Below are 1,153,433 nucleotides of genomic sequence, written 5' to 3'. Positions count from 1 at the left end.
TCACAGAATAAGTATTATGTCTTAGACATGGGAACTCAATAATATTTTATTGAATAAAAAGATGAGCAAGTGAAAGTGGCCACCATCAGCTTAATTGTCCTTGACAGCCCGTTCTGCCTTTTCTGATGACTTTTACTTTTAACCTATTCCCCACACTAGCCTTTCTGTTGAATTCAGGTTCTGCCTCAGCTCTCCAAATTGATGGTACCTACTGTGACACAGCTGAGTTAAAAGAGCAGGTGCTTATTGAATGCCATTACTGGAAGGGCACCGAGAGGGTATAACGGAAGATGCAGATGCTGATTTTAAAACAATTTCATTATTAGTGTCTAATTGAAACTAAAATAGATAAAAGTTATTATGCTAAAATGCTAAATTAACAGTTTCAGACAAAAGTACTTGTTCCAAGTAGGCACATGACTAAGCAACAAGAGGGCAAACCGTAATTTTGGGGAAGAGGGCAAGGTAAGTTCAGGCAAGAACTGAACTGGGACTTCCCTGGTGGTCCAGTGGTTAAGAATCTACCTGCCAATACAGGCCTCATGAGTTCGATCCCTGGGCCGGGAAGATTTCACACGCCATGGGGCAACTAAGCACTTACATGCACCACGACTGCTGAGCCTGTGCTCTAGAGCCTGCAAGCCGCAACTACTGAAGCTCACATACGCTAGAGCCTGTGCTCGTCAACAAGAGAAGACACCGCAACGAGAAGCCTGTGCAGCACAACTAGAGAATGGCGCCTGCTGGCAGAACTAGAGACAAGCCTGCTTGCAGCAAGGAAGACCCAGTGCAGCCCAAAGTTATAAACCAATAAATACATTTTAAAACAGGGTGGCTGAACAAAGGATTTAAGAAGAATGTACAACTTTTAAATTTTTATTTATTGATTTAAATTTTATTTATATATAGTTATTTTACCATATTGTGTTAATTTTTGCTGTACAGCAAAGTGACTCAGTTATTAAATATTTATTTTTTAATTGTGGTTTAAAAACTCATAAAATTTGCCATCTCAACTATCTTTAAGTGTTCAGTGAGTGACATTAAGCATATTCACATGACTGAGCAGCAGCTCTTGGGGACTATTTTGTCTTGCCCAACAGAAACTCTAACCCTATTAAAGGACAGCACTCCTCCCCCTTCCCCTCCTCTAGGCCTCTGGCAACCACCTTTCTACTTTCTGTTTCTGTGAACTTGACTATTTTAGGCCCCTTAAAGAAATGGGGTTATACAGTATTTGTCTTTTAAAGAAGAATGTTGATTTTGAGCTATGTAATTAAAGATGGGAGGGCTAAATAGACAGAGATAAAAGGGGTTATGTTCTGCTCCAGTGCCTACCATCTTGCTGGGGTTTCTCTGCCCCTGGATGTGGGATATCCCCTCAAAGTCGCTCCAGCACCACTCCAGAGCCTCTTGATGAAAGTGAAAAAGAACAGTAAAAAAGTTGGCTTAAAACTCAACATCCAAAAAACTAAGATCATGACATCTGGTCCCAGGACTTCATGGCAAATTGATGGGGAAACAATGGAAACAGTGACAGACTTTATTTTTTTGGGCTCCCAAATCACTGCAGATGGTGACTGCAGCCATGAAATGAAAAGACACTTGCTTCTTGGAAGAAAAGCTATGACCAACCTAGACAGCATATTAAAAAGCAGAGGCATTTCTTTGCCAACAAAGGTCCATCTAGTCAAGGCTATGGTTTTTCCAGTGGTCATGTATGGATGTGAGAGTTGGACTATAAAGAAATCTGAGTGCTGAAGAATTGATGTTTTTGAACTGTGGTATTGGAGAAGACTCTTGAGAGTCCCTTGGACTGCAAGGAGATCCAACCAGTCCATTCTGAAGGAGATCAGTCCTGGGTGTTCTTTGGAAGGACTGATGCTAAAAGCTGAAACTCCAATACTTTGACCACTTCATGCAAAGAGTTGACTCATTGGAAAAGACCCTGATGCTGGGAAAGATTGAAGGTGGGAGGAGAAGGGGATGACAGAGGATGAGATGATTGAATGGCATCACCGATTCAATGGACATGAGTTAGAGCAAGCTCCAGGAGTTGGTGATGGAATGGGAGGCTTGGCATGCTGCAGTTCATGGGGTTGCAAAGAATTGGACATGACCGAGCAACTGAACTGACTGATCTGGGCCAATGCTCTCAGGTTATGGGTGTTTTGGGTGCTGTTCGCTGTGATTGTCTCCATATGACTTTAGCTGCAGTTCCCAACTCAGGGCAGCATCACTTGTATAAGACTCATCAGTGTAAATCATGGTCCAGAAGACAAAGAAGCTCTTGCCTAGAGTCCAGAAGCATGGACACTGGGTTCATTTGTCTTTGCTTGAACTGTGACGGAATGGGGTATTTTGATTTGGCTTGTAAACAGAGGTCTTTGTTGTTTTCTTTTTCTTTGAAGAAACAAACATTACAATGGAAATTTTATATATGGGTTTATGTAATAATGAATATAGGCACAAATATAGCATATTTCAACATGCTGTATTACTTTTAATCAACAATTCCATGTTATTAAGAAATGGTAACCATTTCACACCAGTCAGAATGGCTGCGATCCAAAAGTCTACAAGTAATAAATGCTGGAGAGGGTGTGGAGAAAAGGGAACCCTCTTGCACTGTTGGTGGGAATGCAAACTTGTACAGCCACTATGGAGAACAGTGTGGAGATTCCTTAAAAAACTGGAAATAGACATGCCTTATGATCCAGCAATCCCACTGCTGGGCATACACACTGAGAAAACCAGAAGGGAAAGAGACACGAGTACCCCAATGTTCATCGCAGCACTGTTTATAATAGCCAGGACATGGAAGCAACCTAGATGTCCATCAGCAGATGAATGGATAAGAAAGCTGTGGTACATATACACAATGGAGTATTATTCAGCCATTAAAAAGAATACATTTGAATCAGTTCTAATGAGATGGATGAAACTGGAGCCTATTATACAGAGTGAAGTAAGCCAGAAAGAAAAACACCAATACAGTATACTAACGCATATATATGGAATTTAGAAAGATGGTAACAATAACCCTGTGTACGAGACAGCAAAAGAGACACTGATGTATAGAACAGTCTTATGGACTCTGTGGGAGAGGGAGAGGGTGGGAAGATTTGGGAGAATGGCATTGAAACATGTAAAATATCATGTATGAAATGAGTTGCCAGTCCAGGTTCGATGCACGATACTGGATGCTTGGGGCTGGTGCACTGGGACGACCCAGAGGGATGGAATGGGGAGGGAGGAGGGAGGAGGGTTCAGGATGGGGAACACATGTATACCTGTGGCGGATTCATTTTGATATTTGGCAAAACTAATACAGTTATGTAAAGTTTAAAAATAAAATTAAAAAAAAAAAAAAAAAAAGAAATGGTAAATGTTTTTTTATCTATGACTTGCAAAGAGACAAGGCTCTACAGCTCTGGTTCTTTCAGGCACAGTCTCTTCTTTAGTTTTGTGCTTAATCTTACTGGACAGGATGCACAACTCTCCTTCACATTTGGGCAGAACAGATCTCAAATGAGGAATCACCACAAGCCTATATGCCACCTTAGTGTGGATTAGGAAAAGTGGCTTCTCTCTGAAGCCTGAACTTCTGAAGACTGAACACATAGCTTCTCTCTGACAGAATATTGTCTTGATAGAGCAAAATGCTTTGCTGTCATCTGCTAGAACATTATAATAATAACTCGGGCAACTATATGAACAATGGCTTCTAGGGTTATGCATACACATGAGTATGCAGTACACACCCTGTACAACTGTATGCAGAAGTCCTTCAAAAGAATAAAGACAGTGAATGGAAATGGAGCAGCCCACCTGGGTCTCTGTGTATAAAGACACAGGTGTTAACAGTAATAGATTTGTGTCCTACAGGACACAAATGTATCAGAGGGCAAAACCAAAATGGAAACCCACAACTTGGGTTGCAGTATTATGAGATAGGCAGAAAAGAAATATCAACAACCTCAGATATGCAGATGATACCACTCTAATGGCAGAACAGGAAGAGGAACTAAAGAGCCTCTTGATGAGGGAGAAAGAGGAGTGTGAAAAAGTTGGGTTAAAAGTCAACATTCAAAAAACCAAGATCATGGCATCTGATCCCATCACATCATGGCAAATAGATGGGGGAAAAGTGGGAACAGTGGCAAATTTTATTTGGGGGGGGGCTCCAAAATCACTGTGGGTGGTGACTGCAGCCACAAAATGAAAAGATGCTTGTTCCTTGAAAGAAAAGCCATGACCTACCTAGACAGCACATTAAAAAGCAGAAACATCACTTTGCAGACAAAGGTCCTTCTAGTCAAAGATTTAGTTTTTCCTGTATTTTCCCAAATACAGACTCCATTCCCAGCCAGGATACTGAACAGGAGAAAGTGATGTTGGCCACTTGCAGGCCTGGCCCATAACGCAATGCTCTTCTCCCTCTCTCTTACTGTGTTCGTGTCAATATCCCTAACAGCTCTAGAAACCACATGTTGCAAATAAGAAAGCCTCCCTCAACTTGCTTGAGTGTTTGAATATCTACACTGGAAAGAGTCCTTCTTCTTCCAAGAGATTAACTTCTATTGAGTTAATTGAGCAAAAAATAAGCTCCTATTAAGTTAAGACCCTGAGTTCTGGGGTTCTTTCTATTTCTTACAACAGCTAGTATTGCCCTAATAATGTACTCTCTTTACATTATTTACATTTAGCCTCTACTGTGTAAGTATTTCTCTCTTGGTTGCTTATCCCTGGCTGAAATTATTTAGGGGAGGTGCCCACCTTTTCCTTCAGACTGCTTTTATACACTTAATTCCACTTTCTCTCTGCTCCCTCTGGTTCTTTGAAGCACATGGAATTAGGCACACCACTTTGCCCTGCCCCCCACCTTTTACAGCAATCTACTTTCTTCTGCATTACTTCCCCCCATGCACTAACGATTTTAGTCGTTAGTTTACTAAATTTCTCACATCACTATTGTGTCTATTTTTTGACCACCTCTTCTTATCTCTCCAGTTCATCTACTCTAGTGTAAATGAGTGAGCAGAAAATGATTCTGCTCCAGTAATTCTTGGGCACATTTAGGAACTCCAGTCCATTGACATTGTTGTCCCAGTGGCAAACGTCCATCTATACCTAGTTAAGATTTATTGGTCTTTTGTTAAGTGGTTTTCATGTACACTGATTCAGCTCCCTTGCCCCACCTCTTCTGTTTTTGCCTGGCAAAATTCCAACCCTCAGTAAAGTCAACTTTCTTTTTATTTCACCTCTGTATCAACACAACTGAATATATCTGGAAAAATGCAGCAATGCTTACTGCTCTAACCTTAGATTTAGACCCACAAACCTCAATAGGATTTGAAGGGCTGATGCTGAAGCTGACGCTCCAATACTTTGGCACTTGATGTGAAGAACTCACTCACTGGAAAAGACCCTGATGCTGGGAAAGATTGAAGGCAGGACGAGAAGCGGATGACAGAGGATGAAATGGTTGGATGGCATCACCAACTCGATGGACATGAGTTTGAGCAAGCTCTGGGAGCTGGTGATGGACAGGGAAGCCTGGTGGGCTGCAGTCCATGGGTTTGCAAAGAGTCAGACACAACTGAGCAACTGAACTGAACCGAACTGAACTACTTTCTACACATATCTTTTCCCCCTAGTGCTCCACTTAGTTCTGTGTCTTTAAATATATGTGATTGACTAACACGGATATATACCCTTGGTCTGTTACTACAATTTACCTCTGCTCTAATAGCGTGAAAGCAGTCACAGACAATGCATAAATGAACAGACATAGCTATGTCCCCATAAAACTTTATTTACAAGAAGGGATGGTAGGTCACACTTGACTGAACAGGCACAGACTGCCAACTGCCGATACAACAATATTGTTGTATTGCTTGGATTAAATGAATGGATAAATGAATGAGTGACAACCTCTTTGACAGCAGCCAACCATCTCCTGATTTGGTCCCCTCAGTTTGCTCCAATATTCATGGGACTGTGAAAGAATCACATCCCTGCATGGGGGGACAACGCCACCATCACTCTTTAGGGCTGAGTGAGGAGCACATGGGGACAAGCCTTACACGTGTTGTGTTTTGCTACCAAATGGGTCAGGTGAGCAATGTTCTGAGCTCTCTGAAACTCTACTTGGATGACTAAGAGTAGATCCTAAACTGTCTGTTTAGGGAAACTGTTCTCTCCACGATGGAGTCCTAACATTTCTCACCAGGACCTTTACCATTTGTCCTGCTTTTCATTGTCCAATGTCATTATTTTCTCCTCCATTCCCCCTCACATAACACAGAAGAGCTTGCAGGTTTGGGGACATGTAGGCTTTCTCTCACTTCTAGGTCCATATACATCCTGTCCTTTCTGCCTGGAAAACTCCTAATTACCTCCCTTCAATGACCAGGCTCACCATAACTTGTTCTTTAGGAGTCTGTCTGGTTGCTGTTTTTCTTCTGTAAATTATTTGAAGCACTCCACGACCAGTGGTAGTCCTTGCTCTGTGTCCAGTAAGCTCTTGCTTGTTCCAGTACTAGCTTTTATCACTTTGCATAGGAATCATTCTTTTGATAGTCTTTCCACATAATACTGGGCTTCCCTGGTGGCTCAGACGGTAACGAACCTGCCTGCAACGCAAGAGATGCAGGTTCAATCCCTGGGTTGGGAAGATCCCCTGAAGAAGGAAATGGCAACCCACTCCAGCATTCTTACCTGGGAAATCTCATGAACAGAGACACCTGGCGGGCTACAGTCTATGGGGTTGCAAAGAGTCAGACACAACTGAGTGACTAATCCTTTGACTTTCTCCCTAATACTGTGAGTGTTTCAAAGGTGGGTGCTATCTTGTACTTGCCAAGTTTAGCCTGTTATACACTGACTGGCATGGACCAGTCCCTCAGCAAATGTTTGTTGAATGAATGAATGACTGTGTGATGAGCAGTAGATTTTTCATAAAAGTGGCTGATGTTCCATAAACCTTATACCTAGCATCTTGATATCTCAGGTGGAGGAGGGTTGTCCTCTTGTCCCAGCCAGCAGACTAGGTAAGTGACTGTGTCTGCTTCTAGCTGGGAAGCCAGAGGTATAGCACTTTTGACTATAATACTAGTTAATACTCGAGTATTAACCACCCAGAAAAGCAATATTTCTTGGAAATAAGGTTGGGTGACTGGCTGTAGTCATATATATATATATATATATATATATATATATATATATATATATAAAATCAGTGGCTATGTGTGTGTAGGCAAAGCTTGACCATGGGATCAGACTAATTTATGTTCATGTATGATATTTTCCCACTTTTTAAGTTCTCTGAGGTTCAATTTCCTGATTTGTAAAACAAGGATCAGTACGTATGTCCTGTAAGATTTCAGCCGTATGGGAAAAGGGTCAGAGATAATGTGCTTAGTACAGTGTCATCTGGTAGGGGCTAATCACAAGCGGTAGCTCCAGGCATAGCTCCAGTCTTATCAGTAGGGAACCCCGGTGTCAGTATTGCTTACAGAAGACAAAGAGGCTGTGCTGAGTCAATTTCACAATAACACCAACTTACATTTAATAGCGGCAGCTTCAGATGGAGATTGTCTGCACTTTTGGGTTTTCCAGCCCTGGTAAGGTTGAGGCAAATGTACAAGGCTCTAAAATTCCCATAAATATATTTTACTATGTGGGTCTGAAACTCCAATACTTTGGCCACCTGATGCAAAGAACTGACTCATTTGAAAAGACCCTGATGCTGGGAAAGATTGAAGGTGGGAGGAGAAGGGGATGACAGAGGTTGAGATGGTTGGATGGCATCACCGACTCAGTGGACATGAGTTTGAGTAAACTCCAGGAGTTGGTGATGGACAGGAAGGCCTGGCGTGCTGTGGTTCATGGGGTCACAAAGAGCCAGACACGACTGAGCGATTGAACTGAACTGAACTGATGTGGGTCTTAGCTTCTTGGGAACAAGGCATGTGAACTCAGGCATGTGCTCGTATGCATGCACATACACACACGTATACACATGCATACACCAGAGAATTTCTCCATTTAATTTGCATTTACTCAATTTGCCACTGACATTTGACACAACTGAAGCAACTGAGCATGAACACATGCAAGAAATGCATGATAGACTGATTACTAAGTCATAAACATTTTTCTTCAGCGCAACAGCACTGAGATAAGTGCTGGTGTTACTTCCAGCTTCTTCTCGATATTAAAATTTACCCAGAAGGTAAAGGTCTGTGGAAGAGCTCACCACTTGCAAGGAGAGTGTTGGAGGGAGGGTGTTCCTTTTCTGCTAGATAGTCATGATGCTGGGGAGGAAATCATGTCAGGCATTTTCCATGTCTGCCAGTTCCCCTAGTGTCTTGGGTGCCACAAACTTATTTTCCTTTGCCAGCACGTTTAGTTTACAAGATGATTGTCTCACAAAACACAGCAGTTACATTTATGAGAAAATATGCAAAATTAAACCACTGACCCAGGAGTCAAATGAAATTTCCCATAAATGATTGAGCTTGTTCTTTGCTTTTATTAAAGCAAACAAGCCCTTTGTCCCTTAATTTTACAAATAAGTGCTATTGCAACAAATAGGAGCTTTACAGTTCCAAAAAGGACTACAAGCAACAGAAGTGTGACTTGCCCAAGAGATCAAAGATTTCCCTCTGCTTATGGGACACAGGTTAGGGCGCTTGTCTTTTATTTTATTAACACAGGCCTGGCATCTGTGGTGGCTCCTTGGGATATTCCTTGGTAAATCAGAACTGTAGATAAATTGGACATAAGGTCTCACAATGACTTGGACTTCACCCAGGCAGGCCTCAGGTAGGACCTGCTCCATATGCTGACTTATGTTAAGCAGATAAAAAGGCTTGTTTGGCACCAACAGGAGCCTCCATGTTTCTTCATGGGCAGTGTAAATGAAGAAGGCATATGTCAGCCTAACTGCTATCATCTACAATACTGTAGGGAAGAGAGGATGGGAATAGAAAATGCACAGAATGTATTTAATAGGACAACCTGTCAACCAGTTGCACTTTTTGCAGAACTTCTAACACATGGAAACATTTTGAGATTTTACCATGCTGGGCATCTTTGGAGACTTTCTGTGCTTGTTATCATCATTGTTATTATCAATCATCAAATGAGCTAGCTGCAGGGCACTGTGGTGGGAGCTATGGAGGGTACCAAGAAAGAAGTGTGAGACATAATCCATGCTGGGGGTGACATGCTAGTGGTCAGAACTGGCTGGGGAAGGCCTTCAGGGAGGCGAGAGTGAGACAGGGAGCTCACTGGCCCCTGGGACTCAGATAACTTGGGACTTTTAAATATACCTCCAAAAGCCCTTTTTTTCTGTAGGACATATGACACTTTTGGAGGTTTTAGCCTGGTAGGTCAGGGGCCCAAGCCCTTGATTATCTCTAGGGCTGGTGAATGAAAACCAAAGTGAAAAACTAGCTACAGTTTAAGGCAGTATATCACGTGTTTATAGTGATGCCCGAGTGCAACACCCAGTAGGAACTTAGAGTCTTCTATTTGCTGTCGGCTTCTGAAAGTTTAAGGAATGGCTTATTGCAGACCATGCTTTGATCATGAGTCCTTGTCAAGTTTTCCCAGGCCTTCTTTTCATGCATTTAATTTTCTTCAACATTTCCTACAGCTCTCACAAGAAGATGGAGCATTTAGATGCCTTTTACAACAGGGAACTGATGTGCTCAGGTATGATGGAAATGGTTTTCCAGCTTTTCTCACCTAGATCTAACTCTGAACTGACAGCTTCCTCATCTGTGTGTGTGTGTGTGTGTGTGTGTGTGTGTGTGTGTGTTTAATATTTATATTTATCTATTTACTTGGTTGGGTCTTAGTTGCTGCACACAGGATCTTTGATCTTCGTTGCAGCCTGTAGGGTCTAGTTCCTCCACCAGGGATGGAAGCCAGCCCCCTGCATTGGGAATGCAGAGTCTTAGCCACTGGACCACCAAAAAGTCCCCCTTATTGATATTTTCATTCTTTCTCTCAGCACTTAGTGTAATATTTTGTTGCCCTTATGAGCTTAAACTTCTGTTTACTAGATTAGAAGCTTCTTGAGGACAGGAATCACATCTTTTCACATCTGCATACTCAATGCCTAGTACAGGGAACTACCCACCACCCCACCATCCCACCCCGGCATTCAATATCTATGAATGAGGATTTAGGAAGCCTTCCAAGATGATGCGAAAGGACTCATCTGAACCTCACCCTCCCTGATTATTCTTGATAAGTGATTATTTCTATTATGACATGTAATTCAATATCAACATAAACTGAGGGAACAAGGAATGCAGTGACTCTAAAATCATTATTATATGATCTCAGAGTACATTGGTGGGATCACTGCTTACTTGCACAGGAAGCTAGATTATTACTGATTAATGTGTGTCTCCAGAAAGCATTTCAATTAATGGAAGGAGAAGCAACTCTCAGGTGTGTTGGATGAGAGGCTAATGACTGCTGTTAACATTTCAACTGGAGAGTTTACATGTGGTTGAAAATCTATACTATGGATGCCTTAATAGAATACATGTTATTTTCAGTATTTATTGACTGCCTACTGTGTGCCAAATCTTCACTTGGCAGGCTATTTCCTGAATGAGCTCATTACTTACTCCAGGGATTTGGCTATGGAAGTAATTTAATGTGATTGGACAGAAAAATGACTCCATTCATCAAAGTGATATATTTACAAATTAAAATATATGAATCAGGATTTATGCTCCTATAGTTCATTTATTATAATAAATATTAGAAATCTAGTGCTCACTTCAGCAGTACATATACTAAAATTGGAATATATATTACATTGAAGAGTAGCATGGCCTTGTGCAAAGATGACATGCAAATTTGTGAGGCATTCCATATTTTTTAAAAATCCATTACAACTCTACATCTAGGCTACATCAAATTAATGAATATTTTAATAAAGAAAATGTCATTAAAAAAATTCACTTTCAAGTCATTTAGCTTAAAAGATTTGTCCCAAATCTACCCATAATTTGAGAACATATGTATAGGCTGTGTTTTCTTTGGAATTTGACTGTTGTGTGAAATGATTATGTGGTAATTGAAACAGTGTAGAATTTTCTTTACTTTGAAGTGCATGTATGTTTGGTCACATTTCTGCTGAGGTAGTACAGTGTGATCATTTTCATTGCTTTTCTTCTATTAATACTGCAGAAACTTTTTCAATAAGAGAAGCTGGTTGCAATTTCAACTTTAAAATAGGCAAAGAACTTTCCATGCAAAACAAAATTCTCTTCTATTTAGTTGACCAGAAGGAGGCTCTCTTCTACCTCACTGTATGAAGTTAGACTAAAAACTTGTGAATTTACTTCTTCTAGGTGGTTCTAAAGTGTCCCAAGCTATCTCTGTCATTGGTGGTAGAAGGGGCAGCACCCTGAAATTTTCCCTGGAGGAACAGAATTTAAATTTGCAATCATGGATAAGAAGTGAGTGTTAAGTGTTCTTTCCTTCCAGCTCAGTCATATATTTCTCTTCTAGTTGAATAACAATTAATAAAAATGTTAGGATAAAACACTCCCCACTAACTTGGGCTATTTCAACATTCCTTAGCTTAATTTTTATGGCTTTGTTTTTCAAGACTGTCCTTAAATCGCCAATGATTTTAAAGAGTATTTTGAAATGAATCAGTAAGGCATTTGGGTTTTTTAAAAGTATAGTTATGCTTCTACCTACTTATCCCTCTTTGTATATATGTATAAGTAAGATATAGCCTATGTATCTAAAAGTAAGAGACATTTCTCATGTGTATAACATAGGATAACCTCACTCATCCCAGATGCTCTAATTACATTGCTTTTTATCAATAAAGAAGCCACCTAGTGGCGGGTATGTGTCCCAAGGGTATTAGACAGAGCTTTTAAAAATGAATAAATCTTGTCATAGGTTGAACTGTGTCTTTCAAAAAGATAGGCTGAAGTCTTAAGCCCAGGGATCTGTGAATGTGACCTTGTTTGGAAATAGATTCTTACAGTTGTAGCCAAACTAAAATAAGGTCACCAGGGTGGGCCCTTAATCTAATATGACTGGAGTCCACGTAAGAAGAGGGAGACGCCGTGTGAAGGCACAGAGACAGAGAGACGCGCAGGAAAGAGGGCTGTGTGACAAGAGAGGGAGAGACTGGAGTGAAGCCGCTGCAGACCTGGGGGCACCAAGGGTTGTGGGCCCCCACCGGGAGACAGTGAGAGCGCCCCACCGGGAGACAGTGAGAGCGCCCCACCGGGAGACAGTGAGAGCGCCCCCACCGGGAGACAGTGAGAGCGCCCCACCAGGAGACAGTGAGAGCGCCCCACCGGGAGACAGAGCGCCCTGGCACCAGGATACAGTGAGAGCGCCCCCACCGGGAGACAGTGAGAGCGCCCCCACAAGGAGACAGTGAGAGCGCCCCACCGGGAGACAGTGAGAGCACCCCCACAAGGAGACAGTGAGAGCACCCCACCGGGAGACAGTGAGAGCGCCCCACCGGGAGACAGAGCGCCCTGGCACCAGGATACAGTGAGAGCGCCCCCACCGGGAGACAGTGAGAGCGCCCCCACAAGGAGACAGTGAGAGCGCCCCACCGGGAGACAGTGAGAGCACCCCCACAAGGAGACAGTGAGAGCACCCCACCGGGAGACAGTGAGAGCGCCCCACCGGGAGACAGTGAGAGCGCCCCACCGGGAGACAGTGAGAGCGCCCCCACCGGGAGACAGTGAGAGCGCCCCACCGGGAGACAGTGAGAGCGCCCCCACAAAGAGACAGTGAGAGCGCCCCACCGGGAGACAGTGAGAGCGCCCCACCGAGAGACAGTGAGAGCGCCCCCACAAGGAGACAGTGAGAGCGCCCCACCGGGAGACAGTGAGAGCGCCCCCACCGGGAGACAGTGAGAGCGCCCCCACAAGGAGACAGTGAGAGCGCCCCCACAAGGAGACAGTGAGAGCACCCCACTGGGAGACAGTGAGAGCGCCCCACGGGGAGACAGTGAGAGCGCCCCACCGGGAGACAGTGAGAGCGCCCCACCGGGAGACAGTGAGAGCGCCCCCACCGGGAGACAGTGAGAGCACCCCACTGGGAGACAGTGAGAGTGCCCCACCGGGAGACAGTGAGAGGCAAGGAGCGACTCTGCCTCTTCGGACCTCTTAGCAGGCTCCTTCTGATACCTTGATTTCAGAACTTTTGGCCTCTAGAACTGTAAGAGAATAATTTTCTGTTGTTTAAAGTAAAGAAAAAAAAAAAAAAAAGAAGCCACTAGTAGATTCAGAATACTGAACAGAAAGTCCAAATCCTTGAGAGTAAAGAGGGGTGTGAAGATGCAACCGTCACTGTAGGTACACAGTCTGCCGTATGATGTCGTGAGATCATCTTGAACCAATGGATTTTTGAGTGGTCATCCCTCTTCATTGTCTTGGAGGGCAGTTTCTGTGGTTGTTGCAGAAAACAGCATTGTTGCTCTTTTGAGAAGCCTTTCCCTTTAACGATGGAGCAGAGCTAGTTATGAAATACCCAACTGTGACTAATTTTGGAGGAGTAACGTCTCACATAAATTGTCTCCTGGAGATGCTGTTGGAGCCAGTGAACAGCAGAATGATGATGAGTTTATCTGTGCTAATTGTGCCTTTGAGGGATTTTTTTCTGGACAGAGCACAAAGCAGATCAATGCTGCACTTCTCACCTCTCTTTGGCATGAAGATTCTGATTGCTGATAACTGTGGTAGGCAGAATAATGACCCTGAACATCTCCATGCCCTAATCTCTGGAACCTGTGAATATGCTGTTTCATGGTAAAAAAAAAAGAGCTTTGCAGAGGTAATTCAGGTTATAGATGTTAAGATGAGGAGATGATTATAGTGGGCCCAGTCTAATCACATGATCCCTTAAAAGCAGAGAACTTTCTCCAGCTGGAGGAAGATGTAGCAGAAGGAAAAGCCAGAAAATTCCAAGTGTGAGAAGGAGTCTATGCACTATTGGTCATTCTAAGATGTCAGGGGTCACATGTGAGGGCTGAAAAGAAGCTTATAGAGCTAGGGCCATGCCTCATTGACAGCCTGTAGGGAAATGGGGACCTTAGTCTTACAACCCCAAGGAAGTGAACTCAGCCAACAACACGAATGAGCTTCAAACTTGATTCTTCCCCAGACCTCTGGGTAAGGAGTGCAGCCTTGCCCTCATCTTGATTTTAGCTTGGTGAACCACATAGCAGGCTTATGCCCTACAGAAACTAAGATAATGAATTTGTGCTGTTGCCAAGTCACTAAGTTTGTGGAAGTTTGTCACAGTATCAGTGGAAAACTAAATCAGAAAACATTTGGAAGAAAATGGTGTTTGTGTTGGATTGTGACTTTGGTAGTGGACTGTTACAATGAATCATGCCTCCATGAATTTAGTCCAGTGACTTTGGGCTTTAGCCACTGGATATTAACAAATGTAATAACAACAGAGACATGACAAATGTATTTGTTTCCTATTGACTTTTAAACAAATTACACAAATTTACTGGCTTGAAACAAAACAGACATAATTTCGTAGATCAGAAGTCTCACTGGACCAAAAGTCAAGATCTCAGCAGGACTGCATTCCTTCTAGAGGCTCTAGGCGAGCATCTATCTCTTTGCCTTGTCCAGCTCTGAAGGTCCCTGCATTCCTTGGCTTATGGCCCCTTCCTGCCCCTTCAAAGACATCAATATAACATTATCAATTTTCCCTTACTCTTTCTTCCTTCTTATAGAGACTCTTGTGATTACATTAGGACCATTAGGATAATAAGCCAGGCCAATTCTCCCACCTCACTGTAACTTAATCACATATGCACCATCTCTTTTGCAATGTAAGATAACATATTCACAGGTTTGGAGGATTGGAGCAAGGGTATCTTTATAGGGAGCATTATACTACCTACCCCTAAAGTGTTGCTTGTGTGTTTATATTCTTGGAATGCTCACTCTGAATTCCCCCTCTTGAAACACGATTTCTGTACTGTAGGAAAATCCAAGCAACCATGTAGGGAGGCCTCCACATAGAGGAATCAAGGCCTCAGGCCAACACTCCTATCTGACCTCCCAGCTGGCAGCCAACACCAGCTCCCTTCCCTGTAAGCATGGCCATTGTAGACCTTTCAACTAGCCCTGTACCCTACCCATCACCACAGAGGTGGAACTGCCTGCTCAATGCAGAGAATCATGAAAGATAATTAATGGTGGTTGCTCTTTTAAGCTCCCAAAGTTTGAGAGTGCTGTGTTATGTGGCAATGGACAATTGAAAAATGTTGTAGTCCCTTTTATAACTACCTGCTGCTGCTATGTTGCTTCAGTCATGTCCGACTCTGTATGACCCCATAGACGGCAGCCCACCAGGGTTCCCCGTCCCTGGGATTCTCCAGGCAAGAACACTGGAGTGGGTTGCCATTTCCTTCTCCAATGAATGAAAGTGAAAAGTGAAAGTGAAGTTGCTCAGTTGTGTCTGACTCCTAGTGACCCCATGGACTGCAGCCTACCAGGCTCCTGCATCCATGGTATTTTCCAGGCAAGAGTACTGGAGTGGGGTGCCATTGCCTTCTCCATTATAACTACCTAACTACTTGAAATAGATGAATTCTGATCTGAGGAAGATGGGTTCTTCTTTCAGGTATTCAGGTGAGATAGATGACACAGGTCAAAATAACATACAGTCAAGAGTGCAGTGCCTGGCACATGGTTAAGTTTAGTCACTCAGTCGTGTCTGACTCTGTGACCCCATGGACTCTAGGCTTCCCTGTCCATCACCAACTCCTGGAGCTTGCTCAAACTCATGTCCATTGAGTTGGTGATACCATCCAACCATCTCAACCTCTGTTGTCCTCTTCTCCTCCTGCCCTCGATCTTTCCCAGCATCAGGGTCTTTCCCAATGCGTCAGTTTTCGCATCAGGTGGCCAAAGTATTGGAGCTCAGCATCAGCACATAGTAGGTATTGTAAAATTATAATTGGCTTTTCCCAAGCAGTCTTTCTGCTGCAGACATTTCCACATGCCTCCTTATTGAAAGAGATTTCTCTCTTTTCGAGATGTATTTGATTTGGCATATAATGAAGTATAATGTATTACTTGATAATTTTGCTTGGTGGCCCATAATTTAAAGTCATAAAGTCTTAACCTGAAAAATATCTATATTTGTTTCAAAATATCATTTCTCAGAAAATACATCATAACTAAAATTTTGAATATGAAGTAGAGTCTTATAGTTCATATTGTTTAATTGTACTGTCACACAAGAATCTCTTTTCCTTAGTTTGTTCAATTGCTGTAAGTGACTTATGAAAGTAATATAATTATAACTTGTAATCATAAATGCATTCATAGATTTCATGGAGCAAGCTGAATATGAAACTGTTCATTTGGAGCCAAATTGATTACCATTTGAAAACAGTAAATGGAGTAGCTGATTAGAATACATTGAAAAGAGTCATGATTTAATTTTTTATCACTTAGAAAACTCTGATGCTATGTGTGTTAATGGCAGTTTTGAGGGGCATAAGGATTGACATGTTTTCCTGAGCTAAGTGATATGGCTGTGCTGACTCAGCAAAAAATGCACATTTCAAAAATACTTGAAGTAAGTGATACAATGCAACGTCATGTGATCAAAATCACCACCTGAGTATTAAAAATGTGAGCGAAATTTATAAGTAAGGTTTATTAAGCTCACTTAAAGCAACACACTGTGAGATATGGGCAGAAATCCAGCTTTGTGGAGGTTTTCAAGTTTTCATAGCAGTACTTGAATGGGTTAAGTTCACGTTGTGTTCAACCTGCTTTTCTTTCTCCCCACCTTGGAATCTCCACATTGAAGCTAGAGATATTTTTGAAAAACTCACAAGTCTGTCAATCCCCTGCTTAAAGCTCTTTAGTGGTTCCCTGTTGCTTCCACATAAAGCCTTTGCTCAGCATATAGGGCTCTGCTTGATCTGCTACGGCTGATCCTGCTGTCTTATCTCTTAGCAGTTTTTCTTACCTTCTATGGCTCCAGACCTGGAGAAGAACTTATAATTCCCTAACCTCTTTTCTCTAGGCACGCAGCCTGGCTATTTCCAGCACATCTGTAAAACCTTGTTTAAGTGTCACATCATCTGAAAAGATTTTCTTGACCCTCTTCACCAGGGAGCCTAAGAGAAATACCCTATCCACCTGAAGTACCTGTTTTACTCATTTGCTAGCATTGATCAAGCTATATCACAGTTGTTTCTTTTTTTTTTTTTTTTTGGTTTCTTTTTTTTTTTTATTATTATTTTTTACAGTTGTTTCTTTATTTCTTTTTTTTTTTTACAATTGTTTCTTTAATTGTCAACTTCCCTCAATTGAGCACAAGTGCCTGTTGGGCATATTGTCAGGTTCACAATGGAATCAGATGCCATGTACAGTGCCTGGCACACAGAGGGACCCAAAACAAATTCACTGAATGAAAAATGGATATATTTGTTCAAAGGGAACTGGGTATAAAACAGCCACTATCAGTGCCTGGCATTTAGTAGAGAGTGGGTATATGTTCACTCATTCATCCCTCATCACGGATCAACACCACAGGATTCGTCGTTAGTCGTCTGCCATTTCCCACTGGTTTACCATGTGTTATTTACAAAGCAGTGAGCTGTTTGACTGTATGGTAACACCTTATAGAGCAATTTTCTTGGAATAAAATAGGCTGGATCTTTGAAACTGTAGCTTCTCATTTCTAGACCTTGGCATCTTATGACTTTTAATGTGCTTCCTTTTGCGTCTGGCTGGCTCCTTTCAGTTTAGTTCTTAGTCCAAATGGTTTCTTCTTAGAGAGCCTTTCTTGACCACTTACTTCAAATTCCTCCCCTCTCTCCTGTTTCCAGCTGATTTCAGCTATTACATCAAGTGGATTTAGTGCTTTCCATACTTATCACTCGGAGAAGGCAATGGCACTCCACTCCAGTACTCTTGCCTGGAAAATCCCATGGATGCAGGAGCCTGGTAGGCTGCAGTCCATGGGGTCGCTAAGAGTCGGACACGACTGAGCGACTTCACTTTCACTCTTCACTTTCATGCATTGGAGAAGGAAATGGCAACCCACTCCCGTGTTCTTGCCTGGAGAATCCCAGGGACGGGGGAGCCTGGTAAGCTGCCGTCTGTGGGGTCGCACAGAGTCAGACACGACTGAAGTGACTTAGCAGCAGCAGCATACATATCACTACATAAACTTATCTTGCTTATGTATTTCTTTTGCTTATTGACTATTACCACCTTACAGAATGAAAGTCTATGAGGAGACTTACCTGGTGACGTGTCCAGTGGTTAAGACTTTATGCTTCCACTGCATGGGGTACGGACTCAGTCCCTGGTTGAGGAACTAAGATCCCACATGCTATAAGACATGGCCAAAAAATAAATAAAAATAAAAATTGATGCAAAAAAATCCATGATGAACAAAGAATAATTAAAAAAAAAAATGTCTATAAGATCAGGGCCCAGCCTGTTGCCTCAGTGCTTTGAACACTAGCTGGCATGTGGTGGGTGAATCCATGCATGAAGGAACCTTGAAAGAAAGCTTCCTCCAGTGTTACCCCATGGGCCAGTATCCCTCAGAATCATCTCAGCTGCCATTATACAAACAAGGGTTCCCATCCGACAAATATTCAAATGCACATGTGAAGTGATATACTTGATACAATTTGTACATCCTGTGATGATTTTCTATCAAGTCAATAGAACAGATGGCCAATAATTGTTAGTGACTTTCACTGGGGAAGAGAGAAAATGGCCAGATGATCTTGTGTAATCTATTAATCTTGGAAAGTACTGTGGCAAAATAATAGACTTTCTTTTATTTAAACAACATGAGCAGGGGCTTCCCTGGTGGTCCAGTGGTTGGCATTCTGTGCTTACAATGCAGAGGGCATGAGTTCGATCCCTGGTGGCGGAAATAAGATCCCACCTGCTATGCAGTCAGCCAAGAAAACATAAAAACGTGAGTAATATGAAAGCTAAATAAATTTTCTAATAAAAATATGCTAATAAAATTAGCTTTGGGGGGAATACCTAGTCATCTTTTCTTTGATTCTCTTGAGTGGCTTGTGCCCTAAACCCTGAAAGGAGGGCAGTACTGAAGGGGAAAACCTCTGTCTATGGCTGATTTCTTTCTAATTGACATATTGGTTGGTGAGATAGGATTAGAAAGCCATTCACTGGCTTGTAGTAATCAGTGGGTGAAGTCACCATGCACCCCGGTCTCTGGTGTGTCACAGAGGGTATTATAGTCCGTTTTGCTCCACACGGGTGTTTGGCTAAGATAGCTCTGTAGCTTCAGCCTTTCCCAAGGTAGACCCCAAGGTCGAAACATGGGGAAAGAGTGGGACAAGTATTAGGGAACTTTACTAGTACTATAATGTAGCCAGTGCTCAGTTCAGTTCAGTTCAGTCTCTCAGTCGTGTCTGACTCTTTGCAACCCCATGAATCACAGCATGCCAGGCCTCCCTGTCCATCACCAACTCCCAGAGTTCACTCAGACTCACGTCCATCGAGTCAGTGATGCCATCCAGCCATCTCATCCTCTGTCGTCCTTCTCTTCCTGCCCCCAATCCCTCCCAGCATCAGAGTCTTTTCCAATGAGTCAGCTCTTTGCGTGAGGTGGCCAAAGTACTGGAGTTTCAGCTTTAGCATCATTCCTTCCAAAGAAATCCTAGGGCTGAGTGCTAGAGAGTGCTAAATCCATTCAGCAATTTTTTTGACCCCCATCTAGTCTCCTTTATTTGTTCTTCAAGTTTATCAGAACCCATAGGGGAAAAGATGAGAGAGTAGGTTTTCTAGACCCTCCAACACCAATAAATTCATTTCCTTCATGAACGGGAATGTTTCTTTGGTTTCTTAGCAGAAGAAAACTTTAGGGAATATGAGAATTACATGTTACTGACTTCAAAAAATATTGGAATGTAATTTCTCTAAGTAAATTAAATGTGTGTAATTTAGAAATGACTTTTTATTTAGAACCTGAAGTTGTGACCTTTAAATGATACCTATATTCTATAGTATTCATACCATGTAAAATCTGGAGCTAGGCTCAGTGGAAGGCTATATTTGACAAAAGTCAGCAAAGCGTTCATAAGCAAACATTTCTGGCTGTCAGCTATTAAGTAGTATACTGTTTCTCTTTATTTTCGCTAATTCTGTACACTTCTGCAATGTGATGATGGAAAGTGCTTACAATAATTGTTGGGCTTCTGTATTTGTGTTAGGAAATTTGCACCTCAAAAACATCAAAGTGCTGTTTCATAGGTAGTGTTTCCATAAGTCTAGAAATTTAATACTTATCACTATCATCACTTGACTATAGAAAAACAGGAAGTATAACAAGGTTGTCTCATTATTTTCACTGTAATTTGACCCCACTGTAAACTCCTGCTTCCCTGGTGGCTCAGACCAGTAAAGAATCTGCCTGAAATGTGGGAGATCTGGGTTCGATCCCCGGTTTGGGAAGATCCCCTGGAGAAGGAAATGGCAACCCACTCCAGTATTCCTGCCTGGAGAATCCCATGGACAGAGGAGCCTGGTGGGCTACAATCCATGGGGTTGCAAAGAGTTGGACACGATTGAGGGACTAACACATACACACTGAACTTCTAGGGCTTTTGCAATCTCATTTGACTGTAATTCAAATTTAAACAAAAGGCCAAAATACTTTGATATCTAAGAATATAATGTAAAAACCTGTTGTAAGCTGACATTAAACTCTTTTTCTGTATGAAGATATAGACAGTTTTCCCTGAAAGTGTCACTTAACCAATGAAGGGCTACTCCCAGTAGGAGATGACAAAGGGATAGAATGTGACAAATGCTACCTTGTTTTAGCAAAAATCTCATCTTTTAAATTTAAAAAATAGGATATACCAAAAGTTATCTAAAATTTTGGAACGTGAAAGCTTTTTAACCCAAATCATAGTATTGATTATTTTAGCTAGGCCTAGGGCATTTCTTATGTAGCCTTCAGTTCTTCCCATCTTCTGGCTATAATATGCAAGAACACAGATGAATAAAGGTACAGATCTTTGTTTTTCATTTTCCTAGGCTTACCGGATCAGAAGTTAAACCTGCCTATTTCGCGATCTAATCAATTTTCTTTGGTTTAACACCAAGACTAATGCCTCCCCTTTTTAGGTTCTTCCAGCTTATTTGAACTTAGCATTTTAGTCGTTCACATAAAGCCTTTCATGCCAGTTTTATATTTGAAAATGGGTCCCAGCTGCTCTGGCTTTCTTAATCCCTTCCAGAAAGGCGTATGTGACAGCATCTCCCCTAGGGGGGTGGCAGCTCCAAAGCTCTCTCTCTAGGTAGCAAAAGCGCTAAGCCATGCACTGTTACCTGCCTAGTTCCTGGCTGGCCAAGTAGATCAATACATGTTTTATATTTTTTATGAACAGACACAGGAACATAAGAGCAGTGTGTCTCTATATATTTTATGATTATGGAAAATGTCATTCAATTGGTATTTTTAAAACTTCTGCTGGGTCCTAGTATGTAGTAAGGATTCAATAAACATTGAATGAATGAATGTGTGAAGAGATAAAAGTATCGAGCAGTCAACGTATGTAATTCTCTGAAAAAGTTTATGTACTTCACCATATTTTACTTTTAAAATAAGGCTGAAAGCTCTTAAATATTTGACATATAGTTTATTAATCCAACCAACGACCTAAACAGTGATGGCTTTGTTTTTTATCTTCTTTTAATTTTATAACCCTGGCTTTGAACCTGCTTCTTAAGAATATATTATTAAATCACTCAATTTCATGTTTAGAAATTTCTAAACCAAAGAATTCATAGGAAAATTTTTGATTTGAATACTTGTCTATACATGCCATATAATAATTTGCTTCAGAATAAAGTTATAATAATGGACTCCATCACTGTATTCTAGATTACATCAGTAATATATATTTCATACTCAGAGTAGATACTTACATTCTTCAAATAAATGTAGAAAAGATTAATCAATTTGGAATAATGGGATTCCAACTCTATTTTTGAAGCTTAAAAACAATGCAGAACCAGGTCAAAATTGTAGAAACTATGACTGTGAAAGGAATTTATCAAAATGTAGATAAAGTAAGCATCTTGAAACTTTAACTCCATGTCTGAGACAGCAAGTAGGCACTTCGCCAGTGCTAATTTGTCTTTTCTATTGATTCAAGCTTTATTGGATATTTTGTTGTCTCTTCAAGGGAGGGTGCAAGGAGAATACAGAATAATGAAGCCTCATTCCCGATAATGTTTTGCCCATGAATCAATCACATCGCATCCTAGCTGCAGTGCTTAGACAATGCAGAAGCTCAAGCCTCTTTCCCAGGTATCTTAGGAAAAGGTATCTCTCCTTATATATGGAAGTTGAGACTTGTTTTATGTAATTGCTCTTTGGTATAATTACATTTGAAAACTTTAGAATGCACTCTCTATTTTAAATACCTTCCTTCATAGCTGAAAAGAATTTTCAAGTCAACATAATCGTAAAACTTAGACATCTTTTCTTTAACATTTTAAATGAATAAAAGATCATTCTGTCTATCGCTACTTATTGCTGCTTGTCTACCCTAATTGCACACTCTGTTTAAGCACATTGTTGAGTGAGGATAAAAAACAGTGCATAGTATTTGTGAAGTAAATGCATCAGGATATTGTATGTTCAAGCGAGCAAAAGAAATTTTTGAAGATAAATGGAGTGGTGATCTCATTTTCCTCCTTATTATAGGCTAGCCTTAACAGTCATGGTGTTTCCATGACCATCTGAGCAGCTGATTTACATTTCTCCTTCTCTACTTTTTTTTTGCCTTGCTTGACATAAATGACATAAAGGGTATTTGTCTAACTCACTGTTCACAGGGGTTGGCTTCCTATTTTCTCTGTTATTAGAAACACCAGCTCTTCCTTTTATTCATCAGTATCATCTACTAGGTGTCAATACAAAGCCTTTAAATATAGTGCTTTGCAGAAGAGGCTTTTAGATACGTGGTTACCAGAGTTAAGAGGGTGGCCCCAGGTACCCCTGTACAAAAATGTACAATTGTTGCTTAATACAGCTATTGACCATGGCTTCATTTTATTTTAGTAAGCCTTAGATGAGAAGGGAAAATAAGCTGAAATCCTGATGTCTCACCTCACTGTGTGTCTTTCAAATGGATTCAATGAGGGTGGGACTGTTAGTGCACCAGAGTGAATAGAACAGCAGGGTGGTATAAAAGATGGAAAATGCATCCTTAGGGTATCTCGAGGGGACTGAAAATAGGTAATAATACTCCTTCATCAAAAAAGGAAAGGAGTCATATATAAAGTTCATAGTATCCAGTTGAGCTATCTATTATTAATCGAATAATAAATATTATTACATTTATCTTGACTTATAAGTAACTTTTGAATGGATCAACACACATAAAAACTGTTTTCAAGCTATTTCTCTATCTTTCTGTAGTAAGATGGAGGGTGAGTCTGTTTATGTTCTTGCTGGTTGAGTCATTTCAGCATTGCTTGGTTTTTACCTGGTTTATTAGATTTTCACCTTACTAATGGAAGGTACTCTCTTGTGGTAAACAGGAGAAAATGTAGTTTCATTTTTAATCAAACCATGTGGCAGCTGAATAGAACAACTCTGACTGTTCTGTTTTCATCAGGTATTACATGTAGGTTAAAACCAGGGACAGACAGTATTACGGCTGAATACTCAGGAGTGACGGACAGAAGGGAAAAAGCAATCGGAAATATCACTAATTTACTGTGTTGTTATAACAACAGGCTTTTATTTATTTTTTAAAAACTTGCAATTTTATATTGGAATACAGCTAATTAACAAGCTTCCCAAGTGGCTCAGTGGGTAAAGAATCTACCTGCAATGCAGGAGACACAGGAGATGCAGGTTCGATCCCTGGGTCAGGAAGATCCCCTGAAAAAGGGTAAGGCAACCCACTCCAGTATTCTTGCCTGGAGAATCCCGTGCACAGAGGAGCCTGGCGGGCTATAGTCCACAGGGCTGCAAAGAGTCAGACACAAGTGAAGCGACTGAGCGTACAGCATACAGTCCGTTAACAATGTTGTGATAGCTTCAGGTGGACAGCAAAGGGACTCAGCCATACGTGTACCTGTATCCACTCTCCCCCAAACTCCCCTCCCATCCAGGCTGCCACACAACATTGAGCAGAGTTCCCTGTACCCTACAGCGAGTCCCTGTTGGTTATCCATTTTAAATATAGGAGTGCGTACATGTCCATCCCAAACTCCCCTCCATTCTTCCTCCACTGGCCACCATAAGTTCATCCTCTAAGTTTATGAATCTGTTTCTGTTTCATAAATAAATTCATTTGTATCATTTCTTTTTAGATTGTGTATATAAGGGATGTCATAGGATATTTCTCCTTCTCTGTCTGACTTATTTCACTCAGCGTGATAATCTCTAGGTCCATCCATGTTGCTGCAGAAGGTATTATTTAATTATTTTTAATGGCTGAGTAATATTCCACTTTATGTATGCACCACACCTTCTTTATCCATTCCTCTGTTGATAAAAACAGGCTTTCAGATGCACATAATGTTAGAACAAGATCACTTTGTTCAACCCGTTGATTGTACAGAGATTAAGTAAGGGGAACTCACTCAAGTGTGAGTGAGGTTGGCTATTGGAGACAGGGGAGGGAGGGCATTGCCCTTTACTCAACTCTAGTTCTTTGATGGGCAAAAAGATGGGACCACTGCTATCAGATCATCAACTGAAGCAACCATCCAGATTTTAAGGTGAAATCTCCCACTATTTAAATATTGATGACTGTATAATTCAAACTTTTTGAAACATTAAGCCACACAATGACATACCTGTGGGTTTCCAATTTGCAATATTTGGGTTAAGACACATGATACAGTCCACAAAATTACCCTTTATGTATAACAACTATAAAATGAAACAGATGTTTTGAGCAATTTTAGTTCAATGAGCACTTGTTTAGTACCTGCTGAGTGCCTTGCATTTTATTTGGTGGTATGGTGGATATGGATTAAATAATTTCATCAGATTGTGATTTAGTATGGGAGAAGCAACCAAGCATCCATGCAACAATCAGAACACATAAATAAATCTATGGCCTCAAGACTTTGAGATGAGTGATTGTCTTGCCTGTACTGTAGGAAGAGGCCAGAACAATTCATCAAAATGCTTAGTGATCTTCGGTATGCCATCTTTAATGGTGTAAACTGTGAAGATCTGGTTCACAATATGTATATTGATATACTCATTACACATATCCTGCCACTGTTGATTCTAAGGATAGGTCCAGTCTTGCTTTTGTACTCCAAACCCACATACTCAACAATCTGGTTTCATGTCACTCTATCATAAAATGGGACTCAATTTTTTTTGACTCCAAAACCTGTTTCCTTCTTCTATTGTTTAGGGTGTATCTTACTCAAGTAACAAAAAAAATCCAGCTCAAGCTGACTTAAACTGTAAGGAGACTGTTATCTAACATCATGATTGGGGTTGGGGAACTGAGATTATTTGACTCAGCAGCTCAGTGAAGTTGCCAAGGTCCTATTTCTTTTCACTATTTTGTTCTTTCATCCTCATTAGCCCTACTCTCAGATTGGTCTGCCTCTTGTTCCTAAGATGTCTGCAGAAGGTCCAGATATCACATCTAAATAGTGTTTAGAGGGAAAACACTGTTCAGAGGGAAAAGGGGGCCCTTTCTTCCTTTGTCTGTCTCTAGCGAGAAAGGAGGAACCTTTCATGGAAGGTCTCTAGCGCATTTCTCCTTAGGTAAAACAGGGTCTCAGGTCTACCCCTAATCCAGTTATTAGTGTGTGGAATGAGGTTGTCCTAAGAGGCCTCGGCCTTGGTTTCTCTACAGGGTGTACAGGTACTTCAGGCAAGACAGACAATTCACATTTTGTTTTGTTAACTTGTCTTATGCATCTCAGGATGTTTACCATTCTGGAACACTGAATGAAAAATAGCAGTAACATTTCTCAGTCACTAGGAAAGCTCCAAACTTCCCCCATCTCACATTTTTCTAAGACACCTGCCTCCACTACCCTGGGGCAGTGGGGAGTGAGAGGTAGAGGAGGGGCACATGCCCTACTGAGGGCTACTGGCTTGGATTTATCAATCATTTTGAAAGAAGGAATTGGGGGGATTAACCGTGACGAATATGACACTCTCCCTTTCACGTTCTTTTGATATTTCTTTGAAATTCTTTGATATTCAAGTCAGAAACACAAGTGGCATTCTTCAAACATGCCTCATCTCCACCCACAATGTCTAATAACGACCAGCCAAATCCACCAACATGCACCTTACCTCTGTCTACTGTGCTTCACCATCTCTGTCATCATCATGGCACAGGCCATCATTGCCTCTCACTCAGGCAATTGCTATAACTTCTAACTGATTACATTCCTGCCCCTTGTTCTCCCAACAGCAGCAAACGTCATCTTAAAATATACCCAGTATATGGATACTATATATGGATAAAGAAATTGTGATACACACACACACACACACACACTCACAGGAATATTATTCAGTCATAAAAAAGCTAGATAATGCTACCATTTATGACAACATGGATGAATCTTGAAAATATGCTAAGTGAAATAAGTCATACAGAGAAAGGCAAATAGTATATGACCTTACTTATATGTGGAACTAAAAACAACAAAACTCAGAAAAAGAGAACAAAAAAGTGGTTACTAAGGTGGAGGGGAGGGAGAGGGGAATTAGAGCAGGTGGTCAAACTTCCAGTTATAAGATAAATAAATGACTAGGGAGGTAACATACAGCACAATAGCTATAGCTAACACTGCTGTATGACATGGGCTTCCCTGATAGCTCAGTTGGTAAAGAATCCGCCTGCAATGCAGGAGACCCCGGTTCAATTCCTGGGCTGGGAAGATCCCCTGGAGAAGGGATAGGCTACCCCCTCCAGTATTCTTGGGCTTCCCTTGTGGCTCAGCTGGTAAAGAAACTGCCTGCAGTGTGGGAGACCTGGGTTCAATTCCTGGGTTGGGAAGATCCCCTGAGAAGGGAAAGGCTACCCACTCCAGTATCCTGGCCTGGAGAATTCCATGAGTGTATAGTCCATGGGGGTCACAAAGAGTTGGAGCAAGTTGTTAAGAAAGTAGTTAAGTCCTAAGAATTCTCCTCAAAAGAAGGCATTTTTGCCTTTTCACCATATCCATATAAGATGAATTTTAGTTGAACTTACTGTCATACATCATGTATGTAAATTAAACCATCATATTTTATGCCTTAAACTTATGCAGTGATGTATGCCAACATTTTTTAATTAAAACTGGAAAAATTGTTATCCTATTGATTATATAGATTCCTTTGGAAAATGGGATTCTAAGACTCTCTGCCGGAGAGTGCAATGACACCCCATTCCAGTACTTTTGCCTGGAAAATCCCATGGATGGAGGAGCCTGGTAGGCTGCAGTCCATGGGGTCACTAGAGTCGGACACAAATGAGCGACTTCACTTTGACTTTTCACTTTTATGCATTGGAGAAGGAAATGGCAACCCACTCCAGTGTTCTTGCCTGGAGAATCCCAGGGATGGGGAAGCCTGGTGGGCTGCTGTATATGGGGTCACACAGAGTCGAACACGACTGAAGTGACTTAGCAGCAGCAGCAGCAGCAAGACTCTCTGCAATGAAAGTTCATGTACATTTTATGTCTGTAATTCCAGTGTTAATCAAATACAGGGTATAGTTTCATTAGGGCTGTGTGGAAGTCTGTGAATTTGGTTGTTCTGCATAAAAGTGAATTTATTCCATCCTGGAGTCCCACCATTCAGCATGCCATTTTCTCAGCACAAATGTGTACCCCTTTGCTGCCTTTTGTAGACACCTCTGTCCTTTGACTTTAAAGATGATGGAAGGGAGACAGAGCATACGTTCAATTCACAAACGTCTCCCTAAGGATGTACTAAGTGAAAACTCTGTGTCCACATCTGGGCAGGGTGGTCTCTGGGAAGTAATGGGAAATGCTGGCTCTGCCTTCAGAGGGCTTACATTTTGAACACCACCAGACGGTTCACTTGTAAGACAAAACAGTCTTTTGTTCACTCGGGAGTAGCTTTTTAATTTGTCTAATTTTTATCACTCTAGCGCTGATGACTTTGTTTACCAGGGCCCACTGTGCTGATGGCTGTCTTGCAGACAGCATCAAGGGGATTTCCCTATTTAATGTTCTGTTAGTTACAGATGGGTTCCCTGCTTCAGTGAGGCTACTGGGAGCTTTCTTCAAATGGCTCCATTCAGGCATACTGATTTTCTAATTGAAAGATCACGGGAAACTTAGCCCAGAGGAAAGAAGACAGAGAGGGCATGATAGCTGCTGCAAGTATTTTAAACCCTTTCATCTGGAAGAAGGATTGAATATGAAACGGGGAGACCACACTGAATGTAAGTTGTGGTTGACATAGGATTCAGTGCTGCCTGGAATGACCTGGAGGACTTTATGGAGGGTCGGGGAGGGAGTAGTACTTCCCAGTGTCCATTTGTAAGAGGATAATCATGGTTTTCATTCCCCTCTACCCTTGGTTTGGAGTTCATCAATGTCCTGAGTCTGGCCCTAAGTCCTGGACGTTCTCGCCTTGTGATAAGTGGAGCAGCAGCTCTGCTGTGCGCCCCCTCTCTTCCTGTTCACTGTCCAGGAGTGGTGCTGGGGAGCAGCATATTCTCCAGGGCTGCAGATGATGACGGGGTACCCCAGAGCAGCATGAGCAGAGAATCAGTGTGAGACCAGAGCAGATGCCTGAATGGGTAAGCAGCCTCTTCTAAACTAGGGTGCTGGGTTGGGTCCTCTGGGCTGGCTTGAGCTGGCATCACTGCAGCATCATCTTGCTCATGGCAGTCCTCCCCACGTCCCTCTTATACCTTAAATGGATCCCATTACTGGGCTCAATTGTCTGCTGTCTCCCAGACCCAGAGCATCACCCCATTTCCTTCTTTCTGTCTTCTTCCCTGGGTACCACTATGCCACTCTTAATCTGTTTTTAACTCATAAGCAGTACTCCTCATATTTCTCTTTCCTAACAATTCTCCGGTTTATTAGAAAAAATACTAGTGACAGAAACCACAGGGAGTAAAAGCTTGTTTATTCTCCCCTTGTAGGAGGGATACTTTTATGTGTTTTTCTATAGTTACAAGAGTTTTCTGACACTTCAAAAAAAATGCAAGCCTTTATCTGGAACCCCTGCTCTCACTGCATGAGGACTTCAGGTGCTTTGGAGGAAAGAACTCATTCCCAAAGAATATAATTGAGTTTCTAACGAATTGTTAAGGGCAGGAGGACATGACTGTGGAGAATTACATGGGAGGTTAACAAAAGGAATTCTAAGGTCCATAATTTAATGAATTAGGCCAGATTCTGTCCCATGGATTGTTCCGTGTCTCAGCCTTTACAAATTCATATTTAAGTCCTTGAGGATGCCAACCACCATCATAAAAAGAAAGCTTAATCAAAGATGTCTAGAGTTGCCCCGTCATCAGCTCTGTAGTCCATATACGGCTGGCTCGGGAGTCTGAGTTGATCTAGGAGCGCTGAGGATCTAGGCTTAGCTACTCACAGCTGACCTGGCTCATGGGGACCTTGACCACATCCCCCCACCCCCAGTCCCCGAGATCAGACGATTGCAGAGTCTATTGAGGCCTAGGTGGGTCAGAACTGTTACAGTGTGATTTCTGACACATTCTATTGGTCAGTACAAGCCCAAAGGTCAGTCCTGCTTCTAGGGATGGGAAAATGTACTTCTTGATGGGAAAAGATGCAAATACACATAGCAAAGAGTAAATCGCTACAAGGAAGGAAAAAACTGTGAACACTTTTATAATTTGCTTCAGTGTGTTAGTATCAAGTGCTTTTGCTTGTATTCTCTTTAGTCATCTTCCCAAATAATTCAGCGAGGTGAGTACTACGGGTATTACAATTCGTTTTTTACTGAAGAGCAGACTAAGAACAGTGAGACTGAGATTCTCAATGGATCACAAATGCTGGAAGTGAGAACTCAAATGTATTTAAAAAGCATATAAATAGAGATGTTACTGTGATCAAAGGAAGGTTTTCAACACTTTGACCCAGGCAGACTCGTTGAGCCTTATTAGTTATCTTTTGTGAATTCGGACAATGGAAGGTTGAATGTTTTTCTAAATGTTGTCTAACTTTAAATGGTAACATAAGGGTGTCAATTCAAGTGCAGAAGCTTCTTGGAGTCCAGTTAGTGTGGGGATATTGTAAATTCTTTCAAGATCTTTGACCGATCCGCTTTATTTCTAACTGCAATAGAGTTTTTCTTTTTCTTTTTTGCAATCTTCTCTCTTGAGCTGTGTGAACAAAACACTTGAAAACACCCACTCAATATGCTGTTCCTAAGCTGTATCATTCTGTTAAACACTGGGAAGGAGGTTTCAACAGAGCAGAAGGGAAGAAAGTCTCCATATCTTTTATTTCTCTTAGGTGCAGGTGAATTCTATCCACAGATACTTATTCTTTGGGTTTGCTTTCATATATAATAATTATACTCTTTGGACAGCTCTCAATAATTCCATGACACATGATTTTACAAAAGTGAAAATTTCTAATGAGATGAATTCTAAATTCTCATTTCTAGATTCTTGACATCTTCTTAATTATCAAGAGGACACAGAAATGTCATAAACTGGCCCAAGTTTTAGGACTTACTCCCAAATTGAAGTTCTACCTTTAGAAAATGCATTCGTTTTTGAGTAATTAAATGAAACTATTTAATTTATATGAAATCCTTTAATACACTTATTGATACACATCAAAACTCTAGTTGAAAGGCAAATGTACCAAAGTTAATATTTCAAAACATTTTCAGTTGACACATTTTTTCATTAATCACCGTATTTGAGGTATGATACTGGGATATCACTCAATTTTCACAAATACTTCTTTGAGGGGAATATTATCTTAATTTTATAAAACAGAAAAGTAGACTCAGAAAAAATACATATATGTTAGGGTAAGCTAGGAAATGATCAAGTCTTGGACTGAAATTCTCATTTCCTTGAATCCCAGAATCCTGCTCTTCCTCTGTACCACAGTCTACAACTAAGAGAAGGCAAGGTCCTCTGAGAATGAAATACAAGTTGAATGTTTAGGGAAGTAAAGGCAGGAAAAAGATATTGAAACTGATATTGAAGAGTCAAAGTCACATGCATTTTTTTTTAAATTTAGAGAATACTTTATTAGTTTCTGTAATCAAACCTAACTAGATAAGACCTTACATATTTAACACAGTGACGTTTCTAGACCAATATGGTTGTTAAGTTTTGTACAATGCCAACACAACACAATACAACTGGGATACTTTTTCCAAAGTTGAGAACACAGCTAAAGTTTCCAAAAATTCAAATTATATATATCACTCTGTATTTTGTCTAATTTTAAAAAGGCATAATCTGAGTTTTAGCAGCATATTTCCTTTGCCCCAACACGCCTGCTATAGGAAAGAAAAATTCTGTCTTGAAATGCTCCTAATATAATATTTATGTCTACAATTCCCATCTGCTTCTTTCCTATGTGATTATCCAGATCCAAAGGCAGCTAGCTAAACAAGGGATGAAGAAAATCATTACATGTTTGGAATTTAGCTGGTAAAACACCACAAGTAAGGGAATGATACTATCTGAACAGATTCAGGTGAGATGTGGTTCAGTTAAGCCCAGAGAGCAATGCCCTCAGGACCCCGCAGAGCCTGGATACCACGGGAAATGCCACACAATGGGCTTCTGGCTCACTTGTAGCAAGCACAGTACCAACTCAAGCTGGTCTCGCCAATTTCTTTCCTGCTCCAAAAAAAAGTGCAGGTGAGTATAGATAGTGTGTAACTGTGATAATAATTTAGCTCTCCTATTCATCTAATCTGCTTAGGAGAATATAATACAATCAGAGTAATTCAGGGTTTTGAGACAAACAAGTCTGAGTAGCTTTATTGGTCTGGCAAGTATTGTATTGATCCTATGACCCCAGAATTTAACTCCCAAAGACTGAATCCTACCAAGTTGCTTTTTGGTACTCACTGGCAAGAGCAGACAAAATGTAAGTTAGATCACTGTGACATTAATTTTTTAATTTGCTATATCTTAAAAAGAAATACTAAGTCTTATCAGATTTTAACACAATACCCATTTCAAAAACAATTTCCTAAATAGTCCCTGGGATTTATCAAGTGGAATGTGACCTGGACTGTATTTAATGCCAACTAAGCACTCATACCGGAGAAGGCGATGGTACCCCACTCCAGTACTCTTGTCTGGAAAATCCCATGGACGGAGGGGCCTGGTGGGCTGCAGTCCATGGGGTCGCTGGGAGTCGGACACGACTGAGTGACTTCACTTTTCCTTTTCACTTTCATGCATTGGAGAAGGAAATGGCAACACACTCCAGTGTTCTTGCCTAGAGAATCCCAGGGACGGGGGAGCCTGGTGGGCTGCTGTCTGTGGGTTTGCACAGAGTTGGACACGACTGAAGAGACTTAGCAGCAGTAGCAGCAGCAAGCATTCATACTCATGATTTCACAGCAGCTTTCCTTGCAGAGAAGACTGTGGATTATGTGTCTGTTCTAGTCAAGTAGGAATCAGTGGAATGCTTTTCTTTTGATTGTAGTCCTGGACTGAAACCTCAAGCTGGGATGTCAGCTTCAGCAAGTTCTTTAGAAGAGTCCACATTTAGCAAGTTGGAGGGAGAGAGAACACAGGTGACAGGAACGTAATTCTTTTGCTCTTTTCCTTTCTTACAAACTTCCTGCTCAGAATCTAAAAGGCAGGTCCACCATCAGGATGTTGAGAAGAGCAGAGTATCGTAGGTAGCCTTCTGAGAGTTTGTCCTATGCAAGACCATTCCCAGGTTGGCAACTAAAAACTCTAGAAAGTGTGAGAAGGGACAAGGTTGCAGAAAAGGAAGAACCTCTGCCTTAATGAAGTGGACAGGTTCAGCATTTATTTGTAACCACTTCAAAGAGAGATTTCACATGCCGTGCACAATCCAGAGTGAATCTCTGACAGCCTCTTTCCTGTATGTACTCCGTTCTGAAAGATCACTAATACTTACAAGAGAATGAGAACATGTACCTACATTACTCTGAAAATCTGGGACTGTGCAGTGGCCAGAAATATGAGTTGGCAGAGTTAGAGGGCCAGTAACACAGGAAAAAATATTAAAATGTACAGCAATATTAGTTATCTCTTAATATGCCTCATCAAGGGTTCACAAAATACATCTAACCAAAATCTTCCTTTCTCAAAAAATATAATCTTTTCACAAAATATGTAAGCAGCTACTAGTTAGGGGGGCTGCATTTTAAAATATATGTGCACTTATGCATACTAAGTTGCTAGAGCTGAAATGCTTTCAGATACAAGTCAGATAATGTCCCTAAACATTTACTATCTAATTAGTGCTCCTTTTAAAATATATCTTTTAAGCAATCTTATGCATTAGGTGAGACTTGCCCTTTGCAAGAGATAAAGAAGCATATATTTTTCAAAACAGCAGTTCTTTTCATCTCTATAACTTGGTTCTGATCACATACTATAATCAACTGTGATTTCTGGACACATCAGGAGGCACTTGGAGGATTTATGGGGGCAAGAATTTCCATCACCAAAAGGAGGCTAGAACATCTAATTTTTTCTACAGTTATGACAAAGCACTGGAATAGTGATATTTGATTTTGCAGCAAAGACCTTCAGCCCTTTGTCAACCAACATTGCTATTTTTATTTCTGACCAAAATATTATAATAGCCTGGCAGACTAATTTCAAACTACCTAGGTGCTAGGATTAGCACCTAGGTAGTTTGAAGAGAGGAGAAGGCAATGGACCCCCACTCCAGTACTCTTGCCTGGAAAATCCCATGGATGCAGGAGCCTGGTGGGCTGCAGTCCATGGGGTTGCTAAGAGTCGGACATGACTGAGCGACTTCACTTTCAATTTTTGTTTTCATGCATTGGAGAAGGAAATGGCAACACACTCCAGTGTTCTTGCCTGGAGAATCCCAGGGACGGGGGAGCCTGGTGGGCTGCTGTCTATGGGGTCGCACAGAGTCGGACACGACTGAAGCGACTTAGCAGCAGCAGCAGCAGTTTGAAGAGAAGCAGGTTTGAGCAATCCTGACATGGACTACAAACCAGGGCAGATCCAATATTTTCTCTCCGATGGTGCCACCCGCTTATCAGTCATTCAGGAAGCACACCCGGAACAGGCGACGGATCCTCTGGGTAAAGTGAGACAACTGCAGGTAATTCTGAAAATAAGAAAAAACCCACCACAGTCCTGATTTGGTTTAAAGCAATCATGTAATCCCATTAGACCCAAGTCTTCCCCAAACGCCTTTTCCTTGACAAGCAAAGTTACTGATAATGTCTGTGGCTTCTGTCACAATGATGCATTAGGTTAGAAGCTGTGTGCTGAGTACCAGCGAGGACTCCGAAATGCATCTTCTCTCTCTTCCAGTTGTCTTTGCTCAGGTTCTGCCTTTGATGCCAACTGTGATCTCAGGCCTAAGAATGAAAGGACTGTATTGATCTTAGATTCAAAAAAACTGTCATAATCTCCATAGTATTGTTCATCATTAAACATCGAGGTGGCAGAGGGTTGCCCTGAGCAGGTTTCTTCTCTGGGGGGATGTTCTTACACACCCACTGCCTCTGCTCTTCTGCCATTGGGATGTCCACCTCTTCAGCCTCTATCTTGTGGCTTCTAGAAATCTAACCACATCCTGCTGTTTCTTCTTTATCGCCACGAAGCCCGAGGAGGAGGAGATGAACACACGGATGACCATCCTCTCGCCGGGTAGGGACTGACCTTCTGCCTTCGCGGGCTCCGGGCTGGCGGGGATGTGAAGGCAAAACTCCGCGGCCGCCACCGCTGCCCTGCAGAGCGCTCGGGTCTGGGGAGATGGCAGTGATCCAGAGCCCTCCTGCCCGCTCTGCCAAAGCCACAGTTTTTGAGGGTCAACCTCATGAGGGACATGAAGGATCCACTTTACACTGGAAGAACCTATAGTAAATGATACTACATGGACGTGGTAAATAGGAAATCAGTATGATTTTCTGTTTCTCCCCTGCAATAGAATTGCCTCTCACATTTTTCTGTATATGCCAACTACTCAGTCCTTTTAAGAATCTCTTAAATAAGGGATTGTAAGTCCTTTTTAAAATCATATTTTCTCTGCCTACATATGTATTGTTTCTTACCTTTTTTTTTTAATCCAATTTTTCTTTTATTGCTTGTTTTATTTCCTACAATGATTTGGATTCCTATCCAAATTCCTTCCTGATTATTGTTAATTTAAGTTGGTATTATAAACCTAGACTTTTGGTTTCTGGGTTAGATTTTTTTTCTGGAAGAATATTTGGGTGGTTGGTGTATTTTCTGAGGCCTTCCATACCTGAGGTTGTATTTTAATTGACTTCAGACATTAATGACAACTTTGCCAAATACTGAATTCTGGCACCATTACCCTTTAATTTGTAATGATAAAGATACTCTTACATAGTGTTCTATGATTGTCACTGAAAGAAATCTGTATGCAACTTGGTTTTACTCCATTTTGAGCCATCTGACTCAGTTGTACCAAGTGTGATTTTGTTGATCAGGTTTTCTTAGAACATGAAGCACATTGTGAATTTTCAGACTCAGGTCTTTCTTCCATTTATAACTTTTTATTTTTATGATGCAAAATTTACATACAGTGAAATGCAAAATTCTGTAGCTAAACATTTGGATTGTTATCAGTTTGGGCTATTATAAACTAAACTTCTATGACCATTCTTATGCAAGTTGTCTATGGACATACGTTTTTATTTCTCTGGGAAAAATATATAGGCAGTAGAGTAGGTGAATTTTTTAACCCTGTAAAAAACTGCCAAACTATTTTCTGAAATAGTTGTACCATTTTACACCCCTGTCAGAAATGTATGAGGATTCTAGTTGTCTCACATCCTCTATTTGGTATTGTCAGTATTATTTTATCCATTATGATATGTGGTATGTACCTGTTTGATTTTATTTTGCATTTCCCTAATGTTTGATGGTATTGCACAAAATTCTCTTACTTATTGCCATCTGTGTATCTCATTTGTGAGTTGTCTAAGTCTTTTGCTCAATTTTGTTGTAACAGAAGCAGAAAATATTAAGAAGAGGTGGCAAGAATACACTGAAGAACTGTACAAAAAAGATCTTCACGACCCAGATAATCACGATGGTGTGATGACTCACCTAGAGCCAAACATCCTGGAATGTGAAGTCAAGTGGGCCTTAGGAAGCATCACTACGAACAAAGCTAGTGGAGATGATGGAATTCCAATTGAGCTATTTCAAATCCTAAAAGATGATGCTGTGAAAGTGCTACACTCAATATGCCAGCACATTTGGAAAACTCAGCAGTGGCCACAGGACTGGAAAAGGTCAGTTTTCATTCCAATCCCAAAGAAAGGCAATGCCAAAGAATGCCCGAAGTACCGCACAACTGCACTCATCTCACACACTATCAAAGTAATGCTCAAAATTCTCCAAGCCAGGCTTCAACAGTACATGAACTGTGAAGATGTTCAAGCTGGTTTTAGAAAAGGCAGAGGAACCAGAGATCAAATTGCCAACATCCGCTGGATCATGGAAAAAGCAAGAGAGTTCCAGAAAAACATCTATTTCTGCTTTATTGACTATGCCAAAGCCTTTGACTGTGTGGATCACAATAAACTGTGGAAAATTCTGAAAGAGTTGGGACTACCAGACCACCTGACCTGCCTCTTGAGAAACCTATATGCAGGTCAGGAAGCAACAGTTAGAACTGGACATGGAACAATGGACTGGTTCCAAATAGGAAAAGGAGTACGTCAAGGCTGTATATTGTCACCCTGCTTCTTTAACTTATATGCAGAGTACATCATGAGAAACGCTGGGCTGAAAGAAGCACAAGCTGGAATCGAGATTTCTGGGAGAAATATCAAGAACCTCAGATATGCAGATGACACCACCCTTATGGCAGAAAGTGAAGAGGAACTAAAAAGCCTCTTGATGAAAGTGAAAGAGGAGAGTGAAAAAGTTGGCTTAAAGCTCAACATTCAGAAAACAAAGATCATGGCATCTGGTCCCATCACTTCATGGGAAATAGTTGGGGAAACAGTGGAAACAGTGTCAGACTTTATTTTTTTGGGCTCCAAAATCACTGCAGATGGTGACTGAAGCTATGAAATTAAAAGAGGCTTACTCCTTGGAAGGAAAGTTATGACCAACCTAGATAGCATATTCAAAAGCAGAGACATTACTTTGCCAACAAAGGTCCGTCTAGTCAAGGCTATTATTTTTCCAGTGGTCGTGTATGGATGTGAGAGTTAGACTGTGAAGAAAGCTGAGCACTGAAGAATTGATGCTTTTGAACTGTGGTGTTGGAGAAGACTCTTGAGAGTCCCTTGGACTGCAAGGAGATCCAACCAGTCCATTCTAAAGGAGACCAGTCCTGGGTGTTCATTGGAAGGACTGATGCTGAGGCTGAAACTCCAATACTTTGGCCATCTCATGTGAAGAATTGACTCATTGGAAAAGACTTTGATGCTGGGAGGGATTGGGGGCAGGAGGAGAAGGGGATGACCGAGGATGAGATGGCTGGATGGCATCACCGGCTTGATCCTCATGGGTTTGAATGAGCTCTGGGAGCTGGTGATGGACAGGGAGGCCTGGCGTGCTGCGATTCATGGGGTCGCAAAGAGTCAAACATGGCTGAGCGACTGAACTGAACTAAACTGAACTGATTGTATCATGTGTGTTTTTATTTTGAATTGTAGGAATTTCTTATATATTCTGTATACACAAACTTTGTTATATGTTAGTTATTGTTCAGTCGCTAAGTTGTGTCTGACTCTTTGTGACCCTGTGGATGGAAGCACACCGGCCTCTTCTGTCCTCCACTGTCTTCTGAAGTTCACTCAAATTCATGTCCATTGAGTTGGTGATACTATCTAACCACCTCATCCTCTGAGAATATCTCCCAGTCTATGTCTTGCCTCTCCAGTACTCTTGCCTGGAAAAGCCCATGGATGGAGGAACCTGGTAGGCTGCAGTCCATGGGGTCGCTAAGAGTCGGACACGACTGAGCGACTTCACTTTTCACTTTCATGCATTGGAGAAGGAAATGGCAACCCACTCCAGTGTTCTTGCCTGGAGAATCCCAGGGACGGGGGAACCTGGTGGGCTGCCGTCTATGGGGTCGCACAGAGTCGGACACGACTGAAGCGACTTAGCAGCAGCAGTATGGCTTGCCTATTCATTTACTTAATGAGGTCTTTGATGAACAATGGTTCTACATTTTGATAAGATCTAATTTTTCAATTTTTTCTTTTCTGGTTATTGCTTAAAAAAATTATATGCTTATTTCAACTATTCTTGTGAGAATATTCTGTGTTTTCTTTTAGAAGCCTTATAATTTTAACTTATAAATTTGGGCTCATAATCTATTCTGAATTAATTTTTTGTATGGTATGGCACACAAAGATCAAGATTCTTTATATGAATATCCAATTATTTATTCACATTTTTAGGAAGAGACTTTCCTTCCCCCTACTGAAGTGATTTTTTTGCCTTTGTCAGAAGTCTTTTGAACATATAGGAGTGAGTCCATTCTGTACTCCTCAGTGTGTCCCAAAACACTTTCTGTCTTTACTCCAATACAATATTATCATAAATACTCTTGCTTTATAGGAAGTCTTGTGATCAGATAGGGTTAATCCTCAATTTGGTTCTTTTTCAGCAGGTTTTTTTTTTTTTTTTTTAGAGGCTTAGATTGTTCATATATGAATATTAGAAATAGTTTGTCAATTTCACAAAGTAGGTCTTTCTTATATGAGCAAAGTTTTCTGCTATTATTACTTTATTTTGTCTCTTTCTTTCTGGAATTCTGGAATTCCAATGAACCAAAGGTTTAAACACTGGAATCTCTCTCTCTCTCACTTATTTTCTCTCATAATTTAAATTTTTTAAGGCTTTCTTGGGAGTTCTGAGTGTATTTCTCACTTTTATCTAACAGTGACTTGATTTTCTGTTCTTAACTGCCTCCCTTTGGCTTTACTTTAGTGACTCTGCTTTCATTTTCAGTGAGTTTTTTAGTCTTAGGTTTGTCCCTCTCACTACACTATCAATTCAGTGGTCCCTTGAATCTTACTATACATGGGTTAGACATTTTCTAAAGGCTTATTTGATAGACTCACCAGGTAAAGCATCTGCCTGCAATGCAGGAGACACAGGAGACACAGGTTCAATTCCTGGGTTGGGAGGATCCCCTGGAGAGGGCATGACAACCCACTCCAGTATTCTTGCCTGGAGAATCTCATGGACAGAGGAGCCTGGTGGGCTATAGTCCATATGGTCACAAAGATTTGGACATGACTGAGCTCCTAGGCACGAAGTCTTATTCAATTCCAGTAGTAAGTTAGTAAGTCAATATACAAGGTAGCCAACTACTTCCTCAAAAGAAGGAAGATGTCTTTACTGTTTCGTTTCCTTTTTTCACCTGGCACATTGTATGCTCAAAAAATACCTGTTGAGTCAATGGCTGTGCCATTTTTCTAAGTGCTCCCTTCACTTACATGCTCTTAACATTTTCAGATCTCATGATATTTTCAGTTTTCTTTTACTCCCAGAAGGTTGCCTGTGCTTGCCAATCTTTGTAGGAGTTGAGTGGGTACTACTGGCAATTGGTGTGCTTCCTGTTCTCCCCAAATGTTTCACAGAGTTCCTTCAAACCTACACAGAAGGAAGTAGGGAAGAAATAAGCCACCAAATCAACAAAAACACCACAGACCATTCAGGTATGACCTAATCAAATCCCTTACGGTTATACAGTGGAAGTGAGAAATAGATTCAAGGGATTAGATCTGATAGACTGCATGATGAACTATGGACGGAGGTTCCTGACACTGTACAGGAGACAGGGATCAAAAGCATCCCCAAGAAAAACAAATGCAAAAATCAAAAATGGCTGTCTGAGGAGGCCTTACAAATAGCTGTGAAAAAAGAGAAGTGAAAAGCAAAGAGAAAAGGAAAGATGTACACATTTGAATGCAGAGTTTCAAAGAATAGCAAGGAGAGATAAGAAAGCCTCCCTCAGTGATCAGTGCCAAGAAATAGAGGAAAACAATAGAATGGGAAAGACTAGAGATCTCTTCAAGAAAATTAGAGATACCAAGGGAACATTTCACGCAAAGATGGGCTCAATAAAGGACAGAAATGGTATGGACCTAACAGAAGCAGAAGATATTAAGAAGAGGTGGCAAGAATACACAGAAAAACTACAAAAAAGATCTTCATGACCCAGATAATCACAACGGTGTGATCACTCACGTAGAGCCAGACATCCTGGAATGTGAAGTCAAGTGGGCCTTAGGAAGCATCACTATGAACATAGCTAGTGGAGGTGATAGAATTCCAGTTGTGCTATTTTAAATCCTGAAAGATGATGCTGTGAAAGTGCTGCACTCAATATGCCAGCACATTTGGAAAACTCAGCAGTGGCCACAGGACTGGAAAAGGTCAGTTTTCACTCCAATCCCAAAGAAAGGCAATGCCAAAGAATGCTCAAACTACCACACAATGGCACTCATCTCACACGCTAGTAAAGTAATGCTCAAAATTCTCCATGCCAGGCTTCAGCAATATGTGAACTGTAAACTTCCAGATGTTCAAGCTGGTTTTAGAAAAGACAGAGGAACCAGAGATGAAATTGCCAACATCCGTTGCATCATCAAAAAAGCAAAAGAGTTCCAGAAAAACATCTATTTCTGCTTTATTGACTATGCCAAAGCCTTTGACTGTGTGGATCACAACAAATTGTGGAAAATTCTTAAAGAGATGGGAATACCAGACCACCTGACCTGCCTCTTTAGACATCTGTATGCAGGTCAGGAAGCAACAGTTAGAACTGGACATGGAACAACAGACTGGTTCCAAATCGGGAAAGGATTTGGAACGTACGTCAAGGCTGTATATTGTCACCCTGCTTATTTAACTTCCATGCAGTGTACATCATGAGAAATGCTGGGCTGGATGAAGCACAAGCTGGAATCAAGATTGCTGGGAGAAATATCAATAACCTCAGATATGCAGATGACACCACCCTTATGGAAGAAACTGAAGAAGAACTAAAGAGCCTCCTGATGAAAGTGAAAGAGGAGAGTGAAAATGCTGGCTTAAAGCTCAACATTCAGAAAACAAAGATCATGGCATCTGGTCCCATCAGTTCATGGCAAATAGATGGGGAAACAGTGAAAACAGTGTCAGACTTTATTTTTTTGGGCTCCAAAATCACTGCAGATGGTGACTGCAGCCATGAAATTAAAAGATGCTTACTCCTTGGAAGAAAAGTTATGACCAACCTAGATAGCATATTGAAAAGCAGAGACATTACTTTGCCAACAAAGGTCCATCTAGTCAGGGCTATGGTTTTTCCAGTAGTCATGCATGGATGTGAGATTTGGACTATAAAAGAAAGCTGAATGCCGAAGAATTGATGCTTTTCAACTGTGGTGTTGGAGAAGATTTTTGAGAGTCCCTTGGACTGCAAGGAGATCCAACCAGTCCATCCTAAAGGAGATCATTCCTGGGTGTTCATTGGAAGGACTGATGTTGAACTGAAACTCCAATACTTTGGCCACCTGATGCGAAGAGCTGACCTTTTCGAAAAGACCCTGATTCTGGGAAGGATTAAAGGCAGGAGGAGAAGGGGACAACAGAGGATGAGATGGTTGGATGCATCAGGTACTCAATGGACATGAGTTTAGTAAACTCTGGGGGTTGGTGATGGACAGAGAGGCCTGGCATGCTGCAGTCCATGGGGTTGCAAAGAGTCGGACACAGCTGAGCAACTAAACTGAATTGAACTGAACTGAACTGATCAATATGAGAAAGTCTAAGAGGGAAATGGTGCTGGGGGACATCATGGCACAGGACTATGTCTCTGTGCTATATTCCAAATTAGTTGTTTCCCATATTCCATATGTCTACTTCCATGCCTGCTTTGGTTCTACCTGTGTTAGGAGCAAACCATGGAGCCTTTTGGTGTTGGCCGTGGGTCTAAAACAACAGACAGAAGAAATCTACCCATGGTTATATTTTTTTTGCCCTTGTCTCTGGCTGTTTTCTCTAGTTTATAAGGGTGATTGAAGTATCCTCTTATTACCCAATATATTTTAAAAAATATTTATTTATTTCTATCTATCTACTCACTTGGCTGCGTTGGGTCTTAGCTGTGGTACACGGGATTCTCATTGCTGTGTTTGGCCTTCTCTGTAGTTGTGGTGCTTAGGCTTAGTTACCCCATGGCATGTGGGAACCTACTTCCGCAACCAGGGATCAAACATGTATCTCTTGCATTGGAAGGCAGATTCTTGACCACTGGACCAACAGGAAAGTCCTTATATTACCCAATGTTTTGATTGAATGGAAGCTTTCCATCCTTTTTTTTTTATTTCTGGAATGGAGTGATGGAGATCTCTTCTAGCATATGGTGCTCAGGCAGTATTTCCATTTGAATATTCCATGGGTCACTTCAGTGGGATTCTGGAAGGAGAGCTAGATTCATGTGTTTATATAATCTTTCCCAGAAGTCACATAGACTTTAAATGCCCTAGTCTAGCACAGCAGCTTATTTTATGGTTTGAAGTAAGAAAGCAATTCTGCACTTTCTTTGGGAGCACAGGTATGCCAGAATGACTGGGAGAAGGGTTTTCTTCTGCCCCAGACCTAAAAATACCATTCACCGAATGACAGGGGCCATGTTTTTAACAAAGTATTGTCCTGAATTCACAGCGTAAATGTCCCTATTACTTTTTTTCTTCCGGAAAATATTATTTTACTTCTGAAAACACAGATATAGATGAATCAGTGACCTTTGCCACAGAAATGTGCATTTAGTGACACTTTTCTGATGTACTGGGTCTGGAAATAGCATCCTTTGCTGAGTTGCTTTAGTCAAGAAAGATTGAATGTCACAACACTTGAATTCTAGAGGTTTTTCTGACTTTTTAGTTCTCTTACTGCATCTGTGCCTGAGGCAGAAGGAGCAGAAGCAACAAAATATTATACAATGACTATGTTTTGCACAGAAAGAAAATATCCCTGTACTGATTCATCCTAGAGAACAATAGATTGGTCACTGTGTAAATGTTTCTTACTGAAAAAGATCTTGTTTTTATACTGCTAGACAACTTCTCTGCCCATCAGGGGGGTTCCTGAGCGCAGATTAACTTTATTATCCATTTTCAACACAGCAAATGTAAACAATTAGGACTTAAGCTTGCAATTTAGTCACCCGACAGCTAAAAATGATTGCATATTACACCGAGACCAATACATCTATTTTATGTGGCAAATGAACGATCTTACCATGATTCATTTACCTGCTGTTTTGTGCGAACATTCTTTTGTAAAATGTTTGGGAGACAGTACTGAAGAGAAATTCCTGTTTTATCACAATATTCAGCAGCAGTGTTTCTGCTTCATATATATATAATTTCATGAAGGTAAAAGAAAGACCAGTCAATAAATATTTATTGAGCCTCTTCCTTTATGTTTAGTGCCTTGCTGGACTCAGTGGAAGGTAAAGAAATGTATAAAACACAGTACTTTCAGGAAATTTAGGAAACCTTACAGTTTGTGTAGCTTTATCTGTTCTAACACATGTTAAAAAGTTAAGTTCAAGTCTAGGTTAGAAATCTCTTTATCTAGGCCTTTAAAAAAAACTCGTAGTTTTTCTCTCTGGCCAGACTATTTTTTGAAAATGAGGAGAACTGGACATGTGTGTTTAACAAGTAAATGGAACTAATTTCATTCATGGGCTAGATTTTCTTGTTTGACTAGTGAATTGAACATGCCAGGCATGGGAGTAGATAAGCCATCCCTGCACTGAAATGCATTCTATTTTAGTGAGTGAAATAACAAGTGTACCAATAATTTCAGTATGATAAGTGGTTTAGTAGAGGTCTGTAGGCATTTTTCTATGGGTATATCACTTCACTCAGATTATCAGCAAGATTGTTCCTGAGAAGTAAGGGTAGTTTTTCTGTTACTTGTAAATTGAGACGGCTGTGATCAGGATTCCAACATTTACCACCCATTCCTGGATTTCATGGGCTCCCCAGGAGGCATTAGTGATAAAGAACCCACCTGCCAATGCAAGTTAGACTTAAGAGATGTGGGTTTGATCCCTGGGTCGAAAAGATTCCCTGTTGGAGGGCGTGGCAACCCACTCCAGTATTCTTGCCTGAAGAGTCCCATAGACAGTGGAGCCTGGCGGGCAGCAGTCCATAGGGTAGCATAGAGTTGGACACGACTGAAGCAACTTAGTGCGCACACATGGATCTCAGGCATTTGAACATACTCTAGTCTCTTTTGTCTTAGTCTCTAAAAAAGTCTTCCTGGGGTCGTCTAAGACCTTTCAGCTATTCCCCAGCAGGCTTCTGCCCGTCACAGCCAGACCTCCTCATCTCCCCGAGGGTCTTCATTTGAGCACCATTTCCTTCCACTCTCACACCATTTCATTGATTGGTTCTTGTCGAAACTGCCAAGGACCTAAGGACTTCAAAGGACAATATTCAATTCCCACCTTCCTTGACCTCTTTTTAGTTTTTGGCATGTTTTTTACCAACTTCTTCCTGATAAACCTGTTTTTCACCTGATTCCTATAACACCCTCTGACTTTCTTAGCACCTTTGGCTACTTATTTTCATTTGAAGATTTCACCTTCTCTTCCTAATCTTCAAATGCTGAAGCTCCTCATGGCTGTATCCTAGACCCCTCTTCTCTTGACTCTCTGGAGATTTTGTTTTACTTTAAAGATCATGGCTCATAATTATGAAGATTTACTCTAACTAGGGTATGTTCTAAGTGATTTAAATATATTACTAATTTACTCTTCACCACAGTCCTTTAAGGCACATACAATTATTATTCCCATTTTACAGATCAGGAAATTGAGGCATCAAGAATTCAAGTAACGTATAAGTAAAAACAAATAAATATAAGTACACAGTGGAGTTAGGTTTTGAACCCAGACACTTTTGCTACATGTCTGTGTGCTGATAGCTGGACTTTTTACACATTGAAGTGATCTATTTCAGAGTCTGTAGCCAGCACAAGCCTGTAAGAATATAGAGTTTGGATTATTGTTTTTCTTCAATCACTAAGTTGTGTCCTACTCTCTGTGAACCCATGGACGGCAGCAGGCCAGGCTTCCCTGTTCTTCACCATCTTCTAAAGTTTTCTCAAACTCCTGTCCATTGAGTCAATGATGCCATCCAACCATCTCATCCTCTGTCGTCCCCTTCTCTTCCTGCCTTCTATCTTTCCCAGCATCAGGGTCTTTTCAAATGAGTCAGCTCATTGCATCAGGTGGCCAAAGTATTGGAGCTTTGGCATCAGTCCTTCCAATGAATACTCAGGGTTGATTTCCTTTAGGATTGACTGATTTGATCTTGCAGTCTAAGGGATTCTCAAGAGTTTTCTCCAGCATGACAGTTTGAAAGCATCAGTTCTTTAGCACTCAGCCTTCTTTAAGGTCCAGTTCTCACATGACTACTGGAAAAACCATAGCTTTGACTATTTGGACCTTTGTTGATCCTTCCCAGCATCTGGGTCTTTTCAAATGGGTCAGTTCTTCACATCAGGTGGCCTAAGTATTGGAGTTTCAGCTTCAGCATCAGTCCTTCCAATGAACACCCAGGACTGATTTCCTTTAGGATGGACCAGTGGATCTCCTTGCAGTCCAAGGGACTCTCAAGAGTCTTCTCCAACACCACAGTTCAAAAGCATCAATTCTTCAGTGCTCTGTTTTCTTTATAGTCCAACTCTCACATCCATACATGACTACTGGAAAAACCATAGCTTTGACTAGATGGACCTTTGTTGGCAAAGTTATGTCTCTGCTTTTTAATATGCTATCTAGGTTGGTCATAACTTTCCTTCCAAGGAGGAAGCATCTTTTAATTTCATAGCTGCAGTCACCATTTGCAGTGATTTTGGAGCCCCCCAAAATAAAGTCTGACACTGTTTCCAGTTTCCCCATCTATTTCCCATGAAGTGATGGGACCAGATGCCATGATCTTAGTTTTCTGAATGTTGAGCCTTAAGCCAACTTTTTCACTCTCCTCTTTCACTTTCATCAAGAGGCTTTTTAGTTCCTCTTCACTTTCTGCCATAAGGGTGGTGTCATCTGCATATCTGAAGTTATTGATATTTCTCCCGGCAATCTTGATTCAAGCTTGTGCTTCATCCAGCCCAGCATTTCTCATGATGTACTCGGCATATAAGTTCAATAAGCAGGGTGACAATATACAGCCTTGACGTACTCCTTTTCCTATTTGGAACCAGTCTGTGTTCATGTCCAGTTCGAACTGTTGCTTCGTGACCTGCATACAGATGTCACAAGAGGCAGGTCAATTGGTCGGGTATTCCCATCTCTTTCAGAATTTTCCACAGTTTATTGTGATCCACACAGTCAAAGGCTTTGGCATAGTCAATAAAGCAGAAATAGATGTTTTTCTGGAACTCTCTTGCTTTTTCCATGATCCAGCGGATGTTGGCAATTTGATCTCTGGTTCCTCTGCCTTTTCTAAAAACAGCTTGAACATCTGGAAGTTCACAGTTCACATGCTGCTGAAGCCTGGCTTGGAGAATTTTGAACGTTACTAGCGTGTGAGACGAGTGCAATTGTGTGGTAGTTTGAGCATTCTTTGGCATTGCCTTTCTTTGGGATTGGAGTGAAAACTGACCTTTTCCAGTCCTGTGGCCACTGCTGAGTTTTCCAAATGTGCTGGCATATTGAGTGCAGCACTTTCACAGCATCATCTTTTAGGATTTGAAATAGCTCAACTGGAATTCCATCATCTCCACTAGCTTTGTTTGTAGTGATGCTTCCTAAGGCCCACTTGACTTCACATTCCAGGATGTCTGGCTCTAGGTGAGTCATCACACCATCGTGATTATCTCGGTCGTGAAGATCTTTTTTTGTACAGTTCTTCTGTGTATTCTTGCCACCTCTTCTTAATATCTTCTGCTTCTGTTAGGTCCATACCATTTCTGTCCTTTATTGAGCCCATCTTTGCATGAAATGTTCCCTTGATATCTCTAATTATTTTGAAGAGGTCTCCAGTCTTTCCCATTCTATTGTTTTCCTCTATTTCTTTGCACTGATCACTGAGGAAGGTTTTCTTATCTCTCCTTGCTATTCTTTAGAACTCTGCCTTCAAATGGGTATATGTTTCCTTTTCTCCTTTGCTTTTCACTTCTCTTCTTTTCACAGCTATTTGTAAGACCTCCCCAGACAGCCATTTTGCTTTTTTGCATTTAAGTAAGATGGTAGGCACTGAGAGCGTGCATCAGAGGGCAGACAGACTGATACCACAGTCACAGACATCTAGCCAATCTGATCACACGGACCACAGGCTTGTCTAACTCAGTGAAACTAAGCCATGTCATGTGGAGCCACCCAAGATGGACAGGTCATGGTGGAGAGGTCTGACAGAATGTGGTCCACTGGAGAGGGGAATGGCAAACCACTTCAGTATTCTTGCCTTGAGAACCCCATGAACAGTATAAATAAGCAAGAAGATAGGATTCTGAAAGAGGAACTCCACAGATCGGTAGGTGCCCAATACGCTACTGGAGATCAGTGGAGAAATAACTCCAGAAAGAATGAAGGAATGGAGCCAAAGCGAAAACAATACCCAGTTGTGGATGTTACTGGTGATAGAAGCAAGGTCTGATGCTGTAAAGAGCAATATTGCATAGGAACCTGGAATGTTAGGTCCATGAATCAAGGCAAATTGGAAGTGGTCAAACAGGAAATGGCAAAAGTGAGTGTCGACATTCTAGGAATCAGTAAACTAAAATGGACTGAAATTGGTGAATTTAACTCACATGACCATTGTATCTACTATTGTGGGCAGGAATCCCTTAGAAGAAATGCAGTAGCCATCATAGTCAGCAAAAGAGTCCAAAATGCAGTACTTGGATGCAATCTTCATTTCCAAGGCAAACCATTCAATATCATGGTAATCCAAGTCTATGCCCCAACCAGTAACACTGAAGAAGCTGAAGTTAAATGGTTCTATGAAGACCTACCAGATCTTTTAGAAGTAACCCTCAAAAAAGATGTCCTTTTCATTATAGGGGACTGGAATACAAAAGTAGGAAGTCAAGAAACACCTGGAGTAACAGGCAAATTTGGCCTTGGAATACGGAATGAAGCAGGGCAAAGGCTAATAGAATTTTGCCAAGAGAATGCACCGGTCATAGCAAACACCCTCTTCCAACAACACAGGAGAAGACTCTACACATGGACATCACAAGATGGTCAACAACGAAATCAGATTGATTATAGTCTTTGGAGCCAAAGATGGAGAAGCTCTGTAAAGTCAGAAAAAACAAGACCAGGAGCTGACTGTGGCTCACATCATGAACTCCTTATTGCCAAATCCAGACTTAAATAGAAGAAAGTAGGGAAAACCACTAGACCATTCAGGTATGACCTAAATCAAATCCCTTATGGTTATACAGTGGAAGTGAGAAACAGATTTAAGGGACTAGATCTGATAGACAGAGTGCCTGATGAACTATGGATGGAGGTTCGTGACACTGTACAGGAGACAGGAATCAAGACCATTCCCAAGAAAAAGAAATGCAAAAAAAAAAAAAAAAAAGCAAAGTTTGTCAGAGCTGTGTCTAATTCACTGCTACATCCTTATCACCTACCCTAATGCCTGGCATATGGAGAATATTATTAAATATTTGGTGAAGTAAACTGAATCAGTTGCCATCTTGACTTTGTATAGACAGGATTTCATTTTTCCTCTTGGCTTAGAGCTCAGTGGGTATTTTGTTGTAGAAAACTTCATAGCCATTGTGGAATGCGTGTGGTAAAATAAACACCAGCATCCAAAGATTACATGTTCTTTGTGAAACATTATCCATTTGGCTGTGGTTTGCTTACCCATCTTCAAAGGTCTGTGATTAATCTCCTTGTTCATCTAGTGGGCTGTCTTAGACTGATATTACAAGGACTTTAAAGCAGTCATCTTTGGCAGCTGAGCTCTTAGCTGGTCCTCTTCATGATATTAAGTGATACTTGTCCAGATAAGTATCAGAACAGAGGGAAGAAGTTATTGAATCTCTTGGATTTCTAATATCTGTAGAAGGAAGTTGATAATGATTGAAGAAGATAATTTTTGATATGTCATGTATGTGCGTCTTTTTAAATGACAATTTCAGCAGTACTTAAAAATGTTCTTGTATTTCAGATGGATAAAGAAAACTTCTGGGCCACCAGGGAAATCCAAAGAAAATTAATAGTGATAGTAATTTTAGTGCTTATAATTACTAATGACTTGATCTGACTTCCTAGGAGCAGTAAACTTTTATATTTTTGCAACACCAACAGCACAGAAATAGGATTTCTTTTTATTCCCCCTAGCTATAGAACCGGAGAAGGCAATGGCACCCCACTCCAGTACTCTTGCCTGGAAAATCCATGGACGGAGGAGCCTGGTAGGCTGCAGTCCATGGGGTCGCTAAGAGTCGGACACGACTGAGCGACTTCACTTTCACTTTTCACTTTCATGCATTGGAGAAGGAAATGGCAACCCACTCTAGTATTCTTGCCTGGAGAATCCCAGGGATGGGGGAGCCTGGTGGGCTGCCGTCTATGGGGTCACACAGAGTCGGACATGACTGAAGTGACTTAGCAGCAGCAGCAGCTATAGAACATGAACCACAGATAGGAAAAGATGCAGTTTTTTTTTTAAACTGAAAGAAAGTAGAGGTTTAGACACAGTAAAACACCCATTATGAAGCATTTTGGGTCAAATCAAGGCTCTAACGTGCCCAGTAATTTATTACAATAGGCAGGTTTCATTTGTGTTTGAACTTTTTGGCAGTCCCATAGCATCAGTGCTGAAATGGTTTTTCCACATACCAAAATGTTTAGGAAAGCTACTTGTTTCCCTACTCTCTTATCTTATGCGTGTGGGAATGGTCAAACTGTAAGCTTAGAAAAGAAAGGATGATCTTCATAACTGCTTTGCATTTGACTTTTAAAATTTTAATTTATGGCATAGAGATTATGTTAAATTGGAAAAAGAGAGACTTACTTTTGGAACCTTTCTTTAGTGTGATTAATTAAAAGAAAACCTCAACTGCAATTCTGTCAATGGCAAACATGAGTATCATAAACCACAACACAGCTGTTTTCTTTTATCTGTTCTATGTAGGTAGTGTGCCATGAACCTCGGGATGAAAACCAATACTGCAACATTATTTAAGAACTGCTAACAGGCCTCATATCACTTTTCAAGAAGCATGTAAAACTAACGGCTGACCTTTCCATGCTCATTAGAATTTGCTACGTCTTCATGCTACACTGGGGTTTCTGTTTCTGCCACTGTGGCAGAAGTAGTCACTGTCGTGTCTTCTCACTTCTGTTACTGCTGAAAAGTTAACCAAGTAAATGAATTTCAAGTTCAAGTGGGAGGCACATGAAGCAGTGTTCCTCTTCTTGTGACAAAGCTTCAGCAGAACCAAGGTAGAGGATAACTGGCAAGAAGTTATAGAATATCGCTGAAAATGCCAAGGGACTTCCCTGGCAGTCCAGTGGTTAAGATTCTGTGCTTATCCTGCAGGGGCACGGGTCCAATTCCTGGTCATGGAAATAAGATCCCACATGCTGAATGATGTGGCCAAAAGGGGCTATGGAGATTTTTTTAAAAAGAAAATGCTAATGGTCACATTAGTTTGGTTCTTCAACAAAGTCCAAAATAGCAACGACCTATAAAAAGATAGAAGTTCGTTTATTTTATGGGTAACAATTCAAGGGTAAGCAGACCAGGGTGAAGGCTGCACTCATCCATGACCCACTCTCCTTCTGCACTGTTGCTCTGTCTTTTCAACCTGTGGTTTCCACCTTAAGGTCTGAAATAGCTGCTTCAGCTTTCACCGTCATGTCTGCCTTCTAGTAAGCTGTGAGCAAAAAAGGAGAAGTGGAGACAATGCTTCTTTCTTTTACTGTCATGATGCAGAAAGTCATTCCACTCATTTTCACTCATATCCCACGTCAGAACTTAGTCATGAACCAATGTAGCTGCAAGGAAATTTGGGAAATGTAGATTTTGGTTGGGTGGCCACCTGTCTAGCTAAAAATCAAAGGCTTTACAATTGAAGGGAAAAGTGAAGGATGGATTTTGAGACAGAATGGATAATACTATAAATAACTTCAGGTAAAACTGAGGGAGTAGAGAAATAACATGGTACAGGGGTAAACAGATGATTATCCTTTAGCTCTGGCAACCTGTAAGTACATAAGATACAGAGACCAATTACAGTTAATTAAGGTTGAAAAGATACTGACTGGCTAGACATCATATACATTGTTGAAAAATTTTGAAAGATGATGAAACTGATGAAAAATTTGGAGAATAAGGCACAGAACTAGGCTTAAGACAGTGTAGCCACAGGTACTTGCAAATCACACCAAGGAATGATCTTCTGATAATAGTGCCACGGGTGACTTAGATTAGAGTCTTAGATTAGACTGTAAGACTCTGGATTTTGTCATGAATATCAACACTGGAAACTGAAATATCATCCCTGGATGCTGCCAAAGCTAGAAATGAATTTTAAACTCTCTCTTTTTCCTTCAATCTTTGTGCCAGATTCAAAATCCTATGTTAGGAGGCCAGAATGTTGAATTTAGCACGTGGGTCTGAATCTGAGCTGCCAGGGGTCTGAGAGCTCGAGTGTCTGGCCCTCTAGGTGCTGGCAATGGAAGATAGAGCTGCCTCCTGCAGAGACTGATTTGTACAATGTTGGACCCAAAGCATGGACAGGGGGTTCATTTTCTGATCAGCCATTTAAAAATGTCAAAAATGTGCACTATAATGACCAACATATTTTTCAGATTGAGCAAAAATAGCATAAGTACTTAAGTGCCTGTTTTCAGAGTTAGAGAATACAGAATTCTAGTCTTTGCTCTGTAAATGTATTCATAATGTCTACCTCCTAGGGTTTTGTGGGCAACATTTGTAACGTAGAGGTTTCAAAAATAGACATAAAAGAGGTAGATTTAGGTATTAACTTCTAAATATAGTTTGAAGATTTTAAAACATTTTTTCCTTTCTAAGTGGTCTTAATATTATCTATCCACCTTTATCATTAACTGGTTAGCCATTATTTCAATTCAGCTAGCCAATAATATATGCTAAATATATTCTAAAATTAATCTGTAATCCTATAATAAGCAAGGCTGATGATTGGGCCAATTTTGTGCTCACTCTGAACTTTCTCAGATTTATCAGTTAGGGGGAGAAAATATTGTGCAGTGCTTTTTATAATGAACTAAAGGCAGTGAAAGTGAAAGTGAAAAGTGAAAGTGAAGTCGCTCAGTCATGTCTGACTCTTTGCAACCCCGTGGACTGTAGCCCACCAGGCTCCTCTGTCCATGGGATTCTCCAGGTAAGAATACTGGAGTGGGTTGCCATTTGCTTCTCCAGGGGATCTTCCTGACCCAGGGATCGAACCCAGGTCTCCCATATCGCAGGCAGACACTTGAACCTCTAAGCCACCAGGGAAGCCCACAAAGGCAGTAAACTCAGTCTAAAAGTATGAAGAATAACATCAAACATATATTCTGATAGTAGTTCTCTGTAGTTATTAAGTGAACAGCTTTGTTTTCTTCTCTCAGAAGTGAATTCTCCTTGACAGTACTTATGTGTTGATAAATATAAGCATGTAAAACTCAATTGTTTCTGGTAACCACTTCAAACTTTCTCCTCTAAAAAACATCTTAAGCAGCATTAGGAAGAAAGACAGAGGCAAGCTTAAGTACCTCTGCAGGCTGCCAGAAATACAGGTTGGATGGTGAACAGCACCTGGGGAATTCATTAAGACCATATGGACTGTCAAAAGTTCAGTGTGCTAGTGAATAAAACTCCCCCAGTGATAGCATGTGAATAAAATAATCATTGGAAACAATGGCTCTAGGGGATTACTATGATCATTTAAAAAGTTGCAAGTTCTACTCTGAACAGAGAAATTACAAACTAAATGAATTCAATTGTTGAACAGACAACCAGGCAACGAGACAGAATTTATATCAGTGTCTTCTTTTTTTCTCTAAAATATTTTTTATTTTTTTTTTAATTTATTTATTTTAACTGGAGGCTAATTACTTTACAATATTGTAGTGTTTTTTGCCATACATTGACATGAATCAGCCATGGGTGTACATGTGTTTCCCATCCTGAACCCCTCCAACCTCCCTTTCCATCCCATCCCTCTGGGTCATCCCAGTGTACCAGCCCCAAGCACCCTGTATCATGCATTGTACCTGGACTGGTGATCTATTTCACATATGATAATATACATGTTTCAATGCTGTTCTCTCAAATCATCCCACCCTCGCCTTAAGATATTTTTAAAATTTTATCTATTTGACTATGCTGGGTCTTAGTTGCAGCATGTGGGATCTAATTTCCTGACCAAGGGATTGAACCTAGGCCCCCTGTGTTAGGAGCTTGGAGTCTTAGCCATTGGACCACCAGGGAAGCCCTAATGTCTTTTCATTCGGCCTCAATTCTTAGGGTTCTCATATATACGTAAATAAAATGTTGAAGTCAATGTCAGATCAGATCAGATCAGATCAGTCGCTCAGTCATGTCCGACTCTTTGCGACCCCATGAATCACAGCACGCCAGGCCTCCCTGTCCATCACCAACTCCCGGAGTTCACTCAGACTCATGTCCATCGAGTCAGTGATGCCATCCAGCCATCTCATCCTCTGTCGTCCCCTTCTCCTCATGCCCCCAATCCCTCCCAGAATCAGAGTCTTTTCCAATGAGTCAACTCTTCTCATGAGGTGGCCAAAGTACTGGAGTTTCACTTTAGCATCATTCCTTCCAAAGAAATCCCAGGGCTGATCTCCTTCACAATGGACTGGTTGGATCTCCTTGCAGTCTAAGGGACTCTCAAGAGTCTTCTCCAACACTACAGTTCAAAAGCATCAATTCTTCAGTGCTCAGCCTTCTTCACAGTCCAACTCTCACATCCATACATGACCACAGGAAAAACCATAGCCTTGACTAGACGAACCTTTGTTGGCAAAGTAATGTCTCTGCTTTTGAATATGCTATCTAGGTTGGTAGTGAAATAAAATTCAGCTCATTTTTGTTTGTTTGATTTCTGTTATTGTTTAAAAGACAGATCATGCATTCGTGCTAAGTCGCTTCAGTAGTGTCCTGTCTTTGCGACCCCATGGACTATAGCCCACCAGGCTCCTCTGTCCAATGGGATTCTCCTGGCAAGAATATTGGAGTGGGTGTCCGTACCCTTGTCCAGGGGATCTTATTGACCCAGGGATTGAACCTGCATCTCTTATGTCTCCTGCATTGGCAGGTAGGTTCTTTACCACTAGCATTGCATGGGAAGCCCTTGATTAGTAAAATTAGCACAAAATAGGAATGAACTAAAATTATGATAGTATTTTAAGGTATCACAGATACTGCTTTTAAAATTAGGATTTATGTGCTAGCATTTGAATAATCATTTCTGAGCTTCACAGAAATAAAAGAGTAAGCTCTATGAATATCCCTTTTATATATTTCCAAGATAAAATTAATTTTATTCCCTTTTCTTTAGGTTCATTAGCTGAAACTTGCTGACTGATATAAGAGTCACTTATATCAGTACTTATATCAATGCACCTACCTACTTTTTATCTTTGTCTCATCCCAAATTCTGCCTGGTGTTATTTAAAGATTGGAAACACATCTGCTTTTGTAATTTCTGAGGCTATAAACATATTATAATACTGTATTTTGGCAAAATAAACCTAGCATATTAATTGTAATATTTCTTTGCCATCAAAGAGTAAGCTGAGAAAAAGTGTTTAGAAATTTATAAAAGGAAAGAAAAGAGGCAAAAGTTTTAAAATGAGAAGGGGCAACATATATAATTTGTTAAAGGGGAGGTTAGAAAATATTTGATTTGTGATTGTCCCACAGAGAAACTCTGATTTTTAAAGAAGCTATTGTGTGTGTCTATGTTTCTCTGTCTGCACATGTTGTTAAAATGCTAGATGTTCTATTTCTTTCAGTGAAATGACCAGCATCTTTCCTTTATTCTTACCACAAGGAGTAATAGGAGCTTCGCAGAAACCTCAATAATCTTACAGAGATCCAGTATGGGATCCTGTTACCGATAAGAAGCTCAGCCTCATACAGTAAGGAGTGAGAGTATTTTTTCAATTACATAGTTTATTTTTCCAAGTATGAAGTGGTATATTATAACTGCTGAAAACTTGTAAAACACAAAAAATAAAGATGAAAATAAATGTCACAGTAAGTTTGCCACTCAAAGTTAATCACTGTCAACAATTTGGTTCACTTTATTCCCATCTTTTTTTTTTCCCCGCTCTCAATATGCATATAATGAAGTAGAGCACCCATTAAAATGATGTTTGTGAAAAAATCTGGTAGCTGTGGAAATTCTAGGAAAGCTTGGAAAAAATATCTAGAGCTATATGAACAGAATTAGAATGATATGAACAATTTAGAACTTTACGAACAAGTTTGTTCTAGAGTATATTGTTTAGTGAAAAACAGCATTAGAATGATATGAACAATTTAGAACTTTACGAACAAGTTGTTCTAGAGTATATTGTTTAGTGAAAAACAGCAGCAGTTCTTTACACAGAATCAGCAGGGTCCTTTTACTAGGCATTCACATTTTAACAAAACCAATTACTTCTTGTAGTTGAGCTCCTGCGTTGCCTTCAGTTCTATGATGAGTGAACTATACAATAATCATGGGACAGAACACTTGTCACTTTGGGGACTCAAAGTTGCAACTTATGACTCCAGCATAGGACAGATTAAGTATTAAAATGTGGTATAGCTTATGTGTGGGATAGGAGTTTACCAAAGTGAAGACTCATTGTAAACCTTAGTATTTGAGGGAGAGCTTTATGGTTGATATTGAGACTGAGCTGCACCTTGAAGAAAGGCAAATTTGGAAAAGACAGAAGACCAAAGAAAATGTTACTGGACAGATAAGCAGATCAGGATGTGATCAGTTATGGAATCTTAATTTCTAAAGGAATTTGGGCTTAATGTTGTAGCTCTAGGATGTTAAGCCTTAAATAGGTTTCAGATGGTGTGACAACTTTGTTTGATTGTTAATGGCTGTCAGGTGATGGCTGTATTGAGAAGGATTCTAAGCCTAGTCAAAGGATAAAGGACCAAGATGCTGTGTTTAACGATGTCTGCCATGGTCACGGCAGGGAAAGTTTTATCATACCTGGTACACAGTGGTCTACGATGCAGTAGGCAACACAACCGTGGATTTTTTAAGAGGCAAGTCACCTTCAATATGAGTTTGAAAATGTCCATTCATCAAGCATTTTGTTACTATGCTGCTGCTACTGCTGCTAAGTCACTTCAGTCGTGTCCGACTCTGTGCGAATCCATAGACGGCGGCCCACCAGACTCCCCCGTCCCTGGGATTCTCCAGGCAAGAACACTGGAGTGGGTTGCCATTTCCTCCTCCAATGCGTGAGAGTGAAGTCGATCAGTCGTGTCCAACTCTTAGCGACCCCATGGACTGCAGCCTACCAGGCTCCTCCATCCATGGGATTTTCCAGGCAAGAGTACTGGAGTGGGTTGCCATTGCCTTCTAAATGTATAAAATGAAGATAAGAACATCATGAATACAGATACTGTTGAACATGAGACAGTAAAGATGAAAATACACTTTATATTTCATTAGCTGATATAAGAAATTGAATTTGAAACAAAATTTTTTTTTTTCAGAAAGTTTGCTTAATAAGCTAAAATAACACAAATAATCTATAATTCACCATGAGGGGAGAAAGTAATCTTTCCCAAACTTTAACACTAAGATTTTTTTTTGTCTATATATTTAAAATATTAAGTATTATTCTAGCTTCTTACTTTAATTAGTAGAGCTATCAGTTGGGAAAAGACATTGTTTGTTTTCCCAGATTACTTATTTATTGTAATTTCCTATTGTTCAGTTCAGTTCAGTTGCTCAGTCATGTCCGACTCTTTGTGACCCCATGAATCGCAGCACGCCAGGCCTCCCTGTCCATCACCAACTCCCGGAGTTCACCCAAACTCATGTCCATCAAGTCAGTGATGCCATCCAGCCATCTCATCCTCTGTCGTCCCCTTCTCCTCATGCCCCCAATCCCTCCCAGCATCAGAGTCTTTTCCAATGAGTCAACTCTTCGCATGAGGTGGCCAAAGTACTGGAGTTTCAGCTTTAGCATCATTCCTTCCAAAGAAATCCCAGGGCTGATCTCCTTTAGGATGGACTGGTTGGATCTCCTTGCAGTCCAAGGGACTCTCAAGAGTCTTCTCCAACACCACAGTTCAAAAGCATCAATTCTTCGGTGCTCAGCCTTCTTCACAGTCCAACTCTCGCATCCATACATGACCACAGGGAAAACCATAGCCTTGACTAGACTGACCTTTGTTGGCAAAGTAATGTCTCTGCTTTTGAATATGCTATCTAGGTTGGTCATAACTTTCCTTCCAAGGAGTAAGCATCTTAATTTCATGGCTGCAGTCACCATCTGCAGTGATTTTGGAGCCCAGAAAAATAAAGTCTGACACTGTTTCCACTGTTTCCCCATCTATTTCCCATGAAGTGATGGGACCAGATGCCATGATCTTCATTTTCTGAATGTTGAGCTTTAAGCCAACTTTTTCATTCCTCTTTCACTTTCATCAAGAGGCTCTTTAGTTCTTCTTCACTTTCTGCCATAAGGGTGGTGTCATCTGCATATCTGAGGTTATTGATATTTCTCCTGGCAATCTTGATTCCAGCTTGTGCTTCTTCCAGCCCAGTGTTTCTCATGATGTACTCTACATAGACGTTAAATAAGCAGGGTGACAATATACAGCCTTGACATACTCCTTTTCCTATTTAGAACCAGTCTGTTTTTCCATGTCCAGTCCTAACTGTTGCTTCCTGACCTGCATATAGGTTTCTCAAGAGGCAAGTCAGGTGGTCTGGTATTCCCATCTCTTTCAGAATTTTCCACAGTTTATTGTGATCCACACAGTCAAAGGCTTTGGCATAGTCAATAAAGCAGAAATAGATGTTTTTCTGGAACTCTCTTGCTTTTTCCATGATCCAGCAGATATTGGCAAGTTGTTCATTGGTACTATATAGAAATCCAATAAATTTTGTATATTGAATTTGTATCCTGTGTTCTTGCTAAGCTCATTTACTAGTTCTAGTAGAATGAGTGTGTGTGTGTGTATGTGTAGACAGATCCCTTGGAATATTCTACATAGACAATTATGTTTCCTTCAAATAGAGACAGTTTTATTTCTTTTTTTCTAGTCTATATGTTTTATCTTGTATTATTGCATTGCCTGGGACCTCCAGTATTATGTTGAATAGGAGTAGTGTAAGTGGACATACTTGTCTTTTTCCCAGACTTAGGGAAAAAGCATTCAGTCTTTCACTATTTAGTATGATGTTAGCAACTTCATGTTTACTGCTGAACTACTAGTAGTTACTACAAAGCTATTCATTTATGCTCACTAATTCTGTTAATCACTAAGAGAGAACTGAAGTTTTTAAGTGTAACTGTAAATTTGTTTATTTCTCTGTAAAGTTAAACATTTTTTTTTTTGAGATTATTTTTTAGAGCAGTTTAAGTTTCACAGCTAAATTGAGGGGAATGTACAGAGATTTTCCATATACTACCTACCCACCCCCCACCTACATATAAAGGCTCCCTTGAACTGTGGTGTTAGAGAAGACTCTTGAGAGTCCCTTGGACTGCAAGGAGATCCAAACAGTCCATCCTAAAGGAGATCAGCCCTGGGTGTTCTTTAGAAGGAATGATGCTAAAGCTGAAACTCCAGTACTTTGGCCACCTCATGCGAAGAGTTGACTCATTGGAAAAGACTCTGATGCTGGGAGAGATTGGGGGCAGGAGGAGAAGGGGACGACAGAGGATGAGATGGCTGGATGGCAACACCAACTCGATGCAAGTGAGTTTGAGTGAACTCCGGGAGTTGGTGATGGACAGGGAGGCCTGGCGTGCTGCGATTCATTTGGCCTCAAAGAGTCAGACACAACTGAACTGAACTGAACTCATTATGAATATCCCCCACCAGAGAGTACATTGTTATAATTGCTGAACTGGCATTGACATATCATAATCACCCAGAGTCCACAGTTTATTTGTTCTGCCTCTTTCTCTCTCTTGTCTCCTAGGACTCCAATTACATAAATGTTAGACTGTTAAATATTGCACAACTCAGAATTGCTGTTCTGTTCTTTCCCTTTTTCTTAAACATTTTTTCTCTTTGTAGGTTTTTTTTTGTAATTTCTATTGTTCAGTCACCCAGTTGCGTCTGACTCTCCACAACCACATGGAGTACAGAATGCCAGGGCTCCCTGTCACTCATCACCTTCTGGAGCTTGCCCAAGTTCATGTTCATTGCATCGGTGATGCCATCCAGCCACCTATCTTCTCCTTTTGCCCTTGATCTTTCCCAGCATCAGGGACTTTCCCAATGAGTCATCTGTTCACATCAGATGACCAAAATATTGGTGCTTCAGCATCAGCACCAGTCCTTCCAGTGAATATTCAAGGTTGATCTCCCTTAAGATTGATTGGTTTGATCTCATTGCTGTCCAAGGGACTTTCAGGAGTCTTCTCCAGCACCACAGTTCAAAGGCATCAATTCTTTGGCAATCTGCCTTATTCAAGGTCCAGCTCTCACAATCGTTCATGACCGACCACTGGGGAGACCATAGCCTTGACTTTACAGACCTTTGTCAGCAGAGTTGTCTCTGTTTTTCAACACACTGTCTAGGTTTGTCATCAGTTTCCTGCCAGGAAATAGTTGTTTTCCCATTTCACGGCTGCAGTTACCATCTGCAGTGATTTTAGAGCCCAAGAAGAGGAAATCGGTTACTATTTCCATCTTTTCTACTTCTATTAGCCATGCAGTAATGGGGCCGGATGCCGTGATCTTAGCTTTTTTAAATATTTAGTCTTAAGCTGGCTCTTTCACTCTCCTCCTTCATCCTCTTCAAGAAGCTCTTTATTTCCTCTTCAGTTTCTGCCATTAGAGTGGTATCATCCACATATCTGAGGTTGTTGATATTTCTCCCGCCTGTCTTGATTCCAGCTTGTAACTCATCCAGCCTGGCATTTCTCATGATGTGCTCAGCGTATAGGCTAAACAAACAGGGTGACAGCAGACAGCCCTGTCCTACTCCTTTCTCCATCTTGAACCAATCAGCTGTTCCATACAGGCTTCTAAATGTTGCTTCTTGACCTACATACATGTTTCTCAGCATACATGTAAGATGGTCAGGTATTCCCACCTCTCTAAGAGCTTTTCACTCTTTAATTTCACTGATTTTTTTCTCGGCTGCTTCAAATATGCTCATTAGCCCATGAAAGGCATACTTCATCTCTGTTACCTTTTTTTTTTTTTTCATTTCTAGCATTTACATTTTATTTTGGTGCTATATTTTCCATCTTTCTACTGAAATTCCTGAATTGTTTATGCATATTGTCCATTTTTTTTTTCTGCTAGAGCCTTTAACATATCATATTTTACATTCTTTGATACCTTCAAATCTGGATTATATTTGAGTCTGGTTCTGTTGATTTTGCTTTGTCTTTTGCCAGAGTGTTACTTTTCCTTGCTTCTTGGTGTGTTGTATATTTTATTTGAATGTTGGGCATTTGATGTACAATAGTAAAGACAAATTAATATTATGTGTGTTTGGCAATGTCCATCTTTTTTGGCTTGGTTTTGGAGAGAGGGGAAATATCAAGTTAATCTCATCAGGGGTTGACCTGGGTATGCTTTTATTGCTCTTGTGACCCTTGGCATGCTGCAGGTGTTAACGTCCTTGTCCTTAGGGCGGTCCTTGACTTCCCTGGTGGCTCAGATGATAAAGCGTCTGCCTATGGTGTGGGAGACCCGGGTTCAATCCCTGGGTCAGGAAGATCTCCTGGAGAAGGGAATGGCAACTCACTCCAGTACTCTTGCCTGGAAAATCCCATGGATGGAGGAGACTGATAGGCTACAGTTCATGGGGTCGCAAAGAGTCGGACATGACTGAGCGGCTTCACGGTAATTAGTTTTTTGGAGAATGTTTCTCAATATCTGCTCCGTCTTCAGCTTTAGGTCTTCTCTTTGTGCCTGTGTCTCAGACAGGGTCTCTTTCCCATCTCTTGCCCCTCTCCCAGCGATGGACTGCTCTTGCCTTTTACTCAGTGTTTGCCGGCTGGGCTGTTCAAGCTAGTTATCAGGGTAAGTACTGTGTCCCTGAGCCCTGGGGGTAGGACTGTCAAATGATTCTTCCGTTCTGTTTGTAATCACTGAGCCCAGATGACTTCCTGCCCTTCCTGGAGGGACAGAAGAATATTTGCTTTCTCCACGTAAAATAGAGGACTTTCCTGGTGGCTCAGACAGTAAAGTGTCTGCCTGTAGTGCGGGAGACCTGGGTTCAATCCCTGGGTTGGGAAGATCTCCTGGAGAAGGAAAGGGCACCCCACTCCAGTATTCTTGTCTAGAAAATCCCATGGGCAGAGGAGCCTGGTAGGCTACAGTCCATGGGGTCACAAAGAGTCGGACAGGACTCAGCGACTTCACTGTCACATTCTAGGTGCAATAGGCCTTGACATTTTGCCCAAGTGACAGAGTTGCCAGTGACAGAGTTTCCTGTATTTCTTCTCAGTGGCTTAAGGCTTTTGTTGCCTAAAGAAAAAGTGGAGCAGAATCCCTTGCTCTAATGGAAGATATTTCCCTTTCTCGGGTCTTCTCTACAAGGAAGGTTTTCTCCTAACTCTTCACCTATCCCAAATCTTTCTTGTATTTGGTGAGGTCCCTGGAAAAGAGCCTGAGTAGGTGCAAATCTCTTTGTGTTTGTGGTTCTCTGGGTTTCTGTTCTCTCATACATTGCACTTGACTTTCAGTGATTTGCTAAAAATTTGGTTGCTTTCTTCTTATCATCTTACATGTTTTCCAGTGTCTTTCCTAGGTAAGCAAGGGCTCGCTCTCCTTATCACCTATCTTTCTTTAGATTTGGGGGTTCATTTGTTGCCCTAAGACCTCAAGTGTCTTACTCCATATCTTTTAGGTGAGGTAAGGTGAAGCCAAGAGAGGTGATAAATTACCCAATCTAGAAAGTGACGGAACCAGAATTCAAAGACTGAGACCTAGGCAGTGTCTCTCTAGAAACCACATCATTAGCCACTGCGTATGTTGCATATATAAACCACCTCTCCTATGCGGGGGTGGATGACAGATACCCTGTTGCACATGTAAACCTCTAGGACTTTGAATAATTCATAGGGAGACTGGGAGCTCCATGAGGGAGATTTCTTACTTTTTTAAATCACATGGGATGTGACTATACTAACAATGATATTGTATTATTGAAGTTTCTAGATAATTTTCTACATATACTTTATTTTCCCAACTAGATATTAACTTTCTTGGAGAAATGAGCTGCTGATGATTTGATTTGTACCTTGTCCCTCTATACTTTGTAACTCTCTGAAAAGTATCCTCCTTATAGGAAGTAATTGGCAAGGATTCTGTGACAGAAAAATAAGATGGGGCTTAAAACAATTGATTTAGGGAAGTAAAACTTGAAGGAAAACTTTGAAAGTCGTGATTTATTTAGGCTTCTGGTGATTGAAGACTTCATTTTCACTAGTGGTAGGAAATCATTTTAAAAGGAAATTCTTGAACTCTAGTTTACAAATTAACCTTCATGAGGACAGATTTAAGTGAATAGTTTGGATAGCACACATTCAGTCTCTTTCCGTTGGTAGATATGACCAAACGGAAGACAGTGACTATTTGTCAACATGAGTCTGTTAGAAGAGAGGCTACAGGTAAAAGGTTGGAACATTAATTTCTATGTTCCTTGAGCTCTTCTGTCTCTTGGGAACATGTCCGATGACATAGATCTTGACACCAAGGCCACCTGAAATAGTTCCTTGTAAAATGACAGGGAAAAAAGTCTTTTATCCCTGTTCTTTCTGTGTGCTGAAAGATAATGCCCTTGACTAACAACATACCCAGAGGAATACATGTTCTGAAAAGAATGACCAAGTTCAGTGGCAGACCAAAGAATCAAAGCATAATCATTTTTTTTAAAGAAATGACAAAAATTATAAATGGGTACTTTTATTTCCAAAATAAAGGAAAAGTGAAAAAAGAATGATAATGTCTTACTACAGACCCTTAGTGAAAAGGGTAAATATCACTGTAAAAAGAAATTTACTTGAACTTTATAGTATCTCCTTATTTTCTCATTATAAAAATTATACTCTATTATTTTTCATGTTTGCATGGAAGTGAAAAAATGAAACTACTTGTAATCTTCCTATGCATCAGTGACCACTGTCAATATGTATTTCCAGATTTTTTTCTCTCTTCATCTAGACCTTCAACATTTCCTACTGCATTGAGATCTCTCTATAGATCATAGAAGTGACTTTATACTGTATATATTTCTTAATGTGTTTTCTTTCACATGAAGCTGTATAATGAAATGTTTCCCTGTTGTGGCAGAAAAGGCCAGTTGAGTTCTGAAGATTTGAGCTTCCCTTCTGTAGCTGGAAAGCCGCTTCTCAGCCAGGTACTGCTTTCTCAGTCCTTTTGCAGCCATGTGGTATCCCCTCATGGTTTGGTAAAGTGGAATAGGAACTGAAGGGATGTGCCACACTGCGCCAGGGAGATTAGGTGTCTGTGTTGCCATCCTTCCATTCACTTTCAAGGTGCCATTGGAGGCCATGCTTATCTTCCATTGCCATGAGCAGAACATAACCTCTGGATGGCCTTCTGGTCCCAGAAGGAGAATAACAGACACATGACAGGAACCAGCCCAGCTTCCCCATAACGCGAATCTACATGCCAGAGAGAGCTGCCCCAAATGATCTGCAAACTTGTGATTGAGAAACAGCTAGTGTTGCATTATGTTAAGTGTGCTATACAGAAGCTCATGTGCCTGCAGTACTTATAACTGAGTCTAGAAGGAGGGATGTGTTTCAAAAAGAATGGTGAATGTGGTTTTTGGGAAATGGCTTTGTTTAGAACCAAAGATATGGAAATACCCCCAAAGTCTTTGAGCATATTATGTTGGACTAACCTCAGCTGGACTAAAAAAGATTAAGACCCTATGAATTATAAAAATGATATCTTAACTTTCCATGGCAGGAAGCAGGCTGAGAAATCTCAGAATTCTAGGATGATATATTTTCCAAACTCCTTGTTGGAAGGCCGAGGAAAAGAATGTAAAATGAAGGATCTCCACCTCACTCATGGAGGGCTTTGTCAATAGTTCTGGAGAATCAGATTAAGCAGAAACTTTCAGGGACCAGAACTTGGACCAAATCAAGGAACATTTTCCTCCCTGAGAAGAAATGGCAATACATTTATAGTGGTCTCTCAGAATTGCAGTGGACCATGGATTGCCAGGTGCCTCTCATTCTTCCCTTTTTCAAATGGGATTGTTTATTGTGGTCATCCTGTCTTCATTCCATTACTGTGTTTTGGATGAGATAAGGGAGATGGTCTGTTTATTTATATCAAGAGTCTCTGAAAAACAGGAGGTACATCTAGACTTGATTCTGGACTTTGAGTCTGTTGTTATCTAATAGATGAAATTTGGGCAGGGATGACTTGAGGTGGGAGTGAGTATACTTTGCATATGAAAGGAATATGACTATTTATGAAAAATAGAGAGGTCTATGATAGATTAGACTGTTGTTTAAAGTATTCACTTTATTCTCTCACCTCTACTTTTTCATATGAAAGCATGAAAAAGTTCCGTTCTGTCTCTCCACTTTGACCTTAACTTGGCCATATGGATTGTTTTGGCAAATGGTATAGTGCCAAAAATGCTTGGCATGGTACAAGCAAACGCTTCAAAATTGCTTGAGTTGTGGCTCTTGCCTTTTTGTGCTCCTGCCACTGTTATGGAAAGCAAAAGCCTCTGATTGTCTCCTGGTCTCAGGAAAAGGATAAGAGACATGCAGAAGAGAACCAGTGATTGCCATCTGACACTAAGCTACTCCAAGTCACAAATGAAGCTGAGCAAGAAATAAATGCTTTGTTAAATTTTCCATGTTAGAGGTTGTTCTATGAGATATATGTATGGATTTGTCTCTTATCCCTTTCAAAGTTTGGCTAAGAATGTCACATTCTTAGTGACTGACTCACCCTAATTAAAAATGATAGTCCTCATTCTAGTCCAACAGTGAGAGATTTTATTTTGGGGGGCTCCAAAATCACTGCAGATGGTACTGCAGCCATGAAATTAATAGACACTTGCTCCTTGAAAGAAAAGCTTTGACAAACCTAGACAGCATATTAAAAAGCAGAGACATTACTTTGCCAACAAAGGTCTGTCTAGTCAAAGCTATGGTTTTTCCAGTAGTCATGTATGGATGTGAGAGTTGGACTATAAAGAAAGCTGAGCACTGAAGAATTGATGCTTTTGAACTGTGGTGTTGGAGAAGACTCTTGAGAGTCCCTTGGACTGCAAGGAGATCCACCCAGTCCATCGTAAAGGAAATCAGTCCTGAATATTCATTGGAAGCTGAAGTTGAAACTCCAATACTTTGGCCACCTGATGTGAAGAACTGATTCATTTGAAAAGACCCCGATGCTGGGAAAGATTAAAGGCAGGAGGAGAAGGGGATGACAGAGGATGAGATGGTTGGATGGCATAACTGATGTGATGGACATGAGTTTGAGTAAACTCCGGGAGTTGGTGATGGACAGGGAAGCCTGGCGTGCTGCAGTCCATGGGGTTGCAAACAGTCTGACACGACTGAGCAACTGAACTGAACTGAATACCTGATCCCTCTTCCTCACTGTATTTTTCTCCACAGCACTTTCCATCTTCTAATATACCATATAACTGACTCATTTGGGAGGGTTATCATCTGTCTTCCTTAATTAGAATATAAACTCCTTTAGGAAAAAGTTTTTGCCTGTTAACTGCTATATCCTCAACACTTAAACACTGCCTGGCACATACTAATTACTCTGTTTTTGTAAGATGAGTGAATTCATCTATATATATATTTCAATAAATATGAAAAAGAAGTCCAGAAAATATGAATAGTGTGTCTCCACTTTCTGTGAATATGAGTGATGGTTTTCTTTATATTTTCTGTTTTCTAAATTATTCACAATAAATTATATGATGTATTTAATGAAAACAAATGACTTTTAAAATTGTTTTGACTACACACAGAAATTTCAGGGTTCTTTTCCTTATTATTTTAATATTGTTGAAGTTGTCTATTTACCAGTAAGCGTAATTTTTGCTCTGGCTTATATTGTGGCAAAAAGATCTGTGGGTAGAATGAGGCTCAAAACAGAAGGCAAGTGGGTCAAGGAGAGAAAGCTGAGAAGCTGAGAGCTGAGAGAACTAAGTAAAAGAATCACATCCCAGAAATCTGTTCCATGAGTCTCTGTAGGAATCTGGGCAATCTTCTTTCTTTTTTCAGCCTCCAGAGTGTTGCCAAGTTTTCCTATTTCTAATTATTCCTTATGGCAGAAAGTGAAGAGGAACTCAAGAGCCTCTTGATGAAGGTGAAAAAGGAGAGTGAAAAAGCTGGCTTAAAACTCAACATTCAAAAAACTAAGATCATGGCATATGGTCCCATACCTTCATGGCAAGTAGATGGGGAAACAATAGAAACAGTGACAGACTTTATTTTCTTGGTCTCCAAAACCACTGCACATGGTGACTGCAGCCATGAAATTAAAAGATGCTTGCTCTTTGGAAGAAAAGCTATGACAAACCTAGATAACATATTTAAAAGCAGAGACATCATGTCTGTTTAGCCAAAGCTGTGGTTTCTCCAGTAGTCATGTACAAATTTGAGAGGTGGACCATGAAGAAGGCTGAGCGCCAAAGAATTGATGCTTTTGAACTGTGGTGTTGGAGAAGACTCTGGAGAGTCCCTTGGATTGCAAGGAGATCAAACCAGTCAATCCTAAAGGAAATCCACCTTTAGGATATTCATTGGAAGGACTGATGCTGAAGCTGAAGCTCCAATACTTTGGTTACCCGATGCAAAGAGCTGAATCATTGGAAAAGACCATGTTGTTGGGAAAGATTGAGGGCAGGAGGAGAAGGGGACAACAGAGGATAAGATGGTTATATGGCATCACTGACTCAATGGACATGAGTTTGAGCAAGCTCCGGGAGAATGGTGAAAGACAGGGAAGCCTGGCACGCTGCAGTCCATGGGGTTGCAAAGAGTCGGACATGACTGAGCAACTGAACAACAACAATTATTCCTGAACTTTAAGACAAGTTCAAGTTATGTACTTTTGCATTTATAATAAAGAGAATAGAAAAATAAAAGACATTTGGAACATTAAATAACATAATAAATAGCTCCCTGGTTAAGAAATGTCATTTTTTATTCTGTAGGGTATCAGTCACAGATATAACCATAACAGGAACAAGACCAGTGGGATGGTTTTGTATTTGGCAGATTACTAAGCTCCACTTAGAGAAGCTGGACTAATTGCATGAAGCTGCTTCTCCTAGGTTGAATGTTAGTTACATGACTGAAATGGCCAAGCAAAGACAAGATGCCAGCTATGCACGATGAGAGGAGTTGGATGACATGTTTTCTCCATTCATCTACCTCTTTTTCCCCATCCTTGCCTCCACTGGGAGACTGGAGAGGCTGAGCTGTTATTTCTGAGTCTCAGTGCCAGGTAGATTTTTCAAAGAAATAAGTGACTTATCTTGCCTGATGTAAGTTTCTTGTGGTTGAAGTTGTATAGCATAGGGGTTAAGAACATGAGGCTTTGGAGAAAGATGCAATTTGATCTAAATTTCAGCTCCACCATTTACTAGCAGTATGGCCTTGTCAAGTAAATGACTTTCCTGAACCTCACTTTTATCATCTGTAAATGGGAGAAACAAGGATTAAATGAGATGCCATTTGTAAAGTGTTCAGTGTTGTATATTATCACTATCAAGCATTTAACAAATTCTGGCTCCTTTTATGACTACTGTGATAATTTTCTTAATTGATACCTGCTTAGTTCTCTAGTAGTCAGGCCGACAAGCTGGTCTTCTGGAGAAGGAAGAGAGAGAGAACTTGAAAAAAAAAAAAAAAGATTAAAAAGTAATACCCCTAAGGTCTCTGCTTTGTACAAGTGGTGACTCTTGATTGCTTTGTTGTTTTGAGGTTTAACAGCAGAGCATTACTGTGTAATCACCACAGTGTCATAAAACTTGGTACATCTTGACCTTGAATGATGATATACTAGCTAAACTGTTCTTTGAGTGTTTTAGCAATCAATACCTGTCCTGAATCCCAGCCATGGTCATCAAATTTGTTATATATATATATATATATATAAGAACCTAGAGCAATTCCAGGATGGAAGATTGCAGAAATTTCTCTTAGTAAGTCTGTGAAACATAAAACTAAGTAGATGGATCACAGAGAGTTGTAAGACACTGAAACAAAATCGGGGAGAAGCTAAGTCATTCAGATTACACATTTGCTTTTTTATCATGATACCCTCTAATTAAGGGTAAGTTGATGAGTACTATACACATCTACATGATACTAAAGGAGCTGCTAGCATCCTTAAGGAGTCAGGACCACTCCCGACACAGTGGGCCTTTGCTGCCCTACTGCTCTTTTTGTTTTTAAATCTAGCCTCATTACATTAATGGCTGGAAACCTTCTCAGGCATGTTAAAAATAGATTGCATGAGAATTGAATGCAGTGTTTCCCTCCTCCCTCCCACTCCTTTTCTCAACTGCAGTATAATGGCACCACTCAGAAACAGTCCACGGAAATCAGGGTTTTCTCAGAGGCTTGTGTGGGAAGTGCAGACTATTGTGAGCAAGTGTTGCAGCCCACTGCTTGGCAGGAAGTCGTTTTTGGAAAAGTTAACCGAACAAACACCTTCCATTGTCTACAGAGGTTGAAAGCCCAACGAAGTCTCTTTATTTCTATCTGTAAACCAACTTGTGACTGTTAATACATTTAACCCTTTTGATTCTAGAGTCTCAGATTTATTGAAGGCTTTTTCCCTCAGGGATTCTTAACCTTTTTGAATTCTTGGACCTTTTTGAGAATCCAGTGGACGATAAATTCATGTGTTCATTTTTCAGAAGATCTATGATTCTTCCCCTCCTCCCACCCTCCATGTTGAGTTGTTCTGTAGTTGGTCTGAATAATTAATGATCAAGGGAAAAACAGCAAAGGAGGGAAGGTGAGAATCTCTCTGCTCCCTTGCTACTCTACTGCATATTTCTCATTTCTTTCTTTGCAAATTTACTAAAAAAAAAAAAAAGGCCAAGCTCTGCTGAGGATTTTAAAAGCTGTTAACCACATTCATAGTCTTATTTATTAAAGTAATTATACATAGGCTTAATTGTTTCCTAATGTAATAAAGCTGAGAAGTTTGCCATTATAAATGAGTATACACACACGTATGTATAGCTGAGTCCCTTTCCTGTCCACCTGAAACTATCACAGCATTGTTAATCAGCTATACTCCTATATAAAAATAAAACATTTCAGAAAATATAAATGAGTATACAAAGGATTTAGACCAGAAGGAATAGATTATGTTTAACTAGGCATGACTCTTATTGTACTCAAAATATTGCAAGGACATTTTTGGGGATCAATGTCACAATCTGTCACAATCACAGAATCATCAAAGGAAGCCTGTTTTTTGAAAACATGTTTTGGTTAAACCTCAGGCCCTGAGATTTAATGTTCAACAATGGAATTGGCTGACTTAGAAGACAACGAGTTTATATTCAAGAGAAGGATGCTACATTATCTGTCAAGAGTAATTTAGAAGGCATTTTTGCTCTCTGTGGCAGGACTTTTGTGCTAGGAATTCTGCAAGTACACAAAAATTTTAGTTGATCCACAAGAAGAAAACTTCTGAGATGTCTTTTGTTTTCTCCCCTGTGCCTGTGCCCAGGAGAGTGGCTTTAATTTGTGCTGAGATGGAGCTTCCACTCTCCAACGTCACTTGGCTCGGTGTGTGGCCTTAGATACCTATGATGCCATTACTTGAGAATTGCAACCTCTTTCCCCATATCTGAAAGTGCCCCATTATCCACTGGGAATTGACCGCTGTCATTTGGGAAGACAGAGCTACAGTCTGACCTTCACAGAAAGAAGGTATCTGAATTAAGTGTCTTACCAAGTACTTTCTTTTTCTTCCCTCAAGCATTTTCATTTTCTATTTGAGAGTTCATATATTAAAGTATTCTTTTTCTTAAGACCATATTATCTGTTGTTATCCATGTTGAATTTATAAGGTATGAATTTTCAGGTTGAGAAAACGTGATGGCATTTAGCATCCAGGATTATATTCCAAATGGATCCCTCAGAACAAAAGCTGTGCACAGCCTGATATCCTTTACTCTGAAGTTTTCCCACGGCGCTGACTTTGGTGTATGTTTTAGTTAACTTGGGCTGCCATGACAAAATACCATAGATTGGGTTGTAAATAGCAGAAATTTATTCTGTCACAGTTCTGGAGGCTGAAAGACTGAGATCAGGGTGCTGGTACAGTCAGGTTCTGGCAAGAGTCCTCTCCCTGGCTTGCAGAGGTCCACCTTCTCACTGTGCCCTCTCATGGCCTTTCCTTGGTGTGTGTGTTTGTGTGTGCGTGTGTGTGTGTCTGTGTGTGGAGAGAGAGAAAAAGAGAGAGAAAAAGATCTTTTTCTTCTTATGTCTTCAGTCCTGTCCGATTAAGACCTCATCCTTATGGCCGCATTTAACCTCATTTACCTCCTGAAAGCTCCATCTCCAAATAAGTCACATTAGAGCTTAGGTCTTCAAGATATGAATTTTGGAGAGACACAGTTCAGTCCATAGCAATGTGGCAAATGTCTATTATAAACCTTGTGCAGCATCTTGGACATCTCTCAGTGGAAGAACGGGGAAAAAATTCATTGTGACATCATTTTCCTTGTCATCTGCTCTTGTGGCATGGATTACAAAGACATCAAATATTCGATATAGTTAAGAGAGCTTAAGATGTGTTTGTAAGTGAGAGAGAGAGAATGGAAGGAGGGAGAGGGAGAAAAGAGCGATGGAAACAGAAGATAATTAAATCAATAAGCATTTAAAAACTAATTGCTGAGTACAGTGTACAGCCAGGAGTGACAAAAGATACATCTTCCCTGCCCTATAATAAATAAACAAAAACCAGAAAGGTATAGATTTTGCTCTAAGGAGTTTGGGATTTATTTGAGGAGCTAAGAAGTGCAATGGCAACCCACTCCAGTACTCTTGCCTGGAAAATCCCATGGACGGAGGAGCCTGGTAGGCTGCAGTCCATGGGGTCGCTGAGTCGGACACGACTGAGCGACTTCACTTTCACTTTTCACTTTCATGCATTGGAGAAGGAAATGGCAACCCACTCCAGTATTCTTGCCTGGAGAATCCCAGGGACAGAGGAGCCTATTGGGCTGCTGTCTATGGGGTCACACAGAGTCGGACACTACTGACGTGACTTAGCAGCAGCAGCAGCAAGAAGTGAAAACAATTCAAACAAAAAGTACATTAAAAAGAAAGGACCATTTGTGTTAAGCATTGAGTAACTGGGTTAGCAAGGGTGTGAAATTAATGCTCAGAGGATCACTCTGCAGTGAGAGGATCAGGGAGATTCTGATCCTGAAGAATGTAGATGGTGGGATGAGCTGGGGCAGGATGGAAGTTAAGGATTTGAGGGGATCAGAGAAGTCTTCTTAGGAGAGGTGATGGCCACACAGTTAGTGCAAAGAAAATGGGGGAAGGACATGCACACATCAAACAGAGAAGATAAGAAAGAGCATGCACAGTATGTGGGGGAGGCCACCAGCAGTTCCTGTAGCTGGAGGTGGAGGGCTAGGCAGAGTGGAATGAGAAGAAGGGGAAGAACCTATCAGAAGTCACAAGACTGAGGGCTCCGTGAGCCATGTGTTACCCTGAAGATCAGAGGTTTTCAAACTGCAGAAACGTTTCTTCAAATGAAAAGCTTATTTTATATGCCAGGGATGGCAAGTCTGCTCTAGGTATAGCCAGAGTGGGGCTCAGGTCCTGCCTCCTCACCTCTGCCTCTGCTGTTGTCATCCCTGTTCCACCCTCCTGGTACAGACTGGCCTCCCCTGCACCTGGATCATAGCAACAGCCTCCTTTTCTATCTTGTCCCCTTGCTCATCCACCCTCCAACTGCACAGGTTTCTAACAGGTGAGTCTGATGTTGTCCTTCTTCTGTTTAAGTCCCCTGCAATCGTTCCCAACTGCCTACGTGAACAAACCCATGCTCCCGAGGCCCTGCCTCCTGAGTGACTTTCCTCTCTTGCCAAATTCTCACCATAATGTTAACTCAGCTTTATGTTCTAGCTAAGCTGAAATGCTTGCAACTGTGTCTTGTCCAGCCCTTGACTATGTTACCACCCCTGCTAGAATGGCCTCAATATCTACCTCCTTTTATGTCCCAGTCAAAAGGTCCCTCTCTCCATGAGGATATGACTAACCTCCTTTGAACCCAGACTGACTTGGCCATCCTGTTTTTTTTTTTTTTTATGCCTAACTGTACCCATAGGTAGGACTTCGTTGGTGGTTCAAACGGTAAAGAATCTGCCTGCCAATGCAGGAGACACAGGTTCAATATGTGTCAGGAAGATCCCCTGGAGAAGGGAATGGCTACCCACTCCAGTATGCTTGCCTGAAGAATTCTATGGACAGAGCAGCCTGGTGGGCTACAGTCCATGGGGGTCACAGAATCGGACATGACTGAGTGACTAATACACTAACTCATAGGTACAGATTCTATTATTGTAGCCTTGTATGTGGACAGATATGAGAGATGTTAAGAGTCAAGCCAACACGTTTCAGTCAGGGAATGGCTGTGGGTGGGAGGAAGGATTTGGAGAAGTGTCAGATGACACCCCAGTTTCTATCAAGATTGACATGTAAGAGGGCTGTCCCAAGATGGCGGAGGAATAGGATGGGGAGACCACTTCTCCCCTACAAATTCATCAAAAGATCATCTGAATGCTGAGCAACTTCCACAAAACAACTTCTGAACACTGGCAGAGGACACCAGGCACCCAGAAAGGCAGCCCATTCTCTTTGAAAGGAGGTAGGACAAAATATAAAGACAAAAAGAGAAAAAAAAGAGTTAGGGATGGAGAGCCATCCTGGGGAGGGAGTCATGAAGTAGGAAAAATTTCCACACAGTAAGAAACCCTCTCACAGCTGGGTCTGTGGGGAGTTTTGGGATCTCAGAGGGCAACATAACTGGGAGAAAAAAAACAACAACAACAACAAACCTACAGAATATGCACTTAACCAAAACTGCCAGTGGAGAAGTAGCCCAGACACTTGAGTCTGCCACCAGCAAGCAGGGCTGGGCAGAGAGACGCGAGTGGCATCATCGGTGCTTAGGGTAAGGGCCGGGCCTGAATGCCCTGAGGACAATCTGAGGGAGTAATGTGAGATAGCAACCCAAACTGTGGGAGAGCCACAGAGAAAGAGAGAGAGGAAAAAAAAGGGGGAGAACTTCCCTGAGAAAGGCTCTAACCTAACGCACAGCCTGGCCCATTCACAGAACAAAGGATTGGGCAAATACCAAAGGAGAGCTAGCCAGCTGTATACAGATCCTTCCCCCCACCTCAGAGGCAGAGAGGCCAGAGCTGGAAGGCAAGGGGCTGCTGTAATCTCGGTCCCAGAGATGGCATCTTCCACCAAACTGAGCAGGCTCCCAGTTGCTAACTACATCTTCCTGAGATCCTGGATCATTGACATCCGCCAGGAGGGTCACAGCCTGAGATCAGCTCCCCAGAGGAGACACATGGCACACCTGAGACAGTGCTCTCACGGTGAATCTGGGAAACTGAGCGGCCAGATGCAGGAGGTGATTAAGACATACCACGCACCTCGGACAGTGCGTTTGCCAAGAACCTGGTCACCTGAGCTGCTCAGACCTGGGAAGGGCACAAAATGTACACCCAGCCTGGTCTGTGCCCTTGCGGAGTACCCGAGACCTGAACAGCTTAGACCTGGGAAGTGCAGGAAATGCAGGGTCCGCTTCAGGCAGTGCCCTTGCAGAGCACCCTGGAGCCTGAGCAGTGTAGACCCAGGAAGCACATACCGCCTTGAGCTGTGGCAAACCTGCTGTGGTCCATGCACTGTGAGCACTCCACACACACACCAGTGATATTTGTTTGCAGTATTCCTCCCTCCCCACAACACAACTGAACAAGTGAGCCTAAATAAGTAACCACTTTTGCCCCCTTGTGTCAGGGCAGAAATTAGACACTGAAGAGACTTGCAAACAGAGGAAAGTGAAGTCGCTCATCATGTCCGACTCTTTGCGACCCTATGGACTGTAGCCTACAATGCTCCTCTGTCCATGAGATTTTCCAGGCAAGAGTACTGGAGTGGGTTGCCATTTCCTTCTCCAGAGGATCTTCCCAACCCAGGGATCGAACCTGGGTCTCCCGCATTGTAGGCAGATGCTTTGCCATCTGAGCCACCAGGGAAGAAGCCAAAATAAACAAAGGAAAAGCAAACAAAGGAAGCCAAAATAAACAAAGAAGAGGGAACCTCTCTGGAAGTGACAGATGCAACAGATTAAAACCCTGTGGTTAATGTTGACTATGCATTGGAAAGGGCCTATAGACCTTAAGAACAAGTACAAGCTGAAACAAGGAACTATCTGAAACTGAACTGACCCCACACTGCCCAAAACAGCTCCAGAGAAATTCATAGCTATATCTTTAATATTATCACTTTTTAATTAAAAAAATTTTAAATTCTTTATTACTCCTTTAATTTTCATTTTTATAATCTATTACCTTGTTAAAAAAAAAGACCCTATTTTTAAAGCAAATTTCATGTATATATATATATATATATTTTAACTTTGTGATTGATTTTATTTGTATTTTTGAGAGTCTAACCTCTATTCTAGATTTTTAATTTTTGCTTTTTGGTATTTGTTATCAATTTTGTACCTTTAAGAATCTAATCTTCAGTATCCATATTCACTCAAGTGTATGATTACTGCCTTGCTTGCTCTCTCCCCCTTTGACTCTCCCTTTTCTCCCACAGGTCACTTCTATCTCCTTCCTCCCTCTTCTCTTCTCTACTTAACTCTGTGAATCTCTCTGGGTGTTCTGGACTGCGGAGAGCACTTAGGGAACTGTTTACTGGCTAGACTGCTCTCTCCCGTTTTGACTCCCCCTCTTCTCCTCCTGGTCACCTCTATCTCTTTCCTCCCTCTCCTCTTCTCTATGCAACTCCGTGAATCTCTCTGGGTGTCCCTCACTGTGGAGAATTGTTTCACCATAAACCTAGATGTTTCATCATCTGTGCTGTATGGATGGAGAAGTCTTGAGGCTACTGTAAGAGAAGGATTGAAAGCCAGAGGCAGGAGGCTTAACTACAAAACTTGAGAACATCAGAGAACTCCTGATTTCAGGGAACATTAATAGACAAGAGCTCACCCAAAAGTCTCCACACCTACACTGAAACAAAGCTCCACCCAAGTTCCACTGAAACCAAGAGCCAACAAGTTCCAATGCGAGACATCCGACACTAATTCTCCAGCAAAGCAGGAACATAGCCCTGAGCATTAAAAGACAGGTTGCCCAAGCCATGCCAAAAACATAGACACCCCAAAACGCACTACTGGACACTTTATTGCACTAGAGAGAAGAGATCAAACTCCATCCACCAGAACACAGATGTAAGCTCCCCCAACCAGGAAACCTTGACAAGCCACTAGTCCAACCCCACCCACAAGGAGCAATCTTCACAATAAAGAAGAACCATGAACTTCCAGCCTACATAAAGGGCACCCCGACACAGCAATATAAACAAAATGAAAAGGCATAGAAATATTCAGCAGGTAAAGGAACATGATAAATACTCACCAAACCAAACAAAAGAGGAGGAGATAGGGAGTCTACCTGAAAAAGAATTCAGAATAATGATAGTAAAGATGATCCAAAATCTTGAAAACAAAATGGATAAATAGACTGAAGATAAATAGACTGGAGACAAGGATTGAGAAAATGCAAGAAATGTTTAACAAGGACCTAGAAGAAATAAAAAACAGTCCATCAATAATGAATAATGCAATAACAGAGATCAAAAGTGCTCTGAAAGGAACCAACAGGAGAATAACTGAAGCATAAGGGAGGATAAGTGAGGTGGAAGATAGAATGGTGGAAATAAATGAAGCAGAGAGGGAAAAAGAATGAAAAGAATGAGGACAATCTCAGAGACCCCCTGGGACAATGTTAAACACCCCAACATTTGAATCATAGTTATCCCAGAAGAAGAAGACAAAAAGAAAGGGCATGAGAAAATACTTGAGGAGATAATAGCTGAAAACTTCCCTAAAATGGGGAAGGAAATAGCTGCCCAAGTCCAAGACACCCAGAGTGTCTCATACAGGATAAATTCAAGGTGAAACACCCCAAGACACATATTAATCAAACTAATGAAGATCAAACACAAAGAGCAAATATTAAAATCAGCAAAGGAAAAGCAACAAATATGACACAAGGAGATCCCCATAACAGCTGATCTTTCAGTAGAAACTCTTCAGGCCAGAACAGAATGCCAGGAGATACTTAAAGTGATGAAAGAGAAAAGCCTACAACCCAGATTACTATTCCCAGCAAGGATCTCATTCAAATACGAAGCAGAAATCAAAAGCTTTACAGACAAGCAAAAATTTAGCACTACTAAACCAGCTCTTCAACAAATGCTAAAGGATCTCTAGACAGGAAACAGAAAAGGTTTATAAACTCGAACCTGAAACAACAAAGTAAATGGCAGTGGGATCATACTTATCAATAATAACCTTAAATGTGAATGGCTTGAATGTCCCAACCAAAAGACAAAGACTGGATTAATGGATACAAAAACTAGACCCCTATATATGCTGTCTACAAGAAACCCACCTCAAACCAAGGGACACATACCGACTGAAAATGAAGGGCTGGAAAAGGATATTTCATGCAAATTCAGATCAAAAGAAAGCAGGAGTAGCCATACTCATAACAGATAAAATAGACTTTGCAATACAGACCATGAAAAGAGACAAAGATGGACACTATGTAATGATCAAAGGAGCAATCCAAGAAGATATAACAATTGTAAATATATATATGCACCCAACATAGGAGCACTGCAATATGTAAGGCAAATGCTAACAAGTATGAAAGGGGAAATTAACAGTAACACAATAATAGTGGGAGACTTTAATACCCCACTCACACCTGTGGATAGATCAACCAAACAGAAAATTAATAAGGAAAAACACAAGCTTTAAATGATGCAATGGACCAGTTAAACCTAGTTGATATCTATAGGACATTTCACCCCAAAACAATGAATTTCAACTTTTTCTCCAGTGCACACAGAAAGTTCTTCAGGATAGATCACATCCTGGGCCATAAATCTAGCCTTGGTAAATTAAAAAAAAAATTGAAATCATTTCAAGCATCTTTTCTGATCACAATGCTGTAAGATTAGATGTCAACTACAAGCAAAGAACTATTAAAAATACAAACATATGAAGGCTAAATGACACGCTTTGAATAACCTACAGATCACAGAAAGTCAAAAAGGAAATAAAAATGTACACGGAAAAAATGAAAACAAAAACACTACAACCCAAAACCTGTGGGATTCAGTAAAAGCAGTGCTAAGAGGAAGGTTCAAAGCAGTACAAGCTCACTTCAAGAAACAAGAGAAAAATCAAATAAATAACTTAACTTTACACCTAAAACAACTAGAAAAAGAAGAAATGAAGAACTCTCAAGTTACTAAAAGGAAAGAAATCATAAAAATCATAACAAAATAAATGAAAAAGAAACAAAGGAGATTATAGCAAAAATCAAAAAACTAAAAGCTGATTCTTTGAGAAGATAGATAATAGGGACAAACCATTAGCCAGACTCATCAAGAAAAATAGGGACAACAATCAAATCAACAAAATTAGAAGTGAAAACGGAGAAATCACAACAGACAACACAGAAATACAAAGGATCGTAAGAGACTACTATCAGCAACTGTATGCCAATAAAATGGACAACTTGGAAGAAATGGATGAATTCTTAAAAATGCACAACCTTCCAAAACTGAACCAGGAAGAAATAGAAAATCTGAACAGACCCATCACTAGCACAGAAATCGAAACTATAATTAAAAAAAGTCTTCCAACAAACAAAAGCCCAGGCTTCACAGTTGAATTATACCAAAAATTTAGAGACGAACTAATGCCTATCCTACTTAAACTCTTTCAGAAAATTGCAGAGGAAGGTAAACTGCCAAACTCATTCTATGAGGCCACCATCACCCTAATACCCAAACCAGACAAAAATGCCACAAAAAAAGAAAATTACAGGCCAATATCACTGATGAACATAGATGCAAAAATCCTCAACAAAATTCTAGCAAACAGAATCCAACAGCATATTAAAAAGATCATACAGCATGACCAAGTGGGCTTTACCCCAGGGATGCAAGGATTCCTCAATATTCGCAAATCAATCAATGTGATATACCACATTAACAAATTGAAAGAAAAAAACCATATAACTAACTCAATATATGCAGAGAAAGCCTTTGACAAATTCAACACCCATTTATGATAAAAACTCTCCAGAAAGCAGGCATGGAAGGAACATACCTCAACATAATAAAAGCCATACATGATTAACCACAGCAAACAATATCCTCAATAGTGAAAAATTGAAAGCATTTCCCCTAAAGTCAGGAACAAGACAAGGGTGCCCACTCTCACCACTACTATTCAACATAGTTTTGGAAGTTTTAGCCACAGCAATCAGAGAAGAAGGAAAAAAAAACAAAAAAAACAAAAAAAAGGAATCCAGATTGGAAAAGAAGTAAAACTTTCACTGTTTGCAGATGACATGATCCTTTATATAGAAAACCCTAAAGATACCACTAGAAAATTACTACAGCTAATCAATGAATATAGTAAAATTGCAGGATATAAAATTAATAGAGATATCCCTTGCATTCCTATACACTAACAATGAGAAGACAGAAAGAGAAATTAAGGAAAAAATCCCATTCACCATTGGGAAAAAAAGAATAAAATACTTAGGACTATATCTACCTAAAGAAACAAAAGACCTATATATAGAAAACTATAAAACACTGATGAAATAGAACTGCCATATGACCCAACAATCCCACTGCTGGGCATACACACTGAGGAAACCAGAATTGAAAGAGACACATGTACACCAATGTTCATCACAGCACTGTTTACAATAGCCAGGACATGGAAGCAACCTAGATGTCCATCAGCAGATGAATGGATAAGAAGGCTGTGGTACATATACATAATGGAATATTCAGTTCAGTTCAGTTCAGTCGCTCAGTCATGTCTGATTCTTTGCGACCCCATGAATTGCAGCATGCCAGGCCTCCCTGTCCATCATCAACTCCTGGAGTTCACCCAAACTCATGTGCATCAAGTCAGTGATGCCATCCAGCCATCTCATCCTCTATCGTCCCCTTCTCCTCCTGCCCACAATCCCTCCCAGCAGCCGAGTATTTTCCAATGAGTTAACTCTTCACATGAGGTGGCCAAAGTATTGGAGTTTCATCTTTAGCATCAGTCCTTCCAATGAACACCCAGGGCTGATATCCTTCAGAATGGACTGGTTGGATCTCCTTGCAGTCCAAGGGACTCTCAAGAGTCTTCTCCAACACCACAGTTCAAAGGCATCAATTCTTTGGTGCTCAGCTTTCTTCACAGTCCAACTCTCACATCCATACATGACTACTGGAAAAACCATAGCCTTCACTAGACGGACCTTTTTTGGCAAAGTAAAGTCTCTGCATTTGAATATGGTACCTAGGTTGGTCATAACTTTCCTTCCAAGGAGGAAGCGTCTTATAATTTCATGGCTGCAGTCACCATCTGCAGTGATTCTGGAGCCCCCCAAAATAAAGTCTGACACTGTTTCTACTGTTTCCCCTTCTATTTCCCATGAAGTAATGGGACCAGATACCATGATCTTTGTTTTCTGAATGTTGAGTTTTAAGCCAACTTTTTCACTCTCCTCTTTCACTTTCATTAAGAGGCTCTTTAGTTCCTCTTCACTTTCTGCCATAAGGGTGGTGTCATCTGCATATCTGAGGTGATTGATATTTCTCCTGGAAAACTTGATTCCAGCTTGTGCTTCTTCCAACCTGGTGTTTCTCATGATGTACTCGGCATATAAGTTAAATAAGCAGGGTGACAATATACAGCCTTGACGAACTCTTTTTCCTATTTGGAACCAGTCTGTTGTTCCATGTCCAGTTCTAACTGTTGCTTCCTGACCTGCATACAGATTTCTCAAGAGGCAGGTCAGTTGGTCTGATATTCCCATCTCTTTCAGAATTTTCCACAGTCTATTGTGATCCACACAGTCAAAGGCTTTGGCATAGTCAATAAAGCAGAAATAGATGTTTTTCTGGAACTCCCTTGCTTTTTCCATGATCCAGCGGATGCTGGCAATTTGGTCTCTGGTTCCTCTGCCTTTTCTAAAACCAGCTTGAACATCAGGAAGTTCATGGTTCACATATTGCTGAAGCCTGGCTTGGAGAATTTTGAGCATTACTTTACTAGCATGTGAGATGAGTGTAACTGTACAGTAGTTTGAGCATTCTTTGGCATTGCCTTTCTTTGGGCTTGGAATGAAAACTGAACTTTTCCAGTCCTGTGGCCACTGCTGAGTTTTCCAAATGTGCTGGCATATTGAGTGCAGCACTTTCACAGCATCATCTTTCAGGATTTGGAATAGCTCAACTGGAATTCTATCACCTCCGCTAGCTTTGTTCATAGCGATGCTTTCTAAGGCCCACTTGACTTCACATTCCAGGATGTCTGGCTCTACGTCAGTGATCACACCATCGTGATTATCTGGGTGGTGAAGATCTTTTTTGTACAGTTCTTCTGTGTATTCTTGCTACCTCTTCTTAATATCTTCTGCTTCTGTTAGGTCCATACCATTTCTGTCCTTTATCGAGCCCATCTCTGCATGAAATGTTCCCTTGGTATCTCTAATTTTCTTAAAGAGATCTCTAGTCTTTCCCATTCTATTGTTTTCCTCTATTTCTTTGCATTGATCGCTGGGGAAAGCTTTCTTACCTCTCCTTGCTATTCTTTGGAACTCTGCATTCAGATGCTTATATCTTTCCTTTTCTCCTTTGCTTTCACTTCTCTTCTTTTCACACCTATTTGTAAGGCCTCCTCAGACAGCCATTTTGATTTTTTGCATTTCTTTTCCATGGGGATGGTCTTGATTCCTGTCTCCTGTACAATGTTACGAACCTCTGTCCATATTTCATCAGGCGCTCTATCAGATCTAGTCCCTTAAATCTATTTCTCACTTCTACTGTATAATCATAAGGGATTTTATTTAGGTCATACCTGAATGGTTTAGTGGTTTTCCCTACTTTCTTCAATTTAAGTCTGAATTTGGCAATAAGGAGTTCATGATCTGAGCCACAGTCAGCTCCCAGTCTTGTTTTTGCTGACTGTATAGAGCTTCTCCATCTTTGGCTGCAAAGAATATAATCAATCTGATTTCGGGGTTGACCATCTGGTGATGTCCATGTGTAGAGTCTTCTCTTGTGTTGTTGGAAGAGGGTGTTTGCTATGACCAGTGCATTCTCTTGGCAAAACTCGATTAGCCTTTGTCCTGCTTCATTCTGTACTCCAAGGCCAAATTTGCCTGTTACCCCACTCAGCCATTAAAAAGAATGCATTAGAATCAGTTCTAATGAAATGGATGAAACTGGAGCCTATTATACAGAGTGAAGTAAGTCAGAAAGAAAAACACCAATACAGTGTACTAATGCATATATATGGAATTTATAGAATTGATAGCGATGACATTATATGTGAGACAGCAAAAGAGACCACAGATATATAGAATAGTCTTTTGGACTCTGTGGGAGAAGGCGAGGGGGGATGATTTGAGAGAATAGCATTGAAACATGTATATTATCTTATGTGAAACAGATCGCCAGTCCAGGTTTAATGCATGAGACAGGTTTCTCAGGGCTGGTGCACTGGGATGACCCTGAGGGACGGGATGGGTAGGGAGGTGGGAGAGGGGTTCAGGATGGGGAACACATGTACACCCATGGCTGATTCATGTCAATGTATGGCAAAAACCACCACAATATTGTAAAGTAATTAGCCTCCAATTAAAATAAATAAATTAATTTAAAAAAACACTGATGAAAGAAATCAAAGATGACACAAATAAATGGAGAAATATGCCATGTTCATGGATCGGGAGAATCAATATAGTGAAAATGAGTATACTATCCAAAGCAATATATAGATTTACTACAATCCCTGTCAGGCTACCAATGGTATTTTTCACAGAACTAGAACAAATAATTTCATAATTTGTATGGAAAAAAAAATCTCAAATAGCCAAAGCAATCTTAAGAAAGAAGAATGGAACTGGAGGAATCAACCTGCTTGACTTCAGACTATACTACAAAGCTACAGGCATCAAAACAGTATGGTACTGGCACAAAGACAGAATTATAGATCAATGGAGCAAAATAGAAAGCCAAGAAATAAATCCACACACCTATGGACACCTTATCTTTGATAAAGGAGGCAAAAATATACAATGGAGAAAAGACAATCTCTTTAACAAGTGGTCCTGGGAAAACTGGTTAGCCATCTGTAAAAGAATGAAACGTGAACACTTTCTAACACCATACACAAAAATAAATTCTAAATGGATTAAAGCTCTAAATGCAAGACCAGAAACTATAAAACTCCTAGAGGAAAACACAGGCAAAACACTCTCTGACATAAATCACAGTAAGATCCTCTATGACCCACCTCCCAGAGTAATGGAAATAAAAGCAAAAATAAACAAATGGAATCTAATTAAACTTAAAAGCTTTTGCACAATGAAGGAAACTATAAGCAAGGTGAAAAGACAGCCTTTAGAATTGGAGAAAATAATAGCAAATGGTAACTGACAAAGAATTAATGTCAAAAATATACAAGCAGCTCAGGTGGCTCAATTCCAGAAAAATAAACGACCCAATCAAAAGATGGGCCAAAGAACTAAACAGACATTTTTCCAAAGAAGACATACAGGTGGCTAACAAACACATGAAAAGATGCTCAGCATCACTCATTATCAGAGAAATGCAAATCAAAACCACAATGAGGTACCATCTCACACCAGTCAGAATGGCTGCTATTAAAAAGTCTACAAACAAGTGCTGGAGAGGGTGTGGAGAAAAGGGAACCCTCTTACACTGTTGGTGGGAATGCAAACTAATATAGCTGTTATGGAGAACAGAGTGGAGATTCCTTTAAAAACTGGAAATCAAACTGACATATGAAAGCCATCCCACTGCTGGGTATACACACTGAGGAAACCAGAATTGAAAGAGACACATGTACCCCAATGTTCATCACAGCACTGTTTACACTAGCCAGGACATGGAAGCCACCTAGATGTCCATCAGCAGACGAATGGATAAGAAAGCTGTGGTACATGCCATATAGCTGTGGGATGGGGAGGGAGGTGGGATGGGGGTTTGAGACTGGAGGACACACGTACACCCATGACTGATTCATGTAAATGTATGGCAAAAACCACAACAATATTGTAAAATAATTAGCCTCCAATTAAAATAATAAATTAATTTAAGAGAAAAGATTAACATGTACTGCCATAGGGAATACAGGAGCATAAGGGCTTGAAAAGGGAAGGACAAGTTCCATTTTGGTGAAGCTGTATGTTGTCTGTGGAGATCCAGGTTGAGATGAACAGCAGGCAGTCAGGAAAAAGAACTGAAGATACACATTTGGGAATCCTTAGGTAGGTAGTAGGTAAATCTTTAGGAATGAATGAGATTATTCAAGGTGAGATTATAGTGTGAGTGGGGAAGTGAGATGTAGACTAGGTGATTAAGGAAGAAGGTGGGATGGGAAGAGATTCCCTACATAATCCCAGTTGCATTTTCCCCAACATTTTGGTCCCTGGGACCACAAAGATCATGGCACAACTTGATAAAAACTTTATAAACAGAAAAGCTGTGTTTGCAGGGTCTTAGGCCACTCCAAGGTCCAATGAAATGGTGAATCTTATAAACAGCCAGGTGACCCATGCTCACAATTACAACAGGGAATGTTCTCTAACCTCATCATATGTGATTGCATTTAATACTCAGTTCAGTTCATTTCACTTGCTCAGTCATGTCTGACTCTTTGTGACCACATGGACTGCAGCACACCAGGCCTCCCTGTCCATCACCAACTCCTGGAGCTTACTCAAACTCATGTCCATTGAGTCGGTGATGCCATCCAACCATCTCATCCTCTGTCATCCCCTTTTCCTCCAGCCTTCAATCTTTCCCAGCATCAGGGTCTTTTCCAGTGAGTCAGTTCTTTGCATCAGGTGGCCAAAGTATTGGAGTTTCAGCTTCAACATTAGTCCTTTGAATAAACACCCAGGACTGATCTCCTTCAGAATAGACTGGTTGGATCCCCTTGCAGTCCAAAGGACTCTCAAGAGTCTTCTCCAGCACCACAGTTCAAAAGCATCAATTCTTCAGCACTCAGCTTTCTTTATAGTCCAACTCTCATGTCCTTACATGACTGCTGAAAAAACCATAGCTTTTACTTGATGGACCTTTGTTGGCAAAGTAATGTCTCTGCTTTTTAATATGCTGTCTAGATTGGTCATAACTTTTCTTCCAAGGAGCAAGCGTCTTTTAATTTCATGGCTGAAATCACCATCTGCAGTGATTTTGGAGCCCCCCAAAATGAAGTTTTTCACTGTTTCCATTGTTTTCCCATCTATTTGCCATGAAGTGATGGGACCAGATGCTATGATCTTAGTTTTCTGAATGTTGAGTTTTAAGCCAATCTTTTCACTCTCCTCTTTCACTTTCATCAAGAGGCTCTTTAGTTCTTCTTCACTTTCTGCCGTAAGGGTGGTGTCATCTGCATATCTGAGGTTATTGATATTTCTCCTGGAAATCTTGATTCCAGCTTGTGTTTCATCCAGCCCAGCATTTATCATGATGTATTCTGCATACAATTTAAATAAGCATGGTGACAATATACAGCCTTGATGTACCCCTTTTCCTATTTGGAACCAGTCTGTTGTTCCACGTCCAGTTCTAACTGTTGCTTCCCTACCTGCATAGAGATTTCCCAAGAGGCAGGTCAGGTGGTCTGGTATTTCCGTCTCTTTCAGAATTTTCTACAGTTTATTGTGATCCACACAGTCAAAGGCTTTGGCATAGTCAATAAAGCAGAAATAGATGTTTTTCTGGAACTCTCTTGCTTTTTTGATGATCCAATGGATGTTGGCAATTTGATCTCTGGTTCCTCTGCTTTTTCTAAATCCAGCTTGAACATTTGGAATTTCACGGTTCACATACTATTGAAGCATATAATATTAGTACAGTTATAATTCGGGCTTCCCTGATAGCTCAGTTGGTAAAGAATCTGCCTGCAATGCAGGAGACCTCGGTTCAATTCCTGGGTTGGGAAGATCCCCTGGAGAAGGGATAGGCTACCCTCTCCAGTAATCTTTGGCTTACCTTGTGGCTCAGATGGTAAAGAATCTGCTTGCAAGGCAGGAGACCTGGGTTCCATCCCTGGGTTGGGAATATCTCTTGGATAAGAAAATGGCTATCCACTCCAGTACTCTAGCCTGGACTATATATAGTCCATGGGGTCAGACACATCTGAGTGACTTTCAGCACTTTCAGTTATAATTCAGTTTTTAGAAAAGAGAAAAGTTAGTAATATTAAAACAAGACTTTGAGATTTAGCATATTTCTTGTTATCAAAGACTCCTTAAATAATTTAGAAAAACATTTGCAGCAGGAGTATCTCCAAATGTTGTTTAGGTATAGCAATACTTGCCCATCAGAAATTTTTTTCCAAATTCATATGTAAACAAACCCATCATACATTTTACAGCAAGAGAGAAGTAAGTGTGGACATATTATTCAAAAGATTTTCTGTTTGCTTTACCTAGAAGAAAGAAATATCTTCTTAGTCACATGAAGAGAGAGAATGGTGAATGCAAGATTACAATGTGTAGATGAATTGACATCATCTCGTGATACATGAAGGTGAGTCAAGAATCCCACAAGTCAAGTGTGTGGTAACATGAATCTTGCATGCTCTTTGTGATGGTTGACATGTGATTCCCTGCAGGCACTGAGAATTTTTCATGCTCTTGCAGACTTTTTCAAACACTGCAGAAGAATTTCCTTACCAGAACAAAAGGACCTTTTAGCTTTCTGGAGTACTATATTTCACTTGGTGTTGATCAATAGAAATGGTACCATTTTCCACCTCTGGGATGTGAAGGCTGGTTTCAGTGGTCTAGGGTGCTGGATAGGAGCCTACATTTTTCCACGATGGGTCAATGAACAGGCGGGAGAGAGAGAGAGAGAGAAGCCAGCTGCCTCTTAGCTAGAGCAGTTAAATCAGCCTTGGCAAATTGAGTAACATGCCTCAACCAGGCTGCTCTTATCTTTATGTAGTCAATTAGAGGAAGATCTTGTGAGAAAAGAAAAGCAAAAAAAAAAAAAAAAAAAAAGAATGATGTCATTTCTTTTATAGCCTCGTTGGTATGATTCATATGAATATTTGTAATTACACATAGGATGTGTTGACCAGTCAATTCTAAAGGAAATCAGTCCTGAATGTTCATTGGAAGGACTGATGTTGAAGCTAAAACTCCAATACTTTGGCCTGCTGATGTGAACAGCTGACTTATTTGAAAAGACCCTGATGCTGGGAAAGATTGAAGGTGGGAGGAGAAGGGGATGACAGAGGATGAGATGGTTGGGTGGCATCACTGACGTGATAGACGAGTTTGAGTAGGCTCCAGGTGTTGGTGATGAAATGGGAAGCCTGGCGTGCTGCAATCCATGGGGTTGCAAAGAGTCAGACATGACTGAGCAACTGAACTGAACTGAACAGGATGTATATGTATTATCAGACTGTGTTTCAATGTAGAGGCACCTTTGTGAAGAAAGAATAATTAAATATGAACTATGTATTTGTCCTAAGGAGGTATGACGTATTCAGAGCTCATATAAATTTGGAACATAGGCATATGCCAAATTGTTTTCAAATGTGTTATTTTCTGCTATATACCCATAATTGTTTAATTTTGGCAGTAACTATTTTTGTCTTAAAGAGAAAATATGCTTTCAATTCAAGCAAAAAATTATATGCAGTAACTTCCAGTTAATTTTATAAGAAATAAGCATTAGCATTAGGTAATTTTAGAAGTAATTTTCTTAATTTTTTTAACTTGAACTCTGTAAAAATTGGAGACTTATTTTTTCATCTTTATTACACTGTATACTTGTTAATTTTTGTAAAAAAAAAAAAAAAAGATTTTCCATGTCACATTTTCAGATGTCCTAGGAAAAGAAATGCTTAAAAAGTATTTTAAAGCTTTGATAAATATATAGCAAGTTATATTTTACATCTTTTTAAAAGATCTATTTTGCTGATGAATAAATTGAAAGGAGAAATTTAGATGACATTTCAAGGTCAAACTAGAACTAAGAAGAAAACTGGGACTTGATTTTGAGTTCTCTTTAGCCCTGACCTTTCATACTCTTGGCCTGTACGTGAGCTCCTCTTAAATGCCTGACATCTCTATTGTTCAGTTGCTAGTGAAGTCGCTCAGTCGTGTCCGATTCTTTGCGACCCCATAGACTGTAGCCCACCAGGCTCCTCAGTCCATGGGATTCTCCAGGCAAGAATAATGGAGTTGGTTGCCATTTTGCTAAGCCGTGTCCAGCTCTTTGTGACCGTGTGGACTGCAGCATGCCAGGCTTCCCTGTTCTTCACCATCTCCCAGAGCTTGCTCAAACTCATATCCATTGAGTCGGTGATGCCATCCAACCATCTCATCCTCTGTCATCTCCTCCTCCAGTCTTTGCTAGCATCACGATCTTTTCTGATGGGTCAGTTCTTCACATCAGGTGGCCAAAATATTGGAGCTTCAGCTTCAGCATCAGTCCTTCCAATGAATATTCAGGATTGATTTCCTTTAGGATTGACTGATCTATATCAATATGTTATAAGGAGAGCCCATCATTATTTTCTCCCACACCTGCTCATTCTCAACTCTTCTCTGGCTTAGACTGCAGCATCAACAGCCATGCATGCAACTGCTTTAGCCAAAACTTGGGTTCATCTTTTATTCTTCTTTCCTTGATCTATCCTTCAGCAAATCTTGCTGGTTGTACCTCTAAATATTATATGTATATGCTATGCTATGCTATGTTAACTCGCTTCAGTCGTGTCTGACTCTGTGCCACCCCATAGACGGCAGCCCACCACGCTCCGCCATCTCTGGGATCCTCCAGGCAAGAATACTGGAGTGGGTTTCCATTTCCTTCTCCAATGTATGAAAGTGAAAAGTGAAAGGGAATTCGCTCAGTCGTGTCCGACTCCTAGCGACCCCATGGACTGCAGCCTACCAGGCTCCTCTGTCCATGGGATTTTCCAGGCAAGAGTGCTGGAGTGGGGTGCCATAAGCATCACTATTCCATTATATCCAACCTGGTCTGAGGTACCAACGTCTCTCACTGGGATTCATAGTAGTAACCTCCAAGTGTCTGGTGCATGGTATGTAAAATCACTTAGGTTATCTCAGTGTTATTTTTGCCCTTCTGCAATCTATTTTCTACTTGATGGCCAAGTAATATTTACTGAAACAAATCAACACAAAGTCAGTCACTGACCTGTTTAAAAATCTCTGCTTTGAGAAGAAAATGTAAGCTTCTTGACCTGGTCCCTACAACCTGCATGATCTGTCCTCTGTTTTTCCTCTCTGGCCCCACCTCCTCCCTCTCATCCTTTCTATGGTGCAAGTACTTTCTGACTTGTTCATCACTTTATCTACAACAGAATCCTGAGCACAAGAGTAGGCCCTCAATACTTTAGTCAAATGCACAAACAAATATTGTTATATATTTTCCTGAGCCTGAAAAGAAGTCCTCCTTTGGCTTTGGTGCTGAGCAAAATGAAAGTTGAGAGCAGTCAAGACCTGCTTTGCAACCTGTACTGGGTCTCTTCCTTGACCACTTCTGCAGGATTAGCTCTGCCTGAGCTCTGAGGCCCATTCTGAGTTAAGACAGGAGTGATTCAAAAGCATCTGTTTCACCAGTAGGTGATTCCATTTGACAGTTTCTTAATGCCAGTCCAACTAGGATTTTATGAATTTCTGCCTTATTTCTGGGCTCAACTTCATACCTTGATCCTCGTTTCAGCAATTAAATTTCTGCCTATTTCTTTCTTTCTTTCTTTCTTTCTTTTTTTAATATAACAATGACAAGGGATTCCATGGTGGCTCAAATGGTAAAGAGTCTGTCTGCAATGTGGGAGACTTCGGTTTGATCCCTGGGTCAAGAAGATCCCCTGGAGAAGGAAATGGCAACCCACTCCAGTGTTCTTGCATGTTAAATCCCATGGATGGAGGAACCTGGCAGGCTACAGTCCATGGGGTCACAAAGAGTTGGACACTACTGAGAAACTTAATTTTCACTTTCATAACAACGACAAAGCCTTTTTAAATTTTTTTAAGAATTAATTAATATATTTTTGGCTGTACTGGAGCCTCTTCATTGCAGCCTGTGGCTTTCTCTAGTTGTGGTGCAAGGGTTTCCTGTTGTGGTGTATGGGCTTCTCTTGTTACGGAGCACAGGCTCTAGAGCCCATGGGCTTTGTAGCTGCAGTGCTCGAGCTTTGTTACCCCACAGCATGTGGGATCTTAGTTCCTAGACCAGAGATCAAACGTCCCCTGCATTGGAAGGCAGATTATTAACTGTTGGACCACCAGGGAAGTCCCTGCCTATTTATCTTCTGCCTCAGCATTTACACTTTAATCCTTTCTTCCTGGTGTAGGAACCACCTGTATGCTCACATTCCTTCAGTTGCCTTATATCTAGTGTTTTACTATGGTGGACATTACCGTAGCTCTGTTCTCAAACTAGTTTAGCATCTTAGTTGAGACCCGAGAGTACCAAAGCCAACCATAAGAGGATGAATGAACTGCCATAATGTTGGAAGTAAGCTTTTAGAAAACACCCAAAGCTATTTATGCATGAGTTTTGTGGAATTTCTCACAAGCAATTAAAAAACAATTACAACAAAATTCCCATGGTGCTCAGTATTCCCATAGATCCAAAAATACTTCTAGCTCCTTTAAAAAAGGAAAACCGGAGGCAAGAAAGATTTTAGAGGGGTTTTTAATGTTCTGGAAGGCCAATCCTAGTTACTGGCCAAGAGGGCAATGCTAAGGGTAGTGCCCTTGGAATGTGCAAGGAAAAGAGTCTGGTCCAATGTGGGTGCTCCAAAAATTAAGAGGGGTGAATGAATGAAATGCAGACTAAAAGCTGGCCCTGAAGACCCCTCTAAGTGGACTGAGAATGGAGACTGACTAAAGAGTATACTTTAGGGGGAAATAGCTAGACTTTGACTTTGCTCTGGAGCAGAGCAATGAAATATAAATATAGGTACTCAGACATAGTTATTTCTTAAAATAGCATATCCAATTAAAATGACTGAAATATTTCAAGTGAGGTCTTTTACTGCTGCAGACTGAGCTGAAAATTTCCAGCATTTTTTTTTTTTTTTTAGTAAGGCCTTGCCCAGTTGCTTATGTGGTGGAATTTTCTGATAAAGGTAGAAATCTGGTAGCAACACTTGAAAAGGAATCTGGATATAGTTTGTGAAATCACCTCTGATACTTAGAGTGAGTCATTTTACAAGATCGTTTGAGTATCAGTTTCCTTAAATATGCGATTTTAAAGATGATTGCATCATTCTTTTTTTTAACTTTTTATTTTATATCGAAGTATAGCCAATTAACAATGTTGTGATAGGATTGCATCATTCTAAAGAGTGAGTTTGCTTAGAATCTACTTGAAGTCCCATTTTTTTTTTTAATCTTTACTATTATAACATCAATCAGATGGAGCTGAGATGATCTCAGGCAGTAATCTATAAACTTTCAAATATTAGAACTGAAGTTGTCTTTATCAGGCAATCCAGGTCCCATTTTTTCTAAAAGGATATTTATATGTTTAGGGAAAGACTACTATTGGAGATATAATTTATGCCTTTTAAAGGGAATAAGCATTGCACTTACTTTGTTGGGAGTTATTGTTAAACTTTAATGTATAAACAAACCAAAACAGTAATTACATTAGTGTTTTAAAATAGAAATAATACTTTTGAGCATACAAGTAAATGTTATGGTAACTTGGAAAACACAAAGACAGTCAATTACAATGCTATTATTGGGCATACATATTATTGTTAGGAGGAAATATAAGAAAACACAAATTAAAGTACGAGTGGAGCTTCCCTGATAGCTCAGTTGGAAAGTAAGAGTAAATTTTATGAAAAACTTTCATTTCATCTGTTAAGTGTTACATCCCACAACTGATGACATCCTCTCAGCTGAGAACCCCTGGTCTAAGAACTAAGTTAGTGTTATAATTGTATCAAGTCCCCTTAAGAGATGTTGAGATCCTAGCCTGCAGTACCTATAAAATGGGACCTTATATAGAAATAGGGTTTTTGCAGATTAGCAAAATAGTAAGAGACTGTTAAGGTGGGCCTTAATCCAGTAGGACTCGTGTCCTTTAAAAGGGGGAAATGTTGACACAGAGACTGATACATACATAGGGAGAATACCCTCTGAAGACAGAGGCAGAAATCAGGGTGATACAGGCCAAGGAACACCAGATACTGACAGCAAACCAGCAGAAGCTGGGAGAGAGGCATGGGACAGACTCCCCTTCACAGTGTTCAGATGAAAACAACACTACTCACATGTGGGTACTGGATTTCTAACCTCCAGAACCAGGAGACAATAAATCTCTATTGCTGAAGCCACCCAGTCTTTGGTACTTTGTAATAACAGCCCTAGCAAATTAATGTAGCTAGTCATACGGTTACCTAGATGAATAATCTATCTACATCTTTCTATCTATTAATTTACTATTTAACAGCAGTAGAACTATTCCTTCCCCAAGAACTTTTCCTTCCCCCAATTTCTACCTGAAAGCAATGCTGATTATCATCTATCCACTGCTCCTTATCCTTTTATTACACCTTTCCTCTCTGTTCTGTGCTCCAGGAGGTAACTCTATGAACAAAATCAATGGGTTGCTTTGCCTTTTGGCTTTCACTTGCTGCTGCTGCTACTGCTGCTAAGTTGCGTCAGTCGTGTCCAACTCTGTGCGACCCTATAGATGGCAGCCCAACGGGCTCCTCTGTCCCTGGGATTCTCCAGGCAAGAATATTAGAGTGAGTTGCCATTTCCTTCTCCAATGCATGAAAGTGAAAAGTGAAAGTGAAGTCGCTCAGTCTTGTCTGACTCTTAGGGACCCCATGGACTGTAGCCTACCAGGCTCCTCTGTCCATGGGATTCTCCAGGCAAGACTACTGCAGTGGGTTGCCATTGCCTTCTCCCAGGCTTTCACTTGGGTTCAGCTAATGACAAGACAAGCAGCAACAAGAGGTCCACAGGCAGAGAGGCAAGTGTTCTTTTCTCTGGTTCCTCCTCTGCCTTTGGCTGAGTCCCCTTTTTGAAGGTCACTGTTCCTACCAGATGTGACCTCACAGGTCACAACATGGCTCTCTCTGGGGCCACTTCCTCCCTCTGTCCCCCTTAGGAACTGAGTACTGCCCTAAAGCCCATGGTTCTCCCACATCCTGTCCACATATGATTAAACCCTACTCAAATCATTCCACCTTCAGGGAGCCTTTATTTCCTGCCAAAGCCGATTGGTTTAAAGTAAGGAATATGACCTGGATCCTAGTTTCCTAAATGCTCAAAACAAATGCCCTGAGGCTCTATGGCCATCTGGTGTTCTAGAACTTTTAATCCTAGAGTCACAAACTACATGCCCAGGAGGGCCAGTAAGGCCATGAGAACGAGTGGTGTGCATTGCCATGGAAGAACCTTGGGGACTTGGAGAACAAGATTATAGCTTACAGGGAGAGCAGCTTCTTCACTCTAGCTGAATTTTCTCCAGTTGGGAATGGAGATCCAGTGTTGCCAAAATGAACTTTTACAGAAAAGAGAAATCAGAAATCAAGATTTTTTATGTGGACATTCTTCATGTTTCAATCTTGGCAACTAGTTCAAAAAATGTTCAAACACAGCAGGCCAAGCAAAATACGTCCTCCGTCTAGACTTGTGACCTCTGTCTCAGCTCCATCTCAGATCCAGCAACTTCCTGGATCACCATAAACTACCTGGACCATATTACCTTGGACCTTCCAGAGGAATTACAATGCAATCATGTGCCTAAGTTTTTTTTATTATTATTAATAAAGGGCAAGATAAGAGAAAGTATCTCTATCCTTTGTGTTATCTACTTTTGAAGACTTTATTTTTTTTTACTAGATTATTTATTGTCCTTTCCTTAAAGATACATGAAATAAATTTTTCTCAAGAATTTAGCTCCAAGGACATCCCTGGTGGTCCAACGGCTAAGACTCCATGCTTCCAATGCAGGCGGCCCTGGGTTCAATCCCTGGTCAGGGAACTAGATCCCACAACTAAGACATGGCACAGCCACAAAAATATGTTTTTAAAAAAGAATTTAGCTCCAGAAAAAAGTCCATATTGCTCTTGAAAAGCACAAATATCTTATATTACTGGTTAAAGGAGTAAGTAAAAGTGGCTTCTATGTCAGGCATCATACTTGGTATTTTATTTATTAACAGAACAGGCTAGGCTCATGCTGTGGTCATAGACAGCTCCAAAATTTCAGTGGCTTAACACAGAAAATTTATATCTCACTCATATAAAGTCAGAGAGTAGCTTTGACTCTCCGGAGGAGAGAGTTGCTCCTTCAGAGAGTAGCCGTTTTCCTCTGATCCAAGCTGCCTGGTTCTGGTGGCCCCTCTCAGTCAACGCATGTGCTGCATGGAGGAGGTGCAGGGCCTTGCATTGCCTCGCTCTGGAAGAGACATATGTTATTTCTGCTCATAATTCATCGGTCAAAACCAGTCTCATGCCCCTGCCAACTGTAAAGGGATTAAGAGGTATAATTTTCCACATTCTTAGGAAGGAGTGGAGATCAGGAACAGTGAGTACTAGCAGTATCCTCCTCTGTTGGCATCTTCCATATTATCTGAATGCCATGAAAGCTGTTACAGTTCTCTTTTGCCTGTGACTACAGAAACTCAGAGCAGCTAATTGTAGACTAAATATTTCCTAGATATCCTTCAGATATATTTCCTTTTTCCTTTTATTAGGTCATGTTCTTTCTTATTTTAGTAGGGCCCTATTGTTTGTATATTTTTTTATTGTAAGTTGCCCCTTAATCATTTGGGGGAAATGAGGAAGAAGAATAGTAAATGAGCTGGTTAATGGGAATAAACAGGAAAAGTTAAGTATACAGATAGGTGCTTTACAGCAACATCTGATGCTGACTGACCCCAGCCACTTCAGACTAAGGAGACAAAGGTCATCAAGAAGTGTATGAATAGTTAACAAGGTTAACCGTGGGAACAACCTGGTCCCACACCCTTCCATTACCTTCCCTCCATGCCCTTCGCTTCTCTTGGTGTAGCCCCGAATGGGTCATGTGTGCTCATGATGGCAGATTTGTCTCCTTGTGGGTCCCACTGGGTACAGCTGGGAAGTAAATGTCTAAGAGTGTGTTATTGCCTCCCTACTTTCTTGCTTACCAATCCAAGGAGTAGGTGTGCAAGACAGTCCTTTCTCTGAAACTCCAGCTATATAGCAGTATCTTTAATATTATATAAAGATAATAATGAATGATATTCCACTCTGACCTATGTTTTGGTATGTGTGTGTGTTAGTCATTCAGTCATGTCCAACTTATTTGTGACCCCATGAATGGTAGCTCACCAGGCTCCTCTGTCCATGGAATTCTCCAGGCAAGAATACTGGAGTTGGTAACCATTCCCTTCTCCAGGGAATCTTCTCAACCCAGGGACTGAACCCAGGTCTCCTTTATTGCAGGCAGGCATATTTGTCAATAAATCAAATTCCTCAAGCTCTCCAAAGTAAGGGGATTAAAGAGAACCTGATTCTAATGAAAAGATAATATTTACAAAAAGTTGATGGAGGAAACAAACTTATCTTTCAGAGATAATCCTTTTAAGCATGAAGGAAAACCCACCTCAAATTTCTCAGTTGGAACCTTCTGTAGGGCTCCTAAGCTCTTAGGGATAAAACAAGGTGTTCTCTTTCTGATACTGCAGCAAGATTTTCATCTTGATGGGGTCTGCAAAGCACTCTCAGGCTCAGCAGGAAAATATTGAAGTGGCGTTTTTCTATTCCTTCTGAGTTTTATCAGATTTTCATGCCACAGAGAACAGTGAACATGCTGGAGAGTCAGGGATAAATGAATTGTCCCCTTTGGTGAAGGAAAAGAGCGATCACCACCAGTACTGGTTTCTTTGTTTTATTTTTTCCTTGCCTTTTCTGCTGATAACAAAAATAAATGGTTTGGTAACTGCTAAGTATTGTGATGTAAGAGAAACATGCTGTTTGACTTGGATAAACAAATCTCTTTTTATCACCCATTGAGTTTATTGTTTAACCTTATCATTTTAAGTTTTCATTTCTCTTAAGGAAAGAGTAGAAGCTACAAGAAACAACACTTTGGTGTTTGTATTAGTCTGCTTGGACTGTCAAAACAAAATGCTATAGATTGGGTGGCTTAAACAACAAGAATGTATTTCTCACAACTCTGGAGACTGCAGGTCCAAGATCAAGATGCCAACAGGGTTAGTGTCTGGTTAGTGAGAGCTAGCTCCTTGGGTTACAGATAGCTGCCTTCTTGATGTGTCCTCACATGGCCTTTTCTTGGTGAGTGGATGTGAAGAGAGGGAGAGAGAGAGAAAGAGCTGTCTGGTGTCTCTACTTATAAGGGCACTAATCCTATCACAAGGACCCCACCCTCATCATTTCATCTAAACCTAGTTACCTTCAAAAGGCCCATCTCCAAATACCATCACACGGGGGCTTAGGGCTTCAAGATATGAATTTGGGGAGGAACACAATTGTCCATTGCACTCTACCTCTGCACTCTCTTCCCAAAATTCATGTTCTTCTCACGTGTAAAATGCACACATTCCATATCAACAGCCCTTAAAGTCCTAATTTATTTCAACATCAACTCTAAAGTCTAAAATCTCATCTAAATATCATTTAAATCAGATATGAGTGAGTCTTGAGGTATGATTCATCCAAAGACAAAATTCCTCTTTAGTTGTGAACCTGTGAAACTAAACAAGTTATGTGCTTCTAAAATATAGCTGTGAGACAGGCATAGGATAGACATTCTCACTTCAAAAGGGAGAAATAAGAGAGAAGGAAAGGATGACAGGTCCCGAGTCATCCAAAACCTAGCAAGACAAATTCTATTAGATCTTAAGGCCTGAGAATACCTCTCTTTGGTTCAGGGTCCTGCCTTCCACTCCCACAAGATTGGCACTGCCACCCTCGGGGCTCTGCAGGGTAGCCCTGCTTCTTACACGTCCTCATTTTCAATAACATATTCCTCGCTTCCACCTGAGACTTCACTGGCCTTACCATCCATATTCCTCGCATGTACCTTAAAAGTCTCCCAACTACTATTCATTACCTAATTCCAAAATCGCTTTCACATATTTAGAATTTGTTAAAGCAGTACTCTTTTACGTATAATAATTTCATTGGAACTTCCAAATAATGACCCCTGGGAATTATAGTAATCAAGATCACTTTAGAAATCTCATTATTTTTTGTTCCCAGAACCTAGTGAACATTGCAAAAATAAAATTATTTCCAACCTGAAAAAATTATACAGAAATAAAGTATTTCTCTTCAAATAATAGGTTCTGTGCTTTTAGAATGGTATAAAATTAGGTCACTAATTCTTTTGTTTGATTTCCCTGTTGATTAGTATTTAAAAATCAAATTTATATGTGCACATAGTTGAACTAGTCTATCTGTCCTATAAAATTTATTAAGATAAAGGAAAGACTTCAGTTCTTCACTTAATTTGGGGGAAGCTGGTTACATTAATCGATGATAACAGTTGAAAAAAAGAAGCCAGAGTGAATTACCTTCTGTTTTGCTTCTATTTTTTCTAACAGAGAGGCATTACAACAGAAAAGCATTTATAAAGCAACATAAAGAATATTTATTATAGGTTAAGATGTAAAGAGAACACAACAACCTCCTTGTCCTGTGCTGTGCTTAGCTGCTCTGTTGTGTCCAACTCTTTGCAACCCCATGGACTGCAGCCAGCCAGGCTCCTCTGTCCATGGGGATTCTCCAGGCAAGAACACTGGAGTGGGTTGCCATGCCCTCCTCCAGGGAATGTTCCCAACCCAGGGATCCTGCATTGTAGGCAGATTCTTTACTGACTGAGCCAGCAGGGAAGCCCAAGAATCCTGGAGTGGGTAGCATATCCCTTCTCCAGGAGATCTTCCCAATCTAGGAATTGAACCAGGGTCTCCTGCATTGCAGGCAGATTCTTTACCAGCTGAACTACCAGGGAAGCCCAACAAACTCCTTAGATAAACTCAGATATTTAGACCTTAGCACTTATATCTAAGGATGCTGAAGAAAGTTTTGGGGTTCATTTTAGAACTCTGAAATTCCAAGCAACCACTGAAAACGTGAGAGTGAGAGAAAGAGAAATTGTGTGTGATGGTCAAATGCCCTACTTTCTTTTTGAAGAAGGAGATGTCTGGTTAAATTCTAAAGAGGATTCTCCAGAATGTAATTCATGAGCACTTAGAAACAAATGGAGTGGTCACTAAAAGCCCATCTGAATTCCCTCTCAGTGAGTTTCCAGATTATCCAATGTAGAGGGGAACACAGTAGGTAGACTTGCTTCCTTCCCTTGACTCAAAACCCCTAGATGCCAATAAACTTTCTGTTTCATTTAAGGACTTCTCAAAGATTCTCTTCTCAGTAAGTTTGTGATGGACATGCTAAGTTGCTTCAGTCATGTCTGACTCTGTGCAACGCTATGGACTGTGGACCCCCAGGCTCCTCTGTCCATGGGATTCTCCAGGCAAGAATACTGGAGTGGGTTGCTATGCCCTCCTGCAGGGAATCTTCCCGACCCAGGGATTGAACCCGCATCTCTTATGTCTCCTGCAGTGGCAGGTGTGTTCTTTAACAGTAGTGCCACCTGGGAAGCTCCTCGATAAGTTTGGGAACATACTGTAGCAAAGATAAGGCTAGGTTTCATGAAACCATTTGAAAACATCAGAATATCTTTGGGAGTAATATGGAGAAATGTAGGCTGGATGATATTATGGTGCAGTGATGTTGTTGCTTGATCAGCCATATGTCCTTCCTCCCCACCCCCCACCCCCCCGCCAAAAAAATAGTTTACAACAGGAAGATGCCAACCATTAGTATAACCAAGGGAATCACAACTGTTGGGATTTTAGGCTTTGGGGCAACTAAAGAGACTTTTTTTGCAAGGATATTTTTTGGCATCTCCTGAAATAATATCAGGTTGGCAATTTCTTGGTTATGGTTCCTGAGGAGAGTATCTCTTGAGTAAATATTTTTAAAGTCACAAAATGAGCTTTGCAAAGAATGAGAAAAGCAAAACAAAGGACTGTTTTAAATTTAAGATTTAAATCTCTGTTCTTGGATGTGTGCCTAGTTCTATCAAAACAGTGATAGCCATCCAACAAATCCTGCACGAACTATCCTGTGATGAATCTCTACAGAAATGCTCATTTTCCAATTGAATTATTAGGAAATAATTGAAAAACTATTCTATTTCTTTAAAAAAAAAACAAAACCCTTTTAAGAGTTAACTGTGCTTTATAACTTCAGAAACAACTCGGAAAACTTCTCATTTCCACCATAGGATAAATAGGAAGATGGTTTTGTTTTATTTTAATATTTTTATAAGTGGCAAATAAAATCCTGTAAAATGCATGAGTTTACCAAGATGATTGAATGAAAATACTGGTATAAGTTCAAATTTTCTCCTTTTCTTTTGTGATTCTCATTGACTTTTTTTTTTTAATGGCTATTTTCCTTAGAAAATTGCACATCTGTGGGACACTAGTTTACAAAAATGTTTTTCATTGTGATATTTTGTTAGATTTACGGAAATCTTGCATCTAGGCTCTGACCATTTGAAAGCAAAGGAAAAGGCAGTCTGATTCAGTGTTTAGGGTATCACTGTTTGCTTGTGCAGACTTAATAAATTCTACCGTGTTGTGGGTTCAGCTTTATTTAGTTTTGTGCTCACCCATACTCTTGAGAATAGACCAAATCACTTTCGTTCTCTAGTGTTGCATTCGTTCTGTGCCTTGAATGGAAATTAAATGCAAATGTTTTCATTGCACTATCCCCTTGTTAATTTATCACATGTTTAAACACAGCAACATATTGGAAAACCTTGTTATTTCGTAATCTTCAGATTCTTTGCACAATGATATTAAGAACAGAATAATGAGTAAAGATAAGCCGATGGGAAGCACATGTCTACAGGGCCACTGGCAGCAGTCCCACAGCCATTAGTCCATGGTATCTGGTGGAACTGCTGGAGTCAGCTTGCACTCCCACTGCGTGACAGAGCAAAAAGAAGGAAGAAAAATGTCTCCAGAGGCGACCAAAGCACCATGTTCAAACCTTAGTTATATTCCCAAATAATTTGTTCTCACCTTTAAAAATGTCCGTTCTGATAAAACTTGCTCTATAGCAGACTTTTAGTGAAAATTAATGATAATGATGGTGATTGATAGTAATAAAACAAAAATACAGAGTACCAACTTCCAGGAAAGGATAGAGTGTTTTGCAGAACATAGTACCAGAAGGTACCCAGTAAATATTTATGGATGTGATTGATGGTGAGTGAGGGCAATTAAGGGAATTAAGTTACTCCATTTTTGTTTTGATATACCGAGGGCAGAGGAGCTAAATATAGCCAAATGCTACGGGGTTAAATTCATAGGCAGGGATACGCACTCAGTGATGATTATATGCACGTGAAGAGAGAGATAAGAAAAGGGTGTCAGAGATTCTCCTTTGCCTTTCCTCTTTCTCAGCTTTTATCCATCAGATTTGGTTTTAAAACCTGCCTTAAAATAAGTAAACACCACCCCACAAGCATTTAGGCATTTTGCAAATGGCTGCACCCTTAACGTACTTTACTTAATATTTCCCATTGTTCTGAACTTTACTTAGTGTCTATATCTCAACAAACATATTTCAAAAATATCTAGCATTGTTTTCAGTAGACTTTCTTTACTTTAGCAGAGTATTGATGAGCTTGACTGCACATTAAGTCATGAGATATTTTAAATGGACTTTGCTGACCCTATCATTCATCTTTTAAAAGTGTTGGTTCGCTTGTGATCCCTGCCTCTCAAGCTTAAAATTTAGTTTAAAATCTGGATCAATAAATAGAGCATAAACAATTCCCAAAGGTGTTTTTTGGAAGTGTTTGGTCCATAAAAACTCTTTAAAACTTTTTAGTTCTGCTTCTATACTTCCCAATACTATCAACACATTATACTCTTATTCAGTTCAGTTCAGTCGCTCGGTTGTGTCCGACTCTTTGTGACCCCATGACTCTCAGCACTCCAGGCCTCCCTGTCCATCACCAGCTCCTGGAGTTCACTCAGACTCACGTCCATCGAGTCAGTGATGCCATCCTATTAGCTGGTTGTTTTCCAAACCTCACTGCTTTAGGTCCTTTCTCTCTCCTCCCTTCCTTTCTCCCTTTCCTCCTGCTTTCTTTTTTCCCTTTCTTCCAATCTGGTGGATGTGGTACATTCCCGAGATGGGCAAACACAAAGAGTAGGCTTTGGGTCAAGTCTGAAATGTGTACAAACCTCCAAGTGAAGATGTCAAGATGTTGTGTATATGAGATAAGCAGTCCAGAGGAGGAGGTTGACCTGTAGATATAAATTTGAAAGTCAGTAGTGAGTGAATTGGAGGCTTCCCAGATGGCACCAGTGGTAAAGAATCCACCTGTCAGTTCAGGAGGCACAAGCAATGTGGGTTTGATCCCTGGGTTGAGAAGATCCCCTAAAGTAGAAAATGGCACCCTATACCAGTATCCTTGCCTGGAAAATTTCATGGACAGAGCAGCCTTTCAGGCTATTGTTCATGGGGTCGCAAAGAGTCAGACACAACTGAGCACACACACATACACACACACACACACGGTGCATTAATATGCTTAAAGACACAACATTCAGTGAAATCACTTGGAATGAGTGCAGTTAAAGAAGAGAAACGGCTAAGAACCAAACCCAGAGCATTCTAACATTTAAAGGTCAGGAAGAGAAAAAGGGGAAATAATATTTAAATGTATTAATACAATTTTATTTCAAGGAGTCTACCATCCATAATGACCTGTTGATCCCTATTTTTATTTATTAAGGAGACATCATGCAACATGGTTTCTCTTCTCAGAACTTTAAGACATTGGCTGTCTAAAGCCTAAGGAGTTTCTGATTCAAGCTGTTAGGTCCGGTCTTGTGAAGCTGATCCGCACTGGTGGCAGTTGTGAGACCAGTGCTTAGATGATGGGGCGCCCCAAGGCTGAGCCAAGTAAGGTACATTATCAAATACCAGAACTACAAAGGTGTCAGTGCCTGTCAGGCGGAAGAGGTAAGATGCAATTTAGGACAGTGACAGGAGTGTCTAGAGCTGAGAGTCTCACAAAAGTGGAAAGGGAAAATAGACAGGAAGTGAGATGAGCAAAGGTAATAACGGTAGGGTCAGAGCAGGTTGTCTGTCGTGAGTCTGGTAGATTGTACTCAATCTCCTGCAGTGATTTCTGGCATCTGCCTTTTAAGCTGTGCTTCAAACCGCCAAACCACATCAGACGGAACCTTCCATCTGCCTCTTTTGGCATTTCTAATTTTAAAGTGCATAGTCATCGTCTCCCAAATGTTCTCACTTTCCATTCTGATGGTTAGAATCATGTCAACTGCTTCTTTCTAAGAGTAAGATTCAGATTCAGCTTTCATTAACACAGCGGAGGGTCAGCTGCCTGCCAGGCACTGGCACTGGGCTGGTCACTTGTACATATATCAGCTCTTTTAGGGATTTAATTGTCATCTTGGCTGAAGCAGAATTCTTATAAATAGTTTATACTGCAGCAGTTTAAAAGCCATGTGTAAATTTCCTAAATCCTCTTTGTGCAATATTTGTTTAATAGTTGGTCTCATCTGGAATATTTGAAAATTGAGTCTTGTATGATTTAGATGTGGTGTCACGGCTAAGTCTTCAGAGCTTATTTGCTTCTTCTATGCAGAGAGGGACACATCTGACATAATGTACCAAGTTTCATTGCCAGGATAAGAATAGATAACAAACTATAAACAAACAAATAAGAAGCCAAGTCATCAAATGAAAGAACACTGGAAATCTGGTCAAACACTCACGGTGGAGGGACCTGAATTTAGGCATTAAATTAGGTAAATGAGTCTTTGGTTATGCTAGGCAGGTAGTTACCTCCTCTGAGGCCAGGTATTCCTTCCTGGGTTAGCTGTATTCTTAAGGCTCTTAAATGACTTACCAGCATCAGAGAATTATTTTCAAAAGTTTTGAGAACCAGAAGAACATCCTGCACTTATTTATCTGGGACAAAGCTTTGTATCTTTGCCCTTCACTGCTTCCTTTTTAAACTGCACCGTGTCATTTCTGACTGCCTGTCTGCCCCTAGAACTTCATTATGCCTACTCATATCAGTTCTGCATCACCTTTCCAGTGGAACACTGGTCATTTTATCATGAATGAATACTATGTCTTCAAATCAGAAGACATGAGTAAGTCAATGGTTGCTCACTACATGATGTGGGCTCCCTGTCATATTCCCCAGCTGGCATGAGCTTGGTCCTCTGGAGAGATGAGATAGGCAGGGAGAGTGCCCAAGCTTTCCCCAATGGCATTCCCATGCCTGGGTGCCAAGAGAGTGAGCATCCACTGCTTGCCACTGCAGGGTTCTCCAGCTCCCTTCCTAGAGGTGATGCTGTTGTGTGCGTCACTTGAATCCTTGTAATGGGCTACTGCTTGATTTATTACTTAACCAGGACCAGTAAGAGAAACAAAGTTTCCATGGGACTCAGAAACACAAGCTTAAGTTAACATAAGAAACATAAGCATAAGCTTAAATTAACTTCTTTATATACAAGTGATATTCTTCCCCTTCAGGACAACATTCTTTGTCTCTGGTACAAACCTCAGGAAACTCCTGATCAAAATGATGGTACATGAAGAAAATGCATATAAGACTTAGATGGTAATCAGAGGTAGGATTCCTCTTGACCATGTTAGTTTGGATGTGGGAGAAGCACTACGGCAGTGTTCAAGTTGGCTGCACATTGGAATTACCTGGGAGCTTTAAAAACATTGACTTTTTAAAGTTTGCCAGGTGATGCTAATGAGCATCCAAAACAGAAAACTTGAACACTTCTGCTTCGTAAGACTCTTTCTGTGCTCTTGGCTACTCTGACTCTTGAGGTTAAAAAAATGCAAACCACTCCACGTTTCTGCCAGTTTGCTCTTCTTGTTTTGTTCTTCTCTCTCCACAAGGTCTGGCTCTCTCTCTAGAGATTCTGACTGATCTATGAAATTTCTCCAGAATTTGCTTAATGCTTTGAAGCCTTTCCCACTTCTTAAATACTTGACTTCTCACCCTGGTCAATGTTTGATTCTCAATAATAGATAATATTTTACAAATCCAGTCTGATGGAGAAAGAGAATAAGAAACTTTAGGTGGTGAAGGGGTTGGAGATGCAGAAAATGTCTGCACTTTGGTCAGTGGTGGAAGCTGATGGAGATTGTTGGCATCAGATGGTGAGAGTTGCAGGTAGCTTGGTGCTTGGGCTTGGTGCTCAGGATCGCAGAGACGGCTTCTGGGCTCAAGTATCTACTCGGACATTTGTATCTGTGCCTAACCAGGACCTTTACTAGGATCAGCCTCAAAAGCAACAGAGCAGACCTCTCTGCCTGAGAGGGATTGGCCTGGTCTGACCTTGATGATTTCAAATTAGGCGAATTATTGCTGGCTTCACAAGGCCTCCACCTCTATTTGAGACCTCAACTAATGTTTGTACTCAAGACATTTATGCCAGAATTCTCTTGAAAAACCAGAGTTGGCTCACCCCTTATGCCCTAGATTTGTTCATTTCTGCAGTTATCTCCTGCCTGGTATCAATCTATGCTTCTCATTGTGAGAGAGGACCAAAACTCCATTGCTGCCTATTGAAACTTCATTCCATCAGAAACCAGCTCTCCTACATCCTCGCTTTCTTTACAGAATGCTCTTGCTACTTCTTTACCAGAATAAAATATAGCTTTCTTATGAGTGTGTCTTTTCTAGGGCATCTCCTCAAATGCAGGGAGCCACAGAGTTGAAGGATGGTGTCAGTTTTCTGCTTTCTCTATAAAATTGCATGTCTAGTTCCATCATTCTTCCACCTTAATGAAAAAAGATTCTGTCCCTCTGGAAATTCTGCCACCTGGAATGACGTCTCTGCCTTCCTTATCCCCATCACCTACTTTCTGATTCGTTAGTCCCTCATGTTAATTTAAAACGTGGGCATTCTTTTACTATCATCCTCTCCAACATAGAGTCTATCATTATACTCGCTGTATTTGTAAGGACATTTTGTTTGCAAGCACAGAAGGGTAAAATTTATTCACTATATTTAACATGTACCAAAAATAGAATGTTTTTAAAAAACTTTTTTATAATTGATTTCATCTTACACTCTAACCTCCATTGCCCTCATAGTGGAAAAAATAAAACCAGCAAACAAAACCCTCCAAATCTTAAGTGTATCCTTTCTAAGTATGAAGTTGTTTCAAACTTTAAAATTTATTTTTTTGTGTTGTTCTCGAGTCATCATTTGGATAAATGGTCATTCAACTCAAAGTTATACTCCTTGTTGGGACAGCATCTCCCCTTTCCTAAGAGTTCTTTGGTGTTGCTGCCAGACCCCTGACTTGGAGGCAGGGGCTGCTGGTCTGAGCTTCCCTGGGCCACTTCTAGCTTAAATGCTTGTGACTAAGCTGGACACCGGTGTTGCCTGGAGTACTGCTGATCATGCCTGGCTCTCTGAGAAAGCTTTCCTGTGTTCATGCAAACCAGTGGCACCCACCAGATCCCATTCCTGTGGGACTTGCATTTTGTGGCCTTCTTAACCCTACCCCAAGCCCCCTCCTGGTTTGCTGGCTCTCAGCACCTCTGTGTATCCTCAGCCACTTACTCTATGCAGTGATGGAGTGTGTACTGCTGCACTACCAGTTACCTCCCTCAGCCCTTACTAATCCTTGTCACAGGTCTCCATGCAGACTTCCAGCCAGAAGGCAAAGACAAGCCTGCTTCTGCTTTTAATGTCCCCTTCAAAGTCTTTGATTTCTGGGGGTGTCTGTTGCATCTTCTTTGCTTCCCATCTGTACTTCTCAAAAGAGTGGCTTCTGCTCCCACCATGTTACTGAGTCAACTCCTCATAAGGCCATGAGTAATTTCTAACTGCCCCCAAATGTCTTAGCATTTTCAGTTTTTTTTCTTTAAACTTTGAATCACTTTTGATTTATATTTTACAAAAAGCAGATCATTTGAAAATTTGGTATTTCTTTTTTTGGCTGCACCATGGGTCATACTGGATCTTAGTTCCCCGATCAAAGATTGAAACTGTGCCCCCTGCAGTGGGAGCATTCATCTGACACCTTGATTCCTTAATTTTCCAAGCACTGTGCTTTCTTGGTTCCACTCAGAGATTTTTGCCAATTTCCTATGTTGTTTTCCCCTTCAATGCGAGTGTATAAGGATTCTGCTCTTGGATGGTTTCTACTCTGATTATGGTTAAGTCCATGAAGTGGGGAGTTCTCCCTGGATGATTGCTTTCATTCTCATGTTAAACTTCATTCTTTATACTGCAGCTTAAAAAAAATCCATACATCCATTCAGAACATTTCTCCAAGCTTTAGAGTTGTATTTTTAACTGAAGGTGAAAGTCTCTCAGTTGTGCCCAACTCTTTGGGACCCCATGGACAGTCCATGGAATTCGCCAGGCCAGAATACTGGAGTGGGTAGCCTTTCCCTTCTCCAGGGGATCTTCCCAAGCCAGGGATTGAACCCAGGGCTACCGCATTGCAGGCGGATTCTTTACTAGCTGAGCCACAAGGGAAGCCCAAGAATACTGGAGTGGGTAGCCTTTGCCTTCTCCAGCAGATCTTCCCGACCTAGGAATGCAACCAGGGTCTCCTGCATTGGAGGATTCCTTACCAACTGATCTATAAGGGAAGCCCTACCTACTGGGTATTTCCAGGCCTTTCAAACTCAACATGTACAAACAGAATTTATTATCCTCCCCAGCTTCTCAGGATGCATTTTCAGTCTGAATTGACACCACCTTGTCTCCAGTCACCAGAGCTAAAAACTTGGGAATTGGTTTTGATTCTTTTTAATTTTTTTTAATCTCCCACATTCCCACAATGAGTCACAAAGCCTGGCAAGTTTCTTCCTGTTCAGTACCGATTTGTCTTTGATCTCTTAGTCATCGTTGTATCTATTTACCTATCATCATCTGTCAATCCTCCACCATTATTTGTCTGCAATGAAAATTTGTCCCCCAGAGTTTAAAAGAAAGAGGAAGTGTTAGTTGCTCAGTTGTGTCCAACCCTTTGCAACCCCATGGAATGTAGCCTGCCAGGCTCCTCTGTCCTGAATAGGAATAAGATAAATGTACAGTTTCTAGAAGGGAAAAAAGGAATAAGGACATTGCCTGTAAAGATCCATATTGTTAATTACTGTTGCTATAATTAAGCCTCAAACTTGGCACCAAAATTTTGGGTAGCTGCAGTGAAAATGAGACTAGGTTGATTACCTAATGATTTTTCTCAGAGAAAACAGAGGTATTTTCATAATTTAAGTTATAAATTATGATTAGCTGAAGCTTTGTATTGATAAAACTTTGCTTAGCTTTCCCTCTAATTTCTAGATCACCCTAAATTGGCCCTTTGAACCAATTCTTCAGTTCTTAAGGCAAATATCTTGTGAGCATTTAAGCATTTTAAGACCTCTCTTGCTAAAAGGCAGATCCTTCTCAGTTTTTCCCAGTCTGTCCCAAGCTGAGGACCTGTGTTCTCCATTTATGGTAGCCCCCAGTCCTGTTTGTCCTGTAAGTCATATTTAATAAACTTGTCTCCCTTTCTTAAAGCTCAAATTTCTTTGCAGCTCAGTATTTGAAAACCATCCAACTAGATTTTGAGCAGATTTGTATGTGATAGTGATTTTAGTTTGGGTCTAAGTTGTGTTCTCTTTTAGACTCACACATGCCTGGACAAGTTCATGGGCCCACTGGGGCTGGCTCCCCAGGCCTTACTTCATAAGATGATGGGGGAGTCTTTGAAGAGGAACTGTGCTTGCATTATTGTCAGCGATGGATATGAAAGTGCCACTTAGAGTCATTATTTGTGAATGAAGCAAACATAATAACCTTTATGGGTGAAGATTTCTAGCCTACACCTAGATATGGAAGAGAGGGTAGTGGTGACCGAAAAGGGAAGGAAATCCAAAAAAGAGGGGATATATGTATACACATAGCTGATTCACTTTGCTGTACAGTGGAAACTAACATTGTAAGACAAATATACTCCAATAAAATTAATAATAAAAAAAGAGAAGACAGTGTCTTCTGACATTAAAGCAGGGAAGTCGTGTTCACAGTGTTCACAGGAGCTGTGCCAGTCCCGCCCCTGGGAGCAAAGTTGGCTGTGGTTTATCTTCACAGGGGTTCTATGTATGGTTCAGTGGTAGGGAGGCAGGCTGGGGTGCCAGACAGACTGATGGGAATCCTGGCTTTGCTCCTTCCTTATGCGGAGCCTTGGGCAACTTCCCTAACCTCTCTGAGCCTGCTCTGAGGATTGAAAATAAGGCACATAAAGTCAATACTCCATAAATGGGAATCGTTATTTCTAATAATATTATCAGATATCACCGGGGCAATGAGCAGCAAGGGAGGAAGACACTGATGAGAGTGGGAGATGAAAGGATGGCTCTGGGAGCTCAGGGGAGACACACCTTAGGGGCACTGTAAACAGTGTCTGAGCGAAGGAAGTTTGAAGAGGGCTGGGATTCTTACATTAGATGATGCACGGAGGACGGGAGAGATCTGCGTGGTCTCACTTCCTATCCACAGGATTTGTGGCCAGGCTCAGGGGTATGGTAGTTTCTTCATAAACATTAAGTTGAAAAAAACATTTCCAAGGGTCTTGTCTACTTTGGGTACATTCTCATAATCTAGAGGGTCTGAAAGTTTTTGTTTTTAGGTTTAGAAATGAGTTTCTGAGATTGGTTTTTGTCCTATAAATATTTTATCCTATGAAAATTGTCCAATAATACTTGACCTTTCTGTCATACTTTGCAGAGTTGCCACTCCTTTCCTGAAATGTCTCCTCATTGGACTTTTATAAATCTAGCTTTTTTCTGGAGTGTCCTTCTAACACTCAGGGCTTTCCTTCTTGGTCTTCTTGCTTGGAAGCTAAGTTTTCCTCCATTATTTTCTCCCTCTGAAGCTCTTGAAAAGTGAGAGTGAAGTCGTTCAGTCGTGTCCGACTCTTTGTGACCCGGTGGACTGTAGCCCACCAAGCTCCTCCGTCCATGGGATTCTCCAGGCAAGAATACTGGAGTGGGTTGCCATTTCCTTCTCCAGGGGATCTTCCTGACCCAGGGATCAAACCCAGGTCTCCCGCATTGCAGGCAGACGCTTTAAACATCTGAGCCACCAGGGAAGCTGAAGCTCTTAACTATGGATATTTCCCAGGACTCTGTTAGCTGTTTGGTCTTCTCACTTTTTAATAATCTCTGGTACCAAAACCCATGGTTTAAGCACCATGTCTGTTTCTAGAGCCCAGGCCCTTCTCCTAATCTACTGGATCCACATACGGAAGCACAGCAATTTCAGCAGAGTTGTTGGGCCTGAGTGAAACAAATTAGGAAATTTCCATTCACACAAGTGGCCACTTGGCCCCTGACATGTTTCAGCCCCAGGTCTAGGGATAGGCATCTTGGTGTGAACTGACCTGACAACTAGGTCAAATGATTTCTACCATTTGTCAGTTCTCTCTCTTGGGCTTCCCAGGTGGCGCTAGTGGTAAAGAATCCACTTGCCAACGCAGGAGATCTAAGAAATACTTAACTCCAGAGAGCTTTTATTTAGTCATCTTTAAGATAGGGAGTATGTATACATTTTTAATTTCTTGCCTCTTAGCTCAGTGGATGTTTCCAGGATCCACATATGTTCTTTTGTTATTAGGTTTTATAAATTTTTTTCTTGGAGTATTTTATTTTAAAAAGGAGTGGGCTATATATGCAATGAAACCATGTCGAGTAGTATCTTTCCTCAGCACTATTTCATTTTAAATTACTTCTTCCCTGTTGGTTTAATCCAGTTTTCTAGAGCATCTATTGTGTTGTTACCTGGGAAACTCAGCCTTCACAACCATTGGTTAGAATGCCCCAAGGTTGTTCATTATATTCCATCACCCTCAAGAAAGTGAATATCCAACATATATTAGAATTAGCTTATAACCTTTAGCAATCTGTTACTTACATTTAAGATTTTGACATGATTTTTTATTCCTAAATTGTTTTATAGACTTTTGGGGGGGCATAGAAGCAGAATTTTTTCCTACAGTGTTGTTATGAATGATAATCTTTGTGGTCTCTAGTTTTTTTAAGCAAGAAGTCTATTTTCTGTTGATAAGAGAAATAATCCAAGCGTTTCCTTCTTTTCAGCATGCTTGCTTCAGCAATTCAAAGTGGGTGGGGAGACTGTCCCTCTAGAGTTTCTACTATGTGCAAACAATAAAATAGGTTGAAAAGAAAGAGTTTTGACCTGCCATCTCCAACTGATACAAGCCAGTTCTTCCTTTCCTTACTATTCTGCCTTCTTAGGGAGTTTGGATTCCCTGACCTCATGAAAGATGATGATAGCCTTTCAAACCCTCAAGATTAGCTTTCCTGGTGCTCATTCATGGTGGAATCTGTTTCTTCTGACCCTAAGGTCTATAAATGTATTTGGTCTACTGGTGCACACAAGGTCTACCTCACTGCCCTTGAGAAAATCACTGTCTTCAATTCTTAATTATTGACCTAGAAGTAGATATTTATAAGCACAATAAAACATCAAATTAAAAATCATGTTCAACTGGGATATGCCATTGAATCCTGTTAAAATTACAAATGTGTCTCTTCCCATTTCCTTATAAATGTAGCCTACTCGGTGATTTTATCTAGCAATATTTTCTTTTTACAAATGATCATATAGGTTAGTCTACATATAGAAGTTTGCACATATGTGCTTTTGTCTTTATTTCTAAGTTACCTTTGTTGTTCAGTCACTCCGTCTTGTCTGACTCTTTGCAACCCCATGGACTGAAGCATGCCAGGCTTCCCTGTCCTTCACTATATCCTGGAGTTTGCTCATACTCGTGTCTATTGAGTTGATGATGCCATTTATACCTTAAACAGATATAAATTTGAGGCATGAAAATGCTACCTGGATGCAGGACTTCCCTGGTGGTCCAGTGGTTAAGAATCTGCTTCCAATGCAGGGGGTGAGGGTTCGATCCCTGGTTGCAAAGTTAAGATCCCACAAGCTTCATGGCCAAAAAACCCAGAACATAACAGAAGCAATATTGTACCAAATTCAATAAAGACTTTAAACATGGTCCACATAAAAAAATACTACCTAGATGGATTAAGTAATTGTGATACTTAAAATGTTCTAAGTTAGATTCTCTTTTGAAAAAGTAAGTTATAAAGGAAATGAATTATAAGACGTCCATATCCCTATTGTACTTGATTTTGAAGACCTCTGTGTTACCCTGTTCTGTAGTCTAGAAAGTCAGTGTGGTGCCAGAGATAGAGCATCGCTCTGTGAGCTGCCATGTGTACCTGGTCTCAGCTGGGTCATGCACCAGTTATGGGACTTTGACTCATCTCAATCACCTTTGTGGGCCTCAATTTCCTTATTTATGGAATACACACAGGCCAATAACATTTTTTATTTATTGAATGGGTTTATTATGAAGATTTGATGTAAAACACTGCAAAAGTACTTTAAACTCAAAACACATATGGAAAGAAATGCTGAGTATGAGACAGATCACCTAGCAAAGAGTTTAACAAGTCCAGGGGAGAATTATCATATTACTCTTACCATTCAAATTTTCTTACTGGTCAAAGAGAAATTGAATGTGTATTGGATCTAGCATACATGTCTTTCAGCATTTCAGATTTTATCAAACCATAAGGCACTTTCTCACATATTTATGAAAAACAAGATTGTTTTCTGCATGCTTTTTAAAAAGTAGGTTGTCCTGTCATTTGGGAGGCCAATTGCCCTTTTCAGTTCTGCTTGTTTTCACCTTTAGTCATCTTTAGTCTTCCTTGTTGTTGATTCACCCTTTCCTTCTCCCTATATGTGGATCCATACTTGAAAGGCAGAATTTGTGAACAGAGCATTGAGCTGGTAGAGATCCAGAAAGTAGGTTTTAAACACAGTTCTAGCAGTCACTAGAATCAATAGCATTCACCACCATTTAATCTATCTATGCCTTATATTTGTTGAGTTGTATAATCTCCAAGTTTGAAAATTAAAGAAGAACAACAAAACCAATAGATAATTGATTTCCCTGTCCCAGGGAAAAACCTGCTTACATTTTTTACACAACATTTCCAGTGAAAGAAAGTATAATATTATAGACTTAGGAGTCAGAGTCAAATCTAAATCTCTGCTTAGCTGCATACAGCCTGTGTGACCTTTGGGAAGTTTTTTATGTCCTTCATGACCCAGGTTGCAGCCATGAAATTAAAAGACGCTTACTCCTTGGAAGGAAAGTTATGACCAACCTAGATAGCATATTGGAAAGCAGAGATATTACATTGCCAACAAAGGTCCGTCTAGTCAAGGCTATGGTTTTTCCAGTGGTCACATATGGATGTGAGAGTTGGACTATGAAGAAAGCTGAGTGCTGAAGAATTGATGCTTTTGAACTGTGGTGTTGGAGAAGATTCTTGAGAGTCCCTTGGACTGCAGGGAGATCCAACCAGTCCATTCTGAAGGAGATCAGCCCTGGGATTTCTTTGGAAGGAATGATGCTAAAGCTGAAACTCCAGTTCTTTGGCCACCTCATGCGAAGAGCTGACTCATTGGAAAAGACTCTGATGCTGGGAGGGATTGAGGGCAGGAGAAGAAGGGGACGACAGAGGATGAGATGGCTGGATGGCATCACCGACTCAATGGACGTGAGTTTGAGTGAACTCCGGGAGTTGGTGATGGACAGGGAGGCCTGGTGTGCTGCAATTCATGGGGTCACAAAGAGTCAGACATGACTGAGCGACTGAACTAAACTGAACTGAACTGAATATACAACATAGAGTTATGGTTGTATATACGGAAGATTTCCTGAGATGACACATGTATAGCCCTTAACATGGAGCCTGGCACATGATGAGGATCTCAACAAAGGGTTCTACTGTTTCCTCCTCCTGCTTCCCTACCTCTTTCCCTCCTTCTTCTCCATCTGAACATTACCAGTGATGGAAAACTATTATGCTCTAAGATATACCACTCCAATTTTGTAAAGTTATCCTAGTTAGAAAGTATTCCTCCTAATCAACCAAAATTGCTCACTTTAGCTCTGCACATACTTTTTGTCCAAGTACTGACTTCTAGGGTCTTGACTGTCCTTTAAATACTTGAAAATGACTATCATGCCTGTTATGTCACCCTAGTGTCCTCTTAACTTTATTTTTACTTTTTCATCATTTTCTTCCTAATATGGTCCATCAAGCTTTACACGCCAACTTCCAACTAACTCTTGACCTTTTGCCATTAACTTGTTTGTTGATCAGCCGCTCAGTTGTGTCTGACTCTTTGTGACCCCATGTACTGCAGCACGCCAGGCTTCCCTGTCCTTCATCATCTCCCTGAGTGATACTAACCCTTTCAATAAAAATTTATAGAGTAAGATGTAATAATCTTATTTCTCAGACCTGTAGTGATTCTTCAGGAAGACTGGAAAGGAACAAGAGGTCACTCAGAGCATGGGTCTGTATTCATTTGCACTACCAGTTCTACCCATTTTGATTCTGTACCTGAGACAAACCCTTTCTCATTTAAGGGTTTTTTCCTTTATAGAGTTTATAAAGAATATAAGGTGACATTTTCAACCCTATGATGATTTTTATACAAAGAACTGTGTGGAAGTTCTCAAAACATTTTTATATACTCTAAAGAGTTAGATTGACTAATCAAATTTCACTTTTATAGTGTCTTCTAAAAGTTGATCCTTTAAAATATCAGACGATCCATCTGAGATCCATTCTGAGGCACAGCATAAGCCTCTAAAACAGATTGGAAACATTATTTCCCTCAATTTTACAGAGATCTGAAACCAGAGGTTTCCCAGGAGCCATGACCCAATGGCCTTTACAGACATCTGGCCAATGAGTGGGTTTATATATGTTGTGATAGACTGGGCAATTTTGAAAACATATTTTCTCCTTTTCCACAGGATTGTCCTTTATATAGTTGAAGACAGAATTTTGCATCCCACTTCGACACTTATTCTTTTGGCTTGTTTATTGTAGTTACCTTTTCAATCTATCAGACCATAAGCTCTTGGTGGGCAGGGAATTTTATTCTCTTTTGTATGTCTTATTCTGCCTAATATAGCACTCAACTTCAAAATTTCAGTACATCTTATTGAACTGAATCGCAACAAGGACTATAAGAGCTGAGTGACCAGGTGACTTTAATTCTGAAGGAGACAGAAGGTACAAATATCCATAAGGTGACATTATATTCTCTAGAGTAAAAAAAAAAAAAAATGAAATCAGGTTGCTAATTTATATTCTTAATTTTTATAAGTTGACTTACAGCATACATAGATCAACTTTGATCATACATAATGTTGAAATAATTCTCCAAATTGTTAGAATTAAACATTTATTATTATAAAAAATAAAATACAATAATTATAATCTCATTTTCTACTTCTGCTTTCTCTGCCCATTATTAATGATTATTCTAGCATTGTTTAGGAATAAGAGATGCCCAGTAGGGATTCTGATTGACAAAATTTCTTTCAACTGTTTGCTTCAACTTTTGTAGAAATAGTAATAGGAAAAGGAACATGAAAATAGTGCTTACTAATGATTAGAATCAGTTTCCATGAAAAAATAGATATCTTTTATTTAGTGGCACAACTGGTCACAAAACTAGGAAAGTTTTCTTTATTTAAAATTGTTCTTACATAAAAGTTTATATTCCAGAATATATTTGAGTAATTGTCCAGCAAATAATAGAAGGATACCATAGAAATGATGAAGGGTTCATAATCTTCCTTAAATGCTAGGTCCACAAGAGCTTGCTGTAAAGTGTCTTCATTTTCCCAGTGATAACTCTTTGTTCCATCAAACAGAAAGAAAAGATTATTTTTGGAAAGGCCCTAAAGAAAATACGCTGTAATGGCCAAATTGAATCCCAATAGTGAATGATTTATCAACTCTTCAGGGTTAATTGTACTATGATCTTTTTAAATATTTGTGATATTGCAATAATCTATGGAAAAAACAACACTAAGAGTCTGTTCTGCCAAAGGCAGGTAATAAAAGTAAAATTTTGATATACAGCTAAAGAGAAAGAGAGAGAAATGGACAGATATTTTTGCCTTGACCCTCATCTTTTCCAGGTTTCCCTTTAATCCACATCTTACTTTGGACTTTTCTGCCTTAGGGATTGGTTGGGCGTAGCCCTAGACTGAGGCTCCAGAAGGGGATTTATTCTGAACCTTAACCATCTCTCAGATAATCTGGCCCAGGACCACCCTTCATCAGGACCTCTGGGAGATGGGGGTATCCCACTCAGTCAATAGATATGAAGCACCTACCAGCTGCCAGCACTGTGGAATCTTAGAAAATACCTTTATGTAAAAGCAGAAAGGGAGCCCTGTGTAATGTATCTTTATAACTTTGGGAGGCTTGGCATTCCTTCATAGCTTTCCACAGCATCATAATCTTATTTTTGGGAATCATCTCTCTTCTGTGTGTATGTTTTTTCAGGGTAGGAAAATTCAGGTTCATATCTTTTACTCTGGAGCTCGATGGAACTAGAGGCTCTCTCCTCATTCTCTTTGCCCACGAGAAGGCATGTGACCTCTGTTTAGCCCATCAGAAGGACTTTACTGGCCCCTTGAATCATAACTAATTGAATCAAATAAAAGAATGGTCTTTGATGCTCACTCGTGCTGACCTGGATGTCCCTAAGATGAGGCTACTGCCGAGATTTATCTTTCTTAGTCCCCTAAACTCTTTTTCCTGTCCAGGACAGAGCTTTATTCCTCTGTTCTTCTGTCAGTTCTGGGAATATATCAATTCCACCCTTATATTCTTCCAATAGATCTTTTTATGTTCAAGTTGGGCAGAATTTTTTTAGCCAAGGGTCTTCATTGATGAACCTCCATCTATAGTTAGTGACAGTCTTCAAAGCTTCAAGGACAAAGAATCACTTGAGATTGGGTCAGATGATTGAAGATCACCCTGGTTTGTATTCATAGCTGAGCATACCCTGGTGGGTGAGAGCTCAGGGTTTCATTAACACCATATGACCATTGGCAAATGTAGGTAAGGAAGTTGTTTGGTGAAGGAGATAAAAGAGAAAAGCAGGCTCTGCGTTATAAACAACCACCAGCAGAGGGAAGGAGGCAGAGGCAAGGACATACCTCCTAGGCCTGTGTAAGAGGAAGGGGCAGCAAGACTCAGCCCAGGAATAACAGAGGAAGTGAACACAGACATGGCAATATTTTCCAAATAAGAAAAAGAAAAAGGGAAAATGGAATTCCCACAAGTCTTCAGAGGGTTGTGTGGGAACATAAGAGAGATAACTGCCATAATCAGACAGTGACATGCCCAAGGCCTTGTCCCAGGGGAACCTGGGAGCCTGTTAGCAGCCATGCTTTCTTGGGAACACTCAAAAAGGCGCCTCTTAACTGCCCACACACAGACACTACAGGCTTTCTTTGTTCTAGACCAGATCCTATAGGAATTGCAGAACAGGGTCCTTCCATTGGCCTCTCTTGTATGTGTTCATGTTTGTGTGAGAGAGAGACAGACAGATAGATAGACACAGACAAACACAGAGACAGAGATACAGAGAAATAGCGAGCGAGAGAGAGAAGAATGTGAGCCAGAGACAGAAAGAGATGGAGAGAGGACTAAATTATAGCTTCTCAGGGCTTTATTCTCACCCTTAGAGAGGAAACCCTTTCTCATGTTTTTGACCCAGTCTCCCTAAATCATCCCTCTTCTCCTGCCCCCACACTTACTGCCTACCTGTTGACTCTCCTGCTCCTCCAAACCCAACGCACTTGCCTCTTCCTTTCCTCTTCTTTTTGCTCCCTTCTCCAACCTTTCCTTTACCCTTTTTGGGGGACTTAGACATGCTCAATTCTTGCTTATTTCTTCTGCCGACTAATTGTCCTAATATTTTATTAAGTGAGAAAGCTATTCTGGAAATCAAATTTTCCTACCAAGAATTGCAAAACTGATTTGGAAGCTTTAAACATCTGTAATCTCAGGAAAACTTTAGGTATTTAAAAACTTGAATGTATAAAATTTTCGAAACCATAAAGTTTCCAAAGTGAACGTCTTCTCATTGGAGGTATTTTTATCTCTCCTGTACAGTTTCACAGATTTTCCTTACTAATCTTTTCAAAGTACTTCTTTGCAGTTAGTACTTTTTAGCCTCAGTGTCTTTTCAAAGTTACTTTTCTGGGGACTGTTGATTTCAGGCCATTTCAACTGCATGAGTTATGCAAGCATGAAAATTTTTTTGTTCTAAAAAAAGATGCTCCAACCTACTTTTCATACTCATAATAAGGCAAAAGGATAAAGACCAAAGTTCAGCATTGGTGGAGTCTTTTCTAGGAAAGGAAGCGCTAAGAAAAGTTATACTATCCCATATTGATAACAGAGTCAAAGTGAGAATGAAGGCCTGATGAAACAGCTTCAAGTTATGCAGAGAACTGCATTTTAATTTTATTTATATTGATATTTTATTAGCATCACCCTTTTTTTCCTTCCTCAGATATTAAAGGAAACACAAAACATTATACTGACTATAAGTATAAGAAGTTATGTAAAGACCTAGGTAATACAATGTGTCTGCAGTATAAAGCGAATTGTTTAGTCATTAAGTCTTGTCTAACTCTTTGAGACCCCATGGACTATAGCATACCAGGCCTTCCTGTCCCTCAGTGTCTCTTGGAGTTTTCTCAAGTTCATGTCCACTGAGTCGGTGATGTTATCCAACATTCTCATCTGCTGCTGCTCTCTTCTTTTACCTTCAATCTTTCCCATCATCAGAGTCTTTTCCAATGAGTCAGCTTTTCGCATCAGGTGGCCAAGTTATTGGGACTTCAGCTTTAGCATCAGTCCTTGTAGTGAGTATTCAGGACTGATGTCCTTTAGAATTGACTGGTTTCATCTCCTTTCAGTCCAAGGGATTCTCAAGAGTCTTTTCCAACACCACAGCTGAAAAGCATCAATTCTTTGGTGCTCAGCCTTCTTTATGGTCCAACTCTCACATCCATACAAGACTTCCGGAAAAAACATAGCTTTGACTAGATGGACCTTCGTCAGCAAAGTGACATCTTTGTTTTTTAATATGCTGCCTAGGTTTGTCATAGCATGAAATGAATATTTATCTGATTTTGGAAGTTTCCTTTTTGTCAATTAGTACAAGTTCTCCATTAAGTGCATTAAACTGTGGACACTCACTGCCTTTGACAAATTTAGAATCTAAGGAGAATTAAATCTTTAAATACAATCTGTCTTTGTGTATCTCAGCATGTTTCTGTGTGTCTACACACATATATTTAAATGAAACCATGAAACATATGTGAGGCTCAAAACATATGAACCATCATTTAGGAAATCTTTAGGCATTACTGAATTCCCCGATGTCTCTTAGAAACAAATGTCTGTTTCTCATAAACTTATTGATAGAAATGCCAAATGAAATGAAATATCACAGGCATGATACAGAACTGATTGAAGAATTTGCTGACTATTTTACCAGCAATTTTTCTATCTCTGGGATTGCTTCTGCTAATGAACAGCATATGCCCTCTCACAATTGATTGTGGAAAACTTCATTATCAGAAGTGGAAATCAAAAAGATGGACCCCTGAACATGACTCCCTGTCCTCTGTTTATTAGTGAAACTTTATATCTTGGTCTGCACTCTCTTCTCCATGGTGGCCCTTGCAAAGTTCGTGGTGACTCTCTAGCCATAGAATCGTAGAATCTTCTTACTGTTACAGTCTTTATGTTCCTATCAATTAGCGTCACTCAGCTGCAAGCTACACCATTCTCAACTGTGACTCAAAAATGAAGGCCTTTAATTTTCCTACAGAGTGAGAACTCAGGGAGTAGGTGGCTCTAGATTTGGTAAAGAAATCCAAAGTTCACATCAAGGAACTAGTTTTCAATCTTTCTTCTCTGCCATCCTCAGCTTGTGGATGTTTTGGTCCTTAAGCTGCTGCTGCTGCTGCTGAGTCGCTTCAGTCGTGTCTGATTCTGTGCGACCCCACAGACGGCAGCCCACCCGGCTCCCCCATCCCTGGGATTCTCCAGGCAAGAGCACTGGAGTGGGTTGCCATTTCCTTCTCCAATGCATGAAAGTGAAAAGTGAAAGTGAAGTCCTTAAGCTACAAGACAGCTACTGAGGAAGCATGATCTCACAACTTCATGTTTGCTTTAGAGAATGGGCTGGAGGAAAATGGCTTTTCTTGTGTCAGGAAGACCAGTCTCTCCCAGACTTTTTATTAGACTTTCCTTTGTAACTTATTGGGAGAATCGGATCACATTGTCCCCCATTTCTGCCCAAAAGATGCACAGAATATCAGCCTGACGATTAACTAGCAAAGGAGGCTATGATTGCTAGCATTGTATTAAATAAGCCAGAGGCATCTCCTGGGGCTGAGCTTGTAGACACACTGTCCTCTCCCAACACGATGATTGATTCCTTATGGCAGAGAAGAAGGGGGAAAGGCTGTTGAGTAAGTTTTGCTGGTTTCCCAAGCTGTGGCTTCCATGACGTCTCTCTCCATCTCATATGACTCAGCAGTGGGAATATTCTGAATGTTCACCTGGGTTTTAAGTCTTCCAATCAGAAAACCTCCTCATTATGGATTTGGAGAGAAAGGCAGTTTTAACTCACCATTCCATAGCTTGCCACATACAATTCACAGCTTCCCATTTATATGCTTTCTCAGCTCATTTTTGTTAAACTCAAGAGATTCTACCTTCAAATTATGCTTTTATCTTTTTAAAAAACATTTTTCTCCCTATGGCTGCTTCTATCTGGATGCAAAATAAAGAGGAGGAAAACTCTGTTTATCTGGCAACTTTTGGTTATCTTCTCTAAATTCAGGACCCATTAGCCTCTCCCAGAATATAGTTTATCATGTAGGACATTAATGCTCTCTTGTTTCTACTTTTAAACACTCTGTAGGCTGCTCCACCTTGCCCATGAATGTTGAACTATATGTATAATGATCCTGCCAGAATTGATTTTTCATTATAGAAGTCATTTTCCAAAGAGGTTTGTCACTATTTTAAAAATCACATTTTAGCATGTTGATATAAAAAACAGTTCTAACCTCAATTTTGTGTAGCAGTTTTTTTCACAGATAGAAGGGATTTTTTTTTTTTAGGCATTTAACATTATTCATATGATATTGATAAGTTGAAAGTATTGAAAAGTCTAAAGTATCCATTTAGACTTTATTTTTGTTTAGAAAATTGATTTCTAAACAATTGAAAATGCAGACAAACGTAAGTTAGGCATGTTCAAGGGTGCTATGTGATGTTTACAAATCAGTAATTTTCCACCAACATAATATATTATATCTAGCTAACAGTCCCAGGTATTCCTACCATCCTGGATCAAGAAAAATGAGCTGTAAGTGAAAATTAATGTTTTTTTAAATGGGTGCTTCTTTTATCTTTTGTATGAGAGGTCTTGCCCTTCTAGATTTTAATTGTCCTTTCATCTCCCACCACTTGTTCATTTTCGGTTTAACTCTCATTTCTGAGTGAATAACATTTTCATATTACATTGTCCCATTGTCTCGATCACCTGAAATCAGGTACAAGTGGTCTAGCCAGTTCTCAGTGGGGAAGTTCAGGGAGGGCTGGAGCTAAAGAGAGATGACTAGAGAGGATGATCCTAGACTGCCCTCTGTGATAATTTAATATTAAAAAAATGAAAGCTCTTTCCTTCACACAAAAAAATATTCACAAGGGCTTCCAGAAAGAGATGAAGGATAGTGGTTATGTTTCCTTGGGCCCTAAATCTTTTCTGCAGATCATAATAGAATGAAGGAGGGAAAGAACATGTCATTATTTCTTGCCTCCATGTTCTTGAGAGCCATATATCCTAAGATATCATAGAACTTAGCAAAATAGCTTGGATGCTGATTGAAAGGCAGACTCAGAGTCTAGAAATGCAAAATAACAGCCCATATGCCAAACCACATGCATCGTAAGCCTCGATACTTCTGAAGGAAGATTTAAAAGGCGACAAAGAATTCCAAATTTGGAACCCACAGAGACATCTGGTATCTTAGAACTTTCCATTTTATCTTGGCAGATATTTCAGCTAATTTTCCCACCTTGGTCAGAGTATATAATGCTTTCTTAGCTTATTCTAATTTTAACATATTCTCTGTATTCTACTGTTACTGTGAAATGGCCCTACTCTCAGGACCAACCATTTAATTTTAACACTTAGATAATTTAGCAATTTCTTAGAACAAAAATAAGGGAGTAGAATTTAATTAACATAATGGGTATACCATCAACCTTTTTTTCGGTGACATTTTTGTATATATCCAATACTTGGTCTTCAAACAGATGCATGTGAAAAAAATTACAGTTGAATCAAAATGTAGAAGAAGCATTGCATTCCAAACGGTGATTTTCCTCATCAGCAGGCATGTAGTGGCTCTTCAGTATCAAATAGATAGTACCAACAGCTATCCTGGGTATCTTCATGATGCTGATTGCTTCTTACCAACAAGTTGCTAGGAGCTGGTCTGTGTCTACTTGAAGATTTCATTAGTCTGGGTCCACATCTGCCCAGTGTGATGGTAGAATAGCATGAGGGCTTGAGGAGACTGATGAGGCTTTGAGATAATTACTCTAAATAATGTACTAAGTTGTGCGAACATTACTGAGTATCAAGCGGGGTCAGTTGAAATTGAATACTATGAATACTTAGTAATGTTAACCACCCCTAGTTAATACACTTATCAACAGTGTCATAAATTATGCTCATTTTAGAGATGAAAGGGACCATCTTATTAAACTTTAAGATTAGGAAACTGAGATACAAATAAGCTAAAGGAGTTGCCCAAGTCTACACTGCAAATGGTAGAACAGTTCTCACTTGTAGACTACATATAAGTACAGTATTTATAGGGAGGTCAAAGTATGACTAATATTTTTCAGTAGTAAACCCCAATGTTTATTCAGGGTACCAAATACCATATTTTCAGCTTCTCTTATAGCTATGGTGACCATGTGACCAAGATCTTTCTAATGAGAAATAAACAAAAGTTGTTGGGTGAGACATCCAGGAAGAATCCTTAAAAGGGGAACTGTTGGTCAAGACCAAATCTTTCGCCTTAATTCTGCTCCTTCCTGAAACACAGAGATGATGGTGCTTCAGCAGCTATATATTATATATCAAGACTACGAGTTACCTTGTGGTCTCTCTAGGAACTCTCGCTTCTTTTGAAACAGCAGACGTCCCAAGGTCCAGGAATTTCCTTTGGTTGTGGAGAGTCTCCCAGTGAGGTGGGAGGTGGCTGGGACTCACCACAGGGGCACAGACCCTGGCTGTAGCCATTCTTGGGAGCTCCTGTTGCCACGTGAACACTGGCGGTGGTGGGTGCCATTGTCTGTGACTGACTTCTTTTTACTGAGTATAATAGACTTACAAAATTACAGTAGAGTCAGGTATACAACAATGATCAAATTTCTATACATTTCAGAATGATCACCACAGTAAATCTAGTTGCCATCTGTCACTATACAAAGTTATTGCAGCATTACTAATTATATCCCCTATAATGTACATTGTATCTCTGTGACTGGAAGTTTGTAGCTCTTCACTTCACACACCTTTTCCATTCTCTGGCAACCACCAGTTTGTTCTCCGTATCTGTGAACCTGTTTCTGGTTTGCTGTATTTGATTGCTTTTTTAGATTCCACATAAAAATGAAATCATATCGTATTTATCTGTCTTTGACATTTCACTTAGCATAACATCTTCTAGGCCTATTCATGTCGTCACAAAAATAAAACTTTCATTCTTTTTATGGCTGAATAATATTCCACAGTGGTGTGTGTGTGTACATGTGTGCGTACATGCCATATCTTCTTTAGTCAACTATTTATGGATACTTAGGTTGGTTTCATATCTTGGCTATTGTTAATAGTGCTGAAACGAACGCAGGGCTGCATATAACTTCTTAAATTAGTGTCTTTAGTTTTCTATGGAAAAGCCCAGAAGTGGAATTACTGGATCATGTTGTTGTTCAGTCACTAAATCGTGTCCAATTTTTTGGGAACCCATGGACTGCAGCACGCTAGACTTCCCTGTCCTCCACTATCTCCCAGAGTTTGCTCAAATTCTTGTCCATTGAGTCAGGGATGCTATCTAACCATCTCATCCTCTGCTGTCCTCTTCCACTTTTGTCTTCAATATTTCCCAGCATCAGGGTCTTTTCCAATGAATAAGCTCTTTGCATCAGGTGGCCAGAGTATTGGAGTTTCAGCTTTAGCATCAATCCTTCCAATGAATATCCAGGACTGATTTCCTTTAGCATTGACTGGTTTGATCTCTTTGTCGTTCAAGGGACTCTCAAGACTCTTCTCCAGCATCAGTTCTTCAGTGCTCAGCCTTCTGTATGGGCCAAGTCTCACATCCATACACGACTACTGGAAAAACCATAGCTTTGACTATAGGTACCTTTGTCGGCAAAGAGATGTCTCTGCTTTTGAATACGCTGTCTAGGTTTGCCATTGCTTTCTTTCCAAGGAGCAAGTGCCTTTTAATTTCATGGATGCAGTGACCATCCACAGTAATTTTGGAGCGCAAGGGAAGAAAATCTGTAACTGCTTCTATTTTTCCCTTTCTATTTGCCATGAAGTGATGGGACCTGATGCCATGATCTCAGAGATTTTAATGTTGAGTTTTTAGCCGGCTTTTTCACTCTCTTCTTTCACCCTCATCAAGAGGCTTTTTAGTTCCTCTTTGCTTTCTGCCATTAGAGTAGTATCATCTGCCTATCTGAGTGAGCTGATATTTCTCCTGGAAATCTTGATTCCAGCTTGTGACTCATACAGCTTGTGATCCATACTGAATCATGTGGTGCTTCTATTTTTTGAAGAACCTCCACTATTTTCCATAGTGGCTGTACCAATTTACATTCCTAACAATAGTGCAGAGGGTTCCCTTTTCTTCACATCCTTGCCAACACTTGTTATTTGGCTTTTTTTTTTTTTTTTTTTTAATGATAGTCATTCTGATAGGTATGAGGCCATATCTCGTTGTGGTTTTAATTTGCATTTTGCTGATGATTAGTGATACTGAGCATCTTTTCAGGTGTCTGTTAGTCATCTGTATGTCTTATTTGGAAAAGTGTCTACGCAGGTCCTCTTCTCATTTTTGTTTCTCTTCTCATTTTTTAATCAGGTTGCTTATTTTTCTGATGTTGAGCTGTATGATTTCTCTGTATATTTAAGATATTGAAAGTGTGAATGTTAATTGCTCAGTTGTGTCCAACTCTTTGTGACCTCACGGACTGTAGCTAACAGACTCCTCTGTCCATGGAATTCTCCAGACAAGAATACTGTAGTGGGTTGTCATTCCCTTCTCCAGGGGATCTTCCTGACACAGGGATCAAACCTGGGTCTCCTGCACTGCAGGCAGATTCTCGACTGTCTGAGTCACTAGGGAAGCCCCATTTTAGATATTACCCCTTTATCACTACTCTTGCCTGGAAAATCCCATGGACAGAGGAGCCTGGTGGGCTGCAGTCCATGGGGTCGCTAGGAGTCGGACACAACTGAACGACTTCACTTTCCCTTTTCACTTTCATGCATTGGAGAAGGAAATGGCAACCCACTCCAGTGTCTTGCCTGGAGAATCCCAGGGACAGGGGAGCCTGGTGGGCTGCCGTCTATGGGGTCGCACAGAGTCGGACACGACTGATGCGACTTAGCAGCAGCAGCAGCTTTATCAAATATATTGTTTGAAAATATTTTCACTCACTCACTAGTCTGCCTTATCACTTTATTGACAGTTTTTTCTCTGTACAAAATCTTTTTAGTTTCGTGTACTCTCACTTTTCTGTATACAGCATTATGTCATCTGCAAATAGTGGCAGCTTTACTTCTTTTCCAATTTGGATCCCTTTTATCTCTTTTTCTAGTCTAATTGCTGTTGTTAGGACTTCCACTATTATGCTGAATAAAACTGGTAAGAGTGGTCATTTGTGTTGTTTTCATGATCACAGGAAATACATTCAGGTTTTCACCAGTAAGTATGACCTTGGCTAAGGGTTTTTAATATATGGCTTTATGTTGAGGTATGTTTTGTCTATACCACTTTGTTAAGAGTTTTTATCATAAATGAATGTTGAATTTTGTCAAATACTTTTTCTACATCTATTAAGGAAATTGTATGATTTTTATTCCTCATTATGTTAGTGTGGTATTTCACATTTATTAAATTGGAGATATTGAAGTGTCCTCTCATCTCTGGGATAAATCGCACTTGATCATGGTTTATGATCCATTTAATGTATTATAAAATTCAATTTGATAATGTTTTGTTGAGAAATTTTATATCAATGTTCATCAGTGATATTGGCCTGTAATTTTCTTCATTTTTTGTCTTCATATGTTTTTTCTATCAGGGTGATGCTGGCCTCATAGTTTGAGAAGGATAGGTGTTGCTCTTCTTTAAATGTTTGGCAGAGTTCACCTGTGATGCTGTCCAATCCTGAAATTTTATTTTTGATGAGTACTTTGATTACTGGGAATGAGTCTGTTTATATTTTCTACTTCTTCTAATTCAGTCTGAGGAGATTGTACATTTAAAAAAAAATTATCTCTTCTAGGATGCCCGTTTGATGGGCATATACTTGTTTGTAGTAATGTTATGTGATCCTTTGCATTTCTATGGTGTTGATGTGATTTCTCTTTTTTAAATTTCTATTTGGGCTCTCTTTTTTCTCTTGATAGGTCTGATTAAAGATTTATCAATTTTGTTTATCTTTTCTAAGAACTAGCTCTCAGTTTCATTGATCTTTTCTATTGTGTTTTAATCTCTATTTTATTTATTTCTGCTCTGAACTTTATATTTTACTAGTTTCTATTAATCTTGGATTTTGTGTTTTCTCCTTTTTTAGCTTTTTTTTTTTAAAATCAGTTTTATGCTCTTTTTTTCTCGTTTTCTTCAGGTGTAACATTATGTTGTTTATGTGAGATTTTTCTTATTTTCTGAGGTAGGCTTGTATTGCTTATGAACTTCCCTTTAAAACTGCTTTTGCTGTGTTCCATATATTTTGGATTATTGTGCTTCTATTTTCATTTGAATCCACATATTTTTTGATTTCCAATTTGATTCTTCTGTGACCCGTTTGGTTGTTTTGTAACATGTTGTTTAGCCTCCATGTGTTACGTTTTTTGAAGTTTTTTTTTTTCCTTGTAGTTGATTTCTAGTTTCATGACATTGTGGTCAGAAAAGATGCTTGATATGATTTCAGTCTTAAATTTATTAAGACGTATTTCGTGACCTAGATATGCTCTGTGCTGGAGAGTGTTTCATGTGCACTTGAAAAGAAGATGTGTTCTGCTGCCTTTGGATGGAATGTGTTGTATGTTATATACATATACAGTTGGTGATGGACGGGAAAGCCTGGCATGCTGCAGTTCATGGGGTTGCAAAAAGGAGACACGACTGAGAGACTGAACTGATATATACATCCATCTGGTCTAATATGTCATTTAAGGCCAATTTTCCTATTCATTTTCTGTCTGGATGATCTATTCATTGATGGGTTGGGGTGTTAAAGTCTCCCACTATTATTGTGTTTCTGTTGATTTCTTTTTTATTAATTATATGCATTTATGTGCTGTGCTCCTAAGTAAATTTCCTGATCTTGGAGAAGTAGCCTTACTCAAGTCATGTCCTACTGGACCGAGAAGCATATTCGCCTGGTCACGAAAGCTGTATATTTACTCCTAGAGGACCCTTCTCTTGTGGTGGGACTTTGTACTGTGGGTGCGCTGGCAGGTAAAAGTGGACACCAGGCTGGTTGGCTGCCAGGTCCTGTCTTGCATGGTGGGTGCCAACCCTACTGGTGGGCAGGGATGAGTCCCAGTGTGGCTTGCTGAACAGTCTGGTGGATCCTGGGGCTGATGCTTATCCACTGGTAGGGGCAGCCAGCTGCAGGGGATTGGGGTCCTAGAGCTGATGCATGGAACTGGGTGCTGGCACTGATGCCAGCCTGCTGGTGGGCTTGTAAGCTGCCAGTTCTGATAGGCTAGGGAGAGAGCTCCAAAATGATGCTTGCCAGCACAATTGTCCTCATGGTAGAATGAGCTCCCCAAATGACTGCCACCAGCATCTGTGTCCTCAGGGAAATCCCCATTGCCTCCTGCCTCTTTGAGAGGCTTTCCAAGATCAGCAAATAGGTCTGATCCAGGATCCTTTCAAATTATGGCCTCTGTGCTGGGACTGGGAGCATGTGAGGTTTTGTGTGTAACTGTTAAGAGTAGAGTCTCTACAGCTCTCAAGTTCTCCCACATTTACCATAAGTCCTGCTGGCCTTCAAAGCTAGACACTTTGGAGGCTCGTTTTCCTGGTGCAGGACTCCCAGGTTAGGGAGTCTGATGTGGGGCTGGAATTCATCGCTCCTTTGGGAGAGCGTGCTCCATTGTCATTATCCGCCCATTTGTGGGTTGCCTACCCAGGGCCGTGAGTCTTGACTCTATTGTCTCTCCTCCCCTCCCACCCTTCTCGTTGTGCTTCCCGCTTGTGCTAGTTTTCAGACTGTCTCATAGATAATTGTAAATGTTGTAATTGTGGTGTGCCTATGAGAAGAGGTAACTTCAGGGTCTTCCCAGTCTGCTCTCTTGGCCATACCCAAAGTATAACTAGTTTTACAATAATTTGATCTTGAAATTTTCCAAGGATTTTCCTCTCTCTCTCATTCAAAAAGGTCACTCTAGAATTTGATCAAAATAATTTGTTGTATTTGTGATACCTTTTCTTGAACTACTGTGTCGTCTTATCAGAAACAAGAGAAAATGGCAAACAACAAAACGTATGTACCATCAACTCACCTGACTAAAGATTTACAATTAGTAGATGGTCTTTTTTATTTTTAATATATGTATCTTACTTATCTAGCAATTGATAAATTGATAAAATTCCTTTTACCATGTACTAAGTTCAATTAAAAATTTGCCATTTTCCTGAGAATATTTTAAGAAAGGAAATGAAGAGTTAGTAGTGCTAGAATACGTGTTGGACCAGTAATTCCCACCAATGTCACTTAAATAGCTGAAATATCATTGAATGCATGCATTTACCTCATTTAATCCTCATCTTGTGAGAGATGTATTATTTTCCCTATCTAAACAATATGTGCTCAGATGCTCAGTCATGTTTCCCTCTTTCTGACCCTGTGGACTCTAGCCCACCAGGTCCCCCTGTCCATGGGATTATCCTGGCAGAAATACTAGAGTGGTTGCCATTTTCTCCACCACAGGATCTTCCCAACCTAGGGATCAAGCCCGTGTCTTTTACATCTCCTGCATTGGCAGGAAGATTCTTTACCACTAGTACCGCTTGGGAAGCACAAACTCAAAAAGACTAAACATATAATCAGTGGCTAAACCACGTTCTTTCTTGCTGAGTCTACTTTTTTATGTCTGTAGTCTAAATATATATCTGACTAGTAACTTTTAAAGAATAATGTTGATGATGCCTCGGAAATTGAAAAGAGGTCAAGATCAATTTGCTTAAGGAAACTTTCACTGAACAAATTGCAGTCTATGGAAGAGTATTTCATACAGTTGGCCAGAAGTCGCTACTAACTGATGATTTCCCTAGAGACATATTCAGTATGGAGTAGAATTGGCAAATCATTTATTTGACCAAGTTGTTGGGGAAAATGAGTCAACAGAAACACGGTGCAAGATAGGTATCACCTTACCTGGATGTTCCTAGGGGCCCACTTAAACAGTCATTAATGGTTTCTGGCTTAATGTGTAACTAAAATTTTGCTGCATTAGTGGAGTTCTTTCCAATAAAACCAAAATGGACAGATGTAACTTGTGTTAAAATAATGAAACATATTTCAAAGGCATGGTGGCCACATGACATTCCAATATGGTTGAAAAATCTAAGCTTGCAGAACTGTAGAACTCTTTCATCAGAACCTTCTCCATCAGCAAAATTTACAGGCATACTTATGCTTCTTATGCAAAAGGAAGAACAACATAAAGTTACTGGTATTCAGATTCTGTCTCCTTTTATCAGCTGGTGAAGCAAAGGTAGTAATAATTTGCTTCCTAGGAAAGGTAGATAAAAGTATTGTTGGTCTCTTTATCTCTTTATTCTCACACAATTTTTATGGGATAAATACCCAGCTAGTAATGATTACTGGGGTCGCAGATTGGCAGTTTTTGAACAGAAAACTGCTTGGAGACCTGCTTTGTTTGGTTTGGTTTTTTGTCCCTCCTGAAGTTTAGAAAGGCATTATAATTGGTTACGTGTAATTGTTGGTCAAAATACAAGTATTATTGCTTAAAGTCTCTTGTCTTAGATCTGGCCCCCTTCAGATTTTTGTATCATCTCTTGAGCACTGGTGGACATTAGAAATTGTCTAATGCAGGTGATCCTTTGATATGAAACCTAGACCATTTTCTAAAATGGGATATGCTCTGGGATAAATAAAATGTAAATAGTGATAGTAATCAATGCTATATTATGACATGACTTAGGGACTCCACCGTAGTAACACTTCATACTAGGAAGTAAATTTTAAGTGTAAAAATGTGTGTTTGTTTGTTTTTAAATAGCTATCTCATGAAGTAATGTAATTATTATTAAAATTTTAGAAGTTATTAGTTATTATTTCTGGATATTGAAATCACAAACATTTATATATGTAGGTTATACATATATTTTGAAATTTCTGTAGAGAAATGTCACATCTTAAGAAAAGCAATTATTCCTTTCACTAAAAGAATAACCAAGTAATTATAAAAATTAAAGTATAAAAAGGAAATGTTCTTGTTCAAGATAACAAATAATATAAAACATATTTTGCTTTGAGAATTTGGATGTTTTTAAAAGAGTGATGGTGATAAAAAATAATTTCATACTTTTATAATTGGGTTATAGAGAGTGGTGAGAGGAGAGTAAGAAAATGCATGAGCATAAGCTGTTATATACAGAATGGATAAACATCAAGATCTTACTGTGTAGTGCAGGGAGCTATAGTCAGTGTCCTGTGATAAACCACAATGGAAAAGAATATGGAAAAAAGAATGTTTACAGCTGTAGAACTGAATCGTGTTTGTATACAGTAGGAATTAACACAACATTGTAAATCAACTATACTTCAATAAAAATAAATTTTAAAAAAGAAAATACATGAGGAAAAATATACTAGAAATGATTTTAAGTATAATAAGTATTATTATCTATAATGGTACTATTATCTATAATGATGACCTTTTTTTGTAACAAGGAAACTGAGCTGATACTCTACTTTCAACACACTGGAAATGTAGATAACCAAAAAATCAGATGTAAGAATCAAAAGGAGTAATAATACTTTGCATTTATTAAGCATTCACTTGTCTTTGTGATGACTGTATCCTCGCACTGAATAGTTTATACAGAAAGTGTTTTTATAGGTAGTATCTGATTTGATGCTTGTGGTGTTATAAGAACATGACGGGAGTTATTTTTAATACCTATTTAATAATAGAGGAAAATGTTCCAAAAAGGGGGAAATGACATGCTCAGGTAGGAAAGACAGGTTGATATCTTTTTATAACTTGATAGTAAACGCATGTGTTTATTGAATTATATCTTTGTGAATAGATTTGGGGTTTTTTTTGCCCTACCTCATTCTCTTCTTATCAATTGAAATGTTACCCTTATTCATATTTCCAAATTTAACATTATTATTAAAAATTTTTTGATAAGGTAATATTTAAAATATTTAGCAATCAGAATGATGTGGACAGCAACTAATCAAAATGGTTGCTGGAATAGGCACTGATTCAGCAGGATGCCCCTCCCCACAATGGGACAGATGTGTGGGTGTGTTTTCGCTAAGTAACAGCCCTATGCCAGCAAACCCAACTTCTATTTGAAGGAATTCAGAGTAGATTTTTGACACATATGTGGACTGCCCAAAGGTGGACTCTGTTTAGACACAACAGTGTACAAAGGCTCAAATGTTGTCTTTTTTTTTTAATTTTATTTTATTTTTAAACTTTACATAATTGTATTAGTTTTGCCAAATATCAAAATGAATCCGCCACAGGTATACATGTGTTCCCCACCCTGAACCCTCCTCCCTCCTCCCTCCCCATACCATCCCTCTGGGTCATCCCAGTGCACTAGCCCCAAGCATCCAGTATCGTGCATCGAACCTGGACTGGCAACTCGTTTCATACATGATATTTTACATGTTTCAATGCCATTCTCCCAAATCTTCCCACCCTCTCCAGGCAAGAGTACTGGAGTGGGGTGCCATCGCCTTCTCCGAAAATGGAGTTAACAGAGAGGAAAGAAATAAGTGATTTAAAAAAGACTTCTTTGTTGTGTTAAGTCTTTTTTAAATCACTTATTTCTTTCCTCTCTGTTAACTCCATTTTCGGAGAAGGCGATGGCACCCCACTCCAGTACTCTTGCCTGGAAAACCCCATGGACGGAGGAGCCTGGTTGGAGGCAGTCCTTGGGGTCACTAAGAGTCGGACACGACTGAGCGACTTCACGTTCACTTTTCAGTTTCCTGCATTGGAGAAGGAAATGGCAACCCACTCCAGTGTTCTTGTCTAGAGAATCCCAGGGACGGGGGAGCCTGGTGGGCTGCCATCTATGGGGTTGCACAGAGTCAGACACGACTGAAGTGACTTAGCAGCAGCAGCAACTCCATTTTCAGAAGGGCTGTCCCCTTGTAATGCAAGATGACTTATAATAGCTCCAGATTTATATTCTATGCCCTCAGCAAAAACCAGCGTCTCTGTATTGGTTTCCTGAGTAAGAGTCTTAGGACTAGCTTTGAACTGGCTCTGATTAGTGGCCATCCTTGTGGTTAAGGGAAAGCGCTGCAGCAAGCACTCGAGATGGCAGTAGACTCCACCCAGACCATTAGATTCAGAGTGGGAAGGAGAGCTCCTGAAGGAAGACCAAGGCTTCCCCCAAAACAACCAGGAAAAGCCACAGTCACTGACTAACTCCACCCTGTTCTTCTGAGTTCTTATACTATACCTTTATTACCTTAAATATTTTTTTCTAAATTATGAAATGTACTCTCATTTAGGAAACTTGAAAGGTTGAGTTAAATATAAGAATGAATTATAAAATAAAGAAAAATATAAAAATGACATGTTACTAAATTAGAAATGAAGAAAAATTATAATGTCTGTAGCAGCATATGTGTGCTGTGCTAAGCCACTTCAGTCCTGTCCACCTCTTTGCAATCTCATGGACTGTAGCCTGCCAGGCTCCTCTGTCCATGGACTTTTCCAGGCAAGAACACTGGAGCGGGTTGCCATTTCCTTCTCCAGTGGATCTTCCTACCTGGGTCTCCTGCATTGCAGGCAGATTCTTTACCATCTGAAGTCCCAGGGAAGCCCATCAGTTCAGTTCAGTCACTCAGTCGTGTCTGACTCTTTGCGACCCTATGAATCGCAGCATGCCAGACCTCCCTGTCCATCACCAGCTCCCCCATGATGCAGTTCAAATAATCAGGTGTAAAACAGATAATTCATTATGACTTAGAAACAGCCAAATCAATTTTATTCTACCCCATCCTCCAGTACCTTTAATATTTTCCTTTATAAATCTAATTGGAGTCATAGGTTTTATTATGGAATTTTAAAATATCACTGATAACTATAAGTAAAATAATTTTGTTTAATAGTGTTATCAGAACTTAGTGAGAATTCTTAAAATATAATATATATTACCTCCTTTGTATAATGTATATATTGAAAGTAGAAAATGAAAAATAATTTGTATACAAAAGAAAACTGGTTTCTAAAGCCATAGTCATTGGAAATTACATGCTACAATTATACATATATTTGAAAAAACATTTTTACCAGATAAACCTAATATTGCTCCATCTACTAATTCCTTTATCCTGATAACTTAAAATGTTGAAACAGTGGTTTTGTGCTTTTATCTAAATGAGTGAACCTTTTGATGGAATCTTTAGTCAAAAAGAATAGTCATGGATGACCAAGAATTTTATCTTTGAAAATCCAGTACTGTCCAATAGAAACATAATTAAAGCCATAACTGTGAACTAATATATCATTTAAAATTTTCTAGTAACCACATGAAAGGGAAACAAATGAAATTAATTGTGATAATGTATTTCGTTTAACCTAATGTGTCCAAAGTATTATCATTTCAAAATGTAATCAATACAAAACCTTTTAGTGACATACGGCATATTTTTTCACATTAATTCTTAAAATCCAGTGTGGTTTACACTTATAGTATATCTTAATTCTCACAAAGCACATCTCAGGGACTAGACAACACCATGTGGCTAGTGGCTACCTTTTTGCACCACACGGATCTACTAGAATGGGCCAAAGATTTTTAATAAGCCAAGGTTTTTCCTATTATTAATATTAAGGCTTGAATTTCTAATGCATTCTTTGACAATTTCAGTCCTCAGCCTGACTAGCTATAGCTGGACTGATTCTATAAAATTTGACAAGATAATCTGTTGAGATTATATAATCAGGCAACAGGGAATTTGCATATCACTGTAAATTATTTTCATGTACATTACTTATCCTGAATTTATGCATCAACTTATATTTGTGAATTTCAGAGACCAACATGTTTTAGCTCAAGGTTCTTATCCTTAATCCCAAAGCATGATGATCTAATGTGAAGAGAATCATTCATGACACACCCAATAATAGAAAGGGAAAGTCGAAGGTCTAAAAGTGCAGCAGAATACTTCGAAGTGGTTAGTAGGGTATTGTTTTCCTGGTATAAGTGGTTAATAGGGTGTTGTTTTCCTGGTATAATGGCACTTTATAAGTGTTATAATCAATAAGGTACAACTGGGGAAAGGCTTCCACATGTTTGCTTATTTATTAAAAGTCTTCTTTTAATTATTGTTTTACTCAAGTCATAAAGAAAGAATTTTAGTATAAACCAATACCCCAAAGTCTTGCCAAGGAATGAGCTTGTTCTGCATGACAGCAAATCTGGGGAAGTACAGAGATGGTAGGACAGAGATACAACTTGTTTTTCTGTTTTTATTTTTAAATAAATCTAAAGCTATTTAGGAACTGTTTAAAAAAGATCTTAATGAATTGGATTACTACAATGGTGTGGTTAGTCACCCAGAGCCAGATCTTCTGAAGTCAAGTGGGCCTTAAGAAGCACAGCTGTTAATAAAGGTAGTGGAAATGGTGAAATTCCAGCAGAACTATTCAAATCCCTGAAGGAGGATGCCATCAAGATGTTGCATTCATTATGTCAGCAAATCTGGAAGACCCAGCAGAAGCCACAGAACTAGAAGGCAATCCTCATCCCAATTCCCAAGAAAGGTAGTACTAAAGAATGTGCTAACCATTGGACAGTTGCACTCATCTCCCATGCTAGTAAGGCCATGCTTAAAATCTTGCATGCTGGGCTTTAGCATTATGTGAACCAAGAACTTCCAGATGTCCAAGCTGGGTTTAGAAAAGGCTGAGGAACTAGAGATCAAATTGCCAACATTCGCTGGATTATAGAGAAAGCTAGGGAATTTCAGAAAAATATCTATCTCTGCTTCATTGACTATGCTAAAGGCTTTGACTGTGTGGATCATGAGAAACTGTGGAAAGCTCTTAGAGAGATGGGAACACCAGACCATCTTACCCATCGCCTGAGAAATCTGTATGCAGGTCAAGAAGCAACAGTTAGAAGCCTGTATGGAACAACTGATTGGTTCAAGATGGAGAAAGGAATACAACAGGGCTGTCTGCTGTGACCCTGTTTGTTTAACCTATATGCTGAGCACATCACGAGAAATGCCAGGCTGGATGAGTTATAAGCCAGAATCGAGATAGGCAGGAGAAACATCAACCACCTCAGATATGGGGATGGTACCACTCTAATTGCCGAAGGCAAAGAGGAACTAAAGAGCCTCTTGATGAGGGTGAAGGAGGATAGTAAAAGAGCCAGCTTAAGAATAAATATTAAAGGAAAAAAAAACTAAGATCATGGCATCTGGCCCCATTACTTCATGGCAAATAGAAGGGGGAAAGGTGGAAATAGTGACAGATTTCCTCTTCTTGGCTCCAAAATCACTGCAGATGGTGACAGCGGCCATGAAATCAGAAGACGATTGCTTTTTGGCGGGAAAGTGATGACAAACCTAGACAGTGTGCTGAAAAGCAGAGACATTACTCTGCCGACTAAAGTCCATATAGTCCAGGCTGTGGTCTCCCCAGTCAAGACTAAGCTTCATATAGTCAAGACTTATGGTCTCACAACTGTCATGCACAGTTGTGAGAGCTGGACCGCAAGGAAGGCAGAGTGCCACGGAATTGCTGCCTTCAAAATGTGGTGCTAGAGAAGACTCCTGAAAGTCTCTTGGACAGCAAGGAGTTCAAGCCAGTCAATCTTAAGGGAGATCAATCCTGAATATTCACTGGAAGGACTGATGTTGAAGCTGAAACTTCAGTATTTTGGTCATCTGATATGCACAGATGATTCATTGGGAAAGTCCCTCATGCTGGGACAGAACGAAGGCAGAAGGAGAAGAGGGCATCAGCGGATGAGGTAACTGGACCTCATCACCGATGCAACGAGCATGAACTTGGCCAGACAACGGGAAATGGTGAACGACAGGGAGGCCAGGTGTGCTGCAGTCCATGTGGTCACAAAGAGCTGGACACACTGGGTGACTGAACAACAACAACAAAGGCTAGTTAGACGGATCGATTACTTAAGCAAATTCCCTGGGCTGCACTTTAAATATGTTAAATGGAAAGAGTAAGTGGAATAGGCCTATATTTTAATGTAGTGCACAAAATCAGTAGATAGCAGTAATTCTTCAGCTTGAGTATATTTATAATATCTAATTGTCCCACATTTACTTAAATGGTTCCCATTCAAATACTCTTATTCCATTTCTATCTCATTTTTGGCTTAACAACGATATCCCATGTCTAACATATTTCTTTCTTTCTCAACAACAAACAATGCAACTTTAACTTCTGGGAAGATTTCCAAAATTGATGTAGTGGTGATGAAATTTTCCCACATAAGGTAGAATTTGGAACCATGAAAAAGATGATTGTGTTCAACATCATTTTCTCTACAAATAATATCATTCTTGCGTAACAGGATCCAGTGTAGATTTAAATTATTTTTCATTAATTATAAGAAAGTACATAGACATCATTTCTGTAGTGGGAAAGGCATATCACAAGTGTTGCACGAAGTATGTATGTCCATATGTTAAGAATATTTACCAGGCTACCTTGAGAAAAACATTTGTGATAGAAATTAGAAATGCTAAATATTGTTATACTGACTCACCTATCAGCTCAGTTCAGTTGCTCAGTCGTGTCCGACTCTTTGCGACCCCATGGACTGCAACATGAAAAGGCTTTCTTGTACATCACCAACTCCCGGAGCTTGCTCAAACTCATGTCCATTCAAGTCGGTGATGCCATTCAACCATCTCATCCTCTGTCGTCCCCTTCTCCTTCCCTTCAATCTTTCCTAGCATCATGGTCTTTTCAAATGAGTCAGTTCTTCACAAAGTTCTTGACCAAAGTACTGGAGCTTCAGCTTCAGCTTCAACATCAGTCCTTCCAATAAAAATTCAGGACTGGTTTCCTTTAGGACTCACCTATATTAAACCTCAATAGAAATAGAAAAAGTTTGTGGCATTTTCTGAATGTGAGGATGAAAAACAAGAATCCTCATCGATGATGGGGATTTCCTCTTTCCAGTTCTCTTTATTTTCTCCTTCTGAAATTCCACTGAAACATCTTTTCAGTCTTTTCTTCTCCATGACTTTTATATGTGTTGGTGCTGTATTTCGGGATTTCATCAGATCTGTCTTCCAGTCTGCTAATTTTTTTATTTTGTAAATATCAGCTCTGCTTAATCTACTGTGTAATTCATACAGATTAAAACAAAGATCTGTGAAGAGCTCTGTGTGCTGGGTCTTTTGCCTGGCTTCCTATTCTTCTGTTTTATTTTTAACATAAACTTGAGATATACATGCTTACGGGCTTCCCCGGTGGCTCAGTGGTTAAGAATCTGCCTGCAAGGCAGAAGCCACAGGAGCCGCGGGTTTGATCTCTGGGTCAGGACGATCCCTTGGAGGAGGGAATGGCAACCCACTCCAGTATTCTTGCCTGGAGAATCCCTTGGACAGAGGAGCCTGGCAGACTACAGTCTGTATTGTCACAAAGAGTCAGACGTGACGGACGTGACGGAGTACGCACGCACATACATACATATGAGTGTATAACTTACTAATCATAGTAAATGTATTCTTCGGTAAGTTTCTTTTGGATGCTTTTATTTCACTTTTTCTTCTTTTGTGTATACTCCCTATGTTTTGAAATTACATGTCCTCTAGCTAATTATTAACAGACACACACACATACAACATTTAGTTGTGGTAAAAGAAGATAACATTAGATATGTCATTGTGATAATTTTAAAGTGTACATTTCAATGGTATTAACTATTAATACATTTCCAAGCCATTACCACATCACACAAAATGTGCACATGAAACTGTCTAGTTCTGGAAATTTTTTATCTACACAAACAGAAATTTGGTACCTATTAAGCAATCAGTCTCAATTTCCCTGGTAAATCGGGCTTCCCTGGTGGCTCTGACGGTCAAGAATCTGCCTGCAGTGCAGGAGACCTGGGTTTGGTCCCTGGGTTGGGAAGATCGCCTGAAGAGAATGGCAACCCTCTCCAGTATCCTTGCCTGGAAAATCCCATGGACAAAGGAGCCTGGCGGGCTACAGCCCATGGAGTTGCAAAGAGTCGGACACAACTGAGCAACTAACACACACACCGAATTCACCACTCTCCCAACTCCTGGCAAACAATAATCAGCCTCCTGTCTGTATGGATTAGCCAATTCTGGACATTTCATACAAATGTAATCGTACAATATGTGTCCTGACTTCTTTCACTCGGCATGGTTTTAAGGTCCATCCATCTTGTAGCATGTACCAGTGGCATATGCAATAATTCTTTTTTATGGCTGAATAATAGTCTATTCAATGACTATTTTTATTTATTCATTTATCTGTTGATGGACATGTGGGTTGTCTCTACCTTTTGGTTATTGTACATAGAGCTGCTATTAATATTCTTGTACAAGTTTTTGTTTGAAAACCTGTTTCAATCCCTTTTCATATGTACATTGGGTTGGCCAGAAAATTCATTCAGGTTTTTCCCATAAAATGGTATGGAAAAACTCATACAAACTTTTTGGCCAACCCATTACCTAGGAAGGAAATTACTAGGTTATATAGTAATTCCATGTTTAACTTTTTGAGGAAACACCAAATTGTTCTCCAAAGCACTGTACCATTTTACATTTCCACCAGCAATGCACAAGGGTTCCAATTTCTCCACATCTTTCCAAACACTTGTAATTTTCCTTTTTTTTTTAAATGGCCATCCCAGTGGATGTACTGTCTCATATCACATACCCCAAGTGCTGTCTCAGTGTGGTTTTCATCTGCATTTCCTCAATGACTAAAGCCATTTAGCATCTTTTCATGTATTTATTGGCTATTTGGACTTTTTTTTTTTCTTGAGAAATGTCTGTTATGTCTATTATACATCATTTATCCATTTTAAAACTGGATGGTTTGTCTTTTTGTTGCTGAGTTGTGAGTTCTTTATATATTGTGGATACTAGACCCTTCTCAGGTATATGATTAGCAAATATTTTCTCCCAGTTTGGCATAGCCCGCCTGTGAATTGTCCTTTCATTTTCTCGATAGTATCTTTTGATACTGGGAAGTCTTAAATTTTGTTGAAATCAAATTTATCTATTTTATCTTTTGTTGCTTGTACTTTGGATGTCATATTTATGAATCCATTACCAAACAATTGCTAAAATCATGCAGATTCTCCCATTTTCTTCTAAGAGTTTTATAGTAGTGGGCCTTACATTTAGATCTTTGAATCATTATGAATTAATTTTCATGCATAGTGTAAGATAAAGGCCCAACCTCTTTCCTTTACATGTGGATATCTACTTGTCCCAGCACCATTTGTCAAAGAGACTATTCTTTCCCCATTGAATAGTCCTGTTAATCTTGTTGAAAATTGATTATAAAACTCTTATTCTCTAGCCCCCTCCAAAAATAAAATCACACTCTCCAGTTTTTCCTCCCAGGCTTTCTGCAGGTCTCTTTTTGCTCCAACTTTTATTTTTGTTCCCAGGCGGCGGCAGCAACATGTTCATTTGTTTTCATTGTTTTTGAGGACCTCTAGGCCCTGCATTGTGTGACAGAGGTCAGAGTTAGGCTAAACAAGGGGAAGACCCTGGCAGAAGTCTTTTGGGGAAACCCCAGTTATGCCAGAGCAGAGAAACAAAATCCCATGGGAACAAGCTGATTTCTGCTGTCTCTGATGTTAGATACCCACACTGATGAAATGCAGACTGTCATCTTCAAAAATGTCTCCACGCCAGCGAAGAGGTGGAACTAGGCTAAAATACCACAAAGATCTCTTACCCTGTTTCAGTGGCTTTCTCTGGTGACTAGGCTTTTGGTTGCTAAAAGTCTTCATCTATTTTTTCTGAGTTCTAAAAAGTTGATTCCAAAATGTTGCTTTGTTTCACCAAACTTTTAGCGTTTCTTGAGAGGGATGCCTCCTGGAGGTCCCTACCCTCCCGTATTTTCTGATATGCCCCTATCCTATATATTTAACTTGCATATTTAATCTAACAATCTGACAGATTTCACTTCTCTCTCAGAAATGTAAGGATTTTAGAGTGCTTTCACTCTAATCACATCCCAACCAACTTATTATAGTCTGCTGCTGCTGCTGCTGCTAAGTCCCATCAGTCGTGTCCGACTCTGTGCGACCCCATAGACGGCAGCCCACCAGGCTCCCCCGTCCCTGGGATTCTCCAGGCAAGAACAATAGTGTGGCTAATGCCCTTGAAATGTGGTTAGTGAGACTGAGGTGTTAACTTTTTTTTGTTAATTTTAATGAACTTAAATTAGAAAAACAAAATAGTTGTCTATTAAACACAATTTATTGTTTTGATTAGGACTACGTTTTACTTTAAACGTTAGCACTGGTATCTCATTGAGTTGGTACAAAATACACACTAGATCTCAAAGACATGGTGAAAAAAATTGATGTGCGTGATCTCATCAGTTTTTGATGAGATCAAAATATTGATTCCATGTTAAAATGATCCTTTTTAGTAATTTTCTTAAATACACTATTTTTAAAATTATTTCACCTGTTTGTTTTTAATAGTCTTAATGTGGCTACTTGGAACTATGAAATTACATATGTGATTCTCTTGGTAATTTTGCCTGAAACAATATGATTTTTCATCTCTCTGATAAATATATATATATATATACATATATATATAGAATTTAGAATTTCCATTAGTGAAGATTTTTAGGTAATAAACTCTCTTTTGCCTAAAATGCCTTAATTTCATTTATGTTTTTCAAAGGTAGCTTCTGTGGGTATAGAATGCTATATTAACTTTTTTTCAGCACATTGAAGACATCATTCTACTGTCTTTTGGATCCTACCGTTACTTTCAGCAGGTGAACATTCAGCCTAATTGCCATTTCTATATTAGTCATCACTCATTAGCCTCTGAATGATTTTAAGATCTCCTTGATGTTCTCCTGTTTCACTGTTGTGGTCTCTATAGGTATGGAATTTTTTTTTTTTTATCTTGCTTGGAGTAGGTTGGGTTTCTTTGATCTGGATTTTAGTGTCCTTCAGTAATTCTGGAAAATTCAAAGAAATTATCCCTCTAGAGAGATCTCTTCTCCATTCTTCCTATTATCACCTTCCAGAACTCTAATGGTCTAATCAAACCCATTAGACCAGCTCTTTATAAGTTTCATACCTTTTAACTTCTCTTTCATATTTTCTATCTCTTTATCTCTTTTGGCTACATTCTGTCAATCTATTGCTTAATTATCATCAAATATATTTATTCCCACCATTAAACATTGTGATTCCAGAAGTAATGTTAGGTTCTCTTTGGTCATTTTTTGCTCATGTATTCAAGCTTATCTTTGAATTCTTTGAATAAATTAATTATAGAATTTTAAAAATATTCTGACACTATCAATATTTCATGTCCTTGCAGGTTTATTTCTACATCTGTTATTTCTACTTGTTTTCACTCATGATACCTTTTTTTCTTTGAATGTATTTCATGACATTTCTGTGTAGACTGCTCTATTTCAGGAACTTTATCTGTAGGAATTTTTGGGGTTCAAGTTGAATTCCTCAAAGAGGATTTTCATTTGCTTTTTAATTTCATTTGGATTTTTCATTTCTTTTTATTTGGATTTTCATTTTTCATTTGCCAGTCACTTGGCAAAATTAACCCAGAATCACTTTAGTTTTTCTATTTAGGGATTAAAATAAAAACTTTATACAGTGGTATAAATTTGCAACAAAAACCTACATGTTTGTTGGTTTATGGCTAAAAAGTTTTAAGAGAGGATTTTTTCCTTCTCTACCAAATGCAATCTGAATTGGGGGAATTTCCTGGCTTTCCCTTTCTATGTGATGTAGTTATTTCTAATTCGTAGCCCCACTGAGGAAACAGCCTGTGGAGTTCAGTTTACCTCAGATCCCTTATTAGGTTCCTAATTCACTTGGACCCAGGACCCAGGACTCAATCTTCAGTTTCCTGAGAATCCCATGCAGAAATTGAGGCAAGATCCCCAAAGGAGCAGCAGAAACTCTCAGGGCATTAGCCAGTTTTGGTGTTCCTTTCCTCTTAGGACTTCAAATTCCAATGAGTTCTGAGGACCTACAGATTCTTTGCTTTTGAACCAGTTCAGTGATATGCTAAAAATAATATAATATGTATCTGGAATTTTAATTCTTCTAATCAGTGGATCATTCAGGGTATCTTGTCTGTCATAATGTTAGAAAAGAAAATGATCTTTTGTTCCATCCTTCTGTTTTCCATCTTTCACTTCTCAGATATTTTGAATGTAATGATTTTATAGTTTGCATCCAATCCTTCTAATATCTGAAATTCTTGACAGTCTGATTCATTTTTATTTAAAACTCTTTGTAAACTTCTTTTCTTTTTTGGTCTGTGCTGCGTCTTTGCTGCTGCTCACAGGCTTTCTCTAGCTGTGGCGAGCACGAACTACACTCTAGCTTGGTGTGTGGGCTTCTCGTTGCAGCGACTTCTCTTGTCGTGACGCATGGGCTCTAGAGCGTGGGCCTCAGTAGTTGTGGGACATGGGCTTAGTTGCTCCATCATGTGTGAGATCTTCCTAGACCAGAGATCAGACCCAGGTCCGCTGCACTGGCAGGCAGATTCTTACCCACTGGTCCACCCTGACAGTCTAATTCTGTGTGTTGTGCTGCTGCTGTTTCTGTTGCCCCTTGCTCCCAGAGTCTTGTTTTCTCATGTGTTTTGTAAGTTTGGATTGTGAAGTCAGCTTACCAGGGCTTTATATGTAGGAATATTATGAGAGAGACATCCTTCTATGCAAGATGAATGCTTTTCTCTTTTAGTAGTGCAGCCTTTAACCTTATGTAAAATGAGGAACTTAAGCTACTTTTACTTGCTTTCCTTCATTCAATTAAAAAATACTTCATGAATATCTATCATAATTCCTTAGTCACTGTTCAGGTTGTGAAAAATAAGGATAAACATCTCTCCCTTTTTGGAGTTTAAGGGAGACAGGTAATGAACAAATAAACAAGTAAATGACCATTTTTCATTGAGTCAAAGAACATTTTTTTCACAATTTAAAATCTTGGAAATCAGGATGCCTCTTACAATGGGTGATATATCATATTTAATTGGCCATGCTTTGAGGGTAGAATCATTTTAAAATGTGAACCTTTATAATTAATGATATTTTACATTAAATGAAATTTATGTCAAATGTCAAATGGTGGTAAATACTATGGAGAAAAAGAAAGCAGAGAAGGGAGATGGGAATTCCTGGAGAACTGTTGCATTTTTAAGTAGGATGGTCAAAGGATGTGTTCCTGAGAAGGGGACTTTTGAGTGAAAAGCTGAAGGAGATGAGAGAGTGAGTAAGACCACTCAAATACACTGCTTCACTTTCAAGACTGTCGTTCATATGGATTGTGTGAAGATGTTCACAAACATGCTCAGTGCCCACGTGGATGTCGAGGGGAAGAAGCGTCTAGGCAAGAGGGGCGTCCTAGGCAAAGATATTGAGGCTGGAGTGTCCTTGGAATGTTCGAGGCGTGGAGCAAGCATAGGGACGAGGAGCAGATGACACTGCAAGGGCCAACGCTTGCAGGGTCCCATGGGCACTATCGCACTTTGAATTCTACTTTGACTGAGATGGGCAACAATGTGAAGATGTGGAAAAAGCAAGTGCTAAGGGTTTCCCAGGCGGTGCTAGTGGTAAAGAAACCACCTACCAATGCAGGAGCTGTAAGAGACGTGGGTTTGATCCCTGGGTCGGGAAGATCCCCTGGAGGAGGGCATGGCAACCCCCTCCAGTATTCCTGCTTGGAGAATCCTATGGAAAGAAGAGCCCAGCAGGCTACAGACCGTGGGGTTGCAAAGAGTAGAACATAAGTGAAGTGACTTAGCAAGCAAGCAATACCCAACTTACATTAATATTTTCATAAGGATCACACTGACTGCCATGTTGATAAGAAGCTGCAAAAGGGGAGAAAATAAGGACATGGCAAGTTGGGTTAGTGGGCCCTTTGCAGTGATCCAGGTGTGAGTTGGAAGTGCCTTGGTGGAGAGGGTGAGAATGAATCAGGGTCTGGGTGTATCTGCAGGTATGACAGGCCTGTGAGATTTGCTTGGGGAGTAAATACAGTGCATGAGTGAAAGAGCAGAGCCAAGGGTGTGTGTAAGTTTCAGGGGCCTAAGCAATTATCCTCACTCCCCTGTTTGTTTATATCATCTGAGGTTTAAAACCCAAAATACACATTTAAAATTACTGTTTAATAGCCTACATTTTCTTTAAAGTACTCTCGCTTATCTATAGACTCAGTTTAGTAACCAAATTTATTGTGTTCACCTGACATTAAGTTAAACTGGTTTTAGTTCTCATCTGCTTTATTATTATCCCTGGGTTCTTGATTTCAAGCTATCTTTTGGACTGTGTCCAGGCCTGACCTGTGTCCACAACATCCGACACTGTGTTTTAGTATTTACAGCTTCCAGCTGCTTATGGGGTGGACTAACTCATTCTCACTGCCATGGTGTAAGCAGTGAGAACAAGGACAGTGACTCTCTGATTTTTCTCCATCTATCCATATGGTGGGTAGGGAACTGCTTAGTATTCTGCTTGGTATAAACTTTGTGTTTATGAACCAGAGGAAACACAGAGGATGGAGATGTGTCCTCTGTCTGCTCTTTTCTGGTTGTGTCATGGGGCTTGGTCACTGATGTGATCTCTCAGTCTGGCTTCATTGGCCTGAATAATTTTCCCCGAGCCTGGAAGCAGAGTGACTATCAGCACTTGTTTCAGATGTTTCTGTTTCCCGTAGTCGTGTCCCATGCCTTCATATGCCTTCATCATCTAGTGGGATGATGGTGCAGGGAGTGTCAAGGATGGTCTGTTGGGCATTATTGTAAGTGAGAGATCAGAGCCTTTGCATTTGAAACTAATAGAGCACGCTGCCTTAGTTGAAAAGGCACCAGCTGAGAATAACTTAACCTATTAAAAGGACTTTATTTTCATCAGACTCAGCAAGGTTCTGACTTGTAATAATATTTCAAAATTTCACTATTACCTACACATACAATTGTCACGGGGAGTACTTGTAGGGAGTTATGCTTTATATGACATCATATATAACACCCTATTCCTTTGTCCTCAATAGCTTTCTTTTGTGTTTTGTTGATGCAGAATTTAAAAGCAAAGCCATCCCTATACATGCAAAACCACAACATGAAAGCTAACTAAAATATATTGCTTTCATGTAGACTCAGAGAACCAAGAAGCTTACTCAGATATTTAGGGGATAATGTAAACTGTCTGATAATGTGGTCTGCAGGCAATACCTGAGTCTGCCTCAGATGTTTTGCACATTGTCATGTTGAGGTATATTAATATATTTAAGAACTTATGAGCTCCTTACAGATTTTGGTAGAATAGCAAGAGACACTGGCTCTGTGCACTTCCTAAAATAACATCTCTAAGAATACTGCTTTTATAGTATGTACATAGGAACAGTCCATAGCTATATATTTGTGAATGTACTTCTATATTATATACAGGAATGCCTCAGAGATGTTGTGGGTTGGGTTCCAGATTACCACAATAAAGAATATGTCACAGTGAAGCGAGTCACACAAATTTTTTTACATAAAAGTTACATTTATATTCTTCTATAGTTGATTAAGTGTGCAACAGCTTTATTTCTTGAAAAACAATGTACATACCTTAATTTAAAATACTTTATTGCTAAAAATTTTTAACCATTGTCTGAGCCTTCAGACAGTCATAATCATTTTCCTGGTGGAAGGTCTTGTCTCAGGGTTGATGGCCACTGACTGATCAGGTTGGTGGCTGCTGAAGGTTGGGAGGGCTTTGGAAATTTCTTAAAATAAAAGAACAATAAAGTTTGCTACATCAATTGACTTTTCCTTTCACGAATGATTTCTCTGTAGCATGTAATGCTATCCAACAGCATTTTACCCATAGTAGAACCTCTTTTCAAACTAGAGTCAATCCTTGGTAGGTTTAGCTCCAGGAGGGAGAGAAGATGCTTCATGGCTCCTTGTCCATCTAGTTCCACATCTGCCCAGATCAGCAGTACATTTGGCAGGAGATGACAGAACTTACTCTGCAATAACCATGGAATCCCGATGACAGTCCTGAGCTCCCTCCACTCATGTCCTATATCAGGCCTCTCTCTGATGCCTCTTACAAGAAGCTTCACCAACACCCCAATGGTACAATGATCTGCTACAAATCCTTTGCACTCCTCCCAGTGGAGCTCAGTTCATGAGCTCCATAGTGTCTAGTCCAGTGTTCTGCAAATAATGGCTGCACAGTAAATGGTTCTTGCATTAAAACAAACTGGAGTCAAAGCCTGCTGCCAGTTTATTGACTGTTCATGCAATATTTAAAATTTTTATTGTCCTTTCAACAATCTTTACAGCGTTTTCACCAGGCGTAGATTCGATCTGAAGAAACCACTTTCTATGCTCAACCATAGGAAACTAGCTTCAAGCTTCTCTCTGCAGCATCCTCACTTCTCTTAGCCTTCAGAGAACTGAACAGAGTTAGCACCTTGCTCCGGACTAGGCTTTGGCTAAGTGAATATTATGGCTGGTTTGATCTTTGGCTGGTTTGATCTTTTACGCAGACCTCTACAACTTCCTCCATATCAGCACATGGTTGGTTATCTTTCTTATCATTTGTGTGTTCACTGGAATAGTTTCCTTCAAGAATGTTTACTTTGCATTCACAGCTTGTCTATCTGGCTTAAGAGGCCTAGCTTTCAGCCTATCTTGACTTTCAACATGTCTTCCTCACTAAGCTTAATCATTTCTAATTTTTGGTGTAGATTCAGATATAAGCAATTCTTCTCACTTGAACCCTTAGGGGTCATTGTAGGTCACTCATTGGCCTAATTTCCACATTGTTGAGCCTCATGGAATAGGGAAGCCCAAAGAAAGCAAGAGAGAGGGGAATGACAGGTTGGTGGAACAGTTAGAACACATGTAACATTTATTGGTTAAGTTTGCTCTCTTATATTGCTGTGATTTGTGGTGCCTCCAAATCAACGATAATAGTAATATAAAAATCACTATCAGAGATCGCCATAACATAACAATAATGAAAAAGTTTGACATATTCCAATTATTAGCAAAATGTAACAGACACATGTGTGGTTAGTTGCTCAGTCATGTCCAGCTATTTGAGACACCTTGGACTGTAATATACCAGGCTCCTCTGTCCATGGGATTTTTCAGGCAAGAATATTAGAGTGGGTTCCATTTCCTTCTCCAAACAGAGACACAGAGTGAGCAAATTCCATTGAAAAATGGCACCAATAGACTTACTCAAAGCAGGGTTGCCACAAACCTTTTTCAATTTGTAAAAAACACATCAGACTTCCTTGGTGGTCCAGTGGTTACAAATCTACCTTGCAATGCAGGGAACATGGGTTTGATCCCCGGTCCAGAAAGATTCCACACGCTGCTGCAGCAGCTAAGCCGATGTGCCATACTCCCTGCCGATGTGCCATACTCCCTGAGCCACCTGCTCTTAGAGACTGCTCCGCAGTAAGAGAAGCCCCAACTCACCGCAGCTAGAGAAAGCTGACTCTCAGCAATGCAGACTGAGCGTGGCCAAAAATAAAAAGTAAATAAATAGGCAAATAAATACAAAAAAAATTTTAAAAAACAGAGTATCTGTGAAGCTCAATAAAGTGAAGTGTGTTAACAAGGTGTGCCTGCTTAGGAACTGTGAATATTCTGGTGTGAGTCTTTATAGGCAAAATAATATTGTCTCTTTTAAAATGATGGATAAGGCCAGTGCCAGCCCACCAGGAAGGCCTGAAATCCTAGCCATCTGTCATCAGAAAGAAAGAAGTGGTACCAACTGAAAGAAAATTTCTTTGCGTGAAAGGAGTTTTCTTTAGATATTCTAGTTATCCTTTGTGAATTTTGCATCACTGAAAAATATAAGCAAAAGCTGTTTTTTACACTTTGTCCTGCATTAGCTTGGCTTCGTGATCCTGCAATGAAAATTTTCTTTTATGGGTGGTTGTAGGTTGTCAACATTTTACTGAATGATATTTCAATGCAATTTAAACTTAATAGGGTTAGAAAATTTGTAACTATACACCTAACATTGTTATTCCCAACATAACTTTAAGAAAATACTTTAATAGCTGATAGAAATAACAAATAGTCCATGCTAACTTTGCAAACTGCCACTCATCCAAAGGATTAACATTAGAAGTGGAAAACGTGGTAAAGGGTAACGGCAATTTATTTTTATTTCTTTGCTCTTCCCCAAGAAGGGACATGTGGTTAAAAACTGGATGAGTGGTGAAGACTTTAGGCCATTCTGTGAAACTGTTCTCTTCATTAAGCAATATCATTATGAATACAAGTGTTATTTCTAAGCACCTTCTATGTTTACTGCCCTTTTCTAGGTATCTCAAGAAATTAAACAAACAGAAAACAGATCTTAGACTATGAGGGCAATTGTCATGTTCTGTCTAAACCACAGTAGAAAATAACTAGAATCCATTTGTCTTGTCATTCCTGCCTGTGGCTAAAGAGATACATTTATTTTGTGGAGTATGGGGACTAATATTTTATCATCTTTCTGCAGAATATGACTAATTTTCTAAAACAAAAACACCCTCCCAATCTAAATAGTAGTATCTCAAATTTCTCAATCACTTTTATCTTGATTGTGTTCTGAAAGCAATATGGATAACCTTCCGTAAATGTCTTTTGACCTCTGTAACTTTTAGTATACTAAAAAGTTGTTAAATTTCAATATTACATTTCCTATTAAAGCCCAGTGAATAACAATAAACGAGAACCCTGTGTGCCATTGGACACAGCAGAGCTTGCTTTCTTTTGTCAATATTAGTTGAAAGATTGTAGAAAGCAGGTGAATTAGACTAGATTTTTAAAAACAATGTATCAATAATTGTACGAATAAATTGTGTTTACCTTTGGGAAGCATTAAGGTACCAGCTTAGGAAAACAGGCTATTCATTCCTCCTGTTCTTCAGCTCGAGTCTTGGTTGATGATTGTTCCTGCTGTCGTGGCCTGGTAACCTGCTGAGGTCTCAGGTGGAGAAGCCACAGTTGCCCAGCTGTTCTAGATAATCTGCAGAATTCATTATCTATCTGCAGACACTGTAGAGGCTATCAGTATAGCCTTCTTTTAAAAAATTTATACTACAAAGACAGACTTGCAAGGCAATCTTGTGAAAATCATTGTTCACACGTTAGAGGATTTGGGGCAAGGAGAGATTTACAAAGGGAATTACCCTGAGATTCTGGCAAAAATCAATCTTCCTTGTGCAATAAAACCCAAATTAACTGCCACAATTTTTTTGGACAGAATTTTCAGGAGGACTTATTGAGAAAATAAGTAAATTGCATTCTTTCCAGGCATATTTAGAAAGCGAATTTTTATTGTAATTGAAGAGCTCATCAAAATTGTTATTCCTTATAGTTTTCTGTCATTCAGATCTTGGGCAGGAGTTTTAATTCCAGATATTAAATATTTATTGATATGTATTCCTCTCTTGAGTTGCTTTCATAACCACCAAAGGATGGATCTGGGGCCAGGAAACTGTTACAGATTGTTAGTAGAATGATTTACTGGTATATAATTTGAAGAGAAGAAACCTGTAGAATATTAAGTATAGTGTATCAATGGGAGAATTACCTACTCCTATAAGATATTGCTTCCCTGGTGGCTCAGACATTAAAGAGTCCGCCTGCAATGCAGGAGACCTGGGTTAGATCCCTTGGTTGGGAAGCTTCTCTGGAGGAGGGCATGGAAACCCACTCCAGTATTCTTGCCTGGAGAATCCCCATGGACAGAGGGGCCTGACGGGCTACAGTCCACGGGGTTGCGAAGCTTTGGACATGACTGAGTGACTAAGCACAGCACATAAGATATTGCACCCCAAGTTGTAGCTTTTATTATTTGTGTTCATGGGCTCCTGCACGTGCGTGTGTGAGCATGCATGTAGCTGCGTGTACACACACACACACACACACACATGCGCACACAGTTTGTGTAGTTATGACAGTAGGGATAACAATGCTATATTTATTCAGTTTTAAAAAAGAGTAGGGGATTTTCATAAATAAAACTTTAATATTGGTGTCAGTGAGTTATACTCATGGGAATGCGAGGTGTAGAATTGGGTCTTTTAATACTAGTTTCCAGATTGGAACGCTTTCCAAAGCCAGACTGAAACCTCTTCTAAAGCAAAGGAAGATATTTACCTTAAGAAGCTAAGGCATAGGAACTCGATTGGAGACTGTTTGCTGCACAAATAAAGGCTAACGCAGCGGAATGTGATTTGCGTCAGTCTGCTCCTAAATACATCAATTTTCTCTTTTGGTATTCCAAATGCTCAATTAAATTCTTCAATTTATTTTTCCCTAAGGAGAATAACTTGAACACAGAATTAGTTCCAGCTGAAGCAAGACTATGTTAACCTGTTATTTCTGGGCTGCATTTGTGTATTTTGTATACTAGTTTCAAAATGATTCAATAATGAATTTGCAGATCATGACACAAAGTATGCTATTAATGCACTGAACTTCATGGTTAAATGAGCACTGAGTTTTAAGTGTGTATTATCTTTTAATGGTTTATAATTAAGATTTTCCTAACTATATATTTTTATAATACATTTCTTTCTGAACCTATTTTTATATTTGCATATACTTCTAAAAAGAAACCACACTAAAAGAAAAAAGAAGGATTTAACATAAAGACCCAGGAGTAAGGCTCTGCAATTTGGAGATATAAGAAGATACATTAGATCTGGCTCTTTTTTATAAAGCTAATGGTAAAGAGTTAGAATTTTATTTCATAAACTAAAGGGCATTGTTATCATTTGGATAGTACCTAGGAAAATGCTTACTACTCTTAGTGAAACATTCATATTCTACAATATGTTGTATATTGAGTTAACAGATTTATGTGGCAATAAAGGAATAGAAAAATAATATAATGAAGAGTCATTTATCATTGAAATAAATTCTCCTTTTGAGAGCTCATATTGGAAAATTTGAGATAGAGTGATGTAAAAAATATCTATAAACACTGAATTTATTATAGAAATGATGAATTATCATTTTTATGAAATCAAAATCAAAGGCCAAGAAGAGACAGTTTGAAGTGATAAAAATCAAGGCCATTGCCTCTTATGCCCACCCCATTTAGATAGCCAATGAACTTGAGTCCTTTCTTTAGTCTCTGATGAGGAAAATTCACTACTTTATACAGAAATTTGATACTTAATGAAAAAAAGATATATATATATATACAAGCAAAATATCTCTTTATAATTTAGCTATGAAAAGTAAGTTGATAACAGTAATATATAAAATTATATATACATTATTATTTATAGCAAATTTAAGTATTAAAAGAGTCTCCAGAGACCTATTACATATGATATGTAGACATTGCTTGGATCCTGATTCAAATACCAGGTCTAAAAGGACAGTTTTGAGATAACTGGGAAAATTAAACATGAATTAAAATGTAGACAGTATTAAGATTTCAGTAATTTTGTTGAGTTTAATAATAGAACAGTGATTTTGTTTTTTAAAAAATCTCTTTTTTGATGTAAATACTGACATAATTGTAGGAGAAATGATATGATATCTGGACTTTGCTTTAAAATATTCTGGAAAAATTTTGGAAGGAGGTTGATGAAACAAGATGACAAAGTTGGTGGTTGTTGAAGCTGGGCAAAACCATTTAATATCTTCCATAATAAAAAGTTGACAAAAAATAGAGCACTCACATATGCATGTACACAATCAAGTATTATTTTAAAAGTAATCATCTTGAAAGGTCTTGAGCTCATTCTATACTCATTCTAATGGTATTCCTGGTAGTTAAAATAGCTCTGAGACACTTATTTTGAAATTATGTTCATAGCAGTGTAATTCTCAGTGTGGACCACATGGTTCACATCAGAATTTGGGTTTTCAGGCGAGCCAGGTAGAGTACGGAGTTCTTTGTCAGCAAACACACAGCATCCAAAGGCAAAAGAAAATTTTAACTCAGAGTATACTTAGAAAATTAGTAGTTTAAACAGGGGGAAAATCATGGCTAATGCCCAGTTAAAAGAGCCACAAGAGAATCAAGTTCTGGATTCAAGATCTTTAAGTTGGAAGTAGGGTTGAGATTGACATAAGGCTGAAAAATACTGCTGAGCTCAAGCTAAGTTATGTCATATTCCTCAGTAATAATGAACACCAGTAGGTTCATTACAATAGGTGAACTGGGGGGTGGGCAGGAAATGAGCAGAAGAGCCAGCAGGAAAATCAGGATAGTTTACTCCAGAACTGCACCTCCCTTTTAAGCCCAGATTATATCACCCAGTGTGGACATCTACTTGTAATCATTGGACTTGGCTCCGAATGCTTTTTATTTTCACCAATTAGATACACTCTGAAGAGAGAAGTTTTGTCACTATGGACAATATTCAAAAGAATGTCACGGGTTCCAAAGACCATTCTAAAATAAGAGTTGCAAAAAAACCCAAAAACTGGCCAATAGAATCCTTGAAATAAACATATAGCTTCTTTTCTTTACAAGGACAAAACCTGTTTACATAATGTAAAAATTCTGCTCTATTTGTTAAAAAGTCAGTCATGTTATTTTGTAGTTATGCCTCACCATTGTTATTGATTTATAATTTTTCATTTAAAGATGGTAAAATTGAACACCATAACTACATTCTAATAATTCACAGGAAAAGGAGTGTGTATATGTGTGTGTGAGAGAGAAAGAGACAGACAGACTCGCACGCACACGCACGCACACATAGATGCAGAGGCCTTTACTTTTAGCTCTTTGAGCAGCTGGGAAGTTCTACTCCCTTGCTTCCTCCTCTCATGTAATCTATCTTGGTTCTTATAACAATTGATTCTGTCACGGATTCATGTGAGAAGCACGGCCTCCTCTCTTCTAGCTGTCCCCAACCTCTTTCACATCAGGGACCTGTTTTGTGGAAGACAATTTTTCCACAGACAGGGGAGGAAGGATGGTTTGGGGATGATTCAAGCCTATTACATTTATCGTGCACTTTATTTCTATTATTTTTACATCAGCTCCACCTCAGATCATCAGGCATTAGATCCTGGAGGTTTGGGGACCCATGCTGTAAAAGACTGGCTTATTCATTCATTAAATGCCATCAACCTTGCTATATCCCACAGCAGGAGAGCACTGTCCCTGACCATTAGGAACACTAAGAATAAATGCAGTCACTTCCTCTCTTCCCCTTGGGGCTCATGACTACCTAGCCACACAAAGATGAGGATGGAGGTGATAAGCACAAAGCTTCTGTTGAAACACACACCCCCACTCACATGCTACATGGATGAACAAGGTGCCTTATAACTAGAGTCTGAACAGAAATCATTGCAAAGGTGCCCTTGATCCTGCAGGTCCCTTTGTGGTCACCACCTACATAAACTGGAGATTGCTCTACTAGCCATACTACCAGGTGGACAGATGGGAGGAAGACAGGAGCAAACGCTGTTTCTCCTTCTTTGTAGTTCTCACAACCCCACTGTTCGCCTGACATCTGACACAATGAATGCATTATCAAGTCATTAGCCCTCATCAAATATGTGATGCCTGGATCTTCTGTCAGTCAGCCTAGTATAGATTCAGAAGAGTAGTTAAGTGTTAATGGATTTGCTTTAGGCATTTCACAACCTATTGGTCCTAATTAGCCTGAAAACGGGTTGCTATAGACAACCTGGAAATTTAAATAATGCATTTGTTCTCATATATTCTTCCTAAACAAGTCAGCAAGAACCTAAAACAAAAAGAAGACCAGAGTGATGTCTTAAAGCAATATTGAAATTTGCTTTTTCAAAACGTGGGGCCAAAACCACACTGAATTTTTATGTGCAGCTGATAGTTTGACTTGGCAAACCCTAAAATGATATTCTGAATATAACACATGCAGTAAGCTTATACCATGTATTACCTGAACAATGTGGTTGCAAAAGACATTTGAATTGATCACTAGAAATGAAAAGGCCAAACCGTAGAAAAGCACAGATTCTCCAAACAAGGGGTGGGGTCTGAAACCAGCATGGGTCCCGTGATGTTAACTTGGAAAATAAGAGCAGAGGGGTCATTTTGACACGAGATTTAATGAGCTACAAGAAAGCGGTGCCACAGTGGAGATCCTCTGAAGTACCCACAACTCTCAGAAGGCAACGTTTGGAGAGACATACAAACGTTTACAATAGTCAATAGGAACCGTGGCAAAAGCATTCATTAAAGCTACTGCAGTTTCTTGCAATCTAGTGAGGCTGAGTTTTCAGATAATTGTAGTACAGTAAATGCAGTAAAGAAACTAAAGCTATTTGTCTCATATGCAGGCCAATTTTCCATGCACAATCAAATTTTACTTCTTATATTCCCTAACAGCTGCTCTAAACCCACTGAAGATTCGGAAGTCGTGGTACAATATTAGTAAGAAAATTAGAGGGGCAGCAAATTGCAAGTCGTTTTCTGAGCAACACAGTAGGAAGTCAGTTAACAGTAAATATCCACAGCCTGTGTGCACACACTCATGTTTCCTAGGAGAGTCTAAGCTAAATATTGCCTTCAGGTATCCACTCTTCGGAGCTTTTGCATAACAGGAACCAAGATGCTGATAGCAATGAATGAAATTCTGATGCTGAAGAAGGAGCCCCAAGGCTCAGAACAAAGCTCTCTAGGAAAACAGAGGTAAACTTATTTAAAAAGTAAACAGTCTAATTATTCATTCATCATATATTTATCGGGGACCTTTTTTCTGTCACTTTGGTTAGGCTCTGGAGATGTCATAGTGAGAAAATACAGACTTTGTTCCTGACCTCATGAAGTTTAAAACTAGGAGGAGACAAATTCTAATGAAAATAGTCACATAAATAAATGTGCTTTTACAAACAGCGAAATTGCTTTGAAGTAAATGTATCTGGTACTACGAAAGCAAATAATAGAAGGCACTGAGCTTGACTGGAAAGGGTGATGAGGGAATATGAGGGATGACTAGAAATTCTAGAGAAGAGGAATTCAATAAAACTCCTGTTGGAAGGGAAAGTATGTGCAAAGAGCCTGTGGTCTGAAGGAGCATAGGGCTTTAAGAAATGTGAGAGCCAGGACATTTGCTGGACAGAGAGCAAGAAGCAAGATGTGAAAAGAGATGGAGACACATAGGTAGACCCTAGACCATGCAGGCCCCAAGAATTTTTTATTCCAAAAAGCAATGGGAAATTGTTGAAATTTAGGCAGAGGAATGCCATAAGCTTGTTGAAATGGTCACTCTGGATAGACTGGAGAATGGATTGGAAGAAGTTAAGGTTTGCTATAGCCAGTGGTGCCGTAAAGAGAATGGCAGTTTGGACAAGGATAGTAATGAGGTACCTAGAGGGCCATGAACAATTCAGGGGGAGACATTTAGGAGGTACAGTACATAGGAGTTAATACAAGTTTAGATATGGGGGTGGCGTATGAGAGGAAGCTGTTGAGGATGGCTTGAGATTCTGACTTCCGTAATAGGATGGAAAAGGCATGATTTCCTTGGACAAAAACAGTGGAAAAGTAACTGGTTTATTATACATTTGTTTAGGGGCATATATGGAGATTGGAAGTAATTTTGATGCATGCAAGTGGAAGTTTTTGACTCCAATTAGATATTTGATTCTGGATCTAAGACAGGACATATGTAAATTTGTGTGTCATTCATATATAGCTGATAACTGAAGCTAGGGGTGTGCATGAAATCATCAGTAGAAAGAGTAGAAAGTGAAAAGGGTAGATAGCTACAATTGAGCCTGGAGGAACTGTATTTAATACAGGGAAGCCCTATATTTAATACAGTGGCTCCCAAAGCATAACCCCTAGACCAGCAGTATCCAAATCACCTGAGAATCCACTGGAAAAGCAAACAGAGCTACTGGAATCTAAAACTCTGGGAGTGGAGCTCAGCCAGTGGAGCTCATCATGTCCAGATGATTTTGTATGTGCACACTCAAGGAAGGGTTAGGGCTAACCCTGACCATTGATAACAGAAAGGTGGAGGATGCGTCAGTAAAGATGATAGAGACTGAGCTGCTTGCCAGGTGGTGAAAGGAAAAATCAAGCATCATTAGAGTCTTTGGGGAAAGGGATGGAAAAATTCAAGGAGAAGGTCAAGATCAAAAGAGTTAAGTATCGTTGGGAGATCAAGTGAAATGGAGATCACTTTCGGCTTTAGGAAAACTGTTTTATTCTAAAGATGGAGATGGAAATATGCTAGAGAGTACTGAGGAGTGAGTGGGAGGGGAAGAAAAGCGATAAGTACTGACAACTCTTTTTTAAATATTTATTTTTATCCATTTATTTGGCTGCTCCAGGTCTTAGTTGCATCACTCAGGATCTTTGGTTTTCACAGCAGCAAGTGGGATTTTTAGTTGTGGCAGGCAAACTCCTGGTTGTGGCAGGTGGGATCTAGTTCCCTGATCAGGGATTGAACTCCGGCCCCTACATTGGGAGCATGAAGTCTAAACCACTAGACCACAAAGAAAGTCAAGACAACTCTTTTTCAAGGTTCAAATATGCTCTGGATCTGGAGGAGAAATTGGGGGTGTGTTATAAACATGTTTAAATGCTGATAGAAAAGAGAAGATTGAGAGACTACAGAAGAGGTAGTCTAATAAATCAGCTCTGAGCATCTTTGGGAAAGCTGAGGGCTGGGTTCAATAGCCCAGATAGAAATACTGCATCCAGGTCAGTGTCCCTTGTTTAAGGGATGAGTCAAGAACCTGTCTCACACCATTCTCTCCCTTGCTCACTGTGCTCAGGCCATATGAGCTTCTTTTTTGTCATTGTTACTTGAACATGTAATAAACCTGTCTCTTCGGGAACGTGGTTCTGGCTTTCTCTCTTGATCTTTCCATGACTGATTCACTCTAGACATCTGAGTCGTACCTAAAATGCCCCTTCCTCACAGAACACTGTATCTTTTTTAAAATTTATTTTTAAATTGAAGGATAGTTGCTTTACAGAATTTTGTTGTTTTCTGTCAAACAACATGAATCATCCATAGGTATACATATATCTCCTCCCTGTTGAACCTCTCTCCCATCTCCCTCCCATCCCACCCCTCTAGGTTGATACAGAGCCCCTGTTTGAGTTTCCTGAGCCATACAGCAAATTCCTATTGGCTATCTATTTTACATATGTTTCTATTTACATAAGTTTTACATATGTTATCTATTTTACATAAGTTTCCATGTTACTCTTTCCATACATCTCACCCTCTCCTCCCCTCTCCACATGTCCATAAATCTATTCTCTATGTCTGTTTCTCCCTTGCTGCCCTGTATTCTTCAGTACCATTTTTCTAGATTCCATGTATATGCATTAGATTACGATATTTATCTTTCTTTTTCTGGCTTATTTCATTCTGTGTAATAGGTTCTAGGTTCATCCACCTCTTAGAACTCAGTCAAATTTGTTCCATTTTATGGCCAAGTAATATTCCACCGTGTGTATGTACCACCACTTCTTCATCCGTTCACCTGTCAGTGGACCTCTAGGTGGCTCCCATGTTCTAGCTGCTGTAAATAGTGCTGCCGTGCACAATGGGATGCATGTGTCTCTTTCAATTTTGGTTTCCTCGGGGTTTATGCCTAGGAGTGGGATTGCTGGCTCGTATGGTGGTTTTATTCCTAGTTTTTAAAGGAATCTCCATATCATCTTCCATAGTGGCTGTATCAATTTATATTCCCGCCAACAGTACGAGAGGGTTCCCTTTTCCCCACACCCTCTCCAGCATTTATTGTTTGTAGACTTTTTGATGATGGCCATTCTGACTGCTGTGAGGTGATATCTCGTTGTAGTTTTGATTTGCATTTCTCTAATAATGAGTGATGCTGAGCATCTTTTCACGTGTTTGTTAGCCATCTGTATGTCTTCTTTGAAGAAATGTCTTTTTAGGTCTTTCTCCCAATTTTTGATTGGGTTGGTTGTTTTTCTGGTATTGAGTTGTATGAGCTGCTTGTATGTTTTGGAAATTAATCCTTTGTCAGTTGTTTCATTTGCTATTATTTTCTCCCATTCTGAGGGTTGTCTTTTCACCTTGCTTATAGTTTTCTTTGCTGTGCAAAAGCTTTAAGTTAATCAGGTCGCACTTATTTTTGGTTTTATTTCTGTTCCTCTAGGAGGTGGGCCATAGAGGAACTTGCTTTGATTTATGTCACTGAGTGTTCTGCCTATGTTTTCCTCTAAGAGTTTTATAGCTTCTGGTCTTACATTTAGGTCTTTAATCCATTTTGAGTTTATCTTTGTGTATGGTGTTAGGAAGTGTTCTAATTTCATTCTCTTACATTTAGCTGTCCAGTTTTCCCAGCACCATTTATTGAAGAGGCTGTCTTTGCCCCATTGTATATTCTTGCCTCGTTTGTTAAAAATAAGGTACTCATAGGTGTATGGGCTTTCTGTCTTGTTTCTTTCTGTCTTTCTGGGCTTTCTATCTTGTTCCATTTGTTCATATTTCTGTTTTTGTGCCAGTACCATTTTGTCTTGATGATTGTAGCTTTGCAGTATAATCTGAAGTCAGGAGAGTTGATTCCTCCAGCTTCATTCTTCTTTCTCAAGACTGTTTTGGCTATTCAGGATCTTCTGTGTTTCCACAAGATTTGTGAAATTTTTTGCTTTAGTTCTGTGAAAAATGTCATTGGTTATTTGATAGGGATTGCACTGAATCTGTAGACTGTATTTGGTAGTATAGTTGTTTTCACAATATTGATTCTTCCTACCTGGGAACATGGAAAATCTCTCCATCTATTTATATTGTCTTTGATTTCTTTCATCAGTGTCTTATAATTTTCTGTGTACAGTTCTTTTGTCTCCTTGGGTAAGTTTATTCCTAGATATTTTATTCTTTTTGTTGCAATGGTGAATAGGATTGATTACTTAATTTTTCTTTCTGATTTTTCATTGTTAGTATATAGAAATGCAAGTGAGTTCTGTGTATTCATTTTGTATCCTGCAACTTTGCTAAATTCACTGATTAGCTCCAGTAATTTTCTGATACTATCTTTAGGGATTTCTATGTACAGTATCATGTCATCTGCAAACAGTGAGAGGTTTACTTCTTTTTTTCCAATCTGGATTCCTTTTATTTCTTTTTCTTCTCTTATTGCTGTAGCTAGGACTTCCAGAACTATGTTGAATAATAGTGGTGAAAGTGGATACCCTTGTCTATTCCTGATCTTAGGGGGAATGCTTTCAGTTTTTCAGCTTTGAGAATAATGTTTGCTGCAGGCTTATCCAGGGAAGGCAATGGCAACCCACTCCAGTACTCTTGTCTGGAAAATCCCATGGACAGAGGAGCCTGGTAGGCTGCAGTCCACAGGGTCGCTGAGTTGGACACGACTGAGCAACTTCACTTTCACTTTTCACTTTCATGCATTGGAGAAGGAAATGGCAACCCACTCCAGTGCTCTTGCCTGGAGAATCCCAGGGATGGGGGAGCCTGGTGGGCTGCTGTCTATGGGATCACACAGAGTTGGACACAACTGAAGCGACTTAGCAGCAGCAGCAGGCTTATCATATATGGCCTTTACTGTGTTGAGGTAGGTTCCTTCTATGCCCATTTTTTGAAGAGTTTTAATCATAAATGGGTGCTGAATTTTGTCAAAGGCTTTTTCTGCGTCTATTGAGATGGTCATATGGTTTTTATCTTTCAGTTTGTTAATATGGTGTGTCACATTGATTGTTTTGCATATATTGAAGAATCCTGGCATCCCTGGAATAAACCTAACTTGATCATGGTGTATGAGCTTTATGATGTGTTGCTGAATTCTGTTTGCTAAAATTTTGTTGAGGATTTTTGCATCTATGTTCATCAGTGATATTGGTCTGTAGCTTTCTTTTTTTGTGTTGTCTTTGTCTGGTTTTGGTATCAGGGTGATGGTGGCCTTGTAGAATGAGTTTGGAAATGTTCCTTCCTCTGCAATTTTTTGAAGGAGTTTTAGAAGGATAGGCATTAGCTCTTCTCTAAATGTTTGATAGAATTCTCCTGTGAAGCCATCTGGTCCTGGGCTTTTGTTTTTTGGGAGATTTTAGATCATAGCTTCAATGTCCATGCTTGAAATTGGGCTGTTCATAATTTCTATTTCTTTATGGTTCAGTCTTGGAAGATTGAACTTTTTAAGAATCTGTCCATTTCTTCCAGGTGGTCCATTTTATTGTCATAGAGTTGTTCATAAGAGTCTCTTATAATCCTTTGTATTTCTACATTGTCTGTTGTAACCTCTCCTTTTTCTTTAGTAATTTTGTTGATTAGATTCTTCTCTCTCTCTTTTTTTTCCTTGATGAGTCTGGCTAAAGGCTTGCCAATTTTTTTTTTTTTTTTATCTTCTCAAAGAACTTGCTTTTAGTTTTATTAATCTTTACTGTTATTCTTTCTTTAGTTTCTTTTTCATTTATTTCTGCTCTGATCTTTGATTTCTTTAGTTCTAGTAATTTTGGGATTTTTTCGTTCATCTTTTTCCAGTTGTTTTACGTGTAAAGTTAAGTTGTCTCTTCAATGTTTTTCTTGTTTCTTGAGGTAGGATTGTATTGCTGTAAACTTCCCTCTTAGAACTGCTTTTGCTGCATCCCATAGGTTTGAGTTGTCCTGTTTTCATTGTCATTTGTTTCTAGAAATGTTTTGATTTTCCTTTTGATTTCTTTATTAACCTGTTGGTTATTTAGAAATGTATTGTTTAAGCTCCATGTATTTGTGTTTTTTACAGTTTTTTTTTTCTTGTAATTGATATCTAGTCTCATAGCATTGTGGTCAGAGATGTTTGATATGATTTCAATTTTCTTAAATTTACTGAGGTTTGATTTGTGACCCAAGATGTGGACTATCCTGGAGAATGTTCCATGTGCACTTGAGAAGAAGATGTATTCTTCTGCATTTGGATGAAATGTCCTGAAGATATCAATGAGATCCATCTCATCTAATGTATCATTTAAGACTTGTTTCCTTATTAATTTTGTTTTGATGATCTGTCCATTGGTGTGAATGGGGTGTTATGGAAGTCTCACTATTATTGTGTTACTGTCAATTTCTCCTTTTATGTCTGTTAGTGCTTGTCTTATGCGTTGAGGTGCTCTTATGTTGCATGCATAGATATTTACAATTGTTATGTCTTTCTCTTGGATTGATCCCTTAATCATTATGTAGTGTCCTTCCTTATCTTTTGTAATCTTATTTATTTTAAGGTCTATTTTGTCTGATATGAGGATTGCTACTCCAGCTTTCTTTGCTTCCCATTTGCATGGAATATATTTTCCCATCCTGTCACTTTCAGTCTATATGTGTCTTGAGGTTTGAAGTGAGTTTCTTGTAGACAGCATATATATGGGTCTTGTTTTTGTATCCATTCAGCCAGTCTGTGTCTTTTGGTTGGAGCATTTAATCCATTTACATTTAAAGTAATTAATGATATATATGTTCCCATTTCCTGGAGAAGGAAATGGCAACCCACTCCAGTGTTATTGTCTGAAATTGATTTCTCCATCAATTTTTAATGAGATACTTGCCAGGTACAGTAATCTTGGTTGTAGATTTCTCCCTTTCAGTACTTAAAATATATCCTGCCATTCCTTTCTGGCCTGCAGAGTTTCTGCTGAAAGATCAGAAACCCCATAAAGTATGTTACTTGTTGTTTTTCCCTTGCTGCTTTTAATATTCTTTCTTTGTGTTTAGTCTCTGTTAGTTTGATTAGTATGTGTCTTGGTGTGTTTCTCCTGGGGTTTATCCTGTATGGACTCCTTGTGCCTCTTGGAATTGATTGACTATTTTCTTTTCCATGTTGGGGAAATTTTCAACTATAATCTCATCAAAATTTTCTCATACCCTTTCTTTTTCTCTTCTTGTTCAGGGACCCCTATAATTTGAATGTTGGTGCATTTGATATAGTTCCAGAGGTCTCTGAGACTATCCTCAGTTCTTTTCATTCTCTTTTCATTCTTTTTACTTTATTCTGCTCTTCAGAAGTTATTTCCTCTATTTTATCTTTCAGCTCAGTGATTCGTTCTTCTTCAGATATTCTGCTCTTGATTCCTTCTAGAGTATTTTTAATTTCAATAATTGTGTTGTTTGTCTCTGTGTGTTTATTCTTTAATTCATCTAGGTCTTTGTTAATTGAGTCTTGCTTTTTTCCTATTTTGTTTGCAAGGGTTTTTATCATCTTTACTATCATTATTCTGAATTCTTTTTCAGGTAGCTTACCTATTTCTTCTTCATCTATTTGGACTTCTGTGTTTCTAGTTGTTCCTTCATTTGTGTAGTATTTCTTTGCCTTTTCATTATTTTTTTTTTAACTTATTGTGTTTGAGGAGTCCTTTTCCAAGGTTTCAAGTTTGAATTCCTTCTTCCTTTTGGTTTCTGCCCTCCTAAGGTTAGTCCTGTAGTTTATGTAAGCTTCATATAGGGTGAGATTTATGTGAGTTTTTGTTGTTGTTGTTTTTCCTCTGATGGGCAAGTCTGAGGGAGGTGGTAATCCTGTCTGCTAATGATTGGGTTTGTGTTTTTTGTTTGTTTGTTGTTTAGAGGAGGCGTCCTGCACAGGGTGCTAGTGCTGGTTGGGTGATGCCGGGTCTTGTATTCAAGTGGTTTCCTTTGTGTGAGTTCTCACTGTTTTATCCTCCCAAGGGTTGCTGCTGCTGCTAAGTTGCTGCAGTCGTGTCCGACTCTGTGCGACCCCATAGACGGGGCAGCCCACTAGGCTGCCCCGTCCCTGGGATTCTCCAGGCAAGAACACTGGAGTGGCTTGCCATTTCCTTCTCCAATGCATGAAAGTGAAAAGTGAAAGTGAAGTCGCTCAGTCATGTCTGACTCTTAGCGACCCCATGGACTGCAGCCTACCAGACTCCTCTGTCCTTGGGATTTTCCAGGCAAGAGTACTGGAGTGGGGTGCCATTGCCTTCTCCGAGGGTTAGTTCTCTGGTAGTCTAGGGTCTTGGAGTCAGTGCTCCCACTCCAAAGGCTCACGGCTTGATGTCTTCCAAGTATTGGGAAGCAGGTTCCTTGTTCACAAGGCTCCAACCCCCTGGTGCTGCCACTCAGTGTTACTCAGGAGACACTCCCAGTAACCCATTTTGTTGGCTCTTCTCTGACTGAGTATTCCTTCCTAGTGACAAGCTCCATTGCCAAGGGGATGGATGTGATGTCACAATCAGGAACACTCGCCCTGGAAGTGGTCTGGACTCTCTGTACCCACTGCAACCAAGACACAGCCTGGGTGCCATGTCCCAGCCTTTCCTGGAAGGGGAAGGGGAAGATGTGAGAGGGTCAGAACATTGTGTCTTAATGTTGCCTGCTTTGATGGCCATTCCCAGTTGTAGCCTAAGCTAGTATCCTGTCATTCTTCACAACTGCACTTTTCCCTCCCTTCAATTATTTATTTATTCTCTGGTAGGTAATTCAAACTGCTTACCTGGTATCTCAGATGGTAAATAGTCTGCCTGCAGTGCAGGAGACCTGGGTTCAATCCCTGGGTCAGGAAGATCCCCTGGAGAAGAGAATGGCTACCCACTCCAGTATTCTTTCTTGGAGAATCCCATGGACAGAGGAGCCTGGTGGGCTACAGTGACTACATGGGACAGAAGGATTTTTTTTTTCCTGTTTCCAGATTTAGCTCTGGTTTTCAGAACAATATGTGGAGTATGGTAGGCATTTTATAAACATTTGTTGATGGAAAGAATAGCGTGATTGCAGATAAATCTACCTTGTACATTTGATGAAGGGAGGTAGAAGGGTTTCCTTTCACTAGATTTTACTTTTTCTCAAAGGAATAAAAGGGGAGTCATCATCTAAGGACAAAGGTCAGGGGAAACCAGGACTTTTGTTTTACTAAAGAGTGGAGAAGGGGCTTTCCAGTTGGCACTAGTGGTAAAGAACCCACCTGGCAGTGCAAGATAAATAAGAGACATGAGTTCTATCCCTGAGTCAGGAAGACCCCCTGGAGGAGGGCATGGCAACCCATTCCAGTATCCTTGCCTGGAGAATCCCATGGACAGAGTAGCCTGGTGGGCTACAGTCCACGGGGTTGCAGGGTCAGACACAACTGAAGCAACTTAGCATGATTGTAGAAAGTTTCCATCCAGAGTGAATTCCAGGTGGTGCTGAGAGCCATTTGAGGAAGATAACCAATGACCGTGAACTTAGGGTGATGCCGGTAGTTCTGCTGAGTGACTCTATCCAGGGGTGCTCAGCTACATAGAGGAAATCTGGAAAACACAGGCAGTTAGGTACATCAGGGCTGATATTTTTCCCAGTATGATGGACTTCAGGGCCTGACAAGGCTAGAGGGTCATAGCAGAAATATTTGAGTAGGCAACATGAATGTTTGGAAAGCTGTGCCCATGACCAGGATGTCTTTCTTGTTTTGAGTCACAGCTTCCATGATCACAGAAGGCAAAGGCAGAGGTGGAAGAAGTCATTAGAAAAGGTCAGTGAATCGAGTTTTCCTAAAATGTTTTGAGGGCCTGAAATGTCTTATAAACCCATTAGATATTTCAAATCATACTATGAAATACTTCACTAAAACAAAAGCCAGATAAAAATTGCTTTGTAAATCCTAAACCATGAGTGTAATGTATTACCATGAATGTAATCTGTTACTATCACTGCTGCTGCGTTGCTTTAGTCGTGTCCGACTCTGTGCGACCCCATAGATGGCAGCCCACCAGGCTCCCCCATCCCTGGGATTCTCCAGGCAAGAACACTGGAGTGGGTTGCCATTTCCTTCTCCAATAGTAGATGCCATTTTTGTGCAAGCCTGAAAGTTGCATCTCTGAATTGTAAATGATAAAGTGAAACCTCATTACCTCATTCCACTAATGAAGAATTAGTGATAATTTGATTACCAGCTGGGCTAATACTTTGTTTCATTAATGAAAAAGCTATAGACTAAGAAGAAATGGGTTTGTATATTGACTTTGTCACTTTTTCTGTGTGTGTGGTCTGGGACTAGCTTCTTAATGTTACTGAATCTCTGTTTTTTTGCATCTGTATAAAGGAGGGGAAATTAAATGTTTCACAGCTTTGTCCTAGGGATTAAATGAGGATATGTAGGTGAAAGTGTAAACATAAATCCCCCAACAAAAAGGCCTTTTTACAGTCTACAGAAAAGATATCCACTAAGGATATTAACATTCTAATAAGACCTCAATCAAATGCTTATCTTATTACAAATTTTTAATCATCTTAGAAGCACTGTTTACAAATAACATAAAATTATAATTACATAAAGTGGACCAAAAAGAACTGCCCTGTTTTGCCAACTCTACCTGAAATTAATGAAAACACATTTACTCAAAATAGTTTATAAAAATGTCTTATAATCCTGATTTCTCCTGATGTTAGAGGCTATTTTATCAGAGCATAATTTTATTTTACTTTAAAATATTGCAATTCTAGCATAAAAACCGTGGTGTGTGTGTGTATTTGCCCTCATGCATGTATAGTTTGCACATTATACCTGTAACTTCTGTAACATTTTTTCTTGTCAGATCAAAGTTGATACCTATATTTATAATCCTCACCCAGACCGGTTTAATTATGGGAGCACGATTTCCTATATCAATGAAAAGATTGATTGATGAAACTTTATTAACATCTATAGCATGACCAGATCGTTAAAGTCATAATATAAAATACATAACTGAAAATAAGAAGACAGCATTACTACGTAAAATAGACATAAAGTATTTTGCTGTATTTTTATAGCGTTTTTATTATTTTTAGGGAGCTACACATTAACCCAAACCTAGTGTTTGGTGGTGTGAGCAGGAGAGAAATGGAAGAGGTCATTTATTCAGATATTAATATCAAGATGTGAGGACAAACCTCTCATTTTTACAATGTGACCAAGGTTATAAAATATCTCCAAATCTATTTACTGACTTGACAACACCTATATATTGAGTTGGCCAAAAAGTCTGTTCCCATCTTACGGAAAAACCTTAATGAACTTTTTGGCCAACCCAGTACCTCCCCTGCACCAGCTTCAGCTGTTGGCTCAATGGGGGTGTAATTGAAAACAGGCTAGGTGCTTCGTTTTTTGAAAAATTACGTCTGTATCTGCTCTCCAGTGTGTGTTGCCCAGGCACTGTCGAGTGAAGATGCCGTTTGAAAGTTCTATGAACACTTGTTTTGATTGCTTACGTTTAGGTTGTCTCAAGCTATTAAGAGAAGGAAGCTATGTTTCTTTTCACATCAACTCACTGAAGTCTGAGCTTACTTACCATCAAGTGAAAATGGAATTTAATTGGTGGCCGCTGAGAAAGTTCAACAAAAACTCACCAGTATGATTTCCTGAGCTGTGGATGCTTTCTGACTTAAACCTGACAGGATGCTAGTAAATGTGAGCCAATTTTCAGTAAACATTCTGTTATTCTAAAATTTTTGGTAAGGAAATTCTTAATTTATGTTTTTTCCTCCACCTGTTTTGGAAAACATCATTCAGGGACAATACAGATCATTGTACCATAGACCTGAGGAAGGGAAGTAGAATATTCAAATGTTATAATAGAGGAAAAACAGGTCAAACACAATAATGTTTGTAACAATGATGCACATTTTGTTTTCTTCAAGTTGGGTATAGATTAGGAAATGTAATTAGGTAGACTATTACTTTCCTATTCATGCTGCCCCCTGATTGAAAAAGGCAACAATTTGAATTCTTTCATGTTTTTTCCATCTTGTTTTGGAAGAGCCTAGAAGTCAGAGCCCAGCTATGAGCTCATAAAGAAAGCATTCTATCTGTACTCCCTTCTAAGGGAAAAGTCAGAACTGACAGCTCATTAGATGGACACTTGGTTACATATCAACCTGTGTAGCCCTGGCATGGTGTTCTCTAGTGTCAGGGCCAGTTGGGGACAGTGGACTAGGCAATGGGCAGGAATGGATGCTTCAAGCATTCACCAGTCAAATGGATTGGTGGCAAGACAGGGAAAGGGCCAGGAAATGAAATCCCAACTAATATTGGGCCCTCTGCATGCCATCCTTGTCATTGCTTTACTCATCACACCCATGTCTTTGATTTTCAGCCACAAGGAACTTCTTTCACTTACTGAAACAGTGATGTACCTGGAGGGGGTGGGTGAGGGAGGCAGGGGAACACCTGTGGTCCTGAGCACATCTCCAAGAGCAGTGCCTGTTCAGACTATAGTGAGGACGAGAAAGTTGAAGAGTGGCCCGTAACCCCGCGAGTAGACTCTGACTGCACCTCTGATAGGAAGGGGCCGCTTGCTTATGCACACTCCCTCTTCCCAGTCTGCGTGCTACTGCTTTTCCCTGCTCCTCCCTTTTATCTTGAATAAGTCTTATACTCTAGGCCTCTGCTTGGACATCACTTCCAGTTGGAAGCCTTCCCCTATCTCTTCCCACCTAGTCTGGGTCCTTTTCTACGTATCCATTGCCCGATTTACAGTCCAGCATTCATCACAGAGTGCGTGCCAGCCTGTTGATTGGGTCACTCACTAAATTATATGCTCTCTAAGGAAGAAAGTTCAATCTCTAGTATCTCAGGGTCTGACATCCCTACTGGATCATAATAGGCATGTGGTATACATTTGTTAGATGGATGAGCGAATGAATGAACGAATGATGAATGGACCGCAACAGTGTATACATCATCTCAGGTGGATTTGAAATACAGCTTTTTCTTGTTTAAAATCACATCTGTTGTAAATAAAACATCAGAGCTACAATGGCAGAGGAAAATTACATGAGTTTCATTTTGGTCTACTCATTGATTAGGAGGCCTTAAAATGTTAACAGATCGATCTCAGTTGACTTATTAAAAATACCTATGTAATGACTTAGCTATTATTTATAGAATGTACATGCATGATGGTATAAGTTAATATTTATGCAGTTCCAGGTTTTTACAAACAAGTCTTTATAGCAATGAGTATAAATTTTGAAACTGAGAGCAATAGTTCTTTTAAAATCTGAATTAGAGTACCAAGAAAGTTGTCTGAAGATGGCATGGTATCTACTTTGTTGATTGTGTGCGAGGAGGTAAGAAGACATGTTCTGGAAGTCTTGTCACTTGAGAGCAGACAGGAGAAAGTTCTGCTGGGGGTCAAGTTAGAACTTAAATATGATGAAGGAAACAAATATTGGTAAAGCTCAGAGAGGATAATGGTAATGGATTTGGGCTTCTCTGGTAGATCCCTAGTGGAGGTTTGACAGTTATCAGCTTTGAATGGGACAAAGGTTTCTATTTTAATAGTTTGTCATATACATGGAAATTTCAGGAAATGACATATTCCATTATGATCTCAATACTTCTATTGGGATGAATATTCTCTGTTGTGTTAATTTCACTTGTTGTCGTTCAGTCACTAAGTCATGTCCAACTCTTTTGACCCATTGACTGCAGCATGCTAGGCTCCCCTGTCCTTCACTATCTCCTGGAGTTTGTTCAAATACACTTTTATGTTTATTCCTACTGGGGATAATTAATTTGGTTGAGCCCCTTTTATCTCTTACCTAGACCACTGGATAACCTTCTCATTGGCTCTCATTTGATTTCTAGTCTCTTCATTCTTCAGGAAATTTGCTTCAACCATTGAGGTGATCATCTAAAGCAGGCACTGGCAACTCTTTCTGTAAAGGGCTAGACAATAAATGTGATCTCTGTTGTAACTATTCAACCAGACTGGTGTAATGTGAAAGCAGCCATAGACAATACATAAATGAATGAACATGGCTATGTTCCTCTATAACGTTTATATGGGTGTTAAATTTTATGCAATTTCCATGTATCACAAAATATTCTTATTTTTATTTTTTTCAGTCATTTAAAAATATAAAAAACATCTTGCTCATGGGTCATACAGAAACATAAAATGGGATGACATTGGCTTGCAGGCCATCATTTACTGACTCCTTTTTTTTCCCCTCTTTTAAAACTTTTATTGATTTTTTTTATTCATTTATTTTTGGCTGCACAAGGGCTCCCTTGTGGCCCATGGGCTTTCTCTAGTAGCAGCACAAGCTTTGTTGCCCTGTGACATGTAGGATCTTGGTTCCCCAACCAGGGATCGGATTGAACCCACTTCCCCTGAAGGTGGATTCTTAACCACTGGACCATCAGGGAAGTAACTGACTCTTTTCTAAAGCATAAAGTTAATTGTAATATCTGCATTTTCTACTCTGAAGTCCTCTGGTTATAGTTAGGTTATTGATTCCCCTGGCTGTGACAGGTGGTCTCTATATTGGCTTAAACTGGATTAAAGTTGATGTTTATTTTCATGTAAGAGTCTAAGGGTGATTATTTCAGGGCATGTGTGGAAGCTGCAGGGAGCTGGGGACCCAGGCATCTTCAATCTAGTTGCTCCCTACCCTCAGGGTGCTGCTCGCAGCAGCAAGGTCCAGGATGGCTCACCACCACTGTGTTTACACTCTCAGTTTGCAAACCCCTGGAAGAGAGAAGAGGACTGGCCTAGCTTGAATCTAAGACCACCTTGTAGGTAGCATATGGTGGAATATTGATGGTGGTAGTTAGCAGGCAGCAGGGAGGGAGTAAGAGGCAGTTCCCCCAATGAAAGGGATACATTGCCTCACTATAAAAAAAAAAAAAAAGGATGACTATCACAAAGGTTTCCAGTAGCCAGAACATGTTTCTACTTCATTACTGCTCCTCGGAGATGCTGGTGTCACTCTGCTGTGGAGGTAGCGTATTAGCCTTGAAGCTCTGCTCTGTGGTCATGAGCTGGATGCCAGGAGGCAGCAGTGTCTGTTAGAAATCTTAGCTCACAGTGTTGACAGCCTCTGTCCCAGTGAGCCTTGCCAGGAGTAGAAGGGAAGGAGGAAATTCGTAGAAAAATCCCCGAAGACATTCCAAGGAGAGAAGAGAAAAACAGCAAGAAATGCAGAATTTTTAAAAAAGTAGTTCTTCCTGTATCTAATTCTGAATCACTGATTCACCTTTTCAATCAGGTAATGTCTCCCACCAAGGGAATGGAGACTTTGAATGACTTTGTTATTGCTACTTTGTTGCTGTTATGGATGTTCTTTTTCCATAAACCTAAAGCAGAGGGTTTGTTGTAAAATTCGTATTTACCCAAGATACAAAAGAAAAAACTATCATCTCATCAAAATTGCAGAAAATCTATATCATTAAATACCTTGAGCATAAAAGTGGTATCAGGGTTGGGACTGAGAGGGGCCATAAGTGGGAAACTGAAATTCGGAAGATGCAGAAGAGGAAATTTTTTGACAAAAATGTCCCTAGAATTCCTTGAAAAATGACAGAAGACTGGATGTAGGGCTTTGGAGGGGACAGATTATCTGGAGGGAGAATGTGAACAGATTTGTAGAAAGTTGTACCAGATGCAACTGATTTAGCCCAATGAATTAGAGAACAGTTGAATTCACTGAAAAATGACATAAAATGTCATCCAGTTATATCATGGAATTGAATACATGAAATTTTGTGCTCCTAAATTATGAGAAGGGAGGAAGAAGGGTTTTAAGATGGGCCTCCAGGAATGACTTCTGGAAGAGTTCATAATTTGCTTGGAGTTACCACCTGTAACACTATAAATGATGCTATAAGTTCAAGGACACAGCCCATAATTTTGATTGCAAGGATCAGTCATCTTTACTAAAGCAGGTCAGTAGTGACGCTGTTGCTGTGGACCACTTCCTCTCATCACCCAGGAATCTATGGAATGGACCTATAGCTAAGATCCAGAGATCTCAAAGCCAGAAAAAGCTGACCCAATCATTTCTTAACACCCAGACAGCTCTTGAACAGACCCTGAATCATTGCTACAGAAAGCAACTTCCATTTCCATGCATTGCTTGCAAGCACAAAGAACCCAAAAGGAACAGACTGATTCATCTCTCTTTGTCTCACACATTTCATGCAGGTGCATTGAAGAATCTTATTTGTGAGACTTCCCTGGTGGCACAGTGGTTAAGAATCTGCCTTCCAATGCAGGGGACTCGGGTTCGATCCCTGGTCGGGGAACTAAGCTCCTACGTGCTGCAGGGCAGTTAAGCACACTTGCCACAACTGGGGCCCAAATCTGGGTGCCACAAGTAGAGAGGAGCCGTGTGCCCAAGGAAAACTTCCATGTGCCACAGCTGAGACCTGACACAGCCATACAGAAATAAATACTTCATAAAAAAAGAATTGTATTTGCAACGAGAATTTTAGATTCACATTAAGAATTTTATATTCAAGGAAGCCTAGATATTTATTTTTAGGCTTTCCAGCCTGTCTAATTAGAAGATAAAATGGAACTTGAGAAGCTAACCTTCAATACCTGGGTCTTCTCAGGCGGCTCAGGGTCAAGGATCTGTCTGCCAAGCAAGGGACATGGGTTTGGGCCCTGGGTCAGGAAGATCCCCTGGAGAAGGAAGTGGCAACCCACTCCAGTGCTCTTGCCTGGGAAATCCCATGGACGAGGAGCCTGGTGGGCTACAGTTCAGGGGATCTCAAAAGAATCAGATACAACTTAGTGACTAAAAATAGCAACCTTCAATATCCAGCGTATATGTGCAGTGTTTATTTATGTGTGTCATATATATACATATATGTGTATATGTACATATTTTGTGTCATATATATACACATATATATGACACAATACATATGTATGTGTATGTATTGTGTCATATATGTATATATTTATACCATGTAAAGCATAATTCTGCCTTATGTATTTGTGTATAGTACTCAATTAACTTGTAACTGAAATGATAAGGTAGGCTTAAAGCTCTTAAGAAAATCACACCTATAGGAAGGAAATATATATTTGTAGTTAGCTCTACTTGTAGTTGAAGAGGATACAGAGAAACGAGGTGCTCAAAGTTAATTTTTTAGGTGGCTTAATACCTAATGAATTTATATGTAAAACACATGCTATTTTTTTTAAAAAAGCTTTCAAAAGTCAATAACCACTACGTTCAATGGTGCTTTGATTCATTTATTTATGGATTGTCTTTCTTACTTTCTGATTTTCCCCTTACATCACAGGAACTGTGCCTTAACATAAAGCACTTGATATTTGTGCGGTATCAGCTTGCCCTTTTGCTAGTCCTCTGCTTTATGCAGCAAATAAAATGAATATAACCACAGTGAGCTAATTTTTACCTTATTTCCTTCTCCTGGGGAGCAAGACAAGGGAATATAGTTTGACCTCAATAAAACGAAATGGATTTATATTAATTGCATACTAGAGAAAATCCATTAAAGTCATTTCAGATGATAAAAAAAACTGTTAAGATTTTCAGACCATATTAAGGTTTTTAATATAAAATAACTAATTTTCTTATCACTGGAATAAAATTAAAATGCAGCTCTTTTCTCATTTCTCTGACTGGGAAAAAAAAAACTGGGTTTGGGTTAACCATACTACTTAACTGAATATACAATGTATGTGAAGCTTTTCAAGCTATGAGGACAATTCATCCAGGAGACAGATTCATTTGAGGCTATTTATCGGTACATTTTGAGCCTAGGGAAATAGTATATCTGAGAAGGAAGATGCATGCTTGAAGAGTAAAGGTTCCCAGATAAAAATAAACAAACATTACATATTAGTAGTTTTTTAATAAAATGGGGAAATAAAAAGAATTGGGAAGGAATGCTGTGTGGTTCTGCCACTGTGAGGGCGGCGTTTGCTTTTAAATGGGCTGTTCTAGTCAATAGAAGATAAACGCCATATGTAGTTTCCTTTTTCCTAAGAATGTTTCCAGCACCCTTTCCTCACTGCAAGCCAAGAATATGCATCAGGCAGACTCACAGCAGAAGGCTATCAGAGTTAGACAGAGAAAAGCCCTTCTGGGTTAATAAATAATTCATTGCAAGCATTTACAGAGCATGCTGGTTGGAGGAAATATACTTTAGATATAAAAAATGGATACATAATTTTAAGTCCAGTCAACTTTCATTAAGTCTGTACATGGAGATTGAAAATGATATCCTAATACAAAGAAGTGATATCCCAGGACAGGGTGATGTGGGGCCAGAAATGGAGGACATGGAGGGAGAAAGTAGCTAACTAGCTGTTTCAAATTCTCTCCCTTGATATTTTGCTGTTCTAAATTTCCCAGCCCTCTTGTATGTGACCAAGTTACCGCCAATGGCATGTAGATGAAAGGAATGTGTGCCATTTTCAGGCTTGGTTCATATGCCTCCCATAAGAATATGCAGATCCTCTTCAAATGTTGCTTATTAGATGGTCTGCATCTAGAGACTGCAGTACAGGCGCTGAAGTTTAGTCGCTACATAGAGCCTTCAGTTGGAAGGAGCCTGGTCCTTCTGCGATTGATGGAGTGCCCCATCACACTGACTCTGTCTTGATGGCAACCTGAAAAAGAAAGACACCCTTGTTGGTTTCAGCCACTACAATCTGCGAGTTGTTCATTGCAATGATTAGCCACTCTAACTAATAAATCACATAAGAGGAACAGCAGAACTTAAAGAGTGCAAGAAGAAAGGTTCAGACAAAAGTACAGAATAGAATAGAGACTTGCCAACAAGGATGTTCTGGCAGAAATCCCTAGGTGCTATTTACCATTACTAACTATAAAATCTGGTCAAATTTATTCTAAAATTTTCATTTGTTTTTAGGCTTACTTATTCTCTCTTGACTTTTTGTAAAGTTAAAGCACTCTCCAGGTTTTATCAAATTCCCTGAGGTGAGGTTCTGATGCCCCAAGTAGATAATATTATTTGGATATACTCTGTATTTTGAATGCATGCTATGATGCTATCAAAATCCTCTGTTCATTCATTCATTCAGTCACTCAATCAACAAACAAAAAATGAACAACATATGTGCCAGATATAGTGGTTGGGTGGGTAGGAGAGAAGGAATTCTTGCTTCCTTCCACGGGTAGTGGCCCCAGGACTCCAACTGTATTCCACATGCCTTTTTAGGAATCCCCTTCACTTCAATGCAGCATCTTCAATGGTTACTTCTGAGTCAGTTACTATCACTTTGCTCACTTTAAAATACATCTTAGACACTCAGCAGTTTCACACACAAATAAAAGTATATAAAGTCAAGATTTCAGTGAAAAGCCAAGTAAAGTTTGGAACCTCAGTTTTCAACATGATTTTTGGGTTTTTCATGTTATTAGTCTCACTAGATGGAGAAGGCAATGGCACCCCACTCCAGTCCTCTTGCCTGGAAAAATCCCATGGATGGAGGAGCCTGGTAGGCTGCAGTCCATGGAGTCGCTAAGAGTAGGACAGAACTGAACAACTTCACTTTCACTTTTCACTCTCATGCATCGGAGAAGGAAATGGCAACCCACTCCAGTGTTCTTGCCTGGAGAATCCCAGGGATTGCGGAGCCTGGTGGGCTGCTATCTATGGGGTCTCACAGAGTCAGACATGACTGAAGTGACTTAGTAGTCTCACTAGATGATTATACCTACCTGAGTTAAAGAACTCAGCTTAGTTACCTAAATCTTTGAAGTTTAGGCTCTACAAATAGGGTGTTTGTTGGTCCTGAGTAAGAACATATATCAGAGGAAAATATCTTTCTTAAGATATAATTGTATGTATTTATTTATGTTATTTTTGGCTGTGCTGGGTCTTTGTTGATGTCTGAGTTTTTCTCTGGTTGTGGTGAGTGGGGACTACTCTCCAGTAGCAGTGCTCGGCGTCTCATTGCAGTGGATTCCCTTATTGTGGAGCACAGCTCCAGGGCATGTGGGCTTCATTAGTTGCGGCATGTAGGGTCAGTAGATGTGACTCCTGGGCTCTAGAGCACAGGCTCAATAGTCATGGTGCATGGGCTTAGTTGCTCTGTGGCATGTGGGATCTTCCCAGATCAGGAATCGAACCTATATCTCCTGAATTGGCAGGTGGATTCTCTGCCACTGAGCCACCAGAGAAGCCCAGGAAATATCTTTCATACAAAGGTGTATACATTTTTTTGTCTCAAGTCCAAGTGTTGGAACAGTGATTGTGTTGCAGACATTTTTGAATGTGAGATAGTTTTTTCTGCTTAAAGGAAGAATGAGTCATTCTTATACAAACCACCAAACAAAACACCAGGGATTCTGATACAGAATCATCAAATCAATTTTTATAAAAGTCCTTCTCCCCCAATAAAACCACATAGTTTTTCTTCTTTAAAACCATTGTTAATTAGATTTGTGATTTTTCCTAGTGTTTTTCTCCAATGTCTTTACTAAAAAGAAGCATTTTAATATAATTATCCTTGTTTATGGTTTTCTGACTAAAATTTGTTTTATGCTGTTTATGTAGATTATGTTAAAAATTCAGTTTCTTAACTAAATATTGAACACCATACCAGAAATTTACTAATGACTGCAAAAAAGTTATAGTTTTATCTCATGGAATGGGGATGATGATATTCATCTAAGAATCAAACAAATACATTCAAATGATTAGTTTTAAAATTGGTTTTAATTTATTGGAGTACAGTTGATTTACAATGTTGTATTAATTTCAGGTGTACAGCAAATTGGTTCAGTTATGTACATAGTCATTCTTTTTCAGATTCTTTTCTCATATGAGTTATCACAGAATATTGAGGAGGGTTCCCCATGCTGTACAGTAGGTCTTTGCTGGTTATCTGTTATATATAGTAGTGTTGTATGTTAATCCCCAGTTCCTGATTTATCCCTCCCCACCACCTTTCCCCTTTGGTAGCCTTAAGTTTGGTTTTGATATCTTTGAGTCTGTTTCTGTTTTGTAAATAAGTTTATTTGTATAATTTAAAATAAATTAGACTCCACATATGGGTGATATGCTATTTGTCTTTGTCTGACTTACTTCACTTAGTATGATAATCTCTAGGTCTGTCCATGTTGCTGCAAATGGCATTATTTCATCCTTTTTTATGGCTGAGTAGTGTTCCATAGAGGAGAAGGCAATGGCAACCCACTCCAGTACTCTTCCCTGGAGAATCCCATGGATGGAGGAGCCTAGTAGGCTGTGGTCCATGGGGTCATAAAGAGTCGGACACGACTGAGCAACTTCGCTTTCACTTTTCACTTTCATACATTGGAGAAGGAAATGGCAACCCACTCCAGTGTTCTTGCCTGGAGAATCCCAGGGATGGGGGAGCCTGCCGTCTATGGGGTCTCACAGAGTTGGACACGACTGAAGTGACTTAGCAGCAGCAGCAGTGTTCCATATACCACATCTTCTTTATCCATTCCTTTGTCGATGGACATTTAGGGTTCTTCTGTGCAAATGACTACTTTGATAAGTATAATGAGGGAGAAACCCATGAAAAAAGTGAGACCTGGTGATCGAACTGAGTGAGCACTTTCCTGAAGGATATGATCACAGAGCTGAAACCTGAAGGAAGGGATAGTTTCTCTCAGCAGTTTCAAGGTGGGGTACATCTAGGGGTACAGGGTGGAGTGTGTTTGAAGTCCCAGAGGTGGGACGAAGTGAGGACTGTTGGAGAGGTTGGAGAGAGGGGTGTATGGTAGATGGCAGAGAGGGGAGATGGAAGTGCGGGAGTCCCTGGAGAGGAAAAGACTTACACAATAATAAGGTACCATGAGGTAGAGGCACAGGGTTGTTTTTTACCCCAATAATTGTTAGAAGCCATTGACAGAATTATGAATGGAACTGGGGATAGAGGGTCCATTTAAAATGATAGAATTTATCTTTGGCTTATTCTTTTCAGTTCAGGTACTGCTTGTTAGAAAATTATAGTATTTCCTGTTGTTACATACAGTGAAACACACTGAAGTACCCAAATAGGAGCTACCACAGATATAAAAATAGGGTCAATTTCACTCTGCACAGGAGCAAGAGTATTCTGTTTTCAGAAACAACAGGATTCTGAATCAAAGAATGAAGCTATGATTTGTACATACTGAAAACTTCCCCCAAACAGAGATAAATCAGGTTGTTCTATAAGTATTAATTGCTTACAGGAGGGACCTTTGAGGTCTTTGCATTATCAACTTGGGTGTAAAATCATTCAGCTCAAAGGGAGATTGAGTGTTGTGTCTATGAAAACACTTTGAAGATGGTAATATTACATTCCCAGTGGGTTGAAAGCTGCAGTTTCCATTAAATTATGTAAAGTGTATCAGAGAAGCTTAATGTTCATGCTGATCTATCAGTTCAGTTCAGTTTAGTTGCTCAGTCGCATGTGACTTTTTGAGATCCCATGGACTGCAGCATCCTAGGCCTTCCTGTCCATCACCAACTCCCAGAGTTTACTCAAACTCATGTCCATTGAGTTGGTAAGGCCATCCAACCATCTCAACCTGTCGTCCCCTTCTCCTCCTGCCTTTAATCTTTCCCAGCATCAGGGTCTTTTCAAATGAATCAGTTTTTTGCATCAGGTGGACAAAATATTGGAGTTTCAGCTTCAGCATCAATCCTTCCAATGAATATTCAAGACTGATGTCCTTTAGGATGGACTGGTTGGATCTCCTTGCAGTCCAAGGGACTCTCAAGAGTCTTCTTCAACACCACAGTTCAAAAGCATCAATTCTTCGGCGCTCAGCTTTCTTTGTAGTCCAGCTCTCACATCCGTACATGACTACTAGAAAAACCATAGCTTTGACTAGACGGACCTTTGTTGGCAAAGTAATGTCTCTGCTTTTGAATATACCATCTAGGTTGCTCGTAACTTTTCTTCCAAGGAGCTAGCGTCTTTTAATTTCATGCCTGCAGTCATCATCTGCAGTTATTTTGGAGCCCCCAAATATAAAGTCTCTCACTGTTTTCACTGCTTACTCATCTATTTGCCATGAAGTGATGGGACCAGATGCCATGATCTTAGTTTTCTGAATGTTGAGTTTTAAGCCAACTTTTTCACTCTCCTCTTTCACTTTCATCATAGGGTCTTTAGTCCTTTGTTTTCTGACATAAATGTGGTGTCATCTGCATATCTGAGGTTATTGATATTTCACCCTGTAATCTTGACTCCAGCTTGTACTTCATCCAATCCAGCATTTCTCATGATGTACTCTGCATATGTTAAATAAGCAGGTGACAATATACAGCCTTGACGTACTCCTTTCTCAATTTGGAATCAGTCTGTTGTTCCATGTCCAGTTCTAATTGTTGCTTCCTGACCTGGATACAGATTTCTCAGGAGGCAGATCAGGTGGTCTGGTATTCCTATCTCTTTCAGAATTTTCCACAGTTTATTGTGATCCACACAGTCAAAGGTTTGGCATAGTCAATAAAGCAGAAGTAGATGTTTTTTCTGGAACTCTCTTGCTTTTTTGATGATCCAGCAGATGTTGGCAATTTGATCTCTGGTTCCTCTGCCTTTTCTAAAACCAGCTTGAACATCTGGAAGTTCATGGTTCACGTACTGTGAAGCCTGGCTTGGAGAATTTTGAGAATTACTTTGCTAGCATGTGAGATGAATACAATTGTGCAGTAGTTTGAGCATTTTTTTGCATTGCCTTTCTTTGGGATTGGAATGAAAACTGACCTTTTCCAGTCCTGTGGCCACTGTTGAATTTTCCAAATTTGCTGGCATATTGAGTGCAGCACTTTCACAGCCTCATCTTTTAGGATTTGGAGTAGCTCAACTGGAATTCCTCACCTCCACTAGTTTTGTTCATAGTGATGCTTCCTAAAGCCCACTTGGTGATTTATACCCATAGATTAAATTTTGTTGGTCCATGCGCAATGAGGTAAAGAGATTGAATAATGAGTTATTTCTTGATATTTCACAGAAAAAGAAAGGGACTTTTATCAGTTGCCTTAGTGTCTGGACTAAAAATGTAATTATGGATTGGAAGGATAGGATTGATATGACTTCTACTTGGCTGAGTCAATGGAAGGTTTTGTTTCTTTGAGAGTTCCTGCCTTAAAGAAGGACTCTTGGCTGATAACAGGGAGAACTTGGTGAAACTAACGTCTTCAATCTAATGCCTAATCTGTTACAAAGCAGGTGGCTAGTGCTTCAGTGCTTGGGAACACTGCAGCAGTGAGGCTGACAAAGGACCAAAGGGAAGGATGTGACACCATTAGGGGCAGTCTGGAATTTTATGCATGGCCAAGAGATGGTTCGTGCATGCAAACTCAGTTGTATCTGACTCTTTTTGACCTCATCCACTGCAGCCCATGAGGATCCTCTCTTCACGGAATTTTCCAGGCAAGGATACTGGAGTGCATTGCCATTTCCTTCTCCCGAGGATCTTCCTGACCCAGGGATTGAACCTGTGTCTCTTATGTCTCCTGCATTGGCAGGCGGATTCTTTACTGCTGATCCACCTGGGATTCCAAGAGATGATTAGTCTTGTTTTTTGAGCATTGATTTGTATGTTTGGTTCATAGTTTTTTTCTTGTTCTCTATATTTATTGATTATATTTTTTCTAGAATTCTCTTGTCATATATGCAAATAAATGCTTATGTTTGTCATGAAATTGACTTTTCCAGAACGTGTCACCCCACCTGGAGTAGAAATCTGCTATTTGTGCTGTTTGAGAAGGGGCAAACGTTCAATGTCACCTTTGGATGGGCTCTTGGTTTCTGACAGACTCCATCCAGTGGGACATTTTATTCATTGATCACAGTAGGTTCCATTTCTGCATTCAAAGGCTCAGATCTCTCTCTTTGATAATTTTAAGGTACTGTCAGAGAAAAATGCTGGTTTCTTTCTTATAAGGTATGTATTAAGTGCAAACACAAGAAACCCTAGCCTTCCTAGAGGTTATCTCACCTAGCCTCTTGGTTTTAAAAATTTGAAGTAGATAGGCTCTAGTATAAACTGCCTAAAGAATAGACTTCTTAACTTGAAACCAGAAAGACTTGTTTGTGATCCATTCATTCACTGTTACACGTCCATTGTCTCCCTGGCCTTGAGTCTCCAGGATGCTTAGCAATGAGGATGTTCAGGGAAGGCAATAATAATCTCTGTTTTCAAGAAGCCAAAAACTAATGAATAAGAAAGACACGTGAATCTGTAATTTGTATAGATAAATTATATAAACAGAGTCTCTGTTTCCTTATCTTTTAATTGGCAATAACAATAATAATCTCCGGGTTAGATTGGGGCGGAAAGAAAAACAAACAAGGTGAACAGAAGATTCTTTGCAAATGCTCTGGTTTCTAAGACAGGGGAGGGAACTGACGAATATACCTGAGCAGGGGTAATAAGGAAGAGCTGGTGGTTTCTCACCCTCCTTTAGAGTCGGACAAGACTGAAGCGACTTAGCAGCAGCAGCAGCACCCTCTTTTCTGTAGCAAGTATAGAAAAGATGGCTACTCACTTCACATCTCTTCTCCTTGAGCCTCTGGCCTCTGGCTAAAAAGGCTGCTATGTGTTCAAAGTTTGTTTAGAGGAAAGAGCCATCAGTTCTGCTGTAAAAGGAGCAGAGCTGAGTTTGAATCCTGATTGCACACTTATTAGCTATTTGACTTTGGGCAAGCGTTAATATTTCCTGAACTCTTGTTTTTCTCTGCTCTTTTCTTCTTTGGCCACTCCATGCAGCATTGCAGGATTTTAGTTCCCCAACCAGAGATGGAACTTGTGCCCCCTGCAATGGAAGTGTGTGTGTGTGCTAAGTGGCTTCAGTCATGTCTGACTGTTTGTGACCCTATGGGCTGTAGCCTCCCAGGCTCCTTCTCCAGGCAAGGATACTGGGGTGGGTTTTCATGCCCTCCTCCAGAGGATCTTCCTGACCCAGGGATCGAACCCACTTCTCTTAATCTCTTGCATTGGAAGGCGGGTTCTTTACCACTAGCAGCACCTGGGAAGGCCAGATTCTTAACCACTGGACTGCCAGGGAGTTCCTGAACTCTATTTCATCAGTAAAATGAAGTGTTAGAGCATTAGTATGCTTTGGCTAGAATAAAGGTATATAAATTATTTCTTTCAGTATTAATCTTTTACATAAATGAAATTAGTTGAGTGGTGTGATTTGAGAGAAAGCCAAAAATATCACCCAGTATTTCCCAAAATCCCACCAGTTACAGATAATAAAATGATACAAACAATGGAAATTCTTTTCTTATAAATATACAACTCCCTTTTAACTCATATAGACTCCAAAGATGAAGACATATGTCCACACAAAAATTTCTCCTTGAATATTTAGAACTGTTTTATTTATATCAGCCTCAAATTGTAAACAACACAGTCTATCAACAGGTGAATGCATAAACTGTGATATATCCATGCACTGGGATACTACTCCACAATAAAAACAAAAGAATGAACAGCTGAAAGCAATTGCAACAACATGGATAAACTTCAAAAATACTACACAAAGTGGAAGATGCCAGACACCAAAAAAGTATATACTGTATGACTCTTTATATGAACTTGAAAAAGAGCCGAAACTAATCTCTAGTGATAGAACAGTGGTTGTTTATGGGAAGGTTAGAATTGAATGGAAAGTAACATGTGGAAACTTTCTGTTGTGGTCTAAATCTTCACTAGAGTGGTGGTTACATGAGTGCACATAATATCAAATCTCTTCAGATTTTGCTCTTAAGACCTGTGTATTTTACGTAAAGTATGTATGCAAAATTCACCTAAATAAAAATATATCCACCAATTAAAGATCCATTCAACTTGGAGAGTTAGATCAACTTGGTGAGTTAAAGAAGAGTTAAGCAGGAAGCATAGTGATCATTCCCTTCTTGTATTAGTTTATTGTCAGTTGCTTTGTTGACCAAGGGCAAGTTTAGAATTAGAAACATCTCTGTCGAAGATAATCATGCTGAGACTCTCAAAACAAAACTTTCAATTTAAGAAGTGTATACCGCACAATTGCACTCATCTCACATGCTAATAAATTAATGCTCAAAATTCTCCGAGCCAGCCTCCAGCAATACGTGAACTGTGAACTTCCAGATGTTCAAGCTGGTGTTAGAAACGGCAGAGGAACCAGACATTAAATTGCCAATGTCCACTGGATCATCGAAAAAGCAAGAGAGTTTCAGAAAAACATCAATTTCTGCTTCATTTACTATGCCAAAGCCTTTGACTGTGTGGATCACAATAAACTGTGGAAAATTCTGAAAGAGATGGGAATACCAGACCATCTGACCTGCCTCTTGAGAAACCTATATGCAGGTCAGGAAGCAAAAGTTAGAACTGGACATGGAACAACAGGCTGGTTCCAAATTGGAAAAGGAGTACGTCAAGGCTGTATATTGTCACCCTGCTTATTTAACTTATATGCAGAGTACATCATGAGAAATGCTGGATTGGATGAAGTACAAGCTGGAATCAAGATTGCCAGGAGAAATATCAATAACCTCAGATATGCAGATGACACCACCCTTAGGCAGAAAGTGAAGAGGAACTAAAGAGCCTCATGATGAAATTGAAAGAGGAGAGTGAAAAAGTTGGCTTAAAGGTCAACATTCAGAAAACGAAGATCATGGCCTCTGGTCCCATCACTTCATGGGAAATAGATGGGGAAACAGTGGAAACAGTGTCAGACTTTATTTTTGGGGGCTCCAAAATCACTGCAGATGGTGACTGCAGCCATAAAATTGAAAGACGCTTACTCCTTGGAAGGAAAGTTATGACCAACCTAGATAGCATATTCAAAAGCAGAGACATTACTTTGTCAACAAAGGTCCATCTAGTCAAGGCTATGGTTTTTCCTGTGGTCATGTATGGATGTGAGAGTTGGACTGTGAAGAAGGCTGAGTGCTGAAGAATTGATGCTTTTGAACTGTGGTGTTGAAGAAGACTCTTGAGAGTCCCTTGGACTGCAAGGAGATGCAACCAGTCCATCCTAAAGGAGATCAGTCCTGGGAGTTCACTGGAAGGACTGATGTTGAAGCTGAAACTCCAGTACTTTGGCCACCTCATGAGAAGAGTTGACTCATTGGAAAAGACCCTGATGCTGGGAGGGATTGGGGGCAGGAGGAGAAGGGGACGACAGAGGATGAGATGGCTGGATGGCATCACTGACTCGATGGACGTGAGTCTGAGTGAACTCCGGGAGCTGGTGATGGACAGGGAGGCCTGGCGTGCTGCGATTCATGGGGTCGTAAAGAGTAAGACACGACTGAGCGACTGAACTGAACTGAACTGATGGCTCTAAAGGTGTGAAGTGTTAGTCAATAGCATTTGACTCTGCAACCCCATGGACTGTAGCTCACCAGGCTCCTCTGTCTCTGAAATTCTCCAGGCACTAAAGACCAGCCTAAAATATATTTGCAGTGATAGGTCTCCTCTGAGATGGTGTGTGTCCACCAGGAGAATAAGCTCCTCAGATCATCAGTTACAGGGAGCGTAATGAGGAAGGGCCCCAGATGTGGATCTCTGTGGGTCATCCCCAAGTTTGTGCCGAGGCCACGCCGCCCACAGGCTGCTCTCAGCCAATGATTGAGCTCTCCTGGGATACCAAAGTAGGCCTTCCCAGATGGCACTAGTGGTAAAGAATCTGCCTGCCAATGCAGGAGACATAATGCCCATTCCCTCCTTGGGTAGGGAATATCCCCTGGAGAAGGGCACAGCAACCCACTCCAGTATTCTTGCCTGGAGAATCCCTTGGACAGAGGAGCCTGGTGGGCTGCAGTCTAGAGGGTCACACAGAATGGGATACCAGTGAAGTGATTTAGCAGGGATCCCCAGGACGTGTGGGACTCCTCTGACAAGTGACATTGGTTTGAGGTCCTTCCTATTCTCCCCCACCCCTACCTCTCATGGCTCTGCTAAACTTCTCTTAGAAGTTACTGCAGAGTAAGACACGGCATGCAGGCTTTCTCCCTCCCTTCCATCCCCTCTTTCTCCATTCAGGCAGACCTGCCTCAAGGTTTGACTGCCTTCCCCATTTTCTCTTATAGGTGGGTCTCTAGTAAATTTCTTAACTGTGTCATCCTGTCTTGATGTCTACTTCTTGAAAGTTCTGACTGAAAATGTCTGTGTTATGGTGGAGGGCAGATGGAAGGAGTCAGAAAGATGCCCAGCTTCCAACCATACCCACCTTACAGGCCCATCTCTGCTCAACACTCACAACACTCACGGGTTTACAGAATTCTGAGGCTTCAGACACCTTGACAGTATTATAAAACATTCACTAGGCCGTCTCATGCACCTTTTTATAATAAATCTGTAGCAGAAAGCACAGAAAAGCTGTAGCTGTAGTTCTTATGCTGTTTAGGATATTGAATTAGAGCTAAACTTCCACCTGCTTTAAATCTTGCCTAATTTTTTCAAGCCTATGTCAGCTTCTGTAGTTGTAGTGTGTGTGTGTGTGTGTGTGTGTGCGTGTGTGTATGCTATAGCATAAATCTAAATCTGGCTTATGTGTACCTCTAGATTTTTTTCCTTAAAAGATAAGTCCATTAACAACTTCAACACTTAGAAGAAGAATCAAAGTAAATATAAGGGCTTAGTGATCTCTGGGAATATGTAATGGAGAAACCTGGAGATATTTTGTTTTTGAAGCAATAGATTTGTCATTGAAATTTGATTTTAAGAAGATAACATTATTCCCCTCTGAGAATAAAATTTAAAGGGCCCCTCATAGGATGAAGTTTGAAGGACCTGATTATGGCACACATACTATTAAGGGTAGCACTTGCTGAGGATTATTCATTACCAAGATATTTTAATATACACTCTTCTTTTTCCAAGTTGTAAGATGCAGCCTACAGAATCTAAAGACTTGATTTAATCCACTCAGAAGATTTGGGGCAGGTTAGAGTTAATCTTGTCAGAGACTATGGTCTAAAACAAAAATGTGAGAACTCTATCATTAAGAAAGAATCATGTGTGCTTTAGTAGGAAAGGCTCTCTTTAAAAGGAGAATTGAGTATATATAAACTATTTCTGGCAAAATACCAGAACTGATTGCCTAGGAGGACTAGGACAGAGAACTGGGCTTGCTAGAAAATTTACTCTGCATCCTATACCCCCATTTTCTGTGTGTGTGTGTTTTTTTTTTTAATTAAATCTTGTGAATAAATCAAAAATGTTCAAATAAACTGTAGGGCATGCAACAAAGAATATAATAGGGGTATAATTTTGGTGAGTTACAGTTATAAATGGAGGTCAGAAAAAATGAGTAAGTGACTGGACATCTTTGTGCTAATCTTTAGAAGAAAGAGTGTGACTATTGCAAGAGAAACCAAGGGACTTGCATGATATATTTTAAAAAACTTTTAATACAAATCATGGTTGTAATTCTATAACTCAGTCATTTGGTGTCTGTTGGTGATTCATAACTTACTGGATACTCTGGTTAAAATGTCAACATCACTTAGAATGAAAATGCAGAGGTATCAAAGAAAGAAACGCAATGTTTTAGGGAGATCAGCAGACCACCCTGTGACCAAGCTCTGCTAAATAAGCATGATCTCATAGTTGTTTTTTTTTTTTTTTTTTTTTTTGCAGAATCGGTTTCAGTATATGAGAGTGTGATTAATAGCATGCATTATGAAAGCTAATGCTCTGTGTTTCTATTCCTGATTCTATAACCACAGACTTTAAAAAAAATTGACATGAAATATACAGGGATGAATTAAAAGGATGCTTACAGATTGAAAAGTTTTATTCAATGTGGTTCCATGTTTGTTTTCTTTCATCAGGTTCTAGAAATCTTGTTCATTTAAGAAATTTACAGCTAATCTTTTAAAAACCAAGAAAAGGATCTGAAAATTCAGCTGTGTTCTCTTTTGCTTTTCTATTTCCCATCGGAACTAAGCTGCAAATTGTATGATTCATAAAGCAGGATGCAATTCAACTGTTTCTCTCACCATCCTGGGATAGATCCAGTAGGGAAGGCCCTGAAAGTGGATTAGAAGATTATTTTAATAAATCTGTAACTCACTGACTTTAGCATACTTGCCCCTAAGTCTTACCTCTTTCTGTCTCTCCATTTTCTAGAGCATTTCTGAAATTAATGAGATGATAGATTATTGAGAAAGTGTTTTAAGTTCTTAGAGAAAAATATAATCTGTGAAGTGAGTAGAATGGGAACCCCCTGAAAGATACACCTCCCCCCCCCGAACCTTTGAATGAGACCTTACTTGCAAAAGAGGACTTTGCAAATGTAATTGAGTTAAAGATCTTGAGACCATTCTGGATTACCTTGTGGACTCTAAATCCAATGACAGGAGTCCTATAGAAAACAGAAGAGGACAAGACACAGAGAAGACCATGTGAAGATGGAGGCAGAGATTGGAATGGTAGAGCCACGAGCCGGGGCTTCCCTGCTGGCACGGTGGTAAAGAATCTGTCTGCAATGCAGGAGATTCAGTCCCTAGGGCATCAAGCTCCCCTGGAGGAGGGCATGGCAATCCACTCCAGTATTCTTGCCTGGAAAATGCCCATGGACAGAGGAGCCATGGCAGGGTCGCATGGGGTTCATGGGATCACAAAGAGTCAGACACAACTGAGCCACTAAGCACAGCACAGCACAGCCACAAGCCAAGGAACACCTGGAGTCACCAGGAGCCGGGAGAGGCCGAGAAGGATTCTTCTCTACAGCTTTCAAAGAGTATGTGGTTCCACCAAAACCTTTGTTTCTGACTACTGGCCTCCAGAACTCCAGAAAACTCTCTTATTTTAAGCCATCAAGTTTGTGATCATTTGTTATGGCAAACAGGAAAGCAAATACCCTCTGATTCCACGTTATCATTGTTGTCTACCTACGGTAATATTATTAAGCTTGTGAGTATTATTTGAAAACGTATGAAGTTGGCATGGGGTATGACAGGTTTTCACGCGGTGGTGATTTTGCCGGTAAAAGACACTTGGCAACATCTCTGCTCTCATCATGGTGGGAGGGGGTGCTACTTGCTTCTAGTGGGAGGAGCCAGGGATGCTGCAAAACATTCTGCAATATAGAGGACGGCCCTTATCCGCAAAAGGAATTATCCAGCCTACCATGTCAATAGTGCAGAGACTGAGAAAGCCTAACGTATGAGAAAACCTCACATTGTGAGAGTAAAACCTTAGCTCTGCCATGAATTTGTTAGACATTTTACCCCAGGCAATAAACCTCTTGGAGCTAGTTAGTTTTCTCATCTGTAAAACATGATGGCACTAACACCTGCCAGAGCATTATACAATCCCAATGAGATAATGCTGGTCAATGAATTTTATACTTTGCATTCTTTAATAGTAATGGAGAGGCTTCCATTATTATCATCCCGATATTTCTTTAGTGGAAGCAAAGGCAAAGCTTTGACTTTTAATTAATACCGTCAGGAAGTTCACCATGAATGGATGCACTGAGCCACAGGAGACTCCATTTTGTATGTTTAAGATTATTATCTCAAATAGAGTAGTTCTTGGAAATTTCATGGCTATTACTGTTTAGTGATGTTTTTCAGTGGCAAGGATACTCTGGAAGTATTCATAAAGTTTCTCTGGGGAGTGTATGCTTTATGTCAGATGAATAACAAAACTGAAGCCAAATCGAATATTGCACAGAATTTTAATGTGTAATAAAAATGTGTAATAAAATGTGTAATAAATAAATAATATGTGTAATGTGTAATAAAAGCAGAGACAGCGCTATGTAGCCTTTAAAGTGTTTTTGCTATAAGGGAAGCTTTATATTTTTTCTAATTATTATTAAATAGCCCTGTGAAGCTAGTTGGACAAGTGTTGTCTTTCTCGGACTTCTGAGAATACTGAAGACTGGAGGAGCATTGTGCTTCGTCAGCAAATGGCAGCACTATGCTCAGAGCTCAGATTTTTTCATCCTTATTCAGTGACAAAGTGTCTGCAAACACCAGCCCATTAGAATAGAGTGATAATAATGATCACTGAAGAGCAGGGGATCACAGGAGAAGTGGATACAGGTTCACCTTATCTTATTATACTTTGCACGTACTGTATTTTTTAAAAACTGAGGGCTTGGTTGAGCAAGTCTATTGGTGCCATATTTCCAAACAGCATTTGCTTACTTCCTGTCTCTGTGTCGCATTTCAGTAATCTTTGCAACAGTTTAATCTTTCTCACAATTATTATATTTGTTATGGTGATCTGTGATCAGTGATTTTTGATGTCACTATGGTAACTATTTTGACATTTCCTAGCAGCAGCAGCAGCAGCAGCAATAAAGAATCTTTGAAGTATATACTTTTTAAAGATATAATGCTATTACACAACAGACTACAGTACAGTGTACACATGACTTTTATATGCACTTGAAAACCAACATTTGTGTAGCTCACTTTATTGTGATATTTGCTTTATTTCAGTGGTTTGGAACTGAACCTTCAACATCTGTGAGGTATGCCTGTGTTAATATGAGATTAAAAGGCAGGAAATTCTTTGACAGACATTTTAGAAAGAAAGTTTTAGTCACAAGACAGAACATAATTAGAACTGTTTTGGAAGCAGGCTGGGAAAACTTGCATGATGCTCACAGTCCTGGACCTTCATCTTAGAACTTTTGTTGACCACCTTGTGGCTCACACGGTAAAGAATCTGCTTGCAATGCAGGAGACCTCGGTTTGATTCCCAGGTCAAGAAGATCCCCTGGAGAAGGAAGTGGCTACCCATTCCAATATTCTTGCTTGGAGAATTCCATGGACAGAGGAGCCTGGAAGGCTACAGTCCATGGAGTCCCAAAGAGTGACACATGAATGAGCGACTAACGCTTTTACTTTCACTTAAGTGTAATGAAAGGTTTCCTAGACACTGTGGGGAGGGCAGAGAGGAGAAGCAATAGGCATAATCTTTTGTTCAGAAGGGTTGTATACTAAGAAAAAAATAAATTGTTTAAATCAACTTATGCCAAAGGGTAATGTAATGTAGAGAAGGAATACATTTAAGGCAGTATTTTTAAAAAATAAGATTCAGAAAATGCTAGTATCTTGAGACAGTTCTCTAAAAAGTGAGGGTTTCTTCTGTGGTTGAACATGTTTAGAATAATGATGTTTCCATTGATTTTAAGATGAAATGTGTCTGTGTTTTCAATTTTAACATCTCTGAATTCAAGATGTAGCTTACAAATGGTATTGGCCAAGTAGCAGTTGTGGTATAGTTATTCTTGCCTACACGTGGGTGAACTTAATTATTACTCCTGGTAGCAAACTGGAAAATGAAAACCTCTGGACCTTTAAGTCAAAGTGTAAACCATTTGAATCCTTGACTGGTCTCTGAAACTTTCTTTGACATCTAATCCAAAACACACTGACATCAAAACTTCCAAAATAGGTATAAGTGGCTTGGAAGAACATTCTAGAGACAATATTGAAACACACTTAAACACTAGTGCATCTAGCACTGGTCTCGTCAGCGCTTCCAGAAGTCACCGAGGGAGATACTATACGGAAAGATGAGAGTGAAAGTCAGTTGAAAAGTGATTCAGAAGAGTCAGACAGTGTGAAGACATTTTGTTAATGCTGTAATAGATGTTCTTTACTTATATGTTCCTTTTTATATATGTAGGTGGGTGATTAAAGTTAGGTATATCTACAAGAGCTCGGTCCATAAGTATCTAAAAAATTAGGTGATTCACAAAACACTGTGTCATACTAAATTTGTGTCATTATTTCCTCTTTAGTGGTACCTAAATTGATATGTCTTAACATTAGAATGCCATTTTAGATGATGAAATATGACACATTTCCGTTTTGGCCTATATAGGGGGATATATAATATACTGCCTATTGGCATGCAGATGCCAATAATTAGCCTTTTAAAGACTCGAAGAAGTTTTATAGGAGGTGGTTTAATTTTTGCATACAGTTTATGATAACCCTTCCCTTTTCCTATGAAACTTAGTATGTTTAGGATTACTTAATTTTGTATTTTTCATATTGGAGTATAGCTTCCCTAGTGGCTCAGACAGTGAAGAATCCATGTGCAATGTGGGAGACCTGGGTTCGATCCCTGGGTTGGGAAGATCCCTTGGAAGAGGGCATGGCAACCCACTCCAGTATTCTTGCCTGGAGAATCCCATGGGCAGAGGAGCCTGGTGGGCTACGGTTCGCGGGGTCTCAAAGAGTCAGACATGACCAGGTGACTTAGCACGTATATACACACGTAGCAGATTAACAACGTTGTGATACTTTCAGTGGACAGCAGGGCTTATGGCTGTGCAGGTACACATTCTCCCCCACGCTCCTGTCCTGTCCAGGCTGCCACACAACATTGAGCAGAGTTATCCATAACACAGTTTTCAAAATTCTTTATTGAAGGACAATTGCTTTACAATATTGTGCTGGTGTCTGCCATACATCAGTATGAAGCAGCCATAGGTACACATATGTTCCGTCCCCCTGGAGCCTCCCTCCCACCTCCCACCAAATCCCACCCCTCTAGGTTGTCACAGAGCACTGGGCTGAGCTCTCTGTGTAACAGTTTTGAGAAAGACAGGCAATATAGGCCAGTCTTTACTCTTTGAGATAAATGTTGCCTTCTTTAAGGTGGATTATTTTTATTACCTCTAAAGGTAGTTTATACAGTCAACCAACACAACTTGTCTCCACTTATTATGGATCAAGCTCATAATAAGTTAGGAGTTTCAAATAAGTTCTTTGGAATTACTTTAATTAGATTATTAAGATTTGATTGAAATAAAAAAAAAAATGTGTGTTAGAGTAGCAATAGCACTTGAGATGGTTCATTTTATGCGTCAGCTTGACTGGCCTGTGGGGTACTCAGATATTTGGTCAGACGTCGTTCTGGGTGTGTCTGAGAGTGTTTTTGAATGTCTAACTTTTGGGTTGGTAGAATGAGTATAGCAGCTTTCCTTCCCTACCATGCTTGGCCCTACTCCAGCAGGTGAAATCTTGAATAGAATGAAGAGGCTGACCCTCCTGCTGGTAAGAGGGAACTGCTCCTGCCTTTCTGCTTGAGCTGGTACATCAGTCTTTTCCTGATTTGGGACCTGACCTGAACCATTGCCGCCTCTTGGGCCTCAGTATGCAGGCTTTTTGGACTGGCTGGATCTAAACCATTGGTTCTCCTAGGTCTCCAGCTGCTAATTGAAGATCTTGGGCTTCTCAGGCCCTATAATTGAGTGAACCAATTCCTTATAATAAATCAATGTCTCTTCCTCCCTCTCTCATCTGTATATAGGATAACAGGGTTATAATTCTCTGCGGAACGCTAACTAATACAGCACCCAACCTTGATAAGTTTTTTTAGACTTCAAGCATGGCCCTTAACCAGCGGCACTGACATCAGCTGGGAACTTATTAGAAATGCAGAATCTCAGGCCCTCAGGCCTCAGTTCAGACCTACTGAGTCAGAATCTGCATTTTAATAAGATCTCTAGGTGATCAGTATGCACATTAAATCTGAGAAGCACTTCTTTAAAGTATTTTGAAGTCTTTGCCTATAATTTGTGTTGCTGAAGAAGAATACAAAGGAACTTTATAATTATTTGACATTAATACTTCAGAAAAGACATAATAGGGAGATTGTAACAAAGGGTTTTCTCTTTTCAGACATTGTATAACATTTGATGAATAATTATGTAATGATGAGAAGAAAAACTTTTCCTTGGAATTTGTATTCCTAGAAAATTTCTAGATTTATCAGTTTCTAAATAGTAATATACCACAATTGACATCTGCTTATCCTTAAGCATTAAACAGAAGATTTCTGAAATTAATTTTACAGATAAACATTATGGATATCAATGTAACACCTTCAAACATTTTAATATTTATTAGAGTGGATTTCACAACCAATAAATTATGGCTGGTAGTAACAACCAAATACTATCTTGGATTTTTGAATGCTAAGATTAACATTTACATAGCACTTTATAATTTTCTAAGTAGTTTCGTGTTCATCAATAGTTCGTGAGATTGTTTCAATAAGCTTATAAGAAATAGCTATAGGGTATTTCTTCTGAAATACTTTTACAATTATTCGCTTGTAATTTCACCTTTTACAAGTCAGAGAAGTCAGCATGAATTTAAATTTAATGTATATGTATTGACACTGCTCAAATAATTTTATTATTTTCAGTTATTTTTAGTTTTATTGCCCAACCAAGGCTAGATTGGTTTGTGGTTGTTGATGACTGAATTTTGCTCTGCTTTCTCTTTGATGTGGCAGTGAAATCAATAGCAGTTTCTTTTCTTCTGTTCAGCCCACTTACCTCCTTTCATATGTAATAGGGAAATACTCATGTGTGATTCATTGGACAGTATCTGCTTCTTATTTCTGGGAAGTAACTCAGTAATCATCACCCGAAAGTGGCTAGCTGTTCGGCAGGAGATGAAGTTGCTATTCTATCTGCCTGTCTAGGATTTAATTGTAAGAGAAAATGATATCCTATCACACTGAAATTTTAACTTACCCAAGGGACATTTAGGCATGGGAGGTTAACTGAGAGATGTCAAGGGAACAGCTGCTGCATCTGAGACTGCTTCTCAATTCTAGAGAACTGGGTTGCTGGTGCTTAGAGGAGTGATGAAGACTAGAAGGAACATGTCTTTTGGTTTAGATAGACAGTAATACTCTGAACACGGAATAAACTGCCAGTTTAGAATACTGCCTTATAATACTTAGTATTTGGAAAAGTTCAGTAATGCAAAAAATGACGAAATTGCTTTTTGGTAGTTATTCAACTTCATGGATACATTTATATAATTTTTAGAATACATCAATGTCTAATGAGGCAAAATGATTTGAGAGAAGCAGGGATATCATTGCTATGAGATAAAACTTTCAAATTTTTTATTATAATAAGCTATATGAGCAATATCTAGTTGATTTTTATGGAAGGTTTTCAATTCCCTGGTGGATTTTTTTAATATAACTTATAAATATAAGATCAGGTCAAAAATTAGGCTGACTACTCAAAATTTCAAGGGTATAGTGAAATGAATAAGACTTTGTTTTTAAGAATGAAAACCCATAAAAGCAAAGGGCAGGGAGACAAGGAGAGCTGATATAGAAACAGACTCACTCTGTGTATAATTAAGCAAAATGATCTCTTTGATAGGGAATGGAGAAGGAAATGGCAACCCACTCCAGTGTTCTTTCCTGGAGAATCCCAGGGACAGGGGAGCCTGGTGGGCTGCCATCTCTGGGGTCGCACAGAGTCGGACACGACTGAAGTGACTTAGCAGCAGCATAGAATGACTGATTACTGCTAATAATGATAAAACTGCACTTTTTAACATTTACCATTGCAGTCGCTTAGCTTCTATCACAACCCCTTCCAATTTCTCTCCCTATAGGTTTCTCTGTCCCTGCTTGCAAGCAAGTAGAGATGGCAAGAGATTCTAGCTTGAGGCTCCTCATCCCTGGAGTCACCAGTTCTGTTCTGTCCCTGCCACCATTCTCTGTCCCAACATCCAGGGACACAATAAACCTTTTCTTCTTAAACATCTCCTGTAAGTGAAAGCGCCTGGTACATAGCTGGCATGTAAACATTTCTACCTTTTCCTCTGTATAAAGTCCAAGGATTTATTTTTAGGCTCTCTGTGTCCTCTGATCTCTCCGTGACATTTAATACTGTGGACTTCCATCTCATTGAATTTCTCTTTAGGTTTTTCATGTTATCACTCTTTACAAATTTCGGTGTTACCCTGGTATTCATGTCCATTTCCAAGTCAACAACACAGGACTGTCTTTTTGACCATACAGGCATGCCTTATTTCACTGTGATTTGCTTTACTGTGCTTCCCAGATTTTTGTTTCTGACAACTTGAAGGTTTGTGGCAACTGTGCAGCGAGCGATTTTTATTGCCCACTTTGTGTCTCTGGGCCTCGATTAGGTAATTCTTGTGCTGCTTCAAGCTTTTAAAGTATTACTATATTTGTTATGGTCATCTGTGGTCTTTGATGGTCCTACTGCAAAAAGATTACAGATTGTTGAAGGCTAAGGTGATGGTTAGTTTTTTTTTTTTAGCAATAGAGTGTTCTCTAATTGAGAACATATGGGATATCATAATGCATGATATCATGCATTACGTTTTAAAAATAATATTCTTGCACATATAAGAGACTACAGTGTAAACATAACTTTTATATGCACTGGAAAATAGAAATATTCACGTGACTTGCTTTATTGTGATATTTGCTTTACTGTGAAACTGCAGTATCTCTGTGGTGCCTGTATTTTCTTTGATTTCTTTGATGACACATTTTTTTTCACCCCACTCTTTATTTACCCTTAATGAGCTGATACATGAGGTTATAATCCTCTGAGAAGTAAAAGACTCAACTTTGTACACTGACTTCTAATTTTTGGTCATGCTCTATTTTTTAAAATTTCGAATTGTCCATTAATAATCATTTATACTTGAATGTTCTACTCTTAAAAAGCACAAAACCAGTATTTCTCAATGTGAATGAGTCATTTTTATCTTAAAGCAGCTGCTGCTGCTGCTGCTAAGTCGCTTCAGTAGTGCCGACTCTGTGTGACCCCATAGACGGCAGCCCACCAGGCTCCACCGTCCCTGAGATTCTCCAGGCAAGAACACCTGAGTGGGTTGCCATTTCCTTCTCCAATGCAGGAAAGTGAAAAGTGAAAGTGAAGTCGCTCAGTCGTGTCCGCCTCTTAGCGACCCCATGGACTGCAGCCCACCAGGCTCCTCCACCCATGGCATTTTCCAGGCAAGAGTACTGGAGTGGGGTGCCATCGCCTTCTCCAAAAGCAGCTACATTTGCTTAACTTCTACTTCTTCATTGTATCAGTATTATTTTCTTCTTCTTATTTTCATCACTCAGCCTTAAAATTTTGTATCACACTTGACTTTATTTTTTCTTTCCATATTTTATTTTTTGGTCTAATAAAAAGTCCATATCAGTCTCTAGGTTCAATAAAGTGGGATTTTTTTTAGTCAAGTATTCCTTTAAAATTTTTTAATTTATTTTTTACTGAAACATCGATATATGTTACAGGTGTACAGACAGGGATTCACAATGTTTAAAGGCTGTACTCCATTTACAGTTATTATAAAATATTTGCTACATTCTCTATGTTGTATAATATATCCTTTTAGCTTATTTTATACATAATAGTTTGCATCTCTTTTTCCCGTACCCCATGCTGTCCCTCCCTGCTTCCCTCTCCCAGCTGGTAACTTAGTTTGCTCTATGTATCTGTGAGTTTGCTTCTTTATTGTTATAGCCAGTAGCTGTAGTCTTTAGATTCCACATGTGATACCATAAATTGTTTGTCTTTCTCTGTCTGACTTATTTCACGTAGCATAATCCAGTAAAGTTTTTCTTGGGAAATGGCTGTACTTGGTATTCAAACATTTCTATCCCCAACTCCAACGTTAATACCTTTCCCCCCAGGTCTTTGTTAAATCACAATGACACCCACTTGGCAAACAGACACATTCCAATTTTATTAATCTGTTCATAGCAGAATATCCTGTCAGAGTTTACCTTTTTAAAAATGTATTTTGCACTATTTCTTCTTGAAAAATGTGTAGTTTTATTACATAAAAAAAGGAGAAAATAAAAATAGTAATGTTCGCACCGTCTCTCTCTGAAATTTTTAAAGCTTTTTAAAAAAGAGCTTTTCTAGTTCTTTTAAAAATTCTTTTCCAGTTTTACTGAGAAATAATTGGCATGCATCACTGTCTAAGTTTAAGGCATACAGTATAATGGTTTGATTTACATGTATTGTGAGTGATTACCACAACAGCTTCAGCTAACCTTTATCTTCTTGTATAGGTATAACAAAAGGAAAAGAAAGAAAAAGAGAGTAAAAGAAAATAATTTTTCTCCTCATGATAAGAACGCTCAGATTAACTCTCTTAACAACTTTGCAGTATATCACACATCAGCCACAGTCATCATGCTGAACATTGCATCCCTAGGACTTATTTATCTTATAACTTAAAAATAATCTCTCTAAATAGAGGTGCATTAATTTGGTTTTGGAATCATAAGAGGTATCATCCACCTTTATCTTCCTCCAAACGTATAAGAATTCCTCAATAGCAAAGTAAATTATCTTTGATTCACGGAGTATTACCTTCTCAGAAGAGTAACACGTTGTGTTTGCAGACTATAAGACGACAAAGGGGTCCAACACCCTGGAGAGGGAAGCTGACATGGTCTGTGGTTGCCCGACACTGAACCAGTCCATAACCATCTTGTCCACCAAAGCATTCACAGTGAAGACCTGTAAGTGTTGCCAACTCAAGTGAGAGGCACGCTTGCTCTTGTCTATACTGAAGAAGTGGGTTCCTGCTTCCTTGCAGAATGACAGTGGCCTGAGCCTGGATCTGGATTTTTAAGTCCTTATTTCCATGGTGGATTGGCAATGACTCTGGAATTTTGCAGAACACAGCTTCAACAGGGCCAAACACATAGCAGAAAGAAGTGATGCACAGATGACAGCGTTCCTCCTGATGGAATATGTGGGTGGGGCTGTGTGAACACTGGAGGTTTTGGTTGATGGAGGGACAGTTCTAAAGAAGAAGGTACATGCTTGTCTACTAATAAAGAAATTAGGGGTTCAAGATAGTATTTGGGGGAGTGAGATTTCACAGTCTCTCCATCCTGAGTTTTTAGGGCATTTTATACCAAAGACTGCAGGGAGAAGGCAATGGCACCCCACTCGACTGAGCGACTTCACTTTCACTTTTATGCATTGAAGAAGGAAATGGCAACCCACTCCAGTGTTCTTGCCTGGAGAATCCCAGGGACAGGGGAGCCTGGTGGGCTGCCGTCTATGGGGTCGCACAGAGTTGGATACGACTGACGTGACTTAGCAGTAGCAGCAGCAGCATACCAGGACTGCAAGGAGATCCAACCAGTCCATTCTAAAGAAGATCAGCCTTGGGTGTTCTTTGGAAGGAATGATGCTAAAGCTGAAACTCCAGTACTTTGGCCACCTCATGCGAAGAGTTGACTCATTGGAAAAGACTCTGATGCTGGGAGGGATTGGGGGCAGGAGGAAAAGGGGACGACAGGATAAGATGGCTGGATGGCATTACCAACTCGATGGACGTGAGTCTGAGTGAACTCCGGGAGTTGGTGATGGACAGGGAGGCCTGGCGTGCTGGGATTCATGGGGTTGCAAAGAGTCAGACACGACTGAGCAACTGAACCAGTTTCACGTGCAATTACACTGTAATTTATAGGGTAACAGAGGTTGGTTCAGGAGAGTCTTAGTTTACATCTGTTGTTGTGGTGTGGTTTTAAGGAATTTTCTCTTTTTACCTAACTTTTACCTAGGATAAAAGTTATCCTACTTTGAAAAGTATATTGTTAACCTCTCTATAATCTTCCACTTCTGGGGCTTAGGGTTGAGGAGGGCCTTTTACTTTCCTTAAAGAATCTAGATCTTGGGACTTTGGTCCTCAGACAAAAATTTTACATCTTTAGAATCTATTTGCCCCAAAAGAATCTACTTGGTCAACAGATAACTAGTTCACCAACAAGAATCTACTTAACCAACAAGCTTCCTTGTAAGGACCAGGAGGCTGCCTCACCTGCCCATTTTTATGAAAAGCAGAGGAGGACAGGTTTTTAGATTCATTGCCATACCCTACCTTCCCAACCCTCCTGTGGGTGGGATATGCAGACTCTGCTCTGGTATGTTTATTCCACAAGAACAAGAAGTACAAGATAGTTCGCTAGTGAAAGGGCAGCAAGGCCAGTTCATGCTTTTTCTTTTCTTTTTTTTTTTATTAATTATTTAGCTTCATTGAGTCTTAGTTGCAGCATGCAGGCTTCTCGCTGCATCATGAGGGATCTTCCCTTGTGGTACCCAGGCTCTCCAGTTGTTGTGGTTCCTAGGCTTGGTAGTTGTGGTGTGCGAGCTTGCCCTGTGACATGTGGGATGCGGGATCTTAGTTCCCCAACCAGGAATCAAACCTGCATTGCAAGGCAGATTACTGACTACTGGACCACCACGAAAGTCCCCCAATTCATGCTTTCAAGGAACAGAATTTAGAGCCACTAGCAAACACAGATCAATGAATCATAGGCTCTAACTAATTGGATTCACTTCTCTCTCCTTTGGGTGCATGTACAAATGTTACCTTTAGCCCTTTTTCCTTATGGAAGAAAAGAACTTGCATGGACAATTGTCATAATACATGGTATGTCTTCTTCAAGCTATGTTTTCCTAATTGATGTCATGGTTCTCCGTACGTGCATGTGTGCTAAGTCATTTCAGTTGTGTCCGACTCTGTGATCCTATGGACTGTACCCTGCCAGGCTCCTCTGTCCATGGGATTCTCCAGGCAAGAATACTGGAGTAGGTTGCCATGCCCTCCTCCAGGGGATCTTCCTGATCCAGGAATCGAACCCATGTCTCTCTTGTCTCCTGCATTGGCAGTCGAATTCTTTACCACTAGCACTACCTGGGAAGCCTGGTTCTCATTATAGCTGTTTTCTAATACTTTCTATACTTGATCACTGCAAACAGAAAAATGAATTAAGTTGAACTTTTGGGGCCCTTCACTGATTCTGTTTATCCCTATCATCTTAGCTATTTTGTTCTTTCAGTTCAAGGACACATCTTCCATAATAGTCTCAAATTTAAAGGGCATATGGTTGATTTTGAGAAGGAATGGAATGAAAATGAAGATTCTGATTACCAGATCTGAGTTGAGGGCTGAGATTCTGTATCTGTAACCAACTTCCAGCGATGTATTTATCACTGGTCCTTTGGATCACATATTAAGTATTGAAGGCTCTGTAAGGCCTCATTAAAAGTCACTAGCTCAATTTAACCCCATTTCCTCAGACATTCAAATTAAAAAGGGCTGGAAAATTGTCATTGATTGTTCTTAATGACAAATTACTCATTTGAAATGTATATTCTCTTATATTACTGTTTAAATGCTGCATTCTCAAAAGCTGTAATCCCAGGTAGATAGAAAGCTTCTTTAGTACAGGAATGGTTCCTCACAGCTTTTGTATAATCTCTTATAGTGAGGTTACTCTGTCCTATACCTAGTAGGTCTACACTAAATTTGCTGATTAATTATTCTTAAGGGATTGCTACTTAGCATTTTATCATGTGAGAACTCATGAGGTACATTTAAATTTACAATTTGGCAACAAATAAATGTTTTAGGTAAAATTATAAAATACACCAAAGTGAGGAAATCTGAGTATCCTGAATAAAATGCTATGTTTGAATTATTAAATTACAATGCTAAAGTAGGAAGTAAAGGTCTTTGCTATTTTGAAGATAATATAGATCTGAATGAGACTTTATAAACCAGGTTAGGGAAAACATGTATTATTGTTTTATTGCTTTGATTACAATACATGTGTTCTGGAAAACTCACAGTCACAAAATAACAGGTTATAATCCTGACAATTACTTCCAAACTTAGTTTTTAATTGATTTGTTGGATACAGATATTATCAGCTTGTATGGGTAGAACAATCCTTGCAGAGAGTTCCTATTAAAAAGTTTTGAAGGATTTAAAAGTTAGGCAATCTATAGAAATAACATGCTCTAAACTCTCTTCTTTTGTGAACTTTGAAACAGAGTTGGAAAACTCCCACAGACAGCAGGATATAATAGTCTGTACAAATGACGGTGAAAATTTGGGGGAAAAAGTAATAACATGCATAAATCCTGAGTACAGATTTTGGATCTCCACTTTCAAATGATTATATTGATTGAGTCATCTCTTAAAACTCCCAAAGGAAGTCAGATGCTCCTGAGTAAATTTTATGGATATGTGTGTTTCAAAATACAAGCTCTGCTATGGTTTGCACTTGCCTTCAATGGAACAAATCTGTGTCTTCAATCACTTTAACACTTCCTCATGAAAATCTCATCATTTCTTAGAGATCTCAGAGTTCAGGAAATAAATTGGAAGGACCAGATACTTTCTCATCATCTGTGCATGATTCTCTATGAGCTTTTTGTTCAGTTTTGCTTCACTGTTTAAATTAATGAGATAATCTTTGGGCATGTGTTCTTATGACTAGCATTCAGATGATATTTCTCCACTCACACCCTGCTGCTGCTGCTGCTGCTAAGTCGCTTCAGTCGTGTCCGACTCTGTGCAACACCATAGACGGCAGCCCACCAGGCTCCGTCATCCCTGGGATTCTCCAGGCAAGAACACTGGAGTGGGTTGCCATTTCCTTCTCCAATGCATGAAAGTGAAAAGTGAAAGTGAAGTCGCTCAGTCGTGTCCGACTCTTAGCGACCCCATGGACTGCAGCCCACCAGGCTCCTCCATCCATGGGATTTTCCAGGCAAGAGTATTCGAGTGGGGTGCCATTGCCTTCTCCGACTCACACCCTATTTGGCAGTATTAACAAGAAAGGAATGGTTCTTATCTGGGTGTTTTTAAAGATATTAGTGCAATTTTTATGTAAAGGAAATTATCATTTATCTTCACCAGCTGCAGCATCTGTCACTCTAACCGGATACTGTGTATTGCGAAGAGGAGGAGATGTAAATACATTTTGATTCTCAGGTGGATTAATGACAACTGGTATCAATACAGAGCAAACACAGTTGTTGACAGAAGTAGTAGGTGTTGCCCTTTCAGGGAAGGCTCCTGATTAAGCTGGAAATAAAAAAGGCTTCATAACACTCATGACTTCAACAAGTTTATAAATTACCAGGAAAACCTCACTAGTTTGCAAAACATCAAGGAGACAGACATTAGCATTTCATATCTGCTCTCCTGTGACAGTTATTACAGGACGTGAGATACGCCTCCGCATTCCATATCATGTGATTCAGGTCCTATCCATCCTTTCAGCTTCTTGAAATGCAGACTGTGACTAGAATCAAGTGTTTACGCAGAAGAGTTATACAGTGAATAAAATGTGGTTTCAAAATGAAGTATCTTGGTTTGTCATAAACAGTGTTGGGGTTCTTGTTAAGCTAAATAAGACATTCCTTTTAAGAAACAGGAAAGGTTTGAGAACTTTGCTTAAGACTTTTTTGAGAGTAGGAAATCAAAGCCCATGCTTTTGATACTATTTAGGTGCTAATAAGGAAAGGTCTGTCTAGTCAAGGCTATGGTTTTTCCAGTGGTCATGTATGGATGTGAGAGTTGGACTATAAAGAAAGCTGAGTGTGGAAGAATTGATGATTTTGAACTGTGGTGTTGGAGAAGACTCTTGAGAGTCCCTTGGACTGCAAGGAGATCCAACCAGTCCATCCTAAAGGAAATCAGTCCTCAATGTTCATTGGAAGGACTGATGTTGAAGCTGAAACTCCAATACTTTGGTCCCCGATGTGAAGAGCTGACCCACTTGAAAAGACCCTGATGCTGGGAAAGATTGAGGGCAGGAGGAGAAAGGGACGACAGAGGATGAGATGGTTGGATGGCATCACCGATTCAATGGACATGAGTTTGGGTAGAATCCGGCAGTTGGTGATGGACAGGGAGGCACGGCATGCCTCCATGGGGTCGCAAGGAGTCGGACACAACTGAGTGACTGAACTGAAGGAAGCTTTTAAATAGTAGATGTTAATGAAACATAAGTTGGAAATATGCTAGCTCATTTTCATCAAAAATGTAGACTGAACCCTTACATGTAATGTATTAGGAACTCTGAGTTTTAAGTTTTCCATGCAGTAAATCAGATTTACAGTGTAGGTTCAAACACATTTTTATCTATTTATTATATATGCATCTATATATATATTACATAAATGTAATATGTAGCTTGAGTATTTGGGGATTGCATGAAGTGAGAAGTAGCTTTGGATTGCATTAAGTTATAGGGAAAAAGGCTGTCTTCAAGCAATTTTTAAATAGTTATTTTGCCTCAGGCTTATATCTGCTATTCATCCATTATCCACATTATTTGTAATAAGTTAACTTTTCTATGTTGGAATTCCCAACAGCTATGGTTAGGTGGGCATTCTGTGAATGGAATAAGCAAATCAATAAAGTGGTCTATACTGGTGTTTTAGTCTCTAAAGGCAGCTTGCTAAAAACATTAGAAGAAACCAATAATCCATTAATGGAAATTAATGAAATTCCTCCCCAAACTGGCCCTTGTCAGTCCCTTGGTAGGAGAAAACCGTATACTCCTAGCACCGGGCTTGATGTAATATAAATGAGTAAACTTCCACTAATACCTACCCACCTCCAGTTACTGTAAGAGTTCAGGACTGTACTCTTGCTCGCCTGTTCCATATAACTTCCAGTTAGCACTTGGAACTTTGGATGCATAGAAAACACAGGATTTCCCTTAGGGGAGCCAAATTTTACAAAGATCTATTGCTTTGAGGAACAAAATTCTCTCTCCTGTATTTCTGAACTCTTCACATATTCAGTGTAGACTCTCTACAGGGATGAATAACTAAGAGGGGATCCTAGCTTTCTGTTTATGACTTATTTTTACGTTACTGAGTGTTCTGTGGAAGTGTGGTTTTGTGTTTACTGATGAGGACAATTGAATGTTCTCCCTATATATTGAGCTGCTGCTGCTGCTGCTAAGTCGCTTCAGTCGTGTCCGACTCTATGCGACCCCATAGATGGCAGCCCACAAGGCTCCCCCGTCCCTGGGATTCTCCAGGCAAGAACACTGGAGTGGGTTGCCATTTCCTTCTCCAATGTATGAAAGTGAGAAGGGAAAGTGAAGTCGCTTAGTCGTGTTTGACTCTTAGCGACCCCATGGACCGCAGCCCACCAGGCTCCTCTGTCCATGGGATTTTCCAGGCAAGAGTACTGGAGTGGGGTGTCGTTGCCCTCTCCGATATACTGAGCTACTCAAATAGAAATTTCCTTACCTGATTCTTTATTTCTGAAAGAAAAGAACATTCTCCTTGTGTTCTCCTACCAAACACATCTTGAATTTTTATTTGTGTTGTCAGTGTGTGGCCAGAAGTGATTAAGTTTTCCTAACTTTATCTTTTCTCTATATCTTCTGGCATGTAGGAAAACAATCACTCTCTCTTCCATTTTATTTTCACACTAACTTGTCTTCCATTTTTGCCTGTCCCCCCCACCCAAATTAAGGAATCTATGCATCAGGGTGGACCAAATACTGGAAATCAAAATCTTATCTCCTCCTCATCACTTAGAAAATTAGGATTGTTCTAACAGAAACAGGGAAGTTGCTTTGAAGAAACTGAATATACAGGGCTTATTTTGATCCCATTTTAGTTGGTTATTTGTAGGAATATGTGTCTGCTGGGGAACTCTAAGTCATAAAGCTTAAGATGGGTACTGACTTCTTATTTAATGATCTGGGTGTGATTCAGGGTTTGGGATTGCTTTTTTGTAAGAATTTTTAAGGAAACCTTAGCATGGGTCACTGGGGTCAGCATCCATGAAGATTTAGCACATGGAAGGACATTTTTATGGGTTAAAAGTTCATGAAAACAACAGGTAAAGATGATTTAATGATAGGAAAATACGTGAATAATCTGGACATATCATGGTTTCAAGGGTTATGTTCACTCTACATTGAATGCTAAGTTGCTTCAGTTGTGTCCAACTCTTTGAGACCCTGTGGACTATAACCCACCAGGCTCCTTTGTCCATGGAATTTTCCAGGCAAGAAAACTGGAGTGGGTTGCCATTTCCTTCTTCAGGGGATCTTCCTGACCCAGGGATCAAACCCAGGTCTCTTGTGTCTCCTGCACTGGCAAGCAGGTTCTTTACCACTAGTGCCCCTGCGAAGCAAGGTTTAGAATTCTACTCTTAGTTTGGAATACAGAAAAGTATAAATCTACTGGTCCTGGTGTTGTAGTGGGTACCTCTGAGGGTCTCACCCAGCTGCTTGTAGCTCTTAAATCTGACCATACAGAAGGTTCTCGGGGCTGCAGCTCTCCTGACCATCCATAAGTGTTGTCATGAGGCCTCTGGGAGAGAGAGAAATGTGACTGAGTGCTGATGAGCCAGGAAATGCAGGCCTCACAGCTGGTCAGTCTTGCTCATTGTCTTCTAGGTAACCAAGGCTATAAACAAGAAGGAACAGGAATGACTTGGAAATCAATTTGCAGAATATTCAAAGGTCACCATGGTACAGACTAGTGTGCTGATTACTTGCAAGATATGATGTGCTAAAATGTGTTTGCCTCATCTCTAATGACAATATTAGTCCTACGAGAGGGGAACACGTTGCCAATCTCTTAATGGTGTTTAGAAGAGACTAAGAATCTATTTTCAGCATCCTCATTGTAAACTCTTTTTGTATTGTTCCTTTGAGTCACTTACTTTGCAGAAATTTTATTAATCTCTTCTTTTTTAATTACACTTTTTGTTTTGAAAAAGTTGCAAATCTGCAGAGAAGTTATATGTCTATTACAAATTACTTAGATTCACCTACATACACCTTTCATTAATGTTCATCACATTTGTATTCTTTCTCCGGATATAAAACATAAGTCTTAAACTTTTTTAAAGTTGAAGTATTGTTGTAGTTGATTTAAAATATTGTGCTAATTTCAGATGTATGGCATGGTGACTCAGATATATGTATATATGTATATATATATTTCTTTTCAGACTCTTCCCTTGTAGGGTATTATAAAATATTGAGTATAATTCCCTGTGCTATACAGTAGGTCCTTGCTGGTTATCTATTTTATATATAGTAGTATGTATATGTTAATCCCATCCTCCTAAATGATCATATTCTTATTCTTATATAAAGATAAGACATTCATATTCTTATATAAGAATAAGAAACATTTTTATTCTTATATAAGCACTTATTATTATTATTTTTATAGCTGTTTCAGTGTCACGTCAGCTGAAATCTCCTAAGAACAGGGATATTCTCTTATGTAACCTCACAGCTACTTTCAAATTCAGGTAGTAATCTATTTTTAACAGTCCTCTGATTTGAAAATTGAGCTTTTTATTATTTTTCCCAAAGAAATCTACTCCCTAATGAAACATCCCAGCTGTTTCTCTGAAACTGACAGTCTCCCAATGAAGGCTGTCTTGCCATTCACAGCAACTCCCTTCCCAACTATTCTTACATGCCCTTTCTTTTCATCATCTTTTCATCAGTTCCCTTACAGTTCCCTCCCTCCCAAATGATATTTCTAAAGGCCACTTCCTGCTGTTCATCTAGGCAACTTAGTTACATTTCTCAGAGCTGCATTGCTTACTTAAGTATATATGCCTTAAAATAAAGAAATCTAGGTGACATTTTGCTGTGTGGTGGAGACTATTATTTCCTCCAGCCTTGATAGGAGGAGACTTCATTCAAACTTTAAGACCTTTGGAGAGGAAGTGGTTCAGTGGCCGATTTAGTAATTAACAATGTGGCTATTTGAAAGAGCACAGGCAAACACAGGCTGGTAGCTCACTCTTAGAAAGGCTTTTCTCTTGTCAGTAACTCAGCACCCGAGGTTTCGGCAGGCATCTGGGAGCTCTTTCAGGATCTTCTCCCTGGAGCTCTCATCTGTTAAAGCAGAGAAATGCCATTGATCCTAAAGTAGTCTCAGAAAGAAAATGCAGTTTAGCAGTCTATTTCGGAAATTTTCAAAAGCAATTGCCAAGTAGAAGCAGGGTCTCATACTATTAAAAAATAAAAAAATAAAAAGCTTATCCCCGAAAGATCCTCCCTCAAGGATCCAGGTTAGTAGCTTGAAATCAATTCAAGCAGCTAAAAGGATGAAAGGAGATTTCATGGTCCGGGGTGTCTTCTTTTGAGTGCTCTGGTTGGGGGTTTTCTTTGGCTGCCTGACTAGAGGCAAAGATTAGTGACACAGTGCTTGCTTTCAGTGACCTGCACTTCTATGCTTTTCCCTGGAAAGCAGCCCAGGCTGTGGGAATGGGGGTTCTTTTAACGTTGTGGATTAGGATGGACCAAGTTTATACAGCTACATTTACACCAAGGCACTAAGAAGTTTTTTATTTTTTATTTTTTTTGCTTTTTGAGAATGAACAGGTTTTTCTTTCTTCTTCAAGCAATTACAGGAAGAAGAGTAGCCTCTTTGGGAAGGCAAATCGGCTCATATGTGTAGCCAGAGAGGGCAAAATTTTCACCAGCAGTTTTCTTATGCCCTGGATCTGGTGCTTTGGTTTGAGGAGATAGGGACTGTCTTTTCTTTCTTTTCTTTTTCCTGGGGTTTTTCTGCAATCCAATACAGGAACTTTTTCCAATCACATTCATTAACATGGTGCCCATAGCTTTTAGTGCTGAATGCCAAAGGTTTTTTCTGATCTGGTAATTCAAAGTAGGTTAAAAAGTATGTATTACATGACTCCTTACTTTTTTTTATTGATTCTTAGGGAATAAGTACAAGAATAATCATAATAAGCTTGATGGAGCCATACACATTGGTTTTATTTTGGGGCAGGTTCCTTTTGAAAACAAATCTCAGGATTATTAATGCTTAGTTACAGGGCTGGGGACATAATAGGACAGTGGTTCACAAACTGTGATCCCTGATCCTACAACATCAGTATGACCTGGAAACTTGTTAGAACCACCATGGTAGGGATTCAATAGATGCTTACTGAAGGTAACGCTGAGTTCTTAATTCCAAGGGAGAATGATGCCATTTAATACCATGTTGTAAGGCATGTTGGTGCGTGCATGCATGCTCAACTGTCTTTAACTCTTTGTGACCCCCATGGACTCTATCTAGCCTGTCAGGCTCCACTATCCCTGGAATTCTCCAGGCAAGAATACTGGAGTGGGTTGCTTCTCCAGGGGGATCTTCCCAACTCAGGGATCAAACCCACATCTCCTGCATTGGCAGGCGGGTTCTTTACCACTGAGCCAGGAGGGAAGCCCAAGTTGTAAGGCAGTGGTCCCACACTTTAGTGCACATCAGAGTAACCAGGAGGACTTGTGGAAAGACCACATTCTGGATCCCACCAGGAGCATTTCCGACTCGACAGATCTGGGGTGAGAGAGTCTGCATGTCCAGCAGGTTTCCAGGTGATGCCTCTGGTGCTGTTCTGAGGACTCTGTGTTGAGAACCGTTGGTATAAGACCATAATCCTCAAACAGAGCACAACATTAGAATCCCCTGGGGTTGCTTTAGCTGCAGAAAGGACGGGGCCCCAGCTAAACCAAATCAGAATCTCTACAGGTGGGTCTGGGCTTGGTGGCCTTTAATATTTCCCAGGTGATTCTAAGGAGTGGCCATGATTGGAGTCTGCTGCAGATCGTCTCAGACGTGGTCCTCAATCCTGCTTGTCCATTAGAATTACCTGGTGGGCTTCAGCACTCTTAATGCCTGGATACCAATCCTGGAGGTTCTGATACAATTGCTTCCAGGTGCAGCATGGGCATTGAGTTATTTGAATGCTCCAGAAGTGACTCTACTATGCAGCTAACATGTGAACTACTGCCCTAAAGATACCTTCTAGCTGTAAGAATGTCATGATTTTAGCATAATCCTACATAAAGGACACAACATTCATGGAAAATGAACATTCCTATAAAAAGGTACTAATTTATTCTGTCATTGTATGGTTCCCAAATTTACACTCATTTTATGAGCTCTGAGGGTTGGTTTATTTATAACACATTAGCTGAACTTTTCATTGAAGCCTTATCGCAAACGTCTATAAAATCTACTTTTTGAAAAATCTCACTTCTGTTAAATATAAAAGAGGGAGCACAAATAATTTTATCTACCATACCTTTAATATTCACATATTTCCTTGCTAGTTAATGTTTACCTCTATTATAATATAAAATGTAGTATAGTGGAAAGAACGGCAAGTGAAGAACTCTGGCCCTGTTACCATAATGGATGTTTACCTGTCTGGTTTGGTTGGTTGGTTACAAATTTATGTAACATGAAGGATACCACACATAGGTTGAGTACGGCCTCACAGAGATGATATCCAGCAGTCAGAGAAGCCCCTCGCCTTGGTGGACCGCTGAGTCACGGGAGGATCAGTAAAGCCTCTGAGGCCTCAGCCCTTGAGGCAGAGTCCCTTCTAATAGGAAGGGGAGTGAGAGATCAAGCGGCATTCATCAAAGTAACAAAAACCCATGAATATTTAGATATAAATTAAACACATCATACCTGTGGTAAGCTGTCTTTGTGGTGCTGGCAGTGAAGCATAAGCTCCCTCCCTTTGCTCCACAGGAGCCACCAAACAGCTGTGTGATGTTAAGCAAGCGACCTCACTTTTCCTCGCCTGAGCTTTTGGGTAATGTTTATCTTGCAGGGTAGCTTTGAGGAATAGGAGAGGTAAGAGTATCTGCCTGCTCTAACAAGAATATCCAAGGTTGTTTAAATGACAAATGTTCATTTCTCACAGTTCTGGAGGCTGCTGAGTCCAAGATCAAGAAGCCAGATTTGGTGCTGGGTGGGGACAAGCTTCCTGGGTCACAGATGACCATCTTCTCACTGTGTCCGCCTGTGGAGAAAGGGCCGAGGGAACTCTCTGGAATCTCACACAGACACTAACTTCCACTTCTGAGGCACTATCCTCATGACCTAATGCCCTCCCCAAAGTCGTCATCTTCAGATACTGTCACACTGCAGATTAGGTTTCAACATACGAATTTTGGGGAGATACAAACATTGTTTATGATAGCAGACACGCAAAGCATTTATCCCAGCATCTGATACATGCTAGAAGTTCAGAAATATTCTTATTTTTCCCCCCTCTGCCTTTCTTGTGTGCATTAGTCATTCAGTTGTGTCCGACTCTTTGCGACCCCACAGACACCTCTGGTCACCAGACTCCTCTGCCCATGGAATTCTCCAGAATACTGGACTGGGTTGCCATTCCCTTCTCCAGGGGATCTTCCTGACCCAGGGATCAAACCCAGGTCTCTTGCATTGCAGGCAGATTCTTTACCAACTGAGCCACCAGGGAATTACTACTTCCTTTATGTCACTTGGTCTTTTGTCTTTACCATCATCACAATGAAAAATGGTGTCCATCTTCCTCTCCTTATCTCTCCCCATCCGCCTCCACATTTATTGAGCTGCAATATCTTGGCCAGTGTGCTAAGGACTTGGGGATGCGGTAATAAGTAAGCTATCGTCCCTGCCCTTAGCACAGCCAGTCTAGTGAGGAAGCAGACAAACGTGCAGTTGTTATACCTAAGGTGTGAAAAGCGGGCACTGGCAGCACAAGGAGTGGTGTAAACTCAGATGTGGGACCCACGAGTGTTTAGGTGATGGGGGATGTGGGGAAAGCGGGGGAAGGAATTCTGGCAGAAACCAGTGAATGTTTGAGAAAGCATGGCATCTGTAAGTTTGACCGGCTTAGCAAATGCAGGGGAGGTGTAAAGGATGAAGCAGGAGGAGCAGGCAGGGGCTACATCATAAAAGATGGTTTTAAAAGGATGGGTCCCAGATGCACAGCATCAGCTGGGATCTTGTCAGGACTACAGATTCTTTTGCCCCACCCTAGACCCATTAAAGAGGAAAAGTTGAACAGGAATACAGGGCCTAGAAATCTTTGTTTAATAAGCGCTTCTGGTTATCATTTTGATGCATGATAAAGTTTGAGAAGCCCTGTACCATGCCACAGTAAAAAAATTTGGTTATTTCCCTGAAGGAAATGGGGAACTATGGGAGGATTTAGATAAGACTACTGTTTTTTGCAGGCTCACTCTGGAAGCAGGGTAAAAGAGAGCATGATGGATGCATGGAACAGGTGTCAGTACTGGAGGTAAGTCCATAGGGAGAGACAGGGAAGAAACTTAAGACTCTTGAGTTAGAATGTAGCATCCTTGCTGAGTGCTGGGCTTCTGAGAATGTGTAAGGCCTAAGAGAAGGATTCATATCTCCTGCCCACAAGCTGTTGATAATCTAGACTGACTGGATTCAGTCCTTCTGACAATACATTCTTCCAACCCGATAGAGTGCCATCCCTGTTTATGGAGTATCTGCTACTCTTTGCAAGGGTAACTGTGAAATTTGCTTGATTGATTTGGACAAGACCACAGGGAGGGTCTCCTAGTTTTTTATCCCCTTGCTTTTCATTCCCCATTGTACCTTGTGCATTGTACATTGTACATTGTGGAACTGTACCACAGTGGCTGTTTACTATATATAAAGCAGTGAAAGGTAGTGGTTAGAATAGTAAAATAAATGGATCATAATTTCTCTGGTACTCGTACATCCATGGTGGCATTAAACCATGTAATTTATAAACACATTTTGCCTGGGCTGTATGTTGGGAATACCACAAATCTGAGCCTTATTTACAATAGCAGTGTGAGAACTGCCCAATGAAAACTGGTTTTCCGCTAGGCATTGAAGAGGGCCAGCCAGACTAGATGTTTCTTTCTGATAGACACATCCATCGCTGTAGAGAAAAGGTGCCTGCAGGAATGTAATTTGTCGGATAATGCTGGACCAGAGGTTGGATTCTACCTTCATGCGTATTCTTCACGGCTGGGAGGGAAGGGAAAGGGAGGTGCTTCGCTAGTTGAGAGGAGGAGAAAAATTTAAAAAAAAAAAAAAATTTTTTTTTTTCAAGATATTTGACAGCTATATCTTCCCGCCACCACCTTCCTTCCAAACCCATGCGGCTCCGCTTAGAGTCTGACATAAAAGGAGGAGTGACCCCCTCCATTTGTCTCTTGGTGCTTTCATTGAAAAAAGTCGCTGCACAAGGACGGAAACGAGCGCTGCTGAAAATAGGTGCATTACTTGTTGAGCATACAAATCATTTCCCCGCTAGTCTCCCAGGGAGGGGAAAAAAAAATCCCTATCATTCTGCTTGCAGCCTGTGTTCTGCATTCGGGAGAGGAGGCCGGGGCCGGTTTCAGGCGCTCCCCCAGTCGTCCCCGCAGAAAACTTTTCTCGCAGGGCTGGCTCGGGCCGCTGGGCGGGGGCGCAGGCGGCGGGCGCCCGGTGTGCCGCTCTCGCGGGCCGCGGCCCCGACCTCGCGCCGCGCCTGTCTCTTTAAATTCCAGCTGCGCGGCCGGGAGACAGCGCCGCCCGGCGCCCAGGCCGGCAGGCGGCGGCTCGCTCGCGCTCCCGCTCCCGGCTGCGCGCCGCGGAGGGCTCGCTCGGCCCGCGGGCTGCTCGGCGGCGGCGGCGCGGGGCGGGGAGGCGCGGCCCGGCCGAGGAGCGAAGAAAGAGCTAGCCGGGCCGGCAGAGGCGCCGCGCCCGGTCCCGCGTCCGCGCTCGGCGGCCCCGGCGGCTCCCTTCGGGGGTGACGAGGATGTGCCTGGCTGCTGGCTTCCCCCCCCGCCCTCCTCCTTAAGACGATTTCCATAGTAACCTGATCAAGTGGCTCAGGATCGCAAACCTGAGGATCTCCGCGGCCCGCCGGCTTGACCTCAGTCAGGTAACGCTCGGATCTCGTCCTCTCCCCTGGCAAACGGCTGCGCTCCCTCCAAACTTCCTTTTGTGGACAATCGCCCAGCCCCACGCAGCCCGGGGTATTTGCAAGAGCGTGCTCCTTCCCAGGTGTCTTCCACGGGTCTCCTCCCCTGCTGCTCCCCCAGGACCCACGAGCACCTTATTTAAATATATATATTATATATAATTGTATAATATAATATGTATATAATTTTTTCTTGGTCGCCCCCCCCCCCCTTTGATTTTTCCCATCTCTGCGCTCTCGCTGGCTTTTTCCCTGAGACTAGTGATGGGGGCGCGGGGAGAAGTAGGGGCGGGGGTGGGCGGCCAGCGCGGTCCAGGGAGTGGCGGGCTCGGGTGGCTGGGCTCCGGCGGGCTACTTTGGGCATTTGGGCGCTGGGTGCGCCATGCGGGGGTCGCGGGGAGGGCTGTCAGCCCCAGGGCGGAGGTACCGGGGAGCCCCGCGTCTCCAGACGGGCGAGCGAGGGACGCAGGCTTGGGGGGCGATGGAGCGCTCGGCTGGGTGGCTGGCGAGCGTCCATGCATCATAGCTCCCCTTCCTACTCCTCCGCCCCTCTCCGGGTTTCTCTCTTTCTCTCCCCCCCCTTCCCATTTCTTTCTTCCTTTTCTCATCGCTGGCTCCATTATCTTCCCTTCCTTATCTCTTCCCCCCCCTCCACCTCTCGTTTCCCTTTCTCCTTTCCCTCTTAAAAGAAAGGGGAATGGTTTGTAACCTTTGGTTTGCCAACATGGGAAGAGCGGTGAAACCTGCAGCGTGGCCACCTCAACCTGGTCGTTTCCCGACTCGTCTTCATCAACATATTTGTTTCCTGAGTCTATTGATCTCCCTTGATTCTGCAGAAATGCGTTCTGAGCTGGGCGTCTGTATGTCAGAATCAGAGTTCTGCAGCTCGCTTCCGTGCTCGCAGGAGGACGTGTATTGTAAGGACTGCTTATGTTTTAAATCCACATAAGCCATGGGTGTAAAGAAATCTATCGTTCTTTTTTTTTTTTTTTTAACCCCCTAGTTTTCTTTTCGAGGAACTTCCCTCTTAGACTGATAGACTCTTCCCTCTTTGGTATTTAATTTTAGGAGAACCGAAAGACAGGTGTGTTTTCTTCTCCCAGTTGATTAGGAACATGCAACTTCTATTGCCTTAATTATCTCCTCTTTAAACCTCATTCAGTTTTGCGCTTCTTAGTCCCTACAATGAGTCGATAGAGCATAACTAAGGTTCAGAGGCTTGTTTCCAAAACTCCAGGCTGGGTAAGAAAACCAAGTAGGGGGCCAGGACATTGGGACCTGCCAAAGAATAGAAAAGGCGTAGCAACTCTAGTGTAAAATACATAGCTAGATTCAGACTTCAGTACTGAAGACATGAAAATACAATAAAATGAGATTTTTGCTTTTGGTTCTTAGCATGTGTATAACCATACTGGGTAGGTATAAGTTAAAACTTACTTGAAAACAGAACCCCTATGTAGTATAGAACCCATTCAACCTTGTTTATGTTGAAGTGATTTTCACCATGGTTTTATTTTTCTTTGAAACTTAACATGTCTGTATCATGTGAAAACAAAGGGAGAAAAGGATGACTTCAATTTTTACCAGAAATAGGATTTATATGGATTTCCTTTGTTTCTCAAAAGATCTACTTGTTACGCTCTCAAGTTTTCCTGAGGTCAAAATATTTCAGGGGTGAAAACAATGTTCAGCTATGATTTTCCTCCACTGTTCAGCGGTGGTCATAGTTTATACAGAAAAAGGTCTCAGTTTTTAGAGAGCCCCCCTTGCCTCCTTTTCCTTTGTCTGCACATTTGTTTTTAAATTCAACTTTTAATATGGAATAAAAGATCTTGGAGCAGAGAATCAATCAAGAAGAAGAGAAACTACTGGTATAATGGAAACTATACTGAAACCAAGAAAAGATAAATATTGCCACGCCACCTCACAGTGTCTTTGTTTTTAGCCAATTAAGAAGCTGCAGCTGTTTTAAATGGATTTTCCTCTGCTTAAATCTGTACCTAATACTTTTTGGATCTGGGGTCGTATTTATGCAGTTCAGATGAATATTTACAAAAGACTTAAATCTCCTTGCCAGTGATATCTGAAAAGCATGTTTTTCCCTACAACGTTTTCTTCTAGTGAATGCTGATGGTAGTAATGGGCCTACGTGATTGCTTGCACCTGACTTCTGATTTTTGGCATTCTTTGGGTTGGGTGGGTTGCTCCTGACACATTTACAAGATCCTAGCACGCTGCTTGGAACTTGAATGGGTAATTAATTGTATGTATAATAAAATGTTCATTTTTGTTGTTGTTATTCTTTAGTTTAAGAGATGGCTTGCCCTCCTGGACATTTAGTGTTTTGATGTGATTGCATATGTGTGTGTGTGTGTGTGTGTGTGTATGTAAAAGATTTAATATAAAGCCTGTTCTGACTAAGCCAGTGTGATTTGAGGTTAAAAGGTATGTTAGTGACAAGACATAAATTACTCTTATTTATAGTACATTGATCCTAAAACAGTTTTCTCCTTGTGATTGCATGTTTATATGGATCACTTAATGAAAGGTTGGGAATGTTATCTGTTTTATAATAGGAAAAATATCCCTCAAGTTTACTTACCTCAAGTCCACATTTTCATCTCAAGGGATTAATAGATATTTTTGATATTTTAATAGACTGTATTGCTGAGCACTACTAATTACCAGGAATGTATTTTGTTAATTCTGACATTGGTATAAGACATCTCTCAAGTTGTCTGGAGGGCTGCAAGTGACTCATCCTTGTAACCCATGGCAACAGGAAATGGTTTTCCTGGGTGGAAGCTGAAGTGTGGACCCATATCCACACTTTGTCATCATTCAGGGACTTGATAGGAAAAGTGTGCTGCCTCCTTGGTTTGGACTGGCGTTAACTTTTTGACTTTAGTCAGAATAGCAGTTCCCCCCTTTGCAATTCCCCTTAGCTCCTCATTCACTTGAATGTTCTAAAATTCTCAGAAAACAAGTGAGTTATACTTTTAAATTTAAAAGTGTTTATAAAGAAGTGCATCTGACTTTGTGCATAGCTAGGATAATTAGGGTGAGAATAGCACCCAATCAAACATGAGAGGCATTGTCAACTTTAAAATGTTGAGAGTCGGGGAGGTGTGTTTGTAAGTAGGAGCCAAGAGGCCAAGGTTATATCCTCCCTTCTCACTGTATCAGAGTGCTGCTTGGAGTGGCTTCCTTGTTGACAGATGTCACTTAGCTTTGTTTTTCTTCCAGAAGAGAAATGGGTGTAGTGATCTTTTTCCTGTTTTTTTGAATTCTCAAATATATGTGAATATGACATAATCATACATACAACTGTACATGTGTAGACGTGGTGGATGTTAAAACACATATGCACATGCTCAGAGGCAACAGACCAGACTTCTGTCTCAGGAAAGGAAGTGTTTCCTTATACCATTGAGATATGTGTAATGATGCTGAGTATTTCCTTCCATTCAGGAAAAGGCAAATACATTCCTCTCTGTTCTGTGGGTATGGGTAGTCAGTGCTCAGTGGGTAATCATATAATTGAATATGCTGAATTATCCCAGCAGGTATCACCCTTTTAGTTACGTGAATGCAAGTAAAGAATACATTTCTTTTTTTTTTTTAAACCATTTAAGATCTCCTCCTCCCCTCCTCCATTTTGTAACAAAAAAGTAATTTTCTGTTAGGTTAAGTGGACCTCAGGGTATGAAAAAATCCCCTGAGCTTTCTGCTCAGACTTCATTTTTTCCTCTCAAGTCTGACTGTCAACAGTAATATGTGATATGTGCCTCAGGTGGTGGAGTTTCTTCTCTGGCCCAGATGAAGTCTCAGGACAAGTACTTCAGTAACATAGATTCTGAATTCAATGCATTACTCAAGTTGGTTATGTAACTCAATGGTCTTTTTTTATTTTTTTTATTTTTAAGCTTGAGGTCTTTATATCTGTTTACTATTGTATTTTTCCAAACATCATAATTTTTAAAATTAGCTTGGTCCCTCTGAGAATTTAAAAGCGGCTTGTTCATTATACAGTGTTTGTGCAGTGCTCTTTTTTTAAATCTGTGCAGCATTTTTGTGAGAGCCATGGCAGTTGGGACCATTGCTGGTTGTGCTTCTATGATGAACGGGGGCCTGGAGATATCAAGGTCTGGAAACACTACCAGCAACATGGGGCCAGAGTTTTCTAGAGAGAAGACTGGAAGTCAGCGTTTTTGATAAGTGATAGAGAACAGTTCAGATATAGTCAAGAAGATTTGAAAAAAAGTTTCTGTATTTTAAAATATTTCTTTGTAGCTATTTATATGCAGAACTCATATCCAGCTTTCATTATTTTTTCTACTGGAAGCACTGTCGAAATTGCCAGTCTCACTTGGCTTTTGGTAGGTTTGAATTCATAGCGTTGAGGAAGAAATGGTTCCTTTTACGTGCTTGTGTTACAGCTACAAGCATGACCACAAAATCATACCATTAGTTTTTTCCCCCAATCAAAAGAAACATTTATGTTATTGAACTCCTTCTTAGGCCACCTTATTAAGATGGAATCAGACACCATGGCTGCCTGATTATATTGATGCATTTTAAGGCAGTACTGCACAGCACTTAAAGATGTAGCTTCTTGAGTCGACTGCGTTGGGATTTGAATCCCAGCTCTGGCACTTACTATGTAGGTTACTTTTGGTACCTTTCCTAATCTGAGTCTTAGTTTCCTTCTCTGTAAAACAATTGTTGAAGGATTTTTGTAAAGACTAACTGGAAGAGGTTGTTGCTAATGATATTGAGGACTGCTTCTGACATGTACCACGCATTCATTATTATTGTTCCATTTTGACAACAACAGCATTATCAGAAGTCCAGTTCTTTTTCTGTTGAGTTTTTTCCGTCTGAGTCTGAATGTGCTTTATAATATTCGTCCACATAAGAGCTGTGCCCTTTTCTTGCTCCCCCCACCCCGTGCCAACTTCCCACCTTAGCTTTTCCCGACAATTTCAAGGTGAAAATAATGACCAGGTGCCTGGGTGATAAGAATAGATTTATTTGGGAGGGTTTAATTCTCCTTATTTCCAGAAAAGCTTATTTTATATTCAGTATCAACATTATCCATAGAATTTTTTTTAAAATTCACAAATTGAAACTCGAAATCAGGATTAGGTCCAGTAATACTATATTACACCAGCTTAGAAAATGACAAACGTAAAACTTATGCTTCAGTTTTTCAGTGCTGTTTGCTCACAAGCTACACCTGCCTCTTATTACCCTAATGTAATCATAAAGCGACAGACTTTTGCTAAAGAAGGTTGCTGAATAATTTTTTTGTATGAAGTTGCTTGAAGTCTCATTGATGAGAAAATGTTGTTTAAAGGTTTGTTTCATCCTTCTTTTTTTCCTTTGTGAGCTCCAGTATAAAGAGTTGCATTGAATAGGTCAATTTCTTTACATATTGAGAGGTTGTTCTCATCTGCAAAGTGAATGTATTGGGTTAGTATACCTCTTTTTTTTTTCCCAAAACTTTCCATAATGAAAAAAAAAATTAAAAACCAAAGTAGAAAAGTACAGTGGGTTTCCAAGGACCCATCGTTTCACTGCAACAAATTAGGTAACAACCTCTTAAGATCCTTCCTAGTTCTGTGATTCTCTGACCATGGAAATTCTGATTCCCTCTGGTTTTGAGAATCCAGAATATCTGCTTTTAAATAATATTGACACTATTGTCAGGAATATTGATACTAAAGTGAGCCTTATAACACTGAGAATTTAATGGCAGGTGAACAAAATGATACATGAGCAATGTGTTGGGATTAGTTTGGTTCAACAGACATTTACTAAATGTCTCCCTCAAAGAAGTTAGGGCTTCCCACATGGCATGGTGGCAAGAAATCCACCTGCCAATGCAGAAGATGGCAGGAGATGCGGTTCGATCCGTGGGTTGGGAAGATCCCCAGGAGGAGGAAATGGCACCCCACTCCAGTATTCTAGCCTGGAAAATCCCATGGACAGAGGAGTCTGGCAGGCTATAATCCATGGGGTCGCAAAGAGTCATACATTACTGAGCATGCACTCAAAGATGTTATCCAGTAGGATCCCATATTACCATATTTAAGATGAAATTCCCTGGTGGTCCAGTGGATAATTCTCTGCTTTCACTGCCAAGGGCCCATGTTCAGTCTCCCTTCGGGAAACCTAACATCCTACAAGCCATGCAGTGTGGCGAAGGAAAATTAAAAAAAAAAGGGCTATGATAAACTGTTCTAAAACTGTACTGAGCATTGTCTTTCATTTGGAAGCTTATTTTAAGATAGTAAAAGCCAGCTTCCAAGATGGTCCCCAGTGATTCTTGCCTTTTGCTATTCATTCTCTTGTTACTTTCCCACATTACAGGGTGTTTCTCTGTGACCAGTGAAATATGGCGGATGTGATGGTGGGTGACTTGTGTGGCTAAGTTGTAAAAGACATTGCCCCTTGTGCCTTGCTCTCTTGGATGACTCGTTCTGGGAGACGCTGGCTGCCCTGTTGTGAGGATACTCAAGCTGGCCATAGAGATTCCTGTGGCAAGGCAGGGAGGCCTTCTGCTGACCCCCAGCACTGGTTTACCAACCACATGGAGCATCAGCCTTGGAAGAGGGTGTTTTTAGCCCTGGTAAAAATCTTCAGATGACTGCCGTCCTTGGTAACATACTGATTGTATCCTTTTGAGAGACCACAAGCCAGAACCACCTAGCTAGGCCACTTCTGAATTCATAACCCATAGGAACTGCATGAGTTATTAAATGTTTGAAACTGCCAGATTTTGGAGTAATTTGTTATGCAGCAACACTATAAAAACCTTAAACTGCCTCAAGATTGTTAGCGTATAAATAGTTATGATTGTTCTATAGGTAGAAGTGTCAGTTAGTAGAATTCTAGCTGTGAGACTGCTGTTTAAATCTGCATTTAGCACAGTGAATTTCTGGCATCCTAGCTTCCTTTTAAACTTTTAACTCCTCAGAATGAATCTTCTGTGGACATTATCCATAATTAAATGAGGGCAGAAGGCATGGTGTCTCTTCTTTCATTAATTGCTCACCTTGAACCTAATCTCAGCATTTCCATTTGGCAATGGATCTGTTTAAGAGGATGGGGCTGGAGGTTGAGGGCTGGGATGTGCTTTAGCTGATGCTCAGGTAAACTTTGAGCTAATATTGTAGTTTACTTTGAGTGTGTGTGCGCTCAATTGTGTCTGCTCTTTGTGACACCATGGACTATGGCCTGCCAGGCTCCTCTGTCCATGGGATTTTCCTGGCAAGAATACTGGAGTGGGTTGCATTTCCTTCTCCATGGGATCTTTCCAGCCTGGGGATTGAACCCATGTTTCCTGCTCTGGCAGGCAGATTCTGTACCACTGAGCCACCTGAGATCCCCCAGTTTACTTTCGGGTTATCCCCCAGAGAGTTCCCCTGACCCTCAGACACCACAGGAAGACATTTAAAATTTTGGCTTTCATTGCCATAGACGTTTTCTTCTGTTATCTTCTGAACCAGGCAAGATTAAAGTGCCTCAAATAAAATATGCCCCAGTGAGGCCCTGGTGGTGTTACCTAACGTAGCCATTCTTCATGAATTTGTCTGCACTTCTGGTCTTTTGTGAATATTGTTAGACTCAGACAGTAAAGCGTCTGTCTGCTGTGTGGGATACACAGGTTTGATCCCTGGATCAGGAAGATCCCCTGGAGAAGGAAATGGTAACCCACTCCAGTACTTTTGGCTGGAAAACTCCATGAATGGAGGAGCCTGGTGGGCTACAGTCCATGGGGTCGCAAAGAGTCAGATATGACTGAGCAACTTCACTTCCCTCCTTAAGCATAGTTCTGGGTTGTACACATCAAACTTTTTTCTCATAAGTTTAAGGGAATCTAATAGGAATAAAAGATTCTGTATAACTATGACATTTTGGTACATACAAAATGACATGATTTGGAAAACCAAAAAAAGACCATAACCTCACTTTTTACTTCATGGATCTGTTTAATGCTATCTACATAAATTATCATCCCATAAACATTTAAAGGGTGACTGAATCGGAGACCTGGGTCGGGAAGATCCCCTGGAGAATGAATGGCTGCCCACTTCAGTATTCTCGCCTGGAGAATTCCATGGACAGAAGAGCCTGGTGGGCTACAGTCTGTGGGGTCACAAAGAGTCGGACACGACTGAGTGACTCACACACATACAAGTAGATGTTAGGCACTTGAAGAACACTAAGAAGTAAGATTTTCGAGCCTTTATATTGGCGTGAATATTATTTTCATAAATGAGCTATTAGTCTCATTCTTTGGAGCTTAAGGTTTTAGTACATTTGCTTTTTAATTTGTCAGGTAGGGTTACTAATAGGATTCTTTTGCCTCTGAGAATGTTTTCAGATCCAGGTTTATCTCGATATAAAACAGTGATGGTGTTCACTGACCTGTACCAATATCATGCTCCCTGGGAATTGAAATTGATTTTTTTTGGTCCTTGGTATGTGCGTTTGCTATTTGAACAAGCATCACCTGGGATGGCTTAGGAAAACCAGTAAGTAGATGTTCAGAAATTAGTTTTCAAGACATCACAAATTAGTTGCATCACAAGCCTCAGGAGAAAAATAATGAAGTCACTAGCTCTTCTTGATATTTTTATGTTTGAGCACAGTGTGTGATAACAACTACCTTTAGTGCTGAGGATAAGCAACATGTCTGGTTTTTCTGTTCTTTGAAAATGTAGAAATTAAACTACTATTCATTTCCGGTGAAAAGGCTATATGGCAGATGTGTATAGAGTCTGGGAGTGTTTTCATAAATGTCTTCTGCTAAGCAGGTTTTTGTTGGATAATGTGACTCATCTTATGTGTTTGTTTTATGTTCTTTGTGCACTTGATGTGGCTTTAATTTACTCTATAAAGTAAGCATGATTTTTAAGAGAAAGTTTTATGTATATATTAATTACTTTCTGTACTGTGATGAGGATAACAGGGGTACAGAAATGAATAAGACAAGGTCCTTGCCCTAGAGGAAATTGGGATGTACTTAATTAATTTAATTTTTTTTTCAGAGTATTTAGCTGCTTATTTATGGTGGACTTTACAAGTTAGGGTTAGGCTGCACTCAACACAAAATCCAGTTAAATTATGTTACCATAATTGAGAGTTATTCTGAGTTCTACACTGTTAATGAATGCTAATACTCTTTTGAAGGTCTCCTATGTATGGCCTCAATAACCACAAAGGCTTTTCTGCCTACAGCAGATAAACTCTCAATAATGTCACAGGAAGTTGCATTAGAAATTCTGCCATTGCCTATTTTTTAACTGACTAGCTAGTTGTGTCTGTTCAGTGTATTCCCTATAGGGCAAATGTCTGTATCACACTTGGGAGATTTTATATATATATATATATATATATATATATATATATATATATATATATATATAATTGAAATGCATCTTATGAATGTTGAAGTAAATTTTCTGATATTTGTGCTTGCTACTTGCGTGCTTTAAGAATTGAGGTGGGGATTAGATAGTATGTTAGAATCTCAGACATACCTGAATCTGTTCTGTCAATTACCTTTGTCCCTGTTCAGGGCCCCCAGGGAAGATAAATGCAGGCAATAGCAGCCAAATGGTAATCAGAATACCACTTTATTAATTGCTTGAGCTGGGGCCAATTACCCTTGATGCAGGTCTCTTTGGAAAGAAGTGGTTTGGAGCATGTACTCTTGGTTTGAGTCCAAATATATATGTATTTAGTCTTGATATGCTCTGGTCTAGCCATAGTTTGGGAAGGAAGTCAGGAAGAGAAAGAAATGATCATGTCCCAAGAAGGGTCCTAATTTCAACTTAAAAACCACGTAAAACTAGAAAGTAGAAAGAGAGAGGGACTAGATCTTGATTTTGTTGTCTTTAAAGTGTGGTGACCCTGCTCCCTCATAATTAAACTCCAGTCATTGTTTTTGTGTCTGACCTACTAGAAGAGCAATTCCTTCTTTGACAGGGGTGGACAGAGGAGTTCCTGATGAGGAGGGAGAGATCCAACTGGATAGATTCATCATAGTACGGGTCACAGTCACTTATCTGAAAGCCTAGGGACAATAAATATTTCAGAATTTGCACTTTCTCATGTTTTAGAAAGACAGGAGTGTGTGTGTGTATGTATATGTGTATGTATCATGTAACAAACCCAGTGTGACCTGTGACAGCTTCTCTAGACATAACATATGACTATTTCTGTAATAAAATCCTTGAATATTCAGAATAAGTGAGCATAGTGGACAGAATAATGCCCCCTTCCTAAAATGTCCATGTTCTAATCCCCAGAACCTGTGAATACATCACCTTTCATGGCCAAAGAGGACTTGAAATTTGTGATTAAGGTTTAAGGACTGTGAGATAAGGCCATGATGCTGGATGGGCCCCGTGTAATCACAAGGGTCCTTGAGAGCAGGGGACCTTGCCCAGCTGTGGTGGGAGGACGAGGTGTGGAGATGGAAACAGAAGATGCTACCTGGCTGCCTTCGGAAATGGAGGAAGGGGGCTGGGGTGAAGAAATGCAGGTGGCCTCCAGAAGTCAACAAACACAAGGAAACACTGTCACCTCGAGCCTCCAGATAGGAATGCCGTCCTGCTGACACTCTGGTTTTGGCTCAGTGAGCCCACTGTTGCACCTCTGCACTCCAGAACTGTAAGAATACAATTTTTAAGCTACTACTTCAGTGGTAACTTATTACAGCAGTGGTATAAAACTAATACGGGCTTCCCTGGTGCCTGCAATGCAGGAGACCCAGGTTTGATCCCTGGGCTGGGGAAGATCCCCTGGAGAAGGGTATGGCCACCTGCTCCAGTACTCTTGCCTGGAGAATTCCATGGAGAGAGGAGCCTGGCGGGCTACAGTCCATGGGGTCGCAGAGTTGGACGCAGCTGAGCGGCACTAACACGGATGCAGTGAGATAATGACTACAGCCTTATTTTACTTCAGGTCTAGTTATGTGAAACCTTTGGATTTGCAGAGCCTTTTAGATTATGAATTGCACTTAGGAATTGTGAGCCTGTAAAAGAAATGGAAAATCTTGATGTTTTAACTGGATGACCTTACGGTGTTTGAATTAATAATGGGATGAAGAGTTCTTAGGAGGAAAGCCTTTTAGTTGTTACCATCTGAATACTTGAGCCTCTGGTGATTTCTTTGTATGCATGTCCATTGCCTCTACGGACCTTACACTGGTTGATGATGGCTCTGGTCAACTCGCCTCGTGGACCTCGGTTCACCTAGATTTAGATTAAAGTAATATATATGGAGGGACTCAAACTCTGAAGTACTGTGTAAATGTTTGTTGTCCTTGATGATGATATTCATTATTGGGCAGCTGCCTCCTGTCCCTCCTTCCTTGTAGAGGGGCTGGAGGGGAAGACATACCGCAGGATGATTTTGTGAGTGTGGCTGTGGGGTTGCTTCTTCCTTCTGCCTCTGAGAAATCCGTCCCCTACATTACAAGTCTCTAGTGTTGGTGTGGCTCCAAGGGACGTGGCATCTGGGATGAACGTCTCAGCACAGAAAGGCTGCATACCATGGGCTCATCCACGGACCCCCATTCTCAACCATTTAACTGAGTAAGAAATGTCCATCTTCTGCTCCTTCTCATAGCAGAATCCAGGGCAAAGTCTATGTATTTTGAAATTTTCCCAGAAAATAACCTGCAAAGTATAAAGCATACTTTACAATACAAGGCAGCAATTCACGCTCAGGAGGCAATATTTGTTTTATTCTGTTGTGAGGCTGTGTCCTTGTAGTAGATGCCATGATTCTGGAATGACTGTAGTTGTCTGATACACGTTTGAAGGTTATACCTTCGGTGAAATGTTCCAGCATGATGATGCGAGCTCTGATTCAGATTAAAATGCTCACATCTAGCTTGCACCTTACACTGTCCTTGGTCTATAAGGGAAACTTCAGGAACATCATTTCCCTGCTGATTCCTTTGCTCATGTGCTGGGAGAGGGAGTGTTGCTTTGCCTGGTGCCAGGTGGTGTGGGTGTGTGGTTGTGTTACTGTTTTTCTTTTTTCTTCTAGAAAATTGGTAGATTTTAAGCTGTGGTTTATGACCAAATATATGACTTTAAACGTTTTTTCTCACTGAAGACTATATCTCCTCTTTGTCCCCACAAGCACATCACCCTTACCCATAACACAACCCTTTTCTTCCCCAACATCTTCAGTAGGATACATCTGAAATCTCTTCTAAGCTTCTGATGGAAGTTATTGTGAATCAAATACAACCTTACAACGTACCCTAGACAAGAGACTGTGTTGAGACTTCATGTGTGTGTTATCAAGAACAAGATGGCTAGTTGTGCAAAGTTGTGTGCCCAAATGAAGATCTAGACTATTGGGAATTCCGGAGAGAAATTTTATTTGAAATCTGTCTTAAAATTTAGCAGTGATGTATAATCATAAATTGGTTTTCATGCTTATAGACTCTACTGAATTTACTATAAAGTAGTTTCAGAACCTAGGGAATGTGTTATTCTTCACACCACAATGTATTAGGCTTTGGGCTGTGTTCTGGGTTGTAAGTGGCCTGAAAAAGGATCTAGACTTTGCCCTTAAGGGGTTTATGCTCAGCAGGTAAGGTAAGCCTTGTACAAAGGAAGAAGTAGGTGGCTAGTTCTCTGGACGCTTAACATGTGTCCGTGCAGAAGAGCAGATGAAGGAGGGAGGGAGGCTTCCTCCAGATGGGAAAATACAGTGTGCTTGATGGAGGAAGTGTCATTTGAACCATGAAGGTTAGGAAACCATTCATGCAAAATTTAATCTGTACCATCGCATACGGGCCTCCAGGACCTAGCTCTGCCTCTCTTGCCTCTGGCCACCTTCACCTTCCACTCCAGCCACACTGAGCTGTTCATAGGGTCCTACAAGCATCGTGCCCTTCACACTTTGGACCTACGCTAACAGGTCTAGTTGCTGTACAATGAGAGTTCCATGTTGAGTGTATATATATATTTTTTAAAACTCCTCTTAAGACATAGACGTGACTTTCTGTAAATAACATCTTCCTAGTTGTTCAGTCTTGCCATCCACAAGGTCTTGGAATTCCCGAGCTTATATTTAGGTGATGTTGTTCAACTCCAATAATGCCACTTATGCCATCTTTGCTTATTTTTTGAAGCATGTGTACTGCTAAAGGGATGACAGAGAAAATAGTTGTTCTTAAGGATCTCACTGCTGGAGAGACTAACAGTTTTAATGTGAAACTTCCATAGCCATACTAGACGTGTGACGAGGACGCCTGGGAGAACAGGAGTGGGGGTGACCTTTTCTCTTGCTGGCAGGGCCTCAGGGATGAATGCCCAGAGAGAGAAAGTGAGTCACGAAAGATGAGTGGGAACCTGCCAGATGGACACAATGGAGGAGGATGTTTTGGGATGTGACTCTGCAAGTGTGCAAAGCCATAAGGGAACATGAAAAGTTAGAGTACAGTCAGTCCCCACCAGCAAAATATGTGTTGGGATGGGTGCATTGTGATGAAGCTGAAGGGCAGGCAGCTGAGAAAGTGTATACATTCTAGATCAAGGAGTTAGTACTTGATTCTGCAAGTATCAGTTGTGGAAGGATGTTAAACAGGGGAGCCTTATGTCTAATTCCCTTCAAAAGCAGATACCAGGATTATAGTATCTTAATAAAAAAATTGTTCAGTGCAGAAGCAATAAAGGAAAGTGAAGTCACTCAGTCGTGTCTGACTCTTTGTGACCCCCTGGTCTGCAGCCTCCCAGGCTCCTCCGTCCGTTGGATTTTCCAGGCAAGAGTACTGGAGTAGGTTGGCATTTCCTTCTCCAGGCGATCTTCCCAACTCAGGGATTGAACCCAGGTCTCCCGCAATGCAGGTTGGCGCTTTACCCTCTAAGCCACCAGGGAAGCCCTGCCATGTGTCAACTAAGAGTTGAGGCTTCACAATATGCTGACACTTCTTATAGGTTGTGTGAGTGTGGGCAAATTATGTAGATTCTCTGCATCTCAGTTTCTTTATCTGCTTAGTGGACATGATAATACCCCTGATGCAGAATTGATGTGAGAATTTGGTGACTTATTGTTGCTAAAGAACCCAACTATTATACTAAGTACACAGTAATTAAGTGTACATTTACTATGCATTTTGATTTTATTAAGAATAAAGACTAGATGTCCAGCAAGAACTTGATGTGAAAACGGAAAGGGTCCTTAAAAGTCAGTTGCAGCATATATTGTTCTATGTGCTAAGTTGCTTCAGTCGTGTCCCACTCTTTGCGACCCTATGGACTGTGGCCCGCCAGACTCCTCTGTCCATGGGATTCTCCAGGCAAGAATACTGGAGTGGGTTGCCATTTCCTTCTCCAGGGGATCATCTTTCTGACCCAGGGATTGAACCCACCTCTCTTAAGCCTTTTGCGTTGGCAGGCAGGTTCTTTACCACTGCACCACCTGGGAAAGCCATTTCAAGTTTATAATAAAAGCCCAAAGCCATAGGCTGAATGTTACATATGTCTTGAAATCTGAGATGGTCATGTTTATCTGCTTGAAGAAGGGTCCTTAAGAAAATGAGATGTGAAAAAAAAAAAAGAAAATGAGATGTGGTAGGAAGCAAAAATGAGGCAGTCTGTGGCAAATAACATGTGTGGGGTCTTGACTGGGATTAGCCACATTTGGGTGAGGCTTTTGAAATCCCACCCCACAGTCAGCAGCATTGTGTTGGGATATTAGGAAAGGTGGCGTCTTCACGTGATTCAATCAACAGAACACAGGGAATGTTGGAGATTGAAAGAGCTGCCCCTGCTGTGACTCAGTTGGTCCAGAGACATGTGAGCAGAAGCTAGGGCACCAAAATGATGTAAGGGTTTGGCATGGCTTCTGCTGGCCTGGCCGAGCAATTATCAGTGAAATGTGGATAACCACAGAAACGTGTGTTTGAATGGTCACTTGAAAATCTCTCACATATCCTTAGGTATCACAGTTCAGCTGATAGTAACCACTTACACATAATAAATCTTTCTCAGAACAGAATGAGACACAGATTAATGTTTCAACTGGTGAATGTACTGGTGTATGTAGTATTGCTGCTACTGCTTATGATAAGTCGCTTCAGTCCTGTCCGACTCTGTGCCACCCCATAGATGGCAGCCCACTAGGCTGCCCCGTTCCTGGGATTCTCCAGGCAAGAACACTGGAGTGGGTTGCCATTTCCTTCTCCAATGCATGAAAGTGAAAAGCCAAAGTGAAGTTGCTCAGTCCTGTCTGACTCTTAGCGACCCCATGGACTGCAGCCCACCAGGCTCCTCCGTCCATGGGATTTTCCAGGCAAGAGTACTGGAGTGGGGTGTCATTGCCTTCTCCTGTATGTAGTATTAGCACAACGCATTTCACAGACACAAGCATTCTAACACTTGAACTCCTGTATACCAAGACATATTACATATATCATTGGTCTTTCTGTTAGTGAACAAAATCAAATGTTTTTATGAGATGGAAAGGTGGACTGAGACTTCCTAGCATTTTATTAATTGATGATTACATTTTTCTTTGCTGTTTTGAAAAGTGTTTTTGCTTCCCTTTTACTGTAGCAAGATTTTAAGGTAATAACCATGATAATTTTTTTTTTAATGTGGGGTGTGACTTTTTTTTTTTAACTGGAAGGTAGTTGTGTTATAATGTTGTGTTTCTGCTGTACATCCAAGTGAATCAGCTACACGTATACATATATTGCTTCCCTCCCGCTCCTCCCTCTTCTCCCATCCCACCTCTCAAAGTCATCACAGAGCACTGGGCTGAGCTCTGTCTGTTTTACGCATGGTAGTGTATATATTGGAGAAGGCAATGGCACCCCACTCCAGTCCTCTTGCCTGGACAACCCCATGGACGGAGGAGTCTGGTGGGCTGCAGTCCATGGGATCGCAGAGAGTCGGACACGACTGAGTGACTTCACTTGCACTTTTCACTTTCATGCATTAGAGAAGGAAATGGCAATCCACTCCAGTGTTCTTGTCTGGAGAATCCCAGGGACGGGGGAGCCTGGTGGGCTGCTGTCTATGGGGTCACACAGAGTCGGACACAACTGAAGTGACTTAGCAGCAGCAGCAGCAGCAGCAGTGTATATATGTCCGTGCTACTCTCAGTCTGCCTCACCTTCTTCTCCCACTCGATCAAGTTTATTCTCTATGTCTGTGTCCCTATTCCTCTCCTGAAAACAGGCTCATCAGTACCGTTTTTCTAGGATCCATATATATGTACTAATATATGATATTTGTTTTTCTGGGAGTAGTTTTATTTCACTGACTTTACAGGGAAAATTGAGGTGTCCCTAGTTCATCAGGTTAAACAGCAGGACTTTTAAATATTTGTAACTTCTCATAAAATCTGTCACAGGTAATACAAAGATGAAGTCAGGCCTTGGTCCTTCTTGCTGAGCAGTTACTATAGATTGAATGATGAATAATTGTAACTCTGCCAGTCACGTGAATCACGAGTTCCAATGGAAGGCACAGTCTGGAGAAGTCTTTAATGACGAGTTGGTGCCGCTAATGAAGGAAGTGGTTGGTAAATTACAGCTCCAAGCCCTTGAAAATTAACCTCTAGCACATGTTATTAGTTTCATTTTTTGCTTCGAGTTTAATTTTTTGGATAAAGCAGTTTATTGTCCTCTAAAAGATACTTAGAAAAATGGCTTCTTTTGTGGTGCTTACCACTGCCCCCAAACAATTTCCCGGTGTCTATATTATGGCTGCTTTTCTCATTTGCATTCTGAACCCACTATTAGGGCTCTTGTTAGGAACCTGTATGGATTTATTTGTAGAGGAGGACACATTGAATTGGACCTCAGGATTAAATGAATTCCATGAATTAGAAGGATGACCTTGTAGACAGAAAAAGACTTTATTATATGTCTTCCCTGCTTTCTGTGTAATAGATTTTGTTGTATGCGTCATATTCAGTCTGTGTGTGTGTGTGTGTGTGTGTGTTTTATGTTGAAAGAATAGATCGAAATTCAGCACCCTGACAGTGGACAATAAATTGACTGAGTTCTAATTGTGAAGACTGGAGCACTGCATTTTATTTTCCTCCTGTCATGCTCAGCAAATAAATAATCCCGTTTACATTTCAGCCTCCAAACACCCCTGTGTCTTTGGGCATCATGGGAATACCATGTAGGCAAACGGGGTTATGGTTAGAATCCTAGTTATATGGATTTTTATTTCTTGTGTGTGTCGCCAAGTAGTGTAGAGTCTGCTTTTACACAGGTATTAAAGCTTAGCTGGAGCGAGGGAGGAGAAAATAGAGGGGGAGGAAAGCACTGGACTGCCAGGGCCTGTTTCCAGTGGAAACACAGTTCATAGCCGGCTGCTGCAGGGGGAGGCTCTGGAGGCTGCAAAAGGATCAAACCAAATGGTAAAGTTTTAACAATTTACCGCTAATTGATTGACTTTATGTAGAAGGAGATGCAGCTCCATGCTCTTACAGCCTACTGTCTTTTATTTGTTTTGTTGCTCAGTTTATGTGACTTCTAAACCAGATTCATTCGCTGTCTCTTCAGAGTCGTTTTACTCTGTACAAGGCCTGATTGACTTGACCAAGGGCTGAGTCTCCATGGTAGCTAACTGTGGTGATGGGGATAGATTAAAATTGCCTGTGGCCAGGCTCAGACCATCTCCAAGAGGCAAAAGAAGAGTCCCTGAGGCCTGGCGACAGAGCTCAAATTCTGTTTTCTGCTTTGGTTAAAAACTAGTTTAAAATGGTATCATTTAAAGTACATGGGATACAATTAAGTCATTTCCTCTCTACAAGTTGTTTATGGAAATCTCTAGGAAGTCCTTTTGCTTTATTCTGAAGTACTTTAGCATATGATGGTTTTAAATTTGGAAGGCACGTGGTGCATATATTTGCTTCAATGTACAGGTAGCTAAACTGGGGTTTGGAATAAAGTGCAGTGGTTTATTCAAATCCAGAACAATGATTGGTGGTAGAGCAGAATTAGAACCCAGCTCAGCTAGTGTAGAGTTTTGAATTGGCATCTGTAATTAATCAGGAAAGGCATGTAGTTGCTAAGGCAATGGGTAGGGATGCTCTTTCTCATTACTTCTGGGGCATTCTCAACCATAATAGGGCTTTAATTATATCTGCAACATTGGGGGAAGCATGCATATTTTAAAATTAGTAATAAAAATTGAAGGGAAAAAAGCATGATCTGCTTATTAGGGAGGCATGGATGGAAGGAACAAATACATCCTTTTGCAAAACAGTTCTGCCTATGTTTGGGGTCAGTGTCTCATCTTTTGACATAGGCTTCTGCAAAGTCGATAGTGATGATAAATTATAGTTCCATGATGTAGTCTGCTCCTGCTGTACATCACAATGAATCAGATATGGTACTTTTTGTTTCCATTCTCACCGTAAATGATCACTGTGCATAATTTACTCACTTTTTTTCCTCAGGCATGTATGATTTAAAGTATCATCATGGTTTTCTTTTTTTTTTTTCATTCTCGAAAGGGACTAATAAAACCCGCCTCTGAAATGAGTAAGTATATTATCACTGGTGTTGAAATTGTTCAAATAGAAATGCTTATCCCATCCTTGAGTAAAGATATATTATGTTCAACACAAACACTGTTAATAGAAGCGTTTGAATGTGTCCTTCAATCAGCTCAAGATCACTTTGTATAGCTAGGGTTCAATCAAACACCACTTTTAATCATCTAATTACATAAAAGCAGATCAGGTTTTCCTGCCAAACAAATGATTGGGGAGGACTAACTCTGTAAATGTACAGCCCTGAGTAGTTCCCCCCTTCACAAGCAGTCCTTTGAGGAAGCCATGCAGACAAGGTGAAAGTTGTATATGTTTCAGATTTTGAAATGGTTGCTTATTACTTTGGGAGGAATTTGGGCATGGTTGATTGTATTTAGAAAAGAGAATTCTTTTGGCCTTTCTTCCTTCCTCGTGCCTGCTACTGAGTCCCCGAATCTCCACGTTTCCTTTTGTGCAGTAACCTTTTCTCCCCAAGGCTTCAGGCTCCTGAGGCTCGGAAGGCCCAGAGCACATTCAGGCTCCTGAGGCTCAGAAGGCCCAGAGCACATTCAGGCTCCTGAGGCTCGGAAGGCCCAGAGCACATTCAGGCTCATGAGGCTCGGAAGGCCCAGAGCGCACGCTGTCTGTGTGGCGACACCATCCGTCTGTCCTGGCGACGGTTTCCTGGTCCTCAGAAAAGACCGTGCAGCCTTTCTGTGGTCTTTGACAGCTGGGTAGTTGTATATGTCTTTCGATATTGCTGGAAGCCCCCAACTTACATCATTTTGCACAGTTAGTAGGGTAAAGTTCACCTCGCCGGGGCCCAGGGAGGCTAGAGATTTGCACAAGCAGGCAAGTCCTGCAGTGGAGACACGCGTGCAGGTTTGCTTGTGTCCAGATCTTTGCATTTAAACTAGGACATTGGAAGGTGATACAGTTGCCAAGGTGGAATAATCTATTCGTCTTTCTACTTACAGTGCAGTCTCAATTACAGTGGGAAGCCATATCTCACATACAATAAATACCTTTTGAGGCTGCGAGAGTCGAGAGAGCGGCGCTGTTCCTGACCTGGGACTGTTGGAAGCTGTGCTTCAGCTCTTCTCGTTGCTGTTCCAGTGCTTGTTCCCTGCCTCTACTATGTGGTGTTTCCTCTGTCACCAATAAAGCTTCATATGAGCATCGGTCAAGTAGTGGGGGTTGACAGGATTTTCTCACGTAAACAACTTAGCGCCTTGCTTGGGAACGGGGGCATACAGTACTGGGAGTGCATATACTGTGAGGGGCTTGTCATAACCCCTGCTCTTTTCTCTCTGCGTTTGTGTCTCCCTCTGGGTGTGCAGGCAGCATGGCTGTGCTGAGGTATGTCGCTGGGTCAGAGTTGTAGGGCAGGGCATCGTCTCGAGTGAGTGTCAGCACTCTCTCCCCCAGCTAGCAAAAGTTCCTGTTTGGATGTTAATGGCCCGAATGGGACGTGGTCCTAAACGATGAGGGAAGAGGCAATATCTTTTTTTTTTTTCAGGGAGGTACAACATAAGGAAGACTATAAACAGATGCGGTCACGTTCTGAAAAGCAATGATAGAGACCACCACGGTGGGTCAGGGGGGGCGGCTGTAATAGTTATCATGGGGCACTTACAGTAATGTTGATCAGCTTGAAGACGGAAGATAGTGAATACACGCTCTAAGGTTCATGGGGCTGGTCTATGGAAACGAGAGAATCACTCGAAATCTCACATTTCATATGAAAAATGAATGCAGATTTTTCATTCAGCTTCCTAATTTTTATGTTATTTGCATTATTAAATAGAAATAGAAAATCTGGAAATAAGGACCCTGTCTATAGTGGGAATTCCCTCTAGTACACATCTCTGGGTCATTCCCAGATGGTTTTTATACCTCAATTTAAGTCTGGGCCACTGAAAAAAAATCCAGAAGTTTAACATAACTTTGCAGAAGGACAATACAAACAGACTCTATGGTGTTTGATTAATATCTAAGCAAAGAAGCAGTGTAGAATAAAATAAGGAAAATGTTCCAGTGATCATTTATATTTTTTCTATGGGTGCTATTAGGTTATAATGGAATTCTTTCCCCTGTCAGTGAAACACAAACAAAAAGCAAATAAAAACCATTCTTTCTGATAAGAGCTAAGTCTGAGTAGCAGGAATAATCCTAAGAGCCATGATCTGGTACTGGCTGAGGCTAGGCAATAGTCAGTCAGTCATGTCCAACTCTTTGAGACCCTTTGGACTGTAGCCCACCAGGCTCCTCTGTCCATGGGATTTTCCAGGCAAGAATACTGGAGTGAGTTGCCATTTACTTCTCTAGACGATCTTCCTGACCCAGGGATCAAACCTGAGTCTCCTGTGTCTCCTGCATTGTAGAGGGATTCTTTACCTGCTGAGCCAATGGATACAGGCTGAACCCCACAGGAATGTGGGACCGTAGGCAGATCTGTAACTTAACTGCGCTTGGGTGACTACATAATTTATTGTCACATTATGGAGCTGCTATTCAAAATTACAGCAGGTCATCAGGCATCAACCCGACTGTCCTGGGCTGACTTGTTATCCTCTCCAGTTCTCCATGTTTGTTGGTAAAATTAGATGGTTGCATTAAATTAGATGTTATTAAACATCTTTTCTTTTTTCCTTCAAGAGTCCCAAAATATAAAAGGAAAGTTCAGTTTGCAGATAAACTGGGGCTGAGTTCCAGTTCCCCACCCTCCTTTCCACACACACACCCCAGCCAAAGATCCTAGGAGATTCCTGGGGCACAGTTTGAAAACTCTGACATTCCATGAGTGTATTCCACCCATTGCTTGCCCTGGGCTGGAATCCCATGCCACATCTCTGTATCCGGAAGATCATAGGCAAACACATCCTAGCAGGAGAAGGACACAATCTCATCCAGGATGTTCCTTGGGGGCTTCATCTTCTTATTTGTGCCTTAAAAAAAAACAACTCATATTTTGTCTTTCTATCTGGAGTAGGAGCTTGGGATAATTTCATTTCTTCTAACCTTTTTACTGTTTTCTTGTTTGAAAGACCTGAGCCTGCAGATATAAATGTAAGGGTGAAAATATAGATGAAGCTCTTAAAAACAGAAATTCTGTGTGTCTGGAAAAGCGATCAGGTTGTTTCCTAACTCTCTGTGATCATCAAGGAGAACCTCCTAGTGCTAAGAGCCACCCCAGGTCATGTACGGAGCTAATACAATATTGTAAAGTTTAAAAATAAAATAAAATTAAAAAAAAGAAAAATATAAGCTCTTTTTAGGACTGTATATAAAGGCACATAGGGCTTCCCAGGTGGTACAGTGGTAAAGAACCCGCCTGCTAATACAGGAGATACCAGAGACTCAGGTTCCATCCCTGGGTTGGGAAGATCCCCTGGAGTAGGAAATGGCAACTTGCTCCTGTAGTCTTGCCTAGAAGACTCTATGGACAGAGGAGCCTGGTGGGCTGCAGTCCACGGGGTCACAAAGAGTCAGACACGACTGAGGGACTGAGCACATGAAGGTACATACAAAAGTAAAGCCCTGATTACCCATGAGTTTCACAGATGGAAGAATCGGTTAATCCTGTCCTTCTGTCCCCACATTGCTCTGCTGTATTCTTCTCCCTTTCCAGTCTCTTCACTGCAGATGTCCCATCCGTCTTCCCACACATGATTTGGTAGTGTTATTCCTAAGATGGCCCTAATCACTGCGTCTGTCTCCAATACCCAGCGGCAGGAAGCCATACCCCTTGCAGAGGAGGTAGAAGTCAACACGCCCCTCCATGTACCGGCAGACATGCTGCCAAAAGTGATTGCAACCCTCCCTCCACACTGGACATTAAGTGAAACGGGAGAGGAGAAAACTCCTGATTTTGTGTTTTCCCTCATTATTGACTGGGGCAGCAGGCTCTTGCATTTTTGTGTGTCAGCCTTTCTCAGTGATCATCTGGAGGTTCCTTGTTATGGATGCCATCCGATTTATAGGCTCGGTAGTCTTAGACCTGACCTGAGGCGAGTAGACATCCTTTTTGTTATTTCTTTTCAAAGCACTGTGGGTTTTTTTCTCTTTTGAATTACAAGATTGCCTTGGGCTAATGATATTCCTGTCTAGGTTTGCTCATCTTCAAAATTTAGCTGCTGCTTGGTCGACGGTACCTCCCTTTCTGGTTCATTTAGTTATCTGGACTATTTCAGGTGCAATTATCTGAGAATGGATGGGGAGAGCATGATGTCTATCTATAACTTTGATATGTGGCAGGAGGCATACAGGTTGCTACAGGTAACAGACATCAGCTGCAGTGGCAAGCTAGATGACTGAGGTTTCTGAGAAACATTGAGTCCCTCTAGTCACTGGCATCTGTCAGATAGAATTCGACAGCCATCATTTATTCAGAGCCTATTATGTGTGGTGCATTTTGCATAATGCTCACATCTCTGTCTCTGGCTCCTCTGCTTCCCTCTTCCTTGTAAACACCCTTGTGATTACATCAGATGTATCTGGATAATCCAGGCTCACCTCCCCATCTCAAGACTCTTTTGTATAATCACAGGTACAGAGTACCTATTGACATGTAGAGTATGTATCCACAGGTTCTGTAACTGAAAGTGGGGTCTGCCTGCTTACCCCTCTAAAGCCAGTAATGAGACCATGTTAGTGGAAAGGAAAGTTTGCTTTATTCTGGATGTGGGCAACCAGGCGGAGACGGGGGCCAGTGAGGGTGGGGAATTGGGTTCAACGGCTGACTCCCCCCACCACCACCTCTTGCCCCAACCGTGAGTGGGAAAGAGCTTTCACATGTGAGGGGCGGGGGCTGCATGCAGACGTAGTACAGTTAGCGCTGACGGTCATCTTGAAATTGGTCTAACAGTGGTCTGCCCAGCGTCATCCTGATTATTTTAAGTGCCGTGAATCTGCGGTTCCTGAGCCAGTTTGTTGCCATTTCCTTGAGTTCTTGGAACCGCGGTGGCTTTTGTCAGGGCCACAGTCTAGTCGTCATGCAGTTAACTGCTCCCTGTTAGGGGCTTCAGTATCTAGTATATAAGGTAGTTCACAGTAAATGGCTCAGAATATTATCCATAGATCTTAAGACACTAAAGGTTCTAGACTTTGCTTAATGACTAAGTGAATTTCATTTTGTCCCTTTTGACCGCTTCCCTTTGTTTCTATACTTGCTCACTGCTCTGATTGAACTGACTCTGGCTAAAGCTTTACCACAGACAAAAGGCAGGAGGAGGACTTGGTGGGCGGGCCTGGCTCCATCTCAGTCCCAGGGATTAGGATGCGGCCACCTTTAGGGGAGCATTGTACCGCCTACCATAGGTAGTCAGCTCCCGCCACCAGAATGAGGGCAGTGATCTGAACCGTAACATGTGTTCACTTCCTACTGTGTTCTAGTCGGGTCTTATTCAGTGTTCATGGCCACCGTAAGGGGTGCTTAGTCGCTCAATCGTGTCCAATTCTTTGCGGTCCCTAGGACTGTAGCTCACCAGGCTCTCTGTCCATGGAATTCTCCAGGCAAGAATACTGGAGTGGGTTTCCATTTCCTCCTCCAGGGGATCTTCCAGACCCAGGGACTGAACCCACATATCTTGCATCTCCTGCATTGGCATACCAATGGATGCCATATGCCATACCTATGGCATACCATCTGGGAAGCTGTTAGGGGTAGGTAAGGTTATCCTTATTTTACAGTGGAAAGCACTGCGGCTCGGAGAAGTTAAATAACTTGTCTAAAGTCACACAGCTAGTGGGCCACAGACAAAGGATAACAATCCATGCTGTTTGTGGCCATTACGCAGTTCGACAGTCACTGCATTGTTAGTACATAGCGGCTTAGGTGAAAATACGATGCTTTCTCTGGGTCATGTTGGTAGTCAGTAGCTGGGTCAGTATTCAGATCGAATATCTGACTGCAAAGCCTCAGGCTGAAATGCTGTTCTGCCTGTGCTGGTGATCGCGGACCTCTGTTCTGAGATGTTTGTTTTCGGCTGTGGTTACAGTGACCTTTGTTTTGTTGATTTGCTTTGATTCCCTTCATGGTTGGTCTTCATATATTGGTGAAGGCAGGTGGAGAATGTTGTCCCTTAGGTTGGGGTGTCACAGGGCTGAGAGTTAGTGCGTGAAAGCCGTCGGTGCTCGGCAGCTGAGCTCTCCTGGAAGGTGGCTGCTACTCTGCTCCTGTGAGCTTTGTTTTTGGCATGGCTTGCTGAAAGTAAAACTAGCTCAAAAAATGTTTGGAGGCAGAGGGTTCTGCCCACCCTATGAACAATGAATTGGTCCCCTATATACAACTGCCTCGGAGAAGGCAATGGCACCCCACTCCAGTACTCTTGCCTGGAAAATCCCATGAACGGAGGAGCCTGGTAGGCTGCAGTCCATGGGGTCGCTAAGAGTCGGACACAACTGAGTGACTTCACTTTTCGCTTTTCACCTTCATGCATTGGAGAAGGAAATGGCAACCCACTCCAGTGTTCTTGCCTGGAGAATCCCAGGGATGGGGGAGCTGGTGGGCTGCCGTCTATGGGGTCGCACAGAGTCGGACACGACTGAAGCGACTTAGCAGCAGCAGCAGTATTGTTGGTAAAGGTGCCAGGACTGTCTCATATGGAGCGGAGACCCTGCCTCACGGTGGATTGTAAACACGATCCCTGCGATGGAAGGCTAATGTTTGATGGAACCAGCCACAATTTAGTTACCATAACAACTTGGTAATACTCATTCTGTCTTGGCTTACTGCCTCCAAATGTGATGTACAGCCCTCATTCTGGCCAGCTGAAATGGACTCGCACCTTCTTCTTGTCAGGCGTGTTGATAAATGACTCTGTTTCATGACACACGTTTCAAAGTCATCACTTTTTGTATATGTCTGACCTTCCTGTAAGCTGCAGGTTGTAGAAAGAGAAGTGGTTGGAGTAACACACTGCTGTTTTGCTGCTTTTCTGTTCCTGAGCTATTTTATTGTAAAATAGTGTGTGTGTGTTGTGTGTGTGTGGTGTGTATGTGTGCGTAGGGCAGGGGTGGTGAGAGAAATAAGTACATGGTTGAATCCAAGTCTTGGAACAGAATATCATAGTATTGTAGTAGTGTATTTCCGTCATCTGCCCTGACCCCAAAGCTTGAAATAATGTTATTAAATTCAGTCTCATTCTTTATGCAGTAAATTTGACATACTCTGGAAAAGGTGTGTGTAGTACAATCGAAGAGAGTGTTCCTTTCTTTCATTTAAGTGTTAATGCAACGACTATTCATGTCCAGTGTTGCCTTGATGATAAGTAACCTGAGGTAGAATTTGAATTTTTTCATATGGGGAAATAGCTGGGTTGGTGGGAATTTGAGAGAAGGCAGACATCAAGATTTTATTTTCTCTTCTAGTAGGTAGGAGAGTGTTCTTCCCATTCAGGAAGGGTTAATAGGTTTTCCTTAGGGGGAATCAGGGAAGGAAGAGGCTGGGTAATGATGCATTCTTTATTCCTCTCTGGGAGATACAGAATCTATATTCACATTCCAAGGCTCTGAAGAGTCCAGCGGCAGAGAAACCTATTTAATTAACTGTTTCACTCAGCCGTGGGGGCCATGGGAGCCCCCTTTCTAGCAGAGCATCTGTGAATTTCTCATAGAACACTGTTTGGGAAATGGTGCTTTCAAGCAGTAATGATGACGAGGAAACCAAAGTCAGAATTTCGCCTTCTGTTCCTAACCATCTCTGTAGTGATTTGGCTACAGCACAGGTTCAGTATTGTACTTTGATTCTTCTTTGTGAGCAGACACATTTTCTCTGTTTCCCTCCCCAGATGTTAGCATGGCATTTCTTTTGATTTGTGCCATCCGGGGCTCCATCTTGGAATTGACTTTGGGCACTTTGTACAACATTCTATTTAGCTGTTGTCTCTCTAAGTATGTGAGCTTATTGCTATGGAAGATTATGGAATCTCCTTTGAAGAGTTCCAAGGATAAGTAGTGATCATCTATTTTATGGGATGTCTGGAGTTCAGTCTTCTAGGAAACTCATAATGCAGCCACAAAAATCTCTATTTTTATTCTAATCATTTCATGAAAACATGAAAGTCTAGTGCTGAATAATAAATTCTAAGCTCTTTGTATACATTGGAGAAAATCTTAGAATAAGTTAGTTATACCTCTCTTTCTCTAATGATGAAAAAACTCATGTCTAAGAAAACTGGCTCTAGAATTTGGATCTCCCAAATCCATAAAAATGGATTTCTGTGTTTTGTTATTGGTAATCTTAATAAAGTTAGGGAAGCAGAAATACTTATGAAAGGGATATTAAACCCCTCTTGATGGCTGCCCCTTTTTTAAGAGATAAGCTGGAAAGATCCTTGTCCTTGTTGGCTCTCTAAGGCACTGATTGTTTAAGATACTAAGGAATAGAATTTTTAAGATAATTGCCTTCATGCATGCTTATATTATCCAGGGTTATGTGATTTTCTTCCAATCTTAGAGTTGGAAGGAAGCATATTTGTGTAACTTGTTATGTAGGAATAAAGTCATTGACTGCTATTGACTTACCAGATGTTCTCAGATCCAGCCCCAACCCAGCTGGCTTGCTGGATTATTTGACCACAGTCATGGAGAGCTAGTGGTCAGTGTATTGTGTGTGATTTAGCAGAGTCAGTAGCATTTTAAATTCAGAACAGCCTTTGTGTACTGTGTCATCTACTCATGGTTAACATTATCCAAATAACAATGCCATGCCATGGTTTTGAGACAATTGTTAATCTGTCTGATGAAGCTTTCCTGTATCCCATTTGTTAGAATTTAATATGCTTCTCTCTTCCTTTCTTTAAGTTTTTTCCCCCTACAGTAGTATAGTATGACATTTTTATGTAATTGACATTTGCATTCTGGTTAAAAAAAATGGATTTTTCCAGCACTGTCTATATTGTTAGCCAAAGTAATTGTACGGTAGGATAACTTGATAATGGAGCACCCAAATGTATACTTAAAAATTTCAAGTATTTTCTCTTTTGTTGATAGAAATTAGAGCTTAATGGCAATAAGCAGATCATAACCCAAGATGTGTGGAAATATTGTAGAATTGTACACAGCCCAGGGGAAAGAAATAGACACGTGTGTGTATGACTGCTAAAATGCTGACTCTGTTTATTTTCAATAAACATAATAACTGGTTTCATATGAGTATATAATTTCTTGGAAGAAATTAGAAAGAGCTGGAGTAAAGTGGAACATATATAAGGCACATATATTTACCCACTACAGATACATTTCCTGGTATGTAGTCACTCAATTTTTATTTTTAGGAGGGAAAATCAGATGAAGACAATGTGTTAAAAATCCTTCTTGGCTTCAGAAATGTTAGTACTTTGCATATTTTCTTAGGTGCAGTTAACATAGTTACTCATTTCCTGGCATGATATGCTGAAAGTATGTCTTTATGATGATTAAAATGAGAAGGAAAAGGAATATAGGGATCGGGCTTTTGGAAAATTATCTCCCAAGGCAGGATAAAGGAAGAAAGACATCATCTGTGTTGCTTCAGTGAAGCTATAAAAATAAGGCATGCTGTGGGCATGAATAGGATTGGAGCCCAGTGAAAGTCAGATATCATAAAGACAAGAAATGTGTTGACACTGTCATTTCACATGCTCTATTTTTATCTTAATTTTTTTGTTCTGATCAGCCTCTGGGCTGAAGACTTTCTCTTTTATATCATTAAGTCTTTGATTGGTTAGTGAGTGTGGTTTAGTCTTTTCAGTCTGATCAGCATTGTTTGTCACTGATAGAATTGAGTTATAGGAGGACCATCCCCTGAAATTCACTGAGTTCAAAGTATGCCCTTTGAGTGGGCATCCAGGTGCTCCTGTTGAGCACCCCACACTCTGAACAGCCATTCCAGAGAATGGCCCAGGCACTGTGGGAGCCTAGAGATGGGTGTCAGTTGCTGCAAGAGGGAGGGTTTATGTCAAGAGAAGTCTTCAGAGGAGGAGATGATGTTTGAGTTGAGTCTCAGAGGATTTATAAGAGTTTGCAGGAGGTATGGAGGGGTAAATCAGCACAGCATATGTAGGGCTCTGAAAATATACTCTGAGTGCTACATGGCTGCACTCTAGAGAGCATGGTTGGCAGGGGGCGATAGTCAAGTGTCCAAAGGCAGATAGGAATGGTATCACATGGAGCTTTCTGTGCTATGCTGAGGGTTTAGAACACGTGGCACTGGAGAGAGTGATGACCTTGCATCTTCCAAGGATAAATGCTCCAGGGGAGTGGGGGATTGATCGGGAGAGGGCTGAGACTTGAGAGTAGGAATTTAGTAAGAAAATACATTCAGTGGTTTATGTTAAAGGCCTTGCGGACCTAAGATAATGTAGTGGCAGAGGGAATGGAAAAGAGGAATGGGTAGCCGGAAGTGTGATGCCTGGATCCTCAACACTTGGTAATGAACATATTAGAAATGAGGAGCAACAGACTTAGGATTAAATGAGATGCTATATTTTAAGTATTTAACACAATGTGCGGTACCTGGTGCATTGTGAGCACACAGGAAATGAGAACTTGTAGTTCTTTTATTACCCCTGTTGACAATAAGAAACATCTTGGAGATTCCTAGTAACGGTAACTCGGGACTTCACCTCTGTAAAACCCCATCTCCAAATATACACTCTAGCAGGTTTCCTACGTTTGGATTTTACTTATTAGAGCAACTGTGGCCATCTTGTGTTTACTTTACATGGTGGCCTGAGAGTAATATTGAAGTATTTTCAAGTTGTTAACAGTATCTTAATTTTTACACACCCTCATCCAATGACCTGACTCATCTTTTAAATGCAGTTCAGTTGTGGGACCACATCTGTTTACCTTTATGTTCTCATTAGGGAGAAAGCCCCAACCCACCACTCACATTTGACTATTTGTCTAGGGTTTTATTCTGCAAGTATCCTTTTCCTCCGAGTCTTTGGAGGTACCTGAAGATTCTGTTCCCGCTGATGGCCGACTTCCTAGCTTTGTAGACAGCTGCCTTCTCTCAGCGTCCTCACTTGCAGAGAGAGAGAGAGCTGTCTTCCTCTTCTTGTAAAACCACTAATCCCATCATGACGGCCTCACCCTCATGAACCCTCATTGAACCCTAATTACTTACTGAGGGCCCCATTTCAATACCCTGACATTGGGGGTTAAGGCTTCAGCATAGCGTTTTTGGGGGATTCAGTTCTGCCTTACTTCCTGGGATTGAGAAATGTGAATTAAGGTGTTCGCTGCCTTTATGCCCTGCTTTTACATTTTACCATTTCCAGAGCCGTCTTCATGTTCGTCTCAAGCTGGTTGTGCTGGTTGTTTTAGGTATCTTGAAGAGCCATTCACTAACTGACTCATCATACAGCCACAGAGCTAGGATTTAAAAGCCAGTAAGACAATTTGGTGCTTTAAAAGCTTGTGGCGCATAGTTGTACTTTCTTAACTGAGAGGGAGAACAAACACATGCAGATTCTAACAATGGGAGTAATTGTCTCTTAGGGAATGGGAATCTGGAAGGTATAGAATCAGGGTCTGGCAAAAAGGCTACTCTCCAAGATTCCTTTCAAGGCCCATATAACACTTGATGTGCTGCTGAAATTGACATTGCATCATGATGAAATTCTATCCTTTGATTAAGTTAATGATTGAGTTAATCTTCACTATAAACATGGATAATTTCCCTTCAGGTATGGTCCTGTATTTAAAGGAAGGCTGTTAATTTAATGACTTAGTATCATTTTTTCCTGTAATGCTAAAACACACATTTTTCCACATTAAAAAAATCTCTGAGGGCGTCCCTGGTGGCTCAGTGGTAAAGAATCAGCCTGCCAATGCAGGAGACACAGGTTCGATCCCTGATTTGGGAAGATTCCCACATGCCACAGGACAACTAAGCCCATGCACCACAGCTACTGAGCCTGTGCTCTGCAACTAGAGACAGACCCACGGGGCAATGCAGATCCAGCACAGCCATACATAAATATAGAAAATTATAGAAAGAAATCTCCGAAACCAGGATGTATCTTAAAGTCAATGATGCATTATGGTTCCTTGATGGTTTTTTTCTTTTCTTCTCTTTTATTGTATATTTTATATTTTTAATTTTATTCTTGTATACAGCTGATGGCACAGAACATTTAATGAGATACAGTATTAAAAGCTATGATAATATGTACCTACGTGAGCTCTTTCCATACTTTCTCATTTAATGCTCACAGTGATCCTGTTATCATGCTTAATTTACAGAAGGTTTAGTGATGTTAAGTTACTTGCTCAAGGTTGTTTTTTCTTTATTTAATTTCTCCATGAAATAAACACATATTTTTCTTAGAAGGCCAGGGCACACATCTTTTAGTAACTCTCTAAGGCTGCATATTTTAGAGGAAAATGCTGAGGAGTTGTTCTCTTAATTTTGTATGAATTTGAATCACATAGTTGTTGGAGGAAAATTCCATCTTCTTGTATTTGCTGATGTCCCATATGAATTATATAGTAGTTTTATCCTTCAGGGTATTAGATCTTTGAGGACAGCTGAAATGACACATCTGGCTTCCTCCTCCTGCAGTTTTCTGAATTCTTTAGCTGAGACTCCTGAGGTCTTGCTTGCAGGCTTAGTCTCATCCCTGTCTCTAAGGGGAATCTCTTAGTCAGAGGGAATTTCAGAAAGCCAGGCAATTATCTTGATTGGCTAAGCATAAAATTAGCCATGCTTCTTGTCCTGCTCTTTACAGAGTCTGGGTTCCATTCACTGGGTTCTCTTGTGAGCAAGCTTTGAACCTAGTATCAGTAGCTGTGTCTGCATTATCTCAGCATGTCAGAGCCTCTGCCCAGGCCTTCCAGCACCCAGGCAGTGCCTGCCTTCATCCTCTCTGATAAAGGCCTGGATCTGCTATATCTGGACTTGTTCTTTGGTGCCAGACACTTTGGCCCATATGCCTTTCTTTGGGGAAAGTCTATGCACTCTGCTGGCATTCTCTGGCCCTGCCTGTTGCAGAGAGGGGCTGGATCCTGGCCTCAGTTCTTTTTACTCTCCACCCTGGGCTCTGATTCAGACTTCGGAGATGCTACCTTGAACACTGCTCAGCTTAGCCTTAGCCTAGCATTCATGCTCTCCAGAATCTACCTCTAACTTTTCCAACAGTTTTGTACTATCCACTACTATATCAAACTTCCTATATTATGGTATTCTTTTTTGTTACTGTATTATGACTTCTGTATTTGTATATTTGTCTAATCTTGGCTAGTACATTCTAAGTCCCTTGAACATGGGACCGTGTCTTTCATCTTTAGATACTCCCATAATAACTTGTACACAGGAAGCATAATAAATGAAGGGTAGTAGAGCTAATAACTGTTAGGCACCCAATGTGTACCTGATTGAAGGCTCATAATAAACAGAAAAGCATTCACAGGAAGTTGTCCCTGATCATATAATCTATGCCTTACAGGTTCATGTGTTTTGTCTTTGGAATAAAGCTCTTTAGGTTTTGGGGCTTTGGTTATATATCTCTCTAATCCATCTTGTGTATAATCTACTAACTCATTAACCTAGAATTTTGCTGTTTTTCAATTTACGGGTACATATTTTATGCATGATTTATGCATTAGTCTTTCTGTATAAATGAAGGTTTATAATGGTTTGAGTTTTTTGTAGTTCAAGTACTTTAGAACTGTTTGAGTGTGTCACTAGAATATAAGCTCAGGGGGGCAGTGGCTTCTGTCAGTTTATTTCTGTATGCCCAGGTTCTAGAACAGTGTGTAACACGTGGTTCAGTTCAGTTCAGTCACTCAGTCGTGTCCGACTCTTTGCGACCCCATGAATCACAGCACACCAGGCCTCCCTGTCCATCACCAACTCCCGGAGTTCACCCAAACCACATGGTAGATGCTCAATAAATATTGAAAAGTGAAAAAGTCTAACACGCTCAGCTTTTCTTGGGAGAAAAAGACTTCAGATAGGGTGTGTGTGTGTATATATATAAATATATATATATATAAACTTTTATTTTTAATTGAAGGATAATTTTACAATATTGTGTTGATTTCTGCCATACATCGACATGAATCAGCCATAGGTACATGTACGTCCCTTCCCTCTTGAACATCACTCCCACCTCCCGCCCCATCCCACCCCTCTAGGTTGTCACAAACACCAATTTGAGCTCCCTGAGAAAATTGCCACTGGCTATGTATTTTACATCTGGTAGCCTATGTGTTTCTATGCTACTCTCCCCATGTGTACAGCCTCTCCTCCCCACCCCCCTCCATGTCCACGACTCTGTTCTCTGTGTCTGCCTCTCCATTGCTGCCCTGCAAACAGATTCATCAACACCATCTTTCTAGATTCCATATATACATTATGTTGTTTGCAGTTTGATTCAACTTTAATTTCCAAGTTGCATGAGCTTATACACTCTTGTGTTTGGATTGGAACTTAAAGCTATATATAGTCCAGCTTCTCTGCCACAGAAGAGCTAGCACGTACCATACATGCTGCTGCTGCTGCTGCTAAGTCACTTCCATCATGTTCAACTCTGTGCGACCCCATAGACGGCAGCCCACCAGGCTCCCCCATCCCTGGGATTCTCCAGGCAAGAACACTGGAGTGGGTTGCCATTTCCTTCTCCAATGCATGAAAGTGAAAAGTGAAAGTGCAGATGCTCAGAACTTGGACTGGTGATCTATTTTTGCCAATTTTTTAAAATAGGAAGTTTCCTTTATTTTAAGTTGTCATTTGTTTGTTTCAGCTCCTGCGCACTATTATTAGTTCGATGTTGGTGCCCTCAGGAACCTGTCTGACCCCTCTCACATAGGTGGCTCTTCTTGGGTTCAGTCTGCTTCCCCAGCCAAGCCTAGAACTGCTTCTCACACGCCATGAGAAGCTCGCTCCCTTTACTATCCCACTATCGTTATTTCTTTATTTTTAAAATAGTTTTATTAATTTACCTATATTTGGCTGTGCTGGGTCTTCCTTGCTGCATGGGCTTTTTTCTCCAGTTGCGGCAAATGGTTGCTGCTCTCATTGAGGCGCATGGGTTTCTCATTGTGGTCGTGTCTCTTTGCTGCAAAGCATGTGCTCTAGGGCACGCAGGCTTCAGTAGTTCTGGCTCCTGGGCTCTGGACCAGGGGTCGAACCTGTGTCTCTTACATCGGCAGGTAGATTCCTCACCATTGAACCAACAGGGAAACCTCCCGTTTCCTTCCTTTACATTAGATGTGTCTTTCTTGCTATATGCTATTTTAAAACAGATTTTGGACAACAGGAACGTAGAGCAGGTTGTATTCTGGGCTATAATCATAGAGGCTTTCTCTTGAAATAAATGAAGTTTTGTGCATTGTGAAGTGAAAATTTAATCTTAATAAATGAGGCAGGCATCACTTTTTTCCAATTTATAGTTTGTTTGAAAATGGTCACTAGGTCTCTGTGCCTGCTATTATGATCTTTACAACAAGCTCAGTGATAATGGGTTCTTCCTCAAATATGAACAAACACAAACAGAAGGGACATAAACCTGTAATTGCATAGCTGAGACTTAAGGCTAGAAGGATTGTTTAATATGTATTTAGCATACATAAAGGAGATTAGAAATGAGAAGCTCTGTCATCTGCACTTGCTCCAGCCCAATTCTTGTTCATTAAAATGAAAGATGGTTCATTCTCTTTTGGAACATTGCCATTATAAAAATAAATGTCAATATGTTTCATACTTGCAGAATTTTAGCACTTGTCTACAAAATGCCAAAGGATGACTACACCAGTCCTTCTGGGTGTGGGCTGTGTATTCACAGTAGAATGACATCAATTACAAAAATGTAAGCTTGTGCTCTTAAAGGAGTTTCCCAATTGCAATGGTTATTTAATTACACCAAATGCTTTGTTGACTGGCGAATTCTAAGAAGAAATGTAGGAACAGACTAACTGAGAACAGTTTTGGAGGTTTTCTCTCTACCACTTGCTCCCATCTAGTTCCAACTCTTTTTTTTTTTTTTTAATTTTCCGTCTGACTTGTCTAACTCTTTCTCTCTTCAATCATTTTCCCCTTTGCCTTGCACTGAGCAGCATGGACATTACTTTGTCCCAATGGTGGCATAGGGATTTAATAAGATTGCTGACCTCTGGGTCAGAATGACTCTTGCCTGGCTGACAGTGGTTAACTCCTAGTGGGCTATGTAGGTAAGAGAAGTGAAGTGATTGGATTTGCAGGAGCTGCTGAAGCAGGCGTTGAAGACGGGGAACCTCTGTCAGCACCTTTTCCCCCCTTTCTCTTCTAGCCCTGGGTCTGGATGGGCATTGATCTGAGTGGTTCAGAATTAGATAACTAGAAGGGATTGGTAGTTTTGTATTCCATTTCGCTTATAATCACATGTGCTCACTGTAGTCAAGGAGTTAGAGAAGTAGAGGGGAAAGAGAGCTAAAGAGGCGCTGTCAAGACCAGTTGTGTGCTCCTTGTTCTGTTCCTTAGAGCGTGGGTTCTGACCGTGCTTGCGGAGGTGGGGCTGCTGTAGTACTGACGGGTACTGGGACCTGAAAAATGGGTTTGGACGAGGAATTTCTGGGAATGTAGGGGCGATTGCTGTGGTTTCTAGAGAGGAAACCTATAGGAAATGCTAGTTCACTGTTAGCGCAGTGGAGGTCAAGCCAGTTTTGCGAATTATGTATTTGTTTAATTTACTGCTGTTTACAGTAGAACTGCCATGATTTTTGTATTTCTATAAAACTTTACAAGTTTTGGACTTCTTAATGCCAATAAATGGATACAATTTTTTAAAGTAAAGGAATATTTCCTTCTAGATGCTGATACCTTATGACTTCTTAATACCTTATTATATGGTATATAATATGAGAGAATATGGTATAGTCTCTCTCTTATATATATCTGATTTACAGGAAAAAGATATTAGTCCCAAACTGGCCTTATACATGAGGTACCTGTGAATTCCTAGCTTTGGGAACAGACAGGTCAGTTTCATGGTATTCTTGCCTGGAGAGTCCCACAGATACAGGAACCTGGCAGCCTACAGTCAATAGGGTTGCAAAGAGTCAGACACGACTAAAGTGACTTGGCATTCCCACGATTCACACATGCTCGCTTACATGTGACTATTTGCCAGAAAAGAACTGAGAAGGGGGCAGAATGGATGGGTGGAGAGTTTCCTGTAATCTACTGAGCTGTTTTTTTGTTGTTTGTTTTTTTTACCCAGTACAAAATCAAATAGCTAATCCAAGGCAATCAATTTCTGCTTATCCCCCCTGCCCCAAACCCTTAAACTCGGATATAGGATTTGAAATTTGAAAGTAGTTCTTAAAACTCTTCTGTGAATATATGTATCTATTACAGTTATTTGAAATGGAGAGGTCTACTGACTTACTTGATCTTCCTCTCTACTCTTTCTACCAATAAAACAAAATAAGACTTAGTATTAAATAAGTCTTTGGTTAGGTCAGTTTTGATTTATGGGGAACCCAGTAATGTACTGCACAGATAGGAATTGCACAGATTTGATGAATCAACAAAGCAGGAAATGGAAAATACCTTCTCACCTCTGGGTTTTATGAGTCAGAAAGAACTTGTCCCTGGCTACGGTTAAGCTTTCTTATCAGTCATGCAAAAGAAAATGTAAATTAGTTTCCGTTTGTGCTGACCTATTATGCTGTGAAAATACTCTGTGTATTTTCATCTTTAAGAAGGATTTCTGCAAACAGAGCTCTAAGAAAGGAACATAAACGATTGTGGAGATTGTCTAATTTTTCCTAAAAGCAATATCCTTTCTGTCAAAGCAAGGGATTGAGATGGCAGAATCAATAACTTGGTTTCCATGTCAGACTTGCTAATACACAAATTAGTGTATGGTGCTTATGAGCTAGATAAGCTTAAAAGGCTGTATTCTCTCAGTATTTTATTGCCGTGCAGTCAAATGAAAGAACAGACAGAAACAACGTAAGGGAATGAAACGATGTATATCATCATCTTCCTAGGATGTTAATTCACACGCATAGTGGCAACAGCTGACATCTGTGTACTACCTCATTGCATGACAAACTCCTATAACAAATCACTGGTTTTGTGTATGGTATGTTTTCCTAAAGCAAAAATCAGATAGAACCTGTTTTTTTTTTTTTTTTTCTAATAAGAGCTCATCATCCTTTGGCATGTATAACTAGGAAGCATTGGCAAATGGACACCCGGCTGGGAGATTTATTCCCTGAAATGCTCTTTTCAGGTCTCCGTGTGAAAGCGTTAGCTGTGTCAGTTAGTTGAGATGAAGTGACATAATTTATTGACCGGTAGTGATAACTTTCTAAATACATCGAACATTTGGTGCCACATAACTGCATGCCTCACTAATTGCTTAGACGCATGCCTGCTTTTGTAATCAATGTGCTACTTGGGCTAGCCTCCGCAGAATTTATTGCCTCATTTTCTGTTTCAGACTGCTTAACTATTCACTGGGTGGTATCCCTGAAAATGACAGTCCCTAAGGAGAGGAATTCATGTGTCAGGGGCCAGAGGTCTCCCCTTTTCATGGCTTTGGAATCACTCTTTCATATTCTAAGAGCAAGGCAAAGCTGGCAATTTGCATTTAAAGCACTACTCTCCAAGGTTACCTTCTGCTGAGTGTATCTTTCAGATAGTGGACATTTATCATAGTGTAGCTCTCAAATCTGAAATAGCTGCTGAAGGTATAGCCAAGGAGCCATCACAGTCCCGGGGAACAAGGTAATAAATCAGGAGCTGCCACATGATCACTATGGTAACCGTCAGGCCCTGTCTCACTGCAAACATTATTGAAGGGTAGGTACAATGTTCAGTTCATCAAGTGTTTGTGATCATAAACCTGTTGACATTATAGATTTGATATGATCATATTATTGTCTTTGTGGATTGAAAGGGACTGCTCTCAGACTCCATGTTGGAGGAAAATAGTATCATATTTAAGGGCACATTTTATGAATGTAGGCTTGAACTTGTCAATATAGATAGGCATAATAGAGTAGCATGTAGTTTTTCTTTTTAAAGATAAAACCGGTTTTTTCATCTCTGTGAAGATACACATTTTTTTCTAATGAGGCACTTCATACTGAGCTGTACATGTAGACATACGTAATTTCATCCATACTGATTACAGTCACTTTTAGCTATTGAATCACTTAGTATTCAGTACTTATATTTGACACAATTTCTTTATGATTATTATGAATAAAGGATCTTAAGATAATGCTTTCTTCCAACTCTGGTTTTAAATACATGCACATAATTGTATTTTGAAATTTTATAGCATGACATTTAGAGATAGATATAGATAGCATCTTGGTAAAATTGTTGATGAATTTGTTGTGAAGCAATTCGATTTGATTATGATTATGAAAGGTAGTGTTTTTTAATTATAAGAACTAACTGTGAATTCTCACAATTATAGTAACTTTAGGTAAGTATGTTCCCTAAAAGCAAAATTTGTGTATCCAGTATATCTTATATGAATGTCACGAGTAGTGGTATTTCAATTGTATTACTCATAATAGAAGGTGGTTCCCCCAAACACATTTAGTATGTACTCATTTGGCATTTTATTAAGTCACATATATTTAGAACTCCTCAGCCAGGGAGGAAAACTCCACATTTATTATTATTATAAAATTGTTAGTATTTTCATAATTATTTTTGAATTTTAACATCTTTCTTTCAGCTGTCTGGGAGGGCATTACTAAACGTTAATGGCAGTAACTATGGTAATCCCCTTGGAAGCGAGATAAAAACTCATTAAGAGGATAATAGGGCTGTCATGTCTCTATATTCCTCCCAAGGATTTGAATTTTCTTCCTTTCCCTCTCACCCTTTGAAAAGAGGAATCGAACATTAAATTAGTGAGCACACAGCCATCGTTACATCTTCAGAACATCCTGTCCAGTGATAGGCAGGCGTCATGCCCTGGAAGGTTGGCACTGAGCATGGTCCTTGGTTTCCTGAGTGTATTAGCAGGCAGGAAGGAGCGAAGGGCTGTGGGAGGGAAGAAGGGAAGCCATCTAGCATGTCCTCTCTTGTACACTGCATGAGTGTGGAATCAATATAAACGTATTTCGTGAGCTGCACAGGAAGAGGCACAGCACATATTTAGCAGTTTTCAAAAAAAAAAGGGTTTCTCCCTGCCACCACTCTTTTCACTTGAAGGGCAGCCTGTAATAGGGTCCTGATGGTGCTGAAATGTAGTGGAACTCAGAGATAGGGCTGCACAGCTGAGTCTGAGCTGGACGGTGCACGCCGCCTTCTCATGTGGGAGGCTGAGCAGCTGGCACATGGGGAGCTCCTTTGCGCTATTTATGAGCTAGAGTTGAAGTAGCAGGCTGGAGAGGAAAGACTTGGGGCCCACCAGCTAGCTTCTGAGGGCTCTGTCTGAAAGAGTGCTATAGAGGCAGCAGTTAACTGTCACTTCTATCCTGACTCAGTTCACTTTGCTCAGACTCAGTTTCCAGTATGCTTATTGCATTAGATTCCTATTCAGAGTTACTTGCACTAGTGTTTTTGTAAAGAAAAACGCCATGAAGAAGTCCAGGATAATTGTACACTGTCAATCAAGGAAGGATGCTAATACTGCTCACTCACTGCTAGGTACTCTGATAGGTATTTGCATATATACTTTAATCCTGAGAATTCCCACGTTGCTAAGAGGGCTGAGCCTAAGAAAGATTTAAATGCCTAGAAAGTGGCTGAGCTGAATTTTCAGCCCAATTCTGTCTGATACCATGTCTGTACTCTATTTTTTTCTGTACTGTGTGCATGATGCTCAAGAAGGCATAACTTCTTGTTTCTTTTTTGTTTTTTACTCTTGTGGTAAGGAATACTTTACCTGAGACCTACCCTCTTAGCAATGTTTTTAAATTAATTTTTTTATTGAAGGATAATTGCTTTATAGGAATTTTATTGTTTTCTGTCAAACCTCAATATGAATCAGTCAGAGAAATATATATATCCCTTCCCTTTTGAACCTCCCTCTCATGTCCCTCCCCATCCCACCCTCTAGGTTGATATAGAGCCCCTGTTTGAATTTCCTGAGCCATACAGCAAATTCCCTTTGGCTATCTATTTTACATATGGTGATGTAAGTTTCCATGTTACTCTTTCCATACATCTCACCCTCTCCTCCCCTCTCCCCATGGCCATAAGTCTATTCTCTGTCTGTTTCTCCATTGCTGCCCTGTAAATAAATTCTTCAGTACCATTTTTCTAGATTCCGTATATATGCATTAGACTATGGTATTTATCTTTCTCTTTCTGACTCACTTCACTCTGTATAATAGGTTCTGTGTTCATCCACCTCATTAGAACCGACTCAGATGTATTCCTTTCTATGGCTGAGTAATATTCCATGGTGTATATGTACCACAACTTCTTTATCCATTTATCTGTCCATGGACATCTAGGTTGCTTCCATAGCTATTGTAAATAGTGCTGCAGTGAAAAACGGGATACACGTGTCTCTCAATTTTGGTTTCCTCAGGGTATATGCCTAGGAGTGGTATTGCTGGGTCATATGGTGGTTTTATTCCTAGTTTTTTAAGGAATCTCCATACCGTCTTCCATGGTGGCTGTATCAATTTACATTCCCACAAACAGTGCACCACTTAGCAAATTTTAAGTGATGTTAACCAGAGGCATAATGTTATACAGCAGGTCTCTAGAACTTACTTATCTTGTGTAACTGAAATTTCATACCCACTGAATAGCAACTCTCCATTTCCCCACCCCTATCCCATGGCAACCACCACTCTACTTTCTGCTTCTGTGAATTTAACTGTTTAGGATAACTCGTCTAAGTGGAATCATGGAGTATTTGTCCTGGGTCTGCCTCATTTCACTTAGCATATCTTCCAGGTTCATCCATGTTGTTGTGTATGGCAGGATTTCCTTCGTCTTTAAGGCTGAGTAATATTCCTGTGTGTGTGTGTGTGTGTGTGTGTGTGTGTGTGTGTGTGTGTGTGTATCTATCACGTTTTCCTTATCCTTTCATCTGTCATGGGCACTTGGGTTGCTTCTGTGTCTTGGTTATTATGATTGATGTTAAATTTTAACAAGAGAGGGCAGATTTCTCTTTGAGATCCTTATTTTAATTCCTTTGGATAAATACCAAGCAGTGGGATTGCTGGGTCATATGGTAGTTCTGTGTTTAACTTGTTGAGGAAACTCCATATGGTTTTCCATATGGTTGCACCATTTTTAATTTCTACCAGTAGCATACAATAGCATCCTATATCTCTGCATTCTTGCCAACACTTGTTATCTTTTTTTTTTATAATAGCAAAGAGCAAACATGACTTATTGACTAAAGAACCACCAAATTCTAATAGATAGGAGATGATATCTCATTGTGGTTGAAACTTGAATTTTCCTCATGATCGTGATGCTGAACATCTTTTCATATACTTGTTTGTCATTTGTATGTTATCTGTAGAGAAATATTTGTTCAAGTCCTTTGCCCATTTTAAATTGGATTTTTTTTTTTTTTTTGCTATTGAGTTGTAGGAATTCTTTATATATTTTGGATATTAACCCCTTAACAGATACATGATCTGCAACTATTTTCTCCCATTCCACAGATTGTCTTTTCACTGTTTCCTTTGCTATGCAGAAACTTTTAAATCTGATGTAGTTCCATGTATGTCTTTGCTTTTATTGCTTGTGTTTTTGGTGTAATATCCAATAAAGCATTTGACCAATGTCAAAGATTTTCCCCTGTGTTTTTGTCAAATAATTTTACAGTTTCAGATCTTGTGTCTGAATATTTAATCCATTTTTGATTTTTTGGGCATGATACAAGGATCCACTTTTCATTCTTTTTGTGGACATCCAGTTTTCCCAGCACCATTGGGTGAAGAGACGGTCCTTTTCTCACTGTGTGTTTTTGGCACCTTTATCTAAGAGCAGTTGATATACATGCCTGGGTTTATTTCTGGGCTTTCTGTTCTAGTCCGTTAGTCTGTGTGTCTGTTTTTATGCCAGCACCATACTGTTTTAATTACTGTGGCTTTGTAATATAAACCTGACTTTTGAACAGTGCAGGGGTTAAGGATGCTGAACCTCTGTGCAGTCCAAATTCTGGGTGTGATTTATAGTTGACCCTCTGACTACATATAGTTCCACGTCCACAGATTCAACTGACTGCATGTTTTGTAGCACTATAATAATTATTATTGAAAAAAAAATCCTCATATTCGTGGACCTGTACAGTTTAAACCCATGTTGTTCAAGAGTCATTGTAACTGAAATTTGATGTGATGCTTTCAACTTTGTTCTTCTTTCTCAGGATTGTTTTGGCTATTTGGAGTTCTTTGTAAAAGGTTCCATATGAATTTTAAGATTTTTCCCATTTCTGTAAGAACATGCCATTGGGATTTTGATAGAGATTTGTGTTGAATCTGTAGAGCAATTTGGGTAGTATGGACATTTTAACAATATTAAGTATTCCAATTTATGAGCATGGGAGAAATAAAAGGAATCCATATTGCTAAGGAAGAAGTAAAATTATCTGTTTAAAGATCACATGGTCTTGTGTGTTCAAAACCCTAAAGATACAACAAAAAACTATTAGAACTAATTAACAAATTCAGAAAAGATGCAAGATACAAAATCAGCATATTAAAATCAGTTTCTGTTTTCTTTTTAAAATTGAGATATAATTGGCATAACATTGTATTAACTACTTTTCTGTATACTAACAGTGAACTCTTCAAAAAGGAAATTAAGAAAACGATCGCATTTAAAATAACGTCAGAAAGAATAAAATATTAGAGCATAAACTTAACCAAGGAAGTGCAAGGCTCATACACTGAAAACTGTTTAATATTGATGAAAGAAATGAAAGAAGACATGAATAAATGGTAGCGCTTCTCTCAGTTTCTTTGGTGGGTATTTGTATTTCCTTCCACTGTGTGGTCATCATTGCGTGCATGCTCAGTAGTGATGGACTCTTTGCAACCCCATGGACTGTAGTCCGCCAGATTCCTTTATGGAATTTTTCCAGGCAGGAATACTGGAGTGGGTTGCCATTTCATACTCCAGGGATCTTCTCAACCCAGGGACTGAACCTGAGTCTCTTGCATCTCCTGCACGGGCAGGCAGGTTCTTTACCACTGTGCCACCTAGAAAGCCCTGTGCAGTCCATCCCCTCTTAGAATTACATTTTAGACACTGTACCTGGTACTAGAAAAATGTAACCAAGTTCAGACCTCTGGAATTCCATCTGGTGTTACTATAAAGATGACTAAGGAAAAGTAAGCCACTTCTTCGAATGGTATACTTCCACTGATAGAAGGTGATAGGAAAGAGAGGAGCATGCACCCCAGCTCTAATGGAGGCAGATTAGGGTAAGAAATCATGCTTTAGCAATCATACTTGGGTTTGATTTTAGGCCTTATCCTGTATTACTTAACTCTTTAATTTGGGGCTGACAACGTTCCCTTTCTGGACCACTTTCCTCATCTATAGGGGAGAGATGTAATGCTTACCTTGCCGTGCTGTAGTGAGGATTCAGTGAGGCAGTTGATGATGACCTGGTGTGGATTGGGTGCTGCTCCTCTCCATTCTTACTTGCTGACACTTCCAATTATAATATGAAGTTGGGTTACAGTAAGCCAAAAAAGTTAATTAGGTCAGGGTCAGCATTCATTTTCATGCAACTCCATTGTATATAATACACTCACCAGTAGAGTATATGACATTCGTAATAATGATATTGCACTCATATCTTATTAGAGATTTCTTTCTTCACTTATACATTTAACCCTGAACTATTATCTTGACCACTGGAGGCAAATATGGAAGAGAAAAATGAGAGACACTGTTCTCCTCAAGCCTCAATCTGCAGCTGAACCCTGGGGGTCCCGCAGCGTCCACCTGGGGAGCCTGTGCAGAAGAGAATCCTGCGGACTAGAATCTGGAAGGAAATGTTAACGTGCTAACTCCTACCCTTCCTCCAGGAACTGGGTCCTGTCTGCATCTGTTAATTTGCCTTTTTTTTTTTTGTCATCTCATTCTTCAGAGCAACATCTTAGGTTTTATCCTTTTCACCTCTTCTTACATTTTATTATAAACTTTGCCGCCCAAGGGTGGGCAGTTGTTTCATTTCGTCTGGGTTGTTATACTTATGTTGATCTTTAAAAAAAAAATAGGCTTCTGGTTTTGCAGCCCCAATACCTGGAGAAATCCGAGTGTATAAAGGCTCAGTTAACGCCTGGTGTAGAGAGAGGCAAGCCAGTGTGGCTGGCTGGGGTCGTCAGGGTCATAGTTACAACTTACTGTCCTTGCCAGGCTGATTAACATTCTTTTGAAATGATGGTAATTATTTGATTAATTGAAAGATCCTTCTCATAATAAAGGATTAAAAAAAAATTTAAGGTTTCAATTTTGTAATAACTTTGTCAAATGCTGTCAGTTGATGGCGATAGTCTGTGTTTTGAAGTTTTTATGTGTGTCCTTTTTATTTCAAAGGCTGATGGATGTGTGCAGAAAGCAGATAAAATGCTGTAGGTTTTGTTATCTCGTGTAATACTTAGAGTAGAGTGGCCGTGGTGAGGCATGCTTGGATAGAAATTCTGATGGCAGTGACTTTTCCTCTATCATCACTGTTCAATTCTGAGTATCAGGCAGTAGCTTGAAATTCTTTTTCCTATTAGATGAAAACTCACCTTCTTACTGCAGTGTTTTATTTATCTTGGCTTTGCTTTTCCAGTGGTAAACAAATAAGCATTACTGTGTGCAGAGTTGGACTAAGTTTAAACAGGTTTTTATATTTAGGATTCTTGATTCAAGTCATACTATCACATATATTTTAATGCACTGTTTTCTAAGAAGTTGAAATGGAAATACTTATAATTGGCAAACCAGGAAATGCTATGATTGTTGGATGTGTATGTGCACACACAGTTGTCTAGTTCCAGAAGTTCTGCATTTTCTTATAAGATTTGGGAGCTGAATGAAAGGCAGCAAGAGACTTAGTGAATATAGGTAAATTTCAAAAATAACATTTGTGTGTTGAAAAGTTTTCAGCAGTTTTACTCACTTTTTGATGAGTAATTCTGTGAATTATGGCAAGTTGCATGGGATAGTATAACCATCAGCACAGTCAAAGTTCAGATTATTCCTTAGCTTTTATTTCTTTTTATTTATGTATTATTTAGCTGTACCGAGTACTAGTTGCAGCATGCGAAATCTAATTCCCTGACCAGCAATCAAACCCTGGCCCCCTGCATTTCTTAGCTACTGGACCACCAGGGAAGTCCTTGTTCCTTTTCTTTTAAAAATTCCCTCACTCTGCCTCTTTGTAGTTAACAACGCCTCGCGACCCTTGACAACCACTGCTTTGTTCTCCTTCCCTATAATTGGACCTTTTGCAGAATGTGATATAAATGGAATAATATATAGCCTTTTATGTTGGGCTTCTTCCATTCAGTATAGTGCATCTGGGAGCTTCCCAGGTGGCAAGCTGGTAAAGAACCCACCTGCAAATGTAAGAGACTTGGGTTCGATCCCTGGGTTGGGAAGATCCCCCGGAGGAGGGCACAGTAACCCATTTCAGTATTCTTGCCTGGAGAATCCCATGGACAGGGGAGCCTGGAGGGCTAAGATCCAAAGTGTCACAAAGAGTTGAATTTGACTAAAGCAACTTGGCAAGCCCGCATGCATACTGCGTTTGAGATTTCTCTAAGCTGTTTGTGTGTATCAGTTTTTTCCTTTTTATTGAGTAATATTCATTGTGTGGATTTACCATAGTTTGCTTACCCATATTCCAATTGAGACATCTGGGCTGGTTCCAGGTTTTGGCAGTTACGAATAAGGCTGCTCTAAACATTCACATACAAGTTTTTATGTGAATTTTGTGAATTTAAGTATCTTTCTTGGATAAACATCTAGGATTGGGATTGTTGAATTGTATGGTAAGTGTATAATTAACTTTATAAGAAACTGTCAAACTGTTTGTTTTAAAGTGACTAACATTTTGAACTCTCCCCACTAGCAAAGTATGAGTGTCTTTGTTCCTCTCCTTCTTCGTCAGCACTTGATATCTTTTTTTTAAATTTAGCTGTTCTAATAGGTGTGTAATTATCTCATTGTAGTTCTGTTTTGCATTTTTCTAATGACTGATGTTGAGCATCTTTTCATGTGCTTATCTATTTATCTTCCACAGTGAATTCTATGTTCAAACGTTTTACACATTGAAAAAAAAGGGTGTTTTCTTATTCTTAAGTGTTCCTTGTGTACTCTAGATAAAAAGTCCTTTGTCAGTTTTGTGACTTGAAAAAAAATTTTTTTTCCCCACTCTGTGGCTTGTCTTTTAATTCTCTTTTTTAGAAAATATTTATTCAGCTTTTTTGACTGCACAGCATGTGGGTGGGATCTTAGTTCCCAGCTGAGGGATCAAACCCATGGCCCTGAAGTGGAAACATAGATTCTTAACCACTGGACCACTAGGGAAGTCCCTCTTTTAATCCTTTTGACAAAGGCCTTTGCAAAGCAAAATATTTTAAATTTTAAGTCCAGTTTATCCATATTTCTTTTTGGGGTCATACTTTTAATGCTGTACTTAAGAACTATTTTCTTCACTCATGGTTAGGAAAAAAATTTCTTCTTTGTTTTCCCATAAAAGTTTTATGGTTTTTGGCATTACATTTATTAGTTAATTTTTGTATAAGATGTAGAATATATGGCAAGAGTTCTTTTTTTCTTTTTTTTTTGGGAGGGGGCATTATATATGTTCAGCTATGGGCTTCTACGGAGGCTCAGTGGTAAAGAATACACCTGCGATGCAGGAGATGCAGGTTTGATTCCTGGGTCAGGAAGGTCCCCTGGAGAGGGAATGGCAGTCCACTCCAGTATTCTTGCCTGGAAAATTCTGTGGACAGAGGAGCCTGGCAGGCTGCAGTCCATGGGATACAACTTAGTATCCAAAGAGTCGGATACAACTTAGTGACTAAACAACGATGATGACAACATACATGTTCAATTATTCCAGTACCAGTTATTGAAAAAATTCTTCATTTATTCACCTTGACATCCTCGTTCAAATTGACTGTATTTGTGGGCTTTTATTTCTGGTCTGTCCTTTCTGTCCCATTGATACATGTGTCAATTCTTTGATAACACCATACTTTGCTGATTACCATAACTTTATTAAAAAAAAAAAAAGCCTCAGAATCAGGTCCTGGAAATCCCCCAACTTTTTTTATTTTCAAATTTGCTTTGGCTTTCTGGTTCCTTTGCCTTCCCATATGAATTTTAAAATCAGCTTGTTTGATTGCTACAAAAATTCCTCCTAGGCATTTTTAAAGAAGCTGTATTGATTCTATAGTGCAATTTCTGTATATCAATTAGGGGTAATTGACATCTTAATATTGAATCTTTCAATCTATGAACATGATGTATCCCCCCCTTTATTTTCTATTTCTCTTATATCAATGTTTTATAAATTTTCAGCATACAGATACTGGATATTTTTAAAGTATTAATCATCTAAATATTTTAGAGAGTGCTTTTATAAATGGTAGTTTAAAACATTTTTTATATCTTAATTGCTTATTGTTACTTATAGAAATACTAAGTTTTGCATTTCTACTTGTTTCCTATAGTCATAGTAAACTTTATTTACTAGTTTTAGGAACTGCTTATGAGTATGGGCTTCCCTGGAGGCTCAGATGGTAAAGTGTCTGCCTGCAATGGGGGAGACCTGGGTTCAATCCCTGGGTTAGGAAGATGCCCCGGAGAAGGAAATGATAACCCACTCTAGTACTCTTGCCTGGAAAATCCCATGGATGGAGGAGCCTGGCAGACTACAGTCCCATGGGGTCACAGGGATGGACACCACTGAGTGACTTCACTAGGAGTATTTCTTGATTTTTTTTTTTTTAATTCAGGCAATCATCTTGTCTACAGATAAGAACAGTTTTACTGCTTCTCTTCAATCTGTTGCCTTTTCCTTTTTCATCTTATTGTACCTGTTAGAGATGTTAAAAAGAAATGGTGAGAGCAGATAGCTTTATATTTCCCCCCAATTTTAGAGGAAAGCATCCAGTCTGTTATCAAGTTTGATGTTAGCTCTAGGGATACTTTTGGAGAAGGAAATGGCAACCCACTCCAGTGTTCTTGCCTGGAGAATCCCAGGGACGGGGGAGCCTGGTGGGCTGCCGTCTATGGGATTGCACAGAGTCGGACATGACTGAAGCGACTTAGCTAGGGATACTTTTGTAGATATCCTTTACTAGGTTAAGATTCTCTTTCTGCTGTTGACATAACTTTTAAGAAATTATACATGGGTGTCGAATTTTGTTATGTGCTTTTTACTGCGTCTGCTAATATAATCAGATTTTTTCACTAGTCTCTTACTAGGGTGAATTACATTTATTTTTAGAATGTTAAAGTAGACTTGTATTATTGGAATGAACCTCAATTAATTATGAAATAATATATGTTTGTATACGGTACATATGAATTAATATATATTTGCATATGCTATGTGTACGTGGGTGCTCAGTCACTCAGTCGTGTCCGACTCTCTGACTCCATGGACCATAGCCCGCCAGGTTCTTCTGTCCATGGAATTTCCCAGGCATGAACACAGAAGTGGGTTGCTGTTTCCTCCTCCAGGGCATCTTTCCGACCCAGAGATTGAACCTGCATCTCTGGCGTCTCCTGCATTGGCAGGTGGATTCTTTACCACTGTGCCACCTGGAAAGCTATGTTTGTGTATACATACATACATACATACACAGGATATGCTGGTATTTTCTTGAGGATTTTTGAATCTATATTCATGAAGATATTTATACTTTTCATGTATGTCTGTCTGGGTTTAGTCTGTGTAATGCTAGACTCAAAATGAGTTTGGATGTATTTTTTCCTCTTCCATTTTCTGAAAGAGCTACTGTGAAACTGATACAGTGTCCTCCTTGAGTATTTGGTAGAATTTCTAAGTGAAACCATCTGAGCCTGGAGTTGTCTTTGTTGGAAGGATTTTAATTGTAAATTTAATTTAAAAAATTATTTATTTTAATTGGAGGATAATTACTTTATGGTATTAGTTGTAGGCCTATTCAGGTCATCTGTTTCAGTTTGATATTTTGTGTCTTTCAAGGAATTATCTGTTTTATATTTAAGTTGTCAAAAATGCTGTTCATAATGTCCCTTATTATCCTCTTAATGTTTGTAGGGTTTGTAGTGATAGTATCTCATTCCTATTATTGGTAATTGTGTCTTTCTTTCATTCTTTGTAAATCTGCATAGAGATTTACATCTCTATCTGATGAGAAAGATCAAATCTGATAAAAATAAATTTTATTGGTCTTTCCAGAGAGTTGGTTTTTTGTTTCATTGATATTTTTTCCTGCTATTTTTGTGTGTGTGTGTTGTTGTTGTCAGTTTCATTAATTTCTTCTCTTGCCTTTATTGTTTCACTTTTTTCTGCTTGTTTTTGATGTAATGTGCCAGGTTTTGAACCCAGGTCTCCTGCATTGCAGGCAGATTCCTTACTGTCTGAGCCACCAGGGAAGCCCAAGGTGGAAGCTTATATTAATGATTTTGAACTTTCTTATCTAAGCTTTTAATGATACCATTTACTCTCAACAGACTTTGGCAGAATCCAACAGATTTTGATGTATTGTAATTTCATTTTATTTTTATTTATTCAAAATGTATTCTAATTTCCCTGGGGACTTCCTTTTTTGACCTGAGGATTATTTAGAAATGTGTTGTTTAATTTCCAAATATTTGGGCATTTTCCAGTTATCTTTCTGTTATTGTTTTTAGTTTAATCCTGCTGTGGTCAGAAAACATACTTTGTAGCCTTTAATTTCTTTTAAATTTGTTTATTTTGTGGCCCAGGATGAATGTTCCATCTTCACTTGAAAGAATAGGCTATTGCTGGAGTATATTGAAAATGTCAAGTCAAATTGGTTGGTAGTATTATTTACTTCTACTTTTTTATCAATTTTTCCATAAGTTTCTGAAAAGTATTGAAGTCTCCCAGTGTATTTATGGATATATTTATTCCTCTTTTCTGTTCTGTCAGCTTTTGCTCTATGTATTTTGATATTCTGTTGTTAGATGAATAAAATAGGTTTTTTTTTAATGTCTCCTTGTTGAATTGATGCTTTTGTCATCATGAAACATTCCTTTTTAATCCTTATTATTTTTGGTTCTGATACCTTCTTTGCCTAATATTAATATAGCTACTCAAGCTTTCTTTTGATTTGAATTTGCATGATATGTTTTTATTTCTTTTGACTTTTAACTCACCTATATCCTTGTATTTAATGTGAGTTTTTTGTAGACAAAATATAGTTTGGGTCTTTGGTATTATTGTTGCATTTCCTCACGCTTAATCCTTTAGTGTGTGTGTTTAAACCATTTTCGCTTAACATAATTACTGATAATAGTTGGATTTAGGTCTACCATTGTATTATTTTCTGTTTTTATCTTCTGTTTTTTCCCTTCTCTGGTATCTCTTCCTGCCTTTTTTTTTTTGCTATGATTTGAAATGTTAGTATGTTGTTAATTGCTTTTTTGACTCTATTTTATTCATAGGGTTTTAAACCATTACAGTGTACATAACTGACTTTCACAGTCTACTTTGCACGTCTTTATCCTTCTTACCTACAGTGCTAGAGTTTTTGCTTTATGTATCATACATATTTTTAAAAGCTTTGAGAAGAAAAATAATCTATTTACCCTGTTGTTTATTATTTCTCGTGGTCCTTCTTCGTTCCTGGTATTTCCCTTTGACATGAAGGACTTCCCTTAAGCATTTCTTTTATTGTTAGTCTGCTGGCGACAGATTCTATTTGCTTTCTTTTGTCTGAGAATGTCTTAATTTTGATTTCATTCCTAAAGTGTATTTTCACTGAATCTGTAGACATGGGCTGATTAATTCTTTTCCTTTAGTACTTTAATAGTGTTGTTCCACTGTCTTCGGCCCTCCATGGTTTCTCATGAGAAATCCACAGTCATTTGGATCCTTACCTGTGTTAAATGGTCTTTTCTCCCTCTGACTGCTTTCAGCCATTTGATTACAATGTGTCTGGATATGATTTTGAGTTTATCTTTTTTGAGGTTCATTTGGCTTAAAGAATCTGTAAATTAGTGTTCCACCAGGTTTAGGGTTCTGTCTACCATTATTCCTTCATATATTTTTTCTGCACCCTGATCATTCTCCTCCCCTTCCAGGAATCCAGTAATACACATGTGTAACCTTTTGAGTTTTGTCCCACATGTCCTTGAAATTCTGTTCCTTAAAAAAAAAAAAAAAATCTTCTTCAGACTGGTTAATTTCTGTTGATTTATCTTCAGGTCCACTGACACTTTCCCCCTTCATCTCTGTTTTGCTAGTGAGACAACCTGCTGAATTTTTAGATTTCAAAATTTTAGTGTGAGTGCTTTACAAATTTTTAACTTTTTGCACTTGCATCAAAATAAAAATGGGAAAAAAATTTAATACTTACTCTTTTTTATGATTTCTTGATTTCTATGGAGACCTTTCCCTTTCAACTCAAGAGTGTGTTCATGTTTACAACAGTTATAATTGCTTTTAAAAAAATCTTCATTAATTTTAAGATCATCTTAGACTGGTCCCTATTGTTTGTTGTTTTCCTTGTGAATGGGTCAGAATTTCCTAGTGTTTTGTATGTTGAATGAGTTTGGATTGTATCCTGGACTTTTTGAATATTGTTTTCTGAGACTTTGAGTCTTGTTAAAGGCCCCTTGAGAACGCTGGTTGCGTTTCTTCGTTTCGGCAGGCAGTCAGCCCACTTACGTTTGTACCATTTCGGTGGGTGGTTTTCCCAATGTCAGTCCTGTTTTCCAACCCTTTGCTCTGCTGCTTTGGGTCCACTTCATGCATTCCTCACTCTGGGTTTCATTTCAGACGCGGGTGGTGGTTTAGATCATAGCCTAATTCTCAAAGCTTGTGTTGGGTTTCTTTGTGTCTGTGTCACAAAGTGCACAGTTGGAAGGCACTGGTTTATACACAGTATTAGAGGACCTCCTTCTCCAGATCTTTCCTCATTGTATTTCCCCCAGTACTCTCTGACTCACAGGGGTCTGTTTTCCTATTTCTGTTGGGGAAAAAAAAGGCTAGTGTTTCAGTTTAGTTCCCTGTGCTGTTGCATAGTTCTGCCCATTTGGGCTGCCCTAGGGAATAGAGCAAGAGGGGTTGAATGGAGTGGGAGGTTTGGGGGAAGACCAAGACAGAGAGAGAAATGCTGATACCGTCACATTCTTCAGACCACTTGGGTTCATTTGCACAGTTCCTTTGAGTCAAGTGATGGGTTTTCTCTCTAGATCTTAATGCTTGAGTCATAGCTGTGGCAGAACTGCATGGCTGGGACTGCAGCTGGTTTCTGGGCAGGCCAGGGAGAGGAAAAAAGGACGGATGCCCTCCATACCCTCCTGTTGGCAGGAGTACCTTTCCCAAGTCCTCTGTTGTTGTTGTTGTAGCCGTTTGTGCCTCCCATGTAGTTCTGGGAGTCAGGTTCAGCCTTGAGTCAAATCAGGAATGTAAAGAAGGGGGGTAAAATCTAGAAACCACCGTTGAACTGGTTCTTTAGGGTTTTACTTCCCTCCCTAAATCACCTGCTCTTGTTTATTTCTCAGAGTTTTCAAGTGGCTGCATTTTGTGTTTTGTCCAGAGTTTTCAGAAGAGGATGTAAAAGTATTTCTCCATCTTGGGGTGGTATAAAGAAACAAAAATAGTGTTTTTTAAAATTATTATTTGATTTGCCAGTAATAAAATACACATTATAGAAAGTCTGGAAAATACAAAATTAAGGGGAAAACTACCCGTTTTACTGTAACTTAAATTTAAGTACTCCAGGCATTTTTATGTATACCGATTCTCACCTTTTTTTTAAATTTGGCTGTGTGGAGTCTTATCTGCCACACTCAGGATCTCATTGTGTTGTGAAGGGTTTTTTGCTACAGTGCTTTCTAGTTTTGGCCTGGGGGCTCCAGAGCATTGGGGCTCAATAGTTACAGTGTGGACTTGAGTTGCTGCATGGCATGTGGGATTTCGTTTCCCAGACCAGGGACCGAACCTGTATCCCCTGCACTGCAAGGCGGGTTCTTAACCACTGGACCACAATCAGTTCATTTCAGTTCAGTTCAGTTGCTCAGTTGTGTCTGACTCTGTGACCCCATGAATTGCAGCACGCCAGGCCTCCCTGTCCATCACCAACTCCCGGAGTTCACCCAAACTCACGTCCATCGAGTCGGTGATGCCATCCAGCCATCTCATCCTCTGTCGTCCACTTCTCCTCCTGCCCCCAATCCCTCCCAGCAGCAGAGTCTTTTCCGATGAGTCAACTCTTCGCATGAGGTGGCCAAAGTATTGGAGTTTCAGCTTTAGCATCATTCCTTCCAAAGAACACCCAGGACTGATCTTCTTTAGAATGGACTAGTTGGATCTCCTTGCAGTCCAAGGGACTCTCAAGAGTCTTCACCAACACCACAGTTCAAAAGCATCAATTCTTCGGACCACCATGGAAGTCCTCAATTCTCACTTTTTAATATACAGTTTTTAGTGGTGATCACATCAAATACAATTTTGTGTCTAGCTTTTTTTCACTTATTACAAAAGAAACTTGTTTTGTGTTATTAAAATTATACTCACAATGATTTTATGAGTTAATTGAATAAATACACTATCGTTTATTCAGGCATCTCTCTGTTGTTGGATGTTTTTTTTTGCCAAATATTTGCTCCCATAAAATTGCTGTGATTAACATCTCTGTGGATAAACATTTCCCTAATTTTAGATTGTTCTTTCAGCTATCTTTCCAGATACATAATTACTAAGTCAAAGGGTATGACTGTTTTTAAGAAACTTGCTGCATAATTCTAAATTGTAGAACACCATCATCTTAGCAACATGTAGGGTTGATCAAAGAGTTTTTCTGTAAGATGTTACGGGCTCTTTGGCCAACCCAGTACTGTCCCACTAGCAGTGTGTCATGGAGAAGGCAATGACACCCCACTCCAGTTCTCTTGCCTGGAAAATCCCATGGGTAGAGGAGCCTGGTGGGCTGCAGTCCACGGGGTCGCTAAGAGTCAGACACGACTGAGCGACTTCACTTTCACTTTTCACTTTCATGCATTGGAGAAGGAAATGGCAACCCACTCCCAGGGGTTGGGGATCCTAGGGACAGGGGAGCCTGGTGGGCTGCTGTCTATGGGGTCGAACAGAGTCGGACACGACTGAAGCGACTTAGCAGCAGCAGCAGCAGTGTGTCAGAGGGCCCCATTCCTAGCAATGGAGGTTGCTTCATAGTCTTTTAGAAACCCTTATCTTCCATCCCCCTGGACCCCTTGGACATAACCAGGAATCTGCTCACCATAGGAATACATATATGTATATATGTATTCATATATGCTTGTTATAGCTGTATTCAATTTATTTTCCATAGATTCCCCCCTACAGTAGACTATGAACCATGCACACTCAAAGTGTTTATTTTACATCCCCAGAACCCAATACATGCATGCCTGCACTTTAAGAAACACTGGCTAATTGAATTAATGCATATCTGCAGGAATAAATGCATTCCTCTGAAATGCTCTTGCTTCTGCTTGTTTTTAATGTTCCAGTGACTTAGAGGAACATCTTTTTATTGTTTGTTTCCACGTGTGTGTGTCTGTTACTGGTGATGGTGGGCAGTGACGTATGTGGACTGCTCTCTTAGCACTGCTACATTATGAATGACAGTTCTTGATTCACAGGATTAAAATGAATGTAGGTTCACGTGGCTTAAGCAGTTATTTCAGACTCCGATATATGACAGCAAAACGCAAGTCTTTGTGTATGTTATGTTAACTAATGTTGTGTGCTGTGCAGTAAGTAAATGCTTTTTTGTCTTTGTTTTTTTCTTCATTTCTTTCCCTGTCCTTTGAAGGTTCTACATTTTGCGTCTATAAAAACTTGAATATATATGATTGAAATCATTTTGCTATTGGTCAGTTAAAGAACTCTGAGAACCATTTGGCTTCACTCTTAAAAAGTAAAAACAGATTAAAAATGATTAAATACCATAAGTGGTTTTTCGAGGAAGGGCATTTGAGATAATAAAATTTTTCACCTGTAAAAACATTGCCTGAGCTTTCTACTGTTTTCTCTCCCCCAATTCTCTAGGACGTACCCAAACTCGGTTAAATCTGGATTTTAATGATTTCCACATAGGTACTCACTTTAAAGTAAACAGGCCATGAAATAAACTGTAGGAAAATAGGCACAGCAGAATATAAAGTAGAAATAAAGTGAGGCAAAATCTCACTTGATTGTCAGTTATATGTATCCTCTTTGGATCTTAACCCATTAATGTGGACCGACACGTCAGAATTGTCATTCTAACTTGCACCTTTTTTTTACTGGCAGTGTTTTCCATCTTTCCCTATCACTAAGCATCCTTTTATGTCCTTCTACAAGCACCACCAAAGGGCAAACACCCACCTTTTTCTTTTCCCTTTTAATGAAATATTTGTTCTAGTTTCAAATTGCCTTTAGGTGATCCTGAATTCTGACATGCTATCTCTGGCTCTCAAGATGAGTTAGGGTTTAGAATCTGACAGCTGGTTTGGCCTGTATCATTCATTCATTCAAAAAAATGATTGGGTGTCTGTTACGTGCCGGGTGTAGTACAGACATGGAGTATACATGTGATAAGACACAGTGTCTGCGCTAATGGACCTCACGTGGGGACCAAGTCAACAGGCACCTGCCGATCACGGTGCTGTGAAAGGTACCAGGATAAGAGTGAATGCGTGGTTCTTTGAGGGCATCTACAGTAACCTTGGGCTTCCCAGGTGGCTCAGTGGGTAAATAATCTGCCTGCAATGCAGGAATGAAGGCAGATGCAAGTTCGAAGATCCCCTGGAGGAGGGCATGGTGACCCACTCCAGTATTCTTGCCTGGAGAATCCCATGGACAGAGAAGCCTGGTGGACTACAGTTCATAGGGTTGCAAAGAGTCGGACGCGACTGAAGCAACTGAGCACGCACGCATGCACAGTAACCTTGGTGAATCAGGAATCGTTTCTGGGAGGCAGTGAGAACTTCAGCTGTTGATGTTATTGATTTATCATCTGGGATATAAAAAATCCTTCTGTGCTTTTGGATACGGGTGTTTGGCTCTCACCCCTGGGTTTCCAAGTCAGTCCTTATGACTCTATACCTTACTACTCAAGCAATCTGTCCTTTCTCTTTCTGGCATTACATCTTTAACACCAAGAAGCATCCAAAGAAGTCTTCTTGGAATCTGTGATGAAATCCATAAGGCACATTTATTCAGGGCCCCAGGCTTTCTCCCCTCCCTCTCTGGATCCTTGGGCCAACTGGGAACAGTCTTTCCATCCATGTTTCCCAAGAGCCGTTTGCCAGAAAGACTGCTGGAGGAAGCAGGTGGTTAAGGTGAAGTTGTGTGTGGCCTGGCTAACTCTTTGGCTATTGACAAATTGTTATTTAAATTTCTCAGAGGCAAAAGAGGGAACTTTTGTCAGCAATTTCAAACAGAGGAAAAAGTGTTGTCGCTAGAGAAATGATAATTTAAAACATACTGTTTTCCATTTTGGAGCTCGTCCTGGTAGCTGTGTGTATTTTCTCTTCCCAGCTGGGTGAATGACACTCTGTCAACTTCCAGCAAATTGGGGTGAGTCTCTTGGCTCCAGTCCCCAGGTTATGGCTGAGTAACTGCAAGCGCCACGTTGGCTACACATTCTCCTCTTGAAACATACACAACTATAGGAATTCACATTAAAAAAAAAAAACCCACCCATATCTCTTGGTCTTATATATCACTTTACAAATAGATTGAGTGTAATTTTTTTGAGGGGGAATACATTTAAACAGAATATATTTATTGTTTGTTATAGTCAGTGGCGGTGTAGGTTTTAAGGTTTTTTAATTGAAGTATAGTTAATTAACTATGTTGTTAGTTTCAAGAGTATAGCAAAATTATTCAGTTATGATATTTTATATATATATATATATTCAGATTCTTTTCCATTATGGGTTATTACAAGATATTGAATGTAGTTCCATGTGCTGTACAGAAGGTCCTTGCTTACCCATTTTATATATAGACCTGTGTATATGTTGGCCACCTGATGTGAAGAGCTGACTGATTGGAAAAGACCCTGATGCTGGGAAAGATTGAGGGCAGGAGGAGAAGGGGACAACAGAGGATGAGAAGGTTGGATGGCATCACCGACTCAATGGACATGAGTTTGGGCGAATTCAGGGAGATAGTGAAGGACAGGGAAGCCTGGCGTGCTGCAGTTCATGGGTTCACAAAGAGTCAGACATGACTCTGCGACTGAACAGCAGTGTGTATGTTAATCCTAAACTCTTTAGATCTAGATTGTTTGGGTGCAAATCTGGTTCTACGTAACTTTGTTAAGGCACTTAATCCTGTGTCTCGTGTAAAATGGGAACAGTAATAATCACTTTCTGTAAGAATTAAATAAATTTATATTCACGCATGCATGCTTGGGTGTGCTCAGTCATGTCCTCTCTTTGCAACCCCATGAACTACAGCCCACCAGGCTCTTCTGTCCATGGGATTTTTCCAGGTAAGAATACTGGAGTGGGTTGCCATATCCTGTTCCAGGGGATCCTCCCAACCCAGGATTTGAACCATGTCTCTGGAGTCCCCTGCATTGGCAGGTGAATTCTTTACCACTGTGCTACCTGGGAAGGGCCCAGGTTTATATACATAGAGCACTTAAAACAGTACCTGGCATGGGAAGAGTACTAAAGTGCTATTGGAAGTCACTAAAAATGAACAACACTGAATTATATGGCATCAGAGAATAACAGAAGTAGGAATTGATTAGGGTTTTTGTTACAGATCTGCATAGCCGTTGAAGATTGCTCTGTGTGCAATGTATAAATTAAAAGAAATGTGTTGGCAGTTTCTGTATTCACTGCATTGTGACATTTTTCTTCAACTCTGCCCTCCCTGATCCATATCTAAGGGAGAATTTTGGTCCCCTCGGACATATCTCATTCTTTTATCATGGTTAATTATCATATAAGTTAATTTAAATCACCCTTGAGGTTACTAGTCCAATGGTAGCCTCTGGCAGCCTTTTTAAAAGTGTCTCATCTTAAATAAGTTTCATAAATAAAGCTTGTTTATCAGAGTCTGGGGTTTTTTTTTTTTTTCACTCTTTCATGTTATTTATTTACTTGTTATTTCTTCGGAGTGCTTTCTTTTTTTGTTTGAACTTTGTTTTGTGAATGGAGTTTCTCCCTTTGTTTATAACATTGCTTTGAAATGCTTTCTGTCCTGCTTCTTCCTGTTTCATTTCTTACCAATTTGAGGAAATTTTTTCTTTCATTTAGTAATAAAATGAAAGGCTTGAAGTACATTTAATGCAGCTTCCACATTGTCTTATTCCTGTTTGCATTAGAGCAGTGAGTGAATCTCAAGTTCAAGGACAATTGTTGCATAGCCTACATATGTGAAGCTTTAAAAGCAATATAAGGGGTAATTTTCATTTGGTGAAGTTTGACTCTTGTTCTCCTCTCAACAAAAATCCTTTAAAGTCACTAGGATAGGCTCTTCTCTGAGTGCTTTGCTATATATATGGATTCATAATCTGTGATAAAGCTTTATCATCAGTCTGCCTCATTGTAAATGTTGCCTAAACTAAAAGGAACTTTTTTATTATATCTCACTTCAGTCTCTATTCAGGGAAGACCATGACATGTGCCCTTTAATTGGCTTAAACATAGCTCATCTCAAAGTTAATAAACCTTTCCAGAAATGCCCTTCCCATAACATATATGGAAAATTGTACTTAAATGATAAAAGGACGCTTAGGGGAAAACACTCTCTGCTGCTGCTGCTGCTAAGTCACCTCAGTCGTGTCCGTCCATCAACACCATAGACGGCAGCCCACCAGATTCCCCTGTCCCTGGGATTCTCCAGGCAAGAACACTGGAGTGGGTTGCCATTTCCTTCTCCAATGCGTGAAAGTGAAAAGTGAAAGTGAAGTCGCTCAGTCGTGTCCGACTCTGTGCGACCCCACAGACAGCAGCCCACCAGGCTCCTCTGTCCATGGGACTTTCCAGGCAAGAGTACTGGAGTGGGGTGCCATTGCCTTCTCCAAACACTCTCTAGCAGCTGCTATTATGAGATTTTTGGTAAAAGGTCACTAGTATGTGCTAGTCTCATTCTTTCTTAACATATGAAGCTCACAATTTACTTATAAACACATTTCCCCAGTGTTTTCAGATACTTTTCCTCAACATATAAATATAATATTCTTCAGTGTCTCCCTTGTTGTGGACTTTTCCTATTGAGTCCCCTTAATTTTGCACCCTTTTTATTGATCTGGCAGCTTTGAACACACTCAGTTGTTTTGAATGCTCCTTGTTTCCTCTAGTTTTTCTTTCTTTCCTGAGATTCTGTGTAGATATTGTTGAATTATGAGATACCAAGTGGGTTGTAAAAAAAAAAAAAAAAGTGGGTTGTTTTCTTCCATTTACCTCAGCTAACAGTTCTTAGGTGCCTATGCTGTGCCATGTTGAAGATGCCCAAGTGTATACAGTGGATACATGCTTTTGAAATTGAAATCAGTGGTGAAGATATCTGGAAAGGTGTCATTTCTGTACTTCATGCCAAGTGTAATGATAGAAGCATCCATGGAAAGTGCCATGAGAGCTCAGAGAAAGAGCACATAAGTAGGCGGGCTGGCCAGCCATGGAGTATGCTGGAAGAGCTTAATTTTAAGGGAGAGTAGGATTTAATTAGAAAGAGTAAGTGTAAACCTCAGATGCAGGGTGGCACTCCAGCCAATGGGAACAATTTTACACAGTTATGTAAAATATCAAAATCATGTGGTCTTTGCAGGATACAGTCAGGTCTGCTAAAACGTGACATATGCATTGCTAAAAATCACTGTTGCAGAATTGCACAGTGAAAAACCACTTGGCTTATGGGGTAAAGGGGATTGGAGCGAAGCATTCAAAAGCTGTATAATCGTAAGGGATTTGATTTAGGTCATACCTGAATGTTCAAGCTGATTTTAGAAAAGGCAGAGGAACCAGAGATCAAATTGCCTACATCCGCTGGATCATCGAAAAAGCAAGAGCGTTCCAGAAAAACATCTACTTCTGCTTTATGGACTATACCAAAGCCTCTGTGTGGGTCACAACAAACTATGGAAAATTTGGAAAGAGACAGGAATACCACACCACCTGACTTGCCTCTTGAGAAATCTGTATGCAGGTCAGGAAGCAACAGTTAGAACAGGACACGAAACAACACACTGGTTCCAAATAGGAAAAGGAGTCAAGGCTGTATATTGTCACCCTGCTTATTTAACTTACATGCAGAGTATGTCATGAGAAACGCTGGACTGGATGAAGCACAAGCTGGAATCAAGATTGCTGGGAGAAATATTAATAACCTCAGATATGCAGATGACACCACCCTTATGGCAGAAAGTGAGAAAGAACTAAAGAGCCTCTTGATGAAAGTGAAAGAGGAGAGTGAAAAAGTTGGCTTAAAACTCAACATTCAGAAAACTAAGATCATGGCATCTGGTCCCATCACTTCATGGCAAATACATGGGGAAACAGTGCAAACAGTGACAGACTATTTTTGGGGCTCCAAAATCACTGCAGATGGTGATTGCAGCCATGAATTTAAAAGACGCTTTCTCCTTGAAAGAAAAGTTATGACCAACCTAGATAGCATATTCAAAAGCAGAGACATTACTTTGCCAACAGAGGCCTGTCTAGTCAAGGCTATGGTTTTTCCAGTCATGTGTGGATATGAGAGTTGGACTATAAAGAAAGCTGAGCGTGGAAGAATTGATGCTTTTAAGCTGTGGTGTTGGAGAAGACTCTTGAGAGTCCCTTGGACAGTAAGGAGATCCAACAAGTCCATCCTATAGGAAATCAGTCCTGAATATTCATTGTAAGGACTGATGCTAAAACTGAAACTCCAATACTTTGGCCACCTGATGCGAAGAACTGACTCACTTGAAAAGACCCTGATGCTGGGCAAGATTGAGGGCAGGAGGAGAAGGGGATGACAGAAGATGAGATGGTTGGATGGCATCACCAACTCAATGGACATGAGTTTGAATAAACTCCGGGAGTTGGAGATGGACAGGGAGGCCTGGTGTGCTGCAGTCCATGGGGTTGCAAAGAGGGACACACGACTGAGTGACTGAACTGAACTGATTCAAAACTTCCTAAGTGACTCTCAAGGAAAAAGATAGAAACCTAATAAACATGAAATCACAGTTTTACGGTTAGGAAGTACAGAAATACCACAACAAATGTGGCACATTTCCTTGAAAAGAATCTGAGGTTTACCTGTAGAAGCTGCTGTCAGAAGGGTTGTAGCCTGTGAATTATTGCAAAGTGGTGCCCGGAGGGTTATCTGAGATAGGAGTGAAAATTGCAACAGCAGCCTTGGTGGCGAGGCTCATAGTCCAGCAAGGGGAGCTGGTAGATGCTCAAGTATGGGGTCTGCCAGGTTTTGTATAGCTACCTGGCTTGGTTCAGCTGGCTGTGTTCTCTTTGTTCATCTGGTCTTCCCCAAAGATGACTTCACACCTAAGCCAATGCAGGATCTGCTTATGCTTAAATTGCTTTCTGATACAGTGGATCATGTTGGAACCCATTCTTGAGCTGTAGCGGAACGGACTGGCTTGCGCCACTGGAGGGTGATAAGGCACATCTGGTGAGGGAGGGCAGGATAGTGGGGGTTGGGGCCCAGCCTGTGGCTTCCATTTTCATTTCCAGCATTTTTTAACCCTCTTTCATTAAGTAAGGTCATCAAGACTTCTTTAAACCTTTAGCAAGTCTGTTTGATCTTTCCTGACCTTCCTGGTTTTCTTGTCAGTTCTCTTCAGTACTCCACCTTGAATCCCAGAGGAGTTTCCCCTGTGGTCATGCCATCTGTTTCTGACCTGGTTGCTCCTGAGTGGCCTGCTTTCTTGTCAGTAGCCCCAGCTTTTCCTTGGCCCTCCGTCCTCTCCTTTCAGGCCTTTTCTGCATTAGTGTGAGGCCACTGGGACCTCAGGCCTGTGCTCCCAGCTTTACATTGAGTGCCCCCTTGCAGTAGTTTGGTTTCTGTGTGGACTGGTCACTCTTACACCTAAGATGTTGCTGCAGATATGTCTGTATGTCCTGCTTTTGGAAAATTTACCCTCAGGTGCTCACTGTTTATATCTTTGCTTAGCAATTAAAGTGGACCTATGAAGGTGGAAGGACTTCCCTGGTGGCTCAGACAGTAAAGCATCTGTCTACAATGCAGGAGACCCGGGTTCGATCCCTGGGTCGGGAAGATTCTCTGGAGAAGGAAATGGCAATGCACTCCAGTACTATTGCCTGGAAAATCCCATGGACAGAGGAGCCTGGTAGGCTACGGTCCATGGGGCCACAAAGAGTCGGACACGACTGAGCGACTTCACTTACTGACTGACTTACTTATGAAGGTGGGGGCGAGGAGTAGGAGTTCTTTTAAATCATTTACCTATTTGGAAGTTACTAATCCCTTGTATCTCTCTCATTCAATTGTGATAAGTAGCTGCTAACATTTCCTGAATGTGTAGTATAACATTCAGGTTGACTTGGGTTATCTCATTTCATCCCCACAATGGCCATAGGAAGTAGGTACTATTACTGTCTTTGTTTTACATGGAAGCCGACTGAGAGTGAGACAGTTAAGTGGCTTGTCCAAGGTCACCCAGGTACTTGTTCAAGATCACATGGTCTAACGCACATAGGGATCTGGATGGTTTGATCCAGAGCCCGCACTATTAATCACTCCTGCATAATTGAAAACGTTTCCTTCAGACACTGTCATAGACATCTTGAACTTACACTGGAAGAGGGCAAATGTCACTGAAGGATGATGACATTTGGATAGTTTCCAAATCAGATATACTAGTATTCTAAGTCTTTGCCCTTAGCTACATGAGTGTTATCTTCATCACACTGTATGTGTGGCATTCATTTAGAATATTTCAGTGCTGTGTTAATAAATGTCAGCTAACTTTTTAATCCACACTTTATTATTAGTCTTTTGTTCTCCTTAGCTAAACTTGCCTTGTGGTAGCCCAAATGGGGAGAAGAGAAATGTGATCCTTGCCCTGTTTCAGGTTATAGAATCCTTCCTATATACTGGGGTGAGAGAAGGGAGATGTTGTGCGATCTGCCTATGAGAAATGTGCTCAAGTATGAAACCTGAAAAGTTCATGACTATAAATAAATCAGCTTTTTGCTTCTGTTGCTGTAAAGCTTAGTCACTCAGTCATGTTCGACTCTTTGCAACCCCACGGACTGTAGCCCACCACGCTAGGCTCCTCTGCCCGTAGGAATTCTCCAGGCAAGGATACCGGAGTGGGTTGCCATGCCCTCCTCCAGGGCATCTTCCTCACCCAGAGATCGAACCCTTGTCTCCTGCATTGGCAGGCGGATTCTTTACTGTCTAAGCCACCAGGAAAGGCGTGTCTGTAAGCAAAATACCGAAGGTGAAAACGGAAAGCGAGGAAGCTTTAGCGCCATCTCGTGGAAAGACCGCCTCCGTCAGGCTCTGCCGTTTGGGCGACCATGCTTCTGCCGGTGGCACTTGGTGATGCTGGCGCTCGGATGAGGGTGTTGCGACGTGTTTGCAGCTAAGCATTTCTAACCAATGTTTCACCTCTAACAGTTAGGGAAGGATCAAATTGGATACCTGTGTCATAGGTAACATGGACAGTTTACAGTGCCCTTCCGTATGTGTTATTTTATTTATTGCATTTTTGTAAGGTAGACAGGGAAGCTATTCTCATTTAATAGGAGAGGAAATGGGCATTCTGGGAGGGTTAATTTACTTGCCCAGGGTCACAACCAGTAAGTGATAAAGCTGTGCCTTGAAATAACAGCCTTTTGTGTCTTAATCCAGGGGATTTTCTTGCTTTCCCGTGTTCTTCATAATGTATAAGACGGTGTCATGTGCAGGAGGCAGCTGTTTCATCAGACAACTGCTTCTGCAGCTTCTTTTATTATTTTATGGTATTTTGATGCCTCTCGTCATTTTCTTTGTGACTGGCAGTCTGGGATCTGAGGACTTCATATACTTAAGGAAGCCATAAGCCTAGTTTTTTCTAGAGCTGGATGGATAGAAAGTGGCAAGTCCATATGTATATGGGCTTCCCTGGTGGCTCAGGCAGTAAAGAATCTGCCTGCAGTGCGGGAGACCCAGGTTTGATCCCTGAGTTGGGAAGATCCCCTGGAGAAGGGAATGGCTACCCACTCCAGTATTCTTGCCTGAAGAACCCCATGGACAGAGGAGCCTGGTGAGCTACAGTCCTGGAGCCTGGTGAGCTACATTTGTTGGACAAATTATATATACAAATTATATATATGTATATAATTTATGTATGTGTATAATTATTATATACATATTATAATATGTATAAATATATACATGTATGTATTAATATATTAATGCATAATTATATGTGTTAATTATACATATATATAATTATATACACATACATAAATTATATTTATTTTATATTATATAATATACAAATTATGTATATAATATATGTGTATATATACACACATATATGTATATATGTGTGTGTGTGTGTGTGTGTGTGTGTATATATATATATTGTTTGGAATTTGGCATCAAATGGTCTTTGATGGGGAGAAAGAGCTCTATTTGTATGGGAAGCAAAGTTTAATTTTGGGTTTTAAGGGAGGAGAGGCCTCCGTACATGATTAGGCTCTGCTTTGCCCTGGGCCTAGTTAAAGCGAGTCAGAGTTTCTTGAACAAATAGAAAGCTCCTGCTCCTGCTTTGTCCTTACAGACTTTATCATCAAAGACTCCACCTAACCCCCAGAGTTTCATTCTGGAGATTTCTATCCCTGCTGCTGTGTTAGTTGTCTGAGATCAAGGCATCTGTCTGTCCTCTTCATTACAGTATTCTTAGCTCCTAGGAGGCACTCAGATAATTGAGGGATAATGAAGGAATGTTGTTTTTTGCCTCTTTCTTTTGGATCAGTACTCTCATTCATTAGGAAGTTGGTATGGTACAGTGGTTAAGCTAGACTCTGGAGTCAGGAATACCTAGGTTTGATTCCTACATTTTTCTAATTATTACCTTATCTCTCAGAGCGTAAGTTTTCCAAAATGTAAAATAAAGTTTATAATAGCCACACGATATTGTGTCTGTAAAGAATCCGGCATGTATTTGGCATGCAGGGAGTTTTGAACTGATGCTAGTTGCTGTTTTCATCATGATCATTATCTGGATTCATTTAAACTTCCATATGTTTCGTAGGATGAACTGAAAATCCCAAGGGTATAATGTCTACTTTTGTTTCATCTCTAAATACAGATGCAGTGCTTAAGATTTTGGTATCTCTCCAACCCCAAACTCTTCATCTCACTGAATGACTTTGCATATTTGGGTGCCAGCTAGACTCATGCTCATATTCTTTGGTCAGTTGGATAGCAGCTAGACCCTTTCACATTACTATCAACATTTGTGTTAAAGTTTTGTAGAAAACAGTGGCTTGCCTCTGGGCTATGCAGATCAGCACAAGCAAAGTGAAATCTTTCCTGGTGAAAAGACTCGTGTTTAATTGTCCCTGCAATTGTTTTTCATGTTTTACAGGAGTTTAGACCAGGGTTTCTCAACCTCAGCACGAGTGGTGTTCTAGGCTAGGAATGGATAATCCTTTTTTTTTTTTTTTTTAAATTAAAAAAAATTTTAAATTGAAGTATAGTTGATTTACAATATAGAGTTAGTTTCTGGTGTGTAGCAAAGTTATTCAGTTTATATATATGTATATATATAAATTGTTCATTTTGTTTTATATGTGTGTATATGTGGCTTATCTGTTTTATGTATAGTAGTATGTATTTGTTAATCCTAAACTCCTAATTTAACCCTCCGCCTCCCGTTTCCTCTTTGGGGAACATAGGTTTTTTTTTTCTATGTCTGTTTCTGTTTTATAAATCATTTCATTTGTACCATTTGTTAAGATTCTACATATAAGTGATATCATATGAAATTTGTTTTTCTCTGTCTCACTTCTCTCACTCACTGTGATAATCTCCAGGTCAGTCCATGGGCTGAATGGTTCTTTATTGCGGGGGCTGCCCTAGGTATTGTAAGATGTTTAGCATCACCCCTGACCCCATCTGCTAGACGCCGGGGTGTTCTTTCCCTCCCAGATGTGACAACTAAAAATGTCTCCTGGTGGGCCTGGTGCCTTCTGGGGGCCAGGATCACCGCTGGTTGAGAACCCTGCTGCAGGCTTGTGAAGTGCTAGAAACGCCTCCTTTTAACGAATGACTGGCTTTTCTCATGTCTTGCTTTCTCAGTGTCCTTCATTCTCTCAGCTCCCTCCTTTTGTCTCTGAAGATAGCCATGTGCTTCGGTTGAGGGAATACCTAAAGTGCCGTTTCGCTATTTCAAAAGCATCCAATGATTATAAAAGTCTCAAGGGCCACAACAATCTGCAGAATGTAAAAGTGGTGTTCTTGTTCTCATTTATTAAGGAAATTCAACTTTTGAAGGAAGGATAGGGTTTTGTCAACATTCTGAGACAGTGACATTTGTCATGCTTCCTACTTTCTTTTATCTCCATATGTTTCCTTCCCCAAACTTCAAACTTATTCCTTAATTATGCTCTATAATGCAAAACATTTTACTGCCAGTCCTCACTTTATAAGGAGTTGCATAGGTATTGGATCTCAGCTAATTATTAGAGGAGCCAGATGATCCATCTGATTTATGTGAAATTAGAAATACAGTTGACCCTTGACCAGCATAGGTTCGAACTCTGTGGGTCCACTTATATGCAGAGTTTTAAAAAATACATATTGTAGTACTGCATGTGACCAGTTGAATCCACAAATGCAGAACCTGGTTGTAAAATTACATATGGATTTTCAATGATCTGTACCCCTAACCCTTAGGTAGATCAAGGGTCAAGTATAATTCGTGGGAAGCAGTATATTGCTCTTCTTAGCATTTGCATTTTGTTGACAGTAAAGCTTTCTATTAATAACTTAAATAAATTTCATGGATTGTTCTGTTGATACAATGAAATGAAGCATTTTCAGCAGATGGGTGAGATACTTTTAAACAGAGGAGTCTGCCTTGCACTTATTAAGTCATGTCTCCCAGCCAGCTACTTTTTCTATATAGTGACAACCAAAATCCATTTCAAGAATTTTAAAATAGAGGCTGTCTCATTTTTTTGCCATTTTGTAGCTTCTTTGAGTCTTCCCCTATTGAGTATAATCATTTCTTCTAATTAAACTAATTTTGTTGTTATTGGTATTGATGGGACTTCCCGTATTTATGGTCTGCCAGCGGATAAGGACATTGAGCAGCAGGACAGTTGATTGGGCATTGATCCAAGCTGATGGAGGCTGGAAGTGAAATTTCAAAATTGTATGAGTTACCTGCTTTGGAGGGAAGTGGTGTTGTAGATCTGGTTATGGAAAAGAGTTAATTTATTCTGAAGATTTAAATAACTTTAGAAGAGAAGAGGCAACTGGAGAAGAATGTTCTATGTGGCAGAGATGAGGATACTCTAACGAGGAAGATTGGGGGAAGATTAGAGAGACTGTAGGAGAACTTTTGAAAGCTTCCATAGAAGAGCTCTGTGAGGATTTATTTATTGTCTGTAAAATGAGACTATTGGCTTGCTGTCCTCTGAGTCTAATACGCTGTTATTATTAGATGACATTCTTGAGAAGCTGAGAAAGTGGGAATGCTTGCTCTTTATACCAAAAATGCAATAGGAGGACCTTTTTCTCTGTACTTCATTATAGGGAATGTCAGTAACAGGGAAATAACCACAGGCTGTGACGGTTGTTTAGGCAAAACCTTGGGCGTATTTCCTCTCCTTTTATGCTTGAGTGTATTTGTGTTCACAGGCTTAGGACTTACAGGTATCTGAGTTTGATTCAAAATAAATTTGTTACTTAACATATTTTCATGGGAAGGGATAAATTAGGAGGTTGGGATTTATATGTATACCCACTACTGTAATATAAAATAAATAACCAACAAGGACCTATTCTGTGTGTGTATATAACCGAGTTGCTGTGCTGTCCACCTGAAACTTACATGGTACCGTAAATAAACTATATTCTAATAAGAACAAACGAAAAAATAAGATGCTCTCATGGGACTAATTAGCTTTCATACGTCTTGCTTTCTTTCTGGATATTGTGAAGTATCATAGAATAATTTAGTGGAATCACTTTCTTCTTTCATAATTTCCAAAATTTGTCTGGGACGATCTTTAAAAACATGTCATCAGAGCAAGTACAGAGGCAGTCAAAGCAATGCCTCTCAGTAGAACATGACATTAGAAAAGTCATTCTTCAACAAGCCATTCTTAAGTGCCTACAATATGCGAGGCATTGTGTTGTATGCTGGGGCTATTAAAGAGGAAACAAACAAACGCAACAGCAACCATTTTCAAATTGTAGTTTGCCCTTCTCAGTTCACAGAGGCGCGGTGATTAGCAGCGAATCAATACACAATATGGGGACCCACGGGCTCGGAGTACAGATGGCCGGGGCCCTTTGCTCTGGACATCTCTAAACATCTGGGGTCAGCTGCAGAGGAAGTTTCTGAAGGCAGGGGGAGAAGTGGAGAAAGGTACCCCCCTGTGGGAGTGGCTGTGGTTCTTGTGGAGTCATTTTCTGTTGTTCTGGATGGATTCTGGGTACACCCTGCCCCATTTAAGTTTTTCTGAAAGATTGATTCTGGGTTCAGGTTTCAGCTAGAGGCCATACAGTTCTTGGGTCTTTTCCAGGCTATGGGAAAAGGCCAAAAACAGGTTAAAATTCTGGTGCAGGCTCTACTTTCATGGAGGGTCTTCCTACCTACAAGTGGGTCACCTGTGTGCTTTTGTGGGATCTTCAGGCTGAACCTCTGTCTCCTTCAAAGAAGTTCTGGGTTGCTAAGTGGCCCAGATTCGAAAGAGAGAAGCCTCAGATAAGAAGGTTAGAAGTGGGTTGTTAATGACGGTTTAATGTAACCAGCTGTTATCCTTGTGGTAAAATGTCTAACTGGTAAAGAGATTGAATTCCACCTCTGGCTTTCAGCTCCCTTTGTGACTGTCAAGTCATGTTTATTCGTTGGGACTCTGCTTCACATCTGTCACATGAAGAAACTAGACTCCATAATTTCTAAAATTGATCAAAGCAGAAATTGTCTCTAATTGTGTGTCTTCTTGCTATTTCTAGTGTTGTTTTTTGTTTTTTTTTTAAGAATAGGATTTATTCTGAAGCAATTTATCCTAGTTAACAAAATTGTGCTTGTAAAACTCTTCTTTGCATTAAAGAGGGAGCCGTTTTAGGGTGGGAGTAAGCACCCATGCTTCCTCTTCCAAATAAGATGCCCCATTTAGTCCTACTGCCAAGATCAAGATGGGTTCTTTTGGTTGACCTGCGGCATCAGAGGAGAACAGCGATGATGAAATGGGAGAGAATGGATTGGTTGTTGTTGCTGCCTGAGCGGACACAGGCATGGGGCCTCAGGCTTCTGGCTGCTGGTATCATTCTTGCCATATATCTAGAGAAAATGGGCATGGCTTCTGAGTTGGGAGATTCAGGGGGTAACTTACAACAGAGAGTATTTCTGTGTAGAAGGAAAAGGGTGGCAATGGGGGGTGGTAGCCAGCTTCAGAAAACGCAGGACTGGTTTGAGATTAAAACCTCATGATGTCCAGAAAAATGATTATGTATAAATGGTACGTTCTGACTGAATTTATCATCAGCCATAGTGTTTGATTCATACTGACCTCTTTTGTAGGAAAAATAAAATAAAATTAGGTGCACATGGCTGTTAACATCAAAGAAGCAGTCCAGATCTAAAGAAAGAGCTGGACGCTTTCCTCGCATTATCTCCAAAGCTGTCAGTGATGTAAAATGCGATCGTGAGCTTCTGCTATCGTGGCAGTGTTATAAGTAGGAGGGGTCCCAGATCAAATGTGTGTGACTGGCACTTACATCCTTGATTTTGATTTATAAAAACAAGAACAGGATCATGAAGGGAGTGTAAGATTTACCCCACCTAATCTGTCATTTTGTTGGGTTACATCCAATTTTATAACTTCTTTCAGTACAGTTTTCCCACCTTCCCTCTTACTAGAAAAATAAATGCAATGCTATCATTTTTAGAAAGAAAATTCCAGTGTTTATTGTATTTAGAGGGAATCATGAATGATTTATTTATATTAAGTATGAGAGTTTCCAGAACAGTGATTAAAAATTCTAGATTAGAAGTGTGGGAATTTCCTTTTGGGATAATAACCCTTTAGAAAGTTAATATTATAATATAACTCACAGGAACCAATTAAAATCAGGTCATTTGCATTTATTCTCTTCAGAGCAGTGTATACCTGTTGCGATTTTTAATTCTAAAAATTTTTTAACTTGCCATCAAAATTTTGAACATTTATTAATATTTGGAAATCATAGTTCTCCCTGATTTAATGTGATTGAAACCATTCCTGAGACATACACATCTCGTATCCTCTGATTAAACTCAGTTTTACTTCTACTTAGTTGGAAATAGTGGAATGTTTAAACTGCATACAGTAATCACCAGTAATTCTTCTCCAGTATTCTTTGTTGGAAACATCTGGAACATGACTAATGTTTTGGGAAATAGGACCTATGAGTAAAAGTGAACAAGAATTGGAAATTATTTCATATGTAGATAAATATATGGTGATTTAAATACAAGTTGCAAGTTCATGAAGAGGAGTTGGAAGGATAGTAAATGTCATCCCTTCTTCTCAAAACTAAAGAAAATCCTATGAAACAGCTGGAGAAATTTGTGTTGGGAAAGAACTTGAAGATTTGTAGGCATGGTCCAGGGAGATAGCAGATTCTATAATATGTTAGAGAAAGGACAAATAGTTAACTATCTATGAAGTACCAGGATTTTGGAGCCCTGGACATAATTATTTCTGAAGTCTGTTGTAATTTTTTTCACTTATCAGTGGAGTGATAAATATGAACTCATATTCTTGAAGTTCATAACATTTGTATCTGTTTTTCTGCAGAAGTGTGATTTGATCGGATTCTTCTGGAAGCAAACTGATGTCTGTGGAATTGGTTGTTTCAGAAAACAAAGTCCAGGAGATAGAGACTCTGCTGGATTCTGAGTAGATTAGAGGTGCTCTGGTAAGAGACAAACCATGATAAGCTGTGTTTACCTGAAGGAGTCTCTAATGTCCTGAGACATGAAAGAGGGTGACTAGGGATTCATAATTTCTTGGAGAGGAGTTGTGGGCAAAGCGAACACATTGGTTTAAAAATCACTATTGGAAAATGTGCATTTTTTTTGTAGTCAGACTTCCAGTGCTGAAACTATGGCCCAAATGAGGGGCTTCAGTTAAAATGTAGTGAGAGCAATCTGTTAGATCAGATTTTCATATATTTTTGAGAAAGTGCTAAATATGTTGAGGGCATTTCTCGACTCACTGGCATTCCCTTTTCTTTGTTTCTTCTTAGAATGATATTTTATGATGCATTCTTTTAGTCCACAAGCACCTCTTTTCTTCCTCTGTGCTTTTCCCTGGGATTGAAATAAAATAAAAAATGTAGGGCTACCCAGTGCTGTCAAGCCCATAATGAAATCTAGCTTTATTTATGTGTGCTTAGAGGGTTTAGGGCAGTCTAAGCTGCTAACTGTGGTGTTAAACATTGTTTGACACTCCCCTCCCTTAAATCCTTTGAAAGGAGCTGATTTTTTATGTTCATGGAAAGAGCCCTTAGAGGATTGTGAGGGAGGCATGTGATTTGCTCATACATGGGATTATCTTATTAGATATAACCTATGCAGCTGTCAGAAGCAGCAGCAGACTTAACGTAGGACTGAGCTGTTTCCTATAGGGTGATGTCTGATGTCCAAGTGCTTGGAAACTTACAGGAAAACCTTGGGCAATTTAATATTTTCCTGAATATAGATGATGATTATTGGGATGCTTTTTTAAAAAAAAAAAAAAAAAGGATTTCATGACCTAAAATATCTGAGCTGACTTTCCCCATGAATAGCTGCCTAGGTATTGCATAATCATGGCCTTCTGTTTGTATCAGGATATTCTTGATGATTTTGTGAGAAGGGACAGGGTACCTCACATTTAGCAAGAGGAATATGCATACTGGAAGAACAAGTGATAACTAGCAATTAGGAATGGTAAGGTCCAGGAAAGTAAGGGGGATGAAGAGAAATGTGTTATTCAAATTAGCAAGACCTGCAGCCTAGGCGTGACCTGGGAGCCTGCTAGAAATGCAGAATCTGAGTTACTGCCCTGGACCAGCTGATTCCAGATCTACATTTTTCACAAGCCTCTGAGGTGGTTCGTATGAGCTGTAAACTGATTGGTGTGTTCTTAAAATTCATGTGTTGAAACCTAACCCTCAGTGTGATGGTATTTGGAGGTGCAAGCTCTGAGAGATAACTGGATCATGGGGAGAGAGCTTTCATGATTAGGATTAATGCCCTTATAAAAGAGACCCCAGAGAGCTCCCTGCCCCTTCTGCCAGGTGAGGGCACACCTGGGAGACTGCCTTCTAGGAAGCAGGGCCTCGCCAGATGCTGAACCTGCAGCTTCCTGGATTCCGGGCTCCCCAGGCTTCAGAACCGTGAGAAATACATTTCTGTTGTTTATATGCCTTCCAGCCTATGGTATTTGTTTCGGCAGCCTGAACTAAATAGTGTGCATATTCAAGTTGGAGGAAGACTTGATCTACAGAGTCCCCAAAATGGAATGGGCCAGAAATTGAAATGTAATTTAGAATACACAGAGTTGAAGGAGCTGGAGCCTGGGAAGCTCAAGTAAATCAAGGGAATCAGGATCAAAGGGAAATATATGAGTTTGGGTTTGCTTTTTAGTGATGGGGAGGGTAGGAGTCAGGGAAAAGATGGTTGGTATCTTGAGTGTTTTCCACAGTTAAAGCCACAGTTGTAGCTTGGCATTTGGTTTTTTGGAGTGTGCATGGGATGAATTTGTTTACAGTTGAGGACAGAACACACACTGGATGACTGTGGAATTTTGCAGCTTTTAAACATTGGAACAGATCAGAAACTTGGATATCTGGTGAGAGTGGAAGACCCCCACCGAGTCAAGTCTGGGGAAATGAATGTTGTTGGCTGAAGGTGGTTCAGCCTTGTGGAAGTGAAAAGCCAATCAGATCTTGCCCTCAGGAGAAAAGACATTTTATTGGTGGGATGTTTGCTGAGTCTGGCTTAGCTGTGTCTGTCTTCCAGGTCATATGAGTAACTATTGCATGCATGGATTTTCTCCAGATGCCAGTGAGGTGGGTTTTTATGGGCAGGCCCAAAGTTTAGTGAAAAAAAAAAAGGCATGAGGTTTTGCAAAGTTGAGATAAGAGAAGCATTAAGACATACATTGTCTACTGGAAATAACAAGAAGTCACCCATCTCATAATTGGGGACATGTCAATACTTAATTTAAAATTTTAAAAATTCACACATAGTAATATAAAAAGTTAAAAGAGTAAAAATTTAAATCAATTCATATTATACTATACTTCCCTGGTGGCTCAGTGGTATAGAATTCATCTGCCAATTCAGGAGATATGGGTTTGATCCCTGGTTCAGGCAGATCCTCTGGAAAAGGGAATGATAACCCACTCCAGTATTCTTGCCTCAGAAATGCTATGGACAGAAGAGCCTGGAGGGCTACAGTCCATGGAGTCGAAAAAGAGTGGGACACGACTTAGGGACTAAACAACAATTATACTATACTGCAGTACTATTTTTAGGTTGTATCTCTTTATATACACTCCCTCCTAATTTCATTTCTTTTTTCTTTGCTTGGTAACTGTACTATGGCTTGGTTTACACTTCTTATGAGAAGAACTTTACCCTTCTTATGAGAAGAAAAGAATCTTACTGTGATCACATTTGGAATTTTCAGAAGAGAACAAAGCGTATTTCAGTAACAAATTTTCTGAGTAAAAGTTGCATAGGGCTTTTAAAGATTGGAATAAAGACCAAGACAAGATCTTTCTTTGAACTACTAGCACCGTAGGCAGGAAATGAGGGAGATGAGTTGCAGTATATTTGCAGTGTATTTTGGTCTGTGCCAATTATGTAGTTGAGATCAGAGGTATATATAAAATATATTTTTAGTGGTTGTACAGCACTTAAGCTGTGGCGGTCCTTGTCCTGCACTTCTGTGGTTTAGCTTGGCAGCTGCGAGATGAGACATAAGCCACAAAGTGCTACGGGTCTTAAGACATAATGAAGTCATGCATTCATTACGGTAAAGGGTAGGGAGAGGAAAACCAATGGTTTTCAATAGCCAAACTCTGCACATCGAGATGCTTCAGATATGTTTCACTCTTTCTGTATTTATAGCCTATTCAAATTCACTCTTTCTGTATTTATAGCCTATTCAAACTCAGTAAAGATTGCCTTAATTTCTCCACCTATAAATTTAGAGGATGGAGTGACTTGTCTTTGTTCATGTTTGTGGGGCTACTCAGTGCTGTGTAGAGCCCTTGAAAACAATGACCTGGCCCTTCTTGGTGCAGTGAGTGTTATGTGGCCCGTTTTCATTGTTGTTCATAAGTATTAATATTTTGTTGGGTACCCACGGTAGAACTTCTTGACATTGTAGCTGGGGAGGAACGAACTATTGAGGTCCTTCACTTGCCTAGAGTGGTGCATCTGGGTGAGGGGTGAATATGGTGGAGCGAGGAGATGGTGTGGGTGCACTCCGGCCAGATGCAGGAGAATGACACTCCGTTTATGATCGGGTGGCTGATGGCTCACCTCCCTGGCCCTCATGGTCTCAATGACATGAGTGGAGTATGACTGTAGGAGCTCCTGGACTGTGAGTAACTAGGATGGTTAGGAAGCCTTTGGTCTAAGTTAATACTTCAGTTGGAAATTCCCACCAGAGTGTAATCATGCCTGGTAAAGGATGCTTTATCCAAGTACGTTAATGTTGTTTGGGCTCCAGTTATCTGTAAATGATAGTGTGAGAATATATGCTGAAATACAAAGATGAGTGAAATGTTCATCTTTTTGTTGCTTCTGCTGTGTTTTCTATTCAGAATTATGACTATTCCTTCTTTCTGGCATCCACCTGTATTAGAAAAGTTGTTAGTATGAATCCCTTGCAGAAAAATGACTACTTTTAGCCATTTAAAAAAAATGCAAATGCATATTGGTCTTTTTTAAGAGTTGGTTTGTTGGTATAGGCAAGTCCATTCATTTGAAATATTTCCCCTTTGCATGTTTTTGTTATTTTAGCCTCATTCGACTCAGTAATCTGTGCTCTGCATTTATGTACATCCCTTCTGATTTGGGGGCATGTATTCCTAGGCTTAAATCCATTTCACCTGTAGGTGTTTATGATGTGTTCAGAAAAGGGGACTGAAAACTATCCTCAGAGTAATCCTGAGAGTTTTCTGTTGCTTCTTTCTTTTTAAAAGATGCTAAAGCATTTTCTGAATTGTTTCCCCTAAGATTGATTTTGTTTCTGAATGGTCATAGATAATAGAAAAGGAACCCAATAATTATTTAAACAGGGGTTGTTAAAATTCACCTGGAGATGTTTTTCTTGGAGAAAAAGAATGTCAGCTTACAGCTTACAGTTCAAGTAACTATCATTCCACTGCACATCAAGCATAGATGTGTATATTGTGTGTTAAAATTTACAGACTAACTCTGAATAAGTGCATAGTATTTGTACCATTGTTTTCTATTAGTGCCTTGATCATTTTTTTATATTCACGTCAAGTCTCTGTTTGCAAATCAGTTAGTTAAATGTATACTTGTTTTTTTAGAGGCAGAAGATTTTTCAAGGGGAAGAGGCAGCCTTTTGTCTTTCATAAGTGGATTCATGGAGTGCATTTCAGAAATGGATTTTTCTGTGGCAAGACTTGATCCCACATGTTGTTGGAACTTTTATTAGTCAGGCCTTATCAGATTTCCATTTAGCACATTTCCCCCTCCATTTAAACACCAGGACATGAAGAGAATTTTAAATAGCCTAGAAAATTTACACATAACTATTCATGGAATTAAACTACTTCCTTTTACATTTATAATTTTGACATTGAAGATTGTGTCATAAAGGGTGATCGTCATTTGTGAGACAGCATGGGGCAACAGATAAGAAGGTACTGGTGCCCAGTATGAAGAGTAACAATTTTAATGGGAATTTATTTTATTTTTTTTTTGAGGAATAGTATTTAAGGTCTCATTTGTAAAAACCTCCTTGACACTAGCTCTTAATTAAATTTCCATCTAAAAGCCCTCTATGTAATATGCAATGAGCCAGCCAGGTTGGAGGAAACTTCCCTGTGTGTAAGTACAAAGATCTTGTGCCTGTGTGTGTGCTGGATTTGTAAGTGGAGCTGAGGAGCATATGGGTGTGGGTGTGTGGGTGTGTGTGTGTGTGTGTGTTTATGTGTGAGTTGTGGATGAGGGTAGAATCTTTGCTCCTGAAGATGCTGTGTAACTGTCTTTTGTTTTTGTGTACTTTTCTCTCCCTTTGTCTGCAGTCAGCTGGATTCTCCTCTGCACCAGTGCCCTGTGTGACAGCCCCTGGCAGTAATGAGGCTGCGCGCTCCACTGTAATTGAACCCTGTCAGGGCTGCCCATTAAGGCCGCAGTGTGTATGCCAGCTCATTAATCCGAAGCCTCTTTCTTCTCCTCTGTCATCTCCCTTTTTTATCCTGGCACTGTTTCAAGTCCTGATCCCCTCATTGTGCATGTGGAGATTCAGGAATGGAGAGTAATTGGTGTTGTTGCATCCGTCTTGAGGAGTAACCCTTTTAATAAAAGACATGTTCACATCTGCAAACTAAGATCATTGTGTCATGATTGCATATTGTTTGGGTTTCTTGGATAGTCTATTTGCAGTCAGAATTTTTCATCTGGGTTTAGATCTAGCATATCAAATTTGCACAGTTCCATGAGCTAAAGATAGGTCTTTATGATTAAAACACACACATATGTGTATATGTGTATTTCTATATATTTTTTCTTATATAACTGATTATATATTATGAAATCCCAGTTGACTCTAAAACTGCAACTAATTGTTAGTTTTCTCCCATGCGCTGGTGTATAAATAATGGGCTTCTTTATTATTATACTCTTTTAGACAAAATTTCAAAGAAAAATCTTCCCTTCTTTCTTCAGATATTGTTAAGTGTTAAGATATTAACATCAAAATAATAGCCAGCTAATACTAGCAGTCTTTCATCTTCTTTACTGTTTCTCATACAATGCATTCAGATTTCGTAATTGTTTTCATTTTTTGTGCTTTGTACACATGATCCTTTTGCATGTTCAAATTCTGTGATAGTACAGCAGAAATGACTTAATTATCGCTTATATGGCAAAATGTTTCTAACATTATTATGTGAAACTCTGCTTAGAACTCTTCTTTCATCCCATCATGCTAAGTACACCCCCCTTTTTTTTTTACACTTGAAAAACGTAATTAAATTCATTTTTGAATCATTTTGAATCTATAATCTAACTGAGCTTATCTTTTAATGTGCTTTCTAAGTAGGAATTAAACAAAATATACTTTGGGCCTTAGTGTAGAGAAGGCAGTTCAACTCAAGGTATCACCTAATTGAAAAGCAGAAATGAGAAAGTGGTCTGGCCTGTAGATCCTGGATGAGGAGATGGGTGTGGGAAATAAATTGGAGGTACTGACAAAAATGGTTTAAACATTCAGGTGAGTCTCCAGAAATGAACAGCTCTAAATGTGTCAAATTTGTCAACATTACCACTTGCTTCTATTGTAGACAACTTTGAAGTTTATCATAATGAGATTAGGGAACGCTTTTTAAAAAAATCAATAAATGGAAATGCTTGATACTTGGTAATTTATTATCTATTAAGGTATTTTTTTAGGCTAACTTGGGCCTAAGTATTCTAGGATGCACTTTCTATAAAAGTGGAAAAAAAAAAAAAAGGGAAGATGCAAAAATAAAGTTAGCAGGAAAAAAACAAGTAAATTGTGACTTCTTGAGGGCGAACTTGTGTTTTCGTCACTGTTAATGGATTTGCTGTTTAGTTCAATGTCTGAACACACAGTGAGTTTTCAGTCAAGAGTTAGTCAAAGAATGAAAGCTGTGTGTGGACAGAGATTATTTGCCTCTTTTTGTCTGTATTTTCCCTAATTCCCAGAATGGTGCCTGGCATAGAGGATGGTGCTCAATAAATAGTTATTGAATTCATTAATTAATTCATTTTATAATAGAGAGAAAAAGATTGCTGTTGAAATGGGGATTTTCAGTCTAGCATCTAGATTGATGATGGAAAGCAAAGAGGAGTGTGTAGCAGAATAGCCAAAGAAAATAATCCTTTTATTATCTAGAAGAAGTGAAGTAAAGTCACAGTCGTGTCTGACTCTTTGTGACCCCCATGGACTGTAGCCTGCCAGGCTCCTCCATTCATTGTATTTTCCCAGGCAAGAATACTGGAATGGGTTGCCATTTCCTTCTCCAGAGGATCTTCCTGACCCACGGATTGAACCGGGGTCTCCCATGTTACAGGCAGACTCCTTAACGCCTGAGCCCCCAGGGACCTAGAAGAATAGTATGCAATATGAAACTTAGTCTCTAAAGTAAGCCTTGAAACTTTCCTCAACCAGTCATCTTTGTAACTGTTCCTATCCCTGTAACCAGATGTCTAAACTATTAGTTTTAATTTTTACATTTTTCCGATAATTTTTTTCTGTTTCACTAATTGTCAGTTAAAACATATACTATATAAATTCAAAATTTAATCTCTGTTAAAGGCCATGTAACCTATATTTTGATTTGTTCTTTTAGAAAAGAAAGTTCAGAAAAGGCTCTTTAAGGTTATTCAGTTGTTTTGAGCTAAATGAAATTGGCACGTTTTAGATCAGACCTACCAATTTATATCTAATTTCTGGATCATGAGGTCAGAAGATATTTGAGCTTTTGAGGGTTTGTTTGTGCGTGTGTGCGTAAGGGAGTGGAGGTGAAGGAAAATTTGAACACTGAATGTGGAATAGGGAGTGCTGTCATGGATTTCTAAATAAATCAACCCAAAGGCCAGATTGCTTGAAGCCTCTCTTTATCCTAAAAAGAAAATGTTAAGGTGGGGGTGGCAGTCAAGTGGGCCCCCTTTCTAATTTCAGTGCTTGCATTGATTTTGATGTTATTAGCAATTTCACCCTTGATTATAACCACAGGACTGGGAATTTTCACCAAGATGGAGACATGATTCCTTTTTTTTTTTAATAACAGCCCAATTATAGTGAAAGGAAAATAAACATATGCTACAGGTCTTGAAAAATACATGAAGGATTTGACATCATGCAAGTTTTATACACTGTTTAAATGAAAGCTAAGTATTAATTAACCTGTGGTATTGTGAATATTTATGTGAATGAAGACATTAACAGATTATTTTCCTGATTTTTTTTCCCTGATCTTCATTTTCCTCCCCATTTTCCGCCCAGTTTTTGGAATTGGCCACTATTGTACTTCTTACAGATGTCGCATTACACAAGATTCCTCACAAAATTGGGTGTGTGACAGAATGAGCCTCTGGGAGCAATAGACAGCGTGGCAGAGGGGTGCGTATATTTTCTCTCATGCAGGAGGTATGGCTCTTGCAGAAAAGACGATCAGGCTTAAAAATGAAAAAATAAACTTACCTATTCCCTGGTGGCTCAGATGGTAAAGAGTCTGCCTGCAATGTGGCAGACCTGGGTTTGATCCCTGGGTTGGGAAGACCCCTTAGAGAAGGAAATGGCAACCCACTCCAGTGTTCTTGCCTGGAAAATCCTGGGGATGGAGGAGCCTGGCGAGCTACAGTCCATGGGGTTGCAAAGAGTCGGACACAACTGATTGACTTCACTTCCACCCTCCCAACCCTGGCTTTTTTCTGACTTTCATTGAGGTTCAAGCAAACTAATACCTCCAAAGTTTCATTGAATCCCAGTTCCTAAACTTATCACCTTCCTCTTAGACCCTACCTTTAGACCTTGGTGGCCTCCAAATCAGCTAATGGTTGTATTTTCAATAAGGGTAAAGACCTAGTCTGGTCTGGTAGAGAGATCTTATAAGTCAGATAGTCATGGCTCCCCAGTAACTTTGGCTGGGGTCATCCGGTCTGTGGGATGGTTGTGTGTGTGTGTGTGTCGGTGGGGTCAGGTGGGCAGCTAATGCTGACTCTTCTATAAGCTGACTGACGTTAGGTGCTTGGAGACCAATAAGCAAGACTTGCAAATAGATGGGACTCTGCATGTCATGCGCCAAAGAACTGTCGTGTCCATCATCGTGAATCAGTCAATACCTGTTGGATCAATTCATGCCTTAAATTTTTGATGATCTTCTTTTTATTGAACTTTCTTGTGGCTTGGAACCTTTTGTTTACTGTGATAGAATTAAATCATAGGATATAACTATTTTTTTATTTTCCTGTGTTCTAGTTTATAATTTTTTTCTTAGGTTTATCCTCTTGTGTTCTTTGCTAAGAGCTTTACCCATGTCTAGTTACTTGGACCCCTTTGTCTCAGAAAATATGGAACTTTTTGCCTTCTCCCAAACACCTCTGCTTTACCTCCTTGGGATGTACATAGAACTTGACTTCCTTTGAGTGAGATAAATGAGTAATTTTTCACTCATTTATTATCTTAATACTCTCATTGGCACAGAATTACAAAACTTAGATTGTACTTAATAAAACTCATTCTTCGATTCTCTTACTTCTTTCACACTGTGTTATTTCTTCTGCATTCAGCTCTGAGATTTTTGGCTTCTTGTATACCTAGGACAAGTCATTATTTTATAGTATTGTTATATGGTTGGTTTCCTGAAGGAGAGGTTAGATTTTAAAAGTCTCTTGATGTGTGCCATTTGTTGATGGTGGAGTTCTTGAGTCATAGCTTCTGACTCTTAGTTAAAATTCTGAAGATGAGTCTTCTGTTCTGCTTGTTGTGCCGTGAGAAGTTAGTCTTTCTGAAGGATAGTTTGGAGGTGCACGAGGGTGTTACAATGTAAATGTCCTTTCAGGAATATTTCCTAAAGAAACTGTTAGGGAGTGCACAGAGAGTTGACTAAAGGGGAGAATAATAGCTGCTGCTGCTAAGTCGCTTCAGTCGTGTCCAACTCTGTGCGACCCCATAGATGGCAGCCCACCAGGCTCCCCCGTCCATGGGATTTTCCAGGCAAGAGTACTGGAGTGGGGTGCCATTTCCTTCTCCAGAATAATAAGAGAGGAGGAATAATTTAGATCTTCAGTAGTAGAGGCATTTCTTAAATTTCATTTATTCCTAAAATGACTGTGTATGTGGCCTTTCATAATGAAGCCGAGTGTTATACCAATGCCACGAGTGAGGATTAGCATGGAGTATGATTCCTTGTTTGTTGAAAAAATAAGTGTCTTGAAGTATATTTACTAGGGTACAAATGGATGTTAAGTGTAAACTCTGAGGATTATGTTTTGCTTTTGTTTCCAAATTTTTCCTGATCTCTCTACAAATGCATACTAGGTTGGTAATTAACATGTTTTTCCTTCAAGAGCCCTGCATGCTTATTGAAACCTATTTGTTGAATGCTTAGTGAAATAACATGTCATGAAATAATAGCCAGTATTCCTTCAGACATCATGTAACCAAAGTGAACTTGATGCAACTATTAGCAGCCATTCCCTACTGAACAAACAAGAAGTCTGTTACTTTTCTTCGAAAAATGAGCACGAATATTTTACAGAGTTGTGCTTTTCATCACCAAGGGTATTCTCGCTGACAGTGGTGGTTAAAGAAAACTTGTTGAGGACCATCTTTCATAATCAATATTTTTGTAGACTTCAGCCTCATTCCCTTTGTCCTGAATTTCCTTTAGGTGTGAAGGTGAAGTGTGTCAAGAGATTGTACTACATACAGGTTATCTCCTCTAACTTAGGAGCAGTTTATACTTAAGAGTCTCTAATTGCTTACAAAGTAAAAAAAGTGTATTTTTGTAAGAAGAGAACTCAGCCTAATTAGTAACTTTGAATACCAAGTGGAGCAGTGATATTTCACTATGGATTTCATTAGTGGTCAGAGGGAGAGACTCTACAATCACAAACCTGTTATCTAAATTAAATTCCAAATTAGCCTTTTAGGAAAATTGTTAACAGGAATGCTGTAAGACTCTAAAATACTGTGGTATTGTGTCACTGTGTTTTTTTAATTTAAATTATGTTTTGTAGTAATGTATTTAACTGCCAAAACAACCATTCTGCTGTTAATAGACCAAGAAAACATAAATAACTTTTTGCAAATTAAAATGGCTTAAACTGTTCAGGATGGTGGTAATGAAGATACCACAGGTTAATTTTAATTAGTACTTAATCAGTCCTTTTTTCAAATGGTTGCAAAAGCAAGATACCTCAGTTAGATCGTTTAAGAGAATGACTTCATACACTGGTATTCCACACAGTATTATTTCTTGAGATGTGGTAATGATGGTGATAGTATAGAGTGAGGGGTTTTGATAACAAAAATAGTTGGGTAACATTATATGCTGTGTTCTCTTGGAGATACAAAAGAACACAAGCATGTTAAAGGTTACGAGAAATCGGGCAACAAAGAGGCCAGCTCAGCTTTGTTTAAAGTTTTTTAAAAATTTAAAAAATTTAATAGTTGATTTACAGTGTTGTATTAATTTGAGGTGTGTGTGTTAGTTGCTCAGTTCTGTTCGACTGTTTGTGACCCCAGGGACTGTAGCCTGCCGGGCTCCTCTGTCCATGGAATGCTCCAGGCAAGAATACTGAAGTGGGGCCATTCCCTTCTTCAGGGGATCTTCCCGACCCAGGGATCAAACCCAGGTCTTTCTCATTACAGGCAGATTCTTTACTGTTTGATCCACCAGAGAAGCCTGATTTCAGGTGTACAGCAAAATAATTCAGTTATACATATATAACCCAATATTGTCACCTTGCTTATTTAAGCAGAGTATGTCATGCAAAATGCCAAACTGGATGAAGCAGAAGCTGGACTCAAGATTTCTGGGAGAAATATCAATAACTTCAGATATGTAGATGACACCGCCCTTATGGCAGAAAGTGAAGAGGGACTAAAGAGCCTTTTGAGGAAAGTGAAAGAGGAGAATTAAAAAGCTGGCTTAAAAAAAGCCAGAGAATATTCAATATTCCCAAAACTAACATCACAGCATCCATTTCCATCACTTCATGGCAAATAGATGGGGAAACAATGGAAACAGAGAATTTATTTTCCTGGGCTCCAAAATCACTGTAGATGGTGACTGCAGCCATGAAATTAAAAGACACTTGTTCCTTGGAAGAAAAGCTATGACCAACCTAGACCGCATATTAAAAAGCAGTGATATTACTTTACTGACAAAGGTCCGTCTAGTCAAAGCTATGGTTTTTCCAGTAGTCAGGTATGGCTGTGAGAGTTGGACCATAAAGAAAGCTGAGCACTGAAGAATTGATGCTTTTTAACCGTGGTGTTGGAGAAGACTCTTGAGAGTCCCTTGGACTGCAAGGAGATCAAACTAGTCAATCCTAAAAGAAATCAGTCCTGAATATTCATTGGAAGGACTGATGCTGAAGCTGCAACTCCAATACTTTGGCCACCTGATGTGAAGAACTAACTCATTGCAAAAGACCCTGATGCTGGGAAAGACTGAAGGCAGGAGGAGAAGGGGACGACAGAGGATGAGATGGTTGGATGGATCACCGATGCAGTGGACATGTGTTTGAGTTAGGCTCTGGGAGTTGGTGATGGACAGGGAGGCCTGGTGTGCTGCACTCCATGGGGTCGCAGAGTCGGACACAACTGAGTGAATGAACTGAACATATACATATACTCATTCTTTTTCAGATTCTTTTCCCATATAGGTTATTACGGAATACTGAGTAGACTTCTCTAAGCTACAATGTCCTTGTTGATGATCTGGCTTATGTATAGTAGTGTGTGTATGTTAATACAAACTCCTAATTTATCCTCCTTCTCCCTGCACCTTTCCCCTTTGGTGACCATAGGTTTGGGGACTTCCCAGATGACTCAGATGATAAAGAATCTGCCTGCTAATGTAGGAGATGTGGGTTTGATCCTTGGGTTGGGAAGATCCCCTGGAGGAGGAAATGTCAACCCACTCCAGTACTCTTTGCTGGAAAATTCCATGGACAGAGGATCCTGGTGCGCTACAGTCCATGGGGTCACAAAAGAGTCAGACATGACTTAACGACTGAGTGGACATACAACCATGCATTTGTTTTTGAGTTATGTGAGTCTGTTTTGTAGTTCTTTTCTCTCTCTTTTAAACTAAAGTTTTAAAAATTTGCTTAACCAGGAATTTTTTTGCATTTCCTTCCTGATATTCTGTGAACCCTCCTTGGCCTGGATGGTCTAAGCTCTAGAGCAGTGTTTCTGAATCTATTGTAGTAACAAAGCATCTTGACAATTTCTTCTGTCATAATAGGTCGCTAGTGGTGATGAGCACACAAGCTGGTATGTAGCACATGAGTCCGTCCACATTCCAGCTGACCTGTATCCCGTTCAATATGATGAGTCCAGTGACCATGTAGTTGGATTTTTGCAACAACAGTAATAGTTTCTCAAAGCTCATTCTCAGTTTTCCCTTTCTGTTCCTGCCTCCTTTAGACTGATAGATACTTGTGGAACAGCACTGCTCTATATGGCACACTTGGGTAGCACATGTACAGAGCCTTGATTCCCAAAGTGAGGTCTGCAGACCACTTCCGTTGGGATCAGATTCCCTGGGAGTTTGTTAGAACGCAGCATGTTACTCTTCACCCCAGACCAGATGGATCATGAAGCTACATTTTATCAAGATCCCAGGTGAGTTTGATGCACATTGAAAATTGGGAAACATGAATATAGAATCATGCTGTCCAGTAGAAGTAGAATGCAAGCCACATGTGTAACTTCATATTTTTTGATACACTCATAAAAAGTAAGGTGAAATTAACTTTAATAGATCTTGTTTAACTTGTATATCCCAAGCAATGATCATTTCCACATATCTCTATGAAGTGTTTGTAAGATATTCTATATTTTTCTTGTGTTTTTGAAACTTGGTGTGTGTTTACACTTAGAGCCCATCTCAGTTCATACTGGTCACATTGCAAGTGTTCAGTGGCTACTTGTGGCCAGTGGCTATCATATTGGGCAGTGCAGAATGGGCACACAGTAGGTGTTTAGCAAATATTTATGAAATAGAAGTATTATAGTTGGGGGGAAACACTTATTGAAGGCCGAATATGTAGCAGCTACATTGCCAGCTCATAACTTGAAGGGTGGGTAGTTTTCTTGAAACAGCACTTCCTTGGGCTACCATGTTCTTTTTAATTCCTGACTTTTTTTTTTCAATTTCTGGTGATTCTCTTTAAGGAGAATTTTTAAAAATTTAACTCTTAAAGAGCTTACTTTTTCAGTATGTATATGCTTATTTTCAGATTGTTCAGAAAAAAAAAATTAACTGTAAATAGATAAATAATCAAGACTTGAGTTTTTATGGTTTCTTTGTTTCTGTGATACTGTCCTGACCATGTCTCTTTCTCACTTGTTGGAATTTGTAACTTAAAATCCACTTTAAGGAAACTAATCAGATATGTCCTTTATTCCAAAAATTCTTTTTCCAAATTTGCTGAGAAAAGTCTTAGGAAACGGAAAACAGTTTGTCAAATAAACAGATTATAAATCATGATACTTTTCTATGTAATGAGACCAATTTGATTAAAAAAAAAATACTATCGATTCCTGGTATCCAGGAGATGTAGAACCTTGTTGTCCTTGGAGAACAAAACAAAACACTCGTAGGGTGCTGAGGTGATTATGAACGTACAGAGTTTATTGTCATAGGTAGAGCATGTGTGCCCAGTCATGCAGTCATGTTTGACTCTCTGTCACCCCGTGGACTGTAGCCCACCGGGCTCCTCTGTCCCTGGGGTTCTCCAGGCAAGAATACTGGCGTGGGTTTCCATTTCCTCCTCCAGGGGATCTTCCTGACCCAGGGATCAAACCTGTGTCTCCTGCATTGGCAGGTGTTTTTTTTTTTTTTTTTTTAACCACTGAGCCACCTGGGAAACCCAGAGATTGGGAGAGAGTGGTATTGAAAATTTCTCATAGCACAGGATGGTGAAGGGCAAGTACTTCGAAGCCTTTTTCTCCTAAGGGTTGTGGTTAGTGATTTTGATAGGACAAGAAATATTTTCCTCTTCTGTCTTCGTTCTTTCCTCTGACTTCTCCCAGTTTATTTCTTTGGCTGTGCCGGGTCTGTTGTGGAGCACAGGCTGTTCACTGCAGCCCGTAGGCTTTCTGTCCGGTTGAGGCACGGGGTACCTTCACAACTTGCCGTACCACTTTGTCTTGCTGCACAGCACAAGCTCTCAAGTACATCGGCCTAGTAATTGCGTCATTGGTCTTCTCTAGTTGGAGCACGTGTGTCTAGTTGCTCTGTAGCATGTGGAATCTTAGTTCCCTGACCAGGGCTTGAACCCCAGACCCCTGCACTGCAAGGAGGATTTTCAACTACTGGATCACCAGGGAAGTCCCTCTACTCCTATGCGTGAGGCAAATAAAATCAGAATATTGACTCTGCACACCTAAATAGCTATTCTGAGGTTACTGTCGCTTCTCAGTCATCTACTGCTTGCTTTGGTGGGTGAAACTTCTCAAGACAGTTGGTGGGGCAAGTTCCTGAATTTTAGTTATGAGCCCACAGTCTGTTGAATCACATGGGAACTTAGTAGATGGGAAAAAGCTTGTCTCTAGGAACTAGGCAGCCTAGGTTTTAATCTTGATTTTGCCTCAACCCAACTTTTCTGAGTTTCCTCATCTGTTAAAATGAGAATAATACAAAACTTGCAAGATTGTGTTGAGAGGAATAAATGAAACAACATGTTTTAAGATTCTTCCATAAAGTTGGGCCAACAGAACTGAGTTATCCACCCTTTTTTTTTGAGTGAGGGTGTGGAGAAATGGGAGTTTTCACAACTAATAGAGCATTAATAAGGGCAGGCTTTATGGAAGGCAGTTTGACAGTCTCTGTGCATAACTGTACTATCATTCTTGTGTTTTGGCAGCCTAAGTATATCTTCTTAGGATATATGGACTAGGGGGCTCATGATAGCATTGTTTTATAAAATTTAAAACTGCTGACAACTGAACTGCTTATAAGTTAGAAACTGATTAAATTATGGCAAATCCGTGCAGTGAGATCGATAGAGATTACAAAGAATCTCTATCCTAGGTATCCTTGGGAAGATAGCTAAGGCATAGTAAGTGGGAAAAAAAAGTTGCAGGATGCTCTTCTTTGTACAGAAAATGTATCAAAGAATATGCAATAAATTATTAAGTGGTTCGCTCCTGAGTAGAAGAAATGGGGTCTGGAGGAAAAGAGGCCTTTGATTTTTTACCTTCTGTGCTGTCTGAAATTTTTGTTATGAGCAGGCATTACTTTTTCAAAGTATTTCTATCAATATTTGTAATAGGGAGTGTATTGCCTTTTAGCTAACTATTTCAAATTTTGGATGCATAAAACAATTTAGGGGTGGGAGCTCAACTTCTTACAGTGTAGTCATTTTGAAGTTTTGCCAGACTCATACTACAAAATCAATTCAAACGCCTGCGTACTCTGAATTTGATTATTCAGCGTATGAAGTTTGGTCTAGAAGTGATTGTTCCGGTGATTTCATTTTAAACAATCTAGTGTTCTGCATTGGGATTTTGGGAACAACTTAATTCAGTATCTTACAAGGATTCAAATGCTTAATGTAGATAGGAGAAGTGCTGCCTTAAAGTCCTCGATGGCGTTTCTTCTCAATTTTGTATAAACTCATTAGGTCTGACTTAATCTTTCTGGAGGAGGTAAGTTTTTAACTCTTTTTTTTTTTTTTGCACTGCATAAAGATACATGAAAGATGAGATAAATGCAAATTGATTTATTATAGGAGGGGCATATTCTGAATGAGCTTAGCTAAGTAGATATTAAAACAAATGCGGCTTATGAAAAAATGCAATAATGTAAGGATTTTTTCCTAATCCTGATTAGATTTCAAATTGTCCCTTTAGTACTTTGCATAATTATAAGGCACTGCCATAGAATGAGTAACAATAGAAAATAACTCATTAATGTCTGTTTCTCTCTGGCAGTGTTCCAGGGCATGTAGCTCGATGTTTGCTGAGGAGACAGTCTGGAGCGTCTCCCTGTCTGATAGGGAACATCAAAGATTACTAAGATTTCTCTGTGCTCAGACATTCCTGATTTTGTCTGAAGTGGTAATATCCTGAGGAGCCAATAGCAGCATGAAATTCCCAGTGTTTTGGCACTTCCTATTTCTTGTATTATTTTCAAATGTAGTGATATTAGAGAAGTGGATTGAGATTTCTTGGCTTTTAAACAAAGAAAACTGTTACAAATCAGGGTTTTGAGCCCAAGGTTAGAAGGTCATTATCATGCCAGTGACTGAGCTGATTTGGTTTCCAGAGCTAGGTTTTAAACACCCACCACTTTTAAGCCGTCGCTTCATTAGCCTTAGTGCATTTTCAGAGGATTGCTGTGACGAGATACTAGATATGCATCCCTGATTAATAAGTAATGAGATGTTGAATCTGGAGTATTGCAGTTTGTCTTCACTTTATAACAGTTTTGAATATAGACTGTGCCCAGCCATAGTGTATTAGGAAATAGCTATATGCAGCTGATGACTTGCAAATACTTACACAGTAAGAAGTTCCTATCTTAAAATAGTTCAATCATTGACAGCCTCTTTGGGTTTAGACTGATCACGCCTACTTAGAGGAGAACCCTTTGATATACAGACATGAGTCCAAATGTGAAACTTAAATGTGTGTGTTCTTGTGTGTGTGTGTGTGTGTGCATGCACGCATGCGTGTGTGCTCAGTTGCTCAGTCGTGTCCAGCTCTTTGCGACCCTATGGACTTTAGCCTGCCACTCTCCTCTGTCCATGGAATTTTCCAGGCAAGAATACTAGAGTGGGTTGCCATTTCCTCCTCCAGGGGATCTTCCTAACCCAGGGATTGAACCCATGTCTCTTGTGTCTCCTGCATTGGCAGGCATATTCTTTACTACTGTGCCACCTGGGAAGCCCATATATGTGTGTGTGTGTGTGTGTGTGTATTCTCCTTGGAACAGATACTGTGGAACAAATTAAGACACACTCTAGTGGTTTAGTGCAAAGATATAGGATAAATATTAAGACAATCAATTAGTCATTTGACATATAATTCTTTACTGTTGTTTCTTACTAATAAATGCTAAATTTATCAGTTTGAAACACTTAAATAATTATTCCTTAGATCTTTGCTTTTAAAAAAACCTATTACTTGGGTATTTATTAAAATTTTTTTTTTTTTACTACGACCACCAAGTGAAGTTTGAACATTCAACAAGGATTATATAGTTTGTTGTTAGTTTTTTATGAGATATAATATTCATGAGAGTAAGATGTTTATCTGTATATGTTTATATGTCTATATAGTACTTTCACACAATAATATATATAATATGTATTCAGCTCAGTTCAGTTCAGTTGCTCAGTTGTGTCCAACTCTTTGTGACCCCATGAATCGCAGCACGCCAGGCTTCCCTGTCCATCACCAACTCCCGGAGTTCACTCAGACTCACGTCCATCAAGTCAGTGATGCCATCCAGCATCTCATCCTCTGTCGTCCCCTTCTCCTCCTGCCCCCAATCCCTCCCAGCATCAGAGTCTTTTCCAATGAGTCAACTCTTGGCATGAGGTGGCCAAAGTACTGGAGTTTCAGCTTTAGCATCATTCCTTCCAAAGAACACCCAGGGCTGATCTCCTTCAGAATGGACTGGTTGTATTGGCAATGGTAATTTGAAAATGTTAGGATATAGATATTGAAAATTGGTTTTACTGAACTACCTGAAGGAAAAAAATTCATCGTTTAACTTCCGACGGTGAACTTCTGTATAATTTATTCTTGACAGTGTAAGAGAAAATTGCCCTCTGTGTCCCTCAACCTGATAGACACGTGCTTTACCAGATGTGTGGCCTCTGTCTACTTTCTGGCCATCATGTTTATGGTCCTTAAATAGCCCCAACCAGCAGGACCATAGTCACTGATGTCTTTCCTAGGACTGGAGGTCACCACTTCTGAAATAAAACTAGTAAAACATGCTGCCCTTGTTGCCCATACCTGAGTGCGTGGAAAGGAAACCAAACTCAGGTAGCACTTTTTTTATGGACCTCTTTAATTCTGAATTGTAGACCTAGTTTTTCTACTGAATATGTGGATCCATGGATCTATCAGCTACAAGGTACCTTTCGTGGCTCTGAACAACTCTTCCTGTGTTCCTCCTGTGAAGAATTTCATGGTATGCATTAGGAAAGTGAAAAGAGCTCAGTCAACATTAAAGAATATCTCTTTAGATACATAAGGACAGTTTTACTTTCAAATACATAATTGTGTTACTGTTACAACAATACCTGTTTGCTTCAAGCAGGCTGATTGTGACCTAGAATTGAAAAAAAGACAGTTCTACCAGCATTCTGCATAGCTGTATTTTCTGAAATGTCTACTGCAATATCTAGGAAGACATAGTTCTTTTTCTTATTGAAGTATACGTGATTTACACAGTTGTGTTAGTTTCTGCTGTATAGCAAAGTGGTTCAGTTATGCATATATACAGATTTTTTATGCTTTTTTCCATTATGGTATATCACAGGATATTGAATATAGTTCCTTGTGCTATAAAGTAGGACCTTGTTGTTTATCCATTCTGTATATACTAGTTTATGTTTGCTAACCCCAAACTCTCACTCCGTTCCTTTTCCACTCCCTTAGCAACCACCAGTCTGTTCTCTGTTCTCGGTGAGTCTTTTATATAGGTAAGTTCATTTGTGTCATAGTTTGGATTCCACATAGAAGTGATATCATATGGTATTTGTCTTTCTCTTTCTGACTGACTTCACTTGGTGTGATCCAGCCATGTTGCTCAAATGGCATCGTTCCATTTTTATGGCCGCGTAGTACTCCCTTGTGTGTATGAACGTGTGCGCACCACATCTTCTTTATACATTTATCAGTAGATGGACATTTAGGTTGTTTCCAGGTCTTGGCTATTGTGAATAGTGTTGCTATAAACAGGCGGGTATGTGTGTATCTTTTCAAATTATAGTTTTGTCCAGCTATATGCCTAGGAGTGGGATTTCTGAATCATAGGGCAACTCTATTTTTAGTTTTTTGAGGAACCTCCATACTGTTTTTCCTAAAGGCTGTACCAACTTAGCTTCCCACCAAGGGTGTAGGAGGGTTCCCTTTTCTCCACACCCTCTCCAGCATTTGTTATTTGTAGACTTTTTAATGATGGTCATTCTGATCATGTGAGGTGATATCTCATTGTAGTTTTGGTCGGTCTAGTCAAGGCTATGGTTTTTCCAGTGGTCATGTATGGATGTGAGAGTTGGACTGTGAAAAAAGCTGAACGCCGAAGAATTGATGCTTTTGAACTGTGGTGTTGGAGAAGACTCTTGAGAGTCCCTTGCACTGCAAGGAGATCCAACCAGTCCATTCTGAAGGAGATCAGCCCTGGGATTTCTTTGGAAGGAATGATGCTAAAGCTGAAACTCCTGTACTTTGGCCACCTCATGTGAAGAGTTGACTCATTGGAAAAGACTCTGATGCTGGGAGGGATTGGGGGCAGGAGGAAAAGGGGACGTCAGAGGATGAGATGGCTGGATGGCATCACCGACTCGATGGACATGAGTTTGAGTGAACTCCGGGAGTTGGTGATGGACAGGAAGGCCTGGTGTGCTGCGATTCACGGGGTCACAAAGAGTCGGACATGACTGAGCGACTGAACTGAACTGAATAATTAGCGATATTGAGCATCTTTTCATAGGCTTATTGGTCATCTGTATGGAAAGACATAATTCTTGGACATAAATTTTCCAGATGTAGAGTATTATTGAGAATGTTGTGAAATGAGATCCTCTCTGTAGTGTTGTTCTGTTTCAGAGTGATGCTCATATGACATTGATTTATTTTTATTTGATTAATATTTTCTTTTCCCCCCTTCATTTTTCTTGGCTTTTAGATTTTCTCCAATAGATAAGGATTTGCTGAATGAAAAAAAAAATTTAACTTGTAAATACATTATATAGATAAATATATTATGAAAGATGCTGTTAAAGAAAATAGTTTATTACTGACCTACTTCATTATACCAAGTATCTGGGCTTCCCAGCAGGAGACACAGGTTCGATCCCTGGGTTGGGGAGATCCGCTGGAGAAGGCAATGGCAACCCACTCCAGTATTCTTGCCTGGAAAATTCCCTGGACAGAGGAGCCCGTTGGGCTACAGTCTATAGGGTCACAAAAGAGTCAGACATGACTTAGTGACTAAACAACAAAATTACAATAAAGTATCTATAGATGTGCCATCTGTATTAGTTTTCTAGGACTCTGCCATAACCCAGTACCCAAAACTGGATGGTTAAAACAACATAAATTCTGGAGGCTAGAAGTCTGAGAGAAAGTGCTGTAGGGGAAAATCCTTCCTTGCTTCATTTAACTTCTGGTGTCTGCCGCGAGACTCGGTGTTACCTGGCTTTGAGATGTGTCGTTCCAGTCGCGTGTCCGTCTTTTCTGTGGATACTGTCACATTGTCTTCTCTCTGTGCATGTCTTTCTCTTTGTCCAAACATCTCTTTTTCATAAGCACAGCAGTAATGCTGAGTTATGGTGTACACTAGTGATCTCATTTTAACTCGATTTCCTGATAAGGTCACGTCCTTAGGTCCTGGAGGTTAAGACTGAAGCATAACTTCTCCGGAGAAAACCAGTCAACGCGTAATACCATCTCATGCTTGAAATGTGGAGGATGTTTATTCATTCATTTAGAACATGTTTACTGAAGTCATAGGATACAGACAAGCCAGGTAGAGGCAGACAAACCTCTGAATAATCTCTTATCGTTATTCATTATTTATTCAATTACTTAAATAGTTTAAAGAATCTCATGGATTAAAGCAGCAGCACAGTTAGCAGAGTTTGTTTTAGGGACACTGGTGCTTGAGACTGTAATCATGTGAGAAAAAGTTTCTGGGGCTAAAAAACATACAAAATGGTAGGTTAAATAGTTGAAAAAGTTCTTCTTTGCAAGACTTCTCAGAGCCTTGAATATGCTGTTGTGATTTGAGAGCAACCAGCAAGAGGTCACAATATTTTCCAACTTACTCAACCACAGGATTCTTTTTTATAATCATCTCTAAGAATTATGTTCCCTAGGACAACACTGGAAAATAATTTAGCATCAAACCATATGATCTTATTTAAAATGTCATTACAGAGTTACAGTAATCTAATGGTACAAAAATAATTCATGGCCCTTGGGAGTTAGACTAAAGGTTTTTAGAATTTACAAAACTGCCATGTAGATAAAGTCAATCTTTCTCAAGAGTACACATTTCTTTCATGACAGATGCAAGAGAATTATGATTAGAGGACTGAATTCTATGTTTTACCAAACAAATTTGATTTACTTTTGAATTAATAAAAAGCAAGTGACCTGCTCTTGAAACAAAGCAAAGTAAAAAGCTTTACTTTTTACACACACTATTTATTACCATATTTGAGACACAGGAAATATTCTTAACAGCTGATATTGAACTCTGCCTGATATCCCCTGGGGAATTTTTGTATCTCAATATGGGTGTGGTTAGAAAAATGTGATACATAGCTATTATTCTGGACCTTGAAAATATGTATATCCTGTGTACTTTTGAGACAATGCCTCATTGCTTACTGTCTGTGTTAGAATGTGAAGCCATGTACTAAATTAGGAAAAATATTAGTGACTACATTTGTATTAGCAGATTACAGTCGAAACAGTTAATCTAAACCCATCTTCAGTATGAGGGAATCTGGAAAATAAGGTTACTGAGCAGTGGTCTTAACAACATTAAGAACCACAGATCAGCTAAGAGATACTTAAATGAGTAACCTGGCCCCCCTTTTCAATGGGATATGGGATTGAGATGGTTCTAGCTCTTGCAGAGAAGACTAGTTTTATTCTGATTATTTGCCATACCTATTGGAAACCCATTTCCAGTCATGAAGTCATGGCCAATCTGAGGTGTTATGGAGACTTTTAGACGTATTTACTCTCCCCAGATATGGCAATGGTAGTCAGTTTCCTACAAGTTTCCAATGACAGAAGCTACCGATGTTGCTGAACCAAACTTAGGTCCCCTCGCCCATGTGCTTTGTAAAGCCAATCTATTGACACTGGATTGTGGTGAAGGAAAGTGCAACATTGATTGTAAAGCCCCATACAAGTAGTCTTGGACAGTTAGTGTTGAAAACTAGCCCAAACTCCCCATGCGTTTCAGGAAAGCATTTTAAAGCCTAGGGGAGGCATGGTGGGTGCGGGGTCTGTGATAAGCCCCTGAATGGTGCTCTGGTTGGTAGATGGTGAGATAACAGGGTGATGTCACAGAGGTTAACATTTTCAGTCGTTAAGTTCTGGTAGGTCTGGGAGGTATGTGTTCCTGGTCATCAGGTAGTTAACATCTTCTATGTGTTAGGGGTTTTCACATCTGTAAAACAACTGAGGAAATGTGCATCAGATGCTATTTCCTGGGTACTTAAGAGAGGAGTTAAAGCAGAGAATATGGGGTAGAGGTCTGTCTCAAGAAGGTCCCATAGATTCTTTCACAGTTACAGCAAGAATCACTGAACTGTCCTGCACGTGGTTTCTTTTCTTTATTCTACAGCCCATCTCCTAATCTTTTTTATCCTCATTATTCTGTACCTACAGATAGAGCTAGCTTAGCTATCCATCTCAGTGGTTCCACACACACAAAAAAGAGATGGCATACTTTCCTCTAACCACAGGTCAAATAACTGTGCAGAACTAAACATGAATTCTTTGACTTCCAGGTCCCAGACTGATGATTTTCCAAACTTCCAAACTCAAATATCTCATTAAATGTGTCTGTTTTGAGTTTCGTAGATGTTGTTGCTATTAAAAAAAAAGAGGATCGGGTCTCACTGGCGTTGGTTTTGTATTTAACATCTTAGTGTCCAGAAGACTCTGTGTGCCTGGTGCAGCATTTGTTGAATTGCTTGAAAATGTCCCTGATGTATAGATTCATGGGAAAGCTAAGTGGGTACTCTGTACAGCCAGACAGTCGTCAGAAAGGTTACATGTTCTCCAGAAATGGAAAGCCACAGCACTAGACCGTGGCTCCCATTGCCTCTCTGGGGCCTCTGTTGAGTCATCCAGCTTGTGGTATTCTTTAATTGCAGAGTAAATCTGGAGGTCTTGATGATATTCTTTACTGCCTCAAGAATGGCTCACTTTCAGAAATGGATGTTGAAACTTCTGTATTTCTTAAAATTTTTTTCAGTCTTCAGATTAATAGCAAAAGAGAAATGTAACACATGATACTATTCTTCATGGTGATAATCTTCTTTGAGGCTACTCCCTGTAAAGAGAGAAAGCCAAGAACTTTCTATTCATTTAAGCTTATGAGGAGAAAGCAGAGTATTCGACAGCAGAGGAAGCTCTGGGATGGATATAAACTTCTCTTTGCAGTGGCCAACAAACGTTTCCCCTCCATTGAGCTCATACAGCAGATGTTCTTAATATCTGTCTGATAACTGGAAATGCAACTCATCATTTCAGAAATGCACATCAGTGACTGGTGTTCAAGCAATAGTGTCTGGGAGGAATATTTTTACAGATTACAGGCATTTCTCTAATGTTCTGAAGGCAGATTTGAGGGTTGTATTAAATAATACTATTGTGGCATGCATTTAACTCCTGGGAGGAACAACCATGCAGTTTATTCCGTCCTAAGTGTGAATCCACAAGACATAGTTGTTTTTGTTGAGAGCATGTGCAGAAGTTTTTGTTTACTTAAGTTATCCTCATTTAATTGGAGCAGCTGTGGAAATGTACTTGGTTTGCTCATCTAAGCTTAGAGCAAACTTTTCATTAGAAATTCCATTGAGGACTGGAATTGCCCCCTTTCCCTTGCATCGGAACTCCCAATTTTCAGTACCAATACTTAAACTGTTTTCGGAGCATTAGGTCTTCCGTTCTGTATGTTTATCTCATTGTTACCCCAGGCAGGTGTCATCAGCTGACTGCATGTTGTTTCTTTGGACTTCCAATTAAGATCCTTATTGTTGGCAACTTGATACATTTGCTGCCCAGTCCAGACTATCTTGTAGCATTCCAGATTTGCTTTCATGCAGAGGTAGCAATCTAAGTGATAGCAAATAGAGATGTAGCACTTTTGTTTGGCAGGACCGGAACCATTTATGCATATAGAAACTTGTTACCAGAAAAAGCATATATTCTAATGTAATCTATAAATATATTGGGTGGACGGAAAAAAGGAGCTGACTGGCATTGAAATGATTTGTTTTCACCTTTGGGCTGTAAGTTTCTTGAACATGCCTCTTTTTAACTGGTATCACAAAACTTAACCATCACCCGACTCCTGTAGTTCAGCTTGAACAACATTCTCAATAATTTTGAGTGGCTATTTCTATGACCAGTGAAGGGAAATCTTACATCTAATTTATTACAACTTTCAAATCTTTGTTACAGATTTACAGGGTATGAATATAATTTGACTTGATGGCTCTCACAACCCCATGAAGGAGAAAAGGCATTTTTCTCTTCATTTTTCATAAAAGAAAAGAAACAGGAACAAAGAGAGTACATAGTATCCTCAAAGCTGCAACTGGGATTTCTCTGTAAGGAAAAAATCCAGCGTTCTAACTGATACCATATACCTTGTAAAAAAGAATAAACGTTCTAATAGGCTTTAATTGGAATCACCTGTGAGTTATAGGAAGAAATGAATTCTGGTTGGCTTGTGCTAAATCTTTAAATACTAAATCTTGGAAAAGTGGAAAGATTCCAAATTAGAATTAAAAATTAGCTTAATTTTGATTAGTTGACTAACTATATATGGATTTAGACTTCTCTTTATTTTTGCCTGCTTTTACTTCTGAAATATTTGGATGATAGCAGTTCTACTTTAAAGCATGTCAATAGGCTTTATTTTTGGGTAACTGACATAAGATATGTCTCATATTAACTTTTGTGTTTCTCTATATTTAAACTTTATTTTCCAATGGGATAATTAAAAAAAGAAATATATTCATGTAAGGCATTATTATTTTAAAAACTTTTTACAGTATACTATACATACCCTAAAATTCACTCATTTCAGTGTATAATTCAGTAATTATTAATCAGTTTATGGAGTTGTGCCGCAATATAGCACAGTTCAGTGTTGCAGGATTTCTATCAAACCCCAAGTTCCTATGAGCATTTTTGCAGTCACAGTCTAGGTTCACTAATATTTTTTCCCCTAGATTTACACTCTCTGGATATTTCATATAAATGTTACCATAGAATACACAGTTTTTCTGTGTCTGACTTATTTCACTTGGCATAAATATTTGAGGTTTATCCATGTTGTTTCAGTAGTTCATTCCTATTTTATTGCTAAATGGTGGTCAATTGTATGGATATGTTACTCTCATTTATGTATGGATATTTGAATTGTTTCCATTCTTTTGGCTAATATGAATAATAGTACTGTTGTTAGCATTTGTGTACAAGTCTTTGTGTGAACATGTTTTCATCCCTTTAGATTCCCAGGAGTGGAATTGCTGGGTTGTATGATGTGTGTTCTTGCCTGGAGAATCCCAGGGATGGAGGGGCCTGGTGGGCTGCTGTCTATGGCGTCACACAGAGTCCGATACGACTGAAGCAACTTAGCAGCAGCAGCAGCATGGTGTGTTTTATGTTTAATTTTAAAGAAACTGCCAATATCTTTTTCAAACTGTCTGAGCCAGTTCTCTCCAGAAGTGTATAAATGATCCAGTTTCTCTGTGTCCTCACCAATTTGGTCTTATCTTTGATTTCAGGTATCTAATTTTAGATTTAGTTTGCATCCGCTAATGAATAATGGGCTTCCCAGGTGACACAGTAGTAAAGAATCCACCTGCCAACGCAGGAGATGCAAGAGACACAGGTTCGATCCCTGGGTCAGGAAGATCCCCTGGAGTAGGAAATGGAACCCCACTCCAATATTCTTGCCTGGAGAATCCCATGGACAGAGGAGCCTGGCAGTCCATGGGGTCACAAGGAGTCAGACATGACTGATTGTGCACACACCTTTAAAGAATAGTGATGTTGATCATATGCTTACTAGCCATTCTTCTTCTTTGATAAAATGTCTATTGAATTGTTTTGCCAATTTTTAAATTGATTTGTCTACTTATTGTTGAGTCATAAGAGTTCTTTTAGTCGTAAGAGTTCTATAGACAGAGGAGCCTGGTAGGCTACAGTCCATGGGGTCGCAAAGAGTCGGACACGACTGAGCAACTTCACTATATCACTATACTACTTCACTAAGAGTTCTTTATGTATTTCACAGACAAGTCCTGTATCAGATATATGATTTACAGGTAATTTCTGCTAGTCTTTGATTCATCTTAGAAATTTCTTATTGGTGTCTTTTGATGTGGAAAAGTTTTAGCTTTAAGTCCAGTTCATCAATTTTTTAATTTTATGGTTTGTGATTTTGATGTCAAGGTGTTAAGTGGTAGGATTGCTATAGTTTTTGAGTTCAGCATCCCTACTGACTTCTATTTAGACAACTGAAAAATGAAAATAAAATAGAGTGTGAAAGCTGTTGTGGGAAGGATTTTCTTTCTAGGAAATATTAAGGGAAAGGAGCCTGTATAAGAGTTAGGATGTATGCTTGTGAACTCCATGTTGGCACCCGGGATTAGTGGGCACCTGTGAACAGTGGTCAGAGAAGGTAATGGCACCCCACTCCAGTACTCTTGCCTGGAAAATCCCATGGATGGAGGGGCCTGGTGGGCTGCAGTCCATGGGGTCGCTAAGAGTCGGGCACGACTGAGCGACTTCACTTTCACTTTTCACTTTCATGCATTGGAGAAGGAAATGGCAACCCACTCCAGTGTTCTTGCCTGGAGAATCCCAGGGACAGAGGAGCCTTGTGGGCTGCCGTCTATGGGGTTGCACAGAGTCGGGCATGACTGAAGTGACTTAGCAGCAGTGAACAGTGGTGGTGTCCAGGGACCATCCTGACTTCTTGTAATGCCTGGGTCTTTGTATCAACATTGGTTTTGGTGAAGAAAAAAACCATATGCAGTCACTTATCCTCTTAGCGCTCTTATGTTTTAAGTCTTATACATATATGCTTGCTTTTATAAAGAAAAAGTGTTGATTTTAACACCTCAGTAGATTATTCTGGTAAACATGTATTTCCAAGAATTGTGTGTTATAAAAAAAGTCTTTATGCTTTTTATTGTTTATCCAGTTATTTAAGAGATACTAATGATCATTGAGCTCCTTTTTCAAAAGCAGGGTCTCTCATATGATTTAACTTCACTTCTTGATGGCGTCGTGAAGAGTCGGACACAACTGAGCAACTGAATTGAACTGAACTTGAATTTATTACACAAAGTGACCCAATAGTGTAGATTTGTTTTGTTGTTGTTGTCAGCAAGCTCCCTGGTATTAATACCAAGATTGACTGTGCCTGTGAAAGTACAGTTGTTCAGTCGTAGCCAACTCTTTGCGACCCCATGGACTGTAGCCTGCCAGGCTCCTCTGTCCATGGAATTCTCCAGGCAAGAATACTGGAGCAGGTTGCCATTTCCTACTCCAGGGCATCTTCCCGACTCAGGGATTGAACCTGGGTCTCCTGAATTACAGGCAGATTCTTTATGATCTGGGCCACCAGGGAAGCCTCTGACTTATGCCTGTAGCAGTCACCTTAGAGAGGTGTGGTGTTACAGTATGCTGTAGAGAATGCTTTTGTGGGAGAAGAATTAGCATCAGGACAGGTGTTGCCAGGAAGAAAAAATACCTGTCCTCTGTGTCATCATCCCCTTATTCATTTTCATTATACCATATCACAGCCTGGCTGACCCCTTGGTCTTTGGGTGAGAGCTTTTTGCCAACTTTGATTTGATTTCTAGCTCTCCTGGTTACTAGTTGAATGACTGTGGACAGGCCCTTTGACCTTGTAAACCCTGCAGTTCCATTGCCCATAAAATGGAATAGCAATACGTGCCTGTGCTGGGTTGTTTTAAGAGAAAATATACACAAGTCATCTAACATTGTGCTTAGCATATGGTGGATGCTTTACTGGAGATGGTTATTATTGTTAATTGTTTTATCCTCTTGATTGTTTATGATTTAAAGGACTCACATACAGAAATATGAAGAAGGAAAAATTGAAGGTGGAACAAATAACCAGAGTAATATAATGAAACTTCAACTTGAAAAATGTGTAATTGTTCAGATGTGAATTCATGCCTTTCTCTTCTCAATTTTTTTCTTCCTTTTACATTCTCAAAAATAGAACCTCTAAGAAGTTTGTGTGTCTGTGTTAGTCGCTCAGTAGTGTCTGACTGTTTGTGACCCCGTGGACGGTAACCCTCCAGGCTCCTCTGTGCATAGGATTCTCTGGTCAAGAACATTGGAGTGGGTTGCCATTCCATTCTTCAAGGGATATTCCCGACCCAGGGATCGAACCCAGGTCTCCCTCCTTGCAGGCAGATTCTTTACCGTCTGAGCCACAGGGGAAGCCTAAGGAGTTTAGAGACAAAAAGACCCTAGCATGAATATAGTCTGTAGCTTGGAGAAATTTGAGCCTTCTGTAAAAACTGTGGGGTGCTCTGAAATCTATGGGATTCCTATATGTGAATTATTTTTTTTTTCTACCTCACAACCCTCAATACTTTCATGGTTTGAAAAGCTGAGACTCCTGCCTTTGCTTTCTTTGAAGTATCATTTTTGATAATGAGTAATTAACATTTTTAAGCCTAAACATGAAGCAAGCTCTCTCAATTCATTATTAAAAAGTGCAGATATCTTTAACATAAAACCAAGTTAAAATTTTTATATTGTGATAGTCAAAGATCAAACATTGTCAGATACTCTAGACAAGAAGTGAATAGTTTGTCTCTTGATATGTAGCATTCATTATTAATGTGAAGTATATAATTATTTGCAGCTGCTCAAAAGATTTGTTTTCCTGTTTCTTTCAGGTAAATGTTACTAAAAGTATAGAAAAGGAAAAGATAAAATGACTCTCCTCTGTGTGTTCTCATGGTTAAAGTTCTTCATTTCCCTCCAACATATATTTTCCCCTCATAATTATACATCTCAATTTCAGAGCTCAATTACAGATTTATCCATACTAATATTAATAAGAATCTCTCCTTCTGAATATATTGACTTATGAAATATTATAAGGCATTTAATTCTCATATCTACCATTTAAAATGCTGCTGAATATCTTGACCACTAAGCCATATTATGTGTTAAAAATATCCCCAGTTTGTATGAATTTAATCTATGTACAAGTCTGAAGTATTAAAATTAGTTAATGTAGTATGTGACCCATAGAAGCAGGAGCACATGGGTATCTATAAATATGATAGAAGTGTCACTTACCTAGTCTGCATAGAATCCTAATCGTAATTTTCAGTTGGCTTCATCTCAGGTAGCTTTCTTTAACAATATCTAAAAGAGTGATTCTAATACTGAAAAAGGAGTCAACATTTATCAACTGCCTACAATATATAAGAGATGTGCTATGTGTTGTATTCTGTCATATTTTATTCATGAGTGTGTGTGTATGTGTGCATGCTCAGTCATGTCCAACTCTTTGCCACCCTATGGGCAGAGTGGCACCATAGTGTAGATTTGTCTTGTTGTTGTCGACAAGCTCCCTGGTATTAATATCAGGATTGACTGATGCCTGTGAAAGTGAAAGTTGCTCAGTTGTAGCCAACTCTTTGCTACCCCATGGACTGTAGCCTGCCAGGCTCCTCTGTCTGTGAAATTTTCTAGGCAAGAATACTGGAGTGGGTTGCCAATTCACTGTCCACTGATCTCCCCGACCTAGGGATTGAGCCCGTGTCTGTTGCATTCCTGCACTGGTAGGTGGATTCTTAACCACTGTGCCACCTGGTTAGTTCCCATTTTATTCATATACATGGCTAAAATATTTAAGCCCCCATTTGGTATGGAATGGTAAGCAAGCAAGCAAGTGAAGTTGCTCAGTCGTGTCCGACTCTTTGAGACTCCATGGACTGTAGCCTTCCAGGCTCCTCTGTCCATGGGATTTTCCAGGCAATAGTACTGGAGTGGATTGCTATTTCCTTCTCCAGCGGATCTTCCTGACCCAGGGTTCGAACCCTGGTCTCCCGCATTGTAGAGAGACGCTTTACCATCTGAGCCACCAGGGAAGTCCATGGAATGGTAAAGAAGTAGCTAAATAGCTCAAATGTGAAAACATATGCAGAAAATTAAAACAAAAATATTACTCTGATTTTGACATAGTCAACTCCTTCCTCTGCCTAAGTACTGAAGCCCCTTTCCTACTCCTCAGCCTCACTTGGGTTCCTCTCGTCTTGATGCTTTTCTTTCCTTATTTACCTGCTTTGTGTTTCTCAGTCATTCTCTGTGCCATTTTATCCTACATTCTGTGAGAAGGCTTCCTAGACTTGCAATGTCTGACATGCTAGCCCCTAGCCCCCTGTGGCTATTTGAGTTAAAATACAATTAAAAATAATTAAAAAAAAATAAAGGTTCACTTACTGTATTTCAAGTTCAGTAGCCACATGGACAAACTGGATAGAAAAGAATAGAATCTTTCCATCATCACAGAAAGTTGAATTGGACAGCACTGCATTAAGCCAGTTGTGTCTTTATTAGAACTAATAGGCTAATTGCAGAATATCTTTGCTTTCTCTTCCTGAAAGTTCAAACTCTGGTCTTCATTAACTCTCGTTTTATTGTCTTACCTGCTTTTCTACATACTTCACTACTTTACTGCTCTGTGGAATGCTGGAAGTTAGGGTTCTTCATTCTTCTCTATGAAATACAGTCACTGCTCTGTAACTTGCTTTGCTCCTTTAGCAGAACAAGTCTGAAGGATTATTTTTCCATTGAAGGATGCTTTCTTTTTGAAATACACTTTGGTATTTGATCTTTTAAAATGTTTTCAATACTCAGTACTCCAGGAAAAAGAAATAGCGGGTCATGTCATGTATTTCTTCTTGTAATTGAAATAAGACAAAAATGGGCGAGGTGCTTACTACTACAAGTGGGGTGATGGACATAGTTCTTTCTTAGCACTCATCAGCAGCAATTATAATTTAATCAGTGCACTCATCAGTTCAGTTCAGTTCAGGTCAGTCACTCAGTCGTGTCCGATTCTTTGCGACCCCATGAACTGCAGCATGCCAGCCTCCCTGTCCATCACCAACTCCCAGAGTTTACTCAAATTCATGTCCATTGAGTCAGTGATGCCATCCAGCCATCTCATGCTCTGTTGTCCCCTTCTCCTCCCGGCTTCAATCTTTCCAGCATCAGGGTCTTTTCCAGTGAGTCAGTTCTTTGCATCAGGTGGCCAAAATATTGGAGTTTCAGCTTCAACATCAGTCCTTCTAATGAACACCCAGGACTGATCTCATTTAGGATGGACTGATTGGATCTCCTTGAAGTCCAAGGGACTCTTTAAGAGTCTTCTCAAACACCACAGTTCAAAAACATCAATTCTTCAGTGCTTAGCTTTCTTTATAGTCCAACTCGCACATCCATACATGACCACTGGAAAAACCATAGCCTTGACTAGATGGACCTTTGTTGACAAAGTAATGTCTCTGCTTTTTAATATGCTGTCTGCTGCTGCTGCTGCTGTTACCTCAGTCGTGTCCAACTCTGTGTGACCACATAGACGGCAGCCCACCAGGCTCCCCCATCCCTGGGATTCTCCAGGCAAGAACACTGGAGTGGGTTGCCATTTCCTTCTCCAACTATGCTGTCTAGGTCTGTCATAACTTTTCTTCTAAGGAGAAAGCGTCTTTTAATTTCATGGCTGCAGTCACCATCTGCAGTGATTTTGGAGCCCAGAAAAATAAAGTCACCCACTGTTTCCCCAACTATTTGCCATGAAGTGATGGGACCGGATGCCATGATCTTCGTTTTCTGAATGTTGAGCTTTAAGCTAACTTTTTCACTTTCATCAAGAGGCTCTTTGGTTCTTCACTTTTTGCCATAAGGGTGGTGTCATCTGCATATCTGAGGTTATTGATACTTCTCCTGGAAAAGGTCAGTTTTCATTCTAATCTCAAAGAAAGGCAATGCTAAAGAATGCTCAGACTACTGCACAATTGCACTCATCTCACACACTATCAAAGTAATGCTCAAAAAAGTCTCCAAGGCAGGCTTCAGCAGTACATGAAGCGTGAACTCCCAGATGTTCAAGCTGGATTTAGAAAAGGCAGAGGAATCAGAGATCAAATTGCCAGCATCCGTTGGATCATCAAAAAAGCAAGAGAGTTCCAGAAAAATGTCTACTTCTGCTTTATTGACTATGCCAAAGCCTTTGACTGTGTGGATCACCATAAACTGTGGAAAATTCGGAAAGAGATGGGAGTACCAGACCACTTGACCTGCCTCTTGAGAAACCTGTATGCAGGTCAGGAAGCAACAGTTAGAACTGGACATGGAACAACAGACTGGTTCCAAATAGGAAAAGGTACCGGGGTCCAGCCCTGGTGGATCCAGGGAATTTGAAGGGGAGATGGCATCAGCGATCAGGATAGGATAGAATTAAAGATATAAAGAGTGGTTAAATGGGGATAGCTCAGCCAAGAAATTCAGTGAAGAAAAGAGGCTGAATAACTTGGTTTACATGGAAAACCAATAAAATTCCAAGACAAGGAACTTGCGCCACCTATGTAGGCCGCAGGCGTCCTCCTGTTCTCCCGAAGGAGAGGAGACACTAAGGCCTCCCCCGGTCAGATCTTAGAAGCCCAGGCAAAATTAGTAGGCTTGGCGAGCCTCCACGCTCCAGATGGGAATTCAGCCAGAAGGTGAGAGAAAGAACGACATGGGGAGACCAAGCTTTGGTGAGCAAGGCCCGCACTTTGTTTTCCAAAGTAGTTTTTATACCTTAAGTTGTGCATAGAGGATAATGGGGGAAGGGGTAGAGTCATGCAAGGTTAGCAGTCTTGATCCTTATCAAAGCCAGGCTTTCTTCCTGCAAACTTATCATATGCAAAAGTTTAGGTGATGTACATCATCTTCTGGCCAGGAGGCCTATTAACAGTTTATGACCCTTTCTTCAGAAAGCTTATTTTTTTCTAAAGGTGATTATTCTAAAGTCAAGCGCCACCCTCCAAAAGCATTAGATAAAGTTGCATTCCTATAGGGCAAAGGTGTGGTGGGCTATAACAAGAAAAGAATTAACTCAAGGGTCCAAGGTTACAAACATTAAAGCTACTACTTACATTCCTATACACCAATTATATTAATCAGTACACTCCCAGGGACACAGTAGGTAAGGGATATGGAAACTTAGCAGCAAATATTGGCCCAATAAATGAAAACCCTTCACCAATATAATTTCTAATCAACCCACTATACTATATTAATAATCTTCTGACTGCTCAAAGGAATCTGTATTTAGAAAGTTTAGAACATCTCGTGCCTCTCACGGTTGGGAGGCTGTGAACAATCACATGTGGCCAGAAGAACCTGTTCAGGCAGGCTAGAGAACTTCCAAAGGAGTTTGTGAACTAAAACACTCTTGTCACGCCCAGGAACTTTATTAACTGGAGCTCTAAGTTAACTCCTTCTCCAAGAGAGGTGGTGGGGGACAGCCCCCCCGTAAAGTCAGAGGTGTAGGTGAGAGCACAAAGCGGTAAAGTAGGCAGACTCTGGTTTTGGGGGTAGATGCTCGAGAATTTCCAGAGGGACTCCTGAGGCTCCATCCTGCCTTTGTGTATGCTGAGCCTCCTTCCTCATGACCTTTGCCACTGGCAGAGTTCCTCATGCTGGCTCCTGGCAAAAAGGAGTACGTCAAGGCTGTATATTGTCACCCTACTTATTTAACTCATATGCAAAGTATATCATGAGAAATGCTGGGCTGGAAGAAGCACAAGCTGGAATCAAGATTGCTGGGAGAAACATCAGTAACCTCAGATATGCAGTGCACTCATTAATATACTCAAAACAGGAATAGTTTAACGTGTCTAATTTATAAACCTGATATCCACCTGGTGGATATCAATAGACCATCAGTGATTCATTGACCCTATTATGATAATCAGTGCTTTAGAAATTCAGATGCCTTGGAAATAACACAAATAATTTTATTTTGAATTAAAAATATTCTAATGAGCTTTATAACTGCCTGCTATATTTGCAAGTAGAATAACTTTCTGGGGTGTCTAAAGGAAATAGGAGGCCATTTATATTGATTATTTAATGCAGAATTTTGTCTTCATGATATATTAAAACTTTTGGAATATGAGCCCAAGATTTTTGTTTCTTCTGAATGATCTCGTATATTTGTTCCATTTGATCAGTACTGTATCAGTTTCAATTGTCTTAAGTTGACTCCTGGGAAAGTTCCAATGACCTCAGCATTTTAATGTGAAAAGGAAACTGAGAAAACTATGTGTTAAATAACTTTTAAGACGTAGCAAATGGCACGAAGAATGGCTGTAAATGCTTTCTATCTGTTTGTCCCTATGAGCCTGAGATTGAAATATATCAAGCTAGGCTAGAATTGCCATCACTTTAGTCATTAAACTTCACCATGCTGATGCTGCTATGTTAAATGTCCTTTCAGGAGGAGACATCCAAGCAGTTTTCACATTCTCGAGCAATTTTCAGGTACACAGAAGAAAGAGATAACTTGAAGATATTTGTAAGATTAAAGTATTTCATTATGTATGAAATATGTATGAAATTCATTATGTATGAAATATGAAAAAAAGTATGGCCTCTATGGAGCCACCCATAACTCTACAGATTTGGATCCACAAAAAGCTGATATGAGACAGTAAAATAATGTCCTGTATTGAAAACTGTCTCTTGCAAAGCAATTCAAAACATGGTAGACAATTGGTACAGCATTTTGGGGCCTGAAAAAAAGAGTTTTGGGGAGCAAAATTGTATGTAACGTGAAGTGAAAGTGTTGGTCGCTCAGACTTTTTGCAACCCCATGAAGTGTAGCCTGCCAGGCTCCTCTGTCTTTGGAATTCTCCAGGCAGGAATGCTGGAGTGGGTTGCCATTCCTTTCTCCAGGGGATCTTCACAACCCAAATATCGAACCTGGGTCACCTGCATTGCAGGCAGATTCTTTACTGTCCGAGCCATCAGGGAAGCCCCATGTAAAGTGAGGTTCATGTTTAGTGAGCAGTTAGTATTCCTGTTTTGCTTTAGGAAGCAGAGCCATAAAGTACTTAGAATTTATCTAGTATATTAAAATAGATTTTTCTGAATATATCCTCTAAATTTCTTCATTTGGGGAGAAATGTCAGTGTTTTCCTTCAAAGAAAATACCACTTGCACAGGAATGGTACATATTAAGCATAATGTTTGTGAGCTTAAAGAAATCATAATGATGGTCATTCGGTAAGCTTTGTTCTCTAGACTGTGTACAGGAAAAGAAAATAAAAATTCCATTGGCACCTAAAAGGTATTCTTAAGTTCAGTGTACTTCTTCCTCTTTTCCTAAAGGTTCCTATCAGTTCTAGATTTTTGCTGTAAGCAATTACAGGAAACTTAAAGCTCATTATACTTTTCCAAAGAAATAGTGCTTTAAAAGGATGTTGAGTTTCTTAACAAGGACCAAGTAGTTGTAACAAAATAGTAAAAGTAACAAGATTAACAATTTCAGCTAAAATTCACTGTGGTCTCAAATACTTAAAAGATTGTATTTCTGTTAAATATTTAAGGAGTTTTAATACTCTCATAAAATTTGACATAGTTCAAATAAACATGCCAGTTAGAGTTGTTACAATGAATATTTGATTACCGGTAATTTCCTTTACCTGAGAGTTGAGCAGAATGTTTACTTTAGGAAGGATTTGAATTGTTCCTCTGAAATTTCTTTTCAGATTGATTATTCCCACAGAGTTGCATTTATTCACATTATTTGAATTTCCCAACAGCCGAGCAAGAATGTTTTAATCGATTCTGTAGCTCAGTAGACTCAGTCTTGGCGAGTAATTCACTAACAGCACACATGTTTAATCAAAAATTTTATTGCAACTTTCTTTTAAACGTACTCTCAGTCTAACATACGAGATGTTATAATGTAATCTCATACATGTTGAAGACCTGGATATAAGATTCATTTGGACCTGACCTTGTAGACTGGGGGCTGTCTGAAGTCATTTGGTGTAAAGATAAATCTTTCACTTTGACAAAGATGACTGTACTATCACAGGGTGGTAAGTTTGGGTCATTTCCAAATAAAGGGTGTGGGTAGGATATTTTTGTGTCTCAAAATGTTGCTGCTACAGAGCAGGACCCAATTTCGTACTCAGGTCTTCTGATTCCATGTTAAGGCCTGCTTCTAGTGTACATGTGATAAAAGTTAAGTGATTGCTTATTTTAAGTACTTAGAATAATTTAATGAATCCTGTCATTTTAAGTTGTGATTATCCTTTTAAAATAGGAGACTTAAATGTTTGGAGACTTTCATTATTTTAGGTGTGAAAATTTGAGTGATTTGTTTTTTCTTTGACTGTCCCTCTTCCCAGTAAAAAACATTAATACAAACTAGGAAGGGTAAATTAAAAAAAAGAAATCCTAAGGGCAGAGAATGAGTCAGAGAGCCATACTTCTTTGCTACAGTATTCTGGCCTTGGAGCATGTATGTAAGTTGGGGAACACGTGACAGGATTATGGAAAAGATGTATATTTATTAACCTCCAAACTTTAAGCTCTGATGGTACACCTGTATCAGCATATAGTAGGGTATGCTGCACAACAACCCTCAGATCTTAGCACTTTACAAAAAAAAGTTTGTTTCTTACTCGTAAAACATTTCTATTGTGATTCAACTGCAACACTGCTTCACATTTTCTCCAGTCAATTCCATGCCTGTAAGGCAGTAGAATATTTCTGGTCTTGTGGCAGAGAGAGAGTTCACATCCAGTGCACTGATTCTCAAAGCCTGAGGCGGCCTATATCACTTCTGCCTACATTTCATTGGCTGAATTGCAGGGAGAGGCATCATGGAGGTTGCTACAGAATGAATATGGGGTGAGCAGGAATCAGTCCACCAAAACCCCCTTCTAACATCTTCAGTTTTTTCTCAGAATCACCAGAGACAAAGGGACCTTTATTAATCTATTTTGTTATGTTAGTCGAACAGAATATATATGAATATAGACAATGTGTGTGTGTATGCACATGTGTGCATGTATATCCATGTGTGTGTATCCACATATATGAATGCATGTTAATGTAACAGCTACCTTTTATTTATTTTTTTAAAATTATTATTATTATTATTATTATTTTTTTACTTTACAATATTGTATTGGTTTTTCCATACATCAACATGCATCCGCCATGGGTGTACACACGTTCCCCATCCTGAACCCCCCTCCCACCTGCCTCCCCATCCCACCCCTCTGGGTCATCCCAGTGCACCAGCCCCAAGCTTCCTGTATCCTGCATCGAACCTGGACTGGCGATTCGTTTCTTATATGATATTATACATGTTTTAATGCCATTATCCCAAATCATACCCCCCTTCCCTCTCCCACAGAGTCCAAAAGACTGTTCTATACATCTGTGTCTCTTTTGCTGTCTTGCATACCGCTACCTTTTTTAAAAAAATAATTTTTGGCTGTGCTAGGTCTTTTTTGCTGCCTGTGGGCTGCTCTCTAGCCGTGGTGCACAGGCTTCTTATTGAGGTGGCTTCTCTGTGGAACACTGGTTCGAGGCGTGTGGGCTTCAGTCATTGCGGCACTCAGGCCCAGCAGTTTTTGGGCATGGGCCTAGCTGTTCCACAGCATGTGGGATCTTTCTGGATCAAGGATGGACCCCGTGTCTTCTGCACTGGCAGGTGGCTTCTTCATCACTGAGCCACCAGGAAAGCCCACAGTTACCTGTTTTGTTTTGATATTCACATTTCTCATTCTTATTGAGTCTCACTGCCTTTCATCACCGGTATTTCCTGAGCGTTTACAGTGCACTAGGCACAGAAGAACTGCAGTAGAAAAATACATCTGTGCTCTTGAGGAGTGTGCATTCAAAAAAAACAATCTGTATGTACCTCTTTTAAAAATAAGGGAGTTTTAGGTTCAAAGCAACATTGAGGTGAAAGGACATAGTTTTCCTATGTATCTCCTGAGCCCGCACACCCATAGTCTCTCCCATTGCCAGTATTGCCTGCCAGACTGGTAAATTTATTACAGTTGATGAACCTACATTGACACATCATTATCACTTAGTCTGTAGTTTACATTAGGATTCACTCTTGGTGGTGCACATTGTGTGGGTCTGGACAGATTTATAATGACATGTATTCATTGTTATGGTATCACAGAGGGCAGTTTCACTGCCTTGAAAACGTTTTGTGCTTTGCTTCGTCATCCTTCCCTCTGTTCCTCCAGTCCTTTGCAACCACTGATCTTGTTTAGTATCATTTTGCCTTTTCCAGTAAGTCTTATAGTTTAAATCACACAATGTATAGCTTATTCAGACTGGATTCTTTCACTTAGTATTATGATTTTTGTTTCCTCCATGTCTTTTCATGGCTTAATAGTTTATTTCTTTATAGCACTGTCGAATAAGCATTGTCTGGATGTGCCAGAGTTTATCCGTTCACATATTGAAGGACATCTTAGATGCTTTCAGTTTTTGGCAATTATGAGTAAGGCTGATGTAAACATTTGTGTACTGTTCTCTGTGTGGACAGAAATTTTCAACTCGTTTTGGTAAATACTAAAGAGCCTGATTGTTGGATCTTGTGGTTGGGGCGTGTTTAATTTTGTTAAAAACAAAACAAACAAACAAACAAAAAAAACCCCATAAAACTGTCTTCCAAAGAAGCTGTACCATTTTACCTTCCCACCAGTGAGTGAGAGTTTCTGTTACTCCACTACTTCACCAGCGTTCGGTATCGGCAGGGTCTGGATTTTGGCTGCTCTGATAGGTGTGTAATCTTCACTCATGATTGTTTTATTTTGCACTTCCTGGATGACATGTAACGTGGAGCATTTTGTCACGTTTATTTGGTATTTTTATATCTTCTTAAGTGTGATGTCCTTTAAGACCTTTGGTCAGTTTTTAAATTTCAGGTTGTTTCATTGTTGTTGAAATTTAATAGTCTTTTACTAGATATGTTTTTGGGAAATGTTTTCTGCCTGTCTCTGGCTTGTCTTTGCATTTTCTTGACAATGTCTTTTGCTGAAAAATTAAAAAAAAAGTTTTTTCAATGAAGTCTAGCTCATCAGTTCTTTGTTTCATGGATCATGCCTGTTGTATTGTATCTAAAAAGTCGCTTGCCAAGCCCTGAATCATCTAGATCTTCCCTTAGGTTATCCTCTAGGAGTTTCATAGTTCTGTGTTTTACATTTAGGTCTGTGGTCTATTTTCAGTGAATTTCTGTGATGGGTGTAAATTAATATCTAGAGTCCTTCTTTTTTATTTTTGCTTGTGAATGTCCAGTTGTTCCAGAACCATTTTGGGGGAAAAAAGCCCACATTTTCCCATTGACTAACTCTTTAAGTTTTTATATAATCATAAGGGTTATAGTCCACTTACAATCACTACAAAATATTGGCTGTGTTCCTCGTCTTGTGTGGTGCGTTCTTGTGGCCTATCTTACACCCAGTGACTTGTACCTTCACCCCCCACCCCAATATTGCCCCTCCCTGCCTCTCCCCACTAGTAATTGCTGGTTTGTTTTCTGCATTTATGAATGTCTTTCTTGTTTGTTATATTCACTAGTTTGTTGTACGTTTTAGATTCCGCATATAAGTGATATCATGTAGTATTTGTCTTGGATGTATTTCACTTAGCATATTGCCTCCCAAGTCCATCCATGTTGCTGTAAATGGCAGTATTTCATTCTTTCTGATGGCTGGGCAGTATTCCACTGTATACACCGCATCATCTTTATCCATTCATCTGTTGATGGCCTTGTAGGTTGTTTCCTTGTCTTGGCTATTGTAAATAGTGCTGCTGTCAATATCGAGAGGGGCGTGTATTGTTCAAATTAGTCTATCGGCAGTTATTATCAAATGCTGGCTATATTCCAGATATATGCCCAGGAGTGGGATTGCTGGATCATATGGTAGCTAGTTCTGTTTTTAGCTTTTTAAGGACCCTCCATACTGTTCTCCATAGTGGCTGCACCACATTCTCACCAACAGTATAGGAAGATTCCCTTTTCTCCACACCTTCTCTGGCATAACATGGCATTTTTATTTGATGATTTCTTCACAGTACTTAGGAAATATTCTGTATGGTAAGCTTTGCTCACCCCATCCTTTGAGAATAGAGGAGGGAGATTATAAAGATTATTTAATGGCAACTCTATATTAGCCATTATACAACCCAGTTATTTATATTATTTAGACTTAAAACAGACTTTTAATTATGTACTGATATACTTGAACAAGATACGAAATTTCAGGTATAGAGCTTGGATATTGATTTCTACCAGATTCACACAGTGCAGGTAGGAAGTAGCATACACACTAGGGCACCATAGGATCTGGCACAAGTTTCCTGTTCAGTTCAGTTGCTCAGTCACGTCTGACTATTTGCAACCCATGGACTGCAGCATGCCAGGCCTCCCTGTCCATCACCAACTCCCGGAGTTTACTCAAACTCATGTCCATTGAGTCGGTGATGCCATCCAACCATCTCATCCTCTGTTGCCCCCTTCTCCTCCCGCCTTCAATGTTTCCCAGCATCAGGGTCTTTTCCAATGAGTCAGTTCTTTGCATCAGGTGGCCAACGTATTGCAGTTTCAGCTTTAACATCAGTCCTTCCAATGAATGTTCAGGACTGATTTCCTTTAGGATGGACTGGTTGGATCTCCTTGCAGTCCAAGGGACTTTCAAGAGTCTTCTCCAACATCACAGTTCAAAAGCATCAGTTCTTCGGCACTCAGCTTTCTTTATAGTCCAACTCTTACATCCATACATGAGTACTGGAGACGCCATAGCTTTGACTAGATGGACTTTTCTCAGGAAAGTAATGTCTCTGCTTCTTAATATGCTGCCTAGGTTGGTCATAGCTTTTCTCTCAAGGAGCAAGTGTCTTTTAATTTCATGGCTGCAGTCACCATCTGCAGTGATTTTGGAGTCCCCCCAAATAAAGCTTTTCCCCCATCTATTTGCCCATCTGTTTTCCCATCTATTTGCCATGAAGTGATGGAACCAGATGCCATGATCTTAGTTTTCTGAATGTTGAGTTTTAAGCCAACTTTTTCAATCTCCTCTTTCACTTTCATCAGGAGGCTCTTTAGTTCTTCTTCGCTTTCTTTGATAAGGGTGGTGTCATCTGCATATCTGAGGTTGTTGATATTTCTCCCCACAATCTTGATTCCAGATTGTGCTTAGTCAGGCCAGTGTTTCTTATGATGTACTCTGCATATAGGTTAAAAAAGCAGGGTGACAGCCTTGACGTACTCCTTTCCCAATTTGGAACCAGTCTATTGTACCATGTCCAGTTCAAACTGTTGCTTCCTCACCCACATACAGATTTCCCAAGGGGCAGGTCAGGTGGTCTGGTATTCCCATCTCTTGAAGAATTTTCCACAGTTTGTTATGATCCACAAAGTCAAAGGCTTTGGCATAGTCAATAAAGCAGAAGTAGATGTTTTTCTGGAACTCCCTTGCTTTTTTGATGATCCAGTGGATGCTGGCAATTTGATCTCTGGTTCCTCTACCTTTTCTAAATCCAGCTTGAACATCTGGAAGTTCACACTTCGTGTACTGCTGACGCCTGGCTTGGAGAATTTTTTGAGCATTACTCTGGTAGCGTGTGAGATGAGTGCAGTTGTGATGTAGTTTGAGCATTCTTTGGCATTGCCTTTCTTTGGGATTGGAATGAAAACTGACCTTTTCCAGTCCTGTGGCCCCTGTTGAGTTTTCCAAATTTGCTGGCATATGGAGAGCAGTACTTTCACAGCATCATCTTGTAGGTTTTGAAATAGCTCAACTGGAATTCATCACCTCCACTAGCTTTGTTCGTAGTGATGCTTCCTAAGGCCCACTTGACTTCTCATTCCAGGATGTCTGGCTCTAGGTTAGTGATCACACTGTTGTGATTATCTGGGTCCTGAAGATATTTTTGTATAGTTCTTCTGTGTATTCTTGCCATCTCTTCTTAATCTCTTCTGCTTCTGTTAGGTCATACTATTTCTGTGTTTTATTGTGCCCATCTTTGCATGAAATGTTCCCTTGGTATCTCTAATTTTCTTGAAGAGATCTCTAGTCTTTCCCATTTTATTGTTTTCCTCTATTTCTTTGCATTGATCACTGAGGAAGGCTTTCTTATCTCTCCTTGCAATTCTTTGGAACTCTGCATTCAAATGGGTCTATCTTTCCTTTCTCTGTTGCTTTTCGCTTTTCTTCTTTTCACAGCTATTTGTAAGACCTCCTCAGACAACCATTTTCCATTTTTTCATTTCTTTTTCTTGGGGATATTCTTGATCTCTGTCTCCTAAGACAGTGTCACAAACACTCTGTCCATAGTCACAAACCTCTGTCCATAGTTCTTCATACACTGTCTATCAGATCTAATCCCATGAATCTATTTCTCACTTCTGCTGTATAATGATAACAGATTTCATTTAGATCATTCCTGAATGGTCTAGAGGTTTTCCCTACTTTCTTCAATTTAAGTCTGAATTTGGCAGTAAGGAGTTCATGATTTGCCACAGTCAGCTCCCGGTATTGTTTTTGCTGACTGTATAGAGCTTCTCCATCTTTGGCTGCAAAGAATATAATCAATCTCATTTTGGTATTGACCATCTGGTGATGTCCATGTGTAGAGTCTTCTCTTGTGTTGTTGGAAGAGGGTGTTTGCTATGACCAGTGCATTCTCTTGTCACAGCTCTGTTAGTCTTTGCCCTGCTTCATTCTGTATTCCAAGGCCAAATTTGCCTGTTATTCCATGTGTTTCTTGACTTTCTACTTTTGCATTCCCATCCCCTGTAATGAAAAGGACATCTTTTTTGGGTGTTAGTTCTTTTTTTTTTTTTTTCTCTCTCTCTCTCTCTTTTTTTTTTTTTTTAATTTTATTTTATTTTTAAACTTTACAATATATTAGTTTTGCCAAACATCTAAATGAATCCGCCGCAGGTATACATGTGCTCCCCATCCTGAACCCTCCTCCCTCCTGCCTCCCCATACCATCCCTCTGGGTCATCCCAGTGCACCAGCCCCAAGCATCCAGTATCGTGCATCGAACCTGGACTGGCAACTCGTTTCGTACATTATATTATACATGTTTCAGTGCCATTCTCCCAAATCTTCCCACCCTCTCCCTCTACCACAGAGTCCGTAAGACTGTTCTATACATCAGTGTCTCTTTTGCTGTCTCGTACACAGGGTTCTTGTTACCATCTTTCTAAATTCCATATATACGCGTTAGTATACTGTATTGGTGTTTTTCTTTCTGGCTTACTTCACTCTGTATAATAGGCTCCAGTTTCATCCACCTCATTAGAACTGATTCAAATGTATTCTTTTTAATGGCTGAGTAATACTCCATTGTGTATATGTACCACTGCTTTCTTATCCATTCATCTGCTGATGGACATCTAGGTTGCTTCCATGTCCTGGCTATTATAAACACTGCTACGATGAACATTGGGGTACACGTGTCTCTTTCCCTTCTGGTTTCCTCAGTGTGTATGCCCAGCAGTGGGATTGCTGGATCATAAGGCAGTTCTATTTCCAGTTTTTTAAGGAATCTCCACACTGTTCTCCATAGTGGCTGTACTAGTTTGCATTCCCACCAACAGTGTAAGAGGGTTCCCTTTTCTCCACACCCTCTCCAGCATTTATTGCTTGTAGACTTTTGGATCACAGCCATTCTGACTGGCGTGAAATGGTACCTCATAGTGGTTTTGATTTGCATTTCTCTGATAATGAGTGATGTTGAGCAGTATGTCTTCTTTGAAGAAATGTCTATTTAGTTCTTTGGCCCATTTTTTGATTGGGTCATTTATTTTTCTGGAGTTGAGCTGTAGGAGTTGCTTATATATTTTTGAGATTAGTTGTTTGTCAGTTGCTTCATTTGCTATTATTTTCTCCCATTCTGAATGCTGCCTTTTCACCTTGCTAATAGTTTCCTTTGCTGTGCAGAAGCTTTTAAATTTAATTAGGTCCCATTTGTTTATTTTTGCTTTTATTTCCAATATTCTGGGAGGTGGGTCATAGAGGATCCTGCTGTGATGTATGTCAGAGAGTGTTTTGCCTATGTTCTCCTCTAGGAGTTTTATAGTTTCTGGTCTTATGTTTAGATCTTTAATCCATTTTGAGTTTATTTTTGTGTATGGTGTTAGAAAGTGTTCTAGTTTCATTCTTTTACAAGTGGTTGACCAGATTTCCCAGCACCACTTGTTAGAGATTGTCTTTAATCCATTGTATATTCTTGCCTCCTTTGTCAAAGATAAGGTGTCCATATGTGCATGGATTTATCTCTGGGCTTTCTATTTTGTTCTAAAAGGTCTTGTAGGTCTTCATAGAACTGTTCAACTTCAGTTTCTTCAGCTGGTCAGGGCATAGACTTGAATTACTATGATATTGAGTGGTTTCCCTTGGAGACGTTCTGTCGTTTTTGAGATTGCATCCAGGTACTGCATTTCGGACTCTTTTGTTGAGTATGATGGCTACTCCATTGCTTTTAATGGACTCGTGCCCACAGTAGTAGATATAATGGTCATCTGAGTTAAGTTCACCCATTCCAGTCCATTTTAGTTTGCTGATTCCTAAAATGTTGACATTCACTCTTCCCATCTCCTGTTTGACCACTTCCAATTTGCCTTGATTCATGAACCTAACATTCCAGGTTCCTATGCAATATTGCTCTTTACAGCATCGGACTTTACTTCCATCACGTCACATCCACAACTGGGTGTTGTTTTTGCTTTGGCTCCATCTCTTCATTCTTTCTGGAGTTGTTTCTTCGCTGATCTCATGTAGCATATTGGGCAACTACCGACCTGGGGAGTTCATCTTTCAGTGTCCTATCTTTTTATCTTTTCATACTGTTCATGGGGTTCTCAAGGCAAGAATACTGAAGTGGTTTGCCAAACCTTTTCCAGAATTTGTCAGAATTCTCCACCGTTACTCATCCGTCTTGGGTGGCCCTACCCGGCATGGCTCATAGTTTCAGAAAGTTAGACAAGGCTGTGGTCCATGTGATCAAATTGGTTCGTTTTCTGTGACTGTGGTTTCCATTCTGTCTGCCCTCTGATGGAGAAAGATAAGAGGCTTATGGAAGCTTCCTGATGGGAGAGACTGACTGATGGGGAAACTGGGTCTTGTTCTGATGGGTGGAGCCATGCTCAGTAAATCTTTAATCCAATTTTCTGTTGATGGGTGGGGTTGTGTTCCCTCCCTGTTATTCCCTGGGGCTAATCTATGGTGGAGGTAATGAAGATAATGGTGACCTCCTTCAGAAGGTCCCATGCTGGCACTGCTGCACTCAGTGCCCCCAGCCCTGCAGCAGGCCACCGCCAACCCACGCCTCCACTGGAGACTCCTGGACACTCACGGGCAAGTCTGGGTCAGTCTCATGTGGGGTCACTGCTCCTTTCTCCTGGGTCCTGGTGCACACAAGGTTCTGTTTATGCCCTCCAAGAGTCTGTTTCCCAGTCCTGTGTAAATTCTGGCGGCTCTATGGTGGGATTAATGGTGACCTCCTCCAAAAGGGCTTATGCCATACCCAGATCTACTGCACTCAGAGCCCCTGTCCCTGCGGCAGTCCACTGCTGACCTCCTCCACAGGAGACACTCAGACACAGTTCTGGCTCAGTCTCTGTGGGGTCTCTGGGTCCTGGTGCACACAAGGTTTGTTTGAGCCATCTGAGCATCTCTGGCAGGTATGGGGCTTGATTCTAAATGTGAATTTGCCCCTCCTACCGTCTTGCTGGGGCTTTTCCTTTGCCCTTGGGTGTGGGGTATCTCCTCACAGCCACTCCAAGGCCATGCAGCTGCTATTCCAGCACCTCTGTCTTTCTGTGTTGGAATGGAATGTATTAGAATGTAAGCCTTGCCACTTTCTAGCTGTGTGGCCTTTGTCAGGTTATGTATTTCTCTATTGTATTTTCTCCCTTTGTATAATGTGGGTGATAATTACATATACCTAAGAGAACTTTTGTAAGAATTAGTGCATGTGAAGTGTTTCCTGCTAGGACTGGTGTGTAGTGATTGCTCAATAAATGAGATGCTAGCCATCATTTAAACCCAGATACACCCATTCTTTCCATCTGATAGACCATGCTGGTTTTGAGGAGGGAAACAGCTGCAATGATTTAGGCCTGGTTATAATTGACTGTGTGGATCACAATAAACTGTGGAAAATTCTTCAAGAGATGGAAATACCAGACCACCTGACCTGCCTCTTGAGAAACCTATATGCAGATCAGGAAGCAACAGTTAGAACTGGACATGGAACAACAGACTGGTTCCAAATAGGAAAAGGAGTGCGTCACGGCTGTATATTGTGACCCTGCTTATTTAACTTATATGCAGAGTACATCATGAGAAACGTTGGGCTGGAAGAAGCACAAGCTGGAATCAAGATTGCTGGGAGAATCATCAATAACCTCAGATATGCAGATGACACCACCCTTATGGCAGAAAGTGAAGAGGAACTAAAAAGCCTTTTGATGAAAGTGAAAGAAGAGAGTGAAAAAGTTGGCTTAAAGCCCAACATTCAGAAAACTAAGATCATGGCATCTGGTCCCATCACTTCATGGCAAATGGATGGGGAAACAGTGTCAGACTTTATTTTTTGGGGCTCCAAAATCACTGCAGATGGTGATTGCAGCCATGAATTTAAAAGACACTTACTCCTCAGAAGGAAAGTTATGACCAACCTAGATAGCATATTAAAAAGCAGAGATATTACTTTGCCAACAAAGGTCTGTCTAGTCAAGGCTATGGTTTTTCCACTGGTCATGTATGGATGTGAGAGTTGGACTGTGAAGAAAGCTGAGTGCCAAAGAATTGATGCTTTTGAACTGTGGTGTTGGAGAAGACTCTTGAGAGTCCCTTGGACTGCAAGGAGATCCAACCAGTCCATCCTAAAGGAGATCAGTCCTGGGTGTTCATTGGAAGGACTGATGCTGAGGCTGAAATTCCAATACTTTGGTCACTTATGCAAAGAGTTGACTCATTGAAAAAGACTCTGATGCTGGGAGGGATGGGGGCATGAGGAGAAGGGGACGACAGAGGATGAGATGGCTGGATGGCATCAGCAACTCGATGCACATGAGTTTGGGTGCACTCTGGGAGTTGGTGATGGACAGGAAGGCCTGGCGTGCTGCAATTCATGGGGTTGCAAAGAGTTGGACACGACTGAGTGACTAAACTGAATTGAACTGATATGGATACAGAAGTGAAATTTTCGTGAAGCTGCCCGTGTTACATCACAGGAGAATGATACTCAAGGCACTTCCACATGGAAGCATAAAGTAATAAAAATGGTTTAAGATGTAGTATAACACTTTGAAAACATGTTGCCATGATGAAATAATAAAGAAGAAGCAGTGAAAATTGCCAATGGAGAATTAAAGCTGAGGGTCAACAGGAGACACATCTGTCCGATTGCATCAAAACCCTGATTAGCCTAGGTATCATAAATTAAAATGAACTCTTATCACAAGGAATTGTCAGTTGTTAATACACTATTCCACTGAAGCAGTTTGTTTTATAATAAACCAGTAGAAGATGTCTTAATCCAATTTCTTATTAAGGAACTTGTTTTGAAAGAAGATATCAAGGTAGTGTTTTATCTATGGTCAGTCTAGAAACTTTTAGGAATCAGTTGTGTTCAAATGATTTTGTGGATGTCCATCCTTGTGGAAATCACTAGGTGTTGGATTTGAAAGTGTTATTCTCTCAGTTATGTCTGACTCTTTGAACCCCTCTGTCCAGATTACTGGAGTGGCTAGCCATTCGCTTCTCCAGGGGACCTTCCTGACCCAGGGATTGAACCTGGGTCTCCTGCATTGCAGGCAGATTGTTTACTGTCTGAGAAGCTATCTGGGAAGCCCAGGTGTTGGGTGTACCAAGTACTTACATTTAATCCAACTAGCAGTTCTGTGAGGAGGGTGCTGCTATCACTCCCTTCTCCTTTTTACAAATAAAGAAACTGAGATACGTAGACGTTACATAACCAGCTCAAGATTGTCTGACTAGTACGTGATTGTGGCTGAAATGTGATTCATATCAATATTGTTCTGGTCCCAGATCCTGCATTTAACCACTCTCTAATGGACTGTGGGCTTCCCAGGTGGCAGTAGTGGTAAAGAACCTTCCTGCCAGTGCAGGAGACGTAAGAGACGCAGGTTTATTCCCTGGGTTGAGAAGATTCCCTGGAGGAGGGTATGGCGACCCACTCGACTCTTCTTGCCTAGAGAATCCCATGGACAGAGGAGCCTGGCAGGCTACAGTCCATAGGGTCTCACAGAGTTGGACACGAGTGAAGTGACTTAGCATGGAGCATGCACAGTGGAGTCTATAAATTATCTTTAATCTTCCAAAAGCTCTATGAGAAACACCTCAATTATTAGCAGTATTATTGCATAAGCTATTTAAATTGTCCTTTAATTTGGGCTGAAGTTGCCACAGATTCTTTTGAAATACAGGGTCTGAGGGGAAAAGGAATAAATATGAGGTCCTTGGTGGGGAGCTGTGAGATGAGACTAATATTATGAGCAGTAATTAGGAATTGAGGCACACGTGGACTGAACTCAGTCTACAGAGATGTTAGTTTCCGTCAAATGTGGGTTTAAAAAAAAATTCAAGTTTGGATACATTGGATCAAGGTGTGCACAGCCCACCTGTGTTCCTTTCCATCCTCAGATCATCTTCGTCGAGTGTGTGGTTCCAGGTCTGAAGAGAGGTTTTAGGAAAACTAGAGGGGTTTTAGGAAAATAATCTCAGTTGTCCTCGAGAAGGAGCTTGCATTTAGCAAAACCCCAGTTCTTCATGATGAAGTTCGAGTGTCTCCTCAGAGGTCAAGGTTTTTGACTGAGAAAGCATTCCCATCCATTGTGTTCAAGAAGTGCTCACCTATACAGGTCCTCTGAATACAAACTATAGAAATGGATTGAGTCTTATTTTTTTCCTCGCATAACTAGCTTTTGAGAAGTAACATTCAATGGCAAAATATTCTACAGTTGTTTTGGTAAATAAATGAAGAGTGAATGTAAAGGTTCCTACACGGCACACATTCCGAAGGAGGGGTCGGTGCCATCACTAAGAGCTGAGAGTAGGTCTAAAAAGAAAGAGTGAAAACATCATAAAATTTTGTAGGTGTTCACTTTTTATGGTATTCATGGCCTAAAGGTTGCAATAGGCCTGCTACCTCACTCAGTACGTCTGCAGTTGGTGGTTGCATTTTCTTTAAAATTTTGAATTTTTGATGTTAAGATACTGAGAAGGTTTCAAATGAACTCTGCCCTCTGAGGACTGATAGTATTCCTTACACGTTTATGCAACTCCCTGGCTTCCTGTATCCCCGTCTTTGCTCTTGGGCCACAGCAATGCACTGTAGTTTGCTCTGCTTAGGAACTCTAAATTTAACATTGATTTTGGGTGGGAGGAATCCATGGGTCTGCTTTTTTCTGGGCCCAGGAAGACAAGAGATGGGGTGCTGTTAAATAAGATAGAAATAGAGATGGAGTGGGAGTTTTCTGGCTTGTGTATTCAATGAGGAAAGTAAAATGCTTTCAGGCAGAAGATAATTTTTCTCTGGTTCTTCTATAGCAAAAATCTAAGTTGTCTGCATAATGGAAGAAAAAAATAGGAGCTCTATTTTCAACACCTCCTCCAGCTCCTTGTAGACAGACTCCTTATAGAAGCAAGGAGCTCATTAAAACTACACTTATTATCCCTTGCACTGCCCACCTGAACTCTACGGGTGGAGAAGGTGAGAGAAAGCCAAGAAAGCCATGAAAATAACCACTATTAAATTTGCTCAAATCTTGCATTAATACATATTTAAAATAAACTTAGAATGTTCTTTTCCTATTTATTCTTACAGTTGTAATTCTCTTCGATGGACAAATACATGTTCAAGTAGATTTTTTGGTATCTTAGTGCAGCTGTGTGAGAACTTGTTAATTGCAGATAGGTGAAGGGAGACATTGACAGTTTTGAAGTGCTCTCCCAAAGTATACTAGATTTTTTTAAAGGGTGTTTACTGCTTATGCTGCAATTTTTTGCACGTCATTAGCTATGAATTTATTCCTTAATTGTTTCTGGCCTTGTTTCTTCTTGCATGTAGTAAGATATTTGGAATAAACCTTGTTAATGTCCCATGGCGCACATAACATGCCTTTGACTTTGTTTTCATTCCCTACAACCCTATTGGTACTGGGCACTTAGTAGGCATTCACTAAATACTTGAATAATCAGTTATACTTTCCACCCATTCCACAGAAGAATAGGGATAACTATTACCTTAGATTTAGTCCCCGGAGAACGGACTGCTGCCTAAGTCCCCATGAGTTCCCTTCTGCATCTGTTGTTTGTGTGTAAACCTCTTGATGGCTGGTCTTCTCTAGTTTACGAAGGATTAGACCCTGTTCTTTCCTTATGGTTGTATAGTTGCTTGTTTTAGCAGAGGTGTTATCAGTAGTGGCTAAGAGCAGGGGTCAGTCCTGTTTCTTCTGTTTATAAGCCATGTGACCTTGAAGTTGTAATCATACCTACCTGTTGTTGAGAGAGTAAAATAGAAGTAAATTACAAGGTAGAGAAGAACCTGATACATGGTAACAGCCATATTAGTGTTAGCTTTTTAAAGTGACAGTCCTTTATTCCCTGAACTATGACAATACTGGATATTCAAAAAGCTCTGTGGAAATGCAACTGCTTATTTTATTCAGACTAATTCGGGCCTTTTGTATTGGGTTTATTTCCCTTGACCTTGGATTCCTTTCTTCAACAGAAAGCTTTTTCTTTAGAGTTGCCTCCTGGAAAAGACAATGGTCTTTATGTTTAGAGGAGATAGGTTGAATTACAGACAGAATATTCCTTATTTTCACCAGGTTTCCTTGGCATATTGAATACAGGTAGTCTCTAATGGGTTGATGAGACCCTTGATAATACTAGTATATGGCCAATTTAGACTTTAAGATTATATATCTTTGGATGTAAAGGAGTTAGGGGTTTTTTAAAAAATTATTTTCTCCAACAATTTTATATTAAAAGAGTGCAGTAACTTGTTCTTTTCTTTGGTAAGTGCTTTTAGACTATCAGATCGTCTTAATTTTTGACATTGAGGTATTATAAAAGTATTCTTCTGGCTTTAGTAGATATGATACCATTGAAGAAGTAAATAGTACCTTCTTGGAATCCATAGGCCATTAGTTGAATATTTTAAAAACTGATTTCATAGGCTGTATAAGTACCTTCCCTCATTAGATCTACACAGACTTAAATGACTTGGTTCTCATAGCCTGATACTTTTGAAATGTATTTATGCTGATCCATTATGAGGACTGGGGTTTATAAGGGCATCTCTCTTTAACTCCAGGGAAATTGGCCTAACTTTACAATTCATCTAGAATTCCAAGTTATCAATTAGCTGTCAAGTTTGCTGCTTTAGAAATCAAATAGCCTCTAAAATCCAACTCTAAATCTCAGTAGATTTCTTTCTAACCACATCTGAATCATGGTCTACAGTTGTAAAGTGCTGAATAAAATCAACCAGATACTATTTCTGACTCTACTCCTCCCCATCAAAATGAAACTTCTAGTGGATCAATTAGGAAACATATTTAATTTTTTATAAGAGGCTCTTATCCTAGATAGAACTTATAAACCACAAGAGCATCTCTGTATATTTATGTACAGTTTTGATCAGTAACTCAGATGGCTCTCCGTCCTTTGCCAATATGATACTGAAGTACAATTTGCTGTGAATTATGGTCTTTTTTAAAATGGGTCACCAATGAAGATTCATTGTTAAATGCCAGCAGGAAATCAGATCAGATCAGTTGCTCAGTCGTGTCCGACTCTTTGCGACCCCATGAATCGCAGCACGCCAGGCCTCCCTGTCCATCACCAACTCCTGGAGTTCACTGAGACTTAGGTCCATCGAGTCAGTGATGCCATCCAGCCATCTCATCCTCTGTCGTCCCCTTCTCCTCCTGCCCCCAGTCCCTCCCAGCATCAGAGTCTTTTCCAATGAGTCAACTCTTCGCATGAGGTGGGCAAAGTACTGGAGTTTCAGCTTTAGCATCATTCCTTCCAAAGAGATCCCAGGGCTGATCTCCTTCAGAATGGACTAGTTGGATCTCCTTCAGAATGGACTAGTTGGATCTCCTTGCAGTCCAAGGGACTCTCAAGAGTCTTCTCCAATACCACAGTTCAAAAGCATCAATTCTTCAGCACTCAGCCTTCTTCACAGTCCAACTCTCACATCCATACATGACCACAGGAAAAACCATAGCCTTGGCTAGACGAACCTTTGTTGGCAAAGTAATGTCTCTGCTTTTGAATATGCTATATAGGTTGGTCATAACTTTCCTTCCAAGGAGTAAGTGTCTTTTAATTTCATGGCTGCAGTCACCATCTGTAGTGATTTTGGAGCCCATAAAAATAAAGTCTGACACTGTTTCCACTGTTTCCCCATCTATTTCCCATGAAGTGATGGGACCGGATGCCATGATCTTCGTTTTCTGAATGTTGAGCTTTAAGCCAACTTTTTCACTCTCCACTTTCACTTTCATCAAGAGGCTTTTGAGTTCCTCTCACTTTCTGCCATAAGGGTGGTGTCATCTGCATATCTGAGGTTATTGATGATTCTCCCAGCAATCTTGATTCCAGCTTGTGCTTCTTCCAGCCCAATGTTTCTCATGATGTACTCTGTATATAAGTTAAATAAGCAGGGTGACAATATACAGCCTTGACGCACTCCTTTTCCTATTTGGAACCAGTCTGTTGTTCCATATCCAGTTCTAACTGTTGCTTCCTAACCTGCATACAAATTTCTCAAGAGGCAGGTAAGGTGGTCTGGTATTCCCATGTCTTTCAGAATTTTCCACAGTTTATTGTGATCCGCACAGTCAAAGGCTTTGGCATAGTCAATAAAGCAGAAATAGATGTTTTTCTGGAACTCTCTTGCTTTTTCCATGATCCAGCAGATGTTGGCAATTCGATCTCTGGTTCCTCTGTCTTTTCTAAATCCAGCTTGAACATCAGGAAGTTCACGGTTCACATATTGCTGAAGCCTGGCTTGGAGAATTTTGAGCATTACTTTACTAGCGTGTGAGATGAGTATAATTGTGCAGTAGTTTGAGCATTCTTTGGCATTGACTTTCTTTGGGATTGGAATGAAAACTGACCTTTTCCAGTCCTGTGGCCACGGCTGAGTTTTCCAAATTTGCTGGCATATTGCGTGCAGCACTTTCACAGCATCATCTTTCAGGATTTGGAATAGCTCCACTGGAATTCCATCACCTCCACTAGCTTTGTTCGTAGTGATGCTTTCTAAGGCCCACTTGACTTCACATTCCTGGGTGTGTGGCTCTAGGTCAGTGATCACACCATCGTGATTATCTGGGTCATGAAGATCTTTTTTGTACAGTTCTTCTGTGTATTCTTGCCATCTCTTCTTAATATCTTCTGCTTCTGTTAGGTCCATACCATTTCTGTCCTTTATCGAGCCCATCTTTGCATGAAATGTTCCTTTGGTATCTCTGATTTTCTTGAAGAGTTCCCTAGTCTTTCCCATTCTGTTGTTTTCCTCTATTTCTTTGCATTAATCGCTGAAGAAGGCTTTCTTATCTCTTCTTGCTATTCTTTGGAACTCTGCATTCAGATGTTTATATCTTTCCTTTTCTCCTTTGCTTTTCGCTTCTCTTCTTTCCACAGCTATTTGTAAGGCCTCCCCAGACAGCCATTTTGCTTTTATTTTTGTGTTTCATTTTAGAAAAATGCATTTCAACATTAGAGATGCTAAAGATTCAAAAATAAATCTGCCCATTTACAATAATCTGCATTGGTTATTGTCTATTTTGAGTGAATTAACTCATGGAGGTTTAGGTTTTTAATAGTCCAATTTAGGAAAAAAAAGATTCTGTGTTCTGTGATAGTATTTACTAAAAAATCTTTCAAAAGCATTAATAATCATATTTATAAACATTTAAAGTAAAGTATAGCTTATTCAGGATCAAACTTATACATATAATGCAGCATACAATTAGAGTGATTCCATGGCAGCTTATTTCTCTTTCAAAGATTATGCATATAACCTGTTGCTTTTTCCTCTATGAGCTCTAGCTTTATGTAATATGTCTGTTTTTATAATGAACTATTAAAATATACAAAAGTATCCCCTGGGAGGTCAAACAATAAACGTTGCTGTGATCCTAAGTATTTTTGTCACTTCTGTTTTGGAATTACAGAGGTTGAATCATGTAAATTAACTTTATAGCGTTAAGTTTTTCTTCTTAATGTGAAAGTCGCTCAGTACTGGCTGACTCTTAGTGGCTCCATGGACTGTATAGTCCATGTAATTCTCCAGGCCAGAATACTGGAGTGAGTAGCCTTTCCCTTCTCCAGGGTATTTTCCCAACCCAGGGATCAAATCCAGATCTCTCACATTGCAGGTGGATTCTTTACCAATTGAGCTATCAGGGAAGCCCCTCTCTAAGCACAGTGTTGCCCAAAATCACCAACCTCATTCATGAACTTTTGTCTGAATGACTTGGCTATAACCAAAAATTGAAACCCTCTTCAAATAATGAAGATATTCGTGTGACAGTATTGCAGATTCTACAGATAGTTCAGCTTTGGAGTCATTCTTATCGATGACTTTGGGGGTTGTTATTAAATGTAATAGCTTTGCCAAAGGAGGCAAACATTTACAAAAAAGAGTGGAAATTTGCTGTTTGTTGAGTAGGGGAGAAAGGGGAGATTGAATCAGCATTCACTGCCTAACTCCAGTCCTGAATATTTTCCCTTTTCTTCCTTCAAGTATGTATCAATGGTATTTTCTAAATTCTCAGAATGTGTCCCAAGTTTCCTAACAAAATACCAGCTTGTTTTGTTGAAAAGTGGGCCAAAGGGGCATGATGGAGGAGTAGAAACAGTCCTGTGTACTATGTGGAACTGTTTTTCATGTGGAGAATTTGCTCACTGTAGGAAGTTATAGAATCTAAAGATAAATTACCTTTTCTTGAAATAGCCATGATTAAAGAGTTGAACTTATGAAACAGCTTAAACATATTTATTACATGCTACATTGTCCTGATCATTGTTGAAAGCACTCAGTCTGGGAATCTTCTTTGCCTTCATATAGTGAAGACTTGATGGGAATGTGAGGATATAAATCCCATTGTAAGAGCTAAATAACCACTGTGAAAGGAGAGAAAGCAGAAGGCATTTCATGGTAGTATTTTACATGTGTTTTACAATTGTCAAAGTACTCCATGTACCACATCATGTTAGCTTTGCCCAATGACCAGGTCCACAGGCTAGATATTATTATCCTTATTTGTTTTTGTTGTTCAGTTGCTCAGTCGTGTCCGACTCTGCAACCCCATGGACTGCAGCACACAAGGCTTCCCTGTCCTTCACCATCTCCTGGAGCTTGCTCAAGCTCATGTTCATTGAGTCCAACTATCTTGTCCTCTTCTGCTCCTGCCTTCAATTTTTCCCAGAATCAGGGTCTTTTCTAATGAGTCAGTTCCAAAGTATAGAAGCTTCAACATCAGTCCTTCCAATGAATATTCAGGATTGATTTCCTTTAGGGTTGACTGGTTTGATCTCCTTGCAGTCCAAGGGACTCTCAGTAGTCTTCTCCAGCACCACAATTCAAAAACATCAATTCTTCAGTGCTCAGCCTTCTTTATGGTCCAACTCTCACATCCATACATGACCACTGGAAAACCATAGCTTTGACTAGATGGACCTTTGCTGGCAAAGTAATGTCTCTGCTTTTTAATGTGCTGTCTAGGTTTGTCATAGCTTTTCTTCCAAGGAGCAAGCGTCTTTTAATTTCATGGCTGCAGTCACCATCTGATGATTAAGAAACCTTTCAAAAATGAGCATTCCAACTGACACAGCCAGAAAAAAAATTTTGGCAATTGAAAATAAAGGTGGATCTTGAACAAGATACAGATGGCATATTCTGGAAAAATATGAAAATGAGAAAGTCTAACAATTTTCTGAACTAAAACTGAGATTTTGTTTTAGAAACATTCTGTGGGGGCCTCTTGGTTATGAAAACTGCTGGAAATGTGTCTTGTGTTATTTTCACAGTGATTTTTCAATAGGACCTAACAATATTCCAGTGATTTTTCAATAGGACCTGATCCTTGGCCATGTCTGGAGATGGTTTTGGTTGTCACATCTGGGGAGGAATAGCTGGCATCTAGTTGGTAGGGACAGGGATGCTCCCCAAAACTAAAAAATCAACAGGACTGTCCCACATAAATAATCTTCTGGCCTCAAATGTGAGTAGTGCTGAGACGGTGAAATCCTGAAGTAGATTGTGGAAGGTCAAAAATGTCAATTCAAGGAGTTAGAACTTAATCCTATGTACATTAGGGAGCTGTTGAATTCTGTTTTTTCTTTTGGTTTCAGGAGGGAGAGCCTGCACCCAGTGGAAGTAGGTCAGAGATGGTAATCTATAAAATAGATGTGACTTTCCAAGTTCTCTGACAGTAATAAAACTCCAAACTGCTACCTTTTACACACAGGAAATTACAAAATCACTTTCTAATGAGCTTTTTAGGCGCTCCTTGCAGGGAAGAGGGAGGTCTTGAAAGGTACTTAAAACCCTACAGGCAAACCCTTGCTAGGTGTGTGAGATAATGAGAATTCAGCTCACAGAAAGGTAGACTTGAGCAGCCAACACAAATTTCTTTTACTGAAATGAGTCTGGACGTTCCTGTTGCACCCGGCAGAGCTGAAAGGGCACAACACGTCTGCCAATGCCTATAAATCACAGACATGGTTTACAGCAAGGGCGGACTATACTGATGTGATGGGTGTGCTCCAAGCCGTCAGTGGGACATTCCTCAAGATGATGAGATGAGAATGCTGCCAGGGTCATGGGAATCTTGGATTTATCCGCTCTTCTGTACTCTGAGTAGCTTCACCAAGAGAGAATTATCACAGCCCCAACCCCCATTTCTAACCTGCAGGAGATTTCAAATTGGTGAGCTACACATGATGAAATTTAGCGGCTAGCTTCTGCTCCGTTTGAAATCATCTTCCCATTGCTTTCCCCGCTTTTTACTTTTCACTTACATAATGTTAGTTTTCATTGTGTCATTGAGTTCTAGGTGCTAAAAAGCTGGTTCCTTTTTGCTGCTGTTTCATATATCTCTCTGTCAGACATTCTCATGTGAGAAAAACAACCCGCTAACAACGTAAGGTGTCTGTTGCTTTAATAGGCTAGCAAAAAATGGAAGATAAATATCAGGTTATCATTTGATAGTGGGCTCAATGCCAGGATTGATAAGTATGTTGCTGTACCTCTTTGGGCAGACTATCTGGGCAGAATATGATTAATGTGATGCAGCCCTCTCCCAGTGGAAAAACTGGACGTTTTCAGTTACCTGGATAGGCTACTGCTTGCTTTAGGCAAAATCGCATGTTTGCTCCCGCTGTAAACCACCTTGAGGGCCAAGAAAATATCTAACCTTATAGATTGCTTCAAACTGATTCAATCCTGGAAAAAGGTCAGTCTGCAAAAATTTTATTTTGTACTTTTCAAAATCTTCCAGCAGAGAATGTCTGTGTCCTGAGGTATATGCTTTGCCTCCTGGGCTTGGGGACACTTGGTCATCATCTTTTATTCATATTTTCAGTTTTCTGTGGTGCTCTTTCAAGTGTGGCCAGATTCATACTCTGGATCAATGCTTATTTTTAGGGGAATAAAACCCATTTTAGGTTCATTGCATTTAGCCCGTCTTTAAGGGAAAAGAATGTGACTCTTAGGGAGATATTTTAAACCTTTTAGGTTGGAACTTTACTCAAGAAAACCACAAATGCAGCTGGTAAATGACTTAAGCATAGGATGTGGTGGGTGACCATTTTGTTGGTTTATTGCATCAATTCAGAAGAAATATATTGTGAATATCAAACATTAGCATGAGATAATACAGGGCTGAGCCTAAATTTAGCTATTAGAATGAGGTGCTTCCTGAATTTTATCAAGTACACTACTTTCTTACTGAATCCATAGCTGTAGTTACTAAATATCCTTTGAATGTAAATATGTTGTCGGTTGAGTGTTTTTCTTAATAGTTTGGCCATGACATTTCTTTCATATTCTGAATCTATACTAATACATTTTAATACATGCACCCAGCATTTATGGTTAGTCTTAAATTTTATTTTGTTTGCTGTCTATTTTTACCTTCTAAATTTCTAGTTCAATAAATTTAAGTTAATGGGTTAGATAAAAAGCAAATGTAACTAGTTAGAAATTTACAGGCATATACTACTTGGCAAACTCAAGAAGGGCGTTTGTATTTTGCATTGCCAGTTTTGAGAAGACTATTCCTACTTTGAATTTGTTTGAAAAATACTACAGCTTGGGGAATTCCCTGACGACCCAATGGTTAGGACTCTCTGCTTTCACTGCCTTGGCTTGGAGTCAGTCCCTGGTTTGGGGAACTAAGATTCCACAAGCCACATGGTGAAGCCAAAAAAAAAAAAAGATGACTACAGCTTGATTTGGAAAGTGTAGGTTTGCTGTAAGGGAATCTTTAACTAAAAGAACTTAGAACAAGCCTTAGAAAAGTCTTCAGAATTCTCAAGAAGCCTGAAATCACTTTGATGATATTTGTCAAAGTGTTGCTGAAGACTTCTTTTTGAATTTTATGATCCTAGATTTGATGAGAAAACAATAGAACATGGCTTATATAGCACTCAGCTCATGTTAAATAACATGTAACAAAATTGGTTACTGGATTCTTTGACTTCTGTGAAGTTTGGAAATTTTTATGCTATGTTGTACACCAAATGGCTAAATACAATATTTATGCTCATTTCTATAAAAGTTAGGCATTTGAACCTTGAACTTGAATGTAGACTTCAATTATAAAACATTCATCTTGCTTAATGTATGCTTGCGGATCCTTAGTTAGAAAAGCAATTAGCCAAACGCATATGAATTTTTCTTTCTGACTTTGGTTTTGGGTTCTAAGATCTGGAATCACAGGAGAGATTTTTTATTTATATTTATAATAGGCTGGCTGGTATGGTTTACACTATGGTAAGATGGTAAGGTTTACATTATGATAAAATGATCCATAGCTATTAGATAATGAATAAGTATCCACATAGTCCTCTGTGTGTCTTGTAAAGTTCATTAAATGAAGGTATCTGGTTCAAGATGGCAGAGTAGGAAGATCCAGAGCTCCTCTCTCCCTAGAGCAATACCCAAAATACAAGTGCATATTGAATGACTGTCTCCGAGAACAGCCTGAGGACTAGGGGAATAGACAACCACTGACGTGAAAACTGAGATGAGATGAGGAGGAGGGGCTCAGCCCCAGTCCAGTCAGAGCCCTTGGCTCCAGGGTTGCAGCCCACAGGTCCAGTGGGAGCGAGGTTCCCCCCAGAGGAGGGAGGCGTCCGAGCCCCACGCTGGGCTCTCCAGCCCTGGGGACCTGCTCTGGGAAGAGGAGATCCTCATGGCATGAGGCTTCGAAACCAGCAGGGCTTACATCTGAGAGCACTGGAGGGCTATGGGAAGCAAACTCCTTTCTTGAAGGGCCTGTGTACAAACTCATTGGTGTTGAATTCCAGTGCAAGGGGCAGCTTGACAAATACCTGAATTACACAAGGATATTCACTGACAGATTTTAGGTCATGTGTTAGCGGGGTGGGGATCTGGTGGAACTGTATCTGGTGCTGAGTATGCTGGTGGGCACCACTGTTATCTGTGGAACAGAATAGCCCAGAAATAAACTCATGCTCATATGATCAATTAATTTATGAGCCAAGAATCCAACATTATATAGTGGAGAAATGACACTCTCTTCAATAAATGGTGTTGGCAAAACACATCACCTTCTCACATCACAGATAAAAATAAACTCTAAATGGATTAAAGACTTAAATGTAAGACCTGAAACCATAAGAATTGTAGAAGAAAATATAAGCAGTATGCTCTTTGACATTGGTCTTACTATTATTATTATTTTTGGTCTGTATCCTCAGGCAAGGGCAACAAAAGCAAAAATAAGCAAGTGCAACTGTATCAAACTAAAAGCTTTTTGCACAGCGGAACCATTAGGAAGATGGAAAGACAACCTACTGAATGGGAAAAGCTATTTGCAAATGATATGTCTTATAAGAGGTTAATATTCAAAATATATAAATAACTCACACAACTTAATATCGAGAAACCCATCTAATTAAAAAATGTACAAAGGGCCTGAATAGACATTTTTCCAAGGAAGACATACAAATGGCCAACAGGTACATGAAAAGATGCTTATCATCACTAATCATCAGGGGAATGCAAATCAAAACCTTGAGATATTACCACATCTGTCAAAATGGCTAGTATTAAAAAGACAAATAAGTAGTGGTGAGGATATGGAGAAAAGAGAACCCTCCTGCACTGTTGCTGGAAATGCAAATTAGTACAGCCACTATGGCAAACTGTAGAGGTTCCTCAAAAAATTAAAAATAGAATTACCTGTCCAGGAATTCCACTACTGGGCATTTATCAAGTGAAAATGAAGACGCACATTCAGAGTAAAGAACATTTATATACATTGCAATCACCACAATAGGCCTGGTAATCACCTGTCACTATACAAAGTTATTGTAGTATTATTATGACCATATTCCTCTGCAGTACATTGCATCCTCATGGTTTATTTATGTATATAAGGGCTTTCCTGGTGGCTCAATGGGTAAAGAATCTGTCTACAATGCACGAGATGTGGGAGACATGGGTTCAATCCCTGGGTTGGGAAAATCCCCTGAGTAGGAAACGGCACCCCCTCCAGTATTCTTGCCTGGAAAATTCCGTGGGCAGAGGAGCCTGGTGGGCTACAGTCTACGGGGTCACAGAGTCATACACGACTAAGCATGAGTGCAGTGTATGTAAATATTGAATTACTTTTGTACACCTGAAACCAATATTGTATGTCAACTCTAGTTCAATTAAAAGAAGGTACATTAAAAGAAAACAAAAGTTCAGACAATTCATACCTGTTGAGACAAGATAACTTATTTATATATTAAAGTCCAAATTATGTTCAGTGTCTTATTTAAATAACATTCCATCTTCCATAAATAAGCCTTTCATATATAATCGCTTGATACATTGGTTTTTGAATGTTTGCTAAAATTAAGTCAGTTTGAATGAGTCTTTGCCCTTAGACTAGCTTGCTTTATCTGTGATATGTGCTCATTGCTTTTCACTCAGAGATTATTTTCTCCCCATGTATGCAGTTTTAAAAGGCAGTTTGTGTCAAAGATTCTTGGTATTCAAATTCCTATTGATGGTGCTACCGTAAATAATAAAAAAGTAGAACTTTGACCATGAGCAATACAAATAATTGTTTATATAAATTTCAGTGTACTTCCTTTCAGCATGTAGTAGATACTAAATAAAAAATATTTTGGTGTCTTTAAATTTCACTGCAGCCATATTTAGTCTTCCTGGTTGCCTTTTCCTGTTTAACTTCACTAGCCCATACTTGTAACACTTTTCTCCCTCTAGCCAACCACCAACTGGATTTGGCCACCGTCACGTTTTAAAGTGATGGCTGTTTCAGTTTTCTATTGCTACCATAACAAATTATAATAGATTTAGTGGCTTAAAACAATATCTTTTCCTATGCAACTAGAGATGATCATACTAAGTGAAGTAAGAAAGACAAATAGCATGATATCACGTACTCAGGGAATCTAAAATACGGTAGAGATGAACATACCTACAAAAGAGAACAGACCCACAGACATTGAGAACAGACTTGTGGTCGCCAAGGAGAAGTGAGGGGGGAGGGAGAGGAGTAGACTGGGAGTTTGGGGTTGGTAGATCCAAAGTATTATAATAAGCAACAAGGTCTTAATGTATAGCTCAGGAACTGTATTCAATAAACCATAATGGAAAAGAATATAAAAAATGTATATATGTGTATAACAATCATTTTGCTGTATAGCAGAGTTTGGTGCAACATTGTAAATTGACTGTACTTCAGTAAAAAATACGTAAACACACATGCACAATAAACACTATCCTTTTATTATCTCATACATCTGTGGGTCAGAAATCCAGGGTGCAGTGTGACCCAGCTGGGTTCTTTGCTTATAATCTCACAAGGCTGGTATGAGGTTGTTAGGTGAGCTGTGTCTCTTTCTCTGGGGATGGATCCACTTCCAAACTCATTCTGGCTCAGAGCTGAGTTCAGTTTCTTGTAGTCGTGGGACAGAGGCCACCCTTTCCTTGCAGGCTGTTGACCAGGGGCCGGTCCTTGCTGCATTCCTTCACATGCTTTCTGCTTTGCATATGTCTCTTCTTTCCACCCTCAGCAGCAACAGATCATGTCCCTCTTATACTTTAGGTTTCTCTGACACCAGTGAGAGAAATTGCTCTGCCTTTAAGATCTTGTATGATTTGGCTAACCTGGATGGTACTGGCTAATGCCCCTGCTTTAAAGTTTGCAACCTTAATCACATCTCCAAACCACCTTTGCCACGTAACAGATTCACAGGTTCCACAGATTCACAGATTAGGATGTGGACGTCTTTTCAGTGCCATTCTGTGTACTGAAATTGTAATAAAAACAATAAAAACAAACCCCAAAGTTCCCCTAGTCCTCTTTAGTCTCCCCCACTAGCCAGTTTGTGACCTTGATCTTTCTGTTTGCTTGTTGAATATGTTGGATCATGAAATCTTAACAAAAGGCCCATCTGGTTGTTTACACCGTGAGTGTTTAACTCTTTCTAACTTCCTACTTTTTCTATTTAATCTTGTCTCCCTCATTTAAGTTTTGCTCAAAATATTTTAATTGTTTCTATTATATTGTTTTCACTTTTTCTCTTAATGTGTTTGATGACAGCATGATACTCTTAACTCCCCAGAAAGAGTTGTGTAACATACAGAACATCACCACATTACTTTCCTAAAATCTGGATTATTTTGAGTTCTGTATCAATCTGACCTCAGTCATTTGGAAAAGACAGCTTCCTGAGTGGTGCGGTCTTGCATTCCTATGCTAGACCATTTGATTTTAAGGCCTTTTCTATCTTCACGATGCTAGGTGTCAAATATTTGTTGAAAATTAAAATGGATCATACTTAACTGTGATTTGTTTAAAGTACTTTTGAAAATTGCCCACCCATTGTGCTAATAACATGCATCACTTTTGAGAATTGATGTCACAGAGCTTGGCCAGAAAAATACAGTCTCCAAGAATGTGTTGCCAAGACTATTGAGAAGCAAATGTGCATGAACCATGGAGGGAGGAGACCTCTTTCTTTCAGGGATTCATTTGGTTTTCAGTTAACAAAAAATTCTGGGCATTGTTCCAGAATTTAAATTTACAGTGTTGATAGCAACACATGAATTTGAAACTTGGGAGATTATGCTAATTGTGGTGGATTCCCATAAGATGCACTGGACTTCAGCTACGCTGAATACAAATTGTGATGGGAAAATTTACTGTGTGTATCTAGCAACCTTGCTAATTTATTAATTTGTTTAATTTGTGATGCTAAAAATAATTCTTTTCTTGAGCTTTTCCTTTTATTTTGGATATAGCTCCTGTTAACACTTCATCTGGTTAATTTCTTCACTTGATTTTTAGAAGACTAAAGAAATCTTATTCAAAAACAAACCTATGGCTGACTTTTAATTGCTAATTTGCAGAAATGTGGATGCATTTATTTTCTGGTAGTGTTGCTGCTGCTGCTGCTAAGTCACTTCAGTCGTGTCCGACTCTGTGCAACCCCATAGACGGCAGCCCACCAGGCTCTGCCGTCCCTGGGATTCTCCAGGCAAGAACACTGGAGTGGGTTGCCGTTTCCTTCACCAATGCATGAAAGTGAAAAGTGAAAGTGAAGTCGCTCAGTCGTGTCGGACTCTTTGCGACCCCATGGACTGTAGCCTACCAGGCTCCTCTGCCCATGGGATTTTCCAGGCAAGAGTACTGGAGTGGGGTGCCATTACCTTCCATTTAAAGCAAGAATCGCATATATTGGAGCTGTGAATGTGTTGACATAGAGTTAAATATCTCCAGAATAAGGGACTGCTGCTGCTACTGCTGCTAAGTCGCTTCAGTCGCGTCCGACTCTGTGCGACCCCATAGACGGCCTCCTACCAGGCTCCCCCGTCCCTGGGATTCTCCAGGCAAGAACACTGGAGTGGGCTGCCATTTCCTTCTCCAATGCATGAAAGTGAAAAGTGAACATGAAGTCGCTCAGTCGTGTCCGACTCTTAGCGACCTCATGGACTGCAGCCCACCAGGCTCCTCCGTCCATGGGATTTTCCAGACAAGTGTACTGGAGTTGGGGTGCCATTGCCTTCTCCGAGAATAAGGGACAGCCTATATTTAAAAATTTGCTGTCCCCACTCCAACCTTTCTGGAGTTTTACCAAATGAGCTCCAGGTTAATTATTTTAGCAATGAGCCTCAGGCTCTTAAATAAGCGGAGTTATTAGGATCTTGCCCCGATTATGTTGCCTGGATACCCTGAGGTGTATGTTAAGAGGCTGAAAATGAACTATGAACATGTAGCTGTTTTATATTTATGCTTCTCCATGATGGCAATTTTTTGCTTGTGGTAATCCCCAAATATCAAAGGGGTGGTGGTGGTGATTGCTGCTATTGTTGCTATTTTTCATAACTCTCATTGATTGATTTCTGAACTCAAATAAGCTTATTTAGATATCCAACTATTCACTTAAAATATACCTACTGTGGTAAATTATTATTGCTTAAGATATGGCTAATTCATTTGTCATCAAGCTCTACAATAGCATCACAAATAATTTGACATTCTGACTTTCGTTTTCTGGGTTTATTTTTCTTTTTTTAAGTAAACACTAATAGTAGGTAACATGAAGAAGTATTTCTTATTCATCACATCTTCACTTCTTTTGGGTGTGGAGTACTTATGGGAATGGAAATTTTTACTCTATTCTCTTGGTCATTATGAATTTATTACCTGTGAGCATTTCAAAGTCCTTTCAATCAAAATTATTTAATTCCTTTGAAGCTTTTGCCACATTCTACTATTTGTTCAAGTTTATCACCTAATAATGAGAATCATTTCCTTGTTTGTGTCCAAAAAACTTATCTTTTAAGCTTCTAAATGAGTATATGGGATGGGTAGAAATTATAGTTTTGGTTTTCTATAGGAAAATTAAGGTTAGGGTTTGTAGGTTAGGGTTTCTGTAATTTTATTATTTTTAATATTCCCAGATAGTTTAAAATATCAGGTTTTTAATATAACATCTTTGTACTTTGGTCATATTCTTTGTTAGCTTTTGGAAATAAGGAATACTCCCTTTACCAGTGGTTCTTGAAGTTTGTCGTGGGGACCCTTGGAGGCTCCCCCAATTTTCAGGAGTCCACAAGGTGTACCAGCTCTTTTCAACTACAAATCTCTGTGAGTCAGATCGTCTTGACATACTTCAACCAAAACAGTATACTCAATAGAATCCATATTGTTTTTATTTAAGCCAGATAGTAAAGAGCTTAACAAAAAAGTAGATTAATGCCACTCTTCTAACTAATTATTTTTGTTAAAATAGTTATTTTTCACAAAAGATACATATGTATATTTTAACAGGCATTGGGTACAATGTTGTTATTTAAAATGCATTAGGAAATACTGGGTTGGCCAAGAAGTTAAACTTGAATGAACTTCTTGGTCAACCGATTATTTAAACACTTTTCAATTTTAATTCTAAAAGAAAGCTGAGCACTGAAGAATGGATGCTTTTGAACTATGGTGTTGGAGAAGACTCTTGAGAATCCCTCAGACAGCAGGGAGATCCAACAAGTCCATCCTGAAGGAAATCAGTCCTGAATATTCATTGGAAGGACTGATGCTGAAGCTGAAACTCCAATACTTTGACCACCTGATGTGAAGAACTGACTCCTTGGAAAAGACCCTGATGCTGGGAAAGATTGAAGGCAGGAGGAGAAGGGGACGACGGAGGATGAAATGGTTGGATGGCATCACCGACTCAATGGAGATGAGTTTGAGTAAACTCCAGGAGCTGGTGATGAACAGGGAGGCCTGGCATGCTGCAGTTCATGGGGGTCACAAAGAGTTGGACATGACTGAGCAACTGAACTGAACTGAATTTTAATTATAACAGGTAGTTTTTTTTTTAATTTAATTAATTTACTTTTAACTGAAGGATAATTGCTTTACAGAATTTTGTTGTTTTCTACCAATTATCAACATGAATCAGCCATAGGTATACCCATATCCCATCCCTTTTGAACCTTCCTCCCATGTCCCTCCCCATCCCACCCATCTAGGTTGATACAGAGCCCCTGTTTGAGTTTCCTGAGCCATACAGCAAATTCCCATTGGCTATCAATTTTACATATGGTAATGTAAGTTTCCGTGTTACTCTCTCTATACATCTCAACCTCTCCTCCCCTCTCCCCATGGCCATAAGTCTATTCTCTGTCTGTTTCTCCATTGCTACCCTGCAAATAAATTCATCAGTACCATCTTTCTAGATTCTGTATATTGGCATTAGTATACAGTATTTATCTTTTACTTTCTGACTTCACTCTGTATAATAGGTTCTTGGTTCATCCACTTCATTAGAACTGACTCAAATGCATTCCATTTTATGGTTGAGTAATATTCCATTGTGTATATGTACCACAACTTCTTTATCCATTCATCTGTCAGTGGACATCTAGGTTGCTTCCATGTTCTAGCTATTGTAAATAGTGCTGCAATGAACAATGGGATACATGTGTCTCTTTCAATTTTGGTTTCCTCAGGGTATATGCCTAGGAATGGGATTGCTGGGTCATATGGTGGTCTTATCCCTAGTTTTTAAAGGAATCTCCATACTGTCTTCCATAGTGGCTGTATCAATTTACATTCCCACCAACAGTGCAAGAGGGTTCCCTTTTCTCCACACCCTCTCCAGCATTTATTGTTTGTAGACTTTTTGATGGTGGCCATTCTGAGCAGTGTGAGGTGATATTTCATTGTGGTTTTATTTGCATTTCTCTAATAATGAGCAATGTTGAGCATCTTTTCATGTGTGTTTTAGCCATCTATGTGTCTTCTTTGGGGAAATGTCTGTTTAGGTCTTTTTCCCATTTTTTGATTGGGTCATTTGTTTTCCTGGTATTGAGTTGTATGAGCTGCTTGTATACTTTGGAAATTAATCCTTTGTCAGTTGTTTCATTTGCTATTATTTTCTCCCATTCTGAGGGTTGTCTTTTCACCTTGTTTATAGTTTCCTTTGTTGTGCAAAAGCTTTTAAGTTTAATCAAGTCCCACTTGTTTATTTTTGTTTTTATCTCCCTTACTCTGGGAGGTGGGTCATAGAGGATCTTGCTTTGATTTATGTCACTGAGTGTTCTGCCTATGTTTTCCTCTAAGAGTTTTATAGCTTCTGGTCTTACATTTAGGTCTTTAATCCATTTTGAGTTTATCTTTGTGTATGGTGTTAGGAAGTGTTCTAATTTCATTCCTTTGCAGGTAGCTTTCCAGATTTCCCAGCATCACTTATTGAAGATGCTATCTTTGCTCCACTGTATATTCTTGTCTGCTCTGTCAAAGATAAGGTGCCCATAGGTGTATGGGTTTATTTCTGGGCTTTCTATCTTATTCCATTGGTCTGTATTTCTTAACAGGTAAATGTTGATAGATCCGACCCATATAAACAAAAGATTGCTATGGTCCTCAGTAATTTTTAAGGGTTTTCAGGGGTTCTGAAACCTCAGTATTTGACAAGACCTACCTTATATACTTTTCACAAAGCCTTCTAAACTTCTATTTCCTTGAAATCTTTTCTTGTGAGTTTTAGTGCTTGGGTGTAGAGGGTTTATAACTATTTTCCAAAACTTCTCTTTAGTTTTCTGACCTAAAAAACATCAGAAAAGCAATGTTCTGTTTTCCTGTACCTGTCCAGGGATATTTGACTGGTTTAGGGAGTGGTAGTCCAGAGTGGGGAGATTGTAGCAGAATATTGTACCTGAAACTCTTGAAGCCATCAATAAGTAGAGGAGGGAGAATGATGAATAGCTTCGTAGTCACCACTCAGCTTTATCAAAATTCAACATATTGCTATATTTGCTTTGTTTGACCTTCCTACCTGCTTGTTCTTATCAGAACCCTTACTATTACATTGGATCCACTTGGATAATCCCTCACCCCATCTCAAATCTGCGAAATCTCTTTGTCATATAATGTGAACATTAGGTTTCCGGGATTAAAAGTTAGACATCTTTGGTGGTGGTTTAGTCACTAAGTCGTGTCCGACTCTTTCGACCCCATGGACTATATAGCATGATAGGCTCCTCCATCCATGGGATTCTCCAGGCAAGAATACTGAAGTGGGTTGCCATTTCCTTCTCCAGAGGATCGCCCGACCCAGGGATTGAACCAGGATCTCCTGCTTTGCAGGCGGAATCTTTACCGACTGAGCTATGAGGGAAGCCCTCAACATCTCCTAGACAACTTTGGAGAGCCAGTATTCTGCCTTACTATGGGCATATGTGTCTTTACTAGGTATTAACACTTTATTCTCCAGAGCTGTTTACCAAGTTTTTCAAGAATTGGTCAGCTTCCTTATCAACACTCCTTACTATCAGACTTTATTTGCTACTTTAGGCATAAAAGATTTTGTATTTTCATTACTGTTAGTAAGGTTGATCATCTTTTCACTTGTATTTTTCCCTTTTGCATAATCATTTTCTGATTACATTGTAAGTACCATCATACAAAATGGAGAAGGAAATGGCAACCCACTCCAGTACTCTTGCCTGGAGAATCCCATGGACGGAGTAGCCTGGTGGGCTATCGTCTATGGAGTCGCAGAGAGTCAGGCATGACTGAAGTGACTGAGCACACCATCATACAACTATAACTTGGATTATTTTGGCTAGGAATATTTGGTCACATTTCTTCTCACATAGCTTTGTGCAATCTTCTAGAAATGATTCTAGCAATGATTGACATTTTGCTAGTCAGAAGTACTTAGTATCGCCTGTAAATTGAAAGACTTATCAGGTTGTAAATTAAAACCATTCTCATATTTAGATGGATAAAATTCATCCAGAGATTTACCAGAAATCCTCTTGTATGTAATGCTCTTCTTGGTAAATGTATCCTTGGAGATTTAAAATGTATACATACTTGTAGACTTATTACGGTACACATGATTATTGCAAGAATATTGTTGCCTGTTGGTTGTTCTCAATAGAAATTCTGAGCTGCCTGATTTAAGTGCTGTCTGTATTTTTTGTAGCATGGGTACTTCCTATAGTCTCTGACCTGATTTCCCTTCTTAAGTATCATGTACTGTCTGCCCAATCTATATTCAGTCCTTGATCCAGATTCATCTCTCCAATGCATAACCTGAAGAAAATTTCCCTGCAGGTGATCCTAACAGATTTCATAACCATTCTTCATTCATGGACTACTTTTAGAATTTAAAAACAGTTGTAGATCCTTTTCCAATGTGTATTTGCTCACATGCACACACACACACACACACACACACACACACACACACACAAACACATTGTAATTATAGTCTCAGAGTATTCAGTGACCACATTTATTGTCTGTGTCTTCCAAATTAAAACATCTGACTTTCAGGATAAAGATGAAAGTGATTAGCCCACACATAACGTCATGATGCCTTTTTTTATTTGATCCCTATGTACTGCTTCTCCTGATTAATTTCCTACTGCTGTATCCTGCAGAAACATTCTACTACTTGAAATTCTTTGAACATTCTGTCCTCTTACCAGTTGAAACCAAATCTGAAATTCAGCTGAAACCAAATCTGAAATTCTGGCTATAGAATCCTGATATCTAATTCTGGATGTCTGATAACCTTACTGGGGCTTCCCTGGTGGCTCAGATGATAAAGAATCTGCCTGCAATGCAGGAGACCCCAATTTGATTCCTGGGTTGGGGAGATCCCCTGGAGAAGGGAATGGCAACCCACTCCAGTATTCTTGCCTGGAGAATTCCACGGACAGAGGAGCCTAGCGGGCTACAGTCCATGGGGTCGCAAAGAGTTGGACATGACTGAGCAACTAACACTTTCGCTTTCAAACAGGTAGGAGACTGCTCATGCCTTCCTTTGTCAAATGCTCTAGATGGCTTTCAGTGCTTGTGTTTTAGTGTTTTCTCCTTTGCTCTGAGTAGTTGGTTTTCAGTGTTTTAGCTTTGAATCCCTTTCATGCCAGAAGCCCTGGACAAGAGGAGACCCTATTTCTTCCATACCATGTAGAAACTTTGGGATAATTATTTGCTGCTCATTGTCTTAAAAAAAATCTTTCAGTGTTCTTGATTCTGCAGTTTTCTACAAGTAATAGCTGTTCGAGTGTCTGACAATGGGAAAAGTGGGAGCCAGTATGGTGTAGTGGTTATGAAGTTGTGTTTTAAAGCCAGGTGGACTGGATCAGTCAGCAACCTGAGAGTTGCAAGTTTTGGAAAATGCACTGGAAGGTGGCTTGATGAAGGGCATTTTTCTGATTTATGTAAGCAAAGGTCCAGCAATGTGTTCTTCAGCTGTGGTTTGATCTCAGCTCCCGCACCATTTATCTGTGATTATCTTGGTCATGTCAATTCTTTCAGAACTGTCTTTTCTTTAGAATACTGTCTCTCATAGGAGAAGTAACTGCCCTAATTCTAGGCCTTATACCCTATATCAAACCATCCAAAGGTACCAAGTATACTCTTTCTAAACCCTAAAATAGGAGCTTTAGAATTTACTTAACTTGAAAAAACTTGGACCACATGCTGAACCCTGTGGCTAAGGAAATCTCACATACTAATTGATATATAATGGGGCTGCTGCTGCTGCTAAGTCGCTTCAGTCATGTCCAACTCTGTGCGACCCCATAGACGGCAGCCCACCAGGCTCCCCGGTCCCTGGGATTCTCCAGGCAAGAACACTGGAGTGGGTTGCCATTTCCTTCTCCAATGCTAGTGCTTATCAATAAAAATAGTTGTCTTTGAATAAATTAGCACATTAAAAATTAGTGTCTGGAGGACAAGAACATTTAAGGTAAATGCCAGGGGCATGAATTCCTCTTAAATCATGCCTGGACTAATATCATTGAGATATAGCTTGATTGATCTAAAATACTAAGTGGTTTAAGATACCACACTTGGCAGAACTCATCTGAAAAACGTCTGCTTCTGAGATTATGAGTGTTGAGAAATGTGGAGAGTCTGAGATTTTACTCTGTTTGCAAGATAATATATTAGTCTGCTGCAATTCATGTTTGCTGGCAGACACAGCCACAAGACTTCTGATTCAGATACAAAGGATTTTGTTACTCATAGCAATAGCAATAGCTGAAGTATTAGCATTTGCACTAGTTTTCTTAGCCCTGTTTCCATGGACAGTTCAAAGACAGCTTGATAATGCCTGTATGCTGAGAGGGTTACATTAGAGAAAGGGAATGCCAAAAACCAGGCCTGGGGAACTGAATTTTTTACATTGGCCTCTTACATTGACCTTTTACAAAGGTCAGCAAACCTGCCTGACCTTTGCTTTGGACAGAGTCATTGTCTTTATTATACTGGACAGTAAAAATAAACCTGGTCTTTGCTTCAGAGAGAGATACTGTTCCTGTCTTCCAACGCTATTTTCTACACAGACATCCTTGAAAACATAGTCCAGAACAAAGGCTGTTTGCGCTTCTGCTTGTACTGCTACTGCTGCTAAGTCGCTTCAGTCGTGTCCAACTCTGTGCGACCCCATAGACAGCAGCCCACCAGGCTCCCCTGTCCCTGGGATTCTCCAGGCAAGAATGCTGGAATGGTTTGCCATTTCCTTCTCCAATGCAGGAAAGTGAAAAGTGAAAGTGAAGTCGCTCAGTCGTGTCTGACTCTTTGCGACCCCATGGACTGCAGCCCACCAGGCTCCTCTGTCCATGGGATTTTCCAGGCAAGAGTACTGGCGTGGGTAAAATACATGTAAATGCGAGGACCTCATAGAAAATTGTCTCTAATAGTACCCTTCTTTTGTTTCTATTTTGTCTTGACTTCTGAAGAATTTTCCCATGGGTGTGCCTCTCCACTGGCCATGCTAATTTATCTGACCAACAGAAACTGTATCAAATCTGTTTATCTTACATAGTATTTAATTAAGACTCCTATCAACAGGATTCCAAGGAGCATGATGAGGCCAAACTCAACCTCCAGGGTCCCAAACTAGCTAACTGAACAAATCCCATAAAACATCAGGGCCAGTCTTAGGAAACCTGGTGCTTTTCTCCATAAGCTTATATACTGAGCTTTCCACTTGACCTAAGGCATTAATTCAGCCATAGCAGGGAATGTTGGTGACTGTATATACTCTGCCTTGGCCCAAAAATGAGTGGTTCTAGTGCATTTTTATCATCCATAATAGCCTTGGCCAGTGAACTGAGGCTGACCTGAATGCCTTCCAGGGCCTAGGTGGTGTCATTGATCACATCAGCTAAAGTCAGGGATAAATTTCCCACCACCTTTTCTAATTACATGGCTCCTGTTGTAGGGAAAAGTGCCCACAGCGTGTGTGTAAATAACAAATCAGTTATAACTCTGGGAAGCTCACCCAAGTAACCCTCTTTTTTTTTTTTTTATTATGGATTTTTGCCATTTTCTGAGAGCTATATGATCTAGTGGTAGTATTTCTAGAAGCAGTTGTAGTATTCCTTAAACCTTCTATGGCTTCTCATCCTTAGCAGAACCTATAAGCCTGTGTGTCTGATCTGGCCTTTGCCTACCTTTCAACTTTATCCTGTCCTAGCCTCTTGGGCATCCCAGGTGATGCTAGTGGTAAAAGAATCTGCCTGCCAACGTAGGAGAAGAAGGTTCGATCCCTGGGTTGGGAAGATCCCCTGGAGTAGGAAATGGCAACCCACTCCAGTATTCTTGGGTGACAAATTCCATGAAGAGAGCAGCCCGGTGGGCTGTGGTCCACGGGGTCGCAAAAAATAGGACACAACTGAGTGACCAAGCACAGCCTTCCTCTCCCTCTTTGCATTCTTTAATCCCCTTTTGTTTACCATGCTCTCTTGCCACTTAGCCCATGTATAATCTGGGCCCTCAATATAAAGTGCATTTCCTGACAGCCTCTGACTAATTAATTTCCGCTTACCCATTGTTGTCTCTGCCCTTTCCTTTTGCATTTTCATTATATTCATGGGGTTCTCCAGACAAGAATACTGAAGTAGTTTGCCATTCCCTTCTCCAGTGGACCACGTTTTATCAGGCCCTGACTAGCAGGTACATGCCCTTCAGCCACTCCATGTTGCTGGCTCCAGAATCACTGTAGATGGTGACTGCAGCCATGAAATTAAAAGACACTTGCTCCTTGGAATAAAAGCTGTGACAAACTTAACGTATTAAAAAGCAGAGACATCACTTTGCTGACAAAGGTCCATCTAGTCAAAGCTATTGTTTTTCTAGTAGTCATGTATGGATCTGAGAGTTTGGACCATAAAGAAGGCTGAGTGCCAAAGAATCGATGCTTTCAAACTATGGTGCTGGAGAGGTCTCTTGAGAGTCCCTTGGACTGCAAGGAAACCAAATCAGTCAACCCTAAAGGAAATCAACCCTGGATATTCACTGGAAGGACTGATGCTGAAGCTCTAGTACTTTGGCTACGTGATGCAAAGAGCTGACTCATTGGAAAAGACCCTGATGATGGGAAAGATTGAGGGCAAGAGGAGAAGAGGGTGACAGAGGATGAGGTGGTTGGATGGCATCACCGACTCAGTGGACATGAGTTTGAGTAAGCTCTGGGAGGTAACGAAGGACAGGGAAGCCTGGCATGCTGCATTTCATGGGGCTGCAAAGAGTCAGACTTGACTGAGCAACTGAAGAACAACAGTAACACCCTCTCCTAGGCTCGTTATCCTATTATACTATATCTTCTACTTTTTTTTTTTCTTTAAGATATTTTTTGTTGCTCTTGTGGACTATTTTTAAAGTCTTTACTGAATTTGTTACAATATTGCTTTTATTTTATGTTTTGGTTTTCTGGGTGTGAGGCATGTGGGATCTTAGGTCCCCGACCAGGAATGGAACCTGCACCCGTCCACTGGAAGGCAAAGTCTTAACTTACTGGACTGCTCGAAGTCTTATCTTACACCTTGGACGTGTTAGGGATTGCTTCATAGCCCTCATCATACCTGTAGTCTGCATCTACTTGAGTCTCATTCGTGTCTGGTCACTGCTAAGTCATATGTTATCTGATGGCTGGTAATGCATTTGATTTGTTTTTACTTACCTTTGTATCCCTGCACCTGCCTAGCACAATCTATGGGAGGTAGTCAGAGATTCAGTAAATGTTATGAAATGAGGGACTTTTGTAGTGCATTTATAATTAAGAGTTTAGAATATTAGCATCAAGACCTTGGGCAGTCACTTCGCACTCATCAGAGCCCACTCACCGTGGTTGGCTGTAGCTTGATTGACCAGAAATCAGACCAAGTAGTAGGATACCAAGGAAAATAAAGGAGGGTGTAATTAGCAGTCGGTAAGGGAGACTGAAGAGACTTTTGGAGCATTCAGGAAAACAACACCTTGAGGCCAAAGAATGTGACATTGGCTTCCTTGGAATCAGCAGCAGTCCACCTAAGGGGCAGGCAACAATTAATCAAGAGGTGACATAATCTGTAACTAAACCCTGGGCTGCTTAGAAGGCTTAATAGAGCTGTCCTTCTAAGAGCCAGAGTAAAGAAGTGAATGTCAGCTGATTCTGTCCCTTAGCTGCTTCCTCCAGGGATTCAGGGTGAGGAAGGCCTTGGGGTGATGCCCGTGCGTTGTAGATGTTTGTTCAAATGGAACGAACGGGAAACTGCCATTCCAAATTTACTTGGACGTTCTTTTTATTTCGTTTGTGCTTTTATTTATTTTTATTGAAGTGGTTTGTTATTAGCGTGTTTTGTAGGGTAGTGGAAACTCTGTTCGCTTTCAATCATTTCCCCCCTTGACTGTAAAAACTTCTCAAAGTCAGGAGCCCTACATGGTCTGTGTATCCCGGTTACCTGGCTCAGTGCCTGGGAGGTATGAAGTAGTGGCATCCTGAAGATTTGTCCTGAGAGCGCTGCAGAGAGTCTGCTGGATTCAGCTGAGCTCTGCCGCCTCTTGCTGTGTGACCTTGTGTGTTTACTGAGTGTTCCCTAGCTTCAGCTTCCTTCCGGGGATAATAGGCCAATCCATTCTCGTGAGAACTGTGCCATAATGGACAGGTAACACTTAGGAAGTGCCTGGTCTGTATGTAGCCCTCAATGAATATTAGCTTTCGTTTATAGATGTATAACATCACACTCTAGATTTTGATAGAGTTGAGAACCTTAAAGTCAGTTGGAACATGAGCAGCTCTGTTAGTAGAGGTAATAGTGGCAACTGCAAGGTAAAAGGCAGCCCCGGGAGTGCGGACACTAGGATGCAGAACCCTTCTTTCTTGCGGTTCTGTCTGTGCCTAAATCAGGGGTCCCCAGCCTCCGGGGTCTACTGCCTGATGATCTGAGCTGAAAGTGATGTGGTAATAATACAAATAAAGTGCATAGGAAATGTGCTTGAATCATCTGGGCCGCCCCCCTGACCCCATCCATAGAAAAATTGTCTTCCATTAAACTGGTCTCTGCTGCCAAACAGGTTGGAGGCTGCTGCCTAGAACATCCTTGGAATTCTAATTGTAATTTCAGTGGCCAGCATCCCCTCTCCCTACTCACTGACCCGCTGGATTGGGGGGATGGAATTCCCTTCTATCACTGTTCTCTTAGCCAGAAAATGGTCACATAGCCCCACCTAGATTACTAGAGGACTGGACAACATCTTTCTGTGTGCCTAGAAAATATATGAGGACCTCCTTATATTTCTCTTGCCACAGATTTCATTACTAATTGTCAAATATCCATGAGCAGCTTGAAATAGTATCATTTTCAGTGCATTTACTCTAGTTTTATTAATATTGTTATTATTTTCCTTACATTTGTTTTCACAGATTGCCTCGTATGGTCGTGTCCTGCCTGTGGGTAAATTTATTTTGGCAACTGGAAGAACAGTAGGAAGGATGATGAAAACAAGGGATCTGCCTCCAAACAGGCACCATTAAATTGCTGAAGCTGTTTTATGTCTTGAAATATCTCTGAAGTTCTTATAATTTCCATTATGAAATCTGTTGATTTCTCATTAAATTCTAGTTAGGTTTAACTATAGGTTTAAACAGATCCCAGTTTAGGCATTAAACAGCTTCATATTTGAGATTCTAATTAATCTAAAGCTTTTTTTAGTATGGTGCATATGGGTACATCTTGGGCTTCCCAGGTGGCACCAGTGGTAAAGAACCCACTTGCCAAGGCAGGAGATGTAAGAGATGTGGATTAGATCCCTGGGTCGGGGAGATCTCCTAGAGGAGGGCATAACAATCCATGCCTTAGAGTTGGACATGACTAAAGTGACTTAGCATGCACGCATATGGTATGTCTTACTTTCTAGTTGTATGATAAGCTTTTAGCAGTTATTTCTCAAGAGACTCATGTTCCAGAGGTCAGATATTATCTCTATTTCACCAAGTAGAGGTTACTTAATTCTTACACTAAGTCAGTTGACCAAGTTGGTTTGGCATCCATTTGGGTTTTAGTTTCTTGGCACTTAACCTGGCACATTTCACCTGACCTGCCTCTTGAGAAATCTGTATGCAGGTCAGGAAGCAGCAGTTAGAACTGGACATGGAACAACAGACTGGTGCCACATAGGAAAAGGAGTACGTCAAGGTTGTATATTGTCACCCTGCTTATTTAACTTATATGCAGAGTACATCATGAGAAATGCTGGGCTGGATGAAGCACAAGCTGGAATCAAGATTGCCGGGAGAAATATCAATAACCTCAGATATGCAGATGACATCACCCTTATGGCAGAAAGTGAAGAAGAACTAAAGAGCCTCTTGATGAAGGTGAAAGAGCAGAGTGAAAAAGTTAGCTTAAAGGTCAACATTCAGAAAACGAAGATCATGGCATCCAGTCCCATCACTTCAAGGCAAATAGATGGTGAAACAGTGGAAACAGTGAGAGATTTTATTTTTTTGGGCTCCAAAATCACTGCAGATGGTGACTGCAGCCATGAAATAAAAAGACGCTTACTCCTTGGAAGAAAAGTTATGACCAACCTAGATAGCATGTTAAAAAGCAGAGACAGTACTTTGCCAACAAAGGTCCATCTAGTCAAGGCTATGGTTTTTCCAGCGGTCATGTATGGATGTGAGAGTTGGACTATAAAGAAAGCTGAGTGCCAAAGATTTGATGCTTTTGAACTGTGGTGTTGGAGAAGACTCTTGAGAGTTCCTTGGACTGCAAGGAGATCCAACCAGTCCATCCTAAAGGAAATCAGTCCTGAATATTCATTGGAAGGACTGATCCTAAAGCTGAAACTCCAATACTTTGGCCACCTGATACAAAGAGCTGACTCATTGGAAAAGACCCTGATGCTGGGAAAGATTGAAGGCGGGAGGAGAAGGGGACGACAGAGGATGAGATGGTTGGATGGCATCACTGACTCAATGGACATGAGTTTGAGTAAACTCTGGGAGTTGGTGATGAACAGGGAGGCCTGGCATTCTGCAGCCTATGGGGTCGCAAAGAGTCAGACAGGACTGAGCAACTGAACTGAATTGAAGTTCTTGGCATTATTTTTAGTCATTCTTTTTGTTTGTTTGTTTCAATTTTTATTGATTTATCTATGGCTGTGCTGGGTCTTCACCTCTGTGCAGGCTTTTCTCTAGTTGTGGAGAGTAGGAGCTGCTCTCTAGCTACAGTGCAGGGGCTTCTCATTGCTGTGGCCTCTATCTTTGCAGAGCACAGGCTCTAGGGCATGTGGGCTTCAGTAGTTTCCGCCCATAGGCTGTAGAGTGTGGGCTCAGTAGTTGTGGTGCATGGGCTTAGGTGCCCCATGGCATGTGGGATCTTCCTGGACCAGGGATCGAACCTATGTCCCCTGCATTAGCAGGTAGATTCTTAACCACTGCCCCACCAGGGAAGCCCTATTTTTAGTCTTTTTTTATTATCTGTATTTTTAATTCATTTGATGAAGAAGGTTTTGGATTCCCCAAGGTAAGAAGCAAGTGAGACTGAGTGTCCTCCTTATTGCTTTTAAACCTGAGGGATTATCAGATGCATTACAACTCTGTTAGGCTCAAGGCAATTTAATAACTTGCACATTCCAGATCATAAGAACATGTAAAACAACTAGGACAGTAACAGCTTAAGTAGGGCATTTCCTTGCTAACCGCTGAGAGGTAGAAGCATTAGACTGAGCCATAATGGAGCTAAATTCTCCTCCTGTACCTGACCTTTGCAATCAGTTAAGACTCTGAAATTATTTGTAGTGATTGGCTGGATTACCTTTGAGTCTTACCAAGTGCTTATCTTGAATATTATCAAAAGTATATGTGAAGTTTTGATGGTTGGTTATGTGTGTGGAGAAGGAAAAGGCACCCCACTCCAGTATTCTTGCCTGGAGAATCCCATGGAGGGAGGAGCCTGGTAGGCTACAGTCCATGGGGTCGCAAAGAGTTGGACACGGCTGAGCGACTTCACTTTCGATGTGTGTGGAAACAGATATGGGTCATGAGGTTATGTTAATACTACTGCCACTTGGGGACATGTGCTAGTGTTAATACTAGCCCCTATTGTGGCATTTCTGCTCTGGGAGCCAGAGGCACAGGAGTTGGTTGCAGGCCTTAAGTTTTCTCCTTTTCACTTTTGGACAGCTGTAAATCTAGATCAGAAAAACTGCAGTATGCCTGCTGGGTGATCTTGTGTAAGGATTCATGATATTAGGTTTAAAGGCCTGTTTGATTGAATACATTTCCCTGTAAGTCATAGTCTTTCATATTATCTGTGCCAAGAACTTCTGAAAAAGGGCTAGAAGATGAAGTATTGTAACTTCTCTATCCGTGGTTTCCAAGTAGTTCTTTATTCAGCTGTGTTTAATGACCACATCTAGGAGCTGTTTCAACAGACTCTAAGGTTGTCTTACAGGGACTTGTTGATCAGCATGAAGCTTTTACCCCCTGGTAAGATGTCAAGGGCGTATTTTTGTCTGTGGGACCTTTCTGGATGTTGGCTGGAACCCGAGGAGCCAGAGAGAAGGGTGATGCTGTTTTTCTTTGATTTATTTTTTTCCTGACTGTTGTACTTTCATGTTTTATGTGTGCTTAGCAGCTCTGTGCAGTTGTATTGACTTCTAAACTAAGCAAATAGAGCAAACGCTGGTGGTATAAAGCGCTAAGTGAGTGAGCCGCAGGGAGCACATTATAGCAAGGCTCTTGACTCAGGTGGCTCTAGCTGCCAGTTTACTTTCAAATGTGATTCAGGAAACTGGTCTTTGGTCGATCAGGTCCTAAGTAATGTAGGCCTGTTCACCTTAGAAATTAGCTCCTTGTGTTTGTACCATCCCCAAGATTAATCATAACTCATCATTCTCAAGTCACGTGGAGGAAGTTTCTGCAAATATGGCATCTGATGGACTCTTCGTACAACATCGTCCCCCTTGTTTACGATGAGCAGCAGTGTAGACAAGTGGTTAGGAGCTGGACATTTTTGAGAGTGGAGTTCAAAATTCAGTTTTATAATGTAATAGCTGTGGGATGTTGGTTGACATACTACAGCCAGTTAATGATATGAGCAAACGCAGCACAACACAACTATATGTCAGGTACTTTTGTAAATTTTAACAAATATTAATTCTTTCACTTATCATTCCCACCCATGTCCTACAGGTATTATTGTTTTCCCCATTTTGAAGGTGAAGAAACTGAGAAAAAATAGTGAATATTAAAGTCTTCCCACTTAAATGTTAATCTCATTCAAGAAACACCCAGAATAATGTTTGATCAAATACTTGGATACTCTATGGCCCAGTCAAATTGACAAATTGAAATTAACCATCACAATCGTATATCTGATACCATAATTCATATGATAAATATATTTCCCATGAAATATAGTCTTCTTAGGAGAGTCACGTCTGATTTATTTTTGATAGTTCGGCGTTTTAGTTCCACCTGTGTGTGGATGTGTATATGTTTATGGGTGTGTGTATATTTATTGTTTCCTGTCTAAAATTTCCTCCATGCAGACAAGGACATTGCTTTTTTTTTTTTAATGCTTATTTTGGGGAAGGAGCATCTTTCTTAACTCCTAGATTCCTGGGAACTTGGGCATCCGTGAGGGATGCCTAGAGCCGTGACTCCAGTTTGCTCCAGTTGTAGCTGCTATTAGGTGAGGATGTGCCTAAAAGTCTTCCACATGAAGTTTGTTCTAAGGCTGAGACTCAATCGATCACTTTTGTGTCAAATATATATTTGACTACGAGGTAATTTTTTTTAAGTTCACCTTTTATACTTGGAAGAATCTGGTCAAAATCCACATTTTACTACTCTGTCAATTTCAGTTTCTCTATTTTCGTTGTTTAAAAAAAGGAGAGGAAATGATACTTTACGTTTGTGAAGCTCTTCATGTTTTATGCTGCTCTTATCTCCGCAATGGCATCTAGTTACTTCAAGATGTAATTTAACTGGCTTTGTGTACAAACATGCAGCAGCCATTATGAAATCATCCTTTCACCTGGTTCTTTATAGCCACACTGTAACATGTTATCTTTGTATGCAATTGGGATAATTTGAAACAAAATGCCAGTTTATCAGAAGACATCTGATAATTAATCATTTCCTATATCAACGTTTTCTCTCCTAGACTTGTTTGCAAAATCTAAGGCTCCCTAATACTCACTCTATTTAACTCACTGTTTAGTAGGATATTTTCAATGTTGCAGCTGCTCTTTAACTTATGTAATAATTTACACACCTCATGCTGTTTTTGAAACTTCTGAACTATTATAATACTGAGATTGCTGATAGTAAGAGACAGGTCAGAAAAGGGATGAGATATTGAAAACTGGACTCCATACAGCAGGTTGAACCTTTCTATTAAAAAAAAAAAAAAAAAAAGAATTCGGTCAGTGGGGCTGTCATCCTCTTACATTGGGAAAGCCAGGGTAGAAAGACTAGGAAGACAAACAGTAAAATAGCCAGAAGAAAACAAACCCACAGGGCGGTTAAAGGTCTTAAACAGTGGGGTGCTATTTCTGCCATTCTGTCCGTTCCTATCTTAGGCAAAATGAATCTGCTTAATATTCCTTCAAAATCCTTTCAGTAAACTACTATAGGTGGGGAAAAAAACAACAAGAAAACACTGACATTAAGGAAGGTCTTCTCTTAGCGTATATAATGCCCCTTTTCTCTTTGTAAAAGCAATACAGTGCCCTACTGTGACTTTCTCTGTGTTACATAATTTGTGTGTAAGGTTCCCCAGTTGATTCCACATCATAACTGGTTGAGAATATTTCTTTCTTTGAGACTCTGGTGAGATACAGGAGTAAAACCACAGTGCCTGATGACTTTTGAGGTGGTGTATTTAAACGGTTCTACCTGTAGGCAATCACTCTAGAAAAAACGTCTTTCGCGTTTATCAGTGGCTCATCGTGACTCCTTAATGAGGGGGACCTTTTGGTGTTCAGCTCTGTAGTCTTGAGTAAGAACTAATCTCCAAGGTTGAAATGGGCAGAGGGCAAGTAAAAGAGAAGATATGTGTTTTTATTAGTCTTGGTTTGCTTTTTAAAAACAACGTCTAGATAGAAACGAACCTGCAGACAATTTAACAACGTTGACTCCTGCTGTTGACCCCAGAAGTCTTGACAGCCATCTCTCACAGTCAACGTGGAGGAAAACGTACTTGACTCCACCCCATTGTTGGCTTGGAAACAGACCCATTGAGGCAAGAGGGACAAGGCCGGCCCAAGGACAGCCTCCTCACGTGGATAGGCATTAGGCAGAATGCAAAGCCACCTCCTGTGTTACACTTAATGAGGCCAGGACAGGTGGAAAATTGGCATCTGAAACAGAAATTTTATAGCATCTGAGCAGGAAGCTCTGACCATGAAAACCTTGGAGGAGGTGCAATGAAAATGTACAGGTTGCTGATGACTCTGAACAACCTTCCTTCTGCATATAGCGTTCGACTAGTAAGGGAACATTCAAGGGAAAACAGCTCTTAAGAGTGCATGTAGGGTAGCTTCAGGAGACAGATGCACAGCATCAGAAGCTGATGCAACCTGGGGCAGTCCAGGCCACCCCTCAACCTTCCTCCCTTCAATGAATATTCCATTCCTAATCAAAAAGACCTCCACCCATTCAAAGGGCTAAAAGTAAGATAAAAGGGGGGATCAACAATCCTGCAGGGCACCTCTCATTTGGGAGGATGTCCATATTCTTCTTCGAGAGTATAACTTTTGCTGCTGCCCTAAATAAACTGCTTCTTTGTTCTCAGCTCTTGACAAGGTGAGGTTGTTGCAAAGTTGTGAGATGGAATAAATACCGTGGCCCATTTTGTACACTCTACTGAGATAAAGAATGCTTGTGCTAATTTATGGAGATTCTTGACCTAGACTTGTGGCTGTCCACGTAGCAGAGAGAAGCAGAGACTGCTCCCCGAAGGCTCAGGCTGCATGTTAACAAAACAGTTTCTACTGATAGCTACTCTCCTGTTAGGATCATTGTGGAGAGCAACTCTTCCCAGCGCCCCTGAGGCTCCTTTCTGCCTTAGGGCCTCTGAACTTAATATTCTCTTCCCCGAAGCTTGTGACCCAGATCTTCTCAATGCAGGTGCTTTTCTGTTGTTTAGAAATCAGCTCAAATATTTACTTTTCAGAGACTCTTTTCCAGTTCGCAAACTAAAGCATCACTTGCTGTCACTTCAGCTGTTTTAGCAGAACACTGTCACTGTGTCTGTGTATCTATTGTCTATCTTTCTCCATCTCATCACTGGAAGGAGGGAGCTTGCCTTTGAGCTTCTATTAATGTGTATAATAGTATATATCTGTATATACATGTATTCTATATATATATATAGACATAGTGTGTGCATGTATGCTCAGTCGCTAGATCCTGTCTGACTCTGTGACCCCATAGACTGTAGCCTGCCAGGCTGCTCTGTCCATGGGATTATCCAGGCAAGAATGCTGGAGTGGGTTGCCGTTCCCTTCTCCAGGCGATCTTCCCGACCCAGGCATTGAACCCAGGTCGCCCTCATTGTGAGCAGATTCTTAACCGTCTGAGTCACTAGGGAATCCTGAAAGGTTCTTAACACTTGCAAAGCTCACCTAGCTGGTAAGTGGCAAAGCTGGGAGTAAGATGCACGTGATATGAACTCTTAATAGCTAACTGTGTATTTCAGATCCAGAGATGTTTTTCTCTGGATTATGACAGTTTCTGAACTTTGCTTTTATATGAATTAAGAATTATTGATGCTTGGTAGTTTGTGCTATGATAGTTTTGGGATTCCATTCTGAGTGATATTGAATGACAGAGTCTCTGAGGGTAACTCTTTTTTTTCCCCTCATGCACACTTTACATGTTCTTAAGCTTTTGTGGATGGTGCAAATGGTAATTGTTATTGTTCAAGACATATGATGAAGCAAGTGTTTTCTGTATTCTGTCTACTGGCAAAATTTTTCTGTTTACATGTATCAACTATTGATACAAGATGGCTCTTTTTGAGGCTTGTGGTAGTGTCTCATTGGCTAAAAGCTTCTTTTCATTTGTTATAAGTGGCAATTTTAGTTCACTGATGGGCTTTAGGAAGAAGTTAGCTGTGATCTTCACATATATAAACCAAAGGTAATATATTCTGTTAAAAATCCCTCAAATCTCAATTTTGAGACATTTGCTATGTTTGTGCTGTATGAAAGTCTTAGCAGTGTCTGTCATTTCTTTGAGTAATGAGGCAAAATGAAAAATGGTCCTTCATTTGACCTGCAAAATCATCGAATGCCCTCGTCTTTGGTGGAACGAGGATGGCGAGAAGGCTTAGCATACCAAGCATTTGATTTTGACCGACTCTCAGTAGAATATCAAAGTAGGTAGCTAGTCTGAATCACCCTCCATAAATTTAAGTATGCTGAAGATGCTGCACTGCTTCACATTCTGTGACTAACAGAATTCCATTTTGCAGAACCTGCTGGCATGATGGGAAGTCCAAGCTCGTTTAAAATTATATATGCTCTCCTTCCTCCGTGGCTGTGCAGAGGTCCCAGGGATGTGCAACCCAGTAAGGCATGGCATGTCATCAGTGTCGTGGTGGGGACTATAGGGACAGCATCATTCCTATCCCAGGTGTTTCCTTAGGGTCCTCACTCCCTTAACTCCATACTAGAATTGTGGGTCAGGATTCGAAAGTGATGTTGAGAATCCAGGAGCCCTGGAAGCTAGGACCTCTTCTCCCTCTGCGTCCCACACGGTGGTTTCCCTTCCTAGCCTGACTACCTCTCTAAAGCAGAACAAGGTGCCAGCCCTCAGACCTCAGTCCCTCTGCTAGTCCCAGGATATCCTGCCTGCCCCCCTCCTCCCGCCCAGTTCTTCTCAATGGACCAGTCCACATCTCCAAAATAAGAAATTACAAGGGAAGGCAGTTTAGTGTTTCAACAGATTATTTTGTCACAATAAATTTGAATGCTTTTTTGAAAAATGAATCCTACCATGCAGCATGACTTCTATCCATTTACTTCATAGAACAAAATAACCATTTTGGAGTAAGGTCTAGGTCTACATGCAATGTAGGTTGGAGATCATACTAAATGTTAGCCCATAATTCCTTAGAGCAGGGTTCAACATACTGTCTTGAAAAATGCTGTTGTCATCAGGGCCCTATTTCCTGCAAGAACTTATTTTATTGTATATTACTAAACAGGTCTTTTGGAGAAGGTAATGGTAACCCACTCCAGTATTCTTGCCTAGAGAATCCTGTGGGCAGAGGAGCCTGGTGGGCTGCTGTCCATAGGGTCGCACAGAGTTGGACACGACTGAAGCGACTTAGCATGCATGCATACATTAGAGAAGGAAATGGCAACCCACTCCAGTATTCTTGCCTGAACAATCCCAGGGATGGAGGAGCCTGGTGGGCTGCCATCTAAGGGGTCGCACAGAGTTGGACATGACTGACATGATGCAGCAGCAGCAAACAGGTCTTTTACCAGGGAGGCCTTCATAGCTTCCATACTTTCCCACCATATCCTTAAAAAAAAAAAAAATGAATGAACAAACAACTAAAGAATTCAAATTGGTTAGCCTCCTTCACTAATAGGAATCATACAACTCCCTGGTCCACACCATAGAGCAGCTGAGTGGTGAGATAGGAGGAGGGCCCCACAGCACACCTACTGGCCTCCTCTGGAATAGCATCCTTGGAGGAGTTACTTCCATTTGGAGGATTTGGAAAAGGGCAATACTTTGGCCACCTGATGCGAAGAGTTGACTCATTGGAAAAGACTGATGCTGGGAGGGATTGGAGGCAGGAGGAGAAGAGGACGACAGAGGATGAGATGGCTGGATAGCATCACTGTCTCGATGGACATGAGTTTGGGTGAACTCTGGGAGTTGGTGATGGACAGGGAGACCTGGCGTGCTGCGATTCATGGGGTCGCAAAGAGTTGGACATGACCAAGCAACTGATGTGAACTGAACTGAAGGCTTACAAATGTTTGATCATTATAACACCAGAAACACAGATTGGCCATAAACAAATATGAAAGAGACATAGAAAGAGCACTTTCTGTTGGTGTTTGTGCACAGTTGATTAGAGAAATGTTCTTTTTCCCCCTTTTTTATTACCGTAGTTCTAAATGTTCTTAGAGATGTTTGGCCTTTGGATAAGAATAAATGTCATTCACATTGTTTAATTGTAGCAATTCTCTTGACTTTGTTTCAACTGTTATCTAAGTCTTATTTCTAATTTCACTTTGAAAAGTCCATAATAGTGGAATTAATTTTGCTTTGATGTGGGGCCTTCTCTGTTGACTGAATACTATAATTTACCCAGTGCACTGAGTTTGATATGTTTTTCTTCGTTCAGCTTACACAGGTATTGCATGTCATAACTGGTGGTGCTCTAGTAATTCTACTGTTCACTGAATGTCAAATTAAAAATGTATATGAGATAGTTAAGGATCCTATCCCATTAATTATTCTTTTGGGATTTTTGAAACTCTTCATTAATGAGATGAAACATTCTAAAGACCAAATTCCTGGATGTTTTAAAAAGGAGTGAGTGAGGAAGCTGGAAAATGCACACCAGACCTCCCTGTATTTCCCCATCTCTGAGAGTTTGCTCAAACTCATGTCCATTGAGTCAGTGATACCATCCAACCATCTTACCTTCTCTCGCTTCCTTCTCCTCTTGCCTTCAGTTCTTCCCAGCATCAGGGTCTTTTCCAAAGAGTCAGCTCTTCGCATAAGGTGGCCAAAGTATTGGAACTTCAGCTTCAACAACAAGAAAGTTCATTTGAGTTTTTCTGTAAGATGTTACTGAACTTTTTGGCCAACCCAATATTTTTAATTTTGAGTTCTTTGAATAACTTCTGCAGTTTCTTAGCAATGTATTGCCATTCTGATTGAATCGAAGGAGCTTTGTAGAGTGTGTTCTGTGTGTTGATTACTCTTAGTTCATTGAAGGACAATCTGATAAATGCTTTTTCTGTTTTGATATAGTAATGGTTTGTTAGAAAATATAGATCTAACACGCTACACTTATTTGGGCGAGTAAAAAAATAGGCTGGAGGAAGGGGTGTGTCAAAAGAGTTTCAAAGACATTATGGAAAGTTTGAGCTCAGGAATGAATCTTGGTAATGGGATTTTGCGCTAAGCAGCCAGGTGGTCCTATATGGCAGAGTTCAGTTCAGTTCAGTCGCTCAGTGATGCCACCCAGCCATCTCATCCTCTGTCATCCCCTTCTCTTCCTGCCTTCAGTATTTCACAACATCAGGGTCTTTTCCAATGAATCAGCTCTTCGCATCAGGTCATCAGAGTATAGGAGTTTCAGCTTCAACATCAGTCCTTCCAATGAACACTAAGGACTGATCTCCTTTAGGATGGACTGGTTGGATATCCTTGCAGTCCGAGGGACTCTCAAGAGTCTTCTCCAACACCATAGTTCAAAAGCATCAATTCTTTGGCACTCAGCTTTCTTTATAGTCCAAATCTCATATCCATACATGACTACTGGAAAAACCATACCCTTGACTAGACGGACCTTTGTTGACAAAGTACTGTCTCTGCTTTTTAATATGCAGTCTAGGTTGGTCATAACTTTCCTTCCAAGGAGTAAGCCTCTTTTAATTTCATGGCTGCAGTCACCATCTTCAGTGATTTTGGAGCCCCCCAAAATAAAAGCAGCCACTGTTTCCCCATCTATTTGCCATGAAGTGATGGGACCGGATGCCATGCTCATTGTTTTCTGAATGTTGACCTTTAAGCCAACTTTTTCCCTCTCTATTTCACTTTCATCATCATCAAAAGGCTTTTTAGTTCTTCTTCACTTTCTGCCATAAGGGTGATGTCATCTGTATATCTGAGGTTATTATATTTCTCTTAGCAATCTTGATTCCAGCTTGTGCTTCATCCAGCTCAGTGTTTCTCATGATGTACTCTGCATATAAGTTAAATAAGCAGGGTGACAGTATACAGCCTTGGCATACTCCTGTTCCTCTTGGGAACCAATCTGTTGTTCCATGTCCAGTTCTAACTGTTGCTTCCTGACCTGCATACAGATTTCTCAAGAGGTAGGTCAGGTGATCTGGTAATCGCATCTCTTTCAGAATTTTCCACAATTTATTGTGATCCACACAGTCAAAGGCTTTGGCATAGTCAATAAAGCAGAAATAGATATTTTTCTGGAACTCTCTTGCTTCTTCAATGATCCAGCAGATATTGGCAATTTGATCTGCATTTTCTAAATCCATCTTGAACATCTGGAAGTTCGTTGTTCACATACTGTTGAAGCCTGGCATGGAGAATTTTGAGCATTACTTTGTGAGTGTGTGAGATGAGTGCAATGGTGCGGTAGTTTGAGCATTCTTTGGCATTGCCTTACTTTGGGATTGGAATGAAAGCTGACCTTTTCCATTCCTGTGGCCACTGCTGAGTTTTTCAAATTTGCTGGCATACTGAGTGCAGCACTTTCACAGCATCATCTTTTAGGGTTTGAAATAACTCAACTAGAATTCCATCACCTCCACTGGTTTTGTTCATAGTGATGCTTCCTAAGGCCCACTTGACTTCTCATTCCAGGATGTCTGGCTCTAAGTGAGTAATCACAGCATTGTGATTATCTGGGTCATGAAGATATTTTTGTATAGTTCTCCTGTGTATTTTTGCTACCTCTTCTTAATCTTTTCAGCTTCTATTAGGTCCATACCATTTCTGTCCTTTATTGAGCCCATCTTTGCATGAAATGTTTCCTTGGTATCTCTAATTTTCTTGAAGAGATCTCTAGTCTTTTCCATTCTCTTGTTTTCCTCTCTTTCTTTGCACTGATCACTGAGGAAGGCTTTCTTGTCTCTCCTTGCTATTCTTTGGAACTCTGCATTCAAGTGGGTATAGCTTTCTTTTCTCCTTTGCTTTTTGCTTCTCTTCTTTTCAAAATTATTTGTAAGACCTCCTCAGACAGCCATTTTGCTTTTTTGCATTTCTTTTTTTGGGGATGGTCTTGATCTCTGTTTCCTGTAGAATGTCATGAACCCCCCTCCATAGTTCATCAGGCACTCTATCAGATTTAGTCCCTTAAATCTATTTCTCACTTCCATTGTATAATCGTAAGGGATTTGATTTAGGTCATACCTGAATGGTCTAGTGGTTTTCCCTACTTTCTTCAATTTAAGTCTGAATTTGGCAATAAGGAGTTCATGATCTGAGCCACAGTCAGTTCCCAGTCTTGTTTTTGTTGACTGTGTAGAGCTTCTCCGTCTTTGGCTGCAAAGAATATAATCAATCTGATTTTGGTGTTGACCATCTCATGATGTCCATGTGTAGAGTCTTCTCTTGTGTTGTTGGAAGAGGGTGTTTGCTATGACCAGTGTGTTCTCTTGGCAAAGCTCTATTAGCCTTTGTCCTGCTTCATTCTGTACTCCAAGGCCAATTTTGTCTGTTACCTCAGGTGTTTCTTAGCTTCTTACTTTTGCATTCCAGTCCCCTATAATGAAAAGGACATCAATTTTGGGTGTTAATTCTAAATGGTTTTGTAAGTCTTCATAGAACCATTTAACTTCAGCTTCTTCAGCATTACTGGTTAGGGTATAGGCTTGGATTACAATGATATTGAATGGTTTGCCTTGGAAACTAACACAGATCACTCTGTCATTTTTGAGATTGCATCCAAGTACTGCATTTTGGACTCTTTTGTTGACCATGATGGCTACTCCATTTCTTCTAAGGGATTCCTGCCACAGTAGTAGATATAATGGTCATCTGAGTTAAATCCACCCATTCTGGTCCATTTTAGTTCGCTGATTCCTAAAATGTCGATGTTCACTCTTGCAATCTCCTGTTTGATCACTTCCAATTTACCTTGGTTCATGAACCTAACATTCCAGTTTCCTATGCAATATTGCTCTTTACAGCATCGGACCTTGCTTCCATCACCAGTCACATCCACAGCCGGGTATTGTTTTTGCTTTGGCTCCATTTCTTCATTCTTTCTGAAGTTATTTCTCCACTGATCTCCAGTAGCATATTGTGCACCTACTGACCTGGTGAGTTCATATTTCAGTGTCCTATCTTTTTGCCTTTTCATACTCTTCATAGGGTTCTCCAGGCAAGAATACTGAAGTGGTTTGCCATTCCATCTCCAGTGGACCACATTTGGTCAGAACTCTCCACCATTACTCATCCGTCCTGGGTGGCCTTACACGGCATGGCTCACAGTTTCATTAAGTTAGACAAGGCTGTGTTCCATGTGATTAGATTGGTTTTCTGTGGTTGTGGTTTCAGTCTATCTGCCCTCTGATGCCCTTTCTCAACATCTACCCTCTTACTGGGGTTTCTCTGACCTTGGACGTGGGGTATCTCATCTCAGCCTCTTGCCCCTCCAGCACCGCATAGCCGCCGCTCACCACTCAGGACCATTCTAAATGAAAGCTTTAATTTTGAAATTGCAAAGAAGCTTCATTTTTAGGTTTTCATTCATCTTGTCATGGGAGCCACCAAAAGCTTTACTCAGAAATTTTGCCTATGTTTGGCTGGATTTCTACATTCTCGACAATAATGCTATGTAGCTTTATCCTAAGAATAAATATCACGAAGGAGTTACATAATGTAAGACTATATTTACTCTTTCATGGGCAGTGAAGATTTTCATCTCGTTTTTGTGAACTCTGAAAATTGACTAAAAGCAAAACAATGGTAGAAAAGTTACGTGGGCTGTGAGTAATTAGGAGGGGTGTGGGATAAGGGCCAACATAATTTTAGATGTCTGGTTTCTTTTTTTTCCTTTTTATTTATTTATTTTTGGCTGTGCTAGGCCTTCATTGCTGTACAGGGGCTTTCTCTAGTTCCAGGGAGCAGGGGCTACTCGCTAGTTGGGACGTGTGGACTTCTCTTGTTACAGAGCACAGGCTCTTGGCAGGCTGACTTTAATAGCTGCAGCTTGCAGGCTCTAGAGCACTGGCTTAGAAGTTGTGGAGCACAGGGCCATAGCTGTCCTGCTTCATGTGGGGCTTTCCTGGACCAGGAATTGAACCCGTGTCCCCTGCATCTGCAGGCAGATTCTTAACCAGTGGACCACCAGGGAAGCCCATGGTTTCTTTAATGAGTCTTTAAATGAGATATTAAATAATCAGACATTAAAGAAATTTAGTGAAACTGGAAGATACGTTTTGCATAATCTGAATTGTTTGGAAAGAGGAGCTAGCACTTCTTAAAATGTTTTTATGTTTTCAATATGCAAGAGGGAGTCCAGTCTGCAGGTGTTTTAGCGAGGATTGCCTTTCCATGACACTATGCTACAGCTCTAGCTCCCTTTTTACCTCTATGGCGTCCCTACCCTCTGACCTTTAACTCATGCTCAATTTCATATAGCTTGGTACCCTATGTGAACCTTCAACTTAATCCTATGCAGTTTCTTCTCTTCAAGTTTTTTCAAACATGTCTGAAAGTGTTTCCATATTCTTACCTTCCGTTGAAATTGTGTACCAATTAAAGGCAAATTTTCTGTGCAGCTACTGAGGCTTAAACTTCAGGGCCTCTTATTTGTATGAACTCTTTCCTAGACCTCCATAGGGGCCTTCACAATTTTGTATTGTTAATTTTGTCCTTTTAAAGGGGATTCTAAAACTGGTTAAATTTTAAGTCCCCCTAAATCTATATCTGTCCCAGTTTCTGTTGCTGGCCACCTCTGACAGGTTGATACTAATGCTAAAATTATCACTAACTTTAAGTTTTGCCTAAGTAGACTTCTTGTACCTAACTATTAATCTCTTTTCCATGAAAACATCATTCATTTGGTCCTTATTTTTCCTTGTTTCTGTGTGTGTGTTTTTTTAAGTTCCTCCTCATCTCAGATGTAGGTTATTTTTCCATCATCTCCACTGATGCAATCCAGGGCTCTGTTCTTAGGCCTTCCTTCTTATTTTGCTTATCCATTCTATGTGACACACTCATTCTCAAGTCTTCAACTACCCTCAGTGTACAGTGCTGCTGCTGCTGCTAAGTCACTTCAGTCATGTCCGACTCTGTGCGACCCCATAGACGGCAGCCCACCAGGCTCCCCTGTCCCTGGGATTCTCCAGGCAAGAACACTGGAGTGGGTTGCCGTTTCCTTCTCCAGTGCATGAAAGTGGAAAGTGAAAGTGAAGTCACTGAGTCGTGTCTGACTCTTTGCAGCTCCACAGATTGCAGCCCACCAGGCTCCTCCACCCATGGGATTCTCCAGGCAGGAGTACTGGACTGGGATGCCATTGCCTTCTCCAGTGTTCAGTGTGGTAGCCACTAACAGCATATGGCTGCTTAGCTTGGAACAGGGCTAGTGCCACATGCTGAAAAAACATTTTGGATACATTTGTAAAATAAAATATAACTTCGTTTATTCCTTTGTTTTTTAAAAATGGAGCTACTAGAAAATTTTCAACTTCATAGGCCAGTTGCATTATATTTTTGAGAGCACTTTTAAAAGATGCTGATGGTTTCCCAATCTGTCTCCAATTCAGACCAACCTCACTGGAATTTCTAATATGAAATTCCTACTGGATATTCTCCTGAGCATCTTATGAAGTTCTGCACTGAATGAATATGTCACCTCCTTAGCCAATTACTTTTTCTGTTTTCTTTATCTCAGCTGGGGGTACTTACTATTAATTCACCTAAACTATAGACCTGATTTCATACTTGATTTCAAGTTCTTGCTCATGTACAAATGCAATCAATTAGAAGTCCTAGTCAATTTGATCTCAGAATCGTATTTCAGGTATTTCTCTTTTTTGTCCTCACTGCATCTAACCTGGTTTGAACTTTTATAAGTTTTTACCCTAATTATTTTAACTTTCAAGTATTTTCCCCATTTGGTACCCCTCAAACACATTCTCTGGTGACTGATGGTTTATATAGAAGAGGAAATATAGGCAAACTCTTGGGAAACAAAACAAAACAAAACCATGAGGCTTACCAGGAAACATTGCCATAACTTAGAGTGAAGAAGTAACCATTCTAGTATAAAGCAAGTGCCTTAATATATAAGGCACTTATATATATATATATGTGGAGTGAATTACTATATCAGATCATTAATCCCTAGGTACAAACTGCCAACACCATTAGAAGATAGGTTCAGTTCAATTCAGTCGCTCAGTCATGTCTGACTCTTTGTGACTCCATGGACTGGAGCATGCCAGGCCTCCCTCTCCATCACCAACTCCCAGAGCTTACTCAAACTCATGTCCATGAGTCAGTGATGCCATCCAACCATCTCATCCTCTGTCGTCCCCTTCTCCTCCCGCCTCCAATCTTTCCCAGCATCAGCGTCTTTTCACATGAGTCAGTTCTTTGTATCAGGTGGCCGACGTATTGGAGTTTCGGCTTCAACATCAGTCTTTCCAATGAATATTCAGGACTGATTTCCTTTAAGTTGGACTGGTTGGATTTCCTTGCAGTCCAAGAGACTCTCAAGAGTCTTCTCCAACACCTCAGTTCAAGAGCATCAATTGTTTAGCGCTCAGCTTTCTTTATAGTCCAACATCTGTACATGAATACTGGAAAACCATAGCCTTGACTAGATGGACCTTTGTTGGCAAAGTAATGTCTCTGGTTTTTATTATGCTGTCTAGGTTGGTCATAGCTTTTCTTCCAAGGAGTAAGCGTCTTTTTATTTCATGGCTGCAGTGATTTTGGAGCCTCAAAAAATTTAAGTCTGTCACTGTTTCCATTGTTTCCCCATCTATTTGCTATAAAGAGATGGCACCAGATGCCATGATCTTAGGTTTCTGAATGTTGAGTTTTAAGCCAACTTTTTCACTCTCCTCTTTCACTTTCATCAAGAGGCTCTTTAGTTCCTCTTCACTCTCTGCCATAAGGGTGGTGTCATCTGAATATCTGAAGTTACTGATATTTCTCTCAGCAATCTTGATTCCAGATTGTGCTTCTTCCAGCCCAGCATTAGTCAGCATATAAGTTAAATATGCAGGGTGACAATATATAGCTGTGACATACTCCTTTTCCTATTTGGAACCAGTCTGTTGTTCCATGTCCAGTTCTACCTGCTGCTTCCTGACCTGCATACAGATTTCTCAAGGGGCAGCTCAGGTGGTCTGGTATTCCCATCTCTTTCAGAATTTTCCACAGTTTGTTGTGAACCACACAGTCACAGGCTTTGGCTTAGTCAATAAAGCAGAAGTAGATGTTTTTCTGGAACTCTCTTGCTTTTTTGATGATGCAGCAGATGTTGGCAATTTGATCTTTGGTTCCTCTGCCTTTTCTAAAACCAGCTTGAACATCTTCACAGTTCATGTACTGTTGAAGCCTGGCTTGGAGAATTTTGAGCATTACTTTGATAGTGTGTGAGATGAGTGCAGTTGTGCGGTACTTCGGGCATTCTTTGGCATTGCCTTTCTTTGGGATTGGAATGAAAACTGACCTTTTCCAGTCCTGTGGCCACTGCTGAGTTTTTCAAATTTGCTGGCATATTGAGTACAGCACTTTCACAGCATCATCTTTTAGGATTTGAAATAGCTCAAGTGGAATTCCATCACCTCCACTAGCTTTGTTCATAGTGATGCTTCCTAAGGCCCACTTGACTTCACATTCCAGGATGTCTGGCTCTAGGTCAGTGATCACACCATCGTGGTTATCTGGGTCATGAAGATCTTTTTTGTACAGTTCTTCTGTGTATTCTTGCCACCTCTTCTTAATCTCTTCTGCTTATGTTAGGTCCATATCATTTCTGTCCTTTATTGAGCCCATCTTTGCATGAAATGTTCCTTGATATCTCTAATTTTCTTGAAGAGACCTCTAGTCTTTCCCATTCTGTTGTTTTCCTCTGTTTCTTTGCACTGGTCACTGAGGAAGGCTTTCTTATCTCTCCTTGCTATTCTTTGGAACTCTGCATTCAAATGGATATGTCTTTCCTTTTCTCCTTTGCCTTTTGCTTCTCTTCTTTTCTCAGCTATTTGTAAGGCCTCCTCTGACAACCATTTTGCCTTTTTGCTTTTCTTTTTCTTGGGGATGGTCTTGATCTCTGTCTCCTGCACAATGTCATGAACCTCCGTCCATCATTCTTCAGGCACTCTATCAGATCTAGTCCCTTAAATCTATTTCTCACTTCCACTATATAATCATATGGAGAATGTTGGATCCCACCAAAAAAAGATACCCCATGCCCAAGGGCAAAGGAGAAGCCCCAGCAAGACAGTAGGAGGGGTGAAATTGTATTTAGAATTAAACCCCTTACCCACCAGAGACCCTCAGTGGGCTCAAACAAACCTTGTGCATACCAGGACCCAGAGGCCCTGCAGAGAATGAGCCAGAACTGTGTTTGAGTGTCTCCTGTGGAGGTACGGGTCAGTAGTGGCCTGCCCCAGGGACAGGGGCTCTGGGTGCAGTCAACTGGGTATGGCATAAGCCCTCTTGGAGGAGGTTGCCTTTAACCCCACCTAGAGCCGCCAGAACTTACACAGGGCCGGGGAAATAGACTCTTGAAGGGCACAAACAGAACCTTGTGTGCACCAGGACCCAGGAGAAAGGAGCAGTGACCCCACAGGAGACTGACCCAGACTTGCCTGTGAGTGTCCAGAGTCTCCGGTAGAGGGGTGAGTTGACGGTGGCCTGTTGCAGGGTTGGGGGCACTGAGTGTAGCAGTGTCTGGATTGGGACCTTCTGAAGGAGGTCACCATTATCTTCATTACCTCCACTCTAGTTTGGCCTCAGGTCAAGTAACAGGGAGGGAACACAACCCCACTCATCAACAGAAAATTGAATTAAAGATTTACTGAGCATTGCCCCCCCCCATCAGAACAAGACCCAGTTTCCCCCTCAGTCTCTCCCATCAGGAGGCTTCCATAAGCCTCTTATCCTTCTCCATCAGAGGGCAGACTGAAAGAAAACCATAATCACAGAAACTAAGCAATCTGATCACATGGACCACAGCCTCATCTAACTCAGTGAAACTATGAGTCATGCCGTGTAGGGCCACCAAGATGGACAGGTCATGGTGGAGAGTTCTGACAAAATGTGGTCCACTGGCAAAGGGAATGGCAAACCACTTCAGTATTCTTGCCTTGAGAAGCCCATGAATAGAAGATAGGTGGGTTTCTCAAATTCCGTGACCCAGCAAAATGCCTGTGCATTCTCTCTGAGAATTTGGGTGAACCCATATGACATCATAGCATTTTTCTCTTAGAACTTAAAGTTCTTTCCCTGGCTTTACTCTGTGATATGCTCAGGCTAAATAATCAGCTACTGTGTGTGTGACAACTGATGTTTTCATACTCGTCTCTTGCTACTATTCTGTGGTGTCTATTTTGGTTGACTGCTTTAGATTATAGGTGCCTAGAGTATAGGACGGAGGAGCCTGGTAGGCTGCAGTCCATGGGGTCGCTAGGAGTCGGACACGACTGAGTGACTTCACTTTCACTTTTCACTTTCATGCATTGGAGAAGGAAATGGCAACCCACTCCAGTGTTCTTGCCTGGAGAATCCCAGGGATGGGGGAGCCTGGTGGTCTGCTGTCTATGGGGTCGCACAGAGTCGGACAGGACTGAAGCGACTTAGCAGCAGCAGAGTATAGAAAGTAAATTTGCTTAAACAACCTGTGCATGTTGGAAATCAATAAATTTATTTTAATTATGATAATCATGTTCCCATATTAATATTTATTAAAGCAAGTGCTAAGGAAAGTAAATATTAGTCTTCAAATCGTATAAGATTCTTAGTGAGAAAAATTAGATAACAAATTAACCAATTGCCATCTTTTAATTGTTAGTTCTTTTACATTGAAATTCCCCTTTTCTTTGACCATGCATTTAATTTATCAACATCTTCACTAATTTTTCTCTTGAGAGTCTTTACGTTTACCAAATCAGTACCTGGCACCTGGTCATACTGCCTTCTCTTTATCTGACTTGGAGAAGGAGGACTGTTTTATTCATAGAAAGTGGCAAGCCTAGTAAAGACGTAAAAAAAGAAACAGTCATCTCCAGATGCAGAAATGAGTTATCTTGGTTATATGTCATGAATGCAGTAATACATGGTTAGAATCATGTTTTTTCTTTTAAAGGTATAAAGGATCTCTGTTCTCCACTCACAGCCTTCTATTTGGTGTGATCCATTTCAATTTAAAATTTGTATCAAATATGCATTCAATTATTTAGATTTCAGTGCAATTTAATAAGCATTCTTATTAACGTTCTCTATTGTGAACCCTTCAATTTTACTTCTGTGCTGAACTAGGGTTGCGCTGGGATGATTACATTAATAATACATCGCTATCCAAAATTAAAGTGCCGAGTAGAGAACATGCTAATAGGTTTCATTGATTTCAACTTGGAAATGGGTGCAGGCAATCAGAAAGCAGGTGCAAACCTGACTAGCAATGAACTACTGTGAAAATATTGAGCTGGGATCAGTGGCAAGATTCGTAGCTGCGATCTGAGTTAGAAAAATGTTAAACTTAATGAAGTTGGAGCGGTTAAAGCCTTCTGGGAGAAATGTGAATGCTTCATTATGCTTTTCAGATGGTGGCTTTGAGTAATAAGAGTTCTAAACTCTGTCTTAGGGATTTCATTGGTTTTCTTCTACTTCCTGTGGTGTTATCTACACATAGATTGACTCTCATTTTAGTTTTCTAAAAATCAAAGGTGTGGTTAAAAGTGCAGCTCAAAGTATTCAAATATGACACTATCCATGCACTTTTCTTTAAAATTAATTTGGATTTAATTTCAATATATATAAAACTGCTTTGTTATTTTTGCTGGTTCTGTAGTTAAGTGTATATTCCTTTATATTTACTCTTGTCTTTGCCCTTAATTTTTTTTTTTTTTTTTTGGCTGTGCTGGGTCTTCATTGCTACATGAACTTTTCTCTAACTACGGCAAGCACTACTCTAGCTGTCTGAGGGCACCACCAAGTCATCAGAGAAGCCCTGGCCTCAGCAATTTTAAAGGATAGATGGTGATGTACATAAGAAGGGATTTTAGAGTTAATTGAGGGGAAAGATCTCTTAAAATGAAAAGCAAAAGCAGTAGTAATATTTCTACTTTTTCTTTTTTTTTTTTTTTTTTGGTCTGCTTGAAATGTGTACTTTCAGGCACTGTACTTCTTGATGCAGGTAATAATTCAAATGATCATCATCATTGGAAACCTTCAATAACACATAGAAATCGATTTACTCACTAGAAAGGAAGAGGTTGATTTGGTTTCATCATACAGTTTACAGTGGGTGCTGAATTAAAGATCAGTCCTCTGTTCTATGCCGATACCTATAGTACCTAATATCTAAAAATATTGTATATGGTTGAGGGGTTGCTCTTTAGGCATCGTTTTTGAAATTTGGAGCACACACTTAGAATCTAGGTGACCTGAGTTTTAAACCCTTTTCCAACCACTTTGTGTCTCAGTTTTCTCATTTAAGAAGTGGGGCTCATATCGATGTCTGCTGTAGAGGTGTTAAGAAGATTAAGTGAGTTAATTCATTTAAATCTCTTTGGCGTGAGGCCAGGCACGTGGTCAGCACCCTATAAATGTTAACATGAGTAGTAGTTGTTGTGCTGCCCCATGCCTGCTTTCCCGGCAGTGGCCTCACAGCCTGTGTTGCTCCTTAGAGACACAGCTCCTGTTGTCATTCATTCAAGAAAAGTCTCTTTCTTTGGCATTCCTGCTGAAATATCGCGCTACATCTACTTTGTTTTCATTCTTGAGAAGTCTGAAATTGACTTTCTGACCCTTTCTACCAAATCCTTAAGCGTGGGTGTGTATGATGCCAGAGAATGCATTTTATTTATTGTATTGAATGGGAAGAGTGCTCTTGCTTGAATCAGGACCAGATCTACCTCAATGGCTGATTCTTTTTTTTTTTTTAATTTAATTTTATTTTATTTTTAAACCTGAAACACTGTATTAGTTTTGCCAAACATCAAAACGAATCCGCCACAGGTATACATACGCTCCCCATCCTGAACCCTCCTCCCTCCCCACACCATCCCTCTGGGTCGTCCCAGTGCACCAGCCCCAAGCATCCAGTATCATGCATCGAACCTGGACTGGCAACTCGTTTCATACATGATATTACACATGTTTCAATGCCATTCTCCCAAATCTTCCCACCCTCTCCCTCTCCAACAAAGTCCATAAGACTGTTCTATACATCAATGTCTCTTTTGCTGTCTCGTACACTCGTTACCATCTTTCTAAATTCCATATATATGTGTTAGTATACTGTATTGGTGTTTTTCTTTCTGGCTTACTTCACTCTGTATAATAGGCTCCAGTTTCATCCACCTCATTAGAACTGATTCAAATGTATTCTTTTTAATGGCTGAGTAATACTCCATTGTGTATATGTACCACAGCTTTCTTATCCATTCATCTGCTGATGGACATCTAGGTTGCTTCCATGTCCTGGCTATTATAAACAGTGCTGCGATGAACATTGGGGTACACGTGTCTCTTTCCCTTCTGGTTTCCTCAGTGTGTATGCCAGCAATGGGATTGCAGGATCATAAGGCAGTTCTATTTTCAGTTTTTTAAGGAATCTCCACACTGTTCTCCATAGTGGCTGTACTAGTTTGCATTCCCACCAACAGTGTAAGAGGGTTCCTTTTTCTCCACACCCTCTCCAGCGTTTATTGCTTGTAGACTTTTGGATCGCAGCTATTCTGACTGGTGTGAAATGGTACCTCATAGTGGTTTTGATTTGCATTTCTCTGATAATGAGTGATGTTGAGCATCTTTTCATGTGTTTGTTAGCCATCTGTATGTCTTCTTTGAAGAAATGTGTATTTAGTTCTTTGTCCCATTTTTTGATTGGGTCATTTATTTTTCTGGAGTTGAGCTCTAGGAGTTGCTTGTATATTTTTGAGATTAGTTGTTTGTCAGTTGCTTCATTTGTGATTCTTATCCTGGGATTGTTAGAATGATATACAAAGAATAACTTGGTCCCATGCAGGACTCTCCTTCCTGAAGCTCTTTTCCTAAATCTCCTCAGCTACTATTTTATTGGCATAATTTTAGTTTTTAATGGTCTTTCATGCATCTAAAGAAATAGAGGTCTCTTTTTTGCTCACGCCACTTCAGTTGTGTGGTTTTAATCACATTGCTTAATTTCTCTGAGGCTGTTTGCCAATCTATAAATGAGGATGAAAATAGTATCTACTCGATACGGTTGTAGCTAGGATTTACTGATTTAATGAATATGATGTGCCTAGTATACTTTGTGTGAGCTTAATAGAATGTTGCCATTGTTATTACCAGTAAATCTTTTTTATAGTTATATTCCTGGCAAGATCCTGACAAGTCCTTCAGGCCACAGCTCTACTTCTCACTGTGGCATTTGGTGAGGATCTTTGAGCCACATGAAGGAAATTTACTTAAGCCAGCCCCAGGCAGAATTGGGTACCAAGCCCATTCCCCAGGCCACACCTCCTCCTAACCTGCTGCCTCCCTGTAGCTGAGAATGGTCCTGATTCCTTCTGCTTTCTTTACACTAGATTATGAATATTAATTTGTTCATCTCTTCAACTATAAGCATTGGTCTTGGTGAGCTAGAGATCAGTATTTTCTTTCTTCAGAAAAAGAAAATAATATTTAAAATGAAATAACTGAAGCAGGAAAAATGGGAAGAGGACATACATAAAGAGGAAAAAGACAAGTGTGATGCTTGGTACGTGATACATGTCAGTAGTCTTATGTGTTCTACAACAAAATGAAGGAATAGAAAAGCAGACTCTCAGAGATTCATAATCTTCATTAATGTTCAGATAAGGGCTAGAGCCATCACCCTGTGAACTGTTTTACCTGCTGATAAGTAAATTAAAAGTGAAGAAATTGAGGCTGTATAAAATTTTCACTATAGCGAGGATACAACCAGAAATTCAGCCATTGATTCATTATAATCAAATTATTCCCTTGTGCATTTTGTCTTCTATGCTGGAAAGTGCTTAATGCTGTTGGTGAGCTTATTAGGAAGCCCTGTGTCATTGTTTCTTAATTCATTTGATGGTGATGTTCATTAGAGTTTGTGAGGTGTACATGGAAGGTAAAATTAGCTATTGTTAAGCTGCCAATACACATGCCATGGCCTTCAATTATACACTAATTCCTCCAATTATTCATTTTAATTTTCTAAAGCAAGGGTCACAAGAACACATTTTCTTTGAATGAATAAGCACCACGGAAATTATTTGAGGCCATGGTGTTACATAATGTCCACTTTTCTTCTAGCAGCAGAAAATCCCAGAAGCTTTGGGAAATAACTGCCTGATTTTGTTTTGGATATCGAAAGAAAAAAAAGAAGCTTGCAAAGGATTGCTGTGTATTTCCTTAGCTATGTTTGAAAAAGAAATTCAGCTTGGCCGATTTATGGATGTGTATATGCTTCAGAAATATTGCTTCTCTCTTAGCAATTGGATATTTGTAGACATATCCTTAAGTATGTAATATCACAGTGGATTAAGTGAAATTGTGCAGAATACCTCAGTGAGCCATACCTACCATTCAGTTCAGTTCAGTTCAGTCGCTCAGTCGTGTCCGACTCTTTGCGACCCCATGAATCGCAGCACACCAGGCCTCCCTGTCCATCACCATCTCCCGGAGTTCACTCAAACTCACGTCCGTCAAGTCCGTGATGCCATCCAGCCATCTCATCCTCTGTTGTCCCCTTTTCCTTCTGCTCCCAATCCCTCCCAGCATCAGGGTTTTTTCCAATGAGTCAACTCTTCATATGAGGTGGCCAAAGTACTGGAGTTTCAGCTTTCGCATCATTCTTTCCAAAGAACACCCAGGGCTGATCTTTAGAATGGACTGGTTGGATCTCCTTGCAGTCCAAGGGACTCTCAAGAGTCTTCTCCAACACCACAATTCAAAATCATCAGGTGGTCTGGTATTCCCATTTCTTTCAGAATTTTCCACAGTTTATTGTGATCCACACAGTCAAAGGCTTTGGCATAGTCAATAAAGCAGAAATAGATGTTTTTCTGGAACTCTCTTGCATTTTCCATGATCTAGCGGATGTTGGCAATTTGATCTCTGGTTCCTCTGCCTTTTCTAAATCCAGCTTGAACATCTGGAAGTTCACGGTTCACGTATTGCTGAAGCCTGGCTTGGAGAATTTTGAGATTACTAACGTGTGAGATGAGTGCAATTGTGCGGCAGTTGGAGCATTGTTTGGGATTGGAATGAAAACTGACGTTTTCCAGTCCTGTGGCCACTGCTGAGTTTTCCAAATTTGCTGGCAAATTGAGTGCAGCACTTTCACAGCATCATCTTTCATGATTTGAAATAGCTCAACTGGAATTCCATCACCTCCACTAGCTTTGTTCTTAATGATGCTTTCTAAGGCCCACTTGACTTCACATTCTCCTACCATTAGGAGAAAGTTTATTCCATGACCACACACGTATTTATTTCTAATTTGACTCTTCCTATCATAAGTGTGTACAAGTGTGTGCCTTTATGTGTGTGTTTGTCTTAGATTCTGCTTGACCACAGTTCAGTTGAGGGAGTATCTATGTTTCCTATTGATATTTGACTATATCCTTTCCATTTTTGTGACTTCCCGAGGCTGGGGGTGCAGGTTGCAATATATCTTATTGTTTAGTTGCTAAGTCGTGTCTGACTCTCGTGACCCTATGGACTATAGCCTACCAAGCTCCTCTGTCTGTGGGATTTCCAATCAAGAATACTGGAGTGGGGTGCCATTTCCTCCTCCAGGAGATCCTTCTGACCCAGGGATTGAATCCGGTCCTCTTGCACTTCCTACATTGGCAGGTAGATTCTTTACCACTGCAACACCAGGGAAGCAGTATATCTAGAAAGTATCATATGCTAAATTTGTTTTCCTTCCAAATCATTAAAATATAAAACAACAGACCCAAACCTTATTTTCTGGCTAGCTTATTGTTGCAGGAAATAGATGTTATAAAACTGACTTGCTGAATTTTCCACCCTCCCAGGCTCCACCTTGCTTCACACCCATGATCTTCAATTAAGGGGTGTATTGTGGAACTTCTCTGGTAGTCCAGTGGTTAAGACGTCAGCTTCCAGTACAGAGGGGCGTGGTCTCCATCCTTGGTCAGGGAGTTAAGATCCCACATGACTCCTGGACAAAAAAACCAAAACATAAAACAGGAGCAATATTGTAACAATTCAATAAAGACTTGAAGAGTGTGTATTGTGAAATTCAGTTCAGTTGCTCAGTCATGTCACACTCTTTGTGACCCCAAGAACCGCAGCACACAAGGCTTCCCTATCCATCACCAACTCCAAGAAATTACTCAGTCTCTTGTCTATTGAGTCAGTGATGCCATCCAACCATCTCATCCTCGGTCGTCCCCTTCTCCTCCTGCCTTCAATCTTTCCCAGCATCAGGGTCTTTTCAAATGAGTCAGTTCTTCACATCAAGTGGCCAAAGTATCAGAGTTTCAGCTTCAGCATTAGTCCTTCCAATGAATATTCAGGATTGATTTCCTTCAGGATGAACTAGTTGGATCTCCTTGCAGTTCAAGGGACTCTAAAGAGCCTTCAACACCGCAGTACAAAAGCATCAATTCTTTGGCGCTCAGCTTTCTTTATAATCCAACTCTCAACATCCATACATGACCACTGGAAAAACCATAGCCTTGACTAGACAGACCTTTGTTGGCAAAGTACTGTCTCTGCTTTATATTATGCTGTCTAGGTTGGTCATAGCTTTTCTTCCAAGGAGCAAGCGTCTTTTAATTTCATGGCTGCAGTCACCATCTGCAGTGATTTTGGAGTTCCCCCAAAATTGTCTCTCAGTTTCCGTTGTTTCCCCATCTATTTGCCATGAAGTTATGGGACCAGATGCCATGATCTTAGCTTTCTGAATGTTGAGTTTTAAGCCAATTTTTCCCCTCTGCTCTTTCACTTTCTTCAAGAGGCTCTTTAGTTCTTCACCTTCTGCCGTAAGGGTGGTGTCATCTGCATATCTGAGGTTATTGATATTTCTCCCAGCAATCTTGATTCCACTTTGTGCTTCTTCCAGCCCAGCATTTCTCATGATGTACTCTGCATATAAGTTTAATAAGCAGGGTGACAATATACAGCCTTGACGTACTCCTTTCCCAATTTGGGACTGGTCTGTTGTTCCATATACAGTTCCAACTGTTGCTTCTTGACCTGCATACAGATTTCTCAGGAGACAGGTCAAGTGGTCTGGTATTCCCATCTCTTTTAGAATTTTCCACAGTTTGTTGTGATCCACACAGTCAAAGGCTTTTGCATAGTCAATAAAGCAGAAGTAGACATTTTTCTGAAACTCTCTTGTGCTTTGATGATCTGATGGCTGTTAGCAATTTGATCTCTGATTGCTCTGCCTTTTCTAAAACCAGCTTGAACATCTGGAAGTTCACGGTTCATGTACTGTTGAAGCCTGTCTTGGAGAATTTTGAGCATTACTTTTCTAGCATGTTAAATGAGTGCAATTGTGCAGTACTTTGAGCATTCTTTTGCCTTTCTTCTCTTTGGGATTGGAATGAAAACTGATCTTTTTCAGTAATGTGAAATTACTCTACCTCATTTCTGCATCATTATCTGGGGGAAAGGAACCAAAGAGGAGGTACACTGTGTCTATAGAGCTCAATTAATTAGTAGTTTTCAATAAATGCTAATTAATGAAAAATCCAGGATTCTCTACTTAGGTATTAATTTATTGATGCATTCTAAAAACTGTTATTGAATGCCTGTGTTATTTAGGTATCACTGTGTAAAACCATGTTTATGGAGTATGGCTATTGAAAATTCATTGCAACATGTTCATCCTAGAGTTATTTGGCATACAGCACAGTGAACACTAGGAAAGACCCTGATACTGCAAAACATGGAGGGCAGGAGGAGAGGGAGGCAACAGAGGATGAGATGGTTGGATGGCATCATCGACTCAGTGGACATGAGTTTGAGCAAACTCTGGGAGACAGGGAAGCCTGGCATGCTACAGTCCATGGTGTCACAAAGAGTTGGACTCGACTGAGTGACTGAACAACAACTATAGTAAACATAGTTTCAGGTAGTTCCTAATATAGTAAAAAATACAGGAATTAGTATACAGAAGTACAAATATAGAATGCAGTAAATATAGAATCCATGTGTATAGTAACAAGCAACATTTTCTTATTCAACAATTTTCTGATACATATAGAATATCGATGTGATTGCTGTCAAATCTAACATTTATAGATGTCAAAAACTGGAAATAATTTACCCTGTACTTATATTTTCCTCTGTTATGTTTTTATTCCTTTGTCTTGCAGCATTTAGAGTATTTTGTTGTTTCTTTCATTCCAGGTTTTTTTGCATGCATATCTGTCTCTTGAAAACTACTGTTTGACTTCTGAGTACGTAGATACACACCCTGTTCAGACTCTTGTGGATATTTCAGCATGAAAATAGTGAAGATAGCAGTTGATGTGTGAAATGCTGCCACAGTATTGATTTTCCTGCCACACAAACAAGAACAAACTGAATTACTGCCATCATCCAAGCCTTTTAATAATTATGGGAAAAGGCCAAGGTTAAGCTGAAAGGTGAATTGTATTTGGAATGTAATATGACATATGGATTTTTTGGAAAGGATGGAGGTTGAAGATGGAGAGCTTGTGAACTTTGCCCTGTTACATAGTATGCATTTGTTTGACCAAGATTAAAAATCTGCTGTAATAGGCAGACATGTCCCCTTCAGATAATATAGCTATTATTTGAACTGTAGATAAGGTGGTTGAAAAAATTGTTACCTTAAAAAAAAAAAAAAAAACAGTCTCATAGTTAGTGATTGATACATATCACTGACAAAATGATGTAAGTTTACTGATTTTAAGATACCAAACAAAACAGTGAGAAAATAATATTTCATCCTTAGTACTAGGAGCTCTGGCTTGTAGACTTCTAAATTTCAAATTAAAACTGGTTTCCTGCTTTGAAGTTTTCTCAGAATTGTTTTCTTTTAGTTTTCAGAAACCTGCATTCTTCAAATGTAAACATTCCATTTGCTTTCAAGTGATTAAAAAATCTTGAGTTTAATATGTGGGTATATGACATCTGAGATAATATTCAAATCATGGTTTCTGTTAATCATCAAAATGTTGAACTCAATCAAGTATCTTTTGTTTTCCTCTAAATAAACATTTTCCCATGGTTTCACATTTTAGTCACTTGCTTTAAAATGATGTAAAAATATAATCTTGTAAACTCTGTGGTCCTAGTCAGTAATGTTTAAGATAGAAAACTTGTTAGGCAATAATTTCTCCTTTTAAAAAATCTTTATGAGCTGTGGTTATGTTCCATCTCACACATCTCAGCACTTGATTACATTATTCCATTTAATTTTTTTTTTGTTTTATATTGAATGTTTTATCTCATATATAATGGTAAACTTCTTCAAGGCAAACAATGTAGAAAACCCTCAGAATTATCACCTTTTCTGAGGCTACTGTGCCATAGTATAAATGGTGTCATGCTGTGAAAAAATAAGAAATAAAATGAAAGAATTCTAAATCCAGCAATGTTAAAAGTCCACATGGCCCTGATCGTAGAGTTGGTCCAGTCTTCTAGTGCTGGACAGTATTGGCCAGGACCTATGGGAAACATGGCCAGGAGCAGACAGTGATGAAAGAAGAGAAGGGGACAGAGATAAGAGCAGAACAATTATTGGTAGTAATGAGGAACAGGGAGAAGGGCATGAATGATAGTAATTTTTCACATGAATGAGTCAGAAATGCACTACATAAGTCAGGTGTTTAATTATTGCCTCTAGGTGGAAGATTATAACAATCTAATACTCTTGCAGGATTAGGTATATAATGAAATATTGATTTACATTTTCTATACTAGCCCTGTCCAGTAGAAATATAACACAAGCTGCATATACAATTTTAAGTTTTCTAGTCACTGTATCTCAGTATTAAAAAGAAACAGAGGAAATATTGTCATCATAGAGTGCATATGACACCACCCTAATGGCAGAAGGTGAAGAGGAACTAAAAAGCCTCTTGATGAAGAGGAAAGAGGAGAGTGAAAAAAGTTGGCTTAAAACTCAGAAAAAACTAAGATCATGGTGTCCAGTATCATCACTTCATGCAAACAGATGAGGAAACAATGGAAACAGTGAAACACTTTATTTCTTGGGCTCCAAAATCACTGCAGTTGGTGACAGCAACCATGAAATGAAAAGATGTTTGCTCCTTGGAAGAATTGCTAGGACAAACCTAGACAGCATATGAAAAAGCAGACACAAATCACTTTGCTGACAAAGGTGCATATAGTCAAAGCTATGGTGTTTCCAGTAGTCATGTACAGATATGAGAGCTGAACCATAAAGAAGGCTGAGTGGGAGGAGCAAGGTAGCAGAGGAATAGGTTGACGTGGAATACATCTCTCTCCATGGATACAACAGGATTACATGTTCAGACACAGAAGTGCGTGCAGAACACCAGCGAGAGCCGACAGGAATATCTTGCCAGCCAAAAAGAATATATAGACCCATTCAAAACTCAAGATCAAGTCCTCAGCTTTTGAGTGGGAGCACTGACTTTAAGACCCTAGACTACCAGATAACTAACCCTAGGGGGTATCAAATAGTGATAACTCATACAAAGAAAACCACTGTAATACAAGACCTGGCATCACCCAACCACCAGTAGCACCCTTTGCAGGACTCCTCATCTAAACAGTAAACAAAAATGCAAACCCAATCATCAGCAGACAGGATTACCACCTCACTCAGCCTTGCCCATCAGAGGAAAAACAAACAAAGTCTCAGCACAAATCTCACCCTATAAGAAGCTTACACAAACCACTGAGCCAAACTTAGAGGGCAGAAACCAAAAGGAAGAAAGAATTCAACCTTGAAGCCTGGAAAAAGGAGACCTCAAACACAATAAAATTAAAAAAAATAATGAAAAGGCAGATAAATACTACACAAATACTACACAAATGAAGGAACAAACTAGAAATACAGAAGTCCAAATAAATGAAGAGGAAATAGGCAAACTACCTGAAAAAGAATTCAGAATAATGATAGTAAAGATAGTAAAGATGCTTTCAAAAACCTTGAAAGCAAAATGGAGAAGGTGCAAGAATCAATTAACAGAGACCTAGATGAATTAAAGAATAAACTTGCAGAGACAAACAACACAATTACTGAAATTATAAATACTCTAGAAGGAATCAAAAGCAGAATATCTGAAGCAGAAGAACGAATCACTGAGCTGAAAGATAAAATAGAGGAAATAACATCTGAAGAATAAAGCAGAAAGAATGAAAAGAACTGAGGATGGTCTCAGAGACCTCTGGGACAATATCAAGTGCACCAGCATTCGAATTATAGGGGTCCCAGAAGAAGAAGAGAAAAAGAAAGAGTATGAGAAGTTTTTTGAAGAGATTATAGTTGAAAATTTCCCCAACATGGAATGGAAAATAGTCAATCAATTCCAAGAGGCACAAAGAGTTCCTTACAGGATAAACTGAAGGACAAACAGGCCAAGACACATACTAATTAAACTAAGACTAAACACAAAGAAGGAATATTAAAAGCAGCAAGGGAGAAGCAACAAGTAACATACAAAGGAAATCCCATACACTTAATAGCTGATCTTTAAGCAGAAATTCTGCAGGCCAGAAGGGAGTGGTAGGATATATTTAAAATACTGAAAGGAAAAAATCTACAACCAAAATAACTGTACCCATCAAGGATCTCATTCAAAATTGATGGAGAAATCAAAAGCTTTTCAGACAAGCAAAAGTTTACAGAATTCAGTACCACCAAACCAGCTTTGTAGCAGGCAATGGCAACCCACTCCAGTACTCTTGCCTGGAGAATCCCAGGGACAGAGGAGCCTACTGGGCTGCCATTTATGGGGTCGCACAGAGTCGGACACGACTGGAGCGACTTAGCAGCAGCAGCAGCAAACCAGCTTTACAACAAATGTTAAATGGACTTATATAATCAAGAAGTACAAGAGAAGAAAAACGATCTACAAAATCAACCCCACAATTAAGAAAATGGCAATAGGAACATATATTATCAATAATTACTTTAAATGTAAAAGGATTAAATGATCCAGTCAAAAGACACAGACTGGCTGAATGGACACAAAAATAAGACCCATATATGTGCTGCCTACAAGAAACCCACTTCAGACCTCAAGACACATAAAGACTGAAAGTGAGAGGATGGAAAAATATATCCCATGCAAATGTGAAGCAAAATAAAGCCGGAATAGCAATCCTCATATCAGATAAAATAGACCTTAATATAAAGAATATTACAAGCAATAATGATCAAGGGATCAATCCAAGAGGAAGGCATAACAATTGTAAATATTTATGCACTCAACATAGGAGCACCTCAATGCATAAGACAATCACTAACAGACATAAAAGGAGAAATTGACAGTAACACAATAGTAGTAGGAGACTTTAACACCCCACTCACACCAAGGAACAGATCATCAAAACAGAAAATTAATAAGGTAACACAAGTCTTAAATGATACATTAGATGATATGGATCTCATTGATATCTTCAGGACATTCCATCAAAATGCAGAAGAATACACCTTCTTCTCAAGTGCACATGGAACATTCTCCAGGATAGACCACATCTTGGGCCACAAATCAAACCTCAGTAAACTTAAGAAAATTGAAATCGTATGAAGCATCTTCTCTGACCACAATGCTATGAGACTAGACATCGATTACAAGAAAAAAAAAAAACAAAAACTGTAAGAAACACAAACACAAGGAGATTAAACAATAAATTTCTAAATAACCAATAGGTTACTGAAGAAATCAAAAGGGAAATCAAAAATTTTCTAGAAACAAATGATAATGAAAACACAAAACCTATGGGTTGCAGCAAATGCAGTTCTAAGAGGGAAGTTTAGAGCAATACAACCCTACTTCAAGAAATAAGAAAAACATCGAATAGACTGCCTAACTTTACACCTAAAACAACTGGAAAAGGAAGAACCAAAAAACCCCAAAATTAGAAGAAGGAAAGAAGTAATAAAGATCTGAGCAGAAATAAATGAAAAAGAAATAAAAGAAACAATAGTAAAGATTAATAAAACTAAAAGCTGGTTCTTTGAGAAGATAAGCCAAATTGACAATCCTTTAGCCAGACTCATCAAGAAAAAAAGAGAGAAGAATCAAATTAACAAAATTAGAAATGAAAGAGGAGAGGTTTACAACAGACAATGCAGAAATACAAAGGATTATAAGAGACTATTATGAACAACTATATGGCAATAAAATGGACAACCTGGAAGAAATGGATAGATTCTTAGAAAAGTTCAATCTTCCAAGATTGAACCAGGAAGAAATAGAAATTATGAACAACCCAGTTATAAGCACTGAAATTGTAGTTGTGATCAAAAAACTCCCCCAAAAACAAAAGCCCAGGATCAGATGTCTTCACAGGAGAATTTTTTCAAATATTTAGAGAAGAGCTAAGGCCTGTCCTTCTAAAACTCTTTCAAAAAATTGCAGAGGAAGGAACATTTCCAACCTCATTCTGCGAGGCCACCATCACCCTGATACCAAAACCAGACAAAGGCAACACAAAAAAAGAAAACTCCAGGCCAATATCACTGATGAACATAGATGCAAAAATCCTCAAAAAAATTTTAGCAAACAGAATTCAACAATACATCAAAAAGCTCATACACCATGATCAAGTTCCTGGATTTATTCCAGGAATGCAAGGATTCTTCAATACACCATATTAACAAATTGAGAGATAAAAACCATATGATCATCTCAGTAGGTGCAGAAAAAGCCTTTGACAAAATTCACCCATTTATGATGAAAACTCAACAAAAAATGGGCATAGAAGGAACCTACCTCAACATAGTAAAGGCCATATATAATAAGCCTGCAGCAAACATTATTTTCAATGCTGAAAAACTGAAAGCATTCCCCCTAAGATCAGGAATAGACAAGGGTATCCCCTTTCACTACTATTATTCAACATAGTTCTGGAAGTCCTAGGTACAGCAATCAGAGAAGAAGAAAAAAAAAATAAATGGAATCCAGATTGGAGAAGAAGAAGTAAAGCTCTCACTGTTTGCAGATGACATGATCCTGTACAAAGAAAACCCTAAAGATAGTATCAGAAAATAACTAGAGCTAATCAGTGAATTTAGCAAAGTTACAGGATACAAAATAAATACACAGAAATCACTTTCATTTATATATACTAACAATTAAAAATCGTAGAAATTAAGGAATCAATCCCATTTACCATTGCAGCAAAAAGAATTAAATATCTAGGAATAAACTTACCAAAAGAGACAAAAGAACTATACACAGAAAATTATAAGACACTGATGAAATAAATCAAAGAAGACATAAACAGATGGAGAGATATTCCATGTTCTTGGGTAGGAAGAATCAATATTGTGAAAATGACTATACTACCAAACATAATCTACAGATTCAATGCAATCCCTATCAAATTACCTATGGCGTTTTTCACAGAACTAGAACAAAAAATTTCACAAATCATATAGAAACACAAAAGACCCCAAATAGCCAAAGCAGTCATTAGAAAGAAGAATGGAGCTGGAGTAATCAACCTTCCTGACTTCAGATTATACTGCAAAGCTACAGTCATCAAGACAGTATGGTACTGGGACAAAACAGAAATATAGTCCAATGGAATGAGACAGAAAGCCCAAAAATAGACCCATGCACCTATGGGAACCTTATTTTTGACAAAAGAGGCAAGAATATACAATGGGACAAAGACAGCCTCTTCAATAAATGGTGCTGGGAAAACTGGACAGCTACATGTAAAAGAATGAAATTAGAACACTTCCTAATACCACACACAAAGATAAACTCAAAATGGATTAAGGACCTAAATTTAAGACCAGAAACTATAAAACTCTTAGATGAACGCATAGGCAGAACACTCAGTGACATGAATCAAAGCAAGATCCTCTGTGACCCACCTCCTAAAGGAATGGAAATAAAAACAAAAGTAAACAAGTGGGACCTGATTAAACTTAAAAGCTTTTGCACAACAAAGGAAACTATAAGCAAGGTGAAAAGACAACCCTCAGAATGGGAGAAAATCATAGCAAATAAAACAACTGAAAAAGGATTAGTTTCCAAAATATACAAGCAGCTCATACAACTCAATACCACGAAAACAAACAACCCAATCAAAAAGTGGGGAAAAGACCTAAACAGATGTTTCTCCAAAGACACACAGATGGCTAACAAACACGTGAAAAGATGCTCAACATGGCTTATTATTAGAGAAATGCAAATAAAACCACAATGAAATATCACCTCACACTGGTCAGAATGGCCATCATCAAAAAGTCAACAAACAATAAATGCTGGAGAGGGTGTGGAGAAACGGGAACCCTCTTGCACTGTTTGTGGGAAAGTAAGTTGATACAGCCTCTATGGAAGGTAGGATGGAGATTCCTTAAAAAACTAGGAATAAGACCACCATATGACCCAGCCATCCCACTCCTAGGCATATACCTTGAGGAAACCAAAGTTGAAAAAGACACATGCATCCCACTGTTCATTGCAGCACTATTTACAATAGCTAGAACATGGAAGCAACCTAGATGTCCACTGACAGATGAATGGATAAAGAAGTGTTGGTACATATACACTGAAATATGGCTGAAATATTACTCAGCCATAAAAAGGAACACATTTGAGTCAGTTCTGATGAGGTGGATGAATCCAGAACCTATTATACAGAGTGAAGTGAGTCAGAAAGAGAAAGATAAATATCATATTTTAATGCACATATACAGAATCTAGAAAAATGGTTCTGAAGAATTTATTTACAGGGCAGCAAGGGAGAAGCAATCATAGAGACATGGGGAGAGGGGACGAGAGGGTGAGATGTATGGAAAGAGTAACATGGAAACTTACATTGTCATATGTAAAGTAGATAGCCAATGGGAATTTTCTGTATGTCTTAGGAAACTCAAACAGGGGCTCTGTATCAACCTAGAGGGGTGAGATAGGGAGGGAGATGGGAGGGAGGTTCAACAGGGAGGGGATATATGTATACCTATGGCTGATTCATGTTGAGGTTTGACAGAAAATAAAATTCTATAAAGCAATTATTCTTCAAAAAAAATTTAAAAAAGAAGGCTGAGCACTGAAGAATTGATGCTTTCTGAAGAACTGAAGAATTGTGGTGTTGGAGAAGACTCTGGAGAGGCCCTTGAATTGCAAGGACATCAAACCAGTCAATCCTAAAAGAAATCAGTCCTGAATATTCATTGAAAGGACAGATGCTGAAGCTGAAGCTGCAATACTTTGGGCCACTTGATGTGAAGAGCTGGCTCATTGGAAAAGACCTTGATGCTGAGAAAGATTAAGGGAAGGAGGAAGTGGGGATGACAGAGGATGAAATAGTTGGATGGCATCACTGACTCAATGGACAAACTCCGGGAGATAGTGGTCAGGGAATCAGGCATGTTGCAGTCCATGGAGTCCCAAAAGGTTGGACACAACTGAACAACAGTAGAATTGAATTTTATTTCATCCTATGATCAACTGAAAATTTAGTGAGCATCATATACGTGTGTGTGTGTGTGTGTGTGTGTGTGTGTGTGTACAAACACACACATGTGTATGTAGGTACTAAATTTTAGAAATCTGATTTAGACTCATAGTCACATTTCCATTGCTTAGTAGCTGGTAGTGACTGTATAGAGTAGTGAAGTTAGGGATTTTTTAAATAAATAAAAAGTATTATTTCCTGTCTTTTAAAAAGAGAAGCACGCCCAATTTGAGGGCATTTCTTACATCTGTATGTTGCCATTTATCATCTTAGAAGTAGTCTTTCATGTATAGGGTTTAGAAAATTCAGCAAGATATTCCTAGTGTTATTAAAGTTGCACTCTGTCCTTGGGATCTTACTCTGGCTATGAATGATGAGGGAAGCCCAGGAAACCCGAGAATATTGTTAAAATTCTGTGTTTGTGCAGATATATGATATGTAAATGCACATGTTCTCATGTACTTCTCTGGGAGAAGAATCTGTGCCCGTTTTTTTCTTTTTGTGCCACTGTAATTTTTAATTGAAGGATATTTTCTTTACAGAATTTTGTGGTTTTCTGTCATACATTAACAAGAATCAGCCATAGGTACAAGTCTGTGCCTTTTATTTAATTCTCCAAGGGGTCATGACATCAGTACCCCGTCCCCCAAGTAGATTAAAAATGTTGTCAGTGTTTATTTCCTTTATGTGAAGAGCCCCCATATTAAAAAAAAGTTGGTGAAGTGAAAATCAGAAGTGTAGTTAAAATTGCTAGAAAGCCTAATATGTTGGTTCAAATACACATTATAGCAAATGCCTAATTAGGAATCTGTTTTTCGGATGTACAGTATGAATTAAATTATGAGATTCTATAATAATGTATTCATTATCAAAACATGACAAGTCATTGTTTAATCCTTTAGGTTTTTAATGAAGTATTTACAGAACTTGGAAATGACACATTAATTAACATAACTTGTCTGGGGGCTCCACAGTCTTATTCTTCAATGACACATTTCTGGCAAGTTTACCTATTCAAAGAGTGTGGTGAGAATAACTTCGGTTTATCCAGGAAGCTTTATTTCTAGTGTAGCTTAAACTATAGGATTTTTCAATCTCACATTTCCATGGGGGAAAAAAAAAATGGAATTCTCTAGTTCAGTGATCTGTACCCTAAATCTAAGTTATTTTGTTTTCCATGAGATATTTTCCTTGTTTAAAGAGATCAAAATTATATTTCCACTTTGATGTATTTTAGGATGAGAAGAAGTCTGTATTCCATATTTGTTTATAAGAGGTATCAGGTGGTGAAATCTTATTTCCTTTTTCTAAATAATTCTCCATTTAAAAATGCACTTGAAATGCAGAGACTGGAAAACATTTTTTAGCAATTTGTAATTATTAATTGATTACCAGTGTATTATACAAACTCCCTAGTGACTTGGCTGGAGACAACTGTAATATATCCCAGTATTAACATAAATTAATCATGAAAGAAAATAGGAGTTATGTGAAGAGCTGAAAATAAGATTAGAGGTGACATTTCTTCTAGAAAATAACAAAACGAGAACAAAGGCTTTAGGGAGAATAGAATTGGATCATCTCACAGACAAGTAGAGATGAAAAGCAGATCTCAAAGGGTTGATAACATGAGCGGGTGGGTGAGGTGAGGTCCAGGTGTATGTACAGGCAGCACAGGAGATAAGAGGAGAGTGAAAAACTCATTGGTGGATCAGAAGGTGAAAGTCAAATCTAATACAAAGCCATTTGGAAAGGATTAAAATGTAATTAGTAAAGATAATTGTCATGGAGAAGACAGGGGGAAATTATATGGAATGAAAAAGAGAACATCCAAGAAATGGGTACTCAGTGCAGCCTGGCAAAGCTGGTGCTCCTGAAGCCAGGCTCCATCATGACCTTTGGATGGAGTTCTCATCGTGTGGCTTGGGTCTCCCAGTCTTCTCTGAGGGACTGAAGCTGGTGTCTCGGTTGTGATGACAAGAAATGGACTTGAAGGAGTATTTGTGTCTTAGCCTGTTTGGGCTACAGACTGTGGTTTAGAAACCATAGAACTTTATTCCACTTGGTTCTGGAGTCTGGGAAGTCTAAGATCAAGGTTCCAGCAGATTCCGTGGCTGCTTCATGAATCATGCCATCACCCCCTGTGTCCCTGCATGGCAAAAGGCGAGAGAGTGCTCTTGGGTCTCTTTAAAAAAAAGTTTATATATAACTTTATTTGTTTTGGCTATGCTGACCCTTGCTGCGTGGGTGCTCTCAGTTGCCATGAGTGCGGCTGGTCTATAGTTGGCACGTGGGCTCCTCATTGTGGTGGCTTCTTTTGTTGTGGAGCACAGGCTGTAGGTTGGGCCTCAGTAGTTGTGGGCATGTGGGCTCCTTGGCTGGGGCTCCCAAGCTCTAGAGCGCAGGCTCGGTACTTGTGGTGTGCAGGCAGGGGCTTAGTTGCTCTGCCATATGTGGGATCTTCTTGAATCAGGGATCAAACCTGTGTCTCCTGCACTGGCAGAAAGATTCTTCAGCCCTGAGCCACCAGGGAAGCCTGTCTGGTCTCCTTTGTCAGGACACTAGCCCTCTGCAGAGGACTCTTCCTTTAGCACCTAATCACCTCCCAAAGGCGCTACCCTCTAGTATCACATTGGGAATATGGTTTCAACATATGAATTAGTGGGGGACACAAACATTCAGTTTATAGCAATTTGCACCTATAATCCTATTCAAGGGGCTGACTTTGAAAATCACATTGAACACAGGGATACGCTGTTTTGTGCTGGTCTCATCCTATCAGTAACCAGCGTTGAGTTGGACCAGCCCTTGTGGTTCTTACTATGATTGTGAGATGCCCTCCTGATGGTTAGAACACAAAAATATGATAAAAATAGATTTATTGCTTAAAAGACTGATAAAACTACAATGCACAGTTTGGGGAGGGAGCAAGCTGCAGGGCTTGTGGTTCCGCTTTTATTGGGGTGGAGGGTGGGGGCCTAGGATATCTAGGGCTCATTCTTTGTTGGTGAATTTAAAGCATAGAGCAGAAATGTAAAGAGTGGTAAGAGGAAAAAAGCAAATAGTCCAAATCAGTTGTTGAAATCAGCCAAGATGTCTAAAACAAAGGAGCCTGCTATGGGGAGACGGCCTGGCTCTTTATCTAGTCTAGTGGCTGGCAATGTGTTTCTGTAAGATAGCCAGTTTTGGAATGCATGCCTCCTTGAAATGAAAGCCTGGGCAATCAAAGCTTAAGTCAGGCACTTGTATTACAAAAAAGAAAAAAAAAAACAAAAACAACAAGCATCTGTGAGCCCTTATACTACACAGACACACACACACACACACAGGGGAGTATACAAATACTAAGATCTTCTCGGGTTGAATGGATTTGAAGTACGTAACAATGGAGGTACTGCTACGTTGGAATTTGCAGGTTTCAAAGAAGTCCAGGAGCCGATGTGGCAGGGCCTTTCCTGTAGCTCATGTGGATCATTAGTTTGTGGAATGTGGGTTATGGAGAGGAGCTTAGCTTCAAGGTGGGCATAATTATTAAGGGGATGGGGTTAATAAATATGATACCATCACAGTATCTCTCCTGCTGACTCCTCTTTGTATGGTTTATGTGTGTGTGTGTGTGAAGTAAATAATGTCTTGGAAAGGGAAGTGGGGAGCTACATATGAAATAAGGCAATACTTAGATGGACAGTCTGTGTGGGTATCGATACATTAGGAGTTTAGTAGTTGGGACTCTCATTTTTATAGAAAATATTGTAATAGAGTACAGCCAGAAAAGTCTGAATCGAGACAGTTCCTGCAGGAAAGGAAAGTGGTGCTTTTCTCTCTGGGGCAGGCAGAAGGGAAGGCTACTGTCAAAAGCCCTAACAGTATTGCACTTGCCTTCTCCCTGCCCCTCAAACACTCGTTTGCTTCCTTCTGATAAAAGAATCCATCGGGGATCTGGTACTTTCTTCTGAAACTCCGTCCTGAAGGTTCTCAGCAAAACCTTGGTTCACTTGTCCTTCTGCACTGTGAGCATATGTTTCTTCTCTAGCCCTTGACACTTCTGAGACCCCAACAAGAATGTTCTTATGTATAACCTGTGACAGCCCTCTTCAGCATTAATTGACCCAGCTTCTTGTATCCAGAAGTTCCTGGAGTCATTTATACCCACTAATTTTTATGGTGGTACATCATTAACTTTGGGGTTCTTTCATTTTCTTTCTTTCCAGCTTTATTGCAAAATAATTGACATACAACATTGTATAAGTATAAGGTGTACTATGAGATGATTTGATTTGGGTTATTTCTTTGATTTGTTTACACATTGCTTCCAGCTGCAAGTCTCTCTTCGACCAGAGACTCAGCATTTTCTGGGAGACGAAGACTTGTTGAATTGCCTAATAGGACATGAATACATCAGTAATCCTACTCTCTATTTACATATTTGACTGATGATACCCAGCGATGGATGGTAAAGCTGTGTTGTTTTTACTGCTAGTATTTCAAGAAAGAAAATGTGCGCCAATAAAGTCTATAAATTTTAAGAGCTTTAGAACAAAGTGTGTTTCTGTTAATCATAACAAAGGTAAATAAGTTCAGATTTCCTGGTACACAGAAATAACTGCCCTCTGAAAGAGCAGTAGAAAAACTCGTCTTCCCACACTGGTCACAGAGCCTGCTGTCACTGGGTCCTGTGCATAATGTTTAAATGGTGATCGACACCACAAAATGCAGAAACTGTTCGTGCAGTCTGTAATGTCTAAGTCCGTGCGATGAGAATTTCCTTCCTTCCATTTTCCTTGGTAAACAGAACCTGAGTAGAATATAAAGTAGTCTTAATAAATAAGATTAATGAAAGTTGGTAATCAATGTATCTTACTCTGGATAATAAAATTTCCCAGTAGGAAATTTTCTCCCCAGCAGCCTTCTCAAAGTAATATTTATTAATCTTCCTTATACACATGGTTGTGTGCTATGGGAAAAGATTTTTCTGCTCAATACTTGAATAGATTACATATTTTCTACCCAGCATGTGGTATATTTTAAAAGAATATTGGTTTTGCTGTTTTAGTGTATCGTGTGTCTATAAACAATATAATCTTTCAACTTGAGCCAAAATATTTGCATTTGAGAAATAGCTCATTTGCTTTATTTATTGTCTCCTATTTCTTCCTGTCTGTGTCTGGTTCCTCACAAGCTTAAGGAAAAAATTGTAGTGGTGCTAGATTTTGGATGTTGTTGACTCAAACCAGTTGAATTTGTGTCCATTTTGCAGTGCTTTAAGCATATTGTCTTTGTGTGTCCCACTGTAGAAATAGAACTGAAAATATTTAATTTTGAATAGCATCATTTTCCTTCTAATTGAGACAAAAAAAATGTATGATCACTTCATCCTTTTTTTCTTTCACTGAATGAGAAAAAACATATTGATTGTACTCAAGCTCTGAATAACTGTTCATTAGAAAAGGTAATATTACATTTCTCTTTATACATTTTTCCTCACTCTGTAGTATATTAACAGTTGCACCCATTGCTTTAAACTTAGAGACACTTGACCCAAAATGTTTTCTAGGAGTTGATGTAAAATGCACTGAGGATATCAATTTAAAAATGTAACTAACAAACTGTTTTCAAGTAAGCTTTTCCTACGTTTGCAGACTTTTCAGAACTCTGTGTGTGTGTGTCTGTACACATACATACATACACAACTACATTGCTTGACATTACAAAGTTCAAAAGGAGTGTGTGTGTTCCCTAGTCTACAGGCCCCATGACTTTCTGCCATCTAAAAGTGAGATCATGTGCAGTGTTATGCTGGGCAGTGTTTTCTTGGCTCTGCAGACAGTGAAAAAACCTAGACCTGTAGCATTTGATTTTCCACTATGGCCAATTTCAGGTTACCTGGTGAAGTTGTTGAACACAGAATAGGGAAGATGCTCAGACAGCATGGTGTCAGCTTGTCCTAGCCTACTATGATCAGTTTCATTTATCATCACACTTGTATTATTTTTCTTATGGTAAATATGGTAAATATCGAAATCTTTCTCGATTGTCTTCTCTATTAAAATTGGAAACTTAAGACAAAAGACAAAATGCTTAAAAAAAGGTGTTTTTTTGTGGTTCAATATGCTAATAACTGGCATGGTTTACTAGTTCGTGGTACCCGTCGGGACCTTCTATGTATTTGTTTGCTCCCTGTGGTCTGAAGGACTCTGAGGATTCAAGAGGATTCTTAGGGAGCTTTAAGGAAGCTGTGCTGTAGTGGAAAGCATAGCAGAGGAGCTCTTGGGAGTTTCAAGTTTCAAACTTCTGCCTACTTACTGTTCAGTCTTCAACAGATCATTAACCCCACTGTTAATATTTTGAATCACAGACCATTCGATTTGGAAGGCGTGAAAGCAGCTCTGTCGAACCCACTGTTCTAGACCCAGCTGTGTCTCCCCCGTCCTTGGTAACTGGCCTGATGGATGGCCCCACCACCGTTGCCACCACTGCATCTCCCAACAGCTCCTCTTCTGGAGCAAGGTCCAACCATAGGGGTTCACACCCAAGGCCAACCTCCAGGGCCAGACTGACAAGACTCCCTCCGGGAGTCCTCTCACAGCTTCCTGTCTCAGGGGAAGTGTGGTCCCAAGATGCATAGGGTCTGGCTTCTGTCCCTTTAGTGAGATAGAGGGCAGGATAAAGAAAACAGAAAGTATTAGAGGATTATATAACAGGGGGCTGACTCTGACCAATGAGGACGATATGACAGGAAGCAGTGTGTAGATAAAATTCTCTCCTGCTTGTCCCGAGCTGCTGTGGTTCCATGGCCTCTCTGAGGACCTCCTCTCTCTGTACCTGAGCCACTGACTATTTTCTTGTAAGCTTCATAATTACCCCACCCTGTATTTTCTTTCCCTCCTTATCTGCTTTTTCCCCTTCCTCCTCAGCATAGCTGCCTTGGAGTTGCCCCTTTCATTCAAGCCTCAGCCCATAATATTTGCCTCAGACTTGGATTTTTAAATAATCAGTATTAAGATATTAGCCACTTGTCAAAGCAGGGATTCAAATAGATGGCCTTGTGACTATATCTACTTCTGCTTTATTGACTACACCAAAGCCTTTGACTGTGTGGATAACAACAAACCGTGGAAAGTTCTTCACGTCTAGGAATACCAGACCACCTGACCTGTCTCCTGAGAAATGTGTATGCAGGTCAGGAAGCAACAGTTAGAACTGGGCATGGAACAACAGACTGGTTTGAAATTGAGAAAGGAATATGTCAAGGCTGTATATTGTCACTCTGCTTATTTAACTTATATGCAGAATACATCATACAAAATGCTGGGCTGGATAAAGCACAAGCTGGAATCAAGTTTGCTGGGAGAAATACCAATAACATCAAATATGCAGATGACACCACCCTTATGGCAGAAAGCGAAGAAGAACTAAAGAGCCTCTTGATGAAAGTGAAAGAGGAGAGGTAAAAAGTTGGCTTAAAGCTCAGCATTCAGAAAACAAAGATCATGGCATCTGGTCCCATCACTTCATGGCAAATAGATGGGGAAACAATGGAAACAGTGAGAGACTTAATTTTGGGGGGCTCGAAAATAACTGCAGATGGTGACTGCAGCCGTGAAATTAAAAGACTCTTGCTCCTTGGAAGAAAAGCTATGACCAACTTAAGCAGCTTATTAAAAAGCAGAGATAGTACTTTGCAAACAAAGGTCCATCTAGTCCAAGCTAGTCAAAGTTTTTCCAGTAGTCATGTATGGATGTGAGAATTGGAGTTCAAAGAAAGTTGAGTGCCGAAGAATTGATGCTTTTGAACTGTGGTGTTGGAGAAGACCCTTGAGAGTCTCTTGGAGTGCGGGGAGATCCAACCAGTCTATCCTAAAGGAAATCAGTCCTGAATATTCATTGGAAGGACTGATGTTGAAGCTGAAACTCCAGTACTTTGGCCACCTGATGCAAAGAACTGACTCATTGGAAAAGACCCTGATGGTGGGAAAGATTGAAGGCGGGAGGAGAAGGGGACAACAGATGATCAGATGTTTGGATGCCATCACCAACTCAATGGACATGAGTTTGAGTAGTTTTGGGGAGTTGGTGATGGACAGGGAAGCCTGACGTTCTGCAGTTCATGGGGTTGCAAAGAGTTGGCAATGACTGTGACTGAACTGATGTGACTACTATTTGAGTAAATATTTACTGTATTCTAAAGCAATTTTAATGCCAAGCTTTCAAGGGGTATTCAGAATAAATATGATTCCTATTTCACATGCTTTGCAAAAAAAAACTTATACAGTGGTTAATAATTGGGACTGTTTGAGTCAGGGAAATCTGAGGTCAGATCCTGTTTCCAGTACTTTCCCTCACTTGGTATGTGATTGTGGCAAAATGTATAAAAAGTCTCTCGCAGCTTCGGTGTTCTTAAAATATAGGCCTGCGACAATTTAACTCTGTGTCCTGGGCCTTGATGGAAACTGCCATGGCCTTGAGGAACTTAGCCTTTGAATGACAAGGTGGGAGGGGACTGAAGATGGTTGATGAATGTATGGTCCAGCCTGCTACTTTGTGCCAGATATCAGTCACATGGGTTCAGGTGGGGAGGTTATCTGACAACAGCATCTATACTATTGGAAGAGACTGGAAGGAAAAAGAAAATGCAGTCAAAACTAGAAATTGCAGTTGTGCTTGTCAGCTTGTCAGCTGAATAAAAAAATAAATAAGAGGTTAGTAAACAGCACACAGGAATGTAAGATAAGATTAGATGTGACAGCTTTGCCTGGACGTCTTCTTGGGGCTATGGAAAAAGAAGCAGCAGAAAAGCACATTTTGGTTTCTCTCTGTTTCTCTTATCGGCATAGCTTAGGGAAAGTCTCTGTGTTAGAAATATCACTTCCCATACTGTTTTCTGTTTCTCCCAGACAGTTTACTAATCACTGGTTTTCATCTTGATATATTGAATATATCATTTGCAAATATCCAAAATCCTAAGAGGAGGAAAAATGAGAGAGAAAAAAATACTTCAACATAAGTTCTTTTTTCCTGGCTAGCTGACATCAGTTAAAGGAATCTTTTGTTTGTGAGAAGTTACCCATTACTATATTTTTTAAGATTATTAAGTGTCATGAAATTAGAGTTTTGTGACAAAACATTGTGTTTGAAGTTAAAAATGTCTTTCAGAATATGTATTTGATCCACACTATGTAAATTTTTTTGGACTCACTCTCCATTTAGTAGTATTTTCATTTTACAATGAAGAAAATTGAGGCCATGTTGATATTTATTGGTTCACAGTAATAGAATGTGGATGTTATTGAGTTCTTAGATAAACCGCAAAATGCATTTGGCAGGGAGGAGCTAACTACAGGGTATTGGGTGACCCAAAGAACATTTGAGCAGTTAGTACTTGGACTTAGGACTTAATTTTCTGGGACACTGAATCAAGTCAAGCTGCTTAGCTGGCCTGTTGAAGAAGCTGATGCACCCTGCCATTAATGCTAGAAACTTGAACTTGTTGTATTGATGCCTCTTGAACGTCAGGAACTTGACCTTGCCTCCACTGAGGCCTCAGGAAACTGGATGCCTACCAATGCCTACCATCCCCAGTGCCAGCAATATGGAAGCTGCCCGGAGAGCTTGTTTCCACTCGTTGCTCGCCTGTGAATTGATGGCTCAGTGGGTGCAGCTGATGAGTGAAGCACAGGTCCTATGTCTGGGACCTGGCTGCAGTTTAGCATCAACAATGGGGGCATTGGAATACCTCCAAACATGGAAAAGTTTCTAATCTGCCAAATTTAATGCGGTTGGGAGATCCTAGTGCTCACCTGCACGTCTGGTCCCAAGCTGGTGCTCTTCACCATTGTGCTGGGCAGCCTCAGTACTGCCTCTGCTTTATGCCTGCGCTTTGTGAAGGGTAATTCCTGGGCCAGTAGCATCGGGACCCTTTAAAACCTGTAGAAATGCGGATGCCTCCCCAGATCTACAGAATGAGAAATACATGCTGGAACTCAGCCAGGAGATTTTTTTTTTTCAACTTTTTTTTTTTTTTTTTTTGATGGTGGACCATTTTTTAAAAGTCTTTACTGACTTTGTTACAATATTGCTTCCGCAGAATATTGTTTATGTTCTGTTTTTTTTTGGCTATGAGGCACGTGGGATCTTAGCCCCCAGACCAGGGATCAAACTCACCCCCAGCTTTGGAAGGCAAAATCTTAACCACTGGGCAGCCAGGAAAGTCCCCGTCATGTATGTTCAGCCAGTCCTCTGGGTGATTCTGAACTGACTAAAGTTTGAGAAGCACTATATAACCAAAGCTTCATTTTGAGGGACTTGGTACTTTTTGAAAGCTGGGGGAAAAGCAATGGAAAACCGAGTGAATTAGAAACCAGTAACATATTTTTACATAGTTCCTTTGCAATTCTTTTCCATGTATATGTGATGTCTTCATTTATTAGGACTTCATAAACTCATAGTAATTTTCTAGAGTTGAAATATATCAAATAGAAGATTTGTTCAGTTGAGCTTTTAAATGAAGATGATGGGGTGCCAGAGATTTTTAACTCCATGTTACAGACCAGAAGTTCCCTTTATAACTGCACCTTAGAAGCTGAATCTTTTAATTTTTCATAAGCCCTGGAGGAATTCTCAGGCTTGGTCACTCTAAGGAGTTATTGCAAAACAAATGGCGCTTGCCTGCAAGGGTGGGAATGTGCATGAAGTCTAGAGTTAAGCGTGCCTTTCCTCCAGGTCTGTCTGTATGCTTTCGTCTTTCTGAATTTAGAATTGCTGGCTTGTTAAAATTCTTAGCCACATCTGCAATGAATGGGATAGGAGATGATAGAACAGATTGCAAGGTCCTCAATCACTTGTTCACTCGTTCATCCAGCAGTTATTTATCAAGAAAATAGCTTGTTTTATTGTGCTTTTGCTTTATTGGGCTTCACAGATACGCAGATACTGTGTTTTTGAAAAACGGAACGTTTGTGGCAACCTTGAATCAAGCAAGTCTACTGGTCCCGCTTTTGCAACAGCGTTTGCTCACGGTGTGTCTCTGTCATATTTTGGTAATTCTCAAAATATTTCAAAGTTTTAAATGATTTTTATATTTGTTTTGGGGATCTGCGCTCAGTGATCTTCAGTGCACTTACTGTAATTGTTTTGGGGTACCACGGACCACATTTATATGAGACAGCGTACTTAATTGATCGATGTTGTGTGTTCTGACTGCTTTACTGATGGGCCATTCCCCGTCTCTCTACCTCTCCTCAGACTACCTTACTCCCTAAGATACAACAGTATTGAAATTAGACCAGTTAATAACCCTACATTGGCCTTTAACAATCAGTAGGACAAACTTGATTGTTGTCTTAAGACAATAATTTAAGAAATTGCCATAGCCCCCCCAGCCTTTAGCAACCACCACCTTGCTCAGTCAGCAGCGATCAACATTGAGGCAAGATCCTCCAGCAGCAAGAATACCATAGCTTGCCAAAGGCTCAGATGATGGTTAGTTTTTAACAATAAAATATATTTACTTTATTGTTCAGTTATGCACATTGTTTATTTAGACATAATGCTATTGCTTAAGTATAGCATGTGTGTGTGTGTGTGTTAGTTGCTCAGTCATGTCTGAGTCTTTGTGACCCCATGGACTGTAGGCCATGAGGCTCCTGTGTCCATGGAATTTTCCAGGCAAGAATACTGGTGTGGGTTGCCAGTTACTTCTCCAGGAGATCTTTCCAACGTAGGGATCAAACCCAGGTCTCCCGCATTGCAGGCGGATGCTTTATCGTCTGAGCTACTAGGGAAGACCCACATATAGTGTAAACATTGACTTTTCTCTGCACTGGGAAACTGAAAAATTTGTGTGGCTCACTTTCTTGTGATGTTCATTTTATTGCTGTTGGATTCTTTTCCACTGAGCCACCTTGGAATCCCATATAACATACTAACAGTGTTCACAGAGTTAAGCATCAAGTGAAATACTTCAACACAAAAATTAATGGCTTGACACTTACTTTGGGGAGAAGACAAGGTAGGTATGATTTAAGAGCACTGTTAGCTATTGAGAGTCTGCTTTGGGTTGAGCATTTTACTAGTCACTTAGACGTTTAAACTGCAGTCCACGTGCAGTAGGTGTGCTGCACGATGGGTGCTGGTGGCACGAAGCCCATGAAAGAGCCGCTGCCCTGTCCTGCAGGAGTTTGCACTCCAGTGGGAGACAGGCCTGCGTAATTTCAATACAACGTGACCTAAATCCAAGAGCATAGCAATCTCTACCTATAAATACATGAACTGAAACCATCACATGCTACACACACCCAACAGTCAGCCCAGGCCCAGTCAGGGACACCCTGTTCCATCAGAGTGGATGCATGTGGGGCTGATTGAGTTGTCTGGGGTCAGTGGTCTCACTGTGTGTGTGTTCTTCTATTTGGATGCTGGAGAATGAGAAACTGGGCGAAAGATACGGGTATGTTATTTGGCATCTGTAGCAGGGTGCAAGATCTGAGTCAGCCGGATGGGTCTCCCTGTAGCCTTGAAACAGAGGTGATGTTGGGACGCACTCCCAGTACAGTGGGAGTCAGTAAGAGTTATAGTGGCTACCCAACTAATCGATCTTTTTGGGTTTAAAACTAAAGCATAGGCACTCCTGAGACACAGAGATAAAATGACTTGACAAAAATGATATAATCGGTAAGTGGCAGGGCCAGGATTACTCTAGAGTGCCTGCTTTTAGCCATGATATTAGAATGTCCACTTAGTCATCACCACTAGATAGAGCAAAGTGGGGTTTAGAGACGTAAAGGAAGACCCCTTGCTTGGGGTGGTACACCTCTGAAGTGTCAGAGACAACTGGGCCTAATTACCTATCGATTTTGCTCCAAAGTCGTATCATGAAAGTGAAAGTGAAGTAGCTCAGTCGTGTCCGACTCTGTGCGACCCCATGGATTGTAGCCTACCAGGCTCTTCCCTCCATGGGATTCTCTAGGCAAGAATACTGGAGTGAGTTGCCATTTTATACTTAAGCTAATTGTTGTCAGGAAAAAACATTTGTACTTCAACTGTGTCAACTGTTGGGGCTCGTTTTGCACATAAATTGTCCAAATTCACATGGATACGATTAAATAACATTTCTTAGAGGCACAGCTGGGAGGACAATTTGAATATCTCTTTTGGGGCTCATTCATTCTGGCAGGCCCTTCAAGAGGTAGTGGTGTGTGCTAGAGAGTGAGAACAAAAGATATGTACATTTCCCTGGCCCGATGCAACGTTTTTTTGCCTGTTCCCCAATACAGACCTGTGCAGTCTCAGCTTAGTACTGGTCTTATCACTTGAGCAATTCCGACTTTTATTCCTTCATAAGAATGTTAGCTTTTTCTCCCAAGGCATCTCTGCAACCTGTTGAGAGCTGAAATAACCTTTGATCTGGGGGGCATTAGATGACACAGTTTTCACTGTGCAATGTCTGCTCGTCACTTTCCTCTCATGTTTCTGAAGGCTTTCGTTCTCCTTTCAATGGACAGTATTATGTTTGTCCTTCGGGCACTCACTTGAAATGCAATTGTGAATTGACTGCTGGGTAAGTTACTTTAAAATGTACAAGATGCTCACAATATCTTAGGCACGACTGGCTACATAATTTGGGGATGTGTTCGTGCGTGCTCAGTCACTGAGTCGTATCCAACTCTTTGTGACCCCATGGACTGGAGCCCACCAGACTCCTGTGTCTATGGGGTTTCCTAGGCAAGAACACTGGAGTCAGTTGCTATTTCCTTCTCCAGGGGATCTTCCCGACTCAGGGATCGAACCTGTGTCTCCTGCATCTCTTGCATTGGCGGACAGTTTCTTTATCACTGAGCCACTTGGGAAACCCTTGGGGATGCCCAAGGCAAACTAATAACAGTAGGCATTTTGTATTTTTGAGAACCTCAAGGTAATGACCACAGAGCCTTAACCCCCCAGGTGAGAGGCCCTTCTGAGTCCTGGGCCCTGGGAGACTGCAAGGACCACTTACCTGTGAGGCCGACTCTTTTATTTTAGGAAAATTGTCTGAGGGGGTAATTCCCAAATACCTGTGTTCTGATACTATTCTGTGGCAAAGCTTTCACTGTTGGTGGCAAATAGGGAAAAAAAAGAGGACATTAAAAGTATGAGGTGATCTTTAAAAAAATGTATGAGGTGATCTTATACATTTTATAAAATTTACTAAAGGACTAATGCTTTAACTTATATCATTTTGCTGTTTAAAATAGCCTTTCTTTTTGAGGTTATTGCAATGACAGACTTAAAGTTATCTTTATCTGACAAAAATAACACATGGCAACCCCCTGTCCTTGTGTTTGTTTCCTCCCCTGTGCCCTGATTTTACCCGTTAGAAATTCCTAATATCTTGGAACCATGGGTCTAAAGTACCTAATGAGATATATCATTGCTTTCCCCAAATTTTTCATCAGGAGGTACCTTCAGAAAGCAACATATTATTTAAGCTTCATGAAATTATCTGCTATTATGTTCTAAGTGATCATCAAGGATTGTTATATAAGAAATGGCTCTAAGATGATACTTAGGCCATTCTGTATTAAGAAGATGGGGCTCCAGGTGGCACTAGTAATGAGCCCACCGGCAGTGCAGGAGATGTAAGAGAGGTAGGTTTGATCCCTGGGTTGGGAAGATCCCCTGGAGCTGCAGGAAATGCAGGAGGAGGAATCCCCTGGAGGAGGAGATGGCAACCCATTTCAGTATTCTTGCCTGGACAGTCCTATGGACAGAGGAGCCTGGAGGGCTACAGTCCATAGGGTCACAAAGAGTCAGACATGACTGAAGCAGCTGAGCATGCGTGCTTGCATATTAAGAAGATCGTTTGGCTATTCCATATTCAAATGATAGTTTCTGTCATATTTCTAATATCTCTTCTGCCTGTAAGGATCCACAGAATGCATTCTTCCCAGGATTTAATGCCAGCAAAATCTGCCTCTCAAATGAGCTTGCTTGCACAAATAGAACTATAAAATCCATCCCAAAATTTACTTGAGTGCTGAATTCACTCTTCAATTGCAGGACGGTTTTATGTCATTTTTCTAGGATCTCTCTTCCTTTTCTTTAAATGGTTTCTGATCTCTCTTGAGAAATTTGTATGTTAACTGTTCTTACTTGGTTTTAAACATTCTTACTGTAACACTTTTCAGATCTATTCTTTTTTAAAACACTAGGGTGACTACACATTGTAAACAGTCAAAAATATGGGATACTGAGTGACAAGAGCTGTGAGCATAGAGCAACATTTTGATGAGCTTGGAGAACTGATCATCCAGAAGGAGTAATGCTCCAGTCAAAGGGATACACTTTCTTCTCCTGATACTTCCTGTATGTGCCTTATTTGCATTTTTCTCATGTGATCATGCCAACTGGTAGGAAGACAAGGAAGATGAAGATGACTTAGCTTCTTAGTGTATATGTGTCAATTCCAGGTTCTGTGACGTTGACAGTATGTTATTCTTTTTCCTCAGATGGGTAGTCAGTGTGAAGTATAAAGTATTATTTCTTTCTCCTCTAGAATATAAACTGCTTCACTAAATTGCAGTTTTAAACATGAAGCATAATCCCGGGTTCAGTCTGAAAATGCATAGGCAAACGTGGTATGTCTTGAAAATACTGTAGAAGGGAGCCTCTAGCTAGCTGGGTTCTATGTCAGTAAACCTATATCTTAAATGGGGCTTTACAGATGTTTTCTTTCATTTTTAATAAGGGACTTACAGTTCTGTAGAGCCACATTCAGTCAGCAGTGCTCTATATTCTTATACTTATGCATGTTTTAACTTGTATTTTCATGGAGGATTGATGTGTGTTCTTCATGAGGAAATAGTACGGAATGGTGATTACATGTTCCAAAAGAGGGGGAACTGACTTCATTCAGTAACCTAGAGTTACTGCCTGTCAAGAATGCATTCATTGTCCACCCATTATTTTATTTCATTTTCATGGTAATTTCATGAAAATACATTATTTCTGTTTTTTATATATTATGAAAATGAGACTCAGAGAAGAAACTTGCCCAATATGACACAACTAGTAATTTGGGGAACTAGTCTGTGACTATATCTGTCCAGTTCATCTGCTTTCAAAGACTGCACTTTCCCCTTTATGTTGCTGAGCTGGATATTTGAGGTCTTCAGGCAGCTTGTGAGGGGGTCACTTGGGAGTTGATGATATTGGCTGTATTCCTGATTTATCGTCACTCAGCCATACTTGACTGCATGAAGACTTACCTACCAGAGCCAGCCCCATCATCTTGCTAGAACTTTCAGAGCTCCTTTGACACTGCAGTTGTTATCTTTGACAAGAACAAGATCAGGAAGCCTCAGATTTGAGGGAAGCCCTCTCTTTCCCACTCAAGGCCACTCAGTGTAACATCTCATCTATACATTAATTTGACACAAAGCATTTTTTTTTTGACTATGTGTCATGTTAGAATGTCTTAGGAATGTAGTGATGAACAAGCACATGGGCTTATTTCTCAGAGTGCATAGTTTGAGATGCATGCTGCTGCTACTGCTAAGTCGCTTCAGTCGTGTCTGACTTTATATGACCCCATTGACGGCAGCCCACCAGGCTTCCCTGTCCCTGGGATTCTCCAGGCAAGAATACTGTAGTGGGTTGCCATTTCCTTCTCCAATGCATGAAAGTGAAAGTGAAGTCGCTCAGTCGTGTCCAACTCCTAGGGACCCCATGGACTGCAGCCCACCAGGCTCCTCCGTCCATGGGATTTTTCCAGGCAAGAGTACTGGAGTGGGTTGCCATTGCCTTCTCCAATAATCACACAAATAATTCAGTAATTAGAATTCTGAACAATATTGCAACAGAGAAGTACAGGGTGTTATGAGTGTTAGAAAGGAGAACTAATACGTCTGAGATTGAGTAGTGATCAGCTAAATGACACAGGTGGGATGGGCTGAGCATTCCAGGCCTAGCGTGCAGATAGTTTATAGAATCGTCACATGAAAGTAAGCAACGTATGTATTAAGTTGCTGGAGGACAGAATATGAGGATGCGATTACCTGGGGCTGTCAGAGACTTTCAGTTGATACTTATACTAATTCTGAATTCCATCCTCAGCCCAGACAGTTTTGGACACACAGTACAAGCTAGCTCAGTACCTACATATTCATTAGGGCTCATGTGTTTGTCCTGAATTTTCAAATTACCTATTGCTGTGTAATAAACCATTCTCAAACTTACTAACACATTACTGATAGTTTGTTAATGACCTCCTGTAGTTCTGTGAGTTGTCTGCCTCCAGCTAGGTGGTTCCAGAAAGCCCAAATTAAAGCTGTAGGATTCCTGCTCTAGCTTTCTTGGTCTCATGACTTCAGTTTTGCCATATTCTATGAGTCAATAAATATCACTAAGGAAATCCCAGAGTCAAGGGACGGAGGATTTAATTTGACCCTTCCGGGGTGATTTTAGGACTTGAGGAGTGGGTAAGTCCCATTGGAGATGAGCATGTGGGAAGGGAGATATTATTGCCACCATCTTTGAAAAACGCAGTCTGCCACACTGAATAAAGGAGTTGGATGCCAGTCAGGACTGAGATATACTCAGGGGAGCGGGCTTATCTGCTCCTTATGGTCTCGAGTTTCTGATTCGATTTATATTTTAGGAACTGCCAAGATAGATATATCTTCCTTTTAATCAGATCTTACTTGGATTCATTTAATCTTTATGATATGGCTTTGCAAAATAGATTCTTGCCAAGTATTTTTGGTCAACTTCTGTTATTTCTCTAAGTTAAAAAGTCTGGTAAAAATATAGAGTGTAAAAGCTTCCTAATCTGCTTCATCAGGTAGTGACAAGGTTGTCATTGATTCGTTGATTCAGAACCAACAACGACAGTAAACACTTGGGGTGCTTGCTGTAGACTCGAAAGTCTTCCATTATTCTAAGGACTGCATATAAGACCTCGTGTCAGGATAAGGGCCCACTGTATGCGAGGCAGCATGTGCTGCTCTGGGTGTATAAACATAGAGAGAAAGGTACAGTGGTGCCCTCATCGGAGATGGCAATGGCACCCCACTCCAGTACTCTTGCCTGGAAAATCCCATGGATGAAAGAGCCTGGTGGGCTGCAGTCTACGGGGTCGCTCAGAGTTGGACACGACTGAAGCGACTTAGCAGCAGCAGCAGCAGCAGCTGCCCTCATGAGTCTCTAGCATAAAGGAAGGTTAGATTAGTCAAATGTTCACACAAATGTGAATTGGCATCTCATACACAAAAACACTAAATGAGGAGAATAGCAACTTAGCTTAATGAAGATGTACCTATTTCATGCCAGGCCTGGAGCACTTTGCAACAGTAGATGATAATTCCTAGTATGAATGATGTGTAGGAATTATCATCCACTGATGTAAACTGTTCCATGAATGATGTATAAAGGCCATTACTTAGGTGAGTATTCTGGGGTTTGGGGAATTCCTTGAGTAATCATAAGCTTCAGTCTAAGCAGACTTTAGAAAGGAGCTGAAATAGAGATTTGATGATGAAGAAGATCCTTTGAGTGCTGTGGTAGAGTTAGCTCCTTGTGGTATTGATTTGAATGGACAGACATGACTGAAGAGCAATGGGGATTACTTAAAAATAGTGTTTCTTAGCAAATTCAGTCATTTTTATGACATATGTGCCCACTTTTTCCTCCTGGAAAATAAAATAAAAATAAAGTCATTTTTCTGGCCCCATAAGTTAGAAAGAATGATGTTCCCATCCCATAGAAGTAATAAAGAAAGGTACTTCTCTGGCCTTTTTGCTAAAACACTTACAAATACTCTTTAGAAGTCATGGAAGTACAATTTAGAACACCAAAATCTTTACATTTTGAGCCAAGATATGACTCTGTATTTCATCTCTACCTTTTCTAACCAAACATCTTCAGGTGTGTCACTTAGCACTTTTGAGCCTCAATTTCCTCATCTATAAAGTGGGATAATAATGTCTTTATATTATATAGGCAGTAAAACACTATGGAAAGCATTATATTAACACATAATTATTTAATTCTATTTGGCAGCACTTGGGATAGAATATTGTTTCTAGCTTAGACAAAAGCCTTTGTATGTCATATATTCTATTTTAAGATCAATAATTGCTTTTCAAAATAGTATTGGACCTTGATATCAGTTGTTGTTAGGGCTGATGGCTGCTTGGTGGGTAAGATCACATTTTATGTCATCATTTGAATATTTGACTTAATTTGGTCACCTATGGGTTTAGTGACCAGTCAGTTTATTCTGCCCTATAATATTTTATCATAGAGAGTCCTTATTATCTGTTTATAAAGTTGAGTAGGACAAGTAATTGCTATAACATGAAGCGGTTTATTGATATTTACCTCAAAAAGTAGTCTCCATTCAAACATCTCCTGCGCTTAATGAAGCTGTCTTATCCTACACTTGACATCAAATATCACAATGGGTAGTTGCTTGCTGAAATATAATGCAAATAATGTCAATCACTGGAAAATTATCTCTTCTTTTGAGTGAATTAGAAATGAACAGTGTCTTGTAATTTTTTCATGCAATTTTGTCAGAAAAATAGTGCTTCTGAAATTTTATTATAAGATTACAGTATCTTCTTAATTGGCTGCTTCTGGGTACAATTGTCCTCCAAAACAGAACTCTTATTTTATTTTAAATTGGAATCTGACATTCAGTTTAACAAAGTGTGAAAGGAATTTGATAGAGAGCAATAAAATAAGTTTTGAGGGCTAAAGTTATTTTTAGCAATTAAAAAATGGATTCATATTTTCTTTGTATTTATTTAAGCTATATATAAAAAATGCAGCTTCTTAAAAATAATTAATAGTTTAACATGAATTATTGTTAACTTGATTGTTAGTTCAATAATAACCACTATTCTTCTTTGGAGACTTGGGATTAAAAGAAGTAATGATAATTTGAGGATGACCCAGTAAGGAGTGGATAAAATATAACTTACAGTTTTTCTTTTAATTTCTTCTACCTTCCCCTTGTTGCAAATGTTTCTGTTGAAATCACACACTGAATATTATTTGCTCTGATTGATGATTCTCAAAGTGAAAGTGAAAGTTGCTCAGTCATGTCCGACTCTTTGCGACCTCGTGGACTATACAGTCCATGGAATTCTCCAGGCCAGAATACTGGAGTGGGTAGCCTTTCCCTTCTCCAGGGGATCTTCCCAACCCAGGGATTGAACCCCTGGGTCTCCTGCATTGCAGGTGGATCTCAAAAGAGGTGACAAACTCTAGAATCACCTGGAGAACTTTTAAGACACTAACACCCAGGCCCCACCCAATCCAATTAAATGAGGGTAAGGCCCAGCCCTGCCTACTTTTAGGATTTGTCCAGGTGACCCTACAGTACGACCAAGGTTGAGGACCATTGACTTAGATTCTTACCGAGCACTCTCTCAGAAGTCAGTGTAGGATGGCAGTTAGCAACCCCTCCAGCTCCTGGAACCCATTGAGTCAAGAAAGTCTGCAGCTTTAATTTGTTATCTATTCTCAGCTGTCCTCCTATTTCTCCTGCTTAGGAGATCTGAGCATCATCATTTAGAGTGCAACGGACCCAGGATGCCGTTTAAGCAAGGTTCCAGCTTGGCTGCCATCATTGACTGGATTTACTTTCTATAAAACCAAGCCAATTATTCTCTCAAGCAACTTTCAGCTTAATATCATCATAGATTGGCAAGGGATAAACAGCTGCTTAATCTTCTAAACACCCTCCGACCCTGCTGAAGCTTTTTAGCTGCTACATACTGCCCTTGAAATGGCCTGGTACAAAGTCATGGTGGGAATTTCGCTGATTTTCAGTTGAGCAGGTGCCCAGACAACCCTATGAGGTGGAAAGATCCAGCTGCTGAGAAGGATGAGGCTGCCAGGAATAGCTTTGGTGCTGGAGCTGGGAACTTTGTCTCTCTTGCTCACTGCTTGGTCCCTGGCTCTTAGAATGGTATCAACCACAGAGTGTGCACGTGATGAAAGCTTGTTGGCTGAAGGCATAAAGTGTGAAAAGCTGAAGTGCTGAGTGGCTCAGAGAGAAGCCCAACACAACTGAATGATTGTCTGGTAATGGTTATTATTGAGTGCTTATTCCTGCCAGACATCGTACTGAGATTACACACACACTCACACACATATATGGGCACACAGGTATGCACACACAAATTATATTCTTTCTTGTTTAAAACTCATAACAGCCTATTCAATACTCATTATCCTCATGGCATAGTTGGGGGTAGTGAGACTTCAACTGGCTGACCAACATTTCTAAGTAACAACCAAGTAATAGCAGAATTGTCATCAGAGATCAGGTCTCCCGATTCTAAGCCTGTGTGATGGAACCAACTCTGTGATACTGATAAATCTTTCCACCCCCAGCTTCAGATTCCTTCAACATTTTCACAAGCATCACTCCTTGTAGAGCAATTACCACTCTCAGAAGTTAGGTTATTCCTGTGTCTGTCGCCTTGCCTACCTCTGTTAGAAAATCAGTTTCAGAAGAAGGGTATTGTTTTTGCTGTTGTTCACCTTATCACCCCTGGAGAGTGATCAGGTACTCATCTTTAGTCCCTGTTTGAATGACTAGCCCCACCATCCAGTTGCTCAGTCAAGGCAGCTGGGCATTGTCTTTGCCCATTGTTAAGCCTCATTCACTACCCATAATTGGATGCTGTGTTTGCCTCTCCAATGGCACCCAAATCTATTTTTTCCCTCCATCCCCCTCACTACTGCTTTAGTTCATGCTCTTACTCTTTGTAGAGTAGCCTTCTGATCGATCTCCCTGTCTTGAGTTTCACCTTCTGATTCACAAAACTTACAGGGCAGTGATTCTTCCCTGTAGGAAATTTTACTCTCTGCTTCCAGGTGAAATTTGTCAGTGTCTGGAGATATTAATTGGTTGTCACATGTGGGTTGTACTGGCATCTATATGGAAGGGACTAAAGATGCTGCTAAATATTCTGCATTGAGCAAGACAACAAAGAATTACCTGGCCACAATGTCAACAGTGCAGGTGTAGAAAAACTCTTCTAGAGTGACCTTCTTAAAACCTCATTCTAAATTTATGTATAGTCAAACCTTTTCAGTGACCGCCCTCTACCAAGAGGGTAAAACACGAAGTTCGTAGTGTCACATATGGAATATAGTTATGATTTGCTGCTTTCTTGCTACTTCAGCTACATCTTTCATTTTTCTTCCAAGTGTGCATAAAATTCCAGCCACTTTAAAACAGTTTGTATGTTCTCAAAAGCATTCTGCTATTTGCTGTATTTTACCTGTAAAAGTTCCCAGGCAAGATTCTGAGATGTGCTCTTAGACTATCCTAGATACAGTCACTCAGTAAACCTTGAGTGAGCTGTGTGGGTGCCATATTAGGCATGGAAGGCACAGCAGAGAGTAAAATAAATGTGGTTCCTCCCTTGGAGGTTCCTGTCTTCATCTGCTGTGGCTAGCTTAGAGCTGTATAGCACTTGAAGCTGTCACTCCATCATTAGTAGACCACTAAATGCAATGTAGTTATCACTTCAAATAAAATGAGCAATACTTACGGTTATTCTCAATTCATATCAAATTCACATTTACTTGTCTAAAAAATATGTGCGTGTTTTAAGCAGTTGTTTCTTCAAATCAGTTTCTAGACAAGATCTATACCTTGTTTGTGGTTGTGTTCTTTAAGCCTCTTTGAAGTCTCTTGGGTTTTTGGGATCTAAGAAGCAACTTCTTCCATCTTCCCCTCCCTCTCCCCTTCCTCCCTCCTTTTCTCTCCATTCCTCCACCTTTCCTTTCTCCCTTCATGCTTTCTTAATCTTACCCATCCCAGTCTTCCTCTCTTCCTATCTTCTCTATCTCCCATCCAGTTATTTTGTAAAAGCAGTCAGTCAGTTGTCCTGTAGAAAATCCCACGTTTTGGAGTTTAGAGTTTTCTGACTGCTCGTTTGTGCAGGTATTTAGCTCATTCCCCTATTCTACATGTTCCCTGAAGACGGGAAGTTGATAGAAATACTTAGATTTACATGTATTTTTGCAAGAACAATTCATGAGGGCTGCTGTGTATTTTCATGTATCATCATATCAGTTGTAAACAGTGTCCGGTGGTTTCAGTTTTCAGTTCAGTTCAGTCACTCAGTCGTGTCCAACTCTTTGCAACCCCATGAATCGCAGCACCCCAGGCCTCCCTGTCCATCACCAACTCCCGGAGTTCACCCAGACTCATGTCCATCGAGTCAGTGATGCCATCCAGCCATCTCATCCTCTGTTGTCCCCTTCTCCTCCTGCCCCCAATCCCTCCCAGCATCAGAGTCTTTTCCAATGAGTCAACTCTTCGCATGAGGTGGCCAAAGTACTGGAGTTTCAGCTTTAGCATCATTCCTTCCAAAGAAATGCCAGGGCTGATCTCCTTCGGAATGGACTGGTTGGATCTCCTTGCAATCCAAGAGACTCTCAAGAGTCTTCTCCAACACCACAGTTCAAAAGCATCAATTCTTCGGTGCTCAGCTTTCTTCACAGTCCAACTCTCACATTCTCACATCCATACATGACCACAGGAAAAACCATAGCCCTGACTAGACAAACCTTTGTTGGCAAAGTAATGTCTCTGCTTTTGAATATGCTATCTAGGTTGGTCATAACTTTCCTTCCAAGGAGTAAGCGTCTTTTAATTTCATGGCTGCAGTCACCATCTGCAGTGATTTTGGAGCCCAAAAAAATAAAGTCTGACACTGTTTCCACTGTTTCCCCATCTGTTTGAGCAATATTTAAATTGGGTCCAGATGCTGAGAGGTGACAGTCTGAACTTCCCCATCAACTTTGCACTTACTGGTTTTACTCTTCATTAATGGCTACTGATTGCACAAATCAGTTATTTATTAAATATTGGAAAATGGTGGCAGTCTGATTATTTCATTCTGTTTGCACTTATTAGGTAAGATTTCCCTCTATCAACTTGCCTTATATTTACTGTGAAATACAACTTAAATAGGAATAGTAGCATAAATTTTATTTTCTATCTTTATTCATTATTTTTTGGAGAAATACAGTGGTGCCTTAACATGTTTTAGTGGAGTCCAATGAATTTAATTTTGTGTTTCCCTTTATCCCTTCTCTTCCTTTCCCCCTGTTATTATGAGTGCATGGCCCTTTTATCTATTACCTCTTTTAAATGGATGTCTTCCAATATTTAATACAAACCTTTGTCCACAAACAATGAATGTTTATAGTTTTTTCTAATAATCAAAGAAGCAATTTTTATTTTAGAATGTGGAAAAAAGTTCTCTGAGAGAATTAAATAGGGGTGTTACTTAGGACAATAGATCTCACTGTTCTGGATGTCTTGCCTTACTTGTTGAGGACCTACTATGTGTCAAGACATCAGACTAGATCTTTTTATAGCAGATTTACTGTTGGTCATCAGATCTATGAATTATTTATCATTAGAACCAGATACTAGTGGAATATGCAGTTTGCTAGATAATCTAGAGCTGTCTCAAGCCTCCTCTTTGCAGCAGGCTTGGGAGGATTACAGGTCACAGTAGAACCTCTCTGAAGTGTGTGCAGTTCCCTTGTGTAAGCAAGTGTTAGAGGTTCTTGGATAGTGACATTTTCTAGGTGAACTAACTGGTTGGAAAGGACTTCAGCTGCGTTATAACAGGAGCATGAGTTTAAAGGAATTCCTGCAATATTTTAATTTGCAATTGATTTCCTAGACTTTCTTGGTCAGCTCTTTGCATCTCCATTTTTACCTAATTGCTTCACATTTAACAAATGGCATTTATGCCAACCTGCTTACCTTTTAGAGTTGTGGTGTAGTTTAATCAAGGGGCTTCCCTGGTAGCTGAGCTGGTAAAGAGTCAGCCTGAAATGCAGGAGACCTCCATTCGATTCCTGGGTCAGGAAGATCTGCTGGAGAAGGGATAGGCTACCCATTCCAGTATTTTGGGGCTTCCTTTGTGGCTCAGCTGGTAAAGAATCTGCCTGCAATGTGGGAGACCTGGATTCGATCCCTGGGTTGGGAAGATGCCCTGGAGAAGGGAAGGGCTACTCACTCCAGTATTCTGGCCCGGAGGATTCTGTGGACTGTGTAGTCCATGGGGTCACAAAGAGTCTGACACAACAGAGTGACTGTAGTTTAATCAAGGTTATGTAAAGAGCCTAAGTTATAGCTGAGTTTTCAATATCCCATTCCTGTATATGTCTTGATGTCTTATAATTTTACCTGGTTGATGCACACAGACATTCTGTGCTGTCAGTGCACTGTTATAGAGCTGATTTCAGTTATAATTACCTTTCATTGTTGGAAATTGGAACACATAGAACAATCTGGGTTTTTTGCTTGTCATTTGTCAATTTAAAAAAATGATGAATATAGTAGTTACATGACCTGGTGAGTGAAAGTTGCTCAGTTATGTTCGACTCTTTGTGACCCCTTGGACTATAAATCTCTAGAATTCTCCAGGCCAGAATTCTGGAGTGGGGTAGCCTTTCCCTTCTCCAGGGTATCTTCCCAATCCAGGGGTCAAATCCAGGTCTGCTGCATTGCAGGTGGATTTTTTTAATCTCTTGAGCCACCAGGGAAGCCCACATGAACTGGTAATAAAGACTGAATCGTTGAATGATCCTGTTCCTTGTCTGATTGCTTACAGGAGCAACATATTCTAATGTATCCACTCACTTTCTCTTGATTACAATGGACTATATCTTTGGATTTTCTGCTTTAAAACACTTTTAAGACTTATAATTTTAAATAAAAATAGCTTCCATTTGCTGATACTATGTGCTGGGTTCTAGGATATTGTACTCTTTTAATATGCCTTTTATCATTTGATTTTCAAAGCAAGCCATGGATTTTCTGAAGAAAACTGAGTTTTATATAGGTTGAGACATTTTTCCAGTCTATCTGGCAAAATATATAACTGGAAGTAAAAGTTGGATTAGCTGAAATCTGCTTGACTCCAGGCTTTATGCTTTTAACTGTAAACTCCTGTCATCTGTTTAAAAGGTGAATTCCCTTTCCATAGTCTTTTCCCATCATAATAAATACCTGTTTATATAAATTAGCATATATTTGTAAGTATGAATATATTATGTAGTTCTTAATAACCTAGAAGTCCATTTCTTAAGATCCGAGCAGAATGAGATGAAAGAGGCAAAGTTTATAGTCCATAATTATTTAAAATATATTCTTTATTTGCTCTGACCTTTAACAGACATAAAAATAACCTAAATATGTGGCTTGCTATCAGTAGTTTTTTAAATTCCCTTTTGTAACTCACAGCTCTTCTCTCTTCAGATTAATTCTTCAAATTCCCTTTTCACCATCTGTCTTTTATAAATAATATTCCCCTTTCTATCTTTTTCAGTTAATTTAGGAAAGAGTTCTTCCTGTTTAAGTGGTAAGAGATAATCAAATTTGTGGCTTTCAAACTTTCTTGAACATATAAAATGAGTGAAAAGTATCAGAAAATAATGTATTGGACTCTAACATTTCTATTTTATTCTGTTCCATTCTGCTCCACTCCACCCTTCCTCACCCCTCTATTTTCCTCTGTCCTCTATTTAAAACTTCCAGTTACGATTTTATGATTCATTAATGGGTTCTGGGCAGTAATAAGAAACTGAATCACATAATTATCTTTGATTAGAGAAAAAGATAAGTCTATGAACATGGCTAAATTAATAATTTTGCTCCTAACACCCATATAAATGCATGTCACAATTGCTTTGGTAGGAATTACTTTAGTGGGAATTTTTATTTTGAAAAGTCATATTACAGTCATTATTAATGAAAGAAAGAAGGGTAATGATGAGGTCGGGGGAATGAAATAAAACACTTTGAAAATAATAGGATTAAGATGGATTATGCCGTTAGTATATTTTGTATAAAAGTTGTTTCATAGAGTTGTTTGGCAACTTGGTGTTTCCTTGGAAAGGAGATCAGAAGACAACAAACAATTTAATAGGGAGTAAAAGAAACAAGAGACATTATAAGTCTTGAAAATACATGTTTTAAGACAGACAATGACAAGTGTTGGTGAGAATGTGGAAGAAGTGGAAACCTCGTGTATTGCTGAAGGGAATGTGAAATAGTGCAGCCAGTCTGGGAAACAGTTGACTGTTCAAAATGGTGAACATAAAGTTACCACTTGATACAGCAGTTGCACTTCTGGGTGTGCATATGAGAGCAATGAAAACATATGTCCACACAAAAACTTGTATGTGAAGGAATATTCATGGCAGCTCTATTCCTAAAAGCCCCTAATTCGCAATAACCCCCAAATCTGTCAGCTGATAAATGGATCAACAGAACATAGTATACTCACTCAATGGAATATTATTTGGCCATAAAAAAGGAAGGATGTCCTGTTACATATTACAAGATGAATGAATCCTGAGAGCATTATGCTAGTTGGAACCAGTCACAAAGGACCACCTGTTGCATGATTTCATTGATGTGAAATGTCCAAAACAGGCAGATTTATAGAGCTAGAAAGTAGATTAGTGGCTGTCTGGGCTAAGGGTAGGGTGTGGAATGAGGCGGGGCTCTTAATGTGTTTGGAGTTTCTGTTGTAGATGATGAAAACATTCTAAAGTTAGATCATGTTGATGGTTGTATAGCTCTGCTGCTGCTGCTGCTAAGTCACTTCAGTCATGTCCGACTCTGTGCAACCCCATAGACGGCAGCCTACCAGGCTCCCCCGTCCCTGGGATTCTCCAGGCAAGAACACTGGAGTGGGTTGCCATTTCCTTCTCCAATGCATGAAAGTGAAAAGTGAAAGTGAAGTCGTGTTTGACTCCTAGCGACCCCATGGACTGCAGCCTACCTCTGTCTATGGGATTTGCCAGGCAAGAGTACTGGAGTGGGGTGCCATTGCCTTCTCCCTGTATAACTCTAGTAATATAATAAAAGTCACTTTCAAGTACAGTTTAACTGGGTGAATTTTAGAGTATATGAATTATATCTCAATAAGGCTATTTAAAAAAGGAAATATATATTTAAGGTTCATGTGGAAGTATTAAATAAATTCTTGCCTGGTGGGCTACAGTCCACAGTGTCACAAAAGAATTGAACCCAACTTCGTGTCTAAATAACAACAGAATACTCTGATGAACCAAGTGGCAGTCCTCATGTTTGCGGTGTAGTGCACATATGTACTTATCACATTATGGTCGTAGCACTGGGTGCTTTCACATGTTGAAGCACACAACCAGCATAGCAGTTTGCACATCCATAAGAATATAGCCGATTAATATAAAAGGTATTTTCAGAAAGACATCTGAAACTAAGTCCAATAAAGTTGTCAGAATAGTTTAAGAACAGAAGGAAAGCAACATCACTTATTCCTGATGTAACTTTGATCACTTAGCTTAGGTAGTAAAATTCCTATTTTCCCCATGTGTATTCTATTGTTTGGAGGTGAGAGCATAATTTTATATGATAAAACAAGAGCTACATTTTGATTTTTCTGTTTCATCTAGACACAAATACACCTTGTAAGTCTGTGCAGTAGGAAGATTCTTTTTTATCTTTCATTAAAACATTCAAATGATACTGTTATGATTCTTAAGTGAAATTGGTTTTCAGAACACACCAAAGATTCCACTGTAAGTTAGGTGGTGACAGTGAAAGTGTTAATATAAGATGAAAAATTCTCCTATCAAAGGGAACGTATATTTAGGGAAATCTAATTAAAAACTCTTTCATGAGTGTGGGGAAAATACTCTGTGCATTTTGTGTTGTACCTGGGAAGATATGTACATGTACTTTTCATGTGTTTGTCTTTCCATTTATGGAGTTCTATTTATCCTTGGAAATAGTATTTTTTATTTAGTCCATCATACTTTACAAGTTCTACATCAAGAATTATATTTCCACCCTCCCCCGCCCCCGCCAGAGATTAAAATTATCTTTAAGACTTTAAGATTTAAGACTTTTCCTATCCAAGGCTAATTCCTCTTGGTCCAGTTACCTCCTTTCCTTTCCAAGAATTGATTCTTCAATTAGTTCCTCTTTTTGATTTAATTTTCAGCCTCTCCTTTAATATGGGCTTCTTCACTAGAGCTGGAAATAAACTGGCTTAGCTTTAAAATGAACATATGTGCAGGCCCCCATATGTGTGTGTGTGTGTACACACACATGCACACATGTTCTAGCACTTTCAGGCAAACACAGGAAAGTGTCTTGAGGCTTAAGAGCTTAGTCTGTCTGTGTCTCTAAATCTGCCATTCTTCTCCTAAATCTCTTAAAAGAAGAGATTACATTTTCTCTTTAGCATCCTCATTTGCCAATTTTTTTTTAATGTGGGCCATTTTTAAAGTCTTTATTGAATCTGTTACAATATTGATTCTGCTTTATATTTTACTTTTTTTTTTTTTTTTTTTGGCCTTGAGATATGTGGGATCTTATTTCCCTGACCAGGGATCAAACCCGTGCCCCCTGCATTAGAAGGCGAGATCTTAACCACTGGATCACCAGAGAAGTCTTCCAGGGTGTACCAACTCTTAAAAAGACTTGCATTCCCTGTGCTCAAGGTTCAGTCAAGTGGCAAAGACATTCACCATGTTAGGTACCAGGACACAGCATTCATAAACCACAGCTTTGTCTTCAGTAGGAACTGTCTCATTTGCCCATTTTAAACCAGTTTCATTCTGATTTCTACTGATATCTCTCTAATGAAATTGTTTTGTCTTTGTCACCAATCATCTCTAAATTTCAAATTAAATGGACTTTCTCCTCCTAGAGTTTGACAGTTATTGACACAGTGTTTATTTAATAAATATCAATTTATTCAATGTTGCAAGAACTTTGAATACTCAATGAAATTTTGGCATATATAAAAATACCTTTCACAGTGTTGTGAAATTTAAATTTGCTTCCTTTATTATAACTGATGCCTTTTCCCTTCCATGGATGTATGGTTCATATCTGTGAACCTGAATGTAGCAGTAATAGCTGGTACAGTGAGACAATGTAATAGCCTTTGTAATGTTCATATGGATGATTATTGTGCATTTTTACTTAGTTCTATAATTTTAGTAAATGGTTTCGGGCCAGTCCATGACCTTCTTTTACCCAAACACTCTACCCTTTGGATCCCCAAAGGAAAATTTGTACTTGTTCTGGACAAGAGAACATGGGACAAAGAGAAACATTCCTCACCCAGAATGGGTTACATGTTCTCTCTCCTGAGAAGGATCACCTGGTCGTCTGAACTAAAGACACAAATTCTTAAAAACGAAGGAGGAGTCCTATCCTCTGGTCACAGAAACAGGACGAGTACCCGGCCATAGAGGAGAGGGGTTTTTAAGCAACGCTAGAGAGAGTTTCACTGATTAGTCCTTGAGAAATATTTTCCCAGCCTCAAATACAGAACCAGAAGAGGAGACTTCTGCATCCTTATATAAGGCCAAGCTGCTTTTCACAGCGGAGTTTTATCTGTGCTTGTCAGGTCCCAGTGGATCTGCTCAGAGGTTTTCTCGCTTTCTTCTCTCATAAATATACCTTCATTTAAGCTTCCTTTATTTCAAGGCACATTGTAGAGAGTAATGGCATAGATGTTCCTACTAGGGGAAGGTACCTCGGTCTCATCTCAGTATTGTCAGCATTTTGCTGAGTTGGGAGTAATGCTGCTGCTGCTGCTGCTGCTAAGTCGCTTCAGTCGTGTCCGACTCTGTGTGACCCCATAGACGGCAGCCCACCAGGCTCCCCCGTCCCTGGGATTCTCCAGGCAAGAACACTGGAGTGGGTTGCCATTTCCTTCTCCAATGCATGAAAGTGAAAAGTGAAAGTGAAGTCACTCAGTTGTGTCCGACTCTTAGCGACCCCGTGGACTGCAGCCTACCAGGCTCCTCTGTCCATGGGATTTTCCAGGCAAGAGTACTGGAGTGGGGTGCCATTATGAATATTAATAACAGTGACAGTATCCGTTACCATTTATTGAGTACCTGCCATGTACTTACAAAAGGCATCCAGGCATTTTACAAATATTGTGACGTCAGAAACGACATCTCTCTCATTCACTGCTATATCCTCATCCTTGGCAGAGTTACTGTGATGTGGAAGGCAGTTAATAAGTGTTTACACACACACCTCAAGACATTGAGGGTTTGGTTTCCAGCTCCGTGCAGAGAAGGGAACATAAGTTTATGTTTATATTTAGTTTATGTTAGTTTTATTAGTCTATCAGATGTGCATTAGCATTGTCTAAAAATGTGCATACTTAGTTTAGAAATGCTTTGTTATTAAAGAAATCCTGACCATCTCTGAGCCTTCAGCAAGCTGTAATCTTTTTGCTGGTGGCGGGCTTTGCCTAAGTTTGATGGCTACTGACCCATCAGGGTAGTGGTTCACTGTCACCCCAGGTGAAGGAGGGGTGGCTTTAGCAATTTTTTAAAATAAAAAAACCAGTAAAGTTTGCTGCATCGAGAGACTCTTCTGTTCAAGAATGATTTATCTGTAGCATCTGTGCTGTTTGATAACATTTTATGCAGAGTAGAACTTCTTTCAAAATTGAAGTCACTTCTTTCAAACCCTGCTGTTGTTAAAACAGCTAGATTTATGTAATATTTTAAATCCTTTGTCATCCTTTCAACTTAGGGTAGATTTCATCTCTAGAGAACACTTTCTTTGCTTATCCACAAGAAGCAGCTCCTTATCCATTTAGGTTTTATCATGAGATTACAGCAATTCAGTCTTAAGTTTCCACCTCTAGTTCTAATTTTCTTTTTATTTTTACCATGTTGCAGTTATTTCCTCCACTGAAGTCTTGAGCCCCTCAGAGTCATCCATGAGGGTTCAAATCAACTTCTTTTAAACTTTTGTTAATGTTGATATTTTGACCTCTTCCCATGAATCACAAATGCCCTTAATGGCATCTAGAAGGATGCCCACATTCTTCAGAGGAATCACTATCTATGGCAACTATAACCTTTAAATAGCCTTTAAACTATAGCATATTAAATGTCTGTTTTTTTTTTCTTTTCTTTGAAATATTTGATCGTGCCATATGGTTTTGCAGGGCTGACCAGGGCTTGAATGCACACCTGCTAGGGTGGAAGTGCAGAGCCTTAACCACAGGACTGCCAGGGAAGTCCCCCCAACATATGTCTTAAATAATAAGACTGGAAAGTTGTAATGGCCATGGGCTGCATAATGGATGTTGTGCTAGCAGTATGGAAACATCACTCTCATTGTGCATCTCCATTATAGCTCTTGGGTAACCAGGTGCATTTGTTCATGAGTGATGATATTCTGAAAGGAATCTTTTTCTCTGAGCAGTGCATCTCAACATTGAGCTTAAAATATGTAGTAACCACGTTGTTAACAGATGTTTTGTCATGCAGGCATTGTTGTTCTGTGTATAGAGCACAGGCAGAGCAGATTGAGCATAATCCTTAAGGCCCTAGGATGTTTGGAATGGTAAGTGAGTTTTGGCTTCAACTTCAGGGTGCCAGCTGCATTCAGTTCAGTTCAGTTCAGTTGCTCAGTCGTGTCCGACTCTTTGCAACCCCCATGAATGGCAGCACTCCAGGCCTCCCTGTCTATCACCAACTCCTGGAGTTCACTCAGACTCACGTCCATCGAGTCAGTGATGCCATCCAGCCATCTCATCCTCTGTCGTCCCCTTCTCCTCCTGCCCCCAATCCCTCCCAGCATCAGAGTCTTTTCCAATGAGTCAACTCTTCGCATGAGGTGGCCAAAGTACTGGAGTTTCAGCTTTAGCACCATTCCCTCCAAAGAAATCCCAGGGCTGATCTCCTTCATAATGGACTGGTTGGATCTCCTTGCAGTCCAAGGGACTCTCAAGAGTCTTCTCCAACACCACAGTTCAAAAGCATCAATACTTCGGTGCTCAGCCTTCTTCACAGTCCAACTCTCATATCCATACATGACCACAGGAAAAACCATAGCCTTGACCAGATGGACTTTTGTTGGCAAAGTAATGCCTCTGCTTTTGAATATGCTATCTAGGTTGGTCATAACTTTCCTTCCAAGGAGTAAGTGTCTTTTAATTTCATGGCTTGCAGTCACCATCTGCAGTGATTTTGGAGCCCCCAAAAAATAAAGTCTGACACTTAGCCCCTAACAAAAGCGTCAGCCTGTCCTTTGATGCTTTGAACCCAGGCAATGACTTCTCTCCTCTCTAGCTTTGAAAATTCTAGATGGCGTCTTCTTCCGATGGAAAGCTGTTTTGTCTACATTGAAAATCTGCTTCTTGGTGTGACCACCTTCACTAATGAACTTAGCTAGATCTTCTGAATGACTCGCTGCAGCTTTTACATCAGCAGTTGCTGCTTCACTTTGAGCTTTTATGTTACAGAGGTGACTTCTTTTCTTAAATCTCATCAGTAATTTAAAAATGTAATCCAGTTTTTAAAAGTACAATGTGAAGTTGATCTCATCTCAAACTCTGCTAGCTAGAAAAACTTCTGCAGCTTCCTCAATTCTCTCTGCCTTCTTAAAACTGAAGAGAGTTAGGACCTTCTCTGGGAGCCTTTGACTTAGGGCGATGCTCTGGCTGGTTTGATCCTCTATCCAGACTTTATGCCTATCAGCAATAAGGCTGTTACACTTATCATTCATGTGTTCACTGGAGCAGCACTTTAAACTTCTTTCAAGAACCTTTCCTTTGCATCTACAACTTGGCTAACTATTTGGCACAAGAGGCGTAGCTGTCCGCCCGTCTCAGCTTTTGACATTCCTTCCTCACTAAGCTTAATCATTTCTAGCTTTTCTTTGAATGCGAGAGACTTGCAGCTCTTCTTTTTCACTGGAACACTGAAAGGCCAGTGCAGAATTATTAATTGGCCTAATGTCACTATTGTTGTGTAGAAGCCCAGGATGACAGAGAGATGGGTGAAGGGAGGTTGACTGAGCAGTCGGGACACGTGTTTACTGATCAATGTCACAATCTTCAGTGGGTACAATTTGTGACACTCCAAAACAATTGCAATCGTGATGTCAAAGCTCTCTGATCATGGATCACCATGGCAATATAATGAAAAAGTTTGAAATATTGTGAGAATTACCAAAATGGGATACAGAGACACAAAGTGAGCAAATTCTATTAGAAATAGCACCAATAGACTTGCTTGATTCAGGACTGCCACAAACCAACTTATTAAAAAACACAGTTATCTGTGAAATGCAGTAAAATGAAGCACGATAAAATAAGGTATCACTGACTCGATGGACGTGAGTTTGAGTGAACTCCAGGAGTTGGTGATGGACAGGGAGGCGTGGTGTGCTGTGATTCATGGGGTCGCAAAGAGTCGGACACGACTGAGCGACTGAACTGAACTGAACTGATGTTCAATCAAAGATTCATTCTCCTCCTGAGAACAATCCTGAACAGATCTGTTATTACTTCTCTTCTATAGACGGAGAAACTGAAGCTTACAAACAAGTAACTTTTACAAGGTTATTAACTAGTAATCAGTAGTATCATGTTTGAGCTCAAGTATATACAGCTTCAAAGCTGTAAATGTTTCCACTCTGCCATGTGGTTAGTAAGTGGATGGATGACATGATAAAAGAATGAGTTTAGTGAACAAATTGTTGCCCTATTTACTTGTATTTATTACTCAACCATCTGTAGGCTGGAGAAGGTGATGGCACCCCACTCCAGTACTCTTGCCTGGAAAATCCCATGGACGGAGGAGCCTGGTAGGCTGCAGTCCATGGGGTCGCTAAGAGTCGGACATGACTGATCAACTTCACTTTCACTTTTCACTTTCATGCATTGGAGAAGGAAATGGCAACCTACTCCAGTGTTCTTGCCTGGAGACTCCCAGGGACTGGGGAGCCTGGTGGGCTGCCCTCTATGGGATCTCACAGAGTCAAGCATGACTGAAGTGACTTAGCAGCAGCAGCAGCATCCCTAGGCTACTTTGCTCATAAGAATTTGTTCCTTTGGTTAAAATAATAGAATTGTACTTGCTACTGGGGAGAAAGTGACTTTGAACACTGCTCCCTGTTCTCCATCTCCATAGCATCTGTGGAGATCAGAAAAAGCCAATGGGCATCAGGTTTCTAGATGGATCCACACTGTGGAGACTAGCCTGCTTGTATAGCTGTCAGTCTCCAAGTCTTCCCTCTTCATTAAGTCATGAGAGCTTGTCACCAAAGGTTCTCAGGACTCTCTTTGTCACCAAGCTTGGGTCTCTGTGAATGAACGATTCAAATGCCTTGTGAGCTCAGCTTCCAAATGCATTATACTTACGTAATTCTGTTCTGTGCTTTGGCCCAGAACCTGATTTACTGTCAAAACTTGGGGAACTCACAAATCAAAACAGTCAATTTCAGAGAAGAGCAGACTATTTAAATGCAATTCCAGGAAGGTGCTGGAATAGGAGGAGTCTTGAATAGAAGGGGTCTTTAATATGGCAGATCAGAGCAAAAGACTGAAATGGGCAAGGACAGAGGAAAGGCATTCTTTGCAGAGAATAACAGATTCATTATCACACTTGGGCACCTTCAAATTTTGATCCTTTTATATCCCTTTTGTATCTTTTCGCTAGAAATCGCTAAGGGAATTGGCTGGAAAGTGGAGTGAAGATGATAAAAGGCTGTAAATCATTGAAAAGTTGAATAATTCTTGTCTGCATTAGAGAATTTTGAGTTATTGGATATTTAAATAGCATCACATATGGAAAGAAAATTGAAGTAGCCAACAAAACTCCCAAAATACTTTTGAAGGATCTATTTAGCAAAAGACATGCTATTTCAGAATCTTTTCCAAACTTCTAGTGAGAGTTCTAGCACTAACAAGGTGTATCAAATATTACTGCCTGTTTATTAGAGGGCTGTAGTTATTCAGCTGGAAATACAGTATTTTAGTTGCTAGGCAAAATATGCCTGTTATATTCAATGGTGCTTTTACATACATTTATCTGACAGTTTGAAAGAAATGAATTCCCATCCTCATTTGTATCACTAGTGTATGCTTTGACTCTGCTGATTCTAAAACATTGGTTATGACCGTGTTATATTGTTAATTTATGCAGTAGTACACTGTTTATAGACTACAGGCTTCTGGGACTTGAGACATTTTGAGAAAGAACATACTGGCATCCTTCCTATAACCTTTTATTTACAACAGAAAAGTATTTTGAGGTTGTTGAATTAGAATACTTTGAAGATTGTTGCATGCATCCTATTTGTATTAAATCATTGGCTCTTTGTGCTTTTCTTTGCATGTAAAGCAAATACTTGAGGAAAAAAGCATTCTCCAAAATTTTGTTTTACATCACTTTTATATCTCTTCCACTTAACTTCCTCTTTAACTTAACATCTATCTAAACATGAAATAAAGCCATTTCTTTTATGGGCATAATTGAAGACTTCTTTGATAGTTTTGGTACAGTTAAAAGTATGTGCTGCAAATGGACTTTCAGGAGTCATATGCTGACTTCATCGTTTGCTAGCTGCATGGTTTTCAGAGGACGTGATATTTGGCTGTGCCGGGTCTCCGTTTCCGCGAGCTTTCCTCTGGTTGTGGCGAGCCGGCCCTCTCTCTGGTTGTTGTGTGCAGGCTTCTCATTGCGGTGGCTCCTCTTGTGTGGAGCAGAGACTCGATAGTGTCCTCGGACTTCAGCAGTTGTGGCGTGAGGGCTCGGTTGTTGTGGATTCCCCAGACTCCAGAGCACAGGCTCAGTCGTGGTGGCACACGGGCTTAGCTGCTCTGCAGCATGTGGGATCTTCCCAGTTAGGGACTGAACCCATGTCTCCAGTATTGGCAGGGAGATTCTTTACCCCTGAACCATCAGGGAAGCCCTAGCTGTGAGATTTTAAAGCAATGTATAAACTGCTTTGTGCCTTAGGTTTGCCAGCTTTAACTGGGGGTTATAATAGTACCTACTTGCTAGCCTTGTACCAAGGATTAGATGAGATCTTTCTGATAATATGCTTACTTAGAACAGTATCTGGCACATAGGAAACATAATTTATATTATAATTTTTGTCTCTGAGGTTTTATAATCTCTATTTTATTTTGATTGATAATTAAATTTCTAGTGATCTAGTCTACCTGAGTCTTGATCAATCAGGGTTCCATTTACTGCATTTACTGTGGGTTCCTATTTTAGCAATTTGTGAAGACTATTCTTTGAGAGAATCCAAAGATAATGTACAGTGGCAATCAAATCTAAATATATAAGTACATATATAATCATTTTGTATTATTATTTTGTAAATGATAGACTATTTCTACCTAGCTTATCTGTTTTGAAGACAAAGTGCTTTAGTACTTTGAAAAATTCCTGTTAATACTGTATGCTGCACTCTTTTCTTATGCTCCTTAGTAAGCTATGCTTTGTTCTCAAAAGATGAGCACTTCACAGTTATAAAATCACTGAAGTAGAATGATTAAATCTTTTAATTTGGTAATTTGTGTTATGTCCCTTCTTTAGAGAAATAATAGGAAAGTGAAATTTTATAGAGCTTATTTTTATTTTAATAAGGCATGGGATGCAAAGCTCTATGATATGGTAATAACTTGATTTCATAGTATGTTGTCAGGAAAGGATGTATTCTAGATAAATACACTTTTTTCCAGGTGATTTCTCCCTGTGATGTGGTACTCTCTTCCTTGTCTTTTGATGCAGTACTCAATGAAAATAGTATCAGCTTTCTTCATAATACAAGGTCGTCATTAGGCATTTTTTATTATAACTGCTTAGTGATACAATACTGTCCTCAGATGTATGAAAATATGTAGGCCTTCTTGACCATGTGCTAAATGGATCCAGACAGCTGTCCTGTTGTGAATTCTCATGTCTACTGTTATTTCTCACCACTGGCAATGTGCCTACTTTTAGAAAGCTTATCTTTATTTGCTAATTCTGACTGCAAGCTATGCTTGCTGGGATTGTGTCTAAAATAACACCAGAGCTTGTGTGAAGACTTGATATTTTCTCAAGTGCAGTTCATGGAATAAGGGAGATGTTAGTGTTTGTAGATGGGCTGAAGACTGCCTTAGGACTTTGATTTCTGGAACACTATTTTCTAATATTCAATCAAATGACCTATATGTTTAATATTTTTAATGTATGCCTAATGTAAGAACTCGAGCACAAATGCTAACATTATATAGATATTATTTAGCTCAGTTATGCCCTACTATTTGCAACCCCATGGAGCCCACTAGGCTCCTCTGTCCATGGAATTCTCTAGGCAAGAATACTGGAGTGGGTAGCCATTCCCTTCTCCAGGGGATCTTCCAGACCCAGGGATTGAACCCTGGTCTACTGCATTGCAGGTGGATTCTTTACTGTCTGAGCCACCAAGGAAGCCTGATTTACTAAATCTGTGAGGAGGAGTGACAGAATTGTGAATTCATGAATTAGACATCTCAAATATAATGATGGTTAGAGTAGGTGGTGGTTTAGTCGCTAAGTCGTGTCTGACTCTTGCGACCCCATAGACTGTAGCCTGCCAGACTCCTCTGTCCATGGCATTATCCAGGCAAGAATACTGGAATGGGTTACCATTTCCTTCTCCAGGGGATCTTCCCAACCCAGGAATCAAACCCGGGTTTCCTTCCTTTTAGGCAGATTCTTTACCCACTGAGCTACGAGGGAAACCCAAAGGTTGGAATGGGAACAGAATCTAATGTAAGTGGTGGAGAAGTCTCCATCCCTGGAGATATTTCACAGCATCTCTGGAGAGTGGCTCACCCATTTTGGGGAAACCCTTTGGTAGCAGGTGTTTTATGGCCATTTGAAAGTTCTTTGGCATTGCCTCTTCTCTACTTCAGGTATAAACATTGATAGATTGCTTCATTGATTCATTATTTGTGAGCTTATCTTCTAAATTAAAGGTATTATTGGAGGGACTGTGGAGGTGAATGAAATAGATATGGCCCTTTCCTTTCTGAAAGACAGGAGTAAAATAATTTCAAAGAAATAAGTATTTTTCAATTGTCATGTCTTATGAATGAAGATAATTGAATGCTATGAGTTAGGAAAAAGAGATAATTAAATTGGAATTCAAAGACTAGTTGAGCTCAAGTTGAGGTCTGAAGGATGAAGAGAAACTCAAAAAAGAACACTCTTAACAGAGTACACAGCATGGGAACATTCTTAGAAATGGAAAAGACCTTGGCATATTCTGAGAAGTGAAAGAAGGCCGAGGTAACTGGTGTGCAATGAGCAAGGATGGATATGTTAGGTAAAGATGGAGAAATATGTCAGTGCCAGGTCGTGAAGTGCTTTGTAAGGATTTTGAATCCATTCAGAAGTGGAATGACACTGAAAGGTCTTAAGTAGGTGATGGCATAATTACAGATGAGTTAAAAAATATTTTCTACTATTCACTGATTGATGAAATTTGGTGAAGGATTGAAAGTGGAAGTGTAGAGACTGGCTAAGAGGATATTGAAAGGAGAATGGTCAAAATGATGGAAAGAGTCAGGATATACAGACATAACCTTCAGTTTCATTATCTGAAAAATGGGAGTAGTCATGTTTGGTATAGAGTTCACGTAAGTAAATATTACCTACAGTTGTTATTTGTATTACCCAGTAGAATACACTAGTTGGTTAGTTAATTGAAAAGTTGATTAAAGGGAAATATTAAATAATATGTACTCCGATCCTATATTTTATTTTAACTTAAAGAATATAAACACTCATTGCCAGTCTTTTGATATAGCTTGGGACCATTTGTTGAAGGTGAATTTGTGAACTGCAATTCTGACCTGATTTTGTTTGGTTTACTTTTATGTGAACCATACCTATACTTACATCTTCCATGATTTCCAGTTTTGGTTCCCTTATATGAAGCAAGAATTTTAAAGACATCTGTAAATGGCTTTATGAATTAGGGATGAGAATGAGATCACAAAACTTTCTAGTTTCTTCCCGCCCCCACCCCCCCAAATTTTGCCCATTATGGGATTTGAAAACAATTAATACAGAAAATTTTCTTGGAGATTTGCCCAAACATTCTACCTAGTTTTTATGAAGCCAAACTTTTTTAAAATTCAAAATTACCCAGTTTATGTAGTGTTTAATTGAAATATATCATTTCAGTAATGAGTGCATACCGGTATCAGCAAGTTTGGAGAAAAATACAATTGACTTCTGGCACAGATGTCATTTAACTGGAGGGAGTAAAAGTGTAGGGTGATGCTCGAAGTAACCCTTGTGTTGACTGCAAGCATTCAGTGTCCCATGGTCACAAGTCTTTTTATAGAAGAAGTGAAAATATCAGTTACTCTAGCAACCAGGTAACTGGAGAGTAGATAAGAGTGCTTTTACTGGGTCACGTGTACCCCAATGTTCTTCGCAGCACTATTTATAATAGCCAGGACATGGAAGCAACCTAGATGTCCATCAGCAGATGAATGGATAAGAAAGCTGTGGTACATATACACAATGGAGTATTACTCAGCCATTAAAAAGAATACATTTGAATCAGTTCTAATGAGGTGGATGAAACTGGAGCCTATTATACAGAGTGAAGTAAGCCAGAAAGAAAAACACCAGTACAGTATACTAACACATATATATGGAAAAATAAAATTAAAAAACAAAACAAAAAAGAAAGATGGTAACAATAACCCTGTATATGAGACAGCAAAAGAGACATTGATGTATAGAACAGTCTTTTGGACTCTGTGGGAGAGGGAGAGGGAGAGGGTGGGATGATTTGGGAGAATGGCAATGTATAATATCATATATGAAACAAGTTGCCAGTCCAGATTCGATGCACGATACTGGATGCTTGGGGCTGGTGCACTGGGACGACCCAGAAGGATGGTATGGGGAGGGAGGAGGGAGGAGGGTTCAGGATGGGGAACACATGTATACCTGTGGCACATTCATTTTGATATATGGCAAAACCAATACAATATTGTAAAGTTAAATAAAATAAAATAAAATAAAAAAAATAAGACAGGCCCTGGTGTGTGGTGAGGCAAAGGAGAGTCCCAAGAATGTTTCCAGCATTTCTGGTGTAAGCAAGGAGGAACTGATAGATGGGTGGGAAGATGGGAGATAGGGCCCAAATGTGGTTTTCGATTTAAGATACCTGGAAGACGTTCAAGTGCCAGTATTACAAAGGCCATTGACAAGTCATCCCTAAAGTTTAGAAGGGGATCTTGGCTGGCTTTGCTTGAGGAGCTTTAAGGGGAAGTGCTGTGGGGTTCTAAACAAGGATAGAGAGGCCCGTCTGCTAGCCTGGATTATGCCAAATATGGGGTCATGGTGGCTGGAGGACAAGGGGTGAGCGGATCTGAATCCTACCAGAAGCAGAGGGGTGTAGCTGCAGGGGTAGTACTCATTGTCAGGAACCAGGGTCAGGGTAGAGCTCCAAATGCAAAAATGAGTAAGATGCTTAATAAGAACATGACAAGTCTACAGAATTAGGAGTAGGAAATAGTGAAGTATGGCAGGAAACATATTAAGGTAAATGCTTTAATAGTAAGACTGTGAAAAATGCCAAGGTGTTAGAACATTATTTTCGTATAGTACCGACTAAACAGTGTGTGGGCCAGTCTGGGAGCTCCTGATACACAATCACCCAGGCATAAACATTAATTTGATTTTCTGGAAGTGTCAATGAGTTTTTCATAATATAGCCTAAATACGAGGATACCCTTGAAATCAGTTGTGTGTGTTTATGAGCACATTAGCCCATGTTGGGGTGAATGAAAGAAAGCAATTTTGAATTCCCCCCAAAAGGACTAAGCTCTTGAACTTGGCCTTATTCACATTGTTCTGTTACAAAATAAACAAAGTCTGATCCTACCAGTGTATCATCTGCATGCACAACAGTACAGATGTTTGTTATCACCAGATCCCTCAATTCATATTGATGTGAGAATCATTCAGTTGTGTTGGAATTCATGCTGAAAACACAACATGTTCAAAAATTGGTGAAAATTATCATTAGATCTGAAAGTACTCTGTCAATCACAATGAATACTGTGTTGTTTTACCCAGCTGAGTTCAGAGGCAAATTGTGGTCGGGAAGGAAGTGTTTATTTTTAGTCGATGAGTATAGCTAATCTGCCTCTCAGTGTAGGGATGCTGGGCTGTGATATGAGATAATTTGGCTCAATGACCACGTGATGGGTTGTTAAGTAATTCCAAACACCCTGGCATGAACATTCTCATTGATTTCCCATTTTCTGAAAGATAAGATTGCTGAATCTGGGTATCTTTTCTTTCTAAGAGGCAATTTCTTAAAGGATAGTTTCTTTCTTCTGATGGGAATATTTATATACTGAATATTAAAACTGAAAATAGCAACTATTGATTTGGGCGAGGGAGGCTTGATCCCTTTCTGACATAGTGAAAATCATTTCCTAAATGTTTTAATATTTAATGTACAAATATTTGGTGCTTATTAAATTCTTTTCCTTAAGCATCCTTTTTAAAAACACCCCAGAAGGAATATTCCTATATGTGAGAAATCTGTCAATTTCTCATGTGTGTAATTTTTTTTCATTTTATATTTAAAAGGAGCCAAACACTTCATTATGATTTACCATATTCCCCTACCAGCTGTTGTTCTTCTAAATTCCCTTTCACAGACTTTGGTTCTACCATTGAATCTCTTGTATAAGTCAACAACCTGGGCTTCATCCTTGACTCATATTTTTCTCTTTTTGTTTGATTGTTTTTAATTTTAGCTACCAAAAAAAAAAGGATTTAAAATTTTTTAAAATTTATTTGGCTGAACCTGGTCTTAGCTGCAGCCTTTGGTATCCAGTTCCCCAATCAGGGATTGAAGGCGGGCTCCCTGTATTGGGAGGGAAGAGTCTTAGCCGCTGGACCACCAGGAAAGTCCCTCTCTTTCTCTACGTTGAATGAATCCTAGAATCTGGTCAGGATTCCCCATCTCCAGAGCCACCACTTAATTCAGCTCACTATCTCCCGGATGACCATGGTGGCTTTCTGCATTCTCAGTGCGTCCTTTCTGCACTATTCTCAGTGCGTCCTTCCCACGTTAGTCAGTAAGATGTGCTGTCCTGCAGTCTCTGTGCTTAAAGCACCAGTGGTCTTGCCCTTAGGGTCAGAACAAAACTACTTAGAATGTTGTAAAAGTGTTCCAAGGCTTGACCTCCCCTTCCACTTTGTTCAGCTTCAGACTCATTTCTTAACTTCCTCACTTTCTGAAGCTTAATGCATGGTCTCAAATCTTGCATGGCTACATGGCCCCCCTAGACTTCACACATGATCTGCCTTTGGTTTCAAATGCTGCCTTCCTGCTTTCTTGTCCTCAATTTAGGTGGCGCTACATGGAGGAAATCCTCCCTGAGAACCACAGACGAGAAGAGGTGTTCTTGCTAATGTCCCAGTGCGGGCATTCCATCTTTTCATGGCGCTTTTTAGTTCTTCATTGCTGTTGCTTATTTGCTTCTCTACACCTCCCAATAGACTATAAGTGAAAGTGTTAGTTGCTCAGTTGTGTCTGACGCTTTGTGACGCCATGGACTATAGCCTGGCAGGCTCCTCTGTATGTAGAATTCTCCAGGCAAGAATACTGGAATGGGTTGCTGTTTCCTACTCCAGGGGATCTTCCTGACCCAGGGATTGAACCTGCATCTCCTGCATTGCAGGCAGATTCTTTACTGTCCGAGCTGCTGCTGCTGCTGCTGCTAAGTCGCTTCAGTCGTATCCGACTCTGTGCGACCCCATAGATGTCAGCCCACCAGGCTCCTCCGTCCCTGGGACCCTCCAGGCAAGAACACTGGAGTGGGTTAAAAGACTGTAAGGGATGGGATGGAATGGGACCATATCTGTTGTTCTGTGTATCTATTGTTACGTGTTTTAGGTTTGTTACAGTGGTACTCTGCTTACAGGAATCAAAATCTGTTCCTGTTACAATTAAAAAAAATACTCTCAAAGCTTAGTGGTAGAAAACAGTCATCATTTGTATGCTCATGGAATACATAGATCAGAATTTTGAAAAGGACATAATGCAAATGTGGGCATGTTTTTCTCTGCTCCATAGTGTTGGACGTCTTAACTAGAAAGATGAGACATGCAGGGGCTATTTTAATGGCCAGAAGATGGAATCCTCTGAAGGCTTCCTACTTCTTTACTTTTAATAAAGTCCAGTTGATTTTTTTTCCTATTGTCACTGTATTGTTTTAGTACCTTTGGTGTTGAGACGTCATTGTGTAGCTCAAGATCATGGAAATTTAGCTCATCAGTAGTAAATGTGGTAGTTCCCACATGTGCTGTGCTTAGTGGCTCAGTCGTGTCTGATTCTTTGTACCCCCATGGACTCTAGTCCACCCGGCTCCTCTGTCCATGGGATCCTCCAGGCAAGAATACAGGAGTGGGTTGCCATTTCCTTCTCCAGGGGATCTTCCTAACCCAGGGATCAAAGCTGGGTCTTCTGCGTTGCAGGTGAATTCTTTACCATCTGAGCCACTTGGGACTCAATTTGCCTTACACATAGTATAAAAAAGGATAACAAATATACGGTCCTATCTCCTGACCATTCCTCAAAAGAAGCAAAAGACAAAACAATGAAAACAAACAAGCAAAAACAAAACAAAACAAAACAAAACATGACCAAGTAGCAAGGAAAACAATCATAGGGCAGCCCAGTAATGTGAAATAGTATCATATACCAGCTGAGCTGCTAGGGAAGCCCAACAAAACTTAATTTAATCTGCAAGGAAGCAGAAACAAAACAGAAATAAGTTACTCATAAGGCAGAATGTCACATTACGGTTAAACGTCCACGGATCTATCGGTATACACCTGCATTGACATACACAGACAACACTCCCGGGTAGGAAAAGTTTCTTTAGTTTAACTAAAACCTCTTCAAAACAGAATGCAACTTTTCCAAGTTGCCACATGCTGAACCTTTATCCATAATATTTTGGCAGAAAAAAAAAGTCTTAAAACTCACCACTTTTCTTATCTTTAAATTAAAAATATGTGCCGAAATTCTTTTCCTGTTTTTGGTATCTGCCATTCTTTGATAGCTCAGTTGGTGAAGAATCTGCCTGCAATGCAGGAGACCCCGGTTTGATTCCTGGGCTGAAAAGATATTCTGGAGAAGGGATAGGCTACCCACTCCAGTATTCTTGGGTTTCCCTTCTGGCTCAGCTGGTAAAGAATCCACCTGCATTGTGGAGATCTGGGTTCGATCCCTGGGTTGGGAGGATCCCTTGGATCTTCAGGGAATCTTCAGGAAGATTCCCTTCCTGGAGAAGGGAAGGGCTACCCACTCCAATATTGTGGCCTGGGGAATTCCATGGACTGTATAGTCCATGAAGTCACAAAGAGTCAGACACGACTGAGCGACTTTCACTTTCATTCATTAACATTGCCTTGAAAAGTACTCAGAAAGCAGCGTGGCTAACTTAAGTCAGCACCATCTAGGGAATATATACATGCACAAAGCTGTGTGCAAGTTAGTGGGATGGTGTTTCCAAGACAAGTAGACAAGCTATAACATTAAGGATTCCAGAAACCACCTGCTCAAACAAGCTCGTTAAGTCAAGTAATTGTGTAATTTGTGTTGACCCAGCTATTAAACAGACTCTCTGAGAAAGCTTATCAGTTTTTATTCATGGAGAAATCATATTAGAAAATAAGATTACAATCTCTAGTGATATCTTTGAAATTGACTGTATAAGTTAAGGTTCTTTCTTTCAATCAGTGAATTATGATTGTCTTAAACCAATAAATGAATTTATTTGAAGTTCATGGTGTAGTTTCCATTATTGAAAGGAATAATACAAGCCAAGCTTCAGATAGACCGGGACCGGGAATATTAATATGGCTTTTGGGAGTAGAGACACTTTAATCATCTTGCTCTGGCAGCTCCCTGGGATTTGTGAGCTCATGCTTACTCTGTCCTTGCATTACCTTTCTTGAATTTCTCAGAGCTTGTATTTCAGGTTGTTCCCACAGCTTAACCTTATATGGATGGAAAAAGAAAAAGACCCATGATGAGACCTTTCTTGGGAGGGTCTGTAGCGGGAGTGTGTGGCACCTTGACTTACTGCTCCAGCAAGATACCCTGTAGAGAAGGAAAAGTTGTTTCCTGAAATGAAACTGGATGTTGTTAGCAAAGCAGGGGTCTATCAGGCAGCTTGAAGGTAAGAGCTCTCCTCTACACTGGCTGTTTCAGGAAATTTAAGAGCAGTTTGGCTTTGCATAATTATTCCTCTTCTGCTCACAGTTCATCTTTAAAAGAGTGAATAACCATAGCTTAAAACTAAATAAATATGTGTTCTGGAACTTTCTTCACAATGTTGTCCTGAAGACTCACTGTGATACTATACTATGCTTAGCACAATACACCTAGAAAATAGAGTTTAGATATTAAAACAAGTACTGTCTTTGGAATGAAAAAAAAATTGGGTTGCTACCAGTTTAAACAGAATTTGAGGATGGAACTACAAGAAACAGAGAAGGCAATGGCACCCCATTCCAGTAGTCTTGCCTGGAAAATTCCATGGACGGAGGAGCCTAGTGGGCTGCAGTCTATGGAGTTGCTAAGAGTCGGACACGACTGAGCGACTTCACTTTCACTTCTCACTTTCATGCGTTGGAGAAGGAAATGGCAACCCACTCCAGTGTTCTTGCCTGGAGAATCCCAGGGACGGGGGAGCCTGGTGGACTACCATCTATGGGGTCACACAGAGTCGGACACGACTGAAGCGACTTAGCAGCAGTAGTAGCAGCTACAAGAAAATCTTATAAAAATGAACTGCAACCTTTAATTTAATGGGAGAGCAATTAGAAAATTTTGTAACTGTCTAAAAGATAAATATTTGCCTTTAAGAAGCTACAGAGCATTCAACAAGCTTGCCAAGATAATTCAATAGGGAAAGAAGACTCTTCAACAAATAGTGCTGGACTAATTGGATGTGAAAGTGTTAGCTGCTCAGTTATGTCCGCCTCTTTGCAACCTTATGGACTATAGCCTGCCAGGCTCCTCTGTCCATGCAGTTGGACAGAGGCAAGAATACTGGAGTGGGTAGCCATTCCCTTCTCTGAGGGATCTTCCTGACCCAGATAACCACATGTGAAAGAATGAATTTGGTAAACTTCATACCATATAAAAAGTTAACTCAAAGTGGATTACAGACATAAATGTAAGAGCTACAACTATAAAATTGTTTTAAAGAAAATGTAGGAGTAAAATTTTATGATCTTGGATTAGGAAATGGTATGACATCAAAAGTATAAGCAATGAAAGGAAAAATAGATTAGACTTTATTAATATTAAAAACTGTTGTTCTTAAAGGGATACCATTAAGAAAGCGAATCAATAACCCATAGAAAAGGAGAAAGTACTTGAAATTCATTTGTCTGATAAGAAACTACTATCCATACTATGTAAAAACCTCTTACAATTCAGTGGTTAAGACAATTCAGTTAAAAATAGGTAAAATATATATGAGTATGTTTCTCTAAAGAAGGTATCACAATGTTCAGTAAGTGCCTGAAAACATTATTAGTCATCAGAGAAATGCAAGTTAAAACAACATTGCGATACCATTTCATACCCGCTAGAATGGCTAATATCAGAAAGACAATAACAGATGTTGTTCGGATATGGAGACAGTAGAATCTTAAACGTTGTTGCAATTGTAAAATGTGCAGTCACTTTAGCGAGCAGGTTAGCAGTTTCTTCACATGTTAAGGACATAGTTAAGCTATTCTTCTCAAGAACTCCCCACCCAAGGGAAATGAAAACCTATGTCCCATGAAGACTTGTATACATAAGTTTGTAGCAGTATTATTTATAGTAGCCAAAAAATCAGAACAACCCTAATATTGATCAGTTGATTAGTGGGTAAATAAAATGTAATAATTTATGCAATAAAAGATAGTGTGGCAATGAAAATGAATGAAGTAGTGATGTATACTACAATACAGATAAACCTTGAAAACATGCTTAGTGAAAGGAGTCAGTGACTAATGGCCACATATTGTATGATTATTTACATGAAATGTTCAGACTAGGCAAATCCCCAGAAATGGAAGTAGATTCGTGGTTGCCAGAGACTGGAGGGATGAGGAAATGGGGAATGGCTGTTAGTGACTATACAGTTTCTTTTTGAGGTGAAAAGATTTTCTGAAATTATGTCACGTCGATTGTTGTACAATTCCATGATTTTTCTAAAAATCTTTGAACCATATCCTTTAAAAGGATGAATTTACTGTCATGTGAACTAAGGATCAATAAAAAAAAAAAAAACAAACCAAAAGAGTGAAGTCAGGATCAAGACTTGGTACCTGTGTATTTGTAAGAGGAGTGCGTCTTTGGTCTTGACTTTCAAGAGTGATGTGTGCTCCTGGTATGCAGAATGACTTTAACTCTTTACTGGCTGTGGGTGCAGGGTGGAAGATCTGAGCCTTCCTTCTCTTTCTGGAGCTGTGACCAAAAGAAGGGAGTATAAATGATCCTTTAGTAAAAATTTCATTGGTTCAAGTCAGTGAGCATTTATTAGGCACCTAGTGAATGACAACCCGTGTGCTAGACAAATTGGCAAAGATCTCTTGATGAGGTTTTGTTATTCGTGAATTAGAGCATTAGTTTCCACCTCTGCTGACAAAATTGCTAGAGGTCAGAGGAGAGGAGAAAGTCCTGAATTGAAATTGGATGGCATTTCAAAAGAGACAATAAACTGCATAAAGCACAGCCATTAATTTCAATATTAAGAATACATTTATTCACTTAATTTGGTGATTTAATGCTATGCTTTTTAAAGCTCCAATCACTGGTAGCTTGTTTTCTGTTTACAGTAATACAACAAAAATAGTAAAGACCATTTATTGTGTTATATTGTTTTTTGTTCATAATAGAAATTATTTCTAAGTATTTAAATGATATTAAAGGTTAAAATCTGTTTTTAATCTGTATGTTTAAAATAGTTCAAAGATAATTGTATGTTTGGAATAAAATAGTAACATTCTGTTGTGTTTTACTTAAGAGTAATTAATATCATCATGCTTTGTAATTTAATTCAGCTAAAAGAAAATCTATTTTCTTCATGTTTGCTTTTTATTATCTTATTTCCATTTTTTTTGGAAAAAAATACACACATTATTCTCAACACAGAAAAAAGATGAAGAATGAGATGTGAGTAAATTATTTTGACACATGTATTCATTAAATAAAATACAGTTGTCTAGGAAGGGAGTTTAAAGCAAGCAGTGTAAATGAATTAGTGACAAAGTAGGAAGAATGAGTTAAGATAAACGTAGAACAGGTTTGGGGGGCACTCTGGTATGTTTTCATATGCTTAGTTGCTTTCTATCAATATTTCTGCTAGTGGAATTTGGTAGTTTTGAATTTTATGTATCTACTATTCAGTAACTTTTTAGTAAAGGTAAAGAGTATACTTTTTAATATTATAATCGTGGAAGCAACTTCTTGTTTGTATGGTGGTGCTAGCGATAAAGAATCTGCCTGCCAACACTGGAGATGAGGGTTTGAATTCCTGGGTCAGAAGGATTCCCCTGGAGGAGGAAATGGCAACCCACTCCAGTATTCTTGCCTGGAGAATCCCATGGACAGAGGAGCCTGGCAGGCGACAGACCATGGGACTGCAGAGTCAGACACAACCTAGTGACTGAACACACGCACACACACACACACACACACACACACACACACAGTTATTAAGTATAATGGCTAATGTTGAATATAAGCAGTCTTATTTGAGAAAAATATGAACCCTTAATTTCATTGCTTAATATAATCACATGTCTGATTCTGTTGGCAAAATAAAAAGATTTTGCAAACAATCTAGGATGACTAAAATCTATTTTATCTTAGTAATTTCATTGACCAAGAATGTAAATGTACCCAAAGATACAATATTTACCTTTTTTCTGTGGCTATACCAATGATATGTCCTATACTAATATTAGAAAATTGTTATGTTTTCGTCTTTATAATGAGGCATAAGATCCTTTAGAGATTATCTGGTAAGAGTGGTAAAAGGAAGACCTTGGTGTTAGTTCACTATTTCTTCTGTGTGATATTTTGTTATATATGTGGAGTGTCCACAACTCCATAGTTTATAGCAAATGTTATGAAATGCATACATAACAGATTCTCACTTCTAGATTTGGCACTTACCACATTTTTTTACATAGACAAAAGTTTTATCAAGTATACTTTTAATTTTGTTTTTAACATCACGGTTTTAGCCCTTATTAATGAGAATACATGAAAGGTGGGTTTAGCCAATAGCAGAGTCTCCATGCTTGATATTCTGTTCAAGGAGGGTTTGATATATCTGAACATGAACAAGGATGTAGATGTTACTCTAAGTAATTTTAAGTTCAGTTCAGTTCAGTTCAGTTGCTCAGTCGTGTCCGATTCTTTGCAACCCCATGGATCGCAGCACGCCAGGCCTCCCTGTCTGTCACCAACTCCTGGAGTTCACTCAGACTCACGTCCATCGAGTCAGTGATGCCATCCAGCCATCTCATCCTCTGTCGTCCCCTTCTCCTCCTGCCCCCAGTCACTCCCAGCATCAGAGTCTTTTCCAATGAGTCAACTCTTCGCCTGAGGTGGCCAAAGTACTGGAGTTTCAGCTTTAGCATCATTCCTTCCAAAGAAATCCCAGGGCTGATCTCCTTCAGAATGGACTGGTTGGATCTCCTTGCAGTCCAAGGGACTCTCAAGAGTCTTCTCCAACACCACAGTTCAAAGGCATCAATTCTTCGGCACTCAGCCTTCTTCACAGTCCAACTCTCACATCCATACATGACCACAGGAAAAACCATAGCCTTGACTAGATGAACCTTTGTTGGCAAAGTAATGTCTCTGCTTTTGAATATGCTATCTAGGTTGGTCATAACTTTCCTTCCAAGGAGTAAGTGTCTTTTAATTTCATGGCTGCAATCACCATCTGCAGTGATTTTGGAGCCCAGAAAAAGTCTGACACTGTTTCCACTGTTTCCCCATCTATTTCCCATGAAGTGATGGGACCAGATGCCATGATCTCAGTTTTCTGAATGTTGAGCTTTAAGCCAACTTTTTCACTCTCCACTTTCACTTTCATCAAGAGGCTTTTGAGTTCCTCTTCACTTTCTGTCATAAGGGTGGTGTCATCTGCATATCTGAAGTTATTGAGATTTCTCCCGGCAATCTTGATTCCAGCTTTTGTTTCTTCCAGTCCAGCATTTCTCATGATGTACTCTGCGCATATAAGTTAAATAAACAGGGTGACAATATACAGCCTTGACGCACTCCTTTTCTTATTTGGAACCAGTCTGTTGTTCCATGTCCAGTTTGAACTGTTGCTTCCTGACCTGCATACAGATTTCTCAAGAGGCAGATCAGGTGTTCTGGTATTGCCATCTCTTTCAGAATTTTCCACAGTTTATTGTGATCCACACAGTCAAAGGCTTTGGCATAGTCAAGAAAGCAGAAATAGATGTTTTTCTGGAACTGTCTTGCTTTTTCCATGATCCAGCGGATGTTGGCAATTTGATCTCTGGTTTCTCTGCCTTTTCTAAAACCAGCTTGAACATCAGGAACTTCACGGTTCACATATTGCTGAAGCCTGGCTTGGAGAATTTTGAGCATCACTTTACTAGCATGTGAGATGAGTGCAATTGTGCAGTAGTTTGAGCATTCTTTGGCATTGCCTTTCTTTGGGATTGGAATGAAAACTGACCTTTTCCAGTCCTGTGTTGATAATAAATATGTTTCAGAGTTTAATATGTATTTATTGAACATAACACTATAAGTTTTGATATCTTTTTTAAAATTTAACTTTATCTTTCAATTTGCATTCTTTTTCTTTCATTATAGTTAGTTTATAGTATTACATGTTTCAGGTATACAGCATAATGATGCACTATTTTTGAAGGTTATGCTCCATTTATAGTTATTAGAAATATTGATTATATTCCCTGTGTGCAGTATCTCCTTGTAGTGTGTTGAATTTTCACATTGCAGCTTTTATCTCTCACTCCCCTACCCTCTTCCCTCTCCCCACTAGGAACCACTAGTCAGTTCTCTATATCTGTGAGATATATGTCTATATCTTTTTTATTATATTCACTAGTTTGTTTTCCTTCTTGGATTCCATATGATAAGTGTTTTCGTACAATATTTGCCATTTTGTTACTTTGCTAGATTTCATACCTTCCATGTCCATCCATATTGCTGCAAACTGAGTTATTTTATTCTCTACTATGGAAGGGTAGTATTACATTGTGTGGATATGTGTGCGTACCCGTGTGTCTATCACATCTTTATCCATTTATCTGTTGATAGACATTTAGGTTGCTTCCATATTAGCTATTGTAAATAATGCTGCCATAAACATTGGGGTGTATATATCTGTTAAATTCATTTCTTTGGATATATACCCAGGAGTGGAATTTCTGAGTCATGTGATAGTTCTATTTTTAATTTTTTGAGAAAACTCCATACTGTTTTCCACAGTGACTACCCCCATATACATTCCCACCAACAATGTACAAGGGTTCCCCTTTCTCTACACCCTCACCGATATTTATCATTTGTGTTCTTTTTGATGATAGCCATTCTGGCAGGTGTGATGTGATACCTCATTGTAGTTCTGATTTTGCAGTTCTCTAATGAAAAGCAGAGACATTACTTTGCCAACAAAGGTCCATCTAGTCAAGGCTATGGTTTTTCCAGTGGTCATGTATGGATGTGAGAGTTGGACTATAAAGAAAGTTGAGTGCCGAATAATTGATGCTTTTGAACTGTGGTGTTGGAGAAGACTCTTGAGAGTCCCTTGGACTGCAAGGAGATCCAACCAGTCCATCCTAAAGAAGATCAGTCCTGGCTGTTCATTGGAAGGACTGACGTTGAAGCTGAAACTCCAATACTTTGGCCACCTGATGCAAAGAGCTGACTCATTTGAAAAGACCCTGATGCTGGGAAAGATTGAGGGCAGGAGGAGAAGGGGAGGACAAAGGATGAGATGGTTGAATGGCATCACCGACTCAATGTACATGGGTTTGGGTGGACTCTGGGAGTTGGTGATGGACAGGGAGGCCTAGCGTGCTGCAGTCCTTGGGGTTGCAGAGTCAGGACTGAGCAACTGAACTGAACTGAACTGAATGACTAACAAAGTTTGAGCATCTTTTCATGTGTCTGTTGGTCATCTGTATGACTTTCTTGGAAAAATGTCTGTTCTGATCTTTTGCACATTTTTCAGTCGAGTTGTTTGTTGTTTGATGTTCAGTTGTATGTACGAGCTGTTTGAATGTTTTGGATATTACCGCTTATTGAGCATATAATTTTCAAATGTTTTCTCCTATTCAGTAGCTTGTCTTTTAATTTTGTTGATCATTTCCTTTGCTTTTTTTTTTTTTTTTGCTTTCTCCAATAGGAATTTTTCTGTGGTTCATACTTTTAAAGAGACAGATATCCAAAAAGATGTTGTTCTGATTAATGCCAAAGAATATTCTATTTATGTTTTTTTCTGTAAGTTTTATTGTTTCTAGTCTTATATTTAGGTCTTTAATCCATTTTGGGTTTATTTTTTATATGGTGCTAAAAATGTTCTGACTTCATTTTTTACCATGTGTCTCTCTAGTTTTCCCAGCACCACTTATTAAAAAGACTCTTTTCTCTGTTATGCCTTCTTGCATCTTTTTTAATAGATTAATTCACATGTGGGTTTATTTTTGGGCTCTGTTTGATTCCATTTATCTGTGTGTCTGTTTCTGTGCCAGCTTTGTAGTATAGTCTAAAGTCAGGGAATATGCTATTGCAGGCTCTATTGTTTTTAAAGATTGTTTTAGCTATCTAGAGTCTTTGTGTTTCCTTACATATTAAAAAATAATTTTGTTCTAGTTCTTTGAAAAATGCCACTGGTATTTTTTTTTTAATTTTATTTTATTTTTAAACTTTACATAATTGTATTAGTTTTGCCAAATATCAAAATGAATCCGCCACAGGTATACATACGCTCCCCATCCTGAACCCTCCTCCCTTCTCCCTCCCCATACCATCCCTCTGGGTCGTCCCAGTGCACCAGCCCCAAGCATCCAGTATCGTGCATCGAACCTGGACTGGTGCCGCTGGTATTTTTGATAGGGATTGTTTTATCATTTTTCTGATTCATTTTTGCATTGTGATCCTGGTACTATGGGTACTTTTGGTGCAAACTACATTGCTTTGCCTTGTTTTTCAAGTAAAATTTTGACCCTCTCACCTTGTGGCCTCCAGCCGCCATGACTCCACATTTTATAGAATCCAACCTAGTGGATGGACCACTCCATCTTGATCCAGGGTGTCACCGCACTTACAGGTCCTCTAGTGTGGGAAACAAATGTCTAAATGAATAATAATGATTGCAGTCAGTGCTTGGAGAGCTTAGATAGAGATGTGGTGTTGGAGCCTAGTGGACAGAGTGACTGCCAACCAAATGCAGTGAGAGGATGACCTGGGTCAGGGATGAGCTGTCACTTCCGTGGCAAAGGAGGATAAATGCCTTTAGGGATGAGAGGGAGCGCAAGTAAAGCTCTGGGGTTCTGGAGAACATGCCTTGAGGATGAGGAGAAGTGAAGCAGGTCTGAAGTTTGAGTTGCAGAAGTGAGAACATTTGGAGCCAGATTTTAATGCTCTCCAGTGGGAATTTTTATCTGGTTCATACTTTATTCTCAGGTTAATGAGGAGCTGTGCTAAGAGTGATTATAACAACCACCATTTATTGAGGGCTAACCATGGGCTTCCCTGGTGGCTCAGATGGTAAAGTGTCTGCCTACAATGCGGGAGACCCAGGTTCAATCCCTGGGTCGGGAAGATCCCCTGGAGAAGGAAATGACAACCTACTCCAGTACTCTTGCCTGGGAAATTCCATGGACAGATAAGCCTGGTAGGCTATAGTCTACAGGGTCGCAAAGAGTCAGACATGATTGAGCAACCATGGGCAGTGGGTTGCTTAAGTTCCTAGTTGGTAGATAAGGAAACTAAGAGGTTAAGTAACTTAACCAGAGTCACCTAGTAGGTGACCTGCATAGCTGCATTTGGAGCCACACAGGCTCAGATTCCAAAGCTTTTGCTCTTGATGTAGTACTTCACTGCCTTCTGTTAACAGTTTTTAAGGAGAGGAGATAGCGATTGACGCGAGATGTGTTTAAGGATGATATTGTAGAAATAATGTGGAGGAAGCCTCTGGAGGAAAAGGTAGGCTACAGCAGGAGTGCAGGTGAAAAATCCTGAGTCTGAATAAAAACATTGGTGGGAAATTGTTGAGTCTGTTACTGAAGCAGCTTTCTCTCTGCCTGTGATTCCTCTCTTTACTCCTAGAACCCACCCTGCCTCCCCTTGGAATCAGAATGGCTGTCATCCAAAAGAACACAAATAACAAAAGGTAACAAGGATATGGAGAAAAGGGAACCGTAGTACACTATTGATGGGAATGTAAATTGGTTCAGCCCCTGTGAAAAACAGTAAGGAAATTTCTCAAAAAGCTAAAAATAGAACTACCGTATGACCCAGCCATTCCATTCCTGGGTATATATCCAAAGATAATGAAAACACTGATTTGAAAAGATATATGCACCCCAGTGTTCATAACAGCATTGTTTATAGTAGCCATGAGATGAAAGGAAGATAAGCATACACACACAGACACACACACACGCACACACACACACACACACATATTAACACAATGGCATGCTGAAAGTGAAAGTGAAGTTGCTCAGTCATGTCCAGCTCTTTGCGACCCCATGGACTGTAGCCTACCAGGCTCCTCTGTCCATGGGATTTTCCAGACAAAAATACTGGAGTCGGTTGCCATTTCCTTCTCCATGGGATCTTCCCAACCCAGGGATTGGACCAGGGTCTCTGGCATTGCAGGCAGACACTTTACCATCTGAGCCACCAGGGAAGCCCTCAATAGCATGCCACTCAGCCATAAAAAAGAAGAAAATCCTGCCATTTGCAATAGCATGGATGATACTATAAGTGAATAATTCAGACAGAGAAAGACAAAGCTATAGGATACTACTTACATGTAGAACCTAAAAAAAAAATACAACACGCTAGTGAATGTAACAAAAAAGACTCACAGAGAATAGGCTAGTAGTTACCAGGAGAAACAGAAGCAGGGCAGAGGCAGTAAGGGGTGGGGATTAAGAGATTCAGACTGATAAATGTATAGAGTAACTTAAAAGGATTTAGTGTACAACATGGGGAATACAGCCAGTACTGCCTGTATTGCGTGTGTGTCCTCAGTCATGTCTGACTCTTTGTGACCCCATGGACTGTAGTCCACCATCTTCCTCTGTCCATTGGGTTTTCTAGGCAAGAATACTGGAGTAGGTTTCCCTTTCCTTCTCCAGGGGATCTTCCTGACCCAGGGATCAAACCTGTATGTTTTGAGTTTTTTACATTAGCAGGCAGGTTCTTTACCAGCTAAGCCACCAGGGAAGCCACATTTCCAACATTTTATAACAACTGTAAATGGAGCATACCTTTAAAATTGTGAATCACTATTTTGTATAAATTGCAACATATAATATTGAACATCAACTTTACTTCAATTAAATTTTTTTTTTAAAAGAGAGGAAGCTTCTTGTAAGCCAAAAGCTCCCCTGCCACTGTAGTGTGCCTATATAAACACTACAAAGGAGGAGACCTCCAGATCAGAGCTTAGACCAGTTACTCACACAGCATCTCAGAGGCAGTAATCCCCCGTGTTCCAGTTCCTTGTGGGGCCACGCAGTGCGGACTAGACGCATCTGTGCATGCAGAGACTGCGCTGAGGGAGAGGAACCCCTAAATTATGAAACTCAGAGTTTCTATAAGGCAGCAAGCATGTTTTCCCCTCTTTCCCCATGGAGAGATAAGTTCTGTCCGGGGAAGGGAGGGAAAGGTCTAGAGATTTTTATTACCCTTAACATGTAAACAAGTATCTCTGAGGCAGATAAGCCCTTAAATCTCTCTGGAAAATTCTCTATCTCTAACTTCCATTCAGTCATCTTTTAACCCCAGGTTGCTGGTAATTTTTACCCAGAAAGTCCTGAGTATGCAGAAATGTGAACCTATTCACGAAACATAGTCTCCCAGCAGTGGTATGAACAATCTATTGAAATTAGACAGAATTGCTACAGCTTTTATAAGATACTGGAATCAGTCCATCTCTAGGTTTGAATATCTACTACACCAATTGAAGTGGACAGTTTTTGAGACCAAATTATCTGTTTGAAAGGTGTTCCTTAAAGAAATTTCTGGGTTATTCAAGTGATAGGCTTGGTTTGTATGTTTTTACGTTGAGTGCCAATAAATTATGTTTGAAGGGAATCTTATTTATTCTGTGTTCTGCAAGTTTCTCAAGAAATATTGATAAATGTTTAACAGAAGGACCAAGGAATCTTGTTTTTATTCAGAAGCCTTGGAATTTCAGGATTATAGAAATGTATCTTGTGAATATATTCTATGTAATAAAAAGTTGCATGGGGTGTGAAATTAAAAAAATAGTTTATTTTAGTTGATAATATAAATCTTAGTTTAGACTTTAGTTGAATACTTTGTAGGTCTTGCATTTTATTTCTCAAATGTATATATATATTTGTGTATGTATATATATATTGAAATGTATGTATATATATATTGAAATGATGATAGCAATAATAAGTCATGTTGAAATAAGAAATTCCACTATTCTGCCACCACCAATTTACTTTTCTATATTACTTTGTACTTCAGACACACTTAGCAGAATTTTAGTACATATTAGACACTTTCATCTTTCCTATTAGCGTTGTGTTATGTTTATTTATGGAGTTGTGAAAAACACAAAATAGAAAATTAATCACATGAGTCAGATGTAGTGAGTCTTTCTATTTTAAGTTTGCCAGAGTCGCCCTAGGCTAGTGTTAGTCCTGACAGTGACAAGTTAAACTAGCGACAGGGATAAAGCGATCTCTTGTCATAGCTGTTAGCCAAGGTGAGAGTGCCAATTTCACTTTATGTTGATAGCTTTGGAATAGTGATTTTACAAGGCCCTTTTGGGAGCTTGACTGTTGCTTCATCAGAGTTGCTCAGTCTATAATTTCTTTAAAATATCAATTATTTTTGCATGTATATTCATACATCATAATCATTTTAAGAGAAATGCTTTTGCCACATAAGCCAAAAGCTCCTAGATCTGTTAAAAGCACTTGCACATCTGATTATGGATCAAGTGAAGTCTCAAAATTTGTTGTCTGCCTGGAGTATTGCTCTACAGTGGGGGTTCGTACACATCTCCGAAGAATCTGGTTCAGTTGGTCTGATGGGAGGCCTGCTAAACTTGTATTTTTAAACTGTACCCCCAGGTGATTTTGATCCAAGTAGTTATTGGACCGCCTTGAGAAAACTTAAGATTTTGTCTACTTACTTCAACTTAAGATTTTGTCTACTTCAAACACTTATTTATCAGGTGAATACACTGTGGACTAGGGAGAGTGACTATCAGAAAGGCTGCAGCTAACAAAAAACAGCTGCACATTGTGTTAATAAGAAATTTTATTGGCTCCTTCAAGAGGAAATTGAGAGGCAAAGGGTTTCAGGTCTGGCTCAGTTAGGACACAGCTCTGTCTCTTCTTGGCTACTGAGCTCTTTCCTTCCCCTGAGCGACATGTCACTGTGCTCACTTCTGTGGTTGCTGGACGGTCACATTGGCCACGGGAACTGTATGTTCCTTGTTTCTGTTTGGCAGTCATTCCCTGAAACTTCTTAGCTTATTGGCCAGAATTGGATCACAGTTCCATCCATAAAATAATTTTTGACAGAGGAAACAGAATCACTATGATTGATGTAGACTAATTCTCATTTTTGGAGCTGAAATCAAGTTTATGATCTACATTGCCTATTACTGAATGGGCAAAGGTGAAATAAATGTAGTAGAAATTGAAAGCTATAGTGCCTTGTTTAAGAAAACATTTATCTTGAATGCTGTTTTTCATCGAAATTATGCAAAGTGTTATTGCTTCTCTATAAAGCCTTTCTGTTATTTTTCTTTTCTTAACATGCTTAACAGTCTTACAGACTTATCCTCTCTTAGGATAACACTGTAATCTCCAAACTTTAAAGTGTTTTTAATATGTAAAAGTTAAAGTCGCTCAGTCGTGTCTGACTCTTTGCGACCCCATGGCCTATATGGTCCATGGAATTCTCCAGGCCAGAATATTGGAGTGGTAGCCTTTCCCTTCTCCAGGGGATCTTCCCAACCCAGGGATCAAACCCAGGTCTCCCACGATGCAGGTGGATTCTTTACCAGCTGAGCCACCAGGGAAGCCCAAGAATACTGTAGTGGGTAGCCTCTCCCTTCTCCAGTGGCTCTTCCCTGTGCAGGAATTGAACCGGGGTCTCCTGCATTGCAGGCGGATTCTTTAATAGCTGATATCACAAGGAAAGAAAGCACCAAAGAGCAAGTTTTTATATTATTATTATTTAATCGAGGTTCTATTTGGAAATAAAATTAACGTGTCACATTTGTGTCACATCAGCTTGCTTTTGTCAGTAAGTCTCTTAACTATACACTGCCATGTCAGAGACCATGTCAGTGCTGAGAATATGGTGTTGAATCCAGATAGGTAAGTCTCTGTGCCAGTGGATGTGTATGTGGCTGAATACAATATTGTCTCTGTTCAGAGTGCTGTAACTTATCATAGACTGAGTGGCTTAAATAACAAATAATCCTGTTCTGGTGCCTGCAAGTCTGTAAGCAGGTTGCCAGCATGGTCAGGTTCTTGGTGAAAACCCTTTTCTTGATTATGTTGTCACATGGCCTTTCCTTGGTGCTTAGAGAGGGGAGGGGAGAGAAATCTTTGAGTCTGTTAATTTCTTTTCTAATTTTCAGTTTCTTAAATAATATTTATTTTAAATATTTGTTTTCAAATAATATTTGTTTTCAAATAAGTTCAGTTGTGTCCAACTCTTTGGGACCCCATGAACTGCAGCACGCCAGGCCTCCCTATCCATCACCAACTCCCAGAGCTTACTCAAACTCCTGTCCATTGAGTCGGTGATGCCATCCAACCATCTCATCCTTTGTTGTCCCCTTCTCCTCTTGCCTTCAGTCTTTCCCAGCATCAGAGTCTTTTCCAGTGAGTCAGCTCTTCACATCAGGTGGCCAAAGTACTGGAGTTTCAGCTTCAGCATCAGTCCTACCAATGAACACCCAGGACTGATCTCCTTTAGGATGGACTGGTTGGATCTCCTTTCAGTCCAAGGGACTCTCAAGAGTCTTCTCCAACACCACAGTTCAAAAGCATCAATTCTTCGACACTCAGCTTTCTTCATAGTCCAACTCTCACATCCATACATGACCACTGGAAAAACCATAGCCTTGACTAGATGGACCTTTGTTAGCAAACTAATGCCTCTGCTTTTTAATATGCTGTCTAGGTTGGTCATAACTTTCCTTCCAAGGAGTAAGCGTCTTTTAATTTCATGGCTGCAGTCACCATCTACAGTGATTTTGGAGCCCAAAAGAATAAAGTCAGCCACTGTTTCCACTGGTTCCCCATCTATTTGCCATGAAGGGATGGGACCAGATGCTATTTCATTTACTTATTTGACTCTGTCAGGTGTTAGCTGAGGCGTGTAGGATCTAGCTTTCTGATCAGGGATTGAACCTGGGACTCCTGCATTGGGAGCACAGTCTTTGCCACTGGACCACCAAGGAAGTCCCTTGAGTCTTAAAATTTTTAATAAGGGCATTAATCCCACCATGGGGGCTCGACTTTCATGACCTCATGTAAACCTGATTATCTGCCAAATGTCTTACCTCCATCCACACTGGTGATCAGGGCTTCAAAATGTGAATTCGGGGTGTAGGGGACACAAATGTTTAGTCTGTACGCAGTATAGTGTGGTGAGTATGGTGACAGGAAGGCACAACAGGAGCCATGGAAGCCTGGGTTAGGAGAGGATCTAACCAAGATCCAGAGGGCTGTGTCAAGCACCTGGAGGAAGTAATATTTAGGTTTGATCTTTAACAGTAATAAGGTATAAAGGGGTAGCAGATAGAGTTTCCAGAAAGAGAAAGCCAAGGAAGGACAGTTTGGTAGAGTGTCCCCCACGTTCAGCATGTCATTGTGTTTGGAGCAGGGCTGGCTGGTCGGGGGGTGGTGCAGAATACCCAGGGATGTGGGTGGAGAGACTCCCGGCGCCAGATGCTTAAGGACCTTTGTAAGATATACTCTAGAGTTGGGACTTCATCTCGGAGCAAATAGGGAGCCAGTGAATGCCCTGTGGTGGATTCATTTTGATATTTGGCAAAACTAATACAATTATGTAAAGTTTAAAAATAAAATAAAATTAAAAAAAATTAAAAAAAAAGAAGGAATTGCCATTCTTGAATCCATACCTGCAAGGGGTGACTTTTTCCTCTGTGAATAGTGGATTTCAGAAGGTAAGCTAAACAATTTGAAAAGTGTTAGTTGATCGAAATGAGGGAGGCTGAAAGTCAGATTGAAGCAGCAGACGTGTTTCACAGGGTGCATCAGTGGGGCTTTGTGTTTAAGGGACTTCCGTGGGTTAGGATTTAGATCCCCTGGAGAAGGGAATGGCTGCCCACTCCTGTACTCTTGCCTGGAGAATTCCATGGACAGAGGAGCCTGGTGGGCTACAGTCTATGGGGTCACAAAGAGTCAGACGTGACCGAGTAACTAACACTTTCACTTTTTTCAGTGGGTTAGGAAGAGGGGACTTTGGGGATTGATGCATAGTGTCTAACCTAGAAAACTGTGATTTGTAATGCCAGCCACTGTGATGGCCATAAATTGGATGATGCCTCTCCATCCTTTTCAACGCCCGCACTATCTCCAGGACGTGAACATGATGAATACATTTGGGCCTGACAAAGTGATATATATGTATGTGTATATATATATGATGTTATCAGCTCTTTTGTTCTGAAGTTTTACATTTTAAGTTTTATATCAATACCACTAATATCCATAAACATAAAAAATGTATTTAGACATATCTTTTCAACTCTTACTTGAAGTCTTCCTGATTTTGGTCCTTTAAGAATGACTAATTTTCTTTTGGCATTTAAACTTATAATACTGCACAGCTATGTCAGTTTTGAATTATGAAATACCAATAAATGAAATATTTGGGTTAAGAGTTTTTGCACAGTAATTATTTTTTCTCATTACTGCAACACATAGAGCTTTCTGAAATAAAATATAATCAGGTCTGTATGAATAAATCCAAACCAATCAGAGTTGTTTCACAAAAGTGTTTCTTACTGCTCATGGTGAGCTTGAAGTTCCTTGCCAGCTGCCAAAGTATGTTTCTGTATCATCAAAAAAACTACATGAAGAAAATGAAATGTATGATAATTTCTTACATTTTTCTTAGTTGAGCATAAATATTGACAGAACTGACAGTCATACATATACAAGCTCTTACATGCAAAACATGTCTGATTTAATACTCAAACACTCAGAATCTTTCATGTTTTCTTACATTTTGCAGTCAATTTTTTTTTCCCTTAAAGGATCTCCTTTTTGTTGTGGTTCATTATGAAGTACCTGGGATTCCACTGTAGGATCTTTAAAGATTTTTGACAAATAAATAAGAGGAAAGAAACTAAATTCTGCCTTTCTACATATCTTATTTATATATTCATTGTTAGACAGAATTGCATTATGTATATAGGTTGACTTTAAAATTTTGAGCTCCAGGGTCATACTTGGTATCCTTTTTATTTATTTATCTTTCATACTGTATTATTTCAGAGCAAAGTGTCCTGATTTCTTTTTTTTTTTCTTGCATGTGTCCTTACTAAAATGTTTTTTTTAAATCCCATTCGGTCCTATTATTCTGTTGTTTATTCACTTTAAACTGTGTGTGTTGAGTGTTCTCAGCTGATCATCAGGTTATTATTTAGCTTTAATGTTTTAATACGTTGGGTTATTATATTTGTTCTATTTGTCTTAGTCTGTTCCTCCAAAAAATACCTGCTATCCGTGAGTTGAAAATCAGGTATCTAATTTCATTATTAACTCTCTTTGTCAGAGTCAACTTTTGTATTCTTCCTTCCCATGTTTGGAAAGTCTGTTAAATATGATAATTTATGATTTGATTTTTACATTATTATGTAATGTTCTTTTGAATTCCACCATGGCTTTAGAAATGATCTATGATTCTTTATGCAACCCCCTTAGTATATTTTATTCTTAGTATTTGTGCTAAACGGTATGAAATAGTCTACGTTGCAAGAATAAATGCAAATATATTTCTTCTCATGCTGTATAACTTATGGTGATGGTGTGCACTATTCCACATAGGCACTCCGTGATCAAAGCTGATGGAGCCTGACTCTTACCAGCACCACTTGGGACAGGCCACATTATCAGTTACCACACTGTGATTTAATTTTTCTGGCTTACTGGCCAGAAGCAGTCATTAAGCCCCTCTCTTAGCCCACCAAACTTCATGTGCCTAGAGGAAAGAGAGACCCATGTATGAGTGAGGGCTAGAAATCGGTGGTTATCTTTTTAAGATTTATCTTTTTTTTTTTTTTTTTTTTTTTTGCAATTGTGGGTCTTTGTTCCTACACTCAGGCTTTCTCTAGCTGCAGAGAGCAGGGGCTATTCTTTGTTGCGGCACCCAGGTTTGTGATTGTGGTGGCTTGTCTTGTTGTAGAGCATGGATGCTAGGTACACGAGCTTCAGTAGTTGTGGTTCCTGGGCTCTAGAGCACGGATTAAGTGGTTGTGGCACACGGGCTTACCTGCTTCGTGGCATGTGGGATCTTCGGGGACCAGGGATCTTACTGATGTCCCCTTCATTACAAGGCGGATTCCTAACCAATGGAACACCAGGGAAGCCCAGTTATTTTTTAAAGTTGTTTGAGTGTATAGAGCAGATGCTATCTAATTGTTACCTGTGTTTTTGGTGCAAAACTTTCTCAGATGTATGATTGTATTCTTGCTTTGGTTTGGCAGAATCTAGAATGCAAAGCATCAAAATATCATGTTTTACTTGTAGTTAGTGTATCTTAATATACCAATTTATACTGTATGAAATACTTACAGATATCTTAAAACGCTGTTTCAGGTTGAATACTAGCCAGTTGCTCCTGTCTACCACTTATTGGATATTTCTTCTCATTGCTGATTTGAATTGATTCTTTGTGTACTAAATGCTTATGTCTTTTAACCAGCTGGTAGGGAAAAGCATTCCATTTTTTTTCTTAAAATTTTTTTTTGAATCATCTGTATATATTTAACCTTCAAGTGAATTTTAGAGTCATTTTATCCCTCTTAAGATTTCTGAAAAAAAAAGTAAGTGAAGGGGTTTCATCCCATCAATATTATGCATGATTAGTAGAAAGCCTTAGGATTATTTTTTGTGGAGTTGGCTTCCTGGAATCTAATCTCCACTGAGCCACTTTACAGCCATGTGACCTTGGGAAAATCTAGGCTCTCTGTCTCAATTTCCTCATCTGTAAAATGGGGATAATAATATCATCTATCTTATAGGGTTTCTATGAAGATGAGTTGAGTTAGTATTTGTAAGGCTCGTATCACAGTGTCTCGTATGTATAAGGTTTTGTATATGTGGGAGTTTTAAATTTTAACTGAAGTAAATTAAAAGCATAATGCTGGAATACAGTAGAAATGTGTGAGCTTCTTAAGGATATTGTGTTAGAGAAATGTAGTTATTTCCCTGGTAGGAGAGAGACACCATGTGTGAGTGGAGGCAGACAGTATCATTCTTTTGGGTGTTGGTTTTTAGGGCGGATGAACTGTAGATGTACCTGAGAACACCTGAGCTTAAAACGTTTGCTATTCCTAAGGAAAGAGTAAAATTCCTGTCAATGGACCCATACATATTGGGGAAAGGCTAACTGAACCCTACCCTCAAAGCATGGTTTTCATAGTAAAGCTTGCCTTTAGAAGTCTGCATCTTTAGCCAAAACAAACTTGTTGGTTGTGAATTCTTTGAATCAAAGATAGCAATTAAAAAAAAATAATGTGTGCAGACAATCATACATTCTCTGAATCTTCTATGTCTGTTAGTAAGGGTAAGTTGGAAATTTTATGTGCTGATAATGCTTTTTAAAAGTAGGCTTTGTTACATTGGGTATTATATTTGAAGAATTATGAAATCTACAAAGAAGTAATATGATCTGACTAATGTACATTAATATTAAAATATGGAGCTGTATGAACTGAAATATGAGTATACTGTTTGCATGACCACCTGAAGCCACATGAATCAGCTCACTTTAAAATGTTAAGAATCCCTTGCCTTTCCCTGAAAGAGGAAGAAGTATATGAGATGAACTATTATTGCCATACTAGTGGAGAGCAGTATACCTTCTTTATTACAGAATCAGGGAACAATCCTCTGAGATTCTTATTTGAAGTAGAAAGGAATGAATTTTTATTGATTCGTTATTTCATTTAAGACATCATCCTGCCCTCTTGCTCTCTTGTAGTATGTGTGTTCAATAAATAATACATTCTCTTTTCTCCATGTTGCCATCTAAGAATCTGTTTGGCTCAAAATAAGCCAGGTGTTTCCACAACCTACTGTTCCGGCTTCTCTGCGGTTTTGCCTAACAGCTGTCAGGACTGGCCTTCTTAATTGCTTTATGTGAGTGATGTTAATTCGGGTTGTAACATCAAAGGTGGTTGGGGGTCACTAGCTGAATGCCCCTTGCCCAACTGCCATGTTAAGGAAGTGTACGTTTCATACTGACTCTGGTTGATTGCGATGATGGCCGTTGACCCCTGACTGTTGTATGTGCCTGGAGACTGATTGATTGAATCCACCTCGGAATGATCAGGAGCCGGGCTTGTGAGGCCAGCAACAACCAGAAGCAGAATTGCAAGTAAGACCCTCGTTTCATGATCTGCTTCAGCAGGGAGCTTGGTTGTGACACAAGCTACTACATTTCCATAATCAGGAAAACAAATGAGCAGACAGGTCTTTCCAGAGAAGGGTATTTATATATTTCATCAATGATTCCTTTTGGTTTTTGTTGGGAGGACGAGGGTTGTCAGTTTTAGATTGTTTTAGTAGCCCTAAAATAAGAAGGCAAAGGGTATAATTTTATTTTTTTTAATTTATTTGTTTTTAATTGGAGGACAGTTGCTTTACAATATTGTGCTGGTTTCTGCCATACATCAACATGAATCATTCATAAGGATGCATATGTCCCCTCCCTCTTGAACCTCCCTCCCATCTCCCACCTCAGCCCACCCCTCTAGGTTGTCACAGAGCTCTGGGTTTGGTCTCCCTGCATCATACAGCAAATTCCCACTGGCTCTGTATTTTACATATGGTAATGCATATGTTTTAATGCTACTCTCTCAATTCGTTCCACCCTCTCCTTTCCCCACCGTGTCCACAGTCTGTTCTCCGTGTCTGCGTCTCTCTATTGCTGCCCTGCAAATAGGCTCATCGGTACCATCTTTCTAGATTCCATCCATATGTGTCGACATATACTATTTGTTTTTCTCTTTCTGCCTTATTTCACTCTGTATAATAGGCTCTAGGTTTATCCAGAGGATACACTTTTAAAATGGTACCTAGAAGGATTTCTGCGAGTGTTTTAATTGAAGTTTGGATTGAGCTAGAAAGCCTCTTTGGTTGTTTCCAGACATTCATTCCTCTGTGAAACGGCTGTGCTCTTTAGGGGAACTGCATAGATAGAGATCAGTCTCAGTGGGAGGTGTCACAGTTAGAAAGGCTGCATGAACTGGGTATGTGGCTTGCATTACATTAACTACCTCAACTAGAGGTTAGATTTTTACTGTCAGCTAACAACATCCTGGAGAGAGTATGTTCATTTTTATTCTTAGTATCCCACTAGGTCCTTCCCTGTCACTTCTAAGAACTCAGTTTACTATATTCTATGCTTGAACCCTGACATGCCTTGACCCCGGCTGGAAGGACAGGATTAAGTAGAGTGAAGGCATATCTCTTCGACGATATATTTGTAATGAAGCGTCTCTCTGGGAGCCTACTTAATACAAATCACCTTTCATTTTCCAACAAGGTTGCCAATGTTGGAGTCTGGTAGTAGTTTTAAAAGTTCATTTTACTTCCAACTTCAGAGCTCAAATTTAACATGATTTTTAAAGGGCCATGACATAATATCTTTTTAATATGTTTTAGTTTCCAAATATCACTTTAGAATAAAACATATATTTTGAAGGTATACAATGATTTGTGCTTGATTCTCATCAGGTTTTAAAATTATGAATATCCTAGGTTTTTGTCTCATTCAGCATTTGAATAGTTTTGAATTATACAGAGGATGTACACATAGATGTTAAACATGCATTATAACGCAAAGCAGAGATGGCAGAAGGAAAGTGTACATTGAAGTATTGAGGAGGAAATCGGTGTCTTTGCTGTGAGCATTCATCTTAATTTCAAGTTTTGTTTCCCTTCAGTTTAAAGGCCTGTACATCCTCCAAAATTGTGAAAACATTAAGAAGTCAAAGATAATTGAAATAGGAAATGGTAATAAAAGGTCTTCAATGCTAAGTCACTACATATTATGATCCTTTGTATTTCTTATATACCTATTCTTTGTTAATACTAGTTTACAGTATCTATTTAGCACTTAATAGTCTCTTGGTCCTGCCTTGGATTCCATATTTTTATTGAGAAAACATATTGTCTTTTTCTAGTATAAAAGAAATAGTCATATTAAAATATTTAGAAAATATATACAATAAAAATTAATGAAAAGAATTCAGGATTAAATGATACATGATGATATTTGCTTCAAAATAATTTTGGATAGAGAAAGAGGTGAGGGTCTAGATGAAACTGTATTGGCACTGGTAAGTTTGGGGTACGTAGTGGTTCATTGTGCTGTTCACTTTATTTTTGTATCTTTTGATAATTTCTGTAAGTTAAAATAATAAAAGTCTCTAGTCCCATTGCTCAGAGAAAATTATTTCTTCTTCTCTATAAAAACAGATTCACAGAAATACACTTAACACATATTCATATATATATTTTTTAATTTAAGCAAAATTGTACCACCCTAAAATAGAGACTCTGAGCTCAGTAGACTCAGGCTGTTCTCTCAAATGCCTGGGAGCCTCCTGTGTAGGGCCACCATTTGACATCTGTTGACTTGTTGGATGGTCAGGTTTGGTGAGTGAGTAAAGCTACGTGTGAACTCGTTTAGGGGGCTTCAGTTCCAAAACACAGTTAATTGCTGTATTTGTTGTTGTTTAGTTGCTAAGTTATATCCGACTCTGTGACCTGATGGAGTGTAGCTTGCCAGGCTAGCTTTGTCCATGGGATTTCCCAGGGAAGAATATTGGAGTGGGTTGCCAGGTCCTTCTCCAGGGGATCTTCCTGACCCAGGAATTGAACCTGCATCTCCTGCACTGGCAGGCAATTTTTTTTTTTTTAAACTACTGAGCCACCTGAGAGCCCTTGTGTTCAGTCCCTAAGTTGTGTCTGACTCTGTGAACCCCATGGACTGCAGTGCACCAGACTTCCCTGTCCTTCATTATCTCCTGGAGTTTGCTCAGACTCGTGTCCATTGAGTTGCTGATGCCATCCAACCATCTGTCTTCCTCTTTTCCTCTCGCCTTCAATCTTTCCCAGCATCAGGGTCTTTTCCAATGAGTTGGGTCTTCCCATTAGATGGTCAAAGTATTGAAACTTCAGCTTCAGCATCTGTCCTTCCAATGAATATTCCAGATTGACTTCCTTTAGAATTGACTGGTTTGATATCCTTGCTGTCCAAAGGACATAGCTTAAATATTTTCTGTAGGCTGAGATTTGGAAAAAAAATAGAAAAGTAGGGAAGCTACCTCATTCTTTCTTCTCTCCCTTTGTATTGTTACTCTCTCTTCCTCTGAAAGAAGAAATGGAGGGAAAACAGAGCAGAAGCTCAGAAGGGTTTACTTCAGAGTGAGGAATGAGAGTTGGATTGCCATCTGCTTCTACTGGTTCTAGCCCCTCTATGTCAATACCTAAGCCCAAGTGTGTGTCCATTTCATATGTACAAGTTCTTTTTCCATACCCCAAGCAATTAAAAAAAAGGTATAAAAATCGAATTTCCAGGACAGATCCTTAGGTAGCATGAGTCAAAGAGTTGTACAGGTGGCTAATAAGTCTTCTAGAAAGATAGTTTCTTTAAAGAGATTTAATTATAGTTCCTTTATTTACTTTAAAGGTATCTTTTAGCTTAGGCTTTTAGCAGAAGTTCACATGACTTCAACTTGGTGTGAATGGCATTATACCCTAAAAGCATGTGAGAGGCATTCTTGGTGTACTTGGCCCTTATCCACGGTAATTTTCAGAACACTACAGGAAAGTGTTGACCCTGTTATGGAAAATAATCTCATTGATTATGGAAAGTTCAGTTTGATTCATGAAGCAAATGGCTGCCGATCTGTAAAAGACTTTTGTTAATGCAGCACAGGTCTCTTGGACTAGCCTACCTTTGCATGACTAGGCATTCTTGAACAGTTTTTCATGGTGTATGATCCTTTTAATGTGTTGTTGGTTTCTGTTTGCTAGCACTTGGTTGAGGATTTTTGCATCTATGTTCATCAGTGATATTGGCCTGTAATTTTCTTTTTTTTGGTGATATCTTGTCTGGTTTGGATATCTGGGTGATGGTGGTCCCATGGAATGTGCTTGGCAGTATTCCTCCCCCTGCTGTTTTTGGGAAGAGTTTGAGAAGGGATAGGTGTTAGCTCTCTTCTAAATGTTTGACAGAATTTGCCTGTGAAGCTATCTGGCTCTGAGCTTTTGTTGTTGGAAGATTTTTTTTTTTATCACAGTTTGATTTCTGTGCTTGTGATTGGTCTGTTCATATTTTCTGTTTTCTTCCAGGTTCAGTATTGGAAGGTTGTACTTTTCTATGAATTTTCCATTTCTTTCAGGTTGTCCATTTTATTGGACATTGGATTTTCCTTTAACAAGGGAAAAAGTGTTTGTTTCTATATTATGGGTTAGTTTGCAAGCCAGAATGATAAAGGCATAAACCCCTTTATTCCTCCATCTTGGCAAAGGAACTCTATTACTTTCTGATATTTGGATCAATAAAACATTTTTATAGAAAACTGGACACTGTCACTTACTGAGGAATTTACTTGAAGTCACTTCTTTTTAATTTGCTCAGACCAGGTACTGGAAGATGGTTTTTTCTAAGATGTAGAAGGTATACCCCTTGCTTTTTAAAATTGCTTTGAGTTTCTTTGGGAACGTAGGGATTTGTGAGATGTTTGAATTAATCCGTCTTCCGGCTATGATGGCAGAAGTGCACGTTTATTTAACTGTTAACCTATCCTCTTAAGACATCTTCCACTTCTTGTTAGGTTTATTCTCTAGACCTCAAAGCTACAGAGAGCCTTGAACTGAGAGCTCTCATCTCACCCCTTCTCTGTCCTCTCCTCTGTTTCATCACCCTTTCTCCCTTCTTTGCTGTCTTTTCTCTTCTCCCTTTATTTTCCTTCCTCTCTTCTTTCTCTTCCCTCTGTCTCTCCTGCTTTAAGCCCCCCTTTCTCTACCCTCTCTGCCTCCTATCCCCCCGTCCTGGAATGTGCAGTTTCAATGGTGACTAAGTTAAAATGAGAGATCACTAGATGCCATGGCTAAGTGGCAGCCATATACATAAATAAGTATCCAGAAAAGATGTTTCAAACTTGACTTTAATTAAAAGTTAATCTCTCTGAAATAACAGGATTCCTTTATTGCTAAGGAGTAGTTCAATCAAACATTACTTGAAGCAACCTATCAACTTCATTTTGAAAGTGCCCTAGGTCTGTTGACCTTAAGTGTTGGCTTAAAGACAATCTTGCTTTGGTTTGACAATATGTTTCAAAAAATTATTGTTATTTTTACATGGGTCCAGGAATTAGTGGAAATTTTCAACAGAAATTAACTTATTAGAACACAACTGAAAATTCAAAGAACATAAAATTTTTCCTAGTTTCTTAGAGTTTGAGTTGAAGAATTAAAATACAAGTAGACACAACACCTACTATGAAATGATATTTAGAGGAAATATTAATACTTTTACTAAATGTTTAGGTATCGTCTGATATTAGAAAAACACCAGATTACAGCAAAAGTCAATGTAAAATATGATAGAATATAAAGATACTAAAACTAAAAGCTAAAAATCCCTCCTTAGTTGTGCCAGGTACTCCTTAGTTGTAATCAACATGGGTTTTTAAAATAGCCATTAATGGAAAAAATCATGAATCATAAATTATGTTATGTGGCTATATCATTTAGTAGTTCCATCTGCAAAACTAAATCAGTAACTAACTTGAGAGTATAATTCACAATAAATCTGTATTTTAAAATATAGAGCTTTCTAAACCCAGATTAGGGGTGAGATAATTAGATGGCATCACCGACTCAGTGGACATGAATTTGAGCAAACTCCGGGAGATAGTGAAGGACCAGGAAGACTGAGGTGGTCTCAGAGTCAGACACAACTTAGTGACTGAAAAACAACACCATCAAAATATTTATGTCCCAGGTACTACCCTGCTGGTCCAGTGTCTCAGACTCCACTCTCCCAGTGCAAGGGGCCTGGCCTCAATCTCTGGTCAAGGAACTAGATCTCACATGCCACAAATAACAATTTGCATGCTAAGGATCCTGCAGGCTGCAACTAAATGAATAAGTAAAAAGAAGTAAAAAATGCCATGGCATCCTAAGTTGCTGGAAAGATTTTAAAATCAAATGATGGAACTGTAAGTATTAAACAGAAGACTGCCAGGAGTCTTCTCTTAATGTAGTCATCCTCTTCTGTTTGGGTAATTTGAAATGTGTCCTCAGGAAAAAGCTTCCATGGGAGGAGAACTAGGACAAGTATATGGGATCATAAGAACCTAGAAAGTGAGATAAACTGGTTCCTTTGGTGAAGGACGTAAGAGTCTCACAGCCAGACTCAGTCTGGCACATTGCTGAGTGCTTCCAGGCCACAGCCAGCCAGGGTGGTCCAGGGGTGACCCAGTGAGGCAGAGTGTAAGACCCAGTCATGCCAGCAGATTTATAGTCTAAGCGCAGCTGGGAAGGAGGGGTAAGGCTAAACTTTCTAGAAGTGGAACCTGGTAGGAGTAGACAGACCCAGATACTGAATAGAACAGTTGTCCTGTGGAGTTCAGTTCAGTTTAGTCGCTCAATCGTGTCCGAGTCTTTGCGACCCCATGACTGCAGCACACCAGGCCTCCCATTCCATCACCAACTCCCGGAGTTTACCCAAACTCATGTCCATCAGTCAGTGATGCCATCCAACCATCTCATCCTCTGTCATCCCCTTTTCCTCCTGCCCCCAAACCGTCCCAGCATCAGGGTCTTTTCCAATGAGTCAGCTCTTCGTATGAGGTGGCCAAAGTATTGGAGTTTCAGCATCAGCATCAGTCCTTCCAAAAAACACCCAGGACTGATCTCCTTTAGGATGGACTGGTTGGATGATCAGTTAAAGTTGCTATTACAAGTAATTCTCCCTCATAATGTAGCTTAAGTAAGAAAGGTTTTTGGAGCATGTGGCATGTGTGTGCATATGTATGGGGGGATGTGGATGCATGTATATGCTCATATGTGTGTTTTGTTCTTACATGGTGCTCTACAGATAGACCAGGTCTAGTGTGTAACTTTTCACATAGGGACTGAGGCTCATTCAATCTTGTTACTTTCTTCTCAATAGGCAGTTTTCATGTGATGGTTCAAGAAGAGTGTCGGCATCATATGTATGCTTGAGGTCATCAGAAGAGGAAAGGTCAGCTGAGCATATATCCATTCCTTCTAAGGCAATAGCACACTTCAATTCTCTGTAGGCTCCATTAGCTGGGTATTAGTCATGATCATGTTAGATGCAAGAGAGGCTGCAAAATCTCTAGCTAGGCTGTTGTTTACCTATTTAATTCAAAATTTTAAATTTGGCATTTTTGCTATTAAAAGAAGGAGGTGATGCATATTCATGCAAAGCCAGTGATCTCTTCCAGAGGTATTGGGTATGCTAATCCATCAGTGCCTTCTGGTTTAGTGAGTAGGTGAGCCCAAGCTACTGGTTCCAATACTCATTGGGCCTGAAGAATATAATTTATCACCTGCTATACTTGGCAGGAGCCGAAGGACTGCAGTTCTAAAAGTGACTGGGTGTCGTCTGATATTACAGTGGGTGGAAATATTTCCAGTTAGCAAAGAACAAGCTAAATTGTTTTACTAAGAAATGTAGTTTTTGTACCTTTAAATGTACAAAAGGATTTATTTAAATGTACTAAAGGATTTAAATGGACTAAAGGATTTATTTAGTTAATTTTGTTCTTGTGTGTAAATAAATGTTCTGGCATGCTCCAGTGAAAAGCACATAAATAGGGAAGATAATTTATAGAGAAAGTTTAAACATACTCAATTTGCTGTAATTATAGTCAGAGCAGGAAAACATTCCATAATGTATTTGGTACAAGTACTATGCATTTTTGCAGATATGCTATTTATGGCATATCTTTTATAGCCTTTTTTCTGTGACCTGAATAGCAAGTCTTGTCTGTATCAGATTTATTTGGACAATATATTTTGATCTTTTTGCGTATTTCTGTTGCAATAATATTTCGGTCGCAATAATATCCCAGGGTAGATGCTTTCATATACATTATACTGTTTAATCCTTTGGGTATGAAGGGTGTTGTTATTTTCTCCTTTTCACTGTTGAGGTCAGGAAGTCTGTTGTCAGAGGAGGGTGGGGATACAAACCTCGTCTGATCACTGTCTTTTGCTTCTTGCAGTTTACTCTACATCCTTGTATTCTTGGGGCTCCCCCAGTGGTGCAGCAGTAAAGAATCTGCCTGCAATGCAGGAGACCCGGATTTGATACCTGGATCAGGAAGATCCCCTGGAGAAGGAAATAGCAACCCACTCCAGTATTCTTGCCTGGGAAATCCCATGGACAGAGGAGCCTGGAGGGTTATAATCCTTTTGTTCTGATAGCTACCAATTATTACTTTATATTTGTCTATACTTTAACTTATTTACTCAGTTCTGAGTTCTTTGTAGACAAGAACTTAATTATAGAAAACAAAGTATTTGTTTCTCACATGTCAGCTATGAAAGTGAGTAGCATTTGTATATCCAGAACACTGAAAGATGCTCATTTTGATTAGAAAACATCTATGCATGCTGTTTATTTTCCTTTTGTATATGGAGCCTAGGTTGTGTGTGTGCAAAGGATCTGAGGAACTTCCTTGAAATTTCTTCTGTGCTTTCATCTCAGGTGTTTCTGCAAGTCCCAAATCATTTAATGATAACTTCCAAACAAAATAGAAAATATAGGATGAAGTTATTAAAAATTAATCAGTAATTAAAATAGATACTTTTGATTTTCTTTTTTCACAAAAATATTTTTTCTATTTAAAGAAATTAAGAATTTCCTCTTCAGTTGTTTTTTAGTTAATATCACTTAACTAATTTAATTTGTATAAATATGTTTGTGTAAAAAAAAAAATGTTGAGAATTCCCTGGTGCTTCAGTGGCTAAGACTCCATGCAGGAGGCCTGGGTTTGATCCCTGGTCAGGGAACTAAGAATTCCGCATGCTGCAACTGAGATCCCACACGCCACAACTAAGACCCAGCACAGCCAAATAAATAAATATTTTAAAAAATTGTTGTCATACACACACTGAAAGAAAACAAGTGATTTCCTCTTTACCTTGGTATAAGGAAAGACATGTCTACTTATGATTCAAAATCCAGTCAATAAAAGAAAAAAATTGATAATTTGGATATCACACACACACAGCTCATGGGGTAAAACACCATTAGCAAATCAAAGACAACTTACGAACCGGTAGTAAATATTTGCAACATATGCCACAAACATAAAGCTTAATACATCTTTAATGTACAAAGACTTCTGAGAAGCTGAGAAACAAAAGACTAAAACATCAAGAAAATAAATGGGAAAAGTTATGAACTATCAATTCAAACTTGCAAGTAAAGATATAAAAATGGGACTTGAGCACAAGGAAAAAAAAGTTCAAGTTCACCCATAATTAGGTAAATGCTAATAAAAATAGTACTGAGATGCCTTTTCTCAACTATCAAGTTAGTGAAAATTAAATACTGTGGTAACACATCCCACTGATGAAGCCATAAGGAAATAGGCTGGTAGGAATGGACCTACTACAACCTTTCTGAATGGAAATTGGACAATACTTGGCTGTATTACATGTGCTACTCTCTTTTGACCCGCAGCTGCACTTTTAGGAATCTCCCCTGTAAATACAGTACTCTGGAAATACCTAAACAAATTTATGCATTGCAATTTCAATGAGAATTACAGAATAGTGGAAACACCCAAATACCCACATACAAAGGAATGGTTGAATCAGCTATTGTATAGTCATTGAGTGGAATACTATGCAACAGTAAAAAAAAAAAAAGGCAGCATTATTCACAATTGGTAAAACCTGAAACCAATCCAAGTGTCCACTAACACATAAATGGAAATACAAAATGTGATGTATATTATTCAGAATATACAGAATATTATTCAGCCTTTAAAAGAAAGGAAAATCTGCAATATGCTAAAACATGAATGAACCTTGAGGACATTATACTAAGTGAAATAAACCAGTCACAAAAAGGCAAATGCCGTGTGATTCCACTTACATGAAGTACTTGGAGTAATCATATTTAGGGATTAGGTCGTTATTATAAATGTGTGAAGTGACTAGTTTTAAGATAATAGCAAGTGTCCAGACATGTTGGGAATTGAGAATGCATGATAGCAATTAAACAACAGTAAGAAAAAAAATCCAAAACCTCTCTGAAGCCACATGTAACCCCCATGACTAACATATACTCTCTGGTGCTAGATTTCTTGTCAGGTAGGCTGTCCTTTTCTTTCCTTGAGATGCAGCTGAAGATCTGTCATTCTTAATGAACACCTTCCTATGATCCTTTTTCATTTGAAGTCATGCTACAAAAATTTAATATAACAGTTTTACCAAAATTTTACTGAAATAGATAATTGGAATCAGGATTAGTTTGCCATTTTCTAAAGTCTGTTTTTTAGAATATATTTGAGAAGATATCACTTTATTGTACTATTGTAAAGCGAAGTAGAGTTCACGCTTGACATTTAGTAGGTACTTGATGCATAGTAATTGAATGAAGGAATACCTGAATTGCTTTTATGAATAATAAGAGCCATTTGTAACTAACCGATTCATCACTTGTAAACAAATTACATAGAGCTGAAGTGCTTTGAAGCATCTCGTGCTTGTTGAAGTACTATTTGTACTGTTGATTTGCTCTGAAACTCCTTTCAAACTAACATTAAAGAAAAATTAAGTCCAATATAATTCTAACTTCTTAATATAAATTATTAGTGTGATGGGTCACTAGTGATTGAAATATTTTAAAAGATTATATTTCCCATTATTAAACAGTTCTTTTTTTGATACATATCTTTATAATATGTACAGACCCAGAATTTCAGAAAGTCAAATATAGAATAATCCTTTACAAAATACTGCTAAGTCACTTCAGTCGTGTCCGACTCTGTGTGACCCCATAGACGGCAGCCCACCAGGCTCCCCTGTCCCTGGGATTCTCCCGGCAAGAACACTGGAGTGGGTTGCCATTTCCTTCTCCAATGCATGAAAGTGAAAAGTGAAAGTGAAGTCGCTCAGTCATGTCCGACTCTTAGCAACCCCATGGACTGCAGCCCACCAGGCTCCTCTGCCCATGGGATTTTCCAGGCAAGAGTACTGGAGTGGGGTGCCAGTGCCTTCTCCTTACAAAATAATTGAGTAGTAAATTTCTTTGGTTGGCTACTGCATTCTTCCTTCCTTCCTCCCTTTCTTCATTTCTGTTTCCTTTCTTATTTCCGTAATCATTTCTTAAACTCTGTGCTAAGATAAGTTACTCCTGAAGAATAAAAATAAGATAGTCTTAACTGTTTGTAAGTAACATTGTGTTAGAAGGGTACGAGAGTGGCTATATCTTATTTGACTATATTTCCTATTTCTCAGATATTTATAGTCATTGTGATTGTTTAAACATAAAAAAGCGTGTCTTTGCATTTCATTTTTATTTCTTAATGCCTAACATGCATGAGCAGGTTGAATAATTAAGTATTAAAAACTTTTCCATAATGAAATTAAGATTCTAATAAACTCTAGTCCATTTGGAAACCGAACCACTATATAAAGCATACCTTCCTTCTTCCTGAGTACTCTTCTTGAGCACTCCAAGAGTACTCTTGTGCAGTGGCGCGTTGTGTATGTCAGCAGAAATAGAAACAGAAAAAAAAATTAGGGGCATTTTTCTTTATTTCTGCTTCATAGGTTTATCCAAGTTTCGTTGACGAACAAAGGAAAACGGTTTTCAGTGCGTGATAGCAGCATTCCAGTAGAGAAGAAGAAGAACTGTGCAAAGCTGTGTCGGGATAGAAGCCAGTGATCTTGTACGGGTGAGGGAAACTGTGGTATTAAGATATTTCAGATGTCTGTGGATTAATATGGCACAGGTTTATTGCTCAGTTGTATCGCTTCCTGATGTGAGTTGGGCCACTCTTCTGGGTGACACTCCGTCAACAGTAACTCAGGAATTCCAACTGTTTCCCCCTTAGCTACCCAGATGGGAAAGACTCACACTCATTGTATTTAACCATCTAGTTCCAGAAGTAACAGCTCAGTTTGGCTGTTGGTGAGAACTGAGCAACATATTCCCAGGAGTGTGGCTGAGAATTGTGGTCTTGCTTATGCACAGAAGGAGAAAATGCTGTGGTGAGCACACGGCCTGGTTTCTTATACACCTGTGGATAGTAATACATAAAAATAAACTGCTGAAGAAAGAAAAAAAATTATGTCCAAAGCAGTCTTTTTTTACTGGACACAAAAATAGTATAGCCTTTCCCTAAAGGGCTTCTGGTATCCCCATCCTTTAACAAATATTACAAAACAGAATGACCTACACTGAAGACCGGTGTTTCTTTGATCTCTCTTCAAAATGTATTACTAGTCTCTCTAGTAGAAAGTTTCCACAGTTTTATATGCTGGCCAGAATTCTGATTCTCTAATTCACATAGAATTTATGATATTTAATAATATAATTTGCTTCTTTATTTGTGTCATACTGATGTCCAAAAGTTGGATATTAAGAAAAAGTAAACTGTAGACTCATTTGGCTATAAAATGTCAACAAATCACGACTTAGGATAATCTGAAATCACAGAGGGCCACAAACATCTCTTAACAAGGAGAATGTTACTCTACTCAGAGTATCTGTAGGTTGCAGTCCACTGATCAAACTAGTAAAGGGCCTTGGCTAAGAAAGTGGTGGAAATTAGGAGACAGCGTACAAAGTCTTAGAAAATCAAAGTTGTGGGGATCCTTAAAGATAGCATACTTAACCCTTTTGTTTTTGAAGATCAAGTGATTGAGTTGAAACCACATAAAATTTTTTAAAACTTCTAGTTCCAAGTTCGTGAAGTACAATTTGTTTTCTTTAACATAGCATCCCATCTTCTTTCTTTTCAGTATGATATATTAGTTCAATAATGTTGCCTAACCTCTCCCTATTCTCTTCCCCCCAAATACAATAGCTCAGAACAGCAGATATGGAACTTCCCTGGTAGCCCAATGGGTTTTACTCCGTGCTCCCAATGCAGGGGGCCTGGGTTCCAGCCCTGCTCGGGGAACTAGATCCCACATGCTGCAACTAAGAGTTCACAGACACAACAGAAGGGTCTCCCACGCCACAACTAAGACCCAGCACGGCCAGCTAGCTAAATCAATACATATTTTTAAAAAAGTACAGCCCGCATTTATTTTCCCATTGATGGGTAAAGCTGGGCTTGACTGAGTTTGCCATAATGCTGTGGGTTGGATTTAGGTTTTCTCCATGTATTTCCTCTTCCTTCATGAGCCAGTGGTACCCAAGGTTCCCAGGTTCTTTCCGTCTCAATGCCCTGACATTGCCCATAGGATGGTGTCCTCATCACATGGCTGAAGGTTTCTGACCAGCACAACGCTGCTTTCCAACTCATGGGAACTGGGGGAAGGGAGAAAATTGCCACAGAAGCAATGGCCTTTTGAAATTATTTGAAAAGGATTTCTGCTCTTATTCCATTGGCCATAGCATTGTAAAGTGGCAGGACTTTGTGACCAGGTAAACTGGTGGATGTAGCCTTTCATTTTGAGGCCCTGTATTCAGGTAAATAAAACCTTGAGGATCAACAGAGAACAGATATTGACAATCAGCAGTCTGTACATTCAAAAAAGTTTGAACTAATATATATATATATATGTGTGTGTGTGTGTGTGTGTGTGTGTGTGCGTATGAGTGTGGGTATGAGTGGGTGTGTGTGTATTGTGGGGGGATGAGCATGAGTAGAAAAGATGAAAAAAGCCCCCTTCTGCTTAGGAGAAACTGTGTAGATAACAGTCTTTTCATAGCAATAAAATGAGATTTTTGAACTTTTCTTAGCTCATCAGCCTTCAGTATAACTTATATGATTATCTCAATAAAATGATTGTATACTTGCTTTTGCAACAAGAAACAGCCATGTGTTTCAAATCTCCCTTATGGGAGCCTGTATTTTGTAAATAACCAAGTTCATGTACAGATTAAATGTGAGAACTTGATCAAATGAAAAGTTTGATTAAAATGACATAATAAGGCCTTGCATGTTTATAAGCACACATCATAATTTTATTTCACATAATGTGTTCTATATCGTCTGGGTTGTGACCTGAATTATTGGAAATATCATGCATGTATGTGTTTTTCTTCTCTCTTCAGAGCTTAGAAACTCCATTTCAGAACTATTATTGAAGATTGAATTGATGTCAGCCAGGAAACTGTAATTTCCTGTCACTTGGCATTGAATTACTACCTTGAGGTTTTAGACAATGAACAAATTTAGCTAAAAGATGCAAGCTTTTTTTTGACTTATTATTAGTACCTAAGAATATGAATCTTTGATACTGTTTCATCTCCATTACAGATATGGTTATTGGCTCAGAATCATATTCAACCCTCTTTGCATCCTTTTATCTTGAACTAATCAAGTCCAAACTTCCTGCTGGAAACCCATGTATGTTCTTTAAATGTGGACTGCAGAGCCAATTTATCTGATAAAGCAAATAACATACCATTTTCTACAGAAATGGAGCAGAGCAGCCATGTTGCAAGGAACATAATGTTTTCCCCTGCTGTTTTTATTTTTCCTGTGTATCACCAGTGGGAAAGATGGGATTGTATGAGAATGTAGTTTGTAAAGCCTGATGCAGGCAGTATTTTTTAAAAGTAATTTTCCTGAATATGTGGTATACAAGAGGAAGATTTGTTTTGTCTTTGAAAATTGGGTTGCAATTTTCTGAAAACCCACAAAATTTGCATTATATCTTTGTTGACTTTCTGGTTGCCAGGTTCTCTGTGACCCCTAAAAAAAGTATACATTTATGTGTGCAAGGGCCTTTGTGGGACAACCAATAATACCAAGGCTCTATTTCATTGTATACGGCCTAGTTCAGTGGAGCATGAAGGTGTCCTGGGGTTGACTTGATGGAGATCATGTCTTTGCCTGAGAGGATGAGCTGGGAACTCAGCTTATGGGGAAGGGGCAAGACAGAGCCTTAAGCATCTACTTTCTTCCTGGCCCTAGAAAAATCTCTGACACATGGGAGGCTCTAGGAAAAAACAATCTTATATGTATGTATGTATGTATGTATATATATGTATGTGTGTGTGTGTGTGTGTGTGTGTATATATATATATAAATAAAAGGAAGAATCCCAAGGGAGATGCCATCTTCGCAAGGTGAGTATCTTGAATTTATATTGTGATCAAGTCAGACATGTTCCAGGCTGCTTGGTATAGTGACTCTGGAGATGTAGGGACAATTTTTCTTTGTGCTGAATTGTAAAAATGGCATTGCAAGATATTTATCATGTTCCCGCTCCCTCCCAGTAAATACCAGCAGTGTCTCCAGTTCATGGGACAACCAAAAAGAGCCCACTCCTCCTGGTACATTGCAAAATGCCACTTTTAGACAGGTTCTAACTCTGCAGAAAATCACTTGCTATAGTCCCATAGTTGGTTAGTTGGTTGGTTTGAAGTGAAGTGAAGTGAAGTCGTTCAGTTGTGTCAGACTCTTTGAGATCCCATAGACTGTAGCCTACCAGGCTCCTCTGTCCATGGGATTTTCCAGGCAATAGTACTGGAGTGGATTTCCATTTCCTTCTCCAGGGGATCTTCCCAACCCAGGGCTTGAACCCGGATCTCCTGCATTGTAGACAGACACTTCACCATCTGAGCCACCAGGCAAGTCAGAAAGTGAAGTCGCTCAGTCATGTCCGACTCTTTGCAACCCTGTGGACTGTAGCCCACCAGGCTCCTCTGTCCCTGGGATTCTCCAGGCAAGAATACTGGAATGGGTTGCCATTTCCTTCTCCAGGGGATCTTCCCAACCCAGGGATTGAACCTGGGTCTCCTGCATTGCAGGTAGATGCTTTATCCTCTGAGCCACCAGGGAAGCCCTTGGTTGATTGATTGATTTATCTATTACAAATAATTTTACATTCTGTAAATTCCTTTTTTTTTTTTAACATTTCTTATTTTTATTGTGAACTAGTTTAAGTGTCCTTAAAAAACTGGAAATAGACCTCCCTTATGACCCAGCAATCCCACTGCTGGGCATACACACTGAGGAAACCAGAATTGAAAGAGACACATTGTACCCCAATGTTCATCGCAGCACTGTTTTATAATAGCCAGGACATGGAAGCAACCTAGATGTCCATCAGCAGATGAATGGATAAGAAAGCTGTGGTACATATACACAATGGAGTATTACTCAGCCATTAAAAAGAATACATTTGAATCAGTTCTAATAAGGAGGATGAAACTGGAGCCTATTATACAGAGTGAAGTAAGCCAGAAAGAAAAACACCAATACAGTATACTAACGCATATATATGGAATTTAGAAGGATGGTAATGATACCCTGTATGCGAGACAGCAAAAGAGACACAAATGTATAGAACAGTCTTTTGGACTCTGTGGGAGAGGGAGAGGGTGGGATGATTTGGGAGAATGGCATTGAAACATGTATAATATCATATATGAAATGAATCACCAGTCCAGGTTTGATGCAGGATACAGGATGCTAGGGGCTGGTGCACTGGGATGACCCAGAGGGATGGTACGGGGAGGGAGGAGGGAAGGGGGTTCAGGATGGGGAATACATGTACACCCGTGGTGGATTCATGTTGATGTATGGCAAAACCAACACAATATTGTAAAGTAATTAGCCTCCAATTAAAAGAAATAAATTTATATTAAAAAAAGAAAAGCACAGTGAATAAGCATAGAGAATATACAGAATTAACACTTATGTGTACTCAACATCTAGCCTTGCCACATTTTAGCATGTGGCTTTCTAAATTTTTGAAGCCATGGGGTACTGCATCATTATTAAAGCTTTCTTTGCAGTCCTCCTCAGTCTCTTTTCTGTATCCTTACCCCAGGAAAAAAACTGCTGTCTTGATTTCAGATTTTTAGTTTCTTATGTGTTTTTATGGTTTTACCATATTTCTGTGTATTAGTGGCATTTGGTATTTATTTACATATTTTAAAATTTATAAATGATATTACAGCTTATTTTTGTGCATCTTCTTTACTTGATGCATGATTATGTTTTCAAGATTTGTCTATGAGATATGGTCGCTTTAGATTATTCAATTTAAAAAGCTATAAACGAGATAATACAAATACATGCCACAATTTATTTATCTATATTCCTGATACTTATATATTTAGAATATATCTAATTTTTTAGAACTCAGTACCAAGGATGCTATATTGAATGTTCTCATACGTGTCTTTTAGTGGATGCATTTATCCCTAGAAATTTAACTTACGGGTGTGAGGATCTGCTGACATTTAATATACTAAGTTTTGCAAGATTACTCAATAGTGCTTGCCTGTACCAACAAAGCATTTCAGGGCCGACTGAAAGATCATGAAATTTTAGTATTATCCGTTGCAACTACTACTATTGACAACATTAAAAAACGTTAACAATCCTTTGTGTGGGACATTGTTTTTAACACTTTATATTTTCCCAGTTACTACTTTTCATATGTTTATCGGCTATCCATGGTTCCTCTTGTGGGCCTTGCCTGCTCATATGATTTTTTCCATTTTTCTACTGGGTCTTTTGTCTTCTTCGTAGATTTTTTTTTTAGCCAGATTTCTGTTTTTAGTATGTATACACACACATATGTATATGTATACTATAAACAGATTTTCCCAGCCTCTGACTTTTGTATGTTGTATGGTTTTTGTTGTGCAAATGGCTGAGGCCAATTTTTATCAGTTTTTATTAGAGTTAGCAGTTTTCCTGTATTGTGTAAAAAAAAAAAAATCTTTTTATATTACTCTTATTTTCTCTAGGTGGAAAGCCAGTTATCCAAAAATCAGCTTTGAAAATTGTCATACTGCTGACTGAGTAATAAAACCAGATCCAGAAATCATTAAGAAATGACTGGAAGTTTCTTTCGGAATTTAAACCATGGTGCTGCATCCAGTTGGCCCTTGAGCAACATTGGTGTGAACTGTGAATGTCCACTTACTACGGACTTATTTTACTAAATACGCAGTGGTGGTAGTACAGTATCCAAGGTTGGTTGAGTCTGGATGCAGCACGATGGCTATGGAGGGCGGCCTGTGAAGCTATCCTCAGATTTTCTACTGTGCAGAGGCGTGGGATCCCTTAAACCCCCACTTGGTTCAAAGGGCAACCGTATTTAACAATTCATTATCAGAATTCAAAGCATAAACAATGGCCGTTTCACCTCAGATTAATGGTTTAAATTCCGAAAGAAACTTCCAGTCATTTCTTAATGATTTCTGGATCTGGTTTTATTACTCAGTCAGCAGTATGGACACAGGGACTGTTGATTCTTTCTGCATTCTCTTTGCCTTGAATAGAGGTCAAAGAGCCTGGGGGAAATATGTGAAATAAAGTGAGCCTCTTTATTTTCTTCATTTGTAAACACAAGGCATCCGGAAAACCTGTATTAGGATATTGAGTTCTGGATGGTTAAAAATCTCGGATGAATTTAGGCTTTCTTTTGGGCAAGTACATGAATTGGGATGCATAAGCACAGTCCCCCCTCTATAGAGCAAAAGAAAGTAATGAACTACTGCTGCAAAAAAATGATGCAGATGAATGCTGCAGAAAACAAATAGAAGGGAGATACTATGTGATTCCACTTAATGTGAAGTTTTAAGAATAGAGAAAACAAATCTGAGGTTTGTTCTGATAAAGCAGAAGAGTGGTTACCATCCGAGTGAACACAGCTTCACTTTGGGCTTTTCCACGTGGCTTAGTGGTAAAGAATCCACCTGCCAGTGCAAGAGACACAGGAGACTTGGGTTTGATCCCTGGGTCTGGAAGATCCCCTGGAGGAGGAAATGGCAACCCACGCCAGTATTCTTACCTGGAAAACCCCATGGGCAGAGGAGCCTGGCGGGCTGCAGCCCATGGAGTCTCAGAGTAGGACACAGCTGAGCACTTACACATGCACTCTCACTGCTGTGGGAGAGGGGAAAGTAGTAAGTCTCAAGGAGTTTTGGAAACATTTTGTATTTTCATATGGGTAGTGGTTAACTAAGTGAATCATAGGCTATACCTGTAAGATTTTTGTACTTTGTATGTGTGCGATGCCTTAATTAAAAAGAGAATCTGGCTGAAATAAATTCAGAAAGGGCTCAGCTATATGTTTTTGATAAAATACAGTTTTGATATAACCTTTTTAGGTTCGTAGGAAATTACAGTTGACTCTTGAACAACAAAGGTTTGAACTGCACAGGTCCACTTATATGCAATGTTTTTCAACAAGTAGGTACTCCAGTTTTATATGATCTGTGGATGGTTGAATCCATGGATGCAGAGGGCTGACTGTAAAGTGGATTTTCAACTGTGTGATGGGCGGTGATCCTGAAACCTCCTTTGGTCAAGATCAACTATATTGGCTGGAGCATGTATGTATGTAAGCATGCGTGCATTTCACATGCTTGCTTCACAATCATATGAATCCCTTTATGAATGGCTACCAGCCTGAAGGCATTGTGTCAGGCCTTGGGGGAATCTGAGAAAGTATATATGGCTGACAGTCCAGTGGGTGCTGAGTAACTAGATAAGTGTGATGGTATGGGGGAAGTCTATGAATGCCAGTACACTCTTAGGAAAGAAGGGGTCAATGTGCTTGGAGCAGGGTTGGGGGCATAAAGAAAGTAGAGACTTTGGAGAGGAGATGAATTTGAGGAGACATTTTAACGATAAGTAGGAGTTTGTCAAGTAGAAGTGTGGCACTTAGGGGATATGTTAAAGCTCAAGCTGTGGAATGAGGCATTGTACTCAGGAACTCTGTATTTCTTATAAAAATATAAGCTCAGAAGCAGTACTATATGAAGCTGAAAAGTTGAGAAGGGATCATGAATAGGGTAGAATGTTGAATGACATGCTAAGGAATTTTGATTTTGATTTTCCTTTTGGCTTTAGGGGTTAGGGAACTGCTGAAGAATTTTAATTAAGTGTCATGATTATGTTTGCATTTTTCGAGATAATTTTGGCAGTAGAACCTAAGACAATTTTGATCTTCCCTGGAGGTATGCCTTTGGTGCTTTTCTCAATTTATGTAAGTTCTATGAGTTATCTCTTTAGACTGATGACTCTTAAATCCAAATCTCTATTCCAAACGTCTCTCCTTTTTCTTCACACTTCTGAGTAGAATTATTTCTCTGTCCCTGGATAGAAACTTGTCTTATTTCATGTGTTTGTTCACCTTTAAATGATATAATCTTTATGATCACTTAAGTCACAAAACAAGTTTCAATTTAAAATTTAGAATATTTATTTCAATACATTTATAAACACATCATTACTCAAAGCTCTTCCTGTTCCACCAAACCAAGACTGGGTTCCAGTTCCCTTCCTTACCATACTTCAGCCATGTGGAAAGAACCTTCTTTTTTCACCTCCACACCCATTCACTAGGATCTTTGTAAGGGAGGTGAGGAAGAGAGAAGAGGTATAGCAGTAGAACATTTCTTACTGGTTGTTCCTGGCTTAATGGCCAGTATTGACTTGGTGACCTAATGGCCTAATTCTCTGTAGGACTGGGGGATATGAAAACTAACTCTTGGTTATTTATGTGAGATGCTTGAGGACTTCCCTGTTGGGTTCCTCTGATCTCACCTCCCTTGATCTGGAAAATGACCTCTCCTTGAGCATTTCAGATCACCTGGACTTCTCTTTTCTGCAGTCCCTATAGCCGCCTCCTGCAGGAATCCCTTACCCATCCTGGCAAATTGCTTTTTTTGAGCAGCATCCCTTTCCTATTTCATATGGATTCAGGCAAACATTCCTACCACAAATTCCTATTCTTGTTCTAAGACAGATACAGCTTTGATCTACAATCAGAGAAGACTACAATTTATTCCTCAGATGCCTTGCCCTCTCCTGCTGCCACAGACCACCTTACAACACTTAGGTACTGAGCTTCTGGGTTTTCTTACTTGCAGGGGACCTACAAATGCAGGGAAGCTCTCTGATGATCCCCTTAAAATCCCTGAGAGAAGACTAGGTCAGGAAGTGGCACATATCCCAATCACCCAAAAATCCTTTCAGAAATCTCATCGTCTTCATCTTTTTCATCCTGCATTTGTGTGAGGGACTTTTAGATAAGTTTGAGCAAGATCGAAACCTCTTAAGCTATATAAAAATGAAATTATTTATATTTATGCATAAAGTAAATTTCACTCCCAAACCCGACCACTAAGTTATATTGAGTAAGAGAAACAGAGAATTGATATGACATACTTGCAATTACCTCCATAATGAGAGAATAACCTATGAGAATTTTTTCAATATACATAACCTATTCTTTTTGGGCCAGTTAGTTTTATTATAAATGTTTTTTATTCCATGAAAGTAAGCATAAGTTGTGTTAGATTCTTTATGCATTTAAAATGAACTGAGTGTTAGTTACTTAGTTGTGTCCGACCCTTTGAGATCCCATAGACTCTAGCCCGCCAGGCTCCTCTGTCCATGGAATTCTTCAGGCAAGAAAACTGGAGTGGCTTTCCATTCCCTTCTCCAGGGAATATTCCCAACCCAGGGATCTCATCTGGGTCTCCCACATTGCAGGCAGATTCCTTATTGTCTGAATCACCAGGGAATATATTTAATATTCATTTCATTCCATTCACGTGAAATTCCCTTTTATCATTGGTGTAAACTTCTCATAGATATTCTAAGGTTTTGATGTTAGACAAAACTGAAGAGTTTTCTGTTGCTCCTTGGTTTTAGTTAAATCTGACTCCTCACTGGACTGTAAACTCTGTGAAGACAAGGACTAGATTTGAAATTTGACTCCTTTGTCCTGCATGGTGTTGAGTACATATTAAGCACTCAGTGCTGTGTGTTTTAAATGTTTTTTAACACTGTAATGAAAAGTAAATTAGATAACAGTGGTAAATTTAAATAATTTAGAGCATTAATGATACTTTGGAAATTCTATTTTATACTCATATAAATTTGTTCAGTTGCTAAGTTGTGTCTCACTCATTGTGACTACATAGACCGAAGCATGCCAGGCTTTCCCGACTCACCGAGTTTGCTCATATCCATGTCCTTTGAGTCAGTGATGCTATCTAACCATCTCATTCTCTGGTGCCTTCTTCTACTTTTGCCTTCAGTCTTTCCAAGCATCACAGTCTTATTTCCAGTGAGTCAGCTCTTTTTATCAGGTGGCCAAAGTATTGGAGTGTCAGCTTCAGCATCAGTCTTTCCATTGAATATTCAAGGTTGATTTCCTTTAGGATTGACTGGTTGGATCTCCTTGCAGTCCAAGGGACTCTCAAGAGTCTTCTCCAACACCACAGTTCAAAAGCATCAGTTCTTCAGCACTCAGCCATCTTTATGGTCCAACTCTCACATCTGTATGTGACTACTGGAAAAACCATAGCTTTATCTAGATGGGCCTTTGTCAGCAAAGTAATATCTCTGCTTTCTAATATGCTGCTTAGGTTGGTCATAGCTTTTCTTCCACAGAACAAGTGTCTTTTAATTTCGTATCTGCAGTCATTTTGGAGGCCCCCAAATAAAGTCTCTCACTGTTTCCTTTGTTTCCCCATCTATTTGCCATGAAGTGATGGGACCAGATCCCATGATTTTAGTTTTCTGAATGTTGAGTATTAAGCCATCTTTTTCCTTCTCCTCTTTCACTTTCCTCAAGAAGCTCTTTAGTTCCTCTTCACTTTCTGCCATAAGGGTGGTGTCATCTGTGTATCTGAGATTATTGATATTTCTCCCAGAAATCTTGATTCCAGCTTGTGCTTCATCCAGCCTGGTATTTCACATGATGTACTCTGCATATAAGTTAAATAAGCAGGGTGACAAAATACAGCCTTGATGGACTCCTTTCCCAATTTGGAACCAGTCTGTTGTTCCATGTCCAGTTCTAACTGTTGCTTCTTGACCTGCATACAGATTTCTCAGGAGGCAGGTCAGGTGGTCTGGTATTCCCATCTCTTGAAGAATTTTCCAGTTTCTTGTGATCCACACAGTCTAAGACTTGGGCATAGTCACGTAGTTAATTATGACGTAGTCAATTTATGACATAGTCAAAGTCTCATATGAAGCATATTAGACATCAGAAGGACTGTACAGATTGGTTATTGACCATTTGTATATCCTCTTTTTTTTCCTAAAATTAAAAAAAAAATAATTTCAGCTTCGCAGAAGTGGTTGAACCAGTTACCACCTCTTTTTCTCCAGTGGCAACATCTTGCATAACTGTAGCACAATGTCAAAGCCTGAAATTGGCATCAGAGATACCAGAATCAATTCATATTTCACCAGACTTATATGCATTTATGTGTGTGTATATGTATATGTGTTGTTTCATGGAGTTTTTCACCTGTATAGTTTCAAACAACCACCTCTACATTCAAGACTCAACATTAGTTCCTTACTGCAAGACTTCTTTGTATCATGCTTTGGCAATCTGACCTTCTCTCTCCATGTGCAACCCATAGTAACCACTAATCTGTTCTTCATCTCTATTATTATTTTTGGAGTGCTGTTAAAATATTTTTTTATTGTTAGCTGTCTTTGCTCGATTTTTGGATGTTTTTACATGTAATTTTACGTTTAACTACATTTTCCTACTCTATGGGTTGCATTTATATTTTCTTCTTTGTACAATCTGATGATTTTGGTCATCTCATGTGCACAGATGACTCATTGGAAAAGTCCCTGATTCTGGGAAAGGTTGAGAGCAGAAGGAGAAGAGGGTGTCAGAGTATGAGATGGCTAGATGGCCTCACCAATGCAATGAACATGAACTTGGGCATACTCTGGGAGATGGTGAGGGACAGGGAGGGCTGGCGTGTTGTAGTCCATTGGGTCGCAAAGAGTCAGACACAACTGGGCGACTGAACAACAGCAACAACAATCTAATGAATAAAATTCTTGATTTTAGTATAATCTTATTTATATATATATTTTTTATGTAAATCTTTCCCTTCCCTCAGATCATGAAGGTGTTTTCCCATAAGCCTTATTGTTTTGTGTACAGTCCACCTGAAATTGATTACTGGTGTGAAGTTGAGGTCAAGTTTTATTTTTTTCCTTATAAATATCCAATTGACCCAGAACTGTTTATTGAAGGCTTTTTCCCCAGGGCTTTGCAGTTCCACCTTTGTGAACTGCATATGTGTTATGAGTCCTTTGGATTTTTGCATTCCATTGTTGAACTTGTCTACCCTTGTACCAGTGAAATAGTTTTTTATTTACTGTTGGTTGATAATAGGTCGTCACATCTGGTAAAGCAAATAGTTGCAGCTTGTTCTTCATGAGTGTCTTGGATTTTCATGATCTTTTACATTTGCATATATATTTTACAAACATCTTTTAAAGTTATAAAAAGAAAATGGGATTTTGATTAGTAATGCACTGAATCTAGGCATGAGCTGGCATTTCTAGAGTACTGAATCTTAATTTATTAATATGGCATAGGCTTCTTTCATTTAGATATTTATTTTTGATGGTGTTTTATTGCCCTCTCATAACGTTTTTATCATCTTTTATGAGATACATTCCAAGATATTTGTTATTTTTGTGACACCATTAAATAGTATATTTTTAGAGCTTCATTTTCTGAGTATATAAAGGAATGTTATATATTTTTATCCAGGAAAATTGCTAAACACATTAATTCTAGTAATTTATCTCTTGATTTTTTAGTGTTGTCTGCGTGCATCATCATGACATTTGCAGATAATATTTTCTTCTTTTTGATGCTTTACACTGCTCGCCTGCCTCTGTCTCCTTCCTCCCTCTCCTTCCCTCTGTCTCTCTGCCTCTCTCATATTTTCTTTTCTCAATGCATGACTAAGACTTTAGGTACAATATTTAGTAGACATAACATTAGCAGGCATTATGTGCTATTCCTGAGCAAATGGAAAATCTTTAGCTTTTCATCCATAAAGTATGTGTTTGCTATAGACATTTTATGAATATACTTTATCAGATAAAGGATGATTGTGAAAATCCCTATTTGGTCCTCATTTGCCAAGATATTTTTGCTTTTTTTGATCATGAATCAATGTTAACTATGTCAAATTATATTTCTGTACCAATAGAAATGAGCACATCATTTTTCTTCCTTGTTGATATGGTGAATTATACTGATGGATTTTTAAATCTCAAACCAGTCTTTTATTCACAGGGTGATACCAACTTGAAATTGATGTATGATTCATTTTATACTTGACTGGATTCAGCTTGCTCATGTTCCTTTAGGACTTTTGCTTCTATGTCCACCAATGAGATTGGCTTGTCATTTTCTGGATTTCAATAAGCATCTTTGGTTTGCTTTACAAATTATGTGATCTTCCCTGTATCTAAAGTGCTTCTCTTATGGGATTTGCTATCTTAGATAGTGATATCATCATCTATTCTCATGATGATGTTCACACATGGATGATGCTCACGGATGTTCACACATACATTCTCATGTCCAAGCAGTTACCAGTTCTGTCGACTCCACCTGTGCACCGTAGCACTCAGTCTTGTCATCTTTTCCCATCTGTCAGCTCCTGCACTTGTTCAGAGTGCTGTTGTCTCTTTGATTGTTCTAACGATCCCTATAAAGTTTCTCTGCCACAAGTTTTGTTCTTTCCCACCTATTTTCCATACTTTAGTTAGATGGACTTTTAAAATTAAAAAAATATATATTCTTTTTTGTTACATTCTTTATTTAAAAATGTCGTGGCTTCTCATTGAATTTCTTTGAATTCCTCAGATAGGCTATGTTTTCTCCCATGTCCAAGTCTTTGCCTGTGTAGTTTCCTTTGCTGGTAACGTTCACTTAGGACAGAAACTTTGTACATTGTATATAGTAAAAATACCTATGCTGCAGAGCAGTGGAGTTGTAGAACAAGCAAGGGTTGGCCAAAGCATGACTAGTCAGGAAACAGTCCAGGAGCTGACTTTTCAAACATTATCTGTCTACTTTATCATATATTTTATGCTTGGCTTGGCATGTTTAGTGGTACCTGGAGGTGAGTTCTTAAAGGGAACATACCATGTTCGACTCTTGTGCTCATTTCTGGATAGAACAGTTTATGGGTCATGTCAAAAGTAAAGCCTTTTAAGTAAATAACCAGGGCGGTGAGGAACGGTTGCAGGCACAAGGCATAGTTAACCCTGCTAAAGTGATACTTGAAGAACTGTCAGATGAAAAGGGAAATTTAAAAGATTTTGTGTACATTGAGGACTACAAGGATAAGAATAATTACAATGTACAGACACATTCAGGAATGCAGACTTCATTTCCAAATTAGGAAGAACAATCTAAAGCCTGGAACTATCCCAATCTGGAAAGAGCTGCCTCTTGAGACACTAAGTTGCCTCCTGTTCGATGTATTCTTGCAGTGGCTGGTCAATTATGTAAATGGAATTTATATATTAGAGCAGTGATTCCAAGACTCAGGCCATATCTCAGACTAGTTAAATCAGTCTCTGGGGATGAGACACAAGAATCAGTTGTTTCTGAAGCTTCCCAAATAATTCCAAAATGCAGAAAAAAGTTTGGAAAGTGCTCTGCATTAGAGGGAGGTTTCAACTCTTCAGTGGTTTTCTTGCATCAGAAGGGTTTAGAAAAGATGGAAAAACAATGAAAGCCAGAGTGTTTGTGAGCACTCCCCTGTAGCTCCTGAGTTGGCAGGGTGGGGTGGACCCCAAGAATCTATGTGATTAAGATTATTACCAGTTGATTCGCTTTTCTGGCTGGGTTTGGAAACCGCTGGATTATAAGGAGAGTGCCTTGTGTGCTCATCATCTAACAAGGCACTTAGTGAACTCATTTGTGGTTTCCTTGTGGACAATAAAATGCATACTGTGAATTGAGACCACTGTGTCTGGGACAAACAATGGGTTTTGGATTCAAAGGTATCTGAATTGAAATTCTAGTCCTGTTGCACTTATTTAACTAGACTTACAAAATTTACTTACCCTCTCAGTCTCCTCATTGTAAAATGGAATAATAATATCCATTTTATAGATTCATTTGGAAGTTTAAATAAAGTTGTTTGTGAAAAGTGTCAGTCTTGTATAATGTCTATCAGGCTCTTTTCTAAATTGTAGCTCTATGAATGCTGACATTAATGAGTGGGACCGTAGAGCATATACACATTTGGTGAATGTGTGTGTTTTCTTGATTGATTTTTTTTTTTTTTTGCTTCAGTATACTGTCAATCCCTGGTTTTAATATTCTATTTTGGTTCAGACATTATAATTGGTATTTTAAAGGCCCTAGGGTTAAAGAATAATGCCGTTTATTTCCATTCCTATTATGTGAAATATAATCCATGCCTACAGTTTTTTTTCTAAATTTGACATTTCAGATAAAAATTTTTCCTTAATTGTACTATAAATGGTGGGCTAGTAGAATTAACTGTGTGCTTTTTTTTTAATCTTTTATTATAGGCTTACAGGAACTGTAATTATTGGTTAAAATGGAAAACTGTGAAGAAAGAAAAAGATAGCAGTTGCAGTTAATGTTCCTGGATGAATATTTTGCTTTTGAGAAGTCTGCATTTAAAAACGATATGTTGATTTGGAAAGTCCCGGAAGTCAGTTACAAAATCCACTTTTTCCATTCAATCAATGGATTTTTAAATCATTCCTTGGAGCTGATGAAATTCAGAGATGGTGCGTGATGGGAATTGTTTTCCTAGTGATTGCATCTTGGATTAGCTTGCTGCTTTTTTGAAGATACTCTATTGTGAAGGGCAAGAACCTAATGTGATGGATTTATCTTCAGAGATGAGCAGACATGGGAAGAATCCAGTGAGTCACAAGCTAGAAGATCAGAAAAAGGTAATACAGATACATTTCCTTTTGCTTGGTCACTTTTTTTTTTTTGCTTACACAGAAGACTGTAAGTTGAAAATGAATATGCTCTGAGAAATAACATGCTATTTCATGAAAATTAATCCTGCCATGTAGCCAAGTGTTGCTCTGGGCCTGGATTTCATCATCAGTTAGTGGTTTAGTTTCTAAAGGCTTCTGAATTCATCCATCCAGTGGGTTTGTAAAGGATTCTTCTGTGTTTGCTCACCCTTGACTTGATTCTGTTAATAGTAACATGCTGGTCTGACTGCTCGTGAACAGTTTTCTGAGATCCAGATGAAGTGTGAGTCGTGGGGCATCTCTGGAGTAATGGAGCAAGACAGCTGCTGCTGCTGCTGCTAAGTTGCTTCAGTCGTGTCCGACTCTGTGCGACCCCATAGACAGCAGCCCACCAGGCTCCCCCGTCCCTGGGATTCTCCAGGCAAGAACACTGGAGTGGGTTGCCACTTCCTTCTCCAAGGAGCAAGACAGAGTTCTCCTAAAAGAGAAAAACTGCCTTGATGCTATTGCTGCTCGAAGGCTTAGGTGGTATTTGAAATTCCCTGATTTCATGTCCTCGGGGCACATCAACCTCTTAGTTTTCCACCTAGCCGAGAAAGAGAGTCATGAGCCAACTGTGAGCTATGGTTTGCCTCTTCATGTGTGATGTCCAAGCAACTAATGGAAAATATCAAGAAAGAACTGTGCTAATATATATTTTTTTTAAATGGGCTTAGAGACCTTCTGAGAGGGAAGCTGGAAATTGAATACTGAGGGTTGCATTTCAACGTCATTTTTCTACCTTTTGAGAAACTCTTACCTGCTAAACTGTTGTACTATTGTGAGAGCCGTCTAAAGAGCACTTAGAGGAAGGGTCAGGGATGGTCCCTGGGAGAGGAAGCCTACTCTTAATGAAATGTATTCTCTTTTGTGGTGCCTTTCATTGAATCCATTAGTACAGAGAGGCTTGTAGGGACCCAGGGGCTAAGGCACAAAAGCAAGGAATAGTGAGAAAACCGAAAGATTTTTAGTTAGAGCTGGATCTCAGGGACACGATTAAGGTTTGTTTTTACATCTGTCTCGGAAATTATTTACCACTCGCTTTGTACTCCCAGAATACAACTAGCTCTTTCACAGTTTTAGAGGTAAGAAATTTAGAAGAAGCCAAGAAGAGTCAATAGCTTATTAATTTGTTCTGATTTTGTGACCATTGCCACTAGAATGGGGGCTACCGGGATCCTTTTTGCAGCAGTTTGGGCAGAAATGGATGGATTATTTATGCCCAATTTGGGTCCTTCATGGAGTCTACCTTCAGTATAAATAAGTCTTGGAAAACACTAAGTATTGTAAAGTCCAAAATGGCTGGAATCTGTTTTCAATTCATTGTGGATATAAATTTCTGCACAAATAAGTGTGTTACCAAGAATGCTGTTTGTGTTTTAAATGGTCAGCATTTTTTTTTTTTCCTTGCTGTTTAGCAGTAAGGGTGTTAATCTGAAAAAGTTGGCAAGGTAAGTTTCTATCTAAAGCATGCTCTTCAATTTCTTAACTACAAAGGAACCATTTAATCTGTTTCCTCTATCCACATTTCTAAAAATGTTCTTCACGCTGATGATGAAATTTTACCTACTGTATCGGCCCAGTGAGGAATGTGAAGGACAACTACTGCTGCCGTGTCAATAGACAAAGGCTGTTGCAGCTGTCAAACCATCGGCCACTACAGCAAGCCCTGATGGTGTGTACCTGAGGACACCCAGGAGGAAAAAGCGCAGGATACTGGCCCCAGATAGCTGAGGTGCATATCAAAGGAATGATTCCAGTGAGCCAAGACTCTTGCCTCTTCCCATATACAGAAAAGCACTAAATTCCTTAACTTCAGCATTTAGTTTTCTTTAATTAATGATAATTTTCCGATATCTGACTACCTGGTCTTTGTTGCAAAAACCCCTTCATATCCTGACTTCTCCTGTAGCTCTTTGGAGCAGTCACTCAGAGCTATGTGAGAGGGTGTGTCCTGCGCTTAAGTCTTCAGTTTTGTCTGCCTGGATAAAACGAAAGTCTCAACTTTTAGGTTTTGAATTATTTTTCATCTGAGTAGAGGAAAATGAGTTCAGTTCAGTTCAGTCACTCAGTCATGTACAACTCTTTGTGACCCTGTGGACTGCAGCATGCCAGGCTTCCCTGACCATCACCAGCTCCTGGAGCTTGCTCAGACTCATGCTGATTGAGTCAGTGATGCCATCCAACCATCTCATCCTCTGTCGTCCCCTTCTCCTCCCACCTTCAATCTTTCCCAGCATCAAGGTCTTTTTCAGTGAGTCGGTTCTTTGCATGAGGGGGCCAAAGGATTGGAGTTTCAGCTTCAGCATCAGTCCTTCCAATAAATATTCAGCACTGATTTCCTTTAGGATGGACTGGTTGGATCTCCTTGCAGTCCAAGGGACTCTCAAGAGTCTTCTCCAACACCACAGTTCAAAAGCATCAACTCTTCGGTGCTCAGCTTTCTTTACAGTTCAACTTTCACATCCATACATGACTACTGGAAAAACCATAGCTTTGACTAGATGGACATTTGTCGGTAATGTAATGTATCTGCTTTTTAATATGCTGTCTAGGTTGGTCATAGCTATTCTTCCAAGGAGCAAGTGTCTTTTAATTTCATGGCTGCAGTCACCATCTGCAGTGATTTTGGAACCCCCCCAAATAAAGCCTCTCACTGTTTCCTTTGTTTCCCCATCTATTTCCCATGAAGTGATGGGACCAGATCCCAGATCTATCTTAGTTTTCTGAATGTTGAGTATTAAGCCATCTTTTTCCTTCTCTTCTTTCACTTTCCTCAAGAAGCTCTTTAGGTCTTCTTCACTTTCGGCCATAAGGATGGTATCATGTGCATATCTGAGGTTATTGATATTTCTCCCAGCAATGTTGATTCCAGCTTATGCTTCATCCAGCCCAGTATTTCGCGTGATGTACTCTGCATATAAGTTAAATAAGCAGGGTGACAATATACATCCTTGACGTACTCCTTTTCCAATTTGGAAACAATCTGTTGTTCCATGTGCAGTTCAAAATGTTGCTTCTTGACCTGCACACAGATTTCTCAGGAGGCAGGTCAGGGGGTCTGGTATTCCCATCTGTTTTAGAATTTTCCATAGTATGTTGTGAAGCACATAGTGAAAGGCTTTGGCGTAGTCAATAAAGCAAAAGTAGAGGTTTTTCTGGAACTCTCTTGCTTTTTGGATGATCCAGTGGATGTTGGCATTTTGAACTCTGGTGCCTCTGCCTTTTCTAAATCCAGCTTCAACATCTGGAAGTTCACAGCTCATGTACAGCTGAAGCCTGTCTTGGAGAATTTTGAGTATTATTTTGCTAGCATGTGAGATGCGTGCAATTGTGCAGTAGTTTGAACATTCTTTGGCATTGCCTTTCTTTGGGACTGGAATGAAAACTGACCTTTTCCAGTCCTGTGGCCACTGCTGAGTTTTCCAAATTTGCTGGCATATTGAGTGCAGCACTTTCACAGCATCATCTTTCAGGATTTGAAATAGCTCAACTGGAATTCCATCACTTCCACTAGCTTTGTTCGTAGTGATGCTTCCTAAGGCCCACTTGACTTCACATTCCAGGATGTCTGGCTCTAGGGGAGTGATCACACTGTCATGTTTATCTGGGTCATGAAGATCTTTTTTGTACAGTTCTTCTATGTATTCTTGCCACCTCTTCTTAATATCTTCTGCTTTTGTTAGGTCCACACCGTTTCTGTCCTTTAATGTGCTCATCTTTGCATGAAATGTTCCCTTGGTATCTCTAATTTTCTTGAAGAGCTCTCTAGTCTTTCCCATTCTGTTGTTTTCCTCTATTTCTTTCCATTGATGGCTGAGGAAGACTTTCTTATCTCTCCTTGCTCTTCTTTGGAACTCTGCATTCAAATGGGTATACCTTTCCTTTTCTGCCTTGCTTTTCCCTTCTCTTCTTTTCTTATCTATTTGTAAGGCCTTGTCAGACAACCATTTTGCCTTTTTGCATTTCAGTTTCTTGGGGATGGTCTTGATCACTGCCTCCTGTACAATGTCACGAACCTTTGTCTATAGTTCTTCAGACACTCTATCAGATCTAATCCCTTGAGTCTATTTGTCACTTCTACTGTATAATCGTAAGGGATTTGATTTAGGTCATACCTGAATGGTCTAGTGGTTTTCCTTACTTTCTTCAATTTAAGTCTGAATTTGGCAATAAGAAATTCATAATCTGAGTCACAGTCAGCTCCCGGAGTCAGAGAGACAGGCTTGTAACAGCCAGAGCCAGAAGGCAAGGGGCTACTGCAATCCTAGCCCCAGAAACGGCCTCCTCCACAAAACTGAGAGCAGGCTCCCAGTTGCTAAACAAGTCTTCCTGGGATCCTGGACGGTTGACATCCACCAGGAGGGTCATGGCCTGAGATCAGCTCCCCAGTGGAGACAGACAGCCCACCTGAGACAGAGCTCTTGTGGGGCACCCGGGAAACTGGGCAGCTGCAACTGGGGAGGTGATTAAGATGCACAGTCCACCTGGGACACTGAGCTCACCAAGCACCTGGTCACCTGAGCTGTTCAGACGTGGGAACGGCACAAAATTCACACCCAACCTACAGAGACTGAGCCAGAACTGTGTCTGAATGTCCCCTGTGGATGTAGAGGTTAGCAGTGGCCTGCTGCAGGGGCTCTGGGTGCTGCAGACCTGCGTACGGCATAAGCCCTCTTGGAGGAGGTCACCATTAACCCCACCATAGAACCACCCGAACTACACAGGACTGGGGAAACAGACTCTTGGAGGGCACAAACAAAAGCTTGTGGATGCCAGGACCCTAGAGAAAGGAGCAGTGACCCCACAAGAGACTGACCCAGACTTACCCGTGAGTGTCCAGGAGTCTCCGGTGGAGGTGTGGGTCGGCAGTGGCTTGCTTCAGGGTCGGATGTACTGAGTGCAGCAGTGCATGCATGGGACCTTTTGAAGGAGGTCGCCATTATCTTCATTACCTCCACATTATATCTATTCCTGTGGGCAAGACTTCCTTAGAAGAAATGGAGTAGCCATCATAGTCAACAAAAGAGTCCAAACTGCAGTACTTGGTTACAATCTCAAAAACGACAGAATGATCTCTGTTCGTTTCCAAGGCAAACCATTCAGTATTCCACGTAATTGGATATTGACAGTAATCCAAGCCTGTGCCCCGACCAGTAATGCAGAAGAAGCTAAAATTGAACAGTTCTATGAAGACCTACAAGACCTTATAGAATTAACACCCAAAAAAGATGTCCTATTCATTATAGGGGACTGGAAAGTAAAAGTAAGAAGTCAAGAGCGACAGTAACAGACAAATTTGGCCTTGGAGTACAAAACGGAGCAGGTCAAAGGCTAGTAGAGTTTTGCCAAGAGAACACACTGGTCATACCAAACACCCTCTTCCAACAACACAAGAGAAGACTCTACACATGGAAAGTGGGTTCGGTAAGCAATTAATGCTACAGAGTTCTGATTTTTGATAGCAGCCCTGGTTATCTCGCAGGCAAACAAAGTACTGCTGCAAGTGTTAGTCATTTCCTGAATAAAAGAGATTTTTGCAAACACGGAAGGGAGTGCAAACTAAAGAATGGAATGAATGGCAATGGGGGATGTATTTTAAAAGTCATTTGAAAATTTCTTGAGTGGAACTTTAAACAATGGTCTGTAGTGATACTTGGTTGCCCAGGCCAATTCACAGAGGACTGTTTAGCACATAGAGAATAGTACTAGAATTTGGACAAATTATGGGATCCATGATTTTGTGGAAAACAACATAAAAGAACAGCTTGGTGTTGTGTTGCAAGAGAATCCTTATTGCCTTACCTTCTAGTTGGCAGGGAGATGTGGGAGGAATGAACATTTTTATTAAGCAGTATCAAGATGGAAAACAGGGTTCTAAGGATATTGGCTGCCCAATTGGTGCAGGCATTTGTAGTGAATAAGTCAGGAACTCAGGTGTTGATTGATCAGTACATAAGATGGAAATCTGTTACATGTCAGCAGGAATACGTATTCTAACAACAGTTTTGTGAGTCTGTATTAAGGAGAAAAATGAAATGTTGCATCATAAATCTTCATAGATTAAGCTCTGGACACAGCTCTGACACCACACAATTACCAGCAGAGATTATAAGATCATTCATGTAATTACTCTAAGTGTTTGTAGTCCTTTGAGATGAATTCATTAAACAGGAGCAGTGTTTCACAGAAGTGGAATAAAATTCATTAATTCTAACTCACAACTTGAATATCCAGTGGTGAAACTTTTTTTTGGCATTACTGAAAAATTTGTGCTTTTCACAGTTTGACACATGGTAGACATTCAAAGCAAGATGCATTGAACTGGCTTGAGTCTAGGTTCTTATTTTTTTTTTTTTAAACTTTACATAATTGTATTAGTTTTGCCAAATATCAAAATGAATCCGCCACAGGTATACATGTGTTCCCCATCCTGAACCCTCCTCCCTCCTCCCTCCCCAGGTTCTTATTTTGAACTCTGAACAACCAATTTCTTGTTTCATGAATAAATAGCTCACTAGCTTTTGTTCTTACCTTAGATAGCTCACTAACTTTTGTTCTTAACTTAAAATGTGTGGATTTGTACTTATTCTCTGCTTCCAAGTGGAAACTTTTAGAGTACTGAAAGAGAGTTTGTGAGTATGTCTGTTTTATTGCAATGAGTAGGTAAATATCAGAGATCATTTGTGGAGTACTTACTATATACCTGGGACTTCTCTGATAGTTCAGTTGGTAAAGAATCTGTCTGTAATGCAGGAGACCCTGGTTTGATTCCTGGGTTGGGAAAATCCGCTGGAGAAGGGCTAGGCTACCCACTCCAGTATTCTGGCCTAGAGAATTCCATGGACTGTATAGTGTATGGGTTCAAAAAGAGTCGGACACGACTGAGTGACTTTCACTTTCACTTTACTGTATACCTGGCACATGCTTGGTCCTTTCTCATTTATTAAGAATGTACCTTCATCCAAAGATAAAAACTGTTTTTTACATCTTTAAGATGGTTGGTCTTATAAACATAATGCTCATTTCTCAAGTATATATATACATACTTATATATACACATGCATTGGAGAATGCAATGGCAACCCATTACATTACTCTTGCCTGGAAAATCCCATGGATGGAGCAGCCTGGTAGGCTGCAGTCCATGGGGTTGCACAGAGTCAGGCATGACTGAAGCGACTTAGCAGCAGCAGCAGCAAACACATACGTACATACACACACTATTATTCAAAACTAATAGTTCAAAAGTGTGTGTATGTGTGTGTGAATTTTTGGGCTTCTTTTAAATAATACCTCATCATCTCACTAACTCTAAATAGAGGAAAACATACTTGAAAGTTAGAAAGTTATCATGTCTACAAATCCTATACTTAAGTGCTCTTCATTATGGATAAGCCAGAAATGTGGATCTTATAGGAACTGAGAATATATCTAAGAATTTCAAATCACCTTGGATTAGTGTAGGAGTAGGTGGAATTCCATTGTCTTTTTTGATTCCTATGATTATTATCAGTAGAACTTCCAGTTAATATTGGCACATGATCCTCCTCTTGCCATTCGACTTCTGGAATGTCCCAGATGGCAGAATTATGATGGCATTGCAAAACTTCTGGACGCCTCTAATGAGGTCTTTATTTTTGGAAACTTTACCTTCTGACCCTTGTTTCCTCACTGATGCCTGTGAAGTCGGTATATTACTTTCCACTAATTGTATTGCCTTGTGGAATTATTTCTGCAAAAGCTCCCAGAACAGCGTAAGCCCTATAGGTACAAATGTCACTTCTATATAATTACTTGTGACCCTGGACTCAAAAGCACAGCTTGGATGATTTTACTGTCAGTCTAATTGTAGCAGTTTGCTGACCAGACAGCCCTGGGACACTGCATTTTTGCCTTACAAGTATTTTGTGTATTAAACAAAACTGTCATAGTCCGTGATTTACTAGGTACTGCTGAAAAAGGTAGCAGGATACACATTTTGAAATCGTGGCAGTGGCATACAATAAATGTCGAGTGACCTGTTGGAATTACTTTGTTTCTCTGTTCTCTAAAGCAGAAAGGAATGAGCAGTATTGTTGCATTTACGTGGAGGTACTTACTTTTATGGACATTTCCAAGACGGATGCCATCTCGGTTTGTCACTTTTAAAATCATGTCTTTTACACACTCGGCCTTATCTTCACAGTGTGGTGCAAAAAACTCAAGATAAATCCAACACGTCGTGTCTTTCTTTCTGAGTTGACAGTTATTTCAGTAGTGAATGAGTCTGAAATGTGGAAAATCATGGAAAATGAGAGAAATGATTGTATTTATTAATAGAAAAGAATATACTCATTGTTGTTCAGTCACTCAGTCATATCCAGCTCTTTGTGACCACATGGACCACAGCACACCAGGCTTCCCTGTCCATCACCATCTCCCGGAGTTTACTCAAACTCATCGCCATTGATGATGGCGGTGATGTCATCCAACCATCTCATCCTCTGTTGTTCCCTTCTCCTCCTGCTTTCAATCTTTCCCAGCATCAGGATCTTTTCTAATGAGTCGGCTGGAACAAGCCTGTTATTTTAAGGGCAGGCCCTGTAATGCTGTGGAATTAAAATCAAGTTTAAATAGCGGGTTAGAGGAAGCATCATCTGTAAATGACAGTGAGTGCTTCGTCATTGTCTTTGCCCATGGACTAGTTGTGTTCTTTTTTTTTTTCTTTCCTGTTGACATCATGCAGAAGTGTGACCCAGTAGTGTATCTGAATATGACTGTGTTAGGCTGCTCTAATAATTTTACTGAAAAATCTTGCCCACTTATGGTTGCCACTGCTTTATAGAGTAAAACTGCTTTATCAGTTTAAAACTAGCATAATCTTTACTATTGATTTAGTGTGATGAGATTTTAAATTTAGACTACCTTTGTTGCATTTTCTTGTAGTGATGGTAAAACAGCATCATGCAGGAGTACAGAAGTGTGGGATTATTCTCACAGGGGTTGAAGACTACTTGAAATTGTTTATGTTAGAAACTGATTAAAGGTCTGTCTTCTTAAGATAAAGTATGAAGATAAATCACCATAGAAGAGGGGCTTAGGATAGATTCAGCTCTTTATTCTTTGATATTCTTCAAGGTTAGACTCATTTCATGGTGCTTTATTTTTCTAGATCTGCCTGACTTCTTTTATGTTAGTGTGTAAATATATGTTGAAAGGACTGTGCGGGAGGATGAGGTTTCTGAAGCAAAACCACATAATTTGTTAATCATCAAGTTCTGAAGCATGAGTGCTAATTAATGAATGCATTATCAAGGGTTTCAACAAAACTGACCAGTCATCCTGTTATGGGTTACTCAAAATTTTAATTTTTGAAATATTGCTGACCTTTTATTAACACTTGGCTTGAACTGTGTGGGTCTGCTTATATGCAGACTTTTTTCCCCCAGTGAATATGTACTGCAGGACATGGTCCATGGTTGGTTGAATCCAGAGACTCAGAACCTCGGCTAAAAAAGACAAGTAGAAAATTATAGGTGGATTTTTGACTGAAAGAGGATTAATGCCCCTAACCTTTGTATTGTTCAAGGGATAAATGTATATCAAGCAACCATTTTGCACTCAGTTCAGTCAGTTCAGTCACTCAGTGGTGTCCGACTCTTTGCGACCCCATGAATCGCAGCACGCCAGGCTTCCCTGTCCATCACCAACTCCCGGAGTTCACTCAGACTCATGTCCATCGAGTCAGTGATGCCATCCAGCCATCTCATCCTCTGTCGTCCCCTTCTCCTCCTGCCCCCAATCCCTCCCAGCATCAGAGTCTTTTCCAATGAGTCAACTCTTCGCATGAGGTGGCCAAAGTATTGGAGTTTCAGTTTTAGCATCATTCCTTCCAAAGAACACCCAGGACTGATCTCCTTTAGAATGGACTGGTTGGATCTCCTTGCAGTCCAAGGGACTCTGAAGAGTCTTCTCCAACACCACAGTTCAAAAGCATCAATTCTTTGGCACTCAGCTTTCTTCACAGTCCAACTCTCACATCCATACATGACCACAGGAAAAACCATAGCCTTGACTAGACGGACCTTTGTTGGCAAAGTAATGTCTCTGCTTTTGAACATGCTATCTAGGTTGGTGATAACTTTCCTTCCAAGGAGTAAGTGTCTTTTAATTTCATGGCTGCAATCACCATCTGCAGTGATTTTGGAGCCTCAAAAAATAAAGTCTGACACTGTTTCCACTGTTTCCCCATTTATTTGCCATGAAGTGATGGGACCAGATGCCATGATCTTCGTTTTCTGAATGTTGAGCTTTAAGCCAACTTTTTCACTTTCCTGTTTCACCTTCATCAAGAGGCTTTTTCTGCTATTGTATAAATCTGGAATACATGTATAGATACAAATATGAATATCAGGGTCACAAAAAACGAGTACTGGCATTGTGATACATTGCGATGCCAGTTAGGGCTGCCCCTAATTTCTTCTTCTGCCCGACTGTCTTTCATGAAAGGATGCTAAAAACAGCTGTCTCTCAGCCATTTGACCTGGACTTCTCTAAGGATTAATTAGATAAGGTGAGTTATTTTTCTGCTTAGAAGTGATTCTAGAAATGTTTCTTTTCAATCTGAACTTGGATTTGAATTGCACAGAATTTCCTTTAAAACTTCCTTTATCATGTCATTCATGTTCCTCAAGTGGACTTCTGAAAGCTTGTACAGCCACTGGCCTTTTTGCTTCTGGCAACATATATTTGCCCTATAAACAGACTTGGGATAATGGAAAGAGCTGGAAATAGGTAAAAGTAAACACTGTATACCATGCTTCTTGGGACTATTGCTTATTTTCTAAATGAAACCATGCTCTTTTTCCTGATTGCTGAATTTAAAATGTCAGAAGATATAATGACCATATAATCTGCATATAGATAAATAGACCAGTCTGAAATATATGGTACTTGAATTATAAATTAAGAAGTGGTGGCAAGAATACCCAGAAAAACTATACAAAAAAGATCTTCATGACCCAGATAACCATGATGGTGTGATCACTCAGCTAGAGCCAGACATCCTGGAATGCAAAGTCAAGTGGGTCTTATGAAGCATCACTACAAACAAAGCCAGTGGAGGTGATAGAATTCCAGTTGAACTATTTCAAATCCTAAAAGATGCTGTGAATGTACTGCACTCAATATGTCAGCAAACTTGGAAAACTTAGCAGTGGCCACAGGACTGGGAAAGTTCAGTTTTCATTCCAATCCTAAAGAAAGGCAATGCCAAAGAATGCTCAAACTACTACACAATTGCACTCATCTCACACGCTAGCAAAGTAATACTTAAAATTCTCTAAGCCAGGCTTCAACAGTACGTGAAATATGAATTTCCATATGTTCAAGCTGGATTTAGAAAAGGCAGAGGCACCAGAGTTCAAATTGCCAACATCTGCTGGATCATCCAAAAAGCCAGCGAGTTCCAGAAAAACCTCTACTTTTGCTTTATTGACTATGCCAAAGCCTTTGACTGTGTGCATCACAACACACTGTGGAAAATTATGAAAGAGATGGGAATACCAGACCCCCTGACCTGCCGCCTGAGAAATCTATGTGCAGGTCAAGAAGCAACAGTTAGAACTGCACAATGGAACAGTAGACTGGTTGCAAATTCGGAAAAGAATCTATCGAGGCTGTATATTGTCACCCTGCTAATTTAACTTATATGCAGAGTACATCATGTGAAATTCCAGGCTGGATGAAGCTCAGGCTGGTATCAAGATTGCCAGGAGAAATATCAGTAACCTCAGATATGCAGATGACACCACCCTTATGGCAGAAAGCAAGGAAGAACTAAAGAGCCTCTTGATGAAAGTAAAAGAGGAGAAGGAAAATGTTGGCTTAAAACTCAACATTCATAAAACTAAGATCATGACATCTGGTCCCATCACTTTACGGCAAATAGATGGGGAAACAATGGAAACCATGTCAGACTTTATTTTTTTGGGCTGCAAAATCACTGCAGAGGGTGACTTCATCCAGGAAATTAAAAGACACTTGTTCCTTGGAAGAAAAGCTGTGACCAACCTAGACAACATGTTAAAAAGCAGAGACATTACTTTCCTGACAAATGTCCATCTAGTCAAAGCTATGGTTTTTCCAGTAGTCATGTATGGATGAGAGAGTTGGACTATAAAGAATGCTGAGCGCTGAAGAATTGATGCTTTTGAACTGTGGTGTTGGAGAAGACTCATGACAGTCCCTTGGACTGCAAGAAGATCCACCCAATCCATCCTCAAGGAAATCAGTCCTGAATATTCATTGGAAGGACTGATGCTGAAGCTGAAACTCTGATACTTTGGCCACCTGATGTGGAGAACTGACTCATTGGAGAAGACCCTGATGCTGGAAAAGATTGAAGGCAGGAGAAAAGAAGGGGACGACAGAGGATGAGATGGTTGGATGTTATCACCAAAACGATGGACATGAGTTTGAGTAAACTCCAGGAGTTGGTGATGGTCAGGGAAGCCTGGTGTGCTGCAGTCCATGGGGTTGCAAAGAGTCGGACACGACTGAGCGACTGAACTGAACTGATGTGCATATGTTTTGAACATTACTTATTTTTGGCTGCGCTGAGTCTTTGTTGCTGTGTGGACTTTTCTCCAGTTTCGGCGAGCAGGGGCTGCTCTCTAGTTGCAGTGTGCAGGCTTCTCTCTGCGGTGGCTTCTCTTACTGCCGAAAATGAGCTCTAGGTGTGTGGGCTTCAGTAGTTCCTGCACATGGGCTCAGTTGTTGTGGTTCCCAGGCTCTGGAGCACAGGCTCAGTAGTTGTGGGGCATGGGCTTAATGCTCTGCAGCTTGTGGGATCTTCCTGGATCAGGGATCAAACCTGTGTCTTCTGCATTGGCAGGAAGATTCTTTACCACTGAATGACCAGGGAAGCCCTGTTTTGAAGGTAGCATTATATATAAATTGTTTTATGGCTATCAGTCATTAGATGTGTGATAGTGCTTACTTAAATACAAGACTTAGTAAGTTTTAGCTTCTGTGTTTTCATAAATACCTTCCTCTGTCTTGGTATTATCATGGGAGTAATCAAGCTTTTATCATTTCATGAAAGAATGAGACTGAATTTTTCCTTAAAATATCTGGGGAAAAATGTGTGCATATGCAGTGTAGAAAACTTGAAATGCATGAATATATCCTTCTCTTTCATGTTTATATACACATATCATTAGATTTTATATATATATATATATATATATATATATATTTATGTCTAGTGGAGAAAGCAATGGCACCCCACTCCAGTACTCTTACCTGGAAAATCCCATGGATGGAGGAGCCTGGTAGGCTGCTGTCCATGTGATCGCTAAGAGTCGGACACAACTGAGCGACTTCACTTTCACTTTTCACTTTCATGCCTTGGAGAAGGAAATGACAACCCACTCCAGTGTTCTTGCCTGGAGAATCACAGGGGCGGGGAAGCCTGGTGGGCTGCCGTCTATGGGGTCGCACAGAGTCGGACACGACTGAAGTGACTTAGCTTAGCTTAGCTTATGTCTAGTACATATAAATACCTTTGGGGCTTCCCGGGTTGCGCTAGTGGTAAAGGACTGCCTGCCGATGCAGGTTAGATGTAAGACTCTGCAGTCCATCCCTGGGTTGTGGAGATCCCCTAGAGAAGGGTATGGCAATCGACTCCAGTATTCTTGCCTGGAGAATCCCAAGGACAGAGGAACCTGGCGGGGTACAGTTTATAGGTTCACAGTGACTTACCACGGCAATAAGTAAATGCCTAAGTTTTTAAGCAAATGCTAAATATTTTGTGACCTGTCTTCAGTGGTCATTCAGATCATTGTTGGTTTCTGGTTAAGGCTGGGTTTGTAAAGGGACTTGGAAAGACTGACAGTGCAGTGCCTGGGATAAGAGTTGCAGGAGATGAAGCAGATTTAATGATAGGTGATGAAAGTAGTTGGGGGGATAAATTCTGTCAATTTTAGATGCAAATTTTAAAAATTTGAATGAGAATTAAGTATCAGCATCTTTGTTCTTCAAAGTGCTCTGAGGAGCAGCAGCAGCATCTTTCTAGTCTGGAAACATGTAAGGAATGCAAAGTCTCAGATATCAGGCTAAATCTGCAGAATCAGCATGTGCCGGATCCTGAGGGGATTGGAGAAGCCCTGCTCTGGAAATCATGTCTGAGAGGCCCTCAGTGGAATTGAGCTCTGGTTACCTACTGTTGTGATAAGATGCCCTTTATTTTCTGTCTTCTGGTTCTCATCTCCCATTCTGACTTCCCTCCTAGTATTTCCTGGAATCATCAGCCAAATCCAAAACTTGCATTTGAGTCTTTCTTTCTGGTCTGTTCTGGGGAAACTTAAACTAGGACATCGTATAGCGAGAGTTCTGGGCTAGTATTCAGCTCTAAGTTCATGCAAATGCTTGGAATTTAATTTTTTTTTCACAAATTCTTCTATCTTTTTTTATTCAGATGTATTTTATTCTTGGCTATCGCAAGTGTGTGGCTTCCCAGGTGGTGCTAGTGGTAAAGAATCTGCCTGTCAATGCAGGAGACACAAGGGATAGAGGTTTGATCCTGGTTCGGGAAGGTCTCCTGGAGGAGGGAATGGCAACCCACTCCAGTATTCTTGCCTGGGACATCCCATGGACAGAGGAGCCTGGCAGGTTACAGCCCACGAGGTTGCAAAGAGTCAGACATGACTGAACACACATGAACGCACACACACACACACACACACACAACCCAAGTGCACACCCAGTGCACACACAGATATCCTGAGTCCACGCTCAGACAGATGATAAATCAGCACCTGTAGGCTGTGGTTGGCCTGGACATGTATGCTCCCAGCTGACAGGTGACCACTCACAGCACTGCTCTTGCCTCCTCCCACTGTCACCCATTGTTTATGGCCCTTGCGACTGGAATGTTTCAAGCAGTTGCTGAAGTTTCTGCTAGTACCTCTTTCCATCTCCTGCCTTTACCCTATTCACTGAAAAATCACACAGTTAGAAGTCATTTATTCGGAGAAGGCAATGACACCCCACTCCAGCACTCTTGCCTGGAAAATCTCATGGATGGAGGAGCCTGGGAGGCTGCAGTCCATGGGGTCGCTAAGAGTCTGACACGACTGAGCGACTTCACTTTCACTTTCACTTTGATGCATTGGAGAAGGAAATTAACCCACTCCAGTGTTTTCGCCTGGAGAATTCCAGGGACAGGGGAACCTGGTGGGCTGCCTTCTCAGGGGTCGCACAGAGTCAGACACGACTGAAGCGACTTAGCAGCAGCAGCAGCAGCAGAAGTCATTTATTAGGAATTTCCCTGGTTGTCCAGTGGTTAAGACAGGCTGGGCTCAGTCTGCCTGTTTCCTGAAGAGAGAGTGTAGGTGGTGCTCAGGGTATTTCCTGTTTTAAAATATGGATCAGGGTCAACCATGTGTGTCTAGAGCTCAACCCTAGAGGGGGTCAGAAGGAAGGTCTGTAAGTTCAGAGTCTTTATTTCCCTTAGAATAATGAATTTGATAAACCAAAATACTTTCTGGCCATGACGTGGTTTGACAGATACTCACTTGCCCTCTAATACATGGTACATTTTATTTTATTTCATTTTATTCCTTCAAACTTTTATTTTATTTTATATATATTTTTAATTTTATTTTATTTTTAAACTTTACAATATTGTATTGGTTTTGCCAAATATCGAAATGAATCCACCACAGGTATACATGTGTTCCCCATCCTGAACCCCCCTCCCTCCTCCCTCCCCATACCATCCCTCTGGGTCGTCCAAGTGCACCAGCCCCAAGCATCCAGTATTGTGCATCGAACCTGGACTGGCGACTCATTTCATATATGATATTATACACATATTTCAATGCCATTCTCCCAAATCATCCCACCCTCTCCCTCTCCCACAGAGTCCAAAAGACTGTTCTATACATCAGTGTCTCTTTTGCTGTCTCGTATACAGGGTTATTGTTACCATCTTTCTAAATTCCATATATATGCGTTAGTATACTGTACTGGTGTTTTTCTTTCTGGCTTACTTCACTCTGTATAATAGGCTCCAGTTTCATCCACCTCATTAGAACTGATTCAAATGTATTCTTTTTAATGGCTGAGTAATACTCCATTGTGTATATGTACCACAGCTGTGGTACATGGTATATTTTAAATAAAATTTTATTTTCTAAATTCTAAACATTAGTATGGATTTTATTTCAAAGAGAGGCAAAGATTATTGAATATAGGGAAAATTGTCAGTACATCAAGTAATTCATGCTTTATCTCTGTCACTTCCAAAGTGAAGTTGAGAGTGTAAAAATTGTGTGTTACAAAGATGTATGATAAAGGAGACATAGAAAATTGTTAATTGTAGACTCTAGTGTTAGGTGTATAGGTGTTCACTGTAAAATTACTTCAACTTTTTTATGTATCTGAAAATATGCATGAAACAGCATGGGGGAATATGTTAACAAAATGTGATGCTTGCTTTCAGTGTATCGGGTTGGCCAAAAATTTCATTTGGTTTTAAGTAAAATAAAGGACACATATTTCATTTTCACGAAGAACTTTATTGAACAACATATTTCTTAAATGAACAAACTTTTTGGCCAATCCAGTATGTAAAATCTGTTTTTCTGCCTTACTTCCCCAAGCTTGATCCTTCTCTCCAGTGTAACCTGGTGTAATCCAGAGAGCCTGGTGGATTTTAGAGGAGTTAAAGCAGATTGCTATAATTGGTTTTATTAAGCTGAACTAGGCAGCTTTTTTCAGTTCTCCTTGGATCCTCTATAAGTGTTTTTTACATGATATATGTGGGAAATAGACTCACAATTCTTAACGACATTCTTAAAAATCAGTTTTAGGACACCATCACATGTGTCGATTTTTGCCTTGACTTAAAAATAAGTTTTGTATATTTGATCATTTGTATGTTTCGTAAAAGGGCACAATTATTGTGCTCCAGTTTGAATCTGAGTTGTCAGTTCTAAACATTAATGCAATAAAAGAAAAAAAAATCCCTATTGATCATTTTTGGAATCAAAATGTCCTTTGATCAGTTTGTCATATTTGGTAGAATGTGCTCTTTTATAAATGCTCCTTAACACATATTTTACTGGACAGTGCAGTGGTTAAAGTACATTAAAACGTGCAATATTCAATTGCCTTTTTCGAAGCTATTTCTTATGGCTATTTTTGCATAATAGTAAAAGAGTTCTTTAGTGCCCAGTGGATGTGGTTCGTGCCTAAGAATTTTCCACAGTATATTCAGAGGGCTCTGCATATTACTTGCTACCTTCCAATTAGCTAATTAGATTTTGAAAAGTGATTGTTTCAGAAATAGAATTAGTTGATTCAGGCTAGTAGTGCTTCTCTTAGTTGTATTTTATATATATATATATATATATATATATGTATTAGCATAATATTTTGTTTGAAGGTGGAAATTATTTATTTGTGGATTTACACAGATTTAAATGGCACAGTATTTTGGCTGAATTCAATGTGTTTTCGTGTATTTATAGAGTGCCTTCTAGTGCCCTGTGGTAGGTAACAATAATACACTTTATGGTGTTAACTGCATTATTAATGGGTTCATCCATTTATATCCCTCCATCCACTTCCTTTAGAATAACAAACGGGGTTAGGCTTCTAACCAATATTTGAATAGCAGCCTGTGGTTTACAAAGCACTTTTCCTCACATTTGTATCTACCCTTGCATCTCAGTGGAGCTGAAGGTCAGATATTCTTTGGATCCCTTCTTGTGAAGGACTTGGCCAAGGTCAGAGAATTCACGAGGCTGCATCTGTCTTTTGTGCTTAGTGGTCTATGATTTTATTCCAAATTCTTATCTACCTATGTTTAGCATGTTTTCTGCATGCATGAAAATTATGTATCAAATGATTTCTCTTCTTTCTTAAAACCATTTAATTTATTCATGGTTTATTAAAATCTGTTTGAAGGATATACATCTACAGAAGCCTTTCTAGTTTTCTATTCAACTTTTCTGCTATATGAGTCTGAGCGTGATATACATTCTTTGAGCAAATATTTTTCAAAAGCTACTCCCTAAATGAGTTTGAAAATGTGTGAAAAATGAGAAATCAGATTTGGGAAAGTGCAGTTCTTTGTTGGCGTTCAACCTGGTTTGGTCACATTAGACTTGTCACATTTGGGGACCCAGATTCAAGGTTCCCTAGCTTATTAAAGGTGACAGATTTCATTAAATCACATCAGGAAGCTTCATTTAGTTGTTGGAAAATACATTGTAAGGAACACAGGTCACGTTTAAATTTGATGGGCTGCATGGAGAAAAATCATCAGTCCACGCTGGTAGGGCCATGCTCCATCTCAGCGTCTCAGTTTTGCCAGGCTCGTCAGCCACCAGATAACCCACAAACTTGGCTACCAGGCCCCCTGGCTGTGCCAGTGACACATGTGAGCGCATGTAGGTATGAGAGCCGCCTTGCCCTCCTGTCACGAGGCAGCATGTTCTGTTGGACCACGTTCACGTTCAGAATGAATGCTCAGCCTGGTGGAAATGAGTGGGAAGCAGGGCCTGTCCCAGAGGTAATATTGCTGACCATTTCCAGGCACAGCCACGTCATTTTTGAGGGAATATTAAAACATAAAATGGATTTGTGCCTATCTTCGGACCTAATTTGCCGTATGTTTGATTTGTCTGATGCAAAATGAAGATGAGCATAGGGTTCCAGATAAATGGCCCTTTTGATTTTCCACTCTGATAATATTTTTCTTGTTTTCTGGGGTTTTTCTTTTAATTTTTTTTTTTTTTTTAATAATATTTTACAGTGGCACTCTGGGTACAAGCATCACATTTTCCTAATGTCTGTGTTTTCATAAACACTAATAGCTATAGGGTACTAATCTAAGTGTTCCCATTCAAGGCTACCTCTTCTTGCAAAGGTGATAGAAACCACATGAATTTTCCTGGTTGCATTTTGCTGCTGATAGTTAATTTTGTACTTTATATTTTTGATTAGAATTAGATGTTCTCCTTCAAAACCCTGAAAAACTCCCTGAGGAAACATCCATGTTAAGTGCAAGGTAGAAGTCTCACCTCATGTTATCTTGGTAAGAAAGGCCTCTGGCTTTTAGCAGAGAATCCCAGGGACAGAGGAGCCTAGTGGGCTGCTGTCTATGGGGTCACACAGAGTCGGACATGACTGAAGCGACTTAGCAGCAGCAGCAGCAGTATTGGCAAATAGTAATGTTTGCAAATAACAGATAAACAACACCTTTTATATATATGTAATCTCTAACAGTGGGAAAGGGTTTAGGGTTAAACTTTAAAAACAATGTGAATTTTGTAATAAATGTCTTAGTCTTCTTCGTGATGTAAAGTCTTTTTTATCTAATTATGAACTGATGCAGTGATTTCCACATTGCTCTGAGAGAAATGTACAAAATAATGTTAAAAACCAGGCCTTGATATTTCTATAGTGTTGCCACTTATGTCTTTCACAGCCATTATCAAGTACTATATTAGTGGGTTCGGCCTAAGAGATGACACTAAGCATATCCATGGGTATTAACAGTGGGTTTTTTCCCCAATACACTATGCCTCCAGATTTATTCCTTGCCGCTGTAAAGCCTTTTAGTGGCTTTTCAGTGCATTCAGAGTACAATCTGAACTCCTTCACATGGCCCGTGGGGCCGTGCGTGATATGACTTCCATCCTCTCTTCCAGTCTGGTCTCCAGGCCGCAGTGTTCAGTGTTCCGCACTTTGGGGTCTGTACATGTATTCACTTCCCAGATATCAGCTGGCATCAGGGACACTGGATCACGTCTGTTTCCAGGGTCTCACCACTACAGGCATTTACATGTAGATATCAGCCACCGTTTTTTCCCCTGCTGTCAAACACAATATGCTTGATTATACTCTCTTTTTTTGAGTAGTGGGCTTCTAGTAAAACTTCCTTGAACCTTAGACAAAAATCAATTTCAACGACTTTAAGATAATTTCCAGCAACTCTCTTGCTGGGGAAGAGAAAATATAAAAATGAAAAAATAATCATTCCTCTGAGGAGTCATACTACTTTATGAAATATATGATGTCACATTAGGTTTGTTGGTTTCTTTACCTCTGAAATATTACGCATGTCCATCTCAGAAGCTTACTGTAATAATATTTTGTCATTTACATTGACCGCCAGCTCCTTTTACATCAATTCTCTTCTGTAAAGTCTTATGATATTGATTGGCCAAAAGTATTAATATTCTTTCCTGGAAGAAAGACTTTATTGTTGGTACTTAGGAGAGGACTTTCCTAGATAAGAAAATGTAATCAACTCTCTATGGGCTAGTTTGATATGACGAGATTCTTTCCAATATTTAGGGGTCCTTTAGCACATGCTGCTGTTTTATTTTTTTTTCTCAGAGATAATGGACTTCTCATACTCTTGTTTACAAACATAATTAAAAATAGGCTTTTTGTAGAGAGGAACTTGATTCTAATAGAATACTGATTAACTGAAGTGTTATTTAGTTTTTTTTAAAAGTCCTAGAGAGCACCTGACAAAATTTAGGATTATTTTCAAGAGAAAGTAAGACTAGAACAGCTATTGCAAAATAGAAATGAGAGTTTAGAAAAAATTTGAATACTCTATCTGTGCTTCTTGATACTGTATTCACTACTCAATTTAAAATGATTAAATTAATTAAAATTAAATCAGTTCTTCAGATGCTCTAGCTACATTTTAAATGCATAATCATCACATGTGGCTACTGGCTGCCACATTGGACAGGACACATTTACAGCATTTTTATCACTGCAGAAAGCTCTGTTGGACATCGTTGCTGAAATGTCATCCCGGTTAAAATGCACTGGATAATGGGATGGTAGGGAATCCCAGAGTCAGAGTTTGACCAGTGAAAGGAAGGAAAAAGAGCATTCATGAAAGGTATTTTGTAATTTTTTAAGTGCACAAAATTGGAATGGGAGGCCATCATTGTTCCATGATAAAGAGGACACTTACCTCTTTTTCTGCTATAAACTAGTGAATAAAGTGCTTGAAAGAATCTTAAAGATCAGTTAGACCAATTACCAAATTAATATTTGAGCTATTTATATTTCTTATTTTTTGCTTACTTGGAAAAACCCAAGCTCCTTACCTCAAGAAGCAACATACAATGAATGAGATGATCAGCTTTGTGTTACATATAAGGAAAATGTTGAATTATCATAAATGATTATCCATAATAAATTATTTGATCATAAATTTTCACTAGTGCAGTGAAATGAAGGCTTTGCAAAGCAAAATTGCTTTCCATGATCTCACAGGGAACTAAATGCTATTTCGAATCTTACATCATAATACAGTCAGCCAACAAATTAGTATTGGGGCAAAAATATTGAGGTCAAAAAGAATAGTAAAATTCTTACAAAAATACTTGCATAATATTTTCCATCATTTTAGCAAGTAATTTAAAATCATAATTGTGCCCATTTATATTGTAGTTCAACTCATCTGTTTTATATTTATTGTCTTCTTGCCAAATAATAAGATCAACAGAGCCGTATGTTTTCTAAGCTCTTGTTAGAAATATTATTAAAGCTAAAACAAGTAAAATGTTAGCTAGTTAGCAAAGGCATCGTTAGTCAAATTTGTTTTCCAGGCAGCATTGATCCAAAATAGGTATTGTGAAATCCCATTTTCAATGAGGTGATGTCAGACCACTTTAGGTACAAAATATAAAACTGAACAGATCTCAGAAAAGCATGGTAAAGCCATTATATTCATTAAAAATGAAAGATTTGCATGGAATTTATATAGTAATACAAATAAGATATGTGAATACTTAATTTACCAAGAATGTTAAGTCTTAGTAGACTGAAGTATGTGTTTCATGTAATACTTACAGAATTTTAAAACCAAAAAAAGAAAAATTTTAGTGATTACATAGTTCACTTGGAGTGTGAGAAATCTGAGATTGAGGGGCCGTGTAACTCTATAACCAAGGTCATAGCGTCAGATCTGTGATCAAAGACACATATGTACTAACAGCTACAGTTCCATCAAGGAGATTTTTAAACATTAGACCAGCCATTACAATGTTTAACAACTTATAATCATCACATGTTTTTTAAACATGTTTATATACACCAGTCATTCCTAAATTTAATATAGAGAAGCTTGTCTTAATGTTATAAGGCAATACAGGCTTACTGTTACATGTGACCAGTGATAGGATAGGAACAACCCACTAGAGGACTTATACTGAGCGTCTTTCACTGTCTTCTTGGCAGTTTCAGACAGTGGTGTCCACATCCCAACTTGCGCTATAGTTCTTGATGAATACTAATCAGTAGGAGGTGAAGGCGGTCAGTTTTAAGAAAGGACTACGTGTGCTTAATCGCTCAGTCATGTCCAGCTCTTTGTGACCCCATGGACTGTAGCCTGCCAGGCTTCTGTGTCCATGGGGATTCTCCAGGCAAGATACTGGAGTGAGTTGTCATACCCTCCTCCAGGGGATCTTCCCAAACCAGGGATTGAACCCAGGTCTCCGGCAATGCAGGTGGGTTCTTTACTGTTTGAGCCACCAGGGAAACCTAAGTTAGGACTAGGCACAGCAAACTAAAACCTAGGAGGAGCTGAAGAGGTTGTTCAGATGGGTAATATACTAGAGCTTCAAGTAAAGACACAGTAACAGTTCCGGGAAGAGGTGGTGTACCTGTATCTGCATTGGGCACTTTAGGTCGGTGATGAGCAAACATGGACAGCCAGGGGTTGGGGTTGTGAATGTCTCATCAGTGATGGGTTAAGCTCCTGGCCTATCTTTTACTTAAGCCCTCCCTCCACAATTAAGATGAGAAGACTCGATAGCATATTCCTCAGTAGGAGGAATGAAGTTAAGACCCCATCTTGTAGTTTTAATTATTCACATCAATGTACTCATTCGTGGAGATGGGTCATCAAGAGTATATACATAGATGCTTTTGTGGAATTTGTGAATAGACATAGAATTTTATAATGATTAACAGAGAACGTTGTAGAGTCCTACAGATCTGGGTATGAGTGCCAAGATTACTCTTTGTCTTTATGTGATCATAGCTCTTTTAGCTTCAGTTTATTTATCTGAATTATGGGAGTCATAATAATATCCACCTTATTAGGTATTTGTCATAATAAGGGTGATAAGCCATGGAAGTTCCATTGTAAGTGCTCTTTGTGTAAGAATGGCTCAAGGAAAAGAGGAAGAGGAGGAAATGATATCAGATAAGCAGTGGTGACTTATCAAATTGATTTCCCTGAATATTGCTCATAGTCATTTAACTGGAAAATTGAGGGGGGCGGGGGCCTTCTCATATATGTTAGTTATATTTCTAAATTCACTGCTCACCAAAGCCAATATCTTCTTAATCTGTCATTTTGAAACCTTATTTATTAAAAAGAAAGTTGTAATTAATTAAAAAATTATGTTAGTTAAATTCATTTCAAATAAATTGAAAGATATTTGTCTGTTTCATTTACTTTTATGGCTAATTGGATAGATCTTATCCACCAGATTTCTTTTGTAGGTTTTTAGGATTATTTGCTGTAAGAGATTTTATAGCATGGGGGACATGCTGGTGATGTTACCTATTTAATTATTTTGTACAAACTTTGAAGTTGGAGATATTTCTGGAAAATTTAGAAAAGATACAGACATTAATGCCAACTCTATACAGATGGAAGAAGCTGAGGAAGCCCATGCTACTGATTTCTTGAATCAGCCAATAGAGATAAGTTGAATGGTCAGGAAACTTTATACATAATGCTTTGATCAGTCTTATTTAGATGTATCATTTGATTTCAAAACCACTTAAATGTTAAGCAAATATTCTAGATATACCTATCTAAAAATCAGTGTACCAGGAGGTAATCATATTTAAATATAAGATTAATATGCACATATTTATTTATATAAGCTTGGATTTATATATGTGTGTTAAATGTGTTTATATATGTGTTTCTATATAAATATATATATATATCCAAATGTGTACATGTCTGGCTAAGTACAATATCATATTTACTTTATTATTGATCAGAATGTCTATGCGATTTTTAGTAAAATGTAAAGAATATGAATTTCCATGATGATTTATTAACGGTAAAATACACTTTTCTGTTGAAGCAAAGCTTCTGAAGTAGGTTTCAATGGTAGGTTGGTACACTGTTGTTAGAAACTAGAAATTTGGGCTTCTTAATGACTAGATGCTTTGCACAGTGTCTGGCTCCAAAACCAGCTTGGGATCCTGCCTGGCTCACTGGGCTTTCCTCTCAGGTTTCCTGATCAGGAAATTGAGGGCCAGCTGCTGCCTGTCATCAGGAAGCATATTGAAAGTCAACATGGGGTTGGGCGCTGGCTGAGGGCTATTGGGGTGCTGTCCACACTCAGCTAAAGGGTCACTTAGAGCGAGCCTGTGCTGATGCTGCTTGCTGCCCATTGTCTGATGCTCTTGCTCTACAAGCAGCCACCGAGAGGTAATAAATCAGTTCCAGAGTGTTCTATCGTAGATATATGCTGTCTGTCTTTTGTCATTCTTTGAGCTTATGCAAACATTATTATGGGCTTCCCTGGTGGCTCAGTGGTAAGGAATCTGCCTGCAGATGCAGGAGATGTGGGTTTGATCCCTGTGTCAGGAAGATCCCCTGCAGAAAGGAATGGCAACCCACTCCAGTATTGTTGAGAGGAGAATTCCGTGGACGGAGGAGCCTGGAGGGTTACAGTCCATGGGGTCGCAAAGAGTGGGGCACGACTGAGTGACTAAACAACAATTATTATGCTCTAATAAAGATCCCTTTGGTGTTATTCTGAAACTTAAATTTAGCTGCTTGTCCTTTCCCTTTCTGACAGGAGTCTTACCATGCCGACCCAATTTTTTCAGTAGAGTAAACCTCAGGGGGTGAGTTATCTTCTGACCCTCCTTAGTGACGATATCAGATTATGTCCTGTAGCTTAGTTCCTAAGCTGTTCCTAAGTCGGACACACTGAGCGACTTCACTTTCACTTTTCACTTTCATGCATTTCACTTTCATAACTCCATTATGTCCTGTAGCTTGCTTCCTACACTTTGGTCTGATATATTGGTTGGTGCTGCTACATATGTTGTACTTGTTCATATATGCTAAGTTGTAAAACTCTTGTGCCGCTGCTAAGTCACTTCAGTCATGTCCAACTCTGTGCGACCCCATAGACGGCAGCCCATCAGTCTCCCCCATCCCTGGGATTCTCCAGGCAAGAACACTGGAGTGGGTTGCCATTTCCTTCTCCAATGCATGAAAGTGAAAAGTGAAAGTGAAGTCGCTCAGTCGTGTCTGACTCTTAGCGACCCCATGGACTGCAGCCTCCCAGGCTCCTCCATCCATGCGATTTTCCAGGCCAGAGTACTGGAGTGGGGTGCCATTGCCTTCTCTGGTAAAACTCTTCTAAATTCCTCTGAATATTTTGGTTGAATGATCTCCTGTGCCAGTTGATTATCCAGGTTGCCCATATACTAGGTATTCTGAATTCGTCCTTCTTGTAGCAAACCATTTCACACAGAGTCATATTTTTGTTTAGCAAAGTCTACTGAATGAAAAGAAAATGCTGACATTTGAATGGAAAGGCCAGTAGCCTGAGGAAATGCCAGAGGAATTCTACAAATACCCTTTCTCAGTGGCCTAGACAACTGGGATCTAATTCTTCTTAGGCAGCAGATGGAGGTGGTAAAAACTGAGCTTCCAAATGGTATGAGTCTCAGAGTTAAAGGGCTTGGTGCTATGGCATGCAAACAACCCTGCTTTTTGTAGCCTGGAGCAAGGATAGAAGCCAGCTTGCAGAAAAGACTGGGCCTGCCAGAGAAAAGAGAAACCCCAATCACCCTTGGGTGCCTAGAAATGATCATAGTGGAAAAATAATGAATCTGTTGAAAAGGAATGTAACTGTTACACCAACTGTAACACTCATTAACTCTCTGCAGTATGTGTGTGCATGTGTGTATTTTTATCCTTTATATTTTAAATAATACAAAGCTAATTATATATTATTTTAACATATGTAACTTCTCTCTCCCTCTCAATTTCTCCCCGCTTCGCCCTCACCCCTCTTGTCTTCCCCTTTCCCTCTCCCTGGCTGTCTCCTAAATAGCCAAAGTGTCACATTTTTTGTGATTTTTTTTTTGGGGGGGGGAGGATGAGTATTTTGGGTAGATGAAAGTGAAAGCTGATGTTTATAGCGTGTTTCATTGTCAGATGTCTTCATGCTCTTTTCTCAGTATTTCCCCTCTTCTCTAACATTCCGTGGTTCTGCTGCCTTTTTGCAGTCTTGAGTATATGAAACTGCATGTATGCTGGCATGACTTCTATCACATAATATTCACTTACTAATTTTTCAACACATTTCACATAATTTTTATCTCTTCTTTTTTTTTAGCCAGCAGATCTACTTAATGCCAGTGACTAAGAATACCCTAAAAGGAAAATCTTACTAACGCCCTTTGCTGTTGGAACAGCAAAAAAGATTGCTAATAGTTTTTATGTCTTTTAGCGGAGGAATTGTGGGGACTGTCTCACACATTTACAACTACATTTTATGTAATCATTCCTACTGCCCACAGGGGAAGTGGTGATAGGAGGAAGTAGCTAGTGTGCTGTCCTGAAAATACTGTCATGGAGAAGAAAACAGTCACTCAGGATCCAAGCATCTTTTGTAATCATATATCTGTGCTAAGAAAAAAAGAAAAACAAGGGCTTAGCTCTTCTTCCAGTGTTTAAATAAAAGTGCCCATTTATTTTAACTAGTTTCCACTGGCTTGTCAAAGATCCTCGTGTATCATAATGGTCTGCCGGTGGCAAGACTGGACAGAATATTGTGCAGTAATTGATTTTGTTAGTTGAACATCTGGCAGAAGAGCCTGAATATTTACTTGGAAGGAATGTTCCCCAAGCACAGCAAGGTTGCTGTTGGGTTTTAGGGCACTCAAGTGCCGGATCAGGCTTCTTTGGGCATAAAACACATAGTTGACAATAGGCAAGTGAATCATAAAAGAAAATGAGGAAGAGACAGGACGCTTAGACATGGATTGAAGGTTAGAAGACCTTTTCCCAGGCCCTCCTTCCTGGGGTGCAAAATGGAAACCAGGCAATATGCAATAGGATCATTGTTTTTACTTCATATGATTTGTAATCACCTATTATTTTCCTTAAATGTAGTTTTGCTTTAATAAATGCCAGGTGAGGAAAACCCAATTATGAAGAAAAAAGAATTCATAGTCAGTGTAATGCTTGCAGAAGTTTATCTGTGGTGTAAGAGCCTACTGATTGGAATGCAATACTGGTTATGATAAATACAATCATTGGGCTTATTTCATATCTAACATGCATTGCATGTGTATCTATATGTTGAATGGTTTAATTGCTTTTCTCATAAATGCGTGATTTTGACAACAATGAAAAGTACACAGTGGGTTCTTTTCTCACCCTTATTTCTCTAGGTGGGCTATAAGCTACAAAGTGTGCCTGAGGATGTAAAATGTTGTGGATATTTTTGCTGTTTATTTAATTCTAAAGATCTTGTGGTAGCTTATTTTCTTCTGGGACACTAACAAAAAAAAGTTTTCCAAGGAAATGGTCAATTGTGCTAAGCATGAATGGTAGGATATGTTGGCATGACCTCCTTATTTGTGTTCCTCAAATCACAACAGTTAATTCATTGTACCTATAGAGGTAGACTTGCCAAGTGGCTGAGGTTGCCGTGTGGGTAAGACTATATCAGACCAGTTTGTATATTCTATTCAGTTTCTGACTTTTAGTCAATTATTAAGTAAATACTTATCGAAAAAAATCCCTCTATCATTTATATTTATTTTCAGCACATCTTTTATCATGTCAAAAAAGTTTATGGAAGATATAAACCATCCTATACAAATGTGAAGTGTTACTTTGCTATGTATATGTTTAACTTGAATACTTGTCACATTCACATACTTCTAATTAGCTTCATGACAGATACATTTGTCTGGCAGATACATAATAAACAAGAAAGTAATGCACTGAACTGTGAAATTATTTATCTCAAGTAGGAAGAAACTTACCTTAAAAACATTGGAGATTTACTGGATGCATAGGTTTTATTCAACTGTCGGGTCCATTCTGGCCATCTCTGAGCAGCATGTCATTGTTTAGTCATGTAAGTAGTGATCAAAGGTTGAGGGGGGCAGGCAGATCTGAGTAACAATCCCAGGTCCATCACTTTCCAGGATGTCTGACCCTGGACAAATGGGTTGATCTCTCTGAATTTCTTGTACTCAAGGGAAATGTTAATAGTATTCTGGGACGGTTGCAGTGTATTCTAAAACCTTTACGAGTGCAAGATACATGGCAAGAACTCAGAAAATGGTAGTTTTTGATTATTTGAGCATATCAACTTAACAGGTTTTATTTGTACAGGCTCTGGATTTGATCACTGTTTAGCCTTTTTGGGGGCTTCCCCAGTGGCTCAGCAAGTTAAGAATTCTCCTGCAATGCAGGAGACACAGGAGATGCAGGTTTGATCCCTGGGTCAAGAAGATCCTCTGGAGGAGGAAATGGCAACTTGCTCCAGTATTCTTGCCTGGGAAATCCCGTGGACAGAGGAGCCTGGCGGGCTACAGTCCATGGGGTCGTGAAACACATGGCGTGTGTGTGTGTGTGTGTGTGTGTGTATCCTGTTTTATTGAAGTATAATTGATTTACAATGTTTCAGGTATACAGTGAAGTGATTCCATTTTAGAGAGAGAGAGAGATATATATATGTATATGTATATGTTCTTTTTCAGATTCTTTTATGTTATAGGTTATTTACAGTAAAAGAATCTGAAAAAATTTAGACTTTCCTCAAGTCTATTTTAATATTTATTCATTAATACATTGGAACATAAATATTTTACCCTTTTAATACCAGTAAAATAAAAATTTAAATGTAATACTCCCAGTATAATGCTGTTTGTGCTTAGTCACTCAGTAGTCTCTGACTCTTTGAGACCCCATGGACTGTAACCCACCAGGCTCCTTTGTCCATGGGCTCCTCCAGGCAAGAATACTGAAATGGGTTGCCATGCCCTCTTCCAGGCTGAATAGTAGTACTAGTATTTAAATGCAATACTAAAATTTAAATGTGGTACTAATTAAATGTATATAATTGGCAGCTCAGTTTTCTTAGCTATCAAGTAAAATTGAAACAAGTCTGAGAAAAAAAAAAGTATGCAAATAATCACATATTCAGCCAGTTTCCTAGATTTTAGTTAGAGTAAGTCAGAATATTTTAGCATATCTTTATACTTTCAAATTAAAGATTTGTTCAACAGTCTGGTCTTGGAGCAGTCCCCTACAGATGCGCACCAAGTACTGAGAATAGGCAATGTGAATGACAGCGTCTTAGAGACAAAGAATGAAAGAGAGTTTAATAGGTTAGTCAATGAAACCAATACAATATTGTAAAGTAAAAAATAATAAAAAATGAAATGAGAAGCTTGAATAATGTAGAGAGTTAACACAGAGGAAGTAGTGATTAGCTATTAAAGAACTATTAAAATATTTAACTTCTTTAGTGATGGATATTTATTCAAGAATTTTCAAATCTTTGTTTTTTATCATCAAGTGTCATAGTCCACTTTGACAATGAACAAACTCCAAGTATGTTCCTCAGGCTTTCTTATTTCTTTCAACATAATAGTGTTATTAAAAAGAAAATTCACATCAAGTTTCTTTCTCTAATAAAATACTGTGGTTTACATTTGAGAGACTGTTAATTTTTAATCTGGTTAGTTTTTAGTTCATAAGAATCTAAACACAAACTCAAGAAATATAGAGCAGGAAGGCACATTAACGATTATTTAGCTTTTAGTCCAGTCCTCTCACACTATGAATGGAAAGTCAATTTGCAGAAATATTTTGCCATTAGGCCAGTGCAGCAGCTTTTTAATTATTAAAGAAGACTGTCAGCTCTTTGAAAAGCTACACAACATCACAGATTTTCTTCTCCTTTGTAGCTGTACTTGCTGTCAGAATATATTTAGAAACATTAATGCTTAAGCAAATGTGTAATACATGTGGTCAAAGTAATGCAGCATTGAGTGTAAGCTTACTCCAGGGAATGCAAAACTAGAGTTTTGATGTTTGCGCTTAAATATTTAGTACCTAGGCAGAATTGGGAAAGCATTAGTAATACCTTTGGCATTCATGTATTCTTTCATCGTTTTTTCTATATTCTGTATACTGCGTCTGTGTCTGTGATTTGTTACTGACCAGTACATCTTAGCTCTCTTTTTTACTGACATTTACGTGTTCCTATGCCCTCCTGATGGTCTATTCTCTCTAACCCATCTTTCTACCATGAAGTCTTGTCCAGGCTTCATACTCAGTCTCTGAGGTTTCAGTAGGAATCATGCCAGGTCAAGTGGTGATGGATGACCGTTGGATAGGAATAAATGTCCAGTGTAGGACCAGTGCACGAGACAGTGGACTCTGGCTTCCAGTATCTTTGCAGATTTCTCTACAGGTATCTTTTCATGTGCTGGGCCTTAAAGTGGCAGTCTTCTTTCAGGCATCCTGTAACCTTTGAACTTTAATTATTTATACAATAATTAGCCAGTTTTAGAAATGTATCCCTACCTGATAATAATGAGAAAAGATAACAAGGAGTTACCCCTACTGTTCACTGGCATCTCCCAGTACTCTCCTTAGCCTTCCTTGTAACACTTTATTTTGAAATTATAAGAACAGCTAACCTTTCTATAATGCTTAATGTGTGGCAGTTGCTGTTTTAAGTGTTGTGTATGGAAACATTACATATCCAATTCATTTACACTTTTTATATTTTTACAACTCATTACATAATCAAACTTATAACATCCTCAGTTCAGTTCAGTCACTCAGTCAGGTCTGACTCTTTGCGACCCCATGGACTGCAGCACACCAGGCTTCCCTGTCCATCACCAACTCCTGGAGTTTACTCAAACTCATGTCCATTGAGTCGGTGATGCCATCAGCCATCTCATCCTCAGTCGTCCCCTTCTCCTGCTTCAATTTTTCCCAGCATCAGAGTCTTTTCAGATGAGTCAGTTCTTTGCATCAGGTGGCCAAAGTATCAGAGTTTCAGCTTCAGCATCAGTCCTTCCAATGAATATTCAGGAATGATTTCTTTTAGGGTGGACTGGTTGGATCTCCTTGCAGTCCAAGTGACTTTCAAGTGTTTTCTCCAACACCACAGTTCAAAAGCATCAATTCTTTGGTGCTCAGCTTTCTTTATAATCCACCTCTCACATCCATACATGACTACCGGAAAAATCATAGCTTTGATTAAATGGACTTTTGTTGGGAAAGTAATGTCTCTACTTTTTAATGTGCTGCCTAGGAGGCAATGGCACCCCACTCCAGTTCTCTTGCCTGGAAAATCCCGTGGATGGAGGAGCCTGGTGGGCTGCAGTCCATGGGGTCGCTAAGAGTCGGACACAACTGAGCAACTTCACTTTGACTTTTCACTTTCATGCATTGGAGAAGGAAATGGCAAGCCACTCCAGTGTTCTTGCCTGGATAATCCCAGGGACAGGAGAGCCTGGTGAGCTGCTGTCTATGGGGTTGCACAGAGTCGGACACGACTGAAGCGACTTAGCAGCAGTAGCAGCAGGTTGGTCATAGCTTTTCTTCCAAGGGGCAAGCATAATTTAATTTCATGGCTGTAGTCACCATCTGCAGTGATTTTGGAACTCCCCCAAAATAAAGTCTCCCATTGTTTCCATTGTTTCCCCATCTATTTGCCATGAAGTTATAGGACTGGATGCCATGATCTTAGTTTTCTGAATGTTGAGTTTTAAGCCAATTTTTTCACTCTCTTCTTTCACTTTCATCAAGAGGCTCTTTAGTTCTTCACTTTCTGCCATAAGGGTGGTGTCATCTGCATATCTGAGGTTATTGATATTTCACCCGGCAATCTTGATTCCAGCTTGTGCTTCATCCAGTCCAGCATTTCTCATGATGTACTCTGCATATAAGTTATAGTATCCTCACAAACACTGAATGAGGTGAGAATAATTCCTCATTTCAGATGAGAAAACTGAAGCCCGGAGGGTAAGTAGCATGCCTAGGGTTGTACAACTGGTAGGTGACAGAGTTAGGATTTGAAACCAGCCACTGTGACTTCAAGTCTCATGCACTTTACAATTCCTAAGCTACTATGTCAACTAATACTTTTCTTTTTGTAACCAAAAAGAGAGACTTGATGGGGGGGAGACTAAGCTGAATATAAGAGAGAACGGTCACCATTGTATATCTTAATACAGGTAGGATGCTTCCTTACATTCCTTAAATCAATCTTTGTAGATATGCTTAAACTTTTGGAGCTTTTGTGTAGTCATTCAAAAAATATTTACTACCGTTTACATATCAGGGTGATAGAGATACAAAGATAAATAATAAAATGATTTCTATCCTTCAGAAATCTTAGAGTGAGATGTGCAAATAGATACATTAAAGTACGATTTATAACTGTAGTTACAAAAATATGAGCAAAATCATATAAATAGGACACAGATAACAAAACAATGATTTCTAAGGGAAGATTTCTAAGCATCTTTATTGATGATATCACATTTATACTGGGACTTAAGGGTTTTTTCACGTAGGTGTTTTCATGACCAAGGAGAGGAAAGGGGATATTTTAATCAAAGAGACTTCATAAACAAAGGCCTAGGGTCTTAAGAAGGCTGAGGTCATTTCAGAAATAAAGGGAACTTCTGTGTGACAGGAGCAGGTGGTGTATAGTGAGGGTGATAGGAAGCGAGAAAGATTTCAAAGATCTGTGTATACAAAACTAAGAGATTGGGACTATATTTGGTAGATACTGGGAACCTTCAGAAGATTTGATGCTGAAGACTGATAGCAGAGGATTTATTTGATAGAAAGATTGTGCTGTAGGCTGTTGAAGAATAGAAAGAAGCATCAAATATGAGACTTAGAAAATTCTAAGCCAAAGGCTTTGGCAGCTAGAGCTCAAATGGTGTCCCTGCACTTGGGGAAGAGAAATTGGAGATTTTTAGAAACTTTTCTTTTAGATTTTAAAAATTTAAGTATATTTGATGCATAAAATGATATGTTACAGGTGTGCAATGTAGTGTACAATTGTTAAAGTTTATACTCCATTTTAGTTATTATAAAATATTGGCTGTATTCTCCACATTGTACAATATATCCTTGTAGCTTATTTTGCCTCTTATTCTCCTATCCCTATATTGTCCCCTCCCCCTTCTTTCTCCCAGCTGGTTACTACTAGCTAACTCTCTACATCTGTAAGTCTGTTTCTTTTTTGTTATATTCACCGGTTGTATTTTTAGATTCCACCTATAAGTGATATTATGTAGTGTTTGTCTTTTTTGTCTTACTTATTTCATAATGCCCTCCAAGTCCATGCATGTTGCTGAAAATGGAAAAATTTCATTCTTTTTATGGCAGAGTATTATTCCATTTAATATATACTGTGTCCTCTTTATTCATTCAACTGTTGATGGACAATTAGGTTGCTTCTATATCTTGACATTTGTAAATAATGCTGCTATGATCCTTGGGGTAGATGTATTTTTTTTTTTGAATTAGTGTTTTTGGTTCTTTTGGATCCATACCTCCAGGTGGAATCGCTGAGCCCATTTGGTAGTTCTGTTTTTACTTTTTTGAGAAACCTCCATATTGTTTTCCACAATGGCTATACCGATTTACATTCCCACCAACCGTGTACCATGGTTCCTTTTTTCCCACTTCCTCACCAGCACAACACTTTTTACTTGTGTTCATTTTGCTGATAGCCATTTCTCTGAGGTGTAAGGTGATATTTCATTGTTTTGATTTGCATTTCCCTGATGGTAATGATTTTGAGCATCTTCTCATGTGCCGGTTGGTCATCTGCCTTTGCTCACTAAAGTGAAAGTTGCTCAGTCATGTCTGACTCTATACAGTCCATGGAATTCTCCAGGCCAGAATACTGGAGTGGGTAGCCTTTCCCTTCTCCAGGGGATCCTCCCAACCCAGGGATCGAACCCAGGTGTCCCGCATTGCAGGCAGATTCTTTACCAGCTGAGACACCAGGGAAGCCCAGCAAAACTGGAATGGGTAACCTTTCCCTTCTCCAGGGGATCTTCCCAACCCAGGAATTGAACCAGGGTCTCCTGCACTGCAGGCAGATTCTTTACCAACTGAGCTATCAGGGAAGCCCATTTGCTCATTGGAAAATGTCTCTTCAGTCCTTCTGCCCATATTTAAAATTGTGTTGTTTGGGGTTTTTTGATACTGAGTTTTATCCACTGTTTATATATGGTGGATATTAAGCCAATATTGGTCAGTACATTTGCAAATATTTTCTCCCATTCAGTACGTTGTCTTTTGGTTTTGTCAGTGGCTTCCTTTGCGCTGCAATTGCTTTTCTCTTTATTAGGTCCCATTTGTTTATTTTTGCTATTATTTCCTTTGCTTTAGAAGATAGATCCAGGAAGTATTGCTTCAATTTAAGTCAAAGAGTGTTCTCTTTTCCTCTAGAAGTTTTATGGTTTCTGGTCTTACATTTAGGTCTTTTATCCATTTTGAGTTTATTTTTGTATATGCTGTTAGAGAATGTTCTAATCTCATTGTTGTATAAGTAGCTATCCTGTTTTCTCAGCACCATTTATTGAAGATAGTCTTTTCTCCATTGTATGTTCTTGCCTCTTTTGTCATAGCCTAATTGACCATAAGTGTGTGGGTTTATTTCTGTTCCAATGATCTATGTGTTTTTGTGCCAGAGCCATACTATTTTGAACTTGAGATTTTTTTTTATCAGAATAAATAAGATTTGTTAAATGAGTGAAGGTAGGGGATGAGATATATTGATGACACATGCCTATGAAGTTTATAGCTTAAGATACGGTGTGTAGTATTTAGAATCCTGGTTATCCTCTGTACCAAATCCAGTTTAACAACACTTGTTTAAATAGAGCAGAAGTTGATAGGTGAATGGATCAAGAACATGTGATATTTATATATTTACTCACATGGGATATTAGTAAACTTTAAGAAAGAAAGAAATCCTGCCATTTGTGACAACATGGTTTGAACCTAGGAGACATAATGCTAAATGAAATAAGCCAGATGCAGAAAAACAAACACTGTATTATCTCAACTATATCCAGAGTCTAGAATAATCAAACAAATACAGCGAGCAGGTAGAATGGGGGATGTTGGTCAAGGAGTACAAAGTTTCAGTTGTGCAGGATGAATTTATTGCAACAGTGCAGCTATAGTTAACAAGATTTTATGCTTGAGCTTTGTTGAAAGTATAGATCTTAAGTGTTACTACTTTAAAAAAGAAGAAAAAGGTACTTGTGAGGTGATGGCTATGATAATTAGCTTGACTGTAGTGATTATTTCACAATACATACATATATCCAATCATCAAGTGTGTAATTATGTATATGTATATTATGTATAATGAGTATAATTAAAAATTGTCAGTTATTAAAAAATAGCAGAAGTTAATTTCTCTTTTAATGAAATCATCCAAGCATCTCAGTCTAGTGATGGATGATATGGGGATCTGTGGTATTACCAATTCAGGTGTATGTTTTTTTTCTTGTTGCTCTGCCTTCCCTTAGGCTGATACCCTCATTCATATGTTTGAAGAGATCTCTTTCCCAGTCTAGAACACAGAAAGAAGCGTGGTCAGGAAGTCTGCTCACATTTTACTGGCTACCACTTAGTCACATAGCCATTTGTAATAGTAATGAAGGCTGGGGATTATAGTCTTTATTCTGGATGCCCATGTATCCAGCTAAAACTTGGAGGTTCTGTTGTTGAAGGAAAGGAGAGAAAGTGAATTTTGAGGTATAATTAGTAGTTCAGCTCTAGAATGTTTTATGACCACATTAATAGAGATCTGAGATGAAGGAGGTAGGACAAATTTAGGAAGACATGGGGAGATGATGAGTTCTGTTTTGGATATTTAAAATTTTAAGTGTCTGTGAGACTGTCTGATAGGTAGTTTGGAATAAGGATTTTGGTCATGAGAGAGATAAATCTGAGTTATCAGAAATTTGCTGCTGTTTCAGATGGACTGAGGAGGGCATTAATAGTGAAGATTAATAGCAGAATCTAAAGGACAGCAACCTTGGAGGGAATGGATTAGAGAGAACAGAAAGCAGTCAGAAATGTTAATGGAGTGGAGCAGGAGATGGGGAAGATTGACATTTGGGTTCTCTTTTGAAGTTGTGTACCCCAATCCACTGCTCCTGTAGCAGCAGTCTGTAACATCCTTGCATATATCTCCATGCCCTTCAAAGTGATTCCACTTTGCAGCCTCCCATCTATCAGAAAACAGTTTCCAAATTCCTTGAATGCAGTCGCAATGACCATCAAACAAGGCCTCAGTCTTGTTTGAAGACTACTGTTCTTCAGACTCAGTCTACTGTTCAGTCTAAGCACGCAAAGCAAAGACCAGTGCAAGAGGGAACTCTAAGAAATTTTGAAACACTTAGCCCTCAGTTCAGACAATTGAATAATAGTATATCTCTCAATTTCTTGCAACAAACAGCATTTATCTCCTACCTTATTATCCTTAAAGAAAGAGTAGAAACAAAGCTATGGGCATCCTGGACCTTCTGATGCTGAACCGTGTTGGATATTAAGGCAACAGACTTTAGAACTGACTCATAGGATTGTGGCCCTTAGGCTCACCTGTAAGCGTGTCAGTCCATGCTCATTGGTGTGTGGAAGCCACGACAGAGGGCGTATTTAGAAATAGCAAGTGCTGAAGAGAGATCAAGTGAGCTGAGAATGAACATTAATGATATTAACTGACATTCATGAACTCTTTGGTGATTTCAGCAAAAGAATTCCAGGCCAGAATACTGGAGTGGGTAGCCTTTCCCTTCTCCAGGGGCTCTTCCGACCCAGGGATCAAACCCAGGTCTCCTGCATTGCAGGTGGGTTCTTTACCAACTGAGCCACAAGGGAAGCCCAAAAGACATTTTAGTACATTGGTATTAGTAGAAGCTGAAGGGTCATAACTTGCTAAGTAATGCCCACTGGACTGTTCACTAACAAAAATTGAGCAAATAAAGACAGAAAATGTAGACTGTGATGCTTTCAAAAACTTCTTGCTGATGAGCAGAAGCTGGATACATGATTGTGATGAGGGGAAAGGGAAGCAGGATAGAACCTTGAATGGAAGACAGATCTCTAATGAGTTATATTCTTCCTTCTGCCCTCCTTCCTCCTTATTTTCTCCCTCTTCCTTCCTTTTACATGGAAGTTTTAAATGTGTTTATAATCTTGGAAGAAGCAGCCAATATTAAGGAATTTGCTTGAAGCATAGGAGCGAGGAGTCTAGTGTATGGAGGAAATCCTTCATAAGAAAGATAGGAGCAAACGGCATAAGAAAGTATTCTGTATTGGATAACTTTAGAGATTACATTTGAGGAGACACGTTGGTAGAGTCCCTGCTTGATATTTTCTCTATGAATTAGAAAGCTGGTTTTTCAGGACTTCCCTGGTGGTCTAGTGATGAAGACTCTGTGCTCCCAATGCAGGGGGCGTGTTTTGATCCCTGGCTAGGAACTAGATCTCACATGCTGCAACTAAATAGTAAATATTTATAAAAAAAAAAAAGGTGGTTTATCAACTATGTATAATGGCAACCACTCCAGTACTCTTGCTTGGAGAATCCCCGTGGACAGAGGAGCCTGGTAGGCTACAGTCCGTGGGGTCGCAAAGAGTCGGACACGACTGAGCGACTTCACTTTCACTTTCACGATGTCTGCAGTTGCAGACATGACGAGGAGTTCACTGAGGGCAAACGTGATGAGTGTAGAACAGCACCGATTGCCCAGGTGGAGTCGGAAACCACTCATCATGCATAGTGGGTAGGTTTTTATCTAGTACAAAAGGATGGGTGCAAGAGAAGAATAAGAGGAAATGAATCAAGAATGAGAAGAGGATTAGCATTCTCAGAAAGATGAACACTTAGCCAGACATACTGATACCTTAATAAAACTGTGAACAGAGTCGTTGGTAAAGAATCTACAACAATGCCTGCTACAGCGTAGCCCCAGATAAATATTCTCTAAGAACCATACATTTATTCTTAAGTGGCTTTCGAGGGTGGGGACACATTTTGGGAAAAATAGATGGCTAGAATGTAGCCGAGATGCAAAGTGAGGATTGGATTGCGTTGCTTTTTCTTTGATGAGATTTTCTTCCTTTTGAGTGTCTACTAGGCTGTATAGTTTGTGCTGATATAGTCATTGGTTCATTTCTGTGTCTTTTGCCCTTATTTAGTTGGGTTTAAGCTTTGTATATAAGGTATAAACTTTGTTTATAGTTGGTAAAATTCCAAATATCTTGGGGATGTTTAGATAGCTTATTAAGAGGATTTATTCACCATTTCTCACAAAATTGGACTCTTGTATTAACACTTCACTATGTATAGAAATAAACCTTGTTCCTTTAAACTCTAAATAAAGACTTAACTATTTTAGGTGGTGCCCTTAAAAAAAAAAAAAAAAAACAAAGTAAATGGGATACTGTAGAATGATTGTTTGCTGTATGAGTTGATCTTATGTTGCCCTTCTTTATTCAGTATTTGTTAAGAGCCGGATTTTTTAATAAAGCCGAAGAATTGATGCTTTTGAACTGTGGTGTTGGAGAAGACTCTTGAGAGTCCCTTGGACTGCAAGGAGACCCAACCAGTCCATCCTAAAGGAGATCAGTCCTGGGTGTTCATTGGAAGGACTGATGTTGAAGCTGAAACTCCAATACTTTGGCCACTTCATGCTAAGAGTTGACTCATTGGAAAAGACTCTGATGCTGGGAGGGATTGGGGGCAGGAGGAGAAGGGGACGACAGAGGATGAGATGGTTGGATGGCATCACCAACTCGATGGACATGAGTTTGGGTGAACTCCGGGAGTTGGTGATGGACAGGGAGGCCTGGCGTGCTGTGATTCATGGGATCGCAAAGATTCAGACACAACTGAGCGACTGAACTGATGGACTGACTGATAGCTTATATTATGAAAGATGAACTGAGGACTCAATACTTAGGGAACAAGAGAGAAGGGGCTGCATTAATGATGGATCATTTCAAAAGCAGCTCAGTTTCCTATGCTATAGAAATGCCTGTTAGCTTCAGCCACTCTAAAGAAGATGATTATGAGATAAATTGGAATCAAGTTTAACAAAATACCTTACAAGCATTTGTTCAGTCAAGTCATTTAAGCTTTGAGAGTCTCAATTTCCTCTTCTGTAAAATGGGAGTAATTATGCAAACAAGGTAGTTATGAAATAAAATTGATAGCACTTACCCTCAAAGGGAATGGCTGGAGAAGAGCACGGTGGCCCGCTCCAGTGTTCTTGCCTGGAGAATCCTGTGGACAGAGGAGCCTGGTGGGTTATAGTTCGTAGGGTCGCACAGAGTCGGACACGACTGAAGCAAGTGGGCACACACACCCACTCCAGTGTTCTTGCCTGGAGGATTCCACAGACAGGAGAGCCTTGCAGGTTGCAATCCAAGGGATTGAAAAGAGTCAGACACGACTGAGTGACTAACACTTTCACTACTTCATTCGTTTTCTTGCCCACTTTCCTATTACATTAGAAGATTAAATTAATCAGTTGACTCTTACTATATTCCTTCCTCAGTGACGAAAAGTAAAGGAAACAAAACTCCAAACCATGCTGTCTGGTTTTATTTGTACAGATCCCAGTAAGAAGAGTGAAGATATCAGTTCTTTATTTTGGCACAGTGATTTGTATTGGGCCTTCTTTAATATGTTCATTTTTTCCTCTGAGATTAAAGATATCAGAGGTAACTGCATGGCATAATCATACTTCCTGCATCTCTGATTATAGTAACAATGTTCACTCTCAAGAGTGTCAAGAACCAGCATTTGCCTTCAGTTCTTTATACTCTATAACTTGCTTTCATATCTTTTATTGCATATGATTCCACAGGAAACATTTTACTGGTAGAGGAGTATATTTTAACACCCAGCTACTATTTTAACACCCAGCTACTGTTTTACCACTGTGGTTTTTTGAAACTGCCTCACTGAATTTGTTGAATTCAGGTCTTCAGAGATTCCTTCTGAAAAACCCCTCAGGTAAAATAAGTTACTTGATAGTGGTCTAGGAGTTAATACTTTGCATTTTATTCACTGGAATGTCTTTGTCATGCCACACAGTAAATGACAATTTATTTCAGGAATGATTTGGTGATTTCAAGAGGCTCAGTGCTGGGTGAGAGTATTAGTATTTGGCATTTCAACCGCGGGCATTTCATATTGAATGCATAGGGAGTAGCCATTCTGTTAACTGATTGATACTGTTATACTGTATATAAGATAATGATGTAGTTCAGTCTTTATGTTAATTTCTAAGTCATTTTTTTTAAACAGTGCTGGATTAAGTCCCCCTCTTCATAACTTTCTCTTGTTCTCTTTACCTTCCTAATTTATTATCACACTGTATTGTTCTGTTTACCTTCTTAATTCATTATCACACTATATTAGTTTGGTTGTGTTGTTGTTTTATTTTTTTCAATTTTTCTGCTAGAATGTTCGCGACTTCAGGGAACAATTTATGTCTCTGCTGCACTTCTAGAACTTAGCGCATGGCATGTGCTCAATATATATTTGCTCAGTTCATGAGTTATTATGTGTTTGGTTGCAGGTTAAGGGAAAACCTGCTAAAAATGCCTTGAACAATGAAGGAATCTGACTTAATAATTTAGGTCTATTTCAATCAAGACTCTCATTACATCTCTCTGCAGTTTGGCCCTTTCCGTCTCTGGGCCAAAGCATCACCCTTATGCTTCCCTCAGGCTGCAACATGTATCTCCACGGATTTAGGGCAGGGAATAGCATTTGTGTTCCACACTGCTGGAAAGAGTCCTGAGCTCACTCCAAGAAATTGGATTCTTGTAAGTCACATGCCGTTCTTAAACCTGTGACTGTGGTCAGGCATAGAATCTACAGACTGACTTTGCTGGGATTATAGTCTGCCAAGAGAGGATTGGAGTCAGGAGACAAATGAATGCAAGGATGCTAGAAAAAATATTTTCTACGGCTAATGAATGGAATTCCAAGACTTTTGTGGCATTTTATTTAATGAAGTGTGGAGAAGGCGATGGCACCCCACTCCAGTACGCTTGCCTGGAAAATCCCATGGACAGAGGAGCCTGGTAGGCTGCAGTCCATGGGGTCGCTAGGAGTCGGACACAACTGAGCAACTTCACTTTGACTTTTCACTTTCATGCATTGGAGAAGGAAATGGCAACCCACTCCAGTGTTCTTGCCTGGAGAATCCCAGGGACGGGGGAGCCTGGTGGGCTGCCGTCTCTGGGGTCGCACAGAGTCGGACTGAAGCAACTTAGCTGCAGCAACAGCAGCATTTAATGAAGTGTAGTGAACTGAGGACATTGAAAAAGTTTTTTTAAGTCTGAATTATCTCAGTCTATCATAGTTCAAAAACAGTGGCACACACATGTGTAAACATGTGTTTTGAATCTATTAGTAATGATTCCGGCAGCACACAATTAATTAAAACCTAAGACAGTTTAGCAAAAGTTGTAGTGTATACTTGCATTCATGATGCAATTTAGGAGAAATCTTCTACCACCCCCATCTCCACCAACCTACCCTCATAACTCTGAGAGGAGTTTTAGCCTTCAGCAAGGGATGTATTTTCCTTTTGACACTAGGGAAATGACTGAATGACTGGGTAAGGGAAACGCACATCGGAAAGGGAAAAGGGAGGGAAACAAACTTGGCAGATGCATAGTTTTTGCCAAGAACCATCCCAGTGATCTCAGACTTCTTACAAACTTGATTTTGTGTGAGCATTTCCATTTTGAAAGAATATACATCACGAGTGCATAAGATGTCTAAAGGATGGGGGAGGAATAGCCAGGAGGGGAGCCAGGAAGCCAAAACCAATATTGTGGGGTTGGTGCTGCATATAAAACTTAAGTCATCAACTTATAGGATGTGTGTTTATCAAGTATTCACCTCCATGGCAGTTCTCCTTTCTTCTCTTTCAACCCCATACAAATCCTATTATCTAGTCCGTCCTTCTCTTACTCCCCTTACTGCTCTGAAATATCATTTAACTGTTTTCATCCACATATATTATCTCCCTAAATAGAGTGTAAACATTCTGAGAGCAAGAATTTTGTCCTGTCCTTTTCTGGAATTAACATCTGTTTTCTGGAAAAAATATCTGTTTTCTGGGAAAAAATATCTGTTTTCATCCACATATATTGTCTCCCTAAATAGAGCGTAAACATCCTGAGAGCAAGAATTTTGTCCTGTCCTTTTCTGGAATTAACCTCAGCATTTTGAGAGTTGTGTAGTAAATAATTGGTGCTGAGTAAATGCTTGTGAGAACTGGTTCAAATGTTCTATTTCATAGTAATTTGGACACAGGTAATTGGATTACAGCAATGTGAAAGTGTTTGCCTAGCTTTTTTTCCTTGAGAAACTCAGATTAAAATTTAAATATTGCCATGCAAAGAAAAAGATCCAGTAAGAAAGAAGACTGTTAAAAGACTTTCAAAGGGAATAGAACCACTTGAAATTATTTTTCCTGCTTTTCTGATGCCAGGTTTCCAATGACTTTCAAACAACTAGATTATAAAGGAAGAAGTTTTATGGGTGTGTCACTGTATTTATCTTACTTCCATAAAATTCATAAAAATGTCAAGATATGGACATGCTATAGTGTTATTCAAACATTCTTCTTAAACAGATGCAGGGAAATGAGGAGAGATGGTACAGTATCATTATTGTTTCCATATTTGTTGTCATAAGCAGTGAAATCCTTGTCTTTGTGAATTGTCAGTTTCAAACGTTCTGCCAAAAACTTTCTAAAGCAAGTTCTTATTAGAATTAATCACAAGTGTCAGTTGAGACAGTATTATCCTTTCCATGTAATTTAAGCAGACTGTTAGAGCCTATATGCAAAACATTTGCTTTGTTTTAGATGTGGAGTTGGGCCATAACAAGATACTAATAAGATTCAGTTCAGTTCAGTTCAGTCACTCAGTCGTGTCCAACTCTTTGTGACCCCATGAATCTTTTGGCCTGGCTGAGGCTCAGCATGCTATGCAGCCGGGGTCTTAGCCTCTTGTCTCTAGTAAAGCTCTTTTCTATGTCTCTATCTTGATTTATCCAGGCTGGTGGTAGCATTTTCCCAGTCACATTCCAGAGTGAACTGGGAATTCTCCATTTCGTTCTCCTTATCTAAGCATTTGTCATGTCTTATCAGTCTTCTCCTTGAACATTCTGGCTATATTTTCTGTAGCATGCAGTGTGGCGTGGGAGAAATCCCTGTGGACTGGAGACAGTCAAGGACATTGAAAGACTTGTGCTGGTTGTGGAGGGAACTGGTGATGCCTCAGTAGCTTCTGTAGTTGAGATCTCAACCTAAAAATCTTTCTGGAATCGGTCGGACTTCATTTATTGAGATTCAGAAGAAAATTTCAAAGAATGTCTCATTTGTGCTTGGAACTGTAGGGCTTCCTACCTGCAGACAGTACTACAAGAGTCGAGTTCTGTGAAGGACCTGAGAATGGGAACGCGGTCTCTATGGACTCAGACGTAAAGTGCCTCTTTTCTGCCTTCTTATTTAGAAAGTGGGCTATTTTAGGAGCCGAAGCGTATTTGACCCAAGATGTGTGTGATCTGTACACTTTTAGAAGTAAAATAGACAAGAAACTAGACTAAGAGGGAAGTGAAAACGAAACCCCTGAGAATGGAGGATGCCCAGTTTTCAAGTAATTCTGAAAAGTCTTGCTTAAAAAATATTCCCTAGCTCTGCTTAACAGGAATATTCATGTTTGCTAATTTTGACAACTGTAATAATAGTTTTTCATTTTAAATGTTAGTGTGAGAAGAGTTTAGTCTTATACCTAATAACCCACATCAGAGGGTGAAAATAAAAACACTTTAACCAGGGCACCCTGCAGGGCAATGCTTCCCAGTGAAATCTCTCTCCTGACAGGGCAATTTTGTTTTCTAATTTTCCATTTCTTTTAATGTTCCATTTTTGTTTATCTTTTCCTCCTGTCAGAAAGCTTTTTCTTTGAGTTGGAGGATATTAGTGGCAATGCCTAGATTTGTATGCCTCTCTTTTCTAGGGAAAAAAGAATTATAATTTTGGTTGAGTTTGATGAGACTGGGCAAAAGGATGAAATGCTAAATATATATGCTAGCTGTTTATTCTCCTATTAAATATTACACTCTTTGAAAAAGTTGAAACTCAATTTTAAAAGAACTATGTGCACATAGAAAATTGCATAAAATATGTTAAAAGGAAAATTCTTCTTTAAAACTCATTTTATTTATTTATTTGTGGCCGTGCTGGGTCTTTGTCGCCGTGAGGGCTTTTCTCTCGTGCCAGAGGGGCTGCGTTTCTGATTGGGCATGCGGCCGTCTCGTTGCAGTGGTTTCTCATTGCAGAGCATTGTCTCCAAGGTATGGACTCGGTAGTCGTGGCCCTGGGGCTTAGTTGCTCCACGATATGTGGGGTCTTAAAGGATCAGGAATTGAATCCATGTCTCCTGCATTGACAGGAGGATTCTTTACCACTGAGCCACCGGGAAAGCTCCAAATTAAAGTTCTTTAGGATGTTTTCTGTGAATCACCAGTTCTCCTTCCCAGAGGCAGTCACCATTAACAGGTTTTTGTGTATCCTTTCTGTTTGTATAACACACACACACCAGAAATTGAATCATGTTCTCTATAGTTTACAAAGCCTTGATTTTTGTTTCAAAAGTGCAAACTTTAATGAGAAGCAAAAGTGCTATAATAAAAATAGAAGAAATAAATAATCGAGGACAGCTTAGCAAGTGTACCTTTTTTAGAAAAAAAAACCTGAAGCAGATTAACAGTACTCTATCCAAAAGCACATAAGCATCTCTTCATTATTAAATTGTTGATACAGGAAGCTGGTTTTCATTTATATTTGCTTCTACTCATTGCCTTTTTTAATTCTATAAGTACTGTTAATGAGCTAAGGAGATAATGACCCCAGAAACATCCTCTCAGATATTTTGGATGATATTAATGTTGTGATTTTATTGTACATTTCTAGTTTAAATTCTTAATAAACTATTAGCAAAACTAAATTTTAGATTATTTGCCAGAAAAGACTAGACCTTATGAGTTCATAATCCCATAGTAAATAGTGTGAACAGATTTGTAGGACTGTAATTGCTGCAAAAATATTTTGTAATACAATATTATTTGAAATATGTGAATTCGGTGAAAATACAGCCTTTATTTGACCTTGGTTATGGAAGAATCACTCTCAGTCATTCATGTGGAAGCTACCTTCGAATGGTGATCTACACTTGAAGAAAATACATAACTTTGAGTTTTTATAGAGTAAAATTTAAATATCTGATTCACTATTGGATAACTCTGTGATTCCTATAATTTCCCCGTGCCACAGGTGGGAAGCAGCAGAATAGAAAAGATGCTCTGTGGTGGTAGCGTGCGTGTGTGCTAAGTTGCTTCAGTCGTGTCCGACTCTTTGCGACCCCATGGACTGTAGCCCAACAGGCTCCTCTGTCCGTGGGATTCTCCAGGCAAGAGTACTGGAGTGGGGTGCCATTGCCCTCCTCCAGGGCATCTTCCCAGGGATTGAACCCCTATGTTTCAGGTCTCCTGAGTTGGCAGGCAGGCTCTTTACCACTGGTGCCACCTGGGAAGCCATGCATTTATCTGAACCTATCACTGCTTCTTGTGGATTTGGAAGCCACCCTAACAGATTTTGGAGCAAGGAAATATTTTTCTTTAATGTTGCTTTATTATTTTATATAATTAAAGTTTTCATAAAGATTTTTGGTGACGTAAATTCTTTCTTCTCACTTTTAAAATGCCACCCCTTCAACTGGAAAGGAGTCTCCTTTAGCAGCAGTTGCAATCTCCTTGAGTTCTAGATTCACATTGCCTTGGAAGCAGAATAGATTTTATTCGTTTATTGGCCAGCTACTTGCCTACTTTTTTTTCAGAATTCTAAATAGGGCAGTGAGTGGATTTCATGCATGCGTGAGTTCTGTACTGTTTTAAGTTTTTTGTTTACCGAGGAACCCAACAGCATTCATTTCTGTTTACCAGTGTTTTCTCTGTCTAAGGACATTGATTATACTGGTGCCCCATTTGGGAACACTTGGGAACACTGTCGTAAGGAGAAGACTGGGAGGTGGTGTTAGCAACCTTTAGCCTGCAGGACAGGTACACAGCCTTTTTACATTAAAGCGGTGCTCCAGGGACCCAGGCGTCCTCTTGTCCGTGAAGTGTGCAGCCTCATTTCCCGCTGTGCTTGCTTTCACCCTTATTTGGTACTCACTTTTTAGAGAAGAGCAGAGGGACATTCTTGGTATTCAAGGCAGCCCATGTTCTTCCAACACTTGTGCCCGTGTCTTAGAAGAGGACTTTGCTCTCAGTGGTTGCAGGTGAGGCTGGAAGGAGTATGTGGAGAATAAGTGGCCTTTTCACAGCACACGCCCACATATGATGCTGACGTTTGCTTTCTGTGTTTTGCCTGACAGCTCAGTGAGCTTTTGTCACTTCTCTGGGGAGTTGTCTTTCTGTCTGTTCGAGATTTCAGGGTTCTTCTCCAAGAAGCCATTCATATAACTACAAGTCAAGCTGGCCTGGCAGCTGTTTGTTGGTTTGCTACCAGGGGGCCTGCCTGGCCTTCTGGTTGGGCACCCCCATCTAACGTTAAGTTTATGATCATGGAAAAGGGGAGCTTGGGCCTTTAGTCCAGGTACCTATGTGTCAGGGCCTTGCTGCTGCATTGAACCTATGACCCCAGCAAAGCTACTCTGTCTTTTCAGAACACAATCCCTTCTTGAATGAAATTTCTAGGGTGTTGGAATGTTTCTAGATGCCTAGCCCTTGGCCTGAACCAAGTAGGTGTATTTAGTGAGTAATTCTCCTTCCCACCAACCTTTACTTTTATTTTCCTGTTATCTATATATTCCTTTTTTTAAAAAAAAATTATGTTAAATTTCTTATTTAGTATAACTTTTATTGACGTATAGTTAAAGTGTGTTAATTTCTAGTGTACAGCAAAGTAGTTCAGTTACACACACACACACACATACATATTTATAAAACAAGATATTGTGTATAGTTCCCTGTATTATACAGTAGGTCCTTGTTTGTCTGTTTTATGTACTAGTACAGAGTATATGTTAACCCCAACTTCCTAGTTTATCCCTTTCCCCATTTTTACTCTTTCCTTACCAAAAGTTTGTTTTCTCTGTCTGTGGGTCTGTTTGTTTTGCAAGTAAGTTCATTTGTATCTTTTTTTTTTTTTTAGATTGCACATATAAGTGATTTCTCTTTCTGACTGACTTCACTTAATATGATTATCTCTGGATCCATCCATGTTGCTGCAAATGACATTATTTCATTCTTTTTTATGGCTAATATTCCATTATATGTATATATACCATGTCTTTCCTTTTTTTACAATAAGGCAGCAGGGTATTTTATTCTTTTTAAAAATTCATCATTCAGTAAATGTTGTTACACTGTGAAATATTACGTTTTAATCTAATTTTCAATAGAAAGGTTTTCTAAGGAGATGACTTGGAGCCTTCCACATTTATCAGATGGCTTTTCATTATTCTTTTCTGTTTTTGCAATTCTGGATCCAAATTGCCTGGCCTGCTTTGGCAGAAAACCGGAGATCTGTTAGACCAAGTTCCAGGGCTGCAAGGTGCAAAATTCGTTTTTCACCGATTCCACGAGATAAAGTCAAGTTTGCCTTTTCCCAGACTGGTAGGAAATTTAGAAAGGAGACAGTATTTTCATTCAGGAAGGGAAATCTTGCTTCTTTTCCATGATCACCAATAACTCGATCATCACGACCAAGATTTCTAGAAGAAATTTGACCCAGTTCCATTTCAATTTCCTTATTCAGTCTTTCCAACCTGTGTGTCTGGGAGTGGACATGATGATGAGAATAACTTGCAAGCTGCTCCTCTGCACCAACTCAGAAAGAACTGCCTTCCCACGGCTCTGATATGGGTTTACTTCCTCTTGGATCACTAACCAATCAACTCCTCTGGAAGCAAATCAGGCCGTGCAGCCACTGGTATCATCCAGTACTGAAGCCAAGGGCTGAACTACGTGGGATATTCAAGTTCTTCTTAATCTCTGCAATTCTAGAGAAACATTAATTTCAACCAAGTTCCAAATGCGGGAAGGGTTGGCAGCTTGTAGTCCCTTCAGTCCTGCTCTTCCTGTGACGTGGTCTGGTACACTGAATTGTTCACCAGGGTTAGCAGCAGCAGTTCACAGCAGTAACATTTTTGGAGGATTCCCCAGAGGGTATTTCATAATGATTTTTCTGTTTTCTCCCCTTTTTGTTAAAACTAGCTGGTCTGATCTATTCTTTAGTCATGAAAGCCACATTAAGAAGATCAACTGATTCATTGCACGGCAAATACCACACACATTACTATGTAAAATCAAGTTGGGTATTCCTTTATTTTACTCTTCTCTGAGTTTTTTATTCCTTGATAGTCTTTCCTCAGCTCACCCAATATATCCTCCTCTTCTTCAGGTGAGAAGGTTTATTTTTGTTCTTTCAACTTGCTGCTGAGCGCTTCCTTTTGTGGGGTCAGATTGTCAGCAGGGGCCAGCCCAGCATTGTCCTTTGGTCGTGCATCCCAGCTGGGCACCCCGATGGAGTATCACATACACGCAGCCTGCCCGGCACTCCACAGCCCGCAGCCCCGACCATGCCTTGTTTATCCATCCATTCATTTGTGATGAGTGTTTTAAGTGGCTTCCAGGTACTGGCTGGTGTAAATGGTGCTGCTATGAACATTGAGGCGCTTGTATTTTTTCAAATTAGATTTTTCTCTGGATATATGCCCGTGAGTGGGACCACTCTGTTTTTATTTTTTTAAGGAACCAACATGCTGTTTTGCACAGTGGCTTTACCGATTTACATTTCTACCAGCTGTGGAGCAGGGCTCCTTTTCCTCCACACCCTCTCCAGCGTTTATTATTAGAAGACTTTTATTTTTGTCGTGCTGTGAGACATGCAGAAAATCTCAGTTCTCAGACCAGGGATCAACCTGTGCCCCCTGCACAGCCTTTGCTTTTGATGTTCTAGGATTCTTGGACGTCAGTGTTCATCTTCCCAGAAGTCATTATTTTCCAAAGCATTGGCCTCTCTCTCTCGTCCTTTGAAATTGTGGGTTTGTTTTTATTATTTTTTGTTACTACTACTTAGAATATTATTAGGACGTTATGGGATTTGGAGGTTAGTGGAGATTCCTTAAATATTAATCAGCATATTAGAGTTTGGAAGGGAATGTACATTCAAGACTAGCTCTATAGCGCCGCTGACGTTTGAAGCCAGGCCGGGCTTTGCTGTGGGGGGTGGTTTTCCACTGGGTTAGGTTGTTTTGCAGCATCGCTGGCTTCTAACCACTAGATGGCAGTAGCAGTACCCGCTCAGTTGTGACAACCAGAACTGTCTTCAGCCAGTGGCCCTCTCCACCCACCCTCCCCGAGGGCAAAATTCCCCCTGATTGAGAACTGCTGATCTGCAGGGAAAGGACGTCTGCACCGGGATGCCTCTTAAACATATAGCCTTTATAATGCCAGTGCCTACCTTTATTGTGGCTCTGTGTTTGCGTGTTCAGCTGCACACTTTCCAATTCTTTGTGACCTCATGCACTGTAGACCGCCAGACTCCTCTGTCCTTATAATTTTTCAGGCAAGAATACTGCAGTGGGCTGCCATTTCGTACTCCAGGGGACCTTCCTGACACAGGGATCGGACCCGCATCCCTGGTGTGCCCTGCATTGACAGGATGATCCTTTCCCACTCAGCCACTTGGGAAGAATTCTGTATTTTCCAGTAACCTTTTGTCCTCGGTCTGACCATAATAGAATAAACTTTTAATTAATATTTAAAATATTTATCACTATTATATTTTTAAATCACTTATTTATATTTTAAAAACTGAAATCGAGCACCTACATGGACCAGGCACTGTCCTACATAATGAGTATTTTAAAATAAATCAGATGAGGTGGTATTCATTCAGCAGTTAAGAGGCTGTGTCCTAGGGTCAGACTGCCTGAGTTCAAAGACTGGTTCCAGCATTTCTGGCTGTGTGATCTTAACCAGTGAGTACCTCAGTTTCATCATATGTAAAATTATAGTTGTGTTGCTATTCAGTCACTAAGTCGAGTCCGACTCTTTGCGATCCCATGGACTGCAGCACACCAGGCTCTGTCTTCCACTATCTCCCAGAGTTTGCTCAAATTCATGTTCATTGAGTCGGTGATGCTATCTAACCATTTAATTCTTTGTCCCCTTCTCCTTTTGCCTTCAGTCTTTCCCAGCGTCAGGGTCTTTTCTAGTGAGTCAGCTCTTCACGTCGGGTGGCCAAGAACTAGAGTTTCATCTTCAGCATCAGTCCTTCCAATGAATATTCAGGGTTGATTGATTTCCTTTAGGAGTGAATCCGGATCAAAATAATAGTTACAATACTGCCTGTTTTTACACACTTGTTCATAAGGTTAAACAAAACCATGTGTAAAGCACTTAATGCAGTGATTGGTGCATATGCTATGCTATGCTAAGTCACTTCAGTCGTGTCCGACTCTGTGTGACCCCATAGATGGCAGCCACCAGGCTCCCCCGTCCCTGGGATTCTCCAGGCAAGAACACTGGAGTGGGTTGCCATTTCTTTCTCCAGTGCATGAAAGTGAAAAGTGAAAGCAAAGTCGCTCAGTCGTGTCCGACTCTTAGCGACCCCATGGACTGCAGCCCACCAGGCTCCTCCGTCCATGGGATTTTCCAGGCAAGAGTACTGGAGGGGGGTGCCATTGCCTTCTCTGGATTGGTGCATAGTAAGTGCTTAAAGAATGTTAGTTGAAGTGGATGTTACCACTATCCGCATCAACATTATGACTGAGGATGCTGTTCTCGTCAGGAGAGCAATGCCTCATCTTGAGTGGAGGGGTGCTAGTAACCTCAAAAGTCTTTCTCATATAGCTGAGCCCTGTAGGACTAGGTCACCCAAAAGGACGTGTGGTAAAGAAGAGGGTAGGGCATTCCAGCAGAAGTATTACCTTTTAAAAAAATGTATAATCTGTGATACAGAAACAAATGCATTATTTAAATATTTTAATATGTAACATTTACTTTCAACCTGTATTTCTTAGGTCACAACTCTCTATACCTTATAAAAGTGTATTTTGCTATTAGAATTTTCGTGGAATATTTTTATCCATTTTAATGAAGTATTGACTCTCAGTGAAAACCTAATATTTTCCTTGAAGACGATATCATTGCTATATGATAATCTTACCTAATTTTAGAATTCCTTCTTATCACAGACTCAGGAAAGCCTGGCTATTTCCTATTTCCTTTTGCTTCTTTACAAATACTGTCAAAGGGCAAGTATTATTTACCAGATTTTTTTCCTGTCCTTCATTTCCATGTTAGCTATCCTATTTGTGTGAGAATAGGCATCTAATCATCCTTGGGCAATTCTTGATGATGAACGGTCAGCTGCCCTGGTGATACAAATATAATATTCAAAAACAAATCATACCCCTTCCTAACATATGTAAGACCGGGTGCTATTTCTGACACATGTACAGGTCTCTGGAACCCACATAATAAGCAGTGGGGTAGGTAGGACAATTTTCGAGATTGGGAAACTGCTGTCAGAAGTATTGTTGCTTGCCTAAATTGACCCAGTAAATATCAGAACTGGGCAGGGAAGCGAGGTTCTCCTGACTTCAAAGCCTGTTATTTCTAATATAAACACAAACATATATTAAAGTAGACCCTATGCTGTCATGCACCTCCTTTTCAGAGACCTCTTACTACCTGTGAAGGTAGGATGATGTTCTGCAGAAAAGCTCAGCATGTCTTCTTTATTTTTATTTTTTTACATTTTATGATCCTAAGCTTCTGCCAATGGACTTAAATTACTAATTATTTTAACTCTTCACTGGTTGAGTGATTTTTTTTTTTAATAATTCAAGAAGAATGTATTAGAATCCATTTTAGTATTTGCATGATTCTGAATAATCATTTATCTTGCCCATTCTTGTGAGTTTCCTGAGGACACCTTCTATGACTTTATCTTGGATGCAATTCACAGTTTTTCTCATTGAGTATCACACCTACTGGAAATGTTTTGGATGAATGACTGTTGACTCGTCTAGAGTAGATCACACAGTTCTTTATTTTTGACCATTTTACAAGATAGGTGGTTGTAGTAGCCAACTTCCAAATGTTCCCCAGTGATCCTTACTCCCTTGTATTCATGCCCTTGGGTTCCATCCCACTTGTAGTAGGGCTGACTTGTGTAAAAGGATGCTGCTGTCAGAGACTGAGACCCAAGACTAGATCATAAAACCCATTGCAACTTCCATCTTGCTCTTTTGGATCCCTTGTCCTGGGCGAAAGCTAGCGGCCATCTCCTGAAGACATAGCCGTCTTGGCTCAGCTTTGTGGAGACATACATGATGAACCAAGGAGACCCTTCAAGTCTATGTGAGTAAGCCGTCTAGAAGGTGAGCCCTCCAGCCACAGTCAAGCTTTCAGATGACTGCAAACTCTGGCCACTGTATTGACTCAACATCATGAAAGATGGACTGGAGCCACACAACTAAACCGCCGCCAAAGTCATGACCTGCGTAAACCAAAAAATATGTTTATTGTTTTAAGCCACTAGGTTTGGGGATGATTTGTTATACTGAGCAATAATTAACAAATATAGTCTTTATCTGAAATGATTTTAAACCTCTTGATAGTTGGGCACTTTTAAAATGGAAGTGCTCAACATTTTTTTGTGTATTAAAAATGGAAAGTGAAAGTGTTAGTTGTACACTCATGTCTGACTCTTTGCAACCCCATGGACTGTAGCTTGCTTGTGTCCATGAAATTCTCCAAGCAAAAGTATTAGAGTGGGTAGCCGTTCCCTTCTCCAGGGAATCTTCCCCACTGAGAGATTGAACCTGGATCTCCAACATTGCAGACAGGTTTTTTACTATCTGAGCCACCAAGGAAGCCTACAAAATGGAATACACCTTTTATTTGTTCATATACATTCAATATTATATTTAAAAATGATTCTTTTAATTCATTTTACCAGTAGTCATTTAGTCTTTTTAATTTAAGATGGAGGAAATAAATGGAAAACATTCATAAAACTGAAGTGGTAGGCAGTGATAAACTATTGAATTGAATTCACTTCATAACTGTTATAATGTGTTTTAACCTATTTATATGTCATAATATTAATAAAAGAGCTTGAAGAGACTCCCCCTTAATAAAAAAAATAGTTGTAATCCTTGAGTATTACTTTTATCTTAGTATTTGTAAGATTTATTCTTTGATCTAATAATGCCTCAATGAAGGTGAAGTAAGGATGAGAGGAAGAATGATAAGGCAATAAATATTTTTTGGCCTCATCTACAAATCAAGAATTGAAAGCATGCAAAGTCTAAATTGATTGCCAGTAGCCTGGCAGAGTTTGCTCCTGGTATCCAAGGAGCTTATGTTTCTTTTAGTTTCATTGTCAGGATAAGCTTTGTGTTGTGTAACCAAAAAGTGTAGCTTTGAAATCTAAGACTGTAAAGGATGGCTCAAGACATTTGCTCAAAAAATGAGTATCTTGTAATAATCATTGAAAATATATTTTCATAAGTCAGGTTAATAGTGTATCAAATGTTTTTAGTATTCAATTTAGTATTTAGTATATCCTCTTTTGCTTTTAGCACAATATATTTCCTTCATGAAAGAATTTTCCATCTCCATGTTTTGAAGAAGTGGTTTATTCTGTTGGCATAACATAACGATCACTGCCAGCCACGTTCCTCCATGCTTCTGCAGAATATAAAGCTGCTGCTTTATCCCTACTTAAGTTTGTGAATATTGTCAAAAGCCAGAAAGCGTCCTGAAATGTTTAAAAGGAATGTGTATCCATCAATAGTATTTTTTAGATTTCATAAGCTTCTGCTGATTAAGACCATAAACCACATCAGACAGATCCAGAAATCGGGCTGGGTTAAGTCTTTTCTGCTGGTCCTTTGTTCTGACCCAGCCAATTGCCTTTGATGATTTCCTCTTACTTTGACAACTTTCTTTATTAGTAAGGTAAGGAAAATGCGTGTGTTAAGAGTGTAGCTGTGAATCTTAGCACGTTTTCTTGTCTCGAGCGCTGATGGCCGCTGTACTTCGCCTTCTAAGCAGGACTTTCGTGGTCACTGCAGATGGTGTGTCCTGTCAGTCGGACTCACACATGATGTATGGAATTAATTGTGTCTGCACTATTGAAGGAATGAATGCTTTTGCTATCACAGGGAACTTGTGAGAAAGAAAAATGAGTCAGTAGAGTTGCCACGTGTGAATCACTTTTTTAAGTCACCATTTTTCTTCATGCGTATTAAAAAAAAAAAAAAAACACGGGAAGGCACTCCATCCTCAGAATGACTTTGGAGTGGAAGCGTTTTTTAAGACAGACAGATCGCAAATTTGGAAGGTCTGTCTGTTTCTTTTTTTCTCTCTCTGTCTCTCTCATGCACACACATGCAAACCCACCCCAAATTTGGAAATTTTCAAATGTTTATACACCTCTTGGGTAAAGGGTTTATTAAAATGATATGAAAGATGATTCTGAGTTTATTTCCACTGCCCAAATAGACACATTTTGTTCATTGTAAAATTAAGGATGCTTTTAATTTGGATACTACCTTTTAGACCAAATCATAAAAATAAGTGTCATTTCTAGAAAAACTAGTGATGTTGCTAGTCTCATACCTGAAATTCAGCCTTCCCCTCCTCCTGCTACCTATGAAATCCTAGGCAACTAACTTATCTGCCTGAACCTCATCTTTCTAATCTTGGTAATGGGTTTTTTGAAGATAATAGATGATGGAAACTTCTTATGCCATGCTACTTCATATAGAAGTCACCTGGTAAATATGTCAGTTTGGCTACTCATGATGATGTTGGCAGGTGTTGCTGAGGCAAAAATGTAGGCTCCCTAATGGAATCCATTCACACACCACTTACCTGTGCTTGCGCCCAATCTTCAGAATAACATGTCTGATTTTGAACATTTGTTTTATGAAAAAGAGGCCAAATGGCTGCTGAAAGAGTACAGAAAGAAGATATTTTGGCATTTATATGAATGAATTGAATGAACAGTTAAAAGCTTAAAACTTACAAAAATCAAGTCGTAAGACACTTGAATCAAAGACTTGGTAAACTTAGATGACATCATGACAAAAGCTAGAAACTTGCGCTCATGTGGCAGCATGAGTGGTGGAAATTTGGAGAAACTGATGGAGGGGTGAAACAGGTGGCTCAAGTTTTTATTTTTCAGTAAGTTATTCTTGAAGAAGGATTGGATTTTTGATGTGTGTGAGTCCATTCTGAAAGTCTGTGAGATGTACTGAAAGTGATAAGCAAACGATTGTTTGTCATTTACAAGTTTGTCATTTATAAAACTATTCTCCCTGCATTCTATGGGTCAATCACCGTGAAACCGGAGGGGATGGTAGTTAGGAAGCCTTCCTACAACTTTTGGGCCTTATTTGCATAGTGGAACTATAGACATTGGCACACTACCCAACAAAGCGCCCAGCAACCTAGGACACGTGAGGAATGAAATACTGTAGGTTCTGAAACAGATCATCACTTTGAGGCTTCCCTGGTGGCTCCGTGGTGAGGTGCCCTCCTGCCAGTGCAGGAGACTCAGGTTCCATCCCTGGTCCAGGAAGGTTCCTCATGCCATAGAGCAACTAAGGCCCTGGACCAGAGCTGTTGCGCCTGTGCTCCAGAGCCTGGGGACCACAACCAGATAAGCCACCGCAGTGAGAAGCCTTGTACCACAGCCAGAGAGTAGCCCCTGCTTACTGCAACCAGAGAAGAGCCCACGCAGCAAGGAAGACCCAGCACAGTACCCACGCCTCCTGCAAATCAATAAATAAATCTAAAAAATCCATCACTTTGTTTAAACTCTAAGGAAGTAATTAGAAGCTAATACAACCATCATTGAACTCTCCCTTTGAACCACAAAGCTCCATTGCATGCCATCTTTGAGCTCAGAAAGTCTTATCAAAAGAAGATAACCCCCAACCCCAACTGACAATCACACAGTTAACATTTTCCTGCCCATTAATACATCACTCATGTTTTAGAACCTGAGAAATAATATATGAGTGAATACAGTGTATAAGCTTCAGTGATGCTGGGGGGGATTATTGGACATGTTCAAATTTAACATCTTATTCTTTCAACAAGAATATTTTGGCTCCCTTATCTTTCTAGCATAACGCTTGCCCGAGCCATTATTATTATTAACGTATATAAATGAGGAAAAGGAGCAGAGGAAGCAGGAGACTCACAGTGCTGAATTTCAAGTCTTCAGTGTTTTTCCACTGTACCACATTGATCAAGGCCCATTGTGCTCTGCATGATGCTCACCCTTATGAATTTTTCATTGGAAGTTGGAGGAGAAATGATTAGGCAGGCACTGAGAAAACACGATGCATAGGCTGGTTGTACTTGTTCCAAAATATTTAGAAAGTCAATAAAGTCCTCGTGTTTTAGTTCCTGGCCTCAACACGTTGTGTTCTATCAATCACAGTGATTTTGTTCCATTCGCTAAATGAATTTTGATGTGGAGAATTTATGAAACATAAAGTTGAATTAAATATGTATGTGTGTGTATCTATAATGTGTATCTATAATTTATATAGTTTAAAAAATGCATTTGGTATCTGAAATGTACTGAGAGTTAGATGCGGATGTACCGTTTCTTTCATCATCTAGAAAGGTACAAGAATGCGTACGTGTGTGTACCCGGAGAATGTTATATACACATAGTGATTTTCAGTCGATGATATTTGTAATACAGCTTTATGTTGGACAGTCTCACAATGGAAAGTAATGGGTACCAATTTATGTTGACAGGAATGTGCCTTGGCAAATATCAGGGCAGGAAAAGAAATGATTCACCAAAGTGTCTGCTTAGATGTCTCGGTATAGGATGGCTTTGAGGCCAGAACACATTTGTCTTACTATAAGTATGTTCTTTTCCAATTAAAACATAGTATTCTTTTGTTATGTAAAATTGCTTGATTTCTTTATAAGAATATAAAATACTGTAAGACTAAAAATAAAATATTAATTAAAATTAAAGATATTAAAGGCCCTTTTTACCCATTGTCTCTTAGGCATCCAGAGAGCTGTGGGGGGCATCTTGATTGGAGATGGGCTTCAGGAGGTTAGTCTGAGGATAATGTATTCACTGGATTATAAGCCAATAAGGAATTAAGTCAGACTTGGAGGAGAATATTACAGAAGAAGAAGAGTGAAGCTGAAAGGCTTCTAGCCTATCACAGGTTCTTCACTGGAGGTGGGGAATGTTTGGGAACGTTTTTTAGTTGTTATGGTCCCTGGGGATGCCTGTGGTGTTGAGTTGGTGGGAATCTGGAGAGTGAAAGATCCTACACTATGAGAGATCACCTTCACAGCAGAACTTCTGATCCCAAGTGTAGGACAGCCCTTTAGTGAATTGTCTAACACAGTCAGTGGGAGTTTGGGGGGATACTGTCTAAGAGGCAGCATAGTAAGGGATGAGACACTTCAGGGGAGTCTGTCTTACTTCTGCACACCATTATTAAGGCCTAGCATGTCCTCTGAGATGGAGGCATCTTTGTGTTTTTGTTCTTGTCTTAAAGAATGCTCAAATGCCAGGATTTTCCTTGAGTTTTTTCTTGCAGAGAATCAGGAAGATAATTCTTATCAGTAATATAAAGATAAATATTTCAACCTTTAAATTATTAACAGCATTTTACATTAGAAAATTGTAGATAAAAATATCTGTTAGAAACTCAGGGCAAGAGCTTATGATTCATTCTCCATAAAGAAAATAAGATGATGAAGGACCAGATTGAATTTACTGCTGTCCTAGTGAAATGATTGTAAGAAGAAATATTGTATCTAAATTCACCTCTTCTTTCAGCAGATGTTTTTCAGCATCCACTGTGGGTCAGACACTGCTCTAGGAATTAAGCCTACAGCGATGTCTAAAGGGAATTTACATAATAATAATGAAGGTAGAATATCAGTAAGGTCAAGTAGTGCTGGAAGCACTAGGAAGATAGGGTGAGTAGACAGAAAATGACAAAGGGTTATTTTAAAGGGGCTAGCCAAGGAAAGATGGTCTTAAAGAAGTGGCATTGTGAGTAGAAACGGAATAAAGGGTGACGTCAGCATGTGAATATGCGAGATGTAAGAAATTAAGCAGAGATAAGCTCTGAGAATAATGGTCCTGTTGAGCACCTGTAAGGAGACCAGTGAACAGGAGGAAAGTTGTAGAAACCAAGTTGGAGAAGCAGCCAGTTGGCCCAGAGGAATGGCAGCTCCATGTTAGCCTGTGGAACGGCTTTTGTTCTGAGACACCTTAAATGCCCCTGGAAGATCCTGAGTGCAAAAGAGACGAAATCTGACAAGTGTTTCCAGAGGTGCGCTCTGTACTCAGCAGTCTTCTTCAGTAGTCTGACAAGAGTGGACGCAGAGGTTGACCTGAGCCCGGCAAAAAGGCAGAATAGGGAAGTGGCTGCTGAAGGCAGAGCTGGTGGGATATGCTGAGGGATGGCGTGTAGGCTGGGAGAGAAAGATAAGAGCCGAGAATGACTGCAGAGTTTATGACTCCTCTCAATGTTTGGGATGTTCATTTGAGAAATTAACATGTTACTGCAAAGTTAAAATCAACATCATTTATCAGATTTAACCTCCTTAAGTCCTTTCAAATATTGCATTAGTATTAATGGCTGCTGCTGCTGCTGCTGCTAAGTCGCTTCAGTCGTGGCCGACTCTGTGCAACCCCATAGACGGCAGCCCACCAGGCTCCCCTGTCCCTGGGATTCTCCAGGCAAGAACATGGGAGTGGGTTGCCATTTCCTTCTCCAATGCTTGAAAGTGAAAAGTGAAAGTGAAGTCGCTCAGTCATGCCTGACTCTTAGCGACCCCATGGACTGAAGCCTGCCAGGTTCCTCCGTCCGTGGGATTTTCCAGCCAAGAGTACTGGAGTGGGGTGCCATTGCCTTCTCTAGTATTAATGGCAGACATCCTTAATTCTCAGGGATATTTTAGTGGCTTATTGCAGATTGGAGATTTTTCCAACCTTTGGCTTTGATTTTCTGTAGTTTTGTAAATAGTCACTCTAGAGGTTAAAGTTTAAAAATACATATAAGAACAGTCTTATGGACTCTGTTGGAGAGGGAGAGGGTGGGAAGATTTGGGAGAATGGCAATGAAATATGTGTAATATCATGTATGAAACGAGTTGCCAGTCCAGGTTCGATGCACGATACTGGATGCTTGGGGCTGGTGCACTGGGACGACCCTGAGGGATGGTGTGGGGAGGGAGGAGGGAGGGGGGTTCAGGATGGGGAGCGTATGTATACCTGTGGCGGATTCGTTTTGATGTTTGGCAAAACTAATACAGTGTTTCAGGTTTAAAAATAAAATTAAAAAAAAAAAACATATAAGAAATACTTTTGGAGGAATGAAGTATCAATAATAGTGTAGTTGTTAAAAGTGTGAATTCTAAAAGTAGACTGCCTGGGTTTCAATACTGACATCCCCACTCATGAGCTTTGAAACTTCAGGGCAATTAGCTACCCTCTTTTCCCTCATGTGTAAATTAGAAATATGAATGTTGCCTACTTTAGAGGATTATTGTGATGGTTTAGTGGTTTACTGTATGTCACATGTTCTGAGCAATGCTAGCACATAATAAGTTCTTAATAAGCGTTGATTTTTATTGTCTATCAATACCGTTGCTAGTAAGGACAGATATGGAGTGATTTGAATTTAAAAAGAGGCAGGTTCAGAAACAAAAGGCCTGAATATTCCATGAACTGAACAAGCCAAAATGAATAATTGAAAGCGAGTTCTGCATAACATTAATGGAAAGAAATGAAACTCAGTAAATTCATGTATAAGAAGTTAAAAATTACATCAAACTATTCTTGCCTAACAAGATGCTTAAATTTGTAACCTGAGAGAAGAAACAAACAATTTTTAAATTGTTAAAAGAGAAACAATTTTTCAATTATTATGTGTGTCATTAAAGTATAATTATGGTATACATTTGCTGTTTTTTTTTCTGTTTGCAAGTTGCTTTTGAGAAATCCAGACTCTATATGTTTTCTGCATTTTCCAGAATGAAAAATTTTTTAATAGCATTCTCAAGCACATTCAGTTCAGTTCAGTTCAGTTCAGTCGCTCAGTCCTGTCCGACTCTTTGCGACCCCATGAATCGCAGCACGCCGGGCCTCCCTGTCTCAAGCACATTGAGGGTACTGAATTGAATGTACACAGTAAGTAAATCTTAATTGCTCATATAGTTGAAAATAATTTTATCATATTGAAAGAAGTTCTCAAAATTGCCTAAAGGCACAGTTTTATAAGCTGTTGATCAATATCTATACTGTTTAATAACAATTTTTTCCTGGCATAGAAATAATCAAGTTGTAAAAAAAAAAAATGAGGGCTGACTTATTTACAAGCCCATAAATACTGTCTTTCTTCTAGAGTCTAGTAATAGGATTCCAGCTGGCTTGGATGTAAGTATTCAATAAATATTTGCAGCTTGATCAATGTTTAATTATAAATTTCATGTGCTAAGTGAAGTGAAATAGAAATTCTGAGTTTGCTCTATGAGTCAAAATAACTTGACTTTTAAAGTGTAATTGTGATAAGTGGCCTTTAGTTTGACATTTTGAAGCTGACCTGACAGCATGGGATCATCCACAAATATTTATCCAGTGCCCATTATTTAATGTCCATTGTGATTGGAGCTTGGACGTTTCATTTGCAAAGCTGTGGATAAATTTGATTCTTTTCTGGTTCCTTTTATCTCTTGCTTTGGACTACTGCAATACCATTTGCTTTAATTTTCCCCTAGAGTAAAATCCAAAACATTAAATATTCTTTTCACTGTGGTACCAACAAACCTGTCCAAGCTGTTTATGAAGTAATATCCTATTTTGCTATCTTGATGTACTTTATTGGTTAAATATATGTAAGCCATATTAACTTTTGTATATTGAAAACACTCCTATCTTTAAAATGACATTCTGCTTGTTACCTGCTTCTTGGGTGTTCTGGGAATTCCTAGCATGCTGAAAATAGGAGCCAAGTAGGCTTGGGAGAAGATGGGAGGAGCTACCAATCTAACAGATGATTCCTTCCCAGGTTTTAGTAGTCTTAAAATATCCATAATTGCATAATCCAGCAGCCTGTGTTGGGGCCAGCTCATGGCAATACTGGTTACAAAAGTAGTTCTTGGAGAGGGTCCCATAGGTTTAGCACCAGAGATGATGGAAGTAAGGTGAGAGAAACATTTCAGTCAGAAATTGGACAGCAAACTCCAGGATTCAACTAACCAGGGTCAAAGTTGAAAAAGCTGCAGCCAGATTCTCTTTCAAATACTTTGGAACATAGAGATTTGTCTTGAGTAGTTTAGTCATTTTAACAATATTGATTCTCCCAATCCAAAAACATGGTATATTTTTTCCCATCTGTTTGTGTCATCTTTGATTTCTTTCATCAGCATCTTACAATTTTCAGAGTACAGATCTTTTGCCTCCTTAGATATGTTTTTTCCTAAGTATTTTATTATTTTGATGTGATGGTAAATGGGACTGTTTCTTTTATTTCTCTTTCTGATCTTTTGTTGTTAGTGTATAGAAATGCCACAGATGTCTGTGTATTAACTTTGCATCCTGCAACATTACTGAGTTCATTGGCAAGCTCCACTAGTTTTCTGGTAGCATCTTTAGGATTTTCTGTGTATAGTATCATGTCATCTACAAACACTGACAGTTTCACTTCTTCTCTAGTTTGTACACACTGCTGTATTTAAATAGATAACCACAAGGACCTACAGGAAATAAATACCACCAATAGTAGAAGTGGTCACCAGTGGTCGTGTAGGGGGACAGATATTCCAGGACATAGAAGTGTGACGAGCAGGCGATCAACTGCAGACTGCTCTCCGTTGTGGTGTCTCCCGATTCAGTGTCCGTACCATCTTCCTAGTGGAATTCAAGGTTATGTCTGCAGGTGAGCAAGTTATTCCTTCTGGCTGCTATGAGCAACTCAGCGGGCCAGAAGTTTCACCATCCTTCAGGGATACTGGGTAAAATCTGTTTTCATCAGTCTCCTGGGCTAGATTTAACCTGCTTTTCTTCTAGGTTCTTAGTGCTTTCTATAACTCGTTAATGGACCCTAATAGAGTTGGCTTTGTAACAGAGTAAAACCACGTTTCTTTAGACCAGGCCTCCATTCCTCCCTGGTACCTGGTAAGAATTCAATACATACCTTTTTGAGTGTGTTGGGTGTGTGAAATATTTTAATGAAGTGAGGGAAGAATCAGATTTATTTTTTCTTGGCAGCACCTTCCTATTCTCTTAACTGCTTATATTTAAGATTTTAGGCTCCAATAAAGACCCCCCCCCCATTTTTATTAAAGCATATGGGAGAAAGACAAGTCTTTTATATTTATTGCTTTATTTAAATAAATTGGCAGATTCACACCTGAAGATTTAATCATCTATTTTTAGACTTCATTCACCCTCTGCACACTGGGTGAACAACTTGCTGCTCATTAAACAGATTGTACATTAAAAACTATAGAGTACAAAAGCAGAAATATCATACATTTGGTGATAATTAGTAGTGTTCATTTCCTCAATAAGTACTAGGGCATACCACACTGTTTCCATAGCAACCTCTGTTCTGTTCAATTAACTGCCTAATGTGAATATATGAATAAGTTTCTGTATTTAAGGAAAAAAACAAACAATGGGGTGATTTCAGAGTTTACAGTTACAGATGTAAGAATACTGGTTGTACCTTATTTTCTACTTTACTTTTAGAAACACATTTTTGATGTTTTTAGGTACTGGTCATAGCCAGAAAAACCATAAAGAGTGAATAAATTTTAATGAATTTCTAAATGGCCTACTGAACCAGATTCTCCCAGTCCCCAGCCACTCCCTGGTTGTAAATTATGCAAATAAACAAGCTGCCTTAACTCTTTCGGGACACTAGGGTACCATTTGGCAAGTAGCTACTCCAGGGAACTCATCCATCATGGGGGTAAAGAAAGAAAAACAAAGGCCATTTCATAGTGATTAAGTCAGTGTTGCTTTAGTTTATAAAATATCCCTGGAAAGCAGGACTGACATTATGTTTGTTTTTCTGAAGAGAAAAGCTTAGATATTTTCAGCAGAATCTCAGACCCCATGGCCAACAGCATGCCACAGAGGAGAGAGCAATGACTGGATTCAGAGAGCAAATCCTGGAGCCAAAATACGCTAAGGCTGAGGCTAGAAATACCAGCTTGCCCCACCGTGAAAGTGATAGCAGTACTCTTGATACTGAGTCGATTCTTAATCTTACTCTATCACCTTCTTATGTGATTACGTCAAGGCACAGTGAGTAAAGCTTGATTAGTTTTCCTCTTTTCTTTGGTGGAACCTTATTAAATTGTTAGCATTAAGCATTTCTGACACCAAAGAAAGTATAGTTCACTGGGGCCTAGTCCATTTTCCTAAAGCACTAAAATGTGTCATTTGGCTAAATAACCTGTGAAGCCTGACACATGGCAAGCAGCCAGGAATCATTAGTGCCTTTCCCATTTCTAATGATTGGTGGGTAGTGGGTGGAATGTCAACCAGAGCAGTGTTGGCATCAGCCTGGCCCTTGCCTGCATGATATGGACTGTTGACATCAGGTGGGGAATCAAGAAAACAGATTTATGTCCTACTCATTCCACTAAGACGCACGCCTGGTGAGCTTAACTATTATTCCTCTGCTGCTGCTGCTGCTGCTAAGTTGCTTCAGTTGTGTCCGACTCTGTGCGACCCCATAGATGGCAGCCCACCAGACTCCCCCGTCCCTGGGATTCTCCAGGCAAGAATACTGGAGTGGGTTGCCATTTCCTTCTCCAATACATGAAAGTGAAAAGTGAAAGTGAAGTCGCTCAGTCGTGTCCAACTCCTAGCGACCCATGGACTGCAGCCTACCAGGCTCCTCCGCCCATGGGATTTTCCAGGCAAGAGTACTGGAGTGGGGTGCCATTGCCTTCTTCTCTATTATCTAACTAAAATGAGAATGATGATGTTGATGTACTTTTTCCAAAGAGGTTGCAATCTTTTGATGTTCTTTGTAAACAACAACAACAACAAAAAGCTAATAGGTTTATATTACCATACATTTTTATATCACTGCCAAATATTTAATATCACCTCTGTTATCTTTTCTGGCTATTTTAAAGAAAATAAATCTAAAGTCCATAGCATATGCTATGAGGAATGATGAGTCTTTTAAAAGCAATATATCAAGTTTGGGGTTTCCTTTTTTCCTATCCTATAAATATCTATAGATACTCTCTCTATATATAGTAAAAGATATACATACATATATGTTGATTTTTGAATAAAGTACGTACAGGTATTTTTGGATAGCTGTATGTTGAAAATATCTTAGAAAATATACAGATACATATCCCCTAATTTAAAATCTTTACTAATGTTTAGCCTTGTGCCTAGTAAGTACTCAGAAATGCCAGCTGTCATTTCAACTGGTTTCCTTTTATTTTTCATATAGTGATGCTAATTTAAACAAAATTATATTATAGATATTTCCAGTTTTGACTAAGAGGTTCATATTCAGAGAGAAGTAGAAAAACATTTCTGTTAGAATAAATTCATCTGTAAAGTGAATTTTATTGATTTTTTAAAAAATGCTCAGCAGCATGTGAAATGTTATGTGATTATTATTTCGTTGTATGCTCATTATTTCCCTATGAGTTATGTTCCATTGTTGTGCCCCTTAGTATCGTAAGTGTACATCATCACTTTAATACTTTTATGAATCTGTAACTGTTCATTATGTTTTTTTCCATAAGCAGAAGGAAGGGTGCTTAAGATGAGTCATCGTTAGAGTCCTTAGACTTTTAAAAAGTGTTTCTAATACTTATTGTTAAAGTCAATGTATACTTAATATGAGAGAACATTTATTTTGCTGAAGTTATTCTACACCATTCCTTATCACAAATTTTTCACAATGAAGAAGTTAAAATGATAATTAAAATAGTCGTCTTTCAGACTTCTCTGGTGGTGCAGTGGTTAAGAGCCCACATGCCAATGCAGGCAACACAGGTTTGATCCCTGGTCAGAGAAGACCCCACAGGCCAAGGGGCACCTAAGTCCGCGCAGCACAGCTCCTGAGCCTTCACTCCAGAGCGCGTGCCCCTCAACAGGAGTGGCCACTGCAGCGAGACGCCTGAGCACTGCAGCTGGCGAGCAGCCCCCGCTCCCGGCTGCCAGAGAAAGCCCATGCACAGCAATGGAGACCCAGCACAGCCAAACTTTTTTTTTTTATAATAGTCATTTTTCTTCAAAGTTGACAATTCTTATGCGTTCATAAAGATGTTTATCAAAGAAAACTAGATATTATTCTTAGCATTGGCCAGAAAAAAGGCTAAAAGATTCAAGGCATTGAAACATGTGTAATATCATGTATGAAACGAGTTGCCAGTCCAGGTTCGATGCACGATACTGGATGCTTGGGGCTGGTGCACTGGGACGACCCAGAGGGATGGTGTGGGGAGGGAGGAGGGAGGAGGGTTCAGGATGGGGAGCACATGTATACCTGTGGCGGATTCGTTTTGATGTTTGGCAAAACTAATACAGTGTTTGAGGTTTAAAAATAAAATTAAATTAAAAAAAAAATTTAAAGGAGAAGCTAAACCAATATACATTCCCAAGTAACATTTTATGTTAGTAGTGAGGTTAGAATTTGGCTACTATTTTTAAAGTGCTGAGAGGTCTTATAAATGTGAAGTTCATAGTCAGAAAATATTTATACACCATTGTTTCAGTGAAGGGGTTTGCAAGATAAATATTTCCATTTGCCACTTCTTTCTTTTGAGTAAGAATATACTTAGGTAAAATTAAAAATACTCATTTTACTCTGTTTGAAAAACATGATTATTGGAGTGCTGTTTGGAATTGCATCAAATGTATATATTTATCTTGGGACATCTAACATCTTTATGATAAATTTTCCCATGCCAGTCTATAAAATGAGTTTTTAATTGTTCAGATCTTATTCTATATCATTCAAAGATATCGTGATCTTTTCTTCATAAAATCCTGATCTGTTCTGTTACATTCATCTCTAGCTATTTAACAGTTTTGTTTTTAACATAAACAGAATATTTTTTCTGGTTCTATTTCTCACTTTGCTGCTGCTGCTAAGTCGCTTCAGTCGTGTCTGACTCTGTGCGACCCCATAGACGGCAGCCCACCAGGCTCCCGTCCCTGGGATTCTCCAGGCAAGAACACTGGAGTGGGCTGCCATTTCCTTCTCCAGTGCATGAAAGTGAAGCCTCACTTCTTTATGTGTGTTTTAATTTTGTTTCCAGCCACCTTGAAAAATCTTCTCTTTAATTCAGGCTGTTTTTATAAGAATCCTTTGAGGTTTTGAGAGGATTGAAATGAGATGTGTTGTTTTCAAGCTTAAATGATGCCTGACACAGAGCAAATCCTCAGTAAATAGTGGCTATTCTCATTTTCTAAGGGTACACTTTCAGGCTTCATGGTTTTTATCTATAGGACATCCTCTTCAGCGTTGGATTGCATGCACTGCTATTTTGGTGGTTTAATGCATTCACTTTACTTTTGAACAGTCAACAGTGAAAGTCGCTCTGTCGTGTCAGACTCTTTGTGACCCCATAGACAAAACCGTCCATGGGTTTCTCTAGGCCAGGATACTGGAGTGGGTAGCTTTTCCCTTCTCCAGAGGATCTTCCCAACCCAGGGATCGAACCCAGGTCCCCTGCATTGTGGGTGGATTCTTTACCAGCTGAGCCACAAGGGAAGCCCAAGAATACTGGAGTGGGTAGCCTCTCCCTTCTCCAGCGGATCATTTATTGGGTTTCTGCCATCACACGCTTGTTGCATTTACAGAGAATTTTTTTTCATTCTGTGAAACAGCATGAGCAATAATTTCTTTGTTCTAAAGACTGTCATACCATAAACAGTACTACAAGGGACCAACTGCAAGAAAATCTAGCTTTGGGATGACAACTAATGCTAATTAATTAAAGGCATGTTGAAAAGAGATGCTCTTTTCCTTGCAATGCCATCATCTTTAAGAGATGATGACAATATTTTTGCATCCTCAAGCACAAAAATATATATGTTTTAATGTGAAAAATGTGACATTCATAGTGTGAAACTTTGAGGTAGCCATCATGGTTTGTTTGTTTGTTTGTTTGTTTCTATTTTGGAAATTTCCTTAAAATATTCCCTGTGGAAATTATTCCTGGGGAAATTAAAGTTCTGAGAATTGAATAAACTTCCCAAAGTTACAGAATTACTGTAAAGCTGATATAATACTCAAATCTTAAGTACATTCTAAAGTCATCCTCTTATCCTCTAATTCTACTACTCATTATATCATAAATAATGATTTTATTGAAATAAATAATTTTACTTTAAAAATATTCAGCTAGTTTGTAAATATCTGTGGCTGCTAAGTCCTCTGTGAGACCCCATAGACGGCAGCCCACCAGGCTCCCCTGTCCCTGGGATTCTCCAGGCAAGAACACTGGAGTGGGTTGCCATTTCCTTCTCCAATGCATGAAAGTGAAAAGTGAAAGTGAAGTCGCTCAGTCGTGTCAGACTCTTAGCGACCCCATGGACTGCAGCCTCCCAGGCTCCTCCATCCATGGGATTTTCCAGGCAAGAGTACTGGAGTGGGGTGCCATTGCCTTCTCCATTATAAATATCTAGGGATGCATAATGGATTTAATATGTAAAATAAATAAACACTATAAATGTTTGACTAAAGGTGATTACCGATGCTTGTGACAAAAAATTTGCCATAGAATTTGTAATATTTAAACCATCACTGAGATTGAAAATTTACTTATGGCACTTAGAATTGTAAAGTTAAGTATTCATTAGAATTTTAGCGGGGGAAATAGCATCATGATCAGGCAGATTGCAGCCTTTTTACAGTTTTTGTCCTTAAAGGTAAGAGTTGAAGCAATTTCCAATACTGATAAAAAATTTTTACCCTACAGATACATTGTAGCTGCTTTGTTCTAGAGATTGCCCTAAGCATTTTATAAATATTAACTTACTTAATCCTCATATTCATGGGATGTAGGCACATTATTATTCCCATCTTAGAGTAAAGAAAATGAAACATACACACTGGCTTATGTTTACACAGCTAGTAAATGTGGCCATCAGATTTCATCTAGGCTGTCTAATTCCAGAGTTTGTGCTCAGGGCTACCTTTCATCCATATCATCCAAATACTTCAGGTGTTCAGTCAGTGCTTTATTTTAAACGTATTGCCTATATTTCCATGTTCTGTGTTCTACAAAGTAGCTGATGCACGCAGCTGTAATTTCAGAGAATTCCATTATTTTTAAAATTGTGCTGTGATAGGGCAGAGTCATGTTTTTAAATAGCACTTCCTTATTTGACTACTGTCATAGAAATTTTTAAAATCGACGTTTTAATTAATGAGTCAAAGGTTCTCAACAGACACTGTTTGATGGATCGTGAAGCAACCTTTGTGTGTGCTCTGCTGCCATTTGTCATCTCATCTGTGCAGTAGAGCAGAGGACATAATGCTTCTTGTCTATAGGGATTTCTTTTGCAATGGATCATTAATTGAAAAACGTGGCATAACTAAGTCTTAGGAGAGAAATTAATGTCTCGTCCCAATTAAATGCATTAATTAAAAAAATAGGATCTTTGAATGACTTTTATGAATGGCCAAATGTCTTTATACTGCTGTCTTGAGTATAATGGGGGATTTTTTCTGTTGCTTTGTTAGAAAACAAAGGATAAAATCATGGAATTTCTCTTAATGTATCTTCTGATGTGCTTAGTCGCTTAGGCCTGTCTGACTCTTTGAGACCCCATGGACTGTAGCCCACCAGGCTCTTCCGTCCATGGGATACTCCAGGCAAGAGTACTGGGGTGGATTGCCATGCCCTCCTCCAGGGGATCTTCCCAACCCAGGGACCAAACTCAGGTCTCCCACGTTGCAGGTGGAATTTTTAGCATCCGAGCCACCAGGGAAGCCTAAATGGATCTTACCAGCCCCTAGAAAGGATAACTCTTTGCTCTTCTACATCTTCATTCTCTTCAAAGACTAGGATTCCATGTTCTGTACTTCTTGTCAGTGTACGCCACCTCCTGCTCTTTCTATGCTTCGTCCCTTTGCGTTTCTGCCACATCCAGTGTAGGTGTCTGCTTTCTCTGAGAAGTCACGGTCTCTGGTGTGAAGGTAACTGTGTACAGTCTTCCACAGGAATCTATAGGTCATACTGTGTTAGCTGTAGTTCTCTTATTTGATAAGTATCATCTGGATATTCTGAAAGTACTGATTGGAGAATAGAGCAATTTAAGAGAGGATTTTTACACTATTTTTGAACATGTGACATTTTTTTTAAATTTTATTTTATTTTTAAACTTTACATAATTGTATTAGTTTTGCCAAATATCAAAATGAATTGAGCATGTGACATTTTTATGTATGAATAGTTCATCCATAATACTTGAATAGATTAAAACTCTCCAAACAACAATAAAATCCATAATATTCATAGCAACATCACCTCTGTGTCACAGTGGTGCAAATGACAGATATCGTCTGAGTTGTTTATTCTTACCTTGTTACTCTATTTGAGTAGGACTATTACCTTGAACCTGCTCTCTAATGTGCTTAGGTGACAATGTTTAAACGTTCTCTGCTGCTGCTGCTAAGTCGCTTCAGTCATGTCCGACTCTGTGTGACCCCATAGACGGCAGCCCACCAGACTCCCCCGTCCCTGGGATTCTCCAGGCAAGAACACTGGAGTGGGTTGTCATTTCCTTCTCCAATGCATGAAAGTGAAAAGTGAAAGTGAAGTCGCTCAGTCATGTCTGACTCTTAGCGACCCCATGGACTGCAGCCTACCAGGCTCCTCTGCCCATGGGGTTTTCCAGGCAAGAGTACTGGAGTGCGCTGCCATTGCCTTCTCCATTAAATGTTCTCTAGGAAGGATGAATATCTATTTGGACTGATGCTTCACTTGTTTTTTCCCTTCAATATATTCCACATTCTATTTAAAGGACATTGGAGTGACTGTATCTATATTCAGCAAAAGTTTTAAACATTGAAAAATAATTGGTGATAGACACATTGCATCCTGATTTAGAACCACTGAGGTAGGTGTGGGGAAAATGCCCATTGAAATAAAGTTTGAGGTAGCTAGACCATCTCCCTTTGGGTCTAGATTGCTGACAGATCAAGTATCTATAAGCAAGTTTTTACTGACCCTCATCTTCTGTGTATAAAGGACATTTGAGATTCCTTCATTACTTAATTTAGTAAGGTAACAATCTGATCTAGGTGCTAGGCACTTGTCTAGGTATAAATGGCTCAGAAATGAGCAGGATAGACCCGCTGTCCGCTCTTGAGCAATGTATAGTCTTTGGAGGACTGCTGAAGCAGAAACTGAATGGCTCGTTCATTCCCTGATTCAGCACACTTTATCTGTAGCGCTTTTTGTGATTTGCCCCATTATACATTTGTTGGCGGTCTCCCCCAACCAGGATGAAAATGGTCTGAAGGCAAGGGTTTGTCTACTTTGCCCATTGCTGGAGCTCCTCTGCTAGAACACGCGCTGGCTCCTACTGTGAGGTCAGTGTTGAAGGAGAAGAATTAAGTGACACATATTTTGTATTTATCTGCTAAGTAAGAGGGTGCTTACTGCCAGGTATAAAAAGATGAATGGGAACCACAGGGAGTAGGAAAGTCTGTTTGGGAACAGACAGTCCACCGAGAGCTGGCGACATGCAGCTACAGACCGAGAAATCAGGTACTTTGAGAAGCACAGAGCAGGACTAATAGGTGCAGACTTCAGAGGTGAGCAATAGCCTCCTAAAAGACATAATGTCTGACTGCACGGAGCAGTCATCAGCCTTAAAACTCAAGACTCTGGGGTCTTAGTGTTAGTCCCCGCCTCACCTGCATATGCCCCACATCCAGACAGCTGCCCGCACAGAGACGTAACGTGTGCACTGTTGCTCATAGGGCATCCAGGCAGCAGAGAGGGATGTCTGACTGGAGGCCTAGAAGAGACATGACAGGGAGGAAAATGGACCTGAAGTTTCAAAGGGGGTACACTGTTACGGAAAAAAGCTGAGAAGAGGTCCCGTGGCAAAGGTGGTGGTGGTGGTTTAGTCATTACGTCATGTCTGATTCTTTTGCAGCGTCATGGACTGTAGCCTGCCAGGCTCATCTGTGCCTGGGATTTCCCAGGCAAGAGTACTGGAGTGGATTGCTATTTCCTTCTACAGGGATCTTTCTGACCCAGGGATGGAACACATGTCTCCTGCTTTGGCAGGCAAATTCTTTACCACTGAGCCACCTGGAAAGCCACATGGCAAAGGTTCTCATATAGAATCTTCCTGACCATCATCTAATTCTTGGATTCATTTCTTAGAGATTAAGGCTGGTTGATTAGCCTTGTATCATGTACCTTCCCCCTTCTTTAGATATGCTTCTGTTTATTTCCTTTGACTAAGTTTTATGGCATTAGAATGTATCAGGGAAGTAGAAGATTATAATTGCCAAGCAAACTGTACAAAAGAGATGATGAATTTGGAAAACTAATTATAGAGATGCAGAGCAGAGAGAAAGAGACTTGTCTTGCAACACCCTGGAAAAAGCAATTCCTCAGTGGGAGATGAGTCATCATTTTGCAGAAAAGACTGCAGAAAAGCAAAACTTTCTTTAAAATACTCCTGATAAAGAAAATATAAATTGTAAAACCACTTTGGAGAGCAATTTGGTAAAACCTAGTAATCCTGACATGACCTGGCAATTCCACTCCTATTAAGTTGAACTGTCTGAAATTGCTGACACCTACCTGTTTTTGACCTACAAAAACACCATTTTCAGATGGTCTACCTATATATTTCTTACAGACATGTGTCTATGTGTGCAAGAAATACAATTGTAGTAGCAAAAATTGGAAATGAACTAAATAATGCCTTCAAGAAAAGAATGGATAAATCATTGCATATTTATACAATGAAGAGTTAAAAACAAAGCATTTAACTTCATTATAATTAAGAATGACTTGGGGGTGACATTTCTTGGTCAGGGGAGAGCAGCTCCCTTGTATATTAGAAAGGCTTTACGTGTCTTAACTGGCACATCACATTATGCTTGCTTCTGTTTATGCTTGAGCTAAAATCACAGGAAGCTCAAGCCGTTAGTCTCTAAAACAGCTCTGGGTCACAGCCAGCTGCAGACTCGTAGCACATTTTTCTTTGCTGAAACTGAGTAGACATTTTTCTTTCATCTCAGAAATTTGAGAAAGTTTGGGACTTGAGATTTTTTTGCCTCTATTTTACCCTCCTTCCGTCTTTCCAGAAACACTTGGAAAGGCACATGATCAGAATCTATCGCTGCTTGTGATAGATTAGTGCTGTTTCTGATCCTGTTCTTTTTGGTATAAAATGAAGTGATTTATTAACATTTTACAGCCAGTACTGTTGTTACACTGTGCCAACCCTCTCTAAGGCTTGGAATGAAGTAATATAGATGCACTACTCTTTCTAGTGAAATTACTACTGTATTATGTTTTACTACTACAGAAGAATAAAGCCTGCCAGTCAGGAAATTGCTTGCTTTAAAAGCACAGTTCTACCATTCCTATACCATATAAAAGAAAAATGTGGTTTCTGTACCTTAATTTACAGTGTACATCTCAACTTCTCCTAAAACAGATGGAGAAATGCAATAACATGACATTTTGGGCCCTCAAGACCAAGGAGAAACCTGGCAGCTGTCCAAAAATAATGAAATAACAAAGAGAAGAAAACAGATCCTGATGCTTCCCTCTTGTTGGACCCTCTATCATTGCCCAAACAGAGATTTTGCCCTATTTGAAAAATCATACCTATTTAGAAAGACATACAAAGTATAATTGAGTCTTGCAGCATTGTCCGGTAAAAGTAAGTTCTGGTTTCAAAGGAATTTCTTTGGAGGAGTATAAAAGCCATGAAGCTGCTGAGATTTATCATCAAACAAGGTCTGATCCTGAATTATGCTATAATTTAGCTGCAGTTAGAGACCTGATCTTTATTATCTTTCCAGGAGCACATACACACGCACACGTGTACAGCCAGACACCCTTAATTTTACTTAATTAATTGGGCTCTTGGTTGGAGACTTTGTCATGTATGGTGTTTTAAGTCAAAAACATCAAAGATGGTGAACATTGCAGATAATCAGTTTAATAGCAGTATTTATATCTCACAAATTACAGAGTCTTAGAATATATTACCGACTGGTTATTAAATGGTAATAGTTGGATCAGGGCCAAACTGATTATTCAAGTATTTCTGCTTCTTTATTATGAGCTTGGCAGTCAGTGGAAGAGCTCTCTTCTGAATGTTATTGTTCATCCAACTGTGGAGAAAAACTGTGAAGAAATCTGCAAACAGCAAGTCCCCTAATATATGTCATAAAATTTTTGGCACCTGTTTGCTCTAATAATTATCTCAGTTTTGCTTTGTGTATGAAGTGTAGAGCTGATGGAGCTTGCTAAAGTTTCTTTCAACTCTGTATTCTATGAATTTTCCTGAACTTTTTGCTGGCAGATATTATTGGGTAAGGTATCTACTGAGAAGATAAGTCTTTTTTATTTTCCCTTTCAGAGTCCATTGGAAATCCTCTGTTTACACCCCATATTGTTTTTGATGTAACTGATTCTTTCAGCACATCATAAAGTAAGCTATTTGTGAACTAGGAAAGTAGACTAGGGAGGTGGTTTAGATAGAATCAGGCTCAGATGATAAGCTATAATCATACATTATCCCCATAGATGAATTTCCTGGGTTGTTCCTTTCTCAATTTCTTAAATAAATTTCAGGATATAATTTGGATTAGACCTTATTCAAGCCAGTGGTTCTGCAGAGAGACCACTGCAACATAGATATACCTAGACCAGGAATGAAAAATTCATTCCATCTTTCAATCAACATTTATTGAGCACCTCTTATATGGAAGGCAGTTTACTAGGCACTGAGGATAACTTAGTGAATAAAACGCAGGTTGTTAGTGACCTTAGATTTTTCGAAGTCTGATGATATTTGTGTATTTCAAGTTCTATGATGAATATTAGTGACAAGAGATGGAGATAATACATTACATGTAACCCCTGGATAGTAATACACTATGTGCTATATTATTTTTTGTCCTGTTGGCACTCATTTCAAGTTTTAATTTATCTTGTTTAATTAAAAGGCATAAATTAGCACATCATGTGGTTTGCATCAAATTATGCAGCTCACTGCTTGGATTATCTCTGATTCACACAGTGAAGTCAAGACACAAACAAGGGTTGGTAAATCAGAAATACAAAGAAACTTTCCATTTGAATTTTAAAGTACAAGCAGAATTCATGTGCACTGTATCTGTACATCATTGTGACCATTATATTGATTAATCTTCTTTAAAAATGACTTTGTTATAATAGAATCAGTTTGAGCAGTCTTCTGTAACATGGCAAATACAAAATCATTTTGCCATTAAAACTTGCTCTCTGCTATGTTTTATATGATGAAAGATTTTTTTACGTGTGCCTTTGGAAAGGAATAATTTACTAGCTCTTTCTTTTCAAATGACAGTCTTCACTTTTGCTTCTCCTTGCAATAGTTTTATTTTCTTTACCAAGGTCATGTTGAGTTCCTCTTTCACTTTAGTTTAGGTCCTTTCATGAGTCATTTAGTCAGAATACGTTGAAACAGAGATCTTTCTCGTCAGACATGTTGAGCTATGTTGTTTCATTTCAGTGGTGATGCCCTGATGTCCCTCCATCCCCTCTTCTCTTTGTCTGCTAAGCTTGTCTTCTCCACTTTTGGCTTTTGGCTGGCCTTCTGTTTCTCCCTCCTTTTTCAGATAGTTCCCAGGTGCCAGGCGGAGAAGGCAATGGCACCCCACTACAGTGCTCTTGCCTGGAGAACCGCAGGGACAGGGGAGCCTGTTAGGCTGCTGTCTGTTGGGTCACACAGAGTTGGACACGACTGAAGTGACTTAGCAGCAGCAGCAGCAGGTGCCAGGCTCTGTGCTGGCTTCTAAAGATGCAGTTGATGAAGCCGTTAATCACATGTGTCTTCGAGCTAGTAATAAAAAAATATTCCTTAAACAAATAATCACACACAGTGAAATGATTCTGTGTTTTTAATGTCCTGAAAGAGAAAGTATGAGGTATATTGAGAGGTGTATTTGGGGAACTTACCCTAGGCTATGGAGGAGGGGGTGAAATAAGAAAGTCTTCCTGAACTTGACATTTAAGACAAACTTTGAGCACTTCTGGAAAAGGTCAGTTTTCATTCTAATTCCAAAGAAAGGCAATGCCAAAGAATGCTCAAACTACCACACAATTGCTCTCATCTCACATGCTAGTAAAGTAATGCTCAAAATTCTCCAAGCCAGGCTTAAGCAATACGTGAACCATGAACTTCCTGATGTTCAAGCTGGTTTTAGAAAAGGCAGAGGAACCAGAGATCAAGTTGCCAACATCTGCTGGATCATGGAAAAAGCAAGAGAGTTCCAGAAAAACATCTATTTCTGCTTTCTTGACTATGCCAAAGCCTTTGACTGTGTGGATCACAATAAACTGTGGAAAATTCTGGAAGAGATGGAAATACCCGACCACCTGACCTACCTCTTGAGAAATCTGTATGCAGGTTAGGAAGCAACAGTTAGAACTGGACATGGAACAACAGACTGATTCCAAATAGGAAAAGGAGTACGTCAAGGCTGTATATTGTCACCCTGCTTGTTTAACTTCTATGTAGAGTACATCATGAGAAACGCTGGGCTGGAAGAAGCACAAGCTGGAATCAAGATTGCCGGGAGAAATATCAATAACCTCAGATATGCAGATGACACCACCCTTATGGCAGAAAGTGAAGAGGAACTCAAAAGCCTCTTGATGAAAGTGAAAGTGGAGAGTGAAAAAATTGGCTTTAAGCTCAACATTCAGAAAACGAAGATCATGGCATCTGGTCCCATCACTTCATGGGAAATAGATGGGGAAACAGTGGAAACAGTGTCAGACTTTATTTTTTGGAGCTCCAAAACCACTGCAGATGGTGACTGCAGCCATTCAATTAAAAGACACTTACTCCTTGGAAGGAAAGCTATGACCATCCTAGATAGCATATTCAAAAGCAGAGACATTACTTTGCCAACAAAGGTCCAGCTAGTCAAGGCTATGGTTTTTCCTGTGGTCATGTATGGATGTGAGAGTTGGACTGTGAAGAAGGCTGAGCACCGAAGAATGATGCTTTTGAACTGTGGTGTTGGAGAAGACTCCTGAGAGTCCCTTGGACTGCAAGGAGATCCAACCAGTCCATTCTGAAGGAGATCAGCCCTGGGATTTTTTTGGAAGGAATGATGCCAAAGCTGAAACTCCAGTACTTTGGCCACCTGATGCAAAGAATTGACTCATTGGAAAAGACTCTGATGCTGGGAGGGATTGGGGGCAGGAGGAGAAGGGGACGACAGAGGATGAGATGGCTGGATGGCATCACTGACTCAATAGACGTGAGTCTGGGTGAACTCCGGGAGCTGATGATGGACAGGGAGGCCTAGTGTGCTGCGATTCATGGGTCGCAAAGAGTCAGACACGACTGAGCGAGTGAACTGAACTGAACTTGAGCACTTCTTGGTTGGCAGAACAAGGAAGAACTTGAGGAGAAGCAGTTCTAGTCGCCACTTCTCTGTTGTCAGGAGGTATTTCACTTGATGCCGAGTTTCAAATAGATACAGCTGGAAAGGAAGCATTGTTATTACATATGCTGAATTAATCTAATCATGATTTGAAAAGAAAGAATTTGTCTTAAGTGCAAAATCTGATGAAAATAACATTTTGCCATGTACAATGAACCGTTTCATATTTCTGTATTTCTTTGACTTGAGTTATTTTGTGTGGTTTATTATTTCAATTTAAAAATTATATGAATTGTAATTGATTTGTAGAAGGATGCTTTGTTTTACAGGGTCAGTAAATCTTAAAATGTTTTTGGAGCCAGATACCAGTCTTGGGAAAACATTGTTTGCTGGTTAGTCGCTAAGTCACGTCCACCTCTTTGACCATGGACTGTAGCCTGCCAGCTCCTCATCCATGGGATTTCCCAGGCAAAAATACTGGAGTGGGTTGCCCCTTGCTTCTCCAAAACATTAGTTAGTGTTAATGACTTACATTTCCCACTTTTGGTATTATTTAATAACAGGCTAATAAAGATCATAGAGATGGTCTTTATAATACCTATTACTAGGTCAGCAATAAGATTGAGAATCAAACTAAAGGTGCTGCTGCTGATATATGAGGAGCCTGGTGGGCTGCAGTCTACAGGGGGCCAAAGAGTCAGACATGACTCTTTGGCCATATAGATAGATATGGTCATATCACATATAGATAGATATAGGAACGGTTTTCAAACTTCCATGTTTTCAAGGGATTTGATCCTATTGAATGGGTACTGAGAATTGAAAATTCCATTTCTCATTAATTTTTAGCAACTTTCTTAAATCTAGAGTAAATTCATCCCAAGAACTTGATTGTTATTAAAACTATCTTCTTAGCCTTTTAGACTCATCAAAATACAAATAAGTTTTACACTGCTAATAACATTTTAACACAAAATGCCTTGGAAGACAGGGTCCCTTTGATTTAAATTAATCATACAACTTTCCTACTTTTTAGACCAGCTGTAATCATAATTACTTCTTGGCAAACATAATCAATTCCTTAGAAAATTTTGGTCATTTATACTCAAGGGAATTCCCCACCATATTTATACTGACATTAAAAATATTGGAGTAAAATTTCAACTGCTTTTCCTCTGTGACCCCTCAGTCTTTTCAAATGTACACTGAATGATCCATTCTTAGTTTTCTTCATTTTGTTGGTGCCTTAGTCTGTTACTACCAGCATCTTTCCTATGCTTTTTTTTTTTTTAGAAGTTCTTGCTGCTTATATGAATGATGATTGGAGTGGATTACTTAACAGCCACAGGGATTTAGAATACTTTAAAAAAAAAAAACAACCCTCTGAAATTTGATCCATCAGTAGGGCAGACTTCTCTGCACTTAACTTTCTAAGGGCTTCCCTTGTGGCTCAGCTGGTAAAGAATAATCCTCCTGCAACGTGGGAGACCTGGGTTCAATCCCTGGGTTGGGAAGATCCTCTGGAGAAGGGAAAGGCTACCCATTCCAGTATTCTGGCCTGGAGAATTCCATGGACTGTATAGTCCATGGGGTCGCAAAGAATCGGACATGACTGAGCAACTTTCACACACACACACACACACACGTTACACATAAATGTATTACATCCCTTTATTAAAAAAAAAGTTTATCACTCAGTCGTGTCCGACACTTTGCGATCCCACAGACTGTAGCCTGTCCGGCTCCCCTGTCCTTGGAATTCTGCAGGCAAGATACTGGAATGGTTGCCATTTCCTTCTCCAGGGGATCTTCCCGACCCAGGGCTCAAACCCAGGTCTCCTGTACTGCAGGCAGATTCTTTACCAGCTGAGCCACTGGGGATGCCAGTATACAGGTAAGCACTGTGTACACATATGTATATGTCTTTATTTTCACAACTGCAAACACACAGATGTATCTCTGTGGGAAGGGTATTGGGAAAAATTGTAGTTTTCTGAATTAAGAAAGACATTCAGATAGCCCTGAAGTGAGAAATACCAGATAGCCATTTTTCTTTATGGTAATTATATATGTGTACGTAATATATATATGTATGTATAAAAATACATCAGAAATTGCTTATGGTGGATGGAGCAAAATCTAATGATGTTCTTATTCAGCTACCACCATGAGTTTAAATATATGGTTTATTAAGTAGAATAATTTTAGCAAGTAGGTGTTAGTCCCATTTTCCTACTTTAATGGTATTTGTTTTATCACAACATTTAAGTCAAATATTGTGGAATCCTAAGCTAAATTATTAAAGCTGGGAATTTGGGAAAAGTCAGAAAGATTTAGTTCTATGAGCCAATTCTGTGCCTTCAAAGGGATTAGATATTTTTTTCATGTCTATGCCACAAGGTTTCTACATGAATTGTCTAAAGGTATTGCTTTTATTTTTAATAAAAAATTAAAGTAATATGTAAATTGTACTTCATTTTTTAAAGTATAATTTATGTATAATAAAGTTCACCATTGTAAGTTTTCAGTTTGATATATTTGAGCAAATGTGTGTAATCGTATAACCACGGCCTCAGTCCAATTTTAGACCTTCTGTCTTCACCAAAAATTCCTCTGTGGCCCCTGCTGTCTTTTCTTTTCCCATCCCTGGCCAAATATAATCCAACATGGGCACACGGTTTTACATTCCCACCAGAGATTATTGCGAGTTCTGATTAGCCATAACCTCAAGAAACAGATTTTTCAGACTCTATGATTTTAATCATTCTAGTGTAGTGTAAACAGTGGTATTTTATTGTGGTTTTAATTTGCATTTCATAATTGTAGAGAGAAAAACCTTTATTAGTGAGTTGCATGTGTTTTCTCATGGTCTGGAGCTTGTCTTTTTACTTAATGGTGTTTTTTTGAAGAGAAAGGTTACTGATTTTCCTGAAGTTAAATTTAAACGTTTCTTTAATGGATCATGGCTTTGGAGTAACACAAGGAAATTTTACCCAAGTTCAAAGTCAGGGATATTCTCCTGTTTTTCCTATTGTCTTCTCCTGTTTCTTCTGGATAGTTTGTAGTTTTAATTTGTACATTTGAATATTTGTTTCATTTTGTGTTTATTTTTGTAAATGGTGTGAGGCTAGATGTTAAAATTATTTTGTCATATAAATATCCAATCATCCCAATGGTATTTAGTGAAAAGTTTTTCTGTCTTCGTCATGTTGCCTTGGCACATTTATGAAAAACCAGTTGACATAATTAGAAGGTATGTTTCTGGAGTTTTTATTTTATTCCATTGGTATTTATGTCTATGGAAATAATGTACTGTCTTTACTACTGTAGCTTTATATTAACCTCTAAAATCAAATATATCCTTCAACTTTGGCTTTCTTTTCCAAAATTGCTTAACTTTTCTAGGTCTTTTGCTTTTCTATATAAAATTTAAGATTAGCTTATCAATTTCTATAATAATGAGATTTGGAATTTTAATTGAGATTTTGTTGAATTTATAGATCAGCTTGAAGAATTGCTTTCTTAATCATATTCTTCCAATCTATGAATGTGGCATATCTTACCTTTTTTGTGTCTTTTAAAGTTTTTCTCAGCAATGTATTGTAGTTTTTAGTCTGCAGGTCTTGGATTTATGTTAAATTTATTCCTATTTTATTCTTTTAATGCTACTGTTAAAATTTGTTTTAATTGTATTTCAGATATTTTGTTCATATCAGATGCAAATAATTTTTATATTTATCTTGTATCCTATATATATCTTATCCTATATATATCTTGTATCTTGTATCCTATTCTATGTTTATCATGTACACATTTATTAATTCTAGTACACGAACCATTCTTTCATAAAAAGTTTTTAGGATTTTTATTTATTTATTTATTTTTATTATGAACACATTTTATTTTTAAGAGAGTTTTATTTTATTTTTTTAATATGAACTTATTTATTTTAATTGGAGGTTAATTGCTTTACAATATTGTATTGGTTTTGCCATACATCAACATGAATCCGCCACGGGTGTACACGTGCTCCCCATCCTGAACCCCCCGCCCAACTCCCTCCCTGTACCATCCCTCTGGGTCATCCCAGTGCACCAGCCCCAAGCATCCTGTATCCTGCATCGAACCTAGACTGGTGATTCATTTCTTTTATGATATTATACATGTTTGAATGTCATTCTCCCAAATCATCCAACCCTCTCCCTCTCCCACAGAGTCCAAAAGACTGTTCTATACATCTGTGTCTCTTTTGCTGTCTCGCGTACAGGGTTATCGTTACCATCTTTTTAAATTCCATATATATGCGTTAGTATACTGTATTGGTGTTTTTCTTTCTGGCTTACTTCACTCTGATTTTTAAAGGGTATCTCATTCTTGATGTCTCCCAGAAATAGTCTGTATGCTACCTGAGAGTAGATAACCATGCTTAGCACATAATGAATACTTGATACATATTTATTGAATGATGGAATGGATTTTTGCATATATTTCTCCACTATATTATGCTTTTCCTAACTTTAGTTTGCAAGTACTTTAAATTTATAAAAATGAAACTTTAATAGGTTTGATTATATATTTACATTTTGTTACAAATACATTGCAAATGTTTCGTGCTTTAGACTCCATTCCTAGGTCATACAGACAATGTGATAACAAAACCCAAGTTGGCGATAAAATAAGAGTTATTTTATCCAAGAGCATTTTGGTGAGAAAATTCACTTTTTTCTTTTTTCCAAAAGGATGCAAAGTTCAAGGTGAATATGTGATCAATACTAAATGCATTAAGAATGCATTCCTTACAATCAGGTTTTTATTTCATGAAAGAAAAATGCTTATGCCTTATCATGTTTATTTTGTAATTTGCAATTTATAGCAACAGGGCATTTATTTAATTTTCACTTAAATTTTGTAAATTGCATTAAGTATACACTGAGTACAAATCTCTTTTATTCACTTCAGTTTTTTTTTTTTTTTTAACCAGCAATCTGTGTCATTTTAAACATCTCACATTTTACTGGGAAGATCTTTTTTTCCTTAAATAATTTTTGAGTGAGGAATTTTAATTGCATAAAACACAAACACCTGTTTCCCCCACGTATGAATTGATATAATGCCAAACATACATCATTCTGACTACTGTGTGAGTTGTGTCAAAACATAACGTTTCAAGCCAAAGACAGGTTTATGGAGTTTGGAAATTAAGGACCCAGAGAAAAATGTAAACAAACATAAACAGAAAGATGCAACCTACAAAGTTAGCTTTTTCCACTACAAGTAAAGATTATCCTACATGGGAAGCAGTATTTCTTGCAAGTGTGTGGAGTCCAGCCTGCACCACGTGTGCCCGAGTGTATGTCCATTGCACTCAATCGCATGTATGTATTAATATTACATTGAAAGTATACAGTAACCAATAAACGCTCAAGAGGTTTTCACCATCCTGGCACCTCTGCATGTGGCTACCGCTTCCCAAACAACCCGTCTGTCATCACTACCTGTCTTACCTCTTTGTTGCCATTGCTCCCGGAGGCGGCTGTAAGCAAAGGGCAAGAGCCAGGACTCTGCACTGTATTTCCTAGGTTCACATTTTTGGCTTAGTCACTTATTAGCTATGGAATCATGGGCAATTTATTTATGTGAGAATGGCAACCTACTCTAGTGTTCTTGCCAGGGAGAATCCCATGGACGGAGGAGCCTGGAGGGTCACAAAGAGTTGGGCATGACTGAATGACGGAACACACTCACCCAACACACATACATGTGTGTAGTTATGCGTCTTTGTGTTGGAAGTGCTATTCCTATCTGTTATCTCTTTATCTATATATACGTATTTCCATTTTTTAGTATTAACCCTTTAGCTTGGTACAAAGTTTGATGAGTGTAAAATGATAAGAAATAATGTCATTATCAAAAAAATTGACTAACTATGAATTTATTCAGGTTTTGGTATGTGCCAGTGCTAAAGTACATATATGAAGAGTTAATAACATATTTAGTAGTTATTTTAGATTCTGGATCCAAATTACTTCAGAAGTATGAGAACTGAACATTTAAGTATCCATGGTCATCCTACTTAAAACATGTCAGAAAAATGTTCCATCCTGTACCAAATAATTGTCATATTCAATGAAGAATTAAGTTCTATTGAACATATCTTATTTTTCTTTTCCCTAGAGGAGTTGATTTGATATTCAGTAGATGTATGTCCATTGCTTCCTCACAATGCTTGAGGATATTTTAAAATACTTTTTCTTTTTGAGACTTTTAATGTGTACTTATAATTATATTAAATGTGTAATCTGACAGTATTATTATTAATGACAAATATGATCTAGTGAAAATATATTATTTTAATACCTACCTGCTAAAGTCATAGATGATAATCTCCAAGTACTATTATAATTCCTAAGTCACAAATTCCATTGAACTTCAAGAATAAAATACTTATTACTCTATAAATCTTTGTTCAGAATTTCTTGTCTGTTAAGATGTGATATCTTTACTGCTTCTCCACTTATTTAGTTTTATTTAAGTTAAAAACAAGAAAAGAAAAAGCATGCTATAATCTTGTTAATCTATGTAGAGTCTTCTCTGATAACCTGTTTTTTTTTTTTTTTTTCTTGATAGCCTGTTGTTTTTGTACACTAAAAATAAATATTGAGTGACAGGTCCTGTAGACAAGTTTGCAGTGCTCTGCAGTGCATAAGAGTTGTGATGTATGTTGGCACTTTTGGAGCATTTTGTCTTTGGTTTATGGATCCTTTTGAGAATCTATAAAGAACCTGTGAAAGCCCTAGACTTTTCCTCTAGAAAAGCATATAGGCACTTATGCAAATACAATTTTGTATACAGTTTATTTAGGTCACTGGATCTCTTAAAGCTAAATCAAGGAGATATTCATAGTGTAACTCTTAGTACTTTAAGAAACCCAACTCTTATGGTGGTGATCGTGGTTTAGTTTCTAAGCGTATCTGACTCTTGCGACCCCCATGGACTGTAGCCCGCCTGGTTCCTCTGTCCATGAGATTTTCTAGGCAAGGATACTGGAGTGGATTGCCATTTCCTTCTCCAGGGCATCTTCCTGACCCAGGAAACCAACCTGGGTCTCCTGTGTTGCAGGCAGATTCTTTACCAACTGAACTATGAGGGAAGCCGATAACTCTCATCAGTTCAGTTCAGTTCAGTCGCTCAGTCGTGTCCGACTCTTTGCGACCCCATGAATCACAGGATGCCAGGCCTCCCCGTCCATCACCAATTCCCAGAGTTCACTTAAACTCACGTCCACAGAGTTGGTGTTGCCATCCAGCCATCTCATCCTCTGTCGTCCCCTTCTCCTCCTGCCCCCAGTCCCTCCCAGCATCAGCATCTTTTCCAATGAGTCAATTCTTTGCATCAGGTGGCCAAAGTACTGGAGTTTCAGCTTTAGCATCAGTCCTTCCAAAGGACACCCAGGACCAATCTCCTTTAGAATGGACTGGTTGGGTCTCCTTGCAGTCCAAGGGACTCTCAAGAGTCTTCTCCAACACCACAGTTCAAAAGCATCAATTCTTTGGCTCTCAGCTTTCTTCACAGTCCAACTCTCACATCCATACTTGACTACTGGAAAAACCATAGCCTTGACTAGACTGACCTTTGTTGGCAAAGTAATGCCTCTGCTTTTGAATATGCTATCTAGGTTGGTCATAACTTTCCTTCCAAGGAGTAAGTGTCTTTTAATTGAATGGCTGCAATCACCATCTGCAGTGATTTTGGAGCCCCCCAAAATAAAGTCTGACACTGTTTCCACTGTTTCCCCATCGATTTGCCATGAAGTAATGGGACCAGATGCCATGATCTTCGTTTTCTGAATGTTGAGCTGTAAGCCAACTTTTCACTCTCCTCTTTCACTTTCATCAAGAGGCTTTTTAGTTCCTCTTCATTTTCTGCTATAAGGGTGGTGTCATCTGCATATCTGAGGTTATTGATATTTCTCCCGGCAATCTTGATTCCAGCTTGTGCTTCTTCCAGCCCAGCGTTTCTCATGATGTACTCTGCATAGAAGTTAAACAAGCAGGGTGACAATATACAGCCTTGACGTACTCCTTTTCCTATTTGGAACCAGTCTGGTGTTCCATGTCCAGTTCCAACTGTTTCTTCCTGACCTGCATATAGGTTTCTCAAGAGGCAGGAGGCTGGTCTCGTATTCCCATCTCTTTCAGAATTTTCCACAGTTTATTGTGATCCATACAGTCAAAGGCTTTGGCATACTCTCATATTCCTGTGTAAATCAAATGATTAATAATCCATACTTTCTTGTATTTAGTCAGCATCACAGAAATCCTATTGACTTTTTATTTTTCATTTTTAGTTCTAAGGATGAAATTATTATGGGCCTTGTGGCACTATTACATATTATGGTTCCTTTGTAAAGATTACAAATGTTTTAAAAGTTATTACAAAAAAAATGAACATTTTCTCTCCATCATGTTTTTCTTATCATGACGATATTCTTTTCTCTCAGAAAGTTGTGAGGAAGTCTCCATTATTGGTCAAATAGCCCAGTATGTGGGGAAGGCAAAAACAATGTAGAGCTGAAATCGCTTTAAAATATTTTATATTCTGAAATTCAGTTATAAAAATACTGACTGTTAAACATTTGTGACAGGCCAGGCTTTATATTTGGAATGTTAGTGACATCATTTCATTCATCTTCATAAAAAACCTACAAGTTGTATCAGTCTGTTCAGGCTGCTCTAAGAAAAATGTCTAGACTAGGCGGCTTAAGCACAGAAATTGGTTTCTCACATTCTAGAAGCTGGAGACTCCAGGTTCAAGGCCCTGGCAGGTTTTGGTATTTGGTGGAGACAAGCTTCCTGGTTCATACACAGCCATCTTCTTACGGTGTCCTGCATGGAAAGGGGGACAGGGCTCCTGTCCGAAGTCTCTTTTAAAAGGATAGTAGTCCCATTCATGAAGACTCCTCCTTCACGGCCTAACTAATGTGGGGGTTAGGTTTCAGCATATTAATTGGCTGGGGGTGTATGGGTGAGACAGGGGGACATACAAACATTAAATCATTACAACATTAAACATTAAATGTTTAAAATGTTAAAGGGTATACATGGTCATTCCTATTTTATGGTTAAAGTGACTGTGGCTGTGAGTGGGAATAACCTTCTTAGGATCACTCAGTCAGTGGTTCCTGGAGGACAGATGGGGATTCCCTGGTACTTTGTCTGACTTTCAGCCTCTAATTGTAACCATTTCACTGAAAGTGAAAATGGTTTGCCTAGAGTTACAAGGAAATGTTGATTTGATAGTTTCTCAAAAAGGAGATCCAACCAATCCATTCTGAAGGAGATCAACCCTGGGATTACTTTGGAGGGAAGGATGCTGAAGCTGAAACTCCAGTACTTTGGCCACCTCATGCAAAGAGTTGACTCATTGGAAAAGACTCTGATGCTGGGAAGGGATTGGGGGCAGGAGGAGAAGGGGACGACAGAGGATGAGATGGCTGGATGGCAACACCAACTCTGTGGACGTGAGTTTGAGTGAACTCCGGGAATTGGTGATGGACAGGGAGGCCTGGCATGCTGTGATTCATGGGGTCGCAAAGAGTCGGACACGACTGAGTGACTGAACTGAACTGAACAAAGAAAATGGCAACGCACTCCAGTATTCTTGCCTAGAGAATCCCACGGAGCCTGGTGGGCTACAGTCCATAGGGTTGCAAAGAATTGGACACGACAAGTGACTTAGCACACAGCACACAAATTAGAGAGGAAACACATCGTATGACCTCGCAAACTCTTTACACATTTCATTTTAATTAAATTATTCAGTATTTACCTAGTGCTTAGGATTAACTATCCTTACTTTACAAATAAGAAAACTTGAGGAGCCTATACAGTTATGAATATAATTACTTTATTGGCCATTAATCATAATTTAAGTGCAATTTTATTCCTAATCTCCTCTGTTTTTATAAAATTCCGTGTTAAAGTTGTTCAGGTATATTCATGTAGACAAATCCAGCTCCAGGTGTTTCCAGTCAATTGCTTGTTTTGTTTGTTATCCAGAGGCCTCTCTTGAGTCTTTCAAATCTACCATAAACAATTTCTTTTCAAATTACTGGTAGAACAGTCGTCCTTGGTTTTTATTTTAATAACTACTCCTGTTAAACCAGGCACATTATGTATAGCAAAGAGCAAATACCTGTAGAATGAATGTGTGAATGAATGAATTTTATAATGTCTAGACTACAAAAAAATTAGAGTACTTAAAAAAGGGATAGAGTTGTTTAATTGGATATGTGTTAAAATAGAAGCTGAATTCCTGAATGTCTATTAGGAAAAAATACTCTATAAGAAAATGATAGTTTTAATTTCATACATCTTGAGAATGAATTCAAAGATTTTAGAGCAATTGACTTGTGCTAAGTAAGTCTAAATATTCCGCTACAAGTATTAACTTGTAGGAATTTAAGGAGGAATTAAACCCTATTCTTTAAAGGTATGTTGTGCTTCTTTGAAGCTTATTCTATCTGGATTAAGTATTTTTATTTGATTTAAAACTTTGCTTTGATACCCACATCAGATAGGAGGATAAAATTTTTTTGTAAGAAATTCTGGTAAGTTTGATTTGATTTCTTATACTTCCGTTGAACATTTTCTACATGCTGTTTATTATGATGGGTAATAATAGGTTTCTTTCAGAAGCAGAATACTCATTTCTGGGTATTGCATATTTAATTTCTTAAACCAAAAATTTTAAAATCATGGTATCCTATATTGACGTGTTTAATAAGCAAAGATTATATGATCTAAAACAGAGTTTATATTATTATTCAGAAATAATAACTTAAAAATCAATTTTCAGAGTCAAAGGATTTTTTTTTTAATTCATCAGTCCCATGTCAAAGTCCTAAAAATAAATTCCCAATCACAGGGAATGTGAATGGAGAATGCAAGGAATTTTGTGGGAAAGGAACTACTTGCTAGTTTTAGTCAATGTTAAAATGGATCTAATTTTTTTTGACTATTTTGAAGGGTAATAAGAGAAGAGGATAAAAAAGAAAAAACTAATGGCTTCCAAGTAAAAGATGCTTGACCTTTGTTCTTTATTTTTTTCCCCCACTTTGAATAACTCATATATTTGCACATTAATACTTTTGTTGAAATTAGTAGTTATTGTGTTTGCTCATATTTGGTAGTCATCAAGTATAGTTTGCTACATAAATTCAAAAGTTTTCATTAAATCAGGGATATTAACTTATGGGAATAGCAGTTTTTTTATTCATCATTTTGTTGTTGTTGAATGATGTGTCCATCATTTTGATTAAAAACTCCATTGACAATAATTTTTGTTTTCACTGTTCATACATATTTGAATTTAAACTTTAAGTCTTTAATAATCAAACTTCATTGCCAGACCTTCATACTCAGAGTACTGTACGAATGATTAAATGGAGCTTAATAGCTATAATAGTAATGTCTTTTGATTCATTGAAAGGTGTAGGTGCATGCATGCTAAGTCGCTTCAGTCATGTCTGACCCTTTGCGACCACATGGACTGTATAGCCCTCCAGGCTCCCCTGTCCATGGGATTCTCCAGGCAAGAATACTGGAATGAGTAGCCATGCCCTTCTCCAGGGGATCTTCCTGACCCGGGGATCAAACCTGCCTCTCCTGCGGCTCCTGCACTGCAGGCGGATTCTTTACCACTGAGCCACCGGGGAAACATAGTAGTTTTCTTGTTTGGCTGTGTCATACTCCTGTAACCCCATGGACTGTAGCCTACTATTCTCCTCTGTCCATGAGGTTTCCCAGGCAGGACTACTGGTTGGATTGCCATTTTCCTTCTCCAGGGGATCTTCCTGACCCTGTGATTGAACCCAGCCTCCCGCATTGCAGGCGAATTCTTTACTGACTGAGCAGCACTAGTAGATACTAGATGTAACTGTTAAAAAGATTCCCTCTTAGCAGTATATCCAAAACATAACATACATTTTAAAGTTCCTATGTCTGCTTTCAAGCATGAGATCTTCCTTGAACCAGTGAAATTATCTTAGTGAATATGAAAGATGCACTAATTTGTTGAACATGCATCCAAGTAATACTCTGATTCACAAGTGGCATCAAATTCATTTGAAAGTAAATAGTTGTTCCTGAGTTTTTGTACTAAGTGTTTGATTTTAGCCTTTTCTACAATTTCTCCACTTAAAAAGAAATAAGTGAGTAGATAGTTGAGGATCCTTTTCTCATGGGAAAGATTTTCAACATGAAAGATTCATTTCCTAAACTGCAGAATACATAGAATTATAAGGAGGTTCTATTTCATTTCTACTTTTCTGCTAATATGATCAATGTCTAATGTTTAGGTTGTGCCAAAATACCAAGAATTTGGTTTGCCTTTAGAGTATGAACATAGGTTTTTATTAAAAATATTTACAACTCCCTAAATTCTCATTACCCAATTTAAACTTCCAAATTAATATCCCAAGTCATGAGATGAATCATATTTCCAAGGGATTCAAATACTATTAAGAATGTCATAAAATGTGGTGTCATTTAGCTGTCTTGAAGAACCATAAAATCTCCGTTTCTGCATAAATGTAAAATTGGCAAACCAATTTATGAGCTCCTCTTCACACAGCTCTGGCTTGAGCCATTTTTAGCTCATGTGATTTGTATGATATTAACTAAAAAGAACTTCATGATTGCTGTGGTCTGAATGTATCTCCCCCAAATTCATGTTGAAACTTAACCTCCAAGGTGATATTATTGAGAGAGGAGGCTTGGCAGATGATTAGGTCATGAGGGTGCTATCCTCATAATGTGATTGTGAAGCAAAAGTGAAAGTTGCTCAGTTGTGTCTGACTCTTTGCGACACCATGGACTCTATGCTCCATGGGACTATAGAATTCTCTAGTCCAGAATACTGGAGTAGGTAGCCTTCCCTTCTCCAGAGGATCTTCCCAACCCAGGGATCAAACCCAGGTCTCCCACATTGCAGGCAGATTCTTTACCAACTGAGCTATCAGGAAGCTTGTTTAGGATTCAGAATGTGGAATTTAGAGATAAGAAAGGCAGGAGTAATTAGCATTGCCTGTGTACACAGCCCACTGAATTCCACTGTGGGTCACTTTGGGCTGCTACAACAAAATACCACAGACTGGGTAGTTTATAAACAATAGAAATTTATTTCTTATAGTTCTAGAGGCTGAAGACTGAGGAAAGTGTGCCTGGTGGTTAAGCAAGGACCCTCTTCTGGGTTTCAGATTTCTTGGATCCTCACTTGATGGAAGGGTTAAGGGATCTTAATTAGCAATCTTATAAAGGAAGACCCTAGAAAGATTTTGTTGTAGCAGCCCAAACTGACTGACTGTGGTATTCACTGGGCTGTGTACACAGGCAATGCTAATAACTCCTGCTATTTTTACCTCTAAATTCCACATTCTGAATCCTAAACTAGAGTTCCTTGAAAGGTATTGCTGAGGATCAACTATCAAAAGCAGATATTTTCAGATTATATTCCAATGTGAAATGCAGGGTGTTTTAAATGTTACACCCACTTAAGTGCATGCATTCACGCAGTTAATACTTGTTTAGCATGTGCTCTAAGTCCTTGACAGTGTGCATGATAGTGAGGATATATTGCTGGTCAAGTCAAACCTGACTCTATCTTCATAGAGCTTACACTTCAGGGGGAAAACAAATGAATATCAAATAATGAGACATCCGTTTCAATTGTAATCCGTGCTACAAGAGAAGAACAGGTGTCATGAGCATGTTTAATAGCAGACCTGAATTTGACTGGTGGTCAAAGGAAGCAGTCCTCGAGGAAGTGGATTTGTAGATCAAGCTTTGGAAAGAGGATGGGCTTCCCTGATGGCTCAGCTGGTAAAGAATCCGCCTGCAATGCAGAGACCCTGGTTCGATTCATGGGTCAGGAAGATCCGCTGGAGAAGGGATAGGCTACCCACTCCAGCTTACTTCAGCTTCCCTTGTGGCTCAGCTGGTAAAGAATGGCTCATATGGTAAAGAATTGGCCTGCAATGCAGGAGACCTGGGTTCAGTCTTTGAGTCAGGAAGATCCCCTGGAGAAGGGGATGACAACCCACTCCAGTATTCTTGCTTGGAAAATCCCGTGGACAGAGGAGCCTGGTGGGCTACAGTCCATGGGGGTTGCAAAGAGTCAGACATGACTGAGTGACTAACACTTAAGAAGGAAGATAGAGACTAGGAGAAGTGCATTTCAGGCCAAGAGGGGAGTAGGCACGAAATACTCTAGGTATGCTGGTCTGACTTACATATATTAAATTACTCATGCCACAAGCCAAGAAGTGAAGAAAAATGTAATATTTACATATTTCATTATTATTTTGGCTTTATTTGATTATATCAATCCGAGTTCAGCCAGAGAAACAGAAGTAGGAGGAAATATGTATGGAGACATTGTAAGCTATTGGCTCACACAGCTGTGGGGACAAGCTAGACAAGTCCATTGGCATCTGAAGGGCGGGCTAGTACTCTTGCCTGGAGCCGAAGCTGCTGTCTGAGGCAGAATTTCCTTTAGTTTTGTTTTGAAGACCTATCAACTGAAAGGCCCACCCAGAATATCTTGGATAGTCCTTCTTACATAAAGGTTACTGATTACGGATTATAATCATATGAATCATATCCACAAAGTACCTTCACAGCAACACCCAGGTTGGTGTTTGATTGAACAAGTAGGAACTCTAGCCTAGTCAAGATGACACATAAAACTGACCATCACACTGATACAATTTAAATTTGTCCAGTGTGAACATTTAAATGGTCTTTACAGGTTAATGTCAACCTGTCATTTAGACAAAAATGTGCTCTTTGAACTAGTCCCCTTTCAATCTTCTTCCCTCTCTACGATATCATCTAGGTGTATGCGGTTGAGTATTCTGGAAAGTTTGTGCGTCATGAGACCTGGGGTCATGGGAAGAATGTGGGGCTCTCTCCCATGCTGTCCCTTGTGTGTGTGTATGTACACTCACTGCTATTTGTACACTCCAGGTTTCTGTCTTTGATATACTTAATTGATGCATGATCTTCTGTTTGTACTTTGGTCCTGGCTGGTGTTTCTAGACACATCCTCAGTGGCTAGTCATGTAGACATTCAAACCTCTCTTTTATCCTCCTTTTCTTCTGTGGCCTGGGAGTTTTCATAGCCCCTCACTCACCAAGAGGGCTCAATGGTTAACCCACTGGTTCTCAACATGTCATTAACTTTGACATGGGAAAGTGAAAGTCACTCAGTTGTGTGACTCTTTGCGATCCCATAGACTGTATAGATTGAATTTTCCAGGCCAGAATCCTGGAGGGAGTAGACTTTCCCTTCTCCAGTGAATCTTCCCAAGCTAGGGTCTCCTGCATTGCAGGCGGATTCTTTACCAGCTGAGTCACAGCAGCTTTCAAATGCTAGCGCTAAGGTTATCCTCTACCTAACCTCTATGTCTTGACTCCCTGGCTCACAAATAAGAGCTGACAAGATGGCATTCTCCATGGACTCTCTCAGAAAAATGATACTCTGATTCCAGTGCTCTCCCAGCAGAGCCACCAAGGATGTATTACATTAGTTTTTCATTTTTATTTTTTCCTTCCGAACAATCCCCCAGGACTAGAAAGGGGGTGGACTTTCTTTTATTTTTGCAGAACTCTTCTTGTGTGGGATGCAAACCTGACCCTTTAATGTCTTTTGAAAAGCAGAGTTTGAGTACCAAGTATGTTGGCCTTCAGTAAGCACAGGTTGAGGAGAGAGGACTTTTTTTTTTTTTTTTTTGCTTGTGCTGGTAAACTTTTTATTAGGGAAAGTTAAGGGGTGGGATAAGGGTGGTGTGTATTGGGGGTGGGGGTGGGAAAGTAAGGAGTGCATTCTCTAAGCTTTGCTTAGAGCCCCAGAATTTAAATGTCAACTCTAGATAGAAATGATAATTAGATTTTAAAATAAGCTTCTTTACAGTCATAAAAACTCCCAAACCAGCACAAATGGAGCACACAGTGTTTCACCAGTGGTGTGGATGGATTCCTAATGATCCATTTTTCTTTTCTTAACCTATCTCCGCGTTTAACCAGAGGCATTTTCAGCATGAGTTATTGAAGAGAAGGGTTCAGTTTGAGGCCAAGAGATAGGTTTATTTATTCAACAAATACTGTTGAGTGTATCTAGGTACAGCCCATAGTATGAATTCTGAGTCTTAGTTTATAATTGGCTAATTGACCATTACAGATACTTATTCTTTGAAGAATGCAGTTTTGGTGGGTTAAAAAAAGAAAGAATTGCAGACATTTTGTGATACGATGGAGCAGAGGCGGGACAGACTCTTGTTGTGCTGAGAAGTGCCCACGCTTGGCTTAGTGCACTGCTGTGGGCATCTTAACATCCCTAATCATTTTTGAACGACGGTCCTCACATTTTTGTTTTGTCCTGGGCCTAACAATTTGTGTAGCCAGACAGGAACAGATGGTATTTGCCTTCTAATGATTTTACTTACTAGCTCTCAGGCAAGTTACTTAACTACTCTGAACGTCACTGTCTTATCTGTAAAATGGGGCTATACCAGTGTCTGCATAGGCCTGCTGAGTAGATAAATGAGGTGTATGAATGGAGTAATTAGTGGTTTGCTCGGCAGTTACCAAGCACGCTGGAAACCTTGGCACCTGCTGCTGCTGCTGTTACTAATACATAAATGAATGTGCTTTGGAACCAAACTGTTTTCCAGGCCTGAACAATGTACTAAAGTAGCAAATAAATTTCACTATTCTCAAATAATAATGATACAAAATCACTTTTAAAAAAATTCTCGTCTTATTACCTTAACATTGCCAGCCTCTATTCTCTCATCACTGGCTAGTTTCCGCACAGCAAGTAGACTGTTGTTGTTTCCCACAGATTCAAACTTGGAATATTTTGTTTCTTGTAGCTTCAAGATTGCTAAATTACATAATTTTCTAAAGGAGGAGTAGTGGGCTCTGATATTATGCCTTATTAGCACTGATTTGCTGTTAGGCTTTTGACAACATAACTTCTTTAAGGACTTAGTATTTGTTATGGATTTATAAATAAAGTACACATAAACTCTAATAAATAGAAAAGGATGAAGATGGTGGGCAAATGGAAATGGAAGATTAGGAGGAAGCAATAGACATTATACAGCTATGTTGTATTTTAAAAATGTATAATCAGCCTTATTTGAGAAAAGATTGGAAGCAGAATACCTCAACCATTCAGCATGCCAAGGGAAAGGGTAAATGAACTTTACTTATAACTGACATTTAAGCACTTAAATTGGTAATGTTTGCTTTAGCATGTTTTAGTGGAAATTATCATTTCTATGGGAACCTTAAGTATTGCAGGCATTTGATTCAGAAAATAGAGTATACTAAGCAGTTTTTATTAGTAACTCAAGATCATCACTATATGAATATCACACCCTAACTGTTTTCTCTTTAGAGATAATAAATGGACATAGGGATTCTTTATTTCTTCAAGGAAGCTCCCCAACCTTCTGAATGATGCTAGCTGGTATTTGTTTCATTTGTTACCAAAAGCCGTGTTTTATAAATAACCCATTAATGGAAATGTCTGTTCTAGTAACTTTCCCCTTTCTCAGGAAGTTTTAATAATTTGATTCTGTTCAGCCTCTATGTGGTTCGATTAAGAGATCTGTAAAAATGCAGGAGCTGTACCTCAGCCATCTTATGCCATATGGTACCCTAAGAAGGAGAGGAATCTAGTCACAGAGAAATCAGAAGTAAACAGAAGGATAGAGAGGCAAGAGAGGAGGGTTGAAGAGAGTGTGCCCAGATTTCCTGAAGGCTTTCTGGCTTCTGTTTCTAGAGCCTCCTGAGGTCCTGCTTCCTTTGAGATTCTTTAGTGTCTCATTATCTTTTGCTACTGTTGCTGCTGCTAAGTCGTTTCAGTCGTGTCTGACTCTGTGCGACCCCATAAACGGCAGCCCACCAGGCTCCCCCATCCCTGGGATTCTCCAGGCAAGAACACTGGAGTGGGTTGCCATTTCCTTTTCCAGTGCATAAAAGTGAAAAGTGAAAGTGAAGTCGCTCAGTCGTGTCTGACTCTTAGCGGCCCCATGGACTGCAGCCTATACCAGGCTCCGTCCATGGGATTTTCCAGGCAAGAGTACTGGAGTAGGGTGCCATTGCCTTCTCCCATTATCTTTTAAGTAACTCCAAAACTTAAAAAAAAATAAAAAGTTTGCATTTGCATTCCTTTACTTGTGACCAAAGGCATCTTAAATATGATTGTGTCTATATAGAGACTTCTGAGCAGTTACTATTCAATGGTAACTTCGTTTGAATTTGCAGTTCAATAGCTCTAGCTCTTTTTCTTTCTTTTTAATCCCAATTCAGGACTTTATATTTAGCTGTTTTTCACTTAGGTCCTGAGCACAGCATTTGTATGACTGACGTGGTGCTTTTGAATATCCAAACCATCTAAAAAAGAGATGGTAGAGTCCTCTGCTAATGTCAGGGTCCTGATGGAGACTCTGGGGAAACCGTGAAGCATAGGATAATATTAGGAAGAGGCGTGATAGGTCCTGAATGAAGATAATGAGATGGATGAGCAGTTCAGTGTTGAGGAGCACTTGCAAATGCATGGGTAGAGTTTGATGGCATCCACTAAGATAGAGCATGTACAAGTTGGTAAACAGAATGGTACATTTCTTTCAGACCCTGTCATGTTTATAGATGGGAAATAAGTATTTGAGCTGGGAATCAGAAGAGAGACTCAAAGGACATTTTAAAAAAATTTGAGAGTTATCCATTTTTAAGTAATAGCTGAACTCTTCGGTGGTGAGAGAGACCACTGAGCAAAGGGAGACAGTGTGAGAAGAGAAAGCTAGAGATGGGACATGGAGGAGCACCAGCCAGTGGAAGCAGAGGGGGAACCTCTGGGAAAATAGAGACCCACAGCCTGAAAGGTGTGAAGGAAGCCGGAAAAGACACCGTCTGAGAAGACAGCGAGAGGTATGTTTGAGGAGGAAAGGTTGGCAACAGTGTCAGTGGAAAGTCCAGTAGGAGCAGGAGTGATATACGCTCAGTAGCTTTGGTAGCTCAGAGAGAGCTGTTGACTTGAGGCACCAAACTCTCAGTGGATGGATGGGAAGGAAGCCAGATTACAGCGGATGGGGAAGCAGTGGGCAGCGTGAGGGCAAGCATCACGTATCCGTTCCTCAGAAGCTGCGCTGCGGATGCAAGGAGACCAGTTACAGATGCGAGAGGGCACGTGGTGAAGGGAAAGGATTTTAGCAATGGAGACTGCATACTATTCACTGAAGGAGCAAGGAAGCCAGGAGGTATAAGGAGAGCAGAGATTTACTGATAGAGGGAGAGAGAATGAAAGGTACTAGAGCTATCGTATCTGCGTTTGACCCAGGTAAAACTTGAGGACAGTTGTTTTTATGTCATTAGGGAAGGGCACAGCAGGGGTGGAGTGGAAAACAGATGTGCTACTTTCCCCGCCTGTGCTGTGTCCTCCACGGGGAGCGAGTACTTACTGGGGTAACACTGCTTCTTTCCACCTTCTACCCACTACTCCCCTAGGCGAAGAGGGAGACATAATTTACTTAATTTGTGAATTTGACATGCTGGGTGTTTTTGGCCTCCTCTTTCTCTTTCCTTCCTGTTGTGAATTCTCCTCTTTTTTTTTTTTTTTTTATTATTGTTATGACTGGGTTGATAAGACTGCTTGGTTTTGATTTTTGATAATATATAGAAGCTTTATTTAACCCTTACGCTTTAGTCATTGTCTCCAATGTTTACTTCAACAATAAGAAAGATGATATTTTGGACTTAATTGATTTTTGTCTTATTTCTCAATCAGCTCCAAATTCAGCTAAGGAAGAGGTACCTTTACTTCTTGGTGCCCCTTAATTGATTTTCAGGAAACTTTTCTTCTTAAGATAAGTGGAAAGTGGTTGACAATAGAAGATGGAATATCTCCATATGTATCCAAATGAAAAGTTAAGAGCATCTTGACCTTTTACCTTCAGATAGGAGATAATAGTAAATGCTAGGAGAAGGGGTCAGGGTACATAATAAAATCTGATGAATCGAATGTGGACACGCAGGATAAGTACTGACTGGCATTTTTCATCTAGTGGAGACAAGAATTTATTAAAATAGCTTTTCTTTTTAGTTTTTTATCAAGATTGGCCAAGATTATAAGAATTTTTGTCACATTCTTTGTCAGATTTCTGGCAATGGGTTTTTATCTTAAAAAAAAAAAAGTTTTTTTTGAAGTTGTTGTTACATACCTAGATATACATAGTATTTTTTATTGCTATTATTTCCAAGATGGCTTGTTAATTTATCAGGCAAGTACTTTATCCTAATTATCTTTTAATTTTGAAAAGATTTCAGGCCAAAGCAGGGGTTCCCCAACTTACTTTGTCACCCTTTAGAACAATGAAATTGAAAGCCTAGTTAAAATAGCGCCCAAATAATAAAAACACTCTTTGTATGTCTTTTGTTGAAAGACAGGTAGGTAACAGTAATTTATGTTGGTGATGCCAATTCTATCAAACCTTTAGACCTTTAGAAAGTAGGAATTCTGGCCCAGGAAATCTAACATTCCTATTGTTAGGTAGGAATAGGAAATAGGAGTCCAAAATGGCGGTGGCTAAAGGATAAAGAAAGGGAAAAGCCTGCGAAAAGAGAACAAAGGAAAACCGCCCAACCTGAGCGAGAACTTCCTGTGGAACAAACATGCCCCCTTTCGGGCCAGCCCTAAACTGCATAGGGCAGGCTCAGGCGGGAGGAGATGAAGCTTATAGAAAGAGAGACCCAGGAAGGATTCAGGCCTCTCCTTTGAGGTCATAGGCCCTCATGCCTCATGGGTGTTCTGTTCTTTGTTTGCTGAATAAAACTCTGAGCTCTAAACTTTGCTGAATGAAACTCTGAGCTGTAACACTGATCCGCCATTTTAAATCTTTGTTGCTGTGAGACAGAACCCAGGAAATTACACACACTCCCGACACTGTGAGTCCTAGGAAATAGAGCACAAAGCGTTAGGACAGGAGACAGTTGGCATTTTCAGTAAGATAAAGGCGTATTTTCTTACGGAAATGTCTGTTTTAAAATTTTAACTCAAAAAAGAATCTCACCTGTGTTGAAATACCTTCGTGTGAGTGGGATTTGCAGTTGAGAAAAGAGAAGAGCAGTGAACCGTGTTAAATGATCACTTTTTTTGTCAGTAGGTTCTGATGCAAGGTATTCTGTTAAATTGGATATTTTATCCTTTTCTGTTGGCATTAATTTCAAACAGTCACAGTCACAGATCTTATGTGTGTTTTGCAGAGTTTGGATAAGTGTATGCACTCATGTAACCGAAACCTCAATCAGGATACACAGCATTGTCATCTTTCCAGTTTATCCCCCTTTCTCACAGAGGCAACGGCTCCTCTGATTTCTTGCTTCATAGAATGATTTTGTTTGTTTTTGAAGACTGCAGTATTGTGTTATACAATGAGTGAGTGAAAGCCGCTCAACCGTGTCCAACTCTTTGTGACCCCATGGCCTATACAGTCCATGGAATTCTCCAGACCAGAATACTGGAGTGGGTAGCCTTTCCCTTCCCCAGGGGATCTTCCCAAACCCACATTGCAGGCAGATTCTGTAACAGCTGAGCCACAAGGGAAGCCCTTATACAGTAGGTATGTTTTTATGTCTGGATTCTCCTAAGAAGAACGTTTTTGAGATTCATCCCTTTGCCCTGCATCAGAAGTTTACTCTTTATTGCTGCATAATGCTCCATTGTATGAATATGTTACAGTTTTATATTCTTTTTCCTATTGATGGATGACTGGGTTGTTTACAGTTTTAGGGTATTATGAATAAGATTTCCATGAATATTCATGTATAAGTATTTTGGGAGACATGGTTTTATTTATTTTGGGTAAATCCATAGGAACAGAATTAATGGATCATGAGGTAGCTGTATTTATAATTTTATAAGAAACTGCCTCATGATTTTCCACAGATGTAGAGCAAAGTTATATTTCCATGTGCCATTGCTCTGTATTCTCTTCTACATTAAATGCTATCACACTTTAAACTTAGCCCTTCTAATGAGTATGAAGTGATATCTTCATCTCTCTTTCCTTGATGGTTATGCTGAACATTTTTCATGTGTTACGATTCCAATGTACAGTTTTCTGAAGTGTCAAGTCTTTTGCCCTTTTTAAACTGACTTGTTTGATAATCATATTAGTATTTATTTGTAGGCATTGTTTAGATAATCTGAATCCAAGTATATGATTTATGTATTGCCAATATTTTCTCATTTTTTGACTTGATTTCTCATTTTCTTAATGGTGTCTTTCAATGAGTAAACTTTTTAAGTCCAGTGAAATCAAGTTCATTATAATTTTTTATGATTTGTTCTTTTTTTGTTCTACTTAGAAATCCTTTCCTAATTGGTCACAGGGATAATATCACAAATATAATTGCCTATTTTTCCTTCAGTGAACTTTGTAGTATGATTTTTACTTCATAGTATGGCTTTTGCATTTTCTGTAATCTAGACTTGTGTGTGTGTGTGTGCACATGTATACTCTAGCAAAAAAATAAGCAACTTTGCTTTCCCCACTGAATTCCATTGATACCTTTGTCAAAAGTCATTTGGGTCATTTATGGACTCTATTCCATTGATCTTTTAGTCTTTATGTCAGTTCCAGACTATTATGATTACTTTAGCTTTCAAGTAAGTCCTGAAATCAGTTAATGTTAATCCTCCAACATGATTATTATTTTTTAAGATTTCTGAAGCTGGAATTCTTGATTAGTATTACTTTGTACTTATTGAGAGCCTCTATTTTTCCTCTGCTTTAACTGAAAAATGGCTATTTTGTGAATGGGTTATTGAAGAATCCCAACATGTAAATGTTCATGCATCATTCCACTGTGCTTCCTAGATGCCATGTGTGACATGCCATGAAAATGTCAAGTAACTGAGCACTTCTTTAGTTTTTGTGAAACAGTTTTCCTGACAAGTGTGCCATCTGCTGTTTCCAATTGCATTAAAGGTGATAAACTTCCTTTCTTTGTTCATTCAGTGCATTCAGTGACAGGTACTCTAACTCAGTTGTTAACACACTCCTAACACAAGCACAAATATTTGAATTACTGGATTTTAATTGCAAAGGCTATTTTAAGCCTCAGAATTAATGATGGGTCCACACATAGCATCCATGAGTACTGAATACTTCGTATATATAATTTCATTGTATTATTATCCCCATTTATAGATGATGACACTGTGCTTAGATGGCTGAGATAACATATCCCAGATAATAAGTACATGGTGGAGAGAAGCCAGTATTTTAAACAGGTCCATCTCACTTCACAAGCTCTTAATACGCCTTACTGCCTATTTCTCTATTTCAAATACTCTCTTAAAATAGGTGTTCATAAAGGCTCTGATGAATTTTCAAAGCTCAGATCTCTTCTTATTGGAGTTTATGTTGTAATACACAAGCAGAGTTATAGGAGAATTAAAAAGAAACAAAATTAATAGTGTGTACATGTCTAAAAGGCAATACTGCCTCTTAGTGGGGTCTCTTTTCCATAACAACCTTTTCATTTTCACTATCCCATGGGCCATTGGACAGTGTTCTTCTTGTACTGAATCCATAATTTCCTGCATATGCACATAAGTCTGGTTAAAATTTTTCTTTTTCTTTTTTCCGGTTTTATTGAGATATAACTGACATATAACACTGTATAAGTTTAACATATACAGTATGACTTCATATGTGTACAAAATTTGTTTTTTCTTTCATTTTCTGAGTCTTATCTCTGGTCAACCCAGTCTTCTAATTTTATACCTCCAGGCTGGAAGAACATGAGCAATTGATATGCAATGTTCTTTCTCCCTTTTTTTTTTTTTTTCCTTTCTTTCTTTTTTTTTACTATGACAGATGATCAGTTACAAAAGCTGAAAGAAGTGGCCTGGTGCATTTTATTATCTTAGGTCTGCTATTTGATTTTTTTTAGGGATGTTCTTCATTATTTGGACACATTATATGCTCATATATGAGAAAGGATGTGTGTGTGTGCATGCACATATGGAAGAAAGCTCTGTGGAGCCCATATTTATCAACCAGTCATAAAGTGTACACTTTATCCTTCCACTTCTGGGGCCATCCCACACTCATTTCTGAGAATCCAAGATCTAAAAACACCTAAAATGTCTGAATCTGTGGACAATCAAGAGATGGGAAATTGACCCAGGAAATGCCTAGAGATAATGAAAGAGACTTAATTAATCAAGCTTATATCTGCCAGAGCTTTAAATGGACTATTTATTTGCCCAGTCACAGGCCAAGTATGAGCAAAAAAAAAAAAAAAAAAAAAAAAAACAACAGCATATGGAATCATTCTAGCATAATGCTAGGATGATCATGAAAAAAACTGGATTTGTAGGCTCAACCACTGAATGGTAATATGAATTAGGTAGGTTCCATGAACTCTATTAAGAGATGGTAATGCCTTTCTTGATTATAAGCTACTTGTGGATCAGGACAGAATCGATTACCCTATTGCATAGTAACAACTTGTAAAAACATCAATATGTCATTTAGTGTTTTTAACTTGTTGAACTGAGGATTCCCTCAAAATTATTTTTATAAAAAATGTGTGCTAGTCCACATCTTTTTCATTGTATCTTACAAAGATAAAGTTTTCAGTATATCATAACAATTGATTTTACATAAAACTGCTATATCACACTTTTAATTATATCCAGTGAAATATAAGTATCATAGCAAATGAAAACCCACTGATATCCATTTAAATAGTATATTTGTTGCAAGCTCAATTTTAAGTTATTTTTTCTTCTTGAAATTTTTCTTTCCATTCACTTCTCCCACATAATTATTGTTGGTCCACAAAGTTGAGAACAATATTAATGTACTTAAAGTTTTTATAAGTGATAAAACTTTACATGAAACACTTATCAATTAGTCTAAGAGACAGTGCAAATGCTGTTTGATTAAGGACCATTCAGGCTCTTCCTCTAGACCATTCCTGACCCCTGGAATAGGTTAGATTTGGTTACTGTATGTGCTCGCTGTAGTCTCTGCTATTTCTTTCTTAATACTCTGATTACCTTTTTATTGTTTCCTTCCCTGAGGATAAGGACCTTATCTCGTTCACTGTTTCATCTCTAAGGTCTAGTCTAGTGACAGGATAATAATAGATTCATAATGAATATTCAGTTGAATTTTCATTGAAGAGTCAGTAACTGAGGGGGACAGATTGAGAGAGAACAAGAGTGAAGTATTAGAAAAACCAGTGTTCAGATAAAGCACAGTTGTTACAAGAAATGGTTTATTGCAAACACAAGATTTTGGAAAATGAATTTTCAGTAGAAGGAAGTTAATGGACGTTAAATTCTAGAGAATTTAAGGACTGATGGGTAATGAAAAAGGAGAAGCAGTACAAGAAAAGGGAAATTTGGTGAAATTGGGATGTATAGGGGTGGGGGCAAATAAGCAAGAGTTTGGCTGACCACTCTAAACAGTGTGTTCTGCAAGCAATACGGGGTGAATGAAAGGACTTCTCAGACATTATAAGAAGCCAACTAAAATCAGAAAATCTGAATTATCAGTGGGCTGAAGTTCCATAGTTCTGTAACTTTCTCTGGAAGGGCCTAGGATGAAAGCCAGATAATAAGAAGTATAAAAGAGGGGGAGTTCAGGATTTAAGACTGAAACAGCAGTGGGCTTCCCAGGTGACATTGATGGTAAAGAATATCCCGATGCAGGAGACATAAGAGATGCAAGTTCACTCCCTGGATTGGGAAGATGCCCTGAAGGAGGGCATGGCAGCCCACTCAGTATTCTTGCCTGGAGCAGTACATGAGGAGCAATATGCCTGGAGCTCCTCATAAATAGAGGAGCCTGGTGTGCTACAGTCCATAGGACCACAAAGAGTCAGAAAAGACTGAAGCGACTTACCACAGCACAGCAGAAGGATTAAGGAGGAAACAGGGTTGAGAACATTATTAAAGACCTTATCAGTAGAAATATGGAAGATCTTAACACACTGAGCAGGCTATTTCCAAGTATTAACAAGTCTAAAAGAAGATAACATTTCCTGCTGAAATTGATGCTGCTTTTCCAAGCAAAATATGTTATTCTCATGTCTTGAACATTAGCTGCCAGGAAAAAAAAAATCTCAGAAAGCTCAACATTATGTACCAGTGTTCAAGCCAAAGCAGTGCTAAAATTACTGAATGAATCAAGATGAGCTCATTCGAGAACCATTTTAGAACATAGCTCGTCTTCTACTGATGTTTGAAGTGCAATGAAGATTAAAAACCAAAAATATCAACCTCTATTGATGCCACAGATTCTCTAGTCTGAGATGTATAACCAATACACGGGAACCCAAATTTCTCTAGGCAGTGGCTTTTAGGTTGGATGTTTCAGGAAGGTCATTAAGATGTCTGTGAACTCAAACTTTTAAGGGACTAGCAGATGGTGGTTACCTTAGCAACTGTAACAGTGTACTATACTTAGATGTTTTTCTCCGAGAGCCGATTGTAGAAACACTGTCCTCGTGCTTAGATGCAGTAAAGAATGAATAAGAACATAAACTGAGGTAAGGGTTTATCATAAAGGTAACATTTCCAAATTACTATAGTTAAAGGAGAGCTTCATTTTTAGCTGTTTTTATTTAAGGTAATAATTAAAATGTGGAGTCAACATTTTAAGTAATGCATCTATTTTTTACTACCCAAATTTTATGTTGCAGTGAAATATTTTGATATTTTCAGAAATCATAGTAGGACTAATTATTGCCATGTCAGCTGTTAGATTTCAGTTCAGTTCAGTTGCTCAGTCATGTCCGACTCTTTTTGACCCCATGAATCGCAGCACGCCAGGCCTCCCTGTCCATCACCAACTCCTGGAGTTCACCAAACTCATGTGCATCGAGTCAGTGATGCCATCCAGCCATCTCATCCTCTGTCGTCCACTTCTCCTCCTGCCCCCAATCCCTCCCAGCAGCAGAGTCTTTTCCAATGAGTCAATTCGCATGAGGTGGCCAAAGTATTGGAGTTTCAGCCTCAGCATCAGTCCTTCCAATGAACACCCAGGACTGGTCTCCTTTAGGATGGACTGGTTGGATCTCCTTGCAGTCCAAGGGACTCTCAAGAGTCTTCTCCAACACCACAGTTCAAAAGCATCAATTCTTCGGCACTCAGCTTTCTTCACAGTCCAACTCTCACATCCATACATGACCACTGGAAAAACCATAGCCTTGACTAGATGGACCTTTTTTTTTTTTCCACTTGCCATTCTGAAATAAAATTGAATAATCACTAACATTGAGCCATTTTCTCCGCCTCAGATAAGTGGTTCTCATACTTCAGGGTATATTAACATTCAGCTCTATCAGGTTCTTCAGGAGCCACCTATATAAGTAATTTATGGAACTAGGTAAAATGCAGATTTTCAGGTCCCTTTCTCAAGTATTTAGTGGGGCTGAATTGTTTTCAGTTTCACAATGACTCTGATGCAGATGGTGCCTAGACACCACTTGAGAAGCAGACTGTCTCAGTGTGATGCCCCAGGGAGGTCTTGGGTCACTTTGACAAATGAGAGACTCCAAAGGAGGCAGATAGACTTAGTGTGGATCATATGTGGCTGGAGACAATAAAAGCACTGCTCAAATGTCTAGAAAACTACATCCATTCTTGTAAAGGATAAGAAAATCCATTCTTGTAAAGGATAATGTTTAGTTACCATTTCTAACAATGTAATTAAAAACCAGTAAATACTTGGAAGATGTTTTATACTTTGTAAACATCATTCCAATATAAATACATTTTAAATTCCTGAAACTTAACATTTTAAAATTTCTTTCTGTTGTCAAAGGCATGCTTATCTCATTTCTGCTGCATATGGGGCAATATGGTGGAGTGGGAAGAGCCTGGGCTATGCAGCCAGACGGCTGTGCATGCCATTCTCAACTCTGTCATGTAACAGAAGGATATTAGGCAAGTTATCTGCTTTTCTAGAACATTACTATTTGCCTTTGTTAAAGTGGAGGTTATCTTAATTACAATCCTGGATGCTTCTGAATAATAAGTAATAAAATATGTGTGTGATACCTAGAGTAATATTCACTTATAAATTTCCCCCCTTTCCTCCCTTTCTCATTAAAAAAGGAACACTTATTCAGTGTGAATGATATTCTGAGTTTGTTTCAGTAGTTCACATTGCTAAAATTAAAACCAAACTCTTAAACTGAATCTACATCTTAGTAATAAATTATGTTCTAAATTTGTTTTCTTTCATGCAGTTTATCCGTTGTATCCACTATTTTCCTCACATTAATCTCCCAGATGTGAGCCAAACTAATATTATTTTTATATTAGTAATATGATTATTAGAAAAAATATCCTAAATGAAATAATATTGGAAAATTATTATTGAATCTCAATTATATTAAAAAGAAGAAATAGCATTTCAGGAAGCTAAAGTAGAATCAATCCATTACTCTTCGTTTTCCTAACACCTGCAACATTACTTAGTGCATGGAGTGAATAATCAGTCAAGCCTTGATAAGTGAAAAATGAATGAGATTAAATGAGGACCTCAATTTAATAGAGGAGACAGTTAGCTACTGTTGCGCATCTACTAAAAGGAAGCAAGTAATATTATTCTGATAAGAATCACATGAGTGAACATCTTTCTTCTCATGTTTGTTTTAAAATTAAGAGCATTTAAAATAGCACTTAAAAATATGCAGTTACAGTTTTGAAGTAAAAATAAAGCAGGAGCAGAGAAAACCAAATGGTTAAATATCATAAGATGGGGCAGCAGGTGGCAAGTTGGTCAGGAGCGACTTGACCATCCTGGAGCACGTTCTTTTAGAGCCATTAACAACTCAGTTATTGTCAGGAATTATGGCTTTAGAATTCAATTATGGGGTGACATTCCCTTGTAAATGGCATCCTTTATTTCTGCTTGGTTTATCTGAATCTTTAATAGTTTCCTTATCACAGCGGCAACTTAGATGGCAGGGTCTGGCATCACCTCTATAGAAAGTAGTACAGTGTGATTTCCTGAGTGGAAGTCCCCACAAAACATGTAAGATGGAATATTTTGGGTACTATTCTGAAGCTGAAAGTGATTCTTTGAAAAAATAAAAAATTTTTCTCATACTTTTAATTAAAAGTCTTGTGACTTCTGTGTTTTGTTTATTTTAATTTGTTAATATTAATACAACTTCATATGAATGGCTGGGCATTCATGTTAATGACCCTTAATGATAAATGTAGCTTTTCCTTTTTAGAATTTTCATGTAATGCAGTACCTACATTAAGCGGTATCTTACTATTGTTTCCATATTTGAATGACTGATAATAAAAATTAGATATAATCCTATGAGGTTGGTTATTACATTGTCATTTATAGATGAAATCATTGAGGCTTAGAAAGTAACTTGTCCCACATTGTGATTGGAGAATTTGGGATTAGAACTCAGATCGGTCAGAATTAAAAGTACTTAAGGTCTTACCCATATTACTTTATTACATCAAATTTTAATAAACACACACATATATATATTTAACTTATTAAACTCTAAGTTCATTTAATATAGGGACTGTACCTTGTACATCATGGTATCACCATTAGCAACGATGCCAAATGTTCATCTACAGTGCTGACCGTTCCTCTGTATTTGTATTAAGCTCTCTCCAGGGCTTCTAGTACACAACCAGGTTGGGAAGTTTCTTTGCCTAATATTGTGTCTCAAATAAAGATTATATTGGAATATGTAAATGAAAGACAAGAATCAGTTCAGTGCAGTTCAGTCGCTCAGTCGTGTCCGACTCTTTGCGACCCCATGAATTGCAGCACGCCAGGCCTCCCTGTCCATTACCAACTCTCGGAGTTCACTCAGACTCACGTCCATTGAGTCGGTGATGCCATCCAGCCATCTAATCCTCTGTCGTCCCCTTCTCCTCCTGCCCCCAATCCCTCCCAGCATCAGAGTCTTTTCCAATGAGTCAACTCTTCGCATGAGGTGGCCAAAGTACTGGAGTTTCAGCTTTAGCATCATTCCTTCCAAAGAAATCCCAGGGCTGATCTCCTTTAGAATGGACTGGTTGGATCTCCTTGCAGTCCAAGGGACTCTCAAGAGTCTTCTCCAGCACCACAGTTCAAAAGCATCAATTCTTCGGCACTCAGCTTTCATCACGGTTCAACTCTCGCATTCATACATGACCACTGGAAAAACCATAGCCTTGACTAGCCAGACCTTTGTTGGCAAAGTAATGTCTCTGCTTTTCAATATGCTATATAGATTGGTCACAACTTTCCTTCCAAGGAGTAAGCGTCTTTTAATTTCATGGCTGGAGTCACCATCTGCAGTGATTTTGCAGCCCCCCAAAAATAAAGTCGGCCACTGTTTCCACTGTTTCCCCATCTATTTCCCATGAAGTGATGGGACCAGATGCCATGATATTTGTTTTCTGAATGTTAAGCTTTAAGCCAACTTTTTCACTCTCCTCTTTCACTTTCATCAAGAGGCTTTGTAGTTCCTCTTCACTTTCTGCCATAAGGGTGGTGTCATCGGCATATCTGAGGTTATTGATATTTCTCCTAGCAATCTTGATTCCAGCTTGTGTTTCTTCCAGCCCAGCGTTTCTCATGATGTACTCTGCATATAAGTTAAATAAGCAGGGTGACAATATACAGCCTTGACGTACTCCTTTTCCTATTTGGAACCAGTTTGTTGTTTCATGTCCAGTTCTAACTGTTGCTTCTTGACCTGCATACAGATTTCTCAAGAGGCAGGTCAGGTGGTGTGGGATTCCCATCTCTTTCAGAATTTTCCACAGTTTATTGTGATCCACACAGTCAAAGGCTTTGGCAGAGTCAATAAAGCAGAATTGAGAAATGATTCACATAGATTGGATTACTAGCAGTAGTGCCAATCTGGAGTTTATAAGGTATTGTTAACAAAGCTTACACACTTTGAAGCACAAACAAAGGCTACCATATCCCAATGCTATTTGGTCCAGCTGCTCTGATTCCTGTTTGATTTCCTAAATAATATTGGGTACACATTCTCTGGAAATCCCATGATAATCCAACAGTTGTTGCTCTTAAATCCTTTAAAAGAATTCATGTAATTCCATAAAAACTGCCATTTAAATAGCAAGGATTACCAGCTTTTTTTTTTCCAGGGGAAAATGTTCCTGTTAATGAGTCAGTGGATTTTTGTATACTCATTAATAGCTAAGGGTAACAATAGTAAAAAGCCAGCTCTCAATATTTGCTAAAGTAAAGTGAACTGGGCTGCATTGTAACAAACTGGACATTAGTAAACTAGATTGGCTAAAAGTATATTCCAAAAAAAAATCTAAATAACTAAAGAAATTGTGTAAGGGATTTTTTTATTTCCCACGTTGCAAACAGCCTTCTTCAGTCTGTTCTCTGACTTATACTATCAGCTCAAAGACCCTTAGTGTGTCTAGGAATTTCCCACTCATCTGGGAGTTTCTATAATAACACTACTTCTTTCTAGGATATTTGAATTTTAAATCTAGTTTATGTTTTTTTATTTTTATAAGATTTTATGGTACCATTTTAGGGACTTAATAGCATAATGTAAGTCATTTTTAAGGTTCTAGAGACAGTGAAAAGGATCATGAAGAAATCTTATTGTTGCTATAATATTACACTAACTTTATTTCTATGTTAGCTTAAAGGAGACTGTGTATTTATCATGTTTGCATATGTATTAACCAAGATTCTTTCTCTCATGATCGTGAAATAAATGATGTAAACTAGCTCAAACTGGCTTGAAATTCAAAGGGTATTTATTGGCTAACAAAAGTCAGAAATTTAACATTATAAAATGGCTTTAGACCCAGTTCCAAAAATTATATTTTAAAATGTTATCTTTCCTTTTCTTTTTAAAATTAATTTATTTTTAAACTTTTTATTTCATTTTGGAGTGTAGCTGGTTAGCAACGCTGTGACAGTTTCAGGTGAACAGTGAAGGGCCATACATACACAGGTATCCATTCTCCCCCAAACTCCCCTCCCATCCGGGCTGCCACATAACACTGAGCAGCGTTCCTTGCATTGTATAGTAAGTCCTTGTTGGTTATCCATTTTAAATATAGCAATGTGTACATGTCTATCCCAAACTCCCTAACTATCCCTTCCCTTATCCTTCCCCCGCCTGCACAACTGTAAGTTCATTCTCTAATGACATCCTTTATATGTGGAATCTAAAAAGAAAAGATGGACACAGTGGAAACAGTGTCAGACTTTATTTTGGGGGGGCTCCAAAATCACTGCAGATGGTGACTTCAGCCATGAAATTAAAAGATGCTTACTCCATGGAAGGAAAGTTATGACCAACCTAGACAGCATATTGAAAAGCAGAGACATTACTTTGCCAACAAAGGTTCGTCTAGTCAAGGCTATGGTTTTTCCAGTGGTCATGTATGGATGTGAGAGTTGGACTGTGAAGAAAGCTGAGTGCCGAAGAATTGATGCTTTTGAAGTGTGGTGTTGGAGAAGACTCTTGAGAGTCCCTTGGACTGCAAGGAGATCCAACCAGTCCATTCTGAAGGAGATCAGACCTGGGATTTCTTTGGAAGGAATGATGCTGAAGCTGAATCTCCAATCCTTTGACCACTTCAGCAAAGAGTTTACTCATTGGAAAAGACTCTGCTGCTGGGAGGGATTGGGGGCAGGAGGAGAAGGGGACGACAGAGGGTGAGATGGCTGGATGGCATCACTGACTCGATGGACGTGAGTTTGTGTGAACTCCAGCAGTTGGTGGTAGACAGGGAGGCCTGGCGTGCTGCCATTCATGGGGTCTCAAGAGTCGGACACGACTGAGTGACTGAACTGAACTGAAAAAGAAAAGATACAAATGAACTTTACTTACAAAACAGATAGGGACTCACAGGCTTATCTGTCCATTTCTTAGAATTACTTTCCTCTATGTGGTCAACTATGTGGACATAGTTTCATGGGAAAAAAGGATAGTTGGTTTCCTTAGTTGGTTTCACCTAGGTCATTTTTAGCCCTTAAGTTCAGGCATGATTCACTGAAATCATAGGTACTCTTTTAAATGCTGATTGCAGACAGTCCAAGCTTATGCCCTCAAGGAGCTTAATGTCCTGGTCACAGTTTGAGGATGTAGAGCTGTCAGTTATTAATAATGAACATTTTTAATCTCTGTATTACACTTGGTATTTTTTCTTAGTCTTATATGAGTTTTCAGATATTTTATAATACCTATCTTATTTTTTAAGTTACATATTTTCAGTTTACTTCTTTCCTCAATTGGAATAAGCCTTTGATGTGTCTATCCATTTTGATTGTGTTTTCCCATCAAAGCTATTAGAATAGAGGATATTCTTACAGTGTATGATATCTACAGTTGAGACTTTACAATTCCTTTATAAAGACAGGAAAGTTATTATTGAACAACCTTTAACTTTTATGACTCATACTTTATATCAAAGAAGATTACCCTGTTGTGTAGCTAAGAGATATGATTTAATAAAAACTTAATAAAATTTCAGGTGGACTTATCACTGTGCAAACTACTCCAGAAAGCCTGGTTAATCATTTTGGAGAACTCAATTAACATTAACAGATCTCCATTATGAATGGTGAAAAATCACATTAAAACTTTAATGAGTAGATTGAACTTCTAGAAGTGCATACTATATTTCCCAAGAGTTGTTCAAAGACTTTGAGATCATTTTCTCATTTCCACATAAAGAGACTTTCCTCAAGTTTTAGAGACAAACTTGACCTGTTGATCTATGCCCTCCATCCATTCCTGACACCTCTTTGGCACTCGCCTTTTAATGTTCACCCTCTATTACCTGCCAAGTGGTAAGTTATTACGATTATCTTCCCTGGCCCTGATCACTCTTCTCACGCTAGAAATCAAAAGATAGAACAGACCGAGGATTACAACATCTGAGGAAAAAGGTGTGTGTGTGTGGTGTTTTTTTTTTTTTTTTTTTTTTTTTTTTTTGCATGTTGATAGTTTGCAGGTCGGTAAATGTTTTACCAGCTTTTGATTATCTACTAAGTTCCTATTCTGTTTTCAAGGTACTAGCTAGAATCCTACCTTTTTTCTCTTACTACCAAGTAGTTGCAACTTTCTTTTCTTGTACATTTTAATTTGTAATGACTGGTTGCCTACTACGTGTCTGCTCTGCAAGGCATCGTGTTTGTAAACATGCATTACCTTAAAGGGCCATGCAGTAGAGTGGGATGGGAGCAATGTAGGTATAAATTCAGTAAAGTATTTTAGGTACCATATTTGATAGGCATAGCAAGGGAGTATGTCAAACATAGTGTTTTAAAGTATAAAATATTCTTTATATGCAATTTCTTCTTAATTACAACAAAATGATGAGTTAGTTATATCCCTACCTGATCATTTAGAAACTGAGATATTGAGTATTGCCACTGTCAGAGTCTGGCAAAGGACTTTTGAATAGAAGCACTCTTTCTGCTGCATTTGTTTGATACCATCCTGTTAAATCACAACCTTCTCAATGTTGATTTTGTATTTCCAGCAATTAGCATTGTGCCCGACATGGAGTACACACTCAATAAATGTGTGCTTAATTAAAAGGTGTGTGTTTTCCTTCCATATATATTTTCCAGAGATCTTTTAATCTGTCTCTGTTCAACTTGTTAAAGAGTGAGCCAAATTCAGTAGGCCCAGATATACCACATCAACCCAGAAGAACTCTCTGGAATCTTGAGCTCTTCTACTGTGGGCCTCATATGAGCATCAGCAGAGACAAATCTCAGCTCACATTACTTAAAAAAAAAAAAAAATTGGAGTACAGCTGAGTTATAATGTGTTAGTTTCAAGCATACAGCAGAGTGAATCAGTTCTACATATATGCATATCTGTTCTCTTGTTTAGGTCCTTTTCCTGTGCAGGAACATTGAGTCGAGTTCCCGGTGCTACACAGTGGGTTCTCATTGGTTACCTACTTTCATACGTAGTGTGTTTATGGCAATCCCAATCTCCCAAGGTATCCCTTCTCCTGCTTAGCCTCTGGTAACTGTGAGCTGGTTTTCTACATCCATGACTTTACTTCTGTTTTGTGAAGAAGTTCATTGTACCCTTTTTTTTTTTATATTCCACATACAAGCAATATCATATGTTATTTGTCTTTCTGCATCTGACTTATTTCACTCAGTATGAAAATCACTAGGTTCATTCATGTTGCTACAAATGACATTATTTTGTTCCTTTTATGGCTGAGTAATATTCCATCATATGGATGTACCACATCTTATTTACCCATTCCTCTGTTGATGAACATTTAGGTTGCTTCTATATCTTGTATAGTGCTACAATTAACCCTTCTACACTGTTGTTGGAAATATAAATTGGTATAGCCACTATGGAGAATTGTATGCAAATTCCTTTAAAAACTAAAATAGAACTACCATATGACCCAGTAGTCCCTTTCCTGGTCATGTATCTGGAGAAGATCATCATTTGAAAAGATGCATACACCTCAGCAGTACTTTTTTAAAATAATAACTTTTTGTAGTAGTATATGTCTTAGAAAGCTGCATTTTGAAAGCCAATAGTTAGTAAATGGATTCTGCTGCTGCTACTGCTAAGTCGCTTCAGTCATGTCTGACTCTGTGACCCCATAGACAGCAGCCCACCAGGCTCCGCCATCCCTGGGATTCTCCAGGCAAGAACACTAGAGTGGGTTGCCATCTCTTTCTCCAATGCATGAAAGTGAAAAGTGAAAGTGAAGTTGCTCAGTCGTGTCCGACTCTTAGCGACCCCATGGACTGCAGCCTACCAGGCTCCTCTGCCCATGGGATTTTCCAGGCAAGAGTACTGGAGTGGGGTGCCATTGCCTTCTTCTAAATGGATTTTTAACCACACCCCCCCCAAAATCAGCTGATGATTATTCTTGTTAGAGTGTTTACTTTCTTCTTTTAAATATCCTAATGTATTTCAACTATAACATACTTCAAGTCAATAAAGATTCAGCTCTCTCCAGAACACTTAAAATCACTTCAGAAACAAAATGCTTTTGCACAGACTCTCTTGATTATGAAGCAAAAATTTTACATCTAACACAGACTTAATTTGTGATTCTAAAACTTGTTTCTTTCCTGGACTTGATTCTGGGCAGCTGTTACCTGTTTGGAGCTCTTGTCAAATAAATAACATTTTGGATGCCCTACAGCTTACCGACTCTTAAGGATTAAAAGCAGAAGTAGAAGACTGAATTCAAGCTTGAATCTGCCAATGTTCTTTGTGATGTTGAAACTCACTTGTCTTCTTTGTACCAATTTTTACATCTGGTAAATGGATGTTAATGTGATTTATCTTGCTTCCCCCCGCCCCCCATAGGTACCAGTGGAAATTACTTACAAGTGTTTAGAAATATGTCAGTATTACACAACCATAGTTTAATGAACAAATTAATAGAAAAGTTATCAAGAACAAAGTCCTGGTAGAGTGTCTCTGACATGTGCATAGACAAGAACGTGTGTTCTTTGTTCAGGCTCTCTTGAATTTTCGTGGAATTCTGTAACATATTAGAAAGATAGTACTTCACATTACTTGTATTTCTAGACATGATTTGAGCGTTTTCCTTGTTCTAGCTCTTGGCAGTGGATTAAATGAACTAATCTAATATACTTGGCAAAATTTATTTGAGTCAGCTTTTCTTTTTCTGGCAGCTAGCTTTAAACATAGTTTAAAAAGTTGTTTCTAAGAATTTTGAAGTTATTCAGTTTTTGTTGATCAGAACTTTTGTACCATGGTATTTCTTGATTCCATTTCAACCCAATGACCTTATAAAACAACAAACTGAATAAAAATCCTTGTCAAATACTGTGTTACTTTGCATTTCTCAAAGAAATGAAATCACTGGACATTGTGCATTGTGGAAATAATTGCTAATTAAACTGTCTCAGTATGCAACAAAGCTCAAAATGCAAAGCATTTTGAAACATCAAACCCACTTAGAATCCCACTGTCAGCTGCAGACCCTCTGTGACTTTGCATTAGAATTATCAGTGGGAGCCTCAAAGACTCATGTATTCTTCACTCTTGTTAGTGTGACCTAACCCCATGCCTCTGGACTAACATAGAAGATTGTTTTTTGTTAGTTCATTGGTTTTTTTTTTTTTTTTTTGCTTATTTTTTAAATTTATGTTTTATTTATTTATTTATTTTGGCTATGGCCTCTGCCCTGACTTTTGTTGTCTGTACATAACTGGTCTCATGAGAAATTCCCAGTCTTCGCTATTAATGTAACGATGTTAAATTTATCTTTCCCTGACTCTAAGGAAATCAGTGAAAATAGGAAGAGTATTGGGCTATTTTTCTTTTCTCATCATTTTGCTTTTAAAATCTGGGTCAAGGGGCAAGAACTTTGAACTGATCTTGAAATTATAACTTAAAACTGGAAGGAATCCCATCCAGGACCTTATCTCTGCCTGTGGCATGGAGTGTGGTGTCAAGGGAGGCCGGAGGGCAGACACTCCTGACGTCCTGTTAGTCTTGTTTCTTAAGCTGCCTGAAGAAGATTAGCCAGGATGCCAGTGGGACAAGGGATCTCTGAGGGAGGAGGTATCCACAGACTGGAAGCTTTTAGCTGGAACCCCATTGCTGTGAATCTAGTGATAATTTTTTTTATTACCATCCCCTGAGAGCCCAAGAAGGCAGCCATCCTTTTAAGCCCCAGATGCCTGTCTGTTACTTCTCTCTCTCTTTCCCTCCCAGGGGTCTGAAGCTGTCCTGTAAGTCCTGGAACCTTTCTTCTCACAGTGGGAGGAAATTGTAGAGTGGAAGCTATAATTGCTTGTAGTTCATCGGATGTAGTTACTTGGTTATATCCAGTGAGATGCAGGCATGCAATGTTTGACAGTCTGCTTGGGGATGCTACTGTCCTCTTTTTATCAATTCTAGGCTCTCATCTTGAACCCTGGTCATGGACTAAGCTCTTTTCAATCTTTAGGTTTGGGGAACAGATGTCTTCATTTCCGGTCTTAGATAAAAACCACTACCCCAGTGGCCACTAGGTAACCACTAAATCAGCTCTCAGGAACCTTCTGATTAGTCTTCTACTACTCGCCTCTGTGTCACCGAATAGAGCTAAGGTTATTTACCCTCAAGTGTGATCTTGTTTTCTTATTCATTGCCTCCTGTATTTGGTTTTATCCTTTCTCTGGTGGACTACTTGTAGAACTATTTACAGTGAACTCATTCTGCCTCCTCTTTCTCTCTCCCTCCCTCTCCGTCTTTATTTTTTCAAAACCCATAACTCCATTAAAAAGCTTTTAGTTCTTTTGAATTAAGACTCTATGCATCTCTTCTTCAACCTCCAGGTCATTTAAACCACCTGTAATTTGAGCATGGTAAAAGCAAACTCTGGTTTAGATGTCTAATAATATTTTCTAATATTGCATTTTATCATGTCTAGCTTTGGTACACCCTTTAAGCTGCAATCTCCTTTTCAGAGAGAGAGAGAGAGATTTTTGTGAAAATAAGCAGCAGAGACTAAAGGAAAGCCAAGAGAAAAAATGAATGCTGGACTAAGGGAAGATTTAAGCGGATGGAAGATACCATTTTATGTTTATCATATAATGTTTTCCCTTGTGAATTTGTTCCACTTGTAAGAATACTCATTGTTTCTAGAAAGCACCATTCTAAACGTACCCAGGCTCCCTCTAAAGTAAAATACATTGAAAGCCCTATCTTTATATTAGGAAGCAGGAAGATGCTGGCCTCGGATAAGTTCAGGACGAACAAATGCTGAGGTCCAAAAAGCGTTTCCAATGAAAGGCCACTTCTGTTGATAATTAGAATTGAGACTCCAGTAAGATAAGTATTAATCTGATGCCCTAGCCAGAATATATTTACAGTGACCTAAAGGTGCTTAAAATCTTAGTTTTGCCTGTTGGATTCTTAATAACTGATAGTTATAAGTTCCCAACTATGGACATTTCTTTTCAAATGAAGCTTCATTTGTATAAAATGCCAAACAATTAACTTCTTTCCGATAATAGTGAAGTAATGGTGCAGTTGTAAAGAATCCGCCTGCAGGAGACGCAAGAGATGTGGGTTCCATCCTTGGGTTGGAAAGATCCCCTGGAAATGGCAACCTACTCCAGTATTCTTGCCTGAAAAATCCCATGGACAGGGGAGCCTGGAGGGCTACAGCTCATGGGGTCACAAAGAGTTGTTCATGACTGAGCGACTAAACACACACACACACACACAACCACTGTTTCAGAGTTTGCATAGAAATAAAGCAAACTCATCCATGCAAATTACTCATTAAAAAACAGGCAAGCCAGGTGATGGAGATCACTTAACACAATTATTACAGCTAAATTTCATAAATCACGCTCTGGAGCTGTATCTGGTTTTCTCAACAAAGTGGGCATGTGGCTCAGTCCTGTTGGACTGTTTTGTGACGGTTCCAGTGCGCATGGCCACTGCGGCTGTGGGCCCAGATGCCTTCGCGTGAGACACTGCCTGTCCTTCCGCTCCCTGGAGCCGCACCACCATGGAAGCAAGTTCAGGCCTAGTGTTCTTCCGCTGAGGCAGTATGAAGGCCCACAAATGGCCGTTCCATTGGTTACAGTTGACTTAAGCAGCATGTGTATGCATTGCCAGCTCTGTGTGCTCACATATTCACTTAGATAGAAGAAAACAACAAGTCATCAAGTCATCTGAAAGAGGGAGGTTGATGTGTGTATGCATTAGTTTCTGATTTCTTCAGGCATTTGGTTTTCTATCCAGTTATAAAAATATCTTCACAAAAATATGTTGTGTTCAGAAATTATCATGCTATGTATCTGTACCTATCCATTCCTATAGTTTTAAAAGTTGATTTATAATGTATATTCAGTTTTATATACTGTTTAAAACTCACAGAGTAAATTTTGCATCGTAAAATAGTATTCCAAAGCTTGATTTTAGTAATATGCTGCTGCTGCTGCTGCGTCGCTTCAGTCGTGTCCGACTCTGTGCGACCCCATAGACGGCAGCCCACCAGGCTCCCCCGTCCCCTGGATTCTCCAGGCAAGAACACTGGAGTGGGTTGCCATTTCCTTCTCCAATGCATGAAAGTGAAAAGTGGAAGTGAAGTCGCTCAGTCGTGCCCGACTCTCAGCGACCCCTGTTCTTAATTACACATTTAAGTGAAAGTCAGTGAACCGAAAAGTAGAAATGGTGTTTGGTAACATAAAGAGTATATGAAGCTCATAAAATGCTGAGTGAAAGAAACCTTGCTTATTCTATTTTATACTCTTTATCATGCTTTAAAGGTACCTTTAATAATCTTCCTTTCTGATCTTTATTATGTGACTTTTTGATGTCTTTATTTCCTCTGTTGCATCCTTGCTGTTTATCTCTTTCCAGTCTAAGATTAATAATGGAAATGTGCAAGCCAGAAATGGAAATACAACAATGTATATACTATCTCGAGGTGGGTAATAGCATGGATGTTATGGTCTGAAAGTCTGGGTCTGAATCCTAGCTCTAACATTTACCAGTTCAGTGGATACTGTCAGCTAAGTAATTCATTGTTTATTAATATTATTCATTTTCATTATTAATTCAGTGTTCATTTTGTTTTTTTTAATGACTTTTTGATGTGGGCCATTTTTTAAAGTCTCTATTGAATTTGTTATAATATTGCTTTTGTTTTTTGGCCACAGAGAATGTGGGATCTTAGCTTCCTGACCAGGGATGGAACTCATACCCCTGCGCTGGAAGGCAAGGTCTTAACCACTGGTTTGCCAGAGAAGTCCCTAGATGTGTTCTCATCATTTCTAAAAAGTGCCAATAATATTTCCTAGCAAAATTAGGTGCCCCATAAGCCTTAGGTGTTATTTTTGTTACTATTATAAGACTTCTCAGATGGAGCTAGTGATAAAGAACCTGCCTGCCAATGCAGGAGACCCAAGAAATACAGTTTCAGTCCCTGCGGAAGATCCCCTGGAGAAGGAAATGGCAACCCCCTCCAGTATTCTTGACTGGAAAATCTCATGGACAGAGGAGCCTGGTGGGCTACAGTCCATGGGGTTGCAAAGAGTTTGACATGACTAAATCACATTATTAGCATAGCAAAGCATATTATTATTATATATTTGTATAATATAACATTATTACATTGAGGAAATATTTTTTCTGCATGGTAGAAAATATCATACTATTTTATGGAGATCATAAAGATACATATTTTCTGTTTTCTTCTGGGAATATTATTTATTATATGTATAATGCATGGCTTGTGACAGACATTTGGAGAAATTCCAAAGAAGGTTGCTACAGACTCTGCTTCTCAAAATCTAGATTGAGGATATAAGGCATAAAGATGTCAAATCTGTATAACTTAGAAATTTGGGAAATGAAGCTATGAAGAGATATCCAAAATAATACTGCATGAATGGATAGAGAAGAAGATCTAATGCAACTCTACCTTATACTCAAATTTATCCTATGAAATTCATCAACTGAGGCTGTTATTTTATTGTTGTTTTCAGTTTACTAGCTACATCCTGAACTGTAATGAGCCCTGTGCACAATCTCTGATTAATTGATCTAGTTTCTGATCTTCTTGACTTTATTCAGTTTTGTATCCTACAGTCTATCAGATCTTTTTAGAATTGAAGGTGCAGCGCCACCTATCTGTGAGATTTCATTCTTATTTTATTTCTCTCACTCAAGTGTTAATGCCTGGAGAAGGCAGTGGCACCCCACTCCAGTACTCTTGCCTGGGAAGTCCCATGGACGGAGGAGCCTGGTGGGCTGCAGTCCATGGGGTCGCTAAGAGTCAGACACGACTGAGCGCCTTCACTTTCACTTTTCACTTTCATGCATTGAAGGAGGAAACGGCAACCCACTCTAGTGTTCTTGCCTGGAGAATCCCAGGGACGGGGAGCCTGATGGGCTGCTTGTTGTCTATGGGGTAACACAGAGTCAGACACGACTGAAGTGACTTAGCAGAAGCAGTAACAGTGTTCTTGCCTGGAGAATTGCATGGACAAAGGAGCCTAGAGGGTTACAGTACATAGGGTTGCAAAGAGTCAGATACGACTGAGAAAGTAACACAGGGCCACCTCAGAACATTCGTTTCTTTAGGGATTTCTGTGACTGGCACCTACCTTAAACAGCTACCCATTTAACCCTGAAAAATTAAAATGTATTAGATTCAATGACATCTATGGTTTTATTTATAATAAATGATTCAACTTATTGAATTCAATTTTTTATTCTGTAACTAAAATTTTTACTTTCAAGCCTCATTGTGTGCTATCAGGAAGGAAATTTGCAAAGATACGCCTTTAAAAAGTATCCCTTACAATTTGGGAGTCTTTGCCATTTTAAGTAGGCTGTGAAAGTGAAAGTGTTAGTCACTCAGTCATGTCTGACTCTTTGTGACCCCATGGACTATAGCCCGCCAGGCTCCTCTGTCCATAGAATTCTCCAGGCAAGAATACTGGAGTGGGTAGCCACTCCCTTCTCCAGGGGATCTAAATCCTAACCCAAAGAGTCTGTCATGACTGAGCGACTGAGCATGGGTGCATTACTGAAAACACTAGGTTTAGATATTTTAAACCATTGGTCAGTTCTGAAGTAAGTCTTTTGTCTTTTTTCAGTGTCTTTTGTTACTCTGTTCAGGGTGCCTCATTAAGGAGGCACTTAGGGGCTGAGTAGCAAAGCGTTGCTGACTTGGCCATGTTTTACTTTTTGTGTATTTTCTCTGTGTAGTGTGCCACTTTGCTGAATGATAAAAAAGTTATGGTGGCCTTCAATCATTGTTGTAGGAGGCCATTTATTTACATCTTGAGAACTTGAGGTCTGTATAAAATTACACTTAGGTATATCTATATGAACTACGTCATACCTACAGTGCAAATTCTCAAAAGTCTGTAGAGCCTAGGCCATTATCAAGATTTAGAGCCAAAAGAAAAATCATTGTACTTCACAAGTACAATATATTTAATGTTATATTTACAATATACAAAACCTGTAATTGTAACTTTAAACCTCTTAGAGTTTGTCAAGTTCTTACAATGAAATTTTGTCTCATTTTTCAGGCTTCTTTCCAATATATGTAAGTCTTGAGGACATCAGTGTTTTTTCCTAAATAAGAGAGTAAATTAAATATTGTAATACTTGTTTTTTAAATAAATTTTGAAATTCAACCTGTTTTTTAAAAATAAGTTTCAGAATTCAAGAAATCTAATTTCATTTATCAAAAGGAAATGATATAATTTTCCTTTCTTTACACATCTTTAATATCCTCAAAAGCAACCACATTTAGAGGAATAGCAAAAATTATGACCTTTAGTTTTCCTGTACATTTTTCAGTCATGACATAGAAATTTATAAACATCTTATCTAAGCAACTAAAATAATTTATCATTCAAGGTCATATAGTAACAAATCAAGTTACAGTGAATATATCTAAATTCTCAATTTTTCTCTTGGACAAAAATTGTTAGAATCCTGGCCTAGAGCTCCACATATCTAATTTCAATCTAAACTATGCTATTTATTCCCTCTTACCATGTATAAGCCTCAACTTTATTATCTGTCAAAAGGGAGGTACAATTCCCACCACACCAAATTTTGAATAACATTAAATGGGATGAGGCAAACTCCATTAAATGGGATGAGGAAGAAAATTAGACACCTCATATTGACAGCAGAAATCCTATGGAATAAGGTTTTTAGGAAACTGCTTGTAACGTTTATTCTAAGGGAGCACTATAATAAAAAGAGTAAAGCAACTGTGTTTTGCAGCTTGCAGAAAATTAAACATATGTCTGTACATGAGTGTGTGCATATGTGTATGTATAGGGAATTATTGAATATCTCTGGTTTTTATCCTTTTTTATTGTAATAAAAACACATAACATGGAATCTACTGTCAAATTTTTAAGTGTACAGTACAGTATTAACTATATGCACATTGTTGTATAGCAGATCTCTAGAAGTTTCTCATCTTGAATGACCAAAACTCTATACTCACTGAGCAGTGACTTCTCATTTTCCTCCCCCCACCACCAGTCTGTCAATCACCATCCCATTTTCTGCTTCTTTGAACTTGAATATTTTAGATACCTCATATAGGGGAATCATACAATATTTGTCCTTCTGTGACTGCCTTGTTTTGTTTAGAATAATGTCCTAAAGTTTCATACACATCACAGCATATGAGATTTCCTTCCTTTTGAAGGAAGAATAATATGCATTGTTGTTGTTGTTTAGTTGCTAAGACTTGTCCAATTCTTGCAACTCCATAGACTGTAGCCGTCAATCTCCTCTGTCCATGGGATTTCCCAGACAAGAATCCTGGAGTGGGTTGCATTTCCTTTCCAGGGGATCTTCCCTACCTAGGGATCAAACTCACATCTCCTGCATTGGCAGGTGGGTTCTTTACCACTGAGCCACCACGGAGGCCCATGATATTCCATTACATGTGTGTACAATTGTCTTTATCTGTTCATCCATCAGTGAACATTTAGATTTTTTTGTACTTCTCTGCTATTGTGAGTAATGCTGTAATAAACATGGGAATGCAAGTATCTTTTTGAGAGGTGCTTTCAGGTTTTTTTTTTTTTCTTTTTTATAAATACACAGAAGTGGGATTACTGGGTCATATGGTAGTTCTACTTTTAATTTTTTGAAGAAACTGCCTGCTGATTTTCATACTGATTTTACCATTTTGTATTATCATAAACACTGCACAAAAGTTCCAGTTTCTCCATATTCTTATCAACATTATATTCTGTTTTTCTTTCCCCTAGTGACCATCCTAACAGGTATGAAGTGATCACTTATTGTAAATGATTTTGATTTGTATGTTCTTGATGATTAGTGATGTTGAGCATCTTTTCATTTACATGTTGGCTGTTTGTATGTCTTCTTTGGAGAAATATCCATCAAGTTCTTTGCCCACTTTTTAATACAGTTATTTGTGTATGTGCTACTCATAAAATTGGTTCGTTTTGACAGTAGCTGCTTGGCCCTGTGTTAGCATAATGAAGATATTTGAGTCTGCTGCAAATTCTGAGTAATTAAATGTTTAAAATTACCTGTTTATATTTGTCTTAATTCCCTCACAGGCTTCCCTGATAGCTCAGTTGGTAAAGAATCCACCTGCAATGTGGGAGACCTCAGTTCAATTCCTGGGTCTGGAAGATCCCCTGGAGAAGGGATAGGCTACCCACTCCAGGGTTCTTGGGCTTCCCTTGTGGCTCAGCTGGTAAAGAATCCGCCTGCAATGTGGGCGACCTGGGTTCAATCCCTGAGGTGGGAGATCCCCTGAAGAAGGGAAAGGCTACCCACTCCAGTATTCTGGCCTGAAGAATTCCATGGACAGTCCATGGGGTTGCAAAGAGTTGGACATGACTGAGCAACTCTCACTTTCACTTTAATTCCCTCACATATGTGAATGTATATCCATTTCTCATATGTGAAATCCTATAATTTAGTAGTGTAGGTGTGCATTTTATACTTAAATTAGTGTTAGTTATAAGAAGCATGGGTATAAAAATATGAAGCATTTAATGGAGAGTAAATCTAAAATCAGTGATCCTATTACCATCCTTTATATTGAAATTAAGATGTTACATTCAAGATCTGAAATGCTGAAAGTCATACTAGCACATAAACAACCAAAGTTTTAGAAAATTGTTGTGTAAGAATGTAGCAATTTACAAGGCACTTTTACTCAAGAAACAAAGCAATTCAAGACTTATCTGATTTGTGGGCGGGGGGTGGGGGGGGGTAGGTGGGCGGAAATCTCAAAATCTTTTAATTAAAGGAAAGAGGCTTTTCTGATTCCAGAGAGCCAACCCTAACCCGGTCTGCAAACCACTGCACTTCTAAGGTTTTCTGAGGGCGAGAAATTAAGGATAGCACCCTTGGAAGAATTGTGAATTTTACTCACATTTCGCAACAACGGTTGCCATAAACCGTGTGCTCCTTGTGTTTAAATGGAACAGAAACTCAACTCAATTTTCTGCTGGACAAAAGTTTGCACTGAAAACAACAGTGAAGGAGCCCACAAACAAGCCTTTCAACATGATGCACATTTTTTGTTTATTCTCTTGTTTTATTGTAAGTGGGATGTCTCTAGAAAATGAAAGACATGGAAATGATTTCAGTTGTGTTTGGCAGTATTTTTGACAATGTGTACTGGGCTGTGACTGACACTTCATTTAATAGGAATTATAAGCACCCTTTGTCCATGAAAAAGAGGATTTAAGACTTCCTGTAAGGAATATACTTGTGTCCTTTCCAGCAAAGTACATGTTGTGTATTTATATGTTAAAGTGCCAGGTAGTATAAAAAAAAGTTGTTAATATGGTATGTGATAGCTTTCAGCTTTTTGATGTTTAAATCTTTGTTTCTACAAAGCATTATGCTAGTAATGCTGCTTAACAATAAGTTTTGATTACTGAAGGGCTATGAAACTCTTTTTAAATGGGCAGTATTAAAATTACACATAAATTGCACTGATAGAAAAAAATGAAAAATATTCTGCTATCGTCTGGGAGAAATTTTGTTAAATAATGTTATTATATGGGTCATTGCGTTCTTTTAGAGTCTTTTGAAGAGTGTCCAGACTGTTTCTATGCTTTGTTTATGTGGGAACATGGTTTAAATAAAAGAATGATCTGAACTATTCTTGAATTAGGCCAAATATTTAACTTGTGGCATTATTGATAGAAGTTTTGTCATGTTCCTTGGAAATCATGCAATGTTTACGAGGATAGCAATTTTCGAGCCAAGACCTTACTCGTGAAGTTCAGCTTTCAAACAATTTCTTTTTTCTCCTTCTTTGCCATGCGTATTTGGCATAAGCCTCAATGAGGCTAAGTCCAAATGAGTGTGTGCAGACTTTCTGTTTCTGAGTCTACATAGGGGTACCTCTGTAGCTTTTGGGTGACAAGCTTTCGTGATCCTAAATAATCTTTCTACCTTTTAGAATCTTAGTGTTTTTCTGATTTGTGATTAACTCTCTGCACTTCTCTGATAGCTCAGTTGGTAAAGAATCTGCATACAATGCAGGAGACCCCGGTTCGATTCCTGGGTCAGGAAGAACCCCTGGAGAAGGGATAAGCTACCCACTCCAGTATTCTTGGGCTTCCCTTATGGCTCAGCTGGTAAAGAATCTGCTTGCAAGGCAGGAGACCTGGGTTTGACCCCTGGGTTGGGAAGAAGGGAAAGGCTATCCACTCCAGTTTTCTGACCTAGAGAATTCCATGGGGTCGCAAAGAGTCAGACACGACTGAGCAACTTTCACATTCACTCTGTGAAATATATAAGCTATTTCATTTATTGATTGTTCTTCATGCCTCAACAAATATTTGATTGTCTGTCTACTGTGTCCCAAACGCTGAGCAGGTTACTAGGATGCAGAAGTGGCAGTGGTGTGGTCTCTGCCCTCATGGGAGACTATGTGATCTACGAAAATATCTCTTCTCAGCCCCTTTTCATTTATTAGTTCAGTTCAGTTCAGTCCAGTCGCTCAGTCGTGTCCGACTCTTTGTGACCCCATGAATCGCAGCACACCAGGCCTCCCTGTCCATCACCAACTCCCGGAGTTCACTCAGACTGACGTGCATCGAGTCAGTGATGCCATCCAGCCATCTCATCCTCTGTCGTCCCCTTCTCCTCCTGCCCCCTATCCCTCCCAGCATCAGAGTCTTTTCCAATGAGTCAACTCTTCGCATGAGGTGGCCAAAGTACTGGAGTTTCAGCTTCAGCATCATTCCCTTCAAAGAAATCCCAGGGCTGATCTCCTTCAGAATGGACTGGTTGGATCTCCTTGCAGTCCAAGGGACTCTCAAGAGTCTTCTCCAACACCACAGTTCAAAAGCATCAATTCTTCGGCGCTCAGCCTTCCTCACAGTCCAACTCTCACATCCATACATGGCCACAGGAAAAACCATAGCCTTGACTAAACGGACCTTTGTTGGCAAAGTAATGTCTCTGCTTTTGAATATGCTATCTAGGTTGGTCATAACTTTTCTTCCAAGGAGTAAGCATCTTTTAATTTCATGGCTGCAGTCACCATCTGCAGTGATTTTGGAGCCCAAGAAAATAAAGTCAGCAACTGTTTCCACTGTTTCCCCATCTATTTCCCATGAAGTGATGGGACCAGATGCCATGATCTTCATTTTCTGAATGTTGAGTTTTAAGCCAACTTTTTCACTCTGCTCTTTCACCTTTATCAAGAGGCTTTTTAATTCCTCTTCACTTTCTGCCATAAGGTTAGTGTCATCTGCATATCTGAGGTTATTGATATTTCTCCTGGCAATCTTGATTCCAGCTTGTGTTTCTTCCAGTCCAGCGTTTCTCATGATGTACTCTGCATATAAGTTAAATAAGCAGGGTGACAATATACAGCCTTGACGTACTCCTTTTCCTATTTGAAACCAGTCTGTTGTTTCATGTCCAGTTCTAACTGCTTCTTCCTGACCTGCATACAGATTTCTCAAGAGGCAGGTCAGGTGGTCTGGGATTCCCATCTCTTTCAGAATTTTCCACAGTTTATTGTGATCCACACAGTCAAAGGCTTTGGCATAGTCAAGAAAGCAGAAATAGATGTTTTTCTGGAACTCTCTTGCTTTTTCGATGATCCAGCGGATGTTGGCAATTTGGTCTCTGGTTTTTCAAACCTTGCCATTTACTGAAGTGCCTATCAATAAAGACTGTATGCATTAACACTTCACTTTTGCAGAATTGCACCGCCTGTTACACTTAATGTTGTTGAAAAGTATTGGACATGTTTGGCTTCATAGGATGGTGTTGTGTGAAGAGTTGTGATGAGATGTTCATTAAGGAGACAGGCAGACTGCATAGGCCATGTGGCGCGATTGAGCAGATGTTGAGCACGTCTCACCCTGTGTCCAACACTACGGTGGCTGTTGGGAGGTCAGTGATGAACAAAACAGGGATGATCTTTGCCTGCTTAATGTAAATTAATTTCAAAATTTAAATTATGATAAATAGCGTGAAAAGTTTGGCTCTTCAGGCTTATGTATCTTCTCCTTGCAGCGAATCTAGATGCAAGCCAAATTTTGATTCTTGGATGTTTAATGATCATGGAAATAGAGGATTAATGGGAGATCCTGATCACTAGCCAAATCTGTCCTTTCTGTGTCTTCATACAGATTTAGGGACTTGTGTTGACACTTCTGACATTTGGTACATAAGTGTCTGTTATAACAGTATCCCATGGTATTGTTTCACTTATAACTTCTGCAACTTACACAGTGAATGCTTTCAAAGTAGTAATGAGCCTTTTACATGTTAAATTCCCAATTTTGGCTTTGATATGTGGATGATATTCACATCATGTACATATCATGTACATACTATGTCATGTACATGTACATATCATATACATAACCAGTCTTCCCCTATGGCTCGGTAAAGAATCAGCCTGCAATGCAGGAGACAATGAAAACACAGGTTCAGTCCCTGGGTCGGAAGATGCCCCTGGAGGAGGAAAAGGCAACCCACTCCAGTATTCTTGCCAGGGAAATCCCATGGACAGAGAAGCCTTGTGGGCTACAGCCATGAGGGCGCAAAGAGTCGGACATGACGGAGCCACTAACACTTTTTCATGTTAAATTTCCCAGTTTTGGTCTTTGATATGTACATGGTGTTAGGAAATGAGTACATTTACCCATACATTTATTCTTTGAACATGAGAGTGCATTTGAGTATTTTTTGTGTTTTTCTATTCATTATTTTAAAATATGTCAATGAATTATTACTTTTCTGTATCCATTAAATGTGGATAATAGCATGCATACACATGCATACATCATTAGCTTATTGTTTAACCAAATGAAATTATTTATAACATACTTTAATGTTATCCCAGACATTCATGTAAGATCTCAATAAATGTTGGATATTACTGACACTAAATAATATAACATTCTAAATCTAAAAAATAAAAATAAAGGTACTTTTCTCTTAAAATTTCTTCTTTCATATATAATCCAAGCTGAAATCACATATGTGGGTACTTGTATATTTATCTACAGTCCTGATTTTTGATTCTGCCTTATCCAATTTTATTTTTGAGTTCAAACCTTCAAAAAATTCACCATACCTGAAAATGAATTAACTCAAAGGTCTGGAAGAAATCTTAAAATTATCTTTTCTGATATGGTCATTTTATGGACATATCACCATAATTACAGAAAAAATATATTTGGACTGCTTTGAGGGATAATCAAGATACTGAGTAATACCTGAAACATTAAATAATGTTTGCAATAAATTCTTGCTATTCATTCTAGAGAAATCAGCAATATACCAAGTTTGCCACCAGAAGGTGCTAGAGGGAAATGAAACCAGCTCTATGAATGCTTTGCACTAGCTTTTTTCCCATTTGCTTGGTGGTGTTTTCTCCACCTAAATAGTTTCGTCTGTTCAGTGACAGGTTTTCATATGGTTTAAATATTAGATATACAAAGTTTCAGGGTTTTGGCCATGTGCAAAAACAAAAGCACATTTTTAATCGGTTTATTCATCAAGATAACTAGAAGAGATCTTGGAGGGGTGGGGGGAAATGTACAACTTATTTGAGAACGTAATAGTCATGTAATTGAAGATAAATATTTTATGCTTCTGTGTAAAAAATCATCTTTTAAGTCAACTATACAAAGAAACCTTATGATCTATCATAATTTAAATTTCAGATCTTTCAAAAGTCAATTTACACTCATTTCAAAATAAGATAGAGCTGAGAATGGTAGTGTTGAATGCATACTTCTAGAGCACACTTTCTAATCTTGTTAGTAAATTAATTAAATGTAAAGACTCTGCTGTCCTCCAAGTTTCCTAGGTATAATATCAGGTATGCATGTGCATTTTATTGAGATAGTTTATTTCAAGATGCTGACATTAAAAAATTCCATCGAGGATTTCCCTTTTCTTTCCCATTCAGGAATTACAGCATACGTCTCAGATTCCAAAATCCAGTACTTATCTGTATTACTACTGTAAAGGTATAAAAAGAGGATAAAATAGTAAAGGGACAATCATAATATCGCGGGAGCTCTTTCTGTCTTTCAGTGTTAAAAGTCATCAAGCTATATATATATTTTCCAGAGTCCTTTTATGATGTCAGTGTAACTGATGAAAATTTATTCATTCATCATTTTAGCAAGAAAAACTATGGAATTTCTCTGTATATTTCTTTGAATATCTGCCATTTACATTTTCATGTAATGTCCTTTTAGGGACAAAAAATGCTTGCATGTGTGAACCAGATAATTTCTCCACTTTTTTTTTTTTAATTTTATGGATTGAGTGGAAATATGGCAGTCATAAGGACAGTGCTGATAAAATTGAACTAAAAGCAGAGAAAGGAGAAGTTACAGAGAGCTTATATGAAAAACATGCAAACTTTGAAAACAAAAGCTCATCAACTCTCTTATCCTCATATATCCTTTTACACTATTTGTCTCCTATTTCTGCTTTAACAGATTACTGCAAACTGATGGATTAAAATCCTAAAATATTTTATCTTAAAGTCTCGAGGTCAGAAGCTCCATAATGGGGTTTTACTGGGATAAAGTTGAGGATGCAAAGCTGTGTTCTCTCTGGGGGCCCTGGAGAGAATTTTCCTGGCCTTTCTCAGTTTCTAGGAGATGTTCACATTCCTCTTCCATCCTACTTGGCTCCTCTGCATCATCTTCCACATTTAAGAGACCCTTGTGATTACATTGGGTCCGACCAAATAATCCACAGCTCTCTTTATTTTAAGGTCAGTTGATGAACAGTTTCCATTACCACTTCCCATGTAATACAGCATATTCAAATGTTCCAAGGATTAGAATGTGAACATCTTTGGGGACGGGGTTATTTCTCTGCCTACCACATCTGTCTTCTGTGCATTTTTCACAAAATTGAAATAGTATGTGTGTAGCTTGTATGTAGCATTTTCTCATATCAGCAGTTTTTAGTATATGTCTTTTCACCTGTACTACGTTGAAATAATTTACTATACTCACCTCATATTGGCCATTTCACTTATTCAAAAAATATTTATTTTGTTCCAGTTATGTTAGAGGTATTTTGCAAAGAAATGGGGCTTTAGTCATAAGTAAGATAAAGCTTCTACCTTTGGGGAATTTACGGGAAAATGGAAAAGAAAGAAATGTAAGGGATTAACTGAGGAATTAATCAATTAAAATTCTGACTTGTGTGTGAAAACAAAAACAATGGTACCATAAAAATGGAGAGAATATTCCTAGTCAGGCCCAGTTTCCCTGATTAAGTGACATTAAAACTGACAAGAAAGATGGATGGATTTATATACTTTGAGAAGTGGGGAGGAGTGTTTGAGGAAAAAGAAGAGCATAATTAAAGACCACAGGTCAGGAAGTTTTTTAGAAAATTCAAGAAATCTGTATAAGTCAGAGGGGCTTCCCTGGTAGTTCAGGTGGTAAAGAATCCACCTGTAATTCAGGAGACCCCAGTTTGATTCCTGGGTTGGGAAGATCCCCTGGAAAAGGGATAGGCTACACACTCCAGTATTCTTGGACTTCTCTGGAAGCTCAGATGGTAAAAAATCTACCTGCAATGTGGGAGACCTGGCTTCGATCCCTGGTGTGGTAAGGTCCCCTGGAGTAGGGCATGTCAACCCACTCCAGTATTCTTGCCTGGACAGTAATCCCCATGGACAAAGGAGCCTGGCGGTCTACAGTCTGTGGGCTTGCAAAGAGTTGGACATGACTGAGCGACTAAGCACATACACAGAAGTAAGAGAAATCTCCTCCTTGGTGAGCAGGAGAATGGCTTAAGACAACGATGGAGAGGTGGGCTGAATCTAGATCCTACAAGACTTCATATGCCAGGGTGAGAATGTTGGGTTTTGTGTTAAAGACAAAGGAAAGCTATTGAACACTTTTAATCTAAGGAGGAATACACTGATGTTGCATTTAAAATGATCCATCTGGCTCTCGACATTCCTGAATGAAAGAGGCAGAATGAAACTGGGAAAGGAGGGTTGTGTTGAGAAATGTGTGCAAGTTGATAGTGAAGTGAATAGTCAGGGTGACAGGAACCACTGGACGGTTATCTCCATTTACAAGAACAAGTACTGGGAGAGAAAGCAGCCGTAGTGGGAATATTGAGTTTGGCCTTGGGTAGGTTGAGTTTGAGATGCCTTTCCATCATCAATGTGACACTTAAAGGGGAAAGTTTAATAATTTGTTCAAAGTCTGAGAGTTCAGTCTGAGTTGGATCTATATCTGTGGCCATCTTTAGTCTATATAAAGCATACAGTAAGCATGGAATGGAAGCAAAGAGCAGGGAAGAAAAGGAACCCCTTCCTATTTCAGGTCTTAAGGGGAGCAATTAAAATATTGCATAAATCTTTGACTACTTTTTATATGATCTAGAAGTACCATTACCAAGTTGAAGTATAAATATTTTAATATTGAGATGAAATTTACACGGCACTGCTGCTGCTTAGTCACTTCAGTTGTGTCCGACTCTGTGTGACCCCATAGACGACAGCCCACCAGGCTCCCCCGTCCCTGGCACAAAGGCAGACAAAAGTAGGGAAGGGCATTCCAGAGACAGAGATTAGTGCCAGCATGGCCAAGAGGCACGGAGAGAGATTTTGTCTAGAAGTGTGAGTATGAGGAACAGGATAAGAAATTACACTGAAATATTAAGCAAGGGCCCCGTTGTAATGGGTTTTCTTTGTTACGGTAAGAAAAATTCGATTTATTTATACATGACTAATGTTTGTTTATTACAGACTATGGAGCTAAGACTGTTATAAGAATTTTATCCTTATAAATCAACAAGTCTATGAAATAATTAGTGTCATTACTCTCATTTTATATTTTGGACAAGAAAGACACTGAGAAGTTACTTTCCCTAGTTATACAGCTAGGAAGTTGTGTTGAAATTTGAGTCCAGACAGTCTGTATTACATAGTGGGCAGTGCTGTTGATCAGCATCCTTCTATTTCTCCTTTTGTGGGAAAACACTCCTCTATTCATTCTGTCAATCATCTGCATTCCCATTGGCTATCAGAGTAGACAGGAAGCCCAGACTGGCCTCATGAGAATCTTTCTTTAGGATTAAAAATCAGAATTAAGAGCGTATAAATCCCTACTTCTCTGGTAGCAAAGCCAGTAAAATGTCCACTGCAGATTGAGGTGACTAGGATTCCAGCCTTGTGGGCATAGTCAGTGGAATTCATAAACCTCACACACCAAGAGAAGCAGAGGAGAGATCTAGTGAGTCTTTAGGAGGTATTCAAATACTTGATTCTTTCCAGTCCTATGGGGGCAAGCATCCCTTTTCAGCAGTTTGGTCATATGAACCAAAAAATTACTAAGGTTATTTGAGTTGTTTATTAGGGCATATGATCAAAAGTGTTTTATTACTTTTCAGTAGGCAATGGCACAGGTAGATTTGTAATGGCATGGAAAGTGCAAGACTAGAGACAGAAAGAATATAGCTGGACACTTTCTATAACCCCAATAAATGTTGTTATAAAGTGGGTTAAAGCATTTGCACCGAGGAGAGGGGACATAGTTATATAAAACATATTAATTTAATCATGCTTGCTGATTTTGTTTCTTTATTAGATGGAGAAGGATGGGGAGAACGGAGCAAATGTCCAAGTCTCTAGCTTGAATTGTAAGTTGAGTAGTGGTATGGTTTAATGCAGCAATAGCTTCAGGGTGGAGAAAACAGTGAGTGCAATTTTGCAAATGATGTCCAGAGCACACTTGTACATGTGGAGAAGAGGCTTTGGCTCATATATATAGGTTTGGAAATCATCAGTATGTTGATTTTAGAGTGCAAAGTGTCATTATTGATCCTGGCTAAAACAGTGTTAGCAGCAAGTAGATAGCCAGAGGGAGCCTACACAGGGAGCCCACCTCGGTACTCTGTGATGACCTAGATGAGTGAGATGGGGGCAGGTGGGAGGGAGATTGAAAAGGGAGGGAATATATGTATACATATAGCTGATTCACTCTGATGTAACAGCAGGAATGAACACAACATTGCAAAGTTAATTATAACCCCAATTTAAAAAGACTAGAAGCCTGATTTTATAATTGGAAAGGGAAGAGAAGTCGTCTTCTACTGAAACATGGAAGATTGAGTTCATGTGTTTATTTTTACCTCTCAAATCTCACTAAAATGTTAGCAAAGGGAAAAAAAAAATACTCCAGGAAAAGTGATGGGAGAGGATAAGAGTAAGATGTATGGCTTGTTCAAGAGTGAAGTGCAAAGGAAAAATGGTCAGTAGAATACAGTAGAGCTGCAATGTAATTACCTTTAGAAGGAAGAGCCAATGAGAAGTGGAGTTTTGTCCTCAGACCCTGGAACGGCTAAGGAATCAGAGGTGACAAGAATCACTGAAAAGGGAAACGAATGATTGCTGAAATTTAAATGAGCTCTTAGTCTCCCAGATTCCCTCCAGAGCCATGTAACAGTTCCTCCTCAATCCAGAAATAAGGCAGAAAGTTTAATCACTGGTAAATTGAACCAGAAATAGTATTAGACACAGTTTTATATCTGATACAATAATTTCAGACACAATAGAAGGCCTAAAAACACTTGACAATGTAGATATAAATAGACCATGAAATCCTTCCTTTTATATTAACAGAATGCTGCCTCCAAGCTTTTAGCTCTCTTGATGAGAGAATGGTAGCTTTCTTTCTCAAGAAAGGGGAATAGGAAATAGAAGGCTTTCTAGATAGTGACATCTGAAAGCTTCTATGTTGAAAGCAGACTCTATCCACTCACTCCATGATAAGACCCATGAACCCATAAACTCTAAATATTCACAAAGATCTTCTAATCTACTTTATCTGCTTCATGTTAATACATAGACTTCCAAGGATCACAAGACATTATGAGAAATTCCTTTAATGTGAGACAAGAACCTTAGGAAAAATCAGGAAAAATAACTCAAATGAAATGAAAACATTTATATTCACATAGCAAAAGAAAAGTTAAAGAGCAGTAATTGATAAGCTCAGAGGAAAAAAATAGAAGATACAAGAAAGAAGAATAGGATGAGATTTTAAAAAAGAACAATTAATGAAAAATATGATTTTTAGAAATGAAAAAGCGTGATTCCAAGAAATTTAAAAAAAATAAGATTTAACAGTTAAAATTAGGGAGACAGTAACAGCTAAAAAAGGCATGAGAGAATCATAATAGGAAAGCGAAGTCAGGAAAGTAAACCAAGAGGGCTAATGTCCTAATTATAGTATTTCAGTCAAATTTTATTAGCAGTACTTTATGTCATCTATTATTCTAGATGCTGGGAACATGCAGTGGATAAAATAAAATCCTATGATAACGAGATCTAGAAAGACAGAATTGAGAAGTTCAGTTCAGTTCAGTCACTCAGTCATGTCCAACTCTTTGCAACCCCATGAACTGCAGCATGCCAGGCCTCCCTGTCCATCACCAGCTCCTGGAATCCACCCAAACCCATGTCCATTGAGTCAGTGATGCCATCCAGCCATCTCATCCTCTGTCGTCCCCTTCTCCTCCTGCCCTCAATCTTTCCCAGCATCAGGATCTTTTCCAATGAGTCAACTCTTCGCATGAGGTGGCCAAAGTATTGGAGTTTCAGCTTCAACATCAGTCCTTCCAATGAACACCCAGGACTGATCTCCTTTAAGATGAACTTGCTGGATCTCCTTGCAGTCCAAGGGACTCTCAAGAGTCTTCTCCAACACCACAGTTCAAAAGCATCAACTCTTTGGCACTCAGCTTTCTTTATAGTCCAATTCTCATATCCATACATGACTACTGGAAAAACCATAGCCTTGACTAGACGGACCTTTGTTGGAAAACTAATGTCTCTGCTTTTGAATATGCTGTCTAGGTTGGTTATAACTTCCCTTCCAAGGAGTAAGCGTCTTTTAATTTCATGGCTGCAGTCACCATCGGCAGTGATTTTGAAGCCCAGAAAAATAAAGTCAACCACTGTTTCCCCATCTATTTGCCATGAAGTGATGGGACTCGATGCCATGACCTTAGTTTTCTGAATGTTGAGCTTTAAGCCAAATTTTTCACTATCCTCTTTCACTTTCATCAAGAGGCTCTTTAGTTCCTCTTCACTTTCTGCCTTAAGGGTGGTGTCATCTGCATATCTGAGGTTATTGATATTTCTCCTGGCAATCTTGATTCCAGCTTGTGCTTCATCCAGCCTAGCGTTTCTCATGATGCACTCTGCAAATAAGTTAAATAAGCAGGATGACAATATACAACCTGGACGTACTCCTTTTCCTATTTGGAACCAGGTTGTTGTTCCATGTCCATTGAGAAGTTCCATTTCGTGTTCCATTGAGAAGTTACAAGTGAAAAAATTAGGAATTAAATAATACAAAAATAATATTGAATTATTGAGCTTTCAAACTGAAGTGCCCATTGAATTATATGATATAATGAATTTTTTTAAAAGGCACATTATAATGGGATTTTGCATAGTCAGAAAAAAGAGAAAATTGTTTAAAAGCTTTCAGAAAGGAAGGTAACTTCCAAAAAAGAAGACAACCGTTCTTGAAAGGGCGCTGCTGCTGCTGCTGCTAAGTCGCTTCAGTCGTGTCCGACTCTGTGCGACCCCATAGACAGCAGCCCACCAGACTTCCCCATCCCTGGGATTCTCTAGGCAAAAATACTGGAGTGGGTTGCCATTTCCTTCTCCAATGCGTGAAAGTGAAGTCACTCAGTCGTGTCCAACTCTTAGCGACCCCATGGACTGCAGCCTACCAGGCTCCTCTGTCCGTGGGATTTTCCAGGCAAGAGTACTGGAGTGGGGTGCCATTGTCTTCTCCAGAAATGGGTGCTAGAAGCTAGAAAAAAGAAAATTCCTGAAGTCCTCAAAGGAGAACAGTTGCCAATCTACATTTTAATGTTCAGCTAGTCTCTGATTAATGTGAGGATTAAAAACAAAAGGTATTTGAAAAAATACATGGCATTGAACATTTTACCACTTACATCACATATGGTCCATCAGATAAATGGATTAAATAAAAAATGAAGGTAGTGTTAGATTCAGGAATAAGGAGACCTAACCCAGAAGACAGGCAAAGGTGATTCCCAGAAAAATGAAGTTGAAGGCAAGGGTGATGTCTGTATACCAGACCTACAGGGCAACCAGTACTGACTATTGGAATAAAAGGAAAGAGTCCAGGGGAAGGTCTTTCAAAGAAAAAGTTAAAATGATGGGTTAACCTACATGCTTCACTATAGAGATTTATAGAATAATTTAGTGACAGGAACATAGAAAACAATGCAGATGTTTTTAAAAAGGCATTTAATTCCAGGAAAAGCAAAAAAAAATGTATAATAAAGTAAATGATTTTATGCTGCAATGCATGACCCAGCAGTAAACAAAGTTACTTAGTTACTGTAATATAAACACTGAATATTGACTTCTATCCAAATTTTGATTGGAAAGAGCTCATAGGAAAAAGAAAATCTTCATCTTCCATGTAGAAATTCAAGAGATTCTTGAACTTTGAAATAATAGGAAATAACACAGATATTGTTTGTACCTCTGAGATAAATTCTAGGAAAATTAACTGAAAGAGTTAAAATAATTGCTTTTTAAGAAACTGAACTCCATGATGACACAGAGGACTACTCTTCTTATTAAAATCTTTAATTAAAAAAAATTATATTAGGCTATGGTAGACTTATAATGTTGTGCTAGTTTCAGGAGCACAGCAAAGTGATTCAGTTACATGTATAGACATACCTGTTCTTTTCCAAATTCTTTCCAGTATCTTTTAACTTAAAAAAAAAACAAAAAGATTTTTTTTTAACTTAAAATTTGCACATAACATTCTGGATATAAAATTATTCTGAAATAGAGGAGGAATACTTGAAGAAGAGTCTGCACATGTAGTACAATTGTGGTTAGAATTAAGCTAGGAAGGGCAGAAGGAAGAAACTTGAGGAACGGTTGCTCCATTGAGCAGCTGTGTGAGAGAGATTTGAGTCATGTTATGGAATACAGAGAGTGAAACAGGAGAGAGAAAAAAGTTTGAAAACAAGGCAAAAAATGAGAGCCCACAAATTAAATCCCTCAAATAGTAAAGTTTGCGTGGAGGCCACAGAAAAGGATTAGGGTTAACACAGAAAAGGATTAACATTCTTCTCCTTCATTCTGCATCCCTACTGCTTTTCCATCCCAAATTCTATAGCCTACTTTGCAGCCCATTTGCAGGGGTAGTAAAGTAAGTTTTTATCAGTTGATGAGCAATTCCCCCAAAAGGTCATGGTGTTGAAATGAAGAACCAATGAGAAAGAGTTTAGGAAGGGAGTTAAACATTAACTGAACTAGAAAAGAATTTGACTGAAAGAGAACATAAGCTGACAGAGGGAGATTGGAAGGGAGGAGGCTCTTCTCATTGTTTCTTGAAGGCGCCTCCGTGGGTAAGTGGAACCAAACTATAGGGCCTCAACACTGCATCTTAGCTGCTTGATTAGTTTTGTGAGCCATTTCTCAGACGGGGTAGAATTCAGTACTTTCTGTAGATATTCCTTGCATATATGTTTGGTGATTACTGCTAACACTTACTGAGAGGTTATTGCTACCCTGTTTTCATTGCTTCATATGGATTATCTCACCTAATCCTTGCCACAACTCTATGAGGTAAGAGTTGTTTTTACCCTATTTTACAAAAAAGAAAAACAGGAGACCCAGCATTTAATTGGCAAAGAGTCACGAAGCAAGTGAATGGAGGAGGTGATATTGAAATCTGAGTAGTCCAACTCCTTTCCTTTCTGGTTAGCTATTATCCTACATTAGTTGTAACTCAATTGTAGACAGGAATAGCAAGTGCACAGGTTGAAAAAAAAGAGTGATTTGGACAACTGGAAGTTATAAGCAGAGCTGAAACATAGAATACATGATGCACATATAAAGGGGGCAAGTGGGGAACTAGTAGGAAAAAATGGGTAGACATAGGAGAAACTAGTTCATGAAGAGCCTTCTTGTCATATTCAAGACCTTTGTTTGGGCATTAGCCTGATAGTTAAAAGGAGCCATTGATTTGATTTTTCTCCCTTTGTTTCTTGATGAGTCTGGCTAATGGTTTGTCAATTTTATTTATCCTTTCAAAGAACCAGCTTTTGGCTTTGTTGATTTTTGCTATGGTCTCTTTTGTTTCTTTTGCATTTATTTCTGCCCTAATTTTTAAGATTTCTTTCCTTCTACTAACCCTGGGATTCTTCATTTCTTCCTTTTCTAGTTGCTTTAGGTGGTAGGATTAGGTTATTTATTTTATTTTTTTCTTGTTTCTTGAGGTATGCCTGTATTGCTATGAACTTTCCCCTTAGGACTGCTTTTAAGGTGTCCCATAGGTTTTAGGTTGTTGTGTTTTCATTTTCATTAGTTTGTATGCAAATTTTGATTTCTTTTTTGATTTCTTCTGTGATTTGTTGGTTATTCAGCAGTGTGTTGTTCAGCCTCCATATGTTGGAATTTTTAATAGTTTTTCTCCTGTAATTGAGATCTAATCTTACTGCATTGTGGTCAGAAAAGATGCTTGGAATGATTTCTATTTTTTTGAATTTACCAAGGCTAGCTTTATGGCCCAGGATGTGATCTATCCTGGAGAAGGTTCCATGTGCGCTTGAGAAAAAGGTGAAATTCATTGTTTTGGGATGAAATGTCCTATAGATATCAATTAGGTCTAACTGGTCTATTGTATCATTTAAAATTCTTAGAAAAGTACAACTTTCCAAAACTCGACCAGGAAGAAATAGAAAATCTTAACAGACCCATCACAAGCACGGAAATTGAAACTGTAATCAAAAATCTTCCAGCAAACAAAAGCCCAGGTCCAGACGGCATCACAGCTGAATTCTACCAAAAATTTAGAGAAGAGCTAACACCTATCCTGCTCAAACTCTTCTAGAAAATTGCAGAGGATGGTAAACTTCCAAACTCATTCTATGAGGCCACCATCACCCTAATACCAAAACCTGACAAAGATGCCACAAAAAAAGAAAACTACAGGCCAATATCACTGATGAACATAGATGCAAAAATCCTTAACAAAATTCTAGCAATCAGAATCCAACAACACATTAAAAAGATCATACACCATGACCAAGTGGCCTTTATCCCAGGGATGCAAGGATTCTTCAATGTCCGCAAATCAATCAATGTAATACACCACATTAACAAATTGAAAAATAAAAACCATATGATTATCTCAATAGATGCAGAGAAAGCCTTTGACAAAATTCAACATCCATTTATGATCAAAACTCTCCAGAAAGCAGGAATAGAAGGAACATACCTCAACATAATAAAAGCTATATATGACAAGCCCACAGCAAACATTATCCTCAATGGTGAAAAATTGAAAGCATTTCCTCTAAAGTCAGGAACAAGACAAGGGTGCCCACTTTCACCATTACTATTCAACATAGTTTTGGAAGTTTTGGCCACAGCAATCAGAGCAGAAAAAGAAATAAAAGGAATCCAAATTGGAAAAGAAGAAGTAAAGCTCTCACTATTTGCAGATGACATGATCCTCTACATAGAAAACCCTAAAGACTCCACCAGAAAATTACTAGAACTAATCAATGACTATAGTAAAGTTGCAGGATATAAAATCAACACCCAGAAATCCCTTGCATTCCTATACACTAATAATGAAAAAACAGAAAGAGAAATTAAGGAAACAATTCCATTCACCATTGCAATGGAAAGAATAAAATACTTAGGAATATATCTACCTAAAGAAACTAAAGACCTATATATAGAAAACTATAAAACACTGGTGAAAGAAATCAAAGAGGACACTAATAGATGGAGAAATATACCATGTTCATGGATTGGAAGAATCAATATAGTGAAAATGAGTATACTACCCAAAGCAATTTATAGATTCAACGCAATCCCTATCAAGCTACCAACAGCATTCTTCACAGAGCTAGAACAAATAATTTCACAATTTGTATGGAAATACACAAAACCTCGAATAGCCAAAGCTATCTTGAGAAAGAAGAATGGAACTGGAGGAATCAACCTACCTGACTTCAGGCTCTATTACAAAGCCAGAGTTATCAAGACAGTATGGTACTGGCACAAAGACAGAAATATTGATCAATGGAACAAAATAGAAAGCCCAGAGATAAATCCATGCATATATGGACAAGTTATCTGTGACAAAGGAGGCAAGAATATACAATGGATTAAAGACAATCTCTTTAACAAGTGATGCTGGGAAAACTGATCAAGCACTTGTAAAAGAATGAAACTAGAACACTTTCTAACACCATACACAAAAATAAACTCAAAATGGATTAAAGATCTCAACGTAAGACCAGAAACTATAAAACTCCTAGAGGAGAACATAGGCAAAACACTCTCCAACATACATCACAGCAGGATCCTCTAGGACCTACCTCCCAGAATATTGGAAATAAAAGCAAAAATAAACAAATAGGACCTAATTAAACTTAAAAGCTTCTGCACATCAAAGGAAACTATTAGCAAGGTGAAAAGACAGCCTTCAGAATGGGAGAAGATAATAGCAAATGAAGCAACTGACAAACAACTAATCTCGAGAATATACAAGCAACTCCTACAGCTCAACTCCAGAAAAATAAATGACCCAATCAAAAAATGGGCCAAAGAACTAAATAGACATTTCTCCAAAGAAGACATACAGATGGCTAACAAACACATGAAAAGATGCTCAACATCACTCATTATCAGAGAAATGCAAATCAAAACCACTATGAGGTACCATTTCACGCCAGTTCAGAAAGGCTGCGATCCAAAAGTCTACAAGCAATAAATGCTGGAGAGGGTGTGGAGAAAAGGGAACCCTCTTACACTGTTGGTGGGAGTGCAAACTAGTACAGCCACTATGGAGAACAGTGTGGAGATTCCTTAAAAAACTGAAAATAGAACTACCTTATGATCCAGCAATCCCACTGCTGGGCATACACACGGAGGAAACCAGAATGGAAAGAGACACGTGTACCCCAATGTTCATCGCAGCACTGTTTATAATAGGCAGTACATGGAAGCAACCCAGATGTCCATCAGCAGATGAATGGATAAGAAAGCTGTGGTACATATACACAATGGAGTATTACTCAGCCATTAAAAAGAATACATTTGAATCAGTTCTAATGAGATGGATGAAACTGGAGCCTATTATACAGAGTGAAGTAAGCCAGAAAGAAAAACACCAATACAGTATACTAACGCATATATATGGAATTTTGAAAGATGATAACAATAACCCTGTGTACGAGACAGCAAAAAAGACGCTGATGTATAGATCAGTCTTATGGACTCTGTGGGAGAGGGAGAGGGTGGGGAGATTTGGGAGAATGGGATTGAAACATATATAATATCATGTATGAAACGAGTCACCAGTCCAGGTTCTATGCATGATACTAGATGCTTGAGGCTGGTGCACTGGGACGACCCAGAGGGAGGGTATGGGGAGGGAGGAGGGAGGAGGGTTCAGGATGGGGAACACAGGTATACCTGTGGCGGATTCATTTCGATATTTGGCAAAACTAATACAATATTGTAAAGTTTAAAAATAAAATAAAATTAAATGAAAAAAAAAGTAAAATGTTTCAAATAAAAGAAAAAAAAAAGGAGTCATTGATGAACTTTAAGTAAGAAAATAACATTTGTATTAGAAAGAGGCCTCTGACATTATAGAGGATTGTTTGAAAGGTCAGAAGAGGAGATATAGCATTGAAAACTTTTAAGAAACTGACATTGATTGAGCTAAAAAGTTGGCACAGAGAAGAGAGGACCAATAGAACAGGCAATATGGAAGTACAGTTAGACAGACTTAGTGAGAGACGGGAGAGGGGTAAAGGGTACAGTTACTCAGTGAGAGATGGGAGAGGGGTACAGTTAGAGAGACTCAGTGAGAGAAGGGAGAGGGGCAAAGGGTACAGTGAGACAGACTCGGTGAGAGGCAGGAAAGGGGTAAATGGTACAGTTAGACAGACTCAGTGAGAGCCAGGAGAGGGGGTAATGGATAGAGTTCCTTTGATTTTGCCTTGAGAGACTTGGTGGAGGAAGCACCATTCACCCATCTGAGAAAACCGTGAAGAAGAGCATTGGAGAGACAAAATGTGTCGTCAGTTTTCCAACATATCAGCTCTGTGACCTGGAAAGCTTTTACATGGAAATGTTCAGTGTTGGTTATTTTAAAGTGTGTGTGTGTGTGTGTGTGTGTGAAGTATGTGTGTGTCCATGCATGTATATATGTATGTGTGTGAGAGAGAGAAAGAGGAGACATGAATGCATGGACGCGTGGATGTGAGACTCATATATTTCAGTCTGGGTTTCACCTGTGTAAGTCACCTGTGCATATTGGCCATGGTTGTAACTGTCACAGGAATGTTTAGCAAAGTTCCAAAACATCATCTGGGATCCTTTGATAGATATAAACTAAGTGGTAAAGAGGAATGTGGTTATAATTTTTGGGGAAAATCACATTTAAATGGTAGCTAGAAACAAAGACCCCAGAGGAGATTGAAGAGGAGCCAAGTTTAAGGGAAACCTACAAATCATGGTTTCATGAAAGCTTGAGAATAGCGAGTAGAATTTCAAGGAAACAGTAATCAAGTTTTACTGAGAGTCCACTGAACCTTTGGCAGTTAGCAAGCCATTATTGACTTGTTTTGATTAGATTCATTGAGGCAGTCAGGTTAAGAACTTGTTTTCAGTTTATAGATAAAGAGAGGTGAGGAAGTAAATCTAATTTTTGTAGACTAGACATTTCCCAAAGCTAAGAGATAACAGGAAAAAATAGGGTCAAAACTTTTTTTTTTTTTTTTTACTGGTGATTTCCTTTCCTTTTTTTTTTTTTAAATTTTATTTTATTTTTAAACTTTACATAATTGTATTAGTTTTGCCAAATATCAAAATGAATCCGCCACAGGTATACATGTGTTCCCCATCCTGAACCCTCCTCCCTCCTCCCTCCCCATTCCATCCCTCTGGGTCGTCCCAGTGCACCAGCCCCAAGCTTCCAGTATCGTGCATCGAACCTGGACTGGCAACTCGTTTCATACATGATATTTTACATGTTTCAATGCCATTCTCCCAAATCTTCCCACCCTGCTGTGGTACATATACACAATGGAGTATTACTCAGCCATTAAAAAGAATACTTTTTTTTTTTAATTTTATTTTATTTTTTAAGATGAGAGAAGCTCAAGGGAAAGACTCAGAAAATAAAGATGAATTGGAAAATTCTGAGCAAAAAAGGAACCCTGGGGGGATATACTGAACTTCCCAGGTGGTGCAGTGGTGAAGAATCCCATCTGCCAATGCTGGAGACACGGGAAACATGGGTTTGATCTCTGGGTTGGGAAAATACCCTGGAGAAGGAAATGGCAACCCATACTATTATTCTTGCCTGGAAAATTCCATGGACAGAGGAGACTGGCGGGGTACAGTCCATAGTATGCAGAATTAGCAGGACTGAATGACTGACCATGCATGCCTGGGGGAATGTATTAATGGGAAGGATGACATCCAGAGTAGAAAAGGGACATTTGACTTGGATAACAATTGATATATCTTTGTTCGCTAATGCTGTAAAGGATGAAAGTGAGAACTTGGTGGACAAAATCTAACAGTCTGTCAACTTGATAGACTCTACTTTTTTTTGTATCCTGTCTTGTCTTCAATGAACCACTCATTTTTCCTTTCTCTGAATTCCAGTTGTATTTGTGGTATTTTTTATTTGCATACTTAAATTGGTTCTGATGTTTAGTAACTTAATTGCATACTTAGATTTCCATTGTGTGTGGGAGGGGATTCCCCTCAACTCCAGCATGCCATCCCCAGATGTCAGCAGGGTGTCCATGAATTCAACTCAGTTCTGACACAGTTTACTCAGAGATAGCATCAGGTTCCACAGGTGTAAAGTTGGAGCCCTTCAAGACTGTGCCCCTACTTCAGATACCAGTTGTATGCCCAGGTTGTATTTCCTTCTGAGCTACTGGGTCTAAATCAGAGGTTCCCATAACATCCTTCTTGGGTTTAATTAATTTGATAGAGCAGCGGATAGAACTTAGAGAAATATTTTACTTACTAGAATACTACTTTATTATAAAAGGATAAAAGTCTGGAACAGCTAGATGGGAGAGAGACTAGGGCAGCGTATGGGCAATGCCCACCCAGAGCTCCCATGCCTTTTCTAAGTGGACACTATCCCCCATCTCAACAGTGTTCACCAGTCCAGAAGCTTGCTGAACCTCATCCTTTGGGGCTTTTGGAGGCTTCATCGTATAAACGTGATTGGTTAAATTATTGGCTGTTGGTGGTTGATTCAACCTCTAGGTCTTCTCTCTCCAGAGGTCAGGGAGTGGGACTCAAAGTTCCAACATTCTAATCATATGCTTGGCTTCACTGGCAACTAAACTCATCCTCAGGTCATCCAGATGGCCAAATATATATTCTTACAAATTGCAGTATCACGGTACTTTTTTATCTTGGCACCACAGACTATGTCTCTCTGTCCTTTAATTTCTCAGATTCACCATGTATGGTAGCCATGTGATGATATTTAAGGAAAATTTGATATCTTATCTATACATGGGAGAAATACCTAGCATCAAACAAACAAAACAAAAAAAATAAGCAACAACTAAGTTTTGAAGCTTTGGTTAAATGACTTTTATAGAAGTCAGTCACAGCAACTAAATTTGAGGTTTTTTGATTTGCGTATTTGGATATAATTTTGCAGTCTGAGCCGATGATCTACAACCTGGCCTCAAAGATCTGCATGCAGTAAATTGTAAGATGTGCCTTCTTTTTTTTTTAACCTCTAAGGGTGGAAGGGATGAGTCAGCCTATCTGGGATTTTAAACAGTCAGTTCCAGGGACACTGCACAACCCGAAGCCATGCCTCCGACAAATCACCATTAAAAATATTCTCTGCTAGGCAAGACCGCCTAATGTGTCAACCTTGACCAGTTCCTGTAAGTAAAAGGAAACATTTAGAAGCAAAAACAACAGAATTATCATTGAAGGCAATGAAGCGAAAACCACAGAATTATCATTGTAGGCAATCATAAGGTTACTTCCTTCATTTGCCTTTGAAAATCTTGTGTGTGTTTTATTCCCTGGTAGCCTTGATGTTTTACATGAACAGTCAGATGTAACTCATTTTACTAAGGACAAGATGAAGTTGAATCAATTTTCTCTCCGAAAAAGCTAGTAATATGTAAATTGTGTACAAATGTCAGTGAAAACACTCTGTATGTGTACTTGAATGATACAGGCTTTTTTTCTGCACAGTTATCAAGAACATGATATTATTCACATAATTGCAAACATTTTGACACAAGACAAAAAATATTTTAAAGAAAATTGCGAAATCATACAAATTTTGTTAGTCTTTTAATGTCTTATAAGGCACATTGAAAATTGGTATCCTGAACATTGTTTATAATAATGGAGCACTGGAAAATGATACTTATCTTTGAATATAAACACTTTATTTTTTCTTACAGAGGATTTGAATTTCAGTACCAATGAGAATGTACAAAAATGTTAATAATAAATGAATTTACATAAAAGAAAGTGCAGATAACTGTTCACAGTAGGAGTTCAACAATGGTTAGCTGAATTTGAATGATGTAAAGATAAGAGGGAAAATGTGTTAAACCCTCTGTAAACAGAAGATGCTCCCTGGCAGAGGTCCATTCTTTTTCTTAGCTTGATTAAAGACCTTCTTACAATTCAGGGTGATTATTGTTTTTCTTTAAAATTTCCAATATTCCTTTAATTTTTCTGCCCTGTTAGACATTATATTGTTATTTTAATAGAAAAATATTTTTTTATCCTGGAAAGACAAATGACTTATTTATATGAAATTTTACTTTAAAGTAATGGTACATGAAATATCTGCCATTTGAATCTGCTGTTATACTCCAAACACTGACTTTCATAAAATGAAGTGCCACGTGCAATAAATGAGTTCATGTACCACTATATAGGCTCCCTGGTGGCTCAGTGGTTAAGAGTCCACCCGCCAATGCAGGAGACTCAGGTTCGAGCTCTGGTCTGGGAGGATCCCCTGGGGAAGGAAGTAGCAACACAGTCCAGTATCCTTGCCAGGGAAATCCATAAACAGAGAAGCCTAGCGGGCTCCGGCCCACGGGGTCACAGAAGAGTCAGACAGGACTTAGCAACTGAACAACAGCAAAACCTCTACATAAGATGTGTTGATGTTGATGTTTCTTTGGATATACAGGTAGAAATATGTACTGGTGGCAAGGTTTGTGAGTTTGGAACACAGAGAGAGATCTAGAATGGAGAAGAAGGTTTAGGAGTCATTGGCATACAACTGGTTTTTGAAGGCTTAGGAGAGATTGAGCTCATCCAAAGAATGCATAGAAGAGTCTTTCATAAAGAGGAGGAGGGTATAGTAGAATTCTCTAGAGGTCATTTGCAAACTTTGGATTCTAATCTTCTGCCTTGTCTCCCAGCATCACAGCGGTGGAGAAGCAAGCAGGCAAACAAGCATGTCTTCTTTGAAACACCACCCCCCGAACCCCGTGTGTGTGTGTGTGCGTGTGTACACACACACACACACACACACACACACACACACACTTCCAGGGGATGTGGACATTGATGCTGTTTTGAAAGTTCTTCAGGAGATTCTGATGTAAACCAAAGATTACGAAACACTGAAGATAAGTGAAAAGAGAAGATGGGCCAGCATTCCATCTAGGATAAATAAAACTCAAACGAACAGGCCAAAGCTGGTAGTGTTATCTATAGATATAGATAAAGTAACTACAGGATGTTAAGAACTATCACAGATTTAAAGATAACTTCATATATGTAATTTCTCTGAAGGACTCATTGTCATTTATGGGGCTCTTCAACAACTCGTGTACCTTCTGTCTTGTAAGAATTCAACAGTCACTGTTTTTCTAGAGATACAAATGCTTCCAGTATTTCACATTGATTTGGTGACTGAACTTGAAATCTAGAAACTTTCAAACGTGCTTTTCTGTATTTTTCTAGTTCCCTTTTGGGGTGACAGCAAATTTCAGTAGCTTATCCCTTGCTTCATAGCCTGTTTTCTTCCCTTGGTGTACCACCACATCTATCTTAATTTTAGCATCCTTTAAGGATGTTTCCTGTATCCATCTTGTTCTTGCTCCTCAGGTTCTTGGATGTTTACTTTAACTTTAGTTTCTTTCTGTTGTTCCATGGTGAATCTCCTAAGATATGCAGTCTAGTCCACATCTACTTGGATTTTGAAGGCCAATCAAATGTAAATGTGAATTATGGAGTTTTCTTCTTGGTATTTAAAAATATTTCCTAACATCCATCTGTCTTATTATCTCTTTATCTTTTTAACTGATCAGTTAGTAGAGTGAAAATTCCAGGTCTTACTGCTTCCTCCTTTTTAGCGCTTCAATTTCTAATTTGTAAAATGAAGACAATTGCAGTATTTTCCTTATGGGACAGTTCAAAGGCTTATAGCAGGTGTTAGATATAAAATATCAGGTATAGAGGTGGCCGTTTAGTGAGTATTCAATAAATGTTAGTTTTTGTTTTTACTTCCTAATGACACCTCCTTTTCCACAAAGTTTATAAGCTTTTCTAAATAAATTTATAGCAAAGTATAATTAATGGAAAGTGAAAAAGTGAAAGTTGCTCAGTCGTGTCCTGACTCTTTGCGACCCTATGGACTATATAGTCCATGGAATTCTCCAGGCCTACTGGAGTGGGTAGCCATTCCCTTCTCCAGGAAATCTTCCCAACCCAGGGATTGAACCCAGTTCTGTCTTGCATTGCAGGCAGATTCTTTACCAGCTGAGCCACCAGGGAAGCCCATGATTAATGGAAGCCAGACTCAAAAGTGCACAAGTGCACACACATACACACACACAAGCACACAGGCACACATAAGCATAATTTGATTTGGGTGGTGGTTACATAGACGTAACCATTTGCCAAAGTTTCTGAGATCTATACTTAAGATGTATACATTTTCTAGATGTAAATCATACCTCAATGAATTACTTGAGGGAAAAAAGTGTAATTAGAAGCAGAGTAGTAGAGCAGTTAAGATTGTGGCTTCTGGAACTGGATTTGGCTTAAAGCCTGGTTCCAACACTAACTAACTATGTGATTTTAGGCAAGAGCTTGGCCTCTATATTCAGTTTTTTCATTAGTTAGATCTGGATGAAAGGACCAAATGTTATGAGGACTAAAGGAAGTGATCTAAAATAGTACTTGGAACATCTTAAATATAAAAGTTAGCTATTGTTTTTTAATTTGCTAATGTATTTTCTTAATGGCATTACATACTTCTAGAGTATGTATCTTTGTCTTTGTATATCCTATATATTTACTTAAATAGTGCCCCTTTTCTCAGATAATATGGTTTTATAAACATTTTTGTTATTTGTGTGTCTAGCATTTAGCATGATGCTACATTTAATAGCAAAATCATCATGCATCGAACACTGACCCAGAATGTCACACTGGATCAAAATAAGACATTTTTTATTGTAAAAACTGATTAAAGTGGGTATTCCTGACGAGTAGTGAAAATTGTATCTGACTGATTTAAAGCAAATCTACCCAAAACATAATTATTCATTTCACAGCAAATTTTAAAATGGTATGAAAATAAGTTTGTGAGATGCAAACAGATTTTATTTTAACCTCAACTATTCTACTCAACTTTACAGATCCCAGAAAATTATAGTAATATTAAAATTGGAATAATGTCAGATGATGGAAAATTCGAATCCACGTGGATAATTGTCTCTTCTAAGTAGAGACTGGCTATGGTTCTGGAGCATTAAACATTTAAATCTAAAAGACAAATGTGCTAGTGTTTTATAATGATTCACTTAGTGACCTTTTTCATTATGCATTTGAATCGTTTAAATCAAATTTTAATATTAAGTGCAAAATATGTTTAAATATCATTTGTGTGAATTAAAAGAATGTCATCAATGCCTTAAAAGAAAGTTGCAGACTTTATTTTTAAATTAGGTTGATGGTAACCATATTAATTAATAAAAATATATATTCTTTCAGTCATATAGTAAAGAGAAAAAAAAGATGCCTCTTGATTCCCAGTTCTTGGATTGGAACTGATAATTTCAATAATCAAAAATAATAATATTGCATATTAATTGTTTTTCGTTTCCTATGCTTGGTGGATTTTACAGGTTTTATTAAAACTGTGTAATTATTATCCCCATGTAGGCATAAGAAAACTAATAATATAGCACTCAATTTAGATCTTAAAATGGTTCATTGAATGTGTGGACATTTTCTTCTTTAATATGATGTTTCTAATATGTAGAAAGCTGGTACACAGAACCAGAATGCTTTAAACACTACTGTCTAGAAAGTGATAAGATGATCTGGAACAAAATAAGGGCCATTACAGAAGTCAATGAAACATATAACTGGTTGGAGGAAACATGATTTTGCAAAAAAAAAAAAAAAATAGAGGGGATATTTATGATATATGAGGGGAGAGTTATTCTTTTATAAGTTAATTTCAAAACAGTATGCTAAATAATTCAGTTTGAAAAAAAGAATAACAGTGAAATTAGGACTCATCATATGTTAAGGCATATTTCCAGTGAAGGGAGTGTTTCACCTATGGTACTGGACTGATGAATGCCATTCTGTGGTTAAGACCACATCTGGAGTACTGAATCCATGTCTAAGGTCATTTTTAATGGCAACCCACTCCAGTGTTCTTGCCTGGAGAATCCCAGGGGCAGGAGAGCCTGGTGGGCTGACATCTATGGGGTCACACAGTCGGACACGACTGAAGTGACTTAGCAGCAGCAGCAGGAATGTAAGAGGTCTTCATGGTTTCCAGTGAGGATAGGCTGTCATGATTACTCCTTCTCCGTGGAAAGGAGAAGGCTTGCCAGTAGACTTCAAGAAGGCAGAAGATGAACAAATGGGTGAATAATCCTGGGAGGTAAATTATGGCTCCTGGAAGAGAAGCATCATCTCCCATTAGTACTATTGCAGCCACGATGCAAGGTTGTTAGCAAGGAAGTTAACTGTCATTTACTGTGACTTCTTCAGCAGAACCTGGGTGACCACATGGCAGGGATGTGATAACTGAGGATTCCTCCTTGGGAGAGAGGGACCGAGAACTTCTAAGCAATCTTCTGACCCGTAGCCTTTCAGACCAACCGAAGTGCACAGAAGTTTGCCAGGTAGATTGTATGTTATCAGAGTAGGAGAGTCCAATATTAAATTGGAGCCTATTATACAGAGTGAAGTAAGCCAGAAAGAAAAACACCAATACAGTATACTAATGCATATATATGGAATTTAGAAAGATGGTAACAATAACCCTGTGTACGAGACAGCAAAAGAGACACTGATGTATAGAACAGTCTTATGGACTCTGTGGGAGAGGGAGAGGGTGGGAAGATTTGGGAGAATGGCATTGAAACATGTAAAATATTAAGTATGAAATGAGTTGCCAGTCCAGGTTCGATGCACGATACTGGATGCTTGGGGCTGGTGCACTGGGACGACCCAGAGGGATGGAATGGGGAGGGAGGAGGGAGGAGGGTTCAGGATGGGGAACACATGTATACCTGTGGCGGATTCATTTTGATATTTGGCAAATCTAATACAGTTATGTTAAGTTTAAAAATAAAATTAATTTATGCAGAAAGTATTTCTTGAAATGTCATTTGTCACTGGTTGTAAAGAATTACTTGATATTAGGAATAACCACAGCAAAATTTAGTTGGCAAAGATAGTAAAAATGAGAATAAAAAAGGAGAGACAGAAAAAAGTAAAATCCTTATAAAATTTGATACAATTAGCACTTTTTTTTAACTTGCCTATGTTAATTTAGCCATTATTTTCCATTGTATTATAATAATCTAGGTCTTCCCCGGTGGCTCAGTGGTAAAGAATTCACCTGCAGTGCAGGAGCTGTAGGAGATGGGGATTCAATCCCTGGGTAGGAAAGATCCCCTGGTATGGCAACCCACCCTGGTATTCTTGCCTGAAGCATCTATCTCAGGGACAGAGGAGCCTGGTGGGCTACATACAGTCTATAGGGCTGCAAAGAGTCAGACGCTGAAGTAGTAATAATCTGAGGTTTAGGAATTATGTTGTTGTTGCAAGCTATTAATTTTTACATTATATATTTCTGTCCTTTAAATATGCACTTTTAATTTTTGTATCACTTTCAGGGTGTTTTTTAATATATTTACTATAGTTGCTGCTGCTGCTAAGTCGCTTCAGTCGTGCCAGACTCTGTGCGACCCCATAGACAGCAGCCCACTAGGCTCCTCTGTCCCTGGGATTCTCCAGGCAAGAACACTGGAGTGGGTTGCCATTTCCTTCTCCAATGCATGAAAGTGGAAAGTGAAAAGTGAGAGTGAAGTCCCTCAGTCGTGTCCAACTCTTAGCGACCCCATGGACTACAGCCCACCAGGCTCCTCTGTCCCTGGGATTCTCCAGGCAAGAACACTGGAGTGGGTTGCCATTTCCTTCTCCAATGCATGAAAGTGGAAAGTGAAAAGTGAGAGTGAAGTCTCTCAGTTGTGTCCGACTCTTAGCGACCCCATGGACTACAGCCCACCAGGCTCCTCTGTCCATGGGATTCTCCAGGCAAGAACACTGGAATGGGTTGCCATTTCCTTCTCCAATGCATGAAAGTGGAAAGTGAAAAGTGAGAGTGAAGTTTCTCAGTCATGTCCGACTCTTAGCGACCCCATGGACTGCAGCCCACCAGGCTCCTCTGTCCATGGGATTTTCCAGGCAAGAGTACTGGAGTGGGGTGCCATTGCCTTCTCCGTTAGACAACTTTTATTTAACTGATTTTTGTTATCCCTGCCAGTATTCTGTTCCACCACTTATTTATTCAGTATCTCTTAAATTTGATTTATTACTCAAACACCTAGAGTATGCATTCAAATTGTTTGTTTCATAATTAGGTAGTTTGAGTTACTGGAGATACCTTTCTCTTGCTTCATATATGAGTAAAAATATGGCTAAATATAAAGGTACTGGTTGGTCATTAAAATTGTAGGCAGTGCTCAATATTTTAATAGGAATTCAGTTTTGCAGATGGGTGTGATAACAAATTAATGTCTTTCTTTTTCATTGATAACTGATTTTCCTAACTTCATGCTTTTTTGACAGTTTATCTTTGTACAAAAAAATATTAAATATATGATTCTACTTAGGCAGGAGGGCAAAAAGCCTGTTATTAATTAATTTGAATTTGTTAAGAATCCAGTGACCTCATTTGATCTTCATATTTAGCTTCACTAAGTTTTCTTTCATAATTACCACATATTATTCAATATATATTGAGATTCTTATTGCTTATTTTCTGGTTTCTGCATCCAGTATACCTAAAAATCTTTCATTATGATCTGCTCTGCTATCTCTATAAAATTTTTCTTCTGACATAATTTGAACTTGTTGCACTTTTTTGCTCATGAGTTTTTCTAGTTGACATCTGTGTTACAGTTTTAACCAGCATATCAGCTGTACCCTTAATTCAGCTGGTACAGTGTTAGTATATATATGTAGCCTATCCTGTTTGAAATAATTTATCTCAGCACATTGCTTTTGCTGGAGGCAATGTTCAGTGATACACCATCATTATAAAATTAAGCGTATACCTCTCATCTGACACAGCAATTCGCTCCTAGGTATTTACCCTAGGAATCAGAAACATAAGACTTTGATTTTGAGCTGAGACAACACGCTGCAGGAGCAAGTGAGAAGCCTCGTGTATTGTGAAAGAACTTCTCTGTTTAATAAGTGGAAGCATATATGTGTGTGTGCTCAGTCGCTTAGTCATGTGTGTGCTCAGTCGCTTAGTCATGTCTGGGTCTTTGTGAATGCGTGGAAGGATATATAGGATACGTTATTTTTCCTCTGTCTCATTTCATGGAGTTTATGCAGTGTGGCACTTCCTAAGATTCTATACAGGCTCTTTACTATACTTAGTTTTTTACTGTGGTGGGTTTCTTTTCAGTGTTCTTTGTGGTATATTAATAAAAATATGTCAGGAGAAGGTATGTCAGGAAACTACTGTTATTAGTTAAACTATTTAAGTATTTTTATTTATTTAAATATTTTATCTCTTTTTATGTAAAATAAAAATCATAATGAACTTTTTTTATAGATATGAACTTTAAAGTATGTTTCTAAAATAGATCATGAGAATATCCTTTGATGCTAAGTAGCTCCATCTATGTATGGAAGGTTTGCATTTCAAGGGGTGAACAATAACTATATTTCTGTCTTGATTTGGACAGTGTCGTGTTAAATGCAATGAGCAACTCCCTTTTTTATTGAAAAAAATTGAAAATCTGGGCTGAAGTGTTGTCTTTTGGTTAAAAACTAGTGTTGCAGCAATTTTTGCTGATTTTAGTATCATTAAACTTTGTCAAATGAGATAGTATCTAAAACCAACACTTTGTTAGTGGTGAGTAAGTATTACATCATTCATTCTGCATGAAACTGAGGCTATCTCTTTTCCTTTTATTAGTAAGAGTTTAGACTACTTAGCCAGGTAGTAATCATTGGTTCTTGTGAAAGCTGGGAATGTTTGAGTCAGTTAGAAGAGTGAGAGAAACAAAAGCAGTGATGAAGTAGCCAAAAGTGTGTGATGGAACAAATTGTGAGAAGATTGGGGATAAGTGCAGGAGGCTTGGAAAGTGGAACTCAGTGAAAAAGGATGCATGCAGCAGAGGTCAGCCACATCTTCTGGTGGAGAGGAAGGAGACTGCCAGATATCATCTCCAGCGACTGTCGTCTTTGTAAATTCAGAAGCAGAGCCACTGCTCAGTAAATACTCATTGAAAGAGTTGAGGGCATTGAGAGAGGGGAAGAAAAGCCTGAGAAGTTCTGATGGTAAAGTTTGGGGTCAAGGGTGGAGGAGAATGCAATAAGGAATCATTTAGGAAGGAATCAAAGGCTTACTGAGCATCAGTGAGGTCTTGGTGTATTCTTGGTCAATTACAATGGGCTTTTCTGGTAGTTCTTGACAGAGAGGGACAAAGGAAAGTAACTCTAGGATAAGTGGGACAACAGTGACTGCTCAAGTGAATAGGATACCAAGAAATTTTATGGGAAAATGGAACAGGGGTTTAGAAGCCCTGATTCTGAAAACTTAAACTGGAAATCTATACATACATACATTTCTATACAAGAAATCTATACACGATTAGCTAAATGTGCTGTGTGTGTGCTCAGTTGCTCAGTCATACTTAAGGTCAAAATATAGGAACATATTCTAGGAATCATTAGTAAAGAGTGGTAAAGAAAAGTTAAAGTGTTAGTCACTCAGTCATGCCTGACTCTTTGCGACCCCGTGGACTGTAGCCTGCCAGGCTCCTCTGTCCATGGGATTTTCCAGACAAGAAATTGCCATTTCCTTCTCCAGGGGATCTTCCCAACCCAGGGATCGAGCCCAGGTTTCTTGCATTGTTGGCAGAGTCTTTACCATCTGAGCCACCAGGGAAGCCCTAAAGAGTGGTAACCTGTTCCCCGATTGGCAAGCTGATAACAGCAGCAGTCAAAAGAAAATCTTTCAGGCTAGTCCATCTTCTACCATTATTCCTGTTAGTTGAGGGCTACTCTGTGTTGTGTGTTTTGCTTGTATGAGATGTTGACAGATGTTTTCTTACTGGGCTGGATAGTATATATTTTTGGCTTTGTGGGCCCTATTCTCTATTACAGCTACTGAGATCTACCATCATAGCAAGCAAACAGCCATACACAATATGAAAATGCTTTTACATGAAAACTATAGGTTGTTGCCCAGAAGCATTTGTGTGAAATCCCCATTAAAAGTCAACATAAAGAAGTATCATTATAAACAGTGTTGCAGTCCTTGTAAAAATAAACTGTCTAGCCTCCTGGATGTTAAAAAAGTCAAAGTGAAGTCTCTCAGTCATGTCTGACTCTTTGCGACCCCATGGACTGTGTAGCGTATCAGGCTTCTCCTTCCATGGGATTTTCCAGGCAAGAATACTGGAGTGGGTTGCCATTTCCTTCTCCAGGGGATCTTCCCGACCCAGGGATTGAACCCAGGTCTCCCTGCAATGCAAGCAAATGCTTTACCCTCTGAGCCACCAGGGAAGCACCCCTGGATGTTAAAGAGCTTTTTAAAAATCTGTCTACAGGTATCTCTAGCTGTATGTATGTATGTGCGTGTATACCCACATATGCACAAATACATATATGTGTGTCTATATCTGTTCATTATATTATATACCTAATACTGTTATTGTTTTTAGGATATAATATCATAAAGAGACATATGACTTCCTTGATAGCTCAGATGGTAAAAATTCTGCCTGCAATGCAGGAGTCCTGGGTTCATTTCCTGGGTGACTAAGATCTCCTGGAGAAGGAAATGACAACCCACTCCAGTATTCTTGCCTGGAGCACCTCTTGGAGAGAGGAACCTTTGCAGGGGTTGCAAAGGGTTGGACACAACTAAGCGACTAACATGCACAATAATGTTATAGTCTCTGAGAGAAATATATACAAATTAAAGAATTAGTCTGTCTTCCCAGAAATGAATATCTATTTGAAGAAGGAAATGGAAAAAGGAAGATTGGAAGAATGGAAATAATTATAAAATATCATATCATTGGACAGTGAGTTACTGTTAAAAAGATTACTTAATGACTTTGATTGCAGAATGCCTGTGCACCAAGCAGGGAGATTTTTCTGCCTTTGGACTTGAGATTTGAGACAATAGTCAACAGGGAACTCTTTTCTAACATATAGCATTTCAGCTACTCTTATGCTTTGGAAAGACAAGATAATGACTCATTTTTCCAGGATTATTATTTCTAGCACTTAGTTCTGCTGAATATCATATAGTCTAAATAGTTATTAAAAGTCAGAAAAATCTAAAAATTAAATGGTCACTTTTCAGACTCAGTCACATTTTGACTAGTATGATAATGGTCTCCCAAAATATTTGATACCTTGAAAGTAGTGCCCCGTTATATTTGATATCAACTCCCTTTGCTTCTTTTAAAATATTTTATTGAATTATAAATTAAATTTATGTGGCAGTAGATTCTTAAGTGTGGATTCTATTTTGGGAAGTTATACCTATGAAAAATAAAAATCAGTGGATAAATCTGATCTAGTGTTTGCCACATTAAAATAGGCATTTAAAATTGTTAAACCATACTTTGAAAGTAATCAGAAAGTAGCATGTCAAAAAAAACCCAGGATTATAAATCTGTTCCCTTTTGACATCACAGAACAGTATGTGGAAAGGACCACTGCCATCACTTTTCTACCAGTAATTTTACAATAAAATACAGTCTGTGATTCTAGATGGAAAATTGTATTATCAGTTGTTCAGTGTCATGATGGTGGTGTCTATAAAGTTTCCTGAGCAATTTGGTTGCTGCTGCTGCTGCTGCAAAGTCACTTCAGTTGTGTCCGACTCTGTGTGACCCCATAGACGGCAGCCCACCAGGCTCCCCATCCCTGGGATTCTCCAGGCAAGAACACTGGAGTGGGTTGCCATTTCCTTCTCCAATGCAGGAAAGTGAAAAGTGAAAGGGAAGTCTCTCAGTCGTGTCCGACTCTTAGCAACCCCATGGACTGCAGCCCCCCAGGCTCCTCCGTCCATGGATTGGGGTGCCATTGCCTTCTCCTAATTTGGTTGCTACAGTCACTCAACTTCCATTTGTGGTTTGCCTTTCTCATTGTCAAATTCAAGATTTCTGTTGTTCTAGCTGACCAAAAAAGTTTGTATGTAAGTTTTCAAGACGGTGGGTAAGATTCAAGTTGGCCTTTTAAGGTGTATGTGATGTTAAACTATCACACAATATTGATAGTAAGCTTTCAGTGACAAAGTGTGAAAGATTCTCCCAACCCAGAACTATTGGAAAGAGATGTTCTTCTTTAATGATGACAGGCATGATGAAGGAAGATTTGATATGAACTGCAATTATAAAGAGAGTGATTCTAATTAGACTGTGGTGATGGGCATCAGATTAACAGAGAAGGAAATATTATTGTAAATGGAAAAGGGAAAGCTTTTCATTTCTAATAATTCTATGTTGAAGGATATCTGAGGATTTGACTATGAAGGATTCATCCCTGAGACTGAGTTTAACATTTAAAAGTGTTTATAAATATTAAAACTTGAATGAGGTCATAAAAGATATATAATTTTTGCAGATAAAAATACAGGAGGGAGCATTAATATGATGGATGAGAACATCAATGGACAAGGTTAATAGCTTCACTTGATGGATATCATCAAATTATGGGGTTAAATTTGACTGTACATATTTATTTTTAAAAAATTTGGACAATTTTAAGATAATGGAACCACAGCTTGATAGCAAATACCTGTGGCGGATTCATTTTGATATTTGGCAAAACTAATACAGTTATGTAAAGTTTAAAAATAAAATAAAATTAAAAAAAAAAAAAGGTTAAGCTGGGTATTTTTATATGACCATAATATAAACCAGCAGTATGAAGCAGCTGCTAAAAATAAAAACCTTAGTCATGAGAGAAATGTAGTAAAGATCAAAAGAATCTTTTGATTCCTACACTGTTGGTGGTGGGGTAAACTGCAGCCACTATGGAAGACAGTAGGGAAGTTGCTCAGAAAGCTAAAATCACCGTTGCCATGTATGCAGCAGTCCCACTCCTGGGAATATATCTGGATAAAACTCACATTCAAAAAGTTACATGTTCCTCCATGTTCATAGAAGCGCTATATCACAGTAGCCAAAGCATGGAAGCAACTTAAGTGTCCACTGATAGATGAACGGGTAAAGAAGATGCATATATAAACACAACAGAATACTACTAAGCCATTAAAAAGAGTGAAATTATGCCAGATGCAGCAATACAGATGGACCTAGAGATGATCACACTCAGTGAAGTCCGAGAAAGACAATATCACCTGGTGTCACTTACGTGTGCAGTCTGAAATATGACACAAATGAATTTATTTATGAAACAGACTCTCAGATGTAGAAAACAAACTTATGGTTACCAAAGGGGAAAAGGGGGTAAGGGGGTGATGAATTAGAAGTTTGGGGTTAGCAGGTAAACACTGCTGCTGCTGCTGCTGCCAAGTCGCTTCAGTCATGTCCGACTCTATGCAACCCCATAGATGGCAGCCCACCAGGCTCCCCCATCCCTGGGATTCTCCAGGCAAGAACACTGGAGTGGGTTGCCATTTCCTTCTCCAATGCATGAAAGTGGAAAGTGAAAGTGAAGTCGCTCAGTCGTGTCCGACTCTTAGCAACCCCATGGACTGCAGCCCACCAGGCTCCTTCATCCATGGGATTTTCCAGGCAAGAGTACTGGAGTGGGGTGCCATTGCCTTCTCCAGGGTAAACACTACTGTACAGAAAATAGATAAAAAATAAGAGTAGCACAGGAACTATATTTGATATCTTATAAAAATAAACCATAATGGAAGAGAATATAAAAAAGAATGTATCTATCTACCTATCCATATTGTATAACTCAATCACTTTGCTCTACATCAGAAACTAATGCAACATTGTAGATCAATTATACTTCAAAAAAGAAATAGATTTAAAAATATTGCTAGACACTTAGCACCCTGTGATGTACAGGCCACATCCAGGGGCTTGTGCTGCTCTCTATGAGCCATGATTTAACAGAGTGCTTAATATGTCAGACTGGGTCCAAATGAAGCTGGAGGCTGACCAGTTTTCCTCAGATGTTCAACTTGCCAATAGATTCTTGCTAGAATTATTTTCTGTCAAGTAAAAGTCATGGGCGGCCACTGCCAAACAGATATAATAAACAGGAATCTTTGGTTTGGTAGAGATTAAATGGAATAACTTCTGCTCTGTTTTAAATGTCAAGGTACCATGATTATTTAATATTAATTAAAAATTTGAGAGAGCAAAAAGAAAGACAAGCCTGGGTAAGAGCTAAGTTAGGGTTTCATTGGGGGATATTACCCTTGATTAGCTTCTGCGCCTCTTAAATCATATTGTTTAGACCTTGGGCCTCTGTTTAAATACTGAAGTGGACTTAATTGTGCTACAATGTTGAGTGGTAAAAGATTATATCACACGTTGTAACTGTTAGCATTTAAAAGGGAAAGTCAGAAATAGTTCTATGTGGATTTTTTCCCAAATCAAGCAATGCAATGATGTACAATAAAAAAGGCAAAACACAAAACTCACAAAATGAGAGTCTGTCTCCTTTGAAGGTTTTCATGCACTAACAGGATTATAGTTTTTTACATTATTTCCCTTAGTTATTTATACTATTTCACTTAATTTTTCCACGATTTCACTTACACTATTTCACTTAGAACTGAAAATAAAGGTGCCTTTGGCTACATGACTGCCTTTATAATATGGTCAGTGGTTCCTACAATCTCATGGCTAATTGTAAGAATTTTCTTTTTCTCCTTGTTTGAGATGGGCTAAAGGGTTATATTCTTTAGAGTTTCACAAAGATGTAGTAGATCTTAGTTTGAACAAACTGAACTTCTTATTTCTTTAGGATCTTTTAAGTGTATGAAAGTTTAGTTTGGTGTGGGTCAGGGGAAAGAAAATGTAAAGATATTGGGTAACAAAAGAGAAAAGAAGGATGACTAACACATTGCACTCTTTAATGCCTCTCTACTTCAAAAATGAGTCTTAAAACGACTCTCTCTTTCTCCCTCAAATCCAGTACCCAGACCCACGTATACGTAGACTCATTTTATAATCTAAAAATGTCATAGGAATCTGAGAATACACTTTGTATTATTACAGGACACAATGTTCAATTTTTTTTTCTTTCTCATCTGAGTTTATAGTCAATTGTTCTGTAGTGTTAACACATTGTAGTTATTCTTAGTTTGTTATTAAAGAAAATATTGGTACTATTAGACATCTTCAGGGAAATTTTTTAAAAACATGTTACCAGATGAGTGAACATTTATCCTTTCCAAGAATATAAAATTTGTGACTCATTTTTATCTTTGGTTTTCCACTGTAAAGAGTGGGTGTCAGCTTCCTATGTAATTTCGATTTGTTTATCCAGCAGTTTTGTTTGTCTGTGCAGTTTTCTGTCTGCCAGTTGTGGTCAATATTTGGTTTCCATAAAAGGTATGAGTGTTCTTTGAGGCTATCTTTCTTGCCATTGCCAAACCCACAACTGATGCACCATTACTTTGACTTTTGTTCTTAATTTAAACTTGGCACAGATCCTGTCTTTGGTGTAAAATATGAAGCAAACTCCATTTTGACCTGGAATCTGGGGAGGAAACTATTTGCTTGACATTCTCTAAAGGTCTACATACACAGGATGTTCGTGTTGCTCTAATTAGAAGTGCTACCTGAATGTGCCTGTACCCACAAGTTGAGGGTTGGCACTGCTATTAAAAAAAAAAAAATCTAGCCAAGTCCATTTTTCTCAATTTGTAGGTAAAAGCAGATAAAGACACACCAAAATGTCTCAGTTTAATGGAATACAAAGCAATCCATTCAAACAGCCCAGGATAGGATTTAGATCCAGACGGCCTGAGTTTGAATTCTGACTCTATCACTTTTATGCCCAGACGAGTTATTTCCTCTCCCTGAGTCTTTGTTTTCTCAACTCTAAAATGAGATATCAAAAGTTTCAACCCCATAGAGGTCTTACAAGGATTAAGTTGAGGGAGTTTGAACAGGGATTGACACAGAGTACACCTCCTCCTCCTTCTCTTCATCTCTCAAAATTGAATATAGAAGTTAATTCCTTTTGGCAAGACTATGGGGTTTAAGGTCTTTAAAAAGGGTTAGCTTTGGGCATTCTGGCTTCACTGTCACCCTGCTCTCACTCACCTAGTCAGTGACATAGTCTTTACTTCTTCCCTAGTGAAGTGAATGGTAACTCAGTGACCTGAAGGTGCTAATACAGCTCTAAGATGTGAACCATTCCATCGTGAAGGTCAATTCAGTCGCTAAGTCATGTCTGAAAACCACTATGGTTTTCAGTTCAGTTCAGTTCAGTTGCTCAGTCGTGTCCAACTCTTTGCAACCCCATGAATTGCAGCACGCCAGGCCTCCCTGTCCATCACCAACTCCTGGAGTTCAATCAGACTCATGTCCATCGAGTCAGTGATGCCATCCAGCCATCTCATCCTCTGTTGTCCCCTTCTCCTCCCACCTTCAACCTTTCCAGCATCAGGGTCTTTTCCAATGAGTCAGTTCTTCACATGAGATGGCCAAAGTATTGGAGTTTCAGCTTCAGCATCAGTCCTTCCAATGAATATTAAGGACTGATTTCTTTAGGATGGACTGGTTGGATCTCCTTGCTGTCCGAGGGACTTTCAAGAGTCTTCTCCAACACCACAGTTCAAAAGCATCAATTCTTCGGTGCTCAGCTTTCTTTATAGTCCAACTCTCACATCCATACATGACTACTGGAAAAAAACATAGCTTTCACTAGAGGGACCTTTGTTGGCAAAGTAATGTCTCTGCTTTTAGCTGTCTAGGTTGGTTATAATTTTTCTTCCAAGGAGCAAGCGTCTTTTAATTTCATGGCTGCAGTCACCATCTGCAGTGATTTTGGAGCCCCCCAAAATAAAGTCTGACACTGTTTCCACTGTTTCCCCATCTATTTGCCATGAAGTGATGGGACCGTATGCCATGATCTTTGTTTTCTGAATGTTGAGCTTTAGGCCAACTTTTTCACTCTCCACTTTCACTTTCATCAAGAGGCTCTTTGGTTCTTCTTCACTTTTTGCCATAAGGGTGATGTCATCTGCATATCTGAGGTGATTGATATTACTCCTGGGAAGCTTGATTCCAGCTTGTGCTTCATCCAGTCCAGCATATCTCATGATGTACTCTTCATATAAGTTAAATAAGTAGGATGACATATACAGCCTTGACTTACTCCTTTCCTGATTTGGAACCAGTCTGTTGTTCCGTGTCCAGTTCTAACTGTTACTTCATGACCTGCACACAGAATTCTCAGGAGACAGGTCAGGTGGTCTGGTGTTCCCATCTTTTAAGGAATTTTCCACAGTTTGTTGTGATCCACACAGTCAAAGGCTTTGGCATAGTCAATAAAGCAAAAGTAGATGTTTTTCTAGAACTCTCACTTTTTCAATGATCCAACGGATGTTGGCAATTTGATCTCTGGTCCCTCTGCCTTTTCTAAATCCAGCTTGAACATCTGGAAGTTCACAGTTCACATACTGTTGAAGCCTGGCTTAGAGAATTTTGAGCATTACTTTGCTAGCATGTGGAGTGCAATTGTGTAGTAGTTTGAGCATTCTTTAGCATTGCCTTTCTTTGAAATTGGAATGAAAATTGACCTTTTCCAGTCCTTTGGCCACTGCTGAGTTTTCCCAATTTGCTGGCATATTGAGCACAGCACTTTCACAGCATCATCTCTTAGGATCTGGAATACCTCAACTGGAATTCCATCATCTCCACCAGCTTTGTTTGTAGTAATGCTTCCTAAGGCCCACTTGACTTCACATTCTAGGATGTCTGGCTCTACATGAGTGATTACACCATCGTGGTTTTCTGGGACATTAAGATCCCTTTTGTATAGTTCTTCTGTGTATTTTTGCCACCTCTTCTTAACCTCTTTTGCTCTGTTAGGTCCCTACTATTTCTGTTCTTTATTGTGCCCATATTTGCAAGAAATGTTCCCTTGGTATCTCTCATTTTCTTGAAGAGATCTCTAGTCTTTCCCATTCTATTGTTTTCCTCTATTTCTTTGCATTGATCAGTGAGGAAGGCTTTCTTATCTCTTCTTGCTATTCTTTGAAACTCTGCATTCAAATGGGTATATCTTTCCTTTTTTCCTTTGCCTTCCACTTCTCTTCTTTTCACAACTATTTGTAAGGGCTCTTCAGACAACCATTTTTCCTTTTTGAATTTCTTTTTCTTGGCAATTGTCTTGATCACTGCCCCCTCTATAACATCACAAACCTCCATCCATAGTTCATCAGGCACTCTATCAGATCTAGGCCCTTAAATCTATTTCTGACTTCCACTGTATAATCATAAGGGATTTGATTTAGGTCATACCTGAATGGTCTAGTGGTGTTCCCTACTTTCTTCAATTTCAGTCTGAATTTGGCAAAAAGGAGTTCATGATCTGAGCCCCAGTCAGCTCCTGGTCTTGTTTCTACTGACTGTATAGAGCTTCTCTATCTTTGGCTGCAAAGAATATAATCAATCTGATTTCAGTATCAACCATCTAGTGGTGTGAGTATGTAGAATCTTCTCTTGTGTTGTTGGAAGAGGGTGTTAGCTCTGACCAGTGCATTCTTGGGCAAAACTCTATTAGCCATTGCCCTGCCTCATTCTGTACTCCAAGGCCAAATTTGCCTGTTACTCCAGGTATTTCTTGACTTCCTACTTTTGCATTCCAGTCCCCTATAATGAAAAGGACGTCTTTTTTGTGTGTTAGTTCTAGACGGTCTTGTAGGTCTTCATAGAACCGTTCAATTTAAGCTTCTTCAGCATTACTGGTCGGGGCATAGACTTGGATTACTGTGATATTTAATGGCTTTCCTTGAAAACGAACAGAGATCATTCTGTCGTTTCTGAGATTGCATCCAAGTACTGCATTTCAGACTGTTTTGTTGACTGTGGTGGCTACTCCATTTCTTCTAAGAGATTCTTGCCCACCAAAGTAGATATAATGTTCATCTGAGTTAAATTCACCCATTCTAGTCCATTTTAGTTCTCTGATTCCTAAAATGTTGACGTTTACTCTTGCCATCTCCTGTTTGACCCCTTCCAATTTGCCTTGATTCATTGACCTAACATTCCAGGTTCCTATGCAATATTGCTCTTTACAGCACTGGACTTTACTTCCAGTCACCAGGCACATCCACAACTGGGTGTTGTTTTTGCTTTGGCCCCATCTGTTTATTCTTTCTGGAGTTATTTCTCCACTGATCTCCCGAAGCATATTGGGCACCTACCAACCTGGGGAGTTCATCTTTCAGTATCCTATCTTTTTGCCTTTTCATACTGTTCATGGGGTTCTCAAGGCAAGAATACTGAAGTGGTTTGCCATTCCCTTCTCCAGTGGAACATATTTTGTCAGAACTATCCACCATGATCCAATCTGTCTTGGGTGGCCCTACATGGCATGACTCATAGTTTTCATTGAGTTAGACAAGGCTGTGGTCCATGTGATCAGATTGGTTAGTTTTCTGTGATTATGGTTTTCAGTCTGTCTGCCCTCTGATGGAGAAGGATAAGAGGTTTATGGAAGCTCCTGATGGGAGAGACTGAGTAGGAAATTGGTCTTGTTCTGATGGGCTTGGCCATGGTCAGTAAATCTTTAATCCAATTTCTGTTGATGGATGGAGCTGTGGTCTCTCCCTGTTATTTGACCTGAGGCCAAACTTTGGTGGAGATAGTGAAGATAATGGTGACCTCCTTCAGAAGGTCCCATGCAGACACTGCTACACCCAGTGCCCCCAACCCTGCAGCAGGCCACCGCTGACCCACCCCTCTGTGGGAAAGACCTGGGCATTCCTGGGCAAGTCTGGCTCAGTCTCTTGTGGGGTCACTGCTCCTTTCTCATGGGTCCTGGTGCACACAAGGTTCTGTTTGTGCCCTCCAAGAGTCTGTTTCCCCAGTCCTGTGTAAGTTCTGGCGGCTCTATGGTGAGGTTAATGGCGACCTCCTCTGAGAGGGCTTATGCCATTCCCAGATCTACTGCACCCAGAGCCCCTGCCCTTGCAGAAGTCCACTGCTGATGTGTACTTCCACAGGAGACACTCAAACACAGTTCTGGGGGTCTCTGTGGGGTCTCTGGGTCCTGGTGCACACAAGGTTTGTTTGAGCCATCTGAGCATCTCTGGCAGCTCTGGGGTTTGATTCCAAATGTGATTTCACCCCTTCTACCAAGTTGCTGAGGCTTCTCCTTTGCCCTTGGGTGTGGGGTATCTCTTCAAAGTTGCTCCAGCACCATGAAGCCACAACTCCATAAAATTCCATTGTATTTTATGAGTAATTTAGGTCTCATAGGCTCAGTTCATCTATATTTTGGAAGGTTTGCAAACTATCTTCAGTAAGAGCTATGTGAGGCTAGAAAATGAAACCATGTAGAAATAGTAAAAGAATTCCAACAAAACTTTACCTGTCAAATCAACCCTTTTATTCATATTTATTGAGTGTCTAGAACGTTCGCTGTGGAGAATACTACTTATCATTCTCATGAGCTCCCTGTCTTGCACATTGTAGGCACCTAATAAAAAAATTTTTTTTTCAACTGAAGTTTATGACCAAGATTTTCACAGTGAAGATTCCTTCTAAAATATTCTCTAAATCTCTCCTTTTAAGAGTATATGCCCAGTCAGAGTGGAGAAGTAGCAATTGCTGAGCTTTGTAGTAGCCAAAAGTGAACTTCATCCCTAGGCCTAATGACAGCTTCTTGGACGCAGCTCAGGTGTGCTTCTCTCCTCTCTCTTTTTAAAGACAATCCCTAGGTCTGCATCCACTGCTGATTCTGCAGTTCTTACCAGTAAGGTCATATTGAAAATCATGATAGCATTAAAAATGAAGTGTTGGATTCTTTTTTACCCTTTGCCACAAATCAGTAGAAAAGGAAGAGAAGAGGAGGTGGTCCATTACTGTTGTTCTACAACACTGAACTCATGGCTCTTTAAGAAATGGTGTGGAAGTTGTAAACATTGTATAAAAAATTCTTTGTCTGCAGTGAAATTATTACAGATAAGGAGAATGTGTGCTTATCAAGGTAATAATGCATCAAATTATATCCAAAGAAGAATTAAATGAGAGATGTTTTGTCATTCTACATGCTATTCACTAATATGAGATTCAGGTTTTTCCACGTTGGTCAGACAGCCACTTTTAGTGCCATTAAATTATGTGTCATTTTTAGTGTTGCATAATTAACCATTATTTTGAGCCTTGATATATGGGAAAAAAAATGAGGCTAGTACACTTGTTTGTTTCTGAAATAATGAATACTTTTAAGTTTATCACTTAAATTTTAAATATTTCTGAATGAGCTTTTACAAAAGCATGTTGTAGGCATCTCATCGTTTCACGTCACCCTGCTTCTCTCAGCTTTTACCATTTAGAGCTTCTATTTGGGCATTTCCTCTCATGTCCTTCACGTCCTCAACTGGAATCCTGGCGTAGGATTAGCATTACCAAAGCTTTCAGTCACATGGAACTAGAGTCAAACACATTAACTGAATTATCTGTTGGCTTAATTCCCCACTTATGCTCACATGGAAAAGGAATAACAATATATGTGAAAGTTATTTTACATATACTCCAGTATATGTAACTATACTCCAGTACAAGCTGGGCTTCCCTGGTGGCTCAGATGGTAAAGAATCAGCTACCCACTCCAGTATTTTGCCTGGACAATTCCATGGACACAGGAGCCTGGTGGACTACAGTCCATGGGGTCAGAAAGAGTCAGACGCCACTAATTGGCTAACAGTTTCACTTCCCAGTGGAAGCTATGGCTATTCCCAGTCCCCTGTATTGGATTATTAGATAGCATATTCAAAAGCAGAGACATTACTTTGCCAACAAAGGTTCGCCTAGTCAAGGCTATGGTTTTTCCTATGGTCATGTATGGATGTGAGAGTTGGACTGTGAAGAAGGCTGAGCGCCGAAGAATTGATGCTTTGGAACTGTGGTGTTGGAGAAGACTCTTGAGAGTCCCTTGGACTGCAAGGAGATCCAACCAGTCCATTCTGAAGGAGATCAGCCCTGGGATTTCTTTGGAAGGAATGATGCTAAAGCTGAAACTCCAGTACTTTGGCCACCTCATGCAAAGAGTTGACTCATTGGAAAAGACTCTGATGCTGGGAAGGATTGGGGGCAAGAGGAGAAGGGGACGACAGAGGATGAGATGGTTGGATGGCATCACTGACTCGATGGACGTGAGTCTCAGTGAACTCTGGGAGCTGGTGATGGACAGGGAGGCCTGGCGTGCTGCGATTCATGGGGTCGCAAAGAGTCGGACACGACTGAGCGACTGATCTGATCTGATATTGGATTATTATGGTGACCTTCATTGCTCTTAAAAAACTACTTTATCTTGTCTTTCTCTTCCATGGTCTCTACAGCCCAGACTGTGAGGTTAACTGAACATCTAATTCTTACATACTAAAACTTAGATAGCTTCAGAAAACAAGCTTTTTAATCACGGTTTCATGTTCCTTGCTGCTACTATGAGAGGAGGAAGGCAAAGTTATTAACTAGTATTAGTGCTACTTGATGAAAATCCTAGAAAAATGTTAATGTTCCTTTTGGCTGTGCTTCCAGTGAATGAGTCGTTTATGTGAAATTTTGCCTGAATTGCTCATGAGATTTGTTTCCCTCTACGTTGGAAAGAAGTGTTGCCAGAATCATGTTCTTTGTAATATTGTGACTTTGTTCCTGATTTTGCACTAAATTCAAAGATATAATCAGGTAGTGTTGGGTGAAAATTGTTGACACGGATATAGAATCCTTTATCAAAATATTTAAATATAATATTCTAAATTACAAGTTTCTTTCCTGAATTAAAAGAAAACAAAAACCTAATAGTTTAATTTTCCCTTTTCTTTCAGTTAGCCATGAAGGTAGGACTACAGATAAACCTTTTCATACAGATGCATACCTCACCTCATCTTGGTATTTCTAAGCCTGTTTTTTCCTGAAGTTTGTTTTACTCAGTCTTTTTTTTTTCCAAGAGATGATTTCAGAAATTGAATTAGATATCTTATATCATAATTAATAATTTCCAGTTTATATTTTCCTAATAAGGCTCTTCTAAAATAAAATAAAATACACATATTCACACATATGTTAATTTAATATATTAACATGTGATATATAAATATATATATATTAATTTAACATAGGCTGCATATATTTTGACCTCTTTGCTCACCTATGTCTACCATGTACCAGCTATGGCTGGGCATATGAGGGGTGCAAGGCCCTCTGCCTTTATTTGGTGGGAGCTGTAATCTCCTTTTTGAGAAACTATTGGATAATAACATTAATGGGTTGAAACAATAAGTTGGGTTGAAAGAACAAATTAGAAATCCTTTTAAGACATACTGAAAGATTAAACCTACGTTAATGATCTTCATACATTATAGGAAAACACAGGAAAAAGCCTACAGTGCTGACTTAGAATGGACTTGGGAATAGAGATACCACCTTTGGAGTCCTAGCACTGTTACTTAGCAGGCACAAATTACACTTGCCGTTTTGCATTCTCATTTCGTTTTCTTTAAAAAGGTAGAGGTAATAAAAGTACCACCTTACAGAGGTGTGTGAGGACCATGTGGTATAACATGCACAACCACTGCTGCATCTTTGCCTTCTATTTTTATTACCAAAGTTATTAAAAACAAGATTTTATGGAAATTAAGTAGGCTTACAAAAATTAGAAAATTATACGATAGAATAATCTTTCAGAATGTTGGCTTATATGGCTTTTGTAGTTTATGCATGCCATGCTTACTTAACTGTCAGATTTATTTTTAAACTTTCAATTTCCTCTCCTATCTCCAGGAAGCATGTATTTTTATTTTTCCACACAGTGTGTTGTCCTATTTATTATTCTGGACATGGGAATAAAGGCGTTCTTGGAAATGTCTCGATTATCTTTGCCATTCTCTTGTTACATCCTGTGATATCATTAAGACAGGCTCCTTCAGGAGCTGCACAGTTTATGAGTCTGGAGTGTCATATAAAAAAGAAATAACCATAACTTTCTGTTTTATAGCTGGAGGTTATATAAAGATTCTTGGTTGACTTTCTTTTGAGATTGAGTATTTCAGTAATGGTTTAAAAGTGATATCCTGAATTATCATGTTGTTTTTTTGTGTTGTTCTTATTTTCTTATTTGAAAGTCAAGAGCTCCTAATAACCAAAATGTAGATGTACTTTGTAAGTCTTTGAGATACACAGTATCGACCAAATCTATCCATCTGTCTTTAGTGGGTACATTTCAGCTACTCTATTTAACTGTATTAACTGCATTTATATATTTATATATATTTAGTAAATTTACCTCATGCCTGAAAAGATTCTTTTGTCATTTAACTTGCTAACTTCACTCTTAGCTTAAAATTTGAGTTACTACTTTAAGATGAAAGGGACCTCCCTGATGACTCAGATGGTAAAGAATCTGCCTGTAATGCAGGAGACATGGGTTCAATCCCTGTATTTGGAAGATCCCTTGGAGAAGGGAATGGCAACCCTCTCCAGTATTCTTGCCTGGAGAATCCCATGAACAGAGGATCCAGTAGGCTAGAGTCCATCCAACAAACCCTTTACATCTAATTAGGTAGCCTTTTCTAGTTTACACTGCAGTAAGAGAAATCTCCATGAAGTCAAAACTTTATTCCCTGCTCATGTTCAATGTTTTCTGAGGCTCCCCTTCATGTTTTTTGTCCTGGTGGGACTCAAGCTGAAGGGCAGTCCTTTTCTAGGCCATGCCAAGAGGGTAGCAGATTGGACAAAAGAGATTGTGAGACCACGTGCTGGCTCTTACTTCTTCTGCTTTCAAGAGGCCCCTGTCTCATCTCTCTCTCACTCATGTTTCATGAGCCATAAGTCACGTGGCCATGCTTGATAATGATGTGATGGGAAGTACGGCTCCCTGCAGCAATAGGCCTAGTTTGTGGGGGAGGAGAGTAGCAAGAATGTTTAGACAAAATTATAGTCTACCACGCTACATCAGCAGTGCTATCAGTACATGTTGAAATGTCCCTTCCTCTCCCTAATTTGAAAACATCATATATTCACTTTTCAGACGTATATTTAATAGTAACTATTGCATGTTCCACATAGTTAATAATTCTAAGCACTTTCATTTTTAATTCCCATTTTTGATCAGCAGAAGTATTTATCATAACTGATACTCATTAAGAGCCATCTATATGCTAGGATTGTAGTAGTTGCTTTATAAATGTTATCTAGCAGCAGCTGCTGCTGCTGCTGCTAAGTCGCTTCAGTCGTGTCCAACTCTGTGCGACCCCATAGACGGCAGCCCACCGGGTTCCCCTGTCCCTGGGGTTCTCCAGGCAAGAACACTGGAGTGGGTTGCCATTTCCTTCTCCGATGCATGAAAGTGAAAAGTGAAAGTGAAGTCGCTCAGTTGTGTCTGCCTCTTCGCGACCCCATGGACTACAGCCCACCAGGCTCCTCTGTCCATGGGATTTTCCAGGCAAGAGTACTGGAGTGGGTGCCATTGCCTTCTCCCTAGCAGCAGCAGCTCTACACAAAGAAATGAAAATGGATTAAAAAGAAAAGGAGGCCCAGAAGCATTACAAAATTTGCCAAAACCCATGTGGCTTAAAATGGCAGAGCTGTGATCTCAGATCTTAGTTTTTGACTGATCTAGGAATTTATATAGGACCAGTGGTCTTCAATTTCCAGGGAGCCATTTATTTCATAGGGAATTAAACTGTGCTAATTGAAATGAGTGTGAAGCTGTAAATGTGCTCCTCTGACTCTTAGGTAACTGGTCAAATAAAATCATTCCTGGTGGCCAGTATAGCTGAAGTTAAGTTGAGAAATGGGCTCTTAATGGATTAAATGCCATTATTTTGGTTATCTACTATGTTCAAATGAACAAATATTAATTTTACCCTGTTGTGGATATCCACCACTCTATGAACAAATATGCAGGAGTTAAAGTAAGGTTGTTTACTGATGAAGACTGTCTCATTTTAAAAATATTTTGGGATTATATTCCAGTTTGATTCTAGAGGAATCAACAACTTTTTTTCTAATAAAGTAGTCCATCTTCCCAGTACTGCTTTCTTTCTGGATTCTAAAGCACTGTCACATGACTTCTGCTTGAAGTTATGCTTAGTATGCTGCAGTTTCCTGTTTGCAACAGAAGCCCAGAGAGTGAATTGAAAGTGTCCTGTTTGTATATAATTAATGCATAAGTGCCTCTTTCCCAGGATCAGTTATAAATCCAAGGAAGCTGGAACCTTTCTAGTGGTGATTTGAATATCCTAGACTGTTGAACATTGTGAATATCAGAAGATCTCTGGGGTAGAATATGTTTAATGTTTTGAATTTCTGCTAGAACAACATTAAATCCAGATATGGCAGGAGATACCCATGTGTATGAGGAAAGCAGTATCTTTTGAGTCATTGCGTAGCCATGTAAAAAAGAAATTTTCTTTGGATTCTTGTTCCAAAATAATTTTCCTTTTGTCAGGATTTTAGTTACACTTTCAGGTGGAGATCATTTTTTATGCTGAGAAAGTATCTTGGCCTTGGTCCCACTGTCCTGAATGGAATCAGAGTGGGCAGATGGGTTTCTGGGGAACCACAGAGCAGCATGCAAGTTTACTTTGGATTCTGGGGTTCTTGCCATACGTGCAAATTTCAAAGTGAAATGTTAACCTGTCTTAGCGTCTCTAAGCCTTTCCTGTTGACCTTGGCTATTGTTTAGTGAGAGTTGTGCTAGCAGCAGTTGGAGAGTTTGCAAAGCTATCTGTAGCCTTGTTTTTAATATTCTGCTAGCTGTCAGTAAGTTGCACTTCAAGGCTATCATTATGAAGAAGTTGCATTGAAAATGAATTCTGTTTTAGATGAAATTCTTGGTCAAAGCAAGGGAAATATTATCATATAACTTTTCCAGTGTCGACTTATGGGATGAACCCCTGGAAGTATGAACCCAGGACAACATGGAGCTTAGAGAGACTGAAAGGAAGGTACAAGGTTATAGCATTGGGTCCCTAGGGGGGCACAATTTTTTACCAAGCTTAAGTGTGATACAAGAACCTGAGTACACTAGAAGTTAGCTCTGAGTGATAATGTTTTTCCAGGCAAGTGGATTTCTAGGAAACAAAGTTAAGTAATGTTAAGCTCTGATCATTTTAAGAGTAAAAGGAAACCCAGCCTCCTATTGCTGTCTCTCTGACTGAAGCCATAATCTTACCCCAGGTTTCAGGTTAGGTTGCTAAGCATTAGCAGAGATGGAAGATACTAGACAGTTCCAGAAGAGGTATTCTCCAACAGATTCTATAGGCTTCCCCAGGAATGTCTAGTTATAAGAAGTCCTCCCCTGCCACCCATTGAAGTACAAAAGGTCAGCAGAAAGTATATATGAGCAGGAAGTATAGGTATCCAGCAAGTGGCCAGTATTTACCAGCGTAGGGTGGGGATGGAGGACTCATTCAAAGCCAAGTGCTAATCCACAGAGTGCTTCACATATATTAGAGGATTTCTGAGTGTCCAACACCAAATGCATTTCACAGTAGCGTCCTTGTCCCAGAAGAGTTCAAAATCATAGGCCTGGTCATGAATCAGGGAAACTTTAGGGGAAATGTGGCAGTAGCCCAAGTCTTTTTGAGCTGCAGTAGGAGTATCAGGACGGAGAAGGCAATGGCACCCCACTCCAGTACTCTTGCCTGGAAAATCCCATGGACAGAAGAGCCTGGTAGGCTATAGTCCATGGGGTCTCGAAGAGTTGAACATGACTGAGCGACTTCACTTTCACTTTTCACTTTCATGCATTGGAGAAGGAAATGGCAACCCACTCCAGTGTTCTTGCCTGGAGAATCCCAGGGACAGGGGAGCCTGGTGGGCTGCTGTCTATGGGGTCGCACAGAGTCAGACACGACTGACGTGACTTAGCAGCAGCAGCAGCAGCAGTATCAGGAAGAATGTCTCCCTGTACATGGATGTTGGGTGATGCAAGAAAGCAGCGGGTGAACCAGGACCTTATATGATATGAGGAGCACCGCCTCTTGGAAGTTGACCCCAGGACTGTAGTAGAGCCCTGCTGGGGTACTGATCATCTAAATCAGGGTTGATCCAGGCACAGAAGCTGAAAGTCAGTGTGTGCAGGGACCCCTGCTGTGATTGGTTGCCATGGACACAAAGAACACACTGACTGTAGGGACTTCCCTGGTGGTCTAGTGGCGGGGAGTTCTCCTGCCAACACAGAGTACCTGGGTTTGACCTGAGAAGACCCCACATGCCTCAGGGCAACTAAACCCATGCACCACAACTACTAAGCCTGTGGAGGGCAACAGAAAAACCTTCCCTGCAACAAGAGAAACCACTAGAATAAGAAGCCCAGCACCACAGTTAGAGAGAGCCCTCATGGAATAACAAAGGCCCAGCACAGTCAAAACTAAAGGAGTGAACAAATAAAAGTAATACAGGAAGGAACTCTTTCTGTTGTCTTCAATTAAAAAAAAAAAAAAGAATACACTGATGCTGTACTAGATCTAGCAGGCAGATACCGGGCATGTCTATAGATCATCTCCTAAGGTAGATCCTTAAAACAATATGAATAAGCAAAACAACTTACCATTTAAGAAAAAAGCTGATAGGAAATTATGTTAGTTCAGTGCCTAGTGCTCTCACTAGTCAACTGTTTTTCCTTTGACTGTACTGATCTCTGCTAGGTTGTTGTATGTTAAGAGAACATTATACGGTGACACTGTTAATAATTCCACTTCAAAATCAAATACACACACATATATATATATATATATATACACACACACACACATATATATATATATATATATATATATATATATATATATATATATCTCAAATGAAGAAATGGAGTATTTGAAAATATCTTAGCTTGATGATGATGATGTTTTCTCCAGAACACTTACAGTTTTACCTGCATAATAGTGGAATTGCATGAAGCTTATGATGGAACTGGATGATTCAAAGGAGAGAAGAGTGAAGGAGATAGAACAAACCACAGATTCTAGAAACCTCAGTGCACGATTTCCCATTACTCTAGTAGGAATACTCACAGTCATTGCACAAAGTCATGAGGCTTAGTCAGATTAACAGAACAATGGAAGAACAACAATCTTAGAAATTTTTTAAAATTCTGTTTCAATGGTATGTTTTTCAAAATTGGCAGCTTACGCACCTATTAACATTTTAAATTCAGTTATATGAACTTCATACTTTACTTTAAGAAACCCTATGGTATACCTTGCAGAAACCTGAAATTACTTAGAAAATTATTTTGACACCACTTTGGGAATTCCGGTGTCTCTCACCAAAGGAGGAGTGATTGAAGACCGTGATAATTCAGCAGTGCCCTGAAGATCATCTGTTTCCATCTACTGCACTGTAACTATCAACTCCGACCTTTCTGACATTTGATCCGTGTTCTTTGATCTCTCTCATCATGGAAAATGTTCAAAAGATGACTAGTCCACATATAAACAGGGATAACTGCTACGAAATTCTTGATCGACAGAACTCTTCTTCCTTAAAATCCCACTCATTTCTTCAAATTCTTTATTCTTCAGTTCAGTTCAGTCGCTCAGTCATCTCTGACTCTTTGAGATCCCATAAACTGCAGCACGCCGGGCCTCCCTGTCCATCACCAGCTCCCGGAGTTTACCCTAATTCATGTCCATCGAGTCAGTGATACCATCCAGCTATCTCATCCTCTGTCATTCCCTTCTCCTCCTGCCCCCAATGCCTCCCAGCATCAGGGTCTTTTCCAATGAGTCAACTCTTCGCATGAGGTGGCCAAAGTACTGGAGTTTCAGCTTCAGCATCAGTCCTTCCAATGATCACCCAGGGCTGATCTCCTTCAGAATGGACTGGCTGGATCTCCTTGCAGTCCAAGGGACTCTCAAGAGTCTTCTCCAACACCACAGTTCAAAAGCATCAATTCTTCGGTGCTCAGCTTTCTTCACAGTCCAACTCTCACATCCATACATGACCACTGGAAAAACCATAGCCTTGACTAGACAGACCTTTGTTGGTGAAGTAATGTCTCTACTTTTGAATACGCTATCTAGGTTGGTCATAACTTTCCTTCCAAGGAGGAAGCGTCTTTTAATTTCATGGCTGCAGTCACCATCTGCAGTGATTTTGGAGCCCAAAAAAATGAAGTCTGACACTGTTTCCACTGTTTCCCCATTTATTTCCCGTGAAGTGATGGGACCAGATGCCATGATCTTTATTCTTAAAAGCACAGTTTTTGGCTGACTGTTGCTCACTGTGGGCATGACTGTTTTACTTTTAGTGTCACACATCTTTAGAAACTATTCACATTGAAACAATATGCATCTTGCCTCTGCATTTCCATGATGCCATTTATTGAATGCTCATTGGATCATTCACGATACTGCATTATCCATTGTTCTTTCCCTGAATACTGACTTGTGGTGGCTCCCTCAGAGGTTATTCTTATAAACACTAATAACCATGAAAAGACATCTTACTCAGAATATGGAGGAAAATCTGAACCATAATTTGTTTCCTATTTACTATTTAAATTTACTATCTAGAGTGTGAGCTGAAAATAACAAATCCATCTTTATTATGTCTTTTCATGAACTCCTTAGACCATAGTCAGTGTGTTCCTAGATTGTGATTATTTTTAATGTACACTGTGTCCTTGGCTTATCCACAAGGCCATCTGTAGGGTGGGGATGATGAAAACTTCGATAGAGAAGTTGCCTCTTCATACAAAGAATACGTCTCCTTTGTCCATACAGCTTAGGACTGGACTGGGGAAGCAGCTCAGTAGGCAGTAAGAGAGGACATTGATTACAGTAACTCATGAGCATTAGGGAAAAAGGCCTTTGAGAAGATGGATATGACCACCACTAGAGAACATTCAGCCTGGGACCCCCAGATGGGGATTGATGGCAGCCCCGGATGCAGAGGGTAAGGAGCCCACAGAACAAAGACTGCATGCTGCCACCCCTGCTACCCTTGAGTGCCGTGGACCAGCAGTGTGACAGAGTTGGAACATGGGTGAACTGATGGATGAGCCATGGAGCTCAAAGTAGGCTAGACCTTTGGTGGCCCACATTCTGAATTTGCCCTCTATCCAACATGCTGCTGCTGCTGCTAAGTCGCTTCAGTCGTGTCCGACTCAGTGTGACCCCATCGACGGCAGCCCACCAGGCTCCCCCGTCCCTGGGATTCTCCAGGCAAGAACACTGGAGTGGGTTGCCATTTCCTTCTCCAATGCATGAAAGTGAAAGTGAAGTTGCTCAGACTCTTAGCGACCCCATGGACTGCAGCCTACCAGGCTCCTCCGTCCATTGGATTTTCCAGGCAAGAGTACTGGAGTGGGGGGCCATTGCCTTCTGCATCCAACATAAGTAAACATTATTCAAAACCAGTTATGTGTGCACAACTCTTATGACCTAACCTTGCGCAACCTTATGAAAGAAATAGTGCGCTGACCAGTGTGAGGGATTCCTTGCCCGCGGCTACTCTCCTGGAATGAGGGCAAGGTCACCAAGTGCTGAAATAGGTTTGGGTCCCTCAGTACAGCATGGCAGAAGACCTCAAACGGAGGAAAGAGGAATAGTGCCCATGAGGTTCTGGTCTGAGTTTGAGGTACCATCCCTACCTAGCACTGTAGACCCTGGCCAGCTCCAGGCACTAGAGAGGGACTTTTTAAGACAATTTCAGTGTTTAGTTATGCAAGAGGAGTAAGTTCTAGAAATTTGCTATACAACATGTTATTAACCTATAGTTAATAATATTTTATTGCACACTTAATATTTGTCTAGAGGATAGCTCTCACATATAAGTGTTCTTACCACACACACACACACACACACACACACACACAAGAGGAAGGAAACTTTCAGAAGTGATGGATATGTCTGTTACTTTGTGGTGATGGCTTTCCAGCTTTATTCATATGTCGAGGCTCATGAAGCTATGTATATTAGGTATGTATAGTTTCTTTGTATATCAATCATAGTCAATAAAATTATTTTAAGAACAGAGGAAAATTTCAAACAAGGCACTTCAGATGTGGGAGCCCCTGAATCCTGGGGCCCAGGATGGGGGCCTTACTTGCCTGTTTGTAAAAGGTGGTACTGCCCATTAGAGCTGTTTAATCATGTAAACACTTTTCTTCCCAGTTCTGAGTCATCTTTTCTTGTCCTTTACAATCTCTTCAAATATTCCCACAAGAGGATGAATGCCTCCTGAAGTATAACAGCATTGTAGATGCCACTTTTTTATATGTGTGACCATCTGTACACAGGCACTGTCCTTCCTAATTAACTTGTACATACTGGCATCTTCATTGTTTATACATTTGCTTGGCATCCATGCCCTAAGTAATACAGCCTGCTCAAAATCAATAAAATCACCCCAATTGTCCCTCATCAAATGCAAATATTACCACATAGGCCATCATTATTATTTTGGTATATGTTTTAAGACCCACCCAGAGGACCCTGGGCATTTTGTTACTGAGACCAGTCATTGGTTATTTTGAAAGGAAGATAGAAATGAACTTCTCATATCTGTTTAGGGATTTTAAAACAAATTTAATCCTGAGGTGTTTTAAGATTCCCTTAATCAAGTTGCAAAAGAGAATTTAACTTCATTTAAGTTGCTATTTAGTTGATTTGAATGAGATTCATTTTCTTCATTTCATGAGATTAAAAAAAAACTTTTATTAAATTGATTTTACACTGTTTTTAAACCTAATAAAATAGTGTTGTTAGCTGTTGGAAAGGAAGAAATTTTCTTCTACTCTTCTAGGTTCTTCTGGCTGGCTTAGGAATTAAATTGACATGAGACAGATCATGGGAGAACATCCATCAAATGTTTAATAATGTGTATACATGGAAGAGACCCAGGAAGACTAACTAGGTGAAATGGCCAAAGCCCTCACCGTAAATGCCATTTCAACTAAAGCCAGAAGAGAATGTTGGGGGTTGTGGCTTGGGACATCAAAGAAGAGGAAGGCAGGTCATATGGAGATGGAAAAACAAATGTTTGGTAAACAAATGTTGGCTGGTCCATGGAGAGACAACTGGATACAGAGGGGAATTTTAACAAGCAGACCTTACTAGATTCTTCCTGGTCTACCACACATAGTTCATACTCTAGTTGTCTATGGTATTAGTTCCTTTCCTGGAATAAGTTCTTTATGTACATCCTTTTAGGCAGGTAGGGGAAAGGCCACAGGGTCTTCCTGAGTCTCTTGGACCTTGATTATTTTCAGCTGAAAATAATCATCATGCAAAGAGACACATTTTGGGGTGGCAAATTTTGCTCTCCCACATGGCATTATTGCATTTTATTCTGCTTTAACTATTTTATCATGTTACAGGAGGTCTGTACCTCTGAATTAGGTAATGGACCTCTCATTTACAAATGGAATGAGTCGGTACATAAATTTCTGCGTATTCATGTCAGTGTATAAGTGACATTTGTGAAAGCAAGTCTGGGTCATTGTTTTGGAAGCTATCCCAGTTCCTGTAACCTGGGTGTGTAAATATACCACATCCAGGAAGTGTCTGCATATGTATGCATCGGCAAGCCAGTCTTCCCCATGCCCTCTTGTAAAATCTCCTAATGGTATGTTCTCAATTATGCTAGGTTAGGAAACCTGCTTAAAAGTTTTCATGAACATAAAACATTATGAAGGCTATTAAATTAAACAAACTGGTGTTTGGAAAGTGGAAATCCCCAGAAATCCTAATATTTTAACCATTCTTCTTTATTCACATCTTGTTGGAAATGCCTAGCTGGTTCATACCCTGAGCTGAAGGAAGACTTCTGACAACAGTCTTGCTGCCAGACCTGAATTCTTTAGTCTCTAAGGTTCTTTGACCTTTCAGAGACCCTCAGCCACAAATCTCTTTTCCAGCCACCTTAGCCTCAACTCTGTGCTCCTCTAAATGTCATTGTCAGCTGCTTAACCCATGACTCCAGATTGTTCACTGATCAGACTGTTAAGAACTAATTGTGGAAGGGTCTATAGTATACAGGTATCATGACAATTACTTGGGCTATGAAGATAAATAATACATTTCAAAGTGGTGCCTTTGAAGATAACATTCTGCTACAGGAGAAGTCTAGTTACAAAAGAAGGTGATAGGTGCTGCAGAGACTTTTAAAAATCTAGAAGCAACAGCAGCTGACTGTGTTTCAGGCATTCAGTTAAGATGGTTTTTAAGCTAAGTCAGGAAGCAAAGAAGAAAAGAGCCATGCAAATAAAAGGAATGACGTGACCAAAGGCATGCAGTTCTGAAAGAACGTAGGATATTGGAAGGGCAGTATGGGTGGAGCCGAGAGTTCATGTGAGAGCTGGTAAGGACTGGTTACCAGAGGAAGAAAGGAAGAGCTGATTCCAGTGGAAGAAAAGGAAATTCAAGATGGGCACACAGACTGAGAACAGAAGGAAGGCCAACAGTGAAATCTGATGAAACTGACTAGCTAGGAAGAGGATACCAAGATCAAAGAAAGAGAGAAGAGGAAGAACCGGGAGAAGAATGTAACATAGAAATAAGAGAAAAATGTAATGGAAGAGGAAAGAATCACTGATGAACTTTGAAGGAAGGACATGAAACCCAATGAGACGTACAGTGTGTTCTGAGTGTCCAAGCTGGATCTGTTTTAGCTGACTGGTTGAGGAGAAATGGCCATAGTTTGAGAAATTTAAGCGATGTGAGAAAAAGGAGATGTTGAGTGGTCAAATTTGTTGAAGGAGAACAGAGAGTAAAGGAGGGGAAACTGAAGCCTTATACAGACAGGCTACTTTTTGCTGCTAGATAGAAAAACTTAGATCACATTTATCACACAAGGGAGAAGAGCTAGAGGAAGGGAAGATGGTGAAGATACAGGAAATAGAAGAGATGGTAATTACTTTTAAAGGAGGTGTGGAAAATCTGTCAATTCCTTTTACACATCAACACCACCATTTTCTCTTTCTCCATTTCCTTTCCAAGTGAAACTTAACTCCCCTTTTGGCACCACTCTCATCCACCAACAAAGCCATTCCTTTTATCTCCATCTCAGAACCTGGCTCAGCATTTCTGTTAGTGACTGGCCCTTTCATTCCCAAGTTATCATGGCCTCATACATATTCATCAGCTCACTGTCTAAAATGGCTAATGGCCAAGAGAATGTTTTTAACATTCAAAGAGAATGGTTTTTTGTATAAAAAACATATTGATAGAACCAAAGAAGTTAAAAAACAGGATAGCCACATGGCCTTAGAACAAATGCCTTAAGCACTCTAAGTTTCAGTCTCCTCCTGCTTTTTAAAAAAATATATATTTTTAGTAAAGTTTCAGGTTTACAGTAGAGTTGGGACAGGCACAGAATTTGGCTCTGTGCTCCTGACCCATAGTCTCCCTCATTATTAGAATCACTCACCAGCATGGTACACTTTTTACCAAAGATGAAGCCACATTAGAACATCATAATCAACCAGAGCCCTTAATTTACTGAAGGGTTGACTCTTCATGTCGTATGTCCAATGGGTCTGAAAAAGTGTATAATGACATATATTCATCGCTAAACTATCATATCGTGTATATTAATTGCCCTAAAATTCCTCTGTGCTTTGTCTGTTCCTCTCCCTTTCCTTTAATTCCATGAAACCACTGATCTTTCTGTTGTCTTTCTATCTAGTTTTTCTTTTTCCAGATTGTCCTATTGTTGAAATATACAATATATACTATTCTCAAATGGGCTTCTTTCACTTATTAATATTTGATTAAGTTTCCCTCATGTCTTTCATGGCTTGATACCTCATTTTCTTTTCTTTTTTTTTTAATTGAAGTATAGTTGCTTTACAATCTTGTATTAGTTTCTTCTGTACAGCAAAGTAAATAAGTTACACATACACACACACACATATATATATATCCCAGACTATTTATATTTTTCTTCCCATTTAGGTCACCACAGGATAGCTAATTTTCTTAAAATGCTGAATAATACTCCATTGTCTAAATGTACCACAGTTTGTTTATCCATTAATCTGCTGAAGTACATCTTGATTGCTTCCAACTTTTGTCAATTGTGAATTAAGCTTTTGCAAAAATTCCATGTGCAAGTTTATGGGTGGATGTAAATTTTCAACTACTTTGGGTAAATACCAAGGAGAGTGATTGGTGATTGCATGGGAATAATATGTTTATTTTATTTGAAAGTTATATTTAATTGGAGGATAATTGCTGTACAATATTATGTTGGTTTCTGCCATACAGCAACATAAATCAGCCATAAATATAGATATAGCCCCTCCCTCTCGAGGCTCCCTCCCGCCTGGTTTGTTTCATTTTATACAACTGCCAAATTGTCTTTCATAGTGGCTGTGCCATTTTGTGGAGAAGGCGATGGCAACCCACTCCAGTACTCTTGCCTGGAAAATCCCATGGACACAGGAATCTGGTAGGCTGCAGTCCATCAGGTCGCTAAGAGTCGGACACAACTGAGCAACTTCACTTTCACTTTTCACTTTCCTGCATTGGAGAAGGAACTGGCAACCCACTCCAGTGTTCTTGCCTGGAGAATCCCAGGGACGGGGGAGCCTGGTGGGCTGCCGTCTACGGGGTCGCACAGAGTCGGACACGACTGAAGCGACTTAGCAGCAGCAGCAGCAGCAGTGCCATTTTGTATTTGCACCAGTAGGGCATGAGAGTTTCTGTTACTCCATATCCTAACATTTGGTGGTGTTAGTGTTTCAGATTTTGGGCATTCTAACAGGTATATGGTAGTATCTTGTTTTAATTTGCATTGCCCTGATGCCATATTTGTGGAACATCTTCTCATATGCTTATTTGTCATCCATATAGTCTTTAGTGAAGTGTCTCTTAAGGTCTACCCCCCTTTTTTTTTCTTTATTACTTTTGTTTTAAGGTCTATTTTGTCTGATATGAGTATAGCTAATCTCATTTTCTTGTTGTTTCTATTTGCATGAAATCTTTTACTATCCCCTCACTTTGAAGTTGTGTCTTTCACCCTGAAGTGAGTCTCTTTTAGGTAGCACATTGTAGGTTCTTGTTTTTTAATCCAATCTGCTACTTTATGTACTTTGATCCACTTTTAAAAATTGCATAGTTTTCTTATTATTGAGTTTTAAGAGTTCTTTGTGTATTTTGGGTAGCAGTCATTCATCAAGTGTGTCTTTTTCAATACTTCCTCCCCCCGGTCCCTGGCTGTGGCTTGTTTTCTTCACAGCCTAGTCTTTGATTTTAATGAAGTCCAGCTTATCATTGATTTATGAGTCATGCCTTTGGTGTTGTATCTTAAAAAATGCATCACCATACTCTAGGTCATCTAGGTTTTCTCCTATGTTGTCTTCTAGGAATTTTATAGTTTTGTGTTTCACATTTATGACTGTGGTCCATTTTTAGTTAATTTTGTGATGGACATAAGGCATGCCTCCTCTTATGGTTAAAAAAGATAACTTTGTATAGCTTCTGTCTAAGATGTATTCCAGATAAAAATTTAAGGATACTAAAACTAAGCAATTAATCATTTTATGCAAAGGGATGAAATGACTAGTAGGAAGTTTGGTGGCAAGTTGGGGGTTACACGGATAGGTTCCAATCTTGGCTTCTCATGTGGTAGCTTTGTGTCTCTACCTGAGTTCTTGAACTCAGTCTCAGTTTTGACCTCTTCATAGTGGGTACATGTAGTTTCCTACAGGATTGTTGTGAGAGCCACATGTGATGATCTGGGTAAAAAAGCCAGCACAATTGTGGCACGTGATGGGTGCTTAATGAGTACCTGTGATTCTCTTCTTCCTCAATTGCAATGCCTTTTCCTCAAGAAAATACTAGTAGCAGACATTAAATGAAAATTTCTTGTGAGCAATACATTGTTTTAAGTCTTTTACATCAATTAATATATCTAATATTCTTTAAAAAACTCTTTGAGGTAGGTAGGTATTATTTTCATTACCATCTTATGGTCGAGGAAACAGGCATAGAGATGTTAAATAATTTGCTAGGTCACTCATATAGTAACGAACTAAGCCCAGATTGAAACCCAGTCAAGTCAACTCCAGAACCTGTATTTTAAACTTCTACATATAGTTGCTGCTTATTTATGAAATAATTCTTTTCAAATATGTTTTTGATATAAACTAAATTTGATACAAGGCTTAGCAGTAAATGGCTTCCAAGCTTTCAAGTTTTATTTCTAATACAACTGCAGACATATGTAAAATGCCCAGTTTGTCATTAATAACTAACAGAAGAACACAGATCTCAGAGCAGTCATGCCATCTGTCAGAAGCATTTTCTGATAGGGCAGTACTTGCTGTATTTGAAAAGAGGAATGTTGACCCATTTTGTATGGTTAGCCAGATAACTACGTCAACATCTGAAACGTTTTCTGTACATTTCCTTGACTGAAAGAGCAAACAGTATATTCATAAAAGAAAAGTAACAGGAGTGTTTGAAGAGACAATTCTGATTATGGGTTAATAAACACGAATTACTGGACTTTATAAATTAGTAAAGGAAAACATTGAATCATTAGAATAATTTAGTAATAATCCCAACTGAAATGGTTTATTTTTATAATTAAGGTCTTTGATGCCAGAGTTTGAAATATACTGCCATTATAGAAAATTAGATGTCTCAACAAGAAAGTGATTTTTTAAAATGTAAAATGATGACTACAAGACATTGAGTGTATCCTATACTGACTTTACCCAAACAACCTGGTAGTGAATATTATTAATCTAAAAACTGTCAGTTCCTATTTCAAGATAGTAACCTCTCATCAGTACATCTAGTGAAATGAATGTTTGACCAATAACTAGGATATTCAGCTAAATTTCTTTTGAAAAAATGAAATTAAAGAAATGAATAAGAAGGAGAAATTGTCTTTTTAAAGAAGTTGATGAGTTTGAATCTGGGTATGTTTTATTGAGAAATACCAGTAGGAGTATGAAAAGAGAAGACATAAGAAAGTTGCTTATGCTAAACTTCTAGATTTTCTTTGTCATCAAAATATTATGAGCCTGGGAGCAATGGGCTTTCTCTAGTTTATAAGAAAGAATATTGGCATTGAGGACATTTATAGGGGAGGAAAAATCATAATTGAGAAAGTTAAATCCCTGTAGGAGGAGAGTAAATTGTCAGTTTGCAGTCTTAGAGATGGAGCAATTCTGAATGAAGTGAGGTCTCTGCTGAAGTAGCCTTGGACTTGGATGTCACTGGGATTGACTGAGCATGTCAAAGAAGTGGGCCGGTCAATAAACTGTCCTCCCAAGTAACCAGAGAATGTTATTTAGTAGGAATTTTGGATTGTAAAAGACCCTGATACTGGGAAAGATTGAAGGCAGGAGGAGAAGGAGACAACAGAGGATGGGATGGTTGGATGGCATCACCCACTTGATGGACATGAGTTTGAGGAAGCTCTGGAAGTTGGTGATGGACAGGGAAGCCTGGCATGCTGCAGTCCATGGGATTGCAGAGTTGGATGTGACTGAGCTACTGAACTGTAATGAACTTCCCTGAACTACACAAGAGCTCTTGAGAAATAGATGTAGAAAGTTGAATTCGACTTAGAGGTGGCTTGCCTCAACAGTTGCCAAGAGCTTCAGATCTGAGTAGTTAATGATAGCCTAGCAATCACACCTGTACCCCTTCTGGAGCCTGTCTACTCTTCCTTGCTTTTATATATGAAGCATTGGATTTAGGTTATCCCAGGATATGATACAAGAGAAGACTCTACACATGGACATCACCAGATGGTCAACACCGAAATCAGATTGATTATATTCTTTGCAGCCAAAGATGGAGAAGCTCTATACAGTCAACCAAAAAAAGACCAGGAGCTGACTGTGGCTCAGATCATGAACTCCTTATTGCCAAATTCAGACTGAAATTGAAGAAAGTAGGGAAAACCACTAGACCATTCAGGTATGACCTAAATCAAATCCCTTATGATTATACAGTGGAAGTGAGAAATAGATTTAAGGGCCTAGATCTGATAGATAGAGTGCCTGATGAACTATGGACTGAGGTTCGTGACATTGTACAGGAGACAGGGATCAAGACCATCCCCGTGGAAAAGAAATGCAAAAAAGCAAAATGGCTGTCTGGGGAGGCCTTACAAATATCTGTGAAAAGAAGAGAAGCGAAAAGCAAAGGAGAAAAGGAAAGATATAAACATCTGAATGCAGAGTTCCAAAGAATAGCAAGAAGAGATAAGAAAGCATTCTTCAGCGATCAATGCAAAGAAATAGAGTAAAACAACAGAATGGGAAAGACTAGAGATCTCTTCAAGAAAATTAGAGATACCAAGGGGACATTTCATGCAAAGATGGGCTCGATAAAGGACAGAAATGGTATGGACCTAACAGAAGCAGAAGATATTAAGAAGAGGTGGCAAGAATACACAGAAGAACTGTACAAAAAAGATCTTCACGACCCAGATAATCACGATGGTGTGATCACTGATCTAGAGCCAGACATCCTGGAATGTGGAGCCAAGTGGGCCTTAGAAAGCATCACTATGAACAAAGCTAGTGGAGGGGATGGAATCCCAGTTGAGCTATTCCAAATCCTGAAAGATGATGCTGTGAAAGTGCTGCACTCACTATGCCAGCAAATTTGGAAAACTCAGCAGTGGCCACTGGTGGAAAAGTGGAAAAGGGCAGTTTTCATTCCAATCCCAAAGAAAGGCAATGCCAAAGAATGCTCAAACTACCACACAATTGCACTCGTCTCACATGCTAGTAAAGTAATGCTCAAAATTCTCCAAGACAGGCTTCAGCAATATGTGAACCGTGAACTTCCTGATGTTCAAGCTGGTTTTAGAAAAGGCAGAGGAACCAGAGATCAAATTGCCAACATCCGCTGGATCATGGAAAAGCAAAAGAGTTCCAGAAAAACATCTATCTCTGCTTTATTGACTATGCCAAAGCCTTTGACTGTGTGGATCACAATAAACTGTGGAAAATTCTGAGAGATGGGAATACCAGACCACCTGACCTGCCTCTTGAGAAATCTGTATGCAGGTCAGGAAGCAACAGTTAGAACTGGACATGGAACAACAGACTGGTTCCAAATAGGAAAAGGAGTTCGTCAAGGCTGTATATTATCACCCTGCTTATTTAACTTCTATGCAGAGTACATCATGAGAAACGCTGGACTGGAAGAAACACAAGCTGGAATCAAGATTGCCGGGAGAAATATCAATCACCTCAGATATGCAGATGACACCACCCTTATGGCAGAAAGTGAAGAGGAACTCAAAAGCCTCTTGATGAAAGTGAAAGTGGAGAGTGAAAAAGTTGGCTTAAAGCTCAACATTCAGAAAATGAAGATCATGGCATCCGGTCCCACCACTTCATGGGAAATAGATGGGGAAACAGTGGAAACAGTGTCAGACTTTATTTTTTTGGGCTCCAAAATCACTGCAGATGGTGACTGCAGCCATGAAATTAAAAGACGCTTACTCCTTGGAAGGAAAGTTATGACCAACCTAGATAGCATATTCAAAAGCAGAGACATTACTTTGCCAACAAAGGTCCGTCTAGTCAAGGCTATGGTTTTTCCTGTGGTCATGTATGGATGTGAGAGTTGGACTGTGAAGAAGGCTGAGAGCTGAAGAATTGTTGCTTTTGAAGTGTGGTGTTGGAGAAGACTCTTGAGAGTCCCTTGGACTGCAAGGAGATCCAACCAGTCCATTCTGAAGGAGATCAGCCCTGGGATTTCTTTGGAGGGAATGATGCTAAAGCTGAAACTCCAGTACTTTGGCCACCTCATGTGAAGAGTTGACTCATTGGAAAAGACTCTGATGCTGGGAGGGATTGGGGGCAGGAGGAGAAGGGGACGACAGAGGATGAGATGATTGGATGGCATCACTGACTTGATGGACGTGAGTCTGAGTGAATTCTGGGAGTTCGTGATGGACAGGGAGGCCTGGCGTACTGCGATTCATGGGGTCGCAAAGAGTCGGACACGACTGAGCAACTGAACTGAACTGAACAGAGGATATGATAAAGTATGAAAAATTAACACTATATATTCAACATTGGTGCCTACTAATAATACCTGTATTAATATGTAATAATATGTATCATTCTTTAATGTTGTACCAGACACTGTGCTAAGGGCTTTGCATAATGATCCCCTTTAGACCTTACCTCAACCCTGAATTTGATATCATTAGCTTTATTTACAGATGAGAATTCTGGGACTTGGAGAGGTTGTGTCATTTGCTCCAAGTGACATTGCTAATAACAAGGGGCGAAACTAGTATTCCAACTTGGGTATGTCTAATCTCTTAAGTTATACTGATTCTGTGAAGGCTTTTCAAAAACTTTGAATGTTTTGTACTCTGAGCAACAGATGATAGAAACACAAAGATGATTTCAAAATAATAGAAGAAATTAAGTTGGAAATCTTTTAATTAGGAAAAATCAGCCACTAACCACCAACCAAGTGTTTTTATTCATGAATCTTTGATTTTGACTGTACCTGTCATTCCTTTTATGAATATATGTCTTTCTGTAAGGAAATATCAGAATCAAATCCTTGCTCAGGTTAATGATAAATTGTGTTAACACTGATTTTGACTTCACTGAGCAAAATCAGTAAGGAGATTCTAGCAATTTTCATATTGAAACCTGAACTGAGGTTTTTTTTTGGGGGGGGGAGGGGGCTATCCTTTTAAATTTCAGTTCTCGGTTTGAGAGTTTCTATTTCAATGGGTAAACTCAGTCATATGAGAAACTGTTTTAAAAGGAAAATCCTTGATGGTTCAAGCGGTTGGAATCTGTGTTGAATTCTTACTGAGGTTTAGGGTGACTGTTGATGGCCGAAATGTGCTTGTGGGACACGCATGTTACACGATAGCACCCAGACCTAGCTTAATGAACTAAACAGATAGCTGGTCTTTCCTACCAGCTGTTCCAGCCTTCTATAGTTGTTTGCATTATGACTGCTCATGAACAACAGATAAATTTGGACATTTCAATAGCAGATATGTTACCTGAAAATTTGTAATGCTGAAAAAATAGGCTCGTTTCTGACACTCTTTCATTCCAATATTTAATCATCCTAAATGGAAGAAACAGATGAGTTCTCCTATTGGCTACAAAGCTATCTGCTGTCATAGATATGACATCATTATGGAATATATATGTCTGGTTGCCATGTAATTCAGTAATAAATAATCAGAAATTGTTTTCCCCCAAAGTGTTGATTATTTACTGTATCACCTTATTAGAACTCCTTTTGCTCAAATCATCAGTTTTTTGTTGTTTTCTCCAGTGATCATCCTCAGTGTTTAAAAAAAAAAAAAGTATTGGAATTATTGTAGACAACAGCAAAAAGGCTGAAACTGTTACCACCAAGATTTCAAAAGAAAAGCAATGTAAACAATAGCATCTTCCATTGAAATATTCTATTTGATGTCTCTACTAGTTTGGTTGTTGCAAGGTGTTCTATAATTTTAAATAAAACTGACTGTTAAGTCATTCTGTGTATTAATTCATAGCTACTTATCAAATACGAAGTGCTAGTAAGTAATACTTCCTTACACATGCTGGAAATAAATAATCTCTGGCTCCGTGAAGTGGAAACATAGATTGTCCTAATGGAGTTTAAAACGTAGTTGAAGAGTCAGACAAGAAATGAGATACATAAGTAAACTATATAATGTTAGATGGTGATAAGAGCTATGAAGAAGTACAAGGCAGGAAAGACAGAGAATGCTGTTGGGGAGTATGGGGAGGTGCAATTTAATAGATTACTTATCAAACATTAACTCTCAAATGTGTTTTTTGACAACTTTATATGGTGTTTTTCCCAGTGTACTTTGATATATTCGTCTACTTAATTGTGTAATTATACTATACAGTATTTTTGTATTTATGTCAGCCAACCCCTGCTGTTATGTTAATAGAAAATAAGTGGGATTTGGCAGATTCACAAGCTGCTCTTCTTTCTTGGGAGCTGTAGGCATTAGATATGATTATTCTGCAATTAATCACTATTATACTTTGTATTATGTTGCCAAAACCTCTGTTTTTATTGTACTTAACTTGCCTGTTAAGCACATGATCAGAAATTGGTCATGGGTTAAAGATGCTTGCGTTCACACAACAGTTTTACATTAATATTACGGAATTAATATGAATGAAACAATTTTCTTGAGAATTACATAGCAGTTTCCAGGTGTGATTTTCATGCTCTGGTGAACAACATGCATAGTTGCCTGCCTAGTTTTAGAGACTGGAAAGAATAAGCATGTCGTCTTCTACTCAGATGCTCAAATGGTTTTATTTTCACACACTGGGAAAGACATAGCAGGAAGTGTCTGCAGGTATCCAGTCATAGCCCACTTTGACCCACTTCTGTGAAGATGTAGAGTGGACTTCATTAGCTTTCATAAGTTGATGCTGGTCTAGTCTTACGTTTCTGAATAATCACTGCTCAATCAGCAATGTACAATAGTGTATTCAAGGCATTTCTTGGAGAATATTATTTTGACGTCACTGCCCCAAATATTTATCAAAAGCTAGAATGAAAAAAGTATTTATGGAAGATTCCTTGAGGGACGTGCAGATCATCTACCCTTCTGGACTGATAATTGCAAACTTAAAGGACTAGAGAAGCCAAGAAAGTAACAAAATTGAATGAAGGCAAGTATGTGACCTGTGGCCTCCTGGAGGTCACATGCACATCAAAAGACAGTCCTCATTCCATAAAGCACACATTTTGAAGGTTGATTTCTGGAACCAGATGACCACTTTAATACCATGCATTTAATCCTTCAATTAAAATAGGCTGGTATCTGATTAAGATACTCAAACCACATTTTTCCAATCTGTGTTAAAATGTAATTTTTCTGAATTCTAATATATTGTGAATCTAACAGTCTACATTAAGGAAGTTAAAAAATAAAGATTATGAAGCATGCAGTTCTATTTATTTATATATCACAGATTAATCCTATGAGGATCCTTGGGAGAAATTTCTGTCTGTTTTTAGTACCAGGATTAGTTGAGCTTAGAAGCTCAGAGCTTCTACTCTGAATAAATGGGTTATTTTCCTTATGAATAAAATAAGTAAGTTTGTTTCATTCTATACCAGGAGCTCCTGACTTTAGACATGGATATTTCACCTAAAAGAGTCTCTCTGTCAATTTCCGCTGTCTCTTGCAAAGTTAATTTAAATTCATGACCAAGCTCTAACCAGTGAATTTCATCTTGCAAGGTATACTTGTCTATCAACTTCACTCCTGACTTTATCGTATCTTTCTTATTCTTATTTTCCCTCTGATATATTTCCTCATCCATTTATTTAAAAATTTGTATTTTGCTTTAGTTCATATGACTATATAGAGCACCTTAGAACTTTTGGAAAATGTGGGATTATAAATAAATGAATAACCAGTTTACAGAATCTGTACTGGTTGACATTTTTCTTACCACAATAGGATTGCATACCAGTATATTATGAGGTCAAACACAAATGTCCCTATATTTGTTGAGGTTTCCTTGGTGGATCAGATGGCAAAGAATCTGCCTGCATTGTGGGAGACCTGGGTTCAAAACCTGGGTTTGGAAAATCCCCTGGAGAAAGGAATGAGGAATGGCTACCCACTTCAGTATCCTTGCCTAGAGAATACAATGAACAGGGGAGCCTGCTGAGATATAGTCCATGGGATCACTAAGGGTCTGACGTGACTGTTACCAACCATAATTAAACAATAATACCAAACTATTTACATTTGACATGAACTGATGATTACTAGATGGTCCGTATAATGCAATTTTAAATAAGACCATTGTTCACTTTCTGAAGTTTGATAAGAGAGGTAAGTTTACATCTAATGCTGGAAGTGGCATGTCAACAGATGTTTGTACTTGTGTGTATACATTACTGCCACTAGCCCATTTGCTTCCTTTCTGTGATTTAAAAAAGGGACATTCTGTCCTCTCAGATGATACAACCCAAGTTCGGGACACACTTTTGTCCTCAGGATGTGGAAAGGTTTGTAGTCCCCATCTCTCTGAGACCAGGAATTATTATAGGGGAAGACACAACCTGCTGGAGCATTCAAGAAACCTTACTATTGTGTTACATGTGAAGTTCATCAGTCACACGTGTCTAACCAGGGAAAACTAGATTGGGGAGCTGATGGGGTAAATTCTAGGTTGGTGACATTTTATAAACACGTGAACAAAAACAGGCAGTTCTAATATCACAGAAAAATAAGACATGACAACAGGTAGATATGTGTCACACAAAAGATTAATAATATTTTGGATATGTATTGAACTTTTCCTGCATTTAATAGCTAAGTACTTTTTGGTGGGTCATAGACCTCTTGAGAATCTGATGAAAGCTGAAGTCCTTCTTCGGAAAAATGCACAAAAGCATAGAAGTGAAGTGAAGTAAAAGTCACTGAGTCATGTCCGACTCTTTACAACCCCATGGACTGTAGCCTGCCAGACCCTGTCCAAGGGGATTCTCCAGGCAAGCATACTGGAGTGGGTTGCCATGCACTCCTCCAGGGGATCTTCCTGACCCAGGGATCAAACCCAGGTCTCCTGCCTTGCAGGCAGACTCTAATGTCTGAGCCACCAGGGAAGCCCTTTTTGATAGGTCATAAACCTATTGAGAAACTGATGAAAGCTCTGGTCCCTCTACAGAATAATACACAAAGACATAGGCATATTTTTTAAAATTCCATTTCTAGAGGTTATCAGATACTTGGAAACAAACTCCAGCTATTGGTTATGGAGAGCTCATTCATTGTCAGTCATTTGTTCAGTAGGATGATGATAACCTCCTTATGAAGGTACTGCACTTCTCTGACCCTGTGTCTCAAGATCATCAATCCTTAAGCTCATCAAAGTCATGTTCTGGGATTGCATCACTGATAAATATAGTCTCTGAACAAGTATAAACAGGAGCTGAGAGTTTTTCACTATTCAAACTGTGATTAATAGAAACGAATGTGAAGATTTCCTTGTCCATGTAATCCAATTGTTCAGATTTCATCATATGCTTGAACTATCATATCATCATTTAAAAGTATGTTTGAAAATAATTAGTATCCATATAGGAAAAAGGCTTGGTATATACTGTTATGATAAAGTAGACTACATAAATGTTTCATCAGTATATTTGCAACACTTTCCCCTTAAAATGTATTTAAAAAAGACTAGAAGATACTATACCAAAAGTGTTAGTGATCCTCTCTGATAAAATTATAGATCATTTTCTTTTTCGTTACACTGTTTTATTTTCTGTACTATTTTAATGAACATGTATTTTAAAATGAAATGGGAAAAAAGTTCCTTTTAAAATTATAAAAAATAGTTTGTTGGAGAAAGGAAATTGTATATAGTAGAGAAGCATAAAATCGTGTCATCAAGCAGAGTTCTCCATCTTCATTAATAAATGTGTATATAATTTGATGACATCAATTATTATCTCTGGGACAAAGAAATAAATCAATTTAGTGATTACTGAGATTGACTATCTCATATGATTCTCATGTGACTAAGTTAAAATGTGGATTGAAATTTGTAATTTTCTCAAATTATTAATAAAAAGCATTAATAGGCTTTAAAATGTAAATTTAATAGAAGTCTTTTTGATACTACCCAGTGCCACTTTGTATATGCGAGAATAAATTATTGGCATCTGTACTTATATACTGCTTTGTAATGACACTTTTGTGGCAGTTGGTCATATTACTTATTTCCTCTGCAAGTGTCAGTTTTGGATAAATGTTATGAAGCCACTGAGATTTGTAGTTTTGAATTGAAATTTTTTCACCACACTGAAAAAACCTCACCCAGAGGGTATGAATTAAATTTTTGGTGTCTACCCATGAGTTGAGTGAAATCAGCACTAAAATAATATCTCAGTGGGCATAAAATCAACCATTCCAATAAGATGGACATATAGGCAATGCCTCGTTTTATTGTGCTTCGTTTATCACTCTTTGCAGACTTTGCCTTTTTTTTTATTTTGCAAACTGGCAATTTATGGTAACCTTGTGTTGAACAAGTCTACTGACACAATTTTTTCAATAGCATTTCCTCATTCATGTCCCCATATAACATTTAGCTAATTCTCACAATATCCCTGGTGGCTCAGGCAGTAAAGTGTCTGCCTACAATGCGGGGGACCTGGGTTCAATCCCTGGGTCGGGAAGATCTCCTGGAGAAGGAAATGGCGACCCACTGCAGTATTCTTGCCTGGAAAATCCCATGGACAGAGAAGCCTGGTGGGCTATAGTCCATGGGGTCACAGAGTCGGACACGACTGAGTGACTTCACTTTCACAATATTTCAAACTTTTTCATTATTATTTTCTTTGTTATGGTGATCTACAATCAGTGATTTTTGGTGCTATGATAGCAAAAAGATTATAACAACCTGAAGGCTCAGATGATAGCAGTTTTTAGCAGTAAGTATATTTTGATTGAAGTGTATACATTGTTATTTTAGACATAATGCTATTGAACAATTAAAGACTGCAGTATGGTATAAGCATGCCTTGTATATGCACTGGAAAACCAAAATATTTGTGCAAGCCATTATATTGTCATATTCACTTTATTGTGATGATTCAGAACTGAATCCACAATCTCTCTAAGGTGCCTGCATTCTGAAATTGAGTTCTGTGCAGCTTGTATATACTCAGATCATCCAGGACTGCTGAAAAAGAGAATTAACAGCAGTCTTAAACTGCTCATTGGAAAGAACTAATATGTACATCTTGTGTTGCACAACTTCATGAAGTTCTATGTGAATAAGTATGAGAGGTAACTTCTAGAACTGAGCAAATACTGGATGGAGTTAAACAGACAAGAAGACTTTACTATTCATGTCTGTTGCAATAGGGGTCAAGACTATTGTAGTGAGATTATTCAAGATTATGCAGTAGAGGAAAGAGATTGTTTTAATTATGCTGAACCAAAAAACAGTAGAATTTTTAAGTACTTGTAATGAGCTAGTAGAAAAGTTTGTGGACTAACTGTGGGGAGGTCAGTCAATGTGTTTGCAATATGGCAATTTACCTAATTTAGGCTCCTACCTTCCACAGAGACTGGAAAATTAAGGCTAAATCTTTACTGATGATAAAATTTCAAAGAGATGTTTCTCAGGTCCTTGAGAAAGACTTTTCTAGTAGTAGAAGGAGCCAGAGGCTGGGAAGTGATTTATATCTCAAAGAGAGAAAGAATTTACAAAATCAAGTTTTTAGAGGGAAATCTAAGAAAAGAGAAGGCAAGGGCCAAAAGTCAGGAAGAAACTTATCTAAATCTTAGTGATGCCGAGGGTGCTCTTAAGGGCATCTTGGTTACATTCATTTTCCTTGGAGGCAGAACGAAGGTAGAGAATTCTAAACCTAAGAAGTTAGGTTTTGTCTTTGGCTCTGGTTTCTGTATATTTTGTAGATGTTAGTTCTTTATGCGTTTTCTGTAGGGCATGACAATTACCACACACCTGGTGGCTTGAAACAGCACATATTTATTTATCTCACAGTTTCTGTGGGTCAGGGATTGCTTATGCTCTGTTGAAATCAGTGGGTTGACACAGTGGTGTTTTCTAGTAGACACTCAAGCTTGAAAGCATCTACTCCCTCCACTTGCATGATTATAACCAACATTCAACTCTCTGGCTATAGGATTCATGGCATTCATTTTTTGAAAGTAGAAAAGGGGAGAGAGAGATCCTGGGGCAAGTTGGCTAGCAAAGAAAGTTGTGCATAACACTGTGTAATCCTAGAAATATCATCTCAGCATCTTCACCATAATCTATTGGTTAGAATCAAGTCACATTTTCCACACATATGCAATGGAAGAATTTTACCTAGAGATGTAAATACCAGGAGGCTTCCCTAACAGTCTGATGTGCTATATCCTTCATTTGCATATTTTGTGAAATTAAAGCAGTTTCACTAATAACAGTTTCCTTAGATCTGTAGGAGTCCTCAAGTTGCTGCTAGAGAAGTTTGGTGATGAAGGTGCTGTCCTCATATCGTACAGCTCTGATTCTCTAAAGCTACTTTACCTTGAACAGAGTGCCAAGGTTTCTTGAGAAATTTGTTTTCTTTTTTCCCTTTCTTCTCTTTTTTCTTTCCTTTTTTGATGAAATTCTTCTCTTTCCTTCAAAATATAATAAAAAATGCACCGTGCCAGATAATACTTCTGACCCCACTAGCTGGAAAAGCCATGATTCAAATAAAATTTAAAATGAAAACTTCATGAATTAATGCTTAGTGTGATGAATTTGACCAGTCATAATTATGTGACTTGTCCTAAAGAGATTTTTGTCCGACTCTGTGTGACCCCATAGACGGCAGCCCACCAGGCTCCCCCATCCCTGGGATTCTCCAGGCAAGAACACTGGAGTGGGTTGTCATTTCCTTCTCCAATGCATGAAAGTGAAAAGTGAAAGTGAAGTCGCTCAGTCGTGTCTGACTCTTAGCGACCCCATGGACTGCAGCCTACCAGGCTCTTCCATCCATGGGATTTTCCAGGCAAAGTACTGGAGTGGGGTGCCATTGCCTTCTCTGAGAGAGATTTTAAAGATTCCCTATATTGTGCAAAGAGCCTGTAAATTGGGAGTTTACTTCACACAGAGTCACATAGAAACAATTCAGTCAAACTTTTCCACACAGTTTCACACCGTTTTTATCCTCTGCATTTCTTTGCATCTTTCATAGCTGTACCTTCTCAAAGAAATTATCCCACTTGAAATAGGATAATAAGAAAATCCTAGTGGAGCTGAAAGTAGTATCCAGATGAAAAAGGAAGTCAGAAGTTGCTCTCATTCTAAACTTTTATTACTTAGTTGCACTTTCCACATTTGATAGCATACTTTAATTTGTCCCCACTTTTTATTTGCAGAGTTCTCGTTTCTATCTTGGTGTGAAAATGGAGCATCTGTTGATGCAATGTCCTGGGCTGTGCTTACAGACTCTCTGGAGGTGAGGTGGAAGTGGAAGGAGCATGGGAAGAATCAGTTCCTTAGCAATTGTTTTTCTCATTATGTTTTAAAGCAGCTCATTTCAAGTTATCCTTGGAACATATTTTTTTTAATATATTCATTCACCATTGACTCTATTGTGATAATTTATTTTCAATTTATATTATTAAGGTTGTCATTTTAAAAGATGCTATATTAAAGTCCAGTTTGGGCTACAGATTCCAGCTCCTACTTCATGATTTACTTATTAGAACTATTGCAACCAGTCTTCTCCTTTGTACTTATAAAGTGTAAGCACATGACCTTTCCAGGCTTAATGGGAGAACCCACCCAGAAGGAGCACATGGAGCCTGAAATTGTGAAGGAAGGTAAGCAAGGGCAGGTGTGGTGGCCTCTGATCATCGGTGTCTGGCAACCTCATTACATTTCTTCGAGATAGGCTGGGAATAGGAGCAAGCAGAAGACTTAAGTGAGTCCAACAGTTAAGCTTACCAGGGAAAAGAGTGGTGCACAGAGCAAGCAGTAGAAGAGAAGATCACAGTGTGAGCCTCCAAGGAACTCAGCATCTTGTTGAGTTGGTGTGGGTTATGTAGAGAATAAATTAAGTATTGTGGGAATTAAAATGACGGGCACATTTTTTTTTAAGTGGGGGGATGATGGGGCAGGCTTCATGTAAAAGGACATGTTTGATCTGGATCATATGGAATGAATAGGATGGAAAATGGAGATTATAAGGGTAAGAATGTTTTATATTATAGGAAACTGCATTAGTAAAATGATGGCCATCTGGGGCTTAAGGCATAGAGCTTATTTGTAGATACCTGCATTTCGATTTGCCTGGAGTTCAGATTCCATGTGGCTGAGAGAGGGAGGAGGGACAAAAGGAGAGAGAAGTTTGGAAAGGCAAACAGAAGCAAATCATAAGGCCCTCAGTCAGTTAGGACGTAAAGACTTGATGAGTTTTTTCATGGCTATGTGTGTTGCGGGCAGATTGGAGTTAGAGTGTAGTGATTCAAACCACAGACTTCGAGATCAGAGCAACTTGGGTTTCCATCCTTACTCTGTCATCCACAAACTGTGTAAACTTGGTTAGCACATAATGCTTCTCACCTTCAGTTTTCCCCTCAATAAATGAGGAGCAATAATGCTAATTGCTTCAAGGCATTCTGAGGATCAAATAAGATTATTAGGTAAAGTGCTTAGGCTGGTACCAGCCACTCATAACAGTAGTCTGTGAGCAGTAGCTATTATCATGCTAAAAAGAAGGATGAAAATCCCATTTCAACACAGTTATTCTCTTGATTGTGAGTGGAGATATAACAATCCCTCTCCCATAAGCTGAAGCTGAGTCGGCTGGATTGAGCTTCTTGCCAAATGGATGAGTGTCAGGAGCTGCATTAGGCATTACTGACAAAATGGAGGCATGGTCCCCAGCCCCCTCTCCTCATTCCACAGTCACAGCCCTGGGATGAAGGAGTTAGGCCTTGTAATTCTGACTTGTCTTTTCCTCTCCTCAGCTGAGTTGACTGAAAAGGAATATTAAGGTGCTTATTGTTCTTGAGAGGAGCATGAGAAGGCACAAAGCCTTCTGCAGTTGTGCTCAGAAAATAATTCATAAAGTTAATCATTGACATTTGTGCAAGGACTTTTACAAAAGAGTGTTCCAGGATGAGCACAGAGGCCATAGCTTGAGGCCATGGAGGGATTGATCACATCAGATCAGATCAGTCGCTCAGTCGTGTCCGACTCTTTGCGACCCCATGAATCACAGCACGCCAGGCCTCCCTGGCCATCACCAACTCCCAGAGTTCACTCAGACTCACGTCCATCGAGTCAGTGATGCCATCCAGCCATCTCATCCTCTGTCGTCCCCTTCTCCTCTTGCCCCCAATCCCTCCCAGCATCAGAGTCTTTTCCAATGAGTCAACTCTTCGCATGAGGTGGCCAAAGTACTGGAGTTTCAGCTTCAGCATCATTCCAAGAAATCCCAGGGCTGATCCCCTTCAAAATGGACTGGTTGGATCTCCTTGCAGTCCAAGGGACTCTCAAGAGTCTTCTCCAACACCACACTTCAAAAGCATCAAATCTTCGGCACTCAGCCTTCTTCACAGTCCAACTCTCACATCCATACATGACCACAGGAAAAACCATAGCCTTGACTAGACGGACCTTTGTTGGCAAAGTAATGTCTCTGCTTTTGAATATGCTATCTAGGTTGGTCATAACTTTCCTTCCAAGGAGTAAGCATCTTTTAATTTCATGGCTGCAGTCACCATCTGCAGTGATTTTGGAGCCCAGAAAAATAAAGTCTGACACTGTTTCCACTGTTTCCCCATCTATTTCCCATGAAGTGGTGGGACCGAATGCCATGATCTTCATTTTCTGAATGTTGAGCTTTAAGCCAACTTTTTCACTCTCCACTTTCACTTTCATCAAGAGGCTTTTGAGTTCCTCTTCACTTTCTGCCATAAGGGTTGTATCATCTGCATATCTGAGGTGATTGATATTTCTCCCGGCAATCATGATTCCAGCTTGTGTTTCTTCCAGTCCAGCGTTTCTCATGATGTACTCTGCATAGAAGTTAAATAAGCAGGGTGATAATATACAGCCTTGACGTACACCTTTTCCTATTTGGAACCAGTCTGTTGTTCCATGTCCAGTTCTAACTGTTGCTTCCTGACCTGCATACAGATTTCTCAAGAGGCAGGTCAGGTGGTCTGGTATTCCCATCGCTTTCAGAATTTTCCACAGTTTATTGTGATCCACACAGTCAAAGGCTTTGGCATAGTCAATAAAGCAGAAATAGATGTTTTTCTGGAACTCTCTTGCTTTTTCCATGATCCAGCGGATGTTGGCAATTTGATCTCTGGTTCCTCTGCCTTTTCTAAAACCAGCTTGAACATCTGGAAGTTCACGGTTCACATATTGCTGAAGCCTGTCTTGGAGAATTTTGAGCATTACTTTACTAGCGTGTGAGATGAGTACAATTGTGCAGTAGTTTGAGCATTCTTTGGCATTGCCTTTCTTTGGGATTGGAGTGAAAACTGACCTTTTCTAGTCCTGTGGCCACTGCTGAGTTTTCCAAATTTGCTGGCATATTGAGTGCAGCACTTTCACAGCATCATCTTTCAGGATTTGGAATAGCTCAACTGGAATTCCGTCACCTCCAGGGATGGTATCTGAAGCCTATTTGTGAGAAGAATGTTTATGGCAAAGGAGTTTACTGAATTTAGGGCTTAGAAATAATTAAAATAGTTAGAAGTTAAAGATGTAAGGAATGTTGTAAAGTTAGCATATTTTACTATAGCTTATAGAAGTTAGGAATTTTTAGAGACACTATAGCTAGAAGCTTTTTTAAGAGATAGTGAGCTCAGGATGTTAGGGGCAAATAGGACTTAGGAAGATAGGTAGTAAACTGAGGAATGTAGCATGAGTTACAATGTAATCACAAGTTAACTATAGGACACATTAGAGGAGGTAGATAATAGATGATAAGGCTGATTCCCAGAGAATCACTGAAGCAGGAACTCTGTTTGAAGAGCAACAATGATTTATGGAGATAATAAATCTGGGAGAGGGGAAACTGAAAATGTCAAACCTCTGGCCTAATGTTTTTGTAAAAGCATAAAAGAGAATCTTAAACTTGGAATAAACAGGCAGTCCATAGAAAACTGAGAGGCTGTCTCATTGGCCAACACCGTCATCTCTTCAGGTTGAATCCCTGGTTGCTGGAGTTGGACTCCGGCAGATGAGAATGCTGGACTGAGTGGGAGTCCAGTGATCTCATGGAGAGAACCTGAAACCAAAGTTACACAGAAGAATGTGCAGTCGAACAGTCAATGAAGAGAGGAAGAATCTAGGGATAAGGTAACAGAAAGCAAAGAGAAACTAAAGGAGATGGAAGCTGGTAAAATTAAGCCTGGAATTAATTTATTGAGGTTTTAAGGCTGGGAGAGATATGTTCTGTTCAGTTCTGTTCAGTCGCTCAGTCGTATCCAACTCTTTGTGACCCCATGAATTGCAGCACGCCTTGCCTCCCTGTCCATCACCAACTCCTGGAGTTTACCCAAACCTATGTCCATTGAGTCAGTGATGCCATCCAACCATCTCATCCTCTGCCGTCCCTTTCTCCTTCTGCCCTCAATCTTTCCCAGCATCAGAGTCTTTTCCAGTGAGTCAGCTCTTCACATCAGGTGGCCAAAGTATTGGAGTTTCAGCTTCAACGTCAGTCCTTCCAATGAACACCCAGGACTGATCTCCTTTAGGATGGACTGGCTGGATCTCCTTGCAGTCCAAGGGACTCTCAGGAGTCTTCTAGGAGCCTGCAACTATGAGTTGTTCAAAGAGGAATCTATTATGGTATTTCCCTCATCTAGACAGAAGGGGATAATAGTTCTTTATCCTTTCTATGAAAATTTGATTGTCATTGTCATAAGATACACATCATGAATGGGAGTTCAGACTGCATTCTGATTGAAGTCAGGATCTGAAAATGTAGATAGTGGAGCACACAGCGCTGTCAGAAGGTGGGGCATGCAGGGAACGTGCAACAAGCACAGTGTCACCCTATGGAAGGACGATGTAACTGATATTCCATCATCAAAAATAGAAAGTTGCCTGCTAAAGGCACGTCAAGGTTAGAGGTGCAGTGAGAGTCAGCAGTCGAACTTCACCTATGGCAGGAGTCAGGGAGTTTGGTCAGTGAAGCAGTTAGTTGAACGAGTATCTTATATTTTCCATTTCTTGCTTGGCTGGAAGAGCAATATGTTGGGAGGACCAGTTTAGGTACAGTTGACTTTGGGAGATGTATCCATCAGGGATCTTAGCACCAAGCTACAGTAGCCAACACATGAAAGTGAAATGGATTTTAATTAGGATAATGCAAGTTCAGTGAGTCCAGTGAGAAAAAGCTATAGGCACAGCAAAGGGTGAAGACCATGTGGTCTTCATGCCTCCACTCTGACCTCCAGTGCTCCCCAATTTATGGTATCATTTACTCAACACTGAAAACCTCAGAGAGCCTCATACTGACCTGGAATCTGTTCATGCCTGGCTTCTGTCTGTCCTGAACAGGGTCATGATGATATATTACTTTGACGTCCTTAGCGAGAAGTAGTCACTGTTTCCTAAGACAATGTGCAATGTGGTGTGGCGGAGATGGGGAAGATTCCCTAAACAGAGATGGATGCTAATTGGAAAAGGGTTAGCATGTTAGACAGAAATGTTCCTAGGAGGTCCTGAGGTGGAGAAGCGAGAGGAGAGGGGAGGGGACTGAAGAGGTGGAGGGACAAAGAAGGCAGGGCAACTTCTGCAGACCCATCTGGTACTGATGGCATGTTGATATTTTAAGTATGGATTCAAGGGGAAGGTGGAAACAGAACTGATCCTTGAAGGGTTGAGGAGAAATAAGCCAAAAGACATTCCAGATGACAAAACAGGTCTGTGTGTACGCATAGAAGGGCAGAGCCTCGTGGTCATTTCTGCTGTTTGTAAGCAGGTCAATATTCCTGGAGTGGGAGGCCTGGAATATGTGTGGGCTGTTTTCTCCATAGTCTTACTGATGAAAGGAATGTAAAAAAGGAAAACTCTCCTTCTTTGTAGATCCTTTGGCTGTTCTAATAATTACATTGATATGAAACAGATTAAAAAGAAAAAAACAACAAACATTTTAATTTTGAAGGTATGGGGAACTCATAGAAATATGAGACTCAGAGAAGTGACCAAAAGAGGCAGCTTTAGACAAAGAAAGAATACATTTGTGAAGAATTGACAAGACAAAGAAGTTTGGGCTTAGAGAAGCAATTTGGGGTAGAAATAGCAAGGTTTGTTTATACAGCCTTCTCAACTCTAAATTCTCTCTCTCTGAGGAGATAGATAAGAAGTCTTTCTCTTCCTCCTGGTGCAGGAAGAATATATTTGACATGGGAGAGTCATCTGCTTTCAGGGAGACAGGGGAGGGTCAGCGTATTCTTGTACTGGCTGTTTCTTAAGTAGCTTTAAGAAATCAATCAATATTGATTGATTCAAAATCATCAATATCTCAAAGTGGCATTTTGGGGCAGCCTACCCTGAATGCCATCAGGAATAATGGTGGGCTCCTATAGTAGCTTTAAGATGACTTCTATCAGGGGGACAATTTGCTCAGTATATACTTTGGAAACCCAAGAAATGCATATTCATCCATCCTTCCAAATCCCTCAGTAACAGAGCCTGTGTATATTGAGATGAGGAGAGGTTTGTCATGTTAAACCTTAAACAAGTCAAGCCTTAGCAGGAGCTGAATGATCTTTTTTGATGAGTGTAGATTTATAAGAATTTTGGCTTGGGGTTTGGGATCAAATTCTCTCACCTAAGCTGTGGGAGCCCACAAAATCTTTCCAATAAAAATCATTGCAGTGAGATTTTTGCCAAATAATGCCTCTTAAAAAAAATCCCTATTTAAGTCATTTCACAAGAATAATTGAAAATGGCTATTTTGTTATGCTAATGTTACGTGGTACTATTTTTTTTTTGAGAATATGATAGAGAATAAGATAATTCTGATTATGGTGAAATATGAGAACACTGATACTATTTTATCTGGGTTTTTTCCTGAGTTAAAGCTTTATATTTTTGGATTGTTCATCATATACTCGTTTGCCTGTTATCATTTCCAAATGGTGACTATTATCCATGTATTTTAATATTCTTCACATGTCATTTTAATGTTATTCATATGTTAAAACTGAAGTGACTTTTTTTGTCTTTGTAACACTAGGATAATTTAAAGAGAATGGTTTGAAACAGCATTCTATTTTTTTGTAAAATGGGCCAAATAAAATATCTTTGTTCATTTGGGCAGCATATCAACAGCCATGTAGTTTAAATAATAAGCATAATTTCTTTGAACATTTTGAAGCAGTTCAGATGAAGGCAGTGTATAAGGTGGATCCTTGGAAAAGGTCATGTTAAAGCTGATATTAAGACATGGGGTTACGGTTGCAAGAACTATATAGGAGAAATCCCTGCATCTTTAACTCTTGCCTTTTTGCTGTCCCCACACCTCCAGCTTTTACCATCTCTGACTTCCCAGGGTCTTTCTTTCCTAATCCTACCAGCAATGGAATTGAAGTCTTAGAATCACATTGTTCTTCTGAAAGATGTCTTGGCCTTTCATCTCTCAGCATGTATTATTTTCAGTTCTGTTATGCCATTTCTCTGCTCTATTATTCCCAATCTTTTGTTCCCCATTATAACTCAGCACTCAAGAAAGAAGACCTTTGAAGCTTAAGAACTATTTATTACTTGTTGATTGATGAGTACTTCATTTATCCTCTCATGTGATTGGACAATGTCAACCTGAGGTTGAAGGGTGATGGCTGCCAGAGACAACTATGGAGAAACAGAATTCTTATTTGTGTGGCTTACTGTCCCCATCTGTCCTTTAAGGCTGGCAGCACTTGCTTAGATACCCAGAAGGTAACTTAGGTACAAACACTGATGTGACCAACATATTTTACTGGCATTGTTTCCTTTAGGATGTATTCACTGTCTTACAGATAAGAATTTCCATAAAGTAGTGATTCCTTGAACTAAGTTAAACAGTTTTTTTTAAATAATCTTCTTTGTTATTTAGCAGGTTTTTTGGGAAACTGTTCATTTTATGTAAATGTGGTTTACCAAGCCAAGACTATTTTATAGATTGTCATTAAGTTATTATGGAGTATACAGATGCAGTTTGGTAGTTGTACAGATATGCATATTTTAAAATTATTCATGGACTTATCTTGATAATGATTAGATCTATATTTAAATGGCAACCTGTTTGAAAGTATTTTGGTATTATCAATGTGTCATTAGCTCTGTTAGTTTGCAAACAACAAAAAAAGAGATGATTGAGAGACAGTATATTATAAAGTTCAAAATGCTGAAGCTAGATTACTTGTGTTCCAGTCCTAACTCCACAGATTATTAATCCTCTGACCCGGAGTCAGACATTTGACACAGCTGTACCTTGGAGTTTATATTTATTAATATAAAGTGTAGCTAATCCTCATGGGATTGTAGTGAATATCAATAGACCCAAATAATGTCTTTACTGTGGATTTTATGGAGGTGTATTAAATGCATATATGTGAATTCCTTACTGTTATTAGAGTTATTCAGACTGATGCTGAGAGATTTCTAGTAAAATTAGAAATTCTGAACGTTAGAAAGAAATACAACAGGCGTTCAGTTCTGAGTCTGTGGTAGTGTTTCCAGTTTAAGCTGTGCTGAATGTGATCCCTCGAGGCAGCAGCCTGGCAAGAAGAGCAGTCCCGAGATGGGCCCCTGTGCGTGATCTTGGCTGAATTTCTTAACCCCTCCCTACCCGGTTGCCTCATCTCGAAAAGTGCTAGCTTGGGTTACATGATCTCTAAGATGTCTTTCATCTCTAAAGGTCTGTGAATCTTTCCGTATGCTTGGACTTAATGAATTTCACACATGCCCTGTTCTTAAACACATTTAGCCTTTAAAAAAACCCCGACTTTCTCAGGTGTTTCCTCTTCCTCCTCCTTCTTCCCACCCCCCTTTTCCTTCTTCTCCCTTCTATTATGTAGAATTTGTAGAGATTCCAGGCCTAACTACTGTTCTCAGGATGGGTAAGTGATAGGATGTCTGTTCCTAAGATACAGTAACTGAGATTTCTTGAGATTAAACTCTTATAGTAGATTAAAACAACAACATCAACAACAACAACACTTCATGTTGCCTCCTGACTGAGCCCATCATCTTCTCTATTTCCTGGCTCCTCAAACTCTGTCCCTCCCCTGCATCTCCTCACCCTGTGCGGGGTGTCCCTTTCTGCTTCATCTTCCCCAGCCAGAGCACTGGAAGCCGTGTAAGCATGTCCTTATCTCCTACCCCAGCCATGGGCTTCCCTCGGGGCTCAGCTGGTGAAGGACCCGCCTGCACATGGAAGAGACACAGCAGGCATGGTTCTGATCACTGGGTAGGGAAGATCCCCGGGACAAGGAAAGGACAGCCCACTCTAGTGTTCTTGCCTGGAAAATTCTGTGGACAGAGAAGCCTGGCGGACTAGTCAGACCTGGGGTCAAAGTAGCACATGGCTGAGTTTTCATGCACACGCACACCCCATCCGCGGTAATCCAGTAACCACGTCGGGACTCTTCTGCTTCACTCATGTCCTAGTCCATCTGCTCCATTTCCGTTGCCACTGTCTCATTTCAGGCTCTGATCATTTCTTGCTTGGATCATGCCAGCTCACCTATTTTCCTCATTCTGATATCAAATCCTTCCAGTAAATTTTCCATTTCTCCGCCAAAGTGGGATTTCCTGGAATGAAAATGTGTATCTGATTATCATATTCCTCCCACAGTAAATTTTTCCAGTTTCTTATCAGCACTTCATCAGCTGCCTCATGCATACATGATTACTTGGCTTATTAGTCATTAGTCCCTGTTTTTCCTGCCCCCCCCCCCAACTCTTATTGAACTGCTTTATTTTCCTTAGTCTATTTTCTGGTAAGCACCACCTATGTTTATCCTCCTGTTCCCACTTTCTGGAATACCTTTCTCTCCGTCACCTGTCCTGTGTCTGCCAGGTAAGTATTGATACTTTCAAGATTCAGCAAATCTGTTCTGCAGATTCTACCTCTGTGAAGCTTCCCTTACTACCTGCTAGCTCACATCACACGTAACAAGCCTGTCTCTGGTACCCCTACCGTCATTTTTCATATAAACACCCATAAAAGAAACGATAGCAAAGTTTCTCACACTAGAGCTGAGATGTGCAGTGAACACATGATGTCTTGCGCTGAGCTGATGTCCTTCACACAGGCTCACATCTTCTGACTTGCCAGAAAAAAAAGTAATGAGACAACTGGCAACTGTAACATAGATATGTTCAGTGGGCTCTTTAGGTGATGCTTAGCATCTCTAGGAGAAAATACTCAACCTTGGGTTCAGGCCTCTGTCCCATTTTAGGTTTCTTTCCTAGACTGGTCTGCATATAAGGTATTGAGGAGTAAGTGACTTTCATTATCTTGTGGGTAAAGAGTTGAGATTCTTGGGCTCTGGAGCTTCTGTTTTCTCTGACCCCTGGGTTGATTACCCCTGTCCACCTGGTGCTGGTCTTGGCAGGTGGGGGCAGCTACTAGTATAATTTGCAGTCTGGCTTTGTGGCTCGAGCAGGGCCCACCTTTACCTCCAGTTGACCAGATGTTGCTTGTTTTAGAGGCTTTCTGGCCTTTGAGGCTCTGCATTATCCTCTGTAGGGTTTGAGATCTGGATATTTATCCCATATGGGATTCACTACTCAGAGGATTCACTACTACTTGAGTGACTCTCAACTCACTGTCCAGTGATGTAAGAACATTCAGGAGTGAAAACCAGAGACTCTGTGTCTGACCACCCCATTCAGGTACCTTCTGCAGAGCAAAGTCCTCCTTATCTTGCTGCTTTCCTCCACGTACCTTATGTTTTTAAGGCATTTCTCTCCACCACCCCCTTCTCCCCATATACCCATTTAGGATCTTCTTTCAAAGGAGGCGAAAACGAGGAAGAGAAAAAGGCAAGACCCTTGACCTCAGTTTGGCATTTTCTTTGTGCCTGTAGGACAGTAAGAAGGGTTTACTTTTATTTGTCATTTCTTCCTTCCAGCTCATCCTATGAGATGGTCATCAGGATGGGCACTAATGATAAAGGAGGGCATTTTCCTGGCATATGAAACAGACTCTCTGATGAGATGGAACAGACTTAGTTAACTCTTAGAAACTTAGTATGGATGCTTTCAAGATATTGTCTCATTTAGTCCACATAACTCCCTTATGCTATCATAACTCCTATTTTGAGAAGAGGAGGTAAGACTCACAAAAAGTTAGCAGTAGCCCATGGCTAACCACAGTCATGCAGCAGGACCCCACATCTGTATGTATTCCTCCAGAATCTACCTAAGCACCAAGCGCCTTACATTTTTTCATCAACATTTTCTAACACTAGTACCATTCTTAATGCCAGACTTGCTTTATTTCAGCTCCTCCAAATTGTCTTTTTGTTGTTGTTGTTTTCGTCTCCGGACCATCTGCTTTCCTCTCTGTTTAGAATTCTTTACCTTCCAACATGCAGCAAATGAAAAGCTCAGTTCACCAATGCAGGTGCCAGGCAATAAAATAGTCTTTGTTTCATAATTCAATTCAATTGTCACTTTAACCTGTCTCTTGTCAGGCTGGCAAAAAAATTAATCTTCACCCTTTTTTAAGGTCCACTCACATACCACCTGCCATGGTGCACATATATCATGTAGGGCTAAGGCACTGGATGCGGGTCATGGTGGTCACGACCACAGTCTACAGGGAGCATCGCTGAACCGAGACCCCTGCTGATGTGCCCTGGAATCCATCAGCCCACTGACACAGGATTCCTGGGGCTGCTCTCCACCAGCTGCTAAGCAGAACAGAGATGTTAAGGTCGGTTGATTGCCGAAAGTATGGGATTCCTCTGGTGGTCAGCTCTGGTTCACGGACTCCCCTCAGCCTTGCTCAGCTGTCCTTTGATTGCTCAGCACCTAGAGGCACTTCCACTCTCAACTTCCCTTCCCTCTTTCCACCCCTTGGATCAGACTGGTACGGTCTGAATGAAGGCACTGACAACCTTTTAAGTCTCCCTGTCTATTTTCTTTCATAGCTGTTTCCTATAGGAAAACCTTAGCACATTTAATCCTGTCTTAGTGTCTGTTTCCAAGAACTTCCTTCCTGGGAGTTCTCTGGTGGCCAGGTGATTAGAATATGGCCCTGTCACTGCCGCGGCCCATGTTCCCAGTCAGGGAACTGAGACCCCGCAAGTCATGTCGTGTAGCCAAAACTAACTAAACAAAAATATTAAAACAAAACAAACAAACAAAAGCCCCTTACTAACAGGTAGGGGCTTTGGACATCAAATCATCACTTTCCAGCAGTTACTACCAGGAGGTACATCTCTTTGTGGACGTATTACTGTGGCCCTTCAAGTCTGCTGGCTCTTACCTGGTGCATTCCGTACTTCCAGTGCAAGAGTCTTCAGAGAGGCTGCCCGTGGTCCTCTGTGCCTGGTCACCCTAAGGAGCTGAACACTTTCTTAGGCTTTGCTGACGCCAAACTGTCTCCATCCATACACCCAGTGAGCTTGCCCTCTATGAACGTGATTTCACTGAGAAGACACAGGCAATAATGAAGTGAGTGAGTGAATAAGTAAAATAATTATATCTGATAGTTAACCTTGTGAAGGAAAAAAATAATAGAGGTATAGTAAAGAGAACTGGGTAATGCTATATTGAAATCAGGAAGGTGGTATTTTGTCTAAGACTGAAAGAGAAGTGACAATTATTTCTTAATGCCTTCAGCAGTTAAGTTGTAGCGTCCATCTTAAAATGAAGAAGACTCAGGAATCTGTTTATAGTCAAGTCTTCCTTACAAACTATCAAGTAAAATCTTGGGCAAGTAAGTAAACTCAGGTACTCCATTTTCTTATTGTTATTTAAATGAAATGGTTTTAAAGATCGCTTCACTTCTTATGGTCCTCAAGTTGTAATCAGTCTACAACCTAGCTACTGGTCAAGATGACTGATCTTGCCAGTTATCTACCTAAATAAAAATATATTTTTTAACATTAACCTTTTTCAGAGCACCATGCAGCAAGTCCCGAGAAACTCAGGTTTGAATACTGGTTTGTTTTCATCTAAGATGTATGATCTTGCTTCAGGTTTCAACTTCTTTTTACTATAAAATGAAAATAAGAGTGCTTTTCCATATTGTGTGTCAGAATGGAGATTATGTGTGTACAATGCCTAGCACACATGAACAGTTTCTCTTGTTCCTATTTCATTTACAAAATAGTCACAGAATATGCATTATTTTCCTCAAATTAGAAAACCGAGGCACATGGAGCACAGCTTGCCCAGATATTAACTGTCAGTATCAGGCTAAGAAGAGTATTAATCAAGGTCTTGGGACATACTTGTCTTTTTCTATAATCTACTATTTATGTGTGGCCTTCTTTTAAAAGCACTATTTGTGGGTTATCAATATATATGTGTTTGTGTATGATAAACTAATTCAAAAATTACATTGTGACTGCACTTCATTATGTACTTAGAGTAAGTAAATCAGTAACATGTGTCCTGATTTGATTTTTTGTGTCGAAGGATTATACAGAAATTGTATAAAGTAGAAAGTAGTTTAAAGATCATGTTTTCAAATACTTTCATTTGATAAATGAGGAAGTAACCAAGTTCAGGGTAGGTAACACACACGGCATGTTTAATAAATTTGCTTTCAGTTCTGTTCAGTCACTCAGTTGTGTCTGACTCTTTGCGACCCCATGAATCGCAGCACGCCAGGCCTCCATGTCCATCACTAACTCCCAGAGTTCACTCAGACTCATGTCCATTGAGTCGGTGATGCCATCCAACCATCTCATCCTCTGTTGTCCCCTTCTCCTCCCTCCTTCAACCTTCCCCAGCATCAGGGTCTTTTCCAATGAGTCAGTTCTTCAGATCAGGTGGCCAAAGTATTGGAGTTTCAGCTTCAGCATCAGTCCTTCCAATGAATATTCAAGGCTGATCTCCTTTAGAATGGACTGGTTGGATCTCCTTGCAGTCCTAGGGACTCTCAAGAGTCTTCTCCAACATCACAGTTCAAAAGCATCAATTCTTTGGCACTCAGCTTTCTTTATAGTCCAACTCTCACATCCATACATGACTATTGGAAAAATGGTAGCTTTGGCTAGATGGACCTTTGTTGGCAAAGTAATGTCTCTGCTTTTAATATGCTGTCTAGGTTGGTCATAACTTTTCTTCTAAGAAGTAAGCATCTTTTAATTTCATGGCTGTAGTCACCATCTGCAATGATTTTGGAGTCCAAAAAAATAAAGTCTATCAGTGTTTCCATTGTTTCCCCATCTATTTCTCATGAAGTGATGGGACCAGAATAACTTTTGTAAGTATATAGTTGTAAAGCTGTAGAAATTATGAGAAAATAGTCCATCTAATAACTATGTAATGGGCACATTATTTAACATCTTGAACTTTACTTTTCTCCCCTAAGGGATAAGAATAAAAGTGAAACCTCTTTTATGATGGTGATTAAATGAGATAGTGTGCTTGAATACATAAATATTAATTTTTTATCTTTATTTTTAATAATATTTGAATGATGATAAAATATACTTGCTATGATCACTGTTGAGCGGGACTTCCTTTCCTTTGATTTCACGTTGCTGCTGTGAGGAGATTCTTTTTTGTTTGTTTAATTTTTTTGGAGTATAGCTGCTTTCCAGTGTTTCTATTGTACAGTGAAATGAATGAGCCATACACATATGTATATCTGCTTCCTTTTGGAATTCCTTCTCATTCAGGTCACCACAGTGCACGAAATAGAGCTCCCTGTGCTTCACAGTATGTTTTTTCAGTTATCTAGTTTGTACATAGGGTCAATGGTGTACATGTGTCAACTCCAGTCTTCTTAATCCTCCCACTACCTCTTTCCTCCTTGGTGTCCGCATGTTTGTTCTCTGTGCTTTGCAAATAAGATCAACTATACCATTTTTCTAGATTCCACATTATACATTCATGTGTAATATTTGTTTTTCTCTCTGCGTGACACTCTAGGTCCATCCACGTCTGTACGAGTGATCCAAGGGAGAGCAAGATTCACATATGATTTGACTTTGTTTTTCAATGTGTTATGTACCAAACATAGGTATAAATGAATGAAAATGAATTAATGAAATGAAACACATTTTCACCCAGATGAATAACTTAGAATTACTTCATTGGAGGAGAAATACTCTTATCAGTTAGCTTTTGCTACATAACAAAACACCTCCAGACCACCGTTTATTAACAAATCATTGTGTTGCCGAGCTGGAATGGCTTTTCCCTGTGTTTTGGCTGCATTCAAGCATCTGCAGTGAGTTGGCTGCTCCCTCGTGGCCCTGCTCACGTATCTGGCAGTTGATACTGGCTCTCAGCTGGACTGCACATCCTCAGCAGCCTAGCTTGTCTGTGGAGCAAGAGCTAGGGCACACCCCAGCGTGCAGTTTCCATTAAGGCCTCTGTTGGTATAGTGCTTGCTCTTTTTCCATTGGCCAGAGCACATGTGGGAGGAGTCAGTGTGAGAAGAGATAACACAAGGGTTGGGATATCAAGGAACATGATTCATCGGAGCTCTTTCTTATAACAGGCTACTACAAACACAACTTTTGAGCCTCCCTTGCTTTATTGGACTTTTAACTTATAGAAAATTAAATGAAGCAGGTAAACATGATTTTAAAGACCTTAGTCAACACGGTCCTTTATTAAGAATTATTGTCTCATTATAAATTTAAAGTCAGAATGTGATAGAGCCAAAGTTTAGTTGCTATGGCTCGCAATAAATACTAAGAAGGTTTATTCCTCCCCCAGTGATGATGCTTATAGTGGTGATAACACCTAAAAATTAATTTTGAGATCTTAATGTACATTGCACATGCTATTAAATTATTTATGTATATTCTCCTAATTTAGCCTTGTCATAGATAATTATTTTTTTATTAAAAAATCAAATAGGAAGGTGAAATACTCAGAGGCTAGGGAACTCTTGCATAGTTACATACTAGTAAGTGGTAGAGGTGTTGACATTTGTTGGTCGGATATTAGAACACAGACTTCTGGTTACTATACTCTACAGTGTCACAAATTTTATTTGTATATATATAATGTATATGTATATATTAAAACCTTTTTTTTGAATTTATTTCAATATTGCTCCTGATTTATATTTTGGTTTTTTGGCCACCAGGCATGTGGGATCTTAGCCCCCAAATCAGGAATTGAGCTCACACCCTCTGCATTGGAAGGCGAACTGGACAGCCAGAGAAGTCCCTGTAATATATATTTTAAATATGAAATGAATATATGTAGTTATGATGTTTTATATTATCTGTACTTAGTTATAATGCTATTATAATTTGATTCTTCCAGAATCTCAACAGTTATCTCAGTGAATATTCGGAATCAGTGATATAAAAAATCAACGGCACAAGTAGAATAATGTGTTAAAAGGCATCATTCTCACCATGGCATGCCCTTGCTTTCTGAGACATATAACAGTTGAAGACATGTCAAACCATGGGTGAATAATAGTTTACTGATAGTAGAGTTGGACTTTCCTGGAACATCAACATGAGTGTCATGAGATGGCTTTTGAGGCCTTGAACTTGGCAGCCACTGTAAAGATTCAATTTGGCCAGCAAAGCATTGATAAAGGCCAAAAGGGAAGAAGGTAAGAAGGAAGGGACTGGCTTGTATTTATGGGTGGTCTTTAGAAATGAAACTCTTCCCAAAGCAGAAATGGAACATAGAGCTCAACTCCCATAGCTAATAAACCGAGGTATTCACATTTACAAAACACATGAACTTTAGTCTGGCTGTTTTTATAGAAAAAGTGTTTGTTATCATGGTATAAAGTCAGTGGGTTCTATTATGTGTACAGTGGTCTGATGTTCTTGGGTCTCATATTCTTTTTTGAGGGAATGTGGATATTTTGATGGTTACTCATAAAATACCTAGTGCATTTGCCCCTAAAAGTCATCAGTTTGATATTATCCTTAGTAATCTAATATTTATTTAACTTACTAACAAACATTCTTTTTGTTGTTTTTAAGTACAGTAGGCAAAACTATTGTCTATGAACAATCTAAAATTTTATTTGGACATGATTATGTAGCTTTGCTTTTAAAATACAGTAGTAACATATTTTGGCATCTGTATAAGTGACCTACATATCTGACTTTATAACAGAATGAGTTGTGAAGAACTAATTCAGAGGAATGTTTTTAAGATCTGCTTTTTAATGGACACAAATTTGTGAGATAAAACACATGATAAAGAAATCCTAATTTATTTCTAATAAATTCATATTTCCTTTTTAGGGGAGGTAGACGTTACTATTCATTACACTTTTCTTTATTCTTAAACCCTTTTATTCACCCAGGATACTCCTTGTGGTTTTCTTAAAACTTTTTCATTATTCCCAGGGCATTCTGTGATTTTGTTTAAGAGGTGATTAGGAGAAAATATGACAAAGTCTTTTCTTACCAAAGATGATGTGTTTCTTTGCTTTGCCTGCCTGGGCATTAGAATCTAAAAACATTATCTATTTTGGAATTCAGATTCTAATCCATCCAGATTGATCATGGGTACAATATGGAATCGCACAGTCTTAGTTCTGCACAACAAAAGCTGATATGATAACCTAGCTCGGAGTGCGATGCTTAGGATTCAGTGAGCTACTGGCAGAGTGGCTATCACATACGTGTTACTCACTAACTGTTAGTTCCTTTCCCCCAGTTACATGATTCCATGGTGTACTGTAGGTATGTATATATGTGTGTATATTGGAGGAGGAAATGGCAACCCACTCCAGGATTCTTTCCTGGAGAATTCCATGGACAGAGGAGCTCGGTGGGCCATAGTCCATAGGGTTGCAAGAGTCAGACATGACTGAAATGACTGAACATGTGTGTGTGTGTATATATATGTAATACTGTATATGTAATTTACATCATTACATAACATACATTAAAGATACTATCATTGTGAACAAAAACTAAACATTAACTAAAAGTGGTTTTAGAGATATAATGGGTTTAAAAATTAATTATAATACATGATTGTAATTTCTTCTCCTGTTTTTAAAATTCATATCCTCGACATTTATATGTATCTCTTGAACACAAACATACATCCAGAGGAAGAGATGGATATTTGTTTTTCCCATGATTTCAGAATTTCTATTTCAAAACTGTGTATTTACAGTACTGGTTCATTAATATTTTTTAATTTGCATTATTTCATTCTTTGATGAATAAAAATGGTCCTTTGGATATTTGATTTTGCTGAAACTCTAAAAAAAGTAGCGTGCCCCATCTAAGTGGAAAACTTAGTATATAAAGCTTAAATTTTTCTTTCTTGGGTTTTGTACTTAATGATAAGACAACCTGGGATACTTGTGGTGGCTTGCTCCCAAAGACTTCAGTTCCTTGTGTGGAATAGCTAAGAGCTGCCTCTCATGTCTGACCTTCCTCATTTCTCAGCCCTTTGGGGGTAGCTCTCTTAGCCCATCAGAGATGTTCATCTTAACGCTTTAATGATTTCTAGTGAAAAGATCCTTATCTTTGCTTCCTTTTCAGTTAAACTACTGAGGGAGAGATGACATGCCTAATGCCTCTCTCCTCTCTTTGTTCTTTATTAGATTTTTTATTTTGTATTGCAGTATAGCCAGTTAAAAATTTCATGAGAGTTTCAGGTGGTCTCTAGTCTTTATAGCATCTTTGCTCATAGTTGCTGCTGACTCAGTATTTGATAAATGAACGAATGGTCATTTAGTTCTCAGGGGCTCCAAGTTGAACATCCTAGAATTGTACATATAAATATAAAAATGGGTAAACCATGGTAATCCATCTTTTAAAAGAAACCTTTGGCCTTCAACTGTTTGTGCTCATTGGAAGGACTGATGTTGAAGCTGAAACTCTAATACTTTGTCCACCTCATGCAAAGAGTTGACTCATTGGAAAAGACTCTGATGCTGGAGGGATTGGGGGCAGGAGGAGAAGGGGACGACAGAGGATGAGATGGCTGGATGGCATCACCGACTCAATGCACATGAGTTTGAGTGAACTCTGTGAGTTGGTGATGGACAGGGAGGCCTAGTGTACTGAGATTCATGGGGTCGCAAAGAGTCGGACACGACTGAGTGACTGAACTGAACTGAACAATATGAGAAATGATTCTTATTCAGAAGGTTTGGTGTGTATTTTGATGCTTGGTATATATTTTAAGAATATATCCTCCCACCCCCCACCCCCACCCCCATTCTCTCCTCTCCCAAGTTAACCTAGATATTCAGGGGATTGTTGTTGTTTAGTCACTAAGTTGTGTTCAAGTCTTTTGCATCCCCATTGTAACCTGTAAGCTCCTCTGTACATGGGATTTCCCAGGCAAGAATACTGGGTTGGATTGCCATTCTCTTCTCCAGGGGATCTTCCTGACCAAGGGACTGAACCCACAACTCCTGCTTGGCAGGCAGATTCTTTCCCATCTGAGCCACCAAAGGAATACTGGATAGAAATCAGCTAAAAATACATCATTGACTTTTTATAGCAAATATAATTAATCCATGCCTGATAAGTGACTCTAGGAAAACCAGGCCTAAGCGATTGAGAAGTTAGGTATGTCATGAATTTCATATTATATTAACTTTGTGGTTTACATTTTTTAGCTCAGTTAAGCTTATCTCTGATTTTTAAGGAGGAAAGATGGAAATAAAATAAATGGATTTGGTATATTCTCAGGTATTCAAAAGGAAAACAGAATTTTTCCTGAGAGTTCAAATAATTGTTTTCTGTAAATGGATACTAGAGTAATGGAAATGAGTTTCAATTAAACTCTGTTAATGAAGCCCAAAAGAACTTTAAAAATTACATTCTTCTTGTTTAGCTTTGAAAATTCCTTTTGATAATGTAAAGGGTACATTTATTATACAACATCCTATATTTGATGATATTTTAATGACAGTGTTACATTGTCTCGCTTTCTTCCTTGCTATACTATTACATTTTAACCAATGAACTGAGGAATGAGTTACTAACCTTTTTTTTTTTTTTTCCGTTATGAAAAAAAATCAGAATAGAAAAATACTTTGCAAATGTGGGTTGTTTATTCTTTGTATTTGATCTCTGTCCTTTAAATTGGGTTAAATTGCTAATTTCCAATTCATAGCAAAACCACTGTTGTGTGGTTTTCTCCACGGTGAATTACAAATCATTTTGGCTTTAATGTTTGGCAGATATATACGTGGCCTGTGTATCAGATCTGCCTTTGGTTGGGTTCCTGGTTGCTCCAGTGCAGCAAAAATTGAATTGCTAAATATTTTTATTGGCTTGTCACCTTTGCTGTTATAAAAATACTAACTCAAGTATCTATTAAAACCAGATTCTCAAATGCCTGATTATACAAACTGTTCTGCTCAGGATTGATCCAGGTTTTGCCTGGATCTTTTCTTTTTCTGTTTAATTCCAAATTCTGTTAGTCAGTTTTCTAAACTTCTTAGTCATTTTACACATTTTTTGGTACAAGATCCATTATGTGTTTTCATATCGATCAATAATTGCTTATTAGTGAATAATTGTTTTAAAGTGATATTATGTGATTCCATTTATAGACTGGTAACTGTTTTAAAATCAGAAAATACTTTTAAACTTAGAGTAATGTTGCAGACCAACAAGGCTAAACAAATTTTTCTTCCCACGATTAAACACTTTGGGTTAATTAAAATAAATAGTTAATTAAAATAAATAGAACTAAGACATTTCATGGGCTTCACTGGTGGCTCAACTGGTAAAGAATCTGCCTGCAATGTGGGAGACCTGGGTTTGATCCCTGGGTTGGGAAGATCCCCTGGAGAAGGGCAAGGCTACCCACTCCAGTATTCTGGTCTAGAGAATTCTGTGGACTATACAGAGTCCATGGGGTCGCAAAGAGTCGGACACAACTGAGCAACTTTCACTTCACTTCACTTCACTTCACTTCACTTCAAGACATTTCATGTATAATGTCAACAAATATGTTTCTTACAAATTTTTAAATTCTTTTCACTACTTAAATATTTCTGCCAAGCCATTATGAATAAAGGTAGTCCAAAATTCAAATGAAGCCTTTTTTAAAAAATATAGCTACTTAAAAGTTTTATGTTAAATCAGTTTTATTGCTTTTTTATTTTAATTCAAAATTACTTGCTCATGTTAAAATATGCAGTGAATGATAAAAATAAATAGCTTTATATCAAATTCCCCTGATATGACTACTGAATAATAAATATTTAAGACAGTTATATTTCCTAAGGGGAAAAATTTAATATTTTCAATTGAAAAGATGTCTCTCAAATGGCAAGTAAACATGCATAGTAGATGAATTTTTAAAATGTAAAAGAATAAAAGTGTTAATTCATATAGTAATTATTAGTTATTTAGGTAGTAGTGCAAACTTGTTTCCACAAGTTCTTCACCATCTATGCCTATGGTCCATGAATATCTGTGTACTCACCAGCCATTCATTCTTTCATTCTTTTGGCATCATGTAAGAGCATGGTAATTTATGTAGAATGTGGTCTTGTTTTCTAATATTTGGGGAGCTATTAATAATTAAGAGAGTATACAATAAAGCACATATTGTTAATTCTCTCTTCTGACAACCTCCATCATCAAGTCTCAGTCACATTGTTTAGTTTTATGTTCTCGAGAAATGTTTCTTTTTATCAAAGCACATTTACTGACTTGATCTAGACCTTCTTTAGTTTGATTACATAATTCTTGCCATTTGTCTGAAGTAAAAGCTTTTCCAGAACCTAGAGTGGATTTTTAATGGATAGCTGATGGCCGAATGACTGAATATGAAATACAACATAAACACTCAGAGAAATAAAAGTTAACTTGGGGTTGGAATTATCAAAGAAGGTATTAATAAGTAAATGACATGTGAATTCCTTTCTGGGAAGGACATAGATAGGTGGAAAGAAGGAAGACAGACATTCACTGAGAATGCTATAAAATAAGATGAGGTAACAATATTAACCATTTTGAAGTGAACAATTTGGTGGCATTTAGTACACTCTAAATTGAGAAGGCAATGGCGCCCCACTCCAGTACTCTTGCCTGGAGAATCCCATGGATGGAGGAGCCTGGAAGGCTGCAGTCCATGGGGTCGCTGAGGGTCGGATATGACTGAGCGACTTCACTTTCACTTTTCACTTTCATGCACTGGAGAAGGAAATGGCACCCCACTCCAGTGTTCTTGCCTGGAGAATCCCAGGGATGGGGGAGCCTGGTGGGCTGCCGTCTATGGGTCGCACAGAGTCGGACACGACTGAAGTGACTTAGCGGTAGCAGTACACTCTTACAGTTGTGCAACCACCAATTCTATCTAGTTTTCCAAAACGTTCATCACCTGAAAAGGAAACCCTGTACTCATTAAGCAGTCACTCCATATTTCTACCCCTCTGCTCATCCCCTGGAAACGACCAGTGTGCTTTCTGCCTCTATATATTTACCTATTCTGAATATGTCATAGAAATTAGAGTTGTATGATATCTTTGTATCTGGCTTCTTTCATTCAGTACAATGTTTTCAAGGTTCTTTCACATTGTAGCACATACCAGTACTTCTTTTCTTTTAAAGGCTAAGTCTTTCATTGTATGTATATACCACAGTTTGTTTATCCATTCATCTATTGAGGGGCCTTTGGCCTATTTCCACCTTTTGCCTATTATGAGTAGTGCTGCTATGAACATGAATGCATGTTTAATTTTTTAGAATTTGCTTGCTTTTTGATGCTTTGAATATTTGTACTGAAGCAAAATTGACTTAGTATATTGTTTTAGTTTCAGGTGTATAGCATGCATGTGTGTGTGTGTGTGTGTTCAGTCGGATTCAACTTTTTGCAGACACTTTGGACTATAGCCTGCCAGGCTCCTCTGTCCATGGGATTTTCTAGGCAAGAATGAATTCTGGAGTGGGTTTCCATTTCCTCCTCCAAGTCATCTTCCTGACTCAGGGATCGGAAAGACGTCTCCTGTGTCTCCTGCATTGACAGGCAAATTCTTTCACCACTGAGCCACATGGGAAGTCCAGATGTACAGCATAGTGCTTAGATATTCTTATACATTATGAAAGAAACACCCTATGTATTGTCACTATATGAAGTTATTTAGGATGTTCAGGTCTTCTTTTTTATTTTTAAACTTTACAATATTGTATTGGTTTTGCCAAATATCAAAATGAATCTGCCACAGGTATACATGTGTTCCCCATCCTGAACCCTCGTCTCTCCTCCCTCCCCATACCATCCCTCTGGGTTGTCCCAGTGCACCAGCCCCAAGCATCCAGTATCGTGCATCGAACCTGGACTGGCAACTCGTTTCATATATGATATTATACGTATTTCAGTGCCATTCTCCCAAATCATCCCACCTTCTTCCTCTCCCACAGAGTCCAAAAGACTGTTCTATACATCACTGTCTCTTTTGCTGTCTCGTATACAGGGTTATTGTTACCATCTTTCTAAATTCCATATATATGTGTTAGTATACTGTATTGGTGTTTTTCTTTCTGGCTTACTTCACTCTGTATAACAGGCTCCAGTTTCATCCACCTCATTAGAACCGATTCAAATGTATTCTTTTTAATGGCCGAGTAATACTCCATTGTGTATATTTTTAAGCCATTCTGAGTTTATCTTTTTCAGATGGTGTATGTTTTTCAATCGCTTAGGCATGTCCAACTCTTTGTGACACCATGAATTGCAGCTCATCAGGCTTCCCTGTCCTTCAGTATCACCCAGAGTTTACTAAACCTCATGGCCATTGAGTCAGTGATGCCATCCAACCATTTCATCGTCTGTATCCCCCTGCCCTCAATCTTTCCTAGCATCAGAGTCTGTTCCAATTAGTTGGCTCTTTTTGCATCAGGTGACCAAAGTATTGGAGCTTCGGCTTCAGCATCGCTTCTTCCAGTGAATATCCAGGACTAATCTCCTTTAGGATGGACTGGTTTGATCTTCTCGCAGTTCAAGGGCCTCACAAGAGTCTTCTCCAACACCACAGTTTGAAAGCATTGGTTCTTTGACACTCAGCCTTCTTTCTGGTCCAATTCTCACATCCATAGATGACTACTGGAAAAACCATAGGTTTGACTATATGACCTTTTGTTAACAAAGTTAAGTCTCTGCTTTAATATGCTGTCTAGGTTTGTCATGGCTTTCCTTCCAAGGAGCAAGTGTCTTTTAATTTCATGGCTGTGGTTACTGTCCACAGTGATTTTGGAGCCCAAGAAAATAAAATATGCCACTGTTTCCATTTTTTCCCCATCTATTTGCCATGAAATGATGAGACAAGATACCATGATCTTAGCTTTTTGAATGGTGTTTTAAGCCAGCTTTCTCACTCTCCTCTTTCACCTTCATCAGGAGGCTCTTTTCTTCTTCACTTTCTGCCATTAGGGTGATACCATCTGCATATCTAATGTGCATTAAGGGACCACTGACTGAATATCATGCTAGAGATTGGTGGACACTCCCAAGTCCAATCTCCCAGAGAAAGTAGTAAATCAATGCCCAAGAAGACTCATGGCTTTTCATGGCAATCAGTTGAGGAAAAACTGATTTGAGGTGAACATGCCAATGTCTCCTACCATTTTCTGCCCTGTGATAAGTTTATCAAGAAACCTTTGGGGAGATGTGGTCTCCAAATCAGACATTCTGCCTTCTCTGCCATGGCCTGGCACTGAACTCTACTTTCACCAAACTCTACACCATGCAAATCGAAAAAGAAAGCAACACAAAGCAATGGAGATCTTTATTTGAAATGTTATACCAAGAAAACATCAGTAAGGAGGGAAGATTGGGTTCAAAGGGAAAGAGTGGGTTGGTGCCAATAAAAACAACCGATGTGTGGTAAGCAGAGGAAATTATAGAAACAGGGAAAGCACTGGATCCTGTGGAAAGGACTAAAGAACTGTGGAGAAGCAGTTTGTAAGGTGAGAAAGGGACCCCTCAATAGCACAGGCCTACTTTCCTCCTAATTACGACAGGAATTGCCCATTCGAGGGACTCACCTGTGATTAAAACCCAGCAAAACACAGTGAGCTACTGGATGTGCAAGGTTTAAAACAAGTTAAGACTGTCTTCAGCTTGATCGTGGTTGCAAAATGCTGATTAGAATGTTGCTGTTGCTGGTGCTGTTAATCAGTTAGTTTGGAATGTGAATCCCCAGTCTGGGGAGAGGAAGAGATATATGTATTTTTTGTTTGTGTTCCCAAAGATGTGCTGCAAGATGTGCTGATTTTACTAGAATTTATGTTGGTGCTATTAACGGCAGGGATGCTTGAAGACTGTCAAGGATGGGGTGGGGAGTGATATGACATAAGAGTATGCCAGTGTAATTGACAAGGTGGTGAGCATCGATCATTGAAGGGAGTGTGGTGTATGTTTCTTGAATTTTAGTCCTGGCCATATTCACTACCAGTCAGACGTTGTCTGTTATTTCAAAGTAAAATTTTAGGCTGAATAAATAGATAATACAAAAAGCAAATAATTTGTAGACAATAGTTTTAGTCATAACTTCCTCAGTCAGTTTTTTATTCATATGACAGTTACTTATATTGTTTATATTGAAGCAAATGAGGATCAGACTTGATCCAGAGGAGACTAGAATAGGCAGGGACGCAATTTAAACTTTAAAAATTCAAGTGGCGAAATTTGAAACATCTAGTTCTGTGAAGATGCTGCTATGTTATTAACCTACTATTTTCTCATTATCAGAATTACAGCATATGTTTTTTCAGAAGCACATAGTAAATATTGACCTTTCATTTTAAATATTTGAGTAGACTAAGGATATCTCTACTATGAGTAGATAGGTTAAATATAATTCATTTAAAAAATCCTGATACACCCCCTGATGAATGGGTTTTTAAATTATCATGTATATCATCTCCAGTAAGTTGTAGCTTTTAAAATTACACCATAGTCCCATAAAATTATCACTTTATATGAGAACATCTTAGTTCTCATATAAAGTGTGGTCATGGCTTCCTGAGATGTCATAGTTCATCAAATCATTTTCGCCTGCATTTCATCTCCACATCCTTTCTGAACCGCACACTGTAATTTTTAGATTGCCAAGAATGAGCTCTCAGAACGAGAACTTGGGTGTGGTACCTAACAGTTTTAGATATTCCAATAAAATAATAATCTGATGTCTAAAAAAACTGGATCATTTTCTATTGATATTTTGTGGTATTTTGAAACTTCTTAATATGTAACCATACACCAGGGAAAGTGGGGAATTGAAATATATTATATTATGTGTCAAGCTAGCCTCATATATTGAATGATTTGAGAGGACAGGGAATAAGAGCAGGGATATTGAGGAAGTGTAAGATAGAATTTCAAAGGCAGGAAGAAGCTTGATGGGACAGTTATTAAGAATTTATTAGTGGAAATGTGTGTATAATCACAAGGTATGTTTGGGAGAAATGAACACAGTATTCATTGGAAAGCGTTAAGAAGGAAGACTTAAGAAATACTAGAAGCAGGAAGTCTGGAAACCGAAGCTATCATTTTATGATGTTTTGAGTATAATGTCCATGAATTGTTTAAAGTATTCATCTATATTTTCAGACTTAGTGAATACCCTCTAATGTGATTAATATGTAAAGAAATATTTTAGCTCTGTCAGAAAAGAAGGTGCATTTTTTACTGAAAGACAGAACTTAAGAGACTTCTGAAAGGTCTGGAAAACCACTAGTTTTACTTTCTGTTTAGAATTGGTACTGGGTCAGTATTTTCAAATTGAGTCTAAGATAATGACATTTGTTTTCCTTTGCTTCCCTTCCTATGAGTTTATCATCCAGGATTACCTCGAAGTTCCTTATCCAATGTGAGCACAAACAACTAGAAGAAATGGAAGGTGAAGCCGCCAGGTAGCATGTGACATGCACTTCTTTCTGCCTTCCTCTCAAATGATGCCCAAATGTTGACCCTACACTCCTTGTGCCTGAAAGTAAAAGTGAAAGCCACTCAGTCCTGTCTGACTCTTTGTGACCCATGACTATACAGTCCATGGCATTTTCCAGGCCAGAATATTGGAGTGGGTAGCCCTTCCCTTCTCCAGGGGATCTTCCCAACCCAGGGATCGAATCAAGGTCTCCTACGTTGCAGGTAGATTCTTTACCCGATGAGCCACCAGGGAAGCCCTTGTGCCTAGTTGGCTTTGAATATTACTTATAGACACAATATCTTGTTCTAGCTAGCTTTATGTTTATTTCATTACTTGCCATTCCTCACCTCCCTATCCAAAATTGGAGAAAAAATAAATTTTATATCAGTAAGCAAATATTTTAAATGAATAATGTAGATTTAGGGCTTTATGTTTCAGCTCACTTCTAAACATCTTTATGATCTGTAATAACCTATGGAGGGAGTGTTTGCTCTTTTTCAGTGAACATTTAAAGCTAACATTTCAGATATAATAATAAAGTGCCATCAATTTGTTAATAACTCTATGAATTCTTGCTGATGGACAAATTGAACTTTGTGCTGTGTATCTGTACAGCTGGCATTTTACATGCTTCTGTCAAACTGCAGTTGCTCCTATTGATTTCAATTTATTTTTCCTTCTCTTTCCCAATTTATTATACTCTTTACATCTTCTGGGTGGCTTTTTATTGACCTTTAATCCCAATTTGGGCCTCCCTGGTGGCTCAGTGGTAGAGAATCCACCTGCCAATGCAGAAAGCATGGGTTCGATCCCTGGAAGATCCCCTGGAGATGAAAATGGCAACCCACTCCACTATTCCTTGCCTGGAAATCCCATGGAAAGAAGAGCCTGCCGGGTTATAGTCCATGGGGTTGCAAAAGAGTCAGACAGGGCTTAGGAACTGAACAACAACAATTTCAATTTACTATGTACACACTGGTGATAAGATTTTGGGAGGATGCTTATAGGGCCTCTGATACTAAGAAAATATACCAATAAGATGTAAACTGGACAGAAAGAAAGTGGATAACCAAACTTTAAAGCTTATCTAAACTGAGCTCACTATTTTGAAATTGTGGGCCTGGAATGGCTGTACCCACTTTCAGATTTACTAATAATTTTATGTCTTTATTAAATATTCTGTGTAGGGATAATAAGCCCTATTTTTTTTTTTTTTTTTTTTTGCCAGAAATGCTTTGTTTAAGTCAGATTCTTTGCAGAAAGACCCAAGAGGAGAAGCTGCTGAGTTTGCCTGAAACAAACAAACAAAAAGTTTGAATTTTTGTTTATTTATTTTTTACTTTAGACTAGTTTCCTTGATGGCAATGCCTGTTGATTAGAAGGCTTTGCAAAGTTCTTCCAGTGATTCTCTTAAGATCAGACTGTACTTTTTTTTTTTTTTTACTGCAGAGACAACTGTAACCTCTCCTGAATATTTTCTCCTTTTCAGCTCTTAGCATTGCCAGATGTGCAATTAAATGGTCACTTCACCTTCAGTATAGTTTTCGTGGCATGTTATTGTCATTATTTTCCTTCTTTATGTACACTATAGCAGTTATGGTCTCCATATGCTTATTTTGTAAAATAGCTTTTAAAACCCAGCTGAGAGATGCAAGCTGGTGGGTAAAAAAAAATCACGACTGGTCTCTCATTTTTCTTTTAACCCTCAAAGGTGAATTCAACTGGGTAAATGTGTTTCTAAGCATCTTTCAGCAATAGGGCAATATTTTTGTATGGTTTGTCTCTAGTAAGATGGAAGATGCCTACAACTATGGAACCTGCTCTTATCATTTTATATCTTTGGGATGTTGAGATAACACTTTTTAGATAAGATACAGTAAGCAGATGAATTAGAAGCTGAGGTGTGGTGAAATAAATATATGTAGAAACAAGGCTTTCTGTGTTTGGGGAAGGGAACATGTAAGGATTTCCTTCTGCGAAAGACAATGAAAAACAGCTTCAAAAACATGAGACTTTAATAATGGAGCTAAGTTGAAGTAAGCCATACAATTGAATGGAACTGATTTATCATAATGCTTTTCTTAGAGAAATCCCAACTATTTTGTTACATGAGAGTCTGGGATGTGTACAATAGAAAATGCAAATATGCCGATGTTGCTGAAAGAATGGCAGAAATAAAACTTCTAGAATGCATATGCTTTGGGGCATGGGTTTTAAAACTATCCTATGAAAATGATCTATTTGTAATGAGTAATTTTAATGTTTTATAAGAAACAAGGAAATTGGCTTTATGGGAGAAATCTCTGTCCCATCCAGTTCAAATTATGAAACTTTCCATTTGTTCAAAGTGTTTGGTCTTGTTTTGTTTGCCTGTTTTTTGTCAGAAAGTGTGGAAAGTTGAAAAGTGTGGAAAGTTGGCAGTGTTGTCCCCAAGACTAAGAGTATGTGAACCCTTTGTTTTCAGTGACCTCGTGTAAAAGTTAACACTTCTGTTAGGAAAGTCTGGAGATAATCAGTACATTGTGAGATTTCAGGTTAGCATCTGATGGTCTCCATCAGATGGGGTTTAGAGGAGATGAGACAACATATTACCTTTCATCTCTAACATTTCCTCTTTCATCTGCCTGGATCTATGAGAAGAAAGTTTTTGTATTAATTCCAGAAATGTATGTGAGAGATTCTGTTTTGCTTATGATAAAGAATATGAAAATGAGTGCATTTAATATAAGCAGAGTTTAAGTAATGAAAAGTGAGTTTATTTTAAAAGTTAGCAGACTGTTCATATCCCTGGTTCTATATCCATGTAGGATGTATTGTGCCAATTGTTGATAGATTTCAGCCCATCCCATTTTCAGCAAGTCTAGTGGTACTTAATTCCATTTTATTTTGGCTGTGCAAATTTTCTCTATATTCTTAAAGTCCATTGAAGACGTTTTCACTGACCGCAGCGATATCTGTCAGTGATAGTGGAACTGATTGATTCCAAACCTTCTTGGTACTGTTACAGAACTTGGCCAAGACAAGACTCATGGCAGCAGTAGATGTTTCTGTGAACTTTTTATGAGACCGGTGGGAATCTTATAAATATTTTGGGGAGTTCCCTGTCCCCTCACCCTCTTTTTAATTTTTGTCTGAACTGAATATTAACATAAACATGGTATAAATATGCTACTCATCCTGAGTATAAGAGTTGACTAAGAGGATTTTAAGCTGAGGTTACTAAGAGTCCAACTTGCTCTAGTAGATGACATTCTACTGTATCACCAGCTACTAAATAGCATGCTATCAGCAAATTTTGAAAATCTCATTTCTTCTAAATTTGTGGATTGTAAATCTTCAAAATATAGCTGTTGAAAAATGAAAAATAGCCTCGTATTTTAGATACCAAACTTAGTTTTCCTTTTTTTTTTTTTCCTTCCGTGTTCTCATCCTTGCCTAACACATAAAGCTTATAAGGTTTTTGTGGATGCATTGTAGGGAAGATAATAAAATGTTTTTGCTAAAATATTTAGCAAGAGACTATAGGTACATGGAATAAAGTGAAGAAAAGAAAACAAAGCATCTCAGCCTTAGCCTAAATTTTCTGCTTTGAGAATTAGATGCTCCTGATATATATCTTACGTTGATAATGATAAAGAATTTCCTGTTAAATTAATTGAAATTAATTAATTAAAGTCATCTTTAGAGAAATCTGTTGCACTTTGTCGACATTATGCTCTTCTATTCAGCCATCTTCAAAGCCTAAGGAATTAAAACAGGAAAGAGGAAGATTTTTCAGGGCAACATATGTGTTGTTCATAAACGCAATAACCAAAAATATGTAGGAAAGAGTTAGGCAACAGTTTCTGTTGCTGTCAGAAATCATCTTCCATTTTGAAATTTCAAGAAAGGAATCCTTGAAATGTGGATAATGTGGAAGTGAAGGGGATATATATTTGGATATCATATGTTGGTAAGAAAACTGATTGGCAAAGGAAACAGATGTCAAGATCAGGAGAATATTATGTCAGTCAAAGGATATACATAAAGAAAACCATTTTGGTGAAAAGTAGATAAAAAAAGAAAAAGAAAACTTTAAAGTGCTCCCTCAGACTTGTTTATAAAGAATATATTTGAAGCTTGCATCTTTTATGGTATATTTTCTATGTATTTTTGAATCCAGTGGGTTAGATATCCCTGATACAAAAACCGTGGCTTTCCACTTATTCGTTTTACTTTATCCCTGGGCTGTTGTGAATGGGGCCGTTGAGTACAGCTGAGAAGATTGTGCACTACACCAACCCAGGTGTGAAAGGCACTACACCTACAAGTGGCAGCCCTGGATCGTCGCTTGTGTTCAGTGGGATAAACAGATGCCCCTAATGTATATGGAATTTTATGGTGCTGTTCAAGCACCTGAATAAAATACTTGGGATAGTAGGAGAGTAATTCTTAGACCACGTGTTTTCATCCTCACTCTTCCTAGTTCCTCATTTCTTATTTTCATGTCTTCAAGCAGGATGAATAATATGTGATCTTGCTAAATCTCTCAGTATTTCTCCTCTCCTCCCCCCACCCCCCAACAGCTGTTTTGAAATATCCCCAGGGTTCCTAGTACAATGTTACATGATCTGATAAAGACCACCTTTGCGAAGCTATGGATTTGGGTGGGTTTTCTGGGTGGTCTCCTATAATGGAGATGAAAGTTGGTTATGTCTGAAATTCCCTTTGCTAAAACTGAGGGACATATCTCCTCCTGATCACAGGCAACAATTTAACTCACTTTTTGGGTTAAAAAATAAAAATAAAGTTAGGAAGACAACTTTAGAAAAGATTTTTCTGAAATGAAAGTACTTCTTCTGAATTACTCAAAGAATTCTGATGCACCCTCAATGTATCTGAAATCAAGCAGGGGATAGTTAACAATATTCTGAAAGATATAAGAACAGTGGTTATATATAATGCCATTGGGTACTCAGTATGTGAGAATGTGTAATATTTCAAGTGATATTCCTACAAATTCTTCACGAGAAGTGAGTACAACCTTTGCAAACAACAATTTTATTGATACCTTTTAAATAGTTATGCTTTATTGCTTTATCTCTTATTTTAAACAATTCCTATTTATGTAATATAGTTGAAAATAATGAAAAGTGGCAACAGTACTAAAAAAAAGATTACGTGAAAGAAGTGTGTTAGGCACTCAGTCATGTCTGACCCTTTGTTACCCCATGGGCTGTAGCCTGCCAGGCTCCTCTATCCATGAAATTCTCTATTAGCTATTCCCTTCTCTGGGGGTCTTCCTGACTTAGGGATTGAACCCAGGTCTCCCACACTGTGGGCAGATTCTTTTCTGTCTGAGCCACTGTATGCTGCTAAGTCACTTCAGTCGTGTCTGACTCTGTGTGACCCCATAGACGGCAGCCCACCAGGCTCCCCCATCCCTGGGATTCTCCAGGCAAGAACACTGAAGTGGGATGCCATTTCTTTCTCCAAGCCACTGTATACTTTTATAAAAATAGACTTTATATATTGTCATGTCTAAAATTGGGCTTCCCAGGTGGCTTTAGTGGTAAAGAACCCACCTGCCAGTACAGGAGACGTAAGAGGCGTGGGTTCAGTCTCTGGGTAAGAAAGATCCCCTGGAAGAGGGCATAGCAACTCACTCCAGTATTCTTGCCTGGAGAATCCTACGATCAGAGGAGCCTGGTGTGTTGGAGTCCATAGGATCGCAGAGATGGACATGACTCAAGCAACTTAGTACTCATGCATGCCTAAAATTATTTGGCTGCGTTTTCCAGGAACAAACTCTCAGGACTTGGTTTTAGTTCCCTTTCTTTACCTTCATAACACAGTGTGTTATGTACTTATATGTCAATTGAAATAGTCTTTTAAAGTGTATTTTTAAAGTTACTAATGTCCTTTTTGAGTAAGATCTTCTGTCTTATTGGAGCCCTGAAATTTATCTGGCAAAGCTGTCAAAGAGACTCTTGTCTTAATAAAATAACTGTCCTTTCTCTGGATGTGTATGTTTTTTACTCTGGAAGATGATATTCTGAAAGGGAGAATATCAACATGCAGTGCCATTTCAGAGCTTACTACATTTGCTTTTCATTATACCTTGTGGTTAAGAGGCTTCTGAATTTGGTGAATTTTATTTGCTCAATTGACTATATCAGTAGTATATTGTAAGGAAGCCTGTAAGATGCTAAATATATGCCATAGAGCAAATATAATTAGTTTCAACTCTCTCGACTTGTTCCTCATTTTGCTGGGTATCATGTGCATTTCCCAATGTTCATGAAGTTTTATTATTGGCTCCTTTGTACTCATCACCTGCCTTTATATTTGAGCCAGCTGGTTTACCTTTTTTTCCCTGTCTAATGCCACAATAAAGGCATATTTTGGCTTTCTGCCCCTTCAGATATACTATATGGCTAATACGTCTTTCTGCATCATATATTTCCCAGATATCAGTAGAAAAAAAAATGGTGCCAACAGGGATTTTGGAAAGAGACATTCTAAAACAGATCTCAGTGTTTTAAGTGTTTCAAGCCAAGTTTGGAGACTAGTTGTAACTTCATGCTCATTGTATCTTATGTTAGTTTTATTATTTAAATTTTCTCATTAGATCTGGCAGACAGTCTAACGCAATCAGTCAAACAGTTTGCAAGTTGTCAGTACAAATTATTTCTTCTCTGTGCTTTAAGGGAAGTACTCAGCTAAATGAAAGAGGCTCACAAACCAAAAAAGGTTTTGAGGTATATTGTGAAAAACTAGTAACAGTCAGCAGTTTTCAGGATGGATTGGAGGAAAAAAAAATTAAGATCTGACTCTATTTCTGCTTCTGACCATTACAGATTAATAGGGATCTGACTTAATCTCCTGTCTTAAACAACTAGAAATGGGACAAAGTTATAAAAAATGACATTATTCAGTCTTTGCACAAAAAGCAGCATAAATCTGTGATACCCAGGAGAAGGGTAATTAAAAACTGGTTCTATTATTGTGCCACCTTACTTCCTGGAGGCAATGTCCAAATTCCCCAAAGAGTCTATAGAACCCAAGTAGAGTCCAGCAGTTGTGCTGAGTTGTAGAGACTGAAATCAAAGTTCAGACAACCTAGAGGTCTAAATTTTTTAAGAATACCAGAAAGGAAGGGGAAAATGAATGAGAGAGAAAATGAGAATGAACACTGGAAACGTACAGAGGTGTTTTCTCCAGTGTTTGGTAGAGGACTGCACTGTACTTGTATGGGAAGGAAAAAAGCAAAGGTCCAGAAACGCACCATGACATAGTATGATAAACAGTCCGCAGAACTCATGTAAGTCTAGGGACTCTTGGTATTTTCCCAGCTAGAGTGGAGAGGCCACTTAATAGATGAGGTATTTGTATTTCTTTAGAAGTAGTGTTAAATTGACTCTAGACAACAAGCTGCTTTGTACCTTTTTTAAAATAGCTTGTGATAAAGTCTCAAAAGTAACTTAATTGTGCCATTACAAACTCATACATTACATGAAATCCAGCAGACAATAATGTATAATTCAAAACATCTCCCATCCAGGAAAAAATTATCAGACATGTAAAAAGCAGTATAAATGAGTCATACCCAGGAAGGGAAAAAAAAATTGTAAGAAGGACATAATCCAAAATGACAGAAAGGATGAAATTCATGTGTAAGAATATTAAACAGCTATTATAAATATTCCTCATAAACACAGAAGGTAGAAGAGAACATCAAGATGGTGAGAAAAGAAATGTTAGATGCAAAATATTTAAATATTATAGAAGTAAGTGTTGGTGAGCTTGACAATGTAGCAATAGAGGTTTACTGATTGTAAAACAACAACAACAACAAAACAGTTAAAAGACCTTATGGCAGAAAGTGAAGAGGAGCTAAAGACAATCTTGATTAAGGTAAAAGAGGAGAGTGTAAAAGCTGGCTTAAAACTCAACATTCAGAAAACTAAGATCATGGCATATGGTCCCATCACTTCATGGCAAATAGATGGGGAAACAATGAAAATAGTGAGAAACTTTATTTTCTTGGGCTCCAAAATCACTGCAGATGGTGACTGCAGCCAAGAAATTAAAAAATGTTTGCTCCTTGGAAGAAAAGCTTTGGCCAACCTAGACAGCGTATTAAAAAGCAGAAACATTACTTTACCTAAAAAAGTTCGTCTAGTCAAGTTTATGGTTTTTCCAGTGGTCATGTATGGATGTGAGAGCTGGATATAAAAGGATGAGCACAGAAGCACTAATGCCTTTGAATTATGGTGTTGGAGAAGACTCTTGAGAGTTCCCTGGACTGTAAGGAGATCAGACCAGTCCATCCTAAGGGAAATCAACCCTGAATATTCATTGGAAGAACTGATGCTGAAGCTGAAGCTCCAATACTTTGGCCACCCGATGCAGAGATGACTCATTGGATAAGACCCTGATGCAGGGAAAGATTGAAGGCAGGAGAAGGGGGTGACAGAGGATGAGATGGTTGGATGAAATCACCGACTCAATGGACATGAGCGAGCAATCTCCAGGAGTTGGTGAAGGACAGGTAAGCCTGGCATGCTGCAGTCCATAGAGTTGCAAGGAGCTGGCCATGACTGAGTGACTGAACAACAAAAAGACCTGAAGAATAATGAGAGCATTAGTAATCTGTGGTACAAAAGCAAATGGTCCAACGTGTGTACCTGGAGCCCCAGCAGGAAAGAGGGAGGCAACAAATATTTTTAGTTAGAAATAACTATTCTAAACTTTCCAGCTTTGGAAGAACTCTGAATACTAAAGAACACAGAAGAAACATAACACAATCACATTGTTAAAAATGAGTAAAATGAGCAAATCATAACAAAAGCTGGATAAACTAGCCTCAATACATAGGGAGGAACAAAGATCAGAATTACAACAGACTTCTCCTTAGGAACTATGCAAATGAAGAACTAAAGAGAGACATCTTTAAAGTGTCAAAGAAGGAAAATCATTAACTCAGAATTCTGTACTCAGAAAAAAATGTCTTTTAAAAATGGATGTGAAGTAAATCCGTTTTCAGACAAACAAGCTGAGACAGTTAATCACCAGCAAATCTGTAGTAAAATCAATGTTATTGAGGTTGTTCAGGGAGAAGGAAAATGATACCAGATGGAAATTTGCATCTACACAAAGGAATACATACCACAGGAAATAAAATTATGTGGATAAACATAAAATGCATTTTTATTCATTTTTGTTTTTCTTTAAAAGGGATTGACAGTTTAGAATAATGTAATAATGTATTATTTTAATGTATGCTGCTTTCCCTCAGATTTGATGAGAAAAATGACTTAGTTTATCTCATTTTTTAAATTCTCACAAGTAACTTGTGGAAGAACTACAGATTTTCCCCCCATTTTACAGAAGATGAAACTGAGTCATAGCAACTGCCAGATTCGTACAGCTAGTAAGTGAAGAAGCAAAATTTGACTACAGGCAATCAAGCCTTTTAAAAGTCCATCCCTGAACTGTCAAGCTACAAATCAAATAAAATGTAAGATAAGAGAATCAATTTATTAAATTCAATGCATAAACTTCTCCCTCATGATTCTTATTTAGTAGATTTGGAACGAATTTGAGAATCTGTATTTTTAGCAATCACTCCTGGTTGTTGTTTGGTGAATCCAGTTTGAGAAACCCCATTTTCTGTGACTTTAAGTTCATTACTTCTCAGCACCTTTGTCTCCTATTAAAAAGTGGTGGTGTTCTTTTTAGGATGAAATGGATGACGGTGCCTGGCACACAGTAAATTCTCTATAGTAAGTTAGCTTGTTTTTATTGTACTTAGTGTTTGATGTAATTTCCTAGGCTATCAGCAGTGACTATTTTCAATTCTATATTTCTGTCCTAGTGAAATGATACTGTGTAATAAGCAAAAGATATTTCAAAGTGAAAGATACCCTTTTGCATGTGAACATTGGTTTTCAATTTGCTTGTGTCAGGAAATATAGTGTGTTCTCCTCCAGCACATTTCTGAAATACCAATTAGCTTATTTACAGTTGGTAAACAGAATTATGTTGATATAATGTAGCTTTATATGTCATACATTCTAGATCAAGGCATAAGACAAGGTAGAATTATAGCCTTGGGTAGGAAAAGAAATCCTCAGCTTTAATACTGTCCACCCAACAGGTGCCCTTTTGGCTCAATTTTAAGACGATTTAAAGAGTAAATCCCTTATTCAGGGCCTCCTGTCTTGTGTGACTTTTAAATATTTGCCAATTGTACCGCCGCATATGCCCATTTCAGTGGCACACCTTTGGACTCAAAAGTTTGCCTTTCAACTAGATTTTTTTCCTACCAATTCTAATTAAAATATCTCCAGTGCTTCTATTCAATATGTTATTTGTTTGTTTTGTTAACTCTGAGCTTGACTGCTTGCCTGGGTGGTCCTAATTATCTTCTGGAGGAGTACCGGTATTATTTTTTATTAGTGATCTGCTCCCAAAGTCGCTTATGTTTTGAATGGCCTTCCCAGAACCTGATTTCCCCCCCAGTACTATTATTTTAGGTATGCCGTTTTGTCTGCAATGCGAGGATTGCAGGGTGCATGTATCTTCTCACGGAATTTAAAACCTGATTTAGGAACTTGAACATCTCCTGGTTTGCAGTATCTTCTCATAGTCTCTGGAAGAGACAGTGTGTTCAATGGTCTATAAATGTACAGTAACGAACTTGCACTAGAAAGGTAAACTATTTCTTTATGATTACTAGTGTTATGTTTGTTTCTTATTATCCCATTGTGTAAAGCCCACTTGGGATGCTTTTTAAGTTTGCAAGGTTTCTAACTTGTATTTGAATTTCTTCTATACTTTTATCAAAAGAACAAAAAAAAAGTACTTTAGTTCTTGGATTAAATTCAAGTTTAAATTGGATTAAAAGTACATAATAATTTTAGACTTGGAAACAGTAGACAAATAAAATCATTCCTTCACTATAAAGAGATATTTTCTACAATAGTGATTATGATTCTCGTATTTGCCACCAGTTCTTGAAAGAATACTAAATGTTCATTCATTTTTCTATGGACCTTTAGTTAGAATATTACTAAATCTTAATATAGTTGATAATTATAACATAAATAAAATTTTTAAAACAAAATCTGTGAATGTCTTACAGAATTCTTCAACGTAAGGGATATACAATCAAATAAATTCCTGTTATTAGGTATACATTTTCTATTGAAATCTCAAGAGCATCATATAAGTATGGTTTTGCTAAATAGTGGGGGAATTTCTCTGGGGACCCATTATCTAAATCCAACTACTTTAAAGACAGTATACTACATCAGATGCTTTCTTAAAAACATACCCCTTGTTTTTATTATAGATCCTGGTAAGCTTTTACCAGAAATGAAACTTGATCTGATAATTAAAATCATTTTATGGATAGAAGCATTATTTTTCATAGCCATTTAATACATCAGTGGACCCTTTTTAGAAGTTTAGAATTTTAAGTTAGATTTAATGAGCTTGAATAATAGTTTTATTTTAAATTGTTTCTTAGTTTTTAAAGTTACTCTTTAAATAGTATAGGCTTTTTCACTTTTTAACTGCATGATTTTCATCAAATTACTTAAATGAATCTGAGTTAGTCTTTCTCTGAAGGAGAAAATACATGTGCCTATTCTTGAGTTATCCCATTGGTTAAGTGTGATAATGTGTGAAGTGCTTGCCTAGTAAGCGCTATGTAGTACATTTCTCATATGTATTAGTTCTAAATATTATTAGTATCACCATTATTACATTTTAAAATGATTACTGTATAGCTGGTGTCTTGCTCTTTGTATTTACTATGTTTTCATAACCTAGGCAGTCATGATCTGCTGAGTTATTTAGCAGTTTTCGCTGCAATTGCATGAATTTAACCTGATTTCATGGGATGAAACAGAATGAACACCATGGTTCATGGCTGTCAGTAGTGAAAAATAGCTGGAAATCAGACAAACAGCTTCATTGCTGAGATTGTTTCCGGGCTAAAAGTTCTTACAACAGCTGTTTGTTTTGGCCATTAATCGGGCCCATTCTTTTTTTCTTTTCTTTTTTTTTTAAAGCTGGGGGAAATACAATTTTCTTTAAAAGAGAATATAGGCTGATTATTTCTGAAGTCAGGAAGAATGCCTGTCCCACTACTATTGTGGTCTCTTGGCTGCTTTGGCAGTTGGACTGAAGGGTTTTCCTTTTGTTCTTTTTCACTCGCAATGCTCAGACTCAGACTGCTCTAGTGAGAAGAAAGAGTAAATCTAGGAGCTCTTTAATCCTAGAGAAAGAGCTCTGTAGCAGTTACCTTCAAGAAAAGTTTCCTCCCCAAAGGAGTGTTTAATGTTACATGGGCAGTGATGCACTGAACAGAGGAGAGAGAATGAATATATGACAGAATGAAAACATGAGAATTCAAGCCAGCAAGAAAGAAACAACTGAAGATGAAGGGGAGTTTTGCCTCTTCCTGAAAGTTATATTATTAGTTTTGGGGTTTTTTTTGTTGTTTTTTTTTAATCATGATGACTGCTAGTTTTGTTTAAAGTATTTGTTCTGGAAATACTAAAGTTGGAGTCTACCAGACTGAGGTTAGAAGCATTTTCTTTGGCAGCAAGAAGATACTTTTATAGAAGCCATGCCTGTACTTGGGGTTGCCTCAAAACTAAGGCAGCCAGCTGTTGGGTCAAAGCCTGTTCACACTGCTCTTCTGATACCAAGTCTTGGCACCACGGGGCCACGGCGCTCTTCTTCGAGACCTCTGGAACTTACCGAATTAGAGAGCTCAATGCTTTCTTGTCAGCTCACCTTCAAATCAAACTGTGAATTTGAAGAGAAGAAACCCCTCCAAGGAAAAGCTAAGGAGACAGAAGACAGCAAGGTTAGTGACTAAACGCTATCTGCAGACTTTAAAGCTGAAATGCAAATTTCCTGTTAGGTAGAATATAAAGCATGTTGTGAATTGGGGAGCAGCAGAGGAATATGGGTGTAAAAGAGTTACGCAGTTTGTATAGTCAAAAGGCCTATGTACAAAGTGATGACCAGACTTCTCTGAATATGCCTGTGTTATCAGAACTACTTATTGATGAAGTGCCTTCTTAAACCTAGATATCTCTCTTACTGAAATCATAATTGATCACAAGTATAAGCTAAAGGGAAGCTATTTTTCATATACATTATGAAGTAAAAATAAGATTCATTTGTGAAAAGTCATACAGACACCATCACTTTTCTGTAACTCATTTGCATTTTATACACTTTCTGACTGGATATGTGAATCCTAGCCTGCTTAATTCATTACAATAGAGAAGACAATGAAATGTGATTTTCCTTGATACTGCACATTTGTCTGGGTTTTCACTTGTAAATTGAAACCCTGGTTTTACTCATTACTGACATCTTTTTCAGTCATTTAATTTATGACATTTGTGAACAGTAGCTCTTGGGTTTTAAACCATACTACACTCGTTTTCTCCAGATGCTGAAGGGTAACGGGACCCTTTAGTTGGTGAACTTCATAGGAATTCCTTTGTACCTTGCATCACTTTTTAATGCAGCATTAACTTAGGATGTCCAGCTTTACAAAGTTACCACTCTCATCTCTGACTCCTTTGGGGTGAGTTGATTTTACTCTCCCACCCAAATGTATGTTAAAAATAATTTAAGAAAAAGTCTTTGTACAGAAATCAGCTGTACAAGTTAAAAAGAAAGTCACCCTTTTGTCTGAAATGTCCATTCTATCCTCACTTGTTCATATCTTCTCAGGTACAGCAAAGTGCAACTTTCTTCATAAAGTCTCTGCTAATTACCTTTCCTGTCCCTCTGTCTCCTGTTGTTCTTTATCTGTAGCAATGATTGCAACATCTTGATTTATATTGAGTTTTAATTATCTGGATAATTTATTTCTATCCCCACTAAACTGAAAATATATAGAGCCCAGGACCGTATTCTCTGTTACAGTTTCCTCTCCTCAATCCTTTATGCCTAACAATTAAATAGTCATTGAATGGATTAACACATGAATGAATGAATCACTGAATGAAAAGACAGTTATGCTGAGAAAGATTTAGTTATCTTCATGAGTCTCTTTGGACCATCTGCCTGTAAAACATATGGCTTAGAATGAATGCTTTTTAAAGTACTTCTAGTTCTACAATTATTCCTTTTATGTTTTAGGACAACATCTTCTACCCAACAAAAATCAGTTAAAAGAAAGTAATTAATTTCAGGCTTAGTGTTCTCAGCCCAAAATAAGCATTTCAAGGTGAAAGTAGGGAAGTGTAAGCTACCAAAAAAGACTAAAAAAAATATTTAACTTTATGAAAATAATTAAAAGCAAATGGATGTCATTCTCTTCTAAAATTCCGTGTGCCCACAATGGCTTGTCTGATCTAGATGGAAGAGAAACCACTTTTCTCTCCTGACCATGGCTATAATCTCTGCAGGTTTAGTCCAACTTGTACTTTGATAAATGGTCTTGGCCTAAGACTTGACCACTGTGAGTACTGTTCACAAGAGAATTTTGGTTGGTCTCTTTGGTTAGTGAACATATCAGTCATACATCTGATATTCCAATAAGACTCTGTGGTAAGTAATGTTGTATTTATAAGGATGTTTTTACCATGTCACTTATCAGATTAAAAAATTTTCAATCAAATGTAAAGAATGCCTGGTTGGTCAGCATTCCAGAATATTTCTAAATGTTAGGAAAGAATAAAGACTTACATAAACCTTTGAAAAAATTGAACTGAAGAAAACAGCAAACATGATCAAGGTAGCTATATTAGAGAAAATTAGATGTGGCTACAAATTGTTTTAAAAAAAAGACTCAACCTAACAATAGCAGAATTAAAATAGAGGTTCTTTCTTTTTCATTTAAAGGCTATCTGGAAGTAAGTACTCCATGACTGGCAGGGGGACTTCACGAAATTGTCGGGGATCCAAGCTCTCTCTTTTTTGTTCATCATCATTTTGGCATCCATCTCTCAGTCTTAAGTGGATAACTGACTTTCACTCAGTTAAAAAGACATGTCCTATTTCATTAAGGATTCCTCCACATCCATTTGGCCTATTTTGTAGTTCCAAGGCCTTATCTAGGTGTAGTGGAGACTGGAAAATGTAAAGTTTATTCTAAGCAACCATGTGCCCAACTAAAAATTATGGGTTCTATTTCTAAGGAAAAGAGACCATGGATAGTACCCACAATAGATGACTATCATTAAGAAACATTTATGTGGAGTATTTGGCTAGTCCTTGTACTGAACAGCCTCACAGTTTGGTGAGAGAAAACAAATCTGTATATGACAGTGTCAGAAACGGATCTTCAATCCAGTACTCCCTTCTCCTATTCTTGTTTTTGATTAGTGTACATGCCAACATTCCAGGCATCTAATCTTGATTTCCTAGTCTAACTTCTGATAATAAACATTGCTATTCCACGTTCCATAATTTGCTAGAAATTGGAGATTTTGCTTCTGTACTGCAGCTTGTATTTATCCCCTTACTCACATCTTCATTGATTCCTTTATGCACAAGCTTGACCTTTGTTAAGTTTTCTGTCAGTTATTGTAATAATTCCAAATCGGTCCCTTCCCCAGGGATTCTCTATCACATCTATTCAAAACATTTACCATTCTGATTAAAAAAAACAACAACAGCAAAGACTTAAGTTACTTCTCCTGTCTTATATTTCAGTCCTCCGATTGGTGTCACTTCTATCTTAGCTCCATCTGGCTACTCTTTTTCTCATGCTTGCTTGTCCCAACCTTTTTCAGTCAAATTAGACTCCCTGTCCTTTTTTTTTTTCTTTTTTTAATTGAAGTATAGTTTCTATACAATACTATATGTTACAGGTGTACAATATAGTGATTTACAACTTTTAAAGATTATACTCCATTTACAATTATTATAAAATATTGACTATTTTTCTCATGTTGTGCAATATATCCTTATAGCTTATCTTATACCTAATAGTTTGTATTTCTTACTGTATTATACTTGTACTAAGTATGCTAAAGTACCAAGTCACTTTCAGTCATGTCCAGCTCTTTGCAACCCCATGGACTATAGCCCACTAGGCTCCTAGGTCCATGAGATTCTCCAGGCAAGAATACTGGAGTGGGTTGCCATTTCCTTCTCCAGGGGATCTTCCCAACCCAGGGATGGAACCTGCATCTCTTATGTCTCCTTCATTGACAGGTGGGTTCTTTCCCGCTAGCAACACCTGGGAAGCCCATACCTATACTATACCTACTAAATACTCTCTACCCTTCCTGGTCCCCACTGGTAATCACGAGTTTATTCTCTATGTCTGTGTCTGCTTCTTTTTTGTTATATTCACTGGCTCAATGTGCTTTTTAGATTCTACATACAAGTCATACCATAGGATATTTGTCTTTGTCTGACTTATTTCCTTAGCATAATGACCTCCAAGTACATCCATGTTGCTGCAGATGGCAAAATTCCACTCTTTTTATGGCTGAGTAGTGTGTGTGTGTGTGTGTGTGCGTGTGTGTGTGTGTGTGTGTGTACACTGCATTTTCTTTGTCTACTCATCTATTGATGGGCACTTAGGTTGCTTCCATATCTTGGCTATTGTAAACAATGCTCTATGAACATCAGTGTGCATGTATCTTTATAAATGTGGGCTTGGGAGGTTTTCCAAGAGTGGAATTGCTGGAACAAATGGTAATTTTGTTTTTAATTTTTTGATAAACCTCAATACAGATTTCCACAATTTACATTCCTACCAACAGAGTAAAAGGTTTCCCTTTTCTTCATATCCTTGCCAGCATTTGTTATTTGTGTTCATTTTGATGATTGTCATTCTGACAGGTGTGAGGTGATAGCTCATTGTGGTCTTACAAAATAAATAGCTTTAATTACAGATTTCATGTCCCAATTTCACATTCCACCATGATATTTCAAGGATTTATACTTTTTTTCTGTCTACCTTTTGTTCTGATTTTCAACTTTTCTTGAACTTTCTAGTGTCTTTCCTCATATGGATTTGCTTTTCTTTTCTTCCTAGGTGTTCACCCAAATGAGAAAGAGAGTCACTTTGGTTAGGAGATCATACTTAAGAATCTGGAGATTAAGGTTAAGAAAGAGTATTATACATTGTCATGCTTCAGCAAATAGCGTGTGATTAAGCATTAGACATCCCTGTTCATGACAGTTCCTTAGGCTTTCCTTAAAGTTCCTTAGATCGACCACTGTAAACTGGCCTTCACTTTTAAATGCCCAGCCTCCTTTCCACTTGATCTGTCACCTACATATTACCTCTATTCTCATTTTTAATTTCTTTCACACATGGCTTGTTCACCCCCTTCTTTCTTAGATTACGTATGCAAACTAAAGTTTTTTAAATATTATTATAGAAATTTTTGAGCACCTACCTTGTACTTTGTATCACAATGGTGTGATCACTCAGCTAGAACCACACATCCTGGAATGAGAAGTCAAGTGGGCCTTTGGAAGTATCACTATGAATAAAGCTAGTGGAGGTGATGGAATTCCAGTTGAGCTATTTCACATCATAAAAGATGATGCTATGAAAGTGCTGCACTCAATATGCCAGCACATTTGGAAAACTTGCTAGTAGCCACAAGACTGGAAAAGGCCAGTTTTTCATTCCAATTCCAAAGAAAGGCAATGCCAAAGAATGCTCAAACTACCGCACAATTGCACTCATCTCACATGCTAGTAAAGTAATGCTCAAAATTCTCCAAGCCAGGGTTCAACAGTATGTGAACTGTGAACTTCCTGATGTTCAAGGTGGATTTCAAAAAGGCAGAGGAACCAGAGATCAAATTGCCAACATTCATTGGATCATCAAAAAAGCAAGAGAGTTCCAGAAAAACATCTATTTCTGCTTTATTGACTATGCCAAAGCCTTTGACTGTGTGGATCACAACAAACTGTGGAAAATTCTGAAAGAGATGGGAATCCCAGACCACCTGACCTGCCTCTTGAGAAATCTGTATGCAGGTCAGGAAGCAACAGTTGGAAATGGACATGGAACAACAGACTGGTTCCAAATAGGAAAAGGAGTACGTCAAGGCTGTATATTGTCACCCTGCTTATTTAGCTTATATGCAGAGTACATCATGAGAAATGCTGGGCTGGAAGAAGTACACACTGGAATCAAGATTGCCGGGAGAAGTATCAATAACATCAGATATGCAAATGACACCACCCTTATGGCAGAAAGTGAAGAAGAACTAAAAAGCCTCTTGATGAAAGTGAAAGAGGAGAGGGAAAAAATTGGCTGAAAACTCAACATTCAGAAAACTAAGATCATGGCATCTGGTCCCAACACTTCATGGGAAATAGATGGGGAAACAATGGAAACACTGACAGACTTTATTTTGTGGGGCTCCAAAAACACTGCAGATGGTGATCGCAGCCACGAAATTAAAAGACAGTTGCCCGTTGGAAGAAAAGTTATGACCAACCTAGACAGCATATTAAAAAGCAGTCATTGCTTTCCCAACAAAGGTCCATATATTCAAAGCTATCGTTTTTCCAGTAGTCATGTGTGGATGTGAGAGTTGGACTATAAAGAAAGCTGAGCACTGAAGAATTGATGCTTTTGAACTGTGGTGTTGGAAAAGACTCTTGAGAGTCCCTTGGACAGCAAGGAGATCCAACCAGTCCATACTAGAGGAAATCAATCCTGAATATTCATTGGAAGGACTGATGCTAAAGCTGAAACTCCAATACTTTGACCACCTGATGCGAAGAACTGACTCGTTTGAAAACACCCTGATGTTGGGGAAGATTGAAGGAGGGAGGAGAAGGGCAAGATGAGATGTTGGATGGCATCACCAACTCAATGGACATGAGTTTGAGTAAACTCCGGGAGTTGATGATGGACAGGGAGGCCTGGTGTGCTGCAGTCCATGGGATCACAAAGAGTCGGACACAACTGCGTGACTGGACAGAACTTAACTGATATTGTACTTTATAGGAAATTTCTCATTTTAGTCTCCCAGTGTTTCAAAGAAGGCATTGTATCCACATTTACAGAGGATTAAACTGAGGCCTAGATAGAGTGGGAAGCCAGCATAGGATCAAACAGTTAAGTACTAGTGTCAAAATCCAGAGTTTGAATCTAGATTTGTCTCTGCAGTGAATTTATTTTTTTGCCTTTACATTACATTCTCTCTTCATGATATACTTGCAATATTCTATTTATACTTTTTCCTCCAAATTTTACCTTTTTTTAAAGACTTACTTACAGAGTCAAAGAAAGGAATAAATAAATTGTTGTGCAGGTTAAAAGGAAGGAAAGTTTACATTCAGTTGTGGAGATATAAAGAAAGTACTTGTACATGATAGAGTGGAGGTTTGATTAATATTCTTACCCTGTTAGTTGCAAGAACAGTCCAAGTAGAAATCACTTCTTACTATTTTGTTCATATAGTCCCAAAGCTAATGCTTTGAAAACAGAAGACACTCAGAAGCATTAAATTGTATATTTAAAAAAAAAACACAGAAATTGCGACATAGACAAGAAAATATATGGATAATATTGATAATGAGGGCAGTTATTTTGTCGGATTTCACATTTGATAGAAATCCTATTTGGCTGGAACATTCAAAAAATACTTCATCATCAAGTAGCTGGAATTTAATGGGCAGATAGGATGCCCATGTAGAGGAGAAAAAAGCATTCTTTTGAGGAGAGGATTTCAGAGAGGAATACCAAGTTGGAAAGCCATTATAATTTGAGCAGACTATTAATGAAAAGAAAGTTTAGGGGATCAGATTAAAGATGTAGGCAGATAGAGGCATTTGGTAGACAATGAAGGAGTCTCTTCTTATGTAAAAATGAGACAAAATTACACTGTTAATGAGATTTCAGAGAAATCAGAGTGGGAAGGGACTAATATTAACTAATGCTTACAGAGGCTTGCTAGATGCCATTTATTGGACTGAGCACTTCATGGAGTATTCCATTCAGTCCTTGCAGTAGCTTTATGATATAAGTACTGTTATTATCCCCATTGTACAGATGAATAAACTGAAACTGAGATTAAATTGCTTACCAGTATCTCAATGTGGCAGAATATGGATTCAGACTAAGACTGTGTGGTTTCAGAAGCTGCTGTTCTTACCAGTAAACAACATTTCAACAAGGAGAACTCCTTGTGGTGCCAGGGGAAGAGAAGAGAGGCTATTGGCTGACTTAATTTCTATATGTATTGGTACAGTTTAAGTATTTAATTAGCATTGCTGCTGCTGCTAAGTCACTTCAGTTGTGTCCGACTCTATGCGACCCCATAGACGGCAGCCCACCAGGCGCCGCCGTCCCTGGGATTCTCCAGGCAAGAACACTGGAGTGAGTTGCCATTTCCTTCCCAATGCATGAAAGTGAAAAGTGAAAGAGAAGTCGCTCAGTCGTGTCCAACCCTCAGCGACCCCATGGACTGCAGCCTTCCAGCATTGCTAGTGAGTTGCACTGGTGTGCCCAAGTGCCTGGAATGATCAGAAGACAATTAAGTTGACACATGGTCTCCATCAAATTGTTTGAAAAACAAAAATATTGGTAAATAAAAGAAACCCCATGATAGAAATACATAGCAGCAGATGTCAGTAGAGTAGAGGGCGGTCTCTGGCCTCCAGCTGTTTCCTTCATGGCAAGGATGCCTGGTTGCTGAGGACTGTGGACACTCCTGTGGGCTCGCTCACTGGGCAGCACTTGCAGGGCTGGCCAGGCCCACGGCTGCACAGGTCAGCCCTCTGTTCTCTAGATGGTTCCCCCTGCTTTGCCTAGTTCTGCTGTGCTTGCACATTTAATTCTTTGTATTTAAAGAAACAAGATCATTTATTTTTCTTGTTATAGCTCATGCTCCAAGTTTTATAGTGAAGCCATTAATAGTTGCTTTAATTGTTTTTGTTTTGGGACAGCAATAGTGTAAAGAATATTGTAATGCTCTCTGAAGTTTAACTTTTTCTCTCCTGGCTGAAGACTCAGAGTTTCAGTAGCATGCATTTCTTTCCCTTGAGTAACAGTTTATAGAAATGTGACAGTGTAATACCATAATTCATTATTTTAGTTTGTGCTTTACAGTCTTTAAAGAATTATATGTAATGTTCTAAACATATGTGATTAAATGTAATTCAAAATCTCATACAACTTTTCAATTGTTCTGCAGGTGTCACTGTTGAGTGAATACTTGATGCCAATTTGCTAAATGCATTCTTCTTAGCTTCTTCTTTTCCAGTGCTGTAGACATTTTTTTCTTTCCTGTAATAAAAATGAAGGTGCTTAATATATTGTTTATGGAAACATACAATCAATAGGTATGTCATTAATTTGTCAATAAAATAATTGCTCTATTGTTGGTATTTATGCTATCATGTCTCCAGGAATTACCCTCAATCTTGAACTTAAAATACCAGCTGGCATACTTAAAAGAACATCAAATTAGGAGCTCAAAGATTTGAATTAAACTTCTGATAGATTTTGAAAGGATAAGTTATTTAAACTCTCTCGACTTCAATCTCTGTATCTAAAAAATAAAAGAGAACCGAGGACAGCAGTTCTTGATAAAGTTTTTCTAAGGGTAATAGTTTTATTATGTACTCCTTTTATTCTTCTTCGTGATTTTTGTCCTATCCGTTATCACATTTCTCTTTTTATTCAATCTTTCTCTTCAATGGATATTTTTGGACCAGTATTTTTCAAGCTCATCGCATTTTGGACCTGATGGTTCTGTGATGTGGGGCAGCAATCTTACTATCACGGGACATTTAGCACAATTTAGGCCTTTATCTACTGCACGCTAGTAGGATCCTCCAGTTATGACAACCAGAAATGTCTCCAGATGTTGTGAAATGTGCCTGTGGGGAAGGTGAAGTCAAACTCAGTTAAGAAGCACTGCTTTAGAATCAGCTTCTGCAAATGCTTAGGTCTTTACTATATAATAATAGTAACCACTATTATTATTAATCTTGTAAATGTTAAGTATATTCATTAATTTTAACATTTAATATTTAATGATTATTATTTGCAGATACATTTCTTTAAAGAGTAGTTTGTGTTTATTGCCACTATTCCAAGCTTTACATTTGCTTTACTTTTCTTGATTTCTGACTTTTGTTTTCTGAGAAGTTACTAATGGCTTTTAAAAAGACATCTTTTCTTGGCTCACATTTACTTCTTATTTTCATCCTGTTTGTACCATTTAACATCTGCTGACCACCATTGTCAATTTAGAATACTCTAATATTCACTAACGAAGTGACCCTGGCAAGTCAATTAATACTTAAGCCTCAGCTTCTTCATCTGTAAAATGGAGACAATAATATAAACTAACCACATAAAATTGCTCTGAAGAATAAATGAGGTATTTATTGCCTATAAACTGTGTGTCAACATACATAGTTGGTGGTCAACTTATTACCTATTATAATACTCTAAAATATGTAATACTTTGGTATAAAGATTAGCAATATTAAGTATTATTAGTAGAACAAAGGAAATAGTGATTAATTTCCATGTATGAGTAAAGTAACATTTCAACCATGTTTTGAAGACTGAATTTGTTTAGCCAAATAAATACAGAATAAGGAACATTTTAGATAGAATAGCATCTACCAAGGTATGAAATACTGTGCTGTGGTTAGAAAACTATAGATTATTCAGCAATCCTAAAACACAGATAAGAGAGATGTAGTTGAGATGAGGCAATGGGAAGGTGACATTAAATGCTCAATAAGTAATTTGTATTTATTCTGTAGAGGATAGGGGAGGATATCAAAGAAACATGATTAAGTCCATATGTTAGAAAGATGAGGATAAAATAAAACATGGAAATATCCAGTAAAAAGAGAGTTTGGAAATACAGAAGTTTAGGAGTGTGTAATGGAGCAAACTTTTGTCTAAAATAACCCTCTCAAGAGTAATGGAAGAAGGACAAGTCTAGTGAAATAAGCTATAGCTTTTTGAATTAATGTACTAATTATCAACAAAACACAACATTCTGTGTTTTGAAGTATTTTAATTCAAACAAAAATTTACAGTTTATTTAGAAATGATAATTTGTGAATTTGGTAGCAAGTACCAGTTAAAACTAATGATAATTATTAATACTTTCTGAGTACCTACCATATGCTGGATGCTATACCCAATTTATTATTATTAAAATTAAATATATGTAGAAACTGAACTCAGAGAGGTGTCAAAATAGAGCAGGAATGCCAACCGAGGTCTATATGACCCTTAAGTCCTTACTTTTCAATCTCCCTCTCTGCCTCTCTCTGATAACAATTTATAAACCACAGACAAAATCAGTTATTATTTCTTTTTGTTGCTTCAACCACATAATGGGAAAATATAGAAAACTGTGATTCTTGCAGGAGGGCTGAATTAAGTTTTGACAATTTTCACTTTAAACTCTTTGTCCTCCCACTGTTGCTCCATTTTTGCTCTGAGAAACGCTTTACTTTGGATTCCTGGTCATTAGAGCCAGTAGAGAAATTCAATATCTGTGGGAGAGATCATTAATTGAACGCATGGCAGGATTTCTCCACTGTTCCCAGTAAATGGAATGATTTGTTAAAAAGTGTTACAGGTCTGCCTGGAGATGGGAAGATGGTGGCAAAAATTTACCTGTTTCCCCATAAAATAAGATGATACAGTCTCCATCAAAGAGAAAAACCAAAGAAAGAAAGAAGAACAGCAGGCCTTCTCTTTTTGCTGTATTTTGATGTTTTAAAGGACTCTTGTAGAATTGAAAACCTGTGGGGTGTCACGCCCACAAGTTCCCATCATGACATGTGTTAAATTTTGCAAACAATCAAAATGTCATTTGGTTAGTTACTGCTGCTGCTGCTGCTAAGTCGCTTCAGTCGTGTCCGACTCTGTGCGACCCCAGAGACGGCAGCCCACCAGGTTCCCCCATCCCTGGGATTCTCCAGGCAAGAACACTGGAGTGGGTTGCCATTTCCTTCTCCAATGCAGGAAAGTGAAAAGTGAAAGTGAAGTCACTCAGTTGTGTCTGACTTTTAGCGACCCCATGGACTGCAGCCCACCAGGCTCCTCCATCCATGGGATTTTCCAGGCAAGAGTACTGGAGTGGGGTGCCACTGCCTTCTCCGTTGGTTAGTTAAGGTAGTGCTAAATTCTCTAACAGATAAACTCAAGGGCTCGGTGGCTTAACACAGTAGGAGGTTATTTTTCAGTCTTTTGGTTGTTGTATAATCTTGGGGTTTGACAAACTGTGGTACATAGGTCAAGTCTGGGTTGGCACCCAAGTTTAGTAAGTAGAGTTTTATTGGAATGCAGCTATCACATTGTTTCCACGTTGTCAATGGTTGCTTTTGTGCAGTGAGACTAGACTGGAGTAGTTGTAATATAGTACGGCCTTAAATATTTACCGTCTGGCCCTTTATAGAAAGTTTGCTGACACAGGTTTATGGTAACTCAGGAAATCAGATTTTTTTTTTTAGCTTGTGGTTGTACCATCCTACCTTTAGCTAACCATCAGTGAAAGAGAGAAAATAGAGGATTGTGTAAGAGGCTTAGAAATTCCACAGAACTCACTTCCACTCAGTTCTGTTGGCCAGAGCCCTATCGCAGGATACCTAATTGCTGGAAAGGCCAGGAAATATAGCCTAGCCACACATTTGGAAATGGTTTGGTGAACTATTAGCAAGAATTTAGTTAGCCCATGACTGCCTAATTAGTCAGATGTTTAAAATCAGCCAAAATTTGCCATATTAGAAATATTCTCAGGTGCCCAGAAGTGGTTTCCAGATTGTCCAAAAGTTCTTGATATAAGGACATGTCTTTAAGTGCAAAACATTGAATGAGTGGAGGACCAAATTATATTCAAATTACTAAATGTACAGAAAGAAAACACTTTGTATTTAATTCCGCTTTTAAAAAATAGACCAGGCCCTTGTACACAAATGCACCATATATCAGTAATAACAGCGGTATTGTCACTCTGCAGGCTGCTTCCTGCTTGATGGTTTTGCTACCCATCTTTCGTTTCTCCTGTTCAAACCGGCTGATCCAAACTTATATCCTGAAGGCAACTCTCTTGATCCTGTGCCCTTGTTTCTACTTGCTTTACTGCTCAGCTTGTTGCATTTTTCTCTTACTGGTTTTGGAAGCTCTCCCATCAAGCTGGGAGCCAGAAGGGCCAAAAGAGTGTCACATCTGAATTCTAGAAGTGAAATGTAGAGCCGGGCTGGAGTCAGGAAGGGAGTCAGGAGCAGGAAGGAGGTGTTTGGTGGCTTCTAGATGTCCAATGTGTGGCTGCATAGTTGTGTGAGGGAGTATCTGCTCTCTCCGCCTGAAGACACCACCGAGCTCTGTAGGCACATTACACATTGGCTCCAAAGTGGACCTAGTGGCAGTGGATGAATGGGCCATTGACAAATCCATCACTAGTATTGGAAGAAGCAACTCATATTGCAATCCTTTCAGACCTTGGTGAGCAAATACAAAGAACAGTGCATAAAACAACCTCTTTTCAAATGCAACATAAATTTCTAAATGACTTAATTGGTCTTTTAGATTTAATTGTACATCTGGGACTCTCCACTCAGGTTTATACTTCTCTTTATCAGTGTTTACTGTTTAGCTTTAGCATGGATCAATTTAAATTGCTCAGCTTTTAGGCTCTGAAAAATATGCAGGTAATAGGTATTTCTCTTTATTGCCCCTGAATGCTTACATTTTTAATCTTGCTGTGCCTCTCTGTTTTTGGCCATTCGTTGCATTTCTACAGAGCAATATTTTTGCCAGAATCATTTGTGTTATTATTTTGACCCATATACTTTTTTGGATTCTGTTTTACATTTCCTTTCTCCTCAAACCATCTGCTTTTTATAGCTGTTTTTTCCTTCCTCTGGCTGGCTTTTTGATATCCACACTTGTGTGTTGCCTTCTTCCACTGAACACAAGGGTTATCATCTCCAACAATACATTCCCTCTGCTCTTTTCCTCTGATTCAAGCTAAATCTATTGTATTCTAAAACAAGGTTGCTCTTTCACAAATAAATCCCTCCAAGTTCTACTTCTGTGTCTATGTCATGGATCCTATTTCCTCTATCTATTAATTAGTCCATCATCAACTATTTATGCTTACTATGTAAAAGGAAGTGTGTGTGTGTTTGAAAGCTCATTTTAACATGATGGGCTTTGTGGGAAATATGCTGGCAACAACTGAGTCTTTAGGAATTTATATTTATTATTGAGGGCAACATTAAAATCCTCTTTGGTATTACTTAGAAATATCAGAAACACTTATATTGATAATTCAGGTTTCCAATAATCATAGTGTTTACTATACATTTGAAGTATGTTTTTGTTTTCTTTAAATTTCAAACAGGTTTATTCCCTTCAGTTGAGACAATCAAAAAATGTCTCCAGACATTGTGTTTCCCCTTGGAGTGGGGAAATTGCCCTCCGTTTAGTACTGCCAGTGCAAATCCTGTCTCTCTTGGAAAAAAAAAAAAAAAAAAGCTTTAGTAGAATTAAAAAAAAAATGCAACGTAACTTCAAAACATGTGTGAATAAAATAGGATCATAAGAAGGAAAGAACAATAGAATAAGATAAAGCTAGAGGAAAGACTGGTGTATAAAATTTATTCTGTGATGTTTTGTATAGTTGCTAAAGGTCATCTACACATTTAGATCTGAGCTTTGGAGCTGCTGATACGTGAAGGTTAAAGCAAGTGATGTTTTTATCAATGCCCAAAGCATGAGCTAATATTTCCTTAGGAGAGTCACATCTTTGTCTGCTCTTTGGTGTGCAAGAAATATTTTGTAGGGGCATAGGGACATCTTACTGTATAATTTAAATAACAATTTTCCTGATACCATTTTTATTCCAAATTTTACTTATTGTTTTCTCCCCTTCTCCTTACCTTCTATAAGGAACCATTAAGATGAAAAAAATTCAGTCCACATAGGTGAGTGACTATATTGGTTTTCGCAGAACTGTCCTGATTTTTAGCTCTGAAAGTTTTTGTTTGGGGAATCTCTCAGTCCAGGGCACAGTGGAATGGTGGGTCACCCTAATTCTGAATCCGATGTTCTTATTTTTCTCTTTACTTTTATTTCACTTTTATCTCATTATTAATTCTAATTTGGTAGTAGTTGAAAATGTATTTTATATTTATTGATTTTAAAATATCACCTTATTTAATTAAGGATTCATTGTCAGACTCAGTTGGACAGACCATGTCCTTTCTTGAATGCCAGTTATTCAGATTAGAAGTAGTTTCTGTGGAGGTTTTAGTTGTTCAAAGAATGACTCTCTTGTTTTGAAGTTCAGGTGCTTACATCTGCTCCTTCACACCTCCGCCATTTTCGCTGCTGCTGCTAAGTCGCTTCAGTCGTGTCCGACTCTAGTGTGGGCAATACTGAATGCCCTGTTGTTTCATTTTGTGTGAAAGACTCAGGGTTGTCAGTGAAACAAACATAGTTCCCTGCGTTCATCAGGTGATTTCCAACAGAAGTTCCATAGTTCTGAGTTGAATTTGGAACTATCTTGAGGTTAATTTGTTTTCTCTCCACACTCGGAAAAACAGGACTTTTCAATATACTTCAGCAGTGTCTTTCTTCATAAGACAGACAGGATGTGGTCTGGGAGAAAGTCCACACTTTTAACAATAGCCCATTGACAAAAACTTGGGGAAGTACAGAGAGGAAGAGAGCATCTGTCTACACCCAGAATTATCAGAAGCATTTGTGCGTGTGTGTGTGTGAGAATCTTAGTTTTCAGAAAAATGTCTTTTAAGGTCACCCGTTTACCCCCTGTTTTTATTGGATGAGGAAGATTGGCTTCAAGATAACACAGCATTTTAAATTCAGGGGAGGAATTGCATCACACTTTGTCTAGTTATCCCAGGCAGAAAATTAATTCCCTCAGGCACTAAACACATTTTGTTTAGCTCTTATGTCTGGTGCGTGTGAGGCAAGCTAAGAGAATTTAAAACGCAAGAAGATAAAATCCAACTGAAAGGTAAGACTGCAGAGGTTTCAGCAAGAAAGAAATCCTTTTAGGCCGAGAGTAGGCCAGGTGTCGACGACTATCTACAACTCATTCTGGGTGCGATTTGAGAGAAGATGCTGCTTGGAGTAAGGGTATCACACGCACTGATACATCCCTTTCTCTTCTGCAGCCTTGATCAAACAGTCATTAAATTTTTAATTAAATTTAATATTTTGAGGATTTACAAGAAAATCTCAGACATCATATCCCTGTGTTTGTTCTGTTGCATTCATAGTTTGCTTTGCCTTCCAGAGGACAGTTCCTGTCTATATCCACCCCCTCACAAGGGTGACTTGTCTGAACACATTCAGTGAAGCAGCTGCCATTGAGTTGAAAGAGTTAGAGCGAGTCCCAATGTCTGCCTTGTCTTTTGTTTTCTTCTTTTCAAGTGTGGTTGTGTAAAACTTTTGTTCATGTCTTACCACCTGGATCCTCTGGTGAATGTGCCGCTACTCTCCAAAGGACTTGGCTATGGGTACTTCCTGTTGTATAGTGGGCTTTCATTTACAGGACATCTGTAAAACCACCTCATGAATTAGTCATAATAGCAAAAATGGCATTCTAATAAATATAGTAAAACTTCAGAGGACATTCTTGAGCCAGGAGAAAGTCCCCCAAACAGATGTGATTTAAGATGAGTAAGCCGTAAGTCAAGGTGCGGGTCTTATACTCTCTACCAGAAAACAGCACTTGGATTTCCTGGCAATGCAATTATGTAATAACTGTGGTTTCTTTCTGTAAACTGTGTCTCAGACAGGGAGGAAGAAGGAACCAACTGGATTGTGTAATTTTATAAATAGAAACAGCCATGTTAAAATAACAGGACTGCTCTGAGTAAAGCCTATGAATGTTGCTACTAGCTGCAAAGCTGGGCTGTTGAATGAATATAAAATCCGTTCTGTGGAGTATATCTCAGGTTTGCCCAAGGATGCTTAATGGGAGAAGTCAGTGAGAAGTCCTTACCCTCCTTCCATTGTATGCCAAGTATTTTAGTTCCAGTAAATGAAAATTTTCTCTGCTAGAAATAGTCAAATTGAAGACATATTGGAAATTTGTCCTCCAGTACGAAAAATAAATAATGAGCTCACACCATTTTTAATACAGCACATAATTTACTAAACACTTGGAAGAGTTTATCCTGGCAGTGGTATAAAGGATAAAAAGGCACCTATCATCTTATCTATTGAACAAAATGTATGCAACTTTTGCCATATGCTTCTGGAACACTAGATGATTTAAACTTTACTGCTGTTCTTTATTTTAGAGGGCAGAACCCAGGTAAATAGAGATAAATTTCTGTAATAAAGACTGAACCATCAGTCTTCTCAGCGTGATGCCATTTGATTAGATATATGTTCCAAAAAAGAGACTGTGCTATGTTTGCCAGTTTGCTGAGGTTTATAGATCGTAAGTTTTGACTCTCTCAGGAATGACTATACAATACCAGTATTTTCTGTGATTTTTGTGACTCTAAAAGTGATACTAGTCCTTCCCAGATGCTGTTGACAAATTAATCTTCCATAGCACATCTGGGAATCTTGGCATTCATTCAAAGTTCTCCCTTCAGATCAGATCAGATCAGATCAGTCACTCAGTCGTGTCCGACTCTTTGCGACCCCATGAATTGCAGCACGCTAGGCCTCCCTGTCCATCACCAACTCCCGGAGTTCACTCAGACTCACGTCCATCGAGTCAGTGATGCCATCCAGCCATCTCATCCTCTGTCGTCCCCTTCTCCTCCTGCCCCCAATCCCTCCCAGCATCAATGTCTTTTCCAATGAGTCAACTCTTCACATGAGGTGGCCAAAGTACTGGAGTTTCAGCTTTAGCATCATTCCTTCCAGAGAAATCCCAGGGCTGATCTCCTTCAGAATGGACTGGTTGGATCTCCTTGCAGTCCAAGGGACTCTCAGGAGTCTTCTCCAACACCACAGTTCAAAGGCATCAATTCTTCGGTGGTCAGCCTTCTTCACAGTCCAACTCTCACATCCATACATGACCACAGGAAAAGCCATAGCCTTGACTAGACAAACCCTTGTTGGCAAAGTAATGTCTCTGCTTTTGAATATGCTATCTAGGTTGGTCATAACTTTCCTTCCAAGGACTAAGCGTCTTTTAATTTCATGGCTGCAGTCACCATCTGCAGTGATTTTGGAGCCCAGAAAAATAAAGTCTGATACTGTTTCCACTGTTTCTCCGTCTATTTCCCATGAAGTGATGGGACCGGATGCCATGATCTTTGTTTTCTGAATATTGAGCTTTAAGCCAACTTTTTCACTCTCCACTTTCACTTTCATCAAGAGGCTTTTGAGTTCCTCTTCACTTTCTGCCATAAGGGTGGTGTCATCTGCATATCGGAGGTTATTGATATTTCTCCCAGCAATCTTGATTCCAGCTTGTGTTTCTTCCAGTCCAGCATTTCTCATGATGTACTCTGCATATAAGTTAAATCTGATTGAAATGAAATTTCTCACTTAAACTCTAACTTTAAGGAGAGTCCTATTTGATTCATGTTTATATCCCCTGAGATTCCTAATATAACATCTTGCATGCAGTAAGATTTAGAACATATTTTTGAGTTAAAAAATTAATAATGATTTTTACCATTTGCCTTGTGATGGTTTTGTTTCAAAAAGAGCTATTGTAGAGTATTCATGGTTGCTGCTGCTGCTGCTAAGTCGCTTCAGTCGTGTCCGACTCTGTGTGACCCCATAGACGGCAGCCCACCAGGCTCTCCCTGTCCCTGAGATTCTCCAGGCAAGAACACTGGAATGGGTTGCCATTTCCTTCTCCCATACATGAAAGTGAAAAGTGAACGTGAAGTCGCTCAGTTGTGTCCAACTCTTAGCGACCCCATGGACTGCAGCCCACCAGGCTCTTCCATCCATGGGATTTTCCAGGCAAGAGTACTGGAGTGGGGTGCCATTGCCTTCTCCTATTCATGGTTGCTTGGGTATAAATATTGGCTCTACTGTTTGGGTATGTTTCTGCTATTTTAGTGATAGAGGATCAAAATCTTCTTAATTCTGGCTTTAGTGTAGTGTTCTAGTCCATCTTGAGTGACTCTATCCCAGTTCAATGGTGGTTTCATAAGTTTCTGTATCATCATATGTATCATATGAATAGGACTTTCCTGGTGGCTCAGATGGTAAAGAATGTGCCTAGTACAGGAGACCTGGGTTCAATCCCTGAGTCAGAAAAATCTGCTGGAGTTGAATGGCATTCCACTCTAGTATTCTTGCCTGGAGAATTTCATGGACATAGGTTCCTGGCGGGCTATAACCTATGAGGTTGCAAAGAGTCGGACATGACTGAGTGACTAACACACACACATCATATGAATAGTGAAAAGGATAGTGGAGGGTCTTCTAATACAAGACCCAGCAAATTGAAATGGCCTATCTTAAAGCCATATCGTCTTAAAAAGTGAATATACAAATCTTTGACCTGAGTGCCCCAGTTGTTGTTAACGTTTATTTAGGTTGCCCTAAGAATCCTGCTTGAGAAAAATGAATATGGCTCTAACATCAAATCCAAGACTCATTGTTTCATAGGAAGCCAGCCATAGCTTTGTGCTGGAGGAACAGTAGGGAGATGGGAGATGTTCCAAGCAAACTCCCAACACCTCACATTATCTTGGCATTCTTTGATTTCCTTGTCAGTTAAAACATAATTGATGAATGCAGTAAGATTAGATCTCAATTACAGGAGAAAAACTATTAAAAATTCCAACATATGGAGGCTGAACAATATGCTGCTGAATAACCAACAAATCACAGAAGAAATAAAAAAAGAAATCAAAATTTGCATAGAAACGAATGAAAATGAAATCACAACAACCCAAAACCTGTGGGACACGGTAAAAGCAGTCCTAAGGGGAAAGTTCATAGCAATACAGGCACACCTCAAGAAACAAGAAAAAAGCCAAATAAATAACCTAACTCTACACCTAAAGCAACTAGAAAAGGAAGAAATGAAGAACCCCAGGGTTAGTAGAAGGAAAAAATCTTAAAACTTAGAGCAGAAATAAATGTAAAAGAAACAAAAGAGATCATAGCAAAAATCAACAAAATCAAAAGCTGGTTTTTTGAAAGGATAAATAAAATTGACAAACAATTAGCCAGACTCATCAAGAAACAAAGGGAGAAAAATCAAATCAATAAAATTGAAATGAAAATGGAGAGATCAAAACAGACAACACAGAAATACAAAGGATCATAAGAGAGTACTATCAACAATTATATGCCAATAAAATGGACAACGTGGAAGAAATGGACAAATTCTTAGAAAAGTACAACTTTCCAAAACTCAACCAGGAAGAAATAGAAAATCTTAACAGACCCATCACAAGCACGGAAATTGAAACTGTAATCAAAAATCTTCCAGCAAACAAAAGCCCAGGTCCAGACGGCTTCACAGCTGAATTCTACCAAAAATTTAGAGAAGAGCTAACACCTATCCTGCTCAAACTCTTCCAGAAAATTGCAGAGGATGGTAAACTTCCAAACTCATTCTATGAGGCCACCATCACCCTAATACCAAAACCTGACAAAGATCCCACAAAAAAAGAAAACTACAGGCCAATATCACTGATGAACATAGATGCAAAAATCCTTAACAAAATTCTAGCAATCAGAATCCAACAACACATTAAAAAGATCATACACCATGACCAAGTGGCCTTTATCCCAGGGATGCAAGGATTCTTCAATGTCCGCAAATCAATCAATGTAATACACCACATTAACAAATTGAAAAATAAAAACCATATGATTATCTCAATAGATGCAGAGAAAGCCTTTGACAAAATTCAACATCCATTTATGATCAAAACTCTCCAGAAAGCAGGAATAGAAGGAACATACCTCAACATAATAAAAGCTATATATGACAAGCCCACAGCAAACATTATCCTCAATGGTGAAAAATTGAAAGCATTTCCTCTAAAGTCAGGAACAAGACAAGGGTGCCCACTTTCACCATTACTATTCAACATAGTTTTGGAAGTTTTGGCCACAGCAATCAGAGCAGAAAAAGAAATAAAAGGAATCCAAATTGGAAAAGAAGAAGTAAAGCTCTCACTATTTGCAGATGACATGATCCTCTACATAGAAAACCCTAAAGACTCCACCAGAAAATTACTAGAACTAATCAATGACTATAGTAAAGTTGCAGGATATAAAATCAACACCCAGAAATCCCTTGCATTCCTATACACTAATAATGAGAAAACAGAAAGAGAAATTAAGGAAACAATTCCATTCACCATTGCAACGGAAAGAATAAAATACTTAGGAATATATCTACCTAAAGAAACTAAAGACCTATATATAGAAAACTATAAAACACTGGTGAAAGAAATCAAAGAGGACACTAATAGATGGAGAAATATACCATGTTCATGGATTGGAAGAATCAATATAGTGAAAATGAGTATACTACCCAAAGCAATTTATAGATTCAACGCAATCGCTATCAAGCTACCAACAGTATTCTTCACAGAGCTAGAACAAATAATTTCACAATTTGTATGGAAATACAAAAAACCTCGAATAGCCAAAGCGATCTTGAGAAAGAAGAATGGAACTGGAGGAATCAACCTGCCTGACTTCAGGCTCTACTACAAAGCCACAGTTATCAAGACAGTACGGTACTGGCACAAAGACAGAAATATAGATCAATGGAACAAAATAGAAAGCCCAGAGATAAATCCACACACCTATGGACACCTTATCTTTGACAAAGGAGGCAAGAATATACAATGGATTAAAGACAATCTCTTTAACAAGTGGTGCTGGGAAATCTGGTCAACCACTTGTAAAAGAATGAAACTAGAACACTTTCTAACACCATACACAAAAATAAACTCAAAATGGATTAAAGACCTAAACGTAAGACCAGAAACTATAAAACTCCTAGAGGAGAACATAGGCAAAACACTCTCTGACATACATCACAGCAGGATCCTCTATGACCCACCTCCCAGAATATTGGAAATAAAAGCAAAAATAAACAAATGGGACCTAATTAACCTTAAAAGCTTCTGCACATCAAAGGAAACTATTAGCAAGGTGAAAAGACAGCCTTCAGAATGGGAGAAGATAATAGCAAATGAAGCAACTGACAAACAACTAATCTCTAGAATATACAAGCAACTCCTACAGCTCAACTCCAGAAAAATAAATGACCCAATCAAAAAATGGGCCAAAGAACTAAATAGACATTTCTCCAAAGAAGACATACAGATGGCTAACAAACACATGAAAAGATGCTCAACATCACTCATTATCAGAGAAATGCAAATCAAAACTACTATGAGGTACCATTTCACACCAGTCAGAATGGCTGCGATCCAAAAGTCTACAAGTAATAAATGCTGGGGAGGGTGTGGAGAAAAGGGAACCCTCTTACACTGTTGGTGGGAGTGCAAACTAGTACAGCCACTATGGAGAACAGTGTGGAGATTCCTTAAAAAACTGGAAATAGACCTGCCTTATGATCCAGCAATCCCACTGCTGGGCATACACACTGAGGAAACCAGAAGGGAAAGAGACACGTGTACCCCAATGTTCATCGCAGCACTGTTTATAATAGCCAGGACATGGAAGCAACCTAGATGCCCATCAGCAGATGAATGGATAAGAAAGCAGTGGTACATATACACAATGGAGTATTACTCAGCCATTAAAAAGAATACATTTGAATCAGTTCTAATGAGATGGATGAAACTGGAGCCTATTATACAGAGTGAAGTAAGCCAGAAAGAAAAACACCAATACAGTATACTAACACATATATATGGAATTTAGAAAGATGGTAACAATAACCCTGTGTACTAGACAGCAAAAGAGACACTGATGTATAGAACAGTCTTATGGACTCTGTGGGAGAGGGAGAGGGTGGGGAGATTTGGGAGAATGGCATTGAAACATGTAAAATATCATGTATGAAACGAGTTGCCAGTCCAGGTTCGATGCATGATACTGATGCTTGGGGCTGGTGCACTGGGACGACCCAGAGGGATGGTATGGGCAGGGAGGAGGGAGGAGGGTTCAGGATGGGGAACACATGTATACCTGTGGTGGATTCATTTTGATATTTGGCAAAACTAATACAATTATGTAAAGTTTAAAAATAAAATAAAATAAAAAAAAAACATAATTGATGAGATCACTCTATTTAGCAACAATGTCCATGCTCTATCACCAAGGTAGGCTTATGGATGTTAACACAGTTTTCCTTGTCTAAGATGATGTATGATCTGGATAGTCCTGTAAGTAATCACAGATCCATTGTAGTGCAGTGAATTCAGCCAAGTGCATTGTAATTTATATGTTGGACTTAGAAGGCTTTAAGATACATTACTTTCTCCAATGTGTCAGTTCAGTTCAGTTCATTCGCTCAGTCGTGTCCGACTCTTTGCAACCCCATGAATCACAGCACGCCAGGCCTCCCTGTCCATCACCAACTTCCGGAGTTCACCCAGACTCACGTCCATCGAGTCAGTAATGCCATCCAGCCATCTCATCCTCTGTCGTCCACTTCTCCTCCTGCCCCCAATCCCTCCCAGCATCAGAGTCTTTTCCAATGAGTCAACTCTTCGCATGAGGTGGCCAAAGTACTGGAGTTTCAGCTTTAGCATCATTCCTTTCAGAGAAATCCCAGGGCTGATCTCCTTCAAAATGGACTGATTGGATCTCCTTGCAGTCCAAGGGACTCTCAAGAGTCTTTCCAACACCACAGTTCAAAGGCATCAATTCTTCGGTGCTCAGCCTTCTTCACAGTCCAACTCTCACATCCATACATGACCACAGGAAAAGCCATAGCCTTGACTAGACGGACCTTTGTTGGCAAAGTAATGTCTCTGCTTTTGAATATGCTATCTAGGTTGGTCATAACTTTCCTTCCAAGGACTAAGCGTCTTTTAATTTCATGGCTACATTCACCATCTGCAGTGATTTTGGAGCCAAGAAAAATAAAGTCTGATACTGTTTCCACTGTTTCTCCATCTATTTCCCATGAAGTGATGGGACCAGATGCCATGATCTTCGTTTTCTGAATGTTGAGCTTTAAGCCAACTTTTTCACTCTCCACTTTCACTCTCCAATGTATAAGAAAATATAATTCTGCATTTTCTGTAACACATCTCACCTTGCTTTCAAACGTCAATTCCTGCTGCTAGTGATAGAAAAGGAAATTGATGATGATGGGAGAAACCTAAATTAGATCCCCCCACCTTTTTTTGTTTGTTTAGGAATGCCTCATTAGAGTAATTATTTATTAATTTGAAGGTCAAGCTTCTTATCTGTGCTGTTTTCCTTTCTCTGTGAGGTTTCTCTCTTTTCTCATTTATTAAATGGCATCATCTGATAGATAAACACAGTATATTTAGGAAACTGTGTGTGTCTTCAAGTTGTAGCAGGGGGAGTGGGAAAGGCTCTCAGGTTTGCTGGCAACCATCTGGATCCTTACTGTTCTGTGCTGTGGTGACCTCACACAGCTCTGGACTTGCTGTGCCAATTCCTGCTGAGACTTGGGCTTTGCCTACTATGTGGACACCCACTGCTAGTGGCCGTTGCTGGACCCTGCATCTGCCTTCCCCTAATGCCAGCTCTGTTTGAGGACATGGTCCTCTCCTCACTTTCACATACCCTCGCTGGATGGAGATATTCTGGATTCAGTGCACATCAGGAATGCTGTTTCAAACTCTGTCTGCCTAACTGTGTCCTATTGCCCTTTTCTCTGTATTTTCAGTATGGATTTTGGCAAGAGGCACCTGTGTTTAGGGTTTCCCAGGTAGCTCAGTGGTAAAGAATCCACCTGCCAATGCAGGAGACACAGAAAACACAGGTTTGATCTCTGGGTCCAGTAGATGCCCTGGAGGAGCAAATGGCAACCCATTCCGGTTTTCTTGCCTGGGAAATCCCATGGACAGAGGAGTCACGGGGTTGCAAAGAGCCGAGCACAGTTTAGCCACTGAGCATGAGCACCCTGCATTTTGGCCCTGTGTGCGTGTGTGCTAAGTTGCTTCAGGGGTGTCCAACTCTTTGCAACCCTATGAACCATGACCCTCCAGGGTCCTCTCTCTATGGGCTTCTCCAGGCAAGAATACTGGAGTGAGTTGTTATGGCCTCTTCCAGGGGATCTTCCAGACACAGGGATCAAAGCCAAGCCTCTTACCTCACTGTATTGGCAGGCGATTCTTTACCACCAGTACCACCTTCCAGCTCCCACATAGGAAGTGGGATGCGATTCCTTGTAGCTTTCACTCTAACCTACAACCTGGCTGGGAACTGTTCTTATCCAACAGTCAGTCCTGAGAATGCTCTCCAGGGTCTGGAGTCATGGCCTTCTATGTGGATCCTTCTGGTGTCTTATTTTAGACATATCCCTCCTGAATCTCCTTGCTTCCTTCCTGCTATTTGAACTTTTAAAAATTCTCACCGTGACAATAGGTCTCTGAAAATACCTCCTGCATCCTCTGAATTGTGTTTCTTATGAACTCTGTGCTCAGGTTTTCAATTTGCTTGGTAAAAGGAAATTTTGCCATCTTGAAAAATACTTTCTCATTCAGTGAATCCTAACTTTCAAAACTACTTTGTCACTTAAAAACTATTTGAAATACAATTGAGCAGTGAGTTCCTTGTTATAGCTGAATTCTGTCTTCTTGAAGTTATAAATATCATTGTTTCAGTGGATGGAGGAACCAGGAGCCAAATGTCAACTAAGAAATAGAGATAAATAAGGACAAACATCTGCACTCAAAAATACACTCCTTTCCACATAAATATAATGAATATATATTATGATCATAAAATTCACAAATTACTGTATTTGTTTCCTAGAATATTTAGAACATTTTCTAATTCTGGCCTCAATGTCTATTATATATGTCATGAAAGACCAATAATAATTAATTGTTTATGGAAAACATTATTTGATATAAAATTGAATATGTATAATATATTTGATAGCTACTTTTTAATACACATACATAGACACATATACTAAAATGTGCAGAATTGCTCATTGTGCAGAAGACAGATAATCTTATCTATTTTTAAAAATTAGTGTCCGTTTTGTTTTGTGTCACATTATTTCTGAATTCAACTTCATTCTGAAGGAATATGGTGAAACCTCTCATTTTAATGTAGCAAACCTTCTTGTTGTTCTCCTTTCTGAGCAGAGGCCTATTCCACATATGACTTGGATTCTAGACTCTTCAACATCTTGACTATTCTTCTTTATACATGGCCTAGTTAGTTATGATATCTTTACATTTAAAATTAATAGCAAGCGATAGGCCCATGGTGTATTACTATTGCAGGAAGGGGGACCCCTTCCAGGGCACAAAACTGGGCTCTTGTCTAACACTCAGAAATGAATTGTCTGAGGAGACACATGTGCTGACAAAGCAAGAGATTTTATTGGGAAAGGGCACCCTGGTGGAGAGCAGTAGCGTAAGGGAACCCAGGAGAACAGCTCTACCATGTGGCTCAGTCTCTGGTTTTATGGTGATGAGATTAGTTTCCGGGTTGTCCTTAGCCAATCATTCTGACTCAGAGTCATTCCTGGTGGTGCAAGCCTTGTTCAGCCAAGATGGAACCCAGAGAGAAGGATTCTGGGAGGTGGTCAGACATGTGGTGTCTCCTTTTGACCTTTCCTGAACTCTTCTGTTTGCTGGTGGCTTATTAGTTCCCTGTTCCTTACCAGGACCTCCTGTCATAAAACAACTCATGCAGTTACTATGGTGCCTGGCCAGGGTGGGCGGTTTCAGTCCGGGTGCTTCCCCTAACATTACTGACAAAGAGCCTCTGGTTTCCTTAACTCTTACAATGGAAGGTTGTTTGTGTCTGTTGTTTGAGGGTAAAACATCTTTAGTAAATTTTTGGCAGTGCTGATATTATAAGCACATACTGAACTTGAATTTGAATAAATCTTAATAAACCCCATTGATCTGTTCTTATGATTGTTGTCATTGAAAATGTCCTCCTCAACATTTTAATTTATGAATAAACCACAGTTGCTTGTCTTTTTTTTAGCTTTATTTAGCTTTACATAAAGGTAAGTGAGACTTCCCTGGTGGCTCAGATGGTAAAGCGTCTGTTTGCAATGCAGGAGACCTGGGTTCGACCCCTGGGTTGGGAATATCCCCTGGAGAAGGCAATGGCAGCCCACTCCAGTCCTCTTGCCTGGAAAATCCCATGGACAGAGGAGCCTGGTAGCTACAGTCCATGGGGTCACAAAGAGTCGGACACGACTGAGCGACTTTCACTTTCAAAGGTAAGTGAAAAGGTTGGGATATAAAGTTGTGTGATGATTTTAATCCAGTTGTGTGTCTCTGTGTATATATGTGTTATATGTATCTTTGGATAATAACGTGAATTTAAATCCAGCTACACTAATTTTCTTACCAATCATGCTAGCTATTCCTAATATCTTTTCTTAATCTTTACATATAAAGGAATACCATCTAAATCTTTTAAATCTAAGTGTCTATTACTTAGAAATGCTGGTTAATACATCGTTGTCTATGGTTCCTAGGAATATTCAGGTAGACTGTGGTCTGTTAATCATCATTCTTTAATTGTATTTTTCTAAATATATGTGAAATTATCAAACTATTCTGTTGTATACCCTGAATGTTAGTATATTTTTGCAAAAAATTAATGAAGTTGTTATCTAAAAAATCTGCTCAAATTAAGATATCTATGTCTTTGTTATTCCCTTGGCTGACAAGTAATGCTGCCACGAAATGAAAGAAAGTTGTTTGATAGAATCTATTCTTAGAGAGTTCATGCTATCCCTAAAGGGCACTGGGCTTCCCAGGTGGCACTACTTGTAAAGAACCCACCTGCCAATCCGGGAGAGGGAAGAGACCCAAGTTTGAGCCCTGGATTGGGAAGATCCCCTGGAGAAGAGAATGGCAACCTACTCCAATATTGTTGCCTGGAGAATCCCCTGGACAGAGCAGCCTGGTGGGGCCCAGGCAAAGAATCAGAAATGGCTAAAATGACAACACGTGTGTTAAAGAGCACTACATGTGTTTCTACTTTCTCATAAAGTCTTTGTTTAATGACTGTGTTATTTATCACTATTTTAAGAATTCTACATGACATTGTAGCTCCTCTCATCAAAGTGAAGTGCAGGACTCTATCCCCATTTTGAATCCGAGTTGACTTTGAAATTTGCTTCTAGCAATAGAATACAGCTGAAGAGACAGTGTAAGAATTCTGAGCGTAGTAGCTGTCCCCCTTGCTGCTCTTGGGAACCCTAGGTGAATAAGCCTGGGTTGGTGACTGGATAACGAATGGCACATGACTTGGGTCCCTCACCAGCAGCTACTGACTGCCATGCTCACTCACATGTCCTATGATACCAGTCACCAATTCCAGTGCAGTACAGTTACTTGAGGGGGACCAGCCAAGATCAAGTGAAAACTGCTCAGCTGTGCTCAGCCCACATTGTCAACCCACAGCATCATGAGCTAAACAGATGATTTACTACATTTTCAGTAATGTATGTTATAGCAGATGCTAACCAATACTGATATGGAGTACATTTGCATAATAGTTACAAAGTTTATTTCCATGTAAGTTTATTATTAAAATTTCTTTTCTCTATACATTTTGAAATTTTATGGTATTCACATCAGTGTAGTTTTTATGAAATTCATTTTATCCAGGCACATGGATTGCAAGGGAATGCTTTATAATTCTTTTTACCAATGGATGTACATTAAAATCTTTTAAGTCCCTTCGGTGTCTTCTCTTTCAGGAAACACATTGGGCTTGTAGATCTTGGGCTTCTGTTTCCTAGATCATTCTTATTATTTTCTTGTTACCTTTAGCTGTTTAAGTCTGAATGTAAATACCAGTTTTGTTGTTGTTGTTGAGTTGCTCAGTCATGTCCAGCTCTTTGTGACCCATGGACTGCAGCACGCCTAGCTTCCCTGTCCTTCACTGTCTCCCAGAGTTTGCTCACACTCATGTCCATTGAGTTGGTGATACTGTTTAGCCATCTCATCCTCTGCTGTCCTCTTCTTTTACCTTCAATTTTTCCCAGCATCAGGGTCTTTTTCCAATGAGTCAGCTCTTAGCATCAGGTGGCCAAAGCTTCAGCTTCAGTGTCAGACCTTCCAGTGAATATTCAAAGTTGATTTTCTTTAGGATTGACTGATTTGATCTTCTTGCTGTCCAAGGGACTCTCAAGAGTATTCTCCAACACCACAATTCAAAAGCATCAATTCTTTGATGATTGGCCTTCTTTTTGGTCCAACTCTCACATCCGTACATGACTACTGGAAAAACCATAACTTTGACTATATGGATGTTTGTCAGCAAAATGGTGCCTTTGCTTTTTAATATGAAGTCTAGATTTGTCATAGCTTTCTTTCCAGGAAACAAGTGTCTTTTAATTTCATGGCTGCATTCACTGTCCACAGTGATTTTGGAGCCCCCAAAATAAATACCAGTTTATGAAGTGATAATGGCAGGGTGAAACTGAGAGAAAATACTGATGAATTGCTCATAAAATTTGAAAGTTGTCTCTTGGTCTCTCTGGACCTCAAGGGCTATGTTCTCACACAGATGGTTCACCCCAAATTTGTTGTCTTTATCTAAAGTATAAAGATACTCATTGGAAATCTAGACTTCTTTAAGACTATATTGGTTTAACTCAGTGTTTAAAGTTCATAACTCTAGAAATAAATGAAAAGCTTTCTCTGAAAATTTTATAGTGGAAAAAATATTACAGAATGTTGAATTGATATAATAAAAAATAAAATAATAAAAGTGAAAGTCTTACTATTATATTGTTTTACAATTTAGGGAAATACAGAGACATTAAAATGTTAAATGGAGAACAGGAAAATAAAGTCTATTATCTACTTTCTTTTCTAAAATAACATTAAATATTTGAATATTAGGAAATTGCTTTTAAAAAACAATTTCCCCAGACATTGTGAAAGTAAACATTTAAAAATTTGAATTGAGTTGAAAATAAGAAATGATTGTTTCTGAAAGTAAGATTTTTACAAATCTTTAAGTGATTTAAAATTTTTACACTTTCTTTGGACAGTGAAAGATTAACAATGATTAAATTCTAAATGTTTAGACTTCATTTAGCATTATCAAATATTTAAAGCTCTTTTTTTTCTGACTTTGCATAGAATACATCTTAAACTTTTGTTTTAAACCAATGCATTCATTTTGATAATCTGAACAGTGAGATACCGGTTAAGGCAAACTTGAGCCTACATGTTTCTGATAAATTTGGAGACGATTTCAAGCATGAAAATTGGAACAAGACAATTTTACATACAAATACTAGCCCTTCCACTTTTAAAGGGGTAACCTTGAATATATTGTTTAACCTCTCTGTGTTCCATGTTCTTTCTCTCTAAAATGGAGATTATAAGATGACCTTCATGAAATTTTTGTAAGAGTTATATATCTCTGCCTAGAATAAATTGAGCCTTTAAAAATAATAACTTGTTGTATACTCTGAGATTTTGGTTTCAACTTTCTTTGAAATCATATGATAATTGTGGGATTTCTGTTTTATTCTTCATGTGATGATTGCATGGAATAAGATGCCTGCAACAAAAAATTTCAAAAAAATAAAAATCAAGAGTCTCATTAATTCAGCAACTAAAAAAAAAAAATAACCAATTGTGTTATCTTTAAATATTCAACAATGCTTGTAATGGGGAATTTAAAATATCATCAGTTTGGTTTCCAACAGTTTCTTTTGTCTAAATTTTGAACTAAATCTTTAGTTAAATATGACATCTCTTGGATTTTTTAAGGGCAAGAAAAAAATTAGATTTTGGAAAATGTGTGTCTTGGATAATCTTTTCCTCACAGGAATTAATCATATTTAAATGTTCTTGCAAAAAAAAATGGTCAGATATAAAACCATGTCTTAGAACTGGGGATAATAAAAATCTGTATTATGTAGATGTAATATCTAGATGGAAAATGATCCACCCCACAAACTTGTATTTACAATGCCATGGAGTTGGTTACATTTTTGTGACACAAAGTTGATGAATTTTGTTATTGTTTTCTTTGCTTTTTTTTTTTGAAGTATCTTTGTAAGGATGTGAGTCAAAAATTCACATTAGGTACCAAATGTTATCTGTGCATTTTGCCAAAAGACATTTTGCATTTGAGACAAAATACAATCCATATTTATTTCATGGGTTTAAGGATTTCAAGGGGTCACTTCTGTGGGAGAGTTCCAAGGGAGTTAGAAATCTGGCCTGTGATTTTTACTTTTGGCAGTGGCTTCTGAAATAAAACACAATAGCTTATAATATTTCAAAAAGTTATCCGTCATTCACACTATAAAGTACATTGCAGTATTTTAAGCTCTGAAGTATGGCTTGAAAAATTTGCTGTTCATGGGAGGTGGAAAACATGAAAAGAAAATGAAAATGGGAGACAGGGAGTTAAGGAGGGATTGAGTTCCATGTGGATGAAGAATTTGACTCAAAATACATATGTTCCAGGAAATGTTTCGGAAGGACTGTGTTGTTAATTAAGATTTCTAAAGGTTCCGAAATACCTCAGGTTCTCAGAAAGTACAATGCATACAGCCACCATGTGAAAAGTTAATAGCTAAGACTCCAGCTGTTTACATACACAGTTGATTTACCAGGAGAAATGGTGAGAAAGCAGCTCTGTTGAAGACAGACTGGGAACTCACAGTTGTATTTTATTACCACTATCTCATTGTGGTTTTTCGCACTGTGGGAATTCTGCTTCCAGAACTAGGGAGCCTCTCTACTCTCATTTCAGTCCGACCACTTTTCTTCAGGGAAAGCAAAAAGCTCACAAATCAAAATTTTGTTCCTGTTGAGCCCCAGGAAAATATTTAACAGGCAAATCCTGCTATATAAGCATGCTTATCCACATAACAATAGCTGCTCTACCCAAACCCAAACCAATCCAAATAAAATCTTACAAAATCTTATTAACTATACAACCTCATGTGCAGTGCTTAGCAGAGGAGTTAGTTACCCTGGATGATTCTGTTAGGGGTTCCTACTGAGGGAGATGTGAGCTTCTTTACCCCAGCCTAAGATCGTAAACCTTTTGTGTTGATTGACTGACATTACAAGTTGGCATGCATTTCTCCTAGTTTATTTTCATTACAACTGTAAAAAGTGTAGCTCCTTCCTCTATTTTTAAATGAGTAAGAGTGTATCATTCACAATAAAAGAGTTTCAGTCATCCCATCCAAGAATGAAAACTAGTAGTTATAAAGAACTCATTGAGATACCTCTTCATAGAAGAGAATGAAATTTCAGTTGAGCTATGATTTATCTTCAGTTCACGAAACTTTTAGCATATTTTATCATAATTTACACATTCCTTGGAATGCAGTTATAGTCCCAAATTGCAACGTTTAGAAATTATAAGTCCCTGGAAACTATTGCAAATGTGTTTCAGAAACAATTTAAAATATAACTCCAATCTTCAAATTTCTCAGTTTTGTCTAAGAGAAATATATAGTCCTTTGAGATATGTCTTTTGGCCCTCAAGGCTAAGCTTCTGTGACAGAGCTAATAATTTTTCAGGCTTAAGGAAAATTGGATGTGACTTTTGAAAGAACAATTTTTTGAGTGATGGCAAAAACTAAATTGATAACCTTTTTTGCTGTATCTTTCTAATATTCAAGACAGTATTTAAAATGATGACTTTTCCTTGAATTTGAACTGTGACATGCCTCATCATCCTTGTATTTCTCTTTTCCTCTTGCTCACACTGTCACTATTTTCACTATTTTTATGCTTAATTGTATTTCTTCATGAGTTGAATCAGTTCCTGCTAACAAGTAAAGCACATTTAAAATATTTCCGTGTTCCTTAAAAAATGTGGTTGATCTACATGTACTGATAATGAATTAGACTGAAGATATGGTAACTGAAAAAGTAGAGTACATAACATGGTGGGTAGGATGCTTCCAAATAAACACAAAATATATTTGCATGTATATGTACATATGTATTTATGTATGCACATACCAGCTCTGGAATAACATTGTTGTTGTTTAGTCACTAAGTCATGTCTGACTCTTTTGCAACCCCATGGACTGCAGTCCACCAGGCTCCTCTGTCCATGTGATTTCCCAGGGAAGAATACTGGAGTTGGTTGCCATTTCCTTCTCCAGGGGATCTTCCCAACCAGGGATCGAACATGTCTCATGCATTGGCAGGAGGGTTCTTTACCACTGAACCACCAGGAAAGCCAAAATACTACATAAAAAAATAGTAACAGTGATTGCCTCCAGGGAGGGGAAGGAAACTGAGACGTTTAGGGATCAAGGGTAGAGGCCGTCTTACTTTATTTTTATATATAATAATATAATATACCATTATACTGTTATATACATGTATATGTCATATATATAGTTTATATATAAAAGGATACACATAATTATATTCATATATACATACAACACACATATTTATACAAATATATATACACACACTTATTATATATAAAAGTTATACATGTAAACATACACATATATATGTATATACACACTTTGTATTGTTTAAACTTTTATTATACACATTATTTAAAATCTAAGAATATTAAAATGTTGCTGAGATTTAAAAAATAATTGTTAAATCCTTTTTTATACTTGAATTAGAAATAGCCATTTCCAAAGTAGTAGTATACAGCAGCAATCATGAGTATACAAAAAATTATTTTTCTAATTGCTAGAAAATATTTCTCTTTTGTTAAATGTTTTCTGGGTAGAGGGCACAAATTGCAAGTATTAAATGAAGCATTATTTCCTTCGGGTTGGAATAAATTGGTGTTATTTTATTTGAATAAAATGCAATAATCCCAAATCTGTATTTAACATTTAAATAGAATAAAGTTCGTTTGTGCCATCAAAATATTAGTGCAAATGTAAATACCTAAAGTCAGGTTTACAAGTTTAAATGGAATTCCATATAGGTTTCTTACTGAATGGAAACAGATGCTAGCAGTGTCTCATACCATTTGAAATGGCAATTAGCTTAGCATTTTAGTAATTCTTAGTCAAGTAGTTTTAATTGGACAGTAAAAAGGGAAATAAAGGACTCGAGGATCAAAGCTGTTTTTACAGAATGGGTAAAAATAATTCATTTTAGACTGAATTATTTAACTGTATGATAAAGTATTCATTTGCTATGTGTTTATAAAGAAATGACAAAGAGTCATGAGCTACCAGGGAAGCCCCCATTTAAAAGCAGAGAGTTGGTAAATCCCATTAATTCCTTTCTTGATCATAGAGATATTTGTTGTGGCCATTCATGTGCTTCAGTTTGATATCATAGTCATGGTTATCTCCTGGGTAGTAGAGATAGCAAGTGACTGCAACATCATATACTTGATTAAATGTTTCCTGGCTTAAAAAGAAGACATCATTTTCTTTTTTCTCTCCTGTTTTATATTGATGATTATACACAGTCATCTGCATGAAACACTCTTAATTAACCAAGACCAGCAAAAAGTTTTATGACTTTTTGTCCAATTTTCTTTTATCATACAGCATCAGTCATTATCAGGCATAAATAATGGGTTACATTAACAGCATTTATTCTGATCAAATGCTAAGAAATCTGGAATAATTTTCTCATGAAACCAGCTTGGATGTCTCTCTGGAGAGCACATTAAGAAACGCTTGAATGTTGCAAATACAGTTTTGTTTCAGGAAGGAGAACTCCTAGCAAGGCCTGAAAGGGCGGGTCTCATCTAACACTTGGAAATAAATTGTCTGAAGAGACACACATGCTGACAAAGCAAGAGACTTAATTGGGAAGGGGTGACCCAGTGGAAAGCAATAAAGTAAGGGAACCCAGGAGGACTGCTGTGCCATGTGGCTCTCAGTCTCAGGTTTATGGTGATGGATTAGTTTCCGGGTTGTCTCTGGCAGTCATTCTGACTCAGGGTCCTTCTGGAGGTGCACACACTGCTCAGCCAAGATGGAAGCCATAGAGGAGAATTCTGGGAAGTGGGAGGACACATGGCATCTCCTTTTGATCTTTACCAAACTCTTCCAGTTGGTTATAGCTTATTACTTTCTTGTTCCTTACCAGGACTTCCTGTCATAAAATAACTCATGCAAAATGGTTACTGTTGTGTCTGGCCATGGTGGGCAGTTTCAGTTGTTTCCCCTACCAGTTTCATACTATATCCTCATAAAATAATGTGAAATACTATGAAATGTGAAATGTGTCCAATTCTTTGCAACCCCATGAACTATACAGTCATGGAATTCTCCAGGCCAGAATACTGGAGTGGGTAGCCTTTCCCTTCTCCAGGTGATCTTCCCAGTCCAGGGATAAAACCAAGGTCTCCCGCATTGCAGGTGGATTCTTTACCAGCTGAGCCACAAGGGAAACCCAAGAATACTGGAGTGGGTAGCCTATCTCTTCTCCAGCGGATCTTCCTGATCCAGGAATCGAACCAGGGTCTCCTGCATTGCAGGCATATTCTTTACCAACTGAGATATCAGGGAAGCCCAAAATAACATTAAATAACATGAAATATGGCCTCCTGGATATTTGCAACCTGTTATATAAGCAAAACCAGGGCTTCCCTGGTGGCTCAGATGGTAAAGTGCCTGCCTGCAATGTGGGAGACCCGGTTTGATCTCTGGGTTGGGAAGATCCCTTGGAGAAGGAAATGGCAACTCTTGCCTGAAAAATTTCAAGGACAGAGGAGTCCTGTAGGCTACAGTCCATGGGGTTGCAAAGAGTCAGACATGACTGAGTGACTTCACTTTCTTGCTTGCTTACTATATAAGCAATAGGATGTCTAAGAGTTTCTGTTACCTTTTAGCCAGATGTCATGGAAGCCAATTTGACTTTAAATTGATGGGATTGGGGAGGGAGTAGATAATGGAAAAAGCTCCTGAAATCTTAGAGGACACAATAAAATGTCCTGAGATCTTAAATAATTTTTCTGCAGTATGTTTACTAGTCTAGATTCTATTATATATTATGTCTAAACTCCATTATTCTACAAATGAAATTCATTTTTTGAGCCATTAGAAAAATAGTCACTCCCTCCCCAGGCTAATATCAATGTGAATAAACATGAGGTAGGATTTTGGTTATTTTTATTAATTGATATAAATAGTGTTTGTCTAAAATTGCTTTTAAAATATACAATGAAAGGTCAAGAACAAATTTCATACACACAAAGATATACTTTTCTGCTCTCTCATTTCTGACATGTTTTCTAATTTTTCCAGTGGATAATATTGTTATGATTGTTATTTTAAATAACAGGCAAATACAGCTCTTCAGCAGTTTCTGCAGATGTGAGATGCACATTAAAATGAATTATGTTTCTATTTATGGGTCTTTGTAGGAGTACTGAATAAAGTAACAGTTATTAATTTTAGTTTGTATATCATTAAAATAACGTCTTTTAAATGCTTTCAAGTTACATATATAGAAAAGAGCAGTTCATCAGTTGTCCCTGAAGGGCGTTTTGAAGATTTGGTGTGACATTTTAATTACCTGAAGGTTAATGACAAAGATACTGTGGTATCTTGCCTTCCTCGAGTCAATTCTGCTTGTCAACAAGATGAACTTGTTTCCAGTTTTCTGGAGTTTGGGGGTAGGTGAACAGAAAGTCGAATGATAACTGAAACCGATGCTGACTCTGCGATGGCCAGCCTGTAGAATCTGTTGAATAATTTGAGATTGTTTCCTTTGGCTTGATGTACTATTTGAGATGGAACCAAAAGTGAAAACATGTATTAAATTCATAATCCTTCCTGTAATCCTTCATAGCAAGGTCCAATGAGTGTACCAAGCAAATCATAACAAAAATTATTAAAAAGACAGCATCATTATTCTCCTTTTGTTGGAGAAATGAAACCCCAGAGGGAAAGTATTGTTTCATTGGTAGTGATATGTGATTTTTTAAAAAAACATTAATTTGTTTAAATGATAGTTTATCTAATGTTTCCATATTAATCAGGCAGAAGTTTCTTGGATGAAGCAACTATTTATTTTAGGACTTGAATGGGGACAGGATGAAGGAGGATACTGTCACACTCAATTTTAGAAGGTCATGAAACCTTGGCCTTTTTTCTCTCATCTTAAAAAAAAAAACAAAAAATAAAACACGACTACAGTATCAGCTTTCTTTATTGCTATCGTATTTTAAACACTGCATGTTACCATTCTGAATCTCCTTTGTTCTTTGTTAAGGAAAACTTTTGCCAGTGAACAGATGAACTGTATGCATATTCTTAAGAAATTGACATGTTGAAAATCTTTGTTAAATTATCTGCAACTGCTCACACCAAATAAAACAGGTTTATATTTAAAATGTAAGGCCTGGGAGTGCCAACTGTCCAAATACTAGAGAAACAAAGTATAAACAAATAACAACTCTGCTGAAGATAGGTGGATCAGAATGCATACTTGACAGTTAACTTTTAACTTATTTATCTGAATCAAAATGAATCATATATACTTCAAGTCATAAAAGTTCAATTCTCTTTAGTACATATCAGGAGACATGTTGAGAAGATACTCCGACTCTTGGTTAAACTTGTACAAATCACTCAGATATTTTTTATCACTTTGCATTTCCTTATTTATAGTCACTATTTGGTAGACAACTTTTTGAAGTTCTCATAATTATTTTATCTATTTTTTAAAGTAAATGATAGCATAGGTTACTCTACTGATCACCTTAGCAAGATATTTTAAAAATGTATCGATTCATGTCATTGTATGTTTAACTCTTCAGTTTTCTTTTTATCATGATTCTTTGCTTTTCCCATTGGCATAAATGTGTGTGGGAGTCAGCCAATTAGCAACATGCCTAGTCTTTAATCTTCCCTTTGTATGGAGAAGTTTGAATTGATTACATAGGGAGAAAAATTCTATAACTGGAGTCATGTTTTAAGACTGCAATGAGTATTGAACTTTCAAAGTCAGAAAATTGAGAGCTAAGATTAAAAATTTACCTAAAGACAGTTTTCTCACAATTCAGTCTTATGTGTCTTTTTGCTTCTTTTATTTGTTGGTTTTAAATAATAGGACAGGAAGAGAAAACAAAAATCATTTAAAGCAATCATGTAGGCAATGAAGTTAATAATAACACATCCCCAAATTCTGTAACATATATATTTCAAAGTAAAATGCCTCCTGTGGCAGGTTGTAAAGTGGGGACAGGACTGATGAACATCTTTGATATATCTTAGAAAATACCTAAACACAAAGATTCATTTAAACACTGCGATTAGGGCGTCTCTGATTTGTACGCCATCCTGCTATACCTTCCTCATTGACCCCTGGTTTAATCTTCTTTCTCTATTTTCAGTCTTTTTACTGGATTCTACCAAGTTATACTTCCCTTTTCCTTATCAGTCTATCATGTTTTCAGAAGTAGGGCCCAGTGGTTTGCCAATGTATCTATGAATAATAGTGAAATTTGTTTAGACGTACCTCATTATGAAATGGCTTTGAATCCTTTTCGTAGCAAGTAATCTCTATTTTAACTACCTTTAAAAGTATCACATGTCCACTAGTGTGTGTTCACTGCAAGAATTACCTTGTTGCAATAGAATGGGGGCTTCCCTCATATTTCAGTGGGTAAAGAATCTGCCTGCAGTGCAGGACACCCAGGTTAGATCCCTGGGAAAGGAAGATCCCCTGGAGAAGGTAATGGCAACCCACTCCAGTATTCTTGCCTGGAAAATCCCATGGATGGAGGAACTTGGTGAGCTGCAGTCCATGGGCATGGCTGAGTGACTAAAACACACACACGGCAGAGTAGGGGGGCTTGCTATACAAAAGTTACTCTCTGTAGTGAGAATTTATAAAGTTTTGATGCAGTTGGTTATGATTTTTGAGATGGTTGAGACAGCAAAGGTTTTAGATATTCTTAAGATTAATCTGAATAGAAGTAGATGTTCCCTAGAACTATGTTCTAGTGGAGTCTGCTCACCTCCTAAGCAGCCTTTTTCCTATCTAAAATTCCCTCTACCCAACCACTGGGTGTTATGTTACCATTTTTAAAAATTTCTCTCTTGATATGCATCTCAGTCTGTAATTCTCTTTTCTTTATTTTATTTGTTTCAGAATTATGTACCATGAGGGGAGAGCTCTTGCCTGTCATATTTTTTTTTTTTAATCCCAGATCCCTCTGTATCTTGAGAAGTCTTACACAAAATTGGTGCTCAGGAAATATCTATTCAAATAATAAATGAAGGAATGAATGAGCATGCTAAACTGAAAGAAACCCTTCAGAGGTTCAAAGTGTTTACTCTTCTGCAGGATTAGCTTGTTGGCATCAGGCACATTTGTGATTTATTTTGATGATTTAGGGCTATTGCATGCATTATTATAAAATCTGTGAGAAAGGTGTTTATATTGTCAATAGATGATGACTTTAAATGAAATATGAATAGTTGGTGAGGAAATGTAAGGTATGCTTATTTACATTAGCTCCTTTTGAAAAAATTGATGGCTGAACTGAAGTATATTCTACAGTTCAAAGCTCTTTTGTAGTTCACATAGATGAGTCTATATGTTTTCCTATTTTATTTTATTTTACTTTGAAATGGGAGGGAAAACTGATATGAGACATTTCTCTTGAACAAGAAAGGATTAAGGCTTTCCTTTACTTTCATAATGCCCATAAGGATACTGAATATTTCAAGTCCTTTTTCAAACATTGTAGACCTTGTTTTTGTTTTCCAATCTTCTGTTGTCAGAAATACTTTTTCCAAGAGATATTTTGAGGTTCTTTGGAAGTATGAATATCTTTTAGATATAGGAAATATACTCATTAGTTAATGTCTCATACCTTAACATGTATTAAATCACTTCTCTTGATAGTAGTAATTTTAAAAAAATTAGTTTGCTAAATAGTGTATGTATTATCATTTAAGGAAATTAGGAGTAATATTTAGGCATATTTATAAGTTTTAAGACAATGAATTTAATAACAAACAAACGAATGGACAAAAACTCAACTATTTCACAATATAAAACAACCCATTGTTCTCGTATCCTGCTTGCATGCTTTGTCAGCCTAATCTGTTTGCTTAGTGACTACTGTCAAACAGACTTTCCCATGTCCCCCTTTTTCTCTAACTTTGGGATCCCCAACTAGGTAATACTCAGTATACACTTCTTCTTTAAAATGCATCAAGAGACAACCCACTGCTCTTAGGGGTGCTCCCATTGCCTTCACACTATAGGAGTGTGTCAGCTTGCCACCAAAACAATGTGATTTTTACTTTTGGCAGTGGCTTCTGAAATAAAACACAATAGTTTATAAGTTTCAAAAAGTTATCCATCATTCACACTGTAAAGTACATTGCAGTATTTTAAGCTCTGGAGAATGGCTTGAAAAATTTGCTGTTCATGGGAAGTGGAAAACATGAAAAGAAAATGAAAATGGGGGACAGGGAGTTAAGGAGGGATTGGGTTCCATGTGGATGAAGAATTTGACTCAAAATACATATGTTCCAGGAAATGTTTTGGAAGGATTGTGCGGGGGTCTCCCGCATTATAGACAGACGCTTTACCATCTGAGCCACCAGGGAAGTCCACCAAAACAATGTGTGATAACATTTTTCCAGTATTTTTTTTTTAAACAAAAACATTTTATGAAGAGCAATTAATCAAATTTAAAACATATAGTTTAAAACCAGATTTTAACATTAAATAAGGTAAAATCTAAATGTTAAACAAAAAATATGATTTTGACACAGTTATATTGATCTTGAATGATTGGTCAACTTGGATAAAATATGTATATTATATTGGTATAGGACTTACAAGAATATTAGAATATTGTCTTTCTATATTCTACTGGGGAATTGACAATAAATATAAGGCTTAAGTATAAAATAAAGTGTAAGACTTAAGGGTTTTTTAAAAAAAATTCATTTGTTCATCTTTGGCCATATTTGGTCTTTGTTGCTACCCACAGGCTTTCTCCAGTTGAGGTGAGTAGGGGCTACCCAGGAGAGGGCAACAGCACCCCACTCCAGTTCTCTTGCCTGGAAAATCCCGTGGACGGAGGAGCCTGGTGGGCTGCAGTCCATGGGGTTGCTAAGAGTCGGACACAACTGAGAGACTTCACTTTCAGTTTTCACTTTCATGCATTGGAGAAGGAAATGGCAACCCACTCCAGTGTTCTTGCCTGGAGAATCCCAGGGACGGCGGAGCCTGGTGGGCTGCTGTCTATGGGGTTGCACAGAGTCGGACACGAGTGAAGCGACTTAGCAGCAGCAGCAGCAGCAGGGGCTACTCTGTAGTTGCATGTGTGGGTTTCTCATTGAGGTGTCGTCTTTTGTTGCAGAGCATGGACTCTAGGCACGCAGGCTTCAGTAGTTGTGGGGCACAAGCTTAGTTGCCCCAAGGCATGAGGGATCCTCCCAGACCAGGGATCGAACCTGTGTCATCTGTACTGGCAAGCAGATTCTTACCCACTGAACCACAAGGGAAGTCCCAAGGCTTAAGGTTTAGTTAGAATGGCTTTGAGGGTTTATATAGTGCTACTGCATAGCAGAATAAAGTTGTTTTTTAAATTTTATTTATCTATTATTTTTATTGATGTGTATTTGATACATTATATTTCATATAGGCAGCATAGTGATTTGACATTTGCATACACTGTCCAATGATCACCACAGCAGTACCCATTTGTCACCATATGAAGTTAATACAGGGTTTCCCTGGTGGTTCAGATTGTAAAGAATCTGCTCGCAGTACAGGAGAACCAAGTTTAATCCCTGGGTCAGGAAGATCCCCTGGAGGACATCATGGCAATCCACTTCAGAACTCTTGCCTAGAGAATTCCATCGACAGAGGAGCCTGGTGGGCTATAGTCCATGGGGTCCAAAAGAGTTGGACGTGACAGAGTGACTTTCACACACTCACAAATTAATATAATATTATTGGTTTTATTTCCCATAGTGTACATTACATGCTCGTGATTTATTTATTTTATAAGTGGATGTTTGTAGGGAAGGGCGTTTTTTAAAAACAGGAACAAATTAGCCTAAGTGACTGCAGGCTCGTGCAAATGGTATAGGCCTCCTGGTCTGTGGGATTATAGAAGCAGTTTGATTTGATTCAGAAAAGCCAGAAAATCCAGCAACCACAGGATGAGGAAGCAAACATTTTCTTTATCCCACCTAAAGACCAATAACGAAGATTAATTTTAATCACAGAAAAATTCTGAGAAGGCCCAGAGACAGATTTACTGTTGGGTAGCTATAAGAAGTGTGATTAAGATTTAAAATCTAACTTTGTGTGTAGAAGGTACATATTTTATCTATATTCTTCTTGAATAACTCAGCAAATAATTTGGATAGTTCATTTAATAATTGTAAAAGTAAAGAAATCCTTGTAATATCCAATCAAGCTTTGATCTTTAGCTAAAATAACAAATATACATTCCCAATAAAGATCTCATTCATATTTAACCTCCTCTTCAGTGTAACCAAATAAAATGATTAACATATACATTTGTTCTTTAGAAGATACACATCACATGGCAAGGATTAAATTTAGTAATCTGACAGTCAAAACAAGCATTAAATTTAACAGTTTAAAATGAAGTCAGTATTTAGACATGATAAATGCAATTATTCAAGTTGAAAGTGGATGAAGTCCAAGATACATAATTATTCTTTGTTCCTCCTGACTGTTGTATTTCTTTTTATATATTGATTTTATCTGATCTTTGTTTCTAAAAGAATATTTGGCATTTCTAAGATGAAAGTATATACAGAGGTTAAGTCCATTGAAAAATATGTAAGCATTGTTATTAACATATAGATTAGTATATAAAATCCTGAAGGTTACTATTGACAGTCAGTGAAATTAAAATTTAGCTAGGCATGATGGTAACAGGAAGATGAATATCGAATGCCCTTTGAAAAAAATACTGAATAGATGGGTGTGAGGAAAGGAGTGGAACACATGATGTCCTTTCAAACAGAATCAGAGATGCAGCAAATTCTAGAGTGTGAGAATAAAGTGTGAACATTCCCAAGCATAGCAGACAGGCCTTCCTAGAGCTGTGACCCTTAACCGTTGAGTAGACCCAAGATAAAATAAAAGCTTAAATACTAATCTGCAGAAGGAAATGGCAACTCACTCCAGTATTCTTGCCTGAAGAATTCCATGGACAGAGGAGCCTGGTGGGCTACAGTCCATGGGGTTGCGAAGAGTCAGACACAACTGAGTGACTAACACATACCAAACACTAATTAGTTTTAGTAATTGTTGTGTGGGCTTCTATGGTGGTTCAGTGATAAAGAATACACCTGCCAAGGCAGGAGGTGCTGGCTTGATCCCTGGGAGGAAAAGATCTCCTGGAGGAGGAAATGGCAACCCGATCTAGTATTCTTGCCTGGGAAATCCCAAGGACAGAGAAGCCTGGTGGCCTTCAGTCCATGAGGTCACAAAGAGTCAAACACAATTTAGTGACTAAACAGCAACAACAAATTGTTGTATAGCAAAATTAAAACAAAATTCACGATAATAGAATAAACCCTAGGGTGCTGCTGTGACCCCACTTCTTCAGACTCCAAAGAGTATAAAATGTAGCCAGCTTGCATTTCTGGGCTGCACTGATCTAGTAGATGGTATGCTGCTGAAGCCACTCCAGTTTGCATGCATTTAGGTAAAGCATTGAGGAAGACTAGAGAGTGGAGCCTGCTCACCCCAGATACTCTTTTCATTTCAGGCACAGACTCTGCATTGTAGATTTGCTGGCTCTGTAATAAACCAAAGTTTGTCATTTTCTTCTAATCTTCAAACTTTGTGATTGGCTGTAACTCAAAGAACTATTAATATTCAGAAGAACTTGAGAAGAATCAACGCAATGCTGGGATATCTGGATTATAACGTGGGGAGAAATAGAGCCAGGGCATATGTTCCTATGGAATAAAAATAGGTACTCCTAAAAAACTTAACTTGTGCATGAAGTCTGGTTAATTTAAATAATTGTATGAGAGCCGTAAACATCACTATGCAAAACCTACCCTTACAGATATGTCCAAACTGTTTAAATGATGATTTAAAAAGACCGAGAATGCTCTGCTCTACTAGCAGAGAATGCAAGTTTTAATTAATATGGTGGTAAATGAGGTCAAGTGGAAAGAAGCTGGGCTTTGAGTAGGGCTGACTCAGTTCTTAGGTTTGCCTCTTATTAGCCTTGTGACCTTGGGCAAATCAGCTAACTATTCTAAGCATCAGTTTCACAGCTGTACAGGATTCCATGAAATTATAAATTTCTTGTCATATAACAAGTACCCTATTTGGGAAAATAAATGTCAAGTAGAAACAATATTGCAGAGAAGGCAATGGCAACCCACTCCAGTACTCTTGGCTTGGAAAATCCCATGGACTGAGGAGCCTGGTGGGCTGCAGTCCATGGGGTCACACAGAGTCAGACACGACTGAAGCAACTTAGCAGCAGCAGCAGAAACAATATTGTATTGAAAAATATGGTAATGATAATTTTTTATGAAGCAAATCGCATAAGGTACTGACATATTATGCCTATGATCATTTGTTGAGTAAATGAAAATTTGTTTTAATATGTGTGGTCCTGACCATGTCAGCTATTTTGAACATGGCATGACCTTCCCTCCTCAGAATTTTTGGAAGTATTGTTTCTATTTGGAACTTTCTTCTTTGCTCTTAACCTGGTTAACTCTTATTCACTTTCAGATTTTAGTTCAGACTTAACGTCTTCAGGGCTGGCTTCCATGACCACCTGCCTCACCATCCAAACAGATTAGTTTCCTTTGCTTCATGCTCTCTTAATATCATGTTCCTTCTATTCAAAGCCATTGTCTCAATTTTTAATAATGCATGTATTAGTATAATTATTTATTAAATATATTTCCCAGTAGGCCACAAACTTTATGGGGGCAAAACTGTGATTTCTTTTGTGCACCAATATATTTCTAGTGTTTAACATAAAATATATTCTGCATATAAGTTAAATAAGCAGGGTGACAGTGTACAATCTTATCCTCCTTTCCCAGTTTGGAACCAGTCCTTTGCTCCATCTCCAGTTCTAACTGTTGCTTCTTGACCTGCATACACCTGTGTGTGGGTCTGGTATTCCCATCTCATTAAGAATTTTTCATGGTTTGTTGTGATCCACATAGTCAAAGGTTTTAGCACAGTCAATGAAGCAGAAGTAGGTGTTTTTCTGGAATTCCTTTGCTTTTCCTACGATCCAATGGATGTTGGCAATTTGATTTCTGATTCCTCTGCCTTTCCTGAATTCAGCTTGTACATCTAAAAGTTCTCATGATACATACTGTTGAAGCCTAAGTTGGAGGATTTTGAGTATTACCTTGCTAGCATGTGAAATGAGTGCAATTGTGTGGTAGTTTAAACATTCTTTGGTGTTGCCTTTCTTTGGGATTTGAATGAAAACTGACCTTTTCCAGTCCTGTGACCACTGCTGAATTTTCCAAGTTTGCTGGCACATTGAGTGCAGCACTTTAACAGCATTATCTTTTGGAATTTGAAATACTTCAGCTGGAATTCCATCACACTGGCTTTATTCATAGTGATGCTTTCTAAGGCCCACTTGACTTCACACTCCAGGATGTCTGGCTCTAGGTGAGTGGTTTCACCATCATGGTTATTGGGTCATTAAGACCTTTTTTTTTTTTAATCACATCATCAAATGTTAAATCAGATTATATGAAGTTTCTCTTTCTAAATACCCTGTGAGTTAGTTCTTTCGATAATAATGTTTTAAGATTGTCCATTTTTCTATAACTTAGTCAATACTAGTTGTTGATATTATTTTTAATCTTTTCAAATAGGTTGAGTAGCTTTTAAAAACATCTAAACCTATATTAATTGTATTAGTTACCAAGTGAATGCTTTGGGATCTCTCAGAATGGGTTTATATACTATAATTACCTGTTGGAAGCCTTTCTGCAACAAGTTACAAAAGCCTGTGATACTTTAGATTTTTGGTCTCTAAAATGGGTTTAGTAATACCTACCTTACTATGTTATTATAATGAGTGAATAAATTAAGCATAGAGGGGCTTCTCTCTCAATAAATGATTATTTCATTCTCCTTACTCTATAAATTTGGTTACTCAATTTTATATTAACAGTTTCCATGATGAATGTGGGCTTCCCTGGTGGCTCAGATGCTAAAGAATCTGCCTGCAATGGGGGAAGATCTCGGTTCAGTCCCTGGGTTGGGAAGATCCCCTGGAGGAGGGAATAGCTACCCACTCCAGCATTCTTGCCTGGAGAATCCCCATGGGCAGAGGAGCCTGGTGGACTACAATTCACGGGTTCGCAAAGAGTCGGACACGACTGAGCAATTAAGCACAGCACACAGTGTGATGAATGTATAAAAATATAGAGGAAAGTAACCGAAGTTAATTAACAAGAAATTTATATTTTGTTATAAGAAGAATGCATATTTATTTTAACTTTATAAATAACTAGCTGTTTGGCAAGAGTAAAGTTTTTCATGGCAAGACTTTAGCTGCCACTGATAGAGGTGAAAGAGACATTATTTTGGTCATTTGTTGCTTTTTATACAGAAGAAACACTTTAAATGTATATTTTCTCCAGAAGTATTTTTGGGAAAGCCCCTTTTTCTTCAAGCTGCCAGCAGACTATAAACATTTAAATTACTGATTTACACTATTAAACACTTGATGCATGAGAGCCTCAGGACCTCTGTAATAGTTGTTACCCGTAGGTTACCCAAAGCTCACTTCTATATTTTACACAACTTTCTGCTCCAATTGCACCTTGTCAAAAAGATCTTCTCTGACTATACTTCTCAAGAAAACACCCTTGTTGCTTCTTCTTATCCTGTTTGATTGTTCTACTTGGTAAGTGATAGCACTTACCAATACATTATAGTTATCAATTGATCTTCCCATTGGAATGTGAGATCTGTGGGAATAGGGAGTATTCACTATTGTGTTCTCACTTCCTGAAACGTCACCCAGCATATAGAGCAGCCACAACACATATTTATTAAATGAATGAGTAAATTGAATCAATAATAAGAAAGGGTTCCCTGGTGGCTCAGTGGTAAAAGAATCCGCCTGTGATGCAGGAGACGTGGAGACTTGAGTTCGATCCCTGGACTGGGAAGCTCCCCGGAGTAGGAAATGATAACCTATTCTAGCAATCTTGTCTGGAAAATACCATGGACAGAGAAGCCTGATGGGTACAGTCAGTGGGATTGCAGAAGAGTCAGATGTGACTGAGTGACTAGATAGCAACAACAATAATGAGAAAAAGTTCTTATTTGATTATGGAATTTGATTAAATTGACAGTATGATTATATCCCTGCTCACATGAGTGATGTATTTTATCGACTGTATGTATTTAGTCTGTATGTAGATTGCATAATACTCTTTGTCTCCATTTGTATGTTCCTCTCTCAAAAGGCAATACTTAGAGGGATCCATTATAATTTCCTCTTTGTCCTTGTATCTTTTGAGGAAAATACAGCATATTGGAGAAGCACTTAGAGATGCAGGTTTAGTCTCTTTCCAAGGCATAGGGTAGCATGACAATGGTTCTGTGTGCTATTATTGTTCTTACTTCCGTCAAAATTCTAAAATAAATTATATATATATATATATATATTTGGAATAATATGTTTGGAAATGAAGTTGGTTAATGTTTCTATTACTGTTTTGTAGCCATGGTCTGAGAAACTGGCAGAGCCAAGAGGAGCCTAAGTAGACATGCCAACTAAAAGTATTAGATACTGAATGGGATCCTGGAACAGGGATAAAAGACCTTAGTTAAAAACTAAGGAAATGAGAATGAAATAGGGAGTTTAGTTAATAACAAGGTATTAACATTGATTCATTGATTGTAACAAATGTACCACAGTAATATAAGATGTTAATAATAGAGGAAATTTGGTGCTGGATATATGGGAACTCTTGATATGGTCTTCTCAATGTTCTGTAAACCTAAAAAACTGTTCTAAAAAAGTCTGTCCATTAAAAAAAAACAAACTGTAATGCGATCTGATGAAGAGGTCTCTGGCAAAGGGAGCTTAGACATTCTGGTTACATTTGTTTTATTTTAATTGTATAAGGGTTGTTAGAGTTCTCACAGTATGTATACTCTTTGCTCTATAAGCAGCTTTTGGCCATCAAACTCTGACCTGAATTGCTATCTGAGAATGGGTGAGAAAAATTAATGGTCACATCAGTCAACGTAAAGTTCAATAAGGTGTTTATAGGAGCGCTCAGTGCTCAGTTGCTTCAGTGGTGTCTGACTCTTTGTGACCCCATGGACTGTAGCCCCCCCAGGCCCCTCTGCCCATGGGATTCTCCAGGCAAGAATACTGGTGTGGGTTGCCATGCCCTCCTCCAGGGGGATCTTCCCCACCCAGAGACTGAACCCGTGTCTCCTGCGTCTCTTGTGTTGAAGGCAGACTCTTGATGCAGTGAGCCATCTGGGAAGCCTGTTTATAGGAGAGGGACCTGAATTTGTAGATACTCAGTTCCGCATTGAGCATATTTGTGACTATGTCTGCACACGCTTTGTCTCAGACAACCATTTCTTAGTTTTTAATGGCTCTTGTGGGAGGAAGCAGCTCTCAGTAGAATGTGGCAACACTGGGAGGTGGGTCACTCTGTGCCACTAAATATAGTGGATGTAGAGGAACTACTTATGAGTGAGTAAGGGAGAGTTGCAACACAGTCTATATTAAGCAAGTAACCCTGAAAAGTCCCCAGGCTCAAAAATTTCCCCTGCATACCTTCAGAGAGCCATAGGGTTTTAAGACAGCAATGTTTTAGTATCTGTCTAAATCACGTCTCTTTGTAATGCAAGATCCATGTTCACAGAATTCCTATTTAGTGGGAATTAAAATGTTTGACCCATAGGACTATACGAGCTAAATGAGTTCATGTATATGATAATCACTTTACCGTGGAAAGTACTCCATATGGATATACATAATTGTTATGTGTAATCATCAGAGTTCACTGCCTTACAAGCCAATTTGTTTCACTTGTTGGTTGGCCATAGCTTTTTAGAAGGCACTTTCTCTCATTAAGTCAATCATCTTTTCCATCATTTTTGTGGTACAAAGCAGGAAATAATGAAGTCCCGCAGATGTGGGTTCAAATGCTGGCCCTCTTAATTACCCATCAGGACCTTGGATAAAAGATTTAAGTTCTTTACTCTCGTTTTCCTCATTAATACATAAACAGCCGTAATCTCTGCCTTACAGCAGTCTTGGTAATGTAATGTTATTTGTAAAAATGTGTGAATCCTAAGTGCCTAATAAATGGTAGTAGTTATTATTCTATGAATTTGCCTGTTTTGATTCTACATTAGGTAAGAAAGAGTGAGTAGAAGCCCCAAGCCTTTCCAGCCGCCCAATGACTCTTCATAAAAATATGCCTGAACCTCCATTTCTAAGTAAAAAGTCAGTGAGTGGCATGATTCTATTCCTCTTATTGTATTTCTCATTCTAGGAAAAGAAAGCCTGAGGGACAGATTCTTTGGCAAATGGCTCGTCTCATAGTGAAGTCACATCATGTAAAATGTGGCTTCCCTTCATTATCAGGAAAATGGACAATTCTGTTAGCATGCAGTTAATTTTTCCTTACAGAGGTTCTTTATTTAGAAATAGGATAAACCCTGCAGGCAAGTAGTACTTTTTTTTTTTTTTTTGTTAGTTTTATTTTATTTTTAAACTTTACATAACTGTATTAGATTTGCCAAATATCAAAATGAATCCGCCACAGGTATACATGTGTTCCCCATCCTGAACCCTCCTCCCTCCTCCCTCCCCATTCCATCCCTCTGGGTCGTCCCAGTGCACCAGCCCCAAGCATCCAGTATTGTGCATCGAACCTGGACTGGCAACTCATTTCATACATGATATTTTACATGTTTCAATGCCATTCTCCCAAATCTTCCCACCCTCTCCCTCTCCCACAGAGTCCATAAGACTGTTCTATACATCAGTGTCTCTTTTGCTGTCTCGTACACAGGGTTATTGTTACCATCTTTCTAAATTCCATATATATGCGTTAGTATACTGTATTGGTGTTTTTCTTTCTGGCTTACTTCACTCTGTATAATAGGCTCCAGTTTCATCCACCTCATTAGAACTGATTCAAATGTATTCTTTTTAATGGCTGAATAATACTCCATTGTGTATATGTACCACAGCTTGCTTATCCATTCATCTGCTGATGGACATCTAGGTTGCTTCCATGTCCTGGCTATTATAAACAGTGCTGCGATGAACATTGGGGTACTCGTGTCTCTTTCCCTTCTGGTTTTCTCAGTGTGTATGCCCAGCAGTGGGATTGCTGGATCATAAGGCATGTCTATTTCCAGTTTTTTAAGGAATCTCCACACTGTTCTCCATAGTGGCTGTACTAGTTTGCATTTCCACCAACAGTGTAAGAGGGTTCCCTTTTCTCCACACCCTCTCCAGCATTTATTACTTGTAGACTTTTGGATCGCAGCCATTCTGACTGGTGTGAAATGGTACCTCATAGTGGTTTTGATTTGCATTTCTCTGATAATGAGTGATGTTGAGCATCTTTTCATGTGTTTGTTAGCCATCTGTATGTCTTCTTTGGAGAAATGTCTATTTAGTTCTTTGGCCCATTTTTTGATTGGGTCCTTTATTTTTCTGGAGTTGAGCTGTAGGAGTTGCTTGTATATTCTCGAGATTAGTTGTTTGTCAGTTGCTTCATTTGCTATTATCTTCTCCCATTCTGAAGGCTGTCTTTTCACCTTGCTAATAGTTTCCTTTGATGTACAGAAGCTTTTAAGGTTAATTAGGTCCCATTTGTTTATTTTTGCTTTTATTTCCAATGTTCTGGGAGGTGGGTCATAGAGGATCCTGCTGTGATGTATGTCAGAGAGTGTTTTGCCTATGTTCTCCTCTAGGAGTTGTATAGTTTCTGGTCTTACGTTGAGATCTTTAATCCATTTTGAGTTTATTTTTGTGTATGGTGTTAGAAAGTGTTCTAGTTTCATTCTTTTACAAGTGGTTGACCAGAGTTCCCAGCACCACTTGTTAAAGAGATTGTCTTTAATCCATTGTATATTCTTGCCTCCTTTGTCGAAGATAAGGTGTCCATATGTGCGTGGATTTATCTCTGGGCTTTCTATTTTGTTCCATTGATCTATATTTCTGTCTTTGTGCCAGTACCATACTGTCTTGATAACTGTGGCTTTGTAGTAGAGCCTGAAGTCAGGTAGGTTGATTCCTCCAGTTCCATTCTTCTTTCTCAAGATCGCTTTGGCTATTCGAGGTTTTTTGTATTTCCATACAAATTGTGAAATTATTTGTTCTAGCTCTGTGAAGAATGCTGTTGGTAGCTTGATAGGGATTGCATTGAATCTATAGATTGCTTTGGGTAGTATACTCATTTTCACTATATTGATTCTTCCAATCCATGAACATGGTATATTTCTCCATCTGTTAGTGTCCTCTTTGATTTCTTTCACCAGTGTTTTATAGTTTTCTATATATAGGTCTTTAGATTCTTTAGGTAGATATATTCCTAAGTATTTTATTGTTTCCGTTGCAATGGTGAATGGAATTGTTTCCTTAATTTCTCTTTCTGTTTTCTCAAAGAACATTTTATTTATTAATTTGGCTACATTGAGTCTCAGTCGTGGTGCACAGGCTCTGTAGTTGTGGCGGGTGGGCTTAGTTGCTCTGAGGCATGTGGGATTCTAGTTCCCCAACCAGGGATGGAACCTGCATCCCCTGCATTGCAAGGTGGGTTCCCAACTGCTGGGCCATCAGGGGAATCCCAAGTAGTATTTCTTGTAACTTCTCTGTCAAGAGCCTTAGTGCTGTGTCACTCCAACTGTGCTAGATGTTATCTACGTAGACAGCATGTAAATGACACGCTCTGGAGTTGTGCAGTGTGGTGTTGCCACCCCTACCTCCCCTGCCAATTAATAATCGGCTATTTTACGGTTGTTCTGAGGCAGAATGCCTAGATAGCTGTGCTTTCCTTCAGGCTAGCTTAGTGGTTCTCAAACGTGAGCACACATAAATGTGAACTTATTCTATCAGCCTAACATTTGTAAAGGGCTTTTTTGTCATGCTATTTTTGACTTTAGGAACTGGCTCAAAGATGACTCTCTCTCCCCCCTGCCCTATTCTAACACTTGCCTCTGCTGTCTGTCAGGTGAAATCTCAAGTCATTACCGTGTTCGCCGATGGTTAGTAGCTGGGTTCGGAGAAGGCAGTGGCACCCCACTTCAGTACTCTTCCCTGGAAAATCCCATGGATGGAGGAGCCTGGTGGGCTGCAGTCCATGGGGTTGCTAGGAGTCGGACTCGACTGAGCGACTTCACGTTCACGCATTGGAGAAGGCAATGGCAACCCACTCCAGTGTTCTTGCCTGGAGAATCCCAGGGACTGCGGAGCCTGGTGGGCTGCCATCTATGGGGTCGCAGAGAGTTGGACATGACTGAAGCGACTTAGCAGCAGCAGCAGTAGCTGGGTTGGAATCTTCCTTGAATTGCATATCAGGATCAGATTCCATCATCTATCAACATTCATGGAAAATGGCAGTTAGTCTTTTACAGCTCTTCCTGCTGCTCAGCAAAATCATTTGATATAATATTTGGTTAAAAAGCTATTTTCTTCTAGCATGTTTGCTAAAAGAGAGTACGAGAGAGGATGCACTGACGACCGTGTTTCATGGTGAAGAAACATATTTTCTCTTTTCCTCAAAGATGCTCTCTGTTGCATTAGGTTTTTGCAATAGTTACTTGATATTTCTTTCCTTTAACTTTCAGTATACCACAGGCAAATAAAAAATCACAGGTCCATCTGGAAGTCTTTCCTAGAAAAGATTGGTTATACATTCAAGCCATGTATTTTTTTTAAAGATACATTTTACAAAAGGTACAAATTACATTTGGCCACCTGAAATATATATTTTTTCCATGTGATCTTCTTGTGATTTGAAATAAAGCCAAAAGTAAACTCTCTGGGAGGCCCAGCACCTACCATGACTTTAAAACTTTATAGCTCTTTCAGCTAAAAGGCAGAGCTGGCTTCTAAAGCTAGTTGGTTCATTTTATAACTGTGGCCCTTGATCTTGGTACCTAGAAGCAGCTCCAAATGGTAGCTCTGATTCTTTATTTCTGCAATTCTCAGTTCACCATCAATTTAGTAAAACTTTAGAAAAAGGAAACAAATATCAACAATGGCAAATTATTATTTAGATGTACTCTATTTTCAGAAATGTCAGGTGTGTTTGATCATAAGTATAATAATGAGGATTATGATGATGGATGGATGAAGCATTTCTAGAACCTCATCTTTATTATTGGAAAAGATCTATATCCAGGGACTAAAAATCTACCATGGAGAGTGTATCATGTTAAATTCTGTGTCATTTGCTTTAAAGTAAAGAGGTCTAACCATTTTATTAACTCATTGTTATCCCTGAAAACATGAGATTATCATTATATATGGTGGGGGAAAAGCAATTAAAATGTTAAGCTTTTTCTAGGAGTGAGCATTTTATTATAGTGAAATGTGATTCAGCTCCTCAATTTATGTCAGAGTCACAGATTGTGAACAGCCCTTAGAATTCAGTGGCCTACTTGTATAAATGATCAATCTGAAGAGATTGCATAGTTTGCCACAGCATTCACCATTGTTTGTGTATTTGTAACTATATATGTACCTCTTATTTTTAGGGGAGAAAAAAGATAGCAATACACAACAATACCTTGTACAGAACATGTGCTCAATAAATGCATTTTAGATTGTTGTGTAATAAATATCTACATAGAAATGCAAGTGATGTTGCTCATGTATGAAGGTTCCTCTGCTTCTTACCAGTATATCTGCCCTAGAGAAGTATTTTTGTGAATCGGAAATGTCAAGAATATGCTCCAGTCTTAAGTTGGAAGTGAATTCTGACCTTCATTCTAAACGTCTGCGCCTCTGGTCGTCTCCACTCCTTAGTTTCTCAGTTGAGTAGCTGACAGTCATTAATGCGCTCTTAAATACACTGGCGTGGTCATGTTCCTGAAAAAACAGTGCTGAAGCAAAGAACATGCTTGCAATTTGAGTCATTCTTTAACTCTCCTGTTGCTTAAGATTAATTTTAGTCCAAAGTGAGACATAGCTGTAGTTCCATGATCTTTCTCACCATATTTGACAATGGGAGCTGCATTAGGTTAAATCAAACTGGTCTTCTCAATCTTTGCATTTAAGAATATTTCTGTTTAAGCAAATGATACATTATTTTTGGCAGTTCTTTCTCCTGGTTAAAAGGGGCATCATTTATCTCTTTGTCTAAGCCAAATATCTGTTTTTCATTCCTGGTATCAATTCAGTCACCAGATACTGCTCGTTTTATGTCTTAAGTAGTTCTTCAACCTCCCCCCTTCCCCATTTATCGCTTTTATCACTACCCTCGTTCCCACCATTGCAATCTCTCATATGTACTTCCTAAAGGCACCTTGTGGATAGTCCCAATCCAGTTAGTCTGTCTCCCAAACAGTCTTTAAACCGTTGGCTGAGAAATGTCAGTTCCGCCACGCCATTTACACGTGCATACCGCACAGGGCGGCCGTGATCTGCTCCCTGCATTCACTTCCAGCCTCTTCTCTTTGCTCTAATAACACTAAATGGCTTCTGCTCACACTGCCTGCTGTGTAGTGGTTTAGTTTTCCCCCCAGCTCCTTTGAACGTTTGTATCTCCTCTACCATCACTACAATGTATGTGTCTCTTAGACTTAACATATTATATTGATTTATATTATCCTTCTCTTAGTCTAACACAGATTATTAATCCCTCAAGTATAGTTACCATGCTTTTTATTCATATTTTTTTCAATGGGTATAATTTCTTTTTATTTGAAAATATCTCAAATATTACTTGGATATTGTTTAAACCTTTTGTTGCTTCCACCCCTGGACAACTCATTGCTGAATTCTTCTTTCTCAAAGATACCGTGATATCCTACAATTTTTTCTGGTATTCTTGTTTTTAACTGTTGTAGCTTGCTGAATAAAAGTCATTAAATTTGATACATTTAATGTTATTTCCTTCATTTTTCTGGAATTGTAGATACTTTTAAAATAATCTTTTCTTCTTAAATAAATATCTACAATAGTGTCTACCACAAAGCCAGCTCCCTATAAATAATTACTAGGCTGAAATGAGCTATATAATTGTGGTTCTATTCTGATGTTGCCTTTTGACATGATTTATATATAACTCTACCCTTTGATTTCAGACACCATAATCAATTTAAAATGTCTTTGTGTTAAGAGTTTTCAGTTGTCTTCATGTAGGATACTGCGTATTCCAAGCTTTTTGAGAAAGAAGAGTTCCCTTCTAGGCTTATGGCGTTTTGACAGGATTTCCATGCTAATTGAATAAACAATTATTAGGTTCCAGCTACAATGTCTGACTCTTATGTGACCCCATGGACTATAGCCCGCCAGGCTCCTCAGTCTGTGAAATTCTCCAGGCAAGAATACTGGAATGGGTTGCCATTCCCTTCTCCAGGGGATCTTCCTGACCCAGGGGTTGAACCCAGGTCTCCCACATTGCAGGCAGATGCTTTACCATCTGAACCACCAGGGAAGCCCACGATGTTAGATGCTAAGAGTACAAATTTGATGTTGCCTTAAAGAACACCCTGTTCTCAAGGAGCAGATGTGCCTCCTAAGTGGTGTCCTATCACAGCTGCATTTAATTTAGAACATTTTATTTATCTGAGTTGGTGAGAGAGAGAGAGAGAGTGATTGGGACTGGGTAATGAGAGCAATTAATTTAAATGCCATGGAAAATTTAGTCCATCATTCCATCATGGGATGGACTCGAATCCCTTCTTGGTTTCAATTTCTACACGACTATTTGATTTGTAAAGTTAAGACTATGCATCCTCTACTTTAGAGGAAACTTCAGTATTTGAAAGTGAGAAAAGTGTGTCTTCTATGGTGACTTCAGAACCAGTATCCAGGGAAAGACTGTGATACACTGTGTTTAGGGATGTAGTAAAGTTTTATCAAAACTTGCATTTATTTGTGTGGTTATGTGACACCTGTTTTCTCCACTAGATTATAAGTTCCCTGATAATAGGGACTATATCTACCTTGTTTATTACACTTGCCCCCATTAGCATTTGTGATCAGGGCTTAGTCCTGTTGGACTCTTCTCGACCCTTTGGACTGTAGCCCACCAGGCTCCTCTGTCCATGGGGTTTTCTAGACAAAAATACAAGAATGGGTTGCCATTTCCTCTTCCGGGGATCTCCCTGACACAGGGACCAAACCCACATCTCCTGTCTCCTGAGTTCCTTGCATTGTAGGCGAATCATTTACTGGTGAGCCGCTTGGGAAGCCGTTACTTAGCATTTAGCAAAACTTAACAGGAACTCAATAAATATTGAAAGGAGTTATCATATGTTAATGTGATTTTCCTTTTCAATAGGTTTATTTAGATATTTAAACTGCTTTTGTGATCTTTAATTGTGAATTTATTTTCTCTAACTTGTAAATTATCTTCTTTAGTGTTCTAGTAACATATATGATTTAATTTATTTTTAAAATAAACAGTAAACTTTAGTAGAAATAAAACATCTCCATTTTATCTTAAAAGTTTGATGAAGTTTAAAAAGAACACTCACCTTTTGGGTCATATGATCATTAATTTTTTGTGTCAACTTGATTGGGTCAGAGAGTACCCAGACATTTGGACAAATGTCACTGTGGGAATGATTGTACAGGTGTTTATGGATAAGATGACATTTGATTTGGTAGACTGAGTAAAGATACCCTCCCTAATGTGGATGTGCTTTGTCCAATCAATTGAGGACCTGAATAAAACAAAAAGGCTTGAGCCAGGAAATCAGTATTTTCCTGCCATTGGGCTAGAACTCACCCTTTAGATTCCCCTACTTCTCAGGCCTTTGGATTCAGGTTGGAACTACACAATCCTCTCTTGTGAGTCTCCAACTTGCCAACTGCACACCTTGAGATTCTTAGTCTTTGTGTCACATGAGCCACTTCCTTTTAATAAATCTCATTAGATGTATACCTTCTGTTTCCCTAGAGACCCCTGACTAATACAGGTGGATTTACCTAGGGTTAAAACTTAAGTGCTGGACAATCCATGGTAAATGCAGCTATTTTAACTACCATAAATTATCTCAATGATAACTCAGTAAATACTCTTTTACACTGTAATAATTATCATTATACCAAACTCAACAAATCATGTTTGTATCAAACTTTAAAGGACCTTATCGTCCATGTTTATCAATTAGTTACAATTTAGGGTTAATTGCTGTTGAATGGTTGAGACCCAGTTGTTAGAGATGTACATGAACCAATAACGTTGGGTTCTTCTTAATATCATTCCTAAATACAATTCATGTTTTTAGAGTGGAAGCACATTCTAGTTCTCACATAAGCATGCAGAAAAAGTCCTATAGTTATACCATTTATCTGCATTTTGAAACTTCTCTAGATACACAAAGAATAGCCGTTATAAATTTGAACTCCAACTTATAGAATGTGGTAGCTACCACTCTTATCCTGTAGCTGTGTTAGCCTGGTTAGGTAGTCACAACTGAAACCATGTTTAGTGAACTTAATATTTGAATTTTATGTTAGTCTCATAAACCTTCATTTTATAAATTCTTGTTCTATGCAAATTATAATCCATAGTCAGTCAAAGTTTAGCTGTTGGTAAAATTTTTTGATGAATAACCTTCCTGAGAACTTTGCTGTTTACAACATACTCTGATTTCTTTAATTTTAAGGAAATTATAAAATAAAGAAGTATAATAAATATATCTTTAAGCCCTAGCTCGTATCTAATTCTTATGTGGTTATCCATGGTTGGAATTAGAAAAACATGTCTATTTTTTACCTCTCCTTTTTAATTTAGATACCATCTGTTTTGCTTTGATGTTTATTTTAAAAAAAAAAAAACTCAGGGTAAATAGCTTGCTCTATTTTGACTTAGGAAAATATCCCTAAATCTCAATATAACAGCTATATTATTAGAATTTAAAGTATGAAGATGACTTTATGCACAAAGTAGATACTCTACAATGTGAATATATCCCTAAGTGTCTTAAACAGCTATCTGTCAACTCTGTGGAAACGTTTCAAGTTCTTCTGAAAGTAGCTTCAAGTCAGACACATCAACATCTGAAATGCCTATAATGTTTCAGAAAATGGATCAAAAGGAGGGAATCATGCCCAGTATTCTAATATGATAAATGATTTAATAATTTAGACCCAAGATAGTTCTCCAGAGCAGCCTGTGGTTAGCCAAATATTTTCCTCCCTTTCTTCTCTTAAGCAAGATTATCCTGTTTTATAACAAAGACTCCTTGTAAATTTAGTGTTCCTAATGAAATATTAGAACTTTTTCTTGATATTTCTGCTTTAAAAATTGGTAAGTGAAACAAACTGAAATAACAAAATAACTTAATCAAGTATATTTCTCCAGTGATTTAGATAGGTTATTCTGTATCTATACTCTGATTCAAGATAAATGTACTACCAAATATTATTTTCATGATAATTCAGTAAATGCTTATGTGGTAAGCGTTGTTTTTATAGTATGTCGAACTCAAAATATTCCATATAGCACTTTTGTCTCTCACTTCTTTGTTTGTGTTCTTGGCAGAAATATGTAAATATGGTGTCCTTTGGGGGAAATGCAATCTCATTTCTTGTACTCTCAAATCTAGATACAGGCAGGAAATATTTCAAGAATACTTGAAATATAGTAGATTCAGCTGTAGACCATCGCAACAGAGCAAATCCTGTGACAATGCAAGTCACAAAGTCTTCGGTTTCCCAGGACATATAAAAGTTTTGTTTAACTATATTATAGTGAAGGGTTATAACAAACAATTATCTACCTTCATTAAAAAATACTTTATTGCTAAAAATTCTAGCCCCCATCTGAGCTTCAGTGAGTCATCGACTTTCTACAGCAGTGACATCAGAGACCCCCAATCACAGAGCGCCTAGCAGACACAGTAACAGTGAAGATGTTTCAAATTTTGTGAGAATTATGAAAATGTGACGTATGGACAGAAAGTGAGCAAATAAGTGCTCGTGGGAAATGGCAGCCAGAGGTTTCCTTAACACAGGGTCATCATGTCTTCATACGGTTAAAAATACAGTATCTGTGAAGCATCTTAAACAGAAGCACAATAAACTGTGATATGCCTATATTTATTTCCAGAAGTCTTTAACAGATTTCCAGTTGTATTATTTGTGGCTCATAACATTGTTTGAAACAGAAACTGCCCAAGTTCAGTGACTTAATATATGATGCACTGTATCATGCAAATCACAAACATCTAGCAATTTAACAAACCCGTTTTCACTGAAACAATTGGAGTCGTAGTACTTATGCACAACTCCAAAAGCCAGTAGCCATAGAGATGTCCCTGGCCTCCTGCATTTCAGTCTAATATACTTCTGTAACACTATGCCACCTTCCAGAGACAAACCGTTCATTCCAGGTGCTGCTGTTCCGTTGTCTGTTTATTTTCTTTCACAGGAACTGTGTTATTGATTCCATCAGTTTCTCTCCTCTCTGTGACCAATAGCCTTGCAGGTCTAATTCCTCATCTACTAGTCTGCAGCCATGAAATTAAAAGACACTTGCTCTTTGGAAGAAAAGCTGTGATCAACCTAGACAGCATATTAAAAAGCAGAGACATTACTTTGCCAACAAAAGTCTGTCCAAAGCTATGGTTTTTCCCGTAACCATGTATGGATGTGAGAGTTGGACTATAAAGAAAGCTGGGTGCCGAAGAATCATTGCTTTTTAACTGTGGCATTGGAGAAGACTCTTGAGAGTTTGTTGGACTGCAAGGAGATCCAACCAGTCCATCCTAAAGGAAATCAGTCCTGAGTGTTCATTGGAAGGACTGATGTTGAAGCTGAAACTCCAATACTTTGGCCACCTGATGCAAAGAACTGACTCACTTAGAAAAGACCCTGATGCTGGGAAAGATTGAAGGTGGGAGGAGAAGGGGACGACAGAGGATGATATAGTTGGATGGCATTACCGACTCGATGGACATGAGTTTGAATAAGCTCTGGGTGTTGGTGATGGACAGGGAGGCCTGGCGTGCTGCAGTCCATGGGGTCGCAAAGAGTAGGACATGACTGAGAGACTGAACTGAATTGAACTAGTCTAGAAGAAGCCTCTGGGAATCTGTTCATCCACTCTGTCATTCTCATGGTGTTTAGAGGAATTGACCTACACAAATATTTCTCAGATGTTTTTGACCATGGAATACTTTTATAATTATAATTTTTTTAAATTACTGTATTAACAAGGTACTCATGATACTAGAGAGGAATAATTCAAACTAACATTAAAGTAAAAGGCAAAAATGGTCTCATAAATTGCTTAGTCATCAAAATATGGCATATTTAATACACAATAAAGACTCTGATGCTGGGAGGGATTGGGGGCAGGAGGAGAAGGGGACGACAGAGGATGAGATGGCTGGATGGCATCACCGACTTGATGGACATGAGTCTGGGTTAACTCTGGGAGCTGGTGATGGACAGGGAGGCCTGACGTGCTGCAATTCATGCGATCACAAAGAGTCAGATACGACTGAGAGACTGAACTGAACTGAAGTGAAGGTTACTAAATTTCTAAGTCCATGTCATAGTCTATAATCACTGAGTAGAAGCATTTAATGCAAAGGTGAGTTGATGAATGCTCCTTGTATCTTCTTGCTCAGGGAAAATTAGTTCTTTATTCATCAGATGATCATTGAAGTTTCCCCTGAGTTCATAGAGGAGGCAAGTTGTGGAATCAGACTCTCTGAATTTAATTTAAGCTTTATCATTGGCCAACTACATGATTTTGAAAAAATTATTTAAACCTGATAAGCCTAATTTTCTTTATTTCAAAATGAGAATAATAATGAGAAAATAGGAATGCAGCAATTGGTACAAAGTAATAAATGTATGTTAGCTATTATAAAAGAAAGAAGGGAGGGGTGATGATTATTTGGTAGATATCTAACTTTGATAATTATTTGGTAGGTGACTTAGTGATGAGTTTCATGATAATCATTCTGTGCCATTGAGTAATAACTATTAATATCTCAGTGGATGTTAGTTTTCTGAAGAACAATGCTTAGAAATATTAACATAGTTATAAGAACTTTATGTCTAACTGTACCATTTTCCCTTACATGGTGTATAAAAGATCTCTATCAATATAAAATAGGATTTAAAGGAACATAAAGTAAGGAAAGAAATTTATTATCTTTAAGAACCTCAGGAAGGAGCTAAATAACCAAGTACAACTTACATCATACTACAAATTTATAGAGGTCACCTTCTACCAAATTAAAACATTTTCTTAGAAGTTTACTGTGAAGTCGTACTTCTCTGCTGGTCAGTATGAAGTTTTCCCTCAAGCATAAAACTCAGAAGAGTAATTAGGATTGTTTAAATTGTTATTTATTTATATATTTACTTTTATTGAGGAAGAGTTGATTTACAAGTTTCTGGTGGACAGCACAGCGATTTAGTTTTAAGATTTTTTTTTTTCCTTTATAGGTTATTTCAAAATATTGAGTATAATTCTCTGTGCTATACAGTAGATCCTTGTTATCTATTTTATGTATGTGTGTGTGTGTTTAGTCACCAAATCATGTCTGACTCTTGCGACTCCGTGGACTGTAGCCCACGACTCCATGACTGTGGCCATGAGATTTCCCAGGCCAGAATACTGCAGTGGGTTGCCATTTCCTTCTCCAGGGGATCTTCCCAACCCAGGGATTGAACCCGTGTCTCCTGCATTTCAGGTGAATTCTTTACCACTGAGCCATCAGTGAATCTCCTATATTATACATAGTAGTATGTATCTGTTGATACTAAACTCCTAATTTACCCCTAACTCCCCTTTCCCTTGGTAACCATAAATTTGCTTTCTGTGTCTGTGGGTCTATTTATAAATAGGTTCATTTGTATATATTTTTTTCAGATTGCACATACAAGTGATATCAATATGGTATTTCTCTTTCTCTGCCTGATTTGGCCTACTTGTTCTGATTATCTCTGCATCCATGTTGTTGCAAACGGCATCATTTCATTCATTTTTCTGGCTGAGTAATATTCCATTGTGTGTGTGCACACGTGTGCAAATAAACTTCCTTTTAGCTGTTGATATTAGAATGAAAAGTCCAATCATGATTATAATATTGCCTTCCTAGTTGCCATCTGGTTATACTAATATATTCTGAAGAGTAGATGAACAGCTACCTGTTTTTTGCAGAAAACACTCAGGATGTCAGAGGCAACTGGTTTTTGCCCTCAGTGCTGTTGCTTTTCTAATTTTTGGCAGTTATCTGTTTCCCGTCTCAAATGCATAATTTGATATCCTGGGTCCTAGAACTTTGGCTTCCCTCTCACCTCCTGACCTCCTGAAACTACACCAGCTTCACTTTGCTTTGCCGACTCTGGAATTTTGCCCAGCACGTTCCTAGATGTTTTTCCAGTTGACTAACACCATGGTGTTGCCACCGCCCTCTCAGCGCGACAATTATGAATGTAACCTAGGAAGATTTCTATTTTCAAAGTAAGATTCAGACTAGTTTCTAAGCCAACATACAAGCTAGAGAAAATACATGTTATAGATCTTTAAATCTTGCTCTAAGTGATTGTGTTCTTGTTGTTCAGTTGCTTAATTGTGTCTGACTTTTGGTGAAGCCATGGACTGCAGCATGCCAGGCTTGCCTGTCCTTCACCATCTCCTGGAATTTGTTCAAACTCATGTCCCTTGATTCGCTGATGCCATCCAACAATTTCATGTCAATATAAAAATTTCAGTAGTTTGGGTTTGGAAAGCAGTAACCTACTGACAGTGTAAGAGGGTTGATTATCAGAAAAAAAAAAATCCTTGGCATCGCTTTATTTTTATCCAACTCTACCAACTGTAGCTAGGAGAATTAGAAAGGACTAGCTGATGTCTAGTACAGGAATTGTAAAGTAAACAAATGTCTCTGGGGACCAGACAAGAAGAGTAAATGTGTGAAAAGGGCTGATGACACAAAACTACAGGTCATGGTGAAGAGGACTGGTTAACTGAGAAGTGCAGGTTTCATGTTAAAGGGAGAACTCACTGCTGACTTGCCAGAGTGTGCACCTGGTGCTGCCAGATCGTCCCGCTTCTCAGAAGAAGCCAGAAATCTCAGAGAGTCTGAGTTTTAAAAACTAGCTAAAATATTTTTGAAATTATTATAATTATTTTGTTGTTAAAGCATTCCCAGGTGGCTCAGTTTGGTAAAGAATCTGCCTGTCGATGCAGGAGACAGAAAATGCAGGTTCGATCCCTGAGTTGGGACGATCCGCTGGAGCAGGAAATAGCAAGCCTCTCTAGTATTCTTGCCTAGAAAATCCCATGGACAGAGGTGCCTGGTGGATAACAGTGTATGGGGTCGAAGGAGTCAGACATGACTGAGCGCCTGAGCATACACACACACATACGTAATTGACACTGTTGTGTTAGTTTCTGCTGTACAGCGCAGTGAATCAGTCATACATATGCATATATACACTCTTTCTAGATTTTTTCCCCATGCAGGCCATTAGAGTACTGAGTAGAGTTCCCTGTGAGTTCTTATCTGTTTTACATATAGAAGTACATGTATGTCCATCCCAATATTCCAACTTATCTCTCCCCTACTTTCCCCTTGTTTGCCATCAGTCTCTTTTCTACATCTGTGACTCTGTTTCGTAAATTAGTCCATTTGTACCAGTTCTGTAGATTCCACACACAGTGATATCTATGATATTGCTTATACGTGGAATCTAAAATCTTTTTAAACCACTGTGTTTGCCAAACAAATCATCTCTGGAAGCTTGATGCTGCTGACTGACTCCTTCTGCCCTGACAGATATTCATCATGTATTCTATTTTTTTGATATATTTGAAAGAGATATGAGATGACAGGGTCTTATCATAGAAAAAAGAATAAGAAAAGGGCAGCAATGTTTCTTGAAAACTATGTTATTTTCTGAGATTCCTCCAATGGCCGCCTTGCATGGCTGGGCCTCTCGAAGGGAGCTGAGGATGTCAAACACTAGCAAACAGTGTAATAGGAACAGAAAGTTAACAGAGACTTGTTGGTTTATCAGGGACTGACCTGATATTAAAAACATATTTTGAAAAGAAGGGATGTGTGTGTGTGTGTGTGTGTCTGTTGTGGGAAGGAGGAAAGAAGGGGATAGTAGGATCTGGATAGTATAATGTTCCAACCTTGCTGGTCAAACCTTTAGTGATAAACAGTAAGGGAACTTTTTTTGAGTCTTGGGCATGCTGATGAATATAAAACTTAGATTATGCTGTCCAAATACAAGGCAAGTATTTTGATTCAGTTCAGTCTCATCCGACTCTTTGCAACCCCATGTACTGCAGCACGCCAGGCTTCCCTGTCCATCACCAACTCCCGGAGTTTACCCAAACCCATGTCCATTGAGTCGGTGATGCCATCCAGCCATCTCATCCTCTGTCATCCCCTTCTCCTCCCGCCCTCAATCTTTGCAGCATCAGGGTCTTTTCAAATGACTCAGTTTGTCACATCAGGTGGCCAAAGTACTGGAGTTTCGGCTTCAGCATCAGTCCCTCCAATGAACACCCAGGACTGATCTCCTTTAGGATGGACTGGTTGGATCTCCTTGCAGTCCAAGCGACTCTCAAGCGTCTTCTCCAACACCACAGTTCAAAAGCATCAATTTTTCGGTGCTCAGCTTTCTTCACAGTCCAACTCTCACATCCATACATGACTACTGGAAAAACCATAGCCTTGACTAGACGGACCTTTGTTGGCAAAGTAATGTCTCTGCTTTTGAATATGCTGTCCAAACACAAGGCAAGTATTTTGATTAGAACCTGCCTTTCTGTTACTTGGCTTTGACTTTATGTTGTTAATGTTCTCAGCAGTGCTCTTCAAAGTGCAAAATTGCACTCCTGAGCTTTGTATAAAATATATTAAGTTTTATGTTTTCCTAAATAATTAAAGTGTCTACTTTAAGTAAGAATAATGATTCTTTTTCACATCTGCCTTCTTTCCATGCCACTCCACACTATACCAACATATATACATACATACACACACATTTTTAAAAAATTCTGTCTGGAAACATTTATGAAAATATTCCCTTTTAAACAAAATACACATATCTGATAAGAGGAGTTATATTTCCCACTCTCTTGCAAAGAGCTCATATAAAAGTATACATTATGATTTATAACCACTGAAACTGAGATTTTATTTTACTCTGAACTGTTGCAGCCATTTACTTTGTCTTTGATCTCAATTTCCAGTAAAAACAAAACAAGAGATTCTTTTACTGCTGTTTTTAGGACAATGGAAATCTGTCACAAAACTGAGAAAGTGGTGCTAATGTCAAACAATTAATGAAGTAAGGGCTTTAAGTTGTATGTTTAATTTCAAATTGTATTTTTAGTCAAGTTGTATGACTTGATTCCAGTCAGCAAGATCCTTTTCAGGATAAGTGTAGTCCCATTCTCTAGGTTGTCAGAACATAACATTCATCTAAAAGATTGAATGAACCTGTGGGTTGACCATAGGTAGGTACAGTTATAGCTCATGGATCTGCCTGCACACGGAAACCAGTAGAAACACTCATGTAACAGAACAGGTACTGCTAAAGGATTTCAAAAGCAGGCTCTTGATACCGAGTCTCTGTTTTCTATTAGCAGTTCATTTCATAGTCTTCTTTGCCAGGCTCTGTCTTAGGTTCTGGAACTAGATAGGTGAATAAAACCATGTATTACAAACTTAAAAACATGAAGGGGCTTGGCATATAATATAAATGATTGATATAGATAAAGCATATAGTGTGATACAATCTGGTTTAAACCTTCAGTTTTAACAGACATGGGATAGAAAAATCTCTCTCTCTCTCAAACATGTTCAACATAAAATTTTCATGCTGAATGAAAAAATGGTCTCTGCCACTGTCAGGGAGCTACTTGGTAGTGAATGAGACTGTTAAGGATTGGAGGGGAAATACGTCTCCTGAGGGGTAACTTTCAATCTGCTCTAATGTCAACTGGTGGTTGACAGGTGCAGTGATGCCAGCTGTCTTAGGATTTCAAGAGAACTGAGAAACCCAATCTTTGCATATAATCTCCTATTTTTTCATTGTGGGCTTGAAAATTGTGTGTGCCAGACAGAGCGAAGATGTGCATCATGGCCTCCAGGAGGCCTGTGAACAGCCACAGAAGACCCGTGTCAGGCTCTCAAGTTGCTTCTCTATCAGTGCCTCACTGATTGAAGAGTGCAGTGGTGGACTCATCACCTGCGTTGCCTGTGAACTTGTTAAAAATGCAGACTCTCAGACTCTGCTCCAGATCTCCTGAAAAGGAATCTATATTTAAGTCTCAAGTGACTGTGCTCAGGTGAGACTGAGCTCAAGAATCTGCCTGCAGTGCAGGAGAGCTCGGTTCTATCCTTGCCTCGGAAAGATCGCCTGGAGAAGGAAGTGGCTATCCACTCCAGTATTCTTGCCTGGAGGATTCCATGGACAGAGGTGCCTGGTGTGTTACAGCCCATGGGTCCACAAAAAATTGGACATAACTGAATGACTAACACTTTCACTTTCCACACTTTTATGTAATTTTTAGGCTCATAAGCATTTGACCAGTTCGGGCCTAGAAAGGCATCAAAAATAAAAAGTTGATTTTTCTCTCGGTCCTGACTCTGAATTTACGGTCCTTTCCTTTTCCTTCCTTTTCCTATGCCCACTGGCCATCTGCATTGGTTCTTGGTCTCTCCTAGAGAGCAGCTTACTGTAACTTGCATGGAAATAAATCTTCTGAAATGATTACAGGGTGTTTCAGTAAATGACTAGTACATACCGTCACATCACATCATGCTTTAACTTAATGGGATATTTGAGTATTTACGGGCATTCTGTCTGTCATCCTGGAGCTCTGACATCAATCTTTATTGCTCTTTCTTGCTATTTTGCCCTATATCTACTTTCTCATATTTATTTTACTGAAAGGTATGTGGTCTTTCCCTAGCTACACCTTTGTTACACCCCTGTGAACTTCAATTGCTAGTTACTTTGAACTGCAATTTGAATTGCAAGCCTGTATGTCCTCCTGGGCTTCGTACTGGTCTGGCTTCTGTGGTTCTTTCTTCTGCTTTCTTTCATCATGAATGGTACATGGGGTCTCCACTAGCCAATTCTAAGCTCCTATTTTGTCCTGTTTTTCTTTTGTATTGGCATACTGTATGTTCCAGTCACTGATAGGCAGGTGTGTTGCGTTGTCTGTATGTATGATATGTCTGTGTTCTTTGTTATTCATGAGATTAAACATGTCTGGGAACTGTGTAACTCTAAAAATATCTCAAGAGAGGAAGTCTTTGTACATATTTTATTGTGGATTCTATACCCACTGAGCTCAGTGTCCAATCTCACAACCCTTTTTTTCTTTAGAGCTCTGTGTCCAAGTGGTTAACAGTTCAGCTGATCTAATACAGGAACATCTTATCGATAATTTCTATTATAAGTACCTATTTTTATTTGACCTTCCTTTACTTTTGAAAATTATACTCTGTTTCTAATAGTAGCTGTTACAGGTTAGGTGTCTCCTATATTTCCATTTTATAGACTACAATGACTATGGAAATTAGCTAATTAACTAAAGCCATACACACTTGAACCAACACTGAATCTCTGGCTTTTGGTACTTTTTTGGGGAATCATGTTATATCCCATATTCTCTGGAAAGCATGATATCCTTATAGTCCATTTTCATTTTATCTCATTTCAATGATCATCAAACTAGTCAAACTGAATGAATATGCTTTCTTCTTGTCATATACATAGTTAAATATTAGCATAAAGCTATCGGAACTTGCTGACAGATGGTATACAAGATATGAAAGAAAGAGGATAGTCAAGGATGACACCAAGGTTTTAGAATGACCAGTTGGAAGGATAAAATTGCTGGGATGTAAAATGGGGAAGAATGCAAGAGGAGACAGTTTGGGTGAGGTTTGGATCAGTGGCTAAACTTTGTAAATATTAGGTTTGAGATATCTATCAGGGTTATCCAGAGAAATAGAGTATTTACATATATATATATAATGTATATGAAGAGATTTACTGTTTACTATAAGGCATTGGCTTACAATATTATGAAGGCTGAAAAATCTGACGACCTAATCTCTGAAAGCTGGAGACCCAGGAAACCTGGTGTAGTTCAAAGGCATAAGGGCCAGGGTGATGGGGTCGATTTCAGTCCAGGTCTGAAGACCTGAGAGCCAGGAGTGCAAAGAACAGAAGATCCATGTCTCAGCTTAATCACTTTATATTGTGTTGGTTTCTGCCATACATCAACATGGATCAGCCATAGGTACACTTATGTCCCCTCCCTCTTGAACCTCCCTCCCACCTCCCCCCATCCCACTCCTCTAGGTTGTCACAGAGCCCTGGGTTGAGTTCCCTGTGTCACACAGCAAATTCCCAAAGCTCTCTCTTCTACACATGGTAATGTACATATGGCCATGCTGTTTTCTCAGTCTGTCCCACCCTCTTCTTGCCCGTGTCCCCAAGTCTGTCTCTATGTCTCTGTCTCCATTGCTGCCCTGAAAATAGTTTCATGCGTACCACAGTTTTAGATTCCAGATGCATGTGTTAATATAGAATATTTGTCTTTCTGACTTACTCCACACACTTTTAATGGTATTCATTCATCTTATTCACGTTATATACATACGAGTCCTCACAATTCAATAGGTGTATCATACCTGATTCTTCAGTTAACATAGCTAAGACTTCAGCACCTAAAATTGTAAACACCTAAAAGGGAGCTAATATGTTCAATCTGTTGGACGCAGGCATGATGCTGGGCAAGTGAACCAGCTCAGTAAACATAACTGACAGCAAGATTTCACATCTGAATAACACTGGATGTGCCACATACTTGCACGTAAGTGTGGATGCTTAGGAAATTTTCTTTCACTGTGTGAGTGGCTGAATAAAGTTACTGGCCTGTGTACGATCCATGGTGATCACCACACGTTTTCTTCCATAATATTCTGGAAAGCTGGAAACAAACCACTCTCACACAGAAACTATAGAATTAGAGTTAGCAGTGGGTTTTAGCTTGTTTTCTTATATTCTTATTTTAAAACATAATGAGATCTTGATTGTAAGGCATAATCACAAATTATATGTATATATATATTTGTCAGCAGGCTATTCCAAATTTGTATGCAGAATTGCTTATTTCCATGTAGACTACTAATAACATATTGGAAAATATACATAAATATAAAAATCACCATATTGTAAAGATAGTATAAAATCAACAACATATGCTTCTAGAAAGTATTGAAGCTGACATATTGTTTATCACTTCATATGGGCTAAATATATTATACTTCACTGGAAAGTTTGGATGTATTTTATTTATTTTAGAACTATAAAATGGTTTCCAAGTGGTCATCACTTAGCAAAGTGTCCACAAATGTATTTGTTAGAAGAAAAAGAAACAATGATACCAATATTTTTAAATGCGAGAAAATACAATTTAAAAAGAATGTGAGTGCTAAGTCACTTCAGTCGTGTCTGGCTCTTTGTGACCCTATGGACTATAGCCCACCAGGCAAGAATATTGGAATAGGTTGCCGTACCTTCTCCAGGGGATTTTCCCGACCCAGGGATTGAACCCATGTCTCTTACATCTCCTGCATTGGAGTCAGACAGGTTCTTTACCATTAGCGCCACCTGGGAAGCCTTAAAAAGAAGATATCCTTGTTAATCTCTAGCTTCTGATGTCTAAACAATTTTTGATGATCATATGAATTCTGTTTTATAATAATATATAGACTTTTAAAATTATTTTTATGAAAATAATATTCATCAAAAAATGCATACTTTGCTTTGGTAAGTGGCTTCAGTTCAGTTCAGTCACTCAGTTGTGTCCAGCTCTTTGTGATGCCTTGGACTGAAGTACGCCAGGCTTCCCTGTCTATTACCAACTCCCGGAGCTTACTCAAACTCATGTCCATTGAGTCGGTGACGCCATCCAACCACCTCACCCTCTGTCGTCCCCTTCTCCTCTGGCCTTCAGTCATTCCCAGCATCAGTGTCTTCTTCACATCAGGTGGCCAAAGTATTGGAGTTTCATCTTCAGCCTCAGTCCTTCCAATGAATATTCAGGACTGGTCTCCTTTAAAATGGACTGGTTGGATCTCCTTGGAGTCCAAGGGAGTCTCAAGAGTCTTCTCCAACACCACAGTTCAAAAGCATCAGTTCTTTGGCGCTCAACTTTCTTTATAGTCCAACTCTCACATCCATACATGACCACTGGAAAAACCAAAGCTTTGACTAGATGGACCTTTGTTGACAAAGGTCCAATAAGCAGGGCAAGTGGCTTAGATATAGTTAAAATACCTTGAGTAACAGTTGGATTTTCCCACTGCTTTACTATTTACAATATTTCAGAGAAGCATTCGGCATTCCACCCTCAGATATTTTTTCTTCTTTGTGTAATTTATACATCAGATTGCTCCTTCTGTGTGATAGCAGCACTTTATCCTTTCCTGTGAAAATAGATCAAATAGTTTGTATTTGAAGAAGTTGGAAATCAAAACAAACCATACATAGTTCAGGGAAAAGAACATAGACCACAGATGTTGAAATATGCAGACTGGATTCAGATCATGACCCTTCCATTTGATGTTTGATGCTGCTCAAGCTACTTAATTTCTCTCAGTCTCAGTTTCCTTTTCTGCAAAATAGGATTAAAGTTATTTGCCTTATAGTTTTGTTGTGAAGATTAAACTAGATTCTGGATATAAAGCCTCTAATATAGGTCATAGCCTGTAGATGGTACACAGAATGCATCTTCTGTTATTATCAGAATTATATTTGTAGATATAGGATTTTACAACTATCTGATCTTTAAAGATAACAGAAACTTTAAAATGGGAAATACAAATGAGTATCTGATGTATAGTTGAGAGATTTTTAGGAATTTTTCTTCTTTACATTGCTTGAAACAGTGGTGCAACTTAGGCCCATTTCCAGCCAGATAAAGACCGCGTTCCCCTCGGATCTAAGCTAATGCAACGATAAGAAGAAGGAACACAAGAGATGCCAACTCAAAGTCTGTTAAAAGAGAAAAAATGTTATGAAGAGCTTGTGGCACCACATGCTAGTGCTTGTCGGCACAGACGGAAAGGCAAACCAACTTGGTCATTCTCTTCTAAATAGAAATAGTTCTTCAGTGGAACATAAGTGGAGCAAAATACTTTTTGCCTTTTAAAATCAGCTACTAACATGAAATTGTCACCCTTTATCTAATATGACTCAATGCAAATGGAGGCTTTATTTTATGGTTTTCTTATACAAATAATCTTCATGAATGTTTATATATTGTGGAATGATCTCTTCAATCTTTATAACTATCAGATTCTATTGAAATTATTAAATTGGCATCAGAATTATGGTTACAAGGTTCATTTTTAAAAGGTATCACAATTTACTTTAAACACAACATTGAATATCTACAAATGTATATAGTATGCAGTTGACCTGGTGGTATGGATACCTTTAGAAACTAAGATGAATCATTATAATTAAGCTATCATTTGACTATTTTCACTATTTCCATTCTTGAGCCATCTGTACAGTGTTTCTACTATTTTTATTTTAAAATTTTCTTCAGAATAACACTAAATGATTGTTAAGGCATTCTTAAACTATACCCCTTAGGGATTTCAATTCAAGAGGATGTCTTATGTTTGGTTATGTGCTTAGTTACTCGGTCGTGTCTGACTCTTTGCGACCCCATGGACTGTAGCCTGCCAGGCTTCTCTTTCCATAGGGATTCTCCAGGTAAGAATACTGGAGTGGGTTGCCATGCCCCTCTCCAGGGGATCTTCCAAACCCAGGAATCAAACCCAGGTCTCCCACAGTACAGGCACATTCTCTACCATCTGAGCCAATAGGGAACCCAAGAATAGTGGAATGATACCTTACCCAGGGGAAATTCCCGACCCAGGGATTGAATCAGAGTCTCCAGGATTGCAGGCAGATTCTTTATCAGCTGAACTACCACAAAAGCCCTTATTAGCAATGTATCAAAGTTAAGAATACTGCAATTCTATTTAGCATGAGTATAACCAAATATGGTTATATGTTTTATAACAAAAGATGTTTGGTTATACTCATAATAAATAGAATTGGAGTATTCTTAACTTTGATACATTGTTAATAAGGTTGTTCTTGTTGTTACTATTAAGTCACTCAGCCTCATCTGACTCTTGGTGACGCCATGGACTGCAGCACACTGGGCTTCCCTATGCTTCACTATCCCCTGGAGTTTGCTATTCATGTCTATTGGATCAGTGATGCCATTCAAACATCTCATCCTCTGTCATCTCCTCCTGCCTTCAGTCTTTCCCAGTATCAGGGTCTTTTTCAATGAATCAGCTCTTCATATCAGGTGGCAAAAGTATTAGAGCTTCAGCTTCAGCATCAGTCCTTCCAATGAATATTCAGGGTTGATTTCCTTTAGGATTGACTGATCTCTTTGCTGTCCAAGGGACTCTCAGGACTCTCAGGACTCTTCTCAAGCACTGCAATATAAAAGCATCAGTTCTTTGGCACTCAGCTTGCTTTATGGTCCAACTCTCACATCCGTACATGACTACTGGAAAAACCGTAGGTTTGACTGTAGGAACCTTTGTCAGCAAAGTGATGTCTCTGCTTTTAAATAAGGTGTCTAGGTTTGTCATAGCTTTTCTGCCAAGGAGCAGGTATCATTTAATTTCATGACTGCAGTCACCATCTGCAGGGGTATGGGAGCCCGAGAAAATAAAGTCTGTCACTCTTTCCATTTCCCCGCATCTATTTGCCATGAAGTGATTGGACTGGATGCCATGATCTTTGTTTTTTGAATGTTGAGTTTAAAGCCAGCTATTTCACTGTCCTCTTTCACCTTCATCAAGAGGCTCTTGAGTTCCTCTTCACTTTCTGCCATTAGGGTGGTATCATCTGCATATCTGAGGTTATTGATATTTCTCCTGGCAATCTTGATTTCAACTTGAGCTTCATCTAGTCTAGCATTTCACATGATTTTCTCTGCATATAAGTTAAATATGCAGGGTGACAAGATACAGCCTTGATGTACTCTTTTCCCAATTTGGAACCACTCAGTTGTTCCATGTCTGGTTCTACCTATTGCTTCTTGACCTGCATGCAGGTTTCTTAGGAGACAGGTAAGATGGTCTAGTATTCCCATCTCTTTAGGAATTGTCCACAGTTTGTTGTGATCCACACAGTCAAAGGCTTTGGTGTAGTCAATGAAGCAGAAGTAGATGTTTTTCTGGAATTCACTTACTTTGTCCATGATCCAACAACTGTTGGCAATTTGATCTCTGGTTCCTCTGCCTTTTCTATATCCAGCCTGAACATCTGAAAGTACTCAGTTCTCATACTGTTGAAGCATTGTTTAAAAGATTTTGCGTATTACCTTGCTAGCATGTGAAATGAGTGCAATTGTGTGATAGTTTGAATATTATTTGGCATTGCCTTTCTTTGGGATTGGAATGAAAATTGATCTTTTCCATTCCTCTGGCCACTGCTGAGTTTTCCAAATTTGCTGGCATATTGAGTGCAGAACATCACAGCATCATCTTTTAGGATTTGAAATAGCTCAGCTGGAATTCCATCACCTCCACTGGCTTTCTTCATAGTAAAGCTTCCTAAGGTCCAGTTGATTTCACATTTCAGGATGTCTGGCTCTAGGTGAGTGATCACACTGTTGTGGTTATCCGGGTCATTAACATCTTTTTTGTACAGTGCTTCTGTGTATTCTTGCCCCCTCTTCTTAATCTCTTCTGCCTCTGTTAGGTTCACACCATTTCTGTCCTTTATTGTGTCCATCTTTGCATGAAAAATTCCCTTGGCATCTCTATTTTTCTTGAAGAGATCTCTGTGTTTCCCATTCTATTGTTTTCTTCTATGTCTTTGCATTGATCACTGAGGAAGGCTTTCCTATCCCTCCTTGGTATTCTTTGGAACTCTGCATTCAAATGGGAATATCTTTCCTTTTCTCCTTTGCCTTTCACTTCTCTTATTTTCTGAGCCATTCGTAAGGCCTCAGACAATCATTTTGCCTTTTTGCATTTCTTTTTCTTGGGGATGGTTTTGATCACTGCCTCCTGTACAGTGTTATGAACCTTCATCTGTAGTTATTCAGACACTCTGTCTATCAAATCTAATCTCTTGAATCTATTGGTCACTTCCACGGTATAACAATAAGGGATTTGATTTAGGTCATACCTGAATGGTCTAGTGGTTTTCCCTACTTTCTTCAATTTTAAGTCTGAATTTTGACATAAGGAGTTCATGATCTGAGCCACAGTAAATCCCTAGTCTTGTGTTTTCTGACTGTGTAGAGTTTTTCCATCTTTGGCTGCAAAGACTATAATCAATCTGATTTCTGTGTTGACCATCTGGTGATGCCCATGTGTAGAGTCATCTGTTGTGTTGCTGTCATGGTGTTTGCTATGACCAGTACGTTCTCTTGGCAAAACTCTATTAGTCTTTGCCCTGCTTCATTTTTTTTTTCCCAAGGCCAAACGTGGCTGTTATTCCAGGTAACTCTTGACTTCCTACTTTTGCATTTCAGTCGTCTTGTAAGTCTTCACTGAAACTTTCAACTTCAGCTTATTTGGCATTAGTGGTTGGGACATACTCTGATATTGAATAACCATTCAATGAACAGAGATCATTCTGTTGAGACTGCATTCAAGTACTTTTTTTTTGAACTCTTTTGTTGATTATGAGGGCTGTTCCATTTCTTCTAATAAGGTATAGAAATCTAAAAATTCTCTCTTGTCTAAGTGTGTTTGCTCTGAATTTCAGCAATTTGCTAGCATTTAGTCACAATAAGCATTAAAACTTCATATTTGAGAAACTGCAGTTCCAAAAAGTCACTCTGAACAACAGAAGAGCCAAGGGAAAACTCCCCAAACTTCTGTATTAGGGACTGAATTGAATGGCCACCTTTTTATACTTCCATTAGCTTGTAGTAGTGTTTAGAGATTCAGAAGGAAAGAAAGAAAAGGCTGAGGGGAGAGAAAGAGAGAGAATAACCTTAGGGCATTATTGTGTCATTTCAACCAAACACTAGCTGTAGAAGCTGTAGAGTAACTAAGTAGACCATTCATGTATGACCTAAATCAAATCCCTTATGATTATTCAGTGGAAGTGAGAAATAGATTTAAGGGCCTAGATCTGATAGACAGAGTGCCTGATGAACTATGGAATGAGGTTCGTGACATTGTACAGGAGACAGGGATCAAGACCATTCCCACGGAAAAGAAATGCAAAAAAGCAAAATGGCTGTCTGGGGAGGCCTTACAAATAGCTGTGAAAAAAAGAGAAGCAAAAAGCAAAGGAGAAAAGAAAGATATAAACATCTGAATGCAGATTTCCAAAGAATAGCAAGGAGAGATAAGAAAACCTTCTTCAGCAATCAATGCAAAGAAATAGAGGAAAACAACAGAATGGGAAAGACTAGAGATCTCTTCAAGAAAATCAGAGATACCAAAGGAACATTTCATGCAAAGATGGGCTCGATAAAGGACAGAAATGGTATGGACCTAACAGAAGCAGAAGATATTAAGAAGAGATGGCAAGAATACACAGGAGAACTGTACAAAAAAGATCTTCATGACCCAGATAATCACGATGGTGTGATCACTCATCTAGAGCCAGACATCCTGGAATGTGAAGTCAAGTGGGCCTTAGAAAGCATCACTATGAACAAAGCTAGTGGAGGGGATGGAATTCCAGTTGAGCTTTTCCAAATCCTGAAAGATGATGCTGTGAAAGTGCTGCACTCAATATGCCAGCAAATTTGGAAAACTCAGCAGTGGCCACAGGACTGGAAAAGTTCAGTTTTCATTCCAATCCCAAAGAAAGGCAATGCCAAAGAATGCTCAAACTACCGCACAATTGCACTCATCTCACACGCTAGTAAAGTAATGCTCACAATTCTCCAAGCCAGGCTTCAGCAATATGTGAACCGTGAACTTCCAGATGTTCAAGCTGGTTTTAGAAAAGGCAGAGGAACCAGAGATCAAATTGCCAACATCCGCTGGATCATGGAAAAAGCAAGAGAGTTCCAGAAAAACATCTATTTCTGCTTTATTGACTATGCCAAAGCCTTTGACTGTGTGGATCACAATAAACTGTGGAAAATTCTGAAAGAGATGGGAATCCCAGACCACCTGACCTGCCTCTTGAGAAATTTGTATGCAGGTCAGGAAGCAACAGTTAGAACTGGACATGGAACAACAGACTGGTTCCAAATAGGAAAAGGAGTACATCAAGGCTGTATATTGTCACCCTGCTTTTTTAACTTATATGCAGAGTACATCATGAGAAACGCTGAACTGGAAGTAACACAAGCTGGAATCAAGATTGCTGGGAGAAATATCAATAACCTCAGATATGCAGATGACACCACCCTTATGGCAGAAAGTGAAGAGGAACTCAAAAGCCTCTTGATGAAAGTGAAAGTGGAGAGTGAAAAAGTTGGCTTAAAGCTCAACATTCAGAAAACAAAGATCATGGCATCCGGTCCCATCACTTCTTGGGAAATAGATGGGGAAACAATGGAAACAGTGTCAGACTTTATTTTTCTGGGCTCCAAAATCACTGCAGATGGTGACTGCAGCCATGAAATTAAAAGACACTTACTCCTTGGAAGGAAAGTTATGACCAACCTAGATAGCATATTCAAAAGCAGACACATTACTTTGCCAACAAAGGTCCGTCTAGTCAAGGCTATGGTTTTTCCTGTGGTCATGTATGGATGTGAGAGTTGGACTGTGAAGAAAGCTGAGCGCCAAAGAATTGATGCTTTTGAACTGTGGTGTTGGAGAAGACTCTTGAGAGTCCCTTGGACTGCAAGGAGACCCAACCAGTCCATTCTGAAGGAGATCAGCCCTGGGATTTCTTTGGAAGGAATGATGCTATAGCTGCAACTCCAATACTTTGGCTACCTCATGCGAAGAGTTGTCTCATTGGAAAAGACTCTGATGCTGGGAGCGATTGGGGGCAGAAGGAGAAGGGGATGACAGAGGATGAGATGGCTGGATGGAATCACTGACTTGATGGACATGAGTCTGAGTAAACTCCGGGAGTTGGTGTTGGACAGGGAGGCCTGGCATGCTGTGATTCATGGGGTCGTAAAGAGCAGGACACAACTGAGGACTGATTTGATCTGATCTGATATGAACTAAGTACAAATTAATAGAATAACTAATAACATTGCTACTTAGTTTAGTTTCTGAGGAGAAACCAAAGAGCATCTTGGTGAGAAAACTGATCAAGTGCCTCAAGATTTAAGAAGATTAGAAATGGAGTTTATCCTAACCTTTGGACATTCTAGAATTTCCTTGAGGGAATGGAATTAGAATCTGGCATTTTCATAAAACTTAACCAATTTTCTGAGTAGTGAGAGATACAACTTTGCTACCAATAAATTTATTACTCTTGATTTATCATACCAGAATTGTTTTACATTTTTCACTCAACCTGTATCTTTGTTTATGTTACAATATTAATAAGAACAGATTAAAGGATGTTTTAGTTTATTATCCATTTCAATTCAAAGAATCAAATCCTATCCAAGACTTTCTGAAACATCCTGGCAAATGATGATCCATCATATATATTAAAAAAAAACAAAACAAACTATCACACTGGCAATACTTCATTAATTATTTTTAACTCAAAAAATAAAGCATCTACAGACTGATGTAGTGAATGTTTACTTATAAGAGTTTGCCAAAAATCCGTTCTTTCAACTTGTTGAAACTAAAATTATTCATAACAGCCTATGTGATAACATTCCATTATAAAATATGTTGATTTTAAAATAAAATTAATGTTTTAAGTCACTCATCATCAGATAAATTTGATTTCCATGGAAGGTGGACCATGTTAATCGGAAAGATTCTTATACCACTAGTCACACATTTTGTATCTCTAGGATGTTCTTACCCCTGTTTCAGAAACACAGGCTTTGTAGTCAGTCAGTTCCATGTTTGAGACTCTGCTTCTTGCTTGCTGCGTCCTCCTCATAACTAAATTAACCTTAGTGCGCTTTCTTTTCATCAGTTAAAAGGGAATGTTGCCTACTCTACTGAGTTTATGGCAACCATTTACTGAGGCAACATAATATACATTGCCTGGAATAAAGTACTCTTGGGGATTGAATTGTGTCCTCCCAAAATGTTTGCTAAAGTCTTAACCTACTGTACCTGTGAATGTGACTTCATTTGGAAATGGGATCTTTACTGATATAATCAAGTTAAGATAAACACATACAGGATTAGGGTGGGCCTTACTCCACTCACTGGTGTCCTTATGAGAAGGGGAAATCTGGATTCATAGATTCATATGAATGTGATTCATATGAATCACAGATTCATAGGAAAAACACCATGTCACCATGGAGTGTGATGGGCCTACAAACCAAAAGATACCTGGTAACCTTATTACAAATGATATAGTGTTAATTTGAATTGATTTGTTCCTAGTAAATAGTCTGATTGCTAGAAACATCTTTTACTATGTAAATGCTCAGTTACCAATTGCTCAGAAATTGACACTAGAATTTTTTCATGAATCAGCATCAAGTGATCCGCAAAGATATATTTCCCCCAGTTTTGAAAATTGGATCAATCTCTTTCTTAAAAGATCATGACAATCATGATTATCATTGTTATTATCTCTGTAGTTCGTAAAAGATGTATTTTTTTCAAGAACATAAGGAAATAGTTTGTACTTGAAGAAAGTCTTCAAGTATATTTAAAGTGCCTAGATAATTTTATTTACTGTATTTTCCTTTATCTTCAGTTATTTCTGTAACCCTTAATCATGTTTTCCTTTTCCAGATTACCAGTTATATTTGAATCACTCTGTTTAATGTAACTTAAAATTCCATTATGATGTGAAAAAATGTGCCTAGTGGAATAAAAAAATCTTAATTTGATTGGCCCTGATACATGGTATACAAGATTATTTAGCGTGTGATGATGGTAGTTTAGTCGTTAAGTCGTGTCTGACTCTTTGGGACCCCGTGGACTGTAGCCTGCCAGGCTCCTCTGTCCATGGGATTTTCCTGGCAAGAATACTGGAGTGGGTTGCCATTTCCTTCTGCAGGGGATCTTCCCAAGCTAGGGATTGAACTCTGGTCTCCCGCATTGCAGGCAGATTCTTTACGGACGAAACCACCAGGGAAGCCCAATTGTTTAGCATATGTACATGTATACTTTTACTTGGAACCACTTAGCTAACTGAAGGAAGGGACAGAAGGGAAGTCCACATGCCTCTCTGTGTCCAGTGGAGCTCAAGTCACTGTGGTGACTGGGTTATGGGTAGAAAACTCTGAACAGCCCCTGCAGCTTGTATGTACCATCCAGTAAACCACTAGAAGATTAACATATTTGAATAAGAGGGAAGATTATGAGAATTATCATAGCTAGCATTTACCTAGTATTTATCCATGTTCTAAGCTTAATTCAAAGAGTTTTATATTATAATATTAGCTTTGTTTTTTTTTAAGTTATGATTATTTGACTTAGGTGGTAGTTTATTGGGAGATTAGACTCTCAATTCATGAAAACAAATTGGGATTTTGCATGTTTTTTATCTTCTCTCACTTAAGTTCTATCTTTAAATATAGCTACTTAAAATGTTTGCACAATTCTCATCTTATGCTGGGCTTCAGACATTTTTATAGATGATATTTCAAGTATTTTCTTAGTTCTGTGCCTCTTCTGTCTGTTGTGCATACTCTTTTTAAGTCTGATGTGGATCTTGTATTTCTCAGGCAGCTTTTTTTTTTTTTTTTTAGCACTTTGCCTAGAATTCAATACAGATTTATTGAATGTTAATTTTTCTCCTAATCCTTTGTGGGCCTTAATCATTTCCAGTGCGGAGGTCGCTCTTTACCTCTAAGCCATGACATTTTAAGGAAGCCAAGTCAAGATTTTAAGATGTTCTGCTGTTAATTGAATGAAAATTACAACAGATGTTTAGCTGGTTCATGTGTCCCATAATTTTCACATTTTGTAGCTATGCCAGCTTTGTAAGCTGCTTCAGGAGAGAATCATGTAACGATCTCTTCTGCAGATGAATCCTTATTGGTCTTACTGGCATGTGAAGAGAGCATGCCTTTGGTTCATATTAGAAACTTCGATCCTTGATTCACTCATCGGTCTTGTGGGAAGGTGTAAGATGTTTGGGGAGGTACAAGATGATTTCTACTGCCTGTACTTCAGCTGGCCTCTGAGTTTAGCAGCTACTTTGATATCTTAGTGAGGGGTGCTCTCTAGTGTTTTGTTACAAATGTTTCTGTGTCATGAAATTGTAAAATAAATGATTTTGCTTTTATCTAAAAGTCATACTTGAAGAATAACTTCTCATTTGGGGGATACCATTAAAATAAATTACGGTCATAGGCACAGATTAAATTCCCTCAAAGGGCGAGCTCGTGCGCTATGGGAAAGCCTGTGTATCTTGCTTTTATTGTCTTGGCCTTGCGCAAATATGGAGTGACAATCCATGGAGTCTTTCCTAGTCTGTTGTAGACTGAAACAGATGTTGAATAGTTTTAAAAAGAAATTTTCAGATATCTGTTTTTATTCAGAAAACAGATACTTAAAATTCAAAACAATAAACTTAAACCTGTTACCAAGTTAAGAAACGTGTAGGTGCTTAGTCTTTGTTTCAGGATCTGGTGTTTTTCCATTTTATGCCTAGATTGTGTGTTGCAGCATGCGTATTATTTTACAATGTAAGTCATTTAAATGGCTTTTTAAAACCCAAGCCAAATGCAGCTCATTAATTTCTGAAGATCATTTAGTTTAGTTATGCAATGTATGTTTAAGGGGTATCTTGCATCTTTTTGATTCTAGCTGTCAGAATCTCGAAAACACCATAAAAAAATCTAAACATCATCCTTCATGCCTTACAATCCTCCTCTCTTCCTGAGCTCTGCAAAAATTTCTCCACCCTGGATTTACTTCCCAACCAGCTGCAAATTTTCTTTGACTTTTGCCTCCTCCCTGAGTCAAGAGGCTTAATTTCAATGTGCAATTAACTTTTATTTTTAAATACAATAGTGGGCACATCAAAGAATTTCACATTATATGCTTTATGCAAAAGAACGCATAGGTAAGTAGTCATCTGTGTGTACATTAAATTAAACCTAACATTTGTAGAATGGCTAAAAAATCTTCCTGGCATTGCATAGTGCCGTGGAGTTTGTTTAGGGCTTTTCTGAAATTTCCACTTGTATGGCCCTCTGGAGATTTGTCAAATAAATAACAGATGTAGAGATTATCAGTTACTGTTGAATGTTTGACAAAAACAGACACGCAAGCCAGGGATTTCCCACTGGGTCTCTTCATGTTAAAAGGAAGAAAGGTCTTCCAGCCAGAATCAAGTAATTCAACTGAACAGTGTCTTCTTTTTATGCATTTTTTTTTTTTTTTTGCTATTTTATATCTACAAAATTTGCAAGCCAGGGATTTCCCACTGGGTCTCTTCATGTTAAAAGGAAGACAAGGTCTTCCAGCCAGAATCAAGTAATTCAACTGAGTAGTGTCTTCTTTTTATGTTATTGTTTTTTTTTCTTTTTGCCATTTTATATCTATAACATTTCCTCAAGACCAGGAGGGTAAATTTTCTCTGATCTTTGAAGATTATCACTTTATCTTTGAGAAATAATTAAATTGACTGGATCATTATCTTCTCCGTAGAGCTATAAAGACAAAGTTGTAAAATTGGTAAGATGTTTGCTATGTATACTCTGTGGCCACATTCATTCCTCATTCATTCATTTTACCCTATCAATATTTATCAGGGACTTCCTGTAGGCTAGACCTCGTCTAAGCCACAGGAGATAGATCAGTGAATAAGGCCATGCTAAATGACATGAAACGTACATTCTAATGAGAGCGAGGAGGTAACTGGGAGGCAAATCTATAGGGTATCAGGTAATGTTAAGTACTTGGAGAAAAAAATATATGTAGTTAGGCTATGACAGAGTTGCATTAGTGAGAGTATTTTATCAAGAAATTTAAGAAAGGTCTCTTTGAGACAATGATTTGAGCATAGACATGAATGAAATGGTTAAGGCAACACATGACTGGGTAGATGAATGATTAATAGATATAGAGGCAAAAGAGCAGTGGATACAATGTCCTGAAGCTGGATAGGACGTATGGGATACTTAAACTGCACCAATTTTTTATTTAACAATGCGGCTTCCCTGGTGGCTCAGTAGTAAAGAATCTGCATGTAATACAGGAGACCCGGATTTGATTCCTGGGTGAGAAAGATCCTCTAGAGAAGGGAATGGCTACCCACTCCAGTATTATTGCCTGGGAAATCCCATAGACAAAAGAGCCTGGTGAGCTACATGGGTTTGCAAAGAACTGGACACGACCGAGTGACTAACACTTTCACTTTATTTAATCGCACACCTAAAGGACTATTTATTATTTGGGAATCATTGGAAATTATGTACTACTGGTCCAATATTTAGTTCAAGGAAGAGGAAAGAATAAATCCAGAAAAATGTTTTGAAGGGAAACACTAAGGCTCCTTTCTGGTTGTACTTTGTGGGAATCCAGTTCCTTCAACTAAAAGGTACCAAAGCAAAGAGGAAGGAATGGTTTCTCAGAGCAGGAAAGGGACAGAAGGTGTAAAGATTGTATTAGTAACAGAGAAAGGCTATTAGGCATTTGTTGAAATATGAGGGAGGCAGGTTTTCCATAGATTTGAGTCAGCGTTTTTAAAAAAGTCTAAAATACAAAATCTACCTAATATCTTTCTGTCTGTTGTATTCAATATATTTTAATCTTTTAACACCTATGGGTAGTAGGTTGGCATTTTTTGCATTGAATGTGTCTTCTCTTCTGTGGTCTCATCTCTCTCCAGTTGTAGCTTTTATTAGCAAAGTCAGGTTCTAGGGTCAGCAATACCACACCCTATTTCCCCTCTGCTGTAGAGGTGATAATGACTTCCTGCTCTTTTAAAAGCAGGATTCAGTTCAGTTCAGTCACTCAGTCATGTCCGACTCTTTGTGACTGCATGAACCGCAGCATGCCAGGCCTCCCATCAGCAATTCCTAGAGTCCACCCAAACCCATGTCCATTGAGTCGGTGATGCCATCCAACCATCTCAGATGTTGCTCTGTCGTTCCCTTCTCCTCCTGCCTTCAATCTTTCCCAGCATCAGTGTCTTTTCCAATGAGTCAGATCTTCTTCACATCATGTGACCAAAGTATTGGAGTTTCAGCTTCAACAGCAGTCCTTTCAATGAACACCCAGGACTGATCAGTATTAAGCATTCCTTATTTCCCTGGTGGCTCAGATGGTAAAGCCTCTGCCTACAATGCAGGAGACCCGTGTTCCATCCCTGGGTCGGGCAGATCTCCTGGAGAAGGAAATGGCAATCCACTGCAATACTCTTGCCTGGCAAGTCCCATAGATGGAGGAGTCTGGTGGGCTAGAGTCCATGGGGCTGCAAAGAGTTGGACACGACTGAGCGACTTCACTATTTGTCTTTATGGCTATTCAGTGGCCAGAAATTCAGTTCTTCAGTTCTACTACTGTAGTGCATATGTGCATGCTCAGTTGTGTCTGACTCTTTGTGACCCCAGCCCACCAAGCTCCTCTGTCCATGGGATTTTCAGGGAAGAATACTGGATTGGGTTGTCATTTCCTTCTCCAGAGGATCTTCCTGACCCAGGGATGGAACCCACGTCTCCTGCATTGCAGGCAGATTTTTTACAGTCTGAGCTACCAGATAAGCTTCAATTTCTCTAGAGTGATTACTATTTTCATGAATAGATCCTGACTCATCCTGTGATTTTTGCATCCAAAGGCAGTGACCAAATGGATCCTGTTAATCTGTAGTATCTCTTCTTAAACATGGAAAGCATGTGATGGCATTTCGAAAAAACTTTCATTCACCTGTACATTGTCAGCAGCAATGTTTTTCCTAGCACAAGGGCCAACAAACTATATAAAGTCCAGATTGAAGTAATCAAAATTAAGCATTAGCACTTGAACTTATACCTAAAGAACAATATTCTGACTTTCTGTATGGAATGGTCAATTGTGGTATTTTTTCCTCTTCTTTCTCAATCCTAGGGATTTCTCTTGCTTTAATTATTAGAGCTCTTCTTAAATGTTAGCACCATTTTGTTACCTTACCTTTGGACAAGTTTTCATGGTCAGGAATGTTTTCTTTTAGTAACTCTATCATCTTGCATATGACATCTACATTCTGTTAAACAGTGATCCACAAATAGAAACTGTTTGGCTGAGAGTGTTTATGGTCTATATTATGGGGACCTTTTACATCAACTAGTCCAGAGTTGTTAGCTACTGATTCTTTTAACACATCCAAACCTATTTTGAGTTATTGGAAAATGTATCTGGTAGCTTTTGCTGCAAAATCCACCCAAACTCCGTATCTTAAGACAACAACTTTTTAGTTCATAACTTTATGGGTCAACAATTTGGCTTGGGTTCATCCAGGCAGTTTAACTGTATTTCATGGGTCACTCATGTTTGTGGTCAGCTACCAGACAGATGATTTTTTCTGAGAGTTGGATAGCTCTTCTCAAGATAGCCCACAATCTCCTTATCTGTTAAAACTGGGATGACTGGAATCTCTCCCTATGTGATTATTCCTCATCCAGCAAAATAGTCCAGGCTTATTCACATGGCAACTCAGAGTTCATTCAGCTACTGGGGTTCAGCTTAACTGCGTGGCAGTGTTCTCAATGGCATTTATATGTTGTTTGCTTTCTGTTTGAGCAGATCAACAGAATTCTAAGTCTCAAAGGGCCACTGTTTATTCAGCCTCATGGAAACCTAATTGAGCCTTGATTGTCTAGTGAACTTTTGTCATTGTTGGGGCCGTGTGGTTAGAATTTGAAGAGAATGAGCAATGTTTTTCTAGAGGGGACTGAACAATCATTTGTATTTCAGTTCTGGAAATGACACTATAAATACAGCAAGTTTAGAACTTACTACCATTTTAGGCACTATTTAGCAAATGCATTTAAAATGTATCATTAAAATATAATATAATGTTAAAAGTTTCAGAAGTTTTTTTTTGGCTTGCCCAAGAGTCTGCTCAGCCACTTACTACCTGTGTGAACTTTGGCAAATGGCTTAACATCTCTAAACCTTAGTTTCCTTATCTGTAAAATGATAGTAATAATAATTTCTTTAATGTATCGTCATGACAGCCACATTAAGTGTACCTATTTAGCACATAGCACAGTGCCTAGTGCATGGTAAAAGATTCATACATCTTACTGTTATCATTACTGTTACTATGCAGTCTATAATTCATAATTCAGATTAGAATAGAAAATACTTTGCTCTATCAATGGCACCCCACTCCAGTACTCTTGCCTTGAAAATCCCATGGACGGAGGAGCCTGGTAGGCTACTATACCTGGGGTCGCAAAGACTCGGGCAAGACTGAGCAATTTCACTTTCACTTTCATGTTATATGTAATTTTTCAGTTACTTTATCCAATCCAAACAGTTTTCTTCCAAAAAATTGGAACTTGTTTTGAGAATGAGCTAACATTTTACATAAAGAAAATGGAAAAGATAAATTTTAAAAAGACAATAAAAAAGCCCCCAAACTATAAAATGAAATGTCTTAAATGAATTTTTATTTATACATCTCACAGGACAAATAACTCCTTCTTAGCATTTTCCTGGAAACATAGTTAATTTGGTATTGTGGAAAATAAAAGTGTTGAGAAATATATATTGTGAAAATTAGAACTATCTGAAAGACAAATACAAATATTTGAACTTACTCTTATGTACCGATGCTTAAACACCTCACTCATGTAACCAAATATTTGACTTTTTTCTACTTTATTTGCTAGTATAAATTCAAATATTAACAATAATATTTGTCATAAAAACTTATATTAAAGAATTGCAGGAGATTATCCTTGTCTTGATACAGACAGATTATCAAAGAATCAAGTGACACTGATAATTGTTTTACCTTGCAAATATGTAGAGTATTAAAATTTCAAAGGTCATTTTTGGGTTTTCTGCCTATGTTCTTGTCAAAAAAGAGAATGGAAAGGCTGTAGGCATTTCTGAGTAGAGAATTTTGGTTAGAAAAAAGCACTTCTAATTATTCCATCATAAGAACATGAAAAGGACACTCAACTGCCAGTGCAGAAGCTGAAATTTATGAGTAGAGTTATATGAAATATTCAGCAAATTTTTTGGCAAAGGCTAAACTTTAAATTTAGCCTAGTTTGAGAAGAGTTTATTTGTTAATAAATGACTTATTTTTTTGTCATTGTGAATCTAATAACTGAAGTCATGTGTCCTCTAGATATAGAATTCTATAAAGGTTAATTTTTATTCAGGTTTTAATTTGAAATCTTAGAGACTAATAAATGTTCTGCTAAGTTCATATCAACTGCAAATATTTGATGGAGACACAGAGATGATAATCAAATTTCACTTTTACTATTGATAGAAGTGTTGAAAAATTATAGCTATGTGGAAACAATATACTTACAATCCTACACCCCAGAATTACCCATATATACCCTATCAGAGAAATTAACAGTTTGGAGCAATCAACAAATGGTAAGCATTGTTAATCCAAATATATTAGAGAAAAAACAAAAACAAAACAGAGCCCTTAATAGCTGCAGCTTGGAACTGATTTGGGAAGAGATTGTCTAACGGTAAGTTCTTTCTCATAGCTAAATCTCTTTATCATGGAGTTAGCATGAGCCTTCTAATATGAAAATATGAAAAAATTTCTGGAAAACGTAGGGTTAAAGTGATATTTTCTTAAGGAAAACAGCTGTTTTATGGTCATATAAAGGTAGTACCAAGACAAATATTTTGAATGTTTTTAGTATTACCCTTTTTCTTTGTTTGTTTATGCCAACATAGAGGATGGTATGGTGTCAGTGAAACATATGGGTATAGGACAGAGAGAAACAGTTTCAAGTCTGGCTCTGTGACTTGCTATTGACTTTGGGCAGGCTGGTAAACTGGTCTGATCCTCACTTGTCTCCTCTGTAAAGTTAACACAGTTGTCCCGCAGAGGGCAAGAGGAGAAGCAAGTGGCAGAGGATAAGATGGTTTGATGGCATCACTGACTGAGTGGACATGAATATGAGTAAACTCCCGGAGATAGTGAAACACAAGGAAGCCTGGTGTGCTACAGTCCATGGAGGTCACAAAGAGTTGGACATGACTTAGTGACTGAACAGCAACACTTTGATCTCCATGATGGATTGGTTCCAGGACCCTCTGCAAACACCAAACCCTTGTATACACTGGCAGAGCATATTCAGCCCCCATACATTTACAGATTCCACATCCGCAAATGCCAAGGGCCGAGTGTAACAATGCTCATCTCATAGGATCCTTTGGAAGGTACAGGAAATAACACTTGTGAAGTGCCCAGCTCGTGGGAGTGAATGTTGTGCTGGAGCAGGTGTCCTTTGTGACTTAGTGGGAACTGTGGAGGTGAGATTAGAGCTCTCTCTGAGTCTGTGTGTCCGTCAACTTCAAGGCCAAGAGCTTCTGGTCATTTGCTTAAAGAAAGCTCCCACCTCTGTCAGCCCTGAAGACGTTCTGTAATTCAGCCATCAGGTCCAATTACCTCCCTTCCCTGAAGATGCCACAATAGCTACCTTTGGATGGTTGCCTGTCTCTTGTTTTAAAAGGGCTTCTCGGGTGACGCTAGAGGTAAAGAACCTGCTCCCCAGTTCAGGAGATGTAAGAGACTCAGGTTCAATGCCTGGGTCAGGAAGATTCCCTGGAGAAGGGTATGGCAACCCACACCAATATTCTTGCCTGGGAAATCCCATGGACAGAGGAGCCTGGCTGGCTATGGTCCATAGTGTTGCAAATAGTCCTATGCAACTGAAGCCACTTAGCACATGTTTTAAAGTCTCTGAGCTGTGAACCAGAGAGGAATTTGTTTTTAAGATTTCTTCCCTTTGGTGGGCTAGTGATTTAAATTCTCCTAATTGCTTTTCTGGCCACTGGGTTTTTATGAACATCCTGGTTTTCATCTGAGCACTTGATGTGTTAGATCTCTTTTCTACACTCCTCTACTTCCGGGAAGATTTCGTCATCTGTGTTCCTTCTGACTTTTCCAGTTACCCTGTGCCTGCCTTCTGTTTTCATCCTGCACAAGTGTTGGTCTTGCTCTCTAGACATAAATGGACCACCCCAAAGTGCTACACCCTTTCAGACCACGTGCCAACTTTTGCTCATACCTTTGTCCAGATTTGTCCTCTCTCTTGTCCCTATGGCATGTGTCCCTCAGTCTGTATGTGGTCCTAACCCCCTCTGGTTACCTGTGGTTCTCTCTATAGACATGATAAATCATAATGTGTGTTCATATTCGGAGTCTCACTGCATCTTTTTCCCAAAAGGCCAAACAGTGCTCGTAAAGAACTCTTACTAATCTTCTTATAGCATGTGTGAGGTGATGCTTTGAAATCAGTTTTAATTATTTAAGAAATATAATATTATAGAGTTTTGTTAAATATAGAGAAAGCTCTGTAAGTCTGGTCACGCTCATTACAACTATGGTTATACTTTGCATTTGCTTGCGGTATTTTCTACAGGCACATCTAAAGATTGCCTTATATTCTACTTTTTTACATTATGCTTTCATATTTTGGTATACAAGCATCATTATTTCTATTTTTCATGGCTACTTAATATTTCCTAGGGTGAGTGAATCTTATTTGGGAATAATAATTTACTTCTTGGGTATTCATTTTAATACTTATTTTTAAATACTCTATTTCATAATATATGTGACATTTTCTTGGCACACAAGGCATATTAAAAAAAGAGTACAGAATGTTATAGGGGTGTATGGCAAAACTAAAACCAATTTAAGAAATATTTTAAAAATTAATTTATTTATTTTAATTGGAGCCTAGTTACTTTACAATTTTGTAGTGGGTTTTGCCATACATTGACATGAATCAGCCATGGGTGTACATGTGTCCCCCATCCTGAACCCCCCTTCCACCTCCCTCCCTACCCCATCCCTCAGGGTCATCCCAGTGCACCCGCCCTGAGTGCCCTGTATCATGCATTGAACCTGGACTGGCGATCTGTTTCACATATGGTAATATACATGTTTCAATGCGATTCTCTCAAATCATCTCACCCTCACCTTCTCCCACAGAGTCCAAAGTCTTCTTTACATCTGCGTCTCTTTTGCTATCTCACATACAGGGTCATCGTTACCATCTTTCTAAATTCCATATATATGCATTAGTATACTGTATTGGTGTTTTTCTTTCTGACTTACTTCACTCTGTATAATAGGTTCCAGTTTCATCCACCTCATTAGAACTGATTCAAATGCATTCCTTTTTAATAGCTGAGTAATAATCCATTGTGTATATGTACCACAGCTTTCTTATCCATTCATCTGCTGATGAACATCTAGGTTGCTTCCATGTACTATGCTATTAATAACAGTTGCTATTATAAACAGTGTTATAATGAACATTGGGGTACACGTGTCTCTTTCAATTCTGGTTTTCTTGGTGTGTATGCCCAGCAGAGGGATTGCTGGGTCATATGGCAGTTCTATTTCCAGTTTTTTAAGGAATCTCCACACTGTTCTCCGTAGTGGGTGTACTAGTTTGCATTCCCACCAACAGTGTAAGAGAGTTCCCTTTTCTCCACACCCTCTCCAGCATTTATTGTTTGTAGGCTTTTTGATAGCAGCCATTCTGACTGGCATGAGATGGTACCTCATTGTGGTTTTTATTTGCATTTCTCTGATAATGAGTGATGTTGAGTATCTTTATATGTGTTTTTTAGCCATCTGTATGTCTTCTTTGGAGAAATGTCTATTTAGTTCTTTGGCCCATTTTTTGATTTGGTCATTTATTTTTCTGGAATTGAGCTGCATGAGCTGCTTATATATTTTTGAGATTAATTCTATGTCAGTTGCTTCATTTGCTTTTATTTTCTCCCATTCTGAAGGATGTCTTTTCACCTTGCTTATAGTTTCTTCATTGTGCATAAGCTTTTAAGTTTAATCAGGTCCCATTTGTTTATTTTTGCTTTTATTTCCATTACTCTAGGAGGTGGGTCATAGAGAATCCTGCTGTGATTTATGTCTGAGAGTGTTTTGCCTATGTTTTCCTCTAGAATTTTTATAATTTCTGGTATTACATTTAGATCTTTAATCCATTTTGAGTTTATTTTTGTATATGGTGTTAGAAAGTGTTCAAGTTTCATTCTTTTACACGTGGTTGACCAGTTTTCCCAGCACCACTTGTTAAAGAGGTTGTCTTTTCTCCATTGTATATTCTTGCCTCCTTTGTCAAAGATAAGGTGTCCATAGGTGCATGGATTTTTCTCTGGGCTTTCTATTTTGTTCCATTGATCTATACTTTTGTCTTTGTGCCAGTACCATACTGTCTTGATGACTGTAGCTTTGTAGTATAGTCTGAAGTCAGGCAGGTTGATTCCTCCAGTTCCATTATTCTTTCTCAAGGTTGCTTTGGCTATTCGAGGTTTTTTTTATTTCCATACAAACTGTGAAATTATTTGTTCTAGTTCTCTGAAAAATACCATTGGTAGCTTGATAGGGATTGCATTGAATCTATAAATTGCTTTGGGTAGTATACTCATTTTCACTATATTGATTCTTCCCATCCATGGACATGGTATATTTCTCCATCTATTTGTGTCATCTTTGATTTCTTTCATCAGTGTTTTATAGTTTTCTATATATAGGTCTTTTGTTTCTTTAGGTAGATTTATTCCTAAGTGTTTTATTCTTTTCATTGCAATGGTGAATGGAAATGTTTCCTTAATTTCTCTGTTTTCTCATTGTTAGCATATAGGAATGCAAGGGATTTCTGTGTGTTAATTTTATATCCTGCAACTTTACTATATTCACTGATTAGCTCTAGTAATTTTCTGGTGGTGTCTTTAGGGTTTTCTGTGTAGAGGATAATGTTGTCTATAAACAGTGAGGGTTTTACTTCTTCTTTTCCAATCTGGATTCTTTTTATTCCTTTTCCTTTTCTGATTGCTGAGGCCAAAACTTCTAAAACTATGTTGAATAGTAGTGGTAAGAGTGGCCACCCTTGTCTTGTTCCTGACTTTAGGAGAAATGCTTTCAATTTTTCACCATTGAGAATAATGTTTGTTGTGTATGGCTTTTATTATGTTGGGGTATGTTCCTTCTATTCCTGCTTTCTGGAGGGTTTTTTTCATAAATGTTTTGTTGAATTTTGTCAAAGACTTTCTCTGAATCTATTAAGATAATCATATGGTTTTTATCTTTCAATTTGTTAATGCGGTATATCACACTGATTAGTTTGCAAATGTTGAAGAATCCTTGCATCCCTGGGGTAAAGGCCACTTGGTCATGATGTATGATGTTTTTAATATGTAGTTGGATTCTGTTTGCTAGAATTTTGTTGAGGATTTTTGCATCTATATTCATCAGTGATATTAGCCTGTAGTTTTCTTTTTCTGTGACATCTTTACCTGGTTTTGGTATTAGGGTGGTGGTGGCTTCATAGAATGGTTTGGCAGTTTACCTCCTTATGCAATTTTCTGTAAGAGTTTGAGTAGGATAGGTGTTAGCTCTTCTCTAAATTTTTGGTAGAATTCACCTGTGAAGCCATCTGGTCCTGGACTTTTGTTTGTTGGAAGATTTCTGATTTCAGTTTTGATTTCCATGCTTGTGATAGATCTGTTAAGATTTTCTATTTTTTCCTGGTTCAGTTTTGGAAGGTTATACTTTTCTAAGAATTTGTCCATTTCTTCCAAGTTGTCCATTTTATTGGCATATAGTTGCTGATAGTAGTCTCGTATGATCCTTTGTATTACTATATTTTTTGTTGTGATTTCTCCATTTTCATTTCTAATTCTGTTGATTTGATTCTTCTCCCTTTTCATAATATATGTGACATTTTCTTGGCACACAAAGCATATGAAAAAAAAAAGTACAGAATGTTACAGTGGTGTATGGCAAACCTAAAGCCAATTTGAGAAATATTAAAAAAAAAAAAGACTTTCTACTATTCTAGCATTCTACCACCTAATTATGATAGTAAAGAATTCTGAATTTTAAAAATCAATGCTTATTTTTTAAACAGAGTTTATAAGCCATTGAATTTAATGTCCCAAGCACACACATATCAATACTAAAATAGACAGGAAGCAGTGATGAATTTAGAAATTGATCATCTTCCAGATTTTTAAAAACACATTTTATTGACATTTGGAACCACCATTGCCATAGAAACAGTGTTATAAATGATGGGTAAGTTTTCCAAACAGCCCTCCTAAAACTGTATTACCCCTTCCATAGGTCTGTAAAGTAGGACCATGATTATAATACCTGCTGCAGATGCTGCTGCTAAGACACTTCAGTTGTGTCCCACTCGTTGTGAACCTATGGCCCATAGCCACAGGCTCCTATGTCTGTGGAATTCTCCAGGCAAGAATACTGGAATGGGTTGCCATTCCTTTCTCCAGGGAATCTTCCAGACCCAAGGAAGTCTCCTGCATTGGCAGGCAGATTCTTTCCCACTAGTGCCACCTGGGAATTCCATAACAGCTACTTTGTTCAACTCAAAAGAGTATTGTGAGGAAGAAATGACATGAACCATTTGTAAATTGTAAACAAAATAAGGATTTTACATGTATTTAATAGTTCAGTTTTTAATTTTGTTGTTGTTGTTGTTGAGTCACTAAGTCATGTCCATCTCTTGTGATCCCGTGGACTATAGCCTAACAGGCTCCTCTGTCCATGGGATTTCCCAAGCAAGAATACTGGAGTGGCTCACCATTTCTTTCTCCAGGGGATCTTCCTGAAGCAGGAATAAACCTGAGTCTCTTGCATTGCAGGAGGTTTCTTTATCACTGAACTACCTGGGAAGCCCGTTTATTTAAAAAAAAAAAAAAAAGCACACGTGCACAAAAAACGGTTATACCAACTTCTGAGGATATCAGGTATGGAAGTTTGACCAATCTCTGCCCATATTTCCACCCCAGGACCAGTAGCAACAAGTTGAAAGGAATTGCTGAGGGTCCAAGCTCAGAGCTTCATAAGGAAGAGATAAGTATTCCTAGTGATGGAGTGATAAGTGTTCAGATGATACATATGACATGAATTAATGAAAAGATTATCAAGAGGAGAAAGTCCTTGATAAGGACTGTGGGTACAGGGCAATGGTCTCTGGAAGAGAAAATAGAATAGGAATATTTCCTGTGTCCCTCTGTTGACCTCATCATCAAATTCTGGGATGCATGGGAGCTCTTCTGTGATGAATCTTTCACTGCAAGGAGATTTAATTTAAATTAACACCAGTCTCTAACAAGCACCTAATTCCAGTAGCTTAGCATGGTATGTATTTCTTTCTCACTCCTGCTATCCAAGATGTTTTCTGCTTGTTGGATGTGGAGTCAGGATATTCTGTTTTGGACTCTCAAGAACTAATACTAATTGTAGCTCTGCCATTTTCGTCATGTGGCTTCCATGTCCCACCTAGATATGAGCTTCTAGCTGCCTTGAGGGCCAAAAAAAGGATAGAGAACAGGGTATGGGATGTTTTTATAAGCCAGGCTTGGAAGAGATAAATATTACTTCAGTTCACATCCCATTGGTAAAAACTAGTCCACATTTTTCTAACTAAATCCAAGGAGAGGAGAGCTGGAAGTGGGGTTTCTATGTGAGAAGCTGCTTGCTAGAAGAGATCTTATCCATGGAAGCTGCAAAACCAATTTTGGTGAACAGTAGCTAAAGGGTAATAGATTCTCTGACAAGAGGTGGGAGTGGGGGCACTTCTAATCGGGGAGCAGCTGGAAGGGCATCCTTGCTTGGGTCAGCTCTGCATAAAAATCATCCATTGTCAGCATACACAGCTGATGTGTGACCTTTTTTGGAAGAGACTAGGAAATACATCAGATATGGACAAAGAAAAAAATTGAGTTAAGGATATTTTGTGGAAATAAATTAGGTTCTGTGTCTCATTAATGCAGTTAAAAACTAAAACATAGTTGACCTCCATAGACATGCACAATAGTTCTTTGAAATGGTTGTATGTTTGTTTTGGGGGGATATGTTTTTAAATGTAATTCATGGGTAACATGTTTCATGGCTTATAATAATGATGCCTTATTTTTGGATAATATATTTTGCTTTTCCAAATGTTTTCTATTACGGTTAATCCTCATAATAATCCTCTGAGATAGGCAGGGTAGATAAGGATATGATCCCCACATTAAAGAGGAGGAAACTCAAGATCCAGTAGTAAGTGGTGGGACTGGGAAACAAGCCCAGAATTTCTGACTCCAGGCTCCACTTCTGAAACCCTTCAAAAATTTTATTTTTTTTCTCAGAGGGGTTGGGAGTTAGAAAACAACATCAACTGAGATCAGCTTCTCTGCTTAGTGAGAAGTTTTGCTTCCTGAGTCCATCCATGTGGAGTGAATGACCTAGACCATGTTTCACATACCTCGTGGGGAACAGCTTCAGTCACTGGAATGGGTTCATAAGGAAACAGATTGTAAAATTTGGTTTGGAGGCTTGAACTTGAAATATTGGCCAAATTAGAATCTTTGGTTTCTATTTGCTACCTTGCATTCATATATAAATACAGTGTGAATTCAGATAATGAGCAGTATGCCTATTTGGTGTTCTTTTTCCATTTTACTTAATGTATTGCAATAATTTGTAAGGGATTTAAATTGAATCCTTAGCAACCTAGCTGTTGGGTACATGGAAAATGAAAGGATTTCTTAATGAAATTTGGAGATGTTTGTGGTGACTGTTAATGTGATAGCTTCTAAAACCTTGAGAGGTTCTCTTAGGGGTCAACAGACCACTAGTGTGGCTGTCCCAGGATGTGAGCAGGTACTCTGCAGTGTGACAAAGCTGTATGGTGGCTGTACGGGGCTGATGGTCTTGGAGTTATGTGGCTCTAGCCCCTACCCGTGGTGATTCGGAGCTATAGCATGTCACTGGAGAGAAACCACCTGCAGGAAGCCAGTAAGTAATTCTGTCTGATTGGAATATAAACTGAATCTATCGCAGTGTCCTTAGCAAACAGCAGACTACATGAGAGATCGCACCATGTGTCACATATATACACAAATATATGTATATGCTATTGTAATTGATTATAGTTTCAAAATTGTCACATATTTATGAAAATAGCATATGCCCCCAAATCTTCCAAATAGTGCTGTGTTGGCTTAGAATTAATGTGATAATAACAAAAAACAAAATGGCACAAAACAAAAATATTTTCAAAAGTCTCTTTTTCCCCCCAGGAATTTCATTCCTACAGACTAGCGGTGACTAAAAGGCTGTATTAGGGACCCTGGGGTGATGCACTTTTATTTCCATTACTTTTCATTGCAGGTTTTTAGCACAGCAGGGAGTGTCTCTTTCAGCTTCCAAGTTTATGTTTTTAGTCTAAGTAAATACAAACCACTTCTTGTTCATTTTCTTCTAAATAATTTTTTTTAATCTTGAAAAAAACTTTGAAATAGATGCCTACCTTTATTACTAAAAATGTAAAAATTTTAATATAGAATTGAATGGTTTGCAAAGAGCATTTACAGTCAGTATTTTCTGGGCTCATTGTGAGGTTTTTGTGGTTGTTATTGTTGTTTTGGTAGCAGAAGTAGTTTAGGAGCTAAGGGCAGAAGTAGTTCAGGAGCTAAGGGAAAATACCATATAAGCCATAAGTCTTTTGTTATTTTTAATTTACTTAGAAAGAAATGACATTCTCTTCACATTAAAACATGGTTTAAAGTATTAGAAATAGAACCATTTTTATCTGTGTACATCATTTTCTATGCCAGTGGTTCTCAAATGTTAGCATACATAAAAATCACCTGAGGGGTTTGTTAAAATGCAGATTACAGGCTTTACCTTCAGAGTTGTGAGTTAGTGGCTCTCCAGTGACAACTGATAATTTTCACTTCTAGCAAATTCCTAGATAACCCTGAGAATGTTGGCATAGGGATCATAGCACTTTGAGCATTACTGGGCTATGTTTAATATTTCTATCAGTCAATCCTTCACGGATAATTATAGGTACATGAAGAGAAATATCCAGGTCAGAAGCCTAGAAACTGTGACTTGCTAAGACTAATAGAGATTTATGCTCTTTTAATTTTGTGTTTCATTAATATGATTTTCTTACACATATTTTTCTGCCATTTTATTTGGTCTTTGAAGGCTGGTTGCTAATATTTACCTTGAATTTAAATTGCATCAATTATTAGACTGAAATAAAAAGAAGGTAAGAGAATTTCAAGTATAATTTTTTTTTTTCCCCTAGAAAACTATGGGAACTAAAAGTTCTCTTAACTGGTTCTAATATGCAGATTTTAGCGCATGTTGCCACCTGGGTTATTAGAATTTTGCAAGCTGTTAGGATTCCCCATAGAGCATTCTATAAATGCCAGATGTTGTAGCAGTCAAATAAAGGAGATTTTTCCTCATATTTTGAGATGCATGTCACATGCAGTGGAAATAACTATAGGAGGCCGGAATTAGGAAAGCTCGTAACTGAGATATTTCCTTTTGTGTGGGCTAAGAGTACAGATTATGAGACAGAATATCTGCATTATTTGGCACCCTTACTCTTGAGACCTGGGGAAAATACTTTACCTAGCTGTTTCAAGATCCTCATGTCTGCAATGGGATAATATTATCTTCCTGTTAGGGAGCTTTGAGGATTGATTAGTGAAACCATTTAACATGTACAAACAGTGCCTTACTCTCAACAATATTATTAGTAGATACTACATCTTGGAGAAAGAATACTGTAAAGCCCTTTTTTTAGTCATGCTGCTGGTAACTCTGGAAATACAATTGAAATTAAGTGAAAAAAAAAATTAGTACCAGAATTACACTGTATGATTATACTATCCAACTCCTTTTTTTAAAAAAACTTACAAGATGTCATATTTTCTATGGAAGAAAAGATCATTAAATAAAAAAACACTGTGAATTTAAAACAGAGTCAGTTCAGTTCAGTTCAGTCGCTCAGTCGTATCAGACTCTGCGACCCCATGGACTGCAGCACGCCAGGCCTCCCTGTCCATCACCAACTCCCAGAGCTTACTCAAACTCATGTCCATTGAGTCAATGATGCCAACCAACCATCTCATCCTCTGTCATTCCCTTCTCCTCCCACCTTCAATCTTTCTCAGCATCAAGAACTTTTCCAGTGAGTCAATTCTTCACATCAAGTGGCCAAAGTATTGAAGTTTCAGCTTCAGCAACAGTCCTTCCATTGTATATGCAGGACTGATTTCCTTTAGGATGGACTGGTTGGATCTCTTTGCAGTCCAAGGGACTCTCAAAAGTCTTCTCCAACACCACAATTCAAAAGCATCAATTCCTCAGTTCTTGGCTTCTTTATAGTCCAACTCTCACATCCATACATGACTACTGGAAAAAACCATAGCTTTGACTAGACAGGTCTTTGTTGGCAAAGTAATGTCTCTGCTTTTTAATATGCTATCTAGGTGGGACATAGGTTTTCTTCCAAGGAGCAAGTGTATTTTAATTTCATGGCTGTAGTCACCATCAGCAGTGATTTTGGAGCCCCCCAAAATAAAGTCTGTCACTGTTTCCATTTTTTCCCCATCTATTTGCCATGAAGTGATGTGACCAGATGCCATGATCTTAGTTTTCTGAATGTTGAGTTTTAAGCCAACTTTTTCACTCTTCTCTTTCACTTTCATCAAGAGACTCTTTAGTTCTTCTTCACTTTCTGCCATGAGGGTGGTGTCACCTGCATATCTGAAGTTATTGATATTTCTCCCAGCAATCTTGATTCCAGCTTGTGCCTCTTCCAGCCCAGCGTTTCTCATGATATACTCTGCATGCATGTTAAATAAACAGGATGACAGTATACAGCCTTGGAATACTCCTTTCCCAGTTTCCAACCAGTCTTTTGTTCCATGTCCAGTTCTAGCTGTTGCTTCTTGACCTGCATACAGATTTCACAGGAGGCATCAGGTGGTCTGGTATTCCCATCTCTTGAAGAATTTTCCACAGTTTATTTTTTTATTTTTTTTATTTTTTTGTGATCCACATGGTCAAAGGCTTTGGCGTAGTCAATAAAGCAGAAGTAGATTTTTTTCTGGAACTCCATTGCATTTTCGATGATCCAATGGATGTTGGCAATTTGACCTCTGGTTCCTCTGCCTTTTCTAAATCCAGCTTGAACATCTGGAAGTTCACAGTTAATGTACTGTTGAAGCCTGGCTTGGAGAATTTTGAGCATTACTTTGCTACTGTGAGATAAGTGCAACTGTGTGGCAGTTTGAGCATTCTTTGTCATTGCCTTTCTTTGGGATTGGAATGAAAACTGACATTTTCCCATCTCGTGGCCACTGCTGAGTTTTCCAAATTAGCTGGCATATTGAGTGCAGAACTTTCACAGCATCATCTTTTAGGATAGCTGAACTGGAATTCCATCACCTCCACTAGCTTTATTCGTAGTGATGCTTCCTAAGGCCTACTTGGCTTCTCATTCCAGGATGTCTGGCTCTAGGTGAGTGATCTCACCATCATGGTTATCTGGGTCATGAAGATCTTTTTTATATAGTTCTTCTGTACCCGGTAGATGCTTCTTATTTATATATTTAATTTCTGGCAGTGTTTAATGGATTACTCACTCATGAGGAAATTGCCCAGGATGATGGTCACACTTAAAACCTTAAGTGAAGGAGAAAGTATGACTCGAGGGTTCAGGATGGGGAACACATGTATACCTGTGGCGGATTCATTTTGATATTTGGCAAATCTAATACAGTTATGTAAAGTTTAAAAATAAAAAAAAAAAAAAAAAAAAAAAACCTTAAGTGAAGGAGAAAGTATGACTCGAAAGCCAAAGCAATCAATGCCTTTGCAGTGCTGAAACAGATCAGTGACACGTGACTTCAAACGGATGCCAGGGAGCCTTCACAAGATTGTGGGAAATGATGATTTGGAGCCGGGTGGCTAGAAAGTCACTAGGTTTTCCTTTTGCATTACATTCTGTCTGTTCCTGCCCATCTGAGATTCTCTTTTTCCCAATATCAATGAGGCAGGTCTTATTTTGCTGTTTCACTTTATTGCACTTCACCAATAATTGTTTTTTTTAATAAATTGTAGGTGTGTAACAACCCTGCATCAAGCTTTCCCAGTAGTATTTTTTCACTTCATGTATCTGTGTCACATTTTGTTATTTCTTGCAATCTTTTAGCCTTTTTCATTATTACTACATTTGTTATGATAATCTGTGATCAGTGATTTTTTTCAATGTTATTGTTGAAAAAGATTGTGACTCACTGAAGGCTCAGATAGAATTTTTAGCAATAAAGTATTTTTAATTTAAGCTATGTAAATTGTTTCCACTTAATGGCTATTGCACTTAATAAACTACAGCATAGTGTAAATGTAGCTTTTATATGCACTGGATAACAAAATTCCTCTGACCTGCTTTGTTGAGACACTTGCTTTACTGATGTAATCTAGAATGGAACCCACAGTATCTTGGAGGTACGCCTATAAGGAGAGGTAATTCGATTCCAAGCTAATAATTTGTGGTATAAAGTTAAGCAGATGAACCCAGTTGTAAATGAAAATATCAATATAATTTGTTTCAGTAAATTCAGTAAAATGCACCCCTTGACTAAGTCTTAGTCAAGACTTAGACTAAGACTAAGTCGAGATTAAGACTAAGACTTAGTCAAGACTAAGACTTTTCTTAGTCAAGGGGTGCATTTGACAGCTTCATACCAAAAACATGTCACTGGGATCCATAGAGTTGCAAGCGTGAGATTTGAGAATACTGATGATGATTTGGTTCATCCGGCTTATGCTCAAAATAAAAGTCAGTAGGTAGTCGAGGTGTACTGTAGTCTCATATAAGAAATAACTCTCAAAGAACTTGAAACACTAAGTGCATAATAATGGAAAGTGATATTTTTGCATGTGTATGAATTTTAATCATGTTTATTTAAGACTGGTAATCCCTTCACATGGAATATATTATTAGTAATATATGTGACATGTACCAGAAGTGTACTAATCATCATTAAAGCATTTTCTTCTTTGCAGCCAAAAATCAGATATTTTAAACAATTAAGAAATATTTATGTTTTCTTAAAATATAAAAATGAAAACATCATATATATATATCATCTATATGGATTGCATACAGATGGCTCAAAAGACTGAAACCCAGACTCTTCTGGGTGTCTACTAAGTGGTAGATACCAATATTATAACTTCCTTGAAGTTTTAGTCTACTCCTGTCTTTTACAGTATTTTATTCTGACTCTTTTATCTGCCCATCTGATGTCTGTATTTTATTTTAGAGAGTTTTACCAAATGTATTGTAAGCTTCAACTCTGTGTGTACCAAGTGTGAGATACTATAAAGCTGTATTCACACGTCCACACATTTCTTAATGTCTTCTGGGATTAATTATAGGTCCCCCACTGGCCAGCTGGTTGATTCACCTGGTATCTTAAATTTTGCTGTCTTTGGTCTTAGAGATAACTACTGTTGTCAGAGAAAGACTTTAAAGTTCTGGAATGAGGCTGGAATGAGGATGGGGAAAATATACTCCTGCATTTCTGAAGGAGAAAGAACGCCAATAGAGGAAGACAGTTGCTGGAGTCTCAACTTCATGATGCATAATATTTATCTCTCATTTTCATTCTTATGCTTCCACCCTCCTGCCTGACTGATAACTCTCAGTCTGGAATTTCTCTGGTATGTATTTCCAGGCTTTGGATAGTATGCTCTTGTCTCTGGTTCCTCCCAGCTTCCATTTGGTCTGTTGCCCACACTTTCTGAGCTGTTCTGGGGTTCTATGGGAAAACTTCCTTACATTGCTTTGGTATCTACCTCTGCAGATCCTGTGGGTTTGATGTTTCTTTACTTCTCTTTGCTAAGTCATGTATCAGTCTTTCATCTGCTTTCCATGTTCATGTATTATAGTCATGGAGTTAGAGTTTTTGGTTTCTGCTCTTGCTCTTTTAAGGTAGAGTTTCTAGAAAATACCAGGGTGGTGAAGTATTTATTTCACATGAGAAAGAAGAATCTTACATCTTAACTTACTGTTCAGTTGCTAAGTCGTGTCCAGCTCTTTGCGACCCATTAGACTGTACACACACACCAGACTTCCCTAGTCCTTCACTGTCTCTCTGAGTTTGCACAAACTCATGTGTGTTAAGTTGGTGATGCCATCCAACCATCTCATCCTCTGTCACCGTCTTCTTGTCTTGCACTCAATCTTTCCAGCATTAGGGTCTTTTCCAAGGAGTCAGTTCTTTGCATCAGGTGCCCAGAGTAATGGAGTTTCAGCTTCAGCATCAGTCCTTCCAATGAATATTCAAGGTTGATTTCTTTTAGGATTGACTGGTCTGATCTCTTTGCTGTCCAAGGGACACTCAAGAGTCTTCTCCAGCCCTATAGTTTGAAAGCATCAGTTCTTCGGTGCTCAGCCTTCTTTATGGTCCAACTCTACATCTGTACATGACTACTGGAAAAAGCATAGCTTTGACTGTATGGACCTTTGTCAGCAAAGTGATGTCTCTGCTTTTTAATATGCTATCTAGGTTTGTCATAGCTTTTCTTCCAAGGAGCAAATGTCTTTTAATTTCATGCCTGCAGTCACTGTCTGCAGTGCTTTTAGAGCCCAAGAAAATAAAGTCTCTCACTGTTTCCCCATCTATTTGCCATGTAGTGATGGGAATGGAAGCTATGGTTTTAGTTTTATGAATGTTGAGTTTTAAGCCAGCTTTTTCACTCTCCTCTTTCACCCTCAATAAGAGGCTCTTTAGTTTCTCTTCCTTTTGTGCCATTAGAGTGGTATCATCTGCCTATCTGAGGTTGTTGATATTTCTCCCAGCAGTCTTGATTCCAGCTTGTGCTTCATCCAGCCTGGCATTTCTCATAACGTGCTCTGCATATAATTTAAATAGGCGTGGTAACGATATACAGCCTTGACATACTCCTTTCCCAATTTGGAACCAGTCCATTATTCCACGTTCAGTTCTGTTGCTTCTTGACCTGCATACGTTTCTCAGGAGGTAGGTAAGGTGGTTTGGTATTCCCATCTCTGTGTAATTTACACAGTTTGTTGTGATCCCCACAGTGAAAGGATTTAGCATAGTCAATGAAGCAATTTTTTTTTTTTTCCTGGAATTCCCTTGCTTTTTCTGTGATCAGAGGGATGTTGGCAATTTGATCTCTGGTTGCTCTGCCTTTTCTAAATACAGGTTGTACATCTGGAAGTTCTCAGTTCACATACTGTTGAAACCTAGCTTGAAGGATTTTGAGCATTACCTTGCTAGCATGTGAAATCCTCTTAAGTAATCTCCCTTTATTGTTTTTCTCTGTTCCAAATGGTCCTCCATAGCTGTACCAGAGCTAGAGTTTAGAAATGCAGTCATGTCTGTCAGTTTTATGTCTCCTACATAAGAATAAGCTTTCACCTAATGTATTGACATAGCCTTCTTTGCACAGGACCCTTATCTGATTCCTGTTATCTTTTCTCTAGCTTTTCAATGTGCCTCTTCCCCATGCTCTGAACAAATGAAATTATTCTGAACAAATGGATTCAGAATTCAGAATATGAAATACACCCCTGCCTCTTACTATGTTTCACTGTCTTTCATCACATACATGGCACATGCTTTTCCCTTCTCTCTGCTTGTCAAAGCTCATCCTTTTGGATGGCATTCCTCAATCTTCCATCATTCTTCTAGAACCTTCATAGTTTTGGCCTTCTTTTTTATCTTTTCTTTTTTGCCATTTTTCTTTGAGCAAAGTTGCTTTTAAAAACTGGAGTAAATTGGCTATAGAAGGAAACTTTTCTTCTCAAATCAAGTGGGAGCTATCCTGTAATTTTTAGGTGTAAAGGTAAATTACTTAATAATTTAATAATTTTTCACTTTAAAGCGGTTCCTGTCTATAGTATTTAGAATAGTTTAGTACTTAGCCTGCCTAACTTAAAAACAATTCCTAGGACTTTTAAAGTAATTTGTGTGAGAGATGATGAGAAGCTGAACCACAACAATTACATCAGCAATGGAGCTGAAGGGTCAGAGGCATGAAGAAGATCGAGTTAACAGAACTGGATTAGAGATTGGATGTGAGAAAGAAAAAACAGTAAAAGGAAATTATTGGAATTTATTTTATGCTTACTTTAGAATTCACCTGATTTCAAAGACCTTCTTCTGATTTGCTGGGTTGTTTATTCATTAATATTCATTTTTTAAGTGCTTCAACAATTTTTTATTAAGTAACTGCTATTCAACTCACTAATTTATTCAACAAGTTTTTACTGAATGACTACTGTATGCCAGGGAATAGGCATACAATAGGCACTTTGGACATAAGGTCAACAAAACTAAATAAGTCAGTCTAGTAGGGAAAACTAATTAAATAATCAGTCATACAAGGGCCCACATATCAGTGATTAAAGAAGTGACCACCCTAAGAAAAAATGGCTGCTGCTGCTGCTGCTAAGTCGCATCAGTCGTGTCCAACTCTGTGCGACCTCATAGACGGCAGCCTAACAGGCTCCTCTGTCCATGGGATTCTCCAGGCAAGAATAGTGGAGTGGGTTGCCATTTCCTTCTCCAATGCATGAAAGTGAAAAGTGAAAGTGAAGTCGCTCAGTCGTGTCCAACTCTTAGCGACCCCATGGACTATAGCCCACCAGGCTCCTCCATCCATGGAATTTTCCAGGCAAGAGTAGTGGAGTGGGTTGCCATTGCTTTCTCCGAATAAAAAATGGGCAAATACACAATTAACTCATCAAAGAAATAGTGGCAATGAAGTTCCCCCTCAAAAATGCTGAGAGGCACTACTTCTGAATCTGGGAGGTAGCTTTTCAGAAAAGTTAGTCAACTTACATTCATCTGGAAGTTTATAAGAATGCCCTGTCACACTCTTGCCAGCACTAAATGTTATCATGTTTAAGTCTTTGCTAATTCTATAAGCAAAATTCACTTCAGTTCAGTTCAGTTCAGTCGCTCAGTCGTGTCCAACTCTTTGCAACCTTATGAATCCCAGCACGCCAAGCCTCTCTGTCCATCACCATCTCCTGGAGTTCACTCAAACTCATGTCCATCGAGTCGGTGATGCCATCCAGCCATCTCATCCTCTGTCATCCCCTCTTCCTCCTGCCCCCAAATCCCTCCCAGCATCAGAGCCTTTTCCAATGAGTCAACTCATCGCATGAGGTGGCCAAAGTACTGGAGTTTCAGCTTTAGCATCATTTCTTCCAAAGAACACCCAGGGCTGATATCCTTTAGAATGGACTGGTTGGATCTCCTTGCAGTCCAAGGGACTCTCAAGAGTCTTCTTCAACACCACAGTTCAAAAGCATCAATTCTTCAGTGCTCAGCTTTCTTCACAGTCCAACTCTCACACCCATCCATGACCACTGGAAAAACCATAGCCTTGACTAGACGGACCTTTGTTGGCAAAGTAATGTCTCTGCTTTTGAATATGCTATCTAGGTTGGTCATAACTTTCCGTCCAAGGAGTAAGCGTCTTTTAATTTCATGGCTGCAGTCACCATCTGCAGTGATTTTGGAGCCCCCAAAAAATAAAGTCTGACACTGTTTCCCCATCTATTTCCCATGAAGTGATGGGACCAGATGCCATGATCTTCGTTTTCTGAATGTTGAGCTTCACGCCAACTTTTTCACTCTCCATTTTCACTCTCATCAAGAGGCATGTGTTCATTTTATAATAGTATCTCTTTGGGACTTTCAAGATGGTGCAGTGGTAAAGAATCCACCTTCCAATGTAGGAGACGCAAGAAATGTGGGTTCAGTCCCTGGGTCAGGAAGATCTTTTGGAGAGGGAAATGGTAACCCACTCCAATATTCTTGGCTGGAAAATCCCGTTGACAGAGAAGCATGGTGGGCTAGAGTCCTTGGGGTCACAAAGAGTCGGACATGACTGAGCAGGCACACTCACTCATAGCCCTCAGCACTGAGATTTCTAGAAGGTCTGCAAGAGCCATGACATTGACCTCCATGGATCATTGGTCTTATCAGTTCTGTGATAACAACTGAAGATCCAGACTGGGATCAAATTCCAAGCAGACTAAAAATAGCATGTTTTAAATCTTAAATCCTTAGTAATTTTTCTAATCCTTTTGTCCAAGTTTGCCTATTGTTCAGAGATTTTTGAGTCATATACTGAGGCATATAAAATTGTAGCTTTTAAATCTCTATTCCTATTCAGCAGGAGAAAATTGATTTTTCCCGAATCAAAGTTACTTCCAGTTTAAAGCCCAGTATTACCAGAAGAGGCCCGGTCAATTCCCAAGTCTTCTCCTTCCCTGTGCACATTTCTTTCTGAAGGGTGGTCTGGGGAGGGCTGGTGCCCAGGGTTACTTGTTCCCATGGCTCTGTGATGCCACGTCTTCTGGGACACCAGTGCCCTTCAGTGCTGCTGCCTGGTAATGGTGAAACTTACGATGCCTGTCAGACTGTACTGACCATAACCTGTGATCACATCTTCCTTCCTTTTTGTCCTTTCACGTGTCCGTTCTCAGCATTCTTCCTGTCCTGATTTCAAATACTCTCTAGGATAAGTGGCTTTCCCTTAGACAATTCCATGTTGTTTTCAGGAATTGGAAAAAAGCAAAAACAAAAAAGCAGATGCTGTCCCACAAACTTGTGGTACATGTTATGCTTTGTGAGTCCTTCTTGGGTCCACATGTGACTGTGAAATTCTACCCAGACAAGTGGCCTGTTAGGCCACATCTTAGCACCTTTAGTTTCTTCCAATCGTCTTGCCAGCACGAGTTCTCTTTCCGGGAAAAATACTTCCCTAGTCCACCATTTATGGCTTATCTTTTACGTGCTTGGTACTTTGCTGATTTATATAATGCAGAAGCCTCTTATTGCCATGGAAATTCTTGAGTTTCAAAATGATTTCTGTCTGCTGTGGATTTAGAGGCGCCTATTTGCTTTCTGAAAGGCAGTGATTTGTAGAAACTGGAGAGTAGTGCTTATGAGAATGTCACTACTCCTTGAATGTTGGGGAGACACTAATGGTATAAGTAAATGCAGGGTTAAAACTGTCTCGACTAATATTTAAAAATTATCAGACTTCATCTATAATATTTTCTAATTAAGTTATCAGTTCAGTCACTCAGTTGTGACTGACTCTTTGTGACCCCATGGACTGCAGCATGCCAAGCTTCCCTGCCCATCACCAACTCCTGGAGTTTACTCAAACTCATGTCCATTTAGTCAGTGATGCCATCAAACCATCTCATTCTCAGTTGTCCCCTTCTCCTCCTGCCTTTGATCTTTCCCAGCATCAGGATCTTTTCCAGGGAATCAGTTCTTCACATCAGGTGACCAAAGTATTGGAGTTTCAGCTTCAGCATCAGTCCTTCCAATGAATATTCAGAACTTTAGGTTATAGGTTAGTGTATTTCTATTAAAATAGATTCTTGACTAAAGAATCTGTCTTTCCCAACCTACTTCTCTACATTCTTTTGATCATTTAGCACTCATTATAAATAAATTATTGTCTCTCACTGACACATGTGTGTACCTCTGTGCAGTATATGCAATAATAAAAAGTCATAATAATTTTATTTAACTGTCAGATTACTTAAAATACACTCATCAAATTCTAAAATTATGGTTAAAAAATTCAGGAATAGATTGCTGTGATACACAACAGCAGTACATTATGTTGTCAGTAGTTAAAAAGAAGTCATCATGAGCAAAAGTTTAAGACTCCATGGAGAATCAAAGTAGAACCTGTGATGTTGTTTTACTGGAACAGAACAAAAGCAATGTGGTATCTATGTATTGTATTCTATTTTTGTTTGTTTTGTGTGTTTTGCCATATTTATTTATCCATTTGCAGTTTTGTTGAGAAATAATTGATATATATCACTCTATAAGTCTAAGGCATACAGCCTGAGAGTTTGGTTATATATGCCAGTGTGTGTGCTAAGTAGCTACAGTCGTGTCCGACTCTGTGCGACTCTATGGACTAGCCTTCCAGGCTCCTCTGTCCATGGGGTTCTCCACACAAGAATACTGGGTGGGTTGCCATCTCCTGCTCCTCCAGGGTATCTTCCCAACCCAAGGATCGAACCCATGTCTCCTGCATTGGCAAGCGAGTTCTTTACCACTAACACTACCTGGGAAGCCTTTGGTTTACATATACTGTGAAATTATTACTACAGTAGGTTCAGCAACATCCATCTGCTCACATAGAGTAAAAAGAAAAAAGCAGGGAGGAGGAAGCCTTTTCTCCATATTCACACCAGCGTTTCTTATCTCATCTTTTTGATAACAGCCATTCTAACAGGCATGAGGTAATATCACATTTTGATTTTAATTTGCATTTCCCTAATGATTGGTGATACTGAACATCTTTCCTCATACCTGTTGGCTTTCTGTATATTTTCTTTAGAGAAATGTCTATTCAGATCTTTTGCCTATTTTAAATTGGATTATTTGTATTTTTTCCTTTTGTGTTATATGATTTTTAAAAATGTATTTTAGATATTAATTCCATCATTGCATGAGTAGTTTGCAAATATTTTTCCCATTTTATGGGTAGTCTATTCGCTTTATTGATAGTTTCTTTTGCTGTGTCAAAGCTTTTTAGTTTGGTACAGTCCCATTTGTTCTTTTTTTAATTTTATTTTTTGAGCCTTACATGTCATATTCAAAAATTCATTCCCAAGACCCATGTCAAAGAATTGATTCCTGTGTTTATTTCTAGGAGTTTCATGGTTTCAAGGCTTAGTCCATTTTGAGTTAATTTTTGTAAAGTGGCATAAGACATGGGTGCGGTTTCATTCTTTCATGTGTGAGTATCTAATTATCTCAGCACCATTTACTGAACTAACTGCCTTTTCTCCATTGAGTGTTCTTAGTCCTTTTGTCAAATGTTACTTGACTGTATATTCTTGGGTTATTTTTGGGTTTTCACTTTTGTTCCATTGGTCTATTTATTGGTTTTTGTGCCCCTATCATATTCTTTTGATGACCATCGCTTTATAGTATGGCTTGAAATCAGGAATATTGCCTTCTCTCTGACCCTATTGTTTTATAATTTAAAAACAAGCATTGTAAAATAAATATTTTAGTGTATGTGCTGCTGAAGAGAATACTATAAAAGAAAAATTATAGGATCAATACTTAAGAGATTATTATAACTTGCAGCAATTTTCCTTCATTAGTTAGGTCATCTACATTTGGGTAGACAGCTAATATTTAAGGATTTGACAGTGATACTGATGATTTATGTTAATAAACTAATTACAATTAACATAAATGTATTTTATATTGAAACATGAACTACTCACACTATATGACTTTTAACACATATTTAGTAAGTGAAAGGCCATGTTCCAAGAGTATAAATTTATTCAATCCTCACAATAATTCCATTAGTAGATAATACTATTATTACCATTTTATAGGTGAGAAAAATCTGATACTGAGAGAAAGTAAATGTTCAGTCAGTATCCACATGGATATTAAATGGTGGAGCAGAAATTTCAGCCCTGTAGATTGTTCCTTAAAGAATACCTGCTGTTGCGTACAGGCCCTAAAACACATGCTGATAAATACAAAGTATAAAATATGCCATGGTGCATTTAATTCTATTATTTTAACTTACTGTGAATGAATAATTAGACATACAAATGTGCTAGAGTTTCTAAGTAGCACTTTGGTAACTGTAATCTCATTAATTCTTCTGAATTAACTGAAATATAATTACTACATGAGATGACATTTATATTCATAACATTGCAGTTAAAATGGTTGAGGAAAGTTGGCTTAAGATGCTTAAAGGTAAATGCTATTTAAAGTTTTGGTCAGAACCTTGATGACTTAAATACTCAGTGATCCTGCTATAGAAAATACAAAATATTGATTTATGAGTAATTTGATGTTATTTTCAATTATATCGGTTTCTTCACACACACACAAACTAACCCTCTAATTTGTAGTATAATCCTACAAAATATGTTACCACACATTTTACTCATTCAACTGAGGTTAAAAGGTTAAATAATGTGATTATTTTAGTGGAAATTAACCAAGGGCAACTTTGGAGCTCGGATCCAAAATCTGGTCATGATTTCACCATTCTGTTCAAATAAATTCTGTATTTATTTGAACAACAGATTTTAATGATGGTTGACAAGGTTGTTAGTATCTTCTCTCATCAGATTATTACAGTAAGTTTACTGATGATTTTTAAACACATTTATCAGAGAAGGCAATGGCACCCCACTCCAGTACTCTTGCCTGGAAAATCCCATGGACGGAGGAGCCTGGTGGGCTACAGTCCATGGGGTCGCAAAGAGTCCAACACGACTGAGAGACTTCACTTTCACTTTTCACTTTCATGCATTGGAGAAGGAAATGGCAACCCACTCCAGTGTTCTTGCCTGGAGAATGCCAGGGACGGGGGAGCCTGGTGGGCTGCCGTCTATGGGGTCGCACAGAGTCGGACACGACTGATGTGACTTAGCAGCAGCAGCAAACACATTTATATACCATGTGTCCTTTGCTTGAAGATTGTCTTCTTAAAGACACACTTCCCATTTCCACTTTTTTAAATTTAAGTTTTTATTTATTAAAGATAAACTATAAGCTTATATTTAATATTTAAAATGTATAGAAGTTTCTAGGTAATTGTTTTATATTTCATCATCTATATTATAATGCTTTGGAAAACACTGATTTATTTGAATCAAGTATCTTCTACACATGTCTATTAGAAGGACTAAGTAAAATACACAGGAACTAATTTTTAAGTTCATTTATTTAGTCTGAATATATTTTTCTGATTGCCGCTAAGTCAGAGTTATTGTCTGAGCAAAGTTTCACATGTTGGAGATGCTGGACAAGTTGAAGCACTTGGGCTTGGGATTCCTCTAGAAGAAATCCTGGACCAAGTGAAAAAATGTTTCTTGAGCTCAGTCAGAGGCTTTCTCAACAAGGTCTTGAAGCCAACCAGCTGACTTCCCATCTGTTTTCTCACCTACGTCCCAGAGGGCTTTGGATAGAGGATAAGGCACTGTTAGCATGCATTCGGAGAATAAAAGTATTATTGTTTTTACTTTTAATGCATTCCATTTTATATATATTTGAATAAATATTAAATAAGCATAATTTCTGTAATTCAATGCCTTCATAAAAAATAATCCATGCAGTATGAGCTTTGTTGGCGGTGGTGTAATGATGGAGGCATTCACTGCAGGTCTGGATGAGAACATTGCAGCCTCAAAATTGGACACATTCCTCAGGGTTTGGATGGGGGACAGATCTGTGGCCTCAGTGAATTAGATAGCAGGAGTCAGAGATGTGACTAGTGTAAGAAAGCAAGGAATACGGTTTCTCCAGTCTTCGACTGCCAATACTTCCACATTTTTTAACCTTTGAGCAATGATAACGTCAACAAATATTTGTTGGAAAGCCACCATAGCAAATAACATTTAGATGCCATAAAATAATAATAATAGGCCTTTTTTTCAGGATCAACTCTGTGACAGGTCCTTTACAAGTTCAATCTTATTAGTCCTGACATAATACTGTAAGTATTATATCATCCTTATTTTGCAGATAAGGAATCAGGTTTAGAAAATATAAGTAATTTGTTCAAGGTCCCAGGGGGAAGCAAATAGTCTGCTGGGCCTCCAAGCTATATCTGCTTGAGTCCAGAACTCATATTCTTCATCATTGTGGATCCTTTAGAGTCAGTTAACTGGTCCTTATAAATAACTCACTGCCTCGGGCATAGGCACAAATAAAGTCTGGCTCACACTGAAGTTTCTACTAGACACCAGGTGATTAATGCTATTGTTTGATTGATGTGTAGGTGAAGGGAAAGCGCTCAATTTTTTAAGATTATGAACAGTGTAAATCTTATAAAATTAAAATTTTGCCATAACACAAGTAGAATAAAATCTTAATTGAGGAAGATGATCAACAAATAAAAATGTCAATCTAGAAATTGTGCTTGTTTTCTAATTAAGGAGACGGTTGTGCAAGTGATTTTTCTTACACTTTAATGATCTTTAGTATAAAGAAGATAATGAATGTGAAGAAAGAAGATGTAGTGTTGCCATTATATATGTTTTTCTTACGCAGTAGGATATACCTTAAATTACTGATATCTTTCAGAACACATTCTACCAGTACATATGCATTAAGATGCCACCTTATATTTTCTAAAATAAACACATTTTCTTTTGTGTTATATTTTGAAATGTTTATACCTAGGATCCATTATAAAGCACTTGGAAGCCCCATTTTTAGATTTTGGTCCTGTAAAAAATACTAGTATAGGTATATGCCAAGACACATTTGTAAGATGTCTCTTACAAATTTAGAAGCAATAGAAATATTTTTAAACACAATAAGTATCTTTTGTTAGGAGGGATTGATACTATGTATAACATAACATCAAAAATAGTGATAAATTTTTGTAAAAAGGTTTTAGAAGTATTATTAAAATATTGTTACATGAAAAGCTGAAAATGCAGAGTGGTAGGTAAAACTGAGCTACATTTGGTTACGCATTCTGTCATGAGTGTGTGTATACGGTGTGTAATATGAAGTCATGTGGTGAAGTGTGTGGGTGTAGAAAAAATTCTAGAACTATTCATATCAAGTTATTCAAAAGTGGGTGGGGTTGCAAGTTGTGGAAAACTTTTATTTGTCCAGTTTTTACACTTCTGTTTTATTTTATTTTTATAAAAACGTGTATTAATTTTGTTAGAAATTTTTTTTTTCTTTTTTTGCAGTTTGCTTGGGTCTCAGTGCTCGTGACCACAAGGCACAACTTACCTTTCCAGTCTGATTTGTCCTAATTTCAGGCATCCTGCCTTAATTACGTGATTTTCAGCTGTGCGCTTGATTCCTTTGCTCCTGTGCCTCTCTGTGTCTTGTACCCTCTGGGGGAAAGCCCTTCCCTTCACTTCCTCTCTTCAGGTTCTTTTATGTTTCCAGTTCTACTTCCAGTGCTTCTTCTATAACACACTTTTATATTTCTCGGTTATTTGTCCTCCTCTATTCTTATTTCAAGTTTTCATTCTTCTATCACATCATGTTATGGTCTGCCTTATAAGTGTACTAATATGTCCATGTGAGCCTCTTATGAAACTGAAGTTTTATCCCTATAATTAGATTATATTACATCAGTAAGTGCCTATAACATTTGAAAGATTAGTAACATTTTATTATTTTTGTGAAGTTTTTGAACAGTTTCAATTTTTTCCTCTATCATAATCTGTTATTGGAGAGACACCTCTCTTTATATAGATAACCAAGCTTAGAGTTCATAATCTGTACCTCAATTCTATATTAATTACAATTTCTATATAATAGCTGCATTTAAACTTCCTCTATTCTCTTATAAAAACACATTACAAGAAGCTGAAATGGGATTTGACAATTCAAATAAAACAGCTTAGGCATCTGCAATTATTTCATAAAATGATGCCAAAATATTATCACATGTAGTATCTCACATGACAGATTTAATAAAGTCTGCTCAGAGAAACACACGTTTTTATAGTGAGATTCCTGTGTAAGTCAATCCAGGTGGCTTCCTTTTACAAGGACAGACAGGATTATTTTCAGTATGATGGAACCAGAGGCAAGAGAGTACAAACTGAAACTGATTTGCGAACAGGAGCTTCCTCAGCAGTCGTCCAGGAAGGGAGTTTTGCTCTGTCACAAGTGACTAGTCCCTGGTTTTGAAAAAGAGTAACTTAAAAGTTATTTTACAACTATTTCCTTTTGAGCTATGACTTCTTAAGCTGGAATGTGATCTAGAATAACATCCCTCTGTATCCAACATTTGTCTTGAGCATTTTTATTGCGTCTCTTTTCCCTCATCTCATCTCACTTCTTCCCTCCCTCTGTTCAACAGATTTACACAGACTGGGCCAACCACTACCTAGCAAAATCGGGCCACAAGCGGCTGATCAAGGATTTGCAGCAAGACATTGCAGATGGAGTACTGCTAGCAGAAATCATCCAGATCATTGGTAAGACCTACCCTCTGGAAAAACAAAACAAAACTTGAAAGTCTCTGCCCCCACCTACTTTGGGTAAAATACAATTTAAGTCGAATGCTTAGAAACTTGGTCCATGTGTCTGTGAGATTAATGTAGCTCTCCCTGTGATTTAATTAAAATGTTTATGTGAGGATGTTTGAAAAAGGCAGTTTGGCCATACTTGTAAATGGCTAGAGCTGTATCTTTACATACACTGAATTGTCAGAAATGAACGCTTCATTAAACCATATGTCTCCCATGTGTGCTTTTTGTTAGCTGGAGCAACTCATACACTCTGAGATTCCTTGAAACTGTATCCTGATCCAGCAGGGACAATTGTGAAAGGTTTCATGTCAGCAGTCATTTGGCACAAGCTGAGGAATTAGCGGCAACTTCCTTCTCAGTCACTTTTTTTTTTTTTTTTTTTTAATTTGCCTGATTCCTGCATATGGACTTGGCGGCTGCTAACAAGTGTGTCCTGTACACAGCTTAGGAGACAAAGTGAATGTAGCAGCAGCGTTTTGCTTGTGTTTTTTTTGTTTTTTTTTTTGTTTTTTCCTTTTTTTTTTCTTAGTCTCTTGTGTGTGTGTTTCACTTCATGGCTTAAGCATGTCGTTCTTTTTTTCTCTCCTTTATTTTATTTCTTGGCTTTAGCAAATGAAAAAGTTGAAGATATCAATGGATGTCCTAGGAGTCAGTCTCAGATGGTAAGAATCATGTTTATTCTAAATTTAATGCCTGTCTTCACTTCCAGAGTTAACTGCATTTATAAATGGACTAGAAATTTCTTTTGCATATGTTCCTGCTTATTCAAGAAACCATTTGATTGTATTCTATCATGTATGTATATCTCTTTGGGTGCAATTTAGGAAAAAGTGATAGCATCAGTATGTTTGAATATGTATGACTTTTGAAAAAACAGTCTCCAGGTGTTTTATCAGATCCTTGAAATTTTTTTGTGTTCTGGTGTCTGAATAATTTCACTAGTGGCAGGAAATCCCATTTCCAGTTTTGAGGGGAGCCTCTTTGTCTGAACAACTGATTTGAAGAACAAAAGTTGTCATGTGCATTTTAAAAATATATAAATAGTATTTTCTTTGCTCATAACAAAGTCCAGTATAAACATATGGACTCTTCAGCACTTTTGGAAATGACTCTATAAAGGCAGGCTGCTGGTTTTGCTGAGCAGGGACTAACTAGGGGATATGATTCATAGCTTTTTCCAGAAAGTAGCCGATCTAGAGATCTGTATCTCACCCAGCCCTCTCTTATCTTTACTAGTTGGTAAAGGGTAGAGTTTTGTAATAAAACAATAGATTGATAAACTGCTGAGATTAGAAGCCCACCCCTTTATTAATTAAATAACCACAACTTAATTTTATAGGACAACCTGAAGCCAAAATGCCTTAGTTGAAGTTATGTCAGCAGATATAATTAGGAGTGACAGCCAAAATTCAGAAGATGAGGTTTTTCCAAAACTCTTTTTAGCATAGAATAGACATTTAAAATAAAAATAATGATTTCTTAATTGACAGCAATACGAAGAATGAAAAGAAATGATAAACTTTTTGACCTGCTGACCTGGTATCGGTAATGTCAGAAAACTGAAATCCAAAATAATAAAAAAATAATTTAGTTTTAAAGAGTGATTAACTAGCATGTCTGGTGTGTGTGTGTGTTTAAGCACTCTAAGGACCTATTACAGTGTCGTGAACTCTCTGTCGCTGTTGTGAAGAAAAAGTCACTATAAAGAAAGATTCTCTGTAAAACACTTTAGTTTTAGGGAAAGTTCCTGATCTAATTACTCTGGGCACAAAGATGACTCTATAAAAATTAATTATGGTTGTTTCCTGAAGTTTTCCTGGAAGCGATTATAATACCTTTGGGCCCTGCTCCAGTGAAAGCTCCTTGATGTTGGCAAAGACATGTAACTTCTCTGACCCTCTGCTTTCTCATCTGTAAAATGAACCCTGATTATGATATGACAATAACATATAACTGTGGACAGTCTTTACTACCTAAACTGATATGGAAATGCAGAATAGTACTGCTACAAACTTTATAAAGGGCACATTCATTAATTAATACCTGTTAAAAACTTTGTAAGGTTTCTTATAAAAGCACTATAGTCCCTGAATATCACATTATGTTTCTCAAACCCAACACTCTTGCTTTTACTTTCCTTATTTCAATCATCAAGAGATGTTGGATACTAAAACTCTTCTCTTCACCGCTGTCATTCCAACTTGATTCTGATAACAGTTCAATGAATAGCCAAGCTATTGCTTCATGATAGATAATAAATGGACCTCCAAAGCTCATAACTATAGACAGAGATGCAGTCCTTGGATATTCATCTGAAACATCTGTGCCTAAGATTCTACAAATATGAAAATATCTCATAAGGTTCTCTTAATTTTATTACTTCCTGCTCCTTTAGCCCTCAAATGTCATATAACATCTAGTATACAATGTGATGTTGATATTTCTGCTTCTGATGAAAAAAAAAACACACACACACAGAAAAATCAAAACCTGAAAAATGCGTATGTTATAAAATAGGTGTTTTTTTCCAGCCAAAAGTTTTAGTCAGAATTACACTGAAATATGAGTAACAATGACTTGTAACCTCATTTTTTTTTTTTTTTTTTTTTGTGGTTGAATTTTTAACCTGAAATTGGCATGGCTTCCCTGTGGTGATTCACAAGAATACATGTGACAGAAGTGTCACTTTTTTGGTTGAATCATTTTTGCCTCTGTTCTTAAAAATTGGCATTGGTAGCATGTTATTAATGAATAAAAATTCTAGATTTTAGCCGAGATAAGAAAGTAGAGGAAATAGAATTATGATAGCGTGACTAGGTTTATAAAGTTCATATTTCTATCCCAAACAGGATGTGGCCTGCTTCTTTTTTTGTGTAACAGCCAAGCAATGCTGCATTAGTAACAGTGAGCACTGTCCTTACTCATAGAACTACTTGTCCAATTCTTTATATATATATATATATATATATATATATATATATTGTTCACGGCCTTTGGGTTGGCATTCACGTTTGATAACAAAAGGTAAGGTAAAACTAGGTCTGCTACTATTTCTAGTTACAAAGTGGTATTTTTCTTTTTTAATTTTAAACTTGATAACTTTTTTTTTTTTTTTTTTTTTAGCAGTTAGTTGCTCAGTCATGTCTGACTCCTTGCAACCCCATGGACTATACAGTCCATTCTCTAGGCCAGAATACTGGAGTGGGTAACCTTTCCCCTCTCCAGGAGATCTTCCCAACCCAGGGATCTAATCTAGGTCCCCCACATTGCAGGCAGATTCTTTACCAGCTGAGCCACAAGGGAAACCTTCCCTGGATTATTTTAAGCCTTTAAGAATAGACGTTTTCTAAACTTCACATAACTGTATTAGTTTTGCCAAATATCAAAATGAATCCGCTAAAAAAAAAAAAAAAAAGAATAGACGTTTTCTTGTAGTATGAATCTACAGGAAATCGATGAACAGCAATATGTTCATATTTGGGTAAGATTAACTGAGCTCATAAGGCCCAGGTATGGGGACACTTGAGAATCAGAAACAAATATTCAGATAAGTAATAACAACAGTGTTACATAGGGAAGAACAAAAGGAATGTGGAGGGAGTGAGCTTGGTGTGTTCCAGAAACAGAAGACCATGTGGTTTGAGCACAATGAGAGGTGTTCAGAGGGGAAGATGGAAGCCTAATTATGTGGAAACAAAGGACGGTCCACTGTGTTACTCTATTGATTGAGGAGCCTTTAGAAAACTTTTAAAGCTGGACCATGTTATGATCTGATGTAAATATTTAAAAAGATCACCCCAGGTGCTTTCTGAGAATTGTACAGTCCTTAAGTGTTGACTTTCAGTTGGGTGTGGGAGATGAAAAATGTAGGGACTATGCAGTACTCCCCAATTTTTTGGCCTGAATGAGTAAATAGTTACCATTAAATAAGATGGTTATTATGGAGGGACAAAACAGGTTAAAAGGTGAACGGGGGGAGATGACAAATTCAGATTCTCACTAATATAATTTGACATAGCCATTGGAACGTGAAGTGGAGGTGATTGGAGGCAATTAGGCATGTGTTTCCAAAAGGTCAGAAGTAAGGCATTGGTGAGAATGTACTAGTGTGTAGGCACTGATTGAAGTGGACAAGGGTGAGATCTCTAGGAGATCTGTGTGAGTCAGATAGGAAGAAAGCTGAGGTTCTCACCTTGGGGTACGCCAGCATGTATGTGACGAGGAGAGGTGTAGGAGTCAGAAAAGGGTGAAAAGAGTGGTGAGAAAGTGAGCCCGTCATTGAGAGGGTCACTCAACATATGTGGATTGTTAATCATTAGGGTAGCTATGGTAGCTTAAGCTATAGTGCATACTTGGGTTAGCCTAGTGGGACAGGGAAAAGTAAAATGAGGGAAATGTGATGGATACTGTCCAGGGCTACATAAAAAATAGGTAGGTATACCCAAGGTGAAAAATTAGTTCTAGTAATTAGACAGGCATTAATGACCTTTAAGTAAACATCTTCTGTAAGAGTGATCATGTGTTCAAGAGTGGCTGAGAGGGGCAGATAGCCACTGAGTGTTTAATATTTTTCTAGGATTTTCCTGTGGAAGGGAGAACATGGTTTGAGAGGAAGGCAGGGTGAGGGGAATTTTTGCAAGGGGAAAGTAGAGAAGGAGGAAGCAGGAAGGAGAGGGGAGGGAGATTCCGGGGAAATGCCAGATCCTCAAGGAAGTGGAAAGGAGGAAATTTGAAGTCTGGGTGAAAGATTTAATGTTGGAAAACAATGGGAATACATTTTCCTTTATGTCATGTCATAAGGGAATATGATCGCATGAAGAGGTATTTGTTAGTGGATTACATAGAAATTAAAGAAATTCAAATAAATGTAATGATTTCAGATTATATGATAATATTTAATGTGCTCTTTTCCATGTCATTCTGTAATGATGACCTTATAAAGAAAAATTGATTATAGTATTTTATAACATACAATTCAATAATAATTCTTTCAAATATTATTGACTAAAGAGCAGATATTTAAGACAATATGAACTTGTCTTTACAGCAGTTTATTAGCATGATTATTGAGAGGTTCCAATTCATATTTATTGTTTCAACTGTTATCTATTGCTATCTTTCTTTAATAAGCTTAAGACTAAATTCATCCTGCGGGGGGCGGGAAACACAGCTAAGTTTGTAGGAGCTTATTCAATACTATATTTAACCTCATCCAAAGATGAAGTTACTAATATGGATGGCACCTGTTAAGTAATTTCTAGGTGGGTGGTATCAGGATTCAAAATATATGCTGCATGCCACAACTTTGGTGAGATTACATGAGGAAATAAATTAGTCAACTATAAATACCAGGAATGTCCAGAATGCCCAGCAGATTAAAAATAGCAGAAAAAAAATGCCCAACATGTATTTGAAATGCAGAGGCACAACTGCAAGGTTCTTAGACAAAAATGAAAGACACATAGGGGAAAAGTTGTTTGGAAAACAAAATTTTCTTTACTTCAAAATAGCCCATTAGAGCACTTGGCCAGTTAGCTCCGTTGGTTAGAGTAGAACACTAATAAAATAGACCGTGGTATTTAACAGTCTTCATAAATGCATGGAGGGATTAGGAAATTTGATTATGTGCAATAGTTGCAAACCAAGAATTAGATTATGGGGCAGAACTGAGGATCTGGCAAATGCAGTTCCCAGCTTGTCCTTCCTGTTTTCTGGCTCATCCCTTCACCTCACTCCAGTAGCTCAATTGTTCTCTTAGCCACAACCTTCTACCTTCTTTCCTATCTTATTGTATTGCTTGAAACTTGCTGATATGAGGATTTTTGTAACGCTTGTGCCTCTTACAATTTTCTGTTCCTAGATGAAATAATAGGTTTTAGTCTTCCCTTAATTCTGTGAATCCATGTCCTACAGAGTTGTGGCTGCCACAATAATTACTGTATTTCACAGGCATCTTTGTTCCATTTCTATAGTTTACAGGAATCCAGACAGGGAAGCTATTCTTGATAGAAAAATTATTCTGTTGTTTTATCTGTATGTTGCCCTTTCAAGTTTTAATTCTTCCAGCCACTGCTTGTTATTGCTGCCCTTTTAAAGGATCTATTTAGGTAAGATAAGATGAGGTTTCTAACCAAATAGGGAAAAGATAAAATATTGGAATGCTCTAAAGATTTAATAAAATCTTATAAATGGCACACTGCAGGATTCTAGCACTATGACTCAGAGGAGTGGAATATTGCTAAGTTAGTCCATTCACATGATCCCCTGCCATTTTGAAACTGTTCATCTTCTGGAATGTCTAGAAAAAGATAGCTTAATGAAGACAAATGTTTTCCTACAAATAGAGCTCTGATCTCTAAAGAACCACTAACTAAAAATCTACTTTGTAGTTTGCTTAACGGTTTCATTATTTTTACTTAGGCTCACACTTCAGAAGATTAAGCATAAACTACAAGTATTAGGAAATTTATATTAAATTACTGATACAATGTATTTATATTATTAATATAAACCACCCTGATGATTTTTAAAGCTGAGTTTGTCTCTAGAAGTTGTTCAGTATACTCATATGTAAAGTTTGAATGAAAAAACTGAAGTAAAATGGGGACATTGAGAGTGTGTCATGTTTAAAGGACAGTGATCACTGGAGTTCTAATTCTGATTAGATGATTCAGGAAAAAACTCCATAAATATTCAAAGTCTTCACTAATTTCTGTAGTGAGGAAATCAGACTGATAAACTCTGAAATCCATTGGAATGCTGACGTGCTATACTGATTTAACAAAATAGCAAAGACCATGCTTTCTGTTCAGTATTTCTTCTTAGAGATGTATTTGGGCTTTCAATCTTTATAACTTTTTAAAACAGCATCCATAGTAAGGTAAAAAAGATATTTCCTAAGATGTATTAAGTCTAATTTGCAATGAAAAACAATACTTTTATGAACGTTACCTAGTCTGCCTTTCAGAAATTAAGTAAATGCTGAAAATATAAGAATGCTTTTCTATATTAACTATAATATAGAGTAAATAGTGTAAATGTTTTTCTTATGTGTCAATATTATAATTGGTTTGTGTCATTAGTAGGACAAATAGAAATTAAAGTTAAGTAGCTAATTTTGAATTGGATACCAGATATCCACATACAATTTTTTTCTTTTTGAAGATAGGATGTAACTTATTTCTGTTTTTATAGGTAGTTATTAAGCTTTATATCTGTATGGAGAAAACAATTGCAAATGTACTTTGTATTTCTGCTGTACATTTGAATATCGACCACTTTCTTAAATATTTAGAATGTTCTTATCCCTAATAGTTTGACTTAAAATACTGTAAGGTGTTTCCCACTGATAAGCCACTATCCCAGTTAACATGAAATACAGTCATACCTAATATTAGAAAACATATTTTGTAGCAATCCTTTCATAACTTTAGCTTTTATTACCTTAAATGGTCTAATTTTTAAAAAGAACCTACTGCTCCATCTTTTTCAATTCCCTTCTTAAAATTAATAGAAAATTACCACTTTCAATACTCAGTAGTGAAAAAAAATATGAAAAAAGAGAAAATTTTATAATCCTAGCTTGGAAAACAATATATTAAGATATGAGATCATTTTAACTATGATCTGTGGTATTCATAGCTTAAAAACCTATAAGTAAAAGTACTTCCATCGGACAAAAAAACAAAATGAAATGGGAGAAACTTTTTCATTTGACCTCAGTATGTTCAGTTGAGAAGTATATATTTGATAAGATAAATTACTTGAAAATCAGCAGATGTACCAAATCTTCTTTATTAAATGATTTAATATGAGTTAAATTAAACTGACCTGTGTGGATAGCCGTAGACAAAAATTCATGACATATCAGGTTACACTTTAAAACATTGTATTGCCCTTTAATTTGTATAAGTCAGGTTTCAAACATAAAAAATATTATGAAATTGCATCCCATGCATGCATCCTAAGTCACTTTAGCTGTGTCCTACTTTTTATGGTCCTGTGGACTGTAGCCCACAAGGCTCCTCTGTGCAAGGGATTCTCCAGGCAGGAATACTGGAGTGGGTTCCCATGTCTTCCTCCAGGGGACCTTCCTGACGCAGGGATCAGACCCACACCTCTTACATGTCCTGCACTGGAGGTTGTTCTTTGCCACTAGCGCCACCTGGGAAGCCCATTGTGAAACTGCATCATAGAAGCACCAGGCTTTAGAGATGGACCTGAGGGTGCGGCAGTACCAGTACCACTTACTGATTCACTTGTAGACTAACTGCCAACCTCCTGTATCCAGGGCTGTACTAGACGCCTTGTTTGCATTTTCAATGCACCATTATAGCAAACCTACAAAAGAATTTGCCTCATTGAGGCTGCTTGTGTCCCTTTTCAGTAAGTGGAAGAATCGGTTTTTGTCTCATGTCTATTTAAGACAAAAAAACACGACAATTTGAGTCAAGGCCACATTGCTTTTAAACTTATTAATAAATGCATTTAACAAATTAAGGTCTGAAACTCAAGTCTTTAAATTTTAACCTCTTCCTCTTCCAGCTCTCCCTCCTTCTTCTTTAGTGTTTGGATCCTTCTCCTCTCTCCCCTCCCTCCAAACTTGCAACATAAAGGAGTGTTTTTCTTTAATTTTATTCCATCTACAGCAGAAATAGGAGCTTTGGTTAGTTTGGGAGAGCATACAGGCATATGGGATAATGATTTATAGATTTTATGGTGAAATTATGCATCTGGAAAATATTATTATATGTAGCTTTGCCCTTATATATAATATATAGAGATAGATATTATGTAAGTTTAGAACAGTTTTATAACTTCATAATAAAAAACAAAAATTCCTTGTTTTCTTCTCTGTAACAAATGGAGAAGCAAGAACTTACTAAAAATCCAGAGAATATATTTTCAGGTTAATAGGTACTGATGCAGTATTTTATAATTTTATATTTATAACACTTTCTATTGGCAATTATAGCCTATAATGAAGATTTAATATCATTTTTAATAGGCAACTAATATTAAATGATGTTCATCATTCTCTAACACCAAGTCAGTTAAAGCAGAATATAGAATTTTAAACAAAAAACAATTTTTATCTGAGAAAGTCCTAATAAATTTTCCATATGAGTACCCTTATATATCTATCTAATTGTAATTAGATTCTGTAATATGTGTGTTTATATGGGCATTTCTAGTATGAAAATATGGAGAAGGCAATGGCACCCCACTCCAGTACTCTGGCCTGGAAAATCGCATGGGCGGAGGAGCCTGGTGGGCTGCAGTCCGTGGGGTCACTAAGAGTCAGACCCACAGAGCGACTTCACTTTCACTTTTCACTTTCATGCATTGGAGAAGGAAATGGCAACCCACTCCAGTGTTCTTGCCTGGAGAATCCCAGGGGCGGGGGAGCCTGATGGGCTTCCGTCTGTGGGGTCGCACAGAGCCGGACACGACTGAAGCGACTTAGCAGCAGCAGTATGAAAATATATACATACACATATATACACTCAGACATAGATACACATATGCCTAGTATAGAGCTAAGCTCTTCATAAACATCTGTATTCCTCACATAATATTATTGTGTGGGAGCTGCTTTCATTCTCATTTCACAGATAGGTTAGCTGAGGCTTCAGGAGAGTAAAAACTTTATCAATTTATTTTGTTGATTTCTTACAGGGTGTAAATGTCATAACTAGGATTCAAACTCAGATTTGAGTGCAAAACTTTAAATTGTTATTCTGTAGTACTTAATCATGTGTCTTACCCCGGACCAAATTAACACAAAAACAAATTGAAGAGCCAAACAGAATTACTATTTCCTACCTCGCCTTATCCCACAGCACAAACTAACTTGAAATAGAAAAGCAAAGCATGGGATATAGTGCACAGTGGCAGAAGGTAACAAGTTAAACTGCGTCTTTCATCTGCACTCCCCATAGATTAGCAAATCAATCCTCAGAGGACAAGGCCTAGAGATCTGCATGCTCACAGACCCCAACTCACCCTTATGTGCTAAAGACTCATCCTTGCCCTGCTGCTCTGCTAAGTAGATAATTGTGTTAGTTTCTTGTGCTTGCTGTAACAAATTATCACAAATGTGGCTTCAAACAGTAGAACTTTAATCTCTCACTTGTCTGGATGCAAGAAATCTGAAATCAGTACTCAGTCAGTCAGTTCAGTCGCTCAGCCATGACCAACTCTTTGCGACCCCATGGACTGCAGCATGCTAGGCTTCTCTGTCCATCACCAACTCCCAGAGCTTACTCAAACTCATGTCCATTGAGTTGGTGATGCCATCCAACCATCTCATCCTCTCTTATCCCCTTCCCCTCCCACCTTCAATCTTTCTCAGCATCAGGGCTTTTCCAATGAGTCAGTTCTTCACATCAGGTGGCCAAAGTATTGGAGTTTCAGCTTCAGCATCAGTCCTTCCAATGACTATTCAGGACTGATTTGCTTTAGGACTGACTGGTTGAATCTCTTTGCAGTCCAAGGAACTCTCAACAGTCTTCTCCAACACCACAGTTCAAAAGTATCAATTCTTTGGTGCTCAGCTTTCTTTATAGTCCAACTCTCACATCCATACATGATTATTGCAGACAGCACAGCTTTGACTAGATGGCTCTTTGTTGTTAAAGTAATGTCTCTGCTTTTTAATATGCTGTCTAATTTGGTCATAGCTTTTCTTCCAATGAGCAAGAGTCTTTTAATTTCATGGCTGCTGTCACCATCTGCAGTGATTTTGGAACCTCCCAAAATAAAGTTTGTCACTGTTTCCATTGTTTCTCCATCTGTTTGCCATGAAGTGATGGGACCAAATGCCATGATCTTAGTTTTCTGAATGTTAAGTTTTAAGCCAACTTTTTCACTCTCCTCTTTCACTTTCATCAAGAGGCTCTTTAGTTCTTCGCTTTCTGCCATAAGGGTGGTGTCATCTGCATATCTGAGGTTATTGATATTTCTCCCGGCAATCTTGATTCCAGTTTGTGCTCCATCTAGCCCGGCATTTCACATGATGTAATCTGCATATAAATTAAATAAGTAGGGTGACAGTATACAGCCTTGACATACTCCTTTCCCGATTTGGAACCAGTCTGATGTTCCATGTCCAGCTCTAACAGTTGCTTCTTGACCTGCATACAGATTTCCCAGGAGGCAGGTCAGGTGGTCTGGTATTCCCATCTCTTTAAGAATTTTCCACAGTTTGTTATGATCCACATAACATCAGTATCCCACGGCCAAAATCAAGCCTTCAGCCGTCCTGTGCTCCCTCCAGGGGCTGTGGGGGGAATCTATTCCTTGTTTGTTCCAGCTGCTGGTAACTGCCAGCATTCCTTGGCTTGTGGCCACATCAATCATTCTATATGTTCATCTACCAGAATATAAAAAGCATTGGATAGTTGTGAAATAATTTGGAATCACTTAAACCTTATAAACTTAGACTCTGTATGGAGCACATAGATTTTACATGCTCTTTATGTGCTTGTTTGTTAGTCAGTCATTGGGTCTGATTCTTTGAGACCCTGTGGATCATAGCCTGCCAGGCTCCTCTGTCCATGGGATTCTCCAGGCAAGAATACTGGAGTCGGAGTCGGTTGTCATTTCCTCCCAACCCAGGAATCAAACCTAGGTCTCCTGCATTGCAGGCATATTCTTTACAATCTGAGCCACCAGGAAAGCCCATACTCTCTCACTGAACAATTTCATCCTTACATTCAACCACCTTGTTCTGCAGCACCTATCTTGTGCCAGAACTGTATCCTACCTAGCTGTCTGTTAATCATGTAGAGAGCTTGAGTCAAAAGCTGGAACTGACTTAACTCAGAATGCCTCAGTTACAGTGGTAGGAAGCATAGTGTGGTAATAATTGTTATTTCATTGAAGACTGATGGGGATGAGTTTGAATTCTGCTTCTGCTGTGTACTCAATTGTATAAACTTATAAAAAGTAGAGAAGGCAAGAGAAGGCAAGAGAACGCCAGAGAAGGCAATGGCACCCCACTCCAGTACTCTTGCCTGGAAAATCCCATGGATGGAGGAGTCTGATGGGTTGCAGTCCATGGGGTCGCTAAGAGTCGGACACGACTGAGAGACTTCACTTTCACTTTTCACTTTCATGCATTGGAGAGGGAAATGGCAACCCACTCCAGTGTTCTTGCCTGGAGAATCCCAGGGACGGGGGAGCCTGGTGGGCTGCCATCTATGGGGTCACACAGAGTCGGACACGAATGAAGTGACTTAGCAGTAACAGTAGCAGTATAAAAATATGTCATTTCTAAGGCTTTATTGAATGATCAGAATATCAAATTTTCCAGCCTCTATCGTGAAAATGATAAGGATTTTGCATTTGGAGTAAATAATATACATGCTTAATGTGTATGAATTCCCTTCCTGTGCTGGGATTTTGAGTGATGGAGAAAGAAGTGGCTTCTAACCCATGTCCCCTGCTTCTGTGCTTCACATGTAGTATGAGGTTCCTCACAATGCAGCCTGTTGTGAAGTTAATATTTTACAAATGACATATTAAAATTAAACCCATTAAAATGGACTTTTAAAAATTAAAGCACATGGCAGATAGTATGGGTAGAAATTGATTTGTGAAACGTTTATTAAATTCTATCTATAAACCTATGTATATACTGTGTGATCATAAAAAAAAAAAAAAGGATAACTTCCATGCAACACTGAAAATTTATTTCTTTTGCTTCAAATGCACTATTACCGTCCTGAGCCTTAAGATCAAGCCCAGCCACTAGCAAGGTGTGGAAGATGTTACACATCCAGCGCCTGTTTATCTCTATGGATTCATCTTCTGCCATTAGATTTACCAGATCTCAAGATTCTTGATCTTGGAGTCCCTTGTTCCTGAACACTCCTCTGACACAGTTTCTTAAAACCTTTTGAAGGCCACCAGAGAGGTCTATTTCACATTGATAACAAAGAAGTTGTGGGAAAAGCTTTAAGTAGGGTTCAACTCTTAATATTCCTCTGAATTCCTTGCAAGTCCTTTAACTTAAGGTGTTTCTCACCCCTCAAGAGTTCACATATTGTACCTTCCTTGACCCCACATACTGTTATTTGGTTAACCCTTCCTAACCTTTCAGGGACTAGTTCAGGCTTCTCTTGAAGCAGAAATATATGTGTGTGTGTGTGTGTGTGTGTGTGTGTGTGTGTGTGAAGTTAATGACACAGACTCTGGTTTTGATATATTCTCTCTGTGTAACCTTGAGCATCTTAATTTAATAGCTGATCAACACTTACCCCTGGAAAAAATGTTATACTTATGGTAACTTTGGTAAATTTGGCCTTGGAATACAGAATGAAGCAGGGCAAAGACTAATAGAGTTTTGCCAAGAAAATGCACTGGTCATAACAACCACCCTCTTCCAACAACACAAGAGAAAACTCTACACATGGACATCACCAGATAGTCAACACCGAAATCAGATTAATTATATTCTTTGCGGCCAAAGATGGAGAAGCTCTATACAGTCAGCAAAAACAAGACCAGGAGCTGACTGTGGCTCAGATCATGAACTCCTTATTGCCAAATTCAGACTTAAATTGAAGACAGTAAGGAACACCACTAGACCATTCAGGTATGACCTAAATCAAATCCCTTATGATTATACAGTGGAAGTGAGAAATAGATTTAAGGGCCTAGATCTGATAGATAGAATGCCTGATGAACTATGGAATGAGGATCATGACATTGTACAGGAGACAGTGATCAAGACCATCCCCATGGAAAAGAAATGCAAAGAAGCAAAATGGCTGTCTGGGGAGGCCTTACAAATAGCTGTGAAAAAAACAGAAGTGAAAAGCAAAGGAGAAAAGGAAAGATATAAACATGTGAATGCAGAGTTCCAAAGAATAGCAAGAAGAGATAAGAAAGCCTTCTTCAGCGATCAATGCAAAGAAATAGAGGAAAACAACAGAATGGGAAAGACTTAGAGATTTCTTCAAGAAAATCAGAGATACCACAGGAATATTTCAGGCAAAGATGGGCTCGATAAAGGACAAAATGGTATGGACCTAACAGAAGCAGAAGATATTAAAAAGGGATGGTAAGAATACACAGAAGAACTGTACAAAAAAGATCTTCATGACCCAGATAATCACGATGGTGTGATCACTGACCTAGAGCCAGACATCCTGAAATGTGAAGTCAAGTGGGCCTTAGAAAGCATCACTATGAACAAAGCTAGTGGAGGTGATGGAATTCCAGTGGAGCTATTTCAAATCCTGAAAGATGATGCTGTGAAAGTGCTGCACTCACTATGCCAGCAAATTTGGAAAACTCAGCAGTGGCCACAGGACTGGAAAAGGTCAGTTTTCATTCTAATCCCAAAGAAAGGCAATGCCCAAGAATGCTCAAACTACTGCACAATTGCACTCATCTCACACACTAGTAAAGTCGTGCTCAAAATTCTCCAAGCCAGGCTTCAGCAATATGTGAACTGTGAACTTCCTGGTGTTCAAGCTGGTTTTAGAAAAGGCAGAGGAACCAGAGATCAAATTGTCAACATCCGCTGGATCATGGAAAAAGCAAGAGAGTTCCATAAAAACATCTATTTCTGCTTTATTGACTATGCCAAAGCCTTTGACTGTGTGGATCACGATAAACTGTGGGAAATTATGAAAGAGATGGGAATCCCAGACCACCTGATCTGCCTCTTGAGAAATTTGTATGCAGGTCAGGAAGCAACAGTTAGAACTAGACATGGAACAACAGACTGGTTCCAAATAGGGAAAGGTGTACGTCAAGGCTGTATATTGTCACCCTGCTTATTTAACTTCTCTGCAGAGTACATCATGAGAAATGCTGGACTGGAAGAAACACAAGCTGGAATCATGATTGCCGGGAGAAATATCAATCACCTCAGATATGCAGATGACACCACCCTTATGGCAGAAAGTGAAGAGGAACTCAAAAGCCTCTTGATGAAAGTGAAAGTGGAGAGTGAAAAAGTTGGCTTAAAGCTCAACATTCAGAAAATGAAGATCATGGCATCTGGTCCCATCACTTCATGGGAAATAGATGGGGAAACAGTGGAAACAGTGTCAGACTTTATTTTTCTGGGCTCCAAAATCACTGCAGATGGTGACTGCAGCCATGAAATTAAAAGACGCTTACTCCTTGGAAGGAAAGTTATGACCAACCTAGACAGCATATACAAAAGCAGAGACATTACTTTGCCAACAAAGGTTTGTCTAGTCAAGGCTATGGTTTTTCCTGTGGTCATGTATGGATGTGAGTGTTGGACTGTGAAGAAGGCTGAGCGCCGAAGAATTGATGCTTTTGAACTGTGGTGTTGGAGAAGACTCTTGAGAGTCCCTTGGACTGCAAGGAGATCCAACCAGTCCATTCTGAAGGAGACAGCCCTGGGATTTCTTTGGAAGGAATGATGTTAAAGCTGAAACTCCAGTACTTTGGCCACCTCATGCAAAGGGTTGACTCATTGGAAAAGACTCTGCTGCTGGGAGGGATTGAGGGCAGGAGGAGAAGGGGACGACAGAGGATGAGATGGCTGGATGGCATCACTGACTCGATGGACGTGAGTTTGAGTGAACTCCGGGAGTTGGTGATGGACAGGGAGACCTGGCGTGGTGCAATTCATGGGGTCGCAAAGAGTCGGACATGACTGAGTGACTGATCTGATGGTAACTTTAGAAGAAGAGATCTTTGTAACCATGATAGATAATCTTAGTTGCTAATTAATTTCCTAGTCTCTTACCTCTGATTATGAATAGACTGTTTAGCAGTGTGTTTCTCTATAACATTCATTGCATTACATTGGAATCATCTCCTATGAGATTATATATGTATTTAAGGTCTTGGACATGTCTCAATGAATAAATAATCATTATGTGAATGAATGAAAACAAACATCTTAACAGTTTTAACCAATGCAAAAACATTATTGCATTTTACTTTAATTTTCTAAGTGTTTATATTTTAAAGAGTTATAATAAAATCTTTGGCTGAAATCTATATAATCATTTGAATTTTGCCATATGATAGGAGTTTGCTCAAACTGAGCCATCTTATTTATTTTTTTGGTTGAAACAAAATTTAATTTATACAATGACATTAGCAATACTTGTTTATCTTGAAAAATGGGAAGAATCATTAATTTAAAATAGCACGAGTCACAAAAGAATAAAAGTTTATTCTCTCTCATCCAGAGAGAATGAAAGTTACATTTGGTTTATATTCTTCTACATATTTTCTGTGTATGATTCATAACAGCAGTACCTACAGACATGCCCTAACCAGTATGCATTGTGTCTGCAGAGAAAACTCAAGTCTTTTAAGTATTATGCCTGCTATCTGGTTTACAGTTATTTAGCTTTTATATTGCAGTGGTTTTAGGATCCCAGTGGGTATTGGAGCCTTTTCAGTTCCAGGCCAGATTTACTCTGTAAGCATGACTGCAGAGAGGAAAGGCTGGCACGGTCTGTTTTCAGATGTCCTTGTGAGCAACTGTATTGCTCTGGGTAGCTCTTATGGGCATGCCTGCTCCTCCTTCTGAAGCTTGCCCAAACTTATCAAAATCAGACTTATCCTGTGTGTCCAAATGATACTTCTTCCGTAGTGAAAGCTGATAAATCCATTCTCTTCACTGCCACACTGTTCTTTATAATTCTCTTTTGGAATATTATGCCTTGTGTTATGCTGATTTATGAATCTTTTTTCGTTCTCTTCAGCTGTATTACAAACTCACAAAGCTCACAAAGGCAAAGATATTCTTTCCTTCTTTATGTTATCTCATTTTCTAATAACAAAATGCAGTGTGAAGAAAGGAAAGAATTCAAAGTAGGTTCCAGAACTATAGGGTTTTTGCATATGTCAATGTAAACAGGTAGAACAAGAAGGTCCACTTGGTCATGTAATATTTAGTGTCTTCAACTTTATAATTCTTTCAGTAAAACTTATTTTGAAATGAATTAATATAAAACTTTTTTTTTCCTCAAAGCAAATGTGTATACCTTGGCTGCAATCATTTTAAAGCAAAAAACCTCTCACTGGATATTATTGCTTTAATTTTGCACAAAATTACATTTAAAAAGAAATGTAAACAGTTGTCCATTTTATAAAGACAAAGTCTGGAATGTATTTTTTCTTTTTATTTTCTTTAAAAGACATTTTGACCTTCCTATGAAGCTTAGCTAGAGAAGACATTGGCAGAACTTCATATGTCCTCATACATAGCTTTTGATGAGAATTTAATAAGACAGAGAACAGTACCTTGCCAAGTATTAACTTTAAACCTTATTTACTTTAGAATTTCAAGATTTATGGAATACCAAAAAACCCATGGAGATGACTCATAAAGAACTGTAACTTTCTAGTTTTCCTACACTCTTTTAAAAAGTCTTAGTTATTTAACTAAGACTTTAGTATATGACTAATACTGAAATCAACTCATGAATTAACATAAATTAATCTGTTTCTTTTTGGTTCTCACCCCAAATGGTTAATCACTCACTGGTTATTGTGCTGAAATGGACTATTTAAAAGCAGTGGCATTACTCTTTTAAAGTACAAAGGTGATGTCTGTATTTAATCAGAGAATTACTGAACTATGGGAATACAAATATAGTTTTTCTATTTTTATTTCTAAATTATGAAAGTAAGACAACACTTAGAAAATATAGAACAAAGTCATATAGTCCCATTTTATAATAAAATTATTTTAAGTGGATAAATTAAGATTTTTGTTGGAATTTCAATATCAAGCTCTCAAAATTAATAGAATGAATATACAGAAAAGTAGAAGGGTATAGTAGACCTGAAAAGCACCATGAACCAGTTTAATATAATTAAGATTTATACAATTTTCACACAACAGTAGGTTGCAAAGTTCTATTCACGTTCCCATAGACTATAAACTTGGAGACACTGGAACACACCAGGGACATAAAACAAGGTGTAAAATTTCACAGTCTAAAGGTATTGAAATCATACAGAGTCTGTTCTCTTATCATTGTGGAATTATGTTAAAAATCAATATCAAAAGATATTTGAAAATAACCCACATATTTTCAAGTGCAATGTGACATTTACCAAGAGAGATCTTTGACTTAGCCATTGAAAGTCTCAGTAAAGTCAGAAGCCTGAAAAAACACAGAGGGTGATTGCTGAGATGAAAGCATTTAAAAGAAATTGCTGTCAAGATGAGAAATTAATACCAAAGATCCTTTAAAAACCTCATGTATTTGAAAATTAAATGTCCACTTTTACATGATGGGTGTATCTAAGGAGGCATAGCAAGGAAAATTAGAAAATATTGATAATGAAATACAAATGAAAAGAGAATTTACCAGAATTTGTTGCATGCAGCTGAAGCTGGCTTATTGCAACTAAATACAATGTGGAATCTTGAATAATGTATAAAAACAAAGCATGGACACTAGCATAAAATTTTGGTAAATTTGAACCAAATCTGTACTTTAGTTAGTAACACCATATCACACATTAATTTCCTGTTTTGTTTTGTTTTTCAACAACAGCAAATACAGTTTTTAAAAGAATTCTATGATTTAGAATGAAAATATGCTTCATTTCTTTCATGTGTATCAACCCCTTTTCCATCTTATTTGTCTTTTGGCATACTTACTGACTGTTACTATTCGAATCTCAGTTACCCACATTCTAGTATTCTAAGCATCTCCTGTTTGGATGCTTCAGAGACTTACTTGTGAAGCACAAAACCGGTCTGGTTTTATGTTAAGTTAGGTGGGTTGCTAATCTGTAAGAATGCCATTCTTGATCAGGCCTCTATGAATTGTTTGTAAGTACCAAATCAGACAATGCAGTCTTTATATTCATCCTGCAATTAGCCAAAATTATTCTAGTTATAGTCCAGTTAAAGATCTCTAGTATGAAATGAATGTAAAGTATTCATTCTTTCTTTATCTTTCTCTCTGGCTTCATTCTAGCTCATTTATGTACTTAAAAATAATCTTCTAAGTTACTTTTTCACTGCTTTTCATGTTGCAGATTGAAAATGTTGATGTCTGCCTTAGTTTTCTAGCAGCCAGAGGAGTAAATGTTCAAGGTCTATCTGCTGAAGGTAAGAAAAAGCATAATTGTCACAAATGGCATCTGTGTTTGAAAAGACTTTTGATAACACTAGAAATGTCAAATGAGAGTACATAGGCCCTTAATATATAAAAGGAAATTAGTAAAGTTTCCAAAATAATAGAAACATAAGTTCTGTGGTTATTAATGTATGCTTTCATTATGTAGCTATGTTCCAGATTTTGTCAAAGTTGTTCTTTACATTACTGAGTATATGGAAGGGGGGCATATTAACAAAGTATCTTTATGTTTTATAACGATTAAGTAGTACTTTTAGAATATTAAGTAAATGGATGGATAGATAATGCTGGGTAATAGGACAGAAATACAGTTAAATGGTGTAATTAATGCTTAAATATTGTTTTATCAATAACAATTCTATAATTTGATCAAGTTAGCAGTCCAAGTCTAAATATTTGGTAAGTTTAATCAAGTCCTCAGGAATTCTTAAATAATTAGTATTAGTAACTGTTCTTTGTAAAGACCTTAGCATTTTTAAAAGTTTAAAAGATCATTACTGACATTGAAATACAGAAAACAGGAAAAAGACAACTAAATCTGTCACTTTTTTCCTGCATTCTTTTTCTTCAACATATATTTTTAGGAAACCTTTTCAAAATTTTCAAGTAGTAATAGTAACAAAAACAATTGCTAACATTACGACATATCAGTTCCTTTGAGATCTATATCAGCAACAAGCATTTTTTAAATTAGAATTTTAATCATATTATATTAATCCCTTTTGGCAATTTTTGTTACTTAATGTTTCTACTACAGTCAATTTACTCTGCAAAGCCTTCCCGACCCCCACAGATAGTATAAATACTAGATAGGTCTAAGTTCTACAAGTTTTACTGCCATTGGAAAAATAGGAATTGTGTGACTTCTGAAATATTATGAGCATGAACTAGAATTATTTACTTTTCTCAATTTTTCTGCACTGTTTAAATTTTATTTTTAATTTCTTCTATCCTTTATATGTTTATGTCATGATATTTAATATTAAATTATATACTTAAAGGCCAAAACTTAGGTTCAAACCCAACTCATGGTTCTATTACTTAGAATAATATTTGAGAAAATTCTCCAGGATGATACTTTACTTACTAAGAGGTTAAAAGTAGGTGAGAAATGTTACTATTTGTTGGTTTTATGTCTCTTCCTTTTAACATGACATCTTTTATTAACATAAGCCTGTTGCTTTTTATTTATCTCCTAAAAATATATGAATAGTCAAAATGCTTTTCTGTATTTATTAAACATGAATACTAATAAAACAAGTTTAAAGAATATCTTTCAATAAGATTCACAGGAGAAAATTAATACTTGCAGGTTCACCCAAGAAAATTTATACTTTCTCACTGTATAGCTTTATATTGATCAAGCCTATACTTATGGCCCCTGTGAGGAAGGTTGGGGGTTATAATAACTCAGCCTTATTTTATATGAATAATTCCATTGCATAGTGTGTGTGTGACATTATAAACCATCAGAGAGCAAGAAATTTCAGTAGTTTTATTAATGTTTCTAAATTCTGAAAAGGAGGCATAAAACCTTGACCTCACAAGAGGATATATTTTATTGCCAATGGCAAGTTTCATTTAAAGTATGATTATAGGTTGCATAGCATTATATCCAGCTTTAGTGGCCTCTCTTTTTCTAATTCTAAAATTATAACTCCAGAAGAAAAAAACTAGCTCGTGTTATGGCCTACTTTGTACATTTGATTTTTTTCTTCTATGTTAGAAAAACTTACACAGGAGCCTCAAGTGTTTAGAACTAGAAATTCTACTTATTCTATTATGCTTATTCTACTTACACGATTATGCATGCATGATAAGCATGCATCTAAAGCCATGCATAAAGTGATCTTAATCATTTCTTAGTATGTAATGTGAATTAAAAATAAAAGAATTGGAACATTAAAGTGGATAACTATGGTGCCATCTGCTCTTTGGAGGACAAATACATAGTTTTTTAATAAATCGGTTGGTGGGTGATTTAGAATACTGCTAACAGTTATTATGAGGTACACCCATACAGCATCAGTGGAGAAGGAAATGGCACCCCACTCCAGTACTCTTGCCTGGAAAATCCCATGGATGGAGGAGCCTGGTAGGCTAAAGTCCATGGGGTCACTAAGAGTTGGACACGACTAAGCGACTTCATTTTCACTTTTCACTCTCATGCATTGGAGAAGGAAATGGCAACCCACTCCAGTGTTCTTGCCTGGAGAATCCCAGGGACAGAGGAGCCTGGTGGGCTACTGTCTATGGGGTTGCACAGGGTCAGACACAACTGAAGCGACTTAGCAGCAGCAGCAGGATATAGCATCAGTATTTATAATGCAGACCACTGAGCTTTCTTTCTCTAGCTCATAGGCATCCCTCCGCTGATAACAGGTATGTGCATTTGTGAGGGAAAATGTGTGTGTGTGTGTGTGTGTGTGTGTGTGTGCTCAGTCATGTCAGACTCTTTTGAGACCCCAATGAACTGTAGCCCGCCAGACTCCTCTGTCCAGGGGATGTCCCAAGCAAGAATACTGGAGTGGATTGCCATTTCCTGCTCCAGGAGATCTTCCTGACCCAGGGATTGAACCTGTGTCTCCTAAATCTCTTGCATTGGCAGGCAGATTCTTTACCACTGACCCACCTGGGAAGCCCATTTGAGAGAGAAACAGAATGATAAATCAAATGAGGAAAACAAAACAGAGCGCCTATCCATTTGCATGAAGAAGCTAACTCGAGAAAAACTTTAGTTCAGGGTCAGCAAAGAGCATCCCTTGAGTAAGCTTTGTTCTCTCTCTGGAATTTCCAAACTATGTAAAACTGTTAGCATGTTTTAGAAAACCAGACTTACTTTAATGTGTGACTGAGAAAACCAAGTTTTATTTCTGTCTTCAAAGATTTAGTCTATTAAGAGTCTATTGGAAGCAATTTGCAAACTGCTTCTAGAATTTCTTTTGTTAAAAAAAATAATTTTATATGATACTGTTTTTCTATTTTCCGCTTGATACAGAAATAAGAAATGGAAACTTAAAAGCCATCCTAGGGCTGTTTTTCAGTCTGTCTCGCTACAAGCAGCAGCAGCACCACCAGCAGCAGTATTACCAGTCCCTGCTGGAGCTTCAGCAGCGGGCCACCCACGCCTCCCCTCAAGCAGAAGCCAGCCAGGCCAAAACCCAGCAAGACATGCAGTCCAGGTAAGCGAGGGGAGCGGGGGATGTGTTTCAAATGAATTTACATCGATGGGGGTCTGTGGGAGCATGTAGACACAGCCAGGGTGGGATGCTGGCAGTTTGTTTTTATAAGTTTTGGTGTGTGAGTTTGGTCACCATATTTATGTAGTTGTATCAATGTGATGCGATTATTTGACTAATGTTATAGAATTCAAAACCTCTTTTGCTTGGACAACCAACATTTGTCACTTTTTAGGTACAACATTTGTGTTTGTTTTTAAAGGTGATCGTGGTTTGTATCGAAATGTGTGAAGTGTCTTTCTTGTAAGCTGCCTGTCACAGTTACTTTCTTCTTATTCAGAATGTACTTTTGGAGTCCTGGTCTCCAGTTGTAGAGTTTTCTTTTGTTGATGCTTCAGATTGGTTAAATCATTACATCTGTCAAAAAGTTTAGGCCTGTTAAACACAGGAGTTTGAGTGTTTGGGAACATGCTGTTTTGATGTGAGATTGTATGTGTGTATTTATATACACAGGTTATGTTTGTCTTACTTGAGTCTGTGGGTACATGTAGACACAGCCAGGATCGAGTGCTGACAAACCACTACAACATCCTTTACTCTTTCATCACTGCTTTTTTCAGTTTGGAATTACATCAGTCATGATTCAGGCAGAGAAGCAGAATCAGTGAAAAAAAAAAAATAGCGTTAACAGATTCATTGTAAAGAATTGATTCACGTGATTGTGTGGCTGGCAAGGCGAATGTGAAGCCAAACGGCAGCCCAACAGAGAGGACAGGTTGACACTGTGAGCATGAGCCAAAACTGCTATAAACAGGTGGAATTTCATCTCTCAGGGAGGCTGCACTCCTGCTTTTAAGACCTTTCAAGGAGTGAATTGGGCCTACTATCCTAGTGATAATCTAGGATAATCTCCTTTACTTAAAGTCAAATGCTATGGATTTAGACCACATCCACAAAATGCTTTCACAGAAAGACCCAGATTGGTGCTGAGTGGGACTAAATAAACCTAGCTAAGTTGGCACGTCAAAAAATGATCACTGAACAAGATTAACAGGTTTCATGCAAATCGTTTGTTTCTGATCAGTGTGTGGGTTATCAGCTTGTTAGTTCTATCTCATACATAGCTGTGATTGTTTTTCTTAAGGAGAGAGAATGTCCAATACAAAAATACTCTTTACCATCTTCTAAAATATACACATGTATCAAATATATGTAAATATTTAACTTTTTCCATCTTAGAAGCCAGACCTAAAACCTAATAACACAGTTTGCCTGTAGTCTGTTTTTGGCAATTAGTACTGACTGAAAAAACTAATATAAAACTCCAAAATATGTTCACAAACCACTTCCCACTTATTGTCAGATACTCAACAGTTCAGAAATCTCCTCTTTCATCTGTCAACCACCCCTTGCTTCACATTAAGCAATATTTCTGTCTCTGTACAACCATGTAAACTCTACTTCTTTTGGCAAATTTTTCTCATTCGTGAATTATTAATAAAGAAAAATTATAGTTTCACCAAAAAATTTGGGATGTACTACAAAGGCCATGGAGTGATAAGGGAATGTTTGTTTGTACTCAAAAATGCAAATGTGCTTCTGCTTTTTTAAACTTGTCTTGGCATTTTGTGCTGTTGTGTGAAACTGTTCAGGAATCAAAGTGAAAAAAAAAAAAGATCTATAGTATAAGTTCTTTGGATTTCCTTAAGAATAGAGGAGAAGAATAAAACATATGACTTATTAAATTGGGGGGTGGTGGTTGATAGAAGCAGATCTAGATTTTGAGACCTGCCAGAAATAATATTTCTTAGAGTTTGGTTTAAGCCATTTGAATAGACAAGAAGCAAGAATAGTAGCTAGAAAAATACAGGAACTAAAATGGTATTGTGCAAAGAATGTTGACTCTGGAAATGAGATGAGCCATCATTTGTCACTTCTTTTCCTCACTCTACTTCTGTATCTGTCATTAGGGTTTCTTGCCCCAGACTTCTCAGTGGTTATAACCCTTTGGGGGAGATTTTTTTTCTCTTCTTGTTAGATATGCATGGATATTATTAAGCTGCATAATATTTTAAAATATAGAACTATATATAGAATAGGCATGGTCATTTTACAGCGTCTTGGAGAGAGCTATCTTATTTTTTTTCAGTGAAAGGTTATAAAAAGCATTGGGAAGCCCATTCTTTTCACTAGTGTCCTTTAATTCTGGGATAGCAGGGGAGTTCTTTACCATGAGTGCGACCTGGGAACCCTGACTTTTTTCTTTTGATAAATTGGATTTAATTACTTTTTGGATTGGTAATTTAACAAATCAGAGTACTTACTGTACTAAATGTAGTGCTTAGTTAGGGTCATGATAAAGAGGAGCTCAAAGTCTTCATTTCAACAGAATTTATTATATGTTTTGGAGAATGCTCTATTTCAGATATTAATACTTATTTCCATTTGTGTGGGCTTGATAACGGAGAAGGCAATGGCACCCCACTCCAGTACTCTTAGCTGGAAAATCCCATGGATGGAGGAGTCTGATGGGCTGCAGTCCATGGGGTCACTAAGAGTCGGACATGACTGAGTGACTTCACTTTTACTTTTCACTTTCATGCATTGGAGAAGGAAATGGCAACCCACTCCAGTGTTCTTGCCTGGAGAATCCCAGGGATGGAGGAGCCTGGTGGGCTGCTGTCTATGGGCTTGCACAGAGTCAGACACGACTGAAGTGACTTAGCAGCAGCAGCGGGCTTGATAAGCAATCTAGATGTTTCTATCAATCACCCCTCAAAAGTTAATAATAAAGTGTATGTTTTATTTTTCTCCTTTTCCATTCTTAAGGAATTTCAAAGAACTTACACTATAGATCATATTTTTCACTTTGATCCCTGCACAGTTTCACACATCACAAAATGCTAAGACAAGCTTAAAGAACAGAAGCACATTTGCAGTATTGAGTAAAAACAAATATGCCTTATCATTCCATGGCCTTTTAGTACATTCAGTTTTTTTTTGGTGAAACTGTAATTTTTCTTTATTAATCATTCACTAATGAGTAAAATTTGCCAAAGGAATTAGAGTTTACAATGTTGTACAGAGACAGAAATATTGCTTAAAGGTTGCTAAAATATTACTTAAATATTGCTAAAGGTTGATATAGTGAAATAGTATATGATTATAATTTAAGTGAACTGAAATGTGATAACATATTTAAGCATTTTCAAAACCTATATTGACAGTATACATAGGAAAGGTTTAAGTCTCCATACTATAGAACCAAGGTGATAAATGTGAAAAAAAATCCCAGGGACCCATTTCTCTTTGTTTGCTTGAGATGTGAGTCATAAATCATGATTTATGAAGATTTTCTATTGATTTCAAAGCTCTTTCCAAGTGAATGGTTTAAATGACTGGTTCCTATATTATTCTAGGTATTTAGCCAGAAAATGTTCTTGTATTTTTCTTGGTAGACCTGAAAGGATTTTAGTGCACCTTGTTTCATGAGAAAGTTTTTGTTTTGTTCACTTTGTTTATTAAATAAACTGGCATAGCTGCCTAGATTTCCACAACATTTATTTTATTCACTAAGAATTGCTAATTTGTTTTGCTCTTTTGAGCATAACACTGAATGTTTCCATTTGAACATTTTTCATTCAAATAGACATTTTGATCTAAAGGTTAACAAGTAAAATATACAAGACAGAAAATCAAATGTGAACCAAGAGAAATAGAGTGGGGGTGGCAAACTCTCCTCCTCCGACTTCTCAGCTTCCTCTCTCCTGTTGAGTGTGTGTTTGTGGTTGTGTGCTGTGCACGTAGATGTGGGCACAGGTGCCTGTGTGTGTCCTGTTCAGGACAGATCTTCTTGTTGAGAGCTCACCTCTAGAATCTGCCTGCACCTGGATCCCAGTTCCACCTCTTTCTAGTTGTGTGACTGTGGGCAACTTACCTAACCTCTGTGTGCTTCAGGTTCCCGTTTGCTAAAAGGGCAATGGCACTAATATCATGAGGTTGTTCTGGGGGTTCATTGGGTCAGAATCTAAAACTCACTGAACACACCTGGCAGATGTCACTTTTCCGCTCAGAGCCGTGACATGGCATCAAATAGCCTTGGCTTGCTCCCCACTTAGGAAACACGCTGTGTCTGATTCCTTTGCAAGAGTGCTCTTCCTCCGAGAGTCACTTGGCTGAATGTCTCACTCCTTCAGGTTCACTGCTCCCGTGTCACCTTCTCACTGATGGTGACCTTGACTACTCTGTTAACACTACAGGCTGCCCATCCATCCTGGTTGCTGTACTTTCCCTTCCTTTCCATAGCCCTAATCACTCTCTAACCTAAAACATATTTATTATAGTCATTGTTTATTATTGCTACTTCCTCCCCTCTAGATCGTAAGCCCTGAGAGTAGTGTTTTTATGTTTTAATACTTTTTGAGGGATTAAACATTATACACAGGAGGTGCTTAGTAATGATTTCTGAAGTGATTTAAGGTAAAAATGAATGAATCTATTATAGCTGCTTCTAATTTTAAGAAGGAAGACTGTCTAACATTTAAAGTTGCAATGGTAGGTCATTTAAAATGGAAATTGTGTATATTTATAAAAATACTATATTAAAGATAAATGTATTTTGGATTCTTAGGTGGTCATGATTTGAACTATAGATAGTTTCAGAGTGGTATGTAGTGGAACCATCATCAGACCTTATCTGGATGCATGAAATTATTCGCCTCATCCTCACTGATCCCTGACTATATTCCTTTTTGGTCTTTCATGAAACATGTGAGAAAGAAACGAAATGCATGTGAAAATGTAGCTAAGAAATTATATAGGTGATAGAGTATTAGAGGCAGTGATAACAAGTCTTTCTGAACTAAACTAAGAGCTATTTTGGGAATTTGGGAGATTATGATCCTCGCAGAGGATCATTTGTCCCTTCTGCTTTTCATTTTGTAGGAGAAAGTCAAGAATGTGTCCAGTTGCTGTTTAGATGAACTTGCTCCTTCCTACAGGACTCACAAGTCAAATTGCAAAATCTCTGGGCACATGCTTTTTGAGTGACTTGCCTGCTCCCTTTACAGCCCCTTGCCAAGGATCCTGTGACCCCTGCCACACACATTGCTTTTGGAACCCTCTTCCATGAAAGACATTTTCCTTCCCCCTTTCCAGGAAACATCCTTTCCTTCTGGGAGATTCACTGTGAAACTGGGGCAGTTTACAGCTTTTCAGCCTGGGGTTATAAATCTTGAGAAGTATAGAAGGAAGTTTAATTTAAGATGACAGGAAAGCTCTGGTAATTTAAGCCCTTGTGAACCTGGCTTCAATTAGTTGCTTAATTCAGCTCTATATGGATTATAGTGTGCTCTTCAAAAATGATGGTGAATCAATTAAACTTTAAAGAAAATGAAACAAACAACAAAGACATTTATGAATCTCCTTTTTAATATCATGATTTTTTTATTCCCAGAGAAAAATAATTGAAGGGAAAGAAATTATTCTTTGATTGATTGAGGAAACCAAGAAAGGGTATAATAGTAGCAGTGCATGTATACACAGTGCTTATGTTCTATGCTTTTATTCAGTGCTTTTAAAGCTTGACAGCTATTCATAGTTCTGCTGTTATGATGGGGTATCATCTCTATAGGTTTGGTTATTTTAGCATCAGGCAAACATGGGTTTCACTTCTGCCTACCAATCCCCAGTGATGTGGCATGCGGCAAGTTATTTTAACCTGCTCAAATGCCAGTGTTCCTCCCTCTAATACTGGAATGGTGATAACTTTCTCAGAAGGGTATTGAGAAGACCACAGGACATAATTTGTATTTAAAGTGCCTCCTTAACACAACTCTTAGTGTGTAATAAACACTCAAACCAGCCATTTTCATCTTCCCTCCTCTCACTTTAAGATCATATCAATGTATAATAAAATTATAGATCAAAATTAATACCTCAAGTCAACCTCTTCACTCTTACTTTCTTTCTCACTTTCTCTGATCAGTTCTGTCCATCACACTTCTTTTTTTTTTTTTTTTCAAGGAAATGGAATATTTACTTAGCTCAGCTTCAAGTGCATTAGAAATACACATTTGCATGTAGATAATGACTCTACCAAGTCTAAAGCACTCATCTCTCTTCATAGAGCAGTTCATTCCTTTCTGTCTCATCCTAGAAGATTGGTTCTTTTTTTTAAATATAAATTTATTTAATTGGAGGTTAATTACTTTACAATATTGTATTGGTTTTGCCATACATCAACATGAATCCATCACAGGTATACACGTGTTCCCCATTATGCATTACATAAAAGTAGTTCAAAATATATCCTCACAATTTAAAAATAATGACCCAGTGCTCAGACCTCCCAGGCCTGATCTAGCTAAATGGAGGTAACACCATTCATTATTTTAGGTATTTCCTGTAGTAGTTAGTCCCCTATAGATAAATAAAATGCTACTGCCACTAATTGTTATCCATTAATTTGATCATTATTTTTTAAATTATTTATGTGTCCTCATCAGGTCCCAGTTGCATCTCCCCCTGCAGCACACAGACTTCCAGCTGTGGCCCGTGAGCCTGGTCACTATATGGCACGTGGAATCTTAGCTCCACATTGTTGTTGTTCAGTCACCAAGTCATGACCAACTCTTCGCGACCCCATGAACTTCAGTACACAAGGCCACCCTGTCCCTCACCATGTCCTGGAGTTTGCCCAATTTCATGTCCGTTAAATTTGTGATGCCATCCAACCATCTCATCCTCTGTCACCATCTTCTTCTGCCTTTGACAGGCAAAATATAACTCCAAGATACATTCTCCAGGCAAGAATACTGGAGAGGGTGAAAGTGAAAGTCGCCCAGTCTTGTCCCACTCTGTGCAACCTCATGGACTATACAGTCCATGGAATTTTTCAGGGCAGAATACTGGAGTGGGTAGCTGTTCCCTTCTCCAGGGGCTCTTCCCAACCCAGGGATCAAACCCAGGTCTCCCACATTGCAGACAGATTCTTTACCAGCTGAGCCACAAGGGAAGTCCAAGAATACAGGAGTAGGTAGCCTATCCCTTTTCTAGAGGATTTTCCTGAACCAGAAATCAAACCAGGATCTCCTGCATTGCAGGCAGATTCTTTACCGACTGAGCTATCAGAGAAGCCCACTGGAGTGGGTAGTCATTCCCTTCTCCAGGGGATCTTCCCAACCCAGGGATCGAACACAGGTCTCTAGCATTGCAGGCAGATTCTTTACCATCTGAATCACCAGGGATCTAATCTGCAGCCCCTGATGTATGCACTCTCCCATCTCTCCAATCCCCCATTAATATAGTCAAGAAATGTTTATTAAGCACTTAGGTGTTCCTGGCACTCTTCTAAACATTGGAGATACAGTAGAGGATAAAATAAATGGAAGAATCCTTGCCCTTTTAGAGCTTATATTTAGTTATAGACAAGCAATAAAAAAAAATATGTACTAGTAATTGAGCAGCTGTTGGTAGAGAAGCATAAATCAGAGCAGGAGAAATAAGATGTTTTTCTGCATTTCAACAGGCTTCTGGGAAAGTCCTCACTCAGATGATACTGAGCAAAAGGGGAAACAGAACTAGCTCTGCAGTTATCCTATGGAAGAGAGTGTCAGGCAGACAGAAGAACAAGAGCTAAGACCTTGAGTTAGGAGTCTATCTGTTGTTTTTTTTTTTTTTTTATTTCAAGAAGAGGAAATAACCCAATTTGGCTATATCAGGAAGAAGGGCATAGAAGAAGAGTAGGATACATTTCAGAGAAAGATCAGGTAGTATGACCCCGTTGCCATTATAAGAACTGTGGATTTTATTCCAGGAGAAATGGGAAACTATAATATGCCATGTTGCTGCAGATGGTATTATTTTACTCTTAATGGCTGAGTAATACATTTCAGTAAAAGAACAGGCCATGGCTCATTTAATGTCGCTCTAGAGGGATATTATAAATTGAGGGACCCCTCTTTGCCAGCATCTTTTCTCTGGAATTATTTAGTTGTTATAATTAAACTTGTTTCTTGTTTGTTTGGTCAACTAGTTGGTTTGTTTATGTCTGGTCATAGAGTGAGCAGCAATAGTAATTGACATAAGTATTTGATTAATCTCCCTCTTTTTGTACCTCCTTCATCTCATCTGCAGTTTCCTAGTCCAGCCTCCCTCTCTCTTATGGGCTGACAGCACCCCTCACTCTTACAGACTGAACCCCCCCCCCCATGTGTATAGTAGGATGAGGCATCCCCTGCTGTGTGTTCTCCATCAAAAATACTTCATTTATTTTCAGTTGCCCAAAATCTGTTTTAGCCTCCTGGTCATTGATGGCCCCCTTTATCTGTAATGATATCCTTTGATGTTATGAGCTTAAACCTTGATTATTTTTTATCAACATGTTATGGCATCACGTTCTTTGACAGAATAATTCTTCATTCTAATAACTTTATTATTTTCTTTAAATAAATGAAAATCAATTAGCTGAACTTACCCAGGGAGAAAATGAAAACATCACAATTATGCTCTACCTTCCCAAGGGAACTGTGAGAATGTATCTTTTAAATTATTAGACTTACTCCTAATTTAGAGAATTTAAGACTTGTTTTCTTTGTGACATAAATGTCTAGATAAAAACAATATAAACCAATGTTTCATAATTTGGTGTTATAATTACCAAACATATTCATGTATCATCACAGAGCCATGACTCAGAATAATTAACTTGTGATTTATTTCTTGAATATTTTACTCCAGGACATTTTGATATCCTGTTTATGTATTGTATGAACTTTGTCTCCCAAACACTAGAAATTTTTCGTTCTATTCAATCTTTGCTATTTCTGGAACACTCTCTTCTCGACTAGGGCATTGGTAATATAGAGTTGAAGAAGGAAATGACAACCCATTCCAGTATTCTTGTGTGGATAGTCCCCTGGATATAGGAACCTGGTGCGCTACAGTCCATAGGGTTGCAAAGAGTCAGATATGAGTTAGTGACTGAACAAATGGAGAGTTGATAATTATATCTGCAGTTTTATAGCATATGCAATGATTATGTATTAATCTGTTTTATCCTAACATCTGTGTATCAGAGATTCAACTTACTGTCTTACAGTGGACAAACGCGACTGTCATAGAGTTGATAATTCTATCTGCAGTTTTATAGCATATGCAATGATTATGTATTAATCTGTTTTATCCTAACATCTGTGTATCAGAGATTCAACTTACTGCCTTACAGTGGACAAACGCGGCTGTCACAAGCATTGCAGCATGACCATTGAATACTTTCCTGCCATAAGGTGTACGGAGAAAGCCAAATTATAATCAGAGGATGACAAAATAAGCAAAGAACTGAACTTGAGGGACTTGCATGTTTCTGCAGCTGAGATAGTCTTGCCATGGGTCAAGAGTTTTTCTTCATTGCGAAGCTCACTTGTCACTGTTTTCCTTTTCATATTCCATGCCCTGTGCTTCTGCCTCTGGCCACCCTCATTGCCCACACCATGCCACCCTCCTGCACCCACATCTTTCTGGTTGACCTCTCAGTCTCAAAAGATGTATAAACACAACACTGCAGGGAGGACTCTGGATCAGAGTCCACCATCAGAAGTGTTTTGAGACCCCAGTCACCCCTGAACAATGTGAGACTTTCTGTACTGATGCTCATATTTGCTTTGCAGTAAATTGAGAAGAGCTCAATTGCAAGGACTCCTTGACATCTACTTTCTCATAGAACCTTCAAACATTTATATAATTATTTTACATGTCATTTTCATGAATGTGCATACTAAGAAATAATTTGCTAACATATTTTGTGCATACTACAATTCTTTTTAAATGTTCAGAAGTATTAAATAATCCAGATTTTTCACTCCTCAGGGTAGAGTTTGCCAACATTTGTTATTTTATTTTTTGCTTAAAATAGTAATAACCAATATATATATAAAATAATCTGAAAATTACTTTGCAGGGTCTTTTCTATAAATACACATTAGTTTTCAGATTCCTTAATATATATAAAAGGGGCTTCCTAGATGACTCAGACAGTAAATCTGCCTGCAATGTGGGAGACCCAGGTTCGATCCCTGGGTCAGGAAGATCCCCTGGAGAAGGGAATGGCTACCCACTCTACTATTCTGGCCTGGAGAATTGCATGAAAAGAGGAGCCTGACAGGCTACAGCCCATGGGGTCACAAACAGTCAGACATGACTGAATGACTAACACACATTTATACATATTAACATACGGCTGAATCACTTTGCTGTACCCCTAAAGCTAGGACAACATGAAATCCACTATACTCCAACAGAAAACAATAATTAATTTTTTAAAAATAGTTTTATCTAGCAGTATTGAGAGTCCAGTTTTTGTTTTTTTGAGGTAGTTGCATTAAAATGGACCTTTGGAATGGAGCACTGAATGCATTGGGATATAATTTTCCTCCACACTAAAAGTTGTAAATGGAAAAGATCCATGCAGCAGCATAGTGTTTTGAGCTACATGTAAGTAAAAGCAGTGTGGAAAATCTAATTTCTGGTAACATTGTGAGAGAAATATGAGCCTGGTTTCCTGAGTTCTCCTTTATCTTGAAGTCCTGCATTCCTAAAAGAGCATGAGACTTTGATGCAGTAATATCTTATCCAGGCATCTCTCTCTGTAGTTACTGTTTTGAGATCCCACAAAAGCAGACCATGCAGGTGGCCTTATTAACTGTCAGCTGAAATTTAAGATTAGACAGAGGTTGTAAGATATTTACATACCATATTTCACTAATGGGATAAGTTATCACAGTAACCTGTCTCATGTGTAATCAGGATGATATTTCAGCCACCCAGCTGCTAAAAAGAAACACATGTGGATGAAGGCTAAGTTTCTGACTCATTTATGGATTAGGCAATAACTGTTTTTAGTGACGTCTCAGCAAAATTTATTTGTAGGGACAATATATTTTAAAAAATGCTCTGAAGTGAGTAGTTGTTACAAAATGTCTTAAATATTTTTGAATAAGGTACAAAAGATATTTTGCAGAAGTGTCTGAACACTTTCTTCTTTTTTAGAGCTATTACCTTGTCAGTTATCATTTTATAACATTGCACAATGATCCTACAGAAGGGAAACTGTATCTACTAAAGGAAGAATTTGGCTTAAATAATATTTATTCTGAAGATCTGGTTTCATTTCTATATTTTTATATTTCTATATTTTTCTATATTTCTATATCATAGGATATATAAGGAAATATATTTCAAGCTATCTCGGTCTTAAAAAATTTTAGGGAATGTGCCCTATTGTCTTCGGTGTTTGTTATTTTGTATAAGAATCCTAGTTTAAAACTTTCTTGCAATGTGTTAATTATAGTACATCTTGGGTAATTTATACCTGATTTCTCTCAAGCCTTATTTAGTAAATTTGAAAGGAAATAATTCCTATCTTCTTCACTTGATACTGTCTTATAAAAGAAAGGTAAAATTTGGAGGTAAAAAATTCCACCAAAATTTATGCCCAAGAAATGTCTCACCTCCTGTTATAAAATTTGTTTCTTTGTATTCCTCTTTGGCTCCTTGGGAATAGTGTTGTTAAGAGAACAATTTGATCTTATGATTAAGCATCATTTCCCTTTCTTTGGGAATACAGTACTAAAGGTCTGACTGAGAGGGATTTTGTATAGGGATTTCCACTCTTATAATATTTGTGTGACTCCAAGCCTAAAGTTATATAGACTAAAGGGAGGAAAGATGGTTGATTCTAAGATAGTTTTGTATAAGGTTTCTTAATATAGATGAGTTGTAAAAACCTACATGATATGAAAATTTCTCTGGTTAACATAGTCTATTCAGTTATTTATATTAAGTACATCTATTTTAAAAATTACTGTTTTTATGTCTTATTTTTATGTTTTGGTGAGCTAGTCACTATGCAGTTGGGCACAGTCCAAGAATACCATATGGCTTAATGAAAAACAATACTGTTCTAATGATCTTTCGTATATTACCTTAGAGCACAATGTGCTTTTTTATTGGTGATTTGAAAGCTCATATGTGACCTTTCAGCAAATAAAGATTCAGCCCCCTCTATGCACCAAGAATTATGCTAGATGCGCAGCTGAGATCTGCCAATGCTTTAATCTTGCACATCACCCACCAACTAATAGAGAACCTAAATGTTTAAACAGATGGTTTGGTGAGGTGTGCAGACTACTACAACAGACTACCGGAGTCCAAACAAAGGCACTGGTGAAGGATGCCATTGCACATTCAGGAAGCTGCCACTTTTTGGCCTAGGAGGAAGTGAAAGTAGAAATGTGTTCTAGGTATCTCTTGCTGTATAAAATATTTTGGCCCAAAGTGATAATGATTTTCTTATACTCATGGATAATGTAAGCTTAGGAGTCAGACAGGGAGCAGCAGGAAAAGCTTCTTTCTACTCCACTGTGTCTGGGACTTTCACAGGAAAGGGTGGAATGACTGGCATGTCACAGACTGGTAGGAGGCAAAACATCTTTGATTGGAGAATCACTTCCAAGGTGACTTTTTCACTCACTGGTCCAGCAGCTTAATTGCAATAGTGACAGCATATATCCTCACCAGCATGGGCATCTCAGGGACATTGTACTTCAAACATGATGGCCTACTGATCGAAGGAGTGACAAGACCACCCATCTTCAAAGGGACAGTGGGTGGGACAAAGACCACACTTCTTTTTTTATCATTTATTTTACTTTTTAAAATTAGTTTATTTTTTAATTGAAGAATAATTGCTTTACAGAATTTTGTTGTTTTCTTCAAACCTCAACATGAATTAGCCAGATTCATGGGGTCGCAAAGAGTCGGACTCGACTGAGCGACTGATCTGATCTGATCTGATACATATATCCCCTCCCTTTTGACCCTCCCTCCCATCTCCCTTCCCATCCCACACCTCCAGGTTGATACAGAGTCCCTGTTTGAGTTTCCCAAGCCATACAGCAAATTCCCGTTGGCTATCTATCTTACATATGGTAATGTAAATTTCCATGTTACTTTTCCATACATCTCACCCTCTCCTTCCCTCTCCCCATGTCTATAAGTATATTCTCTATGACTGTTTCTCCATTGCTGCCCTGTAAATAAACTATTCAGAAGCATTTTTCTAGATTCCATATATATATGTGTTAGAATATGATATTTATCTTTCTCTTTCTGACTTAATTCACTCTGTATAATAGGCTCTAGGTTCATCAATCTCATTAGAACTGACTCAAAGACATTCCTTTTTATGGCTGAAAATATTCCATTGCATATATGTACCACAACTTCTTTATCCATTCATCTGTCAGTGGACATCTAGGTTGCTTCCATGGTCTAACTATTGTAAATAGTGCTTCCATGAACAATGAGATACATATGTCTTTTTCGATTTTGGCTTCCTCGGGGTATGTGCCTAGGAGTGGGATTACTGGGTCATATGGTGGTTTTATTCCAAGTTTTTTAAGGAATCTCCACACTGTCTTCCGTAGTGGCTGTATCAATTTACATTCCCACCAAAAGTGCAAGAGGGTTCCCTTTTCTCCACACCCTCTCCAGCAATTATTGTTTGTAGACTTTTTGATGATGGCCATTCTGACCGGTGTGAGGTGATATCTCATTGTAGTTTTGATTTGCATTTCTCTAGTAATGAATGATGTTGAGCATCTTTTCATCTGTTTGATTAGCCATCTGTATGTCTTCTTTGGAGAAATGTCTGTTTGGGTCTTTTTCCCATTTTTTGATTCGATTGTTTTTCTGGTATTGAGTTGTATGAGTTGCTTGTATATTTTGGAAATTAATCCTTTGTCAGTTGTTTCATCTGCTATTATTTTCTCCCATCCTGAGGGTTTCTTTTCACCTTACTTATAGTTTCCTTTGCTGTGCAAAAGCTTTTAAGTTTAATCAGATCCCACTTGTTTACTTTTGTTTTTATTTCTGTTATTCTAGGAGATGGGTCATAGAGGATCTTGCTTTGATTTATGTCATTGAGTGTTCTGCCTATGCTTTCCTCTAAGAGTTTTATAGTTTCTGGTCTTACATTTAGGTCTTTAATCCTTTGAGTTTATCTTTGTGTATGGTGTTAGGAAGTGTTCTAATTTCCTTCTTTTACATGTAGCTGTCCAGTTTTCCCAGAACCATTTATTGAAGAGGCTGCCTTTGGCCCATTGTATATTCTTGCCTCCTTTGTCAAAAATAAGGTACCCATAGGTGCATGGTTTTTTTTTCTGGGCTTTCTATCTTCTTCCATTGGTCTATATTTCTGTTTTTGTGCCAGTACCATACTGTCTTGATGACTGTAGCTTTGCAGTATAATCTGAAGTCAGAAAGGTTGATTCTTCCAGCTCCACTCTTCTTTCTCAAGACTGCTTTGGCTATTCAGGGTCTTTTGTTTTTCCATGAATTGGGAAATTTTTTGTTCTAGTTCTGTGAAAAATGCCATTGGTAATTTGACAGGGATTGCACTGAATCTGTAGATTGCATTTGGTAGTATAGTAACTTTCACAATATTGATTCTTCCTACCCAGGAACATGGAATATCTCTCCATCTGTTTATGTTATCTTTGATTTCTTTCACCAATGTCTTATAATTTTCTGTGTATAGTTCTTTTGTCTCTTTAGGTAAGTATATTCCTAGATACTTAATTCTTTTTATTTAAATGGTGAATGAGATTGATTGCTTAATTTCTCTTTCTGATTTTTCATTGTTAGTATGTATATGTGTATATATATATATATATATATATATATATATGCAAGTGATTTCTGTGTATTGATTTTGTATCCTGCAACTTTGCTAAATTCACTGATTAGTTCTAGTAATTTCCTGATACTACCTTTAAGATTTTCTATGTGTAGTATCATAGCATCTGCAAACTGAGAGCTTTACTTCTTCTTTTCCAGTCAGGATTCCTTTATTTCTTTTTGTTCTCTGACTGCTATAGCTAGGACTTCCAGAACTATGTTGAATAATAGTGGTGAAAGTGGACACCTTGTTCCCGATCTAAGGGGAAATGCTTTCAGTTTTTCACAATTGAGAATAATGTTTGCTGTAGGCTTATCATATATGGCCTTTACTATGTTGAGGTAGGTTCCTTCTATGCCTACTTTTTGCAGACTTTTCATCATAAAAGGATGCTGAATTTTGTCAGAGGCTTTTTCTGCATCTATTGAGATTATCATATGGTTTTTGTCTTTCAATTTGTTAATATGGTGTATCACATTGATTGATTTGTGTATATTGAAGAATCCTGGCATCCTTGGAATAGACTCAACTTGATCATGGTGTATGAGCTTTTTGATGTGTTGCTAAATTCTGTTAAAATTTTGTTGAGGTTTATTGCATCTATGTTCATCAGTGATATTGGCCTGTAGTTTTCTTTTTTTGTGTTATCTTTGTCTGGTTTTGGTATCAGGGTGATGGTGGCCTCATAGACTGAGTTTGGAAGTGTTCCTTCCTCTGAAATTTCTTGTAAGAGTTTTAGAAGGATAGGCATTAGCTCTTCCCAAGATGTTTGATAGAATTCTCCTGTGAAGCCATCTGGTCCTGGGCTTTTGTTTTGGGGGAGTTTTTTGATCACAGCTTCAACTTCAGTGCTTGCAATTGGGTTGTTCATAATTTCTATTTCTTCCTGGTTCAGTCTTGGAAGATTGAACTTTTCTGAGAATCTGTCCATTTCTTCCAGGTTATCCATTTTATTGCCATATAGTTGTTCATAATAGTCTTTTATAATCATTTGTATTTGTGCATTGTTTGTTGTAATCTCTCCTTTTTCATTTCTAATTTTGTTGATTTGATTCGTCTCTCTCGGTGAGTCTGGCTAAAGGTTTGTCAATTTAGTTTATCTTCTCAAAGAACCAGCTTTTAGATTTATTAATCTTTACTCTTGTTTGTTTCATTTCCTTTTCATTTGTTTCTTCTCGGATCTTGATGATTTCTTTCCTTCTACTAATTTTGGGGGGTTTTGTTCTTTTTCCAGTTGTTTTAGATGTAAAGTTAGGTTGTCTATTCGATGTTTTTCTTGTTTCTTGAGCTGGGATTGTATTGCTATAAATGTCCCTCTTAGAACTGCTTTTTCTGCTTCCCTTAGGTTTTTAGTTGTCATGTTTTTATTGTCATTTGTTTCTAGAAATTTTTTTATTTCCCTTTTGATTTCTTCAGTAACCTGTTGGTTATTTAGAAATGTATTGTTTAATCTCCATGTGTTTGTGTTTTTTACAGTTTTTCTTTTCTAGTAATTGATATCTAGTCTCAAAGCATTGTGGTCAGAAAAGATTCTTGATATGATTTCAGTTTTCTTAAATTTACTGATGTTAGATTTGTGTCCCAAGATGTGGCCTATCCTGGAGAACGTTCCATCTGCAATTGAGAAGGTGTATTCTTCTGCATTTGGATGGAATGTCCTGAAGATATCAATGATATCCATCTCATCTAATGTATCATTTAAGACTTGTGTCTCCTTATTAATTTTCTGTTTTGATGATCTGTCCATGGGTGTGAGTGGGGTGTTAAAGTCTCTTACTATTATTGTGTTACTTTCAATTTCTCCTTTTATGTCTGTTAGTGTTTGTCTTATGCATTGAGGTGCTCCTATGTTGGATTCATAGATATTTACAATTGTTATGTCTTCCTCTTTGATTGATCCCATGATCATTACGTAGTGTCCTTCCTTATCTCTTGTAATCTTCTTTATGTTAAGGTTTATTTAAAATTTTGTTGAGGTTTATTGCTCAACATTATTGAGGGATTGCTACTCCAGCTTTCTTTTGCTTCCCATTTGCATGGAATATATTTTTCCATCCTCTTACTTTCTGTCTATATGTGTCTTTAGGACTGAATTGGGTTTCTTGTAGACAGCATATATATGGGTCTTGCTTTCATATCCATTCAGTCAGTCTGTGTCTTTTGGCTGGAGAATTTAATTTGTTTACAGTTAAAGTAATTGTTGATATATATGTTCCTCTTGCCATTTTCTTAAGTGTTTGGGAATGATTTTGTAGATCTTCTTTCTTCTCTTGTATTTCTTGACTATACAAGTCCCTTTAACCCTTGTTGTATAGCTAGTTGGTGGTACTGAATTCTCTTAACTTTTGCTTGTCTGAAAAGCTTTTTATTTCTCCATCAATTTTGTATGATATCCTTGCCTGGTACAGTAATCTTGTAGATTTTCCCCTTTCAGTACTTTAAATATATCCTGCCATTCCCTGCTGGCCTGCAGAATTTCTGATGAAAGATCAGCTGTTTAGTCTATGTGGTTTCCCTTGTATGCTGCTTGTTGCTTCTCTTTTGCTGCTCTTAATATTTATTCTTTGTGTTTAATCTTTGTTAGTTTGATTAGTATGTGTCTTGGCGTGTTTCTCCTTGGATTTATCCTGTATGGTACTCTTTATGCCTCTTGAACTTGATTGACTATTTTCTTTTCCATGTTGGGGAATTTTCAATTATAATCTCTTCAAAATTTTTCTCATATCCTTTTTCTCTTCTTCTTCTGGGAACCCTATAAATCGAATGTTGGTGTGTTTGATATGGTTCCAGAGGTCTCTGAGACTATCCTCAGTTCTTTTCATTCTTTTTACTTTATTCTGCTCTTCAGACGTTATTTCTATCATTTTATCTTCCAGCTCACTGATTCATTCTTCTGCTTCAGATATTCTGCTATTGATTCCTTCTCGAGTGCTTTTAATTTCAGTAATTGTGTTGTTTGTCTCTGTATGTTTATTCTTTAATTCTTCTAAGTTTTATTAATTGATTTTTGCATTTTCTCCATTTTGTTTTCAAGGTTTTTGATCATCTTTACTATCATTATTCTGAATTCTTTTTCATGTAGTTTGCCTATTTCCTCTTCATTTATTTGGACTTTTGTGTTTCTAGTTTGTTCCTTCATTTGTGTAGCATTTCTCTGCCTTTTCATTATTTTTTTTTTTTAACTTACTATATTTGAGGTTTCCTTTTCCCAGGCTTCAAGGTTGAATTCTTTCTTCCTTTTGGTTTCTGCCCTCCTAAGGTTGGTCCAGTGGTTTGTGTAAGCTTTGAATAGGGTGAGATTTGTGCTCAGTTTCTTTTCCCCACCTCTGACGGGCAAGGCTGAGTGAGGTGGTAATCCTGTCTGCTGATAACTGGGCTTGTATTTTTGTTTTCTTTGCTGTTTAGATGACAACCAATGTCTCAAACTTTATCAGGAGCAGTGGAGCCAACAGCCAGTAGCAGGACCTCAGTGCTTGGCTTTTCTAATTTTCTGATGTTTTATCTCCCCAAATTTCACAGTAGAGCCTGGTTGAAGAGTGAGGTCAGAAGAGACAAGGCTTTTAAGGCTGCCTGTAGTAAATATAGTTGGTAGGTATGGTTGCTGTGTGAAAAGAAACCATCTCCTGCCATATCAACAAACAAGAAATGACACAGCCCTCAGCGATTTCTGGCCTCCAAATGTGAATGAGGGCTCTCAAAACTGAAACCCAGCAGATGCTGCCACCCCTCACGGTGAATCCTGAGGAGCCCAAGACCCCACTTCTTAATGACAGGAGTACCAAGCAATTGATTACAGCTCTGGGTTTAAATTGTCACAGGGTTTGATGATAGGATAGGGAACAAGGCAGAGGTCAATTTATGTGTCTCTGGATGCTCCGTCTAGGAGCTGACTGTTCTTTCTCCAAGGTAAAGGGAGTTGCTTTGGGAATTTTATAACAGAGGAAAGATGATGCTATTTATAAATTGGGAACTTGACCTTGATGACAACATAGAGAAAAGATATTCTTTGAGAGAAGGGGTTTGAACAGTTTAATGCTAGTAGGCATGAGGGTAGGATGAGGAAAATGGATTTGGGCTGTTTGGAGATAAGGGCCAAAAAATCATCATGTTTCTAGTTTTGCTGGCTCATTTGTGGTAATGTCTTTTAATAAGGAAAAAAAATAATAATGCTGTGGTAGAAACACATGAGAAGGAGACGCAGAGAAAGAAGTTTAGCTTTGGCCTTTATGAATTTGATATTTCACTGGGACTTGTAGATGGTGATACCTAATATGAGGCTCTAGAGCCCAGAGGAAAGGTCAGGGACAGCTATACGGACCTGGGAACATTGACTTAGCAATGGTTTGTTGGTTGAAACAATAGAAATGGAAGAGATTACTCAGAAAGAGAGGATCATGCTCTTCCATTTCTGTAAAGAAAATGAGGTCTCAGAACAAACTCTGGAGACAGCAAAGGTTTATTGGTCAAGTAAGCAAACAAGAGATTGTTCCTTTTGTTTGTTTTGCAAAGTATTTAAATTATGAGAGCCCATTAGCTACCTTCTTAAAGGCAAATTATTTTTGTTGTTATTTCTGAGGCATGTTAGCTTTGTCTTTCTAATTAGTTTTGAAATTTTGAGTACAAATCTAACACAAAACTGTGGTTGAATATTAAAACAAATGTATTATAGCATTAAACATATCAAAACTGTATTTTCTTCTAATGACATATCACAAAATAAAAATTTATGAAACATGTATTTGAGATACTTTGAGGATTATATACAGCGCTGAGAATTATAGATTCTGGAAGGCTTACCCTCTGCATGTCGTGATGGGAATGGTGGTTCATGGATGACCTATTGGGACAATTTCTGATGATTCTTTATAATATTATAAAGACCTATAGGGCTGGCTATTGTTGAGTTTAGGAAACAAAAAGAGTCAGTGGTATCCAGGGAGGTTTGAAGGGGATTAAGACAACTGTATTTGCTTACAAGAAACCATGGTCTCAAAGTAATTATAAACCAGGAGACTGAGAGCCAGAGTTAAAGCTCATGCACTGCCCTGAGGAATCCATGCTTGTTGGTCTTAGAGTAAGAATGTAGTAACATTGAAAGTGATAGGTGGGACCAAAGAATGTGGTGTTGAGAATAATGCCAAGCACAGGAGGGCAGAGTGATTATAAGAACATAGGAAGTTATGTTGTACTGAATTCACCAGACTATTTATAGAACCTCACATGGGGGCTTAGTGAATCCAGGAACTTCCAAACATTCATCTGAATTCTACTGAGTTGTCTTTTAAACTGTTCCAACACTTATTTCTACTGGCTACCTTTCTAAGTGATTTACAATTTAATCCTTATGAAAACCATGAGGTAGGTAACATTGTCATCCTTATTTAACCCACAAAGACACAGGCACAGAGAACAGCTGAGCTAGGATTCAGGTTGAGCATTCTAGAGACTGTGCTATTGACCAGTATATTATGATAGATCTTTACTACTGACATTTCATTTTAATAATTCATAGAGAATAAATATTTGAATGTGTCACTTTTTGGACACTTGCCTAATTGTTGGGTTTCTCCTTCAAAGCTTGAAGTCAATTCATTTTCCGTTAAATATCAAGCCATGTTTTTAGGAAGGGTTTTGAATTAAAATACCTGGTATTTAGGGTTATACTTCTGTGAGTGAAGTGGTCATCCCCACATGCCTAAAGCAAATTTTCCATATTGGAACTTTGTGGTCACAACAATGCTGATACTTTGTCAGTGGTCAATAATAGTGTTTTTAATGATTTATTAATTGGTGGATAATATCAATCAATATATGCTTATTAGAATGGGGAACACATGTATACCTGTGGTGGATTCGTTTTGATATTTGGCAAAACTAGTACAATTTTGTAAAGTTTAAAAATAAAATTAAATTAAAAAAAAAAGAATAAGTGGAACACAAAACTCAATCAAATTTCTCAATATTTATGTGCATCTGCCACTTTAAATACCATAGGGGTATGAAGTCAATGTCTTCTTTATCTATTGATTCACTCAGTATCCAAAAGTCTTGTGTGCTTTATAAGAGAGCTATTATAATAAGATCATGAAGTGATCTTTCTCTCTGCTGTGAAAGTGGATTTACCCACCTGTGAATATCCATCTTTCTATTATTTCCTGTTATTTATTCATCCTTTGACTAGTTAACATAAGTTACAAGTGGAGTCTCTCTCTTTTTTTTCTTTTTATACTGTATCAAAGATGTTTACATCTCTTTTCTCTGCTCTTATATAACTGTACTACGCAGCTCAAGCCAAGGTCCAGGAGCCGTCTTAGGTTTTTTCCTTCAGTTCCTATGTCCATGATTATAACTTATCTCATTAATCATTTTTTCTTATTTCCTGTTCCTCTGCCTCCATTTAGGCCCTCATCAGATCTTTCCTGAGCAGTAGCAGTGATTTCTTATGCGGTCTGGTTCCAAGCTTACTAAATATCCCAACCTCTTTTGTGCCCCAATTTCTTCATTACATATTGAAGAAAAGGATCTCACTAATGTGGAAATTTATTATTTATTCTACAATTTAAACTTTTTGGTATTCTATGCTATATTCAGGACAAAGTCTCAATTTGTTAGTAAGTTGATGTGCCTCTCCAGGTTCCCATCTGAGTATTTAATTATCATACTAATTAAGTACCAATTAAGACAATTCAAATATTAACTATCTCCAATGAGATTTATACAAGGCAGAGGAACCAGAAATCAAGTTGTCAATATCTGTTCGATCATAGAACAAGCAACAGAATTCCAGAAAAACATCTGCTTCTGCTTCATTGACTATGCTAAAGCCTTTGACTGTGTGGATCACAACAACTGTGGAAAGTTCATAAGGAGATGGGAATACCAGACCACCTTACCTACCTTCTGAGAAACCTGTACACGTGTCAAGAAGCAATAGGTAGAATCAGACATGGGACAACAGACTTGTTCCAGATTGAGAAAAGTGTACGCCACAGCTATATATTGTCACCCTACTTACTCAACTTCCATGCAGAGTACATCATGAGAAATGCCAGGCTGGATGAATCACAAGCTGGAATTAAGATTGCCAGGAGAAATATCAATAACCTCAGATATGCAGATGATACCACCCTAATGGAAGAAAGGAAAGAGGAACTAAAGAGCTTCTTGATGAAGGTGAAAGAGGAGAGTGAAAAAGCTGGCTTAAAACTCAGCATTCAAAGAAGGAATATCATGACATCTGTTCCCATTATTTCATGGCAAATAGACAGGAAAAAATGGAAAGAGTGACAGACTTTATTTTCTTTGTCTCCAAAATCACTGTGGATGGTGACTGCAGCCCTGAAATTAAAAGATATTTGCTCCTTGGAAGAAAAGCTAAGACAAACCTAGACAACATATTAAAAAGCAGAGATATTACTTTGCCAACAAAAGTCTGTATAGTCAAATATATGGTTTTTCCAGTAGTCATGTATGGATGTGAATGTTGGGCCATAATGTTGGGCTGAGCACCAAAGAATTTATGCTCTCAGACTGTGGTGCTGGAGAAGACTCCTGAGAGTCCCTTGGACTGCAAGGAGATCAAACCAGTCCATCCTAAAAGAAATCAACCCTGAATATTCATTGGAAAGACTGATGCTGAAGCTGAAGTTCCATTACTTTGGCCAACTGATGTGAAAAGCTGACTCTTTGGAAAAAACCCTGATGCTGGGAAAGATAGAGGGTGGAGGAGGATGGGATGACAAAGGATAAGATGATTGGATGGCATCATCAACTCAATGGACATGAATTTGACCAAACTCCAGGAGATAGTGAAGGATGAGTGCCAGGAGCCGGCGACATGACCTTTGTCACGAGTGGAATGTCTTTCGCCGGCTCCCGGCAGATGAGGAAGCCTGGAGTGCTGCAGTTCATGGGGTCACAAAGAGTTAGACATGACTGAGTCACTGAACAACAACAAATGAGATATTCAGAAGCTTAATAGTAACCAATGGAGATAAAAAATAATAGATGTGTGATGTTCAGATGGTATACCTTGGTGATTTTAAAAAGATGCATATATCCTTAATATCTGGGTCCATTTTGATTTTTGAAGATGAAAGCTAACTAATAAGATTATATAATTTTTATTGCTGCATGGAAGTCCACTGTTAGAATAATTACAACAGAAATAGAATCTTCTAAGAAGTCCTGCGCCGAACCACTCAAAATCTTTTTTATATTTGGGTGAGAGTATAAAAGAGGGAATCAAGGAAGTTTTTACACTCATGCCAAGCCTTTTAATTAATATGAGTTCCTGGAATCCTGGCCAGAGATTTTGAGGTTACCATAGCGCTCAGCAGAAAAAGTTCAAAAGTTCTGTGATTGCTTGCTTGGTTATGTGTGTAATGAACATAAGAGTGGCAAGTTATAAGTAGTATAACTTATTTTCTAGTTCTTACTAAATGTGGCTTAAAATTTTTAAATATAGTGTTTAATTGGGGGATTTTTTAGGAGATCTGCCTGGATACTAAAAATACCTTACAATTTAAAGTTTCTTTTATTGCCTATTTCATATTTCTTTTTTTTATTTTATTTTATTTTTAAATTTTACATAATTGTATTAGTTTTGCCAAATATCAAAATGAATCCGCCACAGGTATTCATATTTCTTCATAAAGTAATCTGTTGAATGAAATGATCTAATATTCATTCTCTGAATGCTGAAGAGTATCTATTGAAAGTAGATGTATTTGACACTGGAAAAGATAACACCCTGAAGAAGTTATTCACAAATCCAAAGGGCAATGAATTCATAGAAAAATAAGCATTAAAATATTGCCAGTTTTAATTTGCAAGTAAATATGTCATAGTAGAACACAGCATAGTTTATAGAATTCAACAGATAAACATTTAAATTTAATTACTATCATTTATAAGATGCATAACTTGTACAAGTGAGTTAATGTTTAAAGGCATCACTTTCATATTTTTCAGTGAGGAATAGAGCATTAACTTTGCAGGACTATTGTGAATAATAAATGTTAAAGGCTAACATCACTTAATAAGGACACAGTGAAGACATGTTGTTTTCCCTCCTTTAGCATAATTTTGATAACTCCATTCTTAAAACAATTTCACTTGGTTATAAAATGATGATATAATTACCATTGTTGGATACTGGAGTGGGTTGCCATGCCCTCCTCCAGGGGATCTTCCTGATGCAGGGATTGAACACATGTCTCTTATTCTCCCACATTTGGCAGGCATGTTCTCTACCACTAGAGCCACCTGGGAAGCCCAATGTTGAATACTACTACTCCCGTACTCTTGCCTGGAAAATTCCGTGGACGGAGGAGCTGGTAGGGTGAAGTCCATGGGGTTGCTAAGAGTCGGACATGACTGAGTGACCTCAGTTTCATGCATTGGAGAAGGAAATGGCCACCCACTCTGGTGTTCTTACCTGGAGAATCCCAGGGACGGGGCAGCCTGGTGGGCTGCTGTCTCGGGTCGCACAGAGTCAGACATGACTGAAGTGACTTAGCAGCAGCAGCAGCAGCCAGTAAATAGCAATCAATTATTTAGTATTAAACACATGCCAACCCATGATGGGCTTCCCTGGTGGCTCAGAAGGTAAAGCGTCTGCCTGCAATGTGGGAGACCTTGGTTCGTAACCTGGGTTGGGAAGATCCCCTGGAGAAGGAAACGGCAACCCACTCCAGTATTCTTGCCTGGAGAATCCTGTGGACAGAGGAGTCGGTTAGCCTCTAGTCCATGGGGTTGCAAACAGTCAGACACGACTGAGTGACCTCACTTTACTTCACTTCAAACCCATGGTAGGAACTGGGAATGCAGAAACGAACATACCATAACCCTTGTCCTGGTGAACAATGATGTCTGTTCAGGAGACAGACATTTACCCTGATAAATTTCCATATTAACCAGACACTTAGAGATGAGTAAAGACCTGGGGACTCATGGAGGACAAAACTAACTCTACAGTACTTGAGAAATGCCTCAACAAGGAGGTGCCATTTGAATAGGATCTTAAAGTAGAAGTAAGCTGGATCAGGGAAAAACAAAGAGAGTTCCAGAAAAATATCTATTTCTGCTTTATTGACTATGCCAAAGCCTTTGACTGTGTGGATCACAATAAACTGTGGAAAATTCTGATAGAGATGGGAATACCAGACCACCTGACCTGCCTCTTGAGAAACCTATATGCAGGTCAGGAAGCAAAAGTTAGAACTGGACATGGAACAACAGACTGGTTCCAAATAGGAAAAGGAGTACGTCAAGGCTGTATATTGTCACCTGCTTATTTAACTTATATGAAGAGTACATCATGAGAAACGCTGGGCTGGAAGAAGCACAAGCTGGAATCAAGATTGCCGGGAGAAATATCAATAACCTCAGATATGCAGATGACACCACCCTTATGGCAGAAAGTGAAGAAGAACTAAAGAGCCTCTTGATGAAAGTGAAAGAGGAGAGTGAAAAATTTGGCCTAAAGTTCAACATTCAGAAAACGAAGATCATGCCATCTGGTCCCATCACTTCATGGGAAATAGATGGGGAAACAGTGGAAACAGTGTCAGACTTTATTTTTGGGGGCTCCAACATCACTGAAGATGGTGATTGCAGCCATGAAATTTAAAAAAAGCTTACTCCTTGGAAGGAAAGTTATGACCAACCTAGATAGCATATTCAAAAGCAGAGACATTACTTTGCCAACAAAGGTCCATCTAGTCAAGGCTATGGTTTTTCCAGTGGTCATGTATGGATGTGAGAGTTGGACTGTGAAGAAAGCTGAGTGCCTAAGAATTGATGCTTTTGAACTGTGGTGCTGGAGAAGACTCTTGAGAGTCCCTTGGACTGCAAGGAGATCCAACCAGTCCATTCTAAAGGAGATCAGTCCTGGGTGTTCTTTGGAAGGAATGATGCTAAAGCTGAAACTCCAATACTTTGGCCACCTCATGCGAAGAGTTGACTCATTGGAAAAGACTCTGATGCTGGGAGGGATTGGGGGCAGGAGGAGAAGGGGACGGTAGAGGATGAGATGGCTGGATGGCATCACCGACTCGATGGACATGAGTTTGAGTGAACTCTGGGAGCTGGTGATGGACAGGGAGGCCTGGCGTGCTGCGATTCATGGGGTCACAAAGAGTTGGACACAACTGAGCGACTGAACTGAACTGAAGATATCATAAAGTGAGGAAGAGAAGTAATGGTGTTTTATGTTGAAGAAAACCTCATGAGGAAATGCAGGGAGCTGGGAGAAGAGGACCCAGGCCACGGCTGAGATATGGTGATAGTGGAGAACATGGGGTGGAGGATGTGCCGAGGAAAGGAAGCTGTAGGAAAGTCTGAGGAGGCACACAGAAGCACTCTGTAAACCAGATCACAGAGTTTGGACTTTGTCCTGCAGACAATGGGTAGTCAACAGCAAGCTCAGAGAAAAATGTGGACATGAACTCCAGGAGTTGGTGATGGACAGGGAGTTCTGGCGTGCTGCGATTCATGGGGTCGCAAAGAGTCGGACACGACTGAGCGACTGATCTGATCTGATCTGATTCTTTCTTGGGAAAGTTAGTTCTGTTGACTCTGAGAGGAATGAATTTGACTAGCTGTGAAAAAAAAAAGGACTGATAACAAGGAGACTAGTCACCTGAGTCATTATTAGAATCCATGAGAAGGATGACACAGAGGGAAGAATGGAGTGGGTCATGATCAAGATAAAGTTCTTTGTTCAATGGAAAAAAAAATATTTGACACTAAATTTAAAGAGCAACAGCAAAGAGAAAGAGGATGATTTGGAAGAAGAATAATGAGTTGAGGTTTGAACATTTGGGGAATATCTGGGAGAAATCTATTAGTAGCTGATAGATTCAGGTAGCTTATCTAGGAGATGAGATATTTTAGAAAAGAGGCTGAGTTTAGAATTGAGATTGGATTATGAAATAGAGATTTGATATAACAAAATGGAGGAATAGATCAGCTGATGCCTTGGATTATGACTTTGAAAATATTCATGGTTATAGTGCAAAATTCAGAAGATGAGTATGGTGAATGACCCTGAGTCTGGGAAGGAAGAGGAGGAGTAGCTCAAGAGAGAGCGTTGTGTTGAGAAAGCTAAGGGAGATGACACATGCTTAGTTCCTGCAGCCATGTCAAGCTCTCTGCGACCTTATGGGCTGCAGCCCACCAGGCTCCTCTGACCATGGGATTCCCCAGGCAAGAATACTGGAGTAGGTTGCTATGCCCTCCTCCAGGGGATCTTCCTGACCCAGGGATGGAACCCATCTCCCATGGACTGAGGCAGGCTACAGGCTATGTCTTCTGCATTGATGAACCTGCATTCAGGCAGGTTCCTTACCACGAGTGCCACCTGGGAAGCCCAATTATGTATAAGAATCCTGTTAAAATGCAGATTCTGAGTCAGTTGATTTGGGAACAGACCAGTACATCTGACTCTTTGTGACCCCATGGACTATACAGTCCATGGAATTCTCCAGGCCAGAATACTGGAGTGGGCTGTTCCCTTCTCCAGGGGATCTTCCCAATCCAGGGATGGAACCCAGGTCTCCCACATTGCAGGCAGATTCTTTACCAAAGAGCCACCACAGAAACCTCTAAGAAGGTCCGTGTCATGCCAGTTCTGTTCTTCTATGGACAACACTTTGAATAGTGAGACTCTGGTGGTTAATAAAAATAGCTAATCAAAATTCAGGATCTGTTTACTTTGAGAAGCATTCTTTCTTTATAAATATGTGGATATTCTAATTCCACGTAGAGATTTGTGCTGAAGCTGTTTTAGATGGTTCTGGCAGGTGGGATCCTTCTGTGTTTTGAATACCAGATGAATTTCATCCTTTGTTTAATTGGCTATCTGGAAACTCCTCCTCTTCCCTTCCATGTTAGAGGAAATAAAAAGCATTCCCTTGATATTCTACTTTATTAGATAGATGAGCAGATGCTTCTTTTCTTTAGTATAGGACCCACAGTGAGTTTCTAAATATTTTTTTGTTTTTGTTCTTTTGTTTCTGATACATTTTGCCATCCAAATTATTAACTAGAAGAAGTTTCCTTTGATAACATTTCTGGAAAAGAAGACAATCTTCCATCCAGATGTCTGCAAATCCTTAGTTCACTGATGCTCTAACTCATTTTATCTACCCCCACTTGCCTCATAGCTGGGTCTACATGTCCCTTGTGTCTGTTTCATTAATAAATTGTTTTAACTGTATCCACTCACCTACTTTGTTACTAGCCAGTTTGTAAATATGAAACTAGGGAAATGGTATTACAAGCACTGTGGGAAAAAATATGTTTCTGCTGCACAGGGAGTCAGAGTCAGGTTAAAAAAAATTAAGAAAAATGAAGGGAACTAGAGTCTCTATCAGAGAAGGCAATGGCACCCTACTCCAGTACTCTTGCCTGGAAAATCCCATGGACGGACGAGCCTGGTAGGCTGCGGTCCATGGGGCCGCTAAGTCAGACACAACTGAGCGACTTCACTTTCACTTTTCACTTTCATGCATTGGAGAAGGAAATGGCAACCCACTCCAGTGTTCTTGCCTCAAGAATCCCAGGGATGGGGCAGCCTGGTGGGCTGCCGTCTATGGGGTCACACAGAGTCGGACACGACTGAAGTGACTTAGCAGCAGCAGCAGCAGAGTCTCTGTGGAAAGTGTTGAGGCTTGAGTTAGCATGGGAAACATGAAAGTTGAGGGAGAACATAGATACAAATAAATTTGTAGAGGTCGAATCAGCATGTCAGGATACTGATTGCACATCTACAGTAATTAATAGGAAGGAAAAATGGAAGAGTTGACTACTGAGGTTTCAAGCCCAGAGGGTTAAATAAAATGGTGATCTTGTGAACAGAAATCATGAAATGAAAGAAAGAATCTGATTAGAACTTGGGATTTAAAAAAGAAAATGGTGAGTTTGGTCATGGAAATGGGTGTCTTTTATTCATCTGATGTTAATCACTGGGGATATGATGCAGATATTAACTCTAGCCTTTGATTATTAATTAACCCCATCAGGAACCAGGGTTCAATCCCCGGGTGGTAAAGATCCCCTGAATAAGGGTTAGTTGCTTCAGTCATGTCTGAGTTTGTGCGACCCTATGGCCTGCCAGGCTCCTCTGTCCATGGGATTCTCTAGGCAAGAGTACTAGAGTGGATTGCCATGCCCTCCTCCAGGGGATCTTCCTGACCCAGGGATAGAACCTGTGTCTCCTGCATTGCAGGCAGAGTCTTTACCACCGAGCCACCAGGAAAGCCCAAGAGTACAGCTACCCACTCCAGTATTCTTGCCTGGAGAATTCCATGGACTGAGGAGCCTAGCGAGCTACATTCCATGGGCTTATAAAGAGTTGGACACGACTGAATGACTAACTTTCACTTTCTAGTTGATTTTACCTGAAATCTTATGTAAGACTCAAGTGAAAGAATGCATACAAGTGCTTGAGGAAAGATAGCATATGAAAAAGCATGTCTTTAAGAGATGGATAATGGAAGAGGTGAAGGAAAGAGAAAATGATCAAGAATGATGATGGGCAGATTGATTGAGTTTATTTGTGTTCTTCAAATGACAGTCTATGAAAGAGAGTCAGAAAGGCAGAGGGAACAATATGGTCAAATACAAAGACATTAGAATATGTTAAGAACTGAATCAAACTCGTGTGTTCTTCAAATAACAAGTTTCACAATTGCAAGGAGAGAATAGAGCAGAAACCAAGTTTTAAAGAATGGGAGTAGGGTACAAAAATATAGGCAACTTGTATTCTCTGATGTGCGTGTGCTCAGTCATGTCCAACTCTTTGTGGCCCAGTGGACTGTAGCCCACCAGCTCCTCTATCCATGGGATTGCCCAGGCTAAAATACGGGAATGGGTTGCCATTTCCTTCTCCACAGGATCTTCCTGACCCATGGACCAAACCTGCGTCTCCCGTGTTTCCTTCTTTGAGAGGTGGATTCTTTACTTGTAAGCCACTTAAGAAACCCTATATTCTCTGATAATTAGAAAACACGCATGGGCAATAAAATCAAATTGATTTTGGCCAATTAACTTGTCTCGATTTTGCTGTTGGTTTCCACTTCCATAGTAGAAATTATGATACTTTATAAATCATGGAGGAAAGTATCAGTGAGCTGGCCTCAGCTCCCTTAGGGAACGTGCATTTTTTTATGGGCATCTCTCCTGCTAATATTTGTCTTCAATTTGAAGGTACAGGATAGAAGACTTCAGGGTAAACCTTTAGGTAGTTCTCTTTTTCTCAGTTGACACCTTCACAAAAGATTCTTTTTTCACGGCAGGTACTTTTACATTTAAATTTTGAGTGAATGTCCTGTTCCACTGTGACGCTCTGTTGTTTCTGTTTTGTAAGCTGTCCTCTTATGTTCTGGTAGTTGAGGTGTAGTTTGGCCATTGTGGCCAGCTGTCTTAGTGTCCAGTGCCATTGGAATACAGAATGCACTCTCTGCAAATGAGAATATATTATGTATGCTCTTGAAAACAAGTGCTCTGAAAACCTATCTCAATATGAGGATGTATTTGTTCCTCTCTAGCCAGGCAGTTCTAAGGACCTGCATGCTCCCACCACAGGCTGCCTCTGTGGAGTCAGAGTTTACTTAGGAAACATGTCACCATTTCAAGGACACCATTCTGATTACATACCCTCTGCTTAGCAGGAAAACAATTGGCTGGACAGCAGGGCTCCACACAACCCTTCTACCCTGATTCCAACACCTCCATGTTGTTCCTGTCTCCTTGGAGGCCTTGAAAACTGTGCATGTACAACTGGCTTCATGTAGAGGCACCATTCACAGCACAGTGGTTCTCTACTCACACACCAACTCATGGCCATCACAGCGCATGTGAAAATGTCTGGGTCCACTGGGTCTTACTGTGTCCTCAGAACTCTAGTTTCAGAGCCATTAGGTAATTCAGAAACCAGTTCAAACTGAAGCACAGATACTGATTTTGTTTATAAAGTATCCACTGTTCTTCAAAGCTCAGTTTCCATGATGCTCTTTGGTGTATTTTTGACCAAAGATTGTGATTTAAAAAATCATTAAGAATTGTAATTTAAGAATGCCCAGAAATTGTCCTCAGTAGTTGTTCAGTCTGTTTTTGAAGAATCTGACTCCATTTTAATCTCAATTTTTGCATAGCTCTTTCTCCAGAAAGGATTTTATTAATCACTTCCTTAAAATGTTGTATCCAGGACTGGAGATCAGAAATAACTTATTAGACAGAAACCAGATATTTTAACTTTTGGTATTCAAAATGGTATTTAGGTTAAAATTTTCTAATTAGATTTCATAAAATAATGGTTCTCATTTCATACTTTTTTTTATTTAAATCTTTTTTTGAGAAAGAGATCTTGCTATGGTATAAGTCAAATTTTAGCTTTCCTGAAGTTTTCACTGTCATTTACAAAGGTTGAGTTCTTTATAAGATGGAATACTACTACTTAAGAAGGCACTAATATTGTCACACAGCCATTATTTTACAGTCATTGACAACACACTTATTAAGGGGGTACACAGCATTAATTATTTCATAGTATGTTCATAATCAATGGTCATGGTGTATATGTTACATTATCATAATTTTCTAATTAATTTATGCTTTATGCATGTTTATACATGTTCCAATTGCATTTCATTAACTCATAGTTTTCTTGTAAGTTTGTACTTTCTTTCCATGTTCAAGGAATCTCTTTAATTCAATTTCTCTGTTTCTCCTCATACAGTCTGGCAGCCAGATATGCAACTCAGTCTAATCACAGTGGAATTGCAACCAGTCAAAAAAAGCCTACTAGGTCAGTTAATATCTCTAATTTATTGCTTATTAGTGATAATAAAGTAAATGCCCAGTGATATTTTGTCCTATCATTCTAATTTTTTTTTTTTTTTTCAAAAAATGACATACTTCTGGATGAAAAGGTTAGAGTACTGAATTTTTCCAAGTAGATTTCCACATGACTTCTTGAGGATGAGCTTGTTGTGTTCAATTATGAAATGGATCTTGAGTTCCTTTAATTTAGTTTTGTTACACATAGTGCTATGACTGGGCTAAAGTCTAGGTTCTAGGCTTAGAGAAAATTAAGGAAAAAAATTACTTTGAAGACCCTCTTCTTTCCAGGTCACAAATTCTGGAAGTAAAACAAGATTATAATTGCTTTTTGAAATGGCCTTGCATTGATTATTGCACATTTTGAAGCAGCACTGAGACACATTGGCAGATTTTTGTGGGGCAATTAGCACCAGGTCAACCTGGGTCATTCTTTTAACACTTTAAATTTTTTCTTCTTTATGAAATATGTATTTTAAAGTCAGTATAGTATAATAAATGACAGTGCATTATGTACTGTTTGAAAAATCAATAGTATATAAAATGTGTGAAAATTGATCTTTTTTTAACGTTAATGATGGTACAGCTAAGTGAAGCCACAGCAAATGTGTTTTGCCCCCTGATTATCATGTAGTTATTTGTGCCATCTCACTCACTGGGAGAGTGTCTCACTGGTGGTTAACTAGTCACTACTCTAATAATGAATCATATTATGCAGTGTTTGACCACAAGGACTGCTGATGGTGCCTTGACTTGAAATGTTTTCCCCTTGCCTTGGTTTTCTAACTTATGCTTATTTCCATAGTAATTAAACTGATTCTGGATAGGCAAATTGAGAGGGTATTTAATGAAAAACCAGAAGAAATGAGATAAATTAGGATATGGAAAGAACAATGACCTTCCATGTTCAGTGAGCATTTTTTTATTACTACTTCTGAGACTTATGAATGTAAAATGTATTTTAAGTACTTCTTCAGTTTAATAGAACATCTCTTTTTTTTGGCTTCATTCTCATTTCTCTTTTTATTACTTTGATGAATGATCTAGAGCTCTGGCTGACTGTCAAATTAGGGTAATGAGAAGAGCAAATGGATTTTTTAATTTGTTTTAATTTGTTCTTCTGAGAACTAAAGATCACTTGGCTCCATGGGTCACAGTCATGATTAAAATGCAATTTAATTGCTTTCTAGAAACACAGCAAGTTTCATTGCAATCAGGGCAAATTTTGTAACAAAATCTGTTTATAAATGTGAGTTTGGACTGAACTTTCTAAGTCTGTGCCTGAGTCTACAGGACTAGTTCTCATTTTTATTATGATTGGGACATTTAGCCAAATTAATTAATTGAGTTCTTTCTACACAGTGCAATCACTGGTCTCCAAAATTCCTGGTGTCTTGGTTATTGTGCTAGACTTACAAACCCTGTAGATCCATTTGAGCAAAAGTTAAATGCTGGAGTCATTTGGGAAAGATTCTAATCTTGTGTATGACACAACCTCTAATTAGCAAAATAGCTGAAGGAACTATTAACAGCCATATGTATTTAAACTCCAAAATACAGTCAACATTTTGAAGCTATTAACTATTCCAAGATATCAACACTTCTGTTTTCAAGCTGGTGTGTGTATTTTCCTGATGTACATTCCTTTTTGCTATACCTGTTACTATTGTAAAATATTTATAGTATACATTTAAGAGTTTGATTTCCTAAGGATCTATGGCGATAGTATATCAGGTAGTGTAATAAGGCGAGTTAAATTTTGAATATGGTAGCAAAGGGTTGGGAAATTGTAATATATTGGGTACCAGTATAACAGATATAAACATTCTTTTACTTTAAACCTTTTCTAAAGGATAACAGTAAAAAAAAAATGCTACCTCTATAAGTTCTACGTTTTTTGTTACTTTTCTTTTAAAATAGAATTTATTAGAGCAGTACACAGTGACGTTCACACGGTGGCAGCAAAAACTAGCAAAGACGCTGGCAGTGCGTAATATCAAGTTTTTAAATATGTCTAGAATACCAATACTAGTTCTTAATTTCTAGTTTTATGTGGACTGTTTATTATAAATATGCAGTATACACTAAATAAAATATTGTAATTGCATATTTTAGGCACCATCCTTGAAATAACTGAATACTTGAAATTTTAATATGGGAACTGTTTAAACAGTGAAATAAATGATCCAAACTGATGTTTAATTATAGTTGAAGTAAAACAACTTAAGTACATTAACTCTTGTCAAGCTTTCCCTAATGTTAAGATAGTCTACATGTATTTCCTCTGTCCTTCATATAAAAGGAGCTGAAGCAACTCTCACTGTATGTGCATTTTAAATTGTCATTCTACTAACAGATTTTTTTTTTCTTATGAGACTTGCATCTTTTTTGTCACATGGCTTGTGTGATTATTAGCCACACTTGTGGGGTAACCAGGTAAAGTCCAGGTCTTCACTTTTGGCAAGCAAGTGAAAGTTTTTATGTGAGACAGGTGGGTCCAGTATGAACAAACTCATGACCCTGGTCTCCACACCATGTTTTAGAGTAATTAACTAGCTCAGATATTCAGTAAGTGTTTGCTCTTTGCAGTTTATTATGTAACTTTATTCTTCTTGTTATTAACGTGTAAGTTCATTTAGGATACAGCCACCTAAGATAAAAACAAATGTCCCATACATTGAAAAAACTTAACAATAATTGCAGGCAGATGCTTAATATCCTGAGAACATAATAAAATATTATTATTTCCCTTGCTTTTCATATAATTGTTACAGCCCCTTTAATCAAAGTTGTATTCATCAGGCATGTGGTAAGAGTGAGTTTTTTAGTTAGAATTACTTTATTTCTAATTGTCTTGCATTATTAATATACTTTGGAGGCAGATTAATCATATGAAACAAGACTTTTCTGGTGATTCTCAAATGTTGTATTTAGCAATTTGTCACTTAAACCAACAATTTTTGCTGAACTCCATAAATTATGATTTTCCCATTAACCCTTCCCTATTCAGAACCTCCTTTTCTCTATCTTTTTGTAATGTACTATAATGATGTAATTTTTCTTGTACTATTTCAGGCTTCCAGGTCCCTCTAGGGTGCCAGCTGCAGGCAACAGCAGCAAGGTCCAGGGAGCCTCCAATTTAAATAGGAGAAGTCAGAGCTTTAACAGCATTGATAAAAACAAGCCTCCAAATTATGCAAATGGCAATGAAAAAGGTACGTGTTCTCCCCTTACATCATAAAGGCACAAGTGTAACCTATGAGCCTCGTAAATTACATGCTAAATCTAGCGTGTAAGCAATGTTACAGCATTTGGAGTGGAAATGTTATCAGTGGACTTGCTTATGTTTTGTAAGTGCATCCTCTTGAAGAAAGCATCCAGCTTTCTTCAGGACCTTTCTGATCTGGAGAATATTTTAAGGAAATGTAGTCATTTATATTAAAGCAGTTAGTGATATCCCTATGTTTAAAATCTGTTTCTCAAAGATTTCCTCCTGGATGCATGTAAATAATATTTTCTTTTGTCTTCTCATGTTTTGTGAATGTTTATTCTGAAATCATAAACCTACATAAAATGTCTTTGAATCCTTAGTTTTAGTTAACTATATTAATTAAGTGCCCTAAGTGTTTGGGGAAGTTGAGTTTGAAGCAATCAGAATTTAAGACATAATTATGAGAGATATTTAGTCTTTGGAAGCAGCAGGACAAATAAATATTATGACCTTGATTTTTCCTTTAAGAGACAAATTATTCAGGTTTGTTTTACTTTCTTGAAAGGGTATATGATAGAAATATCCAACCACATACTGATAAGGAAGAAAGGATACAGTTGGAAGTGTGTTAAAGGCAGATTATATATTAACTATATGATACACAGTTCTCTATAGTGTGTGAAGCATGTATTTAAAGAGGCTCTGGCTTGATGCATATCCCTATGGATCATGCATCCAAGTGGGAGGATGTGTAATTTACATCTAAACCATAAGAAAACCAAGAACTTCTGCTGTTGGGAGCAGTGTGACCCTGTGAGGGATGAGGGCATGTTGCAAGATTTTGAGGTAGTGTTTTCTGATCAATAAAACTTCTCTTTGTAGTATTTAACTCTCCATGTAACAGGAAATTCAATAGTGACAAATATGCTTAGTGGTAGAACAGCTGGCAAGTTTAGTTTGATTAATTCAACCAGGTTAAAAGTTTTTTGGCTCTGATTCGAACATTTCCAATTGTTTCATATGGATGATTTGATGAGAGTTCTTTTACTCAGAATTGACAAGGGTAATCTATGGGTGATCTATAGGTGAATTGATAGGGGTGATCTATACACTTCACTGAAAATTTCTTACCTATTAAAACACAACTGGGCAGACTCTAAACCCCTATAAACAGAGCAGTGTAATATCCCCAGTTCTTGAGTTAAATGGAAAAAGAAGAAAATAGTATGTATTTGGAAGTTAGGATTTTTTTCTTTAAAATAGACAATAAAATCTTTGATTTGAGAACCTAAGAAGAAGTATTTCTGAAGACTTATACTTCTCCTGGACAACAATTTCTTATCACAAAAATATCTCCCTCATTTTGTGACTTTTCTAGAAAGTGTCAATGGCCTGTGAAATTCTAATGGAAAGTAAACAGGCTTAGACCATATATGCTGAGTGGAATGCTCAGGTGTCCAATTTGGCTACATGATACTACAGTCACATAATATTTTTGTAAGAAATGACTAGTAACATTGGCAAAGAAACCTAGAAATGCTTTAGATGACCTAACACTTTGATATAACAATGTACTTTTCAGTCATTTAAAAGTGAAATACTTTTTTACATTTCTGGTATCTAAAAGTAAAAATCCAAAGATAGCCAAATACTCCTATTTTTCCATAGCCATTCAGCCTCTCTAAAAAGTAGCAGTATTTACAATAACCGCAAGGTGGAGACAGATGACATACATTATGTGATTTTTGACCACAAGCAGATTTCCTTACGTTGGTCTCAAGAGTAAAAGTTTTCCTGGTGAATTATAGCCATTACTTTTAATTCCAACAAAGTAAAATTCTAAAACCTTTAAAGTGTATGATCTCACACTCACAAATATTTATAATATATTAAATTTAGGCATTAAATGGTCTGAAACTGTCAATAACAAAGCTTAAATTGCATTATATAATACAGGGCTTTCCTCATAGCTCAGTTGGTAGAGAATCCACCTGCAATGCAGGAGACCCTGGTTCGATTCCTGGGATGGAAAGATTCACTGGAGAAGGGATAGGCTATCCACTCCAGTATTCTTGGGTTTCCCTTGTGGCTCAGCTGGTAAAGAATCCACCTGCAATGTGGGAGACCTGGGTTTGATCTCTAGGTTGGGAAGATCCCCTGGAGAACGGAAAGGCTACCCAGAGTCCAGTATTCTGGCCTGGAGAATTTGTTTTATATGTTATGTGGCATTTTCTATTCACATGGAGATGCAACTTCATGTCAGTACTTCCAATATCATTTTTAAATTAATCATTGTATCATGCTATTTTATATTGCCAAATGTGCGTGCATGCTGTCATTTCAGTTGTGCCCAACTCTGTGCAACCCTCTGGACTGTAGCCCACCAGGAGTTTTGCCAGGCAAGAGATGGGATTCTCTAGGCAAGAGCACTGGAGTGGGTTGCCATGTCTTCCTCCAAGGAATCTTCCTAATCCAGGGATTGAACCTGTGTCTCTTAGGTCTTCTGCATTGGCAGGCAGGTTCTTTAACACTAGTGCTACCTGGGAAGCCATATGGTCAAAATATTATCTTAAACTATAGAGCAAACCAAGCAAATATAAACATCGCATATGAAACAGTTCATAATTTATCCTTTAGACTGTTCCTTGGTACATCTTTTTGGATAAGAATTATTTAACCTTTTGACATGGAGATGTTTTGTGGTAGGATAACATCTAAAAATATTCTATCAGATAATAAGTTGATCTCTGTGACCAACTAGTTTGCATACATATCCTGGGCATGTCCAAATAAGGTTAAAGTTTAACAAGATTTTCAAAGATTACAGTATTACAATGACAGAATTCAGAAAGTACTGACTTGAGTATTCTAATTGCCTTTTCTTTTTAGTTATTAGAAAGTATAGCATTTATGTTTAATAAATATTTTGCTAGAAAAAATAATCATACTATCTGTAATGTGCTCCCTGAATGCTTCTAAATGAAAAATGTACTTTCTACTTAAGTCTTAAATGATGACTTATATGAATCAATTGGGGAATCTCTAGAATTTGTAGTAGATAGTAAAGACTTATTCACAATTAAAGAAATTTCACTTATTTAAAAACATAATTTTGAAAGCACAGTGGCTTCTCACATGTTTGGGATGGTAAAAATAGCTTATTTGGAATTTTGTGACTTATCTAATAAAGGAAAATCAGTAGAGAATAACAAACCACACTTCAAATGATACATCTAATATCATCTTAATAATAATACAAACCAAAAAATAGTGTGCTCCTTTCACCAAATGGATTAAAATATCAGTGAACATGGCCACAGATTAATTATCACTTGCAGAGAAGGCTAAATAGAAATGTTGTTAAAATATAAAGCAATACCATCCACCATTCTGTTGAAATGGAATGTAGTAGGGACAAATTTCACAGAACAAACGGTGAAATGAAGACAGCATTGTTTGTAGAGAAGCATTTCATTGGGGAGTCCAAGTTTCTTCCCTTGATGACCTGCCATTCAGAAACTGACAATGAATAATATATTCTGACGCTAGCATTTAGCAGTTTGCTTGTGGAGCCTATAAAATTACTCTAGACAAATGTATGCTTTAAAGAAAAATCAAATACCTCTTCAGTGGAAAGCAGGGATCCTATGGGAAAAAATGCTGTGGTTCATTTGGACATATTTTTTATGACTGAAGTAGTTTATCTTAATAATTGTTTTATAAAATTGACATGATAAATATGAAAACAGCTTAACAGTTTAGTGTTATCATGAATGTAAATATTCCTGGCTCTATTTGGAATTCCCTTTCTGAATTATGATCCCTGAACACATATTACTTGACAGAGTTTCTTAGCAGAGAGATGTTTTTCTGTGTTGCTAAGAAACACCACAGCAGCATAGGGCATGCTCCCGTCTCTTTATATTTCTCCCATGTGATTCTTACATGGAACTTGCACATCTCCAAAAGAGATTTGTTTTCTGTTTTCCTAGATTCTAATGAAGTAGCTTCTGGTGTGGAGGTGTTTTCTTTCACTTACATTCAATATAGATTTGGTAGACTTGATACAGAGAATTTAGCAAAATTGTTTTTTTTTAAACTACCAGTTTAATGTAAATATTGTATTACTCATGGTTTTTTAAAACAGTTATCTAGTTAAGTATTTTTAAAAAATTACTCTGAAATTACCAAAAGACAAAAAATGAACTCTTTTATTTTCTTTTCAATGCAATGCAAATATATTTTACTTATTATGTCCCTTTACTGGAGATTTATGTATTCTGCCATGACTTTTTGCTTTATTTCCTTAATTATTATATAAACCTATAATGACATGATAACTTCAGGTTAATCTTGGGGATTTTTATGAGGTAAAGTAATTAAGTACATAGATCAAGTGATACAATTAAATAGACAATATGTTGTTTTCTATGTATACATGCTCACATATTGAGGTGTACACATATTATACATGCTTATACATAAATTAGGTATGTTTCAAGAATCTGGCTGGTGAACTGAAGCTTCCCTAAATCTTACAGTAGTCCACAAAGCAGCACTCTCACCTTACATATGGTACAATATATACACGCACAGAATGGACAGTGCCTCTACAATCCTTGTAACAGCATTCCAAGTTTCTGTTGAGTCATCATAAAACTGATGATTGAGGCATTTTGAAAACTATCATTTATGGGAAACAGTGTGGTGAGGTAAACCAGGGCCAGTTGATAACAAGCCATATTTAAATCTGAATGCTCCTTTTTTTAAATTTCAAAATGTTCAAAGTATTTTGGCATATTATTATAAAATGAGAATCTAATTATTTACCACGCTAATTAGCATGACTACATTGATCAATCATTTCCTCCCTTCCATAGTGATCTGTGATGCTGAATATTTAGTAGGGACTGTACATGTCACTGACCACAATGCCAGCTAGACAGTAAATACTTCAAAAATGAAGGTGCTGTTGTTATTTTTGGTGGTTTTTACTTTGTCATTGGGCTTCCAAGGTGACTCTGGTGAAGAACCCACCTGCCAATGCAGGGTATGTGGGTTTGATCCCTGGGTTGGGAAGATCTCCTGGAGGAGGAAATGGCAACCCACTTCAGTATTCCTGCCTGAAAAATCCCATGGACAGAGGAGCCTGGCGGGGCTACAGTCCATGGGGTCTCCAAGAGTCGGACACGACTGAGTGACTGAGTACACATGCGCTTTGTCATTACTTTGTAAGTTGAAACTTGTTTGTTTGCATCTGAACAGCATACTACTGAGTGAGGAAGAAGAGAGAAATAACTGAGGGTGTTCCCTGGTCTGCTTCTCAGGCTAGTGGCACTGTTGGCAGCACGTCTCTAAGCTCTGAAGCTAACCTGCCAAATTTCCCCAGAGAATCGTCTTTATCTAAACTTCCCATATGCCTGTTGTGACTGCCACATTTACCTCCGTGTAGTAATTTTAGAACAGATTGGCACTTTTCCCAGGTCATCAAAGTTAATTTTTTGCAGTATGTAATAACTAAAAATTAACTCTGTGAATTTAGGTGTTTTCTGAGCGAGAATTAAAATCTTCTTTAACATCAGCTCAGAAGGATGGTGTCAGCAGGATGTCCCAGGAGATAGTATATGGCTAGCTGAATAGTATCTTGTATGATATCCTCCCCATGTATATTCTCCTCAATTTGTTGAGGAAGAAGGAACCCACACTTCAGGGAGTTATCCGATTGCCTTCACTGTTGTGACAAACGTGACTTTCTGGAGAACCGTACTGGCAGAATTTCTGGGTGGGCCATGGACATATGGAAAGAAGAGAGTATCAAAATCTTCCAAATTTTGGAGTCACATAAGCCTGGTTTCCAATTTTGAGTCTCTTTTCTAAATTTTACCATATGTATGATTTGGAGCAAGTTGCTTTCTCTGAGCTTCAGTTTTCTCATATATAATAGTAGAGATCATAATTATATCGTAGGTTATTATGAATTTAAATGAGGCATGTTGTTAGAGCTCTCATGGTGATACCATATGTCAAAGTATCTGGGAAAAGTAAGCCGTTAGAAAATAATTGGTTATTGGTTGTAATGGAATTGGTGGTGGTGGAGAAGAAGGGGGAGGAAAAGAACAGGAGTGCAAGTACCTTTCTCTTTGGAGATCAGAGACAAGGAACAGTTATAGGCAGAGAGGGGCCCCTGCAAACACAGGCTACAAGTTTGTTGCACGAATGCCTTTAGATGTACAGAGCTGTGCTTCTCCCCATACCCAGCTAACCATTCATAGAAGCTGAGATAACAACACTCAGAAATGTATCTGAGAGACCAGGCTGCTTACTACTGAAGATGTAAATGGAACAGAGAGCAGAATGTGTGGCGGCCCCTACTCTGTCAGAGCTGAAAGGCTGTCATTTCAGTGGCTATTGTTCTGCAGCCTTTCTTGTGAGGAGCCCAGAGACACTCATTATTCTAATGTTCCCTGGATGCACAGTGACCTATGAATTGCGCTCTTCATGAAACCTGAAGCACCTCATTGTGACTCTGTCTAGATGGGGGCAGACTGAAAGTTGAGCTCAGAGAAGTGTCTTCTCTGTGTGTACTCATCTGAGGACAATTTTACAGCTGTTGTATGACTGAGACTGTGGGCTGGATATAGATGTCATAATTCGGAGTCCCTCCTGTCTCATTTTAGAGTGTTATGATGTTGAATTTCCCCTCTACTTGAACGGTGATAGCCGTCTGTCTAGCTAACATCAGCATGCTTAAAGAGCATCCTGACTGGTCCTTTTGTGACCCTCTCCTCTCATCTTCACCAAAGCTCCCAGACAGACACCAGAGGAATCCCCTGACTTCTTAACCTGATTGCAGAAACAGAAGATACACACTAAGTATGTGCTAAAATGATGAAATAAAAGACATTAGGAAAACCTGATAGGCTTCTTTTGTTTATAGTGGTCCCTCACCACAAACTGCCAAGCATCTGGGGGAAGGTTGAACTGGCCAAGATTCCAGAAGTTCACAGAGTAAACAATATTAATGCTGCATAGGTGTGGCAAGTTTAAATGAATTTAGCTAATTTCGACCCTATCATAATAAACAATTCTTTAAAGCTGATCATTTCAGCAGTTGCCCTGATTTCCCAATCTGTTCAAACTCTTTTACTCAAAGCATGGTCTGTACCAGCAGCATTGCCATCACGTAAAGCTTGTTAGAAATGCAGGATCTCAGGGCCTCCTGCAGATCTGCTAAAGCACAAGTGATGGGCATTCAGTAGGATCCCCAGTGACTGAAGCACACACTGAAGTCTGAGACCCTTACATTACACACTTAGAATGTTACATATTGTACAGCAACAACAGAGCTTGGGCTCTAGAATCACACACACTAAGTCGCTTCAGTGTTGTCTGACTCTTTGTGATGCCATGGACTGTAGCCTGCCAGGCTCCTCTGTCCATCGGATTCTCCAGGCAAGAATACTGGAGTGGGTTGCCATTCTCTTCTCCTGGAGAGGTCTTCCTAACACAGGAATCGAACCCATGTCTCTTATATCTCCTGCATTGGCAGGTGGGTTCTTTACCACAAGCACTACCTGGGAACTAGAATCACACATGTGGGATCAGTTCTAGCCACACAGTAATTCCTAACTAGTTGTATTCCACTGAATGAGTTGTTCAGATCCTCAAACCCTTGGCTTACCCAAGTGTGTATTAGAAATAGAAGCCCTTCCCCCAAAAAAGATAGGCAAAGTAATTATAAAATTGTATATATAAAAAAAAAGCTGGAAAAAACAGATAGGAACCCTTCTCATCTCATCAGGTTGTTGTGAATGCTAATGTGAGAAAATATAAAGAAACTTCAATAAAATGTTAGTAGCTAGTAGGCATTATTATGTTTGTAATAATCATTAATAATATTTTCATTCTAGAATAAGAAATATTGCACATAACTTTTGGGATCAATGTAAGAAAGTGAAGATAAATTCAATATGAGGCCATTATGTTCCTATAAACAATAATACAGCAGACTATGCTTTCATTTTGGGGGTACTTTGTTTCTCTCCAACTCTTAATCCCAATATGCATATTATTTAAAAGTAAATACATAGAATAAATTTTCACATAGTTTCCTGGAAAAATCCTATATTCCTCCTGCCATGAATGTCTGTGTATCTCCCTTAGCTCATTTGTCTTGATCTTATTTAATATTGTACAGCCTTTGGTGCACTTCTGAACTCTTCCATTTTCTTCCCCACATCCGACTCATTTAACACTTAGTATATGCCATTCATCTTTTGTGAATCCAATTTCTTTCCTCTGACCAGATTGTGTCTCGGGGAGTCTAGGACATTACACAAAATAGCTACTCAGTAAAATTTAACAGCTGTTGTGTCTAGATTCATGTCCCAGAGATCATAGGAACTAAATAGCACTGATTAATATTTCTGTAGATAGTCAAAATAGAGCCATAGATGTTGACAAAAATCACTGAAATAGTAAGTTCACTCTGTGAAATTCACAGGCATGTACACAAGTCACAGAACTTGAGAAAATTCATCTTGCTTGGGTATATTCTTAGTTTCCAGTTGAACCCAGGTAATCAAGAAATAAAGTTCATTTGGCAATTCTATTCAAGGCATTAGTTTGACATTGACTATCTTCTGTGTTTCCAGAGTCCAGGAACAGTGTTACTCCTTATCACTTTCAGAAACTGTAAAATTGTATTTAGCACTATATACATTTGAAAATATTATGACATAGTCATTGACAGAATTAACTTAGAACTCCAAGCTAAATTTAGTTCTCAAACGTGTCACTTACAAATTTTGTAATGTTGGCCAAGTTATTTAACCTCATTGTGCTTCAGTTTCTTCACATGCAAAATGAGGGTAATAATGAAAATTTCATGCAGTTGTTGGAAAGATTGAATTAATGAATGTCAGATACTTAGTGTCCTACACATAGAAGGTACTGTGTACATAGTACAGAACTATGCATAATATAGACCATAATATATGGTCTTTGCTTTCATGGACCATATATATAGATGTAGTAGAAGAAACAGACAATTACAGTGAAGTTATAATGGCTATAATAAAAGAAATAAAAAACTATGGTAGGGGCTTTCCAGGTGACGCAGCGGTAAAGAAAACACCTGCCAAAGCAGGAGACTCAATAGGTGCAGGTTCGATACCTGGGCCGGGAAGATCCCCTCATGTAGAAATGGCAACCGACTCCATTCTTGCCTGGAAAATTCCATGGATAAAGGAGACTGGTGGGCTACAGTCCATGGGGTGGCAAAGAGTTGAATACGATTGAGTGAGCACACAAGAGTCGTCACCTAACCCAGACCTGATGCTAGGGAGAACAGAGGTGAGGGTGGAAATGATGTTTTTGGTTTTTTTTTGCAGAGGAAGTGAGGTGAAAGTGAGACCTGATCAATAAGTAGGAGCTGTTCTGAAGAAATGTTTGATAGGCATTTCTAACTGTAGGTAATCAGTGTACTCTATCTGCTACTGAGAATGATTCAGATTACAATGAAATGTTAACAGTTTCTGAAAAGAATCTGTAAGTGAAGTAAATCTGGAATAACCTATACTTAAAACAGATACAAGTAAAGAATTGAAATCCATTCACAGAGACTGAAGGTATTTGAGACATTGGACATTTGAATCTTGTTTGGATTTGTTTGTCTGGAATTAGTCAGATACTTCTACTGTTTATAAGAATATCTTACTGTTTGTGTATGAACCAAATGGAGCCTGACAAATATTCTAGAAATGGACACGATTACAGACTTTAAATACTGTAAAAAAAAATCAATGTATTGTCCTATGCTTTCAAATTTAAATATACCATGTAAGCGTATTGGGTTATCAGTGAACTACTACATTTTAGTGAAGCATTTTTAAACACAGAATTACACCAATTTTTATAGTTAAAATGTGGAATTGTAGGAAACATAGAATTAGAAGTCAATGTTGGTGTACCAACTCAATATAAAATAGTTGTCTATTTGTTGTTGTTTTAGTCACTAAATCATATCCGACTCTTGTGACCCCCACGGACTATATAGCCTGCCAGGCTCCTATGTCCATGGGATTTTCCAGGCAAGGATACTGGAGTGGATTGTTGATTCCTTCTCCAGGGGATCTTCCCAACCCAGGGATCAAACCTACAGTTCCTGCTGCATCTCCTATATTGCAGGTGGATTCTTTATAGCTGAGCCACCAGTGAAGCCCACATTTGTCTATACAGTTGTTTTTATTAATATAAACTTCACAAATCTACTATATTATTTTAGGCACATTTATTAAAAAAGAAAAGCTAACTCATACAAAAACTCAATAAGCAATTTAACCTTTTTTCATGTCTCTAACTTCTTTACTAACTTTTTATGTAAATTTTTCTTTTGAAAAATAGGTAAGACAAGTATTCTATACCAATTGACTTAATTACATGTTTTTATCATGCATTTTGATACCCTTGAAGAAAACATTTAAAAGTGAAAGCATTGTAGTTTTATATTTATTAATATTTAATTGGTTTAATAGACTCCAATTCTGGAATATTATTAAAAGATTCTTTAGTAAACTATTTCCTTTGGACATTTCATCAAGACAACTTTGTATTAATTTGACAATATCTAGTATGTTAACAGTATCATTGTTGCCTTTTTTACATAAGTAGATAATTTAATTTTTTATCACTCCATTTCTCAGAAAAAGAGGATGGAAGAAGGAGGTATTTATGGTAGATGAAACTTCAGGTAATAACATGACCAGAATTATATGGTTCTCAAATGCTATATAGTTAAATTTATGCTGAAATCTCTTAACTCCAAACTCATTTTTTTTCTTCTATATGATATTATAACATCTTTTTTTTGGTTTAGTTTTTTAAGACTTTTAATCTAGCATTCATCAGTGTTGTAACAGTCATATAAAAATTCAAATCATAATGAGATTGCTGAGTGGAAAGTAAGTTAACACTAGTGCACTGTAAGTACTCATATGACACTAGGCCTTATTTTCTGATAGCCCTCAAAAAGTAGCTTGATATAAATGATCAAAAACTAATCAGCCTTTTAAAAATGTTTGTTCTTAACCATGTCCAGATTCCTCCAAAGGACCTCAACCATCTTCAGGGGTAAATGGTAACATGCAGCCTCCTGGAACTGCGGGGCAGCCCCCTGCCTCAGCCATCCCTTCCCCGAGCACCAGCAAGCCATGGCGCAGCAAGTCCATGAATGCCAAGCACAGCGCCACCTCCACCATGCTCACCGTGAAGCAGGGAAGCCCAACCACCTCTCCCACACCGTCTGCAGACAGACTGAAGGCCCCTGCCTCAGAAGGGGTCAAAACAGCTCCCTCAGGACAGAAATCCATGCTTGAGAAATTCAAGCTGGTCAATGCCCGGACTGCTTTACGCCCCCCGCAGTCGGCCAGTTCAGGACCCAGTGATGGCGTGAAGGAAGACGATGCCTTTTCTGAATCTGGTGAAATGGAAGGTTTGAACAGTGGTCTCAATAGCGGTGGCTCGACAAACAGCAGCCCCAAAGTGTCACCAAAATTAGCCCCTCCAAAAGCTGGAAGCAAAAATCTCAGCAATAAAAAGTCTTTGCTACAGCCAAAGGAAAAAGAGGAAAAGAACAGGGACAAAAGTAAAGTTTGTACTGAAAAGCTGGTCAAGGACGAAAAAGATCAGATGATGGAGACAGCTCCAAAAAAGACCTCTAAAATTGCAAGCTTAATCCCAAAGGGTAGCAAGACGACAGCAGCCAAGAAGGAAAGCTTAATCCCCTCGTCCAGTGGAATCCCAAAGCCGGGCTCAAAGGTGCCAACAGCAAAGCAGACTGTTTCACCTGGCAACTCAGCAAGCAAAGAGTCTGAAAAATTCAGGACTACCAAGGGAAGCCCTTCCCAGTCCTTCCCTAAGCCCATAACCACTGAGAAAGCAAGCACATCCAGTTGCCCCGCTCCCTTGGAAGGAAGGGAAACCAGCCATGCTTCTCTGGCGGGTTCCTCTGTTGGTTTAGTGGTGCAAGGCAGTGGGCAGAGCATGGGAAACGGTGCTGTCCAACTCCCTCAGCAGCAGCAACACAGCCACCCAAATACCGCCACTGTGGCTCCATTCATCTATAGGTAAGGTGGCCTCTCTTCTCCACAGCTTTAAACAGTGACAGGTCTGTGTACTCAGAGTGTCCTGAGGAAGGTTGCAGAGTCCTATTTCACATAGTCGTTGTGGAACAATGGTTCATTCTGAAGTTAGAGGCCCAGAGTGAAAAATTTTATGAGAAAAGCTCCTGTATCCAGTCTGCTAGTCCTCTTGTACTTCCCCTCTCCCCTTTTTCTTCCCCTCTCTACTCAAGAACTGGAGGCCTTTGAAAGTGAACCTACTCGTTGTCCAAGGCAAAATAGAACCCAGGTGCCATGACTTTTTTCTTGGGCCTCTTACTATTCGTCATTCAAAATAATTTTATTAGTCATTTAAAATAATTATTGTTTTTACAGAGTTTAGAGATATTTCACCCATGGGAGAAAGTAGACCCTAATGGTTAAGGGTGCAGGTTCTAGAATCAGGCATATGTAGACTTGATACCCAGGTCTGCCACTGATCAGCTATATGCCTTTGGACAATGAATTTAACATCCTTAATCTCATTATTTTCAAGTGTCAAAGAGGAATAGTATCTGATTTGCTGAGTTGGGAAGAATAACATGCATAATGCATATAAGATGCTTATTATATATTCCGGCACCTTGTACATGTTTGTTATATGTTGTTTATAAGGCATTGTTTTCCCAGCATAAAATGTGTATTAACTTTCCACAGCTAGGCCTGTGTTTCTAGGTAAAAATAATGATCAATGTAATTATTATATTTATACTTTATTAACTTTTTGTTTTATTTATATTTTAGTTTTCATGTATTAAAATATATAGCACATGCTATATTTTCAAATATATATCCTACTACACAGCTCTAAAAAGAATACGTTTTGCCTATTGTTTTGTGGTTAAGTTTTAATCAGTTAGAAATGTCAGTGCTGCTGTGTCACTATATTCATTCCCTGTCTTTTCTGTGAAGAGGTTACTGGAAAGGAATAATGCCTGTGATTTTGGCAGTTGTATAGTTTATCTATACAACTGGAAAAATAGGAAAAATAGGATGTAGCATTTACTACAAATAGGAAATGATCAAGATTATATTGTTTCAAATTTTATTAAATTTATTGCATATATGAGTTTTTAAGTAAAGAAAATCATTATAATGCTTTGTTTTCCCTCCCTGGAAAACCTAAGTGCTTTAAGTGATCCCCATCCCCACCCCCCACCAGGGCTTTATGTACTCATCCAAACAAATGTTTAGTTACCGATTTTCAGATCTTAGCTTACCTTATTTAAGTCTGCTCTTCTGACTTATAGCAATGATCCATTTTAAAACTGTTGTATTCAAATGGCACGGTGTCATGGAGCCCAAGCTCACTCTGCTCGCTGCAAGGCAGGGCAGTAAATCCAGAGACGGGTCGCTGGGTCAAGGAATAATGACTTTAATCAGAAAGGTAGCAGACCAAGAAGATGGCAGGCTAGTGCCTCAAAAACCATCTTCCCTCAGTCGGAAGTCAGACTCTTTTTATACGGGGCCGGGGGGTGGGTGGGGCACTGCAGCGCCAGCCAATGTGTGAGCGGATCAGTAACAGTTGCTCCCTGACAGTTGCTCTAACGGCCACTCGCCTGGGGGAGGGACACACTGGGCTGCAGACCAGTGGCTGAGCCGGAGCGCTCCAGATCATGCCTGCCTCACCCCCATTACAGCGGGAGTCGGCAGATCCTTTTAACTCCAGAGACCCTACCTGACCAAAAACAATTTAAGATGTTAGAATCATACTCCACATTTCAACGATATAAGAAGAAATTATAAAGTTTGAAATATGCTACACTCGGCACACTTGGGGCTCTCAAGTATATTCCGTAAAAAAACGTCCCTCATTTCAAATCACCACAGATGAATTTCAACAAGAAAGTATAAATCTACGCAGAAAGGACATACCCACCAATTTAGCAAGCTTCTTTCTGTAAGTAGCAGCAGATGTTTTGGGTTGTTTGCAATAACATATCCAGTGGGTACAGATTTAGTGATTTCCATTTGAAAGTATAGCCTTTGCTAATTTAAAAGAGGAAGCAGCACAGTTTAGAGGTTAAAGTGTGAATCAGCTGTGTGACTTTGCCAAATTTTCCAGCCTCTTTCAGTTTCTGTTTGCACTCTTTAATATGAAGACTATAAACGTGAGGTAGTATAGCCAAGTAGCTCGGCTTTCAGGCTGTCAAGTCTGTGTGTTCTACCATGGTTCAGAAATAGCACCTTGTATTGTTGAGACAGTGGCCCCAAGAGCCAGGGTCCCTGGGTTGAAATCTTGATGACATCATTTATTGATCATGTGACTTTGTGTAATCCATTTAAAGATGCTGGACCTCAGTTTTTATAATCTGTAAAATGGAGGTAGCAATAATAGAAGCTTCCTCATAAGGTAATTTGAAGGTTAAATGAGTTGATACTTACACAGGGCTAAGAACAGTACCTAAAAGTGAAAGTGAAGTCACTCAGTCCTGTCCGACTCTTTGTAACCCCATGGACTGTAGCCTATCAGGCTCCTCCATCCATGGGATTTTTCCAGGCAAGAGTGCTGGAGTGGATTGCCATTTTCAGGGGTTCTTCCCGACCCAGGAATCGAACCGGGTCTCCCGCATTGCAGGCAGACGCTTTACCGTCTGAGCCACCAGGGAAGCCCCAGAATAGTACCTACCACGTTGTAAATGACCTTCCACAGACTTCAGTTTCTAACCTGTAGAAACTGTAAAGTGTGATCGAATATCTACCTCATTTGGTTGTTTTAAAGATTAAATTAGGACAGTCTTGTGTAAAGACTTAAGCACAGAGCCAGATTCAGAATAAATTGCTTATAAATGTCATTAATTCTGTGTTTTATTGTCAATAATTTAAAGTAATTGAAAACAAATAAAACCATTGAATCAGAAATGTCATATCATAGTCTACATATGAAGCAAAGGTTGCTTGAAGTGTTTTATAAATTCAGAATAGTTTAGTAATGATAATATAAATCATCTTAGAGTAGACAGTATTCAAGCTTTGTAATGGTCAGTGAAAGTTGTAGAGTCACATCATAGGGCTGTTGTGACCCCAATGTCTTTTCAACTCTACTCCAACACCATTTACAAATTTTTCTTGGAAGATCCTTGACAGACTTTCCTAGTGTTGCTAATCATTTCATAATAGTAATAATGTACTATTTTATAATGATGTTTGTTGAGTGCTTACTTAATGCAAGTCTCTATTACGAAATTTATATTCTTTTTTTTTTTTTCATTTAAACTGTGTCATAAACCCAGGACAAAGGGATATAACAGCATTTTACAGGGATGAAGAAGCAGCAATTTCAAGGCAGAATAATGATAATCCCTAAAAGTCACAGGGCTAGCAGGAGTTTGCCTTTGAACCCATATAAGCCTGAATCTCTAGTGTGCTCTCCTTTGCTTCACAGTTCTTTCTGTACATGTAGAAATAGGAGATATTGTTACTAAGGAAATTCTGGCTGGGAAAATGTCAATAGCAGATTTGCAGATATCTTCATCAAAATTCATTTATAATGGGAAATACTTTACTGCTTTTAAGTAGAATAAATTTAAAACACATATTTATGTGTGTGTGTATATATATATAACATGCATGTTTGATATTTAAAGAAAATTAAATAACCTTTATATAATGAGAAGATTGATGGGTCATGTATATGTTTCCTTGTTCTCAGTCTACTTCTAGGTCATGCTGGTTATTAATTATTCCTTTGGGGACTTTAATATTTGCTTCATAATATTCTTTACTGCAAATTGAATGTTCAATGTCCTATAAATATAATGTTGAGTTTTAGAAGTTAATGAATTTTATATTAGACCTACTCCTGTATAGTACAAGGATATTCTATATTAAGTTCCTGTAGCTCATTTATCACTACAGTGTGATAAAAGTAGTTCTGAATTTGGCATACCTTATCCATTTAATGTGTGGATAGCACTAAAATCAAGATGAAAACTTGAAAAAGATTTTAATTCACTGTAAGAAGTTTCCAGTATTTAGACCTGTATGAATGGATTAAGCTGTCTTTTTAAGTGTTAAGGTGACTACTGAAGATTCTTAAGTGATACAGTGACCAGTTTCCATAGTTTAAGTAAAAGAAAATCACCAAAGTTTTTTTTTTTCCTTTTATGTACTCATTACTCATTCTGAAAATACTGTGTTATAAGAGTTACAAAGAGCAAAAAAGTCTCTGCTCTGTGGGGGTTCAGTATATGGGTGATAATGATAAGAATTTAATCAAGAACTTAAAAAAACTAATTGTTCTCATGGAAATGTATACAACAAATAATGTAGAAGAGTTTTCCTGACTCTTGTGTGAGGGTGGAGTCAATGTATGCATTAAAGAAAAGGTGAAAAAACAGATAAGACTTAAAAGATGAGTTAGAATTTGTCAGGTGGGAGGAAGAATGTTATGGCATCATCCAAACTTGACATTTTTACAATCAAAGCATGATGGAAAAAATAACAGGCAAATTGCTAAGTAATATGCAAATGCTAGTAACCAAAACTGCTAGAAACTAGAGGTTAGAATCCATGATTACTTCATTGGGAAACTAGGAAGAAAATTTAGAATGAATCCATACTTCATTTTTCTCTTTCAATCATTCCCTCCCAATACGTCTAATTTTCAGCTAGTTCTATTGTCTCGTTCTCTAAAACATCCCTTAGTTGTACATTTCTATTTCCACTCTCCTTCCCTTGGCCCAAGACATGGTACCACCAATTTTCACCTAGTTTCCAGTGAGTCTTCCAGCATCTCCTGTTGGCTCTTTCCAGTAACATCGTTCACACAACAGGGACTCTAATCCTCTAAAAGAATAAATTTTATGTCATTTAAACTCATAAAACCGTCTGTTGGCTTTCCATTACATGTAGTAAAACCCAAGGTTCTTACCAAACCCTACAAGTTCCTGCACAATCTGGCCTCTATCTCGCCTCTATCTAGCCCTTAAACCACACTCCCTGCATCCCTGCGTTCCTTCTGTTCTCAGCAAACTCACTTGTCCTACTTTGGGGACTTTGTCATAGACATTCTCTCTGCATGTAAGGACTTTCTCCTGGATTAGAGCAGGCTCCTTTTCATCAGAGCTCTACTTACATGATGCTTATTAACACAGTCTATCTTCAGCTATCTAATCCGAAGGAACACTCACAATGCCTCTTGCCAGAATTGTATGCTATATTGTCCTCTTGTGTTTTGTACATAGTTTATCACCATCCACTGTTTTTGTTTGTTTGCTTATTAACAAGTATGAATTCAGCCACCTCCAACTATAACATAAACTCATTGAAAAATGAGTCTTGTCTATTTTTATTTGATAGCATAATTGCCCAGGACAAGCCTCCCACAATAGGAACCAAATAAAAATTGAGTGAAACACCATCATCATGGCTTAGACTCACCCACTATAGAAGAATAGAAACACTGCCAATAATGTACAATGGAATAAGAAAAAGTCAGAAGTCTTTTATTCCTATAAATGGTAAAGTTTAGTTGAAATATAAACAACTTTAAAATGTTTACAAAATGAAACCGTATCTACTCTTCAGGACATTCATTCATGTATCTCCCCTACTTCTGACTCCCTGCTAAATAGCTTACTTTATAAGGCATCAGGGTCAGAGTGAAACGTCACACATCCCATATGTTATTTTCTTTCTGTGGTCCACAGTGTAGTAGAAGAGAGACTGACTCAAACATAACCACAAAATGAAGCAGGAAATGTTTAAAAAAAAAAAAACAAAAACAGTAGTGAACCAGATTTGGCAACTGAGATTTTGAAAAATGGAAAATTACCACTAGTTGTTGGAATCAGAAAGTAGCACTTAAGCCGGATTCTGAAAGAGAAGTGAGAGTTGAACATTTAGAGATGAGAGGGACAGAAAAGGAAATGTAGGACTAAAGAAGCCAAATATACAGGATCAACACAAGATATGTAGGTTGTTGGCAAGATCAATTTTCCTAGAATACGAAGACTGATTGCAGCCTGATTGTAGTAGAAACTCTTGAATGTCAAAAACTTTAGACTTTGTGTGAGTGTGTAGTCTAGCACTTGAGAGCATGGGTGTGCGGCACAATCTGAAAATGTACTTTGTCTTGTGTAAGTAAATTGTTAGTGGGAGAGGTCAGGGAGGATATACCAGGTTCAGTGGCTAGATGAAGGAGACATTTACTGACTTTCAGGGTCAGCTTCGTTAAACTTGTATTAGAAAGAAAGTTAAGTCACTCAGTCGTGTCCAACTCTTTGTGACCCCATGGACTGTAGCCCACCAGGCTCCTCCATCCATGGGATTCTCCCGGCAAGAATACTGGAGTGGGTTGCCATTGTATTAGAGGTACTGATTATAGGAGGAAAAGAAAGATAAAGAGTAAGAACATACTTAAGAAGAAAAGCTTACTTTTCCATGTTCCTCTTCTTTCTTGGTATCTACCCTCTATGTTACAGTCTTCAAACTTGTTTCCCTTGCCTGGAGTTCAAAACTTGTTACTGCAGTTCCTTGGGACCTTCAGAATTGCCTCCTCTCTCTCCATGTGTCATGTTTTCTTCATTTCTTTTACTTTCATTACTTCACAGCTATACGTTTTGTGCCTGTAAAGATACATGAATAGTGAAGTTAGTCAAGGAGGCATGAAAGACCTGTACATTTTCTCTAAACCACAATATTTATAATAGCACCCAATAAATTTCAAAATAGCTATTAACCAGATTCATAACTTATGAGTTTGAGGAGGTCTATGTGCTCTTTGTTATTTTCTGACCATTTGTGGTAAATGTCAAGAAAAGAGTATTTTGGACATAGAGCAAACATCTGAAGACAAAGAGAGAGAATCGGGGGGGAACATTTCACAAAGGAAAAGAAAAATGAACTCAACCTTTAGATAAGGCAAAACATTGTTAAACTGAGAGAAAAATCAATGTGCTTTTTAAACCCGTTGATTAACTATTAAATATAAGCAGAAACCTTCTATACATACTTGGTTTATAAAATCAGGTTAAGAAGGTCTGAATTTAGAGGTTTCCTTTTGTTTGATATAATGTGTCTTGAACAACAACATTAGGGGTTTTGGGGAAAGATTTAGGTTGTAACAAGATTTTGGAGATCTCAGATTTGCCTAGAAAGTGACACAGAAAATTGGCACCTGAATATACGATGTTCTGAAAGGCAAAGAATGCAAAACCTTCGTTTTGAAAATGCTTACTCATATGGTTTTAAGTTTAACTTGTTTGTTGAACCAGCATATTGAGTAGGAGGTTGTGAGTTTACAAAGATTGAAATGTGAAGCATTTAACCATCTTGCAGATAAAACTTTTGTAAGCCCTGCAGCTATTATTACAGATTATGCGGCACTTGTGGTTTTATGTGAACTGGGCATAATTGGTCATCAGCACAAACTAAAGCTTATTGAAAGCTTGCCTTGCAAACTTGGCTCTGCTAGATTTGATATATATATCTGCATAGGGTAGAGGGTAGCAGTTTAACCTCCCTCACACAGCAGTATTTTAAGCAGGAAAACACAGCCGATGCTAGAAGAGGGTCTGTTGTGTGGAAGATGGCTATGAGTTGGCATTTCTTCAGAGAGAAGCTTGGTAAACTGCCCTTTCTATATTTAGCTTACAAGCTTCAGTGCCAGATTGCCCAACCAAACCACTACTGTTTCTTTTTCCTATATTTCATCTTTTCTTGGAAAAGGTCTTTTTTTTTTTTTTTTTTTTTTACTTCACAGCATGTAAGGTCTTATTTCCCCCACCAGGGATTGAACTGGAGCCCCTTTCATTTGGAGCACAAAGTCTCAACCCCTGGACTACCAGGGAAGTCCTTGAAGGCAAGCATTTTATAGACTATTTCTTAGTGTGGGGTTGTTTAATAGTTTCTCATGATTAGACCCACAAATATACTTTTTGTCTAGAATGTCACAGAAATGATGCTGGATTTTTTTTTTTTTCTGTTTCCTTCCTTTCAGGTATCAATTATACTAATATTTCCCATTTTCAGTTCAGTTCAGTCACTCAGTCGTGTCTGACTCTTTTTAGTGATGTTGAATTTGATCACTTGTTTGAGATATTGCTTGCTAGTTTTCTACTCTATAGTTATTTTGCCCCATTTCTATTTCACAGATATTTTTATGGGAAGATATTTGGAGACTCTATAAAAATTCTTTTCCTTGATCCACTTTCACCCATAGGATTTTAGCACACATTGAGATTTCTTGCCTAAATTAATCATTTACTCCGGTTGATGTCATGTGATTTCTAATTCCATCTGTATGTATGTCTTGCCATTCAACTTTTAGAAAATGATGTCCCTTCTTATTTTTCTCCTCTTTCCCCTCTTCTTTTTCCTTCTCCTATACTCTATCCCTCTCCCTCGCTTTAAATTTTATGGACTGATGGACTCCTCTTGTCTTCAATGAATTATAATCTGTCGATAATGACTCTTTATTGTGATGTTTAAATTTTCTCAAATCAGGCTACTGGGATGCACTTCACACTGACTTCCGCTCACTCCATTTTTCTTTCATAACTGTGTTTCATTTTGGCTCAAGCTGATACAGACTCATCATGTACTCTCACTGCCTTAACTTGAGCTTTTACCTGTGGTGCCTTGAGTTCTTTTGTGAAGGATAATATTTAGGAGCCTGATCTCACTGCCCCTAGGTTTCCTAAATGGTGAAATAAATAGGTGTATACATAACACACATACGCATTTATCTCAATATCAGTGAGGAATCTGTTAGAGAATTCACTATGCCTCCAACTCCAAATCAACATGCACAGTTTTGTCTTGCTTTCTCCTTCCCATGCTTGCACCTTCTTTTGTCACCTGAGAAACCTGGCTCTCGCTGTCCTCAGTATACTTTCTCATTTGCTCAGCACCCTCCCACAACATACAGATCTAACAAATGTCCCATCCACCCTGGCCTGCTCTTCATCCTGACAGATTGCTGGCCTTCGCCCGGCCGTCACCCGACTGCCGCCCACCAATAAGGAAATAACTGCTTTTAGAAAGATCCTTGATTTTTCTTTCTTTTATATTGAATTTATAAAGCAGGAACTATAGGACCATTTATTAATGTTGCTGATTCAAACCAATTTTGCTTGTGTCCACATTTGTAACTGGTATATCCATATAAAGATGAGTTCATATGGATAGATTTTTTTTTATATAAACCAATGTGCAACACCTCTATTTGTGAAATTGAAAATCTGAACACTGATAATATCTAGATGTATTGCTGAATTCCTTTAGATGGCATGCATAATAGCTCCCTTTTCTTAAAAGTAAAAATTTAAATTAGTAAAGAGTAAAATTAAGGTTAGACCATTAAGTACTGTTACATTATTAACTCTTAGCTAATAACTTAGTGGCTAAGCTATCTGTTATCTGGGGAGACATCACATACATTAACATGCTCAGTGTCCAGAGACACTTGGATGGAGTTAAATTGTAGGGTAGTGGTTCATAGAACAATATTTATAAGATGCCAGGTTTAAATACAGTTTAAGTATCTACCAGCGTGTTATACAGGGCAAACTGTTACACCTCTAAAACCCTTAATTTATCCACAGCACCTACATTACCAGTGTCTTAGTCTGTTCTGGCTACTCTAACAAGAATACTGTCGACTGGGTGGCTGAAACAACTAACATTTATTTCTCATAGTTCTGGAGGCTGAGAAGTCTAAGGTCAGAGTGCCAGCAGATTCGGAATCTGGTGAGAGCCTGGTTCCTGGTTTTTGATGACCGTCTTCTCATTCTGTCCTCACGTGGTAGAAGGGGTGAGGGACCTTTCCAAGATCTCTTTTATAATGACACTGATCCCATACAGAAGGGCTCCATCCTCATGATCCTATCACCTCCCAAAGGCTCTACCTCCTAGTATCATCACATTGGTTTCAACACATGGATTTTGGAAGCAACCAGACACTGAGAAAATAGTGACAGTATTGTTGTGGAGTTTGATATGCCCTAGATAAAACACTAGGCATAGCACTTGGCACATAGTGAGTGCACTTAAACGGGAAATGAATCTTATGTTAATCATTGCTGAAATCTACTTTTACCTACTAAGACTTAGTAACAGATGCTAGCACTAACATATTAATATTAGAACTCTAAATAAATTAAATGGTGTTTTTGCCATGCCCTATCTTACAGTTTGAATAAGTACTTTTAACATGTTGACCATGTTGTAAATGCACAGTCAGATGGTCTGCACAAGATAATGTCTTCTGAATAGTTTGAAGGAACCTCATGATACTCATTTTTTTCCCCTTTTCCCAGTCAATATGAGGAGAGTTCAATATCAATTTACATGGAAGCAGTGAATGATGTCACTGTGACTGTACCTTTTGATTAGAGAACACTATTGATTCTTAAGTCTTCGTGAGTTATTTTATGAATCATCCCTGGAGCCTTTTATTTTACTGGAATGAAGCATGCACAAAAATAGAGGACATGCTGAGAGAATTCAGAGTTTAAACTGAACTTCTTTGATCATTTGTATAAAAGTTACATCTTTACCAGTTAGCACTGATTGTCCCTCTAGAGACTAGAGTAAAAATCTGACTCCACTTTAACAAATAATGAGGTGCAAATCGTGGAGAAATGGATGGCTTGTAATATATGTAGAGCAGGAGGTCTGGAACCATATACATGTGCATACAAACCAAAAATGATTTCTTAGGGTCTTTGTATAATTATTTTAAGTTTAACTTATCTATGTTCCTTCCCTTAATCAATCTGTTACTCTATCATTGTTATAGTAGGTAGCTCAGATAGGGAATACAGTGACACATACACCAAAGAATGTGAAAATATGGTACAAATAAAAGTATCTCTTGTGACCTAAATTAAAAACAACAAATGGGAAAAAAAAAGTTAAAGAGCAAATCAGCCAGAAATATTCACTGTCACATTAAAAAATAAAATAAAGGTTTCTAAGACTGAAGTTTGAATATTTTTATCTAAGGGTGGGGACTTAGCCAATGGAATTAATACCAGGTTTCATATACTGAGGAAGATAGCCATACACTGAGAAGTACTTTTTAAGTTGTGTTTATTTGCAGCAAGGAAAAACTCTACTCCCAAAATACATTCTACATATTCTTTTGCTCTGTAGAGAGTTTCCTAGCAGGAGATGCTCTGCATCTTTATAACTAACATGGCTACAAGTATTCTGATTCCTGAGAAAGCTCAGGTTTTGTCCTAGGAAAACCCAGTTGGCATTGGGCATTAGACAGCCATCTTAGAGAACTGCTCTCCGTGACTCAGCATCTCTGACCTGTGTGACTGTACACTACCCTGGCTCCCAGCCAGTTCTCCTAACTGCCCATTCCTCCCAGAGACTCCTTGGCAGGCAGCCAGTATGCTCTCCCGGGGTCTCCTATTTCACTTATATACTATCAGTTTAAAATTCTTCTGCAAGTAATAACAATCCTTAGAAAATGTCAGAGGAATATTTCCCCCCACATTCATAGACAACAGGCTAAAGAATAGGCCAAGGAGGTGCAATGGCTCACAAGTAAAGAGCCCAAGTGGAGGAATAGATGAAAATGAACTTTGGAAGCAAGTGGGCATGGGCAATAGACAGGGGAACGAGGAGACCCTGGGGGCCACCGAAGAAAGTAAGTAGCACAGAGAGCCAGATATACTCCCCACATTTTAACATTGGCCAGAGTCCCACAAGCCTCAAGAGAATGTTTTTCCAGATCTTTACTAATTATAGCTCTTGAGTGCACAGTTATTTTGTGAAGAACATATTTGTCTTTACTTTTGCATATAAGCAAATTGAGGTTCAGAGGAACTAAGTAACTTAGCAAGGTCACATGAGTTAATAACTGCTCAGAGAGCCAAGTGTCCAACCAGACCCAAAGCATGCATCATTATCCCATGCTTCCTTCCATATATTTTACCCACCAAGAACACTATGTTTATAATCACTACTGATAAGGTTTACTCATTCATATATATGCTAGACGTGGGGCTAGGCATTGGGGTATAACGGTGAGCTCAAATAAGAGAATGGACTCTACTTTGGAGATGAACATTTATCAAATAATTGCACAAATGTCACATTGTGAGAGTATGAAGTGCTGTCAAAATAGGAGAGAAATAAGTATTTGTAATTTGGGACTTCGCCTGAAAATTAGGAATGTCTGCTAGAAATCACTGGAGGTCAAGGCGCAGCTTTCTATGAATTCTTACATGGCTCTATCTTTCTTTTATTATATCAATTCCTGTATACATACACACAGCATTTAATTTTCCATGATTTATTAAGATCCTAATGAATTTTTCAGACTTTCTAGACATGTCCGATAAAAAAAAAAATATTTCTAACATAGGTGACTACACTTTATTTTCTCTTAAACAAAATCAGGATTTAAAATAAAAATGAGATATTAAGTGAAAATTTATTAAAGATATACTGAATTTTTCTTTCACATATAAATATTCTTTTTAGATTTTTTTTAAAGTAAGAAATATTTAGTGATTACTTTCCATGGTCCAAACCCTGTAGGAATGGGACCCCAAACCAATGAGGTAACTATGAAGAACAAAGCCCAGTGTACAGTGCTGTATTGTCTTGTCTCCTTCTTTCTCTTGTACTTCATGGTGAGGACTTTCTAAATATGTGGTATTCTTGACCAAATATTTGTAGATTTTGAAACTGCATAAGGAGAGAGATGGAGAAGGCAATGGCACCCCACTCCAGTATTCTCTCCTGGAAAATCCCATGGACAGCGGAGCCTGGTAGGCTGCAGTCCATGGGTCGCTAAGAGTCAGACACGACTGAGCGACTTCACTTTCACTTTTCACTTTCATGCATTGGAGAAGGAAATGGCAACCCACTCCAGTGTTCTTGCCTGGAGAATTCCAAGGACAGAGGGGCCTGGTAGGAGGCCATCTATGGGGTCTCACAGAGTCGGACATGACCGAAGCGACTTAGCAGCAGCAGCAGCAAGGAAAGAGAGAGCCTCTTAAAACATTGCATGAAGACTGGACTATCAAAACATGTGAGGTCCCTCTGTGGAGAGCTTTTTATTTAATTAGGCCCAATCTTTACATATTAATCACACACAAATACATATCCATGTACATGTATAGACAAATATAAAACAATATAAAAAGGGTATTTTCAGAATGAGAATTTCTTTTTGATTGACTTTTTATCTGAAATGAAAACATCATAGTGACATTTATAGCCCATAGCAAAGTCAGTATTTATTTTATATATACTTTGTATTTTAGGATATATTTTATAGAATTTGCAGGGAAGGAATATTTGGGTTATTTTCAATGCTTTTATTATTCTCAGAAGAACACAATTTAGCCAGACTTTATCTAAAACAGCAAAAAGAAAAAAATAATCTTTTCAAACCTTTTGTCAAAAAAGAATACATTGGTAATTACAAGCTTTCAACTTAGAAAAGTCTAAGAAATCTGATTTAACATCTCATTACAACTTGGGTTGTATGTGAAAAATAAGGAAATCTGATTTAATATCTCACTACAACCAGTGTGTCTCAGTTTTATGTGAAAAATAAAGAAATTTCTCAGACATAAAGAAATGCTCATTCACCTTAATAGAAAACTTTTAATACATTGATTTCTTCCTGTGTTAGAGAACTTTGATGAGTCACTGATGACAGCAATCTGCATTTCTGTCTTCTTGGTTAATTTCAGAGCTCATCCAGAAAATGAAGGGACTTCTTTACCATCTGCCGACTCCTGCACCAGCCCTACCAAGATGGATTTATCATACAGTAAGACAGCTAAGCAGTGCCTAGAGGAGATATCTGGTAAGTGACCTGATTGACGCATAGGTCAAACTCAGAATTCTTGTAATCTCTCTACATAAGTCTTTTTTATTAAGTCATGTTTGTGCTATACTGTTTTCCCTTAGGCATATATGGACTGTGTACATTTCATGCTTCAGAGATGTTTAGGTATTTGACTGTTCTGCTTCGAATGATCTCTTTGTTATTCAGTAAAGAATTCTATAAAGAAGGGTAGTGCTCTCAGAGGCTGAGATTTTAAGTAATTGTTGCCCTCAGTCAAGTTGAATACTCTCAGAGACAATCTGGAGAAACTTCTGTTGTTAATAAGGCAGTCCTTGTATGTATTTGCAGATTTAAAAAATATTAATGATCAGGTGGTGCCGAGGTCCAGCCCCGGCTGATCCAGGGAGTTCGAAGCGGGGACGGCGTCGGCGAGGATCAGGATACAATAGCTTCAATTAGATATTAATTAGAGATGTAAAGAGTAATAGAATGTGGATAGCTCAGTAGGAAATTCAGTGGAGAAAAGAGGCTGAGTAGCTTGGTTTACATGGGAGACCAATAAAACTTCAAGACAAGAAGCTTGCACCACTTACGTAGGCCGCAGGCATCCTTCTGTTCTCCCGAAGGAGAGGAGACACTGAGGCCTCCCCGGTCGGATCTTAGAAGCCCAGGCGAAATTAGTAAGCTTGGTGGGTTCCGCACTCCAGATGGAGACTCAGCCAGAGTTTGAGAGAGAGAGCGACATGGGGAGACCAGTATTTTGAGAAACTGATCCCCATTCTTTATTTTCCATGGTCTACTTTTATACACTGTGATGTTATGCAAAAGTCACGTGGGGTCAGCAGTCCTGACTTTTATCAAAGTCAGGTGCTTTATACAAATGTATACAGAGGTCTTAGGGGTGTTACATCATCTTCTGGTCAGGGGGCCTGCTGACAATTTATGACCCTCTCCTTGTGACAGCGGTCAGTCAACCAGGACACTTATTTCTCCAGGGGTGATTATTCTTAAAAAAGACTCCACCTTCCAAAGGTACCAGATAAAGTTACATTCCTATAGGGTGAGGGTGTAGTGGGTTTTAATTAAGCAAAGAATTCACTTAGCCTAAGGTCTAACATGATTAATATCAAAGGTTAATACTTATTTCTTCTATATATTCATTAATGTAAGGGCAGGGGATGTGGAGACTTAGCAACAAATATTGGCTCAACAATTGAAAAACCCTTCACCAATACAATTTCTAATCAGCCCACTATACTTATACTAATGGTTTTCTAACTTTTCTAAGGAACCTGTTTTTAGAAGGTTTAAAGCATCTCGTGCCTCTCACGGTTGGGAGGCTGTGAGCAATCACATGTGGCCGGACAATCCTGTCAGGCAGGCTAGAGAACCTTCAGAGGAGTTTGTAGGTTAAAACACTCTTGTCACGCCCAGGAGTTTTTAACTCCTTCTCCGAAAGAGGTGGTGGGGGACAGCCCCCCATAAAGTCAGAGGTGTAGGTGAGAGCACAAAGTAGTAAAGTAGGCAGGCTCTGGTTATGGGGGTAGATGCTCGAGAATTTCCAGGGGGACTCCTGAGGCTCAATCCTGCCTTTGCGTATGTCGAGCCTCCTTCCTCATGACCTTTGCCGCGGATGGAGGTCCTCCCGCCGGCTCCCTGCAAGGTGGGAATGTTAAATTCTCATGGTCAGTCCAACCCTACTTTATCTTCAATTCTGTATTATTTTGTATATTTCTTCAGAGTGGCTCTAAATGTGTGTTCTATGAAAAATCTAATTATGGAAATTTTTTTCATTTTATATAAATAATGTAAAAAAAAAAGCCATATACAAATTCCAGACCCAATTTGTCAGATTCTCACCATTAGTGCATTGTTTTTCCTAGGATCTGGATAAGCCTCGGCACATAGCGAAGCCTTTTGGTATAATTTTGTTATATAGAGCTCAATATTCACAAGGAGCCAAGTAGGCTCTTAACACAATACAATGCTCCGAAGGAGAAAAAGTCCCTGATTCTGGGAAAGATCGAGGGCAGAAGGAGAAGGCAGAAATCAGGGGATGAGATCACTGAATGGCATCACTGATGATGGCATCACTGATGTGATGAACTTGAACTTGGGCAAACTCCAGGAGATGGTGAGGGACAGGGAAGCTTGGCATGCTGCAGTCCATGGGGTCACAAAGAGTCGGACATGACTGGGCGACTGAACAACAACAAGGGGGAAGAGGGTTGAAGAACATTTTATCTGTTTCCACGTATAAGAATGCATAGACATAGAGGTATATTTGTTAGTTCAATAAATCTCTGGCTCAGCCCTTGTCTATTTCTAAGGAAAAAACTAAAAGAACTATTTTTTTTTTTTAATTACCACAGTACTCCAAGGACTCAAAATACTGCTCTGAAGCTCATGAGCCTAACCATATCACAAATTTGGAAGTTAAGAAACTTCCTCACTTCATCAGACTTTAAACACGTTGGCAAGCGTTAGCCGTTACTGCAGTACCCACCCATGGATATTGACAACAGTGACAGCACAGCGTCCCAAGGGCTGCTTTTGGAATTAACATCCGTGGGATTAGGCTTTAGAGTTTTCATGCGGGAATTAACATGGGTCAGTGCAGGGTAACGGCTGAAATGGTAATGCCAGGGCATAGCTATGGGGATGTTATGGGGGGAATTGCTTGAACAATTGGTAGATTTTTTTCGATCACTAGGAGAAGGTGTTGGTTTCCCATAGTTCCAGATAACCCCATGGTGATGGATGATATGTATCTGTATTGTGACTATATATTATTTAAACATAGTGTGGTATGGAGATGTATATGTTTTACATGTTTCTTTATTCATGAATGCCTTCAAATAGTATCAGTATGCCTACAAATTACAAGAACTCAAATCTGTAGCAGAAAATGAATTTATTACACTTTGACTTCAGATTTTTATGTGAATTTTACAAAGAAACTTGTTTTTCTGAAATTACTATATCACTTAGTGTCTCTGAAGCAACAGCATTTTTGATTCTTTCTTCATTTTCTTTATTCTTTTGACCATTTGATCATTTTTTCATACTTCCAGCTAATATTTCTACTTATGTAAGTCAAATCATTATGTTGTACACCTTAAAGTTATACAGTACTATATGCCAATTGTATCTCAGTAAAACTGGAATTTTTAAAAAAAATTTCCATTTAATGTTCTGGTTTTAATGAAATATTTGAAAGTGAAATATAAACTAGACTTTAACATTATACAATAGCTTGATGGATTTATTAGAAGGTATAATATTAGCTTTTATAATAATTATTGTTGTAGAATCATAGATTTGAGTCTATAATTTAGATAGGAATATAATAAAAGAAAGAAAATGGCAAATAAGTGCCTAAACGAGGCTGATTTGATTGTGTCATTCTTATGATCATGTATTTAAAGTGAGTCTGTGGTGGAATATTGGAAATTTCTGTCAATGCAAACTGGAGATTTCATGAAGGAAAGATATTCCCTTATATTCAGTAAGCTATCATTGGAGTGCCATAATTGGAGAGATCCAGGTGAGAGAATACTGATAGAGCAGTGATGAGAGGATGGTAGTCATAGGGAAGTAGACCAGTGAGATGGCAAACCCTGGCGTTTCTTCTGATGATCTTGTCTTCTTATCCCTCCTTGAGCTACTTACTCTCCTGTTCATACCCTAGATCTGGGCATCATCAGAATCTGCACCTTCTCTATAATCCCACTGGCATGCAGCCCACTCTTGCTCATGGCAACCTCCTTTCTTTTCAATGTGCTCCCTTTCATTCTCTGACAACACTACTGATTCTAAGATGTCTAAATTGTTGATCCCACTACCTTTTACTTACCCTCATCAAACTCTACATGTCCTTCCTTCCTTAATCAGATGAATTCCGATAGTGACGGAATATGATTTTACTTTTGCAAGTACTCTTTACTCCCTTACCCCTCTCTTACTGCATTGTACTCATTGGATGAAACCATAGACCTCAGTTCAGTTCAGTTCAGTCGCTCAGTCATGTCCGACTCTCTGCAACCCCATGAATCCCAGCACGCCAGGCCTCCCTGTCCATCACCAGCTCCCGGAGTTCACTGAGACTCACGTCCATCAAATCAGTGATGCAATCCAGCCATCTCATCCTCTACCGTCCCCTTCTCCTCCTGCCCCCAATCCCTCCCAGCATCAGTCTTTTCCAATGAGTCAACTCTTCGCATGAGGTGGCCAAAGTACTAGAGTTTCAGCTTCAGCATCATTCCTTCCAAAGAAATCCCGGGGCTGATCTCCTTCAGAATGGACTGGTTGGATCTCCTTGCAGTCCTAGGGACTCTCAAGAGTCTTCTCCAACACCACAGTTCAAAGGCATCAATTCTTCGGCGCTCAGCCTTTTTCACAGTCCAACTCTCACATCCATACATGACCACAGGAAAAACCATAGCCTTGAACTAGATGAACCTTTGTTGGCAAAATAATGTCTCTCCTTTTGAATATGCTATCTAGGTTGGTCATAACTTTCCTTCCAAGGAGTAAACATCTTTTAATTTCATGGCTGCAGTCACCATCTGCAGTGATTTTGGAGCTCAAAAAATAAAGTCTGACACTGTTTCCACTGTTTCCCCATCGATTTGCCATGAAGTGATGGGACCAGATGCCATGATCTTCGTTTTCTGAATGTTGAGCTTTAAGCCAACTTTTTCACTCTCCACTTTCACTTTCATCAAGAGGCTTTTGAGTTCCTCTTCACTTTCTGCCATAAGGGTGGTGTCATCTGCATATCTGAGGTTATTGATATTTCTCCCGGCAATCTTGATTCCAGCTTGTGTTTCTTCCAGTCCAGCGTTTCTCATGATGTACTCTGCATATAAGTTAAATAAGCAGGGTGACAATATACAGCCTTGACATACTCCTTTTCCTATTTGGAACCAGTCTGTTTTTCCATGTCCAGTTCTAACTATTGCTTCCTGACCTAGTGACATTCAAATCTCCACCTAGTCTATACCAGCAATGAATGAACCTGGAGAAAAACACATGACATGTTGATGTGATTGGTTTTACATTCATGACCACCAACCTTAACTGAGTAATTAATGCTGCCTGGCAATCATTCTATATTTCTCTGGTGCATTTAGTCTTTTTTGTCATCTAAGAACAATCTCAATGTTTTGGATGACAATTTTATACCTTTTCTCTGCTCTTCAAATCTCTAATACCATTTAAGCAGAGAAAAAAATTTCACAAACCCCTGCCACCATACCTACCCATGCCCAGCATTTATACTTATTTGTTGTTGTCCAGTTGCTAAGTCGTGTTCAACTCTTTGTGACCCCATGGACTGCAGCACGCCAGGCATCCCTGTTTTATCTCCCAGAGCTTGCTCAAACTCATGTCCATTGAGTCAGTGATGCCATCCAACTATCTCATCCTCTGTTATCTCCTTCTCCTCCTGCCTTCAGTATTTCCCAGCATCAGGGTCTTTTCCAATGGTCAGCTTGTATATGTGTTTACTCCACTTTTACTTGAAATAGTTTCTTTTCTACCTCTTTAATATCTCCCTCTATACCAAATCACTCTATAGCCCACAGGATGCTGCTCTCTCTCCAATCATAATAAAAAAAAAAAAAACTTTTCTCGATCCTTTCCACCACTTTCTTTCTCTTTCTGATTTCTCTTATTGAGAAACCACAAAGTACACAAACACTTGATTTTATTGCTAAGCCATACCTTAGACTGGCCTGTAGAAAATGTTTTCAAAGACAGTGTGAGCTATGAGAAGATAAATGTTCTAGGAAGTAGAAAAAAATAATTCTGGCTTTTGCACTGCTATTATTTAGCGGTTTGAACTGTTTCTTGGTTCTCTTTTTTTTATGAGGTGACTATAATTATGCTTAATAAGCTCACAGGATTGTTGTGAGATATGGTTTATATTCCATAATCATCAGTGGTACTTTATAAATGCCAAGCATGCCAAGGACTAGGAAAACAAACATGACTAAGACATGAGCTGTCCTATAGAGGAATAAGAGACAAACTTTAACACCACGAATAATTGAATTACTAGACTTATGGGAACAACTAACTTTGCTGTAAAGATTTAGTTAGGGCTTAAAAGAAGATCACATGTGTACAGTAGAATTCTAATGGACAAAGAAATCAGTATATAATATTCCAGGGAAAAGCAACTTCAATGAAAAAAAATACTTACCTTACTATTTTCATATATTTCTTGTTGTAACACTGAGCACATTTGAGATTTTCTTAACCCACAGTTTCAATGCTCATGTTATTGTTGAACCTTCACCACTAAATGTTGCTATGGGGACCTCATACATGTAAATAATATAGAACTCCTCTGAGGCAGTTAGTCTTGGCTGGATAAGATCAGATTTTGTGAATTTTTAGAGGCTATACAATTTGGAAAAGCCTGAAAATAATTTTAAATATACAAAATTGCATTATTTAGAAAGGGGCTCAATCAAGTTAGATGCTCTGTATATTAAATATTATTGGCTTCACAGTGGACATGATGTCCTGGTACAGTCTTACCTGACCGCATTGCCACATCTTCTAAAAACAGTGCCTTGATTTTCTTTTTGGGAATCAATCACAGCCTCATCAACCTTCGTTCATATGGTTCAGATGAAATTTATCCAAGCAGATCCTTTCAGAACAACCCATTCTGTTGACCACAGTGACTCTTTCAGGGGTGGACATGTGGCCCAAGTCAGTTGAATTGGAACCAGTGAGAATCAGTCTCAGAACTTTACTTGACTGTTAGGAAAGAGACCTATGTTTTTCCACTACATCCGAAGTTAATCAAAAGAAAGCTTGGAGGTGCTGGCAGTTACCTTCACCCTCCCGTGAAACAAATGTAGAGAAAACAGAACCTGAAGTAGGAGAGAATTAGCTCAATGTCTGAGCTCTTGAGCAAGCCACGTCAGAAACTCTCTCTTCCTTCTTCCCTGCACTTTTATGTTGTGTTACCCAAGAAAATCCCCGTCTGTGCTTAAACAAACATTAAAAGCACCTCTATTGCATGACCAGTGAGATGCATGACCTGTAAAGTTCTCTGATACTGCTAAGGAGCAAACCTGAATGGTTCATTTTGAAAAGCAGAATTGTTAGAGGGATTCACTAAATTACCTGGGAAGCTCAGCTTGCTATATAACTCATGTGAATTAATAAGAGCAATGTCTTCATGATTAAATGGTCCCAGAGGTTAGAAATGTAGTTAAATTGAGGTGTAAATATAAGTGTCAGAAATGCATGACACTCAATAAAATAGCATTTTCTAGATAAAGCCCAAGACTTTTACAGTTTGGAAACCTTGTATCCCTCCAAAGTCTCTATGTATTTCTCCCAAGTTTCCTATTGTTTCTCATGTTCTTGGGGAGCAAACTAGTAATACTCACCCAATCTGATGATGATGTTCCTATTAAGTATTGCAGTCAGGTGATGTGTTTCATGAAATTTGTGACAGAGTGAGTAAGCTGCTTGCTTCCAGCCTATCCTTTAGGAGTCATGCCATCCTCTCAATATTACAAGTTCAGCTGAAATAGCGGTTTAGATTTTACTGCTTGGCTTGGGTTTTATTCTTTATTTCATTGACAAAAAGAATTTGGCTGCAGAAACCATCCCTTTCATCAGGTGCCAAGAGATTCTGCCAGATGCTAAGTGGGCTTTACTTTTCATTTCACTGGAATCATTTAGAAAGTTTTTAGATAATTTTTAGTACATACATCCACACATGTCCCTTGTTTTGCATAAGGCTATCTACCAATGTGTATCACATTTATTTAATCCATTTTTTCACCTTTATCTAGAATTTATATTCAACTGAAAAATGATGGTAGATGCCAAACTGAAACAGAATCAGCAAAGCTAATATGTCATTTGTAAAAACTTAATTAAATAATTGGATGGATTCAGGAAGTAAGAATTTAGATTAAACAGAGAGATAAACTAATGGTTACATGTGTCTTTTTCTGACTTTCCAGACTTTGTATTGAATAATGGGAAATACTTCATATTTAAGATCTTTGAAAATGATCATTTATCTTGCCTCTTTCTTGGACATTTATAAAGACTAAGATGATCAAGCTCGGGTCATTTTAAATCAGTTTAGATCTTCTACTTAAATAGTTACTTTATAATTATGCTTACTAAAGAACTCAAAAACATTCCTTCTCAGAACATTGTAGTAGCTATGTTTTATGTGAGGTATTGGCTAAATTAAAGTGATTCACATCTTCAGCATTGATTGGGGGTGTTTGTCTCTTATGCCCTGAGGCTTCCTCTTCCACCTTGTGTAACATGCATTTAAACAGTTTAATATAAATACATATGAATACACCCATGTTTAAATGTACTCCCAAAGCAAGAAGAGATAACTGCCTCTAGAGAAGCAATAATTAGTTTCCCAGCTGTTGTTCAGGGTAGACTTAAGGACTTAAGGATATAGTTCCCAGAGGAAGAACTACTATAACTACAAGTTGACAGTGTCTTTAAACAAAGAAACAAACACAAATGCCCTTTTGATGCTTTTCTCTATTAGGATTATGTCTTCAGAATAACCAGCTCCTCATTACTTAATCCAGTGGACTTAGCCACCTCTTCCTAAATTCACTCCTACAGGAAGATTATATGTTTTGCCCCACTGAATCAGAATGGACCATGTGGATTAGTTTGACCAGTAATTATGAATGGAAAAATGACATGAGCCATTCTTGAGCAGAATCTGGTATTTCTCATCTTTTTCCCTCTTATCCCCAACTAGGGGAAGTTGCTCTTTTAGTATGGCTCTTAGTATGAAGGGTACCTGGATCAGAACTGCAGCCAATGTAGAGTGGACATTAATGTGAGCAAAAGTGCATCTTTGTTACTGTAAGCCACTGACATTTCTAAGTCATTTACAAATACAGTATAACTTAATCTAAGCCAGAATTTCTCAACCTTGGAACCACTGACATGTAGTCTGCGTAATTCTTTGTTGGGTGGGAGGAGGTTCCCTGTCATTGTAGCGTGTGTAGCAGCATCATTGGCCTCTTCTCCAAGGTGTCAGAAACACCACATCCCCATTTGTGACAAACAAAACTGTCTCCTAATTCTGCTAAATGTCCCCTCAGGAGGACCCAGTTGAAAACCACTAGTCTCAGCCCATAAGTTCTTAAAGTGGGGTTCCAGAGCCAGCAGTATCTACTACATCACCTAGGAATGTTAGAAATGCAACGTCTCAAGCTCCTTTCAGACTGTCTGAATGAATAGGGCTGGGGATGGGGCACCGCCAGCTAAGTTGTAATAAACCCTCAGAGAGGTTCTGAACATTTAGGTTTGAGAACCGCTGGTCTAAGCTGACTGGTACACAAGTTTCCTTGTATAAAGAGAGGGCATCATTATTGCTTTTACTTATATATGCTCAGCTGTTGATGCCTAAAGCATAAGAATTCCATTTTTGGTGAATCTGTAAGACTTTAGAAGATGCTACATGTGTACTTCAGCATAATACCTATCAAACAAATTAATGTTTTCTAACCTTAGCAAATTTACTCTGGTCTTGTAATCTAGTGATTCACTGGATCACAATAACTCCAAATGAAGAAAGAACAAAGCAAAACAAAACTCCAAAGTGGAGTAGCATTCTAATCTTTAAAAAAAACACTTTATAAAATGGTGTCGTAGAAGGACAGTTTTCGGTTTCTGTGATTTAGCCTTTGTACCCTTGTTTTATTTAAACACGATATATTTATATATTTATTTATCTCTGGCTGTGCTAGGTCTTTGTTGCAGCACGGGCTTTTCTCTGGCTGCCGCCAGCAGGGCTGCTCTTTAGTTTCAGTGTGTGAGCTCCCAGTTGGGTGGCTCCTCTTGTGGCAGAGCACAGACTCTAGGGCAGGCAGGCTTCAGCAGTTGCCACTCCCAGGCCCTAGGCACAGATTCAAGAGTTGTGGTGCTTAGTTGCTCTGCGTGCAGCAGGTGGGATCTACCAGCATCAGAGATTAAACCTGAGGCTGTAGCATTAGCAGGTGGATTCTTTACCACTGAGCCAGCAGGGGAGACTTAAGCACATTTTATATAAACATAATTTATTTTTGACGAGTGGAGAATTGAGAATCTGTACTTAAAATTCACAGGTTCGTTTAGTCGCAAAATTTTTTATCACAAATAATTGCCATTCTTTCCATCTGATTCTCTTTTATGTATCTGTGTACTCGTGGTCCCTCTTGAGCTTGAGCATAAGAAATAATTATTTTGCAAAGTAAGTTGTTATCTATGTAGAGGTGTAGGCAGTGTACATTATAATGATAATTTATATAGTTAGAAGATAGGGCATCCCCTTACCCCCAGCTTTGGCCTTCCCTCGTGGCTCAGTGGTAAAGAATCCACCTGCTAATGCAGGAGACAAGGGTTCGATCCCTGGGTCAGGAAGATCCCCTGGGGAAGGAAATGGCAATCCACTCCAGTATTCTTAACTGGTGAATCCAATGGACAGAGGAGCCTGGTGGGCTACAGTCCATGTGGTTGCAAAAGAATCTGACATGACTGAGCAAATAACAACAACACCACCTAATTGAAGTTAGCAATATGAGGTGAAAAATCAGAATTAATTAGATCATATTAGCTCAGAAAATTATGTGCTAGGGAATTATATCACTTTGAATGACACAAATATTTTAATCTGTTTCTCCATGCTTCCCCCTTTTGGAGAGGAATGTTTACGGACAGAAACAATCTCATAAGCTTTTCCTTGATACTCTTCTCATTAGCTCTCAGTAGAACATGGTCTCTACTACACTTGATAAGTATTTTCAAAGTCTTCCTAAAATCAGAATTTCAGGATGGCAATTGTAACCAGTGCAAGATAAATACAAGAAACTTACCCTTTAGGTTTTCTGCTTTTTATCAAAAGATTAAAAATAAAGAGCTTACACAGATTACACAGTGATAGGTTTATAGAATAGACTAGGAAAAATGCTCCATGTCAGAAAACATAATATACATTTTATGTTTTTGGCACGTCACTGTCTTCCACACACTTAGCCATTAACTCTCAATTATATGCTTTGAGTAAAAATATCCCTTCTCAAAACTAAAAAAAAAAAAAAAAACAACTTTTAAAGGTTTTATTTTTTGCTATTTTTATAGGAAGAAATCTTGATTTTTATTGTACAGTAGGATTGTATAATACTAAATATCCTCAAAATAAAAAGCCCTTGAATTTGCTCTTTAAAAGAGAAGGTGAAGTCTTTCCCTTTAAACCATTATCTGCCTGCCGGTGGAGAGTGGTTTTTAGGTCCTTTACACTCTTGAATTTGATTTGTGCTTTTGTAGCACGAATCCCAACATTCAGAAGACAGATCTGCCTGCTTCGGCTGCCTGCAGCTATGGAGAATTAGTCTGTCATTCTCAGTGTCGTGGAGTGTGTGTTATGTGTAAGAGTGAGTAAGTGTGTGTGTGTGTGTGTGTGTGCACGCGCGCGCGCGCGAGTGCCTCTGTATCTGAGGCGGGGTAGCCTAGAGTGATTTAAACGTGAAGAGGGTTAATCGTGTAGCATCTCATTCAGACTTGGCTTTGAAACCTGTGGCATGCCAGGCTGGACAGCCGCTTCCGTGCCTCTGTTTTAATTTAGCAGGATGTTTGCTGCCATGGCAGCCAGCAGCATCCACTGCAGCAGCAAGGAAGAGCCGTAGATCTGCGAATGCAGGTGGAATACTAAAACACGAGAGGCTCGTGCAGGGCTGGCTTTGGTGCTTAATCTGCTCTTACGGGGCTCTGATGAGGAGGCTATGCATGCTACACCGTGTCAGTTCCTCTAGAGTTAAGGGCTGCAGACCCAGATCAGTGAAGGGCTGGTGAGAGACAGGGAGAAAAAAAAAAAGCACAGTCAGAGACATCTGGGGTGCTTGTGCTTCACTTCCTCGCGTTTGGGAATACAGAAACCATAGAGGGAAATGTGGACCCATCTCCCTGCTGAGACATGTGATTGGATGAAGATTGGAAAACGTGGTTGGCTTCCTGTACTACTTTGCAGCTGGAGAAGTGTCTGGTGAACTCTCTTCTGCTTCCGATATGTCCAAGCAAAATGTTTGTGAGTACTGCTGATGAGGGCAATGACGTGGCAAGCTGAATTGTGGGCAACTCATTGATTGTGCTACAGCTCTAGAATCTAACGTGAATGTTAGATTCTGGGCTTTTCTTGAAGTGCATGTGTTAATTATAAGCAAAAGGGCCAGTTGGCATCTCTGTGCAGAAAGACAATATGAAGTCTAACTGAAAAAGAAGCCAATAAAGAGAGCCATGCAGCGGCCGGCTGAACTCTCTGTGTTTCGGAGCAAAGAAGTAAGGCCAAAGAGAGCTTGTCTTCAGAAGCAGAAATCTCTGACCAGTCTGTCCCTCACCAGTGAGGGGGAGAGGCGCCCTGCTGTGCGCATTTCCAACTGGTTTGGAAATGCCGCCAAGGCCAGCCAGAGGGAATCCAGCTATGCAGAGAGGCGCTCGCTCTCCAGGTGCTCGTCCCGCTCTGTGCAGTCCCTGTACCACACAAGCCTCGCTGGGGCCTGGAGCCTCCTACCCACCAGCCACTCAGGCAGTGAGAACTTAGAGGAGTGGACTTCCAGAAGAGGCTTGGAAGGTGAGAGCGATGAAGACAGCCGGTCTGAAGATGAAAATGTGTCCTCCAGGCCCGGCAGCCTCAGCCGGAGCTGGGCTGAGGAGGAGGGAGAAAGCTGCCTGCGGGAAGGCACAGCCCATCTGGATGAAGATGTCATCCTGACGATGCTGGGCGATCTGGAAGAGGCTCTTTACACTGACTTGTTAGGTAAGTTGGGTCTGCTACTGAAAGGAGGATGGAGTTTTAAGGAGCTGCCCTTTTGCATGAGCCATAGAGCTTCTGTTCTTCCTACTGACTTTTTTTTTTTTTATACCACCGTGACTCAAAAGAATTTTAAATTCCTTGTGTCTTGAAATGATTGTCTTTGGCAAACTGAACTATGAGAAATAGTTGTAAAGTCTACATGGAGAAAGTGAATAGCAAGCACCTGCCCTGGGCATTATTGGCTCGGAGTCTAGATAGCCATAATTAAGTGTTCGCAATTTAAAACTCCAAATGTGCTTTTACTTAGTCATCAGTAGGGCCTATTTGTTCAACTTCTCTCAAGGTGACCTCACCACAGATTTGAAATGAAGAATGATGGAGCTCGTGGCTCAATTTTTTTGTGCAGTCAACTTTCTCCTGCTGCCTCCCTGGTGTCTGAAGAGATGGCTTTGTTTGTACCTCAGTGACAAGCACCATGAATTCTAGTTAGACTTCCAGAAATGCAGAGGTCTCTTCTGACAGCTTGACTACTTTTTAAAAAGCATTGGACAAAAAATATTTAGGAGTGTGTACATTGTAACTATTCAAATCACTATGTAGATGAGTGTGAACTATTCTGATGCTTTACAAACTAGGCCTTTTTGATGACATTGTTGTTAGGAGTAAGTTCTGATATAATCTTGAATTAACTAGGTATGAATAAGTCTGAAGTAACTCTTTAGTTCGCTACCTGCCTGAATAGGTAAACTATATGAAAGTGAAGTGAGATACTTTAAATCCAGTGCTCTACTGTACCATATTTATATCATAGGGTGCCTTCTTCAAAAACTCATAAGTGTTTAACCATTGACCACATCCTCTTTTATATCAGTGTGTTTATTTCCACAAAGGCCTTCATATAGAACCTCTTATAATCACAAGAATTAAACCAGACCAGTGATCTCTTTGTTTCTGATTCATTCAGCTGATGCCAAATATAGGTTTGCTTTTATTCTCTTTGTAGACCTTCCTGTTACAAGAGGTTTTATGAGATTTTCTGGAATCTCAGTGAATCAGCTTTAGAAGAAGAAAGCTTAGAGAGACAGCAGAGGCAAATATCGCTCCATTTTGCATGTCAGTTTAGCTTTAGAAGAAGAATGTTTCTGCAGTTGAAGGAATGGTGATTTCTGAATCTCAATACCCTAGATGATCAAACACTGAAGATTTACTTCTTCACCATTGTGTGATTTCTGTGATGAAAGATTCTCATAAAAACAAACAAACAAAACAAACAAAAAAAAAACTGCATCCAGTAAAAAGGCAAGAAAAGGAGTCTTAATTCTTAAGACTCCTTTTTCTTCTCTTGATCCTCTGAAACGGTAGAATCAAATCACATTTGTGATGTGATTCAAATCATACCTTGAAAGTGGTAGCATTTATCTTGCTCTGAGTACCTCTTATGTAAGTATTTTCAAAGATACAACCAGAGTGAAGTCTTCTGACAGCGTGTGTTGGTTGTTCTGTTAAATTATAGCAGGCTGTGGGTGGGTGTGTATATGACACATGCCTTCTTGTGCATAAATAACTTGGAGCATTACTGTCAGAGGGTCAGCTCTCCATAGGTGTCTGTGTAGTATATGGTTCTTAAACAGAGTATCTGCTAATTGTATTTATGGGATTGCTCTCTATAAGGCTTTTCTCTCCCCCAACAGATGCCAGTATTCAAAAATGCAGATGAGAAAGTGAGAGGAAGAGTTTATTCAAACAGCTCTAATATGAAGAATCATATCAGGATAATGAAGCATTGCAAGGCAATTCCCTAAATAATGATGCATTTTAAGTTGGTAAATATATCCGAGTCCATAGCACACAGGAATTTCAGGATTTCTGCCAGGTGCTTAACTGGGTTCTGCTTCTGACTCAAAATGGCCTCTTCCAAGTTTGTTTTTAGGCAGAGATCCCTGAGTTCAATTCTTTATTCTTATATATTCTAATAAATCAGATAGACTAGGGTTTGTGTTATAACTATATAGGAGAATATTTAAAAGATAACTAGTAAAACTGCTAGTTATATTTTGCTATTTTTGCCCCCTAATGTGTCTGGTTTACCCTGATGAGTTGAAAAATGTTGTATCCAACTCCCTGTTGGGGGTGATCCACAAAACCAAGGTGATTTCTCCAAATAAATCAGACAGCTAAACTCTAAAAAATAATGTTTGTAGTATGGCTATTGTAGAAGATATAATTCTCTGTGAATAAGGTTATTAAGAGCTGACTCATTGGAAAAGACTCTGATGCTGGGAGGGATTGGGGGCAGGAGGAGAAGGGGACAACAGAGGATGAGATGGCTGGATGGCATCACTGACTCGATGGACGTGAGTCTCAGTGAACTCCAGGAGTTGGTGATGGACAGGGAGACCTGGCGTGCTGCAATTCATGGGGTCGCAAAGAGTCGGACACGACTGAGCGACTGAACTGAACTGAACTGAAGGTTCATTCATATATAATTTGTTTTCCTCATAAAAGATAACAGGACTGGCAGTGTTCATGTACAATTCATGTAATTAAAGCCTGAAAAATAAGAGCAGGACCACACAGTTTAAATGGTCTGTCTACCATTAGGTAAAGATTCAGAAGCACCAAACTAAGCCTGTTATTCTGTGTCCTGCTCAGAGAAGAGATATTACAAGCCAAGAGAAAACAGTTCACACTAATGTTGAAAACTCAAAGTGAATTTCAGAATATGGCCTTCTGGAAAATGTGTGTATAAGCCTTTACTATTTTGTCTGACACTTAAGAGGCTTCCTTCAGGAATAATAGCTAGATTTAAAGTTATAAAAGTGAAATGGAATACATTTTTGTGACTAAATACATTTCTCACTAAATACATTTTCTTCTAACTTTTGTTACTAAATATTTCATATTATTTGTGCTTTTATATTTTGCCTTTTAGGTTCACATTCTCTCCCCACCACTATTTCTCTAGACATCACTTGGATACAAATTTACAGGCTGTTTCAAGCTTGTGCCATCCTTAAGGGGTTTGCAAGTACATTTAACTTTATCTTGCCTTTTGTGGGTCATTGAGAACATTTACTGCAATAAATTTTGATTTGGTTATTATCTTTCCTGATGTGAACGAGGCAGTGATTATGTTCTGCTCAGTAAGTGCTAGGAGGAAAATGTCCATTTGTCTGATGGTTATGAGTGGTGCAGTGTCATGAGTGGATGTCTGAGGAGAAAAACCAGAGGAGGGAGAGAGGTGATGGTTCTGAAACATGAGGGAAGCTGTGTAAACAAGCAATGGATTCAGTGGGAAGAACCCAAGCACTTAAGATGCCTGCTGGATTGGAAGAAGGAAACTTAAAATGTGATAAAGGTGTTAAAAAAAAATGCTGAGTAAAAATGGAATGTCTGAAAATATAGTGTTCTTTAAGTTTATGTAAAAAATGTTGAAAGTAATTCAAATATCAGTGTTATTAATATTAAGAAATTGGCAGGTAGGTGATTGAAATGCAGTTTGATTGCAATGTGAAAGTTCTCCCTGAGGGAAAGGGCTTGGTGACAGGGTACATATAAAGGTATATTTTGGGAAACTTGTACAAGGGCAATATTGTTCTTTCTTTACTCCCTCCAGTAAAAGTCATCTTAACACTTTCTTTTTTTTTTAATTTTATTTTATTTTTTAACTTTACAATATTGTATTGGTTTTGCCATATATCAGAATGAATCCGCCACAGGTATACACGTGTTCCCCATCCTGAACTCTCCTCCCTCCTCCCTCCCCATACCATCCCTCTGGGTCATCCCAGTGCACCAGCCCCAAGTATCCAGTATCATGCATCGAACCTGGACTGGCGACTCATTTCATATATGATATTATACATGTTTCAATGCCAATCTCCCAAATCATCCCACCCTCTCCCTCTCCCTCTCCCACAGAGTCCAAAAGACTGCTCTATACGTCAGTGTCTCTTTTGCTGTCTCGTATACAGGGTTATTGTTACCATCTTTCTAAATTCCATATATATGCATTAGTATACTGTATTGGTGTTTTTCTTTCTGGCTTACTTCACTCTGTATAATAGGCTCCAGTTTCATCCACCTCGTTAGAACTGATTCAAATGTATTCTTTTAGTGGCTGAGTAATACTCCATTGTGTATATGTACCACTGCTTTCTTATCCATTCATCTGCTGATGGACATCTAGGTTGCTTCCATGTCCTGGCTATTATAAACAGTGCTGCGATGAACATTGGGGTACACGTGTCTCTTTCCCTTCTGGTTTCCTCAGTGTGTATGCCCAGCAGTGGGATTGCTGGATCATAAGGCAGTTCTGTTTCCAGTTTTTTAAGGAATCTCCACACTGTTCTCCATAGTGGCTGTACTAGTTTGCATTCCCACCAACAGTGTAAGAGGGTTCCCTTTTCTCCACACCCTCCCCAGCATTTATTACTTGTAGACTTTTGGATCGCAGCTATTCTGACTGGTGTGAAATGGTACCTCATAGTGGTTTTGATTTGCATTTCTCTGATAATGAGTGATGTTGAGCATCTTTTCATGTGTTTGTTAGCCATCTGTATGTCTTCTTTGGAGAAATGTCTATTTAGTTCTTTGGCCCATTTTTTGATTGGGTCATTTATTTTTCTGGAATTGAGCTGTAGGAGTTGCTTGTATATTTTTGAGATTAGTTGTTTGTCAGTTGCTTCATTTGCTATTATTTTCTCCCATTCTGAAACACTTTCTTAAGACTCTTCATCTCTTACCACCACTTAGAATCATTGGCTTCTCTACTGTGTGACGTGTTAGATACGCCACCACATCAGTATTAACTTTAGTGTGTCTCCAGTTTGGTCTCATCCTTCACTATTACTTTTTTTTCTGCCACTTTTAGTAAAACCCCTTCTTTACCTCTGCCTTTCCTATGACTGTAATGATATTTTTTTCTGTTGTGTTCAATCACTCAGTCGTGTCCAACTCTTTGCAACCCCATGGTCTGCAGCACACCAGGCTTCCCTGTCCTCCACTATTTCCCAGAGTTTGCTCAAACTCCTGTACATTGAGTCATGATGCTATTTAACCATCTCATCCTCTGACACCCTCTTCTCCTTTTGCCTTCAGTCTTTCCCAGCATCAGGGTCTCTTCTAATTAGTTGGCTCTTCACATCAGGTGGCCAAAGTATTTGAACTTTAGCATCAGTCCTTCCAGTGAATAGTCAGGATTATTACAGTCTTATGGACTGTTGGAGAGGGAGAGGGTGGGAAGATTTGGGAGAATGGCATTGAAACATGTGTAATATCATGTATGAAACAAGTTGCCAGTCCAGGTTCAATGCACAATACTGGATGCTTGGGGCTGGTGCACTGGGATGACCCAGAGGGATGGTGTGGGGAGGGAGGAGGAAGAAGGGTTCAGGATGGGGAGCACATGTATACCTGTGGCGGATTCGTTTTGATGTTTGGCAAAACTAATACAGTGTTTCAGGTTTAAAAATAAAATAAATAAAAATAAATAAAAAAAAAAGAATTGACTGGTTTGATCTTCTTGCAGTCCAAGGGACTCTCAAGAGTCTTCTCCAACATTCTTCTAAAACACAGTTCTAAAGCATCAATTCTTCGGTGCTCAGACTTCTTTATGGTCCAACTCTGACATCCATACATGACTACTGGAAAAAAACATAGCTTTGACTAGATAGACCTTTTTTGGCAAAGTAATATCTCTGCTTTTTAATACACTGTCTAGGTTTGTCATAACTTTTCTTCCAAGGAGCAAGAGTCTTTTAATTTCATGGCTGTAGTCACCCTTTAAGATTTTTCTTATAAATCCTTCCTTTTCCTTCAGGGTTCTGCCAGATTATTTGGAAATAAGAGATAGACTTCTTTATAACCATTTCTCAAGTATGCTGTGTTGTATTTATGAAGAGGAGAATAGGAAGAATTTCTGGAGAAGGTGTAATTAGAGTCTTAAGGGCTAAGTTAAATACAGTTCTGATATTTAAACATATATTAATCTCCTAGGCTAGAAATCACATGGATTAGGATTGGAAAAGTTTATGCCATGTGCATGAGGATACCATGGGTGACTTTTTTATTTCTTTTTTTATTGAAGTAGAGTTGATTTACAATGTGTTGTTTTCAGGTGTACAACAAAGTGATTCAGTTTATATATATATATATATATATATATATATATATAATGTATGCATACTCACATAGTTTTTTCAGATTCTTTTCCCATACAGGTTATTACTAAATATTGAGTGAAATTCCCTGTGCTATACAGTAGGTCCTTGTTTACTTTATATATATAGTAGTGTGTATATTTTACTCCCAAATTCCTAAATTCCTAATTTATCCCCTTCAACCTTTCCCATTTGATAACCATTAGTTTGCTTTCTATGGCACCCCACTCCAGTACTCTTGCCTGGAAAATCCCATGGATGGAGGAGCCTGGTAGGCTGCAGTCCATGGGGTCGCGAAGAGTCAGACACGACTGAGTGACTTCACTTTCACTTTTCACTTTCATGCATTGGAGAAGGAAATGGCAACCCACTCCAGTGTTCTTGCCTGGAGAATCCCAGGGACGGGGGAGCCTGGTGGGCTGCCATCTATGGGGCCACACAGAGTCGGACACGATTGAAGTGACTTAGCGGCAGCAACAGCAGTTTGCTTTCTATGTCAGCTTCTGTCTTGTAAATAAGTTATTTGTATCATTTCTTTTAGAGTCCACATATAAGTGGTATCATATGATATTTGTCTTTCTCTATATGATTTATTTCACATAGTATGATAATTTCTAAGTTCATGCTTGTTGCTACAAATGGCATTATTTCATTCTTTTTATGACTGAGTAACATTCCTGTGTGTGAGTGTGTGTGTGTGTACACATGCATGCAACTTTCATATAGTTAATTAGGGAAGTTTTTCAATATTTTCTAAGTTTAAAATAATAATACAGTTATTAATCATATGTCAACAGTTCAAATAATTGGTAAATTAAAAGGAAGAGATTTTCAGACTGGCAGAAGAATGGTGGTTGCTTTGACAACCACCCAGAATGAAGAAAAACGAACAAGGTAGTAATGTTTGGCTGAACAGGGAATTAGCAGTTGTCTTTTTGAGGGCCCACCATGGTAAAGTAGTGTAAAGTTGTTCTGTTGGTTTCAGAGTTATGGGGATCCCTGGGTGGAAGTTAAATGGAGACAAATTATTACTCATCCTCAGAGTTGTTTATAATTAGATCTAATTAGTCTAATATTGGAAAGAATCAGCTCTTACTGGAGAAGAGAAAGTCTTTCCAATCTTAGAGGTTTCAGATAGATACACATGGCCACCTGACTAGTAAGACAAAGATTTGTTCCTTCATTGGCTGAGAGGTAAGGCCAGAGAATCTTTGATGTCCCCACCAATGGTAAGTTTCTATTATAGGTGTTAAATGCTATATAGATGTTAAAGAAAGAAAGTGAAATCGCTCATTCATGCCCAACTCTTTGTGACCCCATGGACAGTAGCCTGCACCAAGCTCCTCCGTCCATGGGATTTTCAAGGCAAGAGTACTGGAGTGGGTTGCCATTTCCTTCTCCAGGGAATCTTCCCAACCCAGGGATAGAACCCAGGTCTCTCACATTGTAGACAGACAATTTACTATCTGAGCCACCAGGGAAGTCCATATAATTGTTATATGGGTACAATTTTTCTGTATTTTTTTTAATATGGCATAAATATTATGGAAGAAAAGCAAACAGGTTGACTATCTACCTATATTCTTAAAACAGATTGTAGATATTTGGCTTGTTTATGTTACAGTCTTTATTCTGGAATTTAATACAGAATAATTTAATACTGTTTTCTACCTTCACTTTTCCTTCTTGTTTTTTTCTTTTCCCTCCTTCCCTTTTGCATCTCCTTCCCTGCCATTCCCTCCTTTGTCTTCTTCTTCCTCCCTCTCCTCCCCATACCTTCTGTCTCCTTAATTCATTCATTCCCCTTCCTCTCACCTTTTTTCTTTTTTTTTAATTCCTTCTTTCTTTTTATTTAAAATTCCTGATCATTGGACATACTCCTGAGCTACATTGAACAAAATGGAGACTATGATTTCTCTCCTCCCTTTTTAGGTTCTCCTTATTTCCAGATTCACCAGCTTGAAAAGGTTACTGGCCTGGACTTTATTGCATGGCCATAAACAAACTGGCTTAATGCCCCCTCTGCCCCCGAATGATATGTTAAGGTTGTATAAAGCCAGCATTTGTCACCCTGGCAGAGCTGTTTATTTTATGTGTAGACTTGTTCCTAGATTAGATGCTTAGGACTTTGTTCGAACTCTTGGTGTCACATGTGCATGGTCTGGTTCCCTGTAGAAAGTGGAGGAATAATTACAAATCAAGTTCTGAATCTTTGTTCATTAGTCTGTTGAAAGACTTGAAAAGATATTGCTTCTATGAGAAAAGGCCTCCATCATATTCCCCTAAATCCAAATGTATACTTGCTACATAATAAGGTTATCTCAGCTACTCTGAGCACACTTTGAAACAGGAGATTATGGAAATAATTAGTTGCAGATTTTTAAATTAAGCTCAGAAACATGGAGCTGATGACTCTCATTTTGCAACGATTAAGCTCATCAGTTCAGTTCAGTTCAGTCGCTAGTCGTGTCTGACTCTTTGCGACCCCATGAACTGCAGCACGCCAGGCCTCCCTGTCCATCACCAACTCCCGGAATTCACTCAGACTCAACGTCCATCGAGTCAGTGATGCCATCCAGCCATCTCATTCTCTGTCGTCCCCATCCCCTCCTGTCCCCAATCCCTCCCAGCATCAGAGTCTTTTCCAATGAGTCAACTCTTCTCATGAGGTGGCCAAAGTACTGGAGTTTCAGACCTAAGGAATATTATTATATTATCACCACTTGAAATTATTATTTTTACCATTATATTTGTTTCTATTTCCATTTTGTTTGTAGAACAAAAAAAATATAATTTAAGATGATATAGTTATTTGGAATTTTCTACCTATTATTTTAAGTTTTGATGAAAGGAACTCATATATACATATACACAATAAATGACATGAATAACAAATTATTGTGTTACTTTCCTAGGTGAAGACCCTGAAACAAGAAGAATGAGAACAGTTAAAAACATAGCAGATTTGAGGCAGAATTTAGAAGAGACGATGTCTAGTCTTCGTGGGACCCAGATAAGCCACAGGTCTTCTTCAGTTCTGCCTGTTTGGGGGCCAGTAAAGAAGAAATTACAGCAAGGGCCTAACTTCTTATAATGATAAAGAAGGGATTTTAGTTTCCCTTTACTCTTTTCTTGCTTAAATTTTATGTGACAACCAACTGGTGACTTCTCAGCACCTATCCAGTGATGTTTTTTACTTCTAACCATCTCTTCACATAATTTCCCATTCAGAGTGAATTAGCTACTGAACTACCACCATCACTGCTAAATGGATTTTCAGGCCTGCCTTAAATAACTATGGCAGATGTTGTAGTTAAAATGCATCTGAGGAGGGATGTTAGAGAGCCTTTCAAACTAATTGTCGTTAACTTCCAGAAAAGTTCCAGGAAGGCTACAGTGAGTTAAATTAACGGTTAGTTGAGAATATGAAACATTGTTTTACCTAAAATGTAATGATGGCCTTTCTTGGAAAGCAAAAAAGAAAAAGCTGTGGTGAATGCCCTTTCCTACATTTTGATACCTACAGAGGTGTTTAGAAATCTCAAAATGAATGTATAATTTGACTTCCATGAAAGTAGACATCGCTCCAAGAAATAAGTCTCAACTATAAGCCTTCCCGTGCTCATGCACTCTGGGTCCGTGGCCCCAGGTGAGCCAGTGTCTAGTGATGTCTCTCTTTTATTTGACAGCACCCTGGAGACGACATTTGACAGCACTGTAACAACGGAAGTGAACGGCAGGACCATAACCAACTTGACAGGTCGACCCACCCCCATGACCTGGAGGTTGGGCCAGGCATGCCCTCGACTTCAGGCTGGAGACGCTCCGTCCCTGGGTGCCGGCTACCCTCGCAGCGGTACTGGGAGATTCATCCACACGGACCCCTCAAGGTTCATGTACACTACGCCTCTCCGTCGAGCTGCTGTCTCTCGACTGGGAAACATGTCACAGATTGACATGAGTGAGAAAGCAAGCAGTGACCTGGACATGTCTGCTGAAGTTGACGTTGGTGGATATATGAGTGATGGTGATATCCTTGGGAAAAGTCTCAGGACTGATGACATCAACAGTGGGTAAGTGGCCCTGGGCCCTGGGCTCCAACAGAATTGTGTAAAGAGGGTGGTCTACCAAGATGCATTAGCTATGGGAAGGGAATTTGTTGTTGTATAGTCGCTAAGTCCTATCTGACTCTTGCAACTCCATGGACTGTAACTCACCAGGCTCCTCTGTCCATGAGATTTCCCAGGCAAGAATACTGGAGTGGGTTGACATTCCCTTCTCCAGGGGAACTTTCTAACCGAGGGACTGAAACTGTGTCTCCTGCATTGCCAGGCAGATTCTGTACCACTGATCTACCTGGTAAGCCTCCAGGAAGGGAGTATATAAGGTTAGTTAATAAAGTTGTTAGAAAATGTGAGAAATCTAAGATTATTTGGGGATATTTCAGCCTTCTTTTCTGATCACTCATGAACAGTAAAATATCCAAATTTGCTCTAAAATCTTTTCATTATAATCCATTAACTTTTTCTATTGTTAATTCAGAGAAACACATGTGCCATATGTTTTTCAGAGTGATTTTCACATGCTTCTTAAATCACAGATTTTGTAGTGAAGGACATGGGAAGGAGACAGGAGGAGTTTTGCTGAACTGCTTGAATTTTGGGGGGCTTGTCAAAGCTGCCTGTAACTGCTCTGAGGAACACATATTTTCTAGCATTCTTAATTATGCACCTCTGATCTAACTTTTACATTTGAAAGTTTCCATCTGTTTATTCTCTTTTTTGTTGACATCGTAGCCTGTTTTCCTTCTGTTTCCTATTACATTCCAAAAAAAAAAAAAAATATTGTGATATAAAACTCTCAAAAAGTATTTTGGCAATTTGGAATATTTAGTTCAATCTTAGGGTGATCCCCAGTGGCAGAAATAGAATAGTCTATTAAAACTACTTCTATTAATGACTGTAGTTGCCACTTGGAAAACTTATTACCTACTTCACTCTTGTTAAGTTCTTTAAGGACGTTGTCATTTAACCAGCCCTCCACTGACAACCCTTATGTGGTGTGTATTTTTAAATCTGTTTTACAGATAAGGAAACTGATCACAGTTGGCCCCAATTGTATTAAAGCTAAGGAAAGACTAAAATGGCATTGGGACTCAGATACATCTGACCTCAAAACCCAGGCTCTGTAATACAAGGAAAAACTTTCCAATTAACTTTATCTATATTTTTCATGTGAGTCTGGGTTTTGACCTATTCTTTGTCCTTATGCTTCTGAGAGGACTAGTCTCAGAAGACATTCTTTATACAAGTAACCTTTCCTGACTTCATTCATGAAAAACTTGTTTGAATGGGGACAAGACCTTAAAAAGTACAAAAGTGCTTTTGATCAGATTCATAGCTCTGCTTTGATATCCTGATACCCACCAGTGCACTCCTGGTGGCCACCTTCTTTGAGCTTGTAAGGAGCTAGAATTAGGGAGACAGGGTACTGTTAATTAGGGTGGGAGGCAGTTGAGTTGCCGCTGGAGTCATAGTGTCTAAATTAAATCTCTTTCTAACATGTGCTGTCTGTGATCTCCTCGAGAGCTTAATTTATCCAAATTCCTCTCTGTAATAAAGACAAAATTGCAGAATCTTCATTAAATTGTTAGGAATGAAGAAAAACCCACAGATTGTCCTTAGCACAAAGTCTTTCACAATGTACGTGTTCAGTAAATTATCATTGTCATCACAGTTAGATTTTTATCAGTAAAATTATTAACCTGATGATTAATAACCCAATAATCATAGGGTATGATCTCATATAGGAGATAGTTGAAATTGTGAGAGGTATGAAGAAAGAATCCTGGGAAAATAATAGAGAAGAGAGATCATGAGATGAATTATGTATGTACCTATTAGAAAAATTTGTTGAGTTCTTCCTATGTGTAAAGCAACATTCTAGGAACTGTGTATTTAGTGGTGAACATATGGACACAGTACCAGCCCATGTATTATTCACATGTTAGTTTTTTTTTTTATATTTTTATGTGTTCATTTATTCAATGAATGAATAGTAATATATGTATATGTATATGTAAGTGTGTGTATACATTCTTAGATAAGTGGGTTTTGAAGGCATTTTTTTTAAAAAACTGAGTTCTGCTTATAGTAATATATTTTACCAGCATACCCATACTCAGGAGCTATATTAGGTAACTTCTATAGCAGAGAAATTTCAAAATCTCAGCAACTTAACACAAAGAAGTTTATTTCTCCTTCACATAAAACCCTTCCTGGCGTTTCTGGTCATCAGTCAGGGAATGTGTATATAAGACACAGTCTTTCAGACTAGGATGATAGATAACATGGCTGTTACCCAGGCAGATAGCCAGTGTCACCCTGGGGGTTGATTTCAATAGGCAGACGACAGATAGAGAACCGAGGTGTAAGAATGCTTCCTATGCACGAGGCCTGGAAGTGGGGGTATGACTTCTACGCACATTCCTTCATGCAGAACTGAGGTGGCCGCATCTGATCGTCAGTGCAGCCAGGGACCATTGTTCAGCTGAGTGCCCAGAAGGAAGAGGAAGCTGCCTGGATAAGAGCTGACTAGTCTCTGCAGAACTCTCTAATGAGAAATTTTAAAAATACCGTTATATCCCTTTTCCTTCTTGCTTGTTTCCTGACTCACTGGAAACCGGTTTCTCACTTCTGTTCTCTGGTTTTGTTCACTATTGGTCTTTCAAAGGAGGTCTTGAACAGTCCCACAAATGAGTCTGTATAAGTACACGTTCGTGGTCTGCGTGTGCTGTGTTGACCACCCAAGTCACCCATATTCAGTGACTAAAGTAGAAGATGAAGAAAAAAAAAAAAAAAACAAAAAAAACAAAGTAAAAACAACCCAAAGCTTGTTTGGAAGCTCCCTCTGATGATGTCGGTGTGCTTGGCCTTATGCACGCTCTCTTTCCCGTGGTGGAGTGCAGACACGGGAATGTGACGCGTGACTGAGTCCTGACCCCGAGTGGAGGGTGATGAGCGTGGCAGAGGCGGGGCCGCTGGTCCCGGTTCAGCGGCGGCTGGGGTTGTGGGGGCACCCAGGGTGTGCTGTGCGTCCTCACCGCTCAGCTCTGAGCGTGCTATGCCCCTGTCGAAGTCGGAAGGGTGTGGTCCAGTGTGTCAGCCTGAAACTAAGAGATAGGAAGACATGCTCAGGGGAATGTTAATCTGATACTTTCCTTAAGAAAAAGGGCATAGAAATGTCTGTGCTACAATTCATGAAGAAATACTGAATCACAAAGTTAACTGTCTGTTCCCAATTTTTAGAACTATGTTTTAGTGATTAAATGGACAGAAAAAGGCTCAAAAGGCATAGCAGTGAATGAAGATGTTTAATTTAGGATTTTCTCTTCATATAACTGCAAGTCATGTCATGAAGTAAATGGAAATGGACTTTCTCTTTTTTTTTCATGAACTTCAGGTAGAACTGAGAAAATTAAGTAATCGGCATTCTGAGAATTCAAAATTTCTTGAAGCATGTAAGGCTTATCTCTTTTTTTCTCTTCTCAAAATTACTTTAAACACTTGGGGATGTGAATCTGCCAGTAATTAGGAATTAGTCAGAGGAAGGCCTCTTACTTATAATGAATATCTTTGAAAAAGTCTCCATGTAGGGAAAAAAAAAAAAAAGGAGTACTCTAGAAAATTGGAGGGGAAATTGCATATTTTAACTGGGTGGAAACTGGAGTTATCTCTAGGTGTCACAGTGATAAATAGTTAGACCAAGAATATAACCTAAAATTCTACTTTAAATGGCCCAAACACAAAGTAATTTAATTCTGGAGAATGACATTTTTAAAAGGGAGGTGGATACTTTAATACTGCTTCTCCCCTGCGTGCGGGCATGAATCGTGTCCGACTCTTGGTGACCCCATGGACTGTATAGCCCACCAGGCTCCTCTGTCCATGGCGTTTCTCAGGTAAGAACACTGGAGGGGGTTGCCATTTCCTCCTTTGACCCTCCCTCATTTCTCTTGTAGTAAACTTTGTGAGTGACTGAAGCATGCATAACGTTGGAAAAAGTAGGGTTACCTGAGTTGGGTTAAAAGGATGTACATGGTAAACTACTTATTCCTAATCATAATGCTTTACTTCATATTCAAGATATGATAATTATTTTTAGCGAATGTAGAAAGTCTAATGGACAAATAGCTGGTAATGCTAGTCAGCATATACATAGCACTTACTTACTGCACCAAAGAATTGATGCTTTTGAACTGTGGTGTTGGAGAAGACTCTTGAGAGTCCCTTGGACTGCAAGGAGATCCAACCAGTCCATTCTGAAGGAGATCAGTCCTGGGTGTTCTTTGGAAGGAATGATGCTAAAGCTGAAACTCCAGTACTTTGGCCACCTCATGCGAAGAGTTGACTCATTGGAAAAGACTCTGATGCTGGGAGGGATTGGGGGCAGGAGGAGAAGGGGACGACAGAGGATGAGATGGCTGGATGGCATCACCGACTCGATGGACATGAGTCTGAGTGAACTCTGGGAGTTGGTGATGGACAGGGAGGCCTGGCGTGCTGCGATTCATGGGGTCGCAAAGATTCGGACACAACTGAGCAACTGAACTGAACTGAATACTCTATGCATTTTACATATATTAACTCATTTTGATGTTGTTCAGTCACCTAATCATGTCCAACTCCGCGATCCCATGGACTGTAGCATGCCAGGCCTCTCTGTCCTTTACCATCTCCCGAAGTTTGCCCAAGTTTATGTGCGTTGCATCGGTGATACCGTCAGCCATCTCATTCTCTGATGCCTTCTTCTCCTTCTGCCCTCAGTCTTTCCCAACATCAGGGGCTTTTCCAATGAGTCAGCTGTTCGCATCAGATGACCAAAATATTGGAGCTTCAACATCAGTCCTTCCAGTGAATATTCAGGGTTGATCTCTCTTAACATTGACTGGTTTGATCTCCTTGCTGTCGAAGGGACTTTCAGGAGTCTTCTCCAGCACCACAGTACGAAGGCATCAATTCTTTGGTGTTCTGCTAGCTCTTCGGCACTCAGCCTTCTTTACAGTCCAGCTGTCACAACCATACATGACTACTGGGAAGACTAGCGTTGACTGTATAGACCTTTGTCGGCAGAGGAATATCTCCGCTTTTCAACACACTGTCTGGGTTTGTCGTAGCTTTCCTGCCCAGAAGCAAACATCTTCTGATTTCTGATGGGTGCAGTGGGTGACCACTGATGGGTGCAGTCACCGTCCACAGTGATTTTAGAGCCCAAGAAGAGGAAATCTGTCACTACTTCCACTTTTCCTCTATTTGCCACGAAATGATGGGTCCCATTCTTGGCTGGAGAATCCCAGGGATGGGGGAGCCTGGTGGGCTGCCGTCTATGGGGTCGCACAGAGTCGGACACGACTGAAGTGACTTAGCAGTAGCAGCAATGGGGCCCAATGCCGTGAGCTTAGTTTGTTTAATATTTAGTTTCAAGCCTGCTCTTTTACTCTGTACCTTCACCCTCATCAAGAGGCTCTTTATTTCCTCTTCATTTTCTGCTGTTAGAGCGGTATCGCCCACATATCTGAGGTTGCTGATGTTTCTCCCGCCTATCTTGATTCCAGCTTTAGCTCATCCAGCCCGGCATTTCTCATGATGTGCTCAGTGTATAAGCTAAACAAACAGGGTGACAGCAGGCAGCCCTGCCGTACTCTTTTCTCGATCTTGAACCAATCAGTTGTTCCATACAGGCTTCTAAGTGTTGCTTCCTGACCCACATACGTGTTTCTCATGAGACAGGTAAAATGGTCTGGTATTTCCATCTTGTTAAGAGCTTTCCACAGTTTATTATGATCCACACAGTCAAAGGCTTTGGCATAGTCTATGAAACAAAGGTAGATGTTTTTCTGGAATTCCCTACCTTTCTCTATGATCTAGCGGATGTTGGCAATTTGATCTCTGTTTCCTCTTCCTTTGACTTTCCTGGTGGCTCAGACAGTAAAGTGTCTGTCTACAATGTGGGAGACCTGGGTCCCCATAGGTCTTGGTTCGCATAATGCTGAGGCCTAGCATGCAAGATTTTAAACATGACCTTACTAGCATAGGAGATGAGTGCACTTGTCTGATGGTTAGCACATTCTTTAGTACTACCCTTCTTGGGAGTTGGGATGAGGATTAACCTTTTCCAGTCTTTCCAGTGGCCACTGCTGGGTCTTCCAGATTTGCTGACATATTGAATGCAGCACCTTGATGGCATCATCCTTAAGGGTTTTGAATAGTTCTACTGGAATTCCATCAGATCCACTAGCTTTATTAACAGCAATGCTTCCTAACTCATTAACTAATTTATGTCTCACCATAACGGTAAGACATAAGTGTATTATTACTGTCTCCATTTTACAGATGAAACATCTGAGGCATGGATAGATTTAGTAGCTTTAGGTAGAACTCAGAAAGTTAACTCATTGACATTCCAAAAAATACAAACTTACTTGATGCATGCATTGCTGAATTTGAACTTGAAAACAATTTGCCTCCAGTCTGAACTCTTAATCATCTTGACATACTGACCCTGTTGTCTACATGTCTCCTTGTCCACATTTCTCTCATAGAAGTTTATTCTTTTACAAACAAACATAAAAGAGCTTCACAGCAATCATTCATTGTTAGTATAGTTTTCCCTAGCTAGCACCTTTGATCAAGGAGATGACCCTTAAAATTATCTGTGCTCGCCATCTCTGTTCTAGATGCTAAACTAGAGTTCTTGGAAGTTAAACATGAACACAAATTTTAGATGCCCTGTGTTTTCATGTCATAAAAAATATCTAATTGTTATATTAAGTTTCTGATATGAAATATTGAGTGTAAAAACAGTTCTAGGAAGATTGGTAGGGACATGGGTTTTTGAATCTTTCCAAATCTCCACAAAAAACAGACAAAACAACTAGATAGCTAAGCCATAAAAAATGATCATTGTTTACTTAAAAAAGCTGATACAAGGTATCATCTCAAACCCCAGGTATAAGTAATAAGGGACAATTAGTCAAGAGCCAAAGAATCAGAATTATACTAGCTTGCCTGTGTGTTCAGTTGAGTCCAACTTTTTGCTGCCCCAGGGACTGTAGCCCACCAGGCTTCCCTGTCCATGGAATCTTCCAGGCAAGAACACTGGAGCAGGTAGTCATTTCTTACTGCAGGGGATCTTTCCAACTCAGGGACTGAACCCACATCTCCTGTGTCTCCTGCACTGGCAGGCAGATTCTTTACCACTGATACCATCATCCATGTACAAAGAAACAGAGGGTAGTAGTGGGACATCTGATCACCTGAGAACAGAATAACCCCAAAAGAGCCAAGCGACGCTGACTAGAATACACACAGGCCCTGTCTGAAGGCAGCAGCTGGAGCTGGCAGGGTTTTGACCAGGCAGGGAGAGTCAGGGCTGAAGGTCATTATCTGGAAGGAATGGAGTTTTCTTGTTCCCATGAGTTCATTAAACTCTCCAGCCACAACTTCCTTCCCAGACAGGGCCCCACTCTGAGGGGAAACTTCCAGAAGGAGAAGCAAACTGAATGGGATGTGGCAATAAAGTGACAATAGAGAAGGTCCAGATCAAAATGAGAGGTGGGGACAGAGTCCAGAAATCTCAGAAAGCTAATTATCGCATTTTAAAACACTACACAAAAATAATAGATGCAGTTACTGTGTGAAGTTAGAAAGGTATCTAGATCAAGTTTCTTTTTATTCCGAATAATTGATTTCACATAAAAATAAGCAAGATAAAAATGTCAAAATAAAAACCCCACATAAACCATAAACATATGCAACACGTGCAACTAATAAAGGATGAATATCAATGAGAAAAGAAAAAACATAGAATCCAATAGCAAAATGAGCAAAAATCGTGAACAGACATTTCACAGGCAAAACATAAATGGCCTTTAACAAAGTAAAAATATGATAAACCTGCTTGATAATTTGGAATTTATAAATTAAAGCTAACATGAAAATTCTTACTCATAAGCAAGTTTACTTTATAAGCAACTTCTTATTCATAAGAAGTTTATTCTGAAAATATTTGCAAAACTCTTGGGCACTGACTAGTAAGGTTTGAATATGTATATGTATCTATTATGACCCAATGATTCCTTTTCTAGATACAGACTTTAGACAAACACTTGCTTGTGAGCACAAGGAATTATGTTTATATAAATGTTCATGGTAGAGTTTTTTGTAGCATCAAAAAAACCCTAAAAACAGCTCAAAAGTCTGCAGTAGTCAATAAGTAAACCATGTGTGTGTACTCAGTTGTGTCCGACTCTGTGACCCCATGGACTGCAACCTGCCGGGTTCCTTTGTCCGTGGAATTTTGCAGGCAATAATACTGGAGTAGGCTGTGATTTCCTACCCCAGGGGATCTTGTCAACCCAGGGACTGAACCCACGTCTCCTGAGTCTCCTGGACTGCAGGTGGATTCTTTAATCACTGTGCTACCTGGGAAGCCCTGTAGTGCTTTTGTAAAGTGAAGCTACACAACTCTAACATGCAAAACACAATGATATACATCAAGGTAGATGATTTGCAAAAATTTAATTTTGAATGAAGGAAACAAGTCACAGAAGAATATATATAATATGGTTCAATTTATATAAAGTTCAAATTCATGAGATGCTAAGCAATGTATTTCTAGGAATATATGTCCATGTGGTAAAATCATAAAGACAAATAAAGGAATGCTTAATACAAAATCCAGGCCAGTAGATATCTCTGGAAGCGAGGTTTGGAAATGTAGGGTTAGGAAAAGCCTGTATGGTCACTGAAGATTGGAAATATTCTCTTTCTGAATGCAGGTTATGGGTACATGAAAACTGATATTATTTTTTACTTATTATTTAATGTGTACTTTTATACTCTTGCAAAAATATGATATATTTAACTATGATGCTTAGCAAATTATGGATTTGCTGTGAAGATAAAGTTGTACATATTTATGTTGCTTGAGAAAATGAGATTGAATCACATACAAAAATAAGATTTGAATACTTCTTCCTATTTTTAGTGATTTTGAGACATAATTGAAACACAGTGATGCTGATTCACAGGTCTGAGTAGACTATCCTATAATAGTTGAGGCTGCTGAGTGACAAGTAGAAAATCATCTATCTAGATTGTTGACTAGGTGAATGGAGTGTTTTTCCTGTAACTATATTAGCATACACAGAAAGAGACTTCTCTTTGTGGTGAAGATAATATATGGGCAGTTTATGCTGGATTTGAGGTGCTAATGGGAAATACAAATTATCTGTGCTCAGGAAGCAGTTTGATATCTTATTCTAGTGCAGGGTGGAGCAGTATGGCCTGGAAATATTAGGAAAACACACACCTAAAGAAAATATGCCAAAGTAAGCCAAGTTTTTCCTGCAACAGAAGGAAGAAAAGAGATAACAGTGGGATGGAAGAAGAATTAGAAATGCTTTTGGGAGACCATTGGATTTTTATGTGAACCATCTTAGAGCTTACAGAATTTCAACATGGCTAAAGTTGTCTTAAGACTTTCATATTTTTAGAGATTCTTCTTTTCATCAGTAACCTTCACGAGTTTCCTTTGCAACTTTTTGTTTATACCAGTCTTCCTTATGACTATTACCTGTTAAGCTCAGCTTATGTTTGAAAAGTTTACATATAACATTATAAGGAGATCTTTTTAAAAATTTTACATTTTCTTTCAAAATGATTTCCTAACATTTATGGTTCCCAGATTGTAGCAAATTTTTCTAGGGGAACTATGAAATTCATTTTTTTAAAAAAAATTTAAATCCTTTAGAAAGACTGAAAAGAAGGAAGAATTTTCAAGCAAAAAATTTTAATCAGAAATTTGCTTTACCTGTGCTTTACCCTATATATAATTGTCAAATAGCAGACTCATGGTTCGACTATGAAAATGCCCTTCCGGCATTCCAGTGCAACAGTGTCTGTAAACAGAGGAATTAGACATGAATGACTTTTTTGGTACAATTAATACCTGATGTAAACCTATTTAATATTACCTGGAAAATCCAAGGGTCAATGCAAAATGTGTATCCTTTGAAGTGCTTCTTAAAAAGAAAGCTTTTTTTCTTAATTCATTGAAATTTTCAAGCATTTTTTTTTCCTTTGGAAATTGAATTTTCAAAGCATTTAACCTTTGTCTATAGAACTTACTCTTCTGTAAACATTGAATAATTGAAAGGTTATGTTTCTAATAGAAGTGATCATCCATCTTATTTCTGGTTTACATGCATTGTCATTGTGGATGAAGTGCTGAGATCTGCTGTCACGGTTTCTTCCTACAGTATGGAAGCCTTTCAACTTCAGCTGAACAAACAATATATATTTATTGACCCCAAACTAAGACAATTTTAAAAAGAGAGTGAATGAGAAAGCTATTTATCTCTAAACACTTCTACTTTATCAGGAATTCCATATAGTTCACCTTAAAAAAAAAACAATTAAAAATAGAATTGGTTGAGAATGATGTGGAAGTAAGAATAAACAATAAAACATTGACAGCCCCAATATGGCAACTGAAAAATTGAAAAGTACAAAGGACAAATGTCCTTTACTCTTTGTCTCATTTAGTATCATTGTTATAATACAGGAAATTAATGCTCATAATCATGAATTAGTTGTCAAAAAAACTTGTCATGTCTAAAACATTCCCTGTTTAAAAGAGTATGTCAGTTTTCAGTACATTTTGGAACCAAAATACTCTTTTTCATTGTTTTAGTTTTGATGGGATTAAATTATTTGGTTATCAAGAAAATTAACCATGTAGAGTACCTTACAAGAATAATACACTATGACTTGTTGTTTGTGTATAAAATTTATATATTTCCTTTTTAACATGGGGGAGAGACTTTGTGACTAACAAGTTGCTATTATAGGATTCTCATTTTAAGAGCTTTATGTATTTTTCCTTCAATTATATAAAATCTATCTTCAGTAAATTTTATTCTTCCCATTTTCATAGGCAGAAATTGAGATATAATTTAAGAAATTTGTTTATGATCTTTCAACTAAAATGGACAGAATTTATTAATCATGTGAGCGATTAGCAAATTTCATAATCCTAGTTTTAACTATTTGAGCAGTCTTTAATATGATCATGATTAATTTTTTGTTCTAAACAGTGGAATCAACTCAAATTTGTTTAAGCAAATTGAGGATCTGATAATAAGGAAGCAAGGATACCTCCTAGAACCCAAGAAGTTGTGAAGCTGAAACCACATGACCAAAATGTGCTTTTTGTGCACCTGTGTCATTCTTTCCATTTTGCTGATCAGTTTTCTCTGTGCCTCTTTGCATTTGATGAAGAGAAATATCCACAGCTCCTGGGTTTTCATTATCATAAACTTTTCACATACAAAGACTGATGAGCTGTCTTAGTCCCATTTTTCAAGAAAGAAACATTTGATTAGCCCCATATGGGGTAGGAGATTAACACCTGTTCTAACCCCGATCGCCAAGGAAGCAACATGACTATGACAAGTCTACCAGCCCTGTTGATGGCGGTGGTCCTGTGATGGCAAAGAAGTAGTTCTTATAGACAGGAAACGGCAGTGTGGTCCTTCGGTTCAGACAGCTGTGCATGGTGGTTAAGATGATGGTTTCTGAAGCTGACTTTCCAGATTTATTCTCAACACTCCTGTGACTTGGTTGAGTGAGTTGGTGTAAATCCTTAAACTTGTTGTGCTTATTTTCTTTATCACTGACATGGGGATAATAATGTTATTGCAAGTAAACCATTTAGAACAGTTCCTGGTGACATCTTAAATGTTTAATACATCTTAGTTATTTTATAATAGTGGTCAATTGTGGTGTACATTTTATTTATCAAATAAATTAATCAAATTTTAAAATGACTCCTGGGACCTTCAGTTCTTCCAAAATGGTATTTATAAGATGAAATGATCTTGGTTTTATTTTGTTAAGTCTGTTCAAAATATTGATAACAAGGAGAGAAAGAAGGAAAGTTTTATAATAGGCTAGTTGCTTGTTGAAGTAAGGAAGATTAATTTCCTAATAAACTTCAAGAGATTTTCTAATACTTCCTGGTGAGTAGGATATTTATATAGAAAAACTATAATAAAGCATATTTCATAATTACAATATTGAAATTTGTGAACAATATTAAGCTAAATTATACGGATGCGGTCATTCAATTCTCTGTTGATTAATTAGGCTCTTACTTTCAGCTACATGACAGATGGAGGGCTCAACCTGTACACGAGGAGTCTGCACCGAGCCCCAGACACAGCAGCATCCAGGGACGTCATTCAGAGAGGGCTTCACGACGTGGCCGTGGATGCAGACAGGTAATGCCATCAGTGTGCTCAATGGTGAGGAGTGCATAAAGCAGTTTCGCAAGTGAGATCCTAGGAATTTACAGTGTAAACCAAATGAGTTTTTATCCTGCTATAATCATTATTTTTGAACATTTTGAAAACTAAGGTGCTTTTGCTTATAAGAATTTTCATTCTATATACTAAAGGAATTGTGTTGCTGATGAGAATATTTAATAAATTTCAGGTTACATGGTGGCAAATTTTAATATCTACAAAAGCAAAATTATAAATGTAGACGTTTGCTCCTTCCCTGAAAAGAACCCTGGATGGTAAATTCCTTTCAATTCAGATACTCTCAGTTCTACCTGGGGGCTAATGATATAAAAGATTAAAACATAATTCTAATTATGTTGTAAGATGAGCTTGATGCTTTTCTTAAGGGGTTTCTTCAAAGCATACAACTAAATTTTGCTTTAGGCTAACCTCTTTCATATCTCAAATTGCTTAAAGGCTGGTGTGTTTTCATATACTAGTTATTATTTTGATGGGAATTGTTTTGCCAATATTATAAGAATCACTGCTCTTTAAAAATACTGTCTTTGTGAAATGTTGTTGTAAGACATACTCTGACCTGATTTTACCCCCTCTTCACTCAGAATGTTTGATTTCTTAAGAAAGGAGAGATTGCCTCTTTCTAGAACTACTGTAGGCACCCCACTCCAGTACTCTTGCCTGGAAAATCCCATGGATGGCGGAGCCTGGTGGGCTGCAGTCCATGGGGTCGCTAGGAGTCAGACACGACTGAGCGACTTCACTTTCACTTTTCACTTTCATGCACTGGAGAAGGAAATGGCAACCCACTCCAGCGTTTTTGCCTGGAGAATCCCAGGGACGGCAGACCCTGGTGGGCTGCCATCTATGGGGTCGCACAAAGTTGGACACGACTGAAGTGACTTAGCAGCAGCAGCAGCAGCAGAACTACTGTATATCAATCCCTGGAGTAGTTCTTTAATTCACTATTTATGAAGGAGACAAAATGTTAAGACCTAATGTGTCCACATTCTGAAATAAGAACTGTGTATAACTCATTGTGTATTTTAATACAGCCAACTCCTAAGGCTAGACAGTGCATCCTGATCATAGTCTTCAGTTCCTGCTCACTGAGATGCTGCTGATGCTTTAATTCTTGTTGGCCTAGACCATCCTGTGTGTGTTCTAGTCTCCCAGGCTGTATACAAGGTGTCTGTGTGAAGCATGTGCTTACAACAGGCTTATAAAACATTTTATTCACTCTGACCCCCACCTGAACTATTCTTCAACTGTTTTCCCTCACCGACTCTAACTTCAAACACAATGGTCCTCTTTCTGCTTCCAAACTGATGCTTCCTCTGGCTAGAATGCCATTTTCAGTTTAAATGTTACCTTCTTAACAAAGTGTTTTTAGAGTAGCTAAGGTACATTTCATTTCCAGTCATTTTCTTTCCCATTATCTTAAATTATTTTCTTTAGCGTACACATCAATCCTAATTATTTGTTTACACATTTATTTTGTATCTCCCTCACAACAGTGTAAGCACGGGAGTGCAAAACATTTTTGTCGCATTTTTGATATGTTGAGCTTTTAATAAACGCTTTTGGAGTGAATGAAGAAAGGAATGAATACAGCGATACATTCATATAGTCTAGCGATAGGGTCCAGTTAGTTAAAGAAACAAACAAGGCTGGGGAAAGAGACAAGATACTGCAAGGATATTATGTAAGAGTGGGAATATACTGTAAGGATATTATATCAGAGTGGGAATGAGTTATGTTGGGGAATAGGAAGTAGTGATTAGAGGGAAAGAAATCCAAAGGGCCACATTTTGAAACTAATGACCTACATATTGTTAGCTGACAGTGGAAAGCATTAAAGGAAGGGAAAAAATTCTGTTGGTCTTTGGGAATGAGATTTATGATACCAGAATCTGGGAATTATTACAAAGGCAAAGTATTTTGGAGACAAATGAGATAACCAGCTCTCTTTGCTCCCTTAAGGCTTCAGATTGGGGCATGGCTGACAAAACTCGGACCAACAGAAAGATGCAGGGCTCCATCTAATAAATTAGAACCAGCAAAAGTCATTATTCTTAAAGTGTGGTACCTGGATCTGCAGCATCAGCATGACTTAGGAACTTTTTAGAAATGCAGATTATCAGCTCCATTTGAGACTTGCTGACTTGGGGTCCAGCAATCAAAGCTTTAATCAGGTGATTCACATATACACTAAAACTAGTGAACCACTATCTTAAAATTAACCAGTAGAGGCGAGGCCTATGAAAACTAAACACTGAACATAAACATGTAAAAATAAAACAATGACATTTGTTAATATTTACTTTATTAACTACGCTTTGTCAAGTGGAAGAGACTATTAAAATAACAATGGCACGAATCGTTATTGTATTTTTGACACAAATCTATTGTTGTTGTTGTTCAGTCACTAAGTTGTGTTCAACTCTTTGTGACCCCATGAACTGCAGCACACCAGGCTTTCCTGTCCTTCCCCATCTCCTGGAGCTTGCCCAAACTCAAGTTCATTGAGTCAGTAATGCCATCCAGCTATCTGATCCTCTGTCATCCCCTTCTCCTCTTGCCCTCAATCTTTCCCAGTGTCAGAGTCTTTTCCAGTGAGTCGGCTCTTTGCATCAGGTGGCCAAAGTATTGGAGCTTCAGCTTCAGCATCAGTCCTTCCAACGAATATTCAGGGTTGATTTCCTTTAGAATTGACTGGTTTGATCTCCTTGCTGTTGAAGGGGCTCACAAGAGTCTTCTCCAACACCACTGTCCAAAAATATTGATTCTTTAGTGCTTAGTCTTCTTTATGGTCCAACTCTCACATCTGAACATGACTATTGGAAAAACCATAGCTTTAACTATATGGACCTTTGTTGGCAAAGTGATGTCTCTGATTTTTAATATGCAGTCTAGGTTTGTCATGGAGAAGGAAATGGCAATCCACTCCAGGACTATTGCCTGGAAAATCCCATGGACAGAGAAGCCTGGTAGGCTACAGCCCATGGGATTGCAAAGAGTCGGACACGACTGAGCGACTTCACTTCACTTAGGTTTGTCATAACTTTTCTTTCAAGGTTTTCCTGAGGTTTTCAAGGGAGGAACAATGAAATGGTTTGCCAGTCCCTGCTCCAAAGGACCACATAGTGTCAGGCCCTGACTAGCAGGGACTGCAGCCACTCAGCATAGCTGGATTCTATGCCCGGTGCCCTGGTTGTCCCACGGATGGTCTTGGTGAACGTGTAAACTATCGCTGGCCATCGGGTGTCAGTCAGTGTGTGGTCATGAGTAGAGGCAAAGGCCCTGCTAGAGTGTCTGGGAAGGAGGTCCGGAGAAGGCTGGAGTAAATGTTCTTCCAAGGAGCCAGCATATTTTAATTTCGTGGCTGCAGTCATCATTTTTTAAATTAGATAATGATGTGTTATATCTGTCTCTGTTGGATTCAGATCTTGAAAATTATGTAAAAGTTTTTTGAAAGAATTATATAATATGAGGAACGCAAAAGAACTTTGTCCACTTTTATATATTAAACAGCAATATGGTTATAGTGAGAATCCTACTATAGGAGTTTCTCTGCTATTGTAGATAAATCTCAAGCTCTTTTAAAGCATATATTCAGAAAGTGATTCAAGAGGCATATCGTTTTAAAGTGCATCATCTTACATATTAAAGTTGTGAAAGTCCTTGTGTTAACTTCTATTGTTTCATAAAATTTTCTTAATTCCGATATCCATTCCAAATAGGAGAGACAAGAATGACTAAAGGTACTGAGGAGTCTTTCAGTTTGAAATAAAACCTGCTTAACTTTATTTAATTCATTGCTCCTTAAATTTTTCTCATCACTGATTCCCCCACCTTTTTCTCTATAATAATTTGCTCATATAATATTTTAAGAAATGCTCATTTTGACTAATCCCTCATTTAGGGGATATAATAGTGCAAGGAGTTGAATCTTTTAACTCCTTGACTTGTAGCTTCCCAGCTACCTTTGTCAAGCTTTTTTTTTTTTCTGGATTTTTAAGTTTAATTTTTATTGAAGTTTTAAAAACAATATTATGACATAATTTGTGATTAGTTCATTTTAGTACATTGGTAAATGTTAGGCCTTGCAATAACTCACTGATAAGAAAGTTTAAAAGCAAAAAAAAAATCGACAATGTTTTATTACTTTTTCATATCTTCTGGAAGGTGTATCAGTGAAAAATGCCCTTGTATAATGACAAAGTAGCCAGCTGCTAGGGTGGCGGTGGATTTGAATTGTTTGTGTTGCTGTAGTGATGGTTACAGGCTCCCCTTTGATCAACTTCTGAAGAAAACGTGATGAACAATAGAGAACAGCTGAATTCCTCTTCTCAGCAGATTAAAATGGCCCCGAAGGAAAGAGGAGGGCTTCCAACAGCCGCCTGTATTGTGTTTTAAGTATTTTGTTTCTCAAAGATTGCAGTTATATCTGTCCAATACCAGCCCCATTTCCTCAGTAACCTAAGAGAATATTATAGAATGGGACAAATCCTTGTAGACATGCTGGAGGCTCTCTGAGGTCTTCAAAAAATAAATTCATAACAGAATGTGCAGACTATCCATTTGGCTCTGGTTATAATGAGGTCAGTCCTAATTCACATACACTTTAATGGTTTCATTGAGCTTTTAAAAGTTAATTTTGGGGAGAGGGTGGGAGATGATTATTATTTCAACTTACTAATTCCTATTACTGCCCTCACTGGCTTCTGTACTAGCACTAATAATATTTGGTTAATAAATATATAATTTTTCCTAAGTGCCTAACATCATAATAGCACCTTGGGTAAAAGTAAAATAAAATAATAAATGTGAAAGACCCTGAGTTTATAGGTCAGAAAGAACAATGTGAACAAAAAATAAAATGATAGGAAAATTGACCAAGTGATAATAGATATGTATATAAAGTGCCATAGAAGCACCAAAGGAAAATAATTATTTAAACTTGGGATTATAAGAAAACACTTCCAAAAGCAATATGATTTAAATGGGGCCATAAATAAAACACTGGACATGAACTTGGGCAAACTCCAGGAGATGGTGAGGGACAGGGAGGCCTGGAGTGCTACAGTCCATGGGCTGCAAAGAGTCAGACATGACTTGGTGACTGAACAAAAACAATTACCAGCTGAGCCACAAGGGAAGCCCAGCCTGGGAGTAATCAAAGGGAATAAGGGAATGAGAGTGTAGAGGCATGGTAGAGTTTGATTTAAGGAGTTAAACAAATCCAGAAGCCGACAGGAGCTAAAGGAGTAAAAACAGATTTCATTAGGAACTATTGCAATAAGGGAAAGAAGACCTCCATACAGAACTGGGCTCAGTTCAGAAAACGAAAAGAGTAAATGGAGTCATAGACAACAGGCAGAATGAGGAGGGTTAGGGAAGGAAGCCTATTGAAAGGAGATAGAGGGTAGGGGGATTCTTGTTAAATCCATTCAGTGAGATGCTTGCTAATGTCTAGGCCATGCCATTTAGGTACTGAGGGTGGAGGATGGACAAGTTGACCAGATATTGAACATGATTATCTGTCAAGGATGGAGGATTCTTTCTACATGGAGAACCTAGCAAGATTTGTAATAAAACTGGACTATGCAGCCCAGCAAGGGGCCAAGGTCAGGGATGAATTAAGAAGCGACCTGAGAGGACCTTCAATAAAGTTTTGTCAAGGAGAGAGTATTTGTCAGAGCCATTAGTAATGCGATTTTGCTAGTGTCTTGGGGATGTGGGCAAAGTGGACAGGAGACAATGGATCCAGATGGCTGTTCTGGAGTATTTGGATCTCTAAGTGATAAGAAGCTATTTTACCTATTTTACTTAGTTTTTTTAAAGCAAGAACACATGTTATAATCATTATCTTTTAAAAAGAACATTTGCACAGCAAATATTCAAGAGGATGATTCAAACATAGGTAGACTGCTTAGGACATAACTGTAAAAGTCCAGGTGAGGGAAGATGAGCACTAACTGAAGAGCAGAAATGGGGCATCATTTGGAGAGAAACTTGGATTTAGCCTGTATATAGTGCTCTGCTCAGACTGCCTAACCAAGTATCACAGACTGGGTGGCTTAGGCAATAGATGGCTGTGTTCCCACAGTTCCAGAAGCTAAAGTCCCAATTACAGGCTCAGAAAATTCATTCTCTTGGGAGGGCGTTTTTCTGGCTCTCACACAGGCGCCTTCTCACCATGTCCTCCTTTGCTCTGTGCTCTCTTGCAGTGAGAGAGACCTTTAGTGCCTGTTAGTCTTCTGATAGGGACCCCAGTTGAACTGGAATATTCACCCTCCCTTATGACCTTATTTAACCTTAATTATCTCCATAAAGGTGCAATCCCCACCTCAGACACACTGGAAAATGAGGACTCCACCATGCTAACCTGGTGTGGAAGGTGATGACATGGACACAATACAGTCCCTAAAACCGTGTAACTCCCAGGTGGTTTTATCCTTTAAGATATAGGTTCAGACATTCTATAGGTGCTTGAGTAAAACAGTGAGTATATGTATTACGCACATCATAAGCCTAAATCCTACAGGGATGAGGAACATCACATGAAAAGAGTGAAGCAGAAGAGACATGGTAACATGACAAGTCCAAGTAGGCATCTGTCCTCAGCTCTTGCAGCTTGCTGCCTGTGGAAATGCACAGCTGTGGAAAGGAGGGCTGAGAATCACCAAACCATTTGATTTATTATTTCATTTTTAGTTTATATTAGAATATAGTTGGTTTTAAATGTGTTAGTTTTAGGTACAAAACTAAGTGATTCAGTTATACATATATTACATATATCTAGTCTTTTTCAGATTCTTTTCTCATATTAGTTATTACAGCATGCTGAAGAGAGTTCTCTGTGCTGTACAGTACTTCCTGTTGCTTATCTATTTAATATATAGTGGTGCATATATCTTAATCTGAAACTCCTAATTTACCCCTCCCAACATTTCCTTTTTTTGAAAACCATGAAGAAAAATCAAGTGTCTGGACTTTTTTGAGAACTCTCCCAATTTTTAAGTATTGGTAACTATCTTAGCAGATCTGTGAGGCCAACAGATAATTAAAGATACACATACTTTTTCAATGTCGCATAATCTTGGAAATCACACAGGAGTTCATAAAAAGCAGGAGACCATGAACATTCTCCTATATGGTCTTGTAAACTTCCTAAGTCCATTTAAGTTTCCTAAAGATATTCACTAGTGGTGATACCTGTGAGGCAGAATGAGAACGCTGCCAGTCATGAGAACTCTGCCCAGCAGGTACAAAGAATTGTGGCAAAACCATCTGAGTTCATTTTTAAGTTTTTTATGTAAGATAGTACCAAAACAAAAAAAAAGTCTGTATCCCAGTCATAGCGTCACTTAGGTGAGACTGTGAGGCCTGTTATGGAAGTAACTGTAATTAATTTTGTTTAAAACACTCTGCAGATCAACATTGTTCAAGCTAAGAGCACATCTGGATCTGTGATGTAGAGTGAAAAAACAAGCCTTGAGAATGTACCCTTGATACTTAAAAAAGAGAATAAAGGAAGATTAGCAATTGAAGAGACAGAGAAATCAACTCTAACACAAAGCAGAGGACAGATTGAGTTAGCTGGTATTCTTGCAAAGGAGAGAAGGGGAATAGACACCAATGTCAAATTCTATGGAGATTCGAAGTTAGGGCAAGAAGGTTTATGAAAAAAATTAAATATAATGTGAAGTTTAACATTTGAGAGCTAAAGTTCTAGATATTACACAAGGCACAAGTCATCACCTAAGTTACTAAAGTAGAATGATCACAGAAGTCAGAATTCAGTTATGTAGATGATTTATTCAGGTGCCTATTAACTCATGATGATGATAGAATGAGTCTCAAAAGAGAGGAAGACAAAGCTCCAGGTGCCACTCTTTACTGAATATGAACAAAATCCCTTAAATTTCAATAACAAACATACCTTTTTCTAGCTCTTTTCTGGATTGTCTTACATTTCATCTAAGTTCAGTTCAGTTGTGTCCAGCTGTTTGCGACCCCATGGACTGCAGCATGCCAGGCTTCCCTGTCCATCACCAACTCCCGGAGCTTGCTCAGACTCATGTACATAGAGTCAGTGATGCCATCTAACCATCTCATCCTCTGTCATCCCCTTCTCCTCCTGCCCTCAGTCTTTCCCAGAATCAGGGTTTTTTTCCAAGGAGTCGGCTCTTTGCATCAGGTGGGCAAAGATTTGGAGTTTCAGCTTCAGCATCAGTCCTTCCAATGAATATTCAGAACCCCATGACCAGTAGGAAAAGACATTTCATCTAAACTATACTCTTAAAAGCAGGGCTTCCCTGGTGACTCATATGGTAAAGAGTCTGCCCGCAGTGTGAGAGACCTGGGTTCAATCTCTGGGGTGGGAATGTCCCCTGGAGAAGGAAATGACAGCCCACTCCAGTATTCTTGCCTGGAGAATCCCATGGATGAAGGAGCCTGGTGGGCTACAGACCACAGGGTTGCAAACAGTCGGAAATGACTGACTAACACACTATATTCTTAACAGCAGTGATTGTTTATTTCAGTTATAAACTAAACAATTTATTCATCTTTGTCCTTATTTTTGCCTGTTAAATCATGACTTTTTATAAAAAATATAAAAGCATCATCTATCATAGAAATTATTATTTTTGTATTGTATTAAAGGAGAGCCTGATTTCATTCGTGATACTATCAGAAACTAAAATCACAACTGATGGACAAATTTACAAAATGCATTAAGTATTATCATGATATTACATGCCTGTCAGATTGTCAGTCATTCTAACTTATTGTATTGAGGGAAGTCTAGTGCCGAATACTGAGTCCCCTACTAGAAGGAGAAATCTGTTTTTCCACCCTCTTAGGTTTAGTGGTTGGCGGCCTGCAGATTGCACCGACTGAAAAGCAGGAGCCTCATTCCTACCCACATACGTATGCAGGAGACCACAGAGAGATGTAACTCGGGGAGGTGATTGGAAATGGGACCTCTGCATAGGGAAGTGGGGATTGGAAACGGGACCTCTGCATAGGGAAGTGGGGACTAGGAAAAGGATACCTATGGGAAAACAAACGAGTTTTAGGAACAGTCAGTGGGACTGTAGAAGAGGAGATGGGAGATGTGATAGTTGTGTGACATAGTCTATTTAGGCATTCTCTTATTCAGCGCCATCTGTCGCTGGTGATAGGAGTCAGTCCTGACTGACTGTGAAGCTCCCTGGGAGGAGATTGATGACAGTCTCTCTCTCTTTGAGGGAGACTTTTTTAGGCAGATGAGGGGACTTCAAAAGAAAGAAAAAGCTCTTCACAGTGGTATATTTTTGATGCCTTCATAGTTTTCATCAATGTGTAGAAAACTGCACTGCCTCTGCAAAAGGACTCATGGAAGGTCTTATAAAATCAGAAGGGGCTGTCATTTCTAAGGGGCAGAGGCCTTTGGTATTTTTATGGCTTCTGCAAACAAGATTCACAAAAGCAACAGAGATTTCTCCTAAGCTGCCAAGCAAATGTCTCCAGAGTCTGGACTCATGATGCTTGTCACTAATTTATGTACATTTCAACAGTTCCTTCTATTCTCTGTTGATTCATTCCCACATAATCACAGATTTGGTATATTCCCATATCTTAAGTATTTCCTTCATTAACTTACTGGTTTTCCACAATAATTAAAAACAAACACAAAAAAGATTAATAGGCTGTGATGAAATAGATAAAAGTAAATGTAATTATTTCATTTATAATTGAATGGCCTGTCATTTTCCCTCCTTTCTTTAAGTAGGGAGAGACCAATGCAAAACACTGTAGAAGTAGAAAAATTTTTATTGCCTCCTCAACTTTCCTTTGGTAACTTGCTCATCTATGCAGGCTTACAAACTGCTGCTAACTTCTCTCCTGTGTCCTGATTCTCAGCATTACCTGACCTCATTGTGAATAATCTTATAAACTTTCAAGACTTTTAAGTAATATCCCTGATAGAATTAATTCACACTGTATACATGCATTGAGAACCTGCTCTCTGTCAAACTCTGTACTCAATCCTGGGGGACCCTGTACTCAAAGGTCTTACACTAGAAGAGCTTTTTGGCTGGCTTAATCAAGCCTTAAAAGCCACTGAGGTTCAAAGGATACTTGGACAGCACAACTAGCCCAAGTTGTTTTGATTGACATACCTTTTAATATATTTTAAAACAGATACCATGTGGCTGTAAGTATTGCCACCCTTTTTAAGACTGCCCCTGATATTAAACTTGGCCATGGCTCACCTCTGTCATTATATTAGAATTAATCCCCCAATAGAGGACATGGTCCCCAATACTCTTACTTCTGCAGTAGTTTTAACTTATCTCCTGCAGAAACAATTTACTAATAAATCTTTTGAAGATGGTGATGATGATGTTCAAGACAAAGAGGGGACATGCTTCATTATAGTAAAATAGCCATATTATATGTTATCTGTCTATATTGAGGATCTAGTATTATAGCCCACATACCACATTATTTAAGTACATTACTATATTTTATCTTTACAGCACCCCTATGAAGTGGAATTTTTATACTGTCATTATTATAAGTGAGGCAGACAGTCCTTTGATCAAGTCACATGCTTATAGACACTTTGTTAATGAATGGTTGCTGTTACTCAGTCTCTCAGTTGTGTCGCAACTCCTTGCAATCCCATGGACTGTGGCTTCCGTGTCCTTCCCCGTCTCCTGGAGCTTGCTCAAACTCAAATCCATTGAGTCAGTGATGCCATCCAACCATCTTGTCCTCTGTCGTCCCCTTCTCCTCATGCCTTCAATCTTTCCCAGCATCAGATCTTTTCTAATGAATCGGCTCTTCACATCAGGTGGCCAAAGCATTGGAGCTTCAGCTTCAGCATCAGTCCTGATGCTGATGAATATGCAGAGTTGGTTTCCCTTAGGATTGACTGGTTAGATCTTGCTATCAAGGGACTCTCAAGAGTCTTCTCCAACACCACAGTTCAAAAGCATCAGTTCTTTGGCACTCAGCCTTCTTTATGGTCCAATTCTCATATCTGTACATGACTACTGGAAAAATCATCTTGGAGAACGGAAAGGCTACCCACTCCAGTATTTTGGCATGGAGAATTCTGTGGGGTTGCAAAGAGTCAGATGCCATTATCACTTCACTTCACTGGAAAAACCATAGTTTTGACCATACAGATCTTTATGGGTGAGGTAATGTCTCTGCTTTTTAGTATGCTGTCTAGGTTTGTCATAGCTTTTCTTCCAAGGAGCAAGTGTCTTTTAATTTCATGGCTGCAGTCACCATCTGCAGTGATTTTGGAGCCCCAAAAATAAAGTCTATCACTATCTCCATTGTTTCCCCATCTATTTGCCATGAAATGATGGGACTGGATGCCATGATCTTAGTTTTATAAAGTTGAGTTTTAAGCCAGCTTTTTCATTCTCCTCTTTCACCTTCATCAAGAGGCTCTTTAGTTCCTCTTAGTTTTTTGCCATAAGGGTGGTGTCATCTGTGTATCTGAGGTTATTGATATTTGTCCTGGCAATCTTGATTCTGTTTTGTGCTTTGCATTTCTCATGATGCACTCTACATATAAGTTGAATATGCATATAAGTTAAATAATCAGGGTGACTATATACAGCCTTCATGTACTTCTTTCCCAATTTGGAACCAGTCCTTGTTTCATGTCCTGCTCTAACTATTGCTTCTTAGCCTGCATACAGATTTCTCAGGATGCAGGAAAGGTGGTCTAGTATTTCTATTTCTTGAAGAATTTTCCACAGTTTGTTGTGATCCACACAGTCAAAGGCTATAGCATAGTCAATGAAGCAGAAGTAGCTGTTTTTCTAGAATTCTCTTGCTTTCTGTATGATCTAATGGATGCTGGAAATTTGATCTCCAGTTCCTCTGGCTTTTCTAAGTCCAGCTTGAAAATCTAAAAGTTCTCAGTTCATATACTGTTGAAGCCTGGCTTGGAGAATTTTGAGCATTACTTTGCTAGCATGTGAAATGAGTGCAATTGTATGATGTTTGAACATTCTTTGGTATTGCCCTTCTTTTGGGATTGGAATGAAAACTGACCTTTTCCAGTCCTATGGCCACTACTGAGTTTTCCAAATTTGCTGGCTTATTGAATGCAGCACTTTCACAGCATCATCTTGTAGGATTTGAAATAGCTCAGCTGGAATTCCATCACATCCAGTAGCTTTTCTCACAGTGATGTTTCCTAAGGCCCACTTGACTTCACACTCCAAAATGTCTGGCTCTAGGTGAGTGATCACAACATCATGGTTATCTGGGTCATTAAGATTTTTTTTTTTTTTGTATAGTTCTTCTGTGTATTCTTTGCCACCTCTTTTTAATCTCTTCTGCTTCTGTTAGGTCCATACCGTTTCTGTCCTTTATTGAGCCCGTCTTTGCATGAAATGCTCCCTTGGTGTCTCTAGTTCTCCTGGAGATCTCTATTTTCCTATCCTGCTGTCTCCTCTACTCCCATGCATTTTTCACTGTGGAAAGCTTTCTTATCTCTCCTTGCTATTCTTTGGAACTTTGCATTCAGATGGGTGTATCTTTCATTTTCTCCTTAGCCTTTCGCTTCTCTTCTAATAAATGATAGTGGCTGGATTTGAATCCAGTTCCTGTACTCTTACAGTTATTCATAAATTAATAATTTAGATAAGGTTTTTATCATGACTGGATAACATTATCTGATTTTTTAAATTATTTTAGCCATCCTTTTTGGTCTAGACATACTGTGAAATACAAATAGATCTTTGTTTTCAACTTTATAAGTGATGGTACGTTCCTTCAGTACATGTAATCATTTTCTATTTCTAGTGAAGATTGCCAATAAACGTAAAAACACAACTGACGGTGGAGAAGGCAGTGGCACCCACTCCAGTACTTCTGCCTGGAAAGCTCCATGGATGGAACAGCCTGGTAGGCTACAGTCCATGGGATCGCAGAGAGTCAGACACGGCTGAGCTATTTCACTTTTTTTCTTTTTATAGTTCCTTTTGGAGAAGGAAATGGCAACTCACTCCAGTGTTCTTGCCTGGAGAATCCCATGGACAGAGGGGCCTGGTGGGCTACAGTCTATGGGGTTGCAGAGTCGGACACAACTAAACAACTAACACACACACACACACACACACACCTGACAGAACAATATTTCCACATGCATTAGAGCTTCTAAAAGGCTGATAGTTTGTTAATATTGGTAACAATTCAGCAGTGTCTTGCTTCTTTTTATACATGTCAATCTATCATAATCTTGAAATCTAATGTCTGTTGAAATATCTGTTTCTAACAGGCTCATGAAGTAATAGAAATGGAAGGGAAGAAATACGATTCATCTTATATGTAGGAAAAAAAACTAAAAGAGTACTTATATAAGGGGAAAAACAATGTGGGCCTTTTATATGATTTTTTTCCAATAAAACAGGAGAGTTATCACTGAATTTAATTGTTTAATTTAAGAGTTGCATCTATACATGAAACAGTTATTTTTATTTCCCCTTCAAGGGCTGTGGATGAATTCTTTTTTTATATAGCCTAACTAATAGGGTGAGACATTCAACTTGGGATCATTAAACTGAGGGTTCCCAGCTGGCAGCTGATATTATAAATTCTGTATCCTCATTCCAGTTGCACTGAGTGAGTGGTGTGGACAGATTTATTAGTGTCCTATGTGCTCTGTCTATATTCCTTTTCTTTACTTGATTTAATTTGTCTTTGAAATGGTTAAAGTTATTCACAGTGAGCTGGGATTTTTTTTAAGCATCAACAGAGCTTCCATATGTTTTTTTAGATAAGTTGCAAATGAAAGTGCTTTCATTACAAATGAGTGCTTATTTTCTGAATTAAATAGTTATTTTGTTATTGTAAACTTTTCTGTGATTATTGAGGGAAGTTTACAGAATAAATAAAAGTATAAAAAAGATTCTAAAAATAATTCATAATCTTCCCACCCCCAAAACAACCAAGAATACTGCTTTGATATATTTCCTCTTAAACTTGCTAATCACTCTGCTTATTCAGTTTGTGCTGTTGCATCCATATGATAGATTATACTTGCTTTACCCACTTACATAAGGAACCTACCCGATAGCATTAAATATTTTTTAAACTATGCCTTTTAATGTTTGCATGCTCCTCTATCACATGGGATAAACCTTATTAAGGAGTTTGTGAAAGTAATTCTTACTTATACATATACACATGCTGGAATCAGCTGTTCCATGTCTTTGCTTAGATCTGGAATTCCAAACTCAACCCTTCTACCTCCTTCATAATTCTTGCTTGTTCTCTGAGACTCACTTCAGGTGTTATTTATTCTGTGAATTTTCCTTAAAACCTTAATGGGCTCAGTGTTTCTCCTCGGTGTACTGGGTGTACTTCAATCTTACAGTTCACCACATTATTTTGAGTGCTCTTTTTATGTGTCTGTGTCTCCCAGAAGCCTATGCTGTATCTCAGGACAGGGGCTGTGCCCTATTCGTTCCCTTATCCTGAGTTTCAAATGCAGTTATTGTCTATGTATATCTATTTTCCTGAAATCCCATTTCATCTTGTATATCCTTATATTATATAATACTCTCCACATGGTATCAAAAATATTTTTCCATGTCTTATCTGACTTTATATTCTCAGTATCTGGCACAGAGCCTGATATACTGTTAGTACTCAATTCGTGTTTTCTTAAATGAATGAATGAAATATTTTTTTATGGAGACTTTGTTTGAAAACTGTAGGTAGAAAAGGATGAATGTAGATAATAATGTTAACATTGAAGACATTATGGAAGAGTTTATTATGTATGATATGTCTTTGAAAGTCATTATTATCCAGAATACTACTATTCACTTCTTTTCTTAAAATTGAGATAAGACTGACATATAACATTGTGTAAATTTAAGGTGTAAAATGTATTGATTTAACTCTAACTGGTGATCTTTTAAAAATATTTTGGCCAAAACACTCAAACCACAAATTTATTTTTTAATTGAAGTATAGTTCCTGTATAATGTTATATAAGTTATTATATGTTATAGGCATATAGGGTAGTGATTTGCAAATCTTAAAGGTTATATTCCATTTATAGTTATTATATATATTGGCTGTATTCCTCATTTTGTATGGTATATCCCTGTAGTTGATTTTTTTTTAATTTTTTTAAATTTTATTTTATTTTTAAACTTTACGTAATTGTATTAGTTTTGCCAAATATCAAAATGAATCCGCCACAGATATACATGTGTTCCCCATCCTGAACCCTCCTCCCTCCTCCCTCCCCATTCCATCCCTCTGGGTCGTCCCAGTGCACCAGCCCCAAGCATCCAGTATCGTGCATTGAACCTGGACTGGCAACTCGTTTCATACATAATATTTTACATGTTTCAATGCCATTCTCCCAAATCTTCCCACCCTCTCCCTCTCTCTCAGAGTCCATAAGACTGTTCTATACATCAGTGTCTCTTTTGCTGTCTCGTACACAGGGTTATTGCTACCATCTTTCTAAATTCCATATATATGCGTTAGTATACTATATTGGTGTTTTTCTTTCTGGCTTACTTCACTGTAGTTGATTTTATACCTAATAGTTTGTACATCTTAGTTAAATAGTGAGGTATATTACTAGGATATCTAATGATGATTTTCATCAGAAATTCTGCTTTAAGTATGTCTTGATTGCATCTAAAACAATGCAGAACTCATCTGAGTTTAGAAAATTCATTAAATAAAGCTGTAGACTTCTAATATTTGCTGTTTATGTAATTTATATTAATATTTCTAGGGAAAAACTATAACTATATGTTCATAGACCTTTCAACATTTCTTAAGGTTTTCACATTCTTCATCTTTTGATTTACTCCTTGATACTAATTCTGTGAAATTAAAAAAATATTATAAAGCCTTATTCTGTAAATAAAAATAGAAAAGCTCAATAAATTTAACTGTACTCCCAATAATTAAATGTCACAATCAGAACTGAACTCAGCTTGATTCTTATCTAAGACCAGGGATCAGCAAAATTTTTCTGGTAAGGGTCAGTTAGTAAATATTATAGACTTTGCACATTAAGAAACAAAATCAAGAAATTATGCACGTGCTTAGATAACAGAGAAAAGCAATTGCCACAAATGTTTCCAACCATGTAAAAATGTAAAGAGCATTCTTAGCTCGTGGGGTCTACAACTTGGATTTGGGTCATAATCATGATTTGGTGATTCCTCTTCTGTCTGTTCTTTAGGCCTGACATTTTTCTCTGTATTAGTTAGCTGGGGCTGCTGTAACAGACTCCCACAAAGTGGGCACCTTAAACAATGGAAACACAATGTCATGGTTCTGGAGGACAGGAGGAGGAAACGCAGGTGTCTGCAGGTGCAGCTCCTGCTGAGGCCCGGAGAGGAAGACCTGTTCTTGTCCCTCTCTGCCTGCGTAGATGGCTGTCTTCTCTTTATGTCTTCACACTGTCTTGCTCTGTGTGTATTTATTCAAATGGCCCCTTCTTATAGTCATTATAAAGAGTCATATTGGATTATGCCTACCCTAAGGACCTCACTTTAACTTAATCACCTCTGGGAAGATGATACCTTCAAAAAGGTCCCGTTCTGACATGCTGGGGGTTAGGACTCTGCCATGTGATTTGGGGCTGGGTAAGGATGGTGGCAATGGCACCCCACTCCAGTTCTCTTGCCTAGAAAATCCCATGGACGGAGGAGCCTGGTAGGCTGCAGTCCATGAGGTCGCTGAGAGTCGGACACGACTGAGCGACTTCACTTTCACTTTCATGCCTTGGAGAAGGAAATGGCAACCCACTCCAGTGTTCTTGCCTGGAGAATCCCAGGGACAGAGGAGCCTGGTTGGAGGCCGTCTATGGGGTCATACAGAGTCGGACACGACTGAAGCGACTTAGCAGCAGCAGCAGCAGCAGCAGAAGGATGGTGGCATTCTGTTCAGCTATAACATTCTCCTTCTCTTTGTATGACATCAAACTCAATAACTACCAGGAGGTAAAGTAACAGATATGAGAGTTGTATCCTCTTCTTTCTTCTAAATATCAAGCCATAGCTTCTCTGTTAGTAACTCTACAGGGTGATAATAGAAAAATAAAACTAAACCAAGAAAATGGAAAGGTGACCCTATAAGACTCGCTACTTCAACCCTACAAAACACCTGGAAGAAAATGTGGCATCATATCAATCAACTATTTACCATTTTAAGAAACAGGCAGCAATATTTCGAAAAATCTAATTATAAGCAAAATTACTAATTTTCATCATATTTCTAACAAATATTCTTCTGGCTAGCATCCTTAACTCTGCGATTCCCTAAAAATATCAAGAATAATACACAAATCATACCCATCTGTGTCCAACAGCAGGCAGCACTGACTCTGAAATAAAACTGGCATTTGCAGCCGCCAGCTGTGCATGCGCCTTGTCCTCAGGAAGTATCATGCCTGTTTCTAACTGGAGTAGTCACAGCATGCAGCGCGGAGATGCCATCGAGTCACACAGCCGGGGCAAGGATGGGTCAGCACAGGGATTTTAAAGAGGTTTTTTTTTTTGGTTTTTTTTTTTTGGCTTAAATGAAAAGACTGTGTGAGGTTCTTAGATATAGAAGCTTAGATTTGTAGCTTACATACCTGAAACTGGAAAACTTAGTCCATAGTCATCAATTTTGAAAGAAACATGCTTTAAAATAGAGCCTGGTATTCTTTCTCTTTGAAGTCTTATTAGGCTGCCATTGGATCTGTGCATTATTCTCATAACTGATGACATTTTTATCAGCAAAAAGAGGCAATATACTTTGGTATGTGTGGTTTGATATTCAGCTCTTATTCCTGCTCCATCATCCCAAGTCTGCTTTAATAGGACAGTTGTAATCTTTTACAGTGCCAAGCACAATTCTCTTTCCTTCTCATCACAGAAAAATATTGTTAATTTTTTAAAAAATTTCCCATCTTTAAAAGTAAGAAAACAAACATAAGACTTCTTTACTTACCTAGAACATGACTAATATCTGGTACACTGATCCTACCTCTAGAATAGAAGCATACAGAAACATCTTCAAAGAGAACACTGGAGAACTGCTTAGGGCTGTCTACTGAATGGAGTTTCCATCACATCTATGCAGCATAATTGATATTTGCTCCCTTTTCCCTGCGTATGGCAGTAGAGAAGTGGAGGGGGACTTAGCATTGTTTAATTAAAGACGAGATGCCATGCCATGCAATCTGTATTCATAACCGAAGTGCTGTATTCTGCATTTTGCAAATGAGGCAACCAAAGCAGGGAGAGTGAGTGCATTTACCATACCAAATGCATTTTGTTTATATTTCAGTACCGTATGAACACGATCCTTCCCCTCTCTCTCACACATGCACACATTCTGTTGACTGCCAGATCTCAAACTATATCTACATGCCTAGGCCTTCTTAACTGATATTCCAGTTTAGAGATTGGATATAGTTAAGATTTTTCTAACTTAAAGTGTCTCTTCCCTAGTGGGTACTCATGTGGTGTGGGTTAAAGTATAACAGTACAAAGAACAAGTAGGAAGCAGAAAAGACGAGTGTGTCACATCCCCTTAGCCAGCAAGCACAGAAGGAGAGCTGGCCTCCTCTCATTTTCTAAAAATCAATAAGAACCCTTTTGTAAAATTAAGTTGTCTGTGTGATATATGGAGTGAGCCTCAAATTAACTTTTAAATGTTTTCTCTCTTGCAACATGCTTTTGAAATAAATTTTCACCCACAGAAATGTTCTCTTTGAATTAAAGGCTTAATCACCACACTTTGAAGAGATGCTTTTCTTAACCTTCTGATTCCGTTGTTATTGTAATGACAGCAGCTCATTAACACAGTGGGTGTCAGTATTGATTATGACTTTTAGATTTTCCTTCTGCCTATTATGGTTTAATTTCTATCTAACATAGATCATAATTCTTGATTGGCTGTCACCTTGGAGTTTTTCCAAGATATTGGACTCATGGTAAGAAAATAGTGTTCAAATGGATACTGATGGTCACTAGGGACTCTAAATGTTTTTCCCTTACTGTGATGCTCTGTTTTGCAGAATGCAATAGTATGGGTAGTCTTCAATGCAGAAATAATTATGAAAGTCAAGTGCATACCCCAGGTATGATCAGCACCACGTGATTATCTCAAAATTGTTTGTCTTATGACTTTATTTAGCTGAGCACATGCACACAATAATAACAAAAAGGCTAATTCAAAGTCCTGTCAACCACAGGCCATTTAGTCATTGTAAATGTGGCCTGGTGCATTTAAGACATTGTATCTATGTGGCAAGCTAGCAGGTATGAAGAAGAAAGGCAATAAGATACAAGATAGAGAAGTTAGAGTTTGATTTCCCCCCTTACAAGAAAAATCTATCAAGCTCTAGAAATTCTCTTTGTTCGAAGGATATTTGAAACTTTCACTTATTACATTGTTATAGCATCTCATAGACTTCCCAGGTGTTTCTAGGGCTAAAGAATCCACCTGTCAATGCAGGAGACACAAGAGACTCAGGTTCAATCCTGGGCCTGGAAGATCTCTAATGTCTTATAAACTATTTAACACTATAATACATTAAGAGAGTGAGGTTTATTTTTCAGACTACAGGAATGTTCTTTTCTTGAAAGACTCTCTCTTGGTCAGAGTCAGCAGACACTGTCATGCCTTTTATTATCCCTTGTGTGTAGGTGCAAGTGATGAGCCTGTTGGTTCAGCTCCACAAGGCTCATGGTGGATCTGGTGCAGACGCAGAGCGTGGTGCTCAGCACAGGCAAGGGCCCCAAGGTGGCAAGTGCCTGCCTTCACAGGCTGTGAATGGCAGGAGCTGCATGGGGGAAGTGCTCTCTGTCCTCGATGCTCCTCTCATCTGCGTCAGCTGTCTGTCCTTCTGTCCTTGCTGCTCCTCTCATCTGCGTCAGCTGTCTAGATGTCTTGCTGACAGTCTCTTGCTCGCTGTCCACAATCATTTCCTCTCCTTGTCTCTTGCTTCTGTCTCTGTTAAAACCCTGTCATAGACCTTTTTATACACCTGGGAAATCTAATAGGGCCCATCCTGAAGTGGGAGAGAGGCTTGTCTGAGGAACTAAACCCACCGTGTTCATTCTGAGTGGAAACGATCACCTTTCTTCCAGTCCCCAGAGAAGGGCTGCCCATCGCCCTCCCAGGGCCAGGCATCCTGAATGTTGAACCCTCTACATTCATGGGCTCCGTGGGTTTTGTAACCTGTGCCGTGTGTTTCAGCTGCTGACCACACCACAAAGATACTTTTTCGCTTTAAAATACAAAAGTCCCTAAAGACAAGAATGTTAACTCACTGTTTCCCTGGGTGTTCTTTAATTTATCTCATTCCCTGGCATAGGCACATTTTCCAATATAAACATACAAGCTGATGAATTATTCTTGCCTTCATCGTTTTGTCAGATTAATGATGTTTTGAAAATATCTTTGCAAAAGGTTTCAAGGAAAACATGGTCTTTTAGGTTAGTTAACTTTTTTTCTGCTAAAATTTAACTTGAGGGTAACAAGTTGTATGTTGAACACTTTGGTATTTTGTTTTAGACATTCTCTATGTGGTTTCTGTTCATCTGTTATTAAACAAAAGCATGTGTGATGTAGTTCTCCTACTGTTAACATTTAAATAGAAGAAGTTTGATTTACAAACTGTGTTGTTACATGCATCAGACTTTTCAAGACATACATTTAATGTGATAATTAAAAGTTGCTCTCTCATATCTATACCCCCAAAGCTATTGAGTTTGGTAAATCCTCCTTTTCCAAATTCCATCTTCCACACCTTCAGATATTAGAAGCCTTTTCATCACACTTCTTAGAAGTTAAAACCATCTTCAGCTAAGTTGCCTCTAACAGTATTCTCATGCTGAGTTGCACCCTTCATCTACTTTTCCCAGTCAGCCACCTCCGACCGGCAGGCTTCTGATTCCTGGCACGTCGTCACCCACAGACCTCCTGCAGCTGTGCCCGGATGCAGCTGACCCGCCGTCCTGCCTCTAACCACTGCCCCGCCCCTTCCGACAACATCCGGTTTTGAAGCTCCTCCCTAGCATCCATGTAGACTCCCTGCTACCCATTCTTGGTGTTGTCATTCCGAGAACTTTAGGCTCCTCTCCCTCAGTTACTCAAGATGGTAACGCAGCTTTTGTCACTTCCTCTAACGTAACTACTCCTGTCATAACCCATTATGGTATCAGTGTTTAGACGCACTTCCCCAGAGCCTATCTTCTCAGGACCTTGACACCATCCCTTGCGATGATCCTGCGTTCTGTTTTGTCTTGAACCGTGTTGTCCCACCATCACATCCTAGAACTTTTTGCTAATAAGAGCTTCTGCCCTCCCCGTTGGAACAATTTTGAATATTATGATAATCATTCTAATTCTTTCAGTTTACTCCTTTTATTATCCCTGCTCCAAGAATAATATAATTCTGCTGTGTGTGCATGCCTGCTTAAGCCTGTCTGACTCTTTGCAACCCTATGAACTATAGCCTGACAGGCTCCTCTATCCATGGGATTTTCCATGCAAACATATTGGAGTAGGTTTTCATTTCATCCTCCAGGGGATTTGCCCAACGTAGGGATCAAACCCATGTCTCCTGCATTGCAGGAGACTTACCCCCTTGAGTCATCAGAGAAGCCACATAATTCTACCAAGACCTTTTATTCCTTAATTTCAAACTTGCCAAAATGCCATACTTTCATTGTATCCTCATAGTCTCCTTCATGCAAGTTAGATTCCATGATTGCTTAAAAAAAAAAAAAAGAAAACTTTATTGGCTATAGAAATCCCCTCTATCCCACTGCCCACTCGTCCCTTTGCTTACTTGACTAACAAAGCTTTAATCTGTAGTTGAATCCAACATTTCATCTGCTCAGCGGAATCTCTCCAGCTGAATGTGGCCGGAAAATTTCAAAATCCTGCAGACTGATTTGTGACTACTAATCTCAAATGGACTCCTGCTTTGCCCCCAAATTCTACATCCTCTTATTCACTCATCCTTCCATTTTTTTTAACAGATAATCCACACCTCTTCTTTTTCCTATGCTTCTGATCTCCTCTTCCCATTCTCATTCCCAGTTAGCATGCTTACCGCTTCCCTGAGAAAATGGAAGGAATTCAAATAGAACTCTCACCACCCTAGATCTCTTCTTACAGCTCAGTTTATATCTTCTGTTACTCTATTGGAACTGTCTCAGCTGCTGATACAAGACTGAACACTCCAGTTAAGTACTGGATCCCATCCACTATATCCTGATCAAATGTTTAGCTTCATTACTTCTAAGCTGCCCGCATCATCAGTTTTTTCTGTTTGTTCCCACTTGGTTATTCCTATCAGCACACACACATGTTGACATTTCTCTCTCACTGTAAATAAATATGACAAACCCCCCTTGGCAAAGTCCATATTACCCTTGAGCCACTTCACCTTTTCTTTGCTTTTCTTTACACCAAAATCCTTGAAAAGTTTTTTTAAAATTCTCTTGCTGTCTCCATTTCCTCTCTTCCTATTGTCTCGAGACTCTACACCTCCAAATCTTTTCTTCCTGAGGTAATGAATGACTTTCTTATTAGTGACTTTCATTGATGTCAAATACATGTTGCTAAATTTAGCGGTCATTTCTCATTCCTCTCTGACTTGACCTGTCAGCACTATTTGATAAATGGATTACTTAGTCTTCTGTGAGACTTTTCCTTGCCCTTGGAGAATCATTTGTGTTTGAATAGTGAGATGCTCAAAGTGAGATGTTCAAATTTCACTTGAGGAAGAGTCCTCTAGATAGAAACTAGAGAAAAAGACAGGCATGAGGAATTGCAGTTACCAAAGGAACGGTAATGATCAACATAATTTGGATAGTGGCAGTATGAAAGTAAAAGGATGGAAGATACATTACAAATGTAGAACTAATAGCAATTGCAATGGATTTGATGTCAAAGTGAGAGCAAAACACTAATGTATATCTAGAGCTACAAGAAATAACCTACTAATATCAGTGGTTTATAATAACAAGTATTTATTCCTTGTTTACAAAACATGCCACAATTGTGACTTGCCTGATGTTGCTTGGCTTTCCTTTGTTTTCTCATTCCCAGACCCAGACTGAAGGGGCAGCCCCTGTTTGGGTATTGTAAGAGAGGAAGAAGCAGAAAGTCAGCAGAAGAGTGCAGTGCTCCTTAAAGAATGTGGCATGTGTCATATTTGCTGATATCCCTTTCACCAAAAAACATTACCAGGTCAAGGTCAAAGTCAGTGGGTTAAACATGGATAAGCCACAAAAAGAGATGAGAGTAGGGTGTTTGTGAACAGTAATACCATTTTCTATAGGGGTGACTCAAACTACTAGCTTCTGTCCTCTTAAGTGATTGTGAAAAGGGTAGGCAGAAATAGAAAATCGAGTAGAAAGGATAAATTTGAGAAGATGAATTCAGTAAGAAACATATTTTGTGTAGGCTGAACATCCAGGAGCAGATGTCAGACAGGCAGATTGAAATGGAAAACTGCACTTGGGGGAAAGTTCAGGGCTGGCGATTCTGAACAGAGCCAAGAACAGATCATTTGGAAACACCTACATTTTGGCAAAAAGAAATAAAGGATTTAACGCTAAGAAACAGAGTAGCTGGTTCGCAAATTACAGAAATCCAGCTCAAAGTAACATGCATCCTGATAGAAGTGTGGATTGGTGATCCACTATTAAATCACCTAGACCTACTCAGCAAGTGGGTTCTGAGTTTTGTGACTTTATCAGAGAGACAGTATGGCATGGAAATTAAAACATAAACTCGGGAGTCCAAGATATGTGTTTAACTTACCACTCCGCCATTTTGTAACACTTTCAGTTAGGGCAAATTATTTCACTTCCCTAAACCTGTTTCCTTTTCTGCAAAATAGTAATAATAACACTTACCTTACAGGATTGTGGAGAAGTTTAAATGAGATTATTTTTGCAAAATGCTCAGACATTTCTTGGCTTGTTTTAAATATTAAACTTAATGCTTTAACTAAATAACAAAAATGAAACATGAACTCAGGTTTTATTTGCCTTTGCTTTTCTTGAAGTTGGTTCTTGAAACATAAGGTTTTTTTTTTTTTTTTTTTCTGTGTTAAAATTTCTTTTGCCAACTAATAAAAATGCCTGGAATGTGTATTATTAGCCAATTATGTGAAAAATGCAAATAAGATTAAATTCAGTTGTAATATATACACAGCACTTTGATTAATAGCTATAATTTTTAGATTCATTGTGCCCAAATGCTCACTTCATGCCCCTTGCAAGAGTATGGCTGTGTAGCATGTACATCTATTGCTACCAATATTTTTATCACACTGACATAATGAGAGGCTATTTGCATGGTACTGATACATTTACCTTCAGCTTCTTACATTTTTATGCTTAATAAGAAGTCATATAGTAACGAGAAGCATTTGAAGGGATGAAACATTGCTGAAGGACTATTTATTCCATTCAACTTGAAGAATTACCTGAAGCAACTTGACAGTCGGCTAGAGTTAAAAACCCGGAACGATACACCTATTTTAGCATCAGAATTTCTGTAGCCCACTGGTGGCCCAGGCTCTCTTTACGTTCCATTCTGCACTATCGCTTCTTTCCACTGAGATACGATTTCCACTGAGGTATATCTCTGTGTTGGGGTTATCGTGGCTTCACTGTCCATCTTTTATTCTAGTAAAAAAAAAATACTCTTTGGTGAAGAAGATTCCCTTTATGATGCCAACACTTTTTTCCTGTTTTTTGAATTAACTGCCTATGGAGTCTTAACCGTTGTCAGTAAAACAGTAGGTATTCTAGAGCCTGTAGCCCATATTGCTCTTTTATACTATCTTGTGGTTTTCCTGTGAAATGGTTTTTGGTGTTTATTTTTTTAAACATCACTAGCTATTTGTTAGCCTGCAGCGCTAATTAAAACCCAGACTCCCATACGAGGCTTACAGATGTTGCAGAATTAAAGGAAATTAGCTTCAGCTCTGGCAGTGAGTTTCTAAAAATGGTTCTGTTGATCTCACTGAAATTGAGGATTTCTTTGCTAAGCTGCCAAAATATATGCATTTTCTATGAGAGATGATTTTGTAACAGAGCTTGACATGTATGATCTAATTCTAGAAATCAAACTTTTAACTGAAAATCAACAGGCTCAAGGCGGATTAAAGGTTATATTGGTATCCATATGTGTATTTTGTCCTGTAGATGAGTTTGGAAGTTGTTACATTCAGAAAGAGTCCAATAGCATCCATACATTATCACTGTAACCTCCCCACCCTCCCATGCCTAGTTGCAAGGCACAGTCAAGAAATGGATATTTAGAAGATGGGGTTGTGATTTAGGTGACCTGCATGAGATTTGTTCTGCAGTTTTATGCAGTTATGTTGTTTAAATTTTTAAAAAAATTTAATTGACAGCCTTATTGTACTGTGCATAGTCACTCAGTCATGTCTGACTCTTTGTGACCCCATGTACTGTGGCCCACCAGGATCCTCTGTCCATGGGGATTCTCCAGGCAAGAATATTAGAGTGGGTTGCCATGCCCTCCTCCAGGAGATCTTTCCATCCCAGGGATCAAACCCAGATCCTGCATTGTAGGTGGATTCTTTACCATCTGAACCACCAGGGAAGTCCAAGAATACTAGAGTGGGTAGCCTATCCCTTCTCCAGGGGAACTTCCCAACCCAGGAATTAAACTAGGGTCTTCTGCATTACAGGCAGCAGTACTAAAAAGCAGAGACATTACTTTGCCAACAAAGGTCCATCTGGCCAAAGCTTTGGTTCTTCCAGTAGTCATGTATGGATATGAGAGTTGTACTATAAAGAAAGCTGAGCTACAAAGAACTGATGCTTTTGAACTGTGGTGTTGGAAACGAAGACTCTTGAGAGTCCCTTGGACTGCACGGAGATCCAACCAGTCAATCCGAAAGGAAATCAGTCCTGAATATTGATTGGAAGGACTGATGCTGAAGCTGAAGCTCCAATAGTTTGTCCACCTTACGCGAAGAATTGACTCACTGAAGACTTTGATGCTGGAGAAGATTGAAGGCAGGAGGGGAAGGGGATGACAGAGGATGAGGTGGTTGGATGGCATCACTGACTCAATGGACATAAGTTTGAGCAATCTCCAGGAGTTGGTGATGGACAGGGAAGCCTGGCATGCTGCAGTCCATGGGGTCGCAAAGAGTGAGACACAACTGAGAGACTGGACTGAACTGAACTTCTGCATTGCAGGCAGATTCTCTACCAGTTGACCTCCCAGGAAGCCCTATTAGTGAGTGGTAAAGTAATCTAGAATTGTCATGTATATTTATAAAGTATAAGGTTTCACCTTCTTGTCTGCTTCTAGAAATAATAGTTTATAAAATGCAACCTCTAAAATTGACCTCTTTTGACTATTTTCCCTGTGTATTATGCAAAGAGTATTTTAGAATTAAAATGGCCAGCTACTTAATTTTATAGTCTTACAGAGACTTTCTATGGAATTAAGGATTTATTTACTTGCCCTAGTTTTGCAGATGAACTCCTAATAGAAAATTAATTTGAATATTCACTTATAAATCAGTGTGATTAATATAAACTATCATCTTTTTATTGTAAAAGCAACATAACATCATAGACAGCTTTTGCTAAATAGAAAAAAAAAATGTCCTACCTCTTGTCTAAGCACAACTAGTGTTACCATTTTCTTTTCCAGTCTTTTTTCATATGCATATTTGTATATTATATGATAGTATATGTTTCATTGTTTTATATGCTACTGATTCATTTGCCCCTCTTATGATGATAGTTATAATTGATCTTTATCATCACAGCTATGTAATTCATGTAATATATAAAACATATTAAAATCAAATAGTTGTTCTGTAATGCATATGAAGAAAAATAAATCCAGAGGTAGCATATTATAAGCAAAATATAACAGGATAAAATATAAAATTCATTCAACATTGTGTTTTCTTTCCAAACACCTTTCCAACAAAACATAAAATACTATTGTTATAGAATTTGTAAATGGATTATCACTGCAACAATATTATCTAAACTAGGCAAACAAAGGGGAAGGACCCAATGATTAAATTAGCTTGGCAGCTTCTACTTTTCACTGCTTTGTTGAAATGCAGTCACATAAATTTACAAGAAGTGCTAAGGATGTCCTCTCTAGAGGAGAAGATAAAAAGTTCTTCATCCTGCTTCTTTCTCTTTTTGTTCTGTCAAGAGAGAAACTTAGAAAAGAAACTAAAATAAATACTCTTACCCAGAACTCTGCTTAAATGCTACTTCCCTTGCAGTAGTTCAATCCTGTAGGTCTTGTTGTCTCAGGCAGCAACTGCTTGCTTTTACAGGGGTCCCCAGAGACTTTGAAGATGGGATCGCTCACCCAGAATCAAGAGCATGAGCAGGAAGATGGCTGTATGTTCCATATCACTGCAGAATTAATCCAAGACTGCAGGCTGTAGTACAAAGATGGGAGCCAAAAAAAGAAAATAAATTATATCACAAACCTCTCAAATCCCTTACTGGCATTTAAATTAGGTGTTTTGGATTTTGAGAGTATTAAGGATTCTATTCTTCATATATTTTGAAATCAGTATGAGAGACATGATTGTGTATTGCGCTCTCTTTGTAAATATGGCAGGTCTGGCCATTTAAATCTGTGATTTAGTCAACCAACTTACTTTCTCCCACCAGCACTTTCTCTCCCCTCCCCTCCCCCCAAAAAACCTTATGGAATTCACCTATGTATAAGCATATATTTGTTTTCTCTGAGGTTTCATTCAAGTGGAGAGAGTAAGCCAATGCAGGGGAAACAAATGAGAAAAATAAATGTTATACCATGAGAGGAGGCCATAATTGTTAAGAAAATATTGAGATAAACATGATAACATACCTAACAAACTCCATTTTATTTCACATAGTAAAAGAACCAAGGCATTTGCCTTGGTTAGGTAGATACCCTGGTTTTTCTGATTTGTTAAAAAGTAAGCTATAAATCTCCAGAATGTTAGCCTTTTCAAAGACAACTACATTTGGTTTTCCAGAGGTCTCCTTTTTCTAATTTCCTTCCCTCTTTTTGTGCTCTGCTTAGCCACTCCGTTGTGTCCAGCTCTTTGTGACCCCATGGACTGTAGCCTGCCAGGCTCCACGGGGATTCTCCAGGCAAGAATACTGGAGTAGGTTGCCATGCCCTCCTCCAGGGGATCTTCCCAACCCAGGGATCCAACCCAGGTCTCCTATATTGCAGGTGGATTCTTTACCATCTGAGCCACCAGGGAAGCCCTCCCTCATTTTTAAGATGAGATAAACTTCATTGGCTTAGATGGTAAAGCGTCTGTCTGCAATGCAGGAGACCCCGGTTCGATCCCTGGGTTGGGAAGATCCCCTGGAGAAGGAAATGGCAGCTCACTCCAGTATTCTTGCCTGGAAAATCCCATGGACCGCGGAGCCTGGTAGGTTACCGTCCGTTGGGTTGCAGGATACAACTGAGCAACTTCACTTTCACTTTCAAACTTCATTGCAGTTGTTTTATTAGCTTGGATAATGGCTTTTAGGTTTAACATTATAAATGACTTTTGAAATGTTCATCCTGTTTGAATGCACTGCTTAGTGATGGGATCAAGAGTGGAAATTAGGACTTGGGGTTATGATGAGACTCGGTGTTTTATGGGAAGTTGGTTCCCTTATGCCTCCTCACCATTTGCAAGTTGGTACTTGTGGCCACCAGTATATATCTATCCTACTTGCTAACCCTTCCTTATTCTTCCACTATATCTAACTCATCGAATAAAAAATAATTTCAGATCCCAGATGCTGCTGTGTGTCTATGTGCCCCCACCTTCCATTCTTCTTCAGCGTTGACCTTGATTTCCTGCCTGGCTGGTACCTTCAGTCCTTTTGTGCCTTTGCTCTATCTTCTACATCTTCTAATTCAAAATGACCTCTCTCTCAAACTCTGGCTTAAACTTTCTTCTGCTCTGTTTGACTTTTATGATTTTCTTTGCTGATTTTATGAATTTAACTCTGTCATCTTTTTGCAGAATTAATATTGTATGTAGGTTTCTTCTCTCATGTCGCTATCATCCTCTTTATCAAACGATGACAACCATACTTTGATTTCAGGTGAACCCAAAAATAGTTTTGAAAGTTGAACTAAATTGCAGATATTCCTATGTCCATGCTTCTTTGGTTCCAGTACTGCAAATAAATGTATAAGCTATGGAAAATTCAGAAGTGTCAAGAAATTTATCTAAGATTCTAATTTCAGCTTGTCTGAATTTAGAGCCTCTGCTACTAACATTAACCACATTCCCTGAAGATACCTGTTAGATCTCACCATAGGGATTGTGCCTTGAGTGATTCCAAACATTAGGTAATATAAAGTATATGATGAGTGAGCTTTTTGGAATATTTTCCCACTTATCATGGTACCATTGACATTAAATAGAGCTTTGTTGTGGGTGTACTGTGAACTTTATTACCGAGTAACCATGGACAGTGCTTTTATAGGTTCTTAAATTTACCACGACATGTATTTTAAATTCTCTCTAAAACAAAAACTGCTGTGGTTGACACCACATACAACAGTCTTTATGATCTATCTTTAAAGTGATAAACAGGATTCTACAATACTTGCTCTCATATTTCTAAAATCCATTGATTTCTAAAATAAAACTTAAAAAGATGAGAAAATCCCTCTTCATGGGATCCATCCTTTCACTTCCAAACTCTAACAATAAAAGTAAAAGGTGAATGGTATCTTGCAAAGTGTCAGAGCTAATTCTGTGCTTTGTGTGGACATGGACATGTGTGTTTGTGTAAGTGTGAACACATACAAAAACATACAGGTTTAGCTTTTTACTCAAGTACCTAGAGTATTGTAAAATGACATAAAAAAAATGTACAGCTGGTAATTTAAAATGCCTTTTGAAACACTAAAGATTAATAACCTAGCTAATTAAGGAGATCTTCCTTAAGATATGTGCCTGAAATGTTAAAGATCATAGAAATTATACCTACTGATTCTTACTGATGTTTTGACATTTAAAAGTTCAGTTGGAGATGTAACATTTAATAATAACCTTAGTTTTGTAAACAAAGATAGTTTCAGAAGAGGATTCTGATGAGTTCTTTGGAGGTGTGTTATTGGCCCTTTTTTGCTAAAATGCATTGTTCTTTGATTAATGTTAACAGTTTTTAGATTGTTGAAAATTAGTAATTTAGGAAATGACCCTTAGTCAGTGGGTTCAACAGTTTACAGACTTTATTCAAAATAAATGTTAAGTGAAAGCAGTGTTTTAATCAAGGACCAGCAAGTAATTCATCTATTCATTGGCAACATCTATTTTTGTTCCTTCTTTTCTTCCTTTTTGAGTTTCATTTTAAAGCCCGGACAAAATATAGAAAATTACTTCACACTCAGTCCATTCTCAAAATAGCACTCTCTCCAAGTTAAAGAACAGTCATAAAAGTAAGAGAGAAAATAGTAGTTTAATTTTTCTAATATTTTCAGCCTACAACATTTATTAATTATTATTCTAGCAAATATCCAAACGTAATATATACAGAACAGTGGGAATACAACAATGCAGGGTACAGATTCCATATAGCCTAGATTCTTGCAGAATTTCTTGACTTAGTAGAAAGTTCACATTCAAGTTCAAGGTTATTTTAAGTAAAATTTCAAATCAGTACCTGTGTAAATTGGGAGTCAAGGAGGCAAGGAGAGGTCAGCCCCATATGAAATACTTGGCTTATATTGATAGAATATTATAATGTATAAAATAAATACATCTGTAATGATGTGTTCACACTTAATATAGTATTATTTTTCTAATGCCATGAAAAAGACTCATTTTATTTGAAGGTATTTATTATTTTCCCAGCTGTTTCATCAGTATTCACTTGGGCCTTAACCAAAATTCTAAGGCTAATTCCATACTAAGGAGACACAGACATTTGTATCTCTCTGTTACATAGAGCAGAGTAAGGTATGTATTTGGCTTTCATACAATGATTAAGTTACTTGGTTGGTTGATCAAATCACCCAGAGAAACTTGCCAAGTCATGTCTGCTTCCTGCAATAATTCCCATTTGGTCAAGCCCTAGGAAGCTGGATTTTGTCTCTCTCATTTTCATGAGTTAGCAACTAGTAAATCATTGAAGAATGAGTGAATAAATAAAAATAGAAATTATTCACTAAACAATAAGTATGATTCATTGAGTAGCATTTTCAAGTTTCTGTGGCCAAATCTGTGACTGCCTGTTGTGGCAACAAATTCAGGGGTAGGTTTACATAATGCTTCTGTAGTTTTCTTTGTTGACTACAAACAAGCTGAAATAAATGTCCTCAATTACAGATATTTACCCATCTGTATTTTTGTGCATCCTCTGCTTATTGAAGACACAATCTAATTTTCATTCATTATTTTATAACAGCAAGTAATGTGGAGCCTGGAATTTAGAAGGTGCTCAATAAATCGAGAATGGAATAGAAGAACAGAGGAGGCATTTTAAGCTTTGATTCGGAAATTGAAAATATCCTTAAATCTCTTGGTATATGAAGTTGTGGTGGAATAAATGCAAGAAATCTAAATACTGTTTGGAAATAAAACACACATCACCGGAGTATAAAGATCTGCAGAGTACTGGAGGAGCTGTAGGGACAAGACACAACAAGCTCTCTGTGTCAGTTTGGCAAAGCACAGGGACTCTGGGGATTAACAGAAACAAAACAGAACACAGTGGCACATTAAACTGGAAAACAGACAAACTTCTTCTTTCCCAGTGAACGTTATTTCCTACCCCAAACCATCTTTCCTTTTACATTAGAAGATATATAGATATATTTATTCCAGAGCATATTCAAATGGTTGTTGCTTACCAACATGTCTTAAAAAATCATTTTATTATTATTTGTATTTTTAAAGATAGATTGTGAAGTACCAATTTGAATACAATTGGAGGATTAGACTTTCACCCTGTGTCCATTTATTTGAGTTTACCTATAAACACTGTGAAGCTGATTGTTTGTAAAGACTGGAGCCAGGTGGGAGTTTCCTTCTAACATGCAGTTATGAAGTCGACTTGTTCTTTATCCCAAAAGCAATCTAGAAAATGCAAATTTCAAATGCCCAAGGTATAGTATTATGTTCAGTTTGTTAAGTTATGGGCTGGTTGTTTTTTTTTAATAATTTTTTTTTTAAATTTTTGCTGTTCGCTGCTGCACGGGCTTTTCTCTGTGGACAGCAGGGCCTGTCCTCTAGTTGTGGTGTGTGGACATCTCATGGAGATGGCCTCTCTTGTTGCCAAGCACAGGTTCAGGGGTGTGCGGGCATCAGTAGTTGCAGAATGTAGGCCCAGGAGTTGCGACTCTGGTCTCTAGGGCACAGGCTCAGTAGTTGTGGCATATGGGCTTAGTTGCTCTGTGACATGTAGGATCTTCCCAGATCACAGGTAGAACCTGTGTCTCCTGCACTGACAGGCAGATTCTTTACCACTGAGCCACCAGGGAAGCACTGGCTTGTTTATATTTAATGAAAATGATTCAATGGAAGTAATGATACAACATTTGAATGAGAAGAATATAATTCTCCAAATCAAAAGCTATACCTGATAAATTATTAACAGTAACTGAGATGGTTAACGATTACATACATATTGAACTTGGAGGATGACATTAACCCTGTCATATCATTATGAACATCATAGACCATTTGATCTTTTAAGGTCATAATTATAATACTTTGTAGCTACACAATTATAAATATGTTCTATTATAGTTATTATTGGAAAAAATGCTCAAGAATATGATGAAGAATAAAATTAGTGTTTTCTTAATTACCAGCTTATAAATCAGAAGCATATAACTTCTATTTATATTGTCTTACATGTGAAAGATATTTTTAAATATTTCTTTATATGATAGATATAATTGCTATTCTTCCCAGGTGGCACTGGTTGTAAAGAACCGGCCTGCCAGTGCAGGAGACGTAGAAGACACTGGTTTGATCCCTGGATCAGGAAGGTCCCCTGGAGGAGGGCATGGCAACCCACTCCAGTATTGTTGCCCAGATAATCCCTTGGAGAGAGGAGCCTGGCAGGCTACAGTCCATAGGGTCATAAAGAGTCGGACATAACTGAAGCAACTTAGCATGCATGCATGCACACACATACTAGGTGTTTATTCAAAGAAAAGTTCCAGAGGGCTTTGCAAGTTAGGTAGGCTCCACAAGAAGGAGTTCCAGTTACTAAAACTGACTCCTGTACGCTTCCTCAATCATCTCAAACTCAAGGGTTAAAGAGAGTGTGTGTTACTAAAGAAAGTGTACATTACCATATGTATAATAGAGAGCCAATGGGAATTGGCTGTATGGCTCAGGAGACTCAAACAGGGGCTCTGTATCAACCTAGAGGGGTGGGATGGGGAGGGACACGGGAAGGAGGTTCAAAAGGGAGGGGATATATGTATACCTATGGCTGATTCATGTTGAGGTTTGGCAGAAAACAGCAAAATTCTATAAAGCAACTATCCTTCAATAAAAAATAAATCAATTTAAAAAAAGGAAAGTGTAAGGGTAAAGGGGAGAAAGAACATGAGCATATATGTTTATAAACACAGTGGAAGGGTTCCTGGAGTTCTTACTTCACCACTCCACTAGAAGAGCCCCGACTCCGGAGTGGGCACAGATGGGGAGAGTTCTGTTTGTGGTCCCCTTGGTCTCCTTTCCACTTGTCCTTTAGAGAGTGAGACACACAGTGATTCTAGCATTGGAGACATGTTTCTTTCATATATTTTGGGATAAAGTGAAGAAATTGTAGTATGTTGTAATGACACCACCTAGGGAGGAACTAGTGATAAAGAAAGGAAGATCAGTGGAAACACTTTGGCTTAGGAATGTCAAAATCTGCCTCTTTTACCTTACGTGAATTCTTACTGGACTCAACCCAGTGTTTTCTCTATTAATATTTGAATTTTAATGTATTAATATTAACCAACTTACTACATTTTATTTTTCAGAGATTTTGTCTAAAAGACAAGCAGAGATTGGGTGATTATAATATTTTAGCTTTCTGAGAATGAAATCTACCACTCTTATATAACCTATTGTTAATGTAACCTATGGTATTTGTACATGTTACAAAATTCATTGTATATGTAATCAGAAACTGTTTAAACAGATCACATGCCAATGAAAAACACAGATAAGTAGAATAAATAATATCAAATTTGATGAGAGAAGTGCTATAATGAGTATAAATATTTGAATTGGATACACACAGTATCCACAGGAGGGTTATTTAAGAGCCTCAGGTGTTTGAGAAGTTTTCTGAGAAGGAACTGAAGCTATATAACAGCCTGGGGGAAATGTACATAAAAATATTTTTGTACATATAAAATTTTATATTTAAATGTACATATAAAAATACAGTAAGGAATGCATGAATTTATGCAATTGAGAGAACACTTGAAAAAGTACAAGATAGCTCCACATGGTTATAGATAGGGAAGCCATGAAAACTAGGTTAAAACAGTAAGAATAACCTGAAGAGTCTTTGTACTATACAGAGTTCTTGGTAATGTATTCTGGCTTTTTGGAGGATCCATTGGCTCAGACCAGAGGAAGAGATGATTGTTAGGAGATAGCAGTACTAGTCTGCTGGGAAGTAGTGAGATCATTTAAGACAGCGGCAATGGGGATGAAGAGATGCAAACAGAGGAAATATAGAGCAAATTGAGCTTGTTGACCATTTGAATTTAGGTTGTGTAAGAGAGAGAAATCTAGGTTTTTGTCTTGGCGAGTGCTTCCATGACAGTACTCAGGATGGCCATACATGATCATACACGTTGCATACTATTCAAGGATGCACAGCTGAATGACTGTGGATCTGAACTCCAGATGACATTTTGCTTTCAAAGCCATGCTCCCATGGAACTGTAAAAGATACTTACTACATTAGGCCATTGATAGCCCTAGAAGCAACACAGATGAAATATAGTAAATGCAGTATATTTGGTTTAAACACTACTGAAAAAATTGATTTGCTGATTCTAGCATTTTAACTCACATCAGCCTGAGAAGAGTCTTCCATATATCTGTCGTATGCCTGAAGCTAAGACAAGACAGTATTAAATCCACCGTGTGGAAAACAGAAACACACTTCTCGTAATCAATCCCAAGACTCAGCACCACATAGGATACACCCCAACCAATTGTCTCACTTCCTCCAAGCTTATAGTATGAAACCCAGTTCTCCTCTCTTGAGAGGACCAAAGAATGACATTATAACCTGCATCCCAAACCGACTGGAAAGGAGATGCTTTTCTCATCTTTTCTCCAAATCTTTACATCATTATGTCAGGCCCTTCTGTTTACCCTCACCAATCCTAAGAAATTGATTTCTGCTTGAGTGATATAAATGCTCTCTGTTTGAAGCAAGAGACTGACCCATTTCTCAAAATATTTTTTGTTACTGAGCATTGCATTTTTTTTTTCTCCTGCTTATGTTCTGAGCCTTTTTAACCCCTGTAAATCCACTAGCTCTCAACTGTGCAAGGACTCAATGACCTCTCTCTTGCTTGTTTGTGTTCTGCCCTATCTCTTTCTTTTGGGTGTGCCCTGACTCCACTTTGCCTGTCTGAGGTGAGAGATGGTCTGTTTACCAACCACTGCCTCATCTTTGGAGAAGGAAATGACAACCCACTCCAGTGTTCTTGCCTGGAGAATCCCAGGGACGGGGGAGCCTGGTGGGCTGCCATCTATGGGGTCGCACAGAGTCGGACACGACTGAAGTGACTTAGCAGCAGCAGCAGCAGCAGCATTATCTTTGAAAGTGTCACCTTTTCTGAATCATCTGTTTGTGCTGGGTGGGACCCAAGATGAATCTGGTCAGATATTATGATCCAGGTTTAGCAATAGACATCTATGGATGAAATCTTCCTCTGAAAGAAAACAGAAATCAAGCAGAATTTTCTAAGCCATGCTCAGAGACACAGAGACTGGGGTGTGGAAAGTGAGAGAGTAGTTTCGAAGCAGATGGCAACATTTCAGATGTAGATAGTTCAGGCTAAGCATCAGCCATGAGTTGGTGCCTGGGAAGTCTCAGGAGACTTATACACCTGACCAGGTTCATGTCATCACTTCATTCTTGCTTTTAAAGTTTAATCATTTCCCTGTGAAGGCAATTCAAGTGTCATTCTTGCATTTTTTTTTTTCTCTTCTATATCCATACATGCAATAGAAGGAAACAGCAATTGACTGTGGTGGGAAATATATATGGCCATTTTGAAAGTGTGCCAGCCAGAATCTGCTGCAAGTTTTCATTGTTACTGCTGCCATCTGTTGTTCTTCAGTGCTGGGATGTGAATTTCCTGGCAGACAGCTCTCTGATTCTGAACTATGTTTGGCTTCCTCCTGAAGATATTCACTCTCTAGAGTAGCTTGCGAAGGGGGTGTTCTTTACCAAGGCAGCTTTAAGAATGTTTTAAGATACAAGAATCTGGAATGTTTTTATATGACCTATTTTATATTATTTCAGAGCAAAAATATTTCTTCATTGTTAGAAATATTTCTCTCAAAATAAAAATACTTTATTGAGATCTTGTTACTTTAATGTATGCTATTTCAAGTAAGATAACATTGAACAGATTTCCATCTTCAACCTTGTTTTGTGGATAGATCTGTAGATAAGTTGTCGGGTTTTATCTAAGTTATTTTATTCCTACATAACGTTTCTCTTCACTCAATCTTGAAATTATAGTAATTTGAGGACTTCTATTCTTCTGAAAGATAGAGCTAATGCCAAAAATATTTCGAGTGGGAAAGGAGGCTTTTGAGAGAGCAGACAGTTTAGCTGAGGATTGCTGTCCTGTGCCTAGTCGCTCAGTTGTGTCCATCTCTTTGTGACCCCATGGACTGTAGCCTACCAGGCTCCTCTATCCATGAGGATTCTCCAGGCAAGAATACTGGAGTGGGTTGCCATGCCCTCCTCCAGGGGATCTTCCCAACCCAGGGATTGAACCCAGGTCTCCTTCATTGCAGGCACATTTTTTACTGTCTGAGCCACCAGGGAAGCCCAAGAATACTGGAGTGGCTAGTCTATCCCTTCTCCAGGGGATCTCCTGGACCCAGGAATCCAACCAGGGTCTCCTGCATTTTAGGCAATTTTTTACCAGCTGAGCTACAAGGGAAACTCTTATCTGAGGATTAGTGGCTGTGATTGCTACTTATTAAGTAAAATGCCTATAACTAAATGTTTAGTTATCAAAAAAAAGTCTGAATTCTCAAAAGTGAAAATTGCACATTTTCTACATTAGATCAAAAGTTGTATCTTTATAATATTTCTGTATTCTCAGTATCTACGATAATGGTATCATTCAGTTAACTTGTCATGCACTAACTGAATACAGCTATGGAAGTGAAAGTGAAAATCACTCAGTCGTGTCAGACTCTTTGCAACCCCATGAACTATACAGTCTATGGAATTCTCTAGACCAGAATACTGGAATGGGTAGCCTTTCCCTTCTCCAGGGGATCTTCCCTATCCATGGATGGAACCCAGGTCTCCCCCATTGCAGGCAGATTCTTTACCAGCTAAGCCACAAGGGAAGCCCTTGTGGCTATAAATGACAATAATTTTTAGAAGAATAGCTAATTAGTGTAATTTTGAGAAAGGTTTTTTAAAGGCTTCGATTCTTAGTTATATATATATATATAAATATTTTGAAGTTGTAGTCTTCACTGTGTAAAAAAAACTACAACTCTGTACCTCACTATACTAGAACAGCATGTATTACTGCAAAAATCAACAGGTAAGTCAATGGAACATATCTGATAATCATTTTTAAAAATACCATGCATTAAGACTTGGTAAGTGAACTATAATGATAAATAGAAAGGAATAGTTATCAATAAATGATGTCTATGAAATTCACTGGCTGTTTTTTTAAAAAAGTAGTTTCTCACTTTACCATAACAATAGTATATAAAAAGAAAGAGGCAGAGAAACCAAATTATACATGCAAAATTTCCTGGGAGAAATTGGAGAAAAGATCAGAGATGGATTTTTTTCAACTCTATACATTAAAATGTAATGAATAAAAGTAAAAACCATGAACTAGATTGAGAAAATATTTGAAACATTTTTAATATATAAAAACATTATTAGATTTTTTATTGTTATTTAAACTCTGTTGGAAAAATATACAAAAACATAGACAATTTATGGATATAAAATTAGCTAATAAACCTATAGAAAATGTAATCCCACTTACAATTTGATCAACTTAATTAAGACTACATTAAGCAACTATTTCACATCTCAAAACTTTTGAATCACTGAAGGAAACCACGTGCCTGAAAGTATCCAGAGTTTTGTAAGATTGGCACTCATGGCTTGCAGGAGCATAAAATGATGTCTTTCTCCCTTATTATGCTGCATCTGCAGTGCTTGAAATGTTTGTATTTTGTGAATCACTAATTCTCTTTCTAGGACTTTATCCTAAGAAAATAACTGTAAATATAACCTAAATAGTTACATACAAATATTCATTGAAGTGTTAGTTACATAGTAAAAAAATTTATAAAGTATTTCATATATCCTAAAACGGAAATGGTAAAATATATAATAGTTGATATAATTATATCAAAGAAAACGTAAAGATATTAAAAATCATCATAAAGTAATACAAATGAAGAAGTTACAATCAGACGTGCCATCAGGTATAATCAGCAATGTCTCAATGAGGTCAGTTTACATATGTATATATTATACATCCAGAAAATGACTTGACAGAAATCACAAAATGTTGGTGGGTACTTCTAGTGGGATTACAGATAAATTAAAAGCTTTGTCTCTTTTATATATTTCTGGACTTCCGAGTTTGCAACAATGAGTACATACTGGTTTTTTAATTCATGTAAGATATAAAAAGATACCAAGTGGATCTTAACCCCAAGTTAGCTTTCATGTGAGTTATATGTTATATTCTCAGCTTATCAACTATGTAACGAAATCATTAAAGAAGGCTTTGAAATAAACTAGCAAAACCATAATAAGCACTGTTCCAGTGATGTGTTTCAGCAAAATGAGTTTAATAAGATTACTTTATCTCTTATGGTATCAGCCTGTATAATAATAAAAACAAAAATAGAGGTTTCTTATCTGCCTCAGATACCATTAATTCTTAAAATCTGCCTGATTACATAGATTCATTTCAAGCTAACATCATTCATAAAATTTAATCAAATCTACCTAGGGCTTTCTTTTATAAAGAACAAGAGTTTTTTTGTTTATCTTACCCTATCTGATGCCATAATAGAATAACTGTAAATATTCATTATTTGTTTTCTAGAAAAAAGAAAGGGGAATGAAAAGGCCAGTGAATAGAGTTTATTGATGCTCTCCTTATCCAAAACCCCCACAGAATAATGGTAGTCTCTATAAATATTTCATGGATAAAATATATAGCATGTTGTACACACTGAAAATAGTGAAAATGGAGATATTTTAACTTCATGTTTATGTGAATTGCCAGTTTTGCCAAGAGTTATACACTTAAACTATGATATTAAACTCATATAAGTTTCCCTTGATATATAAAAATAACAATACTAAGTGCAAACAAAATTTAAGATGAAATTATGCTTTATGTTCTGTTGATGGATTCTTTACTTTTCTAAAAATCCATTCATGCCTCTATTGCCAGTAGAAACTCTACAATAGATCTAGTCTCTTTTTTTTTTCTCTCTCTCTCTCTTACCATATTCCAACTAAAGGAAAACTTCTGTTTTTATATAACTCACTCACTAAATACTTCTGACACCAAATGTTTGGTGTTTTCTTTTTTTCCACACCAACCAATTATGTGACACCAGCTCTGTTTCCTGTGTTCAGTTCAGCTCAGGTCTGGCCCTATCTACCTGGAATTTGCATCTGATGCCACAAAGCTAAAGTCTCAGTCCCATAAGACTGCCCCCACTTCAGATGCCAATTGCAAGCCCAGGCCTCCTGTTTCTGACTGACCAGCTATAAATTGGAGGTTCCTATGACCCTCTTCAGGCTCTATAATTTGCTAGAATGACTCACAGAACTCAGGGCAACATTTACTTATATTTGCTGGTTTATTATAAAGGATATGACAAAGGATCTAGATGAATAACCAACTGAAGAGTTTCATACAGCAAGGTAGAGAGCAGGGACATGAAACATCCAAGCTCTCTCTTGGCAACCTACTGTCTAAGCACCTCTGTATGTTCACCTGGAAGCCCTCTGAACCTCATAATTTATGGATTTTTATGGAGGCTTTGTTATGTAGGCATGATACATTAACTCAGTCTTCAGCCCCTCTCCCTCTCAAAGAATGGAGGTGTGAGATACATCAATAAATGATCTAGTCTCACATAGTCACAAACTAAGGCCTTAATCTGTGATACATTCACTCATTCTAATATATAAGTGCAAGTAATTTTGAATTGTGGTTTAAAAGAAAAAGACCAATAAGCCAACCAAGCATTGTCTTATTAGGCAAAAGATGCTCCTATCACCCAGAAGATTCCAAGGAATTGAGGAGCTCTGCCTTAGAAACTGAAGTCCAAGACCAAATATTAGAACAAAAGGTTGTCCTGGCATACTTATCACCTAAAAAAATTACAAAACTCTTAGGAGCTCTGTATAAGGAACTGGGGATAAAAACCAAATATATATTGCTTATTGTGTCACACCAGCCAACAGCAAATCCTATCATTTCTACCTCCAAATATATCTTGAAACTGCCTTCCTTTTGTAAAATTTTACTTATTTATCTGCTCTGAGTCTTAGTTTGCAGCATGTGGGTTCTAGTTCCCTAACCAGGTATCAAACCCAGGTTCCCTGCATTGGAACCACAAAGCCTTAGCCACTGGAGCACCATGGAACCCCCAAACTGCCTTCTTTTAATTTACTTCTAACCCCCTCATCAAAAACTGACAAAAATCTCTTCACTGAGCTTCCCAATACTATTCCTCCTTACCTCTAATATACTCATAACACTGGAGTATTACCTTAGCTCCGCTCATGTCATTTCATAGCTTGGAACTATTTGATGAATGTCTTTCATACTTCCAAAGAACTCTAATGTCTTAACATTGTCTAGAAGATCGTTCAAGAGCTGGCCCTGCCTACTTGCCAGTCTCAGAACTGACACTTGCTCCCTTGCTTGGGGCTGCACGGTCCTGCTGCCCCTTGACCTTTGCTGCTTCTGGGTCTTTACACTCGCTGTCTCCTCTCCCTGTTGTTGTCTTCTCCACCCCTTTCACAGATGGCTTTCCTTTACCCTTCCCTCATCTACTTAATGACTGTCTACAGCTGCCTCCTCAAAGAGGCTGTTCTTTATTCATCTGACGTAATAGATCCTTCTGATTGGTTTTTCTCTCATATAATCACATTGATTTTTTTAACCACAATTCATAATGATGTGCATATTTAAGTGTTAGAATGAGTAAATGAATCATAGATTAAGGTTGTAGTATATGACTATAAGACTAGATGATTTATTGTGTCATTTGAAAAAGATGCACAACCTAAGCATTGAAATTATTGTCACGGTCTGGGCGCGGGTTGGAAAAGAATTTCCAGACATGAGACAGAATGAGAGGGAAATAAAGCTTATTAGAGTGGGAGATGCTGTTAGAACAGCGGGTCAGCTCAAGGGAAAACCGATGTTGAACAGGGGTCCTTTTATATCCAGGGTACAAGGAGTGGGATAGGGGTCTTACGGGTCATTTGCCGATTGGATGAGGCATTTGCTGATTGGATGAGGCACATATACGGAGTGGAGGAAGAGTAAGGCAAATACCTTCTCCCTATGGGGGAGGAGGGGAGGCAGGTTATACTGCTCAGGAGGACCTGAAATCCATTAATAGTTACATCATGGGGGAGGGAAGGATGATAGGGGTCTGGTTTTTCTGTTCCTGCATTCCAAGACCCTCCTTGGTTTTATCTGCTCTTTCATCCTTGGGTCACCACAATTATGTTTTATTTCACGGAAAAAAACTGAGGACTTCAGTCTGGGAGACAGACTCTCAAGTAGCTTTGAGAAACTATTCCAAAGAAGTAAGGGAGGAGCCAAGATATACTGGAGTTTCTGCAACAAACACAGGTATTCAGAACATCAAAATATTACTGTTACTAGAGAAAAACCAGACATCTCAAGTGACTCAATGTAATACTTTTCTGTGTAAAAGAAAATGCAAAATGCTGGGCTCTTTGAACCCATTCTTCAATGTGTACCTCAGCTACTTGGGATCCATATCCTGTGTTTCCCTCCAGAGTCTCCTCGGGGTGCACTGCCGGGGAGTCACTGAGGTGGCTGATGGCTTGAGGGAAGGCATGCTGTTTCTCTCCGGAGTTCCCTCAGGGCTCACAGTAGAGGCTGGATAATTGCAGCATTCTTTGTTTACTGCTATGGGCTGCTGCTGCTAAGTCGCTTCAGTCGTGTCTGGCAACATTTTTTTCACTCACGATTTATCCCACAAACATTAAGAACCTATCATGGGCCAGATGCCAGCCTGAACCCTGAAACTACGAGAAAAGCCACTCTCTTTGCCTCAACCACAGTCCTGTGGCTGTACATACACTGCAAGCAGATAAATTACAGGACCGTAGAAGCGCACTGGTAGTAAATACAGACAGGGAAGAGTTAACGTGTCCTTGGAAATCCTAGAAGCGTTCATAGAGGAAATGACCTTTCAACTGGATTATAAACCAGTTGCTTATACTCCACTGCAGAGTTGATGAGCAGTGGAAGGACAGAATACCTTGGAAAGTAGGACATTTTTTTAAAAACTCAATGAAGACCATGTTCATTTTATAGGTGGAAAGGACTACTTTAAACATAAAATTGTGTTTAGTCTATTGATGTTATTATATACTTAGGTTTCTCCAATTATAAAATCTTTTTTAATGCCTCATTCTTTTTTTTCTTGGTGATAAAATATTTTTCGGGGGAAATGCTGAATGAATCATTGTTGAGATACACGCCATTGCTTTCTTTCAATGACCCTGAAGTAATGTAGAATTTACACTTCAGTGGTTGCAGTGCTCAGTGTGGCAGGTAGTACATTGTTCTGCTGATTTAAAAAAAAAAAAATGTATGGAATAGGTCTAAGTGGTTTTATGCACATTTAGTTTTGAGGAAAAGACCATTGACTTAGCATATTAGTACCAAACTGCAAAGCCTCAACAGTTGATTGTCAGTGTTTTTAAGATTATTACTGCAAAGATCATTATGTCTAAATAGTTTTGAGATGACTGTTATCTTTTTATGTATATCATGTAAATTAGCATAAACAGTGGAAATGGAAAACAAAGCTATCCTGGAATGTGATAGAGTTTTAAGTAGTACCTTTATTTTCTTATTTACTTTTGCCTTAGAAACAGAAAGCATATCCAGAAGTTTTCACCCAGTTGTCCTACAGATAACTACAGAGACTCCTCTTTTATTTTCATGAAGAAATTACTTGTCTTAAGAAATATATAGTAAAATCCTTAGAACTTGTACTTTATCATATATTATTATTTTTCATATATCAGATATTTGTACTTTATCATATATTATATTTAGGTTGGAAGAAAGCAGCCTGTTTTTCTCAGTATGACTATCTCATGAGATTTTTAACTTGGACCTCTGACATACCCATGGAATGTTTCCCTTTTCTTCTAGCCTCTACGTTTTTTCTGTTTTTGCCACCTTACTTATAACTAAAAAATCCCCATTTTATAATAGACACTCATGGAATAAATGGGAGTCTCCACACTTGTCTGTGTCTGCAGAGACTAAATGCAACTAGTGTATTGGACTGTATGTGGGAGATGTCCCCAGACTCAAGCACTGGAGTGAACACTTTATTATGTTATCTATGTTATTTACCAATGGCTGGAGAAGGCAATGGCACCCCAGTACTCTTGCCTGGAAAATCCCATAGACGGAGGAGCCTGGTGGGCTGCAGTCCATGGGGTCGCTAAGAGTTGGACACGACTGAGCGACTTCACTTTCACTTTTTGCTTTCATGCATTGGAGAAGGAAATGGCAACCCACTCCAGTGTTCTTGCTTGGACAATCCCAGGGACAGTGGAGCCTGGTGGGCTGCCATCTATGGGGTCGCACAGAGTCAGACATGACTGAAGCGACTTAGCAGCAGCAGCAGCAGCAGCAACTTTGTTTAAATCATGTGTAAAAATGATGGGTTTGCTTATCATGCAGGTGTGTGTTGAAAAATTACTGACCAACAGCACTAGCATTTTTCCCTGAAATTAGTTTTATATCTGTAAAATTACTTTAAAATTTATTTACTTAATATTTCAGAATTCTTCAACATAAAAAAGCAAAAAATAAAAAAAAAGATTATGAATATATACCACATATATTTGCTTCTCAGTGTAAACCCAGGGGTGAACATGAGTGTCAGAGCCACAAATGCACAGCCAAATAAATAAAATAGATCCCCAGCTTCATTGAGTTATTCAGTTCAGTCACTCAGTCATGTCCGACTCTTCAAAACCCCATGGACTGCAGCACACCAGGCCTCCCTGTCATCACCAACTCCTGGAGTTTCTCAAACCCATGTCCATTGAGTCAGTGATGCCATCCAATCATCTCATCCTCTGTTGTCCCCTTCTCCTCCCACCTTCAATCTTCCCCAGCATCAGGGTCTTTTCCAATGAGTCAGTTCATCACATCAGGTGGGCAAAATATTGGAGTTTCAGCATCAGTCCTTCCAATGAATATTCAGGACTGATTTCCTTTAGGATGGATTGGTTGGATCTCCTTGCAGTTCAAGGGACTCTCAAGAGTCTTCCAACACCACAGTTCAAAAGCATCAATTCTTCGGCACTCAGCTTTCTTCACAGTCCAACTCTCACATCCATACGTGACTACTGGAAAAACCATAGCTTTGACTAGACAGATCTTTGCTGGCAAAGTAATGTCTCTGCTTTTTAATATGCTGCCTAGGTTGATCATAGCTTTTCTCCCAAAGGGCAAGCGTCTTTTAATTTCATGGCTGCAGTCACCATCTGCACTGATTTTGGAGCCCCCCAAAAATAAAGTCAGCCACTGTTTCCTGTGTTTCCCCATCTATTTGCCATGAACTGATGGGACCAGATGCCATGATCTTAGTTTTCTGAATGTTGAGCTTTAAGCCAACTTTTTCACTCTCCTCTTTCACTTTCATCAAGTGGCTCTTTAGTTCTTCACTTTCTGCCATAAGGATGGTGTCATCTGCATATCTGAGGTTATTGATATTCTCCTGGCAATCTTGATTCTAGCTTGTCCTTCATCCAGCCCAGCATTTCTCATGATATACTCTGCATATAAGTAAAATAAGCAGGGTGACAATATACAGCCTTGACATACTCCTTTTGGAACCAGTCTGTTGTTCCATGTCCATTTCTAACTGTTGCTTCTTGACTTGCATACAGATTTCTTAAGAGGCAGGTCAGGTGGTCTGGTATTCCCATCTCTTTAAGGATGTTCCACAGTTTGTTGTGATCCACACAGTCAAAGGCTTTGGCATGCTGCTGCTGCTGCTAAGTCGCTTCAGTTGTGTCCGACTCTGTGCGACCCCAGAGACGGCAGCCCACCCATCCCTGGGATTCTCCAGGCAAGAACACTAGAGTGGGTTGCCATTGCCTCCTCCAATGCATGAAAGTGAAAAGTGAAAGTGAAGTCTCGCAGTCGTGTCCGACTCTTAGTGACCCCATGGACTGCAGCCTACCAGGCTCCTCTGTCCATGGGATTTTCCAGGCAGGAGTACTGGAGTGGGGTGCCATTAATTAATCTTTAAAAGTATAAATATTGGGACTTCCCTGGTGGCCCAGTGGCTAAGACTCTGAGCTCCCAGTGCCCAGGTTCAGTCCCTGGTCAGGGAGCTAGATCCCACACGCTACAACCAAGACCCAGAGCAGCCAAATAAATAAATAAAATGTAAAAGTATAAATATTAAAGACATGCCCAAAGAGTCACTTTCTTCTTAGAATGATTAGTAATCTAGTGTATATCCAAATTGTGATTTACCAACAGGTTAATTAGCTACTTTTTAAAAACTTTACATACAATAATATTTTTATATAGTTCAGAATTTTGACATATGCCTCAAGTCAGGTAACAGACACCACAGATCTTCCCATACTCCTATCCACTGGCAGTCACTGATTTGTCCTATATATCTGTCATTTTGCCTTTTCTAGAATGTCACATAAATGGAGTGTATGTGAATGTTCTTGACAGCTTTATTCATAGTATTTTAAAACTGGAAATAACTCAATGTGTAAATGCAAACTATGTGTATAAGATACTCAGATTTGTAATTTTTTTTAACTGTCCTAGTTTGTCGAAAAAAGCATAGCAGAGCCATAGATCTGTAACTTTGAGGAGATAAAGACTTTCTCTTTTATAAAAAAAATATATAGTCAGGAATTCTTAGAACATCTTAATGAAATTCAAACTGCAATGATGAAAATATATTGAGTTTGAGACATATTACTTGGAGCTAATTATTTGAGTAAATTAACATTTTTGTCAGTTAAAAAAGGCTATATTCTATGGAGTTTTTCACTTAAGTAAATACGCCATAATAAACAAGATTAATTGCATCCTACCTAGGGAGAATTCTGGTTCTAATAAACCAAAGATGAAAGTCAAAACACAGAACCTTAGGATGAGGAAAATCATGTTGTCATCAATCAAAAGGTGTTCCTTTAAGATTACTTAGCAAAGAAATATGTTGAACACATTTTTTTTCTCAAATTCTACATTTATTATTGCATTTAGTCTAACTTAACATTATTGGATAGAAGCAGTATTCTCAAAAGTAAAACTGTTTCATTTATTTAACAAACATCATCTGTTCAATGGTTGACACCATGTTATATGCTAGAATTATGAAGATAAATGTCACACAGTCTCTGACGTCAGGTAATCCAGATTATGACCAAGAAGATGGGAAAACACCAAAATAGTGGCATAACAAGTGAAACATGCTCTAATACAGTGATTAACATTTATTTCCTCTGATCATGCTGCAGTATCCCTGTCTGGAAGAAATGCTTGAACTCTTCTAATGAGTGGTAGGGGTGTTGTTGTGCCACATATTTACCATTCATCTCTATTACAACCCTTGCCATTTTGTATTGTAATGGTCTGTTTATGTTTGCCCTCCACAATACACAGTGAGTTCTTCAAAGGAGAGGAGCTATAATTTAGTAATCATTTAATGAATAAGAGCAGATTCTTACTAAAAGCTCTTATGGAAGGAGTATACAGACTGGTAATACAGAACGCAGAGAGAGCCATGCCACCTGTAACTGAGACAGACTTTGGAGGATAAGAAACAACTTGATTAATAGTGAATCCAGGTGAGAGAAGAGAGATACTAGCAGTAATATTTTGAAGAAGGATGAACAGGTAGGCAGTAACTGAAAGGGAGAAGAATTTTTAAAGAGAAATGATGGAATCTAGGTAGACTGAATTTGAGATGTGAATAGGACATCCTTGAGAAACTGTTCAGAGGAAGGCTGGAAAGGCTGATCAATTAATCAAGAAAGAAGTCTGAATTAGAGATGTAAACTTGAGTATCGTCATCATGGAGGTGATATTGAAGTTGTCAGAGACTAAGAAATTTCCAAGAAAGAATCTCTAAGGTGATTTAAGATTAAGTTCTGAATTTTGAAGAATTTGAAGGAATCACAAAGAAGAGAAATTTGAAGGAATCACAAATAAGACTGGGAGACTTTGCAAAGAGCCTCTAAAGGCTCATCACTGGTGTATTTCAAGATACAAGGGGTGAGAAGATGGGAGGCAAGGGAGAGAAGTGCTGACCAAGTTTTAGGGCAAAATTCCTGAGTTCACATCTCAGCTCCATCATTCAAACTACCTGAACCCCTTTATCTATATAATGTCTGTCTCTTGGCTTTGTTCTGGGATTAGATAATATATATTAAGTATTTTGGAGAAGGAAATAGCAACCCACTCCAGTGTTATTGCCTGGAGAATCCCAGGGACAGAGGAGCCTGGTGGGCTGCCGTCTATGGGGTTGCACAGGGTCAGACACAACTGAAGCGACTTAGCAGCAGCAACAGCAGCATTAAGTATTTAGAAGAGTAAGACACACAGTAAGCACTCAGTCCATGGATTTATTGACCTTTGTGAAAGCAGTTTCACTAAAATACTAGGAGGAAGATTTTGAGATCCAGAGAAGAGAGAAACAAAGCTTTATCATTGGACTCTGAAGAAAATCACTTTTGGATTAGGCAGAATTTCTAAGTGAGAAATCTAATTTCAGCTGAGAAATCACCTGAGGTTAGGTAACTTGAATCTGTATTATTACATATTATACAAATATATAATAATATTTTTATATTAGTCATTCTCATTAATTGACTTTGTTGTCATTTTCCAAAATAGTAATAGGGAAAACATGTTTAATTAACAAAGTCAAGACAGGTATGGAAGACCACTGTGGTGGCAAGAGCTAGAATAGAGTACTTCTCACTTTAGCAGTCCTTTTGTTCCAGCATCTTTGGATCCTGCATCATTCAGTAAAGAGATCAGTGGCTTAAAAAACATGAGAAGGCCATTAAAAGTAGACAACAGGAAAAGTGAAAGTGAAGTTGCTCAGTCATGTCCGACTCTTTGCGACCCCGTGGACTGTAGCATACCAGGCTCCTCCATCCATGGGATTCTCCAGGCAAGAATACTGGAGTGGGTTGCCATTTCCTTCTCCAGGGGATCTTCCTGACCCAGGGATCGAACTCAGGTCTCCCGCTTTGTGGGCAGATGTTTACCCTCTGAGCCACCAAGGAAGCCCACACAGGAAGTAGCTATCAAATAGTCTTAAAAATTAGGAATCAGTAGATTTTAGAATGCTAGAAGTATGGAAGATTGTGATCAAAAAATGAGACTGCAGCATTTGAGATATTGGAGGTAAAGCAGTTTGAGGAGATGGTAAAGTATAAAGTATTATAAAATGGTTCATATAAATGATTCATTTTCTTCCCATGCTACCCTGTGAGATAGGAAGATCAGAATAGCAAGACTAGCTATGTGCCTTTAATAAAGGCTCACGTGAAAAACTTTAATTTTAGGAATCCATTGTTCTTTCCATTATACCAAGATAAATTCAGATTGTTCATGTCTATGATATTTCTTAATTTGATATATTTTTAAATTTTTCTGTTGCAAGATTGAAACTTGATATCTTATTTTGGATTCTCTCATTTATATTATTTTAAGCACAAAGCCATTGTGATCATTTGAGACTTTAAATGGCTTTAAAACACAAGTGTTTTTTTTTAATTCCGTAAGAGTTGTTGCATTTAACTTTGAATTGCAAATGCTAGGATTTACATTGGTGAAAGCTATAGTTAGAAATATTGATTCTATCTTCCTTGCCAGAGAAATAGTTACCTTAAAAGGATTCATTTTTAAAACAGGTAAAATTTCCTTTTTGTTTAATTTTCTTTGAGTACTTAATATATTGTGAAAGTTTCATATGAGTATGAAAGATTACCTCTGTAATTTTCTTTCTTTTAATCTGAATAAAACATGAGAATTTATTCAACATTTACGTCAGTCATTGCCATATAGTAGAAATTGCCAAATAGTAGAAATTCAAAGAAAACTATCACACAGTTCTGTGCTCAGAAAACTCATGGGCTAATGATCCATTTATACACATTTCTGTAGATTTGTAAAACGGTGTGCTGCATCCAGTCCTGTAAGTCTGTGCATCAGTATGATGACAATGCAGAGAGGAAGCTACCTAGCTTTTCCTGAACATAGTTGCTCGAATTGCTTTATAAGGCAAGTATGAGGTAGTCAAGTAGGCCAAAGGGTAACTTGGTCAAAGGCAGAAGTTGCAATGTGATGGTGATGGGAACTGAATGCAGCTCTAAGTCAGAGTGCACACAGTCAGGCAGGGGATGGAGAGTTTAAGCTGAAGAAGTAGTCTGCCTCTAAGTCGCTTCAGTCGTGTCCGACTCTGTGCGACCCCATAGACGGCAGCCCACCAGGCTCCCCTGTCGTTGGGATTCTCCAGGCAAGAACACTGGAGTGGGTTGCCATTTCCTTCTCCAGTGCATGAAAGTGAAAAGTGAAAGTGAAGTTGCTCAGTTGTGCCCGACTCTTAGCAACCCCATGGACTGTAGCCTACCAGGCTCCTCCATCCATGGGATTTTCCAGGCAAGAGTGCTGGAGTGCCATTGCCTTCTCCAAAGAAGTAGTCTAGGGCCATATAATCCAGAAAACCATATGTTTTTTTAAAGGAATCTGATAAGTAGTTGCTTAATTAGATAGCAGTTAGTAATTGCTTAATCTAATTAAATAACTACTTAAATAGACAAGTAGTTGCTCAAGTATGTATATTTAAAATTTTATAATTATATGCACACATTCCTATGAGAATATACGTATTATGCTATGCTAAGTTGCTTCAGTCATGTCCAACTCTTTGCGACCCTATGGCCCATAGCCCACTAGGGTCTTCTGTCCATGGGATTCTCCAGGCAAAGATACTGGAGTGGGCTGTCATGCCCTCCTTCAGGGGATCTTCCTGACCCAGGGATCAAACCTGCGTCTCTTATGTCTCCTGCATTGGCAGGTAGGTTCTTTACCACTGGCGCCACCTGGGAAACCCAGTATATGTATTGTATAGCATATATAAACATTAAAAAAATTTAGAGGATATATGAAAGAAGGAATATTATTTTTAAAATTATGAATTATTGATAGAGGTTCTTAGTTTCAAACTACACACTCTATCTAATTTAAGGAATGAAGTGATATAAAAAGGCTGTTGGAATAATTGAGGTGATTGAATAATGAGGCTCTTCACAGGCTTTTAGCTGACCATAGATCTAGGGCATCACATCTTCCTCTACCAGGAACCTCTGAACCCTGGAACTAGAGACCAGATATCTGCCAGTGTTTATAAGAGAAAAATCGAATGACTACTACTCTGTTTGCCAGAAGATTATTTTTCTCATTCGTGACTGCGGTTGCATGTGTAGGCCCTGTGTTACACGTCATATCTGTCTATAAGGAAATCTGGAAATGTGAGTTTCTTAAATTCTATCTTGAGAACCTAAGACTCCTAATGTGGACAATTATCAAAATAAGATGTGGGGAAGATAATCAAAAGATTAGAGCAGCTGCAAATGGCAGGTATTTCCTACAGTGGAACAAAATGCCCTTTTGCTATGATTAAAAATATAATTATTATTGGTAATAATATGATTTATAAATGTGTTTGGTCATCATGTTTTATGCTGTCAGTAGCTCACCTAGGGACAGCTCATCAATAACAATATTTTCTATAAATTCAAATTTTCTTCTTGATAATTACATTTCTAGTCAGTTTGCTCTGTGATCTCAAGCCATCCCTATTATTTTTCATGTATGGTGTGACTCAAAGTACACGTAGCAGAGTAGGAAAAGTTACCAGTTTACCCTTCCTTTGCAGTTAGCTTGTCCTCTATGCATAGTCTCTTCTTTGTGTGGATTACTTACAGATGGTTTTTTTTAAAGCCACTTGTCTATTTTATGAGACTTCACTCTTGTCTGTATGTGATATATGTACCCAATTTACACAAATCAATTAATAGAGTGCAGGTAAGCAGCAGTATTTCACAGGAGACTGAAAACCAGCCAGTAAATGAGAGCTGTGGTTCACCTCTTTACTCTCTGGAGTTCCCATTCTCATCAGGTGACCCTGGTCAGCCTGCATGCCTTCTGCATCATCTGACATGTTGATTGAGTGAGGGTTCCCATTGTAGTGTCCACATGAATATTGATATAGCCTATTTTATTTATTCTTCTTTCAATTGAGAACAGATTTATTCAGAATTTCAGATACTTTCCTTATGCACCAAATGATTACTTTGTGCACCTTGAAGGGCAGGAGCTTTATACGGTGGAACCTACAGCTTTTGTAAAGAGAAGTTTTTGAAGAGTATTAAGTAAGGGACTGACATGGCTGGATGTGAACTTCTGAACGTTGACCCAAGTTTACCAGGTGAAGTTTATTGAGAAGCACTGAAGGCAGGAAGGCCAGATGAAAGAATATTGTATGTTGTCCAGGTCAGAAATCTTGACGTATTGCAAGAGGGATGCTATGATAAAATAAGTCTCAATCTTCAAGATTGGGTAAATCATTGGAAGTAGTTATTGGTAGGAGAAAAGAGTGAGCAATGATTTTCTGGTTCTTGACTAAAGCACAGTTTTTGTGTGCTTGTGTTTCTTCTTTTTAACACAAAGGATGGATTCTTACATGCTACATGACTTGATTGCTTTCTCGGGGAAAAACAAAGGTTATGGGTATAATGTTTTTTTTTTTTTCCTGATGCTTTGCAGTATTAATAGCAATATTTTTTGTTGTTGTTCAGTTGCTTAGTCATGTCCAACTTGTTGCAACCTCCTGGATTTCAGCATGCCTGGCTTCCATGTCTTTCACCATCTCCAGGAGTTTGCTGAAACTCATGTCCATTGAGTCAGTGATGCCATCCAACTATCTCATCCTCTGTCATCCCCTTCTCCTTCTGCCTTCAGTCTTTCTCAGCATCAGGGTCTTTTCCAATGAATCAGTTCTTCAAATCAGGTGGCCAAAGTATTGAAGCTTCAGCTTCATCAGTCCTTTCAATGAATATTTGGGGTGGATTTCCTCTATGATTGACTGGTTTGACATCCTTGCTGTCCAAGGGACTCTCAAGAGTCTTCTCTAGCCCCACAGTTCAAAGGCATCAATTCTTCGGCTCTCAACATTATTTTTACTCATTGTATAAACATTTCCCCTGTATCTGCTCTAGGCACTGATTCTTAGCAAACCTTTGATAAGGTTATTCTCAGGTTTGTGCTCAGTTCTTAACAGTATGATTTTCCAAAAATGAAAAGTGAGTATTCTTCATCATAAGATTAAAAAAAAGAAGAATTCTTCTCCCGATGCGTGGTACGTGTTAAGTGGAAATACGGGCGATTTGCGGTGTGCAGCCTGTGCTTAGCCATTGCCACTGCCTGTCTTTAGCTGGGATGACAGCAGTTCCGTGAGCAGTGGGCTCAGCGACAGCCTGGATAACATCAGCGCTGATGGCCTGAACACCGCGTCCTCCGTCAGCTCCTACTCCAACCTCACTGTCCCGTCCCGAAAGAGCACTCAGGTAAGAACTGCCTCCTTTCCTTCTCCAGTGCTTCTGCCAGATTTTTCCCCAAGTTATGTTACATTGCTTTAAAATAGAGCACAGCCTCTTAGTCCAAAGTAATTACATTAAACTGAGGCAGCTTGCATGTATATGTATTTTTTCAATTGATTACAGTCTAACCCAGAAAACCTTCTGTTGCATATCTTTCTTTATAATATTGATATAATTGTTTAGGAATCCAAAAATGATTTTTGAATTGTCTAATGTTGGATAGTCCGTGATTCATTTTATATTGATCTCTGAGATACATTGCTGAGTCTCTTGAGAATGGTGAATCGAGAATGAATATTAGATAAGTAAGTTTTATCTTGTCTTACTTTTCCTTGTTAGATTTGACATAGAAAATGCCTTCCTCTCTGGAGTGTTTAATTGAAGTTTTCTGCACACATTTCTTCTGATATTCTCTAATATGTGCAAGTGAGAATTATAGGACTAAAATTAATGAAACTTAAATGAACAGAGAGATAAAAATAGAGGCATCTTTGGAGTTCTTTTGAAATACAAATCACTGTTGCTGCTTTTTTTTTTTTTAAGCTAATTATCTGAAAGGACATTCTAGAGCCCAATTCACACTTGATAGATTTTTCTGCACAAAGTTCTTCTGTCCTATTTTCTTCACAGCTGAAGACAGATTCAGAGAAACGATCTGCAACAGATGAGCCTTGGGAGAGCGCCGAGGAGCTGAAAAAACCCGAGGAGGACTTTGACAGCCATGGGGATGGGGGTGGCAAATGGAAGGGCGTTTCCTCTGGACTTCCTGAAGACCCTGAGAAGACGGGGCAGAAAGCGTCCCTGGCTGTTTCTCAGACAGGCTCCTGGAGAAGAGGCATGTCAGCCCAAGGAGGAGCACCTTCCAGGCAGAAAACTGGGACCAGTGCACTCAAGACACCTGGTAGGCTGGTCTTCTGGCAGCTGTTAAGCTAAATTGTTTCCATTTGATCTTTCTTGTCTTTAACAGCAGCGTTTCATAATTATATCAAAAATACAATTATTTATATTTATATAATGCTTATAATTCTCCATATAAATTCTTTTTCTGTCTAAATTTCACATGCCTTATCATATGCATCCACATGAGTACAACACTCCAGGCATCCTCTAGAGGGTATCATCACAGCTTGGTGAGTGTTTTATTTTGCCACAGTCATTTCTGATCATGTGGAAATAAAATAAGCCAACTTATTAAAAAAAATAAGATAGCTTTCATTCTGATTTTCTATAAAGTTTGAAATATTTATGTTACATCTCCCCCTATGTTTCACTCTAAGAGGCAAGAAAAGTCACACTAATCTAATGGGTTGGAGGGCTGGAGATTTGAAACATTATTTCCAAATTAGACTTGATGAAAAAATAGAGTAAAAGATTTCTGCAAATGTACCATCCTTTTTTTTTTTTTTAAGACTCTCTCCCTATTTTTAAAATGGTGCCTCATATAAATAGTGCCACCTGAAGTACTAATGTACCAGGATACTTCAAATACAATCATCTGATGAACTCTTTTTCAAGCACTTAGTTTGATGAAATTAAGTGCTATCTTTATAAAGGAAGAGAGTTGTAAGCTATAAGGCAATAATACATAGCAAAATAGGCATTTTCATTTTATCTCCTTGATCTCTAGTCATTTTCCTCTAACAGCCATATTTCTATAGCTTTGTATTTAATCTTCTGAATATATTGCATACATGCCTATTTAGGGCCAAAATAATGAATAGGAATTTAAGTAGTAAAAAAATATATTTGGGCTTCCCAGGTGGTACAGTGGTAAAGAATCTGCCTGCCAATGCAGGAGACACAGATGTGAATTCGACCCCTGGGTCAGGAAGATGCCCTGAAGTAGGAACTAGCAACTCACTGTAGTACTCTTGCCTGGGAAATCCCATGGACAGAGGAGCCTGGTGGGCCACAGTCCATGGGGTCGCAGAGTCAGATGCGACTGAGCAACTAAGCACGCACACAGATGTATTCACATTTTACACTCTGTTGAAAGAAATATTGTGAAATCACAATGTGCAGGCACATAAATGTGTATATTTCTCACTCATTAGGGAAAACCGATGATGCCAAAGCTTCTGAGAAAGGAAAAAGTCCCCTGAAAGGATCATCTCTACAGAGATCTCCATCAGATGCAGGAAAGAGCAGTGGAGATGAGGGGAAAAAGCCGCCCTCGGGCATTGGAAGACCAACGGCCACTGGCTCTTTTGGATTCAAGAAGCCGAGTGGAGTCGGGTGCTCCGCCATGGTAACGAGCAGTGGGGCCAGTATAACAAGCGGCTCAGCCACACTGGGTAAAAGCCCCAGATCTGCTGCCCCTGCTGGCAAGTCAAACGCAGGGAGGAAAACCAGCTTGGATGGGTCACAGAATCAGGACGATGTTGGGCTGCATGTTAGCACCAAAACCTCCCTGCAGTACCGCAGCTTGCCCCGCCCGTCCAAATCCAGCGCCAGTGGCATTCCCGGCCGAGGCGGCCACAGATCCAGCACCAGCAGTATCGATTCCAATGTCAGCAGCAAGTCAGCTGGTGCCACCACCTCGAAACTGAGAGAACCCACGAAGATCGGCTCAGGGCGCTCGAGTCCCGTCACGGTCAACCAGACAGACAAGGAGAAAGAAAAGGTTGCAGTCTCAGATTCAGAGAGCGTTTCTTTGTCAGGTTCCCCCAAATCCAGCCCCACATCTGCTAGTGCCTGTGGGCCACAAGGGCTCAGGCAGCCAGGGTCCAAGTACCCTGACATCGCCTCACCAACATTTCGAAGGTAAGAAAGCGTAAAATGGTGCTGGGACAACATATAATGCTTTATCTTAGGATATTTGTGTGTCCCGTAGCCTGTCCTATAAAAGATGGATATCCTCCGTGTGTATGTATATGTATATAGCCTCAGTGTATGATATATATAACTTACACTTAGTCAGTTTCTGAGTACAATGAGTTTTCAGAAGCCGATGCTATAAATAGCTAGTGGAAAAATATTGCTCATTTTGAGAAATGCTCCAACTTTGCAGGTTCACTATTGTGACAGCAAAACAAACAGCATTTATGAGTAAAAGCAGATGGTAGTACCTAGGGGGAGTGATGAAATAGTAGCTTGTAATAGATGTTCATCTTTACACAGTTAATAACAAAATAAAATAGATCTTTATGACTATTGGTATCCATTTCTAGTGTTTATTATCTTGTTGGCTCTTAATGAGCTGTTGCTAATCATGAACATAGATGAAGCTGTGTTCCTTATACAGTACTGGATCACAGTGGACCAATTTATGTAGCACCATATCCTGAAATCTTAATGAAAGTCAAGGTATGATATGATTGACAGAATTTGAAAACCTTTCGATACTTGGTATAGGATTATAACTAAGAAATGTGCTAGGTTTTCTAACTCACCATCAGCTTTCGTTGATATGACTTGAATAACCTATAGGACTTGGTTTCTGCATGGGGGTTGTCTTTGATATTCAGTAAATGGAGTTCTCCTTTCCAATATCAGTGTTTTTAAATACTGATGTGTTTTAAGTGGCAGGAAAATACATACAGGTAAAGATTTAAGTCATACAGTTAAATTATTCTGGGTCTGTTTCCTCATCTATGAAATGATAGAATATGATTTATAGTCCATTTATAATCCATTACATGATTATGTTTAGTATTGTTAATGTTTGCTTTTATTAGACTGACTAAACCAAGAGCCTTGATATCTGGGAAACAGAGTGTCTTGAAACATTTACTTTTACATTTCAGTAATCTCAGATACATGATTGTTTATTAATCCTGAAGAAGTGGTGTTTTGAAATGTTGAATTGGAAGGAGTAATCACTTGTAGTGAGAGTAAATATTTCCGTTGCTTAAGTAAAAGCCAATAGTGCCCTCCAGTGGCCCATTACCTATGAAACAATTTCTCTTATTCATCATATTTCACTATAGGAAATAATGATTTCATTACAACTTAATTAGTGATCATTATGTCATTTTTCATATCACACTTTATTTCCATATTTACATAAATTCAATTATGTCATCTGCTTCATTTACAAAACTAAAATGTTTTCTGAAGAAACTCCAACATCTAATTTAGCACCAACCACGTTTCAAATCAGTATTATATATATGTATTGGAATAGCACTGGCAACTGACATCTGACCCTTTGGCCTTTCTTGGGGAAACTGCAGACATACTGACATGTTGCCGACAGTATCCAATGTTGTTTCTAACCAACTCCTCTCTGACAGTCACTTAGGCCCCCTACAACACAGCCTCCTAAACTTTGCCTTAAGCATTCCTTTTAGATTTTGAATAAGCCGACAACATGAAGGAAAAAAAAAGAAAAGAAAAATAATTTCATATTATATACCAAATGCGTAGAAGTTGTTTCATTATAATGGTTCTATAAATAGGCAGCAAGTATATGCAAACTACTTAATTTTGCAAAAAACTCTCATGATCACTTAACTGCGGAAACCAGGGACTTTGATGTTTGGCTTATCCTTCCTTCTGTGTGGCCCACGTGCCCCCATCAGCGGGATGGCAGCTCAGTACCAGTTTACCCCTATGGCAATATGAGAGAGAGATTAGGAAGTTCAAGCTTATCAAGTTCATTAACATAGAGACAGGAAGTGCTTGGTGGCCCATCCACCAGAGCACGCTTGGCTCTATGTACTATAACCCTAAGTATTAAATGTGGATGTCAGTTTCTCGGAACAACTGAAGTTGTTATTTGTTTTTCTTTTAGGTTGTTTGGTGCCAAGGCAGGTGGCAAACCTGCCTCCGCGCCTAATACTGAGGGTGTGAAATCCTCCTCTGTAATGCCCAGTCCCAGTACCACACTAGCGCGGCAAGGCAGTCTGGAGTCGCCGTCGTCTGGTACGGGCAGCCTGGGCAGTGCTGGTGGGCTCAGTGGCAGCAGCAGCCCTCTCTTCAATAAACCCTCAGACCTCACTGCAGACGTTATAAGTTTAAGCCACTCGTTGGCGTCCAGCCCAGCATCGGTTCACTCTTTCACATCAGGTGGTCTCGTGTGGGCTGCCAATCTGAGCAGTTCCTCTGCTGGCAGCAAGGACACTCCGAGTTACCAGTCCATGACTAGCCTCCATACGAGCTCTGAGTCCATTGACCTCCCCCTCAGCCACCATGGCTCCCTGTCTGGACTGACCACAGGCACTCACGAGGTGCAGAGCCTGCTCATGAGAACTGGTAGTGTGAGATCTACTCTCTCAGAAAGGTGAGCTCTCCTGGAGGCCTTGCTGAAGTCTTCACCTCCCTCCTTCCCACACTGTACCTACCCCTACCCTGCATTCAGTTTTGTTTTGTTTTTTTTTTAAATTTCAGTGAGAGTGCCACTTTGCAAAGGGATGTCGGATTGTTGATACTGGGCCTTTTATTTGGTGTTACTACCACATTTGCAGAAGGTGAAAACCATTAAGGATCCATAAAAAATTGACTAGTTAGTTTCTTGGTATGATGCATACATATGCACCCACTAGCCAATTTAAATAAAATTAAAAGCGTGTTTTTATGTATTGAATGATGTTTTCTCAAGGACACAGCAATGATTTAGCTTGAGCTCCAGGACAACATAGCTTCTTAGGATGATTTAAGCATATTGAAAGATCAAATCTAAATGGATTCTACAATTATGCCCAGAGTGAAATGTTCAGGTGGCTTTATTAGCATTTCTTTGGGAAAATAGCAAATGGATAGCTAGGAACCCTAGTTGAATTGGAAAAAAAAAAAGATCAGTTGTCAGATATGAATTCTTAGACAAAATTACACTCTAGTGACATTTTTATTAGGCCCTTTTTAAACTACATTACAAGATATTTCTCATTGACTTAATTAATTAGTTTTCCTTTAAACTTAAAATGACCATACGAAGGCATTCCTTACCTAATATACTTAAGAGAAAGCATCTCTGTTCGCCAAGAAGACTCTGGATTCTCCTCCCTAAAAAAATCCTTTCTCAGATATTTTGGTACTGACTCTTTTCCCCAGGAATGTATCTTAAACCTGCCTGGTTTTCCCTGATGAACTTACTGCTGTTTGTTTCTTGGCACACCTAAAGTTTTCAGAAATGCCCTTGGCTGTATATCTGAATTGTGTTATTTGTGAAAGTGCCACAGGTCACTGAAAATGCCTGATAACTTTCACAAACTTTTATTCAGTCTATCGTTGATAATGACATACCACCTCAAACATGGCTCACTGCAAGTAGGCCACTTGTTAGCAGCACTCACCTTCCAAGACACTGAGTATTTTCATCATGAGTATGACCACACGTTGACCATTTAGCCATCAACTCATTTCTTTGGCATTCATACATTAAAACACAGGAAGTGGTCGAGTAATTATTTGTAACCAAGTAACTCTAAAACAAATCTAGTTGGTAATATTGCTGAGTTTTATAGCTGCAATATAAATGTGTTAATATTTTACTTTGATCTGTATTCTAGCAGAAGTCAGTGTGTATATATATATATATATATATATATATTTAACTATGGAAATACACTGACAAATATACAGTTAATTATTCCCTTTAAACAAATCTTCTTTTTAAACTTGGTTTTCAGTCTTCAAATAGACCAGTTTTGCGGATGGATGTGTTCTGGTATAAATAGATAAATAATTTTTCTAAACTAAATTTTAAAACTAATTTTGAAGAGATGAAATTTTTACCTTTTATTCTTAGTAAGATTTATTCATGACTATTAAACTGTGAAAAAGCAAATTATCTTCATAGTTATGGTATACAATATAAACATTAACTAGTTTCTTCCAATAAATTACTTGATTGAAATAATTTTTGATATAAGAAGTTGTACTTTTTTTTCTTGTGAACAAAATTGCAAGCAACCAGCAATCCATTCTAATCCTTTAAAGTACACCCAAGAACTATATGATCCCTTGAAGAGAAAATTAGATCCTATCAGAGATCCTGGCTTAATTACATAGTCCACATAATGTTGGGAACACTAAGGAAGCCAAATAAACGTGCCAAAGTCTAAATATTTTAGACAAAGTAATTAGAAAGATATAATAGAGATGTATGTAAGTTAATGACTTTTCTGTTGATCTACAATTTCAGAAGACTTTATTGATATTTATTATTCTAATACTATTAAATAAATAGCTTTTCATATAGATTTTAATTTTGGTCTAAATTTCTCATTAAAGTATCATAAACAAATTATTTAAAATATAACAGTTTTCTCTTCTAACTGTTCTAGATCAGAGCAGCCTTTGGCTATAATTAGTTCACATTTGTTTTGTACATTTTGTTTTTTGTGACCAAAGCAAACCTTAAAAAATTTAAAGTTGTAGCCAACTTTAAAAACATCTGGCTTGTTTTTTACTGTCAGATCCAGCTACCCTGACTTTAAAATCCTGTACCACATTTACTGGCTTCAGACAAACTCTGCCTGTCCTCTTCAGACTGCTAACATTTCTACTTCATTTATTCCCATTGCCCTCTTGGCTCCTGCAGACATAAGAGTTTTTAGCCTTTCAGCATTTGTGATAAGTGTCTATTTTATAAAATCATTAATATCCAGGTTCAAACAGATATTTCTACTTAAAATTTTAACTTTTATTGGTAAACTTATTTTCTGATTTTCCTTTCATTAAATTCTCTGTACGATACAAACACATAATATTTACACAGTTAATAACATGGGCAAAACAATGCCTATTTTCACTGTTCTCTGTGATGTTAAAATTTAATAAATTCATACATATGAAAGAGATAATCTTTAAAATAAATTACGACGCTATCAGTGCCTCAGCATGTTGTAGTGTATATTTAGAGTACTCGTGTAGTTGTTCAGTATGATTCCTTTCTGTTGTACTAAAAATACAGATGTACTAAGAATACATCTAGAGTCAAGATACACACTAGAATTGGCCTCTACATAATTGTGCGATTACCCTATTTGGACATTCCCAGTACATAAAGTAAAAGAAGATAATGCCTTTGGATTCTTTCTATTGCAGTGCTAATTAATGGAGTACCCATAGAAGAAAACATTTTAGCTTTGATTTTTAGTGATTAAATTTCAAGTCATTGTGTTGGCATTCATGTTATATCATCCTCATGTGCATATCCTGTGTATTCAATTTTGACGTTTGAAGTTTAATGAAACAGATATCATCCTGAAAATCCAAATTAATTTTATTATTTGGTTATCCATATGCCGGAGATTATAACAGAAATTCCTAGACTCGTCCCACTTAATTCTTGACACCCTCTTCCTCTGTTTTTAGGGAGGCCACTTCTCATTTTCTCCAGACACATTCTTTCTTCCCTTTTTAGAACCAATTGAGAATTCTTTAAAATAGACATTGAAAACTCATAGCCTTTTAAACCTCCGATTTATAATTTGAAAAGATAGCATAGTTTAATTTTATTAAAATATTTAAATAAATGATGCTAGAAGGGTTACATTTCAAGCAGTTATATATTTCTCTTCTTTTTCTGTGAATAGGAATATATCTGCCTTTATTTTTACTGAAGATCATTTAAATACAAAAAATAAGTAGTGAAAGGGGATTTATTATATCTCTGTCTGTCGGAACATGCCACTTTAACTTAGGCAGAGATCTTTCTCATTCCTCCTCTATGATTCTCTTCCATGTGAAATCATAGCAGAAATCTAGTCATTTGCATGGGGAAGGAAAACCTACCATGTTAACACTAGGTAAATAGAATCTAGAAGAGAAGTATGTTAATATATAACTTAATCTATCTTCAAATAGACCCGTCACTAAGTTATCATTGAATGAGTTACAACAGTGAAATCTTTGGTTGGCCTTTTCCAATGAGTTAAGCATTAAATATGTTTTTACAAAAAAGAAAACATTATTTTGTGTAACAGATTTCAAACAGAGTCATTGATGTTGGATGTATAGTTTGGAGGGTTTGTTTACATTATGTCCTTAGGGGGTTTTTCTTTGTTTTAACAGCATGCAGCTTGACAGAAATACACTACCCAAAAAGGGACTAAGGTATATATTTCTCTCAGCACAATCGCTGCCTTTCTCTGTTGTTACGTAAACGTTGTGTGCTGTCTCTCTGCCTCTTTCTTTCTTTGCAAAGAAGCACCTGACATCAAGGGTCAACTCACTCTTAATCCTGAGGTTTTCTCTGGCCTGAGGAGTTGGTGAGATGGCCCTCAGGTAGAAGTTTTGGTAGAGGCCGAAACTCAGTAAATTAAATGTGATGTAAAAGACATTATTTGGGGGGCAGCAATTTTAGTAGAATTCAGAGCTCACTTCTGAAGAATAAAATCAGTTTCCCTAATGTTTGTATCTTGGAGGCATATGCCTACAAAAGCCTCGACCCCTATAGTCTGCACATGTGGCCAAATGAATGTTGAAAGGTTGAAGGATGCTCTAATTTGAATCAAAGAAAAGTTATTTTCATCATCAGAGGACAAATAGTGTAATTAAGGGATAATTTTTAAGAAATCCTTCTGGTAAAAACTCAGAAGAGCTTTTTTTCCTGTTTTTCAGAAGTGCTGATATCTATCAAATCAGTACAGACATAAATTAGGCTAGTATTTCATAATAATATCAAAATAATTATTAAGTTCATAAAAAATATAAAATGAAAATTTAATGTATGGCTATCTTTTACTGTACACTTCTATCTAATGAGAAGATATGGAATGAACTATTACTAGAGATATGACACTATACGAACATGATAAGTTCACTGCTATTTGGAACTAAGAATTTACTTACTCTGGCGAAAGTGAATACTGGCCTATTAGATCTTTATCTATTATCCTCCTTCTCTCCAGTTTCTTAGCAAGAGCAAACAGTTTGTAAATATTCCATTTTAAGATTTTGTTCCAGAAAAATATTTTCCAATAAAGGAAGCTTATTTCTCTTTCCATTAAAAAAAAAAAAATCCAGACATGGTGTCAAGTGGCATTTTTAACCAAATAAATGTTTTCCCTTTCCTTTAAAAAAGATCTGTCTTTTGTGTTCTGTTTCCTGTGTCTTATTGTGACCATCCTTCCAATTCCTTTGGCTTCTTTGTCTACCATATTTACTTTCTGTTTTCACCCTCTTCACGCCCTTCTAAACACCATGCTTTTGTGCCCTTCTCAATTAACCTGGCTGTCTGCTCGTTGCTTATGATTTTCAACCACATATCTCACAGGAACATAATTTTCTTTTCAAAATCCTTTATTTTTTTTTCCTGTGAGATTCAAACAGATGGTGTCAAATCATCTGGAAGAACTAAGCAATTATAATTAAATTCAATCTGTTTGAGAATGTTGTTCAGTCTGAATAGTAAGCTCCTCTCAATTGTTTTCTCGTCCTGATATTGCCTTGCCCTTGCAGATGTGCTGAAGTGTCTTAGCTGTGCTGTTTTGCAGATACACCCCATCGTCTCGGCAGGCCAACCAAGAGGAAGGCAAAGAGTGGTTACGCTCCCATTCTACTGGAGGGCTGCAGGATACTGGCAACCAGTCACCCCTGGTGTCCCCTTCTGCCATGTCATCTTCTGCAACAGGAAAATATCACTTTTCCAACTTGGGTAAAATCTTCTAAACCATCCATTTCATCTTGTTCCTTTTACCATCTACTCTCCCAGGAACCCTGGGATACATTCAGAAGGATTGCTCATTAAAAGAGGAGATAGACACCTTAACATTGCCTTTTATTTGTACATTTACAACCCCAAAAATAATTCCCAAGCATTATGCAGTTTATTTCTCATGACAATCAGTTGACATAGTTAATACTGTTGTTATTTTATATCCTAAGATCCAGAGGCAAAAAGAGATTTTTTTTGACTTAAAAAAAAAAAATCACCAATCTTAAGGGGCAGAGATAGTAACTGATGCCAGAACACCTGACCTTAAGCCTAGGAGTTTTCTCAGAGTCCTCTTAGAAACCAGTAAAACCCCTCCTTCTTTTCTGTTTAAATTTTTTAATCCTTATAAGAAAATTAATTATCATTTTGTAGAAAAAAAGAAAATAGAAATAATTAAGAAGAAGAAAAAATATCATTCCATGACTCCATAGTCACATCTTCATTTTAAAGTTAAAACTCTCCTTAAAATGCATATGAGAATTCCTATTAAGATAATACCCTGTGAACATTTTTGGATGAAGGCAATGAAAAGAAATGATTATTTGAACCACTGGATTACTTTGTGTTTAGCATAACTTTTACAAAATATAAAATCATTTGCACAAACATCACAGAAAACACAAGGGAAAGTGACAAAATAATGAAAGCCTAAATATGCCAGTTATCATTGAACAGATCCATTGCTTTTAAAAATAGATGTCTCTTCTATAAAGTCATGTATAAAATAGTCGCATTATTTTTTTCACTTGAGGTTTTTTGTGTAATGATAGACCAACAGAATGAATAGTACATTCTGGAGAATGTCCATTATTGAAGAATCTCCAATATTCTGGAGAATAGACATTTGGAGAATGTCCAAATTCTTTAATAATTTGGACTTTTCAAATTTCCCCCCTGCTGGGATAGTCAAGGCTGTTTCTCTTCTATTATAACTGTTCTGCTATAGAGAACAGAGATTATGACAATGAAAAAGAGTTATTTAGATTATCGTTCTATACGTACTACTGAATGTATATCCAACACCAAGTTTTTACTGATGAACCTACACAGTGATGAGATTTCTTTGTCCCATAATGGCGAAGGATGGTAAAACTTTTACTTTGAGTTGTACTTATAAAACGCAACAGGAAGCTTAAAACTTTGATTTCAAAAAATGAAATGAAAATGTTTTTGTAGAGTCATAGATGTATGAAAAAAAATCTGATATTGCACAATATTGAAATCAAACCCATGTCACCTAGTTTGCTGAATTTGCTGGGTATCTCACGGCTCCCTCCTGTCAATCTTTTCATTAATTGACATTAATCTGAATATGTGAATCCTTACTCCATTATTTTTCCATTGTTATTATTCTGATTCAATCGATCCCATTTTTTGTTCAGAAGGAAAAAACTCGCTACTTACTGTGTCTGATATTAGCAATCATTTAACTTCAATTTTCTCACCTATTAAATAGATTCATAATACTTAGGTTATATTGTAAGGAATGACGAACATGTGCAAAGAGACGAGAGATAGAGTATCAGACTTGGTAGACTCTGCTACATCATCGTTTTTATTAGAAAGAGATGTCTTACACTAGCAGAGAATTGCAGTAGGTTTCAAATAGATCTTACTATCTCTACTTTCATACCTCTCAAAGTGTTCACGCACTGAGACTCATGAAGGAAGTTCTTCCCATACATATCCACACACTTGTATGTGCCTCCCTGTATTTTATAAGTGGGTATGTGGGTTCATATCAGATATGCTGTATTATTTTACAAGAGAAGACAAAATAACTAGTTTCAAAACCATGAAAATTGCTTTTGAAGACTTTTGGTTGTGTTTCCAGACCACTGGAACTTACATTTATTAGGCAAGAGAGCGGATACTATTAAAATGCAATCATAAGTAAAAATTACTTTGTTATTAAATTTTAAAAATATATCAAATGTAACCCTGTAACTTGAATATGGGTAGCATTGTTCTACATTTTACTTTAGTAATCACTTGTTTTCAATTTGATCATTTTTTTGAATAATCACTAAGATAAGTGATTATTACAAACACTTAAGAGTTGCAGTAACCATGCTTTTTATTCTTACCCACTAAAAATATTAATATTGTATATAAAATTTTTGGAAATATTACTGTAAAAATCACATATAAAAAATAAACAGAAATTTAAGGTCACTATGATTATGTCATTATTAGTAGACTACTGTAAGCTACTGCCAAAGTCAGCTCTGGTTTGTATATGGTTTCTGGCATGATAGCTATAATAGAAATCATTCCTCTCCAGGAAAGCATTACAGAATATAACTTACATAAACAGATTATTATCAGATGCAATTTTATTTACTATTGGTCACAGTCCTTGTGAGGCATCCCATAACCTAGTGAGACATTGTCATAGTCCCGTGGGTGATGACTGTCGCTCAGATTCTTTTTCACCTTGCCTCAAGGGTTACCCTGTAGAAGCATTGCTATCAACATGTCACTTTCAAAGTCTACATATTTGATGGGATCAGACAGTAAAGAATCCATCTGCAATGCGAGAGACCTGGCTTCAATCCCTGGAGAAAGGAATGGCTACCCACACCAGTATTCTGGCCTGGAGAATTCCATGGACAAAGGAGCCTGGCAGGCTACTGTCCATGGGGTCGCAAAGAGTCAGACAGGATTGAGTGACTTTCACTTTCACTTTTGCATAGAGTGATGTTTAAATACCTTTGTATGGGAAGTTTCTTTGCATTTACTCCCAAAGCTCCCTACACCTTGAATGCCCTTCTACTCCCTCTCCATATTCACCCTTAAGCCTTTCAGGATTAAGCCTTTTCTTCTATACTCAAGGAAGAGTAGAATCTCACAGTTGGAAGAAACCTACATCTGATTCAATTGTGAATCTGTTATGCAAGTTCCTCGGACAGCTCTAGCTTCTCTAACCCACCAATCACAAACTACCTATATCTAGATAGAGTCCACTTTTAAAGTTCTTTAAATGATCAAATAAACATTTTCTGAATCTCCACCTAGTTCATAGTTATATTCCCAGATTTTAAAAAATAAAAGTAGGTTGCATATGACAGCTTTTATTAGAAAAATATCATAAACTCATTAGCTAACATGTCTACGGCAGCAAAGTCTGGAGTCACTTGCTGTATTTAAAAACCCACTCCATCTTTCTGTCAGTTCCTGTTCTCAGATCATCACATATAATATAATCGACATATAATTTAATAAAAACAGTGATGTTAGTATGATATATAATTTAAGGCAAAGCCAGTAGCCCTCTTTTTCCATAATATCTTGTCACACCTATATCTTGCTTATTAGAAATGTTTACATGTTCCCTGGCTTTAAATGGATCTTAGAGTCCACTTATTCTGTCATTTTTTTTTTAATTTATGAAGAAACTGAAGTGTAGATATGGAAATATTTGCTTAAAGCAAGTAGAAAGCAAAGCTACCACTAGATGCCCTGTACTAATTTGTGTCCCATTACAGAAATTCTCTGTCCATCATACTTTTGTCTCCTATTACATAACTTTTCTCTGTCTCTTTTATGTTATTAATTTGTCTACCTCTTAGTCACCTCCTCTAGAGGTTACTCTTGAAGCCAGAGATCTTGCTATATTGATCTTTCTATTTAACCATGGTAACAAAAAAGCAAACCTGCTATAGATTTAACTTAACTGAACATTCTTAAATAGAATGAATATGTTTTCAATGGAGAACCTATCAGAAATGCTTCTAAATACCCATATTCCTTTTATTTTTAAAATATAAAGCACAGTTTAATGAATATTTCCAAGTGAACATGCATGCAGCTCTCATTCTGGTCAAGACGGGACATTCTCAACACCTCAGAAATTCCCTTCCACCCATCTAGCAACCCAGCCACAATCCATACCTTCCTCCAAAGCTAGCTACTATCCCTATGTCATTTTTTAACATCAGAGTATAATTGCTTTATAACGCTGTGTTTCTGCTGTACAACAAAGTAAGTCGATTACATGTGTACATGCATCCCCTCCCTCTTGAGCCTTCCTCCTAGTCACCCCCATCCCACCCCTCTAGGTCACCATAGAGCACTGAGCTGAGCCTTCTCCTCTACAACAACTTTCCCCTAGCTAGCTATTTTACACATGATAGTGTATCTATGCGGAGAAGGCAATGACACCCTACTCCAGTCCTCTTGCCTGGAAAATCCCATGGACGGAGGAGCCTGGTGGGCTGCAGTCCATGGGGTCACTAAGAGTCGGGCACGACTGAGCGACTTCACTTAAGCTTTTCACTTTCATGCATGGGAGAAGGAAATGGCAACCCACTCCAGTGTTCTTGCCTGGAGACTCCCAGGGACGGGGGAGCCTGGTGGGCTGCCGTCTATGGGGTCGCGCAGAGTCGGACACGATGGAAGCGACTTCGCAGCAGCAGCAGCAGCAGTGTATATATGTCAGTGCTACTGTCTCAATTCGTCCCATCCTTCTCACTCCAAACCATTCCTTTTAAAATGTGTCCTAGTCCTCATTACTATTTCATTTTGAATGAGCTAAATGTTGTTTTGAAATTATATAAGGAGACTTTACCTGGATATATCTGCAGCCATTTTGTAAGAATTTGCACAAAGTCAGTGAATGAAGTGTGTTTCTAACCTCTCTCTCTATATATATATATGTATTAAAATGATGCACTTGCAAATGTATTCAGTACCTCATTCATTTAGCAAAAAGTCAATTCATACTGTGAACCTAAGATAGTAAGATTTACTCCAGTCCAGACACCTTAAACACACGCATTCGAGTCTAGAATGTCCTTTGGGGTATCTGTTGGTTGTCTTTAGCAATCACTGACTTGTCACTGCTGACTGAAGGAATGTACCTAAAAGATCTTTCTTTAACTGTTACTCTCTCACTCTCCTTTCTTTCTCCCCCACCTCTACTTTCCACCCTTTCTTCCCTTCTTCCAGTGGACTGGGGACTTTGTAAATCCAACGTTTCTTTCTTTCATTATTATATGTCACATATGCACACACAGATATAATTCTAAGTCTTAAGTTACTTTTCTTGGTCTTATTTTACTTCAGTTCACAACTAGCTCTATCAGATTCCTTAATACCTGTAAAATTTCCAGCATAGTACCTGGCAAATAAGAGACAGTCTTCTAAAGTTATCTCATAGTATATATGCCCCATATTTTACATTGTTCTGAGATTCAGCAATTACATTAAGAAATGTAGTGCCTATGTCAAAGAAAAGAAATAGCAAGTTTTGAAAATTTATCAGACCAGTTCTAAGCCAAAGACATAAATTCTCCAAGATTTTGAAAGTACTCAGCCATTCTTTTCATATCTTAAATGTCTCCTGTCTGCTTCCTCATATGTCTATAACAACTTGTATTTCTTAATTATGAGCATTTTTGATAAATATATATCTTAATTTTTCTGTTTTGCTTTTATTCCAAATTTAAAGCAATATTGTTTTCCAATTCAGTCAACCACATATTTCTTTAAATTAATGACAATTAGTTGGCCTAAAAACTTGAATGTTATTAGGCCTATTTGGTAGTAGGCACTGGGTAAATAAATTCATGTTTCAAATTACAGACTTAAGGTATTGCTTGAGAAATACAAGTGTGTTACTTTTGACAGTCTCACTGTGACATTCTCATCTTAGATACAATGGAAAGTAGTTTTAAGTGATTAATGTCACAATGAGCTGTGCATAACCATGTACCTTACATTATATTTCATTTTTATTTTTCTTTATTATAACCTAACTCTGACAATAGTGATGTTCTGATTATGAACTGACAAAAATTTAGAACTCAAACTGACTGAAAGTCTTTGGTTGGAAGCTTCATACACGTTTTCCTAGAAAATTTAGATTTCTTTTTCTCGAAAAATAAATGTTCTGACTCTAGGAAGACAATTTTTTCTTCATAATGGGCAGCAGAAAATACCATATCATTTCTAGGAAAAAACAGTAGAGGTAACTTGATGGTTTTGTTTAATATTGCTTTAGAAATTGACATGCTGCTTCCCATGAAAGTGCTAGAGAAAAGAGGGACTCCACTGTAACTGCTATTGAAAATTTCAGAGGTGAACTTCCAAGCCCCGGAATAATGGGCTGTGTGCACTTTGTTTTCCAGTGAGCCCAACCAATCTTTCTCAGTTTAACCTTCCTGGGCCCAGCATGATGCGCTCAAACAGCATCCCAGCCCAAGACTCGTCCTTCGATCTCTATGACGACTCCCAGCTTTGTGGGAGCGCCACGTCTCTGGAGGAGAGGCCACGGGCCATCAGTCATTCAGGCTCATTCAGGGACAGCATGGAAGAAGGTAGGCGTGGGGGAAATAAGGATGAAGCTGGTTAACTCAGACCTGAAAGCTATCATATCACTCATGTCAAAAGGATGCCTTCAAGAGTAAATCAAGTAGGCTAGTTCCATTTCGGGAGCCCTGAAACTTGAAGACATTTTAGTCTGTAATACCTTCTGTTTCTTTATGCATTTGGAAATATGACAGACCTAGTTTAGATTAATACTTGGCTATAGAACAGTTCAGAATAAATCTCGTGTCCTCCTACACAAACCTGGGCAATTTTAGAGACTATTTGCTTTGATTTGCCAAATATCAAAGTGAATGTTTCATTTGACACGTTTGGTTAAAAACCACAAAAGATACATAAACCAGAAAAAATTCTCATATGAAACAACCACATGCTGCCAACTTTTATTCTCAGAAACTCCCTCTGGTGTTAGTTTTTATTATCATATCATTTAAGAATTCCTAATACACCTACATTTTGCTTTATAAGTTATATTTCCTTTATCTGTTACATTAAAATTCTCACCTGACCTAATAAATGTCTTTATAGTTGTAAAATTCTACATGAGCACTTTATAACAAATACTTTTTGAAAAGCTCAAGAGGCTTAATTGATTTTCCAATGTATATAATTTTCTAAACTGTATAACCCCAAATGTGAAATTTGATAATAATATTTGAAAGATTTTCCTCTTTGATTTAATGAATTTATTTTTAAATGCTCACAAAGTAAAATTGTGACACATATTTTATTTTTTATATACATTTATTTATTTTAATTGGAGGTTAATTACTTTACAATATTGTATTGGTTTTGACACACATTTTATAAAGCACTTTTCGTTAAGAATAAAACAAAGGTAAACATCGAAGTCCAAATTCCTTAGAATAAAATCAGAGGCAGTCAGCTATACTATCCTGAGCTTAGTAAGTTTCTATAACAGAAAAGACTCGATCTTGAAACATACTGGTCATCTGTCTCTTTGTGGTATAAAGTTGAGAAAGTTTCATAACTTTGTTACGTCCAATTTCTGCGTCTGTAGTTTCTAAGGATGAAAACACAGTAAAGAGCAATTCTGTTCCTTTATTTTCCCCTTCCTACCTTCGTATTTAAAGCATCTTCTGACTAAAATTGAGGCAGCTGTGAAAATCGATGGTCTTCAGGTCATCGCTGCAGTATGTTTGTTTACCAGGTGATCACTAAATCATTTGGCTGCAGTTGCCACTGCCTTTTGGGATATTAACCAAACCACTGAATTCACTGTGACAGATAGGGAATTCTACCCTGAGAGCCTCCTGATAGTTGCAGATGTAGACAAAATATAACAAATCTGAAATGTAAAGTCGTTGCATTTCTAAAACGGTTCTACCTCTCTCTTCACAGATAGGCCTTTTATAAAAAAAAAAAATACTGGAAAAATTATGTACTAAACATGCTCATGGCTTTCTATGGTGTTTCCCTGGCAGAGAGAACACTGTTTATATGCTTGGAAATTCTGGCCTTCTTTTATGTGGATAAATAATCTGACCTTATAGCTCTCAAATTCATCGCTTTATTATCATTCCACCTGCTCTCCTAGACCTCTCCAGACCAGGTGTGAGCGCCCCTGGGGCTTGCTTAGTACCCAGTACATTGCTCTCGATAGTATCTATATGGCCCCGTTGTGATTTTGTTTTTAGTTACATATATTTCTGTTTATTTTTGAGCTCTGAGAATTGTGACATTCAATGTTATAGTCCCAGCATCTAGCAAGCGCCTGTCGCATTGTGTGTACTCAACTAATGTTTCTTTAATGGATGAATAAGCAGAAATAACTATATATTATCCCATGAAAAGAGGAAGAACTTTTCTACAAGTATAATTAAGCACAACTGTATCCTCCTTTGAGCTTAATACCTTGGACTTGCAGAAGTAATAAATCATTCTGTTAACTGATCAAGATGATTTTTTTCTACACCTCCCCAAAAGACAGTATAAAATTTCCACTCTTAATTTCTAAGAGACACCTCCTTGAAATAAGCACTTTTCTATTACTAAAATTATGAAGAAACCGTACTTCATTTAAATGAGTATAATACACTCATCACAGATAATGTTGAAATAGCTTATTTCCCTGAACATATATGGAGAAAAATACTGAAAATCAACCTTTGTTGTATAAAAAATGAAATAGAATAAAATACATAAATTTTTTTATAAGTTTACACTTTCATAGTAACTTAAGATGTCCTTGATTTTCTGATTAAGTATTATGTGAGAGCTTACTCTGGTTTGCAGTATGTGCATGGCATACTAGAAGGGCTTGCATTTGTCAATTCTTCTCTGTACATGATGGAGGAAGTACTTTAGGGGAAAGGTATGGGACCTTTCCATGGCTCAATGTTTGGATCTCTAAAAATTAACAGCAGGCTTGTCCTCACATTCTTTTTTTTTTTTAATTTTATTTTATTTTTAAACTTTACATAATTGTATTAGTTTTGTCAAATATCAAAATGAATCCGCCACAGGTATACATGTGGGAACACATGTATACCTGTCCTCACATTCTTATGTTATTTTTATTTCCTTAACCACCTATTCTTCATTTTTCAGTAAAGGCTTGGTGGTTCTGAACAGATACCATTATTTACCTCTTGTTCTTTTTTTGCTTTCTTCAGTTCATGGCTCTTCATTATCACTGGTCTCCAGCACTTCTTCTCTGTACTCCACGGTAAGTGTTGGCTGTAAAAAAATGTTTTGCCTTCGCCAACCTTTGTTAAATAGGTTGACATTTATTTACACAGAAGTTCCACAGTGACATAAAGGTGTACTCTAAGCTCTTGCATATCCACTAAGGAGGCAGGTACTCTACCAATTCTTCTGTAACACACTTGTATTTGTAATCAATGAGTGGATGAAAAACTGAACTTCATAAAATCTGATGGTTTATGACTCAAAACCCTTAAAACCATGTACTATTCTCAGTCATAACTTTATCATACTGATCACTTTTCTTTGTTTGGTTCTCTGACTGGTAATTGTTCTATGGCATTTTCTTCATTTTCTTTTTTTTATTTTTTAAGTTCATTTTTTGAGAAAATTGTATTAAAGGGTAAAAGCCTAAAAGGCTTAATGAATTTTTAAACTAAATCTTCTTAAAGAGGGTGATTTTAAAAACTTAATTTCTTAAGAGATAAATGCCAGTATATCAACTTATTTTTCCAGTGTGTGAAATATATTTTGTTTTTACAAGTATAAGTTTTCTGCCCAGTTACTATAATTTCATCCTTTTCTAAAAATTAGTCTACAGGGAGTTATGTTTTACAAAAAACTTCCTTCATCCTAAGTATATTTTAGTTGATGAATCTCATTGAGGCTTGAACATTATGACTAACTCCTAATTTGTATTAAAAGTTCATGAAAAGTTCAAAAGCCTCAGCTGTCACTAAGTAATTAAGCATTAAGGGCAATACTGATTTTTTCACTCATTTTCATTAGTTCAAATATTATGGCCCTCTTATATACTTATTGCTTTAGAAAGTTCCTCAAGATCAAACTATCATTGGCAGAGGCAATATTTTTCTTATCCTTTCTCCTTTTAATGACTAAAATTGTCAATAGATCTAAGAATAATTAAATTGCCATTAGTGTTTATATAAATCTACTGTTTTGGGCAAATGGATAAAAAAGTGAGAAATGTTAAAATGTATTGGAAAAAAACAAACAAAAAAATATATTAAGATGTAGTATTCCTCCTATTGGGCCAATACCACTGCTTGAGGGGAGGTATATTCTGAATTGAACCCTTGCAGTTGAAGTCTCTGTATAACATCAAAGGTGCAACATCATTGTCGTCATATTTTAAATTATACAGAAGCAGTATTTGGATAAGAAACCACCTTCATGTAGCCTGAGAAAAATTCAAGAAGAAAAAGAGCATGAGCTGAGGAAAAACAGATGGCTAATTAGTATACACAAGTCCAATAGGCCTTTCTGTGATAATAAAAATACTCCATACCTGTACTAGATAATATAGTAACTTCTAGTCACATGTGGCTATCGAGTATTTGAAGTGTATATGGTATGACAAAGGAACTGAATTTTTAATTTTGCATACTATAAATTTGGGCTTCCCTGGTGGCTCAGATGGTGAAGAGTCTGCCTGTCAATGCAGGAGACGTGGGTTCCATCCCTGGTTCAGAAAGCTCCTCTGGAGGAGGAAATCGCTACCCACTCTAGTATTCTTACCTGGGAAATCCCACAGACAGAGGAACTGGGGAGGATACAATCCATGGGGTTGCAAAAGAGTCAGGCACGACTTAGTGACTAAACAAAAACAACTTTAAATTTTATAGACACATGTTCCTGTGACTACTATATTGGATATTATAGGTTTACAGGAGTAGATGTCAAAATAATAAGGCTAAATTAGAAAATATAATGGGAAGTACTGTGTTAAGAGTACAATATGAAATAGGAAGAGATGAAAATAAAGAGACTATACACACATGTTTATGTGATAAAATAGATGCTCATGTTAAGTGTGAAAATAATGGATTAGGTGATCAAAACATGAGAAGGTGATATTATTCAGAAATGAGAAAATTTAAATAGCTTTATTGGAAATGATGGAAATTATATACTTGTACTGATAACCTTAGACAATTCAGGTAAATGCATTTTTAGTGGAATAATGAAGAGAAAACTCCAGATGATGAGTCACTCTGTCTCCAGTGCTCCATTACCATGCACTGAGATTTAACTGGCAAAGAAAAGGTATCTGTGAAAGTGTTTTTCAAATCAGGAAGTGAAGAATCAGTTTATCATTTTTTTCCATGCCTCCTTAAGGACTGTGGATAAAGATTCAGTTGATTTACATTTTTGACATCACAAAAGTTGCTCAATTTCTTTGGACTATACCTGTAAAATAAGTTGACAAAGAGCAACCAGATCTATTCGGTCTGTTCAAGGGACTTTTGCAATTATTAGAGGAGAGGGTCATTCTATACCATTAATTACAAAAAAACTGTAAACTTCATGGGAGCACCATTGATATCATAGTCTTTGTGAATTGCACCTTTTGAAATTATGCCAAGTGCAAGTAACACAGTTGTGCATGATATTCCTTCATGAAATAATTAAAGAGTTCCTTGACAATCCAGTGGTTAGGACTCCACACTTACACTGCCAAGGGCCTGGGTTCAGTTCCTGGTTGGAGGACTAAGGTCCCACAAGCCGAGCTGTATGACCAAAAAAATAAAGAAAAGAAAAAAAAAATTTTTTCTTTAGAAGATTGTTAGACACTTTGTTTTGTTAGGCAATACACTGTTCTTAGGAACCATGGATAGAAACAATCTTTGACACCATCATTTACATAATTTATGGGATTATATTGAACTAACAAAGATGACATTTGCCTGTCAAGTTACAAGTACAGTAAATCCAATTGAAAGGATTCTTTCTTCACATACAGCTTTTGAAGTCTCTACCAATTATAATTTGGTGAAATTTTCAAAAGTATCTTGTTATAAAGCTGAGTAAATCATCTTTCAGAATTTTTGAGCAGAAAGATCCAGGGAGATTACAAACTGGTTGAAAAACACAGACTCAATCTGACCCGCCAAGCTGTTACCCTTGGCAAACTTTGGGTTTGTGTGTTTGTTTTTACTTCCAAGCTGACACCATGAAATATGGAGTTTTACATGAAAATTCTAATTTCTAAGTTCTTTTTGAAGTAAGTGGAATATCTAGCAACATGGAGATGAAATTCTTCCAGGTTTATGCATGCTAAATTGTTTCAGTCGTGTCCAACCCTTTGCGACTCCATGGACTGTAGCCAGCCAGACTCTTCTGTCCATGGGATTTTCCAGGCAAGGATACAGGAATGGATTGCCATTTCCTTCTCCAGGGGATCTTCCTGACCCAAGGATCGAACTCACATCTCTTACGTCTCCCTCATAGGCATAGGCAGGAAGTCTTTACCACTAGTGTTTACAGCATTACCCCTTTAAGATGTTGTGTCTGATCTTATCACACAAGATGTTAGTGTGATCTCAGACAAGACCCAGCCTCCACCGATTCTTCTCTTGCTGACACTGAAGCTGATTTTGCATTGTTAGTTATTATTGTGCTTCTGCATTTCTTGAAGAAAAGAAATAACTCTGTAGTATCCATATCTTTATGAAAAGTGGGGGGAAATAGCCTAGGAAGGCTGTGTGTGTGTGTGTGTGTATGTGTGTGTGTGTGTGTTTAATACCCAGGGCACTTTTTATTTATGTGTCTAGTTCTATTAAGTATTTAAATTTTTGATCTTTGCAATAGATGTTTTCTGAGTGGCTGTACATTAAAAATTGTATTGAACTGGTTTTGTACTTTTAATCTACTTTGTATTGATTTAATAAGAGTGAGGGCTGTGTTAGTTCTTTGTGGATCCCTTCAGCATATTTCCTAACACACAGCTAATAATAAAGCAAATATTTTTTAATTAATAAATTTGAAAGGATGAATGAATGGCCAAGAAAGGCTTGCAGAATAAAGAAACATCTAATATATTTTTATTTAGGCAAGATGTTTTATGCTGTTTACCATCCTTGAGGACATTGAGCCAGCTTCAAAACCATTATTTAACACTGAGAAGTAATCATATTTCATCATATATCACCAATCCATACCTAACCCACCAAAAGAAATATAATATTAATAATCTGGCTCATTGCTTCCACTTTATGGTAACAGCTACCAAGTATTGCTAACCAAAGCATATGAAGGAAAGCAAAGATTAAAGAAAAAGTTATGAAAAGTCAGCAAACAAAATGATTCTATACAGTATGCATATACATATGTATAATACGTAATAGTTATACATGTAGTTAGTGTATGTAACTTATTCAGGGTTTTTTATTAATAATAAAAATGTGATAAATTTCTTTTTAGACAATTTGTAAATAACATACAATGCTCTTTTAAACATGCAAATTACGTGTTGAGCATCAGTTCTGTATAATCCTAGCAAGCCTAAAAACAGGATTTGGACAGAATAAACTGGCAGTAAATATTCAAAATACCAGGGAAACCAAATAGGGTTAATCACACCATATGTGTCAAGGTAAACAACTTCCAAACTTTCTTTCTGCCTATGAAATTGTCTTAAAATTCCAATATATGTCTGATTCAAAAATCAAACTATATGAAACCTTGAAATTATTATAATTTTAAAATATTGAATCTTTACGTAAAGATTCACTTAACTTTAAAATAAATTTGAGATGTAAAACATTAAAGCTTTATGTCAGTGTTTATTTTTAAAACAGTTTTGCTATAAAGGCTGTTGGGTTTCTATTAGGTAACTACTGTTTATATAACCACTGTCTTACTAAGTATTCAGTTCAGTTCAGTCACTCAGTCGTGTCCTACTCTTGGCGATCCCGAGGACTGCAGCATGCCATGCCTCCCTGTCCCTTACCAACTCCCGGAGTTTACTCAAACTTATGTCCATTGAGTCGGTGATGCCATCCAACCATATCATCCTCTGTCGTCCCCTTCTCCTCTCGCCTTCAATCTTTCTTAGCATCAGGGTCTTTTCCAATGAGTCAGTTCTTTGCATTGGTGTTTCAGAAGCTTAAGTTTCAGCATTAGTCCCTCCAATGAATATTCAGGATTTCCTTTAGGATGGACTGCTTGGATCTCTTTGCAGTCCAAGGGACTCTCAAGAGTCTTCTCCAACACAGTTCAAAAGCATCAATTCCTCAGCACTCAGCTCTCTTTATAGTACAACTCTCAAATCAATACATGACTACTGGAAAAACCGTAGCTTTGACTAGACGGACCTTTGTTGGCAAAGTAATGTCTCTGCTTTTTAATATGCTGTCTAGGTTGGTCATAACTTTTCTTCCAAGGAGCAAGTGACTTTTAATTTCATGGCTGCAGTCACCATCTTCAGTGATTTTGGAGCTCCCCAAAAATAGTATGTCACTGTTTCCATTGTTTCCCCATCTATTTGCCATGAAGTGATGGGACCAGATGCCATGATCTTAGTTTCCTAAATGTTGACTTTTTTTTTTTTAATTTAATTTTATTTTTAAACTTTACATAACTGTATTAGTTTTGCCAAATATCAAAATGTTGACTTTTAAGCCAGCTTTTTTCCTCTCCTCTTTCACTTTCATCAAGAGGCTTTTTAGTTTCTCTTCGCTTTCTGCCATAAGGGTGGTGTCATCTGCATATCTGAGGTGATTGATATTTCTCCCGGCAATCTTGATTCCAGGTTGTGCTTCATCCTGCCCAGCGTTCCTCATGATGTACTCTGCATATAAGTTAAATACGCAGTGTGACAATATACAACCTTGATGTACTCCTTTCCCGATTTGAAAGCCTGTTGTTCCATGTCCAGATGCAACTGTTGCTTCTTGACCTGCATACAGATTTCTCAGGAGGCAGGTCAGGTGGTCTGGTATTCCCATCTCTTGAAAAACTTCCCACAGTTTGTTGTGATCCACACAGTCAAAGCCTTTGGCATAGTCAATAAAGCAGAAGTAGGTGCTTCTCGTAACTGTCTTCCTCTTTCGATGATCCAACGGATGTTAGCAATTTGATTTCTTCTTCCTCTGACTTTTCTAAATCCAGCCTGAACATCTGGAAGTTCATGGGTTATGTACTGTTGAAGCCTGGCTTGGAGAATTTTGAGCATTACTTTACTAGCATGTGAGATGAGTGCAATTGTGCAGTAGTCTGAGCATTCTTTGGCATTGCCTTTCCTTGGGACTGGAATGAAAACTGACTGTTCCTGTCCTGTGGCCACTGCTGAGTTTTCCAAATTTGCTGGCATATTGAGGGCAGCACTTTCACAGCATCATCTTTCAGGATTTGATAATCCTAAATTGATAATAATATCAATTCCAGTTGATAGCTCAACTGGAATTCCATCACCTTCACTAGTTTTGTTTGTAGTGATGCTTCCTAAGGCCCACTTGAGTTCTCATTCCAGGAGGTCTGGCTCTAGGTAAGTGATCACACCACCGTGGTTATCTGGATCATGAAGATCTTTTTTGTATAGTTCTTCTGTGTATTCTTGCCACCTCTTCTTAATATCTTCTGCTTCTATTAGGTCCATACCATTTCTGTCCTTTATTATGCCCATCTTTGCATGAAAAGTTCCCTTGGTATCTCTAATTTTCTTGAAGAGATCTCTAGTCTTTCCCATTCTGTTGTTTTCCTCTACTTCTTTGCACTGATCACTGAGGAAGTCTTTCTTATCTGTCCTTGCTATTCTTTGGAACTCTGCATTCAAATGGGTATATCTTTCCTTTTCTCCTTTGCTTTTCACTTCTCTTCTTTTCACAGCTATTTGTAAGGCTCCCTCAGACAACCGTTTTGCCTTTTTGCCTTTCTTTTTCTTGGGGATGGTCTTGATCCCTACTTCCTGTAGAATGCCACAAACCTCCATCCATAGTTCTTCAGGCTCTGGTCTATCAGATCTAATCCCTTTAATCTATTTGTCACTTCCACTGTATAATCATAAGGGATTTGATTTAAGTTATACCTGAATGGTCTAGTGGTTTTCCCTATTTTCTTCAATTTAAGTCTGAATTTGGCAATTAGGAGTTCATGATCTGAGCCACAGTCAGCTCCCAGTCTTGTTACTATCTATCCCAGTATCTTACTAACTATACATATTTTTAAGACTAGAGAAAATATATAAAAGAACAAAACCCTGTTTAAAAGAGGTGCTTATGCATAAAAAAATATCCTGAGTTATTTTACTTTGCTTCATTTTATGTTTTCCGGAGAAATGAAAGAATTAAAAAGTGGTTCAGATAGTTCTGCTTAAGTTAATCAGGAAGTGTCGGAAAAAGAGAGATAGGAGGTAAGAGATTGTTTTTCAGCCTTGGAGCTGCTCCAGGCAGTGAACAGACTTGTAATATTCAGCAATATTATGCATTCTCCAGCTTTTTTCAGATTGAGGGAGCTTCCCAAGTATAATGGCACATGTAACTCATTGTCTGGCATTTTTGCAGCCCTGTGAGAAGAAGAAAAACAGAGCTAGGAGTTTTCTACAGCTGAGGCCAAAACACCCCTTGAGGTCCTACAGCAGTGCTTATTTCTGGCATCTGTAAAGCCTGTGTTTGCCAACCACTTTTTTCACCACTTCACAACTGGGTGTTTTACTGTTTTGCTGACTTGCAGCCAAATAAACTTATTTAATGATCACTGCTGCTGCCGCTGCTGCTAAGTCGCTTCAGTAGTGTCAGACTCTGTGCGACTCCATAGACGGCAGCCCACAAGGCTCCCCCATCCCTGGGATTCTCCAGGCAAGAACACTGGAGTGGGTTGCCATTTCCTTCTCCAAAGCATGAAAGTGAAAAGTCAAAGTGAAGTCGCTCAGTCGTATCCAACTCTTAGCGACCCCATGGACTGCAGCCCACCAGGCTCCTTGGTCCATGGGATTTTCCAGGCAAGAGTACTGGAGTGGGGTGCCATTGCCTTCTCCAATGATCATTAGGAAAAAGTAAACAAAATAGTAACTAATAAGCTGATTTTCTGTGGCTGTCAGTACAGGTACATGTTTTTCCTGTAGTTGTATTTGGCATTCTTTATGATTTATAAATCACAGAATAAAATTCTGACTCCTAGGTCTTGGCTAAAAATCTCTATGATTTCATGGAGTACAAATTTCCTAAAATCTGTATGAAAAAAAAAAATCTTCCCTATTACTTTTTTCTGCACTCACCTTTTTTAAAATATAATTTTATAACTTTTGTTTGTTATTTGTTGTCTGGATCTTAGGGTAGTACCATCTTTTAATTCTATACTTTTAAAGATTTTAAGACACAGTATATATCCATCAGTCAAATAACCTATGTTTTCAGAATACAATATGGTCTATAGATAAATAAATATCAGTGCAGTTCTACAGTTCCTGCTTTTACTATTAATTTATTTAATATCTTATATGTTATTCTTACGTTAGACCAAAATAACATTTTAAATGACACACTATATTTATTGTATTCTTTTATACTTGTGAAACGAATTAATACTCATTATTTACAGTTAAATTATTTTTCCTTTTATCTTTTACAGGCTGAAGAGAAGGCTCATTCAGAGGTAACAACCTAGCAACATTTTTAGTTGACTATTTTCAATTGCATTTAGGATGAAATGAGTAGTTCTACCACCAGAGGGCTCTGTGATACAGCCCATGACTCAACACTGCTGATAGAGGTGACCCAGCAATAATAGTCTTGGATACTTCCTCTTAAAAGAAAGTGAAACTTAAGTTTTTAGAAGCAAACTCCCTGCTCACATTCTAGCTTGGAGTCTTAACTCAGCACCTATTAAGTTGTCTCTAGTAGTAATCACTTAAAAATCTTTGATGCATGAATAAATGTGTGGTCTCTTCCCCCACAGCTGTGAGACTAATCACATAGGATTATGGCAAGTATTACATTTGAGGCCCTAGACCCCCACAGTGCAGTTTACCAGTATATGAGTCCATCTATTATTTGGTCCCAGTACTTTTCTGCTTCTAATCACTTGGCTAATGCAGTATGTTATTCTAATCACACACTTCACAAGTATTTCGTTATAATCACATACAAATCAGATTGCAACCTGGAGAGAACATTCTTTTTCTTTCCCTTTGTTTGAAAGTTGTCCTTCCAAGGAGAGCAGAGGGACTTCAATTAGGCCTTTATTCACCATATGCTAATTACTATTTGATTGGTTTTACCCTGAACAAAGAAAAATGCATTGGCAATAGCCTTTGCAAAGGAACTCTTCCCTTTGAAGTTTTATTTTATCCGTCTTCTAAAGTTTGTACTATTTTACTTTACAATATTTACATTAAAATATATTTTATTTTCTATATATATATTAGGACTTCCCTGGTGGCTCAGGTGGTAAAGCGTCTGTCTATAATGAGGGAGACCTGGGTTCCATCCCTGGGCCGGGAAGATTCCCCTGGAGAAGGAAATGGCAATCCACTCCAATACTATTGCCTGGAAAATCCCATGGACAGAGGAGCCTGGTAGGCTCTAGTCCATGGGGTCGCAAAGAGTTGGACACGACTGAGCTGCTTCGCTTTCAATAAAAATATTGAGAAAGTGTAAATTATGCCAATTTTATCTGTATAATTGCTAGACCAAAGAGTAAATATGATTTTGAAAAACCTAAATTATTTATATATGGGGACATGGCAAAGCTTCCTACATTGATCATAATATGTGTAGCTACTAACGCGTACAAGTACCACATCTATTTGCCATATTAGTAGTTACCCACCTCCACTTTAATTATTTATAGCCATAGTGGATCATTTTCTTTAATGATTTACATTAGTTTCAGGTTTCTTGTATTCTTAATTTTAAAGGAAACATAATCATGTAATAGAGAATAGTAATTTGAGAAATGTTCTTTGGACTTTGTACTGTTTTAAGAATGAAATAGATGCCTCTTAGAACTATTTGTGGTCACCATCATTTGAATGAACCCAAATTCTCTTTGGATCTGGGTGTGTCTTTTTTTTAAAGTACAGGAGTCAAATGGAATCACATCTGCTGAAATTATAATAATATCCCCTGCCTCTATTCCCAGTTTAAAATTTCGTTCTTTTTTAGAATCTTTGAAAAATGACCACCATTTCTTCTCTACAAAAATCTAATGAATAGGAAAAAATAAGCACTTAATGAACTGTTTCAAGAATGTTCTTTCAAACTAAGATAGTGTTTTGAAAGTCCAACTACAACAATAGCAACTTGTTTTTGAAATGAGAATCATCAGAGTAGAATGTTTGGCATCTAAGTAATTAAAATCCCTTGAGACCAAAAGTGTACTTGTAAACTTAGTCTTAGATTCTTGTAAACATTTTAACCTTACTAATCACTGTGTATATTTCATGGCATCATAAGACATGCAGATTAAACTGTGGAAAGTACTGAAACTTAAAAATGATACATACTCTAACCTTTTTTTGGTTCAATTTATTTGAGTATGGAGTAAACCGAAAAAGGGAAACATTTTAGCATATTTTTGTTATTGGTTTATCTAGCCATTTACACAGTTTTACTGATTTTTCCCCTGTTTTTCCAAACTATGGATAATCTGTAAAGCGATTCTGCTCGGAGCTCATAGTAACTCACTGAATAAATGACCTTATAATAAATATTTGAGACGGCTTCTCTAAGTGTTAGTAATGAAAACTCCAGCCAATAAAATTATTTTCAAGTATGGAATCATTAAATGTTGAATTGTAGCCAACTTTCAGTGACTGTGGGAATATTCTACAGCTTATTAGTACTTATCAAAATATAGGAAATAAAAATAAACATACAAATATGTATAGAAAAAGAAAAAGACCCAGAAAATATATATATGTGTATTTAATTTTTAAAAAGAAAAACTTTTATTACCATAAATTTCTAGAGGTAGAAGGAGCAACAGACAAAATGAACTGATTCTGGATTCAAAAAGCAATGGCAAATAAGCATTGAAGCAAACAGCAAATGAAGAAAAAAGCATCCTTTAATGTGTCGATTCGAACTTCCGTTGTGAACACAGGCACTTGCTTTTCTTATAAATGGCATTTAATTGTTACTCAGTAGCCAGTTTTCACATTTCTTTAAGTTTTGGAAACTGGTGCTGATACAGTGGTATTAGAATGAACTATTTATAGTGTTTGCTTTTTTGGACTAAATTCTTAGTATTAAGTTAAAATCTACTACCGTATTGATTTGATTTTTTAATTACATTCAGCAAATCCATAAACTACGGAGAGAGCTGGTTGCATCACAAGAAAAAGTTGCCACCCTCACATCTCAACTTTCAGCAAATGTAAGTTACTTTTAAATTTTTTTTAACATATTAAAACAGATGTTTATATAGTAAATGGGATAATTTTAGTAACAGGCTCACAAACATTAGATGTCCAAATGATACAGACTTAAGTCTTTAAATCAGGGGACTGTGCACACGGAATCATCACATCTACATCCAAGTTGATGAGGAATCAGAATGTGGTTAAAATGGCTTTTTGTCTCTTGTAAGGTTGGAACATTGGTAACATCTAGAAAGGTTATTTCTTTTCTTATTTCTTATTTTTATCATTCCTCATATATAAGACTTTCTTAAGCCACAAGACAGTGAGGGGTTGACAGTGATTGACCATGGAAGATAAAAAATTCATGCACGCTGACTCCTTCAGCACAATTTATTGAACAATTAACGAAACATCCAATTAATTCTCCAAAATTAGGTTGGTCTGAATTTGGGTATCTTAGCTATATTGTAAAGGAGCTATAGTTCTCTCAAAAACCTTCGTAGCCTTCTCATAGTTTAAGGAGCCAAAGATAGCAAAAATGATGGTGATAAAGACTACCAATGATATTAACGTTTACTGAAGATCTGTCAGTGTGCCAGGGAGCACTCAGAGTAGGTGCAGACGTCCCGGAGGACGTGTGGCATTGTGCCTGGTCCTGAGGAACAGGGTCTCGAAGCAGCAGTGAGGGGTGAGGAAGCTCCTGCTGTTTTGCCATGTGTCCTGACACCTTTGCTCAACATCAATCTGCTCACTCCCACTGGGTGGCTTTGGGCCTGTTTACTGCCTTACCGCACTCTGCTCCCTCCCTGGAGTTTTTCCATCTCAACAAAGCTTGACGTACACAATGTGGGCCCATTGTGTATGATTTAAATAAGAGAGAATTTCCTTCCACAGTGTTTAAGTTCGTTCCCTCACAAGGAGTTCATTTTAGCACTGTATTTGAATTGATTTTATCTTTTTTTAACTTTGAGGGAAGTTTGTCTGCAATGAGGAAGGCTTCTATGCCCTGGATAGTAAAGATACAAATGTCTTGAATGATTACTCAGAGTTTTATTTTCTTTTGTAAATGTCTCTTGCATGGACTTGTATACTCAGTTATTGGATTAATAAATTACTGCTATACAAAATGGAATTTGTGCTTTTACACAGTGTTATATATGTATACCATCTCCATTTAAAAAGTAATGCAGTTGACCCTTGAACAACACAGATTGAATTGTGCAGGTCCACTTACGCATGGATATTTTAAACTCCTCACATAAGTGGATTCACACATTAATTATCTGTATATAAATGGATCCACATAGTTCAAATCCATGTTGTTCAGAGCTCAACCATACACCATCCATGGTTGGTTGACGTCTTGAATGTGTAATTCAAATACAGAGGGCCAACTATGATACATGAGCATTCATGGACTTTGGTCCTGAAACTAATCTCCCATGGATACCAAGTGACAAATATACATTGTTTATTGTATTAAAAAGAAAAACATAAATTAAAATAAGCATTTAATAAAAAAGCATTAAATAAAAGCATTAAATTAAAAATTTAATAAAAAATTTTAAAAGCATTTAATAAGAACAAAATATATTTGTTTTTCCTGCTGAGGCTCCCAATTCCATTCATGGTTATTGATTTCTTGTGTGTCCTTTAAACACTGTTCTTCTATATACTCATGAATGCATATATATACAGTGCACACTTGCAAAGGCTTACACACATGGACATACACACCCACACACCCCGATGGAAGGAACCAAGTTCTAACATAGGAGGACTGTCCTGGGGGACAACTCAGTGCCACTGTTTCAAAGGGTAACAAACATTTTAAAAACATGTGAGACATTGGCTACCTACCACTTCTCTCAAGTCATGCATGCCACACTGTGGTCACTGATTTGTTTTCATGACTATGAAGTATGTATCCTCAGCTGGCAATTGATATGACCTTCATAGCATGAGTATAACTTTTTACAGTTAAAAAAAAAAAGTGTTCTTTTATGCATAAAGCAGAGATATACAGAGAGAATATAAACAGGTATCCATCATATCTGTGATAATAAAATGGTCATGGAAGAAGGGGGCAATTAGAGAAAAAAAAATCTATATTGTCTCCCTAAGGGTCAATAAAGAAGAAAAAAAGTAAGAAACACAAAATTAGAGAAAATAAATTTGTTTAAAAAGTGCTAGTCTTGGAAAAATGATCCAAATATCTCCAGTCTTTCCTGTCCATGTCTGTGTTATCAGTAGTAGTATATTTTACACATGGGTGGGAGCTTAATCCTATTTTGTATGTTATTCTAGTTTTATGTCATAATACATTTTAGAAATATTCTCAGATCACCTCAGACCCACACAAAACCCCACACATAGAACCTTTATTTTGTTTAATAGTGAAAAAATTGGAAATAACAGAAATGTTTTAATAGGTTGATGGATAAACAACTTCTGATACATACATGCATACCATGGACAATAGCTATTAATACACACAGCAACTTGGATGGATCTCAAGTGCACTAAGCTGAGTGAAAAAAGTCTGACTTTTAAAGTCACATGCTGTAGAATTCCATTTGTTCAACATTCTCAAATGACAAAATTGTATTGATTGCCAGGGTGTAGGAATGGTGGTCACCTCTTTCCTGAGAGGTGAGTATAAAACTAGGGAGAGCTTGGTGGTGATGAAAGGTGGTTCTCTACATGTGTGCATGTGCATATGTGTACCAGTAATGAGCTTCTGGCTTTGACGTTACATTGCTGCTGCTACTGCTGCTAAGTCACTTCAGTCGTGTCCGACTCTGTGTGACCCCATAGATATCAGCCCACCAGGCTCTCCTGCCCCTGGGATTCTCCAGGCAAGAACACTGGAGTGGGTTGCCATTTCCTTCTCCAATGTAGCCATGGAGGCAAGCTGGGTAAAGGGGTACAGGAGTCCTTTCTGTACTCTCTTTGAAACTTCTTGTGAATGTATAATTATTTCAAGTTAAAAGAGCAAACATCTAAAGATCTATCACAATTTTTAAAAGAGATGTCTAGTTTTTAATTTCTTGCACATTTCTATCTTATTTCACCCTTTAGTGCTTTTATTATTTGGTGGTAATATGCATTGTTAAAGTTTTTCACCATCAGATAAATGTATTGCTGAAACTGTCAGAAGATAAAAGTCAGGAGATTCAGGTAATGAAGATATGCATTATCTTCTACTCTTTTACAAAACAGTTTATCAAAATTCACTTTAAAGCTATTGCAGTAGTGAAGAACTTGTATAAGTGGATGAGTTCATCAACGTTTATAAAATAATTTTATTGCCAATCCTATTTTAAACATTTAATAGTTTCATAATTACTAGGGATAGAGTCTTATATATTTATGTCCCTTTGTATTTTTAAGGATATAATCTCCTATACACATTCAGAAATTTGAATTATTTATAAGGTACAAACTGTCTTGAATTCATTATCTTTAGCATCTAGTTTAAAATGTCACTTTAGATTCAGTGCACCATTATGAGTCATCAAAGGATTTACTTGAGAAAACGCTTGGTTTTTCCTCAGTTCTAGGAAATGCTGCATTTGAATTTCATCCAGAGTGTGCTTTACTTCATTGCCTCTGAGTTAGCATCTGTTGATGTATGTACTATATATGTGCACATTTTAATATACTTTTATAAAAATTAATTATAAGACTGAAAAAAGTTTCTGTAAAATTGCTTCAATATAAGTCAAAAAATGTTTACTCTTGTACATTTCCTATTTGGAGTTAGAGATATGTCTTTTATTATTTTATTCAAACCACAAGTAAACTTTACTTTTTGGTTAAATGAGATCTCTATAATGGCCATTGTTGTATAGAAGTGTAATAGCCATGGTTTATAAATATAAGTTGGAGAAAGCAATGGCACCCCACTCCAGTACTCTTGCCTGGAAAATCCCATGGATGGAGGAGCCTGGTAGGCTGCAGTCCATGGGGTAACTGAGGGTCGGACACAACTGAGCGACTTCACTCTCACTTTTCACTTTCATGCACTGGAGAAGGAAATGGCAACCCACTCCAGTGTTCTTGCCTGGAGAATCCCAGGGACGGGGGAGCCTGGTGGGCTGCCGTCTATGGGGTCACACAGAGTCGGACATGACTGAAGTGACTTAGTAGTAGTATAAATATAAGTTGCAATGTTTGGTTCTATAGAAACTATCATTAACTGTTACTGTTTATTTAGTAGTCATTTTAAGATCTATTCAGTTTACTTAATATATGAATAATTCTTTCAGGCCTTAAATGTTTTTCCTAAATTTGGGGTATTTTTTTTTTTTTGTAACTGGTGTATCAGATGTTTGGACCTGACATTATTATATTTATATGGAGTCCACACAGCAATCTGTGTTTTAATATTTATTTTGGAAACATCTGCTTGTCTACTAAAATGTCTTTTTCCCCTTTGTAAAAGGGGCACTGGTAAGTCAGAAATATATTTGGCTATCTCATCTCATTTGCCTGACAGAGTATAACCCACGTTCAGGGGAAGGTACACTGAGCCTACGCAGCAATTTGTGCAGGTCTCTGAGCAGAGCTGAGCAAGCCCTGGGAAGCCTCTTTACAGAGGTGTGTCCATTAGGATGTCTGTAGAAAGGAGAAGAGCAGTGTGGGCCAGCACTGTCGCCTGGCTTTCTTTGAGTGAGTACCCCACCATTGAGCAGGAGCCCCACAGTCCACGGCCCCCGGGAACGAATGGTCATATCAGACAGACAGCCAGTTACCCCTGACCTCTGGCCCACAACTGCTTAAAGCCAAGCCAGGTGGAATGCATTTATTTGTGTCTTAATGTATTTTCTTACAAATGTCAGCCCTTACATAATCTGGAAATGGGCACAAAAGCTAGTTATTACTACTAGCTTTCAAAGATATTGCTGAATGAATGTGTAACAGAAGAAAGTGTTTTGCCTTTCAGCACATAAGTCATTTAACCAAACATTTCTCAGGTTTTATTTTGCTTAGGATTGTGCCCTATTTCTTTGCTCTATTTAATATTTTTACATAATCAGGCAGTTACTTTTGTTTTTCTGCATCTCACTTAAGAAAAAATACTTTGCACATAATTAACAATGACAAACACTGTAGGGATATTTATATTTATATATATATATATATATGAAATCTTTATGATGTTTCAGAGTCATGTATATAAAATAATCTATACCTAGCTACCTATCTATTTATCCCCATATACATCTATGTAAAGAGTATTTTTTATTTTGTTGATGGGATGTTGTTGAATTCCGAATGAACAAATGCAATTGCAGGCATTTTCACAATGCTATTCCATCTTATTGTTTAGTACCACAATTCTTTACATGTGTATTCAGATTATGTTATGTGATTCCCAAACTAAAGACAGTATGTATTAAAAATTTATCCCTTAACTAATATTCAGTCTTGTCTATTTTATTACCTTGACAGACTTTACCTAACACAAGCAGGGAATATTCATTAATCAGTTCAGTTCAATTCAGTCGCTCAGTCATGTCCAACGTTTTGCAACCCCATGGACTGCAGCACGCCAGGCTTCCCTGTCCATCACCAACTCCTGGAGCTTGCTCAAACTCATGTCCATCGAGTCAGTGATGCTATCTAACCATCTCATCCTCTGTCATCCCCTTCTCCTCCTGCCTTCAGTCTTTCCCAGCATCTGGGTCTTTTCTATGAGTCAGTTCTTCACATCAGGTGGCCAAAATATTGGAGCTTCAGCTTCAGCACCAGTTCTTCCATTGAATATTCAGGACTGATTTTGTTTACGATTGAAAGGTTTGATCTCCTTACAGTCCAAGGGACTCTCAGGAGTCTTCTCCAGCACCGCAGTTCAAGAGGATCAATTCTTTGACACTCAGCCTTCTTTATTGTCCAACTCTCCAATCCATACATGTCCACTGGAGAAACCATAGCTTTTACTATACAGACCTTTGTTGGCAAAGTAATGTCTCTGCTTTTTATTATACTGTCTAAGTTGGTCATAGCTTTTCTTCCAAGGAGCAAGCGTCTTTTAATTTCATGGCTGCAGTCACCATCTGCAGTGATTTTGGAGCCCAAGAAAATAGTCTGTCACTGTTTCCATATCTATGTGCCCTTAATACACTAATGCAATTTTACTCTGACTTGAAAATTATGCAACTTCTCAGGGAAAACTCAGAACCTGTAAACTATGATTAACAGTCCCCTAAAAATCCAGTTTTTTTAAAGTCATCATTTTATAAAGTTTTTCAGATAAGATATATTTTCCTATAGTATAATCTGATCTTACATTCTCTTTTCTCTCCATTAAGGTGACAAAGATTATCACTGGTAGAAATTCCTTCCTTTATTTACTTATTGTGCTGCCTTTCTATTAATCTAATTGGTGAGAAATTTAACCTTGTATTATATTCAAAGTAGCAAAGCTATTGTGATAAATTAAACCATGGAGACATAACTTAAAGCAGCACTTAATAAACATACTTTTAACATACTTTTCATTGAGAACAATATGACTCAAATTAAAATATTCTTTTATAGCCAATTATAAGTTATTATAAATTAATTAATTATATAAATAATAAAGTGCAATGTTCTAAAGATTAAAAATTGACATTCTAATGGTGAACATTTTATCTTTACTGACAACTACTACATATAAGCAATATATTGCTCAGATGGTAAAATGAACTAATTTTCTATAAAATGGCACATTCAAGGACTCATAGTCCAACAGCTAAACCTTACAGTTATTTGAGAGACTGAAAATTTTCAATGTTATATAGAATCTTGCATTTCTTTTGGTGAATATTAACAAAACTTTTCTATTTTAAAGGAAAGCAAGCAATTGTATCATTAGGATTTAGTAACCCACTGTATCTTCATAGCAGAATTATTTTTAACAGTTTAAACTGGAATCAGCTCTAATGGTCACTATAGACAAATAAATTTTAAATCAGATAGAGCAGTGCTTTACAGTACATTCTAACTCCTGCCAACACACCACATGTGTGAATCTGAAAACATGATGTTAAGCAAAAGAAAGCCATCACCAAAAATATCATGCCACGTGATTCCACTTGGAAAGTTTAAAAATAGGCTAAGCTAAAACATAGTGTTTAGGGATTCAGGTTCAGGTGGCCAAACTCTATAAAATAGAGGCAAGAACATAATTATCACACAAGTCACAGGAGTGGTTATCTTCGTGGAAGGCAGAAAGGGCAGAGATGAAAAAGCGACAAGGGAGGATTTCCAGATCTTCAAATGTCCTGTTCCTTGACTTGCCTGCCAAGTGCATGAATGTTCACTGTGATAAACCAGTGGGCTGTGCGTGTTCCTTTTTTTCACTTTAGCATAGTGTGAAGGTTAAGTACAAGAGAAAGTAGAACACAACCTTATGCCAGTTTCTGAGGATAATGAGTCTGATGTAATGACTTTCCTTGTCATTGGAAACATTTTGAAGTATAAGATACTGTTCTTCAAATTTTTTATTAAGTACAGTTGACTTACAGTGTTCTGCCAATCTCTGCTGTACAGCAAAGTGACTCAGTTTTACGTATGTAGACATTCTTTTTTATATATTTTTGCATTATGGTTTATTAAAGGTATTGAATATAGTTCATCTTCTATGCAGTAGGACCTCATTGTTTATCCATCTATATATAATAGTTAACATCTGCTAATTCCTCACTCCCAGTTCTTCCCTCCTCCCACCGCCTCACCTTGGCAACACATGTGCTCTCTATGTCTGTGGGTCTGTTTCTGGTTTGTGGATAGATGGAAAGAGAATAGAATTTTACACATGGACTGAAGATTAATTGCATTTTCTACAAATTATTTTTCTATATATTACAACGTCTAAAAAAGAAAGGCATCCCAGGATAGACTCAGAGCCGGAACAAAGATACTTTTGTATTAATATAATCCTGTCAATGGAAAGAACTTATATATTCTAGCTGTTACCAATAAGGGAATAAACTTCAGGCTGTTACTCATAATGAAATAAACTTCTGGTGCCCTAACTCTTAGAACTCCTGTGATCCATTTGATAATAGGTACCTCAGCCTTTCAGTTCTGGTAGGGTTAAAAAGCGATTTATTTTAATTGCACCCTCTCATTCCTTTCTCTTTTACCTCTCGTTTACTAAATTTCCCCCATACATAGTTTATTATAGGTGGAAGTTGTAAAATATTCTATACTTGAATCTTTTATGGATGCAATAAAACTCCATCACATTGAGACAACATATCTGTGGTTCTACATCAAGCCACAGTGAGAGGTTGAAGTGTGTCTTCATGCTTAGTATTCTGTGGTTCAAGCCTTTGCATAATGGTGTGTCAGTAGAAACTGGCCTATTTTAGAGCTGTCAAATATCTCTTAATCATGAGAGTTATGGTTATGCACTGCACTGTGTATAATTCTCTGAGATTTAAAAGAAAACCCCAGAGCCACAAAAACTTAAATAAAATATGACCGAGTATTATCTCTCACTGGCCTACCTACACTTCCTTAGTGGGAGGGAATAAAGTAAAAATAAAAGCCCTTTTTATTGAAACGAGTTTGGAGGGTGAAGACAACACTTTTCGATTGAATTCTCTGTAAGTAGGAAAAAGGAAAGATAATGTTAGAGCTGTCAGCAGATGTCTGACACTTGGAGGAAGCATCATTTCAACAGAGGAGCTAACAATATCTTCAAAGGTCATTGTGCAGGTATAAAATGTGAGGAAGTTCTTCCATTGACTGTTGCAGTGAGCTCCTCTTGGGCTTTGAGTCTAAAAACTTGGCAACTCAGAACTTTCTGGCGGGTGTCAAATGCTCTATGATGTGCAAGTTAGAAGGTGTTATTATTTGCAAAGTATCATTCCCTTTGCGTAGTTGAACTCACATTACATGTCAGGACTGAAACACTGATTTTTAAGCTGAAGTTTGGAAATAACAGATGAAGATTTGTGTTAAAGGAAAGTCAGCACTGAAAGCCAGCCATGATAGTCACAGTACTTAAAGAGTAAGAATACGTGAAATTAAGCACTTTGGTAAAGTGAGGGGTTTTCATCCATCCACATAAGGTTCTGACATTTAAGATATGTTCCTTTCATTTTGTTCACAGGCTCACCTCGTAGCAGCTTTTGAAAAGAGTTTAGGGAATATGACTGGCCGACTGCAAAGTCTAACCATGACAGCGGAACAGAAGGTATGTTCAGGAATGGCCACTGGGACTTGAAATAAGGCAGCAAGTTGCATAGATGTTTAAACAACACCTGAGATGCAGCTCCTTAGAAATAATACTGAAAGGATCCATCCTCAGGTATATTGGGACTATGACAAGAGGATCCCTTTTCTTTTCAGATTTTAATTTAAAGACTTATGACTTGGATTAACCTTTTTGAGTGTGTGTGCACACACACACACACACACACACACACAAACACTCACATTCTTTAAAGGCAGTCTATTATTTTACTTCTGACAGGAACTATTGAAAGAATATCTAATGTTAAGAAACAAGAGATGAGTTAAAATATTCTAGGAATAATTGTTAACGCTGTTGACAGGAATTGTACGCTGACAAGAATTTTCCCAAATTCGTGGTCTGTATTGTAGACCATGTTGTGGTCTGAGATACTCATGAAAAAGGCCTAAAATGGAGGTTAGGGTCTTTTTAAAGTAAGGAGCCCTAGGTTCCAGTATCCAGGGGACAAGACACAGTCCTGTGTAATTGGGGAATAACAAGGATGTGTTGGCATCTGGGGATGCTGTTTTTGAAGTAAAGCTAAGTGACAGCAAAAGCTTTAAAATAAACTTAAGGATTTTACAGATTGGGAGAAGGAGTACTTAAAAGAAAGAAACAGAGAAGTTGGTTCACAAAGGCAGAAATATCAAAAAGGTCCACACTAGATAGAAACAATCTAGACACTTTCCATATGACGACCAGTAACTTACCTCTGGTCATGAAGTTAGTGACCTAATCTGAATTCTTGGATGAGTGTCTAAAAAGTCTCTAAAATTGTGTAGAAATATTTTTAAAAATCACATATGTGTAAAATGTGAGCAGATGTCCATGGTTTTCCTCTAATTTTCAAAGAAATCCATAATCCTAGGTTTTGGATAATTTCATAATCAGTACTTATATCTTTCCATGAGGATGACTTCAGTTTTGGCTTCAGTTCTATAAAGTCTGGTCTGGCTTTAAAGAACTAGCATGTGTTACTGAGTTTTGTCAGGTTATCACATTTTTTTAAAATTTAAAAAAAAAGGTGAACAGTTCAGTTAAACCAAAAGAGAAAATCAAATATGCCTATAGATGCATGGTATGAATATAAAACTATATTCTGCTTGCCCTTATCTTTCATTTTCCTATTTCATAATCTATCCTGCCGATGAAAGAGAACATCCTCTATCCCTGTCAAGTCTGTTCAAAAACAGATGATAACAAACCGCTTTGACCATAAATATAAATTTTATCTTAATCTTTTGGGAGGATACATATTTACAGTTTCACTAAATAATATAAGGACTCAGCAAACAGTATTACAAGGCCTTTTTTAGGGAAGCTTAGTGGTAACAATTATAAATGTTAGAGTCCAGTAGCCTTGTTTAAATCTTGGTGAGGTCTGCCAAGAGCTGTAGAATCTACCTTTCCTAACTCTCAACTTTATAATTTTGAAAGCAGGTGTTATAATACCTACCTCATAAAATCATTATGAGGAAGAAGGGAGGTATTATAATGTATCACAGGCAGTGAATAATCAACAAATGTTACCTTTCTTGACATTTTTCTTCTTTCTTCCATAAAAAAAATGTAAGGTAAACCAAATTCATCGCTGGATAATATTTAAGTGTCAGTATCTTTAAGAAGTCAAAATTAATATATTTTGCCTCTGCATATTTCCTTCAGTTCTTTTATATTTATAGGCAAAATTTCTCATGGAAATCAGAAATATATACATGTATATTACTTTATAATACCTATGAAAAATTTCTAAATATTTTTCAATATATCTCTATACTACAAAGAATTATATAATTGTTTTCATATTATCCTTGAAGTAATATTGCCAAAATTGTAAAGCTTTCTTAGAATATATCATAATGTCTGCAATTGCCCTTGACATTTTTTAACTGAAAATGGAATGATTGCTCTTTTAATTGAAAGCTATATAGCCACAAAGCAATGTTCATTTTATTAACATTGGGTTTTTTTAACATTAGTGTTATACTTTGTTAACAATGTTTACTTTATTAATCTGGGATTTATAACTTGATTTTTTTCCAAGTGATTTTAAGAATCTTATAAAATTTATTGGGTTATGATATAGCACAATTCAATGACAGAATGTATTGAAAACCAGTAGAGGAATGTATGTAACAAGGTGCTTAAGCCTAGGTAATTACTGCTCCAAAGTAGTGATTTACTGAATTGAATTGATCTCAAAGAAGCTAAGGCACAAAGGGAGATTTCTTAGAATGTGTAGTTTTCATTTTCTGACCAGGAGAGTGTAATTTAGATTGAAGAGACACACTTACAGACACTGAATTCAAGGACAAATTTATTGTAAAGTTTCTTAAATTGAGGTCATGAAATAACAAAAGACAAAACCGCTGTTCAAATAGGCATTTCTCTAAAAGCCGAGGGCATAACATTTAGCCATATTTCAGTAAAGCCATTTCTTCAGGGAGCTGAGATAAAAGGGCATATTACTCTCTGGTGATCCAGCAATCCTGAGGAAAAAAGAACAGATAATATAGAGCACAGGTTTTGACACTCTCGTCTAGAATTCCAGGGTTCCTTTGTCCATTTAGTCATTCACCAAAGTTATGTTGAACTTCTATTGTGTATGAGATACTATTTTAGCTACTGAGAATTCAGCAGTGAAATACAAACACACATACACACACACACACTTACATCCTAGTTAATAGCTGGTTATAATATAAAATAGAGTTCAAATTCTAGTACATGATAGATTGTGATAAAAATATAACTTCAACATGTATGAGTTCAGATGAAGACATGCACCACTGAAAAACTTTAAAGCTGAGAATCAGTATGCTGTACTGAGAAGCGAGGTGGGATGCTAACACATGAAGAACTGAAGGCCAGGATGGTCACGTGTGCTTTGTTACCTAGTTAACAAATAGATGAACTACACTAACACTCAAATCCAAGACTCCTGCTTCAGTGTGGGATTTTTAATAATCATATGGCATCAATATCCTGAAAACTGTATCAAATGTTTAATTAGAAATAGGTCCCTTGAATAGTTTCTAAGATTCCTCCTTGTTTCCAGGTGCCAAGTCACACTGATTCTCTTGCCAAATGTATGTGCCAAAGCACTGCTTTTATATATGTGTAGCCTGGTCAAAAAAAAAAAGGAAAAGACATGTATGAATAACTCGGGAGACAGAAAATTATGAGGTACACTTAGAAATATAACAGGATGATGCCCTGACTGTTTTCACAGAGAACCATTGCATTTTCATACTGGTTTGTTTAGTTTGTAAGTAAATATTATGTATTTACTTATTTTTTTTTTATTGAAGTGTAGTTGATTTACAATCTTTTATTAGTTTCAAGTATAGAGCAAAGTGATTCAGGTATATATAGCTATGTAAGTTACATCTATTCTTTTCTAAATTTTTCCCTTGGCGGTCACTGCAGAATACTGAGTATAGTTCCCCGTGCTATATATAGGCCCTAATTGATTATTTGTTTTATATAGGTAGTGTGTATATGTTAATCCCAAACTCCTATTTTTCCCCACACTGCTTTCACCTTTAGTAACCATAAGTATGTTTTCCATGTCTGTCGACCTAGTCACACTAGTTTTATAAATGAGGTGGCACACAGGACACATGCCAGGCTCTGGGTGGATGAAAAATAAACTCAGGAGAGATGAAGGATGTAAGTCATAGAGGAAGGAACACCATGGAAGAGAAGAGCAAGGAGGGAAACGAAGGGAAAAGGGAAGGGAGTGTGTGGGGAAATGTGGAACCAAGGCCTGAAAGATATCTAAGGAATTTGGTCTTTGGGGACAAGGAGCCATTCAAAGGTTTTTGACACCAGACTAACAGGATGAAAGATAGTTAATGGAGGTAAAAATCTTGACTACATTTCCCAGTAGTTTAACAGCATTTCCAGTAGTTGCCAAAAGATCAAGCTTCCTGGATAGTTCAGTGGGTAGAGAATGCATCTGCAATGCAAGGAGACACAGGTTCAAACCCTGGGTTGAGAAGATCCCCTGGAGGAGGAAATGGCTACCCACCCCAGCATTCTTGCCTGAAGTATCCCATGGACAGAGGAGCCTGTCAGGTTGCAGTCCAAAGGGTTGCAAAAGTGTCAGACACGACTGAACACAAGACAAGATTCACACATTATAGAAGAGTAAGTCTATAAATAGGAGTGGACGTCCCAGGTGGCGCTAGTGGTAAAAAAACCTGCCTGCCAATGAAGGAGACATAAGAAAAGAGGGTTCCATCCCTGGGTTGGGAAGATTCCCTGGAAAAGGGAATGGCAACTCACTCCAATTTTCGTGCCTGGAGAATCCCATGGACAGAAGAGCCTGGTGGGCTATAGTCCCTGGGGTCACAAAGAGTCGGACATGACTGAAGCGACTTTGAATGGATGCATGCATGCATTCTACTTAATTACTAAGTAGAAGTAATTAAGGTAATTGTCAATAATGTTTGCCTGTACAGCAATATTATTTCTAGGTACTGCCTGACACCTACTGCTCAACAAATTGTAATGGTAACATAGTTTGATCAAGAATTTTACCAGGATTCCAGGTCCTTGTCCCTTGACTAGTACCTTTCTACTAAGATTGTTTAAAAGAATTGAGATCTAATGCCCTAAAGTATTGTGATGAAACAGTATCTTTTCACTGCATCTAAAGTGGTACTAGCAACGTACCAGCCTTTCCAGAATTGAAAAAAAAAGTCACTAAAATTATTATTCAGGATTTTATTTTCTTATGCTACAATAAAGGTCATCAAAATGGCAAGAATTCTGCAAATCTATATTTTTATGAATGAAATTTTTATACAGCTACTGCTGTTTTGCTGTCCTTGAAAATTTACTAAGGCTGTGTACTTACTAATAATTAAAAGACTCCCAAATCACTTCTTTATATCTAGTGCCAGAGCTGATTAGAACACATTAAGGTGTGGTAGGTTAGTCTTGTTACAAGGTCAGAGCACAACAGAGTGATGTATTTTTGTATGAGTATTGGAGCTCAGATATTGATCTTTGTGCTAAATATAATATCTAGGGTTTGCTTATTCTCACCTCTGTGAAACTACTTTTTTGGATAGCTAGATGAATATACAATTAAATACTAAAATAGGAAATTCAAAAGCAATTCTCTGGAAGTGGTTAACATAAAAGCTAAAATTTTAGTTGAATTGGGTATTTTACATTAATTGCTCCTAGCTCACATTAAAATATTTATATCTAGAAATTTTTTTAAAAAAATTTATCACTAGACTCAGAAAATGCATTCATTAGCCTTTTAGGGTGCAGCATAATTTGAATCCACAAGTTACTTATAGATTCAAGTTACCTATGCTACTGGGATTTGATGAGTTCAGTTCACTTAGAGCCAGGAATGCCCAGATTCATTTGGTAGAAAACCTCATGGTATTTCAAGACACACACAAGGGAATGGCAAGTGGGACATTGTCAAAGAACATGTCTAATAACTAACATGTCTTCTAATGGCTCGATAATGTGGAATTAATTGTGTCAATATGGGGAAGCAAAAGGCAGGTTTAGTGGAAAAATTTTAATAACCTTGCCTAGAAGTTCTGGTTGGTTGATAAGATTTGTTGCCAAGCTGTGGGATTCTCAACAAGGCCTGTCCAGGAGAAATTTGGAAAGAAGTCAGATGTAGTTAGGAAATTAGGTTGGAAAAACACCAAGCAAGGCTAGTATTCTGACACAATATTTGATCATTTTATTTTGAAGCATTTAAAATCTGACCGTGATAACTTGTTTTGCCTCAGAAATGTGTACAAAACAGTTAGAAGAGATATTGACTCCATCTAACCTCTTTTACACAAGAAACTGTCATAGAATACTGAAATCTTACATGGCAAGCTTGTGTTTGAGGCATCATTATCTTGAAAGGCTCATTGTAGGTAAATAAAATTTTAGTTCGGTTCTCACATTTTAAAGTATCAGTTTTAAAAAGTGGGAAATATAAACAAAATACTATCTGATCATCTTATTCCCAAGACCCTCTGCAGAGTTGTCTAGGCCCAGTCTTCTCTTTGGCACCTAATGAGCGGAGTGGAACAGAAAACTGCTGAATTGGAGAAATAGACTTCAGATTCATCTCTTGATGGTACATACCTGGAGGTTCTTTCTGAAGGCTTAAAAGGGATCCTCAAAACTTAAGTATCTTCTATTAAGTCACCTTTAAAATGAAAAGAGTATGTTAATATATTTCAGATTATCAAAGAATTTTATAGTTGGATATCGCTGGAACTCACTTCTAATTCTTTTTCTCATTCACTCTCTCCCTACCATGGCCAAAAAAAAAAAAAAAAGAAATACAGAAACCATAGTTGTACTTAGAGGCAACGTTGCAAGTTCCATGAATTATAGACATCTTAGAAAATATGTAGCTTAAAAAAATGTGAAAAATCAATTATAAAGGGGAAAGAGGAACCCTAGAAGTAAACTATTTAAAAAAATTGCTGTCTCAATGAAGTTTTGAAATGCTTTATATTCATTTACATACTAAAAAGAGAGAAAGAGAAAAACTTACTTTGTTGCCATCCAAAGGATGTAATTCCACTTTGATTTAGCTATATTGAGACTTTTGTTTTATAATGAATGCTAAGGTTTTGATGTTTTTAGTATATGGCATGTATTTGATGAGACATCCTCTTGTTAAAATATGCAATAGAATTGAATTGTTTCATCATTCTTTGAAGGGAAGAAACATCTGTTTAATATAGACCAGACATTTGAACAAAATCATTCGAACATTTATTGAGATCAGATCATAAGTCAGATGAAAAGATAAACTCAACAGCTAACTACACTCAATGCATTAAATGGTCTGGACATATAGAGAAGGAACTTTTTCATTTTTCCTCAAAAGAAAACTCATGTCATGTCACTGTGTATAAAGATAATTCACCATAGTCCTTAAGGGTGAAGAAGGATATTCAAAGCACAGGAAGAAATCACATGGAAAGGCTCAGAGAAAAATATGTGCTAGTTTGAGTTATGGTGAGGGTGGGTCTCATTAACAGAAGAAAGAAAAAAGGGATTTGGGAAGATATGGAGAGATAACTAGTTAAGAGCTGAACAGATTATCAGTGTAGAATTTAGCTATTTTGTTTTTTTAAAGTCAATGTGACATTTTATAGGTACTTGCTTATACTTACAAAGTTCTCCTGAGGAAGTACTGAGTTTGGCTAAACTAATTTTTTCATAGATGTGATTTTCCCATATATATAATGGAAGTATTTCTTACATAGTTATTCTTCCTTTTGGCTTACTGTGCCTCCCTGAGTGATTACTACCCTGCCAATAGCTGTTGTTTTTAATGTGATCATTCTATTTCATTAAACACAGTTTTCTGAAAAAATCAATATTACCTGAACATTCTACTTCTAATTTAAAAAAAATAATAGTTTCTAGAAGAGACTTCTCTAGAAAAGAACAAAATTTGAAATAAATGAAACAAGTCAACCAACCCATAAAATTAAGCTAAATTTTTAGACATTTACATGAGATTTAATTTTCATTTTTTCCTCTTTTAACCTAAAGGCAAATGTTTTAGCACTGTTGATTTTAAATTCAAGTATGAAAATCTGAGTTTAATTAAAATTTAACATCCATGCTAGTTGTAAAATTACTTAAATTATGTGATTCATTAAATATGCACTATAGGTGTTCTTTTGTGAATATATTTCTGGTAAAAGCAGAATGAATTTCCAGTAAATATTTTATCACTTGGGAGATTTATTTTAAATGGGAAGCATATTAAATTTTGGTAAAATAATTTATTACTAGTTGGACAAGGGGCAAAATATAGATAGAAGTTGGAGAGACTGAAAAAATATGACAAATTGTGATAGATTTTTTGTCACAGTATTGGTAATTTTCACAAACATGTTCTTTTTCCTTTATGACAAATAAACGCAAGTGAAATTACAGTCAAATATTTGAGGATCCATGTGTGAATCCAAGAGGTCACTACCGATTTTCTATTATGAGATTCTTTGATTTATAAGCTATTAAAAGTCTATAAGAGTTTTTTTTTTTTAAATGCCTGTCTTCTAGGAATATGCTAGATACTCAAGGAAAATAGATATATGAGGTGCTGAGTATCTATTCTGAACCTGGATATCATTTCAATTAGCACCATCCATCTTTTTTTAAAAAAGTGTTGAAGGCTGGAATAGCCATCGGATATTCCCATGCATGAAGCAGTTTTCTTCAGTGGCACTTATCATAACCCTGCTTTTTTTGATACATACTGGGAGACATTAAGTAGGGATAAACTGCTTACTACTGAGTGAAGGACTCAAGTGCAGTTCTTTGGCTTTATGCCAAAGATTTTGGAAGAAATGATGAATGACAAATATATTATGAAGGAATTCTCCTCCTAAGAGGTCCACAGGATTCTAATTTTTAGGATTGCTATCACAGCCAGGGATACTCCATGTTTTTGTGCTCCTGATGGAAACACTGCTTTCGCTGAAACAACACTCCAGTTCCTGGTTGTTATTGCTGCTACTGTTATCTTATCTTCCTTATAGTGAGTCCTTTATTTCTGGTAAAGATACTCATTTAAATAACCATGGATGATGAAATTTAGATAAGAATTTTAATTGAGACATAGCTTAAAGTTACCCTAAATTCAATAAGAAAATGGTGGTGGTGGTGGTGGTGTAGTTGCTAAGTCGTGTCCGATTCTTGCGACCCCATGACTGTAGCTTGAGAGACTCCTCTGCCCATGGGATTCTCCAGGCAAGAGTACTGGAATGGGTTGCTATTTCCTTCTCCAGGGGATCTTCCTGACCCAGGGATCGAACCCATGTCTTCTGTATCTCCTACTTTGCAGGCAGATTCCTTGGCTGAGTTACGAGGGAAGTCCCAATAAGAAAATAAGTGTCATAAAATTTTTATTTGTAAGCTTTTTAAATAATTTGACTATTTTAAAGACTATATGTTACATATATTTCTATTCAGTTTTTAAAAATTCCTGTATTTCTTTAGCTTGCTGAAGCTAGGTCTTTATACTAGGAATTTAATTGCCTAAAACGTGCCAAAATCTAAGATGACCTTGATATGATAGCAGATTTAATAATATGGCATTTAATAGGAGTGACTTAGGAATGAATTCCAGGTTTTGTTATTGAATATGAAGACTATTTCCCAGATGCAAAACAGATGGGAAAATCTAAAATCACTCATTTGACAAAACCTCAGGGTTTCCAATTAACAGTACATGCAATATGATATACTTTTGGTAGTAGTAATAAGTTTGGTGTCTAAATGAGCAATGTGCTATCTTGTTTTAGGTCACATTGGTCAGCTTTGGGTGCATGCACGCTCAGTCATGTCTGACTCTTTGTAACCCTATGGACTGTAGCCTGCCAGGCTCCTCTGTCCATGGGATTCTTCAGGCAAGAATACTAGAATAGGTTATCATTTCCTCCTCCAAGGGCCTTCCTGACCCAAGGATCGAACCTGCATCTCCTGTGTCTTCTGCATTGGCAGGTGGATTCTTTACCCTGGAAGCCCTCAGTTTGGGGTACACTTTTAGAGAAATAAAGACTATTCAGATCACATTTGTAAGAGAATAACCAAAACATTATTTTTTAAATTCTCTATCAGATTTAGCTTCTTACATTTACAAGTAAAAGATTGTAGGATACAGCTTAGAAGGTCAGCCAAGCATCCAGATCTCCCAGGACAGTAGCGCTATATAAAACCAAGCTCATTAGATAGGGAGCTGTGAATAAAAGTGGTTTGTTCTTCTCTCTAAAGTATTAAAGCTTCTAAATTCTGTTTGTTTCACAGGAGTCTGAACTGATAGAACTAAGAGAAACCATTGAAATGCTGAAGGCCCAGAACTCTGCTGCCCAGGCAGCCATTCAGGGAGCACTGAATGGTCCTGACCACCCTCCCAAAGGTATATTCAGAAATCTTGCCATTTTTTCATGCAGTCTGATAGGCATCTATTTTTATTAATTAGAGCAAAGCTGCTTTTCCTCAGTCACACTGCCTTTGATAATTGCTATTCTTCAGAATCTCAGAATTTAAGAACAGGAGCCTTCAGTATCAAACTGACCTTAGGAATTGGCTCCTACAGTCGAACTCTTCTCTCCTCTTGATTTGGTGACGTTGGGTCTAGAGAGGGTAGGTAATAGATTCATATCTGCCATTGAGCAAAACAAACCAGAGAAGAAATATGGAAATTTGGATCTTTATATAAAAATATAGCAATCAATATGGTGAAGTAGTGGGTATTGGGAGCAACTTGTCCTGTGCAGTTCAGTTCAGTCTCTCAGTCATGTCCGACTCTTTGTGACCCCATGAACCACAGCACACCAGGCCTCCCTGTCCATCACCAACTCCCAGAGTTTACCCAAACTCCTGTGTGGGGGCAATAAGAAATATATTTTTTGTAGAAAACTTAAAAAGGGTAAGAAAATGGACTAAAAGTTGGTGTGTTTTTAATTATTATTTTGCTTCAGCAGGGCTTTCAAGGTGGCTCAGTGGTAAAGAATCCACCTGCCAATGCAGGAGACAAAGGTTCAATGCCTGGGTTGGAAATATCCCTTGGAGAAGAAAATGGCAACCCACTCCAATAATTCTTGCCTGGGAAATTCAGTGGACGTAGGAGCCTGGGAGGCTACAGTCCATGGGGTCACAAAAGAGTCAGACCCAACCTAGTAACTAAACAGTAACGATGCTTCGACAACCTTAATGATAAAATAATCTTTTTTGCCGCCACCCCTACACCTTTGATTGCCACTGAAGAAATACTCTGTGATAATGTCATGTCATTTTTTTCTTTACATAAGTTCTACTTATTTTTAGTCTCTGTTAAGTAGCATTCAATATGCTCAACTCTTACCAGCTGACAAAGGCTTTCTTAAATCCTGAGTGCTCTGTCATCTCTCTTCCCTTTTCCAGATGAATTTTGGGAATGTTTGATAGAATTCTTCGATGTCTTTAACAGCCAGTCATACTTCAGACACTGGAGTGTGGTTTTTCTTTCCACTACTCCACCAAAACTGTTCTCTCCATCATCAATAAGGACTTATATAACTCTAAATGCAGTACATTTAAAATTCTTATTATATTTATCATAGAAATAGCATTTGATACTGATGTCCATTCCATCTTACTTGAAACATTCACTTCTTCTGATGCTCTTTACATACATATTCTTATTCTTCTATGCTTTTTGAAAGTTTCTTTCACCGTTTCTCTTGTAGATTCACTTGCTTGTTGCATTTGTTAAATATTGATGTTTCTTAGAGCCCAGTCCTAAGCTCTCTTCCATTATGATTTTATACATGTTATGATTCTCTTCATCCTATCTAAATTTTTATACAACGCCATCTAATACTCTTTCTATAATTATTGTTTTTGTGTTTATAACTGTCAAGTATCTCTCTCCAGGGCAGGCTCATCTCTTGAGTCACACATCTGTAAATCCAGCTGCTAAAGAGGGAACTCTACCTGGTTATCTCTGGATGTGTGTTTATCACCTGAAACTCAGCATCTCTAAATTTGAACTTGTCTTCTTCTTTCTCAGACCTGCTTATGCCTTCAATGCTGCTTTCTCAGTCAAAAGCATCACCATCCTTCCATATTACCAGCAATCCTCCTCTCCTCACTCAGCAAATCACTAGGTTCTGCTGACCCCACCTCTTAAACATCTCTTGTTTCCATTTCTCCGATCCTCCTATCACCAGTCCTCATCTCCCCGCTGAACTGCGGCCACAAGCTCCTCAAGAGCCTTCCTGCTCTGTGACTTTCGCCTCTTCGTGCCATTCTTCACCCTGAGACCAGAGCAGTGGTCCAACAGTGTATGCCTAACAGGCATCCCATTGCCTTTAGTTAAAATGCAGACTCTGTAACATGACATAATCTCTCTTTGCCAGTTTTGTTTGTTCAACAAGTGTTTAATGATCATCATTTATGTTCTAGGTAGTCTTTTAGACTTTATGTCTTGCATTTTGTCATTTCATGCTTTAGCTATCCTGAACTTCTTTCAGTTCTTCAGAAGTTCTTTACATATTCTGTTTATTCTGCTTGGCACTTTCTATAGTGTTAGTTCAGCATAAAAACTTTCTGAGATCTTGCAAGGGTTAGCCTAAACATACCTCCTTGGGGCTTCCCTATTAGTTCAGTTGGTAAAGAATCTGCCTGCAATGTAGGAGACCCAGTTCGATTCCTGGGTCGGGAAGACCTACTGGAGAAGAGATAGGCTACCCACTCCAGTATTCCTGGGCTTCCCTGGTGACTCAGCTGGTAAAGAATCCACCTGCAATGCGGGAGACCTGGTTTCGATCCCTGGGTTGGGAAGATCTTCTGGAGAAGGGAAAGTCTACGCACTCCAGTATTCTGGCCTGGAGAATTCCATGGACTGTATAGTCCATGGGGTTGCAAAGAGTTGGACACAACTGAGTTACTTTCACTTCACTTTCACGTACCTCCTTGACTCTCAAACTATATGAAGTCCCTTTGTGATATGTTTTTGAAAATAACTATAGTTCCCTTAAAAAATTTGCATTACACTTTGGTGCCTTCATTTATTTATGGTCTACCTTTCCTGGTTGATAGCAGGGTGGTTTGTTTTCTTCATATGAAATCCTGGCCATGTTGATGCCTTGTATATGAAAGGGGCTTATTCAAATTTTATAGAAAATATTAATATAAATTTTTAAAAACAAAATTTAAGTTTTGGGAAAATAATTATATAAAGTGAGATATACTGAAATTAAAAGAAAAACTAGTTCTCTAAGGGCTACTTCTGTTAAGAATTTAGCAACTTACCATGTCGGGGAGTTAATTTATATGCAGCATGGAAAATTACTGCATATTTAAAGCTTATCTTAGAGCTATAATAAAGCAGCTTATGTTCTAAATCTTCATGTTGTAAATAGGTCCAGAAGGGATTTAAAAAGGCTTAATCCCTTCTTTACTGTGGTACAAGACACTGAAGGAAAACTTTCTGGAAAGATTCATTTTATCTCAGGCAACAGGTAGCTTAATGTCTACTGGAATTGAAAAATAGGAATTCCTTTGCTCAGATTTGTGAGAAGGTAGACTAAAATGAACAAAAGGATAACAGTTACTAACAAATTGGTCAAGAAAGATTAAATGATAGTTTTATAAAGTTTAAAACTAACAAAAACAAATAGTTATAAAGGACTGAATGTATATAGGATATTCAGATTAATATTAAAACTCAGTGTTACACTGAATGAATTATAAAAATATATTTATTCAACAATTATTTGTTGATCGCCTACCATATGATATACTCTGTATAAAGCCCTGAATATATAATGGTAGACCAACTAAACATAGTCTTTCTCAACATTTAACTTTTAATCTTAAAGGAAAGCAGAAATAAAGAATTGTTGTGATGATTAGGGTAGCTGAATGTGCATATAAAACAGTTATAAGTTCTAAAATGGACAAGAATGTGTGCCATAGAGAGCAAGGGTACCAGAGTACCTACTCTGGTTACAGAGTCAAGAAAGTCCTTTACCAGATAGTAATATATAAGGGGAAACCCAGGGATCAATTGTCAAGGCAGATTTTAAATACTGACAGAAAAGCATTCCATAAGGGTCTTAAGATAGAAAAGAGATCCAGGCCCTTATGAAACTGACCCCAAAAAGATAATGATCAAAGGTAAAATAAACTGAACCAGGTTGGAGAGATGAGTACTGACCAGATTACTTAGGGATCTGTAGGCCGTTTTTAAGAGTTGGAATGTTTTCTATTTTTGCTCAAATGGGAATCTACTGGGAAGTCTTAAGAGAGTCATGGTAAGATTTTTCTTTTTTTTTAATTAATTTATTAATTTTTTTACTTTACAATATTGTATTGGTTTTGCCATACATTTACATGAATCCACCATGGGTGTACACGTGCTCCCCATCCTGAACCCTCCTTCCCTCCTCCCTCCCCGTACCATCCCTCTGGGTCATCCCAGTGCACCAGCCCCAAGCACCCTGTATGATGCATCGACCTGGACTGGTGATCTATTTCACATATGATAATATACATGTTTCAATGCCATTCTCCAAAATCATTCCACCCCCATCCTCTCCCACAGAGTCCAAAAGACTGTTCTATACATCTGTGTCTCTTTTACTGTCTTGCATACAGGGTTATCATTACCATATTTCTGAATTCCATATATATGCGTTATTTATTGGTGTTTTTCTTTCTGGCTTACTTCATTCTGTATAATAGGATCCAGTTTCATCCACCTCATTAGAACTGATTCAAATGTATTCTTTTTTTTTTTTTTCTTTTTCTTTTATTTTTATTTTTTTTATTTTTAAAATTTTATTTTATTTTTAAACTTTACATAATTGTATTAGTTTTGCCAAATATCAAAATGAATCCACCACAGGTATACATGTGTTCCCCATCCTGAGCCCTCCTCCCTCCTCATCCCTCTGGGTCATCCCAGTGCACCAGCCCCAAGCATCCAGTATCGTGCATCGAACCTGGACTGGCAACTCGTTTCATACATATTTTACATGTTTCAATGCCATTCTCCCAAATCTTCCCACCCTCTCCCTCTCCCACAGAGTCCATAAGACTGTTCTATACATCAGTGTCTCTTTTGCTGTCTCGTACACAGGGAAATGTATTCTTTTTAATGGCTAAGTAATAATCCATTGTGTATATGTACCACAGCTTTCTTATCCATTCGTTTGCTGATGGACATCTAGGTTGCTTCCATGTCCTGGCTATTGTAAACAGTGCTGTGATGAAGATTGGGGTACACATGTCTCTTTCAATTCTGGTTTCATTGGTGTGTATGCCCAGCAGTGGGATTGCTGAATCATAAGGCAGTTCTATTTCCAGTTTTTTAAGGAATCTCCACACTGTTCTCCATAGTGGCTGTACTAGTTTGCATTCCCACCAACAGTGTAAGAGGGTTCCCTTTTCTCCACACCCTCTCCAACATTTATTGCTTGTAGACTTTTGGATAGCAGCCATTCTGACTGGCGTGAAATGGTACCTCATAGTGGTTTTGATTTGCATTTCTCTGATAATGAGTGATGTTGAGCATCTTTTCATGTGTTTGTTAGCCATCTGTATGTCTTCTTTGGAGAAATGTCTAATTAGTTCTTTGGCCCACTTTTTGATTGGGTCATTTATTTTTCTGGAATTGACCTGCAGGAGTTGCTTGTATATTTTTGAGATTAGTTGTTTGTCAGTTGCTTCATTTGCTATTATTTTCTCCCATTCTGAAGGCTGTCTTTTCACTTTGCTTATAGTTTCCTTTATTGTGCAGAAGCTTTTAATTTTAATTAGGTCCCATTTGTTTATTTTTGCTTTTATTTCCAATATTCTGGGAAGTGAGTCATAGAGGATCCTGCTGTGGTTTATGTCGGGGAGTGTTTTGCCTATGTTTTCCTCTAGGAGTTTTATAGTCTCTGGTCTTACATTTAGATCTTTAATCCATTTTGAGTTTATTTTTGTGTGTGGTGTTAGAAAGTGATCTAGTTTCATTCTTTTACAAGTGGTTGACCAGTTTTCCCAGCACCACTTGTTAAAGAGATTGTCTTTTCTCCATTGTATATTCTTGCCTCCTTTGTCAAAGATAAGGTGTCCATAAGTGCATGGATTTATCTCTGGGCTTTCTATTTTGTTCCACTGATCTGTATTTCTGTCTTTGTGCCAGTACCATACTGTCTTGATGACTGTGGCTTTGTAGTAGAGCCTGAAATCAGGCAGGTTGATTCCTCCAGTTCCATTCTTCTTTCTCAAGATTGCTTTGGCTATTTGAGGTTTTTTGTATTTCCATACAAATTGTGAAATTATTTGTTCTAGTTCTCTGAAAAATATTGTTGGTAGCTTGATAGGGATTGCATGAAAGATTTTTCTTTAAAAAGATTTGAAGATGACTTGGCTGGCTGTTCTTTCTTAGAGCAAGTAAGTGATGGCGATGGCTCCAACTAGAACAGTGACAGAACTAAGGATGGGAAGTAGAATGTGGAGAATGAATAAACATATAACTGAAATATATATTGTTTAAAATAAGCTGCTTCTTTCATTCAGATTGTTGGTATTCATTTGATAAACCATTTTTACTGAACTCTGTGATGCTGCATGTACTCAAATACTTAACTCTAGAAAATAATTGTCAGAGGAAAGTAAAATGTATTCCCTTCATCCTGTAATGTTATTGAAATTGCACCCTTGCCAGTCTTTATTGGAAATGCGGTCATAGTTGAACATAGCTAATACTTCCAAGGACTACTTTTTAACCTATCTTTAAACATTTTGGGATTATTTGAAGTCAAATATAATTTATTGATTCTGGATATAATAAAAAACTCTGAAATACTTTAACTTAATACATCTGCTTTATTTGTAAAAGTCAGTTATGATGAGAAAACTAGCAAATGCTAATCTTATTCAGAAAAGCTTGTAGCCAAATATAGCAGATATTTAAAACACAAGTACCTACACATGTTCTTTTATTGCTTATTCACATAATTTCCACATTAGTTGATAAGGTATACTGTGCTCCTTTATTGTTGATGCAAAATAACACACATAAATACCATGATTTAGGTTTTGGCACTGGTAATGCTTTTCGCATGCAAAAACAGTAAATGTTTTCATCATTAAAAAAATATACTTTTAGACCAAATTCTAGGGATTCTTAAAAACAGCTATTATATTTTTCCCCTCCTATAAAATTTTTCAGCACGGTTATTCTCTTAATGGAAAAATCAAAGTACTTATGGATAGGTACGTATATGAGATTAAAGATGGAGATATGTATGTGTATATTACCCACCCACACATATACTTATTGTACGATTTGAAAGTAACCAGTTAAGGTTCCATTTCCATCGGTCATTTTATTGTCAGATTACTTTGCTGAATAGTTTTGATTATATACTATTATTTCTATGGGAACTTTTTGAAAGCTATATTGTGATTTCTGACCTCAGATAAGTTCCACTGAGATTTTTTTGGCTTGGCTAATCTGCATTGAGTCCAATTAAATATAACAGTAAGAGATGGCCTAAAAGCACATTTGACCTTAAAAATAATTTTATAAATTACTTGTGTCTTCACTAACTCTTAAGGTCAGTTCACTATGAGTAGAAATAATTTCAATTTTAATAGTATAAATAAATCTTATAAGCTTGTATGGAGTGGCTACCTTCAAAAACTGATTTAGTATAAAATAGTCTCCTTTTCAAATATCTTATTAGCTAGAGAGAAGTTCATGCTTTTTAGGAGTATATAGAGGTCATATTACGTGGCAGTTAGTACAATAGACAGTAAGATCCGTCTAAGACTCTTTTTCAGCTGTGTTACTGCAAGGAAACTATAGTGATTACACTCATTTAAGTGGTTTGCTTTAAGAGTAAAATTAGATTGCTCCCAGAACAAAGTAAGCATGTAGTAAAAGCTAGCTTTATTATTACCTGTTATTACTGCTACTACTATTACTCTTCCAAGTCATGGGCTGGGATTAGGTGTAATGGGAGAATTACACTGTCTTAAATATGATTTCTGTCCTTTATCGAGCCCATCTTTGCATGAAATGTTCCCTTGGTATCTCTCATTTTCTTGAAGAGATCTCTAGTCTTTCCCATTCTGTTGTTTCCCTCTATTTCTTTGCACTGATCGCTGAAGAAGGCTTTCTTATCTCTCCTTGCTATTCTTTGGAACTCTGCATTCAGATGCTTGTATCTTTCCTTTTCTCCTTTGCTTTTCACTTCTCTTCTTTTCACAGCTATTTGTAAGGCCTCCTCAGACAGCCATTTTGCTTTTTTGCATTTCTTTTCCATGGGGATGGTCTTGATCCCTGTCTCCTGTACAATGTCATGAACCTCCGTCCATAGTTCATCAGGCACTCTGTCTATCAGATCTAGTCACTTAAACCGATTTCTGACTTCCACTGTAAATTCATAAGGGATTTCATTTAGGTCATACCTGAATGGTCTAGTGGGTTTCCCTACTTTCTTCAATTTCAGTCTGAATTTGGCAATAAGGAGTTCATGGTCTGAGCCACAGTCAGGTCCTGATCTTGTTTTTGCTGACTCTATAGAGCTTGTCCATCTTTGGCTGCAAAGAATATGATCAATCTGATTTCACTGTTGACCAGCTGGTGATATCCATGTGTAGAGTCTTCTCTTGTGTTATTGGAAGAGGGTGTTTGCTATGACCAGTGCCTTCTCTTGACAAAACTCTATTAGCCTTTGCCCTGCTTCATTCCATACTCGAAGGCCAAATTTGCCTGTTACTCCAGGTGTTTCTTGACTTCCTACTTTTGCATTCCAGTCCCTTGTAATGAAAAGGACATCTTTTTTGGGTGTTAGTTCTAAAAAGTCTTGTAGGTCTTCATAGAACCGTTAAACTTCAGCTTATTCAGCATTACTTGTTGGGGCATAGGCTAGAATTACCATGATATTGAATGGTTTGCCTTGGAAATGAACAGAGATCATTCTGTCATTTTTGAGATTGCATCCAAGTACTGCATTTTGGACTCTTTTGTTGACCATGATGGCTACTGCATTTCTTCTAAGGGATTCCTGCCCACAGTAGTAGATAAAATTGTCATCTGAGTTAAATTCAAGGACAGAAATGGTATGGACCTAACAGAGCAGAAGATAATAAGAAGAGGTGGCAAGAATACACAGGAGAACTGTACAAAAAACAGCTTCATGATCCAGATAATCACGATGGTGTGATCACTCATCTAGAGCCAGACATCCTGGAATGTGAGGTCAAGTGGGCTTCAGAAAGCATCACTACGAACAAAGTTAGTGGAGGTGATGGAATTCCAGTTGAGCTATTTCAAATCCTGAAAGATGATGCTGTGAAAGTGCTGCACTCACTATGCCAGCAAATTTGGAAAACTCAGCAGTGGCCACAGGACTGGAAAAGGGCAGTTTTCATTCTAATCCCAACGAAAGGCAATGCCAAAGAATGCTCAGACTACCGCACAATCACACTTATCTCATATGCTAGTAAAGTAATGCTCAAAATTCTCCAAGCCAAGCTTCAGCAATACGTGAACCGTGAACTTCCAGATGTTTAAGCTGGTTTTAGAAAAGCCAGAGGAACCAGAGATCAAATTGCCAACATCCGCTGGATCACGGAAAAGCAAGAGAGTTCCAGAAAAACATCTATTTCTGCTTTATTGACTACTCCAAAGCCTTTGACTGTGTGGATCACAAGAAACTGTGGAAAATTCTGAAAGAGATGGGAATACCAGACCACCTGATCTGTCTCTTGAGAAACCTATATGCAGGTCAGGAAGCAACAGTTAGAACTGGACATGGAACAACAGACTGGTTCCAAATAGGAAAAGGAGTACGTCAAGGCTGTATATTGTCCCCCTGCTTATTTAACTTATACGCAGAGTACATCATGAGAAACACTGGGCTAGAAGAAGCACAAGCTGGACTCAAGATTGCCGGGAGAAATATCAATAACCTCAGATATGCAGATGACACCACCCTTATGGCAGAAAGTGAAGAAGAACTAAAGAGCCTTTTGATGAAAGTGAAAGAGGAGAGTGGAAAATGTTGGCTTAAAGCTCAACATTCAGAAAATTAAGATCATGACATCTGGTCCCATCACTTCATGGGAAATAGATGGGGAAACAGTGGAAACAGTGTCAGACTTTATTTTTCTGGGCTCCAAAATCACTGCAGATGGTGACTGCAGCCATGAAATTAAAAGACGCTTACTCCTCGGAAAGAAGGTTATGACCAACCTAGATAGCATATTAAAAAGCAGAGACATTACTTTGCCAACAAATGTCCATCTAGTCAAGGCTATGGTTTTTCCTGTGGTCATGTATGGATGTGAGAGTTGGACTGTGAAGAAAGCTGAGTGCCAAAGAATTGATGCTTTTGAACTGTGGTGTTGGAGAAGATGCTTGAGAGTCCCTTGGACTGCAAGGAGATCCAACCAGTCCATTCTGAAGGAGATCAGCCCTGGGTGTTCTTTGGAAGGAATGATGCTAAAGCTGAAACTCCAGTACTTTGGCCACCTCATGTGAAGAGTTGACTCATGGAAAAGACCCTGATGCTGGGAGGGATTGGGAGCAGGAGGAGAAGGGGACGACAGAGGATTAGATGGCTGGATGGCATCACCAACTTGATGGACGTGAGTTTGTGTGAACTCCGGGAGTTGGTGATGGACAGGGAGGCTTGGCTTGCTGCGATTCATGGGGTTGCAAAGAGTTGGACATGACTGAGCAGCAGAACTGAACTGAAATATGATTTCTATTTAATTCACTAATCAAGTCTACCTAGATTCTCTCTTGATGACTTTGACTCTTTGACCGTGGTCAAGGTACTTCCTTGCATTTCGGTTGTCTCATCTATGAGATGAAGTGCTTAGATGACTCACAAGGTTTGTTTTGGCTCTAACAAGGTATGCTTCCATGAAATGGAAAGTCTGTATATCTGGCTTAGTAGCTTTATTCAAAGGACAAATATTAAAAAGACACAATTAATTTTCATGCCATTATGAGTTTCCATTTACTCCATGGAATATATCATTGGGATAAATGATTTTCTAAGTGCTGTTTAATCTAGGTATTCAGTACAAATCACTAGCATAGCATTTAATTTGGGGACAAAACTCAGAATCCATTAAACTGCCAATGCTACAGACTTACCTGAGATTCCCATTGAATCTTAATACAGGTAACCTAATTAATTAAAGCAAATAGGGTGATACTTTGTTAAGCTTATAAAACTAAAACTGCATTGAAATGATCTATACAAAGCTGTGTTGACTATTATTAGAGAACTTCCTCTCAGAAAGCCTAAAATTCTTATTTGTTCAGATTGAAAGTCGTTATGAGTAAATGTGACTCTCTCTGTCTGTGGCTAGATCTCCGCATCAGAAGACAGCATTCCTCTGAAAGCGTTTCTAGTATTAACAGTGCCACAAGCCATTCCAGCATTGGCAGTGGTAACGATGCTGACTCCAAGAAGAAGAAAAAGAAAAATTGGGTAAGCTATTAGCATTCATCTAATTCACAAGCTTATTACTGCACAGTGAGGCAGGATTTTTCCTTTTGGCTTTAGAGATTCACAGCAGTTTACAGTGTCTCATTCAAGTGACTGACCCCTCAAATTCTATACTCATCAAAAAGCTCAGGGCAGCCTGGCGCTGAAGAACAGACATCTTGGAGTTGGGACTAAACGAACTTAGATTTGAATCCCAACTCTGATGCTTATGTTTTGGCTCTTAGGCAAGTTACTTCACCTTTTGGCGAGCCTAAATTTTCTCATTTGTAAAAACTGGATAATTATACTGACTTTACAGGGATATTGTAAAGAAAAATAGATTAACATCTATAAATAAATGGCTCAAAGCAGGACTTTATTGTGAAGGTGGAGATGAAGAAGAAAAAGAGGATGATGGTGATGATGGTGGTGGTGTTAGTAGTGGCGATGATGGTGATGGTGGTAAAGATGCTGATGGAGGAAGAGGAGAAAAAATAGAATTGGTAAAAAAGAAAGAGGAGGCCTTGCAAACTTCTCCACCCCTTGCATCAACAGAGCTTATAGTGTGAAAGTACCACTGTATCAGAAATCAACTCTATATATTTTCACCAAAAGAACATAGGAGAAATATAGAAATGTACTTTAACAGAACTATCCCTTGTTAGCTACAACTATCCCTTGTTAACTAATTTATGATATAAAGTAATTGCTGAAAAACTGAGGGGAAGATGCTACCACTACAAAATGTTTAAAAAATAATGAAGTAAAGGATTTCTTTGACTGCCATGGAAGAAAAGTATATTTTAAATAAGTAGAACTCTTGATGAAATCCAAAATGAAATTAGGAAAGGATTTTACTAGAGTGCTTTCTGTAAATAATGAGAGAAATATCTTTTTTTGTTTTAAAAAAAATGTTGATGCAGGTAATATTTTAAAATACTGATCAGCCTTCCTTCCCTTGATTTGTAATTCCGCACTCTTTCATGTTTCTGCAAGGTGAACTCTAGAGGAAGTGAGGTGAATATAAACCGTGGACAGTTTGGCATGCATCTATAAAAACACCCACCCTTGGCATGAATGCTATTCATTTTGGCAGGAAGCTTTTATACCTTTTAAAAACAGATTACCTTGTTTGTCTTTTCTTTGTGTCTTTTCATTTTAATCTTCAATTTTAAAGAGAAGTAAAACTACTTTCCAAATAGCGCTGTAGGGCGTACCAATTCTGGTTTTGCATAGTCTGGGAACTGAAAATTTGAATAGAAACTCACGATTGATGAAGTGTTAGGTGAATTTGATGTCATTTTGCTTTTTAAGTTTGTACTGTCAGCAGGCCCTGACTTGACAGTAGAGCTAAAGTGGCCATTTAAAACAAATTGCCTTGAAGAGAGGAGCCTTCTGAAAGGAGATCCCTTCAAGGTACTTCGTTTTAAATGAGTGCTCTGATGGCCATGCCCTTGTCCCTGCACTGTTTAAAAGCCTTCCATGTTTGCGCTGTGCTGGATTAATACAAGAATAAAACAGAAACACAAAACACGGTATCTTTTTTTTTTTTTTAATTAGAGATACCGTGCTGCAGCTGTTAATCCTTTGCTTATACATACTGACCCCAGGCAGTGGCTAGGATGGCACTTGCAAACTAACGGCCCAAAGCGAGATGTCCCCAGTGCAAATAGGCAAGGAAGGTAATTTCTGTCCTTTCTTGCAGCTGAGAAGCTCATTCAAACAAGCCTTTGGGAAGAAAAAGTCCACCAAGCCTCCTTCCTCACATTCGGACATTGAAGAGCTTACAGATTCGTCCCTCCCAGCATCCCCCAAGTTGCCCCACAACGGGGGTGACTGTGGGTCAGCCTCCATGAAGCCCTCCCAGTCTGCCTCTGCGTAAGTCACCCCCTGTGCAGCACAAGGAAGAATCTATTGAAGACGACTTCAGGCCAGGCCCACGTGTGTGTTCTGAATGGAACCGCAGCAACGTCTCTGTGTCCGTTATTTCCAGATCTTCCTTAGAATAGCAGACAGCATTCATTTCTCTTCTGTTTTCCATACATTAGAACGTGAATGTTTCTTGATCTCATTCTCCCCTTTTCTAAGTTATTATTTTCACTGGCATTTGTCCTTGTATCTATCTAACTGTGCATTAAATGCAGGTCACCCCTTGTCTGGCCACCAAAGAAACGGCAAAATGGCCCTGTGATCTACAAGCATAGATCCCGGTAAAATGGAGTGTGATGCATGAAAACTGCTCAGATCCCAGTTCTAACCTAAGCAGTGTTCACTCCTGCTTTCTCTAAAATCACTCGCATGTGTTTCAACAATGACTACCTCCTCTGCCCTCCTGCTGTGGAAGTAAAATTTTGTTACCTTAAGCCAAACTGCAATCCATTTTTCTTCAATTGTGTTAGATAATCTAGCATAGCATTTTTTATAGTATCCCACTAGAATGTTATAAGAAAGACTAAAACATGTAGAATGTTAAACATGTGCTCTGATAATTCTCTGTTCTGTGTGCTGTTCAGTTCAGATTCCATGTGTGCCCGTGACGGCAGCTCCTCAGAGCTGTCATATACAGCAAGGCCACAAATAGAACTATTTAAGACCTTGCACACCCTATTTATTTCCCTTACTTAGAAGAACACAGCACGGTCATTTTGTGACCAGCAACTTAATCCTCACATTTTAAATAGAAAAGCTATTCATTAATACAACAGAAATTCTTTTTGACACATTTCCTCCCAGGCTGTCTAAAAACAACAGCACAACAACAGTGAGGATGTAGTGTATGTGACCTTCAAGCAGCCCCAACTAGCCCGCTTGTTTGGGTTGAAACCTTGCTTCAGTTTCATTAGCTGACCTCCTAAATCAGCTGAGCCTACCAGAAGGATTATATAACACTCATCCATTATTTAAATGTCCAAAACTAATCTCCCTGATTTATTGTCTACAATATTTATTTTGAAGTTTTGTGGTAACCGGGAGATAGTATTATGGCAAAATAAGATTATTCTTTGCAAAATTTTATAAAACTAGAAATCAACATTTTGATACATAATAACTTTGTTTTAAACACATTTAATATGTTGCAAATAGAAGGTTAAGTCCCTTGAAAAAATGATTGAATGAGATATAGTAATACTCTGACTTTCAGCCCCACAAATATTAGCAACAAGGGAATTTTGAGTATCAGTTTCTATACAGTAAAGATAGATTGTTTTTAAACTTCAAAAAATAGAGATTAAAAAAAAGAGAGACAAAGGCCTACTGTTTTCAGTTTTGAACCTATGAATGTATTTCTGTTTGTAAAACTCTTTTTCCTTTTCTCTAGGTTTTGCCAGCAGCAAATAATCTCTCTACCTGCTGGATATTATTGCAGTTCAGCTTTTAAAAGAATCATTGCCTTTCCTAATCCTCTGGCTTCCCCAACTGCTGATTTTGTGCTTGTTTCTTTCTTCAGGATCTGTGAATGCACAGAGGCTGAGGCAGAGATAATTCTGCAGTTGAAGAGTGAGCTCAGAGAAAAGGAATTAAAATTAACAGATATTCGGCTGGAGGCCCTCAGCTCTGCACATCATCTCGATCAGATCCGGGAAGCCATGAACCGGATGCAGGTTGGTCTGTAAGCACCTTCAAGGAGTGAACAGGAGAGCTTTGAAATGCTGCTTATTCTCTTGTCTCAGTTATTGTAAAAGCAAATCTCACATTTAAATCCCTTTTGGAAATGCACTCTTTTTATTTAATCTCTGCAACTCCTTTCCTAATATCGGTTGGAAAATTTTGTAAAATCCAGGTTTGGAAATGGGAGTGCAAACTGGCTGGTTGCTCTCAAGGACCATTGAAGGCACTTTTACTAGTGATTGAACTGGCTGAGAGCTAAGTTTTCAGAGAAACTACTACAGCCCTTGCTTCTTGACTTCCCCGTGATTTACCTTTTGGTAACTTCTTCCTATAATTTTGAAATCTGACTTTCAAACACCTTTACCTGTTTTTTATTGAAAAACAAATGTAATGAGGAAAGGACAGAAATATAACACAAGCTTTCTAAATATGAAAGTAAAAGTGATGTAGAATGCCATCTGTAAAAGTAAAGCTTTTGTATATCTTGGAAGGATCCGAAGGCTAAATTCAGAACCAGTCTGTGCTCAGACTTTCATTTTATTATTGTCAACCAATAATCACTTGGTACCACAGATGACTGACTGAAACAGGAAAAGCTCGTTGCCAAGCAGATTCCTATACCACTGATATATTCATCAAAAGGCTTGTGTTGTTTTTATGAGCTTAGTGCTCTGTTTCGAAGGAACAAAAACTTTTTCAGACGTTAGCTAGGATTCTGAAGTGATAATTTTAAATCACTTCATTTATATTACTTTTGTTTTACTGTGATTTTCAACTCTCCCTGAATTCAGAATATTACGAAGGGCATTTTCTTCTATGAGATATTAATAGTATTGCATTAAATTTTTAAATTTTATTAAAGCATAGTTGATTTATAATGTTGTATTACAAAGTTTCAGATGCACAGCACAGTGATTCAGTTATATATATATAATATATATATATATATTATATATACCTGAATATAGATAGATATAGATACATTCTTTTTAAATTCTTTTCCCTTATAGGTTTTTACAAAATATTGAGTATATAGTAGGTCTCTCTGTTGGTTATCTGTTTTTATATATGTTGTAGTGTTTAATTCTAAAATGAGAAATGGAATGACCTCTTCAATTATGTTATTCTTAATTCAGGTGAGACCACATCCTGGAAAACTCCTCAAATATATGATAGATTTATTTTTAAGTGTAAAAAAGTTCCACTGGTCAGTGTATCTATATTTGTGAATATCTGAATATGTATATATGGGAGACAGAGAAAGAGATTTACTTTTCCTTCTTTGGAAGGAAATCTTGTTTTCATAATTTATATTTGTTTATTTAATATCTCACCACATTAAAAAAAAAACAAACACTGATTAACACTACTACTAAAAGACTTGATACCCTTTTCTCTTCAAGTTAGCGCCATGTTTTTCAATTTCACAACAGAACGAGATTGAAATACTGAAGGCTGAAAATGACCGGCTGAAGGCGGAGACGGGGAACGTCGCGAAGCCTGCTCGGCCCCCGTCCGAGTCCGCGAGCAGCACCTCCTCCTCCTCCTCGCGCCAGTCCTTAGGGCTCTCGCTGAACAATCTGAACATCGCGGAGTCTGTTACCTCAGGTGATTTTGTGCGCACATTGCCTCATCACAGCATGCCTAGGACGTCACAAGCGAGGACACCTCGAATTTGCAGACCCTTGCCCACCACGACCCTCACCCATTCCCTCTTCAAAGCGTTAACACCCTAATTCTCAGAGATAGCCCTTTTCCCTTATAAGTTCATTCTCAGTCATGATCATCTTAAAAGAACATTCTCTGTAAAAGAGTGAAACGACTTAGAGATACGGTTTTCATATCATTTTTTAAAACAATTGTTTGTGCTTGACAAGTACTTCCTCCAGGATTACAGATAGGACGAAGGAGTAATATTCTCTGATGAAGGTTTGTACTCATCACTAGATAATCAGAACCCCGTGCGTTTTGCCCATTTACAGGTGTTTCAGGACCTATTCCTAAATTTGACTAGTGATCCTGCATTTTGCAGCCCAGGGAGAATACAGTGCTCCTCTGTCACCAGGCTACAGCTCTATTAAACTGTCACCAAACAGACAAAAAGGAAACGCTGGGTTCCAGTATTGAGTTCAGAATAAGGGTACCGTCTTAGTCAGTTGCAAATAGAATCATATAACCTAACCTCTTAATATCTGATGAACTATTCAGTTATAAAGTATAACTGCTCCTTTAATTGAGTGCACACACACAGCATTTAATCATTTTTGTATACATAAAAGACTTGGTAGAGAAAGATTTACAGGAGGACCTGTGGTGATTACAAAGCACAGCCACTAGATGCCGCTTGAAAACCAATAATATACATGTTCCTGGGCAATTTTCCGTTCCCTTCAGTTCAGTCGCTCAGTCATGTCTGACTCTTTGCGACCCCATGAATCGCAGCACGCCAGGCCTCCCTGTCTATCACCATCTCCCAGAGTTCACACAAACTCACGTCCATCGAGTCAGTGATGCCATCCAGCCATCTCATCCTCCATCATCCCCTTTTCCTCTTGCCACTAATCCTTCCCAGGATCAGAGTATTTTCCAATGAGTCAACTCTTCCCATGAGGTGGCCAAAGTACTGGAGTTTCAGCTTTAGCATCATTCCTTCCAAAGAACACCCAGGGCTGATCTCCTTCAGAATGGACTGGTTGGATCTCCTTGCAGTCCAAGGGACTCTCAAGAGTCTTCTCCAACACCACAGTTCAAAAAGCATCAATTCTTTGGCACTCAGCTTTCTACACAGTCCAACTCTCACATTCATATATGACCACTGGAAAAACCATAGCCTTGACTAGACGGACATTTCTTGGCAAAGTAATATGTCTGCTTTTCAATATGCTATCTAGATTGGTCATAATTTTCCTTCCAAGGAGTAAGCATCTTTTAATTTCATGGCTGCACTCACCATCTGCAGTGATTTTGGAGCCCAAGAAAATAAAGTCTGACACTGTTTCCACTGTTTCTCCATCTATTTCCCATGAAGTGATGGGGCCAGATGCCATGATCTTAGTTTTCTGAATTTTGAGCTTTAAGCCAAATTTTTCACTCTCCTCTTTCACTTTCATCAAGAGGCTCTTTAGTTCTTCATCGCTTTCTGCCATAAGGGTGGTGTCATCTGCATATCTGAGGTTATTGATATTTCTCCCGGCAATCTTGATTCCAGCTTGTGCTTCTTCTAGCCCAGCGTTTCTCATGATGTACTCTGCATAGAAGTTAAATAAGCAGGGGGACAATATACAGCCTTGACGTACTCCTTTTCCTATTTGGAACCAGTCTGTTGTTTCATGTCCAGTTCTAACTGTTGCTTTCTGACCTGTATACAGGTTTCTCAGGAGGCAGGTCAGGTAGTCTGGTATTCCCATCTCTTTCAGAATTTTCCACAGTTTATTGTGATCTACACCGTCAAAGGCTTTGGCATAGTCAATAAAGCAGAAATAGATGTTTTTCAGAAACTCTCTTGCTTTTTCATTGATCCAGCAGATGTTGGCAATTTGATCTCTGGTTCCTCTGGCTTTTTTAAAACCAGCTTGAACATCTGGAAATTCACGGTTCACGTACTGTTGAAACCTGGCTTGGAGAATTTTGAGCATTACTTTACTAGCGTGTGAGATGAGTGCAATTGTGCAGTAGTTTGAACATTCTTTGGCATTGCCTTTCTTTGGGATTGGAATGAAAACTGACCTTTTCTAGTCGTGTGGCCACTGCTGAGTTTTCCAAATTTGCTGACATATTGAGTGTGGCACTTTCACAGCATCATCTTTTAAGATTTGAAATAGCTCAACTGGAGTTCCATCACCTCCACTAGCTTTTTTCATAGTGATGCTTCCTAAGGCCCACTTGACTTCACATTCCACGATGTCTGCTCCAGCTGAGTATGAGTGATCACACCATCGTGATTATCTGGGTCGTGAAGATCTTTTTTGTACAGTTTCTGTGTATTCTTGCCACCTCTTCTTAATATCTTCTGCTTCTTTTAGTTCCATACAATTTCTGTCCTTTATTGTGCCCATCTTTGCGTGAAATGTTCCCTTGGTATCTCTGATGTTCTTGAAGAGATCTGTAGCCTTACCCATTCTATGTGTTCCTCTATTTCTTTCCATTGATTGCTGAGGAAGGCTTTTTTATCTCTCCTTGCTATTCTTTGGAACTCTGCATGGTTAGTGGTCTCAAACTTGACAGTCAAAAGTGCTTTTATGCTGGGGCTTTTTAACAGAAAAGCTTTGTAGAGTACATGATTAATTAAAAAAGTAGTAGACAGAGGACAATTGACAGAGGTCCAGTTCCTCAAATATAGTGCATGTTCCATGCATCCAGTGAATACAGAGGTGTGAAAAAACCTTTATTTTTCTTGTCAGTATTTCACTTGATTGGAACCAGAATGGCAAACCTTTTTATTCTTTTTTTCAATATGTTGACAGAGAACCATAACTTATTTTCCAAATAAATAAATAAATAAACCAAAAACAAAACACAAAGACCCCTATCTCAAATTGGCTGTTATTTGTTTTCCCTCGGAGTTGTTTGCTCCGGTGATCATCCCATTGGTGTACCAATGGGGAGACCCAGAGTGAGCCACGGTGTTCTCCTCCAACTGTTAATGCAAGGAGTTAGAATAGACACACAGAGAAAAGGAGTAATGGTTAGAACAGATGAACTTACTAAATACTGAGGATAAAGTGCTTTAAAAGCATTGTCTGTTATGCTCTCGATAACTCTACCAAGCTAATGGTTTTATAACCCATTTTATAAATGAAGACTTGGGGGCCTTACTATAATTAGTTCAGTAAATGATAGAGTAGAGAATTCATCTTCTTTCTCACCATGGTATTCATTTCCAATGCCCAGGACAGTACCTGATTTCTTTGATGCTTAATAAATTATTATTTTAAATAATTATTTTTGAATATTTATGAACAGTTATGAATAATCGAACAAAGTACTAAAGAGGTGATTTGGTCATGAATTATAAGATATTTAGATGTGAATAATTAGCCAGTTTAAAATTTTGAGAAAAGGAATGAGAATTAAAATGACACTTAAGGAAGAGTTTTGAGCAGGATAAGCAAAAAGATGAGACCAGGAGGATGTTCATCTAGTAAAAAAAAAATTAATTCCAGCAAGGGAGATTGTCTTTGACAATTTAAAAATTTCTAGCAAAAAAATCTCCATATTCCTTAAACTCTAAATTTGTTTTTCATTGTTATGGTATTATGGCATTTTTTAAACTCCTTTCTTTGCAAAATTGCATATTCCAATTATTAAAGTAATACAATTTTATTTTCAGAACCCATTTGATGAAATTGTTTCTTCTATATAATGATACAAAGTCCTTGTCTCTCTGAATTTACAATTTGAGCAAATGAGTCCTCTTGTCACCAGGCACATGTGATCTTCAACATGTAGCTAAGTTTCCTTTGTCCACAGAACACTATCTTCATATTAAATATGCCTCTATAATATCATTTTCAAAGGAAGACATATGTGGGATAGTTTGCCTTACTCATTCTCCAAACTGAACATTAATCTCAATACTATATTTAAAAAATTAATCTTTAATCACATTTAATGTTGGTAGTTTAAAGGTTAACTAGCTTTATCATGCTTCTGTAACTCTTGGCTGATTACTAGAAATATCATTTTTGTTTTGAAACTGTGAGCAGAAAGAGGACAGAAGAGCAATAATTAATATATTTTTGCAGGGAAGTATAATGCCATCATTGAAATTCAAAACATTACCTAAAATTACAGATATAAGGAAAAGTTGTCATATAGCTGTGTTTGTACCAAATGCTTGAAAATAATTTCAGTTGACACTCAATCTCAGCACCTTTGCATTCATAATTTCATGGGGTTTGAGCTTGGATATTTTCAGCTAGATAGAAAATCAGATTGCTTTTCAATTTGTGGCAGTTATAATGGTAACTAAATATTACTCAGGTATTACTCAGACCTGTGCATAATAGGGAAAGAAACCCCTTATTTCCTCATCTAATGCGATGGCCCAACACTTGGGTGAAGATCTTTGAAAACAGAAATAAAGTCTTAGATGAAAACTTTAACCCAACCACAGCCACCCATCTTCTTGAAAGCTGAGGTTTTTCACATGTGTTAAGTTAGAATGGATGGCAGAAAAGGTAAATATTCCCCTTGAAAAGCGTAAAACTATGGGGGAGAGAGTGATGGCAGTAGACAGATCCGAGCTAACGTGACTCTGTTATGTGTGTGCATGTTTCTTTGGAAATTTGGTAGATATTTTGCTGGATGATCCTGGTGATGCAACTGGACACAAGGATGGCCGCAGTGTGAAAATTATAGTCTCCATAAGCAAGGGCTACGGCCAAGCAAAGGTATTTCTTTAATTTTAAGCTCTTTATTACTGTGAATGACCACGAGTCAAATATATTGAAATATGAGTATTTTTCCTGATAAATATTCTACCAGCAGAGTTTGTCTTGGCATTGGCTTAATATGTTTATAAGAGCATGAAAGTTAGGGACTCAAAAGAAATGGCCTCATCCTATAGATAGAAATGTGTCTCCGTACTTCATGTTTATTCACTGAAAACAGTAGCAGCTGTCAGCCACCCTCATTCCTAAAACCTAAAAAGAAGCACATGGCTTTCTTTGACATAGCATCGTATCTAACTAAATACAGGTGATGTTTATGATGTATGGTACCGTGTTGCTAGAACTGTCAAGATGGTCTTTCTACAAAGAGGAGACTATAAGCTATATGGCCATTCTAGACACTGGAAAGATAGATATATTTTATTAGACTCATTATAACAATGTCCATTAATACTACTTTTGTGTATCATTTTTAAGCAAGGCCCTAGCTGAAAAGGCAAATATTTAATTTTTCTGGAATCAAATATTGCCTTCAAATTGGCAGTGTCATCCTGATCCTAGACTCTTCTTGAAACAAAAAATACTTTTTTTCAAGTTGAAATTGTATTTCAGTGGCCAAAAATACAAATTTGTAGGTATCCGATTTTTTCGTATCAAACAGAAGAGCAAAGAACTTTAGAATTTTAAGATAATTGCAGTATTTAAGTTTGAAAAGTGAGCTAGCAATTGTGAATTTTTACATTGAGCATATATTCTAAGAATTCTAATGCCATAAGCTTTCTGCTTGAGCTGCAGATCTGTGCCTGAATTTCCCATGTCGGTCTTTTTGTAAAAGACTATAATAGTCTCAGTGAAGCTTGAACGATCTCTGATTTAAAAGCAGCTGCTTAAAAGCCCTGTAAGCATGTCCATTTTGACTCAGTTACATTAACACCAGAAAACAAGTTTTCTTTTTCAAAATAATTCTGAAAGACAATATTTCTGAATGTTAAGAAGAAGTTATCTTGGTATTCTTGAGTTACCATAACAAAATACTGCAGATTGGATGGCTTAAACAATGGAAATTTGTTTTCTTCTGGTTATTAAGTCCAAGATCAAGGTGCTGTCTGGTTTGGATCCTGAAAAGGGCTCTCTCTTTGGGTTGCAAATGGCACCTATGTCCTCACAGGCCTTTCCTCAATGTGTGTACTTGGAGAGAGAGAGATCTCTCTCTTACTTCCCCTACTTAGATAAGGGTGCTGCTGCTGCTGCTGCTAAGTTGCTTCAGTTGTGTCTGACTCTGTGCGACCCCATAGACGGCAGCCCATCAGGCTCCACTGTCCCTGGGATTCTCCAGGCAAGAACACTGGAGCGGGTTGCCATTTCCTTCTCCGATGCATGAAAGTGAAAGTGAAAGTGAAGTCACTCAGTCGTGTCCGACTCTTCGCGACCCCATGGACTGCAGCCTACCAGGCTCCTCCATCCATGGGATTTTCCAGGCAAGAGTACTGGAATGGGGTGCCATTGCCTTCTCCGACTTAGAAGGCTACTGATCCTGTGATGTCAGACCCACTCTCATGGCCTAGTTTAACTCTTATTACCTCCTGCTGACTCCATTTCCAAACACCATCAATTGGGAGTTGTGGTTTAATATATGAATTTGAGTGGAACAAGAACATTCAGTCTATAACAGTGGTATAAAAATAACAGTGGTTTTGCTATAAATTTCTAACTTTTTTTTTAAACAAATATTTGTTTCAGGGTATACCTAAGTAGTGGTGATAATCATTTACCCTTATAGAGTTAAATTCTATAGATGAAGAAATGTAGGTCAGAGCCAGCTAAGTGACTTGACCTAACATCACTTTTCTTAATTACATGGTAGATGTAGTTTCACTTTAGACTTTCATATATGAAAAGTAAACTAACCACTTTAATAGTTGCTATGAAATGAACCATGTTTATATTTAAAACACCAAAACCCTACCAAAAAACAAACAAAATCAAGTCAATGAAAATCTTTGAGTTTTGAAATGTAATTTTGAAGATTCTTCAAGAATCTTCAAGGATTCCTTGTAATCCTGTAGGATTTCCTGGCAAGTATTCTATTGAATTTTCTGATAAATTCAGAGTAGAGCCTGAGTTGTGAATATATGAATCCCATACTGCCATGGATAACTTTTTTTCAAATTTGGATTCAATCTTAGAGATAATCTAAATAAAAAATAATAAACTGAGTTTTGGACTTAACATTTAGATTGCAAAAATGTTAAGATGAGATTTTAGGACTCAAGATATAGTTCTGTTGCATTTCTATCACCATCTCCTTCCCACCAAGCTGCTTCTCTTCAGAAATGTACGTGCTCGCTAAAATGGAAGCCTGTTCTCTCCTGGACCTTTCCTTTCTACTGAACAGGTCATGAATCAGTTTTCCTTGGCCATACCACTTCATCTAACCTCTTTCTCTCTTGTTTTGTTGCTATTCCTGTTACTTTGCTTGTTAGTTAATTAGTTACTTTGGTTGCTTTGTTTGCTGGGGTATTTTGTATAATCCACTGTGTATGTCTACCATAATATAAACCATAAGTTTAATATATATTTTAGTGTTAATCACCACCAGTATTAATATTTTAGTAGATATAATAAAACAAGATGCAGTTGGGTTTTATCTTATTTTATTTTGATCTTACTTAGGATCAGAAGTCTCAGGCATATTTGATAGGATCCATTGGTGTAAGTGGAAAAACCAAGTGGGATGTCTTAGATGGTGTAATTAGACGTCTCTTTAAGGTACGTTGTACAAGATATCCTGATACTAATTTTCAAACGTGTTTCATTTTGGATGCTTCCCTTAGCTTTAATGGCATGTGCATATCTGCTTTTCCTCTCCTGCATTTTAACTATTAAAGAAAGCTTTCTCTTTATGCTGTGTGATATTAATAGTTATTGTAGTACCCAGTTCTAAAATTCCTGATAGCTAGTTTCATATCCCCATGAATTTTACCGTGATAGAAGAGTGGTCCCTCTGTTTTGACTTTGCGTCTTTGTGTATACAATTTTAGGAGTATGTGTTCAGAATTGATACCTCCGCTAGCCTTGGTCTGAGCTCTGACTGCATTGCCAGCTACTGTATAGGAGACGTAACCAGATCCCATGGCCCAGAAGTGCCTGAGCTGCTGCCTTGTGGGTACCTTGTGGGTGATAATAACGTCATCACTGTGAACCTGAAAGGTAAAAGTAAAAATGGAAAATAAACCCACAATTGCATTTTTACCAATGTTTCTTTTCCTTTTTTTTTTTTTTTTTTTTTGCAGTTTCACTTCAAATTTTCATATTTGAAAAGTAGGCTAACTACTTTAATAGTTTGGGTATGAGATGAACCATATTTATATTAAAAACACAAAAATCCAACTAAAAACAAAAATCAAGTAAATTAAAGTCTATGAGTTTTGAGATGTAATTTTGAAGATTCTCGAGGACTCATAGAAGAAGTGACTCGTCAAATTTCAAATTTCTAGGTTTTCTACATTATCCTCTTTGATTTAGGGGAAATTTCTAAAAGTTTATTGCCTAGTCTAAGGTAATATATTCATCCCTATGCCTTCAATTTTAAAATATATATGCTCAGCAAGGGCTTCCCTGGTAGCTTAGATGGTAAAAAATCTGCCTGCAATGCAGGAGGCCCAAGTTTGATCCCTGGGTTGGGAAGATCCCTTGGAGAAGGGAATAGCTACCCAGTCAAGTGATCTTTCCTGGAAAATCCCATGGACAGAGGAGCCTGGCAGGGTACAATCTATGGGGTCACAAAGAGTTGGATGCAGTGAAGAGACTAAGCACATATTCAGTGAATACCCACTGGGGATAGAGAATGGAAGTTAAGAATTAGGGATGAGAAATTCTTTTTCTTTGAATAATGTGATTATTTCTAGGTAAATGGAATATCTCAGGTATCCTTGTCTCCATAATTTCTTGTTCACATATGTTGATGAGTTCAGAACATATCTAGGTAACTATGGATTAATAGAGGGATTTGTCAATATTTGATTTTATGATTAAGATAGTTGAGATACTGTTGCTCTCCTTAATTCCTTGCCAAATATCACAATATATATTCTTCAAAAGCTTAAGTGATGGTATAGCAGGGATGTATAATGAGAGCTAGAAGGAAGTAAAGAGAAGGAGAAAAGAGGAGGAAAAAGAGAAGAACACAAATTTTTATATTTATGCTTAACAAAATTACCACCTTCAAAGAGAAGAATAATTCTTGATAGCATTCATAGTAATGCTTCCATTTCTCTGTGGAAACATAAGTGGGAAGCATGAAGTAGACAGGGAAGAGAGTCTCAGGAAAAGCAACTGGCTTGCTTTCATTCCTGTGTTCACTCTGCCTTATTTCTCATGTATTCTGTCTTAAAATAGCAACACATGTTTGTGAGACAGAAATGTCAAGGAAAGTCTCTTGCAAGGAGTGTTATTGCTATGGCTAACAAAGCCCAGGTGCCAGTTGACACTGTGTTTTAAATTCTAGCTTATGTAGAATCATAAGCCATTCTCTTCCCTTTGTTTCTCCCTTTAGGGGTAGAAGAAAACAGTTTGGACAGTTTTGTTTTTGATACTCTGATTCCTAAACCAATTACCCAAAGATACTTTAACTTGTTGATGGAGCATCACAGAATTATACTCTCAGGACCTAGTGGTACTGGAAAGACTTATTTAGCACACAAACTTGCTGAATATGTAATAACCAAATCTGGGAGGAAAAAAACAGAGGATGCAATCGCCACTTTTAATGTGGATCACAAGTCTAGTAAGGTAAGTCACAGACTCCTAAGACAACCGCTGCCATTTATCCATAATTGTATTACTCAACTAAGCATTAAGATTACATGAAACTTCCATATTGTGCCTGGAAACATATCTATCTCATTGGCTAAGGCTAGAATCTGGAGAATGAATAAACCCTATTTGTGAATTTGAATAAGACTGCTCAGTGGCATTCAGTTATCTAGTACTTCACAAGCATTGGGAATTGACAGAAGAAAAGAACAAGGTCTCTATTGTCTAATTTCTCTTAGACATCCATTTAGGAAGTGTTAGAGCAAAAAGAGATCCAAGTAAATACTATGCAAGCAAGAGGCTAGAACTCTTCCTGGAGAAATCAGAGCTTTCAAAAGTCAGTATCTGGTCTGGGTCATAATAAACAAGGAATTAACTGGAATATTGTAATAATGGATATTTGGGTATGATTAATATATTCTAAGCAGAAATTCTGGGAGCAGAAAATTGTTTACATCATATTTCTATATGATTTCTGTGTAGGAAACTTAGGAAATTGAATAGTATTCCATTTCACCATCACCTAAGGTCTCAGTCAGTTCATTTCAGTTCAGTTGCTCAGTTGTGTCTGATTCTTTGCAACCCCATAGACTGCAGCACTGCCAGGCTTCCCTGTCCATCACCAACTCCTGGAGTTTACTCAAATTCATGTCCATTGAGTCGGTGATGCCATCCAACCATCCCATCCTCTGTCATCCCCTTCTCCTCCTGCCTTCAATCTTTCCCAGCATCAGGGTCTTTCCCAGTGAGTCAGTCATTTGCATTAGGTGGCCAAAGTATTGGAGTTTCAGCTTTAGCATCAGTCCTTCCAACGAATATTCAGGATTTATTTCCTTTAGAATGGATTGGTTGGATCTCCTTGCTGTCCAACGGACTCTCAAGAGTCTTCTCCAACACCACAGTTCAAAAGCATTAATTCCTCAGCACTCAGCTTTCTTTATGGTCCAACTCTCACATCGATACATGACTACTGGAAAAACCATAGCTTTGACTAGACGGACCTTTGTTGGCAAAGTAATGTCTCTGCTTTTTAATATGCTGTCTAGGTTGGTCATAACTTTTCTTCCAAGGAGCAAGCGTATTTTAATTTTTCTGGCTGAAGTCATAATCTGCAGTGATTTTAGAGCCCCAAAATATAAAGTCTGTCACTGTTTCCATTGTTTTCCCATCTATTTGCCATGAAGTGATGGGACTGGATGCCATGATCTTAGGTTTCTGAATGTTGTTGACTTTTCACTCTCCTATTTCACTTTCATCAAGAGGCTCTTTAGTTCTTCTTCCCTTTCTGCCATAAGGGTGGTGTCATCTGCATATCTGAGGTTATTGATATTTCTCCCATCAATCTTGATTCCAGCTTGTGCTTCATCCAGCCTGGCATTTCACATGATGTACTCTGCATATAAGTTAAATAAGCAGGATGACAGTATATAACCTTGACATACTCTTTTCCCGATTTGGAACCAGTCTGTTGTTCCATGTCCATTTCTAACTGTTGCTTCTTGACCTGCATACACATTTCTCAGGAGGCAGGTCAGGTGGTCTGGTATTCCCATCTCTTGAAGAATTTTCCACAGTTTGTTGTGATCTACACAGTCAAAGGCTTTGGCGTAGTCAATAAAACAGAAGTAAATGTTTTTTTCTGGGACTCTCTTGCTTTTTTGATGATCCAGTGGATGTTGGGAATTTGATCTCTTGTTCCTCTGCCTTTTCTAAATCCAGCTTGAACATCTGGAAGTTCACGGTTCACGTACTGTTGAAGCCTGGCTTGGAGAATTTTGAGCATTACTTTGCCAGTGTGTGAGATGAGTCTATACTAAGGTCTAGTATACCAGAATTATCATCCTGAACACTCTCAGCTCTTAAATAGTCATGAGGGGATATAAAAGGCAGCCAGTACTTTCATATACTCCAAGCAAAGTCAACAATTTTAAAAAGAAAATAGTTGATGCCTAACAAATCGCTAACACTGGGCTACTTTTACTGATAGTTACTAACTACATTCTCAGTCAGTGCAGCCTGAGGTTCTCTTAGGAAACTACATTTGTTATCAGCAATACCTTGAGGTTACCCAGATGACACTGGGTCACTGTGACTTTTTTCAAAAATTACCTGGTTAAATGATCTAAACTGACCCAGTCTCACAGTCACCTCCCTCCTACAAATATTTAGAAAATAAACACGACTCCCCAAAGCAGCCCCAAACCACTAAATTCTTGAAAGATGTTTAATTTAGTGAACAAAAATGCCTTAAAGGAATAGTTCATTAAGTTCATGACACCAACCAACTGTGGAACCTAGGGCTGATTCTTTAATTTCTTTGTGCCTCAGTTATCCCAGTCATAAAATGCGGAAAATAGTGAAGTTGTGTTAAGGACTAAAGGAGTGACTCTGTGTGTGTGTGTGAGAGAGAGAGAGACAAAGAGAGAGAGAGAGAGACAGAGAGAAGTAGAAGCCGGGAAAGAGAGAGAATAGTGCACATAGCAAGCACTGTCTAAGGGTTGCCCACAGTTACTAATTATAGCTCTTGGCTCCAATGAGGATTTCTTATACAAATACACTCAGACCCATACAGACCACCCACTCCTGTGACACACACACATATTTGTTCAAATTGTCTTGTATGTATTTTTCAAGGAGAGCAGAGTTGTGTATAAGGCATGATGTTATCTCCTCATGTTGACTCAATAGAGCGCATGAATTCTGACTACGTCCTTGGAATTCAGCACTATTCAGATTGTTGACGAACCAAATATTTTCATTTTAAGTAGAGAGAGACATGGCACCTGAGACAGAATACTAAACTCTTCTCTAAGTAAAAGCAGAAGACACAGTTGCTTGTTAACTTCAGCCTACATGTTTAATGCCTCCAATGAATTCTGGGTCTCCTCATCAGTTCAGTTCAGTTGCTCAGTTGTGTCCGACTCTTTGCGACCCCATGAATCACAGCAAGCCAAGCCTCCCTGTCCATCACCAACTCCCGGAGTTCACCCAGACTCACGTCCATTGAGTCAGTGATGCCATCCAGGCATCTCATCCTCTGTTGTCCCCTTCTCCTCCTGCCCCCAATCCCTCCCAGCATCAGAGTCTTTTCCAATGAGTCAACTCTTCGCATGAGGTAGCCAAAGTACTGGAGTTTCAGCTTTAACATCATTCCTTCCAAAGAAATCCCAGGGCTGATCTCCTTCAGAATGGACTGGTTGGATCTCCTTGCAGTCCTTACAGTTCAAAAGCATCAATTCTTTGGCCTTCTGCCTTCTTCACAGTCCAACTCTCACATCCATACATGACCACAGGAAAAACCATAGCCTTGACTAGATGAACCTCTGTTGGCAAAGTAATGTCTCTGCTTTTGAATATGCTATCTAGGTTGGACATAACTTTCCTTCCAAGGAGTAAGCGTCTTTTAATTTCATGGCTGCAGTCACCATCCGCAGTGATTTTGGAGCCCCAAAAAATAAAGTCTGACACTGTTTCCACTGTTTCCCCATCTATTTCCCATGAAGTAATGGGACAAGATGCCATGATCTTCGTTTTCTGAATGTTGAGCTTTAAGCCAACTTTTTCACTCTCCACTTTCACTTTCATCAAGAGGCTTTTTAGTTCGTCTTCACATTCTGCCATTAAGGGTAGTGTCATCTGCATATCTGAGGTTACTGATACTTCTCCTGGCAATCTTGATTCCAGCTTGTGTTTCTTCCAGTCCAGCGTTTCTCATAATGTACTCTGCATATAGGTTAAATAAACAAGGTGACAATATACAGCCTTGACATACTCCTTTTCCTATTTGGAACCTGTCTGTTGTTCCATGTCCACTTCTAACTGTTGCTTCCTGACCTGCATACAAATTTCTCAAGAGGCAGATCAGGTGGTCTGGTATTCCCATGTCTTTCAGAATTTTCCACAGTTTATTGTGATCCACACAGTCAGAGGCTTAGGCACAGTCATTAAAGCAGAAATAGATGTTTTTCTGGAACTCTCTTGCTTTTTCCATGATCCAGCGGATGTTGGCAAGCTTTATTTAAAAGCTTTAACATATTTTGTTTCTTTTCAGCCAAAATGATAAAAGAATTGACATATTTTAATTACCCTGTGTTCTCTTTGATTTTTCCTTAATGTTAATGTGAAAAAACTATTTAGAAGTACTTCTTTTCTGGAAAAAAAAAAAAGAAAAAAAAAGCAACTGGTTGGAAAATAGGAGAAGAATAGATTAATTAGAGGAAATGGGACTTTGATAAAGTTAGAGAATCACTTAAAGTCAAATTTTAAGTCAAGTTGACCATCCTTCCTCAGGATATAATTTGACATGCTAAAATAAAGTAGGGTAACTTACATTAGTTCTAAAATTTGCCTCACTCCATAAGACACTGTTATATCTAAGTTATTTTTATTTCAGTTAAAAAATGTTTAGTGCTTGGGGATGTTTTTAAGTAATAACAATTTATATGGCCTTTAAAATTTGATCAAATACAGCCAGCACTCTTATTTTCTACTTTTTCTGAATAAAATCACTTGTGCCATTATGAGATCAGTTTAATCTTTGTTATTATAAAGTAATAAATAAAGCATGACAAAAGTGAACAGAATGGATGACGCTAGAGAACAGTTATAGGAAGAAATCCGTGGGCAAGTCACGTAGTGTTCATCACCAAGAAAGCACAAAATCCAACTAACAAATGTTTATTATTTCTTTATGGTTGTAAGATATGAATGACCCATCAGTAATGTTGGATACCAAGTCCTGGCCAGAGAATTTGGCCGGTTCTTGCCACATTGTTAGAGAATTTGCAATTATTTTCCAGGAGTTGATGGTATGTGAGAGTGGTACAGAGAAATGGGGATGGCAGGTTTGCATTGTGGGAGGGACAGCTAAGTGTCGGTTTACGACAGTAAAGGGTGAATAAGGTGTGAGATAAATGCCTTCCCTGAGAATCAGAGCTGCGTAACTGCTGACATGCTTTATGCTGTGCCTCTGATAGCTCTGAAGGGACAAGGCACAAAGTACTCATTGATTCCAAAAACGTCCAACAATAAACCATCAAATGAAAACAAATCTTTTCATGTTTTGGGGGTCTCTGCATTTTACATTCTGTCCCTCTTCCCATTCTTCAAGCCCTCTCTTGAGCTGCCAGCTGGAATATTTTGATTGAAAGCAGGACACATAAACAATTACACTTTGTGACATTTGATATAGTGGGCCCAGAAGGCTGGAGATGGATTTAGTAAAGAATATGTGGCCGGCTGAAGCCATTTGGAATGTTAGGTGGGAAAAGATCAGAAAGCTGGACTTGGCAGATTCATTTTGAGTGTGTCTAGAGTCAAAATGAGGGAAAACAGTGATCAATAGTTTTTATGCAACTGCTGTGTTCTGTGTATATTTTCGAAGTATGGGATTCGTCTCATTATCAATATCCATCTGGTAGATATACCTGTTTATTTTTCTGCCTTATTAGATCTTGGACTGAAACTTCTAATGCTAATGCATCAATACTTCAATCTAAGATTTTACCCCAGTTAAGCTAGGGTGAAGTTCATGGAATGATTTCAAATGGGGTTTAAAAAAAAAAAACAAAAAAAAAAAACAAAAAAAACCCCTCAAGTTATATGACTGAATTACTTGTATTTGCCTATTTCTACTTCTGACTGGTCCATACCTTTTATTAGATTCCCAAAGGAATCTGCTACCAGTCTCAAGAAAAAAGAGAACTGTAATAGAATCTTCTAGCCCTATTTTTTCAGAAATCACCCAGTGATTTCTTATTTACCAAATCCAAGTCAAGCTTCTCCACCTCCCTGTGCCAGCTCCCTCCCCCAGCCACCTCCCTGCTTCACCTCCTCCTCTTCCTCCTCTCCCCTCGCCTCCCTCCTCCTTTCTCTCTTGATTTATGTGTACCTGATTACTATAATTGAGCCCCCTATCTAGAAATTTTTCTCATTTTCATGATTATGGAATGCTGTCCTGTTTCCTTCCTACCTTCTAGTAAGCTCCTTCTTAGTGTCATTCACTGACTGTTTTTCCTTCACCTTCCAGTGAATGTAAATATTCCTCAACATTCTGATCTCCTCCACATCTGTTTTCATCCAGATAACTTCCTTGTTTGAATTTGTGTTGGTTCCAGTTGGACACTATTAGCCATGCCCATGTTCTATATGGTAGACATTTCTGTTAGCTTACAGATATGTTTCCATTAGTATAGTAAATATACATATTTAGAAATGCCAATTTCAACTCTGAAAATGTATCACAAATGCATCTTCTTCTATCCATCTCTGCTACCACCACCCTCCCAAACAAATGAACACTCTGTCGCTCACCTGGGCTACTGCAGTTGCTTACTAACTGCTTGATTTACAACTTCCATTAAATTCCAGTTCTCTCTGTGTGTCTCTTTTTGCTTTCAGTTCGTGGAAATGGAATGTCTTTTCATAATTAAAAGCTTACCACTTTAAAATCCAGCAGTGACTCCCCATTGCTGTCTGCTCTAGGTCAAAAATCTCCCCATACCTCTATTATTCCTCTTGAGTCCCACAGTGTGTCTTGGCTTCAGCAATTTCAGTATTCTCTTGACTGCTTTCTCTTCTTCCTTTACAATATACTTGTTGTTGTTCAGTTGCCCAGTTGTGTCTGACTCTTTGCGACCCCATGGACTGCAGCAGGTCAGGCCTCTCTGTCCCTCACCATCTCCTGAAGTTTGCCCAGGTTCATGTCCCTTGTATTGGTGGTGCCATCCAACCATCTCATCCTCTGATGCCCTCTTCTCCTTCTGTCCCCCCATCTTTCCCAGGAGCAGGGACTTTTCCAATGAGTCCGCTGTACACATCAGATGACCAAAATACTGGAATTTCAGTTCAGCATCAGTCCTTCCAACGAATATTTAGGGTTGATTCCCCTTAAGGTTGATGGTTTGATCTCCTTGCTGTCCAGGGGACTCTCAGGAGTCTTCTCCAGCACCACAGTTCAGAGGCATCAATTGTTCACTGCCCCACCTTCTTGGCGGTCCAACTCTCACAGCTGTACATGACCACTGCAAAGACCATTGCCTTGACCATAGGACCTTTGTCGACAGAGTAATGTCTCCGCTTTTCAACACACTGTCTAGGTTTGTCATAACTTTCCTGCCAAGAAGCAAACATCTGATTTCATTTCTGCAGTCACCATTCAAAGTGATTTTAGAGCCCCAGAAGAGGAAATATGATACTACTTCCGCCTTTTCCTCCCCTATTTGCCATGAAATAATGGGGCTGGATGCCATGATCTTAGTTTTTTTCTTAGTATTTAGTTTTAAGCTGGCTCTTTCACTCTCTTCCTTCACCCTCATCAAGAGGCTCTTTAGTTCCTATTTGCTTTCTGCCATTAGGGTGGTATCATCCGCATATCTGAGGTTGTGGCTGTTTCTCCCACCTATGTTGATTCCAGCTTGTAACTCATCCAGCCCACCTTTTCTCATGATGTACTCAGAGTATAGAGTTAAACAATATATTTACCTCACTTCAAAATCATGATTCTGGCTACATTACTTATGTTTCTTCACTGTCAGTAGGAAAAGTCCAGTAGTCTTACCAATGATTCAAAGTTGCAAACTTTTATTTCCAATCTACTTACAACTCTTTCACAAAACCTATACTACTGGTTCTTTCCTACATGGAGCTCATATTTTTGTGTTTTGCCATTGTTTTTCTGTCTGTGGAAAGCTATTCTTTCATTTTTAAGCATCAAAATATCACCTAACCTTTAGAATAAAAAGTTAGTAGCAAATAATACTGCCACCAGAAAGTCTTTCCCAGAAGCCACAAGTAATCTTTATATGCAGTGAACAAAATCTTTGTTGTATACTCTTTTGAGGTAATGTATTATTTTCCACTATAAATTGTAGTTATCTGCATATTGTATGTGCCTAACCTACTCAAGGCAATAAGCATCTTGATTGGTTTTTCCATTTCTAATTGATCATCCTGTCCTTCAAGCATCTGCATTAAAAGACACTTGCTCCTTGCAAGTAAAGCTGTGCTACCTACACAGCATATTAAAAAGCAGAGACATCACTTGGCTAACAAAGTTCCATATAGTCAAAGCTATGGTTTTTCCAGTAGTCATGTATGGATGTGAGAATTGTACCATAAAGAAGGCTGAGCACTGAAGAATTGATGCTTTTGAGCTGTGGTGTTGGAGAAGATTCTTGAGAGTCCCTTGGACAGCAAGGAGATCAAACCAGTCAATCCTAAAGGAAATCAACACTGAATATTCATTGGAAGAATTGATGCTGAAGCTGAAGCTCCAGTACTTTGGCCACCCGATGCCAAGAGCTGACTCATTAGAAAAGATCCTGGTGATGGGAAAGATTGAAGGCAGGAAGAGAAGGGGACAGCAGAGGATGAGATGATTGGATGGCATCACCAATTCTATGGACATAAGTTCGAGCAAGTTCTGAGAGTTGGTGAAGAACAGGGAAGCCTGGTGTGCTACAGTCCATGGGCTCACAAACAGTCAGATATGACTGAGCTACTGAACAATGACAAATCCTTCAAATATATTTTCTTTGATAAATTCTCTACCCTTGTCAAAACAACAACAGCATATGAGTGGTGTTTGTGTTTATATAGTAAAATCCAAATTTCTCTGCATGGATTCAGTCTTTTCTGTTTTCTCTCATTGAGATCACTACTACCGTGTACCATTTTCTGCAAAAGCAGAACACTAATATTTTTCCAAACACGTCACACACTCATATCTTCCAGTTCTTATGCTTTACTCTTTATTCTTCAATTATACCTCCCACCCCCATAGCGTATTTCTCTGAACCTTAAATCTGAGTTAGATATCTCTCTTTAGTTTTTCTATAGTGCTTTGTGCATTTCACTTATCACACTGCATTGTGATTTACTTGTTGGCCTGCCCTTTTGTTTGTCAACTCTAATGCTTGGAATGTAGAAGTAAGCTCTAAATCCTGATGCCAGAGTACCTGGCACATAGTAGGCACTTGCTAAATCTGTGTTGAAAGAGTAAAAATCTACATACTTATCATTTGGAATTCTATTCATTATTTTCAAGAACCATCATGAAATTGATTTTAACCCTGCTCAAGATTTACAAATTGAAAATGTCATTGTAAATATGCAAATATTATGGAAATGCTCTTACTGATTAGGATAATTCTAAGAAACCTAATTATGTTTCTGGCCTACCCATCTGTGACAGCAATCAGTGAACTGGTTATCATATTTAGATTAAAAGCTATTAGAAAGGAAAAATACCTGTAAATAACCAAGAAACTTAATAAATGCTAAATGCTAATGTCAAGTGACCCAATGAAATACAACAACTTTTGTCTTTATTTTAAACTACAACAGTTGCATGCAGATAATAAATAAGTCAGTCAAACAACCAACCAACCATAGTTTTATTTGAGTCCCAGGGCTGTATTTTCAGATGCACCTCATCAAAATGATTAAGACGTTTAGAGTCTAAATGGAAATTTAGGGGTATCATTTTGGATTTAGTCTATACCTCAAATTATAAGGCTTGCTAAAATCCATTTTTATAATTATATCAAAAGTAAGAATGGAGTCTCAATATTTATGGTTTACCATAAGAGCTCATATCAAGAATTCATTTTTTTTTGCCTTTCTTCCAGGGAGAGAACAAACTGAGAAATATGTCCTTCTGTTTACAGTTTTATATTTGCTTCAGATGTTCTGTACTGGCTTTTCTCTTTCCTTTAAAAATGTACACTTTCAACATTATATGTTTTTTGCTTTGTAGAATAATATTTTATATCAATGGAATGATCTATGAGTTTTAATCACAGAACTCAGATGGAAGACAAAATGCATTATTCCTAAATTATGAATGGCTTACCATTAGTATGAATTTATCATTGATGTGTTTGTTTTCTTTATTTTTTAAAGGAATTACAACAATATCTAGCTAACCTGGCTGAACAATGCAGTGCTGATAATAATGGTGCAGAGCTTCCAGTTGTAATAATTCTCGATAATCTTCATCATGTGGGCTCTTTGAGTGATATCTTCAATGGTTTTCTCAACTGTAAATACAATAAATGGTATGCTTGAAATATTTTGAATGATGAAATATGAAAAATGGGGATCAAACTTGAATTCTTGTGCCTTTATTCCTTTTAAGACCTATAGTGGATGCCATTTGGAGAAGGCAGTGGCAACCCACTCCAGTACTCTTGCCTGGAAAATCCCATGGACGGAGGAGCCTGGTAGGCTGTAGTCCTTGGGGTTGCAAAGAGTCGGACACAACTGAGCAACTTCACTTTCACTCATTGGAGAAGGAAATGGCAACCCACTCCAGTGTTCTTGCCTGGAGAATCCCAGGGACGGGGGAGCCTGGTGGGCTGCCGTCTATGGGGTCGCACAGAGTCGGACACGACTGAAGCGACTTAGCAGCAGCAGCAGCAATGGATGTCCTTAATTTGAAAAGCCTTCATTACTCTTATACCATGTTTACAAAGAATCTCTGTGTATCCCTTATAACATCTATTTATTCATTCAACAAGTGTGTCCCAAGTGCTTTTATAGCAACAGTATTTACTTGATGATATTAACTTCTACATGTATGCTAAAAGTCTGGAAGACTATTGTCAGTAAGAGAATGTTTATTTATTTATTTTTTTAAGAGAATGTTTAAATCAGAAATATTAAGAACTAGAACGAGGCTATGTGATGTGATATGAAAGTTGCTCAGTTGTGCCCAACTCTTTGTGACACCATGGACTATACAGTCCATGGAATTCTCCAGGCCAGAATACTGAAGTGGGTAGCCTTTCCCTTCTCCAGGATATCTTCCCAACCCGGGATCGAACCCAGGTCTCCCACATTGCAGGTGGATTCTTTATCAGCCGAGCCACAAGGGAAGCCCTATTATTGACTATTATCAATAACAGAATGTTTGAATCAGGGAAATTAAGAACTAGAAGAAGGCTATAGAACCGTTTCATTTTTGGTCCATAGTAAAGTTTAAATTCAACCTTCCTATAGAAGTAAATTTATTACATTCAGATATACCTTTGTCCTTAGTGATTCTAATGTTTAACTATTTACATGTGAGAAAAGGTTAAAGTAGGGTATAAAAAATCTGAAAAGATTTTTAAGATTCACTGTAGTGTGATCTCTAAAAAAGAACATATAAGAACAACTACATAAATGTTAGTTTCAGTGGTGCAAGTATCCCAGTTATCTCTGCTAGAAATATGAAATAATAAAGGAAAAATTAATGAATTGGATTATAAGCAAAAGAATCATAAGATATTAGAGTGGGATGAAATCCCTGTGATTATTCTACCTAATCTCTTTATTTTATTTATGAGTAAACATGGGATTAGAGAGGGAAAATGATTACAATGATTTGCCTAGGATGCCAGAGCTGACATTTGAGCCCCAAATCTTAATTTCTACTTCAGTGATCTTTGTCATTTTCCAGCTGAATGTTATAAAATTACCCCTTTACAGCATAATGTTAAATGGAAGAATACAAGTTTATCCAAATTGTTCCCTGAGACAATTTTAACATATTAATATCTTTTACTGTTAATGCATATACATTTTCTTTTCTTTTTGTCTCCAGTCCATATATTATTGGAACAATGAATCAGGGAGTTTCTTCATCACCAAATCTAGAGCTACATCACAATTTCAGGTAAAAATAAGTTGGAATTGTTTGTATTGTCTCTTTTCTGTTTGCTTTTGCTGGTTGTTTTTTTCCATTTGTACACTGACGAATCGGTAACCTGGGGTGTAGAAATAATTCTCACTTCTTCTGACAGTCTTTCTCAAGCAGACATTTTGTGATCCTTGACCTATAATCAGAAGTGTTTCTTTAAAAAAGAATAAAAAAGAAATGTTTTTCCTGCTCACTATGTCACAGCTAAAGTAGAACACTTTTCTTCTAAATGTGAGAAATGTGAAGAGAGTTCCTATTTCAGGATTTGTGATTCTCCTACAGAAGAGTGCTCAGCGTGCACACTCCCACTCACTGCTGTGATGCACATGAGCGTCTCTTTAGCTCAGAAAGAAAAGTTACATACAGTTTAGCTCTAATGTTAATAGACTGTCTCATCTCTTTGATCATTAACATATGGCCTCCAACTGAAATAGGAACATTATTACTTTATATTGGAGAGAGAATCACTGTGGACTTTAAGTTTAATTTATATAAGGATTTCTGGGTTTTGGTTTTGATTGTTTTTTTTTTCTTCTTATAGGTGGGTACTATGTGCAAACCACACAGAGCCAGTGAAAGGCTTTTTAGGCAGATACCTTCGAAGGAAACTGATAGAGATGGAAATTGAAAGGAACATTCGCAATAATGACCTAGTCAAAATTATAGATTGGATTCCTAAGACGTGGCATCATCTCAACAGTTTTTTAGAAACACACAGTTCTTCTGATGTTACAATTGGTGAGCTCCAAAATTGCAATATGCCATTTTCCAGGAACTAAGAGTACTTGGTAAAGATAGCCAGATTGGAAGTAGAAAATAACAACTGAAGCTAATGTTTTTGAAGCTTCCAAAAATTTAAGTTTTCATTTTTTTTTTCTCCTTCTGAAAGTTAGCCTTCAAGCTTTGTGTCTTTTCATCTGACTATTACAGTTTACTAAGGCTTCCCAGGTGGCACTACTGGTAAAGAACCTGCCTATCAATGCAGGAGACATAAGAGATGTGGGTTCAATCCCTGGGATGGGAAGATCCCCTGGAGGAGGGCATAGCAACCCACTCCAGTATTCTTGCCTGGAAAATCCTTGGACAGAGGAGCCTGGAAGACTGCAGTTCTTAGGGTTGCAAAGAGTCAGACATGACTGAGAAAACTTAGCAGGCATACAAGCATGAAACTTTGCTAACATCAACTAATGTAGACAGCTATATTAGTTTAATATAGACAACTAAAAGTCAGGTAGCCATGTGAAATAAATTATATCTTTTTAGAGTATCATTTTTATGCTAAAAACAAATTTTAGCATATATGAATTATAGTTGTGAGAGATTTTAAGATAATTTAGGCATTTTATATTTTCATGAAGATAAAATTGTTTGAGTTATTTGTCTTGAGTTGGCATAAAGATGTTCGTTTTTATAGTCCTTCTTAAGTTGCACATTCAGAAAGATATACTCACTAAAGGCACAGTGTAGAAAGAATTAGGACAATTCTACAATTGGGATCAGAAGACCACTGCAGAGGCCCACTTCCAGCAAATAATGACATATTTTATATTTGACAATTCATTCCATCATAGTTTTGTCATTTGTAAAGTGGAGCAGATTGACTGGATTATGACCTTTAAGGTTTCTCCTAATACTAACATGTTATGTGTTAGACTAAGATTTTAGTGTAAAAATAAAGGAGGGTCCTGAAGATGGATCTTCAGTAAAACACTGATAATAATTAAGCTGACCAAGATTATAATTTTCTAAGAATCCTGTAAGAAGCGTATTAATACCCCCAGAACGGTGTCTAAATATGTCTTTAGATTGCTAAATACAGGGATTCTCATAAATGGTTTGTTATTTCTTTCTTCTCAGGCCCTCGGCTTTTCCTGCCTTGTCCCATGGATGTAGAAGGTTCTAGAGTATGGTTCATGGATCTCTGGAACTATTCTTTGGTACCTTATATTCTGGAGGCAGTAAGAGAAGGTCTGCAGGTATAGTATTCAATTTTCTTAACTGTTTTCAAAAACCAAATAGAAAAAAAAAATCATCCTTTAAAAGCAAAAAAACAAACAAAAAAATCATTTCTCTGATTTGTGCAGAAAAATAAAGGTAGCTTGAAAGAACAAATAGTTTATAATACATTTTTTCTGCGAATAAATATGTAGGAGAAAGAATTCCAACAAGAACACATTGAAGGCCAAATTTATTGCCATCGGTATTTACAAACTGTTCTTATTAGATAGCTAGTTAATTGCACAGTTCTGCATCTTATAAAACAGGCATGTTGATATGGACCTTGGTCATTTGTTCTCTTCTTTTTTTTTTTTCTTTTCTTATGTCACACAGCATGCGAGATCTTCCCTGACTAGGGATGAAACCCATGCCACCTGCAGTGGAAGCACTGGATCTCTAGGAAATTCCCCATTTATTCTCTTCTCATATAATCTGTAGCAAGTAGTTTGTGCTTACATTAGTAGATTCCCTGCTTTAGGTTGTTTCATTGCTTGAAACCCTTTAACATCCCTTGCAAAATCCCTTTCTGTTTTTACAGGTGCTCTAAATCTAAGGCATTTCATTTTTCAAAACAGGTTGGTTTAGCAGCATCTCTGCTCCTCCCTCTTCTACCTTACATCACGAGGCCCTGCAACCACCCCTTCTATTTACTCTTAACTAAGAAATCAAAATACATCCTTAATAAGAAAACCCCTTTTCAACAAAATATATCATCCCTTTTCTGTAAGTCTTGATTATTTTTCCTTGTGTGAATTTTTTTTAAGATTCGCGTTGTATAATCACCAAACTTGTGGCAGAAAGATCCAGTCATCTTTACAATAACTCAGCCAAAGTTTAGGCAGTTTTTGCTTTTCTCTGTTCTCAGTTTTAGGCATCTCTATTTCTGGTTATCACAAGTGCTGCCAGAACCAAGATACACTTCATGCTTTTCACATTTTGTCATCTGCAGTTCTGTGTTGTCTTTATATCACTGTCTAAAAAAAAATTGGTTGTCTATTTTCCTTCATTTCACTTCCTTTCACTTCCTTATGCTTTCCTCACCTTGTAGAAAGGCATGGCAGTGATTTAGAACTAACAGGATGGTGAACGTGATGAATATTATGAGGATGTTCTGAACGTACAGAGGTAATGATCCTAGAGAATGCTATCAACTGGTTCTACCTCAGATTTAAATAACTCAGTTTCATATTTTTAATGGTATGAGCCAAACCAGCCTGAGAAAATGCCTCCACCAAAGTTAAAGACTGTGCCAAAAGGTTTTATCTTCAAGTATAACATAGTACATGTCAAGATTCCTCTAAAACTATTATGCTATCTCAGAAGTAAGTTGGGTCTCTTGGTTTCAATTATTTGTTCCAAAAACATCATATATTTGTATGAAAATTTATTTAAAATATTCATGAGGTCATGATTTTTAAATTAATATTTAAATTAATTATGTGTTCCTCTAGATACTATTTCAGCATTAGTAAACTATTATCCAAATCTTTATATATTAAATTTTCCTTATTTCTTATTCATTTGCTAATACATCAGAAAAATTAGAAGAGTTTTAAAAACTCAAAAACAGTAATACCTTAAAAATCCTTAAATCTCATTTTTTAGAAGTATGTAGCATTTTTAATGTTCAAATCATTATTTATAAAGCACCATCCTAAGAATTATCATTCTATAAAAATTCCCTTTAAATAAAGATTTGGAGATATACTCCAAAAAACTTTTTTTGAGGAGAAATAAAAATATCTCAAGTTTTCTGCTGTGGTTCTAGATGTTGTTAGTAGGTTAGAGTGAAAGTTGGATCAATCACAACATAGGGAATAACTGAGGCTTGGGGGGAACGGAGGATGCAGGAGGCAGATACAGCACTTTGAGAAAAAAAGGAAAACCCTTTGGTGAGGAGAGAGTTATCGCTACTGAAGGATATGCTGGACTGGAAGTCTGTTGGCAGATGATGTTCTTGTGATGGTCCATATGTGACTTCTGGAGGAACAGGAAGAAGAGAAATCACACATGTCATGAACTATTTTCTTGGATATACTGGCAACAAAGAACCATGAACTGGAACAAAAGGTGGAAAAATAAAGCATGGTTGCAAAGATAAAATCTGAATTGAGAGGAATAGAATAATTTCTCCCCAAATGAAGGCTGATGCTTTGGTGGGGGACCGTATGGCAAATACTCTTTGCCAGATGTTCTAGTTCGAAAAAACACTGTGATGCACTGGATTCTGATTTTTATCCTGATGATTCTGTCTTTCTTGAAATGTCAGCAGTCAGATCATCTCCTTCTGAATATTTAAATAAATATTTAAATAAATAAATATTAAATATTTATTCTTTCATTTCTTGTTCTATAACATCTACTTTACTCTGAAATACAGAATTGAGCCTATTTACCTTTTTATTGGTCACCCCCAATTTTGCTGTCCATGATGATTCTGGACATCATCAATTGATTCTGCTAGATTTTCATATTCTTTTTGTAATGTTTCCATTCCAAGATTTATATACTTTCCTTCAATTAGTTTAAGTTGTATAGCAATCTAAGTAGATTTTTAACTGAGAGACAATTTCTGCTCCAAAATAACAGAACTATTTTCAAAAAGCTGATTACTACCCCTACTGTTATCCTCTGCTGTTGCTAAGTCATTTCAGTCATTTCTGACCCTGTGCGACCTCATGAACTGCAGCCTACCAGGCTCCTCCGTCCATGGGATTTTCCAGGCAAGAGTACTGGAGTGGGGTGCCATTGCCTTCTCTGTTATCCCCTAGATGTGCAGATATCAAGACCTGAACCTTTTTTTCCCTTAAGGCAAGCCTGCCACAACCCATGCAACTTCTCCAGGAGAAGCTCAAAAGACAGTTCCTAACAGACTGTGGGCCTTTCCTGGACTCAGCATCTGCCATTTTGTTTTTGTCTCACTGAAGCACAGCAAACCACATGAAACGCTTCACACTGGTATTCGGTGCTGCCTGGGACCAAATATACACCTAATAACCAGGATTGCCCTCAGTGGGGTAGGAAAGTCCATCAAAGAACTAGTGTGCCTATTTTACTACCCTCTACTCTTAATTATAACGTTTCTTTCTATGCCTTTGTGGTTTGTACTTTTTCTTTTTTTTTTTTTCCCCAAGCCCACCAACCTCTGTCTCCTTAGTGTGCTGTTTCTAGTTTGGTTTTGGCTTTGCTTCCAGTTTAAAATTTTTTTAACATCACTTGTGTTCATCTGCCGTCTACTCCACTACCTGTATTTTAACCAGGCTTTATAATCTCTTTCTTATCAACTTTCTTCCTCCAGAGGAGTTCTGACAAAGTTTTCATTTCCCATAATTTTCCTCTGTACTAGTGGTCTTACAAACAAATATCTCAAAGAAGTTTTAATAGGAAGCAATGAGATTACAGAGGAAATTAATCTGATGGAAATGGTTGTCAGGGAAAGAATGCTTATTGTCAAGGAAAATCTGAGTAGAATGAAGTAGAGAAAAGAAATCTCTTGTATTCATCATCTTTCCAAAGTACACTTTAGTAAATAAAGGTATTTAGTGTCTAGCATGAATCTTTTTATTTCTCTATTACTGAAACTTTCCTTTCTCAATGTTGAGCTTTCATTTAGTTTGTAAAATTACTAACAAAGATAAATGTGGGTAGTCATTTCTTTATGTATTTAAAATAAACCTCCCTCATGCTCTCCCCCAAATGCTGCCCATTTATTTTGTCTAGCCTTCAAGTTTAAAGTGAACTATACAGATAGTTTAAAATCTGGGAAGTAGCATATGGACACTTCATTCCCCTGAAAGTCCCACAGGGACTCAGTGTGCAATTAGTAGCCACCTCTGTACTGAACAGAGATGTAGGGAATTCCCTGGTGGTCCAGTGGTTAAGACTCCAGGCTTTCACTGCTGAGGGCCTGAGTTCAATCCCTGTTCTGGGAACTAAGATCCTGCAAGCTGCATGGCCAAAAAAAAAAAACCACACACACAAGGAATTCATTTTATATGTGCTAAATATGTGATCACTTTTTAGATGTATGGGAAACGAGCACCTTGGGAAGATCCCTCCAAGTGGGTGCTTGATACATACCCATGGAGCTCAGCATCTCTGCCTCAGGAAGGCCCAGCATTACTTCAGTTGCGACCAGAAGATGTTGGGTATGAGGGCTGTGTGTCCACGAAGGAAGCTACAACCTCAAAGCACATTCCACAAGCTGACACAGAGGGGGATCCCCTGGTAAGAAGCCGGTGTTTGAGTCTCCTGTCTAATCTTGACTACAGTGTGCAGTCACTAGCGTTTAGTCATTTGCATCAGAGACACTAGTTCGTTTTCCTGGCTAGTATTTGAGATTGTCCTGATGTTGATACTCAGTTTTCAAATTTTTACCTTTGGCCTACATTAATTGGGTGAAACTCTTAAAAAAGACCAAATTTGTATACTTCAAAATAATCAAAAACACTTAAACCAGGCTGAGCTCTGAGGCCATAATTTTTCTTTTATTAAGCAGAAAATTATATAAATAAATAAACTTCAAACATTTCAGGACTCAATTCATTAGGTATGTGAGAAAAAGCTGAATTTTGTTCTAAAATGACAAAAAAAAAGAATATAATCTATACTTGAAAAACTAAAGAATATTTTACATGTATCAATTTTACATTTTACATGTAAAATTTTATCTAACTAAATTTAGGATTAGTGCTCCATTGCCAACAGTAGAGAAGAATGAACTGACTTTGGAATTCAGTTCAGTTCAGTTCAGTCGCTCAGTTGTGTCCAACTTTTTGCGACCCCATGAACCTCAGCACGCCAGGCCTCCCTATCCCGTCACCAACTCCCGGACTCCACCCAAACCCATGTTCATTGAGTCAGTGATGCCATCCAACCATCTTATCCTCTGCCGTCCCCTTCTCCTCCTGTCCTCAATCTTTCCCAGCATCAGGGTCTTTTCCAATGAGTCAGCTCGTCTCATCAAGTGGCCAAAGTATTGGAGTTTCAGCTTCAACATCAGTCCTTCCAAGAACACCCAGGACTGATCTACTTTAGGATGGACTGGTTGGATCTCCTTGCAGTCAAAGGAACTCTCAAGAGTCTTCTCCAACACCACAGTTCATAAGCACCAATTCTTTGGTATTCAGCTTTCTTTATAGAGGGCTATTATTCCCTGCCTTGCTCAGATTGCATTCTTGGAAGTCATACTAAAAGTCAATAAAACCCCGAAGCACGAATACTCTGGAAATACTAAGCACATGCTGTTCCTAGTAAAATAACTTTATTTTCATATGTATTTTTTTATTTTTAGAGATGACTTTCCATAAATTTGTCTCAAATGTAATGTGTTTTTTAGGTTACTATTCTGGCTAAAGAAATACAGTAAGAAGACATACTGAGATAAAGGTCCTTATGTTACTTAAACATAAAAAGTGAAGTTTCTCAGTTGTGTCCTACTCTTTGTGACCCCAGGGACTGTAGCCCACCAGGCTCCTCCATCCATGGAATGTTCTAGGCAAGAGTACTGGAGTGGGTTGCTATTTCCTTCTCCAGGGAATCTTCCCGACCTGGGGATTGGACCCCGGTCTTCCGCATTGCAGACAGATGCTTTACCATCTGAGCCACCAGGGAATCTAAAGAAATTATTAAATTATAGTCTGTAACCATACCTGTTGCTGCTGCTGCTAAGTCGCTTCAGTCGTGTCCGACTCTGTGTGACCCCATAGATGGCAGCCCAACAGGCTCCGCCGTTCCTGGGATTCCCACTGGAGTGGGTTGCCATTTCCTTCTCCAGTGCATGAAAGTGAAAAGTGAAAGTGAAGTTGCTCAGTCGTGTCCGACTCTTAGCAACCCCATGGACTGCAGCCTACCAGGCTCCTCAATCCATGGGATTTTCCAGGCAAGAAAACTGGAGTGGGGTGCCATTGCCTTCTCCAGCCATACCTAAAGACATAAAATTATGAGTCGATACTTTGTGGAATATCCTTACAGTAATAACCACAACACATGTACATCTCATCATTTCAGTTGACCATTTTGAACATCTTGGAATTTACATGTGAACCATCTGATAAAGTTTCATGACTTTTTTCCCGATAAAATGCATGCACACAGAAGATTTTCCATACTATGTCAAAAAGTTCCATAAAGTCATAAGAAATATACATTGATCTACTTAGAGCCCAGGAATCTCTTATTTAGAACATTTGATCTAAACTATAAACTTCTTGGGGCTTCCCTTGTAGCTCAGCTGGTAAAGAATCCCCCTGCAATGCAGGAAACCCCACTTCAATTCCTGGATCTGGAAGATCCACTCGAGAACAGATAGTCTACCCACTCCAGTATTCTTGGCTTCCCTGGTGGTTCAGCTGGTAAAGAATCTACCTGTAATGCGGGAGACCTGGGTTCTATCCCTGGGTTGGGAAGATTCCTGGGAAAAGGGAAAGGCTACCCACTCCAGTATTCTGGCCTGGAGAATTCCATGGACTAGGGCTTGGAAAGAGTTGGGGCTTGCAACTCTTGGGCTTGCAAAGAGTTGGACATGACTAAGTGACTTTCACTTTCATAAACATCTTGAGAACCTGAACTCATATTTTTATAACACGTATCTGACCCTTTAGCTCATACATAGCTAAATAACTAAACAATAGTGATGGTGAAATTGTTTTGAATTCCACAAATCTGTGACTATACACTAAGTAATTCCTGATCAGTTCAATTCAGTTCAGTCGCTCAGCCATGTCCAACTCTTTGCGACCCTAAGTACTATAGCACCCCAGGCCTCTCTGTCCATCACCAACTCCCAGAGTTTACTCAGATTTATGTCCATTGAGTCAGTGATGCCATCCAACCATCTCATCCTGTCGTCCCCTTTTCTTCCCACCTACAATCTTTCCTAGCATCAGGGTCTTTTCAAATGAGTCAGTTCTTTGCATCAGGTGACGAAAGTATTGGAGTTTCAGCTTCAGCATCAGTCCTTCCAATGAATATTCAGAACTGATTTCCATTAGGATGGACTGGTTGTATCTCTTTGCAGTCCAAGGGGCTTTATAAGATTCTTCTCCAACACCACAGTTCAAAAGCATCAATTCTTTGGCTCTCAGCTTTCTTTATAGTCCAACTCTCACATCCATATGTAATAGACAAAAAATAAGCCTTACAGTACAAATATGGGTTATTTCTTCTGATTTTTTTATAATTTCCAGTTCTCCCTTTGCAGTTTCTCATACAGTTCCTGATACAGGTAAGGTGTTTATAAGGTTTGTTTTCACGGTTACTCTATAGAGTATGGGACGTTTAGGGGATGTCCTAAATTTTCCCAGTTCACACAGTCCAGGTGAGCTAAACCCATTAATCACTCTTTTCCCTGACTCTAGATGTTCTTATCTTCTACTTTAGAAAAGGGATCAGAATCTCTACATTCTGATTGAGAACTTGGTTTAAAAAAAAAAAAAAATCTCTGATTCCTAACCTTCTGCTTCACTCAACATCTTAAAGAACAAGGGGTTATGATGTTTGACATATTAAATGACAAAACCTTCTCATCTGAATATCTATGAATCAGGCACATTCTGATTGGCAAGTATCTCTGCATTTATTGCTCTATATTTTTATAATGACTGACATAAGGTAACAACATATTTGTAGTCCAATCTAAATCAGAAGTACTCAGAGAAAACCTCAGTGTCAGTAATATATTTTTGACTCTGAACAAGGATGTAAGTTTTTGGCACATCTCACAGTATTTAAAATATAATGTGTATTCATCATCAATAGACTCATTCATTCAGTAAATATTAGTAAATAATAAGTATGTACTCCGGGCTAAATCCTGGTGATCGTAAAATCAATATCATTTCTGACATTAAGAAGCTCATAGTCCAGCCATGGAGAAAGATATCTACATACATAAATTACAGTGCAATAATGATAGAAGTATGTTCTAGGTAAAGTTTTGAGTCTGTTGAGGAAGTGGTTAGGATAAAGCTCCTCAGAGGAGGATATTCTTGAGCTAGGTCTGAAAGGATGAATAAAAGTTCATAATGAGGTTGGATAGAGACGATCCAAAATTTAAAAAACAGCAAGTGAAACATGATGAAACAGTACAATAAAAATAATGAGTTTAGGGAGCTGTATACAAATTTGTGGAATTAGAATAAAAGGGACAGAAAGAATTAAAGCTACAGAAGTCTACAATTGATAAGTCATGTGAAGCCTTGTTTATCTTGAAGTTAAATTTTTACCACACAATGGGGAGCCACCAAAGATTTTTGAGCAAGAGACTTATTAGATTTGCAGTTTATAAAAATCACCTTGGTAATAGAATAGAGGGCAGGTTAAAGGAAAGAGGATAGAGGCTGGAGGACGGGCAGATGTGTAAATAGCAGGGATGATAAGGACCTGACCAGGGTGTTAGAAATGATAGGCACTGTGTTTATGACTATGAGTCTGGGAAAGAAGCAGGGGAAAAGAGTGCAAGGAAATACTTGTGTAGAGAATAATGATCCACCCTGATTATACCCAGTCATATTACTGATTGATGTGAAACTTACCTACCTCCTTTGACTCATATGTACAAAGCAACCCTCTGAGAAGGCACTGTAAATCCTTTATATGTATTTACCATGAATCTGAGACTTGGAACTTATTTTAATGGAACATATTTACTATATGGCACCATTTTCAAAACATAAGACTTTAATAATACTATTATTATACCGTAAAACTTTATAACAGTCAGCTTTCAAGTGATTTCAAATATTTGTAACTGAGATCAAGGCATAACCTTGAAAGCATTTCTGTTCTTGAAAGGTGCTCAAAACACAGTGTTTTTGGTTTGTTTTTTTTTTTTTTTTTGCAAATTATCTTCACCCAGATGCTTGAACATACAGTCAGCTACTTAGAGAGAGTAACAAAAGAAAGGAAAAAGGGAGTATGAATGTGCATGAAGGTGGGAGTGTATGTTTGTGTTCAAAAGAGAGAGAAGAGGGGAGAGAGAGAAACACTATGTTGATGGAGACATTTAGCTTTTTGACTCACTGAGTTTTAAGAGGTTATCACCAACTACTTTCATATGTTTATGTAGCTTGTTTAATAAATTCAGGGGATTAGACAGAAACTTATGTTGAAATATATTGTCCTAAAGAATATTAAAATGACTTTAAAATATGCTATAACTATAGCTTCTTTGTCAGAAAGGCATTCTTGATGGAATTGGTAATTACCAGTGTGTCATTTTATTTCACAAACATTTTTTAATTGAACACACATTTTATACTGAATATATCAGCAAGCAGAGCTTAACATATGACTAAGGAATCCTTTTTGATTTAGCCTTTCTATTGGATCAGTTTCCCTAAATTTTAAGTTGGGGGGAAAAAAGAACATCTTTGATTACATAATAAATAGTAAAGTTAGCATGCATTAAACAATACAAAGATTATTACCATTTACAGAAACTCTTGATAAGCAAACAAGTCCATACCCTCCCGAAGATGTGCCAATTTTTCTGTGCTTTCTAAAACTGTCAAATCATTTATTCACGATTTGCTTTTGAACAAGATTTCTTTATCCATCTCTACCACTGAATCTGCAGATCTCTCAAAATCCAAGCAAAGTGTCCTCTTTTTATTTTCTAATACCCGGTAACACTAGCTGCCTTTCTCCCCAGCTGCTTTCCTGCCCATGTCCCTTTTATGAGAACAAACGTTGCCATTGTCCTAGAAGGCTGGGAAACTTGAGACAGCTGCTCTTGTTCCAGAAGGTGGTTTTTCTTTTCAGTGAGATATCCATCATATTTTAGCCAGGCGTTCAACAGCCACAGAAGCTTGACGGTGATTCTTCCCTTTGCCCTCTTCAAATGCTCATGGTCGGCTTCATTCGGTCGTCTCCCCTCGAGGTCAACGCTTAAGCAGCAGATGGGGGGGCTTGTATGAAGCAGCTGGTTCCATTCTACTCCAGCCCCGCCTCCTCTCCAGGGACCCTGAGCGGAAGCCTATGTGCCCGTCGGCGTGTAGGAACGTTCAGGACTTCGAGTTGCCATTCAGCGCTTTCTGCTTCTCGCAGCCAAAAAGCTGGGCAGCTTGGCGTCCTCTGCAGCCACGAGCCCAGATGTCCGGCTGTGATACAGTTTCCTCTCCGCGCTCCCTGCTGGCGCTGTATTCATTTACAATCGCGAATAAAAGACTTATCCAGAGGCCCTATTTTGTCCTTAAGGTTTGCCGTTGTAGTCATGTGTGGGAGAAACAGTCTAGGAGCCGGGGCAACCAGTCAAAGTCTAAAATTGTTTTCCGTTTCCCTTGGAGGGGATAAGATGGGTGCTCTGTGTGGCTCGGGCCCGTGTGTTTTCTGGGCCTGGCTTTTTCCGTGCATCATCGCCTCCATCGATGTCTCTTTTTCTTTCTTCAGATGAATATGCTAATGAAACTCCAAGAAGCAGCCAATTACTCGGGCACACAAAGCTGCGACAGTGATAGCACCAGCCATCATGAAGACATTTTGGATTCGTCTCTTGAATCTACCCTCTAGAGGGTGAAAAAAAGTTAGGGGAAAAAGACTATGCTTAAAACAAAACAAATGTTTGAAAAGTAAGGTATTTTCATTAAACCACTGCCAGTATGAAAGCATCCTGTCAGGGCCCTGACCCAGAGTTGTGGTCTCTAAGGAGACAGCAGAACTAAGTCTGAACCGCCAAGATACTCAGTTGACACGGAAGCGTAACTTGCTTTTCTTTCTAGGCATTTTTTTTTTTTTTTAATCTCTGTGGAGTGATGTAAGGCTCCAATACTCAACTGGAAAGGACCCTAATGACAGGGCACCTGAAGATTGCGCATGGGATAGCCAAACTGGACTTTCTGTTTTTTCTCTTTAAAAGTTTACAATGCAGACCTTTTCTTTCTTTTCTTTTTTCTTTTTCTGTTATGGTAGTTCCTTCTCTTGGTTTCCTCTGAGGGGTTGTTCTCCCCGAGCAGGGTCCACGCTCCTGACCCGTCCAGCCTCCTTTGTGCCACACGGTGCTGGTCGTGGAGCCCCAGTAGTGTTTGCGCTGTGCGCTCACCCCATTCCAAAATGAAGAGGCCAGGCCTCTACAAGCACAAACGGAATTGTGCGACCCCAGGGAAACACTGCTGTGGCCAGCTGGAGAAGTGCCGGTATCATTCCCTACTGCCGTGATCACGGGGTGTTGCTTCACCCACGCTTTAGTGTCTGCGTCACAGGTTTGATAAGTTGTTTTTCCCACTGTGGTCTTTTTAAACCACCTGCCCATTCCCTTAAAAAAAAAAAAAAAGTTTTATACCAATTATTAGTCAACACTGGCAACAGGCTTTTTTAGGGCTTTATTTGTTTGAGCCTTGTCAGTGAAAAGAAGGAACATTTCTTATGGTGCTGTCTCACTGCCTTAAACCGATTTCTACAACAGTTTAACAGTTGGTTTAAATCCTGAACCATTGGTAATTTCCACCATCTTCACTTATAACACCAGTTAACACAGTAGCCTCATCTCTATTTTTGTGTTTGTTTTTGAAGAAATGGATAGGAGAAAGATCAGTATTTTTACCTTGAGAATAGATTGCTTTGCCTATCCTCCAAAAGACTCAAGTAACCCAGAAACCCTCTTTGACTGTCATTTAAAAGCTAAGCCATGTGGCTATCTTCCATCCAGTTCTAGGGGAAAGAGTTCAGAAGGCGGGAGAGGGTGAATTTTTATCCAGCAGAGCTGGAAGCACTAGATGCAGCATGAGCACAACTATTCGGCTTTTCTCTCCTATTCTTTTTTTTTTTTTTTTTAATTATTATGAGTTTTGAGCATGTTGTTTTGATGGGTATTATTGTACATGAGAAATTCAGCATTCGAGAACACTGAAGCAGTGAAGTCACTGTGGATGAGAAGGCATTTATACTGTAAAAGAAGGTTAGATTTGCACAGTCTACTGGGTAGGTATTGTAAATAAATCATTTAAAAAACTTGCACAACTCAAAACAAACACACACACAAATTGTATTTTATCCTGTGGGTGTTAAGAGATGTTTCACTTGCTGAGATTTCCTGTACGTTGCAAACAAATACAGAATGCAGACCCTCAATGCTGTTGTTACCTGGTGTGTTTGTCCTGTATTTACAGTCGTGATGACCATGCAGGAGCTATCAGTGCTAGAGTGAGCATGCTTCAAAACTGTCCATGAAGCCAATACATTTTTGGAAAAGTAAAAAAGTCTGAAAGTGCATCCATCATGGCAGGCTTTCACGAGAGTACATGAGAGCTGACGGGAGTGACTGGAGAAGTTCCCACCACGCACAGAGGACAGGTTTGAAATTCATCACCCCAAGGGCTAGGCCACGGTGTAGACTTGGTCCGTGCGTGTGAAAATGTGCTACTTCAGGACGTCCAATTGGTGCTACCCTCTGTGACCACCCACGGGTCAGTTGCTGTAGAACAGTAACCACACGAGACACCGGTGCAGCTGCCAGAGTGTTGCTCGGTCTGCAGGCCCTCCACGGTGCTATTGCCCTAAGGGAAGTCGGGACTGGATGTGTGCACATAGAAAGGGCACCCTGACTTTGAAGCCTCAAACGTGGATCACGTCTGTGGTGAAACGTCGACGTACGTAGCTGGATGAGTGACTAGTGGCCCTTGTACAATATGTGACCTAAGAAAATTGCTAATCTTTCCCTTCCGTTTTGAGAACCACAGTCCAAACATGATCATTAAACAGAAATTCCTGCAATACATCCCAGTAGGTCCGCCTAGTTCACAACTTAAACTAGTTTGTGAAACATCTGTCTGTATACATTTTATATTTTGTACATTTTTGATGTAACATACCATGTAAATAGAAACAGTGAAATAAATCATCTGAAAAGTTTTGTAGTCTTTGTAAAGCCCCGACAGCAACTACTTGGTGTCAGTGGACTTAACTGGGTGATGTATTTTCTATTGGTTGGTTGTTCCTCTAGCTTGTAAACCAGCTTGCATATATTTTTTTGCAAATGTGCACCCTGTATCTGTCTAAATTATTACTTTGACATTAAAGTGGAATTATTTATTGACAACAAGGTGTGGTGTCTATATGTGGAGAGAATTGAATAATTATGCACCAAAAGTATCAAACTTTAAAATGTTGCTTGCACTATTAATAAGCCATGAGTAGGATGTATGTGATTTTTTTATTTTATATTCCTCATAGAAAGAACCTTATAGCTTTTAAATGAGTAAATATATTGAAGGCACTAGGTATATCTTTTTAAATGAAAGTTATTTATTCAGTGAATATTTTTAGAAAACTCATTATTAGTCTACCTAAATGATTATAAAATAAGCATTAATATAAAATAAAATGTTAATATTCACTTAATTATATCAACTTATTAAATGTTTCTTTGTTTTTATTCCATTAACTTTTTTTGACCTTTTAGCTCTAAAGATTCTTTTAACATAGAAGAATTCTTCTGGTGATGGTTTATTTTTAAGAGATTATAAAAAGAAAAGGAACCCTCTTTAAAATGAGAAATTTTTTTCAAAGCACCTTGGTCTTTCATACCAGTAATTGGAATGCTTATTTGGGTACTCTGAGTAGGGTTGTAGTTCTAAAAGCAGGAAAATTAGAACACTTGTTGATAAAAATATATATATATATATATATTAGTTAAAATGAGTTGAACAACAGTAATAGATAAAAATGGATAAATATTTCCTTTATTCACACCTTCAGAGACTGGGAAATTTCCACAATTCATCTTATCCAGGTAAACGCTGAATTGATATAAAACTTGAACATTATTCTCACACATTTGGTATCAGGCTGTGTAAGTGTGGGTCCCAACAGTATCATTCTCTGTGTAACCTTGGCCAATTACTCACACTCTTTATGCCTAGTTTCCTCACCTATCAACTGGATGACTGGAATAATATCCAGCTCTTACAATTACTGTGTTTTCAAAGATCAACAGTATTTTTTTTTAAGACTACATCTTCTAAAACTCAGTGTTCTCATTTATAACATGGGGTAATAGTACCTATCTCATAGGGCTGTTGGGAGTATTGAATTTAGATCTGTAAAGTACTTCAAATGATGCCTGGCACTCAGGAAATAGAATAAATGCCAGCTACTAATTAGCACAGCCATTATAATACATTAATAACATCAGTAGTGTAACAAATACTCTCATTATTGAATTTGTAAATGTATTCATGGTAATATTAAAGTCTTATGAAAAGTATGTCTTTTATCCAGTTTGCCAATCTGTAAAATGGGATGGTTTTAGTTCCTACTCATAAGATTGCTTTGAAGATGGAATATTTTATTTATTTATTTCAGTTTCAGTTCAGTTGCTCAGTCATGTCCAACTCTTTGCGACCCCATGAACTGCAGCACTCCAGGCCTCCCTGTCCATCACCAGCTCCCGGACTCCACCCAAACCCATGTCCATTGAGTTGGTGATGCCATCCAACCATCTCATCCTCTGTCGTCCCCTTCTCCTCATGCCCTCAATCTTTCCCAGCATCAGGGTCTTTTCCAAGGAGTCAGCTCTTTGCATCAGGTGGCCAAAGTATTGGAGTTTCAGCTTCAACATCAGTCCTTCCAATGAACACCCAGGACTGATCTCCTTTAGGATGGACTGGTTGGATCTCCTTGCAGTCCAAGGGACTCTCGAGAGTCTTCTCCAACACCACGGTTCAAAAGCATCAATTCTTCTGTGCTCAGCTTTCTTTATAGTCCAATTCTCAAATCCATACATGACTACTGGAAAAACCATAGCCTTGACTAGATGGACCTTTGTTGGCAAAGTAATGTCTCTGCTTTTTAATATGCTGTCTAGTTTGGTCATAAGTTTCCTTCCAAGGAATATGCATCTTTTAATTTCATGGCTGCAGTCACCATCTGCAGTTACTTTGGAGTCCCCCTCAAAAAAATGTCTGTCACTGTTTCCACTGTTTTTCCATCTATTTGCCATGAAGTGATGGGACCAGATGCCATGATCTTAGTTTTCTGAATGTTGAGCTTTAAGCCAATGTTTTCACTCTCCTCTTTCACTTTCATCAAGAGGTTTTTTAGTTCCTCTTCACTTTCTGCCATAAGGATGGTGTTATCTGCATATCTGAGGTTATTGATATTTCTCCTGGCAATCTTGATTCCAGCTTGTGCTTCCTCCAGCCCAGCATTTCTCATGGTGTACTCTGCATATAAGTTAAATAAGCAGGATGACAATATACAGCCTTGACATACTCCTTTTCCTATTTGGAAACAGTCTGTTGTTCCATGTCCAGTTCTAACTGTTGCTTCCTGACCTGATTATTTCCTATTTTTCATTTTAATTTTAATTTTTTAAGTATAATTTATTTTCAGTGTTGTGTTAGTTTAATGTGCACAGCAAAGTGAGTCTGTTATATATATACCTATATTGATCTTTTTTTTTCAGATGCTTTATCCATATAGATTATTACAGAATATTGAGCAGAGCTCCCTGTGTAATACAAGTAGGTCCTTGTTGGTTATCTGTTTTATATATAGTAATGTATGTATGCTAAGGCCAACTACCTAATTTCCTCCTCCCAACATTTCCTCTTTAATAACTGTAAGTTTGTTTTTGAAATCTGTGAGTCTGTTTCTGTTTTATAAATACATTCATTTATGTCTTTTAAAAATTAGATTCCACATACGAATGATGTCATATGATATCTGTCTTTATCTGACTGACTTCACTTAGTATAATAATCTTTAGGTCTATTCATGTTGCTGCAAATGGCATTATTTAATTCTTTTTAAATGGCTGAATAATAATTCCATTGTATATATGTACCACGTCTTTATCCATTCCTCTTTCAATGGATATTTAGTTTCCTTCCACGTCTTGGTGGCTGTAAATAGTGCAGCAATGAACATTGGGGTGCATGTCTTTTCAGTATATTTTGTCCAGATATATGCCCAGGAATGGGATTTCTGGATCATAAGATAGCACTATGTCTATTTAATAGTTTCTTAAGGAATCTCCTTCCCTTATAGCTCAGTCGGTAAAGGATCTGCCTGCAATGCAGGAAACCCGGGTTCGATCCCTGGGTTGGGAAGATCCCCTGGAGAAATGGCAACCCACTCCAGTATCCTTGCCTAGAAAATTATCATGGACAGAGGAGCCTGGTGGGCTGCAGTCCGTGGGGTTGCAAAGAGTCGGAGACGACTGAGCACCTAACACACTTACACTGTTCTTCATGGTGGTGGTACCAATTTATATTCCCACCAACAGTGTAGGAGAGTGTCTCCACACCTTTGCCAGCATTTGTTGTGTGTAGACTTTTTAAAATATTTTATTTGTTTATTTGGCTGTGCCAAGTCTTAGTTGCAGCACATGGAATCTTCAGTTGCGCTTTGGGGCATCTTCTGGTTGTGTGTAGACTTTTGGATGATAGCCATTCTGACTGGTGTGAGATGATATCTCATTGTACTTTTGTTACGCATTTCTCTGATAATTAGTGAATTTGTGCATGCTTTCAAGTGCATTTTGGGAAGATGGAATATTTTAAAATCATGAAGAACTTGGAAAAGCTTGTCACACCTTAAGTGCTATATGTTAGCTATTATTATTAATATTGTTCAACAAATATTTATTACATGCCTAATATGTGCCAGGCAACTTTCTTAGGCATCACTGAGACTCAGGCCACAACTGTTGGGTTTCTGCTTCTTATTTTCATGGGTACCTAAGTTCTCTAAGAGAATGATCAATGAGAAGCCCAATTAATAGTATCCAAAGGAGATTCTGACACTGATAGAGTCAACAATACCAGTGGGTTATGTTTTAAATTTGGAGAAATTCACATACCTTTATTTCAGACTTTTGGACGTTCATGTTAAAAAAAAAAACTCTTTTATAAGAAATAAATCTATGTCCAAATCTGTGTCTTTGATCAGTTAAGATGTTTAAAAAGTTTCAGTTGTGTTTTGCTTTGGGGGTAGGACAAACTAATAACTAAAATATTGCATTCAGATCAGATCAGTCGTTCAGTCGTGTCCGACCCTTTACAACCCCATGGACTGCAGCACGCCACACTTCCCCGTCCATCACCAACTCCCAGACCTTGCTCAAACTCATGTCCACTCAATATTACATTACTGAATTAATATTACTTTTTAGTTCAGAGGAGATGATCTGGATACATAATCATTGAAATCTCTCTTCTGCACATCAAGTATACATTATCTGTTAGTTATCCAGGAGTTCTTCTGCTAGAAAACATTTATAAATTTAAACATAGCACACTCTGAAGTAGAATCTCATTAAAGGAAAATAAAAAGTTCTCAAGTTCCTTTCTATAAAATTGTAAAGACATTCATGAACCTTTTATTTATCACTGGAATTTTTAAAGTTTGCCAGTGTTCTATTATAGCATGATAGAGTTGAAGTTGGTGTACAACTGAGTAATTTTTGTAGTGATTACAGGTTGAGATGAAAATAGTTTCAGTATATTGGATTATATTAACTGTAGTATTAAAATTCACCTGATCATTTTTCTTTTTTTAATGTGGCTACTACAAATTTTACAATTAAATATACTGCTCGTATTTGTGACTCACTTGATATTTCTATTCCTATTGGCTAACACTACTATAGAAAGATTGATCTTTATGAAATTTGATCACCCACCTCCCTCATCTCTTCTGCATTTTGTTTTTAGGAATAAGGTTCAAATATCAAATGACAGTTCTTTGCTCAACCTGGATTTCGCTTATCCCTTGATTTCCTTTTTTACCTTGTTCACTGCCCCCATTTTGATTCTGTTCTCTACATTACCCTAGTTTTAGAACCAAGAAGTAATTGTTGAAACATTAACAACAACTTTCCAGACAATTTAGCTACGAGCATGTGTCAACACTTTAGTATAATCTTGGGAAAAAAAAAAAAACACAACAACAACCCTCTGGTAGGCCAATTTAAAGGTTGCTCTTCTAGTAGAGAGACATTTATTAAAAATGTAGGTTAGATTACAAAATACTTAAAGATTCCCAGCTTAACTGCCAGGTGGATGGGTAAGTGGAGGGTTTCCCAAATCAAATATTAATCCCATAACTAATTAAGCAAATATTGAACACTACTAAACGTTTATCACCATTCTAATTTATTCAAAGATTACGGAGTTCATCAAGCAACAATATTTTGTCTGAGCCCAGGTTTAGAAGAGCATTTCTTTTACTGTCATTTACTTCCTCTATCCCAGTGCTGTGTGCTCAGTTGTGTCCGGCTCTTTGCCACCCCACGGACCATAGCCCACCAGGCTCCCCTGTCCATGGGATTCTCCAGGCAAGAACACTGGAGTGGGTCTTCTTACCCCAAGGGCCTTAGATATTCTCAAACGCCTTAGACAAGCCTTTCGGATCCCTCAGACAAGGTCAGACAAGACTCTGAATTATTTGCCTTTATATATAAAATCAAATTATATATACACACACACACACACACACACACACACATATATATATATATATATATATATATATATATATACCTCTGGAGGAGGAAATTGCAACCCACTCCAGTATTCTTGCCTGGAAAATTAAATTCCATGGACAGAGGAGCCTGGCAGGCTACAGTCCATGGGCTTGCAAAGAGTCAAGACATGACTGATACACACACACACACTGTGATCTCACTTATGTTCAGTTTTAGGGCCTAGAATATAGTGCATGCTCAATAAATATTTACTAAATAAAAATATTTCTGAACATGGAGACAGCAGCTGAACGTAAGCTTATGCTAAATAAAAATATTTAATTTGAGAAGAGCCACTTTCACAGGTGGAGCTCCCCGAGAAGACAGATGAATAATGAGCGTGCCGCTTAGTGGTCACAGGAGGAGGACAGAAACCTGAGGGTTTGTGTCCTCCAGTACAAAGTTCTGCTTCATGCCTGGAATTTTTCCCCCCTTTAGATGTAATGTACTACGTACTTTCGACCAAATTTTCTTTTCTCTTTCTGCTTTTCAAGTCCTTTGAAGATGGTTTAGTTATATAGTGCAATTTAAATATATGGATTTTTTAGAGGAAGAGATAAAATATACCAAGCAGTTGGAAATCTAATGCTAGAGCCTAGAAGACAGGTGGAGCCTGGAAAGATCAAAATGGGAATCCTGAGCAAAGAAATGAGAAGTGCTGTGAATTTCACCTTGGGATAGTTCTCCCACAAGAAAGATCTTGACCAAATAGAGAAAACAGAAGAGAGAGTAAGCACTGTGGTGAACATCTTTATACTTCATTGGCTTTAGTTTTTAACCAACATATTTAAGCCTGTTTAATGGAACACTTATAAAGGAGGAGTATAATGTAAAACCATTGAATTCCAAGTCAGAAAATCTATATCCTAATCTCATTTTGTGACTTTTTTTTTTCCTAGGAAAAATTAAGTACTCCATGGTCAGTGGTAATCTAGATTTTTATCCCCTATAGATGGCATCGGATAATGGAGTCACTCTGTACATCATTTGTGATACAAATCATGTGTATCTGTCAGTTCCTAGAGAACCATATTCACAAGACATAGTGGAAAGTCTAGAAGTCCAGTCATAGCCTGCTTAAGAATGCCTGGGTGCTTGTAGGTATCTTTGGTAATTGTGCTGAGTCTGGTTTAGTTCTGACTTGGTGTTCTGAATGGAGGCAGCTGAGTATAAGTTGGTTGTAGAGGATGATATTCAAGGTGAAGAAGCTGGACCAAATTCCCTATAGACCCTTTGAACGTGGGAGAATGATGGCGTGCCTAACATCAGTATCTCTTTGAGGGCCTGCTGTCTAGTCCCAGGCAAATGGCTCTCCTGGTAAGCTTGCCATCTCTAGGCCAGCTCTTACCCAGGGTACGGGGGCATGCAGGGACGGGGCAGGCTCTTTGGCCAATTGAGGGGCTAGAGACTCAGACAGTGTTGGGGCAGCGCTGCCCAGAAACCTGGTACAGGTTGAACTTCTGAGGCCAAGAGTGAACACAATGAGCAGCTGAAGTCAGGCTCATGGTGGCTGGAGCAAAGTCTTCCAGTTTGGCCGCTTCACAGAGTCTGCCAGTAGCAGTGCTTTCTCATGGGAAGGAAATTGACCTGGACTCTGCCCGTGCATGAGACTTCATACTCTTTAGACAATTACAGCCCTTCGACTAGAAATATAACAGGAGCCTCACATACCATTTTAAACTGTCTAGTAGCATTATTACGAAAAGTAAAAAGAAACAGGTAAAATTAATTATAATAACGTACATGCTTTCTTATCTCAACATATCAAAATATTGTTTCAACATAAAAGAAGCTGAAATATGTTTTAATAAAATCTTTAACAGTTTGCATTTTCTCTCTTTTTCTGTACTGTTTGAAATCCACCCTGTGTTGTTCAATTTGGAGTCTAAATATTCATCAGAAGAACTTCATCTATACTCAGATTTCAAAAACTTAGTTAAGAAGATCCACTTAGGTAAGCTGTTCCAAACATAGTTAACATGAACTGAGTACCAGTTTTAAAGTTAAATTTTAGACAATTAACATTAAAGTTAAAAAGTGAGTTCCTAAATTGCTATACAGCCTGCAAGTGGACACAAGTGGACAGTGGCCACTCCTGAATAAGACGGCCCAACCTTAGCCTCAGCCAGCAACCAGCTTTCTCAGATCGCAGTATGTTCATTTCTCATTTGGACATCTCATCTCATATAATATACACACATATGTACATATGTACATGCATATGTGTGTATACATATAGTAATTATATAATAATTATATGTATATACTTACATGTATTTATATCTTTACATATACGTATCTCCATATGTTTTCTAAATCCCAGGACAAAAATTGTCTACTCATCCTACACTTGGATAAAAAAGGACCTCTCCTCAGAGAGAGACAAAAATTCTTTTTCCACAGGAAAAAATTCTCTTCTCTAGATTAAAAAGAAGAAGAATGAGCAGGTAAAGACATTTTAAGTAGCAAAATGACTCCCAGAGCTAGATCAGAACTTCAATTCAAACCTGAAAATAATATTAACATATGTAAATATAAAAAGAATATTTTTTAAGATTGGAGGTAGTAGAATAACAAACACACTAAAATGGACAAACATATTAACCAAGAGATATAAGAAACAGGTTACAGCCGTGCATGTCCTGATCTGTATAAAATATCCCTGGGGGCTGGCCACCTACTGGTTTTGCCAATGTTCACTGTTTACCAAACATTCTAATTGTTTGTCTGCCTTTCCAGAAACCCCCAAACCTATAAAGTTATTTCTCTAATGCTTTTTTCTTTCTTTCTCTTATATATTAAAATTCAGTGACTATTTCTTTCCAAGATCTGAAACTTCACATTTCCTTGACTATACATTTTTTTAAAGATTTGGTACTAGAAATTTAGTTCATCTGCAGAAGCCACAGGGCTGACCATAGAGAGCACACTGTAAGACATCCCCTTGTTAATATAACACAGTAAGTAATTAGCCTTTTTTAAAAATAGTATGCCCTTTAGCTGTTTGCTTTTTCAGTACCAACCAAGAGCTTTATTAGCTAGCTTGAAAAAAGGATGTCTTATAATTGGGCACACTCAGAAACTGGAAATGATTAATACCCCAAACACACTTTAGGGTTTAAGTAAAATGAATGGGTTATCAAATAAAATTATACTTGATGCTAATGTTATCTAAATTGCAAACTTGGAAACAAAATTTCTATATGCCATTAGCAAAAAAACAGAAGTAGAGGAAAGTTTTCCAGTGAGCCAGCTGGCGTATTAACTACATGAGAGCGATTCCTGCATGATTCCTTGCGGGACACCATGGATTTGCAGTATGCTCTGGAAATTTCCTTTTCACAGAATGATTTGCAGAAAATATCCAGGACCTCCAGAGAACTAGAAAGTGGATCGTGTGCAAACAGAGGAAAACATTTTACCAGCCAGGCAAATATTGATACCGCCGGAAGCCAGTTACTCTGTGACTATTAATTTCAAAGAAAGGTCAAGTTGCAAATCAAGTCTCAACATTACTAAGGCAAAAATGGAATAGGAGTTTGAACATGTCATAGGAAAATAAACAATTTTAAACCATTACCATTTATTGTAAATAATTTTAAATTGTTATCATGTTAATTCGAAGAGAAAAGAACAAGATTTTGTGGCCAAACAATTGTAACTTCTAGCATATTATGTTAACAATATCGTAGAGATCTCTCTAGGGAGTAGCGGTAACCAATTTTTAGAAGATATACAAAAATATGTATTAAGTAACTTTGCATTTCTCTTCATATAGAACAAGGGACCCGAACTGAAAAAAAGTGGAATACCAGAATCAACACTACTTACTGTTCATAGGGGAGAGTTTAATGGATGTCCTATTTAATATGTCTGGGACACTAATTGGAAAATTCCAAAAGAAACAACAGAGATACTGTGATTATTATGTTTTACATATGCCTTAGCATTTCTAAACAGGTGTTAAAAGTCATCTGTAGCCCCTAAAGATAAGACATTTGCTTTATCTATTGAACATCCATTATCCATTGGCTCTATTGAGTATGCAGATGGCTGATTTTAAATACATAGTAAGTGCTAATGAAAGGATTGCATTTCTCCTCTCCTCACATTTTGGCCTTAGGCCACAGGGAATAGAAATTTCACCTGGAAAGAGCTGCTGATGGACTCTCTCTCCAGCCCCACCCCCCGAGGTAAGGGCCTTGTACAAACAATGGCCTGGCATTCTGGAAAGGAGGCTTAGGGTGATGGGGCTGAGTCAGAGTCTGAACAAGGTGTGTGTAAAATTCATGCGGAAAAATGATTAGCCAGGGTTCGCTCGGGTTTACCCCAGGGCTCTAACCTGCCCTTAAAAGCTCTACCCCGGATTTGAACGTGCCCAAATGGGGAGTGCTTGTGTGAACGGTAATACACGCATCTGTCACATTTATCCGCCAAGGAGGGCAGAAGGCTCTCAGATCTGCTTGTGTGCAGATCCAGCTCAGCAGCATTTACATGTAAGCACCCCTGGGCAGGGCCTCTGTAAGCACTGGGAGGAGATTTTGGGAGGATGTTGAAGTTCCCCAACTTCTCCACTTGCAATCGAAAGGGTCCAACTGTCTTCAAATTGTTACTTACCTGTGTGATGGTGAACAGCAGTAGTTAGGAAATATTGATAGCATCTTTAACAGAATCCATACGTGCCCACTTCTAACTATAAGAGAAAGATTGAATATGAAAAGGAAGATAGTAAGGAACTTGAAGCCAGCCAGCTATCATGTCTTTTTAGTTGTCTTTGTTCTTAGAATTCTGTTAATGATATAGTGCCTTAAACATAATAGATGTTCAGTTAAAGATGCTGAATAGATAAGTAGAGTCTTGTAAGGCCTGCAAGAAAAGATATTTGCTAATTAATCATTTGTATATTGAAAAACTACTTTAGCCAAAGAATGCTATTATTGGGAACATGAAATGAGCATAAATATATTTCCAGGCCCACTTGGAATAATCTTCCAAAATTTGTTTACACAAAAGAAACTACCTCATATGGAATTTCTGAACTTACCTGTATGTACTGTTTGCTATTCAAGCTAGAGACCATTTGGGAATGCAAATTTTGTTGCCACTTGTCTTAAAGATATGCCCAAAATCAAGGATAAATGAAGCACATCTGTGGTGCATTCAGTAAGTGTTTTAAGAAAATAATCATTCCCAGTTTGTTTTTAGGAAAAAAGTAACAGAAATTTTCCTTCTTCTTGATTGACCTCAATGATCTCAAAGTAACAAATGCAGAAAACATCCTCAAAGCTGATAAATCAATGCACTTATGTACTTCATCACCTTATGCTTTCATCCATTATCCAAAATGTGGATAATTTTTATTTGCATTTCAAATCAAAACATTTTTTTCAGGATGCTTTTAAGTGATGACCATAAGAAGTACATTGAATAGTCTGTTACCTTGGAAGATGGAAAAATGCTTCCATCTGAATTCATTCACCTCATTTATAACATGCATGCCTGCCAAGTTGCTTTAGTCGTGTCCAAGTCTTCGTGACCCTATGGAGTGTAGCCCGCCAGGCTCCTCTGTTCATGGAATTCTCCAGGCAAGAATGCTGAAGTAGGTTGCCGTGCCCTCCTCAAAGGGATCTTCCTGACCCAGGGATAAAAACTGTGTCTCTTATGTCTCCTGCATTGGCAGGCAGGCTCTTATCTACCAGTGCCACCTGGGAAGCCCTAGTTAAAACCAAGCTGCAAACTAATACTTCCTTGACTGATTTGTACTAAGTGATCTACCAACAACTTTTAAAAATTTTTAATTGCTTACTGTATTAAGTTTTCTGTTGCTGGGTAACAAATATCCACATAGTTAGTAACCTAAAGTCACATTGTTGTAGCCACGCGTTCCTGGCAACAAACTCACTCAGATGCAGTTTGTTACACCGGTGGCCCCAAGGCAGAGTCTCCTCTTAGCCAAGGACCCCGACCAGTTTTTGTGAAAACCTTATATAAGTAAGTGTACTTGCAAACCTCAAGCTCATCTCCCCAAATTCCTTGAAACTAGTCTAGACAAGGTGAAAGAGAGATATGATCAAAGTTAATCCATGATTCATGTGTCACAAGACTTGATAAACAGTGGATATTTATCAATAGGCCTGTGGTCGTATCCTGATAAACATAATGGAATTTACCACTTTGTTCTGTTACAGAGATAATTAGCATATTCTTTTAGGCAACAGAGAGTCCAAGTACAAGTCTTGAGGCTCCTTTATCCGGGGGTCTGGTTTTCCATTGGTATGCCATTTCTATAGACACCAGGCACAAAATTCAGAGTCCATTGGGAGGGTGACCATACGTGTAAGCCTAATGTTCTCAGCCTGGCCTAAGATGGAGTCCAGCTCTGTCTGTTTCCTCCTTCAACATCTGTTTATTATCTCAGAGTCTGTGAGTCATAAGTCAGACTGGGCTCAGTTGCACTCTCTGCTCAGGGTCTCACAAGACCAAGATGAAAGTGTTGACTAAGATGAGCTCTTCGTGGAAAGATCTGAGGAAGAATTTGCATCTAAGCCCATTCAGGTTATTGGCTAAATTCAGTTCCTTGTGGTTGTGGGACTAAAGTTCCTTCTCTCTGCTGGGACCACTCTCAGCTTCTGCAGGCTTACTGGATCTTGGTCATGGCCTTCTATATTGTAGCACCAAAGCCAGCAAATGCCTATCATATCTACAATTTCTCCTGCTTTCCCCCTCTGATGCTATGTCATTGATTAGATCAATTTAGATAATCAACATTTTGCCCAATAACATGAAAGTCATGGAACAAATACCTCGTCATATTAACAGATCCCATTTACATTCAAAAGGGATAGGATGAGACATGGAAGCTCATACTTAGAATTACGCCTACCACTTACTACTTACCTACTTACCTGCTACTACTTACAACTATTACTACTACCTACTTGCCAACATTTAAACATCAGGGTATTCATACAGACATCCAGAAATATGGTTTCTCTCAAAATGAGAATGTCCAGCAATTTAGACCTCATTCCATCATTATAATTGGCTAGACTTGACAAACGACAGCCTCTTTCAGAAGAGCATTCCCTAGTCCCCGTTCACGTACATCCACCCACTTTCACTCTACGTATCTGTTTTCAACAACTGCATTACAGAGCGAACAATGCTGCAATACAGCCTTCCTAACAGAGTATATACTGATACGTCTTCAAACCTAGATTTATCCAGGAAACTCATCTCGATGATGTCTGCACTTTGAAGATAACGAGAGAATCTCAAGCTGGCACTGATGTCCCTTTGCCTCTCAAGACTGATTCCTGTAATAACATTTGAATAAACTTAGTAATTCTGAGCATGCACCGTCTTTTGGTCTGGTAAGTGAATAATAGTGCACAAATTAAATGCTACCACTGAGTTAACCCATGCAAAAGCCACAAATGTACTCTCAGTGGACAAATGTATTCCCGTGTAATCATGCCAGCAGCAGAAAATGGAATCTGTCATAAAAAATAAATCATCCAAGAGTCAGACCATGTTCACACAGCTCAGGACTAAATTTCATTTTCCTTGTTCTTCAGCTGAGAGTCTAAATAAACACTTATAATATAGTGTGAAAGATCGCATTGTTCATCAAAGTTGGATTCTACAGCCTCAGAATTCAGATGTCTGAAACCGTGGCCGTTGGGAGACCCGATGCTTCTCGTGCACTGGTTTCTCTGTGATCTTACCCTCTCTCAGTTAGGCTTTCTGGTTTCAGGAAGCACAGAAGTGCAGGAAGGTGGTGCAGAGCCTGCTGGTGCATGCTTTGGGTGACTGTGGGAGGAGAGTCTGGAGGTGATAAGGATTGAAGTGATGGAGTTGAAGTTAAAGGTTGTTGGCTAAATAGTGAAGGTGCTACTTGTCAGGATAAGACATTTAGAAATTATCCTTTGGCATCCAGGGAATCTCATGTAGGATAACAAAAGACTACCATGGCTAGAAGTCAGCCTTTGGAGCCAGAGTATCTAGACTCAAATCCCACTTCTGCCACTTCCCACCTGTATGACTTGGGGGGTTAATTATTTTTAGGTATGTGCATCCTCAGTCACTCAGTCACGTCCAACTCTTTGTAACCCCCATGGACTGTACCCTGCCAGGCTTTTCTGTCCAGGGAATTTTCCAGCAAGAATACTGGAGTCAGTTGCCATTTTCTCCTCAAGGGGATCTTCCCAACCCAGGGATCAAACCCATCTCTCTTGTGTCTCCTGCACTAGCAGGTGGATTCTTTATGACTGAGCCACCTGGGAGGTATTCTGCTTAAAATTTTGATGTAGAAATGGAGATAATAATGGTGATGTATTAGTATATTTAGCACCGTTCCTGATACATAGTAACAGTGCAGGATATATTAACCATCACGATTACTCTAACAATCCGTGTTGAGACTAACATTGAGGTTAAAAAAAGAAATAAGAAACCCCAAGTGAAACTTGTGGGGCGATAACGAACACAATTTTTATCCCTTTAAATATGTATATTAGATTCCTCTGGGTTGCCAGGGAGAGGCACACTTGAGTTGTCTCAGTTAATTAGACTTTATTTTAAAACTATTTTGCTTCTTTCTGCCTCAGGTCTAATGTTTATGCAAGGCTTACGGCCATATAGCTCTTCATCTCTTTGCTTCTGTTCTCTCTACTAACTTATTTTCCTGCTAAATGTTTCATATTTAAATGGAAAAGAAAGGGTGTGCGTGGTTTTTCCAATCACCATTAAGTGTGGCTGTCTCAGCTGTGCCTAGCCTGGCAGAGAAAACGTTTATAAACTTGTGTCTCGCCTACCGCATGATGGTAGGTTGCTACGCCTACTCCAAGGTAGGTTGCAGATAACTATATTGTTTTGCTGTCTCTTCTGCTTTTAAGATCTTTAGTGCTTTGGGTTGTGGTGTTGAGTCTGTGAGAGAAAAGACAGGAGCAAACTTGGCCGCTTTACTGCCAAACTTTTCAACAATAATGAGGAAAGAATAGCTAATATATTCCGGGGATACTGACTCAAAGAAAGGCTCTTGTGAAAGCAACATATTGTAGGTGGAGTGGGAGAAGGGGAGAAAGCAAGGCATAGAAGGGCATAGAGCAAAGAGTTCTGTCAGAATGAGAGGCTTGGGAGTGTTCCGTGATATTAGAGAATAGAAAAAGAGTGGGGATTTTAGTAAGAATTCTTATTGATTGTGTACACGGTTCCTCTTTTTTGTTCTTTGAGAGATTAGGCAAAAGTTGGAAACATCACTTGTACTGTGCTTCTTTGATGCTGAAATTCCCTAGCCTAACCATGTGGACACAGTTGAAATAAGACTATACACAGGACCAGCAAAGAGGAGGTTGGGATCGCTCTGAGACCACTGGAAGGGCAGTTTAATTGGTTATTCAATACAACAATCCAATCCCAGTGGATTCTGGGATTCCAAACGCCACATTGATTCTAGTACCTTTTTTGTAAACATAAGTCTAATTATTTGACTTATAGACATAAAGTTATAGACATAAGTCTATATACTTGACTTATATATAGGACTTTAAAAAAATACCAAATTATAATATAGCATTCAGGAACTAACAAGTTTTTTAAATACCTTTGAAATCAACAAAAATTGAGCTAGATACTTGCATTTGGTTTCTAAATGTACTCCCAAGAGATCATGTGTTCAAATGTATGGTTGCTCTAGACAGTAGAGAGCTGTGACTAAAACATCGGGTCCAGGCAAAGATTGAAACTGTCGGGAAGAAATGCACAACATGAGTGCTTTATGTGAGGCAAGATGAGGACTGCAGCCTGTGAGACACCATCTCAAGATCTGAAAGAGTGCTCAGAGGAGGCAAGAGGGGAGCTAGGATATATAGGGATTTTGCAACAAAGGGAATAGTCCAGAACATCAAAAGATTACTGTTAATTAAAGAAAACCAGATACTCCAATTTAAGGAATTTGGCACTTTTTTTTACATATGGGAAGCTCCCAGAGTCTGGACTCCCTGAAATCATCCCTTTGATGTGCACCTCAGCTCTCTGGGGTCAGGATCTTGTATTCGCACATTCAGAGTTTCCTCAGGGCTCAGAGTAGGGAGGGGCTGCAGTCTGAGGGCTGCTAGGACAGTTATTCTTTTCTTCCCTCATTTCCTCATGAATTGCAGCACGCCAGGCCTCCCTGTCCATCACCAACTCCCGGAGTTCACTCAGACTCACATCCATCGAGTCAGTGATGCCATCCAGCCATCTCATCCTCTGTCGTCCCCTTCTCATCCTGCCCCCAATCCCTCCCAGCATCAGAGTCTTTTCCAATGAGTCAACACTTAGCATGAGGTGGCCAAAGTACTGGAGTTTCAGCTTCAGCATCATTCCTTCCAAAGAAATCACAGGGCTGATCTCCTTCAGAATGGACTGGTTGGATCTCCTTGCAGTCCAAGGGACTCTCAAGAGTCTTCTCCAACACCACAGTTCAAAAGCATCAATTCTTTGGTGCTCAGCCTTCTTCACAGTCCGACTCTCACATCCATACATGACCACAGGAAAAACCATAGCCTTGACTAGACGGACCTTTGTTGGCAAAGTAATGTCTCTGCTTTTGAATATGCTATCTCGGTTGGTCATAACGTTCCTTCCAAGGAGTAAGCGTCTTTGAATTTCATGGCTGCAGTCACCATCTGTAGTGATTTTGGAGCCCAGAAAAATAAAGTCTGACACTGTTTCCACTGTTTCCCCATCTATTTCCCATGAAGTGGTGGGACCGGATACCATGATCTTCATTTTCTGAATATTGAGCTTTAAGCCAACTTTTTACCTCTCCTCTTTCACTTATATCAAGAGGCTTTTGAGTTCCTCTTCACTTTCTACCATAAGGGTGGTGTCATCTGCATATCTGAGGTTATTGATATTTCTCCCGGCAATCTTGATTCCAGCTGTGTTTCTTCCAGCCCAGAGTTTCTCATGATGTACTCTGCATATAAGTTAAATAAGCAGGGTGACAATATACAGCCTTGACGAACTCCTTTTCCTATTTGGAACCAGTCTGTTGTTCCATGTCCAGTTCTAACTGTTGCTTCCTGACCTGCATACAGATTTCTCAAGAGACAGATCAGGTGGTCTGGTATTCCCATCTCTTTCAGAATTTTCCACAGTTTATTGTGATCCACACAGTCAAAGGCTTTGGCATAGTCAACAAAGCAGAAACAGATGTTTTTCTGGAACTCTCTTGCTTTTTCTATGATCCAGCGGATGTTGGCAATTTGATCTCTGGTTCCTCTGCCTTTTCTAAAACCAGCTTGAACATCAGGAAGTTCACAGTTCACATATTGCTGAAGCCTGGCTTGGAGAATTTTGAGCATTACTTTACTAGCGTGTGAGATGAGTGCAATTGTGCGGTAGTTTGAGCATTCTTTGGCATTGCCTTTCTTTGGGATTGGAATGAAAACTGACCTTTTCCAGTCCTGTGGCCACTGCTGAGTTTTCCAAATTTGCTGGCATATTGTGTGCAGCACTTTCACAGCATTATCTTTCAGGGTTTGAAATAGCTCAACTGGAATTCCATCACCTCCACTAGCTTTGTTTGTAGTGATGCTTTTTAAGGCCCACTTGACTTCACATTCCAGGATGTCTGGCTCTAGGTCAGTGATCACACCATCGTGATTATCTTGGTCATGAAGCTCTTTTTTGTACAGTTCTTCTGTGTATTCTTGCCATCTCTTCTTAATATCTTCTGTTTCTGTTAGGTCCATACCATTTCTGTCCTTTATCGAGCCCATCTTTGCATGAAATGTTCCTTTGGTATCTCTAATTTTCTTGAAGAGATCCCTAGTCTTTCCCATTCTATTGTTTTCCTCTATTTCTTTGCATTGATCGCTGAAGAAGGCTTTCTTATCTCTTCTTGCTATTCTTTGGAACTCTGCATTCAGATGTTTATATCTTTCCTTTTCTCCGTTGCTTTTCACTTCTCTTCTTTTCACAGCTATTTGTAAGGCCTCCTCAGACAGTCATTTTGCTTTTTTGCATTTCTTTTCTATGGGAATGGTATTGATCCCTGTCTCCTGTAGGATGTCATGAACCTCATTCCATAGTTCATCAGGCACTCTATCTATCAGATCTAGGCCCTTAAATCTATTTCTCACTTCCACAAAGAGTCGGACACGACCGAGCGACTGATCTGATCTGATCTGACTGGCTCACATTGCAAGGCTGCAGTTGCTGATCACGTGACATCCTTGTTTACTGATATTGCAGGAAATATTTCCATTTCTCAAAACAAATTCAAATGCAGGCTTTTCCACTATTAGTTCCATTGCTTTAAATAAATTGTCTACCGTGGATTTAAATTATGCATACAGATTCTTTGATACTTTTTCCTTCAAGAGTTGGAGCCCACTTCCCTTTCAGTTGAGCTTCTACTGAATGTGGTGGTTTGCTTCTAACAAATAGATTGAAGAGAAAGTGAGGAATTTGGATTTAGAGAGTAGGTCACAGAAAGCACTTCAGCCTGCTCTCTTGGACTGCATACTCTAGAGAAACCTAGCTGTCATGAGTGAGAATACAGCAAGCAGCCCTAGGAGGAGCCCATTGGCTGTGAAACAAGGCTTTCTGCCAACAAACTGTGAGTGAGCCATTTTAGAGTTAATCCTTCAGCCCAGCTGAGCTTCCAGATGCCTGCAGCCCCCACAAACATAACTACAGCTCCACGAGGCCTTGAACCAGAACCACCCAGCTAAGCTGCCCCCCAATTCCTGGTCCATGGAAACTGAACCGCAAGAGTGTTTGTTGTTTTAAATTACTAAATTCTGTGGGTACGTGCCAAGTCACTTCAGTCATGTCTGACTCCACGCGACCCTATGGACTGTAGCCCTCCAGGCTCCTCTGTCCATGGGATTCTCCAGGCAAGAATACTGGAGTGGGTTGCTGTGCTCTCCTCCAGGGGATCTTCCTGACCCAGGGATCAAACCTGCGTCTCTTAAGTGCCCTACGTTGGCAAGTGAGTTCTCTACCATTAGTGCCACCTGGGAAGACCCCAGATTCTGTGGGTAATTTTTGTTATATAATAAGTTGTTTTGGTAATATTTGGAAAGCCAGCATTTGACAGAGGTTCAAAAAGAGTACTGTTCTCCTGGACATTACAGTAGCTGCTAGCCAGATGTGACTATTTAAATTTGAATTAGTTAAAATTAAATAAAATTTAATATTCAATTGACCAATCACATTAGCTACATTTAAAGTAACCCTATAGCCGCATGGGACTATTGTATTGGATAGAGCAGATATAGAACATTTGCATTATTGAAGAAAGTTTAATTAGCGTTTCTCTAGAGCAATGAGCCTCAAATTGGAACCTGCAAAGACAGGAAAATAGGGATACATTTTGTGATATTTATTTGGATTTTATTTGGCATGATGATTATTTAAAAAAAAACACACCCACATTCTGGATCATTTGGAAAACTATTTTAAAACCAAATATTGCTAACTGATTTCTGTTCATGATTTAAAACCTTGAATTTGGATATTTATAGGGGAGTTCCAACCAAGCAGTGCTACTTTAAAGACTGAAGGCTGTTGATTAAAGAACAAAGTGTCTGCGTAAGCAGTGGGCACTTGAGATGAATGTTGTATCAGCTTATAGTGTCAAACATACTGACTGAAAGTCTAGTCATGGGAAAATCGGTTTTTCAACATAACACGTTGAGCAGTCAGTGATATACTTTAAGCAAAACAGCATTCTCTACATATGAAATTTATCTTCATTTAACTGTTATTGATTATTATAATTTTGTTTGTATTTATAATTACCTTTGACCTTGTAAAGAGATAGTGGCTATACATGCAAATACATTTATGCTTATCCAAGATTGTCATATAAAAATTATTATGATATTACCAAGATTCCAAAATATTTTCCTCCTTTAAAAGTCTACCTGCATGACTGAGATTTGAGAAGCAAAAATCCTAAGAGAGAGTTCATTCATCTAAATTTGCAACTCCTAATTTCTGTGTATCCAAGTTTAAATTCTTGAGCAAAAGATCCTGACTGGCCCAGCTTGAATCATGTATCCTTGGTTGCCCAGCAAGCTATGATTAGAATGACAGGATCTCCCCAGATAAATATTTCTCTCAGGCCAACTCATTTTAATTGGGGTACTTTACAAAGAAGAAAAGCTGGGGAGATACCCCAAGTTACCATCTACAATGCTATTAGAGATGAGAATCATGCCTGTAAAAGAAGTCTAGTTTTCCTTTCAGTTAACAAACTTACCTTTTCACCTGACTTCACAGAAAAGAATTCCTTAGTCTGAATGACCCAGCTGGGGGTACCTTTTTGTGCACAGTACTGAGCCCAGGAGGGAGGTATTTTTAAATAAGGAAGCTCTCCTTGCACTTCACAGCATATCCAGTAGGTGGCCATGCCTATACTTGTGCAAATGCCCATGAATACTAGAGCTTCTTTGATGATGCATTTCATTAACTCTGTGAGACATCTAACTGCTTGCAGAGCATAGGCTTCTAAAGAGAGAAAGGCTTTTGATGAATGCAATAGAATTATATTAAGGTATCGGCATACCTTTTGTTATGTTGATTGTGTCCTGGTTTTGATTTGAACTGGATGAAAAATGAAAAGTGCTGAATTTCTCCCTCAGCTTTGTCCATGCAGTCCTTTCCAACAGTTTGCAGAACTAGGTCAGTCCTTGCTGGGTAAAACAGGCTGGCCTTGGGCCGTGCTGTTTTCTCTGGTCCTTTTTTCCTGGGCCGGACAGTGGCCTTGAGAACTGCTTTCTGTTATTGATGGGGAAGCCAAACTGCCCTTAGTAAATACCAATGCCAGTGTCACTGCTCTTGCTTCCTCTTTGCCTCCTCTCCTCCCCCAGATCCACTTGAAAAAGTCTTCCGTCGTCTCCTGCTCTGCCTTGTCACCGCCCCACGTTCCTATATTCTCCATCCTTGCTTAGTTTATTTCTCTTTCTTTAATTACACTTAAACCGACATCTATTTTTCATTTGGCCTTCTGAGAAGTCTCACCAGGCTTTTCCTCTCAAAGGTTTTGCAATTAGCTTTTTTATTAAGTGTTGCTGACTTCCCATTGGTGACATCCATTCAGATGGTAATGTGATCTTTGTGATGTGTTTATTCGAAGAGGGAACAGGGCCTGCTTTCATAGGTCTGAAAGCAGGAAGTTCCCATTTTCTCACAAAATTATCTCTTGAAACTCAAAGAATAAATCAGGGCTCCTTGAAATGTGTCATATTTCCCATAAGAACAATTTTATGACTGGGGAATTCACATCGGTGATAACAGACAGTTATATAAAATACGTGTGCATCACATTCAAGTTCTTAGCAATTCTGTAAGAGTTAGAGCAAATACACCTGATTCTTTATGGACCCCTGGCCCCAGTAAGAAATGAAGTGAAATAAGATCTTGTGTGTACTTAGTCGCTCAGTTGTGTCCAACACTTTGCAACCCCATGGACCACAGCCCACCAGGCTCCTCTATCCATGGGGATTCTCCAGGCCAGAATACTGGAGTGGGTTGCCATGCCCTCCTCCAGGGGATCTTCCCAACCCAGGGACCAAAGCCAGGTCTCCCGCATCGCAGGCGGGCTCTTTATCAACTGAGCCACCGGGACTGTGCCTTATAAGGTATTAGCAGTCTGATTTCAGTTTTTTAAATAATATGATTTTGTATGTGTGTCTCAACACTCATAACTAGAATAGCAACAATGGATTAGGTTCAGGTACTTACCTAATGCCTTCTACCTCCATAATAATTTTAAATGGTAAAGTTATGTGGAAATGCTCTAAATAGGCACAATTGAATCACGCTTGTTTCTAGGACAAAGATGTCTCATATACCATAAAATATTGTCAACAGCCAAACTCTGCACATGGAGTGAAAAAAAGCAGAAAGATGAATTTATTGCAAAAGCTTCAGCCTGCAAGCTGAGAAATTCAAGGCTACAGGAACAGCTCTGAGTTGCTCACAGACTGAGGAGTTTTTATGGGATACACGTAGAACTTTTTTAGCTGATTGGTTGCCTTGAGCTCTCTGTCCTCATTGGGATGCAGGTAGCTGAGTCAGGGGAGTAAGGAAATCCAGAGATGAGGTACACAGACTTTGCATTTGGACACTGGCTCGCATCCTCTGTGGATTTCTGAGAAGTTCTGTAAATTCCTGTAACTTATGTTAGGTAAACTTAAGTTTCCTTCTCTTTCAGGCACCTGCATTGGCCAACTTATGTTAGGTCAAGTTAAGTTTCCTTCTTTTTAAGGCACCTACATTGCCAACTCCATTTTGTCCCAGACTTAAGAGACTAGTTCAACAACATTAAATAAAATTCTACCCATGTGTAGAATTGGGTCACTGGGAGTGAAGGATCTATTGAAATTTGATATTGTTTAAAAAAAAAATTCAACTGAGATAATTTAAGGACCTATTTTTTGTTCAATGATTTGTGAATTGGACAGCATGCAATCTGACAGACAGAAAGGAGCTCTGATGAGCCATTCGAAATGAAAAACTTTTACAGGCAGAAGGACGTGGGAATAAGAATGTTATACCAAAAGAAAAATCAGGTTGGTTATTGCAAGGTCCTGTACCTTTAGGGCAGAGGTCCTCCAACCATTTGGCACCAGGGACTAATTTCATGGAAGATAATTTTTCGAGGGGATAGGGTGTGCGGTGGGGAGGGGGACGGTTTTGGTTGCGCCTGCTGCTCATCTCCTGCTGTATGGCTTGGTTCCGAACCAGGGGAGGTGGGGTGGCTGGAGAACCCTGCTTTACGGAATAGCAGAGGGTCTATCCAGCAGCTTACCTAACTACTGCTGATCAGGTAATTCCTAATTGACTGGTTTAAGATTCCATTTCTGAGAGAACAGAAACTCTAATTAAGTCAAGTCTCAGTTTGGCAGTTTGGTGACATTAGCCTTAGCATAAGCAACTCCATTTTTCGCCCGTTGTCTTGTTTTTTAACACTATGCTTGCAAAAATAAACATCAATTAAAACCACCAAATAGTACCTTTATTGATATTTTAGGTTAAAGAAGATTTATTTTGAAGGGCCATATCTTTTAGAATGTTGATTGCTTTTAATAAACGATCCAAAAGAGTTTGTACAGATAAGGTCACCATAATTAATGTTCAGAGTCCTTTTATTAACCTTTTAGTGGCATTCACATCTGTGGTCATGCTTTTAAAAACAATATCTGAAAGGCTAGGTATATCAGTAAAGTATTTTAATAGTTAATGTGAGTTCTTAGAATGCCTTTTGGCAATGAATATACTTCTACATTTTGTAGTTAAATTGACAATCAATTTATTAGAGTTCCAAATTAAAAAATCATGTTTTCCTTAGGTCTTTAAGCTATTTTTCACAAAATTTATCTTGTCATTTATACATCTAATAAATTCTACTTGAAAACCAACAGTCACCTTTACTCCCTTACTTATTCTTTAATTAAATTTGATTTGCTCAAGTCTAATGGTTTAAGCTCTCAGATAATCAGTTCCTTGAGCAATAGTGTTAATTAAATCCCCTTAAATATTTTAAACAGATTTGATAATTTTAATACCTTCAGGTTTTAAGCACTGAACTGACAAAATCTTGAAGTGGAACTGTCAGTGGCTCAGTCCTGTCTGACCCTTTGTGACCCCATGGACTGTAGCCCGTCAGTCTCCTCTGTCCATGGAATTCTCCAGGCAAGAACACGGAGTGGGTTGCCATTCCCTTTTCCAGGGGATCATCTGGATCCAGGGGTCGAACTCAGGTCTCCTGCATTGCTGGCAGATTCTTTTTTTCCCAAAATGCTCCTTGCCCAACTTTGAAACTTATTTATTTTTCAGTTGATTAATTTAATAAACATATAGTGCTTACTTTCTCTCAAACTGTTCTGCCCCATAGTCAAACAGATGTTTTAAATCCCAAGGTTGATGAGTAAACAATTCACTCTTCTTCTCTTGTGGGGGAGGGATTGGAACAGGGAGTCATCTACTGGAGCACTGAGATGAGATGGTGAGAGCAAGAGAAAGACGTGCCCTCGCTCACCCAGCTGACGTACACACACACGCTCAAATCCTCCAGTCTTGAAATGCTGTTATTCCTCAGTTCAGTTCAGTTCAGATCAGTCGCTCAGTCGTGTCCGACTCTTTGCGACCCCATGAAATGCAGCACACCAGGCCTCCCTGTCCATCAACAACTCCCGGAGTTCACTCAGACTCATGTCCATTGAGTCAGTGATGCCATCCAGCCATCTCATCCTCTGTCGTCCCCTTCTCCTGTCCACAATCCCTCCCAGCATCAGAGTCTTTTCCAATGAGTCAACTCTTCCCATGAGGTGGCCAAAGTATTGGAGTTTCAGCTTTAGCATCATTCTTTCCAAAGAAATCCCAGGGCTGATCTCCTTCAGAATGGACTGGCTGGATCTCCTTGCAGTCCAAGGGATTCTCAAGAGTCTTCTCCAACACACAGTTCAAAAGCATCAATTCTTTGGTGCTCAGCTTTCTTCACAGTTCAACTCTCACATCCATACATGACCACTGGAAAAACCATAGCCTTGAGTAGACGGACCTTTGTTGGCAAAGTAATGTCTCTGCTTTTCAATATGCTGTCTAGGTTGGTCATAACTTTCCTTCCAAGGAGTAAGCATCTTTTAATTTCATGGCTACAATCACCATCTGCAGTGATTTTGGAGCCCCCAAAAATAAAGTCTGACACTGTTTCCACTGTTTCCCCATCTATTTCCCATGAAGTGATGGGACCAGATGCCATGATCTTAGTTTTCTGAATGTTGACCTTTAAGCCAACTTTTTCACTCTCCACTTTCACTTTCATCAAGAGGCTTTTTAGTTCGTCTTCACATTCTGCCATAAGGGTGGTGTCATCTGCATATCTGAGGTTATTGATATTTCTCCCAGCAATCTTGATCCAGCTTGTGTTTCTTCCTGTCCAGCATTTCTCATGATGTACTCTGCATAGAAGTTAAATAAGCTGGGTGACAATATACAGCCTTGTCATACTCCTTTTCCTATTTGGAACCAGTCTGTTGTTCCATGTCCAGTTCTAACTGTTGCTTCCTGACCTGCATACAGGTTTCTCAAGAGGCAGGTCAGGTGGTCTGGTATTCCCATCTCTTGAAGAATTTTCCACAGTCAAAGCTTTGGCATAGTCAATAAAGCAGAAATAGATGTTTTTCTGGAACTCTCTTGCTTTTTCCATGATCCAGCAGATGTTGGCAATTTGATCTCTGGTTCCTCTGGCTTTTCTAAAACCAGCTTGAACATCAGGAAGTTCACAGTTCACATATTGCTGAAGCCTGGCTTGGAGAATTTTGAGCATTACTTTACTAGCGTGTGAGATGAGTGCAATTGTGCGGTAGTTTGAGCATTCTTTGGCATTGCCTTTCTTTGGGATTGGAATGAAAACTGACCTTTTCCAGTCCTGTGGCCACTGCTGAGTTTTCCAAATTTGCTGGCATATTGAGTGCAGAACTTTCACAGCATCATCTTTCAGGATTTGAAATAGCTCAACTGGAATTCCATCACCTCCACTAGCTTTGTTCGTAGTGATGCTTTCTAAGGCCCACTTGACTTCACATTCCAGGATGTCTGGCTCTAGGTCAGTGATCACACCATCGTGATTATCTGGGTCGTGAAGATATTTTTTGTACAGTTCTTCTGTGTATTCCTGCCACCTCTTCTTAATATACCTCTTCTGTTAGGTCCATTCCATTTCTGTCCTTTATTGAGCCCGTCTTTGCATGAAATGTTCCCTTGGTATCTCTAATTTTCTTGAAGAGATCTCTAGTCTTTCCCATTCTGTTGTTTTCCTCTATTTCTTTGCACTGATCACTGAGGAAGGCTTTCTTATCTCTCCTTGCTCTTCTTTGGACCTCTGCATTTAGATGCTTATATCTTTCCTTTTCTCCTTTGCTTTTCGCTTCTCTTCTTTTCACAGCTATTTGTAAGGCCTCCTCAGACAGCCATTTTGCTTTTTTGCATTTCTTTTCTGTGGGGATGGTCTTGATCCCTGTCTCCTGTACAATGTTACCATTAACCATTAAACTATGATCAAACAGTGCCCTGAACCTCTGCATCAGAGGAGGCCATCAGCATGTGACTTGTCCAAGTAAAACTCTTCCTAATGTTACAGGAAAGGACAACTTTATTCAAGACCATTACAGTAGGAATCAAGACTGTTACAGGAAGAGAGAAAATGAACCAAATTTAACTGATACAAAAAGTGATAAAGCTGCGATGAGCTGGGGGTAAGTACAGGAGGACTTTTGGTGGGTTCATTTATGAGATTAAGCCATCTGAGGTTGCTAATTGGTGCTGATCATGAAGGTAGGCTCTGATACTCTCACAGAGACTGGGAGATTGAGGCTCCACCTTTCTTTAAAAAAGTTATTAAAGTAGAGTTGACTTGCAATCTTGTGGTAAGTTGTGCTGTATAGCAAAGTGATTCAGTTATATGTATATTTATTTATATATATATATATATGTATGTATACACACACACAGATATATGGGCTTCCCTGGTGGCTCAGCTGGTAAAGAATCTGCTGCAACGTGGGAGACCTGGGTTTGATCCCTGGGTTGGGAAGATCCCCTGGAGAAGGGAAAGGCTACCCACTCCAATATTCTGGCCTGCAGAATTCCATGGACTTTATAGTTCATGGGGTCAGAAAAAAGAGTCGCACACAACTGAGCAACTTCCATATATGTATACATGCATATATACATTCTTTTTCCTATTCTTCTCCATTATGGCTTATCACAGGGTGCTGAATATAGCCCCTGTGCTGTACAGTAGGACCTTGTCATTTGTCCATTCTGTTCACAGTAGTTTGCATCTGCTAACCCCAACCTCCCACACCCAGCCCTCTCCCCTACTCCACCTTGGCAACCAAAATTCTGCTTTTTGTATCAGTGAGTCTGTTTCAGTTTTGTAGATGAGCTCATATGTAGTACATTTTAGATTCCACATATAAGTGATATTATATGATATTTGTCTTTCTCTTTCTGACTTACTTCACTTGTGTCATACTTTACTTCATTCTTTAATATAATGATTATATTAAGTTAATCCATGCATGTTGCTGCAAATGGCATTATCTCATTATTTTTTATGGCTCAGTAGTATTCCACTGTGTCTATATACCATATCGTCTTTATCCATCTGTTGATGGACATTTAGGTTATTTCTATGTCTTAGCTATTGTAAATAGCACTGCTATGAAAATAGGGGCAAATGTAGCTTTTCAAATTATAGTTTTGTCCAGATATATGTCCAGGAGTAGGACTGCTGGATCCCAGTAGCCTCCATACTGTTTTCCACAGTGGCTGCCCCAGTTCAGATTTCCACCAACAGTGTAGGAGAATTCCCTTTTTTCCGCACTTTCTCCAACATTTGTTATTTGTAGACTTTTTAATGATGGCCATTCTGACTGGTATGAGGTGATTTGCATTGCTGTAGTAAAGATGTTTGGAGAAGGAAATGGCAACCCACTCCGGTGTTCTTGCTTGGAGAATCCCGGGGACGGGGGAGCCTGGTGGGCTGCCATCTATGGGGTCACACAGAGTCAGACACAACTGAAGCGACTTAGCAGCAGCAGCAGCAGTAAAGATGTTGAACGTCTTTTCATGTGAGGCTCCATCTTTCTTGATTATTTCATTTCAAAGGAATGAGTCTCTATAGATACCCGAGGGAAAATAAAATCTGGATTGTAGACGATTTACATCTCCAAGTGCCAGAGAAAGGATAAAGTAAATGCCCTAAGAAAGGCAATATAATAAGCCAATAGTTAAGAAGAAAGCTGTTTAAAATTTACTTAAGCTAAGGGGTTAGACTTCATATGGGTAGTGACAGCTTTCACTGAGAAACCTCAGAAGTGGTTAAAAACAGTCACCCCATAAATCAAATCTCAGTTACTCTGTACTGAAGGAGAAAATATTAGGAAGAGACAGCTATTCTTTGTCCAGGCTAATATTTAGGGGTGTCTAAGAGCTATTTGTATAATAGAGCACCTTAGATCTATTCTAATCTCTGATGCAGTTAAAATTCCCATTACATCCTCTGCTTCTTCCTCCCATGTCCTAAATGCCACTTCATCCTCTTCTAGGAGGTGCTTAAATAAGGTAATAAGAACAGAAATATATATAGATACTTGATATTCTGAGCATTATAAAGGGTAGAATTTTGTTTCTTTTTTTATATTCACTTATTTATTTATTTTTGGCTATGCTGTGTCTTGGTTGCAACATGCAGACTCTCTAGTTGTGGCATCCAGGCTTAGTTGCCCCGCAGCATGTAGGATTTTGATTCCCCAACCAGGGATCAAATATTTGTCCCCTGCATTGAAAGGCAGATTCTTGACCACTGGACCACCAGGGAAGTTCATGGAAATTTATTTCTTGATTGGCACATAGTATTACAAATTATCTTACTCAAATATGTGTTCTGAAGAAGAGGAGACAAATTCACACTAAGGAAAATTCATACCTGGAGAGTTTAATCTTTTTGAAAAAAATTTTCTCCAATCATCTTCTTCATGATATACTGAGCTTTTGTACCAACCTGCAATTTAATTTTTCAGTTCTTAGAATACAGCTAAACCTTCTGAGGGCAGAGTTACTAGTCTGGTTTAATAAAAGCAGTGAGCCTTGTACAGAAGGTGAGAAAAGGTGGACTCTATTCATAAGGGAGGAAATTAAATTTTCAAATTTTGATTGATTCTGGAATCCACACTTTTGGGGGCTGATAAGTTGATAATATACTTTACCTGAAGGAAAGCTGAATTTAATAAAGTGCAAATGTGAGTATGTGCTAATTGAAAAAAGTTAGAAAGTGTTAGAAAATCAATTCATTTTGTAAGTACAGTGATAAAGAAGTTACTGCAAGGGGATTTTTGTAACTATAATGAATTAAAGCATTTATCTTACAGACTTGATAAACAGCAATAGGCACTTTAGAAGGTGAAAATAATTAGTTCCTCAGCTCCCATGTGAGCTCAAATCATTGTTACAATTATATTTATTTATTATAGCAAAATGACTTTTTATTTTAATGCAACACAGGCTTAGAAGCCTATAATCACATCACTTTTTTCCTAATAAGTTTTGTTTGTGTTTATTATAAGAATGAATTCCCATTTCTCATGTTATTGACCTTTTATCTCTCTCTCCTTAAGAAGACACAGTAGCACTGAGTTATCTGCTTGTAGACAAGATGGATTTAGAAAAGACCACTCCTCTCCCTAGCCCCTCTCTAATACATTATCTAAATATCATTCTGTGATTTTATTTGATTTTTTTAGACTAAACATAAGCTCTTGTCACTCCCTTCTTAACAACCTTCCAATGTCCCACAATTACCCAGCATAAAATTATCATAGGACAACTTATAACTCCTGATAATTAACCCCAAATCATCCTAAACTATTTGTCCCCACCTTGAACTTTGCTTATCAGTCAGATGAACTCCTGTACTACTTGTGTGCATGTCCAGTCATGTCCAGCTGTTTGCAACTCCATGTGGGCTCCTGTCCATGGAATTTTCCAGACAAGAATACTGAAGTGTGTTGACATTTCCTACTCCAGGGGATCTTCCCAACGCAGGGATCAAACAAACACTCATCTCCTGTGTCTCCTGCATTGACAGGCAGATTCTTTACCACTGTGCCACCTGGGTAGCCCTAAATGAACTCTTACATGCCCTTAAATATGTTGTATATCTGTTACCAAACATAAGTTCATGTGCCTGGCGTGTGTCGTGAGGCCAGATAAACCAAAATGGCAGAGTTTGGAGCAGAGTTTCATTGCAGGGTCAAGCAAGGTGAGTGGGTGGCACATGCTCAAAATCCCTGAATTCCTTGATGGTTTTCTGGGAGATTTTATAGGCAAAATTTGGGGTGAAGTCTGCAGGGTACGTGACTTTCTTCTGGTTGGTTGGTGATGAAGTAACTTGGCAGTGCTCTAGGAATCTTGTGCTCAGCCTGAAGTGACCACCCTTCACCTGGATGGGGAGGGTCTTTGTTCCTGCAGAAGAACTAAGATACTGTTGTGTATATCCCCTGAGGAGGAACTAGGATGCTGCTTTATCACTGCTGGTTTTTGATTGCTCCTCCTTTGTTTCTGCATGCCCTTCCTTCTCTCATTAACAACTGTTTGAATCTGCTCTTTGGTGTTTAGGAAAGTCTAGGAGGCTACGGCCTTTATTCTGCCAAGAAGAAATCTGGGACAAGAAAGGCTTTGTACCCAGGAGGGCCCCACAGGTCCTACTCATTTCAATCATACTGACCTTATATTCCTCCTGCTCCTTAACTTCTTTTCTATCCTAGGCCTTCCCAAAGGCTGACTTTGTGTTCAGAACACTTCTCACATCTTCCTATCTTGTTAATTCATTTTCACTACTTGTATCTCGGATAAAGTCCGCCTCCTCCAGTAGCCTTTCTTGAGTTCCCTGGCCAGTTCTAATTTCCCCGTTTTCTTAGCACCATAACCACTTCACACCTTAGCACCATCATAGGTTTCTTTATCACATTTTACATAGGCTCAGTAAACCCAGGGCTACAACTTCCCTTATGCCCTCCACTATTCTGAGTGCTACCTAGTAGGTTCTCAAATATTTGTTGAGTGAATAATGATTGATTGTGTCTTTCATCCAGGATGTAGGTGTTTCTTTAGTCTTCTTTTCTGCCATCAGACCTTCAGATCCTGGGTGGAAAATCATTGTGTTCACCATACTTAATCGTGTTGGTCCAATAGTGTACCAATTAAGATAGGCTAAGTTTTGCTCCAGTAATAAGTACTGTCAACTTCAGATTGGCACTTGCCAAGAACCTTTACCAGCAACTGAACAACAACCACATGGGCATTTGCCATCCGCCTCTGCAGAGATTGAACCCTGCCCTGCTGCAGCTGCCCACCTTCAGCACCCCCGAGGGGAATTCAGGGTGAGAGTGAGGCACTCTGTGTTCCAGGGAAACTGGTGGGACTGGTGATTTCATGATCCCAATCCTTGCATCTCTTCATATTTAGAAAATCACTAAATCCCTTCATGGTGACATTAGCTCCTCATATCTAGCAGAAAAACTTTTGTAAAGTAAGTGCTTGATTGCACAGAATCCCCCTCCACCAAAACCTGGTATATTGAGCTTCCCCCACTGCCTCTTCAGAGCAGTCTCTCAGAGCTGTATGAGCTGCTGTCTCCCGGGCTGCCGTCCTCATTTTGCCCTCAATAAAGCTTAACCAGCAACTTGCACATTGTGGATCATTTTAGTCAACAGTACTGCAAAATTTTAGAGTATTAGCACAAAAGTTTATTTCTCTCTTATTTGGTGAATAGCAATAATGACTGTAAAACAGATGGGGTCTAACCTGTATACTGACTAGAAACAAGGAGTTTGTCTTGTCTTGTTCAGTCACTCAGTCATGTCTGACTCTTTGTGACCCCATGGACTACAGCACACCAGGCTTCCCTGTCTTTCATGAACTCCTGTAGCTTGCTCAAACTCATGTCCATCGAGTCAGTGATGCAATCCAACCATCTCATTCTCTGTCACCCACCTCTCCTCCTGCCCTCAGTCTTTCCCAGCATCAGGGTCTTTTCCAATGAGTTGGCTCTTCGCATCAGGTGGCCAAAATACTGGAGCTTCAGCTTCAGCATCAGTCCTTCCTATGAATATTCAGGACTGATTTCCTTTAGGATTGACTCATTTGATCTCCTTGCAGTCCGAGGGACTCTCAAGAGTCTTCTCCTGCATCACAGTTCAAAAGCACCAATTCCTTGATGCTCAGTTTTCTTTATGGTCCAGCTCTCACATCCATACATGACTACTAGAAAAGGCATAGCTTTGACCATACAGACCTTTGTCAGCTAAGTGATGTCTTTGCTTTTTAATACACCATCTAGGTTTGTTATACTTTTCTTCCAGGAAACATGCTTCTTTTAATATCATGGCTGCAGTCACCATCTGTAGTGATATTGGAGCCCAAGAAAAAAGAAAAAAAAAAAGGGATTAGTTGACTAATGATTCTTAGAGAAATCAGAGCAGAGTGTCAAGGAAGAAGAAATTTTCCTCTAACACTCTAGATTCTTCTGGCTGGTCTAAGAATTAAATTGATATGATGCAGATTAACAGGAGAAAATCAAACAAAGTTTAGTAACATGGATACATGGAAGAAACCCAGGAAAACCAAAAAAAAAAAATCACTCAAATGGCCACAACCCTCACTTTAAATACTATCCTCAGCTGAAGATAAGAGAGGATGTGACAGTGGGGAAAACACAGTAAACAAGAATAAGTTTGTTGTGCAGATTTAAGTCCTTACCTTCTCTGTTCACGGGCTTCCCTGGTGGCTCAACTGGTAAAGAATTAGCCTGCAATGCAGGAGACCTGTGTTTGATTCCTGGTTGGGAAGATCCCTTGGAGAAGGGAAAGGCTACTCACTCTAGTATTCTGGCCTGGAGAATTCCATCGACTCTGTAGTCCATGGGGTTGCAAAGAGTTGAACACAGCTGAGTGACTTTCACTTCACTTCTCCATTCATAAGAATTTCTAGACATGTGGTCATCTTCCTTTTTCTGGTAAAGTAAGGGAGACACCCTTACAGATGGAGATTGCCATTATGTATAGATATTTCTTCAGAGAAGGCAATGGCACCCCACTCCAGTACTCTTGCCTGGCAAATCCCACGGACGGAGGAGCCTGGTGGGCTGCAGTCCATGGGGTCGCTAGGAGTCGGACACGACAGAGCGACTTCACTTTCACTTTTCACTTTCCTGCATTGGAGAAGGAAATGGCAACCCACTCCAGTGCTCTTGCCTGGAGAATCCCAGGGACGGGGGACCCTGGTGGGCTGCCGTCTATGGGGTCACACAGAGTCGGGCACGACTGAAGTGACTTAGCAGCATAGATATTTCTTGCAAAAAGGTAACTCCTACTTGGTTTTCAGAATTTTTCTCATATCTTCTATTTCTTAAAAAATAATCAGCTTAAAATAATTAATGTGCCAAAGAGAGATGCATTTTGGGGTGGCAAATTTTCCTCCCCTACAATAATTAACTTTTTATCTCAATTATAATCTAAGGAGGACTCTCCCCAATTTGTTATTCCAAAAGTTAATCAATTATGATCATGTTTAATAGATAAAACTTTAATTTGGCTAAATATCCATGAATTCAAAACCAATATTTAGAAAATTATAGGTTTCAAAGGACTGTTATGATCCAGGGAAAGGATTTTAGGCAACTCTAGACTGCATGTTGAGAGCAATGTGAACTATGCTCGGTAGAAATTATGCTCAGTAGAAATAGATAAATAAATATCCTGTTCTTCTGCTTTCACCACAGAAAGATGTGTTATCAGAGAAAACAGGAAATTAAACATAGGAACCATCCAATATCTTTGCTTGACTAGACTCACCAAACCAAAATTATTTCACCAAATAAGATTTGTGGCTTGTCTACAAATATTTATGAGTAATCAAAAATTCTCAGTGTAGGTGGCACAGGGGAATATATACAGCATAGGCCTTATCTTCCAAATACCACAAAAGTACTGGGAAGAGTGGGCCTTCATAGGTGGTACCAGTGGTAAAGAATCTGCCTGCCATTTCAAGAGACACAAGAGAGACTGATTTGATATCCGAGGCAGGAAGATTCCCTGCTAGAGGAAATGGCACCGCCATTCCAGTATTCTTGCCTGGAAAATGCTATGGACAGAGTTGCTGGGTGAGCTACAGTTCATGGAGTTGCAAAGAGTCAGACTTGACTGAGAATGCACACACTCCATATATTTGTATTAGAACCATAAATTTTCACTGCAATATTGAATTCCAGTCTCATAACAAGTGTTCATTTTTAGCTTTCTTCCTTTTCTTCTTTTGAGCATCTTACTCCAACAGAGAGAAACTAGACTCTCACTATCTATTATACATTTACCGATTTGGTTCTAATCTAGTATACATTTAAACAGTTTTTGAACTCACTTATACCCCTGTGAGAAAGATTTTATCAGCTAGATAACAACACTTATGTACAGTTTTTTGGTCTTCTGTATCTGAAGACCCCCTGGAAAAGGGAATGTTGACCCACTCCAGTACTCTTGCCTGGAGAATCCCATGGACCGAGAAGGCTGGTGGGCTGCAGTCCATGGGGTCACACAGAGTCAGACACGACTGAAGCGACTTAGCTCCTTCATATCTGGTTTAGACACTGTTTTCCAGTTATCTAAGTTTATTTTTCTCTTCCCTACCGCAAATGAATGAATGAATGTGGTTACTATTCAATTGTAATGCATTTAATGTTCATTTGTCAGTGTTTGTGTTCTATTTTGGTTTCTTACCTGTTTTGGCTGGTTTTATTGTTTTTTGTTGTTTTCTATTTTGAGTATGTAAAACATTACTATGGGTCTTTGGGTCAGAGCTACACACACACACACACACACACACACACACAAAAGTACATGCTTCTCTATGTATGCAGAGAAACATCATTCTCTCCTGTCCCTGCTACTGTGTTCCCACTTCTCACAACAGTCTTTTACCAGTCCTTATAGGTAATTCATTGTTTTCATTTCTGGTTTATCCTCCCAGTATTTGGTTTGCACAAATGAACAGGTATATATGTTTTTTCTTATTTTCCTTTTCTTAAGTAAAGTTTGCATACTGTTTTGTGCCTTGTTTTTTTCACTTAGCAGTATGTTTTTGAAAGCATTCCATATCAGGTCATGAACTTATTATTAATTCTTTTATTACAGTTGAGTAGGATTCCATTCTATAAGATATGCTAGAGTTTACTCAACTGCTTTCCTATGTATGAACATTTAGGTTGTTTCCATATTAAGTAATTACAAACAATGCTACAATGAATGACCTTATGCATATGTATTTCTGTATTATTGGAAGTGTATTTTGAGGGTAGATTCCTAAATGTATGATTGTTGGTCTGAGCGATATGTGCTATATCCTTGTGTTAGGCAGTGCTAATTTCATTTTAGAAGGGCTATATATCTATTTTCATTTCTATCAGCAATGTATAAGAGTGTCTATTCCCCAATAGTTTCACTGACAGAATGTCCTGTTGTATTTTAAAACTTTTCCAGTCTCTAACAGATCAAAAATGACATCTTAGCATTATCTTAATTTGCAATTCTCTTTATGAGTGAGATTAAACATTTTTTCTTTATTTAAGAAGACTTATCAGTTCAGTTCAGTTGCTCAGTGGTGTATGACTCTTTGCAACCCCATGAACCTCAGCACGCCAGGCCTCCCTGTCCATCACCAACTCCTGGAGTCCACCCAAACTCAGGTCCATTGAATCGGTGATGCCATCCAACCATCTCATCCTCTGTTGTCCCCTTCTCCTCCTGCCCTCAATCTTTCTCAGCATCAGGGTCTTTTCAAATGAGTCAGCTCTTCACATCAGGTGGGCAAAGTACTGGAGTTTCAGCTTCAGAATCAGTCCTTCCAATGAACACCCAGGACTGATCTCCTTTAGAACGGACTGGTTGGAACTCCTTGCAGTCCAAGGGACTCTCAAGAGTCTTGTCCAACACCACAGTTCAAAAGCATCAATTCTTTGGTGCTCAGCTTTCTTTATAGAGGGCCATTATTCCCTGCCTTGCTCAGATTGCATTCTTGGAAGTCATACTATAAGTCAATAAAACCCCGAAGCACAAATACTCTGGAAATACTAAGCACATGCTGTTCCTAGTAAAATAACTTTATTTTCATATGTATTTTTTTTTTTACTTTTAGAGATGACTTTCCATAAATTTATCTCAAATGTAATGTGTTTGTTAGGTTACTATTCTGGCTAAAGAAATCACTGAATAACCAATATAGTAAGAAGACATGCTGAGATAAAGGTCCTTATGTTACTTAAAAAGAAAAAGTGAAGTCGCTCAGTTGTGTCTGACTCTTTGCGACCCCATGGACTGTAGCCTAGTTCCCTTTAGACTTTGTTTATTGTGATTTTTTTTTCATGAAAATTAAAAAATATTGTCGAACTTACCTTTTTGTTATTGTCTCTGAATTCTGAGTCATAGTTTAAAAAACCTTTCTCTGTAAAGTTAAAGGAATTCATCTGTGTTTTCTCTTATCATTGTGGGTTTTTTTCCATTTTGGTTCCTAATCCATTTGGAGTTTATTCTTGTTTATGGTGTGAGATATGGTTTAATTTTATCTTTTTTCCCCCCCAAATGACTCCTTAGTTGACCCATCACCATTTATTTAAAAACCCTCCATCTTTACCCAGGAATTTAGAATGCTGTCTTTGTCAGATAGTCAGCTTCCATGTACACTTGCATCCAGTTATGGACTTTCTCTTCTCATCCACTAACCGTCTTATCTCTCAAGGCACCAGCACTGTGCTTTTACTGCCAGAGACACTGAACGGTATGTTTTAATACCTACTAGGGCTAGTTCTTACCTCAAAAGTTTTCTTTAGCCATTTTTTCATGCTATTCTGGTATGTTTGTTTTCCCATATGAACTTTAATAGTGATTTTTCTAACTACAAAAAAGCTTGTTTGCATTTTTATTGGAGTTATATTGATTTTATATATTAACTGAGGGAGACCTGACATCTTTATGTTGAGATTTTCTATCCAAGAAAAAGAATGGTATTTCAAGTCTATTTTTGTGACTTTTGAATTGTTTTACCATTTTCCTCTTAGAGATTTTATACATTTTATGTCAAATCTATTCCCAAGTATGCTATCTTTTTTAAAAATAAGATTTTAAATGGGTTTTTCTCTACTTTTATGACCTTTAACCATTTATTACATGTTTATACGAAGACTTTTGTTTTTCCTATGTTAATGCTATAGTTTGTTATTTCACTGAGTTATTTGATTATTTGAGTTAATTTATCATTGATTCCCTGGTGATTTTCCAGTATACTATCATACCATTTACAAATGAAGATAATATTGCTCCTGTATCGGTTTTTATTCTCTTGTTTACTTCTCTTGTCTAATTTGACTAATATCCTAGTAAAATATCAACAAGTAAAAGGGATAGTGGAAATGCATGAAGTAATGAAGTATCTACCCTTTAAATAAGATAACTATTTAAAGAGTAAGGTATATACATATACACATATGTTAAGAAAATATATATGTCTCAATTCTTATTTTCTTGAGTTTTTTTTTTAAGCAATAATGGTTGTTAAATTTTTGTCCAAGGTATTTTCAGCACTTTTGAAATTAATCATAATATTCCCCTTAGATTTAATAGTATGATGTGTGATATTAATAGATCTCCTAGTGTTAAACTAATCTTACATTTGGGGAACAAATCCTACTTGGTCATGGTACATTATTTTCTTAATATGGTGCTGTATTTTGCTTACTAATATTTTGTTTAAAATTTTTTCACCAGTATTTATGGGTGCAATTAGTCTTTAATGTTCTTCCTTTGTACTCTTTCTGGTTTAAATTAGATGAAAATCTTGTTTCATAAAGGAAATTAGGAAGCTTTTCTTCCTTTTCAGTACTCTGTAATAACTTTAGAGTACTAAGACTATATGGTCTTTGGAAATTTGTAAAATTCCTCTGTAAAAACTTTCAGGCATGGGGCTTTTTTATTAGTTTGTTTTAAGGATTTTTTTCTATTTCTTCTAAAAATGTGTCTGGTTCAACTTTCATACTTGAATGAGGTCAATAATGGGGTTTTATTTTTTTAAACCAAACAGAAAATCTTTTTTCTTTACTAGATGAACATTTTAGGATGAATTGTGCTCCTCCAAAATTCATATTAGGGCTTCCCAGGTGGCGCTAGTGGTAAAAAACCTGCCTGCCTTTACAGGAAACCTAAGAGATGCCCTGTTCAATCCCTGGGTCAGGAAGATCCCTTGGAGGAGGTAAGGGCAACCCACTCCAGTATCTGTGCCTGATGAATCTCATAGACAGAGGAGCCTAGTAGTCTACAGTCCACGGGGTTGCAGAGAGTCAGACACAACTGAAGTGACTTAGTACACACACAAAGTTCTTATTGAAGCCCTAAACTACATTATATAGAATGGGGATGAATATGAATATAAGGCCTTTAAGGAAAGATTAAGTTAAAATGTGCCTGTAAGAGTGGGTCCTCAGCTAATCTGACAGTGTCTTCATAAGAAAAGATTAGGACACAAAGAAAGATATCAGGGATGCATGTGCAGAGGAAAGACTATGTGAAAATATAGAGAGAAGGCAGCCACCTGCAAGCAAAGGTCAAAATAAACCAAACCTCCTGACCCCTTCATCTTGGATTTCTAACCTCCAGGACAACGAGAAAGTAAATTTCTGTTGTCTAAGTCACCTAGTCTGTGGTATTTTGTTACAGCAGCCCTGCTAACTAACACAGTGAATTAAGTCCACCCACAGTTATTTATGTGACTGGTATGTTTGGTCTCTATGTGGCACATATTATTTACTCATTACATATGTTGCCTTATGAGATTCTTTCTTTTTAAGTTGCATGTATAGTTTGCTCTTTTATTTAAAAAATGGGGGACTATACAGGAAGGTCTGTTGTTTTGTCTAATGCTACTCTTTCGAATGTTCTTTTTTTAACCTTTTACCACCTAGCTTATCAACTTTCATTTTATTTAGCACCTGCATTTTGCCTATGCAACGAGGAACTTTTTATATTTCCCTCTTTTCCCCTCCTCTCTTCCCATTGTCAACTGAAATATTTCTAATTTATCATGATATATAACAACAGGGTATTAGTATTCCACTCTCACCTCTGACATTGCTTTAGTCTTATATGTATATTCCTACATTTTAAAGTGCTTACATTCAGTCCTTATGCCAAAGTTTTCCTCACCGTTACTTGGTTGGATAGAGCTCATGCTCTGCTCGGCAGAGGTCAGCAAACTTTTTCTGTAAAGCACCAGATAGTAAAATCTTGGGGCTATGTAGAACAGGAGACCACACACTGTTTTGGTCACACCTCTATCATAGTATGAAGGTAACCATAGGCACTATGAGTGAGTGACTGTAACTTACCAAACAGGACCTTGGACCATAGTTTGCTAAATAGTACACTGGGATATTTCTCAAAAAGGACGGATATATACAGAATTTCTTAAGTTCTTGTATATTGAAAGTGAAAGTCACTCGGTCCTGTCCGACTCATTGTGACCCCATGGACTATACAGTCTGTGGAGTTCTCCAGGCCAAAATTCTGGAGTAGATATCTAATTCCATTCTCTAGAAGATAGTCCCAACCCAGGAATCAGACCGGAGTCTCCTGCATTGCAGGTGGATTCTTTACCAACTGAGCTATCAGGGAAGCCCCATTTTCTCCTATGAGAACTCCAAAATTACAACTCGCGACTGAACAACCATCAATAGGGAAATGTTGGATCCCACCAAAAAGATAACCCACATCCAAGGGCAAAGGAGAAGCCCCAGGAAGATGGTAGGAGGGGCGAAATCACGTTTAGAATCAAACCTCCTACCTGCCAGAGACACTTGGAGGGCTCAAACAAACCTTGTGCACACCAGGACCCAGAGACCCCACAGAGACTGAGCCAGAACTGTGTTTGAGTGTCCCCTGTGGAGGTATGGGTTAGCCGTGGACTGCTGCAGGGCCAGGGGTTCTGGGTGCAGTGGGCTTGGGTATGGCATAAGCCTACTTGGAGGAGGTTGCCATTAACCCCACCATAGAGCAGCCAGAACTTACACAGGACTGGGGAAACAGACTCTTGAAGGGCACAAACAAAACCTTGTGCACCAAGATCCAGGAGAAAGGAGCAGTGACCCCACAAGAGATTGACCCAGACTTGCCAGTAAATGTCCAAGAGTCTCCAGTGGAGGCGTGGGTCAGGAGTGGCCTGCTTCAGGGTTGGGGGCACTGAGTGTAACAGTGTATCCATGGGGCCTTTTGAAGGAGGCCTTCATAACCTCCACCATAGTTTGGCCTCAGATCAAACAACAGAGAGGGAACACAGCCCCACCCATCAGCAGAAAATTAATGATTTACTGAGCATGGCCCTGCCCATCAGAACAAGATCCAATTTCCCCTCAGTCAGTCTCTCCCATCAGGAAGCTTGTGTAAGTCTTTCATCCTTCTCCAGCACAGGGCAGACAGAATGAAAACCACAGTCACAGAAAACTAACCAATCTGATCACATGGACCACAGCCTTGTCTAACTAAAGGAAACTATGAACCATGCCATGCAGGGCCACCCAAGATGGACGTGTCATGGTGGAGAGTTCTGACAAAATATGGTCCACTGGAGAAGGGAATGGCAAACCACTTCAGTATTCTTGCCTTGAGAAACCCATGAACAGCATGAAAAGGCAAAAAGATAGGACACTGAAAGATGAATTCCCCAGGTCAGTAGGTGCCCAATATGCTACTGGAGATCATTGAAGAAATAACTCCAGAAAGAATGAAGAGACGGAGCCAAAGCAAAAACAACACCCAGTTGTGGATGTGACTGGTGATGGAAGCAAGGTCCAATGCTGTAAACAACAATATTGCATAGGAACCTGGAATGTTAGGTCCATGAATCAAGGTAAATTGGAAGTGATCGAACAGGAGATGGCAAGAGTGAACATTGACATTTTAGGAATCAGTGAACTAAAATATCCTGGAATGGGTGAATTTAACTCAGATGATCACTACATCTACAAATGTGGGCAAGAATCCCTTGGAAGAAATGGATCAGCCATCATAGTCAACAAAAGAGTCCGAAATGCAGTACTTGGATGCAATCTCAAAAACGACAGAATGATCTCTGTTCATTCCCAAGACAAACCATTCAATATCATGGTAATCCAAGTCTATGCCCCGAGCAGTAAAGCTGAAGAAGCTGAGTTGAATGGTTCTATGAAGACCTATGAGACCTTCTAGAACTAACACCCCAAAAAAGATGTCCTTTTCATTATGGGAGACTGGAAAGCAAATGTCAGAGATGTCTGGGGTAACAGACAAATTTTGGCCTTGGAGTATAAAACAAAACAGGTCAAAGGCTAACAGAGTTTTGGCAAGAGAAGGCACTGGTCATAGCAAACACCCTCTTCCAACAACACAAGAGAAGTCTCTACACATGGACATCACCATATGGTCAATATTGAAATCAGATTGATTATATTTTTTGCAGCCAAAGATGGAGAAGCTGCAGCCAAAGACAGATGAAGTCAGCAAATAAGACCAGGAGCTGACTGTGGCTCAGATCATGATCTCCATATTGCCAAATTCAGACTTAAATTGAAGAAAGTAGGGAAAGCCACTAGACCATTCAGGTATGACCTAAATCAAATCCATTATGATTATACAATGGGAGTGACAAATAGATTCATGGGATTAGAACCATGGATGGACATTCATAACATTTTACAGGAAGCAATGATCAAGACCATCCCCAAGAAAAAGAAATGCAAAAAGGCAAAATCATTGTCCAAGGAGGCCTTACAAATAGCTAAAAGAAGAAAAGATACAAAAGGCAAAGGAGAAAAGGAAAAATACACTCATTTGAGTACAGAGTTCCAAAGAATAGAGGGATACGAAAGCCTTCCTCAGTGATCAATGCAAAGAAATAAAGGAAAACAATAGAATGGGAAAGAAGAGATCTCTTCAAGAAAATTAGGCATACCAAGGGAACATTTCATGCAAGGATGGTAACAATAAAGGACAGAAATGGTATTGACCTAACGGAAGTGGAAGATATTAAGAAGAGGTGGCAAGAATACACAGAATAACTATACAAAGAAGACCTTCGTGTCCCAGATAACCATGATGGTGTGATCACTCACCTAGAGCCAGACATCCTGGTATGAGAAGTCAAGTGGGGCTTAAGAAGCATCAATATAAACAAAGCTAGTGGAGGTGATGGAGTTCCAGTTGAGCTATTTCGCATCCTAAAAGATGATGCGAGTAACCAGTCCAGGTTCGATGCACGATACTGAATGCTTGGGGCTGGTGCACTGGGACGACCCAGAGGGATGGTATGGGGAGGGAGGAGGGTTCAGGATAGGGAACACGTATATACCTGTGATGGATTCATTTTGATATATGGCAAAACCAATACAATATTGTAAAGTTAAAAAATAAAATATATATATAAAAAAAGATGATGCTGTGAAAGTGCTGCACTCATTATGCCAGCAAATTTGGAAAACTCAGCAGTGGACACAGGACTGGAAAAGGGCAGTTTTCATTCCAATCCCAAGGAAAAGTAATACCAAAGAATGCTCAGACTACTGCACAATTGCACACATCTCACACGCTAGTAAAGTAATGCTCAAAATTCTCCAAGCCAGGCTTAAACAGTATATGAACCGTGAACTTCCAGATGTTCAAGCTGGATTTAGAAAAGGCAGAGGAACCAGAGATCAAATTGCCAACATATGCTGGATCATCAATAAAGCAAGAGGGTTCCAGGAAAACATCTATTTCTGCTTTATTGATTACACCAAAGCCTTTGACTGTGTGGATCACAGCAAACTGGAAAATTCTTAAAGATATGGGAATACCAGACTAGCTGAGTTGCCTCCTGAGAAATCTGTATGCAAGTCAAGAAGTAAGAGTTACAACCGGACATGAAATTACAGACGGGTTTCAAATCAGGAAAGGAGTACATCAAGGCTGTATATTGTCACCCTGCTTATTTAATTTATATTCAGAGTACATCATGAAAAATGCCAGCAGGATGAAGCACAAGCTGGAATCAAAATTGCCAGGAGAAAATCAATAACCTCAGATATTCAGATTATACCATCCTTATGGCAGAAAGTGACAAAAAACTAAAGAACCTCTTGATGAAAGTGAAAGAGGAGAGTGGAAAAGTTGGCTTAAAACTCAACATTCAGAAAACTAGAATCATGGCATCTGATCCTATCACTTCATGGTATATAGATGGTGAAACAATAGAAAGAATGGCAGACTTTATTTTGGGGGGCTCCAAAATCATTGCAGATGATGACTGCAGCCATGAAATTAAAAGACACTTACTCCTTGGAAGAAAAGTTATAACCAACCTCAGTTCAGTTCAGTTCAGTCATTCTGTGGTGTCCGACTCTTTGCAACCCCATGAATTGCAGCATGCCAGGCCTCCCTGTCCATCACCAACTCCCAGAGTTCACTCAAACTCAAGTCCGTCGAGTCAGTGATGCCATCCAGCCATCTCATCCTCTGTCGTCCCCTTCTCCTGCCCCCAATCCCTCCCAGCATCAGAGTCTTTTCCAATGAGTCAACTCTTAGCATGAGGTGGCCAAAGTACTGGAGTTTCAGCTTTAGCATCAGTCCTTCCAAAGAACACCCAGGGCTGATCTCCTTTAGAATGGACTGGTTGGATCTCCTTGCATTCCAAGGGACTCTCAAGAGTCTTTTCCAACACCACAGTTCAAAAGCATCAATTCTTTGGTGCTCAGCTGTCTTCACAGTCCAACTCTCACATCCATACATGACCACTGGAAAAACCATAGCCTTGACTAGACGGACCTTTGTTGGCAAAGTAATGTCTCTGCTTTTGAATACGCTCTCTCGGTTGGTCATAACTTTCCTTCCGAGGAGTTAGTGTCTTTTAATTTCATGGCTGCAGTCACCATCTGCAGTGATTTTGGAGCCCCCCAAAATAAAGTCTGACACTGTTTCCACTGTTTCCCCATCAATTTCCCATGAAGTGATGGGACCAGATGCCATGATCTTAGTTTTCTGAATGTTGAACTTTAAGCCAACTTTTTTACTCTCCTCTTTCACTTTCATCAAGAGGCTTTTTAGTTCTTTTTCACTTTCTGCCATAAGGGTGGTGTCATCTGCATATCTGAGGTTATTGATATTTCTCCCGGCAATCTTGATTCCAGCTTGTGCTTCTTCTAGCCCAGCATTTCTCATGATGTACTCTGCATAGAAGTTAAATAAGCAGGGTGACAATATACAGCCTTGACGTACTCCTTTTCCTATTTGGAACCAGTCTGTTTTTCCATGTCCAGTTCTAACTGTTGCTTCCTGACCTGCATATAGGTTTCTCAAGAGGCAGGTCAGGTGGTCTGGTATTCCCAGCTCTTTCAGAATTTTTCACAGTTTATTGTGACCCACACAGTCAAATAACTGTGAAAAGAAGAGAAGTGAAAAGCAAAGGAGAAAAGGAAAGATATAAGCATCTGAATGCAGGGTTCCAAAGAATAGCAAGAGATAAGACAGCCTTCCTCAGGGATCAATGCAAAGAAATAGAGGAAAACAACAGAATGGGAAAGACTAGAGATCTCTTCAAGAAAATTAGAGATACCAAGGGAACATTTCATGCAAAGATGGGCTCGATAAAGGAGAGAAATGGTATGGACCTAACAGAAGCAGAAGATATTAAGAAGAGGTGGCAAGATACACAGGAGAACTGTACAAAAAAGA

General features: G+C 38.8%; 2 protein-coding genes, 3 long non-coding RNA genes, 1 other non-coding gene and 2 pseudogenes across 10 annotated transcripts; 2 read left to right on the top strand and 6 right to left on the bottom strand.

Annotated features, from left to right (window-relative positions):
- Positions 1-10,802: 10,802 nt before the first annotated feature.
- Positions 10,803-10,912, top strand: LOC129642549 (U6 spliceosomal RNA). The gene has a single exon (XR_008709811.1). It is a non-coding gene; the product is annotated as a U6 spliceosomal RNA (small nuclear RNA).
- A 23,571-nt stretch (positions 10,913-34,483) lies between these two features.
- On the bottom strand, positions 34,484-34,871 carry LOC129653188 (SH3 domain-binding glutamic acid-rich-like protein 2; annotated as a pseudogene).
- Positions 34,872-202,684: 167,813 nt separating this feature from the next.
- Positions 202,685-207,505, bottom strand: LOC129656533 (uncharacterized). The gene is made up of 4 exons (XR_008716367.1): positions 207,375-207,505; positions 207,104-207,285; positions 204,690-204,784; positions 202,685-203,327 (listed from the first exon to the last, which is right to left on the bottom strand). It is a non-coding gene; the product is annotated as an uncharacterized LOC129656533 (long non-coding RNA).
- A 2,576-nt stretch (positions 207,506-210,081) lies between these two features.
- Positions 210,082-215,097, bottom strand: LOC129653132 (uncharacterized). Its single transcript, XM_055582522.1, has 3 exons — positions 215,018-215,097; positions 211,358-211,575; positions 210,082-210,782 (listed from the first exon to the last, which is right to left on the bottom strand). The coding sequence occupies exons 1-3, from the start codon at positions 215,095-215,097 to the stop codon at positions 210,082-210,084; spliced, it is 999 nt and encodes a 332-aa protein (XP_055438497.1).
- Positions 210,472-1,109,661, top strand: NAV3 (neuron navigator 3). Of its 4 annotated transcripts, none has more exons than XM_055587143.1 (39): positions 210,472-210,609; positions 488,556-488,948; positions 835,428-835,545; positions 836,209-836,261; positions 854,608-854,680; positions 857,707-857,890; positions 889,369-889,437; positions 892,545-892,684; positions 903,779-904,805; positions 918,506-918,621; positions 940,494-940,602; positions 941,268-941,651; positions 953,801-953,920; positions 1,007,022-1,007,154; positions 1,007,818-1,008,088; positions 1,009,242-1,009,950; positions 1,011,923-1,012,411; positions 1,016,149-1,016,190; positions 1,017,573-1,017,733; positions 1,023,925-1,024,113; positions 1,026,760-1,026,812; positions 1,035,161-1,035,184; positions 1,037,831-1,037,908; positions 1,047,007-1,047,090; positions 1,056,943-1,057,054; positions 1,068,010-1,068,131; positions 1,069,834-1,070,006; positions 1,071,577-1,071,730; positions 1,073,171-1,073,345; positions 1,078,032-1,078,129; positions 1,080,803-1,080,898; positions 1,081,171-1,081,339; positions 1,082,685-1,082,920; positions 1,092,848-1,093,002; positions 1,094,532-1,094,603; positions 1,095,169-1,095,365; positions 1,096,485-1,096,603; positions 1,100,649-1,100,852; positions 1,107,015-1,109,661. In XM_055587143.1, exons 2-39 carry the CDS (start codon positions 488,877-488,879, stop codon positions 1,107,132-1,107,134), a joined length of 6,900 nt encoding a protein of 2,299 aa, XP_055443118.1. In that variant the 5' UTR covers positions 210,472-210,609; positions 488,556-488,876; the 3' UTR covers positions 1,107,135-1,109,661. The 4 variants fall into 4 exon arrangements, with proteins under 4 accessions (XP_055443118.1, XP_055443123.1, XP_055443108.1 ...); XM_055587148.1 differs by lacking the exon at positions 210,472-210,609 and adding an exon at positions 472,832-472,958; XM_055587133.1 differs by lacking the exons at positions 210,472-210,609; positions 488,556-488,948 and adding an exon at positions 722,486-723,128.
- LOC129653072 (tigger transposable element-derived protein 1-like) lies at positions 426,974-443,218 on the bottom strand (annotated as a pseudogene).
- On the bottom strand, positions 972,010-994,640 carry LOC129656538 (uncharacterized). 2 transcript variants are annotated; one of them, XR_008716371.1, is made up of 4 exons: positions 993,891-994,640; positions 981,230-981,425; positions 978,453-978,654; positions 972,010-972,102 (listed from the first exon to the last, which is right to left on the bottom strand). It is a non-coding gene; the product is annotated as an uncharacterized LOC129656538 (long non-coding RNA). The 2 variants fall into 2 exon arrangements; XR_008716370.1 differs by lacking the exon at positions 993,891-994,640 and having other exon boundaries at positions 981,230-981,956.
- LOC129656536 (uncharacterized) lies at positions 1,049,489-1,053,792 on the bottom strand. Its single transcript, XR_008716368.1, has 3 exons — positions 1,053,668-1,053,792; positions 1,053,250-1,053,313; positions 1,049,489-1,049,618 (listed from the first exon to the last, which is right to left on the bottom strand). It is a non-coding gene; the product is annotated as an uncharacterized LOC129656536 (long non-coding RNA).
- Positions 1,109,662-1,153,433: the final 43,772 nt, after the last annotated feature.

The sequence above is a fragment of the Bubalus kerabau genome, chromosome 1 (assembly GCF_029407905.1).
Source record: "Bubalus kerabau isolate K-KA32 ecotype Philippines breed swamp buffalo chromosome 1, PCC_UOA_SB_1v2, whole genome shotgun sequence".
NCBI classification, from domain to species: Eukaryota; Metazoa; Chordata; class Mammalia; order Artiodactyla; family Bovidae; genus Bubalus; species Bubalus kerabau.
This window is presented reverse-complemented; position numbering and strand designations above follow the sequence as displayed.

Bases quoted from the DNA above. Each gene is read 5' to 3' on its own strand.
- LOC129653132 (XM_055582522.1), bottom strand. From the start codon at position 215,097: ATGCTTGTAGCTGTAACACAAGCACGTAAAAGGAACCATTTCTTCCTC. The intron at 211,576-215,017 runs GTGAGACTGGCA...TTAAAACATAAG, and splicing joins TCAAACCTACCAAAAGCCAA to CAGTCCTTACAATACACGTC. The intron at 210,783-211,357 runs GTTACAAACCAT...TATTTAAATAAG, and splicing joins CCCATGTTGGCAAACCAAAG to GTGCTCGTGGGTCCTGGGGG.
- NAV3 (XM_055587133.1), top strand. From the start codon at position 722,886: ATGCCTGTACTTGGGGTTGCCTCAAAACTAAGGCAGCCAGCTGTTGGG. The intron at 1,008,089-1,009,241 runs GTAGGCTGGTCT...CTCACTCATTAG, and splicing joins CAGTGCACTCAAGACACCTG to GGAAAACCGATGATGCCAAA. The intron at 1,037,909-1,047,006 runs GTAAGTTACTTT...TTTTGTTCACAG, and splicing joins CATCTCAACTTTCAGCAAAT to GCTCACCTCGTAGCAGCTTT.